The sequence below is a fragment of the Stegodyphus dumicola genome, chromosome 2, assembly GCF_044657685.1.
Source record: "Stegodyphus dumicola isolate Sdum_Otavi_A_Nest chromosome 2, ASM4465768v1".
In the NCBI taxonomy this organism is placed as follows: domain Eukaryota; kingdom Metazoa; phylum Arthropoda; class Arachnida; order Araneae; family Eresidae; genus Stegodyphus; species Stegodyphus dumicola.
The window spans coordinates 104,258,164-105,411,596 of NC_140769.1; the positions used below are offsets into that span (position 1 = coordinate 104,258,164).

A 1,153,433-nucleotide genomic window follows, 5' to 3' on the forward strand; every position below is an offset into this window, starting at 1 on the left:
ATATTTGTGCTTACACTGTATATGTACGTCTACACATGCCAGCAAGATCGTTAGAGAAGTGCTCAGTTAAAATAAGGGAACACTTTAAAGCTTAGTTCAGCTCCTAGCCTACTAGAAACTCATTAGCGAGGATTATAATAATCTCCGACTCTGTGTAAGCTGGAATGCAAAATATTTAACTCATGAGATCAGGCACTATTCACAAATCAATGAACATCGTGAATTTATTAGATTAGATGCCAATTCTTAGATGCCAATTCCTTCTAGTTCACCGAATCCACTGTATTGCCGATATGCTTAATACAAACACCTTGCTGTTGAATTACGCAACCTTAATCACCGCTTGACTGTCTGTTTTTTTTTTTTCACGCAGCGCTATGAATTTTTGTCTGGAGTAAAGGTATAAAGTCATTAGGTTGTTATTTTAAAGTAGGAGACATGAAAAATGAGCAATGCCCTCGACGGGACTCGAAACTGGACCTCTCGAAGCACACCGAGTGTACTACCGTTACACTACGAAGGATGCGGAAAAGCGGGAGAAAATACTTTATAAAGGTAAGAAATGACTACTGCGATCATTTAATTTTCCCGTGTTTTGAAATTTACAACTGTTCTTGATAAAATTAACTCATCTTTTTTCAATAAGAGAATTTTCTTACGGTTTATTGAGAAATCTCTTTCTCTTTTACTCTTTATTGACCAAGATCATTTTCCAAGATTTTGAATAAAACACTAAAGACTTTCTTCAGTTCGCTTAAAATATCTGATATTTTTTTTTTAAGTCTGCTTTCTATTTTACAAGCATAAGTGACAATACAAAATATACGATTTACAACTTCAAAATGAAATCATTTCATCAGTAGGTTTTTTTCGTGTTGAAAAATATTCATAGTTCCTTGTCTCATATGCATTTTTTTACTTCTTTGTGAAGTATTGTGATCGCGAAAAATTTTGGGTATCAGATTTCAACGGAAATATTCAAACCAAACCACCATGTTTGGCTTGTGGCAGGGAAGCCAGCTGACATAGCCAGGATTGAAATCCCAGAAAAGACATGGTTTTGTGAAACTGTATAACGTATTTGTGGCATGGAGACACTTAACATACTATCGAGTCGAAAGTTCGAGAGAGTTAAAAGTGAGGAGTTTACTTGTAAGAAAGAGGGGTAGGAGACCTCGAATCGATTCGATAATTCTCCTTCAATAATGGGATGGATTGGAGAAAATTTGTACTAAAGGCTTAAGAAGGTGATAGATGTAAACCTTGACTGTTGGCCACAACAAATTTCGCTCATCTTATCTAGGCACAGATTAGACTAAGGGAATTCGAAAAAATAACGATAACAAATAAAATAAGATGTAATGCTTTTCCTAGGTAATTGCAAATTTCGAAGTTTTTAGCATTTCTCATTCTCTCAACTTCCAGCTATGCATTAAATAATATACAAAATCTCGGAAGGAAAAATATAAAACAAAATTGTATTTCACGTTTAGATTTTAACCCGTCAGAAAGCGCGTGGGGTGTATCATACCCCAACCTTACATAAAAGTGGAATATTCCTAACTTGTGAAACTGAAATTCTGTGCTGCTTTCAGTAGCTGAGTTTCTAGTTGTGCTTGACGTTCAGAACCGCTTTTTCTTTGCCTGTGTGTTTCAGAAAAAGATTTATCGGTATTTTGTTCGAACTGGGGTATGACACACCCCACGCGCCTGTCCGTGTAAGTGTTTTTATGACTGAATATTTAGTTCAGAAATTTATTTCTAGAGTGTAACAGTAAATATTTCTACTCGCAAGTGATTCTAAAGTACTTGACATTAAATTCTTAAAAATGTCTAACTGCATTATGATAAAAAGACGGACTCCCTATGAATAGGAGATGCAACGCCTGTGAGATTTATTAGAAATATTTGAAAGCGATGAAGATCGCATTTCGGAAACTAAAGGTGAAGCTAGGAAAATTTTTTACACTGCTTTGGTTTTGAAAAAGATAAAACATTAATTCCTGATATTCCTAAAAAGTAAAAACTGTTCTTATGCTTTCAACATTATATAACGATCATACTATAAGATGATACTATTGGAGAAAATAAAACGTCAGGAATTATATGTTAACTAAAGGAGCAGTGGATATGGGGGATGAAAATATCAGCCAATTATTCAATTGCCAGAATAACAAGGAGGTGGCCAATGGTTATTTTCTTTTCTGCACAGAATGTTGCTGTAATAAATACTTGAATTATATTACATTCAACTGCTAATCCACCACCCAGAAACAGAAGTCTGTCTTTGAAGGACTTAGCATTACAATTAATGAAGAAAAAGTATTGAACAAAGATCAGAGATTAATCCTTTATCAAGAAACTGACGTACTGTATGCAAAACAAAAGCAGAAAATTCGACAAAGAATTAAAACGAATACATGAAATTCGAAGCAACTAAGTATGAAAGATGTTATACATTTTTTGCTCTCGCGCCAAGGACAGAAGAACGTGAATGTAATGTTTAAAATGTAAAAACATTTTGTGCCAAGAACACATGAATGTATTTCGTTTAAAGTGTGAAGAAATAAAATAAGCATTGTGTATTAGAGATGCAATGAAACTTAGAGGTATGATGTTTATTTTTTTATTATTTTCATTTATCTTAATTTTAACTCTAAGATTATTTTGGAAATTAATTTTTTGAAACCCAGTTATTATTCACGTATTTATAATACACGAGAACAAGAAAAACAGCTTTTAAACTAAATAAAACTATTTTTATCGTATTTTAAATATTGGGGTATGGGATACCCCAAGCGCCCGCTCTAGTAACTTTTGTTGGGGCGACTTCCGCCGGGTTAAAAAATTCAAGAAAATATTGCACTCGAGAGATTATGTTTTCGTTTTTCATAGATGCATATAATGCATACTCCTGTATCATTAAATGTTTTATATTTGTTTTATCCTTTACGTGATTATTTTGTACCACGATGCCTTGAAATGTTTGACTAAATAAACCATGCGGCATTTTCTGATACATCCACCAGCGACTGACAGAAAAAATCCCATAACACTAATAATTCGAGCTAGGTTCAAATCTTTGTAAACGAGCTTGGCTGCATTGACGCTATTCATGTTTCTTCTCATGTGTAACCTGAATACTAGCCAGTTGCCATTAAAGCATTTTCCACGAATACATAACTTTCCATATGCAGCCAATACAGCAGTTGCTTTTCTTTAACCATTAACCTTAAAGTATTTTCTGCTTGTCAGTTTTTTTACCACGATTGCAGTGTATCTTCACCTCCCCTGTGGCTTTGTACTCTAAGATATGTTAATATTTTCATCTTTCACTGCTACTTACCAGTACCTATCGACACAGATCGCAGGTAACCAAAACATATGACTCTCGTCTGTACCCAATAAACTTGTCGGTCTCTAGCACCATTCTGCTTAATTTAATTTTAATTATCTACATTAATTTACTGAATAGCACTAAACCAGAGACCTATGGGTTTATCACAAGTGCAAATTAACCATGTCGCTAATGAGTTTCGGCTTAGTTTTACTTTAATAATTTATTAAAATTTACTTCCTCATACAGTTAAATGTCTACCAGTACATCAAAGGAGGTCAACGCCCTGAACTCTTTAATCACTACATACCCTTTGTAAAGTTCTTTCAAAAGCTGTCTGTGTTATAAATATCACTACCTTCTAAATTAATAATTTAAATTACGTATAGTTACATATGATTTTATTAAGAATTACTTTTTCGAAATTTAGTAATTTTTCTAAGCATGATAAGTTTGCCATTGCAGTTCTGTGAAAAAAAAAACATGTATCAGAAAAGCATATTAGAATCTCATCCACATTCTTCATTGTTAAATCAAGTTTAATTCCTTCTATGAAGTAAAGAAAAAAATTGCGAAAAATCTCTTGCAATCACAAGAAATTTTCGATATCCTTTTTCAATACAAATATTCATTTGACCGTTCCCGAATCCATTTGGACGACTTTTTGCCTGACGTCTGTACTTAAGAACAGAATAAAGGACAGTTTTGTTAGGGTGGAGTTGAAAACGGCAATTCTTTTTCTGATTTTATTATTTTCTGACCCAAAACATGTTTCTGTTCGGTTGAAAAACTGCAGCTCAATCGCTTGTCATTTCAGGTTCCACGGGAGGTGAATGACAAAATCAATGTTAAAGTTAACGAAAATATCAAAATATTTTTAACAATACTCTTTTATGACATTTTTATTTCCTGCCACAACATATTATTTTAATTTGTAAAAAAATGCCAGTAAAACGTTTTAGCTTAATCACTTGTCATCTTCAGGTTCCACAACAGAACCGAAGAAATTCATCCTGGTAGTGAACTTCATAATTTCGTTCCGGAACTTGTTTAGACTGCATATGAATCCATCTTCCTCTTCTGCACCACGTTTTGCCAATGACGCTTCTGTCACTAGTCTCACATGCCTCTCTACCTGCTTCTTGAGAATGACAAGGGAGCTTTCCCATTTCAAACTGAGAACCGCCTCTAATCAATCCTATGTTTTCGTCCTTGTGGTTCAAGGTAGCCGGTGGGTCCAAGGGACTGTCCACGCGAAACATGTCAAAATACTCCTCTGCTTTGAAATTCAATTTGGAAAGCACAGGTTGTCGCATTTTCTCCTTCCAGTCAGATTTTATTGCTTTCAGTATTCTTCTCAGGTCAAGTTGACGAATATGTGCTCGTTCATCTTCCAGCGCAGCCAACAGGATGTTTTCGGAGGGAGCAAGATAACAGTTTCTCTAAATAACTTCGTGAACGATTGCCTTAAAATGTTCTGGCAAGATTGAACTTTTTTATCATTGTGTGAACATAATGTGCTCCAAGTGTTGCTCTCGATATTTTCTTTATTTCAAGTCAGGAAGGTACATAAATTTTTATAGCATATTTCGGCTAGTAATTTCAAGTCGTCTGTTGGTTCGGTGGTTGATATATAAAGGCGAAGAATTCCTGTGTGCCAACAGAATTATTGAGTCATCTTGAGTGGGCCATCTTCTCGGGAGTCCTGTTTGCGAGGTCTGAAGGGCACTGCTCCCAGCATACTGCCTTAAAAATATCCGAGGAGGTATTTTCAGTCAGTACTGATGTCGTTTTTTGTCAATTTAGGATAGATAAACTGGAATAGGGACATAACCCGTCACGGGAGGGGTTTCACATGTTTTCAGGAATTTTCCTATTGTTTCGGAAAACTGTTTGTGGCCCAGATGTATTTCCATCAGTCTTCTGGAAAAGGTGACGAAAAAGAAGTTTATTGGTGGGCAACAAGCATACAAACCAATGCAGTTCATGACCAACGAATATCTCAAAGAGATGCATTTCTTCTTGACATCATCTTAATCCAGCATAAACAATGAGTCATAAAGTAGCACTGACAAAACATAGCGGACACTCAACTAACTGAAATTAACAAGTCGGTGAAAGACCATGGAAGCCACGTGATTCCTTACCAGAAGTAAGATCCAATACTCAGATCAGAACTCGTTCTGCCATCTAATATTATATTGTCCCATTACATTTGATTGGGAAGCAATTTCTCACGCTAATAATGGCGTTTTTGACAAAGGAATTCATGAAAAAAAACATAAAACTGTTAAAAATATTAGTACAGATATTCATTTGAGTTGTGGAACCTCATGATGTCAATATTTCGGACAGTTTTTTTGACCGCAATTTCTTCTAGCCCATTTGGAACCATATAATGACTCATGCAATATGAATTTCAAAAAGGTTTTTTCGCTCCAGTGTACGTTAGGGTGGCTTATATTTATAAACACACAACCTTCACCTGACTTCAAATTCCATAGCCAGCATTTAGTTTCGCAAATGTTGGTAGGATTCATATACTTCCAATTAAAGAAGTGTTTAAAATAACAAAATTATTCATGTGGCAATGCCATATTAAAAAGAAAAAATAATTTTGGACAAATATCAAACTCTAACTTTTAATGTGGCCTCATGGTTCCTATACTTATATTTGAATGTTTTATACTCGTTATGGGTAAGATTAAATATTTAATTTCAAAATTTGCTATTTTTGATGTCATTCTCAACTTGGCTTGAGGGATTGGTTAATTAAGATCGAATAATTCAAGGAAATAAATTTAAATGAAGAGCAGAAAAAAATATGTATAATTTAATAGGCTGCGGTGTCCTATCCGATTCGTTTTAATAATGCTGTTGTCATTTTAGGAAAATAAGTAATTGAAAGAAACCAAAAAAAACACAAAAACTTTTTGTCTTGTAAACATTTCTAAGAGAAATAATTTTTAGCGTAAGATTAAATTTTCCGTAACTGTATTATCATCTCTTGACCAGTTTTACATTTACAAATGGGTCGGTTATTCTAAATATAAATAGAGCAGTGGTCTTCAAACTTCGTCGACTCACAGAACCCTTAGAACTTTAACGGTTTTCCGGGGATCCCATCCCACCATTAGAAAAAATATATCTTGTAATAATACTTAAAGTAGGTAAACATTTAAAAAATATTTATGCAAAAAAAATAAAGAAAAGTATTTAATTTTATTCCTTGTACGAAGTAAAAGGTACGTACGTATGCACGTGCATATATCGCATAAATCAAAAACAAGTAGCCTCATAACGTTAAAATTTTGTATATAGGACTGCTATAACATGTAGATGTGCACCTCGTATTTTGGTTGTAATCGGCCGGGCCAAACGTATATAAATATATTTATATATATATCCAATCTGTTACCCGGCTCAGTGCTCTCAGTTTCTTTACTCTTATATGTTTGTAAATTGTATAGTTTTTGCTTTAAAAATGATTGAATTATGTTGTTCTTATCTTCCGGTTAAGGTTTTTATGACTTTAGTAAATCTGTATGCAATACTTTTAGAATTATCAACAATTTTAAAATTGTTTAAGTGCCGCTAATCCTAATATTTTTTTTAGATGGCGGCCATTGCTTGTTTACATTTGAAACAGCAGAATAATAGATTTGTTGCCAATTTAGAGCAAGTAAGCTTCGCAATAACAAAGATAACGCCTTCATTTATTATTGCGAATTAAATCATGCTTAATCCTTCCTAGAATGTTTTTGAGGAAATAACTGCTTAAGATTTACTTCGTGATTTTTAATATACTTGTTTTGAGTTTTTATATATTTTTGCCTTGTCGTGAAGTGAGAACTGAATTTATTGAATGAGAAATACTAAATCGTCTGTGAAAAACTGTTTCTTTTTTGTTTTGTTTGCTTAACGGCTTTTATACAAGGTTCTAGATTTATTATGGTATTTGAATAGAGCATGTGGCAACGATTAAATAATTCTTGAAATGATATAAATTTTGTGCATTCTGAGTTATAATATGAACGAAATATAACGCTGTTATGTGATTCTAACGCCAGAGTGTCGCTATGGTAAACATATATATTGAATTTTAAAGAGTTTATTTATTCTATTGTGGTTTATACGCTATCGACGTAGTAGATTTAATTCAATCCAATAAGTTTAAATGAAATGCAAGAAAAAATGTGTATAATTAAATATTCCGTACAAGGAAGTCATGTGGTGTACACATCAGATTTTCTATAAAAAAATTTAACATGAAATTACTGCAATTTACTTATTAATATCATTACCTCGTGCTCCAGGTGTCAGTTACTCTTGCATTATGTTTAGTAACAGGAGTGTTTGCACTCTTTTACGCAAACTCTAGAATCTATCTCTGTTGGTGTTATCTGTAATCGTATTTCATATTATGCATTTAATTTGTTTCTATATTTTGTTTTTGTTGCCACAAACGTAGAGAAAGATGTTTCACTTAAATACGCTGTTCCGAATGACATCGAAATGTTTATAGCTGAGTGAGAAACTTTTGTGTATTCGGCAAGAATCTGAAGCCCAAACTTTAGGAGTTAGGCTTAAATTTAGATTTGACTTTCGAATCTGTTGATACAACAATAAGCTGTGCTTTTCCTTCAATGGTAAACCTTCTGATTTACAGTAAAACACGAACGTATTTTTTATCCAGTCATGCTTAGTTTTATTCATCTGGAATGTACACTCTTATAGTTTTCTTCAGTTGAAAAGGTGTTCCATTGTGTAATCTAGCTGACTACAGCAGGTGTAACGTCGGCGAACTTCCGTGATGGAAAAATTCAGACCATTTGTCCTTTTCGTTGTTGCTCTCATTGTCGTGTCCATATCACATGAAACAACGGTTACCAGAGCCTACTGCAAAGAGAGTTTGGACTTCTATTTTCCACCCCAATTTGGAGGGACAGCATCCTGGGGTGTGGTCCCGAGGTGTCTCAGACCTCTCTTCTTCCACCAAACCACACGAGAGGACTTTCCGCTCACCGCATATTTAGAGTGCCGCCAGGCCACACCGACATTATGCATTTGCAAACATCTATGTCTTCTCCGGGATTCGGACCCTGGCCATTCGGTACCGCACTAGGCTTCCCTAACCACTATATCGTCTGGGTGACAGTTGCCCTATTTTATATTTATTTTAAAACTTAACCCAGGCTTTCTCAATTAACTGAAAAGTTACATTATAACATTATTACAGAAAGAGAGAAAGACATCAGCTTTCCCGACGCGTGATGCGTCTTACTCGCTCGGCATTTCTCAAAAAAAAAAAAAAAAAAAAAGCCGTCCTTGTCGTGTGCGTCGGTTTTCGTTTTGAATTATTCCACACACAGTCGATTTTTTAAATTGGAAGTTAACTACCTGCGTATAATTATTGCTTAATTTTCTTTTACATTTCGTATTTGTAATTTTGTTTTCATGTATATAGTTATAATTTTAGTATTTCATGTTTCATTTACTTCTATTAATGTGATATTCTTTATACTAATGCATATTAAGATATGGTATATTAAATACATAACTTCAAAAATTGACTTCATTATGTGAATTTTCTTGTAAAATTAAGATCAACTGCAGAAAATGCGTGGATTGGTGGCGACGTTCCATTTCGTGGTGTTCGGTCCCGTGCCTACGCTTCGTTCTCGGCGGGTTGGTCCCCAAGGGGTTAACACTCGTCTGAATTCAATCGATTTTTCCCTAGGAATACTTTCATAAAGTATTTCACGTCATTGTTTTTGACATATGATGAACAGATATTAAATTTTAAAGCTAAACTGTAATTAATGTACCTTTATATAGTACTTTAGTTCATAAACTTTAGTCAACTAGTGTAAGTGTTTCATAATTTTCTTTTCAAATTTTTATTTTGACTCGCGAGGACCTAGGGTTTGACTCTAGGGCTTCGCGGAACAGAGTTTGAAGACCAGTGGAATAGAGGAACAAGTATTACTCATTAATTATATGATGAACAGAGCCCAGCTGATGTACGAATGCGATAAAATCAGTTCGTAATGATGGCCCTTTTGCGAGCGGGGAGCGGGGGTTAATGAATAACTTCTGCTCATTTTTAAAAATAATTTACCTAAATGGTGTAATTTTCATTGCATTTAAATTCACAATATATCGAGCTAGGGATTTCATAAACATTTGTAGTATTATTTTAATTTACAGGCATGTTTTTTTGAACTGCCATATATTCTATACATAAACGTAATGCTTCTATTCTTTTAATTAATATTTGGAGCTTAAAAGCAGATGACTCTGTGTTATTCTCTAACACTGATAGGAATTAGTTATCCGTAATTTAATTAATTTCATGTATCCCAGAATCCGCTAATTATATTTTTTCCAAAGAAATCTATTTAATGGTAACTTACATGACCCATCTAGATTGGGAAATTTGACGTTTACTCTCCTACAACTGAAGTGAAATCAAGATTTAACTGAATCTCTACAAGTACATGAAAAACGAAATACAAATGTCTCGAAACACATTTTAATTACAAATTTCATTCCTTTTCAGAAGAAAGTAAGAGGTTTTATTTTCGAACTTTTATTAACTAAGCGTTTTTTACGCAAATATACAACTTGCCAGCTTAACATGACGATGAATGCAACAAAATTTTACTTTTAATTAGTCTGTTAGAAAATTCGCATTTTTTTAAAGTATGTTAATTAAGATTTGTGAAGCTTATATTTAATTACACCCACAGGATTCTTCGAATAGTTTTGTTAATCTGCAAATTAAAGACGTTTTGTTTTCTGTAGTCATGGCAACAATACATGTGCGTATTTGCTTTGTTAAGAAACATCTTCGCATACTTCGCTTCATTTCTGGCTACATGGAGATTTTTACCACCGTTACACAAAAAATGTGACGAAACAGATTTCTGTAACAATGATAACAGTCCATAAATGCCCATTTATTCTTTTTCTAGGACAATTAATTTTCCCTTTTTTAAATAAAATCTTAATCTGCGTTATGGAGCATATACATATATTTGCCACTAATCTATAGAACAGGATGAAAATATTTAATATTTTGCCTATAAAATATAGAAATATAAGCAGAATAAATATTTATTTTAGAAATGATTATATGACCAAAATGTGAAAATATTAATTGATTTAAATATGTTCTAATTTTAAATGAAGTTCATTTCCGACATAGCTTTTACAAGGTGCGCGCATAAAGTAAGGCGGCAAATTTAAAGATCAAACCATAAAATAAATATGTGTGAGGAATAAATGTATTTTTAGAAATAGGCCGCCCAGACGATATAGAGGCTGGGGTAGCCTACTGCGACCGCCATAGAAGGCATGGTTGTGACTGCCCGTCGCTCCATAAAAGGCAACGGTGGCGGTCTATTAGGTCCTTGACAATAAACTGGCCTAAGGAATGGCCAGTGCTGACTAAGTAAGTGGCCGCCATTAGGGAAAATAAAATATTTAGATAGAGTGATATCTCAATTCTTGTCAAAGACAGTTTAAAATCGTTATTTTTGTATTCTGCATATCAGAACATAAGAGTCATTTTAATTTGCTGAGAAGAAAGACATCAAAGTAAAGACATCTAACTTTGAGTTGTAATAACATTATAACTTTAAATCTTGTTACAAATTAGTTAAAACTGCTACCCAAACATTAGACATGATTCAGAAAGTATACGGTGCTGCATCGCTATCAAGATGCATGAGTGGTACAATCGCTTTAAATTTCGACACGAAAGCGTTGAAGATGAATCAAAAATTAGGATTCCTTCGATTTCCAAGAAAGAGGAAATGTTAAAATACCTGTCCTTTGGTAAAAGCTCACAGACGTCTATGATCTCACCAATTTTCAGGCAGGCATGCTTGGCTTATCGAAAGAAAGTTGTAGGTTAGTTTTAATTGAAAACGTGAAAAAAACGAGAACATTTGTGCTTGATTTGTGCCTTGGATTTCAAAAGAACAGCAAAAAAATGATAAGAAAGCTTGCTGTGAAGAATTGCTAACAAATATGAGACAGGACAATATTTTCTTAAAGTGTGTCATAGGCTAAGAGAAAAATATGGTATCTACAATACGACAAAGGAACAAAAAGCCAAAGTGCACAGTACAAAGGATCGTCTTCTATCATAGAAAAAAAAACGCAGAATCAAAAATAAGCATTTAATACTGTGTTCTCGTCTAATATACATATTAAATTTCTGAATCTTCTCGATGTTTCTACATCTTTTTAATCTTTGAATTGAGATTAATTTTTTGCATGAATGATTGCATTGTGCAATAGAACGCAAAACCACTCCTAAGACAGAGCGCAATTAGAAATTGTAATACTCCTTTTCGTTATTCCATTCCTTAAAACTGTCAAAGAATATGATTACACGAACAAGCATTAATGAAAACGCCAACAACAACAGAAAGAGACAAATAGGTGAAAAGCAAGACCCTAATAATCTGATTTTAATATGGAATCGTCTGATTACAGTGAATAGAGTTAAATGTTTCTTTCATGCCTTAACAGTCTGTTAGCAGATTCCATCAAGAACATCAGATTGTAAACATGGGAACTCTATTTATTAATTTCATCAATCGACGGCTAATTGTTCATAATACGGCTAATTGACACATACAGGTGATCATACAGGAATGTTACAATTTACAGTCCATTTAAGTAAAGAGCAGCAACTGACCCCCACGTTCGTACACTTGACGTGCCTCTTCCAGGCTCGTTCTTAAAAGCAGAGCTCGAGAGAGAATTACTCAAACGTTGGCAACATCTGTGGGAGACAGAGACCACCGGCAGAAGAGTTCACAATTTTTTTTCCAAAAGTCTGCCTGCTTCTAAAAAGTGGTTCGTCTCACTTCACTCAGTTTCTAACAGGACATGATCTCTTCATGACTTACCTGCATCGCTTCAGACGACGCGAAAACGACCATTGCTCATGCGGGATGGTAGGAGATCTGGACCACTATCTGTTCTCCTGCAGAGAGACCGCCAAATTAATATCATCTTATGCAACCAGTAGCAAACCACATCCTTGCATGGACCGAAGCTATTTCGAAAAATCGCAATGCATCGAAACGCATATGCGATTGCATAAATATTGCACGCAAAATCTCAGACAGGCTGGAGTAATTCTCAGCTGCCATCCTCGTCACCAGTAGAGCCCCTGTATGCTCTGTACCTGTAGTGAACTAATTATATCTTAATTTGGCTTATTCGGCTTTTCTTATTCCTTGTATATACTTATCTCCTTGAACTGTAAACCCTGAATTATGAACCTTGAATCATGTATTTTGCCTTATTTTATGTATTGTTTTCACTGTTTTGTCTTTTTTATTTTATGTATTATTATAATCATGTATTTTGCCTTATTTTATGTATTGTTTTCACTGTTTTGTCTTTTTTATTTTATGTATTATTTCGCTTTTTAGTATTTTACTTTTTATTATTTTTAGTATTGCTATTTAGTATTTAGCCCTATTTTAGATATTACTTTTACTGTTTCATCAGTCACTTTGTTAATTGCTCATATATTGCACTGTACTCATTTATTGTTCCCGTTGTGGATGTCTTTTGTAATCATCTATCCATAACTCTGTAAATATGTAACTGAAATTGTTCTTCTCACCCGCAATGCACCCTTGTTCCATCACTGCACTATCGTCCCGTCCAGCATTTGTTTGCACAGCACTCGTTTTGAGCACAATATGTATATATAAATGTGTTATGTTGATCAAATTATTTCCGTCAGCGGAGCTACCTGGCCTATATGCTAATTATCCAGTGGACCGGCTGCCTCGCTGTCGAAAGAAAGAAAAAAGTCCATTTAAGTTTGCTGCGATTTCAATATTAATTTCTGTATTAACTACCCAATGCAAAATTTAAGCTTTGCTGCAATTCCTAATCAAATCAGAGTTATATTTAATTTTTTATTAAGTAGGCCTCCATTTATTGTTTACTTTGTAGACAAATAAGAGAAACGGCGATAATTCTTCGGCAGTGACATTGTTAACTTTACCATAGGACAGGGATCTTTAGAAATAAGCAGCACACTTTACTGAAGTAAAATCACGATTTATTTCGATTTCGATAAAGTCTGCGTCAATCTAACTTTTTGATTTTTTGTAATCTGATTTTTTTTTACCCCATTTTAAGTTGTTGATATTGTGATTAAGCAAATTTATTTTCAAATGCTCGTATAAACAGAGAAAGTGAGATTTGAAATTGACGCGGATATGAGAATGAAAAAAGAGGTTCCATATCTTAAACCTTAAGACGAAGGCAAGAAATGCGTTCTAAACGTTTACTGTAACAAAATTTTAATATATCCTTAAACCCAATTTTTCTCCTTTCCACGTGCATTTGTGTTTTAATTAGATGCAAATTAGACGCGTATGTGGGAGGTCCAGGTTTCGGGGAGGACACTGCATATTTTTCAAGTATCTTGCTTTCGAAAAAAAAAACTAAATGACTCTACAGTGGCTCTCGAACTAAAAAGGAGGTGGACAATAATTGGTCACCACCAGGATTTGACAATTGGATTTCCTAACCCCTCCCAATATCCCTTTAAAAGGGGGGATATATAAGGATATTTTATTCCTTCTTCCAACATACCTTTGTTGCGTAACGTTAGCACATTCGGCACGTATTCTCGAGGTTCAGATTTGAGTCCCGAGGATGGCATTGCTCATTTTTCATATCTCCTGCTTCAAAATAACCTAAAGACTCTAGATTCTAAAACCTAATGTTCTAATTAAAGTTCTAATTTGTGTTTATAATTAACTAACTGCTACGACACAAAGATAGAGTTTATATTATTTCTCGAGAGTACAAAAGTTGGCGATTGTTTAATTCAACATGATTACTTGAATAAGCTTTTGTATAAGGAGAATATTTCAAGTATCTTTAAATCTTTCTAAAGGCAGTTAATTGTTCTTAAAATTTGTTCATGTGAAAATTCATGGATTGATAAAATTTGGATTACCAGCATTACTATCTGGTTTACCTCAACGCGAAAATAAGTGGTTCCACGCTTCGAGATGTGTAGGGAGGAGACAAGTAGCCTTTATACCTCTGATTATCATCATTGTTAACCACACTGCTAATTTCAAAATTGACGATCGGAAGTCCCTTAATTCCTTAGTAAACAGTATTTAATTAAGGTTCTAAAGGAAATATTATATCAGATAATCTTTAAAAAATCTTCCATGATAAAATTTATTATTTGTCTACACAAAGTTCCAACGAATGCTTCCGAATTTTCAAAGATGTGTTTCAAAGATTCAAATTACCTTTAGTGTACTAGAGGTTCTCTGATCTGCGGAAACAACAATGTGTGATGGTGGTCACCCATTAACCGAGAAATTGTACCATAATGTCATTGAATGTGCCTTCAATACTCCTGAAGAATAGTTTGCTAAAGCCTAATTCGAAAACTTTCTAGGAAATAGGAACAGTGCATACATTTTCCAGCAACATTTGGAGACCTGCAGAGTTAACTCACAACATTTATGTACATATTTCTGCTGTTAAAATGTATTCTGTCACTTAATTCAACATAGTCCGAATCGGTACAGAATGAATCTAATTCGAGTACACTTCGAATAAATTTTTATATTTGCTTTTGTTTCTGCTCTTTGTGATTCACGAAATAAAAAGAAAAAATTCTCTTCTCTGAAACACATTTTGTAAAACCGTATTTGATTTAGAATTAATGATTAGACTTAAAAGAAATTACAGCAAATATTCACGCCAAAATTGGATTTTACGTCAAGCATCTAATATTTGCCATTATATATATTCATAGCTATGTTCTGGCTGTATAGCTTATTATTACAGTAAGAAATTGATTATTATTAATTAAGGCCGCCCATACTGTATAGTAGTCGTGCCCACCAACGGGCGAGCGGTACAATCGCTGAACACTGGTAGTTCCAAACTGGGTTCGAGTCCCGCAAACGGGCTGGCTGCATGGCCGTTTTTGTGATTTTCTCCTTGTGTAGCATGTATATGATTCAGTTTCCCTTAGAAAGACTTCCACAAAGGCATCCCCCTTTGGCAGATAGCCCCTGAGTGCTTTACGGTATTAAAAAAAACAATCTATTAATTAAGATGGGAGAAATCAAACCTAGCCTGACTATGAAAAGCATACCGTTCGTTTGTCTAAAATTATGAACAAGCCAGTTCTGATGAAATTTCGTAGAAACTAAAAGTATAATTTCTAAAATAAATCCTGAAGGAGAAACAAACATATGAATCCTATTCATTGTTTAAAACTTGAAAGCATGCGACTGCTCTAAAAAAGGAGGCCCAGATGACACAACAGAGAATTTTGCGACAGAAAGGGAATCTCACTGTAAGAGAGAGAGCAAATAAAATGGCTATTAATAAACGGAAAACATTTCAAAATAATAGGGGTGAAATATGAGAGCAACTCCAATCACCCAGAGAACCTGAACCCTCCTTATGACACACAAACGTTCACGCTCGTAACGCAACAACAAACAAAGGCATACAGCGACCCAAGCATGCCTCAATGAGAAAAATAACGCTGACCTAAAATAAATCAGATACAAAATTAATACATTTTAGAAATTTCGGAGAACTATGCGTTTAATTCCGAGTAACTAACAAGTGAAAATAAAAAAAAATAAAAATGAAAGAATAAAAAATATCTGAAAGCTTTTAAGATTTTATAATACATCTAAACGGTCATCCTGTTTTTTAATTACACATACATCCACGTTTCGAGAGCATTTGAGATAAAAATATTTAAAAACTTTAGAATATTTAAAATTAAAATATTTAAAATCTTTAGAATTTTCGATAGACAGTTTCTCTAGCTGGAGATAAAAGTATTTTATTGTAGACAATATGTTGCCATTGCTTGTTTTGAAATCATTCAGTTTCATAATAAAAAATTCGTTAAAACTAAAAAAATATGAAATAGATAATGAAACAAATTCTGAAGTCAAGATTCGGGCCTCCAGGTGCTCATATTCGGGTGGAGAACTACGTTATTCAAAATTTGATGGCTTTAAGAATCGCTGATTTTCACAGTGAGAGAAACCGACATACTTTCATGCAGATTCTTCATTATTTAATTTCTTTAAATATAATACAGAGCGAAAACATATGGCGGCAACAATTTGAAATACACTTTTCATCCAAATTCCAATAAATTTTGTCAGTAATCAAATTTATTTTTGGTTTTATTTCCAAGTTCCTACCAACGCGCGAACAAATCATTTCGTATGTGTGCAGTTGCCAACTGGACAGTTTCAACAAATCTATCTTCCAGGAACTTCCAAAGTTCATTAATCATATATAGGAATTTCACTCCAACCCGATAACACGAAAACCACACACAAATTTGGTCACCTGACAAACATTATTGGAGTTTGCTTGAAAAGTATTGCCATGCGTACCACACTTACCTGGTCTTGTTCTTTTAGACTTGTTTCACTCTCTTCAAACTTTCTTTCGTGGATTTCAGTTCAGATGAGGCCGTAAATTAGCACGTTGTTCAGTTTTAGCTGATAAAGCTAGATTATTTTCTGAGGAAGGAATTGTAAAGCTCTTCAAAAGGAACAAAAAGTTTCTGAACAAAACCAGCGATATACTACTATTGACTGATCACTGTTCTCTGCATATATATATTATAAGTTATTTCTTCTGCCTTCTTAGCATGCCTTCGTATTGTGGTGGTCTGCACGCTGGGCTTGTATTCCAGAGGTCCATGATTCGATTCAGGGCTAAAACGTTGCTCATTTTTTCTATCTTTCCTGCTTCCAATTAACCTAATGTCTCTACAGTGGCGCCCGAACTAAAAGGATGGTGGATGATGATTCTCCACACCCAGGATTTGGCGATTGGGGTCCCCTAAACACCCCACTCGCCCTTTACAAGGAGGAGTATATAAGATATTTTTAACGCCTTCTTAGCATGCCTTCGTAGTGTGGTGGTCTACATGCTGGGCGCGTATTCCAGAGGTATGTGGTTCGATTTCCGGCGAAAGCGTTGATCATTTTTTCATCTTTCCTCTTCCAATTAGCCTAATGTCTCTATAATATATAATAATTATAGTATAATAATTAATATATATAATATAATAATACATATACAATAACTTCAGCTGAAAACTTGAGAAAGGAAATTTTTGTTTGCTTTACTGCAATATTTTAAATATTCTCGTTGTACTCTAAAAAGAACAGGACCATGTCGGGCATCTTAAAAGAAATTCGCACACTTCAAAATAGGTGTTTATTATAAGCCTCTACTGTGTTTAGAATTTCTTCCACGATATCAATCATAAAGAATTATAAGGCAATTTTTTTCGTTTCCATTAAATACTTGCATATTTCAAAACTGATCAGCAATTTAAAACGCGATTTATTATCAATACTTCGGAGACCGACGGAGAGTTTCGGCAACATGAAAGATATTCATTCGAACTCATTTCACCTATCTAACACGTAAAATTTGAATACAAAATGCAAACCACGAGCACAAAAATGAAAATTAATGAAGGATTTTATGGTTTTACTTTTTTCTTCCATTATAAACACGAGTCAAGAATTCAGCTTATTACGGCATTCCCAGATTTTTTACAATTCCTCCGTTACCATGACAACCAATTCTTAGTACCCGCATTCTTTTCTTTCATTAACTAGAAAAGGTTTGAATCTTGATAGACAGTTTAAGTACCGAAAGAGGAATTAAGCTTAGTTTGTTTGACACCTTTTCGTTCCTTACAGGAAAGAAAATGTTAAATCAGTTCTCAGAAATTTTATCCTGGGGATATTCTGCACAAATATGTATCATGGAAAATACATGAGTGGTACTTAAATGGCTATCTGCGACTACTGTTATACTTTTCCTAAATTGGGAAGTAAGATTTGGAAATACAGTCAGTGGGCATTTCTTTTCGGGGGGGGGGCTGCGGTCGTACATAGAGCCAGAAGAATTTAAAAACGAATGCTGTAGTATGTGATATGCTGTAAATATTTTAATCCTTTTTTATTTTAAGATTGATTTTTATGTATTGTTGTTATTTTGTACTGTTTTATTTATTTATTGTTATTAAAAATGGTAATTTTTTGGTTTATTTTGTATTTAATCTAATTTGTGTCCACATATCTTGTATTTAAGGCTTTATTTATTGCATAGAATTGTAGATTTTTAAACTGTGGACTTGTAGATTCTGAATGTAACGGCTTTGGAATTGTAAAAAATAGTTCAACTGGAATGCGACATACAAGCAGTTGCTTTACTAAGGGGGGGGAGGGGCCTCCGCAACTTTTTGCCAAGTTTGGCGATATTTGGCGATTTCTAGTCAATTGATAACTTTTTTGGAAGATTGCAAAAAGACGTTTTAGAAGCCTCTACGGCTGATTCTTCCAGAATGCTCCACCAATTGAGTACAAATGCTGATAGTCCTATAACAGGCGATATGAGCAACTCAGCTAACGGTAAGTAAGAAATTTCCAGAGACCATGCTGCGGAGTACAAAGAACGGTCAATGAGTTAACTGTGAATCAGTCGCGGAACAATAAAATTAAACCATAAAATTCAACAGCAGTATCTCAAAATAATTTTAAAGTGACATATCTGTCTACAGAATTTCCGATACACAGTGTCGCGCAAAAACGTTTTTTTTTTTATTTCGCACAGTGTTGCCATTCCTCGCTTTGAATCGTTGAGTTCGTTACTCAAAAATCATTTAATATATGACAAAATATGAAATAGATAATAAAACAAATTCCAAATTTAGGCTTCTAGATGCCCATTTTGGAGGATTACGTTATTCAAAATTTGATAGCTCTAGATACCGTTGTTTAATCACAATGCGAGAAACATAAATACATTTATGCGGATTCATCATTATTCAGTTTCTTAAAATATAATACAGGGCTGTAATATTTGGAGGCAACAGTTTGAAAAGTGAATCAACGCAAAATGCCAAAACGAAATTAATGGCCTTTGTGGGTAAACGCCCTTCGGGCTAAGAAGAGCATGTTTATCATTTAAATAGTCCCAGGGGCCGAATATGTATAACAACTGATATGTGTCGAGACGAGCTTTTAAATCGGCCACCCGAGAGAGTTCTAGCGATTTCTGGAAAGCATAAAGCATAGAATTACGGTTATAGTTACCATTGTAATCAATTATATTTTTCAAATTAAATATGAATTACGGAGATAAACGTTTATTAAATGTTAAATGCACGCGCTGTTGTATTTTTACTTTTCCGTGCATTGCACGGGGAAATAAAAAAATTATTTACAATTCTACTAAAAATACCCAACTAAATACAAAATTCGTAACACTGCCCCCTTTCCATGGACTGCGCGTCCTGGGCAGTATAATCTTTGGACAGGAAGCCAAATTTCAACTAAAGCATCAATGCAATTATAAACATTACATTACAATAACAAACAGCATAAACTGTAATTACAAAAAGTAACATAAAACAAATCAAATACTAAATACAGGTCAAATCAAAAACAAATTTACAAACAAAAAGGACCATGGTCGTATACTATTTATATTATATACACTACGTACTATGGCTATAACAAGGAGCTAACTTGTCGTAATGAACGACTTTAGGCTTAGAGTTCGATGACTTACGGATCCGAACCACAACGTCGTTCGGCTTGTTTAGAACTGCGGATGGACCATCCCAAGGTGACTGTAGTTTAGGACAGATTTCATTCCGTTCACAACTACTCCTTATGTAATTCGCTGAATCGATGTCCGCTTTGGTGTCGTGTCGAGTCTTCATCTTCTCCGTCTCCAAGTTGACTCGATCTCATGCAAAATTGTGCGTCACTTCAAACCGAGCTTGGAGATCTTGATTCTCTCTTTCAGAAGATGAAGGCGCACACGGAGGGCGACCAAACAAAAGATCACAAGGCAGACGAAAGTAATGACGGAAAAGCATCTGGGATGGAGAATAGCAGGTAGTCTCGTGCTTCTCTTCGACATTAGTATGCTTTCGGCATATTTCTGAGTAGGGTCTTTTTGCCAAGGCGTCGGCGTTTCCAGGTGAGGATCCCTTCTAATGATGGATATTGATGTCCTCTGATGCTGAAAGCTGTCTATTGTTTTTGAAGTCCAATGAAATATTTAATTTCATTAAAAAGTACGATCTGAGTATACAAGGATCTGTAATATCTGCCACATATGTCGTGTGATAGTAGGCGGCGGTTCAACCGTGATGTTCACGTTTAATTTCCTATATATATCGATTTCATCACCAGACGCATTCGAGGGTAACACAAGATGGCGTCCAAATGAGGTTATCTTTAAATTGTTGAGCTAAATCTTTCCGAGTAATGGAAACATTAGCCCCTGTGTCAATGAGCATATCGGAAGGAATTCCAACAATATGTTCATTGATGGCTAGTCCATTACTGTTGCTACTCGCTGCAGGAATCTTGAGCGTTTTAAAACGGGGTTTTTCACTAACATTCAAACTCCGCTCCGCGATACGGTCAGTAATTTGTTTCCTGCGTCGTTGCTGACAAATGGTCTTATGTTCCGTGGACTGGGGTGTTCTGCAGTTTCTTCGAACGTGGCCTTCAGCTTCGCAGTTCCAGTATTTTGGTTTCTTGTCACTCCTTTTTCGTCTCATGGCATTTAATTGCCTGTTAATCGTCTGTCTTATTTTCCGTGCTCTGAGATGAACTGCAGTTTCTTCATATGTGGCCTTCAACACCTTAGTTCCAGCACTTCAGGATTGGTTTTATTTCATTCCTGTTCCGTCTCAAGGCACTGACTTGTCTGAAAAAATCATGTGTTTTATTTTCCGGATGTTCCTCGGATGTTCTGCAATTCCGTCGTATGTCGTCTTCAGTACCACAATTCCAACACTTTTGATTCAGTTTCTTCTCACTCCTACTGCGCTACTACAAAGCATTGACTTGTCTGGATAAATCATCTAAAAGAGCCATCGATTGATCCACTGGCTCGTGGACTCGCACAGCTTTGACTGGGTGACGATCTCTACGAGTTGCTTGCTGGGCTGCCTCGAATTTCATAGAGTACACTAGAGTGCTTTTTGCGTCTTTGACAATCGCCATTCGCAGAGCTTTCTGTATTTCGGGATCCCGGTTGCTATCGATAAAGTATTACATGAAGATTTCCCTTGTTTCTCTCGGACACTCCGTAAAGGTGAGGTCAGATAGTCTTTCTATATCCGTGGAGAGCTCCTGTAGTGTTTCGGTGGGCTTCTGTTGACGGGATTTTAACTGAAACCTACTGTAGACTTTTAAACATTTCTAGCCAAAGCGCAGCTTCAACGCGGCGGCTAGAGCTTCGAATCTAGTCTCTGGTTTTCTGAAAGAGTAGAAAGTTGTGTCTTATACACTTGCCAAGAGGTCTTCCAATCATATGTAGATAGTTTTAGAGAGGGACGAACAGGCATCGGTAAAAGTTTAAAACCACTTGTACTGCTTCCTGCTTCGCTATGAATTTCTTCAAGGTATCAACTTTTTTGGCGACCGCAGTGACCTTGTCATCAATTAGTTATTCCACGGCAGAAACTCTCTCTTTGTTCGTTTACAAAAGAAACTCTTTCTTCAATATGTCCAAATTTTCAACCGCCTCAGTTCCGCCTTCGATAGCTTTGAATTTATTTTCTAGTATGCAGGTAATTTCTCTTTTCATTTCTTCTTTACCTGTTTCAATATTTTCTTGTATACCTTTTATTTCCTCTTTAACTGATTCCTAACGAACTTCCATCTTTCCTAGAACGACTTTCATCAGTTGTTTAACTGATTCTTGACAAGCTTCCATCTTTACTTTAACGGATTCTTGGCCCTCTTCCATCAGTCCATTAACAGAATCTTTCATGTCTTCTTTAAATGATGCTTGGTAGTTTCTATCTTTTCTTGGAATGTAGCAAAAAAATGACGAGCTGTCTCATTTGTTCTTTCATCGCTCTCGTGATTGGTATTCACTTTCGCTTCTGACACCAAAAAGTGATGCGGGCGTACGGGTTTGTAATAGATTGAATTCAAAAGTCTAATGAAAAATTAATAAAATTGGTTCTTATCACAAGATATAAATCAAAGTGCTAAAATTTTTCCTCGCAGATATTCAAACAATATCACACAGTAATTATATTTTAAACTACTGAAACGTTAAATAGAGCACAACTCAAAGCGCAGAGGAAGCCATTCCGATCTCAAAATTACAGCATCTAAGTAAAACAACAACAAATTAGTAAAACAATTGAACTGAGAAATTTCCTTCCAGCTTTTTGAAGCTTTTTAATGTCACGAGAATATTCTGGTAGTTTCTATTTTCTCTAGGTTTCTGGAAAGCAAAGGAGTAAAATTACAGTTAACAGCCTGCACACAATTACATTTATTTAATTGAAATGTAAATTACGAGATACATATTTATTAAATGAGCGTGCTCCTGTATTTTTACTCTTTTGGCGTAGCTTTCTCTTAAAACTCGTCACGCGCAGCACTGCTTGGGGTAATAAAACAATTTTAATTACAATTCTACTAAAAATAGCTAACTAATTACAAAATCCATAACAATATTATTTAAATTTCCTTAGAAGTTTAATTCCAAGTATTAACTCGGAAACCGTTATTTATAGCCACATCCAGAACAGCAAAAGAAACATCAGTGTCTCCATTCTACTAAGGTTTATAGTTTCAGAGTTGCAGAAGAGCACTTATTACATAAATATCCAACAAACTACCAGTTAGAAGACTGCACTTCGCAAGCTAGTAAGTATCTTACGAAATTCGAATCGATTAATTAAAATTCTGGAAAAATATATCTGCTTTTCTAGAATAGCTATTACTTAAAAGCCGAAATATGTTGCGTATTAAATTTGCTATATTACATTGAGAAGAACAGCTTTAAATGTTGCATTTTAAGATGACTCGAGTGTAGGAACTTTAAGATGACTCGAGTGTAGGAATTTTGGGTACTTTTCCGTTTCGCCGGCGCTAATCTCGCCAAGCAGACTTTATTGGCGACAACATACATTATACACACAAAAAATATTAAAAAAATGTTAGTCCTAAGAATTCTTTTTTTGAAGGCATAAACATTTTAATATCGCTTAAAATTTTATAAAAAGCCAATAAATAAAGACAATAAATTTATAAAAAGACATTAATTTAAGAATTTACTACGCTTGCATGGTTCAACATCCTGTTTCGCCGGTTCATATCACGTGACCCCAAGCGATATCATCTCACGTATACTACTCTACAAAAATATAATGCTCTCAGTAATTATCTACATTAATTTCAAGTTAAATCTTAATTTGGAACACAAGTTTAAATGCAAGAAATACTTCAATTCGTACGAATAGCTTACTCAGAAATTATGTAAAACTGCAGTGCTTTACTTCGCTAATGCATTCTCATTAGAATTGATGAATTTAACCCTTGACTTTACCGTTTCTATATTTTCGGCTTCGGGTAAGCGCTGTGATTGCATCCTAATTGATTTAATTGCCAAAAATGGCCTTAGACATAAAACTGAACTATCTGAATGAGGCGTAAAAGGTTACCAGCGAGAATATTCCTTTTGGCATCGGTTGTACCATTATTGGCGACTTTATCGCTTGCGCCGGCAAAACGGAAAAGTACCATATTTTGTTACAGGGCAATGTCTTCTAATTAAACAACGTGTCGGAAACAGAAAAATCCGTTTTCCAACAAGAGTGACAAATAATTGCTTCTCAAAAATACTCCAAAGTCAATAATGATTCATTAAAACTCCAGGTTGTTTCATAAAACACATTTATTAGACGTAAGCACAAGTCAATATGTGCATCTTTAAATATCACAAAAATATGCCTTCTCTTCTTATAACTGAAAAACACAGTATAAATTACTCTTAAGATAAAAATCTGATGTGTACACCACATGACTTCTTTGTACGGAATATTAAATTATACGTATTTTTTCTTGCATTTCGTTTAAACTTATTGGATTGAATTAAATCTACTTCGCCGACAGCGCATAAACCACAATAGAATAAATGCATTCTTTAAAATTCACTCTATTTGTTTACCATAGCGACGCTCTGACGCTAGGTACACTTAACATTTATATATTTCGTTCATATTATAACTTAACTTATGACTGATGACTTACTTTTTTCTGATTATTAACTACTAAAGAGTTTTCGCCAGTAGATCGCATTAAAGTGCACTAGGCAAAGATAGTATCTCCAAATAAATGGTACTAGGGAAGTACCAACACCCGTAAGCGAAGAAAATTCAGCTGCGTGAGCACGCATATCTTAGTACTTACGAAAGTATGCGTTCATCATAAAAATTGTGGAGTGATAAGCAATGGCATTAAATTGAAGAATGCAGGTAGGTGCAGTGAGTTATATGGCAAATGCAGATTGGTGAGTGCAACAAAGCTAGTAAGAGTGCAAGATAAGCAGTAGTGAGACATCATGAAAATGGCGCGAAGACAGTTTGAAGCTGTGAATGGCATAAGAGTTCAAAGTCCTTCAGAAGTATGCAGTAGCTAGATAGGCCGTAAAAAGTTCAAAATTTCGTAGACTCATACGATAAAGTAAAGATTCATACAAAATAATTTAAAATGAAATAGTAACATAAAAATCTTGAATAAAAAAAGTTTCTTGATTAACATAAGTATAATATGCAACACCAATAATAGGATAGAGTTCAAGTAAAGTTTAAAATTAAAATTCACAAGTTACCACCATGATATTATAACTCAGAATGCACAAAATTTATATCATTTAAAGAATTATCTAATCTTTGCCACATGTTCTATTTAAATACTATAATAAAGCTAGAACGATGTGTAAAAGAAATTAAGCAAACAAAACAAAAGAGAAACAGTTTTTCACAGACGATTCAGTATTTCTCATTCACTTAATTCAGTTCTCACTTCGCAACAAGGCAAAAATACATAAAAATTCAATATGTCTATATTGCAAATTAGGAAATAAATCTTAAACACTTATTTCCTCGAAAAAAATTCCAGAATTGATTAAGCATGATTTAATTCGCAATAATAAAAGAAGGCGTTATCTAGGTAACCTTTTTTTTTTTTTTTTTTTTTTTTTTTGAGGAAAAGAGTCTTTTATTTTGTCCTTACGTACAGATATCACGCGAAAACATCGTTAAATTGCATTCGAAAGCGGTCAAAATGGATATTTTCGTTGAAATATTCTGCCTGAAACTTTTCGCGATTACAATACTTCCTTTTTACTTCGTACAATGAAGTAAAAAAGAATAGAACAGACTTAGCAATATTTTACTGTTGCCAGAACCTAACTACTAAAAACTAGCACAATTACAAATGCGTCAAAAATTCCGTAACGTATTCACGCTACGCACGGCATAAACCGCGGAAACCAATCACGCATGCAGCTCTTTTGCCAGTTCAAATACAAGCCAGGTCAAATTACATGTATTCAGCTGTCTTAACCACTCGACGGCTCGTGGGGCCTAGCATACAGATACTTTATGATTACAATAACTTGTCTAATCTCTAATCCAAAAGAGCTGGTACATAAAGTATTTTCTCCTTCCTGTCTGCATGCCTTCGTGGTATGACGATTAGCACGCTCGGCGCACATTCGAGCGGTCCAGGTTCGACTCCTGGCGAGGGCAATGTTCATTTTTCGCGTCTCCTACTTCAATAAATCCTAATATCTCCTCATATACAATTAGTAGCCAACTCTTTCAGACATTGTTAAAAATTGAATTAAAAGAAAAATAAAAATCTTCATTTTAAAAATCTGTTTACCTTGATCTAGCATGTGAGATGATTTATGATTTATTGTTATTTTAGAAAGGGTTTTAAATCCGCAAATAAATGTTTTGTGCATTTTATGTTTTCAAGCTGAATCGTATAAAAAGTTTTATTCCCATTTATGGGTTTCTTAGTTTAGATTTGTCCACGAAGATTTCTGTCTCCCTTAAAGAACTTCTTATAAGCTCAGTAAACAAACTCTTTCCATACTGTAAAGGTAATCTTTATAATAACTACGCATGTCATGAATGATATATAAGTAATATAAATTCCATGTAAACAACTGTCAGCTTACACTCACTTCAGGATGAGCTTATCAGTGTCACGTTTACCACAGTTTTACCTCGAGTAACATGTACAGATGTGTCTCAGACATACTACGAGTACCGTCCATGTATTCATCTGAAACATCTATTTATCTTCCTGAAGGATTTAAAGATTTTCCCTGGATTATCAGAAGAAGATAACATTGCTTATGTCGACTTCTCGTTCCCTCAGGATTAGTCAGTTTAGTATGAGAGGGGATTACGATTCTTGTCTCGCATATTTCTTTTTAAATATTTTAGGAGCTGCAGATGAGGTGGGTGCAACGTTGGAGTCCGATTTCGTGGAACTACCTAGTTACTCCTGGTATGTTTATATTGCTTATGTGCTTTTGTGAAGGATTGTCAAGATAATTAAAATAATAATTGATTTTCACGATATATATATGTTCAAGTAAAAATGATTGAATTAGAAATACATCATAGAAAAAAAAGGGTTCATATTTAAATATTCGTCCAAAAGGGCTTGTTAATTTTTTTTTTTTTTTTGCGCTTCTACTGAACTCGCAGTCTACGAGTCTGCTGCTGCACTCACTCCTGCTAACCTACTTGTTTTTGTCTTTTTAGCTTTATTATTAGGCGTCATATGCGCCGTATACAATTCAACAATTTTAATATATTCAACAATATTTAATTCAGTTTTAAAAGCAGTATAGTAGCACATGTTTAGAATTAGTGTTACCATATATTTTTATGTTTTTTCTCAGTTTTCTCAAGTTCATATCAATGTTCTCTTTTCTTACTCAGATAGCTTGCAAACCTTTTCTTTTGTGACGTTTTATTACTAAGGTTTGGTGTTTTAATTTATTAATTAAATGTTATGTTCTTCTCACTTTCGCCGCATAAAATTCAATTCAACACCAAAATCACAAAACAGATAAAACCATCATATCTTTAGAATTTCGGATAGACAAACTCGCGCGCTGGAGATAATGTTTTATTTCGTACAGTGTTGCCACAGCTCGCTTTCAAATCGTGAATATGTTAATCAAAATTTCCCTAAAATTTCACAACGTACGAAATATAAAATTTCAAATTCGGTCTTCCAGGTGCACATGTTCGAATGGAGGTTATTCAAAATTCGATGACCCTACGTCTTACATGCAGATTCTTTGTTATTTAATTTCGTTGAAAATAATACAGGATATAATAGTTGGTGGCAATAATTTGGAAAGTGATATAGCCGTTTTAAGCGGAAGCCTCAAAATCACTTTTCGAGACTAGCCCATTCGGACTAATACCCTTTTGGGTTAATTAGATTCTGCCATTGATGTTGATTACGATAAATGCATTTGTTCAAACTGTACCAGCAGTATGGGTTCGTATCATTAAAACATTCTGTTAGTTTCATAACAAATGGTGATGGGATAACGTCAAACACATGCAGAATAGTTTTCAAATTGGAGCTTCTTAACTGAAAAGTGCATTAATATTCAACGGACGTAAGGAGTAAGCTACAAACTTTCGAGATTAAAAACTAAGGCAATGGTAATAAATTAGTAGATTTGATTTTTTTTTCCTTTTGAAGCATCTTTCTGTGTCTGAGGTGTTTACTGTTAATATTTAAGATAAGGAACTATTTACCCTAGATAAAGCGTGTGGGTGACAGGTTTCCCTCAGCGATATCTGTCACAAGTTTGCGACACTGTGTGTAGAGTTTCCGAGACGCACTTTTCAGTAGCTGAACGTTAACTGCCGGTGTGTGCTGTGGCGGCAATAGCACAAAAATGCCTTTTTCAGGTTCCACTATATGCCGGTCCTAAGCTACATATTTGCAGGTGTTTTGCCGGCTGTCATCAGTTAATGCTGCAAAGAGCGATGAAAAGAGACACATGCCGTTGCAAGTCTCGGAGACAAGATGAAAAGTAAAGGGGAGCGTGACACCTAGTCATGTAGTGCGTTCAAGACAACTGACAGGTTGAGGAGGTGACAGTAAAAATGCTATAAAAATATGATAATAACAAAAATATATACAATGTCAGTTACAATACATGATTGCCTAGTAAACTACGGGACATAAAAATCATCTAGTAAATATCATTCCAAACCATGGTGATACAGGAATGCAGTGATAAATTGTGGAAAGTCTGCAGATGGGACGCCATTCTCCCGAGTCCAGTCTCTGGGCCTTGCTGCCTGGAACAGTAAATGTGAAGTGCAAACGGGTACAATAAACAAAAGTTGCAGTAATAAAGATGATTATATATATATATATATATAATTTAAAGTTAAGTAGTAATAACAAACGATAAAAGACGTATGTGGTCAAAAATTTTGCGCGTTGTGATGCAAAATTAAGGAAATTAGAAGATAAATTTTAGTACGTAGGCTAGAAAGTTACTAAAAACTGTGGCTCTGTGGAAACTTCAACATAAGCATATTTAGTTGCTATGAAATGTGTGAAAAAGGAGAAATATACAACATTTGAATATTTACAAGTAAAATTAATAAAAATAGTAAGCTATATGCTAAACGAATTAAGTAGATTTAAAACACAGTAAAATACTAATCAATTGATCGAGGTAAAAATAAAACATTAAAATAAAAATTAAAATTAAGAAGCCGTAAATGGTAAATTAGCCCAATTCAAAGTTCATTTTGGCTCGTCAAGGGAAATTTTTAAAAATGAATTCGAACTAAGCTAACTCCATCAAACCGACAATTGAAACTGTGCGCGACAAATTTTTTAATGAATTAAATAATGTCAAAAACTTAGTCTCAATTCTCTGTTCCAATTTCCCGACGCGTCCGCTTATTTTGACACATTAAGAGGTAAAAAAGATAAAAAATAAATAATGGAAAGGCAATTCCGATGTACAGAAAAAATAAATAGCGATATGCTATTAGTCAAAATATACAAGATCTTCTGGGTGGACCCGCGAGCTTAAAGAATTAATACTTTGTAAAAGTAACGTAAATTATATTTAAATCAAAACGGAAAGGATAATATAAAAAAATGACTTGAAGCATGGGTCTTGCCAAGATCTAGAAAAAACTTTTAGAGAAAAAAAATTATTAAGCCGTCTTCCGTGGTGACGAGGAAACTCGAAAAGGGTGTGGAAACCCCCGAGCGTTTCCATTGCTCTCCAACTGGCCGGATGACGTAGAGAACAACGTCACTGGGTAACAGCCAATGGCAAGTGACTGTCCGTTGGCAGCAAACCTGACTCATAGCAAAGGGGGTGAAATTTGTAGAAAAATGCGGAAAAGGTTCAAAATGGCGTCTTGTCATGGTAGTTTGAAGAAAATTGGACTGGGTAAAGAGAAAATGGCTAATTCAACAAAATATTACCTAAAATGGCCTCTAAAGTAAGCAGAAATAATGAAAAAATAGTAATTTGTTAATTAAAGTCGTAATTCTTAGGGCTAGAGGGCGTTCAAGCTGCCAGAAACGAAAATAGCCCATAAATTTATAATAGAATAGAATTCGCCATCAAAGTTTCTTAAAAACTATTTTAAAATAGTATTAAAAGTATTGTGCCAAATTTTAAGAAAAAAAAAATAGACGTTGTGACAGGAATTATTTGTACATTTATACATTAGATCTTCAGAATCAGCCATCCACTTTATACCGTACCATAGGGCTTTAAGCATAAAATTTCATTATCTAACTCAAAAAATCTAAAAATTTGTAAGATTAATGCCAGCTTTTTTTAAGGTATGTTTAATTATTTTTTGAGTAATAAGGTTATTTTTTAATATTGTGACGAAGTGTTGAAAAGTTAAATTCTCTTCATTTGTCATAGACTTTCAAAAAATTGTAATCTATAATATGCAAATCAAGGTAGACTATATCATGTTGCACGGTATTGTAGTTGGATGACACGACATGAATGATTTGATTATGAATGAGGCACAAACTTGCATTAAAAGTTTCGGTGAAACAGGACTTTTCCCATAATTCACTGTGAACATAGAATAACAAACTCGTGTAGAATTTTTCATAATTAGGACTGGCAGAGGAATGTAATCACAGAACACTTTTGGAGGCACTGAAATAAGAATATGAGACGTAGATGCGTAGAAATACTAATAGCGTCCATCTATTTTGAAGAAGATACAGTCGAGCCGGATTAAATTCCTTTTTTATTTGAATTCTCATTTTATCGCCACAATTCACTTGGCACTCTATTCCTGCCTATTAAAGAACATTTACAATTTTGATATTATTGGCATAGAGGCGAATATAGCAGCACACACATAATTGCAGAAAGACGTCTGGCCAAGAGGAAAGCACAAGCAAAAGTGACGCATCAGTTCATAGAAAGAAGGGAGAAAGTAAAAAGTTTCAGCTTTTAGTTTCGATTTACAATTTGGTGATTGGTCGAGAGGCATCTGCATTAAGGATTACGTAAGATCGCATGACTAATTTGAATGACGCAGTTTAGATTTACAGCGCTATTCTTAGTACAGATAGATGAAGTTCCCAAATGAAATAAAAAATAAAACAGGTTATAGCAAATTTAGAAGTTTGCTTTCGTATATTTTATCTTATATATATATATATATATAGTAAAGTCATTAGCTCGAGCAGAAAGTAGGTCAAAAACAAAATTTTCCCTTAATTCTTAGGCTGTGTATATTCCTCAGAAAAATAAAGATGAGGCATAAAAATAATGCTCAGTTTATTTTAGGTACATTTTAATAGGTGGGTGACACCTGCCATCCATGCGCCCAATTGTTCTGCACAACCGCACGCGTTTAACGCAGGGCTAATTGAGTAAAGTAATAGATTGAATGTTTACGTGAAAAGTAGAAGAGACTGTTAACAAATGAAAATGTAGGTTGTAGGATAATAAAATAAAAATGTATACCTTCCGAAAATAATATGCGCATAAACAAGCTAAAATAGATAAAATAAATGACTAAATAAATAAAAATAAAAAAGTAGATAAAAAAAGAAACCTTCATTTTAAAGGCAATTGTTAAACCTTACGAAAAACCGTTGAACGTTGTAAGGAATCTGATTGCATAATTATGACTTATCTTAATGTAAATGCTTCCCTAAACCGCCAATTATATAAGGCATATGGTGAGTGAGTAACATTTCACATTTATGTTTAAAAATATTCAGTAATTTAAGAGCAAAAATATTTGCAGCAGGCTCCCACTTACATATGCCCTTTTACGTCTCTGTTTGGTTTTCATTAACTAATATTAAATAAATAATATGGCATCTCTGAGTGAGTCAATCTCAAGCATAAGTTGATAGTCACATGGTGATAAAAGCAGAATTGTGAAGAAAAACAAAAAGTGGATAATAACTTCGATAGTGTGTTTCTATGTCTCATGTAATGGCGGCTGTGGCGGAAATATTAATTACACGGCTTTGTGAAAATAAAGCAAAGTGATTTTTAAACACGGAGATCCTTTATTTAACACAATTGAAAATTAAGAGCCGAGATACTCCATGTTTTTTGGTGCAACGAAACCCGGGACTGAACAGGCTTTTGATTGGATTTAAAATTACAAATCAGAACTCTGTAAAGAAAATAGCATTAGGATAAGTGTTATTTCCGAATTCCGTTTCAAGTACATCGTCTCATTGAAATTATCTGTGAATGATGGAGGACTTGAGGAAACTTGAGGAAAAAAAGACATAATTCAAACAAATTTAACTTATATTTGTAGAAATTAGCATGAATTACTTGAATAGCTGATTGGCGAAAATAGAAATATGCTGTTGAAAATTAATAATGAGCAATTAATTGAAACAAAAGAAAGTGCCTGATGACTTGAAGATCTATGCTTTAATTTTAAAAAGTCTTACGAGGATTCTTCTGAATAGTGTAATGAAAACTTTAATTATTATAAATAAAAATAGGTGACTGTTTATAATCATATGACGATAAAGCAAAATAGTTCACTAAATGTTGGCAATTCGGTTAATGCTCCGTTAAATGTTGAAATTAAGTTATCATTCGTTCCCAAATTCTTTGACGTGTCCAAAAGATTCTTGCCCCAAAAGATCCCGCTTCACATAATCTTCGATGCAGCCGCGCAAAACACCTCCTGATTTAGAATTCGCCTATTCTCTCTTTGTACAGGCGCACTACAGCCGACCACCGGGACTGAAACCCTGGATCTCTGAAATACACGCCGCATATGCTTCCAATTACACCACCAAGGCATGCAGAAAGGAAAGACAAAGTAACTTATATGCTCCTCTTAAAGAGCGACTGCAAATGACGAGACCCAATCACCAAATTCTGGTGATGACAACGTATCGTCCATCACCTTTTAGTTCAATTGCAGAGTCATTAAATTTTTTTGAAGCAGGAGACATAAAAACTGTGCAATTCCCTAGCCAGGACAGGAACACTGGACCTCTCGAATACGATTTGAGTATGCTTTCAGTTATACCATAAAAACATGCCAAAAGGAGAGAGAAAATATCCTTTAGATGTACTATGATAACTCAGAATTATTGAAATCTTCCCTCCTAATTTTTTTCAGCGGTTGACTGTCGAATGTTGGTTTTACGTATTACACAGAAAAATCGTCTGTCGGGGTAAGAATACATTTCCACTCCTACATATTCTATGTATTTCTGAATGGATCTACCCCTCCCGGAAGCGAACCCTGCATATATATGTTCATACATTTTTGAATGTCAGAAGTTTATACAAAATGGCATATCTCAGTTAGTACGCAAAAATCTTATGCAATCGTCTTCCGTAAAGGAACTTCTAACAAAAAGGTTGATGACTTACTTCTGTTTGAACAGACGATTTTGCGAGAATTCAGGTATCTTATACTCTTATAATCATCCTTGATAGCAAGCTGGCATTCCCTGATCAATTCAAGGAAGTAGAAAACAAATTCAACTACTCTTTCTTTATGCAGTAGGAGAACTCTACTAAGACAGGAGCGTGAACTTTCCATCAAGAATAGACTCATTCTCTATGCAGTTATTGTATGCCTCTCTGACCTGGGGTCAGGAGGCAAAAGCACGGATTCCTTTATTCCAACGTCCTTTAAAATAAGTTCATAAAGGAAATAGTTAACACCCCTTGATTTATCAAAACCTATGTCATACATCGTGGTTTAAAGCTAGGATATAATGTAAATGACTATATCTGTAACAACGCAATTAATTTTCAAGTTATTTAAATTGTAATTTTATGTTTCTGTAAAATATTATCAGTATTTGTTGATTTCCATTGAAAGCATTTCCTGTTTCTCATGAAGAAACACGCCTATCCAGTCAATGCAATTAATTTTATCTTGTTTAATTAATTTTTCGCTTTCAACTCTTTCGCTCGCGACGGCTTTCATTACAAACTCTCTAGTGCTGTCTCAATGATTAAGTTACGAACTCAAATTATCGAAGATAAGGAGAGATTTGAAATCTTCATCTCTACTCCTCCAAAAATACCAATGTCCGAATTCAAGTATGTCATTCATCCTTAGATTTACTTTTTTTTTACGTTTTACCTATTTAAAGAAATTAAGCATTCTTTACCTCTTATACCATGGCATAAATGGGAAATTCTTTTCGTAAACGGAATGTATCTTTAGTCTGTCTAAGTAACAAATTTGGATCGAAAAAGGACTCGTTTCTGGGAACAATCACATAAATTAAAATGGATGCAAATAAAACGTTAGTACAATTATACAAATTAACATTAATCTTAAATTGATTTGCGGTACGCTGGATTCTTTAATCTTCTAGTTAAAGTATTTCAATCCAAAAAAAAAAAAAAAATTCTGAGTTAGTTTAAATAAGAACGGGTATCTCTACTGATTTGTAATAGAATTAGAACTCAATTCTTAGTTTTGTTGGTAGGTAAATTGACTGTCTGGTAAGATACAGCAAATAGTACACTGTTTTCTATCGTTTATTTAATTAACTTTTCTGTCTAAAGAAAGTAAATGAAACAATGAAATGTAGTTTATTTTCAACTGCTTAATGATACAAGTATATTTACCCTTTCTGCTTAGAGAAAAGCTCTGAAATTGAGGTTGCTGTTGTTAATACTCTGTTTATTCCAGTATGCAATGTTAAAGTATGCCCCAAAATTTTTTATTTAGACCCAGTTACAAATTAAACATTCCACAGAAAATACGTATATAGTAACTGAATGTAATAAAAATTAAAAACAAATTCTTATGCTCCTCTTAACTCTTTCTCATCGGTAGAGACCCAAATTTGTTTCACACAAACATCTGAAACGCCCGTAAGCGCTAACAATAACCTGCTTAAGTGAAGCAATAACTTCTCTCTTGGGAACTTCGTACGCTTTCACTAGTGTGTCAAGTTTTCGTTTAGGGCAGGATTGCAAGTGCAAGCATTAGTAGCTAAACAGTGACGCTAAACAAAGGAGAAAGAAGGCGCATTCTAATAACAGAACTATTTTAGTCGCATCAAGGAATGCTTGGCATGCCATTTAATAACTCTCGAAAGCTATGAGCCCCATTATTACGCTAGTTAGAATATGGTTCAAACGTTCGGCCAACCTGCCGATGTGTGAATGGTTGGGAGGTTTTGGGCGACTTCGATGTGAAAGAATTAAAGCAGTATGTGAAGCCAGCCAAAAACGAATAAAATAAGAATACATATTAAAGCTCGCTTGTATAATATTGTTACAAATCTTACGTACGTGTAAATAATTTTAGTAAAATTATATGTAAATTGTAATATCTCTTTTATAACGTAATCTTAAAGATGCGAAGCATCGTTGGAGGATTGAGGAATAGGGTTACAGAGGTAAATCCATTTAGCACTGAGGTAAATAGCTATCTAGCCAAGGTAAACGGCTGTCTCCAAATTGGCGAGAGAGCGCCAAGTTGGCGGAGGTTTTGAGGGCTAATTTTTTTTTACACGTTGGCGGAATATCCCAAGAAGACGCTAAGCATGACAATCATTTGGCGACATATTGGTTTATCACTGTGTAATTGTAACTCTGTATGCTGTTAAATAATTTCGAGAAATCGAAGGTACTGGAAATTTCTAAGCGTCCGGGGGAAAACTTTATAAGACCATAGAAACATCAGTTTTCAGTTCAGAGATTACCTCAGAGTATTGAGAGTATTGAGAGTACTGAGAGATCACTGTGCGAGCTTATGCATATGAGGCTTTTTGTATTGCCATTTATTTATTCAACGTTTTTAGTAGTTTGTAGTGGTAACTACTGATTGTGCTCTGCCGTACTGAGATGATCTATAAGGTATTTTCTCCCGTCTTTCCGCATGCCTTTGTTGAGTAACTGCAAACATACTCGACGCCTATGCGAGAGGTTCAGTATTCGAATTCCGGAAAGGGCGTTGCATACTTTTAGCATCTCCTGCATCGATAATCCTAATGACTCTACATAACCTTGCGAGTACGTTTGAGTGAAAAGTTCCAGAACTAGAACATATTGTTATAAAAAGAAATTTCATCAAGTTTACATCGGTTCACTGTGCATTCAGTTCATTGCGAACCCCCACGCACACAACAATAGTGCGAGTTAGTAAATATCTAAATCTTGTTAAATCTCTCTTACAAGCATCATTTGGACCTGGACGCTTCTCATTCTTAGTCGAATGTCTTAATTTAACTGAAATATACAAACTCGATTTGAAAAAAACTATGTTGATTTAGACAGTCGACTGTACATAAATCCTTCTTTTTTAAAAGCATTTTGTTTTTCAAAAACCCGAGGAACAACTGCACTGTTTATAAGTAAATCAATGCACAGAGAAAGCGAAGACGAACGTAGGACTATTTGCGAAAAAAACAGCTAAGAAACAGGAAACGGATCATTGTTTTCTATAAAAAATAGTAGTTAATATTGATTTCTGTATATTATATACTAGTTGATTTCGCAACTTTGAAAAACATTTACTTTTTGAAGAAATGATATGTCATGAGCTCCTGTTCAGAATCTGATTTAATCAGATATAAGTTCTTGTTCTGAACAAATTTGGGCTCTGATTATTTTCGAAATCGACATAATTATATATATATATATATATGTAAAACCAGCGAAACTTAGTTTGCACCTTACCTAGTCTCAAACAAAAGTAATTTTACCAAATACTGTCTCATCATTGATACTCAAATGAATATTTTTCACGGAACAGCAAACATTTATTTGGCATTTTTTGCTAATTTGCACTTTTCTATTTATTTAGCATTTAAATATTGTCTATTTCTAGTTCTTTTAATTTACATATCTTTAGAGAAGTCCTTTCAACCAAATTTTAGTTCAATAACTCATTTACGCATATAGATACTTTTAAGGTGCTCACGATGCTTTTAAGGTACCATGAAGGTAAAAATTCGCTGCAAAATTATCATATATCAAAATTCAAAAGAAAATTTTGAATCTTGAAGTTCGCCTTTCGATTCTTGCCAGCATGCAATCAGTTAAAAAATAGATGTGATAATTTCAATTATTATGATCGCTTGCTGTATTTGAAAGAACACGTTGCCAACTGATAGTTTAATGCGGTAAATCGTTTTCTGGCTATCGGTCATTGGTTTTGAAAATTAGCGAGATATCTAAAAATAATGCGCTTAAAAATTATGTATCAAATCATGTATCAAAACCCTATCCAGTTTCATGAAAATTTCAGTGGCGTTAACAACGCTGATAAGTTATTAAAATATGATTTATAAATAGAAGTCCATAAAAAAGGACCTGATGTTACTGTAAATGAAATTTTTAGTTTTTATTTCAAAATAATTAAAAATTGCTTTTTTTATTGTAGGGACGAGAGATAGAACCTCAGAAACTTTTCTCGTTACTGATGAGATCGTCCCATTAACCAGCCATTTCCCATGAAGATAGCCCATTGCGCAACGAAACGCGCTTTGTATGTGATACACATAAATTTAAATCCTTTCTCTCTGTTCACTCCAATTTTCGACTAACTTAAGGAATAGAGCCATCTACTGAAAAATGCATAACTGTTGCATTTGCTACAGTTTCATTAAACATGATCATGCATACGCGAAAGTAAAGAGAATAATGCATTGATATCTGCAGGAATATCTACAGAACTCTAAAATGTAAATTGACGATAAAAAAGTGCGATAAAAAGTTCAAACTTTTATATTTGTTTTGCTGTATAAATCATCAAGGTTACTCAAATATTTTTGCTAATAATAGTTTAAAGAAAAATCATATTTCTCTATCTCCCTGTAAATTAATCAATTAAAAGTAAGTAATATAACATTTATTTTGCGCAATTGTTATCCTCATCACTGTTTTATACGGCTAATATGTTTAAAAATGTTAATATAAATTATCGGTGGCAAAATTTGTATAAGGCTGAACCTCGAAATTTTTCCTCAACTGCTCTGGGAATTTAGTCTTTCGCCCCCGTTGATAAAAATAGCATTCTAGTCGATCAGCAAAGGTATTGTAACCTGCCAGATCTATATAGATGAAAAAATGCTCCCCTTTAGGCAGTCTCTCCAAATCGATAAAAATTCCCTTAAAGCTATTTGATTTATAGGTTCCTCGAAAATGAAGATATTTTCCGACTAATTTGGAAAGCGCACCCTACGCATCTCTGTCCTATACAATATATATAAGATGTCTAAGAACGTCAACCTACCCTAGGACCCCTCTGTAACATGAACTGCCTTTAATTACAAATCGTTCTTCATGCTATAACTTTGAATCAAGATTTAGTTAACTCAGTAAAAGCATATTGCAGACGTTCTTATCAACTATCTATAAATGCATCAGACTAACTATCTGTATTCAGAAAAATGGCTTATTTTAAGTACGTACATATTAATTTTGCATATATTTTTTAAGATAAAAATAGAGTAATATTTCTGTAAAAAGGATAAAAGTAAAGTATACTTTTGCGCATGAAAGTAGATTAATTTTCGCCAAACTGTCAAAATAGCGCCAAATTGGTGATAGTTTTGGCGACTAACTTTCGTAACCAAATTTTGCGAGAAATCGCCAAAAGTCGGCCAGGTGATCATTAGTCAACATTTTGGTCCGATCCCTGTGCAACTGCAATTGGTCTGATCTCTTTGCATTTGTAACTGTGTCCTGTTTTATGTAATTTTAACTGTGTATGCCTTCCAGCAGTTTCGAGAAACCGCAGGTACTGGAAATTTCTTGGCGGGCAGGGGGAAACAGTATAAGACCGGAGAGAGTATCAGCTTTCCTTTTAGACAAGAGTTTAATTCAGAATACTGAGAGATTCAGAATACCGAGCTTACGCATTTGAGGCTTTCTGTATTATTTTGTGTTGTTACAACACATAATACACTATTCTAAAACTTAGTTTTATCGAGTCTTTCTCTTTTACTCCACATAAACTAGAATAGATCCTATAATGACCTGGCGAATTCTCGCAAAGGCGTGAATAAAACTACTGACTCAGACGAAGGGTAAAAATAACCCTTTATTAATTCAAAATATTTGACAGACAGGCACGGTCTTCGTGCGTTACAAAAGGACCGTCAACTTGCCGTGAAAACTAAAACGTAAAATATAATTTAAGTCAAATTTAAAATAAATATGCAAGATAGCACTTAAGTTAACCTAAGATATGGACTCACAAGAACTTAACCGGCGTGATGCTAAATCTGATAAGGCCAAAAGACTTACTAGCGTAATGGCGAAATAACAACGAAACGTATACAATATATATAAGCTAGCCTTGGCTAGCGAAACACCCTGTGCATAAACTCAGAGATTCACTCGTTTAAATAAGCACTTAACTTTAAATTTACATCCTGGCTAGAGAATATGAGGGGAAGTTGAGAAGTCTAGTACAGGTATCAAACTTAAAATAAATTTTTTATGCAAAATAATGAAAGCCCTATAGTTTATCCATCCAAATATTTCAGACAATATATATTGTTTTATGGTAAACCAGAGAGTAAAAGTGTCTATAACATATAATGTAAATAACAGAACGTTGCGTTTTGTAATAAAATAAAACATACCCAAGTAAATACTCCAGTTGGTATAAAACTAAAAACTAACTATTAAAGAAATAGACTGAGTTAGTTAAGAAAGATATTAAACATTTATTTTGTAAAAAAAAAAAAAAAAAAAAAAAAAAAAAAACACGATTGAGTTTGCGGAATCTGGTTACAGCTTTTGGTGTAATAAAGTGTGTAAATTTAGTGTATATTTAAGTGGTACTAACATAAAAATAATTTAGTAAAGGGGAAAACATTAAGATATATCGTTTGGTTTTTCATATAAATTGAAATTTGGGCCAAAATCCAATACCCAGCATTACCAAAATATTACATACAACAATTTCTATAAAAATAATGACATTCAATTAATATCTAATGGAAAACTATATAGAGACCGGTTGATACCGCGGACACAATAGCAATGGAATTTAAGACCAGCATATATCTGCACATATTTGTCCGTTACAAGAATAGATATAGTAACATTTTGAAACCGAATGACATCGAAATAATTTAAATAAAACAAGATAGATTTGAGACATAATTTTCTAAACCAAATATAAATTCAGGAAGTTTGCATGCTAGTCAGTACAAAACAGAATTATATGAATAAGATAAATTTCAATTAAGAATTCTCATTTAAAAAAAAGGCCTTCACCAGGTGACGAAAACCAATTTTGTTCCAATATCTTGATTTTTCCCCGTCGAATACAAATGGCTGAAGCGAGGTTCAACCTTATCACTCTCTTCACTACTTCCATGACTGCCTAATAACAAATCTCTAAAAATAAAATAAAGAAATAAGGAAATGCAGAATAAAGAAAATTAATCGAAACTTTTTCTTTCGTCTGGTGGATCTTCAGACGGCGTAGTGGCCCTCCCTTTTCTTACCATGGCAACTTCCCTCTTAATTTTACAGCCTTTCTCATCATAGTCGCTTCCATCTTAATTTCACAGCCTTTCTCATCATGGTCGCTTTTATTTTAATTTAACAGCCTTCGTCACAGAATGTCAGACAGCATCTTCTCTTCTCCGATCTCAGTTTCGAATATCCCACGGATGCTCTTATTGTCTCGGCGACAATTTCCTTTTACAGCGAAGAAACGTTTTCCAATTCTCATCGAGCAAACCAAAGAGAGGTCGCCAACCACCAACAGCATTAGTGATGCCTCTTCAGGAAGCGTTGACAAGGTGTCTATCAGAAGTTGGCACACATTGCTCCTTCTACCTCCTCCGCAATCCAATGACTCCAGACTAAACCAGCAACCTGACCAAACCCTCAGTCATGTAGGACTCCACCCTTTTTTTCAAAAGCAGCGAATTCTTTTCTCTTGTCTCTTCACCAGCCTCTTTTTACCAGGGACACACGCTGTCGCCCTCCCTTACGGAATAACAACATGCAATTTTTAGTCTCTCCTCAGGATCTCCTTTCTACCAGACAAATACATTTTTCAAACCGGAAGAAGACAAAAGTCAACATTGAATTAAAAAATCTTCCCTTACGGATGACAAATAAATTCAAGAATTCAGACGCTGATTAAAAATTAGAAAAGAAAATATTTTGAACAATTCTATGTATCAAATTATCTCTCTATTGCATGAAAGATTTATTAAGTTACTAACAGTCCAATTTACCACCTGAGTTAGAAAATAAGGATTCAATAATTTTACAGGAAGGAGGGTGGAATTTAAACACAATTAGCAAAACAGTTCAGTTTAAATACCAATCTGTGTCACAAAAATCAAAATTTGAAATTAATAAACAATAACGGTCATCCAAATAAACCAACAATAAATTCCAAAGAATAAACCCAAACTAAATTAAGTTTTCCAAACAGAAAAATTAATTAATTAAGTTTCTCCTTAGAAGCTAATAAGTTTAATCTTTACCAGAACTGTTCTGTGCTAGAGTCACGGCACCCAAAAATATTCTGTACTAGTGTCATGGCACCAAAAATGTTATGGCTTCCTAAAGGTCTGGTACCTAAAAGGTTTCCTACTCTGTTGAAAAAACACTTAAAATTTTTCAACAACAGTAATATACTAATATCAATAAGCCCTGTACATTTGCGTTGTGTTTTCGGATTAACCCTGAAATCAATTTGAGAATGAGACGGGTGAAAATCATGAGCATACACACAAAAAGAAATAAATAATCATTGATTGATCTCGAAAAGTGAGCCTATTTATTAAATTCTTCAAGAATTACTTAATCCATAATTTGTAGGCAATTTATATTCAATCAGAACTGTAACATATTGATGATTACACAATGCAGAATTAACTTAGTAAGCAATTATATTCAAGCTGAACTGTAAAATATTGCTTTCTACATATGCATACCCCTACAGAGTAATACTACTTCTATCTTAGACTCAATAATATCCAACTATTATTTCTATTACATTCAGGTAAACATGATCAGATAAAACTTTGGATAAATTAACAATACCCTCCCCGGGGAGAAAAAAAAATAATTAACAAGTTATACTTTTAAAAAAACATTTCACACAGAGTAATCAATACCAAGGTAATTCAGGTTATTGTACATAGTAACTTTCTATTTTCAAAAGAATGATTTAACCGGGTAATATGTTAATTAAAATCAGGCTATTACATCCTACAAGCAATTTAACTCAATCAATACCAATGTAATTCAGGTTATTGCACATAGTAACTTTCTATTTTCAAAAGAATGATTTAACCGGGTAATATGTTAATTAAAATCAGGCTATTACAACCTACTAGCAAGTTAGCCCCTAAGAGGAGCAAAGAAGCTCAAATAAAGACACCTTTACCAATCAATCTTCACCATGGAAGAAAATTCACAAGTTCAATTAAATAATTTAATGAAGAATATATTTCCTTCACCAATCTAACTAAGTTACATTCACTGTTTCAATTAAATAATTTAAATAAGGAAATATTTCCTTAGCCAATCTAATAATTTACTTTATGGACAAACCAAAATGATTTCATTAGAATTAGGTTAATTTACTCAACTACAATATTTTAATTCAACTAATTAAGTTATTTCAATCACTATTAACTATTTTAGTTGTTAGAATTACTATTAGAAATTACTATTATAATTTACTATTAGAATTTTTTTTTTTTTTTTTTTTTAACATCAGACCAACAAATAAAAAAAACTTATCTGCGGAAATACAGGCTGCAAGTGAACAGGAGGAGGAGAAATGCCCTCATATTTAAAAAATTATCAAGATGCCAAGGAGGACGGCTGCTGAGCGTAGTAGAAAATGAGAAGAGTTCATAGGTAGATGAATTTCAATAGAGTCCAGAAGTTACTTATTGATTTAGGATGCACTAAGGAGGTTCTCGTTATTTGATTTCCAATCCAATATTGAAGTTAGCCGTGGTTTCAGTTAAGTGAAGCATTATGTAGTTGCGACCCCGGAGCTAGCGATGCAGGAGACTCTTGCAGGGCGGAAAATAATTCTTAAAGACGTGAAAGATCGAGGCAGATGAAAACTCTATTCATGGAGGAGAGACTAAAATTTCTTCTTAACGGCACCAGTACTAGGCATCACCCTTCGTTGCATTTTTCTATTTTAATTATCCTTGAGTAACTTACATATTCAAGCACTAAAATGATGAAACTATAATTTAGTCGAGGTCATGATGCGTATAACTAAGTCCCTCGTTCAAAACTCCAGGGCAAGAAGCCCGTAGATCCAAAGGCGGAAAAATGCATTTTCCAAAATAAAATTCAGCTGCCAACGAGTACAGCGTCCGATGGTAAGTCAAAAGTGCAAAAAAAAAAGTGACCTTGTCCCTCAAAACACCCCGTTAAAAGGGAAGACGCCGGACTGCCTAGTTGGCAAAACCCACTCTTCGCCGAAAGTTAAAATAGTTGCAACAACAGCATACCCTCATGTTATCAAACTCGCCAAATCCTCTACTTTGAAACCTCAACGGAAAATCTATGTCGCCAAACCCTCGCCAAAAAAAAAAAACACCTGTGACAGGGGAAATTAGGAATTTCAACAACCCTGCAAGGGTCCCAACGAAAGAACGCTGAAAACTCGCAAAAAGTGGCTTTTCAACCGGAAAGAAGGCATTTCATCCCCCTTTAACTAAATCACAAGCAAACGAAGAAAAATCTACTAATTAAAGCTCATAACTGAAATGCAATTAAAGTTAGAGAAACGAAAGTTATGCCAAATTAAAGAACTAATTTTTCTGCAACTAAAGATATTAAATACTAAGAAATCAAATTAATTTTTGACATGAAAAACTGAGTTTATTACGTAGAAAGAAATACTTATCCATTGTTTGCGTGTACAAGATTGGAGACACAGTTCGCGTAAACTCGGAAAGCCAAAATATATTACACTAGAATTAATAGGCCCAAAAAGAATATAACCAAACTTGTGTAGCTCAAATTTTGAATAATTACAAATTAAAATTTTGATTTTTATGAATCACTTAATTAAATTAAATTCGCTACACAACAGAACTAAGTAAATCAGTTTCAACTCAAATCAAAACTTTTAAATAACCATTTTAAACAAAACTGTCCAGTTACAAAATTTAATATTAATAAAACTAAGTAACAAGTTACACAAGTGTGTGCAACGTTCTTAATAGTTTGAAGTGGTGACTACTGATTGCGCTCTGCCCTACTGAGAAGAGCTTTATAAGCACTTGTGTGTGAAAAGGTCGAAAACTGTGAAGTGTTTTTTTTTTTTTTTTTTTAGAAAAGATAAATTTAAGCAAGCTTTCATCGGTTATGAGTGCAGTTAATCCTTTACGAACCCGTATGAACGTAACAATGTTTAGAATGCCTAACTTCTAACGTTTCTTTATTTTTCATTGATATTTTGAAAAACTACAAATTTTAATCACAGTTTAAATTTTATATTTTAGATATCAAAATTTCGTATTATACTTTTTTTTCGGTAATCTTCATACAAGAATGATGATTTATTATGTATTAAAAATCTATTACAGAAACCGCTACGAATAAAATTCATGTTTTCCCCCTTTGAGTAAAACAGTTGTCTTAAAATAATAGTAAAGCAGCTTAAACTCTGACACTAATCGTTATTTATTATTATGACATATTAATACCGTTTTATCGTATTAGTATTTTATTTATCTCTTAATTATGTTGCCTTCAATAGACTGAAGACCTAAATTTTGTTAAACTGGTTTATAAAATACGCAGTGTAATGTTATATTAAGGAAGCTAATAAAAATGTAATAGATATCATGAAAATTGTAATATAAAAGAATATAATACAATAATAAAACAATGTAAAATTGAAATAAATGTAACATATTAAGAAAATAAGTAAATAATATATATGTGTGTGTAAAATATACAATATGAAACAAAAATATTAAACTTAATTGCAATCAAGTGGCAATAGACCTTTAAATTCATAATTGTAATTAAACACATCCTTGCTTCAAGGACATGATTTGCCCCATTTTGCGTCACTCTGCATTATGTTACGTCACTCGTTCCCTTCAATTTCTTTGCACTGCCAAATATTTAATCCAATCGCTGCTCAAGTTTAAAACAAAGACCTTTCAAAGATATAAATACCACTGCAGTTAGTATGTATCATTTTTCGCCTGCTTGCTATACCTAGGAAAGTTAGTCTTCGTTACGATTCTTTTTCTATTAACTACATAAATGAGAGAGTCATTTTTTAATTAAAATCAAGAAAATACCACTTATTCATGACATTTTGAGGAACTTTGAAATTTCAGGGCTAATGTTTCAACGACCAAGTCAGTTATGATTTTTTCTCCAGTCATCTATGCAGCAGTTTCTCGAGCGTGACTAAAGAATGAACTGGTTTCATCTTCCTCAAAAAGATCAACACCATTCGAAACACTTTTCCCTTGACAAGTACTATTCGAAACTCTGAATAAAAGAGATTAACAAATGTTTTAAAACTCCTGAATGCCTTTTTATGTATTTAGCATTTTAAATTCTAAAATTTATTGTTCACATTCTGTTTCACTTCCTAGAAAACAATTTTTTCTTTTGCGATGTAATTCGGAAACAGAAATAGGTAGAGTCCAAATATTCTTAGAGCTACGTTAGGTTATTGATCTCGACTTTTACATTCATGTATATATATAGGATTCTATATATATATATATATATATACGATTAAGTTTTAGGATTATTAAATATTTTTTATGGTTTTAGATATTTGCATTTAATTTACATATTTAATTTACATATTTAATTTACATCTCTGAATTTAAATGATATTTCAAATTAGTTACCAGCAATAATTAATCTTTTATTTGTGTAGAATTTTCATAATTTAAAATTTGAATTTAAATTAGCTTTATATGAATGAATATATATATATATATATAAGTAAATTTAATTTAATTTAATTTATAATTAATATAAATAAGAACACACTTACTTCTCTATAAAAACACTTTTGCTTACCCCAACGCTCATGTAGTAGGTAAGTTAGAATTAAAACTTACTATTTACTTGCTTTAAGTATTTTTTTAAAATTTTTTAATGTAGTATTTAAGTATTTCCTAGATATGAAATTATTTTTAAGTATATATTTGTTTTTTAAAAATTGTGAATTAGTTCTTTTTGTTTCTTATTGGTTTATATGGATTTTGTATAGTTCTTTTTTAGTTTCTTTTTATTGATATGCATATTTGTGTCGGGGAGGTTTCTGTAGACAAGGGTTTCTAAAATACATTGGTTTCCAGATTATTTTTATAAAAAAATTATTTTTTAAAAAAAAAGTTTAATTTAATACTTGACTTGTTTCTCAAAAGACTTCATTAGTATTTTCCTTTTAGAACTTTAATTCTTAAATGCTAATTTCTAAGGGTACCACTTTATTGGTATTTCTTTTTGGACATTCTTCACTTTTTACTTTTGGTTTTGACTTTTACCCTTGCCTACATGAATGACGAAACACAAATTGAATGATTGGAGAGTTAGGTTTGCAGGCAACTTCCCCTTGATAAGTCTGTCTCCTGCCTGCTCAACAGTCATTCACTAATGCATTTTTAAAAAATTGTTTGGATTAATTTTAACTTGCTAAATTAGTGAACTTATTTTCATAGATTGGTTTTGCACTTGATTTACTTATGCTTCTGAATTTAAATGATATTGTTGATTAGTTCAAGAATTAAATCTTTTATATGTTTACACATTTTTTTAAATATTTTTTTAATTAATTTTTCGGCTTTAAATTTGCTTTTTTACTTTTATACATGTTTGTTAAAATTTAAATTTAAATTTGTTTAAATATATATATATATATATATATAATATATATATATATATATATATACATACATATATACATAGAGAGAGAGAGATGTACATATTTATATATGTATATATATAATGCAATATATAAAATAGATTTTATATATTACATTATAAATAGATTTTATATATTTTATATAACATAATATACAAATTAATGAAAAAGAGTATAACGTATAGAAAATTAAAACGTGTAATATTAAACATGGTATTATGCCAAAGATACTATACGCCGAACTATTACACAAAGTACTTTAGGAAATATTTAGTGTTCGGGATAATAGTTAGTGACTCTGACTGCCGTACCGAAAGGCCAGGGTTTGAATCCAGGAGAAGGCGTGGTTTGTTGTAAATATATAGTGTCTGTACGGCATGGGGCACTCTAAATATGCGGCGAGGCGAAACTACTCACGAGAGGTTGGTGGTAGGGGAAACAAAGTGTTAGACCTTTAGATCCGTTCTCCCCGGGAGCTCTCTCCCGAAATTGGGGACAGTGAGCTATAGTCGGGCTATCTTGCTCAAGGTTGTTGCCGACGATAGGCACATTTGACTCCTTGCAGGAATGAATGTTGTGTGGCTTGTGCTGATCATTATCAAACAAATGAGATTGGTAACAACAGAATTTTGCGTATTTTTCATTTCTGTTGTCATCATCAGAATCAAGCCCATAGAATTTTTCAAGTGAATATTCAGTCTCCTTTTGTCGTTTTCAGACGTAGATATCTAATTTTGACTCAACGTAATACTTATTATTGCACGTACTACCTCCGTACTGATGTTTTGTTATCGGTAAACCCTTCTGTTAGGCTTGAGTGCTTTTTAGAATTATAAAAATAGTTTTCTCGGTGTATTCATTTCTCATGTCTCAGTAGGTTAGCTAAACAGCTGTGTTATATTATCTTTTTACACGCTTATCATCTTCGCATTGACACTTTAATAACACATGCATATGACAAACTGCTTTTCGGTGCATGATATTTCACTTTTCGATACCTGTTATACTTAATACTATTTGATTTACCTTCTAAATTATTAAAATGCATTATTTATCAATAGGCTAAAATTTCAGGAAAAAGCTAACTTTTTAAATCCAATGCATAAGTCAATATTATTTTGATGCCTTCGGCAGTTGAAAGCTCCAGTGAAAATAAGAAAGAATTATTTATAGTTTAACATACCATCTATTGAAAAATAAAACGTTTCTACAGAACTAGATGGCTCTTATATATAGCACTCACCAATTGCAAACGCTGTACTTGGTCTGAAATAATACATTTAAAAATGATGAATTTAAAAATAAACTCTAGTTAAAATTCAGAAGAGGAGACGATATTTCATCTGTAGAATTCCAGTCCATATATTGAATTAAAAATTCATCGGGATGATTATATTATAGAAGAGCAATGATGGTTCAAAATTCAAAACAATTATTACTATAATATAATGCTAAATGTTTGGCTTCATGAATAGCACACATTCTATTGCAGGAAAAAAGCAAAACTTACTGAGCAGTCGTGAAGCAAGAAATGGAAATTCCACGGCTAGTGTTTACTCTAAAAATTTCTCAGTTGAAGATTTATATTAAGACAATAATAACGTGGAGAAGGATAAATTTACAGAAAATAAATTCGTATTACAAATGGCTGTTTTACTACATGAAGTTTGCGTTATACATGTTTAATTGAAATACACATTAAAACTCTCAAATTCTAAAAACATATTCTAAAACCATTAATTCATCTTCGTATTCTTGATTAATCGCGCTTTTTCTTCGTACGATATACTATCCTAGAGGGGATTTTGTTCAATACATTATACTTTATGGAGAAGGATAGGTCACATGAAATCGAAATTGTATTGTATATTGGCAGGCAATTGGAAGCGACTTTTCATAAGTTTGGAAAAACAATACTTATCTGTTCTGCAGAGTTCCAGCATCAAAAAGAACAATTTCAAAAGGAGAGAGTATGAAAATTACTTACATAATAATAATATCGTAACAGCTAAAATAGAAGTTAAAACTGCAGGAAAAATCCTAAATTCACGGATTTATGCGATATTCACGTAGAAAACGTATATTCGTATATTCACGTAAAAAACGTATACAAAATCCACTAACATTCGCAAAATCATTCGCGGAAATTTTCACCATGATTATTTTACATCCATCTTTATGAATAATCTGCAAAGCCTCAATACTTTTATGCTTTCAAAGTTTCTAATTTCAAACTCTAGAGAACTTTTCGACATCTAAATATATAACCTGAACCACGTGAATTACAACTTAAACCAAATTTCAAGCATTCAAACCATATGATTACCGACTCGTAAAAGCTAAAGCTCATGATCTTGCAGTTAGAGAATGCTTCGGAAGGAAAACGGATGTCAGAGTTAATAATTAGTTTCAGGATGATCCTGTAAATCAAAAACTTAAAATGAATTTATTCCTTAAAATGTTATAGTCTTAGATATTTATAGTCTAATCTAGTTTCAAATTTGTCTACAGTTTCGAGTCTTAGACACTCGGTGAAAACATTGTGAGTTTTTCATGATTTAGCTACAAAAGAAGTACAAGGGGATTCTAAATTGTTGTAACAAATTAAGATAGGTGATTGTACTTATTCAGAGGAGTAATAAGTACAGTAATAAGTACAGGGTCGCATTCCACTCTGAGAGGAAGAAAAGAGGAATATTAGAATTCCAACCTGAACTTGCAACAGTGTTGGGAGAGCGAATGAACGAGACCAAAAGTTGCGCAATCAGTTTAGTGAAAAACTCACAGAAAGTGCACAGAACGATAAAACTGGAGACTTGGCGTTCGAGTGTTAATTCGAGCTCAGTCTTTGATGGCAAACACTGGTTGACACTATTCTCCAAGGTAGCAGTTATTTTCCCCTTTGCCATCTTCTATCCTGTCCTCCTGGACTTACTGTACTGCGTTTATTTTACTTGAAGCGCCCTTCTATGCGATACGAAGTTCTGACATCCAGAACACAGCATGAACTTTTCATTCTAATCTCGGCATACAGCGGAAGTTGGAGTTACTTGATAATATTCAGCCCTTGATTAGATAATTGATTTGTTGCAATCGTTAGCGAGGCTGAGATCTTGGTAACCAAAGATGTGCATTTCAGTGTTTACCATCAAAGTCTGAGCTCGAATTAACACTCGAACGCCAAGCCTTCGGTTTTATTGTTTTGCGGACTTTCTGTGAGTTTTTCACTAAACTGATTGCGCAACTTTTGGTCTCGTTCAATCACTCTCCCAACAGTGTTGCAAGTTCAGGTTGGAATTCTAATATTCATCTGTTCCGCCTCTTAGAGAGTGGAATGTGACCCTATGTTCTATGGTAATTATTGCTCATCTGTAGGAGTACCCCCGTCAATTTAAAAAAATAATTTATAATCACCTGCATATCTTTTTCCATTGAGTCACACATCTTGCTAGAACTTCGAGACACAATCTGTTTTAATATTTGTAAGGAAGATTAAATTGGTTAAAAGGCAGTTTAATCAATATGCCGCTAATGAACACAAATTTAAAGAACACAAAATACATCATTTTATGAAAGCGGGTAACTAAATTGCTTGAAATACAACACGATTTCACTTGAAAATCTAATTAGAATCTCTCGAGCCGAAAGGTACTCAACTCAACGGATGTCGGAAATCACTAGGCAGTTTTCGCTCATACCACATTGAAGGCGGGGGAAAATGCCACCAGTTAATTGTTATTTCCCCCCCCATTTCTGGAGAAATAATGAATTTTATTTCGAAAGTCTCAACCTTTAGTACAATTGCCCAAATTACCCCGGATGTAAATGGGTGGGAGCGATTTTGGAAAGGGTTATCTAATTCAATTGCTGTACGGATGGGAGGTTAGTCTTTTCATTAAACTATTTCTGTACGACGCTTGACAACGGAAAACCAAGACCAATTAACAACAACTGAATGTCAAAAATTTGTATTTGCTAAACAGAGTGCTAGATTTAGTATTTTAAATTTAATTCAGTAATGTACAAATTGTGGCATATGTTTTACTTATAGATTTATTATATATTGTTTGGGTAGTAGATTCATGGTGCTGGTAATGTCTGCGATTATACTAGAGAATTTTCGAAAAATTCTCAAATATCAAATATTTTCTCAAATTTTGGATTTTTAGTCCAAAGGGGCTTTGTCCCTGAAGGACTATTGTTTTCCTTTTGCGATTTTGCGTCGATTCACTACAAACGACGAATTCCTTTTCAAACTGTTGCCACAAAGTATTATCGCTTTGTGTTATATTTAAAGAAATTAAATAATGGAAAATGTGCATAAATGTATGTATATATCTCGCATTATGATAAAACAACAGTACATAAAGCCATCCAATTTTGAATGACTTGATCCTCTTACGGATATGGGCATGAAGTCTAAAGATATGCTCATTTTTAAACTATGTTGCGATATTGCTGTTGAACTGAATTTTATGATTTAAATGAACGTGAACGTAATATTTAATAAATAAATGCAACACACAAAATGTTTAATGTTTAAAAAACGCCCCTTTGGACGTAATAGAAACTCTTTAAAATTTCAGGTATTCTTTTTAATTTTTTTAAATTGCTTTCTACTATACTTTTTAAATAATTATGATATATAACTAAAAAATGTTACGTTACTTCTTATAAGGAGTTCAGCAAAAAAATGCATTGTAAAATGATTGTATTACAACGTCCAAACCATAATTTGAGTTTTTAAGCACCCTAAATTTGTTGGACTTATAAAAGTGGAGAAAAAATCAACTCTCAGATCTACTTTTTATTTATTGGTTTGCTTATTGCAAACAAATAATTTGCTTGCAATAGACGTCATTGCAGAAAATAAATGTCGATGCCAAATCAGCCTTTTTTAAAAAGGTGTATTTTAATAAGGAAAATCTGTGCATTTACTATTGTAGAGATTACTTTAATTTTCTAATGGTAATTTTTAACTTTGAAACCCTTTCCTTTAATTTCTTGCTTCGCACCTACAACTCCCTACCAGAATGAGTTTTCAGTATCGCATTTTATGCAAATGAGGCAGAGCTAGTATTTAATGGGAAATTCAGTCATTCCGTAGAAGAGCTCAGAAGTTCTCAGTGAAGCGTGTTCTGCCTTCGGGCCACGTCGTTGCTTTAAGTCTATCTTACTACGTTTGCCGTAGTCTTACGTGCCTGTTAGTTTTCCGACGGTGAGGTTTAATTTCAGGCCAACTTGGTTAGTTATTTCTGTACAGCTTCGGCTAAGTTTAATTAGTGAGAATTAGGTAAGTTTCTTATTTAGTGCCTTAATTTAAAGCCCAAATGGAGGCTTTCCGAGAGGGGCCGTTTGTTAAATATTTCTTTGAATGTATAAAAGGGTATTTTAACCTTCCTTTGGACTTGTCTTTATAGTTGTAAGAAGAGCAGCGAACAATCGCTAGACTCTTTCCTAAGGTAGTAGTAGCCATGGACACTTAAAGTTAAATAGAACTTTATACCATATAAGGTATTTTCCCGCCTTCCTAGCGTGCCTTCGTGGTGCACTAGGAAATGACAACGCAAAATATTTTATTTTCAAAAAATAAAGTATGGTTCGTTATGGTTGTGTTCACAGAAGCCCATTAAACCGTCAACTCTGCGAAGCTTTTACCTCGCGCGCAATTCCATGGGCCATAGTAAAGTCTATTCATCTGTGTAAAGGCGCTTACATCTTTCACAATCTCTTCGTTTTGTAATGTCTTGCATGACAAGGCAGCAGAATCTAAAAGAAATTGTGTTTCTAGTATACTATGCAAGAAAACGTTTGCATTAAAGTATCAGTTTACTAACTTTAGATTAAACACACCGTTGAAGAAACTGAAGTGATGTCTTTTTGGTATTGTAGCTACATTTAAATTTATTTTCTAGATGTTCACCCATGAATAACATGAGCGTTTTATACTATATAATTTTGTATTTCTAAAGTAGAAAACAATTTGAAAAGAAAAATGAATTGAAGGTTAAATTAAAGATGTTTTCCAGCATCTGATGTCTCTAATGACACGAGGAAGTAATACGCAAAATAAATAAGCACCGAAACATGTAAAACTTGGAGTTGAAAAGCATTTCATTAATTAAATTAATGGTACAAACGTTTATAGAAATTTCAAATCAGATATATGTTACATTATAAGGTATTTCTTTCACCTTCTTGGCATGCCTTCGTAGTGTACTGGTCAGCACGCTGGGCGCGTATTTCATAGATCCGTGTTTCGATTCCCGGCGAGGGCGTTGCGCATTTTTCATCGTTCTTGTTTCCAAAATACATAACTTCTCTACAGTGAAGCCCGAACTAAAAGGGTGGTAGATGATGATTCTCTCCACCAGGATTTGGCAATTGGGTCCTCTAAAACCCCAAAGGCCCTTTAAAAGGGGGAGTATATAAGGTATTTCTCCCGCCTTCCTAGCGTGCGTTCATGGTGTGGTGGTCTGCACGCTGGGCCGGTAGTCCAGAGGTCGTGGTTCGATTTCCGGCGAAAGCGGTGCTAATTTTTCATCTTTCTTGCTTCCAAAAAATACCTAATGTCTCTACATCCACATCATGTGGAGAACATCGTCCGATTAAATGATAACCCTACATAAAATAACAGTGAAAATGTTCGTTGATATAGAATCATAGAATATGATTCGTTTATAAATGTAATTTTCAGATGAATTTATTTTAAAATTTCGTTTATTTAAATACATTATTATTAATTGTGTTATTCTATCGTTTCTGGTTAATATTTTCCTAACGATATGTTCATATAAATCATCGGTCTCGAAATGTTTTTCAAAATTGTGTGGGTAAAAAACGAAAGGTTTGAGAATTTTGCTTTTTTCCCCGTAAGAAAATTCCACATTCACGCAGTTGCTGAAAGTTTTCCGAAGTTACCCGAATGCGTAGTGGTTGTTGGTTCCTATTCATTTGCATATAATTACATAATTTTTATACATTAATGTTAATCTCCAGTTTGAATAGCAACGGCATTGATACAGCATTTCAATTCATAAATCAACTCTCGATAAGTCACCGGCTGCTTAACTGAGCCATGTTTAAAGGAAATGTGCGTCCGTTGCGGAATGATTAATATCACAAACCACTAGCGCAAAATAACGGTCTACGAAAAATGCAAAAACAAAATGAAAACAGCATTGATATAGGTAATGTAACAATATTTAGGGATTCGCTTTTATTCACAGCTGTACGTAATTTAATTCTGTGTGATCCGGAATATGTAACAATTATTATGTAATCCGGAAAAAGTAAATTGTTCAGGTGTAAAAATAAATCAAGTGTCGAAACAAGTAATATATTTCAAAGTGACTGTTATCGAAATACAAGAATAATTTTGCAGATATTTAATCGTATTAATACTTCTTTTACATACTGTTGCGAAATGGTATATGTGATTTCGCCGTTGTTATGTACAGTGTTTCTTAACTCTTTCACAGCGAAGTCGGCCGAAACGTCCGAGCACTCAGAAAATGGTAGGTCACCCGAACGCCTGAGTAAATTTTCTACCTCGTGCTTTCCTTCATCAAACTAAGGCAAAGCTCATCGGTTTCAGGAGTTGTTAATAACTTCCCAATTATTCTTTTGAAGCGACTAAAAGTAGGTCTGTTATTCGAATGAACCATCTTTCATCTTTATTTAATGACAATATTTAACTATTGATAATCGCAGTTGCAATCCTATCCTAAAGGGAAATTGCACGCATTAGGTGAAACCGCACAAAAGTCGCCAAAAGAGAAATAATCACTTTACTTAATAAGGTTATTGTTAACGCAGTAGCATCTACATGATATGAGTGTGCGAAATCCATTCCAACAAAATTTCATACATACGAACGTTTGAGATATTTAAGAGAAACAGATTTTTTCCTCTTACCGATGCGAAAGAGTTAAAATGTTGCTATTGTTCCAGCATAGAGCTTTTATGCTCAGCCAAAGAATTTCTTTTCAGTACCGTACGATCAAGAATGTTATAGCAGTTAAAAGCGAATATGATTTTACTATTAGTGAATTGTACTAAAACCTTATTTAAAAAAAATTATATTTATAGGTTTGGTTTGGTTTTGTTAGATAATGGCAAAGCACTCGAGGGCTAGGAGGCTTTTGTGGAGGACTTTCTAAGGGAAACTGGCTCGTATACACGTTACATATGGGAAAAGCCACAAAAACGCCCATGCAGCCAGCCCGTTCGCGGGATTCGAACCTCTATATTTATAGGTATTATATTTTACTTTTGTTTATACGTAAGAAACGCAGAGAATAATAAAATTCATCATTTGCAAACGTAGAAAGTTTATTACCCTTCATAAATATAAGAATGAAGTCAATAATGCCAGTTTTTCTTTTAAAATGTGTAATTTCCTATTTCAACATGTTTTTCGCGATCTCTGAAAAAATAACATAACACATTGCGTTGTTAAAGCGTGATGTGATGTAAGATTATGTTCTGGAAAATTTCACAGTTAATACATTCTGAATATTCTAGCTTTAGATGAGCGAAAAGATAGGCTTGTAAATCAAAAATTTTAATGTGTAATAAACTATTAATATTCTATGGGCATTTAACGACAAAAACTTCGTTCAATCTTGGAAAAGGAAATCCTTAAAATCGGTAATCTATGCTAAGAAATGCGGTGTATATTTTACAGAGAAAAATATTTTCTGCGAATTTTATACCATTGGGTGTATCCCCCCCCCAACGTATAAAGATCGGAGCTCTGCGATTATTTATTTGTTCAGTAAGCGAGGATATGCAAAAATTGTCCTAAAAATTCGTTTCAAATATAAATTTTAATAATGCATCGAATTTTCATGAAATTCATATTAAATACTACATTATCATGGCATATATACATATATTCAAGAAAATCGATGGGTTTGAATCGGGTTAAAATTCGATTTAAACGTTTCACCTTAATGAAAAACGAATTCATATAGAACCATATAAATATGAATAATACTTGAGAGCTCAGTAAATGAAACTTTTTAAGGAACTTAAATTTTTCCTAATGCTTTAATGCATAAAATTTTAGCATTTATTTTCCTCAATTCTACCCAGAGCTAACTAAATTGCTTTGGCTAGATATTTCTGTCCCTTTCGGTTTATCACTCGGTAGTATTTTATGAGCTTTTAGTAGGTAAAACGAACATCCCAGAAGCAGCAAATTAGGTCAGAAGTTAATGCTCTTTATGAGCAGATTACAATACAATATCGCATTATCAATAAATGATAATCGATTTTGGATCGCAAGTTTTTCCAATTACAGCCAAAGATTAGGCTAAAATATCTCTTTTACGTTAATTAAAAAAGAAGTTTTGTTGAAAAAGGTCAGTAAAACGAACGCTCTGTTACAGGGGTCTAAGCTCCAGCCTCAGATTACGAACTCAGTAAAAAAGAATATGTCAGCTAGGTAGCACTTCTACCTACTACTGCATTTGAAACCACCCTTTTAAATATTAACTAAACTGCTCCTTCAGGAACTTCTAAAGCACAGGAAACAGAAAATTGGAAGCAGGATCTGTCTGAATCAACTCTGGTCAGCTCTAGATTTTTCAAGTGCTTCTTAAGTCAGTAAAACAAACACTCTTTTAAAGCGGTCTTAACTCCATCCTCAGACTATGCACTCAATCAAAAAAAAGTATATGCCAGCTAGAGGGCTCTTTTACCTAATTATTACTGCACTTGGGCACCCACTCTGCCCTTTTAAATGTTAACTAAATTTGCATTTTTCTGGAACAGGAAACAAGCATTTGAAAAGTATGGAAATCCCTAAAACAAGTCTGGAGGAGAAGGAAAGGAATGGCAAAACTGTTATTGCTGCAAAAGCCAAACATTTAGCATTTACGCTGTTAGCGTTTCCAGCTCTTTGCAGTATTTCTGAACAGCACCATTAAAACTCATTAATGGTATACGGTATTTCTCCCGCTTTTTTAGCTCATTTTTTAAGTCTTCTACTTCGAAATAACCTAATTTCTCTACAGTTGCGCCCGAACTAAAAATGGTGGTAAATGATAATTTTCCACCACCAGGATTTGGCGACTGAGTCCCCTAATCCCCAGTCGCCCTTTAAAATGGGAGTTTATAAGGTATTTCTCCTTCCTTCTAAGCATGCCTTCGTGGTGTAATGGTCAGAACGCTCGGCGCGTATTCGAGCGGTCCGTGGTTTGAATTCCGGCGAGGGAATTGCTCATTTTTCAGATCTTCTACTTCGAAATAACCTAATGTTTCTATATTTGCGCCCGAACTAAAAATGTGGTGGATGAGGATTCTCCATCACCAGGATTTGGCGATTGGATGCCCTAATTCCCAGTCGTCCTTTAAAATGGGGAAGTTTATAAGGCATTTCTCCCGCCCTCTTAGCATGCCTTCTTGGTTTAATGGTCAGCACCCTCGGCGTGTGTTCGAGAGGTCCGTGGTTCGAATCCCGGAGAGGGTATTGCTCATTTTTCACATCTGCTTCGAAATAACCTAATGTCTCTACAGTGGTAATGTTTAGAAGTACTGAGTATATTGATAATTCATAATTTCTGCAGAACTACAAAAGGTATAAGTAAGAATATTCTTAAATCCGATATAAATCAATGCGTATTGAGAAAACAATGTCCAGCTGCCAAGCGATGAAAAACAGCAGTTGGATGACTAAGAGAACCTGGAATAGTGGGAAACAAGAACCTTCTTCTTACATTGTTTCATTTGGATTTTCATTTGGCATGCGAGAGTAATAAATAATTTCAAAATTAATTTAAGATTTTGCAGAATAAAATATTATTAATTTTTTGGATACCTGAAAAATAGCATTAAATCTTTTAAAAGGGTCCATTCCAAGGAAATCCAAACTAAACAGATTCATTTAAGGTATTAGGTATTTTATTTCATAGTAGGAGTCGCGAAAAATGTTGTACGCCTTCGCCGAGATTTGAACTCTGGATCTCCAGATAACTAGTTGTACGTGCATTCAATAAACACTGCGAATGCACGTTCTAAGGAGAGTTAAAATACTTTACAAGTTCAAAGAAATTGGGATTAAAGAACTCGAGGAACATATTTATTTAATATTATTTGCAAAAAAATGTATTTTAGTAAATTTCGGTCACTATAAAATAACTATATTTATCTGGTTGCATGACTGATATTATTGATTTTATTATATAGTTAAATTTTATAAAGCACCGATAACAAAACATTTTTGAAAGAAGCATCATCACTCATTTGTCTTCAGCTTACTTTTTAATCCGGTATATTTTATATATCAATTTTTCCTTTTTTTTCTAAATAGTTAATAACTAAATATATATAAAATGAATAAATAAATCTGGGGGTAATAAATCTGTGTCACTACTTGAAATCAATTTACTCGAGCTGAACTTTCATAAATTTTTGCTAGAGTATACGATAATTTCAGAAAATTTTATCAAAATTCCTTTTCAGAGAAACATTATTCATCATTCAAATTACTTCCATTCTGAATAACAATATGCGAACGAAAATTAAAGAAACGTGGAGGTATAAAAAATGACATCTTTTCACATCTAAATATACGAAATATGAGCTGAACATTTTCTCTTTCAATTATCCAAAGGCAATTCAAAATATGATTGTTTTACATAGTAGGTTATTTATGTCCTAAATAGCTGCTGGCGAAGCAACTACTAAAAGCATATTTTTCTGTGTTTATGCTTTTTATTACCAGTCTTTTTTTAATCTACCAATAACTGCAGTGAAAGATAATAGCAAGAACAAAATTGGAGACAAAATTTATATATGATTGGGCAACCAGCTGTATTTTTTTCTTCAATGCACAATAAAGAAACTTCAAACTCTGAAAACTGCATAATTTAGAAAGACCAAAGTTTTAAATCTAGAACAGAGTTTTTAAATGTCGTTACTAATTAATAATATTTTGAAATTTCTATCTCTTCCGGAATGAATTCATCAATTGCCAAACTTTTTTAGATCTGTATACAAGGATAAGGATATACAAGTGGTTTAAGGTGCAGTTTATCTTAATTTGCTATGAAATCGTTGATGTAGCAGCCAGGTGCAGTATTTTTTTCACAAAATAGGCACATGGTATTAGTCAGTGTGAAATCCATAAGCATAAATGGTTAAGCCTTTTTTGTTTGTTGCTTGACTTATAAAGACGTGTAAATAAATGAATTCCGTTAAAACAGAACAATTATAAAGATCAAACCCCCTCAAAAAAAAAAAAAAAAAAAAAAAAGAAAGAAAGAAAGAAAAATAAGCGAAATATCATTGTAGAAAATTGATTGCGCAGAGTGTTTATAAATGGATGGTGCGATTTAAAAAAATAGTAATAAATCAATTTGATACCTTACCCGTGTAAAACCTACATCGTAAGCATTTACAGTTGTCTAAGTTTCTCATATGCTATCTGTTGTTTGCGTGTCATGCTTACTGCGCAACATCAGCTTCAGTTTCAAAGATGGCACTGCAACAGGGAAAGGCTTTGTGAAAAAGGCTCCGTTTTGAGGTGTGGTTCTTGGGTAGCGTGAGTTATGGTTATGTGCACATTTTCTGCACGGTGTCCGACGAGAAAGCGCAAGGCCCATTTTCCTTCAAACAAGGAACTGTGATCAGTGATTCATTTTTAGACATGTTGGAAACCTGGTTGTTACGTTAGCTAAATGCCGATTATGATGATTATATTTTTCAACTAGACGGTGCTTCTCCTTAATTTCAAAAGAATGTGCGAGAGCTTCTTAATCGTGGTCTTCATCAACGCTAGATTATACGTGCTTCAACAACAAACAATAATATTTTCTCCTGACCACCCCGTTCCAGGATTTAAGACATGCGATTTCTTTCTTTGGGGGTTTGTTAAAGACCGAGTTTATGTATTGCTATTGCCCGTGTCTCATAAAGAAACTTTTGGTTGGATAAATGTGGAAGGATCGATGGTACCTGTTGAGCAGCATATTCATGAATCAGTGAGGTGCAATCCGAAACGAAACAGATAGGCTGGAAAAAGGCCATGCGCCGTCAGGAAATATGTCATTGCTCTGCCTGTAGTGGTTAATTCCCTTGAGGACATCGGGAGGAAGTTAAATATCCACCTGGTTGTTACCTGTCACCTGTCTGTTAGCTCTTGTGTCCAGTTAGTTTCCCACACGGAGATAAGGTCCCGTTCCAGTGTTAATTCAAGATGTGATAATGGAATTGGCAGTCACTACAATTAATGAACTCTGGCATAGATTTCAAGGCGTATTGTACGAAATACTCGTATCTGCCATCAGAACTCAGTTCAACTCGATCCGCCATCAAATTACAGCCGTTGTTGCTACCAGAGTACAGTCCCAAATTCTGCACTCTGTGTACCATAAATTGTCTGCAAATTTAATCATGTCTTCCTTACAGCTTACTGTTACATATACAATAAACAAGAGTCTTCTGCCTGCTTTCCTTGCTGGTTTACTAATTTTACTGTCCAGGCTTGTCGATCAGTCCCAACGCTGAAAAATAGGCAATACTATTATAGACACAACTGTCGACTTTACATTTATATAATGCCTCTTGTACTGTATTATATAGTATATATGTATAATTATTACCCGAAATATTTGTTTTAATCGAGCTGGTTATTTTTAGTGCTTCATAGATTTGTCAGCATTTTAGCTTACACTGGTGTGCAAAAATTAAGGACGAAGTCGAAAATTAGCATATCAGCTGAATGAAGAGGCAGAGCAGACAGAAAGACCAATCAGGAGATTAAGTAAGGTGATGTACGGTAGCACATGCGCAGATATGCAGGTAGACGTAATGGGGGAGTGTCTGAGTAGTATAAAGCATGTTGTCGGTGTAAGATCAGTATTTCTGGCAAAGAGATTGCACGCCGTATAGCAGTTAAAATCACACCGAGTTGCTGCCTCAGCGAGAAATGGCGAATAATCAATCTGTTAGACGACATCTGGATGCTTTTACCTGAGGTCGAATCACTGGGAAGATGGAGGAAGGCCGCAGTGTGAGAAGTGTGGCTGCAGAGTTCGGAATTGCTCACAGCATCGTTTCACGACTTTGGAGACAATTTCAAACTACAGGAACAGCTATCCGGGGGTTTAGTAGTGGTCGTCCACGAGGAACCACACCCGCAGATGACCGGTATATTGCCTTACAGGCCAGAAGAAACAGGCGGCAGACAGCGGGAGAAATCGCTGGTTGTACGACACAGGCGACTGGACGACCGATATCGCGTTTTACCGTGGACAGAAGACTGCACAGTGGTGGTCTGTTTGCATGACGGAGACTGTTTGCATGACCTGCCCATCGGAGAAGGCGTTCTCTGTGGTGCCGGGAACACCGAAATTGGAGAGACAATGAATGGGGACGAGTACTCTTTACAGATGAGAGCAGATTCAGTCTGGGTAGCGATTCTCGTCGCATACTCAGGCAATAAAAGTTCGTACCGATTGCACAGTTTGTAATGATATTTTTTATATATCAAGGAATAACTAATAATGGATACTACACACTTACAAATGTATAAGCCTTCGCCGAGATTTGAATCTGGGCCGTAATGACGAGGCAGCTGGCGTCTCTAACTACACTGGTGTGCAAAAATTAAGGACGAAGTCGAAACATTAGCATATCAGCTGAACGAAGAGATATAACGGACAGAAAGACTAATCAGGAGATTAAGTAAGGTGATGTACGGTACCACATGCGCAGATATGCAGGTAGACATAATGGGGGAGTGACTGAGTAGTATAAAGCATGTTGTCGGTGTAAGATCAGTATTTCTGGCAAAGAGATTCCACGCCGTATAGCAGTTAAAATCACACCGAGTTGCTGCCTCAGCGCGAAATGGCGAATAATCAATCTGTTAGACGACATCTGGATGCTTTTACCCGAGGTCGAATCATTGGGAAGTTTAAGGAAGGCCGAAGTGTGACAAGTGTGGCTGCAGAGTTCGGAATTGCTCACAGCATCGTTTCACGACTTTGGAGACAATTTCAAACTACAGGAACAGCTATCCGAGGGTTTAGTAGTGGTCGTCCACGAGGAACCACACCCGCAGATGACCGGTATATTGCCTTACAGGCCAGAAGCAACAGGCGGCAGACAGCGGGGGAAATCGTTAGACACACGACACAGGCGACTGGACGACCGATATCGCGTTTTACCGTGGCCAGAAGACTGCACGGTGGTGGTCTGTTTGCACGACGCCCTGTACGGTGTGTACCTCTAACGCCTGCCCATCGGAGAAGGCGTTCTCTGTGGTGCTGGGAACACCGGAATTGGAGAGACAATGAATGGGGACGAGTACTCTTTACAGATGAGAGCAGATTCAGTCTGAGTAGCAATTCTCATTGCATACTTATCTGGAGAGAGCGGGAAAGCCGCAATCATCCCTCGAACATCATTGAAAGGGACAGGTATGGAGGTAGCGGTGTTCTCGTTTGGGGAGGCATCATGCTTGGTAGTCGTACAGACCTTCACATCTTCGACGCAGGTTCAGTCAACGGGACCCGTTATTGTACGAGATTCATCTTCCATATGTGCGTCTTTTCAGAGGCGCTATGGGTCCGCAGTTCCTTTTCATGGACGACAATGCACCATGTCATCGCAGAGTAGCTGCCGAACAGCTCTTAGAGAGTGAGGATATTGAACGTATGGATTGGCCGGCACGATCTCCGGATCTCAATCCCATTGAGCATGTATGGGATTTTCTAGGCAGATACTTTGCAGCTCGTACCTTACCACCAGTAACGATTCCGGAGCTTCGATTGGCGCTGCAAGACAAATGGACAGCAATGCAAGGTCAGCATGGGCAGACGCTGTGAAACCTGCCTAGCAGTCAGGGGAGATCATATCTCCTATTAAAGACCGGATGTTTCTTGCTGGACACCCATCACAGAGATGTTTCGGCCTTCAGTCGCATTGCGCTCCATGCTACTTTTTCAATAAAGCTTCTTTTTATCCCTCTGATTTCTCTTTTAGTAAGTGTTGCTTAGATTTCTCATGTCCTTACGTATTGGGGGATCTTACGGTATTAAATGTGTTGATTTGGAAAGCTTTTGTAGAAAGTTATATCGAAAAAACCGTCTCGTCCTTAATTTTTGCACACCAGTGTAGATTGCACGAGTAGTTGAAACTGCGTTATGAATGAATCAGTGAGGTGAATGAATCAAACAATGAATCAACAATATTTTGTGCGCTGCACAAAGCTTTTGTATATCCAAGATTTCATAAAGAGCGTCACCTAAAGTTTGTTAAATTTCAGTTTCGCCTACAAGATGTAATGTTAAGAAACATAAATTTTACGTTTTCCCTCTTTACAGTTCTATACTTCAACTTAAAGTGCAGAAACGATTTGCCATAGGAAGCAAAACAGGGTTAAAGGAAAAAAGTAATTTTTAGAATCAGTTAGGGTAAAATTTAGGGTTTAGCAATATTTTAATAAAAGGCATGAAACAAGCTTTTTGTAATTTCTTTATATTTTTACTCCTATGCTATACTTTTATTATATAGTATGTTGTACTTTAAATATAACTTATATTCCGTATATTCTACTATTTACTATAAATATAATGAGGCTGTATACATACTTTTATATATAACTATTATTGCACTTTTATGTTATATGTAATGCTATAAATATTATTGAATTTTTATACTGTGTTTTACTATAAATATCAATTTTATGCTATATACATTTATGCTGTAATATTATAATATAAATACAACGTTTGTGTTATATGTCATACTGTCAAATTCTGTAAAAGTGTTTCTTTCGAGAAACACTCTGTGCTAAAAACCAGAACGCTATGCCACCGTTTTAGCCTGGACGTGGGAGAGCCAGACCCCTTTTCCCGAGTTTGAATTATAAGTGTTTAATGTCATTATGACATAAATGGGTTTATATTATGACATGGGCATTTGAAATGTTGCAGACCTAAATATCTTTTCCAAATGTTGATGATACGTAAAATGGGTAGAAGAACCTTGGACCCGTTTAGCGGAAGGTTATTCGTCAACATATGACGCAGCTCTAGAAAATTGTACTGTCACCTATTAAATGTCATGGCCTAAACAACTGCAGGGACATTCTTTTCCTCCTGGCTGAAATAAAACTTGTGGATTCTAATCTGGCTGTAAGTTAAAAGTCAGGAGGATTAGGACAACAAAGGCGCAGCCTTTTATACCTTACTTGTATTATTATAAGCTTCGGTTCAGTGTTACCCTGTGTTCTTTGTGCTAACAAACTAGATAAAAATGAGATGCTTTCAGTCCAAGGTTTTGTAATCCATAAAACGTGTTTATTTGTGAAAAAATTAAATAAAGTAACTTTTAGTCCTCGACATATGACGAGTCGACTTATGACGACTCGCTTTTACTACAGCCAGAAAGTGAAAATCCCGTAATTTAAGTTTATCATTATCATATACACATATGCATTCTTTTTGTAAGATTCCAATAATAATTGAAAAATAATTAGTTCAATAAGTTGGCTTTGAAGTGAATCATGCAACGAGTAGCAATTAACTTGCGTATTAGCTTCAAGCAAAGGCATTGTTTACATGGCTTTGTTCATAGTAACTAACTTAAAACAATTAATTTTACAAAATATGCATGTATGCTGTATTGTATCTAAGATGTATTATGAGGTACTTCTCCCGCCTTCTTAGCATGTCTTCGTGGTGTAATGGTCAGCACACTCGGGGCGTATTCGAGAGGTTCGAGTCACGGCAACGGCATTGCTCATTCTTCACATATCTTGATTAAAAAAAAAAAAAAGAAACCTAATGTATCTAATGTATATGCAAACAAAATGTCCATGAATGTTATGTAAATCCCTACATTCTTGAACCGTTTTTATGTTGCATAAAAGCCTAATTGTTTTTTAAATATGATCAATAATATGAAAATAAAATAAAATACCGATTTACATCAGTCGATTTACGATGCCACAACTGAAACGACCTTCCCAAGTCGAGAACACCCTGTGTAAAAAGGATGCAGAATTAAAAACGTATTTGTTCAAATCAATAGGGGAAACGTAACACTTTTTTTTTGTTCATGAAGTAGTTTCATTGCATTTTTATCGCCTTAATCCCAAACGAGACATTTCTGGCTGAAGTGCACATTTAATGCGACACCCGATATAATACCATGCATACACATCGCAAAACTAAATTTATGTTTCAAAAGTCTCGTATATACTCTTCAGTCAAGAAAGAGTTCAGTTAAGTTCAGTTCTTAGAAAGGTCAGTTCGCAAGAGAAACTCCTATTTTATGAAAAAGGCATTATTTCTGCATTTTTTGGGGAGCAATCCAGAACTAAACCTCATCATTCATCGGCTTTCATTTTTTATTTTATTTCCGCCTTGGACAGGTAGCGAAAAACTGCGCAACAAAAAACGCCATTCCTTATTTTCCACAACTATGCAAGAGCCATGTTTTAGACGCAGTCATATTATTCTTTTAACGTAAGTAAAAATGTTAAAAAAAATTCCACTATTGCTTTTGATGAGTTTGAATTCTTGTCAACACGGGCTTCTGTTTTTTTGTAACGATATCGTATTATTCCTTTATATTCTTGCCCACAAAATATAAATAAATAAAATAAAGTTAGGCAACTTCTTGGCGTAGAGTTCCATTTATTTCATGTCATTTATTTTACTATTTCTCTTCTGTATCATACCTTACCGTTATGGTTAGAAAACATAGGCTAATAATTTTTTTTGAAAAAACATACAAACAAAACTCGGAATAAATGCCTTCCATTTTTCATTATGACGGAGTGTTCATAAAAGTACGTTCCTGCTATGTGTTGATTTATGTATTTCCGAACTAATTCACAATACGCCCTCGATTTAAAGGTTATGTAGCGCATCGGTTATGTAGTCTTACATGAATTACAACAAAAAATTTAACTTTATGCAGCATGGTTAAAACAATTGGGATGGCATGAAAAATTTTAATCTTTCACACTTTAATTTATTTTGTTATCCTAATAGCTGGATAAATGTATTACAAAGTAAGCGGAAGACAGAGAATTAATTGATGTTTTCATTTATATCATGCTTGAAAACTTGCGTGTAATGGAATAAAAGCAAAAAAAAATTGAAAATTCGTCCTCAGATTGTAAGATATCATTTATTTTTATGTAACCAGTTATTTTTAGGTTCAAAACCTTTACTACTGTCATTCTACCTTTCCGTTTTCCTGCCAGAATGCATATTTGTATTTCGCACGTATTCAAAGGAGTAGAGACAGATAGTATTTAAAGGAATGTTTTAGATTCTTTAATCACAGCATGTTCCGCCTACTGAAGGCTTACTTGTGGAGTCATTAGCTTATTTTGAAGCAAGAGTGCATAAAAAATGAGAAGGTGTACACTTTAAAAGGGGGTGTACATGAAAATACACCCCCTTTTAACGAGCGACTGCGAAGGATAGGACCCAATCGCCAAATCTTGACGCTGAAAATTTATCGTTCACCACCTTTCAGTTCGAGCGGCACTGTACAGTCATTAGGTTATTTCGAAGCAGGAGTACATGAAAAATGAGCAATGGGATTGCAATGAGCAATGAAGCAATGAGCAATGGCAAAAATGGGATTAAGGCGATAAAAAATGTAATGACGTTTTAATGAAAGGGCCTTTTACACCCTCCTTAACTTCTCTGTCTGCTTACTGGACATAGCGATAAGTCGTTTACTTTCAGTTTGAGTCTACATTTAGTTTATGCTTCTAAAAAAGGAGAGACTAAAAAGTATTTCAATTTTTCTTCTATTATTATTGGGAAAAAATTCTTATTTTATCATTGACTATATACTGCTGAATAAGATGCGGAAATTCTGGAAAACGACATCTTTTTAAAAAAAAAATCATCATCATATCAACATCTTAAAAACTTTAAATCGACATCTTTAAAAAAAAAAAAAAAAAAAAAAAGATGTCGTCAAGAAGAAAAAAGGAAAAAGGAAAGAAAAAAAATATAACAGATTATTTTTATTTATTTGAAAAATTTTTGTAAATCATATCCTAGCCTAACGTTTTTCAAGGAAAGTAGAAACATAGAAATCTATATGGCAGTTGCATCAAAATGTTTGATTCTGTCTTAAAATTTACAACAGGAAAATGAACATAACAGTGTAAAAATAACATACTTTTGAAAACATTGTAGATTCAGGAACATTTAAAAACATTTAGAAATCAAAATCATACTCAGTTTGTAAAACCATTAATAGCTCTAGTCATTAATATTCATAGGTTTTTCGAAGCAAGAAACAGGCAAAATCAACCTGAGCCTCGTTTTATCACTTTTATTATTATCCCAAAGGAGCATTAGCACAGAAGGTTATTAGTCTCGAAACGGCATATTGCGTCGGTTCACTACACAAACGACGTAACACTTTTTAAATTGTTGCAACCAAATATTATCGTCCTATATTATATTAAAAGAAATTAAATAATGAAGAATATAAATTAATGTATGTATGTGTCTCTTACAGTGAAAATACGGCAGTTCTCAGAGCCATCAGATTTTGAATAACGTAATCCTTCACCCGAACATGGTCACCTGGAAGTCTGAATTTCGAATTTCGAATTTTCTTTATTAGCTATTTCATATTTTGTAAAACTTTAACGAAATTTTTATTAGCAAACTCAACGATTTCAAAGCGAGCAATGGCAACAGTGTACGAAAAAAAAATTATCTCCAGCGCGCGAGACTGTGTATCGGATATTCTACATATGTGCTGTTTTAAATTTCTTTTATATACTGCTGTTGAACTGAATCGTATGCGGCTTATGTGCGAAGAACATGATTCGAACACACGAAACGTTAATGAAACTGCCCTTTGAGCCTAATATAAAATCTGAATGCTTTCAGATTCCTCTTTTATGTAGTTTATACGAACAATGCCTATCCTTTAATAGGAACAGTGTCATGAAATAGGAAGTAAGAATTTAATAGTCTCTCAGTATGTCTCTAAAAGTTTAACTCTGTGTACTACTACTATATTTTGATGTCTCGCAATATACGTTTGTAAAATTCTGTGAAATTTGTGAAGCGTTATCTTTGTAAAGGGTATTTATAATGCTCAATATTCTAAATGTATGTTCTGCTGTAAAGCAATCTGAGTATCTTAAGTAATGTAATAATTATGTAAATTATACAATTATGTGCTGAGCCACAACTGCAATAATATCTTACAAGGTTAATTGATGCATCTCCTAATGCTAGATATTCGCGGACGCGAGACAATAACCTCTAACCTCTTGGCAGAATGATGGTGTCTCACTTCAGCTGTCAACTGTCAACTGCCACACTGAGGTGCTTTCAATTATACCACGAAGGCACGCGATAAGGAACGAAAAATTTACCAAGTTTATCTACATTTAATTTAATTTATTTCAAGTAATGTTTTAACGTACGTAGAATAAAGGGAAAACAATTTATATAATTCAACTTGCAGCTGATGATGCTGACATCCAATTAGGAAAATAATGAAATTTGAATTTTCTCTCGAATGCCCTCTGGTCTTTAAATAACTGTGTTGAATCATTTTGACTATCTATTCTATTTTGCAAATGTAAGTATGTCTTTATTTTTGAGCTTGGGCCGTAAATGATTCCAAAGTGTGTGCATAATGTCACAAGTAACAAACTACAAAATATTAATTTGTAAGCTTTCGGCAGCATATAGATCCTTAAGAACCTGTGGTAGTTTTCTCAAGCTAAAAACACGTAACAAACCACGTAAAGCTTTACTGCAATTTAAAATGTTTTTAAGAACAAAATTTGTTAAATAATAAATATAACTTTCTTAAGAAGAATATTCATATATTAGTTGTAATTTACCACAAATTATTTTCCATTAAAAGTCAAAAACATTCACATGACAAACAGGTAAATTGCATGTAAAATACACACATATTTAAAAGTTATCAATAAATTAAAAATATTTAACAGATTCTTAAAAGGTACGCTATCCTTGGATCTGCCTATTTGTATGTTCATGTACGCGCTTAAAAATGTATTTTGATGTACGTGTAAAATACATATGCTTAGCAAGTTCTTGTTACACGTAGTTTTCATTCCAATATTTCTGCTTTGTAGTTTTATCATCACTTTTGTTTTTGCTACTCATTTCACAACAAAGCAGTATTGTCGGAAATGATATCAGAATTACAAAAAAGTCAAACAAATCTGAAAGGTTTCAGATTTTAAATTACGTACAGAGGGGCGTTTTTTTAACGTTTTGTGTTGTTACCTTTATTTAATAAATATCATATTCTTTGCACCCAAACCATAAAATTCAGTTCAATAGTAATGTCGCAAAATAATTTTAAATGAGCCTATCTTTAGAATTTCCGATACAGAGTCACGCGCGTTGGAGATAAAATTGTTTTTTTCTTCGTACAGTGTTGCCATTGCTCGCTTTGAAATTGTTTAGTTTTTTAATCAAAAATTCGTTGAAGTGTTACAAAATATGAAATCGATAAAAAAAATTCAAATTCAAATTAGGGCTTCCACATGACCATATTCTATGGAAGATTACGTTATTCAAATTTTGATGGCTCTAGGTACCGTCGTTTTATCACAAAGCGAGAACCATACATGCATTTATGCAGATTATTCACTATTTACTTTCTTTAAATATAAGCATATGGTGGCAACGACTTCAAAAGCGATACAGCCTTTTAAAGGTTTCGATGCGAAATGCCAAAACGAAATTAACAGTCCTTCAGGGCAAATTGGCCCTTTGGACTAAAAATATGTTCATTCAAAATATTTAAATCCTACCAAAAAAATGCACAGTTACTTAAATGTTAAGATACGCTCGGAAGTTTGCATATAAGTAAATAAGTTTAGTGAAATTGTAGGTGTTTTTTTTTTTTTTTTTAAATCCAAAGGGGCTTTGTCCCTGAAGGACTATTGTTTTCGTTTTGCAATTGCGATTTTGCGTTGGTTCACTATAACTCTCCGTTTTACTTTTCAAACTGTTGCCACCAAATACTAGAGTCCTTATTTGAGGAAATAAATAATGAAAAACCTCCATAAATGTATTTATATTTCTCGCATTATGATAAAACAACGGTAACTAGAGCCACCGAATTTTGAATGACGTAATCCTACTGCGAATATGGGCATGTGGAGGACCAAATTTGAAATTTGGAGTTTGTTTTATTATCGATTTCCTATTTTGTGAAACTTTAACAAATTTTTAATTAACAAACTTAAGGATTTCAAAGCGAGTAATGGCAAAGTCGTACAGAAAAAACATTTTTATCTCCAAAGCGCGAGACTCTGTATCAGAAATTCTAAAGATATGTTCAATTTAAAACTACTTTGCGATATTGCTATTGAACTGAATTTTATGGTTTAAATGCGAAGAACATGATAAAGGTAGCACACAAAATGTTAAAAAGACCCTTTGGACGTAATTTAAAATCTGAAACCTTTCGGGTCTTTTTTTTTTTTTTTTTTTTTTTTTTTTTTTTTTTTTTTTTTGTATAATATGACATGAAACTCTAAAGCGGCTATGCTTTGCCGAAAACGAAAGAATGGAAGGGCAAATGGCTATCTCGCTAATATGTCGAGATATCACCAAGCTGGTGACAGTTTTGGCGACTAATTTTTGTCGCCAAATGTTTGCAAACGGCGACCAATTGGCGACTTTGGGTCCGGTCCTTTTAATACCGTAACGTGTATTGTAATTGAATAACTCTAATTGACTACATGTGTAGCTGAAACCGTAGCTGGCTCTCATATCCCTTCTAGTAATTTTGAGAATTGCTAGAAATTTCTTGGCTGTCGGGTGAAAACCATGTAAGACGACCGGAGAGCACTTCTGCTGTACATGGTTAAATCGGAGCAACTGCGGAGTATTCAGTTTCGCCTTTTAGATTCGCTTTCCAGTGCATTGTGCTTAACGTTCTTAGGAGTTTTAGAGTAACTACTGGTTATACTCTATGATACTGTGAAGAGCTCTATGAGCATTTTTGCGGAAAGTTCCAGAACTGTGAAATATTGCTTTTGGTAAAATAAATTTCATCAAGCTATCACCAGGTCTGTTTGCACTGTAGTTATCAACAAATTTCCGAAATTATCAACACGATTGGGGTTGTGAATGATTTTCCTGTATTATTAAAAAGCAATAAGGATTATCAACAAGCGTTTATATAGAAAATAGTTTATTTTAGGATTATTGTGCTGAATATTTTGCAGATATAATGCAAGTCATTGAAATAATAATTAAAATAACTCTATAAGAAAATCAATACTGTCAACTAATGCGGACAACAGATTGTACAGTTTTATACAAAACTGTGGAAAAATCTTGATGTAAAATGAATAAGAAATCTGATGTATAAGATTTTGAAAATCTTTTCTTGCTTTGTACAGGGGATTCAGCTTTTATTTGTAGTATCTGTCCTTGCGCTCGCAAACACACAAATAATAATCATAATAATAAACAGAAACAAAAGATGATAAATTTAGTTTTCTCTCATAGATATTGTTAGTGTCTCTTTTCTATATTCCAATAAAATAAACCGGAATTTCGTTCAAAGTCAGTTTATTTTATTTCTTTAAAGTACGGGCTATATATATTTTACGTGAATGTGAGTATATCATAAAACTAGTAAGGAGCATTCTTGACTTCTTCTTTGCTTGAAAAAAGGGAATATTTTAGACGTTTGTATTGCCGTTATATTTACATTTTATATATCGCATCGAATTTTGCTTGAAAGTCATCTTTGAAGAAATGCCGTTTTGAATTTTTCTCCGAGTACTTTCTTGAGTATTTGCGGATGACAAATTCATTTCTAGAACCTAAAATAAATTATAGAAAAACATAAAGGAAAATTTTCAGTCAGGAATTTCAAATTAATTTTGTGAGGTCACTAAATGAGAGCGACTGATTTCTGCATGCTATCGTTTTCATATTCTAATTCTTTATTTTGTATTCCTTTTAATTACAGTTATTTATACATATCAATTCTTTCTTCATTATTTCGTAAAATATATATAATATTGACATTTCAAAACTGTTGTAACGAGAGTACGGGTTTGTAATGGACTGAATGCGCACAGATCGATGATAGCGTGGTGAAACTTATTTTCCCAAGAGAAACACTTTACAAGTCTGAAAACTTCCCCAAACGTAATTGTACAGCTCTTCTCAGAAGAACAGAGCACAGTCAGTAGTTAACATTTCAATCTACTTCGTAAGTTACACAGAATACAAAGCAAAACGCATCGTTTACAATGCTAAATGAAAGAGCAATTTTCTTTGTAAATTGCAAAACCCAAGAGCGAAGCTCGCACGAAGGTGTCTCAGTATTCCGAACTCAACTTTGAACTAAAAAACTGAGAACTGCTGCGTTCTCCGGTCTTATATAGATTTTCCCTAACCGCCGAGAAATTTCTATTACCTTCCATTTCTTGAAATTGCTAGAAGACATATACAGTCAAAGTTACGTATAAGAGCCGGATAAGGTTACAATTACATATAGGGATCAATTTCAGTTATTCATTTCCAATACCAATTACAGTCAATTTTGGTGACTTTTTCTCGTTAAAGTTGGCGCAAAGGTTAGTGGCGAAAGCCATTGCCGATATCTCACCAAATCAGCAAGATAGCCATTTACCCAAATTTCACGTAGACTTGCTCCTGTATCATTATTTTTCTTATTTTTCTGCCAGATCTTCACTCCCTTCAGACTTTTCATGCCATGTAATATTGTACCAAACTCGTAACACTGTATTTTCTTTGTAAACATTACATCGAATAAGAATTTTAGAATTCGACGGATTAGGAACAATGTTTCAATTTCCATGATAAAATTCTCGATGAAGATTTTCCTTTCCTCCTAGATACACTTCAGGTGTTTAGTGCAATTAATGCGCATGCTCCCACAATTACTTTGAATTTATACATGATTTGTGTTCAAGAAGCTATATCTTCAACTCTGAAATGGAAAATGAGGAAATTTTGGAAAGACAAACATTATAAAAGAATTGTTATATATGATTTGAAAAAAAAAAAAAAAAAAAAAAATGCATTTGATAGGTTCTTAAGAACAATTCTTCAACGTTTAAATTTTTATGGTTTAAACTAGCATATAAATTTCCTTATGAGATCACATTTCAATTATTAGCAATTGAGAAATTTAATTTTACAATATTGCACCTTTTCCTCTGAAAAAAATTAAAACTGAATAGATTGCATATATCTTTATTTGAAATGTTACCTTCTAAAGCAATTGTTTATTTCATTCAATTTGGGTGACAACCAAATTTAATTATATTACATGTAAAATTGTAGTATCTTATGTATAATATAGCATGAAATGCCTGAAAAAACAGAAGCTTCGCTGAAAAAATAAGGTTACAGGGGTCCATTTAACGTTGAGGTACATGCCTATCTCGCCAGATTTGCGAGATATTGCCAAGATGACAATGGTTTTGACGACTAGTTTTTGCCGCCATATATATCGAGAAATCGCCAGCCTTGGCAACCATTTAGCCACATTTTGGTCCAATGCCTTTATAACTGTAACTGGTCTCAATTTCTGCCGCGTGACGAAGACAACACACAACGGTACCTGAGGGTTACTACTGAACAACCAACGATGTAAAAGCGTATATGAAACTGTAACTTTTTATGCCTTCCAGCAATTTCGAAAAATCGAAGGTACTAGAAATTTCTCGTCGACCGGGGAATAACTATAAAAGACCGGAGAGAGCACCAGTTCCTAATTTTTAGTTAAAGGTTGAGTGGGAAGTATTGAGCGAGCGAGTGAGTGAAGTATTGAGCCATTGAGTCTTCACGCGGGCTTCGTTGTTTAGAAGCGCTTTGCATTGCGTTGTGTTTAACGTTCTTAGTAGTTTGAAATGGTAAAGACTAATTCTACTCTGTCATGCTGAAAAGAACTGTACGAGTTCTTTTTTAAAGTTCCAGAACAGTGAAATGTTTCTTTTGAGGAAAATGTTTTATCAAACTATCATCGGTTCGTTCATATTCAATCAGCTACGAACCCTTACGCACGTAACAACATGCTTAATGCATTTTTCCTGCTTAAGATGCTCTTAACAAAACGCGGAAAATCGTTATTCGGGGGAGTAAAGAATAGTTATCATACAAATTATAAAATATTAAACATTTTCACAAGAAGCGATTACTATTGAAAAAAGAATAAATTACGCATATTTTAATTTTTTTTTATTTTTATTTTTAGTGTTTTTGTTAAATGCTTTAGTTTTAGGTAACATTGCATCATCTGGAATTCATGGTTGTAATGGACTGGTTAAATCTGAAAGGTAAGTTCAATATTTTTTTCAAATCTGCCGAATGGCAAGGATGTGAAAATCAGCTATGCCTGAGGGCATGTGGAAGATAAATTAAAGGTCGTGCCTTTCACGTAACTCTGATACTAAAATACAAATATGATGTATGTTTCTTCTAGTTTATTTCCATTTTTCTTTCAAATTTTATTTTGCAAGACGCAGTATTATATATTATTATAAATAAGGTACCATCTTCGAGGCTTAAGAAAAGAAATAAAACTAGTTTAACATAACACACAAAAGTAGTAGAAAAGTTCATGGAAATGTATAAAGTAAATAAATGAATGCTAGAAATGCACACACATACACACACACACAAAAAAAAAAACTCTAGTAGCAATTAATGTACGATGTCGTGCTGAAATACTTATTAAGTTGCGTTTTTAAATAATTTCTCATTCTTAGAAACCGCTCTTATGATTCTCTGTGGAAAAAATATAAAGTTTTATAAAAAGTAAAGAGTAAGTACTACGCATATCTATGCAATAGTTTACATAGTTAGTGAGCGTTCCGTTTTTGGTAATTGAAAAATGTGTGAAATCAACTGTGCATTCACCGGGATCCGGAAAATACCTTCCAATTTTTAGTTGGACACGTTAACTTCTTACACCATGAGAACGCCTGGGCTTGGTCTGGTTTATTCAATTAATGGTACAACATCACTCGAAGGTTATCTCCTTAAGGGAAGGAATGCATTCGTGCAGGAATTTCTCCTGCACGAATATGTACTTTACACATGGTAAAAAACAATAAAACGTTTATGTTCGTTTACCGCGATTCGAACGCTGGAGCGAGCTACCAGTGTCCAGCGACTTAACCGTTCAGCCGCTAATAGACTTAACACGCCTGGAAAAACGGAATAATTCTTTACATGTAAAAAACATCAGTCTTTCACTGAATTTAAAAAGCTTTGTAAGCTATTGCTTCCACAGCTTATTACATTAAAGTCTGTTTTTGTTAAGCACAAATTCTGCAGAACTGCTTTATAATAATAATCATATAATTAACTTACGAATGTTTTATTTTATCTTAAATTAATAAGACAAAAAAACGCAACAAAATTAATGTTTTCGCTTCGAAATAAATATTATTGAAGTTATTTATATCTCTCATCTTCAATTTACATCTCTTGAAACATAAGAGTATACTATAATCAATTCAATGCTGGTATATTTTGTAAAGTCGCGAACTGAAGAAGATTTTGTTGCTCATAATAATCCCTCATTTTGTATGAACAAATTCTAACACATCAAGGCTTTTTACAGCAGAAATAAAATATTCAATTTCGACGCTTTATAAAACATTTTTATTTGTTGCATGAATTTTCAAAGTGCATGAATTTTTTACTAAAGCGCAATGAATAGGAAAGAGTTTTCGCTTGGAAAATTGTAAAATATGACTTTTATAAGACGGGAAGGGAGCAATTCATCTTGGAATTTACTGCCGCATCATAAGATCGCTTAAAGACGATGAATGAGTAAAATCTAGTTTTATATTATACCTCAGTGTCTGACAAGAAATATTTAAGCCACGTAGTTAATTCAAAACTATGCATTAAATAGTGAAATAATAATTTTGGAGCATTTTTAATAACAAAATCTGTGTGTACACCACATGACTTCCTTGTACGGAATATTAAATTATACGCATTTTTTCTTGCATTTCATTTAAATTTATTAGATTGAATTAAACCTACTTCGCCGACACCGCATAAACCACAATAGAATAAATGCATTCTTTAAAACTCACTTTGTTTACCATAGCGACACTCTGGCTAGGTTCACTTAACAGTATTATATTTCGTTCATATTATAACTCAGAATGCACAAAATTTATATCATTTAAAGAATTATCTAATTGTTGCCACATGTTCTATTCAAATACTATAATAAAGCTAGAACTATGTATAAAAGAAATTAAGCAAACAAAACAAAAAGAAACAGTTTTTCACAGACGATTGAGTATTTCTCATTCAATTAATTCAGTTTTCACTTCGCGACAAGGCAAAAATACATAAAAACTCATATCTGTATTAAAAATTACGAAGTAAATCTTAAACGCTTATTTCTTCGAAAAAATTCCAGAAAGGATTAAGCATGATTTAAATAATAAATAAAGGCGTTATGCTTGTTGTTGCGAAGCTACGTTTCTCTAGATTGGCAACAAATCCGCTATCCTGCTTGTCATGTATCTGGCAGCGGTGAGCCAATCAGCTGCCTGGCAGAGCCCAGCAAGTGAGAGACGACAGTTGCATGTTAGCCTCAGAAGAGGCAGGTGGTAGATTAACTATGCTGTAGGAGCGAGGTAGTGCTCCGAGGTTACCATTATTCTTTGAATGTTAATTTTTTTTTACCTTTATTCTTTGAACGTTAATTTTTAATAAATGTTTGTTTCATTTTCCTTATGGTGCCTTATTCATCCGTAAGGTCATCACATCACGCTCTCTTTCGAGAACCAGAGCGAACGAAGCCGACTGGATTTTGAGAAAAGGTGAGAAATTTTTGTTGTAACTTTAAGGAAAATTTCTTCTAAATATGTTTAAAGGAGTAGTTAAAAGTAATTTGATTTCGGTGTTGAAGGAACTAGGTGAAGAAGCCGATTCTAGTTTAAAAGTTGTAGAATTAAAAGATAAGCTTTTAAGTTCTAAAGAATATTTGAAAGATAAAGATTTTGTTATTGAATTTCTTAACACTACGGTTGAAGAAAGGAAAAAGTCAGAAGAAATTGTGAAATTGCGTCTAATGCAAATCGAAAGTAGCAACGAATCTAGTAATAACGTAGAAAATACACTTTCATTAGATAAGCTTTTGAAAGCTGTACAGGCATTATCGATTTCTGTACCTAAAAAGGGTGAAGCATGGAACTTATTTTTTGATTCCATAGAAAGGGCTTTTAAGCATAAGAACGTACCAAATGAGTTTAAGTCTGAACTTTTACTTAAACTGATAGGTGATAAATCTTCTAATATTCTAGTATATATTAAAGATGATAATTTGAAAGATTACGAAAAAATTAAATCTTTAATTCTTAAGGACTATGAACCATCGCCAATTATATGTTTAGAAAATTTTCGCCAAGCTCAAAGGTTGACGGGGGAAACTCATTTGCAGTTCGCCTCTCGTTTAAGATCATGTTGGATCCATTATTGTAAAAGTAGAAACGTCAATGATTTTGAGTTTTTAATTAACTTAATAATTTCCGATAAACTTTTTCAAACATCGGATAGTGATTTAGCGTGCCATGTTGCAGTTCGACAAGGTGAAAGTTGGCTACGTCCAGAAGAACTAGCGAAGGAATGCGACACTTACTTCATCGCAATAGGTAAATCTTTTGATGACATAAGAGGTGAAAAACGCGCTAATTTTCGTGATTCATACAACAAAAACTCTAAATATATTCCACCAGCGCTAAGAAAAGATTTAGTGGTAAATGAACAGAAACATTCGTTTAAACCACGAGAATGTTGTGTGTAGTAGCAGTTTACATTTGGCTAAGGATTGCCCGAACAGGCGAAATAAATTTGAGAGGTCTAATAAACAGAACGATAATATCCCGGTCAAACCGAAAGTTAACACTTCAACTAAACCGAAGGACAATGCGATTGTTACAAATGTAAATTCTAAACATTTACAAAAACCCGAGTGTTCCGACGGAAAACTTAATTTTTATTCCTTGGAAAAGATTACTATTTACATTGCAGGGAAGCAAGTAGAAGCTATAAAAGATTCAGGTACGGAAATACCAATTTTGAACACTATATTAATTCCTGATTTAAAAATAGAAAGTAAGGGTAAAATCATTTTAAGTTCCGCATTTGGCGACGTCATAGAGGCAACGTTAGCAACTATTCCCATTTATTACAAGAAACCAAACAGTTGTCTATATTTGCGCGTAGAAGCTCTTTTCGCGTTGACAGATAAGCTAAATGTTCAATGTTTAATTACCCCAGATGTATGGGATCGCATATTTGAAGACGAGAATGAATCAACAGTCTTCCCTGAAACGAAACCGGAAACTCATGAACAAAAAAACCGTGAGGTTGGCGCCGTTGAACTGCCAAATGTAAATCTTTTTTATAGTTCAGTTGCGAATCAGAATGATGAAAGACTAAACAGTTATTCGGAATCGAATAAATTTAAGGTCGATCAGAGAAACTGCCAAACGTTAATAAATTCTTTTAAGGACGCAGAATTAGGGAAGAATAATTTCTTTTTACAGGACGAATTATTATTTCATAAAGAAAAAATTTGTGGGGAAAACATACAACAGTTAGTTTTGCCCGAGAATTATCGAAATAAAGTCCTTCAATTAGCTCATGATTCCATATTCGGAAATCATTTAGGTATGAGGAAAACTAAAGAAAGAATTAAGCTTTCATTTTATTGGCCGAACATATCCAAAGATGTAGAAAATTATTGTAGAACATGCGAAAGATGTCAATTAAAAAGTCCGGAAAGACAATCGGATAAAATTCCGATTACTCCTATTGTTCGCGCGCCATATCCCTTTCATACAGTAAATATAGATATTATTGGTGAAATTTCACCTCCTTCAGGAAGGAAACATTTGTTTGTGTTTGATAGATAATCATTCAAAATGGCCAGAAGTCATACCTTTAAAAAGTCTTTCTGCTAAAGCTACTTGTGAGGCTCTTTTAGATATTTTTATGAGAACCGGTATTCCAGAAATAATTTGTAGTGATCAAGGCACTAATTTTCCTCACAATTAACTCAAGAATTCGAAAGAAGGTTAGGAACTCATCCTCGTTTTTCGACACATGGTTAACCAGCATCAAATGGCTCAGTGGAAAAATGGAATCTGGTATTTAAACAAATGTTACATCATGTAATTCGCACAGATCCTGTTAATTGGGACAAGCACATACCTTATTTACTTTTTGCGTATCGTGAAGTTCCAAATTGCACTACCGGTGTATCTCCATTTATGCTTATGTACGGTCGTGAAGCTAGAGGTCCCTTAGCTGTGTTAAAATCATCATGGTCCGGTGAAATACCATTACCCCTTAATCTGAGTAATTCAGCAGTTGATTATCTACAAGAATTAAAGATAAATTTAGAGAAAGCATCTGAGCTCGCTTCTTTATCTGCCGCGGAAAAACAAGAAGCTTATGCATATTATTTTAACCGTCGCAAAAGTTTGAAAGAATTTAAAAATGGTGATCTAGTATATTTACTTATACCAGACTCTAGCAACAAGCTATATGCTAGGTGGACAGGTCCAGGTGAAATTGTTGAAAGAGTAAATCCTCATTCTTACAAAGTTAAATTACCCGATGGGAGTGTGAGGCATGTTCATGTGAACAAAATAAGAAAATTTTATTTTCGAGCACAAACTGTGGGAGTGATATTTGAAGATGATTCTGAGTTTGGGGAAATTCATACCACTCCAAATAAAGGAGATTGCGCAGTAACTAGAAGGAACATCGAGGTGGATATTAGTCATTTAGAGGATAGCAAACAAAAGGAATTACACGAGCTCTTACTCAAGCACATCGCGTTATTTTCTGGGGAGATCCAAATAGCCAGCGTTGGTGAACATAGAATTCGGTTGTTACCTGGAGCTGAAAGAAAAAACCATATATCTATAAGATCCCAGAATCTTTGAAACCTGAAGTAGATAAACAGATCGAGGAATTAATGAGCTTGGGTCTTATTGAGCCAAGTGAAGCTGAAATAACATACCCAGTCGTATGTGTTGCCAAGAAAGACGGAAGTATGCGTTTATGTATTGATTTCAGGTTGTTGAATCAAGTAACCAAGCCTGTTGATTTTCCAATGAAGAATGTGACTGATCTAATCAATAAAATTGGACACGCGAATGTTATCTGTTTAGATGTCTTGAAAGGTTACTGGGAAATACCTTTAGAAGAAGAAAGTCGTGATTTAACATCATTCAAGACACATCGTTCCCAGTATCGTTGGAAAGTGATGCCTTTTGGATTAAAAAATGCAGCTTCTACTTTTCAGCGAGTGATGAATGATGCTTTAAGAAAACATAGTGATTTTTGCAAAGCATATATTGATGATATTGCTATCTTTTCACCAGATTGGAATTCTCAAACATTTAGATGCTGTGCTAACTACATTAAGTGATCTCAGGTTTACGGTGAACGTGAAGAAATGTGTTTTTGCACGTTCGGAGATAAAGTATTTAGGACATATAATAGGAGCTAGAAGACATCAACCTGATCCTGAAAAACTACAAGCCATTGAAATTATAAAAAGTCCTAAAACAAAGACTGCTCTAAAGAGTGCATTAGGCTTATTCAATTATTATCGTAATTACATAAAGAATTATGCAGAAATAGCTCGCCCCATTGACGGAGCTTACAAAAAAGAAAATTCCTGAGATAATTCCATGGACTGATGTTGAGGAATCAGCATTTCAAGAACTGAAACGTCGACTGTGTGAAGCACCAAAACTGTACACTCCAGAACCAGAAAAACCTTACACCATACAGTGTGATGCTAGTTCATATGGTGTTGGTGCTTGCTTGTCACAACGAGACAACAGCAAAGGCAGTTTGCATCCTATCAGCTTTGCCAGTCGAAAACTTTCGAAATCTCAGCAGAACTGGTCAACTATTGAACGCGAGGCTTATGCCGTTGTGTGGTCATTAAAAAAGTTCGAGTGTTGGGTGTTTGGATCGAATATCGAGCTGATCACAGACCATAATCCATTATTATATTTGTATAAGTCGGCACCGCATTCAGCCAAATTACAGAGGTGGGCAATGGCACTTCAGCGCTATAATATTCATATTTCTCATTGCCCTGGTGCACAATTAAAATTGCAGATGGTCTTTCAAGACTAGTGGGTGAATGAAATAGGTGTGAACTAAGTATGAACTAATATGTTTTAAAACTTTGCATTAGTTACTTTCTTTTGTTCCGGAATTGTACGAGAGCTACTTTCCATCTGTTTTGAAAATCAAATTACTGGTTTCCATTTAATATTGCATTATAATAGTGTGTTTTGAAATAGTATTGCATATATGTTTTATTACATAACTCCGGTATTGTATCAAGCCATCTGTTCATCTGTTGTGAGATGAATGTTTATTGCACTTATTTTAAAGTACGTTATTATGTCATGTATACATGCTCATATATTTTGAATTAATTTGGTATGTGGAGTACACAATTTAAGTTTGTGTTTGTTGATTCAGTTTTCAGATTCTGCTTCGCTTTGGCGTAGCACAATCTTACCGGGGGTCTCATGTATCTGGCAGCGGTGAGCCAATCAGCTGCCTGGCAGAGCCCAGCAAGTGAGAGACGACAGTTGCATGTTAGCCTCAGAAGAGGCAGGTGGTAGATTAACTATGCTGTAGGAGCGAGGTAGTGCTCCGAGGTTACCATTATTCTTTGAATGTTAATTTTTTTTTACCTTTATTTATTCTTTGAACGTTAATTTTTAATAAATGTTTGTTTCGTTTTCCTTATGGTGCCTTATTCATCCGTAAGGTAATCACAAATGTAAAATGTTTCAAATGTAAACAAAAGCAATGGCTGCCATCAAAAACTTTGTTAGGCTTAGCGGCACTTAAACAATTTTAAAATTGTTGATAATTCTAAAAATATTGCATACAGATTTACTAAAGGCATAAAACCCTTAACCGGAAGATAAGAACAACATAATTAAATCATTTTTAAAGTTAATAATCATTCAATTTACAAACATATAAGAGTAAAAAAAACTGAGATCACTGAGCCGGGTAACAGAGTGGATATATATATAAATATATTTATATACGTTTGGTGCGGCCGATTGCAACCAAAATACGACGTGCTCATCTACATGTTATAGCAGTCCTATATACAAAATTTCAACGTTCTGAGGCTACTCGTTTTTGAGTTATGCGAGATACGTACGTTAGTTACGTTCGTACAGACGCCACGAAAAGTTCTCTTCAGAATTAATTTTAAAGCAGTTTTATAATTTTTTTTTGGAGGAAAAGAGTGTTTTATTCTGTCCTTACGTACATATATCACGGAAATACATCGTTAAATTGCATTTGAAAGAGGTCAAAATGGGATATTTTCGTTGAAATATGCTGCCTGAAACTTTTCGCGATTACAATACTTCCTTTTTACTTCGTACAAATAGATAGGATAGAAAGAATAGTTATGAATGCGCACGTAGTGTGTATACGAGCTAGCATGTCTAAATTAGCATGTCCAGCTAGCAATTGAAAGCCGTGGTTTGAGTCCCAGAAACATTAGTTCTTATATTTTCTGTCTACAATGTCTTTAGTAACGCAATAATTAAAATGTGGAGGACGATGAATAATCCCAGCGTGGATGTGATATATTGAATTATGGTTATCTTCTCAGTCGCATCTTAAGTCGAGAGAACGCAAAGGATGATCGCATTCCCCGTGTGTATTATCGGGGTGTACACTGCGCAAAAAAAAGAAAAAAAAGGGGGGCGACAGTTCTATATCTCACGTTCTACAGAGCCGATTGACGAAATTCAACTTGCGTTTTTCATGTCATGAAAGCGCGACTTCGGATATCCATTAGAGTTATATATAGCACTGTTCTAATATTATTTTGACACATAATCTGACTTTTTCTGAAATAACATACCAATTGTTTTTCCATATTTCGATTCTATGGCTCAAATTACGCCAAACAACCAAGTTTTGTAAAATTCGTACGAGTAGTTTTAAAAAATTAGCTCTCAAAATTTTAGCTCCTCAATTTTAATTGAGTTTGGTATATATACATTAATTTATCTTTTTTCATTAAGCTTGTTTGATTCTTCCTTTTACATTTAGAAATTTAGGTTCATTCCAAATAAAATTCCCCCATTTTTTATGATTTATTTTTAAAAATTGTATTTTTAAATATTTTTTATATATTTTTCAAAAACGTTTTGAATTATAATCTATAAAATTTTTACCATCGTCTTAAAGTAGACGGATATCTAAGCATACCTGCAAAATTACAGTTTTTTTATTCAAAATTTCCGAAGATATACGTGAATTTATAGATTGGTGCGTTTTAAAATTTGGCATATTTGTTGAAAGGGATGAAACATTAATTGTGGTTTAGACACTTTGCTAAAATTATTTAGAAGTAGAAACGGAGTGACTTTTTTCCGCTGATGCACAATGTATATAGGTAGGAACGAGGTGTAATTTCGCCCCCCCCCGCCAGCATAATGGAAGGGAAAGGAAAATGGGTTGCCACATATTAAGAGGTTCGCCAAGTGAATTATTCTTGGCGTAAACTGGAAAAATTATGCCAAGATAAATTTTTAAATTTCTCTGAAAATTTCGCACCACATTTTACAAAATTTAATATATAGGCATAATTTGAGTCGTAGAATAGATATATTGAAAAAGATTGGTATGTTATTTCAGAAAAAGTCCGATTTTGACTCAAAATAGCTATGTTAAAACAATGCTATATATAAATCTAATATATATCCTAAGTCGCGCTTTCGAGCCATGAAAAACGCAATGCCAATCGGCTTAGTAGAACGGGAGATATAGAACTCTCCCATTTTTTTGGCGTATTCTACCTATACCAACTTAAATATCTGCAGTTCGAATACTGGCGAGATCATAAATGTATTTTCATGTTTCGTTGTTATTAACGTCTAGTAATTTTTATCAAGCCAGTGAACAAATTACACTCAGTTTCTGATAGAGAAAATATCAATATAGTCAATTTGATTTCAACATAATTATGAACAAGCATCCTTTTTTAGGGGGATACATGATTTTCAACCTGAAAAGTTTGGTCCTGTGATTTTTAACACATTTTGGTAATATCTTTATCATTTTGTCTGTGCAGTGTTCAAAAAGAAAAAAAATAATCACTTAAAATTGGTCACATGTTTAGACTAGCAGAGATAGTTCCGCTTGTTCCTATAGCCAATGACACAGATATTGTAGTGCATTACCGTCTGCCGTTTAACAGCATCTCATCTTTCAGAGCCGCATAAATGCTTAAACTTTAGTTGTCACTATCTTTGTTCTGATGAATCCTCTTGATCTAAATGTAGTCCAAATATCTGTCCATAAATTCATCACAGCTGGGAAAGAAAGATTTATGTGCTGACGTTGACCAAGATTTTGGGCATTCAATGAGTGACAGTTCGAGTCTGGCTACTTCGGTGATATTTTTGATGAACAAGAACATCCTTGGGACATACCGAAGGATTATTGAAAATTGGTGATTTTAATCATGGATCCTGACATACTGATATGATTTGGCTTCTTACTATAGGAATGACACTGACATTTCAGTGCTTTGGAATTTGCCGTTTATTCCTATCTTACCTTTCAGAGCGCATAAATGACTAAAGTTTAGTTGTTATTATTGTTCTTCTGATGAATCCTCTTGATCTGAATGTAGTCCTAAAATCGATCTATAAATTCATCACAGCCGGGAGAAAAATGTTTATGCTCTGACCCTGACCAAGATTTTGGATATATTAAAGGTGGCAGTCTAGCTACGAGTTTGTAGTTCCGTTTTATTTTTATCCTTGGGGAATATCGAAGGGTATCTTGCACCTCTTTCTTCATCTACATGTCTTTCGGCAGAGCTTTAAGTTCAAGATTTGAATCAAATTTGAATCAACAAATTTCTAGGATTCAAATATAAGAAAACTGATATGCCAGTTTGTTGCCAATAACCGCCTTTCCAAACCGGAGATAGCTGAGCACTGGTATACCTGTGTATTGAGTTTAAAAAGGTTTCGGTTTCGGTTTATTTAATAACGGCAAAGCACAAGAGGGCCTACTGCCTAAAAGAAAGGATGGATTCATAGAAAACATTCTAAGCCAAACGCCACGAAAATGCCCATGCAGCCACGAAACGCCCATGCAGCCAGGCCGTTCCCAGGGATTCGAACCACCAAACCAGAGGTCCCAACCTTGTTGCTTCTAAGAGAACATTCTAGGACATCTGTTGCACAGCGGCCCCCATTTACTTTTTCGAGATTAATTTATAGTTGGATAGAGTTAAAAATACTTGCACATAAAAAAAAGAGATCGGCCGCATGTCTCTTTATGCTTATATCTGTGTTGGACAAAATTTCTATTTCATTAAAAATGAGAAAACTTTCACATAAAATTTTATTGAAAACTAAAACCTTTTTATTGTGATCGCACAGCGGGGGAGGGGGCACACGTTAAACGATCGGCGGGCGCCATGGTGCCCGCGGGCATAGTGTTGGGAACTAACTGACCTAAGCGAACTACAGGTTTTCAGCGACTTTACCGCTATGCAATTGGTAAGGCCGAAGTCCAAGAGGGGAAATTTATATATTCAGAAATGTAGTAATATTTGCAAAATATACATGCAGAATATAATTTCAAATTAACATATCAGATATTTATCATTTAAACCCCCTAGTGCTCATATATAAGCGATAGTAGGGCACATAATTTTTAATGACCAAATGTGGCAATGGTAACTTGTGCTACTAAAAGTCACATGAACGTATTCTCTTAGAAGACTGGATGAATGTTTTCGCAGATCTGTTAAGACAGCTAAAATTTTATCTGTGAGCTTAGCCTTTATTTTCAGATCAAGAAATATTCAAATAACACGCATAAAAATCATTCTGGACTGCTTTTCTAAGAAAAAGTGAACATTAAAAGTTAAATGTGGTACTACACGTGGAGTGGTTAAATCCAGTAAGAATCTGTAATGACGTCTCCTGCAATGTATTCTGGACTTGGAGGTTTAATAGCCGCTTTGAAATATCGCAGTAAGATAACCATGGCGCTGTGTGTTATAGAAGAATGAGGATTTTGCCTAATTTTTTGCTGATTTATTAAACATTTGTGTTAGCAAAGATTTAAGAGCTTTCTTTTGTTTACTTAGTAATATCACATTCAAAAGTTTTATAACTATATACTGTTTATAAAACTGCATTAATAACAGCAAAGAAACAGCACTTTTTCATATGAAAAATTTATCAGCTTTACTTACTACAACGAAATTTAAAAAAGAACTGGAAATTTGTGTAGATAAAATATGCGTTTACATTCAGGGATCTGTGAATGCGTTTAAGTAAAAAGAATGCTTTCTGAAGAAATATATTTAAAATATTTACTTGAAACGTTATTGAGCTCAATCTTAATCGCAATATAACTCATATTTCTATGTATTAATGTATTTTAAAGTGCATAATAAATTCTCAAATCCATTAAACGAATATTTTTCGTTATTTAAGTTCCACCAATGTATTTTAATATTTTGCTTTTGTGGAAATGTCCGGGAAAAACTCAACCTCTCCATAGTAAACAGAAGACTGAATGTTTAGCTCACATTAGCCTACACTATTATGAATATTTTAATATTTAATTCCATATTAATAGATATGTTCTTCTCTTTTTCCTTTTTGGCTTAAATGGTTCTGCGCACTTTGCTAAAGGGCCGATCTGTACTTATATGTATAAAATTAAATCAGTTAACTAAAGCTGTTCAGCTATCCTTGAACTACAGATGTTTCTGCTTCGCACTAAATGGCATCTGACTGAGCTTCAGATGCACAAATACCAGCAAATAATTAACTAAAACGTTTAATTAAAACTACTTCTTTTAGAACAACTAAAAATAACTAAATCGCCACTTGTGAGGCTTCTGCAGCTGTCAAAATCAAATAAATATACAGCAACAAGCTAACACATAAATAATCATAACCCGACTTCAGCGGGGATTGCCAACTGATACAAAAGTTATTTAAACACAATATATTCACTCACCGATTGTCTAAATCGGGTAGTGGTTGATATAAGTAAACCAAATTTATTGAGCGACACACAGGGTTTTTCCAGAACGTAGTAGGACTGAATTTAAAAAATATATTCACATTTTTGACACATCGACTTAACAGTTTTCAAAATATGTCCATCAACACAGCGTTTCTTGAGACTCTGCCGATCACTGAAAGTTCCCTGGAAAGCAAAAACTGGAAAGCTTAGCTTCCTCGTTACGGCCTTTTCAGTGGCCTGTACCAAGTCATACTGTTGTTATTTGTTGGCACTTTTCAGTCGGGGAAGGAGGAAAAAGTCTGAAGGAGCGACATCTGGACTGAACCTGTACCTGAAGGAAAACAAGTCGCCCGCGTCCGTTCAGCAATTGCTGGAGGACGGAGGCTTCACCACGACAATGCGGCGAGCCACACCGCATTTGCTGTCATAAATTTCCTGAATAAACATGGCATCACACAGGTTCCCCAAACACCCTACAGCCCAGATGTGACTTCTTCAGGCATCTTCCTCTTCCCACGACTGAAAAGGCTCATAAAAGGATTGCACCACGGCTCGGTCCTGGTCATTCAAGAGGCCTCAACGAGGAAGCTGAAGAGCATTATACGTTATATGGTCTTCAGTTATTGGCAGAGTCGCTTAATGTCGAAGAGGACTATTTGTAAAGTATTCAGTGTATGTATTAAAATTGTGAATAAATATTTTTTTTAAATATTCAGTCCTACTACTTACTGGACAAATCCTTAAGTCAGTGAGCTTTATTGTCTGAATGCGACAGCACTGCCCTTAAATACAAAATCGTTAGCTGTATAAACTCAATCTAATACGCATTCTGGTAGTGACGGACTAAAAAATAGAAGATACCTTAAATAATTAATATAATAACACCTTAACATGTGGCTTAAAATTTTAGCAGTTACATTGCTAGAAGTTTTTAAACATTTTGTCATGTTGATATTTTATCAGACAGTTTTGATATGTTTGCATAATTTTCCCATGCATTCCATAGGAGGTAAGTGAAGATTATAAAGTTTAATTCGTTTTTACTCTAGACATAACATAACAGGAGTTTTCTACAAGTGATGTCAGAGAATAAACAGACATTACTATGCAAATAAGCATAGAAAAATGTGCAGATAATTAGTTCTTGTGTTTCAAGGAAACAGCAAAACATCATAGAAAACAGATCTATGAAGAACAATTTGGTAGATGAATTATATCATAGCTTTTATCGTTAGGCGTTTGAGATTCATAACGTTGATTATATGGCCGACAATGGCTAATGCCTAACCTCCGCATTCCCGTCAACTTCTACACTAGTTAATAAGATACACTACGTCCAAGTCAACAGTCACCTCATACATAAATAACTAGACTTCTACTAGAGTTTAAATAAACGTTCATTACCTTTTCATTTCAGCAATGCGCATATTTAAATGGAATGCTAATTTCCGAAAATTATACCATTAGTTTATTATCTGTAAATTTTAAGTTGAATTTTTAATTCCATTTTTTACCATTTAAAGAAATATTCTGCATTTCTAAGTAGAAGAAAAACACACCAAAGTGAAAGAAATCCGATTCTCTATACTATTTTATATGTATACTTCTACTCAAAAAATAAGAAACAAGCGCAAAACACGGAATAAAACCAAATTTATTTAATGGATATGCGTGAACAGAAGTTTGTATGACTTTGCTAGGTCAGAAAGTAAACAATAATGTAAAGAACACATGTGTTACGACAATCACATTGCAAAAGACCAAATGGGTTGGAAAAATGTGCAATTGAAACATCACGCTAATAACGTGTATGATACCCTCACCAAAGGGTTGAAATGCACGATTGACAACGGCAAAGCAAGCTGGCTGTAGTGTCGTTGGTCGCTTGTAATGGCAGTAGCACCCATTACCCTTTCTAATGGATGTCCGAGCTCGTGAAGGGTACCTGGTAATATACTGAGACCTAGACTAGAAGAGAAACACGCTAATGTGACAATCAAAATCGTAAAAACAACCTTGTATTTAGCGTAAGTATATTGAAACACTCAATCGATTTCGAGGGCAGCTAAAGGTCCCTCCTCATCAGGAGAAAGAAATACCTAGAAAGAAGAAAAATAAAGGGGAAGGAGTCTCAGAAAGACGTGGTACTTATCAGCACTGCACGTGGTTATAAACGGATTTTTATTTATATATTACTATATTATTTTATATCACGTATAGTATCACATATACAAGTAATACAGATTCTCCAGAAGTTCAGCTTTTAAGTCATTTTCACGCCTACCAATAAAATCCATGGTTCGATTCTTAGAGATTCCATTTCTGAATGTAATTCTTGGAGAATTTACAAAAACTCGTGTCAGTGTGGTTTGAGATATGTCGGCCATAATAAAAAATCGCTGAAGTTTCGTATCCAGGAATACGAATCTTATGTCCGGAAAAGCGAAGTTGACGTTGACAAATCGTCGGTAGCTAATTATAGTTGGAAACTTAATCATAACTTTCACTTTAAGTTTGCAAAAATTATTCAGAAAGCTTCTTTAGTTGGTAAATTAGATTTTCTTGAAGCTTTCCAGATTTACAAAGATATTTTTGTCTTTAGGTAATGACTTTAAGTCCAATCCAGCCCTTCCTAACACTTTTAAGATTCTATTAACTTAATTTTCAGTTTCATTATTTTTTTGCCGGCAGATGGCATTACCATCTCGTTCGTTTTACTACCATAGGATGTATAACCGTTGCGCTCGCTGCAGATTTCTTTACTCCTGATGAAGCGGAACCTGTGTTTTGTGTGCTTTCTAAAACGATTGAGATTTTGACTAAATTTGAGCCAAACACAAAGTAGTTGTCGTTGTTAATTTTGTATACCGTGTTTCTTGTAATTTTCTTCAGTCTTTTAATTTAAAAGTAAGAAGATAAAGCAATGAACTATTTGCTCACACAGCAAGTGCATTTAAATCAAATTTTAGTTTTTAAAACTAAGAAAATACATTTTTTACATAGTTAACTTTGTCAAAAGAATTTTATTCGTATGCAAGGCTTCAAAAAGCACCTCAAAGCTGTATCTTAATAAGCATAAGTTTATAAAAAAATTCTTAATTATTACCATACATTTTCAATTATTTCGTCTTTTATAACAAACTGGAAGACAAGAGAGTACTATATCATTTTCTTCCCATGTTTTCAAAAAGCGCGAAAAAAAAAAGTGTCTTAAATACACAATATCCTACTTAGACCACTAGTTAATAAAAACTCTTTTAATTCTTAAACATACTACATATCATCTCCATTAAAAAATATTTAACTTTTGGAACATATCTTTCAGAGGTTTTCAACTCCCCCTTTCCAAAAAAATATGAACTTTCATTATAGACACTGTATAGATAATAAATGCTATTATTAAAGTAACTGATTATTGCTTCTCCTAATAATTAAACTCTGTTTATTTGGGCGAGTATGGAAACTAAATGAAAAACAGAGATCGAGTTATATACGTCATATATGTTTACATTTACTTAATGAAATTCACTCGAGCAAAAACTATACATGGTTCAGAGATTTAATAATTTCCCATGGAACACTACAGCTGGATATCGATAAAACCACAAATTTCATTAATTTTTCCAGTAACGAAAGTAAGTATGTTAATAAACTTCTGTGCAATGCAAGCAAAACTTTTTTGTTGTTTTTTCTGTATAATAAGAGATTTTCAAATATTGTTTCTACAGGGAATGGATTAATTTCATTACTTTGTTTTATCCTTCTGCGCAAAATAATTACTTTTATATCTGCGGAAAAAATATACATTTGTTCAATCATTACTTCAATTAAATAGCTTTATTCATTAGTCCTATTGTGTTTGGTCTATTACTAAGTTAGGAAAAATTGCCTCCGTCCTAGTGTTCACGCATTGCATATAATGATATATTTGTTTATATGTATGTTAATGGAGTAATACTGCTCTACATTCTGAGTTATCCCATGCAGATACATTCATAAATTAAATGCGCCAGTAATCTTTTCTTGAAAAAATATAATTATGATTTAAATAAATAACTTAAATATAGTTGAATGTAATTTATCTGAAAATTTCAGAAAAATGTCGCTAAAAGTAGTGGATATTTACATACATTCTCGTATTATATAACGTAATAGTTATATGCAAAATTTATGTATTTATTTTAATTTAATAAGTAATTGTATACTAATTTCATATGTAGTAGTATTTCACAGTAATAGTCTTTTAGTGCAATATTTAAAACAAATTGGGTTTAGAATCAGACAAAACAGTAATCTTATTTTGAGATTTTAAATAAAACTCTCTCGATTTAGAGTAAGCTCAGAATTAGGAATTCCTTCATTAAAAGGAAAAAAAAAACACTTTCTTCTCAGATTTTTCCCCCCATGAAGTAACATAAATTAATATACATACATAAAAAAGAATGTTCGTAAATTTAAATTTAATTTAAATTCGTATTAATAAATACTTAAATACTTTATTGTTCTACTTTCAAAAATAACCTATATATACTCGGTATATATACACAAGGTGTTTCAGCACAGCGGTTACAAACTTTCAGAGAGTACACTTAGACGATGGAAAATCTCATAGCAATGCATGTTCAGAAACGATTTCCAGGCGCGTTAGTTGGGGTGGTTCGGAGCATTGGCCAATAACATCGCCAGACGTCACTTTCTTTGATTACTTCTTCTTGGGGGTATATTAAGATACATGTATATGAAACCCCAATTAACATTTCTGAGGAACTTGTAGTATGCATGATGGCAGTTGCTGCGGAAGTTCGAGCTACACTCATTGAATTTCAGAACATGAAATCTTCTATGCACCGGAGATGTGAGGCCTCCTCCGGGTATTTTCCAGAACATCCGCTTTTCCTTGCGCCGGAAATGTGAGGCCTGTATCACAGTCCGGTGTCGTATCCGGATGCAGTTTTTTAAGGACAATCGTTGTCTGCTTTTGTTTTTATTTCTTGGTTTCTGGTTGTGCTAAGCTAAACATGTTTTATCCCCCTGTTCGTGTTCTTTCCTCCTTGTGTTTTGCGTTGTCACTACCGCACCAGAAAAGCGCTTCCGACCATATACTGCTATGTGATTTTCCATCTGCTAGGTTTACTCTATCTCTTCTGAAAGGTTATAACTGGTGTGCTGAAGCGGTCTACATATATATGTAAGATAATAACAAAATACGATAGCTGCTTTAAAAATAATTGGCGACCTCAAAATTAACATTCTAGATTTGGTGATCTCCCACTAAATTCATCTGTTCTCCCAAATTCGAGATCTTTCTAAGTTCAACGCTACCGGAAAAAGGCAACTAAAACTAATAATAACCAATCATAACTTGTCTTTAGAATCGTACATACTTTTGTATAAATATCTTTGGCTAGCTAATTACGTCATTATTCTGCTAGCTTCTACCTTGCTAATATCTCATCGCTTCGCTTCTGTAAAATGCCTTCGTCATTCTTTTTAAAAACCAATGTGTATAAGAAAATATCGTAATTGTATAATTAAAGAGTACGTTGTCCACGAGGAATTATTCTAGTGAGTCTGGAAATCTAGAAATAAAGATGATAATTGGCGGAACTTAGTTTAGTATCAACTTCTTCCTCTCGTCCTACCACTCAGCCATTGTGACTGTTTTCAAAATCAGCATATATATATATATGTGTGTGTGTGTGTAATATATTCAGGAGTAGGAATTTTGATGGTGTAGAAGTGTTAATCCATAATGACTAGGAAATCGGAGGCGAAGGCAGATTAAATCCTCAGTTTTATTTTCAGCAACATGTTGCGGCTACACACAAGTCGACACATTAAATGTGCCTACTCCAAACTGCCTACATTTTTGATAACTTTGTAACAAGAAGGCAGCAGCAGATAGACAGCAGTCAAGCTAGGCCAAAGCGTGGACAGCAAATGCGTAATGTTCAGGATGAAATCTAAAGTCAAACTGAGTTAGTTTTGGTCCTCAAGGCATTTTGATTGGATAGTTAATATTGCTGTAAAATTATTATTGGCTGCTTCAGTTTACATCACCAGAATTAGGTAAGAGTCATATGACATAGATTTTCCTCGAAATGACGCTGTGAAAATAGATGTTGCTACTTTTATAATAGAGAAGGGAAATTAATTTACGCTGCTAATTTAATCTTTTACATATTCTTTATTTTTCTTACATATACCCCCTTCAAGAAGAAAAGTCTTGGTTTACTAGGGTAGTTTCAGTTCCCAATTATTACGTCATCAGGGCTGCGCAGGCCATAGAATGATCTAGAAATGATGCAATCGGGAGAAGTTTTTGCAATTTTTAGAATAGAAAGGAAGAATTAATTTTTTACCGTTAGTTTAAATTATAATTTTGATTCATATATTATGTTACATATACATGTAAATGATTAAATTAGCTTTCCTTTTCTGTTCAAAAAATAGTAATTTCTCTGCATTGCGTCATTTCGACATTAATATATGACATATGACTCTTACATGATTCTGATTATGCAAATGGAACTAAAACTCAAACAGCTAATAGTAATTTTACAAAAGTATTAATTATCCAATCTAAATGCATTGTCACTCTGAATTAAGATTTCACTCTGAACATAACGCTCTTCGCACAACGCTTTCTAGAGACTGTTTTGGCCTACCTGGACTACAGTCTGTGTACTCCTGCTTACTTACTGCAAATTTATCAAAAATGTAAACTTTTGGAATAGGCAAATAACGTGCCAACTTGTTAGTGGCCGAAACAAGTTTGCTGAAATAAAAGTTGAATTGAATATACTTTGACTGCCAAGTTTCATATTCATTGTGGATTGGAGTTTCAACATCTCTAAGATGATAGATGGTGGAGCATAGACGGTCGTACAGAAAAGTGGATATTCATTAATTTCTACTTGGCAGAACTTGACTTCTTTCTAGTTAATACCCATTTCCACTTTACTACTTGGCTAATTATTATTTCTACGACTGTGGCAGTATGTAGGCTGATATATGATGCTATAGGTGTAATGTGATCATTATATATTATTGCAGACTTGGTATAATGTGAAAGAAGTGAATAAAGGTCAGATGGGAGTTCTAGTTTTCTCATGGGTAAAATATATGGTTCTTGTAAAAAATTAATTTAATACTTTGTAGAGACATTAGGTATTTTTTGGAAGCAGACGAGATGAAAAATTAGCAAACGCCTTCGCCGGGAATCAAACCACGACCCTCTGGAATACGCGCCCAGCATGCAGACCACTAGACCACGAAGGCACGCTAAGAAGGCGGGAGAAATATCTTATATATTCCCCTTTTAAAGGCGAGTGGGATTTCGCCAAATCCTGGGTGGTGAGAATGATCATCCACCACCCTTTTAGTTCGGGCGCCACTGTAGAGATATTAGGTTATTTTTTGGAAGCAGGAGCCATGAAAAATAAATAACGCCTTTTCCGGGAATAGAACGACGGACCTCTGAAATACGCGCCCAGCGCTACACCACGAAGGCCCTCTAAGAAGGCGGGAGAAATATCTCATTACCTCAATAAATTGCATATATATAAGTAAATGATCTAATTAATCTCAATAATTTGCCTAATAATGTATGTAAATATAAGCCTCCAGTATGATTAATATAAGTTATGTATGATTTTGTATAAAGCATACTAACAATTAGTAAAATATTAAATAGAATTTATAACTTCTTAATAAGCCTATTTCTAAAACTTGTCTTAGGTGATTGTTGATAAGAATATATATGCAAAATGAAAATTTTCAAATAAACAATAAATGTTATAGCTTACTGACATCATGGAGTCCTATATAAAGCGTTTCTATCCTCGAAATTTAATTGTCACTCTTGCAATAGGTGCTTTCAAAAATCAAGAATATATCAGCCTTTTAGAGAAAGTAATTGATAAAATTTTTATATATATATATATAGAGAGAGAGAGAGAGAGAGAGATAAATAGACGAAAAGTAAAAATTTTAGAACCTACTTTACAAAGATATATGAAAGAAAAATACTAAAAAAGTAAAATACCGAAATTTCCCAGCAACAATAAAAAAAAACCTTAATTAATTGTTTTCAAATTTCCAAAAACAATAGAAATATATTGCTTTGGATTTTGTATGAAGATAGCTAGTTTTAGTAGGATTATAATTAAAATTGTTTTATTTCCCCGTGCAATGCAGCTCGTGATAAAGTTTGAGAAAGTTAGGCCAAAAAAGTAAAAATATAAGAGAACGTGCTTTTAACATTGACTAAATAGACACCTCTTGTGTTTGTATTGAAACTTAATAAATGTAATTGACTTCTCTGTTAACTGTAACCGTAATTTCATTCTCTTGGTGTTTTCCAGAAATCTCGAGAAGCAAAGAAATTACTAGAACTCTCTCGCGACCGATTGAAAGCTTTAAAGAGCCGGAGAGAGACATGTCAGCTCAGTTGTTTAGTTGTTGTTGTTATTGTTGATCGGATTAGCTTTTCTGTGCTGAGTTTTTGCGTTCTAATTAACGTTTTTAGTAGTTTAAAGTATAACTACTGATTATTACTGCGTGCTATTGTGAACTCTTGTACAAATATTTCTGAGAAAAGTTCCAGCATTCTATTATATTTCTTTTGATAAGAATAAATTTTACTATCCTTTTATTGGACTTATGCATTCAATCTATTACAAGCCCGTTCGCACTCCACAATACAAATATACAAAAAAATAGGAAGGAGCACGACGGACGATGCAGCATTTGATTCTGTATTAGAAGGTTCATGGTAAAGGGAAAGAAGCAGCTTTTGGCCAAAAGGCTTGGGATACCAGAGGGAGTAGACAGACTTAGTCCTAAGTGCCTGACTGTTTTAGCTGGGCATAATTGGAATGGTCTGGGCCCTAACAGGAGAAAACCTCCCAACGTACTTTCCCCATTCCGCCTAGGAACACCTCGTCACCATTTTGAGGTAATAGTCAGAACTCGGAAGGATTTGTTGGAGAAATTTGTTGCCGATTCCAGAGAACGATCCTGACTTTTCAAGAAGAATTATTCTGTTTCCATAAAATAACAATTCAATTCGATCATGTTTCGTCTCTCTAGCATATTTTAATCAAACTTTTACGCCAAAAGGTAAAAATTGCAAAGTAATATAATATTTGAATTTAAATCTTTGATCTTGAATAAATGTAAAGAAGTTCCCCGACGCGATGTAAGACAATAAATCTGGTACACTACAAAACAATATATGAAACATAAAATAAGAACCAAGAGTTACAAAACTAGTTTAAAATATGTAAGGTCATTAAATGATTTTATAACAATATTGAAAAATGCTATTACAATGTAGGTTTAAAAATTTTAAAAATTAAACAAATTTTAATCAATTATCAATATACTGTAAACAAATCATACTCTTCAAAAATTAAACAAGATAAAATTACAATCGTCGAAATTAGAAACGGAAAAAACAGTTGTTCAAATTAAAAGTTATTAGATAACTTAATATTTTTCCAATAAATGCTTAACCTAGGAAATGACAGAATTTCTAATTAATTGTTTCAAAAAAAGTAATTTAATTTTAAAATCAAAATTTAAGACAACAGAACCAAGACATTTTTGAAAGAAATTTATCTGAAAGTAAAGGGTATGCATCTTTTAAAATAATTTTTCGGAAGTATAGTATAAAGTTTCCAGACTGAAGAATAAAGGAACACCATATAACAAAACCGAAGGCACTATACCTAAACTGGGGAAGAAAATTTTTCTTATATTCATTAGAATTGTTCCACGAGATAGCAAAAAATTAAAATCGGATGAAAGAATCGAGTTGAGTTGTAGGATTGTATTTGGATAAAATGCAAAGTAAAAATTCAAGAATTTTATTGAGTTGTATAAACATTGCCTGCAGAAGTGAAAACTGGAAATGGTGGATGTTTAAAAGTAATGAATAGATTCAAAAATTTTATTAAAAAATTAATTGGTTTAAAATTGAGAAAAAAATTAAAAACTGACGATTACTCAAATAGCATGAAAAGAAATTACCAGAAAATTATGATATTAGAGAATTTAGGAGATATATAAAATGAACAATTTGGATGTGTCAGTTTGGCATAAGAAAATTACCTTCAATATGGAGTATGATCTCCCCCAGAAGCAATACAAAACGTTCAGCAATGTGTGATGCTGTCAGTTATGCAGCCTATCAGTCAGAAGACAGAGCAATTGCTCTTGTAAAGCAAATGCAAGAGAAGCAAGTGTATGAAGAAGAGGATTGAGAGCAGCTATACGCCTTCCTAAAGCACCCCAAACGTCCTCGAAAGAATTCAAGTCCGGTGATCGAGCTGGCCATTCCATGCGCTGAATTGTTTGCGGTTGAAAATAATCATGCACAATGCGTTCCTGTGAGGTCTAACGTTGTTGTCCTGTAGCAGGAAACTGTCACCTATTGTCCGAGTATAAGGGCGCACATAAGAATCAAGTATGTTATCTTTATAGCCCTGAGCAGTCATGGTTCCACGTGGAAAGACATGGAGGTCTCTGCATCCACCCAAAGAGATACCGCCTCAAACGCAGGCACTGCTTCCTCAGTATGCATCTCTTTCACGGATGTCTGATGGCTCATAACGTAATCTAGGTTCTCTCCAAATCAAACATCACCTACTATCACTCTGGAGGCTAAATCTGGAATCATCCTTAAAAAGAAAAGCCATGTTGGCGAGCCCCCCCTCAAAGATTCCCTTCTGTGACGTGAGGTGAGTGTTACGCAAATGGCTGGTCACCTCGCGAACGAACCTCCTTCGTGAAGCTTTCTACGCACGGTTTAGGTCGACACTAACCTTCCAGTGGTTGCAGCAAAAGAAGATCTGGGTTGAGTCGGAGTTTAGGTTCTATTCCTTCGTGCGCATAACGTTAAATATCGGTCATAAACGCCCTTCGTAAAGGTTGAACGTCCTTCGCTGAACCTCTTGGATGCGGAACCTGTTATTAGAAATTGTTGCCGAAGCCTATGAACCACAGAAGGACTCGCATTTAGCCATTTAGCCATTTAGCCACTTATATCTGACCCTGCCTCTAGTCTCCCAATATAGCTCTCCATCGCAGTTCTTCGGGCAAATGATGCTTGAAGGTCATTGTTAAAAATTGCCTATCCTAGACTTCTTATCTCAATATCATAGCTAAATTTGAAGGATTGCTCTGAAACATGCAATTTTATGCTCCTCACAGATTACATATTTGATTGCAGCTTCTCTAATTTGCATACTACAGTTTTACTCAGCAATTCCTATTTGACAACTTACTCAAAAAGTTTAATTCGGATTGGCTTATTTTTGAATGAGTTATCGCTATTTTTGTGATTTTTCATTTATTTTTGGAAACTATTGTGTAAACCGATCTTATGTATAATTTTTGTAGCAGTATATTAATAAAATTAAGACTTTTTGTTAATAGTCGTAATTTTGAGATAATGAATTTATTGATGAAGGTCTTCAACATCAGTGCAAATATTTTTCATTCTCAGGATCTAGTAAATAATTGCATTACACATTACCTTTTTAAATATAGTTGAATTCTATCGTATTAGGTTAAGAGCATAAAAGTTTAAAATCATTCTTTTTATTTATTTATTTATTTGGTCAAAAGTTTATTTTTTACAATTGAAAATTTTTAGGTTAAGGAAATCACTTTCGTTATTCTTAGTATTCATTTTTTTTTTAATTTAGTGAAAGTATTATCAGTTATAGCTAACCCACAATTATTAAAAGTGAAAAGACCAATTTCTTATGTCGCTTCTAATGCAGAATGTAACATTTTTCAAACATACAAGCAATTGCTATATAATTACAACAATTCATTTGAGGAATTTTAAAAATTTCAAATGCTTATAATCTTTTTTAATTGGTTGTGCATATACATCTACTAAGAATTTTAGAGGGAAAAGATATATAACCCATTATTTCAAACCTTAGTCTCTTTTCAATAATTTCGTTTTGATACTATTTCTGATATAATCGAGTTTTGATCCTTTTCAAACATAAATTTCTGAAGCTATGACATTGTTCCAACCTAACAATAATCATATTGCTATTAACTTCTACTTTTCTAATCTTGCTTTTTTTAACAACTACTTGTCTTCAACATCAAAGAAAAATATTTTGGAAAGAATCTGCGGTCATCAAGCGATAACATTTTATCCACTCACTTGTATTTGTTTATTGCTTTCTTATCTTCTTCTATTCTAACACTCATACAGCCTCAGGTAGAATAAGAAGCAAAAATAATAATAATAATAGGAAAAAAAAGTTGTTTTTGTAAGGAAAATTTTTTATTGTTTAATTTTTACCAGACTTCGCACTCACGGAAAAGGAAATAAGGTATATCTCCACACAATATAATGAGAATTTTCATCCTTTCCTTAATCTTGCTTTACCCTCGTTTGCTGTATCACACAAATATTGCCTTTGGCATAAATTTATTGCAAAACTATTTTCGAAACTTATTATCTAGTAAGAATGCATTACAAAAGGTTTTGCTATAAGAAATTATTTATTTTGCTTTATTGGATACAAAGAGGTCGAAAATATAATAGTGAAAGCACTTTATAATACAACGTACTTCCATTATACCTGTATGCCGTGATTGGTAGCTTAAGTAGAGTACATCATGCACAAGTAAGTAGATTACATCATGTATATTTTACACTGGAGTACAAAATTATTTAATTAATCTGGGAACATAATTCTAAATACTTACATTTGAATTACGTAATCAAGATTCTACAGAAGTAATTATGTTTGCTAATTTGAATCTATAGTTATTAAAAATTACCAGAGAAAGGTTCGTTGGCAGTGCCAACTGCAAAAGAAATTGATTAGATCGAAACGTTGCTCAGTGTGTAAGAAATCTGCTCGCTGTTGTGGTGTTAGAATTTAACACATTCGTCTAGTAAGAGGACGATACCGTAGTTCGAATTCTAATGAGAGCGCAGCACAGATTTCATTTATCTTATCCCAATAAACTTAATGATCTGTGCAAATGTTACGATCCGTTCAAAAACGGGAAATTATTAAATAAATAATTATATTGATTACGGATTAAGACGGCTGAACAGTGGGAGTTCGACACGGATTTGGAAACGGTGTGGTTGCATGGTTGCTTTTCAGTTTACCTTAGAACATCCTCTACGAAATTACGCCTTCCCTTAAGCAGATAGTCCTCGCGTGCTTTACCGTATTCCAATAACCTAACTTAACCCAAACTTCAGTTAAAGACGCGAGGATATTTTATAACATCTTGATCTCTTTTGATTTAATCTTTCGTATTGTCTCGTACTCTGCAGCGAAGTTTAGCCTATAGAGGGCGCTAATACGCTATTACTGTTTTCCTCAGTTAATGCTCTGATGTAGCTTGTGAGTGCAGTGTATGTCTTAGAAGCGTCTATGCGTTCTATTAATTGTGCCAAATAAAAAATTGCTATTCAGATGAAAGTTATTCAATTACTTTCTTGAGAAGCTCAACAAATAACAAAATATCTGCTGTTAAAGCATACGGCACGAAATTTCTACCAGTGTAAAAGAAGCAAACATAAACTTCTAAATAGGTTTATAAATGTTTATTCATTAATTTCCATCATAGTAAATACCTATTTAAAATATGCTTTTTAATTATATATATGCGTGTAATAAATATTTTTTTTTACCATTACAAGTCTTCACGTTTTTTCTTTTGTAAAAAATCGACAACCTACGCCTAAGTGATGATAGCTCTAACACATTAAGTACTAAAAATATGAACAATGGAAGCTATGTGCTTCTGCACATTGTTAGATTCCATCGATTCCGAAGTAGAAAATATAGAAATCTAATTGTATTTTTCTGTTTTGGACTTCTGAGGAAGTTGATACGATATTATGTGTTTCTCAATGAGAGTATTGAAAAGGACGTTGCTACTTCCTGTTCATTGGATACAGAAGTTGGCTCAAGAGCATTATGTTCCGAAAACTAATTCAGTGCATGCTTACCCTTTATTTTAAGGATCCCTTTCTCTTTATTTTGATTTTCAGACGTTTGGGATCCGGGATCTTGAAAGTATCAGCTGCCATCGGAAAGCCTTCTCATCATCCGATTCGAACTTTCGGTACAAGACCCCGCTTTTCCAGTATGAAGTAGCTTAAGATCCCGGTATTACTTTTTCGTAGGACTTTAGATCGAAATGTCCTGCCAGGTAGGTTTTTTGTTTGAAGATTACATGAAGACAAATATGTTTTTAATGTCACTGTCTTCCAACTCGTCTTTCCTCACTTCGTCATAACTGCACGAGTCTCGATCAGCTGATGCTGAAGTTGTAACTTGTCGGACAACTGGATTAAGCAGCTCGTATTTCACATTGACCCTGGAATAATATCGGAAGCTTTCTGGGGAGGTTCTTCTAGACAGGGCGTTTCCATGTGATGATCCCTTCTGATGACAGAAAGCGATGTCATATTCTTGCAGTCTCTGTATCCATCAAGTTATCTTCCGCCGGAATTCTTGAAATTCCAAAGCCAGGGCAATGATGCATGATCAGTGCGAAGCAGGAATTTTCTGTAGTAGGGATAGTAATGGAAATGTTATACGGGTTTAACTATGGCATCGAACACTTTCCTGGTGACACAGAAATTCCCCTCTGGTTTAGATAGACACTTGCTCCAGTATGCTGCGACATGTTCTTGACCATTTATTTCTTGGGAGAAAACATCACTGGCACTCATTATTCACATCTGTGTCGATAAAAAATGCTTTGTCAAGCTGATGATAAGTCAGGATTGTCGCAGATGTTAAAACTTCCTTCCATTTGTTAAAGGCATCCTCATACTCTTTTGTCCACGAGAACCTTTGCTTGCTGTCCGCCAATTTGTGAAGGAATCTTGCAATGGAAGGAAGGTCCTTCACAAATGTCCTATAGTAGGTGAAAAGCCCACAAAACACCTTAGCTTATGGACATTTTTGGGGCGTATCTAGTCTTTAAGTGCTGACACCTTTTCTGAATCTGTACACACACCTTCAACAGAGATGAGGTGTCCGAGGTAATTCAATTCCTGTCTGAATAGTTTACATTTAGCGTGACGTTACTTTAGATTGGCATTTTTTCAGTTTCGTAAGCACATTTTTAAGATATCCTAAATGCTTTTCAAATCTCTTCCCGACGGTGATTATGTCTTCCAAGTATATAAGACAAGCTTGGTTGGCAAAATTACTCAGCACGGTCCCCATGAGGCAATCGAATGTTGCCGGCAAATTACGTAATGGAGGTGAGGTAGAAGTGGCTTGCATGTGCGCCATCGCTTGTCGGCGGATGCGTCTAATCTCGAGTGCTGACATCACTCTGGCTGCACCGACATCCCTAGAACTAGTCACATTTCTTTGTTCCAACCACCGTCGCCACAGCCGGTGCACTTTGGACGCGTCCGGGTGCGTGTCTTCTGAGATTTGTCATATGGACCAACCTGCCCTTCTCAGTCCGATCACCATGCCCTTCGTAAAATCGTCTGTCTTCAGGAAGTGTCTCCGTTGACGACGGCGTCGCATTTCTTGCTATTTGCTATTACAGGCGTCCTCTGAGATAAGAACAATGATGGTTTCCCTAGCATACTTAACGGCACAAAAATTAAACATTCTGCAGGTTCATTCCCTTATATTTTCTTCAACATGCGTTGGAGAGCTGCGCAGTTCACATCACTCGCATAATTCGTTGACGTGCGTCTACCCTGAAATTTGCGTAATTTTCTGGCCACTTCTTCGTGTTGCATTTTCAATGTCGGGAGGTGTATGACTAGTGAATTAATCTCTGGGGAAATTATATTACTGTTTTAAAATTTTTCTAGTGCCCCAGAGCAAGAGGTATCTTAAGCATGAAAATGATTAAAGGCATTCGGAAATTTTACATTGATTTGCATAGTTTAAGACACGCAGATGAAAGTATTATTTTTAAAGGAAGGAATAATAGTTTTCAAAATACTCTTACTGTAATGTTCTCTTACCACTACTTTGCTAGCTTTATTTTACTTGCACAGAATTTCTTAAATTGTGTACTTATAAAAATTGGGTAAATGCAAGTGTTCTTTTTTTTTTTTTTTTTTTTTTCTTTTTTTTTCTTATTACGTGCTCCGCCCTTAGGCATTACACGGAAAGGGAGGGATGCCCCGTGGAGGTCGTTTCAAGGGAAACTGGCTCGTATCCCGTTACACAAGGGGAAATCCACGGAAACGCCCATGCAGCCAGGCCGTTCGCCGGAACTCGAACCCCAGACCGAACTACCAGTGTTCAGCGGCTTCCGCTCGACCGCTGGTGGGCATTTAAGTGCTTTGAAATCATATTTTCTAGTCATATGCCAAATATATATGTAATATCAGACTAAAATTAAGTTAGTTCTGTGATTATGCGCAAGCATATTACCATTTAACATTTGTGATAATAATGAAAACTATGCACACGAGCATATACACTAAGCGAATGTAAAACTCAAGAGACGCTCTGTATAAATAGTTTTTACCAGTTTTCGCCTCTTTTAAAAGGAATCAAAGCAATTACTAGGTTAACTTTTATTTATCAATGCGCACACACACATACATGCGTAACCTCGCTTGTTTATATTCGCAAAAGACTTGCCGATCACGATTTTGGCAATCAATCACGATTACCGAAACTCTATCTCGGCTCTTGTCAAGAACCTGTCAAGGCGCTCATCAGCTTTTAGATGTGGTGCCATGTATTTATGGTATGCCTTTACTTTGGAGCATGAAATAAACAACCTTTTCTTCTCTTACCGTGGTTTTCTTCCAGCTAATCAATGGACAGCATGCTCTGAACATTACAACTCACTCTGGCTAAGAGAATATTGTACTGGTGTATTATCAGAACAGCTACTTTCATCAATCAAAGCTGAGTTATTAGCAGATAACGCATTAATATATTTTCGGTGCACATCGATGTAGCTTTATCATCTCTAACCTAATTGGCATCTTGGCAAAATGGCTGAAACGTAATTTATTACAATAATTTTTGCATACATTTGAAAAATTTTATGACCTGACCATCAGGAAGTAAAACTAAGATTAACATATTTTAAAATACTGATTTAATAAAATGCTGACATAAATCTGGTTGAATTGGCTAAAAAATTAAAAAAGAGGAAATGTATAGTGGACTGTTATTGGAGAAATTTTGCTGCTAAAATATTGTTCTAAAAGCCAGGTAAATGATATACAGCGTTAGAAATATTTTTAATTATTAATATTAACGATACGAATTCTCATAAAAACGAGATATGTGGTATATGATTGTTTAAACTTTATTATATTAATTTCACTGATTGTTCGAATATTCATAAAAAAATTTACATGATAAATGGTGTGAAACATATCCTTAATTAATTGCGCTAATGGTGCGAATGTTCATAAAAATGAGGCATGTGGTATTTGATGTCAGAAATATCTTTTGTTAACCACTCCAATGATTCGATTGCTTATACAAATTAAATATATGGTTATAAGACATTACAAATACCTTTGATTATTTATATTAATGAAGTAATGGTAACAACGTTCATAAAAATGAGGAAGACATTATTTTGTTTTAACCAATTATATTTAGTTATAGAAACTTTTCCTTCCTTTCTGTTTCATTTTCCTGCCAGAATATAAATTTTAATGACGTTTATGCAAATCTAATGAGTTCGGAAGCAATATTTAAGCAGCGGTTTTAAGAGTTTGTAGTAGTAGGAGAGTTAGTTTCGAATTTATTCCGTGAGTTTGAAGTAGCTTTGTACGTTAATAGGTGTTTAGCCATTTTCTTTATATCATATTGGTATTCTAGGTAGCCGATTTAACGGTTTAGAGAAAAAAAGCAGCCATTCGTGTAGCCAATCTTACTTTACTGTGATTGTGCATCTTATTTTTCTGTTAAGTTTCGTAGTCACAAGTGGTGGTAGAAGTAGTGTCTATGGTGTAGGATTCCGAAACTCACTAAAAGACTAAAATATGGCTTAAATTTCCTTTTTTACTTTCGTTAATGATTCAAATATTCCTAAATGTATTGTTACAAATGTTTTCATACAGATAAATAATTTTAATGAAATTATATGTAATTTGTATATTTCTTGCAAAATATAACGTGAAAGATATAAAAATGTAAAGCATCGCCGGAAAAATAGGGTTACAGGTCCATTTAACATTGAGTTGAAAGCTATTAAAGCAAATGGCTATTTCGCCAAATTGGCGAGACAACACAGAGCTGGTGATGGCTTTGTCAACTAATTGTTATCTCCAAATATGGTGAGAAATCGTCAAAAGTCGTCAAGGTTGGTGATCATGGTGACAATGTGGTGCGATCCCTGTGTAACTATAACTGAACGTACCCCTAAGTATCTATAACTGTATTCGGCTCTATGTAACTGACACTATGCATATTTTCCAGCAATTTTGACAGATCGGATTTACTGGAAATTTCTTGGCGGACGAAGTAAAAACTATATTAGATTAAAGACAGCATTAGGTTTCAGTTGCGTTTGGAGTAGTGAGAGGTCTTGCGAGCTTCGCTTTGAGATCCGCTTTACATCGCGCTGCGTTTAAGGTAGTTAGTAGTTTGAGGTGGTAACCACTTGTAGTGTTCTGTCGTACTGATGAAGAGGTTAACGAGTACTTTCGTGTGAGGTTTTGGTTTATTTCATTATAGCAAACCGCAAGAGTGCTATCTGCCTGAGGGTAGAGAAGACTTTGTGAAGGACTTTCACAGGGAAACTGTCTCGTATACATGTTACGCATGGGGAAACCACAATAACGTCTATGCAGCCAGCCCATTTACCAGATCCTGGACCGAACTATCAGTGTTCAGCGACTTTACCGCTCGGCTGCTGGTGGGCCCCTTAGTGTGAGAAGTTCCGGAGTTGTAAACTGTTTTTATTTATTAATTTTCAAAAGTAAACTTCAGCAAGCTCTCATCAATTCTGTGGCCATTCTCTCCATTACGAACCCATACGCACTTAACAGTATTGTCACGAAATGTACAGGCGCGGTAAGATGGCTTCCCCGCAAAGGAGTTTTATGGTTGCCATAAAATGGCAAAGGAAAGCAGGATTTCCACATTTGGCGACAAAATTGGCGATATACCATGGATGGATGAAGAACCTTCTGGAACGAATTCTTACCGGTTTAGCCCAGAACGTTCTCGAACACAAGCCGAAAGCTATATAAACCTCGCTGGTCCGCAGTCAGTTAGTGTGCGTGCCTCGTCTAGCGAGCTGATAGTCAGTCATTGAGCGAGTGTCTCGAAGTCTACCGTCGAGTTCGTCGTCGAGTGCATAGAGAGAGTCTTTTAGCGCTTCGCGAATTAGTGCATCGTCGAGTTTTGTCTTAGACTGTGCTGAGTCGAGAGCTATACTCTTGTGTATCGTCGAGAACATCGCGTGGAGAGTCTCGAGAGAGCGTGTGCAGTTCCGAGAACGACCAAGCAGAGTTGGGAGCTGTACTCGGGTGCTTTGCAGTGAAGCTGTCTCCACCGTTATTGCCCGACAGTGTGAAGGCTGTGTTGCTGAACGTGTCAGCGTCTTTTTAACAGTTCGACGACAGTAAAAGTGATTTTGGAGCTATCTGATTAATATTGGTAAATAAAGTGTGTTTCGATACTTCATCGAGTGTCGTCGTTATTCACTCCAAATGTACGAACCCCGTTCGAACGTGAAGGAAGAAAATTAAGTAACAGTATTTTACATAATAAATAGTGTCAGAAATATATTTTTTAAGTATACTAATGATGCGAAAGTTATTAAAATAAGGTGTATGTTATATAGCATTAGAAAACCCATTTTTATGCATGTAAATAGTGACAGTATTTATAAAGCAGAAATGCATGGTATATTGTGTTAGAAATACTTTTAACTATTCACGTTAACGTGCAGAAGTTCATAAATGAGATACATGTGATATGGCATTAAAATGTCATTTCCTTAATATCGTAAATTTGGCGAATAATCATAAAAACATACGTGATAAATGACATTCAAAATACTTTTTCTTAAAAATTAGTAATAATAAGGTAATAAACGTTATAAAATTTATATTACGTATTATTTTTCGTTAGGCGTACCTTTACTTAATTGAACCAATCACACAAATGTTTGTAAAAATGATCAATTATAAATCGTATCATTTAGATTTTAAAAAAATATTTACCATGCTACGTACAAGTAGTGTTAAAAGTAATACAAAAAGTACCTTTTGAGTGGAGATTACATCAGTACCAATAAAAATATAATAAAGATGTAATTAAAAACATTAAAAAGTAAGTAGTTTGATTTCGAATAGCCCAGAGTATTGTAGTTTCACTAAGAGTTAAGTATCTAATGCCATCTATAATTTTAACACTTCTATGTACCAAACCGTGTGCATTAATAGTTTTGAAAGCCATGCTGTGCGTAACAGCTACACATCTAAAATGCAGTGATTAAGCATTAATGTCTCATTAATTAATGCAGTGATTTCATAAAGTAACCTAACGTGAAATCGAAAGAGGAAAGACTGCATTAGAAAACTGTATAACTTCAAATCAAAATACAGACACACACCATCTTGCAAACGTTCACAGACACAAATAAGCGTGTTCGCAAAATGCCTGAAATATATTAGGATTCGAATAAAATAAACTAATGGCAGTGCACAATGCCATAGAGTGCTATCTTGTTACTATATTACGACGAAGGAAAACGAATAACCTTTTCATACAGTTTTAGGTACTTATTTTCTTAAGAATGATACTTCAGAATTCGGTGTTGATGGCCTATCTGACATGCAAAATTTTCCACCTCTCCTACAGACTCCTCATCACAAATGTCCACTTTACCTGACGAGATGAGTCTTCAGAGGGCGAGCTAAATTTAACTTCTCCCTTCCTGTAAATGTTATGTAAATATCTAGATTCATCCTCACCACATCTACGCAAACCTCAAATCCAAAATTTACACACTATATACTACAGTAGTTATTCATTACCCCAAAAGGGGTTATTATTCTATTCTCGAAATAGGATTTTGAGTCGGCTCACTACTAACGGCGTATCGCCTTCAAATTGTTGCCACCAAATATTAACGCTCTGTATTAAAAAAAAAAAAAAAAAAAAAAAAAAAAAAAAAAACTAAATGATGAAGAATCTGTATGCATGTATGTGTACATTGCTCGCATTGTGAAAAAACGACGATAACTTGAGGCATGAAATATTGAACTCCACCCTAACACATACACCTGGAAGCCCAAAGTTTGAACTTCGAATTTGTTGTATCACACTTTTTTTCACACTTTCTAAAACGTTAGCGAATTTGTGATTAACAAACTCAGCGATCTGAAAGGGAACATTAACGACGCTGTTCGAAATAAAACATTTTTAGATCCAGAGCGCGAGAATGTTGCCATTCGGAAAAATGTAAGATTTGATCTTCCAATTTTAATTAACAAACTCAACTCTATAAAAGAAATGTGTTGCTGCGACCGGAAATAAAATACTTTTAGCTTCCACGCATCAGCATCAGCTCAGTAAAGCTAAAGATACTTCCGAATTTGATCTAGAATGTTATTGAGTAATAGATTTAAAAGCAATAAACACAGTTCTTAAGAATATGTTTTGCTACTTTTAATGTGATTGATTTAAATGAATATGTATTAAAATCATCAGATGTCTAATTACAAATATTCAATATTTTTTTCTTTTTAATCTGATTGATTTAAATAAATATGCTTTTAGTTCATTATGAATGTAATTAAAAATATTAAATAATTTGACAGGATTACATCACACATTTTTTTCACTTATTAAATATACAGAATATATATAACGTTCCCATGTTAGTCTAAACGCATATTCCTGTAATAATCTAGAAAATGTTTCTTTATTCCACGTGATTATATCCATTGATAATTTGTACTCGTTAAACCTTGCTAAACTTCAGAAACGATCATTTGGTTAAAATCTCAACCACTTCAGACTTTGTTTTTATTTATAACTTCGTATTTATTTTATTTATACCTTACTATATATATACTTATAACTACTGTATATTTGTATTTATTTTATTTAAAACTTTGTATTTATTTTATTTATAACATTGTATTTATCAACGTGCTTCAATATTTGTTTGCTTTAATATTTTTATTCGGTTATTCTGATAGTATTTATAGCTCTTATCTGACGAACGTCATGACAGATAAGCGTAATCATAATTAGCGTCATAATAAGCGTAGTCATAACAATCGTATCATGGCACATAAGCGTGGACAAATTTCAGGGAATGGGATATGACACGAGTTAAATATGCGTTAGGTATTACTGACATTTATGCATCACGTTATATTTTTCGTATGAACGGTACTTGAGTGAATAACGAGATACTTCATCATGAGTCAGAATAGCAAATGTTAAAAATTATACTTATTTAATTAGGCTGTAACTAATAATTAGATTTCATATTCAGTAAGAGTATCCGTAAATAGGCGAGAGCACGATTTTAAAAGAAAACATGACATACGTGATTTTAAAAGGAAGAATGAAGATATAAATGGGACTATTCTGTATAATTCGGGTGCAAATTAAGCACTCCAAAGCTCAAGATAATTACTTTATTTAATATTTGGATAATTGCAGTGGAGTAGTGATTCTCACTTCTCAGTTGTGTCCTGTCACTTAATTATTGTATTTACCGCAATGTCTGTGTAGATAATATCAAATATGAACCGAGTTAATTGCATTTTAAAATTAGATAAAAAAAAGGGAAAACTTAATTTGGAGTAGATACTAAATAAAACTTTGTCGATTTTCATGGCGATCAACCATAGGTCTTTCCTAGAAGTAATGCGTTTTTGTGATTAATTGGTACTTCCCAATTTTTTTTTGCCGTTTCAGAGTTGTTGTTCTTAGTACCATTTCTTCTGCCAATTTGATTGTAAAAATGTTTTATCTCGGAAGCTGGTGAGGTTTTCTTTCTCAAACTCTAAAATTATTAGTTAATAATTTAGCTATTTTGCGACGTCCTTTTTACTTCCTTGTACGAAGTAAAAAGGAAGTATTGCAATCGCGAAAAATTTCGGGTATCATATTTCAACGAAAATATCCATTTTGACCGCTATCGCATGCAATTTAACGATTTTTTATCGCGTGACATCGGTACGTAAGGACAGAATAAAGGACTCTGTTTTCTCCAAAAAATGATAAAGCTGATTTAAAATGAATTCTGAAGAGATTTTTTTCGTGGCGTCAGTGCGTACGTACGTATCTCGCATAACTCAAAAACGAGTAGCCGTTCCTGAACTACTTAAATTGGAAGACTGTAAAAGAAGTTTTTCGAATTTAAATGCAAGAGTATTTGTATAATCATAATAATTCTTAGAAAATAAAAGGTAAAAAGGCTTACCTTTTAGACGATCTTCTTTTAATCCAAAGGCATATCCGGGAGTATTTTTCTTATTCATCGATACACTACTCACAGAAAGAGAGAGGCTTCTAAGATAATAAGATATTTAATTTACAATCACATCGCTAAGCTAAAACATATATATAACACAGAAGAGGATTACATGTTTCACTCAAGCGTCCATCACGAGTTCTCAAAGTTCAGTTAAAAAAGTTCTGATTTAGTTTTTGCTGCGCGCATGCGCAAATCACGTGGTTGTCGGTGAGAGTTTCAACATTGTTTGTATAACGGTAAACTACATTCTCAGTTGTAGACCAAGTTCAAGTAGTTCAATGGCGGGGAATTTTGGATATGATTAGCGAGTTCCAAATGAAGCTTATATAGCTCGTGTTCAATTTTGGATAACTGTTGACGTGTATCCCTTATGATGGACGGAACTGTTTAAATTGTATCATGTCATGTGCACATCTATTTTTAACTGGCATAATATTTTCAATGGAGTTTACCGCAAACATATTAGTCTATACCTTTGTATTCATTATTACTGTAATCTGCTGTAAACTACTGTCTTTTTATCATCCTATACTGCATTTTTATCATCCTGTACTGTATTTTTATTAACCCATAATCTCTCTACAACTATATGTTTGAGTTATCTTCAGGAGTTTATCCTCGTGCTGTATCATGTATTACACAAATGCAACAAATCTTTATTGCCAAGGTATACTACAACTGTTTAAACTGCATCATGTTATATGCACATCCATTTTTAACTGGCATAATATTTTCAATGTAGTTTACCGCAAACATATTAGTCCATACCTTTGTATTCATCATTACTGTAATCTGCTGCAAACTACTGTATTTTTGTCATCCTATACTGGATTTGTATTATACTGAACCGTATTTTTATCGTATTATAATCTCTCTATAGTTATATGTTTGACTTCTCCTCAGGAGTTTATCCTCGCATTGTGTCATGTATTAAGTATAATGATATATCACTTGTTAGAAGTCTTATGCAATAACACATATTTCTTAACTACATCGTATTGTGTTAAATGTATCGTAACTTGTTATTTACACAAATGCAACCATTTTACTGCCAAGGTATACCACAATTGTTTGTAATCAATCATTCATTTTCAATTATGTACTCACGTATTTGAATTAGTGTTGTCCTAAGGGTTCTCTAGATCATGGTGGACGTGGTGCTATACTAATTAACCGTACGGTAGAGGCATAGTGCCCACGTCCCCAGTTCCTTATCCTTATGATGGACAGAAGCAAGATAAGCTTGCAGTTTAACAGAATTCTTGAAATTACACTAGGAGGATTTTGGTTAGATTTGATTTGAATAAAATTGGGAATCAATTTTTTACGTTTACACTATAGTAAAAAGTCAAGGTGATTCAGATATTTCTTTCGTTTCAGGCGTAATTTAGTGAAACGATTAATCGATGAAGGCATGATAAACAATGCAGAAAATCAAACTTAATTAACTGACCAATAATAAAGCTGAAAACAGTAGAAAACATTCACACTGAAAATGAATATAAAATAAAAGATTTGCAACTAAAAAGCATGAAATTAGATAAGCAAATCACAATATCAAATAAGAAAAATTAAAATATTTAAAACGCAAATGAAACTTAAAAAATTGGAAAAAAATACTTACGGAACCTCATACAATTATAAAATGGCGAACACAACACGTGGAAAAAAGGAAGCAAAAAATCAGCCTGTTTCCGGCTCCGAGACTCATACAATCGCAAAATGGCGAAAAACACGTTGAAAAAAAGAAAGCAAAAAATAATCTAAAGCAAACAATTAGCTTATCTCGTTCATTTGCGCTTTTGCAGCTGAGGATGATGGTTCGGTAAAACCATTGAAACTAGTACTGTGAACAATTTGAAAATATAACTCTTCATCTTTGTTGTTTGACGTCTAAATAAATAAATGAGCCATTGTACTGAAATCATTACAACGGCCCATCTATCAATACATCAGTAAAACTCTTACTAGAATCAGTACATTAGCAATTTTAACATAATACACTAAATAACATAAAAATTAAATTTCGTGTCAAAATAGCTGGATTTTTAGTTTTTAGACATTTCCATTTTGAAGTTTTTTCATACTATATGCAACGCAAACATCGACTGTGTATTTTATGTTGCTTAAATGCAATTGCTAGGAAAATTTATGTTTCAGAATTCTAAAAGAAACTTAAAATCTGAAATGTCTAGAAGGTAAAAATCCTCATATTTTGAAAATTAAACTTCATTTTACATTTTTTGGTTTCTCGTTCAACTTAAAATTGCCATTGAATGATATATTAATTCAAAGCATTTGTTCAGTTAAAATTCGGCACATGACAATTACTACGACAGCACAATTTGATGTACAATCAGTACAATCAAAACGCCGAAATCGGTACAAAGAATTTCCTAGGATTAACAATGGCAGATAGGTTTTGAGTTGTTTTCATGCTTGTGTAAAATTTGACTGTTTTTGTGTCGTATTTTCAAGGTTTTCTTGCTTTTACGTGCGCACGCCCGCATCTGCTATTTTGTGGCAAAGTCACACTCAAGAAGCCAAAGAGCTTGTGTAGAAATTTATGTAAGAAGGTGTAAAAATTTATGCAAGAAGTGTAGAAATTTATGTAATTTGATATATCTTAAGAAATATGTAAAAACGCAATTTATAAACAGCTTTTTAAAACAACACACAAAACAAATTTGACAACATGCAGTATTTTGCAAAACTTTTAGTATTGTAACTTATTTAACTTAAATGAATCTATTTTAGTGAATTTTGGGGTTATCGTACTGTTCCTTGTAATCGCATTCAGTTCTGTACAATCACAAGTACCAATGTGTACATTAAGTAACCTTTGATATAGCAAAGTATGTGTCTTTAATATGAAATTAAAATTAGTAGTAATATTTTTAATATGCATAACATGTTTTTCAAATATAAAATTAGTTGACAACACGAAGTTAGTACCCCACACTACGGAATCAATCATAATCTTTCACGCTGCTCTGTTCTTTCACTTTCTTCATGTATATTTTGTAATGCAATTTTTAATTTCTAATACGTAATTTGAATAAACAGTTGTAAAATATGAATGTGTACTTACTCTGCATAAAATGTGATTTTGTGTTTCAGATACGAATCTGTGTATCTGTATTTTGTAATCTATATAGTGGAAACAAATGTAAATAGAATCAAGAATTAACAAGAATTGATTACTTTTCCATGGGATAAGTAGTAAAATCAATGGAACTGCTACCTACCCCTTCGTTTACTGTATATATAAAGAAGCAATGCATCGTAAATTTTCTACTGTAAGAAGATAAAGCAGCGACTCATGCAGTTCGAATACATCTTAAGACATTATTTAAACTTTCAGTCAAAATGGTTGTATGCTATTACACAATGTCTCAGACCGGATGCCGTAATTGAAACCGTTCTGTTCTCTGAAACGCAAAATTGCCAGTCAAATTTTATTTCACATAAAATCGCATTCCTTACTAGCGACTGATTTACTGTGTTCAAACAGCTTGCTGGTTATCAAAGGAAGCTATCGAAACAAACTTTGAGAACAATTTATTTTCCAATCCCAAAATCTCAAAACTTGCGTTCATTGAAATAAAAGAACTAATTCGTTGCTTCTCAGAAAAGAGAAGTGTTTTCGACGGTGAACCATCATTTGTATGGAGAACGTTTTCTTTCTGTGAAGTGAATTATTTTGTTGCCCGTCTCCATAGTAACGCAGTTTCTTCTATACTTAATGGGCAGGCAAAATAAAACGCTTAAGAATATTTTTCGAGTTTGTTGCGAGAAGATTTTAGAATTCTGATGAGAAATTGGAATGAAAATTCTTGTTCCGTTTATTTCAATTCGAATGATTTATTCCAAAAATAGCCTGATGCCAAACAAGAGAAGATTATTTCCTTCGAAAACATATTTCGAGAACGTTTATGTGGACGGATATTTTACAGCTTCAGATTGATTACTAGTTGTAACTTAAGCCGAAGTAGTTTTCAGGGAAGTTTTCATATTTAAAAAGTTGTTGTAAGAGTTGTTCAATGAAATTCCACAAACGAACTTCGAAAACAAAATTTCTGTAAGATAAATTATTCTATATGCAGTCTTGAATTTTATTTTAGTTCTTTCTTCAAAGTATTTATTGATGTTCAACTATGTTATTCCGACCCCAAGTATAATGGTATGCTATGTGACTAAGTTTTGTTTCAACGAATACGAGAAAAAATATCAATTAAAATTATAATTAGCTCAAATAAAAGTTATTTCTATAATGCAAGTCTCATTTTAATTAACATATTATTTTCATGTAGTTTCTGTACCCTGTATTTTGATTTTCTGTCACCTGTATAAGAAAATGCAAACTGAGTGAATCATAAAAACGAAGAATCTAATTTAAGACACATTGTTGATAGATGCAGGCAGAAATCCCTTAAAATATATATGTAAGATAAAAAATATATCAATCAAAATGATAATTTAAACTAACGGTAAAACATTAATTCTTCCTCTCTATTCTAAAACTCGTAATAATGTCTCTGCATTGCGTCATTTCTAGATCTTTCCTTTTCTTTCTTTTTTGCATGGCCTGCGCAGCGCTGATGACGTAATAATTAGGAACTGAAACTACCATTGTAAACCAAAACTTTTCTCTTCACGTGCTTCCATCTTTCATAACTACGCAATTCAGCTTCTGTCTGTGCTGTGCTTAGACGCAATTTCGTTACGCTGCTTCCTATTGCAGAAATATCAATAATGTAAATTTTCTTGAACAGGCACGATTAGTTTGCCAAGTGATCTGTGGCCACATAATGTCATTTGGAAATAAAAATGGAATTAAAATCGCCTCGACTGCCAAGTTTTATTTACGAAGTCAACACATTAGCTTACGACGCAATCAGAATACTTCCTCTTCAATATAGGATAAGTACGCATCAACAGTGCTCCGTCTTTTCCTTGCTGTAATGACATATATATATATCGTATATATATATATAAAACTCTTAAAGTATACCTACCTTATATACCCCTTAGATTGAACCTAACGTATATTCTGCTGATTATTGGTTTATAACTTTGTTGTTATTAGCTAAGAACGCGCGTTAGGATAGAAATTATATTCTCAGTATCACATTGGATATTCGGTATGTAAATAACATGTTAATTAAATGAAATGCTGATGCATTATGAAATTGAAAGAATCAAATTTTTTTTTTTTTTTTTTTTTTTTTTTTTTTTACTTATATTTTAATTTTGCATCATCGTGAGCTGTATAAACAGATATTTGAGTAACCGGTATCAGCGTAACCTCTACATGAATGAATTATAATTCAAAGCTGTTAAAAATGTTTTAAAAGCATATTACACTTTTAATCTCTAATGTATATATATTAGAGATTAAAAGTTTAACCTATTTAGATAATGTATCTTTATAGGAAATAATTGCTTCAGTGAACTACCCTCAGATTATTATCACAGTACACTGTTGAACAGCCTATTGTTGATTGCAGCACTGTAAAATTCTCATTTCCTATTCTGGTTTGATGAGGAGTGTTAAGCACTCTTCAGAATAAATCCAAAAATACCAATCCTTTCATTTAAATTCTTACGCGATCGCTGAAAGTATTTATATACATTTTCAATAAATATAATAAATGTATTACACATACCATCTGCAAATATCCATTTATACATTAATTCAAAACAAATTAATGCATTTTTATTTAATATAAATGAAGAGGGTACATTTATTATAAGTGTACCCTATTTCAAAACGGTTTTTGTATTTTTAATTATTATAAATGTAGTTAATTATTAGAATATCTGCAGATACATTGAAATTCAGTACGGCGGGGCAGGTTTTAGTTAACGTGTATGTAACATGGCCGCATACATAACAAACTGAATTGTGGCATGTGTTACACTAGTAGAAAAACTGAATGTCCACAATTCTATCAATGGAACATACGTTTTGGCTCAGGTATACATTTATTTTGAAGACTATGTTTTAACTGTACAATTTACAATTAGCTATTGGTAGTCAGCTAAAAAATTAATTGGAAACAGGAATTTAATATTAAGACTGGTTATTTAATACCAAGAATGAGGTTTTTCTCTTAGAAAATGTTTCACAATGACAACTTCTGAAAGCTAAGGGTTTCCTTTATAAACTAAACTATTTTTAAGTTTAATCTTTTATAAAGTGAATCTACTTGTTTGGAATAATTAATGCATGAGTATCCGTCTGCAACTATCTTTTAATTGTATCAATGGATTGGATTATTTAATAATGGCAAAGCACACGAGAGCTATCTGCCTAAAGGGAGGGATACCTTCGTGGAGGACTTTCTAAGGAAAACTGGCTCGTATACCTGTTACACATGGGGAAAACCACAAAAACGCCCATGCTGCCAGCCCGTTCGCTGGATTCGAACCTCGGACCGAACTACCTGTGTTCAGCGTCTTTACCGCTCGGCCGCTGGTGGGCTAATTGTATCAATGAGAGTATAAATTTCATGTTTATACCCTCATTGTTTGTTATGAAGAAGATCCTAGATTCTTGCCAAAATAATTTAACATCAGTAAGACTTATCACAAAATCTATACTCATTTCTTATGAATCAGTAAGACTATAATTACTTGTTATGATGAAGTTCCTAGAGTGTTGGCAAAATAATTTATGGTCAGTAAGATTAAACAAAAAATCTGTACTTATATCCAGAATACTTAACTCATCATTTTTAAAGAAACTTTTATAAATGATTTTTTCATAGAGTTAGAAAAGCTTTTAAATCTCTACAAGTGATACTATATTCAATAATGACATCATTATTTAAGTGTACGATGTCTAGAGTGCTGTTCAGTTGGGTGGTAGACTTGGCACTTTTTTCTTTCAATATGTCTTGTCTTTTTAATTTGATCGAGAATATGTGGTTTCGTATAACCTCTGATTCCTTTCTTTAAATGAAAAATTCCTGTATGTTTAGTCCTATGTTTACCGTACGTGTAAGTCGATATCTTAGTATATTTGTGTACAGAGCACGCCGTCATTTGTTCTGAAGAATTCTAAATCTCATGCAGTTTGCTTAATAAACTGCGATCATACTTAGCAGTTTGGCAAAACTGGAGTCGTAGAATCGACAAATGGAAAACACTGATATGTTATTTCAGAAAAGTCCGATTTTGTGTCACAATACCTGTGTTAGAACAATGCTATATATAAATCTAATGTATAACCTAACTCGCGCTTTCGAGACATGAAAAACGCAAGTTGAATTTCGTCAATCGGCCCAGTAGAATGGGAGATATAGAACTGTTCTATTTTTTTTGCGCACTGTACATTTAAATTTTCAATATCTCGGAAGCAAAGATTAAAATCTTCTAAATTTTGCAAATAGCATATATCATTTCTGAGGAAGTTTTGAGTTCTTCCTATTCTTTTGGATGATTATTATTGTATTTTCTTATATTGCACTTTTCCATGAAACAGTTATATATTTAAAACAAGTATTACTTTTTCTAAAAAATGTATTAAATAATTTTTGTATATTTTCACTTATAATTATTTTGTATGATTTCTTCCTTACTATGCACAATATAGTTTAGATAAATAAACAGTTATCACATTTACGATATTAATAACTTCTTATAATTATTGAGACCTTCATTATGGTGATCAATTGCCTATATATATATGGCTATTGACCTCTTAATCATCGTTGACCGCCTTTTAAATTTGTTAAACAATTGTGTACTTATGATAATAAGTGTAACTTTTAAATGAGGACCTAAGTATTGTAAATCTCAACATATAATAAAAGAAAGAGTCTGTGTGTTATTCGTTTGTGCTGCGCGTAAGCTAATAGACCCAGGGCTACAAAATTTGGTATATAGGTGCATCTAGATAAGAGCCAGTGCACCTCGAAGCGGTTTTTTCAAAATTCGAATCAGATTTTTTTTAATTTTATCTTTTCGATTTTATCGCATCATTTTTAAATAGTTTCATTCTTTTAGAAATGTGGTTTTGGCAACAGGTTTTCATTCAATTGTATACTGGACTGCTGCCTGTTGAAAATCAGCACTGTTAGCACTTGGATAAATGAGGGCGATAATTCTGTGCAGTTTTTAAATTTAATGTTTCTCTTGGATACTGGACGTTTGTGGAAAGAAGGCAACGGGAAGTTCGTTAATTTACTTATTAGGATAATTAATATTTGTATTAAGGGGTATTGCTTATTTCGTTGTAATTTTGTTATATGTAATACTTTTTATTTTATTTATTTATTTATTATTTTTTTTTAGATGAAGTTGTTCTACAGAGCAAAATTCTGCGCAGTTTTTAAATTTAACGTTTTGTGTTCCCTTCAGGCATTTTTCCGTATATTTAAAAGCCAGACGAAGGCTGGCCGCTAACCGCTAGTTTATTGTAAAACAGTACTATAAAGTACTAAAAAATTACTTTTCATATTCTTTTCTTTTCAGAAATTCATTGAGGTTGATATTATGTACAAATATACAGCAAATTTTCTGAGAGACTACTAGATAAGGAGTGGCCACTTCCTTAGGGGAAGGTATGTTTCATTTTTGTAAATTTATTTCATGTTTTTTCTTGCTGTAAGTACTGCCAACATAACAAATTTATGTTCCAAAATGTTTCATTCAAATTTTTATTATCGTAAAGAAAATAAGATCACGGGGCATACTTATATCACTAAATTTAGTTTCCCATAATTGTCCCTTTTAATTCCATTTTGTGAAATTGAATCTCTATGATTTGTAAGTTTTACATTTTATTATGCACAAAAGTTTTGTCGAAACTGAAGAAATTAACGGAATGTACATAAATGGTTTTACACTATGAAGGAACTGCTCATAAATAAAAAAGGCAAAAACATTCATAAACTATCTACAGTACGAGTTATTCATAACCTATGACTTAAAAAAATAATTATTAAGTCTGGCACTGTCTAAAAATATAGAAAGGTTGAATGAAGCGATGAAAACACGTCTACAGTTCTGAAAAATCTTTAGGTAAACCCATGCTTGATCAAAAGTCACAATGTATTTCGATTTATCTTCTCTAATAGTTTTCAAAGAGGGTTCTACAAAATTCTCTGCATTAAGCCACATGTCACGGCAAGAGTAGGTGAATATTTTTCTTTAAATTTTTGAAGTGATAAATCTTTTTTTTTTTTTTTTTTTTGTTATTTTATTTATTGCTGCTACAGGTGTATTTGAAAACTTTCCAACTGATTTCTGCGTCGGCGGATTTCATTCTTGTTTCCAGCAATTTTACTTTTAGAAATATTAGAAAATGTGCATCCGTTTTCCGGGTATTCGTTTGGAATCTTCTTTCCATATAGAAGTAATGAACGACGGTTTTTCCCTTTCAGAATAATATATTTTGCACTTAAAAAACTTTATACCATGCATTTCATAACGTTTCTGAATGATTGAATAGGAATATTTCTTTTCGGAAAGGGTAAAAACGCATCTTCCAATCCTCAACTTATTTACACATAGCATTTTGAAAGAATAATAAATTTAAAAGTAGTAGACGTTACATTATATATATTTATTTTCCATTAAATAAGAGTTGAGGCCACTATTTTGCAAATATTTACTTTTGCTCCAGCGGATGGGCAGTAAATGCCGTTAAACGCTAGTAGCTTGTTTCGAGGATCGAATCGGAGCGAACCGGGAAGCTGTTTGGGATTTTCCCGGTTTTTCCCTCCTTGTAACATGGATATCAGCCAATTTCTCTCAAAATGTTGTCAATGGGGTATCCTTCTCTTTCCCTGTGGTGCCTATTGGCGGAGCACGTAATAACATTTTGTGGTGTTGATGGGCGTGATCGTATAAAAGTACCGATACTAAGAGTATCAAATGCGAATTAACTCCGCGTAAATAGTTAAACTAAAATTTAGTGGTTAGTACATTGCATGATCTTTAATAATAAGAATAAAATGAATTACCCAATAAGGCATGCATGAGTCTGTATTTCTCATTTAAATATACATTTATTAAATCACAAAACACACTTTTCTTGATTAGCCTAGATTATATACGTTACAAAAAAAAAAAACTACATTCATGAATGCCTTTCGGCATGTCCTACTCGTTAGTCCTACGGGACTCTCACAGCGTTCATTTCTTACGATATACTGTAATTCCTAATCCTAAAGCATCGATGACACACTACTTATCAGCATCTTGCAAGAAGCTTAATTAATAGGCGGTGCAATTATTCGCGAGAGAAAAGAGAAGATTTCTTGTAGATGTGCTTGAATTTGGCGCACATGGTCGTCACTTCGAAAAATCCAATTATCAGGATTATACACGTTGAATCACAGCACAGGAACAATTTTACCTCGCAGCATACCAGTAAAGTTTACCTGAGTTCTTATATTCATTTATGCAGCTTTCTTCGTACAAGAACATGTTTTCTCCTCCATCTTAAGCAAAGGAATATCAGCTCGATTACATGATGTTTTTACAGAGAATGATGGCGAGAGCTGTGTGGGTGGCCCGAAGGCCCACACACTCGTTAACACGTCGACAGGCAGAAAGAGAAAGACAAAACCAGTCCTTCCAGTTTTTATCCAAAGCGACGCACGTGGTTAGGGCACGATAACGATTGAAGAATCGATAATGCCACCGTGTTCACTGTGAGAATTCTGTGTTCTCACACATTTAAAAACAAAATAAATGCTGCAAGTACATTTCTTTTTACTTACAGACAAATCCTAAAAGTAGTCATAGTCTAAAAATCAAGAAGACATTGAATGACGTTTAATCCTAAATGATGTTTTTATTTGGAGGTACATAAAATTTGTTTAGATATTGATTCAAAGTGTATAGCCAGGCATTTGAAATGAACATAATTTATACAAGACAATAAAGTGAAAAATCTAATATCTGAGACTTTAAACAACGTAAAAATACAAGGAATGTTATTGACAATCGGAAAAAATCCTCGCTTCTATAATTCCGAAAATTAACATAGATAATATGTCTGAAAGTGAATTCACAGATATTTCGTCAAATAAAGAATCTGATGGATGGTAGGAGGAGAAACCATAGCCTTAAATATATAATTAAAGATTATAAGAAAAAAAAAAAAACTCTGATGTGTACACCACGAGTTCCTTGTACAGAATATTAAATTATACGCATTTTTTTCTTGCATTTCATTTAAACTTATTAGATTGAATTAAATCTACTTCGCCGACAGCGCATAAACCACACTAGAATAAATACATTCTTTAAAATTCACTCTAGTATTTATTTACCATAGCGACACTCTGGCGCTAGATTCAATTAACAGTATTATATTTCGTTCATATTATAACTCATAATGCACAAAATTAATATCATTTAAAGAATAGAATTATCTAATCGTTGCCACATGTTCTATTCAAATACTATAATAAAGCTAGAATGATGTATAAAAGAAATTAAGCAAAAAAAAAAAAAAGTTTTTCACAGACGATTGAGTATTTCTCATTCAATTAATTCAGTTCTCACTTCGCGACAAGGCAAAAATACATAAAAACTCAAAATATCTATATTAAAAATTACGAAGTAAATCTTAAACTCTTATTTCCTCGAAAAAATTCCAGAAAGGATTAAGCATGATTTAATTGGCACTAATAAATGAAGGCGTTATCTTTGTTGTTGCGAAGCTAAGTTTCTCTAGATTGGTAACAAATCCACTAGTCTGCTGTTTCAAATGTAAACAATCAATGGCCGCCATAAAAAAAAGGCTTAGCGGCACTTAAACAACTTTAAAATTGTTGATAATTCTAAAAATATTGTATACAGATTTACTAAAGGCATAAAAACATTAACCGGAAGATAAAAACAACATAATTCAATCATTTTTAAAGCAAAAAATGTACAATTTACAAACATATAAGAGTAAAGAAACTGAGATCACTGGGAAGGGTAATAGAGTGTATATATATATATATATATACGTTTGGTGTGGCCGATTGCAACCAAAATATGAGGTATACATCTACATGTTATAGCAGTCCTATAGAAAATTTCAACGTTCTGAAGCTACTCGTTTTTGAGTTATACGAGATACGTACGTACGTACATACGTTCGTAAAGACGCCACGAAAATTTCTCTTCAGAATTAATTTTAAAGCAGTTTTATAATTTTTTTTGGAGGAAAAGAGTCTTTTATTCTGTCCTTACGTACAGATATCACGCAAAAACATCTTTTAATTGCATTCGATAGCGGCCAAAATGGATATTTTCGTTGAAATATGCTGCCTGAAACTTTTCGCGATTACAATATTTCTTCTTTACTTCGTACAAGGAAGTAAAAAGGGCATAGTTTAAGGTGAAAAAGCGAAAGAAAATGTAGTTAGCAAATAAATATGTCCCAAATAAATTTAGAGAGGTAAAAAAATTCCGGCAGTTTTTATCCTTAAGAGGAAACCTCCAAAATTTTGATGATGGCAGAAAAAAAAAAATTAAAGAAAAAAGCTGTTTTAAGGAAAATGACTGACTTTATTTACGCTCATCGTGGGAAGAAGCACGAAAATCCCACTGCAACCAATTTATTGCCCATTTATATGAACCCACTTATAACTTACCGTGGTGAAGGGTTTCACCGCTTGGTTGCTGGTGGTCTTGTTGCATTGACATTTGTAATTCGATTCATTTCGCTACTTGTATATGGTATAGTTTACAGCTCTGATCGCGATTTACTGCACCCCATCTGCTTAAGATCTCTTTGAAGACCGTAGCGGCCCACACCGCCTTTCATTCAAACGACCAAAACCACTTCAAACGTCCGAAATTCTTCCCTCTCCTAAGATATGCAGTTGCAGGTACAGTTTTCCCAAATGCATTGTGCCAGTTTATTGCAGACAGCTTGCCCTGAGGGGATTTATTTGTGGTTTTTTGTCTTAATTTGTTAGAAGTAGAAAGGATGTCATTTGAAATAGTCACTTTCCTTTGTGCGTTAATGGATGTGGAAGAGAGGAAACTCCTGTGATTCTCGAAAACCGATCGGGCGGTTCTTTATTTTAAAATTCAGGTTAGCGAAAGCTTCGGTCTTCAAAGAGCTACGCATTCAATTGTGGGCGTACGAGCTACGTTTCCTTAGAAAGTCCTTCACGAAAGCATCTTTTCCCTTAAACAGACAACCATAGAATGCTCTGCCATATCCAAATAAATCAAACCAAGCCCATACATTCAATTCGCAGTAATTGTACTTATGACCACATAGATTGTATACGGTTTGTATCGTGTTGAACTAACAACAAAATGAGGCATCATTCTATAGTATGATTCTTAAATGATTTCTAGAATTTCTAGTTTCCTGACCAAATACTTTTATTTTCTATGTATATAGTATATAATATATTTACTTAACAGTAAAATACATATTTTTCGGTTTTCATTCCTTTATTCATTATTTGAAAGTTTTGTTTCAAGATTCAGTCACTTTGGCGACTTTGCAGACTTTCAAAACTGAATTTTTTAAAAATTTGAATGTTGCCAAATATTACCAAATCTCGTTACATTTTACACTGTCAATGATTTATCTGTAGAATATTAGCAACTTATTATTTACTATTATGTATTTTTAAATGATTAGATTTATATATATTTTCTTCAGAAAAATTGAATGTTCAAAGTTGAAAGAACTTTATTGTCAGTATTATTTTTTCTGGCAATCATTGTTAGAATTATTTTTCTTTCTTTCGCCTTTGAGATTTTTCCTCGCTCTCTTAGCCAGTTCCACCACTTCTATACCTTAAAGCAAATCTTCGGCCTTGCTCGACAGCACTATATCGAAATCTTTATCATCGTCACTTCATGTCTGACGATATTGAACTTAAATACACCTAGTTATTTTTAGTTTCCTATTTGGCCCTATTTCACACGAGCGGGAATGCTTTTGACAGAGACTACTTAAACGCTTCTTTCTTTACAACTCGCTGCATCAAAGGGAGCAAACAACATCTTATCAAATTTATAACAGATCAATGCCTGGCTCTTTAATTACTGGTGCTGCTGAACTACCTTTTGTGTTTTCGGCTCCAGACATATTGTGTCTCCATTTGTTACGTATATTGCGTGTCCATCTGTGTCAAAATGCGTCTCCATCTCTCCTAAAACTTGCAATACCGACTCTCTTTCATCAAATATTACGTCCCGCTTAACTGTCGCCTTGAACACATTTATTACCTTGCCAAAACACTTCTGATGCAACATTTTCTTGCTTGGGGCCAACACATTTCTGTAAAAATACAGCAGCCTCACCTTGGCTCTGTCCCATTACCATTTTACACGCATGATTATCTACATCATCACTTTACATTTTATATAAAACTAAATTAAATTTTTCAGTATTATATTTTTCAATTCTTCACGTTGGATGTCAGTTGTAACATCCATTTGATACTTAAACTAAACATAACTAGCTGAAGTAAAAATTACCTAGGTGTTACTTTAACCCTTTGACGCGCGGTGGTCGCGCCCTGAAACCACCATTTTCCGAATTTTTTTTTTCTCTTCTTTTTTCCGAATACATCTAAATAACACAAAATGACTGTAGAATCATATATGATTTAGATATTAATACTTCAGATCGGATGCCTTTTAAAATTCGTTTTCGATGTGACAAAATAACTTCCTTTTATTAATATAAACAACTTTAAATTTCAAAAGATAGTCATCGCACATCATGATTTCTATCATAAGCAATAAAAAATTGCAGTAATTAAACTGCATATATAAAAAAAACCCTATATGTATGGCCAATGCTATGTGGTTTCAGCGCGCGACCACTGCGCCACTAGAGCATTGTGTCACGATGCTTACAATCCTCTAGAGGCTCGGTGGTCGCGCATTGAAACCACTGACGTTTGCTTCTCAATGGCGTTCGCTTGCTTTTCAAATAGGAATGTTTGTTTTTACCCGGATGTAGATAAAGGGCTTTGAAACCACAGAGTTATTTTATTACTAAACAATACATGCACCTGCGCAGTAAAAAGGTCTTTCTTTTTAAAAATAGAAATTGCGTAAAAGTTTTATTTAAATTAAAAATATTTTCTGAATATTTTGGGACGAAATACGAATAAAATAAGTATGAATTGGAAACGAAGATCCGTACAAAGCCAGAAAGACCAAGCCCTCCCCCCATTAACATAAAAAACCACAAATTTCATGTGCCAGATGAAAAGAAACTAATATAACGCTGGACATATACCAGTGAAATTTAAATCCAGGCGTGTACATTTTGTACAGTGTGGGTCTGTGCATGTGCCAAAAAGATAAAACATGCTTTGAACAGTGTCACAAAAAAAATTTGTTCTTTGAAATTAAAAAAAAAAAAAAACACTGAGTTCTTTTTTATCCTTATTTTATTGAGTTTTTTAATCCATTTATCCAAATGTCCTTATTATGTAGGTACTTATATTTCCACTGCTATAGAAAAATTACATAAATATTTATTTTTTTAACTTTTTCTGACGATTTACTTTGTAAAACAATGTAAAAAAAATTATATATAATGCAATTCTTACATACATTTTTTTTTTTTTAAATCCGTAAATTTCGTCATTTATTGGAAACGCGTGCGGAAAATGGTAAGTTTTTTTCCTTACTACATAAGTAAGTTTCAATGTCCTAGACTCGCGGTGGTTTCACAGTGCTACCACCACCCACAGAACAAAGGCCAAGAGTATATTTTTTTAATTCATATATTATTTGTCTCTAGGATCATAATATTCAATTTTAGTTAAAAAAAGTTGAGTTTTTAGTTAAAAAAATTTTAAAAATAATATCGCTAGCGTCAAAGGGTTAATGACTTAAGTCAGTTTTCACCATTTACTTAGTTAAAATTCTTCTAGCAAATAGACACAGATGTTACTTTAACTCAAATTTTTTCTACCTCACCACTTGTGAAGTATAATTTAAAAATATTCCAGCACAAAACAAGCAGTCACTTCGACTGGCTATAAACAGGTAAATGTAGAAACTGAAGCAATGCGGCACATTTGTATGCCATCGGTATGTATTAGATATCATCGGATCTCATAAACTGTTACTTTCGCCCCAGTTTTGAGAGAGTACACCCCAGCCGCGGTCCTAGGATTTCCCACCCCTGTTCCCCTATCACCAACCTTTCGACAGGACCTTCGGCTCTCCGTGCATCTTGTCTTCCTTTCTTCACAGATACTGTACATTTACAAATGCCCATACCTTCTCCGGGATTCGACCTAGGATCCATCAGTACGGCATTCAGCTTCGCTAACCACTATGGTGTCTGCGCGGCCTTTAACTGTAAACAGTTTCAAGTAGATATGGGCGGGACACTAAAATTTCACCACTGATCATACAGGTATAGTCCCATAGCATTACCTGTGCAGTTCCGCTCCAGTTTTGAGGGAGGGCGGCCCGAGGGTCTTTCACTCTTCTTCCTCTACCACAAACCTTGAGAGGACTTTCGCTCGCCATGTATTTTGAGTGGCCTCCGTGTTGCACAGACAGTGCAAAAACATTCATGTCTACTCCGGAATTCGAATACGGGCCCAGCGTTACGGCCGTCAGCATCACTCATCTAGCCGGTTGAGCGACATTTGGCTCTAAACGTAACGTTCTCCTTTAAACATCTTGAAATTATAACATGTAACTGTTTTTAACTGAGGCTACACATTTCACTGCTGACTACTGACGTCGACTCATAATTCTGACTTTATAGTTCTACCGCGTGAAGCACAACCTTGACTGGCATTCTGCCAAAAGATTCAGGATCGTCCAGAAGAGGTGTTAATTATGTGCTCCAGGGTGAGAAGTTCACATGAGAAATCACTGTTCTCCAGATAGAGGGAATTTACTATTGAAGGCGGGAAAATCCCTGTGTCATGGGGTAGACCTGTCGTCAGTTGCCTTTATTTTATTGTCGCAGAATTAAACACGAAAATTCTCATTGATATGCAATGCTAGAAACCAAAATTTTTCATAACTTATTAAGTTTACATGAACGTTATCTAGTTCATTGCTTACTATTAAAAAAAAAGATTTCTAAAAAGCAATGGACCTATATATTTTAGCGGAAATATCCTTTCTGAAGTTAAAAAAAAGTGATCAACAGCTATTTACCGCGTTTAGGCAGGGTCTTCCCTAATAGTAATTGATTTAATTTGAGATTTGCCAATATTGTGATTTTTTTATACAAGAATTATTTTCGTCCTAATTTCTAAGATAAAGTTAGCTTTCCACCCAATTTCAGTGTATAAAAATGCATATAGGCAAAAAGAAATATGATAATTATTTATTATAATATAATTATTATAATTAATTAAACAACTATAATAATAATTTTATTGCATAATTATTATTACCAATTATTAAGAAGTTTTGCTTTTTAGTGTGCATTAATGTATATGTATTTTAGTTCGGAGATAAAAAGTGTATGTATTAATTATTAGTTACAGTATTTTTATAATAATAATTTAGTATCGTGAAAGTATTATACTCAATTATAATAATTATTATGTTAGAATTCATTGCAATAAATATTATAAAATAAAATATAACAATTAAAAAAAATGAGAAAGGCTTCAGATTTTAAATTACGTCCAAAGGGGTGTTTTTTTAACGTTTTGTGTATTACCTTTATTTATTAAATATCATGTTCTTTACATTTAAACCATAAAATTCAGTTCAATAGCAATGTCGCAAAATAATTTTAAAATGAGCGTATCTTTAGAATTCCGATACACAGTTCCGCGCCCTGGAGATAAAAAGGTTTCCCCCCCCCGTAGAGTGTTGCCATTGCTCGCTTTGAAATCCTTGAGTTTATTAATCAAAAATTCGTTAAAGTTTTACAAAATATGAAATCGATCATAAAACAAATTCCAAATTTCAAATTTGGTCTTTCACGTGCCCGTATTCGTAGAAGGATTACGTCATTCAAATTTCGATGGCTCTATGTACCGTTGTTTTATCACAATGCGAGAAATATAAATACATTTATGCAGATTTCTCATTATTTAATTTCTTCACATATAATGCAGGACTCTAACATTTGGTGGGAACAGTTTGAAAAGTGATTCACCGTTTATAGTGATTCAACGCAAAATCCGCAAAACGAAAACAATATTCCTTCAGGGACAAAGCCCCTTTGAACTAATGATTATATTAAAAAGCATTATACAATAATAGTTATTTATTACACTTTATCATAAAATTATGTATATATAGCAAAATTAAGCTTTGAAAACACTCATATATTTACTAATTTTATTTTAATTATTATTTTTATTTTAATTGTTTTATATAGTTTATTTTAGGTTTGCATGCATAATTCGTGTAGGGGAAGTTTCCTGTAGGCAAGAATTTCTAAATTATTTTGGTTTTCTACTCTTAATTGACTTTTAATTAATTTAAACTCTAATCATTTACTTGCTCTAGTCTTTCCACTGTTTAATTTTTTTTTTTTTTAAATTCACAACATTTAATTTTATTTTTGGTTTTTAATTTTACTTTTACCCTTGCCTATATGTATGATGAGACACGAATTGAGTAATCGAAAAGTTAGGTATGGGGGCAACTTCCCCTTAATAAGTTTGTCGCCTGCCTGCTCAAATATTATTCACTTATGCAATTTTTGGAAATATAAATTTAATTTTTTTTCATGGTATTGGATTTGAATTGTAAATTAGTTCGCAGCGATAATAATTATTTTTATTTTTATTTCTTTGCAATTAAAATTTCTTAGTTAAATTGATTTTTTTTTCTTTTATACGAATAGAAAACTTTATATTTGCTTTATACATATATTTACTAATACATAAATAAATTCACAAAATTAAACGCAGTATCATCAAACGGTTAATTACAAATGATGATCAGCATTTTATGTTATATTACTTAAAAGTAATTTTATGCTTCTTTCAACGCATTAATAGGAAAAAAATCTCTGCTGCATGACTCATGTTTCATCCACCTTGCTTTGTCGATAAATCAGTCCGAACGGTTGGTACTGTTTGTGCTCATGGTAGCGGTGTACCTGGTTAAACTGTACAAGCCAGTCCTCTTTAAGACTTTCATTCTGAAACGAGGCAGGGTTTTATCACAAGCTAAACGCAGGCGTAAAGCCAAACTCTCACAGACATGTATGAGCTATTCCTCTAACTTTATTCTAAAACTGCTTACCACTCAAATCTGCACAGCATCGGTAAAGATCGAACTACGTGTCTAAATGAGACAACAGAAACTATGTAAATTTAATCAGCTTTATCAGTGAAACTTAAGCATAATGCCTCAAATGTCTGGGATATGTAGGGCAGATTATCATGTCTGCCGAATTATTGCATGTCTGGCAATCAGATATACAATAGTTTTATTAATAGACATTTGCAGTGTACATTTAAAGTACAGTATTATATTACAGTATACATTTACAATATCATTTACATTCTTTACAGAATACATTACATTTACAATATACATTATACATTTCTTTTACAGTATACATAAACATTTACAGACATACTTACAGACACTTACAGTATATATTACATTTACACTACATTTATTGTTGCTACAAACTTAAATAATTTGATTATCAGACATTTACAGAACACAAAATGTTCTTAGAATTGAGTCAGTGTTGAAAAATATCTTTGCGTGCGTACGGGTTCGTAATAGATTGAATGCATACAGCTCCGACGATTGGTTGATAAAGTTTATTTAATCAAAAGAAGCAATTCAAATTTCTGTAATTTTCCACAGAAATACTCTTACGGGTGTTCACAGTATCGTAGAGAACAATCAGTAGTTATACTTTAAACTACTAAGAACGTTAAACACAACGCAATGCAAAATGACGGCTAAAGAGAAAGCTAACAACTCGCAACAATAACAACAACTATGAGCAGATGCTTTCTCTCCAGCCTTATATAGTTTCCAACCGGCCTCCGAGATACAGTGGATGGACAAAAATATGGAAACACCTTGTGAAATGCATGTTTGAAAAGAAAGATTGATTTTAATGAAATATATAGGTGGCGCTGGCGTTTTTGACTACTGACGCCACCTATACAACTTCGTAAATGTGCTAAACAGTTCGGTTGTTGTCGGAGTACCGTTATGTGATGTTGTCATTGCATTATGTCAGAGTTAACAGACTTCGAACGTGGGCAAATTGTTGGAGCACGTATGGTAGGTGCTTCCGTAAGCAAGGTAGCCGAGGTGTTTAGTGTTTCAAGAGGTACTGTATCGAAGATTTATTCCGCATACTTGAAAAGCGAAAAAACATCATCTGCTAAATCACAGCGTGGACGAAAGTGTGTCCTGAGTGATCGTGACAGACGATCATTAAGGGCAATTGTGACGAAAAATAAGAAGACCACAGCTGCAAAAGTTACTGCTGAAATGAATGTTGTGTTACCGAACCCTATGAGTACCAAAACAATTAGAAGGGAGCTTCATAAACAGGGAATTGCTGGCCGTGCTGCAATTGAGAAGCCACTCATCAGTGATGCTAATGCCCGTAACAGGAAAAGGTGGTGTTTAAGTCATAAAGCCTGGACTATAGAGCAGTGGAAGCAAGTAATATGGTCTGACGAGTCTTCTTTCACATTGTTTCCCACTTCTGGCCGAGTTTACGTCTAGAGAACGCCATCTCAAGCCTATAATACAGACTGCTTGTTGCCAAGAGTGAAACATGGCGGGGGTTCTGTTATGGTTTGGGCAGCCATATCGTGGTTCTCTGCTAGCCCCATGATAACTGTGTCAGGGCACATGACTTCCAAAACTTATGTGAACATTTTGGCCGATCAAGTTCATCCCATGGTACAAACTTTGTTCCCCGATGGTGATGGTGTCTTCCAAGACGACAAAGCCCCTGTTCACACAGCTCACATTGTCCAGGACTGGTTTTCTTAGCATGAGGATGAGTTGTCCCATCTCCCCTGGCCACCACAGTCACCAGACCTGAATATTATCGAACCTTTGTGGTCTACATTGGAACGGAAAGTGCGTTCTCGTTATCCACCGCCAACATCGTTATCTGAACTTGTCACCGTTTTGCAGGAAGAATGGTATAATATTCCCTTGGGAAACATACAGGAACTGTATTCATTCATTCCGAGAAGACTGCAAGCTGTTTTGGATGCCAACGGGTTTCCTACACCATATTAAGCAAAGAAACATGTTTTTTTAAAGGTGTTTCCATATTTTTGTCCAACCTGTATTTCTAATACTTTCTGCTTCCCGAAATTACTGTAAGGCAATACGTAGGTCGGATACAGCTAACATAGCGATCAATTACAATATTTGTTACGTTATATTATAACATTCAATTGCAATATTTATTACGGAGATACAGGAACTGGACCATAAAGTTGCCAAGTTTGACGACATTTGGCGAATTCTTGCCAAATTGAGACAAAATAAGTTGCAAAAACCGTTGTCAACTTGGCGATATCTCGCCAAATTACCTAGATACGTAGACTACCTAGATTTAGATAGAGTTGTACCTGTACTCTTACTTTTCTGGCGTAACTTATCTCCCCGGGTTTTTCATCTTATATTACTCAGCAAAATATAACAATTTCACGTATGATTGCACTAAAATCATCTATCGATGTACAAAATTCGTAACAATATAGAATTGTTTTTGCTCACATCTGCTATAATTTTGCTTTGACAGACATCAAGGGCGATTACATTGAAGCTATAGATATATTTCAATTTTATAAATATATCCACTGAAAAAAACTTTAGTTTCAGGAGTAAAAATGTAAATAAAGATATCTCTTGCATAATAAATACTGCGGCGTTTTTTTAGTGAAATGAATTTATTTCACGTACAGTGAGCCTAATGCTTAATCGTAGCAAGTTAATTAGGTTTTCTTTTTTTAACTGATGTTAGCTAACAAAGTGAGAAATAAATTACACATTAAAGGATAAGCAAAAAGTTGGAAGCCGCAATATCATTAGCAGGCGACTAGTCACTAGATAAATATCAATATTTCTTAATGTTTTTGTTCTTTTCAGAAGATACCTTAACTCATCCCCTCATTCTGATGAGAATGTTCTAAAAAACTGTGGTGTATTTGCAATACCCTGTGCAGTATTCAAAAATTTCTTAAGGAAATTCTTTGTAATGTGATACTATTATTACTATCTTTAACAATTTTGTCAAAGCAACTATATTCAGAAAAAGTATTGAAATATGAGAACTTTTTCAAGCTCTTTCTGTACATGCTAAACGCGATTAAAATGATTCATGATATTACATTCCCCTTCTAATACTTTTACATGTTCTAATAACTTATTCTTTCTTGCCTGTAGTGTGAGATCTAGAAATAAGTACCTATATTTTTCCTTTAACTAAACATTCGCATTTGAAAATTGATACCTCTTCTGCATTTGAACAACTCCAGTGCCTTATTTGTATTTTTCGAACGTTCTTGAAGAATTATGCTTTATTTATCTGCAATTCTAAGCCATATTTTATACTTTTTTTGCAGTGGTTCTTCAAACGAAATTATCATTTTTGATAAACGTATGAAAATTTTATATTACATTTTACAAGTACACAAATATTAGAAATATATAAAGGGGCTTTTAAAATTATACTAGTTGCACTTAAATATACGTTTGTGTTGAATAGCATTTCTCTATTTCCTATTGACTGATGCTCAGTTTTTAATGTGTAATTACGTTTTGTCTTAATGGTCTGATGGGAAAACAAAAATTAAGACCCAATTTGAGGTGTGCGCGAGTACTTATATCTTCGAAACTACCAACGTTAAAATCAATCTAAATATATCATTAGATAGATGAATGAGCACATTAGCAAACACTAAAAAAATTAAAAAATTGGACATGCGTTATAGGCACAATAATTCGTCAGAAATAGCAAAATTTCAATGAAGCCCCATGCTTATGCGCGACCGCATCTGAGTTGCAAGGTCGCAGTATTGCTAGAACATTTTCAACTGAAGTAGCAAAAGCAGACTAAAAAAGTCGCAAAAATTGCAAATGTCGTCAGTGATCACGTTTTTTTGGTAACGTCATAGTTTCGCATGCTCACATGACCTCTGACGTCATCACAAATTTACCATCTATTGGTTCTGTAAGTTACAGACTGTATTAGATTGTTAATTACGTATCTTAGCCTTAACGAAAATTTTAAAATTATTGCTCATTTTCAATTGTTTAAATATCCATTTCTTTTTTAATTAATTCTCATTTAATTTAGGTTTCTATTTTAAATTAATTTACGGATGTCTATTCTTAAGAGATTCCTCACATTTAGACTTTTTAATTGAGAAATGCTTTTTATGCTTTCATTCTGTGCGGTGGATCTGTTTGAAATTCTGATTACTTAAGAAAGCATTGTTCATTCACTATTACATTTATTTGCGTTATTATTTAGAAAATATCGACTATGCGTGGTGGCCTTGTATTCTCAATCTTCTCAAAAAAGTGGAACTTCAAATGAGTATTTTTTCACTTGTTGCTGATTTTTTTAAATGATCGGGCGGCCAAACTACAATTGGGCTCGGCTTCTGCAATTCGTCACCTTGAAAGGGGTTGCCCTCAGGGCTCTGTTTCAGGACCTACGTTTTGGAATATTATTATTAATGATCTCCTATTAAAACTGGAAAATTATGCCTGTTGTGATACTATAGCCTTTGTGGATGATGTTTTGTTTTGCTTCCAAAGTAGGGACCTTTCTGCTAGTTTTTTTACAGGCACAAGAGACTTTAAATTTCGCCTCCAACTGGTCAAAAGGTTTTAAATTAGATTTTAATCCTGATAAAACCAGGGTTATGATTATTGAAAAGCGAAACATCTGTTAGGATGCATTTCAGTTATCTCTCGATGGCACCCCTTTGACTGTGGTAAAGCAAATGAAATATCTTGGGGTTTTTCTTGACTGTAAATTTTCTTGGAAACAACACTTAATTTATGTATCAGAGAAATATGATAAAATGCAGCGTGGATTAAGTCGTATTGCACGCAACACATATGGTATTAATTACAACGTTCATTCGCTCATTTATAAACAAGGAATTGCACCCTTCATTATGTATGGCTCTAGAGTCTGGGGTATATCGCTCAAGAAGAAGATAAATTATAGATATTTACGTCGTGTTCAAAGGCGGATACTTCTGCGGGTCATATGTGGATATCGTACCGTAAGCTATGAGTCTGTGTATGCAATTCTGGCTTTCCTCCAATTGACATTGCCATTCTTTATTCTATTGTAAGGAAAATATTTCTGCTTCTACTGTCTCTCAGTATGATTGTATTTTACCTCTATCTGATCTCTCTCATCCTTCAGAAAGAAATGCTGTTAATTTTATTCAGTTTAGCAATAAAATCGTAGATGATTCGCCTGTAACTTGCTATACTGATGGCAAGGTTGGTCTCGCATTTGTTGTCTTCAAAAATGGTCTTGAATTTCAACATTTTCAATTTAGAATTAGCGATGAATGTACCGTTTTCATAGCTGAACTTTTGTGCTTAAACTTCGCCATCAAATGGGTCTCTAAACAAAACAGTGCTGTTTTGGACTATCCCATTTGTACTGATTCCCTTTCATCCTTGGAGATCTTAAAATGTATTTCTTCTTCTAATAATATCATTATCGAGATTCAAAAAGTACTGAAAAATCTAAAGGATAAAAATATTTCGGTTACATTTTCATTTGTTCGGGGTCATACAGGTGTTGTTGGGAACAAACGAGCCGATTTCCTTGCAAAGACTGCGACTAAGCGGGAAATTGACACTTTTGTCAATATCCCTAATTCCTTTTATAAGAAGGTCATGTATGAAAGCATTGTGGAGTTGTGGAATCACGAATTCATTAATTCAAATAAAGGGAGTTTAACTAGGAGATTTTTCCCTTCTATTAAAATGAGATTGTTATGTCATCATTTCTTCACAAATTACAAATTAACCCAGTTTCTTACTGGACATGGGAATTTTAAAAGTTATTTGAACAGATTTAAGTTGAGTCCTGAGTCTGTCTGTGACTGTGGCCTCGGCGGCGAGGAGAATGTTGAACATGTGCTTCTTCTATGTCCTAAATATGAGAGCGAAAGAAAAGTCTTGAAACTGGGACTGAAAAATTCTAATATTAACTGGCCTCCAGAGTTTTACCAATTTATTTCCGAGAGAAGTGCTTTTGACACTTTTTGTCAATTCATTGTAAAACTTTGTAATCATCCTTAATTTTATTTCAGTTTTCTCTTCTGTTTATTTTGTATTGTGTTTTATACTTACTTCTGTAATCCCCATGTGATACTATGTGGTGCATGAGGAATTTGTTGTGTTTCTTTAAATAAAAAAAAAAAAAAATAAACAACAAAAAAAAAAAGTATCAAAATGGTTAAGACTAGCACATGCTCTGGTCGTTTTTAAGAAGATTTTCATTTGTCTTTTTTAAGTAACTATCCAGTGGCTGTATTTTAAGATCTTCATGAAGTAAATCAGTTCGCATGTAGTAATGTAACACACATTAACACACGGTCATGTTCCGTCTGTTGAGAGGTACATGAGTCGCTTTTCAGCAAGATCAAGCTTAGAATATTTGCCATTTATTTTGGGGTGCAATGAGTGAATGACAGACAAGGCCTTAGTATTTCTACAGCTTTTATACGGTCTAAAAGAGTGAGTTGATCTTTTATGAAGGCTCCAGTCTCTTTTGCGTATTTCATAGTCCAAACTGGTCCTCAATAGAAAAGCAGATTTGCCTTTATTCTAAGTTTCTTTTGGTACTTCTAGCAATCAGGAACTGAGATTTTGGGTCATTTACGCAGACTTTCTATTTCTTGCACCATTCCTTAATAAGTGGTGTATTGTTTTGTAGCTTGTGTATAGCGTGGTAACATTTAGATATTTTACTTCCAAGGCAGTATAATCTACGTAGCAGCATCCTAGCATTAAGCTGAAAAAGGTCTGAAGCATAGTACAAGCATAAAATCAGGCCAAGTAGTGGCACCTGACGGATATTCACTTTAAATGAGGTTCCCTCCAGAGGGTGAACTATCGAGCAAGACTTGAAAGATCTGACTTGACAGAAGTGAGTGAAGAAAAGGATCATCTCTCTGTCGAAGTTGAGGTCTGGTAGCTTGTGGATACGTTCCTTATGACAGACACAGTCTAAAGTTTTCGCTACGTCTAGCATAATGAAGGCAACATTTAATTTATAGTTCAGAGCAGACCTTGCAGACTTAACCAGTTAACTGTGGCGCTCTCGTTTAAGAGTGCGCATCGTTTTGTGTCACCAGGATCGAGCCATGACGAGTATATTCGTCAATCACAAAGTAAGTTGCGCTGGTAAGATAGTGGATGAAAAAGATGGGTTTATTTTATAAAATTGAAAGTTTTATTACATATAAAAGAATTTAAATTCCTGCTATGGAGTGATATTCAGCGAAACAGGGTACTATACACAATGGGAATTTGTAAATCGAACAATAGTAACGCGATTCCTTCCTGATCTTACGTTTGTAGCAATGCGAACACCGTGTGGTTGGGTTTTTTTTTTTTTTTTTTTTTTTTTTTTTTTTTTTTTTTTTTCGATGTTCCGAGAATATAATCCGGAACATGATTCCCGCCTAATTGTCTTATATTAGGTCTAAATGGCCGAGTTTGTGTCGATTTATTTCTTTCAACTGGATACGTCGCAAAAGTGTCTTCAATAAATTTGAGCAAAAGTTGATACGCTATAACGTTCCATTATTTTTTTATATAACATGAATGCATTCAGATACATAATGTCTAAGAAAATGGAGAAATATCTTTTTGTAGTACTTTTTGAGTCGTCTTCTTGCTGTGGAGTACGCTATGATAATTCCATCGCTCATATCCACTCCACCCATTTTTTATTATAATCAGTCACTAGCTCTGGTTTCTTTGTTATTATTTTTCTTTTCTCTGTTTCTATTACGTTGTCATTATGTACAGTACTTAATAAATAAACCTCCCTCTTATCTTTCCATTTCATTAACATAATATACGCATGACGAGTATACTCGTCAATCACAGTTATCTGATTAATTATTATGACGAGCTGTTTAGTTCTCGAGACCTGCTGATGGAATCTGTAGCTCTTACACTTGCTATAGTTTTTTTTTATTTTATTTATTTTTTTAAAATTTTTTTATTTCGGAATCAATATAACTTTAGCTTTTTCTATTCGTTTGGAACGTGTGAGTTACTGAGGCATGGGTTAATGAGTGAGATGTATTTACAGATGATATTCTGGGGAAGATTTCTCATGACAGTATTTGAAATGCTCTCTATTCCAAGAGTTTTGAGATATTTTGTCTCCTTGATTAATAGCATAACTTCAGCGGGTGTGACTAGAACAGGGATGTTATGAACTGATGGGGCATTCAACAAATCACCAAAGTACCACAGTACATTTAGCTAAAAGTTACTATCCATTAGCCAAGATTTAATTGTAACTTCATGTTTCAGAAGTTTTGTTAATATTTTGTCATGTCATGGTTCGAGATTCCAGTTTGGTTTGAAGATCTAGAGACTGCAGGGGAATGTACTTTTGAAGTTTTTGATGGTTGCCCAGAATGACCCGACTCTGGAATCAAGACTGTCCATTCTTTCGTTCCATAAATCTTGCTTATATTGCTTTATTGAGATTTTAATATCCTTATTCAGTTTGTTAATGAATCGTTTTGGGCTAGATTACGAGTATGGAATGGCTTACGAAGCGATTACGTTCCTACTGTATTGCGTTTATGATGTGGGTAAGAAGCTTCTAGAGACCGTCTGGGTATAAATGTTTTCAGTGGTATCTTATAATGCATCGCAAGTACTGTTGTGAAAAGAAGCTATTGTCCTGTCAATTTCATTAGGAATTTTAATCCTTGAAATTCAGGAAGATTCTCACTTATGTAGTTTTGGAAGAGTCTCCAGCCTGGTTTATTTGAGAGAGAATTTGGGATTTAATATTCGTCGCAAGAGAACTCAACAATCCTTAAATTGCGAGCGAGTGCATAACAACGGACAAGTCACAATGCCGTCAGTGCAAAGAATTTATTTCAACGGAAACGACACATGCTACTATTCTGCATTCCCCTTATTGGCGTACATTGCTCTTTTTCGACATTTCATAGACAGAGGTCCAAATTATGTATGCGTGGTTTGGTTCTATAAGATATGTTCATGTCGAATCGCAAAAGAAAATAGATTCAAATATGTTAATAAATTGATTCCAACCATAAAATGGGACATAAACACTGAGGGTGCATAACTTCAAAGGGAATGAAATGAGTTTCATTCAAGTAAATCAAGTTTGATTCAACCTTGCCCGTTTTCAGTTCGATAAGCCTATTTTCTCTCTCTTTTTGGCATGCCTTCGTGGTGTAACAATGACACACCCGGGGCGTATTTGAGAGATTCGGGTTCGAGTCCAGCCGAGGGCATTGCATATTTTTCATGTCTCCTGCTTCAGAATAATAAAATAATAACTCTACAAGCCTATATTAATAAGAAATTCAAAGAAGTTCAAAACTGCGAATATCACTTTCAAAATTATGTAGTTTCCGATAAGTAATGAATATTTGCAATTTTATAAAATTATGGATTAAAGATTTAGTTCGGTTTTTAATATCGTTTGGATTATTGCCCGTAACTGTATTTTAAAGAAAAACTAAGATTTTGCAGTATGAAGCTCGTAAAAAAATTAATCGTAATGCAAATATTTGATTCCATTTGGAAAAGAAAGGAAATTTTCGTCATGCCAGTTTAACATTTTTGTAACATAGGATTAATTTAATTATGACGTGATATAATATTTGCGGACGAGTATGTTCTCCTTTAAATAATTATGTCTGCGATTTTAATGTAAAAGGCTCAGACAATTTGCTAATGAAGTTTAACGCTTTGCTTTATTAAGATAAAAATGTAAAAAATATGACAATTAAATTCGCTGATTAAGGTAGCAAACAGTTACCTTATTCGGAGTCATTGAAACATCATTCCTCTAAATAAGTACATTCTTCTTTAAAAAAAAAAGATTTTCGGAATAATAAATTAAGCCTGATATATTTTCGTGGAGGTTCAGCGAAGAATATTTTAGCATCAGAAAGCGTTTTAAAAGCTTAGTTTTCTGAGCTAAATGTTAAAGTTTGGAGAGTTTTTCTAAATTTGAGTATTTTAAACCACTTAGTAACTAGATGTGCATATGATTATACTTAAATAAAATATATAAATAAATAAATAAATAATCTGAAAGTTTTCAGTTTAACGGTCACCCAGAAAGGTTTGTTAAGGTTACGCTCTTGCTGACTTCCACTCTCCCAGTCTACTGTTATACTCACTCCTACTAAACTATTTTCTTGCCTTTTTAACTTTATTACTGAGCATCAGTTTCTTCCCACTTACACCAAATTTTAAAAGCAGCACATCAATATACGGTTAGAGTTCCCAATGCAGCGTTAAGTGGGGTTTTTTTTTTTTTTTTTTCTGCTTATTACATGCTCCGCCCTTAGGCACAACTCGGAAAGGGAGGGATGCCCCGTGGAGGTTTTTTTAAGGGAAACGGGCTCGCATCTACGTTACACATAAGGAAAACCACGAAAACGACCATGCAAGCAGCCCGTTCGCCGGGACTCGAACCCCGGAGCCAACTACCAATGTTCAGGGGCTTTTACCGCTCCGCAGCTCGTGGGCCTAGCGTTAAGTGTTGGCATACATTTTTCTGTTCTTTTTTCAGTCTTTGCTCAGTTCATCATGTCAGTGTTTAGTTTTGTTAATACAATGACTTTACAAAACTTTTTTTTTTACTTTTTATTATTAACATTTTATGTGTTTACAATGTTCTTTAGAATGGCCGATAGCCCATTGGAGATGAAATTTTTTTATTTCGTACAGTGTTGCCACTGCTCACTTTGAAATCATTGAGTTTGTTAATCAAACATACGTTAAAGGTTTACGAAATGTGAAACATTAAAAAAAAATTGCAATTCAAAATTCATGCTTCCAGATGGCCAGAATATTTCGCAACAACAGTTGGAAAATGGTGCAACGATTTAAGTGTTTCGAAGCTGCCGTTTTGAGTAATCTCCCATTTCATGACTAACGCCCATTTTGGGCTAAAAACAGTAAAAATGCATTCTAAATACAGTCGTGTTCCGATCTAAAGGGGTAACATTTGGGACAAGGTGCACAGTCAATCCAAAATCATGTTTAATTCGAGGGCAACTTACAAAAACATGCAGGGAAGATGAAACAACCGCATGCTAATGAACAGGAAAGTCACGTTAACAGTTTACTAGTATTTGGGAACAATTTCATAGAATTCAAACTGTTATATTTTCTTTCAGCACCTGAGTTTAAAGCCGGAGGTTTATGATAATAATTTTGTCATCGTTCAGCAAAAACAATGTGTTATTTATTTCTCAGGTTGGTTTCCGTTAATACACCTCTTTATCATGAACTGATAAAATTTTTCAAAACAGTGCTATTTTGTTAACTTTAACGGCTCTGCTTATTACGAATTATGTTATTATATTCAACTATAAAGAATTAGTATGTAAAATAATAATAAATATATGCTGTATGTATTTTTATTAACAGTTTTTTGTGTGTGTTTTGACTTTCTTATATCTAAGTTTCTAATATGTCTCTTTACAAGTACTGTGCCTGCATCATTCTATTTCAACTTTCGGTTGCCATCAGATATGAGTTGACGTGTATAATAACCAATCCAGTTAAATAAAATTATTGCTGATTTTCGTGCTTGTTTCAGTTTAATTTGTGGTCTCAGATGAAAACTCGTTGATTGATTAAAACAAAAAGGTAAGTTATTTGTGTTCGGTGTTAGAAATAATCGTTTACTGGACATATAAAAGAAATGGCAAAATCTAAATTCGCATTTAGCACAATTATTGATATCTGTGCATGTGTTATGCTTAAGGACAAAAATTGCATACCATTTCAGTATTATTACATTTTAATAAATATAAAATTGTAAAAAATTATGTTATGAATATTATGAAGTATTTAGTAAGTGTTATTATGAAGTGTTTAGTAACCAACGCCCTTTGGTACAGTAGTCAGCAACGATAACCGCTATACCGGTTTTGTCGGCGACGATAATAAATAATAATTATTATAATTGATAATTATTATATACATTTTTATCTTTGAACTAAAATATACGTATGTTAATAGACTAGATAATAGAAAACTATAGTTATAAACTGTTAATAAATATAATAAACTGTTAATAGAAAAAAGAAATGTTTTTAATAATTAGTTATAATTATTATACGATTTTAGAGACAATAGGTATTTTTTGGAAGGAAGCAGGAAAGATGAATACTTAGCAACGCCTTCGCCGGGAATCGAACCGTGAACCTCTCAATTACGCGCTGAGCGTGCAGACAGCCACACCACGAAGGCTCGTTAAGAAGGCATGAGAAATACCTTATATACTTTCCCTTTTAAAGGGCGACTGAGGTTTTAGGGGTCCCGATCGCCAAATCCTGAGTGTGGAGAATCTTCAGCCCAACACTCTTTCAGTTTGGGCGCCAATGTAGAGACATTAGGATTTTTTTAGGATTTAGACATTAGGAAAGCCGTAGAGATGAAAAATGAGCAAATGTATCTACGGCAGTGGTGGCGGCTAGAGACTAACTCTGTTTTCTCCTACCGAAACTCGGTTTTTAAATACTTCTTGCAAAGTAGGAATTTGCATTCCTTCACGAGCGCTGCAACATTTAACTATTCTGGCACTGACAATTAGAGGAATAAAGGCTTATAGGAAAGTGTTTAAAATTAAATTGTAACTTGTTAGTTAAAATAAATATAAATCCGTACACGATAACAAATTTTTATTATTGTTATTTAATTAGTTTTAATAATTAAATAACTATTATATGTCTTTTTTATTTTGAGGGGGCTGAAATTTATACGCATTATTATACATAGTTGTAATCCATAGAAAAATTACGAATTTGTTTTAGAAAAAGAGCAAAAACAATTCTTGCATAAAAGATGATAAAATTGGCAAATGTCCCGTTAAATGAACTACGATCAGGGGTAATTCCCGCTCAAATGGAGTAGATAACTGCTGACTTATTTTTATTCCAGAAAGAATATTTTTGCTGAAAAATATTATTCTATTATTTTTAAGATTCTTATTTTCAAACGCAAGCAATGAAATATGTATTGTTTACCTAAAAATTCATATGTTACGAATAAAAAAATTTCAACACTTTTGGTTTTTAGCGTCGCACATCAAAGCAAATGTTCCGTTTATTTCTACAAATATGAAATAAATGCACGAAAGACAATTGATGAGAGGATCAGACCATTGCACGAGGATTTCCTTCCTTCAATAGTAAGTCTCGCTTTCCTGAGAACAGCGAGCTTTCGTGTGATCTCCTCATCTTGCAGCACGTAATTAGTATCCTTTCTAGACGATCCTTTATGTTGTGGCAGAATACCAGCCAAGGTTGTGTTTGACGAGACCGAACTATATCCGTTCACGAATTGATTGGCGAAAGAAAAATTGAGCTCTTGTTGAAAGCACACCAGGAAATTTCCATTTCCATTTTTGGGGAGATAAAAATATTTATCCTCTCTTGTAAAACGTGAGTTTAATTTTTATCATTTCCAACATTTTTGAAAATTTTTATTTGCGAGTTTGTTTGTTTTTTCTGTGTAGAAAGTGAGTTTTAGAGAATCTCAAAACTACAACAGAAAGAAATCAGTTCCTGGAGTTAGCGTTTGATCAAGTCAATGTTTTCGATCCCATCCCTCGTTCGATTCTTTCCGCTCTTAACTCCATCCTCGCTGACCGCTCTTGATCCAACCCTCGTTTCGTTTATTTTTCATCAAGGCTTTATTTATGAAACGGAGAGTTATAAAAGAACTGATTTATTTTAATGAACGAACGCTTCTGACCTGATCCCATAAAAAGTTCCTTTCTCCACCTCCAGTCTGAGCGAATATACTACTTTGTCTGATTCAAACGGAGAAAGATTATACAGCGCTTAACTTAAGCTTACTCAAATCTTATTATTTTACATTTTAAGTTTATTTATCATAAGTCAAATATATTCTCACATTTTTTAATGCTAGTTTATAATTTTGAGCAGTTTGATTTAAAAACATTAGTTATTAGTGTGCATAAGTAGAAGGAAATTATCAAGAAGAATGCATTTTGCATCCTAATAAATATAATCGCGTTTAATATCCGAGTGTGTAAACGAGAGTATATTAGATAACATATTTAAGAGCCTGTCATGATTTAAAAAACTCAAATTCAGATTTCCCTTTCAAAAATATTCATTTGAAAAACAAATTTGGTATTGGTATCTGAGTACAAAAATTTTATTTTTATTAAAATGCCCATTAAAAACATGCCGAAATGAAGAAAAACATATATTATTGAACTCTATATAAAATTTTTATTTCTGACCTCCTCCTGAAAGGGGCTTTTTTTTTAAATTGGCAACTGTTCAGAAAACATTGATTTTTTTTTTAACTCGGAACTACATATTTGAAAGTGTTACAATATTGGGGGATTTTTTAGCAAAATAACTCATCCGAGTATTTTGAATTAAAAACGTCAAACATAAGACACGTTAGCGGTTGAAGTGTTTATAATATTTTGAAATGAAAATCACAGTTGTTGATGCGTCAGCTGAAAAAAAATTATTTGGAAATTGTTTTCAAGCGAATGCTTCCAAAAGTGGAAAGTATATGGAAGTTACAAAAGAAACTTATGCCAAATCTCGAATAGCAGTAGAATTCTTTAAAAAAATGAGATATACCAGAGAAGGAAAACATATATATAGCAGTGCAAAAATGCTCGATAGTGCCCAAATTAATTTTTAAGTTTAGAAAATGTAACATACCACTCAACTTCATAATGTAGCATACCATTGAAGTATCAGCAGCATGAATGTGGAAAAAAGCATGAAATAAAAATGGTAAATTTTTTTAACAAATTTATTTTAAGTAGAGCATTTTATTTTAAAGACACACACACATACAAAATAAACCTAAACGTTTTAGGTTTTAACGGTCGTCCAAAATGGTTTGTTAAAGTTTTTCACGCTTTCGCTGAGCTTGCTGAGTGCTTTCGCTGAGCTCCTGCTAAACCATTTGTTTTGCCTCTCATTATTAAGTATCATTTTCTTTATACTTACGCCATGTATAATTCAACAGCAAAATCACGAAACTTTTATTTATTTTAACAAAATTTAGAATTTCCAATGCAGTGTTATTTGTCGGCATTCATGTGCACATTTATTTCAGTATTTTCTAATTTCATCGCATCACTGTTCACTTTTCTTAGTGAGATGGCTAATACAAGTGTATTTTATTATTTTATTAATAACGTTTTTATGTTAAATTTATTTATTAAATATCAAGATTTTTGCACTTACGCCACATAAAATTCAATTCAACAGCAAAATGGATAGAATAAATTCAATTCAACAGATATAGAAATTAGCATATCTTTAGAATTAGGCAGTCTCGTGCACTGGATATATTTTTTTAGGGGGAGGGGCCTCTGCTCGCTTTCAAATCGTTGAACCTGTTAATAAAAAATTCATTGAAGTTTTACAAAATATGAAATATATAAAAACAAATTCGAACCTCAAAATTCGGGCTTCCAAGCTCGGGTTATTCAAACTTTAGGAAATTCAAAAAGGACTACATTATTCAAACTTTGATGGCTTTAAGTACCGACGTTTTTTTCCATTGCAAAAAACATTCATGCATTCATGCAGATTCTTCATTACCTAAATTCCTTAAAAATAATACAAAGGGATAATATTTGGGGACAAAAATTGAAACGTGATATGCCATTTATAGTAATTCAACCCAAAATCCCGTTTTGTGACTGATAGTCCATTTGAACTAATGTCCTTTTGGACTAATAATTTTTTTTAATAATTAATGCCTTTACATTTTTTCATTTCCTGAAACCTTTGCTATAAGATGTTAAGCTCAGTTTTGTTATGAAACGTGCCTTAACCATTTCAAATCATTTTGAACAGATTTACGTTATGTAAAATTGGGGTTGTTCCGATTTGTTTTGTGTTTGGGCATAATTTTGCTATTTTATATAAGCTTCTAAGTTGAACAGATTTTAAATTGGTGATTAAATGTCATTATTACCTTCCACTATGTAGTATAGTAGTCTCTGCGTAGTATAAACCATTTATTATTATAAAAATGTTGTTTATTTATTTATGTTAATAATCCTACAATTATCTATCAGATTAGCAATTAACGCTTGGAAATTTGTTTATAGAAAACAGGAATTTCCTACCTAATGTAAAAGCAAAACAATTCAAGAGAGAATTAAAGAAGAACGAAAAACATTTCTTCTCTTCGTTTTACTTTGTTTTTACTCCCTTGAACGTAGCGAGGTTTTAATGTTAAACTAAATTAAACTCAAACTTAAATTAAACTCAGACTTAAATATAAAAGAAAATAAGCTTAAATTTACTAACAATCAACTGCAAATAATCTCATACAACGCAAAACAAAACGGTATTCAGTATAAACATAATTATAAATCAAAGAGAATTCGTTACTACATTTCTTATTTATTTAGCAGACTTTAAAGAGTTTAACTTTCTTACTGTGATTTCAACTACGTGAACTAAAATACTCAATGCCATTTATTCAGGTCTAATCTACTTTTGTAACGGATGTTATACGATTCATGAAACATCCACCGACGATGAGCTGATTATTAGTTGTCATTATTAATATATCGCACATTCATTTTTATAGATTTTTACATTTCTTAACTAATTCCTGCTTTTGAAAATTCGATTTTAAGATAAATATCAAGAATCAATGAAATAATATTAGTACTATCATAAAATGCATAAGGTCAGTCTAAACAAGTCTTTATATAAAATGCAAAGACGACTCTAAATCCAGGCAACCAGTGGCCGAGCGGTAAAGTCCCTGAACACTGGTAGTTCCATCCAAGTTTGAATCCCGCGAACGGGCTGGCTGAAGGGGCATTTTAGTGATTTTTCCGATGCTTAACGTGTTAACACGTGACAGTTTCCCTTATAAAGTCCTCCGCGAAGCCATCCCTTCCGTGTGGTGCCTTAGGGCGAAGCACGTAAATATAACAATAATAACTCTAAATCCAGAATTATTTTTAATTCTAAATCATGATGCGCAAAAAATTTAACTATAGAATTTTCGAGCGCCACAAAGCTCACTTGCAGCGGATAAAAGAAAATTATTGACAATTACTTTATTACTACAGTGTATCTTAACTTACTCACAGTGAATACTGTGGTGTTGCTGAGTGAATAGCCGCCGTGCTGATGGAAAGAATATCATCAGACTTCTCACTCTCAACGTATCTCACTTTAGTTACAACCCGCTAGAACTGCATAAGCAAAATTTGCCGAATTCTAAATCTGCAGAAGTTGATTACGAGAATAACTTGCCGACAATTAAAAGTAACTTTCAATGAAGTCTAATAAATGAGCATGCTTTTTAAGATACTTCCTTGTACGAAATAAAGGAGGTATCTTTATCCCTATCCATATATTTTAGATATCATATTTAATCGTAAATATTCATTTTGAATATTTACGATTTTTATATATATTTAATATATATATATAAATCCAATATAAAATATTTTATCAAATTAAAAATATTTTAGATATCATATTTAATCGTAAATATTCATTTTGACCGTTCCCGAATCCGTTTAGACTATTTGTTTGCATAAAATATGTTCGTACGGACATAATAAGTACTCTTGTATCCAAAACAGATTGTAAAATGATTTCAAGACGGATTTGTTTTCGCGAAATCTGCACTTACTTATGTAAGTATGTATCTCTTATAATTCAAAAATTTTTAACCACAGAATATTGAAATTTTGTATATGGTATTACCATAACATTTAATTGTGAGCCTTCCTTTTTTATTGCAATTGGTCGTACCAAGAATATGTATTATATATATACAGCCAATCCTTACGCGGGCTTTATTTTCACAGTAGTTGGTCGTGGTCATATACCTTCAATTGCGAAAAGGTTTTAAATGACCAAAATATACATTTTTGGCAAATGAAAAATTTTAAAGATAATTTTGGACAAATCATGAATGCTATCCCACAGTTCCTATACTTCTGCTTGGGAAAATGTTGTACTCGTTAGAAAAAAGATGAAATTTTAAGAAGTTTCACTCCCATTTTACAAAAATTGACCAGAATATTTCATTTCAAAATTTGCAATATTGGATTTTATTTTTAACTTATTCAAAAGAATATATATTCAAGTGAAGTGCTGCAAAAATGTGTATAATTTTTTTTGTCTGTACAAGTAAGTCATTTGGTTTCCACATCAGATTTTTATGTAGCAGAATTAGAAACAATATTATCCTAATTTGGTAAATTTTGCCAAAATAAACTTAGCAAAGGTAAACTAATAAATGTAAATTTTTTGTACTGTAGTAACTTCCTTTTGAAGTGTTGAGTCATTCATTTTACAATAGGTACCTTTAAATTATTTATTGCAAACAATAACAAACATGATTCAAACAAATGTTAAATATCTTACGTGGCACATCGCTAATCTTTAGAACTTCATGGATCATTAAATGTATAATTTCTTATTTGGCCGAACGCAAATATGAGTTTAGAAAAAAGAAAAAGTTAATATATTTATATGATAATAATAATCAGAAAACGTTTATTTTATTAATGTGAAATGCACCCATTAACGGTAACAGAGTTATAGAGTAATTATTTAAAGAAATGAAAAATTTAGGTTTATTTAATTATTACACATTTTTAGTGTGATATTTGCTCCTGTTTGTTTGAAATTAGTTTGTGAATTTTTTTGTTCTAATGATATCACTGCAAGACGATTATTATTGGATTGGATTATTTAACTATGGCAAAGCACACAAGGGCTATCTCACTAAAGGGAGGAATACCTTCGTGGAGGACTTTCTAACACTGAAAGACGAAGAGCCACGTTTATTTCAAGCCGAGACGTGTACCGAGTTTCAACTGCTGTTACAGAAGAAAATGTCTTTTCGCACAAATATATTGCTGAAAACTGAATTAAAATATTCATAGCCTTTCCCACTCAGTGATAGGTATTCATTTTTTATAGAGTGGGAATAATGAAATCTCTATAAAGATGACTAGAATTTAGTTTTTAAACTGTCTCTCAAGACAGATTCGTACTTTTCCTTTTCTGCTCAACTCTCGCCAAGCTGACTTTATTGGCGACAACACACAGTATACACATAAAAAATGGAAAAGGAAATCTATAACAAAGGAAAAGGAACATCAAAAAGGAATTTTTATTTTGAAAGTATGAACATTTTAATATCACTTAACATTTTGTGAAAAGAAAATAAATTTGTAAAAAGACATTAATTTAAGAATTTACTATGCTCTCATGGTATAACATCCCGATTCGCAGTTTCTTATCACGCGACCCCAAGTGATCTCATCTCGTGTAAACCACGCTACAAAAATCTAATTCTCTCAGCAATTATATACATTAATTTTAAGTTAAATCTTAATTGGGAATACAAGTTTAAATGCAAGAATTATTTCATTTCGTATGAATAGCTTACTCAGAAATTATGTAAAACCGCAGTGCTTTACTTCGCTTGTGCATTCTCATTAGAATTGATGAATTTAACCCTTGACTTTGCCTTTTCTATATTTTTGCCTTCGCGGGAGCGGTGTGATTGCATCTTAAATGACTTAATTACCGCGAATGGTCTTAGGGTATAAAATTGAACTATCTGGGTAAAAATTATATGTAATGTATGCCAGTATTGAAAGAAACAATCAATCTAATAAGAAATGGCTGTGACCTGTTTTGAAAATGAGGCGTAAAAGATTACCAGCGCGGATACTACGTTTGGTATCGGTTGTATCGTTTTTGGCGACTTTATCGCTTGCGCCGGCACAATGGAAAAGTACCGACAGACCTATCCGGCTTTCTTTTTCATTCATGCTTAATTTGCTATCTTCAGTGTTTGCTGAAAATTGATCTGTATTATCCATATATTTTCATGACTCCATATATTTTCATCCATATATTCTCTAGACTTAAAATACAACATCTAATTAAAAGATCATATTTTGCAAAAATATGAGCTAGCTATATATGTTCATATTCATAGTCCGTTATTACAGGTATGTATTAAAGTTAAAGCCACTTATTTATTCGTTTAAGTAAAGCGCAAACTCACGATCACTATTTAATGCCATTAACCATTCTAATAAGACTCAGGAAAGGAATTTATTTTGTACGGGCGTTCTTAGTAAGTCGAACAAGGAACTAAGATAAACTGCTAATTTTCAGATTTACTAGGCACAGAAGAATTTAGCACATATTAAAAGAAACTAATTAGTGAAGATTATGTTCTGATTGCGAAGACTCCTGAGGAATTACAGGCTTTTATCTTTAAAGAAATATCTTTAAAAGAGAACTGAGTGAATAATATAAAAAATAAAAATTTGTTGAGAACTACTTTTTTTTAATTGCATCTTGTTTCTACTAAGTAACAACAATATACATCTATCTTAATCTATTTGCTGATAGTAATGACTAATTTTTATTAGTTTTCTTCCCGGAGTCAAATTAAACACATTTTTGCACTTCATTAAAATTATTGTTTCGAATTTCATTAGAGATATATTTTTCAATCAATCAGTTTAGTTCTCCCTTCGTAGGAAATCAAATATCCATAAAAACTCAAAACATCATTTTTAACATTTGTTAACATAAAACTTTTTTATCTCCAGCGCACGAAACTGTTTATTGGAAATCTTTTAACATATGCTGTTTTTAAAAATTTTGTAATTTGGCTGTTGAAAGAATTTTATGTGGCGAAAAAGTTATATGTTATTATAGTAAATTCTTATGTTAACACATAAAAAATTCATAATAAAAAGATAAAACAAAAATTTTCCAAGCATCGTTCTCAAAACAGAGTTCATTATGCCAATGCATAACACTATACCAGGAAGTCTAAACATATGCTAGAATGGAGTTTAAAAAATACTGTAATTTTTGTAATGAACTGTATGTGGCGTAAGAGCGAAGAAAACGATGCTTAGGTTAAAAGAACCCAAAACAAATATGTTAGCAGAAGTGAGTGTAACAGCAAAATGGTAGAAGGCGTGCTCAGGAATAGCGTAAAAGAAATTTAGCACACCGTTAAAATTTGAACTCTTTCACATTTATTATTATTGTTACTTTTTTATTATTGTAAGGATCTTATTTTGTACTAATAAATTACTTTAAGAAACTTTTCTATTCTGATTTCAATTTCCTGTCAGAACGCAAATTTAATTGACGCAAAATCTCAATGAGTTCGGAAACAGTATTTAAGTAGCAGAATTGAAGAATTAGGAGTAAAAGAGTTAGTTTCCAGTAGAGTGGGTTACACCGAGAACGAGTTTATGCTGCGAACGAGATTTTATTGCGCATGTTTGCAAGTAGCTCTGTAAATGCATATTTGTGTTAGCCATTTACTTTTAACTTTTTTGATATTTTAGATACGGCTTGATTTAGTCTGAAGTAGGAGCCAGCCGTGTAGCTGAAATTTGATCCACTCTGATCGTACACACAATTTTATGTTAAAATTACTTAAACTAGTATCCACCAAGTGGTGGTTAGTTTCTAAGCATCGACTGTGTCCAAAAAGAATGTTATAACTTTCGTCGATAGCGAGAATTCGCTATATCGTCTTCAGTAGGGTCTACATTTTATGCTCCCTAAACGAATAAGACTCCACATTATTATTATTATTATTATTAGGCTTAAGCATTTATTATTAATAAATATATAAATATTGCTATATGAACGGTATATAGAACTAACTAAATAATTCTTTCAATACATTACATTTTTTAGACATATGAAATGTTTTATTTGAACTCAATTCTTTCGAAAACGAAGAAAGTCTGCATTACCTTCCGTTATCTTTTTAATCATGTGACATTTCAAACGTGCTTAGCAGTTGCTGCCGAATATTTAAAACTACTAAGAAGAATTTTAAAATTATATTCACGAAATAGGTTCTTAATTGTGTGCAGCTCTTTACTTTATAATTACATTGTTGATAAATTTCGAATGCTCGTTTTTCTCTGAGTAGCTTAATTTTCCTACAAATTTAGTTTCAAAATTCTTTGTAAAGTCATTTTAATTTCTAAACTTTATTATTTTTGAAGAGATATATCCTTCGAAAATCTAAGCCTAAAGTACTAACAATAATTACAATTGATATACTTTAACCGAATCAGGTTGAAGGAAACTTAGTATCGTTGCTTCGCAGTTGTGATTTTCAACATTTCACATACACTAAAAACGTGGAAAGGTGTAAAAGGAAAAATGCCCTACTTTTTTCTAATTATGCGGGTACCTTTATTTTTAGTAATTCTTTTATGGAGTTTGACGGAAAAATGGTATCTTTCGACGAAGAAGTTTTTCAATATTGTAGACTCACTTTTACCGCAGGAAGAAGCACAAGTCTAACAACTACTTTAATTTTTATAACTTTAATTTACGAGCAGGTACGGAATTAGATATCATGCTGTTAGCATAAAAAGGCTCTACATATACTTTAAAGACAAGATAACACATTCTAATATACAAAACTAATAATTTTAAACTAATATAAACTATAAAGTTAACATTAATCTAAAGAATATTATTTTCATATACTACTTATAGATATATTAAATCGTTCTTAGAATTCTAGTTTACATTACTTAAAATTTTAAACTCATTAAGAAGATCATGTGTGAGTTCATTCCTAGGTTACTTCCTCTGATACAGAAATCCTTAATTATATTTGACTTTTACTTTTCTAATTATAGTTGCATTTAAAATATAACAAAATCTGAAATGTACAGCACATAACTCCCTTGCACGGAATATTAAATTTTACCCATTTTTTCCTGCACTTCATATAAACTTATTTCCTCGAATTTCATTAGAGATAGATTTCTCATTAAATTAATTCAGTTCTAACTTTGCGACTAGGCAAAAAATATATAAAATCTCAAAACATCTTTATTAAGAATTTAAAAAATATAGAAAAATATAAAAAGAAAAAAAAAAAAAACTGAAAGTTTTCAGATTTTATATTAGGCCCTCTTTTTTAACTTTTATTTATTAAATATCATGTTCTTCGAACTTAAACCATTAAATTCAAATCAACAGCAATATCACAAGAAATAATAATAATAATATTAAAACACTAAAGAACAAACGTGATTCTCGCATGAACACCATACTGTTCAGGTTTTTCTTATTTTTATTTACAACCCATCTCACACATAAACATATTAGACTGTATAATTCAAGTATATATAATCAGGTAATCTGAGAAAAAGAATAAAGAATAAACTAACCTAAGTATTCGTTACATTCCGAATTCTAAATATTTGTTTACATAAATATTTATCGCAAGGGCTGCCAGGAAAACGATATCAGATGATTGCAAACGTACGATAGCCAGAGATTACATGATTGTTTCATTTTCACCAACTTCAAAAGTGAATCGACGCAAAATGTCAAAACAAAATTAATGGTCCTTCAGAGCAAACTGCCGCTTTGGGCAAAATCAAGAAATTCGGCCAGCGGGAAAGCAGGCAGCTTTTACGGTGGACAAAACTAAAAGTTTACTTTAGTCCCACTCTGCAAAAAGACACTAAAGGTGACAAAACTGATACATTATTCTGCTAAGTTTCAAATGTAAGCAAATGTGGCAGCTATGAAAAACATACTTAGGCGCACATAAACAACTTTTAAATTGCTGATAATTCTACAACTATTGCTTGCAGATTAACTAAAAGCATAAAACCTTTAATGGAAAAATAACAACAATTTAAGTCAATCATTTTTAAAGCAAAAAATTCACAATTTACCAACGCACAAGAGTTAAAAAAAAAAAAAACTGAGCTCACGGAGCCGTGTAACAGTGTGGGTATATATATATACTTTTGGTGCTGACGATTACAACCAAACAGGGAGGTACACAACTACGTGTTATAACAACCTATATACAAAATTTCAACGTTCTGAGGCTATTCGTTTTTTAGTTATGCTTAGTACATACGACGTACATAAGTACAGACGTCATGAAAAATCTCTTCAAAATTCATTTAAATCCTTTTTGCAATCTATTTTGAGAAAAAGGAATCCTTTATTTTGTCCTTAGATACAGGTGACAGGTGACGGAGGACGGGGACGCCTGGCGTATAACATAGGTAAACAGGCATATGTCCCACGTCCTCCACTATCTCGAAGAAGCAACTCGCTGGAGCCCCGTGAGGCTGCACCGGGAGTTTACATGGCCATATAGGTGCTAGATGTCGGGTAGTTTTTACATAGGACGTTGTTAATAACACGTCCAACAAAGTTACTTAAAAAAAGAATAAAAAGGATAGCATTAAAACATAAAACACTCATATAAGCTGAAACACATAGATATACAAAATTAAACGTAAAAGCATAAAAACACACTCGTAATTACGTAACATAAAGACATAAAAACACACACGAGAATACATATCATGACACATAGAATACATATGGAAACACGTAGAGCACATAAATGCAAATATTACACACAGAAGAAACATATGAGACATAGTAACGTGTGCGTAAAGCAGTAGCGCTGTGCGGAAATATGCTCAGTTCACATAATACATAATGTACATACTTTCATTAGGGGCTTCTGTTGCATGAATTACATATTTCGTTGCATACACTACATTCGTGCATTGTACGGATATTATATATTTCGATTTACGATAACACATCATTCCATTGGGTGCCCAGTGCTTTACACTGATAAACATGTCAGTAACATTATTTCTGCAAGTTGGTGGCTATTGAAAGCAGATGTTAACACGAGGCTCGAAATTGAATGTGGAATGTGTATTACAGAATGTGTACATACTGCGAATATCTAATCGTTGAGTACATTGTCTGCAGTACCATGCTACTGTGGCTCGCAAATGTCTTGCCCTAGGGCGTTGATTTGCTGTACAACTGCGCAGATACTCCTTATAGCTGGCGGGTGTTTGATTATGAAACGATAGTAAAGTGTTCTATCATTCGTTGGATGTGGTAAGTGGTGGTTTGTTGTTAGACCGCAGTCAAATAGGTAGTGCTCGGGAGAACCTAGCATGCCACAGACACAATTGTCAGATGCTGAGATGCCATGACGCATAAAATAAGATGGAAATGGGCCATGACCCGTTATGTACTGTGTCAGTGGGGCTATTGTTATAAGACGTTCCGTGTCTACCTTTGGTAGGAAGTTATACGTCCTTCTCCCTGTGTCGCAACTATTCCATTCTTCTTGCCACTTTTCCTTACAGATATTACGCAGAGTTTTCTTGAGGTGTGAGACGGGGTTAGGGGCACTTATAGTTTGAGCGTGGATGTTGTTGGCAGCCTCGTTAGCCAGTCGGTCTGCGACGTCATTCCCTTCGTTGTCGGAGTGTCCTTTCACCCATACCACGTTAAAGCGGGCTTGATGATTATTGCGTAAAAGTTGCTGTATATCTATGATGATGGGTGAAGTGTGGTGATGATCCCTGAGTGCGTGTAGCACTGACATGCTGTCCGTGTAAAAAGTCGCATTGGTAAGGGAAAGGTTGAGGGCATGTCGTAGCGCATTCAATATTGCTAGTGCCTCTGCTTGGAAGATACTATTGCTGTTATTGAGATGTCCTTTCCATTCCTTTACTAGTGTGCCATGTTCGTAGTTAACAAACGCGCAGCCCACTCCCTGATCATGTTTTGATCCATCAGTGAACAGTTGTGTAATCGCAGAGGAAGTCTGTTGTCTGGAGTGCGATTGCTGATGTTGGATTTTGACATGGATCCCTCTACCTTTGATGGCAGGGTGGATGTGTTGCACACTGCTAGGGAGTTCATAGTCTGTTGTTCTGAACGTAATTCCTGCATATGTGGCTTCTTGTCTGTGATGGGTGATTCGTACATACGTAGCCTCTGCCTCTGCCTTTATGTGTAATGGCAGCAGGCCTGCAAGTATCGTGGCGGCGCTGGACGCTGTTGTGCGATAACCTCCGCAGATGTTTAATGCAAACGGCCGTTGAATTGTGGTCAGTAGCTTGGTCTTTCGGCTGCTCATTGGTTGTGCGCATATGACTGCTGCGTAGAGAATTATTCTCTCTGGCTCTGTCAGATATAATTGTTTCCTGATATGGGGGTTTTGTCCCCAATTTCTCCCTTGAAATTGCCTGGCTTTCCTTGCGATGATCGATGTTTTTGTACGTATTTCTTGGAGGTGCGGTAACCAGGTGAGTCTTTGATCCCAAGTGACTCCTAGATATTTAATCGTCTTCGTTATTTTTAAGTTCTTGCCCAGTAGCTTTATACATGGACGTCTTGTGAGATTTGTGCCAGGACGTGGAATTACGATGGCTGCGAACTTTTGTCGAGATGATTAACTTAAGTTTATTGCATAGGTCCGTGAATATCGAGAAGGTTTCTGTGGCATTCTGTTCCAGTTCATCTCTTGTGCGGCCAGACACCAGAAGAGCTACATCGTCGGCGTATGATATGATATCTGTGTGCAAAGGCCATTCATGTTGTAGTATGGAGTTAAAGGTGATTATCCAGAGCAACGGACCGGCGCAAGAGCCTCGTGGACACCCTCTTTCCTGCCGCTTGATAGTGAGTCCATTGTTGTTGGCTACTATGAGGCTACGTGCATGTAGATAGTCCGTGAGGATGTTAAAGATGTTTTTGGGACATTGTGCCTCTCTAAGTGCTTGCTTTATAGCAGGCCACCAGAGGGTGTCAAAGGCGCTTTGCAGGTCCAGGGATATGAATGCCGTGTGAAGATTTCTGCCTCTATTTTATTCTATGCTATCTTTAAGATGACTCAGGGCATGTGTGGTTGACAAGCCAGTTCGGAACCCGTATTGCCGTGGGCTGAGGAAGTTGGTCTGCTGGAGATGGAATTTAAGTCTGTTTACCAGTAATTTTTCATAAATTTTTCCCAGAGACGAAAGTAGGCAAATTGGCCGAAACGAGCTACGGTCATTTGGGGATCTCTGCTTCTTCAGGAACAGGACCACTTCTCCTTTTTTGAAAGCAGTAGGGAAGATCTGGTATTTTAAGAGCTTGCTGAAATATTTCTCGAAGAAGGTAGGGCGGGATGTGTAAGCCACCTTTATTATTGCATAGTCTAGACCGTCTGGTCCCGGAGCCTTTTTTATGGGAAGAAAACGGAGGATTTGCTGTATTTCAGCTGAGTCGAAGGGTATGTCGTCTGGTGTGTTAGGAATGGAATGGTTGTCCCGTATCTTCTGTTGTTCTGTTGAGTCATCATCCGGGTTATCTGCTAGGAAGATTGCATTAAGGATAGCAGATGCTGTGGTTTCTGCAAGATTGGTGTTGTCTGAGTTATTGGCTGATTGGGCATAAAGCTGGTCAGGCTTGTAAACTTTATTTGTAGCTAGTTTATGCAGGATTCCATAGACGTTGGTATTAGCTGTGCAAAATTTCCGCCAGCTATTGACTTTGGCTCGTAGTATGCATTTTTTATAATGCGCTCTTTCCCTGCGGATTGTGGTCAGCAATGCCATTTTGGTGGCTTCGTCCATTACACCTCGGAGACGCCGTCTTAGGGCTCTGCACTTTTGCCGTAATTGGCGTAGTTCCTTAGTCCACCAGCATATGCCTTGTATGCGTTTAGCAGTGCGAGTCTTCAGGAGCTTGTCGCAAATACATCGCAATGTATTGAGGAGATGATCTGTATAAGTGTCTAATTCCTCTGGGCTGTTTATTTGGTCTATTACTTCTTCTTCACTCTGTAGGGTATCCGAGAAAGCCTTTGTTAATGCGCGCAGTTTATTACCTGGGATCTTGTAGCGCTTAGGATAGTGATGCTTGTGTCGGTATTAATTGCAAAGTGGATATATTTATGATGAGAGCAACTCTCGTCGTCTGTGACCTTCCAATCTGTTATATTGTTGGCTATGTTACTTGTTGTCCTTAGATACAGATGTCACACACAAATATCGTCCAGGTGCATTTGATAGGAGTCAAAATGGGTATTTTCGTTGAAATATGACACCTGAAAATTTTCGCGATTGCAGTACTTCCTTTGCATCGTACAAGGAAGTAAAAAGAGGGAGAAAAAAGGAGCTTTTGAGAAGGCATTCTTCTATCCATCTTTCATTACTGACTCTTCCAAAAACAAATTTTAAACGAATTCTCAGGCAAATGCATTAAAGTTAGAAATTTTTCATTTCCAGTTTGTTTCTGTTGCGAATAAAATATATCTTTGAGGAAATCATTTTTGATATAGCCTTTTAACTGAAGCAATTTTTGGTTATGTATAAAACGCTCCTGTTTTTCATTTATTTCTTCTCTGCCGCCGCTACTGCTTGTATCATTCCTTATAAAAATTTCATGTGCTTTATATTTTTATAATGATTGGTGAAACTCTCACTTTTTAAGATCCAAAAATTGATTAACTACTATTAAAAAATGCAACGATTTCAAATTTTAATACTGTAAGTTTATAATGTATTTTATTCCTCTTCAAGCATGCCTTCATTGTGTTAGCACTCTCGGCGCGTGTTCGAGAGAACCAGGTTCGAGTCCGGGCGAGGGTATTGCTGATTTTTCATGTACTCCTGCTTCAAAATAACCTAATGTATCTAAAGTGGTACCCGAACAAAAACAAATAGTGGATGATGATTCTTCACCACTAGGATTTGGCGACTGGATCGCCTAATCCCCAGTTGCCCTTTAAAATGGGGAGTATATAAGGTATTTTGTCCCTCCTTTTTGCATGCTTTCGTGGTGTAACGGTAGCACACTCGACGCGTATCCGAGAGGTCCAGGTTCGTGTCCCGGCTTGGGCATTACTCATTCTTCACATCTCCGACTGCCAAAATTTGTAATGACTCTACAATGACTACTACTTAATTTTATATCAGTTGAATAATGAATCTTTCGACACTACAAATGAATTATCGTCCCATTGTACATTAAAATATAAAAGCGTAAATTAAATACAACAAATAGTAAAATCAACGAAAAAGTTTTTTTTTTTTTTAATTTTTTTTTTTCAGGCTTGTCGTTGTAACTAAAATATTAACAGAAGTAAAATTCCACTTCACAAGCTCAGACTAGTACACAGGTTCTTTTTTTAAACTTATACAGCAACTAGTTATTTAAATTCACATCATTTGCATTCCTGTTGGAGTTGGCAAAAAATATAAAAACGCATGAAAGTCTCCTCATCATAAGTAACATGTTAATTAAACGTCCCAATGGTTCGTTTTTGACATTTTCTTTGGGAAGAAAGCGAATAGAAACCCAAATAAGGATTTATATTGTAAATATACGAATAGTGAATAAGTAAAAGAGCATTAACTACAGTCAATATCAGCGACACATTCTGCGTAGGATTTATTCTGAATTTTAAAATAAATATTACATTCTAAGGGAAAATATTCGAATGAGAGACTTATTTTTTAAATAATTGAAATCTTTAACAAAAAGAGATTAAATACACAAACCTGCATTTTTATTTGCTTTCAGTGATGAAAAGAGCTATTTTTTTTCCCCATTTCATTCATTTTTTTTTTTTTTTTTTTTCTGAAAAATAATTTGTAATGGTGCTTAAAAGTGCCTTCTATTGCAAAGTGCTTTTTCCCCATTCCACAGAGAAACCTACTCCTATTCTTTTACGTGATTAAAAATAGGAAAATGGTAGAAAGGCACTTAGAGCATTTTGCTTACGACTGCACGCCGTAATTTAAGCATTTAGCCTTTTTAACGTTTTCAAAATAATAATAATAATAATAATAATAATAATAAATAAATAAATAAATCTGACGTAAAAATAAAAGTATTTTCTCTTAGATTTACTTTTATACTTTTAAATAAAATATTAATGTACTTTGTTCGCGTTTGTTACTTATTTTAAAATAAAGAAATAACAACGAGCATTCATAATTTTTATTCACTCTTTTTATCTTTCGCTTTTTCCCTCTCTTTAGGAATTCTTAATCAGTTAAAAGTTGCGACAGTTAAGTTGCAAAATGTTGTTTTATGCCTTTGCATTTTGAGCCAAATGAAACACGCCGTTAGGAGAAATAGGAAACATCTGATTAAATATTGTGAATAGGAAGCTGAAGACTTAATGTTAACATACATAAATGAACCATTTACTAAAGCTGTTAATGCTGGCTCTGACCACAACTTTTTCTAATGTTTGTTGAAGAACCATGATAATCGCAATTAGAGCTATAAAATCTATTACATTTTTTGAATAAGTAAGCATGAAAAGTCAGAAGTAACCTACCCCGAATTCGAAGCATGGAACTTTCAAAGTGTAAAAAGTTAGAACATCCCTATAACGATGTTATAGTTATAGGGATGTTCTAATTAACGATGTTATAATCGTTATACGGATGTTCTAACTTTTTACGCAACTACAGTAAACATGGAAGGGGGATGCGATAGTTCTTTACGAGTTAACAGATGTCGTTTTTTGCGCGTGTGTATTTTATTACAACAAAGCGCTCGAAGGCTATCTGCCTAATGGGAGGGATGCTTTCGTGGAAGACTTTCTAAGAGTAACTGGTTCGTACACAGATGTCGTTTTTGCATGTTATAAAAATAGGTGCTTTTCTTACTTACTGAGAAAGTTTACTATACCTGCTAGATTATTTTGATTCTTAGCAAAAGCTTAACGTTTTACTCTATTATTCCCTGAAAGAGGTGTTTTTTCGAAAGATATTTTATGCTAATCAATCCGTTCAAGCTCAAAAATCTAAGCTCAAGATCAAGTGTTTATATACGTGACGTCATTTCCAACTGATAGGAAAGCTTAAAATTTTAAACAACAAAGTTTTGTAAAGAAACGGAAATACATGTTTGTAAATCATTTCCTGTTACTTTGAAATGTGTGAATATTTCATTGGCAACCAACTTGTTTCTAGCCGTGACTACATACCGATTGGTGAAGTCTAGAGGGATTTAAGTTTTTAGATAATTTTGCCTATTAAAATAATATCTGTAATATGCTACAGACATAGAGCAGCACCATTCATATTTTTCAGCTTAGGGTCTCTCTTTGAACGCAATCTATGTAATGATGCTTTTACTACAGGGGCTATCCTAGGATTTCAGAAAAACAGGTCAGATGGCATTATTATTCACAAATATCGCACGGAAGTACAGGTAATATCGCAGCAAGTAGAAAATAATATTGTAAAGCAGAAATGTTTGTTTTCGGTCCAGTAAAGCAACCAAATAGAACAATGGTAAAATATGTAAATAAACATAGTTTTTAAACATCAAAATCAGACTCAAATACTCCATTTATTATAATTAAGATCAACATTTATTATAATTATAATCGTGGATTCCATAATGATAGAAATCATATGTCATTTTATTTATGTGGTCTGTTATCAGTGTGGGATTACATCAATGTGAATTGTAATCACTGTGAGCTTTTATCAGTAAGGCTTTTATCTGCGTGGGCTTTTAACCATATGCCCTTTCATCCGTGTGTGATTTATCGCGTGGGCAATTATTTCTCGAGCCTGTGGCTCCCTCTATTGAGCATCAAGTAAATCACTTATGCCAAATTTTTCCTATTTCTGCTCACTTTTAGTAATTCTGATGTGGAGGTACATGGTTTTGAACCATAGGTACTCCGAAAATTGCAAATCATTGGCATTGGGCAATTATCATACCGTTTTTCTTTTTATTTATTTCCTAAGCTTTCGTAGCGTGTACTGCCTTCCATTGAGCTTTAATGAACGAACCAAGAAAAACAAAGACATTTTCCACCACTTAGGATTTTTTTAGTAGAAAAAAAATAGTTGTGTTATTGGAAAATTATGCAGTTAAATACCCGAATCTCTAACCTCTGAGATCAAAATTTGAAGCACGTATTTCTAAATCGTAAACATAATGAAATTTCAAGGTGTTCGTGATCACTTCTATTACGATACTGAAAATACAAACTGCCTCTGAAGAACAAACTATATTAAAGACATCTTCCCCGGGGAGAGCAACCCGGAGGGAGGGGGGGGTCTGAGGGTCTCCGGCTCCTCTCCCTTTCCACCAAACCACACGGGAAGACTTTCGGCTCGACATATATTGCCGCAGAGACACTATACATTTACAAACATCCATGTCTTCTACGGGATTCGAACCCCGCCCTTCGGGATCACAGTAGGTTCGTATAGCGATTATACCGTCTGTGCGGCATTGCTCCCCTTTAAATCTTATAGTTAGTTATGGTTAAATCATTAAGTTTTCAAGAAGTTATCCCATTCCCACGTGTTCACTTTCGTAATGTAAATGTAATACCATGGTAGTATAAGTATTTTTGTATCAAGTGTATTTTCTCGTATAAATATGTACGTCTTGAGTAAGTATTTATTCTCGCTGAGTAATTATTTTATGCATCGCATAACTACAGATAGTAGTTGAAAGATACGCGGTTAGAATTCTGGCGAGATTATAGTTAATTTATCAGATGTATCTCCTCTAGAAAGCTTTAAATTTTCTTTGTAGATGCGTCTAAGCATTAGGTAATTAGCGTTAGATAATTCTTCACTTCTAAGCGTTAGATAATTCTTCACCACCAGAATATTGTTGACTTGGTCTCGTGCTACTTCCCAGTCACTCTTTAAATCAGGAAAAACGTAAGTAGTTATCACATTTCTCCATGTGTATTGTAGTTTTTATATAGATGCTACCCCACCCAGTCGACTGTTAACATATTCATGCCAGCAAAGGACACGGCTGAATTTCAGGTTTCTTGCTTCGAAAAACTTAACAGTCTCTAAACCTTCATTAGTAGATGAGTTACTTCATTAATAGAGAGAAAGTGGAATGTTACGTTAAAGCTACAATCAATACTGGAAACAGACGTACAGAATTGTTTGAGCATTCTGTATCATTTTAGGTTAATTTTCCTGAGATATCCTCTTGGTCTGTTTAGCCTTTTTAAACCATAATTCGGTCCCAAGGATAGGATATTTCAAGCCATACTGAAAACCTTAAAAGATCTTGGCCTTTTAATTGTTTTTAAAAGATAATTAGGTTAAAATAGTTGTTTAGCTTTTAAAACCGTATTAAGTTTTAAGCCTTTTTAAACCATAATTAAGTTTATCTATAATTAGGTCCTCGCCTAGGAAGCTATAAATTTTATCTATAGAGGTGCTTAAACTATAATGCGTTAGATGATAATTCCTCACCATTAGAATAATATAGATTGGGCTTCGTGCTACTCCCCAGACGCCATTTAAACCAGGAACAACTTAAATAGTTATCACAATTCTCCGAATGTCCATCAAGGCGGCAGTTAACATACTCATACCGGCAAGCACAAGCCTGATTTATCAGGTTTCTTGCTTCGAAAAACCTAAGAATATCTAAATATTGACTACTAAGTTTAAGTCGAATTTTAGGTTAAAAGCTACAATAAATATTAGAAATGGAATATAGACCTTTTTTATCATTTCAAATAAATTTTTCTGACGAATTCTCTCGGCCTGTTTAGATTTTTAAACCATAATTAAATTTAAAGGTTAGGAGTCTTTAAACCATAATTAGAGACATTAAACATTACGTTTAAAGGTTTTTGACCTGTTTTGTCTTTTTAAACCATATTTAGGTTTAAAATCATGGCCTGGTTAACTTTTAAAACCCTATTAGGTTTTAGGCCTTTTTAAACCATAATTAGGTTCAACTATAATTATTGCCTCGCCTATGAAGCTTTAAATTTTCTCTATAAAGCTGCTTAAATTCTAATGCTGTAAATGACAATTCGTCACCACCAGAATATTGTTGCCTGAGTCTTGTGCTACTCCACAGTCACCATTTAAATCGGTAACAACGTAATTAATTATCACATTTATCCATGTGTGTTCTCGCTATACAATCGATTAGTCCATATAGTTGGCAGTTAATATACTCGTTCCGGCAAGCACACAACTAATTTTATCACGTTTCTTGCTTCAAATATCCCCACAGTCTCTATCCTCTAAACTAGGGTTTCCTAAATGTTTTGGTGTGGAGACCCCGTGATATTTACGAAACTTTTGAGGGACCCCATAAGCATTGCGCAAATACGACACACGCCTGAGTGAAACTACCAGTTTCTTCACGTGTACTGTAAATAGGACATTGACTTAATTTTCAAAGCAAAATGAATGTTTCCTTTAAAAAAATGCGTCGGAAAGTTTCCGCTTTTTCTTTGTCTGTATTGCCATATCTTTATCTATTTTCAGATGCATTATATAAAAGTATTTGGTAATTATAAAATCATTATATTAAATTTTAAAAATATCAAATTTGCTAAATTTTTTCAACCCCCTACTGTAAGTCCCGCGACCGCAATTGGGGTTGCGACCCACAGTTTAAGAGACTCTGCTCTAAACCTTGATAAACTGAATGAGCTAAAGTGGTATATAAAATAAACTACAATACGTATTAGAAACAAAGCCTAGAATTTTTTTAGTATTCTGCATGACTTTTAAATAAATTTTTTGACATATTTTCTTGGCCTGGTTAGCGTTCTTAAACCATAATATGAATCTCAAAAGGAAAAAAAGATGCACATGCTATAAATGCCTATGTTATGAATGAATTAGCGTTAAGTTTAAAGTCCAAATAAACTGTTACTTAAAATTAGTACAAAGTGCCCTAAAATCGTACTATCGATTTTTGTATTATAAAGATTCTTCAGATTTACTCCGAAATATTTTAAAGAGTTGGATAAATGGAACACAAAACTGCGTCTTCCTGAGCTGAAGATGAGTCGTGCTTACCATTCCATGAAAAAGTTCTAAAGTACGCTTCAAGAAACGACATTTAGAAAACTTAAAAGAAAAAAGAAAAATATCTGAAATTCCATTTCTAAGGAAAAACTAAAAGCCATTTTCCTACTTTCATCTCTTTTTCAGGCTGCTAGTAAATGTCAGAAACGAATGCAATTTTTACTGGTACTTTTACTTCTAAGCTTCGTTATCATTTTTTTTTTCTTTGGACTGCCTTTGTTATTTATGCCAGTGCTTACTTGCTGACATAAATAACGACATCATTTTGTAACTTAATGCCGAATATTTCACCACAAATGTCATACGAATTAGCATAAGTCCTTTTCTTCCTCCCTTTCAAAGAAGATGTGGAATTTAATGCATTTCATTAAAAAGAGCATCGAATGCTGAAGAAGCAAGCGTCTTAGCTGAAACGCAAAATGCCTAACAGAACGTGTATCGCGTGATGTTAGTATTTGTTCCTTTTCTAGCATTCAGATGAGAGTTTTTGCGACAAGAAAAATGCAAGCGCAACTCCGCCTCGTTGAGTTATATGTATGTGCTGTTTATTCAGGCAAGCTGCTTTATTAGGCTCCTGATTCGGAGTAAAATTACTTCAAAAAAATGGAAATTAGACTCAAGAATTATACAGTTATATGAATTTCTCCTACTTTTAGAGAATTTTAAAAATATTAGATCTTAAGAGGTATCCGGATCTTCTGTCTCTTACAAAATGATTTACCGTTTGCACTAAATTTTTTTTAAAGAAATGTCTATTTGAAATTTGTACCCATTTGAAAGGTAAACTATTTCGGATTCTTAAGGTTAAAACTGTGGAGACTTTAGGTTATTTCGATGCCGGAGGGATGAAAAATGGACAATCGCCTTCGCTGGGAATCGAACCACGGACCTCTGAAATACCGGCTCACTGTGCAGACCACCACACCACGAAGGCACGCCAAGACTAGCTAATATACAACACCAGGTTCACATTCCCGTTCTTTTAGACGATTCTCGTCTTTTGCATTTACTAGAAGTCGAAAATTTCAAGAACTCATAGAAAAGTAAACCTAAACTAAGATGTTTATTAACAACTACGCCTCGCATAACAGCTAAATTTTAATGAAAAATAGTCACCGCCATTTTCAAAGTATCAGAAATCCAAACATATAAGCACATCTAATATAAAAGCTAACTTTTCAATGCTAATACATCAGATTGCAGCTATTGTGTCAGAGATAAAAAGATTTCCGACGACTTTTTATAACTCTATATGCAAGCTACTGACTCTCACGTTTTCTAAATCAACCTAACTTACATTCTGGTGAGGGCTAATGGAAAATTAAGGCATATAAAAGAGTTAACATAAATTAATCTGTTATCGAAAATGAAATCTTTCAATTTTATATTTTATCTCTTAATATGAAAAGAAACAAATTTTTATTAAATAAGTTAAAAGAAAACACATCTACTTAGCTTTATCTCAAAACGTGATATTTATATAATTAATTAGTTTGTAGGGTTTATATTTATTTTAAATAACATTTATTTTAAGTTTAAACTATCTTTCCTGTCAAGCCTTACTTTCCCCTGGAATTGTCAATACCAGAGTATGTAAATTTTAGTAGAACGAGCAAGGATTAAAATTGTCAGCGGAAGTAATCTGAGTTAAATAGAAGGGAAACGAATTCGAAAGTGTGCTTTCTTGCTTCACGAGCGTGGAGGTGGCTAGTTAGAAATTGAAGAACCACGCGTTTCGGCCTGTGTGCTTGCCTCAGCAGATTGTTAATCGTTCAACGTAATATTCAGAAGTTTGCTGAATTATCAGCGGTATCTTAGAACGCGGTGAGGTTAGTTACGTTTAGAGAGCCTCGTAGTTAGTCACTTGATATTATCTCTGTCATGCCTCGCGCTCGTTCAAACACGAGGTGGGTTCTTCTGTGTAAACTTACCATAGTGGGAAAATAACAGTTGTCCGCTTTGACATTTTCTTCACTAATTTATTACACAAACTGCACTATGGATACACCATACAACGAGTACACTGTAACATAAAATATATACAATATATATATACAAGGCGCGCAAAAGAAATTAAAACATATTTCTTTTCTCTACGTTCTCACACGGCATGCTCCCCGGTCCAACTCCCAGTGCCCTCTCCTTCCAGTCTTTCTTCCCCCCACCAGCCTGCCTCGACCGGTTTTTCCGGGGTAAGTCACTTCCGTTCTTCGTCTTTCATCAGGGGAAGGAACTTCACACCTCCCCTCTGGTTTGTAAATATTTACGACTGAGTCGAAAAATTTGAAACCCATATTATTTTGGCACTTACCAGGTAGTCCCTCTTTTCCGGGACACAGCACAAGGAATCACAGTAAAATCAGAGAGCAAAAAAAAAAAAGGGTCATGCTACAGTTATAAACACTAACACAAAAAAGAACACTTAAAACACATAAACATAAAAACTGCACATGTCCAAATTTCTACAGCGATACAAACAAAACATTGCAATATCAACTCACTGACACTTCTTTAAGGAATAATTCGTTTACTATTATACCCTAATAACACAATCTTTTCTAGAGTAACCACAATAATACAAAAAAAAAAATAATAAATGAAAATTACAATATCTATATACTTGTTGCCATACTAGCATTGAACATTATCCTTTCTACTGTTACAATAATAAACAAACACACACACAAAAAAAAAAAAAAAAAAATATATGATGCCAACATAAGTTTCTTTGTTTTTTTTTTCAATTTAGTTCAGATTATTGGTCACTTATACATTCGTGAGGGATCCTCGACAATGCGTCTGCATCGGAGTTTTTAGCTCCTGGTTTATGCATTACAGTGACTTGGAAGCGGGATAGAGCTAATGCCCATCTCTGTAATCTAGCATTACGGGGTATCCCTTCGGTTAAGTACTTTAATGGGTTATGGTCTGTATGCAACAAAATTTTATTTCCGTATGTCCAAGTTTCGAACTTGTCGAGAGCCCAAATAATTGCATACGCCTCTCTTTCTATAGTGCTCCATTTAGACTGAGCGCTAGTTAATTTCTGGCTAGCAAATGTTATCGGTCTAGCTTTCCCATACTCATCTCGTTGAAGTAAACACGCTCCAATACCTATTAGTGAGGCGTCTGTGTTAATTTCAAAAGGTTTTCGTATATCCGGCGTATATAAAGACGATGCCGTGCACAAAGCATCCTTTAATTCTTTGAATGCCTTCTCGGCTTCAGACCCCCAAGGGATATCATTAGGTATAGATTTTCTCGTGAGCTCAGTTAACGGCCTAGCTACTTTTGCATAATTCGGAACATACTCTCGATAGTAATTATATAACCCCAAAACTGATCTTAATGCCTTTTTGGTTCTAGGTGGCTTCAAATTTTTAATGACCTGCAATTTCTCTGGATCTGGGCCATGTCTGCCTGAGCCTACTATGTGACCTAAATACTTTACCTCCGACTTGCCAAAAGAGCATTTCTCTAAATTAGCCGTAAAGTTCAATGTCTGTAAAGTACTGAGTACGGCTCTTAAATGTTTAAGATGTTCTTCCCACGTTGACGAATAGACAATTATATCATCGATGAAACTTTCAGCATAATCACTATGTGGTCTAAGAGCTTGATTCATAACTCTTTGGAAAGTTGCGGCAGCACCTGACAAACCGAACGGCATCACTTTCCACTGATACTGACCCTTCGGAGAAACAAAACTCGTCAGATGTCTACTTTCCTTCTCCATAGGGATTTCCCAATACCCCTTAAGAATATCTAGCGTAGACAAATAACGTGCTGCCCCTGCCTTATATCGAAGCTCTTCTGCGTTTTGCATAGGAAATGGGACAATCTGACTTTCCGCATTAAGCCCTCGATAATCACAACATAAACGTACGCTTCCGTCCCGTTTCGCTACACACACAATAGGGTAAGCAATCTCTGCTGTGGAAAGTTCAATTAAACCTCTTTCTAACAAATCAGCAATTTGCTTTTTCACCTATGGCTTCAACGCCTCAGGTACCTTATAAACATGAGTTTGCTTTCTTTCAACTCCCGTTTTTAACCTGATACTGTGGGATCCTACCTTCGCACATTTAATCTCCCCGTCAAACACTACATGGAAAGATTTGATTAATCTGCTCAACTGATTCCTTTGTGACCTATCTAAATGTTTCCATTCCTCTGAAACACAGATCCTATCTAAAAGTTTGTCTACTTTAGGGTTTCTTTGAATAGGCGCGTGCTGCACCTCCCCAAATTCTGTGTCAGCCTCATAGATTATCCCTACTGCATTTATAGGCTGTATATATTTCCGTAACTTATTTTGATGCAAATGTCTAACAGATTCATCTGGCAATTTTACCAAATATGAATGTGGAGACTTTTTCGCAACTATTTCTCCAGGTCCTGTCCATTTCGAGCAAAGTTTATTTGTTGACGTTGGTATCAGTACTACTACCTCATCTCCTATCTCGAATTCATTTTCCTTAGACCTCAAATTATGATGATGAACATATTTCTGCTGTTTAGCTTCCGAATTTTCTTTAGCGAATTTCTCTGCCTCCTGTAACCTATTTCGAAGAGAAATTAAATATTCAGTAACTGATTCCCCAACTCCTTGTGGTAATACCGTCTCATCTACCCAACTTGATTTAAGTATCGCCAGTGGCCCAACTGGCACCCGACCATACATCAGCAAAAATGGTGAGACTCCGGTAGTTGAATTCGGTATCTCCCTATAAGCCCATAACAAATATGGTAACTGCTTATCCCAGTTTCTTCCTTGAGTATTTATCGCGTGATGCAACATTGACTTCATTGTTCCTATCCACCTTTCCACTAGCCCGTTTGACTGCGGATACCCTGGCGTAGAAAATTTTGGCGAGGCCCCTAACCTAGTTAAAAATTCTTGTGTTAGCTTAGCCTTAAAGTTCGTTCCGTTATCCATGGCTATCATTCTCGGAACTCCTGTTCGCATGAAAATATCAATGAAAGCGTCACATGTAGCTTTCGCTGTTATCGCCTTTAGTGGAATTGCCTCCGGCCATCTGCTATGTTGATCAACAACACATAACACATACTGGTGCCCTCTTGAAGATTTCGGCTCAATCGGCCCTAAAACGTCCGCATTAACCACTTGAAATGGAAGTTCTGGCCTCCCTACTGCTGTAATTGGAGCCCTATCCTTCACTTTAACTTTCCTTCGTAGCTGGCATTCCTTGCAAGCTTCACACCACTTCCGCACCTCCTTTGACAATCCTTCCCACCAAAACGACATTTTAATCCTTTCCGCCGTCTTCTTTGCTGCGAAGTGCCCCCCTTGTAAGCTTTCGTGAGCCAACTTCACAGTTTCTTTCCTGCGGCTTTGAGGAACAACTAACTGACTACATCGCTGCCCATTGACACTTCCCGTATGGTACAAAATTCCTGACTCCAGCCAATACCCATTCTTGTTATTACGTGCATCCATGAACGCGCTTTTCAGCGAAATACATTCCGCTTGCTCCTGTCTAAAACGTTGAGTTTGCGATAAGGGTGGGTTATCAGCTGACATTTGCTCACTGCCTCCCACTTCTACTTCCCCCTCATCTTTACTCCTTACCAACGGTGTAGTACGAGCTATTTCCGCTTCACCTTCGACCTCGTGACTGGCTTTTTCTGTCGATTCCTTTCCGTCCAAGTTACTCGATACCTGACCAACTCCCAATACTAGTTTTTCTTCCTTATCTTCTCCCCAATAAATATTTCCTTGTTCCCTGAGAAGTCTAAAATCTCGAGGTGTCACCAGCGCTTCCTCGTTCAAATTATGCACTACTGCTGCATGAACGTTTACATAAGGCTGTACCTCCTCTTCTTCTGACCAGATACTGATAGGTACTGTAACTAATTTGGCTTCTACCTGGAGTCCCACGGCGGGTTGTAACCATATCTTCCCTCCAGACTCCAAATATTTCTGTGGAACTACCGATTTCCGGATTACAGTAACTTCTGCTCCGCTATCAATCACTCCTTTGAATCTAGCGTTGCCTATCTGCAGTTCTATCCTAGGTAATTCCCCACTTGCCCTAGTTAACGGAATTTCTTCTGCATAGTTAGCTAACTTCAACCCTACGCATATTTTATTTAATCCCTTTGCTTCCACCTCATCCGTATCCTCTTTTTCGCTTCCTCTCTTGGGTTTCGCTATCAGGTTTATCGCTGGACAAAAACGCTTTATGTGTCCTTCACCCTGACACTGAAAACATTTTAGAACTTTCTTATTTGCCTGCATCATTCCTTGAGGTTCTAAAGTTTTTACCCCTTTGTACTTCTCCTTATCAACCCTGTAATCAGAACTGAAATTCCCCTTACTCTTATTTGGTCGTCCTAATTTTTCCCCTTGTCTTATCGGTTCCTGTTTTGGTCCCACTTTATTTACTTCCTGAGCACTCGTATTGTAATTTTTAGGCATTGCTGCAACGTAATTATCCAAATCATTTGCAAGCTCTAACGGAGATAACCAGTTTTCTACCTCTTTTAACAGTATATGCGCCTTAACATTTGCAGGTAATTGATCTTTTACTTGATCGACAATCAATAGTTCTCTTAATTTATCAAAAGTCTTAACTTTTCTGGATTCTAAGTAGAAATCAAGTGCTGCCTCAACCCTCGCTATGTGCTGAGTATACGTTTCCTCATATCTTTTTACACATTTTTCTAAATTCTTTTTATGTTGCAATGGGGTAATCTGGAATTCTTTTAATACTGTATCTTTAATCTTAATATAATTATCCAAATCCCTTTCACCCAGAGTTGAAATCAAACTTTTAACTTTAGTTTTTAAACTCTGCAAAATAATTTTCCCCTTATGTTCTTCAGGAATTTTATAGAGATTAAACATCATTTCCGCATGATGGAAAAAGAACGGCCATTCCTCAGCTTTAGATGGCGGGTCAATCATAACTCCTTTCATTATTTTTAAATGTTTCAAGAAATCATTTCCCTTGCTCTCAGCATCTGAAACCCCTTCATCCTCTGAACCCGATTTATTTCCTCCTTTATCTATTTTCCTACTCTGAATTTCTAATTCTTTAATTTTTATCTCGTGTTCTCTCTCTAATTGTCTTTCCCGAAATTCCATCTCTTTTAATCGGTCTTTAGCCGCATCTGCCTCTAACTTACACCTTTCTAGCTGCAGCTCCATTTCCTTTAACTTAATTTGAGCCTGCATGTTCTTAATAATTTCATCAGATTCTTCTGACACCCTATTTCTCCTTTTAGGACCCATATTAACTTCTGGTATTTCTTTTCACAGCTTTACCCATACAACACATAAATAACACTTAATTTTACAGGCAAACATACATATTTCACTACTACTGAATACTACCATTATTCATTTAGCAAATATTATCATTAGTGAACACAATCATGAATACCTTTCTCATATTACTATTAACATATATTTCTATTAACATATATTTCACCATATATTGTTAACACATAAATACGAAAAATTATATTAGCTTTTGAATTAGTACAAAAAAATAGTTCTGAATACTTTGGCCTTACACCGTAATACCTTACATATTCTGGAAATGAAACAAACATTTACTTATTGTTCTCAAATCATTAAACTAATTAATTTTTAATCAACCTATTAACTTTAATGACTAAAACATTTTGCCAAAACACGGCAATAACAAAAATAGATAATTTCTACCTTAATTAGTAACATGAGCACACCATTAAATGTTTCGAAATTACTGCTGACATATTTTTGAATTATTTTAACATTCATTTAGCATACATTATCTCCTTAATAACAAAATTAATCATAATTCCTGATTTGCATATAAAATATACTTTCTAAGTGTCTACTGGCTTTAACGCCTGGCATTCTCATCATGTTATTAACCGACATTAACACAATTTTAATTTTCTCCGTTACTATAGTAATTATAGGGAGGGAGCTCTCTTCATTTATATATTGTGCTTCCCAAGAAATTAAGAGGGACTTACCTTTGATCCCGATAGTAGAAAATGACGAGTTGTGCTCAATTCTGTACAATTTCCTCATCGCACTTCACTTAATAATATCACCACGGTAATATTGATGATCACTTTTACCATCCACTGTTTCAACACTGCACAAACATTTCAATTAATAATATCACCACGGTAATACGGATGATCACTTTTACCAGCCACTGTTTCAACACTGCACGAACATTTCACTTAATAATATCACCACGGTAATACTGATGATCACTTTTCACACGACGAGGTTTCCTACACCCTTTCGTTTATTTGCACGTGTAGGCTTACGCGCGCCACTTTCCGTCTTTCATGACCATCTTTTGTCATCTTCCTTGCTTTCGTGAATTATTTCCTTCATTTAACCCACGTTCACTCAAATCACTTTTTACGATCTTACTTCCTTCGTATTTTTGGTGATTTCTTTTTTCCCACTATCCTGCCGACTGCGCCATTTGTCATGCCCCGCGCTCGTTCAAACACGAGGTGGGTTCTTCTGTGTAAACTTACCATAGTGGGAAAATAACAGTTGTCCGCTTTGACATTTTCTTCACTAATTTATTACACAAACTGCACTATGGATACACCATACAACGAGTACACTGTAACATAAACTATATACAATATATATATACAAGGCGCGCAAAAGAAATTAAAACATATTTCTTTTCTCTACGTTCTCACACGGCATGCTCCCCGGTCCAACTCCCAGTGCCCTCTCCTTCCAGTCTTTCTTCCCCCCACCAGCCTGCCTCGACCAGTTTTTCCGGGGTAAGTCACTTCCGTTCTTCGTCTTTCATCAGGGGAAGGAACTTCACAATCTCTTTTCAGTTTCTTATTTTTATTTTACCGCCGGGTCGGCGTAGTTTGTGAGCGTCAAGAGAACGCATTTGTAATTTCTAAAGTTGAATAAAAAGGGATTTAAACCCTTCTCAAGACTTTGTCTACATTCCAGTTCTTAGCAGTCACCACTATTGTTGCGTGCAGGTTGGAAGCACGCAACATTACATTGGCGCCCGAACACTTGTCGAACTGAAATGGCCGAAAATTGGATGGAAGTTGCTGGACAAGAACAAGAAATGGCAAGCCAATTGGAAGGATTTGGATACCTGGTCCAGACGATGAGAGCGTCAATTAAGCCAAACGTCAATTTCGACGGAAAAAAATTCGGTGGCGATATTTCTAGAAGGCCTAGAAAATCACTTCCAGCTCTACCCTGTGCCTGAAAGACAAAAAGTTGCCATCGCCACATCTGCACTAAGAGGACAGGCCGCGCTATGGTGGAAGAATATAGCCAAATTTTTATTAGGGAAATTCGGAGGCCAGACATATACATTTGAAAATTTCAAAAAATCGTTATTAAAGGCCTTCCCCATAGTGAAAGATCGAGCAAGGCTAGAAGCCAAACTATATAGTTATTATCAACGGAATATAGAAGAGTTGACGGACTTTATTCTGCAAAAATTAAGCTGACGGATATGCTGTATGGGAAGGAACCCGACGCGGAGATTATTTAAATAATCTTACCAAAATTGTTACCTGCTTTTCAAGACTACTTCGAAATTAGAAACCCAACCACATTGCAGGACCTCTTAGAATTGGCGGTCAAGTTTTAAAATCGCAGAATAGCGGAAAATGCTAGAGTGGCATCGTATTCTCAAAGTATCCGAAGGCAAACTTGAAATGAGCAGACCAGAAATGCAAACCGCTCTTATGGGGAAAAGAACTATCAAGCTAACTCATCGAAGCTCGAAGGTCAAGGCCCAAAAAGGAAATTTGAAAACAACTGTCCGCGTACCCAGAAGGCAGAAGTTGAAAGGAAAGCTTTAAACGAGGGGCCTGTCAAAGCGAGGGTCCAGACCCCGGAAGTTTTAAAAAAACTCTCAAGAAGACATTTAAATACGGTCATCGTAAAGAACTTAACAGTTACCAATTATACAAGTCCTGGTTGGCGATGTACCAGTAGAAGCCCTCATCGATACAGGAGCAGAAGGTAATTTTATGAGTGATATTTTTTTTAAGATGAACTTTAATAGGTTTCGATTATTTAAAAATAAAAACACTGAAATCATAGCAAGGCAAGGACAAACTTGTCAATGTATCGGAAAACTATCTTTAAAGATACAGGTCCAAAATGAAAGCCTTAAAGTATTAATTTTTGTAGTAAAAAATTTGCAAAATCCACTTATGGTATGGAGTTTTTAAGGGCCGCGGGGGCCAAACTGAATTTTCAGGACAGTTCTACTGTGCTGAAGATGGAACGGAGGGTGGTGGAACCAGTGGAACAACCGCAAGTTGACCTTAGCCATTTGAATGACCATGAAAGTCAAGCCATCCAGCAAGTGGTGAGTACTTTTTCAAACTTGTTTTCAGAACGGCCTGGTAGCTGTCAAATAGTTACGCATGAGATGCAGTTAACTGCCGACAAACCCTGTAGGACTAAACCTTATCGCTATGATAAACAGAAAGAACAAATCATAGAAGAACATATTCAGGAAATGTTAAAGAACAAAATAATAACGCCCATAAATAGTGAGTACGCGAGTCCAGTCGTACTATGTAGGAAAAAGAACGAGTTTCCTCCTTCGGATAAAAGGGCTTGGAGGTTTGCTATCGATTACAGAAAACTGAATAGTATTACTAAATTCCCAGTTTACCCTTTGCCGGTTATAGAGGAAATTATTAGAAAGATTAAATCTACAAGATACATGACTACTTTGGACTTAACGTCTGGCTACTATCAAATAGCTATGAGACCCGAAGACATATATCAAAACGCGTTTATAACAAAATCGGGCACTTATGCATTTTTACGCATGCCCTTTGGGTTGTGTGGGGCTCCATCAACATTCCAGAGTGCTAGGGACATTGTTCTAAAGCCTGTCCTAGGAAAATCGACTTTAATCTATCTAGATGATATAATTATAACGAGTAGTACGTTGTAACAACATATTAAAGATCTAGAACAAGTTTTTAAATTATTAAAAGAGGCCAGTCTTACAATTAACGCCTCAAAATGCAAGTTCGCAACTAAAGAACTTAAATATCTGGGTTATAAAATTTCGCAAAAGGGTATAGAAACTCAAGATTCAAAAATAAAAGCAATCAAGAATTTCCCAACTCCCAACACCTCCAAGAAACTTTCTTCTTTCCTTGGGTTATGTTCTTACTATCGGTCTTTCATAAAAGATTTTGCTAATACTGTTGAACCCTTGTTAGTAATTAAAAAAAAGAAAAGTAAATTCACGTGGACAGCAGAAGCAAATACCGCATTCGAAAGGTTAAAAGAAGCGCTTATCAATGCCCCTGTTTTCCCAGAGGGGGACGAAAACCTGGAAATTGCAGCAGATGCGTCGGACTATGCTGTGGGTGCGGTTCTTATGCAAAATGGCCATCCTTTGGCATTTTTTAGTAAAACGTTGAATCATACACAAAGGAATTATACAGCTACAGAGAGAGAAACATTAGCCGTATTAATGGCTGTACACAAATTTCGAGTTTATTTCGGCAAAGCGCCAGTAACAGTATTTTCGGATCATGCGGCTGTTGGTAGACTTTACTCGGGGAAAAACCTAACGACCAGGTTAATAAGATGGGCTTTAAAACTCCAAGAATATAATCTAATAATCAAATATAAACCGGGTAAGGGAAACAATGTAGCTGACGCACTTTCTCGTATAAAACTGGACAATGAAGGCAATGAACTTAAATGCGCTGTGTTGACTTCAAAAATTTTAGATTCTAGAGATACAATTATTGCTGAATTGAAAGCTGATCCTGAATTTGGAAGTATCTATGCATATTTGAAAGACCCCGAAAGCTTTGAGCACACAGATATCGATGCGATAAGAAATAGAGCAGAAAACTATGAAATAATAGATAATTTATTATTTTATACGAAAACAACAAACGGAAATTTCGAGTACAAACCGGTCATCCCAGGCTCGCTTCGATTAAGCATTTTGAAGGAATTACACGACGCGAAAACAGCGGGTCATTTAGGGGTCAGAAAGACTTTAAAAAGGGTACGCGAAGCGGTATATTTCCCGCAATTATACAAAATAGTAACTGCGTGTGTCAGGTCCTGCAATCAATGTCAGTTAATAAATGATATTAATTACAGCCCGGCCGGGTACTTAAATATCATTCGCTCTACAATTCCGAATGAAATTTTAGGCATAGATCTTCTTGGTCCTTTCCCTCAGAGTGAGTTAAATAAAAATCGTTTTTGTTTAGTAATTGAAGATCATTTTTCAAAATGAACAGAAATTGTTCCACTTAAACGCGCGTAAGCCAAAACAGTCGCAGATGCATTCTTACACAGATACATTTTAAAATACGGTGCACCGATAAAAGTCATTAGCGATAACGGTAAACAATTTGTTAGCCAAATATTTGAAAACATATGCACTGGACTTGGCATACGCCATATCAAAATGTTTCCGTATAGACCACAGGCAAACATAGCAGAAAGAGTTAATAAAAACATTGTAAAAATAATTCGAAGTTATGTTAGCACACATCACAAGCGCTGGGATGGCTACATAAATGAGTTAGCTTATGCTTTAAGAACAGCAAATCACGATACTACGGGAAAAACCCCAGGGAAAGTGTTAGGGGAAGTGTTGCAATACTAAAACACGAATATTCCCGTTTGACACCACACATGGTGGAGAGCCAGGGTAAAGTTAAATTCATGTTTGAATACTTGAATGAATGTGAATTAAGCAGTAACTAAGGAAAATAAATCGTTCAAAAACAAAAACTTATTCAGTGTCAAGAAAGTGTAAATTATAATGTATTTAGAAAGATACTGATACTTATTCCTTCCAGATGCTGGAAGGAAGAGAACAGATTGATTGCTGAAGTCCAGGAAAGGTTGCTGTAAGAAGAGAGAATTAAATAAGTATCTACAGAAATTTATTCTACCTTGTGTGAGATAACAGATTTTTTTTTTTTTTTATGTAAACGAGGCTCTTAAAATTTAGTTCCGAATTGTGGAAACTTTTCAACAGGTCGTTTCTAGGACCTGCTTCCAAGTTTACCAAATTCTGGCAGCAGCAAATGTAGGGTTTATATTTATTTTAACTAACATTTATTTTAAGTTTAAACTATCTTTCCTGTCAAGCCTTACTTTCCCCTGGAATTACCAATGCCAGAATATGTAAATTTTAGTAGAACGCGCAAGGATTCAAATTGTCAGCGGAAGTAATCTGAGTTAAATAGAAGGGAAACGAGTTCGAAAGTGTGCTTTCTTGCTTCACGAGGGTGGAGGTGGCTAGTTAGAAATTGAAGAACCACGCGTTTCGGCCTCTGTGCTTGCCTCGGCAGATTGTTAATCGTTCAACGTAATATTCAGAAGTTTGCTGAATTTTCAGCGGTATCTTAGAACGCGGTGAGGTTAGTTACGTTTAGAGAGTCTCGTAGTCAGTCACTTGTTATTATGTCTTTTAAGTTTCTTATTTTTATTTTACCGCCGGGTCGGCGTAGTTTGTGAGCGTCAAGAGCACGCATTTGTAATTTCTAAAGTTGAATTAAAATGGATTTAAACCCTTTTCAAGACTTTGTCTACTTTCCAGTTCTTAGCAGTCACCACTATTGTTGCGTGCAGGTTGGAAGCACGCAGCATTACAAGTTTTCGAGTGAAATACGTAGGCATATAAAAAATATGCGTGTAATCAGTCTATTTTTATCGGCTAGAATCCTTAGGAAAATTCTGGGCCGGTTTATATTCACAAATGTCTGACATTCGTGCTGGTAAGATATATATATATATGAAATGATATTTTTTAATCAATTGATTAAATTAAATTCTAATAATATTGCTTAATAATGTGTTGGCAATTCTCTACCTAAATTGCATCCCTGTTCCTAAATTTTGGCGAAATCCTTTCTTTAGTATAAAATATATTAACCTTTTGGCGCCCGCGAAATCGCCAAACTCCTAAATCTGTCATATTACATAAAGTCCTTAAGAACACTCCTGATGAGAAGATAGCGTCACCTCGTGATTTCAATTAATATCGCTGATTGGAGGAGCCTCGTGACGCATACATAGGTATAAATAGGGCTTCTGCTCAAGGTACGAAAAGAAACGCTTGTGAGATGGATGCTAAAATAAACCTACCACTTTATATTCCAAAATTTGTCTCATTCCTGTTGCCCCGGCTGCACAAAACAAATAATGTATGAGAAAATACATTTCATATATACATATATATCTGTGTGTGTGTGTGTGTGTATGTGTGTGTAAGATATAACAAAATAGGGTGGCCGCTTTAAGAAATAATTGGTGACCTCAAAATTAACTATTCTAGATTTGGTGTTCTTCTCCACCCCCCCCCCTTAAATTCATCTGTTCTCCCAAATCCGAGATCTTTCATGTTACATAAAGCTGCTTGAAAAAGGTAACTAAAACTAAATTAACCAAACACAGTTTAGAGGACTTTCTGCATCTACTTAATATAACTACTTTTTGCAAAACAACTACGTTTTTCCTTTCCCTAGCTTCTACCGTGCTAACATCTTCTCGCTGCTTAACTTTTTAGTCTAAGATACTTACGTCTTACATTTAAAACCAGTGTATATAAAATTATCGTGTTTCATTATGATTGGATAAGATGGTTTGATATGCGTGAAAATAAAAATTGGGAATTCTTCAAATTCATTTGTGTCAGCGTCATCTTTCCGTCTTTCCACTCGAATATCGAAGGCTGGATTTTTATAGAAGAGAGATTTCAATTGATTTCAATGTCCCCCCTCCAAAGAAGTAGCATTGAAGTTAATTGAATTCCTCTTCTGTTTTTGTTCATTTTTCATTAAATTTCATTAATTTTTTTAAATGGGGTTTTGCTTGTTTGAAAATAATTTGTTTTAACACTTTTAAAATTCTTTGCTGCATTTATAAGGCTACTTGAAATTTATTAATTATGAATTTCAAATTTTGGCCTTTGTGAAATATTAATTCTAAATTCCTTACTCTATGTATGTATGTAATATTTTTGCAGTCGGGCAGATGAGTGAAGCTTGGCAATCTGGTCACATCATACTTCCGGACATTGTTGTGGCTGAGTGTAAGGCGGCATCTAATGACGACACAGAAGGATTGAAAGTTATAGCTCTATAGCTTTATTCATTTGTAAAGTTTGTATAAACGACAGATCGTTATACTTTACTAAATAAGATAAACTTTAAATTCACTGCGTCACAATATTCAAACAGAGGGAGGCAGATGAGAAGATAAGCAGCAGAGGGAGAAAATGGTCTCTGACGCAAAATGGCGCGAATTCTTCATTTACAGAAGTGGTTACGTAATATGCTGGAATGTTTTCGAAAGTACTGGTCTAGGGAGAAGATTCTGAAATTGCGGAAAGTTAATTAGAGGTTGCTTGTTCGTGTAGAGCAAAGCCGTCGTATTTTTTATATTTTACATGTATATATATATATATATATATATATATATATATTGAATGAACTAAAATTCATTGAATTCGAAACAAGAATTTCTTTAGTAAATAATTATTATATATATATGTATGTAGTTATGCGTTTGTATATTGAATTTTCAAGTCTTTATTTTTATGTTGCTGGGCTTGATTCCTATATATTCATTATTATTATACTGATTTATGACTTACCTTTGTTCTCATTAAATTAAATTATATGTATCTTGTTTAATTGAGTATAGTGCATATGCTCGTGCAATATCCAAATTTGATATCCCAGAAATGAATATAAAAAATAATGTGTAATAATTACTTACCCCTGCAGTCTCCAAATTATTGTAGAAATTAATCTGATTATAGATGACGCTCGACGTGCGTTTTGACTTTCCATAGACTCTCCACCGGCAGCTCGGTAGACTAGAGATATAGATGCTTCGTACACTAGCTGATTAGGAACATTTCGGTTCTTATTTAAAAGATTTCGAGTTTCCATTGTGAAGGCATATAGATCTTTATTAATCAATGTTATACTGAACCACCGAATGCTGTAATTAATGATCTGTATATAATGCGTACGTATTAAAAGTTACATTTTAAAAGCTATTTGATGTCGAATCGTGCCAATCTTAGAATATTTTGAAACAACTATCATTTTGTAAAGTCTCCTGGGAACAAACCCTGTCTCCCTGGGAACAAAGATTTTTTAAAAGGACTACTGGAGAATTATCTTCTCACCTTGTAAAATAAAACAGATTTCAGAAGGTGTATAAGACCTTTTTATTCAAACATAAAATTAACAATTGACCCAACTTGGATTACAATGAAATGCTATCTAATTTCCCTTGGGAAGTCCTCTATGAATGCATTCCACCGCTTAGACTAGCGTCCTAGCAAATTTTGCCTAAATTAAATTGATCAAGTCCTTGAACGCATTGTGCAACTCTACGTTGCAACAGCAAAGCCATATTTTTTTCCGACAGTTTGGCTTGCTTTGGTTTATTTGATTATGACAAAGCAATGAAGGATTACTCTCAGAGGGAAGAGTCCCTTTGTGGAGGACGTTTTGAGGGATATTAATTAGCTCGTATATACATTACACAAGAGAAAAACCAGGAAAATGCCCATGCAGTCAGGGCTTTCGATGGGATGAGAGCTCCAGGCCGAAATACCAGTGTTCAGCGACTTTTACCTTTCTGCCGCTGACGAGCTTCTTTCGGCGACAGGATAATGATTTGTGCATACAAAAACGTCGTGCACTACTTTGTTTGCCCGTAAAATCACTGCTTAACAATAAGTAATGCTTCTTTTCTATGAAGAAGTTTAGTGACTCTTTTTTCCCCGCTACATAAGGAACTTTTGTTTTAAAATATGCAGCGTAAGGGGAGTGAGTTTACGCATTTTATTATCAAGTTTCCATTTAGCGGGATATTTCTTAGTTCAAGTGTACATTTCGCCTGATATTTCAAGTTTCCATTTCGCATGATATTTCTTGTTGCGTTTCTTTTGAAAGTGTTTATTTTGCTTTGACTATAAAATGTAATGTTTTTAACTGCAAAATGTTCGTTAAAATAAGAGAAGGGGTAAAAGAAAAATATAAAATTCGATGTCCTTCGTTTAACTCCCAGCCTCTCACAGTGGTTATCTAATTTCTTCGCTAACTAATTTTCCTCCATTCATCTACCATTTTTTTTAACTTTAGTATTCGAGCGTCTTTTTATCTGGTCCACAACCATTCGTTCTTTGAGTTCAACAAAAGTATTAACTTCTAAACCTTGTATCTATCCATCAAAATAAGTCGACAATTCATAGATAAAATCTTTCCTCCTATTGTTCGGCTTCTTGTAATGACGCACAAATTGCCGCCTAAAGGCTTCTGGGTTTAAACGGTAGCCATACAACAACCCGTTTGATCTGAACGTAATCTCGTCGTTTCTCGAATTACTATTCCTCCTTCCACCACTGGCAATATTGCCATACATTGGATCTACAATTTGATTTCTGATAAAGCTATAGATTTGGCTTAATATCGGTTAGCTTGACATCAAAGTTTGGTACGAGTCTTTTCATTTCAAGCATGTTTCGCTGAAACGGAATATCTGACAAATTGGGAGTGGATCGGGAGTGGAATGCTATTCACGAGGTAATTTTTAAACCAGTCTGTCTTCTCATTTCTCTCTGTCTTCCTTCTTTCACGTATTCTCTATGTCTCTCCTTTCCCATGTCTCTCTTTTCTCCTCTCTCTCATATGATCTCGATAACAGTAAAGAGCGGCCTTAACCTTTTCTTCTTCCTAACATCCACTATTTAGAATAATATCGCTTAATTGCGTATTTCTCATTCCTGAAGACAAGACGAAAATGTTTAGCCAATTTTAATAGCTTCATGCCCTTGGATGTCATGAAATACGCCATATTCCTATTTCAATCAAGTTCTATAGTTCTTCTCGACTACTAAATTAAAGTAGGATACTCCTAATAAGTATAAATATGCCTTAATATAGAGTATTAACACTTCTTAACCACTCAAAATTGTACTACAAAATACACATTTTACTATATCAGTATACAAATTTACTAGCTAAATAAATACACGCAAGCAAATGTCATAGTTTGACAGTAAAGATGAGAGATTTAACTTTGTATTCAATTAAGAGCTGACTCTCAAACTTATTGTTCACCGCTAATATAAATATTATTAAGATAATTCCCAGAGAAGTGCCTTCTCTTCTGGAAGCTCTAAGTGCCCACTGCATGTAGAATATGAAAATTCGCTCTCTTCATCGTGTATCAAATCAAACCAAATCAATATCTGCGAAGTTATCTTGGCTGTGTGGTAAAATTTTGACTCATTTCGATAGGCTTCATATGATGCGAAAAGAAATCTTTTAAACTGCTATCACAGTATTTCGTATTTCCCCCCCTATAAATTTTATTAATTCTTCATATATACTAAAGAACCGGGCTGGGGCTTTAGGCCATATGTTGGACAAGCAAGCTAACTTATTAATTACCTTTTACATGTGGCATTATAATAATATAACCTGCCTTAAAAATTTTTTGGAGGAAATTCAATAAACGTTGGTATTATAAATATTATTATTGGAAAGTTGTATACGCCTTTCCAATAGACAGTATTTCTGGTGCTACCGTTTACTTAATCTTTTAAGGTTGTGATTTAGAATATATATTAAACTACTTAGGGCATCTTTTACTGTGGTTGAAAGATTCGAATAACTATCACGCATAACTTAATCCTGATTTCTGTTGCATGTTCATATTCTGCTTTTTCCACTGTGTGCTAAGATCGCCTAATAAGACTGCTTTTAACTGGACTAAATAACATAAGTTATCCGGCTACGTTTAACACCCAAATTTTGAGAAAATAGTACAAATAAATCTATTATTGGCATTAATTAACAGAATTCTATTTAAAATGACATAAATAAATAACAAATTTATTATGAAACTACAATTATTATTTTTTTCTTACATAATGGGTTAAAACTAAGTTAATATTTCAGTATTACTAGTAGGATTCCCATAAAAATATTTATCAATATTTTAATTACGTTTATTATGGCATAAGGAATTAAAATGACTAAAATTTAAGTGACAAACTAAAATGTATATTCAATATACCTGTTTAAGACCATGTACCAGCCAGTTTTCGAGAAATTTCTTTACTGCGAAATTTGAAACTCAAATTACGAATCTAATGTCGTTTCCAATAATAAAAATATATAGAAATAAATATAATAATAATAAATTTAATTATAAATAGAAAGTTTTTAAATTATCTTTATAAAGAGTGTTCAGATGAAAAATTCTTAGATTAATGGTATTTAGAATATTTTCTGTCCCTTTAAACATCAGCTTCCGGCCTTTTAAACCGCAACTTCTTGTTCACGTTATAGAAAAAGAACAGCCATAATCCCACTTCTAATTATCGAGAAGACAAACCCAAACTAACTTTAGAAATCTAGAAGTACAATCTTTAAAATAAAATAATTAGAAATTTGAGAAACATTGCAGAAAAATTGACGATTAGAACGTTTTGAGATACCTCGATTAAGGAATATCACATAATAACTACAATCTGGCTAATATAAACCTGCTTGATTCACAGACATATAATTTGCTACATATGAAAATTATTGTTTATGACGGTTTTTTTCTGCAACACACGCGGTAGGATTTTGCTGCAAGTCCAAAGTTTAGCAGGGAGTAACTATACTGAAGAATTAACCACATTTCTGGCTGGCTCCCTCTTCTACTAAATAAAATAACGCGCGAGGAATTTTACTCTACAATGGAAATTAACAGTTTAATTCTTAATGCTGGACAGAGAATGTAGTCTTATTGCCTAGTTTTTCTTTTCTCCATACCAAAACGCTTGGTAAAATGGCCCCAGTAATTGAAGCTACAATCCACTAGAAAAGGTTAGGTTGCAACAGTGATTAGCGATGGTGTCTGTCATAGCATTGTGCATAAAGGTTTGAAACCAGGAAAAGGGTTACGGATGTTTGTAAATTTGTAGTGTATCTGGCATTTTTAATTTATCTGGCAAGTAAAATTTAGTCGAATCGGAAGTCTCCTTCGAGAAACTGGTACAGGAGAAAAGGAGCAGCAGATCCCTGTCGCCCGTCCATGGTTTTCTCCACCGAAAGTTTAAATTCGTATGCTTGACCTGAAATCTGATCAAAAAGCAGAAGTAAAGAACTAATAGCAGATAATTTGATGTTGTGAGAAAACATAATTCAGACTACATCTGTTAAAAATTCAGGAAGTCATTTACATTCTCGTCATAGACCATTACTTACATTCTTGTCATACATCATCTAAAAAAATAAAAATATGAATCCTCCAAAAGATGTCCGCATAGCAAAAATATGATGTGAATGAAATTATATTTTAGGCTACATTATAAATAAGTAATAAAAATATTTTTTTAAATTTTCTCCGACATTCAAGAATTAGATAAACACTAAAAGGAAACACTTAAGTTGTGTATTTTGCACTGCTAGTCATGGATCATAGAAGACACGCATATGAATAACTGAAGCATATCATAAAAAATCTCTTTGGCAATTTCCTTTGTATCACAAAGAATATCAGTCAGTACCTTCAGCTCTTTTTCCGAACAGAGAAATCCAATAACCAATTATATAATATTCAAAATGTATGCCGCCTAGTGTGTTTTGTCGAATGCAGTAAAGTCATAAAAATGCTACAAAGGATATTAAAATTGATAGTGTGTGTTATTCTTTGCAAATAGAGCATTGAGAAACATTTGGAAAAATATTTAAAAAGCAAGATTTTTTTTATCAACGATTTCCGATAAAATTACATTTGAAGTAATTTTCAAGTAATAATTTTGTAATTTGAAGTAACATTCAAGTTGCATATGAGATTCTGCGAACTTCAAATTTAAGCACTATTTTCCTCCTACGGCTTGCATATGTTATATATCAAATTTTCTTCGATGGCGAAATAATATCACTTAATATAGCCTCATATTCTGAACTCAATAAATATTTATACTACAACTGATATGCAGTGCCAGTCTTCAAGAGGCTGACCAGATATCTTTCCTTCCAAATTTTGGTTGATGTGTTCTAAACGAACTTCCTCAAAATGGCATTTCAAATGACCCCTTTACATATTTGATTTCCCTATAAACTTTTCAGATTTACGAACGCCTACAGCAAGTTATCTCTTCGCGCATTTATACTAATTTTATCTCTAAAGAATTTGCAAAAGTATTTAAAATCACACATACAAAATTTTACCTACGTCAGCTTTGGTTTAGAACCTAAAATAATAACCGAAAGAATCATACTTTCTTGCATACTAACAGTAGTAACAGGTTAGCCTCCAGTAAAATACGAGCAGACAGTTTAATTAAAATCTTTAAGAAAACCTATCAAACTCTCACTATTAATTCTAGCTAAAGTAAATACACCATAAGCTGACTTTACAGTACTACTTTTCTTACGGAGATAAACTGCCTTTAGCAAATAAGCAAAGATTGAGTGTTAAAATTGCTGTTTGAAGATAAAATAAGGAGCTCTAAAAGTTTTAGGGAAAGATTACTAGCTTTCTATTCAAATAAATTTTACTTCAAGTTTCATTACTTTTAACTAAATTCCTAGATTTCATAGTTTGGGAGTAAACTAGTGAATAAAAATTTTTGTATAGTTAATTAATGAAAAATGTAGCAGGAGTCAAACTTTCGCATAGTTCTTAAGTTCTCCAGTTCTTGACAGTTCTCACTTTTTCACACATTTTTCATTTGAAAAAAAGTTTACAGAACTTCTGTAACCTATTCTTACCTTTAGTTCAACCAGTATGAAGTATCGCAGCTCCTCGCTGACCGCCATTTAGATGGTTGTTGCAGTTGCTAATGCTCACTTATCAGTCCTATAGTCAGCCAAACTCACGAAATTCCTAGTGAAAAGAAACGCAAGTTTGCATCTGTCGTTGGCAACAGCCTTGAGTACCTTACAGGTGACAGAGATATTTAACTCAGTTCCGCCCCCAATTTTGATAGATAGCACCCCGGGGGAGGCGGGTCCTTGGGTCTCCAACCCCTCTTTTCATACTACCAACCTCTCGAAAAGACTTACTGCATATTCAGAGTGCCCTCACGCCGCACGAATACTATACATTTACAAACATCCATGCCTTATCCGGGATTCGAAATTGGGCCCTTCGGCACGGCAGTCAGAGGCGCTGACCACTATACAAGTTGGGCTTCGGCCGCTTTAGATAGAAAAATTAGCAATCTTTGAGTCTATATGAGCTTAGGAATTAGGCAGAATGCATTGCTGATGCCAGACCACTTAACATTGTAGATGTGAAAGGAAAAGTAACAGTGTTTCTCGAACCACGAAAACTTTGCGATTAAGAGCTCTTCTTCGTGTTGCAGTGCTATGATTTGTTTAAGCATTAATTTAGAAGTCAAACAACAAAAGTCAGCTTTATAATTGCAAATTTTCACAGGACTAGTTTCGATGGTTTTACCGAACCATCATCCTCAGCAGCCAAAGTGCAGTCCTATGATAATTTGCAAATATAATGCTGATTTTTGTTGTTTGACTTCTAAATTAATATTTGTTTCCGGCGTGTTATTTTACTTTAACTATTTAAGCATATCTGAGATTCAAGGTGAACAGTGTCAAGAAGAATAAAAAGTACCAGTAATATAAAAAAGTTCATCCAAGCATAACTTCTATGTTATCTCTGCGGAACATCTGTTTTCAAAAATGTTGTTTTCTCTCATAGTAAATACTCTTTTATTAGTCAACTTTGAATGACACAATTGTTTACGTCTAGACGTAATTGGTAAGTAAGATTTTAAACGCGTCTTCAACAGTTCTATCTCATATAAGAAGATACGCTTACTTTTATTTCAAATTATTCATTGCAGATACAGCACGAGATAAGAAACTATAAAACATTATAATGTTAAATTCTACAAATGTATATTTACCACCACTCATCTGTCTTACGTTAAGAGTTATAATTCACTTTACTAACTTAATAGAACTTAATAGCAATAAAATGGCGTAAATAGCCGTGAAATGGGAATTATTCTATCAACTATTCTGTAGAGCTGTTAATGTTTTAATATCTTCTTTCGTACTGAATTTTTATCTCTTTATTTATGTCTTGAGTTGAAAGGTAATTTTAGAGCTATCTGTCCCATATAATGGACTTATTCGCACGCTTCCACTAGATATTTAACGGAATATATCACATAAGAAATATAAGAGCGTTACTTGCGTACGGATTTGTAACGTATTGAATGCACATAGAATCGATGAGAGCTTGATAAAATTAATTTTTCCAAAAGAAACACTTCATAGTTTTGAAAATTTCTCCAAAAGTACTCGCACAGTTCTTCTCAGTATCACGGATAACAATGAATAGTTAAAATTCAAATTACTAAGAACGTTAAATACAATGCCATGCAAAACGCATCTAAAAGGTGAAACTTTCACTGATATCTCAATACTTCGAAATCTCTCGGAGTTAACAATCACAACAGAGCAGATGCTTTCTCCGATCGAATATAACAGGGTTGGCCAAACTTCATGTCAGTAAGAGCCGCACGTTTAAATTTAGGAATGTTCGAGAGCCGCAACTAGATTTTCTAAAAGCCACAAGTTCATATTTACATTATTATAGAAGTAATGGAGGAGGTTTTAAATAGAAAGAAATCCCTGATAGCTTTGTAAAAAGAGTCTAAACTAATTAATTACTTCTTTTTGGACACTGAATAGTTTTAGTTTACCATATTTCATACATATATTTTATATGCACGAGCCGCACAAATTGCCTGCGAGAACCATATCAGGCTCGCGAGCCGCACTTTGGCCACCCGTGGAATATAATTTTCCTCACGGCCGCGGAGAAATTTCTAGTACTTCTCCAATGTGTCAATATTCTGAGATTTCTCAATATTCCAAACAAAACTCTAAACGGAACATCTGAGAACTAATGCCCTCTCCAATCTTATATAGTTTTCCCACGACCGCCGAGAAATTTCACTACCTTCAATTTCTTGAAATTACTAGAAAACATATACGGTTACAGTTACATATAGGAATGAGACCAAAATGATCGTCAATTTTTGTAACGTTTGGTTATTCTTTGCTAAATTTGGCGACAAAAATCAATCGCAAAAAACTAACACCAGCTTGGAGCAATTTACTAGATAGCTCAGTGTTAAATGGACCTCATTTACCTCAATGTTAAAGAGATCTGCGGCTGTAATCTTATTTTTATTAATCTCTTGAGGCCATTATACAAGAGCTAGTACAGTTTTAAACATAATTTCGCTAAAAATGTTTACATACATACAAAATTCATAGCACTACAGTAATCTTCAGATTTATCGGCTAATACCTAGGACTACATTTTATTTATACCAAAATCATGGTTTAAACTGACAATACTTAAAGCAACACAAGAAAGATAAATAACACATAACTAACAGAAATCTTCTAATAAAAATTTATTTGTAAATATAAATTAAATCGGTATTCAAACTAAGAACATGTTTCAGAGTAGAAAGATGTTTAGCTAACTCTTGTATTTCGAGCAATGTAATTAAATGATAGTCAATGGGATGTAGAAAAATTAATGGCTATAGACTTCATTAATTTTCTCGATTTTAGCAGTTTACTTTAATTGCATTATTTAACAATATTTATAAACTCACGCTATCGCAGAATTAAATTTTCTATTATTGTGAATAAAAACATTTCCTGAGCACTATAACATGATCAGCTATCACTGTTGTTGCGCCACGCATTCACATATTTTTTTGTATCTCCTGGGGGCATTTTGCGTTATTATTATGGTTTGAAATAGTATTTTTATCGTCGTTACGCAATAAAAAAATTAAAATTTTTTAGAGAAGATTCGATTTAATTCGCAACGCCGTTTAATACCTCCCGTTCTTTGGTAGCTGTGTACCGGGGCCACTTTAGCACATCGCCATCTCTTTTATTCACGCTCAGAAAAACAGTGTGTACTAAGAAGGAACGTAACATGCTCATACAAACCTTCTCAATACAAAGAGTTTGGTTTTAGTTTATTTTATTATTAGTGGAAGTACCCAATGTCTGTTGAATTAGATTGACAGTAATGCATCTAACAACAGAGAGAACGCACGATACAGCTATAATCCTTCTCTAATAACGATGCAAAAAATACGATTCTTAGTCAAGCTTTTTCCGTCTGATGCTATATTGTACCCACAGAAAAAATTGCGATAGAAAAATAAGCTAATTCTCATTATATTAGCAACAATGGCATGCTTTTTTTAATTATTTTCGTCTTTCTAATCAAAAGGCTCAAGTTCCATCCAATATTTCACCTATATTCAATTTTAGTCGATTAAATGTGGCCAAACATTTTATCATAACTGATCAGAAATCAATAACACGAACAAACAAACAAAAAAGCAAACAGACATTCTTCTTTATATGTATAGATTTTGTATAATTTACAAATTTTTGATTAACAAACTCTACGATTTGAAAGCCAGCAGTAGCAACACTTTTCGAAATAAAGCATTTATATCTCCAACGCGCGACACTGTTGCCACTCTAAAAAATGAGTACGAAACTTAGCGCTTTCAGAGTTTTTGATTGATATTTCTGCTGATTAAGGTCCTTCGAAGACGGGAATAGCCGAAATGGCTTCCCGCAGAATCGGGAGTAATGTATTCAATAATTGGCAATGCTATTTTTATTTCATCGTAAAACTTAGAATTTTTTTATTAACAAATTCTAGGATTTTAAAGCGAACAGTGGCAACAACTTTCGAAATAAAGCAGAATTTTTTTATCTTCAGCTTGCGAGACTGTTGTCACTCGGAAAAATGAGGGCGAAAGTGATCGTTTTTCCGAGTTTTTAATTAATATCTCTGATTTTAGGTTTTTTTGAGAGAGGCGAAGTGAACGTCGACCTTTTCCAGAATCCAGAAAAGAATTGAAGAAAGTTTGGTGATGACTAGCTATAGTAATGACTGAGTTATTGGAGGACAAACAAACAAACTTTATACTTGTATATATAGATGGCAAAGCTCATAAGGTTTATCTGCGTAAGAGAAGGGACATGTATAACTAAGGGATAATGTAAACTAGGTCGTGGACGTATAGTCAAACTGACTGTGAACGTGGAGGACTTCCTAAGCCAAACTCGCTCGTACCTGTGTTACACATGGAAAAACGTCGATGAAGCCGTCCCATTCGCCTGGAATCGAATCTAAGTTGAACTACCAGTGCTCAGTGACTTTACTGTTCGTTCGCTGGTGGGCCTTAATACAAAGCGATTAGTTTGTAACTGAGTCGAAGAAACTGTGAATCTGCTGTACTTGTGCTTTACCTTAAGTATCAAAACTGCAATATTTTTCATTCTGTCACATAAACGAATTGGACTGATAAACAAAAGGCTAAAAGGCTAATTACTTCCAAAATAATAAATTTTGGACAAACAAAGACAAGCTTCTGTTTGTGTGCGTAGAAACTTCATTGTAAATTCAAAGATATATTTGAATATCAACTATGTGTATGACCTGGTGGGCCTTTTAAGTTTGCGTTGCATCTACTGATAACACGTAACATAATTAATATGATAAATATAATTAATAGGGGAGGGAACATAATAAACAGCTAAATATAATTAATAATTATGTGTAGCCTATGATTCGAAACAAAAGATAGAAGAAGCAGATATAATTTCTTAGTTAAGTTCTAAATAATTCATCATAAAGTAGAAAAACAAGATTCTTGGCAACTTAGAAATATAAACAAGGAAGATGCATGTGCAAGTAACAAATCCCTAAGCGATCATTCTTTAAATGTTAAAGTTAACGCGTATCTCATCCTGTATAAGTACTTGCCAAAGTGTCAGTGATTTGGCTATAAATCATTGAGATGAAGCAATAAATGTCTTAGCCTGAAAGTGCTCCATTATTTCTTGTGCTTACTAAGCATCTCATGCACATGGAATGTCCAAAATGAGTATTTGAAACGCAAGGTTGGCCTTCATTAAAAACAGAGCATCAAAAATAGAGCATCGAAATTAAAGAAATGCTTTGCTATGTCTGAGAAACTTAAATTTTACTGTGTACTTAAATTCTTCTATGAAATAATATTTTTATAGAGTTTTAAAATAAACAAAATAATAGAAGTTTAGAATTTAAAAAAAAAAATTACTCGGCGTTTTTTGTTTGTTTGTTTTGTTGTTGTTGTTTTTGTTTTCAAAATGTGTCCAAGAGCTGTGTTTCCCAAAAAAGTTCATTTTTTGTTTCATTACTTTAGATAAAATATTGTCACGAATTTTGTACATATACGGATACTTTTACTGAAACTGTTGTATTTTTCTACATAATATAACATGAAAATCTATTGTAGGGTTGCTCTCCCGAAAACTAAATATACAGAGCAAGTCTATTTGACATTGAGCAAAGTCTATGTGGCTAATTTGGCGATATATTGCCAAGTTGGCAACTGTTTTGGCGAATTTGTCACTAAATTAATTTTTGTCCCCAACTTTTCCAAGAAATCGCTGAATGTCACCCCATTTGGCAATCGCTTGGCGACATTTTGGTCCGGTCCCTGTATAGCAATAGGTAATGTAATTGCATAAATGAAATTGTCACTGTATTAGCAGTGACCGAATCTAGCCCTCATATGCTTTCCAGTGACTTTGAGAAGCAGAAAGTACCAGAAATATCTTGGCTGGTCGGGTGAAAGCTATATACGGCCGGAGAGAGCATCTGTCTTCAGTTGTTGCTGTTGCTGTTGTTAGTTCAGAGCGAGTTCGGAGTACTGAAAGCTTCACCTTTTAGATGCGCTTTGGTTGGGTTGTGTTTAAAGTTCTTAGTAGTTTGACGTCTAACCACGGACTGTAATTACTGTAAACACCTGTATGAGTATTTCTGTGGAACGTTCCAGGATTCTGAAGTGTCTCTTTTGATAAAATAAATATTATTAGGCTATCATCGGACCTGCGCGCATCCAATCTGTTACGAACTCGTACGCACGCAACAGTATATTCAGTGCAGTGCTTATGTAAAATGCATTTATTTTAGCTGCTGATTATACGACTCTGTTTAGGCGGTAATACAAAGTAACATACAAAATTTTCTGTCCTAGTGTACGTCTAAGTTAAACAGGGCAAAATGTTTTTTTTTTTTTTTTTTTTTTTTTTTTGGCTTCTGTTTTCCAGTGTTCTCCCTTTGCTCTCCAACGTAATTACCACTGCTATCAATTGACAGCCCTTAAAAAATGCTGCCCTTAAAAATATAACCTAGGGAATTTTTTCTAGATTCTACATTAACTAATATATCTACGATTTCATCATCAGCCATCGTTTCCCACGAAACTCAGTTTGGACTTCAAGAAAGAAGAGATAGTAATAGGCACTTGCAGATAGATTGGCACTCTAATGGAGCTGCTCCTGAAGTTCACATTTTTTATGCTTATTTAATAATAATAGGTATATGGATTGGATGTATTATGAAGGAGAAGATAAACTCATTCCCTCAATATTCTAGATATTTCTTTTAATTTCATTGGGCAATTCAGATAACAGAATTGCATAATATTCTCCAGTCATGGCATTCTTTATTTAAAGTTTGTTATGGGGATCCCTTTATAGTCCTTAAGAATTGGTATCCTTTTTAATAGGTGTACTTCTGCTTTTCTTGGTGGTGCTTTTCACAGTTTTCTTCTGTCCTTGAATTCTTTACTTGAACGGAAATCATAATTAGAACCATGGTTGTTAATCTTGTCTATAAGGCTTCGTTCCCATGTGGTTTTAGAGTTATAATAAGTTCAAGACGAGTTCCGTTGTTAAGCCACTACATCTTGCTACATCATAAAAAAATGGTTTAGAGATTTTGCCTAAAAGTTATAATTTTTCAACTTTATGCTAAGGCGGTATAAGAACCACCGATCACAGCGGAGGAAACATTGATCGTGGTTGAGTCAGCTACACATTTACTCATGTAGAACTTTTCCTTCTCTGATTGGCTATGGCTTAAAGCCTTCTAAACAGGTATGAATGGACTTAGTGTCTTTCATGACTTAAACTTCAAAGGTTTATGACGACAAAAGGTTGCCTGAATGAAGTTTAAAAATTATTTTCTGATTTTTAATGTAAATTGCAGCAACAGACACCCTGCTATTTCTAATTGTTGACAGATGTCAGGAACATCCATTCTGCTGAGATGTAGCTCATGTAATGTAGTTTAGCTAGCATGGGCGAAATATCTGTTTCAGGAAGATCCACTTGTGTTAGTATTGTCATGGTTTTCAAATTCTCTAACTCAATATTTTTTTTCTTGACGGGAACAATGTTCTTTAGTTTCAATGCCTTAATTTTTTTTAAAGAATATGAAGAAGACGAACAACGTAAACAACATTCGCATGTTGTTATATTCATTAGGATTTAGATCGTTTTCAGTCAAAACTTTAATAACTACATGGTACTCAGTTTTATACATTTTAGAGAGGCTCTCAAAGGACTTTATTCAAATAGTTCTCACAAAAGGACTATTTGAGTCTCTTTAGAATTTTTGGAAGTCAGAAAACTGAAGAAAACCTCAGTGCCCTTGCCCAGATTTAAACTCCAGACCTCCCAATTATACATCGAGCATACTTCCAGTTACACCACAAAGACATGTAGGAAGGAGAGAGAAAATACCTTATCAACTAAAATGCTCACTTTAATGAAATACTTCAGTATTTACTCATTTAATGCTGCCATTGCATGTGTACAAGAAATATGTATCACTAAATCATTTTTACATGGTAGCGCGAAAAACGTTACATCTTATTACGTAAATTATGACTATTTTCTTGAAATATATCAATGTTGTAGTCAAAAGATAATAATCTAAATTTATATAATTAAATTAAATGGAAACTATATGATCATGCACGAAAGTAGCAATTCCACCGAAAAGCCTCTACTATCACACTTCCACCGAAAACCTGTCAGTAAGTTGTTTTAGAATTTGTTATGTAATAAAGATTTTTCCGAGAAAATGTAGGTGAAATACGCGTATTTGTCCTTATCAGTGTGAAATATAGGAACGTTGTGCCATCCATCATTTTATGTTAGAGGTCGTCATGATCTATTCGTAATGTTATTAGCGTAATATAAATATGCTATAAATAAACTGATGGCCATTAAAATTGAAACACCAGGAAGGAATGATCTGACAAACGTCAAAATCACATGAAAGGAAGAAGAGGTTGTTATATGCAAATGATTTAGTATTTCAGTTCATTTAGACGGCGCAGGACGGAGAAACGACATCTGAAGCATTGCATAAAAGAAATGTTTATTGTATAGTAGATTTCTCATTCAGAAAGCGCTTTCTAAGTTCGGAGTTTCCTTAGAATATCGTTATGTCTCTAATACTAAGAAAAACTGCTTACCAGCAAGTGTCGGAAGGCGATAGAGTCAGGATCGTTGCAGTGTGGATTATCGTTTCGTGATATCGCCCGTCTAACTGGTGAACATCCAGCCACTGTTATGCGAATATGGAATCAGTGGATTGCTGAGGGTCATATTGAACGACACACAGGATCTCTACGCTCTTCTATAAATAACGCTCTAGAGGACAGACATATTGTGAGGTCAGATCTGCAAAACCGTACAACCACATAACGGACCATTATTCAGGAAATGGGCATGTTTTCAGGACGCCTAGTATCTGCTCGTACGGTGCGTCGACGTTTGCAGCCACGTAGACTATCAACACGACGATCGTTACTTCGGCTTTCCTTGACAATGCAGCATAGAGAGAGACGGCGACTCTGGTGCGCCGAACGACAAAGCTGGATACAGGAGTGGCACACCGTATACGTGTTTGGAAGCTCCAAGGAGATCCTGCTTGCATTCGATATCGGCATAGGGGCACTGCACCTGGTGTAATGGTTTGGGAAGCCATTAGGAGCACGACGTGGACATCTCCAATTTGGATCGACGGTAATTTGAACGCAGATCGGTACATTTCTGGTATTTTATGTCCAGTGGTTGTGCCCTACCTTCGAGGTCAGCGAAACGCCATTTTCCAACAAGATAATGTAAGACTTCATGTTGCATGTCGTGTTCTGAGCATCCTCGATACACAGGGTATTTGATTGCTGCCCTGGCTTGTCTCGCATTGGAAACATCTCTTCATAGGTTGCTGAGAGACTGGCCCACTACCCCTCTCCAGCTAATACGGTTGATGAAGTGTGGCATAGACCTTGAAGCAGCATGGAATGAGTTATCCGTTTCTGTCATCCAAGCCCAGTTCGACTTCCCGCCTAACAGGGTAAATACCCTTTTAGATGCCAAGAAAGGCAGCTATTTGTACTAATTTCGCACCCCTGTAAACCCCCAAACGGCTTACAAATTTAATCATTTTATTTTATGCCATACTATTTACTTACAATACGTATCTTTTTTGCATTTGCAACTTCAGGGTGTTGCAATTTTAATGGCCAGCAGTGTATTAGATAATGTTAGTACTTACTTTGTGGTAAATAAATTTAGTTAGAAAAGTATGGATTGTATACATACATACTGTAAAATGTTTCACAATTTTTAATTAATTAATTAAACCTAGTTATTAGTTTTGTAGTTATGGAATATTTTTTAATAAATTAATTAATAAATTTGCTGCCTTTCCAATATCGACACTGTTTCTTATATTCTTGATTTCTTTATATATTTATGGCGTTTTGCAGTTTTGAATCAGATTGAGACAAAATAAATGTATGTCCATAAGGTTTGGAAAACGCGGTTAGCAAAACTGACGAATCACATAATAATGACATTGCGAAATTCATTACTTTCTTTAAGCGAAGCACTGCTGTAAATTATTTCGTAAATAAACGATAGTATTCTGGCCTTTTTTAAATGTGGATAAACAAACTGTGTAAAAACGTTTTGTAATGAACATTTTAAACTGGTACAAATGATTTTAAAGATGTACGCACTCAAAGATATGAGAAAAGGTGCAGAATATAGTATATGCTTAATTTCATTTGTTTCTTTTAACACTTTAAGCGTATATAAAAATAAAATGCCCTCGTTCTAGCTTTTCTGCTACCAGTAGGTAATGAATTCCCTGATGCTGGTTATCTGCTTTCAGTTTTAGTAATGGCTTATAGGGTCATTTCATGGGTAATTTGCAATGCTCACTGTGGTGCAGCTAAGAAATGTTTCAGCGCTTTCGTAGAAGATGAATCGCTAAGCTCCCTTTTCCTTTATGATTAGCATAATTGAAGTCTAAGCTTTGCCATAAAGATAAAACTGTATTTTATGGAATATGCCATTGATTTGGGAACTCAAAATTTGTCATCGCACGCTAACTACGTATTTTCTTGTGATTGATTTCCTATAGAAATGTGATTTTAATGTGCTGCAATTACTATTTTTACTTCCTTATAAAGCAAGTAGTGTAACAGCAAAATATTTCAGGAGTCAGATTTCAAAGAAAATATCCATTTTGACTACTGAATCCATTTGAACGATTATTTTGCATGATTCTGTATGTACAGACAGAAATGAATATTTTTCCCCAAAATGGATTGCAAAATGGAATTTAAATAGATTCCGAAGGGATTGTTTTCGTGATGTTTGTAGGTACTTGCCTATGTACATATGTATGTATCTCGCATACCGTAAAAAGGATTAGCCGTACAACGTCAAAATTGTGTACATGAGACTGCTATAACATATGGTTGTGCATCTCCCTTTTCTATAGAAGTCGGCTGCACCAAACATATATATATAAACAAATTTAAATTTAAACAAACATGTATATACGTAAAAAAGCAAATTTAAAGTTAAAAAATGTGCAAACATATAAAAGATTTAATTTTCGAACTAATCTATAATATCATTTAAATTCACATAGTATAAGTAAATCAAGTGCAAAACCAAACCATGAAAATAAATTCACCAATTCAGCAAATTAAAATTAATCTAAATTAAAAAAAAAATGCATAAGTGAATGACTGTTGAGCAGGCAGGAGACAGACTTATCAAGGGGAAGTTGCCTCCAAACCTAACTCTTCAATCATTCAATTCGTGTTTCGTCATTCATGCAGGCAAGGGTAAAAGTCAAAGCCAAAAGTAAAGCGTGAAGAATGTCCAAAAAGAAATACCAATAAAGTGAAATTAATGCATTTTAGAAACCGTTGTCTACAGAAACCTCCCCGACACGAATATGCACATCAATAAAAAGGAACTAGACATAATTTATATATACCAATAAGAAACAAAAAGAACTAATTCATAATTTATAAAAAACAAATATATACTTAAAAATATAATTTCATATCTAGAAAATACTTAAATACCAATAAAAATATTTAAAAAAATACTTAAAGCAAGTAAATAATAAGTTTTAATTCTAACTTACCTACTATATTAGCGTTGGGGTCTGCAAAAGTATTTCCAAAGTGATGTGTATTCTGCAAATTATATAGATGGCGCTTATGTAAGTAAAGTTGAGTGCCAAGCTGCTATCTTTGTTTTATTAAGAATTTTTTTTTAAATAAAACAAACTCCATTGGTATTTTGCTTTTAGAACTTTAATTTTTAATTGCTAATTTCTAAAGGTACCACTTTATTGGTATTTCTTTTTGGACATTCTTCACTCTTTACTTTTGGTTTTGACTTTTACCCTTGTCTGCATGAATGACGAAACACGAATTGAATGATTGAAGAGTTAGGTTTGGAGGCAACTTCCCCTTGATAAGTCTGTCTCCTGCCTGCTCAACAGTCATTCACTTATGCATTTCTTTTTAAAAAAAAAAAAAAAATTAATTAATTTGTAAACTTTAATATTAATTATATTTTGTAAACTTTAATATTAAATGATTTAAATAATATAAATCTAGAAAAAATTAAATATCCTAAAAGTATGTAATTTAAGTTTTAATTTTAACTGACCAACTATTTATGGTAGGGAGTTTAGTAGCTGAGCCAGTCAAGAGAAGTAAGTTTGCTTTGCAAATATCATAAAAAGAGTACTAATTGAAGTAAAGTAGAGTTAAGTGGTTATTGTGAATTAATAAATGTAAACTTGTTTGTAATGTTAAATTTGTGTTCTGTTGCAAAATTGTGTAAATATTGCAAATATAAAAATTAAGTGAAATTTTTTTGTGAAAATTGCAAATAATTAAAATATAATTAAGTAAAACTGAAATATTTTAAAATTTAAAAAAAGTTTTGAAGTAAAATTTAAAATTTAAACTTTAAAATGTCTTAAAATGTCTTAAAAAATTAAGTACATTTTTTTTTTAAAATGAATTCTCTAAAAAATTTCCAAAAAATTCCTTAAAAAAGTTAATTAAAAGCTATATTTAAAGAAAGAAAATATTGAAAGTTTAATAAACTTGATTTCAACTGGTATATCAAAACTTTACTAAATACTGGCTCAAGTAAGGAAAATTAGAAGAAGAAGATTAAAATCTTCACTCAATTCCGGCTATAATTGAGACTTTTGAAAAGAGTTGTCCCTTTATTAGTAAAAGGAAAGAATCCAGTATTGATTAAATATACATATTTACAAATTTATTTACAATTAAAATTTACAAGATAATTCCCTGACTTTTCTATATCCTCCATTACCCTCCAGCTAAGGTTTAAGTTAATGTTATCATATCAAAAAGAGCCAAAAAATTATAAAGTTAATGCCTGCCTTTTTAATATATAAATTAATAAATTTTAGTGGTACTTGGTTATCAACTTGAACATTAATTACCTTTATTATTTCTTCCTTTAAATCTTCTATTTCAGTATATATATTTTTTATTCTGATTATTTGGCTATGAAACGTGTTTCCTATTACTTTTCTAGAGATATTAGAGTTCCAATTAATTAGCTTAATAGTATGAAAATGGAAATTTCTTCTTTTATCATTTAATTTAATTTTACTGTGTTTAATAATTATCAGGTATAGGTATTCAATAGTATCTTGATTCGTATTCGTTTTATTAAGTGTTAAACTATTTGAGTAAATTTTGAATTGCTCAGTAGTAGAATTATTATTGAAAGTTATAATATCATCTATGTATCTAAGTGTATGTGCAAATAGCTTTAATTCATTCTTATTTAAACTTAGTTGGAATTTATATTCATAAGCAAAAAGAAATAGGTTCCATATTTGTGTAGAACTGTTTGCTCCCATAGGAATTTCTCTCCCTTGCTGAAAGATCTTATTATTGAATTTAATGTAGTTATTAAATAATGCACAATTCAGGTAAGTATTCCATCTTTCAATACAAAGGATGTCAAGTATGTCAGGAAAATGTTGTGGGAGTTGCATTAAACTAGTAAAAATTTCTTCTAATGGTAGAGGAGTATAAAGGTTTTCAAAGTCATAGCAGGTAATGTTCTTGATTTTTAAACTTTTAAAACTGTTGAGAACTGGAGCATCATTATAAATAATCCAATTATATTTGTGTTGTTTGTTAACGAGTTGTTGGATTAAATTACAGATTTTTTAAGTTTAATTGCAAATATGTAATCTATATTCTTTTTATAATTATTTGTACCATTAGCAATAAATCTAAATTTGAGTGGTGATTTATGAAATTTTGGGAGAGCATATAGATTTGCTAATCTATTGTTGTTAGATGGTTGTGAAATTTGCAGTTTCTTATGAAATGCTTTTAGCTTTTTTGCAATAACATTTTCTTGTATATTGGTGAGTTTGTAAGTAATGGCATTATTGAGTTCAGTATTAATTAATGAGACATAAAAGAATTTTCATATTATGCTAAAATTATTATTGGCTTTGTCAATTTTGGTGATTATGAACTTTTGTTTCAAATCATGCAATAGAGGAATGAGAATATTCCACTCTAAATCGCCATTAAATTCAATCCTTCGAATTCTTTGCTTGAATTCTTCTAATACTTCATTTTTCCAAGCCATAAAGGTAAAATTTGGAATATTTAATTTGAAACTAGTTTTAACTATGAATTTGTCTATATTTTTTACGAAACTTTTAAAACTGTGATGTTTGTTAATTTTTAGTACTGGTCTAAATTTGGTACCTTTTCCATTAAATTTCTTAAATGTTAGTTTTGAACTATTGCTAAATTGCCTGTAATAATATGTTGATGAAATTTATCTACGTAATCTTTGTATTGAAGCTCTTTGCAGTATCAATGGGCTGTAGAAGCTAATTCAATGGTGGTTAATTAGCAATTTACTAAGAGGTATTTGATACTTGAAAGCTGGTGAGGTTTGTACTTTAGTAGTTGGAAAAGTTGTTAACTTTTTCTGAAAATTTTGCGAAACTGAATATGATCATAGTTTGGATGAAGGAAATTGATTTTGCAGTAAAATTTATTGTATTTGTTATTTGTAAAGAATTTATAATTGCAAAAGTCAATAATAAGGTCTTTGATAATATTGTGCTGCCCTGTGAAATGCTGTTTAACAAATTTTATAAGTAATTTTAAGAAATTGTGCTTATAAGTATGCAACCAAGAAATTATATTTTAGTGAAATTTTCAGTAAGAAAGTAATTATTAATATTATCGTTTAACTTTTTTGTATCTATTGTTGAAAAAAGTTTATTTTTTTTGTTTATTGCCTGCTCTGGTTCCTCGTAATGTTTTTTTTACTGAATAATTTAAAATGGCTGTAGGTTGGAATTTCAGAATTTAATTTAATGTATTGGTTGAACGCATTGGGTCCATAAGGGTAAAGGTTTTTGAATTTAAGCATGTAGCCTCTTACCCGGTTCGGTGAACTCTGTTTTATTATTCTTATATGTTGGTACATTGCGCATTTTTTCTTTAAAAATTAAATTATGTTATTCTTACATTCCGGTTCAGGTTTTTATACCTTTAGTTAGTATGCATGCAACAGTTGTGGAATTATCAATAATTTAAGTGTAAGTGGCGCTAGGCATAACTTAGTGGCTACTTGTTTATACTTGAAACTCTTAATAAGATAGTGAATTAAGTCAATTGGTGCACCATCTTCAATGCCTTTTTGCCCATTGAATCAGAAGAGAACTTTAAATTTTGGTACACCACAAACTTTGCATTTCTGCCCCTTGGGCGAATTGCTTGGTCTTGCATAAAAATTCCAATTTTAATTTCAAAAATTTGCTTTTTAAACTGTTCCTAACTGTATCCGTTGTTTTAGGTTTTTTGTATTTTACAATATTTAGTTACGATGTTTTAATTTTTATGGAACTTCATCTTGCCGTGGAGTGAGAATTGAATTAGCTGAATATTAAAAAATTATATATTAAGAATAATATTAAGAAATATATCTTTAATGAAATTTGACGAATAAGTTTAAATGAGATTCAGCAAAAAAATGTGCGTAATTTAATAGGACGTACAAGGACGCCATGTGATATCACATCAGACCTTTTTACCTGATAGCACAATGATAATTCATTATATTTACATCCAGGTATTATCACCTTTTTATTATCAGGTTTTACTACAAGACGTTTTATTTTATTTGTGTAAATTGTTCATAAAACGTCATAAAAGCCTCAAAATTTGAGGCTTGAACACGTAAATGAAGCTGGTTAGATTATAATCTGCTCCAGATTTATGTATGTGGGTTTTTGCTAACCATAAAATTGAATATTTTTATTAACCTCTCTTATACGTAATGTGATATTTGCTCATGAAGAACAGCAAAATTTGTGTTAGAGTATGATAAATTTCATACTTTTAATAGCAGGATTTTTCTGTCTTTACCTAAAACACCAAATCTTAATTCAATTCGATTTTTAAGCAGGTTAGCAAAACATAATGAAGGGCAATTCCGTTGTTGCGATGCAATAAATGTAACACTTTCCTACGTATTTTAAAGCAATATTTAATTTCAATTATATATTTACAATATAAGTATTTGCTTTCTTTTACCAAGTTAAATATAATTTAATTATGTAGTATTTTCCTTTTTTCTGGTTTTAACGTTAAAGCATTTGTAGCAACCGGTCACAATATAGTTTTGATTAATTAAACAAATAAAATTTGTAAAAATGCTTTATTTATGCTTTGTTTTGTAACATAGCATAAATAAAATTTATGCTATGTTTTGTAATAATAAATTTGTCGAAAATACGAACGGGATATCGTTTTTCGTAAATCAAATTCAGTACCTGAATGGAACAGAAGACAAGCAAAACTGAATTAACAAAATAAAATGCTGAAGTTAAAAAAAAAGTTTTTCTTTCAAGTTCTTGTGAAGGTTCCCAATTTACAATATTTGTTACTTTCTCAAGAATGTGATTATACAGCTTAATCTTGAATTAATAATTAAAAGTTCAAATAAACTGAAATTTAAATTCAATCAATTTCTAAAACTATCTTTTTTTTTATTTTATACTTATTACGTATCTGTACCTGCGACATATATAGAGGCATTAAAGCAGATATTTTTAACATAAACTTTTAAAAATGAGCTTTAGATTGAGTTTTCATTTTCAAAAACATACAAGCATAAATATTTGCCTCGTAGGTACAAAACAAATTGCAGTAACGAAATATAAAATTCCCAATATCCATAAAGTACTTTGAAATGAAATATTCTTACGTGGGCGAATGTTGAAACTTAGAAATAAGCAATGGAAAAGATTCATCTTTCAGAGATATACAGCTCGTTATTTTTATTTGAGACTGGTAAACAAAATTCATCATTTGGAATAAATCATTTGTTGCATGAGCTCTTGTTTCGCATCGATAAATCCCATCAAATAAACCTTTGTACATGTGAAAATTTTGGTGTATAGCTACGAATGTTTTTCTTTTGTCTGTAAAAGCTGTTTATTAAGAATTTAATAAGTTTATATTCATTGCTACTTGTTCATGAGTTGAGTTAGATTGTAGAATCATTAGCCTATTTCGAAGCAGGAAAGATGTGCAAAAATGAGCTATGCCCTCGCCGGAACTCGAACCACTGACCTCTCGAATACGCGTCGAGCCTGCTGACCACTACACCACGATTGCACGCTAAGAAGGCGGGAAAAATACCTTATACACTCCCCCCTTTTAAACGGCGACCGGGGACATGGAGGTAGAAAGTAAGATGGAGTCGCCCTAAACAAGTTTCTCCTGTACCCTGCTCTGAAGCACCGGCGATCCCTACGTGGTGACCAAAACACTGGGTCATTTACCATTGAGTTGATTTATTATTGAGGATTTGACGCGTTCGGATGTAAATATTTTGTAAAAATGTATATTTACGTCGTAATTACAAAAGCAGTAAAGCCTCTCCTCTAAAAAATTTTAAAAGGTACATGTTACAATAATATATGGATGTGAAAAAAATTTGTTTTATTTAAAACATTTTGACGTTAGGAAAATAAAATAAAAGTAGCGAATACTCTATCAAGGGTATCGAAAGACGTATACAATTTTAAATGTACCGTAAGGTACTTTTCATTCTTTAAGCATAGCATTTTTCTTAAAATCTATATTTTTGTAGTGCAATAGCTTATAATTTTATAAAACAAATTCATAATCAAAATCGATGTTGTTAGTTATCAAAAAATAACCAAGATGTGATTTTTGCGTAAATGTCACTAAACTATACAAATTGCTATTATCCATCACACTATGAATGTTTCTTTCATGCGAAAGTGTCCCTTTTTCGATTTCTATGGAACTATCTGTGTCGAAATACTATCAGAATCTTGTCAAGCGAGCTTCTGAATGTAAACAAAAAACACCCCATCTGGTGACCCAAGCTTCAAAGCAGTGCTTCACTTTTAGCGCGGGTTGGCCCCTCCTCCCTTTCCTACCTCCATGACCGGGGATTAGGGGAACCAATCGCCAAATCCTGGTGGCGGAGAATAATCATCCATTACTATTTGTAGTTCAGGCGCCACTGTAGTGGCATTAGGTTATTTCGAAGCAGGAAAGATGTGAAAAATGAGCAATGCCCTCGCCGGGACTGGAAGGACGGACCTCTCGAATACGCGTCTATCATGCTGACCAGTACATCACGAAGGCATGCTAAGAAGGCGGGAAAAATACCTTATAAAATTACTTATCTTACGGCAAAATAATGAGTGACAAACTCCCTTTGAGCTGATACTATATTGAGAACATTGAAAAGTAAACTCGTACTCATTTGTTTCACATATTGATATAGCCACACGAAATTCCTTGAAGCTAACATTACTATTTGTAGTTCAGGCGCCACTGTAGTGGCATTAGGTTATTTCGAAGCAGGAAAGATGTGAAAAATGAGCAATGCCCTCGCCGGGACTGGAAGGACGGACCTCTCGAATACGCGTCTATCATGCTGACCAGTACATCACGAAGGCATGCTAAGAAGGCGGGAAAAATACCTTATAAAATTACTTATCTTACGGCAAAATAATGAGTGATAAACTCCCTTTGAGCTGATACTATATTGAGAACATTGAAAAGGAAACTCGTACTCATTTGTTTCACATATTGATATAGCCAGACGAAATTCCTTGAAGCTAACCTAACCATCTTTGAGAAACAAAGAACAAACTACAACCAACTACTCCGATTAGTTACCACTGGATCTACTTCTCTGTTTTAATTTATTATTATATTATTAAATTAGTAATTAAATAATATTATAATCTATTAATTAATATTATAACCTATTATTATATTATTAAATTAATAATTAAATAATTTTATAATCTATTAATTAATATTATAATCTATTATTATATTATTAATATTATAATCTGTTATAACATTATTAAATTATATCGTAACCACATATTCGGACTAATGTCGAATATAAGACTGCCTTTGAATAAAATTCTGAAAAACAAATATCTTTCTTACTGTTGAAAACATCGCGTTATAGAGTCTTCTCCGACCAAAATAAACTTGTCTGTGTAGGTTATTGAAAGGGATTTTAGATTAAGTTATTCAATTATGGTAAAATACGCAAAAAACGCGTATTTTTAATTTTGCGCAATTAATTTTAATTTTTAATTTTGCGCAAAATACGCAAATATCGCAATAGTTAATTTAAGTTGTAAAGTTAAACTTTATTGATATTTAAATTGCTACTTGTTTAATCTTCCTATGTCATGAATGTGGACGTGGTGCTGCTTTGATTAATCTTTATGGCAAAGGGACAGTGCCCACGTTCACCGTCACTTATAACTTATGTCATGAATGACTTGTCGCCATCGCAATTTAAATTGAAATCTAAAGCTCTAACACACACAATAGGTACAGCTAACAAGAGGTAACAAAGTATAACGATGCTGCGAATTGTAATCGCTGTTAAACTTTAACAGATGTTATCCATTACTTTTTGCGGAGTATGGAAAATGCAAAATTTATGCATTCAAAACATAATAAATAAATTTAATATCTACAGAGTCTGGCTCCAAATTATTTGTAATTTCTAAAGATGGACAGCAGTCATCAGAAATCATTTATCGAAACTAGCTCAGAAAACCTGTACTTAGCTATATGAAGAAATTTTATGGTCCATTAACAAACTCTTTTCCTATATTACAAATTCGCTCCCTGTTTAAATTTATTCTAATTTTCATTCTGATGACGGTAACGGAAAGACTAGAAATTTCAGGAAATAATTAACATAAAGCTACTACTTCAGCTAAATAAAACTTTTTCAAACTTTACAAATTAACCTGCACATGATAAAATCATGGTATTCCATAAAATGAACTCATGCCAAAGGATTCTAGAAAAGTATCTGAATAAAAAATAAGAATACAAAACTATCAAAGACTTGTTAATTTCGCCGTTTTGTACATAAGATTCATTTTAATTCGTGTATGCCTGAAAAGTGGCGAATTCATGTATGTCAGTTTGTGTAGCGTATGTCCATTATGACGTCAAAAAGGTCTCTTAGGAGTCCTTTATTCTCGAAAAGCGGGGGGAGTTTGTAGTGAGTTTGTTATTTAAAATAACTTAAGGGGGCTCATACACATTAAAACAACTTATTGATCTTCGAATATGTGATTGTTGCAAAAATTGGGATATTTTATTTATTTTAAAAGCAATTATTTCCAACTTTTTACAGCTGACTCCATAATATAGCTGCTTTGGGAACTAGTAAGTTTGTGTTGCCACAAATATTTTTGTAATTTAATCCGCTTTGGGACAAAATGTTTCATCGTGTTTCCACCTTGCGCGCATGATATTTTAAAAATGGCTAATGATACATACTTGAAATTCGATGGAATTCTTTATATGGGCACTATCTTCTAACTGAACCAAAAATATGATGAATATTTTGATACTAGAAAATGTTATGCATGAAAACATTACAGATTTTTTTAAAAAAACATACATTTTATAAACTCAACTCCAAATAAAATAAAAATTTAACATGATATTCTTAGAATTTTTGGTTCACAGTAGTTTTCAAATGTTATAAAAGCTACATATTAAATTTGGAATTAAATTATGCAACAGAATGTTTTAAACTGTGCGCGCAAGGGGAAACATGACGAAACATTGTGTCACAAAGCGGATTAAATTATAAAAATATTTGTGGCAACACAAACTTCCTGATTACTATTTCAGAAAGAACTAGTCAGCTGTAAAAGGTTGGAAGTAATTGCTTTTAAAATAAATGAGTTATTCCAATTCTTGCTACAGTCACATATTCGAAGATCTTATGGGTTTTAAGGTGTATGAGAACAGTATCGATTGCGAGGGAGATCAGACACACGTCCCTCTTCTTAAGGAACAAAAATATTTCTTTTAAAATAGAAAGAATGCATTCATTTTACCCATAAATTAAGAAGTGAGGAAAACGAAAAGAAACACATCGATTTCTGTTAAGGAAAATTAATAATGAAACATGAAATCTGTTCTAAAAGCGTTAGGGAGAAATGGATTGAAAGTAATGTCTTTAATTAAAGAAGTTACATTTTTATAAATCCGGAAAACTTCAAGGAAATTGTGTTCATCAACTAAGAAAGTTGGTGAATAATTTTTGCAGAACCGAAGTCAAAATTATGATTAAGTGCCAAGTTCTAACTATGATTAGCTGTGGAAGATTTATTTATTTCTGCTTTTGAAACACAAGATAAGTGATCCTTTATGAGAAATTTTAACATTGTTATCTCCCACCAGCCTATATGCTTAAATAAAGAAGGTTACGTATTCAGTCTAAAACTTCGATAGTGAAATTTCAGTGAATAAGTACATAATACGGTAACCAGAACATGTTTTTATTATTTTTAGGATCACGGCTCTCTGTTTGTGTATATGTGTATGACGAATTTTTCGTCAACAATACTTTAGATGAAAATTCTAAAATTTTCCTTTTTTCAGAATTGAGCTTTCTGCATTCAGTTAAAGAGATGATTAAATTTCGTGTAAAATTGGAAAAGCGGAAGCAATACTTTACTTGAAGCCCATAGAAGCCTGTTTACACTAGTGGGACTTACAGCCTAAAATCCCAATCGCATTATGTTTCCGATACGAGAGACTTGACATCGAAAGGGACAATTCTCAGAACCCACATATTTCCAGGAAACACACGTAGCTGGGTTACCATTTTCACCTACTACAAAGACTTGAACGCCAAACAGTAATCGATTATCGCTCAGATTGGGATCACATGATCCTTCAGAACCAGAACTTTTAGTCTGATTGGTTGATCTCTACGCTGGACAGAGCTGCAGCCGAAACATTTTAGGCGAGGTTACAAAAAATCCCGCGTAGCCGGTACATCGTTTCCGTAGCTAAGCTGGACTTCCCTTCCAGCAAAGCTCTTTTTTTCAGGAATCCTTCCGTTTAAACCAGTGCTATCGGAATCTCATTTCTCGGAAAAGTCCCGTGTAAAAGGGACCGTCGCTAGATGTGATAACCGCTTAAAATACGCCCATGAATTTGACTGCTTCGCTGAAGGGAAAAAAGGATACTCCCATACTCGCTATTTTTACCTCCCAATAGCCTTTATATATAAGTAAGGGAGATACTGTTTTATATTCAAAAGTTCGATAGCGAGGTTTCAGTGATAAGCAGGAATTAGGATCACCACAGCAAAATTTTATTATTTTTACAATTATATTTATCTGTTTGTGTGTCCGGGTGTGTGAGACGATTTTTTCGTTCACAATAAATATGTGAAACTTCTAAAAATTTCGTTTTTTCGTGTTTAATATTTAAACTGGGCAATCAGAAATATCACTTTTCAGGAAGCCCTTTTAGCTCTCTTATATGGGCAATCGAAAGTAGCAATTTACTTGATAATAGGTTTTAATTAAGAATAATAATAATAATAAGTTCATAATAGGTTTTAATTAAGAACTTTGTTAAAATACAATCCAAAGCTTTTCAATTTTATTATGAAAGATTTTTATGTCAAAAGGAACAACTTATTAGATTTGGGGTTGATAAAACTGAGGTGATACTTTACTTGAAGCTCTGAATAGACTTTTGTAAGAAAATAAAATATGATTGAATCCAAAAGTTCCGAAATTTGGTAATCTAAAATAGGTATATGTGATTGAGAACTATATATTAAATTTATAAGCATTAAATGTATTCTTAAATTTATACTAAATGCAACGGGAATAAGCTCATTATGAAGACAAGCTCTCGTTATGCTGTCAGCAAGTATTATGGATACATATTATTTTTTCAAAAAATAATACAGCCAATACAAATAATATAGCGACTATAAAAATATGGATAGCAACAGTTAATTCTATCCTGAATTTTAAAGATATGTTGCTTTTAAAAATTTTTTGATTGTTAAGTGAATTTGTGATTGTTAGTCCGGAACACTGTATGACCAGAGGATATAATACGATTTGTGCAGTAATGTTTATAATTGCCATTGAGCCATAAACTTTATAAACAAACTAGACTTATCTGCAAACTTTTACGCAAAACTGGTAGTTTGCTAGCTCGTTGCTTTTCCACCAATGGTGGGAGGTCATAGGATACCTACATAAGATTTTTTTAGTTTGTACAATACATGTAGAATAATATTGATAAGATAACTGACAAAATATACTATAGTTTCCCCCAGATTTAAAATCAGACATTAATCTTTAAGAAACTGTAAATCAATTTTACTGGTAACTCAAATAATGATTTGACAGTTCAATTTCTTCAGAATCTGTGCAATTTTTTAACTGATAGAAAAATGAAATGCAATGTCGACAAGGTTATTAACTGTATTTCTAATGACAGAATGTCTATTAACAAGGCGATGAAAAATGTCTTACAGAATTACTCGGAAGTTTTTAATGTCCTTCGGGTGCCACACTGATTAAAATTAAGCAAAATAGCGTCTTTAGACTGCCATAGATAAGTAGTCAAACTCTATCGATTTAAATTTAAATGCTCTAGAAATCGATATAATCTATCTAAAACGCTTAACTTTTCAGTTTTACATACCTTCTGTTTCACCTACTTTTCAGTTTTACATTCGCGTGTTTCTTTTTCTGTATGGTTTGTTGGTTATATTTATAATGAATTGTTCATCTGATTTAGTATTGATTATGACACGCTGCGGAGAGAATTTTTTCCACGCTGTGGAGTATTTTCGATTTAAACTTGTGCACCTGCTCCTAAAGAATCATCTTACATGCGAATAGCCAATCACAGTAGACTTAGCCATTTGAAGTTTGAATCGACTTCTTTTATTACTGCCTCTAACTTTTCCCTTCCTTTTCCTGAAAGGAAGAACAGGTTAGAACCGAAACCAGACTATGCGAGAAGAATGAAGAAAATGGAATAGGAAAGAAAGAAGTATTTTGTTGCTGTCCATGTTTTGTTGGAGTGTGATTGGTGATCCAATGTCACGCAACAAACTCCGAAGAAATGAAAATAGCGCGGTATAGCCATTTTTCCTCTCCTTTTCTGCTCCTAACAGGGCTTCCTTGATCTAGAAGAATGGATGCCTATCTATTATTAAAAGAAGTTCCATGTGATACTGATAATGCTTTTTATCGTACATGGCCAAAAGGTTCTGCATCTTCATATACTATATTACTTGGGATACTCATCACATGTCGTTACGTGCTAATAAAAGGCTTCCGAATTAACGTTTTAGCAAAATACTAATTATTGCTTTCGATTTAGGATAATAAACGTGAAATGTTTGACTGAGAAAAAGAGTATCCAAAGTCAGGGTTATATTATGTTTACGTGACGAAATTTGACGAATATTTTCTAAATATTTAAAAATTATTTTAAAACTTTTGTGTAGCTTCTTTCAATGTAGCTGTTTCTGAAGAATTCTAATGTTCTAGTAATAAGTATAAAACAATAAAGCTGTGCATTTCTTGTAACCTTGGTTGAAGAATTTTCTGTGAAGTGATAATACTTTATATTGTCAATAAATGATAATAACTATACAGACAAATATTTCACAGAACTCTTAATTTTTATACCAGAATACCTGAAACTCAAGTCTTTGAAAAATACTGAACAATGGAGCTAAAAGATTTACCTCTTAGGTGAACATCATAATTATCATTACTTTTAAATCTCTGAAATATGACCTACATATTAAATTATTTGATGGAATTACATTCAGTAATAAATAAATTTCTTCATTATCATTTCTTTTTTAAACTGCTTTTTATTAATACTACAATGCTGCACTAAACTCTTATACTTCATGTATTAAAATATTGCGATTTTGTATCATTTTGTACACAGAATGTAATAAAATCGATGGTCGCAACTTCGGTGGATGACAGAACATGTCACAAAGAGAAAGTTTCTTAATATAGTATATAGCGAAGTATGAAATATAAATGCTAAAATAGGAGAACGGAAGTAATTTTAATCATAGGTATTCAGAATAAACAATGTTTGATACTAACAAGAATTGTTGAATTGGACGACCACCAACTGCAGCTATGTGCCACAACGATGACGTGCACTTGGAAGATGTTTTGCTTATCCTGTAATTCTGCAGCTGAGATGCTAATTCTGGCAGCGTATTTTTCAAGAGAGTCAATTTGGGTTTCTCAAATGAGATCAGTGGTCACTAGCTGCATTTATTGCAGTTAAAAGTCCTTCATCTGAACAATTATTGTGAGTATCAAAGCAGTGATATATATATAACTGTTTTTTGTATTATATATAATCACGGATATTATACTATATATATATATATATATATATATATATAATCACGGATATTATGCATTATATATATATATATATTAGTATACATAAAAAGCTATGAGTGTATTTACAATACATATAACTGTTTTTGTATCATATATAATCACGGATATTATATATATATATAACAGTATACATAGAAAGCTATGAGTGCATTTACAAAGATATATATATAATATATATAGTCTTCAACTCAAGCATGTTTCTAAATTTTAGGTAGTTGTCGACTTATCTAATAATACTATATCCATAAAATATTTAACCTAACAATAAAAAATAACAACAAATGTTAAAAGTTAGGCAAGAATAATAAACTCAATTATCTAGATTAACGTTTTTAATTACTGATATATTATTATTATATTTGATATAGATATAAATAAATTATAAACTGTATAAAGCTAATAAAGGAAATGACTACTTTTCAATTATACTTGGAGCTGTAGTTATTGTAGGCCCAGTCATTCTCGGTTAGCAGAAAAGTATCTTTTTCAGTTTTTATGGAGAAAATGCGTAATGACGTTAGAAAAGTAGTTATCAATTATGCTAAACGTGTAAGTGTTGAAAATACTATTAAAAATTACGCATCTGACATTTAAATTTCTGCGTTTGTTGTAAGATATACAATACTAAGAGTTAAAAAAGAAATTAAAAATCATATACTGTACATGGAATAAAAGCGTTTTGCAAAATAGGCAATGTAGAAGTCTCCGTATATGATTAAAATATGTGAGGAACCTTTTAGTAATGTAATGAAACTTAAACTGCCTTCCCTCCTTCCGTAGAAAAAAAAATTGAAATATTTTGCCATAGATAATTCTAATGTAAAGCCATTGCCAAAGACGAAAATCAATCCCATGTAATTGACTGCCTAAAATTTTCGTTGAGAAATATGAATCAAATTTTTATATAATGGCAAAATTCAAACCAGACATAATTTCATGAAGCACTGTCTTACGCATCTCAGGCTACCATACAAATTAAATTACGGTACGTAAGAACTAAAAAGAATCTGAAAAATACAGCCGCTTTCAGAAGGACGAACTGTCCATCAGGTGTTATGATGCGGTTTGAAATTTCATCACAAGGTCTAATTAATCAATTTTCATACAAGCCGAAGGTAATAATTAATGATTTGTATTATCGTGCTAAGGGTTGGTTTTGTACAGCCCAGTACTTTCAAAGACTTGACTCAGATGTGAGCGTGCTTGTTCATTGTTTTCAAATAATGGTGCTGCTTGCGGTTGATTCTAGTCAACACAGCTTTAAAGAAAACTAAGCAAGCACAAAGTGTGAAATCTGAAATGTCTTCAAAACCCGACAGAGTCGCTATTAATAGCCCCAAAGGGACGTTAGTCCAGAATGGGATATTAGTCTCAAAACGGTATTTTGCGTTAGAAACACTTAAATGCGTTGTATCACTTTTCAGTTGTTTTCACAAAATGTTATCGCCTTATATTAAATTAACAATTCTGATGCGGACATCACATGGCTTCTTTGAACGGAGTATTAAATTATACGCATTTTGCTGCATTTTAACTAAACTTATTTTCTCGAAATTCATTAGAGATATATTTCTCATTCAATTAATTCAATTCTCCCTTCGTGGGAAGATAAAAATGCATAAAACCTCAAAATATCTTCATTAAAAATTTAGAAACATAAAAAAAACATAAAACACCAAACCAGCAGGCAGGAAGACCGATTTTTCGGTGCACAAAACTGAAAGTTTACTTTTGGTCCCACTCGGCAAAAAGACACTGAAAATGCAGAAACTGACTTAATTCACTATGCTGCTCAGATTCAAATGTAAATATATAATATGGTACTATGATTTAAAAATATTACTGCTATGGTAAAAAATTAAGCTTAGCCGCACTTGAACAACTTTTAAATTGTTGTTAATTCTACAACTATTGCACGCAGATTAACTAAAGGCATATAAACCTTAACCGGAGGATCGGAACAAATTAGTTCAATCATTTTGAAAGCAAAAAAATGAACAATTTACCAACATATAAGAATAAAAAATACTAAGCTCCCGGAGCTAAGTACAGAGTGAGTACATACATATATTAATATATTTTTGGAGCGGCCGATTGCAACCAAAAAAAAATGTGCACGACTACATGTTATAGTAGTCCTGGATACAATTAATAATAAATCCTATAATAACTCCTCCATAATTCTAATAATTCTCATATAATAATTTTGGGATTTTGCTGTTGAATCGAATTTTATGTGGCGTAAGCGCCAAGAACGTGTATTCAGTAAATAAAGCAAATATACAAAACGTTAGTAATAAGCAGACAAAAAACTATCTCTAGTAAGAAAATTGAGTTGATATGAAGAAACATGTGAAAAAAAACCTGAAAAATGTATGGCAATGCTTAATGTTGAATCGGAAATTCTATACATATACTGCTAAACTGTTTTTTAAATTTTTGTAACTTTGCTGTTGAATTTTACATAGCGTAAGTGCGAAGAAAATGATGCTTAATAATAAAGCTAAAAAGACACAAAAAATATGGGTTAATAGGAGTGACCGTAACAGCAGACCTCTAGACTGCGAGTAAACCTTAACAATCTCATCTGAAATCCTTCCGATTCATTTTTGTTATTATTATTATTATTATTATTATTTTATTGTAATTATAGTTACGTAAAATAATAAAGTAGTAAATATATTTTTGTCTACAAAATTGTAGAGAAATAATGATTTTTGTTTTAATTTTCTGCATAAAGTACGCGCAACATTGATGTATTTTCATTAGTTTTCTAGCATTTATTTTTCGCAAAAAGGCTGCAGTTTTACCCCAAAAAGATATTTTTAGGGGGTACACGAAACGTTATAGTTGTATAGACTCCATAAAAACGATTATAGCTTTAAACATCCCTCGAATTGATAAAATTTTAAACGTTCTAATTTATAGTATAAGATTTTGTAGAACCAAAATATCTGATGTTCCTCTTTTACATTTCGTATTCTCTAAACATATCTCCAAGGTTTAAAAACAGTTATTGGCGTGTTACTTACAGTATTTAACTTTCTAAAGGAACTTGTATTATTAGTTAATTCGTTAAGCAGAATATTAATAAAATAAATGTGTCGAATACTTAAACCATTATTTTATTTATTCGTATTATTTTGTTTATTCATATATTTCCAGGGTGTTTATATGTCAAAGTAAGAAAATTTTGAAGTTACCGTTTGTTTCAAAACCTGTGAAACAAGAGCTGCTCAAAAAAATTTCACACTATGATTTGAGTTTTCCTGACACACACACACAAAATATCGAAATAGTGGATTTTAGTTTAAACATGTTCTCACTCAATTATTTCTTCATGTTACTAATTAAGAAGTAGTTAACAAAATGTCGTACTTTCTAAAATTTTTGTTTTCCTTCTTTATAGCGGTATTCCAAAAATTTCGCTTTTCTTTTTTTTTTCTTTCAGCTTTAGTTTTAGTTAAGAGCCTAATCCACTTTTTTTTTTTACCTTCAGGAGACGTTCTTTTCTGAGAGAAATAATTGACACGGAAGTACTCACATTTAATTAAGATTTATTCTTACTTTATACTAATATTCTTCCCCTCCATTCAAAGGGTAAAAAATATTCTAGGTACAAAAATGTATTTTTTATTTTGAAACTTACATTATTAAAAGCATTTCGTATCCTTTTTACTTAATTATTAATTAGAATTAATAATTACTGTATAAATGTTTCGGAAAGTAACAGGTAATTTGTTTTTGGCGCATCGGATGTAATCGTCTCGTTTCAAGGATAGAATATTGGTTCAGCTATAATGATTAAACTTTGTTCTACTTTGCTTTTACTTTAACTAATGTATAGTATAATAATAAAAACTTTATAATATCTTACATTTCATTCTCTCTCATAAACTGAGAAATGGAATTCTGAGTATTTCATTTTATTTTTGGTAGTATGCTTATAAAAATTTAACTATCTCTCATTTTATACAATTGCTATATATAAGATCTTCTACTGAACTGCTATGAGTTCTCTCTTGTTGAGAAGAACATTATGCAAATAAAAGGATTTTTAAATAAGAATCAAAGTTGAGAGAAGGAGGAGTGGCATTGCTTGTGGTTATATGCTCATCCGTGTCTTTGGATATGCTATAGGGAGGCGTAATTATCTGTGTTGGTGTGTTATCTTTTTGCTGTTTCATTTTAAGTACAATTATTGCTTCAGACATCTAAGACAGAAATCTAAGACAACTTTCTTCACAAGAATTATTATTGTCTGAAGCAAGAGTTAAGTATAATTCTTGCTTATTCAGATGAGATCTTTAAATAGGAATCTAAGTTGAGAGAAGGAGGAGTGACATTGCTTAAGATTGTATGCTCATTTTGTCAAGTTCTTTCGATATGCCATCAGGAGGCGTAATTCTATGTGTTGTTGTGTTATCTTTTTGTTGTTGCATACTAAGTATAATTCTTGCTTCAGACATATTGCTTCACCAGAATTATTATTATCTGAAGCATTGTTGTGGTTGTATGTTCATCCTTGTCAAGTTCTTTGGATATGCCATTGGAAGGCGTAATTCTGAGTGTTTTTTTTTTTTTTTTTTCATACTAAGTATAATTCTTGATAGGGTAGGAAATAAGCTGCGAATTGTAAATAATTAGCATACAATACTGTGAGTTACCTCTGAGAGAAGCAGAAGTAAAGCTATTCGGTTTGCTCTAAACTTCGAGCTGAAGTTAACAATATATCTTAGTTGTTTTATTTTTATGCTACATTTGTGTACATTCTGTAGTTAGACTGTAGTGTAAGCTGGGATAAAAATTCGTCTGTCAGGCTGGAAGGTCGGGCCTGTGTAGAAAAGCAAAAATGAATTTAATCTTATATTATTCACTATTGAAACTTGCAGAATTCCAAAATATTGCATTAAAAACGATTAATGCAAACAAACAGTATCTATTTATTCCGTCCTTTTTAAGTTGGACACGAATATCTTATGTGCTTTTAATATACAATACCTTCCTATAAATAAATAAAGATGGTTCAGCTTACATGTTTTAAACTAGGTTTCCAATAGAAGAATTTGTTTCTTTGTCATAGTATCATTCTTACTGATATTTTTGCGAGAAAACTTCTAACTTATTCTTTACTACCGTAACCTTGAAAGCAGATCAGTTATTCATAATTTGTTTTACTGCTTCATCTTACTTTTTCGGATTTATTAGCTCAAAGCGACGTTAGAATCAAAAGGCTATTAGTCTCAGTACATCATTTTCTTTCGTTTCACTTTCTGTGTTGGTTCACTTTTCAAACTGTTGCCACCAAATATTATCGCCACATATTATATTTAAAGAAACTAAATAATGAAGAATCATGCATGAATAATGATTCATGCAGGAATTGTTCTGTCATTGTGAAGAAACAAAGGTACCTGGTGCCATCAAATTTTGAATAACGTAGTCCTCCAACCGATTATGAGCAGATGGAAGCCCGGATTTTGAATTTGAAAATCTTTTTATTACCTACTTCAAATTTTGTAAAACTTTAACGAATTTTTGGTTAAAAAAACTTTTCAACGATTTGAAAGCGATCAATGGCAACACTGAACGGGAGAAAATAGTTTTATCTCTAGCGCGCGAGACTGTGTATCGGAAATTATAAAGATATGCTGTTTCTAAATATTTTGTGATATTGCTGATGAATTGAATTTTATGGGGCTTAGTGCGAAGAACATGATATAAACAATAAAGCTAAATTACTAAATAAAGGTAACGCTCAAAACATTAACAAAATGCCGTTTTCCTCGTGATGTAAAAACTGAAAGCTTTTAGGTTTTTATTTTGTTGTTGTTGTTGTGTGTATGTTTGTTTTTTTTAATTAACGCTACCAGTTAGTAAAATTATAAGGTATTTCTTCCGCCTTCTTGGTATGCCTTGGTGGTGTGGTGGTCTGCACGCTGGGCGCGTATACAGAGGCCCGCGGTTCGATTCCCGGCGAAGGCTTTTCTCATTTTTAATCTCTACTGCTTCCAAAATATACCTAATGTCTCTACAAAATAAACCTAATTCACTTCTGATAAAACACTAATATGCTGATAAAACACTAATATACTATTCTGAGACAGACTGTAACTCTTACTAAATATGATATTATGTATTTCGGCCTGCATATATTTTATATATAAATTATATATTTATACGTAGAACAGAGCAAGAATAACTAGATTATATTTATACGTAGAACAGAGCAAGACTAATTAGATTATATTTATACGTAGAACAGAGTAACTAGATTATATTTATACGTAGAACAGAGCAAGAATAACTAGGTTATATTTATACGTAGAACAGAGCAAGAATATCTAGATTATATTTATACGAAGAACAGAGCAAGAATAACTAGATTATATTTATACGTAGAACAATGCAAGAATAACTAGATTATATTTATACGTAGAACAGAGCAAGAGTAACTAAACAAGGACATCAGAATTTTACAATTAGTAATGCCGGCATCGTCTTGTCTCACTACTGTAGCGTATAAAGGTAACTGCAAAATGGAAACTGGCTCGTATTCCCATTATACATGGGGAAAAACACGAAAATGAGCAATATAATTGCTCCGTTCGATTGTTCGAATCCAGGTCGAGCTGCCAGCATTCAGCGATCTTAACCCTTCAGCCATTGGTGTGACACGTTATGAAGGGAATAAACAGTGATTAGGACACCTGGCTTATATCTTTAATCATCAGACTAATAACGTAACATTTCAGGTTGCGTTATAAGAACACATCACAGCTCATGAATGTTAAGGCGCATGCTTGAATGCTTGATGTGAAATGTTTACACACGTTGTTTACGGATATAAGTGCGTTTTTGTCCTTCATTACATTTAGAAATGCATCTTATTACGTTGGTTATATGCAATGGTTATTGTATATTATGCTTGAGACATATCCGTAAAATTCATAACTGTAGTCTTTCCTTTCATTTTAGCATCCTTGTACGAAGTAAAGAACGTATTGTAATAGCGACAAATTTCGGGTATCACATTTCAAAGGAAATATAAATTTTGAATGTTGCCAAGTCCATTTTGACGATTTTTTTTTGCGTGACATCTGTGTCATACAAAAATATGTGTGTATGTCTAAATTATTTAAAATGTATAGTGATATTTTATATTACATAATTTGGTTATTCTTCAAAATTAATATATAAAAATCTGGAAACATAAATTTTAACATATGTCACAATTCTCTACATACTATGCTATGGGCTTTATTGTAAACATTGCCATCTATGTAAACACCACAAGACCTGAATAATCTGTTTCTGTATGTCCTATGTATATTTGTACAACAACTGTAACTTTGTAAAATTTTATTTCAAATAAATGCCGCTGATAGCGGATGGTAGATAGTTTCCATCAATAGAGCACAAAAGCTAAAAGTCGAAATAATGGTGTAGCTGCTCAATTGATGGTCTCCTGTCTTCTTTCTGTACGAACAGAATAAAGAATTCATTTTTTGAAACGCTTTGTAAAATTGATTCGAAAGAAATTTTTTCGTGACATCTGTGCGCATGTATGTATCTCGAATAACTAAAAAACGAGTAGCCTTAGAACGTTAAAAGTTTTGTATACAATTGCTATAACCTTCCTTTGTACCTACCTTTTTATTGCAATCAAAGATATTATATATACACACATACATACATACATACTCACCTCCTTATCTGGCTTAGAAGTCCTTATACGGCCTTTGTTTTCGCGATCATTAGCCATAGACATATATTTTCGATTACAGAAGTGTTTTAAATGACGAAACTATTCATGATTTGGCAACAACAGATTAAAAATGATTAATTCTGGAGAAATAACGAAATCTGTTTTAATGCTGTGTCCCGATTTCTGTACCTGTGAAAGTTTTATACTAATGAAAAAATAAAATTAGAAGAAATTTGACCCTAGCAGGCCAAAATTGACTGGGATGTTTAAGTTCTAAATTTTCAGTTTTTGATGTCCTTGTCAACTTACCTTGAGAAATCGATTATGAAAGTTAGAGTAATTCGAGGAAATAAGTTTAAATGAAGTGGAACAAAAAGTGTGTATAAACTCATGTGGTGTCCGCACCAGATATTTATGATTGTGTTGCTAAAAGAAGGTCTACTGAATACATGTTTGGAAACCCTGTAAAATCAGAATTAGGTTTTGCAGTACATATTAAGACACTCGATACGTAATGGCATTGAATGCCTCTACCACTTCATCCCCACTTATCAATGGATATTTCTTGCGGGAAAGTGCGTAAGAAAGGCACCGCGTGCTATTATTATAGTAAAATGGTTTACTAGGAAGTCATACATAAAATCTCTTTAGGACTGACCGAGGGCAGAAGATATATATGCGTTCTTGGTGTGCGTTTACTTCTTTTTGTCAAGGTAAACAGCCTCTTGGCTGCCAGCATGAAGGTGATTTTGTCTATTCTCATTCCATTGGCATGGCTTACTGGAAACCGTATGGCCAATTTAAGATTGAATGAAACCACAAATATAAAACTGTAATACATATCCCAGAATCTGGTTTTCTTTAAGTGCTCATACAAGCAGACATGTGATTTTTTTTCATTAAACGTATAAGTTGGTGAGAACTGTTATATTCTGTCTCATGAATGGTTGCAATCGAAAACTTCTGATAATTTCTGCTAAAAATAATATGAATATAACATTGTCTAGTGAATTTCTTCTCTAAATATCTGGAGTGTGAAGTCGCAAAAAAATTAATGAACATTTGAAAAACCCGTTGGAAATGAAGTCAAAAACAAATATTTTAGGAATTAAAATTTCGGAGTATTTACGATTGATATTTTCAGACAGTATGTTTTTACATTTTCTATGAGATTTGTGTGAGGAAGAGAATCCAGTAAAACCACCCAAAAATATTATATAATGAAAGTAAAGCAATATTAAATTTGGTTTCGTTTTGGGAATAATAAAACAAAACTTATTCTTAGCTTCTCAAAGCTCAGATCCTCCCCACGTCAGCCGAAATTCATCCTATCTTTAACATATTCCAACTATTACAAGAAACTGATTTAACAAAATAATTTTAAGGCAATTTCAAGAGCCTTTGGATACAATCTGCATGAAAATGTCACTGGTTTCTACATCTGCAATGAAAATATGTACCAGTTTGCCTGAGGAATGAATTCCTTTTAGTCCAAAGTTACGTAAATACTAAGCAGTTTATTTTAGAAAATTTAGCGCAAAAGGAACTTCCAGAAGGTAATTTTCGCATGACTTTCCTGCGCTTAATCTGTCAACTCAGGCATCAATATACACACCTCAGGCATGAAGAATAGTCTAGAATTTATTAACTAAATTCGTCTTTTGCTTTTAACTTTATGAAAGTCTTCGAAGATTTAAAACCAGCCTAAGATCTCCATTTCATTTTTCTAGTATTATTTTTAATACATAAAATTGATTTTTCTTCTGAAATTCTTCCCTGAAGTAGCAACTTCCAAAACATTAATATATATTTTTTTAATCTGATATTTACTAGAGGTAGAAAATCGCCCACGACATTGCATAATTTACAAAGTAAACTTGAAAGATACATCGCTTTTTCTGAATTTCGTTACCTCGCCGTACCTTCTCGGATATCAAAAAAATCTACATTACATAATTTAATTTTAAATGTCCTCGTCTCATACAGAGTTTAGGATGTAGGAAAGATTTTCCTTAAAAATATTTAATGGAAAATTAAGGGTCACCGCGGGCGTTGTACTTCTGCTATAAACTTTTTACTTCCTGACAAGTTCCCCTCCCTCTCCTACTAAACTTTTCACGTATCACCTTTAATCTCAATATCAACGTATCTCCTCCTCGGAGTTGTTAATACACGCTTCTTAGATTTATTTTTTGAAATTCTGTAATTTTTATTTTGCTTTTGCTATAATGCTTTTCGTCACACATCTAATATTTCTTTTCTAACTTAGGGAGTCGTAAATAAGAAAACTCCCTCTCTCTCTCTCTCTCTTTCTTGTCTTCAGTAGTTAAAATAGTTGGAAGGCACTGCTGAATGAAATGAGAGTAAAACTTATTTTCGTTTACTGACTCTGTAAAACTTGCTTATTTTATTCAGATTTTTGTAAAACAATAAATAAATAAATAAAAATTTATAAAAATGAAGAAATTTAAAATGAATGAATTTTAAAATTTATTTTTTTAAAATGACTTGAAGAGTAAAATCCTGCGCTATTGCTGCAATGATAAAGTTTAATTTAATAGAGATTATGTAGGTGAAAAACTATCTCCCGATGAAATGTGAAGTAAAATATAAGTAATTAATGTGTACTATTAATTGGAATTTGTAAATAATTAAGCTGGGATTGTTAGTTAAAATGCAAATGTATAGATAAAAACAACAGAATTATTGCTTATTCTATAGAATGATCCCGACTAAGCAAAGAGAATTGGAACCTCTCCATAGAAACATAAAAAAATCATTAGGAGCGCATTTCTGAATAAAATTATGTTTCCACTTTAAAATTTTCATTTCAGTTTTATAAAATCCGAATTCAAATCTTAAAGAAGTTCAGAAATGTGAAATAGTTCCCGGACACGCGGACAGACAATTAAAATCTATCTAAACTCCACTTCACATTTCATCGAGGATAATTTTTCATTTATATATGTTATATTTATATATTTCATTTACATATTTAGACATTTTAAAATGTAATGTCTATATCTATATCTATACATATAGCTAGATATATATATATATTCATATCTATGAAATAATTTGGAATGTTCAAGATAGATTTTGATGGCATAATAGTAAAAAAAAATAAGCAGCCGATACATAAATACACATAGAAGTAGTTGCAATAGTTGCAATATTTGAAGTAGTTATAGTCGATTTTAAATGTTATTACATTTTATTCTTGATATATTTACCCACATACCCATAGCGAAAAAAGCGCACGTGATCTTGAAGATCAACATTGGTACCACACAGAACCTTAAAACACTGTTTAAAATTTTGTATATATGTAAATAATTTAAGTGAAAGTATTATGCAAATTGTAGTATCTTTTGCATAATGTAACAGAAAAGGCTTCAAGATAATTAAGCTGTACCGGGCCAGTCCATTTATCATTGTGGTAAAGAGCTGACGAGATATCACCAAGCTGCCAATGGTTTTGACGACTAATGTCTGTAAACAAATTTGGCGAGTAATTGCCCAAAGTCGCCAAATTTTGTAACTATGTGGCGGCATTTTGGTGCAATCCCTGTATAATTGTAACTGATCCGATTCGTATGTAACTGAAGAATAAAATGACGTCTTCCATATACATGACAAACATTTATTTAAGCTATGAAGACGTTGAACAACAGAGTAGAAACATGATATTACACAGCGCTTAGCACTTCTCGCTTACATGCGATACTCACCATTGGCGTTGGCTAACTGTATAGAAAAGTATTACGCAGCAGAGAACTTGCTTATCATGCTCATGCGCTGGGGGAATCAACGGCGGTTGCCAATAGTAACTGTAACCGTATCTAACTTATGTAACTTTAACTGTGTCTGCCTTCAAGCAGTTTCGAGAAATCGAAAGTACTGACAATATCTCGGCAGGTAGGGCAAAACTATGTAAGTCCGGAGGAGCATCGGTTTCTCAGTTTTTCGATCAGAGTTTCTTTAAGAGTATTGAGAGATCTTTTCGCGAGTTTCATGCGCTTTGCATTGCGTTTTGTTTACGGTTCTTAGTAGTTTGAAGTGGTAACTGCTGACTGTGTTCTGTGATACTGAGAAGAGCTGTACGAGTGCTTTTGTGAAAAGTCCCAGAACTGTAAATTGCTTCTTTTGGGAAAATTCAATTGATCAAGCTATCTTCGATTCTGTGTGCATTCAATCCATAACGAACCCGTATGTGCTCTACAATGCATTAGAAGCAGCAGTAGGATTTGGGAAGCTGCCAGCACCGAAGACTGTAGGACGATGCGACATGTTCAAGACGAAATCCTGGTTCAGAGAGATAGATTTATCTTAATAGGCTAATTAATAACTCTCTAAAATTACCATTGGCTAAAGCTTGCGTAACCATCTACATCATGAGTGTTGTGCAAAAAACATATGACATGATTTAATTTTGAAATGATGCAGTTTAGAGAGATTGATCGTAAGCAGGAGGAAAAGAAACGGCAATTTCAAACAAACTATAGAAAATGGAAAATAGAAATAACCAAATTAAAATGGAGAGTTAAGGGATTATTGCAATTTAAAGTTAATATTTTTATTGACAATAATCTTACGCATACACAAACAGACATATATACATATATATATATATACGTACTTTAAAAGATTTTAAAAATTTCTAGAAATATTTTAAATGATTTCAAGAGACAACGTACAGAATGGATAGAAACACATAATTTAAAAATTCATTAATAGTGCACAAATGCAAACAAAAATGTTTTTCTTTTTATTTTTACACCTTTCAGTTATTTGCAATTGTAAACTTTGTTTTTAATTTTATTTTCATTTACGCTTGCTTTCCATAAGGTGCGTATATAATTTAACAAATTTCGCAACAAAAGTTTATACTTATATATATACTATATATGTAATGATAAGACTTCGTTCTTGCAGTTTTTAGCCAGCAGGATATCTATCTCCTGCCACAACATGTTTCGAAGTATCAATTGACTGCGGAAACAAAAAATTAAAAATGAGCCATTAAGAGGTATTTTAAATTATAATTTTGATTCGCATTTTTTTCCTTTTTGCTGTAATAATTTCTGGAGTAAAACGCAGGCGGTTGTATCCGTAATAAACAGCTATAATTTTGATGTCCTCCTTAGAATGCTGAAACGAAGATTCACAATGAATAAGAAATTTGCCAGTCAAGGTGTATTTCATTAAACTTTTATTTCAGTAAACATGTTGTGGCAACAAACAAGTTGGCTCATGAATTGTGCCTATCCTAAAAAGGTTACATTTCAGATAAATTTGCAGTAAGGATAGAAGGAGCAGACAGACTGCAGTCCAGCTAGGGCAAAGCGGTGAAAGCAAGTGCGTTATGTTCTGAGTGAAATCTTAATTCAGACTGACCTAGTTTTGGTTATCAATGTATTTTGATTGAATAGTTAATATTGCTGTAAAATTACTATTGGCTGTTTGAGTTTCAGTTTCATTACATCATCAGAATTATGTAAGTCATAAGACATAGATTTTCCTCAAAATGACGCAGTGCAAATAGAGGTTACTATTTTCAGAATACAGAAGAGAATTAATTTTCTCTGGTAATTTAATCTTTTAGATATTTTTTATTTTTCTTACATAATATATATATATAACCGCCTAATTTAAAGTTTCAAACACTCTGACAAATTCTGTTTGAACCGGTAAACAAGGGAGATTAATATTTTCGTTTTTCGTATTTTTCACATTTCTTTATTTTCATGCGTTCATTTTTTACTGCTATTTTTACGGATTTTAATTTTAAATTCGCAATTTGATTTTAACCTGCTCAAAATTCCCGTTCAAAAGGCTTAACTATTTTAATTTCTTCGCTACACCTTTTCCTTACGATAATCAGAAAAACGTTTTCCGAATTTACTCGAACTTTTCATATATGTATATATATAAAGAAAGACAGAGAAAGAGAAATAGAGACAAAAAAGTAGCAAATTTAAAACCTAATTCAAATGAATGAAGTAAAAGAAATAAAATCAAAACCAATAAGTATAGTAACAAAATGCGATTTTAAAAACTATTAATAACTTTAAACAGAGGACAGTATTGATAATAATAATAGATCACTGTAGTTAACATTAATGTTGATGAATCTAATATTTGGGAAAACATTTCTAAATTTTCTTGTTCATGTTTTATCATTTTTGCGCAAATGAGATATTTTCATTTAAAGGTTTCCGTATTCATTTATTAAATTAGGAAATGTCTGGATTTTTAGTCCAAAGGGATTTCAGTCCCGAAGGACTATTGCTTTCGTTTTGGCATTTTGCGTCGGACTCACAAATGTCGGTTCACTTTTCAAACTGTTGCCACAAAATGTTAGAGTCCTGCATTATATTTGAAGAAATTAAATAATGAAAAATCTGCATAAATGATTGTCTATTTCTCGCATTGTGATAAAACAATGGTACATAGAGCCATCGAATTTTGAATGACGAAATCCTACTGCGAATATGGGCATCTGAAATCCCAAATTTGGAATTTGTTTTATTATAGATTTTATATTTTGTAAAACTTTAACGAATTTTTGATTTACAAACTCAATGCTTTAAAAGCGAGAAATGGCAACGTTATATAGAAAAAAAATACTTTTATCTCCAGCTCGCGAGACTGTGTATATCGGAAATTCTAAAGATATGCTTAATTTAACATTGTTTTGCGATATTGCTCTTGAATTGAATTTTATGGTTTAAGTGCAAAGAACATGATATTTAATAAATAAAAGTAACACTCAAAACGTTAAAAAAATGCCCCTTTGGACGTAATTTAAAATCTGAAAAATTTCAGATTTTTTTTTATTTATATTCCTTTGCATTTTTTTATTTATATTCTTTCAGCCTTCATCAGTTTATCTTCCATCGATTAATACAAAGAGGAAAACTGCTGTAGGGAATTTATGGTGCTTAAATTACTGCCAAATGCTAACATGTTTGATCAGAAAAATATGCGCAAAAATAAATACATTCCTTCACCAGCTAGTTAAGCTAAAAAAAAAGAAGAAAACAGTAAGGTGTTTTATAACATTTAGTTTCATAGTTTCATATTTTCAAAATAAAAGATTTTTTTTTACACTCAGCAATTGTGCTTTACAAATTAATTTCAATCAAGAATTTAATTACGTAAAAATTGCTACCACTAATAGGGTTCATTTTTTCTTTTTTTTTCTTTCTTTTTTTTTTTTTTTTTTTTTTTGAGCTAACCAAACTGTTAAAAATTTCTTACTTAACGTGATTAAGCAACTTTTTTTCTTTCAAATTCATTAAAACAATATGTTTTATTATTTTTCTTTTAAACAAAATATTTAAAATCAAAGATTTTCCATTCTTTATTTATCTTTTATCAGCAAAATTATTCCGATGTTTCCTGATGCATTTAAATTTAAATGATTAGTAGCTTCTTTAATTTTTTAGTCCAAAGGGATTTCAGTCCCGAAGGACTATTGCTTTCGTTTTGGCATTTTGCGTCGGACTCATAAACGTCGGTTCACTTTTCAAACTGTTGCCACAAAATGTTAGAGTCCTGCATTATATTTGAAGAAATTAAATAATGAAAAATCTGCATAAATGATTGTCTGTTTCTCGCATTGTGATAAAACAATGGTACATAGAGCCATCGAATTTTGAATGACGAAATCCTACTGCGAATATGGGCATCTGAAATCCCAAATTTGGAATTTGTTTTATTATAGATTTTATATTTTGTAAAACTTTAACGAATTTTTGTATTCTTTTGTTATTATTTTTTTCTTTTTCTTGTCTATCTTAATTTCCTGCTTTAATCATTAAAAAATTGGACTTCGTTTTGGTACTGAATTCGTTGTAAAGTTCATTTATTTATTGTTTAAAAACTAGCTGTTCGCTCGGACAGCGCCTAAAACTGTTATCATAAATAAAGAAAACGTAATGATTTTAATAAGTACAGCTATAGTAATTTCATAAAAATAATGAATATTTCTAATTAGAAATCTCGCGATTTTAATATCTAGTTTTTAAAATCAATTACATTAAAAAATAGAAACAAGTCTTCTTAAGAACTCAGCCTATTGCTTTTAAGTTGCTTAATTTATAACTGAATAACCTTCCAGATTAAATTTCAAAGTATCTTAGGTTTTACTGAATGGCAGCACACTGACGGGTGGAAGATAAAAATATTTTATTTCTGTCCGCGGCAACATGTTGCTTTCATAGAGCCGAGTTTGTTAATTAAAACTGAAAGTTAAATGCCTCACATTATCTTTATCAAAATTCGTTCTTCCATTTGCGCATGTTTGAGTGGAAAGCTATATTATTCAAAGTTTGATGGCTCTAGGTGCATTCGTGTTTCACTGTGCAAGTAACAGACACACATGCAGATTCTTCATTATTTACGTTCTTCAAAAACAATGCGGGACGATAATATTTGGTAACAACAATTTGAAAAGTGATACGTCTTTTTAGTGAATCAACGCAAAATCCTATTTTGAGACTAATAGCCCCCTTTAGGCTAAAAAAAAAAGAAAGAAACAATATTACTTCTTTATTAACAGTCATTCAAACTTATATGTATAGAAAATAAGTAAGGATTTTTCTTCTTCCTTATTACGTTCTTTCGCGCTGTGATTCAAAGCACGTCCGACTATCAATCACAACTCTCGAAGTTTGGATCCCGACTGATTCGGAAAAAATGATATCGTTACTCATTATTACTCGAATTATTATTGATATTATTACTTATATATTAGTATTAACTCTTGCTACTACTAATGATGTTTAAATGTCTGTGGATAAATTCTTAATACTTTTGAACGGTGGTTTTTATTCATAGAACTAAACTTGGTCTAACAAAAATGTCAGGAAGTTTAAAAATTGAAGATTTTTATCAAACAACCGAAGATGGAACAACTAGACAAGGGAGGAAAAAAAAAAAAAAAAAAAAAAAAAAGGTCGAAGCCATAATTCACTAACTGCTAGAATATTACCAGTGTTTGAATGAAAGAGTTTAAAAGAAAGAGAAAAACGAAGGAAGAATGTAGGAAATATATTTAAATATATTTAAATCCGACCTCGTACAAAAGACCATTTTCGGTCAAAATTTCGATTTTTACTTTATTACATTGTCCTTAAAGAATACATCTTTAGCTATCAAATACACGTTTTTGCTTGTTGATAGGTTAATTAGAACTGAAGTTATAAGCATTTTTCTGTAACTGAATAAACCGGAAGTTCCAATATTCTGGGCCGGAAGTGAGCGTTTAAATAGATATACCTATTTAGAAACTTTATTTATCATCAAGATTTTGTAAATTATAAACCTGCGTACCAAGTTTAGGTATTTTGTAATACATTTTAAGAATCTGGTGCTAGTTTTATCCCTTAATTTCGTATTTAGTTTGGCGCAGAGGGTTTTCGACGTTGAATGTATGTGTTGCTGCTTTGTCGATTAGCGTGGACAGAGTGCTTGATTTGAAAGCTATGTCACATTTTTGCATCATTTGCAACAAAATAAACAGAATGGCATGCAATCTTCAGTACGACATATGTAAAGCGTAATATAATTGTTCTGCAAATTATAAAGAAGCAGCTTCGGGTATGGAAGCAGTTGGTGCTTATTCCCTGTTTGAATGATCTATTACATTACGAAAGCTGAAGCACACAGAGTATTACGAGGATGGGGATTCTAAGGGGTTTTTAATTGTGAAAGATATATATGGTAAAGATTCGGTCAAGGAAGTGGAATGCATTGAACATGTACAGAAAAGGGTTGGTAGTGAAGTACGAAAAGTAAAAAACTCCGCTCCTGAATTGAAAGGAAAAGGTAAACTGACTGATTCTTTTATTGATAAACTGCAGAATTAGGGATTGCAATTAGAAGTCATGTTTGAAACTTAATTGAGATGCAGAAGGTTGTACTAACTGCTTGTTCCAATGTAGCTCTTCTTCGAAGCCAATGCCCTCCTCAATAATCAATGAATTGGTGCAACTATGAATGTGTGAATGCAGAAATCAGAAAAAAAATTAGGCAAAAACCTCTGGTATATCAATATATATTTTGAATTTAATTAAACCTACATATATGGAGTGGAATACATAAACAAGTTATTAAAAAGTGTCTACATGGAAAAACTCAAAATATCAAGGAACGTTTTAATGGCATTTTATTGCAAATTGTTCCGAAAGAAACATTCATAAACTTGCGAATATTAATGTCTGGAGCAAATGTAAGTGTTGTGTTATTTAATGATGGATTTATAGGTTTGCTTGAAGCATTTTCAAGGTTAGGTATGTGCCCTGAATTTTACACTGAGCAGGGAATTCGAAAACTTGATAAAGTGCAAAATCATGACTTTTCGTGGCATTCCACAAGTTTTACAAAAACCCAAAGAAAAAATTACGCTTTGTTCGAAAGAAAAGCTGCAAAGTGTGGGAAGAAAAAAACAAGGTGTTAAGTTTGTAGCGTTGCGCGCCCCCAACTTGCACGCAACCAAGAGGTGACTGTGAAAACTGGATAAAAGACAGAGTCTTGTTAAGGGTTTAAGTCCCTTTTTATTCAACGTAATAAATTACAAGTGCGTGCTCTTGACGCTCACAAACTGCGCCAACTCGGCGGTCAAATAAAAATAATAACCTGAAAAGAAACTAAAGACAAGACTCTAACTACGAGGCTCTCTAAAAGTAACTAACCTCACCGCGTTTTACAATACCGCTGCTAATTCAGCAAACGTGAAGCACTTGAACGATTAACAATTCTCCCAGGCCAGCACACAGGCAGAAACGCGGGGTTCTTCAATTTCTGGATAACTACCTCCGTGTTCGTGAAGTAAGAACAGCACACCTCGAACTCGTTTCCTTTCTATTTTACTCAGAATACTTCCGCTGATAATTTGAATCCTTGCGCGTTCTACTAAAATTTACATACTCTGGCATTGGCAGTTCCAGGGGAAAAGTAAGGCTTGACAGGAAAGGTAGTTTAAATTTAAAATAAATGTTAGTTAAAATAAACATAAACCCTACATTTGCCGCTTCCAGAATTTGGAAAACTTGGAAGCAGGTCCTACAAACGACCTGTTGTAAGTTTCTATAATTCTGAACTAACTCTCGAGAACCTCGTTTACACAAAAAAAAAAAAAAAAAAAAAAAAAAAATCTTATGTAACAAATTGTATACTAAAATTCTGTGTATACTTATAACTTTCTCTTCTTACAGCAACTTTTCCTGGACTTCATCAATCAATCTTGGTCTTTTCCTTCCAGCATCTGGAAGGAATAAGTATCAGTATCTTTCTAAATACATTATAATTTACACTTTCTTGACACAATAAATTTTTGTTTTTAAACGATTCGCTTTCCTTAGTTATTGCTTAATTCACATTCATTCAATTTTTCAAGCATTAATTTAACTTTACCCTGGCTCTCCACCATGTGTGGTGTCAAACGGGAATATTCGTGTTTTAGTCTTACAACACTTCCCCTAACCACCATGATTTGTTAGAATTCAACGACCAAATAGACACACCTTACACGACATTCTACCACTCAATGAGCTACTTTAACATTCTTAAAAATTCAAGTGTAGGTGGAGAACCCTACAAAACACATTCATTCTAACTTCCCCTTCATTCATCTTTAAACATGCAGGCTTTCGCTCTAAAGCATGACTTTATCTACAGTTTAATACTTAAATTTTGAATTTATTCCTTTTGAGCATTTTACTTTTAGCATCCAAAATTTTATGCTTACTAAAATTCTACTTACTACTTGAATGTTATGTAAAAGTAGACTAAATTCTACTTTTACATAACATTCAAGTATTTATGTACATTTACAAAATTTTAATACATATGATTTTTACAATTTACCATAAAATGAATAAGAGAAATAAATTTTTACTTTACTCATTCTTCGCCAAGCTGGCGGCACTGAAACTAAAATTCTTATTAATACAAGAATACGAAGTTATTCTTATCTTCGGCCAAATTTTGGCTTTAACATAACAGAATTAGTCTTTCGACCAACAGAAAATGCTTGTTCTTAGCTTTTATACTTAAAGAAAATAATACTTTCGCCTTAGCTAAATAAAGTAAAACAAAACTAAGTCTCAACCGAGACATATTGACTTTCGTCAAAACATAGAACTTCGTACTTATGCATAAGAACAAAAAAGAAAAAAAACATTATAGAAGATTTTAACTTATCTTTGAGTTTTCGATGCTTGAAACTCCGTCATTCTTTTGTGGCAATATTGTTCCCAAGTTATAGGTTTCATGGACGTCAATCTTCTCCTACTGACCTCCGAGTGTCGTCCACATTAGTTTTTCTTTTTGCGTCCTCTGCATGCTGGCCTCTTGGCGGAGTAATCGTCGGGCTGTTGTCGTTTCCGTTTTTCCATGGGACGGCTGGTCTTGACGTCCTCCGGCCTGGAGTCCTTCTTGAATTTCTTCTGTTACTGGTATTTTTGTTCCTGCTGTTGCCGTTTCAGTTTCCGGAACGGCGGCCTTGCTGGCACCTGACTCTCTGGCCCTGGGCGCGTTCTCCTTGATGTATAATTTCTCCTGCGATCCGTTGTAGGTGGTGTTTTGCTCTTTACCATGGTTTCTTTACGCGGTGCATCTGTATTCTTCTTTTTCTTAAATACTGGAGTTTGAAAGTTTTTCTTTTTTCTTTTTGGTACCGTCGTCCGAGTTGTAGAAGTGCTAGGTCTCTCTTCAGTTCTCTGCTTCTTGGGTGGTGGAACAGTTGTCGTTATCTCTGGACCTTCTACTTCGTTTAGACTTGAGTCCTGCAAGAAACATTTAAGGATTTCAAAATCATTTGGATTATAGTATTTTTTCACCTGGTCGGGACTTGCTTTACAGATCTCCCCTCTCTCGTTCTTAAGATATAATACGACACCTTTGATTTCCTGAATTACATAGGGGCCTTCAAATTTTGGAGCTAGCTTTGCCGTAAAATTGTCTGGGGCACTTGATAAAGAAAATTTCCGCTTCAATACTTTATCCCCAACTTTAAAATCTGCTTCACGGCGTTTTCTATCATAATATGTTTTTTGCTTATTTCTTGCCGTATCCGAGCTTTTAAGCGCCTGATCAAACAGTTTTTGCACAACTTTCTGTTTAAACTCTTGCTCTCTTTGTTGCACAAAGAATAATTTATCTAAAGGCGTAATTAACTTTCTGCCTAAAAATAATTCTGCTGGGGTTTTTCCCGTAGTATCGTGATTTGCCGTTCTTAAAGCATAAGCTAATTCATTTATGTAGCCATCCCAGCGCTTGTGATGTGTGCTCACGTAACTGCGAATTATTTTTACAATGTTTTTATTAACTCTTTCTGCTATGTTAGCCTGTGGTCTATACGGAACCATTTTAATATGGCGTATATCAAGTCCATTGCATATGTTTTCAAATATTTGACTAATGAATTGTTTTCCGTTATCGCTAATGACTTTTATCGGTGCACCGTATTTTAAAATGTATCTGTGTAAGAATGCATCTGCGACTGTTTTGGCTGACGCGCGTTTAAGTGGAACAAATTCTGTCCATTTTGAAAAATGATCTACTATTACTAAAAGAAAACGATTTTTATTTAACTCGCTCTGCGGGAAGGGACCAAGAAGATATATGCCTAAAATTTCATTTGGGAAATGTAGCGCGAATGCTATTTAAGTACCCGGCCGTGCTGTAATTAATATCATTTATTAACTGACATTGATTGCAGGACCTGACATACGCCGTTACTATTTTGTATAATTGCGGGAAATATACCGCCTCGCGTACCATTTTTAAAGTCTTTCTGACCCCTAAATGACCCGCTGTTTTCGCGTCGTGTAATTCCTTCAAAATGTTTAATCGAAGCGAGGCTGGGATGACTGGTTTGTATTCAAGATTTTCGTTTGTTGTTTTCGTATAAAATAATAAATTATCTATTATTTCATAGTTTTCTGCTCTATTTCTTATCGCATCGATATCTGTGTGCTCAAAGCTTTCGGGGTCTTTCAAATATGCATAGATATTTCCAAATTCAGGATCAGCTTTCAGTTCAGTGATAATCGTATCTCTAGAATCTAAAATTTTTGAAGTCAACACAGCGCATTTAAGTTCATTTCCTTCATCGTCCAGTTTTATACGAGAAAGTGCGTCAGCTACATTATTTTCCTTACTCGGTTTATATTTTATTCTGATATTATATTCTTGGAGTTTTAAAGCCCATCTTATTAAGCTGGGCGTTAGGTTTTCCCCGAGTAAAGTCTACCAACAGCCGCATGATCCGAAAAGACTGTTACTGGCGCTTTGCCGAAATAAACTCGAAATTTCTGTACAGCCATTAATACGGCTAATGTTTCTCTTTCTGTAGCTGTATAATACCTTTGTGTCTGATTCAACGTTTTACTAAAAAATGCCAGAGGATGGCTATTTTGCATAAGAACCGCACCCACCGCATAGTCTGACGCATCTGCTGCAATTTCCAGGTTTTCGTCCCCCTCCGGGAATTTTAAAACAGGGGCATTGATGAGCGCTTCTTTTAATCTTTCGAATGCTGTATTTGCTTCCGCTGTCCACGTAAATTTACCTCGCTTTCTTTTGATTACTAAGAGTGGTTCAACAATATTAGCGAAATCTTTAATGAAAGACCGATAGTAAGAACATAACCCAAGGAAAGAAGAAAGTTTCATGGCGGTGTTGGGCGGTGGAAAATTCTTGATGGCTTTTATTTTTGAATCTTGCGTTTCTATACTCTTTTGCGAAATTTTATAACCAAGATATTTAAGTTCTTTAGTTGCGAACTTGCATTTTGAGGCGTTAATTGTAAGACCGGCCTCTTTTAATAATTTAGAAACTTGTTCTAGATCATTAATGTGTTGTTCCAACGTACCACTCGTTATAATTATATCATCTAGATAAATTAAAGTTGATTTTCCTAGGACAGGCTTTAGAAAAATGTCCATAGCTCTTTGGAATTTTGATGGGGCCCCACACAACCCAAAGGGTATGCGTAAAAATGCATAAGTGCCCGATTTTGTTATAAACGCGGTTTTATGTACGTCTTCGGGTCTCATAGCTATTTGATAGTAGCCAGACGTTAAGTCCAAAGTAGACATGTATCTTGTCGATTTGATCTGTCTAATAATTTCCTCTATAACCGGCAAAGGGTAAACTGGGAATTTAGTAATACTATTTAGTTTTCTGTAATCAATAGCAAACCTCCAAGCCCTTTTATCCGAAGGAGGAAACTCGTTCTTTTTCCTACATAGTAGGACTGGACTCGCGTACTCACTATTTATGGGCGTTAATATTTTATTCTTTAACATCTCCTGAATATGTTTTTCGATGATTAAGTCTTTTTGTTTGTCGTACCGATAAGGTTTAGTCCTACAAGGTTTTTCGGCAGTTACTTGTATCTTATGCGTAACTATCTGACAATTTCCCGGTTTTTCTGAAAACAAGTTAGCAAAATTACTCACCACTTGCTGGATGGCTTGCCTTTCATGGTCATTCAGATGGCTAAGGTCCACTTGCGGTGTCTCCACAGGTTCCAGCACCCTCTGGTCCATCTCCAGTACCACGGAACTGTCTTGAAAATTCAATTTGGCCCTCGCGGCCCTTAAAAACTCCATACCTTAAATAAGAGGGTTTTAAAGATTTTTCACTACAAAAATTAATACTTTGAGGCTTTCGTCTTTTACCTGTATGTTTAATGATAATTTCCCGATGCAGTGACATGTTTTTCCTTGCGCCGCTATAATTTCCGTATTTTTGGTTTTAAATAAACGTACCCTATAAAAAATTCTTTTTGAAGAAATTTTCGCTCATAAAATTCCCTTCTGCTCCTGTATCGATGAGGGCTTCTACTGGTACATCGCCAACCAGGACTTGTATAATTGGTAGATGTGAGTTTTTTACGATGACCGTATTTAAATGTCTTTTTGAGGGTTTTTTTAAAACTTCCGGGGTCTGGACCCTCCCTTTCACAGGCCCCTCTACTCGTTTAAAGCTTTCCTTTCAAGTTGTGCCTTCTGGGTACGCGGATGTTTATCTTCGAATTTTCTTTTTGGGCCTTGACTTTCGAGTTTCGATGAGTTAGCTTGATAGCTCTTTCCCCCATAAGAGCGATTTCCATTTCTGGCTTCCTCATTTGAAGATTTCCTTCGGGTACTTTGAGAATACGTTGCCCCTCTAGCTTTTTCCGCTATTCTGCGATTTTGAAACTTCACCGCCAATTCGAAGAGCTCCTGCAATGTGCTTGGGTTTCTAATTTCGAAGTAGTCTTGAACAGCGGGTAACAATCTTGGTAAGATTATTTCAATAATCTCCTCATCGAGTTTCTTCCCATACAGCATATCCGTCAGCTTAATTTTTCGTAGAATAAAGTCCGTCAATTCTTCTATATCCCGTTGATAGAAACTATATAGTTCGGCTTCCAGCCTTGCTCGATCTTTCACTATGGGGAAGGCCTTTACTAACGATTTTTTGAAATTTTCAAATGTATATGTCTGGCTTCCAAATTCCCCTAATAAAAATTTGCCTATATTTTTTTACCATAGCGCGGCCTGTCCTCTTAGTGCTGATGTGGCGATGGCAACTTTTTGTCTTTCAGGAACAGGGTAGAGCTAAAAGTGGTTTTCTAGACCTTCTAGAAATACCGCCACCGAGTTTTTTCCGTCGAAATGGACGTTTGGCTTGATTGACGCTCTCAAAATCTGGACCAGGTATCCAAATCCTTCCAATTGGCTTGTCATTTCTTGGTGTTGTCCAGCGGCTTCCATCCAATTTTCGGCCATTTCAGTTCGATAAGTGTTCGGGCGCCAATGTAGCGTTGCGCGCCTCCAACTTGCACGCAACCAAGAGGTGACTGTGAAAACTGGATAAAAGACAGAGTCTTGTTAAGGGTTTAAGTCCCTTTTTATTCAACGTAATAAATTACAAGTGCGTGCTCTTGACGCTCACAAACTGCGCCAACTCGGCGGTCAAATAAAAATAATAACCTGAAAAGAAACTAAAGACAAGACTCTAACTACGAGGCTCTCTAAAAGTAACTAACCTCACCGCGTTTTACAATACCGCTGCTAATTCAGCAAACGTGAAGCACTTGAACGATTAACAATTCTCCCAGGCCAGCACACAGGCAGAAACGCGGGGTTCTTCAATTTCTGGATAACTACCTCCGTGCTCGTGAAGTAAGAACAGCACACCTCGAACTCGTTTCCTTTCTATTTTACTCAGAATACTTCCGCTGATAATTTGAATCCTTGCGCGTTCTACTAAAATTTACATACTCTGGCATTGGCAGTTCCAGGGGAAAAGTAAGGCTTGACAGGAAAGGTAGTTTAAACTTAAAATAAATGTTAGTTAAAATAAACATAAACCCTACAAGTTACAAAGCAGGGGAATTTTAATTATCAGAGCTGCTTCTTTCACTAAGAAATTGTTTTATGAAAACTTTAAACTTGTTTTCTGAAAAATGTTATTTCTGTAAATATTGCCAATGTTAACAGCCATAACTCAAAATTTTATGGATAAAATTTAATGATACTTTCTATACATGTTTCATATAATCTGATGCATGCTCTGAAGCAAAAGATTTTAGAAATATTAATTAGAAGTTGAATTGTTACTTTTTATTTTTAGATTTTGGATGGAATAATAGGAAAATATACGGTAAATACTATACATTTTGACATATCTCAAGAATATATGAATATTTCTTAATTATTTTGCTTCATTGCATACAAAACAAGTGTAAATATAAATACAAATTAAAAAAACTGCATATTTATATATACATTTGTTCACCGTGGTTGTTGCCGTAAAGGCAAAATTTAAGCAAAAATTATCCTTTTTTTCATTATTTTTCAAAATTAAAATTACTTAGCATTACGTTTTAAATTGTTTTCGCTCAATAATATGCTTATCTTCAAATTAATATGTTTATAGTTAAAATAAAAACCATTTTTAAAAAAATGGTACTCGAACGAGGTCGGATACCTTAAAATACAGCATTTTAGTGTATGTCAGAATATGTATAACAAGACACTATCAATGCCAATGAGGTTAGAATAAATGGAGTAAACCTCCCCCATATGTACCGTGCAATGGAAATGTAGCCATGAAACATCACGGTATGACGTCACGACTTATCATGGTCGCTGCCATAGGCGAACTTCTGTTGGTCTTTTTTTACATTCTGATCAGTGTTATTTACATGTTAGCTACTCATCATTCAACTTTATTTTCAAGTTTCTTATTCTAACTATAATATTTAACACATACGATTTTCTACTTAACATACAGAAAATTATCAAGAACTACAAATGACTGTTTCAAATCCAATAAAATCTAAGTACATGAAAATGTGTAAATGATAACTGTAGGAGTAATGTATATATCACAAAAGTTAAAAGACCAGTGAAATGATTCTACCGGTTAATGTTATTTAATGCAAATTATGCGCAAAGACACCTTGATGAGCTTGCGTACTTTGAAATTGGCTATCAAAACCAGTGTGATTGTGTTAAGAAACATGTTTTGTAATCTTATCATCTTATCAGTACACTACACGGCGGCCATGTTAAGTCATGACATCATGTTGCTGACATTTCCTTGGCTTCACCTTCGTGACGTCATGCTTACTGCATCTATTCTAACATACTTGATTAAGGCTAACGCTACGTACATAGCCAGTACCTCCTACATACAAAGCCACGGCACGGCTGACGCTACGTCACTAAAGTCGTCCTTATCTACTGACAGCATGGTTGGCACATGAAGACACGTATCGCTGTTATTTCCTTAAGACGAGAGAAAATGAAACGTAGTCCCCCCCTTGCAGAAGGCTTATATCATTTGGTTTTAAATAAATAAATATGTATATCCGATTTGCCCTTCATCGACTGCATTTCCTAATTTCAAATACGTACCATAACTTTTCTTAAATAATTTGACGCTTAAAATAATAGAACAGAAATTGATTTAACATACTTCAGATGGTGGTAATAAAATACATGTTTAAGATCTGGCTGTTGCTGGTTTTGTTTTTTGAATATATATTTTACTAAATATCCTCTTCCTTAATAAAAAGGCAACAATAATGCATAATGACAAGTTAACAGTTGATTAAAACTAAAAATCCTTAATCCTAAATTTATTAATCATGTTTTCTTTTTGCAATATCAGTTTTTAACAACATTTGCTATTTAAATATATTTGTTTAGTAATTTTCCGGTTTTGATCTTGTTCACTTCACTGTAGGATTGAATTTCGTAACATATAATAAGCCTGGAGTCTGATTTGAATACTATTTTTGAGAATATGAAAAATACTATTTTTGAGCATATATTGGTATTTATTCAGTGTTAATTTTCAATATAGGCACAAAAAATTCCATACATTTAAGCTTTTTCAATTAGATTCCTATTTTTGAAGAATATGTAATTGCATCTTTCTCAATAACAAAAAAGGAAAATTGCAAAAATTCAACAAATTTTACACTTGTTTGGAATTCAAAATTCTCAAATTTCATTCTTATTGTTTAATGTCTGTAACATTCCTTTTGTTTAATATGTACATATATAATTTTCTTGTAACTAGCAAATTTTTGTTCCTAAAAATCATTTAATTGTAACTTATCTAAGAATTTTTTAGCAAATGATAAATATGAAGTTGTATAATTGATATGCACTTACTGGAATTTTTTTATCAGGATAATCAGCAGAAACTTTTAAAACATCTAAATAGATCAAATGCCCTGAATTTTTAGAATTGTAAGGAATAAGGAGTTTAGTGTTAAGGTAAGATTTAAAATTTTCAGAATAATTTCATTCAGATCTTTATTAAGAAAGTAGCACAACTAGGTTGCAAAACGTATTAAAAAAAAGACTTATTTTTTACCTGAAATTTTTCTACCAGTACAATTATAACTAGAAATAATAGGAAATGACACCATGTATTATAGTGAGAGAAAGGGGAGTAAATGTTTATTTAGGCAACTTCATGCTACTTACTTTTTATTACAGTAAATCCCTTTGAGAAAAAATAACTTAGTACAAATGCATGAGGCCTTGGGAAGAAATGAAAGTACTTTTTTATTCTAATTAATTTTTTATAGAGTTATCAGACGCATTTTCCCCTGTATACGTACAACGATATTTCTAGAAATTTTATTTCTTTGACAGAATTAAACATAGAATAAAATGAAAATAATATAATAGTAAATATCTATAAAAATTAAGATGAGAAAATTTCAAGATATTGATTTTAAAATATAAACGAAAGTAATATTAATTGACAAAGTATTTTATCTTCAAAAATGAATATTCTTTAGTTTATGATAAGGTTTAGTATATTATATAACAGACCTTAGAGCTTTACCACTTTTCTATGATAATTGCAAATATTTCCCTTTTTTGTGTGTATGCGTGCATGCATTTTGGAATAGGTGGCAAAGATTTCACAACACGAACAGAAAAAGCACTTTTTTTATTCAGCATATTATACACATTCTGCAGAAAATATTCATTTAAAAAAGTGAATTACAAGTCTGAAAATATTAAGAAAAAATAGGTTAGTTTGACTCTCTTATTTTGTACCTTAAACACATAACATATTTAATTTCTGCTACATACATAAACTATTTTTTAATGTTTTCAATTTCCGTTGCTTAGTTAAATTATTGCTTAAAAGATTATCATTTAACTTTTTGAAGCAATTATTTAGAAAAATATTTGTTGATAATTGTATGATATTTTTCAAAATAATCTGAGCGTTATGAAGTTTTGCACAGTCATTCAGTTCCAAAAAGAATTTTTCATGAAGTAAATTTAAAGTAATTTTACACTGTATCTTGTGGATTAGCCGAAAATAAAAATTTTTGCTCATATTCGTCTGAAATTAGTTTCTTCACAACAATAAAATTATATATAACAGCATGTAAAATATCAGGACGACTTTCGTGGAGACACGACTTTCGTGACGTCAGAGCGTTCAAGCAACCTAGAGCCTTGGCTTTGTGTGTAGGAGGTACTGACATAGCTCGTACCTTCTTACGATAGCAAAAAACACATTCCTTGCGCGCTGGGCTGAAATTACGATGAATGTGCTGAATAAAGAAAAAATTGTCACTCACTTAGAGGCTCAGAGCAAATCGATGCAAGAAACGAAAACTGAAGATACATTAAAAACAAACTGGAAATTCTCAAAGAAAGTGGCAAAAATTACACCCGCAGAGACGATTGAACTCCCACAGCGGAATGAATTTTCCCTGCTAAGTGATGTGCCAACAGAGAACGAACCAAATGATGAATTAGATGTAGTGAAAGGAAACCTCCTGGAGTTGTAATCAGCGACATTGATTGGTGCCAGATAAACAAAGAATTACTGGTGATTTGTACAGATCAAGTTGAAGCATAGGTGATGAAAACTTTCTTTTTTATATGCGCGAAAAATCAGACCGACCGATCACCACTGGCACAAATTCTGCAGAAAAGAAACATCCCTTTTCATTCATGTAAAAGTGAAAAAACAGTAAATGCTATTTTTAAAAAGATTCCGGACACGATTTTTCTCTCCACAAGAGCCGAGTGGTTAAGACCACTGAATACTGATAGTTCGATCTGGTTTGGGTCTGGTTCAGTATCGAACGGGTTGGCTGAATTTTGTTGTTGTTGTTTTCCCCATATCCAACGTGAATACACGCCCTTTTCCTTAGAATGCCCTCCATGAAGGCATCCTTATGTTCAACAAAATAACCCTTAGGCCTTTGCCGTATTCAAACAACCTAACCTAACCCAAGACGATTTCCGAAGAAGCAATCAAAAGTGATCCTGTAACCAGACACTTCTGTAGCATACAGGTAAAACAATTTTTGAAGAAAAATAAGCATACCATTGGGAAGCTTCTGATATATGTGCTTGGAGGAAGGAAAAGCCATCTATGTGATAAACAACATTATAGATTTTATCTAAGTCTACAGGAATTCAGTCCAAAGAAAAATGGTGTAGTCGAATGCCAGATCATTTCTTGCGTTAAGGTTTTATATTTCAGTTCTTTACTAATCGGGCTAAAATTTGTAATTGATTTGATTTGGTTAAATTTTAACACATCTGCCATAATTTAAGATTTTTTAATCTACTCTACTCTTTGATATAATGTAGCTAGATTCGTAAGTGTTAAGTTTATTTATTTAATATTGGAAATACACACAAGAATCTGCTTACATATCCTACAACAGGTTCGATTTAACTTACATACGAAGAGTGCTAACTTATATACCATAATACACTAGTGAGAATTCTCCACGGGTCATTGCTTAGTTTAATGTTGTTTGTGAATATACAGAATACAATAAACAAAAATCAGAGTTGTTAAATTACTTTCATTAATGTTAATACTGTGCACAACGAATCAGTATTTTGTTCGCACATTGAGTTCGTTTTCTGCAATTCAGATGTATCTGTTGGAACTTTTCATAGGATAGAGGGCGCTGTTGCGCCAAAGGAATTCTGTTTTTTTTTTAACATTATGTAACTGTGGTTCGCCATTGCGATGTTTTGGTGCTGTGATATATTTTGGTGCTTTCATTAAATATAAATGAAAGATATCGTCATGAAATTTTTGTATCCAAATCAAGATCAAATTTACCACTGATGCAAATTCGTCGAAACAAAATTAGCGTTCGAACAAGAATCGTCAAGTTATTACTAGCCTTTCGAACTACGCATTAGTATCGTTAATCGCTTCGTAACATGTGGTGCTGTCGCCGGGAATTATCGTAATGGTGGGGTGAGTAAATAGTTTTGTTGAAAATTTGGTTGAATAGAATATTTTGTAATTGTTGAAGTAGTAGGGTTGTTTGATGTTGTTGATCTTGTTTGGTAAAAATTTACAACTTTAGGTTTCGCATTTACTGAATATTTGCATTGGTATTTGCAAGTAAGAAAATGTTGTGCTTTCTTAGAATTAGAATTTGTTGTTCATGCTTGAAGTGTGATTTGTTGTTGAAAATTACAGTTTGTTTTCTTAGAATTCTAGAATTAGAATTTATTGTTAAAGTATTTGAGGGGTAAAATTTGTTGCTAGAAACTGTGAAAATGGCTAAATTGTTAAAGCTTCGAACTAAGCGTGACACACATCGTGAACAAACTTTAAAGTTAGTAGAAAAAATAAACATATATTTGAATGAATCAGATATTGATATAGATGTATGTAATTCATATTTAGAACAGTTGAATAGTAAAATTGAAATTATTAACATACTAAATAGTGACATTGATGAATTGTTGAACGAAGAACAAGAAATTAAGGATGAAATTAACACAGTAGATGAATATAACGAAAAAATAATACCAGTTAAAGTAAAGTTGCAAAACAAAATTAAATCAATTGGAAAAGTTCCATATCAGTCAGGTGAACAAACAGTAAATCCAGAAAATGTTCACGTAGAAAATAAAACTTTAGGAAACAGAACTAAACTTCCTAAACTTTCGCTTCCTCGATTCTATGGTGAGCTTTCAGAATATTTAGATTTTTGGAATCAGTTTGAGAATTCTGTGCATAATAATTCTAATTTAACTGAAGTTGACAAATTTTGCTATTTAAAGTCGTTATTAGGTGGTAAAGCCCTAGCTAGCATCAAAGGATTCTCAATCACTCCAGAGAATTATAAACAGGCTGTTAAATTAATTTCGGAAACATTTGGCCAAAGAGACATTTTAATAAATGCTCACTTGTCAAATTTATTAAATCTGGCACCTGTAAAAAATGCTTCTAACATTCAGGCCCTTCGTAACCTTTATTTTGAAGCCCAAACTCAAATTAGATGTTTAGAGGGATTAAATGTCAAATCGGAAACATACACAACAATACTGACTAACATAATACTAAAAAATCTGCCAGGAGAATTGACTCTTGAATTTTCGAAGCAAAATATAAATAATTGTCATGATTTACAGGAATTGATGAAGTTTTTACACAATGCTATTAGTGCAAGAGAAAAGGCATTCCGTATTAATTCTAATAATGTATCTTCATATAATAATTTTCCTTCTAACCAACACAAACAAAACAATTTTCGAAATCAGAAACGAAACTTTCATCCGAGTCGCAATAATCAACACGCGTCAGTAACAGAATTTATGGCGAAAACTTCCGAAGTTTGTTTATTCTGTGGTCAAGGTCACTGTAAGACTGAATGTGAGAACATGACTGTACAGCAAAAAAGGGATAAATTAATTAAGGAAAGGAGATGTCTGTTATGTTGTAACACAAACTGTTTTGTGAGAAAATGTAATGCTAAACAGTGTTCATTCTGCTTTGGTAGACACGCCAAAGCTATTTGTTTTAAATTTGAAAATTCTAGCAAGTGTAAATCTAATTTAAAACCGGAAGAAGAAAAACCAAAGGAATTGGAAATTCAGCCTACTATTTCGAATTCAGTTGTAAATGATAGGAATGTGATTTTATTGCAGTGTGTTAGGACAGAAATTGTTGGTCGTAAATCGTCAGGTACAGTTATTGCAATGTTTGATAACGGTAGTGAGAAGAGTTTTATTAAAAGAAATGTATCTATGAAGTTGGGATTAAAATGTCTAGGGTCAGAAACATTAAAGATTTATTCATTTGGAGCAAAGGATCCTAGGTTGCAAACATGTCGCAGAGTTGAAGTGAGATTGCGAAATATTTTAGATGGAAATGAAGTCGTAATACAGGCGTTGGAAACAGATGAAATTTCGAGGGCGGCGATTAATTTGCCGAATGAGCGTACAAGAACTGAAATGGAAGCCAAGGGATTAACTTTAACGTGGGGTTATAATCAAGCGTCAGATGATAAAGAAATTTCCTTGTTAATAGGTATAGATTTTTATTGGAAGTTGACAAAAGTTTTGAAAGGTTAAATACGTCTTTGGTAGCTGTAAACACAGAACTTGGATGGTCCTTGCAGGGAAATTGTGGTGATATGAGTAAAGCGGCTGCTGTGAACTTAGTTTTAGGTGATCAAAGCACTGTATCAGCTGAACTCAGGCGTTTCTGGGAACTGGAAAGTTTAGGTATTGAAAACAAGGAAGCGGAGTGTTTGACTTTAGTGGAACAGGAGATACTTGATGAATTTAATAATTCTGTTGGGTTCGTAGATGGAAGATATTGTGTAAAGTTGCCGTGGAAACCAGGTATGCAGGAGAAATTAGCAAATAATAGAGAAGTGGCTCGGAAACGTTTCGATAGTCTGGTTAGGAGATTTAGAAATGATACAGCTTTTTTTGAGGATTACAAAAAGGTCATTGATGATTATCGTAAGGAAGTTATCATTGAGAATTCGTCGTCAGATACTGAAGTGTCATATTCTGAGCAGTCATTCTACTTACCCCACCACGCTGTCATTCGCGAAGACAAATCTACTAGTCGACTTCGAATCGTGTTTGATGGTTCTTCTCATAAAGGAGGACAACTTTCAATTAATGACTGTTTATTTAAAGGACTGAACTTGTATCCAAATCTATTTGAAATGATTTTAAAGTTTCGACAAAATACAATCGCCTTCACAGCGGATATAAAGCAAGCGTATCTACAAATTTTGATCGATCCTAGTGATAGAAAATTTACTAGATTCTTCTGGACTGATGATATCGGTTCTAATTCATATCAAAAAATGAACTTTAGTAGAGTTTTATTTGGACTAAAACCAAGTCCATATTTGTTAGCTGCAACTCTGAAATATCATTTTGATAAATGTAAAGAAGAATTTCCTGATACTTGCAAATTACTGTCAGAATGGTTTTATGTCGACGATTTGATTGGAGGCGAAGAAGACTTGCAAGCGGCTTTGAAAATTACGACTGAAAGTGTAGAAATTCTCAAAAGATGTGGCATGATATTACGAAAATGGAAAACCAATTCCATGGAACTGCGTAAGCTGTGGAAAGATGCTGAGTTCGACATCGATGGGGAAAAGAGCTCAAGTACGGGACTTGACTCACCATCCAAGGTGTTGGGTCTAGTTTGGGATCCAGATGCGGACAGTATATCTTTTAACGTGAAAGAATTATCAAAGTTTGTCAAGAACGGAACTGCTTCGAAAAGGTTTATTCTTCGAGTAGTGGGTCGTATTTATGATCCGATCGGATTTCTTGGGCCTTTCATCATAAAGCTGAAGTGCATTCTACAGGAACTGTGAAGTCATGACATAGACTGGGATGATAAACTTCCATCGTCACTGGATCACAAGTGGCAGTTGTGGTGCAGTGAAATCGAACACTTAGATTCCTCGATGTTATTTTTCAAATTTGAACTGTAAATTTATTTCATTTGAAATTCATTCTTTTTCAGATTCATCTCTTTTAGCCTATGGAACTGTATTGTATTTAAGAGCTATATCTGAATATGGGAGGATAAGTATCAGTTTTATTTGTTCTAAAAGTCGTGTAGCTCCTCTGAAAGGTCTTACATTACCAAGACTGGAATTAATGGGAGCTTTATTGTCCGCAAGATTAGTCCATCAAGTAAGTAAATGTCTTAAATTTAATACTTCTAGTTATTTTTGGACCGACTCGATGATTACATTATGTTGGATTAAGGGACAAGCTAGTAAATACAAAACTTTCGTAAAAAATAGAATAGAAGAAATTCAGTCTTTATCAGATACCAACAATTGGGCTCATTGCCCTGGTAAGGATAACCCTGCAGATATCTTGTCCAGAGGAATTTCTGCAGCAAATTTAGCTACAAACCATCTTTGGTGGCACGGTCCACCATGGCTAAGCCAATCACCTGAATACTGGCCTACTAAAAGAGAGAACTTAAAATCTACAGACGTAGACTTAGAGCTAAAAAAAAAAAGAATTTGAAAGTACAGTGCAAAATAACTGTTTGGTAGAAAATTCGAAATTTATTTTAGATTTAAGGAAATATAGTAGTTTGTTAAAGGTACTAAGAGTAACTGCACTAGTTAAACGGTTTGTTAATAAACTTCAAAAACGACAAACGATTGCAGGTCCCCTCACAGCAGAAGAACTTCAAAATGCTGAAATAGACTGGATAAAACATGAGCAAAACATAGAGTTCAACTTAGAATTGCAGAACCTTAAAAATGGTAAATCGATTCCTAAAAACTCTCCACTTTCGAATTTAGCCCCATTTCTCGACAGTTGTGGTGTATTGCGCATAAAAGGAAGGTTAGAACAAGGAGCGTTTACAAAGGATGAAACTCATCCTATACTTCTTCCTAAGCAGTCTAAATTTACAGAGTTAATTATTATTCGAGAACATAATACAATTTTTCATGGTGGAGTTACATTTACGCTAACCAAAATTAGGTCTAGATTTTGGATTCCACGAGGTAGACAAATTATAAAAAGAGTATTAGGTAACTGCCTAATTTGTCGAAAGTATAAGTTGAAACCAGCTAAACAAATAACTAGTCAACTACCTAAAAGTAGAATTACTGAAAACCCTCCTTTTACTGTAACTGGCATAGATTTCACTGGCCCAGTTTTAATAAAATCAGGAAAGGATACGCCTCAAAAGGCTTACATAACATTATTTAAATGCAGTGTTACTAGAGCTGTGCACTTAGAATTAATCACAAATATGTCAACAAAAAATTTTATTTTGTCATTAAGGAGATTTTTAGCTAGGAGAGGAAATTGTAAAGTTATCATTTCCGACAATGCTAAGAGCTTTAGAGCCACTAATGAAATTCTTAAAGAATTAGCAAAAATTATAATAGATTCAAAATTGAAAGATTTCAGGTCAATAAACGGCATAACTTGGCAATATATTGCGCCTCACGCGCCTTGGTGGGGTGGTTTTTATGAAAGGCTTATGAAAAGTATCAAAGATCCTTTGAGAAAGGTTCTCGGAAGGGCTCTTCTTAACTTTGAGGAAATGATGACTATTCTATCAGAAATTGAGTTAGTTTTAAATCATAGACCTCTTACTTATGTCCATAATGAAATAAAAGAGCCAGAAGCTCTTACACCTGCCCATTTCTTGTTTCCAGGGCAAGAAAATATTTCTTATCCTGTACATTTCGCCGACCTTTTCAGGAATGAACCATTGAACAGGCAGATTTTGACTAGGAGAAAACTGTATCAAACTAATCTTTTGAAACAAATTTGGAAAAAGTGGAAGGAGAATTATCTCCTCGAATTACGGTCTGCGCATACTTTTCTAAATCCATCTCCTGAAAGGAATCTTAAAAAGGGTGAGGTTGTATTGCTGGAGGGGTCGACGAAATCAAAGATTTATGGCCTATTGGAATTATAGAAGAAGTTTATAAAGGTAGGGATGGGTATGTGCGTTCATGTTTGATTCGTACTTCTCAAGGACTTTATCGAAGACCCGTCCAATTAATCTGTCCTTTTGAAGTTTAAAGTTATATATATATGTTTGTTTCATGTATTGTATTTAATTTGCAATGTAGTTTTCAGTATTAATTTGTGCATATTGATTTTAATTATATCTAAATATATTATTGATATGTAAATTTAATGTGCTCTTAAAAGAGCACAGGTGGGGTGTGTTGGAACTTTTCATAGGATAGAGGGCGCTGTTGCGCCAAAGGAATTCTGTTTTTTTTTTTTAACATTATGTAACTGTGGTTCGCCATTGCGATGTATGTGTATTCCTGTGATATATTTTGGTGCTTTCATTAAATATAAATGAAAGATATCGTCATGAAATTTTTGTATCCAAATCAAGATCAAATTTACCACTGATGCAAATTCGTCGAAACAAAATTAGCGTTCGAACAAGAATCGTCAAGTTATTACTAGCCTTTCGAACTACGCATTAGTATCGTTAATCGCTTCGTAACAGTATCCGATATATCGTCCATTAGAGGAAACTTTGCATGTAATGTGATATTGTTGATTATGTTGTAAATTATGGATTCTTTCCCTTAAATGTCAAGTCACCATCATCACACTTAAATTTAAGTTTCCGCTATTTTTAGTTTAGCAATCCATGAAACATTATGGTCGGTGGGATACATATCACAAGAAGCAGAAAGAGATAACGCTGATGAAATCATTTTCGTTAGGTCACTGTTAAGAATAACATTAGATATCGCTTCCTTACCTCAAAATACTCTTATAGCTTTGCCCTTTCAAAGCAATGTCAGGCTTGAGATCTTACTGCTGGAAAATAAAATGTGAAGACAATTTATATTTCGTATTTTATACATGACGCTTTGAATAATCAGGACGATCATTCAGTATTATGTAGCTTTCAGATGAAAAAAAAAAAAGCGTTTTTCGCAAATTAAGAAAACAAAATGGCTAATAAGAGCAGAGAAGTAAGTAAACAAAATAAAGTATTTAACAGACAAAAAGCACTTTTGTTTCTGAATAAGAGTGACCTACGTCTGGTTGATCTCGAAATCGATTATCTCTTGACTAATTTTCCGTTTCCTAATTGTATAAGCAAAAAAGTTCTAAATATTTTATATATATAAATTGTTAATTATATACATAATTAATATATATGAATTTAAATTATTATTTTTCTAGTCTTAATTATCTCCCAGGAAAAGGAATGTAAAACTTTGCAAACTGAAAATGCTATTGTATTAAAACTATTAAAAACTTTGTAGAGACATTAGGTTAATTGGAAGGCAGAAAGATGAAAAATTAACAACCGCCTTCGCCGGGAATCGAACCACGGACATCTGGAATACAGGCCCAGCGTGCTACCGTTACACCACGAAGGCACACTAGGGAAGTGGGAGAAATACCTTATATACTCCCCTTTTTAAAGGGCAACTAGGGTTTTAGGGAACCTATTCGCCAAATCCTGGGTGCGGAGAATCATCATCCACAACCCTTTTTAGTTCGGGCGCCACTTGTAGAGTCATTAGGTTAATTGGAAGCAGAAAAGATGAAAATATGCAACCGCCTTCGCCGGGAATCGAACCACGGACCTCTGGAATACCGGCTCGGCGTGCTACCGTTGCACCACGAAGGCAAGCTAGGAAGTGGGAGAAATACTTATATACTCCTCTTTTTAAAGGGCGACTAGGGTTTTTAGGGAAACTAATCACCAAATCCTGGGTGCGGAGAATCATCATCCACAACCCTTTTAGTTCGGGCGCCACTTTTAGAGACATTAGGTTTATTGGAAGCAGAAAAGATGAAAAATATGCAACCGCCTTCGCCGGGAATCGAACCACGGACCTCTGGAATACCGGTCCAGCGTGCTACCGTTACACCACGAAGGCACGCTAGGGAAGTGGGAGAAATACCTTATAACTTGTATTAGTCTTGAAGAAGATTGAAACTTGTAATGATATGCATTGGAATCGTACATTTTAAAACGTAAAATGAATAGTACATTCATAAAAATAAGGTAGAATGTTAAATACATAAAATAGCAAGTAAATTACTCTTGATTTCTCGGAAAATGTTTGTCCTATCAAGGGGAGTTAAACTTCCCCCAAACAATCTGGAATAATTTGGGTATGATCCCGTTTTATCTCCTTTGCATGCCTGATTGAATTATTTTAATCGCAAAAACTAATACACGAAATTTTTATTTAAATAAATACTTAGTAATTTTCAAACAGGGGAATCCTCCAAGACCAATAAAACGGAATTCTCCAAGGCGATCAAAAATAAAGGTACTTTTATATTGTTATTGAGTTATTATTGTTATTGAAACAAAACATTTTTATAAAAACTGATGGGGAAATTTAGAATGCAAATAAAACCAATGTAAGAATAAAAATATTGTAAAACGTAAACTATTGTATAATTCTAATGTCTTAACTACATGCACATGCAAAAATATAGGCCAGCCAAAGAATATATAATTTTAATATTAGCTTGTAGTTTAAATTACTTAGCTGCTATTGTGGAGTTTTTAAACGCATATAACAACATTTTACAAACAAAGGTTTTAAGAAACTAAGAGTTTTATAATAAATTTATACATTTAAATTCATTCATGAATATATTTGTTTCGTCGGAGCAAGTTATATTTCGCTGAATGAATTCAAGTATTAATTAAGTAAAAATTTTTAGCTTAAAAAATTATATTGTGTGGTTTATTTTCATTTATTTAATTAGTTCTATATTCTAAATTTTCTGGCTTAATTTTTTTGTTTTAGTTTATTTTTCTTATGCGAATGTAATGCAGAAAGTGGCTCTATTGAAAATTCTTTCGGTTGCTCCTTGACAAAGGCCAAACACGTTTCACCTGTTTTTTAATGATATCTGAATTTTGTTTTATTATATTAATTTTTTTTCTTTTAGCTTTGATTCAATTGTTTTAATTATATTTTGTGCGATTTCTACTTAGTTAGTTACCATTGCAAAAAGATATTAATTCCATTTAATTTGTCTCTCTCTTGATTAATTAATTAGTATCGCATCCTTTTGCCCAAAATGTTTTATTATTTATTTATTATTTTTTATAATAATCTGCAATATATATATATATATACTCGCTTAAAACTGGAGTAAGATAAATGAATTTTTAATGGTTAAACTTGCTTATATAAGCGAAGAAAGAGCATTAACGATTTGAACCTTGGATTGGATTTTTCAATTGAGTGTGATGGAGGTAATCACACTTACTGATGCAAATGCAATAGCCAGATCTAACTTCTGATTCCTACTTTTAAGAAGCCACTTTTAGTAGAGTTCGAGTGCATAGAAACATACCATACATAATAGCTAGATTAAGACCGAATCACTATAAGTTCATGTAAATTCATCAGGACAGATCAACTTGCAAAACTACCCCGAAGTCCAGCTCACACTAAGTTATTTAAGATATATCTTTGAGTACCCGACTTTCGTCGCATATATGTTAAAACTCGGAATAGTACTACTCACTAACACGCTGCAGGAAATCCTGTATGGACCTGAGGCACCGGAGCTAGCGACCGCAGTCGTCCAGACCTTTGAGGAGGTCTGAACCTGGAACCGTGTTTTAAATCATATCATATTGTCACTGTTAATCCATGGATACGAGATAGACAACAAAATTAATGTTGCTATCAGCGCACAAATGGATAAGTTTTGAACCGTTTTTTACTTTGTATTTATTCCATTATTACTTTACATATATATCTATCCAGAATACCCATATTACTATAAAAAAACTGCAAGTCAACCTAACTTGAGAACACTGGATATAATAGAGAGTGTATGCGTCCACCGTAGAATATAGTTCTACCATTTCGAGAAGTAATATTGTAAAAAATACCCTGTGAAATATGAATACTGTTGAAAAAAGGGAACGGAAGGAAAAAACTGTGTGAAACGCTAAATTAGGTTGCGTCCAGCATTTTGTTTAAAAATTTGCTAAATCGTGTCAATCATTGGATGACCAGCAGGAAGACATCCCATTCTTTTGGTATTATTGGCGAAACTGCGAATTCCAGCAAACCGGACCTCACGCCACTCTTGACGAGAAAAGCAATTAAATACGCTGGATTTGACGAAAAATCGCCAAATGTGCAGCGCATTGAAGGAATTGAATCTCCGTGGGCAATTTGCTACGTATGTATAACTGGAAGAACAGGGTGGAAAAGTGTGGAAAGGTCGTTCTAGACTTGTATGTATTCTCAGGTTAGCTTGTCGTGAAGTTATAGTACTAAAACTTAAAATTCGTTTTATAAGATACTCTACTGCAATTTGAAAAGCTTTACAATTGGGAGCTCATGTTTAGAATTAATATTTGATTAAAGAAAATGTGTAACCACCTTTTTTGAATGTCTTCTGTATATGACACGTCTATTCTCATTTTAAACATGACATTATTTTTCATCTTGGTTTCACTGTATTAAAATTCTGAGCGAAATGTTATTTTGCGTGGGAAATGCTTCGTAACTTCAGTTATTTTTTACTGTACAAAAAATCTTTCTTATCAACAGATGTATCTACCAATTCTACAAGCACGTCTTCTGGATCATGCAGCCATTACTTGTGAAGATTTTTCTTAAGTTCTACCAAGCTTCCAGAACGTGACATTTTTATTAAAACCACCTCAGTTTCCCTTTAAATAAACCTTTGGAAGATGTAATAATGCTCTTTCGCTTCGATTTATTCACTTGGAACTAAGTTTAATGTTGCCGTTATTGATTTTCGTTATTCGAAATCGTTCTCTAACCAGGTCAAATTTCTTAAAGGGCTTTCTCTTTCATCTTCAACACTGAGTTTGTCTGTGACAGAGATTACTATTTTATACAATATAGAATATATTTTTAAATTCAACATAACTTCTGTTTTACGTGGTTACATTCTAAAAGTTAGTCAAATTTCTTTCATGCATATAAATAAATGATCTCAGCTCCAAAGCCTATGAATAGGTGTACCGACTGTAAAAGTTTTTGAGATTTTATCTAGACCTAGTAACCATGATTAAGATGACTATCCTTTAATATGCACGCAAAGTATACAAGGACAAAAATGGCATAAATTCTTTAGATAGTGTATATAAGTAGGGGTAACTTGAATACTTACCTATAAAGTTTGTTGCTCAGTGGCTTTAGGACTAGTTACTAATTGAGGTAAATTGAAAACTAAAATCTGAAGTCCTTTATAATCAAGTAGCTTTTTTCTACCCTTTATTAGGGATCTTTTATGAATGAAGGAGCATAAAATATTGTCGCATTCTACGGGTTCGTGGTTTTGAAGTAAATGATGACAATATTTGATGAAGAACCAAAACACAATTTCTTTGCCAGCATTACATAGGAGAGTTCGAAAGAAATAGTTGCAGTCATCGAAAAACTACGATAAACTCGCTGAAATAATCAGCAACACAGCCTTCAGGCTGCAGAGGGTGAAGACAGCTTCACGGCAAAGCACTAAAGCACAGCTCCCGACACGACTCGGTCGCTCTCAAGATAATATCTGAACTCTTATACTATGCGTACAGGAAGAATATGTATAGCTTTAAACCTGCCTTCGAGAACATTCTCGGTGTGCAGGCAAGCCTCCAACATTATTCAAGCGCCAGGTTTGTTAATCGCAACCGCAGGATGACAACGCAAAAAAGAATGCAACAACCGGTTTCTCCCTCGCTTCTGCTGCTGGGGTTTGGAGGTATAGGACGGCCTTCTGGCCAGTTCCTCTCCTGTCGACGTGACGTGCCATTTTTTTTTCTTTTTCTTTGAATGCTACCTGATAATAGCATGCGAAATTTGGTGAGAGGAATTCAGCTTGAAGGTACAACGCAGGAAAAGATTTCTTCAGACTCGTAGAATATTGCTGCTGTTCATAATTTTTTTATCCAGCTACATTCTCTATTAAGATGCCTTCGCGTCGCAAATAATCCGTGCACACGTGTGTCCTCTTCTTTCGATAAAAAAAAATACGATCGTTTACCGAATAGGCTTATTGACAGCCCTAATTTCTGATGGTTCCAATTCCTTCAGAACTTTCATTTTGTACAGATGGAAAAAGATTGACTTAACGATGAGCTCAGCTTTAGGTAGAGTGCCCACGCCCTCCGTCACTTATCACTTATCCTTAATGTTTGTTAAGTCACGTGTAACATGTGTGATTTTGTATAAGTACCTGCGTTCGTCTGTCTGCCAAATATCTGCTTTATTAATCTTTAGAACTTATTCTGAAGTAGCGATGCTAAAATAAAATTAAAAACAATTGATTTTCTTGTGATATTAGAGCTATTAGCTTTTGGAGTAAGTTTACTTTAATCTTATATTTCACTTCATAGTTCACATATTTCTATTCTCACATTTTTATGTATCGATAGGTTATTCCGCACACAACGTATTCTCAGTAATCTTAATTGATGATTTAAGAATTTGAATAATCTTTTCCTTTAGCACCCAGTTTTCCAAATTCTATTACATTTAGTCCAAATATGCCTATTAAACTCGGAAAAACTGGTAAGAATTCATTCTAGAATGTTCTCGCTCCGTCTATAGTATATCGTTAATTTTGTCGCCAAATGCAGCCATGTGATCGATTTCGCGCGAAATCTGGCAACTCTGCCTTTGCTTGCCATTTTCTGGCAAAACTAACACCGCTTTGCGGGGAAGCTGTGCATTTCGTAACAATATTCAGCTTATTATCTTATAGTTCTAAGCATAAAACACCAATTATCTTTCACACTGATGACTTAACCACGACAAAGATCACTATTAATAAAATGAATTTCTCACTTTTTCTGCCAATTTGTTAAATGTGTTTTTAAGTTTAATTAATTTCCAAAGTTCATTCTGGTCTTGAAAATTTTTTTGTATATATAAAATACTGATTAGGTAAATCAATTAAAATGCTTTTCTGATGTTAGTAATAGCTTAAGATAATATTCCCACTCAATGTAAAAGAATATTATTACACTTTACTGGAATAAAGAACTGATATTTCAAAATTAGTAAAAACCTGCTGTTGCAATACTTTTTTAATTAGCATCAAACACACTGTTCCATGCCATTAAACGGATAGTCGTTTAACCTTTCTATTCTGTACAGGACTTTACACCATCAAATTAAGTTTGAAGTATTCAATGAATACAGTAAACATAAATTTCAAATTAACGATTTGTTTGTTACAGAACTTGGAGATACAATCTGAAATGTGACAAGCTTAAATTACTAACCCTACGGAATCTCGAAATATAACATAATAAATTCTAGAAAAATGAATTGTACATTAAATGCCTAGTAGCTTGCAATTATAAGTGACATTTAACAATAAAAAGAGCCATAAGACTCACCAAAACCAGCTTAGCTAATTAGGCGGATGGATTGCGAGATACTGTGCTTCTAACTGAGTTGTCAAACTGGTCTTAATTTACACTTGCCCTTGCTACGTAAAATGCACCTAATTTACATTTCTAGAGGATTTGACGGAAGAAACAGGAATATAAGACAGATTGAACATAGAAATAAAATGCTAATTAAAGTAAATCGTACAATGTAAGGCAACACAAGTGCAATTCAGCAAATTATGTGCTTGAATAATGCATTTTTTATAAAATAAATAAGATTAATAGAAGTAGTATTTCTCTTAAAGACAAATAAATATATATTTAATTTTAAGCCGAAACTTATACTACAAAATGCATTATTGAAATCGTTAATTCAAATTTAATGTTATGAGGTATTTTCCCTCTCTTTTCCTCATACCTTCCTGAGTGCCCACCAGCGGCCGAGCGGTAAAGTCGCTGAACACTGGTTTGGTTCGAGGTTCGAATCCTGCAAACGGGCTGGCTGCATGAGCGTTTTCATGTTTTTCCTCATGTGTAACATGTATACGAGTTAGTTTCCCTTAGAAAGTCCGTCACGAAGGCATCCCTCCCCTTAGGCAGATAGCCCTAGTGTTCTTTGCCATAATTAAATAAACCAAAACCATACCTTCCTGGTGTAATTGGAAGCATACTCGACAAGGGTATTACGGCAAGGGCATTACGTATTTTTCAAGTCTCCTGCTTCAGAAAAAAAAAAAAAAAAAAAAAAAAAAAACATAATGACTCTACAGTGGCTCCCGAACTAAAAGGTGGCGGATGATAATTCGTCAACTCCAGAATTTGGCGAATGAGTTTCCTAATTCCTAGTCGCCCTTTAAAACGGGAAGTACATTTAGTATTTTCTCCCCCTTTTTCGCATGCCTTCGTGGTGTAATTGGAAGCTTATTTGGCGCGTTTTCGAATGATCCGGCGTTTGAGTCTCGGCGAGGGCACTGCATATTTTTCCCGTCTCCTGCTTCAGAAAAACTCAATTCTTCTAAAAGTATAAGAACTAAATTTTGAATTTTCGCTTATTAATTCAGCAGCCATTTCCATAAACAATACAGCTTGGAAGACACAAAAGGAAGTTTTGATTCTCTGAATAGATGCAATTTTAAACTTGCTAGAAAAGATCTCAACAGTTTATTTTCATCTAGAATCAAAGAAAAGAGAAGGGGGAATAGTTTCAAAACAACGAAAAATACAAAGACAATAACCGAAAGACAGAACTTTTCTTTGCTCTGGTCAACGAGAGTCTTGTCTGACAATGCTAAAAGAAGGATTGTTTATTTTTATATCAGCTACGATAAGCTTTATTCTAAGACACTTCTTTTCAACTGGATGCCTTTCAAAAGCTGTGTGACATAAAAGCCGCTGTCTTTGTCCGTTTTTCCTTTCCTTAAAGGATAGCTTGCATTGATGTTCATCATTTCAAAATAATAGACTATTTATCGTCGTACTTTTGTTAGCTGTGCGTCGGAGCAAGATGAATGAAATTCAGAATTCTTTAATATTTCAAAAATTGAAATCACTTCTGTAAAATATTTTAGAGATAGAAGACGACTGACGTAAAGATATTTTTATATGCGTTTTTTCAACGTATTTCTCATTTTGTGAAATCTGATTTTAGCATTGAAGTTAATTAGGAGTCGAAAATGATTAGCCATTAATACTAGGCAGAACTAGGGCCTAGTATTCTGTCAGAATTTGATATTGAACCTACTTGAAACACATTTCGGCGTAACGAAGAGATTCTGTACAGAATACAAAATGCACATTTTCTGAGGAAAAGGTAAAGCAAATGCGTAAAAATGGGGCAAATATTGCAATGCATGTAGAGCTTAAAAAGACCTTCATACACGTACACGAAGGAAATTGCAGTGTTACAATGTAGGAGCACAATTTAAAACAATAATCTTGAACATGGCTGAACCTTTCCTAAAAAACTAAGATAGTACAAACGTTTAAATCTCATGGCTAAATTTAGTAGATGTCTGAAATATTATATGATTTCTCAATGAAAAAAACTTCGATTGTTGCAGAAACTCCATAGCTGGTAAGAAGTCAAATAATACAAACAATGCATGTTTATTAATCTTTACGAAATGGTTGAGTAAAATTTGTGCTCATACGAACAAAGATTACCTAGTACAATATAGTATTTAATTATTCGCTTGTAAAATTCTTATGACAAAAAATTCCCAATAAATGTACATTTTATTTGATCTTTAGTAAGTAGCCTTTATGATATTATGCATCACGGGTTGCAAAACTTCGTTTATGAAAATTTGAAGAAATAGTAAATTGCTCGTTTACAAAGTAATTTAAAAATTTCTATGTTGGGAGCAGAGAGTTTATTAATTTCAGTGTGAAATACTTTTTTTGGCGTACTTCTGTTATCATACAACTTGCTAAAAAGACATGCCATGCTTCCTGTAGGTGTGTCTTTTGAGAAACTTAACCCATTTAAAATCCAGCATCACATTCATATGTAGCATTTATTACGTTATTTTGAAGAGAACTTGAAAGATAGTCAAAAACGTTTCATGATGAAACGTTTGTAATTTAAGTTCAAGAATTATATTTCAAGCTAGTACTATGGTAACATCCAAGAACGATGTCGAAAAACGAATGATGTTTCAAAATATATATGTGCTAGGCCAAAAGTGATGTATATTTATTTAATCATTTCGACGTGTTCCGATATTCGAAATCCAAAGTTTGTATTGGGTTATAAGGTATTTTTCCCACCTTCTTGACATACCTTCGTGGTGTGGTGGTCCGCAAGCTGGACGCGTATTGAAGAGTTCGGTGGTTCGATTCCCGGCGAAGGCGTTGCTCATTTTTCATCTTGCCTGCTTCCAAAAAAATTCTAATGTCTCTACAGCTGCGCTCGAACTAAAAGGGTGGTGGAGGATGATACTCCACACCCATGATTTGGGGATTGGGTCCCCTAAAATCTCCAGTCGCCCTTTAAAAGGGGAAGTATATAGGGTATTTCTCCCGACTTCTTGGCATGCCTTCGTGATGTTATGGTCTGCACGCTGGGCGCGTATTCCAGAGGTCAGTGGCTCGATTCCCGTCGAAGGCGTTGCTCATTTTTCATCTTTACTGCTTCCAAAAAATCTTTATGTCTCTACAGGGTTAAAAGGACGTAATTAATTTTCAAGAAACAATAAAGGATTTTTAGATATACAAATTTCTAACAAAAATAACGTTCATTTATTCAATCTTCTAGTTGCTTTTTAATGTCCAATATTCCCAGTTCTTATTTCATGAAATGCTCACATTTCATTCCTCTAGAGTAGTTGAATCGACAGTCATTCTGCTGTTGTTAGCAGCATTAACTACTGAAGGCTGCAATTCTGCCAAGGACATTTTATCAAAACTTGCTCCAAATTAGCGACTGACGTTGAAGTTTTTCTAAGCCTCCATTCAAAACCATTTTATACTGACAACCACTTACTGATGATATTCTGCCATGGTTATTGAAATTCTTAAATATTTTATTTCTGCCTTTAATTTATGGGGAATTTATAGCATACCTTGTTAATATTTTTCGAGCCAAACTAAAAGATCGTTAAAATTTAGCATCAAAGAACACGAATCTTACGTTCGAAAAAATGAAATAAACAAATCTTCGATAGCTAATCATTGTTGGCAATTTAATCACAGTTTTCACTATGGATCAGCAAAAATTAACTAAAAAGCTCCTTTAGTTAGTAAATTGGATTTCCTTGAAGCCTCTCACAATCACAAATATTCATCTTGTTTAGTTAATGACTTTAATTCTAATCCATATCCTCGTAACGCTTTTAAAATACTACTAACTTACTTTTTCATGTTTCGTTACCAGCTCTGTGGATAGATGGAGTTCCATGTTCGTTTTGCTGTTTGGCTTTTGGTGTAAACATAGCTTCCTTTGTAAAATTTCTTTCCTCCTTATGAAGAGCAATTTGCACCTGTTGCCTTCAAATTAGACAGAATCTTGATTAAAATATTTAACCAAACAGTTGGTTGTTATTTGCCTTATTTTACTTTTTTATATCTTTAAAATTTCTCAAACTTTCGAATAGCCTTTCTTTTTTACAGAGACTAACCATGACCACCCTCAACATGGCTGTCTCAAATCTCAACCTGTCCAGCAATAATTTTTTGCTAGAATTTCAACGTGCGCTGTGAGACCAGATAACCAAACTGCAGATTGAAGAGAAAGAGTTCGCAAAATACCGTCAATTAAATATGTCATCTCGAAATTACTTGCATTACATAGTTTTAGTTAATTTACGTGTCTTTCGCTACTAGAACTTTAGTGACGTGTCTAGCGACTATTTGCTGGTCTTCTCGCAATTATAAAATATAAGCCCAAAGAAGAGTTAAATACCCTTTTATTCACTCAAAGAAATACTACATATGGCCCCTCTCGGGTTTACAGGAAAGCCTCCACTTTGGTTTTAACTTAAGATGGAAAATAATTAACTGAACTAATTATAATTAGCGAAACTTTAGCCGAAGCTGTAAAAATAACAAACGGTGTTGGCCTGCAATTAAACCTTACCTGAGATTACTAACAGGCTCGTAAAACTACGGCCGAGCTTAGTAAGATAGGCTTAAAGCGACGACATGACACGAAGACAGAACATGCTCTACGGAGAACTTCTGAGCTCTTCTCCGGAAGTGATTGAACTTCCCATTAAATACTCGTTCTACTTCCTTTATATAAAACGCGAGACTGAAATCTCACTTGGGTAGGCAGTTGTAGGTGGAAAATAGGAATTTAATGGAAGGAATTTCAAACTTAAAAAAATCCATTAGAAAATAAAATAATCCCTATAGTATAAATAGCATATGATGACAATTTATTACTTGGCATGGTTTAGAAATAAAGTAACTTATACTAAGACTTTAATGAAACAAATTTTCGGGACACAAAAGTATATAAAATAATTTTTTTTTTAAAATATGAGAGGTTTCAGATTTTAAATTACGTCCAAAGGAGTGTTTTTTTAATGTTTTGTGGTTATCTTTATTTATTAAATATCCCGTTCTTTGCACTTAAACCATAAAATTCAGTTCAACAGCAATGTCGCAAAATAATTTTAAAATGAGTTTATCTTTAGGATTTTCGATACACAGTTCCGCGCGCTGGAGATAAAAAGGTTTTTTTTTATCCCCGTAGAGTGCTGCCATTGCTCACTTTTAAATCGTTGAGTTTGCTACTCAAAAATTCGTTAAAGTTTTACAAAATAGTAAATAGATCATAAAACAAATTCCAAATTTCAAATTTGATCTTTCACGTGCCCTTATTCGTAGAAGGATTACGTCATTCAAAATTCGATGGCTCTATGTACCGTTGTTTTATCACAATGCGAGAAATATACATACATTTATGCAGATTTCTTATTATTTAATTTCTTCAAACATAATGCAGAATCAAACATTTGGTGGCAATAGTTTGAAAAGACATTTATAGTGATTCAACGTAAAATCGCGAAACGAAAAGAATAGTCCTTCAAGGACAAAGCCAAACTAAATCTAGTAAATGCAGTTAGTTTTTTCCTCTATCCACCTACTTTAAATGCATCTGCTTTGGATGTCGAACTCATAAATCTTTGAAATATACTAAAAAAGTTAAATTCGCTTTTAAAACTACCATTTATAATTTTAGAAAATAAAAGGCTACGACAAACATATAAATATTTCGATATATATATATTTAGCAAAAATATTCACTTAAAAGTAGGTTGAATGACAACTATGCCTCACAAAACTGTAGAAGCTAATGTAATTAGTTTATTATTCACTGGAAAATTTCAACCAACGTTTCTCTTTCATATTTTAGTTCATGATAGTGTTAAACTTAACCTAATTTTAGGTTATGCCAAGCTTAAGTTACACAAAGCTATGCAAGGCTAAATTATAAGCTAATGTAATTAGTTTATTATTCATTGGCAAATTTCGACCTAAGTTTCTTTTCTATATTTTAATTCATCGTAATCTCAAACATAATTTTTGATAGTGCCAAACTTAAGTTACATGAACCTGTATAATGTTCATTATTCATTGGCAAATTTCAACCTATGTTTCTCTTCGATAGTTTAATTCATGGTAATGTTAAGCTAATGTTCGGTTATGTCAAACAAAGTTACACGAACCTATAGAAGAATAAATTAATAAATATAATTAGTTTATTATTCATTGGCAAATTTCATCCTATGTTTCTCTTCGATATTTTAATTCACGGTAATGTCAAACTTAAGCTAATCTTCGGTAATGCCCAACTTAATCTAAATTTTGATAATTACAATAAAATTTTCCATTTTCGATTTTTTTTTCCATTTACGGCACTTAGAAGCTCTTTTTTACGAAATACTTGATCAAACACCACCTCTCAAAAATTACTTTAAAGCTATGTTGTTGTTGCTTATACTTCCCGGGAGCGGACTGGTCCGAAGTCTCCAAGCCCTATCTCCCTTCCCCCAAACTACACGAAACATCGGCTCGCCACATGTTTGAAGTGCCGCCATTTCGCACCGACATTATACATTAACAAATATTCATGCCTCTTCCGGGATCCGAATCCAAACCCTTCGGCACAACCGTCAGCGACGCTAAACACTAAGCCAGTTGGGCGGCTTTCATCTGTAATAAAGAACGTATATATAAAGAAGGAAAGGCTCCATAGACGTAATGTAAACCAGTTTGTCTTCTACGCCGCTAGAAAGAAGAGGGAAAATTCGTCAAGCGAATTGGCGACGGAACTTGTTTTCGAGAATTTCCCCCTTTGTGATGTACCGGACCTGGCAGACATTTTCCTCCTCCGCGACGTGTACAGGAAATTGAGGAACACGGAGTAAGATGAATATAAGAGAATTATGTGAAGTTTCACTTTTACTGGCTGTTGAAACTCGTATTATCCATATCGAATTTAGCGCTTTTTGGCGACAGATATTTCACGCATGCGCAGCTGTTTCCGTTTTTCCGTTTTCGTTCGAAGGGCATCACTTCTGCTGCTGCGAAGTTTTCCTTCTTAACATATACATATTCTTCGATTGTAATGCCAGTTATCGCTTAAAGCTTAAACTGAATGCAAAAGCATCAATATACAAACAACAGAAATTTATTTTACCTCACAACTTGTGAATTTTAATTAAAATAATACAAAATTAAATAAGACTCTACAAAATTTTCACAGGACTAGTTAACTTTTAGCAAGAGTTAAATAAGTTAAATAAGACTCCTTAACTTTTAGCAAATGGTTGGACGTATTATTCAACTGGACACAATACCATTGTTTCTAATCAAGGCAACATGACACGTGGATCGGACAAATCAACTCTCTTAGCAACCTGGACTTATGTCCGGTAATCTATCTTTACTCACCATTTAAACACTCATAGTGTTTATTAATTCCGGAATCATATTTTTCCAAGAAAAATATCTATATTCACTGTGCATTTTTGAAACAATCTTTGTATAAGCATTAAACTCTTCTCGGATATATAAATATCAAAGTAATCCTTTGCTTAAGTAATGGCAAGTTATCGACTTAGCTTATAAAAGCAAAATCAGGATTTATAATTATTCGAAGCGGAGTGTTATGCGCAAGAAAAGTTCAAAGTAGAGTTAAATAGTAGTGCAAATACAAAAACACTTCCGAAATGTCACAAACTTTGTACATTTATCATTTTAATGACCTCTCCCTAAATTTTCTTTTGGGCGATTTCAAACCGTTAAAATGGAAATGATATAAAACTTTTCATTTTTCTTATCCGCTTCGAAGATTTAATAACTAAATTCATGTAAACAAAACGGCGGTTCAAAACGAAATTTCTCTCATGCTTGGACAACTACAGAAACTTCTTTGTTCCAAATTAAAGTTTATAACAGAGTAGAAATTCATCAACTTAAAAGTGACAATTGAACTTTGCTTTCATTTCAAATAACATAAAATAAACTATAATCAACCGAAACCGTATTTATCCGAAGTTGGTCTAAAAGTCTTTATTTTAGACTCTTATGAAAATGAAGTAATATGACATGCCAATGTGAATAGCATTGTTATAAAAGTCCGTAACAAAATGTGCTTATAAAAGCTCAATTTGATATCAAAAACATAATTTTTAAATTTAATTTGTTTAGCTTTGATTCGTTTTTTATAACTTACTTTATGTCTTTATTCTTAACAAAAATTTTTTAAATTAAATAGATTTCGCTCTTAAACAAAAGTAAAATCAAATTTAATAAATATGTAAAGCGGATTATATATAATATATATATATATATATATATATATATATATATTATATAATGAACACATACACACACATATATATATATATACATACATAAGAGTGTTTCATCAATGCGATTCGATTACAAACTTTCAGGAACAATATATATAATACAACAACTAGATAGAAAAATAGAAAATTGCATAACAATGCATGGTCGGAAATGTTTTCCTAGCGCAGTAGTGACGACACAAAACATAAGAAAGGATGGACATGAATAGGGCTAGAAAACATTTATTTTGCTCAAGGCAGCTAAAATGTTGGAATGTTAAATTTTTGCTTAAATTAACAAACTTCACGCGCATTTGTACAGGATTGGATTACGGGCTATGACCCCAAAAGAACATTTATTCCTCAGTTGGATTTCTGTAAAATAGCATCTGTAAATTCATCATTCTAAAAGTAAGTTATCATCGAGTATTAAATTTGTTGTATTTTCATTATATATATACTTTGTATAATGTACTGCATTATACCTTTATGTTTGTATAATGTACTGCATTATACCTTTATGTTTGTATAATGTACTGCATTATACAATGCAGTACATTATACAAACATAAAGGTGTCAATAATGTACAAAAACAAATACATAAAGGTATCAATAATGTACAAAAAAATTCGTCTATTATTTGTAAATTTTGCTTTTGGAAAATATGTTTTTAATTCTTCCTGGGATAGATTTTGGCTCTTTTACAAACTGTAAGAATATATTTCGCTTTAAAAAACTGTAAGTAGTGTTTAGTTAAAATTAAAGGGATAATATATAATTTAGTAAGTGAAAAAAAGGTTTGTATCTGACGTTTGTTTCTATTTTACTTCGTCTTTTGTTTCATTTCTAGTTTATCGCTCTGTATTATATTTCCATCTAATTTTGGATAATGTACGTTTCCGCCCGAATATGGGCATCTGAAAGCTCAAACTTGGAATTTGGATTTTTTTTTTATTATCTATTTCATATTTTGTTAAACTTTAACAGTTTCTTTTATTAATAAACTCAACAATTTCAAAGCGCCCAATAGCAACACTGTACGAAAAAAAAAAACATTTTTATCCCAGCGCGCGAGACCGTGTATCGGAAATTCTAAAGATATACTCCTTTTAAATTATTTTGAGTTATTGCTATTGAATTGAATTTTATGGTTTAAGTGCGAAAGAACATGATATTTAATAAATCAAGGTAACGCACCAAATGTAAAAAAAAAACGCATCTTTGTGCGTAATATAAAATCTGAAAGGTGAAGTATGTTTCGTATAACTTCACAATATATTAAATATCTTAGTTACTTTGCGAAATACTTTACATAATTCTCATTAGTGATAAATACTGCATTAAAAAATTAGAGAAGAAGGAGCCTTCATCAGAAGTTCAGAAGTTTGGCCCTAGCGGCCAACTTTGTAAATTCGCCTTTAGTTAAATTAGGCCTTTGGTTGAATTAAAGTTACCATGTATACATTATTTATGCATTTTAAAAAATAAAGTCAATGCAAAAACAGTTCAACAGTATACATAGGAATGATACAATACTGTTAGATAAATTGTTCTAAACAAGCAAACTGTGAACATATTCTCCGTAGCCTTACTAATTAGGACTAGCACTAGTCTAATCTTTTCTACTGTAAACCTTTGCTATGAACCTCTATAATTATCTGTCGCGAGCAGAGAAATTTAATAAATTATTAACATTCCTGCAATTTAATGCCTACTTTCTTGTTAAGGGATATCGTAATAACGTTCATGAAGCTCCTTACTCTGATGTTTGAAATCTTCAGTTCAGTCATTTCTCGGTGTTAAACACTTATTTACTCATCACAATTTTGATGAGGGATAGAGTGTCTGCTTCAAAGTCAACATCTTTCGCTATCGTTACGACAATTTATTTCAGCGTCTCCAGTTTGATGACGGAATTATAGGAAAGAAGATACCTCAAGAATTTTGAGCCGACGTTAAGGCAAGTTGAGATGTTTGAAAGATTATTAAGCATTTAGTAGTTATTTTAAATATTATATTTTACAGCTATTTCCTTCTGACAACCATCGGATAAGTACTATTACGGTACGCATCGGAATCCACCTATGTTACCCATTATTCGAAAAATTTATTGGTATACTACTGGATTTTGTATTTCTGTATTTATGGAATTTATTTCCCTAAAATATATTCATAATATCGTTGTCTGAGATATTATGCAGTTGACGATTAATAAAATACAGGAGACAAAAATTAAAATATTCAAAGACATGGAATTTACTCATTAATATCAGTCCTTGTATAAAATACTTGCATGATACTAGTGGCGAAATTAAATGGAATTTCTGAACACTAGTGGGCAATGATTTGTGACCTGGCGAACGGGCTGCCAGCGTTCGTAGTTTTCTGTCAGAGTAATGTGAAGGCAGAACCATTTTCCTTTGGAATATGAAGGAATACCTTCTTTAAAGAGAGATCTCTCTCGTGGATTACCAGAAATTTACTCAGACAAAGAAAGTTACCGTAAAATAGAAAACTTAAAATAGAAATCAATCTATCATTGGACCTATGTGCATTCAATCTATTACGAACACCTACACACGCAACAGTTTTTGGTGTCAGGAGTAGGACTTTGGAATACAATTCGAAGGAAAAGGCATGCTTCTAAACTACAGTCATACTGGGATGGTCCTTATACACTCCTAAACGCGCTGAACGATATCGTAGTTCGGATCTGTAAGTCATCAAATTCTAAGCCTAAAGTCGTTCATTACGACAGGCTAGCACCTTACAATAATATAATACGTTATATAAAATAAACTTATATACTGAGACCATGGTCGTATTTGTATATAAATTTGTAGATTTATGAATATACGAGTACTAATTGGGTTTAGCATTTTATTTGTTTTACCTAATTAATTTTTTGCAACTATTGTTTACGTATTTCATTTATTTGCCTTAATTGTAAGCATGGCTTCCTGTCCAGAAATGGTACTTCCCGGGATATGTAGTCCGTGGGAAAGAGACAATGTTACGAGCTCTCAACGTACACCGATAATTTTAGTGAAATTATATGCATCATGTGCCACACCTGGGGAACAGTGGCATGATACTGTTCCTATTCCAATATTGAAATCCTGCCGACTGTGCCAAAAACTTGATGCGTGCATACGGGTTCGTAATACATTGAATACACTCAAGTACGATAATGGGTTGATAAAATTTATTTTATGAAAAGAAACACTTCAGAGTTCGGGATTTTTCCACAGGAGTAATCGTATAGGTGTTCACGGTATTACAGAAAACAATCAGCAGTTACATTTCAAAATAATAAGCACGTTAAACACAACTCAATGTACAGCGCATCTAAAGAGCGAAGCTAATCCGGAGACATGTCAGTGCGCTGAATTTATGTTGAAATAACGGAGATGCTCCCTCCGGCCTTATATCGTTTTCAGCCGGCTGTCGAGTACTTCTCGAAATTACTGGAAGACACATGAGGCCGAGTACAGTTACATTCGCATATGAAGTCAATTACAATACCTATTACGGTCACACCGGACCAAAATATCGCCCAATGGTCACCATGTTTTGCGACTTTTGGCGAAAAATTATTCTCGAAAACCGTTGCCAGCATGGCGATATCTCGCCAAATTAGAAAAATATCCATCTGCCCAATGTTAGGTTAACTTACCCGTGTATTCTTATTTTCTCCGCAAAGCATCATCTCTCCAGAATTTTCATGTTACAAAATACAACAATTTCGCATATAATTTCTCTGAAATTAACTCTTAATTCGTAACATTTTATCAATGTAATGCTTACGTTACGTTCTTAACAGTTAAAAGTTTGTACATTCTTTTGCAAAAAAAATCGAAGCACCAAGAAGGACTTTTGCGATCGTGACGAAATTTGGTATGCAAACACATCTTGATCAAATATGCAAATGCTCAAAGTTTCAAGGCAAATGAACAGGTATTGCGATCATACCGGGCATTTCTAGTGAGCAATTCGTAAAGTATAAAACCAGTAACAGCGGCGGAAAATTTATCTTTTTTTTTTTTTTTTTTTTTTTTGTTGCTGCCATTTCAATTTCGTAAAAAAGCAAACAAACATGCCATTACGACGAAGACCTTACAGACAACTAAACGACTTCGAACGTGGTCGCATTGTAGGGTTGCGTGAAGCTGGGTGGTCATACCAAGCAATAGGCCGCTACCTGCAGCGTAGAGACATTGCTGTGCAGAGATGCTGGTAGCAGTGGTTGCTACAAAGGAAATTGCCGACGATATGAAGGCTCTGGAAGACCAAGGAGCACAAAACGAAGGGAAAGATAGGATGATTGTTCGCCAGCCCCGAACCGTCCAACGGTATCATTGTAGACTATTCAACGCACTACAGCCAGGTCTATACCTCCCGTGGTACCATCCACCATCTCACGGCGCTTGTTTGAGGCAGGGTTACGCTCACAGAAGCCTTTAAGACGTTTGCCTTTGATCCCACAACATCGCGGGGGTCGTCTGGAATGGTGTTGCAGCCAATCATAATGGCTGCCATCAGACTGGCATCGTATAGTGTTCAGCGATGAATCCCGCTTCACTCTTGAAGCAGATGACCACCGTGTTCATGTCTGGAGAGGTCGGGCCAGCGGGCTTTGTTTTACAAAAGCATACAATCATAACCCCTGGTGTGATGTTGTGGGGCGATATTTCTTATGACAGCAGGTCATCTTTATACATTCTCCGTATATCTTTAACAGTTCAACGATATGTGTATACTATCCTGCCGCCGGTTGCATTATCTTTCATGGCACGTAATCCTGGCCATTTTCCAAAAAGATAATGCCAGGCCACATACCGCTCGCATATCTCTCGACTGTCTCCGTGCGGTTGATACTCTTCCTTGGCCAGCAAGGTCACCAGACCTTTCACCAATCGAGCATGTCTGGGACATTGGGACATGGTAGGCAGCCAGATTCTTGTACCACATAATATCGCAGATCTGAAGCGACAACTGATGAATGCCTGGCAGAATGTGGCGCATGAAGACATTAGGAACCTCTACCACTCCTTGCCTCGACGAATTCAAGCATGCATTTCCGCCAGGGGCGTTTCGACCAACTACTAATTTTTATACTCAATGGATGATTGTGAGCCGTGAACAGGTACTATGACCTTGATTTTTTAATCATTTTATTGTCTATGTATGAGCCATACACATATTCATATTCATCAAAAACAACCGCTTTCTTCATGGTGCTTCGATTTTTTTTTAAAAGAGTGTATTTTATAATTTTCTTTATCTTCTTATCATCCATCGCTTAATTCAGATGGTTCACGAGAGTAGGGATAAAAATTAATCTCATTTATGAGATATGGTAAATGTTAGATGCGCGAGTGTAAGAGTAAATGACGCTGCTTCTAAATGCAACTTATTCTGAGTCCTAATGAGATTTTTTTATTTTTAGCGAGTGTGGCTTTTTATATTAAAGGAATATTCTAACGCTGTTAGAGGTCCTGACTTTCAGGTCTGGTGTCTAGCGGTAGGAGGAACTTGCAGTCATAGAATACTTTAAAATGACTAAATGATTGAACTGTGCACTGTTAGGAGCTACAAGTTAACTTATATATAATCGCAGATTAGCGAAATTTTTCAAAGTATTATATCGTTATAACTTATGGTTTAACCACAAACATTGGTTCATCACAGATACATGACGCCCAGTGTAGTCACCACTATCGACATATGGTGAAGAAACGATTGAAATGTGTAGGCACTGAGATTGAAAGCATCTGATTTTTAATCAACGAAAATCTATGAAAAAGATAAAATTATTTCCACATTCCTAATTTTTACATCTTAAAATTACGTTTCTCTAACATATTTTGTTCGCGTTTAAGAGGACTAGATACGTATCATTTTGATCTGGACACCTGTTAATCTTTAGATATTTAAACTAATTTTAAATGCATTGTTACGAGTTTTGTATACATGCAAATAATTTTATTGAAATTATATATGTGAAACTGAAGACTGAATTATCTTTTGTATAATGTAACACGAAAAGGCTGAAAAAAGAGAAGCCCTGCGGGAAAAATAAGATGACACGGGAAGTCTATTTATGATTGATATATCTCGCTATCTTGATAAATTGGAGAGATTTCACCAGGCTGAGGATGGTTTCAATGACTAAAGTTTATCTCCAAATCTGTTACGAAATTGCCAAAAGTCGCCACACTTGGCGACCATTTGCTTTGGTCCAGCCCCTGTATAACAGTAATTGATCCCTATGAATAACTGTAACGGTAACTGGCCCTTATATGTAACTAACCGCATAAGCCTTCTAGTATTTTAAGAAATGGAAGGAAGTACGGATTCGTTGGCGGCCGGGGAAAATTACATAAGACCGGAAACATGATCAGTTTCTCAGTTTTTCATTTCGAAATTAGATCTTTGTTCGAGTTTCGGTTTTTGTATGCGTTTGCATTGCATTCTGCTTAACGTTCTTGGCAGTTTAAAGTCGCAACAATTTATTGTACTCTGCCTTACTGAGAACAGCTGTACGAGTACAGGTTAATGACTTGAGGAGGAAGAGGAGAACAACAAACCGACCCTAAAGTGCTGAAACTTCGGTGGTGAAGGCGACGTAAGAAGGAACTGCAGAACATACCAAGGCACGAAAGCTAAGACCACTCCTCGGCAAGGAGGCAAGAAACAAATTAGTGGTCATGTCGTAGAGCCAAGAATGCGAGATATTGAGAAGCCCCATTTTAAAGCGCTTCAGAGTTCTTCAAGGAGTTGCGGCAGTAATACTTTATCATGGGACATATAAATGCAGTTTCCTGCAATAAGACCATCGATACAGGAGCCAATGTTACCATCCTTCGAAAAGATTTCGCTCAACAGTTGAAATGTAAACAATCTTGATACCGCAGTATGTTTACCCTCCAGAGTGCTTCCGGGGACAACATCGATATGGATGGAACATCACATCTTAGCATCACGTTTGGAAGCACTACCTAACATCACACGGTTTATGGGCGTATATTACAGATCCTTGCATTCTTAGATTAGATTTTTAAGAAAATAAAATTTTCTTTGGATTTTCTTTTTCTTTGGAAAAATAACAAATTCCATTCTGCCTCTAAGGATGTAACCTAGTTCAGAATTCAAATGAAGGAATTAAATCCATCCATCAAATCTTAGCTCAAGAAGAAATCGCAGTATCAACAAAAACAGAATTTTTTATTTCGCGGATGCATCCTTTATTTCGCTTTTACTTCGTTTACTTCACAGCTGAAAACAGAAATCTCAGGTATGGCATCAGGGAATATCACAAATGCTGTTACCAGCCGGAAAGGTGTGCTAATAGCTTCGAAACTCATTGTTCTATAGACGGCCTTCATCCCGGTGAGGGCTTCCAACGTAAATGATAAAGCGAAAGTTATTAAGAAAGGCGAAGTGATTGTACCATATACTCAATAACCTGCGTTTAACAAACGAGTAGACCTCCAACGAATCTTTAGAATATGTGTCTTCAGAAATCATAACATCAGAGTTTTTGCAGTATGCACAACTAGGCGATGAAGAAAGGAGTTTTACAGAATGTGTCATTCACGAATTTAAAGACATTTTCTCCGTTTCATCATCTGACATAGCTCAAATGAGTTCTGCAGAGCATTGAATTGATACGAGGCATCATCCACCATCAAGCAAGATCAAAATGTCTACCGTTAGCTTAACAGGAAGTGGCACGAAAACTTCAAAACGACATGCAAGAAAACGACTTTATAGTATCTTTAGCAAGCCCATGGGCCTATCCCATTGTCCTGGTTAGAAAGAAAGATGGTGCAATTAGATATTGCGCTGACTATCGATTGAATGATGACACGAAGAAAGACAGCTACCTTCTTCCTACAACTGATGACATCCCATACACTTTTTCAGGAAGCAAGTTGTTTTCGACACTTGATTTAAAGAGCGGCTGGTAGAGATACATTCTGATAACCGAGAAAAGATGGCATTTACTACCGGACAGGGATTTTCGCATTCCAAAGGGACGCCATTTAGATTGTGTACGCACCGGCAACATTCGAATAAATCATAGAGTTATTTCTAATAGGTCTTCCATTATGAAGCCTGTTTAATATATCTGGATGACATTTTCATCATCTGGAAACGTTTGAGAAGCATTTAGGAAATCTTGGAAAAGCGCTTCAGAAATTGAAGGAGCTCTATCAGAATTTAAGTTATGCCAAATGCAAACTGTTCATAGATGAATCGATTTATCTCGAACATGTCATCTCCACCGAAGGTGTGCTGCATACGCATCCAGAAAGTTGCATCGGCAGTTGAATATTAGAGACACCTGAATATGTCCTTCAGTTGAGAAGTTTCTCGAGGCTTTGCACCTAATATAAGAGATTTGGGAATGAATTTTATTCCATTGCAAGACCACTTCACAATCTGATAGTAAGCAAGCAAAAGTTCTTGTGAACAAAAGAATGTGAGGATCGAACTGAAAGATGCTTTAACATCAGCTCTAATCCTGACGTATACTCAGCTCGATAAACCATTTATTGTCGACTCGACACAAATGCAAGCAATGAGAGTCTCGGTGCGGTTTTGTTCCAGGAAAAAATGACCATGAATGCGTCACAGCATACCGGAGCAAGTGTCTGTTTAAGCCGGAGAGGAGTTATGTGTCATCAGAAAAGCGTTGCTTACATTAGTTTAAGCAATACAAAATTTCCATCATTATCTCTAAGGGAAAAAGTTCTTGATCGACACAGGTAATGCAACATTCACTATTTTCTTAAATTTCAAGAATCCGAAAGGCCAACAGTCATATGGATAAGGATAAGGATAAGGAACGGGGGACGTGGGCACTATGCCTCTACCATACGGTTAATTAGTATAGCACCACGTCCACCATGATCTAGAGAACCCTTAAGACAACATTAATTCAAATACGTGAGTACATTATTGAAAATGAAGAGACTACAGAAATATGGCATCACTCACTACCCACGTGGGAAAGAATCATTATACGGAAACGTCGACGCCCTACCTAGAAGATTCTGCCTAGAAAGCTGCTGATAATTTTTCAGGGTCGAAGCTAAATACGAACTTGTACGTCCAGGCTCACATTACAAGTTCGACATTGTCAACCCCTGACCCTTGGCGTGACATAGAAGTCAGGAAAGACCATTTAGAAGCCGGAGACAGTAAACCCATAATTGATTGAATGGAGGCTTCAAACAAGAAACCTTTGTGGTAGGACATTTCGATTTCTAGTTCTACGACAAAACAATACTGGGCTTTCTGGGACTCACTCCATATTCAAAATGGTGTCTTTTAGCAAAACTTTCAATCGGGTGATGGGTAGACTTTCCGGTTGCAATTGATACTCTCAAGATCCCTGATCCTGTTCATCCTTAAGTAATTGCATAGCAATACTTCGTAATAATGAGAACTTTACGTAGTGTTCGAAAACGTTTCTGCTGGAATATTGCAAAAGCTGACTCGAGAAATTTGCGCTAATCTTACGATGCTTGTGCGTGTCGAAAAGGGCCAAAGAAACGAAGCTGACAGTACCTGCAGCATGTGCTGGAGCCGCTTTTGAGCGCATCACCTTCAATAAACCTGAGGCAACCACCACATCACCTCAGTCATTGATTACTTCACAAAATGGCCTGAATCGTATTTTATTCCTGATCAAGAGGCTGACACGTTGAAAGAGACAAATACGCATCACTGTATGTTGAAGCTCGCAGAGCCTCTTCAGTTACATTCCGATCAAAGAAGGATCTCTCTCTCTCTCCGCTGCAATTAATAAACTCTGTAAACTTCTCGCAACAGACATAACCCAAAGGGCAAATTTACTTCACAATCATGTTACATGGTAGAAAGCTTTAATCGAACCATCCTCAATTACTTCTCACTAACTGTTTTCAGAAACCAACAGGATTGAGACCAGACATTACCTTTGTTCTTATTGGCCTATAGTAGTTCTGTCCACGATACTGCTGGCTTTTCACCAATCGCAGATGCTCTTTGGGCGTGATCTTCGTCTGCCTTATGCTCTGTTGTTTGGTTGCCCTCCGGATATGCCTTCACATAGTGGTGAGTACTTTCAAGACAAGAACATTCGCCTGACGAGAACATGCAAGATCTCTAAGTATAGTTTGAAGTGATGTACAATGTTGCATGACGGGGAGTCAAATCAAATTGGTGAAAAATATAATGAAGACCCTATGCGACACGAGAGTCACAGGACGTCGATTCAACGAAGATGACATGGTGTGGTTAACGAATTTGATTCGACGAAGGGACTTTCTCCTAAACTACAGTCACCCGGGGACGGTCCTTACACGGTTCCTAAACAGTCTACACAACGTCGTACTTCGAATCCGTAAGTCATCAAATTCTAAGCTTAAAATTGACAAGCAGTCCCTTAACTATGACCATAGATTTTAGTTCTTATAATGTAAATAACATAATTTACGTAATTTTTTTCTAAGACTATGGTCCTATTTGTATATAAATTTGCAAGTTTATGTATGTATTTATTGATTAGCATTTGATTTGCTTATGTTATTTATTGAAATTATTGTGTTAGTATTGCACTGATTTTTCTTAGTTGTAAGTATGGCTTCATGTCTGGGAATTGTATACTGCAGAGGATGTGCTGTCCTTCAGAAGGGGGCCATTTTACGAATTTTATACATACAAATAAAAAATTATATAAAAATTATATGTGAATTCCCAAGAGGGCTAAGCTCTGCTATAAAATTAAGTTTACAGGATTATTCTATTTGAAGTAATTGACTAAAACTGGCAAGATATTGCCAAGATAATGATGTTTTTGGTGGCCATTTTTGTCACCCAATTTAGTGAGAAATCTCCAAAAGTCCGCAAAGTTGGCGACCATTTGGAGGTATATTTGCCATTTGCTGTATAATTCTAATTGATGTTGTAAATAAATAACTATAAAGTAATACCTATGTAACTATCGATTGTTCTCTTCGATACTGAGGAGAGCTGTATTTTTGTGAAAATTTCCAGAATTATAATTTTTTTTTTTTTTGAAAAATAAATTTTATCAAGATATTATCTCTTCTGCGTGCATTCAATTCATTAGGAATCCATATGGAAGCCACAGTATCATTACTATGAATACTGTACCTTCTTAATCAACCAAGAATAGAATATTTTAAACTGAAACTAAATAGGTTTGTGTCACTACGTAAAGAATTAAATAAACTATTAAGAGAAAACAGAAAAATCTTTCTTAACTGTCATTTAAAAATAATAAAAATGCAGAATTGAAACTAATATAATGTTTGTAAACATTACATTTAAACAAGTAATGTAAAGTAATGTTTGTAAATATTACTTTACATTTTGAGAATAATCAAACACAGTTTGAAAAAGATTTTAGTTATATTCTCATGCTCCATTAATTAACGTCAGCACTGAAGAGTTACCATTAATATTACGTCACCAAAAATTATTCAGTGTAATCTTTAAATACTGAAGATACAAAGCTAAAAAAAACTGAGTGAAAATTTCAAAAACAAAAATACTATAATTTTATAATTGCAACATCTTAACGCGACTTTTCTTTGATGTATTTAATATCCTCTTCATCTTTTTATTTGTTATAGTTCTAATTAAACATTTCCTATTATTGTTATATTGCTGACGCATACAGCCTTTTTTCTCTTTAGAACACAAGAAAAATATATTTTTTGTGTTTCGCCTATAAGGCTTCATCTTATGTTTCTCTTTTTATTCTTCATTTATTTTTTTATAATACTCACTTTCCACAAATAATACATGTATATATTTTGGTTTGCACAATTAGAACAGTAAATTTAATAACCTGTTTTTATCTTTCTTTTGCTCTACTGAAAGCGTATTTAATTATAAATCAATAGGTGTAGAAGTTAATAATTTACCTTAATAAAATAACTTGTTTCTTAAAGAAGTCATTAAATGCATTTTATACTAAAGAAATTAGAGGAAAATATATATTTTTAAAGCAACTATTTTTCTTACTCAACGTCAAAAGAACTTTTTTATATATTGTTATTTTTAATATTTTACGTGAAGTATACTTTAAATATTAAAAAAAAAATAATTAAATGCTCTTGAGAACAAGATAGTAAATAACAAAAAGCTGAAACAGATCGTCGTAAAATTTCAGAAAAACACAAAAAATGTATTTGAATAAGAAAATGTTCAGCACAAAAGATATAAATAAATTGTTCGTGCTTAGAGCATTATTAATGCCATTTCCCATATAATAGTATATTTTGCAATTGGACGAAGCTGGCGAAGTAGTTATCCTTTCTTTAAACGGCAACATTTTCAACATCGGAGATTAATTGAATAGAAAGAATACACAAATGATCAAACTTGCCTATTAATTTCAAGCTCATTATAGTCACTCCTTCAGTAACAAGTCTAGCCACTCCTTCAATAACAGGTAAGCACTCAGTCTTCTAACGAACAGAATAATGCTTTAAATTAAAATAGGCCAACCAATGCCTCTGAGTCCTTCACAGCGTTCAGGCCTCTCTTTTTTAATCCCTAATTATGTTTCACGAATAATTTTTGGTGACGTAATATTAATGTTAACTCTTCAGTGCTGACATTAATTAATCGAGCATGAGAATATAACTAAAATCTTTTTCAAACTGTGTTTGATTATTCTCAAAATATAAAGTAATATTTACAAACATTACTTTACATTACTTGTTTAAATGTAATGTTTACAAACATTATATTTAAGGGGACTCATACACCTTAAACCCCTCATGATCTTCGAGTATGTGACTGTTGCAAGAATTGGGGTATTTTATTTATTTTAAAAGCAATTACTTCCAACTTTTTACAGCTGACTACATAATATAGCTGCTTTAGAAACTAGTAACCAGAAATTTTGTGTTGCCACAAATAGTTTTGTAATTTAATCCTCTTTGTGACAAAATATTTCGCCATGTTTCCACCTTGCGCGCATGATATTTTAAAAATGGCTAATGGTACATGAAATTTGATGGAATTCTTTATATGGGCACTATTTTGGAACTGAACCAACAATCTGATAAATATTTTAACACTGAAAAATTTTATGGACGAAAACATTACAAATTTTGTTAATAAAATACATTTTATAAATTCAACTCAAAATAAAATAAAAATTGAACATGAAATTTTTAGAATTTTAGATTCACAGTAGTTTCCAAATGTTATAAAAGCTGTATATTAAATATGGAATTAAATTATGAAACAGAATGTTTTAAACTGTGCGCGCAAGTTGGAAACATGACGAAAAATGTTGTCACAAAGCGGATTAAATTATAAAAGTATTTGTGGCAACACAAACTTTCAGATTACTATTTCAGAAAGCAGCTATATTATGTAGTCAGCTGTAAAAAGTTGGTAGTAATTGCTTTTAAAATAAATACGTTATCCCAATTCTTGCAACAGTCACATATTGGAACATCTTATGGGTTTTAAGGTGTTTGAGTCCACTTAAACAAGTAATGTTTACAAAAATGTAAACATTACTTGTAAACAGGGATCAGCTGAGTGCGTGTGCGGTGGTTTAAAATCGAAATGTCCATTTATTTTCAATTTCTTTCGCACATATTCAATATTTAAACATAATCATCATTTATGTTCGTAATACGTTTTTTCTAATCTCAACTTGTGTCGAGGTAACTGTCATATATAGTAGCTCAGAACGACAACAAAAAGTTCTTAGAAATTTTAGATTTTAACGGTTGCTCGAAAGTGTTTTTTTGAGATTTTGTACCCTCTCGTTGAGCTTGTAGTCTACCAGTCTGCTGTTTCACTCATTCGTGCTCACCACCACTTTTTTGTGTTTTTAGCTTTATTAATAAGCATCTTTTTTTTCATACTTTCACCATAAAACAGTTCAACAGAGAAATCGCGAAAATTTTGAAAGCAGCATATGTTTACGATAGTTCATAGAATGCCAATGATAAAATTAGATAGTTATAATGAGGCTTGTAACATCCTATGGTCTATAATGTTTAAATCCTTAGATTCTCAATTTTTAATTCATAAAAATAACATCTTACCTGTTTTCCGAAATAAAAGTTGTAAAACATAGGATTCTATTTTTAGTTGCTTTACAAATCATTGCCGAGCGCAGATTCGACGCAGAGAATAATTAAATTAAACATTCTGATATTTTCCAGTGTTATCAAAAACTTAATTTAGTATTTGTACGTGTTAAAGTCGTATAAACTTTGTGAATAAACATGCCAGACCTGAAATAAATTAAACAAAAATTTGGAGCTTTTTTTTACTACTTCAAGCGGTCATAATTTTTATAAGATAACGGGATTGATTTACAAGTGAAGATATACATGTGAAGATACCCGGAGCAAATTTTTCGGATACTTTCATCAATTAACATCTCAAATATCAATAATGTAGTGAATATAAAAAAAGGTTTGGCAATACTTAGCACTCTATAGACGTTAACTCTGCAGACACTGCATTCACGGCACACACATTGCCCTTTTTTTATCATTATAAGACAATTTTTATTCAGCAATCAATCTGAACTGTTTCTTTCATTTTATATCTATTTTATTGATTGTTATAATTAAAAATTATTTCTTAACTAAATTAAAAAAAATCTCTTAACTTTTCTTCGCTTCTCTGTACTATTGTTTTTGTTCTGTTTTTATTAACTGTAAAACTATTTCCTCGTCTTCTAGAAAATATACCTCGAGATTAACATATTTACCCATGTAAGTTATAGCACCATCATAATAAAAACAATTCTTTTGTTACAATAATGCGTCACCTCCTCAAAGGAAAAGAACAGAAAAATTTTACAAGATATTTTCTGCTTTAAATGCAAGTACGTAGCATCATTCCCGTAAAAGCGCTTTCTGTGAAATACTCAAACAGTGCTGTATAAATCGATATAATAAAGGTTCTTGATCGATTTTGCTAAAGCATTCAGCCCTCCCACAATATTTGCATGAATTTGAAGAACAAACTTGTTCAGAAACGCTAATTTTCTAGGAACTGAAGCTGCAGATATGATTGCCAAAGACGCAGCCGATGAACCCCACGTGAGTAGCATTAGTGTGCCCCTTCCGCACTTAATATCTGAAAACCACTCTAAAAGGTGAACTAATGAAGAAATGGCAAAACTACTGGGAGACAAGCACCACAGGAAGAAGACTGTATAATTTCCAACCAAAAGTTAACAAGAATTTATATAACAGCTCTTCGAACCTCACACAGTATCTCTCAGAGTATGGCCCATATATGTCCTATCTTCTCAGATTTTGCCTAAGAGACAGTGACCAATGTATTTGTTGCAGTACTGGTGATCCAGATTATTATCTCTTTGATTGCCCGCACACAGCGAATTCACATTTAAAAATACCAGTTACAATCAATATGCCGGCATGGTTCAAGAACATAATTAAGAATACATATGCGCTCAGCCGCATTAGAGATAGGACTACCATTGCTAAAAGCATTGCTGACAGCCTAGAGTGACTTCTTTCCTTGGACATCGTGCCGTCAGAAGCCCGCTCTGCACATATATTAATTTACTTTATGTTTTTTTGGCCTTGTTTTATTTTTAATTATATTTAATTTTATGATTAATCCAGAACTCTTTTAATGTATCCCACGATTTGCAATGTATCTTTACATCTGTACCTGATTATATAGCTTATCCTTAATATAACTGTATGCCTAACATGTACCATAATAAGTGTTCCTCTTAGTCTCAGCAGTCCCCACCACGGACCATCTTTCCATGTTCTGGTTCTTATTTCAGTGTTCCTCGTTTAGCGTGGTCAATTGCAGGAGGACACTGTACTAAGCTCTCTATTTATGTTTATTCATGCATTTATTTTTAATTCCGTCGACGGTATTCAGCAGGCTGAAAAGCACCTAACCCAGTGGTCCAACTGTTCCGCCGATGGCGAAAAGAAAGAAAGTAGCGACGGACGAGAATCACTAGATATTAAAACTCGAGTTGATCTCAAAAACGCGCAAGAATCTTTAACAAACTTGAAAGCGAGATCTAAGCATAGTACTTCAGTCTGAAAAACAAAATACTCATTGCAAAAACTTTTCTTTCTTGTTTATATTAATACACAACAATAATACTGAAGTGCGTTGCATACAATCTAAAATATTACTAATACACTATAAATAACAAACTTCTTTAAATAACTTTATTATTTACAAGAAAACAGGATTGGTGATCAAAAATCAAGTGATCTTTTTTAAAACGAAATTCCAATGAATGTTTATCTTCTGAACAGTCTTCTTGTGATGCCATTTTACGAAAATTAAAACGTGCATAAATTAAAGATAAGATGCAGAAGGAAACATAGATGACGCTATAATATTATAGGTAATTTTCTTTCCAAATGAAAAGTTTATAGTGAATGAATTTTAAGTTATTACTAGCGGGCAAGCCCGCCAGATGAGCGGACTGCGGCTAAAATAAAATTTATAATTATTAATTTATAATTATGTAAAACTGTAGAATATAATCATGTACAATTAAAATATGTAATTATGTGCGCCTGAAAAAAAGCATAAAAAATGTAGGGATTTATATTTATTTTAACTAATACTTTAAATTTTAGTTCAGACTTTCCTATAAGCCTTCATTCCTCTAATTGTCAGTGTCAGAATAGTTAGATTTGGTAACGCGCGTGGAAGAATGCAAATTCTACCTTGATTAGGAAAGGTTTAAATACCGAGGTTTTAGAAGGGAAGTTAGATAGTTAGGCGCTAGCTGCCGTCTCTGTCGTAGATACTTTTGATTATTGCTGGTTCAAATGGCTTAATTGCATTTATCTACTGCCACTAGTTTTAGAAGGGGGTTGTCTCGCTGAGCCGTGTATTTTAGTTTAGCACTTGTTAAACATTTCAACTTGTAATTTTCAATTACTTGACTTTCAGTTGCCGGCCAAGTAGAGGAGAAGTTTGATAGTATCGTGTTGACCCATTGTACATTTTAAAGAGTTAATAAAGGGTTTGAATCCTTCCTCTGCGTAGTTTCTTGTTACTACACTTTCAGCTAGAAGTTAACCCACGTGGACTCTACAGCATTTCAATAGGGATAAAATCAGTTGATTCTTTCTAAGCAACACATAATCCGTAAATAAATGTTTTCCCAAACCAGGAAATAAAAAATTTCGACACTTCATGTTAACACGTATGATATCATGATTTAAATTTAACGTGATGTTGCGTTTTTTTTTTTTTTTCCTGCACCAGTTGTTACGTTATTTTCTTCTTCCTTCACGTTCGTACGGGGTTCGTAGATTTGGAGTGAATAACGATGACAGTACTTCATGGAATATCGAAACACACTTTATTTAGCCAGTACTAATCAGGACAGCTCCAAAATCACATTTTACAGTCGTAGAACTATTATAAACACGCTGACACAATCAGCGACACAGCCTTCCCACTATCAGGCTATAACGGTGGAGACAGCTTCACTGCAAAGCACCAGAGTACAGCTCTGCTTAGTCGTTTTCGGAACTCCACGTATTCTCGAGACTCTCCACGCTACAACTCGCGATGCACTCGATGACACACAGAGCGCAGCTCCCGACTCTTCGGTTCAGTCGTTCCCGGAGCTTAACATACTATGTCGACGCTGCACTAATCCCGATACACTAAGAGACTCTTTGATGCACTCGACGACCCACTCGGCATTCGCTGGCCCCCGACTGTCAACTCGATCGTCTCCGCTCGGACTAACTAGATGAGACACACTCACTGACTGCGGGCCAGCAGGGTTTGTACAGCTTTCCGCTTGTGTTCGAAAACATTCTGGGCTAAACCGGTAAGAATTCGTTCCAGAAGGTTCTCGATCCGTCCATGGTATATCATCAATTTTGTCGCCAAATGGGTGATTTCTCGCCAAATGTGGCAAACCTAACTTCCGTGCTCATTTATGGTAACCATAAAACTGCTTTGCGGGGAAGCCATCTCACCGCGCCTGTACATTTTATAACAGTAATTTAAAAATTTTTCCTCAATGTCAATAAAACAATTAACATGGCAGAACAGCAGCTATTTATTTAAAATGCTCACATTAACGAAACATTATTAACATACAATGACGATATGTGACCTTATATAATAATTTATAACATATTTCATGTTTGGCAATGTTATATTTATTTTATATTTTTTAAAATTAAAAAAATTTTATTTATAAACTCCAAGATGTGAAAGCGATCAGAGGCGAATAGGTGCAAAAATTAGCGCTTTCAGAGTTTTTACTTAACATCTCGGCTGATAAAAGTCATACGAAGATGAGAATAATCGAAATGGTTCCCACGAAGTTTTGAAATCCGGGGGTACCTCTTTCGAAACTGAACTCCCCTCCGTTCCGGAACAGATGATGTTACAAGCAAACGAACAGACAGACGCGCACAGATTTTAATAATATAGAGTAACATATCGAAACGATGAAGATGAACATTGATGTTTCCAAGAAAAGTCTTTTAAAGATTTGACGTTTTAAGAAAAATCAAGAATTAATTCGTACGTAACAATTTTTTTACATGCATCTCAAATAATATGCATATTTATCTTCTGATGTGAGTAAATTCTAAGACAAGCTTCGAAAATCTATTTAAATGAAAGTAGAAAAATACAGATTAATTTCTTTGGTAGGGATATATTGATATAACTACATTGATTAAAACATGCGCATTAGTCATTACTTTTGTTATCGAAAGTGACTGTAAGGATAATATTGATGCAATCTAGATACTCTTAGTATTATTACCATCCTCAAATATCATCTCTAAAGTTAGTATATATATATATATATATATATACATAAAGAACACTTTTCGTTCCTTTATTTTTTTTACTTTACTTCTTTACTTTTTTTCCTTACTCCCTTCCTAACTGAGGGGAACAACCTCTTGTGATTTCATTTGTGAGTCTAATACCATAATATGTCAAAATTTAGATGCGTGTAGTTTCAAGAGGGTGAGGCAGTGTAAAAATGTTAAGTATAAATTTTCAATATTCAGATAGCTTTGCTCATACATATGTATGCTACTTAAGTAAGAAGAAACTGCAGCAAATCGGAATTACAGGAACTGAATCTCACTAAGGCGCAAAGCTGCAGAAAATTATGCAAATTTCTCAGTTCTCTTTATAAGCAATTTAAATGGCATCAGGTTGTTGATTCGAAAGTATTTTGCGCAGTTATGAGTTTACATTTTACTGAAATACAGAAGCTATCCTAATACAGTAAAATTATTAATTTGAAAAGGAACTACCAAATGGAGTAACTAACAAAATAAAAACAGGATTTCGGAGCTATAGCTTGTGTTCTATTTTATTTGTTTCTTCTGGTACCTGATCTTCATGACTTCAAATTGCTCACACAGTTTACGGTACCATACATGTCAAAAATTAATCTCATAATCTAGTTGGAAGAGCAGCACGCTAGGGTAAAATTTAAATTGCTCAAAAAAGCAGGCATAGAATGATGTAGATTTTGAAACAAACTAACGAATTCCAGAAAGATTAGCTATCCTCTTTTTCAGAAGTAAAAATGTTTGCAAAGGTGAGAAGATCAACAGTTATCAATGGTTGGGATAAAGATAAGACAAAGGTAGCGCCATCTGTAGAAAGAAAGGTATGAGTAAATGAAATATGATACTTCTCAGATATTAAAATTTTCGAAGTGTTGGTGAAAAGGAATTAATGCCATTAACTAAAGAAGGTAAAGAAACGAGGATTTACTTTCTTTAAATTTTGAGTAAGTTCTTCAAGATAATTTGAATAAGGTTCTTCATAATATTCTGCTTAATTTTAAATCACAATCTAAAAATTTATTATGTTTGCAATTTAATAGCTCCGTAGGTTAGTGTTTTTCAAGCTCTCATTATCTGCGACCCAATTTTCAATCATAATTTCCATCGCGCCTATCTTGTCTAATACAACAACAGTGTATACATTAATAAACAATATATTTTGAATCTTTTGACGCTAATACTACACTATAACCTTCATTGCAAAACCTACAAATTACCGAAAATAAGTAAATTTATTAATATTTATATATAAATGCTGCACCTCTTTCAATTCCAGTCAGTCTCAGTCGAATCGATTCTTTTGTCACTATAAAATCTGTCGTGAATTTGTAGGTTGTAAATTGCGTGTTAATCACTTCACCATCCTTGAAACTTAAATAATTGCTTTGTAGAGACATTAGGTATTTTTTGGAAGCAGAAGAGATGAAAAATGAGGAACGCCTCCGCCAATAATCAAACCACGGACCTCTCAACTACGCCCTGAGTGTACTGACCACTACACCACGAAGGCACACTAAGAAGGCGGGAGAAATACCTTATAGCGTATTTGTTTTTACTTCAAAAATAAACTTTTTGCATCTGAAATTAGCCTTAGAAATATTTCTTGCACTCTTTCGCCAGCTGTCAGGCGCCTATTTAGAAAATCGCCTACTCTTCTCCCTATGCATGAGAAAAATTTCTTTTATGTTCTCTTGTCTCTTATATAAATATTAACAAAGATGATCCCCTAAGAGCACGCTTTTAAATGAGTAGTTCCATTGCAATACCAACTGTGAAGGCCTCGGAAGTACATTCCTATTTTTCATCTTTACATGTAAACTTTCTTAAGTTCTTAACAAAGTTAAGTAATATAACTACGATCTTGATACACCCCCACCTGTGAAGAGATCGTGACTATGTAAACAACCAATCAAATCTTTACTTTTTCACTACATCCTGGGCGGATACTGGAAAGCACAAACTGATGAGTGTCTCTCGAGGATCACGATCCAGACTGCATTTAACCCCGAATAGTGTGCTAATGCCTAAAGAGTTTACTTATGTCTTACGACAATTTTCAAGTCGACGAATCTCTTTCTTAGTAATGATAAAGTTTTTAATTTTATTTCACGGTATTCATTATTCACGCGAGCAGATATATACAGAATCATGGATGAAATTTCAAAGCAACAATTCTCTCATTATTTGCTATCTTAAATGATTTTTAAACGATCGACACATAGAGCGTGAAACATTTCGTCAGAATATACACAGATGGTGTTCATTCAGTATCTAGAAGATGCCAAAGTATAAAAGAATTTTCGAAAAAAAATTATCCGCAGTGTATCTGTGCACACTGCATCATCCCCAGAGAAGCTCTGGTTTCCAAAGAAATGAGTCCTGGTCTGAATATTGTGCTAATGACGGTTGTAACCGTAGTAAATTATATAAAAATGGCAACCTTAAAATCAAGAATCATTTCTGCACTTTGTAAAGACATGAATGTAATGTATTTTTGTTGCTTTGTGCATTAGCACTGAAGGCGTAATGAGTAAGTTTCCTCAGGCGCAGTTTTCATTAAAGAATCATAAGTCAAAAAAAATTAACTACGAAATCTTTATTTAATAAAATAGGAGAATTTTGCTTAACTTAAGCATAACAAAAAGTAATAATCTTCACAGACACTAAAACACTGAATTATCGAAAAGGAGATAATTTACATACAAATATAAGTCATACATCTTCAAGCATACCTCTATTTAGACAATAAGAAAAAACAGGAACATACTTTGACACGGTACCTGAAAAGAGAAAGTACTAACTGAATTAGACCTTTGACCGTGATATATGTAGCTAGGGTGAAAATCGAATATACTGCACGTAGCTAAGGTGTCAAATATACTGCATTGCACGCGAACTTTACTTTCTCTGGACAATATATATCTTGTCGCACGTTCGTTTCGTATGCCTTTCGAGTTTCATTATGCAAAATACATAAATGTATGCTAACATTTCCCCTGTTTTGCTAATGAAACTCATACCAATTTGCAATTCATTCCTGAAAAACTGAAATTTAGCTTTAGGAATTGGTTTAGTCATAATATCAGCAACCATTTGCTCTGTTGAAAGATAAGCAAGTTTTACTATTCTTTTGTTATTCAAGTCGCGTACATGATGAACTTTTTTATCAATATGTTTTGTGCACAAACTGAATTTTTCAGATTCTACAAGTCTTATAGTAGACTGATTATCTTCAAATACCTTTATCGGTAGAGTTTGGGGTAGTTTGAAATCTCCTGTTAATTTTAATAGCCATAATAGTTCTTGCGTAGCTTGCGATAGTGCAACATATTCAGCTTCTGCTGAGGATAAAGGAACACAAGTTTGTTTTCTTGAAAACCACGAAATACAGTTTTTTACTAATAAAATAACACTTCCTGATGTAGATTTTCTATCTTCAATATCTTGTCCCCAATCAGCATCTGAATAAACTGTAATATTAGGTTCTTCACTCGACGAAATTTGTAAGGATAGATTCTTTGTCGTGTTTAAGTATCTAATGATTCTTTTAACAGCATTCCAGTCCTTTTGACGTGGATTATTGCACCTTCTGCTGAGTATTTGAGTTGAAGCTGTAATATCTGGTCTTGTGATAGACGATATATACAAAAGACTTCCAATAGCTTGGCGAAATTATCATTTGAAGTTAGGAGATTTTCTTCCTTGTTCAGGTTATAATAGTTTGTTTCCATTGGTATGCTAGCGGGTTTCGCTTCTTCAAGTTGAAATTGCTTGACAAGTTGATTTATTTTATTTTTCTGTGATAAGAGATAACTTCCATCTTCCTTGCGATTTATTTCCATGCCTAAGAAATATTTAGCTTCACCAAGATGCGTTATTTGGTAACGTTTCTTTTTATCATTAATTGTTTGAAGAATTAGTCTTTCTTCTGTAGAACGTATTAGGATGTCATCAACATACATTATTAAATTAATTCTTTTATCACGAACCACTTTTGTGAAAAGACACGGATCTGCTTTGCTTTGACTTACCCCAAGATTCTTCAATGTATTTTCAATTTCTGCATTCCAGCACCTAGCTGCTTGTTTGAGACCATAAATCGACTTCTGTAATTTACAAATTTTATGTCTTTCTTCCGGAACCACGAATCCTTCTGGTTGTTCCATATATATTTCTTCATTTAAGTTGCCATACAAAAAGGCTGTTTTAACATCTAGTTGATGTACCTTGGCATTATTATACGCTGCCCACACTAAAAAAACTCTTATCATAGTGTGTTTCACTACTGGTGAAAATGTTTCATCATAATCACTGCCGTATTTTTGAGTAAATCCTTTGGCTACTAAGCGTGCTTTGTATTTTATATTTTTACCAGTTTCATCATATTTTGTCTTAAACACCCATTTGCTGCCTACTGCATGTTTTCCTAGTGGTAATTCTGTAAGTGTATAGGTTTTATTTTCTTTTAGAGAATGCATTTCTTCTTGCATAGCCTTGATCCAAGCTTCTTGTTCACGTTTTGGTAAGTTTAGAATTTCTTCAAAGCTTTCTGGATCTTTATTTTTAGGTAAGATTGATTCTTCGTCTTCTGCTTTATAAGAGAATCTTTCCGGTGGGACCCCTTTGGTTGATCTGCTAGAAACCCTTCTTTCTACATTTTCTTCACATTTAATTAACTCTTCAGAACATCTTCTGTAAAATCATCGCCAAGAGATGTTTCTTCATTATTTTCTTCATCTTCTGGCGATTTATTGAAGTGAATTAATTCTAAATCTTCAGCATTATTTTCTGCATGTTTGTCAGATAAAGACGCATTTTCTGAAAATTTAACAGTTCTACTTACTATTATTTTCCTTCCACCTACATAAATCCTGTGTCCCTTACTTCGTAAATCGTATCCTACGAATATTCCTTCTTCAGCTTTGTTGTCGAATTTACGCCGTTTTTGTTTGTTCACATAATAAAATGCTTTACAGCCAAATACTCGTAAGTGACTTAAATTTGGTTTTCTACCATTCCACAATTCATATGATGTTCTATCTGTGGCTTTAGTTGGTAACCTATTTTGAAGATATGCGGCAGTAGCTGCTGCTTCAGCCCAGAATCCTTTCGTTAATTTAGAGTTTATTAGCATAGCTTTTATCATTTCTATTAAAGAGCGATTTTTCCTTTCTGTGACGCCGTTCTGTGCCGGACAATAAGGAACCGAAATTTGATGAAAAATACCAAGTTTCTTTAAATAATTTTCAGTAGTTTCGTTACAGTATTCTGTACCGTTGTTGGATCTGAGAACCTTTATTTTCTTTCTAAATTTATTTGTTGTCGATGCAAAATACTGTTTAAGTTTGTCGAATACTTCATCTTTTGAAGTAATAAAATAAATATGAGTATAACGCGAATTGTCATCAATGAAAGTTACGAAATATCTTTTCCCTCCTAAGCTATTGACTTCAATTGGCCCACACACATCTGTGTGCACTAAATCCAGTGGATTTTTAAATCTAAAGTTTTGGGATAAGATTTTTCAGTTAGTTTCGCTTTTACACAAGTAGAACATTCCACACTATGAGTGCATTTGCCAAGTATAATGCCGTCTGCCAAATCATTTTTCTCAACTGTTTTTATAGCATCTATATTTCTGTAGCCTAATCTTTGATGCCATTTTAGTATACAGTTCGTATTTGAACATGAAACATCATTAGCTAAGTATGCTTTCTCATCAATTGAGTTTACGGTCAATTTATATAAACCTTGCTGAGCGTTGCCGTCGGCTACGAGTATATTGTTACGCTTTATGTAACACTTATTAGTATCAAATGTAACAATGCAACTTTTATTCGTAACAGATTGAACAGAAAGTAAATTACTATCTAAACTTGGTACATACAATACATTTTCTAATTTTTATTTGTGTAACCTGACCCTTTAAGTTTTGAACTTTAAAATAGCCTTCACCAATACCATAAGAATTTAATTCAGCACCATTGGCTACAGTTACTATTTGTTTATTAGAGTCATTTAACTGAGAGAAAAAATTCTTATCATATGAGTTGAGGCTCCTAAGTCGATAACCCATTCTTGCGTTTGCGTGTTTTCATGTTTATTTTCCACTTTTAGAACTTAATTAAACTGAATCTGCGAATTTTCAGTTTCAATACTTTTAAGATACTTATTTTCTTTAAGTTTTGTCATGTTTTCTACACTTTACGTATTTGCTAATTGGCATGCATTACTTTTATAATTTTGAGATTAATTTCTTACTTTACTGTTATTTACATCTGTTTTCGGGGAAGTTCTAGCGTTGCGTTTTAAATGAAAACAGTCATTTATCGTATGGTTATTTCTCTTACAATAAGTACAATATCGTGTAACATACTTTGATTTATTTTCGCTTTTACTTTTTAAACCAACTGAAGCGTATTTTTTAACTTTCTTAGTTTACACATGTCTACAATACTTATTTATTAGTTTGTTTTTAACATATTCTAGCGACAATTCAGCTTCCGATTTACTTTCTATTGCAGTTATTAAGGAGTTGTAATTATTTGGTAAAGAGCATAGTAATATTGCTATTAAATTATTTACTTTAATTTCTTCACCTATACTACGCAGCTTTTCAGCCAATTCTAGTACTCCTTTGATATGTTCTTCGAATCATCTGACATCATCTATACCTTCTTTTATTAGAAGTTGTTCTATTTTAAATTTCCACACAGATTAATTTTCATCTGTTAACTTTTCTATACAAATTGATTCTTTTAGAATATGCATTATTATTTGTTACAATTATTCTTATACACTTTGTAACTAGTATTTTTCAACAAAAGAGTTTTAACACTTTATGTCCCTAGAATCTTACAACATTACAAAATTTCAATTTTAGAATTTCGTTTTTTTTAATATTATTATTATTATTATTATTATTATTATTATTATTAATTATTATTATTTTTTATTTTTATTTTAGAAGCATTTCCACAAGGCAATTACCCTACTCAGTCTCATAATCTATTGTTGGTTTGTGCATTAGGCGTAATGAGTAAGTTTCCTCAGGCGCAGTTTTCATTAAAGAATCATAAGTCAAAAAAATTAACTACGAAATCTTTATTTAATAAAATAGGAGAATTTTGCTTAACTTAAGCATAACAAAAAGTAATAATCTTCACAGACATTAAAACACTGAATTATCGAAAAGGAGATAACTTACATACAAATATAAGTCATACATCTTCAAGCATACCTATTTAGGCAATAAGAAAAAACAGGAACATACTTTGACACGGTACCTGAAAAGAGAAAGTACTAACTGAATTAGTAGACCTTTGGCCGTGATATAAGTAGCTAGGGTGAAAATCGAATACACTGCATGTAGCTAAGGTGAAAGTCAAATATACTGCATTGCACGCGAACTTTACTTTCTCTGGACAATATATATCTTGTCGCACGTTCGTTTCGTATGCCTTTCGAGTTTCATTATGCAAAATACCTAAATGTATGCTAACAATTTTGCGTTACTACTATATTGCAATGCAAGATGGTCATCACGTGGGAAATAGTATTTGCAACGCGTTTATGAATTAAGCGATAAAGACGCCTTTTCCTTGAAAAGGGAAATCGAACGGAAGGCAGAAAACTTGTAGAAGGTTTATTAGCGATCAATTACTAATCGCGATTAGCTACATTCAATGTATTCGAGAAATTAAATATCCTGAATCTTCAACTCCAAGGAATGAATGCTCATATGTTGGATACGAGTGAAGAAATCAGTCTTCATTTTGAAAACTACATTGAAAGTTGTTTGTGTGACCATAGAACATCACTTCACCATGTTGCCAAAGAATTAAAAAAAATATATTTTCTTACTGATGACAATTTAGTAGCAAGTTACAAAGACATTAGGAATCTATTTCAAAATACACCCGCAGGTATCTCAGCTGCCAAAAGAGAAATCTTCGTAGACTTCATGGTAAGTGGCGAAGTCAAAAGGCAATTTGGCAATAAATTACTCTTTGAATTTTAAGCATGGATGAATGACGAGTTTTCTCATTGAAGATAAGAGCATTTCGTACACTGACAGAAAGTATTGGCTCTTTCATAAAGGGTTACAAATTTCGGAAAACGTGTTCTAGCTACAACGTGAGGAAAAAGAAATTTTTGTAGTTTACGATGCACGTTTATGTCTTAAAATGTTATTTAAATGTTAGAGTAATTTTTTAAATTATAGGAGCCATCGGCATCAAAATAGCTCCGTTATACATAGAAAAATATTTTAAATTATTTTGTGTTTTTATGTATGAAAATACATTCTTTTTTGCATTCGTTTGTTCCAACTACGTATTTTCAAGCCCTTGGTTCTACTATTAAACTGAAATTCAAATGTATTCACAGGCAAAGACAGACCTATCAAATCCGAAATATGTGGTTTCATCGGGGCCACTAGCACGTAATTTTCGGGTACTGCAGTATTCTTTAGAAGAAAGCGTATTTTGTCGAGTCAAAAATTCCGAATACACCAAGACACACAGAAAAATATTTTATTTTAAGTTTCAGAATTCATCAGCTGATGCATTGGTATCTTTACTTTATAAAGGATTCAATACTGATTTTGACTTCCAACGACTGAGCTGTAAAGTCGCTGAACGTTTGGAATTCGAACTAGGTTCGATACTAAGCAAGAGGGCTGGCTGCAAGGACGTGTTTTCGTGGTTTTTCTCCATGTGTATCTAATTTCTCTTAGATAGTCCTGCACGAAAAATTCTTCTCTTAGGAAAATAGCCCTCACGTGCTTTGCCATAATGAAATAAACCAAATCTAAATACTGATTACTATATTTGTAAAAATAATCATAATTTCTTTATCTTTTGATATTTTTAGTTATGTTCTTTTATATATCTAACTTATTTGCATTTAGTTGGATTCCTAAATTAAAATTATAAAGTTTACATTTTGGATAGCGGTGCGGTAAAAAGAGAAGTAGCAAGCAGCAATCCAGCTAGGCCGAACTGTAGAAAGCAAGTGACTTTCTGTTCAGGTTAAAATTTTAATTCAGAATGAGTTAATATCGGTTTTCAGTACATTTGATTGGATAATTCAAAATACAGTAAAAATAGTATTGGCTATTTTAATTCTATTTACTTCGCCAGCATATGTGAGAGTCATATGACCAGCATTAGTCTCAAAATGACGCAATGCAGGAAAGGTTATTATTAATTTCAGATTTTTTAGGGCCCTCGAAACCGAATAGTACCAATTAAGCATTAAAGGTTATTTCTAATTTAAATTATAATTTATATTTACATATTTTTCATCTTTCTTCCATGTATGTATTGTAAACTTTGTGTGAGTGACAATGCACAGAAATCAATTTTTGATCAGCAATAATTATTAATTTACGATTATATTAATAACATAATCAACTGCCACATTTCGAATAGTCGGAAATTATTAAAAAAACTGTTAATATTTTTAATCTTTTGAATATGTTATTTTAATTAGAATTTGTCATTTCGGTTTAGAAATCTGAAATGGTTATGAGATTAAGTTTTGAAAATTTCTGTAAACTAATATTTACGTTTAGAGAAGAAAAATACATGTATTCCTTACATTTATTAATATAGTTATGCTTACTCAAAGTTCCAAAACTCTTTTACGATAGGTCCTTGCAGGCAAAGTTTATTATTCGAAAAGGGTTTAGAAAAGTTGCGATAGGTATCATCTTGAAACTTTAAAGCCGCTAATTAATTTCAGAAATGGTTTAACTTTTACATTTCAACTTTAATTAGACAATATACATCTATTTTCAAAAATTACAGATCCGTTTTAAACACTCCGAAGACATATTTCTTGTTTTCAATAAGATAATTTCGTACACTGGCAAAGTAAAAAGAACCTTTTGTGAGAAATATTCTTTCAAATCTCATAGGCAAACGACACGATGTATTGACAAAGTCTTCACGTAAAATTAATTTACAATGAAAACAAAGTGGATTATTTAGATTATGCTCGAAGAAAACGCTCGAGGCTATCCATCTAACGAGAGAAAATGTTTTGTAGAAGGCTTTCTAAATGAAACTGGCTCGAATTCAAGTTACACATGGGGAAACACATGAAATTCAAGTTACACATGAATCCTCATATTCAGGCAGCCCTTCGCTTGACTCGATGTTCAGTCATTACAATGCCTGAAAGTTTTTTCCTTTGCTATTTAACTTCGCTATTTTGAACAGCATTTTGGAAAGATAGAAGTTTATATTTTATATCTTTAATTTCTAAGGAACTAATTTTTAAGCGGTTCTATGCAAATTCTTTACTTAAAATTGTTTCAGGTGATAAACGGAAAGGTGCATTCCAAAATCAATTTGCAGTTTCATTTTAATCCCATGAATTTTATGTGTTTTACATCATAATATTTTTTTATCTTTTCGAAACACAGGGGTAATTTCATAAAGCTTTTAGACTTCAGCCTTAAGGTTTCAGACTGCAATATTTGCTTTTTGTTATATTTCTTATTATAATTTCTTTTTCTTTATTTTATTTTATTTTACTCCGAATCTAAATAAAATTATTTTTTACTCCTAAATTTATTTGACTACATAGGTATTATCAAATATTTATTTATTTATTACATTAATAAATTGTTTGAATTTTATCTTTTAAATAATGACAGATCATAGAATTTTATCTCATATTTTGTCTGCCGCAATATATGTTTAATGAACACATTTATTTTTACTAAACGCTGCTTTCAAAATTCGATGTTTTGTTATGTTGCAATGGGAAAAATGAGTGCATTCATTTGCATGAGGATTACAGTGAAAGAATATTTCTCGAGTGGCTTTTGTTTTTTGTAAAATTTTTATAATCATCTCATCATAATTTCAGAAAAAAAATTGTAAAGTCTATGTCTCTTTGGGAGCATAAACTATAGACTTTAAAAGAACTATTGAAGAATTATTGTCTAGCCTTGTGAAACGTAAGAGAAACCAAAAGAAGGGTGTCTAAGACCCTTTATTCGAGCACAATTTAACAACTGACCTAACTTGGGTTTACATAAACCAAGCCCTTCTGTCTTAGCAGAAATGCTTAACAAATAACAATGTCAAGATGCGGTAGATTAGCTTAACTGCTCACGCGGAAAAGACTCTGGTTCTTTAACGCGGGAAAGACTCTGGTTTGCGGTCAACTAACGAGCCAAAGTCAAATAGCTAGAAACACTCAAAACGCCACTTACTCAAGTTGCACAACAAGTAATAATCTCAGCACAACGAGGCCTGGAATAGGTAGACACGCTTTAGAACTAACTTCCGAAACTTAAATAGCACTTCTTTCTACCTTAACCTGAATAAATGTTCGCTATCTCAATTACATTCTGACTTGAAAAGAGGGTAATAGGACAGAAGCCAAACTTAAAATGAACTATTAGTTAAAAATAAAAGGTAAACCTCACAAGATAAAGGATTGTTTCACCATAAGTAAGGATAAAATTCCTGACCAGATAAATATTCTGCCCAGTTACATTCAACTCTTATCGGTTCATCGTAGCATTAAATAAAATACTATGATTATGTAGAATATATTAATTTAAATGGCGTGGATGTAAGGATTTATCGTTTTAGCCCGTGCGTGCTCCCTTTTGCCGTTAAGTGGAGAATTCCGGCCGTCTAGTGGAAAATCCGAAGCTCATATGCAAACGAGTATGAAGTTCATTTGTCACATCTTCTCCATCTGAAAAGCTTTGCCATTGTACATAATTGCCTTTGATTTAAATTTAAATATATTGAAAAGAATATCCTTTAATTTTAATGGGCTAATGAAGTTTACACTTTATTTTTAACTTCCCAGAAATACTAATGCACATTAATAATACATCAGTGTTTGAATGTAACAAAAACTCACAACAGTATTCCAAATGTTTAGAAACACTGAATATCCTAACACTGCCCATGTTTGGAATAAAAATTTGTAATTTTGATTTGCCAAAATGGCGATTTTATTGGAATACAAAAGTCGACGATCATTAATATAGAAGACTGTTTCTTGATACAGTAATTCTTGAAATGCTGCTAATTTCACTAATTTTATTTTGTAGCAACTGCCATGTCTTATAAATGCTAAAAATTTCGAGAATAATCAGAATATATTCTTAAACTTGATAAAAAAATGCTGTGGTTCATTTTATGTAATGTGACCTAAAAAAATGGCAGAGTAATTATAATGTATTATCATTAATTTTTCTGAAGGACTTTCTATACACTTATTTATAACTTTTCATTTTCTTATCTAACGTTTCTGAAGGACTTTCTATACACTTGATAAAAATATCATCACCTTATTCTTCCTATTCTTTTATTTCGATATTAGTACCATCATTTTACCTATATCCGTCTGCTATTCACATATATTTTGGCAAGCTTTGAAAAGATATTGTTCTAAAATGCCGCAAAATGATACCGCTGTTCCATCGCAACCTCTTTGGACATCAAGACACGATTTGAGAAGTCGTTCTGGCCCATGAAAAGCAGCTTCGACTATTACAGTGCCATCTGTCTGCGAATATCGCCAGCAATAACTCCGGACTACAAAGAACAGTAACGAAATGCTACTGATTAACCTCTAGATCTGTCATAATGCTGGCCATGCCACTGAAGTAGCGACGAAAACAAAACGTTAACGAAAATAAATATTCATAAGCAAAATTAACATAGAGTAAAAAAAATGTCTGAAATGTTTCAAATCTAACAGTCGCACAAAAGGGTTTGTTAAGGTTTCTCAAGCTCTTGCTGAGCTCGCAGTCTACCAGTCTGCTGTTACACTCAGTCCTATTTACCCTTTTTTTTTTGCCTTTTTTGCTTCATTATTAAGTATCATTTTCTTCGCACAAAATTACAAAAATTTTAAAAGCAGCGTAACAGTGTACGTTTAGAATTTTTTTGTATGTTAGTTATCGACGTTTTGTGTGCTTACTTTATTTATTAAGTATCAGGTTCTTAGCGCTACGCCACACAAAATTCAATTCAACAACAAAATCACAAAATATTTAAAAACAGCATATCTTCAGAATTTCCGATAGATAGACTCGCGCGCTGGAATTAAAAATGTGTTACTTTATAGGGTGTTGACACTGCTCCCTTTCACATTGACGAGTTTGTTAATCAAAATTCGTTAAAGTTTTACAAAACATGAAATAGAAACAAATTAAAAATTCGAAATTCGGGCTTTCAGGTACCATATTCAGACGCAGGACTACGCCATTTTAAATTTGATGGCTCTAGGTACCTTTTTTTTTTTTTTTTTTTTCTCAGTGGGAGAAACACACATTCAATGCAGATTGTTCATTATTTAATATCTTTAAATATACTACAGGGCGATAATATTTGGTGACAACAATTTGAAAACTGATAAAACGCATTTAAGTGTTTCAAAGCAAAATGCCACTTTTCAGACTAATTTCCCAGTCGGGACTAATGTCCGTTTCGGGTCTAATTATCTGTTTTTAAGAGTGTTTTGCTTTTAGTGCGGATTTTATTTACACTAACAAATGAGTTTTTATTCAATATTAAATTCTTAAATACAGGTAAATTATTCATAATATTTTCTGATCATTGTAATATAAGTCATTCTTCCTTTTTATGTTTTTAACTGATTGTCCATAATTAAATAATTTTGGTTTAACCTCGGGGTCTTTCGTTCTTTCTATTATTTCTGTTACTTTCTATATATTTATTTGCAATAGATTATTTAAAAAATTTACATACAAAAAGAAGAAAAAAGAAAAGAAAAAAAAAAAAGGAGAAATACATAAATTTGTTGTTGTTGTTATTTGCTAGTGTTTTTAGATGTTATGCTATTTATGGGCACGAAATTCTCGCGAGCTATCTGAGTTAAATAATATCACTTTTTAAGGAACTTCAAAGGAGGATTGTCTGCTATTAAACGTTATGATGGAACGAAGAAAACAAATGTAAGTAAGTTTACAATCAGGGTTTGGGAACCAAGCATAAATTGAACTTCCAATACTCAGTGTTCTATCCCTTCATCATTGGTGAAACTTATTCTGTTACAAAACTGCATAAATAATATTATCAGATTTAGTTTTGCAACTGATGATAATATATAGTCAAGAAGAAGAATAAAACAATTTTGTAATAAATACACACAAGGTGTTGAATTTCAAAGTGGATCTTTCCTAAAAGGTCCATAAATGTTTAGGAACATATCTTGAATATGACTTCCTTGTTTATAACATGTCTTGAATATAACGTCACTTAGTTGAGTGCATTTGTCTACCTGTTTCATTACGTGTCTAGCTTCTTATTGTTTCTTTTTACGGAACTTTGTTTGATCTACATATAGGAAGTCAGTTCTAATATTTATTTTCAAAATTCCAAAATGTGTGAAATGTTTATGGGGGTAATTTATGTTACGTGTCTCAGTGAATAGTAATATACATAAGCACGAACTTGAGATCTCAGCATTAACCTTCTTTAGACATTGATTCTGTCGCCAAAAAAACTCATGGTGGAACATGTTGTATGATATAGCTTTCCATATCCAATATTAACGATCAAGTTCTATTATTAAGGCAGTGAACAACCAGACGGTACGTTGTAAGATTAGGTTATCTGAATATAACAATGCACACAAGGGTTATCTGCCTAAGGGGAGGGATACCATCGTGGAGGAAGTTCTGAAGGAAACTTGCTCGGATTTAAGATAAACCTGTGGAAATGCAGCTATGCGCTCGCCCGTTTCTCTGGTTCGAAGCTATACCAAACTACAAATAGTCAACGGTTTTAACCACTCGTCCAGTGCTAAAATCCTATAATACTGGGTCACAACACTCATGCTTCTTTCGAAGAATACAGCTCTTTATTCACTGACTAAATATAGCACACCAGAACCAAGTTTTACAAGATGCAGAGGTGACTGCATAAACAGATGGGAGTTTTGAGAGCTCCTTGTTTTGTTATTTCAGCTGAAGCTTTATCTACCAATGCGAAATCATGCCTTGTCCGTGAATATCTACTCGAATGAATTCTGAAGTCACTCCTGCATGTATTTATTGTAAGGCAAAAACGAAAAGAGGATGACAGACGCAGCAAGCAATATAAGCGGATTTAACATGTGCTCCGCACAAATGACTCATTAAACCCGTTACTTTTTCCAAACAATTTAGACTCTTCCCCTCAAACTGGTTCATCAGCCTGTTATACGTACTGTTACATTAGTCCACAGTCCAATTCTTACATAATGTTCCATTCTTACATAGTGCTATATGTAACAGACTGTTGAACCTGTTTTAGCATCATATGAAAGTAATTTACATAATATTGCGTTACGTGAATCAAAGAATATTTTCAAGAAAAATGGCACAGAATTATATACTCTCAAATGTGCTTTAAATTAACATTTTTAAATTAACACCTCTTGATATGAGGCGTTTGAAGCCTCTTGTATATTGGTGTAAATATTATTAAAATTGTTTCACGTAAAATTATTTCTATGTTTCTAAAAGACTTCCTTCATAACACTTGTTTTCTATGCAACACATTTCATTTGAAAATATTTTATTTTACATCTTTGTAAATTAACAAGGGTAGACTATTTTGTTAAGTAAAAATCTTCTTGAAAAGTGAAGAACTGAACATAAAATAGTCATTGCTGTCAAAGAAAAAGTAGAAAATGTTTTACTATTTTTAAACCAATGATTTTGCTTCTGGTTCAAAATAGGTTTTTAAATGTATGATTTTAAACTTTTAGAGTAAAGTTTATCTATAATTAGTTTTATTTTTTATTTGTTTTAGTGTTAAAAATGCATTAAGACCAACTTGATGTTCAAGATTATGCATAGCAAAGTATGTTTTGCAAATTACGTCAATCCTAAACAGTTTTAACTGAGTTTTGTTTTGGCATAATTCCTGTAATTATTAATGAGTTCATACTGCGTAACTGAAGTAGATTCGCAAATTGTATTGGCCTAATAACACTCCTTTAAATCAATGCATCTTGCAGATGAAATTCTTTTAGCAGAAACTGTAAACAGGACAAACTCAAGTTGTATTACATTTTTAATTAAGGAAATCTATGGAAGTTTTCCGAGTTCGAAGTAACAATCGCAATAAATGTCGAAACATTTCCTTTCATTGAGAGGAGCCTGAAATTTAATAAGGTTCTGACACGTTATTAGTAGCTCGACGAATACTGTTTCGCATCGGTGGAGTATTTCAAGAGGCATAAAATTCTACGAAAAAATTTTGTAATTCCTATGAATCATTTGGCAGTCTTAGAACTCCTGATTATCTGCATAAGGATTATTTGCGTATCATTTTATCAACACGTTCTCAAATTGGTACTTAATCCAAATGAAAAAAAAGTCCCGTTCCCAAACTTTAGACACAGTTTAAATATATGTATATATATAGATGGAAAATTAATAATTCGCAAAGCAAAAATTTACAGGGAGAATATCTTGGAGAGGGAGAAGGTAATAACAAAACCTCGCAGTTTTACATAAAACAATGTAAAAATAATAAAGAGACAGCAAAATTTTCAATTTTGATAAATCATAGCAAAAACCAAAACCTGGCTGCCAGTGTTTTAAATAACGTCAGAATTTTTTAAATTCTATTTTATGACTTTGAACCAGCCTTGGAAAAGGATAAAAAATATTCTGTACTAACACATGGGGAACATTATCCCGAGTAACAAGAAATTAGCATACATCACTTAGTCGCAGAACAGCTTATATTCGTTAAGCCACGGCTGTATTAAACTGTTATCAGTCACGTTAAATTTAACTAGTTTATATTTTATAAACTGTATATTTCCATTTCCTCACTGTATGAAACATTTGTAATTAGAGAACATGATGTTTTGTTTTACGAACGTTTGGCCAGATGTTCAATATGTTCATAACTACTTCGCACATAATATGCTTCTTCTCTTAGAACCCCCTGTAAAATGATAGTTGCAAAATGAGCCTATTTGTATTAATATTTCCTAACTAATGTATTATCTCTTACATTTTTATCCTTAGCTATCGACTTATGAGCGTCTCTAAAATAAGTTTTATTAGTAGGTTATTTAAAAATCGTTATCTTACATGTTCAGAAGTAAACTATTTATATAAATGCTCTACATACGTGTTAACACATTAAAGACCTATTTTGAAAGTTCCCATTTAAAAATATTTCTCCTTACGAAGTTTATATCACAAAGCTCTAGATATTTCTGTTTTCGACAAAATTTAAATTTTCTCACAAAAAGAGTGTTATTTTTACAGATTTACCAGCTTGGAAGTTCGGGATACTTTTCCATTTTTTTTCTTTTTGTAAAATAATTTTCTTCCTTAATTTTTTAAAGAAATTATTGAAAGGCGTATTTCCTTATTTTAATTAGAAGTGAAAATCATAAATGTTGTTTACAGTGCAGTGATTGTTTTTCCTGTTGTTGTAAATATTTCCCAAATGCCACCATGCCAGTTATTATCTTCTTAATGGCTTACAAAATTCCCTTTAAGATAAAAGATTTAAGATTTTCCTTTTAAGATGGCCAAATTGCTTTTTAAGATGTCAACAAAGTCTGCTAAGTTTTCTTTCATCTTTCTTTAACAATATGTAACATGGAAAAAAGGGCAGTTCATAACAGGAAAAAGAAGTCCATCTTTTATACCTTTTCTGAAAGTGTGTCTTTCATTCTGAGACATTTAATACACTTTCTGCAAAATCAATTAATTGATATTTTCTAGTGATGAATAAAAGGCTAAATTAACGTAAGACTTGAAGAAAAAGATGTTAAAATGTTTCTAAAAAAAATTCAAATAATTTTGTGCAATTTTGATGAACTAATATTTAAAATAATTTAGTTGAAATTTAAATTAGAATATTTAATTTTAAAAACAGAAAATTAATATGTATTATATAAAATCAATTTTGAAAAAATAAATGTATTTAATTTCAAAAGAATTAGTAAATTTAAAAATGCAAGCTTGAGAATACGCTGTTACATAAGCAATTGAAATGTTGTTTTCCCTTAAGGAAGTTTTTTTTTTCAGGGGGGGGGGAGGTTCTTAGAAAACATTTTAAGCAAGTCCTTCTGTATATAAAACCCTAGATAAATGTGAATAAATAGCTTGGGTTGTAACGCTTGGAGGAACTTTCTAACTAAAAGTACCTGAATCACAGCCTTCAAGCGTGATCTTAAGGGTATACTGCGAATTACCTCTTGAAGTTTAAATTGACCGTTAAAGTACAAAGGAAAACCTAGTAAAATCTAACTCAATTTTGTTTTAGCATACAGCTAGTGTATTCTAAATAAAATAAAATAACCCAGAACAAAATAAGTCTGCTTTGTACAGAATAGTTGGAATGGACAATTCAACTAGATAAAATACAGTGGAAGCTCGGACTAAGAACATGTCATTTTACGAGCAATTTGGATTTTGAGCAAATTTTAAACAGTAAACAGCGCGCTTCGCGCGCTACTCCAGCCATACTTGTTCGGATTCGGAAAGGGCGACAGAGGAGGACGGGACCCATTCATTCAACAACGTGACGTCACATCAACAACGTGACGTTTTATAGTCACTGGTTAGTTCGAAGCTGAGAAACATGTAAGATGTGCAAAACCCTCGCCAGAATTAGAACCATTGTGGCTGCGAGCCGGATGCCCTTTTTAATGACGCTACCAAGGAAGCGGTACGAAGAGAAAGAACTTTCTGAAATTATCTGAACAAAATACGCTTCATATGAAGAATAGTAAAGCTGGCTACAAACACTGAAGTCGGAGCCTGGCCGACTGAGATGTTTTGAGGTAAACTGTACCACATAATTAACACTTAGGTCCTTCTGGAAGCATAACTTTAAAATCGTTTTTGCTTAAATCACATTCACTAAGCTTGCCAGCAATTGACTTCCAGGACCACATTTTTTGTATAGAGGAAACTTGTGGCCTGATTGAGTTGCAGTAGAGACTGTGAGAACTTTGACACTTAAGACATTTTGACATCGAAAATATTGTGTGTCTGTACAAAATGATGGACTAGATAGCTAACAATGAACACATGCACGAGCTACTGGAGAATCACAGAAATGTGCTTAACAACAAAACAAACTGTAGCAGTTTCAGATAGAGCAACAGAATGCAAACGTGGAAGAAATAACTTCATAAGAAGAGGAATAAAAAAAAAATAGACTTAATTCCTTTGATCCGTAAAATTAATCCCAAATGGCTTAGATGCAAAGTTTTCACGTAACGATAATAATATAACCCTGATATAGCAATAGCAAGCTGCAGGATAAGCAATTTCAATGGCAATGCCAAATCTCGCTTTAGAGAAATTTAAAACGTAAGCAAAAGTCGCATTGCACAAATTTTGATACAGTCAAATCCCATTAGGTCTCGAGCAACGTCAAATGACACGTAAAGAATAGAAGGTGCTCTTTAAAGACACTTACTTGACGTTTTCATGGAATAACTGAATGTAAATCTGCCAGATAAGCATCCAATTTTGCATCCAAACAATAATATCTTTCTCATCATTTTTCACTTATGCCCTCTACTTTCAATATGCTGCTCTGTATAGAAAAAAGTAAAATTAAATTAATTTTTCCGTCTACTTTATGTGGTTTATATCATATATATATGTATGTATTTAATTATTTACATCGGTTTTTGTTTAGCAGCTTGTGCACAAGTTATACTGTTGCAAATTTTAGAAAAGCAATCATCTATAGCTCACGAAAGAATTAAACCATTTTACATTAATTTCTAATCGGAAACTGTTTCGATGTAAGAACATTTCGGTTTACGAATGGCTTTCGGAAACGAAGTAAGTTTGTGAACGTAGGTCTCACTGTACTACTATTTCCTATTCAAGGTTACAATACTCTTTGGGTCGGACAACTTAATCCAAATTAACATTGGTATGACCTCACTTGAGCAGCGACTTCCTTGGTTACCGCAAAGCATGCGGTAGCCAAGATACAGTCAAACGTACGTCTTCTGCAAGTGATGCCGTTATCAGCTCAATTTATATTATGCCGCTTGTCAGTCAAATCCGTATAATTATCTGCTCTGAACGAACAGGAGATGACACGATGCATAAAGTAAAGATTTAAATTAAAGTTTTACTCTTAGTTAAACTCAAAGAAATGTCATAGGATCATTGCTGATTCAACCATCTTGCAAAATTCAAGGAACTTAACCTTACAGATTTACGACTTCATTACCGTTAGATTACCATTACATTAGAGACTGTATGAAAAACGGATGCGGACTATTTTTTTAAATTAAATTAAAAGTTTTTTAACCTAATTCAAAAAGAGTTTAAGGAAATGCTTTCGTATCCATTATTAAGGAATGTAAAGACTTACGCGCTCAACAAAGGCGCAGATATTTTATCCAATTTTCTCTTGATACCATCTTATCTCTCGTCTTCATGCATTTATATTTCATTATTGCATTTATATTTATGACGCTTTCGTGACAGAAATTTAATTTAATGCTTATCTGGCAGATTTACAAGCAGTTATTTTTAAATTATGTAGCATTATAAGGTAAGAGATATAAGAGTTGTCAAATTTAAAATCGCATTTTCCGAGAGTGCTGACATGATAAAATGAATTTAATCTTGAAGGATTTTAAAGCCGTAAAATGAACAATTTTTCAGGAAAAGATACTCTCATTATAATAATCTCTTTTTTCTTTTAGTTTATCTTTCTGAAGTACTATTTATACAATTCTCTTCGGGAAATTATCACAAAGATACTTCTAAGTATATTTAGTTGAGCTTCTGCTCCTGGCTCATCCAATAAGTTAATCCCTGTTTTAAAGAGCTGACAGTTTAGTGATATCGGCAGTCGATAACACTCTTAGCCCTAAGGGAATTTAAGATAGACATCCCTTCCATTGTAGTTTGCTTAGTATCGCAATATGTAACGCAACTCAGAGGAGTTAAGACGTTATTTCCCAACAGAGGGCGTTGTACTTAAGAGATGAAGATTACTGAGTGGGTGCCTATCTTTAGTTCCTGTGACAAAGCAGGAGAGACTGCTTTAATTTGATTTCCTACAGAGAGATGAAACGACGGACACTTTTCGTTAGTTACAGTTACGGTGAATTGCTTTACTGTTCTCGCGAAATTACGTTACATGAAAATTAAGATATTCATTTCCTCCCAAGTCGTATGTGTAATTTTATTTCAGCTACTAATGACCCATGTCGTTAGAAGTAGCAAACTAACGTACACTGAGTTACTAAAGCCTTTTGAGGTTATCTTGTATCCCACTTAAATAATTTTATTTACAAATGCACTAATTCTTGAGCAGTAGACAAACACTTTGTACCGTGCGAGAGTAGTTTGTGTTAGGTTCTGAAAAAATGTTTAACTGATTTTTGGATTACGCACTATTGAACAAATAGTAATGATGTTCATTCATCTTCAGTAATACGAAAGATCTCCAAAGAGTATATCTTGAGATCTCTGTGAAGTAAATATTATGTGAAATGCACTGAAAGTGCTCTTTCTTTCAGCCACTCACAAAAATTTGCTTTTATTGAACAGAAGAGGTGTGTGTGTGTGTGTGTGTGATTATGGCAAAGCCTCGAGGGCTATCTGCCTAAGGGGACGGATGCCTTTCTAAGGGAAACTGGCTCGTATACACTTTACACATGGGGAAAACCACGAAAACGCCCATGCAGCCAGCCCGTTCGCGGGATTCGAACCTCGAACCGAACTACCAGTGTTCAGCGACTTTACCGCTCGTCCGCTGGTGGGCTCCGAACAGAAGAGAAACATAAAATTAACAGCACAACAGCTTAACTTTGGCATAGGTTTATGTCAAGATCTCAATCAATTTTGAGGGCAAACAGGTACAAGTCCCTCTTCGCCAGGAGCAAAAAAAAAATTGCAAGACTGGAAAGCAGTAGACTCAGCGGTCTATTTATACTCCACACTAAAACAAACGATAAAATAGCGCCTCATTTTTAGGCCAAAGTATTTGGGAAACTTTCTTTTCGTCTCTGTATTCGCTATATAGATGATGCTCTCGCACCTTTCGACGGTAAAAAAGAAGATCTTTCCCAAACTTTATCTATTATGGATTCGCTTGATTCAGCCATTCAGTTCACTTTTGAAATTGTATGTGACAATTTTCTTCCTTTCCTTTATCTTCTTATAATTCGCAATGAATCTGATTTCAGCAATGCTGTTTACCGTAAACTCTTTTCTGTTTGTTTACAGCTCCATGCTAAGTCATATGACCTGGTCTGTTAGCTTCTTTTTACGGTTATACATTTCGCGGTCTCAAAGTTTGTTTCTCAGAGCCACTGCTTACTAATGAACTCAATTATTTGAGATCAGTTGCCTATGACCGAGGGTTTTTCTCCAATGGTCATTCATAAAGCCTTTGAAGATTTTTCTACTTGCCATCAAAGAAGAAATTCCGCTATTAAAAATAAAATTATCTAGCTTCCATTTCATCCTTCTATCAGTTACAAAATTGCACAGATTCTTCTGAAGTTCAATTTTCAAATCGTTTTCCCACCTACCTATAAAATCGATAGTTCAAGTCTAATTTTTATTCTTGGGGAATTTATCGTGGCACTGTGGTTTGGGATACTTCAGCCAAATTAAAAAGCATTAAAGTTTCGTATCAAGGAACACAAGTCTTATGCAAAATTAACCGAAAAGTCAAAACTAACAATCGTCTTTAACTGGTGAATTGGATTTCACATTCACAAAGATTTATCTTATTTTAGTTAATGACTTTAAGTGCAATTCAGTCTTCCCTAACCCCATTAAAATCCTATTAATTAATTTTTTCAATTTTGTTGATATTTTTGAGATAGACCTTCTCATTCGCTTTCCTGGGGAGTGTAAATACGACCATTGCGCCCACTACTTCCCAGCCTTGCTGATCTCTTTGATCCTGACCCGAAGGGACCCTCACCTGTTTGCTCTCGAAATCGATTGGAGATCTTAACATAAACACTGAAGATAGTGCCAGACTGAAGGTTGCTGTGTTACTAATTTTAGCTTTTATTAGTTTTAAGGTTGGTATTTCTTTGAACAAGTACGAAGGCCAGTCAAAAGGTTAGTTGCACTGCCTATGAAAACAAAACAGGAGCAAAATTTTACAATAACTTTATTTACATCTTAAAGTTCCATTCAAAATCTACTTTTCAACGTAATTACCTCCGTTATTTAAGCATTTGTTGAGGCGTCGTACACGTTTTTCGATGCCTTCTGCAAAGAGATCCCGCCCAATGTCCGATAACCATTGTTGAGCTGCAGCTTTCACTTCGGCATCTGAATGATACCGTCGTTTTGAAAGTTCTTGTTTCATGGGATCAAACACAGGGAAGTCAGGAGGTGAACGGTCTGGGATATGAAGAGGGTGACTTTACACTTCCCACCTAAACGTTTTCAGAAGTTCGCACGTTTGTTTTGCTGCATGCGGTCTTGCATTGTCATGCAGGAGCCCAATGCCTTTCGACGGTTTACGTGACCGTCGATTTTTAAGTGATTGTCGCAATCGTTTTAGTGTTTCACAATAAGAAGATGCATTAATTATGGCACCCTTCGGCATGAACTATGTATGCACCACGCCTTCTCTGTCGAAAAACAATGTCATCATTACCTTTCCTGCAGATGAAACAGTTTGACACTTTGTTCGTGTCGGGGAACTGGAATGTTTTCCCTTGAGTGAGCTGCGTTTCGTTTCAGGTAAGAATTAGTGAATCCAAATTTCACCTCCAATCACAATTTTGTCCAAAACTTCATTTCCTTCCGTTTGGCCGTTTGGTAACGTTGCAGAAATGCAAAAGCACTTTCAAAATGCTTTCCTTTATGTTTCTCCGTCGATAGACGTGGCACCTATCGAGCCCAAATTTTACGAAATTTAAGGTGATCGGCAATAATTTTATACACACTTTCATGAGAAGTATCCAGTTCATTTGAGATTTCGTCTATCGTTTGCGTCTGTTTGCAAGAATGCATTCATTCACGCAAGCAGCGATTTTTTATGGTCTTCCCTCGCGCTCAGCGTCGTTAATATCTATACGTCCATTCTCAAACATGTTGCACCATTTCGCGATAGCTTGACGTGACATTGCATTTTTACCATACACTTCATGCAACTGCCCATAAATTTCAGTGCATAGCACCTTTTTGCCCCCAAAAAACGAATCACTGAACCCGTTTCCAATTTGGACGATATTTGCAGCTGTCGAGATATGTTTGCGACTGATTATCAGAAAAACTAAACTTGCCTCGGAGAAGCTGCTATGTCACGCGATAAAGGTACATGTCTGAAGTTTTGCCACACAATGTCATCCATATAGTCTTAGTCGGAGCATATTTACACATTAGTGCAACAAACTTTCTGAGTGACCTACGTATAAATAAATAAATAAAATAGAGCTAAATATCATATTACTCATTAGACTACTCTAGATATTGCTGTTAGGAGAATATCGAGTGTGTTCATGACTCAGACAATCGAGATCCCAAATTAAACGACTGTTTACAGGTTTCATCTGAGAAGAGGATTATTTATAAGAAATTTTAGTTCATGTTATTCATTTCTAGCTTTTAATAACATACGTAGCTCTACTCTTCTTGCCCTGTGCGCTTCTATCAAATGCGATAGCTGAAATTTGTAGGGATGTAACCTCAATCTCTTTTGTTTGATAGCGTGTGTAATTGTGTTGCTTTAAGGGATGTTGGAACCCCAAAATCTTGAAAAAATTGTGATTTCGCATTTTTACATTTTACATATACTGTAGTATAAATTATGAGTAACGCGAAAAAATAGTACTTGTGTATTACCCCGTCTATCATTGGCGTAAATTTCGCTAACTTTCATCAACCGCCTTATTTGTTGCTCTGGAATTCTAAAGGACACGGTCATCCATAACTTGTGCTAAAACGCACTACTTGGCCGGTTGACGTGATAATACGTAAGTGCCCAAACATTCAGCACCACTTTTCGAAACACTTCGATTAAAATAGCTGTGATTGAAACCTTGTTACAAAGAATGAAAATATATAAGACAAAATATATTACAAGCTATGTAATTGTAAACTTAGGGCAGGCAAAAAATTAAATCACCAAATTCAAAGAATTATAGTGCTACAATCCAAACATACGAAGGCACCTAGATATAGATATTGAACAAATTACCTAAAAACAATGGGCTAAACTGACTGAGAATTAATTAAACGAAGAAATGGAAACTTAAACAACTGAAAACTAGCAGCAAAACTAACATGCATACGAAATGATCAAGAATCAAATTGCAGATTAACTTAACGCGCACGGAAACTGACACGGTGATGATGGCAAAGATCATGTGAACTTGCGTACCTATGATCTCAAAAGATCACGTGATCTCTGACATCGGGATCTAATTTTTGCGATTGTTTGATTTTTTCTTGCTACTTCAGCTCAACAGTTTCGAACGACACTGGTTTTTAGAGCACAAAACTCATCATCCGCTTCTGACCAAAATTCAAAGAATGATTTATTATTAATTGTGCCAGTTCCGTGAAATCTATGCATATTTCTTTTCGGTAGGTGAGACATCTTTGGGAGTATTTTCAAATGGATCCCTAAATCACTCGTATCTTGCTACCAAGTAATCCACAGCATGAAAATACTTTCTAAAATTATTTGCCAGCGTGGATAAATGATTTTCATTTATTACATAAACAACTTTAACGTGTTGTTCTTCAACTTTGGAAGTTGTACCCGTCCTTCCCCATTTGCAGGCACTTCTAGTTTTTCTGCTCCACAGTTCCAATTTTCTGCAAAAAGCAGTAACTTTATCACTCATATCCAAAATATATGGATTTATTCCTTGTAATGGAAAATTTAAGGTATTTATTTTCTAGAATATGTCAGTCAAATGGCTCAGTTTCATCACAAATAAATCATCTCCACATTTCTCAGCTTCCATTTGGTTTTCTTCCTCTAGAAAAATTGGGTCTTCATCTCCTAATTAATAAAAGCGTTGCAAAAATTTCTCACGTGATAATAATCTTGCCTCGCAGCATAGTAAAAACACTGAATGTACTGCAATGCAATTACGTCTTTACAAAGTGCAGAAAAGATTCTTGATTTTAAAGGTTCTCATTTTTATATAATTTACTACTGTTACCACCGTTGTTTCCACAATATTCATACCAGGACGCATTTCTTTGGAAGCCAGAGCTTCTCTGTGGATCATGCAGTGTGCCCAGACACATTGTGAAGATGTGGAGCATGTCTGGTGTAATATTCAGAGGCAATGTGATCTCGCCATCTCCCTCTGAGAACCATCCTGAAGTTTGGCAAGAATAATATCGACTGCCACACGGACTCCTCACCTACCTCCTGTCCAGTTATGCCGTCACGCTGCGTCACTTGTCTGGCTATGAAAGGCGGTCTTACTCTAGATTAGACTCGTTTTTTGTTCAATATCACAACGTGTATTTTGGACATCCCTGCACCATGAGTTTTGCTGATAACCATACTTATATAAAGTTACTTTTGAATGGTGTATCTCTTGCTTTGTTATAAATGTATATTCATGCCAAATTTCATTAAAATATATTCACCAGTCCTTCACAAATTCGCCATAATGTGCAAATTTTCTTAATTTACCACATGAATGTAGTTCTTGTACTACTGAACTAGCATCACAAATTCGAACATAGCCAATGAAATGAACATCCTTATTGGTATGTGCGCCTAATCAAATTGAACTGAAAAAAATTTTGCAAGTAACTTCCCGAAAAGCTGATGCTGTACATCTTCAGCTGTATCACCATTTCGGCGGACAAGAGTATCGTAATGGTCTTCATATTGAAATGAGGCAGATTATGAGTTCCTGAGGCTTTTCTGTTTCTGCAGAGTTCTGAAGAGGAAAGCAGGCGACATTTGCCTTCCCAAAAGCGTTCCCGATATATTCTATAGTGGTTAAATTTAGATCTGGAGATCTATCTGGCTGGAAAATCCATCCAGTTATAACCCTCACTAGAAAGTCATCCCTAAGAAAAGCATTGACAAATTTAACCCTAGGGAGACAAGCGTTTCTGTTCAAATAATTTAACTGGGGGAGGCAAGTGTACTCCTGAATAGGCAAGCATATGACTCTAAGCTTATAGTATTTTAATTTGTGTGCCAATGCAGAGATTATTAACATTTTTGAAGCTAGAACATGCGAATGATGTTGTTGCCTCCTCAATCTGCGTGATTGCTTTTTGATTTTTCTCTCCACAGATGTCCATTAAGTGGGGAAAAAATATCAGCTATCGTGCGTGTTCAGTGGAAATAGCATGTTTAACTTTCCAACCGTTCTGGAGTTGCGCGAACAAAGCGTTAGAATTTTAAATAATATTTGATAACAGGATTTTTCGATTGCTTGCGAAGCTTGCTACCAGTTACAGTCCAAGAGCTTGCAACTAAACATGCAAAAATTTCTTTTAATTTGTAACTTAGTTGAGCCTTCTTCGGGGTGTTAATTACTTACCTTCATTTGCTAGCTGTACAATCTAACCGCTCATACCACAAAAACATGCCCGTGGAAGTACGATATTCCCTTTTATACTTACTACGATTTATTTAATAAATAAGTAATCATTGTACCTTTGCAATCAAGGAATGAATGAAAGTTCCTCATATTCATTCATGTATGATGCCTGAGAGTAGAATATTAATAAGTATTTATTTGACCAATGCTTCCAAGTTGTGATTTGACTCAAAAGAGATGTTTCTTTTATCAAATGAGGAGACGTGAAAGTATGACCTACAAAATATACAAAAAATAACAATTACTAATCTTTCGTGAAATCCATTTTGTCTCGTTAGTTTTATCTATGAGTTACAAGGTACTTCGTTTTCAATACATATTATTCTGAACATATTGAATCTCAGTACCTATTCCGAATCCTTTGTGTTTCTCGCTTTCAAATGATTCCGAATATTTCTGCTACTGATTCTGTGAAAGTGGATAGTTTTTCCCTTAGGAAACTTAATTTACTCATTTCCTTTAGTTCCGTTTTTGCTAAAGTAATCATACTAATGTAAGAAATATTTTATTAAGCAGCCAAAAGTTACGATTATGTTTTTATCTATATAATTCTTATATACAATTCATTAACTAAACATAATTATAGGAAAATTTCTGCAATAGGTAGTAATATATGTATGCTATTTTATATATCATTGATTTTTGTAAGATACAGATAGTTCTTACACAATTTTAGAACGATTTCATTGACGTTTAATTAATGTTTAAAATGTGAAGAGTAATGTTTAAAATGTGAAGAGTACTTTTAATGTCTGATATGATAGCCTTTTTTCCGGACACTATTAAGTCTGCATCATGAATTTCATGATGGAAAAACGTTTCGTAAAATTTACAGGGGTATTGATTCCCACTACGTTTCAGAGGCCATCAGTCGTGGTGGCTTTGCTCTTAGAAAGCACTTTTCTAAGGACCAAGGCAAATAATTCATTGATTAAGGGACTTTGCAGGAATAGGTTGAAGATGTACATACGCAATAATTGCATCAGCCTTCATTTTGTCAAGAAATGCAATGGAACGTTTCAAAATACAATTTATTGCTTTGAGTTGATGAAATTTCTCTCTTGAAAATCATGAATAAGGAAATGTAATTCCTTCTGTATTCAACTGTAAATTTCTCGTAATAACACGTTAAGTTATTTTTAAGATTTATTTTCACTTTTCCTGTTTTTAATTTCTTATTGTAAAAGAATCCCGGGACAATCCCAGATACCCCACACAAAATTTCTGTGCATTTATAGAACCAGGTTTGTAAAGCTTTTTCTCTTCGTATTCGATAATAAATAAACATTTCTGTATTGCAGTCATTTAGGTAAATATATGCTTCATCAAGGTAAAAGATGCATTTCCATTTATCTCCTGATAAGTAGTCTTCACAAATATTCTGCGTTGAGCTATATACCTCCGCGAAAGCTGGTGAACATTAGGCTCTCTAGCTTAGCTAAAGCGTAAATCGTTTTTTTTTTCTTATTTATATTCATTGTTACCATAGCTATATTGAAAAACTCTGCGACTGATTTCTATGTCGGCAGATTTTCTGTTTAACGATTTAACTTTAGAAACAGTACATATCTTTTTTAAGGATTCACTTGGAATTTTCGTTCCATGTAGAAATAATGATTGACGGTTTCCCCCTTAGTATTGCTTATTTTGCATTTAATAATTTAATACGATGGATTTCACAACGATGTTGAATTATGAAATATATCTTCAAAAATTGCAAAAGCATATCCTTCAATCCCCAACTTATCTAGTACTTGTGACATTTTGAAAGACGAATAAATTAAAAATTAGCAGTCAATATTTGTTCTTTAAAATAATAATCTGTTGCCAGAAATGTTTATTTCGAAAATTTGCTTTTATCAATTCTTTATGAAAATCATTCTAAAAGTGCGTAAGCAGACTGTGTACGACATCGAATCCATTTTCAAAATGTTAAATGTTACATCAAAAACTTGTCGTCTGAATTACTCATTCAACAGATAATTTAATTAATAACTGAAAAATCACAATTTTTTAAATCTCCTTAATTTTCATACGGTTCATAAAATCTCTCCATCCAAAAGTATCTTGAAAAAGTTGTAGAAAGAACAAGAATGGTGCGAAATCATCTGATTGCATTCCCATGACTTTCTCGATGAAAATGGTGCTGTCACTACTGACATTAAATATTATTTAATTATTCATAAGACGTCTTAAATGTGAGAATTTCTAAAACGGCTTGTACAAATTTTGCAGTATCTGATATTCATGTATGATTTCAGACAGAGAACCGGCTATGAAAAAACGTTCGACATATCATATCAGAAAAAGATTCGAATTATCTCAAAATACGTTTGTTAGAGCAATGCTATAGATAAATCTAACACCTATCCTAAGTCGTGCATTCAACATATGAAAAGTGCAATTTAAAATTTGTTGATCGGCCAGTTAGAACGGAAAACATAGAATTAGACATTTTTTATCTACTCATTTAATTCTGAAGTACCGGGTGGCCATAATTAAACTGACAGTGCTCCCAGTGTTCTGTAGCGCGCTCTATTTGCAAGAATGACGCCACATTTTGTAGGAAGATTAAACAAGACGGGGGACGAAGGATTCCGCGAAAAAAAAATTAGTTCCAAAAGTCACCGCTAGGGGAATATTTGGCGTTGTGTAATAGAAAATAGAGAGTTAACAAATGCAAATTAATACGGAATAAAATTTATCGTAGGTCCATTCTTCTATGAGAACATTACCCCGACAGGACCGGAAACCTGTTCTGTTACCGTGCAGAAATATCACCACATGTTGAACAGCTTTGTCATTCCGGGACTTCAACAAAGACAATGCCTGAGGGAAATCATTTTCATGCAAGATGGAGCCTCTCCACACGTTGCTGTAAGTGTGCAACAGATGCTACGACAGAAATTCACAACAGAAATAGTCATTAACTACTTTCCAACTGCATGGCCACCTCGGTCGCCTGATCTTGCCCCATGCGACTTCTGCCTATGGGGTTACCTTAAGTTCAAGGTCTATCAACGAGTGGTCCAGGACCTGGCTACGTTGAAGGATAACATATCACGGACTGTACGGGAGATTCCTGCAGACATGTTACTTTCTGCTGTTGTGCATACTGTGCACAGAATGCAATATGTGGTCCACAACAACGGCAGTCACATTCAACCTCATTTGAATGCAAAATAAAAGATAATTTCCGTATTGATTTGCATTTGTTAACACTCTATTTTCTATTACACAGCGCCAAATATTCCCTTAGCCGTGACTTTTGGAACTATTTTTTTCGAGGAATCCTTCGTCCCCCGTCTTGTTTAATCTTCTTTCAAAATGTGGCGTCATTCTCGCAAATAGATCTCGCTACAGAACACTGTGAGCACTGTCAGTTTAATTATGGCCGCCCGTTATCTCACGTGCCTTTTGGTAAACGAAACTTTCTTAGGAAACGTCTAGTACATACTTATAAAGTTGCTTAGGATCTTTCTTCGTGAAACTAATACTGGTTGAATAAAAGTACTCGTTGGTTCTTTTACAGGGTGTTTGAAAAAAAAAGTGTGGAGTAAATTTTACTTGCTTCAGTATGTTATTTGTCTTTTAACACAAACCTTTGTGATTTGTGGCCTGATAAGGAAACGTGAAACGTATATCAAATATTTTACATGTCTTTGTACTTGTCGACATACAATGTGTGACACAAAAAAAAAAAAAAACGAGAATGGTCCAATAAATCATTGTATTTACAGAATCAGTTCTCCGTCACATTATTACCTTCAAAGTAGTTTCCTTCAGCATTCACACACTTCTGCATTCGATACTGCCATTGCTGGTAACAGTTCTGGAACGAGGTTTTTGGAAGACCCTTCAGGAGATGATTCTACGTTTTTGCCTGAACCTATTCAGCAGAAGTAAAATGGGTTCCCATTAAGCAAGTTTAAATTTAGTAAATAAAAAGAAGACGCATGGAGCCAAATTAGGTGAAAAAGGAGGATGCTCCATTACAGTAATGTTTTTTCTAGTCAGATACTGCTAGACAGAGAGGGCCGTGTGAGCGGGTGCATTGTTCTGGTGCAACAGCCATGCATCACTCCACAACTGTGGCCATTTTTCCCCAATTTTTTCAGGAAGTCTTTTTAGTACTTCAATGCAGTAGTATTGATTAAGAGTATGGCCACTGAGAATCCATTCATTCATCATGAACGTGATAGGCGTCCAGCACGTTCATCATTTTTCACACTGTCCCTTTTCCCTGAAAACCGCTTATGCCGTTCAATCACACGTGCATGAGACAAAGTTCCATCTCCATAAACCTCGGTTAACATTTGAAATCTTTTTTCCGTGGCTGATTTCTTAAGTTTCACAAGAAACTTGATGTTAATTAACTGTTCGGTTTTTACATTAGATATTTTTCCGGCAGAATGCAGTTGCACCTGTTCACTCAATGACGCAGTACTCCCCACTGGCGTGGTCGGTTAAGTGGAAACTGGCCGCATGGATAGAGGAGGTGTGTGGCATGACGTCACCAAAACAGTTGTTGCCAACTCCACTCTGTTTTCAAGCTACACACTGAGTCTCGTTTATTTTGTGCCATACCTCGTGCATAAAAATGATAATCAGTTTCAGGACAGTGGGTCAACTCAACATTCTAAAACGCAATATTTATGATAATATAGCCAACAATAATGTTCCTTAGTCTGATCGCTGACAACCGTGAAAGAAAAAAGTCAAGAAGTGCACGTTTGGTATTCCCGTGAAATACAAACGCAGCGCACTGTCATCTTACGCTCTTCAGTGGATTAGAAATGCGACAAAGAACTAACAGCCTCACTATCGGCACGTGACCGACAAAGCAGTTCAAAACCAGAATGGATCCTTTAGCGATAACATTTTTATGTCTAATTCAGAAGTCAAACAACAAAAATCAGCGTTATACCTACAAAATTTTCACAGGACTAGTTTCGATGGTTTTACCGAACCATCATCTTCAGCTGCAAAACCGCAAAGACTTCTATACTCAAGTTCTATACTCAAGGACCCCATTCCGGATATGAATTCCTGGGGTATTTATAGGATTCCTTGCCAGTGTGGTTTAATTTACATTGGCCAAACTAAGAGAGCCTTAAAATTTCGCGTCAAAGAACATGAGGCATATGTTAGAAAAAAGGAAACGCAGAAGTCTTCTGTTGCTCAACATTGCTGGTCCGAAAATCACACTTTCAATTTTTCTGCTGCCAAAATTATTCAAAAAACATCTTCCATTGGAGAACTGGATTTTCTAGAGGCATTTCACATTCATAAAAATCTTTCTGTTCTAGTTAACGATCCTAATTCCAATCCAAATTTGCCTTCGGCTTTTAGAGAAATTATGTTTCAGTTCTGGTTTCGCCAACAGATGGCGCCACTTGCTTATTCTTGTTCAGGCTTTCTTATCTTATCTAATCATTATTTCCTATCTTGTTCATTTGCGGTTTTGCAGCTGAAGATGATGGTTCGGTAAAACCATCGAAACTAGTCCTGTGAAAATTTTGTAGGTATAACGCTGATTTTTGTTGTTTGACTTCTGAATTAGTATTTATTCGGCGTGTTATTGTGTCTTAATTTTTATGTCTGTTTCTATCCTATGCACGTTTCCTCAAGTAGGCAGCTTAATTAAATTCTTTCCTCCTTGACTATGCACTGTTGCTAATTATAAATCTCATTTGCGCTATGCCAATGTTCTGTATGTACTGGTGTCAATCCTATGTCAGTATTTACTGTATACAGTATCTCTCATATGCTTGTGTCGATCCTGAATCAAGTCGACCACATACACCATCAATCGCATGTTGTACACGATTCTTTGCAGGTTACAAACTTATATTAAACCTCTAACTCATTGTTACCTCATGATCAACATTTGTTTTTTATCATTTCAATCATATCCTGGTAGCCAGTATTTATGATATACCGGTGTTACTCCTGTATCGCTAACAGTCCTATATCGTATCGATACTGCACCGTATCAATAATACGCCATGCCGATTCTACGTGGTTTCGATTTTGTGAACAAATGTTAACGGATTCAGCATTGAGCTGAAGTTACGTTCAAAAAAATTAATTTTGAACTCATAACTGAGCAAAGAACTTAATGTTTCTTCTTTTTCATATCAGATGACGCTGCATGATAGATTTCTGTATTCCAAAAAATAACAATTTTTCAACCACGTAAAATCTTCTTTTCTGATACAAACTCTACTCATTTTACGCAGCTCATATCATAAGTGTTACATCCTGGTGTAAAAGCTATATATCATATACATGAAGAAAATTCGAAACATCTGGAAAACGTAAGTTACATAACACTTCTTGAAAGTAAGAAAATCACAAGTGTCATTTAGCTAATGCTAGGAAAAAAAATATTAACGTAAGGACAAGATCATAAGCTGAGAGCTTTCTATTTGATTAAAAAATAAGTATTCCTCTCAAGTGTTGAAATGGGGAAGATAAGTTGCAAGTGAAGAAAACTGAAAATAATTTGAGACCTTTTCTTAATATTGCGAAAAGACTGAGATACAATTTTATCAAAATTTGCTTTTTTGCGTTTATTGTTGGCATAAATAAATATTACTTCGTAATATGGTGATATTTATGTCATATTTGTGTAGCAAAGTATATAAATGTTTACACGATATTTGATCTTAATAAATTCAATTAATATAAGCTACGGATTTGTAAAGATCTCTTTAAATAATTAGGTCAGTGAATAGAAAAACTCGAAACAGTTTCCACTCTGAGATGTACAGGGAAAGGAAACCACTAAAAATAGCTTAAGGTGAGTCAAGAGCTAAAACGAAATTCTCCTTAATGCACGAGTGTATAAATCAGAATGCAAATTTACTCACAGAGCATGACTAACATAATACTCGCTAAGCAGTTACCTGAGTAGCATATCATTTTGAAACAGACTCAAAGAAAAAGTTTCGACTCATTACTTACTCCGAATATTTATTTTATTTGCATAACTACTGTAGAATTAATATTCGCTTTTTTGCGTTACTGAAGTAATGCTGATTTCACTGGAAGTTTAATAGTTAAATTCCACATAAGTGAAAAATTCATAAGTAGTGGAAGGAATTGGCCGTTGAAGGAGGCATTTTTCTCATGGAAATAATAAATATCTTGATAGCTATTCTTCTTCCATTCACCACATTCAAAATTGGCGATGATCGTCGGAACTTCAGACCATTTAGTCAGAGAACGTGATGATCCATAAAATGTATCCTCGATGATAAAATCACATGACAACCACATGACGTATCAATCACATGACTATTTATAATTTTCAGAAAAAGAGGAAAGAAAGCGATGCATAGATCATTGATTGTCGAGTACCGATTTATTAGAACACGTAAAGGCGGGTAGCTTGATTAATGTAGAAGCGCATCCTTGCGTTTAGAATTTTAAACTTAATTCCTATCTTTCTGTTCTTAATTTCTCGCGGAATTGGACTGCTTTTAGTCTTACTGAAATCGTCTCAAGGGAAGTCCTTGCTGTGTTAAGTCTGAGAAATTCTATAATACTGCATTTTTTACTGGGATCTATCGTCAGACAAGTTCGTGCGTCGCTTATATGTTTCCATGTTCACACTTCTACCTCGCCGGTGTTATCATCTGTGGTCCAAAGCTCGGTGTAATTTCATGGTTACCTGTTTCAAAAGGCTTAAGTAAGCTGTACAAAACTACCGTACCTGATATCCTAAAAAATTAGGCTTAGCGGGCACTTAAACGACTTTTAAATTGTTGATAGTTCTACAACCATTGCATGCAGATTAATTAAAGGCATAAAACCCTTAACTGGAAGATAAGAACAAAGTAATTCAATAATGTTTAAACCAAGAAAGGCACAATTTACCAATATATAAGAATAAAACAAACTGAGCTCAATATATAAGAATAAAACTCACTCGAGTAACAGAGTGGGTATTTATATATATATTTATGTACCTTTAGTGCGGCTGATTGCAACTAAAACGAGAGGTGCACAACTGCATGTTATAGAAATCCTATATACAAAATTTCAAAGTTCTGAGGCTACTAGTTTTAGAGTTATGGGAGATAAATACATATATACATACGTACGGACGGACAGACGTCACGAAAAATACCTTCTGAATCCATTTTAAATCCTTTTTACAACCCGTTTTGTAAAAAAGAGTCCTTTATTCTGTCCTTACGTACAAATGTTACGCAAAAACATCGTTCAACTGCATTCGATAGCAGTTAAAATGGATATCTTCTTCCAAATATGGTACCCAAAAATTTTTGAGATTACAATACTTCCTTTACTTCGGACAAGGAAGTAATAAACAAAAAGCATGTACAACTGTAAAAATACATATAAAAACTCACTGTATACAAATTAATCAAATATTGACATGAACCACAACCGCAAAAATCAGTTTCCTCTTCCCTTTGATTTCAATGAGAAAATATTCAGTATGAAAAGTAGTTTAAATAACGACCAGTAAAAGTCTCAATTCTTCAAATGTCAACTAATACTGCAAATTATGTTATTGATTACTACATTCACCTAAGACCATTTTATTTTTTTAAAGCTCCCACATTAACCCAGCTCTTCCGAAATGATTTTCGTTGCGTTGAGTTTAGCTGAAATTTTAGAGTATTATAATTTACTTGATAAAGCAGAAATTATTATTGGCAATAAATTATTATAAAGCATAAATTATTATTTGATAAAGCATGGATTATACATTATACATATGTGTTTGTGTCACTCTGTAATTAATTATTGCAAATTTTATTTCAGATTCAAAAATTTTTAACCCATTGGTTTGTCTAAAATGAGAGCACATTGACGGCATATACATCATTTTTACAAATGGATGACTACGGTAAGATACATTTCAATATGTATTAAAATTTAAATCCAATGTCAAAGCCATAACGTATTCACCTTTCAATGAAAGCATCATAATGTATTTTCTCGAATTAAACCTTTATTTTAGTTGCAAATTCAGTATGAATAATATAAAAGGAGGTGTATGCATGCTTCGCATAAATAATATGGATGTGCACAGTTCATTTCAAGATAAGAGGAATCTTAACATCCATTCCTTTATTTTTCCCATCCCTCTTTATATTTCTAGCCGATGTTACCCATAGAAGAGTTCTATCTTTAAGTTACCAGTTAATTTTCTGTTCCTAATAATATTATTTTTATAACTGTATGAACAGCGAACAGTTTTCGTTACTTTTTTAGAAACCACAAAAATGTTTTCGATTTTAATTTACTTAAGCAAAACCCATAATGATGTATGCAGTTTTATATAAATAACAATACTAAATCAAGATTTTCGTAAATAGGCTGAATATTTTATCTATGAATTTCCAGTTGCTCTCCTTTTTCCTTTAAATTATATCAGTAAGTGATTTTATCGAAAATCTTGAAGAACGCAATCGTGCTTAATTTATATTTACAAAAATTGTAACAATGCGTGTAATTTATACAAAAAATTCAACATCATTAAATAAATTAAGAAAGAAAGCAGAAAAAAATAAATTCTTTTCATAAATTCAATATGGATATTTTTAGTTTCGCTTTTAATTTATGTAGAAAAATATTATACCTAAGCTTTGAAATATTTATGCAAGGTGCCATCTTAACACTTATCTTAAATCGATAGCAAGGAGGCCTAACGATATGACGGCTGGAAAAGCCAAAATCAAACGTTTGCAATAAATTACACTGGTTTTCAAAAATTAAGGAAATATCACAAAAATAGATATAACTCGTTCAAAAATAAGTCAGCCCGTATAAAATTTGAATATGTCATCAAATAAGAATTGCTGAGTAAAAGTGCAGTATGCAAATTAGCGATGCTGTAATCGAAATGCGTCACCTGCGAGGAAAATACAATTGCATATTTCAGAGCAAGCCTGTAAATTTGCTCTGATGCTGGGATAAGAAATCTGGGATAGCCAATTTGTAACAATGACCTCATTTATCATTTGCCCGAAGAACTGCGATTCAGAGCCATTGGGAGACTAGAGGCAGGACAAATGTGCGTAGTCCTCAAAAATTTTGAATAACAGATTCGGATTCAAGAGGTTCAGCCAAGGACGCCAACCATTACAAAGAGCGCTGATGACCGATATTTTTGTTATGCGCATGAAGGAATAAAACCTTGACTCCGACTCAATGCAGATCCTCCCTTGTTGCAGCCACTGGAAGGCTCGTGTCAACTTCGCTGTGCGTGGAAGTCTTCAGAAGGAGGTCTATACGTGAGGCGAACAACCATTTGAGTGCCATTCCCATCACGTCATAGAAGGGAATGTTTGAAGTGAGCAGGTTAACATGCTAACTAGACAGTTGATCAATGGAGGATCTTTCTAGGGATGAGTCCAGGTTTAGCCTCCAAAACAATAGTAGGCTTTACTTGATTTGGAGAGAACCCGGAACCCGTTATCACCCATCAAATATCCGTGAAACAGATGCATACAGAGGACTCTGTGTCTGGGGTGCTATATCTTTGGGTGGAAACACAGACCTCCATGTCCAAACGTGGAACCATGAATGCTCAGGCTTATGCAGATGATATACTTGATTATTATGTGCAACCTTATGCCGGTACAATAGGAAATAATTTCCTGCTGGAGGACGACAACGCTAGACCTCACATTGATCGTGGATTATTATCTTTAGCAGCAAACAATTCAGCGCACTGAGTGGCCAGCTCGATCACCGGATCTGAATCCTATCGAGCATGTTTGGTATGCTTTCGGAATACCAAATTGATGCATCTGATTTTTTCATTTTAAACATATGCTAATTTTTACAAAATCATAATTGTCTTGTAATTTATTTTCATGTTAATTTATACCATACTATGTGTTACATGTTGTGGATCAGTTTCATTGAATTCTACATGTAACCTTTTGAGAAAGCGTCATTTTGGGGATTTTTCCTTAATTAATGATAACCAGTGTATCTTATTACTGTTAAATTCTTATATCAACTAGAACTGCTGTCACAAGAGTTCTTTGTATCTTCTTTTAAACATTATCTTTCAACATCTCAAAGCCAAACCGTTTTACAGAAATATGAATGTTTGCGGGAGAAAATATTTCACCTGACAAACTGAATAAAGACAGATGTATTTTAAATGTCTGAATATATTTTTAACATCTAAATATAAAATCCGTTTTAACACGTTTTAGGCTAATCTGTCGCTTTCTTGAGAATCTGAAACGATCCAAAAGCATTAACGTAATCAGTAAAGTCATGTGTAGTGGGTTATAATCTGAATATTAAGAAACGTTTAGAGACATTACGTTATTTGAAAGCAGGAAAGATGGAAAATGAACAACGCCTTCGCCGGGAATGGAACCACGGACCTCCAACATGCAGACTTCTACAAAACGAAGGCACTCCAATAAGGCGGGAGAAATACCTTATATACTCCCCCTTTTAAAGGGCGACTGGGTTTTTTAGGAAATCCAATTGCCAAATCCTGGGTGAGGAGAATCATTACCCAACATCCTTTTAGCTCGGGCGACACTTGGGTTGAGGATGATTCTTTCCTGCTTCCAATTAACCTAATGTATCTACAAAATAACGTTTTATCAAAAAATCAACAAACTATTTTGGTCTATATACAAACTGCAATGATTAGTTTAAGTTTGTAACATGTAATACGCTAAAATTTAAAAATATGCCTCTCATGTAAAAAGCACTGCAGCGAAATTATGCACCTCTAATTACAGTTGTTATTTTACGATACAAATAAAAAGTAAGCTTTGGCTGGCCGGGTAAAACGGATTTTTAAACGAATTCTGTTATTAACAATTCCTTCACATTTAATTTTTAATTTGTGTGATGTTGTTTTATTTAGGCTTTTTATTAGGTTAACGAATTATGCAATTATGTTATTTCATATATTAAACTGTGCAAAAGGACTTGCATTAAGATTCAATTTTTTAATAATAGTGATGAAAAGTGATATTTGTCTCCTTCCCTTTTCATCCTTTTCTCGTGTAAATGGTAGCATGTGAGGCTAGTAGACGGAAGATCCAGGGATTGTAAATATAATGACGATGTAGTTGATCTTTTGTGTTCCGGCTTCGAATAGACTCTACAATGGTATAAAAATATTTGAAATTTGAGAAATTTTTAGGATTCGAATTCGGAACAAGCCCCCACCCCCCAAAGAAAATCTGAAAGGTTTCATATTTTAAATTACGTCCAAAGGGGCGTTTTTTTAATGTTTTCTGTATTACCTTTATTTATTAAATATCATGTCCTTTGTACTTAAACCATAAAATTCAGTTCAGTAGCAATGTCGCAAAGTAATTTTAAAATGAGCCTATCTTTAGAATTTCCGATGCACAGTTCCGCGCCCGCTGGAGATAAAAAGGTTTTTTTCCCCGCCATAGAGTGTTACCATTGCTCGCTTTTAAATTATTAAGTTTGGTACTCAAAAATTCTTTAAAGTTTTACAAAATATGAAATCGATCATAAAACAAATTCCAAATTTAGGATTACGTCATTCAAAATTCGGTGCCTCTATGTACCGCTGTTTTATCGCAATGCGGAAAATATACATACATTTATGCAGATCTTTCATTATTTAATTTCTTCCAATATAATGCAGGACAATATTTGGTGGCAACAGTTTGAAAAGTGAAAAGGACATTTATAGTGATTCACCGCAAAATCGCAAAACGAAAACAATAGTTCTTCAGGGACAAAGTCCCTTTGGACTAACAAATTACGATTCTCACACATCTTTTATTATTTCATTACATTTTTACTCAGAAAACATATCTGCGTCATATTAGTCTAGGTAATGATAATTAAAAAAAGTCTTATTTAATGAATTATTTTAGAAGATAATTTTTCTGTCTATGTGTCAGGAATGTCAGGTAGGCAACTTTCGAATTCTGAATTTAAGATGTGGAACCACTTTCAGATTTTTGTGGAACTCGGGGGATGTGCAGAACGCAGTTTCAAGACACTGGTCCAGAGAAATGTGCTCGATTAATTTAATCACGATTGGTATACTGCCATACTTCCGAATATTTAGTATTTCGTAATTATGTGCCATGGCTTCCGTGCAGATCTCATACCAATACGCCACATAGCAAATTTACCAAGTAGCATTAAAAGCTATAATATGTATGCATATGTTAGTGATTACACAAGTTTAATTTAATCTTAGATACAAGGTGCTCTAACTGAATAATGAGCAGCACATGCTTCATTCAACATACATCCGATAACCTGCGAAACGCAATTCCTTCTCGTAAATCAATACTCGAATCTCAAATTGAGAAACTGGAGTATGCTAAAGGTGAGAAACTTGAGGATGCTACAGAATACTTTTATTAGATTTCTCACAAGATGTTTCTCATTGAACAGAAAATTATGCTATTTTCGAGTGAAGAAAATTAATTTCGAGCTCCTGCAATTCAATTAAAACGTTTTGGAAAGATTAGTTCCCTTTTCAAACAGAAATATGAAAACTGGATTCAAATCAGCGTATATCCTATTCTTCCGCTGGCAAAAAAAGCTCTGCAATTACTGATATTAATGTTTCTTTACAAATATCACAAAGTAGTTCAGAATTTTTTGAAATGTTATAGCAAAGACTGAGATTAAAAGCTAAAGGAAAACTCCAGCTTTATTGTTACCTATTTGATTGTAAATGTCTAATATATTTAAATCTGTTTGATTGCATTTTTGTTTCTATGTCTGTTTTCTGAGTAATTTTTATATTGTTTTTATTTATTCTTGTGTTTCATTGTTACACTTATAAGTAATAATTTTCTGTATGTAATTTTTGTAAGTGCTTATTTTGTACAAAATTATATATATGATTCTGAGTCTAACAACGATTAAATTCTGAAAAAAACTCAGAACATGTGCAGAAGACTTCCTACTAGTTCGTTGCGATATTTGGAGATTTCTGACCAACTTGGTGATTTTGAAACAAAAATATGATGTGGATACCGTATGACCTATTAAGTTATACACATTTTTGCTGCACTTATTTCCGCACATTATTATAACACGATTAACCGATTCCTCAAGGCAAGTTGAAAATGATACTAACAAGTGCAAATTTTTAAATTAAAAATCCCAGAAAATTTTGTTCTACGAAAATCGAACGCTTTATCATTTTATTTTTTGATAACGAGTACAAAAATTTCCCAAATAAATGTAGGAAGCGGGATACCACATTTAATACTATATTTTGTTATTTCTTCAAAGTTAATGTTTTATTTTTTTAACTTACATTGCCAAATCATGAATATTTTCGTCATTTAAAACAATTTTGTAATTAGAAAACTACAATCAACTACTGAAAATATTTGAAACCGGATAAGGGTTGGGTATATACATACATATATATATATACCATCTATTTGTGCACTTCCCTATTTTATTGCAATAGGCAGTACCAAATATATATATATATATAATTTATTTACTAAAGAAATATTGATTATATTATCCCTTAATATTAATTTTAGTAGAAGTATCTAAAAAGAGTGAACCCATAGGTAGGAAGTTTAATTCCGAAAATTGTTTTAAAGTAACTTGAATGTAAACTGTTAAAAATGTTTTACGGGGACTTGAATTAAATCGTGAATAACAAAATTTCAATCGGAAAAAGAAATTAAATTAAAAGCAAGATGTATGTATGTTTGGTACTGTCTATATATATGTATATATATATTTGGTACTATATATATATATATATATATATATATGGGGATATATATTGCCTATTGCAATAAAATAGGGAAGTGCACAAATAGATGTAATAGCCGTCTGATATACAAAATTTCTACGTTCTTTACGCTAATAATTTCTGAGTTATGTGAGATACTAATTATACGTACATATAGACATCACGTAGGAATGCATTTTAAATTAATTTTGTACTAGTTCGTTTTGGAGTAACAAATTCTTTAATCTAACTATACGTAAAGACTTCAAGGAAATAAATGGTCAGAATTCACTGGGGAATGATTAAAATGGATATTTCCATTGAAATATGATACCCCAAAATTTTCGCAATTACACTACTTCCTTTGCTTCGTACAAGGAAATCATTTCGAAGATCTAGGAGCGATTTTTGAGGAAGTTGCGAGAAGGACTGATAGCATCCTTGTTGTTACTAATCTCGCTTGCCTGAATCAGAGCAAGCGCACGAAATTCATCGTGGTCTAAAATGTCCTCTTAACCTGTTAAACATTTCAAACTATCCCATTATATACCTATAACATATATATTAAACACATCGCCGTAAGTGCTCAGGGTCACATGCCAGTATATCCAGAGGACATGCTCACTAAATCCCATTAACAGTATACGGGGCTGCTGTGAAGACCTTCCGACCGAAAATTTTTTCAACTTGTATTAGTATTTTGCACTCATTTGCAAAGCAAAGTATACTATTTAAAAATTTAATAATTTATTTAATGAGTGCAATAAACATATATAAAAAAATAACTGAACATACACGAATTATAGCTTCTTGACAAAATGTTGCAGGGAAATTTTATTAAAAGGAATATTTCTTCTATTAAAGCTAGCTAAATATTTAGCCATCTACCAATAACTGGTTTTACGAATGTTGTATCTATGTTAATAATTTTAGAGAAATTATATGTAAATTGTAGTACCTTTTGTATAATGTAACATGAAAGGCTCAAAATGAGGAGCATACCAGGAACAATACGGTTACAGGGGTAAGTGGATTTAACATTGCGGTAAATGGCTATCTTGGCCAAACTGGCGATAGTTTTGGGATTTCTGACGCCAAATGTGGCCAGAAATTGTCACACTTGGCGACTATTTCGAAACATTTTGCTCCTATCCCTGTGTAGCTGTAACTATCCGGCACTATGTATATGTAAACGCAACGTATTAATTTTATTTAAAATGTATTTTCACGATTGGCAACAACAGTTTTTTTCAGAACGATAATAATTTGAACTGTAATGTTTTTGAGCAGTAATGTTGACGGTAATGTTTCTGAATAAAGCAAGTATTTTACAATTAATGTTTGACGGAATATGTTTTTAATAAAGGAACTAATGATTGGCTAACATTTCAGAAGTGGGATAAACTAGAATTATTATCTAGATTTAACAACGTATTGCCTTAACGTACGCTAAGCCTAAACTGAATGCGGAAGCTCGCCAAAACTGAAAGTAGAAAGGTACGTGAATTTATAAACTGTTTATGTTATGTCTAAGTATTAAACGGAAAGAACTTAAGTGTAATTATTGTATTATTATTTGAAAATTGAAGTCTAAGATGGCTTATTTGGCAAGAGGCAAGAAATGTGACTTAAAAGAACTTGCTTTGGAATTTGATGTAGATGTCCCTTCTGATATTAAAATTGTAGGCTTAAGAGATATGATTTTGAATAGTAAGAATTATAATGAAGACTTTACTAAACAAATGCTAGATAGAATTATAAATGATCGTTTAGACAGGGAAAAGTTAGAAATTTTAGAAAAAGATAAGCAAAGAGCATTTGAACTTGAAAAATTGAAAATTGAAGCGGAAATCAGAAGTAGTAATGTAAATGATTCTGTTCCTTCTAATGTTAGTAGAAGTAATATTTGTGATATGAGTAAATTAATGCATAAGTATGATTTGAATGAAGGTGATATAAGTTTTTATCTAGTTTTATTTGAGAGACAGGCACGACGTATTGGGTTAGAAGAACAAAACTGGGTTTCTCAGCTGTTGGGTCTATTGCCTTATGAAATAACTCAATTAATTGCCCGTGAATCAGAAAAAAAAGCTAACGATTATAAGCACGTTAAGCAACTGCTACTAAGAAAATTTAAGTTAAGCCCTGAACAGTTTCGGCAAAAGTTCGTTGATCATATTAAAACATTGCGTAATACGTGGAAGGACTTCACGTTAGAATTAAAAAATTATTTTGAAGAGGCTTGCTGGATTAAATGTAACAGATTTTGACTCTTTAAAACAACTTATTATTACTGATCAATTAAAGAAAAGGGTCCCCGCTGCTATCCGAGACCATTTCATTGATGATTGGTCTAAATTCATTAATCCTGAAGAGTTGGCTGAAAAACTAGATGAATATGAAAATATTCGGGCAGGGATAAAAGTACTTCAAGTAGAAAATAAAACTTTTAGGCATAATTCAAAGCCCAAATCTGATTCTAAATTTTATGAAGGATCCTATAATCAGTATTCAAGACAAAGAAATGTTAACAATTCCATGCAGACAGATGGTAATTTCAAAGTGGGTTTTAAAAACAGTTTTGATAATAAATACAATCTGAGAGATAAATTTTATAAAACAGACGAAAGGAAAAGGGAATATAATTCTGGCATCCGCAATGAAAAGGGTGAGCCGAAATGCTTCAATTGTAATGATTATGGACATATAGCGACGGATTATCCTCAACCTAAAAAAAGAAATTACTTGCAAGAAATGTAACGAAAAGGGTCATACTTTTAAAAAGTGTACGTCTAAGAATCCAGACTTGACAAATGTTAAAAATAATCTATCCGTGGACCAGAATTCAGGTGTTTCACCACCTGTATATTTAAAGTATGCTCGCATCAATAATGGAGAAGAAATTACTGCAATCATAGATACGGGTTCTAGTTCCTGTTTATTGAAACAGTCTGCGGCTAAGAGACTGAATCTTATTATAAAACCTGATGTGGAGGAATTGTTTGGTTTTGGAAACCAGAATAAACCAGCCACTAGAACATTGGGAAAAGTAACTGTTAACTTAGAGATTGATAATGTGGAAGGAAAGGACATTACAGTTCTAATTGTAGGAGATGAAACGCAACCATGCGACTTATTAGTTGGTCGAACATGGATTGATTTACCACATATTGCATACGCCAAGATAGGTAATACCTTGCACATACGCTATGCTAATGACTGCCCATTTTCACAGTTGCAAAATGATAGCAACACTCCGCGAATTAAACTGAAGACTTCCCAAGAAACTCAAATCGAAAGTAATACGGTTAATTTCGTGAAAGTTAAAACTGATGAAATAAATAACGGTTATGTTTTAATAAGTGGATCGGAAGATGAGTTAGGCTCATTATTGGAAGTAATACAGGGAGAAACAGTGATACCAGTCATTAACTACAGGGATCGGAAACTAATTTTGAAAGAGAATCAATGTATCGGTAGAGCGGAAGTAGCAGAATTAGTTGAACCAAGTTCAGATCAGAAAACTAAAAATTCAAGTCAAAAGGAAATACTGATAATAAATGAAATTAAGAAGTTTACAAGATCATACGTTCTTGTAAACTTCTTAATTTCATTTATTATCAGTATTTCCTTTTGACTTGAATTTAGAAGAAATTAAAGTTAATAACAATATTACGCCAGAGAGAAAACATGAAGTTTTACATTTGATAAATGAGTATCGAGATTGTTTTGCATTAAATATGGAGGAATTAGGGTGTACAAACTTAACAAAAATGGATATTAAAGAAATTGAAGGGAGTAAGCCTATTTGCATGAAGTCGTATAAAACCAATGCCGAAGAGCGTGCTTCTATAAAGAAGATAATAAATGAATGGAAGAAATATGGAATTGTTACTGAAACAAGATCTCCGTATGCTAGTCCAGTTTTACTCGTAAAGAAAAAAACAGGTGAACTACGATTAGTGATAGATTATAGAAAGTTGAATTCACAAACTGTTAAAGATAAATTTCCACTCCCTAGGATAGATGATCTCCTTGAATGTCTTAGTGAGTGTAAAGTTTTCACTACATTGGACTTAGCTCATGGATATTTTCAGATTCCTTTAACTGAAGAAGCGAAACTGAAAACAGCTTTCATCACTCCAGATGATACTGGTCAATTTGAACGTATGATCTTTGGGTTAGCTAATGCACCTGCAGAATTTCAGAGACTTATGAATCAAGTTTTAGGTCCATTGCTTAATAAAGAAGTATTGTGCTATTTGGACGACATATTAATTCCGGCTAAATCTTGGGAAGAAATGATGGAAAAACCTAGGAAAGTGTTTGATAGATTGAGAGAAGCAATGCTGACATTGAAACTGACAAAATGCGAATTTGGAAAAGATGAAGTTGAGTATTTGGGATTTCTAATAAAATCAAATGGTATGCAACCTGGACCAAGAAAAGTACGAGCCATATTAAACTTTCCTAAACCAACCAATGAACATGAAGTTAAACAATTTTTAGGTCTTACAAGTTTCTTTAGAAGGTTTGTACCGAAATACGCAGAGAAAGCTGAGCCGCTAACGAGACTGACGAGGAAGGATGAAACATTTCGTTTGAACGAAGATCAGCAAGAAGCATTCAGTACTTTAAAGGATCATTTAACTAATGAACCAATACTAGCATTATATAATTCCGAAGCAGAGACTGAAGTGCACACAGACGCGAGCAACAAAGGACTGGCAGGAATGCTGTTGCAAAAAGGTGAAGATAGAAATTGGCATTTAGTTTATTGTGTAAGTAAAGGAACAACAGAAACAGAAAAGAATTATCATTCAAGCAAATTAGAATTAATGGCTATAGTTTGGACTTTGACACGACTTCGACAATTTTTAATTCGAATCAGATTCACGGTAATTACAGACTGCCAAGCTTTAGTTTATTTAAACGCGAAAAAACTTCAAATCCTCAGATAGCAAGGTGGAGTAATCTGATCCAGGAATACAATCTTGAAATAAAGCACAGGCAAGGCAAAAGAATGAGTCACGTAGATGCATTGAGCCGATCGCCAGTTGATCAGCCAGAAGAAACTTTAGACTCTATAATTGAAAACAACTTGGAAGTTTGTTTAACGCTAACGATAGATGAACAAATTCTTATAATTCAGCATTCAGATCCAGAATTACGCAAATTAATAGACATTTTAAAGAAAAAGATAAATGATAGAACGAATGCAGAGAAATATGTAACTGAAAATTACGTCTTGAAGAATAATCGATTGTTTCGTAAAGTGAAAGATCAGGAAAAGGAGAAATTGTTATATGTCATACCTAAATCGATGAGAAAAGGTATTGTAGTAAAATTTCACGATCTTTTGGGACATTTTTCAGCAGACAGAACTGTTGCCAAAATCAAGGAATCATACTGGTTTAAAGGAATGAAACGATATGTTATGCGTCACATTTCGATGTGTTTCGAATGCCTAGTAAATAAACTGCCTAGTGGTAAGAAACAAGGAGTACTGCATCCAATTAGACCTGGTAGAAGACCTTTTGCAATTATACATATTATACATTTAGGACCATTCGTAAAAAGTTCAAGAAGAAATACAGAATTATTTGTAATAATTGATAGTTTTACGAGATTTACACGCTTATATCCTATGAAAAGTACTACAACCAAGTATGTGTTAGTTGTATTGAAGAGTTTTGTAGATGATTTTGGGTTACCAGAAAAAATTATCAGTGATAGAGGAACATGTTTCACAGCGAAGGAATTTCGAGAGTACTGTCAATAATGGAATCAGTCATACACTCAATTCAACTCAACATCCAAGTGGTAATGGTATGGTGGAAAGAGCAAATCGAACAATTTTGGCTACGATTAAAACGAGTATGGAAAATCCGAATCAGAGAGACTGGGACAAAAAGATTAAGGAATGCGAAAGAAATCTAAACAATATGATAAATAAGACTACAAATAAAACTCCTTTCGAAATGCTTCACGGTTATTCACCAAAATTTAACGACGGATTGATGAGGATGATTATAGATGAAGACGCAAATGAATGGGAGAATCCAGTAATCTTACAAAATGAAGCTAGAAAGAGAATTGAAGATATGCAGATGAAAATGAAAGCAAATTATGACAAGAAGAAAAGCAACTCTTTAACATTCGAACGAGGAGAAATAGTAGTTATGAGAAGAGTACCTAAATCAACTGGAGAATCAACCAAAACACAACAAAAATATCGAGGACCTTTGGTAGTTACAGAAGTTTTACCAAGTGATACCCATAGAGTGACTCAATTAGAAGAGAAGGTGAAAGGACATTTCTTTAGTACGACAGCTCATGTGAGTCAATTAAAGTCATGGCAGTGTCAAGCTGAATCAGAAGAAGACGATGATGGTGATGACATTAGTGTTACTGGGGATAACGATAACAACACGCTGCATATTACTAAAACTAGGACACGGAAAAAGAATAGAAAACGACGCTGAATCTATATGACAGCTAAAGACTTTCGAACTATAAACATTAATATTACAGATTTAATTTTACAGATTTAATTTTTTTAAATATAAGTTCTTAATTCTCCGAGGTCGTAACTAAGTCAGGATGCCCGAATGTAAACGCAACGTATTAATTTTATTTAAAATGTATTTTCACGATTGGCAACAACAGTTTTTTTCAGAACGATAATAATTTGAACTGTAATGTTTTTGAGCGGTAATGTTGACGGTAATGTTTCTGAATAAAGCAAGTATTTAACAATTAATGTTTGACGGAATGTGTTTTTAATAAAGGAACTAATTAATTGCTAACATATATAACTTAGTGCCCTGTCATTTTGGGTCAACAATTTTGTACACTTGTGTGAAAAGCCCCATAAAAGTTCAAATGCAATAAAAAGTGCAATTATAAAGTGCAAATCCAATAAAAGTGCAATTATAAAGTGCTTTTGGAAAAACAAATTTCATGAAGATGTCATCGGTTTTGTAGGCATTCAATCCTCTACGAACCTGTAAGCACATAACAATATAAACAAAAATTTTGCTACATGAAAAAGTGAGGTGTTTAATATTTTTTATAGCAACTGGTTTATATAATACAGTAATATTTAAAGAGGTCATTAGCAGTGTGCGTTTATCAATTTTATATCGACATCAACAGGGTCGTAACCAAATGTAAATCTCTGGTTGAAATGCATAGTTTCCAAGAACATCTCAAATTCCAGCAGAATATATTCTTTGATACACCATACTGCAACTTACTCTATGGTTTTAATATAATCTTCAACTCATTAAATTATTACTGTAATAAAACACTGAATATTTTTATAACGATAAAGCTTCTTAATTCAGAAATACAAAATGTAATTTTGTATCAGAATGTTGAGCACAGTAACTAAAAACATTTAATAAATTATGTGGAAAATAGAAACCATATTCCTAGCCAAAGCTGGAATAAACGTTTTAAAGTTCTATCCAATTTAAATTTTCTTTCTTCTCACAATCTAGATTTGAAAGGCTTCCATCTAAAGGTGCTTCCATTACTTGAGCAATGTATTTCTTTTCCACTTAAAAAGTAAATGAGAAGATAACGATAAACTTAACTCACAAATGATTTGTAAATAATTTTAAAGCGAGTGTTATTTTTTTCTTTTTTGGACTTTTACAGCTTTTCTTTAAAATCCCCTTTCAGAATTCTTTCCAATTTCAAAGTATTCGCATTTCTTCAAAATATAATAATGTCGTATACAAAAGGAGTTTAAATGTAAAAGCTGTTGAGAAAATATTAAAGATAAAATAAACCTCATTTATTTTACGCTTTTCTTTTGCGTTAAAGTCGATAGATTTAAAGAACCGGAGTAAATGAAATAGTGGAAAAATCCTATCAATCGCTTTGCATGATTGCCTGGCTAAGAAAAAGAAAACGTGTATTCAGAACTTTCTTTAGAAAGTAATTAAAATAGTTCCGTAAAACTTATTTTAACTTTCATTGCATTCTGATTTGCGCAGCTTTACTTCCTTCTTGAGTGGGTTAATAGTCAGGATTGAATTAGAAAATTTCAAAGATTTCTTCACAACACAAGTTGTAAAACTCTAAATTGCATATGTAAACAACGTTTCTGCTGAAGTTAGTATTTTCAACAAAAGTCAAACTCTACTTCTATTGGAATAATGAAGCAAGAAATGAATTATAGTTTATTTCATTTCTTGAAAGTCTTTTTAAAACGTAATTTCAACAATTTTTGAGAGATTTTTAGATATTTTCAAGAGGAGAAATGTAACAGATCAACTGTCTTTGCCAGGATTCAAAATATGGATATCCTACTCTAAGGTTCATTTTAGCGAAGACATTATTTTTATGAAGTTCTTTCTTCATCTATCATATTTACAATTTCTGTTCTTTATCTTCTTGTTCTTCTTTCGTCAGCCACTATAAAAATATAATTAGTTTTCAGTTTAAGTATTGACCGAATTGTACACTATAAGGAGAGCTCTTGCAACTCACAAGTAAGCTGATTTTTCCTAAGACGGCCATTTTTGTTCCGATTTCGATATTGAGTATTGAGTTTGAATTTGTGAACGTACAGGCTACAAGCCATCACTAAGTTATTTTAAGCTCTGCAGTTAGATACATTTGCCACTAGCAGAAAATATATATCTTCTACAGAACTAGCAGCAAATTCTACGTAACTAGCACCTTGGCTAGGGTTCAACCATCCTGATGTTCATTCCAATGCAATTATACGTTTGTGCGAAATAGTGCGCGGAAGACGGTTCGATGTATATACGGGAGGGCTATGGAGAACATAAACCTTCGTGAGGAAATTGATACTTCATACGCATCATAGTGATGGACCGTTTCCTAGCATTTCCAAAGTTATCCCTTCAGTGGAGGGCAGTGATAAATAGAGCAAATTCTGTTAGCACTTTTTTATTGCATTTGCACTTGATTACATACCATTGGCCCCACGTATCAAAGATTCAAAGTTGTGTGAGATTGGAGTATAAAAAAATACGAAAGTAAAATTTTAAAAAGACAATAACAGTAACTAACCTTATTACACAAACAATGACTACATCTAACCTGGAAAATGGAATAACATATGGCTACATTACATGACACATGACTTTACGATATTCGCTGGATGTCAATTGCATCAATTCTCTAGCCCACCAATATCCTCTGTATATGTTTTCTACCTTCAGTGAAAAACATTTTAGAAAATTATCTCTGTTCATCTCAAAATTCTGGCTGCCCAAAGTGCACAAGGGACCATCATATATACCAGTGCGGTATAGAGATTTAGCGAGACAATGTCTAGTCTCCAAACGAAACGCTGCAACTGCGATGGATCTGGGAGAGTCTGGGATATTACAAATCTAATACCTCTATTTGTTATTCTTAATTTCTTCAAATAATTTAACATAAAAATTTTCCTCATTCCGTTTTTTACAATTCTTTTCATTGATGTAAATAGTACCTCAGTATTATATATTATAAAAAAATTTCATTTCCCTTTTTAGTCTGCCAGCAGTATTAGCCAATGATTTCTGCAATTAGGCGCTTTACTTCAGCTCCTTATTGCGATTTCAGTTGACACTCTGCAATTAGTGTCAGAAATTTATATGGTGCTAAGTGCGAAGACACGTGAATGCCAAATGAGCGAAAGTCATCTTTACCAACGAATATTAATTATAATATTACATTCTATGATTTCAGATCTTCGTTTTCCTTTTCAGAATGGAACTGCATTTATAAGGCTGCATCGTAGACTCTTATTATGATCCCAGCACTTGTGTCATGATTTATCATAGTATCACCTAGAATTTAAACTGTCATATTTTATAAATTGTCCACGGACTAAAAAACCAATAGTACATGTCTGAGGTCTCGGGAACAAGACTGTTTCTTGGAATCTTCCTGGAAATGTATTTTAATATAGAATTTGATTGCTCACATTAGACTGCATTATAGTCCATTGTATCAGATAAGCGTGTTAAATGTAGTTCTTTTTAACATTCAAGTTTGTCGTTTCAGCCATTTCTGATGCGTCACCTTATCTATAACTAACTGCGTTATAATTCAAATCCTTGTTGGATTACAATTTTACTGAATAACAGATAAGAAATTACAAATTTATTATTTTTATTCAAAGGATCTGTGCTATCGGAAAAGTACAACAGCATTTTAGAAAAGTACTCGTAACCACACTATTGTAGCGTAGAGCTAATAGTAGGGGTCAAAGCACCACCTTTATTGCATCATACAGTTTGGGATTTAATAAGGCTCCAGATGCAATAATGAGAGCATTGTTCTGCCGTGCACCTGCTGGTTATAACGTCCCAAAATGTACGCATCCATCGAAAATCTCGACAAATGTGTGTTACGCAGAATAATAAGATACCTTTGTGGAAAAGAATCTCTTAGCGGCATTCGTCGTGAATTGTGTATTTTGTATTGTATACAGCCCAAACATTGCGAGTAAAGTTGTTGCGCATCAGAAGATCAGAGTTTTCAAAGCAGGACGAATAAGCAGTCATGATGAACCTAGGAACGGTAGGCCTTCTGGAAAGAGTAATGATCACATTTAGGATATTGAAGAGACAAGTTCGTGAGAACCGAGGATTCACAGTCTTGGAAACTCCTGAAAAATTTCCAAATATTTCCTCGGACTGTTTTGTACAAAGTAGACACTCGAAAATTAGGACTACTTTAAAAAACCCGGAAGTTTAAAGCTCGGTAGTTAACGAAACGTCGTACGGAGATCCACAAAATCAGTCGAATGTACTCTACCTTAAGACTTTCTTTCCTGGTGCGACACAGTAGAATATGAGTGTCTAAACAGAATAGTGACTGACAGCGAGATTTGGGGGACGTATGTGATGGCGGAAAATTGGTTTGTTTTAATTTATTAAAAATCTGTTTGAAAAATTGGCTTGGGATTTCACAGACATTGAGGATCTTCAAAATATTGTCGCAGGTTGATTAAAATCCCAGCCGCAAAAGGAATATTCAGGAGAAATTTGTAAGTCGCTAAAACACTATGACAAGTGCTTAAATTTACATGCTGACTGTGTCGGAAAATAGAGTACATCTGTGCTTTCAAATATTAATAAATAATCTGTTGTAGGTACACGCGTTTTCTATTTATAGCCGAAATAAAAAAGTATTTTAAGTATATCTCTAAACAAAAAATATCAATTTATATAGCAGCAACTTAAAATAAAAATTCTTACATTGCGAATAATTCGCATCTCATGCTTGACGTTTTGCCTTTGTATCGAATAAACACATAACACTATCTGGTCTGTAATTTGTAATTCCATTCTTGAAGAAATGAAAGGATGAATAAATTTTTATCAGCGAATCTTAACAGAATATGCGTCATTAAGCTATTTATACATGTTAAAATTGCCAGGTTTTTGAGATATCATGTTTTTAATTTTATTGTGTCATTCTAAAGATTATAACTTATTTTTTATCTCCTCGTGAATAAGAGAAGAAAATATTGAAGCTCCTATGAAACCGGGATAACTGGAAGTGAGAAGTTAAATCCTAGAAAGTGACCTCTTAAAGGGGTGAAACGCTATTAGTAACTGACTTCAAGAACGAAATTTTGAAATAATACTTTCAGGTATGCCTATTATTATGCTAAAAATATTATGTTCGTAAATTCTTTCTAGGTAATAATATAGAAAGGGATGTAATAAAATATGAATATGCTGCGCACTTTCTGAGGTGTGTCAACACTAGATCTTTAAACATGTCGCAGGAAATTAATTCACGTCTTTATTGTTACCAGCATCATCTTCGACAAAACAAATCTAGGCTACAATAAATTGACTTAGATGAACACTAACGCCTTTGATATTACTGATCAGAATGCAATTTCTCTATCTTAAGAATAATTGCTTACAATCTACACTATTATTGCATTCTACGAATTCGTAAAGATACCCTTAACAAGACTTAATCAAATGAGCAAGAAGGCTTCAATATGTATAGTGGCAGATCACAGTGTACAGCTACATACACAGCTATGAATTCCTCAAGGAGAATACACCGAAAAAGACAAAGAGATAAGGCGAAAGTTTATTTGATACACGGAGAAATATTGCAGATCATCAAAAGTACTCTCAGAGTAAATGCAGTAAATATCGCGCGATACGCTCACTAACAAAATCGCTGGTATATTTATTACGGCAGAGCACTCGAGGGCAATCTGCCTAATTGGAGGAATGCCTTTGTAGAAGACTTTCTAAGGGAGACTGGCTCGCATACATGTTGCACATCAGGAAAACCATAAAAACGTCCCTGAAACCAGCCCGCTTGCTGATACTGGAGCCCCGGACCGAACTACCAGTGTTCAGTGATTTTACCGCTAGTCGGTTTCGCTAGTAAAAGAATCACATGTTTTAAACTAATTGTGTGACAGCTGCTCGTAATTTCCATTTAAGTGTTGCTTAAAGGGGAGGGTAAGCATATCTGGAAACTTCGAAAAAAATTGCTGTTAGAATTTCAAAAACAAGTTCACCGGAAGTTATCAGAAAGACACGTGTTTGGTGAAAAATCTTCAAATCTCGTTAAAAGCCTTGCAGGAGAACTTCTACTTACTTCTCGGGTTCTGTTTCAGCTATCTTTTTAAATCCTACATCACTCGACTGAGAAATAAAATGTCTTCAGTATTATATGCGAAACAAACACATATAAATCCAATATGTGGCCTGAAATTTATGACTAAACAATGTCCCAATAAATAAATACACAATTATAAATTAAAATGCATATGATAAGTACCAAAAACGTGAAAGCAAATATTCAACCCAGCAAAATTACGGCAAATTCAAGTTATAAACATATTATTATAAATTTAATTATATTTGCACAAATTTGCAAAGTTATGTTTTCTCTCAGTAAATATTTATGCTTTATTTTGTGTTATTAAATAATTAAAACTTTTCAAGAACTTGCCTAAGAGAGCGATCGTAGTCATCTCTGTTAACCACAGAAATCAGTGACCAACTTCTCGTAACTGAAATCGAGTAAACATCGTTAATCTAGAAAAATATAATTATTGCGCAAGTATACAATTCAAGAACGTATTGTCTACTCGCTCTGCCTCATGCTTTGTGAGTTAGATTTTAGTTTCAAGTAAAGAAAAAACACTGCAAGACTGTTGTAAAAAATGCATATGTTAGAACAATGCCTATGTTAAGTAATAAATCTAATATATATGTTACCTAGGTTAAACAATAAATGTAATATATATATCCTAAGTCGGGCCTTCGAGACATGAAAACGCAAATTAAATTTACTGAATCGGCCCATTAGAACAGGAGATACAGAACTGTCCCCCTTTTTTTGGGTAGAGTGTTCATAACTACTTCTTTGGAAGCGCATATTGCCCTTGCGCTAGTCAGTTGCGACAGTCAATTAATTTCTCACACTGTTTTTTAAGTGTAAACTTGAATATTTCTGGCCTGCCAGCAATCGAGCAAAAAAGCAGCTCTGTATACATTTGTACTTTGATTAGAATTCAGATGCCAATAAACCGGAAGTTTTGTTGTTTTCTTCATAGGTCAAGTGGATAAACCATTTTTGATAGAAAAACCTTCACAAAGGCATTTCCTCTCCTTAGGTAAATAGTCCTTGCCTATTCTGGCGTAATCTAAAATCATCCTAACCTTAACTGTACTCGTTTCTTTCCGATTAAAAAAATAAATTATGAAATTATCGCCCTTCGCGGACTATTTTTCTCTCCGTATTCGAATTTCATTTCTTTTTTTTTTTTTTTTTTTTTTTTATTTGGAGTAAAAATCTTTAACAGGGTAAGCCGTGATTTTATAGAAATGCAATAAAACAACGAAGAAGAAAATGCAAGTGAAACAAAAATGAAAACAATGATGCATGTGTTAGCTCATCCACACTAATGAGTAAAGGAAAAGCTCCAGCTAAAGAAATTAAGAACGTTTCTATTCTAGTAAAGCCCAAGACATAGAATTCCCACTCGTAGAAACAGAGTGTTTATTGACTTCTTTCAACGAATCGCCGCAAGTCTCATGAGCTAGTTGCTCCTCATAGAAAAAATATATCTCGTAAAAGTAATTACGAAAGGGCTCGCTAACAACGTCGTGAAAAACGTTTTGACTTTTTGCTTCTGAAACATGTTTACGAGATTGTATCCTCTAGATTCGCTTGTTTTAGGAAATGCTTTAGAAATAGCTAAATCACGCTAAACAGTGAAAATCATATTTCTTTGTACGAAGTAAAGGATGTATTTTAATCGCAAAAATTTTTATCAGTTATCATATTTCAACGAATGTATTCATTTCAACCCTCTCAAAACCATTCGAACGATGTTTTGCGTCACATCTGTACGTACGAACAAAATAAAGGACTGCTTTTTCCAAGAAGGATTGTAATTTTCATTTAAAATGAATTCAGAAGACATTTATTTCTTGTCGTCAATACGTACGTACTTACGGTAATATGTATTTTGCATAACTCAAGAATGCGTATCCGTAGAACCTTGAAATTGTGTACATGACACTGCTATAACACGTAGCTGAGCACCACCCGTTTTCGTTGGAATCGGTTTCACCAATCGCTTATAAATATATATGTACGTTATATTTCTATTCTGTTATTTGACTCGATGAGCTTAGTTTTTCTTTATTTTTATTTTTGGTAAATTGTGCATTTTTTCTTTAAAAGTGATTGAATTATGTGGTTTTTGTGTTTCGGTTGTTTTCTTTAGTTAATCTGCATGCAATAGTAGAATTATGCACAGTTTAAAAGTTTAAGTGGCAAGTTAAGCCTAACGAAACGCCATTTGGTTACAGCTGAAACTCAGTAGAACAGAGAATTCAGTTTTTGCACCTCCAGTGTCTTTTTGCCGAGTGGGATTGAAAGTAAACTTTCAATTTTATGCATCGAAAAATCTGTCTTCTTTCCTGCTGGCTGAATTGCTTGTTTTTACATAGAAACTCTAATTTTGATTTTTTTTAATCTGTTCAAACTGTATTTGGTGTTTTATGTTTTTCTATATTTTACAATTTTTAATGAAGATGTTTTGAGATTTTATGTATTTTTATTTTGCCGCGAAATGAGACTGAATTAATAGAATTAGAAATATATCTCTAATGAAATTCAAGCAAATAAGTTTAAATGAAATGCAGCAAAAATGCGTATAATTTAATAGATGTACAACAACATACAACGATGTCATGGGTGTCCACACCAGATGTTTTTACAGAGGGAAGGGGATAATCTGCCTTCAATATTTTAGAATTATCTACAAATTGTGCTAAACCTAATGATGCCGCCATTTGTTTGTTTGAATTTTAAACTGTTAATAGGACAGTGAATTAAGTCAATTGATGCACGAGCTTCAGTTTCTTCCTCCCAGTCTGAATAAATATTAACTTTCAGTTTTGTGTACCGAAAGTTTTTTTCTTCCTGCCCGCTGACGAATTATTTAATTTTGCATAGAAAATTTAATTTAATTGTAAAAATTGTTTAACTCTTTTTAACTGTGTGTACTGTGTTTTAGGATTTCTGTATTTTAAAAATTCTAATGAAGATTGGGTTTTTATGTATTTTTGCCTTTCCACGAAGTGAAAACTGACTTGATTGAACTAGAAGTATATTGCTAATGAAATTTGAGGAAATAAGTTTAAATGAAATGCAGCAAAAATGTCTATAATTTTATAGGCCGTACAAGGAAGACACGTGGATATCCACATCAGATTGTTTTCATCTAACCAGTTATTAAACAGCTTTACTGTCATTCTCGGTTTCTTTTCTCCTGCCAGAATGCTAATTTTAGTTTATGCGTATTCAAATGAGGTAGAAAGACACAGTATTAAAAGGAAGTTTTTGGATTGTTTAATCAGAGGTCCTACTGATGGTTACGCTATTAATTGAAATAAAAATTTAGCAGTTTGTCTCCGGCGTTGTTTTATTCTTCACTATAGGGCTTTTCACTCTTGTATAAGTTCGAGCCAACTTGGGTGTTAACTATTTCTGCGTAGCCTTTAGTAAGCGATTTTGATTTTGATGCAAACGTACCAGATCGAAAAATGCCTTCGATCTGGCACGTGTCTTCTCGAGAAACGCTGCCTGTACAATCTTTTGGCTTCCAGAGCATTCCCCTTTTGCAAGATCCTATATAAAATGCATATCTGCCTTTTCCTGATTACTGTACGTCTACATGCCTTCTGAAATCCACGCTAAAAATGCTAGCTAATGTAAGAAAACTCGTGCTTTATACTTTCCATTATAGCGCCGTTTAGCGGTTCATCGTTCGCTCTCTGCCCATGCATTGTACAGGGAAAATTGCTTGCTTAGATGGTTTCTATCAACTCTTAAATTTTTGGTTATCGCATATCTAACCACAAAACACAGCACTTTTTTTTCATGAACCATTTATCGTAGATGTTTACTAATTAATTAAATATTTTAAGTGGTGTAAATATTTACGCTTTGCCCTTTTTAATTTGAATTTAATTTTGATAAAAATTGCGAAATATTACTTTGCATATAAATGTTTGGGCCGTATAATACAGAAAATGTTTCTTCTTATTATGAAAATTAAAATGTAAAATGTTTAACACCCTTAAAAAGAAATTTAAGGAGATACTTAATTTAAAATTTGGAGTTTTCGACGTCATTTTAGCTCAGCTATCTAGATTCAGACTTGCATTGAAATTCTGTTTTGAGTTCTCGCCATAAATTCTAGCAGAGTTGTAAGCATCAGCGGTATCTTCTGTTCATTTTACTGCATTTAAAATAAAGGGTCTTTTACACCCGTCTGAAGTTTGTGTAATACTTTGAAGACACAGCGATAAGTTGCTTACAGTCTTACTAAGGATTAGTCACAACTTACATTTAGTAAAAGGCTAATATTTTACAAACATTAGAAACTTTTTCTGAACTCATATTTCATTTTTAATTACCACAAGTACATTTCACTCTTCATTCTATCTGTAAACGTTAACTATATATGATCTCGAAATTTATAACTAAATATCTCGATCAGTTTTTCTGGCATGGGAGTAACACTTTTTGTGCTTTAATTTTTGGATCATTATAAACATTTTTAGACACAATTACAGGAACAGGAGCCTGCATAAAATTCCCTTCCTTTCCGAAAATTATTAGATTTCTTACGTTTTTACAAAATTAGTTTTCTGATCATAAAATACCACAACATAAACATTTGCCACATTTAAAATATTTTTCTAACGGAAGTATATGTCTATAACTAGTAGCTGCGAAAATGAAACGTACATAAAAACATCTGGGACACGATTTATAAAAAATTATATTTCAGGGAAACTTCGGAGAATTTTTTTACAGGACTTCTAATGTATATGCTTCTAAAAACTTCTAATGTATATGCAAAGCCTAATACATATATCTCTTGAAGACTGACTTTCAATCCCCTTCATCCCTTTATGCGTCATAAGGATTTCGTATAGTTACATGAAGCATTCGTGTGAATGAAGTTCTATATTTAGCAGTTTCGTGCCATAGGATACGTCAGATTTTTGTTCCAGGAATGGCAGAGGCACTTAGTCTTTAATACTGTCCATCTTACGAGAAATATTAGATGTTATTCAGTGAGTGACAAGAGATTTCACCTTTTTCAATCGCCATAATAATGCAGGCAGCGCGCTTTCGAAAGGAAAATGCTTTTCGATATGAGAATGTTTAACAAACGCTTAATGAAAAGTTTTACAATCCGTATCTGTTGAGTCGGGTCCGAATCCTAACAAGCCCACTTGGTTGAATGGGCATTTTTTTGCATGTGACCTGAACATGAACAGGTTTTTCTTATAAAGTCCTCCATGAAAGCGGCCGTTTTCTCGATAAAAGAACCTTTATGTGTTTTTCTTTAATTGACCTGCTCTCTTTGTAGAAATTCTTGACTCCATGTTATATCCCATAAGGGATGAATACTGTAAACAGAGATTTCTTACATTATTGTACGGATTTTTAGTTTATTATGCAATGTGTAAAATTGAAAATTCCATCTTTCTTTGGATAATTCACCTATGCGATAAAAACACATTGGAGAGAAGTAAACTTAATACACTATTTAGTAACGGTTTTATCTTAAAGCTTAGTTTGTTGATTTGTCTTTCACCTTAACTGATGCATTTCATTTTAAAAAACACAATGGAAATGCATGGTTAAATTACATGCTTCAAGGAACTAGAAACAGTTTCCACCTTTATTACATTTGTTCTTTTTAATCAAGCTTGGAAGACAAAGAAGTTTTGAGAAAAGCCTTGTTTCCTTAATATATTTTTTTCTTTCAAGCATTGCTCTTTTGTTTACGAGAACCTCGAAAAGACGAAGAAGATCTCTGAGTATTTTAAGTGCCCAAATCTACTTAATTTACATTTATTTGTAACCCATTGTCTTGACCACAAGATATGCGAGAGGCCTCTGCAAAAGAAAAATCACTTTCATTTGAAATAGCTTTCAAAGCATTGTTTCTAATCAATGCGAGCTTCTTATAAATGTCATTAACATAATAAAGGTATGCAAAATATATAAGAAATACAAGCGTGCTTTGTAAGGACGTAATACAAGAATACAAAGAAAACATTTTCTATATAAGGTCAAAATTTGAAAATGGTTAGCTATGCGAGCTTTTTTCTATGTATACACAGTGTTGCTCGCGAACATTTTTAATCGTTTTAATCAGTTATTTCTCCCACCTTCTTAGCGTGCCTTCGTGGTGTAGTGATCTGCATGATGTGCGCGTATTCCAGAGGTCCGTGGTTCGATTCCCGGCGAAGACGTTGCTCATTTTTCATCTCTCCGGCTTTCAATTAACCTAATGTTACTACAAGGCAAATAGCTGAAGTTTATAAAATGTAAAAAATTAATTGGCAGCAGTTTTAAAGCTAGCTATCAATTATTATGTTGATATCAAAACTTTAAAAACGGTTCATGAGAATAAATTTTGGAAGGAATGATAAGTTTTATCCCTTTCGGAAGATACCTATTAGTATTTTCCAGTACAAAAATTATGTAGGATTTTTCATACAAATATATTTACTTTTACAAGAAATAATACCCGTCATACCAAAGTTAAAAACCGACAATTTTTGTGTTTCTATAGATAGTGACGTTAAATGTTCATTCAAAAAATGTGTGGCTTCAAAGACAATTTAAAAATGAAATCTAAAAAGTAGCCACTTATTCAATGGGTCATATAAAACGGAAAACAGAACAATAAAACAAGATTTATATTGAAATAAAGCAAAAACAGCTGTTCATTGACTTTTTCCAAAACATTTAACAGAGCCTGAAGTCAGATGTAGAATTCTTTCTGACAACCATTATTTTGTTTGAAAAAAGAAATTATTGCATGTTTTTAGATAAAATTAGATTTCTGTTATGATCCACTAATCCAATAAATCCAAATATGACCATTCCGCCGAAATATTCTCGCAGTTCTAATCTAGTATTTGATTATTTTTATATCCCGTGTATCATAATAATGACAATACTCTTAATAACATTCACACAAAGTGAAGTATTTTCAGGATGGGTTAATATGAGGCATATAACGCATTGTTCTGATATTTTATACACATGAAAGCAGGTTTTAACAAATTTATATTTGTATTAATGCCCAGGTTTTAATCTACGTTTCAACATGATTTCCACCTACAAAAAGGTATTTATCGCATCATATGGCCAGCTTCTGATTTTGGTCTTCATAGAAATCTACCGACTGATTTGATAATAATTTTGTAGTAAGCGTGAGCCTAACTTCTAATAATTTAAGCATTCTGTGGTAATTTTGTACAGAACTCTTCTTGAAACTTTAGAGCATTTCGTAGATAATGATAACATTGTCTGGCCTCTAGCGTGATGATGAGGGAGGAAGTGGACGATTTGCCATCATAAATGATGATCTGATTCAGAATATTGATGAAAGAAAATAAAGCTAGTAAAGGTTTTAGGGTTTTCATCAATGTGTGAAAAAACCTCAAGTTTAAGAAGTTTTCTGTATTAAATTGTGACAGTTTTAAATTATTGAAGGTTTTGTGCCGAAAGTGATTATCAAATAAAATGGTAGATTTCTATGAAAAATTCAGAAGCTAGTTGTAAGATAAGATAAATACCTTATTGTAGGTAGATATTATGGGTTGAAAAGTAGATTAAGTCCGACGCTTTCATGTAAAGACAAAGTATTGTCTTTGTGTTTATGTAACTTCGCTGCCAGCCTTCGTCTGGCTTTTAAATGTACCGTAAAATGGCTGAAGGTGACACCAAACTTTAAATTTAAAAACTGCGTAGAATTTCACTCTTCAGAACAACTTCATAAAAAAGTTATTACGTTTAACAAAATTACAATAAAATAAACAATATTTCTTAACACAAATATTAATTATCCTAATAAATAAATTAACCAACTTCTCTTTGCAAAATCTTAACTCAAATAGTATAAAGGAGGTTAAGGACTTTGTTTCCTAAAAAAATCACTCAAAACATTTCAATATCTTAAAAACAGTGAAATGAGCAATAAATAACATAAAAGAATACAAAAAAAAAATTCTGAAAAGCAAAGTATAATTAATGATATTTTATCTTATATTTTCAAAAGAAAAAAATTACAATGAAATAAGCTTAATACAAATATTAATTATCCTAATTAAAAAATGAAACAACTTTGCGTTGAAGAAAAAAAATCATGCAAAACTTTTCAATATCTTACAAACAGCAAAAAATAATATGAAAGCAACTCAAAAAACATAAAATTCCGCACAGAATTTTACTTTGTAGAACAACTTTATCAAAAAAAATCAATAAAAATGTATCATATATCATATAAATGACAATGAAATATGCCAATCTCTTAAAAAGAGTCACATAAGAAATGCGATGAAAAATTGTTGCCAAACCCATATTTCTAAAAGAATGAAACTATTCAGAATGATGCGATTTCATCAAAAATCTATCAACAACAATAAGACAGGAAAATTGTTGCCAAAATCACATTTTTAAAGATGTGAGATGTGAGAAGTGTATTCGGAAGCTTCATTTAAATTTGTTTTTTTCAAAATAAAAAATATTATCATTTTTCCAAAATTCTTTTTGTAAAAGGAGTCGCAAGGATAAAAGTTTAATGTGTCCAAAAATCAAAGAAAAATAAACTGTACATTTTTTAAAATAAATTTTTTTAGAAAAAATCCCGTTGAAAAGGTGTTAAGCTCCCTTTGTTAAATAAATTCGTATTTAATCGATTTATTCAAACACGAAATTTATTTTAAGTTCGTAAAATAGCTAAGTGCCTACGTTTCATGACGATGTGAAAATGAAGTGTGTAGAGTAAAATCTCCCTTTCCTACAGTCATTATGTCTCAAAATGACGCGATTTCGTCACAAAACATAAAATTTAAAAAAAAAAAAAAAAAAAAAATTCGAATTCGAATTTCGAAAAAATCGCTTCGAGGTGCACTGGCTGTTGTCTAGATGCACCTATGTACCAAATTTCGTAGCCGTGGGTCTATTAGCTTACGCGCAGCGCAAACGAAAGACACACAGAAAGACTCTTTCTTTTATTATATGTAGAGATGAATAGGTAGTGTGATAGACAAAATATGTGTTAAATTAATTAAATTTCAACGATGCAATCCCTTCATTTTTCGCTTGGTGAAACTTTTTGTGTGATGCGTGACTACCCTCAACAAGAATTAATTTTGTTGTTCGTCCCTGTCGGATTCGTTGAACTTTTTTACCAAAGCAATTCCTCTTTCTGCGGTATCTTTGACCACCTTAAGAGCGTTCCCATGTCTTTTTAGAGATTTACTGCAGTACTCTGTCAAGGCTTGGATCCCAAACAATCCAAATACAGTCTTTGTTTATTAGCAACGAAATGGCTCATTTACTGCAAAAGCTATGTGTCTACCCTCCAATCGTTTCATTTCATTTTTCTTTGCAGGTTTTTTTAGTCATATTTTCCTTATTACTCGTAGCTTGAGTAATATGGTCGTTCAAAAAGCCAATCCTACGTTTTTTGTTTCTGACAGATATAAAAGGTCTCTCTTAGCAACTGTGAGAGCACGTTTTTTGTCGTCTGCATCTAGATAATTGTTCAGAAACTGTTGCATGTCCAAATCATTCTCTAGAGCCCATCAAGTTACAGCTGCATCGTACCAAAAGCGAGCATATACGAGGCTGATAAAATGGGTAACTTCTTTCATTCTACTCAATTCTCGTTAAAGAATATTCAATTGCTTAGTGAAGAAGACATTTTCAAGTGCGTAATATTGCCTATGTCATCCACCTTACTTGATGCAGATCCCCTGGGGTCCTGAGACTGATATCATTTTGAAACCAATCTCCTAAGTACTATAGTTATCTAATCTAGTAATCTCCTAGTTAGAATTGTAATAGACTTGGATGAGTTCCGTCTTTTATGGCATTTTGAATGTAGTTAACCATTTTGAGTCATTGTTTTTCTAGAAAGCCTTAAAACGGGGCTTTCTTCATCCAGCATTGTTGTATACCACTTCTGATCAAGTGAAGCCCGCAGACTTTAGAATTTCCGAAAACTCGGAATGCCAGGATTACTTGATGGTATGCCATCACACTCCACAAACAACCATTTCAATATTAGTTCATTGGTGTGATGACGGTAGGCCAACCACAACAATGTTCTTCCGAATTCCCTTTCAGTTCTGGTGCATACCCATTGGATCAATCCTGTATTAGATGCTGTAGTATTAAAAGATACTCCAATGACATTGTCCCGTTGTAAGGATTATGCTAATTTTATTAACAGTAAAATTTTGAGTTAAACTTCCTTTCCTTTCGATTCTTAATTTCAACTTACCACTTACGGCCAGAACGTAGTTTTAAAAATCACTACTGAATGCTAATGAGGAAGAGCAGTATATAACCGCGAAGTTCTTCTGTCTTAAAGAGAGAGAGAGATACCAGATATTCTGGCTGCACGATCCCGCCTTCTTATGCTACTCTCTCGTAAGCCATTATTACGCTCGGCCGTACTTTAGGCCCTTGATATCTTCGCAGTCAATTAGCGTTAAGGGCCAAATCTGTTAGAATTTTGATAACTTCGGCTATATCTCTTTAGTTAAGATTAGTTTAGTTTAACTCTTAATCTCTAAAGTTCAAGCCCAAGTGTCCGCTTTATAGTACAACTCCAAGACGGAGTTCTGTTAAATCTTATTTTGAATAATAAAGGGTTTTTTTTACCCTTCTATCTTATTGTTTCCTGTCACACGAACACAAGCGATTATTCGCTTATCAGTTCTTAAGTTTCTTCACTTTCAACAGTAACTTAGAATTACACAGTGGAGCATCCTACACCGTAACTCAAATCTATCCACTTCCCGAAGAATGCTTTCAGCCATCTGTTCACCAGTGCCATTCAGGACAACAGGTATGCCAAGCAAATGCTCAGAATCTTTGCCAATCTCTATAACTGCAATCTTCCAGTTTGACACTTCCATGGATAAGAGAAGGCAACAGTTTACTATCCCAGTGCAAGTCCAAATGAAGAGGATTTTGAAAGAGTGACTGATCAGTTTTCTTTGCCATTTTTCTTCTATTGATCTCCTGGGTAAGTAAACGGTAGCTGGAAATATGGAAATTTTTGGAACATCATGCCCAAGGCTCTTTGTTGCTGCTATAAATGAAGTACTTAATTTTAGAATAGAGATCTGTTCTCGATCCCAAGTAGGCATGAGGGTCTGATCAAGAGGTTTAAATCTATGACTTGAATGTAATTTTTTTCATTTCTGGAGGAGAACCTTCTTCATCACTAAGTGCTGATGATCGTGGATCTGAGTCTTCCAGTATAACTGTCTTATTGATTTCAGTGATAGCTTTCCAATAATTATTCTGACGTGAGTAATTTTTTCTTCTTTTGTATACTTAGTTCTTATTATCGAGGCGAAATCCTTGTCTATTGTTCCCATTGACGAAATCATACAATCTCCTCTATGTGACCCAAGAAATTATTTATCTTTCTGTGTCAAGCTAATCATGTCCATCACATTTTGCTGATAAATATCAAATAACTTAACGAAATCAACTTTCCAAATCTGCCGTTTCACATTTGCTTTATCCGTATTTCTGGATTTCCCTTTACCCGTGTTTCTGAATATCCGTGTTTCTGTTATCGAGGCAAAATCCTTGTCTACTTTTCTCATTGACGAAATCGTAAAATCTCCTCTATGTGACCTAAGAAATTCTTCATCTTTCTGTGACAAGCTAGTCTTGTCCATCACATTTTGCTGATAAATATCAAATAACTTAACGAAATCAACTTTCCAAATCTGCCTTTTCACATTTGCTTTATCCGTGTTTCTGGATTTCTCTTTATCCGTGTTTTTGGATTCCTCTATCTCCGTGTTTCTGGATTCCTCTTTCTCCGTGTTTCTGGATTCCTCTTTATCCGTGTTTCTGGATTCCTCTTTATCCATATTGGTATTCTTTTACAGCTTCTGCATTCCAGCACGGATGTTCTCCTCCGCCTTAACAAAGATATTTGCTTTCCTCCACACTACATGTAGTTTAGTATTGGGAGATTTGGCAGCATTCGCAAGTGTTTCTTTCACTTCCTTGTAATGGCAAAAAAAAATTAAACGTAATTGTTCCTTTGAAGGGATCTGAGCTCTTAAAAACGCATCACTAAGAATCTAGCAGCCAAATTCCTCTTATGATTCCCAGCCCACCAGCGGCCGAGCGGTGAAGTCGCTGAACACTGGTAGTTCGGTCCGAGGTTCGAATCCCGCGAACGGGCTGGCTGCATGGGCGTTTTCGTGGTTTTCCCCATGTGTAACGTGTATACTAGCCAGTTTCCCTTAGAAAGTCCTCCACGAAGGCATCCCTCCTCTTAGGCAGATAGCCCCCGAGGCTTTGCCATAATCACACACACACACTTATGATTCCCATGTTAAAATAAACCAAAGCATTTCAATATTAGAAATTTCACTAGTTTGAGATAAAAGTGATTACGTACTCCGAGGTTGTCTGCAACGCTTAAATATTATCCAATCTTCAAATCTGGCATATATATCTTTTACATCACTGATACTCGGGCATAAGCAGAGTCATATGAAAATCGCATCTTTGAAAAAAATGAAACAAAAAAACGATAGACAAAAGTAACAACAGACAAAAAGTAAAAAATGTATAACCAGTTTTTACTAAAAAACCCAAAAGAAGTGAAATTCAGTACCAATAAATTTCAATATATATAAACGCAAAAGGTTTGATTCTGGTACGACAAAAATTAATCGAGATATTTGCTTTCATAATTTGTACCAATTGAAGTCATGTCCAATTTGCCTTAAGGTTCGGTTAACTAGAGTACTCCGAGTTCAATTTTTTCTCCTTAAATTCTGTTCAATGACATTATTTTATCATCTATTTTTGTCATCATTTATAATTTTGCTCCCTTTATTATGAAGAAAAAATCTTCACATAAGTAATATATAATTTTTCAATTAAGTCATTTAAATCAATTATAAATGCAAAAATTCGTTATCAGTATTCTCCTGATATTTTATTACTATAGAATAATAATCTGGTAATCGTAAAAATGTATCTTAAAGTACAATTATTTTCCATTTTTTAAACAACGCAAATAATATTAGGAGTTGGCTGAGCGCTTATACTGAAGTCTGCCAGTGTTTCCTAGTACACGAATTCTATAATATTATGTGAATAAGATCCGCATTAAAAATACATACACACACATACAAATATATGTATATAAACAACATATAACAAAAGTAAGGAAGGACTATTAAGAATCCTGCGCCTAGGCTGTAAGGATTTAATTAAGCATAATAAGAATGAAAGGGGAATACTCCTGTTATAATTCATATACTTCAAAGTAAAATTACCTAAAAATGTACAATCGAAAAGATAGTGAAACAATACCGGTTCTTCAGGGGGCGAATTAGCTTATTCCATAGTCTCTTCAACCGTTCAGACATCGTCTTGCTGTGCATATGCAAATCGAAACTAGAAATGAAATTAAACGCAACTATTTAGTTTCCTTAAATTTAGAAAACTCATATGCATATCAAATATATTTTTTCTAAATCATAGGCATCCTTAGCAGTCTGCCGCAATCGCACTTCCATTTTGAATAGGAAAATGGCCACTACAATATCTGGTGGGAATATCAGCTGTAGGTAAAAGCTAAAATGAATTTTGGCCAATGTAAAAATCAAAATATTGATACGACTTTTTTTAATGTATTTTAGTTTTATTATAACTGTTTATATTCAGTAACATTTATTTAGTTTTTCAAGTATTAACTCGTATTTTATGTTTTACATATTGTTGCGTAGTATATGACTTTTATTGTTTTACATCGCCTCCGAATTTATTGAAAATAAAAGATTTAAATTCAAATTACATTATTTTGCATTTTTACTTCCTTGTACACAGTAAAAAGGAAGTATTGTAATCGCGAAACACTTCCGGTATCATATTTCAACGAAAATATCCATTTTGACGGCTATCGAATGCAATTTAACGATGTTTATTTTCGTGACATCTGTACGTAAGAACAGAATAAAGGACTCCCATTCCCCCCAAAAACCATAAAAAATGACTTCTGAAGCGATTTTGTTTCGTGGCGTATGTACGTGCATATATATCTCGCATAACTCAAAAACGAATAGCCTGAGAAAGTTGCAATATTGTATTTAGGACTCCTATAATATGTAGATGCGCACCTCCCATTTTGGTTGCTATCGGGGCACTGAAAAGTGTTATATACACTTTCCTACTCGGCATAGTGAGCTCAGTTTCTTCTTTCTTGTATGTTTGTAAATTGTGCATTTTTTGCTTTAAAAATGATTGAATTGTGTTGTTCTTATCTTCCGGTTAAGGTTTTTATTCCTTTAGTTATCCTGCATGCAATAATTGTGGAATTATCAACAATTTAAAAAATTTTTAAGTACGGCTAAGCCTAATTTTTGGTTACCATTGCAGACATATTTGTTTACATTTGAAACTTAGTAGAATAATGGATTTGTTGCCAACCTAGAGAAACTAAGCTTCGTAAGAACAAAGTAATATTATTATTGCGAATTAAATTACGCTTTATTCATTGTGGAATGAGCATTTAAGTTGTTAGTTTGTTTCTGCGTAGAAACTGTAATTTTAATTGTAAATTTTTTTTAATTGTACTTGGTGTTTTATGTTTTTCTATTATCTTTTAGTTTTTAATGAAAATATTTTGAATGTTATTTATTTTTGCCTTGCCGCGAAGTGAGAACTGAATTAATTAGTAGCGCATGGGCAATAGGTAAGCGGCGCTGAATCGTCTGTGAAAAACTATTTCTTTTTTATTTGTTGAATTTCTTTTATCTATCGTTTTAGATTTATTATGGTATTTGAATAGAACATGTGGTAATTCTTCAGATGATATAATTTTTGTGAACTCTGAGTTATAAAAAAAAGGCATGAGATGTAATGCTGTTAAGTGAATCTAGGGCCAGAGTGTCGCTATCGTAAATAAATTTAGTGAATTTTAAGGAGTGCATTTATTCTATTCTATTGCGATTTATGCGCTATCTACGAATTAGACTTGATTCAAAATTCGTTAACGTGTAGAGACATTAGGTGTTTTTTTATTATTTTTTTTTCTGGCAGCAGGCAAAATGAAAAATATGCAACACCTTCGCCGGGAATCGAACCACGGACCTTTCAACTACGCGCTGAACGTGCAGACCACCACACCACGAAGGCATGGTTGGTTGACTGGTAACGGAGGACGGGGACGCGTGATGTCTAACAGAGGTAAACAGGCACGTGTCCCGCGCCCTCCACTAACCAGGAACAACTCCCTGAGGCCTCAAGAGGCCGCCTCGGGAGCTTTTTGTTACGTGGTTTTTAAGAGGCACCCAAAATGTTATGTGCCTATTAAGTTGACACAGTAACACACAAAATTTCCTGTCAACTGATATATATATTAATCCCAATAAACCTAGTCATTGCGTTGTGTTCGGATTAACCCTGAAATAAAATATAAGTAGTTTACTGGTGAAAGACATGAGCCCAAAAAAAACATACATTGACTGATCCAGAAAAATATGACTATTTATTTTAACTCTTAAAAACAGTTTATTAACTCTTAAGCACTTTATATTCTAGCAGATCTTAACCAGTTAAGGAGTAATAATTGATTATAACAAAATTTATACTTTAACTAAATAATCTCACAATTTTCCTTCAAGATTCTATAATATCAAACATTATTTTGAATTCATACTGGTAAGCATAATCACATAATTTTTTGATAGATTAACAATACCCTCCCCAGGGAGAAAAAAAAAAAGAGAATATTCAGCAATTTACACTTTCAAAAACATTACACATAGAATAAGCTATTAATGAACTTAGTACAGAATCAAAATTATATTAAAAAGGTTATTGCACATTTTAATCAATTGTTTTTCCTTTTAGAAAAAAAAATAAACCGGGTAAAATATTAAGGAATAAAATTAGGCTTTACATCTTACAAACAACTTATTCCAATAGCGTAGGAATGAAGCTCAATTATTGGCACCTTATATTAAAATCTTAACGATAAAAGAAATTTACTGCTTTAATTAAATAATTTAACTAAGAAATATTTCCTTAGCCATTCTAATTAAGTTACTTTATCGCACCAAACAGAATTATTTCTTTAACAACCAAAACTATTGAGAAAAAGAAAATAAATCACTTAGCTGAAACTGCTGGAAGGCCTGGTTGGTGAGGAGGAAGCGGTGAATTCAACAGGTCACAAAACAAAACCCTGATGATTAGGAGAAGTTCCAAAACTATTGTCTTTTATTTTCGTGAATTAAAAGCATAAAATTTTCAAGGATCTCAGAAGTCCTGCAGGAAAAGTTCTATGACTATTGTCCGTAATTTCGAGAATGAGAAGAGTAAACATTTTCTTGAAAACCCGCACATCTGTGGAAGAAATTTAGTTGTCGAAAAAAAATCTTGATATCAAGGGCCAGGAACAAACAGCACTTAGTTATCAAATAATACCTTTTTTTTTCAGTAAGGATCTTGTAGAAGGCTCCAACCGGTCGTCCATTTTCCATTTTTAAGAGATATATGTGGCGTCTGAAAGATCATTATCGGCCTACGAATGGATGATTTTCTATTTTTTTTTAAACTGAACGTATCGATAGTAAACACAGAAGATAAAATGCTGAGATGGAAAAATGTTGCCGAAGATATTACTCGAGAATCCCTCTCTTACGAGGGCAAGAGCCCCGTAGATCAAGCGGGTGAAACTCCATTTCTTCCTTTTGTCCCAAACTCTGAGAACAGCTTAATTCGCGCCCAAAGTGCAAAAGTCCAAAGCGTAAAAGAGTAAAATGTGAAAAAGTGCCCTTGTCCCTCAAAACCGCCCGTTAAAAAGAAACGCGCGGGAACACCAACTTGGCATCGCTCATGCCCCGCCAAAGGTGAAACCAGTTGCAACACTCAGCATTCCTTCATGCAAACAAGCTCGCCAAAACAACCACTTTGAAACCCCAACGGATTTTTCAACTCGCCAACCAGCCACGCCTAGAAGAAGGGAGAACGTGGGAATCTCAACAACTCTGGAAGAGGCCCCAGTGAAAGTGCACTGAAAACTCGAAAAAACGACCATTTTACCGGAAAAGGGAGATTTTTTCCCCCAGAATAGAAATCACAAGGACAACGGTAAAAATCTATTAATTAAAAGCTCATAACTAAAATGTGATTGAAGTTAGGAAAAAGTTATCTCAAATTAAAGAGCTAATTTTTCTGCAACTATTGATATTAAATACTAAGAGTTTAGCTTAATTTTTATCATGAAAAACTGAGTTTATTACGTGAAAATTCACCTATATCCATTGTCTGAGTGTATAAGTTTGAAGACGCAGTTCGCGTAAAACCAAATAACCCAAATTGATTGCAATAAATAATAATAGCCAAATAAATTAATATATCCAAACCTGTTGTGTAGCTAAAATTTTGAATATTTACACATTAAAATTTTGATTTCTGTGATTCATTTAATTACATTAAATTTGCTGCACAACATAATCCTCCCATGATCGAGGAAATTTTTGGCTGCAAGCCAAAAATTTAATGACCCACAGACAAAAGAAAAGGTTTACATAATGAACCAATTAAGGAAAAAAAATCATAGTAGGTCTTGGTACCAAGTTAAATGCCATACAAATAATCAACTCAAAATTATTTGTCACGGAGAGCAGTGTTTAAAAAAAATTAATTTACTTACAAAGCATTAAGTTTAATCAATTAAATTCAAAATGTAAATCCAGCTCGCATAACCAATTGACAGCATCAGGAGGGAGGTGTAAAAAAATCCATTTGCAAAACAACTTAATATAAGTACACAAACCAAAAAAAAAATCACTAGTGAGGAAAAACAAATAATACACTTTAACTTTCCAGTCAACCAACCGTGACAAAAAAAAATCCTAAATGAACTAAACACTGAACTGAACCAGAAGTTGAAACAAACGGAGAACACTCCTAGGAACAGGAAAGAGAACATGGCCAAAAAAATTAAGCCAAAAGAATCTAGAACGCATCTAGAAGCAAAAAGGAAAAATAATTTAGATAATCTTACTTGAGACAAGGAAATGAAAATTTAGGACCAGCCGAAAAAATCCTTAAACGCCAACACTATTGAGTCAAGAACTCGAAACCGAAACTAAAAGAAATTCACACAAATGCAAACAACACCTAGACCAAACCAGTTGCAAAATATGGAGGAAAAACCTTTAAATACTCTTTCAAGAAAACAAAACTAAAATTCAAAAAAAAAATTGGAAATCAAATTCATAAACAATTCAAGATCAAACAAAAAAAATTAATTCTGAAATTAGTTAACATGAATTAAAACTTAACTGAAGCAGGTTACACACACAGAGAATTTCTACGTAAACAAGAAAGTGTCCAACAAAGAGTTTGCCACAATTTAGACGAAAACCAAACTGCATCATGGTTCAAAAAGAAGTGAGTCACAACGAAGAACAGTTGTTATCCATACTTTTCACTGACATGAAGAAACATAGAGCCATCAAACCATAGCCATGTAAGTCGGGAGAGTAAGGCAATTTAATGAACAATACTTGCAATTCAATGCATTCCCTAGACAAACCACCAGCCCAGTTAAAAATGCACTCGGAATCCACGTCTAGTTAAAAGGTGATGTACCGAACTAAGGCTGTAAACAAGCACAACTACAATGAACGACACAAAATAGTTCTCAAAAGTCTAGTTCCTGGAAGGTAAGTAATGAAGATGAAGAGTATGTATTGCACTTTAGGTAGCAATCGTAAGAATGACAACTTCACAACAAGACTACAAAACTGCAGGCACAAAAATTCAAAAGCAGACAAGAGGGAAGTGTTTACAAAAAAAAAAAAAAAAAAAAAAAAAATCAAACTTATCAAACTCAAATTTCTCAAAATCCATAAATCTCACAAAACTCAATTCTATACTTCTTAAACCACTTCAAAACTAAACTCCTTGAGATACACTAAGCCTCAAGAGCAATCACAATTTGTCAGTAACCACACAATGTCAACCAGAAACCAGCAAAAAAATATTCTTGAAAGACAACCAACTTGAAAACAGAAACTCAATACAAAACTAAGTGGAGTTAATTACTCTTAAATCTCACAAATCAAATCGAAATACTTCTCAAATTTCCACAGCACTAAACTCACAAAGTAATTTCTAATTCCACAAAACCAAGTTTAACTTCTCAAAACGAATTTCATTTCCACTAGTATCAAAGTTTAAATTTCCAAAACACATTTCACATCTACTATTAAACTTACTACAACACTGCAACAAGTTCAACCAAAGAAAAAAAAATTAAATTCAAAACCAAAAAGCAATAAAACTATTGAAGCTCAAAAATTGACAAAGTCAAAAAAAATTTAGATCACTGTTAAAACAAATTTTAGACCACTCACTAGTAAACTCACTATAAAACTACCATTAAAACTACTTGAAAAGCCAACAGTATCCGCTCCGCAGGCGCATATGTCCGTGGTTGTTATGCCATGTCTATTGAAGTAGGTCGGGAATGGGCCGTGTCCCGTAATATAAGCCGTAAGAGGAGCTATTGCAATGTTGCGTCCGGGAGGTAGCTGTATGTACGTCTTCCAGTTGTGCAGTGCATTCAGTCTTCCTGCCAAAAGTTTAGGCCTTGAACCCGTAATAGCCCTTTGAGGTAGGAAGAAGGGACTGGGATTGTGATTTTTTTTCAGCTTCTGGATCAGTGGCTGCTTGCTTGGCCAGGCTATCAGCTGCTTCATTCCCCTCATTTGCTGCATGTGCCTTGATCCATGTTAAGGGGAGATGTTTCTGCGGGTTGCGCTGTAAAAGTTGTTGTAATTTGATGATCAAGGGCGAGGTGTGGTTGTGATTATCTAGTGCTAGAAGTGTTGACATATTGTCTGTGAAAATGTTCGCCCGTTCTATATTATTATCGAAAATGTAATCTATCGCCGTTATAATTGCCTGCACCTCCGCCTGGAACACACTGTTGTTTAAGTCAAGGCGTCCTTTCCATACAGGGATGATTCTTCCTTTGCCATAGTGTTCAAAGGCGCCTCCTACTCCGTCTTCCTGCTTAGAGCCGTCGGTGTATATTTTCGTATCCCTTGAAACTCGCGTCATTGAGAGTGGCTGTATCCGTGCGATGTTAATGCTTATTCCTGTGCCTTTACGTGCGGGATGAGTGTGAAGAGTGTTACCTGGGCTTTGAAATTGCAGAGGGCTGTATGTTATGTTGGCAAATGTTGCATCTTTGCGGAGGTATATGAGGGTGGTGTAGACTGTCTCTTGTTCTGCCCGTATGTGGAGTGGAATGAGCCCTGCAAGGACTGCCGCTGAGCTGGTGTCTGTGGTGCGGTATGCTTTACAGAGATTCAGTGCGAATGGTCGTTGAAGAGATGTAAGATGTTTGATCTTTCGTCCTCCCATCGGTTGTGCCCATACGGCAGCAGCATACAAGACTATTTTTTCAGATGCATGGTAGAGGATCTTCGGAATATGATGATTCTGATACCAGTTTCTACCTTGGAAGGCGCGCGCCTTTCTGGCTATAGCTGATGTTTTGTTCTTTAGTTCTTGGATGTGAGGAATCCAGGTTAGTTTTTATCTCAGATTACACCTAGGTATTTTAGCGTCTGGACAATCTTTATGTTGGCTCCTTGTAGTTTGATGCAGGGGCGACGGGTTGGATTCATGCTTGCTTTGGGTATTATTATTGCTGATGACTTTGCGGTAGAGATTGTAAGCTTTACGTTTCTGCAGATATTGACGAGGAGGGAGCAGACTTCAGTGCAGTTTTTCTCGAGCTTCGCACGAGTGCGACCTTTGACAAGAAGAGCTGCGTCGTCTGCGTAGGCGATGACACTTGTATGTCGTGGCCAATCCAGTACAGCGTTGAATGTTAAATTCCAGAGAATCGGTCCAGCACAAGAGCCTTGGGGACATCCTCTTTCTTGCACTTGGAAGGTAGTGTCGTTGTTGGTGGCTATGAGAAGACTACGATTTTCTAGATAACTACTAAAAACGCTGAAGAGGTTGGCTGGACACTGTGCGTCTCGGAGGACCTGTCTTATCGCTGGCCACCAGAGTGTGTCAAACGCACTCTGGAGGTCAATGGATATGAAAGCTGTATGGAAACCTGTGGTGCTATTGCGTTGAATTGTTTCACGAATTTTGCAGAGGGCATGCGTAGTGGACAGACCAGTGCGAAAGCCATACTGCCTGGGGCTGAGATGATTGTTGCTATGGAGATGATATTTTAGTCTGTTAACAACTAATTTCTCGTAAATTTTGCCCAGGGTTGGCAAAAGGCATATCGGGCGAAAAGAGAGCGGATCTTGCGGGCTTTTGTTCTTTTTGAGGAATAGGACAACTTTTCCTTTCTTGAATGCCTGCGGGAATATTTGGTTGTCAAACAGTTGGTTAAAGAATTTGTGGAAGAAGGAGAGGCGTGCTTTGTAGGCAACTTTGATGATGCTATAGTCCAGGCCGTCCGGACCGGGGGCCTTTTTCAGGGGTAGGTGTCGGAAAATTTGCTTGACTTCTTTGTCACTAAATGGTATATCATGTGGAGTCGGTGGGATGTTGGTATACATGCGAACAATTTTCTGTGCTGGCGTATCTTCCTCCGCGTTGTCTGTGGAGAAGACTTCGTTGAGGATTGTGGTGGCTGTATTTTGTACTGGATTGTTGTTGCTTGTATTTGGTGGCTGCATGAAGATTTGAGCTGGCTGATATATTTTACTTGATGCTAGCTTGTGGAGGAATCCATACGGATTGCTTGTTTCGGTGCAAACTTTTCTCCAACTGGTGATTTTGGCCGCTAGTATGTTGTTTTTGCATAGAGCGCGCTCTTTGCGGAATACCGCCAATAGTTAGATTTTCCTATTTTCATTGGTGGTGGTACGTATGCGGCGTCTGATAGCTCTGCATTTTTCTTGTTGTTGTCTGATCTCTTTCGTCCACCACTTAACTCTGTGTATTTTCTTTGCTGCGCGTGTGGCGAGTAGTTCACTACAAGCTGCTTTAAGATTTTCAAGTAGTCGGCCTGTGAATATCTCCATGCCTTCTGGGCTATTGTGAAGCGCAAGGTTGTTTTCCTCATTATTTAAGATGCGTGTGAAGGAGCGAGTGAGGGGGCGGATCTTGTTGCCTGGAAGCCTATACCTACGTAGGTACGACTGTGATTTTCGTGTCACAGTTTATGAGAAAGTGAAGGTATTTATGATCAGAGCAGCTCTCATCATCGACCACAGTCCAGTCCTGTACTAGGTTTGCAATGCTGTTTGAACAGAGGGTGAGATCTGGCCAGCCCACATGATAGGTATTATCAAATGTAGGTGGGGAATCGGGTGTATTTAATAGATGAATGTTATTGGCTGCTAGAAAGTCCTCGAGCTCCTGTCCCTTCGTCGTAGTATCTGCATATCCCCATATGGTGTTATACGCATTAAAATCACCACTAAGAAGCAGGGGGTTGAAGGGCATCGTTGTATGGTGTCAAGTATGTTTGAGGTGGTGCAAGTGGTACTGTCCGTTGGGGAAGAGTAAATTGAAGCTATTATGTACTGTGCGTTATTGAATGTTAGTAAGATGGCAACAAAGTCTCGTTCTTGCTTGATGACTAGTGGAGACCAGGATGGCTTGGTGCATGCTATTACGGCTCTGGGGATTGTTCGTTAGTTTCTGCTTTACTTTGATAGACTTTCCAAGATATGGGAAGGCTTGCTACCTGACCCTCTCTGCGATAAGGTTCCTGTATCAGGAGTAGATCTGCATCGTGGGATGTTGCATGAGTGACTGCTTGAGATGTCGCTGCCTGCGCTCTTTGCAGATTAATCTGGACGCATTTTATGGGGCTAAATGTTACTTGGTTGTTGTGGTCTGTAGGCACAGATTGATGAATGTCCGCAGTGCTATTACTCATAGGTTGTGCTGCGTTTGATTCTCTCAACGTACCTGCTGTAGGTGGGACAGGATATATCATAGGCGGGTGGGCGCAGGATATTTTGTTATTACTTCTGTAGTTATTGTCTACACAGTTGATGCAGGTGGCCATCCCGGATTTACAGTTCTTGACGTTGTGGCTTCCGGAGCAGTAAGCACAGTAGACTTTTGTCTTGCAGTCTTCTTGCGTGTGCCCGAATTCCTGGCACTGGAAGCATCGTCTGGTGAAGAATTCCGCAATTCTGTGCACTCTCCAGCCAAGATACATTCTGGGGTATTGCATGATGCAGTGGAAGGCTGATGGCTGATATTTAAGCACCCATTTGACGTCATTTGCTTTATCTTTTAGCCGGTATAAGATTTTTGTAGTGCTGCTGGTGAGGTTGTATTCAGAGCCTAGTGCCCGTTCAATGTCCTCCTTGGTGACGTCTAATTTTACGTCGTGGATTGCGACTCTAGATAGTCTGACTGCTGGCAGTTTTGTTTTGGCAAATTGTTTGCCTTGCATGCTTTCTAGTGTCTTTCTGAGGTGGGTGAGATCCTCTTTGGTGGCGCAGTCAACAGCAATTCCCTCCTTCTGGATATTTCTAACTGAGTGCATTTTTACACCTAGTGTTGGGAGAGGGAATTTGGTGTTCAGGCGTTCCTTTAGTTGTTTCCTTGTGGCGTTCGAGTCTTCTTTTGGGTAAATAAGAAGTGTGTGTTTCGTAGAATGTGATGCCACTTGCGCGTAGGAACGCTCGATAACCGGAGCTGCTGCTGGGTGTATTGTTGGTTGAGGTGGAAAGTAGGAAAGTCCTGAATCAGTATTAACACCTGTGTTGGTTTTAGCTGGAGGTAGAGTGGCAGCAAGTCCTCTGGTGGCTAGAGTCCGGAAGGACTCTAAAATGGCCAAGAGTTTCTTTCTTTGCTCTGTCGGTAACAGGTACCTGTTACTTTTTGTACTGGTGCCAATGTCTTTGGCTTTCTCGTAGAGAGTATTGAACTTTTGTTCGTAATTAAGACTGTCAGTTACTACGATTGTTGCTGCGTCGAATTTGCAAAGGCGCACTGACGCTTCTGCATCAGGCATAGTGCTGGTTTTGTGCTGGAAGGAATATGGGTGATGATGAAGTTGAGTATAGCAATTAAGAGGGATTTTTGTGTATTTACCAGTGTCCAAATGCCGTTATATAAGTTGCATATAAGTTGTATGAGTATACATAAGCACTGATCATACACTGCGCAATCAGGATAGTGGGAATACTCTGCTCAATCTGGAAAAGTGACAAGTAATGCAAGTAATACTCTGCTCAATCAAATATGACAGGTAACACACTTCTCAATTAATACAGTAGCAGTAGAGCTGTACACTGCTTAATTAGAAAAGATCAATTAATAAGTCTATGAGCCGTATAATAAAGGTATAGAACATTATATCACACAGAATACAAGCACTGAAACTATTCTGTATATAAAAACTAAATCAATCAAATTATTATTATTAGCTAGAAGTATATAACACAAAATATCAGCATAAATACTTAATTAGTGAAATTATTGTGAGCCAGAATTATATAATTATACAACACACATTAAGAGAAAAAAACTTAATTAATTATTTTTCTTTTTCCAAGCTAGAAATATATTACACAAGTTACTAGCACTTACTGATTTTTAAACACTCATAAATATAAGTATAGTTAAATATATAAAACAGGAAAATATACAAGATACGATCACTGAAACGAATCCTTGCAAAACTGCTAATATTTGGGAGGACGGGATACCGGATTAAGGAATGAATACGCAGGTAATTTACCAGCTCCTAATTCAACGCACAAAATCATACGTTTTAAACAGCTATTATTACCCTGATGCTATTTAGGTGACTGCTGTTGTGTAAATGTAACGCAATCTTAATTATTGCTCGTAGGATTATCGGATATATTGTTTACCGGATAATTAAAACAATCCTACCTTGGTTGCAGAGCTTCTTCTGCGCTTCCTTTGTTCTCTATGAAGTAAACACAATAACATTTATTACGCACTCGTAGTGCTGAGTACTACACACACACTGTAGAACACTGGTATTCGCACAACACTATCATTGTATCACTAATTAGCTCAGGCTACTACGTTAATTTCAGCTGAGAAAAACCGAAGTTTAAAGAACTAGCCAGAAAAGTTATAGAAAACGTACAATCCGGCGGACTTTTCCAAATTCTGAGTCTTAAGTTCCTAATTCGTACTACTACGTCACACTGCTATGTGGATTGCTCTTTTCAGCGCGGAAATCCTTGGTCGTTTATCTTTTGTGTATTTCATCTGTTAAATTAAGTAATCCAAAAGGGAAGGCACAACACAATTAGAACAGATCACTATAACGCACTAATGAGCACTACATTGTAAGAACTGATATCAACACACTCACCATGATACGCACTACGCCTTAAGAGCTGATCTAACACACTAAGATCAATAAATGAGCTTTAAAACAAAACAAACAAAAAAAAAAAAAAGCGTTATTTGCGAACCACTAGTCAGAATTTCATCAGAAAAAGAAACTTGGATCCGTCTCGATGTGCAAAGATCAAAGATGCTAACCCTCTCTTGGTACACTAATTAGTTCTACTATGAACACTGTGTATAAAAACGCCCACTTCTCTATTTTTGTGAAGCATTCTTTGCGGTCACTCCGTAGCGAATTCCGTTGGGGAGGGGGAGACGAGTGCAATTATAAACTCTGACCTTTTGCTCAAGGTCAGAGTTTATAATCGCATTCCACACCGCGTGTAAAATCAGAAATTTAATAATATTAAATTCCGTAATTAACAGAACGACTTGAGCTTGGTCTTAAAATGCTCTTGGAAAGCTTACACACCCGATGGTAAAAGTTACGATCCGATGAGCGGTGGCTCATATAGAACGGTGGAAAGTTGTAGCTTGCGTAATTACAATACTTTTGCCATTTGAGCATTTTGAACAATCTGAAAATTCATAAATCATTTTCTATTAATCTCTCGATCACAAATCTGGTATCTTTTTAATCCTTAGATCTTCCTCTTTACGATAATGCGAAATTTGTATGCTTTAGCACAATAATTTTCGCAAGATCAGCAGGCAAGAAGCGGAGCGATAAAAAACGCGTGCGTCTCCTCAGAAGGTTGAGGGGTCTCTCACCACAAAGGCATGCCAAGAAGGCGGAAGAAATACTTTATAAAATGTTAATTCAATATGTTTAAACAAAATGCAGGAAAATTGCGTATAATTTAATGTTGCGTGGCAGGAAGTCATGTCGTGTACACATCAGATTTTTACATTTTGGCACGGAGTTTTTTCAAAAATTCAAGACAGACGAAACACAGTCGAATTGAATTGTTGGTGATTATTTATGAAAAGGGATTACTTTCTCTTGAAACATCAGTATCTTTCTATGATATATGCAATAATATTTCTTCTAAAATGTTATTTTATTGTAAATTATTACGTTATTTAAATTGCTGTGTTATTAAAAATTTTTGTTTAAATTATACACATATTACACTGTTCGTTTTCCAGAATGCGTACAATCTTTATGAAATTTTATGCTTTTAAAAATCTCTCATTTCTTTAGTATGCTACTTTAAAAGATATCCCATTAAATTAGTATTTTCTTATTATTTCCTAGGAGATAAACAAACTAATTTTTAAAAAATATATATGCACGTATATATACAGTTAATTTTAACTCCAATTCATCATGTTCCATAAGGCTTGCACAAGTAAATTATAGCATTAACAAAATAACTAAATAAAAGTAAAATATCACTGCAAAGAGGAGAAGAGGAATGGGTGAAAATAAAAAAGGAAAAGAAAAAAATATGAAAGCTTTCGGATTTTATATTACGCTTAACGATACGTTTTTTTTTAACGTTTTGTGTGTTACTTTTATTTATTAAATAACATGTGCTTCGCACTTAAACTACATAAAATTCAATTCAACTGCAATATCACAAAATATTTAAAAATAACATATCTTTAGAATTTTCGATAGACGGTCTCGCGCGTTGGAGATATTTTTTTTTCTGTACAGTATTGCCATTGCTCGCTTTGAAACCGTTGAGTTTGTTAATCAAAAATTCGTTAGAATTTTACAAAATGTGAAATAGATAATAAAACAAATTCAAATTTTGAGCTTCCAGGTGCCCATGTTCGGTGGAGGATTATGTTATTCAAAATTTCATGGCTCTAGGTACCGTCGTGTTTACACAATGCGAGAAACATACCTGCATTCATGCATATTCTCCTTTATTTAATTTATTTTAAAATAATACAGGGCGATAATATTTGGTGGCTACAATTTAAAAGGTGATTTAGCCTTTTATAGTGATTCATCTCAAAATCCCTTGATGGATAGTAATCTTAGGGTTTAAAATAGGAATCTTCATAATCCTTTTATGCTTTGTTGTATGGAAACATGTACCCTAAGTACAATCCTTAAACTATACTCGAAGAATGAAACATTCATATAAACAATTTTATATGCCAAAATAATATGCCTACGACAACCATATGAAATGCATTCGATTCGGCATCCTTTCTCCCCACCGTCAAAGAGCATTCTGAAAAAGCAAGAAGGGTTGCGATAATGTTTGGTTCCCTTCGAGCTTCACTATAAATTTCAAATTTTCCGCGTCCCGTTTCGAGACTAATAGCCATTCTGAGGTAACGCTCCTTTAGGCTAAAAAGGGAAGGAAAATTTTTTATTAAAACAATGAAATAAAAGGAAATCATTAATTTAAATTAAGAATGAAATTCCGAAAAGCAGAAACTGTCTCTCAGAAGTTCAGAAAAATTGGTGGCTAGTGTATAGACATGTACCTCTATATGGCCTGAAGTATCTTTCTTTGTTGGCCATGATGGACACACTGAGAAGAATATGATTATCATATTCATCTTTGGTACTAGAGCTAGACAAAGAACTTTAAACAAATCCATATCGCTTTAAATAGCTCTTAAAATTGTTAAAAATCCTCGCAAATTTTGCTGATGCAAGATATTCTCTGTTCCAAATGTTGAAAGCCTCATTCCTATAAAAGTTCTTAATCAGTATTTTTCACAATAAGCTGCATAGAACTATTTTATTATACGATACCTTACTTTTAATTTCGCAAAAATTAAACTAATTAAACTAACTAATTTAACTAAAAATTAAATCTCTCTTCAGTATGTGTACGGACTCTGAATGTGATCTTCCATTTTTTATATCAAATATATCCGCAAATTGTTATCGTACGAGAGTAAACAATTTGTGTTTTATATTTTATCACAAATAAACCATTTTCCTAAACATAAATATAGGAGTCAGAAGAATGTGTAAAGCGTTCTGAAAAAAATAAAGAATCTCGTAATTTTTGCAAAATTGATTGCTTTAAACTTACCTACCAAAACAAGAATCCTTTCTATATTAGAAATATGGTTATAGTTGCAAGTACATATCTACGACCAACAGTTACAAAAATTGATCCCAAATGAGTATTTCTACGGATCCCGTGTATACATAAGCTTAATATTTTGCCTTATTCTATTTATGAATTTTAAGTACTTGATAGCTAACTGAGTATCTAAAAAGCATTAGGAAATGATTAGATTACTTCTGTAAAGTTTTATCCTAAATTCATTTTCGAGGTTTCCTATATTCTAGATTTGCAAAACAAATTTCACATTTCTGAAGTTTTGAAACCTAAAATGTCATTGCAAAAGAAAACCTTATGTCACCAACTGAAGTCTCTTTTTCAAATAACCGTCATTTTTGCAAAATCTGCCGAATTCTTGAACGTTATTTTAGGAGAAAATCTTCAGCGACAAACGGAGCTTTTCCATTTTTTTAACCTGAACTTCTTCCTTAACTCATAAAAGTTGTCTGGAAACTATTTTGGAAGAAATATTATGTGTCACTCATGGCTTCTCACAGAGTAACTGAATTGGCGCAGCTGAAATTTGTCTATATCGCAAGCCACACCGGCGTATTTTTATTCAATGCACAAAATTCCTCACCAGTATCAGTTTCTCAAGGTAATGACATTTATTTGTGCCAGCAATTGGCTGGCGATAGATATACGGACTTCTCAAATTTCTTATCTCGTGAATGCCATGTAATAGCGTTCTTGTTCCAGAGAATTCCAGTTACAATACATCATGATTGATATTTTCTTTCTCTTTTATAAAATAATTCAAACACAAAATGGTTGCTTTCTGATGTTCGATTTAAACAATAAATAACTTACGTTTTCCTCGCTTTAAACATATTTTTACAAATATGTTTCTCAAGTTTATGAATAAATATTGAAATCAATCAAACTTCAGAAGATTTCCTATAAAAATAACGATAAAAAAGTGGAAAAAAAGAAGAAAGAGTCATAACATTTTTATTTTGAAATCCAAAAAATGAAACATACATGACCAACGTCTTACATATTATATGTAAGCACTGATAAAATAAATGGGAATTTCTGCAGTAATTCATTTCTTTATTAAAAACTGTTGAGACGACAAAGGTAGAATAAATCGAAATCAAATGACATATGTTCCAAAGAGGGTTTACGCAGGAACTTCAATTCAGAAGTGGTGAGCACTATATTAATTGATATATAATATAATTATTTGCTTACTTTGTTTGCAGTAATTTTCAGGTTCGTATATTTTCCCGTCATATTTAAGAGACTGGTAAGATCAGTTTTAGTGATAAGTAGAAGGATATCTTCTGTAACAGAAACAGTCATGATTACTATTTTAAGACACTGAATACTATCTTAAGGCGCAGAACTTGAGCGTATCTTCTCTGATTGTAGTTCTGTAGGAACTTAAGTCATAGGCATGCTTTCCTTTTAAATAAGTTGCTTTTAAAGATGAGGCATAGTTTCATCGAAGTGGGTTATTATACATAGAAAGAATTACCTTAAAAGAAGAAAGAAAGTTTGCATTTATGTATTGAATCCTATCTGTAGTTAGCGAGAAATGCTGTCTGGATTGCTATGTCAAGACGATGGATTGTCGGGGTTTCGTTATTTAAAGAAATCTTAAACTGCTGAGACCTACTAAGATGCTTTCTGGAAATATGTTACATTGTTTTCACAAGAATGAACATCATTTCTTGAAACATTAAGTTGGTCCGAAATATCGTGCAACAAATCCCACGCCTAAAACCAATAATCTTCCAAATCATCGGCTCTTAATAATCAAGATTATTTTTGTAGAGTTGCCCCAAAGAAATTTTATTCCTAAACAAAATGTACACTTAAGAAAAACTGAAAATGAGTATCACTGCTGCCATCCACTAGATAGATAATAAGAATCTTTATAAGATTCCTAGTAACACAATGAAATGCTTCGATTTTTGTTTCTGAACGTGGACGTTATCGTTCACAAGTGCTGAAAAGATTTAGGGTTCCAATGCTGGACAACGTAGCATTGAAAAGCAACTGGCCAGTAAGAACACATTTGTGCACATTAATTACTTTATAAACCAAACTTTTAATCATTCATCTCATTTTATAAATATTACAATCATGCAACTTTAGAAGAATCATGTCATCTCTTCACACAAGCTGATATAAATTGAACGTCTAAACCTTTTCTATTCCAAGAGAACGAAGTTATAAACTGGAAGTCAAATAAATATTCCAGATACATGACCACAGATATGAGACGTGACCACAGATATGATATACCCAGGTACGTGCATTTGGCATATTATTTAAATATATGCATCCCATGAGCCTGCTGTAGTAGGAATCTGTGCATGTTTTTGTAGAAATATAACATTTTGGAGAGGTAGAGGTAGAAGTGGAAGAGGTTCAAATCCGTCTCTAAATTGCAATCAGGTAACGCGTAGTAGAACATATATTATTATTGCAGTCCCACCGGGATGCCCTCGCTCAAACCTGAAGGCGGAACTGAGCAAAGTTGTATTGTCACCTTTATGGTGCTCAAGGCTCTTGCCAAGGATAGGCGCAAACTTTCTCTTCTGGCCGCTATGAATTTCGTGAGCTTTTCCTGATGTTAATGTCAGACAAGTGACAACAACACAAAGATTACAACGACTAAAGTTAATATCTAAATTGCAATGGTAAACTAGCATCACTATTTAATTTCTTGAACGACAAACTAACAGGGCACGTTGGATCATAAAGAACACTATCCTGATATCTTGGCTGGAATATTAGATGATGTATAATATTTTACATATTTTCCACAGTCTTCCATAAATATCAAGTGATAAGCTTGTAAAATTACTAAAGAATAATTGTAATATGACAATAACATTATTTTCCAAAGAAACCAAGTGAAATCACTTAAATAACAAAAACGTTTCTAAACAAGCATGTTTCGTAGGCGTTAACTCAAAGCTAGACTAAAATTTCAGCTTAGAAAGCTTAGAAAAATCTCTAGCAAATATACAAATTATGAAAGAGTTCAGAAGCACAAAAAGAGTTTAAAAAAGAGCATGTATATTAGTTGAAGTAATTGACCACTATAATAAGTCAATGCTGACGTCAACCTTTTAAACCAGTAAAATGGCGCCTAACTAACTGTTTAAATTTGATCACAGAAGAAAACGCCTGCAGCTATATCTATGAGATTGCTTGCAAAACGACGTGGAAAAAATTAGCTGCTTTAAATTGAACCAAACTGAAAATTCGATTTTGTTTTTGAGAACTTAAGACCCCTTTGATATCACTGAAAATACAATTATCTTTTGTAAACACATCTGAATATCAAGTCCTTTAAAATGAGAAAAGGAAAAGAAAAATTATTTCGAATACGCCTTGAACCGAATATTCTTCTTGAGAAATTAATTTTCTGATAACCTTTAGCTACTTTTATTTCACTTTTAAAGGTGAATTTATTTGACATAATAAAATATTTCAATTAAATATAAATCAAAAAGGAATATCTACGTTTTCAGCACATGATTATTTATTTTAAATTTAAAATTATTTATTTTAGCATGCACACAGAACTAATTCCTAAATTTTAATTTCATGAAAAGAATGTTTTTAATTGCATGGAAAATCCATTAAGGAACAAAATATTACTTTTATAAGTTGCGAAGTTAAATCACTTAGAAGATGGAGATTTCTAATTAGAAGATTATCAATAAAATTAATTTCGGGATTTCAATCAAAATATTCTGCATTCAGTAAACTTTTTTATTTGTCACTTAGCAATATTTTGCTGAGTTGAATTTAAAAATTCGCAAAACTCATTCTTTGTATATTTTCGCTTGTAAATACAAATTCCTGAAAGATACTTGCAATAATTTTGATAATTATTTAATTTTTCTTTCGTCATTACAAAGCCTCGATGGATGAATTAAACTTTATGTAAAGTAAGGAAAATGGTTGGTTTTTGAAATTAAGTAAAAACATTCGATGTTTTAGAGGTAAAAGGTAAACTCCTTTTATAAACAGACTTAAAGCAAATTAAAATGCATGTCAATGCAGATAATTAAAGGTATGTTAAGAGTACGTATGCAGTACCTCTAAAGTAAAAACAAACTAAGTACACTAATTAATAATACCTGCAAAAGCTTTATTCTGATTAGTTTTGTGAATATATTCAATGAAAACTCCCATTTAACTGGGGTAATACCGGACATGATGTCAAATATTAACTCAAAACCACGATTAAATTGAGAAAGATTAAAAAAACTCTGGAAAGAGGTAACTCATAATATATTTTAACGGCAAATTATATTTAGCAATTTAACTGAATTTTTGAGCAGCTTAATTTGAAAAATTAATGCCCTCGTTACGTCAATTACATCCGCATTTAAAGCCAAAAGAACAAATCTTAAATAACGGGATTTTATTTTTTATTATTCGTTTTGGCTCTGCTGTCATGTTTATTCACAAAGTTTATACGAAGTGTTAAGGAAAAAAAAACACTAATTTAGTATCGTTGGAAAACGTTGAAAATGTTAGAAAGTTAGAAATATCAATATATTTAACTATTTTTGAAGCTGTGGATGGCAACGATTTACAAAGCAATTTAAAATGTAATGCTAAGTTTTAAAACTTTTGTTTTGGAAAGCAATGATGATGTTGTTTTTATATATTTAAAATTGTGAACTTTGTATTTCAATAATACAATGTGTTCTAAGATTTACTATGATGATCTAAATTTAACTGATCAAAACTGTTTTGAAGTTAGTCGAAAGATATTATGAGATAAATCAGTTTTAAGGTATGAATTGCTACTTCAGTTATTGTTAACTATGGTTGTTATTTATTGTTACTTTAGTTATTATCCCTAGCGTTAACACTGACAAACGTGCATATGCATATTTTTAATCTTGATTAATATGATTCCGAAAGTTGAAGAAAAAAATCATTGACGTGAAGCTGTAGCTGATGGTATTCCGAAAATAATAATTACCTACTTTCTTATTTAATAATATGAAAGACTTGAAAAATGAATTTCAGAAATTAATTTTACTTTAGGTGCTTTGGTTCTTCTGTTCGCCCTTTCTATTCTATTAAAAAACTACTGTAACCTCGACACTAATTGAGAATATAACAATATATTACAAACACAAAAATGATTGTGTTTAAAAATATGCATATGTACGTATTAAAATGAAACTAAATCGACATATCGATTTTAAACCACTACAAATGCCCTCGCATGATCAGCTTTTATGTTTACTGTTAATGTTTTCGAAAATGACAGAGAGATGTTTGAGAAAATAAACATTTTAGTTCTTTTTGTGCGCTGAGTAGTCAAAAAGGTTTAGTTCTGTGTTCTCGAAGAGAGTTTGTAGAGACGTTAGGTAATTTGGAAGCAGGAAAGATGAAAAATAAGCAACCGCCTCCTTCGCCGGGAATCGAACCGCGGACCTCTGGATTACGCGTCCAACGTGCAGACCACCACGCCACGAATCCACTACACCACGAATAAACCCTGCGGGATCATAAACTTTTATCTTAAACTTTTTAGTCTTTAAAACACAACGTTTTGTAGGTTTAACATTCTCTAGGTTATCTATAACAGGCTAAGCTGTAGAGACATTAGGTACTTTTTTGGAAACAGGCAAGATGAAAAATTAGCAACGCCTTCACCGTGAATCGAGCCGCGGGCCTCTCAATTACGTGCTGAACGCGCAGACCACTGCACCACGAAGGCGGGAAAAATACCTTATATACTCCCCCTTTTAAAGGGCGGCTGGGGTTTTTAGGAGACCCAATCGCCAAATCTTGACAGAAGAGAATCATCATCCGAAACCCTTTTAGTTCGGGCGCCACTGTAGATACATTCGGTAATGTCGAACCAGGAAAGATTAAAAATAAGCAACCTCGCCGAGAATCGAACAGCAAATCTCTAGAATACGCGCCGAGCGTGCAGACCACCACACTACGAAGGCATGAAAAGAAGGCAGGAGAAATACCTTATGAGTTAACTTCAATATTAACTTAGGAAAACATTATTCGTGACAGATCATTCATGACTGAAATCAAGGGCTTAATTTTGTATGGTACAGAAACACATTGGATGGTTATTTTAATTTTAAACATTATTTGATTTGTCAGAGAATTAGGGGTTTACAAGAATTTTTAGAATTCCAAATAGACTATTAATTTTTGCCATGCATTTTCTACATATCCGTTCTTTCATTTATACTCGTATTTGCTTTATTATTTCTTTAAAAATAATGCATACCGATAATATTTGATGGCACTATGCTTTTATTTGAAAAGTGATTCGATAGCAAAGTGAGAAGAGCACGAAATTGAAGGCTGAGGTTAATACATTTACTTGCTTCATAATGAGAACTCATCTTTATATTGAGCAAGTTGTATCTCCTTATATGAATGTAAAAAGTTTACATGCGAAGTATGAGGAAGATTCATATAAGGTTTACAGTGGACGTAAAAATAGTCACGTACAAACAGGCACAATTATGATTGTAAAAATGGTAAAAATCTGTTGTTAGGATCCTAATTCGTGTTTATACAATGAAACTCGCTATCGAATTTTTCGACAGAAAATATCGTTTCTCCCATCTGTGTATATGGCGGGACGGAAAAATAAAGATGTCCTCTTTTTATATTTTGTAAGATATGCAAGAAGTACTGTAACAGCGAAAAATTTCGTGAATCATATATCAACGAAAATACCCATTTTAATGGTTCCCAAATCAATTTTAACTATTTTTCCGTGACGTCTGTACCTACGTACGGAACAAAGAACCGGTTTTGCTTTCAAAACAGACTGTAAAATTGATTTAAAATAGATTCAAAATGATTTTTTTGTGTCGTCTATATGTACGTATCTCGCACCACTCAAAAACGATTAGCCGTAGAGTTTTGAAATGTTGTATATGGAACTGCTATAATATCTACGTTTGACTCTCCATATTTTATTGCAATCGGCAGTAGCAAAAGTATATATATATATATATATACATATGTAACCGGCATTGCCTGGTTTAAAAAATCTTACCTGGCTTTTATTTTTTCAGTCTTTGGTCATAGTCGTATTCTTCCAATTGTAGAATTGTTCTAAATGAAGAGAATATTCATGTTTTTGCAATGTAAAATTTTAAAAATTAATTAAATTTGGGCAAATAACGAAATCTAATTTTTAAATGTTCTCTCTGGTTTCTATACATACATTAGAGAAATTTTTATATTCGTTATGAAAACACAAAATTATGAAAATATTCAATCCCTTACGATAAAAGTTGACTCATATTTAATTTTAAAATTTGCAAATTTTGATGTAATTTTCAAATTGCCTTCTGTTATTGGTTATTCAAGTTAGATTAATGGTTATAAATTTTTCATGATTTAAGTTATAATTCATGGTTATAAGATTCTGTACGATTTTTTTCGGCTATCATATTTCAACGGAAATATACATTTTCTTATTCACCTAAATTTCGAATTTTTGAATTGCAAACGTTACCTCCTTTATCTACGAATATAGGTTTGCTAAACGTAAAAAATATTATTCTTAAGAACTGCCCCTGTACTGCATGTTTTAAAATAACCTTAGATTGTTAATCCTTAACAGACATATGAAATGAGATATGACATCAGAAATCACATGACTTATGTATAGCTAATGTAAACAAAAAAGGTCATTTTTCCTCTCCTTCTTTTGCGGAATACATCTCATTTGAAAGATATATATTTTATATTTTGCCGAATGGCAACAGACTAGAATGAAAAGGGAAGCAACGCATTTACAGCGAATGGACGCAAAACCGTGTAGCCCTTTCGGGCTCAAAAGCATTTTCACATAAGTGTATTGTTAAAAGGACTGAATGAGAATTTCTTCTGGCTCTTATCATATGAAGACAATTATAAGTTAATGTCATAGTAATACCGATATATTTATACTCTTCCTATTTTTTGCTCTAATTAAATTTAAATATGATGATTCATCAATGTTAAAAGAATTTTTCAAAGATTTTGTGTTCCTCAAAAAATGTCCAATATTGTAACATAACCATCTTCTCATAAAAAAGACTGCAAGGATTCATGCTCAGTTTAAGTGATTTAAATAAAACAAATTTATGATTATTAATTTTTAACTGCTATTTATTCGGTAATACAAAGGAACAATATATCAGCTACTTTTTACTTCCTTGTACAAAGTAAAAAGGAAGTACTGTAATCGCGAAAATTTCAGGCATCCTATTTCAACGCAAACATCAATTTTCGCCGCTACCGAATGATGTTTTTGCGTGACATCTGTACGCAAGAACAGGATAAAGGACTCTTTTCCCCCAAAAAAATTGTAAAACTAATTTAAAATGAATTCTGAAGAGAATTTTTCGTGGCGTCTTGTGCGTACGTAAGTATGTATCTCGCATAACTCAAAATCGAGTAGTCTCAGAACATTGCAATTTTGTATATAGGACTGCTATAACAGGTAGATGTGCACCTCGTATTTTTTGGTTGCAATCAGCCGCACTAAAAGTATATAAATATATGTATATACTATATATCCACTTTGTTACTCGGCTCAGCGATCTCAGTTTCTTTATTCTTATACGTTTGTAAATTGGGCATTTTTTGCTTTAAAAATAATTGAATTATGCTGTTTTTATCTTCCGGTTAAGGGTTTTATGCCCTTAGTAAATCTGTATGCAATATTTTTAGAATTATCAACAATTTAAAAGTTGTTTAAGTGCCGCTAAGCCTAATAATTTTTGCCATGTCGCCCATTGCTTGTTTACATTTGGATTGGATTACTCAATTATGGCAAAGCACACGAGGGCTATTTGCCTAAAGGAGAGATTCCTTCGTGGAGGACGTTCTAACGGAAACGGGTTCGTATACACGTTACACATCGGGAAAACCACGAAAACGCCCAAGCAGCCAGCCCATTCGTGGAATTCGAACCTCGTTCCGAACTACCAGTGTTCAGCGTCTTTACCGCTCGGCCGCTGGTGGGCTGTTTACATTTGAAACAACAGAATAGTAGATTTTTTGCCAATCTAGAGAAAGTAATCTTCGCAGTAACAAAGACGACGCCTTTATTTATTATTCGAATTAAATCATGCTTAATCCATTCTGGATTTTATTCGAGGAAATAAGTGTTTAAGATTTACTTCATAATTTTCAATACAGACATTTTGAGTTTTTATGTATCTTTGCCTTGTCGCGAAGTGAGAACTGAATTAATTGAACGAGAAATACTGAATCGTCTATGAAAAACGTTTTTGTTTATTTTTGTTTCGTTTTGTTGTTCTTTGCTTAATTTCTTTTATTATACATCGTTTTAGATTTATTACAGTATTTGAATAGAAAATGTGGCAACGATTAGATAATTCTTAAGATGATATAAATTTTGTGCATTCTGAGTTTAAAAAGGATTGAAATGTAGCGCTGTTAAGTGAACCTAGGGCCAGAGTGTCGCTATGGTAAACAAATAGATTGAATTTTAAAGTGTGCATTTATTCTATTGTGGTTTATGCGCTATCGACGAAGTAAATTTATTCATTCCAATAAGTTTAAATGAAATGTAAGAAAAAATGTGTATAATTTAATATTTCGTACAAGGAAGTCATGTGGTGCACACATGAGATTTTTATAAAAACGTTACGCTGAACTGCACCCGCTATACACTTCACCGCTATACCCGCTACACCCGCTTTGATACTTTTTTTTCTTTTATCCGAAAAGAAGCCTCTAGCGGTGATTACTGATTTTCAATTATGATTCTGATAACAATGGAAATCAAGCAACTTTATTTTGATTGCTGACATAATTATGCGACGATTCAATAAGAAAGAAAGGATTTAGAATTAAAGAAATAACACGCAATAATGCCCCAAAGTTATTTTTAACGCACTTTTAATATTAAATTTGGAACTCAGATTCTAAACAAACAGTCAAAAACCTAAAATAATTGGAAAATGGACAATCTCTTTTTTTCTGTTTATATTTAATTTCTGCAATGAAGTAATGATATTTGTCATAACTTGATTTGCACTGCGAACACTACAGTAGTATTTTCCTTTGTGTTATTTTCGTCATTATTTTTCTTTTCATCAACGAAAAAATATAAATTGCTAAAAATAATTACTTTGTAAAATTTAACCTTTTGTTGGCGCTTAGAAGTCAGTTTAGTTTCCTCCTATTGCTGGTATTTATATCAAAATTAAAATCCCTTCCTATTCAACTTAATGACAGTCGTTAAAATATCGGTTTCACTGCAAACAAAATACATTGTTTTCATTTTCTATAAGTCGTGGATTTTCGAAGCTCTGAATTAATTTTTAATTTTCTGATTCTAAACCGCAAATTTTCTTCAGTAGTTTGGAAAAGTTACATAATTGTTTAAATCTTGGAATTCGAGTTTGTAGAAATACTTTAAGGTGTTTCCACAAATTTCATTTTATCTCAGAAAGTTAAATCGATAAAAGAATGAATAAGTTTTGTCACAGACATGAAATAAAATATCATTAATATAAAACTTTTACAAATACCTAAGCGTAAAAATAAATAATAAAAAATTGGCTTTGCAATAAATTGATGATTGCAATAAATTACAATGACTTATATTAAATATTTAACCCTCTCACTGCGTACTTTTTTTTTTATCAAAATAGGTTAAAAAATTGCGTAATTTTTTATTACATATTTCAAATCTACATATATTTTAGAACTAAAATATACAAAAAGTTTTGTAAAAGTGTATTTTTTTTTTCATTGTAGAATTAGATCATAGAAAAAGGTTGTCAGAATACTGAAACTAAAGAATAATGATATAAAAGGAAAATTTTGAAAATTAATATTGGTTAAATTATGATTTATTTTATAAAATACAAAGGTAAAACATATATACTAAGGAAAATATTTGCATAATGTAATATTTTGCATAACAATTTTGCACCACTGTCGAACGTTTTCGATAGAGACTGAATTTTCAGATTCATCACTATCTGCAGAGGAATCCGAGAAATTCTCATCAGTTCCGTTATAATTATCTTCAATATACTTGAAATCAGAGTCAGAACTACTATGAGTGTCGGAGTTATCGTCAGGAATATAGGTTATATCACTCGCGACACGCTTCCTGCCAGACATCTTTGAGCTCTGAAAAGCGCGCGAAATGCTACATTACGTATTCTTGTATATTTGGCAGAAATGTGGACAACTAACGCCATTCGTTAGCCCACATCTAAATAAACAATTAAACATCACAGAAAAGGCCGAGAGAAAACCTTGAAAGGAAAAAGGACGAGTTGCACAGTTAAATAGATGGCGAAAATTCATCCCCGCGGAAATCGCGGGTTGCGCCAATTTTGCTACTTTTACGTTGGTTGTGGAAATCGCGGGATGCGCAGCGAGAGGGTCAAATGTTAGAATGAAAACATTTTCAATTAGTCAAAGAAATAAGATGAAAGTATCAGTACTCTGCCAGTTTATTTTCTATTACTTGTGTAAGGTTTATCTTAAGTTTTGAACAGTTTATCTTTAATTAAAGCTCTTTTCCCTTTCATTTTCTTTCTTTTTCCCGTTTCATTTCTTTTCCCTTTCTATCTTTAATTAAAGCTATTTTCCCTTTCAAAGGGTCATTTGCTCTTGTCCCTTCTAATTTCAGCTTAAACATTTCCTGCCAGAGTGTGTTTTTAAAACAGCGGTTAAATGCAAATGAAAGAAGAACATGACTTGAGTCGAAGTTCCACTGACTTTGTTTGAGAGCCAGAGATTCTTACTAGCCGTTTGGCTACACTCTCTCTAAGCCATTACTACGCTCGGCCAGATTTCACACCCTTTTGATAGCTTTGCCGTTTAGTTAACATTTAGGGGTTAACTCCTGCAGAATTTTGATAGCTTCGGCTATATCTGTCATTAGTTAAGTTTGATTTTCATAGTACCCTTGTGTTTAAGCCCAAATGGAGGCTTTTCTGTACGTCCTGAGAAAGGACCATCTGTGAATCTTTATTTTGAGCAATAAAGAGTATTTAAAACTTGATTTTATATTTCTCTTTCCTGAGCTAAAGCGATTATTCGCTTACCAGTTCTCAGGGTTCCACACACATAGCTGTAGCTTTAAGGTCGGAACCTTATAACTTACTGATTTGTATGCTTTAACTCCATACTAATAAATCAATCATTAAGATAAATATACTATTTCAATATGAAAGTTTATTATTTGCAAACCATTTTTAAATGTACTGAATTCAGAGTGCTTATCTTTATCCGTTGGCTTTGTTCGAGTTGATATAGCATAAATGTCTAGAATCGACCTCTCGAGATACAGCCCACTAACCAGTGGCAGAAGTTTATTTATGAAGGAAATGGAAACTTTGCTAGACAAAATCGTTAGCGTAAAACAAATATGTCTAAGTAAAACATAAAAGGAGGAAAGCATTATATGTATTTCAGAGCTACATTTCACCCCAACGGGTAGCAATTTAAGTATCCTTTAAGTATCCATTAGTTTGTAGAGATATTAGGTATTTTTTGAAAGCATGCAAGATGAAAAATTAGCAACGCCTTCGCCGGGAATCGAACCGCGGAACTCTTAGTTACGCGCTGAGCGTGCAGAACAGTACACCACGAAGGCTCGCTAAGAAGGTGGGAGAAATACCTTATATACTCCCCCTTTTAAAAGGCGACTGGGGATTTTAGGGGACCCAATCCCCAAATCCTGTGTGAGGGGTAGGTAGGTAGGTTACGGAGGACTGGAACGCCTGGTGTCTAACAGAGGTAAACAGGCATGTGTTCCAAACCCTCCTCTAACTACGGCAAAAGCTTCCTGGAACCACACGAGGCTGCACCAGGAGATTATTGAGGTTGTCAAAGGGAAGTACATGGCCTTACAAAGGGCATTAGTAGGATTGTATTACCGTTTGAAGAGGCAAGCTGTGGTGTTACAGATAGTAGGTAGTTAAACTAAAAATACTTGGATAATAAAACGTACGCATAAAAAAAAAAAAAAAAAAAAAAATGCATAGGCAACAATACACAAAGCACAATGCGTAAAATGCATAAACAGAGAGCACAAAAAACAGGTACATACACATAGTCACTTAAGGCACAAAAAGATAAATGGAGTACATGAAGTCACATGAAAGCTGGAGCACAATGTTAGTGTAAGGCAGTTCTGTTGGATATAAATACAGGTACATCTTGAATGATGAATGATGAGTTCATGAATACTCATGTGTGCAGAAGAAGAGTGCGGTTAGATTGCTAAGGCGTTGATTATTGTAGCATCGCTAAGAACATAGATAAAAACACTGATAAAAGGCACGAGGATGTTGTAGCACTAATTATTGGGCAGTGCCCCAGCAATGTGTACACCGTGAGGCACACAAGCGTTCACTAACACTGCGTAAGAAGATGTTGTTCACATGCTGTTGAAGGGATTACACACGTATCATTATGGAGGCATAACACATCTCTCTAAGGAGATGCCACATATTTGCGAATTGTTAGTATTGCCACTTTAGATTGTGGGCAGGGGAGCTTAAACACACAGTTGTGGTGAAGCCCAGATATTATAAAATTCACTGGACTAGTCTTAGAGCTTATCGTCAGTACACCATAGCGTCATTTTAGCACGGTAGGCAAAGGTCTGTGCCCAATGCCGCGATGGTATTCATGATGCTGTGTGAGGGGTATCACCATCCAACACCCTTTTAGTTCGGGCGCCACTGTAGAGACATTAAGTATATTTGGAAGCATGCAAGATGAAAAATTAGCAACGCCTTCGCCGGGAATCGAACCGCCGACCTCTCAATTACGCGCTGAGCGTTCAGACCACTACACCACGAAGGCACGCCAAGAAGGCGGGAGAAATACCTTATAAATTAAAATGTAAAAACATTATATAACAAACAACAAAAGATTCTTACCAATTAAATATTTTAAGTTAATTTTTAAATTGCTAAAATTTTTTATGCACTCTTGTAAATATTGTTCCTTAGTGCCAATAATAACTGAGTTGCCTTCATTTTTATTGGTGCTTATCCATCCGTTACTTACATTGCGGTCATTTTCTTTTGAATACTTATTTTATACATAAGATACTGGTATTATAAATTAGTTTAGATTATATATTAAATAGATTATAGATTATAGATTAGATATAAGATTATAGATCAGTTTTAAAACTTAGCATGAAGTCATCACATGTAAGAGAGAACGAAGTGCAATGCTCTGAAAATCTAAATAGTATGCTAATGGAAAATGAATAGAATTTTGATGATAGTTTTCAAAATTGTACAATGGAGCACCTTTTCAAGTTTGAAGAAAACTATAAAAATATATTTTTTAGAAGCAAAAATTATTCGTGTACTATTATAAGGGAACAACTTATCGGCATATCAACAGATTCGACAAATGCAAATTTAAGCAAGTGTAGCTCCTGTATTTTGTATTATAGATTCCTGAAGAATACTTAGAAGATTCTCAGTCAGCTGTAGACATTTTAATGCCATTCTAGAACAGCATATTTAAGTGAAAAATCTTTCCTAACGTATGTGGCAACATGAAATATTCAATCAAATGAAATACAGAATATAAAATGCTACAGAGTATGCGGATAATTGAATACAGAGTATGCAGATAACATCAGTAGAGCTAGACCTTCGGCAGTCTGTAAGGTATTTCTCCCGCTTTCTTAGCGTGCCTACGCGGTGTAGTAGTCTGCACGCTCGGCGCGTATTCGAGAGGTCCGTGGTTCGATTCCTGGCGAGAGCATTGCTTATTTTTCACGTCTCCTGCTTCGAAAAAAATTCTAATGTTTCTACAGTGGCGCCCGAACTAAAAAATGTGATGGGTTACGATTACCACCACCAGGATTTGGCGATTGGGTCCCCTAATCCCCAGTCGCCCTTTAAAAAGGGAGTATGTAAGGTAATTCTCCCGCTTTCTTAGTGTGTCTTCGTGTGTGGTGGTCTGCACGCTCGACGCGTATTCGAGAGGTCAGTGGTTCGATTCCCGGCGAGGGCACTGTTCATTTTTCACGTCTTATACTTCCGAAAAATCCTAATGTCTCTACAAGTTCTTGCAGAAAAAAAAAGTAGAGCCCTGTCACTAAGTATAATGCTAAGGTAGGTGACACCTGGAGCACGTGTTAGTCCTATTAATGAGTAAATTACACTAATTTTATGTAAAGTATTAATATAAAATACAATACTTTTCTGTAATTGAAACATATTGATGTACTTTAAATATCATTTATGATCAATTTCTATAATGGTAGGATGGAGTTCCTCGAAAAATCCTTATTATTCTAAGAGTTCAGTGAGTGAGAAATGTTTGAAGAATGCCGCTCTAGACTATTATGTTTGAAAATGCATCTAACTTTTTAACGGTGTTTCCTCTTTTAATTATTAACCAATATCCCTGTACTTCTTCCCTCAGATTAAATATCATTTGGAATTAACCATGCTCGTTGTTATCAGTATTACTCCAGTAAATTGGAAGTTAACTGCATTTCAGATGATATGTTTGTGGAATTAAATGCAAGTTCTCAGGTATTCTTGAGAATTTTGAATTCGCAAAGAAACGTTTCAATGCACTTATTTCAAAAGTGAAGATTTTGCCCTGAATACCGTGTTTTATCTGCCTTAGACAAGACTTACAAAGTTTAATCATTTAATTTTTATAGGTTTTACTTACATTTGAAAGCTAAAGTTTACTTTGAAAATAAGGTAATAATGACGTTCGAACAATTAAAAAATAAAGAATGAATTAAAAATTACAATTGTCTTAAAGAACTATTTATAAAAAAGTAATGCAAAAATGACATTTCTTTCAGCAAATTAATTCATTTGAAATGCAATCCAAGAAAATACTTTCTCATAAATCACAAGGAATCAAAATCGTTGTATAACTTCCAAATATGTACTACGAATTCAAATAGTAGATTCTTTAGCGTATTAAATGAACTACCGTGCATGTGAGGTAATCTGCTTTCTACTGTTTATGAACATATGTATAATTTATGTGCGATTCTTAGTTCTTTTAACAACTCTTAAATATTTGATATCCTTTGACACTTAACCAAATAAAATATATAGTTAGTGTTCTCAATTAAAACATTTCTTACGGCGGCAATGGTATTTTGTCTTTTAAATATATCATGCAAATGTCAGCAAGAATTTGAATCACTATTTTCATAATTTTTACTATCATTTTTCGGTTGATTAAGTTTTTGCATAGCAATTCTCAAAGAAATATTTGCTAGAATTAAAGTATGCAGACATTTTTAATAAAGCACATTTGTTCAAAACTGTTTTGAAAAACTGGCCAAAGAATGTTGGGGAAAGATTCGATGCCATAAATATTTGACATTTGTTCAAGACACATTACTTCGAGCAAAACCTTTTTCTTTAAAAACGTTCTATACAAACTGCTTTATTCTTAGTTAAAATTTGAATTCTTTGTGCAAAGTATGCAGCAACTAGTTATCAGACATATTTTCTTTAATTGAAAATGATTCGTATCTTGCATTTTACAGTTGCCTCTTCTTTTTTTTTTTTTTTTTTTTATTTTATATTTGCAAGGGAAATAAACATAGTAATGATGTAAAAGTTTTGAAATTCTAAGAAAATAGTTTAATTTAGTGACTGCTGTTGTTGAGAAAAAAGTGGCATTTTTAACCATAATTTCTATTGAAGCACGAAATATTTATTTGCGAAAAAGAAAAGGAAGTTACTTGAGTTAAGAAAAGTTACTTGAGAAAATGTATACCGTTAGAAGTTAGATAGCTTTCTTTTAAGGCAAATTTAATTCTTTACTATTATGGAATGGGATTTCAAATTTCAGATTTATTTTCAGATGAATAAATTAATTAGTCGTGCTAGTTTGGCTTGAAATCTAAGAGATGTAAGTTTAATTATTTTTTATGAGGATATACTACCTTTCTGCTCTTATTCTTTGCTGCATTTATTTTTGTGGTAAAGAACATAGCACTAAATCATGCAGTATTACAACAATGCATTGTAATTTCCTCTTTCTGTTGTATATACATATATGTTGTTTTAGTAAAAAGAGAAAAACAAGGAGCATTGTTTCCCCAAAGGATTTTGTGAATTCTAATAATGCAAATATGTGGTTATTTACTGTCTAAAATATCATTATAAAATATTTTCAAGCGTAAGGGTTTGATTTGGTTATCTTAGTTACAATCTCACACAGAAATATTATAATAAATTTAACTGTGTAATTTCGTTCACCTCAGTTAGGCAATCTTAAAATTCTAAAGTTTCAAAGTTATTGTTGACTAAAAAGGCCTTTGAATAAAATAAACTTCCATGTTAATTTATAGGATCAGTCAATAAACAAAATTTTCTACATATGCCTCATTTTCACAATTAATGAAAAGTTAGTGTAATCCGAAAATAAATTTACTTTTTTGGAAAATGAGGAAAATGTGTGTGTGTGTGATTATGGCAAAGCCTCGAGGGATATCTTCCTAAGGGGAGGGATGCCTTCGTGGAGGACTTCTCTGGCTCTTATACACGTTACACATGAGGAAAACCACGAAAATGCCCATGCAGCCAGCCCGTTCGCGGGATTCGAACCTCGGACCGAACTACCAGCGACTTTACCGCTCGGCCGCTGGTGGGCCCCGCAAATGAGGAAAAACACATAAGCAAAATCTAGAAAACCTAATTATGCTTTTATCGCTAACGAGTTTACTAAAATATTATTTCGAATTATAAACTTTATGTTGCAAATCTATACCATGTTAGTAAATATTACTGTATAAATCTAAGGTTAAAACAATTATGGCAAATGGACAATTTAAGCAAGGAGAAAGGGAGTTCAATCTCCTTGCAGCAAAATTTAGACTGCGTACTCTTTTCGAAACGAGAAAAATCACAGAAAATTCAGGATAATAAACTGAGCAAAATTAATCAATTCCAATGAAAAATCTTCAAACAAAAAATAGATTACTATTTATAGACAGAAAATTAATCTTGTTCGTTTCTAAAAAATAATGTTTTCTTTACTTACTAATTCTGAAATGAATATTATACTGCAAACACCTGCATCCTGCATTACGAGTTTCATACGTTGTAAGGATCTTAAGTTTTACTAACGTTTATTTTATTTTAAATCTTTACTATCACTTCTTATTTTCTACTTCCGGCCAGAATTAAAAGCTTTAACTTATTTATGCAAATTTGTCTTGCGAACGCCAAGTACTTAAGTTGTGGCTTTTGCCAAGCAAGAGAGAGGAAGGAGTGATTAGGAGCAGGTCGCTTGCCATAGCAGTTTTACTCGGTTGCTGGTTGCCTTCAAGGCAATATAGCCTTCGCTAAACTTGTTGAAAGTAGCACGTGGCAACTGGCACCGTTAACTACGGGTTGCAGTTGAGTTATCTAACATCTAAAGTTGGTTTAATCCTCTTGATAATTTTAAACGTATCGTAGTGTTAACAGTTCTCTGTACTACATACGGCCTTTCTGTTAATATACGGCCAATCTTCAAGTAGACACTTGTTTATTAATCCAAAGTTAGTTTAGTTAGAATTTAGTTAATATTTTTATATTCTTACGTTTGTGATACTAATTAAGGCACCTTTAAAAGAAACTTTAAGAAAAATGCGTATTACAGTTCTTCTGATCATTAATAAAATAATATTTAGATCTTAATCAATGTCTATCTATCTATATCTATCTATATACATATATGGACATATTATTTTTCCTGGCTTGTAACAAGTCTAGTGTGTTCTTACCACAACATCTAATTATTTGTTTTACATAGTTTTATTATGTCAAAATATTGAAATTAAATCGTAATACCATAGAGAGTTCTGTACAAATACGATAGGCCATCTGGTTTAATAGTATTATAAGTGACAAGTCGGTCTACCTAATGGTACTTCGAGCAAAGCCGTTCCTTTCACATATTGGGTAGTGTATGAATTTTGTCTCAACTTCACACACAGAGAGATTTAAAATCAATAACGCCTTATACAGCAACTTCTGGCGTTTTGCAACTAAAGATAAAAAGTTGTACAAAACAAAATATTTGATAACCTCTGGACGGTACGTAACAAAACTAAGATGAGAATTTTCATAATTACAAGAACAGTTTTGACATTTTTTATCAATTATTGCACTTTGTTATTTCCTTCAAATTAAGCGCTTAAAATAACCCATCAGTTCGAACAGCAACAGGAAACATTGCGTTTTGTTCTAAATATAGCCTTCGCTAAACTTGTTGAAAGTAGCACGTGGCAACTGGCACCGTTAACTACGGGTTGCAGTTGAGTTATTTGACATCTGAACTCTCTTCCATATATTTAATTTGCATAACCATTTGATATGATCAAATATACACGATATGAATAAAAAGAAAATAGGATAGTGTTTAGCATATTGTTGTGTGCGTACAGGTTAGTAATGGATTGAATGCATACAGAACTGAAGATAGCTTGATAAAATTTATTTTTTCATACGAAACGCTTTACAGTTCTGTAACTTTCTATGGAACCCTCGTACAGCTCTTCTCAGTATCACAGAGAACAATCAGTGGCTACACTTCACTATACTAAGTTGTTAAACACAACGCAATGATGACGCAATGATACGCACGATGAAACTCACACGCAGATCTCTCGGTACACCGAACGCGACGTCGATGTAATAACTAAGAAATTGATGCTCCCTCCGGTCGTATATAGTTTCGGCCCGTCCGCCTAGATCTCTCTGGTACTTTCTATTTCACGAAATTACTGGAAGTCAGATATTTGATACTGCCTTCCAGTAATTTCGAAATTCGAAAGTCACATATAAAGGTCAGATACAGTTACAGTTACATGTAGGGATCAATTACAGTTGCACAGGGACCGGACTACAATGTCGCCAAGATTGGCGATCATTTGTCGCTTATGTGTCAGTTGACAAGCAGCGATAGTTCCGTGTAACCCCAGGTAGCCAAAATGGAAAGCATGAGCCAAAGATACCATTTGCACGATGAAGTGCTTTAAAGGTCTGTCGGGATGTTGCAAGCTGGAGCGAGCAAATATGCTGTTGCGGGAGGGCTGAATGTGCATCGTAGCGTCGAAAACGTGGGTGTGGACGCTGGAGGATTACCACAGCTGCAGACGATTGCTTCTGTTGCTATATGCAAGACGTCTTAGGTCACTAATTACACGGCAGTTAGAGTCGCATCGCTCTGCTGCTGCTGAGCGGCCCACATACCCCCAAACTGTATTGGGTTGACTGCCTGAATGTGGATTATACGCTCGAGGACCCGTGGTTTTGTTCCTCTGTCCCCATCACATGTCAGAGCGCGGTTATCGCAGCAGATGGGACCGTGAATACCGCAGTTTGACACCAGAGCAGTGCGGCCACGTACGTTTTACAGATTAGTCTCGATTTAATGTACAAAATGATTCCTGAATGGCAATAATATGACGCTATCGGCCCCCAAAATCGTCGAAAGAGACGTTACAGAGGTGGAGGCTTATTGTCTGGGCTGGGACAGCAACGAATGCCGCACCGACTTTTGCGTGATTCCTTGTATTTCTGTGACAGCCGTCCGATATCGCTACCAAATTCTACACCCTCTTGTGCGTCCTTTTATCGTTGTAATGGGTTTCTACGCGATATTTATAACGTCTGTCCGCATAGAATTCTAATGTTGCGGAGTTATCTAGAGAGTGAAATCATTCCACATCTGCCAGGGCCTGCTGTATCAGCAGACCTGAACCCCATAGAACATGTGTGGGACATGTTAGGACGACGGATAGCATGTCGCCGCCACAAACCCTCGACCAACTCAGACGTGCATTACTACAGGAGGTGCTTCTGCTGTAACAAGCCATCGACAGCTCTGTTGGCAGCTCGGCGTTGTCAAGCCTGCATTTCAGCTAAGGGTTATCATACCGGTTATTAGCGTGATGTTGCCATTACACATTTATCCGTCTCATTTGATCTTTCACGATATGATGGTCACAATGCATGTGTGTTTGTATATCTTTGTTTTATTGTTTGCTATGTGATCTAGTAACGCCACAGAAACCTCTTGAATCAGTTTCTTGCACATATATTAAACAGGTTCTCTTTTATTCTGTGCTTGAAACTAACGTGTTGCTTATATTTTGAGCAGGAATGCATTTCATATATATTCATGTGTGTAAATGGGCTATTGTATTTTGAATAAAATGGGTTATCGTATATCAAATACTTCATGAGAATAAATTTTTCACATGTCTGAGAGCATTTTTAGTGAAAACATTTTTTCTTTTGTTAAGTACATTTCACGTGCAGTCCTTGCCGTAGGATTAACGTTATAATCCTAACGTTAACTTTCATTTATTTGTATCAATATTTAGATGTATCAAAATAATACGATTGTATCATGGATCATCCGAAAGTAGATTCATCAGTAAAAGTAGTAATTTTAATTGCTGTTCAACAATATAATTTTCAAGGTTCCTGGTTTGGTATAAGGGTTCAACTTACACCCTTATACCAAAACTTCAAATAATGTTTTCCAAACTCTGCAGCGCAGCCTATAGTTAGATTTTGCAAGTATCCTCATCCCCAGATTTTATGCCATCTAGACATTCAAGAAAAGACACTTACATTACTTTGAATCTCATTTTGTAATTATGTTATAATCATTTCGATGGGTGCTTACTATATTGGGTTATTTCTATTATTGAATTTGTAAATACATTTCGCGTTTCGGCATTAACTTATAAGATATTTTATCCCTCCTTTTTGCATGCTTTCGTGGTATAATGAGAGCACACTCGGCGCGTATTCGAGAGATCCAGGTTCGAATTTCGGAGAAGGCATTGCTCATTTCTCTCATCTCCAACATAGAAAAAGCCTAATGATTCTACAAACTAATTTTCAGATTGATATTTCTTCATTAATTCTCAATTTGCGCTTTCAGTATTAAATTATCAGGTAGTTTCTTCCCTGAGAAACTATTATTAACTTAAATTTCTCGTAGTCAGATATCCGTCCTAATATAATTTTATTTATAAGACCATATTTTTCTTTACCGCCTTAATTTTAAAATTTTTCCTCCCTTATATTTACAGTAAAAGTGTTAAATTACATATTTGCCGATCAGCCGACATTACAGTACTTGTTTAAAGTGAAAAATTTTTATGGTATTTATATTACTTTTTGCATACATTTTGTTTTAAAATTACAGCTTAGAATTATTCAAATGAAATATTTTTAGTTATTTTTGTTACATATTTTTATGCTTTATGTATACTAACTCTTATAGCTAGGCACATAGCTAACTGACTATTTTGTTTTGAAAAATTCCGAAATCAGTTCCCATATCCTATATTGCATATCCTATTGCATGCCATATCCTATTGAATTCTACTAAATTCAACCATTCTACATCAGACTGCCTCATACCAAGAACTTCGGGTTCTTCAGACAGATCCTCTATTTTCCAGAGAAACTAAGCGAAGTCTCACGTCTAGATTGAACAGGAATCAGGATTCATTTTATAAAAAATGTGCAAAACGGGGTATAAAAGTTACATGCAAAGAGAAAAGGAATATAATAAAAATTTCTGAATGTCTTTAAAAGTTTAGGAGTGATCCAAAAATATAAAATTTTAGAATTACAAAAAAAGACTTCAAAGATGTCTTATATATAATATTAATGAAAACATTCTTTTAAAACAATCCCCAACATAATTTTAAGATATTTGGAAATTACAGTAACTTAAATTTCTCATTTGTTCACGTTAAATGATAAGAAAAATAATTGCATGAAATGAATTAATAAATGTACCCCAAGCGTTTATACACCACTCACTTTTGATCATTCCTTCCTCACAGAGTGGAAAACCAGCATCGTCAAAAATTTTTAGTCATCTGGTAGGTGTTTTACGAACCACGATTTATCTGACACCTAGTAGCATAAGAATTCATACAGATAATATTGCTTCTAATGTAGTAGTAACTACAATTTTAAAGAATGCTACACCAGCACCCCAAAATGCTTTAACTGTAAAATGCATAGTTTCACTAATAATACAACTTTTGATGTAAGATGTTCATCGTTATCAACATTCATCAATCATCCATCAGAACCATCATCCATCGTTCTCAACGTGGATACCCTCAAAACTTTATTTTTATTCAAAATTTCCGAAGATATACATGAATTTATATATTGTCGCGTTTTGAAATTTGGAATATTTGTTGAAAGCGATTAAACATGAAATGTGGTTTAGACACTTTGCTAAAATTATTTGAAAGTAAGAACGTTGTGACATTTTTTTGCTCATGCACAATGTAAAAAGGTAGGAACGAGGTGCCTTTTTTCCAGCTCCGGAATTATTGGGGGGGGGGGGAAAGGAGGTTGCCATATATTAAAAAGTTCGCCTAGTAAATTATTCTTGACGCAAACTGGAAAAATTGTGCCAAGATAAATGTTTGAATTTCTCCTTAAATTTCGCACCAAAGTGTACAAAATTTAATATCTAAGCATAATTTGAGCCGTAGAATCGAAATATGAAAAACAATGGTATGTTTTTCCAGAAAAAGTCCGATTTTCTGTCAAAATACCTATGTTAGAACGATGTTATATGTAAATCTAATATATATCCTAAGTCGCGCTTTCGAGACATTTAAAACGCAATTTCAATTTTGTCAATCGGCTTAGTAGAACGGGAGATATAGAACTGTCACATTTATTTGTGCGCAATGTACAATGTAGTATCTAAATGAATGAAGTAAATTTAGAAACCGCTACAAACTACGAAATAAACAATAATGAACCTATCTGTTCATGCTGATTATGACTGAAGAGTGAGCTATAATACAAAAACATTCTAAGAGCTTTGAAGAAACCATAACCATTAATCAGATAAATTTCAGGCAGCTCGAACTGCCACTGCCAGTTTAGCGCATATCTTAACTAAAAATTACTAGGATCACGGTTTAAATCAATAATCATACTGCATTAATGAAAATGTAGCGGAAATTTCAAATAGTTGGAACACCGTTCTATACATCCCTGTAAATAATCAATCAGCAAGGACAGCAATATTCATAATGAACAAACATCTGACGCCAAATATATTTGAAACAAGTAGAGACATTGTAACAAAATTTTAAGCAGCAGTAAAGAAGAAATCGTGTTTATATCTATGTCCACCTTTCCATGCATAAAAGTAATGATTGATGGTTTTTTCCCTTTCTGATTAATAATGTTGCGTATTTCGTACTTAGAAATTTTAATAGCATGCATTTCACAAGAAGTTTGAATTATAGATAGGAAAATTTGCTTCGGAAAACGCAAAAGCATGTACTTTAATACACAGCTTATTTACATGCTGCTTTATGAGAAAAAGATTAAATTTAAAAATAACAGAGGATATTTCTTATTTCAAATAATAAGATGGTTTCACAAATTCTTTATTGAAATCATTCTAAACATGTGTAAACTCACTCTGTACAACAACTAGATACAATCGCAGAAACTCAACCTAGAATTTTGTTCACGGGTGTTAAAATAAGTGAGAACGACCCGAAAAGAATGCGAAACGAAATGAATAATTTGAGCATGCGCCGTTTTCCTTAGTCATGACTAATATTGCTAAAAGAGGAGAAAACGTTTCATATAAATTGTAAGGTATTTTCTCCCTCCTTTCGGTATGCATTCATGGTGTAACGGTTGCACACTCTGCGCGTATTTCAAAAGATCAGGGATTCGAGTCCCGAAGGGGACAATGTACATTTTTCAAGTATCCTGTTCAAAGAAGTCTTATGACTGTACAGACGAGTCCGACCTAAAAGTTGGTAGACGATATTTCGTCACATCCCTTAAACGGCGGAGTATATAAGGCATTTTCTACATCATTTATGCATACCTTCTAGTGTAACGTTAGCACACTTGACGCGTATTCGAGAGGTCCAGATTCAAGTCCCGGCGAGGATATTGCACATTTTTCACATTTCCAGCATCAAAAATCCTAATGATTATACAAAACAAAATGTGTCTAAGGCCATAAGCGAATAAGATCAAAGAGCCAAATTAAATTTCATGATCAGAACTTGTAAACGATTTCTCAAAAGCTTAATATCCGCCTGATATGTTGTAAATCAGCGTAATGTTTTACTAGATGCTTAGTGCCATGTCTTGTAAAGAATTGTCTGTTATTCCAAAGAAGTATAGCTTCCTGACTTCCGGGAAAACCACTTTCTATGTGCTGAAAGAAAAAATAGTTATTCCAAATTAAACATATAATGTTTTTCCTTCTATGGAAAATATTTAAGTAATGTGTTACCCATTTTCTTCGCTTTCATTTAAAAAATAGGCGCTTCTGAATTCAAAGAAGCGTCAGTTAACAAAGAATGTCTCGGCGAGACTATTTTTAAGTATTTCGTTTTGTGCTTTAAAATGCAACAATAGCTTCTCTGAATCTTTCAAAATTCTTTCAAAACCCCATTTTTCAAAATTATTAGGGTGAAAAGATTTCATAAATTCTAAAAATATTGAATGCGATGCTGCCTTTACACATGATATTATAATAATGGGTATGTAAAGATGTCTCCAATATATTTTCTGATAAATCTGGCCTTTTTTCTAGAAAACAAACATTTTATAACTGCGTCTTTTAATTTTAATTTCTTAATCATAGCTCATTTAATGCAACATAGAGCCAGCAGCAGTAATTGTACATCTTCAACTTCTAGAGTCGTAGGGATTTTTTGAAGCAGGAGATGTAAAAAATGAGCAATACTCTCGCCAGGACTCGAACCTGAACGTCTCGAACGTGCGCCCAGTGAGCTGCCGTTACATCACGAAGGCATGCAGAAAGGAGGGAGAAAATACCTTATATACCCCCCTTTTAAAATCTGACTGGGGATCAAAGGACCGAGTCGCCAAATCCTGGTGGTGAAAAATCATCATCCCCCACCTTTTAGTTCGGGCACCACAGTAGTGTCATTAGGCTATTTTGAAGCAGAAGGCATGCTCGTCTTCCCGAATACTCGAATCTGGACCTCTCGAATACGCGCCGATTGCGCTACCGTTACACCATGAAGGCATACAGAAAGGAGTGAGAAAATGCCTTATAAATTTATTAAAGCTATAACTTCTAGATTCAAAATAATTTTGCAGCTAATTTCGATCTAACTGCAAACTCTTAAGTTACCATTTTACGGCTAGGGCTTGGAGGCATATTAATTGGTGAATCATTGAACTAATTGATGAACTTAATCTTTAATACACTTTTCACGTTGTCATGTTATATGACTTACCGAATCATTAGCAGTCGTCCAGTAGTTCTGAAGCCCAGTGTATCGTTAAATTTTCAGATTTAAATATAGGCATTAATTATTGTTTCAGTTTTTAATTCATATGAGTTATTATTTTTTGCAATGAAAACGTAAGTGATAAAAACTGAAACATATTGGAGCGTTTTTAAGATGATTACAAAGTATGTTCATTATCATGAAATACGTCTACCAATCTACAAATCATAAACTCCAAGTTAATGCTTTATGTTTAGCATAATAGTCATTTTTAATCTTTCATACGAAATTTACACTCTCAAAAAGGTAAAGAATCACAATTTTTTCACGAGAGTAAAATATTCTTTATCACAGTGTCTCAGAATAGTAAAATATTCTTTATTTCTGAATGTACTGAAGTAATACTGCAACAGTTTCGTGTGCACATACTCAAAACTACAACAGAAACACACAACGAGAATTCTCAAATTTCAGTTAATCATATTACAAGAAACAGTGCTTTCTACAAAGAGAATCTGTGACATTCTGGCCTCATAATCCTTTCAGCCACAAGGTAAGCTGATGACAAGGTGTTTCATAGAATACTCTGTCAGTGTCATTCCTCTCTTAAATGTTGACGAACAATTTATACTAATAAAAAATATTCTGAAAGCTTTCAGATTTTATATTACCCCCAAACAGGCGATTCTTTTTTTTTTTTTTTTTTTTTTTTTTTTTCATTTACGTAAACATACAATTTCGAGAGACATTTTGGGAGCCCTTGGGCTAACATCCTTTTGGCTAAATTATTTCAAAACAGCATATCTCTAGAAATTCCAACAGACCGTCTCGCGCGCTGGAGATAAAAATGTTTAATTCCGTACAGTGTTGCCACTGCTCCCTTTGAAATCGTTGAGTTCTTTTATAAAACAAATTCATTAAAGTTTTACAAAATATAAAATATAGAATAAATTTGGAATTCAAAATTCGGGCTACCACTTGCCCATATTCCAAGTGCCACATATGTCGTGTAGGACTACGTTATTCAAAATTTGATGGATCTAAGTATCGCTGTTTTTCCATAATGCGAGAAACATACATGCATTAATGCACATTCTCTACTATTTAAATTTTTTAAGTATAACACAGGGTGATAATATTTATAATAATAAATAGCTAAAATGTAGACATCGCCGATTATAATGTGAACAAATCCAAACAGAAGTCTGCTTATGATAGCGGCCATGTAAGTGGTGACGTCATACCGTGACGTTTCATGTCTTCCTTTTTCTTGCACGAGACATACGCGAGAAGCTTACGTTATTTATTCTAACTTCCTTAGATTCGATGCAAAATGACGTGTAGAAACTAATAGCCCTTCTGGGCTAATAAAAGACATCCAGTCCTTTTATCACAAGACAACATACGTCACCAGTCGAGAAATGATTGTGAATAGCAGAACTGATTTGCTACAAACATTATAATTTCACTTAATTGTTTAAAACCTAATATAAAATCATATTGAAAATGAGAACTTTATGGATGTATCTAATTATGTATGATCTTTAAACTATTGCATGGAAATAATTAAAAAATTTAAAAAAAGTACTGTACATAGTTTCAAAGTATTTCATATAAAGTCTTCAGCAAGGGGGACATATTGCTGAACTTTTGTGTAATAAACGATGCTGAAATTTAATCAGTGCATAATATTTCGTTGTTACATTCAAAATGAATTTTATTTAAACTGCGCTAGATTGTCAAGTTTTTATTATCTATAAAATACGTATGGTACATTTGTTCTGAGATTAAACCCTGCACTGTGAGAGAGGATAAGGTATCTATGCGCTTTAATTCGTTCCAAACTTGTTCCTGGGGACCGAAATGATTGGCTGCCGGGTATTTTAGTTTTTCTTCTGTATAATGTACAAGTAAGTGACTTTACAATATACAATATACAAAGTCTTTCATATAGGTATTCACCGAGCATTTCGCTGCTAAAAATAACCCCTTTTTTTAAAACCTCGTTAGCTTTCTGGCAGATAAAACATTATTTGCGGTCCATTTTATTTTACTTAAAGAGCTTTACACAATTAAAACTTTTAACGTTCTTTAGCTACAACTAAATGAAATAGAATTATCACAAACAGAATCTGAGACCAACGAATTTTTCAGAGCGTCCTACTAAAAACAGTGATACCATCTGTAACGAAGAGAAAGAGAGGTATTTTTCTCTCCTTTCTGCATGCCTTACTGGTATGAAGGTAGCAGACTCTGCGAGTATTCTAGTGGTCCAGGTTGGAGTCCCGGGGAAAACATTGCTCATCTTTCATGCCTTTTGCTTCAAAAAGCCTAATGACTCTACGAAACAAAAGAAAGGAGACAAAGCAAGTAGTTCCTTCTAAATGTAAAATGTCAAATTAAGCAACTATTTAATATGCTAATACATTGCTGAAAACCTCGGATTAGAATTCAAGCCATTGATAGAAAATAAGCGACAGAGGACGGAGATATCTGATGGCTAATATTCGTAAGCAGGTATTGCCCCGCGCCCAGCATAATCTGTGGAGCTGGCATCTGCCTTTAGGCCACGCGGAGAAATGCTTAACGTGCCCTTTGAACAGAAATTATACATATATATGCACAAACATTTGTAAATACCTAAAACACATATAAAGCATAAATCACATTTAGACGAATAAAATGCATATAAAGGAACTGAATTATTCAAGCATTTATATAAAAGTACATAAGGCGATTATAATCACGTAAATCACACATGGGAACTTAAAACATGTAAAGCAGAACAATTCAATGCTGCTCTATGACGCGGGACAGACATAATATTTGCTAAGTAATGCTAGTGATAATTCATACTGGTATAAGGAGCTTGAAATATCACACAAAACCGTATTCATATACAGGCAACACGACAAGTTGAGTGAAATTTTAATGATATGACTTAAAACTAAATTATCATACAGGTCGTTGTTAAACAGGACGTATGATGCAGATATTATGAATTTTAAAAGTGGAAGGAAAATGGATTCGAAAAGATGAAATCATCTCCGGTAGTGGAATGGAAAACGCATAAAGCGTGCAAGTACAAGAAAGCTACCTCGCGAATTTATATTTTAACTGTACATATTCAAGTCATTGATACATCCTCTCTTCTATTTTCATTCCTACATGGTACCACTTCCATGGTACCACGGATCGGAACTCTGAACAGCACAAAAGATGTTCAAATAATAAAGTAAATCGTTCTTTACTCTTAAGGCATATTTCATTTGAGGTTACTATGTAGATAGTTAAGAGTACTCGCTCTCTTACTTTAATACTAAAACAATAATGAATCCATTGTTCGCAATAGTTCATTTGTACTACAGCTTGAAGGTACAACTCAGGAAGTAAAGAATTACTCACCTCCTCGTGTGTGAAATGGGACACAAAAAGTTTATCATTAATATACTAATAAGTTGTAGAATCATTAGGCTATTTCGGTGTCAAGAAACTGAAGAAGCCCACAATACATTTGCAGAGATTCAAGCTCCGGACGTCCCGAATACGTGTCCAGCATGCTTCGAGTTACATCACGAAGGTATGCGGAAAGGAGGAAGAAAATATCTTACAAATTCCCCCTTTTAAAGGACGAGTGGATATTAGGGGACCCATTTACCAAATGCTAGTAGTGAGAAATTATCGTCCACCACCTTTTAGTTCGGGCACCGCTTGTAAAATTATTAGGTTATATCGATATAAAAACGTAAAAGATCTGCATTGCCCTCCCTGGGATTCGAGTCCCAGAGCCCCCCGCCCTTGATTGCGCATTGAGAGTGCCTTCAGTTACACCCCGAAAGCAAGCGAAAAAACGCTATTTTCCCTCTCGAAGCTTAGGCGACTGGGGGATGAGGAGACCCAATGGCCAAATCTTGTTGTGGTCACGAATTACAAAATATACCTGTATATTCTTTCTGTAACATTATATTTATATTTGCTTAGTTTCATATATTTTCTCTATTCCTTCGTTAGTGATGGCTATTATAGTGTGTTACGTTTGAATCGACGCTTCGAGAACATTTTCCGTCCTTTTTGCCTCATGACCATAGTAACGACTTTTGCTGTAGATGATAAATACTTTGAAATCTTTTAATCACCTCTGCCCGGTGATGACAACACATTACGATCAAAAATAAGGAGTATCGTTACGATCTTGACGCACCTATCTTAACGTAATAGAGTATAGTAAGTTTTCGATCATTCTTTAATATTTATTTCTGTTTAAAGTATATGTCTTTCATTTAGTTCCAAGGGAAGAATGGGATAGTCTTTCGTTCAACAGAGTACATGTCTCATGGAAACAAAATTCCATAGCAAATAGCTCCATTTTATCTGTATACAATTTTGCTTGGTGTATAATTCTTTCCCGCGTTTTGAGATTATCGCTGTATTTTTAGGCACTAAATTATGTCTGCATCTGAAACAGACTTTTCTATTGCAAAGAATTTAAGTCTATGAATTGAATAACTTTGTTTTATTTGGGTAATTTTTATCACTTCAAATAAAACAGACTATTTTTGCACTCTTTGTTTGGGGGGAATGAATTCGTAAATCTCATCTTTCGGTAAAAGATAGAGATGCGGTCTAGGCTTCGTTAGAAAAAGAACTCATTCGTTAGTTCACGTTTGTTCTAGATAAAATATATTCTTAGAAAAGATGAAAGTGCGAAGTGAGGAAATACAAAAGTATCTTCAATAATATTTCGAGCAGACTGGGATGAATTCTTTGTTGACCATTCTGGGGAATATAGCAATCACAGCACTTTGCCATTTTATCAAATCAAAAATTCTGAAAAGCTGTTAAAGCTGAAGCCTTCTTCTGGATAGGAGCCAGAGGATTTTTGTTATATTTATTTCTCCTTCAATGTTATGTAATTTGATGCGCATACTCTAAACCGAAAACTGAAAGGATTTATTCATATTTCTTAGGAATGTTTAATTTCTTCAATAACTGTCTTGCTGAGAGATCAGTTTGTGTCGTTTCTGTTTATACCTGCAAGACCGCTAAGCTAAAAAAGACATTTTTCTTGCAATAAACCTTTTAACATGTCACGAACATTAAATCAAAATCTTTACTGGCTTTACAATTTTCAGTTATTACCGTCAATTTTCTGTAAAGTATTGAAGAAAAATCAATTTTAAAAATTACTGTTTACGTAATCTTATGTACCTTAAAATGCAAAGATACAGTGGACACGGATCGGAACTTTGAATCCTGATTAACATTGGTCACAGCACAAAAGATGTTCAAATAATAAAGTAAATCGTTCTTTACTCTTAAGGCATATTTCATTTGAGGTTACTATGTAGATAGTTAAGAGTACTCGCTCTCTTACTTTAATACTAAAACAATAATGAATCCATTGTTCGCAATAGTTCATTTGTACTACAGCTTGAAGGTACAACTCAGGAAGTAAAGAATTACTCCCCTCCTCGTGTGTGAAATGGGACACAAAAAGTTTATCATTAATATACTAATAAGTTGTAGAATCATTAGGCTATTTCGGTGTCAAGAAACTGAAGAAGCCCACAATACATTTGCAGAGATTCAAGCTCCGGACGTCCCGAATACGTGTCCAGCATGCTTCGAGTTACATCACGAAGGTATGCGGAAAGGAGGGAGAAAATATCTTACAAATTCCCCCTTTTAAAGGACGAGTGGATATTAGGGGACCCATTTACCAAATGCTAGTAGTGAGAAATTATCGTCCACCACCTTTTAGTTCGGGCACCGCTTGTAGAATTATTAGGTTATATCGATATAAAAACGTAAAAGATCTGCATTGCCCTCCCTGGGATTCGAGTCCCAGAGCCCCCCGCCCTTGATTGCGCATTGAGAGTGCCTTCAGTTACACCCCGAAAGCAAGCGAAAAAACGCTATTTTCCCTCTCGAAGCTTAGGCGACTGGGGGATGAGGAGACCCAATGGCCAAATCTTGTTGTGATCACGAATTACAAAATATACCTGTATATTCTTTCTGTAACATTATATTTATGCAGTACTTTCTTTTTTTCCTTAGCAGATATGAAAGTGACCATCTACCAGGAAAATGGAAGTGACTTCGACGTTACAAATTCCAGTGGATACCCGGATTACGACAGAGACGAGTCTTTCAGTCTCTATTTCTTGGAGGAACTGATTCCTGTAGCTCTAGTATATGGTATCACGCTTGTCGTTGGACTCATCGGAAATGTTCTCATTATCTACACAGTTATGAGTTTCAGAAGAATGCGGACCATCAGCAACGTATTTCTTGCATCCCTTGCCACTGCTGATTTACTCGTGGTTCTTATTTGTGTACCTGTAAAAGTAAGCATACATAGCTTTATTGCAATTCTTATTTTTTTTTTTAAATTCAGTGTGTTTGTAATATAATACTCACTTTAAAATCATAAATGAAATGAAATTTCAGCGTTGTCCTAGACGCAAACGCTTTCGTGTTATTTCGATGCACGAATACCATGTTATTTTACGTCGCGTATTTACAATTACATTTGAGGTTCAACTTGATAAATATATTATATTATCAATTATTAATATATCAAATATTAGTTCTAATCGAGTGACTAAATATTTTATATGTATACATATGTAACAATTAGAAATATATAAACAGTTACGATTATATAGTAGTAAAACGAATTGCTTACCATGAGCAGCCACAGTGATTATGAATCGGCACTCCTGCCCGGCTGTCAACTCGATCGACTCCGCAGGGATTGACTTGCTAGATGAGACACACTCACTCGATGAGAGACGCAGACTCTCGATATTACTGACTGACTGCGGACCAGCAGGGTTTATATAGCTTTCGGCTTGTGTTCGAGAACATTCTGGGCTAAACCGGTTCGTTCCAGAAGGTTCTCCATCCGTCCATGGTATATCGCCAATTTTGTCGCCAAATTTCGCCAAATGCGCTATTTTTCGCCAAATGTGGCAACTTTGCCTTCCTTTGCCAATTTATGGCAACCCTAAAACTGCTTTGCGGGGAAGCCATCTTACCGCGCCTATACATTTCGAACAATATATATATATATATATATATATATTGTTCGAAATGTATATATATATATATACACATATATACACATATATATATATATTTGTTTTTCCGTCTAGTCCATATCTTAAAACAATTTTAAATTTACATTTTGATGATATAAGTTTTGTATGCTTTAATGTTTTATTTTTAAAAACATCATAAGAAAGATTTAAATATAATTTTGCCGCTATTAATGTGAAATAAATTTCCAAACGTATATAAAATGAGAAAGTGCAAGAGGTCAAATATCAATTATTTAGTATATTTCTACTTAAAGCATTCAATCTTCACTCGGAACACTGCGTTCGAATGCTATCTTTACTGAATTTGAAATTCAGTAACGTTTCAGATACACAGAAAGAAATGATTAGGCATCTTATCGCCCATAATTTGAAATTCAACAGTAAGCCTTTGAAATCAAATCTAAACGCGAGAGAAAAAGCTACAATGCGCGAAATTCATTCTATCCCGGACATTATCATTTCAAAGGCCGATAAAGGTGGCCAGATAGTCGTCATGGACAAGAAAACTTACATCAGTTGTGTAACTAAACTCTTAAACGAAGGACCATATAATCCGATTCCTAGAGACCTCTCGATAAAAACTGCGATCAAACCTTCAGAAATGCTTCCGACCCATTTAAAAAAATCGCTTATTCCATCAGAGGCAAATTGTGTCAAAAAATACGCTCTTCCCCAAATTTATAAAAGTGGTATTCATTTCCGGTCCTATTTTATCAAATTTAGGCACTACCTCGTACCCGTTAGCTAAATATTTAGTTTCTAGATGTTTAACTTTATTAGATAATAACATTTACACCACAAAAAATGCAATAGAGTTTATTAAAAAAACTTAAAAGCATTTCTCCTAGAAATTTACTCATGGTTCATTATTCACCAATGTTCCAGTGGAAGGTGCATTAAGATGTCTAGAAACCAGACTTCGTGAATTTCATTTCTCCTGCATCGAAATTGATGAGCTAATTTCCCTTACTCATCTCTGTTTGAAACAAATCCATTTTGTTTTCCAAAACAAGTATTACAAGAAAACTGAGAGATTAGGCATCGGAAGATCTCTTAGTCCCATCTTTGCTGATATCTCGGTGCATTATTATGAATCAAAATTATTTGAAACTTTAAAATTCTCTCCCGGTATGGTTCCGCTACGTAGACGATACTTTTGCCCTGTTTTGACGGTAATAAAAATGATTTAACTAAAGTTTTTTCAATAATGAATTCCACTCATCCTGCTATTCATTTCACTTTCGAACCTGAGAAAACCAATTCTCTTCCGTTCCTCAACATTTTGGTCACACATAACACATCCAACTTCAGTACTACTGTTTACCGTAAACCTTCAACGGTTTGCCTTCCACACTTCAAATCATCTCATCCGAATAACCAGAAGTTAGTTTCATTTTATTCCTTTGTTTTCCGGTTTGCTCCTCCAAACTGACTCTTGATCAAGAACTAAGTTATCTAAAAGCAGTTGCTATTGACAGGGGCTTTACGCCCAACATTATTCACCAAGCAGTTAAAAAATTATCATTACAACGCATCAAAAGGCACACTCTCGTTTTAGACGATTATAAGAATTCTGTTGTCATTCCTTTCTTTCCGTCGATTAGCCATAAAATTGCATGTATTTTACAGAAATTTAATTTTTGGGTCATTTTTCTCTTGTCAATAGGATTCCCAGTTCCATACCTTAGGACCCCATTCCAGATGGGAATTCCTGAGGTATTTGCAGGACTCCTTTCAAATGTGGCTTAATTTACATTGGCCAAACTAAGATAGCCTTAACATTTCGCGTTAAATCACATGAGGCATATGTTAGGAAAAAGGAAACACAGAAATCCTCTGTTGCTCAGCAGTGTTGGTCCGAAAATCACACTTTCCATTTTTCTACAGCCAACATTATTGAAAAAACATCTTCCTTTGGTGAATTCGACTTTATGGAGGCGTTTCACATTTAATAAAATCTTTCTATTCCAATTAACGACCGTAATTCTAATCCAGCTTTACCTTCAGCCTTTAAGAACATTATGATTTAATCTGGTTGTTTCATCAATAGATGTCGCCAGTAGTTTAACTTCTTCCACGCCATTCTTATCTTTTCATCCTGTCTTATCTCCTTCATTTGCACTTAGGTAGCTGAGCAAGCTGATTCTATAGCTAAACCATCTAAACTAGTCCTACAAAATTTACAAATATTACGCTGATTCTTATCGTTTGACTTATCCTTTAATCATTATTCGACGTGTTGTTTTAACATAAACTACTCAGTTTGCTTACCTGAATTCAATTTTTACCTCTTTCTCATATATTAAGATATAATATTAAATTAAACTAAATTAAACTAATTTTTTTTAAATAAAAGTTTTATGAAACACCTCTTCATTAACGCGGCTTTACTATTTCTGTCGAATCCTACATCTTTCACAATATTATGAAATAAATTTTCACTACTATGGTGATCTGTGATACAGTCTAAAATTTAACAAATTTCTAATCTGTTCTTTCTTTTCTCTATGAAACTAAGTATATTCATCAGTTATAAATATCGTGGCTGTTTCTTTTATGCATATCAGCGGTCGAGCGGTAAATCTGCTGAGCACTAGTAGTTCGAAGTCCCACTTTGAAATCCCGTGAATGGACTGGCTGCATGGGAGTTTTCGTTTTTTCTCCCATGTGTAATGCGTATACGAGACATTTCCCTTAGAAAGTCCTCCCCGAAGGCATCCGTCTCCTTAGGCAGATAGCCCTCGAATACTTTGCCATAATAAATTAATGGAAACCAAACCTTTTATGTAGGTTCTCACATCTGAATATTAAATATTAAATTCATTCTAACTTCAAATAGTTTATTATCTTCCTCTAAGAAACCTTCTGGGTGTATTTATCGTTTCCAGTGCGTGAATTTCCTGTCCTATGGAAATATAAAGCACTCCTGTTTGAAAGGTAGTATATCAGTTGCAAACCTCAGCACAAGCAATCAGATAAAATAAATGCATAGTTAAGTCTTCATAATCAGGTATTAATTTACGATGAAATATCTTCAATGCTATTCTACCATATGTCATCTTAACAGTCTACCATACAGCTCATTTTCTGTATAAAAATTATGTTTTATGTCTTTAAATTTCGGAGAAATCATTCTTAAACTACGGCCCACCAGCGGCCGAACGGTAAAGTTGCTGAACACTGGTAGTTCGGTCCGAGGTTCGAATCCCGCGAACGGGCTGGCTGCATGGGTGTTTTCGTGGTTTTCCCCATGTGTAACGTGTATACGAGCCAGTTTCCCTTAAAAAGTCCTCCACGAAGAGATCCCTCCCCTTAGGCACATAGCCCTCGAGGTTTTGCCATAATCACACATGCATACATACATACATACATCATTCTTAAACTACAAATTCTGTAATAACTGCTTAACTTAATATAATAAAGTTAAATCTGCATACAAAGATCAGGTTGCAATTTCTTTTCAGGTTTCAGTTTCTTTTCAGGTTTCAGATCAAGTTGCAAATTCTCATATTCTTTTTAACATTACGAAACTGTTATTTTTCTGTATGAGATTTTTCTGAAGTTTCCAGATACCAAGTTTTTTAATTTTTTGCTATTTATCTTTTTATTTATTTTTGATAACTTGTGAAATTTTCCATTCCGGTTTCAAAAGAATGTCAGAAATTCGTATGGTTTTCTTTCTAGTTCAGATTACTTATTTATCATCTGTTACGAAAAGCAACACCTATTTTGTTTTCATTTGCTTTATATACGTCAAATAATGTACATGCAATATTTTTGCGTTGAAAACCAATTCTTTAGTAGGTTTTTACCTAACCTGAGCGGAAAATATATCTTTTTTTATGTTTTTTAGCTATGTTTTTTTAGCCCAGAGCATGTTTATCCATATGGAATTCATATTGTAAAATATATTGAATTTCTATAATGGTAAGATGAGTTTGTTTGCATAACTGGCAAAACATTTCCATAGTGAATCAACGAAAAATCATATCTCAAAGTAATATAAATCTTAGAAAATTTACTATAAAAACTGAATAGAATATTTCTGTAAAAATGTTTGTAATTCTTCAGTATCCCAAATTTATTCAAGCTGCAAAAAATTCCTGTAGATCTTGGTTTACAAATTACTATTTCTTGCATTCTTGAAAACATAGATGAAGATCATTTTAAATTACATGGTTTTATTCAAGTGTACCAGAAGTTAAAAATAATTTTAGCTGTCATAAGATTCTTAATCAAAAGTCACTAAAAATGCAATTGTTGGACTACTAACAATGGATTTATTTCGATATATTTTCGATACTACCACGTGACCCAAATCCTACATGTTAATAACGTAGGCGCACTAGGCTTCAAACAACACCTTAAATTCCAAAACTATTTCTAATGTTCTAAGCAAAATACTTTTACTAAACTTTAGTGTTGGCTGGAGGGCCTAACTTTTAATTATTCGCATTCATACCGCTAGACGTTACTTTAGTTAATTACCATTTGTTAGCCTGAACTTAAATATCTCATGCTCATATCCTCATTTCAACTTTTACAAACATGCAAGAAATTACTTTTGCGTTTAGCATAGTTAACAGAAAACTTTTATGTTTACAAAACTAATTTATCAAACATTATTTATGAAACAATTACAATTCATTTATATTGAAAAAATTACTCAATTTCCACTTTAAATCAGAATGATGCAGAAGCTGCTTAAAATTATTACATCCTCTTGGACTAAAGTTGAAATCTTAGTTTGGTACTAGCATAAAATCACCTAAATAATACACAACAAAATATAAAGCTTCTTGCTATTTACAAAACTCAAATATCCTCGCTTGAGGCAAAAGCTTAAACAGTAACTTCTGTACTTTTAGATATAAACTAAAACTGAATATTTTAAGAAAATGAATTTCACTATTTTTTCCTTTGATTGTAGACATTTATCTGTTTTTTGACGAATGAATTCTGCGAAGGTTAAGCAATGAACAGCTGAATCCTGAATTTTCGGAAAGACCTCTCTTCACTTTCCACATGTTCTGGCAATTTCCGTTTCCGTGGATACTCCCTGGTACATGTTGATTTTCGAACTTATTGGAGGAATACCTCAGATACTGGCCGGTTTGCTGCTTCTGGTTTCGGTGCTAGAAATCTCCGCTGATTTTGCTGGGCCTTCGTCGTGGGAATTTGCTGTTGACGTGGCGTCCGAATCACTGTATGGCATTTTTCAAACTTTCTCTCTTACGCCGGGGCATCATCCATCAGGCTTCGCATGTGAAATACGGGTTGGATAACCGTGCTTTTTCCCTCCACTGCGAGCCTCTCTCAGCACTTGATTCCTGGTCGTTGTTGGTTACTCGGATGCTCTCCAGATTTGCTGGATTTTTTTAATGGGAACTCCTTCTTTTCATTTTTCTGGACCTTTCTTCTTCCATCAGACTGCTTTCATCCGGCTTCGTGTGCTTATGACTTTTCTTTTCTTCGTAATTTCTGGACAAATTTTACAGCTGGCCCTCCACTTCTTACCGAAGAGAAACATTAAAACTAACGCAAAGGGAAGCACAAGTTGATGCACTTTAAAGAATTACCTCCCGCTTAAGTACAACAGTACTTTACCTCCCAATCGCTATCTTCTTTTTCACACAATTTTATAAAAGTCATTGAATATCGTTAATCTGATGCAGGTAAAATGATGTAATTAAAATGAAAGATTGAACTATTCCTATGCTGCTGGTAGCAGGTAACATATTACTTTGACAGTTTCTCAGTTTCAAGGATCACACTCAAAAGGAAACTATGGACGAACCGGAAAATGGTTGTTGACGACGAAGCTTAAAATTCGACGAATGAACTAACAGTTAGCCATTGGGCTTGAGAACAAGCGTTCTAGCTCGGTTGCCTGTTTTCCGTTTTTCTTCCTCTTTACTTTAGTGTAGAATTTCTTATGCCTTGTAAATACATTCAGGCAGCTTTTACAGACATCATTTTCGAAAACAACTTCTTCTCTGCATCGCTGCAAACGACATACTTCACGGCACTGTAGTCATTTCTTTCTCTCGAATGTCCTCTTCATGCTTGGCTAAATAAAGAGCTATGCAAATGATGGAACTCTCGAACCTGGCAAAAATGATCGCGAAAGTATAACATATACGACAGTGAAAGTTTCTACCTCGTCCAGTGAAGGCTTGCCCGAAAACCTCTTTATGTGTATATTGACAAAAAATATTCCCATGGGTTGGAAGAACAAACTCTCACCCCATAGGAGTTTGTTCGTGAATGTGATGCGGAGAACAAAATGGTTCTTCGCAGCACGTTGTTTTTTCATAAAAGGGCAAATGAAACTGAAATCCTTAACTTTCGGAATTTTCATTGCATTACTTCGACCAAAATATTTTGAGATATATTCAAAAACTATAAGGACATGTCAATCGCCAAAAGGAACAAGACTCAGAACTTCTAGAAGATTCTCTTTATATTATTTCGGTCTAAATTATTAAAATACTTTTAAAAAGGCCATCAAGGATGAGGACTTGGAAAAAACATAATAACCAAACGAAAATGGACTCGAAATTTCTAGAATCATCTTTGCATTATTCAAGTCAAAATAATTTAGATAATAGCTTCTTATGCGGAAAGTCCTTATTTCAAACTCTAATTAAAAACTTTCTAATTAAGAATTTTTATATGATATTATTGTTATTAATAATACTACTAGACTCTTTTTATTTGTCAGAAAGCAAATTCTACAAAATAAAGTTTCCTAGAGCACAAGCAGAGTTTTAGAAAACGAAATTTTAATTTTTAAAGAACGTTAATAGTTTTGAAACCAATAATTAAAGAAAGCACTTCATTAACTTATGTTTAATTAAAATTTTTACAAGAATTAATTTTATGAATAGTTTCAGCAGGAATTTCAAATTTTCATTTTATCAGGTATTTCAAATTGCCATATTAATACTATTTGACTATAATGTGGATTTACCAAAATTTTAAAATTAAGAAAATAAAATTTATGCTTTAAATTGCAGTCATTTGAAGTTGTATATATACTGACGTAACAGTTTTATACTCGTCTGAGCTGTCATCCGTTTCTCAGCCAAGGCTATCAGTTAATTGACTACAGTGCTGGCAGATACATGAAGGCCGCGACCTTTGTCTGTAAAAAAACCTGCACTACAAACGGCTTAGCAGTTGTAGGTATTTTGCATACTATATATACTATCTTCTTATTCTTGCATTAATGTATCGGGGAAACAAATTTAAAGTATACACTCAAGTAGTGTCTGAAAAGAAAACTGGGCTAGTTTTGATATGGTAATGTTGCTAATCATGCGAGTGATGTTGCTACAGTGTTAGTGTTGAGAAACATTTGTTGATATTGCTAAACGATGGTGCTACAAGTCCGTCTGTTTAATTTACTAACCTTCTTCCCGTCAGGGCATGTGACTATATGAAATAGGATGCTTAATTCTGTTTTTGATTATTGCTATTATTTTTGGATTTGAACTGCATTATGCAGTGTAATTGAATGTTAGAAGTATTCTATGGAAGTATTCAGCTTTCGCTTTTCAAACTTTGTAACTGGAATTAGATTTTTAGCCTACTTTATGCATATATATGGATATAAATATTGAAATATTCATTAAAAGAAGATGAAAAACCTCTATTCCATGCATCTCATTCTTTGATCCTCGTTTTCTTTCGACGTCGACGTGCACTCAGATCTAGCAGCAGGAAACTCCGATGAGTTCATTTGAGTATCAAAACGTTTTATACAGAAATTATTTATCCTTATACTATTTAACATTTTGATCTTTTATACTGCTATTGGCATCATTTAAAGCGTGCAAAGTTCTTTTCTTTAACAACTTGGCATAGTTTAAACTTTTCATTAAGTAATGTGTTTTTGTGGTAATGAGTAATAAAATATTGTAATATCTACGTAAATTTTACACATATTTGACACACATGACATTTTAAAATTTTTGTTTTTGTTTATAGGCGATGTGTTTTGTCTATTTGTCTTTTCGATTTAAATCTCGAAAGAATTTCTAAGCATAGTCACAGAGCGATCAGCGCATTTACTTGAACGTACACAATTCAATGGTACCCCGAATATAATTTATCAGAACGTGCACAGTTCAGTTAGTTTACCCTTTAATGTTAAACTACACTGCTAAAGCTAAAATTATTCGAGTGTAACATTTCAGCTCAAAATGTCTTTAATATTTCCTGCAATATTAAACATAAGTTATTTTCGTATAATATTTTCATTAACCTGCATACTTCAAGTTTCGATACTTATTGTAGCAGTCTTCCGTAAACTTCGTTTAGCTGAAATTGTTTTAAAATATACCAAGAACAGTTGAAACACATTACTCATATATAGGTTTCAGAATTTGGAGCACTATTTCGAAGATAAAGAGAACCCCTTTCACATGATCTGTGACACATGGGAATGTCTATGTATGAGTTTCAAATTCCCGTTTGAATATGTGGTAGAATTTTATGTTTTAAATAGCATTATTTAGTTTTTATACCACTTCTAAAACTGATGTGCGTTTTATCAGGTGAAGTAGTCATACAGTGTTAAAAATTTTCCTTGAATAATTCTATTTGTTAAAAATTAGACTTTCTTTAGACGATCGTTTTACTATCTGGAACTTTCTCTCTAAAAACAAATAAAATTTAAATCTTTAGTGTGATCAGAACTGTTGCAATCAAAAGGCTTATATTTTTTTATTTATTAAATCTTGGTCCTGAATAAGAGGCCAAACATTGGAGCGATTTTCAGTCCTGCATTCTTTGAATTTTTGCAGGCATCTTGAATAAGGTCCTCATTAAACAGATTCAGAAGTTTCTTTACCGCACTTTAAGGTAAGTTAGTTTTATTGAGAAAACAAGCATAAAAGTAAGGATTTTAAGTGGTTTTAAGTAAGAACAACTGTGGAATAAAAATATGTTTAATCCTCTCCAGGTTTCAAACTGATTTCCGCCATTTTTCATTCTTTCTTGATGCGAATTTGCTTGCAGCTGCGCTACACGTTATCTGAACGAGATTTTTATCATTTATTCTTTCAAGAACATCCTAGGTAAACAGTGTCCAGCTGTCACGAAGACTGTGAGAAAATATTTTCCTTTTTACGACTTCGCGCAAACTACTACATGGCTTATGGTCCAGAGAAGTCTCAGGCCATACAGTTCAGATCAGATAACCAATACCCATTGTTTGGATTCTCGGTACTTAATTTTATGGAAGAATAAAAATTGCTTATTCGTATTTAAAGTCCACAGAACGTGAGAATATTCTTTTTGATTTCCATATGTTAAAGATGTTAGGGACATTGGAGTTTTTCGGAACTACAAAATAAACTTTAACTTTGAATTTTATCTGAAGTTATAATAAAAGGCCTTTCATTTGTTATTGTCATCATAAAAGAAGATAATAAGCTGAAACAGTGCTATGTAACGCTCTGAAATCTTTGAAAGGAAGTGAAATAATAATCCTTTCAGGATTTTTATTTTTGAAAGCTTAATAAAAGCAGAGTTTAAGCCTTCTCCTTTTTCATGCACTAAATTATTATTTTTTGCAAAGAGTGCTATTTGTAGGCTGTTTAAATGCTAAGAAATTGTTGCTTACCTTATATAAGCAATATCTCATTTATAATCTTTCTAAGTGGTTTTATTGAGCTGAATTTCTTTTTTTATTTTTTCGGGTCAAATCTTACAATTCATTTCTTATCATCATTTAATGATACAATTTTCTTCTTATTTTTCGCTCATATGTATTTGCTGTGATGGTGCAATATTCCACAGAATATTAGTTTCATCCAAGATGTCGAACGTAGTGTTTGTATTAAGTGTGGAATTTTCTCCATATTCTTTCTCAAAGACAAAACAATGCAAGTTAGAATTTCGGTAATTGCACCTGTATCTTCTAAATGAAGTTCTATCGGCATCGTATATCGTGCAAGTTATCGTAATATCGTGCAAGTTAATATTACGTTTCTTAGCTATCTTAGCTATCTTTAATAAAATCCACCCTGATTTATGTGATATATAAAAAACGTTAGTTACTGGGTCTTCATCCTAGATAAAGTTTACAAAATTAGGATTTTTACAAAATTTATAAAGTTTGGTAATTATAGTGACTGTAAATTTTTAATTCCTTTTGATTGTATTTTTGTCTTTATATATTTTTTTATTTATAAATACTTATTTTATAGACTTCCGGCCAGAACGTATTTTAAGAATTGCTTTTGAATGCAAATGAGGAGGAGTATTTAACTGTGAAGCTCTACTGACTTCGTTAGAGAGCCAGTAATTCTGACTAGCGCGCGTTTGCCTTTTTAAGCTACTCTCTCTCTTAAGCTATTACCACGCTCGGCCGTACTTTAAGGCCTTGATATCTTCGCCGTTAATTAGCGTTAAGGGGCTAACTCTGTTAGAATCTCGATAGTAGCTTCGGCTACATCTTTTTAGTTAAAATTAGTTACGTTCTTAGTTTCTTACGTTCAACCCCGAGTGGAGGCTTTATTGTAACTCCAAGAAAGGAGTCATCTGTTAAAACTTTATTGGAATAATAAAGGGTAAGTTCACCCTTCTTACGTTTTGCTCTCCGTCTCACGAACTCAAGCGATTATTCGCTTACCAGTTCTTAAGATTCCTCAACTTTAGATTAAAACACTTAGGAATCTTACAAACTATTAGTCAAATTAAATCCCCACACGCTCATTAAGTCACTAGATCTCTTAAAAATTACGTAACCAAGCAAGTACACATCATAGCAAGCATTCCATTATCGTAGGTACACAAGCCTCACATACTGCGAAATCGTTCTTCCAGATCTCTTCAAGATTTAATGCTTGAGATGTTGTTAACCTTGAAAAAGCATCTGACGTATAGAAAACTTCAGTCGAAACCCCGCTATAAAGCACTGGTGCCTTCACCTCCTATCCACTATTAAAAGTTGTGAGCTACGCTGCTTGAATTTACAGTCTCCAGCCTTCATGTATTTTAAATTTTAAGTTAACAGTTCTGTTAGCCTAATTTCTTAAAGCTGCAGAAAATTAAGTTGTAAGGAGTGCAGCTATTCTCTACAAATCATCACGTAGAAATTTAACACGTAGAAATTTAACATCACAAAAAAACTTCGCATAGACATACTGATGTATTTTTCAGACGCTAATTAAACAGAAAGTGCAAACACTTTTCTAAATACCTAGACGAAATGTAGCTCTGAAGTCACAGTGGTCAGACAAATTAACACAGATTCCGTAACTTATATTAATTCCTGGAACAACAAACAACTAAAAATGCTCAAATGGGAGGTTCTGAACTTTAGGGATTTACCTGCAAGATAGAATTTTCTGCCACAAATGGGAACCTGAAGAAGGGAAGAGTTTCAATTTGTAGTTCATCTTAGTGAGATATGAAGTCCCTTTTGTTTTGCTTCAAAGCATCCCTATTGGCGGTCATTTTGGAGTAGCAAAGACACTTCAGTGAGTTCATGATCGTTGCTTCTGAAAGTGCTCATGAGTTCCTTCTCAAGGCCAAAGCAGGTGTGGAAACTTTGTGCTAATCCTTAATTCGTGCGGAGCTCGAAAAACCTCGCATATACATGCAAGAAAATAAAGAATATGTAAAAGATTAAATTAGCAATGTAAATTAATTTCCCTTTTCTATTCTAAAACTAGCAACATCTATTTGCACAGCGTCATTTCGAGAAAAATCCTTTTGATGCATCCTTTTGACCGCATCTCATATGACTCTTAAGTAATTCTGGTGATGTAAATTAAACTAAAACTCAAGCAACCAATAATAATTTTACAGCAATAATAACTATCCAATCAAAATACATTGAGAACCAAAACTAACTCAGTCTCAATTAAGATTTCATTCTGAACATAACGAATTTTTTTCTACGCTTTGCCTTAGCTGGACGGCAGTCTGTCTGCTTCTTCCTTTTTGCTGCAAATCTATCAAAAATGTAAGCCCTTTGGAAAGGACACATTTAATGTGCCGACTTGTGTGTAGCCGCAATATGTTGCTGAAAATAAAACTGAAGATTTAATCTACCTTCGCCTCCAATTTCTTAGTCATTATGGATCAACACTTCTACGCCATCAAATTTCCTGCTTCTGAATATATTACATACATATACCAGGAAGCTTACAACACTACAGTGTAGCAGCACAATTTGAGAAAATCGCTATAGTATTTCAGGACCTATACCTCGTACGTCTAAGTATAACACGCAAATCTGAGTTTTCGTGCACAGCTTTGGTATATGACCGGAAGCTTAGGCCAGGTCACGGAATTTTGTCCAACACATCCTTTTCACCGCATTGTTGTTTTTGAGATATTGTTTTATTTATTTCCTTTTTTATTTTTGCATGTAAGATAATAGTTTTAAGTTTTCATTGTGTGCAACTAAACTTGTGGCCACCCAGTTTATATATATATATATATATATTTTACAAAACTGTAGATACTTCTATTGTGAATCCAACAACATTTAAATTGTGAAATTATGCCAAACTTTTGAATCTCCAGAAAGCGCAGTGTCGTGACTCTAGAAGTGGGTTTCCTCGATGTTTCCGGAAGCCCGTGTAAAACCTTATAAATACATGCTGAAAGAACCTAAATTAATCTACTGTTAATTAGTTCTAATTCAGTACTTTCGAGTGATTGCTGTTCAGAGCTGTTACCCAATATTGTTTTATAGTTTTCTTTCTGAGTGACATCGGTAATCTTTATCTGTAAGTAGTAATTATTTATCCGTTAATCTATCAGCTTTATTTGTGAGTTATTTCAGTAACGGAGAATTGGATAATTATACGAACCTTTCTTTGACTAGTTATAGCTATGTATTTTTCTGTGTGTTATTATATTCTTCCTGCTTATCTGGAGTGATTGTATAAAGAAACATCCTTGAACCGTTGTTTGAAGAAATATAAAATTCATCCATACGAAACACTGCATGCGAAAGTGGTGGTAGGAGGCATCGCATTCTGCTCGCCAATAGGCATTTTAGCAAATAAGCGACCTTGCTAAAGGAGAAAACCCTCGTAAGTTTGTATTAATTTAATCCAAAATTACGTACGTATTTAATTCTGGACTAAACTCAGTTATTCAACTAAGCAGGGTGAAATTATTTAATTAACAGACAGCTAGACTTTTAAGGAGTTACTGCATTGCTTGGTATGCTGATGATGAGGAAGATATCTGGAGATGTAAATATTAGCCCGTCAAGTTAGTGAAGATTCGAGGCTCTAATAAGCACGAGGGTACACTTTACTTTGCATGTGCCATGCTTTCCTAAGTTTAATAGTATATATATATATATATATATATATAAACATATATATATATATATATATATATATATATATAATGATATTTTTAAATCAATTGATTAAATTAAATTCTAATAATATTGCTTAATAATGTGTTGGCGATTCTCTACCTAAATTGCATCCCTGTTCCTAAATTTTTGGCGAAATTCTTTCTTTAGTATAAAATATATTAACCTGTTGGCGCCCGCCAAATCGCCAAACTCATAAATCTGTCATATTACAAAAAATCCTTTAGAACACTCCTGATGAGAGGATAGCGTCACCTCGTGATTTCAATTAATATCACTGAGGAGCCTCGTGACGCACACATATGTATAAGTAGGGCTTCTGCTCAAGGTACGAGGAGAACGCTTGTGAGATGGATGCTAAAATAAACCTACCACTTTATATTCCAAAATTTGTCTCATTCCTGTTGCCTCGGCTGCACAAAACAAATAATGTATGAGAAATTACATTTCATATATATATATATATATATATATATATGCAGATAATTTAGCAAACTTATCTTCATGTATATGCAAATATTCCTTGTTTATATATATATATATATATATATATATTAATGTATTTACTCGTATATACAAGTATATATATATATATATATATATATATATATATACTTGTATATACGAGTAAATACGAAACACTGCATGTATATATATAAAACATGCATATATATATATAAACTTAACTTCTTGTATATACAAATATTTCTTGTTTTTTCTTTCTGTTTCACAAACTGAACATTCATAAAGAGATTTTTATGTTTTAGAATTGTTCTGAAATTAATTTACGCCAGAACATAAATGACAACGATTAATCTTCATCATTCTTACAGTACCTAAAAGGGCCTTTCAAAATATTTCTAATTTTGAGTAACATTTTCATATACTTATATACGTATATTCATATACTTATATATATGTGCCACAGATAAAGAGATATTGGAAATGATATCTTCCCTGTGATTCTCAGGACGATGGTATATTCTCTTATATTCATAACTTTTTGTTACTTACAAAACTTTGTTGAAGTTGCCGGAAAAAGAATGCTTCAAATAGGTTTCCTTCGAAACATCAGTACTACAAAACGTATGAATTTGTAAAAACAATAGAATTTCTGAAACAATTTCTGCTAAATTTTTTTTCGCTGAGAGGAATTTAGTACATCCATTTATATGCATATTCAAACGGAACAAAAATTCCCAGGTGTGTTTGAGAAATAGAGCCTTCTAAAATCTGAATCTGACATAAATTTTAACTCAGATATGAGTCACGTGAATAAATAACAAAATTCATGACACTTTCGTTTACGAAATATGCGGAATATAATATTTGGAAAAGAAATGCACCAATTCGAAATTTAAAACTGGGAATAATTCAAATTTAGACAGAGGCCGGTTTTAGAGGAAATAGTTCAAACTTCGATAGAGGCTGGTTTGGGGGGGAAATAAAATCTCTTCATTTCAAAGGTATTCGACAAATGTACCATTTCTATAAAACGTTTCAATATTCTGCGCTTTTCACCAAAAATGCGTCATTTGGGTAGGAAGGCAAAATCTAACGCATCTTTTATAATAAAAAGAGCAATAATTTTACCTCTGTTAATCAAATAAAACAGAAAGAAAGTGTTAAATTTTTAACATTATGACATTAGGGTTTTAAACACCTCGCATAAATGTGAAATAAGATCTCCAACTGGGATTTATTAACTTTTATAAAATACAAAATATCGAGGAAATATAATTCATCATCACAGATCTAACTAACTTGGAAAGAAAGAAGCTAATTTTAATTTTAAAATTAGACCAAAAGTATAGATTGTCATTCATTTTAAATAAAACTCTTTGAATATTTTATTAAGTTTCAGCTCTTGAATCTTAATAAAAACTTGAAATTTTTTTAAAGTCTATGCCAATAATTTTTAATATTTTTTTTAATTAATCTTAAAAATGTATCTCTTTTAAAATTAATCGTCTTAGAAATTCTTTTTAAAGCTTTATAGATTTAATTTAAAAAAATATGACAAAGCGCACGACTAAAGTAAAATATACTTTATTCACATTATGTATGGGAAACGGCACAGGGTTTAACGTTCAACTGATTTTAACCACAGGTGGCCGGTTATGTTTTCTTCATGCATTTCTCCATGTACGCTGTCACGTCATGCCATGCACGTTGGTCAGATGTCCAGATGGCAAGGGAAATCCCCTTATGAGGGAATTCTTCAGCGTCTCCTAGCTTGGAAAACATTATGGTCTCCATACGTTTCCCTAAACACTGAAATTTGGTGTAGGTTACATAGTTCACTTGTTGAAACGTTTCAAAATATTTCATGCAATTACGAATAATCCAGTGGTGTTAGTGATTTCGTAAAATTTAATAAAACTATTACGTATTTAAAAAATAACAATATGTTTTGTTATGATGTTTTCTTTCTGGTAAACTATATAACATTCTTATTACTTTTATAATGTTGAATTTTATTTGAAACTTTATTGTTGTGAACAGTCTTCAGCACGGGGATTTTCGCCGCTTATTCTTTTCGCTATGATGAAATCATCGTAGCCGTTCGTAACCGCCTTCACAGAGGAGAGTTTTCTTACCAACTTCGTTTTATTCCAGTCACGATGATGGTCACCGTCGTTATTCGTAACCACACTTTACAAAAGAGGTCTTTTGAAGTAGTCAAGTTCTATTCCTCTCGCTGTGATGAAATCATTGTGATCTTTCGTAAACGTGTACTCACAGAAGATCTCTTTGCTAACGATGAAGTTCTGTTCCATTCACCAGGGTGAAATTACTATCGTCGCCGTAACCGCTTTAACAGATCACTTTTAAAGCCATGCAATCCACTTCAATCAACCATGAAGTTGCGGTTTCTGCAAACTTCCGATACTTCGCTAAATTAGCTTTATGGGACAGTTTAAGGAAAATCATAATTGTGTGGCAAACTCCTGATATTGTTTCTTCACTATTATACAAAATTTGCGCCAGAATCTGTCTTTGTTCGGAGTCTAGTAGGGATCTTGTCAATTTTGCCAGCCACTTTCCCGGTTCTTTGTCACGAATAACTGCAGTTCCTGCACAATCTCACCAGCTATTGTTTGAATCAGATTGTAGCTGCCATAGAATCTCGTAGTCACTTCTCCATTCACTAATTAAAATCAGTAATGTATTAACACAATAAGGAATACACATTACACTTTAAATGAGCCTTATTCTTCATGCTCCTTGTTTCAGTGTAGCACAAGTCGAGAGAGACAGAGATACAGCCCATTTTTGTCGCTTCTGCCTGTTTTAGATTATCTTACATTTTATTATAACAGAATCTTTCTCGGCGTATGTGCTTAGCCAGGCTGTACATCCGAGGGGTCATTTAACCATGCCGTGATTCAGATATTCAAGAAGAACAGGAAAATAAAATGGTGCAAAGACTCTGTACCTGACAAAAATATTAATTAAAATAAGTTTTATAGGTGTTTTAAAAACTATTTATTCTATGAGATATTCACTTACTAGCCGATCTGCGTTTTGGTGAGTGACTTTTTTTTTTTGTTAGCCCAAAGGGCTAAAAGCCGCAGTAATTGAAACCGTATTAGTTGGACAATGCATCTGCCTTTGAACATATTTGTACAAAACTAAAGTACATGTAAGATTCAATAAAAACATAGCTACTACTACTTGCGGGATCTCCGAAGCTCAAAGACACAAGTATGTGCACAACAGAAAACAAATTCATTGTCTAACTCTTACTGCAGCTTCTAACCCTGTGGGCTAACTAATTCAAAATCATTCACCAAATAGCAAATCGGGATACAAGTGGCCACCTCAGAGAATAAACAGCTTTCTGGTTGGTTGCTACAGCTTTCTGTCTAAATTAAAAATAAACTCAGTCTAATTTGCATTCCGGTGATGAAAGATGAAAGAAATAGAATAAGTAACACACAATTAGCACAATGATAAACATGACAAATCAAATCAATCTTTGCGAGCATAAGGCATTTCTGAGACAGAAACTAGTGAATTAAGGAAATTCGGTGTTCTGTTAGATGGAAATTCGTGATATGAGTATACAACCAGACAATTATGGATGAGATAGGATTTCGGGATATCTGTATATAGCCACACAATTATTCAAAAATTGAATCTTACGGAAACACTGCCAGCTTAGCGCATGACTAGATACATTAAGGATTATTCATCAAATGCATGATTTTCGCATATCATCCATGAAATAATCTTGACTGCACGACTGAAATTTAAGATCATATCTGAATGCTGCCAGACTTAATTTCAAAACGTAAGGCTGAATTATGGTTTAAATTATACCGCGAATATTGCAGGTCCAGCGGTGATTTAAGCTACTAATTTCCTCTTCGCCGGTTCGGCATCAGTGAATGTGTAAAGACACGTAAAGATACAACTGGCCACGCTGATGTTCTTTGCAAACAGGATAACATCCTTGTACACATTACCAATAAGCACACTTATATTTAAGTAATGCATGACATATGTACTTGGAAGATGCTCTTGAAGAAAACAGAGGTTATTAAGAAAAAATATATTTTTGCTTCGACTCGAGTGTTAATTATAAAAAATTGCTGATATTTGCTTAAATTGTTACTAAAGTGGAGGACTAAATATTGATGTTGCTGCTGTTATAATTATTTTATTTCGTACCTTCTACCATGTATCCTGGCACTTATATCACTCTGCACTTCGTATTATGTATCTTGGCATCTGCATATATCTGTATCCACAGCATCTTGTATCATATACAGTGGATGGACAAAAATATGGAAACACCTTGTGAAATGCATGTTTGAAAAGAAAGATTGATTTTAATGAAATATGTAGGTGGCGCTGGCATTTTTGACTACTGACGCCACCTATATAACTTCGTAAATGTGCTAAACAGTTCAGTTGTTGTCGGAGTACTGTTATGTGAGGTTGTCATTGCATTATGTCAGAGTTAACAGACTTCGAACTTGGGCAAATTGTTGGAACACGTACGGTAGGTGCTTCCGTAAGCAAGGTAGCCGAGGTGTTTAGTGTTTCAAAAGGTACTGTATCGAAGATTTATTCCGCATATTTGAAAAGCGGAAAAACATCATCTGCTAAATCACAGCTCGGACGAAAGTGTGTCCTGAGTGATCGTGACAGACGATCATTAAGGGCAATTGTGACGAAAAATAAGAAGACCACATCTGCAAAAGTTACTGCTGAAATGAATGTTGTGTTACCGAAGCCTGTGAGTACCAAAACAATTAGAAGGGAGCTTCATAAACAGGGAATTGCTGGCCGTGCTGCAATTGAGAAGCCACTCATCAGTGATGCTAATGCCCGTAACAGGAAAAGGTTGTGTTTAAGTCATAAAGCCTGGACTATAGAGCAGTGGAAGCGAGTAATATGGTCTGACCAGTCTTCTTTCACATTGTTTCCCACTTCTGGCCGAGTTTACGTCTGGAGAACGCCATCTCAAGCCTATAATACAGACTGCTTGTTGCCAAGAGTGAAACATGGAGGGGGTTCTGATATGGTTTGGGCAGCCATATCGTGGTTCTTTGCTAGCCCCATGATAACTGTGTCAGGGCACATGACTGCCAAGACTTATGTGAACATTTTGGCCGATCAAGTTCATCCCATGGTACAAACTTTGTTCCCCGATGGTGATGGTGTCTTCCAAGACGACAAAGCCCCTGTTCACACAGTTCACATTGTCCAGGACTGGTTTTCTGAGCACAAGGATGAGTTGTCCCATCTCCCCTGGCCACCACAGTCACCAGACCTGAATATTATCGAACCTTTGTGGTCTACATTGTAACGGAAAGTGCGTTCTCGTTATCCACCGCCAACATCGTTATCTGAACTTGCCACCGTTTTGCAGGAAGAATGGTATAATATTCCCTTGGCAAACATACAGGAACTGTATTTATCCATTCCGAGAAGACTGCAAGCTGTTTTGGATGCCAACGGGTTTCCTACACCATATTTAGCAAAGAAACATGTTTTTTTAAAGGTGTTTTCATATTTTTGTCCAACCCCTGTATCTCGCAACATCATATGTAACATGTAACTTATTCTGCACCTATATAGCTTATATTCATAAGTATGTGTACGTCACCCAGTGTGTGTCACCTTAGATATGTTCTTATGAATGTTCCCTTATACATCTCATGCACCCCATGTTCCTACGTAAGATGTATTTAGACATCTGAATATATATGTATCTTCTGCATAGTCTATCTGTAGCCACTGTATGTTCTTATGTATCATGCATCTAGGCAATAGATAAAGGTGGACGTGGCGCTATACTGATTAACCGTATTGGTAGAGGGATGGTGCCCACGTCCTCCGTCGCATGTTATAATTATTAATTATATATGTTTTACATTAAATCAAGAATTCCTCTTTCAAGCATAACATTTCCTCATAACACAAAAACGAGTAGTGTCAGAATGTTGTAATTTTGTATATGGGACTGCTATAACATATAGTTGTGCACCTCCCTTTTTGGTTGCAATCAGCCGCACCAAAAGTATATAAATATACATATATATATATATATGACATAATAAAATCAAGGAAAAGCCGGAACACTGCTGATGCATAGGTAGATCCATATTGAAAAGGAAGAATTCTGATTGCGTAGTATGCTAATATGTTGACTTCGTAATATATAAAGAACTTCGCAGTCGAGGCGGTTTTGATTCCATTTTTATGTTCCAGTTGATGTTTGAGGCCATAATTCACTTGGCACTATTCAAGAACATTTACATTTTTTATATTATAGCGATAGCAAGCAAGACAGCTAAATTACATCCTAACAGGGCAACAGGCCAGAGAGCGAAGCTGAACTGCGTAGTTATGCAATATGAAAGCAGAGGAAGAGAAACGTTTTGGTTCCCAATTATTACGACATCAGAGCTGCGCGGGCCATAGAATGATCTAGAGTTGACGCAATCCAGAGAAATTATTACGATTTTTAAAACAGAGAGGGAGAAATAATGTTTTACCTTTAGTTTTAATTATAACTTTGATTTACATATTTTTATCTTATATATATATTGTTTCCATTTGAAATCTGTTAGTAGAATAGTGATTTATGTCTTTCTGCACCTTCAGTGTCTTTTCGCCGAGTGGGACCAAAAATAAATTTCCAGTTTTGTCCACCGACTTTTGTTTGTTTTTGCGTAGAAACTCTAATTGTAATTTGAAAATTTTTTCAAACTGTTTTAACTGCATTTGATATTTTATGCTGGACTCTGTATGGACTCGAATGGGATCCTTTGCCGCACCTCATAACACAAAAACGAGCCCCGGCATCGTTCCTTTCGACATCAACATTTTTGCACATCTTCAGGTATATCTTGCTGGTGCTACCTTCCATTCTGCTCCAAAATGAGGTTGATTTGTTTTTGGACTCGCGGCCCTCAAATTTCTGGGCCGAAAGCTTTGAAAATCTACCAAACGTTTTGCAGAAAATCATAGATTTGGGTGCTGATTGCTACTAAAGATACTGTTTTCATATTTTTTATAACTTTATTAAGAACGTTTTTGGCGGAAAACTTTCATTACAACCAAATATATGCAACAAGATGGATTATGACAAGATGCCTGGTTATTGCCAAATCACTGGCCACTGTAACACTGTCGGGAATTTTATTTTGATCCATTGCATGTGCGTAATTTTATAGATTTATTTACTTTTAATTATTGTGACTTTCAATAAGAACTAACCGCAAAGGGTTGAGTTCACCTTCTTTATGTATTGTTTGTTGATGATATCTGATTACATAAATTTCTTTTTTAATGAGTCTTGTTTTGTTTCATCAGCAGAAGTATCAATGTGTAGGCCTTTTAATAATGGCTTCGAATGGTCTACGTTTGTACAGAAAATTGTGTATACTTATGCGAAGAACGCCTTTATCGAGAAAGAAACTTTGGACCTTTGAATAATCATTTTTGTCAAATGCCCGCTTTAAAAATTAACCATCTTTGAGCTGGCTGTCTGTTTTTCCTAGGTTTAAGTCTTTACAGTTGTTTTTTTAAGTAATTTGAGCTTTGGTATCATAAAAAGGAGAATCATTACCGCTACTTTGATAGGGTGTTTAAAATCTGTGTCAAAGCCGGCATTTGTAGTATCCATGTCATTACTGTGGATCAAAAGCGAAATTTTTTGTTTTAAGAAATTTCCGCAACATCCGTATAGCTCGCATTGTTTTGAGCGGGTATCTTAAACAATTCCTTTCATCTATGGAAATGGAAGAGGAAGGAGCTGGTTGTGACTGATAAATTACTTTTTTGTATGTTTTCTTCGGCAGAAACATCAGCACTCTAAATAGTAACAAGCCTGTGAGAAACCTTACTCACTATCTCAGTTGCATAAGTAAATGTCTTGTTGAGTTACAACCCTAATTGTTTTTATTTGAATCTGCGTTTCATAATTTTTTACATGTACTTAAATTATACTAAAGAACTGAATCAAGAAAAACACTATTTTCAAGTTCCCTAACAGGAACATCCCGTAGGCTTAAAAAGTGCAGTTAAAATCGCATTCATGCCATTTGGATTGTTTGGAGAAGCTACTAAATTGGAGAATAATTGAGGGAATTTCAGCAGAGAGATAACAGTGGAAATTGAATAGCATTGGGGAAATCGTGTTCGCGATCGATACATGGGAATGCTATTTGCGATGGGGATTTTCAGCGCTTGAACTCCCTGATTCGCGGGAACATGAGGACTTCTTAAGCACTACAAATAGTATTTCTAAATTTGAAGGTTGTATTTAACAATCAAATAGCGTGAAATATCTCTACGTGTATTATTCAAGATTAACTTAAAAATTAGTGTGTGACTTTTAATTCTTTTTGATAAATATTTAGGCTTCAATTAGTCAGAAATTTCACCTTAATCCAGAAACTATGGACTGCTTTCCTTTACGCTTGTGATGAAGCGTTCAGATCTAGTGGAACGTGAAAAAGATATCAGATTTGAAAACTCGAACTTTTGCTTCTTGCGCTAGAGACAGCTTATAAAATAGACTAATTAAAAGCTGGCTCAGAATTTTTCCAGCGCGTATTTTGGAATTGAAAAAAGGCTTGCAAGACGCTAAAGCCGGAATATGACTTGACCGACCAGGGTTTTCGCTAATAAAAGCACAAATTTTCCAATACTACTATGAGAAAAAATTATTTTCTTGATTTTAATGTAAAAATTCCCCTGGTATTTTATACCTGGATTTGTGTACTTTTAATGCATTGCCTTAATTTCTTTGACATATTTTAATATGCATATACGATATTACAGATAACACAAAAATATCTACGGCTTTGCAGGTTAGAGGGTAAAGCCAAGGTAGCGATAGTAAGTATCACAAGACGTGACTGCCAGAAGTTCTCATCTAAACATTCAAAACCCTCAGCTTAAATGCCCCACGGGAAAAAAAACTAATTTGGATTTTCCAAAGGATTACGGACGTTAGAAGGCTTAAATCATAATAATTGGTTAATTAAAGTAAAATACCTTACAACGTCAAAAGCTTTCATAATTCCAAGAGTCGCGTTGAAGGGAATTTTGAATGATAAAGAATCTACCTAATAATTGCAGTGGTTTATTTATATACACTATTTTCTAGCAAGAAACTTTACTGTCGGTATTAAGACAATGAAGTTAATTCGCATATGTGGCAATGAATGGGAGAGACGTAACTTTCCCAGGAAATGCTTTATCGCCAATGGCAATGCTGTTCTGCTTGTTTTCCTTGGCAAAATCCTTGGCGAAATTGCTTTTAAAGAACTGGAGTTCATTCCGCTAACTTTGATATCATATTTCGGAATAATTGATACAAACAGGTAACATTTTAAGTAATTGATGTGAACATATTTCAGAACAAATTTTTAGGTATTACCTGATTTCAGTCACATTAATAATTTTATTTTAAAAATTTTAATAATTAATTTTTATTTTTAAAGAGTTATCTGACAGCAGTAGCAACATACCAGACCTTGCTTCGGATTCTATTAATCTATCCAAGTCGATATGTTGGTTACAGCTGAATTAGCTCGAATGTAAAGTCAGGAATGGGCTCAAAAAAACCATTACGATGGGAAACTCAGAACCTGGAAGTGGAAACATCACTTGAAACTATAAAAGTTATGCGAACGTTAATGATTCTCTTTAGCCCAAAAGGGCGCTAGTCCCAAATGGGATATTAACCTAGAAACGGCATTTTGCGTTGAATTACTTCTAGTAAAACATATGCACTTTTGCTAAAAGAGATTCAACGCAAAATGCCCTTTCGAGACTAATATCTATTTGGGACTAGAATACTCTTATGGGCTAAAAATAACAATCGTTAATGTCTACGTTGTATTTTTCAAATTGTTGCCACCGAATATTACCGCTCTGTATTATATCTAAAGAAATTAAATAACGAAAAATCTGCATGAATGTACGTATGTTTCCCGCAATGTGAAAAAACAACGGTACCTAGAGCCAACAAATTTTGAATAAAAACGTGCTCCCCCCGGACATGGGCACCTGGCGGCCTGAATTTTGAATTTCAAATTTTTTTTATTATCCATTTCTCATTTTGTAAATTTTTAACGTATTTTTCATTAACAAACTCAAAGATTTCAAAGCGAGCACTGGCAAGACGGTTCGAAATAAAACATTTTTATCTCCAGTTCGCGAGACTATGTATCTGCAATTATTAATTTAATGTTGTTTTTATTACTTTGTGATTTTGCTGTTGAATCGGAATTTATGTGACGTAAGCGCCAAGAACGTGATTTTTAATAAAAAAAAGTTAACAATCAAAACAGAAAACAAAAGTTTTATAAGCCATGTTGCAAAGACGCTCTACATTGATATGATGAATTGAGGAATGACTGGAAAAAAAGTTAAATTTAAAAGCTTTCAGACATTCCAGCCAAAGAAGAGGGATTTTTTAAGTTTTGTGTATTACCTTTATTTCTTACTTAGACATCAACGGAAAACGCCCAAAAGTGTCGCATTGTTTTGTTTATTGTTGGGAAGAGTTTTCAACATCAGCCATGTCTTTATTTGATTAGGCATGTACTTTAAGTTAAGAATTACAACGTTGGAATTAATACTAAAGGAATTTTTGCCTTTCTTACTGCGTGCTCTGGTGTGCAACTACTATTATTTTCGTCTATCTTTGTAAGACTTGGAATTCGAATTCTAGGACTTAGATCTTTTACATAATTCGTACTCTGAAACTATAGTGGACTTTCCAAATATGCTGAAACAAGGTGTTATTTTTTTACCTGAGTGAAAAAGAACAAATCGAGAGTAATGTCACAATGTACGAATGTATAAAATAATGTGTTACATTAATATAAATAATGTCTCTTTCTTTAAAACATATGAGAAAAAATATTTTTATAAATATGAAAATTCAAGTTTGGTGATAAATATAGCAATAGGATATCTAAAGAAACGAAAATGTATTAAATCCAACCCTCAAGAATTAACTCGTAAAATAACTAAGTGTTTAGAAAATATATCTCAACGGGAGAAATATGTGAGGTAACAAGTGTTTTGATCTCACAATTAAAATGGAGGAATGAAAAGGTAAACAAAATACCTTGTGCTTTTACATTTTTGCAAACTTGGACTGAAATTAAGCATTTTTAAGGTCCAAAGGGTTTTCTTTTCAAAACCCTTAGGACTTTTAAATACCGTACTAAACTTGTAATCGGATGCGCTCTTCACGAAGATGCGTAGGCAGTTCTTCAAAAAATTCAATTTTAGTATTCTAATTAGAAATTTACAAAACTATGAGATTCCTTTCGAGTCAAAGATACCGTTTTTGATACTAGTAAAGAATGAATGAATGTAAATTTTGAGCTATAAATATATGAGATCTTATTATTAGTTATAATTTTTATAAGCATTTTTATATCTCTGTGTATATTTCAACTGAAAAATATTTGTTCTTTTCAGTTTGGTCAGCTGTTTTCTTATTCATGGACTTTAGGCGAGTTTTGCTGCAAGTTCGTCCACTACGTCCAGAACGTTTCAGCCATATGTTCTGTACTCACTCTCACATCTATGAGCGTTGAACGGTAAGCTAATTTAATTTTAAATCAATTGTTTGCCATTTATAAACTACTTGGATAACTTTCTGTAACCTTGTTTTCTAAAGTGTGATGAAATACTAATAAAGAAATATAAACAAAATACATAACTTTAATCATTATGGAAAGCATGTAGGGTGTTTCAGAAAGATGGGTACAGTTTTTATTTCCTTGAATATTGGCCATAAATAAAACTGAGAAATATCTTTAAATACGGATCAGACTCGTGTGAAAACGGCTTTCAACACAAATCAAAATTTCTTTGCTTCTTGTAGCATACAATTTTCAGGTACTATAGAGAGGGTTTCAGAAAAATGGTTTCAGATTTTCAGGAGAGATAAAGTACACCCAGATGATACAATGCATTGTCGGAAATGTTTTCCTGGCGCGATAGAGAAACAAAAACCCAAAAAAGGAAGGACGCGAAAAGGGTGAGAAATCATGTTTATTATGATACGTACAGTTAAAATATTGGGAATGGGAAATTTTAGCATACATTAACAGCCTTCATGTGAATCTCCCCCTAAATGCAGCATATCCTCAGCTTTGGATTAGCAGGAATTGTCTGGTTCATTTGCCAGCATGATCGCCTGACCACATTTGCATTGACTACTTCCCTGCCTCTAGGGCCTAGGGGTATGTCAACACACTGGTGTACGAAAGCCACTTTAACAGTGCTGACAACCTTGTTGCACGCATTGTATCAGCTGCTGGAGAAGTCCGGGATACGCCCAGTATTCTCCAAAACACGCGATCTTCCATGCATTCGAGATGTGAAGCCTGCATCTCGGTCTAGTGTCGTAAATTTGAACACTTTTTTCATGACGATTGTTGTATGTTTCTATTCTTATTTCTTGGTTTCTGCTCTACTAAGCATAATAGACATTTTAGGTTAAAATGACATGTCGAATAATGATTATTGGAGAAGTGAAACAACGATAATCAGCACAATATTTGTAAGCTTTGCAGGACTGGTTTCAATGAACGAACCTAGTCCTGAAAAACGTTTACAAATCTTATTCTTGTTATTTGACTTCTCCAGTAAACATAATAGACATGTTTTCTGACCGCATTCGTGTCCTTTCTTTCTCATGTTTTGTGTTGTTACTACTGCGCCAGGAAAGCATTTCCGACCATTCTTTGCTATGCGATTTTCAGTAGTTTGGGTGTTCTCTAGCTCTCCTGAAAGTCTGTAACCGTTTTGCTGAAACACCCTGTATGCTATAATGCTATGCTTTAATCATTTAATAAATCCTATTCTTGATGTGTAAAGTAGGAGGATATATTTGAAAATGACTGTTGATGGTAAATGCTGCTGGTTTCCCTACCTTTTGATTCAGTTTGAATCCTAGAGATGACGTGGATATTTGTATTTATCTACCCCCTTTTTCACAGGCATAAAATCAGTTTACCCCTTTGCGGTTCACCCTGGGTAACATTGCAGGAGACGACTAAATGATAGATAGCTGAGGCGTTCGCGACTAGTGCTTATGAAAAACGCGTTTGGCCATTAAACAAAAGTTTAGAATGATTTCCGCTGATTTTCCATGACTAATAGCAACTTCAGGACAAGACTTTTGCAAACAAGCTCAAAAGCAAGTACCAAACAAAATTGTTGAAGTTATGAGTTGTGGATAACACCAGCAGAAGAACGCATTCTGATAAACAGCATCATTCTGGATGCAAAAATGTGGAGTCCATTCTGGAACTTTTTTTATTTTCAAGCCTGTGTCAAAACTGTGCGATTGTTATATTATGTTTGTTTCTCAGCCAGGCACAATTTATTGCAAAACATTTCTCTTTTACGTCTTAAAACCTAAGAATACGCTTTCAAGCAACATGCTTTGCTTTCTTTAGCGATTTCGTGAGGCACCCACTGTAATTTCTTGCTTTTATTCAAATTGTCAAATGCCATACGGGGTTTATTTCTTTTCGCAAATCTCCTGAAAAATTTTGCAACCATGGCGAGGGGATCCTTCATTACGTTTTCCTCTGCCGAACGTTTTATTAAAATTTTTACTGCAGCTACTTGTATTTTAAATTTGAACACGTGAAGATATAGTAAACTTAACTGATTGGTTCCCTAATTCATCTTATTATAGTACACGCCAAATGGATTTGTGGCTAATGACGCTGACTACCGTACCAATGCGTCCTGGGTCGAATCTAAGAGAAGGCATGGATGTTTATAAATGTACAGTGTCTTTACGGCATGGAGGCCGTCTAAATATATGGCGATCCAAAAGTCCTCTCTTGTGGATTTGAGATAGGGAAGAGGGATGGAAGACCCTCGCAATCACCTACGGGTGCTCTCTCCCCAAGCTGAGGTCGAACTGCTCAAAATCTTACTGTCGTTTATATGTTGTCCAAGGTTCTTGCCAGTGACAGATGTAATTTTGTACTCCTTGCCACTTTGAATTTCGTGGGCTTGTTCTGATGTCAGACAAGTGAGATTTGTGACAACAACAACATCCTTATAGTAGTAGGAGTGAATGTTGGATGCTTGCTGAACGACACAAATACTGCAGCTGCATCACGCAAGTGTGACGTTGAAGTGATATAAATGACTTCTACAAAATTTAGTGCTTACTTTCTTTCACCCCGAATAGAAACTTGATTTCATTACATTTGTAACAATTAAAAAATAAAATGATAATGTGAGAGGCAACCAAGGCTCTTCTGAAACTCCTCCTCTGTTTGAAGGATTGTTTAAATTTCAAATACATGTCAGTGTTTAAAATGTAAAACTCGTAGCTGCATCTCTTCAGCATTCCTTATAAAAATAAGGAATTTTGTGTGCTGGGAACTGAAATCCTAATGGTGTATTTTCTCAACAGTAAAAACCCAAAAATTTAAATGATACATTTTCTAATAAAGCTAAGATTGAAGAAAATAACTTCGTATCAGCTATTAATCTTTACTGGATAAAAGTGATTAAATAAAAATAAATATCTTTTGGACATATTCATAAATTATGTCAAAGCTAAATCAAATTATCATTTTTAATAAAACTCCCATTATCCCTTTATTTTATTATCAATGATTTTAAGAATAAAACACATTTCTATTCGGTAAAATAAATTTAATAAACTGTTTAGTTCTGATCTCAGAAATAAATGTTAAAAGCCATCAACAGTTGTTACAAACCCATCTTTAATGTTTTTATTCTTAATCAGCAGTAATGAGATTTTGAAGATTAGAAATGATACTTAAATTAAAGCACTCGTAAAATGAAAAGCAACAAAATAATCAATAGAAAAATTTAATTTCCTTTCGAAATGAACTGAGTTTGTTAAAAGACTAGCGTTGTTTTATTTCAAAATAAAAGAAATATCAGTTTCATAACTCGATATTTGACATTTGAAACATAGCTAAAGAAACTAATCAATAATTTATTAAAAATGAATGCAATTAATTTAATAGCGAGAGTAAATATTTCTAATAAGGAAGTTTTTCTTTCTATAATATTGTTACGAGTTTTGTGTGATTGAAAGTCCAAAGATAACAAGCTCTGCCGTAAAAGTAAGATTACAAGGGCAAGTCTATTTAACACTAAAGTAAGTAGCTATCTCGTTAAACTGGCGAAATATCGCCAAGCTGGCGACGGTTTCGGCGACTGACTTTTATCCCCAAATTTGGCAAGGAAGGGCAAAAGTTGCTAAACCTTCCGACTATTTGGCGATATTTGGGTCCGGTCTGTGTATAACTGCAAATGGTCTTTGCAGTCATTCAAGTAGTGTCGGAACTGAAACTTGAGAAGGGTATAAAAGACCCTTTATTTAAAACTGAGAAAAACAGAAGTTACACCTTGTGGTTATAAATCAGTCAGCCAGTTGTGGAAATGTAACTCAGAGTAACAGTCAGTTAAATGCAAAATTTAAATTAAACTAGTAACCAAAGGCAACGCAGATTAATTTAACGCGCAGTTATCTCACAATCTAACCGGCGTGGGATTTTCAGTATCGGTAATTATAATGCAAGGCTCAAGAAGTACCAGTCTTATGTGACCTAGCAACCTAGTAACATCGTCTCGAGAGGCTTTGTCTGACAATTCAAACGACTTATCTTAAATACGTGCAAGCTAATTCGCATTCTAGCTTGGAAACGAAAAGAAGAAGTTACAGTAAAAGTATGAATCGTAAAATAACTGGTTAACTAACATAAAGAAAATCTGCAATTTTTTATATTCAGCAGAATGCTGTAAAGAAATGCTTATGGAAAAACAAAAGAACCAAAATTTAAAAAAAGCAACCAGCCAATAAACACATTTCTTAAGATTTTATTACTATTGAAAAACTGCAAGTCTCAGCTTGAGGAGGAACATGAGCTAGCCCTAGAAGTTTTTTCTACTAAGGATGAGAAGCACAGTCACATGATTCGTCTTTATTATACTATTAAGAACTTTCTGAGGAACAGGAAACTAAATTGATTTCACATTTCTTGAAAAGAATATTTATTTAAGCTCGTGTCATAGCCAAGAAACGGCATTCCATTTAAAAGAGAGAATAGAAGGATAATTTGTTCAAAAGAAAAGAAATTCCATTGGATCATCCCAAAAAGATGAGAAAGACCACATTAAACAACTTAACTCTTTCATAGCGAAGTCACCCATATTACCTGCGCATTCACGTGGCAGTGCTCGGCTGGCATGCACCTGGTAAGGCTGGTCGTCCAAACGTCTGCGTTTATTTCCTACCTTATGCTTTCACTCCATCACGTCAGTGCATGGCTCACTGGTTTCGGGCATTGTTAAATGACATGCTAACCATTCTTTTAAAGTACTTCTCTTATTTGAATGCATCTTTCTTCCTCTATGTTAAGCATCAACGAGTAGCTATTGATGCTCGCAGTTGCAATCGTTTCCTAAGGGAAGAGTATACACTGGGTGAAACTGCTCAAAGATCGTAAGAGAGAAGTAATCACTTTGCTTAAGTAGGTTACTGTTAATGTTGTAGCATTCTACTTCGCAGGAGGGGAAGGAAACCCATTCTAACAAAAGTTCATATACACGGACGTTTCAGATGTTAGAGAGGAACTGAATTTGACCTTTATCAATACGAACAAATTAAACTTCCTGAATACAAGGGGAAGGTATGCAAAGTTAAAGAATTATCATCCATTTTCAGTGGAATACTGCGAAGATTCCAATTAACCTGAACTAAAGCCCTTTCTACCCACAGTACTGTATGCAATTATTTTAAGCTAATTATTAAATTACTAGAGATTTCAATTATTTAGGTGTTTTTAGGCCATTCTCTGAAATTTCTTACGAAGTTTTAGGATGGATTTTGGACTGAGCTTGAGAACAAATTAAAATTGTTCCTTAAGTAACCTACTGGAAATGGTGTCTTGCGTAACGAATGCGATTTCTGAGGGGATTACTTTCTCTATGCAAATTACTGTTGTACTTTACTGATTCGAATAGGTAATTGAGTATATATAATATGAGTTCGAGATATTCTGGAAAAATATTTCTGTAATTAGATAATTTTGTACCTCAGTTTCAAAATGATGACGTAGGCACGCTGGAATAAACATTAATGATTTATATCAATTTGAATTAACGCGTATTTCTGTTCGTATTCCTGTATCCATTTTATGTTAAGTATAGAACTTTCTGAATCTCACTTTATTCCTAACGTTATATTAAGCCTATAAGATTGGTAAATTACTTTTACCTTGTAGAGTCATTAGGTTATTTTGAAGCAGGAGACATGAAAAATTAGCAATCTCCTCGCCGGGACTTGAACCGGGACCTTTCGAATACGCGCCGTTGTGCTACCGTTACACCACGAAGACATGCAGGAAGGAGGGAGAAAATACCTCTGAACTTTTAAAGTCTTTTTCAAAATTTAAGGAACTAAATTTACATCATGACATTAAATCCTGTAGATATTTGAAAGCAAAATAATACATAAAATTAAGGAAAAAATAAAAAAAGCGAAGTTCGGTGGCTTTGATTTTCTTTTTAATAATATGTTTTTCTCGTATTTGTTTGTTTCACCGAGAGAAAATTACCAACCCTAAGTAATAAGCAGCAAGGAATTTGTGCTAGCTTGTCAGAATTTATCACAGCTTGCATGAAGCAAGCTGTGATAACAACATTGGGGTTAAAGAGATATAATATGTAAACCACAGTAAGAGCAAGAATTTAATCAGATTATTATAATATGTTCCTTTCACAAAGGGACTTAACATGAAGTACTCTGCGAATTTCCTCTGTAGTTCTAAGGATGTCATGGTTTGACTGACCAGTCTTTCACTTTGCTGTGGTTCTTTTTACTTTCTTGCACGAATTAAAGGAAATATTGTAATCACAAAAATTTTCGGGTATCATATTATAAGATATTTTCTCCCTAATTTCTGCAAGGCTTCGTGATGTAACGGTTAGCAAACTCGGCACATAATGGAGAGGTCCATGTTCGAGTCCCGGCGAGAGCAGTGCACATTATTCAGGTACACCTGCTTCAAAATAACCTAATAACTCTACAGTGACGCCCGAATTAAAAGTTGGCGGATGATAATTCCTCACCACCAGGATTTGGCGAATGGGTCCCCTAATCCCCAGTGACCCTTTAAAAATGTGTGTATATACCGTATTTTCTCCCTCTTTTCTGCATGTCCTCGTTCTGTTACGGTTAGCACACTCGGCGCGTATTCAAGAGGTCCAAGGTTCGAGCCCCGGTGAGGGCATTTCTCATTTTTCATGCCTCCTGCTTTAAAGTAACCTAATGAATCAACAGTATTTCAAAAGAAATACCCATTTTGACCATTTCTGAATCCATTGGGACAATGCTTTTGGGTGACGTTTGTACGCACGAATAGAAGAGACGATTGTTTTTTCCCAAAAGGAATTATAAAAACCAACCTGAAATGAATTCATAAGGCTCATACGTCTGTACATACACATGTATGTATTTGTCTCGCAAACCTCAAAAACGATTAGCCGTAGAATATAGAAATTTCGTATGTGGAGGCTATTATAACAACCAATTGTACACCACCATTTTTTATTGCAATCGTCAATACCAAGCAAACACGCACACATATATATATCAAAGGAAAAGGAAATTTTTAAAAGGAGCCAAAAACAGGCACTGCAATATGTTTTTATTTCGATGTTTTCATATTTCTGTCCAGCCCCTGTATTTTTGCATGTTGGTACACATTCACCAGTCAGTCAAGATCTTGACGGCAGTATTGCCATTCACGTTCGGCACTATATTCTTTCGATGATTTTAATCTTTGACACACTTGTTTCATTCCGTTTCAGTAATTTTAATTTAAATTGCACTTTTACTTTTATATTTTACGCCTTTATTGTTGCTTGATTGATTTCATTACTTTCTTTCAAGTGTCCCGCCTGAATTTTAACTAACATTCTGCTACTTTTCATTTTATAAGTAAGCCGCCAGAACAACGATTGCAATACCGCATATTTTTTATGCTCTCGAGCTTCTGGAACTTTTCAATCTGTGTGTTTGGTAGGGTATTCGCGGATTTGTTAATTTTAAATTGCTGAAACCTGCACAAACTGTTAATGCAGACCTTTATTGTGAACAATTGGATCGAGTGAACCAATCGGCGATTGTCAACAGAAAAGGTGTCATTCTGCAACACGACAATGCACAACCGGACTGTGCAAGACGAACATTGGAAAAAAATAATGAATTGGAGTCGGGATACTGCCTCAACCATCATACTCGCCTGATATCGCACCCTCTGATTTCCATTTATTCTGATCGCTACAATATTTTCTCGGTGACAAAAAATTTGAAAATTTGGATGATGTTCAAAATGCCATCTCGAGATATTTTACTCAAAAAGAAATTGATTTTTTCCGGTCCGGGGTTGAAAATCTGCACAGTAGATGGCAAAACGTTGTTGATAACGAGGGTAATTATATTATTGATTAAAAAAACTTGTAGAAAATTTATTCGTTTGAATTTAATGTAAGAAATCGACATTACTTGCCCCCTATAAAATGCCATGTATCCGCTCTAATCTTATCAGCCACGGTCCCAGATGAGTTTATTCTTCTTTAAGATAAGTCGCCTTAGAAAACTGACATTTATGCTCTCTAAATAGCATACATACGGCCGTTTACGCTCTCATAAATACTGGAAAGTTTCAGAGGAGCCGTTTTAGAAAGGTATTCGCCACAAAAATGACCGCTTTTAGTTTTATTTCAGATTTTTACCTATTTTTGCCTAGCAATATACCACTGGTTTACAGACTTAGGAACATCGAAAACTGCATACACCTAATTTAGTCTTATGTTAAATGTCTTCACATATCCCTTAGTCCCTTATGTTAAGTGTTAGTCTCACACATTTTATTCGTAGATAATAAGCATGAAATAAACCCAGCCATTTTAGAACAATGCTTGCATATATTTGAAACAGAAAAAACAATTTAGCATTGTTCTTTGATTTCTAAATTAGAATAAACAATGTTAAATTTTTTTTTTTTTTTTTTTTTTTTTTTTTGGTAAAGAATCAAATAAAGATGAGATAGACTGAAATTCGTAAATCTGTTCACTCCTGTTTTGCTTTGAGATACTCATATTATTGGTTATTTAGAAGTTTCATTGTTAATTATAAACTCAAAACTATTATATTACCTTTTTTCCTGTTATAATTTGCTTTCAATTCTTTTTATTCATTGACAAGAGCAAATATCAAATGTCTTGAACAAAAACTAATTATGTCGGCTAATTAAATGACGACATATCCTAAATATGAAAAATAAATGTACTCTGTCTATTAAAATATAAAAGAGAAAAAATGTCCTAATTAAAAACATTAAAGGGTTAATATTTATTGCGTTATATATATGTAAAATGTTATCTGTGAAAAATAAGTGAAAAGAAAATAAAAATCAAATATTATTAGAGTAATGTAAATTAATTGCCAGCAGAATTGGAATTTAATTGCCTGTTGAAGCATTTTGAGTTTTCAAGTAATGTTATTTCATCTGTAATTTTTTAAAAGCAAAATTCAGTATTAATATTTGAAAAGTGCGCCGATTAAAAACTTTCGAAAGGATCTCTTGTAGACATTATAAACGCTTAGTGAACCATTAAAATTAAATTTATAATCATTGAATTAGATGAAACGAAAGTATAGTAGACTTCATTAAATACGGTAATAATTTCTAATCTAATTATTGATAGAAAACTAAAGACTTTAGACTAATTAGAAAAATATAGTTTTCTAATGTAAGAAGAAAGAGAAGGAAACACACTGTTGGATAACTATTTTAATTATCCGGTGAAGTGAATGAAATTATACTTCTTAATTACCTGAACATTTTCTTATTTTGATTTTTATAATTTAGGATTTTGGAAAGAGAGTTAAAAGTAGATTTACCTAATCTATTCTTATTTAAAAATTTTTAATATATTCTTCTTCTTCTTATGTAACAGTAATAGTATGATGTGTTATAAAATATTACAAGATTCAAGTAAAAATACCGGTATTTTCCTTTTTCTTAAACTAATTTGACGAAATGCTACCAAATATCGCTCGAGGCTTTTCTCTATGGTAGAGTCCAGATTTTGCTCTTCAACCTTGAAACATTACATTAGATAAAAAAAAAAAAATTTGTTTATAAATATATACTAATTCTAAGGAAGATTAAAGATTAATTCACAGCTCTTGACTATAAGTTGTTAGTAAAATAAGTAAATAAATAAAAATGCAATTTAGTATTTTACATAAATGTTACAAAAATATTGTATAAGGCGCAATACCTAATATGCATAGCTATACTATGACACAGTACTCAAAAAATCGAAATGAAACTCAAAAAAACAGGTGCAAGAAAGCGAAAAAAGCAAGTAATCAAGACACCGCAGGAGCCAGATTTGCGGTTAGAGCAGGAACGCGAAAGCGGTGAAAAGAGCAATAATGAAAACTCCGTAGAAATCATATCCGCGGCTAGAAAACGAGAGATGAAAAGAGCGAATAATCAAGATGGGAAGGACCGTAATCCGTGACTAGAGCGCTGACAGCTGGTAATGCGAGTAGGAAACCAGCACCTATAATCTACGTACTTTAAACAGATCCTCGCACTGCCAGATGGGAAGGAACACATATCATACTAGCTGGAACACTGTTTTCGATGGATCGGAGATCACTCGCACACTAAGTAAATCGGTTCTTTGAATCGGCTCCGGAGCGGATCCTCCATCTCTAATTCTAAAGCAATCATTTTCGGTTTTATAGACTTCTCATTTACTGTTTACGACGAAAACATTACTTAGCCTTTAGAAAGATAATCTATTGAAGTTTTAGAGGAGAATGCAATGCAAGGGAAACAATTATCACAATATAAGTCATTCCTACGCAAAAATAATATTTTAATTTAATTTATTTAAACAATAAAAAGAATAATAATAAAAAAAAAATAAGAAAGCAAGGGCAAGACCTTGCAATTTTAAAATATCACCGTACAAAATGTCGTACTTCCAAAAACAAATGTTCAAGAGCCTTCTCGATTTTCAACCATCTAACATTAAAAAGAACATAAAAATAAAGATATAAACACGAAAGAGTAGTTTTTTTTAGCATCTAAAATGACCTCTGACAAAACGAGCACATTGAACTGCTATTTGTTTAAATTGGTGATCAACTTACGAATCAAGGGCATTCGAAAATTTCAACTTTATTTTACCTGTTGATGAGCCTGCGAAAGGAAAGCTGAACTTCATCCGTGAACTAAACTTTAATCTGAATAACTCGCATTTTCGCTTACGAGATTAGTTATTCTGGAAAAAAATTCTATCTTTTCTTAGTCGGTCTCAATTTAAGATTGGATAACTTGAATATTTTGTCTTGTAAGAAGTATTGCTTCAACAGCATTCACAATTGAGCCTATTTTTGTTGTGATATTGTTTATTTTATGTAGCAGAACTTTCTTACCTCACTCTCAGCTGAAAGCCGTTTCCTTTTTGTGTCTTTGCATAAAATCCCGACTTGAAATTTCCAATTTTGGGGCGAAGTCATAGAATTTGCAGTTACAGTTAAAATTTTCTTAGAGTTTCATCTTCTGTTTCTTACTACAGTTTTAAAAGTTCTCCTTACTAGGTAAAACTGGAGGCCAAATATTTAGCTTCTTTGTTTTGAAGAATGTGAGGTATCGTTTGCTTACTTCTTTTGAAATGTTACGTGATTAGAGGCACTCAAACCGTTAAACTTTTCCACCGATCTCACTTAGAAAGTTACCTGTAATTATTTATAGAACTGGAAAACGAAATTATATACCTTCTCATGCCTTCAAAATCTGTGAATGAAATGCGTATGCAACAAATCATGCTGACAAGACCACAAGCTTTATGATCCAGTTTGGAATAAGGGTATTACCACTCCCAGCATATGCCATTAAGTGAATATTTTACCAGCATTTAACTAAGAGTGAGCGAGGTTTAGTAACATTTACCATAATACGCTATTATTAACATTTACATATTCGGTTCCCTACTTGAACATTTCATTAAAATCTGATCTCCCCAAAAGAAAAATCTCTCTTGTTTAATCACTTGACTTACGGCTTACATCTGCACTATATTGTTGCTGATTTGACGTTTCAATATTCTCTAACACTGTATATAGAAAATATTCTCTGCCAGTGGTTTTATCATTTGATCAATACTGCGATATCATATTCATGCTGGAAGCAAATGCAAACCTATATCTCTGTCATTTAAGCTTTCTCAAAGCCTTCATGTTAAATTAATGATCCTCATTCATCACAATTTTCATCTTTTGAACATACGTACATAAGACACAGAGAATTTGCAAATTTCTGCAAACTTTTGAAAAGACTAATTGAATCCTACATAACTGCAAGTGCATAATCGTAGCCGGATGAACTAGAAGGGACTTTTACCAGTTTATTTATTGTTGTGTGAAAGCATGTCCTGATAAACAAGCAAAGCCTATAAGGTAACCTAATTTTACTAGAGTTTTGCAAAATTTGTCATAAAATGTACACTTTTATGATTCTCTAATCTTTTCCCAATCTACTCATGTAGTTTAATGGGTGAAAATCTTATCTCTCAGTACATACGTCGAAGTACTTTCCTTTAATGATGAAATCAGCAAAGTAACAACGTTATGTTTGGCGTAAATTTAGTCAAGATGTCAATCGATTTCGAAGGCTGCCAAGCACAGATCCCTTTTCATCAGGAGCAAAGAAATCGAAAAATTAAGTTAATAGAATTTTTAAAGTTCTAGAAAGGACTGGATTGGACTTAAAGTCATTAACTAAACAAGATAAGTCTTTGTGAACATGAAAAGCTTCAAGAAAATACAATTCACCGATTAAAGAAGCTATTGAAGAAAAGCTATTCTTCTTTAATTAGCTATTCTTCAATAGCTTCTATTTAACTTGTTTAGTTAATGACTTTAAGTCCAATCCAGTCTTTCCTAATGCTTTAAAAATCATATTCACTTAATTTTTCAATTCAGTTGCTATTTTTGCCAATAGATGGCGTACCATTCTCGTTTGCTTTACTACTGCAAGATGTAAATACCACCGTTGGGCCCGCTAATTTCCACTTTCAAAACACAATTTCATTACACCTTCCCGCTGGAAATTTTTGCGTTTCACAAAGGCCCTAATGGACGATTTGTGTTTCATGTAGGTATTTCACACACAAGTATCATACATATGACATGTTATGCCACCTTCACTTCTCCGTGTTCTTGCAACACAGTAATTACAGGTAAAGGTCTACGTTTTTCTCCCACATCTAGTTCACGCATTAGCAGCAATCCAAATAAGGTCTCATACGCGAGGAATCCCCGTTCAGGGGCATCTGAGGTGCTAGAAAGAGGGCGATGAATTTCGCGCTGAAACCAGCATAAAAAACAGTATCACAGTATCGCAGCTGCTTTCCAGTTTTGCAGATGTCTTTGCTCCTAATGAAGAGGGACCTGTACCTGCTTGCCCTCGAATTCGATTGAGATCTTGACTAAATCTACACCTAACATAAGGTTGTTACTTTCCTAATTTTATGTTTAACTTTGACATGTTTCTTTTCTGTTTTTGGTAAAAGTATAGTTTAGGGTACCCCTTAGCGAAACTTTGCGATTTTTGGCGGTACATGGATACCGATTTTATACAATTCTTTGACTCGTTATTTTGGCTACACAAAGCCAAAATAGCAAGATAAACAATTGCACAAACTCGGTATCCATGCACACGTCGACATATTTTCACTTAAAAAAAAAAATCCCAGAATTCCACAAACTTGCATTGCGCACTCTTATCTTTGTCCATGTACGCATCGATATATTTTCACTTAAAAAGTCAAAGGAGCACCAAATTCTACAATATAGGCACACAAAACATACATAATCTCAATAAAATACATTTTAAACCAAACAATAAAATAACATAAAAAAGAAAAAACATGTTATACATTTAAGCACTACCAACAGCAAATATTCACTTACTATGATTTTCGAGTTCGCTTCGTACACCCAGAGCCACGTAAAAATCAAAATATCAATCATACTCAAATGACTTTTTTCAAGCCAGGTACTCTATCTGATCGAACGCTTCACATAGTGACCATCTGAACCTTTCTTCCTACAAACCCTTTCAAATCCATCTAAACGGTTTTTACGTTCGACTAGACGCCTATCCTTCCTACATACAGGACACTTATAATAGCTACTAAGTATACCTTCATTTACACACCAGTCAATTAAAGGTCTTTTTCCCTTTCGCTCCAAATCGTACAGAAACTTCAAATTAATCTTACTACATTCGGCCATTCTACCGTCTAAAGAATCAAACCAACACACACCACAAAAACGCTTACAAAACATCCCATGATTCAAAAGTTCCCAGAATCATGCACCCGATTACGTCACAATAGGGTTTCCATAAATTCAACTACTCAGGCTACCATAAATGAAACAACAACTTGGCTATGAATCAAACAACAACTTCGCCATAATACAAGGGGTACCTTAAAGTCTACTCTACCCCTGTTTTATTTCTCTTTAATGTGTTAATATATGTTTGTGTAGAAAAAGAGGCTGTATTACCTCTACGAAAACGGTAATTATATTATTTGTGTATTATATTTACTTTTGATGGAAAGAACGTCGGGAAACTAAACGTAAGGAAAAGTTCTGAAATAATATTTGAACTTCGATAAATCTGAGCACAAATATCTAACGCCAGTTTCTTTTTTTTTCCTTAACCACTCTAAGAAATGATTTCGCGAATGAATGCATAATGTCCAACTATGGTGAAGAGTATCGGAATTCGATGCTGATATTTCCATATTTTGGAAGTAATGAATAAGATTAGTGAGAATTTTCTTTTCTTTTTGTGCAATATCCCTTACCAATAAACTGCAGTATTCGAACAATCCATTTAATTCTGAATTTGCATGCTCATCTTTCTGCCCATTTTTTGCTTGATCTATCTTTTTATTTTCTTTAAATCTTTTTACGCCGCAAATCAAATTGTCTTTCAAAATGTTTTATTTATCTTAAACAAACAGGTATGATAATAATATCTTTACCTCTGATGCCTTGAGGAATTAAAATACACTGCGCCAGTCAAATCACTTATAATAAATTATATCTGTATTATTATGAAAAGCGTACAGTTTCTCACATCTTGCGAATGGATTAATATAAATGTCTTTCTTTGAATAAAAGCACAATCTGAAGCATTTTTTTTTTTTGTATAGCTTAGAATAAGGAAATCTAAGCAAGCTACATTTACTTGCTGACCCACCAAGCATCGAGTGGATGACGTCGCTGGGCACTGGTAGTCCGAGATAGGTTCGGAATCCAACAATAGCATTCTTGTTTCCGTGATTTCTCTTAGAAGCGCGCTAGTTTCCTTAAATTCTTCTGTACAAATGTACCTCTTCACTTAAGCGGATATTCTCTGTGTGCTTTGCAATATCTATTTAAGAGAGCAAATATTGGGTCACATAATATATCCGCGCTTTTTTGCTACTAGATGGTATTGATGCCTATATATCCAGCAGCACTCTACCGATTGTCTCAAACGAACATGTGCGAAGGTGACATTCAGCTTCCATTTGTTTGTGAAAATAGGTTTTTAATTTGTGGCTCGTGTGAAAAGTTATATTGATTTGAAAATGAGTGAAATATCTCAAGAAATACGGTGTGGGATTTTTTTTACTATAAAAAAGGTAAAAACGCTTCAAAAGCTTGCCGAAAAATTTGTGAAGTTGTAGAGTTGCGCGTCGCCAACACAAAGTGGTGACTACTGAAACTGGAAATTAGACAGAGTCTTGCGAAGAGTTTAAGTCCCTTTTTATTCAACTTAAGAAATTATAATTGCATGCTCTTGACGCTCACAAACTACGCCGACCCGGCGGTAAAATAAAAATAAGAACCTCAAAAGAAATAATAACAATATTCTAACTACGAGGCTCTCTAAACGTAACTGACCTCACCGCGTTCTACAATACCGCTGATAATTCAGCAAACTCTGAATATCACGTTGAAAGATTAACAATTCTCCGAGGCAAGCACACAGGCCGAAACGCGTGGTTCTTCAATTTCTAACTAGCCACTTCCACACTCGTGAAGCAAGAAAGCACACCTTCGAACTCGTTTCCTTTTTATTTAACTCAGAATACTTCCGCTGATAAATTTGAATCCTTGCGCGTTCTACTAAAATTTACATACTCTGGCATTGGCAGTTCCAGGGTAAAGTAAGGCTTTACAGGAAAGATAGTTTAAACTTAAAATAAATGTTAGTTAAAATAAATATAAACCCTACATTTGCCGCTGCCAGAATTTGGAAAACTTGGAAGCAGGTCCTACAAACGACCTGTTGTAAAGTTTCTACAATTCTGAACTAAATTTTAAGAGCCTCGTTCACATAAAAAAATCTTATCTCAGAAAAGGTATAATAAATTTCTGTGTATACTTATTTCAATCTCTCTTCTTACAGCAACTTTTCCTGGACTTCAGTAATCAATCTTGTTCTTTTCCTTCCAGCATCTGGAAGGAATAAGTATCAGTATCTTTCTACAACATTGTAAATACATTATAATTTACACTTTCTTGACACTGAATAAATTTTTGTTTTTAAACGATTTATTTTCCTTAGTTACTGCTTAATTCACATTCATTCAAGTATTCAAACATGAATTTAACTTTACCCTGGCTCTCCACCATGTGTGGTGTCAAACGGGAATATTCGTGTTTTAGTATTGCAACACTTCTCCTAACCACAATGATTTGTTAGAATTCAACGACCAAATAGACACACCTTACTCGACATTCTACAACTCCATGAGCTACTTTAACATTCTTAAAATTCAAGTGTAGGTGGAGAACCCTACAAAACACATTCATTCATACTTCCCCCTCATTCATCTTTAGACATACAGGCTTTCGCTCTAAAGCATGATTTTGTCTACAGTTTAATACTTAAATTTGAATTCATTGCTTTTGAGCATTTACTTTTAGCATCTAAAATTTTATGCTTCTAGACTAAATTCTACTTTTACATAACTTTGAAGTATTTACGTACATTTACAAAATTCTAATACATATGATTTTTACAATTTACCATAAAATGAATAAGAGAAAAATAAATTTTTACTTTACTCATTCTTCGCCAAGCTGGCGGCACTGAAATTAAAGTTCTTATTAATACAAGAAGACGAAGTTATTTTTATCTTCGGCCAAATTTTGGCTTTAACATAACAGAATTAGTCTTTCAACCAACAGAAACTGCTTGTTCTTAGATTTTATACTGAAAGAAAATAATACTTTTGCCTTAGCTAAATAAGTAAAACAAAACTAAGTCTCAACCGAGACATATTGACTTTTCAAAACATAGAACTTCGTATTTAAGCATAACATCTTGGAACAAAAGAAAAATTTTATAGAAGATTTTAACTTATCTTTGACTTTTCGATGATTGGAACTCCGTCATTCTTTTCTGGCAGAACTGCTCCCATGTTATAGGTTTCATGGACGTCAATCCTCTCATTAATGACCTTCGAGTGTCGTCCACATAAATTTTTCGTTTTCGTCCTCTGCATGCTGGCCTCTTGGCGTAGTAATCGTCGGGTTGCTGTCTTTTTCATTTTTCCCCTGGACGGCTGGTCTTGGCGTCCTCCAGTCTGGAGTCATTCTTGAATTTCTTCTGTTGTTGGTGGTCTTTTCGTTCCTCCTGCTGTCTTTTTATTTTCCGGAACGGCGGCCTTGTTTGCACCTGACTCTCTGGCCCTGGGAGCATCATCCTTGATGTATAATTTCTACTGCGATACGTTGTAGGTGGTGTTTTCCTCTTTACCAAGGTTTTTTTCCTCTTTACCAAGGTGGCTTTGCATTCTTGTTTTTCTTAAATGCTGGAGTCTGAAAGTTTTCGTTTTTTCTTTTCGGTACCGTCGTTGTAGGAGGGCTAGGTCTCTCTTCAGTTCTCTGCTTCTTGGGTGGTGGAACGGGTGACATTATTTCGGGACCTTCTACTTCTTTTACGCTTGAGTCCTGCAAGAAACTTTTAAGGATTTCAAAATCATTTTGATTATAGTATTTTTTCACCTGGTCGGGAATTGCTTTACAGATTTCCCCTCTCTAGTTCTTAAGGTACAATACGACTCCTTTGATTTCCTGAATTACATAGGGGCCTTCAAATTTTGGAGCTAACTTTGCAGTAAAATTGTCTGGGGCACTTGATAAAGAAAATTTCCGCTTCAATACTTTATCCCCAACTTTAAAATCTGCTTCACGGCGTTTTCTATCGTAATATATTTTTTGCATATTTCTTGCCGTATCCGAGCTTTTAATCGCCTGGTCAATAAGTTTTTGCACATGTTTCTGTCTAAATTCTTGCTTTCTTTGTTGCACAAAGAATAATTTAGCTAAAGGCGTAATTAACTTTCGGCCTAAAAATAATTCTGCTGGGGTTTTTCCCGTAGTATCGTGATTTGCCGTTCTTAAAGCATAAGCTAACTCATTTATGTAGCCATCCCAGCGCTTGTGATGTGTGCTAACGTAACTGCGAATTATTTATACAATGTTTTTATTAACTCATTCTGCTATGTTTGCCTGTAGTATATACGGAACCATTTTGATATGGCGTATGCCAAGTCCAGTGCATATGTTTTCAAATATTTGACTAATGAATTGTTTACCGTTATCGCTAATGACTTTTATCGGTGCACCTTATTTTAAAATGTATCTGTGTAAGAATGCATCTGCGACTGTTTTGGCTGACGCGCGTTTAAGTGGGACAATTTCTGTTCATTTTGAAAAATGATATACAATTACTAAAATAAAGCGTTTTTTATTTAACTCAATCTGGGGAAAAAGGACCAAGAAGATCTATGCCTAAAATTTCATTCGGAAATGTAGCGCAAATGCTATTTAAGTACCCGACCGGGCTGTAAATAATATCATTTATTAACTGACATTGATTGCAGGACCTGACATACGCAGTTACTATTTTGTATAATTGCGGGAAATATACCGCATCGCGTACCCTTTTTATAGTCTTTCTGACCCCGAGGTGGCCCGCTGTTTTTTTTTTCGTGCAACTCCTTCAAAATGCTTAGTCGAAGGGAGGCTGGGATGACTGGCTTATACTCAAGATTTTCGTTCGTTGTTTTCGTATAGAATAATAAATTATCTATTATTTCATAGTTTTCTGCTCTATTTCTTATCGCATCGACATGTGTATGTTCAAAGCTTTCGGGGTCTTTCAAATATGCATAGATACTTCCAAATTCAGGATCAGCTTTCAGTACAGCGATAATTGTATCTCTAGAATATAAAATTTTTGAAGTCAACACAGCACATTTAAGTTCATTACCTTCATCATCCAGTTTTATACGAGAATGTGCGTCAGCTACATTGTTTTCCTTACCCGGTTTATATTTTATTATTAGATTATATTCTTGGAGTTTTAAAGCCCATGTTATTAACCAGGGCGTTAGGTTTTTCTCCGAGTAAAGTTTACCAACAGCCGCATGATCCGAAAAGACTGTTACTGTCGTTTTGCCGAAATAAACTCGAAATTTGTGTACCGCCATTAATACGGCTAATGCTTCTCTCTCTGTAGCTGTATAATTCCTTTGTGTTTGATTCAACGTTTTACTAAAAAATGCCAGTGGATGGCTATTTTGCATAAGAACCGCATCCACCGCATAGTCGACGCATCTGCTGCAACTTCCAGGTTTTCGTCCCCCTCCGGGAATTTCAAAACAGGGGTATTTGATGAGCGCTTCTTTTAATCTTTCAAATGCGGTATTTGCTTCCGCTGTCCAAGTAAATTAACTTTTCTTTCTTTTAATTACTAACAGTTGTTCAACAATATTAGCGAAATCTTTTATGAATGACCGATAGTAAGAACATAAAAGGAAAGAAGAAAGTTTCTTGGCGGTGTTGGGAGGTGGGAAATTCTTGATTGCTTTTATTTTTGAATCTTGAGTTTCTATACCCTTTTGCGAAATTTTATAACCCAGATATTTAAGTTCTTTAGTTGCGAACTTGCATTTTGAGGCGTTAATTGTAAGACCGGCCTCTTTTAATAATTTAAACACTTCTAGATCTTTAATATGTTGTTCCAACGTACTACTCGTTATAATTATATCATCTAGATAGATTAAAGTCGATTTTCCTAGGACAGGCTTTAGAACAATGTCCATAGCTCTCTGGAATGTTGATGGGGCCCCACACAACACAAAGGGCATGCGTAAAAATGCATAAATGCCCGATTTTGTTATAAACGCGGTTTTATGTATGTCTTCGGGTCTCATAGCTATTTAATAGTAGCCAGACGTTAATTCCAAAGTAGTCATGTATCTATTAGATTTAATCTTTCTGATAATTTCCTCTATAACCGGCAAAGGGTAAACTGGGAATTTAGTAATACTATTCAGTTTTCTGTAATCGATAGCAAACCTCCACACCCTTTTATCCGAAGGAGGAAATATGTTCTTTTTCCTACATAGTACGACTGGACTCGCGTACTCACTATTTATGGGCGTTATTATTTTGTTCTTTAACATTTCCTGAATATGCTCTTCGATGATTAGGTCTTTTTGTTTATCATAACAATACGGTTTAGTCCTACGAGGTTTTTCGGCAGTTAACTGTATCTGATGCGTAACTATTTGACAGCTACCAGGCCTTTCTGAAAACATGTTTGAAAAATTACTCACCACTTGCTGGATGGCTTGACTTTCATGGTCATTCAAATGGCTAAGGTCAACTTGCGGTTGTTCCACAGGTTCTACCACCCTCTGGTTCATCTCCAGCACAATAGAACTGTTCTGAAAACTCAATTTGGCCCTCGCGGCCCTTAAAAACTCCATACCTATAATAAGAGGATTTTGCAGATGTTTTACTACAAAAATTAATACTTTGAGGCTGTCCTCTTTTACCTGTATGTTTAATGATAATTTCCCGATGCAGTGACAGGTTTTTCCTTGCACCGCTATAATTTCTGTGTTTTTGTTTTTAAATAATCGTATCCTATAAAAATTCTTTTTGAAAAATGTCTCACTCAGAAAATTACCTTCTGCTCCTGTATCGATGAGGGCTTCTACTGGTACATCGCCAACCAGGACTTGTATAATTGGTAGATGTGAGTTCTTTACGATGACCGTATTTAAGTGTATTTTTGAGGGTTTTTTTAAAACTTCCGGGGTCTGGACCGTCGCTTTCACAGGCCCCTCTACTCGTTTAAAGCTTTCCTTTCAACTTCTGCCTTCTGGGTACGCGGACGTTTGTTTTCAAATTTCCTTTTTGGGCCTTGACCTTCGAGGTTCGATGAGTTAGCTTGACAGCTCTTTCCCCCATAAGAGCGGTTTGCATTTCTGGTCTGCTCATTTGAAGATTGCCTTCGAGTACTTTGAGAATACGTTGCCCCTCTGGCTTTTTCCGCTATTCTGCGATTTTGAAACTTCACCGCCAATTCGAAGAGCTCCTGCAATGTGCTTGGGTTTCTAATTTCGAAGTAGTCTTGAACAGCAGGTAACAATCTTGGTAAGATTATTTCAATAATCTCCGCGTCGGGTTTCTTCCCATACAGCATATCCGTCAGTTTAATTTTTCGCAGAATAAAGTCCGTTAATTCTTCTGTATCCCGTTGATAGAAACTATATAGTTCGGCTTCTAGCCTTGCTCGATCTTTCACTATGGGGAAAGCCTTTAATAACGATTTTTTGAAATTTTCAAATGTATATGTCTGGCCTCCAAATTCCCCTAATAAAAATTTGCCTATATTCTTCCAACATAGCGCGGCCTGTCCTCTTAGTGCAGATGTGGCGATGGCAACTTTTTGTCTTTCAGGCACAGGGTAGAGCTGAAAGTGATTGTCGAGGTTTTCTAGAAATATCGCCACCGAATTTTTTCCTTCGAAATTGACGTTTGGCTTGATTGACACTCTCAACGTCTGGACCAAGTATCCAAATCCTTCCAATTGGCTTGCCATTTCTTGTTGTTGTCCCGCGGCTTCCATCCGATTTTCGGCCATTTCAGTTCGACAAGTGTTCGGGCGCCAATGTAGAGTTGCGCGCCTCCAACCTGTACGCAACGATGTGGTGACTGCTGTAACTGGAAATTAGACAGAGTCTTGCGAAGAGTTTAAGTCCCTTTTTATTCAACTTAAGAAATTACAATTGCGTGCTCTTGACGCTCACAAACTACGCCGACCCGGCGGTAAAATAAAAATAAGAACCTCAAAAGAAATAATAACAATATTCTAACTACGAGGCTCTCTAAACGTAACTGACCTCACCGCGTTCTACAATACCGCTGATAATTCAGAAAACACTGAATATCACGTTGAAAGATTAACAATTCTCCGAGACAAGCACACAGGCCGAAACGCGTGGTTCTTCAATTTCTGACTAACTACCTCCGCGCCCGTGAAGTAAGAAAGCACACTTCGAACTCGTTTCCTTTCTATTTAACTCAGAATACTTCCGCTGATAATTTGAATCCTTGCGCGTTCTACTAAAATTTACATACTCTGGCATTGGCAGTTCCAGGAGAAAGTAAGGCTTGACAGGAAAGATAGTTTAAACTTAAAATAAATGTTAGTTAAAATAAATATAAACCCTACAAAGTATACTGTGAAAATTCTCTGAGTGAACGAAAGACCCAGCAGTGGTTTGCTTTATTCCATTCCTGAAATTTCGATGTCGAGTTTGAAAGGGAATTGTCCATTATGATCTGCTGCAACCTGGCGAACCGTTTGATCGAAGCAGTCTAGAAAGAGCAGCCAGACTTGGCCAACGGAAAGGGAGTTGTGTTCCATCATGACAATGCGTGGCTGCACACATTTTTGAGAACAAATTGAAGGAACTTGATTTGGAAGTTCTGATGCACTTTTTCATAAAGTTCTAAGATATAGTCTTAGACCTAGTTCTAAGTTATAGTCAAAGTAAGGCGCTCCTTATTATATACTCTTATGACGTAAGTGGAGGAGCTGAAAGTCCGTCTTTTGACTAGGGTTGGGTTGCAGCAAGAATTGACTGGAGTGGCTGCAGCAAAAGAGGAATGAATTGAGTTGAGTCTCTATTCCTTCGTGAGCATAAGAACAAATATCGGTCATCAGTGTTCGTCGTAGCGGTTGGCTGTCTTTTGTCCTCTAGATGCCGAATCTGTGGTTAGAAATTCTTGCCAAAGTCTCTGAACCACAGAACGACTGACATTTAACCATCTGACCACTTCTGTTTGACTTTATTCTCCTTTTTAGCGTCTCAACCGCTTTCCATCGCAGTTCTTTTGGCAAACGACACCTGGAGGTCCTTGTTACAAATTGGCTATCCCAGACGTCTTATCATACTGCAATTTACAGGCTTGCTGTAAAACACAATTTTATGCTCCTCGCAAATGGCATATTTTGATCGCAACGCCACTAATTTGCCTACTTAAGCTTTATTAAGCAATTCTCGTCTTTGACAACATATTCAAATTTTATACGGATTGGCTTATTTTTGAACGAGCTGTCGCTGTTTTTCTGACTTTTCATCTTCGGAAACCAGTGTTGTATACCGCATGTTTTGTTTGATATATTTTTGTTTTCTTTTAATGAGCTTCGTAATTCTTCACTCAAAACAAAACCTAGCTTTATGAGTGAAAAGCTGAACGAGGATGACCTCATCTGAAATGAATGCTGTACCACGAAAGAGCGAAACAAGTGAATCTTTGAGGGCGCACGATCAGGCAAATATGATACGCGTGGCCACACCTATCAATGAAAGTCCAATAATTACTCCCTTGAACGAAGTAAAAGAAGTATTGTAAACGTGAAAATTTGCGGGTATCATATTTCAACGAAATAACCATTTTGACCGTTATCGAATGCAATTTTAACGATGTTATCGAATGCAATTTTAACGATGTACGTAAGGATTCTTTTTCACAAAATGCGTTGCAAAAAGGTTTAAAATTGGATTCAGAAGAGATGTTTTTCATGACGTCTGTACAGTAGGTACAGTCGTAGGTATGTATGTATGTATGTATCTCACGTACCTCAACGACTAGCCTCAGAACGCTGAAATGTTGTATATAGGACTTCTATAACATGCAGATGTGCACCCTCTATTTTGGTTGCAATCGGCCGCACCAAAAGTATATAAATCACTCTGTTACTCGGCTCCGTGAGCTCAGTTTCCTTATTCTTATGTGTTAGTAAATTGTGCATCTTTTGATTTAAAAATGATTGAATTATGCTGTTCTTATCTTTTGGTTAAGGTTTTTATGTCTTTACTTATTTTATTCTACATGCAATAGCTTTAGAATTATGAGCAATTTAAAAGTTTTTTAAATGCGGCCTGATTTTTTTTTACTATAGCATCTATATTTGTTTACATTTAAAACTTAGCAGAATAGTGAATTAAGTCAATTTTTACACCTTCAGTGTCTTTTTGTCGAATGGGGCCAAACGTAAACTGTCAATTTAGTGTACCAAAAGGTTTGCCTTCTTGCCGGCTGGCCGATTGCTTGTTTTTGCGTAGAGACTCTAATTTTAATTGTAAAGTTTGTTTTTTAATTGTTTTGAGTGCGTTTGGTGTCATATTTTCTATATTTTGCAATTCAATTTTTAATGAAGATACTTTGATATTTTATATATTTTTGCCTTGCCGCGAAGTGAGAACTCGAGAAATATATCTAATGAAATTCAAAGAAATAAGTTTAATTGAAATGCAACAAAAAATGCATATAATTTAATATTCTGTGTAAGAAAATCATGTGGTGTCCACATCAGATTTTTTTGTCAGGTGATCAAACTTGTGTGTGGTCTCTCGTTATCGAGATAAAGTACAGTTCCTATACGATTTATGAGCTCTGGAAGATTCTGGAAGATGGACTTTATGGTGGTGGAAGCTGTCCAGTTGGCGACAGCACATAATTTATTTGATTTGTTGGCTTATTGGTAGGAGTTTGGAAACAAAACACACACAAGTTTGATCACTGACAAAAGTTATTGGAGTTTGAATGAAAAGTGTTGCCACGCGTAATCATACTCATTTCATCTTTTCCCTCAGACTTTCATTTGTTTCGCTGTCTTCAAAATTTCTTTGGTGTAATATTCAGTTCTGACGAGGCCGTAAATCTATTGAGGCCTTGGTCTGATGAGGCCTTGGTTCTGATGAGGCCTTGGTCAGCTATCTTGGTCGATAAAGCTAGGTTATTCTACGAATGCGGAATTACGAAGCTGGTTAAAGAGCATAAATGTTTTCAAACAAAACGGGCAATATACTACTGGACTTATCATTCTTCTTTAAATAAATATCCTTTGTAGAGCATAGGAAAGATACGTCATGAATTTTCAAACAAGCAGATAATAATTTATGTTGTGAAATTAAAATAATTTTTTATGCGAAAATATTTTCTTACTTTACCTTGAGCAGGTGTAGAAAGTCAATGGTTAGAGGTTGGTATAATGGCACATCAGGTCATATTTAAGAACTATTTGTGTAGATTATATACATATTCTTCTTTACTGCACTTTTATTTGAGAAACTAATTTAATTTGGATACGTTCGGATGGTTCCTCATTAGTTGGTTTTAAAATAAAATCTTAAAGCATACTTCTTGCTAAATTGTCTTTTTTTCCACGGTAATCCATAATGGGCTCTTAACAATTTAATTTTGTTAGCTTGAGTAAAAAATGGGTTAAGAACTTTGTTCGATCTATCTGTAAGTTCTGACTGACACTATAATGCTAAGGTAAGGCATACATGCTACATATTAGTGCATATCTTTCACAATTCAGCCAAATGAACATAAAGAAATTGAAATTCTGTTGACACAAAAAATATTCATACAGTGTGATGAATGATTTTAATAAGAAAAATAGAGATCTAGCTATAAATATTCCAATGAAAAAAGACATATTTAGACAGACAGAGATAAGACAAATTATAGGCACTCAAAGAACGAAATCTGTTGTACTTCGAAGAATGCAGATGGCCGATATCACAGAGCAATGTCTAAACCAGTAATCAACACGCAAGATGCTCTCCTGCAAAATAGATGCTGACTAACTAACTGAACTCTGAACATATTTACAGGCTGCAATGCAGTAGATATTTATACGGTTACTCGAAGAAGAGCGTAAATACTTCTAGATGTTTCTAGAAAAATCTCCGCTAGAGTTTCGAAATTGCGTTTTCTAAACTTAGAGAACAAGGCTAAAATGGTGAGAGATTACCTGATGAATCTAGGATATTTTAAGAGATTGTGTTATTTTTATAATTCAAACGCCAAACGCCACCAAACATGGCATTCAGAGATCTGCAGCATAATACATAGAATAAGCATTTATAAACACAATAAGCAGCCCTAAACTTGACTAAACAAAACTGCGCAATAAAATTAATTGCACAAAATGCATTAAATAAATAAAAATAATGCATAACGCTACAAAAATAAATAATACCTAAATTACAAAAGAAAAAATAAATATTTTCAAAGGTTTACATCAATATTATATGCACAATAGTTATTTTTATTTGGATTATTAATGTTTCAAACGAGCACATATTTAACTTTTAATAGGAAAGAACATTTTTTGCGTATTATTTTATTCACGGAAATAAATAATTAGCTTCGGTATCATAATTTATTTTGAAATTGCAAAAATATTAATTGTTAAAAAATAATTATTTAATACTTATCATGTCTATAAGCCCTATAAAACAAAATACTTTTTCTGAAAAATAAAAACAAAAAATTCTGAAGGATTTTTTAAGAGACTATAACAATTGCTGTATTCGGATATCTCTCCTTAAAAAATAAAAAATATTCTGTTTATTTAAGGTTAAGCAGACAGTCTATCCTCAGAAAGGCCTCAAGGTGCTTGAGTATATATTCGTGCTTCAAGTTTATAGTTAATGATATATAGCCAAGAGACCATGATTTAAGCTAACTAATACACAAAAACCCCTTAATAAGTGATTACTCGAACACTTTTCCCCGAAAACAATATAATTACACGCTCTCTTGACAGAACATGTAATTTGGCGTCTGTAAAAATTGAACATTCTTTTCAACAAATCTGGATAAAATCACGGTAATTTAACTCTTTTTTTCTCCTTCCTATATACACCATTATCATTTTTTTCAAAACCTTTGAATGTGGAGTGTTAATTATCTCTTATTAAGTTAGATTCATTCTAAGATTTTTAAGTGCTTATCGCCTCTTGAATAACTTTGAAAAGAAACTTCTATAAATAACCTCGAAACAATTTATTTTTTTTTCTTTTAAGTTATTCAGTTTCTAGCGAATTTTTATCTATTTTGTCTCTCCGCATTACATGAATAGTTTAAAGGGAATATCTGAAATTATTTGTAAAAACTTAGTGTAATGTTATATCTGTTTAGAGAAATACTTTTCATTTGGATAATTTGAGACTAAAAAGGAAATTTGGATAATAGATCTTTATAATTTGAACATATTGTTGCGTGCGTCCGGGTTCGTAATAAATTGAATGCACAAGTCCGATGAAAAGTGAATCAAATTTACTCTTATCACAACAAATAAAACAAAAAGCTGAAATTTCTTCAGAGATAGTCGTGCAATATCGCAATATCTCAAAGTAGTTATATTTTAAACTACTAAAACGTTTTGCAGAACACAATTCAAAACATATAAAGCTAATTCGATCTCATCGCGAATTCGCTACAATAAAACATAAGAATTAAGTAAACAACTGACCTGAGATGTTTTCCTCCAGCTTTTATAAGCTTTTTAAATCATGCACGAGAATATTCTCGTGTTTTCTCGATAGCAAGAGTACAATTACGAGATATCTATTTATTGAAATGTTAAATGCGCGTGTTCCTCTATCTTAATTTTTCCGGCTTAGCTTTCTCTTCAAATAAGTCTCGTGCTGTATTGCACTGGAATATAAAACAGTTTAAATTACCAATTCTATTAAAATAGCTAAATAAATACAAAAACTGTAACAATATCATGCATTTATTAAATATTACTACGTACCCAATTAACATTAAGCTATTTAAGTAATATATTAAACGCATTTAATTGGTAAGAAGGATACAGGTAACAGTTACACTTTGGCAAGGAATGCAAAAGAGTTTTAGTAGTGCTGTTAAAACATATTGCAGTGGGGATGTGCTGTTCGTCTGCCAAAAAGAAGAAATTAAGTCCCATCACACAGATCCAGCCGTGTGCTGCCAGGATATCCAGAATAACCTTGAATTTTTTTTTATGAATGCCTTTTGTTCGATTATATACCGTTGGTGCTGACTTGTGTCATATTTTCCGGAATGTCCGGTTGTGTGTGTATTGTCCGGAAACCTGAGGTGTTGGCTGTATGTCAGTGGACAGCTCATCAGCTAATGTCCAGGAGTTACCGTCATACCTCAGATGCAGTGATCCGTATTGCTTGTGTGGTCCCTGTTAGATAAAAACAGCTAAGTGTGTAGGAACCTCGTGGACACTTAAGCGAATAATCGCTTTAGTTCAGAAACAGGTAAGTAAAGCTCAGAAAGAGTTAATTACCCTTTATTTCTCAAAATAAGAAATTAACAGATAGCTCCTTCACTTAGGCTCCTCCTCTCAACCTCCACTTAGGCTTGAACTGAAAGTAATAAGAGGTAAAACTTAACTAAAGCTTAAGTGATATAGCCGAATATAGATATAAATACTTCTAAGTAGTTGGCCCCTAAATATCAACTAAGCTGGCGAAACTATCAAGGGCCCTGAAATACGGCCGAAAGTAGTAATAGCTTAGAGAGAGTGTAGCCAAAAGGCGAACGCGCGCTAGTCAGAATCTCTGGCTCTCTAACGAAGTCAGTGGAACTTCGACTTAAATGCCGCTCACTTGCATTAACTGCGGTTCTAAAAACACATTCTAGTAGGAAATTATAAGCTGAAATTAGGAGGGACAGAAAAGTAGCTGTAACTAAAGATAACTACTCGTATTAAAAACTTAGGGTAAATCTTATATGCTTAAGCATCATTTTTGAAAATAGACTGGAAATGGGCCATGACCTGTAATATAGCGCGCTAGCTGTACATCTGTATTGCTGTCTTTGAAAAAGAATAGAGAATGAAGGACATGTGGTGCATGTTCCAATTCTTCTTGCCTTTTCGCTTCGTCAAATACTATTGATGACACTTTTGAGGTGACAGTGAGGAAAGGGCAGATGTTGTAAATAAACTTAGACGTAGCAAGCTGCATTCTATGGCAGCGATCTGCTCGCTTATTTTATTTATTTCCAACGTGTGTTTTTATTCAAATGCCCCATTTATCCAAAGCTATAATAATCGGTGACCCAATTATCCAAGATCAATTCTACTGATCACAACTAAACATTCCGATCAAACAATAAAGCTTTAGTCATTTCGGACTAAAAATTGCGAATATAAAAATTTTAACATGATTTATATGATAATCCAAGTTGCAAGGTTATCCAATGTATGTAATATTTAAATTAATCCAATTTATATAACATAATGTTTTTAAACAAATTTACATGCATTATTTAATTTAAATGCTGTATGAGAAAAATGAATATACGCTCATTTTTGTACTTCCTTGTACGAAGTAAAAAGGAAGTATTGTAATCGCGAAAAGCTTCAGGCAGCATATTTAAACGAAAATATCTACTTTGACCGCTTTCGAATGCAATTTAACGATGTTTTTGCGTGATATCTGTACGTAAGCACAGAATAAAAGACTCTTTTCCTCCAAAAAAACTAAAAAAACTGCTTTAAAATGAATTCTGGAGAATTTTTCGTGGTGTCTGTTCGAACGTATGCACGCACGTGCGTACGAACGTACGTACGTACATACGTTCGTACAGACACCACGAAAAATTCTCTTCAGAATTCATTTTAAAGCAGTTTTTTTAGGGTTTTTTTTTTTTTTTTTTTTTTTTTTTTTTTGAGGAAAAGAGTCTTTTATTCTGTCCTTACTTCCAGATATAACGCAAAACGCAAAAACGTACGTGCGTACGTACGTATCTCGAATAACTCAAAAACGAGTAGCCTCAGAACGTTGAAATTTTGTATATAAGATAACTATAACATGTAGATGTGCACCTCGTATTTTGGTTTCAATCGGCCGCGCCAAACGTATATAAATATATTTATAAATATATCCACTCTTTTACCCGGCTCAGTGATCTCAGTTTCTTTACTCTTATATGTTTGTAAATTGTACATTTTTTGCTTTAAAAATGATTGAATTATGTTGTTTTTATCTTCCGGTTAAGGGATGTATGCCTTTAGTAAATCTGTATGCAATATTTTTAGAATTATCAACAATTTTAAAATTGTTTAAGTACCGCTAAGCCTATTTTGATGGCGGCCATTGCTCTTATTTACATTTGAAACAGCTGAGTAGCGGATTTGTTGCCAATCTAGAGAAACTTAGCTTCGCAACAACAAAGATAACGCCTTCATTTATTATTTAAATCATGCTTAATCCTTTCTGGAATTTTTTCGAGGAAATAAGCGTTTAAGATTTACTTCGTAATTTTTAATGCAGATATTTTGAGTTTTTATGTATTTTTGCCTTGTCGCGAAGTGAAAATTGAATGAGAAATACTCAATCGTCTGTGAAAAATTGTTTCTTTTTTGTTTTGTTTGCTTAATTTCTTTTATACATAGTTCTAGCTTTGTTATAGTATTTGAATAGAACACGTGGCAACGATTAGATAATTCTTTAAATGATATAAATTGTGTGCATTCTGAGTTATAATGTAAACTAAATATTATACTGTTAAGTAAACCTAGCGCCAGACTGTCGCTATGGTAAACAAAGTGAATTTTAAAGAATGCATTTATTCCATTGTGGTTTATGCGCTGTCGGCGAAGTAGGTTTAATTCAATCTAATAAGTGTAAATAAAATGCAAGAATAAATGTGTATAATTTAATATTCCGTATAAGGAAGTCATGTGGTGTGCACATCCCATTTTTTAATTTTATACACTTGTTATGCAGTTTAATGTAGTTTAATAATATAGTTAATAATATAATAAGTTTAGTTTGAAATGTTTGTGTCACATTGGAACTAGGAAGGAAAAACATTGTAAAATGTAGGAGGAGAATAGAAAAATAAAAACTATTCCTTTTTCAGTTTCCAATTTCCTTAACCTTTTGCTGCACAGTGTGTCCGGTCTAGACACACCTAAAACTTTCCTTCTTTACGCATAGAAAAATTGAATGAAAAATGATTCATAGGTTACTATAGGTTACTCTGAACCTTCTTTATTTATAGTAGATGGTAGCTCAACACAAACCAGTCCATATATTTTAGCCATGTTTAGTTGTTTAAGACCCTCATTTTTCAAAGAAATTTTCCAGATTTTTTTAGGGTATAAAAGGAATTGTTTGAAAAGAAATTTCTATTTTATTTTTGGTTGTATGCTAATCTCCTTATTATATATTAGTTTTAAATTTTTACCTTGAAATCTTGCCTAAAATCAAATGGCGAACTCTAGGTGTGCCCAGACCGGGCTCACCGATAATCTAGGATAACTGTATTCTTTGTTTCTCCGCATCTCATTGGTCATTTCATTGACAACAATGCTCATTTCAGCGCTCTTTTTGAAGATCTATTCAATCAGTGTGCCCACTTTGGGCACAACCACAGAATTAAAAATTAAAATCACAGAATTAAAAGTGCTATCTTCACAAAATTTTACTTGTGTACTTCTCTAGGCCTAATTAGACTGCCTACCTTTTTTCTTTATCAAAATTCCAACTTTAAAAGGTAGCGTGCCGGAAAGGGTTAAAAACTGCTTTTTTTTAATATCTCGAAGACGTGTAATTGCTTTCAGTTAGCGATAAAAAATTTGTTGTTGAAAATAAAGCTAAAAACCAGGAGCACATTTTTGCCAATTCACGATGAGTAATACCTATTATTAATCCTCGATAATTATTTTAAAATATCGGAGTATATTTTTATACCAATAATGCTGATATATAACTCTATATTTATATAATATGTATTTATATATAAGTGCCTTTCACATCACGGTAACAAAAAGCACTATTAACAAGGCAATTTTATTTGCATTTCTTAATAATATTTTCTAATGAATATTATTTTATATAATACAAATATGAGAAATAAATGAAATTCTACTATAAGATAAAGTTTCAAGCATTTACATTTTCTTACGCTCGTCTGTGGCTGAGCGGTACGACCGCTGAACACAAGTAATTTGATCCGAGTTTGAATTCAGAAAAATTGATTTATTGAACGGGTATTTTCGTGTAATATGAAAATGAGTCAGTTTCCATTAAAAGTTTTCTACGAAGGTATCTCTCGATCTTGATTTTAACTTGAATACTACAAAAATTACTTTAAAAATGCACTGAAATAGCTTTAAGAATAGCGAGCCAGACAATAATTCAGCAGCACACATATAAAGCAAGGATTTTACATTTAATAAAACCCCAGTCTTAATTTCGTGAAGATTAATACATTATGTTTTCGAAATATAAATTAAAACAAAAATTATGTTTTCGAAAACCTAAACAAAGAGATATAAATCTAAAGTAATATATGGAAAGAAAGAGGAAAATAAAAAAAACAATGAGGTCATGGTTTCCTCTCATTCTTATCTTCTTCTCTTTTGTCATTTGCACTTCTGCAACTGATGAAGGAGGCTCTATATTTAACGTTTGGAAACTAGTCCTGCAAATTTATGAATAGTATGTTGATTCTTGTTGTTTTATTCCTCAAATAACCTTTACTCAACGTGGTATTTTAAATCAAATTCTGAATTCGGCTCTGTTCCATCATGTATTTTTGTTCCATCTATGTAGAAAATTTGTTTCATGGCTTCATTTATTCACGTCTGGGAAATATCTCTGCTTGACGTTATGTTGCATTTCTCTTTCCACTTATGAATAATTACCTCTGTTTACAGATATTACGCCATCATGCATCCAGTGAAGTCTCGTTACCAGTGCACAATGAGCCAAGCACGGCGAGTTATTCTCATCATATGGTTCCTGTCCTTCATTACGGCCATTCCCATTGTGTTTGCACAGGTGAGTAGGTGTCTTATCTTAACTGCTATCAAATTACTAACTTGTTCTGCAAATTATTATTACTTGATTTAGCACTACTAGTTGTTTGATAATTCGTAGTTACTAATGCAAATAATTATATTTTATACATTATGTATGTATATATATATAGAGAGAGAGAGATGTGTGTGTGTGCACAATAAGATTAAGGGTTAATTTTGCTTATTGAAGACTAATGAGAGAATTATTATCTTATTATCACAACCATCAGATTAAACTAAAAGTACACTGTGCAAAAAAAAAAAAAAAAAAAACGAATGAGTTAGTTCTATATCTCCCGTTCTACTGGGCCGATTGAGGAAATTCAACTTGCGTTTTTCATGTCTCGAAAGCTCGACTTTGGATATGAATTAGATTTATATATAGCATTGTTCTAATATAGGTATTTTGACACAAAATCGGACTTTTTTTGAAGTGACATGCCAATTGTTTTCCATATTTCAATTCTACCACTCAAATTCCGCCAAACTGCCGATTTCATAAAAATCGCAAGAGTAGTTTTGAAAAAGATTAGCTCTCAAATTTTAACTCCTCAGTGTTAATTGAGTTTGGTATATATTTATTAATATCTCTGTTTTTTTTAAATTTATTTAATTCTTTCTTTCACATTTCGAAATTTAGGCTCATTCCAAATAATATTCGCCCACATTTTGTGATCTATTTTTAAAATTTGTATTTTTAAATAATTTTTATAAATTTTTTGAAAAACATTTTGAATTATAATCTATAATATTTTTACCATCATATTAAAGTAGATGTATTTCTAAGCATACCTGCAAAAAATTTAAATTTTTATTTAAAATTTCCGAAGATATACGTGAATATCTGTATTGGCGCGTTTTGAAATTTGGCATATTTGTTGAAAGCGATAAAACATCAAATGTGGTTTAGACACTTTGCTAAAATTATTTGAAAGTATGAACGATGGGACTTTTTTCCGCTCATGCACAACGTAGAAAGGTAAGAACGAGGAGCCTTTTTTCCGCTCCGGCATTATGAAAGGGAAAGGAAAATTGGTTACTATATATTAAGAAGTTTGCCAAGTAAATTATTCTTGAAAAAAAGACTCCAAGATATATTTGGGAATTTCTCCGTAAATTTCGCTCCAAGTTTTACAAAATTTAATATGTAGGCATAATTTGTGTCATAGAATCGAAATATGGAAAACAATTGGTAAGTTATTTCAGAAAAAGTCCCATTTTGTGTCAAAATACCTATGTTAGAACAATGTTATATATAAATCTACTATATATCCTAAGTCGCTTTCGAGACATGAAAACGCAGTTTGAATTTCGTCATTCGGTCCAGTAGAATGGGAGATACTGAGCTGTCTTTTCTTTTTTTTTTTTTTTTTCTGGGTGGGGGCGCAGTGTACGTACAGAAGGCATGAAAAGGGGAAAATGCATGGAGTAGCAGCAATGCTAGATACTGGCATAGTATTTGGCAATTTTTTTTGTCCACAAGAGTACACAATCTAGTCATATGTAATCTGGAATATGTAAACACATGATAAAAGTCTAAAATTTCCATGCAAATATTTTAGATGAGTTTAAAGTCGATGGCACTGTACATATAGTTCTTTAGTTCCATTTTAACTTCATTTCTTCATTTTTCCGTTATTTACAAGTGCGTTCGTTAGTTTTAATTGTGGTTTAATGCACGTCACCAAACAATCTTACTTTCGAGGTCTAAGTGCTGGAAAAACAAGTAAAGTTGAATAGTGCTTCCTGTTAATTAGTATAGCGTATTCTTTTTTCTAGAGTTTTTAATTGCCTTCGCATGAAGAGTGATGTTGGATTATCGTGCTTACGGTACCTGCTATTACCAAAGTAAAATCGAAAGTTGACTGCACACAATTATTAACGTCTCCTCTTTCCGGGTATTACCTCGTTTATAAGTATTAAATTAATATACAGAAAGGAATTTTCAATATCAAAGTAAATATTCGTAAATTGAGACTATCAATTTTTTTTCAAAAACAGACACTAAATTTCTAATGCAAGAAGGAAGGATGGTGGTTTGGAAGAAGAGTATAAGCATATACAAAATGCTTCCTAAAATCTTGCAATAACTACATAGAATACTTAGATATGTGGACTGATCAATTATGGAGTTTTCTCGTTTCAAATGGATAACGTTTTGCCCGTGAAATTTCTTTTCCGCCATTTTGGTCCTGGTATTTCGAAACCGCAACCGAAACGCTGTTTTTGCTTATTCTGGTTTGTAGATCATTATTTATGTAGACCTATTACGGAAGAATATGTAAAATGCTGTAGTTTCCAAATGAAATATAGAATGTATGCCGGAGATCCATAAACGACAAATCTCGAAAGAAGAGTTAGACGGAGATTGCTCATCACTGAATGCAAACTGAATTTCAGATGTATCGTCCGATGATTTCGAAATTTATGGAAAGAATTTTTTAAAAAATTTGAAATGGCGGTGGGAATTGTATGACTATTTTGTACGTGTATAAGGTATTTCTCCCACCGTCTTCGCAAGCCTTCGTGGTGTAGTGGCCAGCATGCTCGACGAGTATTCGACTGGTCCGTGGTTCGAGTCCCGGCTAGGGTATTGCACATTTCTTCAAATTCCTTATTCAAAAAAATTTTAACGTCTCTACAGTGGCGCCCGATCTAAAAGGGTGGTGAATGATGGTTACCATCACCAGAATTTGGTGATTGGTTCCCCAATTCCCAAATCGCCCTTTAAAAGCGGAAGTACAGGGTATTTCTCCCGCCTTCTTAGCATGCATGCGTAGGGTAGAGGTCAGCACGCTCGGCGAGTATTCGAAAGGCCCGTGGTTTGAATCCCGGCAAAGGCGTTGCTCATGTTTCTCATGCTCTGCTCCCAAACTAGTCTAATGTCTCTACATGTGGAGCACAAACAGTAAGAACGCTATGTATATATATATATATATGTATATATATATATAATGTTGTATGAACTTAAATCCATTTAGTGCGAATACAAGTTATTATTACTTGCGCAATTGCTGCAAAGTTAGTTAATAATAATTTATTTCCTAAACAGTATTGATTAATTGATTATATTATCTCCTAAGTTTAATTAAAGTAGAATTATTTTAAAAGTGTGCATCCATACTGGTAAGTTATATTTTGAATGATGTTTTGAAGTAATTTGAAAGCAAAATGTTAATAATCTTTTAACGGGGACTGGAGTTAAATCATCACGAAGAATAATATTACAATTGTAAAAGTAAAAATTAAAACATGTAATTATTGTCATTGATCGGAAATTAGTTGACTTTTCAAGGGGAACAAACCAACTCCCGTTCAATGATCAATAATTGATAAAAATACGTAAATATGAAAGTGTTTCGTCTTTACTCGAGTTATAAGTTAAAGCCAAACCGGCAATTCTAGTCAGGCCAAATATTTCCGCGAATAGTTGTTACTCAAAGAACTTATTCTCATGAAGCATTTTAGTCAATTCAATTTGGAGTAAAAATCAATTACTGTAGAGAAATCCTGTAAAACTCGAGTAATCGTCCCCGACACTATCATCTTTATGTATTTGAGTACTATATTATTTGTAGAAATTAAACATTGGAAATTGTCATTATGAAATCGAAATCAAAGTAAAGTTGAAATAAACATAGAAGATTATAAAAAAGATAAATAATGCAAATTTTGTAAAAACAAATCAAAGAGAACATAAAAATAATATAAAAATAATATAAAAATAAAATAGAAAATAATATAAATAAGATCAGTGAATGTACATGAAGATATAAAGGCCAGAAAGGTATTAAGTAACTTACATTCTTTCTAGTGGGGGAGTTGGCAATGTGTTCTCTTCGTGTCTGACTTCGTGAAGTGTAGGGTGTCCGAAAATTCTTAGCGGCAGTAGGGGCTTTGAATTATATCAGTCGGTAAGACTTGGGTGAAGAAATTTAAGGTAGTGGGTGGGACTTGGAATTCTTGAGGGATGTATTTTGTGGAGTTCTTATCTGAGAGAGACCGTCTGTTAAGATTTTTTTAAAAATACTAGTGAATGGAAATTAATTAATTTCTGGCATTCTTAGCGGCAGTAGGGGCTTTGAATTATATCAGTCGGTAAGACTTGGGTGAAGAAATTTAAGGTAGTGGGTGGGACTTGGAATTCTTGAGGGATGTATTTTGTGGAGTTCTTATCTGAGAGAGACCGTCTGTTAAGATTTTTTTTAAAATACTAGTGAATGGAAATTAATTAATTTCTGGCTAATTGTCGTGTCGCAATGATTAAGAATTAGCCAGAAATTAATTAATTTCCATTCACTAGTATTTTTAAAAAAATCTTAACAGACGGTCTCTCTCAGATAAGAACTCCACAAAATACATCCCTCAAGAATTCCAAGTCCCACCCACTACCTTAAATTTCTTCACCCAAGTCTTACCGACTGATATAATTCAAAGCCCCTACTGCCGCTAAGAATTTTCGGACACCCTACACTTCACGAAGTCAGACACGAAGAGAACACATTGCCAACTCCCCCACTAGAAAGAATGTAAGTTACTTAATACCTTTCTGGCCTTTATATCTTCATGTACATTCACTGATCTTATTTATATTATTTTCTATTTTATTTTTATATTATTTTTATATTATTTTTATGTTCTCTTTGATTTGTTTTTACAAAATTTGCATTATTTATCTTTTTTATAATCTTCTATGTTTATTTCAACTTTACTTTGATTTCGATTTCATAATGACAATTTCCAATGTTTAATTTCTACAAATAATATAGTACTCAAATACATAAAGATGATAGTGTCGGGGACGATTACTCGAGTTTTACAGGATTTCTCTACAGTAATTGATTTTTACTCCAAATTGAATTGACTAAAATGCTTCATGAGAATAAGTTCTTTGAGTAACAACTATTCGCGGAAATATTTGGCCTGACTAGAATTGCCGGTTTGGCTTTAACTTATAACTCGAGTAAAGACGAAACACTTTCATATTTACGTATTTTTATCAATTATTGATCATTGAACGGGAGTTGGTTTGTTCCCCTTGAAAAGTCAACTAATTTCCGATCAATGACAATATTACATGTTTTAATTTTTACTTTTACAATTGTAATATTATTCTTCGTGATGATTTAACTCCAGTCCCCGTTAAAAGATTATTAACATTTTGCTTTCAAATTACTTCAAAACATCTTTCAAAATATAACTTACCAGTATGGATGCACACTTTTAAAATAATTTTACTTTAATTAAACTTAGGAGATAATATAATCAATTAATCAATACTGTTTAGGAAATAAATTATATATATATATATATATAGTAGTAGATAGGAACATTGCAGCAATTTTGCTAAAAAGTTACCAGGAGCTGTAGCTCCACTAAATGTTGTAACAGCTCCTGGTAACTTTTTAGCAAGGTTGCTACAATGTTCCTACCTACTACTATTCTTTCAAATCTTTTTGCAGCATTATGCGCAAAAGTTTTTGAGACCAGATAGGTCTTACGTCTAATTACCAGTTAGCTTTACATTTTCTTTTTCAATATATATTTAATATTAGAAATTATATTTAATATTAGAAATGAATTATTACCACTCACAAACAGCATTTCAATATTATCGTAACTTAAACTATAATATTATTGTAAAGTCTAGAAGTGTGAAATATAAAAGTCAGATTGAACTGATCAAAATTAACCACTAAAATTGTTCTTAAATTTTGCTTGAAAATATTGTTACGGTATTTTTCTTCTTTACGTACGTTACGTGCGGGGTTCGTGCGGATTTGGAGTGAATAAGGACGGCACTACTCGATGAAGTATCGAAACACATTTTATTGGCCGGTATTTTCAGGACAGCTCTAAAATCACGTTTTAGTCGTCGAAGATCTCCTGTAAACACGCTGGAACAATCAGCGACACAGCCTTCAGGCTATCAGGCTATCGCGGTGAAGACAGGCACACGGCAAAGCACCAGAGTACAGCTCTCGACTCTGCTCGGTCGTTCTCGGAACTCCACGTACTCTCGCTCTCCACGCTACAAATGGCGATGCACTCAACGATACACTAGAGCAGTGGTCGGCAAACTTATTAGCCAAAGAGCCAAATATGAACATTACAACAATTTTTTAAAAAAATGGGAGCGAAATCTGCTTGTTTAGTAAACTTTTATTACACTAAATAAAACTAAATATAATACTTAATAAATATTTATTAATGCGAACAATGTGCTTGCATCTCCTTGGAAAGTTTGAGTAAGTCAGGTTTGTATGTTGTTGTTTTTAATTTTAGGCATGATTCCAAGTTCTCATCGATAAGACGACTTCTCAGTTTGCTCTTGATAATGTTCAGGCTTGAAAAAGATTGTTCGCATATTTATGTTGAACCGAAAAGGGAAAGAACAGCAAACGTGAACTTTTTCAGCTGATCGTAAGAGTCAGGAATACTATTCCAAGTGTTGAAAATGATCATGTCTTCCTTCTCCAGGTCATTCAAAGCAGATCACTTGTGTTGTGAACTAAGATCACATTTTTTCTTCTCCGATATTTCCAATATATATTCCCTCATATTTAAAATTATTGTTTTAAAATGGTGTTTATCAATAGAGGAATTATTTTCTTGGCCATGCTTCAGCAGGCTCGGAAAGTGAAACAATGTTTCTCTTTCAAACTCCTGTGCAAAAATGGATAATTTGTTTTCGAATGTTATTACTTCTTCTAACATCGAAAAAATTAAGTTTCCTTTCCCTTGTAGTTTATGATTAAGCTGATTTAGATGAGTCGTAGCGTCTACCGGTCTACCATGAAATAAAAGTTTTGGATCCACTGATCGTCTGTTAGTTCTGGATAATGAACGTCCTTCTCAAGTAGAAATGCTTTAATTTCCAGAAAAAGGGACGCGAAACGTTTTAAAACGTTCCCTCTTGATAACCAATGTACCTTGTTATGAAGCAGAAGATCAGCGTACTCACTCTCCATTTCAAATAAAAATTCTTTGAATTAGCGATGATTAAGATTTTTAGCTAAAATGGAGTTAATAATAATAATCACTAATTCCATAACTTTAGAAATTTCTTCCGGAAATGTTTGCGCACAAAGCGCTTCTTGGTGAATGATACAATGGTAAACAAGTATCTCGTGATTACTTTTTTCTTTCAAAGTAGCAACAACCTCTTTTCTTACGCCGGTCATACGTTTTGCCCCATTTGTTGAAATCGACACAGTTTTATCGAGGGTAATATGGTGTTTATCCATACACTCAATTACAGCATTGGCGATATCTTCTCCACGCGCCTGACCTTTGAGTGGCAGTAATCCTAAAAGTTTTTCTTTAGGGCCTGAATGAGACATAAATCTTACAAAAAGTAAAACTTGCGCAGCGTCATTTATGTCACAAGACTCGTCAACTGCTATTGATAAAGTCGAAACCAATTTCAGATCTTTGATATGCTGGGTGGTTATATTTGAACACATTTTAATTGTTCTATCTTTAATGATTTTGGCAGACAATGGTAACTCTTTAATTCTTTTCAGAATATCTGCTTTGTTCTTAAAATGCCGAAATAGCTCTTCGGATGCATTTATAAAACAATTTTTTAAGTATTCGCCGTCTGTGTACGATTTTCCTCTCTTAGCAATCTCTTGGCTACAAACAAAACTTGTCTTATTAATATTGCTTGAAGATTGTATCCACAGAAGTTGACCACTCTTGACTCTTCTGAATTTTCTCAACTGCTTTCTTCATTGCATCACCGGTAGGATATTTAGTGCTAAATGACGCGTGCTTTCTTGTAAAGTGTCTCTCTAAATTTGACTTCTTGTTATGCGCGAATTTCTCCTTACAAATAAGACATGTCGGAAGTCCATTCAAGTTTTGAACAAACGTAAAATTCTCGGTCCACTCAAATTTAAATTCGCGGTTTTCATCTTCCGTTTTTCTTTGCTTTTTTTTTCGATAGCCGTGTTAATTGGGGTGCCTATAAAAATATTCCAAATATATTTTTTTCTAAAACCACCAGTACAAAATTATTATCATTATTAAATTGATGAAAATAAATTTTTAAAAATATCTTTTTAAAAAATACAATTTTATTAACATACGTAACTGCACTAAAAATAAAAAAATAATGTTTTCCATCATCAGAATAACAAAACTTTTAATATGATCAAAAATGGAAACTTGCAACCTTTGGACAAATAGAAGTTATCGAAAAATCGATTACAAACTTTGTACCGGAACCACAAACATACATAGCAGGTGTAATAAAATCGTATAAAAATATCTGTAAGATATGCAGCTAGATTAAACAATACAAGAACTTTTTAATAAGACAGGACAACAGCAGACACGGTAGATAAGACAAAACTGTTCACACTGCAACTGTTGCTCTGTGATGCCAATTTGTACCTTCACTACTTTATAAAAAGCATGCATGCAACCAAAGAGCCACATGCGGCTCTGGAGCTGCACTTTGCCGACCACTGCACTAGAGTACAGCTCTCCACTCGGTTCAGTCGTTCCTGGAGCTCAGCACACTCTAAGACAAAACTCGATGATGCCGGTAGCTTGTACATGGTTTACATTTACGTTTACGAAAATTAATAAAATTAAACTCGATGTTCGTTGCGTATTTTTACAACAATATAAAATTTTAATTACCTATCTATCTTTTTACTCAAAAAAAAAGTATACATGTTCTCAATTTATAGAATAATTTTAATTTATCAAAATAAGATGTAATTTTTTTCTTACCAAGTTTTTTTAAATGAAAATATTATTGCGTCTTTTGTGGATATTTGTACCAGAGCCGCACTTAAGCAACCAAAGAGCCACATGCGGCTCTGGAGCTGCACTTTGCCGACCACTGCACTAGAGTACAGCTCTCAACTCGTTCAGTCGTTCCTGGAGCTCAGCACACTCTAAGACAAAACTCGACGATACACTAAAGACTCTCGATGCACTTGACGACCAACTCGGCGCTAGACTTCGAGACACTCACTCAATGACTGACTATCAGCTCAGTCAGATGATGGCACTACCTAACTCTCCGCGTACCAGCAGGGTTTATATAGCTTTTGACTTGTATTCGAGAACATTCTTAGATCAACCGATAAGAATTCGTTCCAGAAGGTTCTCCATCCGTCCATGGCATAACGCCAATTTTGACGCCAAATGTTGCCAAATAGACATTTTCTCGCCAAATGTGGCAACTCTTCCTTCCTTTGCCATTTTTTGGCAACCCCAAACCTTCTTTGCGGGGAAGCTATCTTACCGTAGCTGTACATTTCTTAACAATATTTATGATACATTATAAAATTAATGCAAAGGAAAAAGAAATGTTAAAAGTCTTTTACAATAGAAGCGAAATTTATAATTAAATTATTGTTCATTTGCAGAAAAGAATTTTTCATGGGAAATAATTTTCCTTTAGCAGATTATGTGTATATATAGAGAGAGATAGATGGATATATATTAAAGGTGATGAATGGACTCTAAATGTTATCGCAGATTTCTTGGACAACATTACTTGCCCACACAGTGAAGATATTGTCAATAATTACACATTATTTCCTCATAAACTAAATAAAAACTGATTTCGTTTTTTCATAAGATTAAGTTAATAGAAATATGTTTATATCATATTTAAACACTTAATATGACATTTGCTGTAATTATGCATGTTAAAAATCAACAATAAGAGGTTAGTTTTTCTTCTTAGATTACAAACATTTGACAAATCAATCGAGGGCTATTTGCCTAAGGGGAGGAATACCTTCGTGGAGAACGTTCTAAGCGAAACAGGTTGCATACATGAGAAAAAGCACGGAAAAGGCGCCCATGCAGTCATCCTGTTCTTTGGACTTTGGACTCTAGACCGAACTACCGGTGTTCAGTACCTTTACCGCTCCGCTGTGAGTGAGCCAACAATAAAGAAGACGAAACAATTGCTGTGCTAACTAGATCCACGTGATGCAATCTGAAAAGCACTTTCAAATTTTATGCTTTGAAACATTTGAAAATAGAAAAAGAAATCTTTGATTGGTGAAATAGCAAGAGAGAAATTTCGAGACTGTCGTTCTTGCTCTGCTTGGAAATTTCTCATGTACTAGTTCTGAATCACTTTCGCAATTATGGAAGGATATGGGCATTAATATCGTTTTTCTAAAACAAAACCTCGTTGCTGTTTATTAAGGATAACCACGTCACTAGATTAGAGCTTTGTTAAATATGGAAGTATAAACTTGACCTGTAAATCTGCTAAAGGAAGTATAAACTTGAATTCTCCTTCAGTCCATCCTTTAATGACAAAACAAAAATGACGTATCTTCTGAATGCCGAGCCATTCAGTCGGGTAATTGACCAAGGTTCATGAACTAAGAAAGAGGCATGTCTTATCACTGCTATGAATTGTCATTATTTCACTGTATGAGGACGTGTACCAAGAGCGACAGAAGTAATAGCGTTGACGTGAATCATGATTCCATTTTTCTTGAATGATTTTCATCTCTCCTTTAACGTTATGGACGTTGGCCAGTTTTCACATCCTCTTTGAATGCAGCAAAGGCTTCCATGAATTGCCTTAATTGTTCATCCATCGCTTTTGTCACCGGCATTCAACCCCACTCCTGACAAAAAAAAATTTTTGCTTACGGGTTCGTAATGCATTGAATGCACTCAGAACCAATGATCGCTTGATAAAAATTTATTTTCACAAAAAGAAAACCTTTTACAGTTCTAGAATTTTTACAAAAAATATTCGTACAGCTCTTCTCAGTATGACAGATCTCAATCAATAGTTGCCACTTTAAATTACGAAGAGCGTTAATCAGGACTCAAAAACTGAGAACTGATGCTCTCTCCGGGCTTGTATTGTGTTCCCTCGGCCGCTGAGAAATATCTAGTATCTTCCATTTCTCCAAATTACTGGAAAGCATATACAGTTAATGTTGCATATAAGAGTTGGATATGGATACAGTTGCATATCAATTACATTCTCCCTCCTTTGTGCATGCCTTCGTGGTGTAATGGTAGCATACTTGAAGCGTATTCGAGAGGTCTTTGTACGAGTCCCAGCAAAGGCATTCCGCATTTTTCACATTTCCTGCTTCCAAATAACTAATGACTCTACTATGGCGCCCGAGCTAACACGGTGGTTGATAATGATTCTTCACCACCAGGATTTGGCGACGAGTCCCTTAATCCTCAGTCGCGCTGTAAAAGGGGAAGTATATAAGGTATTTTCTCCGTCCTTTCTGCATGCGATCGAGGTGTAACGGTAGCACACTCAGGGCGTATTCTGATAATGATTCTTCACCACCAGGATTTGGTGACCAGTCCCTTAATCCTCAGTCGCGCTGTAAAAGGGGAAGTATATAAGGTATTTTCTCCGTCCTTTCTGCATGCGATCGAGGTGTAACGGTAGCACACTCAGGGCGTATTCTGATAATGATTCTTCACCACCAGGATTTGGTGACCAGTCCCTTAATCCTCAGTCGCGCTTTAAAAGGGGAAGTATATAAGGTATTTTCTCCGTCCTTTCTGCATGCGATTGGGGTGTAACGGTAGCACACTCGGGGCGTATTCGAGAGGTCCAGATTCGAGTCTCGGCGTGGCCATTGTGCATTTTCACATCTCCTGCTTCCAAAAAAACCTAAAAGCTGTACAAATCAATTAGATTTTTACAATTGCAGAATTATTTAGTCAGGGTACAGAGTCAGGACAGAATTGTCGCCATAAGGTCGCGAAATTTGGCGACTTTTGAACATTGCAATAGTTACCAAAAACAAAAGAGAGAAAAATGCAATTAATAAGCAACGATAGTTTGAAAAGTACAGATATTTAGACTGGAAAATGAAATTATCTGAAATTAACCACACGCGCAGACGATATTTACAAAAGTACAGATATTCAAACCTGAAAAGGAAAATATATAAGTTATTCCATCAATAAATGCCAAAAGTGTGTTTATATCTTCATTATTTTATGAATTATTAAACATCAAAATGGGTCCGGGAGTTTATAAACACCCTGTATTTTCAATGACACTACTACCGTCTGCAAAACCTTAAGTGCATTCATGGCCTTGGAGGTAAAAGACTCTTCTTTGTGTGTGTGTATTTAATTATGGCAAAGCTCACTAGGTGATTTGTCAGGAAATTTGGCAAAAAAATTAGTCGCCAAAAGCACTGCCAACTTGACAATATCTGACCAGTTTAGCAAGATAGCCATTTACCTCAATGTTAAATAGACTTGCCCCTGTAATCTTACTTCTTGGCAGAGCTTCGCTGTCTTAAGAGTTTTCATGTTACAAAGATACTACAATTTCATATACAATTTCACTAAAATTATTTACATATGTACAAAATTCGTAACAATACTGATTCGTGGGAAGTCGTGTTGGATGGATGGAACTGGAATTTAAAGAATTTGAATTCCTCCAGAAGTAGTCCTCAAGGTTTAAAGTAAAAACAGGAACACTCTCCATAGGTGGCAAGTCTATAAACGTAAGATACTTTTTAAAAATATTTCTTCACTAGAGGAGAGAAGCTTGTTGAACGACTCAGCAAACAAGGAAAAAGTGATCTCATGTTGCTGTTGTACATAACGTTTGACTGCACTTTGCATTTCTTCAACTCTAATAGATTAACTTGAAATGATACATAAGCAAGAAATTCCCACTTGTATTACCATCCAACAGGAGGATGAGGCGGTCTTTTATAAGTTTGCGAAACAATATTATATTCATTTTTGCAGTAATTCAGATTATGTTTGGATCTTTTCCTAAAATATCCCGATTGCATCGCAGTTAAAACTTGTTATAGCAAACAGCACTTGAAAATCGTAAGCTTCCTGCTAGTTGCTTATCTTTTATGCACACTAGAAGCAACCTTTCTTAATCTTTCAGAACATGTGCTCAATTGCTTTAATAATTTCATGATTACTTTTGTTGCATCTAACTCAGTTATTTCTTCTTTTTTCTTTAATACTGTACAAATCATAGATAGAGATTTGCTATAAAAGCTTGCTTTCACGACAGTACGTGTGACTCGTTCGCGATCCTCTGTGATATCCTTCTTAACCTCCATCTTTTTCTCCTTACCGCGTTTATAGGAGTATTGTTCCCGTAAAATTTGTAAAACCCAATCACTACTTTGACACAAAATTTTGAAAGAAATATATTTACGCTCACGCAGTGCTATAATAAACGGTTGTGCTAATGTTGACTATATTACTGATTTACGCCGATTCAGAACAAGCAAGTGATTTGAGTTCTCTTAAATCTTCAGCAAGAACTAGCCGAACCATCGCAGGCAAAGCATAAGACATCGCTCTTTTATCAACTCAATTTTTTAAATGTCTGTTAGCCTTGCAAAAATATCACAGACCAAGTAACTCGCAGTTCAAGGTCTTACTATACTAATAATAATAATAGAGACTATAATTCAAGCACTTTTGCCCTTATTTGGATGATTGTCATCCTTTTTAGGCGTAGCTGCAAGGCATTTAACAATGAATGTCTGTCTTGAAAAGATATGCAGGGTATTTATAAAGTCCCGGACCCATTTTGATGTTTGTTTAATAACTCATAAAATAATAAATATAGATTACAATTAATAACATTAATGGAGACTCAAAAAGTTTCATGACCCTTGTCAATGAACTTCCACGTGTGCCCCTTCGTCGCACGGAGAACATCAAGTCGATATTCAATTTCACGCCAGTTACCGGCAAGCATGTCTGCATCCACAGAGGCTATTGCGGTTGTAATTCTGGCTTTTAGGTCATCGATGTTCGACACTCTCCTCCTGTAAACGTTATCCTTTACAAATCCCCAAAGGAAAGAGTCCAGCGGCGTTATATCAGGTGATCTGGGTGGCCAAGGAATTGGACCTCCTCGTCCAATCCATCTATGAAACACCATAAAATCTGTGCTTTCTCTTTTGGTGTATGCATTCTCCTTAATATGCGGTCGAATAAAACATCATATGCAAAAGTACTAGAATAAACACATCAAAAGTAAACATAACATTGCAATAGTTACCAAAAACAAAAGAGAGAAAAATGCAATTAATAAGCAACGATAGTTTGAAAAGTACAGATATTTAGACTGGAAAATGAAATTATCTGAAATTAACCACACGCGCAGACGATATTTACAAAAGTACAGATATTCAAACCTGAAAAGGAAAATATATAAGTTATTCCATCAATAAATGCCAAAAGTGTGTTTATATCTTCATTATTTTATGAATTATTAAACATCAAAATGGGTCCGGGAGTTTATAAACACCCTGTATTTTCAATGACACTACTACCGTCTGCAAAACCTTAAGTGCATTCATGGCCTTGGAGGTAAAAGACTCTTCTTTGTGTGTGTGTATTTAATTATGGCAAAGCTCACTAGGGCTATCTGCCTAAAGGGAGGGATACCTTCGTGGAGTACTTTCTAAGGGAAACTGGCTCGTATACACGTTACACATGGGGAAAACCACGAAAACACCCATGCAGCCAGCCCGTTCGCGGGATTCGAACCTCAGACCGAACTACTAGTGTTCAGCGACGTTACCGCTCGGCCGCTGGTGGGCTAGACTCTTTGAGTTTATACACTGTGAGTGCTGTCAGATACAGACAAGTCATACGCATAATATAATGATGTTTATTATTTATCTGCAATTATTTGGTGAGAAAGCTGTCATAATTATCAAACTCCAAGCAGCAATGAGTTCTGTGACATCACTATTTAGAAACTCTAATCAGAAAAAAGTGCTCTATGTTTTATTATAAATAAATATTTATTTCCTTAGTGAAAATAAGCAAGATAACAACATTCTTTTCTAGTTTCGCATTTTGAGACGTAGCGGCTGGTGGTGAAGACGGTTAACCAAAGGCATGTGTTTATTAATTCATATTTTTCACACGTCTTATGTTCTCATAAATCCTCTTGTAAATGACAAAACTGAGGTTGAATTGTTATTTCTCATAAACGAAAACGCCTTTTCTTTTCTCTAAATCTTCATATCTTTAAAAATAAATGAAGGCCCATCAAACTGAATAGAAATTGCTTTTCTCTTTGTTCACAGTTTTCATCTGCAAAGAATAGGAAATGTAATTGGAAATTCTGATTGCTTTTATTATTGCTGAATATTTAAACTTTATTCCGGTTTTGAACTACTTAGATTTTATTTAACAAAGTAGATGATATGAATTTTGCAGCATAATCAGTTAACACGTCAGAAATTTTTACGAAACTTTGGTTTGCTTACTTTGCATGTTTTAAAACAGAGAAATTCCTGTCGCTATAAACTCTGAAAATTATTCATTGAAATATCTGAAGGCTTCTATGATGGAATGCATTTCGTGAGCTTTGAATAAATATATGCTATTTATTTTCTCTTTAAATTATTTTTAAAATTTTATCTTTATTTAAGTACACCTTCAAGATCTCTTAAGCTCAATAAAGAATTTAAGGATATTTTCTAACTCCATCTCCTTAATATATTAATAAAGTCTCAACTCAAGATTTTTAGTCAAGTCTTTTACTCAAGAATGACTCTCTATCAAGAATTTCCAAGAACTTTTCATTCAGGTCATCCTAATTCATTTAAATACTATTTCTCATCAACTTTTATTCAATTACTGCTCTTCGTTCTCCATAATGAAATACTTTACTCTTTACAAATCTTACATTCTCAGCCTCTACTATTCTCATACATTATGTTGTTCATTTCCAAAATTTGTAATGATCTTCTTAAGTATTTACTTACGTATTTATGTTTCATTTACTTACAAATTTATTTAGGGATTATGTATTTATATATTTAATTTCTTAAATTTTTATTATATAATTCTCAAAATTCTGATACTTTATTTGACTTCATATATAACAACATTGTATTTATTTTATTCTAAATTTTTAACTTTTATTGTATCTATTTATGTTTATTATTTATTGTATTATTTATATATTTATTTCTTGATATTTAATTTTTATGTAATTATCAAAATTCTAAAATTTTATTGTATTTTACATAACAACACAGTTGGTAGATGATTCCATCAGTTGAGCGTAAAAGCTGAATGTCTGAAAGGCGGTTCAGCTGCTCATCTGATGGCAAATAAATAAATATTTATTTTCTCACAATTTTTTGAAATTATACTTGCTCATATATAAATCACTCACTCTATATAAAACAGGCAGTCTGATGAAAATACTTGGTTATTACTTTGAATGTATAGTTGAACCTATAACTAAGAAGCCCGTTTAAATTACGTTAGTACGTGGAGTTATTGTTTTTACTTTCAACAATAAAAGAAAAAAATGTAAAGGTAAATCATATTTGCGTACATTGAGCTGTAGAGCACGCTGGACTATTGTAACAGTTTGGTGTTTTGTCATAGTAATGTATGCTTGTACTAAAATGGTGAACAAAGCTGGTTATTTCTGAAAGAAGCTTTCTCATAATGAGAGCGTAATCTTAGAGCATTATTCACTCGTTATCGGTTATTTTCCAAAATACTGGTATAATGTTTCAAAATGCTAGCAAACTTAGAAACAAACACAATAAACCCTGCGAGAATGCTACTATATGTACTTAAGCTGAAATTGCCCTCAAACGTAGACTAAAACTACGATTAAAACTACGAATGAAGCTGCTAAACTAAGCTAATTAATTTCTTGATATTATTGCATTAATTCATCAACATTTCAGACTCTGTTATGATACGAGTATTAAACTTTATACTCTAAAGGTTTTATGAGAGTATGGTTCAGTGTCCAGGCTCGGTTAATACGAGATAATCGTATCGACTGCATTATCTTTCTGTTATAAAGTAATCATATTGATGTTGCACTTTTGTTAAGGGAAGATTCTTGGTGCTTGCACATTTTTTGCAACACTGTTGTCCACTTTTAATTAATGGGTTTAATGGAAGGTATAAAATATTTTATATACTATGAAACAATACTAATATAGATACCGAGAGACAAATAAGTTGTTTAGAAACTGGCTAAATAAATGTAGGATATGAATGAATACAGTGTAATTTTGTACACGTAGTTTCTTTACTTTATGATTTTCACACTGAAAACATTCTTTATACAGTTTACTTCATTTTACTACAACATGTAATTGCTATATACCAAGCACCAGTTTCTATCAATCTACTGTTTAATCATATAGGTAATGTTTCTGATCAACAGTGGACCAAGAATAGTTAAGGATGACAGATGGCTAAAACTACAGTCAAACTTCCAACTTGCCAATTAATTGCACCCTTAATAACTGCGCCATTTATCGAACAAAAATAATACTTCGGTGTCCAAAAATTTCATGTGCATGAAATTTATAATAAAATCATTTGGCCGTCAAAGGGTGTTAATGAATTGACTATAGAAACATATGGCATAATCCGGTCACCGTAGTTAGTGTTATAGAGCAAAATGAGTCAACGCATCCTTTGACTACTTGGCGGATATTCACCTTTTAAGCAAGGAGTATTTGGACTAAGAAAATACTTTTTTACCAGAAAAACAGACCTGGTATGCCATAACCACCTAATTTGCCAAATTTCTTAGCCTCTGGCCTTGCTTCTCAGTCTTGTCAGAATGATTGTATGGGATCAACTTTTCAAATATTGCAATCTATCAAAATCAACACGACAATTAGCTTATAATAGATACAAAAAGAACTATTCTACTAGTGCCTTCATTAATTTTAGAAGAGTTGCAGTCTGTGGGCGTGCTTTTCTAGAAATGTTACTTCAAAAGTGACCAGGAAATACTTTTTTTTTTTTTTTTTTTTTTGCATTACAAAATGTAGCAACATTTTCCGCAAAGCATTGAACACTAAAGTATTTCAGATGAGTTTAAGTGAATTTGGTTTAATTAAGTTCTTTTATTTAGGAATACCCAAAGTTGCAATTCTGCTACAGACATTCTAAATTTATTTTGATATATTTAGAACTAATTGATGGACTGGAAAAAAATTGTACAAGGTTGATTCTTTCCTTGCTACATCAATGAAAATGCTAATATTAAGCTCGTATGTATTATAAAATGTCAGAGATTAAATTGAATAGGAAAGAGAAACGATGAAACTAAATTTATGTATATATTTAATATCAGAATTTAATGATTACCTCCTACAACAAGTATTTCAATATACTGTAACTTTATATAAATATGATATTTGCGTCAAATAAAAATAAAAAGTGGGAAAAGAGGAGAGGGGGACGTTTTAGTATCATCAGTACAATAACTGTAAGCTGGCTCGTATGTGTTTATACATCTCTTGCCCACATATCCACGTAACTTGGAGCAGATATTGTCCCCATTAAATTTCACATTCGGAGGATGAGTGGAAAGTAATAGTGGACAGTTTTAAAATCTCCCCTAATATGGACATACATTTTATGTTGAAATGTATGTATAAATATACACATTCTCAAACTTACTTACAATACTTTCTTGGGTGTAGTACCTAACCAATCAAACTACATATTCATAATTGTACTTATAAGGAAATTAATTTGCGATCCCTCAAATTATAAGGTATTTCTCCCGCTTTCCTAGCGTACCTTCGTCGTGTAGTGGTTCTGCACGCTGGGTCGGTATTCCAGAGATCCGTGGTTCGATTCCCGGCGAAGACCTTTGCTAATTTTTCATCTCTCCGGCTTTAAAAAATAACCTAATGTCTCTGCAGTGGCGCTCGAATTAAAAGGGTGTTGGATGAGGATTCTCCACACCCAGGATTTGGCGATTGGGTCCCCTAAAAACCCCAGTCGCCCTTTAAAAAGGGGTATATATAAGGTATTTCTCCTGCTTTCCTAGCGTGCCTTCGTGGTGTAGTCTGTCTAATAATATACTGCAGTGTTTCTCAACCTTTCAGTATTTGCGGCCCAATTTTCAGTCATAATTTTCATCGCCCCCCCCACATATAATAAAGTGTATACAATTATAATGTATTTTGAGTATTTTTGGCCTTAAACCTACACTTAAAATGCCTTACACTTAATACCTTAATTTTAAACCTTAAAAATTACCAAGAATACGGAAATTTATTGACATTTGGCAACACGATCCTCAGCATTGACAAAACAAGAATCTATTGCACTTTTATTGTTGTTCTGTCCACCATGTCAGATATACTCACGGTTTTGCGAGAAGTTTCGATTTGTCTCGAACATTCTGGAGTGTCTGCGTGAATGTCTGTATGTCTACATATCGCTGCGTGGCTAGATGGCGCTACACATCGCAAGAATTACCGTTTTCGGGGCCAAGATGCCGTCTCGAGCATGCGCAGATGTCAGAAAATGTTTCTCTATAGGGAGAAGGAGAAAATTCGATAGCGCCAGTTTTAATTCCAGCCAATCTCATTCGAGTCCGTGAATGTTTATGTTATATGTTTTAATGTTAATTGCAATTAACCGTATTCAATATTCACGGCAGCAGATTTATGCAGAATTATGGATAAATTTTTAAGCGGGCGTAAGCGAGCATTAGACGATAGTCAAGCATCAACAAGTAGACAGACGAACGTGGTTCCAAAAATAAAATTAAGAAAATATTTGCAAGAATACTTAGATTTTGGATTTACCAATACTAAGGGAAATAAAGAAGAAAGGCCATTATGTATCATTTGCTGAAAAATATTGGCAGCAGAGAGCATGAAACTAATGAACTTCAACGACATTTGGAAACGCTTCATAGTGAGTACGTCAACAAACCAATAGAATTTTTCGAATTAAAAATAAAATCATGGTTTGAGATAATTTTGAAAACCAATTGCAGTCCATACCTCTTTCAAATAATACTGTTTCCCGTCGAATTAGTGATATAGCTAAAGATGTACAGTGTCAGCTTTTCTCGAAGTTGCGTGACAAATTATTTTCAATACATCTTGATGAGGCAACAAGTAGTAATAAAGACGCTCCTTTCCTTGCCTATGTAAATACGCATATACATTATTTGTCGCGTTCGCTAAATAATTCTAAAACTCAATATTCAAACCAAATAATAAAGAAATTTCGCTTACCTGTCAGACGCAGTATTGAATTTCACAGTCTGTCATTTTATCCAATTTTATTGACGACACAATAAATACATTTACAGTAAAGAAGCACATATAAACTTAGTTCGCAATTCGCACTTAATGTAATTTCTTGTTACATCGCTCACAGTCATCAAAGTTCTGAACTACTCAAAGGAATTCAAGCGCACACAGCGCCATCTGGTGCAATACAGTTTCTACAGCCTATGTTCGATTTTGTGATGATATGTCTATAGTAGAAGAACTACTTTTCTGCAAACCAATAAAACACAAAGCAGCAGCACATGCATTATTTGCTACCTTAAAAAATGCTTTTATGAACGAAGCAAATATAGAATGGAAAAATGGTGTCGGAATATGCACCGATGGTGCTCGTTCAATGTCTGGAAGATTCCAAAGTATACAAGCATTTGTAAAACAAAAATCGCCAGAGTGTGTCTGGACACATTGCATGATCTACAAAGAAGCTCTAGCTTCCAAAAAATGAGTCCTGGTCTGAATATTGTGTTAACTGTCGTTGTAACCGTAGTACATTATATAAAAATGAGACCTCTGAAATCAAGAAATTTTTCCGCACTGTGAAAGACATGGGTGCAGTACATTCAGCGTTCCTATTTTATTGTGAAGTAAGATGGTTATCACGTGGGAAATTTTTGCAACGTGTTATGAATTAAGAGATGAAACTGCTATTTTCCTATAAGAGGAAAACAGACCAGAAATCAAGAATTTTCGCCACGGTTTATTTGCGATGAAATTGAGCTACTTGGTCGACATATTCGAGAAATTAAATAACTTGAATCTTCAACTCCGAGGAGCAAATACACATATATTGGGTACGAGTGATAAAGTTAATGCTTTTTGTAGAAAACTGGAATTGTGTAGCAGATATGTAAAGCAAAAGACCTAATAATGTTTACAAATGTGGATGATTGTATTAAAACTTTACAAGGCTGAAGAACAACATATGAAAGTGGTTTTTGTAACCATTGAAAATCATTTAGCCATGCTGACAAAGAATTTTAAAAGTTATTTTCTTGCTAACGACAAACTGATAGAAAGTTACGAGCGGGTTAGAGATCCATTTCAAAATACTCCCGAAGGGCTCTTGCCGAGGAAGAAACCTTCATAGACTTCACGACAAGTGAAGAAAACAAAAGACAGTTTAGTAATAAATCACTCTTTGAGTTTTGGCCAGGAGTGAATGATGAGTTCTCTGCATTAAAAACAACGGCATTTCGCATTTTATTACCATTTTCAACATCCTACCTTTGTGAAAGTGGATTTTCTGCGGTAGCTTCATTAAAGACAAAATATAGATCACAGCTAAATGTAGAAAAAGAACTGAGAGTGTCTATTTCTAATATTAAACCTTCCTTCGAAAAACTTTGCTCTGCAAGAGAGGCCCACGGAAGTCATTAAGAATTATTAAAGTTGTTTTTAATTTAATAAGTTTTGATTTAGTAATTTTTTTAATTTAATAATTACTAAATATTATGACACAATATATTTTATTCTGTATGTGTGTGTGTGCTTTCTTTTCAGTTAGTTCATATTTTTTTTAAATAATGTATTCTATTGGATATGCTCGCGCCCCCCTCCCTTTAATGTGCTCGCGCCCCCTAGGGTAGCGCGACCTAGAAGTTGAGAATCGCTGATATACTGCCTTGAAAAACGGATTCTTGACTTTTTAGCATATTGTATCTCAAAAGATGTGGTGACTTACCCTAAAATTACGCACGCTTAAAGACACATCAGTGGCTTTGTGTATGTTAATTAGTTTCATTAAGTAACTTGTCTAACCTAATAAAAAGCACTTTTTTCATTTTATTGAGACATTTTTAATAAGCCTAATATTACTCCGCTTCTTTGTTTCCGTATATTCCTATATTTATTTTTGCTAAAGCTTAGATGAATTATTAATGAATTTTATGAAGGATCTCGCCGAATACATGAATATATGAATTTCATTTGAATTTGAATGACGGCAGTGGCATTTCTTTACGTTTTTTAATAATTTGTTAGGAAATGTTTACTTGAAAGAGGGCGTGACTCATTTATCATTCATTATCCTTTACAGTTTGTCTAATTATTTCCCCAAAGAAATCATGAAATGAATGTATTTCATATAGCACTTATAACTAACTACTTTTTACTTTCATTGCGGAGAGAAAATATTTTTAATTTCATACAAATTTGTTGCTTCGTCAGTAAGAATGAATTGCTCAAGCTACATTTATTTAGGAATGTAAAATTTGTTATTTAAATTAATATAGCGTCATAACTTGTACGCTACTGAGATTTATTAACTCTAGAGGGGGAATTTGTAAAGCGGTAACTGCAACAAGCAGTGATTCCAAAGACATGTTGATTTTGCCTTTCACACTATTTCCTCCTCATTTTCCTTATCAACTATAATTAGACGTCATTCCATAATACTAACATGCCGCAGATCGTCAGTTATTTAATTTGTGCTTAACTGTTGCGTCATTATCCAGTCATGTGCTTTAACTATCATGTAGACATTAATTAATCACAATGTTTATTTTACTTTACATCTGAAAGGAAATGAGTGAAGTTCGCATCTATATAAATGTGATATATTGCGATTATCGGTTGATTGTATTGCGGCATAGCTTTCAGGCTAAGCATGTTTTTGGCAATATGACAGGAAAGAAAGCTTTAAAGCACGTATTTGTGTAATAAGTATGTTTATCGACTATGTTTTCTTCGTTAAGTAAAATGTCAGCAAGAAACTTGCTGTTCAGGCAGTGCGAACGAAATTCCAGCCATACCGGAATCTTGTAGCTATGTTCAAATTAGATCTTGGTTCAAATTCATTTCTAAATAACGCAAATAATGGCAGGAGTATCAATTGCTATGCAGAGAACTGGATTAAAACATTAGTAATTGATAATAATTGTAAAAGATTTGGAGCTGTAAATGCATTCAAGTATAACCTATAATAAATGATGCCGTTATATTACTTAATAAACTATTTCTTCCAGTATTAACTATAACTAAATAATCTATTTCGGCATTTTAGTAACACCTCAAAGAGACCTGATTTAGGACATACTTAAATCTCCCGTTGGACCAAATGCGAGTGTTTTCTCAATCCAACCTGCAAGACCTTTTTTTTGGTTATAGTGATACCCAATAGTACAATATTCAATTTTTACTCCTAACAATATCCAATAGTATTCCATTTACAGAGAGTTCTTAGTTCGTATGCTCTTTCTACTACTTTCTAGTAATGATACTATTGAGTGCGTACGGGTTCGTAGTGGATTGAATGCAGACAAAGCCAATGAGAGCTTGATAAAATTTATTTTTCCAAAAGAAACAATTTACAGTTCTGTAACTTTCCATAAAGTTATTCGGACAGCTCTTTTTAGCACTTCAAATTACTAATAACGTTAAACACAAAGCAATGCAAAGCGCATACAAAACGCGAAGTTCAGCTTTAAACTAAAATTGAGAACTGATGCTCTCTCCTGTTTTATATAGTTTTGCCACGGCCGCCGATAAATCTCTAGTGCTTCCCATTTCTGGAATTGCTAGAAGGTGTATATTAGTTTGTAAAGAACTTTGCCGGGAATCGAACCGCGAACCTCTGGAATACGCATCCAGCGTGTAGATCCCCAAACCACGAAGGTATGCCAAGAAGACGGGAGAAATATCTTATAAATTAAAGTTACAAATATAAGGGCCGGGTAAAGTCACAATTACATACGCATTTAAACCAATTACAGCTTTACAGAAAGTGGATCAAATAGTCGCTAAGTGGTCTCCACGTTTGGGGTCTTTTGACTGTTTCTCGCCAAATTTGGCCACAAAAATTAGTTACCAAAACAATCGCCGTCTTAGAGATATCTCGCCAATTTAGCGAAATAGCCATTTATCTCAGTGTTAAATACTTGGCCTGTAATCTTATATTTTCGGCAGTGCGTCGTCTCTTGAGGAATTTCACGTTACAGTATACAGTAGATACTACAATTTGACATATAATTTGACTAAAATTACTTAAATTTTTTAAAATATAAAATTACTTAAATTACTTAAATTTGACTAAAATTTCATAAATATGAAATTCTTAACAATATTATAAACAGCAACCTTTTGAAAAGTATAAAATTTAAAGTTTGAATTCTAAGTAGTTATACGTAAATTAAAACCTTAGATTGGCTCTGATATTAGAGAAAATTCTATATGTTTTGAGAATGTCAGACATTGCTGTTTATCAGAATACCTTTGCTCCACTAAAGCCTTAAATTAGCCAACCTAAGATTCCAAAGCTAATCTAAAGTTAATTTTGACCTAATTTTGTATTTGGTACTCATAAGTATGGTTTTCACAGAGTGTTATAATAATGATGTTAAGCATATTTCTGAAATTATGTTAAAATTTGCTAATTGTTAAACTTGATTTATACACCTTTCTATTTTTTCTTTGAAAAACAATATGCGTACATTTTCTTTAATTTACATCACTATAAGTGCGCTGGCTTAGACTAAATAGTTTTGCAATTTAAGGCCCTGACAAGAATGTTTAAATCCCTTATCTGATTACGCGTAAAGCTCCTTACTACTCGCGCTAAAGAGCTTAAGTATTAGTCGAAAGCCGTATAGTATCCCGTTACTGGCCGAGATCGGTAACGATCTAGTGATTATCTAAAGATTAAACCAGGTGTCTTGGTTAAGAGAATTTGATTTTTATATTTATATATTTCATAGCAAGTAGAGTAGATTTTTCAGCTAATGTAGATTCTTAATCGACTATTTAGTTCTGTAAATTCTCACTTTGGTTGAACATGTTGAAAAGGCCGATTTGGGTCAAAACTGCCAATTTTCTTTTATTTTCATTAGACAGATTGTTTATTTAGTTTTCTCAAATAGGTTTGCTATTCTTTTAAGGTTAATAACTAAGATATTAAGGATTTCATAATAAACCGGAAGTGGGCATTTAAATCACCGAAAGTCCGCATTCAAAGAGCAGAAAAGTACCAAAAATGGGCATAAAATGTTTTGCCTTGAAATATTATTTAAAAGGCTTTCAACGAGAGATAATTAAAAGAATCTTATCTATAATCTGTGTGGCAACGTGAAATTGCTTAAAACATGCAATATGTTTATCATTTATATAATGAAACTATATGTTTCTGACTAAAGTAAGAGTTTTGAACTTGATTCAGAACATTATATATTGCAATTAGATCTATCTTATTCTTTGATTATTTTAATAACACTTGAGTCAAACGTCTAGTGAGGGGTGATAAAAAGTCGAAACTGTATTTATAAATGTAAATTAGTACAAATTTATGAAACGGGTTTCGAATAAAATCGAAATTAATGCTAATAAAGCCATTCCATCAGGTGAATTAAAACTAAGAAGTTGCTCATCAGCAGGAGATATCTTGGAAAGTGATTGTTCCTGGGATTATAGCAAAATGTTCTAAAATATTTTCATTTTTCATTTCTTTGCACTACAGCTGTGCCTCGAAAAATCAACGCCGTAGGTGTCAAACCAATATTCGTTATGTGAATCGCTCATAATGTGAGAGTTGTTTCATGCTTAAACAAGGGGAAAATTTTAGTCCATTCCTGAACCAATCCAAAATCACAAATCATTGGAAATAGACACTATTAAAACACCATCAAAGCTAAAAATGCTAGAAATTTACAAGTTTCTTAGTTATAGTAGTTATTAATTTATTATCAATTTATAAAACTATTTACCTGCACTTACAGTTATAAAACTATTTACCTGCACTTACAGTTATGAAATTATTTACCTGCACTTACAGTTATAAAACTATTTACCTGCACTTACAGTTCAGTTTAGTATGAATGTTCGAAGTCTTCAGTTACAGACAAAAATCTCAAATCGTTTTAGACTTGCATATCTCATTTTGGTTCCTTTGAGAGGTCTAGGTTTCCAAGTCATCTACAAAAATTTTCTGCTCCATTCTCTTTAGGATGGTCTTAAATTAGTGCATAGTATTTTTGCTGAACATATCTGCTCGGCTGTTTCCATTTGCTGGTCTTGGGAAGTCAATAGTTGGTTGTGCCTGATCTCATCCCGCATTTTCAAAGATTGACGGTTATTGTCGATCTGTACTAATAAAGCGCCTAAACAAAGTAAATCAAATCTACATCTTCCTTTAGTGGGCTAATAATATATAACGGTACTGGCGTGCAGCTTGTTATGCTGTACATTTTTGATCAGGTGGAAGTTTGTTTTGGGGGGCTTTCATAATACGTAGTTCACAGTTCAATAATATTCGAGTGTTACGATATTTCAGTGCTATTCGTTGTCCACACACGTAGTCAAGACCTTGTCCTTTCTTCTGTTTATGTCACATTTTCCAACCGGACTGGTATCTTCAAGAAAAAAAATAGTTGCCATGACTTTTGCCCCAACCTACGTATCCGTTACCTTTATTATTATTTTATTAGAGATTGTTTTATGATGTTTAAAGTACTATTTTTCTTTGAAATGCAATTTCGACATTCATAACATTTTTTTCTATTTGTGTTCAGCTCTTCTCTCAGAATTCAAAATCGTTAGAATTCCTGCTTAATTTTTATGTCAAACACATGTTTTAGTAAATATTTCTTGCTATAAAAATATCTATTTGGAATTTGTAACTACCATACATGTTTGGCACTGCCGAGATATTAAAATGATGCGTTTCAACAATTGTGGTAGAGTATGGAGGATCAATTTCCAAGATTTTTTCCTTTTTTAACAATTAAAATCCGAAAGATATAAAAAATAGCATTTTAAGTACATAATGTGGTGGAAGAGAAACACGCCAATTTTATGTTAAAATTGAGCCAAATACATCTTAGACTGATATAGATTTTTTAAGTATATGCTTTTAAATAACATTTGTAAATACTTTGTCCTTCCGGAAGCAAACGATCTATGTCTAATTGCTCTAAAACTTGATAGAGGTTTATTCAGAATCTACGCTAGTCTAAGGTTCTATTTTGATTAATTTATAGCAATGTAATGATGGTTAATAGACGCCAATGACTGCGAAACTCGGGGAATTTTCATAATTATAAATATTGTCCAATGTAGAATATTTAAGGAAATTTAATGTATAGTCTGCTAACAGATTATATACTTATCCCACATACACTCCTGCATCACGGTTAGTATTGATTCCGTATTATGCTGTGTCATAACTCAGTCAGATATCCTTGGATTTCTATATCTGCGTGATATTCGATGCACTGTTTGCATTTAATACTGCTAATATGTGTAGATGTCTTTGCTCATACCATCGTATCATTTATCAAAGCATCATAGCTTCATTCACAATTCGAAAGACCATATCTTTGCACAACTATGGCATAGATTATTCAGTTGATTGAGAGAAATTTTTGGATCATTACAAAGGGATTTATCCCTTTACATTAGTCATTTTATTTAAATAATAAATAAATGGAAACGGATCTTCACACTTTTAGTGTTTTATTTTTGATCGTTTATAATCAAAAAAAGTAAAGTTGCTGTTTGATAAGTGAAACATTTTCTTTCAGTCAAAGGTGGTTCCTATCATTTTGTTATCCTATCTGTCTGGCTGGCTGTTTGTTATTCGATTATATGTTCACAAATCAGTAGATTAATTATAAATTCTGAAGTGAATGATGATGGATTTAGTTATAGATCATCGAATATCTCGAATTTCAATGCTATTTCGCAGAATGTTTATAGAGCAATGTTTAGAGCTATGCTTATATAGTTTTAGCAATGACAATAAATAAATACATTTAACATCTGTGACATTTTAAAAGAAATCTAATAGCAATAACATGTTTGAAAGAGTTGTAAGATACTAAGCTTTTACTAAAAGTAACTTTTGACGAGACCTAAATAAGAACATAAGCGACTTATCTCGATGTCTTGAGAAATATTACAGAGACCAGGGAAGAATATAAAAGATCTTTTTATTTAAAATTAAATAATAAGTTGAACATAAGACACTCTTGACACACACATTACTAACCTCCAGCATTTATGGCGAGAAATAAAATAGAATTAATTTAGTACTAAATCTAAGTATCAAATACCCAAAGGCTATGCAGAGTAAATTAACCTCGAAAGTTGGCTCTTAAGCTCACACTGGCGTGAGAGCACTATTGGCAACAATAAAGCAACGCCGAAGATAGGATCTCTTATCTTAAAACAACAAACTAACTTGGCCTGCAGTTAGTTTAGTAGCAAATAACGTGGCCTACAGCAGGCAGAACACGCTCTATTTAGGTAATCTCAAACCCTTACTTAAATGCACGAACTAGGCGGGAAAACAAAAAGGAGAGAAATTATTTTACGGATTTGCCAATGTAAAGTAACTAGTTAAGTAAACTGAAATAAACCTTACAGAGTGTTTAAAAGAGCTAAACTTTAAGCAGTTAATAATTGGCAACTGCAAAAACAATAAAGAATCCGAAGTGTATTTTATTTATTTTTCTTTGCTTCCACTGGTGCTAAAATTGCTCCTCGTACTTACTTGAGCAACTATAGAGTAACATCAGCTATCCTATGTTTATTCTGCGGTACTGAATGCTCCGTGTTTGTAAAAATGTACAGTTTAGTATAACTTAGTATAAACTACACGTTCAACTAGAGAAAGAATTTCATAAGTATGAGGGTTTATGTAAAAGAATTCACCAGTATTAAAATACAAATTACTTTCTCGTTAAAGCAGCCATCACATTTAGTCGCCAAAATTAGCGAAATTAATTAACTAATATGTAAAATGCAAATTTTAAAATATCCCCAAATATTCATGTGTTCACTGGTTTAACAAAGAGGTACCAAAAACAGGAATTAAGAACCATTAAAAATATTTTATGTATTTGGGATACGTTTTCATTTAATTATCTAAGTTTATTTATTTATTCAATTGAATATTGATTACATTTTCAGTTATTTTCCCAGTTAATCCCGCATACTTCCAAGGAACAATCTAAAATGGAGGAAAGAATGTCTTGTTTATCAGCTGCGAGGGAAGAACCGTTGCAAATAATAAGGCATTAGCGTTTTGGTGAAAGAACACGCACTTTCACTTCAGCTTGCTTAGAACTTATGACCTCAGCTAATTATTAGCACATCTAGAGTCTTTGCAATTTTTACTTCATTGGTCTTAACACCCAACTAATTCAGGCTGATACTAGTATTCAGCTGTGTTTTTATTTGATCGGGGTATCTTCTTTCATCTTTTGCACCAATCAGTAAAATGTGACTTTGCTGAGGTTTTACTGAAGTGATTTTGATCTTACTGAATGTATTAATTCAAAGGATTTGAGTCCCGAAGGACTATTACTTTCGTTTTGGCATTTTGCGTCGGACTCCTATAAATGTCGGTTCACGTTTCAAACTCTTGCCACCAAATGTTAGAGTCCTGCATTATATTTGAAAAAATAAAATAATGAAAAATCTGCATAAATTTATATATATTTCTCGCATTGTGATAAAACAACGTTCTCTAGAGCCATCCAATTTTGAATGACGTAATCCTACTGCGAATATGGGCATCTGAAATCACAAATTTGAAACTTGGAATTTGTTTTTTTATCGATTTCATATTTTGTAAAACGTTAACGAATTTTTGAGTAACAAACTCAACGATTTAAAAGCGAGCAATGGCAACACACTAGGGGGGTGGGAACCTTTTTATCTTCAGCGCGTCGAACTATGTATCGGAAATTCTAAGGTAAGCTCATTTTAAAATTATTTGGGGACATTGCTGTTGAACTGAATTTTATGGTTTAAGTGCAAAGAACATGATATTTAGCAAATAAAGGTAACACACAAAACGTTAAAAAAACGCACCGTAATTTAAACGTAATTTAAAACGTAATTTAAAATCTGAAACATTTCAGATTTTTAGTCCAAAGGGATTTGAATCCCGAAGGACTATTAGTTTCGTTTTGGCATTTTGCGTCGGACTCATAAATGTCGGTTCACTTTTCAAACTGTTGCCACAAAATGTTAGAGTCCTGCATTATATTTGAAGAAATTAAATAATGAAAAATCTGCATAAATGTATGTATATTTCTCGTATTGTGATAAAATAACGGTACATAGAGTCATCGAATTTTGAATAACGTAATCCTCCAACGAATATGAGCATGTGGAAGACCAAATTTGAAATTTGAAATTTGTTTAATGATCGATTTCCTATTTTTTAAAACTTTGACGAATTTTTGATTAACAAACTCAAGGATTTCAAAGCGAGCAATGGCAACGTTGTGCAGAAAAAACATTTTTATCTCCAGCGCGTGAGTCTCTGTATCGGAAATTCTAAAGATATGCTCGTTTTAAAACTATTTTGCGATATTGCTATTGCACTGGATCTTATGGTTTAAGTGCGAGGAACATGATATTTAATAAAGAAAGGTAACACACAAAATGTTAAAAAACGCCCCTTTGGACGTAATTTAAAATCTGAAACATTTCAGATTTTTTTTTTTTTTAGTCCAAAGGGATTTGAATCCCTAAGGACTATTAGTTTCGTTTTGGCATTTTGCGTCGGACTCATAAATGTCGGTTCACTTTTCAAACTGTTGCCACAAAATGTTAGAGTCCTGCATTATATTTGAAGAAATTAAATAATGAAAAATCTGCATAAATGTATGTATATTTCTCGTGATAAAACAACGGTACATAGAGTCATCGAATTTTGAATAACGTAATCCTCCAACGAATATGAGCATGGGGAAGACCAAATTTGAAATTTGAAATTTGTTTTATGATCGATTTCCTATTTTTTAAAACTTTGACGAATTTTTGATTAACAAACTCAAGGATTTCAAAGCGAGCAATGGCAAAGTTGTGCAGAAAAAACATTTTTATCTCCAGCGCGTGAGTCTCTGTATCGGAAATTCTAAAGATATGCTCGTTTTAAAACTATTTTGCGATATTGCTGTTGCACTGGATCTTATGGTTTAAGTGCGAGGAACATGATATTTAATAAAGAAAGGTAACACACAAAATGTTAAAAAACGCCCCTTTGGACGTAATTTAAAATCTGAAAGATTTCAGATTTTTTTTTTTTTTTTTAGTGCAAAGGGATTTGAATCCCTAAGGACTATTAGTTTCGTTTTGGCATTTTGCGTCGGACTCATAAATGTCGGTTCACTTTTCAAACTGTTGCCACAAAATGTTAGAGTCCTGCATTATATTTGAAGAAATTAAATAATGAAAAATCTGCATAAATGTATGTATATTTCTCGTATTGTGATAAAACAACGGTACATAGAGTCATCGAATTTTGAATAACGTAATCCTCCAACGAATATGAGCATGTGGAAGACCAAATTTGAAATTTGAAATTTGTTTTATGATCTATTTCCTATTTTTTAAAACTTTGACGAATTTTTGATTAACAAACTCAAGGATTTCAAAGCGAGCAATGGCAGCGTTGTGCAGAAAAAACATTTTTATCTCCAGCGCGTGAGTCTCTGTATCGGAAATTCTAAAGATATGCTCGTTTTAAAACTATTTTGCGATATTGCTGTTGCACTGGATCTTATGGTTTAAGTGCGAGGAACATGATATTTAATAAAGAAAGGTAACACACAAAATGTTAAAAAACGCCCCTTTGGACGTAATTTAAAATCTGAAACATTTCAAATTTTTTTTTTTTTTTTTTTACTTATTTTACTAAAGTTTGCTGTTGTAAGGAACCAGACTGTTCTGGGATACATTTACCACAGCAATGTCTGTTTCTAACTAGTACTTCTGACTAAACAGTGTTGTTTTCTTGTACCAGCTTCTTGAATGGGAGCAACTATTGTTGAAGAAACTTTCTTCGACTATCTCCCAGCGAATTATCCTTGAGAAGGAGCACTGGCAAGCTCCTGATCTGCTAAAATATTAAAGAAACGGGAGAGAAAATTATTTAATTAGGTATAAAGTTTAGTTTTCAGTTAATATTGTTTTTGGTGTTTTTCGTGACTGCTGAGGAAAGGATTTTGTCACAGATATGGTTTAATTAGTCTAACGTTATTGGAGCAAACGGAGTCACTGAGAAGAAATTTGAGAAGAGGGGTGGGCTGTTAAATAGGAAGTTCATAGTTTAGCGAGAGAGGCTGTTTTCTCTGTCCTCATAGGGCCCCCAGTTAAACTTTTATAAAAATAAGGGAAATTTAAGTTGCGATAATTACTATAAATGCATACTAAATGTAAATACTAATATAAATTTAATACAAAAGAATAAAAGCAAGAATGCTTTCCCAAAGGAGCATAATAAAAGCACGAATTTCAATCATAATATTTATAATATAAAAGAAATACTAAATGCAAAATTATTTTATAACCAAGACTTACATTTGTGTATAAAGCAAAAGTTGGTTGGGAAAGTTACTGTAATGTTGGTTTTTTCCATACATAGAGTCATTTAGCTGGATAATACTTTCACACGCATTGAAGATGATAAAACAAATATTGATATGATCACTTTTTTTTTTCTTTTACGTAGGACGTGGGCACCACCATATCCTTACCATTATGGTTAATCGGTTTTGCGCCGAGTCCTCCTTTGTCGAGTGAAACCACTTGTTTTAATACAAGTGATCATATCACTTGTGATATACACTATTTTTTTTTAATAATTTTAATACTTTCACTCTTATAAACTGAGCCAGTATCACTTTTTCCCAGAAAATGTTTAAAATTTGGATCCCATTCAGACAAATACATGCAAACGTAGACAGAGATGTCTTGTTTTGCATCCACTGTGTCTTTTTGCCCGCAAGGCGAGAAATCAAGCTTAGATAAGAAGGAAAGGTATATAGGCAGACGGCGTTGTCGCAGTTCAGAGGAAGAGTGAAAAAGAACTTCGTATTTTTATACGAGTTTAAAAGACCAGGAAGGAAAGATAAGACAAAGTAAAATTAAAATAAATGGCCCATATTAAAGAATTTAAAAAATAATAAGTAAATAGATTGATAAATTAATAGGGAAATAAATAAATATAAATAAAAATTTAAAAGAGCTTATAGAATGAGGGAGGAAAAAAGAAACAGAAAATTTCCTATGGAGGATTGTGCCTACGGGTGTAGTCAGAAGGAAGGAAGCTGTGTTTTCTTATAGTAAATAATGTCTCTCAGGTATGTCTAGTGAAAGTATTTAGCAATGACAGGAATGATGACGATGACGAAAACGAGAGAGTGGAAAAGAGATGCATATTTTCAAAATTATAAGCATTCCTGAACATTTGTTACGTATCAGAGGGGAATACCATTCAAAATATAAATGCTAGGTAAAACTACTGAAAACAGTTGCAGTTATATAATAAAAAAACTTATAAATTGTCGTTGTCAAAAAAGAATATTTTGTAATACATTTTAAGGCTTCTTGCAGTTTTCCTGAGTAATATTATGTTTCTTTTTTATTTCGCCTTTGTTTGTTTAAAATGTCCAGACCATAGCTGCCAACAACGTACGATACTTTGTAATATCTGTTTACCATTCAATATTTTCAATAATAATTATCGCTTTCTTAGAAAAAGTAATTTTTTTGCAGTATATAGAAATAAAAAATTTAAACTGCAGACAGAGATTATAAAACAGATTATCAGGAGCAAAAAACGAAGAAATAATTGAATGTGTCAAAACAAAAGAGAAGCTTAAAACCTGTTTTATTACTGATACGACAGATTTCCAAAAGAATAATTGAAATAAACGGCTCTGAACAGCAGAGTGAAGCGTAAATAGAAAGCTCTGAGACGAAGCTCGTAAAAATATTGCGGAGCATAAAACAACAAATTGCATTAATATGACCATCACTTAATCTTTGTTCTAAATTAAAAGGACAGAAAGGTAATCTTTTTCGCCTCGAAACTTCGAATACAAGCGGAAAGTTAAAAAACACATTAATGTTTTTCTGAAGTCTTGCGTAACTAGAATTGATGTTTCTTACTTATTTCAAGTCAAGTTAACGTTTCGACTGCATCGATAGAAGAAGAATTTAACTATGCCTTTTTTCGCTCCGTAACCAAAAAAAAAAATGTTTCGGTTGTTTTCAGATCATAAATAAGAACTTAGTACGGATCTTACTTTATGCAAGTCAGATTTAGTGAAACTTGAGTTTATTGCATTTATAGCTTCCTGTTGTTTATGTTAGACTGTCTAATGAAAGCTAGGTAATTGGTTTGAACATTTATTAACTAATTAAAAAAGCATAATCATATTCAATATATCAAGTCTCACCTTCTTTGAAAGCCTAAACTAATTAGAGACTCAATCTGAATCTACTGAATCTAAACGAATTATCGCAACGTCCAGCAAACAGGCAGAGAACGTAAGAAGGTGTTAATACCTTACAATATTAACCTCACAGTTCTGTAGAAATTACTCATAATAATAATGGAAAGATCATAAAGCATGCACAAAAAATGCTCATATGAACAAAATTCATGTGGTTTTAAGGTTAATATTTTAACCAGTTCCTGCAAAACGCTTAAAATAATTGAAGGCAATAATGACGGACGTATTTGCTTTCTTAAATCAGCTTTTGAGTATGGGTAAATTTTTAGACAATGTTGTCCTCTTAATTTTATTCAGACCAATCCCTGTTGATACAGATTTCAGACACTCGGCAATAAGAAACGATAATTGCATTAAATCAAGTAAATTTGAATTATAGACTTTGAAATAGTGAGCACAGACAAAGAAGGTAGATCAAACCGTATCAAGACTTAATGCTTTTTGATCTGTGACAGATCGCTTCGTAGATATATTAAAAGATGCTCAGATAGAGTGAGCGTAATTTTAAAGCTAAAACTGAGTAATCACATGGAAAACATTTTGAGTGAAACATTTGGCCTTCTTAAGCATTTTCGTGTAATAACATTGAAAACGGATTAACAACTCTGGTTGCAGAAAAATATTCCATCAATGGTTTTGAAAGAACACTAGAGCAAATGGAAAGTTGAATTACTGCATTAAAATTTAATTGAAACAGCATACAATAATCACAGGCTTGTAGTAATTAATTATATATCCAATAAGTATTAACAAGCCTGTGTTTCAGGTTTTGCTTGCATGACCTAGATGAAACTTTCCTTTCAAGATTAAATATAATGTTGCAACACTCTTTTACGTACAAGGAATAAATTCATAGGTAATTTCGAGGTGAGGTAGTTAACAAACTTCATATGTTGTACAAACATGTAATATCTCGGTCTCTGGAAATAAATCAACGCATTAATTTAATTCTCGATCAGGCAGTTAGCTTAGTTGATGATTTGCTCCCCTTTGCTTGCTATCATTCATCCAAGATTTGCCATATGGATGTGTAACTATTACTATGAAGCATACAGTCAGTGTGTTACGTTCCATATATGCAAACATGGCAACAAATGCTGTTAATTAAGTACATAGATGGTAAAATGAAATATCAAATTGAGATAATATAACTAAAACTGTTGTTTTCAGTCAAGGATTTATTTCCTAAAACTTCAAAATAGGACGACGGGTGTCCAACAGGTTACGCCTAGCACACTGGTAATTCAATCCTGAATTCGAATCAGACAAAAGAATTCTCTCAGAGGGTTTTGTCATGATTTTTTCCATGTGTAACGTGGGTATAAACTGGTTTCCCTTAGAAAAGAACGTCCTCCACAAAGGCATCCCTTCTCTGAAGCAGATAGCTCTCGTATGCTTGCAAAAAATAGAGACTTCACCAAGCATGAAATGGTTAAAAGCATGAAATGGTTAAAAGACCAAAACAATTAAGTTTCGCCCTGACTAGTCACCAGTGTCATAACGTAAAACCTATTAGTAATTAATGGCCCATGGTGCTTGTTTCGTTCCAAATTCACAGCCATTGAGAAATTATTAATATTCTCAATGAGAAATTGTGATTAGTCAGTAAAAAAACAGAAAATTTTTAGCCAATGAGAATCTGTTACTTTTCTCATTGTTCTCAGCAAACGGTAAATTGTTATTGAGCTGTTCTCCATTTTTGGAAATGGAAGTGACCCCAGGAGAAATTCAAAAATTTAATTCATTCTGCGCCATGCCAGATGGAGGCATTTATAAAAACTAAAGAATTTCCTACTAAATACACTATTATTTGGGTGTTATAAATAATATATTTAATTAACAGATTTTTGCTAAGCTTTATAAAGGAAATTAATATTGATATAACATTTTATATTATTTTTCTTTCACTTTAAAATATCTTTTAATCTACTTTTATCTTTTAAATACCTAGGTTAAATAGATGCTCAATTAATTGCACATGCTTATTATTGTGGTATTTGTAATATAAACTACATAAATGTAGATAAACCTGAAAGCAATCTGCACTCAGTAAAAATCCTCAGTCCGTTAGTTTATGTTTCGGTTTTTTATGTATTTTTCTTTTCAACAAGCCTACTTCCTTTTTTGTAACCAGAAAGCATCCTGTATGTAAACGTGAGCATAGTTTTGCTTGAAAATGAGCTTAGGTTTTCTGCAAAGTGAAATAATTATCTTCGGTGTTGCGGAAAATCTCTAATAAAAATTTGATGCGGACAACACATAATTCCTTGCAAGACATACTAAATTATACAAATTTTTTCTTCTCTTTTTTCCCACTCATTTAAAACTATTTCTTCCAATTATTCTAACTTAACTAATCTCTGCAGGCAAGTCAAAAATAACATCAAAAATAGCAAAGTTTGAAATAGCAAAGTTCAAAAATAGTAAAGTTCATCAAAAATAGCAAAGTTCATGCATTCAGTATTGATTTCTATTGGAATAAAACAAAATCTAAACATCACCCTTTTCTCGTATTACTGTATCTTCATAAAATTACCATTATTCATTCTTTTAAGTTCTCTTCATTCTTGTATGAACGAACTAAAATTCCGTCATATCCTGTTGTTCCAAACTCAAGTACCAAACTTCGTTTAACAAGTTGACGCCGGCATGACCCACGGGTGTGTCATGCTTGTCTGATCCGTGGAGCGGCATGGCCCACCGGTGTGTCATGCTTGACAGTTCCGTGCGGCGGCATGACCCACCGGTGGGTCATGCTTATCTGTTTCGTGGGGCGGCATGACCCACCGGTCTTGTCTGTTCCCGGTCATGCCCACCGGTCTTGTCTGCATGACCCACTGGTCTTGTCTGTTCCGTAGCGGCATGACCCACCGGTGTGTCATGCTTGTCTGTTCTGTGGGGTGGCATGACCCACCGGGGTCATGCCTGATTGTTTGTTCCGCGGGCCGGCATGACTCACCGATGGGTCACGCTTGTATCAAAAAATACGTAGTACAAAATTTTATTTTATTTTAATTATATTTACATTTCAACATCATAATCAAACATTCACTACAAAACAAATAACTTAAAATGTAACTTATATATGGAATGTAATTAAATATAATTATTAATTTTTTCTAAAAATTTTTAAAGCAGGGTAAACAAAGTGACGGCTTGCCCTTACAATTATCACAGTATGTTGTTACTTTCTTTGCTTTATTCGCAGCGTACTGAGTACCTTTGCTAAGCGTTTATAGCATTCTTTGCATAGCTCTTTCTCGTTTTCTTCGCGGATCCTTTGTACGGATTTAAAAAATATTTTTTTCATTTTTTGTTATTACTTCACTAGGGGGATTCACAAAACGGAAGGACCACTACACGGACCGCTAATTCAAGCGCCGCCGCACGAAAAGAACAACGAATATCCGCGCCACAGTTAACGTGTTAAACAGTCTATTAAATTTGGATAACGAGCCTTTTACTAAATATAACTTGTGGCTAATCCTTAAGAAGACTGTAAGTGACTCATCGCTATATCTAAAGCTGAAAACGGAAATGTAAGGCTTTCGTAAAACGGCCTTCTTTCAGCTTACTTTGTTTGATATAAAAGGATGTAAAAAACCCGTTTATGTAAACCTAAGTAAATTGAAAGAAGGCCCAACTGGGCTTACAAATCAGGCAGCATTTATTGACAAGAACTCAAAATAGAAATTCCGTGTAAAACCGATATTAAATATCTACTAACCAAAGGCTAGAGTAAACTAATTGCGAAATTTGGCTGTTAAGTTTACATCGGCGTGAAAACTCTGTTAGTAAAAGCGACGCCGAAGACAGGATCACTTATCTTAGAATGGCAAACTATTAACGTGGCCTTCAGCTAACAGAACACGCTTTGCCTAAATCACCTCAAATCCTCGCTTAAATACTTGCGAGCTGATTTACATTCTGGCACGAAGGCGGAAACAGAGAAGTAATAGTACAGATTCAGAACACAAAATAACTAGTTAATTATCTAAAATAAACCTCACAGTTTATCTACCTATGAGAACGAATGTCTTCTTCGTGGACGTTTTACAGGGAACTGGTTCTTATTCATGTGTAGGATGAAGAAAACCAACCCGTTCACATAGATTTGATTCTGGAACGAATAATCAGTATTCATCATACCGTACGGCCGCTATCTGCTTCCAACTGTTGCCTTGGTGGACGACATTCTAAGAGACACTTTTTACGTTCATTACGAAAAAAGTACCAAAATGCTTAGACAGCAATGCGTTTCCTGGAACTATAGTCCAAGTCGAAAAACATTTGATTACTAGTAGGTCGCAAACCGTAAATAAACAAACACGTAGAAAGAAATTCTGAAACTTTAAGAGTGAATAGAATTGCTTGAACTTACCTTTGTGATATCCTCATTTGGAAATAAGCTACTTTGACAATGTATCGACTAATAGTTTTTTAGATCATAACCATCAAGAATCAACTGTGCTGACGCCAAAATTACATACAGCCCACGGAATCGTCCACTTACACGGCAACAACAAGCATGCGATAATTCCTAAAGCTTTTAACCTGGTAAAAGAATGGATGAATAGAAGGTAGGCACCCAGTCTAGGTGGGGAAGAATTAGGTTAGTAGTATCTAGGTAGGGAAGAAATTTATAAGTTTTTTGAGTTAGGAAAACATGAGAATCCATTGTACTCTCACCACGATTCGTACCAGGGATCTTCTTCTTTGTTAGCTTGTCATTTACATGGAGGGACACGCACGGGAAGAAGCCTTACAGTAATACCTTACAGTGTGAACTAACTACTTGCCCTGGGTACCGAAGAACGACGAACATTTAACAAATAAAATTCAAGGAACCACAAATGAATGTAAGCAAACCGAAAGAAATAGCAAGTTAAATTTTAGAAGTTATTAAAAACATACAAAAACCAAAAGCATATACGCAAAAACTGAACTCAGAAATAGTAATTTTTGAGTGACTTAAAAAAAAAAAAAAAAAAAAAAAAAAAAGTTAAAATGTAGAAAAACTTGATGACGTCTAAAGTATCCAGTTGCAAATGCAAAATGAGTTGACCGGCTGCAAATAAAATTGAACCAAAAAGAGTATTTTCACGTTCTTGTAGCAAATGTTTTTCCCTTCTGCATCATTAAACTATAAACTCAGTGTGAGTACTGCCTAATTCTACCATGGTGAATGCATTTGGCGTTTCATCCGTATTAAGTGACAGCAAACTAGGGAAATATACAGCGGCGCTGTAATCAGTTTGGAAATGTTACTATGTATAATACAGTTAGAAAATAATTTCTAAAAACTGTCATAAATATGCAATGAATATTATTCATGCAGTAGAGAAATATTTAATACTAGAAAAACTTCTTCCTTCCATGCTTCTAACAAAACAGGTAAAATCATTTTAGAAATAAAATAATATTTCTGTTTTAAAAAAAGATTTTAATTTTCATACATAAATTAATCATTATTCATCATTAATGATTAATTAAAAATTAAGATACCTGTTTGTTAAAGTATTCTTGAAATGTTAGTCTTATTATTATGAATGTCCCTTGAACGTCCCTTGAAATCTATATTGGTGGTGTTTCTGAAATCTGCGCGTGCTTGATGAATATCTAAAATAAGGAAATTTGCTATGATAAGCTGATGGAAATGACATTAAAAAAATTCTTAAACATTCTACGAATTATCAATTAATCAGTTCATTTTTCTGAATAATCCGTTGAAATGAAATCCGTTGATGAGTGTTTAGCCCAAAAGACGTTGTTAGCTCAGAAGGGCTATTAATTTCGTTTTGGCATTTGCGTCGATTCCCTTTCTTCGTTGATTCACTTTTCAAATTGTTGCCACCAAATATTACAGCCCTGTATTATATTTAAAGAAGTTAAATAATGAAGAATCTGCATGTATGTTTCTGTATGTATGTTCTCGCATTGTGATATAACAACGGTACCTAGAGCCATCAAATTTTGAATAACGTAATCCTTCACCGAATATAGGCATCTGGAAGCCCTAATTTGGAATTTGTTTTGTTATCTATTTTATATTTTGTCAGACACTAAAAAATTTTTGATTAACAAAGTCAATGATTTCAGAGCGAGGAATGGCAACACTGTACAGGAAAAAAAACATTTTTATCTCCAGCTCGCAAGACTTTGCTTCGGAAATTCTAATGATATGTTCATTTTAAAATTATTTTGCGATATTGCTGTGGATTTAAGGGAGAATAACATAATATTTGATACATAAAGGAACGCACAAAACGTTAAAAAAACGGCCCTTGAGCGTAATGTAAAATATGAAATTTTTCTTTTTTTGCTCTTTTTTTTTTTTTTTTTTTTTTCTTGTTAGGAGTAATCAATAAAGACATTTTTGTTGTACTGGACTAATATTCAAACTAAACGTATTATACATAACATAAGCATAAACATTCATAATATAATACAAACATAAAATTTCTATTGAACGGTAACTAATTTGTTACTAAGATGGTTGAAATGAATCGAAAACGTTTCCAATCGATATATTCCTAAATGTTAAATTTATAACAAACGTCAAATATGAACGATTCCGTGTTATTTTTAAGCAACTAGTTTTAATTTGATATTTGAAAACACTTTGCTGAACGCTAAGATTGCAATGACACAAATTGGAAGACGTCAGTTTAAACCGTTTAAGATAAACTTTAAACTTACCATGTCCAGACAAAAATTGTGTAACTTTAAAATTGAGGAACATGTGCTTACTTTTCAGTCTTTCAGAAATAGTTGGGAAAAGTGTTTTCGTAACAGATACCTTATTAGAAAAGATATAATCACAGTTCCACTCTCAATCATTTTAGCTTTGAATGTTTTTTTTAAATAAGATTTCGGAACATTTACATCAACATTAACATCATTTTTAGTTGCATTTTTAGCAAGCCCATCAGCTCTCTCGTTTCCATAATTACCCTAGTGACCACGGACTGTAAATCACTGATGTAATGTAAAATCACCGAAATACCCTTCTTCTCCAAATCTGCTCCAGACTGCTGTATATTAACAATAATATCATTACATGAAGAAGTATTTTTAAACGACTCCAGGGAAGAGTGAATCCCTACAGATTACGTAGCTGGAACCACATCCATCCTGGCTAATTATACACTTAATTGCAAAATTAATACACAGAAGCTAAAAAATATATACAGTGCATTCTTTTCTATTTCGAAATTGGTGGTACTCAATTTCAACATCATCTTCAAAAATAACAAAAGCAAAACCAACTTTATCATCAGTCCTACTACCATCCGCAAAAAACACAAGTGAGAATGGATTTACATCAGTGTCCATACTATCCAGAATCTGTACTGGTTGTCTTACGGAAGGATGTGCAAGAACAGACAAGGGCAATAAACGATTAAAATGAGAACTGAAGCAGTTTGCGAGACTATTCTTGTAATCTATAAAGGTCATAATAAACAAAACCAAATCTAGCGGTGAAAATCCGGCAAGAGAGAAAACAGCATTGTAACTAATAGTTTGGTAACCCCTTATAACACGCAGTAAAATTCGTACTTAAACTCAAAGCAAGCGATTAAAGATAATTTTCTTTTTTAGAGACAATCCCCAAGCTCTACATCAATATGAAATAAAGGGTGCAATGCCTTGTTCATGAATAATTGCGCTAACATTCGATTTAACACCAAAACTATTACATGCAATTCGATTCAGCCCACGCTGAAGTCTCCTCTTACATTTATTAGAAATGTAGGAAATAGGCTTTTTTCCAGTTTAATTTGCTGTCTAACAAAACACCGAAATATTTTATTTCATTCCTCCTCTCAAGGGAATTATCATTTAAAAGAAATTGATATCCTTCATAAGTAGTATTTTTTCTATCAATAAACATGTCTTGGATTTTGCATGCTTAAAGTTTAACTCAAAATCTATTGACCACTAATAAATGAAATCTAAAACATCTTGGGGGAGATGAAAAGATTTTTGAATTTCTTTTCCTTGAACACAAATCAACAATTCATCTGCAAAGGCAATGACTTCACAACTGAAGAGATCAGAAAGTTTCTGTAGGAGATCATTCATAATAATAATCCAAAAAAATAATAATCCCAAAAGCTTGGGACCGGAAACAGAGCAATGTGGACATCCTCACAGAGGTCGACGAACACTTGAGGTGACACCCAGAAAAAGCTTGACCGTCCTGTTTTTCAGCAAATCAGAAACAACATTAAACACATTATGAGGTATTTTCATTTTTTTAGTAAATTAAGAATAGCAAGCCAATATGCATTATCGAAAGCTTCTTCAATATCAAGAGAAATTAAAATAGTGTATAAATCTCTCGTCTTGCCCCTCTGTACAATGTTGCTAAGACGTATAGGTGCATCCTCGGTACATTTTTTATCAATGAAACCATAATGGTCAGCACTAAGAATAATTTCTTTATGTAGATACTAAGTAATTCTGTTAGTAATTAGTTTTTCAAAACATTTACCTAAAGAAGAAAGAAGACAGATACACCTAAGATTATTCACATGTAGAACACTGAAAGTTTGTTTCTTGGGTATCAAAATAACGAGAGGGTTCTTCCAAGTTCGTGGAAATGCACTAAAATTAAAACATATATTAAATAATCTATGAAACACTGCAGGAAAAAGCCGATGAAAATATCTTATAGTTTCATTGGAAATCGAATCCGGGTCAGGAACCTTGCCAAGCCCTAAATTACGAATTACATCATCAACCTCGGCCTGCGAAAAAGGAGGATCAATCTGAGACTCATATTCACTCCGAGCAGATGAGCGCCACTGAGTATGAAAGTCATTATCGAACCTCACACAGTCAGGAGGAAATGCTTTCAAGAATAGCTTCGATAGTTTCCTCCAAAGAAGATGTAAAGTTACCGCTTGGAAGTAGAAGGCCCGAGATCTCAATCTTCCTAAGTGTAAATTTTTTCCACACATTCTTATTATTGATATCCGAAAGAAACTTCTTCCAAGACTCTAATTTGGTCTCAAGAAGCATTTCATTGTATTTTTCCCTTAAATCAAGGTATTTCCGCTTATACAAGTCCCGTATATCATTGTTAGTAGTCTTTTGGAATCTCTTGTCTAGCAGCGTTGACTCTCTTTCTCATAACGGAAATTTCCAATGACCACCAAGGTACTTTTCGCATACCAGTCCTTCTAGTAGGCATAGATTTAATACATGCCCGAAAAATAACCGAAGTTATAAAATCTACAATCACATCAAGTGAGTCAGTACTTGAGCAAGAATCCATACTATTAATGATCAAAGAAATATACTGTAAACAATATTTTTCAAAATATCCCCAGTTTACTTTTTTTGTATTAAACAAAAATCTACTGACAGTAATAAAAGAAGCAGCAGAAACAGATAAGTCAAGTTCAATCATTGCATGGTCTGATTCACGAAAACCAGTAGTTAAAAAGCATTCTGTACACCATGTTTTTCACTTATTCAAAATAATTTGTAGTAACCACGAAATAAATAACGTAATCGGCTTTAGGATTATTTAAAATAGAAACACCTGTAGCAAGTTCATTGTATTGCGTTCTTGAAAATGTCCAGAACTTTCGGCTTTATTTAAATTTTGTATTCTACTTTTATTATTTCATTTATCGTATTCTACTACTATATTTGTCTTGTCGTTTATTACTTATCCACAATTATTTCCAAAAGTTGTTTTCTAAATGTTTCACAAGTCGAAATAGAATGCATCGACCTGCTACGTGTAGCTGTCACTTTCTGAAGTAATGACATCATCTGTTGTCTTAAAATTGAGTCACCGAATCATAAATGCCATGTTGCAGATGTGGCATCATTTTTCTTGGCTGTTAGAGAGAAATAGCTCCACCTCCTCCGCTGTGTTCTTGAAATATTAGCGCATTCTGTGACTGTAAATTGGAGGCTACAACTTCTGGAAATGCTGTTTATTGTTGTGACTGCTAAAGGCGTGGAATACTCTTGTATTCAGGCGCCCGTAGTTCAGAGATTATATCTAACGCATACTCAAGATTCGTGGATAAATAAGAATTGTATTTTTGTGCCTTAAATGGAGTAGCCACAGCTATGTACTTACAGCTATAACCCAGTTATGTTATATTCTTAAGTTATTATTAAAATAGTAATGGGATTCGAGAAGTTTTAAATCCCAAATTAATTTCATTAGATGATTTCTATGATATTAATCATTTTGTGAATTACATAGTGGTGCTGCGATTGAATTTAACGTAAGTAATTTAATATTAAACCTTTTAATTTAAAAAAATAAATTAGAGGGGGACGAATCCTAAATTCTTTCGAATTCGAACCCTTGAAGATTGATTAATAACAATAAAACATATTTCATATCTTATTTTCAAATGTAATTAATATTTGCTTTGAAACATTCTTTAAGGAAAGTTAAAGTACTTCTTTTTTTAAAAACATAAGAACTTAAATTCTATAACAAGGAAATGCAAAAGTTTTAAGGATTTATTTTCTTATCGCTTTGTCGACATGTTTGAACAATTTGTAGAAATTCTGCACTCATTCACATATTTGCAATCGCTCCCTCCCCAAATAATACAAATAATAATACAAATTATTATTGTTGTTAAAGGTTTTAAATTAGAAAAATAAACTTAACCAGAGTTTTAAAAACGCTCCTATGTTTACAAAAAAGAATGTTTTCAACGGAATGTAGTCAATAAAGTACGTAATAACATGTTTTGTATCCTAAGGCTAATTTTTTCAACATAATTTGACAAAACACTTATTGGAATAACAGTTTTTTTTTCGTTTTTAGGACCTTTTTAAATAAGAACATGTGGGGGGGGAGATTATTTTAATAATCAGATAAGCACGAAACAAGAGACGCTAAATTCTGTTCTGAAAATTAAAAAAAGTAAAAACGGTGTTTACTCCACGAGTTCATGAAAGTTCTAAAACTAAGTTTTCAGGATAAGAGGAAATATTGTTAATCCAGAATGAAACTGAAGCCATTTGCGTTCTTTATTAATAAACCTTTCTAATGGACGTCGTTAAAACTAATCTTTCCTAAAGTTCGAGTTAATATATTAAACGAACTTTTATCTGATGATTGTAAAGACCTGAATGAAGGAAAAGGGGCAAGGATTTGATTTTCGAATTTCAAATCTTTTTCAAGATTCCTGAGACTCGAATGTCGCATCTTTACTTATGAAGTGAAATGAAAACTACGAACAAGTGGGAACTTGAAAAAACTACGAACAAGTGGAAACTACGAACGATATGAAAAAACTACGAACGATGAAAACTACGAACTAATGAAATGAAAACTACGAACAAGTGGGGAATGTCATACCATATTCAGTCAACGCATGTTAATACGCCTCTTGCAGTAACGATCAATAAGAAAGTACTAACCATTCACTCTCCCATTCATTAGAAAAGCAATTTATAATAGTGTTTCAAGCCGACACCTCTAGAGGATCGGTCCTCGCTATATGAATCGAGTGCATTAGAAAATATATCTTTTCTCATTAAGATTGGAAATGAATTTTCTTAAACTAAGCAGTCGTTCAATGTATTTAAAACCTTAGCCAATCTCTAAATATTAAAACAACTGCTGTCATTTTAGTATTTTTACTGCTGTCTACAGTTTAAAAAAATCTTATGTGGAATCTACATCACTTCCTGGTACGGCTTTTTAAATTATACACATTTTTGCTGCATTTCAATTTAAGCTTTTTTCCTCGAATTTCATTAGAGATATACTATTTCTCATTCAATTAATTCAGTTCGCCCATCCGACAAAGGCATAAATACGTAAAAATTCAAAACCTGTTCATTAAAAATTGTAAAATACCAAATACAGTTAAAGACATTTTAGAATTAAAATCATCGTTTCTAGGCAAAAGCAAGCAATTCAGCCATCGAGCAGGAATACAGATTTTTTGGTGGACAAAACTGAAAGTTTACTTTTGGCTCCGCTCGACAAAAAGACTCTGAAGTTGGTGCAAAACTGACGTAATTCACTCTTCTACTAAAAGTTTCAAATGTAAACAAATGGGAGCTCCTTTAAGCGTAGTAGCACTTTAACAGCTTTTTAAAATATTGATAATTCTACAACTATGGCATGCAGATTAATTAAAGGCACCAAGCCCTTAACCGGAACATAAAATAACACAATTCAATCACTTTTAAAGCAAAAAATGCACAATTTACCAACATTTAAGAATAAAAAAAACTGAGCTCACCGAGCAGGGGAAAGAGTGAATACATATATTTATATATTTTTAATGCGGCTGATTGCAGCCAAACAGGGAGGTGTACCAACTACCTGTTATAGCGGTCCCATATATAAAATTTAAGAGTTCTGTAACTACTCGTTTTTGAGTTATGCGAGACACATACATACGTGCGTACGTACAGACATCAAGAAAAAAATCTCTTCTGAATACATTTTAAATCTATTTCAGGATCCGTTTTGGGGGAAAAGTACAATTTGTTTTACTTCATACGAGGAAGTAAAAATATGGGGGGAGAGGGGGGAATTCACATATTTTTGAAAATCTGTATTTAATTTAAACGTCAGGTTATTTATTTTTAGGGACAGAAGAATTGTATGCAATAAAGAATATGTAACCTAATTATCTCAATCTAAAAATCAATCCTGAAATCTGAAGAGTCTTCCATTATATCTAATTAGAGCAATTTCAGAAAACCTTTTTAGTAAGATAAAGACGAACGATATGACCTGTAAAGACCTGTCGCTTGGATCTTTCGTCTGTTTTGCAAGTAAACTTTAAAATACTTCTTAAAAACGTTATTATATACATTTCAGCTAAAGCGAAAATTATTATGTCATGATTTTTCATGAGCTTATATTAACCTGAGAAAATAAAACAAAATATCGGAATTCAGCGGGTATTTAAGTTTCTGTCGCTCAAAAATATCAACATTTGTTATACGAAACTTAGTTGGGAAATTGTTTTTCCTAGAAATGTCTGCCATGTTAAAACATAATTACACGTATTACTTACTATAAGTTAGCATATAATGATCTATTGGATCATTTCAGAATAAAAGCAGCTGTTAGAAAATGTTAAAAAAGTCATCTAAGGTAGGATATCTATAAGTTTTGATCCGAAGATGAAAGAAAAGTTGATTAAAGTCTTTATTCTGAATTCTTCTTAAAAGATGATTAAGTTTTGAAACAAAATGTAAATCCAAATGATACAATTTGTGACAAGTAATATAGGGAAACTGATAAATATATTTTTGTCAAGAATCAGTTCAAACTTCTCATTAATTAGTAACACTACTAACCTTGAAGTTCAAACTACCAATTTCCAGTTCAAATATACAATTTGCTTTCTAACTTGACTAGAAATTTATGAATTTTGTTCAAAGAGAAGGAAATTTATTAATTTTTCTCTAACAAAATTTCTCCACATAATTCTAAAGATGTAAGAGAAAGAGCACGCTGAAGAGTTGAATATAAAAGGAATTACTTATAAGGAACAGCGATCAAAATTAGTCTAAGGTTTAGCACAACCTTATTCCTTCTCTAGGCAGAAAAAATGACGAAAACGAAAAGTGTGCCTACATGAGAAGAACAACGAGAGATTTGAGAAGGTTCAGCTAAAATGATAGAAAATGCCGTCGTTGGCGGTATCTATCGACCAAATATAATGAATAAAAAGCAACTAAGAAACAAATTCTTAAAACGTGAAGGTGAAAAGGCTTAGATATGGGATCATTCTAAAGGTATTTCGTTGTATGGTATTTCCATTGACAACTGTATGCAAAAAAGAAAAGTTTCAGATTTTAAATTATGTCCAAAGGGGCGTTTTGTTAACATTTTGTGTGTTACATTTATTTATTAAATATCACGTTCTTCGCACTTAAACCATAAAATTCCGTTTAACAGCACTATCGCAAAATAGTTTGAAAATGAGCATATCTTTAGAATTTTCCTATACAGAGACTCGCGCGCTGGATATATATATATATATATTTGTACAAAGCTGCCATTGCTCATTTTGAAATCCTTAAGTTTGTTAATCAAAAATTCTTTAAAGTTTTACAAAATATGAAATCTATAATAAAACAAATTCTAAATTTCAAATTTGGTCTTCCACATACGCATATTCGTAGAAGGATTACGTTATTCAAAATTGGATGGCTCTATATACCGTTGTTTTATCACAATGCGAGAAATATACATACATTTATGCAGACTTTTCATTATTTAATTTCTTCAAATATAATGCAAGATTCTAACATTTGGTGGCAACAGTTTAAAAGTGATTCGCCGTTTATAGTCATTCAACGCAAATTCGCAAAACGAAACAATAGACCTTCAGGGACAAAACCCCTTTGAACTAAAAAAAGATACTAGTTTGTTGCTGTTATAAATGGAAAGCAACTTTGTTTTAAGCAGTCGTGTGGATAAAATGCTGAAGACTAGTAATTCTACATGGGCTCGAACTTTGGCAAATAGGCTTCCTGCTTGAGCTCTGTAGTAGCTGCTTATGTGTAACGCAAATATAAATCCCCCTTAATCATCCATATTGACATCCCTTCTACCATAGGTCATCACGTGCTTTGCTAAATTCAGTTTAAAAAATCTCTTCCTCTTCTAATTTCTCTTTTATGCGTCAGCATTTTTTTTCCATTTCAAAACTTATGAATTCCATTCTGTATTATTTAATATTCTTCAGTCATTTCCTATAGTTGTTTCCCCATAGAAAGAAGTTTTACATATGAATAAAATCTAATCCTTGTTGCAATAAAATTTAATTCATCATTTAGGAAACTGCCCTGAAAATTTTCTGAAAGACAAATTTAATTTTAAGTAAATTTTCCTAAAAACGTGTACACACAATTCAGAGATTTTGCTTTGGGCATGAAGTATAATAAGAAATTGAAAGGTCTGATGAATAAAATTAGTCGCCTAACGTAATAGCATTTAGTGACTCTTACTACCGCAAACGATCTAAGGAAACGATCGAGCTTGAATACCGGAGAAGGCAGGGATGTTGTAAATGTATAGCATCTCTGTTGCATGGGGCTCATTTAAATATGGCGAGTTGAATGTCCTCTCTTGCAGTTTGGTAGTAAGCGAAGAGAGGTGGGAGTCTCTTGTACCACCCCCATCCCGAGGTACTCTTCTTCAAAACTATGGAGGGAGACTGGCAACGTCAACTATATGGTACCCTAGGCTCTTACCAACGACAGACGAAATCTTGTACTCCTTGACACGGCAAAATTCGTTAACCACTTTTGATTAGCTTAGACAAGTGAGATTATTCACAATGCTTATAGATGTCACAACAACTATAGAAATGAAAGTATTAGAAATATCTCTTATTGATTAACAAAAATGCTTTTCATAAAATTACTTATGTTACTTATGCTATAAAAGTCTGATGTGGACACAACGTGACTTCCGCGTATGGCCTTTTAAATCATAAACATTTTTTGCTGACTTTCATTTAAACTTATTTCCGCAAATTATTCCAATTTAAATAACCGATCCCTCAAGGCAAGTTGAAAATGACATAAAAAATAACGAATTTCGAAATTAACATGGGAGACAAATTTCTTGCATTTTTATTTTTTCATAACGAGCATAAAAAAAAAACTTTCTCAAACACAGTATAGGAACCAGCAGACAGCATTGAAAGTTACATTCCATTCAGTGCCCATTTTATTTTATTCGACATTGCAAAACATGAATATTTTCATGAGTATTTATTAGAAAATACTTTTATTTAAATACTTCCGTAATTTTGATACACTTCATTTAAACTCGTTTTCTTGAATTATTCTCAATTAACCGGTCCCTCAAGGCAAATTAAAAATATCATCAAAAATTGTAAATTTTGAAATTAAATATCCCACTCAGTTTTTTGTTCGGGAATCAAACTTCTTGTAATTTTATTTTTTCATAATGAGTACAAAAATTCCATAAGTATAAATATAGGAATCGGGAGACCGCCTGAAAAATTAGATTTCGTTACTTGTCCCAAATTAAATTTTGTTTAATATGGCACGGCCAATTATTCGTCATTTTAAACACGTCTGTATTTTTGCTGCACCTCATTTAAACTTGTTTCCTCGAATTACTCTAACTTAATTAACCTAACTCTCAAGGGAAGTTGAAAAAGACATAAATTCAAAATTTTGAAATTAAATATCCTGGTCAGTTTCGTCATTTAACACTTCTATAATTAAAACACTTGTATAATTCTAAGTATATGACTACGACCAATGATTGCAAAAATAAAACCCGGGTTTTGGTACTGCCGATTGCAATTAAAGAAAGGGAGGTGCACAACTACATATTATAGCAGTCTCATATACGAAATTTCAATGTTCTACGGCTAATACTAGTTTTTGAGTTAGGCGAAATGCACGCTTACGTATCTAACAGACGTGACGAATATAACTTCCTTTGGATCCATTATAAATTCATTTTACAGGTCTTTTTCGAAAAAAGGAGTCCTTTATTCTGTGCGTACCTACAGATGTCACACAAAATAAATCATCGAAATTAAATCTGGAATGGTCATAATGGATGTTTCTGTTGAAATATTATAGTCGAAATTTTTCACGATTGCAGTACTTCCTTACTTCGCACAAGGATGTAAAAAAACGTGAAATAAGAACTTAAATTATTATAAAATACCTTTATTCCTCTTAAATCATAACTTTTGAGCAATTAGAGTCTGACTACGTCAGAAAAATATCTTATATTTTACTGAACAACCGCGTGTGCGTGAACTCGTTAAATGTTAATAAAAGGTTGTTCAGCATTCTCACTATTGCATGGAAGAATTTGCGAGCAACAGAAAAATGAATTCAAATAATTAGTCCAAAGGGGCAATTTACCCAAAAAGGCTATTAATTTTGTTTTGGCATTTTGCGTTGGTTCACTATATATGTCTACTCACTTTTCAAATTATTGCTACCAAATATTAGAACCCTGCATTTCTATTTAGGAAATAATGAAGAATCTGCATGAATGTATGTATGTTTCTTGCACTGTGAAAAAACAACGGTACCTAGAGGCATCAAATTTTGAATAAAGTAACCCCCCACCTAATATGGCATCTAGAAGCCGTAATTTGGAAATTGTTTTATTATTGTTTTCATATTTTGTAAAGCATGTATGAGTTTTGATTAAGAAACTCAACTATTTCAAAGCGAACAACGGCAACAATACTAAAAAAAAAATTATCTCCGCACGAGACTGTATATAGGACTAAAGATATGTTCTCTTAAATATTTTGTGATATTGCTGTTGAATTGAATTTTATGATTTAAGTGCGAAGAACATGATATTTAATAAGTAAAGGTAACACACAAAACGTTAAAAAGAGCCCCTTTGGGAGTAATATTAAATCTAAAAGCTTACAGAATCTTTTTAAATTAATAAATAAATGAAAGTAAAACGAAAACTGAATACCAGGTACGTAATATGAGATATTAAACTCATTCTTAAGAAACGCAGATAAAAATGACATATTTATCTGGTTTAACTACACTGCATCTGAACGAGTTAAAGGTAATAATTATATACACTTCTTAATAATTAAGGTATTCAATTTACTTTTATTTATCTAAAAACTGGTACATTTTTAAATACTTTAGGCCATTCACTTATATAATTAAAATCAATTACCTAAATTAAGAATAACTGAACACAATATTCCTTTTTTTAAATTAATGATCTAATGTCTTAACACAAGGAAAATGGATGATGAGCATGCGCAGGCGTAAGGTAATCAATCACCCAGACTTTTCAGAAAGACATTTGAACCTCAAACTGTTACTTAAATTTATTTTCCTGTAATTCAGTGTTGGATTCATTATTAAATATCCCCATTTCAGTTGAATCAAAACTCCCTAATTTGAAATGCAATGAATAACAACGCCGAAGAAACGATGCAAAATATCTTCAAGAGAGGGTCAGAAAGAGTTATAGAACCCTTCCATGGCGTTTTGATGAAATATAGAATTCCAACATTGCTATTGTGCAACAACGCGAAAATGTTGGTCCATAAAACCTATTTACGAGACACTGTTTGTAATCTCCTACATACAAAGATCTCATATATAAAGCTCTTCATTAAATCTCATAGCGTCTTTCTCTTCATTAACCTCACACATGGGCAATAATGTATGTTATTTTTTATGTAGGACATATTATTGCTGCTTAAACAAAGTGTATGCAGTAAGGACTCGGTATTGGCTGATTCCTTCCCATTTTGCTCTCCTTTCAGTCAACTTATTTTATTGGACACGGTTTTGTAGGACACATTTTCGCTTTATACTAAATACATTACATGTATTGTTTTTTAATCTGCAGAAAGTAAAAAATTAAATTTAAATTTTAATCTAAATGTCATGGATTATGTATTTTGATGAAATGCACATATCTTAAATTATATGCGTAAATAAAAGGCAGTAAGGTGTTTAAACATTTACTTAAACACGCAAATCATGTTCATAAAATGTTCCATTAAAATCGTATGTTAAATATCTCAAGAAAAATTTTTGTTGTATCCGAATTCCAGCCTAATGTACGAAACAAATAAAATATGCTTTGAAATTACTATAATTTCGGTCATGTAACACCTTTTAGTAAAAATATCCAAAGTTTAAATTTTTATGTGGATCTTCTTTATAAAACGCTAAACGAGTCAGATTAATATACATTAAAATACAGAAAAATTATTAGTATTTTTATTAAGGAAAGATAAGGAGATAGCCTCTTCGTGTGCTTTGCCTTAATCAATTATCTTAGCCTACTAAAGCTACTTTATAAAACAGGTTTCTCAATGCGCAAAATTAGCCTTCAAAATATGGTTAAAACTATGTGGCTTAGATATGTCTCATACAATTGAAGCTGTAGACAAATCGTTGCTTTTTAGAGGTAGCATCAAATTTTTGTTTTCATTAAATAAAAATTTACAAATTTTATACTTCCTAAAGTGGAAATTCGAAATCCATGGTTCCCGTTTCCTATATTTAATTTAGATATTTCGATTGTTCCGAGAAATTTGAAGAAGTTTCATGTCAGTACAAGAAGGACATGTTTTATACGTATGTTTTGCAAAATATTTTCTTATCCACCTTGTTTTCTATAGGTCGGTGTAAATATTAAAAGTTTGCTTGGTATTACTAAAACGCAAACAATTTACAATTTACAAAGAAAATTTTCTGCAGTCAGAAATATCGGCAATACATTTATCGTTTTTATGTATTACTGAAACCTGACTTTCCCTAGGGAAACCCTTGTATCGCGGTTAGTGCATCGTCGAGAGAGTGTGTTGAGCTCTGAGAACGACTGAACCGGAAGCTGAACTCTAGTGTAACGTCGAATGCATCGTGAGTTGTAGCGTGGAGAGTCTCGAGAGTACATGGAGTTACGAGAACGACCAAGCAGAGTCGGGAGCTGTACTCTGGAGTTTTGCAGTGAAGCTGTCTCCACCGTTATAACCTGATAACCTAAAGGCTGTGTCATTAATTGTTCCAGCGAATTTATAGTAGATCTTCGACGACTGTAAAACGTGACTTTGGAGCTCTCCTGATTAATACCGGCCAATAAAGTGTGTTTGGATGTTCCATCAAGTGCTGTCGTCGTTATCAACTGGTGTCAGAAAATAGCGTAACAACTTGGTGCCGTGACCAGGATCGCGGTGCTCTGTGTGTCGTCGATAGCATCGCGAATTGTAGCGTGGAGAGTCTCGAGAGTGCGTGGAGTTCCGAGAACGACCAAGAAGAGTCGGGAGCTGTACTCTGGTGCTTTGCAGTAAAGCTGTCTCCACCGTTATAGCCGGATAACCTGAAGGCCTAAATTTTTCGCGATTGCAATACTTCCTTTATTCGTACAAGGAAGTAAAAATAAATGTTTCAAATAATTTGTCAATGACATGTCTTGCAATTAATGTGATTATTTAGCATAAATGTGAATAAATAATTATTTTAGCTTCTGGGCTGTTGAATTCGATTGGATTGGATTGGATTACTTAGATTATGGCAGAGAACTTAGAGCTACCTGCTTACAAGAGAGCATCTTTATGGAGATATTCTGAACATTGTTTTATATTCACGTTACACATGCGGAAAACTACGAAACCCAGCCAGTTTATTCGCTGCTTCGCCTCTGTATTCAGAAAAATATATAACACAAAAACATATATTAAACATTTGATTGATCTTTTCACTTCCTCGTACGAAGTAAAGGAAGTATTGCAATAGCGAAAATTTCCAGGTAACATATTTCCAAGAAACTATCTAATATCCAATTTGACTGCTTTCGAATGTAATTTAACGATGTTTATGAGTGACATAAGGACAGAATAAAGAACTCTTTTTCCCCAAACGGGTTGCACAAAAGATTTAAACTGGATCAAGAAGAGATATTTTCGCGACGTCTGTACGTACGTATGTATGTATATCGTATAACTCAAAAACGAGTAGCCTCAGAACGTTCCCATTTTGTATATAGGGCTGCTGTAATATGTAGATGTGCACATCCCTCTTTCGTTGCTATCGGCCACATCAAAAGTATGTAAATATGTATAATATATATATATATATATATATAATTGTGTGTGTGTGTAATATATTCAGGAGCAGGAATTTGGATGGCGTTAATCCATAATAACTAGAAAAATGGAGGCGAAGGCAGATTAAATCATCAGTTTTATTTTAAGCAGCATGTTGCGGCTACACACAAGTCAGTATATTAAATGTGCCTGTCCCAAAAGGGCATTTTTGATAACTTTGTAGCAAGAAAGCAGCAGCAGACAGACAGCAGTGTAGATAGGCCAAAGCGTGGAAAGCAAGTGCATAATGTTCAGGATAAAATCTCAAGTTACACTGATTTAGTTTTGGTTTTCAAAGCATTTTGATTGGACAGTTAATATTGCTGTAAAATGACTATTAGCTGGTTGAGTTTTAGTTACATTTACATCATAATAATTACGTAAGAATCATATGACATAGATTTCTTTCGAAATGACGAAGTGCAAATAGATGTTGCTATTTTTAGAATAGAAAAGGAAAATTTACCTAGCTAATTTAACTTTTACATATTCTTTATTTTTCTTATATATATATATGCTTCCACATTTTTACTCGACTTCGTGAGCTCAGTTTTTTTCTTATTCTCAGATTTAATTTAATTATCAGTTTTTTTTTTTAGTTCTCAGATTTTAAATTTATTATTATATTGGTAAATTGTGCACTGTTTGCTTTAAAAATGATTGAATTATGTTAGTGCTATCTTCCGGTTAAAGTTTTTGTACCTTTAGGTAATCTGAATGCAATAGGTTTAGAATTATCAACAATTTAAAGAGATTTTTTTTTTATGTGCGATAAAGGCTAATTTGTTTACCATGGCAGCCATATTTGGTTACATTTGAAACTTAGCAGAATATCTAAGAATAGTGAATTAAGTAAGGTTCTGCACCTTCAGTGTCTTTTTGCCGAATGGGGTCTTGCGAACCGAAAAATCTGCCTGCTGGCTGAATTGCTTGTTTGTGAGTAGAAATCTAATTTTAATTGTAACAATTGTTTATTTTAATAGTTTTAACTGTATTTGGTGTTTTATAATTTTCTGTATTTTTCTATTTTTAATAAAGATATTTTGAGGTTTTACGTATTTTTGCTTTGTCGCGAAGTGAGAACTCTATTAATTGAATAAGAAATCTATCTCTAATGAAATTCCAGGAAATACATTCAAATGAAATGCAGCAAAAAATGCATATAATTTAATATTGCGTGCAAGAAAGTGATGTGGTGTACACATCAGATTTTTTTCAAGCAGAAAAACAAAGTACTTTTCTACTGCTTTCTAATTTCGTTTTATCTGATTTTTAATAATATTTTGGACTGAACTTAGTATCACTAAACTTAAAAAAACGAGGTATAGTGGTTTTTACAGTAACATAAAAAGGTTTTCGCTCGTTTGAGTACTAAATAACTGATTTGGAAAAACAAACTACATTATCCTTCCCATGAATTAAATCTGAGGAATTTCTTTACAAAACGAAGAACAACAGAACAGGCTACAAAAGAAGAACGTGGGGAATTATCTATATACGTTGCAATGGTATTCATTATCCGTAATTACGTACTTACAATAAGCTATCATTGTAGCAGGCCTTTTACATGAAATATAACAGCTTAATTTTCCAAAAAAACTGCTTCAGAAGACAGAGATAAAAGCTGAATAATTTAATTTTTTTTTAATCCAGGCCCGATCATCTTATGTTTTTTTAAACTGCAGGTAGTAAACTAAATATGTTCATAATATCTTTGATTAAGTGCTGTACTTATGAGGCACATCATAAATGCAGCATATTGCTAATGTATATATATATATAGTATATACATTGTTTCTCGGTAGCCGTTACTTCTCTAAAAATAGTACTGCCACATTACTATTATACTATACCTACTGTAAAAACAGCATTCCCACAGTAAAAAATCTCAAATGGTACATAATTCGATCTTGTTCAAAATTACTATGTATACAAAAGTAAAAAAAAAAAAAAATATGAAAGGTTTCAAATTTTAACGGTCGTCCAAAAGAGTTTTTAAGGTATTTTACGCTGTCGCTGAGCTTGCAGTCTACCAGTCTGCTGTTACACTCACTCCTAACCAAATTTTGTCTTTTTAGCTTTATTATTAAACATAAGCTCTTCTCAATTTCGGCATATACATTTCAACAGCTACATTACAAAAGCTTTAGTCAGTATACGTTTAGAATTCCAAATGCTAATACATTTGTGTTGGTACACATTTTTCCGTTTTTCTTTACTTGGCTCAGTGATCTCAGTTTTATTATTCTTATATGTTTGTAAGTTGTTTAAAAATGATTGAATTATGTTTTTCTTATCTTCCAGTTAAGGTTTCTATGCCTTTAGTAAATCTGCATGCAATATTTGTGGAGTTATCAACAATTTAAAAGTTGTTTAAGTGCAGCTAAGCCTAAATTTTTTGTGATGGCAGACATGTTTGTTTATATTTTAAACTTGGCAAAATAGCGAATTTGTTGCCAATCAAGAGAAACTAAGCTTCGCAACAACAACGATAACGCCTTCTACTATTATTGCGAATTAAATCATGTTTAATCCATCCTGCAATTTATTCGAGGAAATAAGTGTTTAAGATTTACTTCGTAATTTTTAATGTAGAATATTTTAAGTTTTTATGTATTTTTGCTTTGTCGGCAAATCGTCTGTGAAAAACTGTTTCTTTTTCGTTTTGTTTGCTTAATTTCTTTTATACATCGTTTTAGATTTATTATTGCATTTGAAAAGAACATTCGGCAACAATTAGATAATTCTTCAAATTATATAAATTTATATGCATTCTGAGTTATAATATGAACGAAATGTAACGCTGTAAGCTAGCGTCAGAGTGTCGCTATGGTAAACAAATATAGTGAATTTTAAAGAGTGCATTTATTCTAATGTGGTTTATGCGCTATCGACGAAGTAGATTTAATTCAATCCAATAACGTTTAAATGAAATGCAAGAAAAAAATAAGTATAATTTAATATTCATACAAGGAAGTCATGTGGTGAACACATCAGATTTTTTTTCATTTAGTGTTGCCTCTGCTCGCTTTGAAATAGTTGAGATTGTTAGTTAAAAATTCGTTAAAATTTCACAAAATGTGAAATAAATTATAAAACAAATTCCAAATTTCAAATTTGTGCTTCCAAAAGCCCATATTCGTAGTAGGATTACATCATTAAAAATTTAGGTACCGTTGTTTTATCACAATGCGAGAAACATACATACCTTTATGCAAATTCTTCATTATTTAATTTCTTCAAATATACTGCAGGATGCTAACATTTGGTGGCAACAGTTTGAAAAGTGAAAGGGACATTCAGAGTGATTCGACGCAAAATCGCAAAACGAAAACAATAATCTCTCAGGGACGAATCCCCTTTGGATTAATAATTTTTTCCATAGAAGCATGTCGTCATACGTCTGTTCATTATGGAATGAATAAAATCACTATTGTTATAGCGCGAAGTGGCCCCTTATTTAAAGGCCCGAAGAATTGTGTTCATGTCTGATTTATAACATTGAGTTAACTCTACCCAATTGCAAATTTAGGATCTTTATGATTGCAGGGCTACATGCGCAAAACAGTTTGCTTTAGAAAAATATAAGCGACAACTTGATATTTCCAACGAAACAACATACTTTTCGTCATTAGCTCATTATACCTAAATTTTTTCTAAGAACAAAAAATATATTTGTTTGATTAATTAGTTCGGAATGAAATAAATAGAAACAGAATGTAAGAAAAATGAACTATAGAGACGCACTTTAAAAGCTTTTTATTGGCTGTACTTATTTTGGAAACACAAATATTTTAAAGAAAGGTAAGAATAACATATTTAAGTTAACGTTGACCAATAACAACTTTGTAGCACATACGTTTCTGCCTAAACTTCTTTGCTTACTTTGCATATTGGAAGAAATTCCATATTTATACCTATTTCTATATGTAACAGGCTTCAAACACAATATGATTTATAAAATGATTATTAAACATTTCGAAATGTTTCTAGAACCAGAGGAAGCTACATTCTTGATTTTATAGATTTAAACAAATAACCAGAACTAAGTAGCGTTAAGATACCAGGTTGCGGTAGGATATTATTTCTAGTGTTTAATTAGGTGTGGCATTATATGGCATTCTCTGTAATATTAATTACCCGTGAGCTTAGAGCTTGTATTTGGTAAAGGTGATTAAAGGCGAGCAGGAGTTGAATGTGAATGGCTTGCGCAAATATATATATCTATAATAAACGTACCTATTACAGGCTATAATAAGATTACAGAGAGTAGGTCTGAAAACAGTTCTGGGCAATTAGGGGCTCAAATTTACTGTTGAAATTGCAATTAACCGGTTTTAGTTAACCAATTTGATTTGTAACAATTTTTTTCTCTGTTTGCTGGAAAAGTGTAAAAATTTTGGAATATATGGAAACTTCATGCGAAACCCAAAACTAATTATGAAAACAGTGTTTCTAAACAGTCCTTTTTCCTTCCTTGTACGAAGTAAAGCGAGAAAAATTTCGGGTATCATATTTCAACGAAAATATTTATTTTCTCCTCTCCCGAATCCATTTGAACGATGTTTCGCCCGACATCTATACGTACGGATTGCTGTAAGTTTTGCATCATGCATTTTTGTTGCAATCGGGTGCACCAAACATATATAAATATACATATAGATAGATAGACAGAAATATGGATATAAATTCACATTTTGCTACCCAGCTCGGTGAACTCAGTTTTTATTCTTATATATTGTTAAACTGTGCATTTTTAAAAGTAATTGAATTACAGTCTTCTGTTCAAGTTGGTTTCTGTTCAAGTTTTTATGGCAGTAGTTAATATGAATGCAATAGTTGTAGAATTATCAGCAATTTAAAAGTTTAAATGCGCTGAGCCTAACGAGGTAACCATTTTTTTTTTTTTTTTACATTTGAATCTTAGTAGAATAGTGAATTAAGTCAGTTGGTGCACTAACTTCAGTATGTTTTTGACTAGTGGAACCAAAAGTTAACTTAAAACCCTCTCAGCGTTAAGGCCGGAAAATTCCGTATACAATGCTGCCTTCTATATTCATTACACTTGAAAATTTCTGCTAGCTTTTAATGTATTTGATTTCGGTTTGGATGTATATTGGAAGAAAAGGAATCAAGGTACAAAATGAGAGATTCATTTTTTAATTAAAATCAAGAAAATACCACTTATTCAAGACATTTTGAGAAACACTGAAATTTCAGGGATAAACTCGTAACGCTTGGAGGGTTAAAATTTTGTGCACCGAAAATTTTGTTTTCCTCCCCGCTAGAAGGATTGCTTGTATATAATTTTAATTATAATTTTTTTGAACTGTTTTTAACTGTATTTCGTGTTTCAGGTTTTTCTGTATTTTACAATTTTGAATGAAGATGTTTTCAATTTTTATGTACTTTTATCTTGCTGCTAAGAGAGAACTGAATTAATTGAGTGAGAAATATACCTCTAATGAAATTCGAGGAAAAACGTTTAAATGACGTGCAACAAAAAGGTGTATAATTTAATAAGCCGTACAAGGAAACCATGTGGTGTCCGTGTCAGATATTTTTTGCATATTTTACTATCTATATCTTTATTAGATCAAACACTTTTTACTTCCTTGTAAAAGTAAAGGAAGTATTGTAATCAGGAAAAATTCCGGGTATCATATTTCAACGAAAATATCCATTTTGACTGCTATCGAATGCAATTTATTATGTTTTTGGGTGACATTTGTACATAAGGACAGAGTAAATGACTCTTTTTTCCCAAACCGATTATAAAATTGATTTAAAATGGATAGAGAAAAGATTTTTTTTCGTGACGTCTGTGAATGAGTACGTACGTAAGTATGCATTATCTCGCATAACTCAAAAACCTTATATAATATAGCCTTAGACCGTTAAAGGAGTGCACATATATATATATATATATAATACTCGGCTCTGTGAGCTCAGCTTTTTTTTATTTTTTTTATTCTTATATATTGGTAAATTGGGCATTTTTTGCTTTAAAAATGATTAAATTATGTTTTTCTTATCTTCCAGTTACGGATTTTATGCCCTTAGTTGATCTGATTTCACTAGTTGTAGAATTATCAACAAGTGAAAAGTTGTTTAAGTGCGGCTAAGCCTAATTTTTTTACCATAGCAGCCCTATTTGTTTACATCTAAAACTTAGCAGAATAAAGAGTTAAGTCAGTTTCTGCAGCTTCAGTGTCTTTTTACCAAGTGGGACCAAAAGGAAACTTTTAGTTTTGTGCACCAAAAAATCTGCCTTCTTGCTGGCTGGCTGAATTGCTTGTTTTTGCTTAGATAATCTAAATTTAATTGTAAAAATTGTTTTTTAATTGTTTAAACAGCATTTGGTTTTTAATGTTTTTCTATATCTTTCAGTTTTTAATGAAGATATTTTGAGGTTTGATGTATTTTTGCTTTGCCGCGAAGTGAGAACTGAAATAATTGAAGGAGAAATCTATCTTTAATGAAATTCGAGGAAATAGATTTAAATGAAATGCAGCAAAATGTGCATCTAATTTAATATTCCGTGCAAGGAAATTATGTAGTGTTCGCATCAGATTTTTTAAGCTTTGTATCAACATACGATAATATGTCATTGCTACCATGCAATGTTATATTGTTGTTGTTGTTGTTTTCTTATCCAAAAGTCAGTACAGAAAAGTGAAATAGGACCAAACGTATCTAAAACGCTCTAGCGACATCGACGATTCTAGAAGAATATAATGTCTGGCACACAGGGAGACAAAATCAATTCTGAAGTGTCCAGCTGTTATGGCAGGACCTTAAATGGTGTGTACTGTAGAAAGTCATGTAGCATTGGGGGCAGCAATTATAACTTTGCTGATCATAAGAACCCTCAGGGGATATTTTCATTCCTTTAAAGTGTTTCGCTCTCAGTCTGATTAATGGTAGATGAAATAATTCGGCTGCATTTTAGCTTGGGAATAGAATTTTTCTTAACTTGTTTGGATATGAGTCTTCGGCTTGCTATTGCATCTTCATGGGCAAGCGTTAAGCTGTTTTAAAGTTAAGCACCATTCCGTGCTTCTTTGGCGAGGTAGCTGGCTTGTTCATTGCCAGAAACATCGACGTTGGCGGAAATCCATTGTAGGTTGCAAGCTTTTGGGACGGCTATTATTGCGTTTATTAATATGTTACTAATATGTTATATTTATTGCGCTTATGAGCACAGCGATATCTTGGGAAAACTGAATTTCCCCTCTGGATAGCTTGGAGAGCAGATTTAGAATCAGAGAAAATAATGATGCCACTGGAATTCCGAACTGCCTTGGAGTAAAAATTATCCAAAGCACTGTTGACAGCTACCAGTTTACAGGTATAACTTGAGGCAATTTCTCCAACAGAAATATTATGTGATTTATGTTCCCTGTTTGTATGTGTAAAATAAACGCCAGAGCCTCATTTATTGATGTCAAAGTCAGAGGAACCATCTGTGCAGGCAATAGCTCAGTTAAGAGCTGAATTTGTTAGTTCATTTATGGTGTGGTTGCCTCTCCCTTTAAGTAGTGCAGTTTATTATCTTTTACTGCAAGGTTTTAAGAGATTTAATTTGATAATTGCCTGTGAGGTTATCAAATTAAATCTCTTACAATCTTGCACCAAAAAAGAATAATGTTATGTTGGTTATGTTCGTAGATTCCAATGAATGAAGTTTTTCAAACTTAATGCCTAAAGTTTCTTTTATACGAGATATATTTCATAATTGAAGTTCAATATGTGATAATCTTAATATTAAATAATGTTTATTTAGAAGTCAAACAACAAAAATCAGTGTTATATTTTCAAATTTTCGCAGGACTAGTTTCGATGGTTTTACCGAACCATCATCCTCAGCTGCAAAATCACAAATGAACGAAATAAGATATAATGATTAAATAAGATAAGAAAGCCTGGACAGGAGATAAACCACTGGCGCCATCTGTTGATGAAACCAGAACTAAAACATAATTTCTTTAAAGGCTGAAAGCAAAGGTGGATTGGAATTAGTGTCGTTAACTAGAACAGAAAGATTTTTTGAATGTGAAATGCCTCTATAAAATCCAGTTCACCAAGTTTGTTTTTTGAATAATTTTGGCAGCAGAAAAATTGAAAGTGTGATTTTCGGACTAACAATGTTGGGCAACAGAAGACTTCTATGTTTTCTTTTTTCTAACATATGTGTCATGCTCCTTAACGCGAAATTTTAAGGCTCTCTTAGTTTGGCCAATGTAAATTAAGCCACACTGGCAAGGAATCCTGTAAATACCCCAGGAATTCATATCCGGAATGGGGTCCTTGAGTATGGAACTCGGAATTTTATTGATGGGAGAATAAACGACCCAAAAGTTAAATTTCTGCAAAATACATGCAACTAGTGGCATTTCACATTCAAAATAATTTTTCTGTTCTTGTTAACGACCCTGATTCCAATCCATCTTTGCCTTCAGCCTTTAAAGAAATTATGTTTTAGTTCTGGTTTCATCAACAGATGGTGCCAGTGGCTTATATCCTGTCCAGGCTTTCTCATCTTATCTAATCATTATATCTTATCTCGTTCATTTACGCTTTTGCAGCTGAGGATGATGATGGTTCCGTAAAACCATCGAAACTAATCCTTGTAAAATTTGAAAATGTAACACTGAGTTTTGTTGTTTGACTTCTAAATAAATATTTGTTCGACATGTTATGGTATCTTAATCTAATAATGTATTCATATGTCTCCCCGCAATTAATCAAGATCATAAATTACGTGAAAAGCGCTAAAATTAAATGTTCATTTCTTTTCGTAGAAACAATATATGAACATTGAATGTATTTGTTCTTCTTTTAATTCGTTGTATGTTCGTAAAATCCCGTCAACATTTCGGTTTTTAGAGAACCATGCTAAGAGTGAAAACCATTTATTTCTATAATGAATAACGAAAGTCAGCATTGTAATTTTGGACTATACAGAGCTTTTACTGCGCTTAAAAAAACATGCAAGAAGTATTGTTTTCATTGCAAGATTTTTAAAATGTTTCTGAAAAGGAATATTAAACTAGATCTAAAGCACTATGTAGCGTTTTATAAGGAATTGTTGTGAGCGAAATACGTCAAACTGAAACTAGATATTGGTCTTCGGCGTAGCGTTAGGAGAAAAGAAAAGTCACTTAGAGAGTGTTTGTCTTGGCTACCCACTTCAAAGAAGAATGTCGGCTACAATCACGGATGATTGATAATCATTTGCAGTACATTTTTGTTCTTTCCTGAAGCATTCTTTTCCACAGGAAGAAAAATATGACGATCAACTTCTTTCAGTTCTGAAAACCTATGGCAGTGTCCTATAGCTTGTTTTAATTTTGCAAAAAAATACAGTGACATGCTTCAGCTTGTTTGCACTTTATTTCAGCAATTATGAAACTTTTAATTAATTAGGGCAACAAGGGCTTTCGTATTCCATAAATGTTATCAGATATTTTTCTTTTCAAAAAATAATCCAAAAACGTATCTTGAGCAAAAACTTCTTCAAGAAATGTTTGAAAATTGTGAAACGCGTAGTATCAAGTTAAGGATTTTGAAGGGGCGGGGAGCCTTCAAAGGTTTTTTTTTTTTTTTTTTTTACTTACTTCATGAACTTTTTAACTTACTCTACTCTGCTCTACTTTTAACTTACTTTACTCCACTTACATACACTACTACTACTCTATTTTACTTACTCTACTTTTTAACTTACTTCACGAATTTATTAAGAGCAAAAATTATGAAGTATCATTTAAAGTTGAATATTTATGAATTGCGAAATCTGATTTTATGAAAGCATTAGTGTAATGTAAATATTTTACTAATATGTTATACTTAAATTACTTGATTGCATTTTTTTTTCTGATGCACCCTTCTCATTCCAGAAAGCATGGAGATTTAGCTAGACAAAAATTCCAGAGAACGCTTAGGGTTAAGATAGTAATTAGATACTATTGTTATGAGTTTTGCATGTGCCATTGTAAGATACTGTGATGCAGAAAATTCACATCATACCGTCATTTTTGGTGAATGCAACGAAACCTCTAAGATAATAGCGCGGATTTTCTGGTTCACAAATTCGGTAGCTGAGAATATTCACTGCGCTGTCCAAATGAAAATGTGCATCATCTGTCCAGAGCATATTCCAAGGCCTTTCTGAATCGACCTCAAAGCGAGCAAGAAACTAAAGTGAGTCGAGTTACAAAATCATGTGGAAGCAACCTCTGGATCAATAAAAGTTTATAAGAATAATATCGGAGGCTATTCAGCAAGGTCTTATGGACAGTTGAAAGTGGCCTACCAACGCCTCTGCTACACGCCAGACACTGCTGCTACCCTGAACGTTTAAAACTGTATCCTCTACCACCTCAAACGCAACGGTCTGCTTTCTTTCCATCTTCCAGGGCGAATACAAAACGAATTTGTTTCTTCAGGTTTTGTTATCATTTCCCAAAGGTTTTTAACATTCATTGGACTTCTTTGAATCCCTTTTGAAGTCCAAAATTTCCGTAGAGAAGCTACTGAGGAATTACTGGTTTGCTAAAACAATTTCACTAGCAAAAGGCAATCTCGTAAACTTATGGCCAGTGTGAGTAGAAAGCACATTGAAAGGAAAATCTTCTTTGAATGTTTCTAGATTTTAAAACAGCTGCTGCGTGATGTCGATGAAGATTACATACAGATGCAGGTTTTCTGGTGACGGGAAACAGTTTTCTGGTGACAGGAAACAGACGGGATACAGATACAGATTTTCTGATGACAGTTAAACACCTTTTGGTGACGGGATTTGTTACTAATCAGTTTTTCTCGTTGAAGGGCTTTCTCTTTCCTTAAGTTCGCCCGAACTGCTGCAAAATTATACTAAGCGAAACTCGAAGCTCTTGAGGCTTTTATATATTTTCTGATGATAGATTAATGGTTTAAAGGAAGCTCACTTTTGTTTGGTTTAGATATATTCTATACCTGTTTCCCCGAAATCTTTTGGCATTCCGTTCATTCATTCACATGAGTGTCGATAATATGACACTATAAGAATTCTACAATTCTTGGAAAACTTTTTGATGAGGATTATGTACTGTTATGGAAATTTCTTATGTATTTTTGTTGTGTATAATTATTGCGTATTATTTTACTGTGTTTAATGAATTTGTATTGTGCTTATTTAAAATTAATGTATAATATTTAATATTGTTAAACTTTACGGCAAAGCTCCCTTAGGTTTGGCAGAATTTGTGTTACAGTTGAAAGGGCGCGGGTGTATTTCCGTTTCTCACGAGTCGGCTTCTTTGGAGGTTAGAGGTCACTGTCCAGCTGCATTTTCCTCTTTTCGCGGGGATTGAAAACACGTATTTTGCTCGTTCAGAGGCGAATAGTTCTAAGGGGCGGCGATTTTTGACAGAGTTATAGGTTGGAAACATTCTTCTGTTGCGTGGGAAAGAAAGGGTCTGTCATCTTGTAGAAAATTTCTGAATTTCTGAGAATTTCACAGGCGATTTATTACTTTTTCTCTAAGTGGCTGAGGGAGTCCGAGTTTCCTTAAGATTGGCTAAATTTTTAATTTTAGTGTTGTTTGAACCAATAGTGATTTTGAGGGGTTTCTTGGTGAGTGTAAACCTAGGTTTCTTAAGCCGTTGCACGAGAGGCAGGAGACTGCTTTTTGGACTGAAAAAGAGATTTTTAGAGAAGACTTTTAGCAGATTTTTTTGGAGCCTTAGCGGGCTTGTTTCTTTAGGGGCCGGCCGCGGTCAGTGAGGTGCTGGGATGGAGCGGAGGAAAAACGCGGCGGTTCTTCTGGGGTCGACCGCGGGTTACAGTTAAGCTGCTAATCTCCGAGATTTCTGGTTACGGAGTGTCCGGGATAGTGCGGATGCTCGTCATGTTGTCGGCGGCAATTCCTGTCCTGCGGCCTAATAATTTCGATTTTGTCGCTGATATTATTCCCAATTGTGTAAGAGTCTGAATTGCTCGCGCTGAAGTTCCAGTTTGCTTTAGAAAATATAGAAAAAGAGGGAACTCGTCATCTCCTGTCGTCAATCTTCTTCCCGTTATCTTCTGAGGGTTTTCGAAATAAAAGGGAAGGTTGATAATTATTATTTTTTGTGGAGTTAAAATGCTGCTTAACGGAGATTAGTGCTGGAACTATGAAAACGTCCGGTTCCTGAAAACAACGATGAAGATTTGGCTGTTATGTTTTCGACGTTTCGTGACTGTATCCGGGCAGCTCCCTGAGTCTCTCAAAGGTGGTACGCGGATTTCGTGAGTGACTTTATATTTTCATTGGTGTTTTATTTTGAGAATTAATCTTTTTAAATTTAGAAATGTTTAATACTAAAATATTCAATACAAATAAATACAAGAGCTGTCATGTTAAGTAGATAAAAATTGAATATTTTTACTACATTTCTAGCTGAGAAGGTATTTTTTTATTAATGTTTAATAGTCAGAAGTTAATTGAACCAATTTGGAGGAAGTGAAACTTTGTTTTAATGTTTAAGTGCTATGTTCAATATGATGTATTCTAAATTAGTTTTTTAAATGAGTTTAATCTTCTTGTGTTCCTGTTTAAAATGATCAAGAGCTGTGACGTGTTTCACTATGATTTTTTGTATTAATGGATTAATGTTAAATATGAGATTAATATGAAAAAAAAACTATGAGTAACTTTTAAAAGATTTTTGTAGGGGTAGTCTGGCCAGCTATCTTAAATTATAATGTGTGGGAATTTTCAATAAATGTGTTTATTATTTTTAATATTGTATGTTTCTTTTGTGTATTAATTGTGGTTTACTGTAGGTCACCCACGTGATCCTTACGGAAACATGGTTATTTTATTCGAACTTGGGTAATTATATTGCGGTAGTAGAAAAAAAAATCAGTTTTAGTGTTGGTGACTATACGATCTGTTTACTGAATTTATTTTGATTTTGTTGAGTAGACGTCTTAATTGTGAGATTGTATATTTCCCCGGTGTTTTGAAGAGTTCTGTGTGGTATTTGAAATGATAAAGGTTTAAGGCTATCTCTAGATTTTGTATTGAAATTTATGTGTTTTCAGGTTGGAGATCTAAATTAGTTTTAATTTAGTGAGAGATAGCGTGTTAAAGATTTGGTTGTGGAAGTGCATTTTCGAATTTTGTTTTTGTCAAATAATCGTGATTCTACCAAAACTCCAGGGAGGATATCTTTCTTTGATGTCTCTTAGATTTAAAAGTTTTAATTATGTAAGTACAAAGGTTAGTAGATAGTTAGTGTTTTTTTTTCTGTCGCGGCACCAGTTTAGTCAGTTTTAAAGAGTTAAAAGTTAAACGGAAAAGTTTAATTTTTTTTTCTATGTAACAGTACTAAATATGGTGGAGTTGGAAATTGACTGTTGCACTGAATAATGAATGTACTTTCATGGAAAATGGCGTCCTCGGTTTTACAGCAGAAATATAGGAAACTCATTCCGTCTAAAAAAATACGTGTGTTTCTTAAATTGGTAATTTTGCACGCATTGCTTAAGAACCATAGTATTGTCATGGTTTCCAAAATAAACTATGTTTTGAGTTGAAATAATGCTTTGCACCAAAACATTTCAAGATATGTATCGCAACTTTATATAAAATTAGTGAGCTACTCGTTACTAACGTGTATGAAAGGAAATTAGCATTAAAAGGGTAATATTCATTTTTACATTTCTCTTTGTTTATTTTATTTTTGAAAAATAAGTGATTTTCCATATAATGCGGTTCCTAAAAGACAATCTTTTGAAGGGATTTTTTTAAAAATATTTTGACGTCATTAGACAAAAACTATTTTTTTTTAGTAATATGATGGCGAAATTTCTCCTTCAGACGTTACGAAAGAAGAAAAAAAACAAGCATTATTTTGCGAGCCTGCGTGTAGGAAAATAGTTAACGAGGAAAACTTTTATCGGATACTTCTTTAAATCTACATTATCCTCCTGCTCATGCAGTTCTACTACATCATTACTATTACCACATTAAGCGCTCTAACATGTGAAGAAAAACTAATGTTATCAGCTGTTATGTAATGAGAATTCTTCCTGTGATAGAGTATTGGATTTGCATCAGCAAGATATTTTAGAATTTTTCTCATATTTTAACCATTACGAATTCCGAGATTCAGGAAAGAAAACAGTCTGATGATACGCGCAAATATCATTTTGAAAACATTAAAAAAGAATGCATGATTCTGTTTACTTCGAAAATGACGAAAGAAAATTACCAGAAGTCCAATATTTAAATTGATTAGAAAATTCTGTATTTCTGGAAATTAACATCTAATTTCTGTAAGAGTTTTAATGATGGAAGGCAAACATTTCGTTTAAAATAAGTCTTCTTTAAATAAGTTTTATAAATAAGTCTCCTGTTTGAATATAACTTATTTTCGCTATGCTGATTATATAAAGTATATAATGTAAAGTATTGTAATCGCAAAAAATTTCGGGCAACGTATTTCAACGAAAATATTTATTTTAAACGCTTTCGAATCCGTTTGAACGATTTTTATGCATGAATCTGTACGTACAGACAGAATCACTAAATCTCTTTTCCCAAACCTATTGTAAAGTGGATTTAAAATGGATTCACTAGAAACGTTTTCGTGACGTCTGTGCGTACGTGTGCATGTATCTCGCATAACTCAAACACGAGTAGCTGTAGAAAGTTGAAATTTTCTATATGGGGACTGTTGTAATATCTAGTTGTGCACCTCTCTTTTTGGTTGCACCAAACATATAGATATAAGTAAAGACATAAAATAAGAAATTTAGAGCCAATTTTACACAAAGACCAAAAATTGAAATTCGTAAGTAATAAATTTCAAAAAATCCTGTAAATGTAAAAGACAATTTAATAAATGTTAAAACTAAAATAAATTTAAAGAATTAACAAATTTAACAAACAAGTAAAACCCTAATTCAAACAATAATTGAAATTTAAAGAATATAAAACCTATAAATGAAGAGGAATTCAATCAACTATACATATATTCCCCCCTGTTTTACTGGCTTTGTGATTTTAATTCTTATATGGTTTCCAGAAAATGGCAAAGAGACTCAGGATAGCCATGTCTGGCGCGAGATCGCCTATTTGGCGATAAAATTGGCGATATGCCGTAGACGGAGCGAGAACATTCTAGAACGAATTCTTACCGGTTTGCTCCAGAATGTTCTCGAAGGCAGATCAAAGGTTATATAAACCTTGCCTATACAGAGTAGTAGTATATCTTGAGTTGTATCGTGGAGAGTATCGAGAATACGTTGAGTTCATTAGTAGTGCCTTGAGCTCTGAGAGCGACCGAACCGATTCGGGAATTGTATTTAGTGCTTTGCCTTGAAGCTTGTCTTCACCGTTATAGCCTGATACCCTGAAGGCTGTGTTGCTGATATTTCAGCGTGTTTACTGTATTTTTCAAGTGCTGTAAACATGTCTGTGAAACTCTCCTGTGTAGTACTGACGAATAAATTGCGTTTTTGATTCTTCATCAATTGTTGTCATCAATCACTCCAAATCTACGAACCCGTAGAACGCAACAATATGCTGGTAAATTGCGCATTTTTTGCTTTAAAAGTGGTTTAATAATATTGTTCTTATGTTCCGGTTAAGATTTTTATGCCTTTTGTTAATCTGCATGTAAGAGATTTATAATTAACAAAAATTTAAATGTGTCGCGACTGTTTACTTACGTTTGAAATTCGTAAATAGGCAATTAAATCAGTTTGTATACACCAATTTCAGAGTTCTTTTGGTTAGTAGGACCAGACGTTAACTTTAAATATTTGTGCACCGAAAATTTTAATTTTCTGAACCTTGGCCGAATTGCTTGTTTTCCCGTACAAACTCTAATTTTAATTTGTAAACTTGTTTTCTAATTGTTTTTATCGTATTTGGTGTTTTACGTTTTTCTGTACTTTTCAATGTTTAATGAAACTGTTTTGAGTTTTTAAGTGTTTTCGCCTTGCTGCGGAGTGAGAAGTGAGTTGATTGAATGAGAAATACTATATCTGTAACGAAATTCAAAGAAATAATTTTAAATAAAGTGCATCAAGAATTGTTTATAATTTAAAAGGCCATATAAGGAGGACATGTGATGTCCACCTCAGATATTTACTACTGTCATCATAAAGTGTTGGGAATAATTCGTTTAAAATACCCAAGTACAATAATTTTTTATTTACTGCAAACGTTTTTCAGAAGTTTTTAAGACCTTACTCAACATCTCTGGCAATAATATTTGTTTCATTCCCTTTTATCTTTGCCAAATAAATTCGTTTTCAATGAATAGACAATTTTTGATTTGACAATTTCTAAGCAATCTTAGGGGAACACTGCTTGACTTCTTTGGATGGCTTATTAAATTATACGCATTTTTGATACACTTTATTTAAACTTATTCCCTAGCATTGTTAACTTAATTATTCGATCTCTGAAGTCAAGTTGAGAATGGCACCAAAATCTGCAAAATTTGAAATTAAATATCCCGGTCAAGTTTTCCTGTATAGGTGTCAAACTTTTCTAAAACTAGTCATAAACTAGTTATATAATGTATTTGGGAACGGTCAAAATGTATATTTCCACTAAATCTGATAATCGAATTATTTTGCGATTACAATACTTCCTTTACATTGTACAAGGAAGTAAAAAGGCTGATGATATTACGCAAAGTACAAGCATTAAATTTTTCTTTCGTGAAAGAGTTTCTTTTTGAAATCAATCAAAATGTTGCAGAAAGCTTTTGAAAACAACGCATTATCACAAGCAGCAGTTACTGAGCAGTACTATATTGTAATATGTTTAAGGAATGAGTCAACGAGGAACAGCACTCTGATAAGCTATTCACTTCAACTAACGAGCAATACATCAATCAAGTCAGCGATTCTGTGCTTAGTTATCGTAATTAAACAATTAGCTTTTGATGTTGACAGATTTAGTAATGGATATCGCTATGCAAACAGTGGTGAAAAGATTTAATCAATTCACATTCTTTCTTAAAAGAGATTCTATTCATAGAATTATATAGAATTCGTGTTCAAGAAATAGTGGTGTATTTAGTAACTGTGACTTAGCAAATTCATAATATTATTTGCATACATGAATATTCAAAGATATTACTAATCTAGTTTTTGTATGGAGGAGGAGGTATGACGATTAACTTATGAGTAATAAAATTTCACATGACTATTAATAACACATTTGTACCATTTATAAACTTGTAAACTACATGCTTGAAAATTCTCCCGGGCTACCAAATGTAAAAGAATTATAAATAAAAGAATATTACATGTTAGTAAAAATCTTAAAAGGCATAACACTGAATGACACACCAGGAACAAAATTCAGTACTAAATTATTTTAATTTTCTAACCGACCCCTGAAATAAAGCCTAAAACAATGACGGAAATCCTAGATTTTTTAAATTAAATATTTCTAATTTTATTGTGCAGGAGTCAAATTCTTTGCTTTATTTTATACTAGCGGTAGTACCCGATGCCAGTTAAGTTAGATTGAGAGTATCTAATAACAGAGAGAACGATATCGCTATAATCCTTCTGTAATAACGATGCAAAAAATACGATTCATAGTCATACATTTTTCCCTCTGATGCGATATGGAATTCACATAAAAAATTTCGATAGAAAAATAAGCTAATATTCTCTCATTATATCAGCAACAAATGGCATGCAGTTTTTAATGATTTTCGTCTTTCTAATCAAATGGTCCTAAAGGCTCAAGTTCCATCCAATATTTCACCATTATTCAATTTTAGTCGATTAAATGTAGCAAACTACTTATCATAATTCATCAGAAATCAATAAAGCGAACAAGCACACAAACATACATTCTTCTTTATATGATAGACCTTATAAAATTTATAAAATTTTTATTAACAAACTCTATGATTTGAAAGCGAGCAGTAGAAACACTTTTAGAAATGAAGCATTTTTATCTCCAACGCGCGACACTGTTGCCACTCGGAAAATTGAGTGCGAAAATTTAGCGCTTTCAGAAGTTTTAATTAATATTTCGACTGATTGAAGTCGTACGAAGACGGAAATGGCTTCCCACGAATTTTTGGAATCAGAAATAATGTATTTAATGTTTCGCAATGCTATTTTTATTTCATCGTAAAACTTAGAAATTTTATATTAACAAACTCTAGGATTTGAAAGCGAGCAGTGGCAACAACTTTCGAAACAAAGCAGATTTTCGTCTCCAGCTTGCGAGACTGTTGCCACTCGGAAAAATGAGGGGGAAAATTATCTTTTTATTTTCTTCTTTATATAGATAGATAATAAGCACAAGCGTTCGCTAAATCTACAGAATAGTGTAAAAAGTCATATTTCATAATTTTTACAATATCGATATTTTAAATTTAAAACTGCCAAAACATGAACATTTGCATCATTTAAAATAATTCTTGTAACTCGAAGTCTATGTTTACGACGTCTAAGACAGGTGCGAAAATAAAGGCTGGTAATATTTTCTGGACCGAATATGGACACGATGTAGTCTGATTTATTTAAAACATATTATATTTTAATTCAGGAATGTCCAAATCGTGGCACCGACAGAAGACTCAGACAGACTTAGTTTTAATAGTGACAGAAGATTCAGACAGACTTAGTTTAATAGTTACAGAAGTGACTTGAAATAAATAATAGCTTTGAAAAAAATAATAATGTCGTTTCTATCAACTTCTTCAATAGATACACACGTAACACATTAGACTAAATATAATAAATTAATTTTTCTGCAAAACGTTAATTGTTACCCAACTGAAATCCAAATCGAAATTATTGACCAACAGCAGCACACTACACTGAAACGCGGACATAAGGAACTTATTCCAACTGCAAGTGATTCAAATTATATTCAATTTTGGAAATTTGTACCAACAAACAGTTTTCCAAGTTTACATGATTTGGCTGTCAGATATTGTTGTGTATGTTTGTGAACAATGATTTTCTATTATGAACTTAATAAAATCAAAATATCGTTCAAAATTAACTGATATGCACCTAAAACACATAATTCTATTAGCATTTTCAAGAACTAATCCTAATATAGATAACTTGGTAAAAAAACTACATATTCAAAAATAACATTAAGTTTTGACTGTTTAATAGTTTAGAATTAAATATTTCAAATTACTCATTTTTTATACATATACATTTATATATTTATATACACCCACTCTGTTACTCGGCTCAGTGAGCTCAGTATTTTTATTCTTACATGTTAGTAGATTGCGCATTTTTTGCTTTAAAAATGATTGAATTATGTTGTTCTTATCTTCCAATTAAGGTTTTTATGCCTTTAATAATTCTGCATGCAACAGTTGTAGAATTACCAACAACTTAATAGTTATTTAAGTGCAGCTAGGCTTAATTTTTCTTACCACAGCAGCCATATTTGTTTACATTTTAAACTTAGCAGAATAGCGAATAAAGTGTTTCTGCATTTTCAGTGTCTTTTTGGAGTGGGACCAAAAGGAAACTCTTCGCTTTGTGCACCGAAACATTTGCCTTCATGCCTGCTGGTCGAATTGCTGTTTTGGGGTAGAAACTCTGATTTTAATTGTAAAAAGAGTTTTTTTAATTGTTTTAATTGTATTTGGGGTTTTATGTTTTCTATATCTTTCAATTTTTAATAAAGATATTTTGAGGTTTTAAGTATTTTTGCCGTGCCGCGAAGTGAGAACTGAATTAATTGAATGAGAAATATATCTTCAATGAAATCCAAGGAAATAAATTTAAATTAAATGCAGCAAAAAATGCGTATAATTTAATATTCCATACAAGGAAGTGATGTGGTGTATACATCAGATTTGTTTTCACATATTGGCACTCTTCCCTAAAATGTTGGCCAGCAACGTTCTAATTGATTTTATGGCAGAAAGGTTAAATAAAAGCCAATATTATTTTATTTCTACGACTGCAGGTTCTAACACATGTAGATGTTATAATGTTATGTTATTCAGACATTGACGCTATCCAAATCATTACGGGTGATGGCTGTTTTCCTTTCTATTTTAAAAGGCTTAAATTACAAGTGTCTGCCCTTTGTGATATCTGTAAAGAACTGGGCTCTGCGGAGCATTATGTAGAAAGATGTAACTATTTTACTGAATATCAGGAATGAATTTAAGAAAAAGTATGTTTTTAATATATATGATATTTTAACCCTTTGTGGTGCACTACACTTTAAAGTTGGTTTTTCAACAAGAAAAGTTGTATACAGTCTATCTAGGCCTAAAGGAGTATACAGATAAAATTTTGTAAAAATTGCACTTACCGTTTCAATTCTGTGGGTGTTCCATGAAGTGACTCTGGTGGCGTAGTGTTTCATGAGGTGGAACACTGCGCCACCAGAGCTCTTAAAAGTGCGACTAAGCGAGCATTGCAGTGAAGCACGAAAATGAGTAGAAGCTTTTATATAGTAAGGAAAAAACACTGTATTATAGCTGCATACATGTTTTTTTTTTTTTTTTTTTTTTTTTTTGATATACACAACTTTCTTGAATATATGGGTAAATGAGATAAATATATGTATATACACAAGTCTTATATTCAAAAATATTAACAAATTTTTCGATTTCATAGCTTCGTGAAATTTTCAAAGCATGTCACATCTTTTTGATAGAAGCATAAACCAACTTTGCAGATTTTGAACAAAAAACTTGTTTTGTGCGGCTTCTGATCCGTGCAACAGTATGTTTAGAATTCCAAGTAAAAAGAAAGAAAAAAGAGAAAAAGAAACTCTTTCCTCTTCGTAAAGAGTTTTCCTGCCATTTATGGAAAATTAATAATAAAAAATTAACTGCAATTAATATTAACAATAAAGAAAAATAAGCTATAAGATATACATAAACAAAACAAAACTACACAATTATTGTAAATAAACGGGAATGAGACTAAAAAGCGATAGCAAAATAATTCGCTCAGCTTCCTTAAGTAAAAATGACTCAAACTACTGATAAAATTCCCGCCTGAAAACTACTCAAAAAATTTCAAGATGCCCATATTAGGACTTTCATAGCACAACCACACCTCACCCCTCAAGACTGCTTTGTTTAAATTCATTCCCCCAAAACAACGTAAATAAAAACATATACAACAGATGTTTTCTCCTAAGACAGATGTCCTGATGCGTAAAAGCATGAGATCGCTAGAGGCTCAGTGTTCCCGCTAATGGAACACCCCGTTTTACTCAATGATTCAGCGCATGCTCTTTTTATTAAAAATGTAAAAAAAATGTATAACAAATAATATAGAGTACAACCATCAAAATTATACGGAATTTTTTTTCAAGCAAATTTTTTGCGTCACAAAAAAATATAGAAAATTACTAGAAAATAAGTGGATTTTAATAACACATCTTAAAGAAAATTCTGGGTCTCCTTGTGATATGCTTCCATTGACTATTTAAAAAGAGAAGTTTGAAGTATATTATAAAGGCATTTTTATCCATTTACGGTTGCATTTAACGGTTTCAGAAGCGATTCAATTTGGGTGTTCCATGTAGTGGAAAACTGAGCAACAAAGGGTTAAAAGATTTTAAAAGACTGAAAAAATTATCCAGGAAAATGATGGAGAAGATTAATCATGATAAGCTTGCAGTAAAGATTGCAATTTTAATTTTTTTCAGTTATATTCTTTATGTTTATTTGTTGGAGGTGGTGTTGTTTCTAGCTTGCTCTGGTGCAGCCCGCAAAAAGGCCATAGGGCGATGTAAAGCCTGCCAGGGGGGTCGGGCTGCGTCCCTCATATTATATCATGTAGATGTTATAAATAATGTTTTCAATAGCTTAAGAGACGTAATAATTATCTTACCTTAATACGGTTTTTACGGCTTAAAAATTATCGTACCTTACTACGGTTATTAATACGTAATAATTACAGTACCTACCTAATCACGGTAGTTACGTAGGGTAATATCGTGATTAACTACTCAGTAGGGTAAATCCGTGTTCGAATGTCAACTAAAACTTTGCGATGTAGAAACTTGAAAACAATAACTCACGTTTATTGCCATTTAGATGACTTGCTGGACTAATTTTAAGAGTTATAAATAATAAATTTCAAGTATTAAAAGGTATATTTGTTGGTTTCCAATACCCTTAAAAACATAGATGTCTTTCTATAGCTCGAGACTAAAGGCAAATGTTTCAAGTGAAGCAAATATTCTCAGAAATAAAAAATATGGATCTTATTTCCTTCACGACAGATAGAAAATTCCATTTCAAAATCATTTTCTGCTCAAAATTCGAATACCAAATCGCACGCACGCAGACGTCAGACAGCGGATGCTTCGCAAAAACCCAAAGGTAGAAAGAACATCGTAATGAGATTTTACTTATCTGTCAACCTCAGCATTTATGCGATCAAGTACGAAATGAAGTTTGCAGAAGTTAAAGCACGTCTCATAGTGGCTTCAAGTGTACGTTTTTGATGTATCTGAAACTTTACGTCACTAAGATATTTAAAAATATATATCATCAAAAGCGGTACGTTGTCCTGTAGCGTGTCTGTCCGTTTAAGAATTTTTATATCTAAATATGTCTCAGCTCATTTTCAGAGTTTTCACAGCATTTAAAATAAATTAAATAACGTTAAGCGATTTACAAACCGAAACCATTGTATTAGAAACGCAGTTTTAAAATAGTGATCAAACTTGATTGAACAGTGAATCAAACTATTAAACGTTAAAATGTGCTTTACTGCTTACAGCAAAAACTATCCATAAGTCACAAACATTTAAAGAAAGGTACACCTTGCACCAAAAAAGGGGGGCACAGTTCTCAATCTTCCGTTCTATTGTGCCCGACTGACGAAATTTAGCTTCGCTTTTCATGTCTTGAAAGCGCGACTTAGGATATACTGTTGCATGCGTACGGGTGCATGATGAATTCAGTGCACAAGTCCGATGAAAAACGAACAAAAATTTATTATTATCACAAAATGCTTAAATTTTCTTAAATATTCGTATAGTATTACAATATCTCACCGTAGTTATCTCTTGACTACTCAAACGTTCAACAGAACTTGAATTGACTTATTCTATTTCCCGTCGATAGCTATATATCATAATAAAATAACACCACACCTATTACACAGAAATAACACGCTCTAATTTTCAATACATTTATTTTCCATAGCGACTCTCTGGCGCTAGGTTTCACCTTACAGCGTAACATATGAATCGCAACTTCGAATATACCACAAAAATCAAGTTTCTCACAGAATATATTTCAGCACCAATTCTAGTGGCGCATGCGCTAGTAGCCAAGATTCTGCTCTGTCGCCAAGTATTTCTCAGCTAATACAAAACACTCCCGGCCTTGAAATTAACAATTTCAAAACTATTATTTCAATAAGTGTAAATATAAAGACACTACAATAAATTACTTCACAATAACAAATCACAATATTGAAAAATATACATTCAAATTATTACAATGTAGGGTTTATATTTATTTTAACTAACATTTATTTTAAGCTATCTTTCCTGTCAAGCCTTTACTTTCCCCTGGAATTGCCAATGCCAGAGTATGTAAATCGTAGTAGAACGCGCAGAGTATTCAAATTTTAGCAGAAATAATTGAGTTTAAATAGAAGGGAAACGAGATTGTAGGTGTGCTTCTTGAATCACGAGCGTGAAGGTTGCTTGGTAGAAAGTTTAAGAACCGCGCTTTTCGGCCTGTGTGCCTATTTCGACAGTTCGTTGAATCTTTCAAATTCTTAATCAGAAAGTTTGCTGAATCTCAGCTGTATCTTAGAACGCGGTTAAGATAGTTACAATTATAGAGCCTCGTAGATAGTGACTTCGTTAGTTATGCATCCTGTCATTTATTTTTAGTTGTACTTTTCTATTTTTGTTTAACCGCCTGGTCGGCGTAGTTTGTGAGCGTCAAGTGAACGCAACTGTAATTTCTAAAGTGAAATAAAAAGGGAGTTAAACCCTTCTTAAGAGTTTGTGTAATTTCCAGTTCATAGTAGTCACTACTACTATTGCTGACAAGTTGGGGCCTCCCAACATCACAACAACAAATACCAGTTTATAATAGAAATAAGCCATCATTCTACAGGAAGTATGCATATATCTCGAACATTTCGGGTCAGCAAATGCTGATTAGGCAGTCTTACAATTACTACTCTTATTTTGTTATCCCTACCATGAAAAATCTCAGCTATTCTCCCCACTAACCATTTGGTTGAAGGCAAATTTTCATCTTTTATTAATACAAGAGTTCCCAACTGAACGACATCCTTTAAAAATTTCCACTTGTGACGTTCTTGTAAATTATTAAGATAATCACGTTTCCATAATTTCCAAATTTTTTGTGTATACTTAGTGATTCTTTGCCATTTAGAAAGTCTCTTTTCATTTATGTTGGATAAATCTGGCTCAGCTAGAGTTGTGATAGGTCTACCAACCAAAAAGTGACCTGGGGTCAAAGTTTCAAAATTATTGTAATCAGCTGAAATTGGAGTAAGAGGTCTTCAGTTCAATACCCCTTCAATTTCAGTTAAAACAGTTAAAAATTCTTTAAGTTAAACACTGATTACCAATAACTCTCTTCAAATGACTTCTTCAAATAATTTATTTCCGGCCTCCCAAATTCCAGTACATTTTCCAGTTATTCCAGTACATTTTTCCCTTCTAGAGAAAAAAACTTTTTAAGCTCGAAATAAAAAATTGGCTAGTTTGGTCTGTCGCAAAGTCTATGTGTATGGCTTTTGTACTCATACATAGGTATATTACGACATAGATTTTGTTAAAAACTCCCTTACGTTGATTCTTAAACTTTATTGCAAATGGGTCGCAGAAATCAACACTAGTTATGTTAAATGGGTATGATGGTGTGACACGCTCTTTGGGGCAACTCGACCATTATTTGTTGAACTGTGATGGGTTTGTTCTTAAAACATGTCACACATCTGTAGATGATCTGTCTACAACTATTTCTGCCATTGAGTGGCCAGAACCTTTTTTTTTTCTTCTTGCTTACGCAGTTTTACGTAGACAACAGTACCGTACGCCCTCTGACTGGCATCTGAAAAGCAATGGATCTCTATGCCGATTTGAAACCCGAAGCCGATTAAGGCTTCGGGTTTCAAAATGAATCTTGGAACTGCAATTTTACTTAGATGATGACACTCACAGCACCACTTTGCCCACTCTTGACAGATGTCTGTAGGTAGTTCATCATCCCATGTCAATTTTCGAACCCAAAGTTCTTGTAACAAGAATTTAAGTCTAATAGTAAATGGAGTTATTAACCCAAAGGGATCACAAATTTTCCCGGCAGTTTTCAAGATGAACCGTTTCGTATTACGCTTATTCTTAAGGAATTCCATCAAACTGTCTGTGTCTATACTCAGACTGTCTTGATTAGTATCCCAAGATATTCCCAAAATCTTAAGTGTCTCGTTTGAGTACTTGATTTTATGTGGATGGATTACGAACTCTTCTTTTCCCATTTTCTCATCAGCTCAGGATCATCGAATACCCATTTACGCAAGTTCATATTTGCTGCACTCATAATTTGTTTAGCTTAATGCGATAAGCTTAAAGCCTCGTCTGCACTGTCCTGTACAGTAATAAAATCATCAACATAAACACAAGAATTCAATATTTCAAATACATCTGGCTGCTCATCTCGATATTTTCTAATGTGTTCTTTAATTGTTGCAGCCAACAAAAACGGACTTGACTTAATTCCAAAATTTATGCGCTTCAATCTACACTGGTGGCCAAAATTGTGGAAACTTTTGGAAATTTTTATTTTTTTGAACTTTGTATGCTTATAGAAAACGTTACATTTCACAAAATGCAAATTTGTATATATCATTTTAAAGAGAATTTATTACTGAATTCAATACAAAACACAAAATTCAATTATTTGCAATACAAAAAAGTTAAACGATAATAGTAATCGATATACATTAGATAGTGATGATTGCAGTGAGTTATCAGTACTTAGTAGGGTACCCTTTATTTTTGATTACAGCTTCACATCGACGTTTCATTGAGCTGACAAGAGTTTTAAGCTCTTCTTTCGTTATTACATGATGCCAGGAAACAATTATAGCCCCGATTAGTTCCCTTTTATTTGATGGGCGCCTCATTCGGACAAGAGTTTTCAAACGGTGCCACAAATTTTCGATAGGATTGAGGTCAGGACTGTTTCCTGGCCATGACAATAATTTAATGCTCTTTGTACGAAACCACTCTTTCAATATTTTGGCCTTGGGCAAGGAGCAGAATCCTGCTGAAAAATAAACGAAGCATTGTTGGAAAAGAGATCTCTGATGGAAGGTAGAAGTTTTGGTTCTAGAATAGTGTCAATGTATTTTCTGGCATTCAGTGTCCAATCGATGACATGAAGGCGACCAATACCATTTGCTGACATGCATGACCAAATCATAACACTAACTGGGTTCTTCACAGTTGCTTGAATGCAGTCAGGATGTAGCTCTTCTCTTATTCTAGGTCATACATATTTTCGCCCATCACTACCGAATAACGATATCTTAGTTTCATCACTCCATATAACTTGTGACCACTGATCATCTGTCCAATTAATGTGTTCCTTTGCCCACTGTAGTCTTTTTTTCGTTGCTGAAAATTAAGATAAGGCTTTTTTTGTGAAATTCTACCTCTCATTCCAACATATGTTAATCTTCTCCTGATTATTCTTGAACTGACAAAAACACCAGCATCATTCAGACCACTTCTGATGGCCGCTGATGACATTTCTCTATCTTGGTGACATAGTCTTTTTATTCTTCTGTAATCAATAGATGTGGTGCATCTTTTTCGGCCTTTTCCTTCTTTGTTTTTTATTTTGTCTCCTGATATCGTAAACAAAACTTTCGGACTCCAGATGTAGTCACTGAAACACCCACCTGTCTTGCAATTTCAGCATAGGAAAGACCACTTTCTCGTAACACAATAATATTACATCTCTTTCTAAGTGTCCAATCTACTCTTTTATTTGATGTCATTGCTTCTTGACTAAATATTAAACATTTTTACAAAATTTCCTACTTGTAATTGCAGTGTATAAGAAACAAGTTCTCCTTCTATAGAACAAAGGAAAATAATGAATTGTTTCAAGTGTAAACATGATCTCAGCTTCTACTGGCAGTTACTAACATTTGAGTGGTTCTCAGAACAAGAACAGTGATTGGCCAGGAAAGCTAGACATTACAAACCACTTCATAACTGTGTTTCTTATTTATATTAAAGTACATATAACTTTTTTTTTATTGCAAATAATTGAATTTTGTGTTTTGTATTGAATTCAGTAATAAATTCTCTTTAAAATGATATATACAAGTTTGCATTTTGCGAAACGTAACATTTTCTATAAGCATATAAAGTTCAAAAACAAAAAAAATTTCCAAAAGTGTCCACAATTTTGGCCACCACTGTATATGTCGCTAGTTTTAGATAATTTAATTGTGTGCTTTCCACAAACAGGAATCGCACTGCGTCTTGATCCTTTTCTGCCAAAACAATCTGCAAAAATGCTTTTTCTACATCCGCTGAAATTGCAACTTTATTTAATCGGAAATTAATTAGCAGATGGAACATATTAGGATTTAAATTTGTCCCTGTCCATAGACAATCGTTCAGTGATAGCTGCCCGAACTCATGTGAGCTGCCATCAAACACTATTCTAGTCTTCGTTGAAGCACTGGTTTCTCTAAATACCGGTTGGTGTGGTAGGTAAAATACTGGTTTACCAATAGGTATATTTCCATCTGACACTTTCTCAATAATACCTTGCTTGAGATAATCATCTAATATTTTACTATATGTAGAAAACAGTGTTTTGACATAATTCATTCGTTTTACAAGAGTTTTTAATCTATTTTCCGCTACTCGGTAATTATCAACTAATTCACTCCAGTCCCTTTTCCAAGGTAAAGTAACCTCGTAGCGACCAGCTTTAAAGCAAACTGTCTTATTAAATATTTCCAATGCTTTGTCTTCCTCATGACAATAAGGATCATCTTTAATTCCTAATGATTCTAGTTCGAAAAACATTTTCAATTCACTCTCTGAATTATTATTTATTAACCCACAATACGATAAATTATTTCTCCGTGAATCATTTATATTTCCACTAACTATATATCCAAACACACTATTTTGTAATATCAAGCCTGTGTTAGGAGTATAGATTTTACCAACTCGTAATATATAAAAAATTTCCGCGCCGAGCAACAGGTTTACTTTCTCTGGTATATAAAATTCCGGATCCGCTAAATTCACCGTCTCAGGAATCACAAGGTTACTAACATCCATAAACTTTGCGGGAGTTAAACCTGCTATTTTTGGAATTACCAAAACTTCTACTTTCTTTTTATACGTTTGTTCCTGATTACAGATAAGGGCAACTGTTTTTCTTTTTGTTTTAACTTAGTTAACTGTGTTTTCAATGTACGTTTTTTCGGTAATATCTCCTTTATAGTGACATTTTAATTAGCAAAAGTCAATAAACAAATAAAGAGCTTCAAAAAGGTACAATGAGCTTCAAAACGGGGAAGGGTACTTACCCTTTTGTTTCTACAGAACTTCAACTTCATGTAATTCTTCGTTTCACAAAACCGAAAGTAATATCAGAGTCTCATAAACTTCATTAGTTGTTCCGGCTCGAAGCGGCCAAAAAAATTGAATTGTTTTATTCTATTTCCCGTCGATAGCTATATATCATAACAAAATAACACCACACACATTACACAGAAATAACACGCTCTAATTTTCAATACATTTATTTTCCATAGCGACTCTCGGTCGCTAGGTTTCACCTTACAGCGTAACATATGAATCGTAACTTCGAATGTACCACATAAATCAAGCTTCTCACAGAATATATTTCAGCGCTAATTCTGGTGGCGCATGCGCTCTTAGCCAAGATTCTGCTCTGTCGCCAAGTATTTCTCAGCTAATACAAAACAGAACTTAATTCAAAACATATAGAGAAAGCTAATCCGCGAATTCGCTACATTCACCAAGAGCAGTTTTCTAAACAAACACTTAAAACAACAACTAACTAACTGAAATGATGTCTATGCCGTAACGCAATTAAGAGGCAATCGGCCTAGTGCGGCCTTTACCAATATATTGTAAATAGGGTATCTTTAACGATGAGTTGAATCCAGTAAGGTGGAGCGTACTTTTTGCACCTAGTGTAGAATCTCTAGAAGAGAAGTAAACGTGGAGCCATCTTTTGGCAAAACTTGTATTTTGCTGCTCAGCTATGCTCATCTTGAGAGAAGCTGCGAGTTAATCTTGATCTGCAAAGTTCAAAATAATCTGGATGGCTTGAAAGGCTAGAGAATGTTTCTGCATATTTGATTTAGCTGATTTAATTCTCTGAGCTATTGTGGTTATTGATTTCATGAGGTAAAGGGTTTCCTGATCTTTGAAAATGTTAATGATTTCTGCTAAATTTAACTGAAAGGAGAAGTTTCCCTCCTTTTTATAAGCTTTTTAAATCAATATTGTTCTAGCAATTTCTCCAAATCAAAAAGAAATATTTATTTATTAAATGTTAAATGCACGTGCTCTTGTATTTTTTATTTTCCGGTGAAACTTTCCTTTAATATTCGTCACAAGCTGCACTGCACGGGGAATAAAACATTTTAATTTATAATTCTACTAACATTAGCTATTTAAATACCAAATCCATAAATGTTTAATTATTAAACGTTAAAATGTGCCTTACTGCTTACAGCAAAAAACTATCCACAAGACACCAAAATTTAAAGAAAGGTAGACATTGCACGACAAAAGGGATAGCAAAGTTCTCCATCTCCCGTTCTTTTGTGCTAATTGACGAAATTTAGCTTCGTTTTTCATGTCTCGAAAGCACGACTTATGATGTACACTGCTCAAAAAAAAAAAAAAAAAAAAAAAAAAAAAAAAGAAAGGGGACTGTGCTATATCTTCCGTTCTACTAGGCCGATTGACAAAATTCAAATTGCGTTCTTCATGTCTCGAAAGCGCGACTTAGGATATATATGAGATTTATATATAGCACTATTCTAACATAGTTATTTTGACACAAAATCGGACTTTTTCTGAAATAACATACCACTTTTTGTACATATTTCGATTCTACAACTCAAATTACACCTAAATATGAAATTTTGTAAATTTTGGAGCGAAATTTACGGAGAAATTCACAAATTTATGTTGGCACTTTTATTTCAGTTTGCGCCAAGAATAGTTCACTTGGCGAACTTCTTAATATATGGCAACCTAGTTTCCTTTCCCGTGAGAGGAAAAAAAAGTCACCATCGTTCCTTCTTTTCCAAATAATATTCTTTATATTATATTTTTAATTATAACTTATTATTTTAAGTAGTTTTTTCTTTTTCGAATTTGATTTTAATTGTTTAAGTTGCATGTTTTTTTGTTTTTTTGTTTTTTTTTCGAATAATTGTTTTAAAAATGTCTATTTACCTATTCGAACTGCGTAAAAAAAGGTGCAGTATTTATTTTTTATTAAATAGTTTCCTTTATATACATTTTTTGTCATAGTTATTATTTTAGGTAATTTTTAAATTTTTATACTTTTATTTTAATTGTTTGTGTTGCATTGTCTCTTCAGATAATTGTTTTAAAATTTTCTATTTATTCCTTCGAACTGAGCATTTTAAATATATTTATTAATATAAATTTTCCAGAATTTGATTTTATTTATTTGAATTGCCTTTCTTTCGGAAGAATACTTTGTAACCCAGACTATGATGCGTTTGAAAACTGCGTATATTAAAAGAGAAAATACAGTAAAGCACAGTTAACACGCCTTTCAATGTTCCGTTCAGAAAAGATATATATAAATAAGAGAGATGTATAACCGACATTTTAACTTAGTATGACTTGCATACACTGCTTTAAACAGTTTTATCATTGTGCCCATTGCTTTACACAATTTTATCCTCATTTGGTTTCTTAAAATGTTATTCATATTTTAGTCAAATATTTTATTTTTGAAATCGAAGAATCAAATATCATAAGATTAAAAGGTTTTAAATTTTAAAAAATTAATACTAAATTTTACGCAAAAAAATTTTTTTTCCTCATTTTCTTCAGGCATTCTACTTTATTCTTGGTCTTTTTGTTTAGGCATTCTGCAAGTATATTAAAAAGTATCCAACTTTTCGAAATATCTTGTTATTTCTGACAATCATTTTGAATAAAGTTATCGCTTTCCATTTCATAAAGGCCCACAAACGGCCGAGCGGTAGAGTCGCTGAACACTGGTAGTGGGCGTTTTCGTGGATTTTCTCATGTGTACCGTGTATGACTGCTGGTTTCCCTTAGAAAGTTCTTCACGAAGTATTTCGTCAGAGCCTTTATCAGTCTTTAGAGACTAAACATTTTGAAGGTATGAGATGAAAGGAAAGACTGGTTTCATCAAGAGGTTTTGGTTTATTTATTTATGACAAAGCACACTAGGGCTATCTGCCTAAGGGGATGGATGCCTTCGGGGAGGACTTTCTAAGGGAAACTGGCTCGCATACACGTTACACATGGGGAGAACCACGAAAAGGCCCATGAAGCCAGCCCGTTCGCGAGATTCGAACCTCGGACCGAACTACCAGTGTTCAGCGACTTTACCGCTCCGCCGCTGTTTCACCAGGAGGGGAAAAAACGCCTTTAGGTGACATCCACATACAATACTGGATAAACTCCTGAATCTTCAAATGATTCGACTGAGAAAATCATGGGATTCTCCATTTATGATACGATATGATGTTCTATAACGTAATTTAAATTTATACAACCATGTAGTCTAAAACCAGTCGCTCTTCACATTAATCTGCAATGATATCGTTTATGTCTTTTCTGTTAACACAAGCTCAATTGATGGTATTTGCTGGTGTACACGTCCAAGTGTTTTCTCTTTGAACGCCTAAATTCTTTGAAGTATCCTGAAAGCATATTCAAAAGCGTCCAATTTTTTTAAACATCTTGGTATGTCTGACAGCCAAATTTTCCCTGCAAATTTTTGCTTACTTTTCTCCCTAATTTTCTTCTTTCTTTCTACAGTTATTTTCAGTGCTCACACAAGAAAATTAAAATTTTTCGATTACTAGACTTAAAAAGCATCCAACTTTTAAAATAAATTTTTCATTCTTGTCAATTTTTTAAAATATCAATTACATGAATTGCGTTTCAGCTGAAGACAGCTTTTAATTTTCTAGTCATTTTTACTGTAAATAAAGTTTAAAGCGAAGTCCAAAGGATAAATATTTTAATTAAAAGATTTTTGCTAAATGACAAAGAAATAAAACAGTCCAGCAGGGTTTATTCTGTGCCACCCAGTGAACCGATTCTTATATCGGCTGAAACAATCTAAATCATATTAAAGAACATGTTTTTTTATACAATCTATGATGAGAGAGAAAAATTAGCTTCTTAAAACATTCTTTCTAAGAGAATTAATATAAAAATTTATATTTATATATATATTTTTTAAAGCTGGGACTTGAACCAAACTGTCAAACTTTTAAAGTTTAATTTACATGGTGGTTATAATTAAAGTACCAGTTTGAAATGGTCATAAAAGGAACCAAATGTTATCAAACTTGGGAATCGTGTAAAGGAGGTTATGGGAATTGTTTTTCCGCGGAAAAAAAAAAGAGTTCAAAACTCACCACCAGGGAAAAATGGCGCTATATACAATATTGTTAAATGAAATAAGACACGAAAACATCTGTTTAAAACGTGTTTAATATTTTCCGAAACGTGTTACAAAGCATGTTCAATGTAGCGTCCAGCATTTTCCGAAAGTAAGTTAAATCCAGTTACTGCATTCTCAACAGCAGCTCTTAGCATTTCAGGAGGAATGTTACGGACATGTCAGTGTATCACATCTTTCTGCCAAATTGTTTAGATTATCACCATAAACAGTGCTTTTGAGATAACCCCATAGCCAAAAGTCGCAGATCTTGAGGTCTGGTGGGAAGAGGGGAAGTGTTGGCTTATAAGACGTTCATTCGTGAAATGTTGCCTAAGTAACTGTGCGACACACGTGAGGTGGGGCCTAGCCCTGCATAAAAATTGTAGTATCTAAAATGCCACGTTACTGCAGTTCATGTATCATGAAACATTTTAACATTGACGCTAAGTGAGCTGCAATCACAGTGGTCCAGCTGTAGACTTATCTTCAGAGAAAAATGGTTCAGTTACAAAAATAGCTGTCATTCAACACTAAACAGTGTGGAATGACTGCTATGCAATCGAATGCAATAGGAGACTGCAATGGAACTAGATAGATAACATGAGGGATTTCTTTGGCCCATATCGATTAAAAGCGTTTTGAATCAGTATCTTCATGTGTTAGTGCCGAATTCAGGCTTCAAAAATTACAAATTAGCGATCTGTAAGAAAACGATTTCCAGATTGTACGCACTTGTGCGAGAAATTTGCGATCTCACATTTTCTAATCGCTAAGTCGTGGTTTTCACGGACGAATTTCTCACTTACACGGATGGCGCACTCGACTTTTATGACTTTTATCGAATTTAACGCCTTTAAATTGTAATTCGCCTACTTCAAAGTTTCTTAAGGGTATATAACATATTAAACCCGTGTAACAAAAGGTTAAGTTGGATTCCGACCCATATTTCGTTTAACAATATTGCATTCAGCGCCATTTCCCCCTGGTGGTGAGGTTTCGAACTTCCTTTTTTTCACGGAAAATAAAATCCCGTGACCTCCTTTACACGATTACCAAGTTTGATAACAATTGATCCAGTAGTTTTCCTTTTATGACCGTTTTAGTGTGCAACTTTAATAATAACCTCTCTGTATATTATTAAATTTTAATTTGAAGCTTTCCCCTCCCTCCGAAAATAAAGTATTGAAACTTCGACCTTGAATTTATTGGGTTATCGAAATATTTAATTTGACTTATCTTCTAAGTCCTAGTTCCGACAGCAATTCCGTCAAAAATTCCGAATTACTTAAGCTGAAGTAAAGGATTTAGTATATATTCACTCTATGTTAATAAAGTAATCAGAGTGTAATAAAAATAGATTAAAGAATTTACGCTGATGCAACTTTTTGTCTGACTGCACAGCATGTAATGGAAGAGAAGCCTTGTAGAGATCTGTTTTTGACACGCCTCTAAAAGTAGATGTCATGTCTCCTTTTGTCTCTTCAATGTCAAAAAACTTTATTTGAGAGACAACTTTAGTTTTGGGGAGAGAAAAAAAATCACAAGAAGACAAATTTGAAGAACAATGCAGGACGATTGAGTACACATACTTATTTTCGGAACACAATCGGTTCTCCGACTGGTTATTGAATAATGAAAAGGTGCATTGTCATGAAATACAAAACATTTGGAATACGTTTTCTGACTGAAAACTTAAGATTAAAAGTCATCTGCTTAATTCACAGCCATTTACAAGTCAACTACTCGGGCAATTGCAGAATCGTTTTGATCCTAAGCTTGTAAGGCAAACCTAATATCACTGGATTTAAACACTTCTTTAATCATCCGAGAAAGTTCCTTTTTTAGCTCATATTCCAAGAATATTAAGTGAATCCAATTATTGCAAAAGAAATTGAATATTCATTTGCACTACGGCTTGGTAGTTTACTAACGAGTTAACAAAACTTAAATTCTGCTTTTGTGTCTAAGAATACAACAATACTTTAAATATTTACAAATAAAATATTAAATTGGAGATTTAATTAGAGCCTCACCAGTTGCCTATCATTTGAATATTGTTAAATACTAATTGTTTGTTGCGAAGTCTAACTCAGGCTTTGCATGGTTGGTTTTCGTAGTTTTCTAGGTTCTCTTTACAAAGGTTCTCTATGAAAGCATCTTAATCAAATAGCTCCCATGTTCTTTCTATGTTCAAATAACCAACTAACCTAGTTTAAGCGCGATTTCCAAGGGAAGTTACTAGCAAAACCCGAATACTCATTAAAAATCATGTAGCTTGCAGGAGTAACATGAAAGATACGGCGCCAACAATTGAATTGCTGTTACGGTACGCTGTTTCTAAACTTAGATGGTCATTCCTTAATTAAATATCCCACCAGCGGCCGAGCAATAAAGATGCTGAACACTGGTAGTTCGGTCTGAGGTTCGAATCCCACGAACAACCTGGCAGCATGGGCGTTTTCGTGGTTTTCCCCCATGTGTAACGTGTATACGAGCCATTTTACATTAGAAAGTCCTCCACGAAAGCATCCCTGCCTTTAGGCAGATAGCCCTCGTGTGCCTTGCCATAATTAAATAATCCAAACCAATCCAGTCCAATCCTTAATTAAATATAATTGATTTTTAACTTCTACTAGAACTGACGGTAAGAATTGAAGTGCAAATAAATAATATCGTGTGCAACCTTGATTAATATAAAATTTAAAATATTTGCATTCAGACAGAAGGTTTTTTGAAATATTTGCAATTACTTTATAAGAAGGATTTATTAATAACCGTAATAATTACTTATTATATTAGTGATGATTAGGATTCAGTTCTTGACAATTACATTCTAAATTAGAATTTTAAGGATATAATGAAAATTCGCTACGCACAAAAATACATTTTAGGATAAAAAATGAGTTGATTTTTTATGTTTTAAAACTTCTTAAATTCATTTAATAAACATCGTATCCTCGTTGTTAATTGAATCCAGAATGTTGGATGTCGTTTGTATAATTATTCTTACTTGTCCACAGAATCTGCTGACTTATCCAGCCATTAAATAGCTGAAGATCATTTCTACATAACCATTGAACTTCCATTAATTCAGTCTCTAGAGGGTTGTATGTTCATATCATAATTTGACTTTTATAAAATTGATTATTTTAAATCTTAAGCTCCTATAAAAATATAGTGTGCTTTAAAAATGTGGATGATAGTATCAGCCGCTCTTTCAGCCACTTCAAAAGCAACAGTTTGTTTAGAAATAAATTATGCAGATAATTTCATAAAATTCAAATAAATATCAAACGAAAATTCTCAGTTTTAGACAATTCAATTTAAACGAAGTAAAGTAGCAGACGATAAAACGCCGAAGGTAAAAATTTACTCTTACAAAATTTACTTTTATTGTTTTTTCAAAAAGTAAAATAGAGAGAAATTTAAAAAAATGGTTAAAAATTTGAATAATATCATCTATAATTTAAAAAAATAGCTTTTCATATAGTACTAATAAATATTTATTACGCATCATTAAAGGAAAAAATCTGATGTGTGCACCCACATGACTTCCTTGTATTGGAATATTAAATTATACGCATTTTTTCTTGCATTTCATTTACACTTATTGGATTGAATTAAATCTACTTCGCCGACAGCGCATAAACCACAATAGAATAAATACATTCTTTAAAATTCACTCTAGTATTTGTTTACCATAGCGACACTCTGGCGCTAGATTCACTTAACAGTATTAAAAATTATATAACAGTTAACTTATATAATAATTTTATAACGGAAACTAAGTTAATTGTTATATAATCCAATAATTATACAGTTACCTACTGTATAATTATTGGAACAGTTAACTTATACATTTCGTTCATATTATAACTCATAATGCACAAAATTTATATCATTTAAAGAATAGAATTATCTAATCGTTGCCACATGTTGTACTCAAATACTATAATAAAGCTAGAATGATGTATAAAAGAAATTAAGCAAACAAAACAAAAAAGAAACAGTTTTTCACAGACGATTGAGTATTTATCATTTAATTAATTCATTTAATTAATTCAGTTCTCACTTCGCGAGAAGGCAAAAATACATAAAAACTCAAAATATCTATATTAAAAATTACGAAGTAAATCTTAAACACTTATTTCCTCGAAAAAATTCCAGAAAGAATTAAGCATGATTTAATTGGCAATAATAAATGAATGCGTTATCTTTGTTGTTGGGAAGCTAAGTTTCTCTAGATTGGCAACAAATCCACTAGTCTCCTGTTTCAAATGTAAACATCAATGGCCGCCATTAAAAAAGGCTTAGCGGCAATTAAACAACTTTCTGATAATTCTAAAAATATTGCACACAGATTTACTAAAGGCATAAAACCCTTAACCGGAAGATAAAAACAACATAATTCAATCATTTTTAAAGCAAAAAATGTACAATTTACCAACATATAAGAGTAAAGAAACTGAGATCACTGAACCGAGTAACAGAGTGGATATATATATAAATATATTTGTTTGGTGCGGCCGATTGCAACCAAAATACAAGGTGCACATTTACATGTTATAGCAGTCCTATATACAAAATTTCAACTTTCTGAGGCTACTCGTTTTTGAGTTATGCGAGATACTATATACGCACGCACGTACATACGTTCGTACAGACGCCACGAAAAATTCTCTTCAGAATTAATTTTAAAACAGTTTTATAATTTTTTTGAAGGAAAAGAGTATTTTATTCTGTCCTTACGTACAGATATCACGCAAAAACATCGTTAAATTACATTCAATAGCGGTCAAAATGGATATTTTCGTTGAAATATGCTGCCTGAAACGTTTCGCGATTACAATACTTCCTTTTTACTTCGTAGAAGGAAGTAAAAATTTCATATAATTAATTCTCTGTAAAATTTTACTTGAAATTTAAGGTTAAAAATAGCTGTGGCAATTCACTGTAACAAAAATCCATAGACCACATTTGGCGTTATTATCGCTCAAAAAAAAGATGCCAAATTTCAAAACTCGAAAATATATAAATTCATGTATATCTTAGGAAATTTTGAGTATAAAAGTCTAATTTTTTGCAGATATGCTTAAAGGTATACCTACTTTAAGATGATGGTAAAAATTTTATAGGTTATAATTCAAAAGCTTTTTTCGAAAAATTTATAAAAATTGTTTAAAAATAGAAATTAAAAAAATAAAACACAAAAAATGGGTACATTTTATTTGGAATGAACCTAAATTTCAAAATGTGAGAGAAAAAATGAAAAAAGTTTAATAAAAAAAGAGATATTAAGTATTTGCCAAATTCAATTAACATTGAGGAGCTAAACTTTTGAGAGCTAATATTTTAAAAACTACTCGTACGATTTTTACAAAACTTGGTATTCTGGCATAATTTGAGTCGTAGAATCGAAATATGGAAAAAATTGGTATATTATTTCAGAAAAAGTCCGATTTTGTGTCAAAATACCTATGTTAGAATAGCGCTATATATAAATCTAATATATATCCTAAGTCGCGCTTTCGAGACATGAAAAACGCAGTTTAAATTTTGTCAATCGGCCCAGTCGAACTTTCCCCCTTTTTTTTTTTTTTTTTTTTTTGAGCAGTGTATATTCAATTTATATATAGCGTTGATCAAACATAGGTTTTTTTTTGACACAAAACCGGACATTTTCTGAAAATGGCGTACTAATTTTTCTCGTATTTCTATTCTACAATTTTAATTATGCCAAAATGCCCCGTTTTAATTAAGTAAAGTAGATATAAACGTAAAGTAGTAAAGTAGATATATTTCCAGGCATACCTGCAAAAAAATAGATTTTTTTATTCAAATTTTCCCTAGATATACGTGAATTTGAAATTTGTCATATTTGTTATAAGCACCAATGACGCGAAATGTGGCTTACGCAGTTTGTTAAATTTTTTTGAAAGAATAGACGATAGTTTCTTAAAGTGTATGCCGTGACTCCCACGGGGGTCGCGGGACCTGCAGCAAGGGGGGTCGCCAAAAGTTTTAGCACTTTTTGATATTTCTTTAAATTATTATAATAATTTTACAATTACCAAATATTTTTACACAATGTATCTGAAAATAGATAAATATAAGACAATACAGACAAAGAAAAAACGAAAACGTTTCGACGCATTCTTTTTATAATATAAAGTTCATTTTACTTGTTTTGCACGTGACGGTGTCATTTCGTCTGTTACTTATTTAAAATTTTCACATATCTTACAAATTAGAAATTAAAGTTAATAACCTAAAGCTGAAATAGTGTATTACAGTACAAGTGGTCGTATATTTGCGCAATGCTAATGGGGGTCCCACAAAATTTTCGCAAATATTATAGGGTCCTGGGGTCGTGAAAAGAATCTCAATGATAAAAAGGGGTCGCGATTGAAAGAAGTTTAAGAAACCCTGGAATAGATGATGCAGCACTTTTTTTTTACCGCTCTTTTTCAATGAACAGCAAGGAAAATAGGTTACTATAAATTAAGAATTTCGCCAAGTGAATTATTTTTGGTGCAACTGAAGAAAGTATACCAAGATATATGTTTAAATTTCTCTGTAAATTTCTCCTAAATTTCACAAAATTTAATATTTAGGCATAATCTGAGTTATAGAATCGTAATATAGAAGAAACAGGTAGCTTTCAGAAAAAGTCCGATTTTGTATCAGAATAGCTATGTTAAAACAATGTTATATGTAGTACATATAAAATATATTTTAAGTCGCGCTTTCGAGACATGAAAAACGCAAAATAAATTTCGCCAATCGGCTTAGTGGAAAGGGAGATATCGAACTGCTCCCCTTTTTTACTCCCTTGTACGAGTGTGTGTGTGTGTGATTATGGCAAAGCCTCGAGGGCTATCTGCCTAAAGGGAGGGATGCCTTTCGTGGAGGACTTTCTAAGGGAAACTGGCTCGTATACACGTTACACATGGGGAAAACCACGAAAACGCCCATGCAGCCAGCCCGTTCGCGGGATTCGAACCTCGGACCGAACTACCAGTGTTCAGCGACTTTACCGCTCGGCCGCCTCCCTTGTACGAAGTTACAATCACGAAAAATCACGAAAAACGGGTATCATATTTTCGACGAAAATATCTATTTTGACCGCTCTTTAATCCATTTGAGCGATGCTTTTGCGTAACATGTGTACAGACATAATAAAGGACTCATTTTCCCAAAACGGAATGTAAAATGGATTCAGATAAGAATTTTTTCCGTGACGCCTGTACGTACGTATGCATGTATCTCGCATAACTCAAGAACGAATAGCCGTAGAACATTTAAATTTTGTATATCGGACTGCTTTAACATGCATTTGCGCTCATACTTTTTCCGTTGCAATCGGTTGCACAAGTCGCATATATACTACTAAATTCCCACTCTTTTACCTGGCTCGGTGAGCCTAGTTATTTTTATTTAAAGGAAGTATTTGCAATCTCAATTCTTCCTTTATATTCGCAATACTTCATATTTTCTTTTACTTCCTTTTATTCCTTTCCTTTTACTTATATATTTCCCATTATTTACTATTATTTGCTCGTTTTTTGCCTCAAAAGTAATTGAATTGTGTGGTTTTTTTTATTTCTGGTTATGCATTTTGTTAACCTGTTTGCGATAGTTGTAGATTTATGAAAAATTTAAAAGTTTAAATGACGAGATGAATCTAGCGAAGATCCATTTGCCTGCAATTGAAACTCAATAGAATAGTGATTTAAGTCTGTTTCTGCATATCTTTTTTTTGCGAATAGGACCAAAAATAAACTTTCAGTTTTGTGCACAGAAAAATCTACCATTTTACCTGCTGGCCGAATTGCTTGTTTTTACATAGAAACTCTAATTTTAATTGTATTTTTTTAAACTCTTTTAAGTGTTTTCGGTGTTTTATGATTTTCTGTATTTTACAATTTTTAATGAAAATGTTTTGAGTTTTTATGTGAGAAGTGAATTAATTGAATGAGTAATATATCTCTGATTAAATCTGAAGAAATAAATTTAAATGAAATGCAGCAAAATTATGTATAATTTAACAGGCTGCACAAGGAAGTCAGGTGGTGTACATATCAGGTGTTTTTATGTAGAGTGTACGTTTGAGAGAAAAGAAAATGTTTTTAATTTTGCCGTATAAAAAATTAATTTAATAGTATAATTCGATGGATACTGCTATATATTATTAAACATTTAATACCAATAAATCATCTGCTCCTCTTTCCTGCTCTTACTGATTGTTGCACAATTAGATTGCGGTTGATTTATTATCTGCTATCAATTATTTAACACTAACTAATATCTATTGTTCATTTTCTGTTCAGATAGAATATTTCATAATTTATCAGCCGATATCAACCCTTTATTACCATTTGTTTTTTTTTTCTGTTCTGATTTACTGTATTATAATTTCATTAATCCCACCAGCGGCCGAGAGTCGCTGAACACTGGTAGTTCGGTCCGAGGTTCGAATTTCGCGAACAGCCTAGCCACATGGACGTTTTCGTGGTTTTCCCCATGTGTGAAGTAGATACGAGTCAGTTTCCCTTAGAAAATTCTCCCCGAAGTCATCCCTCACCTTAAGCAGATAGCCCTCGAAGGCTTTGCCATTAATCAGATAAACCAAACCAAACATTATTTTATTGCTGTTAGTTTACCACCTGCTATCTAGCATTTAGCTCCGATTAATGATTTGGTCCTTTTCCCAGTTCCGAATGACTGTTTGGTAATTTGATTGCTAAATCTATTCACTCATTGCTCATTATAATGTTCCGTGATCTGACTTCTATTAAATTTCATCTATTTAGCACTAACTTCTGCATATTTTTATAGTAGTACGACTTTGGCAATTTATATCAGATTTTTACATTCGATCAAATTCAATCCAGACTAAAAAATTATAACTCTGTTTACGATGTTTAATGTGAAATCTCAAGAGAATAAAGCACAAAGTTTAGACATGGATTCTGACTCACTGTTAGAAATTATATTTCTTTAAAACCTGAATTAAGAAAAAGAATTTAATAACAATCATGCTTCTTGAATAAGAACAAACACATTAATTATTCTAGGATCCCAAGCTCAAAATTAAAGCAATTTCCCTTCATTGATTCATTATTTCCCTTAATAATTTGTTTCCATTATTTCCCTTCATCCATTCAAGTTATTTTCCCTTCATACATTCAAGTTATTTTCTCTTCAAATTTTTGCAAATGCAGTTGAACAATTTCGTATTCGATTGTTACGAATTTAAATATAAAATATATTCAAAGTTCACTTGAAGTTCATGAATTTTATTAAAATAATTGCACATGCATTGAAAATATTCTGATACATTCATTTGAACTTATCTGGAAAGAATTATCTTCTTTACTATGCAAAAATATTATCATCATTTTTTTACACATCGTAAATTCCGAGATGCTATAGCTATTGATTTCAATTTTCAGTGGAAATTTTCAAAAATATGGATATCTCGGGTCTCGGATCCTTCCCATTTATAAAATTTCAAATATTAAACCGTCTGTATTAAGTTTAAAGTGTATACTGAGGAATGTTTTTCTCTGCCTCTGAAAAAATATATTCTCTTTCATATCTGCAGAAAATATATTCCGTAACACTCCGGTAAGAAATTTGTATTTTTCTTCTTATATTTCTGTTCAGCCGATGGCATTGTGATATAAATTTTTTGCACAATTTTCAACAATGTATTTGTAGACACTAAAGATATAGAATCATTTCTTCGCCTTAAGCTTGCGCTCTCGAGAAAAATTTTATTTCCCAGAATTCCCTGCATACATTAAACTACTGCATATCTGTTGTGGATGAAAAAGTGGTTTTGCCTGGATCAGATTTCTAGGACTGCTTCTATTTCCTTTCCCTATTTCAAGAAACCTGCTTATAACAAAGAGATTTAAAAGTATTCACCGGTTCTATATTATAATTTTATTTTAACAAATTTTTAAATGTATAAAGAAGGTGGTTCTTTTTTTTTATGTTTGCCTGTAATTGCGAAAATATTTTACTCTGTTTTCTTGCAATGAAAAGGATTTAATAGCAGTTTTTATTCACATGGATTTAATAACCATTTCATTAAACAGAAATTAAATCATCAATGCACGTTCTAGTGCTAACAATATTGTTGATACTTCCTTCATCGAGATTAGAATCACCATTTCATAGAGACATGCGTTAATGCAAGGATGAAGATGATATGCCTGGTTTTACATCTATAACTTAAATTAGATTAGCATATATGCGCTAATAACATAGATAAACTCCACATGTAAGTCATTCAATACAATCGAAGAATCACTGGAGGGATGCCACAGTACTAGTAAGTACGAAAGTTCGAAAGTCAGCCAGTATAGCGAGACATGAGCGAGGTCACTTCGTTGCTTCATTGATGGCTGCTAGAGAGGAACTGCCCCAAGGAGGTTACTTAAGAAGTTAGTAAGAAGTTCTATATATTTTAGAAAAGCAATATATTTTTTAAATCATTTAATACTTTGCATTCTCAAAGCCTTGGAAGATGCTTTTAACAATATTTCAGAACTTGGGAAAGAGCTTATAAGAATAAATATCGTTTTTTCGCTGTGTTAAGGCTTCCAGTTACAATATGCCATTTTACTTATTTCTCCTTCCTGACTAAATGTCTTTCGTTCCACTAAAGAAAGCAGAGGAAGGCAAGAAAGAAAGAGGTATGTCTGGATAACTGACTATTTTCAGGAATTCAGCACAGGATCGGCATAGCATACAATCGAGAGCCTGTCTGCTGATACAGGATCGTCGCCGCTCATCAAAAACCGGTTTCTATTTTATGTTAGTGTTGATACCAATGCGGCAACCTTATCTTGATTATGCTGTGTTGCTGATTGTTATTTTTGTCAATGCTACACCAATATCGACTGTAATCTGATGTCGATTCTACTTCATGCGACACTATATCAGTGTCGATCTTATACCAGAATCGATTGTATTCCATGTTGATGGTATGCCAATTCAGCCCTGTCAGTCAATTCAACCCATGCCAATTCAACGCTCTTCATTTGTCCAGACACGTCACTTGCATTGACGATCGCATGCAAGTGACGTGTTTGGACAAGTGACAAATATGCATTAAGCTTCTTATTTGTAATCATTATCGTTAACAAAATTTAGTTTTTAATCTGCTAATTTTATGTCAATGACTAGTGTCATTCGTATCCAAGTCATATGCCATGTCGAAGCTATGGTGTGTTGGTCCTATGCAGGACACAAACCGTTCCATAACAGCTTTCGTAATGTAGTAATTCTATATAGTGTTGATTATAACAATGTATGTCATGCTATGTTATGCTATGTAAAAGTGAGAGGGCCACCTAATATTTACCCTAAGTAAGTATGTATTAGCCCCACAAATTAACTAGAAAACTAACAACATTCTGGCATCATTTCCTCGAGTCGTGATGGAAATTGTGACTCCAACGAGCACTACAAGTACTGCCACCGGCGGCGGCATCAACGGTACTACTAACCTTTCAGCGTTAAATTAGCTCAAGTAAAAGGGATTAAATTACATGATATACATACTTGTGGAGGTGCATATTCAAGATGTTATCTACTGTAGTGGGTACAGGCAACATGTTTCAGGACATTATATATTGCATTAGAAACAGGAGTGATGTTCCTACGTTACAAATCATTTTTGAAAACATGATCTTTTCACTATCAGAATTAATTACGAACTATAAAATTGTTTACAAAGCTTACATTTAAGTACTGTTGTAAAGTTGTGCTGAAATTAACAGCTCAATTTTGACGATTTATTATGTGCTTTAACGTATGTTTTTGTGTTAATTGATTTTCAAAAAATTACATTATTGTATAGCAGTACATTGTTATTTGCATGTAAAAATTGATCATGACATTATAAATTGTGGTGTCTAGAGGCAACTTATTTCTTATGTATAGATCATGCCTACAATCATGACTTGTTTACATCATTTCTTTACAAACAGCTGTCAAAATTATAAAAGAATATAAAATAATAAAAAAGGCATAAATAAATAAATCTGAAAGCAAAAGAAAAAAATAGCTTCATCTGCATATTTATGCGTACTACGTTCTTTTAGATATATCTGCATACATATGCTGATATATTGCCAACTTACCTTTGTCAGTTCATTGTATGCAATTACGTGTGTTTTTACAATAATTAGTTTATATGAATTACATTATATGATACATTACATTGTTGATACTTTACCAACTCAATGCAGACTATCTATTATATGTGTTCACTTATCGGGTAATGTGACCTTATGTTACATAGAAATGTAAGCGATAAGTGATAAGCGACGGAGGACGTGGGCACTGTCCCTTTACCATTTGGGTTAATCAGTACAGCACCACGTCCACCTTTATCTTACATTTCATATTACATTATATATTACGATACATGATTTACACATTGCATTATATACTACATATCAAATTAATACCTTATCCTAACATTACATTAACTTCACATCAACTTATTACATTAAAATTCTTTTCTAATAAACCCTATATTGGTACATTATAAAAGGGTTATTTTGCACAGGTTTCGCATTAGACACAGGATACGCATTATATTATCATTATACACTGGGTACACATTACATTATATACGGGGAAATTAATGATACATAGGAACATTATACGCAATAGGGGGTTATAAGCACGATACGGGTTAGATTATTCACAGGAAATTAGTTATACACAGGTATTGCATTATACAGGATAACTTATTCACATGATAGGCTTCTCGATACACTGCCTACATCGTTATGCATAATACTATTATAAAGTTTGCATTCACATTGTTTCAGTTGGGCTTTGCATTCTGTATCATGTTGTTCATTAATCAGTACATACTACATTACATATTACATTGCATATTATGATACATATGACACTATTACGATTACATTATATATTATGATACATATAACACTATTAGGGCTACATTACATATTACATTATATATTATGATACATATGACAATATTACGATCACATTATATATTATAATACATATGACAATATTACGATTACATTACATATTACATTATATATTATGATACATATGACACTATTACGATTACATTATATATTATGATACATATGACACTATTACGATTACATTATATATTATGATACATATGACACTATTACGATTACATTATATATTATGATACATATGACACTATTACGATTACATTACATATTACATTATTTATTATGATACATATGACACTAATACGATTGCATTACATATTACGATACTTGGCTTACGTATTAGATAATGTACTAAATATCAAATTAACAAGATAGTTTATCAGTACATACTACACTACATATTTTATATTGCGATACATGGTTTACACATTACATTCTACACATCAGATTGACAAGACAAAATAACGCCTTACCTTAACATTACATTAACTTCCCAATACTTATTACGTTAATTTTCTTTCCTAATATACCGTATACTGGTAACAGATACATTATCATCAGAATGTCATAATGTTGTTTTGCACTGGCTGCGCATTCAACACAGGATGCGCATTAAGTTATACACAGGGAAATGAGTGATACGTAGGAAAAATATTATGCACAGAAGGGGGTATATACATGATGCGTGTTAAGTTACACGCAGGGAAATTTGTTATGCACTGGTGAAACTAATTAACTGACAAATAAAATTATACTGACTAACCTATACGAAAGTGCATATTACATTACTCCTTATAATTAAACCGGTAAGCTTTACAATGTTATTCTGTACCGAAGTTCTTTACACTTATAATACATTGCTTAATCATTACATTAACATATTTACCATGTACAAAAACATATAATGGATTACATTAGCATTCCTAGTATACATAGATTACTTTTGCATTTACAGTTAGCATATTACTGCAGAATTTTGCATCTGTGCATTTCTCCATTACTTACATTTCGCACCTTACAATAGGTCGCGGGTATATGCATGTGATGGTATTAGTACGCGTAGTACATGAACTGTCCTGCATTGCGTAATTTGCCAGTATTGACACATTACTGTTCTGTTGAAGGCAGTTATACGCGCTGCAAAGTGCATAGTTATATGCACGATAACTGACCTCAGTGCGTAATGTTCATTACTGACTCAGTTCATTTGCAATATTTACAGTTTTAGTTTGTGAGCTGCTTGTAGCACATCATGCCGATAGTTATATATACATGGAGTTTGTATGACATGTTTTTTAATTTACACGATACATGACACATGGTAAATGGCGTTGCACATTCCACCTTGCATTTGCATATCATATCTTAGCACGTTTGCTTTAGATTAGACATAAGTCTGTGCCCACGTTCATGAGTTTATCAACTATCTTGTTGATTTTTCGGACAGTACGTTTGTCTTTAACCATAAATCTGCAGAAAGCCTGCGTGTTTGTAGTTGGAATTGGCAGGTGCAGATCAGCTGTAAGCGGGCATTGGGTAACATAATGATCTGGGGTGCCCATCTCACCACATATACAATGTGCATTTTCTGCGATCCCGTGTTTTTCATAGTACACGGGGAAAGGACCGTGTCCGGTAATGTATCGGACCATTTGTGCATGCACTATGAGACGGTCTGAGTCTACCGTAGGGACGTGATAGTGAGTACGGCGTCCTGTCTCACCAGTATCCCATTCCTCCTGCCAAACGGATTTTGCCTTGTGTTTCAGACTTTTCTTTAAATATGAAACTGGCCAAGGGATGGTGATATGTTCCGAATTGATGTTTCTTGCAGCCTCCTTTGCAAGTTGATCTGCTTGCTCGTTCCCCCTGTTGCCGACGTGGGCCTTGGTTGATTCTATCCTGGTGTTAAGATGGCTGTGGTCGCACAGATGACATAGAAATGTAGGGTAACAATGTGTGTCATAGTTTCGGCTTAGATTCACTTGGGCACTCACATAAAATATAACTAACACAATGTAGTATCGATATGGCGTACAATTACCACTTGCGCAGCATCGACAAAGAGTGTATGATCACCATGATAAAAATATCTGATGTGTACACCACATGACATCCTTGTACGGAATATTAAATCATACGCTTTTTTTCTTGCATTTGATTTAAACTTATTGGATTGAATTAAATCTACTTCGCCGACAGCGCATAAACCACAATAGATTAAATGCATTCTTTAAAATTCACTCTAGTATTTGTTTACCATAGCAACACTCTGTCGCTAGATTCACTTAACAGTATTATATTTCGTTCATATTATAACTCATAATTAATTAATATGTATCATTTAAAGAATAGAATTATCTAATCGTTCCCACATGTTCTATTCAAATACTATAATAAAGCTAGAATGATGTATAAAAGAAATTAAGCAAACAAAATAAATAAGAAATAGTTTTTCGCAGACGATTGAGTATTTCTCATTCAATTAATTCAGTTCTCCTTAGCGAGAAGGCAAAAATACATAAAAACTCAAAATATCTGAATTAAAAATTACGAAGTAAATCTTAAACGCTTATTTCCCAGAAAAAAAATTCCAGAAAGGATTAAGCATGATTTAAATAATAAATGAAGGCGTAATCTTTGTTGTTGCGAAGCTACGTTTCTCTAGATTGGCAACAAATCCTTTACTCAGCTGTTTCAAATGTAAACAAGAGCAATGGCCGCCATCAAATTAGACTTAGCGGCACTTAAACAATTTTAAAATTGTTGATAATTCTAAAAATATTGCATACAGATTTACTAAAGGCATAAAACTCTTAAACGGAAGATAAAAACAACATAATTCAATCATTTTTAAAGCAAAAAATGTAAAATTTACAAACATATAAGAATAAGGAAACTGAGATCACTGAGCCGGGTAACAGAGTGGATATATATATAAATATATTTATATACGTTTGGCGCGGCCGATTGCAACCAAAATACGAGGTGCACATCTACATGTTATAGAGAAGAATGCATTTATTCAATTGTGGTCTATGCGCTGTCGGCGAAGTAGGTTTAATTCAATTTAATAAGTTTAAACGAAATTCAAGAAAAATTTCAACGTTCTAAGCTACTCGTTTTTGAGTTATGCGAGATACGTACGTACATACGTTCGTACAGACACCACGAAAAATTCTCTTAAGAATTAATTTTAAAGCAGTTTTATAATTCTTTTGGAGGAAAAGAGTGTTTTATTCTGTCCTTACGTACAGATATCACGGAAATACATCGTTAAATTGCATTTGAAAGAGGTCAAAATGGATATTTTCCTTGAAGTATGCTGCCTGAAACTTTTCGCGATTACAATACTTCCTTTTTACTTCGTACAAGGAAGTACAAAGAAATCTTGATATGACATTGTAGTGACGAATACAGTGGGATTGACCATGGCGAGTGTCCTGGGGGCGGCAAAATTTCATAATGAATAATAGTAATATCCTGTAGTCTGAAATAAACATTTGAGTCTTTTTACTTCCTTGTACGAGATAAAAAGGAAGTATTGTAATCGCGAAAAGTTTCAGGCAGCATATTTCAACGAAAATATCCATTTTGACCTCTTTCAAATGCAATTTAACGATGTATTTCCGTGATATCTGTACGTAAGGACAGAATAAAACACTCTTTTCCTCCAAAACAGTTATAAAACTGCTTTAAAATGAATTCGGAAGAGAATTTTTCGTGGCGCCTGTACGATACGTACGTACGTATCTCGCATAACTCAAAAACGAGTAGCCTCAGAACGTTGAAATTATGTATATAGGACTGCTATAACATGCAGATGTGCACCTCGTATTTTGGTTGCAATCGGCCGCACCAAACGTATATAAATATATTTATATATATATCCACTCTGTTACCCGGCTCAGTGATCTCAGTTTCTTTACTCTTATATGTTTGTAAATTGTACATTTTTTGCTTTAAAAATGATTGAATTATGTTGTTCTTATCTTCCGGTTAAGGTTTTTATGCCTTTAGTAAATCTGTATGCAACATGTTTGGAATTATCAACAATGTTTAAAATTTTTAAGTGCCGCTAAGCCTAATAATTTTTTTGATGGCGGCCATTGCTCTTGTTTACATTTGAAACAGCAGGACAGCGGATTTGTTGCCAATCTAGAGAAACTTCGCTTCGCAACAACAAAGATAACGCCTTCATTTATTATTGCGAATTAAATCATTCTTAATCCTTTCTGGAATTTTTTCGAGGAAATAAGTGTTTAAGATTTACTTCGTAATTTTTGATACAGATATTTTAAGTTTTTATGTATCTTTGCCTTGTCGCGAAGTGGGAACAGAATTAATTGAATGAGAAATATTCTATCGTCTGTGAAAAACTCTTTTTTTGTTTTGTTTTGTTTGCTTAATTTCTTTTATACATCATTCTAGCTTTATTACAGTATTTGAATAGAACATGTGGCAACGATTAAATAATTCTTTAAATGATATAGATTTTGTGCATTCTGAGTTATAATATGAACGAAATATAATACTGTCAAAAGAACCTAGCGCCAGAGTGTTGCTATGGTAAACAAAGTGAATTTTGAAGAATGCATTTATTCTATTGTGGTCTATGCGCTGTCGGCGAAGTAGGTTTAATTCAATCTAATAAGTTTAAACGAAATTCAAGAAAAAAGGCGTATAGTTTAATATTTCGTACAAGGAAGTCATGTGGTGTACACATCAGATTTTTTCATATATATATATATATATATGTATATATGCCACATGTTCTATTCAAATACTATAATAAAGCTAGATATATATATATATATATATATATATATTGCCACTATAATTCTTACTGATTAAAATCAGTATGGAACTTTTAATGACTTAATCTGTGACGGAACCGGGGATTTCCCTTTTTTTAAGTAAGTGTAGTCATCTAGCTCGTTTTCTAGCGACTGGCAACACCGTTTTTACTTAACCGGTTGCCTTGCAGTAAATCTCCGTGTTTTATTTTGTGCTCGGAATGTTCACGAAGAATATTCAGCAAGAATTAATTCTTTTGTATAAATTCTTTCACTTAGAATTCAGTATATTGTTTAATAACACATGCAACGTCAGTCGTCCAATTTCCATTGACTCAATTAACCTGCTACAATTCATGATTTTCCCTTAAGGACGTGTTGTGATTTGTAATTGTTAAAATATTTAACTTTGTCAAAAAGATATATGTGAACTATATATCTACGGTTTATATGTTAGACTTTTGGTGTATATACAACCATTTGAGTATTACTATTTTTAGTCCAAAGGGGCAATTTGCCATGGAAACTGTAAATTTCGTTTTGGCATTTTATGTCGGTTCACTTTTCAAATTGTTGCCACCAAATATTATCGCCCTGTGTTATGTTTAAAGAAATTAAATAATGAAGACTCTCCATAAACGTATATATATTTCTTGCATTCAGATAAAACAACGGTACTTAGAGTTATCAGAATTTGAATAACGTAATCTTCTACCGAATACGGTCATCTGGAAGCCCAAATTTGGAATTTGAAATTTGTTTTATTATCGGTTTCATATTTTGTAACACTTAACGAATTTTCAATTAACAAACTCGACGATTTTAAAGCGAGCAATGGCAGTACTGTGCGGGAAAAAAATTATCTCCAGCGCGCGAGACTGTGTATCGGAAATTCTAAAGCTATGCTCATTTTAAAATTTTTAAATTATTTTGCGATATTGCTGCTGGATTGAATTTTATGGTTTAAGTGCAAAGAACATGATATTTAATAAATAAAGGTAACACACAAAACGTAGGGGCGTAATGTAAAATCTAAAAGCTTTCGGATTTTAAAAAAAAATTTATATTTCTTTTTAAATTTTTTAAAAATTTCTGCAAGTTAAAATATTTAATTTATACTATATGGTCCATTTTCTAAATAGTAACCAAAATCTTTTTATCTATACTAAATGGATTATGATATGGTGGTAATTCAATGTATAGTAAACCCGATTGGTGAATATTATAATCTGACTTTTATTTATAATTAAGCATCCATTTTTTATAAAAATAACAATGCCTATTCTACTTCGTGGGAGACTATATCAGTGTCGATCGTATACCAGTGTCAATTATATTTCATGTTGATGGAATGCCAGTGTCAACTCTGCGCAGTCTTGATCGCATTGAGTTGCGTAATTACGTAATTTAAAACCTATTAATTCGTTAATAGTTACGTAATTTACACATTTGTAATTTTGGAAACCCAAGTTTGTAGTGTAAAAACAATCACTGATTGAAAATCAAGATAAATTATTCGTTTGTTTCAGCTAGAGGAGAGGCGATTTGGCTTACGCCCTGTATAACTTAAACCCGCGTTACACCACTGCACTGTAAAAAAAAATCTGTAAGGTTACTAAGAAAACTCATGGAAACTGGGATGCCATGGGTTATTTGAGTAACAGCAACAGGTGTTTTCTTTGTAACTTTACAAGAGTTTTGCCTGTAATGGTTACAGATCTTTTTCTTGTAATATCACAGCATATAGTTATGTAAGTAGAACATATTTTTCTTATGTAAAATCCCAAACGATATATATGTAATGGTTACAGATTATTTGCGTGTAATATTACATCAAATAATTATGTAAAAATAACATGTTTTTCTCATGTAAGATCTCAACAGATATATCTGTAACCGTTACAGGTTATTTGCTTGTATTATTACAGCACGTTATTATGTGAGTAGAAGATACTTTTCTTACGTAAAATTCCAATGGTTGTATCTATAAAGGTTTCAGATTATTTCCTTCTAATATCTCATTAAGTAATTATATGTGTGTAGAATATATTTTTCATAGATGAAATACTAAACGATATGTCTATAAAAGTAATAGATTTTTGGTCTAAAATAATGCTTATTATAATAAAATACATTGAAATGCATATAAAGCAATGATATCTGTAGGTATATATATCATTTTGATTAATAATCGATTTGAGCTTAATTTGATAATTAAGTTCAAATTGATATGCTACTCCTTACATTAAATTACATGTATATCCTTTACATAAAATAATGGTCATCTGGAATTTATATTTGGCCTGTAAAATAGCTGAAAAAAAAAAACAGTATGCTTTATTTGCGTGTTTTAGTGTCAATTATTAAGATATGTTCTAGAACTTTCTTTTTAGTAATTTTAGTTAAAATAGACACATGTTCCTTTAGATTTAACTTATATGAGTAAACGTGTTGCATGTTGATATGATCATATTATTACAATAAAAGACATTTTGTGAAATATTTCTATGAAGAACTCAGAACAGCTGTTCTTTATGTTTCAAAAATATTATATTCTCTCCTTCTAAAAAATGACATTTTCAGTAAATTAAAGAATTCAACATAGCAATGAACTTTATTTTGTGGCTACAAGGAATTCAAAATTTTGTTCATAAGCTTGAATTACAACGTCCAACTAACCTTTTTATTCTTATCTGCACTCAGTGTTTGACAACAGTCTGCTATTGTTTGAAGTAATAGATGGCAACTGCATAACGTTTTTACCCTACCTTCAAATAATTTCCTTTGAATTAACAGATAGAAGTCTTTCATTAAAAACCTAATATCATGCTTTTTGAATAAGCATAAAACTTCACCAACTGACCTTAATTTTTAAAGCCTTGCTTCCATTAAAATTCTTGATGCTTAATACAATTATGCCTTTAACAAATTTGTTTCAAAAATTAATACTTCAGTTTAACTTAAAATTTAATGCATTTTAATTTTACCTATAATTTTTTACAAACGTGATATGTAATAAAACTTTAAGCTTTTTACCATTTAGAAAGTGATACTAAAAAGTATTCTTAGTTTTTATAAATTTCGAGATTTGCATACAAAATTGTGAAATATACATGTGACAACAGAAAACAAACTTTATGCTCTCTCTATATATATATATTACAGCATGTTAATTATGAAGTTTATTGAATTCATAATTTTATTGTGAAACATTATGAAGCAAATAATATGCTAATTAAAATACAGAAGTAAAAATAATTTATTACTTAATTCATAAACTTTACATAAAACCTTAAAAAAAGAATTAATTAAAAAATAACACAATATAACATTTCATAAAAATTCGTTTCGACTGCTTGGAAAAAATGAATGGATTTTCCCCTTCTTTGTAAACCATGTCTCCTAAATAAAGAAAAAAACATTTCTTTTAAAATCATAATCATGCTCTTAAAAAGCTTATAAAAATTATTTTAATAGATGTTTTAAACATGTGCTCATATAACACTTTTAATCATATTTCTTTATAATATCTTAAGTAATCAGGAACAGCTTAAATACTTTAAAAAATTGCATTACAGTGAACCGTCTCATTACTACAAGCTACCTCATTCAATCACTTTTTAAATTTAACCAGCATTCCTCATAAAATAACTAATTAATAAACATAACTTCTCTAAGATGCCCAATATCATTAAAGATCAAAATCTTCAGGAATCACGCATAGCTAGCTTAGAGAAGGTTCATTGTACAAAAACAGCCAATATGCAAATCTTTTCTTAAATGAAGCCACCATAGTTATTAAATATAATATACAGTATACTTATATTCAGAATTCAGAACTTGAATAAATTTCTCGAACTGTTTTAGCATTCGAAAAATATTATATTTATTACCTTAAATTTCTAAAACAATATTACATATTGGTCCAAATGAATCACTGGGACTCAGACAACATTTTCCCCCAAGCTTTCTTTTAGCAACAGGATTCTGAAATTGTTTTAATGATTTAGGTAATGTTTGTCTCTCTTAAGGCGCTCACAAAACAAGTTACCCTAAATTTTTCGTCAAATTAGTCGGTATTCTCGACACAGCAATTATAGGACTTCAACAGCGGAACTTTGTAACTGAAGAAGAAATTATGGCTGTTTATAGAATTAAAGAGAAAGTATTATCACGTAAAACGAAGCAACTTAAACAACTTACATTGAAAGAAATGTTTAATAAAGTAAACAAATAAATATTAAGTTTTTTTTTTTTTTTTTTTTTTTTTTTTTTTTGTAAATTTTGATATTTTTTAGATCATAATTGTTCTTTATTTCATAAATTACGGTTTCATATTTTTAATTTTAAAATTTCTGCATGCCATCTTACCAGATTTAAACTGATGATCTGTAATCCGGAAAAATTGATAATCCGGAATCGCCGAAGTCCCGACGAGTCCGGATTAACGACTTTTGACTGTACTAACAAAACCAAACATCATATTCCCATTCTGCACAGTATAAAAATTCTTCTGCAAAACTGCAAAAATTACCAACACTTTGGCTTATTTGATAACTTTCAAATTCACTCCTTTGTTTGCATTTAGAATTTATAACTTTAATTTTCCACAGAAATTTGTTTTTGATTTTAAAAAATTTCACTGACATAATTTCATTCACTTCAGCATATATTAATAGATGCAGAAGGTTTTTGTACCTTACATAATTTTAAATCTTAGGTAACCTAACGTAATTAATAACAAAATCAAAACGTAGATCAGAAACTGCATAAAATTTAATAAATAATTTCTACTAGTGTCACACGAAATGCTATGAAATTAATCAATAAAATGAGATAAAATATATATAATTAATATTGCACATGTGTGAAGCTGGAAGTTTTACGTTAAATACTTTTTTTAATTAAGTATTTTTAAAAATGACCCCTTAGAGCATGGGACCTTTCGTAATTAGAACTTGCAAATCCACTTCGCTAGTCTTTCATAACATTGCTTTTCTTTTATTAACAAGAAATATTGCATTCAGTTATTTAATTTAAGATTTCCAAAAATAATGCACTGAAAGGCATGAATACTTACTTAAATTTGAAATTAATTTAGTTGACTTAAAATAATATTTAAAAAAATAAATCTTCATATATACGTCTAACAATCAGACCTTATTAATTTTCTTTTATTTGAACAATATCTGAATTCTGGATTAGTTTGGACTAGTAAATCATTGGACAATTAAATACCAAGCTATAAGAGAACTAATGTAGTTTACAAATGCACTGAATTTTATTTCCTGCATTAACTTTCAAAGAAAGTAAAATTTTCTGCATATTTGCATCATTTGGATTGATAGAATATGGCAAAGCATGCAAAGGCTATCAGTCTAAAGGGAAGTATATATTCATGGACGGCTTTGTAAGGAAAAGTAACAGGAAAAGTAACTTGCATTTCCATTTATTCATGTGTGAGTATATATATATATATTTACAGTTGTTAATCCTAAAATCAATGCTTCATTAAAAATTTATTATTATTTTATTTTTAATACTAACATATAGATACAGAATTGTGTTAAATTCCAATACACAATCATAATTTATTTTAAAAAAACTTATTTTATGATTTATATATTATATTACATGAATAAGAGAAACATTTGTCAAGAAATATATTAAACTTGTATTAGCAGATTCATGCTATCCTAGTAACAAGACTATCATACTTCAAAACTGTATTAAAATTGGGCAAAATAAAATCAACCTAAATTCTACATTAAATGTTTAAAAACTTATAAGTATGCAATGGTAGTTATATATACAATATAATAAATTTTGTAACTTATAAAATATTAATGGAATATTTTTGGAAATAATGTACAAAATTTTAGTTTTCTTTTATAACTAGTTTAACGAATTTTTAGAAAAATATTTTAGGTCATTTCCATCTTTTCTCTGTTGATATTGGTATATTAAAATATATGGAATAATTAAGTTGCATCTAGTTAGTAAACCAAAACATTACGAAAAGTATGATGCGACATATTTTTAATCAATATAATTACTTCATTTTGGAATTATAACATATTCGTAAGAAATTAATACCATTGAAAAAATAATATTATTACACTAAAGAATAAACGAGATTCTCGACCGCATTGTTCAAGTTTTTGTAATTTTACTTCATAACACACTCGTATATAAACATATTAGACTGAATTATAAACCAAGTATAATTAATTAGGTAATCCTAGAAAAAGAATAAACTAAACCTAGTAAGCAAAAAAAATATATACATTACATTCAGAATTCTAAATGTTTACATAAACTTTTCTCGCAAGGCCTGCCGGGAAAAAGATGTCAAACGTTCTTTGGTCAGACGATTGCAAACGAACGCTAACATGATTAATTTTGTTTTCAACAACCACATTACCCTGTCAATTAAATACCACAACAGTGATTAAATTTTGGAATAATTAGTTATAAATAATAATACGGGCAATTTAAGGCGTAATTTATCGGATGCGCAATGACAAAATACTACTATTAGATCTGCATTTGGAATAAATATTCTGCACTCTTTCAACTCATTACGAACACTGATATTAATTAATCGCAAAGCTTAAACGTTTAAATACTTACTCACTACATATAACAGTGCAAAGTGCATAAGAATAATCTGCATAAAATGAACAAAAAATATTTCAAACGTAATTGTAAACATTTTCTTACTTACCTGCGCTATACAACCAACATGCATTCAGCCATGTTTTTTCTGCAACTAGCTTTCAAACACTTTTCTTCTGATTGGCTGATTTCCAGTCAGTCACGTGATTCTTCCGCGCGGCTACTGAAACATTATCTGTAATGTTACAGGCAAATTAGCTGTACCAGCCACAGTTTGCTTTCAACCTGTTACCATTACAGGAAATTCTTGTGTAACTTTTTGATTTCTGTAACTTTACCAAACTTTTGCCTGTAAAGAGCGAACTTTTTTTTTACAGTGTGGATCAATAAAATAATTAATGCATAACTGTCAATTTCACTGAGTCATCTCATGACGTAGGATCGACATAGACATAAAACCGACAAAACATGTAATCGAAACCAGCATAGAATGCACATCGCGTAGAATCGCGTAGAATCTACGGTGGCGTAGAATCGACCTTGGCGTAATGAGATTTATGGTTAACAATGGTGCATATTCAAGACATAAAGAATTTGATTAAATTATTATTATTTTACGCTACATGCGCATAGTTGATACGGCATAGATTTGACACCAGCATAGGATCAAAATCGACATTTGAATTGCCATGCCAATCGCGTGCTGGCAGAGAGGCTGTCTATCATGTGCCGCATTCACATATTTTCTGCTTTGATACAGGGTGATCAGCAAATAAGCCCTGATTTCAAAATTAAATATCTCTACAACAAAGATTGATAGAATTATGCGGTAAACTGTACGTTTATTAGCAAAACTGTAAAAATGGTGTACAAAACTTTAAAAAATTTAGTTATAAAAATCGTTAACAGATGGCGCTCTAATCGCAATGACCTATCAATAGCCTTTAAAATGTGCTTCGAAGTCGAAAGTGATCAGTACAACTATTGGCTAGTAAAAAGAGACTAGCGTAGAAAGTGAAATAATGTATTCCATTGAACAACGTGTATTTTGGTTCTGGAATTTCACCAATTAGAACATAGTCCTACGGCAACACGTCGCAGTTTTCAAAACCGATTCAATGTTCCAGTTGGACACGATGCAAAAACCATTCGCATGCTCTTCGCGAAATTCGAATGAACTGGCAGCGTGGCTGATGATCGAAAGGGAAATGTTGGGCCTAAGCAAGCTATAGTCACTCCTGAAAATGCAGCCAAAGTTTCTGGATTTGTTCAGCAAAATCATAGGAAAAGCATCAGAGACAAGTTTGAAGTAAACGAGCACACAAAAAATATTTAAAATAGCCTACGGCTGTTTCCATACAAAACCCAAAGTCATCAGGCCATACCCATGAAAGCTGTGCAACAAAGGGTTGATTTTGCGAATCAGATTCTAACAATGATCGGCAGATTTGATGTAAGCTGCATCTGGTTCACAGATGAGGCACATTTTCATTTGAATGGAATCATTAATAAACAAAACTGGAGATTTTGAGGTACCGAAAATCCTCATTTGTGTGAAGAAAAAGCACTGCATTCGCCTACAGTTATGGCATGGGCTGCGGTATGTGCCAGATGCATTATCGGACCCTTTTTCGTACGAGAAACGATAACTACTGAACGTTACCTTACAATTTTATAACAATTTGTCAGCACTCAACTAGCGTTGTAGGATCGACCAGGTATCGACTGGTTCCTGCAAGATGGGGCTCGACCACATCGAACAAGTAAAGTTTTTCACTTTCTTCATGAATACGTTGGGAATAGAGTAACTGCGTTAGATTATCCTCAATTTACTGACACAGGAATAGCTTGTCCTCCATATTCTCCCGATCTGAGTCCTTGTGACTTCTTTCTGTGGCTCACATTGAAAGACGCTGTCTATCGAAACAATCCTGCTACTCTAGATGAGCTTGAATCGTTGATTGGTGTTGCAAGTGATTCATTCCATTTCCGTCGAGACATTGCAAGACGTGATGTCAAATTTCATTATTCATTTACGCCACCTCATTGTTTCGAACGGTGAACATTTTGAAAAAAAATTGTATATTGATTGCAAAGGCTGCTTCACTTTATTTTTTTAATTTATTTTTGACTCCTTTCAGAGAAAGAGTTTTCAGTGCAGAGTGCCATCTGTTACGATTTTTGTAACTAAATTTTCTAAACTTTTGTACACCATTTTTACAGTTTTGCTAATAAATGTACAGTTTACCGCATAATTCTATCGATTTTTGTTGTAGAGATATTTAATTTTGAAATCAGGGCTCAGGGCTTATTCGCTGATCACCCTGTACATGACTGGGTTGGATGAGAAATACTTAGGTCTTTGAATTGCCCGTGGAAGTCCACTTGAGTTGCCGCCATGATAGCTGCACAGCATAATTTTAGATTTATTTCTGTATAACTACCTGAAGAAACTGGTATATCTTCATGTTGCATCAGGAGACTGGATCGCATTTAGTCAGGCACTCCATGGCACGTGCAAGCCTACCTCATACTCGTTTTGTGAATTTTCTCATGTAAACGTACTGTTGCATACGTACAGGTTTGTAATATATTGAATGCACACAAGTCCGATGATAGGTTAATAAAATTTATTTTATCAAAAGAAACATTTCATAGTTCTGGAACTTTCCCCAGAAATAGTACTAGAACTCTTCACAATATCACAGAGTCCAATCCGTAGTAACACTTCAAACTACTATGAACGATAACCACAGTGCAGAGTACATTGCAGTGCAGCTAAAGAGAAAACTAACCGGAGATATCTTAGTACTCCAAGCTCAAACTGAGCTAACAACTAACAACAGCAAGTGCTTTCTCCGACCTTATATAGTTTTCACTCAGCCACCGAGATATTTCTAGTATTTTCTGCTTCTGGAAATTACTGTAAGGCAATATCAGGGTCGAATTACGGTTGCAGCTAATATAGTGATCAATACATTTATTCAATTAAAATACCTATTACAGTGATGCGAGGACTGAACCATAATGAACCCGAACTAAAATGGTTTAAGATAACTCATCACCACTTGCGTTTAGTTGATTGAGTTTGTTAATTTATTTAATTGACTGAGTCTCGTGCTTGACCTCAGTTGACCCTTAAGTTGGGAATAATGAAAGGAATTATCACATTTCCCAGTGCAGGATAATGCACAATATAAAAACAATAACAATTAACATGTTTTATAAACAATTACCATGGTCAGTTGGTAGTTGGAAGATACACAGTTTAATTTCCGAACGAAGAACAGCTGACTTTTCATGTTTCCTGTTCCGAAAAAATTCTGAAGGCCTCTAAAATGTGAACTACAAGAATTTTCGAAAGAACATAATTTTCTAAGCTAATTTGCAGGCTTTTATGCTTCACAGATTGCCAGTTTATTACAAAGCCTACAATTCCAGAACACTGTTAATCTTGGGTACATGCGCAATGACGTAGAAACTTTTCAGTTCTAGTGGACAAAGGTTGGTTAATGTGATTACGACAAAGCCTCGAAGGCTATCTGCCTAAGGAGAGTAATTCTTTCGCGCAAGACTTTTTAAGAGAAACTGGCTCGCATATACGTTCCACATGGTGAAACCCATAAAACCGCCCATGCAGCCAGCTCATTCGCGGGATTCGAACCTCAGATCGAACTACCAGTGTTCAGCAACTTTACCGCTTATCCGCTGGTGGGCCTATCGGACAAAAGAAATGATAAATTATTGCTGAAAACTGTACTTTTTATGCACTGATTTCAGCTTCGAAAAGCTATGATAACTTTACTCTTACTTTATTCCCCAAAATTTAATGTGCACATCTAATGCTACGAATCTAGTTTGTTTTCGCTTTGAAGAGAGGAAATTAGAATTAAGCTCCTTTATGACAGCAGCAGTAAATTAGCTGTTACGCATGCTGTCCTTGTGCTGGCATCTGCACCTTTTAGTGCATTAATTAATTCCCCAATAAAATTCTTTGGACCATTTGTCACCCAAAATTAACTTACTATTTAAATCCTTACAATTAATCCCTCTTCACAGTGTGCTGGCTTACAGATGAATTGAAATTCCTCGTGCTGCCTTTTCAACTTTATAACTCCGATATCTAATGCTAGACGACTGTGAATACACTAATCGGTTGAATCAAATAAGAACAGTAACTGCATTTTCAGGAAGAGTATTAACTTGATAAATTGAGGGACTTTCCCTTTAAAACAGTAATTTGCGAAACGACATCAAAAGACTGAGTTATTGGGTAATTGTTTCCCAAAAGTATTGTTCTTACTTAAAAGGTAATTATTTGCCGTAAACTAAGATTAAGAATTTGCTTCCGTTAGCCATTACGAAGAGTGCTAACATTTCTGGCATTCATTCCTCTTAAATATAACAGAAGCATAAATTATTAAACACATCCAAAAATAATTAAAACAGCATATCTTTAGAATTTCCGATGACCGTCTCGCGCGCTGGAAAAATATTTTTCTTTCGTTTTTCTGTTAATCAAAAATTTGTTAAAGTTTAGAAGTTTTAAAGTTTTTAAAGGATCAGCTACTTTACTCAGCTACTATAATACTCAGGCTATTGCAATAAAAGTGCAATAGATAGTGAAAATTTAACTCTCAATCCAATAATGATGTAAACCGAGAAGGCTTTACAATTTAAAATATATTAAAACAGAGATGGGTTTACGATTTAAAATATATTAAAATAAAATAAATATATGTGTTTCAGTTCTAATAATCAGTTTTAAATTTTTGAAATTGTTCTTTTATTGTAAAGAAAGGTACAAGTTAGCTAGTTTAGGAGTAAAATAACGATTAGGCTTACATTAATGAATAGACTAATTCCTAATGGCATTAACGAAACATTTACGACATACAATGATATAACATGCAATCACATGCTTTCTTCAACTTCTGAATATGAGCTTCTATAATAATAATATGCTTAATGTTTGGGATGGTATTTTTATTTCATATTTTGTAAAACTTACAAACTCTACGATTTGAAAGCGAGCAGTGGCAACACTTCGAAATAAAGCAGATTTTCCAGCGTTCGAGATTGTTGCCACTCGAAAAAATTAATGCAAAAACTAGCGTTTTCAGAACTTTTAATTAATATCTAGGCTGATTAAAATCGTAGGAAGAGAGAATGGGCGAAATGAATTCCAACGAATTTTTGGAATCCGAGAGTACCTCTATCAAAATTCAACTCTCCGCCGTTTCTGAAATGATGCCACAAACAAACAGGTAAACACACATAGAGTTTTAAAATATAAATTTTCCGAATTTTGGCAGTTTTCCAAAAAAGTTATTATTGGTATTTCTTGAAAGCTAATGACCATGTACTTTTAGATAAATAGATTTAAGTAACCTTATTACAGTAATCTTCCGTTATTAGTAGCCTAATTATGAGATCAAATTTCAAATCAAAAGGAAATTTAAATGATGAACGTAGTTAATTATACTCTGTGGGATAGATCGGCAGGCCTTGAGATAAAAAGCTATCATCTGCTGCGGTGATTTAAAAATAATAACTTTCATTCGGTCAAAGGCAATGACATTTTTTCCCTGTACTACTTTTTCTGCATTCTGTGATTAAAAGTATAATACAAAATTCTTTTTAAGTTACATAATTTTGTTTCTGTGCATTAGGAAATAAAAAATAATTTTCTTTAACTGCGATATAATTCTTTATTTTATGAAACAAAAAATGTGTTAGTTTACAACTTTAAGTTTTTAATATATTTTAATACTGGTTAGTGATTAATGTTAATTACAATACAATGTAATCTTAATTATAAGCATACATTGTTACTTTTCCCGTCGCTAATTTTACCCTATTTAAATTTACCATATTTTATCCTATTTAAAATTAACTTTAGGTATAAAATTAAAACAATCAGTATCGTGTTACATAGTGCCCAAAATGTCATTTTGTGACCAATCACGAGGGGGGGATTTTTCTGTGGTGTAGTGAGGATTGGTTTGGCTAAGTGCTTTCGCGAAGGCAACTTTACCTTGATACATGAACATCCCGTTCTTAGCCTAAATTAAAAATCAACCAACTTATAACAAACCTTTCGTTTTTCATTATATTTGTAGAAATATTGAGAAAAATACGATTATTAAAAAAATTCTGAAAGTTTTCAGACTTTAAAATTAAGCTCAAAGGGGCATTTATTATGTTTACACATACATACACGATTCTATAACATTTGGGCTAACTCGCCTTTGGGCTAAAAAACCTTTAAAAACAGCATATCCTTAGAATTTCCGATAGACAGTCTCGCGAGCTGAAGATAAAAATATTTTATTCCGCACAGTATGTTGCCACTGCTTTTTTTGTAATTGTACAATTTCTTTATCAAAAATCCGTTAAAGCATCAAAAATATGAAATAAATAAGAAAACGAATTTAAATTCACGTTTCGGGCTTCCAGAAGCCGTCTTCCGGTGGAGGACTACGTTATTTAAAATTTGATATCTCTAGGAGTGGTTTTTATTTTTTCAGAATGCGGGGAAACATACATACATTAATGATTCTTCATTATTCAATTTCTTTTCATATTTTTACGAACTTTGTACGTAGATAAATGATTTTAGTGCAATCATTAGTGAAACTGTTTTATTTTTCTGTCTAATGTAACATAAGAAAAATCTAAAGATAAGCTACCGGAGATAGTATCTGTTCTCAGTTAGTTAGTTAGTTGTTGTTGCTAGTTGTTAGTTCAACGTGAGATCGAAGATATTTCCGTGTTAGTTCTCTCTTTAGGTGCGCTTTACATTGCTCTGTTTTTTACGTTCTTAGCGGTTTGAAGTGTAACTACTAATTGGACTCTGTGATACTGAGAACACCTGTACGAGTATTTCTATGAAAATTCCAGAACTTCGAAGTGTTTTTTTATTAAATAAATTTTATTAACCTCTAAGGTATTTTCACCCTCTTTTCTGCATGCGTTCATGGTGTAACGGTAGCAGACTCAGCACATATTCGAGAGGTTCAGTCTCGGGACCCAGCTATAGGGCATTGCACATTTTTTATATCTCATGCTTCAAGAAAAATTTTCTAATGAATCTACAGTGGCGCTCGAACTAAAAAAAAGATGATGGATGAGGATTCTTCACCACCAGGATCAGGTGATTGGGTCCCCTGATCCTTAGGTGCCCTTTAAAAGAGGAAATATGTAAGACATTTTCTTCCTCCTTTCTATATATCTTCGTGGTGTAACGGTAGCGCACTCGGCGCGTATCCGAAATTTTTAGGTCCAAGTCCAGGCGAGGGCATTACTCATTTTTTATGTCTCGCTCATCAAAAAAAAAAAAAAAAAAAAAAAAACTAATGTCTCTACAATCCTATCATCGGACCTGTGTGTACGCAACAATATTATAATTCAGGGCGATAATATTATTTGTTGGCAACAATTTGAAAAGTGATACAGCCGTTTACAGTGATTCGACGCAAAATGCTTTTCGAGACTAGTAGCCCTTCTGTGCTAACACCTCTTTGAGATAATAATTTTTTAAGCATAACTGATACTTATGCATCTTAATAATAAATATTTCTTTTTTCAAGAGAGAGATTTAGTCTGTATTAGAAGATTATGAATACGCAAGCCTGCTTATGTTTTTTGAAATTATAGCATTTCTTAGGAACAAAAAGCAGTATTTCATGAATTTCCTATTCATAAAATTTTGGCAATAAGATGAAAAGGAATATTTTATTTAAAATGTTTAATTTTACTACTTATGTTAAAACTTATTGAAATAAGAAAATGCGCACGCAACACGGTATCTTTAAATTAGTATCTTTATTTGCACATCAGCCTTTAAAACTCATCGCCATTCATTCGTAAAGACACATTCTGCTTCATTGATAAAATATGATTGATTTTCTCAACCACGCCCTGAAGCAACATCATTAATCAATCAAACAATGTCGCCATGTGCATATAACCCATTGACCACAATTAATCGGCAGAGCAACTGAGATACTTGTTATTGTTTAGTTAAAAGCTGATGACTAGATAGTCATAAATCTAATACTCTGCTTGTAATTACTATTCATTCAAGTAAATTATAATGGTTTAAAACCATCTGCTTATTTTAGGTTGCACGAAACTATTTGTAATATTTTAACAATGTTTTCTCGGTAAATGGAAGCAACAAAAATGATTAATCAAGTACAGTACTTATTGAGATGGTTAAATCCATCCACTATTATAATCTGTTACACTAAGCAGGTTAAAAAAATATGACATATATTTAAAATTATAAAAAATAACTTTTGCTTTGCATTCAAGATATTTATTAAATAAGTCAATAATTTTGTAGAAAAGATGTTATGTATTTAGAAAATACATACCCGCAGACAACAAAAATAAGGTATAAAAGTTTGCATACCGTTTGGACAAAGTGGTTACGTATTATTAAACATACTTGAATAACAACAGTGTGGTCAACCATCAGGCAGTTCCTAAATGGTTAAGACTTTTGAATACTTGCAGTTCAAACCGGGTTCGAACGCAGGCCAAAGGGCGGGTCGGATGTGTCTTCATGGATAGTCTTCTAAAGAGGCATCTCTTCTTTTAGACAAGACAGCCTTAGGTTACTTATATAGGTATGATAAAGCTCTCGTATGCTTTTTCGTTACTATGTAATCTAACCTGGATTAGGATATAAGGTATTCCTCCCACTTTCCAAGCGTGCCTTCGCAGTGTAGTGGTTCTGCACGCTGGGCCGGTATTTCAGAGGTCCGTGGTTCGATTCCCGGCGAAGGCGGTTGCTCATTTTTCATCTCTCCGGCTTCCAAAATTAACCTAATGTCTCTACAAGGGTAATAATAATTTGCTAGATAACTTGCTAAACAAAGATCATGTGTTATACATAGGCAATTACTACACAGACTGCTACAGCTACCTCTTTGCTCCTTAGCAGACACGCTGCTCAAAACTAAAACATTTTTATTTAGAATAACCGTAAATATCTTCCAAAAGAATAAAATACAGAATATTGCCTTCCCGAAGCTAAAAACCAGGCGAAACATGCACGCACAGTTATTGTACTGAAAATAATTAATTTTTACAAAACACTGTATATCCTCGTACTAGTGACTGAGCATACATAAACACAGCGGACAAAATAATGGTAAAGAATGAACAAAATAAGACCGCAGGTTAAAAAATAGCTAATGTTTTAAACCAAGATATTTCCGTTAAAAAGGGTACACTGCGAAAAAAAAAAAAAAAAAAAAAAAAGAGACTGTTCTATATCTCCCGTTCTACTGGGCCGATTGACAAAATTCAATTTGCGTTTTTTATGTTTCGAAAGCATGACTTAGGATATGTATTAGATTTATATATAGCATTGTTCTAATATAGGTATGGCATGCCAATGTTTTTCCATATTTCGATCGTATGACTCAAATTACGCCAAACTATAAAGTTTTGTAAAAATCACACGACTAGTTTTTAAAAAATTAGCTCTCAAAATTTTACCTCCTCAATGTTAATTGAGTTTGGTATATATTTTTTAATATTTCTTTTTTTATTAAACTTATTTGATTCTTCCTTTCATATTTCGAAATTTAGGTTATTCCAAATAACATTCGCCCATCTTTTATGATTTATTTTTTAAAATTTGTATTTTTAAATAAGTTTTATAAATTTTTCGAAAACAATCTTGAATTATAAACTACAAAATTTTTATCATCATCTTAAAGTAGATGTATTTCCAAGCATATCTGCAAAAATTGCAATTCTTTATTCAAAATTTCCGAAGATATACATGAATTTATATATTGACGCGTTTTGAAATTTGGCATATTTGTTGAAAGCGATAATAACATTAAGTGTGGTTTAGGCACCTTGTTAAAATTATTTGAAAAGAGGCATGATGTCACTTTTTTCCGCTCATGCGCAATGTAAAAAGGTAGGAACGATGTGACTTTTCCCCGCTCCTGCACAATGGAGGGAAAGAAAAATGGGTTGCCATATACATTATAACGTTGCGCGCCTCTAACTAGCACGCAACCAAGAGGTGACTGTGAAAGCTTGTATAAACCACAGAGTCTTATAAAGGGTTTAAGTCCCTTTTTATTCAACGTACTAAATTACAATTGCGTCCTCTTGACGCTTACAAACTGTGCCAAATAGGCAGTCAAAATAAAAATAATAACCTGAAAAGAAAATGAAGACAATATTCTAACTACGAGGCTCTCTAAAATAACTAACTCACCGCGTTTTACAAAAGCCGCAGCTTTTAGGACCGAAGCTTTTTACAATATTCATAAATGATATGCCTCTACCTTTTCATTCTAATATACTCAAATATGCCGACGACACAGTCATCCTCACCAGTTCACGAAGTCCAAATAATGCTTTAGAGAAACTTCAGCTCCAAGTCAACATTATTAACAAATTTTGTCAAGACTGGAAAATCAAACTAAATACTGATAAATGCTGCGTAGTTCTCTTTCGCAGATACAGAAAAAATATCCCAGTGAATATAAATATCCGACTCAATAACCAAGATATTCCTGTTGCCAACTCCTATAAATATTTAGGTGTCTATATTGACAAAACCCTAAATTTCAAAGATCATATTCAATATGTTACAAATAAGGCTAACGCTGCTTTCATTGCTCTCTACTCATTAATTGGAAGAAACTCTAAGTTAAGCCTCCGTACCAAGAAAAATATCTACATCTCACTTATTCGACCAATAATCCTCTATGCAGTTCCAGCCTGGGCTACTGCCCGAAAAATAGACAGACAAAAATTAAATGTACTCCAAAACAAAATCTTACGTAGCATAGTGAACGCACCCTGGTTCGTGCGAAATTCTCAAATTCACAAAGACCTGGATATCAATCCAATTCACGACCAAATCCTAATTTCTGCACACAACTTCTTTGAAGATATGAGAAATTCTCTCTATGAAGCTATTAAATCGCTTACAGACTATGACCCTACTATTGAGAACGTAGTGAAAAGACCTCGAACGATCCACCACAATTCTAAGTGGTAGTAGTGTATATAATGTATAAAAAAAAAATTACTATTCCTTTGCAGTTACTATTCAAGAAAGATGAACTTTGCAAAATAAGGACTTTATTTTTCATCGATGAATTCTTCGTTTTACTACTTATTTAACCAAGATGTTTACTTTTTATTTTTAATATTTCGTATCGTGTGTTTTAAAATCAAAGTTCGTGGTAACACCAAGTGCTTACTCTCACTCATTAGCCCTAGTGAGCTACATGACCTCATTTTCACCTTTTACAGTTTCCTATTCATTTAATGATTATATCGCAAGTTTAGAAGATTTTCAAGTGTTTCAAAAGACATAAGACTCTTAAATTCACAAATAGATGTTGCTTTTACTATGTTCGAACTTTATTTATTGCCAAAAACTACAAAAACTTCATTTTTCGAACTCTGACTCCTCGACCAATCTAAATGCCGGACGCTGATCACGTGCTCCTGCTCTTCTTGACTCACGCAGAAGCTTAGAATTTCATTTCGCTTCTCGCCACCATTTACGTATATAATCACCCATGCTATGCCATGATATGCAACTTAGCAAAACTTATTTTATGAGTTCTCTCATTTATTGATCTCGCCTTCGGGCGCGGTGCATTTTAAATACACCTCTTAAATTTTTAACTTTATGGCCTATGGTAAAATGATAATATACTGGTAAGAGCTCCTAGTAGCTAAAGCCAGCAGTAAAGATATGATCCAAGATCCAAAAGCCGCAGCTAATTCAGCAGACTTGAAGCTCACTGGAACAATTGCAACTACTTCCCGCCAAGCACATAGGCCGCAACGCGGGGTTCTTTAATTCTCGATTTCTACCTCCGCGCTCGCTAAGTAAGAATAATTCTCTCACCAAACTTGTTTCCTTCTATTTAAATCATACTACTTCCGCTGATAATTTGAATGCTTGCGCGTTCTACTCAAATTTACATATTCTGGCATTGGCAGTTCCAGGGGAAAGTAAGACTTGACAGGAAAGATAGTTTAAACTTAAAATAAATGTTAGTTAAAATAAATATAAACCCTACATTTGCCGCTGCCAGAATTTGGAAAACTTGGAAGCAGGTCCTACAAATGACCTGTTGTAAGTTTATCTAATTCTGAACTAACTGGCGAAAGCCTCGTTTACACAAAAAAAATCTTATGTAACAATTAAAATTCTGTTAGTCGTTACAAAGCTTTCTTCTTACAGCAACTTTTCCTGGACTTCATCAATCAATCTTGGTCTTTCCTTCCAGCATCTGGAAGGAATAAGTATCAGTATCTTTCTACATACATTATAATTTACACTTTCTTGACACAATAAATTTTTGTTTTTAACGTTTCGTTTTTCTTAGTTATTGCTTACTTCACATTCATTCAATTTTTCAAGCATTAATTTAACTTTACCCTGGCTCTCCACCGTGTGTGGTGTCAACCGGGGATATTCGTGTTTTAGTCTTACAACACTTCCCCTAACCACCATGATTTGTTAGAATTCAACAACCAAATAGACACACCTTACTCGACATTCTACAACTCAATGAGCTACTTTAATATTCTTAAAAATTCAAATGTAGGTGGAGACCCCTACAAAACACATTCATTCTAACTTCCCCCTCATTCATCTTTAGACATGCAGGCTTTCGCTCTAAAGCATGACTTTATCTACAATTTACTACTTAAATTTTGACTTCATTGCTTTTAAGCATTCACTTTTAGCATCTACAATTTTATGCTTCTAGACTAAATTCTACTTTTACATAACATGCAAGTATTTACATACCTTTACAAAAGTTTAATACATATGCTTTTTACAATTTACCATAAAATGAATAAGAGAAAATAAATTTTTACTTTACTCATTCTTCGCCAAACTGGCGGCACTGAAACTAAAATTCTTATTAGTACAAGAATACGAAGTTATTTTTATCTTCGGCCAAATTTTGGCTTTAACATAACAGAATTAGTCTTTCGACCAACAGAAAATGCTTGTTTTTAGCTTTTACACTTAAAGAAAATACTTTTGCCTTAGCTAAATAAAGTAAAACAAAACTAAGTCTCAACCGAGACATATTGACTTTCGTCAAAACATAGAACTTCGTACTTATGCATAACATTTCGGAACAAAAGAGAAAAAAAATTTATAGAAGGTTTTAACTTATCTTTGAGTTTTCGATGCTTGAAACTCCGTCATCCGTTTTTGACAAAATTGATCCCAAGTTAGAGGTGTCATGGATGTCAATCTTCTCCTTGTTGATCTCCGCGTGTCGTCCCCGTTGATCTTTCTTTTGCGTCCTCTACATGCTGGCCTCTTGACGGAGTAATCGTCTGGTTGTTGTCCTTTGCGTTTCTGCCTGGGACGGCTGGTCTTGACGTCCTCCGGTGTGGAGTCCTTCTTGAATTTCTTCTGTTCGTCGTATTTTTGTGCCTCCTGTTGGCGTTTCAGTTTCCGGAACGGCGGCCTTGCTGGCACCTGACTCTGTGGCCGTGTGCGCGTTCTCCTTGATGTGTAATTTCTCTTGCCATCTTTTATAGGTGGTGTTTTCGTCTTTACTACGGTTTCTTTACCCGGTTCATCTGTATTTTTGTTTTTCTTAAACGCCGGAGTTTGAAAATCCTTTTTTCTTTTTGATGCCGACGTCCGGGTTGTAGAAGTGCTAGGTCTCTCTTCAGTCCTCCGTTTCTTGGGTGGTGGAATAGTTGTTGCAGTCTCTGGCCCTTCTATTTCGTTTAGACTTGAGTCCTGCAAGAAACTTTTAAGGATTTCAAAATCATTTGGATTATAGTATTTTTTCACCTGGTCGGGACTTGCTTTACAGATTTCCCCTCTCTCGTTTTTAAGATATAAGACTACTCCTTTGATTTCCTGAATTACATAGGGGCCTTCAAACTTTGGAGCTAGCTTTGCCATAAAATTGTCTGGGGCACTTGATAAAGAAAATTTCCGTTTCAATACTTTATCTCCAACTTTAAAATCTGCTTCACGGCGTTTTCTATCGTAATATAACTTTTTTCTATTTCTTGCCGTATCCGAAGTTTTAAGCGCCTGATCAATTAGTTTTTGCACGTCCTTTTGTCTAAATTCCTGATCTCTTTGTTGCACAAAGAATAATTTATCTAAAGGCGTAATTAACTTTCTGCCTAAAAATAATTCTGCTGGAGTTTTTCCCGTAGTATCATGATGTGCCGTTCTTAAAGCATAAGCTAATTCATTTATGTAGCCATCCCAGCGCTTGTGATGTGTGCTAACGTAACTGCGAATTATTTTTACAATGTTTTTATTAACTCTTTCTGCTATGTTTGCCTGTGGTCTATACGGAACCATTTTGATATGGCGTATGCCAAGTCCAGTGCATATGTTTTCAAATATTTGACTAATGAATTGTTTTCCGTTATCGCTAATGACTTTTATCGGTGCACCGTATTTTAAAATGTATCTGTGTAAGAATGCATCTGCGACTGTTTTGGCTGACGCGCGTTTAAGTGGAACAATTTCTATCCATTTTGAAAAATGATCTACTATTACTAAAAGAAAACGATTTTTATTTAACTCGCTCTGGGGGAAGGGACCAAGGAGATCTATGCCTAAAATTTCATTCGGAAATGTAGCGCGAATGCTATTTAAGTACCCGGCCGGGCTGTAATTAATATCATTTATTAACTGACATTGATTGCAGGACCTGACATACGCCGTTACTATTTTGTATAATTGCGGGAAATATACCGCCTCGCGTACCCTTTTTAAAGTCTTTCTGACCCCGAGGTGGCCCGCTGTTTTTTTTTCGTGCAACTCCTTCAAAATGCTTAATCGAAGCGAGGCTGGGATGACTGGCTTATACTCAAGATTTTCGTTCGTTGTTTTCGTATAGAATAATAAATTATCTATTATTTCATAGTTTTTTGCTCTGTTTCTTATCGCATCGATATCTGTATGCTCAAAGCTTTCGGGGTCTTTCAAATAAGCATAGATATTTCCAAATTCAGGATCAGCTTTCAGTTCAGTAATAACCGTATCTCTAGAATCTAAAATTTTTGAAGTCAACACAGCGCATTTAAGTTCATTACCTTCCTCGTCCAGTTTTATACGAGAAAGTGCGTCAGCTACATTGTTTTCCTTACCCGGTTTATATTTTATTGTGATATTATATTCTTGGAGTTTTAAAGCCCATCTTATTAACCTGGGCGTTAGGTTTTTTCCCGAGTAAAGTCTACCAACAGCCGCATGATCCGAAAAGACTGTTACTGGCGATTTGCCGAAATAAACTCGAAATTTGTGTACAGCCATTAATACGGCTAATGTTTCTCTTTCTGTAGCTGTATAATTCCTTTGTGTTTGATTCAATGTTTTACTAAAAAATGCCAGGGGATGGTTATTTTGCATAAGAACCGCACCCACCGCATAGTCTGATGCATCTGCCGCAATTTCCAGGTTTTCGTCCCCCTCAGGGAATTTTAAAACAGGGACATTAATAAGCGCTTCTTTTAATCTTTCAAAAGCCGTGTTAGCTTCCGCTGTCCACGTAAATTTACTCTTTTTTCTTTTGATTACTAAGAGTGGTTCAACAATATTAGCGAAATCTTTTATGAAAGATCGATAATAAGAACATAGTCCAAGGAAAGACGAAAGTTTTTTGGCGGTGTTGGGCGGTGGGAAATTCTTAATATCTTTTATTTTTGAATCTTGCTTTTCTATACCCTTTTGCGAAATTTTATAACCGAGATATTTAAGTTCTTTAGTTGCGAACTTGCATTTTGAGGCGTTAATTGTAAGACCGGCCTCTTTTAATAATTTAAAAACTTGTTCGAGGTCATTAACGTGTTGTTCCAACGTACTACTCGTTATAATTATATCATCTAGATAAATTAAAGTTGATTTTCCTAGGACAGGCTTTAGAACAATGTCCATAGCTCTCTGGAATGTTGATGGGGCCCCACACAACCCAAAAGGCATGCGTAAAAATGCATAAGTGCCCGATTTTGTTATAAACGCGGTTTTATGTATATCTTCGGGTCTCATAGCTATTTGATAGTAGCCAGACGTTAAGTCCAAAGTAGACATATATCTTGTCGATTTGATCTGTCTAATGATCTCGTCTATAACCGGCAAAGGGTAAACTGGGAATTTAGTTATGCTATTTAGTTTTCTATAATCGATAGCAAACCTCCAAGCACTTTTATCCGAAGGAGGAAACTCGTTCTTTTTCCTACATAGTACGACTGGACTCGCGTATTCACTATTTATGGGCGTTATTATTTTATTCTTTAACATCTCCTGAATATGTTCTTCGATGATTACGTCTTTTTGTTTGTCATAGCGGTAAGGTTTAGTCCTACAAGGTTTTTCGGCATTTAGTTGAATCTTGTGAGTCACGATCTGACAGTTTCCCGGTTTTTCTGAAAACAAATGAGAAAAATTACTCACCACTTGCTGTATTGCTTTACTTTCCTGGTCATTCAAATGGCTAAGGTCCAATTCAGGTGTCTCCACCGGTTCCACCACCCTCTGGTCCATCTCCAGCACCACGGAACTATCTTGAAAATTTAATTTGGCCCTCGCGGCCCTTAAAAAGTCCATACCTAAAATAAGAGAGTGTTGGAGGTGTTTCACCACAAAAATTAATACTTTGAGATTTTCCTCTTTTACCTGTATGTTTAATGATACTTTCCCGATGCAGTGACATGTTTTTCCTTGCGCCGCTATAATTTCCGTATTTCTGGTTTTAAAGAGTCGTATCCTATAAAAATTCTTTTTGAAGAACTTTTCACTCATGAAATTTCCTTCTGCTCCTGTATCGATGAGGGCTTCTACTGGTACATCGCCAACCAGGACTTGTATAATTGGTAGCTGTGAGTTTTTTACGATGACTGTATTTAGATGTCTATTTGAGGGTTTTTCTAAAACTTCCGGGGTCTGGACCCTCCCTTTCACAGGCCCCTCTAGTCGTTTAAAGCTTTCCTTTCAATCTGTGTCTTCTGGGTACGCGGATACTTATTTTCAAATTTTCTTTTTGGGCCTTGCCCTTGAAGTTTCGATGCGTTAGCTTGATAGTTCTTTCCCCCATATGAGCGATTTCCATTTCTTGTTTCCTCCTTCCTTCTGGTACTTTGAGAATATGTTTCCCCTCTCGCTCTTTCCGCGATTCTGCGATTTTGAAACTTCACCGCCAATTCGAAAAGTTCCTGCAATGTGGTTGGGTTTCTAATTTCAAAGTAGTCTTGGACAGCGGGTAACAATCTTGGTAATATTATTTCAATAATCTCCGCATCGGGTTTCTTGCCATACAGCATATCCGTTAGCTTGATTTTTCGTAAAATAAAGTCCGTCAATTGTGCTGTATCCCGTTGATAGAAACTATATAGCTCGGCTTCCAGCCGTGCGCAATCTTTCACTATGGGGAAGGCCTTTACTAACGATTTTTTGAAATTTTCAAAAGTATACGTCGGGCTTCCAAATTCACCTAGTAGAAATTTTCCTATATTTTTCCACCATAGCGCGGCCTGTCCTCTTAGTGCTGATGTGGCGATGGCGACTTTTTGTCTTTCAGGCACAGGGTGGAGCTGAAAGTGGTTTTCTATACCTTCGAGAAATACGGACACCGAATTTTTTCCGTCGAAATAGACGTTTGGCTTGATTGATGCTCTCAAAGTCTGGACCAGGTATCCAAATCCTTCTAACTGCGTTGTCATTTCTTGGTGTTGTCCAGCGGCTTCCATCCAATTTTCGGCTATTTCAGTTCGATAAGTGTTCGGGCGCCAATATAACGTTGCGCGCCTCTAACTAGCACGCAACCAAGAGGTGACTGTGAAAGCTTGTATAAACCACAGAGTCTTATAAAGGGTTTAAGTCCCTTTTTATTCAACGTACTAAATTACAATTGCGTCCTCTTGACGCTTACAAACTGTGCCAACTAGGCAGTCAAAATAAAAATAATAACCTGAAAAGAAAATAAAGACAATATTCTAACTACGAGGCTCTCTAAAATAACTAACTCACCGCGTTTTAGAAAAGCCGCAGCTAATTCAGCAGACTTGAAGCTCACTGGAACAATTGCAACTACTTCCCGCCAAGCACATAGGCCGCAACGCGGGGTTCTTTAATTCTCGATTTCTACCTCCGCGCTCGCTAAGTAAGAATAATTCTCTCACCGAACTTGTTTCCTTCTATTTAAATCATACTACTTCCGCTTATAATTTGAATGCTTGCGCGTTCTACTCAAATTTACATATTCTGGCATTGGCAGTTCCAGGCGAAAGTAAGGCTTGACAGGAAAGATAGTTTAAACTTAAAATAAAAGTTAGTTAAAATAAATATAAACCCTACAACATATTAAGAAGTTCGCCAAGTGAATTATTCTTGGCGCAAACTGAAAAAAATACGCCAAGATAAATCTGTGAATTTCTCCGTAAATTTTACCAAATTTTACAAAATTTCATATTTAGGCATAATTTGAATCGCAATATGGAAATACATGATATGTTCTTTCAGAAAAAGTCTCATTTTGTGTCAAAATACATATGTTAGAACAATGCTATATATAAATCTAATACATATCCTAAGTTGCGCTTTCGGAGACATGAAAAACGCAATTTGAATTTTGTCAATCGGCCCAATAGAACGGAAAACATAGAACTGCCCCCCCTTTTTTTTTCACAGTGTAAAATTCCTGTATATTGGTGCTGAAGAGAAAGCAAAAGGAAAACCATTTGAACATAATTTGCTCTTCTTTGGTTGTTTAATTTATGTGAATAGATAATTTGTATAACACTAGAACATAAAATAACATTTCCCATGTTATTTATGAAACCACTCTCTAGAAACCATAACATTCCCTGTAAAAAAGAAACCATGTATCTAGTAACCGGAGTCTCCAACCTTGAGCTAAATGGTGCAATCACAATGGGTTTTGTTTAAGTAAAATCAAGTGGACACATTCTATGGATCTCTGGAATACTTCTTTGCTCGCGTTAAATACTACAAATTTATCACTAAAATTGCACGCATTCTTTCCATTCTCCCCGCTCCCCTTTTCCGATCAAAATAAAAACAAAACCCGATAAAAGAATTCTCTTTCCTTCCAATAAACCGGAATCAAATGAGTTCCATTTCAAAAGTTTCCAGTAAAAAGAAAAATCGGCATTAGTATTTGTTCTCAATAATTACACTCCGCACTTGTTCGGTCAAGCAGCTGTAATCTCGAACCTAAATTTTCCACTAACAATTAACGGTAGTTAATCTACCTTACGTAAGCCTCGATAATTCTCTCCGATTAAAAAATATATCTTCCAGATTGTTTGTCTGCTTATTTCCCATCGATAATTTGTGCTAATTAAGTTCACACTCTCGAGTACATTAATTCTGGGAAACTCTGATGAGGTCTGGGAATAAGATTACACCAGATGGATTTGTGTGTTATACTTTTGCCTCGCTGAAGATTGTGGTTAAAATAGGTAACGTTTTAATAAGCTATTCTAATTATTCATAAATAGAGTCTCAAGCAACATAAAATATAACTCATATAAATAGGTAATTAAATACAGTTATGTTCACATAAATAGATAAATCAATCCAACCGTTCTGTATAATTAGGAAGACAGTCATCGGATTCTTAAAGATAAATGTACACTGCGCAGGAATAAAAAATGGGACAGTTCTATATTTTCCGTTCTACTGGGTTGATTGGCGAAATTCAACTTGCGTTTTTCATGCCTCGAAAGTGCAACTTAGGATATGCATTGGATTTATATATAGCGTTGTTCTAATTTAGGTATTTTGACACAAAATCGAACTTTTTCTGAAATGGCATGCCATTTTTTTTTTCAGTTTTGGATTCTATGACTCAAATTATGCCAAATTGCAAAGTTTTGTAAAACTCGCAAGAGCAGTTTTCGAAAATTAGCTTTAAAAATTTTTGTTCCTTAGTGTTAATTGAGTTTGATATATATTTATTAATATGTCTTTTTTATTAAACTTATGGGATTCTTCCTTTCATATTTCAAAATTTAGATTCATTCCAATAAATAGGCAAATAAAATTCGCCTATTTTTTATGATTTATTTTTTAAATTTGTATTTTTAAGTAATTTTTATAAATTTTTCGAAAAACTTTTTTGAATTATAACCTTTAAAAGTTTTGCCATCATCTTAAAGTAGACGCATTTCTAAGCATACCTGTTTTTTATTGAAAATTTTCTAAGATATATGTGAATTTACATTTTGGTGCGTTTCGAAATTTGGCGTATTTATTATAAGTGATAATTACGAAAATGTGGTTTACGCACTTTGTTGAAAAAATTTGAAAGTATGAACTTTTTTTTCCGCTCGTGGGCAATGAAGAAAAAGGAAAGGAAAATAGGTTGCTATAAATTAAGAAGTTCGCCAGGTGAATTATTCTTGGCGCAAACTGAATTTTTTTTTTAATTTCGCGATAAATTTCTCACTAAAAATTATAGAATTTAATATCAAAGCATAATTTGAGTCGTAGAATAGAAATATGAAAAACCAGTGGCATATTCTTTCAGAAGAAGTCCGAATTTGTGTCAAAATACCTAATGTCAGAACAAAGCTATATATAAATCTAATATACATCCTTAGTCGCGCTTTCCAAACATGGAAAACGCAATCTGAATTTCATCAATCGGCCCTGTAGAACGGGAGATAATAGAACTGTCCCTCCCCCCTCAGTGAACATTCGTTGTTGGCATGGAAGTGAAAATGTTTCTTCTTTGCCGCATACCGTATTTTTGCCGTATTTTGCATACCGTATTTTTTCTACGTTGCCGCATACCGTATTTTTTGTTCACAAGTCTTATCATATGCTCCTCTCGTGCAAAATTAAGAGGTTTTTTATCTACTCTGGCTTCCAAAAGTTAAATCCGCGAAGATAAAATCAACAAAAATGGAATTTAACTTGGATTAAAACCTCCTAGGACGTAAAGGTAGAAAACGCTTCTATGCATAAAAGAAAACAAACATTATGTAAAAGGATGAAAATAATATTTTATAGTCATAAATAATATTAGAGTTTCACATTGAGGTCATTAACAAATTTCATGTTTTAAACTAAAAAGAAAAAAATTCTTTTCATTTCATTAATGAGGCATATGACCACCCCGAATCTCCACATAAAAAAAATATATATATAGCGATTGCCCATACTTTCAATGAAGTGATCAACCACCACAAATGCTATATTCTGTAACTTTTTTGAAGTTTTGCAGTCCAGATGTCAAATTGGGTTCGCAGTCAAACCAAATCCGTTTTCAGGCATTTGGATAGTGAAGCTCACTAATTTTACTTCATATTCTAATGAAAGTTCCAACGACTGTCTTAACTTTTCGACGCTTACATTATCTTTTTATCTTTCAATCCAGTTCTCATAATGTTTCACTGTAGCGCATGAAATAGAAAAATGTTTGGTTACATTATAAATAGTTCGTATTTTATTTAACACTTTTCGCAGAGCACTGTGATCAGTATCAAGTAAACTTGCCTCTTTTTGCTGATACTTCATTTTTCCTCTTGCTGCTCTTTTTCCGTCATTGTTTAAAGCTATCTTGAAACTAAAATGAGTAAGAATTGGAACCGTGTTTTCAAATTTTATAACCACTACGCTTGAACTACTTATAATCAATACTGCATCCGAAAAAGAGGGGAAGAAAACAAACAGCTAAACCTTACGTGGATATCCAACTTGAACCCTGGAATTCGAACTAGCAGACAGCCTCCGCTAAACAACGAACCGTTCAAGGTAACTACTATTATATAAGAACACTATCGGAAGTTCCCGATGGCAAATACGTTAAATTGAGAACAATGCATATCTAACAACAAAGAGAACGATACCGCTGCTATCCATCTGTAATAACGATGGAAAAAATACGATTCATACTCATACATTTTTTCACTCTTAAGGGCTATGGAACCCGCGTAAAAAATTTCGATAGAAAAATAAACTAATTCTTTCTCATTATATCAGCAACAAATGGCATGCAGTTTTTAATGATTTTCGTCTTTCTAATCAAATGGTCTTAAAATCTCAAGTTCCATCCAGTATTTGACTTATATTCGATTTTAGTCGATTAAATGTAGCAAAACATTTATCATAATTAATCAAAAATCAATAACGCGAACACAAACAGACATTTTTCCTTATATATATATAGGTAGATAGATAGATTTTGTAAAACTTACAAATTTTTCATTAACAAACTCTACGATTTGAATGCGAGCAGTCGCAACACTTTTCGAAATAAAGCATTTTTATCTCCAACGCGCGAGACTGTTGCCACTCGGGAAAAATGAGCTCGAAAATTAATGTTTTCTGAGTTTTTAATTAATATTTCGGCCGATTAAAGTCGTACGCAGTCGAAATGGTTTCCCACGAATTTTTGGAATCTGGAATAGCGATTTTATTGTTTGGCAATGTAATTTTTATTTCATCATAAACTTGGAAATTTTTTATTAACAAATTCTAGGATTTGAAAGTGAGCAGTGGCGACAATTTCAAAATAAAGCAAATTTTCATCTCCAGCTTGCGAGACTGTTGCCACTCGGAAAACTGAGGTCGGAAATAATCCTTTTTCCAAGTTTTTAATTAATATCTCTGATTTTAGCTACTTGAAAAAAGTGGACGTCGACCTTTTCCATGACCCAGAAAAGAATCGTAGAAAGTTTGGCTACGATAGCTATGGTAGTGACTGAGTTATTAGAGTACAAACACACAGACTTCCCTCTTTATATATATAGATTAGCAAAATTAAATCGCTAACACGTATAATATTTGCTTCTTTGAAGATTATTTGATTGTAAAGCGTTTTCTCGTTCTAGTTCACAGTTTATACAAAATGAAGTCCCCTTGCCCCTTATTTCCTTGAACACCCCTTGAATGAAAAATATCTTCCTCGAGCTTCGAAAACATTCGGTGGCACGTCAATATTGCAATCGTTATCATTACAAATGCTTCTGTCATACGGCAATAGCTTTGCTATCTCTTCGGAAAGGATAAAACTCCTGGTACTATGCTTGCTTTAACCTGTGATAAATTATATGTCTGGTATCACGAAAGGAATATCACAAAGTTAGGTAATTATTAAAATAAAAGTAATCTAAGGAAATTTAAATATCAATTCTTATATTTCTTTTTATTTAATTTATTTAAGTTTATAAAGTTAGGTAAGTATATTCTCTTATAAAAATGTTTCATACAAGCTTCTTCTTTCCAAGATTTTAAATGTAAAATGTTCCTGCAGAAGTTTCCGTAAGTGGTGTGAATTAATTAGCATTGTTTGCAGAAATGTATTGTAGCATTACCAGGACCACCAATCGATACAAAATAATGCTAAATCTTTAAAATAAAGATAAAAGCAAGAATGAGACTCTAATATTTGTTGTCTAATTTTGCTTTACGTACTTCAAAAGATAGTAAACATACTGTAAAGTTTTAAAGGGATAGGCATAAAGATTCAGAGATTTGGTAGTGGGAAATGAAGACACTAAAAATGAGAAGATTGCGTTTTATATCTTTCAATTTATTATATGTACTATTAGCTGCTCTTATATCAAAAATGGAGGTTTGTGGTATGCTCTTTGATACGATAGTATGCTTGATAATAAGGCCTGACATTTTTTTAATGTCAGAGTTTAATAGATTGTTAAGAACATCCAACAAAACTGTCCTAAGCCTGCGTGCTGTGTTGCAGGTTTAAAGTACAATTAAAATCATGCTTTTATTTGATCATTAAAAAGCTAAATAGTGAAAAATATGTTCGCTTTTCACTTTTCTCGTAAAAACAAAATATTTCATTAGACTTCTTTAATAAACTGGAGAAGGACTTCACATGAATTTTAGCAGCTTCGTGACTTAAAGTGATGATAAGAATAAATTTCTAAATTAAATTTAAATTTAAATGAAATACAATTGATCTTAAGGCAACGAATAGATTAGATGACTCTGAAAATTTTTAATCGTTATTTAGTGGCTATGCATTTTAGAAGGAATATGTTCAATGCAATGATATTCTTTAAATTTCTTCCATTCAATAAAGCTAAAACATATAACGCAAAGTAATCGGAAAATCTCACACAAAACAAAATGGGATAAAACAAGTAACGTTTGCTGGTCCACTGTGCAAACTGCAAGCTGTTCATAATGTTTATTGTTAAACATACAAAAATTCAAAATCAAACCATGTCTTTACAACATATGCTCGAAATGGCATTTCTGTCCAGTAATGCTTAAGCATACTCTCTCTACTGTTTAGGCCGTTAACCGCCCTTCTAGTGTTTCTCTATAAATCCTCAATGTGTACTGATTATTTATACCTTGGAACAAGCAAGGAAAGGAACAAGAACCTAATGCTGACTGACTTCAGGAACTGCGGTAAATTGTATAATAATATACTGGCGCATTGCACTGCAAACTGCTTCAAATCTTCTTAAATGGAAACAACTGCAAAATAATGTTCAACCAGAGATTATTTTCTTTTGAAAAAAATGACTTATCCGCCTAACAAAGCAAACAGAACTATCACGTCATTTGACGATTTTAAATGGCAGATGGCGTGTCTGGTAGTTTTTAGCACGCTTACAGTATCATCTAGCGATAGATAGTCACTTATTATGACTGCAATTCAGTTTATAATAAAACCTTTTGGGAGCCTTTTCAATTTTTCTGTATAATAGTGTTACGAATTTTGCGCAGAGATAGATAATTTTAGTGCAATTACATGTGAAGTTAATGTATTTTTTTGTGATGTAATGTGAAAAATCTAAAGCGAGAAGCTATGCCGGAAACGTAACAATACAAGGGCAAGTCCTTTTAACATTGAGTAAATGTATCTCGGTAATTTGGCGAGATATCGCCAAGCTGACAATGCTTTTGACGACTTATTTTTTTTTAAATTTGGACAAAAATGCCCAAAAGTCGCCAAATTTGGCACCCATTTGGTTCGGTCCCTGTATCACCGCAATAACTATTGTAATTGAATAAATGTCATTGATCACTATATTAGCTGCAACCGTAATTCGACCTTCATATTGCTTTCCAGTAATTTCGAGAAGCAGAAAGTACTAGAAATATCTCATCGGCTGGTTGAAAACAATATAAGGCAGGAGAGAGCATCTGCTGTCAGTTGTTTAGTTATTGTTGTTGCGAATTGTTAGTTTAGAGTGAAAGTGGAGATATTTCCGGGTTGGCTTTCTCTTTAAATGCGATTTGCATTGCGTTTTGTTTAACGTTCTTAGTAATTTGAAGCGGAGCTACTGATTGTACTCTGTGATTCTGTGAACACCTGTACGAGTATTTCTGGGGAAAATTCCAGAACTTAGAAGTGTTTCTATTAATAAAATAAATTTTATTAACCTATCATCGGACCTGCGTGTATTCAATTTATTTTGAAACCGTACGCACCCAAAAATAGTTTCAAATTGCGTCATTTAAGTGAAATGTATAATTTTAAATTAGTCTATTTCAGTTAAATGCACTAGAACTAAAAATTGACTTTTTTTAGTACCATAATATTTCAGTCCAAAATAGCCAAAAAACGAATCGTGGGATACTCATATAAAAACATTTATTGGGACATCTTCATATCGAGAAACAATAGAAGTGTTCTATAAAAATCATATAATCATACAATCATATAACAATCAGTTTGCTTGAATTGTTTTTAAATATTTTCATAGGCACAAAAATCACACATTTATAAATTTTAACTGAAATCTTATTTTATAATGTTTGTCACGTATTTTATAAAGACGATAAATTAGTTTTCCCTCGTTCCCTTTTTCCTTTCACTCTTATTAGTTCTTTTTGTACAATGTTAAATATAACTGTTGCCTATTTTCTTACAGTATTATATGTAAATTATTGTGCATTTCTGTTGAATTAATTATTCTCAGAAATGCGGTTTCCTTTTTATTTTTATACGGTACTTTCTGTTTTCTTTACTGACATTCTGTGAGCAACTCCATGTTGGAAGTTGGAAGTGATGTATCTGATTACTTCCTTAGAATTTCTTCATTTTCATTAAGAAAGAAGCCGTTTCTCACTCGCTTGAACGTAATTGCATGGGGGATTACTCCTATGAGAATAGTTTTCATCTGGAGAGTTAGATTTCAGAAGAAAAAAAGGGAGGTAAACAGGCAAGTTCTAAGCATACACACGGATAGTTGATTTCTCAAATTGTTTGCTCCATGATATGCTGCAGACCAACATAAAAAGCATTTCGAAAATTAGAAATCTTGAGTGAGATAAAGTCTTCAAAAAAAAAAACGTTCAGAAATGTTTACTTCACAGAAAAGAAAGCTGGCATAAATAAAATAAGCTATGCACCCAGTTCATGGCTTTATTTAGAATGGAGCCTACGCTCGTAACTCTTCCAAACCAGAAAAGTCCTATTTGCTCGAATAAATGCATTTCTAATCAAGTGCAAAAGCTAAATTCTGGAACTGAAAAAAATTCTGTAAAAATGGAGAGAAAATGGAATTTTTTTTAATGGAAATTAATTTATTAATAGCTTAAAGATATTTTTTCTAAAGCAATTTTTCAAAAATATGGCGATTCTTTAGGGTCGTTACTAATGGTCTTCTAGATTATTTGCACCATATTAATTTGAGTACTACATAAATCTGTCAGAAAATGATAGAAATTTGCGTTTGTTATTCCTGTTGCGATAGAAACAAGTGCAAATCTGTATCATCTGTATAATTCATTTTATTATTCGTGTTTAACGATACACATCATATATTCTTATACAGGATTTTTGTAGAGAAAATAGCTTCCGAAACATTCTTCTTTTATACACCACACTTATTATCATCATTTGATATGTTAGAAGGTGTCAAATTACTTAAGAGACAATACTTATAAGAATTTTTCAGACTTATAAGAGACTAACAATACTTATAAGAATTTTTCTGGAAGGGGGTGTTACAGTTTATGTAGCTGGCCACGAGAGGGCGCAGCGTTTTTACTTTTAGCTTGTTATATTTTTCTTACCGCATTGCGGATTTTTGAGATAGATGTAGTGGCAACCAAAAAAACATGATGAATGTTCTAATGTGAGCATACAATTCTTGTACATAGCTGTAAATAAAGCTTCTGTGTGATAAAAATTAAAAGGAATTCCAAGCGTTCCTGTGGATATTTATTAAGAAAGGTAAGCAAAATTTCACTTATCGATGTTATTAAATGTAAATAATAAGAATAAGAAAAAAGATCATAAGTTGCAACATGGTGCCGAAACCCGGGATAACAGTGATCTTTAGATATATTGTGATTTAAGTATTTATTATTGTTCGATTAGTGATTGAATATTGATTATTAAGATGGATAAGTTAAAAGCACTAAAAAAGAAGCGAGGAATGTTAAGAGCATCAGTAACAAGACTGATAGCTAAAATGGAAAAGGAAATAGAATCGGATAATATTAAATTTGATTTATTAGAAGATGATTTATCCATCTTAAATGAAAATGAAAACGATATACTAATATTGAACTCTGAAATCGAATCTATCCTAACAGATGAAAAAGAGTACGAAACTGAAATACAGGATAGCTTGGAATATAAAAATAAAATTACCTTGTGTAAATCGAAGATCAGTAGAATATTTAGAAATAGAAAATGTGTTAAATTAAATGAGTTGCCATCTAACTCTGCTACTATAGATACGATAGAGAACACAAATACAAATGGCGCTAAACTTCCGAAACTAACCATAAATAAATTTAAAGGCGAAATATGTGAATTTCAAAGTTTTTGGGCTCAATACGAATCTGCTATACATAATAACTCTGCTTTAAAGGATGTAGACAAATTTAATTACCTTACATCTTTACTAACGGACGCAGCTTTAATGTCAATAAAGGGATTACCGTTAGTTGCCGAAAATTATGCTAAGGCAATAAATATTCTGAAAGAAAGGTTTGGTAGAAAGGACATTTTAATAAATGCACATATGAATCGTCTGCTGAATTTAAAGCCAGTTAAAAAAATAGATGATATTGAAACATTACGTAACTTATATGATAGCTTAGAAATTGAAATTAGAAGCCTTGATTCCCTTAACGTTACTTCGAATTCTTACAGCTATTTGTTATGCCCACTGTTAATGAGGATACTTCCTAGCGAATTGGTTTTAGAGTTTAATCGATCTTTAACCCCTGACACAGAAACCACAGTGACTAACATTTTGGAATTTCTGAAGAAGGAAGTTGAAAGCACAATATTCGAAGATCTGTCAGCTTCTTGAAGAAAGTTTTTACGTAGATGATTTGATTCATGGTACAGATGATGAAGAAGAAGCTGCAGAAATTTATGAAGACGTGAAAAGAATTATGATGCTTGCTAGTTTCAATATGAGAAAGTGGAGGAGCAATAACGCCCAATTACATGCGATTTGGAATGCAGCTGAAAATACGAAGTTTAATGGAGACGGAATGAATAGCACTTTGTTAGGATATATTTGGAATCATGAAGCAGATAAACTGAAATTTCGAGTCAAAGATGAATTACTCAAGGATCCGACTGAGGAAATAACAAAACGGAAGATTCTTCAAGTTGTGGGCGAACTGTACGATCCTATCGGTTTCATATCTCCCTTTGTTGTTGCAGCTAAAATGATGATGCAAGAATGTTGGCAAAGAGGTTACCAATGGGATGCACCACTTGATCAAGAATTGCAGAATCGATTTAAAACCTGGTATAATGAAATTCCTAAATTAAAAAATGTTGAAATTCCAAGACATTATTTCAACAATCTGTCAAAAGGAAATCTGTCGAATATTCAATTGCACTGTTTTACAGATAGTAGCCAAAAGGGATATGGTGCCGTTGTATATTTGAGATACAATGAAAATGAGTTAACAAAAACATCATTTGTTATGTCCAAAGCAAGAGTTGCTCCCATAAAAAGGGTTACGTTACCTCGACTGGAGCTTTTAGGAGCAGTCATAGGAGCTCGACTCATCACATACATCCGACATTCGTTGAAAAACATAGAAATGAAGATTTATGTGTGGACATATTCAGAAATTGTATTACATTGGGTCAAGGCTGATCCGACAAAATGGAAACAATTTGTACGAAATAGGTGTCTAGAAATCCAAGAGAAAACTGATCCAGATTGGTGGAATTATTGTCCCAGCCATGAGAATCCTTTGGACTTATTGACGAGAGGACAGAAGGTAGAAACCCTTTCAAAAAATGAACTGTGGTGGTATGGCCCACCTTGGCTTGTCAAAGATAACAACGTTTGGCCCAGATCTTCGAGAAATTTTAAGGAAGATGATAAAATAACAAATTCTGAGAAACGAAAAGGAAAGAAGCAAGAAATTTTAACAGCAAACTGTATTGTTGAAAATATCATTCCTATCGAGAACTTTAGTGACATAAAAAAGGTATATAGAAAAACATCTTATGTTTTCAGATTTATCAATAATTTGAAAAACCCAAAACTAAGAAGAATTGGACCTGTTAAGGCTGAAGAGATGAATGAAGCAGAGAATTTCTGGATCAAGGAAACTCAGGAAGAAAATTTTAAAGAAGAAATAAGGAAATTAAAGATGAAACAAAGCATACATAGTTCGAAAATATTTACATTAAATCCATTTGTAGACTCAAATGGAATACTCAGAGTAGGAGGAAGGCTTCAAAATGCTGGGTTAAGCTATAATCAAACATACCCAGAAATACTACCTGAGAAGTCTCATTTCACAGATCATATCATTAAAGATTGTCACGAAATGCAAGCACACGCTGGTGTAGCTGAAACTTTAACTCAAATTAGGGAAAAATTTTGGATACTTAAGGGTCGACAGCGTGTAAAGAGTAATATTAACAAGTGTGTGATTTGCTACAGATTTAAAGCGAAGCCACTAAGTCAGGATATCGCTCCTTTACCAATCGAAAGAATAACAGAGGCAAATCCCTTCGAAGTTGTAGGACTTGATTTTGCTGGTCCTATGAGTACAAAGGATGAAACTGGGAAAGCTTATATTGCTCTGTATACATGCGCTGTAACCAGAGCAGTGCATCTGGAACTTGTGTCTAGCCAAACAGCAAACAATTTTCTTCTATCCTTTTGAAGATTTATTTCAAGAAGAGGAGTATGTCGAATAATATATTCAGACAATGCAAAAACCTTCAAAAGAGCAGACAAGGATTTACAAAAACTATGGAATACCATCAAGGACACAGAAGTTCAAAATTATTTTGGTAATAAAGGTATTAAATGGAAATTCAATATCGAGAAGGCGGCTTGGTGGGGCGGTTTCTGGGAAAGGCTTATTAGATCTATCAAGTCATGTTTGAAGAAAATACTTATGAAGGCTTCACTTAAATTTGAAGAGCTGGAAACAGTTTTAATTGAAATTGAGGCGATATTGAATTCGCGTCCACTGACGTATGTTTATAGTGAAGTTGGAGAACCAGAACCGCTGACGCCAGCTCATTTTCTAGTTGGACGAAGACTGACATCCTTACCATCTGGCAAAATTCTTGAACCTGATTCAACTAAAGAAAATTTAACAAGGCGATATAAATACCGGCTAAGGTTATTAGAAGAGTTTTGGAAAAGATAGAAAAGAGAATACTTACTTGAAATTAGAAACGTAAAACAAATTCAGAGAGGTAATGCCGTAACAGATCTTTTGAAAGGCTCTGTAGTTCTAGTACATGAAGAAAAATTACCAAGATTATTATGGAAGATGGGAGTTGTACAGGAGTGTCATCCAGGACGAGATGGGAAAATAAGAGCTTGCACTGTCCGTTTAGCTAATGGAACTCATCTTCGTCGTCCTGTGCAGTTATTGTACCCATTAGAAATGACTTGAACTCTTTGAACTTAATACAATGAACTTAAATTGCGAACACTGCATCTATGAACATTTAAACTTGTAGAACATTAAAAACATTTAGTGTTTAAGATAACTTCAGAATCCAATCCTTTGATGAACCAAGAGTTCATCGAGGGGGAGGATGTTACAGTTTATGTAGCTGGCCACGAGAGGGCGCAGCGTTTTTTACTTTTAGCTTGTTATATTTTTCTTACTGCATTGCGGATTTTTGAGATAGATGTAGTGGCAACCAAAAAAACATGATGAATGTTCTAATGTAAGCATACAATTCTTGTACATAGCTGTAAATAAAGCTTCTGTGTGATAAAAATTAAAAGGAATTCCAAGCGTTCCTGTGGATATTTATTAAGAAAGGTAAGCAAAATTTCACTTATCGATGTTATTAAATGTAAATAATAAGAATAAGAAAAAAGATCATAAGTTGCAACAGGGGGGAAGAAAGAGAATATCTGCATCTAAAAAAATGAATTTTTCTAAACGTTACAAAATTAGAAGAATTTATGCCAAGCAATATAGCTAAATAGGGAAAAAATATTGGAAAAGATTTATGTTTTTCTTTACTTTTCTAGATCCATCTTGAAGTAGGAGTGCGATACCGAGCCTACTGGTGCGTGCGCAACTGGCTCCAACCTTGGTTATGGCGTACGTACGAACTCTATATGCTACTGCTGATCCTCGTGGCCCCGTCATTGGTCATGGGATTCGCTTATACCAACATCTGCCACCAGCTGTGGGTCGTCGTCAAAGAAAGGGCAAATATGGCTTCCGGTGAGATGTGAGTACCATCTTAATATTCATTCTTAACACAAGCATAAGACTTTGCTTACAGGAGGCAACAAAAAATAACTGGAATTATTTAAGAAATTATACAGGGTGCGGCAGCGTTCATAGCGTAATTTGACTTGCGTAGTACAATGACATACTGCGTGAATGCGCGCCAGCTCGTGCCGCATTCGTGTACTAATGAGCTGCCATTTCGAGTGTGACACTGATATGGATCGGTAGAGTGCACAGCATCGTGCCTTTAGTGTTGAAAGTTATTTCAAGAATAACTACTCTGTTATTGCTCCCCAGTGTCTATTACGGCAAGATTTAATCTTGGGACGTCAAGGGAAAGTTCCAGATGGACGGACCATTGCAACAAACATTTCCAGGTAGAGTAATTTCCCGTTTTGCTGACATTGCCTGGCCGCCTCGCTCACCTGATCTTTCATGTGCAGACTTTTCCCTTTGGAGCCACCTGAAGCAAGAAGTTTTCCGAACACGTTGTGCCACCATTCCTGAGGTTAAGGATCGCATCAGAACTGCCGTCGCCCATGTCCCAGGTAATACGTTACGCCGAGTTATGGCAAGCTTTCAACGCCGCCTAGATGAATGTGTTCTGGAGGGGGGCATCATTTGACAGGCATCATATTCAAAAAGTAAACCACGCAATGGACAATAGCTTACATATTAAAAAATGGCATACCTTTAACTATTAATTGACATAAGAAGGTAATAAATAAATTACAGTTACTGCCTTATGGTGTGCTTTTAATATCCTACTATGAACGCTGCCGCACCCTGTATTATCCTTTACACTTAGTCTCCTTCAAAGTATTCACAACTAGCATCGACGCATTTTTCCTGTAGAGACATTAGGTATTTTTTCGAAGCAGGAAAGATGAAAAATGAGCAATCGCCTTCGCCGGGAATCGAACCACGGACCTCTAGAATACCGGCCCGGCGTGCATGACCACTACACCACGAAGGCACGCTAGGAAGGCGGGAGAAATACCTTATAAGACCACTGTTGGAAATACAAAAATAGTTCTTGAAGTCTTCACGAAGCGTATTGTCTAAAGCAAGCAGCCTATTTTCTTTCACCTTATCTGCATTAATAAACTACAGATGTCCAAGTCCTAGTAACTTCATTTGGCGTGTGGCCATTACTTAATTTGAAATATCATTCGATTTTTCTTGTGATTTAAGCAATGCATCATCTTTTAAACTTTGGTAAAGCATAACAGCAGTGTCGGCTGCAGGTTTCTTCAAACTTACAAGTGCTCTTTTTTTTGCAATGATACATCACAGAACGCGTAAGACACTACGAACAAACACGCACACAAATCAGCGCCAAAGACAAACTACCTTACTAAGATTTAAACGAATATTTGCCGCAGTCTAATTTAAAGAAGTTTTCTAAATTTTAAACAAAAGAAAAATGAGAATGACTGCATTCAATTTATTTAAATTTCTCTTTGACAGTTTGGATTAACCATTCGTCATTGTCAGCAACCGCTGATTTTATCTTAAGGTTCACGTGTGATAAAAAATATTCTGATATTACTTTTTAATGTATTAAACTAATAACATGTTATAAGGTATTTTCTCTCTGCTTCCAGCATGCCTTTGTAGTATAACGGTAGTACACTCGGCGCGTATTCGAGAGATCCAGGTTCGAGTCCCGGCGAGGACACTGCATATTTTTCATACCTTTTGCTTCAAAATAATTTAATGAATCCACAGTGACGCTGAACTAAAAGGTGGTGGACAATAATTCATCACCACCAGGTTTTGACGATTGGGTCTCCCACGTATGCGTATTCGAGAGGTCCATGTTCGAGTCCCAGCGAGAGTATTGCTCATTTTTCATATCTCCTGCTTCAAATAAGCTAATAACTCTATAATATAATTTTAAATTGTTTTAACATACTTCATTTCTTCTTTTAATTAGACATTATATGGCACATTTTGAGTAAAAAGCGAAAGTTTAGTAAGTTTTCTGTTGGAAGATTTCCTAAAAGCTCAGTGTCTGATGCGCACGTTTAGATTAGGTATCTCACTGTTTATTTTATCTGATTGATACATTTAAATGTGTCTGACGTTTCCTTCAACTAAGTTAATACTTTTACCAATAACTCGTCGCTGATGCCGTGCAGGACGTGACTTTTGAACTTACCATTTAACTATAAAATACTAATAGCATGAAAGTTAAGGTTATGGATTATAAACATATTGTTACGTTGTTTTCTGACACCAGCTGTTACGTTATTTTCTTCCTTCACGTTCGTACGGGGTTCATGTGGATTTGGAGTGAATAACGATGACGGAACTTGATGGAATATCGAAACACACTTTATTTAGCCAATATTAATCAGGACAGCTCAAAAATCACGTTTAACAGTCGTCGAAGAACTACTATACACACTCTGACACAATCAGCGACACAGCCTTCACACTATCAGGCTATAACAGTGAAAACAGCTTCACTGCAAAGCACCAGAGTACAGCTCCCGTCTCTGCTTGGTCGTTCTCGGAACTCCACGTACTCTCGAGACTCTCCACGTTACAACTCGCGATGCACTCGACGACACACAGAACACAGCTCCCGACTCTTCCGTTCAGTCGTTCCCGGAGCTCAACACGCTCTCTCGACGATGCACTAACCGCGATACACTACGAAACTCTTTCGGTGCACTCGACGACCCATTCGGCACCCGTTGGCCGGCTGTCAACTCGATCCGACTCCGCAAAAACTAACTAACTCGAGACTAACTATCTCGCACTCCTCTCCGCGTACCAACAGGGTTTATATAATAATTTTTGGTTTGTGTTCGAGAACATTCTGGGCTAAACCGGTAAGAATTCGTTCCAGAAGGTTCTCCATCCGTCCATGGCATATCGCCACGTTTGTCGCCAAATGGGCGATTTCTCGCCAAATGTGGCAACCCTGCTTTCCCTTGCCATTTTATGGCAACCCTAAATCTGCTTTGCGGAGAAGTTATCTTACCGCGCTTGGACATTTCGTAACAATATATTCAGTTTGACTCAATCTGAAAAATATTCTAATTTTCTAGACAACCATACTACATTTCGTCCCATGTTTATCTGGCGTTATTAGAATAAAACAAATACAAGAATGTAAAACAATCGAAGGATTTACATAAATTTGTGTTTATAATACACAACTAAAAAAATTACGAACTTAATTTTCTTTTCTTAATTCACGAGCAGTAATAATTCAGAGTATTTACATGTCAAAATTGAAATTGAAAACCGAAGAACCTGGATCTTCTGTTCTACGACTACTAACTAAATTTTCAATGGAGACAAACTTATCAACAAATAGCAGCAAAGCTCAAGGAAAGCAGTAATCGAAATTTCTATGTTGCCAAACATCTCTCTTTAAAATTTAGATTTTCCCGCTCCTATTTAAAAGTCATTTCATTTATAAATTCTGTTGTGTAATAAAAGAGTAGAAGAGCTGGACAGATTTTAACGCAATAAATAACGTGTTAATTAAGAAAAACCTTACAGCGTTAAATGTAATATTTAAATTATTGCTAACATTCTTTCCAAGAAATAGAAAAATTTGCTATTCTTTAAGACGGAACTTTAGAGGTCAGGAAAAAGTTAAAAACGTGCTCTTTAACTTCAAAACGTGTACCAGCCCAAACAAAAAACACAAAATATTAATTGGAACAGATTTGATTTAAAGCATCAGATTTTACCTTGAAATTGCCACCTCTGAAAATCCGTTGCTCGAAAGAATTAATGTATTAAAATTCTTTCGTTCTGAAAGCATGTTTGACCTTTAACTCAGCTGACTGTAATTACAAATTCGAGAATATATGGAAATTGGCAAATTGTTTTTTCAGTCAAAACGGTAACTGGATATTGTCGGAATGCAACTGAATACATAACTACATTTCTCTTTTGTTCGAACTACGGTAAAACAAACTACTTTCAAAATACATTACATAGTATTACGCTGCCCTATTTAACTAAACAATTTTTTAAACTACATATAGGAAAAAAATCCACATTCACACAAAAAATTTGAAATGTCAGGAGGTTACTTTATTCCTTTGTACTATATTTGTTTCGGTTGGGAAAGTATAAAATGCTGAAAGATTAATTAATTCACTTACAGTATTGTTCTTGGCTTTAATTTTATTTTCTGGATAAAAAGTGTAAAATGATTCAATCTATTTCATTTCCTGGTTGAAAACAATTATAATGTTCTTACTCGGAAATTAGTTTGCTTTATTGTCTTGCGACAAATATTATTTGTACGTAAAAAAAGGAGGTATTTTACTAGAGCAATCAAAGTGAGTATAAAAGAAAGTCCTTTATAAGGAACAAAAATAGTATAAAAACTAAACTATTTGTAAGCAGGGGATACGTAACGTATGCATTAGAATCACTTTGTTTTAATTTCAATGACGAAGCGTTTCTTCAAAACTATCGATTGAATGCGGTATGCATTATATCTATATTGTATGTATTACAAACTAAATTACATATGCAGTAGTAATATATATAGTGTGTATTAGGCTACAGACCAGTGATTCCCAAACTGTGCTCCGCTTCAATTGAGTTCTCTTTCAATTTTCAGGGTTCTCTACTCAATTTAGAAAAGTTTAATGGAGTGAATGAAATTAAAGGATTAGAAGCAATGAATAGAATTAAATGATAGAAGTTAGATATTAGATTCTAAACGAAAATTCGCCAGCTTGAAATCATTGCCTTCTCTAGCGAATGACGCTTAAATATTCTGCTACTACTAGCCTAAACATTATTGTACTCCTTGATGTCAAATCGTAATGCTGAGCTGGCCTTCGACATTATACGCAAGTTGTGCCGCGTTTCGTGATTTAATGGCCCTTTCTTGAAATGAAATATTCTGAGGGTTTCTTGGAACGGCACATTCGAGAAGGTTCTGTCTCACACAAATGGAAGTCGCCTAAAATTTGAAAAATCCCTCAGAATGTCAGATAAAGAACTTGGAACCGCCTTCTGAGCTGCGAATCAAATAGTATAGACAGCCTGGTCAAGGACGATCAAGAGTATCAACTGTATTTGAAGACAGTTTACTGCCATTATTGTCACAAAGAAATCTTGAAACGAATAAAAGAGATTTGGTTTCAGCCTTCAGACTGCCACACGAGATCAAATCAACCATTCTACTGCTGCATGAAATATTCAAGAAGTTTATGGCGAAAATACTGACTGTTTGTGGCATTGCCACCTCATCTTCATGAAGAACTCGTTTAACTTGTATCGTTGTCATGTTCAGTGGAGTCAAGAGGAAAGGGACCGTATACTGTTTGCTGACGAGTCCAGTTGTAGTCTGCTGTGTGTTTCTAGAAGCATTTTGATATGGAAGGAAAGACGAACTCGCAACTTGCCTGCTTTGTTCGCGAACTATTCCTTTTCAATGAAAGTGGTTGCTGGATTTGGGATATCTTCGTCCCAAATGGCCACATCTAGCTTCATATCTTTGACTAAGGTTCCGTAATCGGTCACAAATATTTGAATGAGATCTTTGAACCCCATGTAAGGCTGTTTAGGGCAGCTGTTGACTGAAACATTTTCCTAATGAATGACAATTCTCGTCAGCATCAATCATCTCTGGTGTCAGAATACTCCGAAACTGAGTCTAGCTCTCAAATGGATTGGCCAACTTACTCAGCAGGCTTTAAAAGTCTGGTTGAATATTTTGGGGATGCCTTAGGCCGTCGAATTACAGCAAGCCAAATGCTCCCTCATAGTCTCAAATATTTAAAGTGTACTTTCGGAGGACTGGGGTGCAATTCCAGAACATTTGAGGAACAATTGTTTTCAAACTTTTCAATAACTAATAGTTTATTTAATTCAATAACTAAAGCTTTATTTCTGTCAATACCCTGATTCTGTATTATTTATTACTTTATTTCTGTCATACTGACCTTAAATTATTACTTTATTTCTATCATACTGACCTTAAATTGTGAAGATCATTGTATGTTTAGGCCATAGATCGGAAGAAAGAATTACAAAGAAGGAAAATCATATCCTCATATCCTTCTAATTGGTACAGTAAAGAATTACGTGGCATTATATTTCTTTCAAGATTTTCCGATCTCTTTGGTAGTGAGTAATGTTAGAATCAAATTATATAAATTTATCTTTGATTTAAAAGTATGATATCATAATCGCTTAAAATCGTAGATTTGCTCATACTGACAACTTAAATCACTTAACTTAAAAATCTATAATTGTTAGCAGTCACCTGATGGCTAAAATTATCTGTTTTATGAAAAATAGACAAAGTTCATTAGTTTATGTTATATATTCCTTAAAAATATGACTTCAAAAATTAATTTTTGATTTATTTGGTGGTGCAAAAAACACCTATATTGCGGAACATTCAAAGAAATAGCAAATAAAAACCATTTTTAAAAAGCCCAATTTTCAAAAATATCACTGATGCATATTGTATTCAATGACTGTGCAAACACATTTATATGTAAAATTTTAAGATGTTCTGCTTGCTAATAAAGTAGCAAAAAATAATACAGTAGTTTGACACAAATAAACAAAGAAATCAAGCAAACGGAGGTAGCAGCTTAGTTAAAACTGTAAAAATATAATGATAGACGGTAACTAATATAACTGCTCATTGTTGCAAAGAAATAATAATAACAGTTTCAATCCAAACGTTTATAAGTAAATAAATATTTGAAAGATCTCAAGAGCTTCTTATTTAAGATAAAATTTCCAGCTGTTGTTTTTGAAATTTTTGTTATGTAAAAGGCCTTGAGAATTAAATGCAGTAGTACGGGTAGAACCAAGATTCACTTTCTAAAGGAGTACAATTTGCACTAAGTTGAAAACATAACATTTAATGGTGACTTTCCCCGAGTTTAACAAAATAGATGAACCTATCATGTGACCTATCATGAACCTATGACACGTTAGTGAAATCATACGATGGATAACATACGAATGTATTTGACTGGTACAACATGAGTCTCTTAACTCTTCAGTTAGACAGGCAAGTACTTGGAGATTTCGTAAAATTAACCGGAATATTTGGGCTAGATTCCTATTACAATGTAGTCTTCCACTACAACATTTCTATGTCTGGACTCCATGCACCACTCCTATTACAATGCAGTCTTCCACTGTGACATCTCCATGTCTGGACTCCATGCACCACTCCTATTACAATGTAGTCTTCCACTGCGACATTTCCATGTCTGGACTTCATGCATCACATTGCCGCACCACGTTCGAGAGAATCACGGCTACTGGAAACGTCGACAAACACACCGGATAGGCATATCAAGGAGGACACACAGTCTTCGGCAGAACCGGAAGGACACACAGTCGACACGACACACTTTCTCTCTCTCGGGAGGGTTCTACTGCGCAGTTATATAGTTCACATTTTTTCTCAGTTTTGCATCTAATGGTTCTGTGAGACTAAAGGTGCATCCAAGAGATAATAAGAGGTTTTGTTAACAATAACAACATTTATTTACAAGAAAATATACGAAAATTTCAATCAATTAGATATATTATTAGGCATCTCTGCCTTCCACGTCTTACACCTTTAGTATCCTGCCTGCCACTGACTATTAGGACGAACGCAGCGCCCTCTAGTCAGAATGACGGTGGAAATACGTAATACTCCCCACCTGAACTCACTTGAGTTCACTTATCATTGAATTAACTAAATTTACATTCAGGAACCATTTAAAATTACAAGAATAAAAATATAAGTAGCATATTATATCAAATACAAAGCTTCAAAATTATTCAGTGACTTAACATACAAAAACAAATTACACTTTTAACTTTCAAAGAAAAAATTTTCAAATATCAAGCATTAAAATATAAGCACAATTAAACTATCATTAATACACAGATAGAACATTAACAGGTTGCAACTCAATTAAACAAACATAATTAAGGATTAATTTCCAAATTATACACAAGTTGCACTGAGCGCCTTATTTGTCCTTTAGGAGTCTGAATAAGAAGAGAACGAACTTTTCCATCTCTTCCTGGATATAGCTCTAAAACTTTTCCCATCATCTACATATTTCTGGGATAACGCTCATCATTAATCAAAACAATATCATTCACTTTAAATGAAACTATTTTACCTGGTTGTGGAGAAATATAAGCTGATCTTAGATTAAGTAAATATTCCTTTCTCCACCTGTTCCAGAAGTGATTCAAAAGTGTTTGCTGATATCTATATTTCTTTACCAAAGAATTCTTATTAACATTTAAATTTTCCTTTTTATGTTTTACTACAGGTAAAGACACCAATCTTTTACCAATAAGAAAATGAGATGGGGTGAGTGGAGAGGGTTCTGAGGGTTCGTTGTACAGATGCGTGATAGGCCTGGAATTAACCAGAGCTTCAATTTCCGAAAAAACAGTTTCCAATTCCTTCAAAGAGAGAGAGGATCGTCCAACAATTTTCTTTAAGCAGGTTTTAACCGTTCGTATCTGTCTCTCCCAGAAACCTCCCCACCATGGACTTCTTTCAACTATAAAATTCCAAACTATACCTTTAGAAGCAAACAAATTTTTAACTTGATCATTATCTATCAGATTCCACCATTTTTTCAATTCACTATTTGCTTTTTTAAAAACTTTGGCGTTATCAGAATATATAGTGGAACATAATCCTCGACGAGAAACAAATCGTCGGAATCCTAACAAAAAGGAATCAGCACTTATGTTAAGAACTACTTCTAAGTGGATAGCTCTTGTCACTGCACAGCTGAATATAAGTAAATAACACTTAGAATTAAAATCACGAACAAAAAATGGTCCGGCAAAATCCACACCGCATACATCAAATGGTGGATGCTCTTGAATTCTATCAGGCGGTAAAGGGGCAACCACCTGCATTCCAGATTTCACTCTGAATCGTCTACAAATCAGACAGTTATTTAACACTTTTTTCACAAATTGACGACCTTTAACAATCCAGAATTGTTCTCGTAAATGTGTTAAAGTTACATCGACACCTAAATGGCACATTTTAGTATGAGAATCACAGATAAGTAGTTCAACAAATTTATCATTAGATGGAAGAAGCCAAGGATGTTTAGCTCGCATATCGTTACATGAAAACTGTAAACGTCCCTTTAAACAAAGTAAGTTATTATCATCAAGTTCAGGATTCAAATTAAATATGCGTGAACTCTTATCGATAGTTCCTTTAGAAAGAAGTTGGGTAACTTCTGTACTATAATGTTTGAATTGAGTAGCTTTGATCCAAAAACGCAAAGCTTGCTCGAGTTCTGGAGCACATATAGGTCCATTTAATTTTGTAGAATTAGGTTTAGAATTGTGCACAAACCTTTTAATCCAAGCAGTAACACGCAGTAATCTACTTAATTCGCTGAAGTCATTAACATCCAGTAACGACGACATAGGTAAGTTTCCATTAGCTGAACTGGTTACCATGGAATTAACCAGTGCAGTCCGTCGCTCTTTCACTATAACGCGTTCATCGCAGATGTCATTAAAATCATGTAGCGATTCTTGAAGAGACCACGAGTGAAGTGGTTTAGACAACCAAACAGGGCCTGACCACCACAGAGAACTTGTAAGAATCCTCCTAGCCGATTCTCCTCTAGTAAGGTCTGCGGGATTGTCGGAGCCACTGCAATGGTTCCAACACTCTGGTAGAGTCAGCGACTGCACTTGAGCTACTCTGTTGGCGACAAATGGTTTCCATTGTTTAGAAGATCCTTTCAACCAATGAAGGACGATTTGAGAGTCGCTCCAAAAGAAAATTTGTTTCGCGAAATTAGGAAATAGACCTTGTAAATAATTTCCTAAACGTGCAGCGAGGAGAGCTGCCATTAACTCTAATCTTGCAAGAGTCAAAGTTTTTAAAGGAGCAACTTTACTTTTTGACATTATAAAGCTCACTTTGATTTGGCCATTGTAATTCACGTACCTTAGGAACGCAACAGCCCCATATGCCTTGGGACTGGCGTCACAAAACACATGAAGAGAAACTTCACTTATTTCTACACTTTCAAAAAACCTTCTTTCAATAGATACTGATTCAAGTTCACAAAGTTCAGAACACCAGGTTCTCCATTTATTTTGTAGGTCACTTGGCAAATCTTCATCCCATTGTAAAACACGTTCCCACATCTCTTGCAGAAGAATTTTCACAGTGATTACAAAGGGACTGATCAGTCCACATGGATCAAATATCTTTGAAATAACTCTCAAAACGTGACGCTTGGTGATTCTAGCATCAATGGAATCCCTAACATCTCTTAAATCTAATTTAATTTTATCCTCATTCGGATCCCACTTCAATCCCAAGAAACCTGTTCCTTGCCCGAGGTCAGTATTTTCCTCATATCCGTTTTCATTCCAAAGTTTATACAATTCCGGACAATTAGTTTTTAATTTCCTCAATTGAAATCCCGCTGCTTTTAATATCTCTATTGCCGTAGAAGTTAAATGATAAGCATCTTGAACGGTATTGGCTCCATAGCAGAGATCATCAACATAAAGAAAAGAATTTAACATGTCATAACATTTTGGATGATGTTCCTTAAATTTCTTAATGTGAAATTTCAAAACGCAAGCCAAGGAAAATGGCGAAGTAGTTAAACCAAATGGGAGACGATTTAAATGGAGAGTTTCGGTTGAATCGCCTACCTCTTCGGGAAACCACAAAAATTTAAGGTATTTTCTATCTTCCTCCGCAATCTCTATCATAAGAAAAGCTTTCTCTAAATCTCCGCAAAATGCAACTTGATATTCTCGGAATTTAAGAATTATGTCCAATAAATTTGCATAAAGATTTACTCCTGATTCTAGAGACTCATTAAGAGATTTATTATTTTCATTAGCTTTACTGCTACAGTCATAAACAATTCTAACTCGAGTTGTTTCCTTGTCATCCCTAATTACCGCTCTGTGGGGCATATAATATCCTAAATTTTTATCTTCATTAACACATTTTCCCACAATCTGACATTCTAACTGATCCGATATAATTTGTTTATACTGGTCATAAATTTCTTGATTTTTATTTAGTTTGTGCTTTAAGGAATCAAAACGCTTTTTCGCAACCTCATAATTAGAATTCAACCCAACTGCAGGTCCCAAGTTTTCCTTCCACATCAATCTACAAACGTACCTTTCCCCATTAAATTCCAAAGAATTTTCAAATTTTTCAATCAATTGCTTGTCCCATTCAGAAAAGTTTTGTTTGTCTGACTGAAATTCTTCTATTTCCCAAAATTTTTTCAAATCGCACAAAATTGAAGAAGAGTCCATGACTAAACATACATTTTCATAATTATTAGTTAATTTATTACTTCCTTCCACTCCCGCTAGTAACCAATCGAAACAAGAATTTATCGCAGTAATGTTTTCATTTAACTTTACTCTCTCGTCATAAACAATATCCCAAAATGAATCACATCCGATAAGTATTTCCATCTGACAGTCGCCAGAAAATGAATCAGCCAAAAGTAAACCTCTTTCCTTCAACGCATTGCGAATAGATACATTAGGAATTTTCAAGGACAAATTAGATATATATTCCGTTATGACAGCTTCTAACTCGTACGATTTCGAACTTTGATCCCTATTGCGCAACGTCAATGAAACGATACCGTATTCCCTTTCACGTGCTATTTTGTCTCCGAAAGCAAAAATAGCTATTCTTTCGTAGCGTATTGGCTTTAATTTTAATTCTTTAAATAATCGAGATGAAATAAAACTTCGATGACTACCATTGTCTAAAATAACATTAGTTAAGACTGAATTTTTATCCGAACAAGCTAAAACTGTACATGTTTGTAAAAATGGCTTATTTTTGGTACATATATTACTATGAGACACAGAAATATTCTCGGCGCTTTTATTAGATTTAGATTGTGAGTCATTCAAAACAGTTTCGCTTTCCACTTGCTTCTCACAACCTTTCAAAGTAACATTAACGGGTTTAATTTTTCTACACACTGACTCATGATGAAAATTGCTTAAACAATTTTTACACGATATTTTTTCCCTGCATACGCGAGAAACGTGATATTTCTGGAAACAACACCAGCATCTAGCTTCAGTCCTAAGCTTATTTATTTTTTGTTCTACATCCAATTTTTTACAACTTACGGAATCGTGATGACCGTCACAGAATAAACAAACATTTTTTATTTGTGTATTTAACGCTGAAGCGGTTGATATATTTTTAGGCTTTGAATAGTTTTTCTGATAAGTTTGACCACTTTGATAATTTTGGGAAAAGGATCGTTTTGTTTCGTAACCTTTTAGGGGGCTCATCACAGTTTCGACAATTTCCCTAGATTCGACTTCATTCCTCAAAAACGTAATAATTTCCGAAACCTCACAATTCACTTCCCTGTTTCGCTTTCGGTGAAAATCTAACACCAAATCTTGTGGTAGCAACTTCAATAATATTGGATTCAATAAATGCCCATATGAACCCTCCATTACATTTAATGAACGCAAATTTCTAATATTAACTTCTATTTCATCGTATAATTTACGCAAACCCTTAACATTAGACGAACTTCTCACGGGTTCTAAGCTTAATAATTTAGTCATGTAAGAATTTATAATAGAATCAGTTCTACCATATCTTTGTTTCAAAAGCTCAAGACATGAGTCATAGTTTTTCTCATTTAATTCAAAACCCGCAACAACGTTATATGCAGGACCAGAAAGAAGAGATTTTAAATATTGGAATTTTTCAATTTTCGTAAGTGAATTGTTTGAACCGATTGCGCTATCAAAAGTGTAATTCCATAAATTTGCCAGAATCACCAGAGAATCGCGAAATTTCTAACTTTGGTAATTTTAAAGCCGTAACAGTGTTTTCCGAAACACTAGATGTGTTAAGAACTGAAGAAGTTCGCTGAACATTTTCTGCTGCTAATTCTTTAATTTTGCTTTTTAGTTTAATCTTAGCTAACAATATTTTGTCCTCGTATTCTTCCGAAGCTTTTAATTCACCTTACATATCGCGAACGAAATCTACGTACAGATAAGAACTGATCTGTAAAAATGTGCGCAATTTTCCGTGCAGTTTTATGAATTTACTGACTTTTCCTGACTCTCCGCAACTCTTTCCGGATCGTCTATGAGTGCTTCCACCTCTAAATCATGGCTTTTCAAGATCTGCTCTTTCGTTTCTAATAGTTCCAGTAGTTCTGATAATGAACTTACGTCTTCGACGGCTTCATCAAGCTTCTGCACTCTTTTAACTAGTTTAGTAACACTAGCGCGAACGTTACTTCTTTTTTCAATTATTTTCGAAAGCTTATCCATATTAACTCCGAATTTGTGAGTTCAAAAGGTCTTACCTCCACAGTCCAGTATGCAATGTTACGTATCCAAAAGCGTACGTAAAGTATCCAAACTTCTCAGAAATATAATCCAGTAATGATGACTAATTACTTCCGGTACTCCACATTCGCGGACAAGATGCACCAATTTTGCATCTAATGGTTCTGTGAGACTAAAGGTGCATCCAAGAGATAATAAGAGGTTTTGTTAACAATAACAACATTTATTTACAAGAAAATATACGAAAATTTCAATCAATTAGATATATTATTAGGCATCTCTGCCTTCCACGTCTTACACCTTTAGTATCCTGCCTGCCACTGACTATTAGGACGAACGCAGCGCCCTCTAGTCAGAATGACGGTGGAAATACGTAATACTCAGCGCAGCCGCAAACGGAGGAATGCAAATTCCAACACCAGCTAATTAAATATCGTCTAGTATAAATGTGTAGTCGAATATGGACGGGTATTATATATGTTGGTCAATAGCAGTGGTTTTCAACCGTTGGCTCACCGGCGCTTGGCAACCCTATCTTTAGGCACTCGCAAGCCACAATTAAAATATAGCGATGACTCAAAACCTTTAATCTAATTCTAATGTAAAAAAAAACAAAAAAAAAACAACTATATAAATATACAATTACACGACACATACAGGGGCGTTGCATTTTTGTTCACCTACTCGCGTGTTATATAGACAAAGTTCAAGCAATGAAATCTTCTCTAAAACCTCAACACGGCATTGTTTTTACCCTGAAACTGAAGCAAAAAATTATATAGAAACATCCTTTACAGTAAGATAAATATTTGCATCACTTAATGAGGTATATTTATACGGTGCCATTTTGCAGGTAGCTATGCTGGCAATGTCAGGATCTTTATTTCCGAATTTAAAAACAAAAATGACTCTAAATAGTCTCATCTATAAAAAATGCGCCTCTGTCACGAAACACGGTGGCACGACGAGTGGATGATATCGCGAACGAAATCTACGTACAGATAAGAACTGATCTGTAAAAATGTGCGCAATTTTCCGTGCAGTTTTATGAACTTACTGACTTTTCCTGACTCTCCGCAACTCTTGATATTCACGAGAATTGTGTTTCCTGACGTTTCCGTGAAATAAGTTCTGTTGATCATATAAAATACTCTCGATGGCAAGACATATATGACGCAGTAAAAAAAGTATATAACTGAGAAAAACGTACCAATAAAAAAACTCGTCGCAATCACGGTCGATGTTGCGCCAATTACATTCAGAAATGATACTGAGTTTATTGGCTCTATAAGCAGGATGAAATATTTTTCAAACATAATTCATACGATTTATCAAAACAATCTGGCCGCTAAAAAGCTCAATATCAGACGTAAGATGGCTGAGTTCAAGAAATGTTTTAATAAGATTTGCTGGAACGCTGTTTGAGATTAAAACTTTTGTCATATCCGGAGGCAACTATGACGAAAATTTGGACGACAAGGAGGGGCACTGCAAAGCCCAATGACTTACATACCACACTACAAGAAAAAGAAACCAAGTATCGGAAATGATGAGCTTGATATCTGCTTTCCTGGCTAAGGTTTGTGGAAGAACAACTTCATGGAGAAAGACTATTAACATGTTTCGTCATTTACTCTGAATCTAGACCAGAATTTACACTGAGTATAAATCATCTAAATATGTTGAAAAACTTCTGTTACTTATTAAAAAGACAATTCCAAAGTATTTTTTCTGGGAAGCTAATTTTATTGTTCGCAAAATTTCTTGGTTTCTTGGATTAGACATAACAGAAGTGATTTCGTCAATAAAAAATTTTTGTTTTATTAACAAATCGGAAGCTGTTTTAGAAATTACACTTTGTACTGATATAACACTTAATAGCATAAAAAATAAAAGTGATGAAGTTGATAAACTAATGGACCCTAATAAATACAAAAACATGCTTAGGTGTGCACTTACAGTGAAACATTTTTGGGGTCAACATACTTCTGTGAGAAAGCTTCTTCACAAATTAAAGTAATAAAAAGCTCAAGCAAACGTATGGTGGCTCTACAGTCTGTGAAAACAACACAGAGCTGGCATGCCGTGCATCAGAGTATACGCCAAATTTTAATGAGTTGTCAGAGAATATTAATATCTCATTAATAGCAAACTTACTGACTAAATGCAATACTCGTTTAATGAGATATCTGACAACTTAACAATTTAACAGTTGCATTTTCTTGTATTAGTAATTAGTTTATTAGTTTAGTTAGCGCAAAAGGGCAATTTTCTCTGAAAAGTTATTAATTTCGTTTTGGCATTTTGCGTCCTCCACTATAAAACGGCGTTTCACTTTTCAAATTGTTCCCACCAAATGTTAGATACCTGCATTATATTTAAAGAAATTAAATAACGAAGAATCTGCATGAATGTATGTATGTTTCTCATATTATGAAAACACAACGGTGCATAGATACATCAAAATTTGAATAACGCAGTCTTCCACTCGAATATGGAATATGGAAACCCGAATTTAGAATTTGTTTTATCATTTATTTTCGATTAACAAACGCAGCGATTTCAAAGCGAGCAATGGTAAGGAAACGAAAAACATTTTTATCTCCAGCGCGCGAGACTGTGTATCGGAAATTCTAAAGATATGCTCTTTTTTAATTATTTTGTGGTGTTGCTGTTGAACTGAATTTTATGGTTTAAGGGCGAAGAAACTGATATTTAATAAATAAAGGTTACGCACAAAATGTTAAAAACGCCCGTTTGGGCGTAACATAAAATCTGAAAACTTTCAGAAGTTTTTAAAACTTTTTTGTTTATGTTTAATTTTTTGTTGTTATTTTGTTTTGTTTTTTCTAATTTGAAATAAAATTAGTTCGAACTTACGCTACTGTTGCGTTTTATTAGTGGATTTTCTTCAATTTTTTGTTGGTTCGTATTAATTTTCTTTATTATTTGGAAACACAGAATCATCCAGCAAAATCTTATTTTTTATTTTCATGAAATAAAAAGCATCGTGTGCCCACGAGGCACTTCAGAAATTTAAAAGTAACCTTTAATGCAAAACTGGTTGGACACCACTGGTCTATAGGATTCTGGAGCCTTCCTATCCTTTTACTTCTTTGTAAAATAATATTGATTTGGTGTTTTAACAAAATCGTCTCTTTTGTAATTCTTTGAGTTTCTAATCAATTTAATATTAGCTCTGAATATCATTTCAATCATTTCTTTAACAATCCCATCAAAACTGGATTATTTTCTGCGATTAAAAGCAATACAACAATTCTCAATTTCTTTTGCCTTAAACAAGATACTATTTTCAGTATTTAATTCACAATCAGCCTCTTTATAAACAGCCTTGCTGTCTTGAAACTGGTTGGAAATTGAAAATCCGGAAAATCTCGTTTAGTCCCATTTATATTGCCTGTCTTTGACCATTTTATTTTCTGAGTTGAGTAATGAATAAATTTATGTTACCGGATTTATTGAATTCAATAAAAATCTCCATTTGTGTGCTATTTATTTAGTCGGTTTCTCTGATCACTTCACGGTAAGACTGCAGCATTGTCTTGGTTAAGATGGTTTAGAATTAAAACAAAATTAATCCCTTTTTCTCCTGCGAGAAATTTAAAATTTAAAAATTATTAATTAAATTTTATTAATTAATTATTAAATTTTAAAAATGACAAATTCAGTTGCAATTTTTATATGAATTCAAATAAAAAATGAATAAAAAAATCTGAAAACTTTTAAATTTTATATTACGCCCAAAGGGGAGTTTGTTTAACGTTTTGTGTGTTAACTTTATTTATTAAATGTTATGTCCTCTGCACTTAAACCATGAAATTCAGTTCAACAACAATATCACAAAATACTTTAAAAGAGCATATCCTTAGAATTTCCGATACACAGTCTCGCGCGCTGAAGATAATTTTTTTGTTTTTGTTTTTGTTTTGTTCAGTGTTGCCATTGCTCGCTTTGAAATTGTTGAATTTGTTAATCAAAAAAATTTTTAATGTTTTACAAATCTGGTAGTCCAGATGCACATATTCGAGTGGACGACTACGTTATTCGGAATTTGATGTAAAATAACTCTAGTAAAGTTGTTTTTCGCAGTGCGAGAAATATGTGTCTGTTCATACAGATTCTTCATTATTTAATTTCCTTAAATATAATGCAGAGTTCTAATATTTAGTGACAACAATTTGAAACATGAAACGCCACAAAATGCCAAAACGAAATTAATTAACGCCCTTTGGGTTAATAATATTTGCTCTTTTGTCTTTTCGTCCTCATAATTTTATATGATCAGGAATTTAAAATAGCAATATTAAATTATGGTTTTGTCCTTTTAAGAAAAATTATGAAAATAGAAGCTTCAAATTTAACCTAAACCGTGAGAGTAGAAGCCGTTCAAAATTACTGCTTTATCTCTTCAAAAGTAAAAATTATTCTGCAGAACTCTTTGGTTCGAATTCAGCTGGAGGGATAAGATTTTATAATACCAATAATTCAACTAAGCAGCGATTCCGACAAATGGGCTGGCTGTTTGATTGTTTCATTGTTTTCTTCGTGTTAAGTTGAAGAAGAATAGTTTCCTAAGGCATCTCTCCTAAAGTAGATAGTAATTACGAGCTTAGTCATAATCTATTAGAAAACTAGAAAATGATATAATGATACAAAGGTAATGTAAATGGCACAAAAGTATAGAACTTTTGTATCGTTTACAAAAAGAAAAAAAAAAAAAGAGTAAGATGATTACCCTTAGAAATCCTCCACGATGACAGCCGTTCCTTTTTTGTACATTCACCAAAACAAATATTCAAAATGAAGGAGAAAAAAGTTCATCATGTATGCAAAAAACTTTAAAGAACATTTGTTTTCTACCAAAAGGTGAAATTAATAAATCTTTTACCACTAATTATTTTTTTTCCGCTCGATTATTGCGGTATTGCTGGTAACGATTATTTGGGGTAGCTAAACTTATCGCAAAATATGTCTTCATTTAGTTAATTAATTCTTCAGCCTTCCAGATTCATAAAAGTGTGTCAATGTTAATTAAGTACTGTGATGTGTTTCGAAATGAATAATTTATCTGTAAAAGTGTCAGCATAATCTTCTCGCACTTTAATTCAAGCAGTTTCAAATCGATAAACTAATTAAAGCACTGTAATATCACTGTAACTTTCAACAAGAACAGCTGAAACAAATCATATGATTATCGACATGCACGTTTCATTGATTTTAGAATATTAGATTAAATACTGGGTATTTTTCTTTTCCTGAATATTGGAGAAAATCTTTTCGTTCCCGAATAAATTTCAACAGTGCCTATGCATCACGGGAATTTCAACAAGATTCAGGTCACTAAATCGATCTATATTGAATTGTTTTCTCGTAGGTATTTCTCTTCTATGTATCAAATATTCGGTACTAAAAGGAAAGGAATCTAACATTTCAAATTACTTATTGACTGAAATGTAAAAAATATCTAAAATTTAAAAAAAAAATGTTCTCTTATTAGTAAAATCGAAGATGTCCTTTAAATGTTTCTCGGAAATTAGGTCGTACGCCATTACTTCATTCTCCTTTCCCCTTTCTAGCTCAAAAAAGAAAGTGAAAAATTAAGAAAAAAACAAAAATAAAATCTAATAAATACTTCTCTGAGATCGCATAAAATTTAAGAGCCGCTCGCTCTAATTTGCATTTAAATAAAAGTAAGTGTTGTCCTCTTTAAGTGCAATTATGTTGTCTTAGAACTTTGGTTAATTAGTACGTTTAACGATACTAAAATGAAGACGGAGATATCTTAAACTCTTAATCAGAATATAAAACAAGTAATTTGTTTTGAGAAACTTGAGATTTTGATGAGTTATAATGTGCTTTGATGAAACTAGTTAAAGATGTACTGTTGTTTAAAACTGCGTACGATGTTTTAGGAATAAATTCGTACAAAAGCAGAAGTTGAAGAAAATGACATTCTTATCCTTCAATTATATGTACAATCCTTGTTAGTCTATACAGCACCTAGCACGTTCTTATAGCTATATTTCTTCGTTCGTAGAACTCATCTTTTGGAGTTCTGTTTAAATGTATGATTATACTTTTCAGATTCTCTTCAACGCTACTTAAATATTAACCTTTGATATGAGACTTAACTTTCGGCAAGAGAAAACACTCTGCAGGTATCACACTGGTGAATAAGGAGTGAGATTGAGAAGTGTGATCCTTTTCTTTGCTCAAAACTGCTTAAAGAAAAGGGAATTGTGTAACTGTAAATTTGCTATGCAGCAGAAACAAATTAATTTATTGATCTTTTTCAGGCCTAACGCGTTGTATTCTCTTCGGAAGTGTAATCATTTTGTTTTTATAAAATGTGATGTTCGCCTTTTTATTCCTTAAGCAATTAGAAAAGTAATTACTTGTGTCTTATCCATAAGCAATTAGAAAAGTAATTACCATAGCCTTTACTCGAGTTTTCTAGAACCGAAGTTTCTGTGTAACTTTCTTTAATTTGCAGTTTTGTCTCAAGATCATACGAAAGCCAATCTAATCACAGTTTGTTTAAAAGAATTAAGACAAATTCCCACTTTACAGCAAATCTTTACTGGCATTCGTTGCTGAGATTTTGAATCTGTGACAGCACATGCTCACTGGATCAAAATAAACGATTATCTAAGCAGAAATTTCTGACCGTTAATCAGACGATATTTTAGGAGAAGCAAATTCAGGTCTTATAACAATGAATGCTTCAATGATCGTTTGGTATGTTTGTTGGAATTTACTAAATAACTGGTCGTAAAACTTTCTAGATATTCCAGTTATTGATGAAATATACCAGAATTTTCTTCTGAGATGCTGATATTGCGAAGATGTGCGACGTATTTTCTTAAGTTCGTAGAATCTCACCTTCTTTGGAAGCACAAACTGAAGCAAGCAGAACACGCTCTGGTTTTACAATCTAGTACCTTTCTTTAAATACTATCTCTTTCTACCTCATTTGAATACTCGCAAACTAAAATTTGCATTCTGTGAGCTATTTAACATAAAATAACTGGTTCGATAAATATAAATAAATCGATAAATATAAATAAATCTTTGCATCTTTCCCTGTCAGAATTTAAGTACTCGCAATGAAAGTCCTTAACGACCTTGTTCAGATCTTAAATTGTGGCTAACCATGAACCAGCTTCTTACAAGCACATAGAGCGTACACCATATAGCACTTATATACACTGGCATATCGTGTGATAAGTTTCAGTTTCTCCCGAAGGCAATGTGCCTTTTGACGTTCATAAAAATATTTTTTAGCTTGTTTAATACATGTCGATGAATATCTAAAAGCATTTTTGTACAAGCATTGTGTTTATTTAATCTGTAATCATCGGTGGTCAGCTTGTTTGCTGTTGTGATAAACTTAAAAAATAGTCACGATCTTAGCTGCCAAAAAAATGCAAAGCCTTTATAATAAAGAACGACACAAACTGAAGAAGCAAATGTAACATATTCTGCCTATTCGAGGACAATGTATTCTTTGCCGTTCATAACTATGCATTTTTATTGCTTGCTTAATACTCGTCGAGCCGCCCAGACGGTATAGTGGTTAGGGGAACCTACTGCAACACCGAAAGGCCCGAGTTTGAATCCCAAGGAAGGCATGGATGTTTGTAAAAGTATAGTATCTTTGCGGCATGGGTCACACTAAATATATGGGGAGCGGAAAGTCCTCTTGAGAGCTTATTGGTAGAGAAAGAGGGGGTAGGAGACCCCCGGCCTCTACTCCGCGTGCTCTCCATGAAAACTATGAGCAGAACTGAGCGAAGTCACCTGTATGGTGCTCAAGGTTCTTGCCAACGACAGGCGCAATCTTGCTCTCCTTGCCACGATGAATTTCGTGGGCTTGCTCTGATGCTATTGTCAGACAAGTGAGATAAGTCACAACACAACAACGTACTTGTCGGTGAATACCTTATAACGTTTTTATACATAGACATTGGGTTTATGTAATCAATGGCATTGTTGGTCAGGTTGTTTTCTATTGTCATATACTTAAATTTAAAAAAATGGTCACGATGTAGCTATCAAATTTCTCAAAATCATCCATATTCCGTATAGAATAATCGAAAGCAGTGTGAGTACTAGTAAAAATATTTTAATGAAAACAATTGTGCTTGTGCTCTTTGATGTGATATTCATGCTAATTTAAAATGTTTATTGCCTTACAACTGCAATCAGCAAAAATTGCTTTAACTTCGAAACATTTAAAAAAGGTTGTTATTTAAAAAAGTAGTATATTAAATTATATGACCAGATGTACAAGTTTCGAATTTCTGTAAATTTCAGGCGTTGGGTAGAAAAGGTTCAATAAATGATCGATATTTTATTTCACTGCAGACGTGGCGCTCAAAACATTACACTTTAGTTTCTCTTCATAATCGCGAAATATTTTCTTTTCCCATATTTACTTTAACTTCCCAAATTTCTTATAGCTGACTTTTATCTCCAAAATTCCTTTCAAATTTTCCTCATCTGCTTTTAAAAGTTGTATTAAAATCATGTGTTTTACTTGCAACATACCTCAGTGGAAGATACGTGTTCTGAATCAAAGCAAGAGCATATATAGTTTTCACACAATTCTAACTTAAATGAAATCTTAATCACGAAAATCTTCTATAACTTCTAGTGAAAAACACAAGAGGTATACAAGGATTATAGTCACATGAAAGGTATACGTGTTAGTACTCGGTACCCTATATTTCAACCGTGTGCGATGTTTTGCAAGGTGTCATATATCGTATTTGATTTTCATATTTTCACGTGCTGCTTGTTATAATAAAACCAGTACATATGTTTCTAGCAGTTTCTAGGAGTTGCGGTTTGATTTTAAGTAATTTTGAAAACGTTTATACCCTTAAATATCTACAAATGTGACTACTCATTATTCAATATATATATGCTTTTAATCTATAAATACATAGTCCAAATTCATGTTTCTCATTAATAAGCGGAGTTATCCCTTTTCACTGAATAGTTATCCTTTCTCTTTAACAAATGCACGTATAACCATTAACTCAGAGAGTTTTAATCTCGAATTTAATATGGGTAGTGCGTGGTGTCACTAATGTTCTTACATTTCTGCCTCCCGACACGTCATAGTCAATAAAGTGGGAAATCGAAGGTTGCCCAAAGAGAACAGGTACTTATACCAAAACCCACCCAAATTCATTTAAAAGAGAAAGCAACATCGTGAAGTATGAAAAGCAACTTGCGAGTATTATCGCAGAATTGTTTCAAATAAATATTAATGTAAATTGCGAAAGAAAAAAAAAGGGACAGTTCGATATCTCCGGTTCTACTATGCCGATTGACGAAATTCAACTTGCGTGATATGCGTGAATTTACAGTTTGGCGAGTTTTAAAATTTGGTTTATTTATTATAAGCGATAATAACGAAGATTAAAATTATTCAAAAGTATGGACGATGACTTTTTTTTCCGCTTGTGGGCAATGAAGAAAAAGGGAAGGAAAATAGGTTGCTATAAATTAAGAAGTTCGCCAAGTGAATTATTCTTGGCACAAACTGAAAAAAATTCGCCAAGATACATTTTTAATTTCTCCATAAATTTCTCACAAAAAATTACGAAATTTAATATCTACGCATAATTTGAGTCATACAATCGAAATATGGGAAAGCCATATTATTTCAGAAAAAGTCACAATTTGGGTCAAAATATCTAAGTGAGAACAAAACTGTATATAAATTTAATATGTATCCTAACTCGCGCTTCCGGGACGTGGAAAACGCAATTTGAATTTCGTTAATCGGCGCTGTAGAACGGGAGATATGGAACTGTTCCTTTTATTTTTTCCGCTTTTAATTTTTTAGTCCAAAGGGGCTTTGTCCCTGAAGGACTATTGTTTTCGTTTTGCAATTTTGCGTTGAATCACTATAAATATCCGTTTCAGTTTTCAAACTGTTGCGACCAAAGTCTTGCATTATATTTGAAGAAATTAAATAATGAAAAATCTGCATAAATGTATGTCTATTTCTCGCATTGTGATAAAACAACGGTACATAGAGCCATCGAATTTTGAATGACGTAATCCTCCTACGAATATGGGCATGTGGAAGACCAAATTTGAAATTCGGAATTTGTTTTATGATCGATTTCATATTTTGTAAAACTTTAACGAATTTTTGAGTAACAAACTCAACGATTTAAAAGCGAGCAATGGCAACACTCTACGGCCGGGGGGGGGGAAACCTTTTTATCTCCAGCGGGCGCGGAACTGTGTATAGGAAATTCTAAAGATATGCTCATTTTAAAATTATTTTGTGACATTGCTACTGAACTGAATTTTATGGTTTAAGTGCAAAGAACATGATATTTAATAAATAAAGGTAACACACAAAACGTTAAAAGACACCCTTTTGGACGTAATTTAAGATCTGAAACCTTTCAGATTTTTTGGAAGGCTTGTATTTTTTTTTTTTTTTTTTTTTTTTTTTTTTTTTTCTCTCTCAGTGTACGTTCGTTTTTGGCATGGAGATAAGAAAACAAAGACAGGCCAACTACGCATTACAAGTCAAGCACTGCTTCGGGGCTTCGGTCTCCAGATGGGGTGCTTTTTGTTTACACTCAGAAGCTTCCTTGACAGCGCTTTGATAGTATTTCGACATACGTTATATACGTGAATTTATATATTGGCCCATTTTGAAATTTGATATATTTGTTGAAAGCCATAAAACATAAAATGTGGTTTAGACACTTTGCTAAAATTATTTGAAAGTAGAGACTTTTTTCGGCTCATGCACAATGTAAAAATGTAGGAACGAGGTCCTTTTTTTCCCTCCGTCATAATGGAAGGGAAAGGAAAATTGGTTGCCACATGTTAAGAAGTTCGCCAAGTGAATTATTCTTGGCGCAAACTGAAATTTCCCCAAGATAAAGTTTTTAATTTCTCCGTAAATTTCCCACCAAATTTTACAAATTTAATATTTATGCATAATTTGAGTCGTAGAATCGAAATATGGAAAGAAACTGGCATGTCATCTTAGAAAAAGTCCAATTTTGTTTCAGAAAACCTAAATTAGAACAACGCTATATATTAATCGAATACATCCTTAGTCGCACTTTCGAGACATGAAAAATGTAAGTTGAATTTCGTCAATGAACCCAGTAGAACGGGAGTTATAGAACTGTCCCATTTTTTTGATTTTCTGCGCAGTGTATATTTATCTTTACGAATCCGATAACTGCCTTTCTAATTATACAGTACTGTTGGATTGACTTACCTATTTATGGGAACATACTGTACTTAATTATCTATTTATATGAGTAATATTTTATATTGCGTAAGACTTTATTTATGAATAATTAGAATAGCTTATTAAAACGTTACCTATTTTATCAACCACAATCTTCAGCGAGGCACAAGAATAACACGCAAATCCATCTAGTGTAATCTTATTACCAAACCTCATCAGAGTTTCCCAGAATTAATATACTTGAGAGTGTGAACTTAATTAGTACAAATTATCAATGGGAAATAAGCAGACACACAATCTGGAGGTTATATTTTTTAATCAGAGGGAATTATCCAGGCTTACGTAAGGTCGATTAACTATCGTTAATTGTTCAGTAGAAAATTTAGGTTCGAGATTACAGCCGCTTGACGAACAAGTGTGGAGTATAATTATTGAGAATAAATACTAATGTCGATTTTTCTTTTTACAAAACACTTTGTTGAAATGGAACTCATTCGATTCCGGCATTTCAGTGTAGATAGGTGGAACTTTTAAACGAATAAAATGCATGCTGTCATTGTCTTTCCAGGCAAAGGATATGATGGAACTGTTGTTTGAATTTCAAGATACCATATTAATTATAATATTTTCTCATCTGATCGGGTTCTTAATAGGAATTAGGTATAACAGTAAATTAAAATGTCCATGCGAGAGTTGGGTGAATTTCAGTTATCTGTTGAATTTATCATACTGTTATGCTGAAACACAGTATTTCATTGTAGCAATTAAGTGTGTACTGTTAAGTAGGTACACTGTTACTCATATGGTGCTCAAGGCTCTTACCATTTGACTCCTTGCCACGATGAATGTCGTAGGTTTGGGCTGGCTGACCTTTGTCAGACAAGTGAGACGCTATACATTAATACGTCATATATAATTACAGCATTATTATAATTACAGCAACAACTATTAATTATTATGGTAGTTAAGTGTATATATTTGAATAATTGTACGCACTTAACTAACACAATATTTTGTAATTTTTTTTTTTTTTTTTTTTTTTTTGTATAGATTTCAGTAATTATATCAATTATAATATACATAGCAAAATAAAAATTCGCATTTGCAAATTTTACATATTTGAATACCGCGTTTAAGGGAAATCTTTTGTCTGGTACATTCAGTATGCCCATTACTGGAACATAGAGAAGTTAAAGATTAAAATTTTTTAAGCATTATTATATTTATGCTGAAATTCTCTAAAGATTAGGCAATAATTGGTTGAATGATTGAAGTTACATTACTGTTACCTTTTCCTGTAGCTTTTGTTACATAGGACTGCTTCGGTGATTAGTTTGGTTTATTAAGGCAAAGTGCACGAGGGCTGTATGCTTAAAAGAATGAGATGTCCTCGTAGAGGAATTTCTACGGGAAATTGTTTCGTGTCTAGGTACACATGGAAAAAACACACACGCAACATTAGGGCTACCCTGCATCATGAGACTAAACAGCATTACAGGATCCCTCACCCCTCAGAACCAGGCACAGAGGTCCAACCTCCGCCCTCGCACCTTGGAGAGAAGGACGCACCGCCCAAGGTGGCACTGGTTGTTAGATTTGTTATCTGCCAATCGCTGGTGCTGCCCGTCGCAGTGGAACCCGAGGGCGCTTCCCCGCGGACTACTAGAGCTACACCGCTCTAGGACTTCCCAGACCACCGGGCCGGCCAATGAGTGACCTTTCCGGAGCCTCCAGAACCACTAGGTTCATAAATTTTATACCCCCGTGGCCGAGACTGCCTAGGTAGAGATCCTAGCCAGTAGTTTCGCAGAGTTCTCTACCTCGACCCTTGGGGGGGAACAACAAAAAAAAAAGACACAAGCAGTCTGCCCATCGATTTTTCTGCTCGACCGCTGGCAGGTGAGATTTTATCGATGAATTTCATAACTTCAGTTAAAAAGACTGCATGACTACCATGTACAAAATAAGTTTTGTTGTTGTTGTACTTGATAAAACGACTCTTCTTTTCCCCTGAGAAATTTTATTCTGGACCCTAGTATCCCAACTTGAATTTTGATAAACTGAAGAAGATAGCAAAATTCCTTAATTTCTGTTAATTTGTTATGTTAAACGTAATTTCCTATTAAAACACCTTTTTTATGAATCAGCTTAATAGAAGTCTAAAATTACACAGTAAAGTACACAGACAAAAAAGGAAAAATTTATTGACCATATTTATAAAAGCTATGCCATGTAATGCAACTACAATTTAACAAAAGTTAACCATCACTGCTTTCTTGATTTTAGAAACTCACATTTAAATATTTAAAAGTTTTGAAAACAATTATCAAAATGTAACCAACCAGCTTCAGCTAGCAAGGTTTCTAACCCTACATACAATGACAAAAATCACTCACTAAACTCAGATCAGCACACAGGTAAACATTTCAGGATAAAAACTTCAAATTCACTTACAGTTTAAATTTAATTTTCATTCTGGTCATGGCTGATGAAATAAACAGGCGGTACCAGAAAGAAATAATATAAAAATAACATGTTATCTACGTTAAATCTTGCAGGTTTATAAAATATGGCTTGTAAAAATTCGGAGTTTGACGAAGCCATCATCAGCCAGTTCTCAATAAAAATTATATTGCAAAAAATTATGTAAAGCCCGACAGAGAAATTTTGATTTCATAATCGAAATCAGCACCCTAAATTGATAAGGATTATTAAAATTGCCTCCTATAACGTTTATTATTTATTGTTCAGTGTAAGCAGTTCTCTGTATTTTCAACTTGCCAAGAAAAATGAGTTGGAATTGTTTGGTTTATTTGACAGCTTTCTTTGCAACTCTCATATAAATTTACCTCTTGGGTACGGATTTATTTGAGAAAATATTTGCATGTGGAACGGATATAATTTTTGGTTGTTTGGAGTAGAATGTAAAAGCAGTATATTTTACATAAGAATTTATTTATTTCTAAAATATTGTTGACATATGTAGTATTAAGATGTCTTCAAGTAATTAGAATTGCAAAACAAAAATAAATTAATAACAACAAAATAAAACTAAATGAAATAAATTCAACCTATAACAAAAAAAACCAATTACTAAGAATTATGCAGAGTGTGATATTTTTCAAAGCAAGTAAGTAAATCCAGTGCTACTTTGCATTGTTTGCACTGCCACATAGTCTTTTTCCTAATATTATGCTTATAACAAACACGGCACCTTTTTTCAGGGTGTTGCTTGGACTTAGTTGATGGAATGTTCTCAGGAAAGTGTGCCCAATTTTTCGCTGCCAAACGAAATGGTTTGTATCGCTACTTGACGGGCGTCCACGACGTTTATAATTTGGCAATGAGAATTGCTCTAGCAATTCTTCGGCAATATTAGCTTGGTTTGGTTGTGCAGCTGATTTTAGAATATAAAACATTAGCATTATAAAAGGCCATATCTATTAGATAAAAAAACATTTTCTTATAACCCTTTACACATTTTCTTATAACTGGGAAGCACGCTAGCAATTGGTCTTGTTTATCAACGGCTCCCATACCTTTATTATACTCAAGCACAGATGCCGGTTTTATAATATTTTCGCTATCGCCACCTTCATTTTTTCTCCTTTTGCCTGTGTTTATCAAATCAGCATTTGAATGTTTCGTGCTAAGTATGTAAATTATCCGTTCCTAGGGAAAACAAGCGAATGACGTCTCTCAGATGTCAAATGTACCCAAGAGTTTAATTTTGGTTTCACGTCTTAGACACGTCATCCGTTCCTAGGGGAAAAAAGTAAATGACATGTCTCAGACGTCAAATGTACCCAAGGGGTTAAGAAAGAATTTAAATTGGAGGGAGGATAAAAATTGCGATCTGAAAATTTTATGTTACTATTTAACAGTATCTTAGGATTAAACTTTTAGTTTCAAAAAGTCAAAAAATAAGTATCTAAATTTTTAGCCCAAAGAAGCATTAGCTCAGAAGGGCTATTAATTTCGTTTCGGCATTTTGCGTCGATTCACTGTTAAATTCTCCACATCAGTTTCCAAACTGTTGCCACCAAATAATATCGCCCTGTGTTATATTTAAAGAAATTAAATAATGAAGAATCTGCAAAAATGTAGGTATGTAGGCAAAACAAAGGTACCTAGAGTCATCACATTTTGAATGACGTAATCCTCCTCTGAATATGGGCATCTGGAAGACCAAATTTGGAATTCGGAATTTGTTTTATTATCGATTTCATATTTTGTAACACTTTAACGAATTTTTGATTAAGAAACTTAACGATTTCAAAGCGAGCAATGGCAGTACTGAATGGGGGGGGGGAAACATTTTTATCTCCAGCGCCCCTTTCGGCGTAATGTAAAATCTGAAAACTCAAATTTATAGTCCAAAGGGAATTTGAACCATTGTTTTCATTTTGCGATTTTGCGTCGAATCGCTCTTAATGTCTGTTTCACTTTTCAAATTGTTGCCACCGTACATTATTGCCCTGTATTATATTTGAAGAAATTAAATAATGAAGAATCTGCATAAATGTATGTATGTTTCCCGCATTGTGATAAACAACGGTACCTAGAGCCATCAAATTTTGAATGGCGTAATCCTTTTGTGAATATGATCATCTGAAGGCGCAAATATGGAATTTGTTTTATTATCGATTTCATATTTTGTAAAACGTTAACGAATTTTTGATTACAGACTCAAGGATTTCAAAGCGAGCAATGGCAACGTTGTACAGAAAAAAAATTTTATCTCCAGCGCGTGAGACTGTGTATCGTAAATTCTAATGATATGCTCAGTTTAAAATTATTTTGCGATATTGCTATTGAACTGAATTTTATGGTTTAAGTGCGAAAAACATAACATTTATGAAATAAATGTAACACACAAAATATTAAAAAAACACCCGTTTGGACGTAATTTAAAATCTGAAACCTTTCAGTTTTTTTTTTTTTTAATTATTGCCATATTTTTTTTTTATTTTTATTTTGAATATTTTTTTTGCATTAAAAAGGGAATCGCATTTTGATATTAGTATGCAGATTTCATTTAAACACTTTTAATATGTAGTGTTTTTAAGTTAAATTTTAATAATTTTAAGTTAAGGAGCTACGATAGACAGCTAGTTTAACAAAGACACTCAGAGAAATTCAATATATGGAACGTAAAATCATATATTTCAAATGGCAGTCAAATGGTAGTGAAAACATTTGCTGTGGTATTTTTTTACCTCAAGTATACGTCATGTTGAGGACTGTGCTCTTATTTCCTAAAGGAAAAACTTAATTATTCAAGACATAACTGAATCGCTTGTGCTCGAGGCTTGCAACAGATATTTCCCTCAAATGGTAATTCTTTTTTTTTTTTTTTTTTTTGTCAATTCAGAAATCCAAGATCTTAGAACAATAAGCACTTCGATAAACTTTCGATTGAGGTATTTAATAAAAATATTTTTCCCCCGCATACAAAGAATGATTCACGTTCTAATAATATTCCTTCTTCTTACGATCTGCTGATTCATAAGGAAGCAAAGACTGGCAGTAAGCTTGAGAAATCTCTGTACACCACACATGCTTTATTGCTTCAACAAGTTCTGTAGCACTGGATGGTAGCATCTCTGCGACTTTATTTTTCACAATACACCACAGATTCACTATGGGATTTAAATATGGGCTGTTACCTGGCCAATAAAGCACTTGGATTTGAGTAGCTCTCAGATAGTCCTTAACATCCCTTGCCCTGTGACACGGAGTCTCATAATGCATGAAAATTGAAGCTTCAACTTGTCACGTAAAAACTTAAGGTACCGAGTGCCGTTCATCGTGGTTTTAGGTAGCAAGAAATATACAGCAGCAGTACCATACGCAGACGTTTCACCCCATTATCATCTGGCTTGGAGACTGCTTCACTATCGGAATAGTATATCTGTCATCATATCTTTTTCCAAATGGGCGGCGAATACATTTAGCACGTGCAGAAAATTGCTGCACACTTGGCTCATTAGAAAATAACACAGTACTTCACTGTTGGTTGGTCCAATTCTGATATTATCTGGCGACAGTCAGTCGTTCCTTTTTCATACTTTGAGTAAGTCGAGGTTTCCTTGCCGCTTTATAGGAAAATAAACCATAATCTTTAGTGAAACGTCTTGAAATAGTACTCGAACTGACGTTGGCACACTCTGCAGACAAAGCAGCGCTAATTTTATCGCAGGAGGTCGTTGGACATCGAGTGGTCATCCTTCTTATCACACGTTCATCACGTGCACGAGTTTCTCTTGGGCGGCCGTTTCTTTTAAGATCCTGTGATACTTCTTTGGCGAAATGAAGCAACTCCAATGATGGAACACAGCAATAACTTTTATTTAACACTCAAAAAATGGCGATATACAAACATGAAGAGAAAACATATTCTAACATTTAAAAATAAATTACATTCTTCGTGCGAGAGTCGCACGTCGCACTCGAGTCTGGTTTCAAATATTGCCATTCACAAATACCTTAATGTTCATCTATTTAAATTATTTAATCTACAAGATTTTAATATTATTTAAAGCTGTTACAACCTCTCCCCCAACGGAGAGACTTTTACCGAAGGGAAAAGTTCTGTAAATTTCGAAATTCAAAAATTTGTAAGCTCGGCTTGCTCGATTGCTTAAAGAGAAAAGGTTATTTCTCTTATAAATTTCTCAATTTCAGGCCAAAAAATTTTAAGTTTTAAACAATACTTTTACACCACATTTAAAAAGAAAGAAAAGGAGAACGTTCAAATACATTAGTTGAGCATACATTAAATAATAAAATTAATTCTAAACGTGGTTACATACACTAAGAGTTACATTACTTAATTCTACTCAGAACATCTACGTTCTTGTGCAAAGATCCTTTGCGATGAATGACCTTAAAATTATAAGGTTGTAATGAGAGTGCCCAGCGCATCAATCTAGAGTTACATTTGGCGTTGGATTGTAGCCATACCAAAGGATTATGATCAGTTTGAATCAAGAATTCTTGCTGACCATCCAGATAAAAATGCAGTTTCTTGATAGCGTAGATGATAGCAGCGCACTCCTTTTCAGTAGTACAATAATTCTTTTCAAACTTAGTAAATTTTTTGCTTATATACAAGATAGGATGTTCACCTTGTTCATCATCTAATTGGCATAGTACTATACCCATGCCATTGTCTGAGGTATCGGTTTGTATAATAAACCTTTTATCAAAATCGGGAGCATACAGAATTGGTTTCTTGCATAGCAACTCTTTTAAATTTTTGAAAGCTTTGTCACATATTTCAGACCATTGTATATTTCCTTTTTTTGTTACCCCCTTCAAAGCGTCCGTGAGGGGTGAAGCAATTTCTGAAAATCTCGGTATGTACTGGCGATAATACCCTACCAGTCCTAAGAAAGCACGTACTTCTGTTTTGGTTTTAGGTGTAGGATACTCCTTTACAGCCAGGATCTTTACTTTAGTTTTTAAGGTGCTCTTCCCAGTTTTCTGAGTAAATGGCAATGTCATCCAGGTATGGTACAGCGAAACCTTCGCATCCAGCCAGGACTTTAGTCATAACTTTGCTAAAAAAATATGGGGCATTTTTTAATCCAAAGGGCGTAGAGGCCTGAAACTTAAAAAACTAGTTACAAATGTTGCATATCTTTGGGCTCTTTCTGTTAACGGAATTTGCCAGTAGCCTCTAGATAAATCTAATAGGGTAATATATTTTGCTTTTGCTACAGTTTCGATACGTTCTTCAATATTAGGCAAAGGATAGTATTCAGTTTTAGTAACAGCATTGAGTTTACGATAATCAATACAAGGCCGAGGATCCTTTGATGAAGATTCTATCAAAATCATGGGAGATGTATAGTCCGATTTTCCCGGCTCTATAATTTTAAGATCGAGCATTTTCTGTATTTCCTTTTTGAGAATTTCAGTCTGTCGGGGTGACAGTCTGTATGGCTTTATTTGTATTGGTTCGTTATTTAATAGCTCAATATCGTGACAAACTAAGTTTGTTAGTCCAGGATTATTTGAAAAACAACCAGAATATTTCCATAAAATCTTTCGTAAATCTTCTATTTGCTCGGATTTCAACCTTTTCTCGAGTTCATTCTCCTCTGTGATGTCCGAGAACTTTAATATACTTGGATTGGAAGGTAAACGAGGAATGTCCATTTCTAAGTCTCCTTCCACTTCAGTTATCATATTAATCATTTCTGGTCTTTTGTAATATGGTTTAAGCATGTTAATGTGATATACTTGATTTCGCTCATTTTGTTCCTCGAAACTTACAATATAATTGGTTTCTGAAATTTTCTGCTCTATTTTTCCAGGTCCTTTCCACTGTACTTCTAGTTTATTTTGACGATTCGTTGATAAAACAAGAACTAAATCTCCTCTAGCAAATTCTCTTTTCACTGCGTTTCGATCGTACCATGTTTTCCTCCGTTGTTGAGCTTCTTTCATGTTTTCCACGGCAAGTTCTTGACATTTCTTCATTCGATTAATAAGTTCGAAAACGTAACTGACAACATTATTACTTTCTTCAATCGGTTCTAGCCACTGCTCATAAAGTAAAGTGACTGGCGTTCGTAGAATTTTGCCATGAACTAATTCTGCTGGTGTAAAACCAGTGCTTTCGTGTGTGACTGTTCTGAGAGCAAAAAGAACTGATGGTAGATAATTCTCCCAATCCGAAGTCGCTCCTATACATACGACTCTTAACACCCTTTTTAGCTCAACGGGATTACTCTGCGGATGATACACAGAGCTTCTTACATGTTTAATGCCGAAACGCTCCAAAAATTCCTCTGTCAAAGCACTGACGAAAGAGGTCCCCTGATCTGTTTGGATCACTTTTGGGAAACCCATATGACTGAAAATCTGTAAGAAAGCATCAATCACAGATGGCGAAGAAATGTCTGTCACCGCTACAGCATCTGGATATTTGGATGACATACACAGAGCTGTAATAATATATTTTTTTCCAGTCTTTGAAATAGGTAGCGGACCAACAGCATCGACATTTATTTTAGTGAATATTTCGGAAATTACTGGTACTAATGTCATTGGAGCCTTCTTTTTGTCATTTCCTTTTCCAGCGCGCTGACAAGCATCGCAGGTTCTTACAAAATCTTCAGTTTGTAAGGATCTTAAGTTTTACTAACGTTTATTTTATTTTAAATCTTTACTATCACTTCTTATTTTCTACTTCCGGCCAGAATTATAAGCGTGAAGAATTTTATGCAAAGTTTGTCTGGCGAACGCCAAGTACTTAAGTTGTGGCTTTTTGCCAAGCAAGAGAGAGAGGAAGCAGTGAGTCAACGCAGGCCGCTTACCTTAGAAGTTACGCAGTTGCTGTTTGCCTTCCAGGCCAGAGGTTTTAATCCTCTTGATAAATTAAAACGTATTGTAGTGTTCACAGTCTCTGTGCTACATACGCTTCCTGTTATTATAAGGCCAATCTTCCACGTGTATTATTCTAGAGTTAAATTAGAGTTTAGTTTTATTTTTATACTTTTACGTTAGACCCCGAGTGGCGGGTCATTGTATTCCGAAGTACGGAAGTTATTGTATATAGAGAAAAATAAAGGGTTTTTGTATACCCTTCGTCTGTATCCTGTCTACTTACTACAAGTTAGTGAACATAGCTTTAGTAAGCTCTCTGTTCCTAGTCAGGTCCTTGTATGTTCCCGAAGAAGGTTAGAAGGAACATGGAACCTGATAGTGGCGCCCAACGAAGAAGAATAACCATGGCCGAGTTTCAAGAAGAACCTGTGCTGCCTGCAGAAACGGCTCAGAATCCGGAAATGCCAGCTGCCGCCCTGGAAGGATTCGGTTACATCGTCCAGACCATGCGCGCTTCGATGAAACCAGAAGCAACGTTTAACGGAAACTCACCGGTAACCAGTTTTTTGGAAAAATTGGATGACCACTTCATGCTCTACCCCGTGCACGAGTTTCAAAAAGTTACCTTAGCTACCAGCGCTTTGAGGGGCCAAGCTCTTAACTGGTTCAAATGTATAGGCAGAAGTCTCTTGGGTCAAGCAGGAAGTCCCACCTATACTTACGAAAATTTCAAAACGGCCCTACTAAAAGCCTTCCCTGTTGTAAGGATCGTGCGAAATTAGAAACGGAACTTTTTAGTATATATCAACAAAGAATCGAAAACCTCTCGAGCTTTATTTTAAGAAAAATCCACGTTTTCAAGCTCTTGTATGGAAACCGTCCGGATCCTGAAATAATTCAAGTGATTTTGCCGAGGTTACTGCCCCAAGTGCAAGACTTTATTGAATTAAGAAATCCGACTACACTGGAAAAGTTATTTGAGCTAGCAATCCAGTTTGAAAGTAGAAGAACGGCGGACGTCGAAAGAAGACGCCAAGACTACAGCAAACTCAAGCATACGGCTACGGAGAAAAAGCGAATCAGTGGGCAAGGAAACCCGAGAATTCAAAAACAGCCGGCGAACGTCGACAGTTCAATAGCAACCCAGGAAAAAAGTCTCAAGGCCAGGGAAAAAAGAAGGAAAGCACGGAAAGGAAAAATAATTTAAACTAAAACGGATTTCTGCTGACGAGAGGGTGCGGAAATCCGAAGGCCACGAAAATCCCTCTTCCTACAAGTTAAATACAGTAATGGTGAAAAATTTGACTCTTCCGAAGATCGAAGTCTTGGTGAATAATATCCCAGCCACCGCACTCCTGGATACCGGCGCGCAGTGTTCCTGTGTGGCAGAGGAGTTTTTTAGAAAGTATTTTCGCAAATACCGCATATATAATGCGGATAATACAACAGTGTTAGCGGCGCAAGGAGAAAAATGTAAGTGCGTAGGTAAAGTACTTTTGTATATCCGTATCAAGGTCGAACAAGTAAAGGTGATGTTTTTTATAGTAAAGAATCTGCAAGCACATTTAATCTTGGGGATAGATTTTCTTTCAGACGCACAAGCTACACTGGATTTTAATGAAGCGTCCCTTAAGCTGACAATGAAACCAGTGCGTGTAGAAAAGGCTGAACCGCCAAGGTTAAATCTTGACCACCTGCCTAATGACGAGCAAGATAGAATCCGACAAGGGGTAAGTGAATTTGCTTCGTTATTTAGTGATATTCCAGGATTTACTCAGGTTACTAACCATAGTATTGACACCGGAGATGCATTGCCAGTTCGTCAAAAACCATACCGGTATGATAAGAATAAGGAAAAAATTATAGAATGGCATATTACCGATATTCTACGTAAAAAGATCATAACGCCCATCTCAAGTAGTTATGCTAGCCCGGTGGTTTTATGTAAGAAAAATAATGACTATCCTTTGGAGCATCCAAAAAGGTGGAGATTCGCTATTGATTACCGTAAATTAAATTCCATAACGAAATATCCGGTATATCCGTTACCGATCATAGAAGAAATTTTAAGGAACATAAAATCAACCAAATTTATGACGACTTTAGACTTAACGACTGGTTATTTTCAAATAGGGGTGAGGCCTGAGGACGTGCCTAAGACTGCTTTTATAACCAAGTCTGGCACTTATGCATTTTTGCGTATGCCGTTTGGCCTTTCAGGCGCCCCGGCAACATTTCAGCGATGCATGGACATTGTGTTAAGACCTGTTCTTGGAAAGTCCACATTTATCTATTTAGACGATATCATTATTACTAGTGATAATCTCGACCAACACGTACAGGATTTAAGACAGGTGTTTTCTTTATTAAATGAGGCCGGTCTAAAAGTTAATGTCGAAAAGTGCAAATTTGCAGCCCCTGAATTAAAATATTTAGGTTAAAAAATATCTCAAAAAGGGATCGAGACAGATGAATCAAAAATAATCGCTGTACAAAAGTATCCGACTCCAAACACGGCAAAGAAGCTCTCTTCTTTTCTAGGACTTTGTTCATATTATAGGTCCTTTATAAAAGATTTTGCAGCTATTGCTGAACCATTGTTAAAATTAAAAAGGAAAAAGGCAAGATTCTCGTGGACGGCCGAAGCCAATAGTGCTTTCGAAAAATTAAAACAAGCATTAACGCAAGCCCCTGTGTTGAAATTTCCTGAAAAGGATGAAAATTTAGAAATTTCAGCGGATGCTTCGGATTATGCGGTAGGAGCGGTACTTTCGCAAAATCAGCAGCCCGTGGCATTTTTTAGCCGAACTTTAAATCAAACACAAAGAAACTATTCCGCGACCGAGAGAGAGGCACTTGCAGTTCTGTTAGCAGTGCAAAAGTTCTGCTGGTGATTTTACTTCTTCAAAGACATCTCTGGATGCTTTATTTTCTTCCTTCATCGGTTCCAAGATCTTCTCTTCAGCTATTTTTCTTTTCCTTTGAGATCTAGTAGAGACGGCATTAACCTGATAAGGATGACTATCAGGTTCCTTTCTTTGTTTATTCAACAGTGCAAAAGTTCGATTGCCTAATAAATACCTCCCTTTGTCGAGTTCATTTCTAATAATGGCAGCCTTAGTTATTACTCGCCCAAGATCGCAATTTAGTTCGATCTCAGCCAATGGTAAACAGGTTGGATTCAAATCTAATGGCTGTTGCACCCACGCATTTTCACCTGTCAGCATTTCCGGCGTGATGTATTTGCGACAAACTATATCAATACTAGCACCTGAATCCCTTAATATAGGAATTTTATGACATTTACGTAACCCATACTAGTATAAGGTAATAGAAATTTATCCTCTGGTTTTGCACTAATTCTGTTAAGATTAGCAGGAGATTCAGTACTATTCTTAAGTTTTGGACATTGGGGTCTTAAATGTTGATAGGACCCACACTGATAGCATTGTGGCGTTTTTCGTTTTTCATATTTATCATCTGGACGTGGACTTCTAGGTCTAGGAAACCAGCTTTGCGAATTAAATCCTGATGACAATTTTTTTTCAGTTTTATTTTTATTATCTGAACTCAATTTACCTTGAGTTAGTGCATTGTATCTTTCTTTCTGCCGATCCACTACAGGCTTTTTTTGAAAGTTTCCGCAAACGTTTTCATAGGCATCAAGTTTTTCAGCTAATTTTTTAGATGAAATCATCTCTACCCATTCATCAAGAAAATGATCTCGAATTTCAAGAGGAACTCGACGTTTAAGTTGGTCAATCACCATCAAATCTAGCAACTGATCAAAAGTCTTAACTCCTAGACCAGTTACCCATTCTTTGCAATAATTTTCTATTTCATAATTGAAATCCACCCATGTGGATTCGGTACTTTTTGATGTTTCATAAATTTCTGCCTAAACTTTTCCGGGCTTAGTTTAAAACCGTCTTAACAATAAATTTTTCACGTGTTCATAGTCTTTAGCTTTATCGGAGGGTTCTCTAGCTATTAACTGGGTTACTTCGTAAGGAAGTAGTCCTAGTAAATGAGATACAAATTCTTCTTTATCAATTTTAGCCCATTCTGCTTGCCTTTCAAACAATAGCAAATATAGACTGATATCTCCTTTCTTGTCATCGAATTTCTGCATAAGGTGACGCAGCTCCGTTTTCGGCCGGATCTGTCCGGTATTTTGAGACTTTGTCTCTGCTTCAAGTCTTAATCTCTCTAATTCATACTGTTCGTTCCTTCTCCGCTCTTCTGCTTCTTCCTGTCTCCTACGTTCTTCTCTTTCCTCCCTCTCTTTCCGTTCTTCTCTTTCCTCCCTCGCTTTCCGTTCTTCTCTTTCCCTTTCTTCCCTCTCTTTCCGTTCTTCTATTATTGTGTCTAAGACTCCTTTGACGAAGACTTCATCATAATCTCTACTTTCAACAATTTTCTGTTTTAAATCAACTATTTTCAAATCTGCAGTCACATGAACTCCCAGTTCAGCTGCGAGATTTTGCAAATCTTCCTTACGAGCTCTTCCTAAGTAAGACATTGTTTCTATGTTTAAAATTAACGAATAACGTTCCTTATATTTCCTCAAAATAGCTCAAAAATGAAATATTTAAATTATATGAAGTTCATTCTCTGTACCACATTAATTGTGATTAAAATAAGAATAATAACATAGAGCAATATATATATCTACCGTCTGGACAACTAAAATGAATATTAAATATAATATCAAATACGGTAATAAAATAAGACAATTTATTATTAACAGGAAGTAATAATCTGGTATTACTAATATTGCGTTCAGTGATGAACTAATAAAATAAAGCAATTCTATATGAACAGGAAGTAACAATCTGGTATCACTAATAATATGTTCAGTGATGAACTAATAAAATAAAGCAATTCTTTATGAACAGGAAGTAGTAATCTGGTATCATTAATATTACGTTCAGTGATGAACTAATAAAATAAAAATACGCACGATTATTCGATTTGGGTGGGTGCTTCCAAAATAATTAAGACTGTGATACTTCTTTGGCGAAATGAAGCAACTCCATTGATGGAACACAGCAATAACTTTTATTTAACACTCAAAAAATGGCGACATACAAACAAGAAGAGAAAACATATTCTAACATTTAAAAATAAATTACATTCTTCGTGCGAGAGTCGCACGTCGCACTCGAGTCTGGTTTCAAATATTGCCATTCACAAATACCTTAATGTTCATCTATTTAAATTATTTAATCTACAAGATTTTAATATTATTTAAAGCTGTTACAATCCGTATAATTTCCCGAAATTTTGAATTTACTGATAGATTGATGCACACCTGTCTTGCTGACATTTACTTTCAAACTTATTTCCCGTTCAGAAAAGCCAACGTCATGCAGGGCCACTATTTCTGCCCGTTTTTCAACAGCAGGTGAAGGACTTTTTTACCCATTACAAGAATTATACAACAGCACTGTGTACGCAAAATCCAATAACCAACTACTTATAAACGAGACCACGTTATGTTTATAGCAGTAGAAAGCGTTTGATGCAATCAACCCATCAGATAACGCAATTACGAGCGAAAATGGTGGTGCAATCTGTTAAAATACAAGAAACCAGCTACTGGTCTTAAACTTTTGCACGTGACTGTAAATGCGCAGTTGAATGTTTTGGCCGATTGCTTATGCATTGCATAAAGGCAAAGGCGTAGAGCTTTGCCAGATTCAGATAAAAGCAAATTAGTTTCATGCTTGTTTCAAAGCCACGGTCAACGGGGAACATATCAGCAATCGCCATTCTTTGCTGCTTACGTAATCCAGAATTTCAAGACGTCCAAAATTCCAGAAGACACGTGTTAATGAAGAAATGTCTGTTTGATGACACAATAGACAGTTCCGGCAAATGGATGATTTTACAAGGAGTCAGATTGTAGGCTTACGTAGGGCTTACGTTGGTTTTAGCATCGTATCGCTGCTGAAACGCATGCAAACATGTCCATTCTGCATAGAATTAGATCTAGATGGATCGATGAAGGAAATGCAAATAGTCGCCAAAGACCAGATCCATCTACATGTACTACAGAACGCACAGATCAACTCATACGAAGAGAAGCGGTGGTGGCCCCACAGTAGATTTCTATAGACATGTAGAGTCATTAGATATTTTTTGAAAGCAGGAGAGATGAAAAATGAGCAATGCCCTCGGCGGGACTCGAACCATGGACCTCTCGAATACGCATCGAGCGCGCTGACCGTTACACCACGAAGGCATGCCAAGAAGACGTGACCCCTTTTAAAAGGCGACTGGGATTTAGGGGACCCAGTTGCCAAATCTTGGCGCTGAAGAATCATCATTCACCACTTTCGTTTAATTCGGGCGCCACTGTAGAGCTATTAGATTATTTCGAAGCTGGACACATGAAAAATGAGCAATGTCCCCGCCGGATCTCTCGAAAATTGTTCCGCAATTGGATCCAGATCATTATCTAATTATTCGTCATTATCTAATGAAAAAATACCATATGAAATTTCCTGCATTTAATATCATTCCTTTCAAAAAAATTCCTTATTAAGCAAAGATATCTTGTTAATCTGAAAAATTATGAATCTTCTTTCTGCATTGGGAAAAAATATTTGCCATCGCACATAAAAAATATGAAAATGTTTTTGCTGTGTGACTAATCTCACTTGTCTGACCTCATCAAAGCAATCCCACGAAATTCATCGTGGCAAGGATTGCAAGATTATGCTTTCTCTGTCAAGAGCCCGGATAAGGTGACAGTACAATTTTGCCCAGTTCCACCCCAGTTTTGAGGGGCAGCACCCCGAGGTTGAGTCCAAGGATCTCCCACCCCACTTCTCCTACCAGGAAACCATACAAGAAGACTTTCGGCTCGACATATATTTAGAATGCTGAATTGGGAGAAGAAGTAAAGCTTCAACACCACAGCAACGCCACGGATAAAAATTCAGTCTAAAATGGGTAAGGCGTCGACAAACTTTACAGGCATAAAGACAGACCTTGAATTCATCCACGCCTGCTATCCAAACCCGCCAACAATATCTGAGAACCTGTCAAAGCGCTATATTGAATGGTTTATTAGTAGTACAAATGTCGATAATACTTTTTGCAAAATATTATTAAATTACATATTTTCTGATCATTTGACTTAAACAAATACAGCTATAAAGACATTTGAAACATCTATGTTGCAGCATAATTTTATCATTAAAATTCGATTTTTGTATCATATATCAAAGATGGAAAGCTTTGCAATTGAGATGCATGTTATAATGATGTTGAAACGGTTTTTATTTATTATAGTTATAGTACAAATGGCAGTAATACTTATAGCAAAGTATTATTAAGAAGTGCAGATTGATTTTAAATGATTCACCTTGTTATATAGATCAATTCTGTTTCTCGCGCCTCTTCACTTAGCAAAGTCGTCGGAGCTTAAATTCTTGCTTTTGCTTTTCGAAAACAATTTACCTAGAACTCGTTACCAGCTTTAATTTCGTTAAAAATCAATTTCATGACATGAGAAGGTAGTCAAAAAAATCGTATGTAATAAGCAATTGAATTGGAAAGTCTCATTAGAACATTTTATTTTAAAATTATAACCCAGATTATTAAAGAAATCAGGAACATTTGAAAGTATCTCAATATGAAGTTTTCTTTTGCAACGCAGGTTATCTGCCTTACTTTTAAAAACCAATGGATGCCCAAAACTTCTAAAACCCGAGCTTCATCAAATCCCTCAAATTTTAACATAGCAATGACGTTTACCATAAAATAGACAATCCAAAAAACCATCCTCTTGAAAAGAACAAAATAACATCTAACAGAAACAATTCCAAATTAACTCTTATCGTAAAACCTAAAATCTTACTTCGAAAACAATTAAAACACTAGCACTAATAAAAATATTTTAGAATTCTTTTGCACAATGAAGGAGCTCGAAAACATCTTCGGAAGCACTAAATTCTCGCAATTAACATTTCTTATTAAAAACTTGCTGTAATTCTGCTATTCCTTAGTTTGCTTATATTTTTGGATTTCCGTCAGCTGAGAGGTACGAATCGTTTTTTTTTTTTTTCGCCTTTTATCGAAAACCAAGCAGTCAAGAACGCGGTTAGTATTTGGAAGGCTGACCACTGCAAAGGGTTACTTAAGCGATACTTTGCGCGTTGTTTTTTTTTTCTTTTTTTTTCCTTAATTATCTTAATAATAATAAATGTTACATCCATGGGATTATTTATGGAAATATATTACCACAGATGTTTAAAATGAAAGCATAATTTACTATAGTATTATATTAGAAATATTAATACAACAGTAACCATCCCTCCGAGCGTTACGGGTTTAGCCCTGAAATTTCAAAGTTCCTCAAAATGTCATGAATAAGTACTATTTTCTTAATTTTAATTAAAAAATGATTCTCTGATTTTGTACCTTGATTCCTTTTCTTCCAATATACATCCAAACCGAAATCAGATACTTTAAAAACTAGCAGAAATTTTCATGTATAGTGAATATAGAAGGCAGCCTTCTATATTCACTATACATTTTTCGGCCGTAACGCTGAGAGGGTGTGCGAAAAGGATTAATTGTAAACTGAACACATTTTCTGTAAAATACAAAAAATCGTATGTAAAATACATTGCAGAATAAAGATTTTAAGTATAAATAAGAGCATAGCAGATTTATATGTCGTACTTTACTAACATTTTAAGTAGAAGAAATTTCGCTAGTACCCTGCGCGTTTGCTTCCCTGCATACTAGCTTCGATTCGAAAGTCGCTTGAGGCTAGTCAGGACTGGTTTACATTATGTCTACGAGAGTTTGCCTTCTTCTCCCCTTTATATTCTTTGATTATACAGCCTCCTGTGGGATTGGAACCCGGATCCTTCAGTATGGTGGACAGAATTGCTAACCACTATCCCGTGTGGGCGGCATCATTGAAAATAACAGTAGCATATTTTATTCTTCTTTAAACTTTCATTATTTTATTTATAAATTTACCCACAGTAACTTTATTTTATAAGGTGTAAAGGCTTAAATAAGACATTTTGATTTTATGAATGTTTGATCTAATTTTATGGACGCCATGAACTGTAGACTACATGAAATTTATTCTTAATGCAACTACATTTTATTTTTAGTTTTTTATTTCGGTTTCATCTCAATATACTTAAAAATTGATACTTTTAAATTATGTATTGTAATATGGAAAATGTAACTTAATTTACTACTGTTATTTAAAATTTAAATAAATCTAGTTAATGTTGAATGTGGGACAATACCTGTTAACTATTGTGAAAGACAAAGTGTCCTCATTCATAGTCAACATAACTGAATTGTACCGCTTGAACCATCTTATACAGCTCAAATGCACATATTTAATACTGATATCGCAAAAAATTATTTAATACTGTTATCATACGTGTCGAAAGAAAATCCGTTTCCAAAAAATGAAAGGAATCACACTTTGAGAGATTTTAATTGTATTGAAACTCACGCGGTTCGAGTAAGGTATTTATATCGGCTCAGGTTTACACTATAACACTATACAAATCACATGATCTCAGTTTTATCAGAGGGAAAGTTTTCATTACGTACTACTTACATTCAAACTTAGATCAATAAATAAGCTTCTAAAAAGTAAACATATTTATTCATTCCTTTATCAAAAAATGTATACATTTATTTTAAGAACTCTTAAAACTAACAAAATTATTTATGACACATACGTCATTCAAACGCTTTGAGAATATGACAGAAAGTTAATGTTCGCTGTCCATAGCACTTTCGTGTTTTCGTTTTTTGTTCGTATAGGATATTCTCCAACTTTTCTTCTACTTTCAAACTCAGGCTTCTAAATTGACATTGATATACCCTAAGAAAATTCTTCGGAGAAACTTCAGGATAAAAGTATCTTTGTTGACCAGGAAAAATATTAAACCTGTTCTCCTTTACAAAAGATGATTGCGGATTCTTACCTTCAAGCAAAACTCCCATGAGACTGTGCACATTTTTTTTTTTTTCTTTTCTTTTTTTTTCTTTTTTTTTCTTTTTTTTTTTTTTTAGGACAAAATTTCTTCCTACCCTGACAGTTTGATCACTTACGGTTAGAAACAGTAACTCTTTTCCCTAAACATGAAGTAGGTCATTTGTAGTAGCCATCGGTCTTCCATTCTTACATAATTTTAAATATTGCTAGCGGAAAAAAAACCTGGGGAAAAAATCTGAAAGGTTTTTAGATTTAAATTACGTCTAAAGGGGCGTTTTTTTAACGTTTTGTGTGTTACCTTTATTTATTAAATATCATGTTCTTTGCACGTAAACCATAAAATTCAGTTCAATAGCAATGTTGCAAAATAGTTTTAAAATGAGCCTACCTTTAGAATTTCCGATACACAGCCTCGCGCGCTGGAGATAATTTTTTTTTTTGGTCGCTGTAGAGTGTTGCCATTACTCGCTTTTAAATAATTGAGTTTAATACTCAAAAATTCATTAAAGTTTTACAAAATATGAAATCGATAATAAAACAAATTCCAAATTTCAAATTTGGTCTTCCACATGCTCATATTCGTAGAAAGATTATGTCATTCAAAATTCGATGGCTCTGTGTACCGTTGTTTTATCACAATGCGAGAAATATGCATACATTTATGCAAATATTTCATTATTTAATTTCTTCAGATATAATGCAGAACTCTAACATTTGGTGAGAACAGTTTGAACAGTGATTCGCCATTTATAGTGATTCAACGTAAAATCGCAAAACGAAAACAAAAGTCTTTCAGGGACAAAACCCCTTTGGACTAAAAAAATAAAGCAACTTATTATTTAGTATTAAATTATAGTAATTAAAAATTAGAATGCTTTAAAATGGCCAAAAATATAAATTATTTATCAAATAAACACATGCCGCCTCCTCTCTGATATGTATTCGAAACTATCTTATACAGCTCAGTTTAACAAAACCCCCAAAAAAAAAAAATCTGATATGGACACCACATGACTTCCTTGTCGCGGCTTATTAAATTATACACATTTTCGGCGCATTTCATTTAACTTATTTCCTCGAATTTCATTATTTTTATATTTCTCGTTCAGTTCTCGCTTAGAGGCAAAGCAAAAATACATAAACTCAAAACATCTTCATTAAAAATTTTAAAACACAGAAAAACATTAAACAAATACTGTTAAAACAGTTAAAAATTTTTTACAATTAAAATTAGAGTTTCTACGCAAAAACAAGCAATTCGGTCAGAGCACAAGTAGACAGATTTTTCTGTGAACAAAATTGAAAATTTACTTTTGATCCCACTCGGTTTCCCTATATTAGCTTTGATCAAGCCCTTCTAATACAAAGGGCTCTCTTGCATAATAGGGTTGCTGACGTATAATAAACACCTACAAGCAAATCTTTATACACCACCTGGCCATTTGGCTTAAAAAAGTACCTCTGCCGTCCTTAATTAATTAATCAATCAATTAATTAATTTTTTTTGACTCACCATCGCACTCTTGTTTGGTCAAGAGTTTGCGTTTGGTGGTGCGGGAGGGATTGAATCGACTCTTCATCCAATTGAGAAGTTTTAGCGATTTAACTGACACCCTGAATTTAGGGATGGGATCTTTTGCTGATACTATATATTTGTGTCAGTTTAGGATCTTATCTACTTATTTATTAATTACCTTTCACGGGAGTTATCATTTAAAACCTTTGACTTAAATGATCAAATGGCGGAAGAGCAATGGGCAATATTGCCTAAGCTCTTTTCCTTCTTTTCATAAGAAGGAAGCGTCACTAATGTTATGTTATGTTATGTTTGATCCCACTCGGCAAAAAGACAGTAAAGGTGCAGCAGAAAATGACTTAATTCACTATTCTACTAAGAGTTTTCAAATGTAAACAAATAGCCGTTTCGTTAGGCTCAGTGTAACTTAAACAACTTTTAAATAGTTGATAATTCTACAGCTATTGCATGCAGATTAACTAAAGACATAAAAACCTTAACTGGAACGTAACAACAACATAATTCAATCACTTTTGAGGCAAAAAAAATTTACAATTTACGAACATATAATAATAAAAACTGAGCTCACCGATGTGGGTAACAGAGTGGGTGTATCTATACATAGAGATATACCAACTTTTGTATTTGCATACTTTTCGTAAGGCCCATTGCAACGACAAAGAGAAATGTACATTTACATGTTACAGCGATTCCATATATAAAATTTTAACGTTCTGAGGCTATGGTTTTTGAGTTATACGACGTACATATGCATGTACGTAGTTATGTACATAGATATGTACGTACAGACGTCATATCCTCTGAACCCATTTTAAATCCATTTTTCAATCCGTTTTGGGAAACAAATTCTTTATTCAGTCTGTACGTACAGATTTCAAGCAAAAACATCGTTTAAATGCATTCGAGAGCGGTCAAAACGGATATTTTTGTTGAAATATGATACTTTACCAAAACTTTTCTCAATTACAATACTTTACTTCGTACAAGGAGGTGAAAAGTAAGGAACTAAATAATAATAAAAACTGAGCTCACCGATGTGGGTGTATCTATACATAGAGATATACCAACTTTTGTATTTGCATACTTTTCGTAAGGCCCATTGCAACGACAAAGAGAAATGTACATTTACATGTTACAGCGGTTCCATATATAAAATTTTAACGTTCTGAGGCTATGGTTTTTGAGTTATACGAGATACATATGCATGTACGTAGTTATGTACATAGATATGTACGTACAGACGTCATATCCTCTGAACCCATTTTAAATCCATTTTTCAATCCGTTTTGGGAAACAAATTCTTTATTCAGTCTGTACGTACAGATTTCAAGCAAAAACATCGTTTAAATGCATTCGAGAGCGGTCAAAACGGATGTTTTTGTTGAAATAGGATACTTTACCAAAACTTTTCTCAATTACAATACTTTACTTCGTACAAGGAGGTGAAAAGTAAGGAACTAAAAGGAAAGAAAAGAGATTTGAAATCATATCTTCATTCTCTTTGCAATAAATTCAAGCTATGCCTTCTGATTTAAAGACATTGCAATTTATTTGACTTTTGAATAAAAAAAATTATTATAAAGTTGATTAAACATAATTGAAAGCAGTTAATTAAAAGAATCAATGAAATCATAAATTAATAATTAAAGAAATGTAGAATATAATGTAATTATTAATCCTGAATTCAGTTTGCCTTAATTATGACACACCGTCATTAACTGATTTCAACAGTCCAATAAATTTGTCTGAAAGAGCATATTGAAATGTTTGCTTTAAAAACTGGTTTTGGCATTAAATTATCGTTTTAGAGGAGTATTAATTTATGCTTTTTTTAAAGTAGCTTGTCATCTATCAAGCATGACTTCTTCTTATTTCTTCCCGCAGTTAAGATAATCCAATCAGCATATTAATTTATGAAATTAATTAATTATCATGAAAACTATTTTTTAAATTGTTTCAAAAGAATAATGAAAGTTGAATTGTTTATAAAAAGGTATCGAGTTAAAAGTGAAAAATGTCAGGCAGTAGCTGACTAAAATTGAAACAATAAAATTGAAAACCTGTAGAAAGGTAAAAAAAAACTCATGTTTCGTATGTGCGGAAAACAAGTGACATATTTCATAGTTTAAAAATAAGAAATATAAAGTATTTAAATGAGTAGTTTCGCAGACCTTTTTCTTATATTTTCATTTAAGATGAATTTCCGATTATCTGGGAGCAGATTAACCGAGTTTGGATTAATTAAGTCTTATTTAATTTTAAAAAAAAAAGTTTGTTTACTAAGGAGCAATCAAAAAATTACCATCGCAAACCATCACTGTAAAACAAAATCATCTTCAAAAAATATAAAGGAAAAGAAAAGTGCACGGAAAAATAGCAGTTATTCAGAATTGTTTTTATGCATAAGAGTACCCAGTTTAGTTGTACGTAATCTGAAATTCATAAACATTGTTAGATCATACGTCATAAGTTTGGTTTGGTTTATTTAATTACGGCAAAGCTCGCGAGGCTATCTGCCTAAGGGAGGGATGCCTTCTTGGAGGGCCTTCATAAGGTAAACTAACTCGTATACACATTTGCGCAGGAGAAAATCACTGAAACGCCCATGCCGTCAACCCGTTTGCATGGAAACGAACCCAGGTCGGAACTACCAGTGTTCAGCAATTTTACCGCTCTGCCGTTGGTGGACCAGTACGCCATAAGTGAATTCCTGAAATTAATAAATAAATCATGTGCATTTTTCTTCTATTTTCCATTCACACCTATCAAATTACAAGTGTAATGTACGCAAAAACAAACAGCAAATGCATCGTAAAGCTAGGACGAAATATAGAGAGGGACAAAAAGAAAAGGGAAAGAAAAATGGACATGCATATGCTTAAGTTAGAGACAGATGTCAGACACTGATTGATATATGAACATATTGAACTTTTTCTCCAGATGAAAATGCTTGAAAATACAAGCAAATTGTTAACAGTATATTTATCTTAATTTTTACTCACTTTTCTTAATATTACTTTTTCTTGAATTATTTAAATGATCTTGAAATAACCGTTATTCTATGTCTCCATAGACATCTATCCCGATATCAGCCCTTTGATCAAGAGTAAGCTATTAGTTTCGCGAAAATATATATATGATGAATATACGTGATTCTTAAGAGTTATATAGATCGAGTCGTAAACATTAATATGCAGAGAGCGTGTTCAACGCTGCGTTTATTCAGGAATATTAAAAGCCTATTGACTCCTATATGAAGAAGACACGACATCACAATTTGAAGACGTAATAAAATATCACTGCCATCAATTCGCAAGTTACATATACAAAATCATATACTTTTATTTATCATCCCCCGCTCCATGCATGCGTAAGCGAAGGAATTTATTTTACAGTACTTCAAGATTATAGTCTTTAAACTGCTTTTCTGAAAACACCTTCCTACAATTGAATCTCACAATATCTAAATCTATATTTTTGGGGGGTGGAGAATAATTAATTAATGACATTTAATTTCTAATTACAAATGTTTCATATTATCTTCTAGTATATCATTAATTTTAAACGTGGAAGAATTTTTAGCTTTTGAAAGCAGTTAATTTTAAATTCTAGTAAATATTCTTTATAAAAAAAGTGCCGGCTAGACAGGAAAGAAGTTAGTGATTCTGGCAGCCAGAAAAATATCGAGCCTGGTTTCAAATCCCGGACAAGGTATGGATGTAAATTGTCTCTCCCTTCATAGAAGGCAACGGCGACTCACCTGTTAGGTGCCTCCATAATAAAGTGCCAGCACTTCCGACTTTAGTCGTGGCCAAAGCCTATAATAACTAGTGACCGCAATTAGGAAATAAAAAAGAAAAATATTCTTTATAAAACTTTTTCCAAAAGCTTTTCTAACAGTCTATGTTTTTGTCTTTTAATTAAATGAAAGAGGGCCTGTTTCATTAGGTTCATTGTATATGTAAATTAAGAGCCTAGAATAACTTCATCTAAAACAGTATGTAACTTTTCATAACATAATAAAGCTTTTTCTAATATACGCTTTAAACGAATTAGCGCTTTAAAGTTAATGGATCGTTCTGTAAACTTAATAGGATACATCAACAATGTACGTATAAAATAACATGTATATGACAACTAAATCTATGATGTATGAAAAAGCAAGATAAAGAGGCATCACTTGTGTTGCGATACGTGATGTTTACGCCTTTGAATTCATCTTTTCGCATGCGCGCGCATAATGGAGTGAGCTGGAAGGAAAAGATTATGATAAGTTTTCATCGCGCGCGCTTGAGGAGTTATGATATAATCTATGTTCATTTTGTTAGTATAACTATTTTAAAAAATGGATGCTCAGTTTTTGATATTTTTATGACGTTTTTGTAAAACTAGTGCACAGATTAAATATAATTGAAAAAGCTTATCCTGAACTCTTGACGTTTTACGTTGTATAAACACTTTAGATCAGCGTTTCTTAAATTGAGGGACCTGCAGCAGGAGGTCGCAAAAAATTTAGCAGTTTTGAATATTTCTTTAACTTAGTTTAATAATTTTACAATTACCAAATATGTATCTGAAAATAGATAAGATAAAACAATACCAAATATTGTATCTGAAAATAGATAAAGATAAAATAATACAGACAAAGAAAAAAGGATAACGTTTCGGCGCATTCTTTTTATAATAGAAACGTGACTCTGTCATTTCGTCTGTTACTTATTTAAAATTTTCACATTGTTCTATGTCTTACAGTTACTTATTTAAAATATTCTATATCTTAAAATTAGAAATTAACCTAAACCGGCAATAGTATATTACAGTACAATAGAAAAAATTGACAGTCTCACGCACGCGTGTGTCGGATTTGCGCAATGCTTATGGAGTCCCACAAAATTTTTGTAAATATTATGGAGTCCTGGGAGTTGCGAAAAATCTCAGTGATAAGAGGAGTCGCAACTGAAAAAAGTTTAAGAAACCCTGCTTTGCAAAATCTGGAAATAAACAACTGACGTATCCCAACGATTCAGATAAACGCTGTTTTACTTACCTCTTATTTGAATATTTTCACCACAGAGAAAGTATATTAATATTGCCTAGGGACACAATAACTTGACAATGATAATCTCTGAGCCACATACTCGGGTTTACTATGGTATTATATTAGGTCGACAATGATCATCTCTGCGCCACATACTCGGGTTTACTATATAACATTATATTAGGTCGATAAGGATAATCTCTGCGTAACATACTCGGGTTTACTATGGCATTATATTAGGTCAACAATGATAATCTCTGCGCCACATACTCGGGTTTACTATGGCATTATATTAGGTCGACAAGGATAATCTCTGCGTCACATACTCGGGTTTACTATGGCATTATATTAGGTCGACAACGATAATCTCTGCGCCACATACTCGGGTTTACTATGGCATTATATTAGGTCGACAATGATCATCTCTGCGTCACATACTCGGGTTTACTATGACATTATATTAGGTCGACAAGGACAATCTCTGCGTCACAAACTCGGGTTTACTATGGCATTATATTAGGTCGACAATGATAATCTCTGCGTCACATACTCGGGTTTACTATGGCATTATATTAGGTCGTCAGATACTTGAATACGAGTCGTACGTCCGTATATAGACGCTGGTCCGGGACGTGAACCCCACAATCTGTTGGCTTTCCATGTCTTCGACAACTGCATTAAAATCAGCATTTCATGCATTCATAATGTCGCTAGCTACAGCCAAGACGAAATTCAGGACGATAGCTATATGTGATAAGCCACAAGAACGATACGTAGCTCTAGCTTCTACTAGACATACTATATAGTATACCAGTTGCACTTCTCTTCCTTTTGAACGTTATGCAGATGCAAGCAGGGAAGGCAAATTTCCCAACACAGCTCTTAAACAACCCCTTTCTATCAATTATTAATGAATTTACCCCCAAACAGTTTCGTATGTGGATCTAATGGTATTTTAAATTTAAAATTATTGAATTATAAAAACAAATTTTCATTTTGTCACAGCTTAATCCAATAACACAAAGCATTATATATTTCATTTTTGGTCACAGGACTACTTACTCTATTTCGTGATTTTAAATTGTGTATATGAATCCAAATATTTAAGATGTTACTTTTGAAAGTTATGTCTAAGCTATTCGATCCTCAGCACATGTTGTAGTAATATTTAGTATTACCACATTTAGCAACTTGAGTCACAATTCTCTCTCTTAGACATCATAATTTGAATGTCTATCGTTATAGTCTGTACCGCTGTGTTACTTCATTTTGGGTTAATTTGTTTCATTTTGGTCTATTTATAGTAGTACATGGAACCACATTTGATCTTTGGCAAGTTTACTCATTGTAACATTAAGCGCAATTTTGTCTGCGTAATTACATAAAACGTTATACTCGTATATTGCTGCATACTTGGTTCTTTTAACCTGAATTTCTAATATACGAAATTTTTCTGTTGTCGTACTGAGTTTTTTATTCGGTGAAGCATAGTGATATCTATAAGCAGATCTTTGCCTGCCAAAGGAAAATGCACACAGATTGTAATTATCAATATAGCGCCTAGAATTGAGTGAGTTCGATTACGAAGATGCGTGAATTCGAATCTTGGTAAACATCATTTTGGCGGAGAGCCACTCTGCTATTTGAGATTACTAAAGCTCCTCTGGAATATCTAGAACTCCCATACTTCACGTACACAGCAGTCCCATAAGTACTTTATGGTGAATCATAAAATCAGTGTATTTTCAATATATGAGATGTTTCTTACATTCTGCAAACTATGTAGCTGCATATAGCATTTATTCCATTTGTCTTTAATTCATCTCAGTCAGTGTCTTTAAGGCAAACTTTAAGCCAAGCCTTACTTCTGCAGATGTTATTATTCGCCGTTTCGTTTTTGTGCATCAGATTTCTAGAATATTCGGAATTCTGTTTCAAAATTTGCTGCGTTCTTCCTTGTTTTACAATAGTTTTATCTTGGTATTCTTAAAGTCACTTTCATTTTGGATTTTAGAATATTCTTCTGGTCATTTATTTCCTCAGCTAAGTGTTCATATGTATCCTGAATTAATTCGATCGTTTCCTCTCTTGCAATATCGTTTACTAAATTCATTTCGACTTTAGTTTGCAATTTAATAGTTAAGAGCATTGCAACATATCATTCCTTTTTCAGATATTCACAATTCAGTTCGTAATGGCTCTGGGAAAACGGACTGTAAAGAAAAATGTGTAATTCTTCTTAAATCAGAGTTAGTCATAAATAATAATAAACAGAGAGCGTTTTAATGAAGAGTTTATTCAGAAACTCAAAACCCAACTGACTCTCATATGAATAAAAAGGATAAAACAGTTTGAACATATAATAAAACATAATTGCCTACTATTACCAAGCTTACATTACAGAATCCTACTCTTATATTTAAATATATGCGCATAAAATTCTATCACCCCGTGTAAAACGAGTAGCAGATTAGTTAAAGTTGCGCAGTATTCATAGATTTGTTTTCTATATTTCGAGTATAGCAGCTAAACCATTTGGCTATACGATATTTTCGGAATGGGACCTTAATTTCTTCTTCTCTTTCTAAACATTAGCCGGTTCTTTTTCAGAAAATCCTTCACAAAGGCATTTCTATTTCTAGCGGATTGCCCTTAAGGTGTTTACTTAATATTAAAAGTTTCAAACCCAGTATGACGAACATGCTTGAGAGCAAGTTTCAAACTTCACCACTTCTGGTCAATTAGTTATGATTGTTGAATAACAGTAATCGATTATTGATTTAATATCGAGTAATTGATGGGTTGGATTCGTTAATTTCGTTGCATGTGGTGTGTATTAGAGCAGTTTTTTTTTTGGTGTGGTGTGTATTAGATTGTTTTAAAGCAGGTAGCCTTTAAACGCTTCGTCATATTATAGATAGGATTTAAAAAAGAAAAGGAAAGAACAAAAACTTTGAAAGCAAAATCATATAATTGTGCTTTTGAATTTGTTTTAAAAGTGCTTTTCTTAAAGTATAAGAAATAAGTTTTATAATGATCTTTAATTGTGTTAAATATAAATAATCGGTACTTTCAAACATGTGAAAGTATATTACGTATTTCTAAATTTAAATCATTCTTGAAATTGGTTTTTCTGCTTTATAATTATTTAAAAGGAAAAATATACGAAAAATATACTCATAAATAGTTGACAGTTAACGAAGTGTAAAATCTAAGCTTTGTATTTTTTTCAAATTTCTTTCCTTGTTGCTGCATTATTATAAAGAAAAGTTCACTTTTTATATTAGAAAGTAAATTTTCAATTGCTAGACAAATGGAATGTTTAAATTAATATTTTGTAGCTTATCTGTCACGTAAACTATATAGCAAAATTAAATTTCTTTCAAATCTAAAACTGAAATCAACGAGTGTACATTTTAATTTCATAGTAATTTTGCTTTATTTTTATTGCCTTTTTTCTTTTTTATTTAATTCTACACTGCTGTTGAACTGAATGCAGAAATGTTTTTAAAATTAAAAGAAATTTAATGTAATTGCCCTAATTAGGATTGTACTTAAGTCAAATTGCATAATAAGCTGTTTTATAGCCTCTGTTTTCTCAGCAAAATGTTTTTTATTCTGTTCAAAACTTTACGATTGCAAAAATGCACCAGCTCCGTATAAAGTAACTACTGTTGCTTGCGCATCGATTCGTAATGGATTGAATGCACAAGTCGATAAAAAGTGAATAAAATGTATTCTTATCACAACAAATAAAACGAAATGCTGTAGTTCCCTCAGAGATATTCGTACAATATTGCAATATTCTTACATTATAGTTATATTTTAAACTACTGAAACGTTGAATCCATTTAAAACACTGAGAAAGCTAATCCGATCTCACCGCGAATTCGCTAAAATCAATAACAGCACTAAGTAAACAACTGAATTGAGATGTTTTCCTCCAGCTTTTATAATCTTTTTAATTCAGCACGAGAACATTCTGGTATTTTTTCGACTTTTCTGGATAGCAAAAGAGAACAATTATAGAGATATTTATTTATTAAAATGTTAAATGCGTGTGCTCCTGTATTTTAATTTTTCCGGCTTCGACACAAACGCGAAACGCTGTGGAGATATTTAGATTATGGCAAAATAGACAAAGACTTTTTGCCTAAGGAACCGAATGCTTTCATGGAGGACTTTCTTGAAGAAAATGGCTTGTATTTGTGTTATACTTAGGACAAATTACAAAAACTTTTGTGCAGACTTACAGGATTTGAACCCGGCCGTATAACCAGGGTTCAGCGATTTTACCACTCGATCACTGGCGAGTCAGAAAAAGCACTGCAATAAAAATAATGCTTGTTTCGATTGCCAGCATGTCAGAAAAATTTTATACAAAAACATATTTTTTTAAATAGTCAAACCAATGCTGCATCATTTCATATGGGATTACCCTATGTATAATTTTATTTTCAAACTGTTATCGTTAGAAATGTGTAACCTTTATCGAATCATAACATCTGATGGAAATTGGTAATTAAGACATTTAAATAACGTTTAATGATTTTGCAGTAACTGATAATCCATTAAAATTTAGCACTTAAACCTGCTGCAGTTTTGAAATTAAGCCATTAATTACATGAACAGAAATTCATGCTCTTTTTAACTCAAATTCTAAAAATTCAAAAATTAGTATAATGTCTCTAGATCATACATGGTGACATTATTATTGTTATTATTTTGGGAAGTTGTTGCCAACAAAAATATTTTTTCAAAAAAAATCTAATAACTCCAAATTTATAAATTTAAAGTGGCTGATACTCTATGTCTTTAATATTCAGTGGGATGTTTATCAAAACAGAAACAAAAGTTTAAAGGTAACAAAACGAAGCATTGGTATATCATTTAATTCTTTGCAATTTATCGAGATTTAAGTGCGAAGTTTAATTGAAAAATCTAAGATCAAATATTACAAGACAACTTGAACTAATAATGAATTGCGTGAAACAAAACGCAGGTATATAACTATTATATATAATTTGTTTAAACATAATGATTTGTTTTGATGGTTGAGGAATTCTTCCTGCTGCTATGATTGAAAAGACAGCTCAACATCTAAGTTCCAATTCTTCCCTACTCAAGTAATGTACTGAGTTTGGAGGATAAAGTGCTTCTCTTTTTTCCTCTCATTAACTTTTTATATTATCTCAAAGAGTCTACAACAGAGTCTTTCTGTTAGGTCCCCGCATGGGATAAACTGCGAACAACTGAAAAGCGCTAATTGTTAATTAGCGGATGCCAGTTAACTCGGAGTTATTTCTCAAGTTATTACTCGAACTATCCAAGTAATAACATGTTTCAAATTTACTTTACAATAGCTTATTATCTCAAAAACTACTACAACAATTCCAGTATCCACTGAAAATTACTATTAAGAACCGATAAGGAAATGAATCGTGCATACTGTAATCCCCTCATTATATTTAAACTTTTCTCGAAATCCAATTTTCAGTTTCTGAAATATGGTTGACTCTCTAAAGAGATTTCAACCGATTCAAAATTTTGCGAAATCTTTGTGTTAACATCGCATTTGAAATAGCTAAAGGTGCTCATTAAGACGATTTGCGTAAGTATCTCGGCAAACGTCGTCCGGCTGTGAATCCTAATTAATGAAGTTGTACTACACTAATCTATTAAACAGAAATCGGTTGGAACTCAGTTTGTCAGTATTCTTACTTCCGCAGAGTTGTTACAGACGGGATCAAACTTGCAATATATTTCTGTCATACGCCTCCCTTTCCTAATTATCCGTGAAATGAAATGAAGATTAAATTCAATTCTTGTGAATACTACAGAAGTCAGTTGGTAAATTTGTCTTTGTTACTTCAAGATGAATCTACAAATTGCTTTAGTTTCATGCTGTTTCTAAAACGTCTGCCGTCAAGAATTAGTTATTCAGTAAGGTTTTACGAATTAATTCTCGTGATATAAGGGACCAAAATAAAAACTCATTTGTCTGAGTTCCTACTTTGGAATTTAATGCTCCGTTGCTCTCATCTTCTCAGCAAAATACTCATCTTATCAACGAAATGGGTGGCATTTAACGCAATTGTTTTCATAGATTCCTTTTTACTTCTTTGTAAAGTGAAGGAACTATTGTAATCCCGAAACTTTTCGAGCATCATATTTTAACGAAAATATTCATTTAAATAGCTCTCGGGTGGATTTGAATGATTTTTGTTTGCATGATATCTGTACATAAAAGCAGAATAAAAGACTATTTTTCCCAAACGGATTGTAAAATGGATTCAGAAGGGATTTTTTTCGTGACGTCTCTACGTACATACACACGTACGCATTTGAATTATGCGAGCTACACACATACGTACGTACGTACACACGTACCTATGTATGCAACTCGTATAATTCAAAAACTTTGAATTTATATATTTTAAAATTTTATATATAGAACTGCAGTAACATGTAGTTATACGCCTCCGATATTGTTGTAATCGGCCGCACCAAACGTATATGTATGTATATATATATATATATATATATATATATATATATCATGAATTCCCTCTTTAATTCTATTAGTTCTGACATTATTTTATAATTCTTATACACGGTTACAATTATTATATTATAGAAGAATTATCTTGCTTTTATTCATATTTACTACATAATTTAGATGCTTTAAGTTTATTATACTTCAATCGTGCAGCTATAGCGTAGGACTGGTTTTTAAAAAAAAATCATTCTAATTTTTAATTCTAATTTGTAGTCTATTTATATATTTCTTTATATATATATGTGTGTGTGTGTGTATATAAACAAAATAGTTAGAAATTTAGAAACAAATCAACAAACATGTCTTATAAATTTGAATACCAACATCTCTAAAAACGCGATTGCAAATACAATTTTGAATCAAATTACCAGAATTGAAAAAGTATGCGCAGAAATTGAACAACAACAGCAAGAAATTTTCTTCTTACTAAAATTTCACAAGAAAATTGTATTCTAATTAACTTCATTAGCAATCTACTCAAAAAGCTGGAGTGGTCTACACCCTATGAATTTTCTTAAAATAATGATTTTTTTATCTGACAGCTCAAATACAGAAGGATAAAGAAGGATGTTTTAAAAGGATTTATAGTGTAATTTTTCCAAATATGCAATTATTAAGACACAATAACACGCCTAATAAATACTAATTCAGAAGTCAAACAACAAAAATCAGCGTTAATTTACAAAATTTTCACAGGACTAGTTTCGATGGTTTTACCGAACCATCATCTTCAGCTGCAAAACCGCAAATGAACAAGATAGGAAATAATGTTTAGATAAGATAAGAAAGCCTGGACAAGAATAAGCAAGTGGCGCCATCTGTTGGCGAAACCAGAACTAAAACATAATTTCTCTAAAAGCCGAAGGCAAATTTGGATTGGAATTAGGATCGTTAACTAGAACAGAAAGATTTTTATGAATGTGAAATGCCTCTAGAAAATCCAGTTCTCCAATGGAAGATGTTTTTTGAATAATTTTGGCAGCAGAAAAATTGAAAGTGTGATTTTCGGACCAACAATGTTGAGCAACAGAAGACTTCTGTGTTTCCTTTTTTCTAACATATGCCTCATGTTCTTTGACGCGAAATTTTAAGGCTCTCTTAGTTTGGCCAATGTAAATTAAACCGCACTGGCAAGGAATCCTATAAATACCCCAGGAATTCATATCCGGAATGGGGTCCTTGAGTATAGAAGTTGGAATTTTATTGATGGGAGAGTAAACAACCCGAAAGTTAAATTTCTGCAAAATATGTGCAACTTTATAGCTAATTGATGGAAAGAAGGGAATGACAACAGAATTTTTATAATCTCCTAAAATAAGAGTGTGGCTTTTAGTGTGTTGAGATGAGAATTTTTTAACTGCTTGATTAATAATGTTGGGTGAAAAGCCCCTGTCAATAGCTATTGCTTTTAAATAATTTAGTTCTTCATCAAGGGCTAGTTTGGAGGAGCAAACTTGAAGAGCACGGAAAACATAGGAATAAAATGAAGCTAACTTTTGTTTAGTCGGATGACATGATTAAAAGTGTGGTGGAAGGCAAACTGATGAAGGTTTACGGTAAACTGTAGTACTGAAGTTGGATGTGTTACGTGTGACCAGAATGTCGAGAAACGGAAGAGAATTGCAAGTCTCCTCCAAACTAGCCCTTGATGAAGAACTAAATTATTTAAAAGCAATAGCTATTGACAGGGGCTTTTCACCCAACATTATTAATCAAGCAGTTAAAAAATTCTCATCTCAACACACTAAAAGCCACACTCTTATTTTAGGAGATTATAAAAATTCTGTTGTCATTCCCTTCTTTCCATCAATTAGCTATAAAGTTGCACATATTTTGCAGAAATTTAACTTTCGGGTTGTTTACTCTCCCATCAATAAAATTCCAACTTCTATACTCAAGGGCCCCATTCCGGATATGAATTCCTGGGGTATTTATAGGATTCCTTGCCAGTGCGGTTTAATTTACATTGGCCAAACTAAGAGAGCCTTAAAATTTCGCGTCAAAGAACATGAGGCATATGTTAGAAAAAAGGAAACACAGAAGTCTTCTGTTGCTCAACATTGTTGGTCCGAAAATCACACTTTCAATTTTTCTGCTGCCAAAATTATTCAAAAAACATCTTCCATTGGAGAACTGGATTTTCTAGAGGCATTTCACATTCATAAAAATCTTTCTGTTCTAGTTAACGATCCTAATTCCAATCCAAATTTGCCTTCGGCTTTTAGAGAAATTATGTTTTAGTTCTGGTTTCGCTAACAGATGGCGCCACTTGCTTATTCTTGTCCAGGCTTTCTTATCTTATCTAAACATTATTTCCTATCTTGTTCATTTGCGGTTTTGCAGCTGAAGATGATAGTTCGGTAAAACCATCGAAACTAGTCCTGTGAAAATTTTGTACATTAACGCTGATTTTTGTTGTTTGACTTCTGAATGCAATTATTTTTCATTTTTCTTGACTATACTTTTATTAACAGAAGGCCTATTCTATCCTAAGTCGTCATGGTAAGGCCCATGGCATGAAAATTTTATTCTTTTCTAATATTTGTTTCTTTTTTTCCTTTTCTTACTTGCATTACTTTAATACTTTCCAAATCTAAAAATAAAAATTCCTTGCTATAAATTCACCTTTTGGGAGGTTTCTAATTTTCTGTTTTTACACAATATAGCCAAAGGCTAACTTTAAATTTTTGTGCACCAAAAATTTTATCTTCCTGCCATTTGATCGAATTGCTTCTTTGAAGATGTTTGAATTTTTATGTACTTTTACTTTGTCCAGAAATTAGAAATGAATTAATTGAATAAGAAATACATCTGTAATGAATTCAGAGAAAATAATTTTAAATGAAATGCAGCAAAAAGAGTGTATATTTAATAGGTCACACAAAGAGTCATGTGGTGTCCACATCAGATTTTTGTCTTTTGTTTTCTGAGTTGGGAATAACTATCTTTTTCAAAATATTATATATAGGGTACCGAATTAATTCTAATATAAACTGTGCTCACTTTATTAAACGGTCTTGCAGTTTTATCGTTTATACGCGAAAAACATTTCTTTATGCACACAACATGTTTCGGTGTATGTTATCTTCTTATTGATCTAAGTATCATATCTTCATGTAAAATTAAATTAGGATTAAGTTAGGATGTTTGTTAGGCAATTTCTCCAAGAGAAATATTATGTGATTTATGTTCCCTGTTTGTATGTGTAAAATAAACGCCAGAGCCTCATTTATTGATGTCAAAGTCAGAGGAACCATCTGTGCAGGCAATAGCTCAGTTAAGAGCTGAATTTGTTAGTTCATTTATGGTGTGGTTGCCTCTCTCTTTAAGTAGTGCAGTTGATTATCTTTTACTGCAAGGTTTTAAGAGATTTAATTTGATAATTGCCTGTGAGGTTATCAAATTAAATCTCTTACAATCTTGCACCAAAAAAGAATAATGTTATGTTGGTTATGTTCGTAGATTCCAATGAATGAAGTTTTTCAAACTTAATGCCTAAAGTTTCTTTTATACGAGATATATTTCATAATTGAAGTTCAATATGTGATAATCTTAATATTAAATAATGTTTATTTAGAAGTCAAACAACAAAAATCAGTGTTATATTTTCAAATTTTCGCAGGACTAGTTTCGATGGTTTTACCGAACCATCATCCTCAGCTGCAAAATCACAAATGAACGAAATAAGATATAATGATTAAATAAGATAAGAAAGCCTGGACAGGTGATAAACCACTGGCGCCATCTGTTGATGAAACCAGAACTAAAACATAATTTCTTTAAAGGCTGAAAGCAAAGTTGGATTGGAATTAGTGTCGTTAACTAGAACAGAAAGATTATTTTGAATGTGAAATGCCTCTAGAAAATCCAGTTCACCAATGGAAGATGTTTTTTGAATAATTTTGGCAGCAGAAAAATTGAAAGTGTGATTTTCGGACCAACAATGTTAGGCAACAGAAGACTTCTGTGTTTCCTTTCCTCTAACGTATGCCTCATGTTCCTTAACGCGAAATTTTAAGGCTCTTTTAGTTTGGCCAATGTAAATTAAATCACACTTACAAGGAATCCTGTAAATACCCCAGGAATTCATATCCGGAATGGGGTCCTTGAGTATGGAACTCGGAATTATATTGATGGGAGAATAAGGTTAAATTATCTTGCATTCAACGAATTCTCGTCTATTATTTCGTATTTTCCATTATGCATTTGTCCAGGAAGACAGTCTGTAAATGCAGTTTACCTTGATACGCCTTGCAGTCAAAGTTATCGATAGGAATTGGATGGATTTTCATCATCACAACGCGCTATCACACACGCTTTAGCTATTTATGAATTCCTAGGCCTTAATTTAATCACTGGACTCAGTCAGCCTACCCATCATTCCCTGGTCTTCTCACTATGACATGTTTTCTGTTTCCAAAACTCAAAATGGAGTTACAGAAACAGAATTTGAGAAAAATGAAAAACGTAAGGACAAAAATAACGAAACAGTTGGAAAGACAACAGAAGCAGATCTACAGAACTACTTCCAGTGATGGAAACTACATTGAAAGAAATGTGTTAATAATTTTCGCAGCAACTTTCTACACAGGTGTTGAATATTTCCTTTCAGAGTCGCAAAATAAATTAAAAATTACTCTAAATATTTTTAGGTATTAAGTCACCAAAACACCTAAGTTTATTTGAAGCAAAAGTACAAGACAGCTTTTCAAAGCTATTTAAGGAAGAAATTCATCTTGTTATGCTGTTTCAACAGGGTCAATAAACAAATAAGTTATTAATAGCTATTATTTGACTATTTGTTACTAGAAAGCTCGGCAGTCATATGAAATTACCGCTGTTCTACATATTATAAATTGTAATTAAAATGATTTGTGCAATTTGATTGTGTCTGCTAATTCAAACTGAATGACCCAGGGTAGGCAGCGAGGACGCCCCTTTGCTTACTGCCCCACGGGGTTTCCCCTTTATACTTGCTTAATTGCTTAAAGTAGAGTGCAATGAAGGAAACCACTGGCGGTACACTTCTTAAGAGCCACTGCTAGCTCAATAATTAAAGGTGATTTAAATAATAAAATGTTAACTCACATGTCAAAGATCTCTTTGTACACAATATTTCTTGTGTAGATCTTTCCATCATTTTTAGGCTCGCATATTCATATGTAAATATAGTTAATAAGCAACATTTGTGTGAATTAAAAATATTTAGATGTTCTTAAATACCATGATAATTTAATTAAAACAATGATAACTGCATGTATGGTATCAGTGTATATGGACTATTTGAATGCCGTGGCAACTTCACCCCATTCGCTAGTACAGTTAGGCAAGCAACCAATAAACTATCGGCGACAAACAGACACTTAAGCCGCATATATATAAGATTTCCACTTTTTCTCTTTGTATATGTGTGTGTGTATGCGCACGCTTCTAGTCAATAAATTTAAAAACGTAAGCTACGTTTGCTTTAATTTTTTATTAGAAAATATGTATGTTTCCCTTCGAACTGTGTAAAAGGGAAATTAAATTTTTGAACTGATAAAGGAGTTTCCTCATAAAGAATAATTAATCTAATATCATTTACAAGAGTTTAATTTGTATCTCAAATAGGTTGAGAAAGCATCCCTGTCCGGCTCGGAATACAAGTAACGATGTATTATGGTGTTAAAATCGCGCAACTAATTTATAAATACGCTTCGCGGTAAGGAATTGCAGCTGAAGCAACTAAGTGACTCACAAGTAAAAAGAAAAAACAGGCTTTTTAGTTAAATACATTGAAATGTAACATTGTTTAGCTATCGCTATATTCTCGGTAATCCACTGACTAAAAATAGAGGAGCTCCCATATAAGAATTATATAAGGACTATAGTAGAATTTCAAGAAGAGCAATAAGACTGTAGAAATTGCATATACATGAAGGATTACAGTGAATATATTTTAATATTTCTTTGATAATTTTGATTTAAAATCCATGAAAATAGCAGTCCTACGATTTTATTGGTAGTCACAGACATCAAAGAATATATTTATTTTGTTTCATAAGAATAAATTGAGTTTAATTTAAAAAATTAAATTTAAATACATATTTAATTAAATATTCTTTGCGCCATTGCTGCAAGGAATGAAATTTAAATTTAAACAAATTTAAATTCTTAACAAACACGTATAAAAGTAAAAAGTAAAAAAGCAAATTTAAATTCTAAAAAAAGGAAAAAAGCCAAAATAATTGAAAATAATTTTAAAAATGCAAACATGTAAAAGATTTAATTCTCGAACTAATCTACAATATCATTTAAATTCAGAAGCATAAGCAAATCAAGTGCAAAATCTATCCATGAAAATAAGTCTACTAATTTAATAAATTAAAATTAAATTAAAAAGTTTTTTTAAAAAAATGCATATGTGAATGATCGTAGAGTAGGCAGGAGACAGACTTATCAAGGGGAAGTTGCCTCCAAACCTGACTCTCCAATCATTCAATTCGTGTTTCGTCATTCAAGCAGGCAAGGGTAAAAGTCAAAACCAAAAGTAATTCCAATAAAGTGGTACCCTTAGAAATTAACATTTAAGTATTAACATTTAAGTATTAAAGTTTAAAAAGGAAAATACTAATTAAGTCTTTTGAGAAACAAGTAAAGTCAAAAATTAAACTTTTTCTTAAAAAATTAAATTTTTTTTTAATTAATTTTTTATAAAATAAAAAAATCTAGAAACCAATGTATTTTAGAAATCCTTGTCTACAGAAACTTCCCCACGAATATGCATATCAATAAAAAGAAACTATAAAAGAACTATACATAATTCATATAAACCAATAAAAAATAAAAAAACTAAAAGAAACAAAAAGAACTAATTCACAAATTTTAAAAAAATATATATTTAAAAATATAGTTTCATATTTAGAAAATACTTAAATACTACATAATTTTTTTTAAATACTTAAAGCAAGTAAATAGTAAGTTTTAATTCTAACTTACCTACTATAGGAGTGTTGGGGTCTGCAAAAGTGTTGTGAAAGAGAAGTAAGTGTGTTCTTCAAATTATATAGATGGCGCTTATGTAGGTAAAGTTGAGTGTCAAGCTGCTATCTTTGTTATAATAAAAGATTTTTTGTAAATATTAATATTAATTAAATTAAATTAAATCAAAAATCCTAAAGGTAGTAATATCAATTATTTAGGGAGTTATGTAACTGAGCCAATTAAGAGATGTATGTTTGCTTGAAGAAAATTAAATGTAAACTGTTTGTAATTTGAAATGTGTGTTCTGTTGAAAAATTGTGAAAATTGTTAAAAAATTAAGTGAAAGATATTTTGTGTGAAAATTGCAAAAAATTAAAGTAATTAAGAAAAATCGAAATGTTTTAATATTAAAGTTTTAAAGTAAAATTTCCCAAAATGTTTTTGAAATGAAGTCCTTATAAAACCTCTAAAAATTCCAGAAATTTCTCAAAAATTCCTTTAGGAAGTTAAATAAAACTTAAATTTGATGAAAGAAAAAATTAAAAGTTTAATAAACTTGATTTAATTGGTATATCAAAACTTAACTAAATACTGGCTAAAGTATGGAAAATTAGAAGATTTTTATTTTGTTTCTTACTTTTCAATGAATTTAGCTAAAGGTTTGTAATTTAAAAAGGTTTTATTGCGTATATTATGTTTAACACCTTTTAACCCACAAAAGACGGATAATAATAACCAAAGAAAATCAGTATTGCTGAAAGTAAGAAAATTATTCTTTCTAATTAAAATAACAGAGAAATTTCGATCGTCACCTCCCTCTCCGATTTATGCAGAGTGTAAGATTGCGTTTATTTCTGCTTGGCTTAATAGTGTGATGGTTAACATTTTTCGGGCATATCTCTACTTAGTGATGAAAGCAAACATATCAGAATTAAAATTGCGTTGCTCCTAACAATAGTGGGTTAAGTACTTTCTTTGAAAAACTGGTATTGCTAATAATCGCACGATAACTAAACGAAAATCCATTCATTTTTGGAAACTGTCATGTTTTGATATATTATGTTAAATATTCACAAAAGTTTTACTTTGAAGTTTCTTCTGATGATACAAACCTCCGAAATACAAATGCGAAAATTCTGCAGTGATTACTTTGATCATTTAACAATGGTATGAGGTTGTAGAGTCATTAGGTTATTATGAAGCAAGAAACACGAAAAATGAGTAATGCCCTCGCCGGGACGTGAACCTAGACCTCTGGAATACGCGCCGAGTGGGCTACCGTTACACCGCGAAAGCATGCTAGAAGGAGGAAGAAAATACCTTATGTACTCCCCCTTTGGATTAGAAAACACAATCGCCAAATCCAGTGGTGACGAAATATTATCCACCACCTTTTATTTCGGACGTCACTGTGGGATCATTAGGTCTTTTTGATGTCAGGAAACTTTAAAAACGTGCAGTGCCCTCTTCGGGACTCGAACCCTGTACTTTTCAAACACGCATCGAGTATGCTTCCAATTACACCGCAAAGGCATATAAAAAAGAGGGAGAAAATACCTTCTAAGGTTATTATTTAAAACTAAGTTGTTGTTTATAATTTCATTCTGTTTCCTTCCTAGAATGTAAGTGAGTTAGAAAGTATTTAAGTTCAGACTCTTGGATTGTACAAAAAAGCGTGTTTCTCGCCTGCGCGAGCACGCTTCGTTTAGTTCCTGCCAGCTCTGATTCCTGCAGCTTATAATTATTCAGTTTTGCATTACATCACTGCGGGCATTTGAATTTGATACGTCGGTAGAGCTACTGAGCTAGCTTAAAGAAAGATTTAAATTGTGTGGTCTTTCACTTTTAATTTACGTCTTAACTTCAAATTGATTGTTCCTTTAGTTACATGACTAAGAACTGTGGTTGAGTTTTGTTAGCACAAGAAATTGCATATATGTTATAGTTTCTGTTTAATTAAAAGGTTTATTTAAAACCTTTTCACCGCTAATTGCTACTGGAGACATAACGATAAAACGCCTCACTTCTGATGATGTTAACAGTTCTAGACCAGGGTAAAATCCCAGAAGGGTATGTGCGAAAGTTTCTTAAAAATTGGCTTCAATATGAAATAAAAATATCTATAACGAATTTGGAAAATATTCGCTATAGATATTGTATTGTCATCGCAAAATCTCTTTAATAGCTAGAAAATAAAAAAAAATAAATAAATTAGGAAGTATAAAACACCCTTCTATTCAGCTAAAATATTTATTTTAATATTTAACCCAAATAAACAATCTAGCTAAGTCGTGAACAAAAACTACAAGGAAAGTAAGCTAAATAAAACTGCGAAATAGGCTTTCAATATGCTGAACATATTCTTTTACTGAAGCTATCTTATAGTAAATATTACTCTAATCTAAATTTCTGACAAAAGCCCTGTCGCATGAACGTACATTCTCTACTAATTCGTAATAATTCTAATTTCTCTACTAATTCGTTATAATTCTAATTTCTCTACTAATTCATAATAATTCTAATTTCTCTACTAATTCGTAATTATAATTTTCAAAAGTGCAGCTGAAATCTTTCCGCTTGTGTTTTATTTTCTAACTAGCAAGCCAAAGATACATCTTATATGCAAGGAGAATAATTAATTTTATTATTGGAATGTTTAAAACGGTATCAACGTTTCGTTATTAATTTTCAAATAAACTGTTTTACAGTAATAATTAATTTCATGGTATAACATCTGAAATCAGAATTTTCTTCAACTAACTGATGAATATGTTTATCTAATAGATTCAAATTTTAAAAACAGATAATGTTTTTATGTAGAACACATCTCAGTGTAAGTTTTAGAAAAATCTAAAATATTTTCACAAAAGTTATCATAATTACTTAATTATTTTGCAAGTAATAAAAGTTCTTAACATAATAGTTTCAAAATAAAAATATAAGTACTATTTCTTTAGCCTATAGTTTCTTGAAGAAAGTGTAATATGCGTACAGCATTTCTAAATCATGTCAGTTATGAGCAAATCTGAAGAAATAACGGTATACTTTTTTTGTTAATCAAGGATAATTTTCCTCAACTTTTATAAAAAGTACTAGCTCGATTTTTAACAATTAAAAGAAATTATTCAAAGAATCAGCTGTAGTTCTTATAAGAAAATTAGATTAATTAGTGTTTATTGTCATTAATAAGAAATTAGCCTAGTTACTAATCTTTTATTTATTTGTTTTATCTACGTTGTCCTTATCTTCCTTCTAAATAACTAAATTTTCCCCAAAAAAAGATATTTTACAAATGATAGAAAATGTTTGGACTTGATAAAAAAAATTATTCTAATCAAAATGCGTTTCCTTAGCAAATGCAAAATTTAATAGGAATTCTTTACTGTTACACAGCTGCTGTGCACCAAATGCAAACATTAATTACTTTCTAATTTGTTTTCTAACTCGTTGTGTATAATTTGTAGCATACTAGGCAATTTGCTTTCATAATAATGAAATACTTTATCACTTGTTACTTTTATACAGGGTGTTCCATAAATATTGGTATAAACTTTAAGGGCAGTTAGGATACGTCAAAGGGATTGAGAACTGCATAGTAACCTGTAACCAAAAACGCCTTGGGAAAGTGGTATTAGAGGTACAAGAAATGGACACAAGACAGAAATTACCCGAAGTATTAACTTCTCATAAATGTTACATACTATTGCAGCAAATGATACCATTTCAGACTGTCACAATACATGTTCAGTGTTTCCACTCTTACAAACGACGCATGCTTTACATTGACGAACCAGGGATTGGCGAACACTTGTCAAAAACCCCTGGATTTGCTTGGATATCTGCAGCAGCGCATATGATTCTGCAACCAAATCCATTTCAGACTGGACAGGTGTTTCATAAGCAAAAGCTTTAATTGCCACCAAAGAAAGAAATCCAGGCTGCTCGCATCCGGACAGCAGGGAGACCAGTGAATCGGTTAAGCACGCCCAGTTCATCGTTGACCAACCGATACATTCAGATGGTCTCCGAACACGTATTGCATAATGGGGAGGCACCCCATCATGCTAAAGCCACATGTTGCGTCTCAAATTTTATGTCACGGGCGAACGTAACCCTGGTAGAACCTGTTCCAAAATATTGAGATAATTTGCTGATGTCAGAGACGATGGTAACAGGTAAGGCCCGACTACGAGTCGCTGACCAAACCAGCCCAAACGTTGTGAACAGCCTCGTAAGCAGCACCACCTAGCTGCGTAAAATGACATTTGCGGCCATGGGTTACTATGCAGTTATGAATCCTTTTGACGTGTCTTACCTGCCCTTAAAATTTGTACTAATATTTACGGGACACCTTATATACTTTAGATACCGATAGCTTCTATAAGCTTATAACATTATGTAAATAAAAACTAGCTCTCTTGAAAATGGTAAATGCGTGGTTCTGCTTTATTTCCTTGTTAAATACATCAAAAGTTTGCTTTCAATAAATCTTTGCATTTATATAGTTCTCATTCAATCAATTCAGTTCTCACTTCCCGGCAAGGCAAAAATAGGTAAAAAATCAAAACATCTTCATTAAAGATTATGAAATACAGAAAAACATAAAACACCCAAGACAGTTAAAAACAGTAATTTTTTTTTTTTTTTTTTTTTACACTTAAAATTAGAGTTTCTACGCAAAAACAACCAATTCGGCCAGCGAACAGGAAGACCAAATTTTCTGTCCATAAAATATAAACTTAACTTTTAGTCCCACAAAGTAAAAAGACACTGAATATGGTGCACCAAATGACTTAATTCAATATTCTAATAAGAATTTCAAATGTAAACAAACTGCTGCCTCGTAAGGCCTAGCGCCACTTTAAAATTGTTGATTGCATGCACCTTACCCAAAGGCCTGAAGACTTTAACTGGAGCATACGAACAACATAATTCTATCACTTTTAAAGCAAGAAAGGCATAATTTACCAACATATAACAGTAAAAAAAAACTTCAGCTCACCGAGCTGGGTAACAGAGTAGTTTGTATATGTTTGGTGCCGCAGATTACAATGAAAAGTAAAAGTGCACATCTAAAGGTTTTTACCAATCCCATATACAAAATTTCAACGCTCTACGGCTACTCGTTTTTGAGTTAGATGAGTATGTACGTACAAACGTCACGAAAAAATTAATGAAATCAAATAATCCAAAAAATAAACTCTTAACATTCACTCTGAATGTTTAGAATTTTCTATTAAAAAATTTTCTGTTTGACTGTTTAGAATCATTCAACATTATTATATAAATTACAGTCAGAACGTTTTTAATGTTTTAATGATTTTTCTTGTGCCCGTCGTCTTGTGTCTGTCTTTTTTACATTTTTTGAGTGTACAAAAAGTATATAAATACTTGTATAAAATTAAAATTAATCAAAAACAATTTGTCTTGGCCAAATAAAATACATATTTATTTCAGTCTTTATTCTACCGAAGCTAGAAAAGTTGTTTTGCGCTAATGCAAATGGGCTTTTATCGTATTTGTAAATTTTCCGAGGCACGCATAATTAAAAACTATTTAGAAATATGACCAATGTTTCTTATTATAAATCTTCCCTGCAAATGAAATACTCCGAGTAAGCGTAAATGAAATGTGCTGAAAGAATATTCTCATGAGATTTATTGATTCGTGCTTCGGAAACATATGTTGCCAAACGAGGAATCTACGTAAATTACTTTCCCGCAAACAAAAATAGCCAACGTACTCGCAAATAAAAACTGCTGAAATGGTCTGTCATACACTATCGTTTTCTTTTCTCTTTTACTTTATATGTATCAATGTTGAAGATCTGTCTCCTTGTAAAAGAATAAAGCATAAAATCCATCTGGAATTGGGGAAAAGTCATGAAATACTTGTTAATTGCAAGAGTTCTCGATTTCGGAGATGAGTTCCGCAAGAAAATTGAAACTTTTTGTAAGAAATCTTCTTAAAGATGTAATCTTGAAAGTTCTTTCTTGAAAATAAAAAGTATAATAAATGAAGCGAGAGGAAAACGATAAAAAAAGGTTGAAGCGTTTCTTTTGCTCATGTTAATTAATCATTTTGCCTCTTTCATTCTGGCAACGAACGAGATTTTTTCATCTGGAAATTAAATTTTTGCCTTTCATTCCAACTTTAAACTTTTCGAACTTTCCACCCTTGAGAATTTGATGTGATAGAAATAAATGCATTACTGTATATTTCATTTCAAGATTTAAGGTTAAGAATTTTTCTGCAATAATTTTATTCGTTTATAACTTCTGCTAGATGTAAATTGAAGGATTTAACATCAGTTTTCAAATGAATGGAAGAAAATCTATGACAAAAGTTTTATACATAGCATTTTCAAGGAATGTCTTCAGGACTTCAAATAAACTATGGTTTAGAAGAATTATTGCGTCAGAATGTAGTAGCCTGAGGCCTATTATAAAACTGTTTATTCCTTAGTTTTAGATTTATTTTGAAGTTTCATGTTCTAAAATTGAGATAAAATTAAGCCTTAAGCTGATTATTGCCCGTTGTTACATCCAAAATTGCTTGTCTTGTTTCTACTAATTTCATATTTTTTACGTCGTTGTTCGGAAGTATTAAAATCGCGAAAAATTTCGGGTACCATATTATAAAGAAAATATCTCTCGAATCCATTTGAACTATATTTTTGCATGACATCTGTACCGACAGAATGAAGGACTCTTTTTTTCTACAACGAATTGTAAAATGCGTTTAAAATGGATTCAAAAGAGATTTTTTTCGTGATGTCTGTATATATATATGTGTAAAATGAAATATAAAAATAGGCTAAAACTTAGAATTAAAAAAATTTTTTTTAAACCCGTCCTGCGCTATAGATTCAGGATTGAAGTAAAATAAACTTAAAGCATATAAATTAATTAGTAAATTGGAATAAAAGCAAGGCAATTAATTCCTCTATAAAATAATAATTGCAACCGTGTATAAGAAATTTAACGCAATATCAAAACTAATGCAACTATAGAAAGAATTCATAGTAGAACAATCTCGAAAAATAAAAATGCGACAGGTAAAATGTACAAAATTATACAAATAAAAATTAATCTTCTTTTATTGAAACTCTAATTCAGAACACATTAATTATATTGTTCTTAAGTTCCTATTAAGGTTTCTGTTCCTTTAGTTAATTTGCTTGCAATAGTTATAGAATTATCAACCGTTTAAAAGTTCAAGTGGCACTAGGTCTAATGAGGCTGCTGTTTGTTTACATTTGAGACTCTTAGTAGAATAGTGAATTTTTTGTTAATCACATGAATATTTTGGGAAGCTGGAAAGTAATATTTAAAAAAACCTAAGTCTTATCTATTGAAAATCAATTAGCTCTTTTTTTAAGCATAAGTTGGCGCATCTACGTCAGCTGCCCATTGGACTTTCAAATTTGTTACCGAAGTTAATTTTCAATTTTGTACACCGAAAATTTGGTCTTCCTGCCCGCTGGTCGAATTGATTGTTTTTGTACACAAACTCCAACTTTATTTTAAAAATTGTTTTTTAACTGTTTTTTAGCTGCATTTGATGTTTTAGGGTTTTCAGCGTTTTACAATTTTTAATGAAGATGCTTTAAATTTTTATGTATTTTTGCCTTGCCGCGAGGTGAGATTGAATGAGAAATATATCTGTAACTAAACTCGAGGAAATAAGTTGAAATTAAAATGCAGCAAAAAACCTGTTTAATATAATAGTCCGTGAAAGGAAGTGATGTGGTATTTCACATATTTTACGTATTCCCGCTGACTAGTCTTTCTCTAACTTTTCTTATAACAAAAATCGTCTTCTAGCTTTCCTTGTAATTTATTTTAGCTATTTGCTGGATATTAATCACCAGTAAAAGAATTATTTTTGCTAAAGTAGGATTTTTAAATTACGTTAAAATGCAGATTTGGAAATCCTTGCCGCTTCTATTTATAAGTTCATTTTTTTTGTGTGTGTTTGGTGATAAGGTCTCAAATAAATTGCCGACATTATCAGAGCCTTCAAAGAGAAATAACGTCTGAGCTTTGTAATCTGCAATGAAAAGACAAGAATTATAAATAATGAAATGAAGGATACACCGATATGTGTGAGTCGAACACTTCTTAGACTATTCGACACTTTAAAGTAGCATGCCGAAATTTTATTTCGTATAGAAATCCCCATTTCAAAAGTTTAACCTCAATCTTAGCGATTTAATTTTTAAGGATCCAAATATTAATATTTTTAAAACCCTTAATGATATTTCCGTTTAAAATTTGATTTAATTTTATATCATTGTAATGTTTTAAAGCTTGCTTTAAATATTATCGTAGTTTTCACTCATTATTCTCATCCCGATTTTAGGTTGTTACCATTCACAGGCGCGTAGCCGGGGGGGGGTGCCCTGGGCACCCGCGCACTCTCCCACTTCACCACTACCTATACTTAAAAAAAGAGCTAATTGATTTTCAATAGATAAGACTTAGGTTTTTTAAATATTACTTTCCAGCTTCCCAAAATATTCATGTGATTAACAAAAAAATAAACGGAAAGTCTACGATTTTCCATTTAGAAGTAAGATCAGGAAAAATCATCCTTCCTCAGCTAACAAGCGGCGGGAAAATGCTTCGAAGGTTAGGGGACACTTTCAAGTCGTAAAGCTTTTGTTCTATTACAGCTTTGAATAGCCTTCCGTATCCAATCCCTCTTTCCCTCTAGCTATTAAGCTTAATGTCACTAAAGAAAATAATGCCCTTTTGTTTCAGACCAAGCAATCGAAAAGCATAATGTTTAAAAGAAAATAAGTATTTAAAAAAATAAGATAGGATATTTAATTTTGAGATTTGCTACTTATTACGTAAATATTGCGCAAATGAGGGAAGGAAACACAGTAAAATAATTTTGAGTGATTGTTTTTTACATTAATTTCGAATTTCAGTGACGTCAATAAATATAGCAAAAATATTAAGCTTTTTTTTTTTTGGAATGATATAGAGAGCATGCCAACTTCGATGCTTTCAATGCAATGAATTCTATTGGCCGAGCGGTAAGTCGCTGAACACTGGTAGTTCGGTCCGAGGTTCGAATCCTCCGAACAGGCTGGCTGCATGGGTGTTTTCGTAGTTTTCCCCATGTGTAACGTGTATACGAGCCAGTTTCCCATAGAAAGTCATCCACGAAGGCATCCCTTCCCTTAAGCAGATAGGCCTGGAGGCTTTGCCGTAATTAAATAACCTAACCTTCTTAGTCATCTAGCAATTTAAATTATTATTATTTAAAATGATCAAATACGGTAGATGTTAAATACGCAGATAAAGAATTTATTCACTGCGAAGTAATTTATTTTATTATTAGCCCAAAGGGGCAAATTGCCCAAAAGGGCTATTAATTTCTTTTTGGCATTTTGCGTTGGTTCACTATAAACGGCGTTTCACTTTTCGAATTGTTGCCACTAAATATTACAGCCTTGCATCGTATTTAAAGAAATTAAATAATGAAGAATCTGCATGAATCTATGTACGTTTCTCGCATTGTGATAAAACAACGGTACATAGAGACATCAAACTTTGAATAACGTAGTCAAACCGAATATAAGTCATCTGGAAGCCCAAATTTGAAGTTTTGCTTTATTATATATTTCATATTTTGTACGAATTTTTGATTAACAAACTTATCGATTTCAAAGTGAGCAATGGCAACACTGTACGAGAAAAAAAAAATATTTTTATCTCCAGCGCATAACACTATATCGGAAATTCTAAAGATATGCTTTTTTTTAGTTTATTTTGTGTTATTGTTGTTGAATTTTATGGTTCGTGGGGAGAACATGCTATTTAATAAATAAAGGTAACACTCACAGCGTTGAAAATCGCTCCTTTGGGCGTAATATAAAATCTGAAAGCTTTCAGATTTATTTATTTTGTGCAGGGGCATAGCTAGAGAGGGGCAAAGGAGGCATCTGTCCCCGGGCGCAGAATCCAAGGGGCGCCAAACTGATGTTACGACATTTTAGAATTAAATGTTTTCCGTCCTTGGCAAGCAGTAAGGTGCGCGAAATCTTCAGTTATCCCTGGGAGCTGAAAACCCTAGCTACGACTCTGATTTTGTGTGTGTCTGTGTTTGGGACAAATAATCAGATAAATAACGATTAAAAGGAAGTATAAATTAAGAGAACTTAAATAGAATGAAAAAAGCACACAAACTATTAGTGGGCAGAATGTATACGATTGATGAAAGTGCTAGTTCGACATAGGTTAGAATATCGGGAACCAGCTGAATGAGCGTTTATGGTTTTCCTTGCGTATAAGGCAAACAAACAAGTTTCCCTTTGAAAGTCCTCCACGAATGGGATGGCATCCCTTTCCATAGACAGATAACCTTGGTATGCTTTTCCGTACGGATTTAAACAAGCAATAGCAAGCATATATGAAATACTAATTATAATGATAAAAATTTGATGTAATTGTAAGATCATATATATCGTCAACATCATGCCGAAACCACAAATCAACAACATCCCCCCTTTCTAAAGGAAATAACTTTATTGGCATGGGCTTTGTTTTGCAAAAAATCGATGTTCTACACTATAGTTTTAACATGTTTATCAAAAACAGATGCATTTTACTTTTTGTTCATAATGCAAAACAGAAAAATAACGTAAAAAATTCAATATTACTATTAAAGAGTACCACCATTATGTCCTAAGGAGGGAATGCGAAAATGTTGTTAATTTTTTTCTGGTTCATTATATTAATTTAGATTCATGGCCTAAAATTTTAAAATGATATTTATTCATTTTTTAATTCTATAGCGTAGAACATCGATTTTTGCAAAATTCATAAAGCTGCTTTTTTTTCCCCCAGTTTTAAAAGCTTTTGTTCCTTTTTAAGAAAAAAGTAAATATCTAAAAATGACACAAAATGTAGGCGCATACTCATTGCTCTCTTCCTCTGTTTAACAAGAAAGGCGATATAAATTCTTAAAGTGCAACATAAAGGAAACACCTAGAGCTTATATATACTTTATACTGTATGATTCTGTTTCGTTTTCAACGACACATTTTATTCCATATTATTAAAGTATTAACGACGTTATAATTAGAATTTTACATTGTTTCACTCAGTTATCTCTTTATTAAGTTAAATGCTTTTTAAGTGAAAATCTCTTTAAGTTAAATGCTTATCTGTTATCATCGAGGGAAGATGAAACCATGCGATGTCCAAAATAACCTTCGGGTGAAGATAAAACCGCTACTATATGCAATTTCCAAAATAATCTTAGGGTGAGGACTTCGCTGGTGGGAGTAGTACCTAAAGCCTGGAAAAGAATATGAGTCGATGTCCTGGAGTCGTAAACATTTTTTTTTTTCTCTCAACTGGATATTCATTCGAGCCGGACGTTGGGCAGCCAACTATAACCGAAACTATCATAAACAAAAGACTCAGTTGGCCTTTTTAAATAGTTTTAATTAACAAAACACAATTAAGATAAAACACTACAATTAAGAGCGTTATAATTACACATTTAAATTACAAAGTAAATCTCGAGGGAACAACATCTCGGAGAAAAAGCATGCTTAGTTCATGACTCCCGTACATGGACTGAAGGCTACTATCTTTTTTTTTTTTTGGCTGGTGTTTATTCCGGCGGCCGCTAGGTGGCGCTCGTTGCGCCGTGGTGTTACAAGAAGAGAATTCTTTGGCATTAATGCACATTCATTATACCAAAGAAATAGCAACTGACAAAATTGTTGATATATTTGCCAGTTTACTGCCACGGAAAATGGAATTCGGGAATATTTTAATTCCCGAACCCTAATGAAAGGCCAGAAAAATGTTTGCCTTTTTCTAAAAAAAAAACAATTATTTGCAGTTTAAGTTCATGTCCAAAATAAATTATTTATTTACAATCTTTATGTATTTAATTTAATAGCTTTATTATATAATCATATACAACAGAAATACGGATTTTATATATTTATTTATCTTTATAGTTGTATTGTGAAACCAAAGAAAGATGAATTTCAAAATTATGTTAATATTTTAATAATAATTTTTAATATTTTAAAAACAAAAATATTGAATTACGCATTTAGTATGTAAGGTAATAATTATAAATGACATGCAATATATCCATAATTATGCTACATAATTTTATTATTAATAAAATTCATAATATAATTATTATTTATATTCAGATAACTGCCATTAACATAATATATTTGTCACGTAAAAATCTCCTATATACTTGAAGATGCTGTAATAGGTAGAACAGTATAGCCATAGGAGTCGTAACGGGCACAGCCCCCCGTAATTTGAGCTGGCTACGCCCATGATTCATCAGTTTAAACATGCGTATTTGTTTCTGCGTTGTTATGTGTTCTGATTTTCATCACATCCCTTTGGCTTTTATTTTATCGGGAATATTCTCACTGTATCATATGAATATTTTCATGAAAATAATCCCGAACATTTTTAGTGGATTTTTAAGAATATTGTTAATAACACTTTCCAATTTTGAATTTTATTGTCATCCTATTTGATTTGCACATATGTTACTTGACTTGCTTGGCATCGTATGGGGTCTAGTGCATTAGAACCTTATTGAACGTTGTCCCATAATTATTAACTATTTCCGAGGGTGGAATCGTTGTCTCTAATAAATATTTAAGACATGTATCTTATGTCGTTTTTGATTTTAAAGACTCGGTCAAACAATCCACAAGACCAATAATTGTTCAGATATCAAAAAAGAAGCCGTTGAGCTGATAGAAATTTATAACTGACGTGGCCACAGAAAACATCGCAGACTAAAATCTCGCGGAAAACACAACGCAAGGTAAAAGCATCCTAACATCGTAAGAGAAAACAAAGAGAAACCACTACAATTCTAAAACACTGTGATAAAAAAACATCGTCGTGTAAATAAAGCGGTTCAGTAACTTCGCATTTTTAAATAATCGTCGTTGAAAATATCATGATAAAAAATAAAGCCCTACAAATCATTATATGACGATAATATCGCAGGCTTTAAAAGTTTTAAAGGTATATTCGCATAATGATTTGTGAGAGAAAGAAAATATGAGAAATATTTTACCTTTATATTTCATATTTTTGAATTGATAAATAGTTTTTTGCTAAAAAAGGCTAGAAGGAAACTCCAGCATTTAAAAACTGAAAAAGAAGTAGAAAATTAATGTTACGCATAGCAGTTAATAGAATACTTAACTAATGTAGTTAACTATCAAACGACATTACTTAATTAATCTCATTTATAAAGTTGTGTTGGTAGTTATTCATGAAGAATATAGTTTAAAAATAATTAGAAAACTGAAGACTACTAACTGCATGAGATTGCTTACATTAAAATTATAATTTTTAATTAGTTCAGTTTAATTAATATTGTTTGATGAATTAGTTCATTTTTCGTTTTTGAATGCTTAAGTTTCTTTGCTTTTTATTAAATAATTATTAATTAATTCAAAAATATGAAGTACAGATATAAAAATATTCCTTGTTCCTTTTACCACTCACAAATCATGGGAATATACATTTACAACTTTTAAAGCCTGAAAAGTTTATGCCTGCGATCATCGTACAATGATTCGTAGGTGCTTTAATTTTTAGCCTGATATTTTCAACAACGATGTTTTAAAACTGGGATGTTTTTAATTACTTTATATTCGACGACGATGTTTTAGAATTGCGATGTTTTCTCCTCGCATTCTTTTCTCCTATAATGCTTTGTGTAACGATGTTTTCACCCTTGCATTTTTTCCTCTGCAACGTTTTCTCCCGCGATGTTTTCGACTCTATATAATGTGGTTGAATACAGTTTGTAAAGCTTATGAGAAATGCCCTTCTTACTTACGTCATATCTTCGTAGTAAAACTGGAAATACGTCTGGCTAGTAATCGGGAAGTCTAGAGTGTACTGCTGATTTTTCATTTTTCCTGTTCCGAAATAAACCCAATGACTCTACAAGGCTTTATATTGTCCTATAGGTTAAAACATGTGGTTCAGTTAATTCTAAAAACATTTAAAAGGAATCTTGCTTTTTTCGGACTTGAGTTTAATTTACAACTTTCCTAATCAAGCTTCAACCAAAGAAAGAAGAAAAATGTACAAAAAAAAAATACTTCAACTCTTTTTTGATCGTTATAACTTTTGCTTCATTTATTATACTTTAATACTTTAATATTTTGCTTTTTATTCTATGCTACTATGTTAACATTCAAATACTTTATCTTAGAGTAGTTGTGAATCGCATTGCAAAAGATATATTTATTTGTTAACCTTTGACTTATCTCGAAAACAAATTAAAATCATATTACTAATTGTCTAGCGTTGATGAAATATTCTCTTTTGGAAAAAAATAATACATTTTTATACATCATGAAGTCGGAAACCAAGAAAAATAATGGACTTTTATTAAAAAATAAAAACAGAGGTTTAAGTAACTCAGCAGACAGTAAATCTTCATTAAAATGTACCAACATTTTTAGTCCTTATTCTAAGTTTATTCTAGGAATCAAATATGATTCTGCATCATTCAATCTTCAAAGTGCACCTCGTTTTATTATAACAAAGTATTTTTTATTTTGAAATTTGCTGCAATTTTTTCATGCAATTTTAAAGCCTACTTTTTTTGCTACTGCATATTTATCTGTTCCCATAAATGTTTCATAAAATCAAAATTAATTACTTACTGCTTTAAACAAAACATTTGAGCCATCTAACCATTAGATAACAAATATATAAGCAAGGATCTTAAGTTTTACTAACGTTTATTTTATTTTAAATCTTTACTATCACTTCTTATTTTCTACTTCCGGCCAGAATTAAAAGCTTTAACTTATTTATGCAAATTTGTCTGGCGAACGCCAAGTACTTAAGTTGTGGCTTTTTGCCAAGCGAGAGATAGGAAGGAGTTAGTAGAAGCAGGCCGCTTGCCTTAGCAGTTTTTACTCGGTTGCTGGTTGCCTTCCAGGCCAGAGGTTTAATCCTCTTAATAATTTTTAAACGTATTGTAGTGTTAACAGTTCTCTGTACTACATACAGCTCCCTGTTAATATACGGCCAATCTTCCACGTAGGCCCTTGTTTATTATTCCAAAGTTAAGTTAGAGTTTAGTTAATATTTTTATATTCTTACGTTCAGACCACAAGTGGTTGGTCTCTGTATTCCGAAGTCCGGAAATTATTGTAAAAAGTGAAAAATAAAGGGTTTCGTATACCCTTCCTGAGTATCTTGTCTACTTCCCACATTTATTGAACATAGCTTTAGTAAGCTCCCTGTTCCTAGTCAGGTTCTTGAATGTTCACCAAGCAAGTAAGGCGGAACATTGAACCTGATAGTGGCGCCCGGCGAAGACGAATAACCATGGCCGAGTTTCAAGAAGAACCTGTGCTGCCTGCAGAAGCGGCTCGGAATCCAGAAATGCCAGCTGCCACTCTGGAAGGATTTGGTTACATCGTCCAGACCATGCGCGCAGCGATGAAAACAGAAGCAACATTTAATGGAAACTCACCGGTAACCAGTTTTTTGGAAAAACTAGAGGACCACTTCATGATGTATCCCGTGCACGAGTTCCAGAAAGTTACCTTAGCTACCAGCGCTTTGAGGGGCCAAGCGCTTAATTGGTTCAAATGTATAGGCAGAAGTCTCTTGGGTCAAGCAGGAAGTCCCACCTATACTTACGAAAATTTCAAGACTGCCCTAGTTAAAGCCTTCCCTGTCGTGAGGGATCGTGCGAAATTAGAAACGGAACTTTTGAGCATATATCAGCAAAGAATCGAAAATCTTTCCACGTTTATTTTAAGAAAAATTCACGTCTTCAAACTCTTGTATGGAAACCGTCCGGATCCTGAGATAATTCAAGTGATTTTTCCGAGGTTACTTCCCCAAGTGCAAGACTTTATTGAATTAAGGAATCCGACTACACTGGAAAAGTTATTTGAGCTAGCAATCCAGTTTGAAAGTCGAAGAACGGCGGACATTGAAAGAAGACGCCAATATCAACAACGAAACCAATTTGGTGAGCCAAGACCACAGCAAAGTCAAGCACATGGCTACGAAAGCAAAGCGAATCAGTCGGCAAGGAAACCCGAGCATCCAAAAACAGCCGGCGAACGTCGACAGTTCAATAGCAATCCAGGAAAAAGTCTCAAGGCCAGTTGAAAAAGAAGGAAAGCATGGAAAGAAAAAAGGATTTAACTAAAACGGATTTCTGCTGACGGGAGGATGCGGATATCTGAAGGCCAAGAAACCCCCTCTTCCTTCAAGTTAAATACAGTAATGATGAAAAATTTGACTCTTCCGAAGATTGAAGTGTTGGTGAATAACATCCCAGCCACTGCACTCCTGGATACAGGCGCGCAGTGTTCCTGTGTGGCAGAAGATTTTTTAGGAAGTATTTTCGGAAATACCGCATATATAATTCGGATAATACGACAGTGTTAGCTGCGCAGGGAGAAAGATGTAAGTGCATAGGTAAATTACCGCTATACGTTCTTATCAAGGACGAACAAGTAAAAATTATGTTTTTTATAGTAAAGAATCTGCAAGCACATATCATCTTAGGAATAGATTTTCTTTCAGAGGCAGAAGCAACGCTGGATTTTAATGAAGCGTCCCTTAAGCTGACGATGATACCAGTTCGAGAAGAAAAAACGGAACCGCCAATGTTAATCCTTAACCACCTGCCTAAGGAAGAGCAACAAAACCTTCGACAAGTGGTAAGTGAATTTGCTTCGTTATTTAGTGATATTCCAGGATTTATTCAAGTTACTAACCATAGTATCGACACCGAAGATTCAATGCCAGTTCGCCACAAAGCATACCGGTATGATAAGAATAAAGAAAAAATTATAGAATGGCACATTAAAGATAAGTTACGGAAAAAGATCATAACGCCCATATCAAGTAGTTATGCTAGCCCGGTGGTTTTATGTAAGAAAAACAATGACTACCCATTAACACATCCAAAAAGGTGGCGTTTCGCGATTGACTATCGTAAATTAAACTCCATAACTAAATATCCGGTATATCCGTTACCTATTATTGAAGAAATTCTAAGGAACATAACGTCTACCAAATATATGACGACTTTAGACTTAACAACTGGTTATTTTCAAATAGGGGTTAGACCGGAGGATGTGCCTAAGACTGCTTTTATAACCAAGTCTGGCACTTATGCATTCCTGCGTACACCGTTTGGCCTTTCAGGGGCACCGGCAACATTTCAGCGATGTATGGACATTGTGTTAAGGCCTGTTCTTGGAAAGTCCACATTTATCTATTTAGACGATATCATTATTACTAGTGATAATCTGGACCAACATGTACAGGATTTAAGACAGGTGTTTTCTTTATTAAATGAGGCCAGTCTAAAGTTAATGTCGAAAAGTGCAAATTTGCAGCCCCTGAATTAAAATATTTAGGTTACAAAATATCTCAGAAAGGAATCGAGACAGACGAATCAAAAATAATCGCTGTGCAAAAGTATCCGCCGCCAAATACGGCGAAGAAGCTCTCTTCTTTTCTAGGACTTTGTTCATATTATAGGTCCTTTATAAAAGATTTTGCAGCTATTGCTGAACCATTGTTAAAATTAAAAAGAAAAAGGCAAGATTCTCGTGGACGGCCGAAGCCAATAGTGCTTTCGAAAAATTAAAGCAAGCATTAACGCAAGCCCCTGTGTTAAAATTTCCTGAAAAGGATGAGAATTTAGAAATTTCAGCGGATGCTTCGGATTATGCGGTAGGAGCGGTACTTTCGCAAAATCAGCAGCCCGTGGCATTTTTTAGTCGAACTTTAAATCAAACACAAAGAAATTATTCCGCGACTGAGAGAGAGGTTCTGTTAGCAGTGCAAAAGTTCCGAGTCTATTTTGGAAGAGCGCCAATAACAGTGTATTCTGATCATGCGGCGGTAACTATATTGTACTCAGGGGAAAACTTATCCCCAAGGTTAATAAGATGGGCACTCAAGCTACAAGAATATAATCTGGTAATCAAGCATACCCCCGGAAAGGAAAATATCGTAGCAGATGCCCTATCCAGAATAAGAATAGATGAAGGTAATACTGTAAAGGTGGCAATGCTCACAGCATGTACAATAAATTCCCGAGAAACTGTAATAACCGAACTGGGTAAGGATCCTGAGTTTGGAAACATTTATGAGTATTTAAAGGATCCTGAAAATTTTAGCCACCAAGATATTTTGGCGATAAGAAATAGGGCGGCCCATTACGAACTAATAGATGGTCTATTATTTTATACAAAAACTACAAATTCCAACAACGAATTTCGACCTGTTATCCCAGCTAGTCTTAGATTAAATATCCTGCAGGAATTACACGACAGCCCATTAGCTTCTCATGCTGGTATTCGAAAAACTATCCAACGCGTACGCGAGGCAGTCTATTTTCCTGAACTGCAAAAGTTAACAAGGGCGTATGTCCAGTCCTGCCCAACATGTCAAGCAGTTGATTATATTAATTTCCGCCCGGCCGGGTTTCTAAATAGTATTAAATTCGAATTTCCAAATGAAATAATTGGCATCGATTTATTGAGCTCTTTCCCAAAAAGTCAGTTAAATAAAAGTCGCTATCTCCTTGTTATGGTTGATCATTTTAGTAAGTGGACCGAAATTGTTCCCTTGAAACGAGCCTCCGCGAAATTAGTTACTGATTCTATTTTAAATAAATATATTTTAAAATACGGGGCGCCCCTAAAAGTTATATCGGATAATGGTCCTCAATTTGTAAGTAATATATTTGAAGACATGTGCCAAAAACTGGACATACGTCATTTAAAAATGGTCCCGTATCGGCCGCAATCAAATATAGCGGAACGGGTCAATAGAAATATAGTGAAAATTATCCGTAGTTTTGTTAAAAATTTTCATAAAAGCTGGGATAACTATGTCAATGAATTAGCTTTCGCCCTTAGGACCGCAAAACATGATACAACGGGCAAAACTCCTGCTGAGTTGTTTTTAGGCAGAAAGATTATAACGCCGTTAGATAAATTATTTTATGTTCAACAAAGAGCCCCAGAATTTAAAATGGGTGATATAGAAAAATTAATTAAAGAAGCAAAAAAGGACACTGAAGTAGCACAGAGAAAACAAAAACTTTATTACGATTTGAAACGACGGGGAGTAACTTATAAAGTAGGAGATTAAGTACTAAAAATTAAGCATTCACTTTCTTCAGCACCAGAAGACAAAACCGCCAATTTTTTTCCACGGTTTGAAGGACCATATGTCATAGAAAAAATAACTCAGGCTGTAGTGGTGTTAAAAGCCAGGAATGGTGAAACATGCTCCGCAAACATTGACCAGATAAAACCATTCTATGACCGTAATAAAATGCAAATATTTAAAGATCTTTTGCAGGATCTGGCACGGCATTCACTGCAGGCACAAGCTCCAGATGTGGAACAACGAAAAGCACAAGGGCAAGCCATTAGGAGGCAGGAGCAATTGAAAAAAAAGTTTCCCCGTTGGAAAATTGAAGGTAACAAGAAAAAGAAGCCGTTCCATCGACCAGAAAAGAGAGCGCACGACCACCCCCAGAATGAAGAAGGGAGAAGTACGACGAATGCAAAGAGAGCCAGGAGAAATAACGGCAACTCTAACCCGGCTCCCAAACGGAAGATCTACTCATCGGACAGGACTCTACGCAGCAAATGTCGCCGAATTACGGAAGGAACTCCAGCGGCGGAGGAAAAGATACAAGGAAAATTTGAACGGCCAGCAACGAGATCCAAGCAGGAACGAGAGAGAAGTGTCCCGGTTCCGCCAAGACCAGCTGCCATCAAACGGCCAAGACCACAGGCAGAAGCGAAAAAGAAGGTATTCAAGGGTGATCGAACTGGAGGGAAAAGAAAGCTCCTAGGGGAAGGAACTGAAGGGCGAGCCCGCACAAGAAGGAGGATAAATCAAACACGAATCTTTGCTACCTTCCAGGATTTGGCAGAGAAAAGAATGTCCGAATATCACAAAGATAAGTAAAATTTATGTTACTTTGAAAACTTAAGTTAATCTTTCATTCTTACTGCAAGTGGCAGATTTCAAGACGTTTTACCTCATGTGAAGTCTAAATTTTTCGCCAAAAAGGCGAGAAATGAGTTGTTACCTATTTTGGTATTATGTTTTTCAATTACTCGCGAGTAAAACTAAAGTTGATATATAATAGGAATGTGTAAATACTTTAATATTGTAAAATTTATTGTATAAATTTTATTTAAAACATTCTGGCAAGAAAGAAGTTTTAGTCTGAAAGACTTTTGAAATGTAGTATTTCAATGTAGAAGAATTGGCACTTGCTTGGAAAAGAATAGAAGTTAACAATGTACTACTAATGTATGTTTTAAAATGCGTAAAATTAACGGCATGTTAATATGTTCTTATATACAATGAGAACTGTTATTTTAAATGTTAAGAAATACTGTGATATGGTAAAAGTGAAAGTAATGCCAAAAATTTTAAACTTATTCGTGTGACTGAAAAAAAAAAAGAGAAAAATATTGTGAATATGTGTTAAAGGTTGAATGAATGTAGTTAGGCTCTCTGACGCTACACTTCAGAGTTAGCCATTTTCAGAATAGTACCTCAGGGTTTAGAGTTGAAGATAAGGTGTGTTACGAGGTCTTGTTATGTTGAATTTTAACACGTTAGTGTTTTGATTGTAGGCGGCAGTGTTGAACACGTATACATAAACACATTCGTGTTTGGTGTTTTCTTTTACAACACATGTCAGAGAGCACGGGGAGAGATAATTAAAATATAAAGTCATGAATGAAATAAGAATGTTAAGAGAAATATAAATATTCATGTTACTTGCCATTTCATTGTGTAACATTTCATTAAACTCTCTGGAAGGAACCAGATTTCAACTAAAAACTCCTGTTTAAATGCAGTACAGATGAAAAGTAATTGTCCATGGAGCTGATAATGTAAAAACAATTTTTTTTTTTCAAATTTCTAGTTTCTAGTGAGAAATGTTTGTAAAAGATCGGCCTCGCGTTAGATTCTAGAGCTAAAAGTTTTCAACAAGGTCGTTTTAGACCTCAGTTTCAAACTAATTAACTCTGGCGGGAAGTATGTAAGGATCTTAAGTTTTACTAACGTTTATTTTATTTTAAATCTTTACTATCACTTCTTATTTTCTACTTCCGGCCAGAATTAAAAGCTTTAACTTATTTATGCAAATTTGTCTGGCGAACGCCAAGTACTTAAGTTGTGGCTTTTTGCCAAGCGAGAGAGAGGAAGGAGTTAGTAGAAGCAGGCCGCTTGCCTTAGCAGTTTTTACTCGGTTGCTGGTTGCCTTCCAGGCCAGAGGTTTAATCCTCTTAATAATTTTTAAACGTATTGTAGTGTTAACAGTTCTCTGTACTACATACGGCTCCCTGTTAATATACGGCCAATCTTGCACGTAGGCCCTTGTTTATTATTCCAAAGTTAAGTTAGAGTTTAGTTAATATTTTTATATTCTTACGTTCAGACCACAAGTGGTTGGTCTCTGTATTCCGAAGTCCGGAAATTATTGTAAAGAGTGAAAAATAAAGGGTTTCGTATACCCTTCCTGTGTATGTTGTCTACTTCCCACATTTATTGAACATAGCTTTAGTAAGCTCCCTGTTCCGAGTCAGGTTCTTGAATGTTCCCCAAGCAAGTAAGGCGGAACATTGAACCTGATAAGCTGAAGTTAATATACAAACATTAAAAAATACAGCTTTTTACTTTGTTTCGGTTTCTTCAAACACTCTTTTTTTGAACATAACCAATTTTTTAAAAAATAGTAAGTTTTCATTTTTTAAACCTCATCCAGAGAATATTTTCTTTGAATTTTGCTCGGTTATATATGGTCTTCCGGGTACAGTTTTATTCTTTCCTAAAAAAAAAGTTAAAATTTAATGTATACTATTAAAATCAATTACATGGTGTCTTAAAATACCATTGCAAGTAAAGAAAAGCCTCTGCCCCGTTCAAAAAAAGGGGGGCAAGAAAAGAAAAGAAAAAGAATTCAGCTAGTAAATACCCGCTTTTAATTTACGTATTGCTTCCAACGGGTGCTTTTCCATGTTTTGTTTCTTTCTTCTTCTGAATAAATTTAATATTACTCACGTTTATTAATAAAACCAGAAAAACTAGTTTCGGTTCTTTTGGTAAGAGAAGAGTATTTTATTTAAATTACCGTGTTTTGTTTACCAAAGTATAAGTGAATTTTTTCGCATTTCCTTCTGAATTGCTTTTAAGTGAAAATCAAACCTAATTCTTTTACTTGTCTTAAAGGTAGCATGTAGTTCTCTAAATTTTTAATGAGTTTATTTAGCACATTCCGTTTTATTTAGATTAAATTAAATATATAGTCAAGTAAAAATTTAATTATTGTTAATATTAAACCATACTTGTTTTTGTTGCCCCTAACGAACATGTTTAGTCCAAAGGGGCTTTCTCCATGAAGGACTATTGTTTTCGTTTCGCGATTTTGCGTTGAATCACTATAAATGTCCGTTCCACTTTTCAAACTGTTGCCACCAAATAATGAGAAATCTGCATTGAATGTATGTATATTTCTCGCATTGTGATAAAACAACGGTACATAGAGCCATCGAATTTTGAATGACGTGATCCTCCTACGAATATGCGCATGTGGAAGACCAAATTTGAAATTTGGAATTTGTTTTATGATCGATTTCATATTTTGTAAAACTTTAACGAATTTTTGAGTAACAAACTCAACGATTTAAAAGCGAGCAATGGCAACACTCTACGGCGGGTAAAAAAAAACCTTTTTATCTCCAGCGAGCGCGGAACTGTGTATCGGCAATTCTAAAGATATGCTCATTTAAAAATTATTATGCGACATTGATATTGAACTGAATTTTATTGTTTAAGTGCAAAAAACATGATATTTAATAAATAAAGGTAACACATAAAACGTTAAAAAAAACGTCCGTTTGGACGTAATTTAAGATTTAAAACCTTTCAGATTCTTTTTTAGTGTTTTTATTGATAATAACGAAATTACCCATGAAAATCTTTTATTAATACGTATTTTCTAGTTTGCTGAAATATTCCCTGAGTACTAGAATATACGTATTACACTACGTTAACTGATCTTTTTCTAAACGACTGTAAAAATTATGGCTGTATTACAACAATATTGCGAAACGACTGTAGTGCCCACTAGCGGCCGAGCGGTAAAGTCGCTGAACACTGGTAGTTCGGTCTGAGGTTCGAATCCCGCCAAAGGCTTGGTTCGCGAACGAATGGGTGTTTTCGTGGTTTTCTTCATGTGTAACGTGTATACGAGCCAGTTTCCCTTAGAAAGTCCTCCATGAAGGCATCCCTCCACTTAGGCAGATAGCCCTAGTGTGCTTTGCCATACTTAAATACACCAACACCGAAACGACTGTATTATAGTCTGAAAGAATTTATTTTGATAGTATATTAAGTGGTTCTATATTGAAAATACTTTTTAAATAATTTCGAATTAAAATGAACAATGCATAATTTTGTTAATGAAAGTAAGATATCTGTGCCTAAATCTTTGAGCATACTATAAAGCGTTTGAGTATGTAATCCTCTAGCAAAGTTACAAAAAGAGTCACAAGGTATATTCACCATGAAATTTTTGTTAAGAAAAAAGAAGTATTCCTCGGTTTGAGGAGACCAAAATAAATCGAAAACTTCAGAAACATTGTAATTAGTTAATTATTCAAATGCTGAAAACTAGATATACAAGACTAATTCAATGGTTTTAGAAAATATCATCAATTTTACCTTTTAAGCCATGTTCTTGTTTTAGGATCGTTTTCCTAGAAGGTAGCGTGGCTGCAATAGTTAAGTGATTGAGGCCTTTTTTTTCGGGGGGAGGAGGGTGATAGTCGATCCTGTCTCATAAGTTTTGTAACTGTATACCGTTTGGCACACATTTAATTGAGGTTTCCGAGTTTCATTAAAGGTTTTTCACGGTTTTTTTTTTTTTTTTTTTTCTTCCTTCCATATGTATCATAGGTATGAGGCCGTTTGGCACACATTTAATTGAGGTTTCCGAGTTTCATTAAAGGTTTTTCACGTTTTTTTTTTTTTTTTTTTTTATTCCTTCCATATGTATCATAGGTATGAGGCAATTTCCCTTATAAATTCTTCCACGAAAACACCCTTCCGCTTAGACACATATCGGGTGCTTTGCCATTTCAAATAAACCGAACTAAGCATGATTCAGACGTGCCAGTTCTCTCGGTTTATGTGGAAGCAACCCGATTTCCAACCATACTCTCGCCAAGCCTGATTTAAAATATTTCAGACACAATAACATGCCGAATAAATACTAATTCAGAAGTCAAACAACAAAAATCAGCGTTATACCTACAAAATTTTCACAGGACTAGTTTCGATGGTTTTACCGAACCATCATCTTCAGCTGCAAAACCGCAAATGCTATTGCAAATGCATTTCAATTAATCTGAGCCTAAGTGCTTCAAGTAGATAATTTTATTGCAGATCTTGCAGTTTTCGAAGTGAGGATATTGACTTCTACTTTATTTCACAGAACGCCTTACTGTTAAAAATCATCATGTTTAAAACTCCGAGTCTAATTCGAAGCCCGAACAGAACTTTTGAATTTTACTCCTCGAACATTTTATTTATTTCCCTTAGCAGTATCTTATACAACGCGAAAATATTTTATCAATATAGTGCTGAAATCTAAATGCCGAAAAACCGCAATGATCATTATTCGGACCTCTCATAAAATCTTTTTCCCCCCTTGGAAAATTTTATTTTCTCATATAGTGTAGGAGTTAATAAAATGGTGCTCATGAAATACAAAAACAAGTGGGTCATAAATCCACTTTCTCCCCATTGTCTGAGGTTTTTCTTGGGGGGACTGAAAAACTTCATTATCCGCGACTGTATTTGAAAGTACTAAACCATCATGTTTCATGTTTACCTGTTAGAAAATATTCTTATTTTTGGCTCATGATGCTTGTGGAGGAGCAGCATTTTCTTACCTTATATAGAGCCCTGTATACAAAATAATGGAAGGCTGTCACGGCTCATTCTTTGTGAGTACCAATGTATCGATCCGGAGGTACACATCCCTTTAGGAGATCATCCGCTCGGTGAAACGAGAGTCGCGAATCTTGGATCTATCGTCTTTTCCTTTTTCCTCCCTCTTATCTATTACTTTTTTCTTCCCGTTCTGTCTTGCGGTTTCCTCTTCGGAGCATGGAGCTCTCTCTGTGAGACTGCTAAAAATCTTTTGTTTCTGGCTTACCATGGTGAGAAAACTGACTACGCGTTTGCCGTGCGTGATGACCCGTATGGCTGGAAATGAGGTTCCTAGCAGTTGACATGCACGGTACTGTCCGAAACTCATTACTTTGGCCTCTGCTTCAGCTCAAAAGGAAACTACCTTGTTGCCTTCGCTAGTGTCAATCGGCTGGTTACTAGTTCTTGGTTCAGTGGCCTGCGAAAATGCATTCTGGAGTGCCTTCTTTTGGGAAAGCTGATGATAGAGTTCCGGTTTGTGTAGTTCCAGCCTGCTCTAATTTGTGTTTCCTCGTTGGGCTTCATGCTGGGTAGGGTGATTGGATCCGAATTATTTCTCTTAAACTTTTGACTATACATCTGATGCTCTGAACATAACCAAAAGATTAAGAACTGAGATAGATAACACTGTAGCAAATAAATGCTGCCCACGCTTCCTTCAGTATCAACACCTTTATTTGTTCGATGTCATTTATTTTTAGGATTCGCTTAGATTAGCATATAAATCAAGAGTTCCCGATCTTTTTTTTTACTCGTGAACCCCCTGAATGTGAACATGAGTCCTAATATGAAGCATGTGGGCCCTCCTCCCACCATATATGTAAATATAATATTTATTCGTAAGGTACTAAAACCTAATAATTCAACAGTTTGTAGAGACATTAGGTATTTTTTAAGCAGGCAAGATGACAAATTAGCAATCGCCTTCGCCGAGAATCGAACCACGGACCTCTGGAATACCGGCCCAGCGTGCCGGTATTCCAGAGGTCCTTCTTTCCTTCTTTTTCTTCGAGGTCTTCTTTTTCTTTGAAATGTAGATGTTTACACGGGCAGTCGCCTAAAAAAATTGTCGAAATAATTATGCGTAATGATTTCAGTGATTCTAGCTAGCGTAATTTCATAACTAAATAGACATCTTATGATTTTAATGGGTTTTTATTTAGAACATATTCTTAGAAACTGTGTTTATTGCTTTCAAATAGCATAAATTGTTACCCAATAATCTTGCAGATTAAATTTTGAAATGAATGGCAATTTACTGGCGCGGGGAAGATAGAAGTGTTTTATTTCCCGTAGTGGTAATACATTGCTTAATCTGAAATATCTGTAAAACGTGTGAGTAATCCTAAGGAAAAATTCAAAGTGAATATTTGTCATTTTATATATTTTTCTTGTTTATCTGTCTTCCTTAGTTATAACTTATAAGAATCAAAATTATTTTATTCATTAGAACCTGTGTTATATTCTTATCATTCTAGATTTGTAATCAATTTAAAATGTTCACCGAACAAGTTTACTATATACGTAGTTTTTAAAATTTTAGCTGAATCTAATAGTTTCTATACTACAAAAATTGCATTCGAATTTTAATTTTTGTAAATTATAAAAGGTTGTAAATCTTTCATGAAGTCATGTCTATACTTTGTTTTATATTTATAATTTGCTTCAATTTAGCAAACTTCTATGAACGAAAATTTTAAGATACATTTAAAATAAATATCACGGTGGCATTTATGAAAATAAACTACGCATCTTTTAGCAAACGATGTTATTTTCTGACAGTAATAAGGTAATCGCAAATTCTTTTAACATTCACTAACATCTGTGCAGTTTAACCAAACAAGATAAGATCTCAAAGATTTATAACTATAACGATATAAAGGAAAGCGAACAAGATGCAAAGGAATTTTTTTAAAAGAAGGAAAAGGAAAAAAATGGGAAGCAAAAAAAAGAAAACGTAAAAGAAAGAAGAGAGCGACTTTGGATTTCTTATGAAAAAAACTGGCTTTCTTCCATATTCTTTCACCTTAAATCAGCTGCCTTACTCTTCAACTCAACTCAACTCGAAAACCTAGAGGGCAAGACTTCATTACACATCTTTCACACCTTTGATATAGATATATATGGATCTAGGCAAATAGATGTGTGTCTGAAAATGAGGCGATAAAGCATGAAAATTCTAAGAATAAACTTCCTCGAAGGGAAATCTGAAGAATTCTTTTTTATAGAAGACATATTTTTGCCGTGCTAACAATAAAAAAAAATTATCTTTTGTAATGTTAAAGAAGGAAAATCTTTAAGGTAAGTCTTCGATTTTTAAATCTGAAAAAGTAGTTTTGAAAAAAATGCAAAAATGCATTGCTTCCTGATATGTGTGAAACTGTGTTCATTTGATTAAAAGATACTTTGACATTTTTTTAAAATAATTTCAATGCGTTATTTAAATATGAAAATAACTGTGGTTTTATAACAAGTTACCTAAAAAAATATTGATATAAAATTTTTTTCTTCATTTCGGTCGTTGTAAACATTGTTCTAATTTTTTGCTACTGTGCTCTTTAAATTCATTGGGAAAATATTTATTCGGAAACATTGTAGCTCTGTACTCTAGAGTGTAGAGCATTTTGTTATTTGTAAAATATATCTAAAGAAGAAAAATTATTTTTAATTGAATAAAATTTTAAAAGTTCCATTTATACACCTTAGATTTAATTTAAATGGCATCACTTTTTACGTTTTCTATGCACTAATTACTAAAATCATGAAAAAGGTTCCCTAGTTTTTTTCGGCCACTTAAGGAAATTACTGACTCAAAATGGTAATTGTTTTAAATAAAATGACTAATAATAAGGATTTAGAATCGGCATAATGTCAGTAAATTTGCAATGCTATATTTTCGAAGGTTAAATGGAATCTTCTGCCTCAGCTGTGAGAATGTTTCTCTACTCGAAAGCTGATCTTTTTCATAATTTGTTGTTGGAAGTATTTTAAGACATAATTTTGTAAGAATATTTAATTTATTTTAAAAATGCAGTCTATGTTTTTATTTGAAATATACCAAAACTCAAATATTTGACTTCTACGTTTTTTACTTCCTTGTAGAAAGTATTGTAATTGCGAAAAATTTCGGGTATCATATTTTAACGAAAATATCCATTTTGACCGCTATCGAATGCGATTTAACGATGTTTTAGCGTGACATCTGTACTTAAGAACAGAATAAAGCACTCTTTTCCACCAAAAAAATTATAAAACTCATTGAAAATGAATTCTGAAGAGAATTTTTCGTGGCGTCTGTACGTACGTACGTACAAATATGTGTATGTATCTCGCAAACTTTATATCGAAAACGAGTAGCCTCAGAAGATTGAAATTTTGTATATAGGTCTGCTATAACATGTAGAGGTGCTGTAATCGGCCACATCAAAAGTATATAAATATACGTATATTTATATACTTATTAAGTAACAGTAAACAGTACTGTATTAATAAGTAATATTTATATACTTATTAAGTATCAGTAGGCTCAGTGATCTCAGTTTCTTTATTCTTATTTGTAAATTGTGCGTTTTATGTTTAAAAATGATTGAATTGTGTTGCTTGTAACTTCCGGTTAAGGTTTTTATTCCTTTAGTAAATCTGCATGCAATATTTATAGAATTATCAACAATTTAAAAGCTGTTTAAGTGCGGTTAAGCCTAATATTTAAATGACATGGCGGACATATTTGTTTACATTTGAAACACCAGAATAGTAGATTGGTTGCCAATCTAGAGACACTAAGCTTCGCAACAACAAAGATAATGACTTATTACTGCGAATTAAATCAGACTTAATCCATTCTGGACTTTATTCGAGGAAATACGTGTTTAAGATTTACTTCAAAATTTTTAATATACATATTTTGAGTCTTTTTGCTTTGTCGTGAAGTGAGAATTGAATTAATTGAATGAGAAATACTGAATCGGCTGTGAAAAACTGTTTCTTTTGTTTGTTTGTTTGTTTGTATGTATGTTTAATTTCTTTTATGCATCGTTTTAGATTATTCGAGGAAATACGTGTTTAAGATTTACTTCAAAATTTTTAATATAGATATTTTAAGTCTTTATGTATTTTTGCTTTGTTGTGAAGTGAGAATTGAATTATTTGAATGAGAAATACTGAATCGGCTGTGAAAAACTGTTTCTTTTGTTTGTTTGTTTGTTTGTTTGCATGTTTAATTTCTTTTATGCATCGTTTTAGATTTATTACAGTATTTGAATAGAAGATGTAGCAACGATTAGATTATTCTTTAAATGATGTAAATTTTGTGCATTGTGATTTATAAAATGAATGAAATGTAACGCTATTAAGTGAACCTAGCGCCAGAGTGTCGTTATGATATACAAGTATAGTGAATTTAAAGACAGCATTTATTCTATAGTGTGGTTTATGCGGTATCGACGAAGTAGATTTAATTCAATCCAATAAAGTTTAAATGCAATGCAAGAAAAAATGCGTATAATTTAATATTCCGTACAAAGAAATCGTGGTGTACACATGAGATTTTTTACTTTTTGTTTTAAAATGTAATGATTTCTTCAATACTCTTGTCGTTAAAATAAAATGTGATACAACCATATGTTAAGAATGCGTTTTATTAACTTTCAAGTTGACCTATATGTCATCGAATTTGTCATAAGGACCATATGGTTTCTTACCACTCTCTGCTACATTTTGGAATAAAAGCAGTTTGTAGCGGCATTGATGCATAATTTGTAGTAAATAACGGCATATAATGGCATTTATTGTATTAATACACGATAACGGGTATTTAACATAAATACACAATATTTGTAATGTCGTTGATTACCTAAATACATACTAAAAAATTTTGACTTCTTAATTTTGTTTATGTTTCTATAGTGTTTTTATCAAAATAATCGTAGTAATATAACTGTGATAATTTCCATCTTATTGTATTAAATGTCTTGACATGCGCACTTTAATATAGAATCTTAGTAGGTACCTTTCTACTACAATTTTCCAAACATATGCTTAAGGTGAAATTTCGATGAATCGAAATTCTTATTATGCTTGCTTTTTAGTCAATTATCGAAATCCTATAGCGCATATTCTTAATTGTTAATGGAATGATACAAATCAGAAAATAAAAATTTTGATGGCTTTATTAATAATACACATGTAATGTGAATATACAACCGCATGTACCTCTGAATACTTTCCGTTACCTAAATTGCAAAGAAAGTGACTTTCAACCAATGAAGGATAAAATTATTATGTTTGTAAAACATTCTATTTAAATTATTTTATTTTGGAATGCATAATACTATTTGAAGATGCATGAAGTAGATTGTCCATCTCTTCTAATCTTCTGGCAGCCCATCGTCATAAGATCGGTCAGTTTATCTTATACGGTATTTTTCCCGCCTTCCTAGCTGCCTTCGTGGTGTAAGTGATTCTGCACGCTGGGCCGGTATTCCAGACGTCCGTGGTTCGATTCCCGGCGAAGGCGGTAGCTAATTCTTTTATCTCTCCGGCTTCCAAAAAAATCTTATGTCTTTACAATCTTTCTTAAGGGAGGGATGCCTTCGTGGGGAACTTTCTGAATGTAACTCGTTCGTTTGTACGTTACATATAGGAAAACCCACGAAAATGTCCATGCAGCCAGCCCGTTTGCTAGATTCGAACCTTGGACCGAACTACCAGTGTTCAGCGACTTTACCGCTCGACTACTGGTAGGCTAAACATCTCATGACTTTTATTTAATGATTTAGGGGCGTCTTGGAATTCGCGGGCTCTCGTGATTGTTACCGATACCCCATAAATCTGCCTTTATGTAATGCGTTTCTCAAATAGCCATATGTAACGGTATTCAAGTAATCTCCGTAAGCATCTCTCAGTAATCAATGAATTAAATACGTTGGTCAGCTAAGAAAAGCTCACTGTTTATAAATATATCATTTAGCTTTCATGATTTGGCTTCAGGTACTATTTTATACGAAAATTTCAGCTTGAGAAAACCCAATTCAACGAAATGATATTAAGTTAAGCTTCAGAATGGTTTTTACTTTTTTGCAAGCACTGCAATAGCGAAAAAATATCGAGTGTCATATTTCAATTTTATAAAACCAATCAATCTTTTCTCAAACCAATCATATTTTTTTTTTTTTTTTTTTTTGGCGTTGTGTCTGTACGTACGGGGTGAATAAAGGACTTTTTTTTCTAGAATGGATTTAAAGTGGATTCGAAATAGATTTTTTTGTGATGTCTGTACGTACGTATGTTTCGCATGTATTTCGCACAACTCTGAAACCATTAACAATAGAACGTTGAAATTTTGTACATACTACTATAACATCGCATCCAGTCTGCTATAATACCTAATTCTGAAAGTTCCTTTTTAATTGCAATCGGCAGTACAAAATGTATATGTATGTATATACATACATATGTATATGTTTACATATGTATATGTTAATGTATGTACACACACACATATATATATATATTTAAATTTAAACAAATTAAATTTAAATTTTAACAAACACGTACAAAAGTAAAAAAGCAAATTTAAAGCCAAAATTAAAAAAAGCAAATTTAAAGCCAAAAAAATTATTTAAAAAAATGTGTAAACATACAAAAGATTTGGTTCCCGAACTAATCTACAATATCATTTAAATTCAGAAGCATAAGCAAATCAAGTGCAAAACCAATTCATTAAAATAAATTCACTAATTTAGCAAATTAAAATTAATCAAAACAATTTTTTAAAAATGCGTAAGTGAATGACTGTTGAGCAGGCAGGACACAGACTTATCAAGAGGAAGTTGCCTCCAAACCCAACTCTCCAATCATTCAATTCGTGTTTCGTCATTCATGCAGGCAAGGGTAAAAGTCAAAACCAAAAGTAAAAAGTGAAGAATGTCTAAAAAGAAATACCAATAAAGTGGTACCCTTAGAAATTTAGAAATTAGCATTTAAGAATTAAAGTTTTAAATATATATATATATATATATATGTAAGATAAAAAAATATGAAAGCAAACTTCTAAACTTAATTCACTATAACTTCCATTATTTTCTATTTCATTTGAGAACTTCCTCTATCTGTCCTAAAAATAGCGCTTAAGTCTAAACTGCGCCATTCAAATTAATCATGCGATCTTACGTAACCGCTAATGCAGATGCCTCCTGACCAATCACCAAATAACAAACAAAAACTTTCCTCTTCGCGTGCTTCCATCCTTCATAACTACGCACTTCAGCTTTTGCTCGCTACTGTGCTAAGATGTGATTTCGCTGGCTTGCTTTCTATCCCAACAATATCAAAAATGTAAATCTTCTGTGGACTAGTGCCAAGTGATTGTGGCCACAAATATCAATTGGAAATAAAAATGGAATTAAAACTGCTTCGACTGCCAAGTTCTTTAAATACTATGCAATCAAAATTCTTCTTCAATATGGATCTAAGCACGCATCTACAGTGTTCCGTCATTTCCTTTGTTTTTATTATTACACATATATATATATATATATATCCACCCCCTTTGTCGGCTTACCGGGCCTTTATTTTCGCAATTGTCTCATAGATAGACATATGTGACGAAAATATTAATGTTTTGGCAATTTCAAATTTCGGTTCCTGTACTTATTTATGAGAAAGTTGTACTCGTTATGAAAAAAATAAAATTATAAAAGGTTTACTCCCGTATGGCAAAATTTCAGATCATTTATAATTAGATAATTAATTTTAAAATTTGCAATTTTTGAGATCATTTTTAGTTTGCCTTGAGGGATCAATTAATTAAGTTACAATAATTCGCGGAAATAACTTAAAATAAAGTGCAGAAAAAAAAATGGGTATAATTTAATCGGACGTACAAAAAAAATCGTGTGGTTTCCACATCAGATTTTGAATATAAACACGTATCTAGAAATATTTATGCAAATCCGTAAGTTACTAGTAATATGTGTACATTATAGAAAAAGGATAGGCTAAGAAGAAGGCATCTTTCCTGAAGAATCGTCATATTTATAAGACTTAAAATTATTAAAATGAATACTACTTAAAGGTTTATGTGTGGGAAATCGGAAGCTTGGCATATACTGACTAGATGGGGAGTCTAATTGGGTTTTATTATCTCCCTTTCACCTTTTTTTCCATTCATAATGCCCTCACTGAAATACAATAATTGAAATTTTTAATTTCACAAACCAATCCATAAACTAAACAAAACGTAGAATCAGATATATTAAAAGCATACTTCATTAAATATTCTATTTTTTGTTTTAATACTCTTGTTTTCCCAATTATGTGCATACATATTATGCAAATATTTTCAATCTGCCGCCCAGACGGTATAGTGATTAGAGGATCAGACTGCGATACCAAAGGGTTCGGTTTCGAATCCTGGAGAAGGTATGATTTTAACTGCCCGTTCCTTCATAGGAGGCAAGGGTGCCCCCATAATAAATTGAAAGTGAACACCACTTTTGGCCTGAGTTGTGGCCAAGCCGCAGTCTGGTGAGAGCCCGCCATTGGGGGAAAAAAATATATTTTCAATGTGTTACAACTGTGTTACAACTGGTTTTCTCGAAGATCTGTTAAACTGTGTTACAACTGGTCCTTTATACACTCCTGAAGTGTTATGGAAGTTCTTTTTTTTTTTTACTTTTAAGTACCCCCTAGCATTTAAGTGTCTGCCCTCTCAATATGAATAAAGCCTTTTATATTTCGTGTTAAGTATCCGACATTTAAACTAAAAACATCTACTCACGTTAGCTTCGAAATTTAGCATTTTAAGAGGATTTTCTGTTCCTCGCTTCAAACTGAAAACAATAAGAATGATATAAATAAATAAAATGTTTACTATAATTTCTTAAACATTTATTTTTAATTTTCACTCTGTCCTTTTTATTTTTGATTTCATGTGGACAAATGTATTCCTTTCCTAACACGATTTAAGTTGCCTGATATGAAGATGATGTTAAGAAGGAATATAAGTAAGCATGTGATAAATGTACCTATTATTTTTGATTCACTTGCACTGATGGGAAGCCTACAGGAAATTATCGCATCTCCTGTTCGTGCTGTAGTAGTGTAAGCGTTTATTACGTCCAACCAGTATTGGAAGACCTGTGGTTAGAACCCTTGTGAGAGAAAGAGCGGCAGACTTAATTCTAAAGTCTCTTGCTTCCGAAAAAAATAATAGTTTAAAATCGATATACATAAAAATATAAATTTACAAGTTTTGCTTTTTCTTCCGAACCTTCGCTGCTAAGAATGACTTGATAAAAGTCTTACAGTTAGTGTGCTTTAATTTCTTAGGTAATTACTCATTAATTGTTTAGAACTTATAATCTAGTAGCCGTTTAGTAGACAGAAGTATACTAGTTCCAGTTGCTTTTTTAAATCAAATAAATTTATCATGATAGAACTATGTGTAAAATTAAATTTTGACTTCTGTAAGGAACAGTTGTTAAGTTACTGCAAATGTGGCCGGTCTGCAACTTTTAAGTCGTGGTAAATAAATTTTATTGTGGCTTTTCATAAATTATTCATTTAATTACGCCTGTATTTCACTAGTTATTAAACGGCAACTCGTCGCTTAGGTCAGATAACCTCAAACAGCAGTCCACAGAGAAAATTTAGTAGCCAAGAAGTTTAAATTGGTTAAATTGGGAGTTAAAGGTTATAGATATAAACTCATACATTTTTGAAATAATGTTTATACTGTATAGTCCGGCGTATAACACGCACTTTTAACACAAAAAGTAAGATATCGTTTGAAATTATAAGTACGCGCTATACGTCTGAATATACGGTATTTTGGTATTATGTACATTGTAAATTATACACAAAGAAATTTGTTATTATAAAAAAATGTATACTTAATATAATACCAGTAATGATGAATATCCTTTATGATACAAGAAAAAGCTAAAATAAACTTTAGTACTTAAGATTTGTCAGATGCTGATCAAACACATGCATACTGAATAAAGAGAGCCGGTGTGCAAATCAAATCGATTTTCAACTTTCACATTTCTAAAAACCCTCTGAGAGATGAAAATAGTAAATGCTATGCAGTAAGCGCTCAGATGTTTTACCAGCCTCATTTCTTACAAAAAAAAAGTAATGGTCATTTAACATTACGAATTTGACTGAAACTGAATAAGTAATTAGTGAGCTGAATATAATACTACTTTTTTCCTTCACCCTGATGGTAATTATGTTAAAGGCATCCTAACTTTTCATTTAGGGATGAAATAATAATCACTGCACTTAACTAGGATGCTCTGGGCAACTTTTAGAATATATTGTCTGAGACTCTGAGAAGTCTCATAATTATGCAGATGAATAACACTGAGCTTCAAATTTTCAATGTAATTGCACATTTTGCTTCTTTTTTTAAGGCGGCAGCAAAAATGAATCTAATACTCGCGTAACGAATTTCATGGAAAATTTAATACATTTCTAAAATCTCATTCACATTTCTTTTTTAGCCCAAAGAGGCGTTAGCTCAGAAAGCTCTTAGTCTTGAAACGACATTTCGCGTGGAATCATTATAAACGACTGTATGACTTTTCAGATTGTTGCCACCAAATATTATCGCCTTGCATTATATTTAAAGCAATTAAAGGATGGAGAATCAGCAATAATGTATATATGTTTTTCGCATTGTGAAAAAATACGAGAAACATACTCTCGCATTGTGAAAATTTTTGAGCCATCGTATTTTGAATAACGTAGTCCTCTACACAAATATGGGCACCTGGAAACCGAATCTTGAATTTCGAATTATCTATTTCATAAATTTTAAACCTTTTTACTAAATTTTAAACTAAGAAAGTTTGGATTAAGGAGCTCAACGATTCAAAGCGAGCGATGGCAACACACTGTATGAAATCAAATACTTTTCAGCACGCGAGACTGTCTATCGTAAATTCTAAAGCTATGCTGTTTTTAAATATTTTTAGTCCAAAGAGGTGTTTTGCCAAGTGCTCCTGAAATGTAGATATCTGTGTAAATGACAAAAACGCCCTTTTGGGAGTAATATAAAATCCGAATGCTTTCAGATTCTTTTTAGGAACATTTCTTCAATTATTCGGTGACAGCGAAGTTTTAAGTTATCCATGTTAGTTTATGGTATTTAAAAACCAAAATTCAATTTAAAAAGCTATTTATAAATCATTATTTTGACAACAATAAATAACTTCACTAATAATATTTTACAGAGAACGTACTAGGCAATTTCTAATAAAGTAATCATTAAGGGTCATTAGGGTAAATACACATCAGAAAGCAATTGTAATCAGTAAAATCAATGTTATCACAAAATATATGAAATGAAATACTGTTACTGCGTATTTCATGAAAAGTTTCAGTTTAAGTCTGCATCTGTGCAATGTTCGTAATAGTTCATTACCATCCAAAGGAGACAGGAAAAAGAGCATCCAAATTTGAAATTTAAGTTGGCACTGATGTCACAAGACATCTTGATGGTTTCGATAAAAGCAACTCATTTCTTCAAGAAAAAGAAATTTTTGAACAATACCTTGATAACTTTATCCATTATAAGTGTTAAGACAAAGAACCTTTTGTGTCTTAGAAAGTTGGTTTATTAATTTCTTCTATGAGAAGAGGGAAGGAAATGCAGAGGAGCGTATTATCTTTCACTGGTGTGTCAGCCCTGTAAGACAGAAAAATATTTCCTCGGTAGGAAGTTTACGAAATTGCACATAGAAAGCCGACCAGTGAGTGCAAAGCACACCACGATAAGTAAATCTTTACATGCATAAGCTGTTATGAAAAGGATGTGCACGAATATACATATACACAAGCACTAGCAGTCATTGCAACAAATCTATATCTACAGTACTACACTGTTTTCACAAAGCGTGCATATATCGTAAATAGCCTGCAATTTGTTTGTGAAACTCCTATATATACATTTAACTGCTTTAGTGTATTATATTTAACTAACATGTTGAACAACTTCCGCTCAGAGGGGAACTAATGTTATTCCCCCTCTCATACATTGCGTTCTTTAAGCAACTGCATAAATATGTATCGGTATTTCCTGGAGGATAAAGATTTTTCCGTTGGTATGATAATTTGCTGATGTAGGTATTAACTATTGACAACTGTCTGATCAAATGCGCACTGATCAGTATATATACAAACGTCTCACTAAGATCATAAAATCGTGTTGTGCTAACGTGTGTGCGTGTTAAGGAAGATCAAATTCCCGATTCGAGTCAGAAGTCTCCGCTTGTTTCCAAGGCTAACATTTCCTGTGCCCACCCTTCAAATTTTGTTGCCATTACATCATTTAAATGTTATTTGCTTCATAACTTAACTTGGCACCAAGTGTTGGATTTAATCTCACCCAGTCGCTGGGGTAGTTACTTTCTGTTTGACTCATTGTCCAACTGTAATATTCTATAGGGTGACCTTCTTGCAATAATACAACACTTATTGAGTATTTCGAGGTACCTGTCTTATCAGGAACTTTTAATACCGGGGCTGAAATTAAAACTTGTTTAAAAGCTTCAAATACTCTATTTGCCTCTTCTAACCACTTGAACCTGGTCATTTTCTTTCTAGCTGTAACAGGGGCTGAACTGTGACGGAAAATGTCTTTATGAATGTTTTGTAATATGAAAACAGTCCTTGAAACGAAATGCTTGGTGTCGAGAAATTGTCTCCACTTGAGAATTAAAAAAATATAGAGAGCTTGACTAGTAGGCAAAAATTCACACTTCAGTAATACCCTAAGAGAAACCACAGTTCCAATTTTAACTCTATAAGCTTTCACCCTTAGCTTACCGCTTTATACAAGATTCTCCTTCAATCATCTATTCTAGCCAGAATTAAACGTCAATAATCAGTTACAATTGCTTTGTACCAGCTCCATCTTTCAACTTGCTTTGCCATACCCGGGTCGGAGGTGGTTGACGTTCTTCAGTTAGTCGCGAACTTGGGCTACTTCTCGGTTCCAGTTAACCTACTTATACCCCAATGCTCGTCTCAAAAATACACATAACCATCTGGGGACAACGAGCAGCGTAACTAAAGAAGTGGCAGAAAATATGAAAATTGTCAAAATTTTGTGTCTCTTTATCCACATTCAGTTTTTTTAATTTATATTTTTGTTTACGATGATGTGTATTATTTCAAAGTCATTCATTGTTTTAAGAAGTTGTAAACTTGCGCGCTTCCAACCTGCACGCAACAAAGTAGTGACTGCTGAAAACTGGAAATTAGACAGAGTCTTGAGAAGGATTTAAGTCCCTTTTTATTCAACTTTAGAAATTACAATTGCGTGCTCTTGACGCTCACAAACTACGCCGACCCGGCGATAAAATAAAAATAAGAAACTAAAAAGAGATACTAACAAGTGACTAACTACGATGCTCTCTAAACGTAACTCACCTCACCGCGTTTTACAATACCGCTGATAATTCAGCAAACTCTGAATATTACGTTGAAAGATTAACAATTTGCCGAGGCAAGCACACAGGCCGAAACGCGTGGTTCTTCAATTTCTAACTAGCCACTTCCACACTCGTGAAGCAAGAAAGCACACCTTCGAACTCGTTTCCTTTCTATTTAACTCAGAATACTTCCGCTGATAAATTTGAATCCTTGCGCGTTCTACTAAAATTTACATACTCTGGCATTGGCAGTTCCAGGGTAAAGTAAGGCTTTACAGGAAAGATAGTTTAAACTTAAAATAAATGTTAGTTAAAATAAATATAAACCCTACATTTGCCGCTGCCAGAATTTGAAAAACTTGGAAGCAGGTCCTACAAACGACCTGTTGTAAAGTTTCTACAATTCTGAACTAAATTTTAAGAGCCTCGTTCACATAAAAAAATCTTATCTCAGAAAAGGTATAATAAATTTCTGTGTATACTTATTTCAATCTCTCTTCTTACAGCAACTTTTCCTGGACTTCAGTAATCAATCTTGTTCTTTTCCTTCCAGCATCTGGAAGGAATAAGTATCAGTATCTTTCTACAACATTGTAAATACATTATAATTTACACTTTCTTGACACTGAATAAATTTTTGTTTTTAAACGATTTATTTTCTTTAGTTACTGCTTAATTCACATTCATTCAAGTATTCAAACATGAATTTAACTTTACCCTGGCTCTCCACCATGTGTGGTGTCAAACGGGAATATTCGTGTTTTAGTATTGCAACACTTCTCCTAACCACAATGATTTGTTAGAATTCAACGACCAAATAGACACACCTTACTCGACATTCTACAACTCCATGAGCTACTTTAACATTCTTAAAATTCAAGTGTAGGTGGAGAACCCTACAAAACACATTCATTCATACTTCCCCCTCATTCATCTTTAGACATACAGGCTTTCGCTCTAAAGCATGATTTTGTCTACAGTTTAATACTTAAATTTGAATTCATTGCTTTTGAGCATTTACTTTTAGCATCTAAAATTTTATGCTTCTAGACTAAATTCTACTTTTACATAACTTTGAAGTATTTACGTACATTTACAAAATTCTAATACATATGATTTTTACAATTTACCATAAAATGAATAAGAGAAAAATAAATTTTTACTTTACTCATTCTTCGCCAAGCTGGCGGCACTGAAATTAAAGTTCTTATTAATACAAGAAGACGAAGTTATTTTTATCTTCGGCCAAATTTTGGCTTTAACATAACAGAATTAGTCTTTCAACCAACAGAAACTGCTTGTTCTTAGATTTTATACTGAAAGAAAATAATACTTTTGCCTTAGCTAAATAAGTAAAACAAAACTAAGTCTCAACCGAGACATATTGACTTTTCAAAACATAGAACTTCGTATTTAAGCATAACATCTTGGAACAAAAGAAAAATTTTATAGAAGATTTTAACTTATCTTTGACTTTTCGATGATTGGAACTCCGTCATTCTTTTCTGGCAGAACTGCTCCCACGTTATAGGTTTCATGGACGTCAATCCTCTCATTAATGACCTTCGAGTGTCGTCCACATAAATTTTTCGTTTTCGTCCTCTGCATGCTGGCCTCTTGGCGTAGTAATCGTCGGGTTGCTGTCTTTTTCATTTTTCCCCTGGACGGCTGGTCTTGGCGTCCTCCAGTCTGGAGTCATTCTTGAATTTCTTCTGTTGTTGGTGGTCTTTTCGTTCCTCCTGCTGTCTTTTTATTTTCCGGAACGGCGGCCTTGTTTGCACCTGACTCTCTGGCCCTGGGAGCATCATCCTTGATGTATAATTTCTACTGCGATACGTTGTAGGTGGTGTTTTCCTCTTTACCAAGGTTTTTTTCCTCTTTACCAAGGTGGCTTTGCATTCTTGTTTTTCTTAAATGCTGGAGTCTGAAAGTTTTCGTTTTTTCTTTTCGGTACCGTCGTTGTAGGAGGGCTAGGTCTCTCTTCAGTTCTCTGCTTCTTGGGTGGTGGAACGGGTGACATTATTTCGGGACCTTCTACTTCTTTTACGCTTGAGTCCTGCAAGAAACTTTTAAGGATTTCAAAATCATTTTGATTATAGTATTTTTTCACCTGGTCGGGAATTGCTTTACAGATTTCCCCTCTCTAGTTCTTAAGGTACAATACGACTCCTTTGATTTCCTGAATTACATAGGGGCCTTCAAATTTTGGAGCTAACTTTGCAGTAAAATTGTCTGGGGCACTTGATAAAGAAAATTTCCGCTTCAATACTTTATCCCCAACTTTAAAATCTGCTTCACGGCGTTTTCTATCGTAATATATTTTTTGCATATTTCTTGCCGTATCCGAGCTTTTAATCGCCTGGTCAATAAGTTTTTGCACATGTTTCTGTCTAAATTCTTGCTTTCTTTGTTGCACAAAGAATAATTTAGCTAAAGGCGTAATTAACTTTCGGCCTAAAAATAATTCTGCTGGGGTTTTTCCCGTAGTATCGTGATTTGCCGTTCTTAAAGCATAAGCTAACTCATTTATGTAGCCATCCCAGCGCTTGTGATGTGTGCTAACGTAACTGCGAATTATTTTTACAATGTTTTTATTAACTCTTTCTGCTATGTTTGCCTGTGGTCTATACGGAACCATTTTGATATGGCGTATGCCAAGTCCAGTGCATATGTTTTCAAATATTTGACTAATGAATTGTTTACCGTTATCGCTAATGACTTTTATCGGTGCACCGTTTTTAAAAATGTATCTGTGTAAGAATGCATCTGCGACTGTTTTGGCTGACGCGCGTTTAAGTGGAACAATTTCTGTCCATTTTGAAAAATGATCTACAATTACTAAAAGAAAACGATTTTTATTTAACTCACTCTGGGGGAAAGGACCAAGAAGATCTATGCCTAAAATTTCATTCGGAAATGTAGCGCGAATGCTATTTAAGTACCCGGCCGGGCTGTAATTAATATCATTTATTAACTGACATTGAATGCAGAACCTGACATACGCAGTTACTATTTTGTATAATTGCGGGAAATATACCGCCTCGCGTACCCTTTTTAAAGTCTTTCTGACCCCTAAATGACCCGCTGTTTTCGCGTCGTGTAATTCCTTCAAAATGCTTAATCGAAGCGAGGCTGGGATGACTGGTTTGTAGTCGAGATTTTCGTTTGCTGTTTTCGTATAAAATAATAAATTATCTATTATTTCATAGTTTTCTGCTCTATTTCTTATCGCATCGATATCTGTCTGCTCAAAGCTTTCGGGGTCTTTCAAATATGCATAGATACTTCCAAATTCAGGATCAGCTTTCAGTTCAGCGATAATTGTATCTCTAGAATCTAAAATTTTTGAAGTCAACACAGCGCATTTAAGTTCATTTCCTTCGTCGTCCAGTTTTATACGAGAAAGTGCGTCAGCTACATTGTTTTCCTTACCCGGTTTATATTTTATTATTAGATTATATTCTTGGAGTTTTAAAGCCCATCTTATTAACCTGGGCGTTAGGTTTTTCCATGAGTAAAGTCTACCAACAGCCGATTTTGTTCGATTCGATGCGTAAAAATGCATAAGTGCCCGATTTTGTTATAAACGCGGTTTTATGTATGTCTTCGGGTCTCATAGCTATTTGATAGTAGCCAGACGTTAAGTCCAAAGTAGTCATGTATCTAGTAGATTTAATCTTTCTAATAATTTCCTCTATAACCGGCAAAGGGTAAACTGGGAAATTAGTAATACTATTCAGTTTTCTGTAATCGATAGCAAACCTCCAAGCCCTTTCATCCGAAGGAGAAAACTCGTTCTTTTTCCTACATAGTACGACTGGACTCGCGTACTCACTATTTATACGCGTTATTATTTTGTTCTTTAACATTTCCTGAATATGTTCTTCTATAATTAGGTCTTTCTGTTTATCATAGCGATAAGGTTTAGTCCTACAAGGTTTGTCGGCAGTTAACTGTATCTGATGCGTAACTATTTGACAGCTACCAGGCCGGTCTGAAAACAAGTTTGTAAAAGTACTCACCACTTGCTGGATGGCTTGACTTTCATGTTCATTCAAATAGCTAAGGTCAACTTGCGGTTGTTCCACTGGTTCCACCACCCTCTGGTCCATCTCCAGCACAATAGAACTGTCCTGAAAATTCAATTTGGCCCTCGCGGCCCTTAAAAACTCCAAACTTAAAATAAGTGGATTTTGCAGATTTTTTACTACAAAAATTAATACTTTGAGGCTTTCATCTTTTACCTGTATGTTTAATGATAATTTCCCGATGCAGTGACAGGTTTTTCCTTGCGCCGCTATAATTTCTGTGCTTTTGTTTTTAAATAATCGTAACCTATAAAAATTCTTCTTGAAAAATGTATTACTCATAAAATTACCTTCTGCTCCTGTATCGATGAGGGCTTCTACTGGTACATCGCCAACCAGGACTTGTATAATTTATAGATGTATTACGATGACCGTATTTAAGTGTCTTTTTGAGGGTTTTTTTAAAACTTCCGGGGTCTGGACCCTCGCTTTCACAGGCCCCTCTACTCGTTTAAAGCTTTCCTTTCAACTTCTGCCTTCTGGATACGCGGACGTTTGTTTTCGAATTTCCTTTTTGGGCCTTGACCTTCGAGGTTCGATGAGTTAGCTTGATAGCTCTTTCCCCCATAAGAGCGGTTTGTATTTCTGGTCTGCTCATTTGAAGATTGCCTTCGATGCTTTGAGAATACGATGCCCCTCTAGCTTTTTCCGCTATTCTGCGATTTAGAAACTTGACCGCCAATTCGAAGAGCTCCTGCAATGTGCTTGGGTTTCTAATTTCGAAGTAGTCTTGAAAAGCAGGTAACAATCTTGGTAAGATTATTTCAATAATCTCCGCGTCGGGTTTCTTCCCATACAGCATATCCGTCAGCTTAATTTTTCGCAGAATAAAGTCCGTCAACTCTTCTATATCCCGTTGATAGAAACTATATAGTTCGGCTTCTAGCCTTGCTCGATCTTTCATTATGGGGAAGGCCTTTAATAACGATTTTTTGAAATTTTCAAATGTATATGTCTGGCTTCCGAATTCCCCTAATAAACATTTGCCTGTATTCTTCCACCATAGCGCGGCCTGTCCTCGTAGTGCAGATGTGGCGATGACAACTTTTTGTCTTTTAGGCACAGGGTAGAGCTGAAAGTGATTGTCGAGGCTTTCTAGAAATATCGCCACCGAATTTTTTCCGTCGAAATTGACGTTTGGCTTGATTGACGCTCTCAAAGTCTGGACCAGGTATCCAAATCCTTCCAATTGGCTTGCCATTTCTTCTTGTTGTCCAGTAACTTCCATCCAATTTTCGGCCATTTCAGTTCGACAAATGTTCGGGCGCCAATGTAGAGTTGCCCGCTTCCAACCTGCACGCAACAAAGTGGTGACTGCTGAAAACTGGAAATTAGACAGAGTCTTGAGAAGGGTTTAAGTCCCTTTTTATTCAAATTTAGAAATTACAATTGCGTGCTCTTGACGCTCACTAACTAAGCCGACCCGGCGATAAAATAAAAATAAGAAACTAAAAAGAGATACTAATAAGTGACTAACTACGAGGCTCTCTAAACGTAACTCACCTCACCGCGTTTTACAATACCGCTGATAATTCAGCAAACTCTGAATATTACGTTGAAAGATTAACAATTTGCCGAGGCAAGCACACAGGCCGAAACGCGTGGTTTTTCAATTTCTAACTAGCCACTTCCACACTCGTGAAGCAAGAAAGAACACCTTCGAACTCGTTTCCTTTCTATTTAACTCAGAATACTTCCGCTGATAAATTTGAATCCTTGCGCGTTCTACTAAAATTTACATACTCTGGCATTGGCAGTTCCAGGGTAAAGTAAGGCTTGACAGGAAAGATAGTTTAAACTTAAAATAAATATTAGTTAAAATAAATATAAACCCTACAAAGTTTTAAAGAAATTAGAAATTAGTGTCTTTATGCATGTCAAGATAGTTTTTGGATATTGGTGTAATTAACTTCCAGGAGTCATTTCAATATTTTTTGAGGAATTATATTTAAAAAGTAATTAAAAGTGCAATCATGCTTAGTAATGAAAGATCTGTCTCGAGAGGCGTTGAAATTTTCTGTAAAATTAACGTGAATCTAGATTGAATTTTGCCTTGATTTAACTAGAAATTCTTTTTCTACAAATAGGATTACTTGGCTTGTTGAAAAGGTAATCAATTTAAAATAAAGTAAAATATTAACATAGTAACGGTAAAATATATTTAGACGACTCTAGAGGATATATTTTGAGTTGCGACACATATGAAAAATTCTCTGCCCGGCTATGATTTTCAGAGAAAGTTTTTTTGTTGAACGAAATAATATTTGATATGGCACGACTATGCAGATAAAAGTATATTTTATCATTTTTTACCTCACAACAACTACAGATACGTTACAAAATGTTAAATTTCTCGAATGTACGGTGACAATCATTAAATGTAAACGGTTAGCTCATTATAATACATGGTGTGACACAAAAAAATTGAGACTTTTGCAATAAATCATTGTTGCACCAGTCTCAAATTTTGTGTCACACCATGTCAATGAGGTAAAATGGTTTCCCTTTAAGCAAAATTTAACTTTTTTAACTTTAGGAAATAAAATAATTCCTATGGAGTCAAATCAGGTCAATAAGGAGGATGCCCCATCACAGCAATATTTTTGCTGGTTCGAAACTGCTTGACAGATAGGGCCATGTTAGCGTGTTCATTGTTCTGGTGCATCAGCTATCCATCACTCCACAATTATGGCCTTTTTCCCTAATTTTTTCGCGAAGTCTTTTTAGTACTTTTGTGTAGTAGTAATGATTAACAGTCTGACCATACGCCTCAGCTAAGATTTGAAATGTTTCCGTGGCTGATTTCTTACGTTTCACAAGAAACTTGATGTTGATTCACTGTTCGGTTTTTTTAAATTAGACAATATTTCCGGCAGAATGCAGTTGCACGTGTTCATTCAATGATGCAGACTCCTAACTGGTGTGATCGGTTAAGTCGAAACTGGCCGCATGGACAGAGGAGGTGTGTTGGATGACGTCACCAAAACAGTTGCTGCCAACTCCATTCTTTTTTCAACTCCATTCTTTCATTTAGTCTCTCTTGTGTGTGTGTTTCACAACTCGTAGGCAGTAACCATAGGTTGTCAGAATATCTTCTGGAATTGAGATCTAACAAGGAGCTTTTTAATCTCAACAACTTTAATAGGCTATTAAAGCTGAAATTATTGTATGAGTAAATCATTTCAGGTAAGCAAGACGTCACTATTATTAGTCTACCAATTTAAACTACTTGACACCTAAATTTCCCTAATTGCTTGTGTCTTATGTTATCTGATCTAAACGACGAGTTGTCGCTTAACAGTAAGCGAGATAAGGGCACAACTAAAGAAATACTTAATTAAAAGATTCGGTAAAATTTATTTACTACGACTGAAAAGCTGAAGACGATCAAATTTGCAGAAACTGAACAGCTCTTCCTCACAGGTCAAATTTCCATCACGATAAATCCATTTGGTTAAGTAAAGCAGTTGAATTATTCTACTTCTGGCTACTAAATAACTACTAAATTATAAATTCTAAAATAATAATAAATAATTAGCTCAGAAATTGACACTCAATAATTATAAGATTTTATCAAGCTAGTCTTGGCAGCGAAGGTTCGGAAGAAAAAGCAGAACATAAATTTATGTTTTTAAGTTGCTCTTCTGTAAACAATTTTTTGAAGCAAAAAAAAAGTGAGAATTAACTATGCTCTCGTAATGATTCTAATCATAGGTCTTCCAATATTAGTTGGATTTAAAAATCGCTTACACCGCGAGAGCACGTACAGGCAACGTGATAATTTCCTGCAGTCATCGCTTCAGTGCAACTGAATCAAGCAGAATAGATACAGTTAACATATATTTGCTTATATTTTGCCTGAAAATGATTTAACGTTGTAGAGACATTAGGTTATTTCGAAGCAGGAAGAATGAAAAATGAACAATGCCCTCGCCGGGACTCGAACCACGGACCTCTCGAATACGCGTCGAGTGTGCTGACCACTACACCACGAAGGCATGCTAAAAAGGCGGGAGAAATACCTTATATACCCCCATTTTAAAGGGGGACGTTAATGGAGAATTATCATCCACCACTTTTTTAGTTCGGGTGCCACTGTAGAGCTATTAGGTATTTTCGAAGCAGAAGAGATGAAAAATGAGCAATGTCCTCGCCGGGATTCAAACCACGGACCTCTCGAATACGCGTCGAGTGTACTGACCCTTACACCACGAAGGCATGCTAAGTGGCGGAAGAAGTACCTTATAACGTCATCATATCTAATTTAAATATTCTTTGGGAGGAACTCATTTTTCATAATGAAACCAAAAGTAAAAATGACAAAGTGAATATAAAAAATAACTGTTTAAGAACTCGCAGTAAACATTACATACAACAAAAATTTATTGTTTACATTCTAACGTAAATTAAAACAAAACTGGTCAAGTTATACAAAATTCGTCAAGGTGGTATGACAAAGCGAGTAAATCAAGTGCTCTTAGAAATAAACACAAAATTAGCCGCCTTCCTTTTTTCTAAATGCATAACTTTTTTTATAAAAGTCAGGGTTTAATTACAAAGTAATCGCAAATATTTTGTAGCTCTGAAAAGAATTTACTGCCGTTAATACAAATAATCACAGTCTTTCAATGTAATTTACATTGAAAAGCCAAATTTTCTGCCAGCCAAATATCTGTACCATTAATACATCTATTTTCTGTTGACGCTCAACAACGACCTCCCTACAGCATAGATTACCTCTGCTCTTGCAGAGTTTCTTTCATTTTGACAAAAAGATCATAGACACAGGCTAATTTTCAGGTATGTATAATTCCAATACCTTCACGTTATGGCACAGCCCGTTGTTATGGAGCATGATAGGAAATGTCACTTGAGACGTAGCTGCGTCAATCACTCAGAAAACAATCCATGACACTTGTAGAGCTTATATTTAACCAGTTATCATTTTACCTTTATACTTACCTCTACCTTCTTTAGCTCCCAATAGAATGCAAGTTATTTAATGTATTTAAGCAGATTTCGAGGGCGGACTTTTGGCAGCTATCTCTGATCATCTCACTATTATTTCTTCCAGCAAGTTAATATTTGAATTTTACCATAACATTTGTTCTTTTTTCCAGAAAATTGTGGAGACTCTTTTTTGTTATTAAACACAGCTTGTGCAATTGTCAAGGAAACGGAACTGATGCCGAATCGCGCCATACTGCATGATAATGCTCTGTGTCGTGAGTTATGTCAAAGATTTAATAATCAAACAAGGATTTAACAAATGAGGTTAACAGTTCTTTTTAGAAAGTCGTTGTGAAATACTAACAGAAGTTTTGACGCGCATATTTTTTACGACGTCTTCTAGTAATTTGGCAGAAGGACATGACAGGCGATTATATTGAGAAATGTAAGTGTATCGAGGACAATTAAAGTTTTTCAGAAGTATCGGCATTAAATCACTGCTTTTGTAATTATATTTTAACTAAAAAAAAGCTTAAAAAAACTGTTTCAAGGATGATATGTTTTTGTATAAGGCTATACAGGGAATTCGTCTTCTGTTTCTAAACATAAATATTCCAATATTAGATGAACCTTACTATTATCGTAATAGTCGTTTTAGTTTCCTCCGACTTGTTCTTTATTATTTGCTCTTTGCCTTTTGATCTCATCATTACTTGAAATATTACTAGAGTCGTTTGCATCGACATTTAACAACTGGTTAATTTCGCTTACATCGTAATTTAGGTTTCTTCGAATCTCTTTCAGAACATCTTCTATGCTTCTTTGATATTTATTATCACATAGCTCATTTTCTTTGTCACTCATTTTCATGACGTAACTCTTTACTGAATTTTCACTAAGCCTTTTTTCCGATACTTAACTGGCAAAGAGGCACTATAAATGCTATGCAGTTAAGTTATTGCCCTGACCAGGAAATTAATTTTGCATTACAAGTTCTGACTAACTCAAAGTTCATTAACTCAAACCTGTGATACAGAATTGAAAATAGAACGTACAAAGTATTGTCGTTCTTGGTGGCGGTATATATACAATTAAGTTACTTGATTATCATTAAAATCACGTCGGGAAAGTCCAAATCGACACCTGGTTAAGGTTTACAAATAATTCAGTTGTAATTCACTTACGCCTTAGGCAAAAGCTCCAATCTCATAAACTTCAACTTTCTCTGCAATAAAATTAAACTGGTAACTGAAAATTATATTCACGAATGACGAAGATCTGCTGTTTTTTTATAGCAACACAAATTACAGTTAGAATACGCCCTTATTTAATTTATTTGTGGCGTCACTTAATTTTGGAGTGAGTTTTTGTGGCTCAAAGCAAAACATTCCGTGGCTAAGATAGGATTGTAACTGTATAAGTTTAGCAGTTGGTAGAACTAAAAATAATTGTCACACTATGATAAAAAATCATTTTTCTTCTCTTTCGAAAGTTATAGAAACTTTCTAAAACATTTCGCATTGTAGTTTGGTCAAGAAACTAAAATATCAAGTTAACTTAATAGTTGGAATTCAGATAAACAGCACTCTACTGGTTTAATTTTTTTAGGGAAGGGGATAGATTTAAGTATATCGTTATGTTTTAAAAATCGATCGAAGTATATCGAAACAAATTAATCTCATTCATGTTTACTTTCACAAAATAATAGAAATGCTGTCTCTGAAATGTATTGGCGAAGCTTTGATGTCATTTAGATTTCTATTTATAAAACAGAGAAAGAGTACGTTTGTTTTCTATGATTATTATTAAGTAAACTTTCTTATGACTATGATTTCTATTTATAGGCCCGGATCCGATATAGCGCTCAGGGAAACTCATCCCAGAAATCAGTATTCAACAGGAAATAGTACTTTCTCAAAGAAGTCGAAGCCTGCTATCCAAAAATTGGAAAGCGATAATGCTACAGTAAAGCAGGTATTTCTTTCATTGTTATCTGATTACGATACATAAAAGTTTTGTCTGGCACTTTTTTTTCCTTTATATTCCTTTATGTATGAGATCCTGCTGCCACTGTCTAATACTTGACGCCAAACTTAAGGCTTTTCTCACTAATATACTTTCTGTGGTCCTCCCTCTTAATTCTAACATTAATTTAAAGATCGCTTTCAAAAGTTTTAAGTTCTACATCTACTTCCTTTTAGATTCCATTTACTGGTAAAAAAATGATTAGTTTAAATTTAAAAAGTGAGGGAAAAAAGTTAAATGAGTAACGTATTTGAAGTAGACCATTTAGATAATTGAAAACAAATGCAAAACATTTCGTTGTTGATTATTACCAGTATCAGTTTAAACCTGAATATTCTATATTTTTGTACCTAAAAACAAAAGTGTAATGAAAAGAAATTCTATCTAATATGACCTTAATAACTTTTAAATTACTCTAACTTCCACAAATTGTTATCCTAGTGCAAAGCATTTCTTCGAAACTCTACGAAACTAGTTCCAAAAAGAAACTTCTCACTCAATATGATCCCACTATTCATTTAATTTCTCTCATATTTCCGTTTTTCATTTCGTTTCTGTGTAAGGAACATTCTTCCTAGAATTCGTGTTAAACGAATGCTAGAATTCGTGTTCATTCTTCCTAGAATTCGTGTTCCAACATTTCTTGGAATGGCTATATTACCTTTTTTAGCATAGTTTTGACATAAAAAAAATCAAATGTGGATACCACATGTCTTTTTATTACGGCCTATTAAGTTATACACATTTTCTCGAATTGTTCGAACTTAATTAACTAATCCCTCAAGGCAAGTTGAAATTGAAAATCTGAAATTAAATACATCGGTCAATTTTTGTCATTCGGGTGTCAAACTTTTTATAAGTTTATTTTTCGTAACAAGTATAAAATTTTGCCAAGTATAAGAACTCGAAAATCGCTCTAAAAGTGAGATTTCGTTTTGTATAAAAATTATTATTTTTATTTTTTGGTTTGACATTGCCAAAATATAAATATTTTCGCCATTTAAAAGGCTTCTGTATTTGGAAGTATATGACTTCGACCAACCTTTGCAAAAATAAAGACCGGGTAAGGGCTTTTAGCCAGGTAAGGGAGTGTGTGTGTGTGTATATATACATATATATATATACTTTTTGTCCTGGCGACTGCAAAAGAGAGGTGCACAACTAGATTTTATAGCATTGTCATACGCAAAATTTCAGCATTCTGACGTTAATCGTTTTTGAGTTATACGACACTTATATACATATGTACATACAGACAATCACGACAAAAATCCCTTTTGAATCCATTTTAAATCCATTTTTGGAAAAAGAGCCATTCATTCTGTGCGTATGTTCATCATGAAGCAAAACGTCGTCTAAATAAATTCTAGATCAATCAAAATGGTTATTTTCCGTTGAAATATGACACCCGAAATTTTTCACGATTACAATACTTCCAAGGAAGTAAAAATGGCTCAGAATATAAGTCATCTGCTGTTAGCTGTTATAATATTTCATTACCTTTTTTTATTTTCTGAATAACTATTCTTTTTATATGGTAAAAAATTATAGAACGTGCTTATTCTACTTGGAAATATCATTTAACTTCTTTAAACTAAAACTGTGAGCAAGTTTTACTTTAAAATATATTGCTCTAAATAGACTATTTTTGTTTTGTCGAATTTAACTAACGAATATATACACAGTATTAATACAAAATTTTAAGACTAATCATTTAAACGAATGCTAGAAAGCGTATTAAATGATAACTGACGGCATTTACTGCTATGACATTTCTACTTGCTTTTGCAGACCGAATTTTCTATGCATTTAATCAATTGCTTTGATTCGGTAAACAACTGCGGTCATGAATTTGAAAAGCTGAGCAAAGAATAACAACAATATTTTCTATAATGTGGAGAAAATAGCCGACTTTTTTCAAACAACTGTCTTTGTAAATTAAACTTCGTGCTTTTTTGAAACAGAGAATTATCTGAGTAAGGTGGATAATATCCATAAGGCTACAGAAGCACAGTTTTCAAAACACGAGTAAAGATGATAGTGCTAACTGTTTTGACTGGAAAGGGATAATTGGCAAGGATTTTTTCGTGTAATAAACGATGAATTATAAATTTTATGAGGGCATAGGGAGGAGGGGACTTCTGAGGAGAATTGAACGCGTTAGACCTCAAAATGCTCAATCGAATAATTGTTTCCTGCTGCCCGACAATACGCCGTCACACAATTCCATTCTGTTCAAAGCGTTTTGAGCAAAGGAAAGTCTCACAGCTCTCAACAGCCTCTTATTCATCAGATATAGCACACGAATATTACTATCTTGGGGTGCTCTAGACAAGGGGAACGTGGTCCAATTAACCGCTATGGTGAGGGGTGGTGCTCGCGTCCTCCGTCACTTATCTCTTATCACACGAAGATTACTTTCTATTGCTTAAAACTTCATTAAAGATTAAGAAAATTCAGAAACTTTCCCGTGGGCTACAGACATTAATTCTTCACTCATTTTGGCTATTTAAACAAATAGTCGAGCAGGAAAGTAAAGAAAAATGATGTGGTAGATTTTGTCATATCCCAATCCACTCTATTCAGTAAGTGAACTAAAAGTCACTGAGCCTTAATGTAATGTGTGCATGGGAGATATATGACCCAGCCCCAGGAAAAGATTACATATAAGGAACCAACCTGTTATATGAACATGCTAATCATGGTATTGACTTACAAAGGACTGCGCATTGATAGCTAAGATTATAAGAATATTCTTTATTTTAAATTCAGATTTTATGTGAACTTAAAGTTTTTTATACGCGCTGTGCATTCTTCTTTTCATTTTGATATCCAACATTCAATACATTAAATTAATGTATGGAAAATGTTATTTATTTCTGAGTTTTTCAAGAATAAAATTTCGTATGGTCAATGTATATTATTATCTACTTAATTACCTATGAATTATTTGCGTTGAGTTTAAAGTAAGCGGGTTTTAACAAAATTAAGAAAATTAAATATCGGGTTTTAACGAAAGTTTCCCACCACCGCAAATATCGTCTATGCAAACAGTTCACGTTGGCGTGTTTAATCATATTTTCTCAAACGAATTTTTTTCATTCGAAAGAACGATATTTGCTTTAGAACACTGTGTTGTGAAATTCGTAAAAAAATATCGTTATCATTAAGTGTCTGAAATTGAACTATCACGCTACCGCATTAGAACCATCTTTTACTTTCAGTTCTGTTGCAAACATTCAGCTATGAAGTTTTGTACCAAAAGTTGAAAAACAAGGACTATGTAATTCAAGAAGCAGAGCGCTCTGGCTGGACTATTGATGTTGATGAGGCCCGCCTGCGAGAACTTGTGGAAAAAGATCAGTATGCAACCACTCGAGAGCTTGCTAAGGAATTAAACGGTAGAGCCATGTCCATTACTCGGGCTATGCGTCGCATAAACTTGAAGTACAATTTCAATCGCTGGGTGCCGCATGAGCTGACTGAAGCAGATAAGGGCAGACGTGTTCGGGTCTGACTAACCTGCTCGAATATCGACTCAAGGACAAAATTCTGGACCGAATCGTCACTTGTGATGAAAAGTGGATTTACTTCAACAATTCCCAAAACAGGGTTGTTCTGCGCACGGTGGGCCCGTCAGCAGCATCGCAATGCAAAATTTGACTAACAAAGAGGCCATACTTTGAATCTGGTATTACCCACAAAGAGTATCTGGGAAAAGGTAAAACCTTCGACAGTAAGGCGTACAGCTAAGATGCTAGTTCGCGTTGACGCTGCTTTCAAAGAAAAATGTCGAACTGAGTTCTGCCGCAAAAAGGTAATGTTTCATCAAGATAATGAAAGACCACATATGTCTGCATTCACCGGATGGACTTTGTACGAACTCAAATGGGTTTTTTTACCACACCGACCATATAGCCCCGCTATCTCTCCTTCGGACTCCTACCTTTTTTCACACCTGCAGCTACACCTTGCTGGTGCTATGTTCCATTCTGTACAGGACTTCGAAATGAGGCTGATCTGTTTTTGGCCTCACGGCCATTAAGTTGCTGAAACGAAGGCTTTGAAAAACTTCTAAAACGTTCGTAGAAAATCATAGATTTGAGTGGTGATTACTACCAGCATTAAAGGTACTGCTTTCATGTTCTTTAATTTTTTGGCGGAAAACTTTCGTTATAACCAGATATTAAAAAATTTGTTCACTGACTTTTCTGATTTTATCTGCATTCTATTATGAGAGCTTTCCTAACCTTTTTTAATTTCTTTAGTGATTAGTTAAATACCTCAAATCATAAGGACTAGTTTAAAATTATTTTTAATATTACAATTTATTTTTCAGGTCATTAAGATGCTTGTGGCCGTTGTGGTTCTGTTCATCATCTGCTGGGGACCAATACTGATCACTAATCTTTTGACTGCCTTTGATGTACTGGATCGCCTCAATTACGGCTACCTAAAACCTATGCGTACAGCTTTTCACTTGATGTCATACTTCAACAGCTGCATAAATCCTTGCGTTTACGGATTCCTCAGTGCCAACTTCCGCAACAGTTTCAAGGCGGCTTTGCTTACTTGCCTTTGCGGAAAGAGGCAGAAAGTGCGCGTAGAGAGAAATTTCAGTCGCACTGCCACCACTTCTGTCAGTTATGCCAGATCCACTTTCATCACCTGATGGTTGAAGGGAGTTACAACCAAAAAACTTCCATCGACAGCCGAGACGAATATGTGAAACCAATTTGCGACGATATACACATCCTTCTACCTACGCCTAACTTCAATTTAATATCATTGATACATTAAAACGTTTCAAGAGAATATCTCAAATAGCACAGCTCTGTGAGGCAGCTTCAGTTTAAGTCTCTGTCTTTAATAGTGGTTAAGTATATAATGTCCCCATTTGTTCCCTATTTAAAATGTATCATACATCTTCATGGAGTGATACTTCAAGCGATGTTTAAATGTATATGTTCAGTAAATTGTAGTCATTCCCCAAGTAACTGGATTCAGCTGAATGCTGACAAATTCCGTGTACTCACTATCTGTTCACATACAACTATTCTTTGTGAAATTTTACAGTGACAGACATAATTTTTAATGCATAACAAGATGAGAACATAACTAAATTGTTTTAAGTTATGTGCTTGAAACAACGTGTACTGATAATTAGTAAAGTAAACACAAACTTCTTTCCCGTGTTTCCCTAAATCTAAATCATTCCTTTCGTGCTATTTTCTTTATATGTTTAGTGCAGTTGCAAGGCTATCAATAAAGAAATTCCAAGCATTCCGTATTGTATAACTGATTCAAGGCATCCGACTTTAATCGCTCTGTTATCTTCCAAATTGCCATTTACATTGATGTGAAGGCTTCTGTTATATGAAGATCCACGAAGAAACCAAGAGAAAAACTTGAAATAATGTGATTTGTATAACTACATGATAAAACAAAATTATCAATTCCCAAGAACATAATAAACCATCTCTAAAGAAATCGAAGACGTCTTGATTTTTTATCTTTACGTTTTCAGCACCAGACATAGTTCATATTTGCGTAGCAAGTACTGCAACGGAAAGCTCCAAAACCTCATCACGAGAATACCTTCTAAGGAATAATAGTGCATGTGATGATTATGAGTTAATAATGCTTATAATTTATCGCATCGCTATTTTATTAATGCCAGAGCTTCTTCTCCGCACCTAAATAAGGTATGGACTGTTGAGCTTTCATAAACATTCCTTATGGATCCTGTCCATGGAAACTTCCCTTTTTTGTGACATATCTTATTCAAAAATGTATCGTTCTGGTAGAATTACTCTGTTAGATTTTAAGATATATAAAAGTGTGTGTGTCAAAACGAACATTCTATATTGACATTTTACATATTCAATTGTTTACGTGGCTATTGTGTTGTATGTGTAAATGTACGTGTGGTATTTGTTATTTGTAAAAGAATTAGAGTTAATATGCATTTTTAAAATATCTTAAAATTGTTAATCCTCTAAGCTTATTTGTGTTTCGTGATTTCTATGTTGCTATTCTATTCTATACTTAATAATGAATCTGAATGTGCAAGTAATTTGTTGAGCGGAATCAGTTAGAAATCGCTGATAGTGCCAATACAGCGATTTCCATTAAAGCAAATGCTAGAGAAAACATTAATGGATATTATTCTTTTGTTGGAAAATTAAAACTACACATGTTTATTAAACTATAAATAACAAATTTGAATTTGCAATTTTGGTGAATATTTTACAAAATATTATATTTGTTCTTATTTATATAAATAAAAGGTTTCAAATAATACGAACTGTTCCATAATGGCATTTTGTGCTATTTTCCTTATAATACGTACCACAAAAGTCCAGGAAAGATCGGAAATACCAATTTAATTCCTCTCGAACGATTTTTAAAACGTCTTCGCGGATGCTTCTCTTGAATTATTAAATCGAAAAAATAATAACCTAAGACTTTATAAAATAGGGCGAATTCTGAAATAGTTTAATAGTATTGTACGAAACGTAGAACGTCAGCTTTTAAGAAGGAAAATCTTTTGACCAAATTGGCATAAAAAATGCAATTTAATGCTATTTAAAATGCTGTTTCTTGTGAATGCAATCAAATAAAATTAATTAACTTAGAAGAAAGCTCAAAACTGGTTCTTCGTCTGATTTTATTCTGTTTTCTTAAATTAAGATTTTATAAAGAGAATTAAGAATAATAATATGCAACGGAGGACATTTAACGTCTACGCTGAAGTACTATCCAATATGCAATGGGATTGTAATGTTGTATGGATTACAATCTTTTTCTCTATCTATTCAACTGTACAGCTGTCTACGCTCGTTAGTATTTGTGAAGAACTGTGTTGGTACTGGTTGGGTAAGATTGTCTGAAAGAAGTGGTAGAATATCAAATCTTACTCATTTAACTGAATTTTTGATCAAAGAAGAGACAACAGCGAGCTTTATTCATGAACGACTAAAGAATGTACAAGAGAAAATTTTCCATTTCATATGAAACTGTTGAAATATGGCTATACTTCAGAATTTGGCGGACACTGAAAGAAGTCACTCGTTCATGTCGTCCAGTTTAAGTCATCAGTGTAATAAATGTGGCACAAAGTTAAGATATGGTTAGAGGCTGCAGGCGTATAGTTTTTTAGCTTACTGCAAATTGAGGGTAAATATAGGGTTTCGTATAACTTCGTACTAATGTCTAAAAATATCTAAGGTTTGTTCTCAATAAGTTTCGAACATCTTAAAACCAGAAAGAAACATTCACGTACAATTTATGGACGAAACATTGTTGATAAAAAGACTTTTATAGGTATGCTTTACAGAAGTACTGATTTCTTTCCCTTAGAGAAGCATATACAAGGATATCGATTTGATGAGGGAGAAGCAACTAGTTAACGTTATTTACAAGACCTGCTCCTTCTCAAGAAGCAGAAACTTTACTAGAAAAACAGGTCAGCGGATTTTATGATTGGTGAAAATTTCAAGAAGTTTCAAGCCGCATATTTAGCTTCAAATTGCTACAGAGCTTCAAATTGCTACAGAAGATATATAGTAGAATAAAGACAGAAGCACGTTAAAGTAAAGCATAAAATTAGCAAAGCAACAATATTGGAGTATATTTTAGTTGACTAACAACCTTGTACTTAACGTAGATTTTAGTCGACTAAAATCTACGTTAACTAAATCGTTTAACCACGTTTTAGTGACTATAATCTACGTTAATGGGTTTTTATTATCCTAATTTATCAAGATCTATCGCGGTTTGGATAATAAGGCAGAACGCAATATTTATTCGTGACCGCATTTTCATAATCCCAGAAGCCACTCAGTACAAAATGTTGTTTTTCGCCTTTCCCTCCTTTGAAGGGGGTTATAATTTTTATGAAAACCGAGTTTAAATAGTATGTTTTTACTCATTAATGAAGAACTTGATTTCTTTTCTCAACCTTTTATATACTACCATATCGCGAATAATTTTCAGGAACGCACTGGAACTGATCAAATTTTTTATTGCTATTCCAACTTCTCAGAAACGGTTTTCTAAGCATTTAAAATCTTCAGTATTTGTCGGGCTTTGGTAGTCATCACAATAATTATTTACACTTTCTTCGATTTCTTTTTCATCTTTATCTAATAGCCATCATCACTTAAGTGCTGATATCCAGGATCATTTGCATTCAACATTTATCTGCATTTGCGTTCGTTTCATTTTCATTAGAATTTAGATTTCTTACATGGCATCAGCTTTGCATTCCTGGTGTCCCATTATCACGGCAACATTCAAATGTATTACCCTTTTATCCTCACTTTAAGATTTTTTTCCAATGGCTTTTTAAATGTACAGATTTTTTACTAAGCTCCCAGAAAGTGTAGCTATTGTGCAACAGTTTTTTAAATATATTGTCTTGATTATTTGAGATTCTGAATTTGAAGTGTTTGGATAATTAGACAGCTTGGCTAGCTGGAGTTAGAATATTTCTCATTGTGCTGTTATGATCGAAATCTAAAAAATGGTTAAAAATGTTGGCCAAAAATTTAAATTTTTTTTTTTTTTTTTTTTTTTTTTTTTTTTTTTTTTTACAGTTCGGAATTTGCAAGATTAACTTTTAGAAAATGTAGCATGAAATTGAACACGATGGTATGAACAAGAGATTACTGATGTTCCCTCTATAAACGTAGTGAAAACAATTCTTTTTTTCCGGAAAGTAGAATTACCTTCACATTATACTAATTATTTTTTTATTTCTTTACGTATAGCCATGAACAGAAGATAGTGACTCACAATTTCTTTCAGTTATTTCAAAATTTAAAATGTTCTTGTTTGCATTCGTACGCAGTGCATAATAAGTGCTTTATCATCTCTTAATTTCAATCTTCGAAATTATCATCGTTAAATTAAATTTTTAATTTTGTTACTTTTCTATACGAATGTTATTTTTTAATAATATTAAGGGTTAAAAAATTGCTGTGTATTTTGCAAACATTTTTAGGCTTAGATGCACTGTTTTGAACTCATTTTTCTGTCATGTGAATATTATAAAAATTTGCTTGACTGTACATCTTATACAATGTAATTAGTATATAGAAACATTTATATTGTAAACGTGTAAGTATTCTGTAATGTTTGATGTTTTATCTGTAGCAATATTTATATATTTCATTCAATTAAGGCTTTATGTGTTCACCTTTAAAGTATCCTAGATTATGAATATGTTCAAATCTTCTGCACTGTCCATTGCATCTGAATTTTTATTGATTGAATTTGTTGTTGATAGCCCAAAATGTTGTTTGCATAAATGTATTTTAAGTGAATTAAAGACGTTTCGTGGGATTTAGTTTCCAGAATTTCATTTTGTTCTGCTCTGAAAAGATATACCCACAAATAAACTTGAAGTATGTTCATAAGTTCTAAAAAATGAAATTTAATTCTAATTTATTTTAAATTTCGAAGTTTTCATTGTTTTTAATTATGCGAATTTTATTATAAAAACAATCGATAAACTTCAAATATATAAATAGTAGTATCTTTAATTTATCGCAATTACATATAATTACACTTTAAAATATCCGAGCCCAAAAGAGATTACAATGTAAAAACAAATTATGGACTAAAACTTTATTGTTCCCAATATGCGTGTATATATTTTAATATATTCAATAAAAATTACATTTTTTCTGTATGTCAGACATTTCCCATCTTATAATTCCCACTGAGGCTAATTATAAGGAATGTTTTAAGGGCCTTTAATGTCCTGCATGTCATTTAATGTAATCAAACCATATTTAATTCATGACCTTAGAAAATAAATAGTTTCTGGTTATCGATCGGGAGTTATTCGCTGCAAATTTCTTATTTGTCAACTAATAATTAACGCGCCAAGTGCATTTTAATTTTTTGTTAATTGTATCCCTGTTATTCACATTTATCAAGTAGAATAGTAAATGCATAAATGAACTGAAATAAATCAGTTTCGAAAACAAAACAAATTATTAACGTTTTCTAAAGTACTAAAAATGTAAAATATATATCATTATATTCAATAGAATGACAAACGCATAAATATATTGAAGGTTTTATTTGGTTATATGAGCTAAAAACTAAAAGTCTATCTGCCTAGAAAGAAGGATGCTTTAGTGGAGGACTTTCTTAAAGAAACTGATACGTATACATATGAGAAAAACCATAAGAACTAACCATGCAGACAATCTGCTCGCCTGGGTTCGAAATCAGGACGAACTACCAGTATTCAGCAGTCTTTGACCGCATGGCCACTAATAAAGAGACACGTGAATAAAAATTTAACCAGCTACCAGAACAAAACTAACGATTAATGTTTTCAAAATTAAGTTCTAAAATGTAATACATTTCCCAATATATACGAATTTCTAAAACAGAATACAGTACGGAAATAAATACATAAATAATTGTAAACTTCTTCTTGTAAAGAACTAAATTATAAATCTTTGTCAACTGTAATTTTTTTCATGTTAAATTTAGATCCAGATCTCAATAATTCAATTTATTTCAGCTGCTATGCACTGCGTAGATGTATTTCTGAAGAGCTTTCATTTCATGCATTGTAACACTATAAGACTCCGATTTTTATATGGAGTCTTTCTTTAACGTAGATTCACAAAGCAATAAAAACCAGTGTACGCAGTACGCCTATAAAATTTTAGGATTAAGTTCGTGGAAAATCGAAAGCTGAAAAAAAAAAAAAAGCAATATTTGTACTTTGGAATTTACGTATTAGCCATCGACTAGGAAACTGTTGCCAAACAGCACGATTTATCGCCAGTTATGGATAAGCGTTATGTAACGACACGCTCATAATACCTGAGCTTTTATTTGACATAATCCAGATGGATTCTCGATAAGCCACCTTTTGTTTTTATAAACAAGGTTTTAGTTTTGTTAACCGAAATCCTTTTTAACTGTTATGTCCTTAATCATAAAGCTATTATGTCTAACCATTAACCTTAACTCTATTATGGCAAAGCATGCAAGGGCTATCTGTCTAATAAGAGAGATATCTCCGTGGAGAACTTTTTTAAGAGAAACTGGGTTGTATGCACGTTATACATAAGTAAACCCATGAAAACGCCCATGCAGCCAGCTTGAAATCGTTCGTCTAGAATGGAGCTCAGGTCGGAATTAACAGCGTTCAGCGATTTTACCGCTCGGCCTCTGGTGGGCTTTTATATAAACAAGAATGTAAATTAACTGTTACTGCTGTAAAATATTATTTAAATGTGAGATCTATATTCTACAGAATAATAAGAAAAGTAATAATTTCAAACTTCTGGAATCCTATCATCCAAAAAAAAGGGGATTAAGGGAACGATATGGTCAGCCGACTTACAAGCAGAGTTTTCTCTAAGATCGGTAGAGGGCTAATAAAATAGTAGAAATCTAGAAAACACAAAAACGAGACGGGTTGAATACTGGATGTGTGAATTTAATTCCTTCAGAATTCCGCAGAAACGATCGGCACAACTTTCATAGGATTTCCACCAGTTTTCATATTTCGATGGTAACCAACTCTCATGGTCGACGGGATAAGGTATAAGCATCCGCACTTCTTAGCATTTAGTATGTAGTCCTTTTAATCTGTGAAAAGCTTCTCCTTGTTATGCAGCTGCTTGATTCTTTTGTATAATTTATTTTTTAATTATTTTAAAATAATTCTCTGGTAATAGTTTTCCAAATCTATTGATTGCTATTAAAATAATTACCTTTGAAGTGAGACTTCACTTTAGGAACGATAAAATAGTCTGCAGTACCAAACTGGGTGTATAGTGGATGTGACTGAGAATTGTGACCTTTTCTTATGGGAATTTCTAGACAAGAAGGGAATTTGTGACCCCACATTGTCGTACAACATAAATCAGTAATATAACATAAATCAGTACAACATAAATCAGTTTAAATCCTTGTGCACCACATAGTATTACACAAGGCTTACAGAAGTAAGTAAAAAAAAACAAATACAACAACACAAAATAAAATAAACTTACAAATTCACAGATGATACGTAAGAGATCACAGATGATCTCTTACGTATCACCTGTGAATTTGTAAGTTTATTTTATTTTGTGTTGTGTTGTTCTATTTGTTTTTTTTTACTTACTTCTGTAAGCCTTGTGTAATACTATGTGGTACACAAGGATTTAAAATTTTCAATTAAAAAAAAAAAAAAAAAGAAACATAAATCGGTTATTCGAGTGGTATATTTAAGCGCTACTGCACTGAATTCTCTTCAGAAATCTATTTAATCACATATTCATCTTTACAAAATATGGAGATTATTGTCTGTCCTTCAGGAAAAAAATCCCTGTAGATTATCTGTTTTGATCAAAAAGATCACCTATAGTCTTTACTTGATGTTTCTGAAATTGAAGTATTTGTAACGAAGGCAAACTTTCTCCAGCCCAAGCAGATGTTTTCTCCGTAATCTCAGAATTATAAACAAAGCACACGATTTCATCCCCATTTACAATTTGTTTGAACAACATGAGCGTTGATATTTGTCTTTTGCATTAAATCATGGCATGTAGAAATTAGATCTTCTTTCTGTTTTTCAGTCCCTATCTAAAGGGTTAAAAAAAGTAATATTTTCTGTGAGTTTTATTTCTATGTTTTGCGAGCAGTGTCTTTAATGATGTTAAGCTCATCAGCTATCATACGAAAAGACGGCTAACAGCTTTTGAGACATGTGTACAGTTTCCTTAACGTTTTCATTAAAGCTGCGAAGAACGACCAGTCCTGGATTTAACATCAACAGCTTCGCGACAACCACGAAATCATCTATACTAGCGAGAAACGTTATGATATTGTTAAAGCTGAATCCCAGTAGGCTTTGAACAACATTTCAAGGATTTCCATTTTTGTTTTACTTGCTTTTTAGCAAATTTTAATTGTTGTTCTTTTCTAAGCTTACAAATCCATGACATAAGATCTTGCTTGGTTCAAAACAAACAATTAATTCCTCAGAAAATTCTGTCCGTAAGGAAGGATTATTTTAAGCTTGTTTTAAGGCAAAGCACACGAATGTTATCTGCCTAAGAGGAGAAAGCCATTGTGAAGAACTTACGAAGTACGGAAATAAATACATGAATAACTTAGAAGTACGGAAATAAATACATAAATAATTGTAAACTTCTTCTTGTAAAGAACTAAATTATAAATCTTTGTCAACTGTAATTTTTTTCATGTTAAATTTAGATCCAGATCTCAATAATTCAATTTATTTCAGCTGCTATGCACTGTGTAGATGTATTTCTGAAGAGCTTTCATTTCATGCATTGTAACACTATAAGACTCCGATTTTTATATGGAGTCTTTCTTTAACGTAGATTCACAAAGCAATAAAAACCAGTGTACGCAGTACGCCTATAAAATTTTAGGATTACGTTCGTGGAAAATCGAAAGCTGAAAAAAAAAAAAAAGCAACATTTGTACTTTGGAATTTACGTATTAGCCATCGACTAGGAAACTGTTGCCAAACAGCACGATTTATCGCCAGTTATGGATAAGCGTTATGTAACGACACGCTCATAATACCTGAGCTTTTATTTGACATAATCCAGATGGATTCTCGATAAGCCACCTTTTGTTTTTATAAACAAGGTTTTAGTTTTGTTAACCGAAATCCTTTTTAACTGTTATGTCCTTAATCATAAAGCTATTATGTCTAACCATTAACCTTAACTCTATTATGGCAAAGCATGCAAGGGCTATCTGTCTAATAAGAGAGATATCTCCGTGGAGAACTTTTTTAAGAGAAACTGGGTTGTATGCACGTTATACATAAGTAAACCCATGAAAACGCCCATGCAGCCAGCTTGAAATCGTTCGTCTAGAATGGAGCTCAGGTCGGAATTAACAGCGTTCAGCGATTTTACCGCTCGGCCTCTGGTGGGCTTTTATATAAACAAGAATGTAAATTAACTGTTACTGCTGTAAAATATTATTTAAATGTGAGATCTATATTCTACAGAATAATAAGAAAAGTAATAATTTCAAACTTCTGGAATCCTATCATCCAAAAAAAAGGGGATTAAGGGAACGATATGGTCAGCCGACTTACAAGCAGAGTTTTCTCTAAGATCGGTAGAGGGCTAATAAAATAGTAGAAATCTAGAAAACACAAAAACGAGACGGGTTGAATACTGGATGTGTGAATTTAATTCCTTCAGAATTCCGCAGAAACGATCGGCACAACTTTCATAGGATTTCCACCAGTTTTCATATTTCGATGGTAACCAACTCTCATGGTCGACGGGATAAGGTATAAGCATCCGCACTTCTTAGCATTTAGTATGTAGTCCTTTTAATCTGTGAAAAGCTTCTCCTTGTTATGCAGCTGCTTGATTCTTTTGTATAATTTATTTTTTAATTATTTTAAAATAATTCTCTGGTAATAGTTTTCCAAATCTATTGATTGCTATTAAAATAATTACCTTTGAAGTGAGACTTCACTTTAGGAACGATAAAATAGTCTGCAGTACCAAACTGGGTGTATAGTGGATGTGACTGAGAATTGTGACCTTTTCTTATGGGATTCTGTGATCTCTTACGTATCATCTGTGAATTTGTAAGTTTATTTTATTTTGTGTTGTTGTATTTGTTTTTTTTTTACTTACTTCTGTAAGCCTTGTGTAATACTATGTGGTACACAAGGATTTAAAATTTTCAATTTAAAAAAAAAAAAAAAAGAAACATAAATCGGTTATTCGAGTGGTATATTTAAGCGCTACTGCACTGAATTCTCTTCAGAAATCTATTTAATCACATATTCATCTTTACAAAATATGGAGATTATTGTCTGTCCTTCAGGAAAAAAATCCCTGTGGATTATCTGTTTTGATCAAAAAGATCACCGATAGTCTTTACTTGATGTTTCTGAAATTGAAGTATTTGTAACGAAGGCAAACTTTCTCCAGCCCAAGCAGATGTTTTCTCCGTAATCTCAGAATTATAAACAAAGCACACGATTTCATCCCCATTCACAATTTGTTTGAACAACATGAGCGTTGATATTTGTCTTTTGCATTAAATCATGGCATGTAGAAATTAGATCTTCTTTCTGTTTTTCAGTCCCTATCTAAAGGGTTAAAAAAAGTAATATTTTCTGTGAGTTTTATTTCTATGTTTTGTGAGCAGTGTCTTTAATGATGTTAAGCTCATCAGCTATCATACGAAAAGACGGCTAACAGCTTTTGAGACATGTGTACAGTTTCCTTAACGTTTTCATTAAAGCTGCGAAGAACGACCAGTCCTGGATTTAACATCAACAGCTTCGCGACAACCACGAAATCATCTATACTAGCGAGAAACGTTGGAATATTGTTAAAGCTGATTCCCAGTAGGCTTTGAACAACATTTCAAGGATTTCCATTTTTGTTTTACTTGCTTTTTAGCAAATTTTAATTGTTGTTTTTTTCTAAGCTTCCAAATCCATGACAATCTTGCTTGGTTCAAAACAAACAATTAATTCCTCAGAAAATTCTGTCCGTAAGGAAGGATTATTTTAAGCTTGTTTTAAGGCAAAGCACACGAATGTTATCTGCCTAAGAGGAGAAAGCCATCGTGAAGAACTTTCTAAGAAAAACTAGATCATATCCACGATACCCAGAGGAAAATCCATGTGCCACATGGATACGAGCTCATGTTCGTCGAGCTGTTCGTCGAGATTTCAGCCTAAATGAATTGCCAATGTTAGGCGACTTCACTGCTCCTCCCCTGGAAAAGCAGAATATTTTTAGAAAAGCAAGTTAAGATACCATAAAAAGTGCTCTCGCCCAGTCGGTTTGTTATGTTTCGAAAAGTAAGGTAGGTACCTAAAAGGTTTCCTAGTCAGTTGACAATAACACTTAAAATTGTCTAACAACAGTAATATACTAATATCAATAAAACCTGCACATTTGCGTTGTGTTTTCGGATTAACCCTGAAATCAATTTGAGAAGTAGACTGGTGAAAATCATCAGCACACAAAAAAATAAACATTGACTGATCTAGAAAAGTGAGCCTATTTATTCAATTCTTCAACAATTACTTAATCCATTAATTTGAAAGCAATTTATATTCAATCAGAACTGCAACATATTGATGATTACACAATGTATAATTAACTTAGTAAGCAAATTATATTCAAGCTGATCTGTAAAATATTGATTTCTACAAATGCATACCCCTACAGAGTAATATTACTTTTATCTTAAGAGTCACTAATATTAAACTATTATTTCTATTACATTCAAGTAAATATAATCAAATAAAACTTTGGATAAATTAACAATACCCTCCCCGGGGAGCCAAAAAGAATAATTAACAAATTACACTTTCCAAAAAAAAAAGAAACATTTCACACAGAATAATCAATACCAATGTAGTTCAGGTTATTGCACATAGTAACATTTAATCAATACCAATGGAATTCAGGTTATTGCCCACAATAACTTTCTATTTTCAAAAAGAGTAATTTAACCGGGTAAAATATTAATTGAAATCAGGATATTACATCCTACAAGCAATTTAGTCCCTAAGAGGAGCAAAGAAGCTCAAATAATGACACCTTTACCAATCAATCTTCACCATGAAAGAAATTCACAAGTTCAATTAAATAATTTAATGAAGAATATATTTCCTTAACCAGTTTAACAAGTTACATTCACTGTTTCAATTAAATAATTTAAATAAGGATATATTTCCTTAGCCAATCTAATAATTTACTTTATCGACAAACAAAATGATTTCATTAGAATTAGGTTAATTTACTCAACTACAATATTTTAATTCAACTAATTAAGTTATTTCAATCACTATTAACTGCAGAATTTTTTTAACATCAGACTAACAAATAAAAGAAAACAAAAAAACTTATCTGAGTAATCACAGGAGGCAAGTGAATAGGAGGAGGAGAAAACCCTCATATGGAAAAGAATTATCATTGATGCCAAGGAGGACGGCTGCCAAGCGTGGTGGAAAGGGAGAAGAGTTCATATGTAGATGAATTTTCAATGGAGCCGAGAAGTTTCTAGTTGATTTAGGATGCACTATGGAGGTTCCAAGTCCTTATGCTAGTTGATTTACAATCCAATATTGAAGTTACGAGTCGTTCAGCAAAGAGAAGAATTCTGAAGTTACATCAGGAAATCGGTTAGTGGAATCGACGAACCTATCCTTACAGGCCGTAGACGCAACAAGGAGTAGACTCAAGCCAAATGATGCATCCTGTTGTAGCGACCCCGGAGCTAGCAGTGAAGGAATTTCTTGCATAGTGGAAAATAATTCTTAAAGACGTGGTAGAAACATCGAGACAGATGAAGACTCTATTCGTGGAGGAGAAACTGAAATTTTCTTCTTAACGGCACAAATACCAGGCATCACCTTTCGTTGCATTTTTCTATATTATTTATCTTTTAAGTAACTTAAATATTCAAACACAAAAAAAACTGATGAGACTATAATTTGGTCGAGGGCATGATGCATAAAACTAAATCCCTCGTTCAAAACTCAAGGGCAAGAAGCCCGTAGATCCAAAGGTGGAAAAATGCATCTTCCGAAAAAAATCATCTGCCGGCGAGTACAGCGTCCGATGGTAAGTCAAAAGTGCAAAAATGTCACCTTGTCCCTCAAAACATCCCGTTAAAAGGGAACGCGCAGGAATACCAACTTGGCAGTGCTCACGCCCCGCCAAAAATGAAACCAGTTGCAACTTCAGCATTCTTTCATGCTAACAATCTAGCCAAAACCACAGCTTTGAAACCCCAACGGAAATTCCAAGGCGCCAAATAGTCGCCAATCAGCCACGCCTCGCGAAGGGGAGAAACTTGGAATTTCAATAACCCTGTACGCAGTCCCAAAGAAAGTGCGCTGAAAACTCGAAAAAACGACCATTTTACCGAAAAGAGGGAGATTTCTTCCCCCAGAATAGAAATCACAATGACAACGGAAAAAATCTATTAATTAAAGCTCATAACTAAAAAACAATTGAAGTTAGGAAAACAAAAGTTATATCAAATTAAAGAGCTAATTTTTCTTGGCTAATTATCGTTTGATACGTTTGCTCGGATTTGTTAAAAAAAAACTACTCCTAAGACTGTATAGATGTACCTGCTATCATCCGCCATTTCATTCCAGAAATTTAATATGCAGCTAAAAGTAATTAATACTATTCTAAGAGCTTCTCCTAGTTTTAAATTGGTTATAATTTTTAAACGCTTAATTAATATCTAAATATAACTTCTGCTAATAAATTTTAGTTGTATGCTTTAATTTTTTAGTGCGTCATAAACCTCGAATTATAAAAAGTAAACAGCTGGCACTTTCTTGCGTCAGTGCTTGCTTGCGAATATTAACATTTTGTTCGCTTCATTAACGAAACTATTGAGATTTATGGGTTAGCAAATGCCTCATTAATGTTTTATAATCCAATTTGCTATGCTATGACGGAAAAAAATAAATGCATTATTTTATTTTTCGTTTTAATTAAGCACATTTGGTTAATTTTCTAGAATGGTTACAATGCAAAGTAGCGAAAAATTTATCATATATTACAGATTACGTTCTGTTAGGTGGTTCTTCTCATACCATATCATACGTTTCGAAATAATGGAGTCCTAGAGAAAAATAAATAGTTTTCAACAATTTGAAAATCTTTACTGACTGTTTTAAAAAATATGTTGTGGACACCACAAGATTTTTTGTGCGGCCTTTTTTTTTTTTTTTTTTTCTGCACTTCATTGAAACTTATTTCCTCGAGTTATTCTGACTTAATGAACTGATCCTTCAAGGTAAGTTGAAAATGACAATAAAAATTGCAAATTTTGAAGTTAAATATTTCGGTTAATTTTTGTTGCACGGGAGGCAAACTTCTTACAATTTTAATTTTTCATAACGAGTATAAAAGTGCCCGAAATATAAGAACCGAGACACCATATTAAAAGAGAGATTTCTTTATTTTCGAAAATTATTTTTTTTTTAATTTGATACTGCTAAAACATGAATATTTTCGTCATTTTAAAACCCTTCTGTAATTAGCAGCATATGACTACAACCAACGATTGCGAAAATAAAGACCGGGTAAGGAAAGTGGTATGTATACTTCTGGTATCGCCGATTGCTATTAAAAAAAAGGAGGATATGTAACGAAACTAGATATTATAGCAGTACCATATACAAAATTTCAATGTTCGACAGACAATGGTTTTTGAGTCATGAGAGATACATACGTACGTACAGGTGTGACAAAAAAATTTTGAATCCATTTTAAACGCATTTTGTAATCTGTTTTGGAAAAAGAGTTTTTATTCTGTCTGTAAATACAGACATCAAGCAATAAAAGTAGTCCAAATGGATTGGGGAACGATTAAAATGAATATTTTTGTTGAAATATTATACACAAAATTTTTCCCGTTGCAATACTTCCTTTACTTCGTATAAGGAAGCAAAAACAGTACGTCTATAAAATGATACCGTGATATTTTTAATGAACAAAAAAAAATTACGAGCATCAGTGTTCTTTGCGAAAATTCTGGAATTTTTTTTTTTTTTTTTTTTTTTTTTTCTGTGAGTACTAGTACACAAGACTGTTGTATATAAATAGGAAAGAAGAAAGGTTTACCCTTAGGTAACATTAATTTCAATTTCGAGAAATCCAATTTTTCTTAAAACAAAGATTGCAAGTCCAATAATAATGTTTACTTCACTTAAGAGGGCGAATTGCTGTTTCTTCGAAAATAATCTACTACAAACATCTACTACAAAAATCTTGAATTTACTCAGCTTTTTGTTTTAGAAATTGTCTGCCAGAAGTTCGATTCCAGATTCTGCTTCTTCTCTTCCTCTTTACAAATGCAACAGAAATATTTGTCTTTGCTCGTATTTAGTACCCCTATATCATAATTCAACACCAAAACTTTGAGAGGGATAATTTTGAATTTGTAGAACATTAAAAGCTCAGCAATAAATCACGATTTTTTATAATGTTATTATAATGATTAGATGACAGAGCCGTGGCAAGATATTTTTTCACCTGAGGCAAAAAGGTAAATGCGCGCCCCCATATATCAAAATAGCTATATTTGTATTAAACAAAAGCAACTGTATTAAATCAAAATATCATAATTCTTATAACATAGTTATACCATAATTCTTAAAGTATTTTTTAATCGCAGCTTTATAAATACAGAAAAATGATATAGCTAATTATTTATAACCTTCAAATGAAAATGTTAATAAATTCTTTTTTGATAAATAAGAAGTGTGCATTTGGATGTTATTTCTTTTTTGATAAATAAGAAATAACATCCAAATGCACACTGCATTAATTTATAGATTTTCTTGCAATTCTTCCTATTGTTTTATTAAGTTACGTTTGCCGAAGCTTATTTCTCCTAATAATAACTGACATAAAAACATAATCAATTAAATTTATAATGAAAATTATTATTATAATAATTATAATTAATTATTACTTAAATTTTATTAATTATTGATTATTAATTAATAAATTTGACATAAACATAATTAATTTTTAAATATAACTAAAGTAATTTTCGAATTCGTATAGCCAATTTGGAGCCCCTCCTAATAATTCACCTGAGGCAAGTACCTCAATTGCCTCACCCTTGTCATGGCTCTGTTAGATAATAATGACCTAATAATTTATCCAGCAGTAAATTTATTTTTACGTTTCTAATAATAACTGTGTTATCGAAATAGAAGACCATTTCACTTCCATTTAACTGACACTTCTTGATAACGGGCAGTAAGTCTTGGCGTCGCAAATGTCTACTAAGCGAAGTTTCAACTAAATATACAACCAAATATTGTTCTACTTAAAAATTTAGTCAAAACTGTGCAATAAATAACCGATGACTCTAAACTCCGCAGTCATTTGTACCTTAACAGGCTATGAACATAGACAAGATCAGTGTAACATATACTAATTGCTTCAAAAAAAAAAACACCCTAACAAGAAATTAAAAAATCTGATGTGTTCACCACATGACTTCCGGAATGTACGGAATATTAAATTATATCCATTTTTTCTTACATTTCATTTAAACTTATTGGAGTGAATTAAATCTACTTCGCTGATAGCGCATTACCCACAATAGAATAAATGCACTCTTTGAAATTTACTATATTTGTTTACCATAGTGACACTCTGGCCCTAGGTTTACTTAATAGCGTTACGTTTCATTCATTTTTTAATTCAGAATGCACAGAATTTATATCATCTTAAGAATTATCTAATCATTGCCACATGTTCTATTCAAATACTATAATAAAACGATGTATAAAACAAATTAAGCAAAGAAAAACAAAAAAAAAAAAAAGAAAAGAAAAAAAAAGAAAAGAAAGAAAGAAAGAAACAATTTTTCACAAGCGATTCATTATTTCTCATTCAATCAATTCAGTTCTCCCTTCGCGACAAGCAAAAATACATTAAAACTCAAGATGTCTGTATTGAAAATTATGAAGTAAATCTTAAACACTTATTTCCTCGAATAAAGTCCAGAATGGATTAAGCACGATTTAATTCGCAATAATAAAAGAAGGCGTTATCTTAGTTATTTGGAAACTTACTTTCTATAGATTGGCAACAAATCTATTATTCTGCTGTTTCAAATGTAAACAAGCAATGGCCGCCATGGAAAAAATTATTAGGCTTAGCGGCACTTAAGCAACTTTTAAATTGTTGATAATTCTAAAAATATTGCATACAGATTTACTAAAGCCATAAAAGCCTTAACCGGAAGATAAGAACAACATAATTTAATCATTTTTAAAGAAGAAAATGCACAATTTACAAACATATAAGAATAAAGAAACTGAGATCACTGAGCCGAGTAACAGAGTGGATATATATGTACATATATTTATATACTTTTAGTGCGGCCGATTGCAACCAAAACACGAGGTGCACATTTACATGTTATAGCAGTCCTATATACAAAATCTCAACATTCTGTGGCTACTCGTTTTTGAGTTATGCGAGATACATTCGTACGCACGTACGCACAGACGCCACGAAAAATTATCTTTAGAATTCATTTTAAATTAGTTTTACAAATTTTTTTTGGGGGGGAAAGATTCCTTTATCCTGTCTTTACGTACAGATTTCACGCAAAAACATCGTTAAATTGCATTCGATAGCGGTCAAAATGGATATTTGCGTTAAAATATGATGCCTGAAACTTTTTGCGATTATAATACTTCCTTTTTACTTCGTACAAGGATGTAAAAATACCATAACTTTCTATTAGCTTAAAGCAAATTCCGTGATGCTTAACAAATTTGGGATCGAATACCGCGAACAGAAGGCATTCATTCCCGAAATGAAATATCTTCTTTTACTGTGAGTTTAATTTTCCTCCGTTATTTGACCATATGAAGAAAACAGTTTAAAAGTGTGCTTATCACATAAATTGTACCCTAAAATCAAAATTTTAAATAATAATCTTAGTTTTAGTGCATCAAATAACTGTAAATATGTTCATCAGTGATAAAAGCTTTATCCCATTTCTATTATTGGGTTGTCCCTTAAATAATGCAAGCTTTTTTACTTCTTTTATTTTTCACTATTACGGTAAACGAAATTCCTTCCTCCTCTAAAATATATTATTCTTAACCCTTTGCTAGTTTTTAACAATTACGAAGGTATTTTTCATTCCTCATCGAGCTGTATAGATCTTCCAAGAAAAAATTCTTCATTTAAGCTGTAATTTCTGAGTTAGATTTTCTAGAACCACCGTTAACTCTACCTTACACTGATATTTATGGCGTCTGTTTTTACGAGACATTTTCTTTGCACAAATAAAGGAAGACGTACAACTTTGACAATAATCACAATATTCTATATTTAACTGGATTGTAGTAATTTTGGGCCTGAGTATCTCAAGCGTTTTACACATCTTCTTACAAAGAATTTAAAAGATTTGAGAACTTACAAAGAGCAAAGGTACTTTTTACAATGAAAATTCGGGACACTCAATCTCAGGCATTGAAGGCAAGCCTTTTTTTTTTTTTTTTTTTTTTTTTTTTTTTTTTTTTTTAAGAATGTGCGGCAGGCACTGCCCTAGATTTTCGTGAAATAGAAGCATTGAATAGAATTCTCACTGTAATCTGTAAGTTTCAATATACTAAATTTAAATTTACTATGGTTTTGTCACTACTGTCATTAGCTTCAGGATTAATTTACCATTACGCTTAAAGCCAGACAAATTTTAAGGAGTGGTGAATAACCTCAAAATAAAATTCTAAGATAGTATATTTGTTTAATCATAAGTATTGTGCTCTTCTCGAGAACTCATTACATTTCATGCCTGAATAGACGAAAGTGCAGGATAAGGCTTTTCAAGTAAATTAATTTTTATAATTTTCTGAATATCTGTAATTGGCTAAATAGCCATAAAATGAAAGAAACGGTCACCGATATTCAGAAGATGTAGTATGAAGCAAATACTATGAAAGAAATTACAGGAAGGATAAAGAGAGATATTATCACTCATGTTAGAACAATAACAATAAATAATATAATAATAATAATAATATAACAATCATACTGTAGAGAAATTAGGTATTTTTGGAAGCAAGAAACATAAAAAATTAGCAATCGCCTTCGCCGGGAATCGAACCACGGACCTCTGGAAAACCGGCCCAGCATGCAGAAAAACTACACCACGAAGGCACACTAGGAAGACGGGAGAAATGCCTTATAATATAAATAATATAACAATAATATAAATAATAATATAACAATCATAAAAATAATATAGCTATAATATAAGTAATAATATAACAATAGTATCCGATAATTCTTCACGCTTGGGAGTACAACTGTGCCTAATTATCGGCTTAAAATCGTCTAATGGCTCAAAACAATTATTTTTGTGTCATTGAACATACTGAGGAATAAATTAAAAATGCATATAATAATTTTGAATAAGAAAAGTGCATATAATAATTTTGCAAAAACAGTAAAACTTATAAGTAATTAAAATTATGCATGCTCTAAAGTGAATGCTGGAAAGCAGGGCTGACCAACAAGTCGATCGCGAGGCTAATTTTGGTCGATCATCGGTTGCTCGCAATGACTGGAATAGAATCTCGTTGTACAATGGATTTGTAGAAGACAAAACGTGTACAACTTGTAGAAGGGATTTTAGAAGACAAAACCTTTTAGCAATAGCATTTTAGCAACCTTTTAGCATTCTGAGAATTTGTCGAGGTCATAAATTGCTAGAATTCTGACAGCCTGACCCTGTAGTCTCCGCCCATCCACCACAATATATTTTGACTTATATTTTACACTTGTCACCAGACGCAATGCGGGAACGCAACTATTAGGGCTTGACTCATTGAAGAACACAGTCAGTTAGCTTGAATATTTGGTAGTGTCATACAGTACCTTCTCTTCTTTTGTGTTATTAGTATTGTTACTAATCAATATTACTTATACTCAGTGACCACTTTGGGTTTCAATTTTTCTTCTGTTTAAAATATAAGTACTTTTTCCTTGTTTTAAATCAAATTGCTTTTCTTACATATCTATTTACTTTCTTACATATCTATTTACTTGATCAGCATTCTCGGCAAAAGATCTCTAAACTAACTGTGGTTATTACACTGAGAAAAAAATAAGGGACAGTATTACAAATATATTTAGGAATAACAATAATTCTGTTTAAATTAAGATTTCAGTATTTAAATCGTAATAAATATATTGTAACTTTAACATATTTTTTGTAAATTTAAATATATCTTTATTTGATTTTAACACACTTGTATTGCTGTGGCCGATCGTAGTATGCAGTATTGTTATCATTTCTCTCAATGTAACGGAGATAATAGCCGAAGTTCGTGAGTTTTGAATTTTCTAGAAAAATATTTGATTCAATATTCATTCTTTAAATTGTCGTATTCCTTTGCATTCTAGTATACCCATGAACATGAGTAGTAAACCGAAGAAATCGAAAACTTATCACTTCTATGAAGAATGAAAACTCGATTACTTTTTTACCCTGTTGAATAATAAATGTTGTTGTTTAATATGCCTTACCTCAGTAACCATTGCTAGAGTGGGTAATCTGGAGAGACATTTTTAGCTTTACGTAACAGGTATCAAGCAGATTATCCACCAAATTCTGAACTGAGAAAACAAAGTTAGGGATCTTGAAACTCAATCAACAAAGCGTTTTTAAAAAGCCAAGTTTGAAGTCACAAGCAGTAACTACTGCATCATGAATAAAAATGAAATTATAATAAGTAAGCTATCTCTTAGTAAAAAAATGCAAGCCATTTTCCGACGGTGAATTTGTAAAGGACATTTTTTTAGAAATATCAAATTAACTTTTTAACGATTTTAAAAACAAGAGCGAAATTGCTGCTCCAATTAAAGATCTACAATTGTCTCGAAACACACTGATGCGATGAATTGAAAGGATGGGTGGGAATGTAAAAGAGCAGTTAGCTAATGATATTAATAGATGTTCTTGTTTTTCCCTTCAGTGTGATGAATCCACAGATATAAATGATATGGCACAATTGCTTGTTTTCTTTCGTATCGTTTTTAAGGATTTTACATCTGAAAAAGAATTGTTGGGAATGATTTTTTTGAAGAAAAGGGCTAGAGGTGTAGACATATTCAAAGCCTTTAAAAACTTGCTCAATGATTTGAGTACCTTTTCTTAAATTAGTCTCAACAGATGGCGCATTTGCAATAATAGGTACCATAAATGGATTTATAGCCCTGTGTCAAAAGGAGGATGAATTCCCTGCCTTTTTAAACTATCACGGCATAATTCACCAGCAATTATTAACTAGCAAGAGACTAAACACAAAAGAGATAATGGGCATAGCATTAAAATTGTTAATTCAATTCGAGAAAGTTTGCTCAAACGGCGCCTCTTCCAACTGCAGCTCGATGAAGGCCAACCTGAATTATTACTACACCGATGTCAGATGATGACAAAGCACAGATAAATTTTGCAGTGATTTCGTGATTTATTGCCTGAAATTACAGATTTTCTTCACGAACAAGATGAAAACTCTGAAAATTTAAATGATGAAACTTGGCTTAGTGACTTCGCATTTCTTACTGATTTTACTTCAATACTAAGCCATTTAAATTTAGAATTACGAGATAAAAATGAAACAGTAATTGATATGATCAGCTGCATAGTCGCATATAAAACAAAATTTATTTTGCTAATAGAAGATCGGCAACAAAATAACTTGATCCAAATATCGCGGATAACCTGCAAAAATATAAAAATTTTAATTATAAGATCGACAAATATGTCGCGGAAATCCAAAAAGTAATTGAAGATTTTGAGATAAGATTCTAGGATTTTGAAAAATTAAAGAAATTGTGGAATTCATATCTTTTCCTTTTAAAAACGATTTAAGTATGAAACACATTAGCCAAAAAATTTCAGACTTGTATGTCATATGAATTAAAAGGCATTAGAAAATGAAATTATAATTTTACAAACTGAATCTTGCAAGCCCGAACATTTGAAGAAGATTTTTGGAAATATATCAACCGAGAAAAATATCCCAGTATCACCAAATGCAGCGGATGTATCTATTCTTGTTTCGGATCTACATACCTATGTGAATCGGCATTTTCATACCTGTAACTAATGAAGACTAAACAACGTTCTGTCCTGGCTGATTCCCATACATACTCATTATTATTATCTTTGTCAGGATATACACCTAATTATGATTCCTTGGTTAGGGACATACAAACTCAGTTTTTCCATTGATGTTAAGGCAACAAAGTAAATTCTAAATCTGTTTTTATCTGTCTCTACCTTTGAATTAATAAATATCGTTAATAATTATCCAAGTTCTTTTTTTTTTCCTTTGACACGAGTTTTTGGGATCTTTAAATAATTATTGTTGTTGTTTTTTACGTAGATAGATAAACGTAAAAAACAACAACAGTACGAGATATATTTCAGTACGAGATATACTCAGCGAACTATTCATAGATTAGCAAAAAGTAAGCCATGTTATTCTTTCATGATAAATTCTCCTGGCTTAAAAAAAAGGCGAAAGTGAATTATTGAAATCAAATACTCAGCCATACTGTGCATTTTTATAACAACTTTTTCATATTAACGAACAAATAGTACAACAACTTATACATGGCAGTAGATAAAAAAATTAAATTGCATTTTAAGTTAGTAAAATTTTATCTTGACAAAGTGTAGGAAAATCGAATTATTTAGGTACCGCATATACGGAATGCTGCTATTAAAAGTTTGGTCTGGAAATTAATTTTCTTCATGAGCCTATATCTCGAAAACTTATGTTATTTAAAAAATAAAAATAGCTTTGAACATACATTTTACTTATCTACCCATACCTCGCTGGAATGCACCGTATACTGAAACACAGTGTATAAACATCGTATGTATTTTACACCCTTCCCCCTCCCTTAGATTAAACCTATGACAAAAAGTCAATCGCAACACACTTTTAAGATAAAAAGTAGCTCTTATATACAGAAAAGTTGGCCACCCCTGCTGTAAAGCATCGGTGTCGGAAATATGTTAAGAAAAGACCCACAGACCAAGTGAGCCACAAAATTCCATGACCAGTTACGATCATACTTTCTCCAAGCATTTCACTGAAAAGATCGCATTATCGTAAGCAATTTATGCTTGAGCTATATTCATTCAAACACAGTCTGCCGATGCCGTCACTGAAGTTAAAGAATTTTTGAATTTAAAAATCAATACCAGTGGTACCATTAATAACTTTAAAACTGCCCAAGTTTTCATTAAGCAATCTGTACTGTGTAAAATCATCACCCTGATTTCATATCACTTTTCGTATATAATAGCTTAGCTTGTATGGTTCACTTTTTGCATGTCTTAATGCACCTAGGACCTTCACGAGCAAATATGCTCTGTTCTTCATTTCTCGTAACTTCCTTTATCGTGAACACCTATTTGAAATTTTTTTCCCGTGATACGCCATTCTTAAGGTCTACCTTCAACTGTGCGAAAATATGTTTTATTGAGTGCATGACGTCAGTATTTTTCTAATTATTATTTCCTAATAAAAATTTATGTGCATCTCTAATAGCATCTTTCTTACAGCTTTCAAAGAATTTATCCTCTGTACAGTTTTCAAAGGATTTCTTTATAGAGACATTCCTTGGGGGAGGATGAGATTCTTGATTACTTCTTTTATTGAAAACTCTTATCTGAAACTTTTCTTCACGTATGTACCGTTCTTAGCACTGCTTAGCGTTCTCAGACAGAAAGCTAAAATCTGGAAGTTCCTAATTCCTCTGTTTTCAAACTTGATTAGTAATGTCAAAGTCCTTATTAACTTTAAAATTCCTAAACTCTCATCCAAAATTCTTATCGCGAAAACTTGCATTACTTTATATTTCTAGCTTAATTTTTCGTTATTTTTGGCCTACCTAAAATTTCCTTACTGAGTAGGAAGGCTTAATTTCTAAGATTAGAAGTGCTGGAGGTGTATGGGAAGCTGTTAAAAAAGGATAAGGAAAGATGAAGGGGAAAAATAGTAAGAAACTGCTAATTGTACTTGGATAAAATATAAAAAGATAAATAGAAATTTAAAAAGTTATGCTAAATTGATCACAAATTGTTAAATAATAAATTTAAATACAACAAACATCATCTTGTTTGTAGCTCCTCTGGAATAATTACACTTTCATTTAAAAATTTAAAAAAAAAAAAAAAACGGATTTAAACTGATTTTAAGTCCTTTAAGCTATTCTAATAGCGCTGTATTACATTTTCTATACGAAAAAAAAATCTAATTTCATCGATTCAATGTTTACAAGAGTGTATTTTGTTAAGTATTTTAATGCTATCAGAATATCACAGCAAACAGAAACGCTCACAAAATTACAATACGTTCTCTTATCCAATACTTAATTAAATATTTTTTTACGATACCTAAACATTAAACTTCTTATACTACTAGATCTCATCGTGAGCGAAATAAAACTCTAAATTTCAAATTAACCTATAAGTTTAAAGATAAACATCAATGTTCTGAAGCATCAATGTTCCTCTAACTTTAAGTAAAGAATTTAATTAAATTGTAAAGTTACTTGAGTTAATTTTTTACAGGGGATATGATATTTTTCTTAGAGAGTGTGAGATATAAGACTTAATAATGAGCTCAGTGACGACCTGGATATTAAACTTCCAAGGCTGCTATTAAATGTGAGTCAAGAAATCTTAATTAAAATTTAAGTCGTTCAAAGAACATTTGAAAAACAGCACTCTTAAACTGTTTGCATAGTAAGCCTTTGCAGCTCTTTTCTTATCTCCAAAGTTATATTAACTTTACATTTTTGATTACAATAGGATTTATTTTTTTAATAAATGAGAAATTGTTTAAGACTACTTAGACATTTCGGACTAAGAAATATAACTCATCAGTTATGCTTTCGCCGGGATTTGAACTACGGTTCTTCCGATAAGTTGCAGACGTGCTAACCATTTACACCACGAAAGCATGCCCGAAGGACTGCTATAATTCCTTACATTCTTCCCATTTAAAATGTAACTGGGGAGAAGCACAAGGTCCGATGGATTAAATCCAAGTAGTGAGTTCTCATTGTCCCACCATTTTGAGTTGGGGCACCACTGTTGGGACTATTACATTATTGAGGATTAAAAATCATGACAAATCATCTATGTCCTCTCAGCGATTCTATTTGTGGATTCTCTAATTACTAACTAGACGTATTAAACACTTAAACCACGAAAAAATGCAAGGCAAAATACGATAATTCCTTACAATGTGCAAAAGAATAGCTTGTTTGAAGTATTATTACTCAGTGTGATATTTCATGGTAACCAACACTTGTTGCAAATTTCTGGCTGTGTGACAGTACGGAAAAAATCTAACACCGTAGAGTACTTTTTATGGGGTGAAATGCACAGTAAAGCTAGTGTTAGCAATTGGGTTATCACATGTTTTACGTGATGATGTTCATAACAACAACAAAAATGTGAAAAGGCAGGGCCAAGTTCGGGAGAAACGACGTTCGGTGTTGTCGATGTCACCGACAAAAGCGTTGAAATCTAACGGATGGCAAATTCCATAGAAGTTCCTTTAATCATAACTGTAGAAATGTACAACGTTCTTCAATTCATCTAAAAAACAATTCATTACTTTCTTTCGTACCGAATTTCTAACTTGGCAAGTTTTAATTGTCAATAAATTAAGTTAAAAAAAATTGACTTCTCCAATTAGAAATTAACTTTTCGGTCCAGCCAATTCAAGGGGCCATAACAAGAAAGCTGAAGAGCATTCCAATTTCTGCGCTCCAGGAAACCTTCAGTGATTACCAGAGTCACTGGAAACGCCGTGTTCATGCAGAAAGGGCATATTTTGAAAACTATTAGGTGTGTTAAAATTGTGAATATATTTTTTTAATTCAGACCTACTACTTTTCGGGCAAGCCCTGTAAAAAATAAATCATTACAATACAATAAAGGAACAAAACATATAGTAGTATTTTTAAGAACAGTAACTATCACATAAAAATCTTGTTGTGTAGTCTATTATGTAATATCTATTCATAGGAAAAAATTATAAATTTAAGTCAATCAGTGTCTTCTGAATTTTATTTTTTTAATATGAAAATTGTTTCATCATTAAGCGTAAACTATTCCAGTGCGTTTTAGAATCTAGTATATATTTTTTTGTAATGTAAGTATGCATGTAAGTTTGCATGTAAGTATATATATTTTTGTAAAACTGCATTTCTAGTAGGAGAACGTTTCTGAATCTCAACAAAATTTCGAATTCTTTTAATTATAGAAAACAGCTCCTGGTAAGTTAATATTTCGCCCTCCTCACTATTATCTTCTTCATATCCAAATAAGGTACGTTTCAACAAAAACATTATTATTTTCTTCATTGTCACTCTCTTCGAAGTCAGAATCAGAAGTTTCTAAATTCAAAGCATTTTGCATCTTCTGCTTTGGTTCTGTTGATATACCACACTGATTACTCCAAGTGGCATTCCATGAGAAAAGCATAATTGCTGGATTTCCATCAATCAAGTAGTCAGCATGTACTTAAATAATCTTTGAACATGCATTATATCCTTGCCAGCATATTTTTTCATTATATAAATAATACACCCAAGCCGAAGTATTACCGGCAGATTTTTTATGGTCTTTGATGTAATTATTTTTCATTATGGATAAATAAAACTCAAAACATATACGTTATACGTAAGTATAAATATTTTGAACAATAAAGTGAAAAGTAAATGTGTACTTATTTTTGAAAAATGGACTCACCAATTTAAAATATATAAATATTTAAACATTTATAGCACTCTCTACCCATAGTTTTACCACGATCATCGTTGAACTAAACAGTTTTGATAAAAAGGCTCCTGGTATGTTATTTCCCTATCCGTAGCGAGTTAATTTCGACTGGATAGCATTATTCAGGAGAAACAATAAGCCTGCAGATCATCGTGTAACAATAGCTACGAGACTAATATGAGGTGCTGGGGAAGAAATACCGGTTATCTGTACACCGGTGTACCGGTATTGCAGTCATTAGTAATGACGTTTCCAGAAACTGTCGTGTAGAGGATTTTTAGTAACTGTGTTTTAAAACCCCACTTTCCACCTTTGAATTGCCGAGGTTTGTATGCATTTCTTAGGGTGCAGTTCTTGAGGTCCATTATGTATGCTATCCAAATAAGACCTGCTTCCCTTGTGTTTCGTTGCAATTTCGTTTAACTTTGCCTCTTGTCCTCTCTCTTATTATGAATTCCGTATCTCTTTTTTATTGTGAAAGCATACGTTTATACAATGGGTGATCAAATGAAAAAGTACGAAACGACGTAAAAACGTAACAGTTAAATATTTGCATATTCTGCTATGGGAGAACGTAGCGAGACATCTCTGGATGGGATTGGAGTTTCTGACTGGGATCGGAGCATGCGTGGGCGCCCGCATGCGCAGGAGAGAGCAGAGCCTCTTATCAAAAGCGGCGTCCAAATGATGTGGCAGTCCTTATGAGAACAGGATAGCGTTCGCGTTGCAAAATTCGACGACTGAGGAGCAGCAATGTGTTATCCAATTTCTGACAGCGGAAGGTGAGATACCAGGCCAGGCAAACATTGTCATCATGAGAGATCTCATCGACAAGGTGGACGACCAAGTGAGAAGTGATCGGCGTGTCTCATTGCGAAGGTTGGCGGTGAAGGTGGATGTCAGCTATGGAACCGTGTGGACAATTGTTCACGACAGGTTGCGATATCGGAAGGTGTGTGCCGCTTGGATTCCGAAGCAGCTCACCGACCAGCAAAAGGAACTGCGTATGGGGCTAGCAATGCAACATCTGTTTCGGTATTAGGAAGAACCCACTTTCATGGTGATGAGACCTGGTGCCATCACTATGAGGCAGAGACAAAGCGGGATAGCATGCAGTGGAAGTATGCGTCGTCACCTCCCCCTAAAAAGTTCAAAGCCGTGCCGTCAGCAGGCAAGGTGTTGCTAACCGTCTTTTTTGACGTTCAAGGTCCGCTACTTGTGGAATTCCTCGAGCACAGAAAAACCATTAACTCCGATGTGTACTGTGAGACACTCCGACGCCTACGCATCAAGAATAAAAGTCCATCAAGAACAAAAGACCGGGGCTGCTCACGGAGGGTATGTTTCTGCTCCATGATAACGCGCATCCACACGACTCCAGAGTCACACACATGGAACTGTCCAAGTTCAAGTGGGAGACGTTGGACCATCCATCCTACAGTCCGGACATGTCGCCCTGCGAGTTCCATGTGTTTGGTACACTGAAGAAACATTTGAAAGAGAAGCGCTTCAACTCGGACGACGTACTCAAGGACGCTGTGAAGGACTGGTTCTCGTACCAGCCACAGGAATTCTCGAAACAAGGAATCTTGCGGCTTGTTCATCAGTGGGATCGTTGTGCTCAGGCCTATGGTGTATATTTTGAATAATGTCTATATTTGTACCCACCGTGTTGTTTCGTACCTTTTTATTTGATAACCCCTTGTAAATAGCCCTTCCTTTTCGTAATTTCAAGTGAACACACCGGCTGGGCTTAAATAATTCCGTTTTCCAGTCGGAGCTAAAAGCACTGCATACTGCAATCTCCCACGCAATCGACCATTGCGGCAATACCACAATTTACAGTGACTCGGAATCTAGCCTCCAGACCATTTCGGTCACAGGTAGCGAAATTCCATTGGTACATGTCATTCGCTACCTAATGTTGCGAATTCCTTTTCCTAACTATCCTGTTCTCTATTGGGTTCCAACCTACTACAGAATCTCCTGAAATGAACTGGATGATGAGTTGGCAAAGCAGGCAGTAAACAATATTTATAATGAAGTGATCACAACTCTCCTCCTTGCATCATATCTTAAGCAGATCACTCAGAGGCACATGCTCAAAAAGGGCAGGTGAGATGGCTGACAGCAACCGCGCACGCATAGCGTTCATATTCTTTCCAGAGATGGCAACAAAGCTACAAAACAGTTCCTCTTCACTGACACAATAGTTCTCTAGACACGGTACGTTCTCGACATCCTTGCACAGCATTCAACGCAGCGACTTAGCAGAAGACTACATCAGACCACCGCGGAGAGAAGGCTCAATCAATTGCCTCCTCAGTCTTGTCAAGCCGTGTGTAACCTGCTCCAAACAAATCCATAACGTAAGTTCTCCACAGCAATAGAAGTATAGAGGCACTCCACTTCTATGTGTTCAACTTTGTTACTTATACCAACTCTATACATAGTTCTATACTGATACGTACATCTTCCATTTGATTACTTGTTTTACCAACTGCCACATATTTAGATTATATGTCCTCCTATATAAGACTACGCACTAGCTGCAATTTATCTGTATTCATGTAACGCTGTTACAATTTTATCTTTCCCTGATAGGTTGATGCTTATGCTTAAGCCGGTAAGTCTTCTTGTTCTGTCATCGTTAATCTGTTACCATTTTATATGCCGTCAGTTCAGTAGAACTCGTATTATTGTCCTAACCGTAATACCTTCCGATGAGTTGCATCTAAACTCCGTATGGTTAATATTACGGCAAATTAGGTGCTGTAAGCGCCATTAATTTAGTGGCTAATTAGCTGCATTAATTTAATTAATTAATAATTATTAATAACAAAACAAAATATAAGTAAATTCAAAGTCATGTTCAATTTGACTAAGTAAAATAATGATTTTTAACAGAAATAGCAAAATTGTCAGCGCAAAACATTGCATTAAAAGACAAAGACTATATGAAAGTAAGCATTTTCAAAATCACTAGACCGACCAAAGCAGTATAAAACAATTTAAGAAAAAAATCATCTTAAACGCATGAATATTCCGAAAAGATAAAGGCAAATTGATTTCACACTTCCCGGTCTATCTTTGCCAGGGGTTTGGTACACGAAGAAAGGTAAGAGAATATTTCCTCTTTCTGACTGTAAATACCTAAATTAGATATAAACTGAATCAGGAAAATATAAAAATAAAATCAGTATGTGATTTATCAGTGCAAATCCTTCAGGCTACAATAAAAACGGCATATCTGAATTTGCTCAAATTTTGTTTTTCTTTTAATAATTTATCTTATGTGTGTATGAGAGAGAGAGAGGGAGAGATATCTATAGGGGTGCTCCAACGGAGAAGGGAACATGACTAACGGAGAGAAGGAACTTGGTACATAGAAGATGAACTTGGTACATAGAATCATTATTTGCTAAAGCCTATACGTAAAAGCCTGAGTAATTAGCCTTATATAAGAATGACGCGGCTGAGAGAGATTTATTATAAGCAGTTACTATTTTAGAACATAAAAGGGAAATACGCCAATTAAAATAGAGATTTATTTGAGACTATTGCAAATTAAAATTAAAATTAAAATTTTCTCTTCTTGTGTAATTAATAGTTTGCCCTATAACAGGGTTTTCTTAAACTGTGGGTCGCGAACCCCAAGGGGGTCGTGGGACCTGCAGTAGGGGGTCGCCAAAAATTTTAGCAATTTTGATATTTCTTTAACTTATTATAATAATTTTACAATTACCAAATATTTTTGCACAATGTATCTGAAAATAGATAAAGATAAGACAATACAGACACATAATATATCACAGTACAAGTGAAAAAATTGACAGTTTCACTCACTCGTGTATCGGATTTTCGAAATACTTATGGGGTCCCACAAAATTTTTGTAAATATTATGGGGTCCAGGGGGTCGCGAAAAAATCTCAGTGATAAAGGGGGGTTGCGACAGGAAAAGATTTAAGAAACCCTGCCCTATAAGATTATTAGAAACTTCAATGATGAAAGCTTTTAATTAAATTTGTATATTATTGCAGTAGTTTATTTAAACAACAGGTTTAAATAATGGTGATATGTAGCTCCCATTTCCTCAGTTTCATACATTTCTAACTTAATTTTTGCAGATAGATTAATAACTGTGGTTTAGCATATAGCTTCTCATACTTTGAGGTCTTTAATATTAGAGGTGTAATTCTAAATCTAAGAAATTTCTCAAAATTTCCCAATAGTTATGAAAATTTGTCGTAGAATGTATGAATTTTCTCTGAGTAGACAAAGGGAGTTAATTATCACACTTATTTAAATCACAGGCGTATATACTTTCAGCGAAAAATAATAAGTAATATTGAGTATTTCTAATGCAATTGCCCTGAAACTCAGCTTGCAATGTTTTAGAATAATTTCCTTAATAAATAACTTCAGTAATAACAAAATACGACTTTTACAGAATTAAAAGAAACAGACCACAGATACGTTGCATAGAAAATATAGTGAAGGCTGATAATCAAATCTTATGTAACTTGAGATGTTTTTGGCGACTTTGCTCCACTATGATGCCTTGAAAGGCACTGGAAAAATTTGTCTGAATCTTAGCGCCAGATTTGAGCGTGGCCTCAGTTCTCAGTGTTATGTATTTTTACTGAAGAATCAGCTACGCATCATTAAATTAAAATTTTACAGTAACTGATATTTATAAAAGTAAGTAATGACATGGCGGAACTCAAAAATTTCCCTTTCCCTTTCTTTTTATTCTGCGAACTTTTCTTTTACTTTCAGAAACAATATAATTTTTCAAAGGTTCAAGTAACTTTTGATAATTTGTAATCTTTATGATATTTTCCCCCTATTCCATTTTCGTCTAGCGATTTTCGCTTCATGGTAAATGCAGACTGTCTTGAAGCAAAGTCTTAAATAAGTTGCAGAAAATAAATATGAGGTGATGACGATACGTGTTACGATTGCATATAGCGAGGGCTGGGAACGGCTTTGAAGTGCCCATTTAAAAAAAGAATGTGATATCCACCGAATTTCAAGTATCTCTGAAAATGTTCAGCAATCTGTGCAGCATCGATGACCGGTATGGGTCAGAGCGATTAGTCGAAATTTTGGCGATCTCTTATGCAACCCTATTTTGTGTCTACCAATTAACTATGCTATGAAACTTTGCCTAAAACGCTTTTCACCTACTGTTAAACTTCTCCTAAAACACTTTTCACTGCATTATATACTATGTTCCAACTGTGTCTCTGAGCCTCTTCTATTCCCTGAGGGGGACATATCTTGTTATGCTTTCGTATATCAGTATGGTTCATGTCGATGTTCTTTGTCTTCGTTCAAAGTCTCTATAGTGATCTTTAAGACATTCCTTGGAAGTAATATCGAAATTTACCACCCTATTTCATTCTAAACTGTGGCAAGTGTATGATCATTATCAAAAAGGAAGAATAGATATATGTGAGCAAAGTTAAGTTTTGGAAATGAATAAATTAATTATGGTCAGATAGCATACCTTTTCTTATTAAGAAGCTTTGTTGTCATCAACAAGTAAACACCTAATATGAGCGAAACACATTTATTGAAATATAAAAAATGGTTACTTTCTGATATTTTATATCCCTTTCTCACAAAAAATACTCACCAGCTTAAGTCTTTGAGCACTGGTAGTTCGACCTGGATGTAAAGTCCGGTGAACGGGCTGCATGGGTGTTTTCGTAATTTTCCCCATGCGTAACGTGGATATGAGCCAGTTTTCTAAAGAGAGTCCTCCATGAAGGCATCTCTCCTTTTAGGCATATGGCTCTCGTCTGGTTTGCCTTATTCAAACAAACCAAACCAAATCGACGAAAAGTCGATAACTTATAAGCAACTTTGTGATCCTCAAAAAACATTTGTCTGGTATCCTTACGGCTCATGCGTCTATTAAATAATGGTGATAATTAATAATGAAAGAAGTGATAATTTCACAGTGATAACTAATAATGAAAGAAGGAATTTTATAAAAAAAAACAGAAGTTTTACAGGGGGAAAAATCTGGACGGAGATATCTAATTTTTACAGTTGATGGATTCTGCCTGACTAGCTCCTAAAGATACAGGCCGACTTGTCGAATGAGCCAGCTCTCCTTTACAACAACTGCTGTTCGCTAGTAGTATGTGCTACAAATCCACGTACGTGTTATGCGCAAGCGCGGAGATTGCGTATACTAGGAAATATGGCAAAAACACAGCAAGTCTACTGAACATTGAAACCAGAGGGTACTGATAATCAGACGGAAACGAAGAATGTGTAATAATTCGTAAGAATGTAATTTGGAAACATATTAATTTAATTAAGATAAACTTAATTTTTCGTTATTGACGATCCCAACAGTACAACAACATAGCTATGGCATTGCAAATAGGTCACACTGTGACGATCTCAACGTCACAGTGACGCTGTAGGTGTGGCTTAATGTCTTCTTTTTGTGCGGTCACATCGCGACGTTTATGCAACTTTCCGCAGCGACGTTTCTGTGAAGTCATATTGTGATGTTAATGTGAAGTTACATTATGACATTGATGTCAAGTCACATTATGACGTTGAAGTGAAGTTACAACGTGAAGTTGTTGTGAAGTCACACTATGAAGTTGATGAGTAATCATGCTGCGACGTTGTTGTGAAGTTACACTGTGACGTTGTTGTGAAGTCACACTGACGTAATGTTCACATTGTAACTTTGATATAACATCGTAAAGTGAAATGAATGTAACGTCATTAAAAATGTGAATGGATGACACGCAACATTGCATTACCTTTTAAATGATTAGTATAATATTAGCATTACTCCTATTTTAGAGATTTCCTTCGATAAAACAGATAACTACAACAATGTTTTATTAATCCAATTAAAAGTATACTCTTCAAGATAAAAACATATTTCCGTAACAGTCAAAATTTTTAAATTACTGAAAATATTCAATATAACCAAGTAAAATTTCCTCATCGTGTTAAAATTCCATCCAGGGGCGTAGCTAGAGGGAGGCAAGGGGGGCATCTGTCCCCGGGCGCAGAATCCAAGGGGCGCGAAATTGATGTTACGACATTTTAGAATTAAATATTTTCCATCCTTGGCAAGCAGTAGGGGTACTTCAGTTGAAAACCCTAGCTACGACTCTGATCTCATTCTATTAACTGTGATCCATTTATGATTTATTACATAGCTGTATAAAGCACAGCGAAATTGCAAATGCTTTAACCATATGGTCATTTTCTAAGCATATTACATTGGAAATACTTTTGAATACTACCTGTGCAGAAGTAATGTAATTTTACTTTCTCTCTTTAGAATTTAATACTTAAAGACACTTCGTTTTTTTCCAAATTTCTAAATAGTATTAAAAATCTGAGTTGTTATTTATACCTTATTAAAACCTTAACTGTATTTTTTAATTTAACACTTGTGTCGCCCTCTCTAAATACAAATATTTAAAAAAAAAATCTATTTTGGCTTGGAATATTTTTTTAATTGTTTGGCTTTTAATACTATTTTTTCTTCTCTATTTCTCTATTCCTTAATTGTCTTCCCGGAAAAGAGCTGAGTTATTATATTTGACACATAGATGAAAGAAAAACCGTTTTAGTTCTATATTTATAGAATATTTACGTATTTGAATATTTTCTTGTATTATGAAATGTTTCATTTTTAATTTTAAAAAAATTTTGTAAATTAACACAATTTTAGTTTTCGAATTAGAGATTTCTTACTTAATCTGTAATGCTGAAGGAAAAGTAATAGGTACACAAATCAATGGATCGAAACCGTGGCTCTGGAAACTAAATTACAGAAAATTTCAGTTTATAAAGCATTTTCTCCCTCCTTTCTGCATGCTTTCGCTGTGTAACGGTAACACAAAATCTCGAAAGCTTGCTCAGCACTCAATTACAAGTATGTATGCATACATAGACGTTCTTTGGCTCCAGATCCACTGCTGAGACTTCGAACTTGTATGACGATTACCTGTAAAATCTAAAGACTCTGAAAAATCCGTTAAATCCTTTCAAGCTATTCCTGGCAATTCATATGCAAGTGTTACTAAGACTAGTACTGTTACCAAAAATGTTCCTAACTCTGCACCTGTCGATAAAAATGTTAAAAATGGTAATGATTCAAGTTTTGGATCACTTGTTGAAATCTTTAAATTAAAGAATACTAAAATATGTTCAAGGGTTATTCCCTGTATAATAAAATTAAGAAAATAGCGGCTAAAATACGGGAAATACAAGCTACTGAATATGCAATAGATAAACACACAGATCGTATTTTATTCTCGAGTGTCAAGATGTAGAAACATCTTTTTACTCGACTTCTGATAAAGATCGGGTGGAGGGAGAAAGAGAAGGGTGAAAGGAGTGTGGGAGGCGGATGAAAGAGAGTGAGGTCCGCACTAACGGCGGCGAAAAAAGGGGGGTGTCAAGTTCAGTGTCGTTATAAGATGTAGCCGCGGGTGGTAAAACCGCAGAGTCAGTTTTGCGTCAATGAGTCAATTAAGGTTGTGATTCTTATGTGGGAAGGACGTCACAGGGGTAACGATGTTTTTCTCTGGGACGCGGGGAGTGTCTGAGAGTGCTAATAAGGCTATTACTGTGGGTTTGTACTGAATAAAAGAAGTTGACCGCTAATCGTTTAATATACTCTTGAATAAGTTCGATTCGAAGGTCTCTGTGAATATAGATGTTGGGAATATACCAAGGAGCATTGATAATTTCTCGTAGAATTTTATTTTGTATAATTTTTAATTGTTTAATATTGGTTTTAGCTGCATGTCCCCAGATCGGTGCTGCATAAAGAAAAGCTGGGCCTAGTATGGAGCGATATAGATTACCAAGAAGAGGTCGCATAGTAGCTGTGGTGATTTTAAATTTTTTTACTACGAATCGGAAATGGGTTCTGAAGGTAAGTTTTTGGACAAAGATGACTCCAAGGTATTTTGTTTCATTAATCCAGTCTATTTCTTCATCAAATATTTCAAGGGGTGGAGGATAGTATTTCATGTTTCCTTTACGGAAAATTATTGCCTTAGTTTTATCAGTGTTAATTTTAATCCTCCAAAGGGTAAGCCATTTTCCAGTTTTATGAGATAGCTTTGGAGTTGGTTTCTTACGGCGATAACTGTGCAGGCCTTAGTAAGTATGGCGGTGTCATCGGCAAAGAGTGCAAGATGAACAGAAGGGTCTTTAGGGATGTCTTGTGTATAAATATTAAAAAGGTACGGCGAAAGTGTCGACACCTGTGGGACACCAGCATTGATTACTCTGGTGGTAGAGTAAGCAGTACCGATTTTGATTCTGAATGTTCTGTTGCTGAGAAAAGAGGCTATTAAGCGAATAAAATTATCTGGAAAATTGAGAGTGATTAGTTTGTAAATAAGGCCTAGATGCCATACCCTGTCAAAAGCTTTCGCGATATCGAGAAATATAGCACCGGTCGGAAGCTTGCAGTTGTAGCCTTCAGTGATAATGCTGATAACTCTAAGAAGTTGGTGGCAAGTGCTATGATGATTACGAAAACCGAATTGCTCTTCTGAGAGAAAATTCATGGAAGGGTGAATTTTTTGGATATGGAAAAGTAGGATTTTCTCAGTAACTTTAAACAGGTGGCTAAGTAAACTGATAGGGCGATAGTTCTGTGGGAGAGTTGGATTTTGCTGCGGTTTAGCAAAAACAATTATTATAGCTTCCTTCCATCAGTTAGGAAAATGAGCGAATTTGATAATGTTGATGATTATCTTAGTTAGGCAGGTAAGAGCGTTGATCGGAAGATTCTTCAGTGCTTTGGTCGAGATGCCATCATGCCCTGGGGCTTTCTTCGTTTGTTTGTTTTGGGCGCTGATGGTGTTGGCAACGATTGTTGGGGTAGTCAGGAAAGTGAAGTTGTACGGAGCAGGGGTATTAAGGAAGTTATTGACCACCTGGTTGACCCGTTCAATATGGTTATTGTACGGAGTGGGATTAAGAGTGAATGTATCTTCCATATAGTCCGCAAAAGATTTAGCTTTATCTTCTTCTGGTTCACTAGGTTCATGGAATAAACCTAGTGAACCAGAATAAATAATAGGTTTATAAGGTTTCTTGAATTTGAGAGAAATGTCAAATAGGGAATTGTCCTCTATAGCTAGGTTATTTAGGAAATTGGTCCATTTTTGGTTTTTGAAGTTCTTGATTCTTTTGTTGATTTCTTTTTGCATAGCGTTTAGTTCGTGTTTGAGTTGTGGATCACTGGTGGTTTGCCATCTTTTACGCATCCAGTTTTTCTCTTTAATCCTATTTCTTATATCGGCAGGCAGGGGAAGGAAAGCCTTTTTCACATAAAAGTATTGGTGGCTTCCTTTAAAGCAGAATTGATGCTGTTGGTAAATTTTGAGACTTCGTGTTCTAAATCTTCAGTGTTGTTGATGCATGGGTTACATTGTATGGAGTTATTCAGAATTTCAGAGTATTTGATCCAATTTGTAACTCCTATACTTCTGTCAAATGAGGGGAGGTATTTATTAATGGGGATTTCAAATACAATGGGGTTGTGGTCGGAAGACAGGGCTGAGATTACAGAGATATTGCATCTGTTAGTAATGTTATTTGAGATGAAGTCAATTGTGGTGGCGCTATTGTACCCGTAATGGGTGGGCTCGTCTGGAGCATGAATGTTATAATTATTTGATTGAATGAGTTTAAATATGTCATTTCCTTTTTTGTTAGCAGGTCCTCGGTTCCAGCAGGGGTGTTTGGCGTTGAAGTCCCCTCCGACAATGGTAGAAGTATTAGAATTAAGGAGGTGAATCAATTCTTGTGCGCTGGGATTATTATTTGGTGGGATGTATATATTCGAAATTTTGAATTTTTTATGTTCTGTTACAATTTCTATTGTGTTACTTTCGAAAGTGGTGCTGGGATTAGGAATTTGAGCGTGTTTTATGCTCCTTTTAACAAATGTGATGATGCCACCGCCTCTTCCTGTCTCACGATCCCTACGGTAGGTGTTATAATTAGCATAAAGTACTTTGAGTGCTGGTTTAAGGTGAGTCTCTTGTATGAGTATTACGTCAGGTTCAATTTCAATAATGAGGTTGGATAATTCATCTTTTTTATGGTAAAGACTGTTAGCGTTCCAAGAGAGGATTTTTATGTTGCATCTGTTCTTGAATTTATTAGCATTAAAGATGATTTCCTATTTCTTCAATGATTTCGACTACTGCGATTATTTTATCAAGAGGTGATTTCTTGGTTTTAATGTTTTTGAGTCCTTGTATCACTATTGTCCAGACTGTTTTTAGCGAAGAGAAGTCAAAGAGGTCTGACAAGGAGGATTCTGCGGTGCTGGTAGTTTTTTTCCCTTAGAATTTCGTTTTGAATGGAGGTTTGAACGATATTTTCGTTACTGTTTGATGTCAGCGGATGAAAGTCTTGTCTTCTGTTAGTCCAGGGATTGGTTGCTGGTGGAGGACTGGGTTGGAACTGAACTTGTTTGTTTTTTGGTCTGGCCGGGCAATTTGAGAAGTTGGCTGGGTGAGGATCTTTGCAGTGATAACATATGGCTGGCTGGTTGCGGCTACGGGTGCATTCTATAGGTTTGTGATTGCCTCCGCAACGGACGCATACCCAGTCTCTGGTGCAGAGCAGGGAACTGTGAAAAAATCCCTGGCATCTATAGCATTGTGGAGGGCCAGGTTTCTTGCGTAATGATTCTATTCTTACGTTCATATAACCTATGCGTTTGATTTTGAATATTTCCTTATTTTCTTCTGATTTTGGTATATGCACTAAGAAAAGCGGCATTGGTTTATTTTCTTTTCTATTTCTTAATAGTGTAATAAAGATAACCTTAAATCCTTTGTCAAGAAGTTCTTGAGTGATGGTTTGGGGATCTGTGGTGATGGGTAAGCCTCTTATTATGACTTTTAAAACTTTATCTTCGGGCAGTAAGTAGGTGTGGGCTTTAAGCTTTGTTTCTTCGACTATTTTGCGAATGAATCGATGTGAGTCAGAGTCTGCAGGTTGTATTTCAAGGCGGCGTCCTTTTAAGGTGCCAGTTATCTCTTTTCCGGTTTGCTTGTTTAAGTTTTTTAAGAATTCATCCGCTTTTGGTACGTCATCTACGACAATAATTGGCACTTTATCAATTCTGCTTGTTTTGGGGCTGGAGTTTGGTTTTCTATTTGCGGGAATGCTGTCACTTTTGTTTGGTTGGTCTTTTGGGGTGGTAGTGAGCTCAGTGGCTGATTCATCTTCGTTGTCCAAATGCATGTCGTCTATTTGGTTCTCTAATTGTTTATATGGATTTCTGGTTTTGAGGGAAGGCTCCTCATCGGAGTCAGAATCCGTTTGTCTATGGCGCAATTTTCTTTTTCTTTGTTCTTTGAAACCACTAGTGGATTGAAGTATGTCGCAGAAGTTTTTAATCTCTTCAAATTGTTTAGCGAGCTTTTCGTTAGAGCTTTGTAATTCGTTTATTTTTGCATTGGCCATCTCGTTTTCCTGCATACGCAGTTGATTAATGGCTTTTACAAGGAGAAAGTTTAGTTCTTTTTGATCACTAGCGGACATAATCACATTTGGGTCGTTACGGATATCTTGGATATCTTCCATCAAGGATCTGGTAGTTTCGACGTCATTGGATAAAGTAATTTTGTGACTTAATATTTGGAGAACGTTGGGTTCATCATTGAGATGTCACATGTGAGGATTTTCTGAGTTTGGAGGTGAATTTTCCATGTTTATGTTATTATTAGTTACAGTTATGTTTGTTGTGTCATATTGATCAATCATGTGAGGCAAATAAGTTGGAAAAAGGCCGTACCCGAAGGTACCCTTATCAGCACGGTGAATAAAGAAAATCAGAAGAAAGAATAAAATACGACCTGTTTTGTCCAGCGAAGGGTGCAGCAGTGGAGTTTAGGCGACGCTTTTGCAAGCCAATGAAGAAACAACCCAGAGCCCGTGAGGCGAGGTCGATGAACTCGGTACAGTAGCAGGGGTGGTAGCAGCGCAAGGAAACGGAGAGCGAAGCGATAAGACGTCTATCTCGAACGCTGTCCCACCTCGGAATGAAGAATAGATAAACTGTTCCTACTTTTCAATCTGTTCGAGGAAATTTTTGCCAGCAACAATTAAGTACTTTATGTGACTGTAACAGTTCCAAATGAGAAGATACACATATATGTATATATAAATTTTAAAAGAATTAATATTATTATTATTGTATTAGCAACTATGCCTCCATGAATATTTAAAAGTAATATTCAAATACTCAGCTTGATATTCCTCTGTGCCTTTGCCAATATTTATATGTATCTTACCACTTATTTAAATATTTTCTATTGTATATTGTAAATTATTGCTTGCTCATATCAGAGTCTTACTTGTATATACTTAAATACATTTCCAATATTCTCTAATTTATATCCTCTCACCAACAGACTCGTACTTCCAGTATCTATGTATATGTTTATGTATTTTCTTTGCAGCACTTTCTGTCATTAGCTTGAATGGTTTACCAGATGTTTGATTTAACTCAAGGTCCGTTCTTTCTACGGACCTTGGATTTAACTGTCTATCGAACTTGGACCGAGCACATTTTATTAATACTTACCCAATTTAGTACAAATTCTCACGATTCCATATCTTTTGGATTAAGTTTATGCTAACTTATTGAACTCAATTCGTGTATCAATATTCATTATGATTCAAATTATTTATCTGTGTACTTTTGACATGAATAAGAAAAGCACAATTTCTTGTTCGATCAAGGGTAGGGCCTTCGGCCTAGGCACCCTGGTGCTCTATCACCACTCCCACACCGGTCTTTGGCTCCTCGGTCCGTAGCAAGGTTCTTTAATATACTAAGGTTAGGCCAGGAACGGAAAAAGCGTGCCATTGGTTGCTGGTAGTGACGTCACCCGGGAGACAAGAAACATCGGCCGACGCGTCTGCTACATGATTTTGGTAATGGAAAAAATGTAAACTAAAGCAAAATGATCATTTTATATGTGGTAGATACACCGGAAATACCGGGTATATACTTTCCGATTAAGTATTTTGTTAAAGAAAATGTTTATTTTATGCACAGAATTCGTACGAATGCTGAAAATAATTGTAAACATTAAATTCTTTTCGTAAAGGAAAGTATTAGAAAATGAAAAACGATATTTAAGTTAATTAAGGGAAATAAATATTGTAAAACAAGGTATTTTTCAATATTTTTTCGTAGTATTGTTTGCATTAAATAAATCTTGTTGAACAGAACACATGATGGCATAACTGCTAAGACCATGGTAAAAACATAATCAAAAAGTATTATTCTATTTATTTTCATTGCTCATGCACTTTTTTTAATACAAATGAACTTTGACATTCCATGAGAAATATATGATCGTCATTTTCAGTTTAAATTACATATCTCAAGCAAAAGTATATATAAAAAGATTTGACTTAACAAATTCATATTTAAATACCATAAAATTCTACAAATTTCTTAATATCCGTCATTTATACATTTAAATAGTATACTTATCGCATTCATTATAAAGTGAAAAGTCACTTCATACTGATTCACTTCAGATTTTAGCAGAAGTGCGTATATTTTCAGTATAATCTAGAAGTACTCTTATAATCCCTAGCACTGCCAAGATTTCTATATAACATTTATCCTGACGTGATTATTTGTTATAGTAAATAATCTTCGATATTGGCATCCTATTCTTCCTTCCATACATTAAAAATGGAACAATTAAAATACATTTTCTTACACATATACGCACAATAATAATTATAATAAACTTGCCCTACATCTTAGTTTCGGCCCACCAGCGGCTGAGCGGTAAAGTCGCTGAACACTGGTAGTTCGGTCCGAATCCCGCGAACGGGCTGGCTGCATGGGTGTTTTCGTGGTTTTCCTCATGCGTAACGTGTATACGAGCCAGTTTCCCTGAGAAAGTCCTCCACGAAGACATCACACCTATTACGCAGATAACCCTAGTGTACTTTGCCATAATTAAATACACCACCACATCTTAATTTCAATTCAGCCTGTACACAAATTAAATATTTTTAATTACTAATGTATTTTTATCAGGTTGTTTCTTAAAATACTTTTGTTATACTCGAAATATGTGTTCAATATTGAATTATTTTTCTTTCTCTTATAATTAAAAACAAGTTATATGGAATCAAAATTAAAACATATGCAGCAGTTAAATAACACTAAACAGAATATCTTACTCTTTCGCTATTTGTATTCTAGCATTATACATAGATTTGTTTTCCTTCAGGTTCAAGCATGTGTAAGTTATATCAATTAAATTACATCACACATACCTGTATGCATCAGTTAAATAACACTGAAGGAAATATGTCACTCACTCATTCGATGTTTGCATCATAGTGTGGTCGAGAAATTGTTCTTTCCTCAAGGTGAGGCATGTATCAGTTTACTTAGTTCGCAAAGCTTAACCCAGACGCTGCTTCAATACATAGAATTACGTTTGGAATGTAAAGAAAGTAACCAAAACATGTGAATGAAGTTGGGTACGCGAATTTATTAACTAATCATTCAGGTACTCAGTATTGGTAAACATGACATTGAGTTTAAATATCTCACTACGATGTAAGTCTCATACACAAAATGAAGATTATGATAAAAAATGATTTAAAATGAGAAATTTTTCAATTTAAATGTAAAATAGCAGTAAAATGAAAAATAAATGTAAAATTACATCACAGTTATGTATGAAAACTACATAAATTCATTAAAAAAATAGTTATTTTATCTGGTTGTAAAGAGTGTTTTCCGCCATATAACGTATTAACGTGTATAATTCTGACACAACGCTATAGCACAATTTGCCACTTCCGCCTAGGTATAATAGCAAATTAACAACAGAAATCAAATCAAACTGTTGATGCAACGAAAGTAAACAAACGTAAACAAACGCCAAGAACTAACGCTGTCATCCACATGACGTCATGCGTATGTGGCATAACTTTCTCCCTGCACTGCGCGTCGCTCTTGGGCCCCCCCCTGGGTCCGTAGAGACTAGTCGGTGTTGGTAGAGGAACGGACCGTGCTTTGGCTCCACGACTTCTTTTTAGCACAATTTGTTGGCAACAATATGGAGTTTGGTAACTGCAAGATGGTGGTGAAGTATTTTATATTAATGCTATTGTGTGTATATATATGAATTATGGGTCCTGTGCGGCTATTTGAGATGTGTAACAGGCGTGTTTTGAAAGGAGGTGGCCTCTTCGCTGTATCAACTTTTCAGTTATTTTGCTCAAGATATTTATAAATTACTTTTTTTGTGTTCATAAGTTGACAGCCGTTTAATGGCTTGTAAAAAGCACCGCGAGACTATATGCTCATTTAGGACTAAATATGTATTATTTTTATATGTACTTACTTTTACTGTGTCAAAAATCGATTTCTGTAACTGTAAGAATGAAAGTTTAGTGTTCTTCATACCATCTCGGTTACAAAAAGAATCAGAGGAATTGAGTAATCAGAAGCAGTATGTTGTGAGTTTGAACGCTAAAGTTTTAGCGCAAGAGCGCGAAAGACTTGAAAAATCTTTTCAACAGCAAAATCTTTTTAATTTTGCAAATAACCATAAACGTGCAGGTATTGATCACGAAAAACTTTTTGACAAACCAAGCAACATCGGTTCATATTTAAGGAAAATTACAAATGAAGAGCTCTGTGTAACTACTATGCAGGTAAAGTATAATATGGAATTTTCACCCGAGAGTCTTAAAAAATACGAATAGTGTAGCGTCATATGTATTATCCATGTTATAAATTTCACCATTCTAGACAGAAACTGACGAATATTTGGTGGGATTCAATTTATGACCTCTATTTTTCTGTCATTTATTTCAATGTAGTTTTTCTGTCTTTAAAGGCGTTATTTATTAGGCTACGCTTTTATACTGTTTCTAAATACATTTTATATAATTAAACTGTAATAGAAATGTGTAGATTTGAAGAACGTGTTCACAAGTCAATATTATCATTAATAAAACATGTTTTATTTGCTAACATAATGCATCACATAAATTTTTCAAGAACACTGGCTCTATACTAAATTATGCTTATATAAATGGAAATAATCCTGTATGTTTTATTTTCATGTGAATAAATTTCTGATGGTAGTGTAACATTTTTGTTGTTACTCATTTAGGTGTGATATTGTTTGTTTGAGTTAAAAATTAAGTAAACTTTGTTTATCCACACCCCCAAGAAAAACTCATCAATGCATTAGCAATTTTGTTAATTCAAAAAAAAAAAAAAAAAGTATTGGTGAAATCCTAGTATACGGTGCAGCCTTGGTGCGATTTTGAAAATTATCGCTAACACCAAAAGTGATCCAAAGAACGTCTATGTACATATATACACTTTATACTATCATTGTGTACATAGTGTATACTATGTATAACTATATATATTCTTTGAATGATCCGTTTACTCATCGTGTATGTCCCGTTTTCACTGCTCATCATGAAGTAGCCAAATTATCTATATTACTCATAGGTAGTTTTTTTGTTTTACAAATTGTGGGCTCTTGCCTCTAACGGCATTGGCCTCTACTTAGGCCAGAAATGGTAGCCATTTGGAAGCACTTCCACAGAGAACCCGGTAAATGTAAACATCGCCAACGTTGGCGATAATAGTTCAAACCTGGTAACCTAGCTAATTCATCCTATTCGCTTATGCGAAGGTTGTTGTTGTTCGCATTTGGAGATTTATATTATTTTTCTCTTATTTATTGTTATTTTTTCTGAATTTTTTAACAACGAATAGAACAGAAATATTTTCGCATAATTAAAGAAGTTTTCGTCGAAAGATGCCGGTTCTCGGGTCGTCAGTTCGGAATCAAAGGAAGAAATTACGGCAGGAGGGGTGAATGCTAATTTGGAATATGGCTGTTCACGTTATGTTCTTAATTATTAACAGCTGTAAGCACGCAGAACCATGAGTTTTCCAACCCTTATAATAATTTTAAAATGTATAAAGTTCTAGTTTTATTAAAAATGCTACTTAAGAAAATTTGATTACTGTTGAAGGTTATTTGTATTGTGAAATATATTATGAAAAAGGATAGGTATTTGTTTCAACGTAAAATGCTTTAAGCTGCATGCAAGTAATTTGAAAAAAGAAATACTTTGTATGTAAATAATGTAAAAAATCTAATAATGTAAAAAATGTAAAATGGATATATTAAAGGTCATGCATTCATTAATTTATTACATGGGCATGGCTCTTACCGAAATACATCAATCAACAGGCAAAGTACTTAATAGTGAAAAAAGACACTTATAATAGAAATATTAGTATTCTATATGAATTGGAGAAAATACATATAAGTATATCATAAACGTAAGTATAAGAATACTAATTGTTATTTTTTAAATGAATTTTTACTTCCCGTTATGTTTAATACATTGTTTTCTGTGCTAACTTGAATTTAATACAAATTTATTTTCGTATATCACATTTAACCTGTTAGTTTTACATCTGCACACTTATTATGGTTTAATCCTAGTATCCGGTGCACACTTGATTTGGCTACTTTTGGTGACTATGATGAGCAGTAAAAACGGGACATATACGATAAACAGGTCATTCAAAGAATATACATAGTGTATACTATGTAATGTATATACACTGTAGGGTATAGTATATAGTATTTACATAGACGTTCTTTGGATCATGTTTGGTGTTGGCGATAATTTTCAAAATCTCGCCAAGGCTGCACCGTATACTAGGATTTTACCCTTATTATCTGTGAATTTGGTACTTACGTATTAACGTTGCATAAATCGCCAAATTTGGTGACCCTACTTACAGCAACCCTACGTGTTATACGTAGTTTTGTAAAAAGAAAAAATAACACTGGGCGTATACTACCACAGGAAAGGGTTTATGGCGGAATTTGCCGAGAAAAGAAAGAGACTTTTTTGGTTACTGTACCTAACAGAAGCGCCGTTACCCTCATGGAAAAAATTTGCGAAAATATCAAGGAAGGAAGCATCATTTATTCGGATTGCTGGAAAGGATACAATACAAGTGAGTTCGAAAATGCTGGATTTCTGCATGGAACTGTTAATCACAAATATAACTTTGTGGATCCCAACATGGGCGTTCACACTCAACATGTAGAGCGCATGTGGGGCTCAGCCAAATGGCACAACAAAAAACAGAGAGGAACAGCCCGTCATCATCTTGACTCATACCTTATCGAATTTATATGGCGCCAAGCTCAAGCTGTTAATGGCGAAGACGGTTTTCAATCAGTGCTAAAAGCAATAGCCAAAAGATTTCCGCCGAAAAAATAATTCTGCAACTTATTCAGATTCGAAACCGGAAGGGTTTAATTGCTATTTTATATTTTAAAACAAAATAATATAAAAAACTGTATTAAAAATTATCTGTAATTAATAAATATACATTTTCTTTCTATTCATACTTTTTTACTCAAACTTACAAATCGTGCCAACCTGGTTGCGATAATACGTAAGTACCGTGAATTTTTACTACCATTGTCTGCTAACTTGAATTTACATCACTAAAAACCACGTTTACAAATTATCACGCTTACGGCTCGCCTCATCCTTTGGCGAGTAAAACTGCAACGGCGCCAAAGGGTTCTTTCCTGAAGCGCCAACGGGTTCTCTGCGGATGAAAACCCAGCCATTTTATTGGGGAGGCACCTAATAGGCGGCCACCGTTACCTCCTATGAAGGTACAGACAATTTTACATCCATACCTTCTCTGGGATTCGAACTCAGGCCCTTTGGTATCGCAGTCAGGCTCCACTAACCACTAGACCGTCTGGGCACCCTCATAGGTAGGTAGTTGTAAATGTTACTAATCGAGGGCAAGTTTATCACTTTTATCAGAAAGTGTGTTGAACTGTAGATATTTATTGCAAGCATTATCAACATAAACAAAAAGAAAGACAATTTAGCAGTTTAAGATACAAATTGATATGATATTTTTTCCATTCATTTTCTTTCAAAATTGAAATATTTCCTTCATATATATTCGATTAATCATCATATGAGTCAGTGAATCGTAATTCTGTTGTTATATTGATCAGTATGGTGAAAATCCTTTGCCTCAACCTTGCAGATCTTTCTGTTTTTTTTCTCTTACCTTTTCTTTTTAAATCTTTTTTGGTATGTCAGTGTTTTAAACATCTTGGGGAAGAAGCAGTTCTTATCATATAAGGAAATGATACTTGTCTGCTTGGTGAGAAACAAACGTTTACTGATCTGTGCATGTGAAAGAAAGAAATGATTAATGATCTAACTGGCTTTTCTCAGTAGAATTATGTAAAATAGCTGTTTTTTATTGCAAAATACTTAATTATGTTTACTATTTTCAATATTCCATTGACTGAAAAAAAAATGCTATTGTTAATATTTGAGGCAGCAGCAATTATGGCCATAAGAGAAAAAACTGTTAAAAACATAATTTTGTAATCTGTTTATATTTTAGAAATTTCTACCAAAATTATGTTAAACAAAATAACAAATACAATTTTTCTGCATGTTTATAAATGATGTTGTTTTAAATAAATTGCTTACGTAATTGTATTAAATATACTAATTAAATAACTTCTGGTGAATTATGCTAATATTTTAAATAAATTCTTAACAGAATTGTAATTAATACTATAATTCACACAAATTTATATTTAATTACTTCTATGTATGTACTCACGTGTTAAATAACTTGTATTGTAAAGATACTAAATGAATTGCTGATTGATCATTTACCATAATGAATTTTGTTTCCATCAATGTTTACAACATTTGGCAACAAATTGCACTTTCTTAAGTCGAAATTCGGCCAGTTCCATTCATTCTCTTGCCAAGACCATGGAAATTTGAAATTGAATGCAAGTTGAAAAACAAACTAAAAGTAATAATAGTAAATTGAATATATGCAGTACTGATAACATTCCTGCATGTTTTACATAGCATAGGCAGTTTCTAGTGTAATTTGTACAATATTTTTTTCTTGTTTTCATAATATTAAAATTTTAAAGAGTAGAGTAGACTTTAAGGTACTCTATCCTTTAAAATTTTATTATGGTGATGTTGTTGTTTATCGCCGAGTTGTTGTTTCATTTATGGTAGCCTGAGTAGTTGAATGTTATGGAAACCCTATTGTAACGTAATCGGGTGCATGATTCTGGGAAATTTTGAATCGTGGAATGTTTTGTAAGCATTTTTGTGGTGTGTTGGTTTGAATCTTTAGACGGTAGAATGCCCAAATGTAGTAAGATTAATTTGAAATTTCTGTATGATGTGAAGCGAAAGGGGAAAAGAGCTTTAATTGACTGGTGTGTAAATGAAGGTTTACTTAGTAGCCATTATAAGTGTCCTGTATGTAGAAAGGATATGCATCTAGTCGAACCTTAAAACAGTTTAGATGGATTTGAATGGGTTTGTAGAAAGAAAGGTTCAGATGGTCACTATGTGAAGCATTCGATAAGAAAGAGTACCTGGTTTGAAAAAAGTCGTTAGAGTATGACTGATATTTTGATTTGGTTGATCTTTACAATATGGTAACTGGTAGTTTGGCGACATTTTGGAGGCGATAAAGGTTACTACCTGGGACTTTGGTAATAATGTGAGCAGTACTCAGTTCCGATTACGCATTATTTTGCGTGAGGGAAATGAGAGATCATGGGATATGTCATGTGATATTAATGGACGAATTACGGTTCTTTAATCGGAAAAGGGGGGAAATCGGGAAAAAATGTGGAAATTTTGTATTTAGCTTTATTCTGTGTTATGTGAAACAGTGTTGTGTAATTTTTTGATCCCATGGCCCTAACTAAAGTGAATTTGAAATGGGTATTTAGGCATTGTGATAAAGAGAAGTTTGCTTTTTATTTAGCGGATTAAGTATGGAGGAAAAATTCGCAGAAAAAATCTTTCAATAATTTTATTGAATGAATTAGAAAAGTGTATCCGCCACGTAATCAAGATTCTGAAGAAGATTAGGTAAGTTAGTATTTTTAATTATTTGAGGATATTATTTTTATGCATTGTTCTAAATGTAAGGTGGAAAGGAATTTGGTATTATTGGGAAAATTGTTATTAGCAATGATTTAGTTTAAAGTAATTAGGATTGTAAGGTAATTTTTATTAATTTAATGTATGTGCTCATTTATATTTTAAGTAGTGTTTTTGAATTTAATTATATTTTAATGAAATGATAGTTATTTTGTGAATTTTATGTTTGTAGGAATTTGGTATACGTTTAAGTTGAAATAAACGTGCATGAAAATAATTTAAATATTTGATACTAAGTATTTGTAATACTTGCGGTATGAATTCGTTGGTGACATGTATAATGTAATAGATGATTTAGAGGTAAAAGTTTTTGGATATTTTATTTATTTTATATGTGGAAATGTTCATATTTGTAAAGGGTAAATACTTTTTCGCGATCCGGTAATTTCATATATGTTCTTTTTACCGGGTTTAAAGATTGAGAAAATTGTCATGTATTTTCGTGAAATTTTTCTAATTTATGAGAAAAAAGCAGTGTACATGGATATAGTGAAGAGTGTGCGCAATGCCATTTTTGTGCAATTCTGGGATGTTTTTTTAAGTAAAAATAAGTCGGCGTGTACATGGTTTATGTGTATGTGTTATTTTGAAAAATGTGTAAGGAGTATGGTATTGTGCACTTTTTCCCAATTTTGCAGTGAATATTTGTCATGATTAAGCAGTTTTGTTAGATAAAATTTCTAGCAAAAGTGTAATTCGGCTAGTAGATTGTTGGAAGAAGTGTTCAGTAGATAAGAAGAAAAGAAACATGTCTTTACTTCGTGAAGACAAAATGACGGCGGGGAAAAAAAGGTTAGAGGTAGAGGGTTGCTGTAGGAGAGTTGGTTGCCAAATTTTCGCCAAAAAATCGCCAAGTTACCATAATGTAAAGATCAACCTTTGATTTTTACGTGGTTCTGGGTGTACGAAGCAAACTCGAAAATCATGGTAAGTGAATATTTGCTTTTGCTAGTGCTTAAATGTATAACATGTTTTTCCTTTTTTATGTTATTTTATTGTTTGGTTTAAAATTATTGAGATTATGTATTTTTTGTTTGCCTATATTGTAGAATTTGGTGCTCCTTTGACTTTTTTAAGTGAAAATATATTGATGTGTACATGGACAAAGTAAAGCGAGTGCGCAATGCAAGTTTGTGCAATTCTGGGATTTTTTTCAAGTGAAAATAGGTTGACGTGTACATGGATAAAGTTAAAAGAGTGTGCAGTGCCATTTTTGTGCAATTCAGGGGTTTTTTAGTAAGTGAAAATAAGTTGATGTGTACATGGATACTGAGTTGTGCAATTGTTTGTCTTGTTATTTTGGCTTTGTATAGCAGGCAAAAATCGCCGCTTCGCAAGCCGAAATAACGAGTCAAAGAATTGCACAAAATCGGTATCCGTGTGCCGCCAAAAATCGCCAAGTTTCGCCAAGGGGTACCCTAAACTATACTTTTACCATTTTAAAAATTATTAACCCTCTTGCTGTGTATTCGAAAAACGTCGAAGTAGCATGATTTCCATGGGATGCATTTTTCTGTCTTATTTAACTGTGCAGTCTGCTCTTTTCCTGTTCATGGCTTCATTTCGCCTTTTCTGCGATGTTTAATTGTTTGCTCAATTATGGATTACAAATGGTGTTAGATATCCATATTTCTGCGAAATATACAAGCATGTTTTTCACATTCTTTTCAAAGCTCAAAGATGTCCATATTTTAACTCTCAATTCCATGAGGCTGACTGCTCTGCACATAACCTCAATCCTATTAAGAATGTATGATAAAGAATTGTTATTGATAGGATAAAGAATATAGAATTATTGATAGGATAAAGGCGCATTGTTTGTTTCTTAAAAAAAAAAATAAAACTGGCAAAAAAATGTGCAAAGAAATGCAAATTTGGTGCAAAGATTGCGAGGTATGACTTTTCCTCGAACCTTGTTTCGAAGTTTATCATACTGTTACGAAATGTACAAGCGCGGGGAGATAGCTTCCTCGCAAAGCAGTTTTAGGGTTGCCACCTTTGGCAAGAAATCGCCCATTTGGCGACAAAATTGGCGATATACCATGGATGGTTGGAGAACCTTCTGGAACGAATTCTTACCTGTTTAGCCCAGAATGTTCTCGAACACAGGCCGAAAGCTATATAAACCCTGCTGGTCTGCAGTCACTGAGTGTGTCTCATCTAGTGAATCAATCCCTGCGGAGTCGATCGAGTTGACAGCCGGGCAGCAAGTGCAGAGTGGGTCGTCGAGTGCACCGAAGGAGTCTGTTAATGTAGCGCGGTTAGTGCATTGTCGAGAGAGCATGTTGAGCTCCGGGAACGACTGAACCGAAGAGTCGGGAGCTGTGCTCATGTGTCGTCGAGTGCATCACGAGTTGTAGCATGGAGAGTCTCTAGAGTACGTGGAGTTCCGAGAACGACCAAGCAGAGTCGGGTGCTTTGCAGGAAGCTGTCTGTACCGTTATTGCCTGACAGTCTTTGATTGTTCCAGCGTGTTTATAGTAGATCTTCAACGACTGTAAAAAGTGTTATTGGAGCTGTCCTGATTAATATTGGCTAAATAAAGTGTGTTTCGATACTTCATCAAGTGTCGTCATTATTCACTCCAAATCTACGAACCTTGTACGAACGTGAAGGAAGAAAATAACGTAACAACTAGTGTCAGAAGAAAAGAAAAACGCTACAATACTAAACTGCATTTCTAAAAAATTAACCAAGATTAATTTTCAGAATTTGCTTTTATGTGATTATTCTTCAGTTTCAATTTTCCGTTAACTGTTTTTGGTAAAAATAAATTTACAGGTACCCCTTAGCGATTTTTGTCGGCACATTTTTTTTAAAGTAAAAATAGGTCAATGTGTACATGGATACAGAGTTTGTGCAATTCTTTGCACAAACTCAGTATCCATGTACACACTGGCCTATTTTCACTTTAAAAAAGGTCAGAGAATTGCACAAACGTGGCATTGCGCACTCCCTTGACTTTATCCATGTACACATTGACCTATCGCACTCTTGGCGATGAACGAAACAACAACTTTGCGATAGTACAAGGGGTTTTCTTCTCTTTACTCTAACCTTTTTTTTATTATCTAATTCTATATTTAAAAAAACTCTTTTACAAAAGAATTTTGTATATTTCAACTGTAAAATATATGTAGATTTGAAATATATAAAAAAAAATTATGCAGTTTTTTAAACCTGTTTTGTTGGGAAAAAAATACGCAGCGAGAAGGTTAAAGAAAATAAAACTAAGTATTTTATAGAACAGTGTAGTATATGTAAAATGAAAGAAAATCTAATGAATATAATCAAGTCACCCTGAGTTAAACATATTTTTGCCATATATCATTTCTACATCTTTTTGTCTCGTTGATTTTGATGGGAAATGTTTTGGCAAACCTTTTCCCATTTTCAAAATTGTGGTGCAAAAATCCATTTTTGTGTCATATAAATCTGAAGCAAGTGATAGTGAAAAACCTATCGAGATATAAGTTGTATTCTTTTCCCAAATGATTGCTTATGAGAGTTTTTTCCATATATAAGCCACCTTTCACTGTAAGATCATAGGTAGCTTTGCCTATATATATCTTTGCCTGTATATATTAAAAAGCTCCAAACAAAACGTGTATCAGATTCACTTAGTTTATATATTTTGATACCATATAAGGATCATTTTGACAGAACATATTGCTAAGAACTAGCCTGCTTTTCCACATAAATAAATATTCAACAGCAATCCCCCCCCCCCGGTTCATACACATTTTTAAATTTTTGTACAAATGGCTCAATAATTGATTTCAGTTTATCCAATTTTTTAGCATTACTGTCTGGTGTAAAGTGAACATATCACAAAAATGTAGTAGCACTTATCTGATTTGTAGTAAAGCACATTTTTAGATGCAGTATTTTTTTTATTATTATTATTATTATACCCATTAGCATATTTAACCCTTTGCGGCACGGTGTGTCTGGTCTGGACGCACCTCAAAATTTCCTTCTGTACACACAGAAAAATTTAATGAAAAAGGATTTATAGGTTACTATAGGTTACTCTGAACCTTCTTTATTTATAGTAAATGGCAGCGCAACACAAACCAGTCCGTATATTTTAGCCATGTTTAGTTTTTTAAGACCCTCATTTTTCAAAGAAATCTTCCAGATTTTTGTAGGGTATAAAAGGAATTGTTTGAAAAGATATTTCTATGTTATTTTTTTGGATGTATGCTAATTTCCTTATTCTATATTAATTTTAAATTTTTACCTTGAAATCTTGCTTAAAATGAAACAGCGAACCCTAGGTGTGCCCAGACCGGGCTTACCAATAATCTAGGGCAACCTGAGAGTTTGTATTCTTTGTTTCTCCGCATCTCATCGGGCAGTTCATTGACAACAATGCTCATTTTAGCACTCTTTTCGAAGCACTATTCAGTCAGTGTGCCCACTAAACACTAAACGATAAGTGTTATCTTCACAAAATTTTACTTGTGTACTCCTCTAGGCCTAATTAGACTGCCTACCTTTTTTTTTTAATCAAAACTCCAACTGAGGAGGACAGGAGAGTCTCGAAACAGCCCATTAAGGTTTGGATCTTCTAAGTCAAAATTTACAAAATTGTTTGTTCTGTAATTAAATTTATTAAGTCATCTTCGAAAATTATGCAAAAAAACTTTATCACAGTCACCATCTATTGCATTGTTATTAATACCAGTGTAAGCATGCAGCTACAAATCTTTTAGTGCATGATGCCTGTTGTCATTTATGGATGGAGCAGATTCTGAAGCAAAAGGATACAGTTCTGAATCTGATAAAATAATCTGTATCAGAATGGGATAGTTCACTGCTAAAGCCACTGATATTGCTGCTACTCGGATCTTCTCTAATAAGCTGTATATTCAGCTTCCAATAAATATCACTTTTGTTTTGAGATTTTAAGGTATAAAAAGAAGTTAAATAATATACTGTTCAAACAGGAGATGCTGTTCTCTCAAAAAAAGTGCTTGAAAGAAATTTAAGCAATGATGCATTTGTATAAAGACCCAGCTTGCATGTTTACATTATGGAATCCTTCAATCTACCCCTCAGAATCAAATGAAACAGTTAAAGTTCAGACATCATAATTCCCATTTATCTTGGGACACGGACATAGGGAGTCATCTGTTAGAATTTAAAATATTTGCGTTTCTTTCCATGTAATTGTCACCTATACAGTCTTGCTAAGCACTAATCTTCTGAGATGCAGACGCTACACCCACCATGGATGGACCAAGTACTAGCGTGGTGTATATGACACACCCGTCTGGAAAAGGGTTAAAGGAAATATGAATGGCATATGGTATAATGACATTGCTCAACAGCTTGCATTTAAAAAAGTTTATTATTACCAACTGGGTAATGATATTCAGTGTAATATTAGTGAAGAATAACTGCTGCATGATGTCAAAATAATTATTTCTCTACAATTTCCTGATGTGTGTAGTTTAAAAAATTTGTCACTTTCTGAGCTAAAGTCAGTAATGAGACTAAACTCTAAACTCAGTGGTGCAACAGCTCTAGTGGGCCAATCTGCAGTGTCCCTATATCTCCTTTCTTGACCGTGGGCCCCAGGGTGCATGGGTATATGCCCTGGACAAGTGATCAGTTTGTCGCAAGACCCTCCCCAGTGTTTAGTCCCCAAGCGAACTTGGTACTCATTTATCAACCCACTCAAGAGATGAAAGGCTGAGTCGACATTGTCCAGCCAGAGGATCGAAACCCAGACCTGTGGTGCTGCTGCGCAACGCACCGTGCCACCGGGCTTCACCAGTAATGAGACTGAATGGGAATAGCTTATGAAATGACTCAAAATCAGGTTTATTTAATGAAATTCTATTTCTAAATTACGTTCATGCATTATGTATAAAAATTTATATGAGCAAAGCTGAAAAGCGTATATAAGTATGTGAATAGTTTTTCCTTCTTAAAATATTATTTTATATTCTATTCTAGTATAGATATTCCAGTATTTTTCAAACCAGTTTTCAAAAGAATTAGGAGCTTGTTTTATTGTTTTATTTCACTAAGCATTTTAATTTTTAGCCAATGTATATTGTACCTACTATATTTTAATCAAATTTTTATTTGATGAAAGTAAAGTTTTGGTGGCTGTATGTTATGTAAATTCTCCTGCTATTAGATATATGACTTATGAAAATCAACCTTTTTAATAGGCTATATATGATGATCTGCCATCATATGAAGTTGCTGAAGATTCACAACAGATTGTCAATGAGGTAGTATTTTATTTTAAAAAATATATTTTTTAATTAAATGACATTTACTTTTAATGTACATTTTAGAAAATCATGTTATTTTACTTTTATGCAGATTTTTTTTCCCTCCCTATCTTTTTACTATGTTTTATGCTTTGCTTAAGATGTGGAAATTTGAATGTAAATAATATTATCATGTTGATAAAAGGTAATTACTAACCATAATATAAGCATCTCAATTAGCCTTCTTCTGTTCCCTCTGTAGAAGAATTGCATTAAATCTAAAGTTTTTTGGAATTTCTACATTTTAAATTCATCCAAATCACATAATTTTTTCCTGTACAACATGACTATGTTTCTGTGCTTGATTCTTATAATTTGTCTCCCAGAAGTTAATTTTTCAAAAATTTATAATAATTAGTATGAAATAGAAAAAAAAAATATATGCATAGCCATGTAATCATATTTTTCATTGTTGTATCAAAGAGATGATTAAAATAGAAATCAACTTAAGCCCACTTTTATAAAAAAAAAAAAAATATATATCTAAATACAGTACAAAGTCCAATATCCATTTGTTCAATGTCTAAATCAATGTAAAATGTTTGTATGATCTAAAATCCATATCTCAAAGCCACCACCAACCGATTTTTTGAGAAGGTATGCTTTATGCATACACATTTTATTCTTTTCCCCCTCATAATAAAACATGCAGAGAGCCCCGATTCTTAATCTCACTTTGGCACTAAATAAAATACCTCATTATTGAAGAAATAATCATTTTAAAATAAATTTGTGTAATCAATATTTTGACTCTGTAGATGCATATCTGCTTGGCAAACATTTCAAACCAAAACATCCTACATAGAAACAATTGTTGATTTTACGCCGACCTGGCGAATCGTTATTTATTATATTTTGCTTTCATCACCGCACATTTATCAATACATGGCAATTTGAGTAATGACTCGAGCAGCAATGCCTAAACATTTTTTTTATATTAGTAATTGAATAACAAAGAGTATTATCCAATTACAGATTTAAGTTAAATGTGCTAAGAAATGTTGATGAGGAAATATTTAAAAAAAATTTCTTTTCATATGTTAAGAATAGATTTTGTTTAATAATAATTATTATTAAACAAAATCTATGTTAATAATAATTAATACTCATTGGCCAAAAGATTACATTTAGTGCTATTTGAATTAAGATTAACTGATTTACTAATCCAGAAGTCAAACAACAAAAATCAGCGTTATATTTTCAAAATTTTCACAGGACTGGTTTCGATGGTTTTTACCAAACCACCATCCTCAGCTGCAAAACCGCAAATGAACAAGAAGGAAATAATGATTAGATAAAATAAGAAAGCATGGACAAGAATAAGCAAGTGGTGCAATCTGTTGGTGAAACCAGAACTAAAACATAATTTCTTTAAAGGCCGAAGGCAAAGATGGATTGGAATTAGGATCGTTAACTAGAACAGAATGTTTTTTTTTTTTTTTTTTTAATGGGAAATGCCTCTAGAAAATCCAGTTCTCCAATGGAAGATGTTTTTTGAATAGTTTTGGCAGCAGAAAAATTGAAGGTGTGATTTTCAGACCAACAATGTTGAGCAACAGAAGACTTCTGTGTTTCCTCTTTTCTAACATATGCCTCATGTTCCTTGACGCGAAATTTTAAGGCCCTCTTAGTTTGGCCAATGTAAATTAAACCACACTGGCAAGGAATCCTATTAATACCCCAGGAATTCATATCCGGAATGGGGTCCTTGAGTATGGAACTCAGAATTTTATTGATGGGAGAATAAACAACCCGAAAGTTAAATTTCTGCAAAATATGTGCAACTTTATAGCTAATTGATGGAAAGAAGGGAATGACAACAGCATTTTTATAATCTCCTAAAACAAGAGTGTGCCTTTTAGTGTGTTGAGATGGGAATTTTTTAACTGCTTGATTAATAATGTTGGGTGAAAACCCCTTGTCAATAGCTATTACTTTTAAATAATTTAGTTCTTCATCAAGGGCTAGTTTGGAGGAACAAACTTGAAGAGCACGGAAAACATAGTAATAAAATGAAGCTAACTTTTGTTTAGTCGGATGAAGTGATTTAAAGTGTGGTGGAAGACATACCAATGAAGGTTTACGGTAAACCGTAGTATTGAAGTTATGTTACGTGTGACCAGAATGTCGAGAAATGGCAGAGAATTACAAGTCTCAAGTTCAAAAGTGAACTGAATACCAGGATCAATAGAATTCATTGTTGAATGAACTTTATTTAAATCATCTTTATTACCTTCAAACAGGGTAAAAGTATTGTCTATGCAGCGGAACCATGCCGGGAAGTTTAAAGTTTCTAACAATTTTGATTCATAATAATGCATGTAGATATCAGCCAGGATGGGACTGAGGGGGCTTCCCATGGCTAATCCCTCAGTTTGCTTGTAATATTTATTTTGGAAAACAAAATGTGTTTCTTTCAAACAGAGTTGAGTGAGAGAAATTAGCTCATCAATTTCGATGCAAGAGAAATAAAATTCGCGAAGTCTGGTTTCTAGACATCTTAATGCACACTCCACTGGAACATTGGTGAATAATGATTTTACATCAAAAGAAACTATGAGTAAATTTCTAGGAGAAATGTTTTTAACCTTTTTTTTCAAACTCTATTGAATTTTTTATGGTGTAAATGTTATTGTCTAATAGAGTTGAAAATTTAGAAACTAAATATTTAGCTAAGGGATACGAGGCAGTATCTAAATTTGATACAATTATCAGGACTTGTGTTCCTCTTTACTTGCTTTGGAAACATGAACTGTCCTGACTCGGAACAGGGAGCTTACTCAAGCTATGTTCAATAAATTGTGAAGTAGACAATACACACAGGAAGGGTATACGAAACCCTTTATTTTTCTATCTTTACAGAGATTTCCGGACTTCGGAATACAGAGACCAACCACTTGTGGTCTGAACGTAAGAATATAAAAATATTAACTAAAACTCTAACTAAACTAACTTTGGATTAATATACAAGTGCCTAACTTTAAGATTGGCTGTTATTTAACAAAAAATCCGTATGTAGTACAGAGAGCTGCTAACACTTCGATATGTTTGAAATTATCAAGAGGACTAAACCTCTGGCCTTGAAGGCAACCAGCAACCGAGTAAAACTACTATGGCAAGCGGCCTGCTTCTAATAACTCCTTCCTCTCTCTTGCTTGGCAAAAAGCCACAACTTAAGTACTTGGCGTTAGCAAGACAAATTTGCAATAATAAGTTAAAGCTTTTAATTCTGGCCGGAAGTAGAAAATAAGAAGTGATAGTAAAGATATAAAATAAAATAAACGTTAGTAAAACTTAGGATCCTTACATACTTCCCGCCAGAGTTAATTAGTTTGAAACTGAGGTCTAAAACGACCTTGCTGAAAACTTTTAGCTCTAGAATCTAACGCGAGGACAATCTATTACAAACATTTCTCTCTAGAAACTAGAAATTAAAAAGTCGTTTTTACATTATCAACTCCATGGACAAGTCTTTTTCATCTGTACTGCATCTATAAACAGGAGTTTCTTAGTTGAAATCTGGTTCCTTCCAGAGATCTGGAAGGAAAACTTGTTTAATGAAATGTTACACAATTAAATGTCAGGTAACATGAATACTTATATTTCTCTTTTAACATTCTTATTTCATTCATGACGTTATTTAATTATCTCCCCGTGCTCTCTGACATGTGTTGTAAAGGAAAACACCAAACACGAGCGTGTCTATGTACAAGTGTTCAACACTATATTCACACACACCTTATATTCATCTCTAAACCCTGAGGTACTATTCTGAAAAGTGGCTAACTCTGAAGTGTAGCGTCAGAGAGCCTAACTACATTCATTCAACCTTTAACTCATATTCACAATAATTTGCTCTTTTTACAGTCACACGAATAAGTTAAAATTTTTGGCATTACTTTCACTTTTAATATATCACAGAATTTTTTACTTTTAAGATAACAGTTCACATTGTATACAAGAACATATCAAGATGCCGTTAATTTTACGCATTTTAAAACATACATTAGTTGTACATTGTTAACTTCTATTCTTTTCCAAGCAAGTGCCAATTCTTCTACATTGAAATACTACATTTCGAAAGTCTTTCAGACTAAAACTTCTTTCTTGCCAGAATCTTTTAAATAAAATTTTATACAATAATTTTTACAATTTTCTTAAGGTACCTTTCTCAAAGATTATCGATGCTTTTACAATATTCAAGTATTTACACATTCCTATTATATAGTAATTTTAGTTTTACTCGTGAGTAATTGAAAAACAATATAAAAATAGGTAACAATTCATTTCTCACCTTTTTGGCGATAAAGGTAGGCCTCACATGAGGTAAAACTTCTTGAATTCTGCCACTTGCAGTAAGAATGAAAAATTAACTTAAGGTTTCAAAGTAACATAAAGTTTTACTTATCTTTGTGATATTCAGACATCTTTTTCTCTGCCCAGGCTTGGAAAGTGGCGAAGACTACAGTCTGGTTGATCTTCCGTCTTGTACGGTTCGCCCTTCAGTTTCTTCCTCCATGAGCTTTCTTTTCCTTCCAATTCGGTCACCCTTGAAGACCTTCTTTTTAGCATCAGCTTGCGGTCTCGGCCGTTTGATGGCAGCTGGTCTTGGCGGAACCAGGACACTTCTCTCTTGTTGTTGCCTGGATCTCGTTGCTGGCCGTTTAAATTTTCCTTGTATCTTTTCCTCCACCGCTGGTCTTCCTTCATCAATTCGTCGACATTTGCTGCATAGTCTCCTATCCAATGGGTAGATCTTCCGTTTTGGAGCCGTGTTATAGTTGTTGTCATTTCTCCTGGCTCTCTTTGCATTAGTTGTACTTCTCCCTTCTTCATTCTGGGGGTGGACGTGCCCTCTCTTTTCTGGTCGGTGGAACGGCTTCTTTTTCTTGTTACCTTCAGCTTTCCAATGGGGGATCTTTCTTTTCAATTGCTCCTGTCTACTCATGGCTTGCCCTTGTGATTGTCGTTGTTCCACCTCTGGAGCTTGTGCCTGCCGTGCCGGATCCTGCAAAAGATCTTGAAATATTGGCATTTTATTACGATTATAAAATGGTTTTATCTGGTCAACGTTTGTGGTGCATGTTTCACCATTCCTTGCTTTTAACACCACTACAGCCTGAGTTATTTTTTTCTATGACATATGGTCCTTCAAATCGTGAATAAAATTTGGCAGTTTTATCTTCTGGTGCTAAAGAAAGTGAATGCTTAATTTTTAACACTTCATCCCCTACTTTATAAGTTACTCCCCGTCGTTTCATATCATAATAAAGCTTCTGTTTTCTCTGTGCTACTTCAGTGTTCTTTTTTGCTTCTTTAATTAATTTTTCTATATCGCCCATTTTAAATTCTGGGGTTCTTTGTTGAACATAAAATAATTTATCTAACGGCGTTATAATCTTTCTGCCTAAAAATAACTCAGCAGGAGTTTTGCCCGTCGTATCATGTTTTGCGGTCCTAAGGGCGAAAGCTAATTCATTGACATAGTTATCCCAGCTTTTATGAAAAATTTTAACATAACTACGGATAATTTTTACTATATTTTATTGACTCATTCCGCTATATTTGATTGCGGCCGATACGGGACCATTTTTAAATGACGTATGCCCAGTTTTTGGCTCATGTCTTCAAATATATTACTTACAAATTGAGGACCATTATCCGATATAACTTTTAGGGGCGCCCCGTATTTTAAAATATATTTATTTAAAATAGAATCAGTAACTAATTTCGCGGAGGCTCGTTTTAAGGGAACAATTTCGGTCCACTTACTAAAATGATCAACCATAACAAGGAGATACCAACTTTTATTTAACTGACTTTTTGGGAAAGGGCCCAATAAATCGACGCCAATTATTTCATTTGGAAATTTGTATTTCATGCTATTTAGAAATCCGGCCGGGCGGAAATTAATATAATTAACTGCTTGACATGTTGGGCAGGACTGGACATACGCCCTTGTTAACTTTTGCAGTTCAGGAAAATAGACTGCCTCGCGTACGCGTTGGATAGTTTTTCGAATACCAGCATGAGAAGCTAGAGGGGAGTCGTGAAACTCCTGCAGTATATTTAATCTAAGACTAGCTGAAATAACAGGTCAAAATTCGTTGTTGGAATTCGTAGTTTTTGTATAAAATAATAGACCATCTATTAGTTCATAATGGGCCTCCCTATTTCTTATTGCCACAATATCTTGGTGGCTAAAATTTTCAGGATCCTTTAAATAATCATAAATATTTTTAAATTCAGGATCCTTACCCAGTTCGGTTATTACAGTTTCTCGGGAATGTATCGTACATGCTGTGAGCATTGCCACCTTTACAGTATTACCTTCTTCATCTATTTTTATTCTGGATAGGGCATCTGCTACGATATTTTCCTTTCCGGGGTTGTACTTAATTACCAGATTATATTCTTGTAACTTGAGTGCCCATCTTATTAACCTTGGGGATAAGTTTTTCCCTGAGTACAATCTAGTTACCGCCGCATGATCAGAATACACTGTTATTGGCGCCCTTCCAAAATAGACTCGGAACTTTTGCGCTGCTAACAGAACTGCAAGTGCCTCTCTCTCAGTCGCGGAATAATTTCTTTGTGTTTGATTTAAAGTTCTACTAAAAAATGCCACAGGCTGCTGATTTTGCAAAAGTACCGCTCCTACCGCATAATCCGAAGCATCCGCTGAAATTTCTAAATTCTCATCAATTTCAGGAAATTTCAAAACGGGCTTGCGTTAATGCTTGCTTTAATTTTTTGAAAGCACTATTGGCTTCGGCCGTCCACGAGAATCTTGCCTTTTTCCTTTTTAATTTTAACAATGGTTCAGCAATAGCTGCAAAATCTTTTATAAAGGACCTATAATATGAACAAAGTCCTAGAAAAAAAGAGAGCTTCTTCGCCGTATTTGACGGCAGATACTTTTGCACAGCGATTATTTTTGATTCGTCCGTCTCGATTGCTTTCTGAGATATTTTGTAACCTAAGTATTTTAATTCAGGGGCTGCAAATTTGCACTTTTCGACATTAACTTTTAGACCGGCCTCATTTAATAATGAAAACACCTGTCTTAAATCCTGTACATGTTGGTCCAGATTATCACTAGTAATAATGATATCGTCTAAATAGATAAATGTGGTCTTTCCTAGAACAGGCCTTAGCACAATGTCCATACATCGCTGAAATGTTGCAGGTGCCCCTTAAAGGCCAAACAGCATACGCAAGAATGCATAAGTACCAGACTTGGTTATAAAAGCAGTCTTAGGCACATCTTTCGGTTTAACCCCTATTTGAAAATAACCAGTCGTTAAGTCTAATGTAGTCATATATTTGGTAGAAGTTATGTTCCTTAGAATTTCTTCAATAATAGGTAACGGATATACCGGATATTTAGTCATGGAGTTTAATTTACGATAGTCAACTGCAAAACGCCACCTTTTCGGATGTGTTACCGGATAGTCATTATTTTTCTTACATAACACAACCGGGCTAGCATAACTACTTGAGATGAGTGTTATGATTCTTTTACGTAACATATCTCGAATGTGCCACTCTATAATGTTTTCTTTATTCTTATCATGCTGATATGGTTTGTGGCGAACTGGCAGTGAATCTTCGGTGTCGATACTATGGTTAGTAACTTGAGTAAATCCAGGAATATCACTAAATAACGAAGCAAATTCACTTACCACTTGTCGAATTTTTTGTTGCTCTCCCTTAGGCAGGTGGTCGAGGTTTAACGTCAGTGGTTCTCTTTTTTCTTCTCGAACTGGTTTCATCGTCTGCTTAAGGAACGCTTCGTTAAAATCCAGCGTTGCTTCTGCCTCTGAAAGAAAATCGATCCCTAAAATGACATGTGCTTGTAAATTTTTTACGATAAAAAACATGATCTTTACTTGCTCGTCCTTGATACGAATATATAATGGTATTTTACCTATGCATTTGCATCTTTCTCCCTGCGCAGCTAACACTGTCGTATTATCCGAATTATATATGCGGTATCTACGGAAATACTTCCTAAAAAAATCTTCTGCCACACAGGAACACTGCGCACCTGTATCCAGGAGTGCGGTGGCTGGGATGTTGTTCACCAGAACTTCAATCTTTGGAAGAGTCAAATTTTTCACAATAACTGTATTTAACTTGAAGGAAGAGGGGTTTTCTTGGCCTTCGGATTTCCGCACCCTCCCGTCAGCAGAAATCCGTTTTAGTTTAAATTTTCTTTCTTCCTTTTCATGCCTTCCTTCTTTTTCCTCTGGCCTTCAGACTTTTTTTCTGGCTTACTATTGAACTGTTGACGTTCGCCGGTTGTTTTTGGATACTCAGGTTTCCTTGCCCACTGATTCAATTTGCTTCCGTAGCCGTGTTCTTGCCTTTGCTGTGGTCTTGGCGCACCAAATTGGCTTCGTTGCTCATACTGGCGTCTTCTTTCAATATCTGCCGTTCTTCTACTTTCAAACAGGATTGCTAGCTCAAATAACTTTTCCAGTGTAGTTCGATTCCTTAATTCAATAAAGTCTTGTACTTGGGGAAGTAACCTCAGCAAAATCAATTGGATTATCTCAGGATCCGGACGGTTTCCATACAAGAGTTTAAAGACGTGAATTTTTCTTAAAAATTTCTTTTAATTAATTTCTTAAAATAAAGGTGGAAAGATTTTCAATTCGCTGCTGGTATATGCTGAAGAGCTCCGCTTCTAACTTTAAACGATTTCTTACGGCAGGGAAGGCTTTTACTAAGGTAGTCTTGAAATTTTCGTAAGTATAGGTGGGACTTCCCGTTTGACCCAAGAGGCTTCTGCCTATACATTTTAACCAATTAAGCGTTTGGCCCCTCAAAGCGCTGGTAGCTAAGGTGACTTTCTGGAACTCATGGACTGGATACAGTATGAAGTTGTCATCCAATTTTTCCAAAAAACTGGTTACCGGTGAGTTTCCATTGAATGTTGCTTCCAGTTTCATCGATGCACGCATGGTCTGGACGATGTAACCAAATCCTTCCAGGGCGGCAGCTGGCATTTCTGGATTCTGATCCCCTTCTGCAGGCACCACAGGTTCTTCTTGAAACTCGGCCATGGTTATTCTTCTTCGTCGGGCACCACTATCAGGACTTGTGTTCTTCTTTACTTGCTTTGGAAACATGAACTGTCCTGACTCGGAACAGGAAGCTTACTCAAGCTATGTTCAATAAATTGTGAAGTAGACAATACACACAGGAAGGGTATACGAAACCCTTTATTTTTCTATCTTTACAGAGATTTCCGGACTTCGGAATACAGAGACCAACCACTTGTGGTCTGAACGTAAGAATATAAAAATATTAACTAAAACTCTAACTAAACTAACTTTGGATTAATATACAAGTGCCTAACTTTAAGATTGGCTGTTATTTAACAAAAAATCTGCATGTAGTACAGAGAGCTGCTAACACTACGATACGTTTGAAATTATCAAGAGGACTAAACCTCTGGCCTTGAAGGCAACCAGCAACCGAGTAAAACTACTATGGCAAGCGGCCTGCTTCTAATAACTCCTTTTTCTCTCTTGCTTGGCAAAAAGCCACAACTTAAGTACTTGGCGTTAGCAAGACAAATTTGCAATAATAAGTTAAAGCTTTTAATTCTGGCCGGAAGTAGAAAATAAGAAGTGATAGTAAAGATTTAAAATAAAATAAATGTTAGTAAAACTTAGGATCCTTACACAATAGGGCGAAAATGAAATGATTTGTGAAGATTTGATCGCAGTTTTTATTTTTGACAAATCCGAAGGTGAAGGATCTTTAGGGATCGGCTTATATGGTCCTTCGTTTAAGAGTTTAGTGACACCATCGATGTAAGTGTTCTTATCCATGACGACTATCTGGCCACCTTTGTTGGCCTTTGATATATATAATATCCGGGTTAGAATGAATTTCACAAATCAGATAGTCATCATGGATAAGAACACTTACATCGTTGGTGTCACTAAACTCTTAAACGAAGGACCATATAATCCAATCCCTAAAGATCCTTCACCTTCGGACTTGTCAAAAATAAAAACTGCGATTAAATCTTCACAAATCATTTCAAGCAACTTAAAACATTCGCTTATCCCATCTGTTGCGAATTGTGCCAGATTATATGCTCTTCCCAAAATTCGTAAAAGTGGTATTCCTTTCCGCCCTGTTGTATCAAATTTAGATACTGCCTCGTATCCCTTAGCTAAATATTCAGTTTTTAGATTTTCAACTCTGTTAGACAATAACATTTACACCATAAAAAATGCAATAGAGTTTGTAAAAAAGGTTAAAAACATTTCTCCTAGAAATTTACTCATGGTTTCATTTGATGTAAAATCATTATTCACCAATGTTCCAGTGGAGAGTGCATTAAGATGTCTAGAAACCAGACGTCGCGAATTTCATTTCTCTTGCATCGAAATTGATGAACTAATTTTTCTCACTCAACTCTGTTTGAAACAAACACATTTTGTTTTCCAAAATAAATATTACAAGCAAATTGAGGGATTAGCCATGGTAAGCCCCCTCAGTCCCATCCTGGCTGATATCTACATGCATTATTATGAATCAAAATTGTTTGAAACTTTAAACTGCCCGGCATGGTTCCGCTACGTAGACAATACTTTTACCCTGTTTGAAGGTAATAAAGATGATTTAAATAAAGTTCTTTCAACAATGAATTCTATTGATCCTGCTATTCAGTTCACTTTTGAACTTGAGACTTGTAATTCTCTGCCGTTTCTCGACATTCTGGTCACATGTAACACATCCAAATTCAGTACTATGGTTAACCGTAAACCTTCATCGGTTTGCCTTCCACCACACTTTAAATCATGTCATTAGACTAAAGAAAAGTTAGCTTCATTTTATTTCTATGTTTTCCGTGCCCTTCAAGTTTACTCCTCCAAACTAGCCCTTGATGAAGAATTAAATTATTTAAAAGCAATAGCTATTGACAGGGGCTTTTCACCCAACATTATTAATCAAGCAATTAAAAAATTCTCATCTCAATACACTAAAATGCACACTCTTGTTTTAGGAGATTATAAAAATTCTGTTGTCATTCCATTCTTTCCATCAGTTAGCTATAAAGTTGCACATATTTTGCAGAAATTTAACTTTCAGGTTGTTTATTCTGCCATCAATAAAATTCCGAGTTCCATACTCAAGGACCCCATTCCGGATATGAATTCTTGGGGTATTTATAGGATTCCTTGCCAGTGTGGTTTGATATACATTGGCCAAACTAGGAGAGCCTTAAAATTTCGCGTCAAGGAACATGAGGCATATGTTAGAAAAGAGGAAACACAGAAGTCTTCTGTTGCTCAACATTGTTGGTCCGAAAATCACACTTTCAATTTTTCTGCTGCCAAAATTATTCAAAAAACATTTTCCATTGGAGAACTGGATTTTCTAGAGGCATTTCACATTCAAAAAAATCATTTTGTTCTAGTTGACGATCCTAATTCCAATCCATCTTTGCCTTCGGCCTTTAAAGAAATTTTGTTTTAGTTCTGGTTTTACCAACAGATGGCGCCACATGCTTTCTTATCTTATCTAATCATTATTTCCTATCTTGTTCATTTGTGGTTTTGCAGCTGAGGATGGTGGTTCGGTAATAACCATCGAAACTAGTCCTGGGAAAATTTTGAAAATATAATGCTGATTTTTGTTGTTCAACTTCTGGATTAGTATTTATTTGGCGTGTTATTGTGTCTTAATTAACTGATTTGTTATTCGCATAAAGCCAGAACCAGCGCCATAGCTTGTATGGACACACCAGGTGGTAGAATTTAGGAAAGAAGAGGAATTGGCTGAAATTTTTTTTTGCGATGACAGTGTCCCGTCATGAATCAATTAAGGGATGGTTAAATCTGTAGTAAATTTGTAGGTATAGAGATGCACTATCCCGTGTAGGATACGTTGAATCGACGAGTGAGGCACATCCAGTATCCTTCCATTTTTACGAGCACTGCTACTCTTCATGGACGATTCCACTGTTATATTATTTCTTAGTGATTTCCGCCACTGTAATTTGGTCCTTTGCCAATGAGCGTTTCCACTTTATAGCTGATCCTACAAAGAGTCAGTTTCTTTGAACCATTTGACAAGCTTCAATATTCCAGAACACGATATTTGGCCATCAAATCTTAAGTCCTAGCGCCATGCAAAATTTTCACAACACATTAGTTGACTCTTCATTCAAGTAGAACAATTTCACGAACAGTGCTATCTTGGGTAATGATATTATTCTGAAAGTGATTGAGAAATCCTTAAGTATCACGGTCTTTTATTACAAAATTAATTTGCGTAATTCTGCTGAATCTTTGACATGTCTGTGCCCTCTATCAATGACATTTTTAACTAAAAATTTTTTTTGTTGCTAAAAAAATCCAACTTCCTTTTTCCTTTCCTTTCTTTGAGTGCTTTCTTGCAAACCACACTTCTTTATCATACTTTCCTTTTTATGAATTTTTAAAGTTTTAACGAACTTTTAGCTCACTCTGTATATACATATAGTAGATAAATAGTAAGAAATTTAGAGCTAAATGCACAAAGCTGACGTTCTTTTCTAACATTTGTTTTCATTTTTCTCCTTTTCTTACTTTCGTTACTATATGTCTTTCCAAAACTTAAAATAAAAATTACTATTAATTCACATTTTGGGAGATTTCATTACATTTTAATTTGACTCTTAATATTTGTTAATAGTGTGTATTTTGCTTTATTAAGCATTGACTATATTTCATTTATTTGTTTAGCCCACCAGCGGCCAAGTGGTAAAGACGCTGAACACTGGTAGTTTGGTCCGAGGTTCGAATCTCACGAACGGGCTGGCTGCATGGGCGTTTTCGTGGTTTTCCCCATGTAACGTGTATACGAGCCAGTTACCCTTAGAAAGTCCTCCATGAAGGCATCCCTCCCTTTAGGCAGATAGCCCTCGTGTGCTTTGCCATAATTAAATAATCCAATCCATTTATTTGTTCATATATACACACACAAATATATCTATATGTAAGATATAACAAAATATGATGGCTGCTTTAAAAATAATCGGCGACCTCAGAGTTAACTATTCTGGATTTGGTGCTCTTCCCCTAAATTCATCTATTCTCCCAAATTCAGATCCTTCTATGTTATATAACAACCTTAGATTAACCAATCATAGCTTGTCTGTACAATTGCATCTACTTTGGTATAAATACCGCTGGCAAGAAAGTGCATTGTTCTTTTCCTAGCTCCGGCCACACTATCAACACTATGCTACTTTGCATGTCTTTCTCTTATTCTAAAATGACGTCATATCCCCGTTAGTCTGTGTATATAAGAAATTATTGTAATTCATTACGATTGGATAAATATCTACTAAGATGGTTTTATATGCATGAAAATAAAGATTAGGACTTCTTCAAAATTCATTTGTGTCGTGGTCATCTGTTCGTGTTTCACGATTATGCATTAAAAATATCACATATACGTATGTAAGAAAAATAAAGAATATATAAAACATTAAATTAGCAACATAAATTTCCCTTCTCTAGTCTAAAAATAGTAACCTCTCTCTGCACTGCATCATTTCAAGACTATTCTATGTTATATGATTCTTATATAATTATGATGGTTTAAATGGAACTAAAACTCAACCAGCCAATAGTAATTTTACAGCAATATTTACTGTCTAATCAAAATGCTTTGAAAACCAAAACTAACTCAGTCTGACTTGTTATTTCATCCTGAACATTACGCAGCTTTACCTTAGCTGCACTGTTGTCTGTCTGCTGCTGCTTTCTTACTACAAAGTTATCAAAAATGTAAGCCTTTTGAAACAGTCACATTTAATGTGCTGATTTGTGTGTAGCTGAAAATAAAACTGAAGATTTAATTTGTCTTCCTCCTCCTTCTCTTCAGTTACTTCTGACTTTGTTTTTATTACAGATATATATATTATTATTATTCCATATGAAGGGAGGGTTGCTGCATTGAGACAGCATTCAGAATTTTCAGATAAAGTATTATAATTAAATAATTTAAGATGTTTCATCAGCTAATTTTAGATGAATGGAAATGCAGTAATTTTCCTGGGAAGGAGGATTCAATTGAATCTAATCTACCTGCTCTTGATAATGTTGAATCAGATTTTGATTGTAATCCTTTTCTTATTTAATGTATTTTTATAGGTTTCTGTTCCTTTCAGAATTTCTTCTGCCTCAGATACACTTAGTTGATGGGCCCCCCCCCCAGTTTTATTGGGAGATTTTAGAATTTTGCTAGTTCGGGATTTCATGTCTGTGTCGATTTGGTTCTAGATTTCTTATTGTGTATAATTAATTTTTAGCAGCATATTGTACAGAAATAATATTGGAATATTTTTGTTTTTAAAAAAATTTTCTAATACTGTAATATATATATATATATGTGTGTGTAATGAAAAAGCAAATGAATGCAAACTGATAATTATTGATGGCATAGAATGTAGAATGTTGAACCCGTAATAAACAGCATACTGGCAAACGAGGCAGATTAAATCTTCATTTTTATTTCAGTAAATATTTTGTGGCCACAAACAACTCAGCACACTAGTTGTGCTTATTTCAAAATGGTTACATTTTTTGATAGATTTACAATAAGAAGAAAGCAATAGTCGGTAGTCCAGCTAGAAGTGTGGACAGCAAGTGTGTTGTGTTCAAGAGGAAATCTCAATTCAGACTGAGTTAGTTTGGGTTCTTAATGCATTTCGATTGTATTATTAATACTGCTGTAAAATTATTATTGGCTGTTTTAGTTCCATTTACATCACCAACGTTATGCAAGATGTGGATTAGACTCGAAATGATGCAGTGCAAAAAGAGAGTACTATTTTTAGAATAAAGAAGCATAAGCTTCAAAGAGCTATTGCTAATTTATTTTATAATTTATCTTTTACATATTTTTTTTAGTTTTCTTTCATATTTCTATTCTCCCCTTTTAATACAAATTTCATGAATATATAAAAGAAAATTTCGGTTTTATATTGATAGCAACAGTTTTCACAAGTCTTTCAAACAAGTCTTTTAAGACAACTATTGTAAAATGTTAAATAAATGTGTTTATGATTATGATAAAGCAAATATCTTCCAGAACTGTGAACTTTTCCAGTTTTCTCCCCTTGAAAAATGTTACGACACTCTTTACAATATTTTTACACAAAAATGAACGTGCAGACTTTCAAAATTTCAGTAGAATTTTCAATTAGCATTGATTGTTAAAAATCATATCTACAAGATGTTATTATTTTAAAAAATTATAGATCAAAATTTAATGGGCCCCCTCCCAAAAGAATTGTTAATTCCCTTGTTTTTGCTAATGCTTTAATGTTTTCAGTTAATCTTCGGATTATGGTAACTTGGCGATTTTGGGGGGAAAATTTGCAACCAACCCTGCTACAGCAACCCGCTAGTTTTGTTTTGGACGCCATTTTGTTTACACGAAGTAAAGGCATGTTTTTTTTTTTTTTTTTTTTTTTTTTTACTCAACATTTTTTCCAACAATCTACTAGCTGAATTACGCTTATGCTAGAACTTTTATGGAACAAAAGTGCTTAGAAGATTAGGTGCGAAATTGGGAGAAAGTGCAGAATCGCCCACTGCTTGCCGCGTTTTTAAGAATTGCACATACTCGGTATCATCCATGTATACGTCGACCTATTTTCACTTAAAAAAAATCCCAGAATTGCACAAAAATAGCATTGCGCACACTCTTGACTTTATCCATGTACACTGCTAAAGTCCTACTAGTAACTTTTATCGCCCTACCAAAATGTTGCCTAACTACCTGCTACCATATTCCAAAGATTAGCCATGTTTTCTTCAAAAAAATTTTTTTTATCTTTGAAGGAGGGATATGCAACTCTGAATTATACTTTAAATTAATTATATCCCTTTTATTCCTCTTTTTAGTCTGTGCCCTTCCTCCTCTCTGTTCTAAAAATAGTAATAATTTTTTAAAAAACTGTGTCATATCTGAAAACTAATTCATCATAATGCCATCTTAACCTTCTGCATTGCATCTGGTTCTTAGCCAGTCATATTAATGAAAAATCTTACTGTAATACCGTGGTAATCCAACATTCTCTTTCTTTCTCTATGCTTGCTAGCTAAAGGTCTTGCTTGGTTTTTCTATTAAAAATGTAGTGCATCATGATCAAAATTGTGGGCTGCAAATTGACCCCATTGTGAAGTGCCATGAAAGTAATTAACAGGGAATAAAGATATGTTTGGATTATCAAGTAATTCTGAAGTTCTTCAAAGCCTCCCGCCATCATCTACTATGTAATCAAAATTTTAAAGATTCCACTCGCAGCTGCAGAATAATTGAAGTCTTCACTAGTCGAGCACTCATCTAATATCAAATTAACTGCAACGAACTAAATTATTTCATCACCTATATATGTTACCATATTTGCAGAACAAGAGTATACATAATAAGTGTACTGTTTATTGATGCAATATTATAATGTATAATCTACTTAATCCCCAATTAAATTAAATTTATTACTCTAATTATTTGTATCCAGTTCTCCCTCAAAATTTTTCTGCTGATGCCCATGTCATTTATGAAAAATTAATTTCAGTGATTAGAAAACCTTTTACGTGTATATTATACTAGCCTGTATGCTAAATGAAAGTTAGTATGGAGAAATAAAAGGAAATTATACAGCACTAACAACAAAATATTCAAGATATTGAAAAACAGACCGCATAATTTTTACAGCATTTATACTCTGAAGTTGATATAGTCTGTCTCGTTCGGATTCATGTTGGTGTTCCACTTGTACATATACAGTCAAAAGTCTTTAATCCGGAATGATCTATAATCCGGACCTCAAAGCTACAAACTTTCTGTGCATGCGTCAACGCATGCACATAATACCTTAAGCCTTTAACTGTCAAGTTATTTTGATGATTTGGGTACACAAATTGTCAAATTTTTTTATTGCAAAAACCAAATGTTTAGTACAAAATAAAATATACTTAAGTAGTTAAAAATTGATATTTTGACGTACATGGGTAAAATTTTTAAAGTTTTGTAGCCACTGCATATTTTCTTTGAGGCAGCTGTCACTCAACATGGCAGTTGCAAAGTTCTCTTCTAGTGGAGCATTATTTTCTAAAAATAAAAATAATTAACTATTTTCTAAAACATAAATAAATATAAGTGAATACCTATTAGTAGTTCAGTAATTCAGTCTTATGTGATACAACTGGAAACACTTTTCCAAGCACAAACCAACTCCACAATCACTACACCAGAATAGTGATTCCTTCGTTATGTTTTCCCCATTTTTATCCTTTTTCAAATAATACACTTTGCACTGTCTTGTAGGCTCATGTTTTGCAGGAATAGGAGGAAAATGGGATATAAAATGTCGTTCAGTAAGACGGGCAGGGTTATCTATTGTAGGTGGTCTGCCAACATTCTTTTGTCCAGAAGCTGCATCATCATATTTATGTAAAAGCTCTTCTACAACTTGGATTCGAAATTCTAAAAATGTAATACGTTTCCCAACTACATTTTTATAGAGCAAATATGAGTTCCAGAGTACCTTGTCTAGTAAATGTAAAAATATCTTTTTATGATATTTTATTATTATAAAAGGATAATTCTTATCCTTTTATAATTTATTAATTTTTATAATATTTTACTAAATGTTCTCAGATTGTTGGATGAAAGGATATTTCCTGATCACAGCGATCTACACCACCCATAGTTAGACCGTAATTAGAAACAATCTTCAGCTTGAGTATATCTCCATTTTTTATTTTTGAGGCTGACCATGGAAGTATCATGAATACTGCTCATCAAACACACATCCTTCATCTTCGGTTAAAGAATCTAAATCATCTATATAATGTTTCAAAGAACTGGACGTTATTTTACAACAAAAAGATCCCATGCACTTTGAACCAAATAACCTCTAACCCTTGAAATCTTCAGTAAAGTGCTGTCATCTATTGAACTGAGCGCACATTAACTTTTCCCGAGATACAGTCGGGTTTGACAAAGAGATGAAGCCGAAATAAACGTCTCCCGATATATATTTGGGTATAACAATACGATGCACTCAAAAAAAAAAATTACCCCGAGTAATACTCGAGCATGACATTTTTTATCTCGGGCTAAAAGGTTAAGGCATGCACATATGCATGTCTATGCATGTGCATAATACGTTTATGCATGCACGTTTAATGTATAATGGACGGTATAAGCTAAGCTAAAATTATCTAATTATCTATTTCAGTTAATGTTGCAGATTGTGTTGTTCCTTAATCTTCTAATTGGATCCGGCTTATTATTTTTTGCAGACTGTTAGAGCAATATTATAAAAGTAAGCTTGAACTTTCGATTATGTCTAAAAGAATTTCTGATTTTGGAGCTACCAAAGGATCTACAAAGTGAAAGCATGTTTCAGTGTCCATCAAACAAAAAGTGGAATAGCTGCAAAAAATGGATAAAGGCATATCCTTTGATCCTCTAATCATTCCGAAATATATTTATCAATTTCACGCTGCTCTGCGGGGGGTGGGGACGACGCGGCGCGTAATGAACTGGAAGTTGATCTGTCAGCACTATCCTTATCTTCAGGGCAGATGCTTTTATTTTATTTGGCTTATAATTCTTTACTAAATGTAGTATTTCATCTCGATGTACTCTGTCTTTGATATGATTTAAATCAAATTCCTCATCATTATAAATATCACGAATACACATGAAATAGTTTTCTGGTTGCAATTTTCTAATTTCGACTATGCGTAATGTATGCTTTACGCATGCGCACATTGAAAAAAATGTTTAATAAAATAAACAAATAAATATAAAGCTTATTTTTTTAAATTTTGATACCCTTTAGATCATAATTGCTCTTTATTTCATAAATTATGGTTTCATATTTTTAATTTTATAATTTCTGCATGCCATCTTACCAGATTTAAACTGATGATCTATAATCCGGAATCGCCGAAGTTCCCGACGAGTCCGGATTAAAGACTTTTGACTGTATTTCATTATCTAATATTTTTCTTTTGAAACTCTTTATTGGATTTCATATTATCATGTAATTCAGTACCTGGATATTTGGAATCACTTTTAAGACTAAGTAATCTTTTAGTGTTGAGACTGGTAATCAATTTCTAAAGCTTTCAGATATGTAATTATTAAGAACCTGATTATTTATTATGTTGTTCAGTGTCTGTGAATTGCATTTTTTTAAAATATTTGGTATTTTTAATTTTTTTTTTTTTTTTTTTTTTCCAGATAAGTAATAAACTCAGCAGAAAAATAAAGGAATATGTTTCAGTTGTTGAAAAAAACAAACAGTATATAGAAAGTGTTTTCAGTGCACAGAAGTTCCTTTTTGACCTTACAAATTCTGCTTGCTGCCATATCAACCCTGAATTATTAAGGTAAGTTTTCATTTGCTTTTGGAAAGGTACAAGTCCAAAAGGTACAAGTACAGTCAAAGCTGCCATAAAATATTTCAATGAACTAAAAGTTTGATTCTGATAAACAAAAAACGGATTAACTTATAAAATAGTGTAAAAATAAACTAATAAGTAACAAAAAAACTTATTAATATTGTCATTTATCAGAAAGTGAATAATAAAGCTAATTTAAAAAATAATAATATTAAGATTTAATTACAGTAATTACCATGTCCAGTCAGCCCACCAGCAGCCGAGCGGTAAAGTCGCTGAACACTGGTAGTTCGGTCTGAGGTTCGAATCCCGCGAACGGACTGGCAGCATGGGTGTTTCAGTGGTTTTCCTAATGTGTAACATGTATACGAGCTAGTTCCCTTAGAAAGTCCTCCATGAAGGCATCAGATAGCCCTAGTGTGCTTTGCCGTAATCTCAATAAACCAAACCATGTCCAGTCCTTAAATTTGCTGTGTGTTCTCTAATTTCACTGGACATTAATAATTTTACATGATTAATTAATTAGCATATGTGTCATGGTTCTAATCCCTCCCTTGAAAATATGTCTTTCTCTAAAGTATGTGTTTATAATTATGAATAATTATTTTATCTATAATAATATAAAAAACTAAAAATCAGTAACAAAAAATTGTGAATTTATCTTTAACATAACTTTTGAGTAAAAAATAATCTGCAATTTTCTGCTGGTATGCTGTAGGAAAATTTTTTTTTCCAAAAATTGAGAAGACATCATCACTTTTACTTCAGCATTTTATGTGAATAAAAACTTACTTCTGTTGCAGTTTTCCAGAAGAAATGTTGTTTTGGAACATTTCTTCCTGTTCTGGAACATTATAAATTTGATTTAAGTATAAAAAAGCTATCCAAAATGTTTGGTAAATTTGTTGGCATTTGTTTGAAATGTATGGCTAGATATGGACAGATTTTAGCCTGTTTGAAGAATGAATAATTTCAATGCGTCTTTGACATCATTAGGCTGTACCTTCTTAAACATTTTCCTCTTCTCAAATCTTTTTCCAAAAGCAGAAATTATAGGGTTTTGATTTTTCCATGTGATATGCACTGTAGATTTGAATCCCGTATTTTAAAATTTATTTGGCTACATTTTTTCTGTGTTTTGGAACAGTATTCATTTTATTTTCAGTGCAGAATGCTCTGCTTTTTTAGATGTTTGTATGGATGAATTTTTGACACAGGCAAGTTTCAGTAATGCATGGTGCAGATAGATGAGCCAAACAATATGTGAAATTTTGCCTCATTAGAAAAGATGAAAAAGGAAGAAAATTTCATTGCTTCTGTATCTAATCCGATGTCCAATAAGATTGCATTCATTTCCTCAAGGTATGTCTGGTTGCAAATTACGAATTCGATAATCGTTATGAAAAATGGGTACTTGTGTAATTAGCACAATCAACTTTTTTCACAAATACAACCAGCAGTTTGGGTGATATTTTACAGAAGAAAAAAAAATATATTCCCTTAAGAATTTAACAAAATTATTTATTACACACATAATATTTTATTTCAAGTATCTGGCAATAACTAATGTAACCTACTTACTGACAAGCTTTTATTAGTTTTGTTCAGGTTGAAATTTCATAGTGATCAATTTTAAAAATATATTCAAAGCAGTTGCAGTTATTCTGTTCTTGTAGAAATTTCATTACAATGTCTTCCATTGAAAACAAGTTCTACAAGCATACGTTTTATATTGTCTGTACAGTACATACATGTGCTGCCCATTTCCCTTAGTGATAGGCGAGCCAGCTGCCATTGCCTTCATTGGCATATAGATAAGACAAAAAATATTACAATTTGTCGATAAAAACCATTAGAATAAAACAAATATGAAAATGGTGACAGTTGTTAATATTGGAGAATTGTTAAGAGCATGATTGCCACAGTTAAGCATATTCGGAAATTTTGGTGACTTTTACCCAAAATTTAAGCATTAAGCTGCAATTATGATGGTTGTATTTATATGTAACCACTGTTTAGAATATAATAAGCATTTAGGTTAGTTTTTGGTATTACATTACACACATGCAAATACCAAAAAATATCTCAGAGAATGCAAAACCCTCCATTCAGAAGACAGAGCCTGGAAAGCATATACACTTCACCAAAATAAATTAATAAGGATAAAAAAAGTCCATTCCTTTACAGACAAATAACCTGTGCAGCCGATGCTCATTAGGTCTATTCTCTACTTCCTCTTTCCTTTGAAAGCAAGTATTTTAAAATTTCCATCATGGAATGAGCCTCAAATGGAACTCAATCAGAGGACTTGGATGAGATCAGACAGCTCAAGCATAGGAAAAGGTGGAGGTAAAAGAAAGTGACATAAAATTGTTTTGCTCTATTCTCACATGGATGTATCCTAACTCTCAAACATGGATGATTTTGAGAATTATTAGTTTTTTCACTTACAAAAATTCTAGAAAAATATAAAAAACACACAAAACATTTTGGTAAAATATATCCATAAAATTCATTATATTTAATTTTCACTCCTCTGGATTGTCACTATAATCATATAAAATAACATTAAGTGCATAGAAATTGGCAAGATCAAAAAGTTAATTCAGTTATCTTGGGGGTTTGTTATAAGCCATGTTTACTGAACTAAGATTTTACTATAATAGGTTAACTACATCTTCCCTAATAAAACTCTATGCTGAGAAATATTTTTGATGGAAACTTGTCAAAGATGAAGCTTATAGTACCAAATTTGCAATTTTCATTGTACAGAGAATAGCTATTTAAAGAACCAATCAAATCCAGATAAAATTGATCATGGTGTTTGCAGTGCCATTGGTTTATTTTATGAACAGTATCTGAACCAGAATGGCAGTTAGTTTGAACATTTGCAGTAATTTATAACTATTTAGTTGTTGCAAATGAAATGCCCACTTTTAAAAGCAGTTGAAAAAGAAAAGAATAAGCAGAGAAATGATGCATGTTTGATTAAATTCATCTGCAGCAGCATCAATGCATTATTACCTAGATATGGCAAGGTCATTTATATTTTGTAGAAATCAGTGCTTGTGAAAGTGATGAAGTTTTGCACTGCATGGCATATTGATGATTTCTTAGCAAAGTATTTGATGACCGAGAAATGGCTGAAATGCTAGAAAAGATGGTAACTTGACCGGGGAAATATCATGAGAATATGGAAAATGAAGTGCAATTTCATATTTGAAATTGTTGGTTGCTGATTTGATGTATGATTAACACTGCTGTAAATGGGCATCATGCAAAAGCAACAGAACTATATACACAAGTGCTGATTGCTCAAGACACTATTTATCATATAAAATTTTATCTAAAAAAGTATTATAGTGACTACAGCATGGTAAAAAATTTATCCAATATTTAGAGTCAGTTATGTAGAATAACTGTTCAGAACAAAATAAATGGTATGTACTAGATGGTATAAAACTAAAGTGGTTATGAAGCTAGTAATATAAGCAAACGAAGCTAAAATTATGTTGTTTCGTACATTGCCAGCTACTTTTAGGCGAAGCATTCTATAGAATGCTGGATTTCAAACTTTGCTGCTAGCATGTATATTTGTGTGTATGCATGTTTTGAGTAATAAGGCCAGTGTTACTGTAATATTATGTAGTAGAATTCTGATGATCTCTGAGCACTTATCCACAAATGCCGTAATCCATGCTAAATGGTAACAATTTCACTTTTCAAAAAATTCTGCGCATGACAAATTTAATAATTTTTTTCCTTATGTAGAAATGAAGATAATTTTTTTAACAACTATGCATTATGTTATTGTATTTATAGCATAAGTTGATTGAAAAAGAAAATTTATTTCATTCTTGAAGTTAGTAATTCTACACACCTATTATTTTGTGAATGCTTTCTTTAACCCTTTGACGCACAGTGGTCACGCCCTGAAACCAGCAAACTTCGAATTTTTTTCTCCTCTTCCTACTGAAATTTTTGAGTAAAAATTAATTGATTACTGATCTTTTACCTCTAAATGACAAAAAATGACTGCAGATTCATACATGTTTTAGGCCTTAGTACTTCAAATCGGATGCCTTTTAAAATTTGTTTTCAATGAGACAAAATAACTTTCTTTTATTAATATAAACAACTTTAAATTTCAAAAGTTATTCATCGCACATCATGATTTCTATCATCAACAATAAAAAATAGCAATAATTAAACTGCATATATATAAAAAAAAAAAAAAACTGTATGTGTATGGCATTTGCTTTGTGGTTTCAGGGCGCAACCACTGCACCACTAGGGCATTGTGTCACAATGGCGTTTGCTTGCTTCTCAAATAGGAATGTTTATTTTTACCCAGATATAGATAAGGGGTTTTGAAATGACAGAGTTATTTTATTACTAAACAATACATGCACCTGCCCAGTAAAAAGCTCTTTTCCAGAGACTTCTCTCTGACCTCAACGCACTTGCTCCCCAAGCTAGTGTTGTGATTTTATAAATTATTTCATGTGGTTTAAATTTAATGTAAATATACTTTGCTATAATTAAAACTAGAAATTGCATAAAGTTTTATTTAAATTAAAAATATTTTCTGAATATTTTGGGACGAAGTACGAATAAAATAAGTATGAATGCAAAACGAATGATCCGTACCAAAGCCAAAAAGACCAAGCCTACCCCCATTAACATTAAAAAAAAACACAAATTTCATGTGCCAGATGAAAAGAAACTAAATAACGCTGGACATGTATACCAGTAAAATTTAGATCCAGGCAATGTACATTTTGTTGCAGAAGAAAGAAATCTCATAGAAGAAGATACATGTGCGAAACGTGCAACCTGGGTCTATGCATGTACCAAGAAGAATAAACATGCTTTGAAGAGTGTCACAAAAAATATTTGCTCTTTGAAATTAAAAAAAAAAAAAAAAAAAAAAAAAAAAACCTCTTTTTTTTTTTTATCCTTATTTTACTGAGTTTTTTTAATCCATTTAGCCAAACTTCCTTATTATGTAGATATTTATATTTTCACTGCTATAGAAAAATTATATAAATGTTTATTTTTTAATTTTTCCTGACGATTTACTTTGTAAAATAATGTAAAAAAATTATATATTATGAAATTCCTACATGCATTTTTTTAAAATTCGTAAATTTCGTCATTTATTGGAAACTCGCATGGAGGAAGCTAAGTTTTTTTTCCCTACTACCTAGGTAAGTTTAAAAGTCCTGGTCGCACGGTGGTTTCACAGTGTGACCACCACTCGCAGAACAATGGGCAAGAGTAGATTTTTTTTAATTCATATATTATTTGTCTCTAGGATCATAATATTCAATTTCTAGTTTTTAGTTAAAAAATTATAAAAATAATATTGTGCGCGTCAAAGGGTTAATAGTAAACATGGATCGCAAATATTTTGCTTTTGATAAACCTGTACTTTTGGATGCCTATTCCTTTGTCTCTAAATTTATACAGTTAATTATTTTAAAATTATGCTACATGTGCCAAGAATTCATTTGTCCACTGCTTTTCATTATGTTTCATTTAGACTTAGCTGTACCTTGTGGCTAGTTTATTTACATAAATTCAAAATTAAATTCTTTATAGTGTTCAGTTGCTCATGTACAGAACATAATGGCAGAATTAGCATAGGAATTCAATTCTTGGAAATACTTACTTCTGTAGTTTCTTTAAACAGTGTATTTATTTATCTAGTCTCTTGTTTGAAAGCATAAACTTTTATTTTGAAATTAGTTTATATAAGAAGTTAAGATCTAGTGGTTTTTTTTTTTTTTTTTTTTTTTCTTTCTTTCTTTTCTTTTCTCCAAAAAACTTTTCTTTGCTAATCAAAAAGTCCCTATTTTATATCTCTGCTATGCTTTCCCCTTGAACTATATTTTTGTATGCAAACATGTTTAAATAATTTACTAATTCAGTCACTAATTTACTTAATCACTTAATTAATTAATTATTAAGGATTATTATCTTTTAGTTAATTATTTATATGCAAACAATGCAGATTTGATCTATATATTAGAAATGGGAAATGTAAACAAAACTTGGAAAGTTATGATTTGTCATTAACAAAATTCACTAATTCACGCAACCCTTCATCCCATGGTGTCTTGCTTATCAGAATTCTACCGCATTTAATATTTTTAGCCCAGAAGGGTTATTGGTCTCAAACCACGATTTTGCATCGAATCACCATAAATGCACCATTTTACTTTTCATTCAAGTCTCTTGCCATTCAGCAAAATATAAGATATCAAAGCTATTAATTTCATTTTGTCATTTTGTTGTGTTTCACTTTTCAAATTGTTGCTGTCAAATATTATCGCCCTGTATTATATTTAAAGAAATTAAATAATGAAGAATCTGCATAAATGTATGTATGTATGTTTCTCATATTGTGATAAAATAACTATACCTAAAACCATCAAATTTTGAATAACGTAATCCTCCACCGAATATGGGCATCTGGAAGCCCAAATTTGGGATTTGATTTGTTATCTATTTCATATTTTGTAAAGCATTTATGAGTTTTTGATTAAGAAACCCGACGATTTCAAAGTGAGCAATGCCAACACTATATGGAGCAGGGAAGAATTTTTTTATCTCCAACGTGCAAGACTGTGTATCGGAAATTCTAAAAATAATGCTCTTTTTAAATCATTTTGAGATATTGCTATTGAATTGAATTTTATGGTTTAAGTGTGAAGAACATGATGTTTAATAAATAAACATAACACAGAAATGTTTAAAATCTAAAAACAGCTTTAATTTTTTTGTTGTTATTTTGCTGTTTAATTGTATGTGGCATAAGTCAGAAAATAGTGCTGAATCGTAAAACTAAATGGACCAAAAAAAAAAATATATATATGGATTACAGGAGTGAGTGCAATGGCATACTTGGTAGACTGCGAGCTCAGCGAGAGCATAACAGAACCTTAACAAATCCTTTTGGACAACTGTTAAAACTTAAACCTTCTTTCTCCACTCCCCCCCCGTCTTAAAATGTTATTTACTTCTTCCAATTTATTTTCTCGTGATTGATAGTTTTATCTTACTTTCAGTTATAATGAACATTTTGGAATTGATGTAACACTAGAGAAAGGTTGTATCACTTATCCATATTCTCATTCACCAGCTGGGTTGTATATAGGGAAAAATTTATCATCAGGTAAGTGTACTATGGATATTGTTTGTTCTTCAAAAATTATAAATATAATGGTTTATAGTACATTTGCTGGATTTCTAGTTTATTTCAAGAAACAAATCATTATAATCTGGTATATTACCATTTTTCAGATCAGACCGATTTTACATGTTATTATTTTGAATATATTTTCCAGTGATAGCTCTCATAAGAGTAATTAGATAAGAAAATTTAGTACTTCCTTATTATAGTGGCCTTTGACCTTACGCAACTATCATTTTACAAAACTTGTGAACCTCGAATGTAAAAAAGTGACACAATATATAACAATAACAATAATACTTGGATGTTGTTATCTGAGAATATTTTTAAAAATCATTAAGGTGACTTTAACCAGCTTCTTCATGTTACTCTGTTTTATATATTCCCTCTAGCAATCTGACTAGATCGCTGATTGATCTTGCACATGTTGAATAATTTTCTCCATTAGTATACTAGCATCTGTATTAGAAATTTGAATGACAAAGTGCTCTCTTTTTCTGTCATATTTCTCCAAAACTGAACTGTTGTGAAAGGACTCTGCTGTTTATGTTTTTATGTCGGATGAAAAAACTGTGATCGATTTCAACTATTTTATTGGACTGCCCAATGAATCTTTGCATCAGACGTAGGGAACACATTTCCTGCGTGTAATTGTTCTAATCCATTGCAGCATTTTCCCACACATTAAGCTGCTTGTCCATTTGATGGATGTCAGCTCCTCTATCCAAGAATACTTAAATCCAATAACAGTGACCAATGGTATTCTGGAACATTAAACCAATTTCCAACATGGAGGCCCTTCTTCTTTTTACGATTATTAACATTGCACTTCCAAATGGTTTCGTCATTAACTGCTGTTTGTGGATATTTTTGTGTGCTTATTTGTCATATAAAAGACCTCTTCTTAAAAAGATTATATTAATAATCTTATATGTACAAAATGGCGAGGAGTATTTTAAAAAAAACTATTGTGAATTCAAAAAACTCAGCAGAGATGAAATGCAATGTTGATAAAAAAACGCATTACAAGCTATCTCTGTTTATTAGCTATTCAATTTCAGGGCCGTTGTAATACGAAAATACTGAAAATTCCATAGTTTGTCACAAAATTAGCTCGTTTGCATTATTACTCTAATGCTAGCGCTCTTTTTTTTTCCCCCCGTTCATTTTGTTTTCATTTATTTATTATTTTTTTAAATCATATAATATAATGTGCTTTTATTAAATTAGCTTGAAACTATATTACAGTCTTAATCAGAAGAGTAATGTTTAGCATGCTTAAATTACTGACAGCATCATATATTTTTAATGCAACTTTTATATTTTATCAAACTTTTAATTAATTGATAATAGAAATATAGTACTCATGAATTATATATGCTAAAAGTAAATTTTAACCAACACAGCTGAAAAGTTTGATAAATCTCGTCATTAATTGTGTATCTATTAGAATTCTGCATCTCCTCTGATTGCTTTACCTTGATAAAAGAAATTTATTTTATATTTGCTATTTGTATATGGATTTAAATAATGAAGTAAAATAGTTGTTTAAAAATTGTATAATATACATACATTTATGTGTTTGGAATATTTTCAGCATTTAAATTGCATTTTAAAAAAGTGCCATCCATTATGTGGCAGTATTACATTTCATCCGATGGAGCTCATTTTGAATATCCAGCATTTCGGCTTGGTTTTAATGAAAATTGTGATCACAAGACTAATCGACACAGGTGAGAAATATTTCATTTTAATTCCTTGTTGTGTATATCAAAACCACATTGATAAGTTATTTATTAATCCTTTATAATCAAATGAGATAGACAATTTCGTATTTATTGTCAATAAAGTTATGTGAGATGAATGTGACACATAAAAATATAAGAAAATTTTTAATCATTTCTTGTATTGCTTTTGCAATTGTTTTTGAATTAAAATGGAATTTAACATAAGATAATTTGGTGTTTCGATTGAGTGATGAATTTGTCTATGTGTATGAATAGAACTTGGTTCCCAATTTTTTAAAAAACTATTGGCCAAATTTTTTTTTTTTTTTTTTGTTCAAAATGTCAGAAAAGTTAGAAAGTACTGATCAGTGCTGTCAATAATAAAAGTTCATTATTTAAATAGTGCATGGTAAATAAAAATTATTTCTGCTGTAATGAAAATAAATAAAGACTAACTCTAAGCTTTACTTTTTGCACAAAGTACTTTACCCACCTCATATCTGATATGATTTTATCAATCGGATTATCATAGCTTACTCTGAACCTGCTGTAGTTTTTTACTCTATAATAGACACCTTAGTATAGAACTAAGGTCTACAATTCAAGGACATGACCATAGTAACGACTACTATGGAGTGTGACTGTGTACTCCAATTTGCTAAATTTCCTGTAATGTGTAATGTGCTGTGATGATGACACATTATGGTTGTAAATGGGGTGGGCAGTGTCCATTTTAAAATAAGGGTGTCTCAGAGTGCCTATTTTAAAGTAACAGAGTATAGTGAGTTGTTCTTTATCCTTCTCTAAAGAAATGAAACAGTTCTATTGCCCATTTATTCAGAAGAGTAATTGCCCTTCAAAAATAAATGATGGAGTCTGATCTGTTAAAAGAAGTCATTATACCATGTGATTGTGTATTTAATGAGTAACTGTGAATTATACACATTTTTTAACACAGTATAACGCTAAGCACTTCATTTGAGTTTTGAAACACCAAAAGATGGATATTTTAACACAGTATAACTCTAAGCACTTCAATTTAATTTTGATACACCAAAAGTTTGATATCTGTTATGTGTGATATACTGTTATAAATTCTTTTTGCAGGATGAGTTTTTAAGACCTTTTTAATACTTTACTTGTGTATTCCCTATATTCCTTCATTTGCTTCATACTGATAAATAAGGTAAATTGAATTTTTATGCTGTTCGTAGTCATTGCATTTGTATTTTTGTAACAAAACATATAAAATTATTCAGTTACTTATACTTTGATAACTTGTCATTATATTTGGTCAAGGAAGTTGTTAAGAAAATTAAGTAAATTAAAATTTGAACGTCACTGGAACGGGTTAACTTATTTTAGGGCCCTAAATTTTTTTTACTGCCTGGGCCCTACAACAGGGTGTTATGTAACTTTTCTGATAACTTTCTAACAAAATAAAAAATGGCAGGTATATAATAATAATTATCAAAAACAGCCAGTTTTCCAAAAATCTTTAATATTGTTACAAAATGCACAGCTGTGGTAAGATAACTTTCCCGCAAAGCGAGTTTAGGGTTGCTATAAAATGGCAAGGGAAGGCAGGGTTGGCATATTTGGCGACAAAACTGGTGATATGCTGTGGACGGATGGAGAACATTCTGCGATGAATTCTTACCAGTTTGGCCCAGAATATTCTCGAAAGCAGCACAGAAGCTATATAAACCCGGCTTGTCTGCGGACTAGGAGCCAATTGCGAATCTATCGAGTGTCTCGTAGTCTATTGAGTTGATCGTCAGTTTAATGTTCAGTTGGCCGTTGAGTGCATCAAGAGAGCCTCTTAATTTATCGCGAGCCATGGTGGAGGAAATGAAGTTCATGGCAATCTTAGCAGCTGGAAGAGAGTAAAGCTGGATATGAAGAGATAAAGGCTGAGATAAAATCCGAGTATGATGAGATAAAAGCTGGATATGAAGAGATGAAGGCCAGGCCGGAAGAGATGAAAGTCAGCCAAGAAAAGTTGCGAGAACAACTCCAGCAGATGAAAGTGGAGCTTGCAGAAGGAACTGGAGCCATAAGAGAAGATGTGAAAATAATAGAAGTGGCGTCTGAAGAATCAAAGGTGAAGAGATGAAGGAAGTAGCCAGTGAAGTGAAAGATAAAGAAATGATGGATGAAACATTTAACAGAATTAAAGAAAAAGAACAAAAACATGAAGAAATAAAAGTCAAGAAAGAAACTTTTGATTCTCAAATGTCTCAAGTAGAAGTAGAAGAAGTGAAAATGCAACTGTTAAGTTCGTAGAAACTGATAGTGGAGTTACAAAGACACTGTCAGCAAGTTATGAACCATCTGAAACTGCATGTGATGCAGAGATGGGAGAAGCTGAGGTACAGCTTAAGCAGTGTTTTTCCAGTATTGCAAGAAAATACAACCACTTCATGAACAGATGTGTGCCTCATAGTGCTGGTTGTGCACATACAGACTTCATTCTAAACCAGGATACTTCTGCTTATAAAGAATTTGATTCTATTTATAACTCTGCAAACATTGGAACTGGTTCTCATGAAATTGAGGTAAATAAGCATGTGCCAACTGTTAAAAGTATCGAGTTGAACTGTACAAATGATGCGAATAAACTACAGAGAGGTCAACAAACTGTTTCAAATCTTCCTGTGGAGGAAAAGTCTGAAAGGACTGAATCCTCAGACTGTGATATGTAGAACAGAAGTACATCTGAGAACTGCAGTGAAAGAGTATTTGACCCGAGTATAGCTTGATGAAAAGCTTGAGACTGAAAATTCATTCTGAACTTTATATAATTGCTATGTTTAATGATTTTACTAGACTTCTGCAAACCATGCAGTACATACCAAATGTCACGTGTCATGCCCCACCTACAGATCAGCTAGTCAGCAAAACGTTGTTCATGTACAGTGGGCCATTTATATCAGTATATCTTAATAAAATAGGAAACCTTTAGATTTAGATTAAATTTAGTATATGGATAAACTTTTATTTGTTTTGTGAAATAAAAGAAAACTGTTATATTTACTCTTTTTTTTTTTTTTTTCAAAAGTGAACAGTTTGGTCAGGTCCCGCCAAAACTAGGTCCTAGACATTTGTCTATTCTATGATCCCGTCCTTGAACCTCAGTAATAACCTTGTAATCCCTCCCCCCCCCCCAAAAAAAAGTGTGTTTTGCACTTTTGATTTTTAGTTTGTGAAAAATTTTATTTTCACCTGCAGGAATAATTAAAATACAAGTTTTCAGTTTTCTGATTTATATGATAATTATTATGATTGTTTAATATTAGGCATGGATTACACTATAGCAGAACTCATTTAATGATTGAGAAAACCAGATATATATATAATTATCAAATTATATTTTTAGGCAAATTTATCAAGATACTGTGAAATCGAAGACAAAGCATGTGATTATTGTGATTGATCAGGGTAATTCTCTTAGTCTGTTTCAATTTGGAAGTGCCAAAATTATAGGCAAACATATACTGTCACTGCTGTCTTCCCATGATAAAGTAAGTGAACTTCAGGTTTTTGATTCATACTTATGTCTACATGATAAAAAGTGGATTTAAGTGAAAATGAATTTTTCTTGTCCATTAAATTGTTGATTAAAAACAAATTTAACAATTAATTAAAAATCTTCCATATTTTATTTATATAAAATTGGTTTAGGAAGAAATCTCTGTTTTTTGTTTTATATTATTGCAGCTTCAATGTACTGTTTTAATTTATCCTAATGATTTATGACGTCTCTTTAAATTGCACTTTATTCGCATGTGGTAGTTGTTTATTTAAGTAGAGAAGTTTTATTTGCGCTAAAGCGTTGGGTATTTCAGTTTGCAGTTCAGTTTTTAGAAAATAATTAGATCTTGTTAGACGTGAATTCTTTCTGTTTTTACCATTGCAATGTCGAAGCGTCAAAAATGTTTAACAGAGCATGAAATAGCAGAAATGATGCAAAATATTTCAGATATTGATTCTGAAATTCTGATATTCTGATATTGATTCTGAAAGATTAACTGAAAGACATTTTCCAAAACTGTTCAGAAGAGACTGATAAGAAAATGAGACGACGATGCTTCGTTTGTTCACATTCCAGGAAAAATCCTCCAAAACGGCAAATGAGTTATTACGAGTGCAAGGAATGTAACGTAGGACTGTGTGTAGATCCCTGTTTTCAAATTTTTCATACGAAAAGAGAATTTTAAGTAATATATTAGTTTTCAGATGTATAATGTTAAAAGTCATAAAATGGTGAGTAATGAAAATAGAATGTGTAAAATATGCATTTAAACAAGAAATAATGTAATTAAAGTATATAGTATAAAAATATGTATAAAGTATAAGCCGTTTAAATACTCTATAGAGCATTATTAAACAATGTGTTAATACTTCGGCAATTTCATGGATTTAGGCTTAGTAGCAAAAAAGCCCCCGTCCCTGGACAGACGCTCGCGTAAGACACTGCCGGCCTCCGCGATAAGCGCGCGTTTGCACTACCCGGCTCAAAGGGGTTAATATTTATTTGTTTACTTTGTTAAACATTTCTTTCAATGTAAGTTGTTTGCTTCTTTTTTTTTTTTTTTTCCTAATACTTTCTCTTTAATTCTATAAACAGACATGATTTCTTGTTCAGTTACAAAGTTCCACTGTTCAAGTCCTGTAATTGCTGTATCGAGAATACCGACTAACTTGTCAATTGAAATTTTTTCGTTTTCAATAACCTCTCTGTCACTTTCTTCACTATCAGAAGCGGTATTTTCTGGATTTAGAACCATACTACAGATTTTGCCATCTGTTAATTGACTGATGATTATTGGGGCATTGTTGTCGCAATAAAAAACTTCTGTTATATCATCTTCATTTATTACCGCTTCTCCACATTTCTTTGCAAAATCCAATAACTGCAAAATTTCATCTTTAGTTTGTGATGTCCGAAAACCTTCAAATTCACGGCTATCATCTTCATCGTCCTCACTATAAAATATGGTAGCTGGCCATGAATTATACCAAGCATTTTTTAACGTATCTGGAGACACATCCTCCCAACATGTGTACGTAAACGTGCATTAACACGCATGCATAAAGCATACAAAAAAAAAGTTTGTGGCTTTGAGGTCCGGATTATAGATCATTCCGGATAATGGAATCCGGATTACAGACTTTGTACTATGCAAACAAATTAAGTGGCCACAAGTTTCAAATTGCATAATATGCACAATAAATAAATAAAATAAGTAAAAACAATTCATGCCATTCCAAAGATATAACAACTGTGAATTAATATAACAGATATTTTCAAAAATTTAAATCGTCATTCTCTTTAAATGCTATTTATGCTTACAGGCCTCTATTTCCCCCCTCTGTTCTTATTTAGATTACAAGTCTGTTCCTCAAACATGTAATCTAAATAGAAACAAATGGATAATTTAATGTAAGTTTAAGCCATAAAAATGCTCATTACTGCAGTGCAAGAAAGGACTCCATCCCATTGTAGATTAGAAAATATGTAGCTGTGTATTTCCCTCATTGATCTTTAACAGCAAAGTTGTGTTAATATATTTTGATGTAATATTAATCCTGTTTCGCTGCTTATCATTGGAATACATTTCTAACAAATAACTAGGATTTCCGTAATTGCTGTTAAATTTAACACTTCTCCCCCCCCCCCCGCTTTTTTTTTAACTTGTATTAGATTCTGAAATTAATTTCCTATGAGCTCTCTTAAAGAATTGTAATATTGATTGTCAGTCTTAAGCATAGATATGAATAAGATGGCATAAATTATCTTCAACATTCAATGTTTAATGTGACTTCATTAAAATACTTATTTTATTGTAGGTTATCATATTTGGTTTAGCATCAGATATTCAGTATGCACAAGGAAATAGTTGTTCAGCACACAATCTCTTGTATGCTACCACTGAAACAAAACTGGAACTTTCAAGATTTTTTGATAACTTGACTAGAAAACCTAGTAAGTAAATTTTTATTTTAAAATTTATTTTAAATTTGCATTTTTTCATCACTATGAAAAGCTTAACAATCTTTTTTTTTTTTAATCCAGATTCTACAGATCATATCCTTGGCTTTCGAAATATTTATGAAATTATTCGTAAAATTGATAATAATAATCATTCTATGCAAAGTAAGTGTTTAGTCTTTAAAAAAAATTCGTGTAATCAGTGTTGCTTTATTTGATTCCTAATTTAAGTGCTTAAGATGCTAATTTTCAGATAGCAACAGCTAATTAAAAATATTTTTTGCTTTGAGTAATTAATGTGCTGAGCTTATATGGTGCCTAACTGTACTAACGCCTTGCTAAAAACGCTGGAACCTGTATTATCATACTATGTCTTCACAAGTCCTGTATTTTCATAACTGAGAGTTGTAGGCTATATTTCCAACTGCAAAAATGTTTTAAATGATGCAAGAATTTTTAAATTTAAAAATCAGTTTTATAAAAATTATGAAATCTAACTTTTTATACAGGTTTTCTAGTCCCTATAGTTACATTTAAGAAAAGTTTTTACTCATTATAAAAAATAAAATACAAAAAGTTTGACTCCCACCTGACAAATCTTAACTAAGTTACATAAAGTTCAAAATTATATTCAGGGATCGTATGCAAATTGAAGCATAAAAAATGTTTGTATTTTTATGCAACTAAAAATGAAATATCAGTTTAGAAAAATATCTCTGATGTTCGTAGGTAAGAAATGGGTATTTCTATGCAAATTGTCATGAAAAATATTTATCGGTATAACTTTTTTTTTTTTTTTTGAAAAAGATCTTATTCACAGAACTGTATAAAATTCATAATGTAGAAAATAATGGTAGACCTCAGTATAGGCATTTAGCCATCTCATAACATTATTTGCATTAATTAAAGGGGAAAAATATTTCTAGTGTAATGAAATTTTTTGTATGATTATTAAATTATGATTCTGTAGTAATGAAGCATAATGAGAATATGTGTAACATGTATTTAGCATTTGAAAACAAAATATAAAGTTTTTGAGGTTGAGGCACTAAAACCACATTTAAAAATGTAACATTTAATTTTTTTTAACTTCATTTTAAAAATGTATGGCATTTAATTCCTCAATTATAAGTGTAGATTACTGTGGGCAAGTTCTTATGTCATAACTAATTTTTAAAATATTATACACTTGTAAATCACAGGAGAATATTATTATGTGACATTTAAAGTGGGAAAAATCAGTCTTGAGTTATTCTAATTTATTTTTAACCAATCCCTCAATAAAAAAGGGGGGGCCAATAATGACAGTAAAAAGTTCCAAGTTTTGAAATTGAGCATCTCGGTCACTTTTTATTGTATAATGGTCAAACTTCCTCTCCCCCGCCCGTCTTTTAAATAATGAGGATAAACTTTCTAAAAGTAACTATTGGGACTGGGGAAACATATAGAAATCTTAGATTTTGTAATGTTTCAAAATGACTCTATAAATTTTAAATTGCTATGTCATGAACATTTTCCTTATTTAAAGCATTATTATAATTCAAAGTATAGATCTGTGACTAATGGTTGTAAAAATAAATGCTGCATAAAGACTTTTATGACTTTACATTGTGCCTAATACCGCATTACAGCATGAGGGACCCAAATGAAACATGTTTATCTAGATTACTTTTATTCTGACTTCTCCATTTACATTACATATAAGGCTTGCCTTCTTGCTTGATATATCAAAAGATTTCATTTGATGTGTGTATATAATATGATCTTTTATTGCATAGTATGCAGTCAAAACTCATTAGATGTTGTTTACTCTCACCTGTTGTTTAGGGCCAAGTAGATATAGCCTTATTATGTGGACCAATTTAATCAATATGACAGTACAAATATAGTATTAATACTGTGAAAATGCCTTATTGTCAAAATGAGCAGCAGAAAGGAGTCTTTTGAAATGGAGCACGGTAACCTTATAAATTTAACAATATGGCCATGGACGAAATTGTATAACTGAATGCACATCAGTCAATTTTAAGCAATGTTATTTGTGAAGTTGTATTAAGATGAAAAAACTAAATTCACTTATTTGCCTAATAGGTGCAAAAAACAGAGGCAAATGCGGAAGTTCAGCTTCTACCGTTAAGAAAATTACTGGGTATCATTTGTATCTATTGTAAATGATTTCCATGTCTAGCTAAGCATAGGGATCAGTAACAGAAATGCAATTGCCTTTGCTTTCAGGGTTGTGGTGCTGTTATTGGTTGCATATTTTACGTTAGTTTCAAGTACCATTATTGTATTCTGGTTCAATACAGGATTGCTTGATGGCACAAGTCACAGTATAGATGTTTAGACAGGGCATATTTCTAATTAACTATATTTGCCAGAATGCAGTATATTAAAAGTATAATTTGGAGATGATAGCTTAATCATACTGATGTGCTTTATTTAGTTTGAAAATTTTTCCTTAACCCCTTAAGGACCAGTGCAGGGAGAATGAAGCGCAATCATGGGACCAGACCTGCTGAAATGAATCATTGCCACCGGCCCACACATTTTCAGCAGTTAAGCCTAATTGTACAAAACAAAAATCGTATAAAATCAGCATTTTGATATTATGACTTCAGTTTTTGAAGTCGTGTATTTAATGTGTATTAATATAAAGAATATCACATTAATAGAAATAAATTAAACAGGCAAAATACTAAAATCATAACTATACACACAGAAATAAATACTATAAACATGAAAAACAATTACAAATACAAAATTAAAAAAAAAAAAAAAAAAAAAACTAAACAAGAAAGAATTATCTGTAGGTAATTAAATTCCAATTTAAAAATTCTGCGTGTGAAATAATTCAAAACAAGGATCGAAACACAGTCCTACATTGCATATTTTGCACTCAAAATATGTTCTTTGCTTTCGCTTTTCCTTGGTTTTAGAGCACACAATGCATCTTCTCCTACCTTTATTACCTTTTCCGTCAACGTAAATTTTCAGAAAGTGTCTTCAGTTAGATGGAAAAATCGAGTGTCAGTGATTTTGGACAAATTTTTAAGTAAGGTTCTTAGCCATGGCCTTCGGAATGAAACTGAATATAACCCCAATACCATGTCCCGAAACTTCTTCAAAAGACACTCAGAAATATTTCATCCTCAAACCCTGTGTGACATCGGGTTTATATTGGAAAACTTCCTGTTTTTCTAAATCGAAAACAGTTTTCATGATGACCGGAAAGTGATTAGGGAAAGACCCCCCCCCCACACACACACACTGGCAGGATATCCATTACTAATCACGTTAATATATGTATTATATATAATTGCATTATAGTAAAATACATTATATACCAAAATATAATGCCTGTATCATAATATATAATGATCCATTAAATCGAGTAAGGGAAAAAAATGCTAGCTCTTTCCTGAGAAATGAGAGCGAGTAAAACACATTACGCATTGAGAAAGCTGAGTCTTTCTCTTTCTGTAATAATGTTGTAATGTTACTTTTTAATTAACCAAAATAGCTTATGTTAAGTTTAAAAATAAATAAATTTTAAAAAAATCCTAACGAAATAAGCAAAAACACCTGTATGTACCCCTCTAATTCACAGGTGTACTTAAAAAGAGCCGTGATTCCCAGTTTGTTTATTTCAACAAATATGTCAAAACCAGAAGCACAAAACAGAAACTAATGCCAGCACATGAAGGTTGAAATGTCATATGAATCAACTCATATGAAAACAGTTACCACTTATTTCCATCTACTTTCTTTTAAAAATTCAAATAAATCGTTCCATTTTAATGTTACGTATACGTGATGCTGGGTGGTAGGAGAAGAATTGTTGCCTCGCATATACAGGATGCTGAGCTGGTAGGAATGGCATCGTTGCATTGCGTATACGTGACGCTGGTTCTGAACGGGTTAAATCATTTTATCTGTGATGTCTGTTTCCACCAAAATGTTTTGAGTAGTAACATGCTTCTCGCTTTGTATCAGTAATTCATATGGTTCTTTTGGTAGAAGTATCAAATGCTTTTGCGCAACATTGCATTTATTCAGTAGGCAATGTGTTTAGGTTCATAGTATAAGAACAATAAGCTGAAGATCTTAAGTAATCAACACAAACAACAGTATCACTCCATTGAACATTTTTGGAATAAGAACAAGTAAGCTGAAGATCTTAAGTAATCAACACAAACGACAGTATCACTCCATTGAACATCTTTTGGAACGAATTAGAACATCAGTAGTGCATCTGAGGCACCTGTTGTCTTGTGTTTCTGTACTAAAAGGAAACTTGTAGCATTTTACTTAATGAAAAATCTACTCAGAGTTATTAAAGCTAAAGGAGATCTAAACTATGAATAGCACTGTTAAACTTCACCAATGTGTGTTTAGTAACTTTTAGTCATATAGGGTAAATAAAGAATAAATCTCTCAAAATTTTAAAGTATCTTTTGGCTTCTGATTTTGAATTTTCATCGTTTGAACAGCATATTGATATTGTCTATGCCACATATATATTTAATAAGAATTAACTATGCAATAATTTAATTACTTTGTTCAAATATCATTTGTTTTTCTTTTGTTATTATTTAATTTCTAGTCTTCCTTTTTTATTTAATGATTAATCTCTAGTTGAAATTTAAATTGCATATTGAAAAACGCTTTTATTGTCTTTTTCTTAAAGTGTTTGAAATAGTATTTTTATAATTGTATCATATGCTTTTTTCATTAAATACTATTATAATGGTGTATTTTAAATGCATTAAAATCTGTTGTATGAAAGTGACTGAGCTTATTTTGTATTTTTATCTTGAAATAGATGAAATACTTGTAGCTTACATAAGCAGAGGTTTACTTTCATCCTTGATTGATGCAAAGCAAGTTTTGGAAATCATAGCTGATGGGAACCAAATATCAAAAAGTCGTATCATTATAAATACTTATGCATTGATTGATGGTAAGTTCTAATCATTTTATTTCCTCCTTCATTAGGTTTCCTTATTAAACATTTAGAGTAACTGTAACATAATTAATAGAGAATATATAAATGAAAATTATCTCCTATGAAAGGTGAAGTGAAAATTAGATATCGAGTGTTTACTATTGTGGAAATTAATAGTTGAAATTGCAAGTAATTAAACTGAAATTATTAATTAAAATGCAAAACTAAAGAATAAAACAGCAGAATTATCACTGATTTCATAGAAAGATCCTGATTTATCAAGGGGAATCGGATTCTCTCCATACAATATTTCATTTATGTATTGTGTATTAAGTTCAGTTTTATCTCTGCAGCAATAGCATAGGATTTTACTTTTAAGTCTTTTTTAAATACATTTTAAAATTCATTTAAGTTTTTGTTTTTCTATAACATAATTAATGTATATTATGCAAGTATATGTAGTCAAGTATTAGTAAAACTGAAAACTGCTTTTCTGTAGCTCTGTGCTTTTATAACTTTTTAAAGCAAATATTATAATAGCTACCAACTCTTCAGGAGTTTTCATCACATCTCCCCCTGGTAGATCACTAAACCTCCGTTTTTTTTTTTTTTTTTTTCCCCTTTTAATTTTTAGCCTTTACTAAGTAAAATAGTTCCCAGCAATAAATGAAATTTATTGAATGAATGAAACTTAAAGTAGACAAATGCTATTCTCCCTTTTCTAGTGGTTTTCAAAATATTTTTTCTTATTAAATTTCATTTCATCTCAGTTTTAAATTAATATATGAAGCTGGAAACAGTGTTTAATCAGTTTATATTTCCATTTCATGTCATTAAATACATTGTACATTGTCAAATTTATCCACATAAATATCATGTACAAAGATTATTAATTATATTTTCATTGTATTTGAAAGTATTTTGATAAATAAAAACTTTCCTTTGCTATTTGGGATTTTCTCAGTATAAAATTGTAAAAAGTTATAAAATTAGCCAAAAAATCTAAAATGTAAATATCTACTTAAATACTAATATACTTTACATCAAAACTGTATTACAGATAGTTGGATAACATTAATCATGCATTAAAACTGAATTAAAGTCAGTTTTGAAATTTCTTTGAAATGATATCACAACACAGCATGAAACTGTCCTGATTTGTCCCAGTTTTAGATGTTGACAGCTGTGTCTCAAGAAGAGGAATTATGAATTCTTTTGTAAATTTTTGATTTGAATGCTAATTAAAAACACCTTGAAGATAGGATTTTTATTATTACAGTTATATAAAATTATCAGGGTCTTTGGAAATAAAGTTTTTATCCTATCTGCAGATGACAAAAAATTATGTAGGTTCGAAAATCAGCTGTCTTTAGTTATACTTTATATGTGTGTAAAATAAAAAAAAGGTGAAACTCAAAAATTACTAACTTTAATTTGGTTGTGTCCCCTTCCTGGAATTTAAACTATATCACTGGAAAAACTAACCCACTTTGATCTTCTGTAGTGCCGTGAAGCTCTTTTCCAATAGCAATCCAAGTTTTAAACAAAGGATTCAAATCTTTAGATAGCTGTTTGCTGAAATGTGCAGTCACTTTTTTTTTAATTATGATATTTTGCCTAGTGATGATTTGAGGAGAGAAGGCGCCAATCGTTCATGGCCGAAATGCTTTGAGATGTTGCTGTCATACAACTAGGATTCGTAACAGATGGATGAAACTCTGGAAAATCACAAATAGCTTGAGATTCAACCACATAATTTTATTTTCTTGAAGAATAATTTCTTAGGACATATATTCTTGGTTTACATGTCACTGTGGGTGCAACAAGCACCTCACATTTTATATACAACATTGTATGTGTGGAGACAATAGACAGCGCAGTGAAGCAGTGATACATTCGCTAGCAGGCAAAAACAAGCAGAAAAGTGAAAATGCATTTCAGCAGTAGGCTATTTATATGATTTGAATACTTTGCTTAGACTTTGGATACTTGGTGCCATGTTGTGTTGCATTAGAGATCTCTTTTTAAATGGGAAAATTTTAATAATTTAAAATGAAATAGCTTATGGTTTCAAATATTCCTGTTAAAAGTTATGTATATAAAACACACTTTCAATCAAGTGTTTATTTTGATTAGCAACAGCTACTAATTTCTTGCTTATTAAAAAAGTAGTTTTAATATTCATAACATTATACAAAAATACTAAATTTTGACATTACATTGAAAGAATGTCCATGTTAAAGAACTTAGAATTAATTATATAAGAATTGCATTTTGGTCATAGTTATTATAAGAGAACAGAATTTAATTTCATTTATTTTTATTTAGATGAAAGACCTGTAATGTATGAAACGGATTTCATGCAAGATATTGCTGAACAAAATTTTAGAAAATATGGCATTCATGTCAAGAAGAGTAAAAAATCTCAGGTATGTAAATTAGTTTTACCAGCTTTTTGTAACTAATCCACAAATATAATTTTTACTGATATATTAAAATAGAAATATCAACAAGCTGCATTCTGTTTCAAATTTAAGCCCTACCTTGTGCCAGGAAAAAAATCAACTTCTCTCTATCTATCTATTTATCCATCTTTTTTTAATTGGCATTAGATTCTTAAAAAGGAAATATTTAATAGAAAATGTATTTACTTTAAATGTTTTGTTTTTCATTCTTTTTTAGGTCAGTTTTGAAACATTTTGTTTTCCAATTTTTATAATACTATATCAGTATAATTACTTTAGATAGAATATTTTAATGAAAAATAAGTAAATTTTGAAAGTTGGTGTAAAAATTTTGTATTTAGTTATTATAATTGTTTTTTGTAATAATTTAATTTAATAATTGGTAATTATACCTTATAAGAATAATAAATATATCAGTTTTAAATGTTGCATATCCTGATTCATTCCACAATGGTACATTATTTGCTACTAAAGTGCATTTTATTTTTTGTAGCGAGGAATTATGATACCTGTTAATTCAACTAGAGATATTATTTCTACAATTGGTGATATATTTAAAGAATTTCCTGATCATCTCTCATCAAAACCTGTTTTTTCTCTTCCGTATTTTGATTCAGTGAGCAAAGGTAAACTTACTTATTTCCGCACAAAACAGTACAAAAAGTATATCTGCATTTATTTGTGCATGTATATTTTCCTGTTATTAAAATTGGTTAATTCTATTTAACTAAACCTCTTATCTCCTTTGATAAATTCTTCATAATTAATGTTAAAAAGCAAATTATTCCTATTTTTATTATATAATAATAATTTTCTTTTATTTTAAGCAGTGCAATTTTCTGTTTAAATACTTAAGATAAAAAATAATGTTAAATGCTTTCCAGTTCTGCAAAATTCTGGAAACAATGCCCCTAAATATATATTGTGTCTCTTTTTGAAGATATCAATGTGATAGTTTAATTATTACAAATAACAAATGTGTTGTTAAATCTAAATGCTAATTATACTAAAAATCAGAATAATAAAGTGTTGTTTTCACATGGTTTGCATACATCTTTCCTTAATGCAGTCTCAATTCATCAGATGTTAAATGGAGTTAAAATGCAGTGTAAGTAGGGAAAAAACACACTCTTTTAAATTATTGTAGCAAACAATTTAATCAGAACATATTTATCTGTGATGATCCAAATGAAACTATAACCATCTTTGTTTCTTATTATGCATTGCAGTTGCTCTACATTAGACCTTTTTGTCACATGACACCCATCCAAATACAAATGAAATTGTATTGAATTTCTTTGCATAGTAATCCATTTCAGTCTACTTGTGTTGAACCATATCCAACATGATTGATGTGAGTGTATAATGTTGATTTTGAATTCATCATTGTTTAATAGCTATGGCACAAAAAGCAATACCTCTAGTGTAGGGAAAGTAACTCACAAGGAGAGAAATCCAGCAAACTTCAAGCCTGTTCTATACCAGTACTAGTCTGTACATTAAACTTTAATCCTGTTATGTGTATTGCAGCAAAAATTTGATAATCTGTCACGTTCAGAATATTGGTGATATCAAATTAAAATTGTACCCTTGCCATATCCCCCCCCCAGTTTATTGAGACTAAGGAATAAAAACAAAATGCATGTAGTGATTTTGCAATCATTTAATGGGTAAAACCTATTAACAAATAAATTTATTCATAGTTTTATTAAATTTAGTCAGTCCCCCCCATTTGAAATCATGTTTCATGCACCACAGAAAATATTGCTAAATAAATTTGAATGTCCACTTGCTTCTCAGATTCTGTTTTCTCCCCTGTGAAAACAAATAGCTACCTTTTAATACTTTCATTTCTTAGCAAAATAGCTTAGCTTGGCCTATTAGCATAGTTTATGTTTTAAGCTTGCCTTCAGATCTCTTTCTTCTTTCTTTGCACTGAATTGTACATAATATATTGGGTTTTCATGAAAGTTTCCTACCACTGCAAATATCATCTATGCAAACAGTTTGTGTTGGCATGTTTAATCATGTTATGTCAAACGATTTTTGGCATTTGAAAGAAAGAGACTTGCTTTAGAACCCTGTGTTGCAAAATTTGTAAAAATGTATTGCTATCATTAAGTACAGGGTATCTGAAGTGGAACTATCGTGCTACCAGATAAGAACCAACCATGATTTACTTTCAGTTCTGTTACAGAATGTCACAAAATCATGTGTGCAGTTTTAGGTACTAATGTTGTATCTTATGACACTGTGAAGGTTTGGTACCGAAAGTTCAAAAACTAGGACAATGACATTCAAAAAGCAGGGTGCTCTGGCCGGCCTACTGATGTTTATGAGGCCTTTCTGGGAGAAGTCAGTATGCAACCACTCGAGAGCTTGCTAAGGAGTTAGACATTTGTGCTATGCATTGCATCGCATAAACTTGATATACAATTTCAATCTCTGGGTGCCACATGAGCTGACTCAAGCAGATAAGGACAGATGTGTTTGGGCCTCTAATCTGCTCCAATGTGAACACAAAGACAAAATTCTGGACCAGATCATCACTTGTGATGAATTCAACAACAAAAGGGGTTGACCTGTGCCCGTTGAGCCAGTTGGCTGCATTACAAAGTGCAATGTGACTAACAAAAAAATCATTCTTTGTAGCTGGTGGAATTACTGTGGTATTATTGACAAAGAGTATCTAGAATGACAGTAAGGTGTACAGCAAGATGCTAGTCTGTGTTGATGCTGCTATCAAGGAGAAATGTCGAACTGAGTTCCTGCTCAAAAAGGTAATGTCCCATCAAGACATTTCAAAACCACATGTGTCTGCATTCACTGGCTGTATTCTACAGCCTCAAATGGGATCTTTTGCCACACCCACCATATAGCCCTAACATCACTTCTCCGGACTTTTACCTGTTTTCACATCTGCAGCTACATCTTGCTGGTGCTGTCTTTCATTTTGCACACGACGTCTGAAATGAGGTTAATCCATTTTTGGACATGCAGCCGCCAACTTTCTGGGCCAAAGGCTTTAAGAAACTGCCAAAACTTTAGCAGAAAAATCATAGATTTGGATGATGGTTCATCATAGATTTATTTGTGTGGTACCCAGACTAAAGGTACTGGTTTCATTCCCCCCCCCCAACTTTATTAAGAAAGTTTTTTTGGCAGAAAACTTTTGTTACTACAAGGTACTTTTTCAATTACCGTATTTGCCAGCTTATAAGACGCACTTTTTTCTTTGAAAACAGGTCTGAAAAATGGTGTGTGTCTTATACGTTGATACTCAGTTATTTCATTACATTCATTTCTGGAAATTTCCACTATTCGGAGCTACGTGATTTCTTTCTTGTTTGCTTGTGGAGTGTGGGAGTATTACAGTTACCTAGAAACAGTTGTTAAATCATTTAAGAAGTGTGGCATTAGTAATGCACTAGATGGTGCAGAGGACAATTTGTTGTATGAGGACGCAAATGCTGATTTAGAAGAGGTTTTAAGTGACTCTTCATTTAGCTGAGTGTGTGGGTTTTGACGAAGAAAATTAAAAGATGTTTTTTCCCAGTTAGATTGGGTATTTGCAGAAAGTATTACTTCTATTTAAAATACTGTAAATTCATTATAATGATCAATAATAAAGTTTTATCCTTCAAAAATGTGTATTAAAAAAGGGTTCATCTTGTAGGCCGGTGCATCCTATACGCCGGTAAATACGGTTAATTGACCTTACGTTTGTTAATGTGTTCCGATACTTTCAAAAGAAGCATACTTAGATAGGAAATTTCTGCTTTCTGAAATCATAATGAGGCAGGGTTCGTACGGTCCTTAAGAGTCTTTAAAAGTCCTTAAGTTTTTTGGAATCGATTTTTGGTCCTTAAAAGTCCTTAATTTTAATCATCAGAAATTTCTGTCTGTTTTTACGACTGCCATTTTGAGTGTGAATTAACATTTTAGAGTAATATTTTTGGTGATTTGCTGACAAATATTCATGGATTATAATTTGTTCCTATTTCTAATATTAAATGGTGGGATACTCGAGTTTCTGAACAGGAAGTGAAACATAAGCATTTCAAAATTATTTCATTTTTTCTAATGAAGAGCTCTTAAACAACTTTTCGCTTTTCAGGATGTTAATTCTTTTATTAAACCCTTCTAAATTTTTGGCAACTTATCATAATTTTTACGATTTTAAGATCTGTTTCTATAAAAAATTTTTAATTCTGAAATCTAGGATATTTTTTACAGTTTTTTTTAGAACATTGTAATTTCAGCCATTTATTATATGTGGAAAATAAGCAAGGTATAATGCTATAAAGCACCATTTATGAAACAGTTCTTAGCAAAAGCAAACTAGCTATGTAATTAATTTAAAATGTATTTTTAATATTTTCATGGTAAGAGCTTTTCCCATGTAATTGTCTGAGAATATTCAGAATTCTCAAAATATACATTAGTTTCCTCCAGAGCTTAAATTGCGCCGGGGCAGGGCTCGGACGCAATTTAAGCTCTGGAAGAACAATGAAAACATTATAGTTGAATGTTTTACATCTGATTCTAGAATCTTTTCTTAACATTTTAATCTTCCCTTTATTTTCTCTACTTTTCACTAGACACAAGCATAGAAAATATCAAAAATGCTTCTAATCTTATCATATGAACAGGCATTATAGAAAGGAATTCTTTTATTAATAAAGATGTTGAGAATTGAAAATTTAAAAGATTCATCTAATATGTCTTAATGCATCACGCACTAGGCATTTTCCCATCTGATGCAGTCTCTGTGGATCGTAAATTCTGCTGCCTGGTGCCTTTCTAAGTTCTGCTTCCAACGCCTGTTCTAAGTTATAAACATTTTGCCATTTCTAGAATTAATCGCTCAGTGTGTCACTAAATTCTAAAAATGATGCCACATCAGCTCTCTAACCGAAGCTTACCATATATATTTCATATTTCTTCTGAATGTTCATATTACTATAGAAATAAAATTAGCAGCTTTTTCTATGCATTCTAAATGCATTTAGTTTATTTAGAATATCAGAAATCTTTAATTAAATCCAAAAATTCTAAAATGAAGAGAAAACATGGAAGAAGAAACTGAATACCTAACGAAAAACAAATTTATTCCTCAAAGATACGTACAGTTATTATTATGTAGATTACCCAATTGTTTACAATTTCAGCCCTTACTATAATTTCTCTTTTCTATTTTCTCACCAGAATGCAAATCCCGTAGACAGTTTTTAAACCAAGATTTTTGGAGTGTAAGACATGAGTGTGTTTCTGACCTCCACTTGCTCACTGCATTAGATCCTGCCCACTCTGATAATTTGTAATTATTAGTCTTGGATTACCGTTGGCGACATTTGAGGTTGTTATGATGATAGAGAGTTATTGAGCCAGCCTTAAAATCAAATAAAATTGTATAGTCTTTGACCACTAATTCATATTTTTAGTTTGAATTTGGCTCTTCTTGTTTCATTACATCACTAGGAGCTTTAATTGATTTTGTTAGCATAAGAACATGCCTTTATTTTTGAAGTTCTTTTTAAATAAGAATCTTATTTAAACCTTTGTCGAACATTGTAGTTACTTTCAGACATAGCGATAATTTGCTTCATATCTGTTGATGTGTTTTGGACTATTTAACTTTTATTACCAGATCAAATAAACCTTCATAGGTACATTGTGGACAGAGTGACAGGTTAGGAGATAAAACACACAGAAATTAGTGAGAGCATTCTTTTGTGTATTGAGACAAATTCCTAATTGTTAAAAAGGTGCTAAAAGAGAAGGAAATCGATATAAATTAACCAAAATGTCTGGGAAGGCTTCAGATTAAAAAAAAAATGCATAACTATTTTGTTGAGTAGTGCTACTACAAAACATAAATGTTTTACGTGTGATTATCCGAATATCGTTTAAGAATCAATGTTATAAATTACATGTATTTTAAATTGTAAAATTTTATTAGATTGGGATTTTAATAGGGCTAAAAAATAAAATTTAATATTGACCATGCAAATCCCTAATGACTAAGGTTATCTTGTACCTAATTTAATTACTTATAACTGCTTACTCCTTGACCTTAAAATTTATCTCTGCATATTAAAGCGAGTTATTGCCTTTCCATTAACCCTTACCGTAGTCACAAGATAAAACACAAGAATGTAAAACGTATTCTTCGCATCTAGTGAGACTTAAAATAATGTAAAACAACTTATCACCTCTGGTGCTTTAGTGGCTTATTAGAACCTTAAAGTATATTAACTGAGTCACAACCCCTGCAGGTAAGCAGTAGCAGTGACAACAGCCAGTCTTTTGTTGTTCATCATGCTGATTATGATTTTACCTCTCATTTTAACCTGTGCCGCTTGACATAAAATCTGCTTACTATTTACTAAAGCTTTAGACTGAGGAAGTATGTGACAAAATAAGGTATAAAATAAAATCAACATAAAACTGTTAGTAAACTTAATAATAATTATGTTAAGTCATGTTTAAGTAATAATGCATCCTACTTACGGATCTATTTTATTTTTAGGATGGTATTACAAAAGTGAAGTTCAGGCATAGATAATATTTTGAATTGAATTTATTCAGTTTCCATTCACTCATAGGTCCTTAATTTTTTTCATTAATGGTCCTTAAAAGTCCTTAAAAGTACTTAATTTCCGTGCCCAGAAATGTATACGAACCCTGTGAGGTGAAGGTCCATTGCTAAGTTGCCCCTTGATAATACTTTTATTTTCACCTTTTTTCTAATCAGTTAATAATATTGAACTTTTGATTAATGGTTAAAATCACTTGTTTCTATTTTATTCCCTTATCAAGATTTTTATAAAATTTTGAAGGTATTTATTTTATGTACAGAAAGAAAATATATGATATATAAATGTATAGTTTAAAACAAAATTATGACGAAAATAGCAAAGAGTCAAAAGTATCAGACCTTTTTTAATATTGATGAATGCACCATATATGACAAGAATATTACTGAAAAAGGCGATGGATAAAGTTTTATGTAGTGTGCTGAACTGTAGAATGTTCGATTTTTGGACTTCTGCTGTAATTATAAATGCTATAAACACATGCATCTACATTTCAAGAATTATAATTAGCTTAAAGCAAATTTAATTGGCATATGAAAATTATTATATATGTTTTATTTTATTTATTTTGTCACAGGGTTTTCTTGTGAAATTGTAATGTAATTGTTTTCCTGTGAAATTGTAATATATGCATCTACATTTCAAGAATTATAATTATCTTAAAGCAAATTTTATTGGCATATGAAAATTATTATATATGTTTTGTTTTTTGTTACAAGGTTTTCCTGTGAAATTGTAATTGCTGTAAAATTTTTCTGTTAAATGATTACTGTTGTATCATAAATTATAATACGACGTTTAGCTTAAGAGAGCTTCTCTTGACGCATGCGCCGTTCACGTTTATCCGCGTGGTGATGATGACATAACTGTTTATTACGTATGTATGTATATGTATATCATTCTTACTTCTTCGCCTTTTTTTTCTGCTGTACGCAACTATGTTTAAGTTAATCTCTGTCATTAAAAATGTTCATTGATATTACAATCTATTTAGGCTCATTTATTTCTTCAATGGTTATGGGCCCAGGAATGTTTCAACTGTGCCTAATTAGCAAAATACTTATTTTAAAATGAACATTTTGAAGTTTTCGAGCATTGAACTCTTAAGCCTAATTCAGTGCAAGAACTTTTACGTCTAATCAACAGTAAGAACTGATCAGCTTTCAGTTAAGCCTATTTTTATAACGATCAATCTTGTTTTTATTTGGCTGTGAGAGACTGTATTACATTATGTCGCATTTGACTACTATAGAAAAGCTCGGAAAAGATAATTTTGACAGTTGGAAATTACAAATAGAAGCAGTATTGATTAAAAACGACCATTGGGATTATGTAACCGGTAAAGCGCTAAAACCTGCTGAAGGAACCGAGGACGAAAAGAAATGTCTCCAAGCTGATCAAAAAGCTCGCGCAGATATAATTCTTGCTATTAATCCTAGTGAACTGTGTCATATAAAGCATTGTGTGACATCAAATGCTGTGTGGAATAAACTCAAAGCCGTATATGAATCGAAAGGACCTGCGAAGAAGGCTACATTATTAAATCAGCTTTTATTTAGAAAAATGGTGGAAAGCGAAACGATGTCTGAACATTTGAATAATTTCTTCGAACTAGTTGATAAGCTTAAACAAATGGAAATTGACATAGCTGATGATTTATTATCGATTCTTCTGCTCTATAGTATTCCAGAAAATTTTGAAAATTTTAGATGCGCCATCGAATCAAGAGATCAGTTACCTAGTCCCGAATCTTTGAAAATCAAAATGTTAGAAGAATGGGAAGCAAGAAAAGGGAAATCGTCTCAAGATTCACAGAATGCATACTATACTGATTATAAAAGAAGAAATCAAGAACAGAAGAAAAAGGAAAAATGGAAGGCAAATTCAAACAAAAATTTTCCAGCTGAAAGAAATTTTCGAAACTTGAAGTGTAATTACTGTTCGAAAATTGGGCACAAGGCATCTGAATGCAGAAAGAAAATAGCTGATAGAAAATATGTGCAATCAAATAAGGGAAATCAAGGTTCTATGATGGCTTCTAATTATGAAGAGCAGATTAGTTTAGCTGTAAACAATGCTTATCAGAAGACCTCCTCATGGTGCTTAGATAGTGGCTGTACATCTCACATGTGCAATGACAGAAGGTTATTTTCAGAATTTCACCCTCGAACGAATTCAACCATAAAGTTAGCAGTTGACAAAACATCAAAAATTACAGGAATTGGAACTGTCCTTATAACAGTACCTAACGAAAATAAGACAATTAAACTTACGCTCAAAAATGTGCTATGTGTTCCGGAATTAAAATGTAATTTGCTGTCAACATCTAAAGCTACTGCAAATAATCGTTCAGTGATTTTTACAGAACGACATGCTAGAATAATAGAACCAAATGGATCTATACTAGTGCAGGCTATTCGTCATGGTGATCTTTATTATATACATTAAAGCACTGAAACAGCTGCAATAGCACAGGTAAGTGATTTTGTAAAGTGGCATCTTAAATTAGGTCATTTAAATGAGTCTGATTTGAAAAGACTTAAGTCTGATAACATGGTTAGAAATTTAAATTTTAATAACACTGAATCTCTAAAAGACTGCAAAGTCTGTATGAGGTAAACAAACTGTGCAACCTTTTCAAAAAAAATCAAAATTTCAAAGTGATGAATTACTGAACTTGATTCACTCAGATTTGTGTGGACCTATGAGAGTCCCATCTCATGCTGGTTCGCGTTATTTTGTTACTTTCATAGACGACAAATCGCATTATGTCGAAGTCAGTTTTGTTAAAACTAAAGATGAAGTGAAAAATGCATTCATTAAATACAAAGCTGCGGTCGAAAATCGTTTAGGAAAGAAAATAAAAATCCTTCGGACTGATAACAGTCTCGAATATCGAGGAGAATTTAATAAATATATTCAAGAATGCGGAATTAAACGAGAATTCTCTGCACCAATGACTCCTCAACAGAATTCGAGAGCTGAACGCATGAACCGCACTTTAACTGAAATGGCCAGATGTTTGTTACTACAAAGTAATCTTCCCCAATCCTTTTGGGCTGAAACCTTGAACTGTGCTGTTTATATTCGTAATCATTGCCCGAATCGAAGCCTGGGAGTAAACAAAACACCTTATGAATTATTTTTTGGCATCAAGCCAACTGTATCTCATTTCAAAGTATTCGGACAGAAATGTTTTGTACTTAATAAAAGGTCTAAAGGGAAATTCGATCCTCGTTCAGAAGAACATATATTTGTAGAATACTCAAATGAATCGAAAGCATACAGGCTGTGGAATAAAAATTCCAGAAAAATCGTTATAAGCCGAGATGCTAGATTCATTGATGAATTTGAAAACTGTACTAATTATGATAAAGATTTAGAAGTTTTATTTCTCGAAAATATTCCTGATAAAAAGAAGGAAGAACCTCTGAATGTAAAGCAAATATCGGCTGATGAAATAACAGAAAACCCCTCAAATGTTTCAGAATCATCTGCTGAATCATCTGATAATGAAGATTCTGATTCCGAAGCACTACCTAAAATGCAGATTAAAAGGGGGCCAGGTCGTCCAAAGAAAGTCAAGACTGGGAAGCCAGGAAGACCAAAAAAGGAGTACCACAATATAAACATAGAAAAGGAAGAAGCACAAATTGCTGAAGAAGATACAAATCCGACATTAGAAGAAGCATTAAATGGAAGTTATGCTGAAGAATGGCATAAGGCTATGCAAATTGAGCATGAAGCACTTGTTAAAAATGGTGCATGGAAATTGGTAAAGCGACCACAGAACAAAAAAGTAATAGGATGTCGCTGGGTTCTTAGAACGAAATATAATGCAGATGGAACAGTTCAAAAGAGAAAAGCTCGATTGGTTGCTAGAGGATTTGCACAGGAACCTGGAATTGATTTTAATGAAACCTTTGCTCCAGTAGCCAGAGCAAGTTCTATCAGAACTGTGATTGCATACAGTGCTGAACAAGACCTTATGTTATATCAACTAGATTTTGTTATGGCTTATGTTAACGGTGATTTAAAAGAAGAAATTTTCATGGAACAAGCTAAAGGTTGTGAAGACCAAAATAATCCTGATTATGTTTATGCTTTGCAAAAGTTTCTTTATGGTTTGAAACAAAGTGGACGACAGTGGTATGAAAAATTAGACAAAAAAACTCAAAAACTTTGGATTACAACCATTACAATCAGATAAGTGTGTATACAGGATGAAAACATCTCAAGGTGAGTTAATTCTAATTTTATATGTGGATGACTTAATAATAGCAACAAATAGCTGTGATTTATATGCTGAACTTAAAGGTTATCTTTCTAAAGAATTTCATGTTAAAGATTTAGGCAAACTTCATTATTGTCTTGGAATAGAATTTAATCAAGATGTAAATAATAATTCTATTAGTTTATCTCAGCAGAAATATGTTGATAATATTCTACGAAGGTTTAATATGCAAGATGCAAAACCAGTAGCAACTCCTTTAGATGCTAGTGTAAAATTAAGTAAAGAAATGTGTCCTTCTGAAACTGAAAAGGAAGAAATGAACAATGTACCTTATCGCCGTCTAATTGGTTCGCTTATGTATCTTTCTGTGTTTACTAGGCCGGATATTACAATTGCCGTCAGTCACCTGAGCCAATTTAATAACAATCCTGGAAAATTACACTGGTTGGCTGGAAAGCGCGTTCTTCGATACTTAAAAGGAACTAAAAATTATTGTTTAAAATTTCGAAAGACTGGAAAAGCACTTATTGGATATACCGATGCCGACTGGGTGTCTGATGTTAATACTAGAAAATCGTATACAGGTTACCTATTCAAGCTAGCTGGAAATCCGATAACATGGGAATCACGAAAGCAACAAACTGTTGCATTATCAAGTACTGAAGCAGAGTACATCAGTCTTTCAGAAAGTGCCAAAGAAGCAGTTTATTTACATCGTTTTCTTAAAGAATTAAATTTTACTGCTGATTATCCAACCATTATATATTGTGATAATCAAGGTGCACAGAAGCTTATGAAAAATGCTGTTTATCACTCACGCACTAAACACATAGATATTAGACATCATTTCATTCGTGAAATTTATGAAAGAAACGAAATAGACGTTAAATATGTGCCAACAGAGAAAATGCCTGCTGATGTACTGACAAAAACATTGACTGCTTCAAAACATTCTAAGTGCTGTAAATTACTTGGAATAACTGTAAATGATTAATGTTTATTTTTTTTCAGCCGCCAAACGTCGAAAGGGGGATTGTTGTATCATAAATTATAATACGACGTTTAGCTTAAGAGAGCTTCTCCTGATGCATGCGCCGTTCGCGTTTATCCGCGTGGTGATGATGACGTAACTGTTTATTACGTATGTATGTATATGTATATCATTCTTACTTCTTCGCCTTTTTTCTCTGCTGTACGCAACTATGTTTAAGTTAATCTCTGTCATTAAAAATGTTCATTGATATTACAATCTATTTAGGCTCATTTATTTCTTCAATTACTTTTCTCATTAGGTATGGTTGTGAGTATATCTCAGCAAATATTCCACCAAGGGAATCTTATGGGAATTACAGGAATCGATATATCACTTACTGATATTACGGAAGATGTTTCCTATTTCACCAATACAGAGCAGTTTTATGTCTTCCTTATAGATGATTCAGGTATTATGCTCTGTTGGTCTCTTATAATAAGATATATATATATCTTACAATATGACACTTGTGAATACATGTGATGATTTAGAAGTTGATTATATCATTTGAAATAATTAAATGTGAAAAACAACATAGATATTAAAAATAATAGCAATCCATGAAGAATTAACTAGATGCAGTCATGACAGCTTTTATTCTTGACATAATTTTTTTTTTTTTTTTTTTTTTTTTTAAGTATCACTAATTTGATATAAAGATTCTGCCCTTTCCTGAATAGTTACATTGGTACTTTCTTCTTAACTTTAATGAGGGAAAGATGAATGGGTCAGCATTCTGACAAAGTTGAAAGAAGCAAGAATAGTGTTTCCAAATTAAAGATTTGTAGAATTATAGTTCTATCTTCCCTTATTCGCTTATTTTAGGTGTCAGTTTGAAAGTTTTAACATTATGATTGGCTGAAGCTTTATGTAAGTGGTGTTATTAGCATTATGTAAAAGTCAGGGAAGAAGGATTAATTTTGCAATGGTTTAGAGAGATTTTTTTTTTTTTTTTTTTTTTTTTTTTTTGTGTGTGTGTGTAAGTGGGTTACTTTTCTTGGGAAATGACCAGATTGGGAAAGTTAAGGGACTTCTGAAATTAAAGTTAGTATTTTATTTTACTTATTTTTATCTTATATATACAGATATGCATTGTAATTTTAATTATGATTTAATATATGTAAGATAAATGAGTGAAAATTCTACACGCAAACTGATGTCACTTATTCTGTACCCAGCGATTTACTTTTGTTATTTGCACTTATACCCACCTGGATTTATAAAATTTGTATTATGCATATTGTAAGTAATTCATGATTTAATTTTTATGCCATTTTAACTTAAAATTGTATTTTATTTGTATTTTTGTTTCCCATGCAAAGAATATCATTTCTGAACTTCAAAGTTCTGATTTCAAAATGCTGTAAAGTAAGAACAACTATTCAGGATGACCTAAAGTTTAATTTGCATGAAGCAATGATTTCTCTTTCTTTTTTTTTTTTTTTTTTTTTTGCAAAGGGAGAAAACACGTCTAGAATGCATCAATAGAATGGTTTTGTAATAATAGATGCAGGAATGATGTTAACCGAAGAAATATAATAGTCGGCTACAGGAAAATAACAATTATACTAATAATACATAATTTAAGAATTCATGGAAATGTCCTAAAAAAGGCTTATCACTAACATAAAACAAGAACATATGACTGATGCAAGAAATCTTGGTGCTTTCTGATTATCCTCACCCCCTCCAAAAAGTCAAGAACTCATTCACAGTTGACTTTCCCAGTCTAATGCAAAAAAAAGGAAACGGCCATCTTCAGAATGGAATCGCACTAAGAATTTCACGCGAGACCAATCATTTGATAAAATTTTAAAATAAAAAACATCAGTAATAAAAACATTTACCTTTTTTAAAATGTCATTTTTTGTGCTGTTCTTCCCATGTACACAGTAATCAGTTTTCGCGGAAAAAAAGTATCAGAGAATTGCACAATCTAAACATCCATACAAGTTCAGCATTGTGTATTGGCCAAAGCAGACCTGTTACATGCATACCTGAGTTTCCACAAAAATATGTTATGGTAACTTCGTGCATTGCCACATTACTATTCCAAAATTAAAATTGGTACTAAATCAGTATTATTGATTTTTCTTACCTAGTAGAAGCAGGCTTTAGTCAAGTCAGAAATTTACTATGGAAAACAAGAAATAGGTTGTATATATTTGAATAAGATGATTTAAGAATTAAGTTAAGAAATTGTATGCCAGTTAATAAAAATATTTCATAAATCATCAAACTGCAGCCATCACATTAATTGAAATCAAATTTTGTGCAATTAGAATCTGTGATTTTGTTTTAGAAAACTTGTTTATATGTATAAAATAAAAATAATTATAATACAAAAAATAATAAAACGTAAGTGTAATAGACCACTTGTTTTATATTCTTAGCCCAGTTGTTATTTCCAAGTTTTTTACGTGCAATTGTTAGCATTATCATTAATTTGTATGCAGTATATTATGGAGAAAAAATGTAAGGGATTGATGCAAGAAAATGTTTTCTAACTGGCTTAAAATTCAAACTTATACTTGATATTGAGGAAAGAAAATTTTACAAAGGAGTAGTTTATTTCATTTCACCTTCTAAAGAAATTGGAAACTTTGTTACATAAAATGTGATCAGTTATGCCTAAATATTATTCGTTCTGTGAATGCCCCCTTTCCTTTTGTATGTATGTGTAGCTGAAAATGTGCGTTTCTCTTGTTTTAGAAGACCATAAAACATTGAAAAAGTAAATAATGAACTGTATTTGTGTGAAAATAGGAACAAAATGTGGATTTGTAGTGTTTAGCTTGGTCTACCTTATGTTTTTGTAATAATTGTTTTCCATCTGTCATTTTAGTTACTAGCTTTGTTTTTGGTTGATATTTGTTCTGAATTTTAGGTATTGCTCTTACACATCCAACATTTAGTCATCCAACTTATACAAGCTGGCATCATGTTCACACATACATATGGCATCTTGAGAATATACCAGAATTCTACAGCATTTACAAATCTATTCTCAGGTATATACAATTTGTTAGTTTTAAAACTTATATCTCAAGACATATACTGTGTATATGCATGCATTGATTGAAGTGTGGATTGTAAAAGATGCCCTTTTATGAATTTTTTAGTTAGTTTTTTTAATGTTTGTTCTTTAGTGGTATTTTTTACATTCTTAGGAAAATTGTTTACTACTAAATATTATGAAATAAATTTTACATCCATTTTTATTTTTAATTATTTATTGTATCTTTGCATTTATAGAGAACCTAGTGGTAAAGTGGTATTACCTTTAAAAGTGTCTCCAAAACCAAAGAAAAGTGGTGATGGTGAAGATGAAAAGGTTGCAATTTATGAATGGAAGAAAGTAGGTGGAATTATTGTTAATTATTTATGTAGTATAATAATCACCTAAATATTAATTAAGATATATAATATACGGTACAAAGTCTGACATACAGAATCATCAAGACTATTCTGTATTCTGAAATTTCCAGGATTTTAGGTCAGTAAGTTAATTTTAGTTAGTAGGAATTACAAAATAAAATATATTAAATGGTTAGTTGTGAAATAGTGAAGCATTTGTAAAGCTTAAAGGAACCAAAATTTAGAAATAAACTTTAACATTAATTTTATTTTATTGAAAGTATTTCATTCAACATAAGTTAAAGCAGTTTCTTTTCTCTTCCCCCTCTCTTTTTTATGTGTGAGGGTGAAAATTTCATTGTACAAACTAATTGACTATAATTGAGCAATTATCATCAATGCTTATCATACAGTACTTACCATCAATGCAGTCAATACAGTGAATACTACTTATCATCAATGCACTCAGTACAGTGAATGCTTCAGTGACATCATCTTCATTTAACATTCTTACAAAAGTCTGTTGACTTGAAAATTTTACAACTCTTTTCTGTCTTTTGACATTTTTTTAGTTTGACATATTTCAGTACTAGATTTCATGAGTTTGGTTTGGCTTCTTTTCTGATGCAACCATATTTTTCATCTAATCATCTTTTATTTTTTAATTAAATGGATTTTTATGACTTGGGCAATACTGCAGCTTAATCAGTATATTTCATCCAAAAAACGGTTTTGGGTGAAACAAAATGGATTTTTTGAAAGAGTTATAATAATGATATTTTTGTGGTATGGAAACATTCAGAAGATTAACTGAAAGTTCTTTATATATATATATATATTTCAGAAAACTTCCTCAACCTGCAGTTTACACTTCAGAGAGAATTCAACAGAATAGCATTCAGTTTTGATACTCTTCAGACTGCAGTTTATAGAAAATCAACTGGCTGCCCAGCTTTTTCACTTCGTTTACATAAAACAACTGGTCTTATTTAAAACCTAGAATCTTTTTCATTTCATCCGCAGAAAACAGCTACTTTTTATTTTTACTTAAAATGGGCCAAAGATTTCTTTTCTACAGCACAATTTTTAAACAATTAATATTAATACATAATACTGATTATGGAAACATCAAATAACCTCTTTATTTTTCAGAAAAATTTACCAAGAAAATTTAAAGCTAAGCTTCCTCAGTTATTTGTCAAAATGTAAAGTTGTTACCAACAGAAGAATCAAATAAAAGTAAATTTACTGGAACTTTCCCACATTTCCCTATCACCCCATCCATCAGTTCTGTGTTTAAGAGATTTGGTTATGAACTTGCCATTATGGCAACACTTCCCATTGGAAAATTGTCAAGATCAGATCATTTGGACATTCCTAAACAGATACTTCAAGTATATACTATCCCTATTTGCAACAAAGATATAAATGCAGAAACTCAATACATTAGCTTAGCATTTAGAAAATTATCATTAAGAATTGCTGAATATTAAAAGGGGAATCTATAAATTCTCTGCTAAACAGGCTACAGTGTGAACTACTACAGAAATGAGAAGGAAAATTAGGAGAAACTTAAAGATGAGATTTCTAAATTTCTGAAGAGGCATAAGGAGGGATAGTCACTGAGAAACCTGACTGGTATAGGTAGTAAAGTGCTCAGTGTCAAGTGGTGAGAAAAGATTTAGAAAATTAAGTTTATGTGAAAGGAGAAAATCATCTCAGTGTATAAAAGAAGAAATAGCATAATCCAGCATGAATTTGAGTGCAGTAATTGTTGAGCACAAACTTGCAGGAAATGGTACAATTTACAAAAACATGTTTTATCTCTTAGTTTAAATATGAAAAGATTAAATAGGATTAAAGAGTATATTAACCAGACAGTGGAACAATGGGACTGCATTGTTTGAATTGACAAAACCAAAATCTTGATGGTTGACGATGTGTAATGATATAAAGTATGTAATGAGAAGATCTGCATCCTGATTCAGGGTTGTCGCTCAAATAGGAGAATAAAGTTCCCTGACTTTTCCAACTGTGTTTCGAGAAAATTTCAGGCTAGTGTTATTTGAAAATAAATTTGACTATTTTATATTTATTTAGCAGCATACATAGGTAAAAAATATGTGCACTAAATTTCGTGATGGTATGTCAAATTACTGCTGGAATTAGTTTCACAAGCATGCCAGAGAAAATTGCCTGGAATTTGAAAGTATTATTAACTAATAATAAATAAATTTAGAAGGAAGCTGACACATTAAATGATACAAATAACATCAAAGCAAAGTTAATTAAAGATTTAAAATGAATTACAAAAAATGGTGGTATTTTGGTGAATATAGATACATTAAATGGTTAGCCTAGATAACTGATTGTTTTATATATATATAAACAATCCAACCAATCAGCAAGAAGACTTGAATTCCACCAAGTTGTTTTGTAATACATTATAACAGCAAGGTAAAAGACAAATATACTAAAAACAAATAGTGGGCCTAAAGTATAAAAATTAAGAAATCACAAATGCATGGGTTAATCTTCCTTGTTTGGAGCTTCACAGCAGAACTTTTCAAGGGAAAAGTGTTTTGAAGCTCTATGCCCTGTTGATTAACTAGATAACCAAAACAAGTTTCGTTCTGACTAATTCACTGAGACTAGAAGGGTAGAACTTAATCAGTTATTCAACGAATTATTAGAATTAAGAGTCTCATTGAATTGTCCCTTTTCCCTACTGGTTTTAGCTGTCTAACACAAAAAAATTAATTATGCATTTAAGAAAGAAAAGGTTTAAAAGATTTTGTTTTATATGAGAATGGGGGGAATTTACTTTCGTTTAACATGCACTGCAAATGCGCATGCAAATCTCTGGATTCTTAATGTTACTAAAAACTTGCTTTGCCTTTCTAAAAGAATCTCTGATTGGTGCTGCGAAAATTGGCTCTACGCCAGCTGTCTGAATGATGCTCACGCTATACACGATTCGCCAAGAAAGTGATTGTTTCCGACATTATATCAAAAACTGCTTTTTGTGGGATCAAGGTATGAAATTCCCTGATTTTTCCAGATTTTGATTAAAATATTTAAATTCTCTAACTTTTTCAGGTAGTGTGGCAATCTTGGTAATTGCACAACACCTTACATAATGCAGACAATTTGTGTCATGATCTGGATGTAGAATCAAAAATCTATAGACAGAAGTTGCATGATTAATGGAAAATATAAATGCTCAAAAATACATAAATGAAATAAATACTTCAGCTGAAATGCTAGCCTTCTGTTTGTGACCTTTTCCAAGATAATGAAGCATTTATATTTCAGTACAATTCAGTTCCATATCATGTCACTGTGTGCATAACATGGTTTCAAAATAATCATATTATACTCTTGGAATAACCTGAGAATAAGACTACAGCTTAACCACACTAAACGTCTATTAGAGAAACATGTTGAGCAGAAACAGCCCAACAATGATAAATAGAAGCAATAATTCAGTCTTGTTTCACATTATCTTCACGTTCTTGTTCACACTGCAGTACTAAAAGTCTTGATTCACTGCATGGAAAGACTTTCTAAAGCCATGATTAAATCTAAAATTTACCCAACTAATATGAATTGACCCTTTTTTTTTATTTATTTTTATATGTTAATTTTTTTTAAATACATATTTCATTTTTTCTAGGTATACCAATTTTCTTTTTTTTTTCTTTTCTTTTAAAATGTTTTTAATAAAAAAATGTTTAATTTGATAGTATCCTCTACAATTGCCATTACATAAACATTCATGGTTAAAATTTTGTTTTATTGTTTTTCATACAGTCTGTCGGTATTGATGAAGTATTTGTCTTTAAGGAATTTAATCATGACTTTTTCCATTCGATACTATCCAAATTATGTAATGCGTATCAATTTTTTAAAGCTGTAGGCCCCCTAAAAAAAATGTCAACTGAAAATCATGGGACTGATGCTCATTCTTTTTGCTTATTTGCAGTTAGATAATTTGCATAGTTACTCTTGTGATGAAATAAACGTGTTACCACATTTGGCATACAGTTTTTAACTGATGGTTAATTGGAAAGTCCCAATAAAATTTCTGCAACCTATTTTACGCTGAAGAAAGAAAAATGGGAGAGAGCAAATAAATCTTCTACAATTTAAAATATATTTAAGCCATGAATAAATCTAATATCAGTCATGTCCATTTATGTGCTCTCTATTGAACTACTCTTCAAAGACCAAATCATAGTTGCTGTTTGTAATATTTTTATGTTCATGATTGCTAACATTAACATCTTAGCCTGCAAACATTTCAACATGCCTCAGGATTACAATTTTTTTACTACTTTTAAATTATTTTGTAGATATGCAGAATAAAAATTCCATAACCTAGTTCTCTAAAAAGAATTTCTGATTGGTATGGTGGTGTTAGCCCCCCCCCAAAAAATTATTGGTTTACTGTTTTTTCAGTTTAACTGTATTAGATATGTGCAAAAGTTCTATCCATATTTTAAGTGAAAAAAGAAAAGGAATTTAAAAAAGGGTTGAATACCCATGCATTTATACAATTATCTTCATTTGGAATCAACAATCAATCAGATTCCTTTGGTTTAAAGTAAAAAATTCTTATAATGCTGTTATTCTTATTATGCACATTGTAAAAGGTCTAAAAGACAAAGAAATTCTGTAATGATTGAAAAAGATGGTAATCTGAAAGAATAAGGTCCAAGATATGATGTATGAAATAAAACTTCCCAACCAAAGTTGAGTGTTTTTTACTGAATGATTAAAGCAGCATGAGGTTTATATTATCATATTGTAAGATACTACCATTTTGACTTATAAGCACTGACCACTTATATAACTATTTTTACTTCAGACTATCCAACTGTTGGCAGCATATGTCAGCATTACTTTTATCAAGGAACAACAGCATCAGCAACAACTCTCATTTGATCATTTCCTTCCTAACCCATCATACACTTAGCAAAACCTTTTTCAAGATGCATTCCTTCTTTGATTGAGCAGGCTGTACTATATGACATACAGTTCTTTGGTGTTTGATATTACAGCATAGGGCCTGTTTCTTATTATCTTTACAATTTATTTCAAAAAAGGTTCATTTCTGAAATGAGAAAAAAAGGTACTGGCTCTCATCCTCCCATTACTTTTCAGAGAGCTGATGTGGAACCCACTGATCTAGCTGTCTGGTGATCCCAAGTGTGTGCATTCATTTTTCAGCTGTTATGCTGTGTATGTTTATCTTTTTCACTAATTCATTTATAGTTGCGTGTAGGGCATTTACCTTAACTTAGTCCCAAATCTACTTAGAACCACTCTTAGACATTTAAAATGTTGTTGGATCTTTACAACTTCTGTTTCTGTCCTTGAATTTTTTAAGCCAGTGGTAACATCTGTTATCATCATCCACATCGTGCTCTACACTGAATCAATGTTTTGACATATTAGGACTGTATTGTTGCCTCTATCAAACTCATATACAACAAACAATATCTGGTATACTCCTTATCATTTGCTATTGCAAACCATTTGAATTTTTTTATGAACAATTGACTATTACAAACACATTGCTTTTGTATGTTGTCCACCAAAGTATTATATTGGTAAAAAATTTCGGTCCCTATTCCATCATACACAACATCAAATACACTCCTAACTTGCATCTCCAGAAATGGTTAGAACTTTTGTACAAACCTAATAGTGGCAGTTTTCACTCTTCAGATCTCTCAACTGTAGGTCAAATTTGTCTCTAATTTAGCATTTGAGCTCTTGAGCAATCAATGTCTGAATCATTACAAATACCAGTATTGTTGTATTTTGTTTTCTGAAAAATGTGTTTCATCATTTATGATTTTTATCCACTTTTCTTTTTAGGTTGAAGGAACACCATATATTGTATGTGTAGTAGTAATAGAGCCAACCAAAATAAGGAAATTTCTTAGCAACTCAATAACTTCAGAAAGCACAAACTTCACTTATCATCGCCTTGATTTATTGCCATCATCAAATATATGTAGGCATATGAAGCAATTATCTTCTCTAGGTATGTATGATCAGAGTAATCTGAAACTAGAATGTAAATTATCATAGAGTTAAGTTTGGTATGAGACTTTTACGGACTTGTTTATAGCAATGTTTATCATTAAATGATAAAACAAATTATTTGTAAAATGGTAAAATAATGATAATTCGTATACCTTGAGACCAAGTATTATGTGGATTGGAGAATTCATGTATTTTAAAAAATGCCTTACATAAAATTTAGATTGTGTATGCCAAAATACGATATCCTTCATAAATAACTGAATTAAATTTATCATCTTCAAAATTGTTATATTTGTTACGAGTTATAAACACAGAAAATAGATAGACACCAATAAAATGGGGGAAATGTAGTAGAAGAAAAAAGAGACCAGTGGGAGGGATTATTTTGAGCAAGTAGCGAATTCTTATAAAAATGTGTCAAAATTTTTAAAAATATATCCACCAGCAAAATTACTTCAAAGTAATTGTCGTATTCTTAAATGTGTGTCAAAATATCTGCCTGTAATGAAAGTTTTCTGCATGGTAGTTTTTCAAAGCCTGTGGCCCATAAACTTAGTTCCTATTAGTCCAAAAACAGATCAACCTCGTTTTGAATGTCCTGTGCAGAATAGAATAGGGCACGAGCGAGATGTAGCTGCAGGTGTGAAAAAAGGTAGAAGTCCAAAAGAGTAATGTCAAGGCTGTATAGTGGGTAGGGCAAAGAGATCCCATTTGTGTCCATATTGAGTCCAGCCAATGAATGCAGACACATGTGGTCTTGCATTATTTTGATGGAACTATACCATAGTCGTAACTTTGTTAAATAAACAAGACCTGCTCTAGGCTAAATATTTACTTATATATACAACTATGTGCAGATTACATTTTGGAAAAACTTCAAAATGCATTTTCACTACAGTAGAGCATGCAAACCAGTGTCCGCTCTTTTCTCTTCCACATCTCAAATTCTTCTTACACAAACCTGCGATCAGGGGAAAAGTCTGCTCCCCTCTTCCGGCCGGGGCGAGAAGAGGGTTCTCTGTCCCTTCTTTTAGGGCGGGTGACCAAGTGTTCTTCAAAGAAGTGGAACGTTACAGAACATTACCTTTTTGCACTGGAACACAGTTCAACGTTTTTCCTTGATAGCAGTGTCAATACGGACTAGCATCTCGCTAAACACCTAACTGTCAAGGGTTTTATCTTTTTCCAGATACTCTTTGTGAATAATATCACCAGATACAAAGCATGATCTTTTTGTTAGTCAAATTGCGCTTTGCGACACTGATGGACGGACTCACCGGACGCAGACCAACCCCCTTTTCGGCCTGTGTTGTTGAAGTAAATCCACATTTCATCACAAGTGATGATCTAGGCCAGAATTTTTCCTTACATTGGTACTCAAGCAGATTAGTGCAGGCGCGAACATGTCTGTCCTTTTTTGCTCGAGTCAGCTCATATGGCTTCCTATGATTAAACTTGTATGTCAAGTTTATTCGATGCATGGTGCAGCTAATAAACATGGCTTTAATGTCTAACTTCTTAGCAAGCTCTCTAGTGGTTGCATACTGATCTTCTTCCACAAGTTCTTGCAGGCAGACCTCATCAACATCAGTAGGCCGGCCAGAACACCCTGCATTTTGAATGTCATTTTCCTTGTTTTTGAACTTCCAGTACCAAACCTTCACAGTGTTATATGATACAACATTAGTACTTAAAGCTTTACACATAATTTGGTGACAGTCTGTAGCTTATTTTTCCAACAGAACTGGAAGTAATAATGGTAGTGTGATAGTTCCATTTCAGGCGCCTTGTACTTAATGATAACGATATTTTTTTACAAATTTCACAACACAGGGTTTTAAAGCAAATCTGTTTCTTTCAAATGTCAAAAAAGCATTTGACAAAATAAGATTAAACATGCCAACACTAACAGTGTGTGCAGATGGTATTTGTGCTGGCAGGCAATTTTCGCTAAAAGTGATATTCTTTTTTAAATGTGTGTGCCAACAGAATTACTTCAGAGTTATTGTATTCTTAAATGAAAGGAAAAGTAAGTAAATAAATAAATACACAATTTTTAAATATTGCTATAAGGTTTTCTCAAAATTTAACCCTTATGGTAATTTTGCCATTAATTTTCACGTAGGTGCAATTAGTTTGATAATGGTACTAACAATGTGCAAAAAGTGCTCAAATTGAAAGTTGAGATTTATTAATGCTTTTTAGTTTATTTCCTTTATTTTCCATTTTTGACATAGAAGATTCTGTATGAATACATTTGTTATTAATAAATCTCTATGTTTCACTGATTACTGATTGTGCATAATGCAAACAAACCAATTGTGAGATGCATTTTAGTTGGAACTCGGTGTGTGTAAACTATGGACAGATAAATTATCTACATGCTCGTATAATCCCAAAATTAATTTTAAAATATAGCTTTTAGATATATATAGGGAAAATGTATTTAAGGTGAAATATTTGCAAAGATAGATCGGTCTACGAGGAGCTTGGTCGAAAAGAGCAATTTTCGCTACATTTCACTTTTCTTAGGAAGAATTTCCCCCTTCTTCTTAGGAAGCTACTTTTCTCCCTTCTTTCCTCTTCACTACATTTCTTCTTCTTAGCTTACATCCCCCCTTCTTCTTCTTCTCTTCCCCCTTCTTAAGAAATTTCTTCTTAGGAATTTCCAGTACGAAAGGTTGGACTACATACTTTTGATATGCATCACATCTCTTGAGAGTTGTAATGATGGATTTTAATCGTTTGTCCTTCTGCTGCTCTTTTCTGTAATCTACGATCGCTGCAAAGAAAAGGATGTCTTTTCTTTGCAGCGTTGTTCTCAATTATTGGTTCTATAAGAGGCTTCCTTGATAGTGAATCTGCAGAGTGTTTGCGACCGCTCTTATAGACGATATTTATGTCGTATTCCTGCAACCTGAGAGCCCATAGTGCAAGTCTTCCGGATGGATCATTAACATTGGCTAGCCAACATAAAGAGTGGTAATCTGTGACTACCGTGAAGGGTTTTCCGTAGATTTATGGCCTGAGTTTACTAATTGGCCAGATGACAGCAAAGCATTCTTTTTTGGTGGTGGAATAGTTCCTTTCAGCTGCAGTAAGGGACCTGGATGCATAGGCTATTGGTCTTTTTTCGCCCTCCTGGATCCGAAACAGTACTGCACCGATGCCATAGCCGCTAGGGGCAGAATGTATCCTGGTTCCTGCATCTGGAAGTGCCACTAGTCAGCAGCCTTTTGAGCGTTGCGAAAGATTTAATCTGTAATGCGTTCGAAGAAAATTTTGCATCTTTCTTCAACAAGTCATGCAGGGGCTTGCAATATCTGCAAAATTTTTTATAAATCGTTGATATTAGGAGCACAAACCCAGAAAACTTTGGACATCAGTAATTTTTTTCAGAACAGGGAACTTTGCTACAGCCTTTACCTTTTGTGGATCAGGATATATTCCATGTTGATCGACTGAATGTCCTAGTGTAGTCAGTTTCTTTTTGCTGAATGAACATTTCTTGGAATTTAGCATCAGTCCTGCTCTTTGGATACATTTCAATATTTTCCTCAAACGCTTTTGATGTTCTTCGAAATTAGGTGCGTACACGATTATGTCATCGAGGTAGCAAAAACAAAATATTTCATTTGAGACCTCTTAGTACTGTGTCCATCATCTGTTCAAATGTGGCTGGAGCATTGCATAATCCGAACAGCATAACTTTAAATTCATAGAGACCATCTGGAGTCACAAAAGCTGTCTTTTCTCTGTCTTTATCATCAACATCTATTTGCCAGTAGTCTGACTTCAGATTCATCATAGAGAAAATTTTTGCACCAACCAAGCAGTCCAAAGCATCATCCGTACGAGGTAACGGATAGATGTCCTTTCTAGTTACCTTGTTCAATTATCTGTAATCAACACAAAAACGTCATTCACCGTTTTCTTCTTCACAACCACGACTGAAGATGACCATGGACTGTCTGATGGTTGTATCACATCTTCTTTTAGGATTCGTTGCACTTCATCTGCAATACACACCTCTCAGTGGCTGACATCCGGTATGGCCTTTGTTTGATTGGTGCACTGTCACCTGTATCAATCTTGTGCTTCACTGCATTGCATCAGGATTTTTTCGCAATACTGTTAAAGTCAAAAATGTCACTAAATTCTTCTAGTAGACTCAATAGCTCGTCTATCTCAGGATTGGTCAAATCAGTATCGAAAATTTCTTTTAAGTTTTCTTGTGATAACCTTTACCTGGACTTATGTCCCTTTTAACCTATGTTGAATGAAGTTTGGTACTTGAATATATTAATGTATGTGTTAAGAACTAATGTTTTGTAAATGAAAAAAGTAAGAGCTTGCAAATGGTAATCAGTTGATTTAAAGTTAGGCACTCCAGCCAACACTTATAAAATTAACCCTCTGAGCGTTATGACTGGCTTTATCCGGTCATCACATATTTCGCTACATTAAAGCTTAAAAGCTGTAAATTTAAGCTGTTTAGCTTAAATTATAAGTTAATATACTTGGCATATATTAGCTTATAGTTTAAGATATTTTTCTTTCTTATTTTCTTTAATAATCTTGTAAATATCATCTGAATGAATGTAAATTTATAAAAATACAGACTAAAGTAAGTAATTATACAAACTCAATTAATAAATGCTTTTTAAATACCGGTCTTCATGATGGATCTAAAATCCTGCACCACTCGGAGGATTAAAGGAAATTTAAGTCTAGAACATTTGGTAGAGGTTTTAGAATAGAGTGTTGTTGAGGTCTAGTGTGTCTAACGCATAAGAATTCAATGAGCAGGTAGTTGTTGAAATACTCACCCAACACAAAGCTGGATTGCAGTTTGTAAAAAAGAGTTTTAGAGAGAAAACATGAATTGTGGAAGGTTATTCTTATACATGCATGTTGTTTAGCTTAAATATTTCTATGCTAAACTATTTTTTTTCTTCCAGATTTGTGTAAGTAGATGTAATAAAAAGTCAATGATGCATCCAAAAAAGTGTTAAAATTAAATGAAATATTGTAGAATGTGATTTTAAACTAAATTTTAGCAAGAGCACGCTCATGCTTTTAGATTTTAGAATTTAAAATCTTATCCAAGGTAATTAAGACTTTCATTTGTGATTAGTAAAAATTCTGGTGGGGAACATTGTGGAGTTTTATGTTAATTAACCAGTTGTTATGAGTTGAACCTTTACTTTTCTCTTCTTTCTATATTTTTTTTACCATAATGCAAATTTGTTGTGTATTTAAATCTTTTAGGGTGAGAGGTTTTAGCTACCTTGCCTTGCAGTTATGCACTGTGCCAAAGTTATTCCGGCTTTAGCATCTTGCTAGCCGATGTTTAAAATACCTGCTGTTAATTATCTTGAGCCACCTTTTTTTTAAATGGTGTGTTGTGTATGTAGTCTCAGACTACATTACCTAAATTTGGATTTAACTTTATCTTGTGTTGATTTAAGGTTTAGCAAAGATTAGTCTGTCACACAAGCAGTGTATTTTTTTCATTTTAGATTTAAATAAAAGGTTATTTTAACCTTTTTTAAGACTTGTCATTGCTTCAGACTAAAGCAAGCTTACAGACGTAGCAGAATCCCATAAACTCATAAAAATATATTTATTTAATTACTGATTGACATCTTCATGGTTATGTTAATTAATTTTTTATATCATTGCTATGCAGAATATTCAACTCATTTTCAGACATAACAATTCATAATGAAGATATTTTGTGTTTTGCAAAACAGGTTAAAACATTTTCATACCACTGGATATATTTTTTTTTTTTGTATAAAAAGATTGTCTTTTCCTAAAACAATTTCTTTTCCATTACATTTGCATGTATTAGCGTGCAAACAAGTTCTAATTTTTTTTTTTTTTTTTTTTTTTTTTTTTTTTTTTTTTTTTTTTTACTATTTGCTTTTCACAGGGAACACAGCCCTGTTTCTGTCTGCATCGTGTTTCACTTCACCTTATAAATACTTAATGGATGAAGAATCATTGCAGATGGTTTATAATTATATGGCATATCTAAAGGATCGAACAGGGCTCATAGCAAACCCAGGACTGAAGGTAAAAATGTTTGCTTGCTGTATAATTTCCTCAGTAATGTTTTATGAAAGTTAATTATTTATTGCTTATGCTACTTATTATTGTTGTATATATGTGTAAATATTCAAATCCTTTTTGTTGAATTGTTTATCATTTAGTTACCTATTTTTTTGGGGGGGATTATATCTATTTATGCAAAAACAGCTTAAGTGAAACACCCTTCGCAGTCTTTGGCAACCGGTCTTTTCCGAAATCTCTAGGAGCTCCTGCTACACCAGACCTGTGCCAGTATTCAACTTTAAATACAGCTCAGAGGGCTCGGATTAGTTGTTGTTGTTATTTTTATTTTCAAACAAGGTGTCATTTGCAAGTGATACTGGCAATTGCCAGTATTTCTCACACACTGTGGAGGAATTCTTTTACATCTGCATTCTACTTAAGCTGCCTGAAGTTATTTACTGTGCTGTTTCCAGTTAATTTTTTTTAAATTGTTAATTTTTTCCTGTTTTTTAGAGCCATAATTCAGAGAGATACTATTGAATCAGTAGCCAGCAACAATATTTAATATTACAGTAGACTGTATTTTAATGTTTTATAAGTTGTAATCTTTTATATTTTCGTGTTTTTATGTATACATCATTGAAATAATAATTCTCTTGAGAGAGTTTAGTATGTTTCTGATAAAACGTTTAATTTTTGGAAAATTTTTCAGCCTGGGGTGCGTAGTGAAGTTCTTGCTTTATCACAAATTACTTCTACCTGGAAAACTGCAGCTGAACATAAAGAGTTCTCCAATTATATTGTTCGCAGGTAACGGTTGTTAAACAATATATATGTGTGTGTATGTTACATATAAATAGGGGTGTATCCTGAATTTTCATAAAGGGCATGCTGCTTAACATCAAATTTTTAAAGATTTATACAAATGAATGAAAATTAAAGTGCGTGTATTCAAAGGTTGACTGTAGCATTTGCCTATTAATATGTTATTAAATATTATATAATGTGTAAAATAATGAATTGTATATAATGCAAATTTTAAATTCACCAGATTTAAAGTCTGAAATAGAAATTTTTTCAGGTTTACAAACAGTATATATCCTAGAGTCATAATTAAGTGTTGCTTGATTGATGCATATAGCAGTATAATATATTTCTTAGTATAACCAATAAATAAACTGCATTAATCAACAATTACAATTAGTTAATTTCACTGTCAGATAAAATTTGAACTATAGTATAATTAATGCTGATAGTGACAAAAACAATGACTCAATCTTCTAAATTTCACTTATGTTTAAAATACTATGGGTATTTACAAAATGGTATTAATTTATGTATAAGTTTATTAAAATGCAGGGTTTTTTCCCCCCGTCTTCAAATGGTTTGACACTTAATTAAGGAACAGCTGAACTGATCAGTCATTTAGCTGTCTCATCAATGAGAAGCTTGTACAGACTACACTACTAGATATGGTCTGATATTATTACGCTTGTGAGAAGACGTAAAGACACCATGTTGTAATACAGGACTGGAATGCTTACCTTGCCATTCAGAGTGGTAGTCAGTCTTCCCTAACTCCTAAATAGTCAAGAGGACAGTAAAATGAAATAAATACTTCTATTCAGAGGAAAATAAAAATGGACTTAATATAGGTACTTTTCTCCCCCCTCCCCCCCTTAAAAAATCCATTTATGAACGATTCACCTAAATGAATATAGGAGTTCACATTTCAACAATAGATTTCTTCCTCAGTTGCTTTCAAAATTTTCCTTTCTTTCTCAGTTGCTTTCAAAATTTTCCCATGCATTTTACTCTTCCTATGGAAATTGAGTTGTTTATTCTGTATTGAGTGCCAATATCAGTTTTACAACTGTTGATACAATTTAGGTATATAATGGAGATTCTCATTCGAAGCTCCAGTGTGTTTTGTCTAAAAGTTACAATGATTTCATTCAAAAATGTTCAGAAACACTACAGGTGGATTCATATTATAATACAAACTATATAGATAAATAATATAAAATATATAGATATTTTTTTAATCTGATATTTGCCTGTAAGTTAGAGAAATGAAAAATGTCTGTGGAAATGAAATTTTTCCCAAGACGTCAGGGAAGCTATTTAAGATAGGGGGAAAAAATAAAAAATCGACCTTCTCAAATAATTAAAAAAAAAAAAAAAAAAGTAACAATTTTATTTTTATAATGCATAGCTCTTTTCTCTATCTTTTATTGAGCTTTTCATCACTCTTCCATTATGAGTGTTATTATTATATTGCCTCTTCATTTAGAAGTGTTATTGCATTCAAAAATAAATTGTGCATTTAAGAAGATATTGCAATTTTTAGTGGTATGTTTTAATGATTAATTAAATTAATCATTTTTCCAATCATTTTTTCAATCACTTTTCGATTTTATTTTAAAACATTAGAAAAATAATATTTTAATGCATTGATGTACTGTTATTAATTTATTTTACAAATAAGCACTTTTTCTCCAGAATTTGATATTTCATTTTAAAAACTCTTATCTACTTTTCTGAATGGATTAAATATATATACTTTTCATTTGCTTCATAATAATGAGAAAATGAAATTACATTTTTATGATGTTTTTAATTATTAAATGACATTTATAATAAACATATAAAATTATTCAGTTGCTCTCACTTAAGATCAGTTTATTATGTGTAAAATAAGATATTGTTTCATTTGGTGAAGGAAATTAAAAGTTGAATTTGAGTGGGAACCTTAAGTTGAACTTATTTCAAAGAGATGCTGAAGGTAATATTCTTAAAATTTACTGAAATCAACACTCTAAAACTTCATGATTCAAAACTTTTCAACATCTCTTGCCATTACTGAAGTATGAATTCTGATTTCATATGTAAAGGTGATGAAAATGTTTTAAAGTAATAGTTCATAATTTTCTTTTTTATCAGTAGAGAATACTTCTGCATCTCTTAAAAGCTTTAGTGAGAAACTAGAAACATACTTAAAAGAGTAGGAACCTTTAAGTATTCCATGTATTTAAATTGAAAGAAAGAAAATTCCAACATTTGTTCACTTAACTAAAGTGTATTATCTATCCTGCTTTTAAATTGAAGTAAAATCAACACAAAACTGCTATAGGCATAACCTCACTTTTGGGGGGGGGAGGGATCCATATAATTTTAATGCTCTTATCACTTTTCAAATATTGCCACTATATGTTATCGCCATATATTATTTTTAAAGAATGGCAACATAGATAAAAGGATGTTGCTACCAAATATTATCGCTATATAATATTTTTAAAGAAATAATATGGCTAATATTTGACATATATAGATATATATATGGCAACACTTATATTTTTATCAGGAATTCTAAAGATACTCCATATAAAAAATGTTTAACTTAAGGGACAGTTTCCTTTGTTGAAGAGTAAGATATTTAGTTTTTCTTTCAAATTTAATCTTCCTGTTTTTAAGTAATAAACTAAGCAATTTAAAAGCAGTAAAGGCAATTCTAAATCTCTTTTATTACTTACCAACTGGACCTGTGAAAATACACTAGCTGAATTTATTAGAGGTAATATATATATATATATATATATATATATATATATTAAATTGAAACAAATTTAAATTCTTAACAAATACGTATAAAAGTAAAAAAGCAAATTTAAATTCTAAAAAAAGGAAAAAAGCCAAAATAATTTAAAATAATTTTTAAAAAAATGTGCAAACATGTAAAAGATTGATTTTCGAACTAATCTACAATATCACTTAAATTCAGAAGCATAAGCAAATCAAGTGCAAAATCTGTCCATGAAAATAAATCTACTAATTTAATAAATTAAAATTAAATTAAACAATTTTTTAAAAAAATGCATATGTGAATGACCGTAGAGTAGGCAGGAGACAGACTTATCAAGGGGAAGTTGCCTCCAAACCTAACTCTCCAATCATTCAATTCGTATTTCGTCATTCATGCAGGCAAGGGTAAAAGTCAAAATCAAAAGTAATTCTAATAAAGCGGTACCCTTAGAAATTAACATTTAAGAATTAAAGTTCAAAAAGGAAAATACTAATGAAGTCTTTTGAGTAACAAGCGAGTAAAGTCAAGAATTAAACTTTTTCTTAAAAAATTAAATTTTTTAAAAATTAATTTTTTATAAAATAATAAAAAAAAATCTAGAAACCAATGTATTTTAGAAATCCTTGTCTACAGAAACTTTCCCTACACGAATATGCAAATCAATAAAAAGAAACTATAAAAGAACTATACATAATCCATATAAACCAATAAGAAACAAAAAGAACTAATTCACAAATTTAAAAAATATATATATTCAAAATATAATTTCATATTTAGAAAATACTTAGATACTACATAAAAAATTTAAAAAAAAAAAAAAAATACTTAAAGCAAGTAAATAGTAAGTTTTAATTCTAACTTACCTACTATAGGAGTGTTGGGGTCTGCAAAAGTGTTGTGAAAGAGAAGTAAGTGTGTTCTTCAAATTATATAGATGGCGCTTATGTAGGTAAAGTTGAGTGTCAAACTGCTATCTTTGTTATAGTAAAAAAATTTTTGTAAACATTAATATTAAAAATTAAATTAAATTAAAAATTCTAAAGGTAGTAATATCAATTATTTAGGGAGTTATGTAACTGAGCCAATTAAGAGATGTATGTTTGCTTGAAGGAAATTAAATGTAAACTGTTTGTAATTTGAAATGTGTGTTCTGTTGAAAAATTGTGAAAATTGTTAAAAAAATTAAGTGAAAGATATTTGTGTGAAAATTGCAAAAAATTAAAGTAATTAAGAAAAACTGAAATGTTTTAATATTAAAGTTTTAAAATAAAATTTCCCAAAATTTTTTTGAAATGAAAACTAAAAATCCTTAAAAAACTAAAAATTCCTTTAGGAAGTGAAATAAAACTTAAATTTGATGAAAGAAAATATTAAAAGTTTAATGAACTTGATCTCAATTGGTATATCAAAACTTAACTAAATGCTGGCTAAAGTATGGAAAATTAGAAGAAGAAGATTAAAATCTTCACTCAATTCGGGCTATAATTGAGACTTTTGAAAAGAGTTGGCCCTTTATTAGTAAAAGGAAAGAATCCAGTATTCATATTTACAAAATATTTACAATAAAAATTTACAATAATTTCTCTACTCTTTTATATCCTTCATAACCCTCCAGCTAAGGTTTAAGGTAATGTTATCATTTCCAAAAGAGCCAAAAATTTATAAAGGCCTGCCTTTTTAATATATAAATTAATAAATTTTGGTGGTACTTGGTTATCAACTTGTACATTAATTAGTTTTATGATTTCTTCCTTTAAATCGTCATTTTCAGTACATATATTTTTTATTCTGATAATTTGGCTATGAAAGGTGTTTTCTATTACTTTTCTAGAGATATTAGAGTTCCAATTAATTAGTTTAATAGTAGGAAAATGGAAATTCCTTCTTTTATCAAATAATTTAATTTTGCTGTGTTTAATAATTTGCAGGTCTAGGAATTCAATAGTATCTTGATTCGTATTCGTATATATATATTCGTATTCGTATGTATATATTATTTATTCTGCTGGCCATTCCTTTCCAAATGCCAGCAGCTAGTCATTTGGAAAGTGAAACAGGCAATATGAAAATTCAAACATTTCATTTGGAAAGTGAAACAGGCAATATTAGGGATTCAATGCAAAAGTGAGGTTCAAGACCAATAGTCCTTGTAGACTAAAAGATGTATGACAACACTTAATGTTGTAATGGGAATTCTAAAGATATGCTGTTTTTAAAAATTTTATGATTTTGCTGTTGAATTTTATGGGGCCAAAGAAGTGAAAAGTTAAATAATAAAGTTCAAATGTTAAAGTGATGTTTAATAATAAAGTTTTTTTTAAAAAAAACATTTATCTTAAAATTAGTCCTGCGATATGAGTGTTTTTAAAACAAGCAATAAAGGAGTTGCAATATAAATTAATAAAAATACTATGCAGAAATGAAACATGATGACTGAATCTTTAAAGATATTGGTACTTAGAGGTAAATTTAAGGAATTTTTTTTTTTTTTTCTTTTTTTAAGTCACAAGAGAATGTATTTAACTCCATGTCGTTAAGCAAAGAAAAATCCTGTGTATAGGGATTATTCAGAAGTTTTGCATTTCTACGTTGAAATATATAGTTAAGAATAAATGTGTTTTATAAAATATTTACTTTGTTATTTTCCGATGTTTTGTAATGATGATTAGTTAGGACAAACATTTCCTTGTTAGCAGATCGGGAATTTTAAAAGTATAGAAAATCTGTGAAAAATATTGATAACACAGAAGTAAATTTATTTCTTTTCATTATCTTTTTTTGTGTAAAAAATGTTTCTTTAGTGTATTAATTTATTTTCCTTTATGTTGTAGGTTTATTGCTACATGTAATGGTGTTTTTCAAGTTTATCCAGCAACATTAATTGATAAATCTTATGATCCAACTCGCCGTGATTGGTACATTAGAGCTTTAGAGCACCCGGGGAAAATCATTTTGACAGCACCTTATCTAGATGTTGGAGGAGCGGGCTATGTTATAACACTGAGCCATACAATATTTGAGGGAAAGTAAGTTTGAAATTCTTAGAGAGGTAAAATGATATTTCAAGTAATTTGATTGATTACCTGACTTTAAATTGTGTTTTAAGTTAAAAATAGATATCACTATGTAGCTTTACATTTTCTCTTCATTAACAAAACGATTATTTATTGTTTTCAGACCTGCTGCTATGCATAGCTCCACAGATAATGTGGTTGCAGTCATGGGAATGGATTTTACATTTGGCTATTTTCATAAGTTCCTACATGAAAAGATTCCTATTTGCAGGCATGATACAGTAATGTAAGTTAGAAGCAATTTATTATTTATTTTGTGAATTACTATAATGGGTATGTTAAAATGACTAAATGTATTAATTCATATTACATATTTTTGCTCTTTACTAAAATTTGTCCTTTAATAATGTATATATATATATAATCCTTTGAAATAAGATGTCAATATTTTTTTCTGGCTTAATTTTTAAATGGAAAATTGAAGGGCTGTAATGAAATTAATGCAATGTTTTCATTTTGAAAAACTAACATAAATAATTGATTAATGATTAAACCATTGAGTTTGCATTTTAATCATTAATCAATTTAATCATTAATCAATTAATTATATTTTTTACTAAATTATATTAATAATGAAAGCTAATTACATAAATACTAAAAGTTCTGCATTGAGACAAATTTGAATGCTAGCTGTTGAATGCCTACATTGTAAACCCTTTTGTACTATGACAACTGTTTTTAAAATATCTCTTGAAAAGTCAGCTTCAAATTACATATTTTTTTCAACCTAAGGACAATCGTAAGAGTTAGTATCAGCATGTAGAGGAATATTTCTGGAGCTCTATAACATTACAAAATAAACTTTTTACAACTTCTTTTGGTTACAGTTAATTTTTATTATGGGCCAAAAAGATAAGCATATATCTTACTATTAAAAAATGCCAAAATTATAGTTGGAACAAAAAAGAGTAACACTTTTTATCTTTTTTAGATGTTTCTTGTTGGATGACAAAGGTTACCTTGTATCTCATCCAGATTTGATTGATCCGAGTGGACGTGGACCAGTTGAACAGCAACATATTACACACAAAGTTAGTTTTAATATTTCTGTTAATAAATAATCTGAGAACTCTGAAATTCATTTTTAACCATTGGCCTGATAGTTACGAATTGAGTGAACGTGCTTCATTTCATTCAGAATTTCTATCATTGAAAAAAACCATGATTTTAATGTTAATATCAAACTACATCATTTTTTTCAAATATCATTTGTTCTTTCATTTCGTAAAATGTATTGGGAAAACTAAAATAGAAAAAATTGTTTGTGCATTGTCAGTTTCCTTAATAGCGAGACCCCCCCCCTTCTTTATTTCTTTATCCATTGCTTCTTGAATGCAGTCTCTTGTAAGATTAAAAAGCTGAAATTTGATGCCACCATTGCTTTTCTTAATCTCAAAATCAAGAGCTTTGCTGGTATTCTTTACCATATAGTCATTAGGGTTTTTTGAAGGAGGAGACGTGAAAAATGTGCAATGCCGTCTCTGTAACTTGAACCCTGGGCCTCTCGAATGCACGTTGAGTTTGCTTCCAATTACACCACAAAAGGCATGTGGAAAGAAGGAAAAAAATACCTTATAACCTAAGAAATTGTTTTTCAAATATTTCTGGTCAAATTGTATATTTGGAAATCCACTGCATATTCTAATTCCTTTAAAACATTACCCAAGGTTTGAGCCAGTTGAAAAACAGTGATGTTCTCTACCTATGAAGAGTAAATAACACATTAATTAAAACCACATAACTAAATTATTTGAAGTTTTATAATGTGGATATTCATCAAATTCCATTGTCAGTGTAATGTATTCCATCTAAGATGGCAAGATTTTTTAATTCCATTTTGTTATCATTTGCCTTGGTTGTTTTTTCCATAATCACGTCTTTTTAAGTATTATCATTTCAGTAACTTATTTATATTTGTTAAATTGCATTGTTATTTGTAGGCTGTAAAATATTCCTAAAATGTAAAGGTGATAAATTTTAAATTTAGTACAGCCAATTCAAGAAAAAAAGTGGAACAATGCTTTATCTCCCATTCTAGTTAGCCAATCAACAAACATTAAATTCCAATTTTCATGTCTCAAAAGTGTGGCTTAAAATATATATTTATATTTTTATGTTTCTAAAATTATGTGCCAGTTCAATTTCTCACCTCAGGTTATGCAAAAATGCAAATATTATAGTAATCATAAAGGCATTTTCAAGGTATTTGCATTTAAAACTTGGTACAATTTTTCAAATTCCTGAAAAAATTAATTACTGAATTTCTAATTTACAGTGACACATTTTTATTTTCTTACTTCAATGAAAACGTCAAAGTCCATTTTGCCATGTTATTATGTTCTTGATCCTTCATATTCTGAAAGAGAATATTGTATTTTTTCTAGATCTTTGCTTATGATTTCACGTAAAGTAACAAAAAACATCAGTTTACAAATAAGCCCCAAGTAAGACACCTAGTTTTCTTTTGTTACTTCCTTGTATGAAATAATGGAAGTTATTGCAATTAAGAAAAATTTTCGGTATCATATTTCGACTGCTATTCAAATCCATCTGAGCGATGTTTTTGCATAATATCTGTATATATGGATAAGATAAAGGTCTGTTTTTTCCCAAAATGAATAAAAAAAATGTATTTAAAATGAATTCAGAAGAGATTCTGTTCATGACGTCTGTATCAACATTCTACTGAACCGATTGACAAAATTCAAACTGCATTTTTCATGCCTCAAAAGCGCGACTCAGGATATATATTAGATTTATATATAGCACTATTCTAACATAGGTATTTTGACACAAAATCGGACTTTTTCTGAAATAACATACCAATTTTTTTCCATATTTCGATTCTACGACTCAAATTATGCCAGAATGCTAAGTTTTGTAAAAATCGCACGAGTAGTTTTTAAAATATTAGCTCTCAAAATTTTAGCTCCTCAATGTTAATTGAATTTGACAAATATTTATTAATGTCTCTTTTTTTTTTATTAAACGTTTTTGATTTTTCCTTTCACATTTCAAAATTTAGGCTCATTCCAAATAAAATTTACCCATTTTTTTGTGTTTTATTTTTTAAATTTCTATTTTTAAATAATTTTTATAAATTTTTCAAAAAAATTTTGAATTATAACCTATAAAATTTTTACCATCATCTTAAAGTAGGTGCATTTCTAAGCATACCTGCAAAAAATTAGACTTTTTTATTCAAAATTTTATAAGATATACACGAATTTACATATGCGTTTTGAAATTTGGCTTTTTTTTTTTTTTTTTTTTTTTTTTTTTTTAAAGCGATAATAACGCCAAATGTGGTTTCTGGATTTTTGTTACACTGAAATGCCACAGCTATTTTTAACCTTAAATTTCAAATAAAATTTTACGGAGAATTAATTATACAAAATTTTTTCCCTCAATGATGCGTAATAAATATTTATTAATAATATATGAAAAGCTATTTTTTTTATTATAGATAATATTATTCAAATTTTTAACTATTTTTTTTTTTTTTTTTAATTTCTCTCTTTCTTTCCTTTTTTAAAAAAATATTTGTAAGAGTAAATTTTTATCTTCGGCGTTTTATCGTCTGCTACTTTACTTTAACTTCGTTTAAATCGAATTGTCTAAAAGTTGAGAACTTTTGTTTGATGTTTATTTGAATTTTATGAAAATATTTTATGACATTAACTGCATAATTTATTTCTAAACAAGCTGTTGCTTATGAAGTGGCTGAAAGAGCGGCTGATACTATCATCCATATTTTTATAGAAACATAAGATTTAGAATAATCATTTTTATAAAAGTCAAATATAAACATACAACCCTCTAGAGACCGAATAAATGGAAGTTCAATGGTTATGTAGAATGATCATCAGCTACTTAATGGTTGGATAAGTCAACAGGTTCTGTGAACAAGTAAGAATAATTATATAAATGACACCCAACATTCTGGATTCAGTTAACAATGAGGGTGTGATGTTTATTAAATGAATTTAAGAAGTTTTAAAACATAAAAAATCAACTCATTTTTTATCCTAAAATGTATTTTTATGCGCAACGTATTTTCATTACATCCTTAAAATTCTAATTTAGAATGTAAGTGTCAATCAAGAACTGAATTCTAATCATCAGTAATATAATAAGAGTAATTATTACAGTTATTAATAAATCCTTCTTATAAAATAATTGTAAATATTTCAAAAAACTTTCTGTCTGAATGCAAATATTTCTAATTTTATATTAAGATTGCACACGATATTATTTATTTACACTTCAGTTCTTACCGTCAGCTCAAGGAGAAGTTATCAATTATATTTAATTAAGGAATGGCCATCTAAGTTTAGAAACAGCATACCGTAACAGCAATTCAATTATTGACGCTGTATCTTTCATGGTACTCCCGATTGGCAAGCTACATGATTTTTAATGAGTATTCGGGTTTTGCTAGTAACTTCACTTGGAAATCATGCTTAAATTAGGTTAGTTAGTTATTTGAACATAGAAAGAACATGGGAGCTATTTGGTTAAGATGCTTTCATAGAGAACCTAGAAAACTACGAAAACCAACCATGCAACCTGGGTTAGACTTCGCAACAAACAAGAAGTATTTAACAATCTTCAAATGTTAGGCAACTGGTGAGGCTCCAATTAAATCTCTAATTTAATATTTTATTTGTAAATATTTAAAATATTGTTGTATTCTTAAACACAAAAAGCAAAATTTAAGTTTTGTTAACTCGTTAGTAAATTACCAAGCCGTAGTGGAAATGAATATTCAATTTCTTTTACAATAATCGTATTCACTTAATATTCTTGGAATATGAGCTAAAGAAGTAATGTTCTCGGAAGATTAAAGAAGTGTTTTAATCCAGTGATTAGGTTTGTCTTGCAAGCTCAGGCTCAAAACGATTCTGCAATTGCCTGAGTAGTTGACTTGTAAATGGCTGTGAATTAAGCAGATGACTTTCGTTATTCAGTCAGAAAACATATTCCAAATTTTTTGTATTGCATGACAATGCATCTTTTCATTATTCAGTAACCAATCAGGAACTGCTTATGTTCCAAAAATAAGTATGTGTACTCAATCGTCCTGCATGTTCTTCAAATTTGTCTTCTTGTGATTTTTTTTCTTTCCCAAAAACTAAAAATGCCTCTCAAAGGAAAGTTTTTTGACATTGAAGAGACAAAAGGAGTATAACATCTACTTTTAGAGGCATGTCGAAAACAGATCTCTACAAGCCTTCTTTTCCATTACATGTTGTGCATTTGGACAAAAACTTGCATCAGCGTAAATTCTATAATCTATTTTTATTACATTCTGATTATTTTATTAACATACAGTGAATATATACTAAACCTTTTACTTCAACTTCAGTAATTTGGAATTGTTGTCGGAACTAGGACTTATCTTCTAAGTCAAATTGAATATTTTGTATAATCCAATAAATTCAAGGTCGAAGTTTCAATATTTTATTTTCAGAGGGAGGGGAAATTTTTTCAGTTTTGGTCCGTTATCCATAGTATATTTGCTTTGATTGTTTATTTTTCCATAAAAGCGAAAATTTTATGCATGGTATACATATAACGCATAGCTTCAAATTAAAATTTAATAATATACAGTGTGGTTATAATTAAAGTTCCACTTTGAAACGGTCATAAAAAAAAATCTACTCGATCAGATGTTATCAAACTTGGTAACCGTGTAAAGGCAGTCATGGGAACTTATTTTCCGAAAAAAAGAAAGTTCGAAACCTCACTATCAGGGGAAAATATCGCTGTATGTAATATTGTTAAACAAAATATGGGTCAGAATCTAACTTAACCTTTTGTTACACGGGTTTAATATGTTGTATACACTTAAGAAACTTTGAAGTAAGCAAATTACCATTTATAGACGTTAAATTCGATAAAAGTCGAGTGCGCCATTCGTGTAAGGGGGAAATTCGTCCGTGAAAACCACGAATTAGCGATTAGAAAATGTGAGATCGCAAATCACTCGCACACGTGCGTACAATCTGGAAATCGTTTTCTTACAGATCGCTAATTATTTTTGAAGCCTGAATTTGCCCTAAAACATGAAGATACTGATTCAAAACACTTTTAATCGATCTAGTTCCATTGCATTCTCCTACTGCATTCGATTGCATAGCAGACATTCCACACCAAACGGTGTGGAATGACAGCTAGTTTCATAACTGAACCATTTTTCTCTGAAGAGCAGTCGACAGCTGGACCACTGTGATTGCAGCTCGCTTAGAGTCAATGTTAAAATGTTTCGTGATACATAAACTGCACTAACGTGGCATTTTAGATACTAGGATTTTTATGCAGGGCTGGGCCCCACCTCACATGTATCGCACAGTTACTTAGGCAACATTTCACGAATGAACGTCTTATAGGCCGACACTTCACCTCTTCCCACCAGACCTTAACCTCTGTGACTTTTGGCTATGGGGTTATCTCAAAAGCACTGTTTATGGTGATAATCTAAACAATTTGGCAGAAATGAAAAATGTGATACACCGATATGCCGTAACATTCCTCCTGATATGCTAAGAGCTGCTGTTGAGACTGCAGTAACAGGATTTAACTTGCTTCGGAAAATGCTGGACGCTACATTGAACATGCTTTGTAACACGTTTCGGAAACAATTAAACACATTTTAAACCAATGTTTTCATGTCTTATTTCATTTAACAATATTGTATACTGCGTCATTTTTCCCCTGGTAGTGAGTTTTTGAACTCTTTTTTTTTTTTTTTTTCCCCCCGCGGAAAATAAATTCCCAGAACCTCCTTTACACGATTCCCAAGTTTGATAATATTTGGTCCGGTAGTTTTCCTTTTATGACCATTTCAAATTGAAACTTTAATTATAATCTCCATGTAAATTAAACTTTAAAAGTTTGACAGTTTGGTTCAAATCCCAGCTTTAAAAATATATTCCCTCTTCCCACCAGACCTCAAGATCTGCGACTTTTGGCTATGGGGTTATCTCAAAAGCACTGTTTATGGTGATAATCTAAACAATTTGGCAGAAAGATGTGATACACTGACATGTCCGTAACATTCCTCCTGAAATGCTAAGAGCTGCTGTTGAGAATGCAGTAACTTGATTTAACTTACTTTCGGAAAATGCTGGACGCTACATTGAACATGCTTTGTAACACGTTTCGGAAAATATTAAACACGTTTTAAACCAATGTTTTCGTGTCTTATTTCATTTAACAATATTGTATACTGCGTCATTTTTCCCCTGGTAGTGAGTTTTTGAACTCTTTTTTTTTTTCCGCGGAAAAACAATTCCCATAACCTCCTTTACACGATTCCCAAGTTTGATAACATTTGGTTCCTTTTATGACCATTTCAAACTGGTACTTTAATTATAACCACCATGTAAATTAAACTTTAAAAGTTTGACAGTTTGGTTCAAGTCCCAGCTTTAAAAAATATATATATAAATATAAATTTTTATATTAATTCTCTTAGAAAGAATGTTTTAAGAAGCTAATTTTTCTCTCTCATCATAGATTGTATAAAAAAACATGTTCTTTAATATGATTTAGATTGTTTCAGCCGATATAAGAATCGGTTCACTGGGTGGCACAGAATAAACCCTGCTGGACTGTTTTATTTCTTTGTCATTTAGCAAAAATCTTTTAATTAAAATATTTATCCTTTGGACTTCGCTTTAAACTTTATTTATAGTAAAAATGATTAGAAAATTAAAAGCTGTCTTCAGCTGAAACGCAATTCATGTAATTGATATTTTAAAAAATTGACAAGAATGAAAAATTTATTTTAAAAGTTGGATGCTTTTTAAGTCTAGTAATCGAAAAATTTTAATTTTCTTGTGTGAGCACTGAAAATAACTGTAGAAAGAAAGAAGAAAATTAGGGAGAAAAGTAAGCAAAAATTTGCAGGGAAAATTTGGCTGTCAGACATACCAAGATGTTTAAAAATATTGGACGCTTTTGAATATGCTTTCAGGATACTTCAAAGAATTTAGGCGTTCAAAGAGAAAACACTTGGACGTGTACACCAGCAAATACCATCAATTGAGCTTGTGTTAACAGAAAAGAGAAAAACGATATCATTGCAGATTAAAGTGAAGAGCAACTGGTTTTAGACTATATGGTTGTATAAATTTAAATTACGTTATAGAACATCATATCATAAACAGAGAATCCCATGATTTCTCAGTCGAATTATTTGAAGATTCAGGAGTTTATCCAGTGATGTATGTGGATGTCACCTAAAGACTTTTTTTTTCCCCTCCTGATGAAACAGCGCCTGAGCGGTAAACTCACTGAACACTGGTAGTACGGTTCGAGGTTCAGATCCCGCGAACGGGCTGGCTGCATGGGCGTTTTCATGGCTTTCCCCATGTGTGACATGTATACGAGCCAGTTTCCCTTAGAAAGTCCTCCACGAAGGCATCTCTCCCCTTAGGCAGATAGCCCTAGTTTGCTTTGTCATAATTAAATAAACTAAAACCTCTTGATGAAACCAGTCTTTCCTTTCATCTCATACCTTCAAAATGCTTACCCTCTAAAGACTGATAAAGGCTCTGACCAAATACTGATGAAATGAATTGAATTGGATTATTAAGTTACGGCAAAGCAGGGCTATCTGCCTAAAAGGAGGAATGCCTTCGTGAAGAACTTTCTAAGGGAAACCAGATGGCATACACGTTACACATGAGAAAATCCATGAAAACGTCCATGCAACCAGCCCGTTTACCGGGATTCGGACCCCGGAGTGAACTACCAGTGTTCAGCGACTTTACTGCTCGGCCGTTTGTGGGCCTTTATGAAATGGAAGGCAATAACTTTATTTAAAATGATTGTTAGAAATACTAAGATATTTCGAAAAGTTGGATGCTTTTTAATATACTTGCAGAATGCCTAAAGAAAAAGAGCAAGAATGAAGCAGAATGCCTAAAGAAAAAGAGATGAAAAAATAAATTTAGTATTTGTATTTTTTTAATTTAAAACTTTTTTATATTATGATATTGATTCTTGCGATTTCAAAAATAAAATATTTGACCAAAATATGAATAACGCTTTAAGAAATCAAATGTAGGATAAAATTGTGTTGAACAGAACATTAAAAGGCATGTGAACTGTGCTTTAATGTAATTTATCTTTTAATACATGCAGTTTTCAAATGCATCGTAGTCTGCGTTACAAAGTATTCTTCTGAAAGAAACGCAATTCAAATAAATAAAATCAAATTCTGAAAAATTTACATTAATAAATATATTTAAAATGCTCAGTTCGAATGAATAAATAGAAAATTTTAAAATAATTGTCTGAAGAGGGAATGCAACACTAACAATTAAAATAAAAGTCTAAAAATTAAAAAATTATGTAAAATAGTAACTATGACTAAAAATATAGCATAAAGAAAACTATTTGAAAAAAAGAAAAAATGATGCACCTTTGATTTAAACTACGCAGTTCGAATGAGTAAATAGAAATTTTTAAAACAGTTATTCGAAAGAAACCATGAAACTTAAACAATTAAAATGAAATTCGAAAGGGAAAAAAATTGCTTAAAATTAATAACAATTATAATTAAAAATATAATATAAAGAACATTATTTGAAGGAAGGAATGATTGGGTCTTATTTTCCTCTCACACACTATGTAAAAATGGAAATGAATATAGGTTGCCACATATTAAGAAGTTCGGCAAGTAAACTAATTTTTGCGCAAACTGAATAAAAAGCGCCAACATAAATTGTTGAATTTCTCCGTAAATTTCGCACCTACAAAATTTAATATTTAGGCATAATTTGAGTCCTAGAATCAAAATATGGAAAAAAAAATTGGTATGTTATTTCAGAAAAAGTTCGATTTCGTGTCCAAATCACTGTTAGAGTAAAGCTATATATAAATCTACTATATATCCTTAGTCGCGCTTTCGAGACATGAAGAACGCAATTTGAATTCGTGAATCGGCCCAGTAGAGCGGGAGATACAGAACTGTCCCCCCCCCTTTTCTTTTTTTTTTTTTTTAGCACTGTACATGTGTATGAATGTATGTATCTTGCATAACTCAAAAAACGAGTAGCCTCAGAACATGTAAATTTTGTATATGGCTATAATATGTAATTATGCACCACCCTTTTTGTTTGCAATCGGCCGCAACAGAAGTATATAACTATATATACCTTATTTGTTACTCAGCAAGATGAGCTTTTTTATTTTTATATGTTGGTAGATTGTACACTTTTTGCTTTAAAAGTGATTGAATTATGTTCTTCTTATGTTCTGGTTAAGGTTTTTTTATGCCTTTAGTTAGTCTGCATGCAATAGTTGTAGAATTATCAACAATTTAAAAGTTGTTTAAATGTGACTAAGCCTGATGGAGCATCCATTCATTTACAGTTGAAACTTAGCAGAATAGTGAATTAAGTCAGTTTCTGCACCTTCAATGTGTTTTAGCTGAATGGGACCAAAAGAAAACTCAGTTTTGTGCACTAAAAAATTTGCCTTCTAGCCCACTGGCTGAATTGCTTGTTTTTGCATAGAAACTCTAATTTTAATTGTAAAAATTGTCTTTTTAAACTGTTTTAACTTTTATGTTTTTCTGTATTCATCAATTTTTAATGAAAATGGTTTTGAGTTTTTATATATTTTGCCTTACTGCAAAGTGAGAACTGAATTAATTGAATAAGAAATATATCTTAAATAAAGAAATAAGTTTAAATGAAGTGCAGCAAAAAAAAATTTGCAAAATTTAATAAGCCTTACAGAAAAGCCATGTGGTGTCTACATCAGGCTTTTTTTTCATGTAGTGAAAGCAGAATTATGAGAAGTTGTTAAGGTAATTTTGGAGTCCATAAAAGGCTTGGGCAGTAATCAGGCACTGCTTGTAAAAACTGTAAAAGGATTTCACTAATTTCAGTTGTTTCATCAATGTACGTATTCAAATTTAATAATAGGAATATCAATCTCTTTGTATTTGTTATGAGTAGCCTAAAGATATTATTGATATTACATATATATTTATATGTGGCTAATAATATTAAGTCTTTTTTACACATACTCATAGTAGCAAGTAAATGAGAAATCTTTCATATGACTACTGGAAATGAAACTATGATAAAACATGCTTATATTATGCATACGATATTAGTGATGCATATCTTTGGCACTGTGGAATCATAGCAATGTTATTATAATAAGTAAGTTTACATTTGTACAAAGTGTATTTTATTAAAAGGAATAACTGTCGGACTGTATAAATAATTTACCCTTAAAAAGATTTTAATGTTTTCTTTTCTTGTGCTGCAAAGTGTTCTAAGATAAAGATTAAATTGAAGCAAAACACACCAATCCTCAGTATTTTAAAGACTTAAATAACGGACTGTATTATAATTTAATGTGCTTACTTTTACTTACATCAAATGTGCAGATCTAACTTGTAATAACAATTAATACAAAAATTATACCTTATTGTATCATTAAATTTGTAAAATTTTATTTTGGATATCTGCTCAATTACAAGCGCTACACTTTCATGTTTTGGGTCTGCATTTGTAACAAACAGGAATTTACTATTAAACACATCTTTGAGCTCTTACTGGCTTTCATTTACTAGTTTATTTAATTCATGTAATATTTTCATATTATAATATTCTCATTTATTATTAGCATCTCTTCAAGTTGTTAATAATTACTTTGAGTGTCACTTGTAACCGTGTTCTCTAATAGCAGAGCACAGCAGAGCAAAATAGTTTGGAATTTAAATTGTTGTTCTTTAGAGCAAGATTGTATATAAAAACCAAATTATTTGAGTTATTGTCATAACGGTTATGTACAATTTTTAATTGTAATTTTTTCATATAATGTAAAAATTAGAAATATGTTGCCCTTAACTGGTATGGTGTATCTTAAGGGTACAAATATTCCATTTTACTTAATGACTGTTTTATTAACTGGGAGGGATGGTATCCTGTGTATCTTTCTGTCTTTATTATTGTCATTGGAAATATTAACTATCTTATATTTTACAATAAAGTTATTGATCTTTCTGTATATTGGAAAAGTGTTGTATTAATTATATTTAAAAAAAATACAATTTTATTTATTGATTCATAGAACTCAGTCATACTGCTTGCACGGGGATTTTATCTGCTATGAAAATTTGTTTTCGAAAATTACTTCAAAAAAATTTTTAATAAATTGGAAAAAATATTTGAATATTATTTAGATTAAACCTAAATTTTGAATGTTATGACAGAATATATAACAAATTCAATTAACATCACAGAGCTAAAGCTTTGAGTGCTAGTTTAAAAAAAAAGACTGCTACTGCAGTTTGTATAAAACTTGACACTTTGGCCTAAGTTGAGATGTAGAATCAAACTGTGGGGGGGGGAAGTCATTGTAATTTCAGAAAAGTCCAAATAATAACCTAAGCTATGCTTTCAAAACATGAGAAACAAGTTGAATTTCACCAATAGGTGGAACAGAAAAGGAGACATGGAACTATCCCACTTCCTCCTGCCTTTTAGAGGGGGGGGGATTCACTGTACATACAGTGGACCATATAATTAATTATCCACAATAAATATAATTTTTTGGTTAACTCTTGAATTTTGCGTTTATTTAAATGTTTTATCTATTGCTTGTATTCATTTCCAGATGTGTAGAATTTCATTGCTGGAAAGAAATTTTTATCATATGAAGTGTAAATAGTGGCTATACTCTTATTTGGATGAGTTTCTTTAATTGTATTTTGGGGGTGGCTCTAATACCTTTAGAGTGTTGTTGGGCAAAAATTAAAAATAATAAAAAAGACTGTTATAAATTTCAGTAAATGATATTCCCTGCCCCTTTCCTTTTTCAGAAAGTTATAGTAGTAGAAAATACTTTAGAATAAGAGCTTGTTAGTCTCATTTAAAAATAGATTGCAATTGAAGAAATTTCATGTATGGTAAATGAGAGGATGAATGCTTCCAGAATTGGAATTACTTATGCAGTTTGATTTATTTTAAGGATTTTGTTACTAGAATGAGTTTCCAGCATTATAAGTTGAACACATACATTCCAGTTTTTCATTGGTTAATGATAAAAGTGATTTTATACTTTTGAAGCTTTACTTCAAAATAGCCATTAGATTTTAACTTTTGGTTTACCATGGTTTTTTGCATCATAGCTATGTGCCAATCATGCAGCTGTAGAAAACAAGAGATTATTTTTTATAATAGCAACAGTACTAATCAGATTTTATGTTTCCAGATTAACTATGACATAGCTAATTTAAACTTTTATAAATTGTATAGGAACCTCTTGTTGCAAATGATCTTCTCAATCATCGGGAATTCGTTTCCAAAAACGTTTGCAATAGCTATAGTGATAGAACAATCCAGAGGTATTATCAGGTAAGAGCAACTTTCAAATACAATATAATCAATTTAAGTATATAGTATGAACGTTATTTGTGTAATATCGTGACGATAATATTTTTACTGGGAGATTGTAATACCCCCACTTAATTTCTAGGAACTACTATACTTTTCCAGAATTTATGTTCAAAATCTTCCTTTGTCAATAATTTGTATTTTAATGTGCATTTTTTTTTTTTTTTTTTACTTTGCAATATATTTTAACATTTTAAAATTTGGATTTCTTCTTCCCCTTATAGCTCAACATGAGTTTGGACACAGTTCTCACAAATGCTGTCCATGGAGAACAGTGCACTAAGTATCATGTAATGATTTTCTTTCATTAACGCTAATAATAAATATTTTTATTTGTAATTTACCTTTTTACAAGCATTAAAACATCTGAATTCATCTCTTATAGGTAATTCATATTTATGGTACCAACATTTTTCTTGGAATAGTTAATCAGACGTGTGATGGAATAACAGCATTTTGTCCATGCAGCATGGTAAGATGTAATTTAGAACTATGTTTATCATATTTTAGCATTTTAAAATACACATTTTCTTCAGTCTGCATGTAAAAATCTGAAATTCAAATTTTTTTAAGAAAAATGTTATCTGCAATAATATATTGTAATTTTTCCTTTGGAATTCTCCCTCCAAAGCATCTTTTTCTGCATAAATACTATCTTTTGGCTGTCTTGTGTAGTTTCAGAGAATGTGTAGCTAGTTGCATAGTTCCAGGTTAAGTCTCTATGATTCTTCTCTCCAGTAGTTGCACAAGCATCCATTAATAGCATTCTGTTCATTATTTTCAGTGTATACTTCTATTTCTCAATATCATTGAATAGTACAAAGTTTGAAATCTGGATGTCAAATAATCGGAATTATCCTTACATCTAAGCATCCCGCATAAAATTTTTCCCATCACACATTGTAGGAACAGAGAATATGATAATAAAAAAAAAAAAAAAAAAAGAGCAAGGGCTTCGTAAATCAATGTTTCTGCCAATTAACTGAAATTTCTTTTGTTAAGAAATGATGGTATGATGTCATTCTGCATATTATTTTACCATACCATTACCTATGAGCATTTAGTGAACCAAAATTTCATTTGCGGCTTTCATAGGGGTACAGCGTTTTTCCTTTTATCCAACCCTGTACATTATAAGTAATACCAAATGATCCACGTTTGTTTGTAAGTGAATGTTGCACATTCTAGTTTTCTCTTGTTGGCATGGCAGTGATGAAGGAAGATAGATAGAATTATATTCTCTTGAACTTACGATTAGCTATGATTGTGAATTGCTATCTTTAACTTTCTGTTTTGATGCAGGTTATTATTTTCTTCAGTAAGTTATTATTAATCTTATCAAAATTAAAGTTTTAATAATTTTGCTGTACAATAATGTCTTTGTTTTACAATAGCCTTTTAAGACCAGGAATTCTTAAAATATTTCACCAGCATCTGAAAATACTTGTCATTATTTATAACCAGCTACCCAATTTCATGATGTTGGTGATGGAACCACAGATTTGAAATGTTTGAGATATCAGTTAAAAAGTGAAATTTTCCAATTGAGTATGCATTCTCTTGTCAATTCTCCTGGTAAAACCAAAAGATTCTCTTTCATTATCACATTTTCTGGATTTAATTTTTTAATCTTTACTAAAAGAAAAAGTGCTCCCTAGCAGTAAATAAAATTTATTGAATTAATTGAAACTTAAATTGTGGCAGTTGCATATTCCCACTGCTAGTAATTTTCAGGATAATTTTTATTAAATTTTGTTTGATCTGAATTGTCTTAATGTACAGAGAGTCAACCAATATTCCTTTGTCAATAATTTTTGGTCCTTAAAATTCCTTAATTTTGTCCAAAATCAGTAGAAGGTCCTTAATTTTAATCATCTGAAATTTCTCTCTCTTTTTACGACTGCCATTTTGAGTGTGAATTAGCATTTTTAAGGAATATTTTTGGCAATTCACTGACGTATATGGTTATCTTTTGAATGGCTTCATGCGTTATAATTTGTTTCTATTTCTAATATAAATGATGGGATACTCGAGTTTCTAAGCAAGAAGTGAAACATAAGCATTTCGAAATTCATTTTTTCTAATACTCTTAAACAACTTTTTGCTTTTGGGGTTGTGAATTCTTTTATTAAATGGTTCTATATTTGACAACTTGTCAACATTTTGGCGATTTTAAGATCAGTTTCTATGGAAAATTTTTTATTCTGAGATGAGAATTTTTTGGCGATTTTTTTTTTTTTTTTAAACATCGTAACATTGATAAATTTCATTAAAATAATGGTAATATATTAGAATTATATTTAAAAAATAACATTAAAATAAAACATTTTTATTTTTCGCTGCCATATTATAAAGTTTCATTTTGGCAACTTATTATACAATATTTTAAAAATTCATGTGTAACTTTGCTTTACATAAGTGTGAGGTACATTGCTAAAATTATCCACAATACTATACACACCTTGTTAAAAAAAAAAAAAAAAAACAACTCTATTCTGTACATTCATTCGAATTGTGTACTTTAACAGGGTTCGTATGGTCCTTAAAGGTCCTTAAATTTTTTTAATCGATTTTTGGTCCTTAAAATTCCTTAATTTTGTCCAAAATCAGTAGAAGGTCCTTAATTTTAATCATCTGAAATTTCTCTCTCTTTTTACGACTGCCATTTTGAGTGTGAATTAGCATTTTTAAGGAATATTTTTGGCAATTCACTGACGTATATGGTTATCTTTTGAATGGCTTCATGCGTTATAATTTGTTTCTATTTCTAATATAAATGATGGGATACTCGAGTTTCTAAGCAAGAAGTGAAACATAAGCATTTCGAAATTCATTTTTTCTAATACTCTTAAACAACTTTTTGCTTTTGGGGTTGTGAATTCTTTTATTAAATGGTTCTATATTTGACAACTTGTCAACATTTTGGCGATTTTAAGATCAGTTTCTATGGAAAAATTTTTATTCTGAGATGAGAATTTTTTGGCGATTTTTTTTTTTTTTTAAACATCGTAACATTGATAAATTTCATTAAAATAATGGTAATATATTAGAATTATATTTAAAAAATAACATTAAAATAAAACATTTTTATTTTTCGCTGCCATATTATAAAGTTTCATTTTGGCAACTTATTATACAATATTTTAAATCTGAAAAATAAACAAGGTATATAGCTATAAAGCATAATTTACAAAACAGCTCTTAGTAAAAGCAAAATTAGCTATGTAATTAATTAAAATGTCTTCTTTTTAATTTTTTCATAGTAAGCATTTTTCCTTTTCATAGTAAGTATTCGTAAATGTAATTGTCTCAGATTATTCAAAATTCTCAGAATATGCATCAGTTTTCTCTATAAAATTAATTTTACACTTTTTCCTACCCCCCCTTTTTTTTTTTTTTTTTTTTTTTCCAAAATATTTCTGGCTTTTTGCTTGAAGAAAAATGTGTATTAATGAATGGGAATTATCATTACACATATTCAAAATATAATTATGTATTTATATATTAAAACATAAATAAAATTACAAATAATAAATATCTAAAACTTGCCATTAATCCTTTCATCTAGATATTTACATGATAAATTTACATAGAAGATACACATTTTATGCGGTTTATGGAAATAACAGTATATTCCTAAGGCTTGAGATACAATAAAAAAATCTAAAAATAATGCTTAGATTACATTCATTAAAATTATTTTAATGTGAATTCTGTCCTATTTTAAACAGTAAATTTCTTTATAATATCTTCACAAAATCAGGGCCATGCTTTAACTCTCAGAACATGTTGTTCCTTGCTATATAATATACTAAGCGCACTTAATCTCGCTTGTAGCTGCTTTACTCTAATATAATTATTACGTCTTCTCAGGGCTGAAAATGATATTGTTATCAAGTCTTTGATTAAAACCTATTCAAATAGTGGCATAGGTGGAGATGGTAGCCCTGGCAATCTGCAAAATACTATTATCATAGAAGTTAAATCTCTTAAACAAGACCCCCAATTTTTAGCATTTCAGCAAGAATGTCCAGACAGTCAAAAATATGTGCAGTTGTCAGTTCTGCATGCAGACAGTTATCACAGTTCCTGTAAGTTTTTCTACCCTCTCTGTCAATTTTCAATCCTCTGTGATGGCCAGTTCTAAGTCTGACAATGCTTTTAGTTATAAGTCGATCTCCATTGATATTATAGAGGTAGTGCTTTATTTGAATTGAAAGTTCCATCATTCTGTATTTTGCCGCTGCATTTCCTATCAAGATAGTGGCATTTACATTATTGTTGAGATTTCAAGCCTCTTTTGCCGGTTTATCTGCTTTCTTGTTACCTGTGATGTTGACATGCGCTGGCAACCATTGAAGAATGCAGACCTTATCTGACTTTTGATAATGATCATTCCAAAAATGTTCATTCTGCTGATAGAATGAATTAAGATAATTTGTAAGTTTCATTCATAATGCTATGAATATTGTTGGTATTACTAGTTCTACAGGTTAATTTTCAGACTCTGCAGAAGAATTTAAAGCATTCAGCTCATTTTTAAGCTTTATGAAATCAAGCAGTCTGCAGTATGAACTGGCCCTTTATTTATTTAGCAATATTTTGGAAAAATTAGAATTGTAAAAAGAAAGTTCTGTTCATTCAAAAGGGTTATAAATTCAAGTTTATTAAGGAAACCAAATCTTTGGGATATTTGATGTAAAATCTCAAAGTCACCTGAATTTTGCATATGTCAGCATACGTTCTTTTTGCTGAAAATTCATTTGTCTCTTGTGTGCTATCATTTTTCCATACTGCTTCAAAATCATTTCTCTGTGACACAAGCATATATTGAAACTTTGCAATCTCTTTTTCATAAGCAATATCAAGGTTTTCTTTTGGAAATCTCAAAAAGTGTATTTAATTGTCAAAACATCATTAAAATGCTTCTAAGAGAAAATGGTTCTTAAAGCAAAAAATTAATGAATCCATGCTATCTATGTAAATCAACCACTTACTGAATCTGTAAATTCACCATGGCATCTAAACGGCAGCACTTCTTTTACTAAGAAGCATAAACAAGCTATCAACATTTTAAAATTTCCCTGTTTTTTATTTTAACTTCGTTATGAAGCTTTTTAGATATTTTCTTCTGTTGATTTAACTGGAGCTACTATGCAGGTGGGAAAGTGGTTAGTAACTCTGACTACCATACCGAAGGGCCATGGTTCAAATCCCAGAGAAGGCACAGATGTAAATTGTTTGTCTCTTCATAGGAGGTAAACCCACTTATTAGGTACCTCGATAATAAAGTACAATGTAACCAGTGGTGAAAACTATGATGCCAATGCTGCCTCAGCAACAGCATGCAAAGTTTTCCTGAAAAGGAAGAAAATCCTCGAAGAAAAAGTGCCCACATACTATAGCATTTATCTAATTATTTTGCCATTGATGCAGTGAATTTGTTTATTTCATCTATAATTCCATAATTTGTTCTCTCCTACCAAACAATTGAAAAGACATCAAGAGGAGGGCCACCTTTTCTACTAACTGGCTAATTTTCTTCAATTGTATATGTTGCTTCAAATTTCTAGAAAATATCTTTCTCTTAGTCTTCCAGTATGTGGAAGTTTTAAAGAAGTAATAATTGAGCTTTAAATTCAATGCAAAATACAGTGCAAACCTCAAACACTTGCCTCTGGCATACTGTTAAATTTCAGACCTCATTTTATCCTTCTGTGTATGTGGTGCTGTTCTCATGCCCCAACTGTTTTATTGCTCTCTCTCTATCTCTCCCCTTCCTCTATTTATTTATTTATTTATTTTTTTTTTTTTTTTTAGCAATACATGTAAGAAATTGAACAAGAATTCAGTATTCCATGAAAATGTCAACATGTAAAAAGTTATACTAGTGCATTAATAGTCTAAACCCTATTTATTTGTATCAAAATGTTTCCAGGTCGCTATAACTCTATAATTCAGTCTATATTTAAGGCAAACATTTTAATAGTTAGTAATTGTTTAACTTACCACCAGACTCTTATTAAAAATTAGTAATGAATTTCTTTAAATTTGATGAAGTATGGAATATTCCTTCCTTGTAACTATGAAGTGATAACATGCTGGAGTGCAAAGTTCAGCCAATCCCCTGCATTGCAGGTGAAAGAAGAAGGGGAAGGGAGGCGTTTGCTTTGCACATTGTAAATTTTTTTGCTGGCTGAATGCTGTAACTCTTCAGCATGTACACTTCTTTTACAGTGAGGGAGGTATAGAAAGATACAGTAAGTGATAATGCACAACTCATTTCATTTTGCATGTCTGTTAATTAAATTAGTGATTCAATGAACAATTTCTCAGTTTTAAATTTAGCAGCACATGCCCTAAGGTGTCGCACCTGCTTTTAAGTTTGTAAGGTTAATTATATCCTGTTTTTTTAAATCTTGCAAGTTACAGGACTCTATTTTTCTGTGTTGAAAGTATTTAATTTTTTAATAATAATATTTCCATTTAAGTAAGCAAATTTCATTCTCTGTTGATAAATTTTCAGTATGCATTGTAAAATTCAAGAGAGTATTGTTAGTTATAAATTTTAAAATAGTATACAAATGTTTTTTCACAATGTGTGTGCGTGCAGCATTAAAATATTGATCTCCAGCAACAATGTAAGTCTCCAGTTCTTTTTCATATGGTATATGTAGCAAAGCAGTCATGAATCTATGTATGAGTTATAAAATCTTGAAATCATAATGTCATTAATTGAATGTATTTATAATGATTACTTTTCCAGACTGACAGGGAGTGTCTGAATTGTCATCGTATGGAGCCCACAGAATGTGAATGTCCCTGTGAATGCCCTCTTAAAATGGATTTGTGTACTGGTCAATTAATTAATGAAAGCAATCGGTGAGTGTATTTGAAGTAGACAGTTTTGATCTACATATTTTAAACATTTTCAAATTTGTGTATTTTCTATAATAATTTAAGCCTTTCATAATAATAATTTTCATAATTTGTGTATTTTTCATTTATAATTTAGTAAAATTATATGTGTATACTTTCAGGTATCCAACATGTCCTTATTTTCCTGAGCTGCCTAACTTGCCTGTTGTTGATACAAATATTTTAGAAACATTGCAGCCATGTTATGAGCACCATTGTTCATTGCGAACTGAATTAAGGTAAATTAATTCGCTTATCTGTTTGAAAGATATATTGGTATTAAATTTTTAGACAAATATGTGATACATAAGTAACATTCTTATTATATTTATGTACAAGCCTGTAAACTCTAAGATTAAGTTAAATCATAGAAAATGTGTGGTAAGTCATCATCCTTCTGCAAATGGTGATAGAAAACAATTTAATGGGCACAAATTTACCTGTGATACATCAAATAGAACTTTTGCTATCCAAGTTTTTGGTCACGTGTTACAGATGCTCACTGCGAGATCCTTTTGTCATGTGACACACATCCATTCTGTGGTTAATTTTCAGTTCACAGCATAGTTGATGTGCTTAACATTGAATTTATTAAGGTCAGATAGCATGGTTGACACATAAACAATATATTTTAACAAATATTTTTCGTTTCATCCTCTGGAAAATTTTTCCAAGAAAGTCTGACAATTTTAGAGGCCAGATGAAGAGTTTTTTTCCTCTTTTTGGCCAACAGGGTAACCAAAAGGTTCTTTCATCAATATCTATGTGGCAAGACTCTTAAATAGTCAAAGGCAGCTATGTCACAGGTTTAATATGGTCTAATTAAATTTGCTGTGGCCATTTGTAACAAGATGATTCTTTTTGACTTACTGTTTGTCTGGGATATGCTTATTCCCATAAAATAAACTCATTACTTAATGTATTGTAATGTAATGAACTTATCTTGATTAGTTGTTGAAGAAGTCCGTATTTCCTCCATCATATGAAAAATTCTAGTTTATGTGTTTTCAAATCCTCTGTAGCATTCTTTCCAGCATTTCAAACATGAATAAATCAAAGCTCTCATGTGCTGCATGTCAGTTATATTGGTTTAATATCAGTGTTCAATAACTTGCCTCATGGTAGTATCACTGAACAAATTGTTGCAATGGGATGTTGCAAGCCATTGCCAATCCAATACCTAAGGAGTTTTTAAAGCAGGCTCTGGAATTATGAAGACAACAGCTAATAAATCATGGTTGGACAATTGTGTGTTTATTGTGTTGCTCCACAAAATTACTTCATTAATTTATTTAATACATCGCCTGTGGAGGTAATTAAGTAGGGGGACTGTCCTGGTACATTATGTGCAAATTGATGAATGGATAAATTTGTTTCTGATAATAATTTTTTACACCAATGTTACACTTCATGTCTACATGTATTATATATTAAAATGTAACACCTGTTTTTTTAAATTTCTTTTTTTTAAGTGATTGTTTTGGAATCCTGGGTTGTGAATGGTGTCAACTTGAATCAGACGGTGTTACGCCTCTGAAAACAAAATTTTGCACTGAACAAAGAAAATGTTTTGGAGGAGTTTTAGGTGCCAGGACACCTTATGCTGATGAAATTATCGGTATGTCTCGTTAATTTGCATATAGTTAATTATAATTATGTGATGCTCATGTAAATAATTTGATTTTGTTTCATTTTTGCCGCAAAGTAGGTCTTTTAACACATTGACGGCGACACGGATATTCATTGTTCTTTTCATGCAGTGGTGCTTGAATTAACGGTCTGTTTTGTGGGGCGGCGCAACGCCAAATTAAAAAATTTAAAAATAAAAATTATAACATAAATTATAAATAAAAATTATAAAATTAAATAATTATATTATAAAAATTATATATTTTATAATATAATAATTGTATTTTTTGATATACAAGCATGCCGCCTCAGGGAACAGACAAATATAACCCACCGATGGGTCAGGCGAGCGTCAGCGTGATTTCGGTATTTCTCAAAAGGATGAAAATACAAATTATCTCACTCACAAGTGAAATACATTGTGAAAACAGTTTTTGCTGAATCACTATGGATAGTTAGTTTAAAAGATATAACAGATAATATTTGCTTTGCTAACAAAACTATTTGCAACTTTCTAAAATGCTATTTCATCAACTTCTAAATGATTGATTTTCAGAATGAAAATATAAAAATGTATGTAAATAAATAGAATGATAAATATTTTTGTAGTCAGTATATACTAACTTTTTAAGCAATATGAAGAGTTAAATTCAAATTGGGAATATTTAGTTATTAAAAAATGTGGCTGCAATGCAGGGAATGAGTTAAAAGGATGTTTTATTTCAATCACATTCATGTGATATGAGCATTGCTAATTTCTGTAACTATAAATAAACTGATTGAAGATTGAATGTGTAACTCAGAATAGGTATAGTAATAAAATTATGAAATGGCAATGTACAGTCATTCAAAAAAAAGTAGGGCAGTTGTGTATCTCCCATTCTGGTTGGCTGATTGAAGAAACTAAACTTGCATTTTTTCTTGTCTCAAATGTGAGACTTATGATTATATATTAAATTTATGTATGATGTTGTTCTAGCATACATATTTTACCATAAAATCTGATTTTGTTTGAAGTAATCTACTAGTTTTTCCATATTTTGATTCTGTGTCTCAAATTATGGCAAAGCAGCAAGTTTTATAAAAATTGCAGCCCCCCCCTTTTTTTTTAGTCCAAAATGGCTTTGTCCCTGAAGGACTATTGTTTTCGTTTGCATTTTTGTGTCGGAATCCTATAAATGGCAAATCACTTTTTAAATCATTGACACCAAATACTGTTGCTCTGTATTAAATAATGAAGAATTTGCATAAATGTTTGTGTATTTCTTGCATTGTGATAGTACCTAGAGCCATCCAATTTTGAATGATGTAATCTTACTGCGAATATGGGCATCTGAAAGGCCAAATTTGGAATTTGTTTTATTATCGATTTCATATTTTGTAAAACTTATTTTTAAATGAATTTTTAAAAAAATAACGAATACGAATTTTTGATTAACAAACTCAACGATTTAAAAGCGAGCAATGGCGACACTCTACAGGGGTGGGCTTTTTATCTCCAATGTGCAGAACTGTGTATTGGAAATTCTAAAGATATGCTCATTTTAAAATTATTTTGCAACATTGCTGTTGGACTGAATTTTATGGTTTAAGTGCAAAGAACTTGATATTTAATAAATAAAGGTAACACACAAGATGTTAAAAAAAATGCCTCTTTGGACGTAATTTAAAATTTGAAACCTTTCAGATTATTTTTATATGTATAAAATAGTATTACTGTAGCAGTCATTTTGATCACAAATAAAATTAAATTATTTGTATTAAACTGTGTACTTATAATTATGGCTAACAGTCATTTTGACTGTTTTATATTCCTTGTTTGGTAGTTTTGGGGTAGTAGTGTCTTGAGACCATTTGTTTGGGTTTCATTTTCATGCCAGATGTTATTAGACAGCTGGGTGGAACAGAAATGAGGCTTCTGCTTTTCAAAGTAGTAATGTTCAGAATGACTTTGTTTCTTTCCGGAATGTTTCAGTAAATTCTTCGCCTTGTTCTCTGTCATGTAGTGCCCTTTATGTCATTTGCATTTTGCCGTCATCGTGGTTCAAAAAAGACAACAGTTGCCTTATGTCAGATATGATTTTTGAATATTTAGGATCAGCTGCTCACCCCCCCCCAAAAAAAGTTGACATTTTTGCTTGAAAGACCTTTGTAATGTCAAAGAAAAGTGTTGCAAAGCTGTGATCTTAAAATAGTGTGGATTATCTATTTATCAGTATTTATTTGTTTATTTAGAGCATTTGCCAGAAGGTGAATTCCTCAGAATAAAAAGTACACCCGTCGGACCTGTTGCTGGAGGCTTAATTATATTATTCCTTGCAATTGCACTTGGAGTTTACTGTTATCGCCATCATGTTCTAAGAAGTAATTCGTCTCATTTTGGATCATCGTCTCCAGATTCAAATTTCAGGATGGCTCAACTTAATAATGAGCCTGATGAACTAGAACCATACCAAGAGCCAATTAATTCAGGTAGAGGTCTTTTATTTTTTTTAATTTAAGATTAACTTCATAATTGCTGTGTGAATGCCTGGGCATCTAAGTTTTAAACTGATGCTCATGCTAACTGTCTATTCTTAAAATGGTGAAATTAAATATATATTTTAAAATGTTATGTACATATTGATTAATTGCTAATAAATGTAACAGTTTTTGAAACTATTAATTGAATTATTGCAATCATTATCATTTTGTCCTAAAATATGTAGTTATTTTAAAGAGTATATTATAGATGAAAATCTTCTTTATATTTTGATGTAGTGAAGATAACATAATTATTTCCAAAAGTGATTTAATCAGATTTTAAAGAAAATGGCCTATTAATAAATTTATCCAAAATAAACATGAGACATTTCACATGGTGTGAAAATCTGCTGAGTGATTGCAGAATGCTTGGTAGCAAATTATATAGGACAGCTTTAAAATCTATTTAAAATCATCCAAAATTATCTAGCTTATTGCTATTTTATCCTGCATTTTTCATCTTAAGAAATTAAGTATATTTTTTTTCAAGACTGTAATCTAAAATATGAAGCAATGTAACTTTCTCTATTCATTTTAGTTCCTCCGATGTGTCAACTACTGCCTAACATGGATAATATTGCAATATCACCGTATCGTGTTCCTACAAATTACAGAAGACCACCAGGTGGTGATAGTGATCATGGTTACAGCACAATGACACCACATGAAGACTCAGAATTGACTCCATACTTTGAACCTCTATTAAATGGAAAAGACAGGCTCATCAATCCAACATCTCAACACTCATTCAGTAGTGGTAGTCGTACTTCTTCACCAGTTTCTTGTGTGCCGTCCGCAGCATGTTCCATATCACCGTCAGTTATGAAAATGGAATGCACAGGGCCATCATGGATGCCACGCAAAGTGTTAGCACAAGTGCAAGTGCACTCAGAAAATGTAGATTAATCCAATTTGTAATATATGTTCTGTAAATATGTATATTAGTGACTTTGTTCCTGCATTTATGTAACATGCTGGTTATGTTACATAGATAATCATGCCACAATATTCAGTTCATATGTAATTGTTTATGTTTCTCTTTTTTAATAATAATCAGGATTGCTTACCTAAGATGTGTATATGAATTATTTAAATTATTTACCTGACTTTGTTATAAATCATATTTCAATATGTGAGGTGTTTTATATTATAAATATTGTTCGCTGCCATACACCATATGCAGAAGGATTGTCATCTCACTAAACAAATTCATCATTATTTAAACACATTTTTATTTCTTTATTTAATTACTTTGTAAACATTTAGTTCATTTGTTAGGAGTCTCATCTTTTCCTCAAAGAATGGAGTCCATGCCAGATCTTTTCTCAAATTGCAAAAAGCATTAAATTCATGAACATTAATGTGAGATGGGATTCGCCCAATATGTTGCTTCCTATAATCTGTAATTATCTTACATAATAGTAGTAGTTATGGTGGATTAATGTTCTTTTCTTATGAAATTACTCAATAGTATTCATGAATAATTTTAAATGAGCAATTCATTATTTTGAATACTAAATTTCGAATGTAATAGTAAAATACCAAATAGTATTTTAAATCTGAAAGTATTACTATTCAATGTTGCCATATCCATGGTTTATATGTTCCAGGACTTAGCATGGCTGTATGCAACTATAGATAATAAAGAATGTGATTTTAAACATATTGTTTGTGCAGCATGTCTAATATGGTGTAGTTTAATTGTTGCATTAAAGCATAATAAGAAATTTATAATTTTACTTATAATAATTATAAAGTATACTATGCAGATTTCGACATATTTCTCTACAAATTAAAATAATGCAACATACATTAAACACTATTCTATACTGTTTTCCGCCTTTTTTCTTGTACATATGAAATGAAGAGTTTCTATCATTTCAGCTTAATCTTCAAACAGAGCAGTGAATAAGTGCAATACCTCTAGTATACAATATAATGTACCATTTCATGGCAAAATAAAAATAACACATATGAGTATAGAAACAAAAAAAAAAAAAAAAAAAAAAAGAGTTTGTCTGTTTATATGCAAAAGCAGTATCTGTTTACATGCATCTAGCAAATATTTAAGCTAACAAGAGCATCTAAAGTGTGACCTGTATTCTTAAACAAGCACACAAGTTCTGTTCAAATTATTTTTGGTATGTTTTTATGACAGTACTCCATCATAAATATACTTTGTGAAAGTTGATAACTGTTTGGAACTATAGAAATTTTCATACGGGTGCCGCAGCATAAACATGCCTGCACCTTTATTCAGAACAGCTTCTAACATGTAAAAAGCAAACCTTCACAAACATGCATGTTCCTTTTTTTATACTGGGGCCACTGCTATGCAAGTAGGATTTTAGTTTGCTACTTTGATTATCAAAGCAACCAAAAATTCGATTTGCATGCTCATTCTCTGGCTTAAAGTCACCTTTATGAAGGTTTGTTTTTTGTAAGTTAGAAGCTAATCTGTATTTGGGTGTGGGCAAGTTTATGCTGGGCTACTCATATGAAAATTTGTCTCTCTAAATAGTAAGTATGTAAAAGTGAGAGCATCTTTATGATGGGTGTTATTATGAAGGGAGTCCCATGTGTGTGTGTGTGTGTGTGTGTGTTATATATATGTATATAATATGGGTACATTTCCCCAAAAGACAAATATTCATAGTGAATGTTGTTGTGGGAAGTCAATGCTGAACATGTTTAAATTTCTATTTATCATTATACTAATGCCAGATCTTATTCTGAAATGTGTTCTTCCCTTCTCTAAGTAAGCCATGGATACTGAATCAGCAGCTGCTGTTTTGCAGGCATGAAAATAAGTATAAATTTGTGTTTTAAATACTCATTTTTACAAAACATTTGTACACTAAATGCAAAGGTAGTACTTATTTACATTCAAGACTCAAACTATGTTAAAATTTTAAAATTGATTTAAAAAATGCTTATTCATATCAAAAGTAAAGAAGTGAATTAATCTGGTTTTGTGATGCATTTGGCAGCCAGCTTGTAATCAAGGATTGAACACGGTCAGACCCGCTGTATTCAGTTGTCTGAACCACTCGGCCATTCCATAAGATATAATAATTTAAAATACTTGCAGAATTAATATTTTAACTGTGGATTTTTTTAAACAAATGTATATTTATTCAGCCAAAGAAATCAGTAAATTATTCCAGTGGATTTTAATAGTACAAATGTTAAGCAAGTTGTTTTATATTTATTTGGTATTGAGTATAAAAGAGAAAAATTGTATGTGGTCTGTGAAAAGAATAAAAGTTTCAGAGATCTGTTGTTGATCTCTTTCAGAGATGATATGTGGATTGAAAGTAATTTTATTTAATTCTATTGCTCAGAAACATTATTTGCATTTGCTTTGGTTATGCACATGAAGCATCACTCGACAATAAATACTTACCAATTCAAATTTTTAATGGTCAAGAATTAAGTCTTCCTAACTTTATGGTGTCCTGCAGTTTGACTGAAAACATCATTTGAATTTTATAAAGATATAATCTCAATTTCTTATGCATGATGTCATATACAACTAATTTAGAGAGATCCAACTGTTGACTTTTACAATTAAATGGACTGTTGAAGATAAAACAATTTGAATAGGCAAGTATTTATAATCCATTTCTCCCCACCCCTGTGTACATTGCAAAAACATGTATACATAATCTTTTCTTGGTAACTGAATTGAATAAAAGCACTTTTAATCCATTATACCTAATACATATTTCATAAAGCCCTCATAAAAGTATCTGTCATTTTTTTGCAGACCCTTTATATGTTTATAAACATCTCAAACTACTGATTAAATATTACAAATTTTTCAAAATAGTATGTTTCATTAATTGTGTGGGTGACATAAGTGTCAAATTTTTACACAATTAAAAAAAATCATCTGATAGTGGCATCAAAACTTTATCTTACACTGAATACAGTTACTGCAAATTTATTATTATAAATTATTATTTCTTATTGGTTTTTGTAACAAAGACTGCAAAGCTAAATTAGGGTTTTTTTTTTCAGCTTAGGTAACAATTTAGCCATATATTATCATATAATAATGCACATCTTTTATATATCTGATTTGTGTGGTAATGTTTTTTTAGAAATGTGTAAGATAGATAACATTACTATGATGGCAGTGCTCTCCATGATGTGTTCATCTGTAACCAATTTTAACAGTTTATATTGTGTGGCAGCTATCTGTTATTGTTATCATTTGTATATATGGCAAAATGAAATGACTCAAGCCAAGTATGCATTGTCATTGTTAAAAACTGTTATGATGGGTTTTATTGTTCATATGTTAAATCATAGCATTTTATAATACAATATAAATTCTGTAGATATGTCGCATGCAAACTATGCATAATACTTAATAGTTATTATGTCTTTATTTATGTCTGTATAATGTTTAAAGCAGAGTTATGTGTCAAAACGTACTACCGAGTATCCATGCAATTTCTGCCATGTATGTTATACATTAACTATGCAATTAGAAGTGTAATTATGCTTTATAAAAATGCCTTGCTGAAACCTGCAATTAAATGAATGATATCAAATGATCTTTATAATTGTTACTGCTTACAGTGCACAGGGATTATTCAGATTATACTAGGTTTACAATTTGTAAATACATTAAACTTTATATTTATATATATATTGATTTCATATGCCATCTTATTTGTGTCAGGTAACATCAGGCTTAAAATTGTGATCTGATTACGTAGAGATTTTAATCAATTTTTAAATTATCCTAAAGTTTAGTGTGAAATTATCTATGCATTTAAATCAAAGCCTAGCATTAACTAGAGTAAAGTATTTAATTCTTTTTTAAATATGTTATTATAATTTATGTTTTAAGTTGTTTAATTTTCTACAGTATCAGTATTAGTACCTTGAAATATCAATAGTCTTTTTTTTCCTAAATCTTATTTAAATATTTTTTAAGTAGCTAAAGTTGTATTTTGTTTTTAAGCATATAATAAGCATAAAATATATGTTTTTGTTATAATTTAGTTTAAGTGAAGGTGAGTTTAATCTAGTATATCTTGTTGCATTCTTTCCACTGATTGTGAATAAAAGACAATTTATATATAATATTTGCAGAATCATATAATCATATAGAAAAATTAACTGTGTTATTTCTAGCTCTTTAATTTTATAATTGCCTTACTATTTGAATAAAAGAATTTTAGCTATTATGTGTGTTTTAATATTGTGCACAGGTCTATAATATAAATAAATTTTAAAACTTCCTAACATATTTGGGAACAGCTTAATAATAACATGCTTTTTTAGTATCTCAAATTGCAATGTTTCAAACTATTAAAACCAAAAAATTAATATTTGTATATATTTTTACTACTGATTAGTTCAAAAGTGTCATGAATTTTATTTTTTGGTTTTAAAGACATAGTAATTATCTAATTTTCAGATTTCTTCTCAATTACTGTTTGCATTCCTGTAGCAAGAAATTAGTTGTCAAATATTTCCACTTACCATTTTAAGGGTATACCAAATTAAATGTGTCTTCCTAACAATTTAAGAACTTGGATTTTAGTTCTTAACACCTTTTTTATCTGAATCAGTTTTCTAATAGCTTTCATTCTTAGCTACTTAAAACCATCAAAATTTTGCTTTCCTCTTAACAGCTAACTTTCATTTAAATTTCCTTGTATGCTTGAGTGATAACGCAAGTACTGCAATTATTATTAATGTGTTCTGCCCTGAGGCACTACACGGAAGGGAGGAATACCTTTATGGAGGACTTTCTAGAAGAAAATGGCTCATATTAACACATTACTCATGGGAAAAAGCTCCCATGCAGCCAGCCCGTTCGCAGGATTCGAACCTCAGACCGAACTACCAGTGTTCAGGGACTTAACCGCTCTGCTACTGGTGGGCCTAAGTAATGCAATTTATTCCATCTTTTTAATGTTTCATAGGACTGTATATTTGAAACATTGTTTTAAGTAAAAGTATCTAATGTTGTCAACTCGTAAGTAAATTTGTATTGCTGAATGAAAGGAAAACTTAAATCAAAAAGAATTTCAGTTTTAAAAGTTTCTGTATTTCTTTTTTGAGTGCACAATAATATGAACAGAAGAATATTAAAAAATATATGCTACCATTTGAGCAAAAGTAAAAGAAGAGACTTACTATATATATGTTGCTGCAAAAATTTGTTGATTTAATTAATGTCAGATGCAGCCAGTAGTTTTACAGAATTACAATTAGAAATTTTGCTGTTGATAAATAGATTTTTATTTTGTAGTGTTAGTTTACTTAACACTTTAAAAAAGTTATCTTAAGCTGGTGGCCTAGGAAGCAATTTTTGACAGCCACCGAGTATATTTCAGTTACCGTGTATTCCGGCGTATAACACGCACCTTTAATTTCAAACTACATTTATTAATGTTTAGATATATTTGCCGTATAACCCTTCTTTTACGAAGAAACCTGAAAGATACATGTGCGATGCTCTTATAATTTGAAGTCATTCGTTTGAAGATTTTTCTCCGGCGAGGACAATGGTATACTGAATTGATAAGGGAAACAATACGTGTGTAGGGGGAAATGCTTGAGGGAGTAAATAATTCTGCAAAGGGGGGAGTTGTATTCAATGTGAGTGTGCACAAGAATGTTATTCTAGAGTTTCCAGGAAAAGATGACAGAATTTGGGCTAAGAATACCCTTCCGGCCTGAATGAATTCACAGAATTAGGAGTCGGATCTCTTTCTGTGGTCAACTGAAGGCGTGATTTTAAAGTGAACATCGAAGGCTTTAGTAAATCGCATTTGCTTCAGTTGAAATACAATTGATCTAGTGTTCCTTTTAGTAGTAAATATGGCTCCTGCCAAATGAAACAACACATGTGAAGTCAATCAGTTTGCAAAAAAAAATTAAATCGTGCTGCAGCAAGGATGTTTAGTGTTGGTGAAAGATGGAACAGATGATGATTATTTATGGATCAGAGTAACAATGATGGTTAAAATGAAAAAAATTTCATGATGTGCCCGAGGATATAATGGAAAACGAACATGACGAAGTTTCATGTTATCCTATACTGAAAGTTTAAGTTCATAAAATGTGTCATTTCTTTTAAATAAACAACATTTAGGTACATGTAAAAATCAAATTTTTGTATGCTAATTTTTTCCTTATTTTTAATCTATCATTTTTATACCCAGCATGTAACACACCCGTAAATTTCGATCTTATTTTTTATATTAAAAGTGTGCACTATTAGTTTAAAATTTTACATATGGTATATGGTATGCTTTTAAATATTGATCTGTAGTTTCAGAGATATGGACTGCACTTATTATGTGTGACTGTTACTGAAGGAAGTAGATAGTTTGGGGCTTTGCCTTTAGCAGTGTATGTCTCTGGACTAAACCTGTGACTGGGGTAAGGTGGAAGAACTCACCACATCAGGACAATTTGTAAATTTAGTTCACCACTCGATATTTAAAGCACTTCAATATTCTGATTTATTCTATTGGGTTGGTACTTCTGATATGTGCTGTTCTTGAATCAGTCATTAATGTTCTTTCATGGTTTCACAATAGTCTTATCAGCAGGTCATGATACGATAAGAAGACACTTCGTAAAGTACTTGAATACTCTTTTGGGATAAGGTCAAAGCCCTAAAGAAGGCTTCAAATGTTACTTTACATGTGGAGCATACAGCATCGGATTTAGCATTCTTCCTAGGCGGGGCAAAAACTTAAAATTGCCGCCCTTACCCATCTTTAAGTTTCTATAACAAATTTTAGTTTTCTACATAAACGTAGAAATAGGTAGTTTTCGAGATAAAATGTAAAATCCATTTTATAGTAAGAAATTCCTTATGTGCTATTTTTTTTTCTAAAAGAAATATATATAACAAATGGTTTAGTTTCTTTTCTCATGGCAAAGCATAAGAGAGCTACCTGCCTAAGAGGGAAGATTTCTTCTGAGGTCTTTCTAAGAGTAATTGGCTCATATGCAAGTTACGCATGAGCGAAACGGCGGAAACACCCATGCAGCCAGCTAATTCGCTTGATTCTAACTCCCGACCGAACTACCAGTGTTCAGACTTTACATCTCAGCTGCTGGTGGCCAAACATACATACCAAAAGTTATATAATTAAAAATCCTTGTGAACCCTCTTAATGCAGTTACTTCTCCGGTGCACTGAAATAACCAAATTTACATTTTCCCTGAAATGGGAAATGGGGATTTTTTTCAATATTTGCAACAATATCTACTCACACTAATAAATGATGATGCTAATAGAAAACGATTCAGCACTAAATACTAAAATAGTTCAGCACAGCACAAAAATGGTCATCAGACATTACTAAATAATAAAAAATTTCATTTAAACAAATATAAGCAAATTACAAATCACTAATGCAATGGATTGAATAATTTTGTACCAATTTCTCAATACTAATAGTAACTTTAAACCTAACACATTAAATATTCATTTCACAATAATGCCTTCCTGTAGCCTACTCAAGAACTCTACTATCGTTCTTACAAAGCCCGATAACATAATAAATATTTACATATTCATGCAAAAGACTATTTTTGTACTGTAATAATCATTTTCTCTGAAATTCGCAATTTTGCAATAGTTGCAACAATAACTAGCGAGACCATGGAGGTAAGAAAGAAAGGAAGGGCCAACCCCGCACTGTGAGTGAAGCACTGCTCCGAGGTCTTCTGTCTCCAGATGGAGTGCCTTTTGTTTACAATTTAGAACTCTTGACAGCGCACTGATAGTATTTCGACACACGATACTTCCATGCAAATCGAAAAATGGAACACCTCCGCATAAAAGAAACATTCATTGTGTGATGGATAATAGCAATTTGTATAGTTATGCTTATACAAAATGTTATGTTTAAAGAAGATTTTAGCAAAAATGTTACGCTTAAAGAATGAAAAATACCTTATGGTACCTTTAAAATTATGTACGTCTTTCAATACCCTTGATTATGCACTCGTAATAAAAATAATCTTTAGTTACAAATAATAGATTACATAAGTTAGTACAATAGATGAGTTCATTAATTACGTAACTAACTTTCATTAGCTACACATAACAACAATGCGGGCTACTGCTGAAAGGAAAAGGTTAGTATTTGTACTTCTTTTCATAATTCTTGTTTCAATAATAATTTTAAGTTCTTACCTAACGCTCTTAAATTACGAAATTAAACTTTTACTCTGCGAACTTTTTGTTCTGAAAATAAATCTATGGCATCGTCATAATTAACTTGATGTACTGTTTGATTTTCTGTTGCGAGACTTGATAAACACTCCTGGCTCATTGATGATCTCGGATAGTTTTTAATAAGTTTTAATTTGCTAAAACGTCGCTCACAGCTTGCGGATGTAGTTGGAAGCATAGAGTAAATCCGCAGGGCAATACTAATATTGTGAAAAGCATTCTGAAAATTATAGGTGTAGATCTGTTGCAAGAGATAAAAAGATTTTTTATGTCGACGAATAACACTGGGACTTGTTTTTTAAAAACGGCAAGTTCCTGACAGAACTCAAATGCGTTTAGAGATCTCGCTCATATTTTCGTGAAAGATCTGCTCCATTCTTTTGCAGTTCTTCAGTTGGCATATTCAATATTTCACGAGCATTGAGAAATGGAAATTTGAATTTAATGTAATAGCCCTGTTTACCTTCGTTTTAATTTCTGATAAGATTCGATCAAATACAATTTTCATTGCATTATAGAAAGCAGCTGAACATAAAATGTTGTTATTCGTCCTCGCACAATTCATCAAATTCCTTTTTGCGTTTTAGAAGTCGTTTATTTGTCAGAATAGGTTCAACTTTAATTTTTTTCGGCTGCTGCTTTAAATTCTTTTATCCAATATTCCGCAGGAATTTCTCTCATTTTTTGCAAAATTTTGGTCAGACCTTCCATTAATGCGACGGAACGCGCAAGAATAATATCTTCCATTTGAATTTCAGTATTTATTTGATTGATTTTTCGAAGAATATTAGCCCAAATTATCAGGCTGATAATAAATTCAATAAGATTTTTTACAACATGTGGCAGATGTCCTGCTTCGTACTTTAATAGATAATTAGTTTTGAAATAGTAATGTAGTATTTTGAAAGATAATTAATTTCTTTCAAGGATTTTATTACTTCTGGTAAATTTGTTAGAAGGGCTTTCACAGCCACATATTTTGACGACCATCTCGTTTGGCTGCTTCCTTTTGAGTTGGTTTTTGTACATCGTTTCGTAATATCCCATCGAATAGTGAATCCGACAAAAAAGCTAAATATATTCTGGATACTTCCAAAGAAGTTCACTGCTTCGGGGCAAGACCGGCCATGTTAGATCCGTAATCCTCAAATTGACCACGACATTGTCAATTCCAAATCATCAAGTGTCAGTTTTTCCACAATCCGTTGAGAAATACATTCTCCTGTCTTTCCACCAATTTCTAGGAAATCAATAAAGCTCTCCTTTATTTCACACAAATCACCACATATTTTTTACGTATTAAATCACCTGGCTCATTTTTTCTGTATGCGACACATCTGGAATGCAATCAAACATTATTGTATAATATTTAGCTTCTGTAATATCTTTAATATCATATAAAATGCTATTGCGAACTGTTTTCGTCATTACATCAGTAATTTCATTTTGAATTATCTTTGTTAAATATGATACTTGTCTCTTCTTTAGGTATTCTAACTGGTACTTAAGAGTTATGTTTGGCTAGCAGAGTCATTAAATTAAAAAAATTGCCTTGACTAGGCCGAGGACACTTTGTGAGCAGACTGCCAGGGATTTCATTAGACACACGGAAAGAAAGACAGTTTGTTGGAAGATACAATACAGCATCCATACTCACCTGTAGGATCTTTCTCCATTTTTCTTTCTCTGTGTGAATTAGTCTCTTAATGTAATGATGCCTTAACACTATATCATTTGATGTAGTCTTTCCACCACTTAATCATGCACTCTCTGCGGTATTTCAGATATTTCGTGCTCAGTTAACCTTTCGGAAGCTTTTTTCCAATTAGTGAATCCTGTAGTACACAATACTAATTTAACGGCAGTGGCATGTTTCTGATAAGTCTCACAGGGTGTACAAAAATTGCAATTTTAGTTTTAGAATATATAATCTAAGATCTTTTAAGCCTTTCATTATTTGCTAATGTTCTGTGCCACAATGAAGATGTCAAATGTCTTCCATCACGTTCAGTGTACCTGTCTACGTTGTTGGATATTACAGCTTGACTGCTAAGAAAGATCGTCGCTGATCGTTCATTTTTTCTGTGATTGGCCAACTACCTGGGTCCGACAAATCAAAAGATTTTAAGTCTTCTTTCTGCTGCCACACTCACCTAAATGAGAAAATACTATCACACTCACTTAAATGAGAAAATACTATGAATATATCCAAATTTCATGTCCTCTAAATGTTAGTTTGGGATATATGAAGAAAGTTGTTCTCTCAGTTGCTGAAATGAAGTCTGTTTGAGGATGATAAATACAGATTCTTCATCTTGGTCATGCAAATTGCAAGAAATATCAATATCGTTTAGAATCTCGGCACCATCGGAAGTTGCAGCAGGATCTGACGGTTTTGTCTTTTCCATGAAGCCATTTTTCATTTTAGCAGCAATTTGTTTTCTCTGTTCGGTCCTATCTCTTGCTCTGATTCTATATTCTGCCCCTGAGAGTTTTTTCCTAGACCCTCTCATGATTCCTTATACCCTAACTAATATACAGTATAAGTTTCCTTAATAAGAAAAGCTAAAAATTGACATAATTAAGGCCGCGTCGCGGACATGCCCGGCTAACTAAGTGGTTGCGTTTCGCTAAATATAGTGAGGAATACTAGAAGCAGTCCTATTAAAAAAATGAGACGAAAAAAATCTAAAAAAACTTTAAAAACTATAAAAAAAATTAACCCATTTTTAAAGCCTGGGTTGCTGACTGGCTGCAAAAAATCAAAATGCCTTACTTCATTTCTGTTGTATATTCTCGACGTACATTAATTTTAATTATTTCATTGGTTCAAGGTTAATTTATATTGGGTGTTAAGAAAGAGTTACAATTTCTCCATTTATTTCGCAAGAGGCGTTGGTATAAAAACAAGGCGCCTCTATACTATCGTTCTGTTTTACATTTGAATATTCCCGCCAGGAGAGAGGACAACAGACTCTAGGCAAAGAAGTTGAATGAAAAGATATATAGATTCTTTGCACTAGGCATCACTTACAGGGATCAAAGTCCAAGGCGTTTACGGAGTACCTTTGTAATAAAATTGCATGTTGGATTGGCAGAGGGACAGGGTCCTTTGACTTTTTCAGTGACGCCTGGAGTCCCTCTATTGTCCTCTCTCTGATCTTACCTTTAGAGTCGTGTTCGGCTGTACTTAGCTTACTTTTAAAACTGTTTCCTCCATTAAAAGGTTTCGAATAATTAATTATAAATATTCTTAAAAGAGGTTTTAAACCTGGCTTTAAAACTACTAATGTTGCATCAAAATTTGACAACATTCCAAATACAATTCAGCGCGACTCTTGAATTTGCCGCCCGGGGCACAGACACCGGCTTGCCCCCCACCCTAGATCCGGGACTGGGAGCATGAGAAGGTCTGCAAGCACAAACGGGTGATTACAGTGGAGACAGAATTGCTTTGAACATCTCTGGCCGACAGCTAGTCATAAAATCCTATCGTGAAGAACTAGTCATAAATTGTACGTTATAGTTTTTATGGATTATCTCATTGTGTGACTGGAATCTATTGCATGTCTCACAATGGAGCTTCGAATTTCAGAAATATTTACATTCAGAAATGAATTTTTCGGTTTGGAGGATTCCTTATTCATTCGGATCAGGATACAACTTTCATCTCTATGGTATTTAAAGAATTGTAGCATAGCACAGAAAACATTTCCTCTGCACCATACTGAAAATCATTACAAAGAAGTTTAATCAAAGGAATAAACATTCTTTGTAAGCGTAAGAAAGTGCAGTTTGTGATAATATCAATTTTATTATAATATAATCCCCCTATAATCTTTGTCATCATTCTGACATAGTCTATGGTTGATTTCCGAAACCGTCTTGTTTGCCTGAACAATACCTGAAAAACTTGCAGTTCTTTACAGGACGATCATCATTTTACTAGAAGAGGAAGCAGGAAGTATTTGTATAGTGTATGAGGACTTGAAAAAATGACAAAACGGAGGTCGGAGAGTCCAGAAAACGAAACCAAGCACTTTCCGAAGATCTTTCCTAAGCTTAGGACATCTTCAGAAGGACCTTGTGTTCTCAAGAAACTCTATGACATCATTGTGAGTATAAAAAGACTCCTTCTGAACCTAAAATAGTACACTACGATACACTTGTTTCTTGTTTTTAATGAGGCCTGGGTTGCTTCTAGATTTGGGATTGAGCTATCTGAAGTTGGGAAAGATGTACTATATTTTTACATAATTATTTCCTTTTGTTGGTCTTATCTAGGAATGGTTTTGAAGATTTTGTAAAAATGCTTTTACTATTATTTATTTATTACTAATTTTGTTTTATGTATTTGCAATTCTGAGGTTTGCAAATTATATTATTGTAATTGCAAATTTGCGGTATTGTAGTGTTAATAATTATATATAGATTCACGATAGAGTAATATAACTATGTCTAACGTAATCAGAGAAATGGGCTTTTAAATTCTACAGGCCAAAGTCGAGCGTATGAAAACTGCGTACGTAGTTTTCACACAGTTTGCGTATTGATGCCTTAAATTCAAGGCATCAGCACTCCAATAAAGACAGCAAAAACCATTCTTTTGTGGGATCGGAACAGAACCGTCTGCTCGCTGAACTGAATCAGTTCTTTTTTAGTGACGATGAAAAACATCGTAAAGGCGGAGTGAAAAAGAACTGTTACCGAGGATACATGCGAATAGCAGAAAGATTCGAAGGAGCAGTGAGATCGGGAACGCTTAGGAAGGTTGAAGCGAAAAGCGAGGAGAATAGACTCAATCAAACGTTAACTTAAATGATTTCCTTCAACTGCAGTTTTGAAATTTCCTAGAAACGCCTTTCCACACAGAACTAATAATAATTCCCCCCCCCCCCAAAAAAAAATTGGGCAGTGGTGAAAATTAAACTCCTTTTAACATGGGGCAACAAAGATTCTTTTTCTCCTTTAAAATGGGAATCCAACTTTCCTCGCAAGCTTCCAACAACAGTTCTCGGTCGGTGAACTCTAAAAGAGCTCCGCTGTTTTTTTTCACGAATCAGGCTTTCGCTCGGTCACTGAAATTTATGAACAAATAGGAGTGAGAACGCATCTCTATTCCTAGCATCCTTCCAATATAAACTTCCCGTGAAATTATAAAAGAACTACGACTCAATTTTCTGAACTCTATTCATTCGCTCAGTTTTCAGTAAAGTGAATCGATTTTTCGAATCAGTTCTGGAGTTAAGTCCTCAAACTCTACACCCTAATTCTTGTCAGAGGTAAACTTTTAAGTCTCTATTTGGATCTAAAAATCAAATTGGCAATATGAAAATGAATGAGAATTTTCAGAGTAAATCCAAGGTGTCTCACAATCACAGTTCGTAAAAGGAAGCTATTCAGCTCCAAGTTGTAGGTATGTTTATTGGTATTAAAAATGCTAACGAAGGAATTTAAAGGACTGAAAATTATTTTATGATTATTAGCAAGCTAAAAATTAGTGACAGGCAAATTCATTCGAGCCAGAGTTAAAAATTTTTGTAATTAGACTAAAATAAATAAACGAAAGCCAAATTAATCCTTCTGAGCCCATGAAATGCATGAATTGATAATCCAAATAAAAATGTCATCAGCATACAAACCCACACATCAATTAGAATTAACTTGCACCTGACATGCCCGCAAAAAAAAAGGGAAAATAGCGTAGAACTAAGTAGTAAACTTTGGGGAACACCTAGGCTTAATCCTGATCTTCTAGAAAGAAAATTATTTTATTTCACTCGTATATAGGGTGGTTATAATTAAAGTTCCGGTTTCAAAAAGGTTGTAAAAAAAAAGAACCATTGGTCAGAAGCACCTAAATATACCTGAATATACATGAAATAGTTCAAAATTTTATCAATAGATACTCCTACAAGATATTACATTAACGGCAATGGTAAAATTCTTCACATTCTTCTTCTAAAAAATATTGCAGAAACTCCTCGCTTAGAAGTCAAGGAAGCCACATCTTCTAATAACCGGTCTGTTTTGTTTATTTTCTATGGCATATATTCATTCAATGCAACTCAACGCAAAAACATTAATTCGATGACGTTCCAAGATCTTTTATCTCATATTAATGCAAATACTTCTCTTCATAATATCGCAGATATTGAATATGCAATCACCTAACCTCAGTCAGGAAATTCAATATGCAATTACTCAATCATTGCCTAATCATATCTTGGAAATCATTTAACAAAAAAATTTCCTTTTCAAGCGCTGGAAAGTTTCAAGAGACCTAGTTACTAAAACTTAGTGCTAACTTAGTGCTAAATGACACGAAATTTCTTTTCTAATTACAGAATATCCTTCTGATTGACGGGATAAATTAATAAACAATATGAAGTTTCAACCAAATACAGTCTTGAAACTACCTAAATTCCTTCGCTCTGACAAAATGAATTTAATTGAACCGATACTACATAACAATTTGTTTACTCGGTCAGAATCCGAGATTGCGTACTTTTCAGCAACCATCCTGCTTTCAAACTTTACAGAGAACTCAAACAAATTTTTTTTCTAAATATTTCGACCGAAGAATATACAATGCATATTCTTTGGTCGTGTTTCAGATCCGTAAATCATCGAACTCTAAGCCTAAAGTCGTTCAATATGACAGGTTAGCTCCTTACTGTGGCCACAGTACGTAGTGTATATAATGCAAATAATATAAGATCATGGTCCTTTTTGTTTCTAAATTTGATTTGTTTTAAGTTACCTATTGCAATTATTCTTTATGTTGTTTGTTATTGTAATGTAATGTTTATTATGGCATTGATACCTTAGTTGTAAGTTTGGCTTCCTGTTCAGGGACCCTGCACAGGACGTGCAGTCCTTGGGAAGGGGGCAGTGTTGTATTTTTGGTAGAATTGTAATTAAAATTGTTTTATTTCCCAATGTAATGCAGCGCGTAATGAGTTTTAAGAGAAAGCTACGCCGAAAAAGTAAAAATACAGGAGTACGCGCATTTAATAAATAGATATCTCGAAATTTATATTTAAATTGAAATAATGCAATTTTGTGTTGGCTGTAACTGTAATTCTACTCTTTTGCCTTCCAGAAACTTCGATAAATTACGAGAAGCTTCTCGTGACTGATTAAAAAGCTTATAAAGCCGGAGAAAAACATCTCAGTTTAGTTGTTTACTCAGTTTTTGTTGTTGATTGTAGCGAATTTGCGGTGAGATCGGATTAGCTTTCTCTGCACTTGGAATTGTGTTCTACTTAACGTTTTAGTAGTTTAAAATATAATTACTGTGTGATATTGTACGAATATCTGTGAGAAAAAATTTCAGCATTTTGTTTTATTTCTTGTGATAAGAATAATGTTTGTTAATTCTTTATCGCACTTGTGCATTCAATCTATTACGAACCTGTAGGCACGCAACAATATTAACCGCTAAAGCGGATGCTGGTAATACAGCCACTAAAGTTATATCATCATATCAGTAAAAAATACCACACATGCCTCAAAATCACTTTTTAGCCTGCTGACTGTGATTATGCCGACATAAATGGAAACAATCGCATTATACTGACTTGCAATATTCTCTATATGATAAACTTTTAAAGAGATTTGCATATGAACTTTTCGGTAAACTGGTTTAATGAAAGTTTACTTGTGTAAAATTTCCATCTTTTTTTTTTAACTTCCCTAAGTAAAAGAAGTATTGCTATCGCGAAACATTTCGGGTATCATATTTCAACGAAAATATCCATTTCTGCACCTTCAGTGTTTTTTTGCCGAGTGGGATTAAAAGTAAACTTTCAGTTTTGTGCACTGAAAAATCTGCCTTTTTGCCCGCTGGCCGAATTGGTTGTTTTTGTGTTGAAATTCTAATTTTAATTGTAAAAAAAAAAAAAATTTTTTTTAAATTCTTTTAACTGCATTTGGTGTTTTATGTTTTTCTACATTTTTTCAGTTTTCAATGAAGATATTTTGAGGTTTTATGTATTTCTTCTTGCAGTGAAGTGTTAAGTCAATTAATTGAATGAGAAATACATCTCTAGGGAAATTCGAGGAAATAAGTTTAAATGAAGTACAGCAAAAAAATGCGTATAATGTAATAGGCCGTACAAGAACGTCATGTGGTGTGCGCATAAGATTTTTTGTCCTCTAATCGATAATTCCTGATGAACAATGATTTTGTTGACAGAGGAAAATTATTTCAGTAATTATTTTATATTTGGTAGTGGTGTTTTCAATTATAAAGTCAGAATAGTTCTATTGGCAATCTGTGTCGAACAAAATTATACCTGCTGTGACTATTTTTATATAGTCACAATGATTGAAACTTTAATAATAGCACGTTTCCAAAGAAAGGTAAATGAAAGTCTATTCAGGAAATTATTAATATTTTTTTAATGTGGTTCAGTGCTCGTAGTCTAAGTTTTTTTACAGCAAAGATGTTTCATGATCCCCTTCCCCAAGAGTTACACATGTAAATAGTACTACGCTTATAATAATAGAATGAAAAACGTTAACTGAGACGAAAGTTTTTATTTTGAAACTATGATTAGGCTATTATTCTACATCATGGACGGCCAACCTGCAGCGTGCGTGCCACAATGTGGTACGGCTGAGTTTTAACATTGGAAAGAGATTTATTGAAAAATTTAAAAATTTGAAAAAATAAATGTCGTCTTGAGGAACTTTTTCAAAATCTGTAAAATCCTACCCATACGCTACTGAATAGAACAGCGCCGGATAGCGGCACTGCTTGACACCAGTACAATGATGGGTAAGACACAGCGGTCATGGAACGAGCTCAATGGTTTGAGACGCCTTGCTTTGGCGCTGTTGTGTTTGGCTGTGGTTGTCCTTTTCGAGCGAGAGTGAGTGCGATACTCCGTTTTAGTTTATTTTAAACTGCCGCGCAAGACGTTAAGCATTTTTAAAACTTCTTTTAGATTTTGGCGTTCAGCGTCGTTGTTTTAAAAAATTTTATTTTCACTTTATGCATGAGCAACCTTTGACATAAAAAATAAAATATGAACAAGATACTAATTCAGAAGACAAAAAACAAAAATCAGCGTTATATTTACAAAATTTTCACAGGACTAGTTTCGATGGTTTTACCGAACCACCATCCTCAGCTGCAAAACCGCAAATGAACAAGATAGGAAAAAATGATTCGATAAGATAAGAAAGCCTGGACAAGAATAAGCAAGTGGCGCCATTTGTTGGTGAAACCAGAACTAAAACATAATTTCTTTAAAGGCCGAAGGCAAATTTGGATTGGAATTAGGATCGTTAACTAGAACAGAAAGATTTTTATGAATGTGAAATGCCGCTAGAAAATTCAGTTCTCCAATGGAAGATGTTTTTTGAATAATTTTTGCAGCAGAAAAATTGAAAGTGTGGTTTTCGGACCAACAATGTTGCGCAACAGAAGACTTCTGTGTTTCCTTTTTTCTAACATATGCCTCATGTTCCTTGACGCGAAATTTTAAGGCTCTCTTAGTTTGGCCAATGTAAATTAAAAAAACACTGGCAAGGAATCCTATAAATACCGCAGGAATTCGTATAAGGAATGGGGTCCTTGAGTATGGAACTCGGAATTTTATTGATGGGAGAATAAAAAAACAGAAAGTTAAATTTCTGATAAATATGTGCAACTTTATAGCTAATTGATGGAAAGAAGGGAATGACAACAGTTTTTATAATCTCCTAAAACAAGAGTGTGCATTTTAGTGTGTTGACATGAGAATTTTTTAACTGCTTGCTTAAGAATGTTGAGTGAAAAGCCCCTGTAAATAGCTATTGCTTTTAAATAATTTAGTTCTTCATCAAGGGCTAGTTTGGAGGAGCAAGCTTGAAGAGCACGGAAAACATAGGAATAAAATGAAGCTAACTTTTCTTTAGTCTAATGACATGATTTAAAGTGTGGTGGAAGGCAAACCGATGAAGGTTTACGGTAAACCGTTGTACTTAAGTTGGATGTGTTACGTGTGACCAGAATGTCGAGAAACGGAAGAGAATTGCAAGTCTCAAGTTCAAAAGTGAACTAAGAACTTTATTTAAATCATTTTTATTACCTTCAAACAGGGTACAAGTATCGTCTACGTAGCGGAACCATGCCGGAAAGTTTAAAGTTTCAAACAATTTTGATTCATAATAATGCATGTAGGTATCAGCCAGGATGGGACTGAGGGGCCTTCCCATGGCTAATCCCTCAGTTTGCTTGTAATATTTATTTTGGAAAACAAAATGTGTTTGTTTCAAACAGAGTGAGAGAAATTAGCTCATCAATTTCGATGCAAGAGAAATGAAATTCGCGAAGTCTGGTTTCTAGAAGTCTGGTTTTTTGCACGAGGTGTGGCCGCCATTTTGTGATTGCATGAGTTTTGGTAAGTACTTTTTTGCAATTTTCAAGTTTTGTTTATGTTTTGTATATTTGGATATTGTGCTTTGCTTGTATGATTTCATGCATTTTGCTTACAAACGTTTTGTTTTCTATTCATTTTAGTGAGGGATTTTTCTGCTGTTTTGCGTGTGCTTTATTATTGCTCAGTTAATTTAGTTTGATTTTCTGCATTGTTTATCATGCCCTCATCTGTTAATCGTTTCACTAAATGACGCCTGAAGCGGCAAAAATTCCTGAATTATCTTGACTTTTTACTTAAATATAAATGTAAGAATTGATCCCCAATTTTATCCAAATCAAATCTAATCAAAAACCTTCGAGTCGCGTTTCAAGAATGCTGTTAAATTGCAAGCTTGCCTTACTTCGGTCCGTCATAAGGGATACACGTCAACAATTGTCCAAAATTAAACATGAACTCTATAAGCTTCATCTGGAACTCGCTAAATCATATCCAAAATTCACTGCCCTTGAACAAAAGTCTTGGTCTAGAACGTAGAATGCAGTTAACTCCTTTTACAGTCTTCCAGTTCAAAGTACACTCATGTCCATAAATTAAGGATAATTCGGAGTCACGCGGAAATCGAACTCTAAAATAAATATATCACCTGTAAAATCACTACACACATCTTCAAGAATCATAAGCAAATTTCAGGAAGTAACCAGATGACACCGATGGTACATCACAATGCCGAGAGTGTAAGAGAGTGATATATAAGGAATACAGGCAAAGAAGTAAAATTGTTCGCAGGCACTTTATAAGCATTTCAGTGCAATAAACGAATAGTTATGACACAAAGGACGCATGTGGATGATTTTTTACATGGTAGAATTATCGGCCGTCTGGAATGTGGGCGTACCCAACCGGAAGTATCAGACGAACATGGAATTGCCCAGTGTCATCTCCAGGCTTTGTCAACGATTTCAAGATGATGGTAATGTGAGTAGACGTTACAACACAGGTCGCCCAAGAGTTACAACGCCGAATGAGGACCGGTATTTGGCAGTTACTGCCAAAAGAAACAGGCGGAGCACAGCCTCAGACCTGTTTCATCAGCTCTCTTCAGCCACTGGTACAACAATGTCAAGGCAGACCGTGTACAGACGCTTAGGGCAGATTGGTCTATATGCTGGTAGACCTGTCAGATGCGTTCCACTTACTGCAACTCACTGTAGCCTGAGGTTAGCCTGCAGTAGAGAGCATGCATTGTAGACACCGCAACATTGGGCTTGTGTGATGTTTTCCGACGAGTCCAGGTTTAGCTTGCAATCTGATTCTCGCCGGACTTTCATATGGAGGGCTCCAGGTACCCGTTACCACCAAGAAATCATCATTGAACGACACCGTTACGGTGGTGCAGGAGTGCTCGTTTGGGGTGGAATTATTCTGTGTTTCAGAACTGACCTGCATGTTCAAATTTGAACCATGACAAGCCAAATATATCGGGACGTCATTCTGGAACAACATGTAAGTTTGTTTCGGGGTGCCATGGGGGCACAATTTGTGTTTATGGATGACAACGCCCGTCCTCACCGTATAAACATCGTAAGCGAATGCCTTCAATCGGAGGATATCACCCGTATGGACTGGCCAGCATTCTCACCGGACTTGAATCCAGTAGAGCACGTGTGGGACATGCTTGGCCGACGAGTTGCAGCCCATCAACCTCCTCCTACATGCCTACCGGAACTTCGGAGAGCATTGCTTTTTGAGTGGTGTAATATTCCCCAAGATCAGATCGATAATTTGATACTCAGCATGCCTAGGCGTTCTACGGATTGTATTGCATCGTCTGGGAGACATACAATGTATTAACAATCATAACAACCATGTAATATTGCTTTTTTGTAAATAGGTTTTTTTTTTTTTTTTTTTTTTTTTTTTTTGTAATTTGCTCCAGAGAGAAAAAATCGCTAATTCTTTTAATAATATCAAACATATAGCATCTTTTTTGCTCTTTACCTTTTGTTTAATAAATAAGCTTTACAAATAAGTCAAATTTGTTTTGCTTCTAACTCTTCCTTTGCCTGATTTTGCATTATCCTTAATTTATGGACATGAGTGTAGTTCAAAAAAACTTCCCATTGTAAACATCCAGCCAATAGTTAATATTTCTAATGTTAGTCTTTCAGAAGAAGAAGAGAGAATTCTAAAATATAATTTTAACTTCTCACAAACCTGTAAACCCTCGATTCTAAAGATTTTAGCTCCTATCGAAAAAGCTTTCAAGTTCAGTAAAGTTTCAGATTCACAGAAAGAAATGATTAAGCATCTTGTCGCCCATAATGTGAAATTCAATAATAAACCTTTGAAACCAAATCTAACTGCGAGAGAAAGAGCTACAATGCGCGAAATTCATTCTAACCCGAATATTATCATTTCAAAGGCCGACAAAGGTGGCCAGATAGTCGTCATGGATAAGAACGCTTACATCGATGGTGTCACTAAACTCTTAAACGAAGGACCATATAATCCGATCCCTAAAGATCCTTCACCTTCCGACTTGTCAAAAATAAAAACTGCGATCAAATCTTCGCAAATCATTTGAAGCAACTTACAACATTCGCTTATCCCATCTGTAGCGAATTGTGCCAGATTATATGCTCTTCCCAAAATTCATAAAAGTAGTATTCCTTTCCGCCCTATTGTATCAAATTTAGGTACTGCCTCGTATCCATTAGTTAATATTTGGTTTCTAGATTTTCCACTCTATTAGGCAATAAGATTTACTTCATAAAAAATTCAATACAGTTTGTAAAAAAGGTTAAAAACATTTCTCCTAGTAATTTACTCATGGTTTCTTTTGATGTAAAATCATTATTCACCAATGTCCCAGTGGAGGGTGCATTAAGATGTCTAGAAACCAGACTTCGCGAATTTCATTTCTCTTGCATCGAAATTGATGAGCTAATTTCTCTCACTCAACTCTGTTTGAAACAAACACATTTTATTTTCCAAAATAAATATTACAAGCAAACTGAGGGATTAGCCATGGGAAGCCCCCTCAGTCCTATCCTGGCTGATATCTACATGTATTATTATGAATCAAAATTGTTTGAAACTTTAAACTTCCCGGCATGGTTCCGCTACGTAGACGATACTTGTAACCTGTTTGAAGGTAATAAAGATGATTTAAATAAAGTTCTTTCAACAATGAATTCTATTGATCCTGCTATTCAGTTCACTTTTGAACTTGAGACTTGCAATTCTCTTCCGTTTCTCGACATTCTGGTCACACGTAACACATCCAACTTCAGTATTACGGTTTACCGTAAACCTTCATCGGTTTGCCTTCCACCACACTTTAAATCATGTCATTAGACTAAAGAAAAGTTAGCTTCATTTTATTTCTATGTTTTCCGTGCTCTTCAAGTTTACTCCTCCAAACTAGCCCTTGATGAAGAACTAAATTATTTAAAAGCAATAGCTATTTACAGGGGCTTTTCACTCAACATTATTAATCAAGCAGTTAAAAAATTCCCATCTCAACACACTAAAATGCACACTCTTGTTTTAGGAGATTATAAAAATTCTTTTGTCATTCCCTTCTTTCCATCAATTAGCTATAAAGTTGCACATATTTTGCAGAAATTTAACTTTCGGGTTGTTTATTCTCCCATCAATAAAATTCCGAGTTCCATACTTAAGGACCCCATTCCTGATATGAATTCCTGGGGTATTTATAGGATTCCTTGCCAGTGTGGTTTAATTTACATTGGCCAAACTAAAAGAGCCTTAAAATTTGGCGTCAAGGAACATGAGGCATATGTTAGAAAAAAGGAAACACAGAAGTCTTCTGTTGCGCCACATTGTTGGTCCGAAAACCACACTTTCAATTTTTCTGCTACCAAAATTATTCAAAAAACATCTTCCATTGGAGAACTGGATTTTCTAGAGGCATTTCACATTCATAAAAATCTTTCTGTTCTAGTTAACGATCCTAATTCCAATTCAAATTTGCCTTCGGCCTTTAAAGAAATTATGTTTTAGTTCTGGTTTCACCAACAGATGGCGCCAGGTTCTTATTCTTGTCCAGGCTTTCTTATCTTATCTAATCATTTTTTCCTATCTCTTTCATTTGCGGTTTTGCAGCTGAGGATGGTGGTTCGGTAAAATCATCGAAACTAGTCCTGTGAAAATTTTGTAAATATAACGCTGATTTTTGTTGTTTGTCTTCTGAATTAGTATTTATTCGGCGTATTATTGTGTCGTAATTATGAACAAGATATTGCAATTTATGATTTTAAAACTGTCTGGGAAGAACAATTTTGTTTACGTATTAAAATAATTCCAAGCTTATTGCCGGACAACAAATCCTTGTTCCAAAAGAGAAATAGCGGAATGGAAACGATGGTGTAGGCTAGCGATTCTCAACCTTTTGACTAACGTGTATCATCTAATTAAAAAATGAAAACCTTTAGCACGACCACTACACAGTACTACTACCACCACCACTCTTGAACCAAGGTCAGATCGCATAAATTTACGAGTGTTAGAGAAAAAACTCAATCAGGATGTTGGGGTTTTAATTTTTTAATTTAATAGTTAACAATACTTTGCTTCTTTGAGTACCACCTATTTTTCTCTTGCGTACCACCGGTTGAGAACCCCTGATGTAGGCTTTATATGAAATTCTTCTGTGTTAGCCCGCAAGAAAAATACCTGATCTGGTAGATAGGAGATAATAAAAAGTAACCTTCTGATATTTGCCTAAAATGTTGGTGATTAAAGTGTCAAAAATATGTTTAAATAGCTTTGTCTAGAAATACCGTCATACGTCGTACAGATGGCATGGGCCAGAATGCTGGCACACAAATTGTCTCTGGACTACAATATTACATATATTTTTCATTAACTTACAATGGATGAAATTAAATAGTGCTTGCACATATGGAGTGGCTTGTGTGGTAGGCAGGACGAAAGGCTTTGTTACATTGCTTAAAAATTATTTGGGAAGAAAAGTTTTTAAGTATCATTGAGCCCATCGAGAAGCTCTTTGTGCCAAGGACTTAAAACTGTCTTTTGCTACTGATCCTGTAGCGCGTTGTATCAACAAAATACGAGCTCGAGCTCTAAATCGACGACGATTTTTGGACGACGATGAGTGGTTTCCCCCCCCCCCCCCGGAAGAAACGGAAGAGGATGGCGAGTTTCATTTTAGTGGGCGCTGGCTTTCCAAAGGAAGCGCACTCGCGAGGTTTTCGGAATTTGAGGGAGTGTACTTTAAAATATATGGAAGGAAACAATAAAGTACCCAGTGAGTCTTTCTACTCAGGAACGTAGATGGTTATGGGATTTAGCTTTTCTCACCGATATTATGGATCATTTAAATAATTTAATTTTAAGATTACAGGGAAAATATGGTATTTTTCCTATCCTAGCTGGTCATATATCTTCTTTTGTGAACAAACGTTTGGTTTCTTGTCTCAATTTTGGAGGAAAAAAGATTAACACATTTCACAGTAACGCAGAAACTAGCTACCAGAGTCTACAATGCTCCAAGCCATGATAGATTTTAAAATTTAATATCCATTTTGCAGGATTCAGTCATGCATTTGATTATTTTCAAAATGATAAAAAAATGCTCATCTTTTCACAAAACCTTTTTCAATTTCTCTGCAAGATATTAATTGTTACCCACCTAAAATCCAAATCGAAATTACTGACCGATAGCACCATACTACACTGAAAAGCAAATATAAAGAACTTATTTCAATTACAAGTGATCCGTACACATGAATACAAGTGACGAATATCAGAAGTGGGATTCGCAGTCCACTTCTGTGGGCGTGGGTTCGAATCCCGTTTCTGACACCAAAAAGTGTTGCATGCGTACGGGTTCGTAATAGATTGAATGCACAAGTCTGATGAAAAGTTAATAAAATTTACTCTTATCACAAGAAATAAAACAAAATGCTGAATTTTTTTCTCACGGAGATTCGTATAATATCATACAGTAGTTATATTTTAAACTACTAAAACGTTAAATAGAGCATAGTTCAAAGCGCAGACAAAGCTAATCCCGATTTCACAGCGAATTCGCTACAGTCAACAACAACAAATAATTAAACAACTGAACTGAGATGTTTTTCTCCGGCTTTTTAATCAGGCACGAGAACATTCTGGTAATTTTTATTTTCTCCAGGTTTCTGGAAAGCGAAAGAGTAGAATTACAGTTACAGCTAACACACAATTGCATTTATTCAATTTAAATATAAATTACGAGATATCTGTTTATTAAATGTTAAATGCGCGTGCTCCTGTATTTTTACTTTCCCGTAGCTTTCTCTTAAAATAAGTCTGGTGCTGCATTCACGGGGATATAAAACAATTTTAATTACAATTTTATTAAAAATAACCAACTAAATACTAAATTCGTAACAATATTATTAACGTACCGCAATTATTATGACTATAATTTTTTTTTGATGAATTTAATTTAATTTAATGAAAAATTGAGAATTCATGAATTTATTGGTTATTGATGAGATCTAAGCCTATAGTAAAACCTAAGAATACTTTAAATAGCGCTGTACCACAGTAAACTATTGAGCCTATAATTATTTTTTAATGAATTAATATATATAACTTCGTACATGTTAAATTTAAAACAAAAACTAGAACTGGATCTCGAAATGTTCAATACATTGGTGCTTCCTTTAACATGTAAAGGAAGCATTAATTTGATTGTAATATAACTGTAAAAAAGACAGTACATAACTCATTTGATGATTCCCATAATGTTAAATATATTATTAGTTGCCAATTGTTTTATTGGACGTGGTATGACAAAGCGAGAAAGGGGTAATATAGATGGTGTGCATAGAGCCTATTTACAATTAATTATATTTTGGTTAATGCCGGTCCATAAGATTCAATATAAGCACAGCATTTTATAATATCAATTAGTTTTGAATCAAAGCTATATAAGCACTGTCTAATCTTATTTGTTATCATATTTATTATCAGTTAACACAGATAATGGAAATTTCACATTTGAAGCATTCTGCAGAATAAGTTATCCTATCGCCAAAAGTGATTAAAACTATACAGTTGCTGAAAATCTAATATTGCTAAATCACTGTCTTGATGTACCATAAAATGGCTCTAAGGCTTAAATTACTGAAGCCTCAAAAGTCCTCTAATTCCTATAATATTGTATTTTTCTCATAAAACAATAGAATAATCAGTCAAGTGAAATAAAATGCAGGTCTAAGATTTTAAAAAACGAGAGTATTATTCATAAAGTCTTGAACTGTCATATTCGGTCAATCTGTAAACTAGAATTTAATCACTGTGAAATTCTTATATCGGGATAAAATACATCCCCTTAAAAAAAAAAAAAAAAAAAAAAAAAAAAAATTCAGACCTAAAAATGCAGTCTAAAAAAAATCTTTTTCTTTTTAAACTACTGAAAACGATGCACACAGACATATCCCTTCCCAAAATATAGTTGTTCTACACAAGTATCAGTTAGTTAATATGTCATTTCACAAACTGGAACTTAATTCTAAAGACATTTCAATTCTTTATATTAATTAGACTTCTCTATTTTCATAAAATAAAATAAAATCTATCTATCAAATTTATTATGATTTAGTACTCAGTGGTATTTTTTTAATAAATAACATTCATTCTTCACAAAAAAATCATTTATTCAAAACAATTTTGGTAAATGAATCAACTAGTAGTGTATGCACATACAACACAAATGGAATGTCAAATGGGAGACTGTGATAAATAAAATGCAAGATTTTGCTGTTATAAAAAATTCTAGACATACTATGACTAGATTCATATCATTAAAATTAACAGACATTTTATATGACAAAATGTAAAGCTAAGCAAATGGGCAATGTTTAATACAAAATTCTGCAAACTTAAAGTAAAGCAATATATATGCAAACAAATATTAAAATCATTTACTGCTACATTGCTTCACATAAAATTCATATGAAAAGAATAGAATTTTTTTTTTCAAAAAATAACCATTTTCACTATTTATAATACTGTAAAAACAAATTTAGAAATTATACTTAAAAACAAATCTAAATGCATTTAAAGGTGCCGAGAATGCATATCTAAGAGAAATTTTTAGGAAGCTTTTAAAAATATATATATTATCTTCAATTAATATAAAGGAAATGTGGTGAAAAAGATGAAAAATGAATGAATTTTTAAATATGCATATTCTAGAAACAATATTCCATTTTCACAATACTTGAGGGATTTGTCCATTTAATAATTAAAAACAACCTTAGATTCTCCTAAAAGTCAGAACAAAGCATAATATTAATTGAAAAGAAAAGTCATCTATGCTTAAAAGCGCATAATTGTTCACTCTTTACATAAGTCACAAATTGTGGATCATATCATTGCTTCTAAAACTGCCAATATGTATATCTAAAATATAAAAGCATCAAATTCTGTATTTGCCATAAATGAAGAAACTGTACAAGAACTGTACGCAGCCACAATATAATTTAAGAAAAATTATCCATTTGCAAGATGATACTTAAATCCAAAAATGACACTTAAAATATCCATTTAAGTAGCATTTTGAAAAGTAAAGTCATGTATGCTTAAAAGTCCATAACTGTTAGTTCTTTACATAATTCATAAACTGATGATCATATCATTTGACTTTTACTTTCTTTCTTAACATTATCTTAAGATTATTATCATAGGAAAAACATGTCAAAAATTTTTTGAACACTTTGGGGCATTTATTTCTTTGCCCATGTTTTTTATTTCAATACTATTTTGAATATAAAATTTTTTGAAGAAGTATACTTACCTCAGATTCTCCTGGAAATCAGAACAAAGCATATTACTAAGTATCATTTTGAAAAGTAAAGTCATGTATGCTTAAAAGTCCATAATTGTCTGTTCTTTATATAATTCACAAACTGATGATCATATCATTTGACTTTTACTTTCTTTCTTATGATTAACTTAGAAAAGATATGTCAAAATGTTTTTTCAGCAGCTGGGGCATTTAAATTTCTTTGCCCATATTTTTTATCTCATTGCTATTTTGAAAATAAATAATGAGGTTATTAGGAAGGTGAAACATTGATTTTAGAGCATCAACAAGCCAAAAACATTTCATATTTACAAATATACACTTATATCAATCTATAAGCAATGGATTTTAACTGAAAAGCTTAATATATAAATAGCACATTTTTTTCATAAAAATAGTTATACTTCATATCGGGATATTTTCTTTATTAGTGCAATTTTTTTAACTCTGGCTAGAAGTATACTAGAAAAAAAAGAAAAACAATGAGGTACCAAATGAATATACGAATTTGTGAAAAATATAAATTTAACAAGCATAAAATATTATTAAGTAGCCACTTCCATGATGACACAAAATTTATAATTGGCCTTCTAAACTTCATTTTTACTGAACTTTTACGTAAAATATTAGTAAATAATATAACTACATAAGAAAGAAATAAATTTGACAATCATTATGGACTTCCAACATTTTATAAATAAAAAGAGCATACAAAATATTTCTAGAAAAATATACAAAATAATTTGCAACTTTTCAAAATTTCAGTTTTTTAGATGCCTTTTTAGTACTGTTAATATAAACTGTTGGATATTGTTTAGAAATGTTATGATGAGAATTTTAAATGCAAAAACACTATTTTTGATCTTATATTTTCTTTATTACTCACAATAACAACAATCTGTAACATCAATATTGTTATTATGAGTGTAACAATAATATATTTAAAAAATAATTTATTTTTTATGAATACTTTATATTCTCCTAAAAATCAGAACAAGACATATTATTAAATATTATCTTGAAAAGTAAAGTCATGTATGCTTAAAAGTCCATAATTGTTTGTTCGTTACATAATTCACAAACTGATGATCATATCATGGCTTCCAAAACTGTCAATATGTATATTTAAAATATAAAAGCATCAAACTCTGTATTTGCCATAAATGAAAAACTATACACCTTACACAGCCACAATATAATTTAAGAAAAATCACATACTAAAAACAAGTATCCTTTGAATTTTACTATCTTTATTAACATTATATGTTAGAAAAGATATGTCAAAAAAAAGTTTTGAGCAGTTTGGGTTATTTATTTCTTTGCCCATATTTTTTATTTCATTACTAGTTTGAAAATAAAAAAATAAGGTTATTAGAAACATTAAAACATTAATTTTAGAGCATCAACATGCCAAAACATTGCATATTTACAAATATACACTTATACCTATCTATAAGTAATGGGATTTTTACTGAAAAGCTTAATATAAATAATAAATTTTTTCATAAAAATAGTTATACTTCATACTAGGATATTTTCTTTATTAGCAGAATTTTTTTAAACTTTTGTTAGAAGTATATTAGAAGGAAAAGAAAAATGATGAGCTACCAAATGAACACAGAAATTTGTGAAAAATATAAATTTAGTGTGCACAAAATATTAATAAGTAGCCACTTCCATGATGACACATAATTTATAATTGGCCTTCTGACTTCAATTTTATTGAACTTTTACATAAAAAATAGTAAATACGATAATTACATAAAAATAAATAAATTAGACAATCATTAAGGACTTTCAACATTTTATAAATAAAAATGAACATACAAAATGTTTCCAGAAAAATGTACAAAAAAATTTGCAACTTTTCAAAACTTCAGTTTTTTAGATGCTTTTTTAGTATTGTTAATATAAACTGTTGGATATTATTTAGAAATACTATGATGAGAGTTTTTAAGTGCAAAAACACTATTTGTAAGTTTATGTTTCCTTTGTTACTCACAACAACAACAATCTGTAACATCAATATTGTTATTATGAGTGTAACAATATTTAAAAAATAACCTTTGATAAAGTAAGTATTGTTAAATTAAATCTCTTGCATTTAATTCAGTTAAACCTGTTCCAAGAAAATTTTTCTAGTAAGAAAACTGAAAATATGATTTCATTTACCAAAGAAACTAATTATTAAAAATGTGTCAAGCAATACAAGGTAATCTGAAAGCCACTTTATGTATAGTTTTATCAGTAATGTTTTAATAAATAAAGCCATATACTTTTAATTATACATGAATATAATATTATTAAATTAATTGTTAATAAAATGCTGCAACTGCACCCGTATGGGCATAATTTAAATGGACTATTGCCTCCAAAATATTTCTAACTGATATTGTCAGATATCAGGTCTCGTAATACTGAATTGCAGTTTTTTTTTTTGGGGGGGGGAAGCAGTTTTTAAAACAGCAAATAACAACCATACCACAGAGAAATTGTGCAAAATTATCAGACTGAAAATTACAGGCACTAGGACAATGCCACAAAATGCTTTTGCTGATACATAAAACTCTATTTGCACGTGAAAATGGGATAATATTTGAATTTATTACAATTTTCACACACAGTATTACGTTCATTTTTAATTTTGGATATAAGGTTTCTTTGTTAAAAAGATGTTCATAAATTTTTGGTAAAACAGTTTATAGATTACCTTCAAACAACAAAAATGTTCATTCAAACAACATAATTCAGTAATAAAACTGATGAACTTTAACATGTGACTGCAGCTTAGAAAAGAATACTAAAAATGCAATTAAAAAACTTCCATGCAGTGTTCATGCTACCTTGACAAAAATCTCTGCTTCTGGAAACATTTACACAAGTCGTGCACAAAGTAATACTTAGAACAGGCATTCTATCACAGAATCTCTATGGTATTTTCAGACTTGAGAAATGGATGCTCCTCTCTATAATGATCAATATTAAGACCTGAAGTTCTTTTCTGTGATAGTTGTGACATTCTTCTCAGGGGCATCTGTTAATTGTTCTGTTGTTAAATGTGGACTAGTAGTTGAATTAATCAATAAGGAGGAAACAGAGGCATCACTTTTTATCAACTGACTATGGATACCATACGGTCGTAAATGATATATGAGGTATTCGAGGACATACATCATGTTTGGACTTACATAATGAAATGAAATGGCAGTGTCACTACAACAATCCATACCCTGTAATAAAAATAAGTAAATATTAAAATTGATACATAGTATATATATACAATGCATATACAATATTAATTTAGAAGTCAAACAACAAAAATCAGTATTATATTTGCAAATTTTCATAGGAATAATTTTGATGGTTTTACCAAACCATCATCCTCAGCTGCCAAAGTGCACTTTGTCAAAACTTGATGAAGAATCAAGATACAATTTATTAGGCATTATTACTCAGGACAGTTAAAAAAACATGTTAAAAGTCATCGAAAAGACTACGTTAAACACGCTGAAACAATCAGCAACACAGCCTTCAGGGTGATGACAGCTTCACGGCAAAGCACTGAAGTACAGCTCCCGACTCGGTTCGGTCGCTCTCAAGCTAATTTCTGAGTTCAAAATGCCGCTACTGAACTCAACATACTCTCACGATATGCTGCTACTCTGCGTACAGGCAGGGTATATCTAGCTTTTGACCTGCCTTCAGGAACATTCTCGGGTAAACCAGTAAGAATTTATTCTAAAATATTCTCGCTCCATCTATAGCATATCGCCAATTTTGTCGCCAAATCTGGCAAAGCTGCCTTTTACTTGCCATTTTCTGACAATCCTAAACGCACTTTGCGAGGAAGCTATCTTACCGCTGTTGAGCATTTTGTAACAATATTATGCAAGAACACAAGTATATGAAAGGGAATTGTTAAATTAAACTAATGTACCCTCATAATTATTTCATTAATGGATTATGCATACTTATGTGCAAGAAAATATCAGCAATAGATTAGTATCCTAACGGCAATGTCAATGATTCTTATGGAATATCAACTAGTACTGAATTTTAATCTTTCAGTCACAGGTAGAGGAAAGGGGTCATAAATACATCTTTAGAAAAAAATGTTTTTTTTTAATAATCTAAAAAAAATTTAAAATGTAATATGTCAAAAATAAAATAACTATACTCAATGTAGTAAACTATCAAACTTTGATTTTATTTACAAATTTTCTACATTTAATAGCGATTTTTCTAGCCAAACTTGCACAATGAAACTTCCTAAAATGATCATCCACTGTGCTGGTATTTTGCCCTGGATTTGAATGGGCCAGCTGCATGATTGGTTTTTGTGATCACTGTACCAAATGAATACAGCTTTCAACGGAGATGGCCATCTTAGAGAATATGACAACTGATTATGTTAAGAAATAAATATGTTTATTTATCTTCACAAAAGTTCTGACCAATGTCCCAGATTATAGATGAAGCTGGGCCAATTTCACAATATTTTATGTAATTCTCCAAATCCTATTTTCTTAAAATATGCTTCATACAATTTGATAACACAGTTGAAGATTTAAAAAAAATTAGTTCTGTCATTACCTCAAGTGACGAATAATATATGTACTGCCAATACCAGGAATTTTTTGGCACATGACCAGGAATCAAATGATGTTCTGGCACAAACGGAAAAAACCTTCCTCTTCCAAGACTATCTCTTGCATCTCCTGCTTTAACGCCTACATTCTCAAGACATTTGCCCATCTCTACGTCTTCGGCACCACCATCATCTGGCCTGCATTTGTTCTCATTTGGTAAAGCCTCTTCGACTAACCTTCTAACTGCTTCTCGGCTCAGTACATAACCAGCTCCTCCACTCATATAACCTTGTTTCACATATGGTTTAAATCTGCATCCAAAATACACTGGCTCATCAGGACTGTGTGACTGAAGCATATACCTAAATCAAAACAGAATCAACATTAATTAAGAATTCATTTTACTAATATGTTATAGAATTTGAAAGTTTTACCTCATTTAGCATTTATGTTTTCCTCACGTATTTCAGTTTTTATATTTAACACCTGAATTTAAAAAAATAAAAATTAAAACTAAAAAAAAAAAAAAAAAAAAAAAAAAAAAAAAAACAGAAAAAAGTATCTATGTGTAGGTCACTCTGAAACTTTTGAGATACACGCAGACGATAAGTGGCAGGAAAAAAATTGTTAGAATTGAAAAAATGAACTATTTTAGCCTATCCGATGATTATTTTATAGGCCAACTGCAAGTAGTTTAGCAGAGAATAAAATTTAGGCAGAAGGAAAAATGGACTTGACGCGAGAACCTTATCGCGCTAAGATTTTCTATGATTTTAAAGCGGGATTAAATCAAGAATGCGTTCAACATCTACAGTTAGGGTTTAGAAATGAAGGCTCATCTTGTGCTACTATATTCAGATGGTTTACATAATTTCAAAGAGGTCGCAACTCTCTTCAGGATGAAGAACACACAGGAATGCAATTTTCAGCAGTAATTCCAGATAATGTGTCTGCCATACAGAAAATGTTCATCGATGACAATCGCTGCACCAGCCAAATGATACAGAAGGAACTTAACATTAGATCCGCAGCCATACATAAAATTATTCAGGAAAATATGAAAAAATTAGTTTGCCGTTGGGTTTCCTATAATTTGACTGAGCACCAAAAAGAGGAGTGTGTCAGAATCAGGAAAGAAAGCCTTGAATTGCTTAAAGATGGTGGCCACTGCATTGCTTCTAAAATTATGATGAAACGTATATACCACTTTTTTGACGTTCCAACTTGTCAAAACAGTCAAGTATGGGTGTTTGAAGATGATCCCATGCCCACAATGGTGAAAAGACAACGTGCCATGCAAAAGGTAACGTATGCCGCTTTCTTCAGAAGTACAGAACTGGCCAAGCCATCAAGCTGGAATGACAGAAGACAGTCACAGCTATCAAGTACACCATTAAGTGTCTTCCAGAAATTCTTCAAGAAGTGAATATTAGATTACTCAATGCTCCACCATCACAATGCATCTTCTCATTAAGCAAGATTGACAATTGAGTTTCTTGAACAAAAACACATCAAAGTGATAGAACATCCATCCTATTCACTCGATTGTGACTTTTGGCTATTTTTTAATCTAAAAATGGATTTACGTGGACGTTTTCATTCTGAAGATGAGATTGATGAGGTTATAAATGCACTTTTTTCATCGATTCCAAGAAGTGAATGGCTTGAGGCATTCAATTTTTGGAAAACTCACCTAAAATGAGTGCACTGATACTGGAGGAGACTACACTGAACAATTAAAATTTCGTAAGTATAACTTTAAAAATCTATGTGCATCTCAGAAATTTCAGAGTGACCTTCTTATAAATAAACATTAAAAAACAGTAACCTAAACGAAAAGTAGCATATGTAACATTAATTACGTAAATCTAATAATTATAATCTAGATCCATAAATTGACAGAGAAGACTTTACATCAGATTAACAATCATTTAAGAGGACAATTCTACTGAAACTCTAAAAGGACAAAAATTAAGAATGAAACAAGCTGTTAATACAATAGCATGAATCAATAAAAATATAATCTAACAAATAAAAGCAGCAAAATATGAAAACATAAAATAAAATTCGTTTTCATTGCCTTACTTTTATTTTCATGTCTGGCTGAACAATTGGTTCCAAAAGAGATTAAGTCAAAAATTACAAAAATTATTTATTATTTTGATATGAAAACTGACAATAAAGATACAACAATATATTTTCAATAATTAATACAATTAAAAAACATTTTACTTAGTAGAGCAGAAAGAAAAATATTGATTTATTTTTGCAAAGTAATTTAAGTAATTTTTATGTCAGAAGGATTGAGATCAAATTCAATAGTTGAAGAATGTGAAAAGGTCCCTGTTCTTTTCTCAGGTTTCTCACTCATATCCTCATCAAGAATTATGTTCTTAGAGTTAATTATTTAGACAAAAGAATGAAGAAGTGTTAAAAAAATACTCGTATTTTGAGTATTTTTCTAAAGTTGAAAATTCTTTTGAGTTACAGCAAGACTTTTTAAAAGTTGCACAATTTTTTTAGAATGAAAAAAATTTCCATGCACTGATTTGAAAAGTAAGCACAATCTATCTTGATTTTAAAACCAAAAGGGTAACAATGCAGTATACGATCTACCGCTTACAGTTACTTATTTATATCTTAATAGCAGTTATTTGTTTTACAACTAATTAAGAATATATAAATAAAAATGAATCTACTAATTAATTTAATAACCCATGAAATTCGATAAAATTCCATTAAATTTTTACCTTAATAGCTTTAAAAAATAAAAACATTAATAGCTTTCATATTCGAACCCGCGCTCAATGACAACAAAACGAATTAATTAACACAACAGCCACCTAAGAAATAAATATAACTAAAAGTGGTAGATTGCATACTATATTATTACAAGCTAAAGCAATGCAAATTAATTACAAACCAAAATTTGGAGATTAAAACAAGATTTTGTTAGCTTCAATTTATTATTTAACATTTGGTTATAAATCGGAAGTTTCTAAAAGTAGGAAAGTAGTTCTTCTCTATATTCCTTCTAAAATAAAACCAAGGAAAAATAAGCAGCAAGTGAAGAAATCTGACATTTCAAAATTATTGGAAACTGCAGGAATTAAACATCACACAGAAGTTTCTACTTTTAACAAACTCTTTATTTAAAGTACAATGTTAACAAAAGGAAAAACAATGACAGAAAACATAAGGAAACCCAAAAAAAGTATTCCAAAATCAGTCATTTAAAATTTTTTTCGATATCAATAAATGCTTGAATTATTTTCAAATGGACATCATTTTACTTCCTTGTACAAAGTAAAGGAAGTATTGGAATTACGAAAAATTCCGGGTACCATATTTCAAAGAAAATATCCATTTTGACCGCTATCGAATGCAATTAAACGATGTTTTTGCGTGACATCTGTAAGTAAGGAGAGAATAAAGGACTCTTTTTCCCCAAACGGAATTATAAACTGATTTAAAATGGATTCAGAAGAGATTTTTTTCATGGCGTCTGTACGTATGTACCACCCATAACTCAAAAACGAGTAGCCTCGGAACGTTGAAATTTTGTACATATGACTGCTATATCATGAAGTTAGGCACCTCCCTTTTTGGTGGCAATCGGCAGCACCAAAAGTATATATATATATATATAATTGTTTCATAAGAAAAAATTTAATTTAAATAAATTACTTTTTTACTTTTATACGTGTTTGTTAGAATTTAAATTTAATTTGTTTAAATTTATATATATATATATATATATATATATACCCAATCTGTTACTCGGCTTCTTATATGCTGACAAATTGTGCATTCCTTTGCTTTAAAAATTACTGAATTATGCTTTTCTTATCTTCCGGTTAAGGTTTTTATGCCTTAACCGGAAAAACCTGCAAGTTCTAGGTGTAGAATTATCAACAATTTTAAAATTGTTTAAGTGCGGTTAAGCCTAATTTTTTTACCATGGCAGCCATATTTGTTTACATTTGAAACTTAGCAGAATAGTGGATTTGTTGCCAATCTAAAGAAACTAAGCTTCGCAACAACAAAGTAAATCATGCTTAATCAATTCTGGAATTATCATTTAACTTATTAAATTATCCATATATTGACTCAGCGTCCACAACAAATTAAGTCAGTTTCTACGCCTTCAGTGTCTTTTAAGTAAACTTTCAATTTCGCGCACCGAAAAATCTGCCTTCTTGCCAGTTTGCCGAATTGCTCGTTTTTGCGTACAAACTGTAATTTTAATTGTAAAAATTGCTTTTTTAAATGTTTTAACTGTATTAGGTGTTTTACGTTTTTCCATATCTTTCAATTTTTAATTTAACAAATATTTTCTATTCGTATAAAGCAAATATAAAATTAAAATTTTAAATTTAATTAAAAAATTTTAATTGCAAAGAAATAATAATTATTATTGCAGTGAACTAATTTACAATATCATTTAAATTCTAAGAGCATAAGCAAATTGATTGCACTTATCTAAACCATGAATAAATATATTATTAAAAGTTCTAACCTCAATTTTTGGACAGGAAAATTTTAAAAAACTGGGAATCTAAATGGTATTGCTAATTTAATTCACTAAAATTTGAAAATTTAAAATAATACTGCAAGTTAAAATTTTAAAGTTAACTAAACTATTTGAACTAAGTTATGTTGAATTTTTATATATTTTTACCTTGTCGCGAAGTGAGAACGCAATTAATTGAATGCTAAATATATCTCTAATGAATTTCGAAAAAATGAATTTAAATGAAATGCAGGAGAAAATGTGTATAATTTAATATTCCGTACAAGGAAGTAATACGGTGTCCGCATCAGATTTTTAAAATTGTTTATATTGCTACGTATTAATTTTCAAATAGAGAAAAACAAATTAATGCAAAATTTAAAATTGGGTGAAAAGGCAAGTCTAGTTTTTTGTAGATTTTGAGAAAAATATCGATTTCGAGGGCGATTAAACACAAGTCCCTCTTCTTCGGAAGCAACAACGTTTCGATATCAAAGGCAATGAATGAGCGAAGCAAAGGGAACATAAAGATAGCAGTATCTGATGAAGAAAAAAGTAATGAAATGTAAAAAAAAAAAAAAAAAAAAAAAAAAAAAAAAAAAAAAATCTGGCTAGACACCACATAACTTTCTTATACGGCATGAGTGTCTTAAGGCTCACGGGCCGACGCAAAATATGAAAGTATTTAAATTTACACATTTTTATTAAAAAAATAAATGTTTGAATTTGATTCATATATAATCGATTTGTTGGCATTTATTTTAAAATAAAAATTTAAATAAAAACATCTTAGTATGCTGTATTAATTGCAAAGTGACATTCAGCTGAAAGAAAAATTTGCAAATGTTTCTTTATTGGAGTTTTATAAAGATTATCTACTCCGCGATAAATATCCTAATTTTCACAATCGTGCTTTATTAATGTCTTCAGCTTTACCTATATATTTGTGAACAATTATTTTCAAAAATAAAACATACAAAAAACAAAAATAGGACAAAGATCATTGACAAACATCTTGAAAATGCATTAAGAATTACAACCTCGTCTATTGAACCCGATATCAATTTGCTTGTTTAACAAAAGCAAATTCGTCCATCTCATTAATTTGAATTTTCTCCATCTTTATAAAATCCAAACTAAATGAAACGAAACTTTTACAAATTTATGATAAATACTTACCTATACATATCTAATTCAAAAAAATTAATAATAAAAAGAAATTAATTTATTTTAATAAAACAAAGATCTAATTTTTATTTCAATTTGGTAAAAAATATTGTACGTGAAGCCCCGCAAAATTTTTTTCTTTGCAATGCTGCACCCGCAAATTTTTCACTTTTCAAAGCCGCCCTCAAACGGTCATAGTTTAGACACCCATGTTATACGGCCTATTAAAATATACACATATCTTGCTGAATTTCATTTAAACTTATTTCTTTGAATTTCATTTAAACTTATTTCTTTGAATTTCATTAGAGATATATTTCTCATTCAATCAATTCAGTGAGTATTTCTCATTCAATCAATTCTCACTTCGCTGCAAGGCAAAAGACATTGAAGTTGGTGCAGAAATTGACTTAAATAAGAATAACATAATTCAATCTCTTTTAAAGTAAAAAATCTGATGTGTACACCACATGACTTCTTTTATGGAATATTAAATAATATGCATTTTTTTCTTGCATTTCATTTAAACTTATCGGATTAATTAAATTTACTTCGTCGACAGCGCATAAACCACAATAGAATAAATGCATTCTTTAAAATTCACTTTAGTATTTGTTTATATTATATCTTGTTCATATTATAACTCATAATGCACAAAATTTATATCATTTAAAGAATAGAATTATCTAATCGTTGCCACATGTTCTATTCAAATACTATAATAAAGCTAGAATGATGTATAAAAGAAATTAAGCAAACAAAACAAAAAAGAAACAGTTTTTCACAGACGATTGAGTATTTCTCATTCAATTAATTCAGTTCTCACTTCGCGAGAAGGTAAAAATACAAAAAAACTCACAATATCTTCATTAAAAATTACGAAGTAAATCTTAAACACATATTTCCTCGAAAAAATTCCAGAAAGGATTAAGCATGATTTAATTGGCAATAATAAATAAAGGCGTTATCTTTGTTGTTGCGAAGCTAAGTTTCTCTAGATTGGCAACAAATCCACTAGTCTGCTGTTTTAAATGTAAACAATCAATGGCCGTCATAAAAAAAAATCTGATGTGTACACCACATGACTTTCTTGTATGGAATATTAAATTATACGCATTTTTTCTTGCATTTTATTTAAACTTATTAGATTGAATTAAAACTACTTCGCCGACAGCGCATAAACCACAATAGAATAAATGCATTCTTTAAAATTCACTTAGTTTAACCATAGCGACACTCTGGCGCTAGGTTTACTTAACAGTATTATATTTCGTTTATATTATAACTCAGAATGCACAAAATTTATATCATTTAAAGAATTATCTAATCGTTGCCACATGTTCTATTCAAATACTATAATAAAGCTAGAACTATGTATAAAAGGAATTAAGCAAACAAAAAAGAAACAGTTTTTCACAGACGATTGAGTATTTCTCATTCAATTAATTCAGTTTTCACTTCGCGACAAGGCAAAAATACATAAAAACTCTAAATATCTGTATTAAAAATTACGAAGTAAATTTTAAACGCTTATTTCCTCGAAAAAATTCCAGAAAGGATTAAGCATGATTTAAATAATAAATGAAATCTTTGTTGTTGCGAAGCTAAGTTTCTCTAGATTGGCAACAAATCCGCTACTCAGCTGTTTCAAATATAAACAAGAGCAATGGCCGCCATCAAATTAGGCTTAGCGGCACTTAAACAATTTTAAAATTGTTGATAATTCTAAAAATATCGCATACAGATTTACTAAAGGCATAAAACCCTTAACCGGAAGATAATAACAACATAATTCAATCATTTTTAAAGCAAAAAATGTACAATTTACAAACATATAAGAGTAAAGCAACTGAGATCACTGAGCCGGGTAACAGAGTGGATATATTTACAAATATATTTATATACGTTTGGCACGGCCGATTGAAACCAAAATACGAAGTGCACATCTACATGTTATAGCAGCCCTCTATACAAAATTTCAACGTTCTGAGGCTACTCGTTTTTTAGTTATGAGAGATACGTACGTACGCACGTACGTACATACGTTCGTACAGACGCCACGAAAAATTCTCTTCAGAATTCATTTTAAAGCAGTTTTTTTGGAGGAAAAGGGTCTTTTATTCTGTCCTTACGTACAGATATCACGCAAAAACATCGTTAAATTGCATTCGATAGCGGTCAAAATGGATATTTTCGTTGAAATATGCTGCCTGAAACTTTTCGCGATTACAATACTTCCTTTTTACTTCGTACAAGGAAGTGAAAATGTACTATTTACGGACACATTGGAATTAAAAAACTGAGCTCTACGAGCCAGGTAACAGAGTGAGTATATATATATATATATATATATATTTATGTAATTTTGAGTGCGGACGATTGCAACCAAAAAGGGAGATGCATAACTATGTAGTGGCCCCTGTTCGCTTACGCATCAAAATAAACTATTACGCTACCCGGGTATCACGGACTCTAAGAGACTACTAAAAATACTCTAAAGTATTCATTTATTAACTTAAGTAAAATATCACTAATGTAATTAACATGTCATTCTTCTTTTATGAGCCTAACTTAACTACAGAAACATATTTTTTTAATTCTATAAATTGTTTTGTTGCCACTTTCCAGAAACTAAACTAACAATAATAATTAATGGCCAAACGATATTATAAAGGAAAGTAAGTATAAAATACAAACTGCATTCACTTGAAATTCAATATCCTCCCACCTTCAGTTGTTGGCAAAAAACTTAATCTACTAAAAATGTTACAGAAAAACTTAAAATTAATGGAAAAACATAAAAGAACTGAATTAAAGTCCAAACATTTATAAAGTCTCTTTAATTAGTCCTGACTTCTCTTCCACTCCTGGTCTTTATGCATAATACTTCTGACCAATTTCTGTAATTCTAGTGGTGCTTTTGATGCTATATTTCCAACTTTCTCAGAATTATATGAATCGTAAACCAATTAGAGGCCTTCAAGACAGCATCTAAAGTCAGTTAATGCAAGCGCATTAAAACTTCTAAAAGCTGAGTAAATAGTAGCAATGCTGGGTGACCAGAAACATCCATTCTTTTCAAATAGTCTTTTAAATTGCAATTGTATCTCTTCATAACAAGAAAGAGTCATATTTCTACCACATCCATCACTCAGAAGACGAATAGAAAGGACATGTGGATAGTTTGTGAAGGCACCAGGAAGCAAAGGTGTTTGATCAGCAAAAGCAAAATACATTTCAACTATATTTGGATGAGACCCCAATTTCTTTTTCCTGACTTTATGTTTTGTCCTTTCACCCATAGAAAACTCGCCAATAATTCGCGAAGAATTTGCATTTAGAGAGTTAAAGATCAATCTTTTTATCCAAGCAATCAACCGTATAACTTTGTCATAGCTTGAAAAATAATAATTGTACCAACTTGATCCGTAACGTCTGTATCCATTATTTTCCTTTTCATCAGTTTTGTGGCTACAAGTAACTTAAAGAACAGATAGAAGAATACCCATCAGATTTTGCTTTTCTCTTTTCCTTAGCTATAGAATGCTCATCAAAATTTTGTTCTGTGACGGGCCAGTTAGATGATGGTTCTAATAACCAAGTGGATCCCCCCCCACCATTTGCTTGATAACAGTTGTCTAGCGGAACATCCTCGAGAAGGCAAATCAGCTGGATCCCATGAAGTTATGAATGCGCATCTGTGGCATCATCTATTATTCTGAATTCGGTCCATTGTTAACAGACATAGGTATCAAATAATTTTTCTGAATTCAGCCTTTTTGTTGAGACTTCAAGTCTTGTTATCGCTACATCTTTATTGGTTGGGAGAGAATAATGATCGTCTTTCCACGGTAAGGCGACTTTGAACCGCCTATCATCCTTAATTCTTAAAAGGCTCTTGAAAATATTTCTTCGTAAAAAATTCCTTTTCCTTTCGTGATTTTACTTCGACTGGATCAAATATTCCTAAGCTGTCTAAGGAAAAAAAGGTCAGAAATATTGGCATCTTTCAAAAACATTGTTACAATCGTCATCGCCGTATCTTCCCTTTCAGCATTCACTGGTGTTTTACCGATTATTGTCCAGCCCAGGTAAATTCCTATGGCTACAATACCACTAGATAGTACTCGTTTTCTGTCGATGAAAGGTCGATCAGCCACATCTGCACCAATTAAAAGATTAATAGGCCCTGATGAATCTTCAGTGTAATAAAATGGTATATTCATGGACTGGAGTTCTTTAATCCATGGCCCATATAAGGCAGAAGGTACTGCATCACAAATTGTATTTTGCTCATAAATATCAAAAGTACACGTAAAATTATCGTCTAAACTCTTTTAGCTTAATTTTGTAGACATTATGCCCATTTTCAGGTGTTCGTTTTCCTTCAAAAAGGGCGTGGCTCAAAATCTCTTGTCTAGAAGGTATCAGGCCTAGAGTAGAAATTAAATCCTTCCTTAAATACGATTTTTGCGATCCTGTGTCATATAAAGCTCGAACACAAAGTGTACAATTATTTCCAATTAATTTCACTTTCAGGGTTTGCAAAAGTACTTGTGGTGTGTTGCTAACACTAGAAAGATTCATAGAATTTTCTTCCTTGCTAGTTTCTTTTTTCATTGCTGTTTAACATAGGCTTAACATTTGTTTCATTTTTAAGCAATTTTAAACACATAATTACGCTGTGATTTTTATGGCAAATTGCACACTTGAAAGAACTCCTACATTTATTTGCACAGTGACCAGCCTTTAAACAGCGAAAGCAGTGCCCTTTATCTGTTAAAAGTTTTTGCCTCTCTGGAAATTTTTTGAGCCTTAAAACAATTAAATGAATCAAGTTTTCCGCTGCAAAACACGCTCTTCTTAGTATGATATTCAGCACTCAACAGACTTGCTGTTGTTGATGGTCATTCGTAAACAGTTTTAATATTAGATTTAATTCCACGGGTCACTTCATTCTTCAAACTAAAACCAGCCATAGCTAAACTTATGCGTTCTTCGGATTCTACTTATGATTTCAGAAATTTTAATAAATTATTCAGTCTACATTTTGGGTCTGGACCATGACCAGCATTTGCACTTTGATAGGCTCTTAAAAAATTCTCAGGCAATCAAGATTCAACTAAAGGATAAGGAACTGCAGCACTTTTATCTGTAGTGACACCAAGGGTTCCCAAAGCCCGAATATGTTGTTTTAAATTGTCATATAAAGCACATACGCTATTACAGGAATTACTAGAATTTGCATTTCTCAAGACCAATTTCAAAAATTCTTTCACATAAACTTCCACTTGCAAGTCATTTCGACCAAAACGAGCCTTCAAACATTCTATGGCCTTGGGATAATTAGCAGCTGTAGGGGTGAAACTTTCAATAACCTCCCTTGCACGCGAACCCTCAGCAGTCGCTTTAATAAATATTGAAATATGACACCATCAGAAATCGTAATATCTTTGTCAATTTTTTCAAACTGACTCAAAAAAAAAAAAAAAAAAAAAAAAAAAAACCTAAATTTCATCATCAAATTTTCGTAATTCGAGCTTTGGAAGTTTAAACGTACGTTTGCATGCACAGTCATTAACAGATTCATTCAAAATTAAATTTGAAGTATTTACATTTTGTATATTCTGAAGAATACCTCTCACTTTAGTTTCGATTCTGATGGCCTTGTCACGATAATCTTCAATAGCATCAAATTCTGCTTCAATTTCGTTTTCAGTCAGTGTGCTAAGAAAATGTATGTGCGTATCTTCCAAACGTTGAGCTTTCGAAACAAACACATTAAGCTCCGATTGTAATTCAGAAGAATCTATCTTACTTTTCTTTTAAATTTCTTCTAAAACGTTGAAGGATTTAGTAAAAGCAGCTCTATGAATCTTCCTTTCAACTTTAATAGCTTCTTTACCTTCCATTTTATACTTTAGAATTCCAAACTAACGTCTTTCGTGTCCCTTCGAGGGTACCATAAAATGTTCTCTTACGCGTCAAAATAAACTATTACATTACCAACGTATCAAGGACCCTAAGAGACTTCTTAAAATATTCTAAAGTTTTTCATTTATTGGTGCTACTTTGGTAGACGGTTGCACGAATTTTGACGATTTTCTTTTTGGTGAGCGATACGACTTATGGTAAACCCATTGCTGGATAAGTTATTTATGGTAACCGATACTTTGTTGTCATTTTATTTAAAAAATAATGCTTTTTATTATGCATAAATTCCATGTTTTAAATATTATTTATGGCTTCTAAATATTAAAAATCAATTTAATTTTGTATTTTTTTTAAATAAAAATTTTATTGTTTATGATATTTTATATAATTTTATATTGTGGTTGATGCAATCAATGACGTTACCTTACTTTAAAAGTACCTTTTAATATCTATAAATTTAATCTAATGTTTTAAACATTATTTATGGCTGTTAAATATTAAAATACAATTTAATTTTGCATTTCTTTAAAAATGATTTTATTATGTATGATTATTTAAATAGTTTTAATTCTATGCGTGATGTAATCAGCTTTCTGATTGGTTACTGAATAATATTTGTGCATTACCGCGCCATTTTAAAATTTTATTATTCATCTCTTCGAATTCATTAGATTTCAAAGAGAATCTATATGTCCGTTTCGAAGATGAATGTTCTTATTGGTAATTACCAAGAATTATTGGTATCGGAATAAAAAAAATTGTCCTTTGAGACCTTATTTTGGTCAACCTGGCTTTTCTAATCAAAGATTTATTTATAAATTGTTACAAGTGTCAGAGGAAATTTATTTTAAATTTTTGGAGGAAAACTCGCTAATTGCTTCTTCAATGAAGTGCGAGAAATGTGGATCACAGATGAAGATCATTAGAAGAGCTGATTCTGAGAACGACCGCATATGGTATTGTGGTCACGGTGGAAGATATAACCGCTGTAACAGTAAAAAAAGTATTAGACATTCCTCCCTTTTTTACCGGCAATAAACTAATTGCTGTCATTTTAGCTCTAGTGTACGAAGCATTTTTATTTACTTATTTTAAAGTATTTGAAGTCAAGTATATTTTAATTCTTTTAAACGTCGGTATGATAGTTTTTAATTCGATATTCAATTTACGTAATATTTGAATCCAATTGAACTTGGCGCAATGTTTTTATAGCGGTGTTTTTATTCTATTTTTGTGCTATATGAAAGTAATAATTTAATCTTACTTTAGCATTTTATACTCGTAGTAAATGTATTTATTTACATTTGCCTGCCATCTTAAAAAACAACGTTTTCAACAAAAAATTAATCCATTATTTTTAACGATATTTATTTTTTTAAAGTTTCGAATATTTTACTATGCGCAAAATAACGTAAAAACAGCGTTTTTCAAGATGGCTGACGATTGTAAAAACCGCGCCAAAGTAAATCGCCAAAAATCTGTGCAACCGTCTACCAAAGTAGCACCCATTTATAATTTAAGAAAACATCACTCATGTAAATAACATGCTACAGAACTTAACTACAGAACTACAGAACTTACTACTACAGACTTAACTTAACTACAGAAATATATTTTTCTAATTCTATAATTTTTCTAATTCGTTCTGAGGCTACTCATTTTTGAGTTATGCGAGACACATACATACGTACATACAGAGGTTACGAAAAAATCTCTTCTGAATCCATTTTTAGAATCCGTTTTCTCAAAAAGACTCCTTTATTCTATCTTATTTACGTACAGATGTCACGCAAAAACATCGTTCAAATAAATTCAAGAACAGTCAAAATGGATATTTTCGTTGATATATGATACCCAAAATTTTTCGCGATAACGATACTTCCTTTACTTCGTACATAGAAGTAAAAAACTAAGATATCAAGATTAAGATTCATTGGAATTAATATAATTAACAAGATAAATATTTGTGAACGTGAAATGCTTGAAGGAAATCCAATTAACCACCTGAAAAAGCTCTATAGACAATTTCTGTACAACCAGAGTCAAAGCTCTGATTAAGTTGTCGACAAGTTATCAAAAATTTCTTTATTTCTCCTTTTCGAACATGAGATCTGTGTTTCTTCACGCAAAATTTTAACCCTCTTTATGACAATTCGCACTGAGAAGATATGCGATAAATTCCCTATGAATTAAAATCAGAAACGGGATAGTTAAGAACAAAATATCAAATTTTACTGATAAATGGCAAATGACCTGAAAGCTAAACTTCTGGAGAAGCCGAGCTATTTTGTAAACAAAGACAGTTTTTCAAATTATTCGAAAGATTAACCTTGGCTTTGGATTCCCGCTTTTTGACGGCAGTACACAAGATTTAACAACCAAGATTTTATCTGTCTCGAATTCGACTGATCAGGAATCCAGTTCCACTACTGAAATTAAATCTGAGAATTCAATTCTTTTCCTTTAATTATATGAATTGTGTTCCGTTTTTTCGGTAGATAGGTGGCACTCTTGATGCACGCCGATAAAAAATATTGCACTTGACGCTTGAACTTGAAGAATGACGCATGTCATACCTTTTTTTGATGCTTGATTATGTTTTCATGGCCGCTATAGGCGGAAGTAATATACTATATCATTAAGTTTATCGTTAATAAATGTTATTTCTATGTTTTGTGAAATCTTGAAGTTTTGATTTGAAATTCTAATGCTCTCCCAACCTGTTTCCTGAAAACGAAATCAACTTGAGAAATTATGACTCATGAAGAGACACCACATTTTTTTTTTTTTTTTTGGTATCTGAAACCCGCGAAAAGGGGAATTACCTTTTTGAAAGGTAAGAATTTTAATTTATTTGTTCTTGGTATCGATCTTTGAAAACGAAACATAATGGATGATTTAGCAAAAGAGAAAAGAAACGTGCTATTGTACGTAGTAAAGTTACTACACTTCTAAATAAACTTGAGAAATTATTATCGGAAGAATTAAGTAAAGAACATCTAGAAGATCTAAATTCATCATATGAATTGTTAATTGAATACCATGAGAAACTTAAAAGTCTTGATTCAAAGATCGATGCTCTCATAATTGATGAAAAAGAATATGATAACGAATTACTTGTATGTGAAGAGTATGATGAAAAAATTATAACGTTTAAAGCTAAGATTGTTAGTAAAGTAAAGAAAATTAACAGTAATGAAGTTGTTGAAAGAAGTATAATTACAACTAGTAATGGTATTAGTAGTACTCTGAATGGTAACAATATTGTTACAAGTAGTACTTCAGTAAAGTTACCTAAATTAAATATTGAAAAATTTGCTGGTGATCCCAGTAAATGGCTCGAATTCTTTAATTCGTATGATAATGCTATTCATTCTAATCCAAGTTTATCTAAAATAGATAAGTTTACATATTTGAAAAGTTTATTATCTGGTTCAGCATATAATTGTGTTTCTGGTTATGCTTTATCTGAAGAAAATTATGATCTATGCATTAAAAGTTTAGAAGAGAGGTTTGGTCGTAAAGATGTTATTATATCAAAATTCATGCAGATGTTGTTACAGTTAGAACCAGTTGAAAGTTCTTCAAATGTTTTTAAGTTAAGAAAGCTCTATGATCAGTTACAAATCTGCGTTAGAAATTTAAGTAGTTTAGATGTTACTAGCGGTTCATACGGACAGTTATTGAACCCAATAATTCTTAAATTGTTACCCGAAGATTTAGCTCTTGAATTCCATAGAAAAAGAACATCTAACCAAAATATAGAAGTAAGTGAATTAATAGAGTTCATTAAAATCGAAACTGAATGCCGAGAAGCAAGTATTTTGATTAATAGCTCAAAAGGTAATAAATACATAGGGGTTAATCCTAAACAAGGGTTCAAAAATTATAAAGTCAAATCACAAGCTTCTGCTTTTAACACATCGGTAAAAATGTTTTGCATACTCTGCAAATCAAACGAACATACATCTGCCGGATGTTTGAAATTTATCGACGAACAAAAACGAAACAAATTAAAACGGGAAGGTCGCTGTTACAATTGCTTTCTAAAATCACATTTGTCATCGAATTGTCGGTCAAAAATACAACCATGCGAAAATTGTAACGAGAAAAATCATAATAAACTTTTCTGCCGTTAGAAATCGAAAGAAATGGAAGATGTTACATCCGCAGATACGCAAAATAAAACTTTAATATCTACTTCCCACTGTAACACTCTAAAACCTGAAAATAGTGTGCTTTTACAGACATGTTCTGTTATTGCTCAAAGCAAAAATAAATCGAGAATCGTAAGATTATTAATTGATTCAGGTAGTGAACGAAACTTCATCACCCACAAGTTAGCGCGCGATTTAGAATTGCAAGTCATTAGAAAAGAATTTCTAACAATTTATTCGTTTGGAAATCAGCGCGGTAACTCGCAAGAATTTGATGTATATAGTCTAAAAATGAAAAATAAAAACGATGATCGCTGCCTTGTTGTAGAAGCTATCGGGATAGAATTAATATCATCAATAGAATTCCAGGCACCATCAACATGTCAAAACATTAAAGAATTTATGACTAAAAAGGGTGTGGAACTTTCGGATACAAGTCCCGTTAATGAGAACATAAATATTCTGCTTGGCGCGGAGCATTTCTGGTATATACAAACAGGAAGAAATTCAATGATAAATGATGGTTTGTTTATAGTACCGACGATATTTGGATACACAATGATGGGTAAAGTAAAAAATAATAATACTCGAATTAATGCGTTGTTTTTATCTACCGTTGAAGGAAACACATTTGATTTGCAGTCATTTTGGATTGGATACTATTAAGCATTTTAACGACAGTTTAAAACTTAATAACGGCAGGTACGAAACAAAACTCTTTTGGAAGGACAATAAATCACAACTCGCTGATAATTTTTTCGTTGCTAAACAACGATTTCTAGGACTAAATCATAAATTAAAGGGAAATGATTTCCTATATAATGAATATGATAATATAATTAGAGAACAAGTTGAAAGGGGGATTGTTGAACAATGTAAGTTAGTTGAAAATGAACCTAATTGTTATTATATGCCTCATAGGCCCGTTATACGTGAAGGAAAAGTAACAACAAGAATAAGAATAGTTTATGATGCCTCCTCTAAGTCTGAAGGAGCTAAATCGTTAAATGAATGTTTGATATCAGGCCCTAATTTAAATCCTAACCTGTTGGATATAATTTTAAAATTTCGCGTACGTAAAGTTGCATTTTGTGCAAACATAGAGAAGGCTTTTCACCAAATTCAAATTGATAGTGAAGATAGAAATTTTTTAAGGTTCTTGTGGTTTGATCATTTTTACGACGATAGTGACAAATAGTTTAGGCTTTAAGGTTTTCCGAATGTGCCGAGTGCCGTTTGGAATGACAAGTCCGTTTATTTTGTCCGCCACTATCAAACATCATATTAAGGGTTATGAAAGGAAATATAGCAAAGCTGTTGACATGTTAAATAAGTCCTTATATGTTGATAACCTTATCCATGGAGCAGACTCCGTTGAAGAAGTTTTCTCATTATCAACTGATGCAGTTAAAATTCTTCAAGAAGCTGGTATGAACTTAAGAAAATTTGAATCAAATTCCGTATCTTTAAAAAATCATTGGCAAGATATTGGTTTAATTAATAAGGAAGATAATTTGGATAAGAAAACGTTAAAGGTGCTGGGAATAATTTGGGATTTACATGAGGACACATTGAAATTAGATGTACAAGAACTTTTACAACCAGTTGACTGGAAACACGTTACGAAGCGAAAGGTATTACAGATAGCGGCAAAAATTTATGACCCAGTTGGCTTCATTGCACCTTTTGTTATCAGAATAAAATTCTTATTACAAGAGTTATGGGAATTGGGTATTGATTGGGACACAATTTTGCCCAGCTATTTGAGTGAAAAATTTAAAACTTGGTACTTTGAAATTGAAGTTATTCTCAACTTGTGTATTCCTAGAAAATACATATTAAATGATGAATGTGTAAATGTTGATAAAAGAGAGCTTTTTGTCTTTTGTGACGCCAGCCTGAAGGGATATGGAGCTGTTGCATATTTTCGTGATCCTGATTCTTGCTGTACGTCTTTTGTTCTTTCAAAGAGCCGTGTATCCCCACTTAAAAAATTAACCTTGCCTCGTTTAGAATTTATGGGAGCCATTATTGCCGCAAGAATAGTTAATTATTTAAGGAAATTATTTAATATCCAAGAAGATAATGTATTTTGTTTTAGTGACTCTAAAATTGTTCTTCACTGGATCAGGGGTACCGCTGATAAATGGAAACCCTTTGTTGCTAATCGTGTACGTGAAATACAAGATGGTGTATCACCTTCGCAATGGAAATACTGTAAGGGAAATGACAATCCGGCTGACATAGTTTCACGTGGATTAAGAGCTTCTGATCTAGTGGGAAATAAACTTTGGTTCAATGCACCAGTGTGGTTAAAAGAGAAAAATTTACCTTCATCATCTTTTGATCCTTTGATCGAGCCTATGGTGGAAGAGGTACAGGTAGAACAGCGTCAAACTACTGTATGTTCTGTTATTAGCCAAGAGGCTGAATTTGAATTGACATCCAGGTTTTCATCCTGGAAAAAATTGAAACGCGTAACTGCATGGTGTTTAAGATTCTGCCACAATATTAAACCTACATCTTTAAAACTCAAGAGTTTTTTAACAGTTCAAGAATTGGATAAGGCAAGCAATTTGATTTTTAAAATCATGCAAAATTCCGAATTTAGAGAAGAAATTAGACTTTTGAAAGCAGGAAAGAAATTGAATCTCAGCAGTAAAATCCTGAAATTAAATCCTTTTCTTGATAGAGAAGAAATCCTTAGAGTCGGTGGTAGACTCGGTAACTCGAATCTTTCAGAAAACACAAAGTATCCAATCATTCTTCCCAAAAGTCACCAAGTTACTGAATTGATAGTCAAACACTTTCACGAAGTGAACCTTCACGGAGGAGCCACATTAACATTATCTGCTCTGCGACAGAAATATTGAATCGGTAATGGCCGAGAAATTGTAAGAAAAATAATTTGGAAATGTATAAAATGTTTTAAAAATCGAACAAGCACATCCAGTTAGATAATGGGCGACCTACCTGCTTCTCGCGTATTGCCGGATAGAACATTCTCGAATACAGGACTAGATTTTGCAGGCCCCTTTTTTTAATTAAAGCTAGTAAAGGAAGAGGGGAAACGAGATATAAATGTTATGCTTGCCTTTACATATGCTTCACCACAAAGGCCATTCACCTAGAAGTAGTCAGTGATCTAACAACTGAAGCATTCCTAGCATCTCTGAAAAGATGTGTGTCGCGCAGTGGAAAACCCAAAAAAATCTTTTCAGATAGAGGAACCAACTTTGTTGGGGCTGATCGAGAATTAAGAAGATACACAGCTACACTTTCCTCTGAGGAAGCATTTCAAAACTACCTGAGCGGTGAAAATATTCAATGGATCTTCAATCCTCCTGCTGCCCCTCACTTTGGAGGCCTTTGGGAGGCTGGAGTGAAACAAATGAAGATTCACTTAAAGCGGACTATTGGAACCCAGGTTCTGACATACGAAGAATTTCACACCTTAATTACACAAATCGAGGCGTGTTTGAATTCCAGGCCAATAGTTTCCATCTCATCTGACCCTGAAGATTTTAATCCTTTAACACCTGGACATTTCCTAATTGGGACTACATTAACAGCAATTCCTGAACCTGATCTTACAAATAATAAGCTAACCCCTGCTGAAAGATGGAAATTGACACAGCAAATTTTCCAGAGCTTTTGGAAACGTTGGTCTAGAGATTATCTTTCACAATTACAAGGGCGTACCAAATGGTTGAGGGATAAACCAAATTTAGCCCTCAATGACTTAAACTTGATAAAGGACGAAAATTTGCCTCCATTAAAGTGGCGACTTGGGCGAGTAATTGAACTATATCCTGGTGCTGATGGAAAAGTTCGTGTTGAGAAACTAAAAACTTTATTGGGCGAAATGAAGCGTCCTATACATAAACAAAAAAAAAAAAACAAAAAACAAAAAAAAAAAAAAAAAAAAACATTAATTGCATATTCATAATTTGTGTCTTTACTTTTATTAATTCAATTATGTTTCAGATTCAGAGAATGGACCACAATTGTGGATTATGGTAATTTAGCAGTTTCATTATTTTGTTTTCCTTCTAGAGATTGTAAGTGTTTTATTTGTAAAATTTTGTGCTAAATTTAATGTTGTCATTCAATTTAAATTTGTCATTATGCATTTTTATTTTATATGATATACTGTTGAATGTTTGGGAAACTTGTTTAAATCTAAAATTGAAGATCTTTATAACAATGTTGTAATGAACCAATGTTAATCGGGGCGGAGTATGTTCCGTCTTTTCGGTAGATAGGTGGCGCTCTTGATGCGCGCCGATGAAAAATATTGCACTTGACGCTTGAACTTGAAGAATGACGCATGTCATACCTTTTTTTGATGCTTGATTATGTTTTCATGGCCGCTATAGGCGGAAGTAATATACTATATCATTAAGTTTATCGTTAACAAATGTTATTTCTATGCTTTGTGAAATCTTAAAGTTTTGATTTGAAATTTTAATGCTCTCCCAACGTCCCAACCTGTTTCCTGAAAACGAAATCAACTTGAGAAATTATGACTCATGCAAATTGGATTTCAGGACTCTTGTTTACAGTACTCTATTTCCTGTCTCTTTTTTCATGCTAAACATATCGCCCAGCTAAATAAAAAAACGTCTTCTTTTTACTCTCATGTACATTGTGGTTTCAAAGTTTGTTCTTCAGAATCTTTACATTCTTGTGAACTTTATTTGAAATCGGTTGTGACTAACAGAGGATTTTCTCCCACAGTCTCTGATAAAAGACTAAAAAAATTTCTTTCTTGTTATCAAAAAGACATACTGTTAGAAAAATAACCGTAATAACTTTGCAATTATTCCAATTTATCCTTCTAGCAGGTGCAAAATTGCTCGGATTCTGTAGAAGTTCAATTTTCAAGTCATTTTCTCACCATCAATATAATTCATTTTTTGATTCCCTCTCTGATGTTAATTCTTGGCGAATTTATAATATATCTTGTAAGTTTGCTTTAAAATACATAGGCCGAACTAAAGCAGCATTAAAATTTTGCATCAAGGAACATGAACATTATGTTCGAAACGAAGACATAAACTTAGCTTCGAAAATTTATCATAATTAACATTCAATGGATTTCCTTCAATTTCTTCATATTCATAAAAATTTAGCTTTTTGAATCAATGGCACTAATTCAAATTCAGCAATTCCTAACGCTTTCAGAATTCTAATAACTTGGATTTTCACGTTTAATTACAATTATTTTCAACAGATGGCGCTACGTTTGGATTTCTTTGCTTCATTGCCTTCGATGTAAAACTGGTTATTGCTTATAACCAACGACTTCATATTACAGTATATATCTCGTTGCTTCTAACACGTTTTGCTTGGGAAGAAGGACCTGTGTCTGATGGTCCTTGAAACCGCTAGTTTTATTCAAAATCTACGTCAAATTAAGGTCAACCCCTAATTTTAAATTATGTATTAACATTATCTGAAAATGGTTTTAAATAATTGTGCTTAATTTGCTGTACTAACAGCATTTCAACTGTAACACCGAGAATTAATTCCCATGTAGAGATTAATAATGGTGTGGTGTATTTAATTATGGCAAAGCACATTAGGGCTATCTGCCTAAGAGGAGGGATGCCTTCGTGGAGGACTTTCTAAGGGAAACTGGCTCGTATACGTTACACATGGGGAAAACCACGAAAACGATCATGCAGCCAGCCCGTTCGCAGGATTCGAACCTCGGACCGAACTACCAGTGTTCAGCGACTTTACCGCTCGGCCGCTGGTGGGCCAGAGATTAATAATGAAAAATATTTTTAGTAATTTAATTTTTAGACACATATATATCTATATATTTAAACAGAAAGTTCAGTTTTATGAAAAAGTCTATAATTAAGTTCTTCAACTGACAACGGAGCAAAACAATAAAACTTGAAAATGCACTCTTAAGTCATGGTCGAGAAAAACTGCTGCGCAGACGACTGGAAAAACAATCACAACTGGCTTGATCGCAATTTTTTTTTTTTTTTCTTTTTTAAATAATTTTTGACAAGAAAAATTCTTCAGAAATACATTTTTACTTGAATTGGTACCACATTAGGGATGCTGAACGAGCCTCACAACTTCTATTCTGCAGTTTACACTTCAGATAATAAAGAAAGAAGCTGAAGCAAGAGACGTGGCTTATTCAAAAAAAAAAAAAAAAAAAAAAAAAAAAAAATGCAGCAAAAGGCGAGAAAAAGTGATGAGTATTAACTGTGATCGTATTTACAAGCCGTTTTTGTTAATCCTGAGCAGCGTTAATCCTGGAGCAGTGGTTAAAGATTTCGCAGTGCAGATAAACTGCAGAGAAAGAGTGACGTAACATGGTGCAAAGAGTATCCTTTGAAGGAACGATGTATTTAATTACAATTTATAAATTTGAAGGTCTACTGTCAATGGGCTCTAGTTAAGTCTAATAGTTTTGTTTCATATTTTACACACACACACACACACACATATATATATATATATACACATACGATAATTAAGCATTCACCTGAGATTTTCAACCACAACATAGGTGTCATCATCTGCTTTCATAAACCAGTCAGCTAGATGCAAATACTTCTCATGGATATGAGCAAAAGCCTTCTTCGTCTTTGCCCACAAGTGGTCACGGCCCTCCTTAACGTCCAGCGCTACGGTGGGCAATTCAGGATCATATTGCGAGCTCATGAAAAGCAAGATGTTACATCGCTGACCCCAGGTTTTTTTCACATGTTTGGCTTTGCGCTGGTGATTCTGAGGGCCTGTCATGATCCAGCAGAGAACACGAACTCTGCGGGCTAACTCTTCAGCTACTTCTGCTTCACCTGTGAACAGAAGAAAAAAAAAATTAAATTTGACGAAGGAAAACATAAATTACGTTACAATAGGTTCTAACTTTTCCCCCTACCAATCAAATTTAAGTTTTTCTATACCAGTACCATCGCCCATGACATGAATTAAAAACAAAAATAACTCACAGCGTGAGCTATCTTATAATTATATTATAATCTAATAATCTTATTACAATTTTAATACAATCAGAATTATACACATACGAAGGTGAGCATCTTTACCAAAAAATAAAAATGTTATCAACAAACATCGTAAACATAACGATTTTAAGTTCCAAACTCAACTTGACAGAGAAACAAGACAATGGTAAAATTTAAGCAAAGCAGCAACCCCTTAGTTTGGCAAAATTTTATAGATTTATAAATTTTATAGATATTCTTAGATTTTGCAAAATTTTCTATCGATTTCAAGTCCCTCATCTTCAGGAGCTGGAAGGAAAGTGACGGGATTGTGACAAAGATTTATGGCAGCACTGCAAAGTTTTTATAAGAAGGAATGCTGAAAAGACTTTTAATATTATTAAAAGCCCCACTAAATGCTGAAATGTATTAATACCACTTAAAACAAAATTCATTACAAGTCTTTTGTTTGTAAATGTCGTTTAATGTAGATAATTTCCTGTGTAATCACTCTTAATCACAGAAACTTTAGCAACAAGTTGTTCAGAAATCCCTAATAGTGCACACAGACTTTACATATGCGTAAGCTTTTATGTAAAGTAACTACTAAAATAAAAAATCCCTCCTTTAAAGAAACTGCGAAAGAAGACAGTAAATAAAAATGAAATATTATCAGTCATATCTAAAATATGACTGATAATAATACTGTTTATTTCCTTTCATTTTCCTGTAAAAAATAATGCATGCCTAGAAAAACCATAAACATGTTAACAAAAATTAATGTTGGAGGAATAGGCAAATATTACTCTCAGAACCCTATAGGTAGCAATCTCTACAGGAAAGATTTTGGTCTTGCTTGGAGGCGGTCGCCTAACAGAGTATGACTATCTCTTATAAAAAATTATGTCTCTCAGTGATGATCGCCGTGATAACTTTCCCTATACTTTACATCTAATTTTTCAAAAGACTTAACAGATCAATATTATTTTACAACTATCTCGCAAAAGATTTTTCTTACTAATACTGATGAATAGTAACTTATTATGAATCAAAGGAATTCGACTTTTACTATAGGAGAGGGATTATTTAATTTGAAGTCTTCATAATTTTTACACAAAACCTCTCAAAAACCGATTATTTTAAAACATCATTACTTTCGATATTATTAGACGATTACGGTGGTTACAGATTGAAAATAAATAAATTAATTAAATAAATGTGCCTGAGTGATTTTCAAATCAAAGGTCAGAAACAAATCCGCGTAATTACCTAGAGGTTATCCCAAGCGAAAACACAGTAAATAAATAAAATCCTTCTACAATTTGTTTAGGTTTCGACCTGAATGGAGCTTAGCTTTCTGTCACGCTGAAACCGCAGAGTTAACAGTCGTGACTGGTGAATTTCACAAATCGTGCTCCAACTATTCTCTCAGACGTTTCATAAAAAGAATTTTTATACAAGATATTTTTGTTTTCACTAAAACAGAAGAAAAATTGTTTAAAAGTTATCACTGTATTTAACATTTCAACTCTTTGTAAGTGCACAGTGCACGTTATATATATATATAAGATCGCGGCAATGTTTCTACCTACTATTATATATATATATATATATGTTGTATGATCTTAAATTCACTTGGTGCGAAATCGAGTTATTTTACTACTTGCGCAATAGCTGAAAAGTAAGTTAATAATAATTTATTTACTAAAGAAATATTGATTATATTATCTCCTAAGATTAATTTTAGTAGAATTATCTTAAAAGAGTGAATCCAAAGTTAGTAAGTTCAATTCCGAAAATTGTTTTAAAGTAACTTGAATGTAAATTGTTAAAAATGTTTAACGGGGACTTGAATTAAATCATGAATAACAAAATTTCAATTGTAAAAAGAAATAAATTAAAAGCAAATAAGTTTGGTGCGGCCGATTGCAACCAAAAAGAGAGATACAGAGCTATATGTTATAGCATATAGTTGTGTATAGTCCCATATACAAAATTTTTGAGGTTACTCGTTTTTGAGTTATGCGAGATACATACATACGTACAGACGTTACGAAAAAAATCTCTTCCAAATCCACTTTAAATACACTTTTTTGGGAATAAGAGACTTTTATTCTGTCGGTTCATACAGATATCAAGCAAAAAAATCGTTCAGATAGATTCGAGAGCGGTTAAAACGGTTACTTTCGTTGAAATATGATAACCGAAATTTTTTGCCATTACTATGCTTCCTTCGTACAAGGAAGTAAAAATCTGATGTGAACAACACATGACTTCCTTGTACGGCTTATTAAATTATACATATTTTTGCCGCACTTAATTTAAACTTATTTCCTCGAATTTCATTCAGATATATTTCTCTTTCAATCAATTCAGTTCTCACTTCGCGGCAAGGCAAAAATACATAAAAACTCAATTTTCATTGAAAGCTGTAAAATACAGAAAAACCTAAAACACCAAATACAATTAAAAACAGCTTAAAATTTTTTTACAATTAAAAAACAAGCAATTGCAGTCTATGCAAAAACAAGCAATGCGGCCAACGCGGAAAAGACAAAACTTCCGGTGCACCAAAATTTAAAGTTAACTTTTAGCCTCACTCTCAAAGCAACACTCAAATTGCTCTGTCCATTGAGCATCATTACTGCTATGTAAAATTTCATGGTGTAGATGCCTTGTTGATTCCCAAACGGCGCACATAGACTGACAGAGCCGTGTAGATGAAAATGATGGACTTGCAGAGGGACGTCCGAATTCAACATAATTTTATTACTGGATAAAGCAAACACGAAAACACAATGCTTGCTTTATACATGATGTTATGGGTACAATAGGTATTCCAGAATTTTGCATACGAAGCTGCATTTTAGAGCAATAAAGGAATGCGAATAAGTAAAGAGACGTGGGCTATTGAAGATAGAGCAAACGACAAAAGAGAGTGAGTAGTTGGATTGCAACGGTATTTATAGTAAAACTTTTCGTTAATCTAATTGGTAAAGAACTATACGCCATGCACAAGGTTAAAATGACATGATGCGAAATTAGTTTTCAGATATGACGCAGTTTCGAAAAAGTTATTACTATTTTTAGAATAGAAAAGGGGAAGTGCCCAAATTAAAAAGAGGGATTAAGGGCCTTTTATCTTACACACATATGTCTGGTGCGGCCGATTGCAATAAAAAGGGCAGGTGCACAGCAAGCTCTTACAGCAGTCCCATATACAAAATTGTAACGTTCTACGACCAATCGTTTTTGAGTTATGCGACATACATACATATGTACGTACAGATGTCATGCAAAAAACTTGTTCAAATGGATTCGAGAGCGGTCAGCATGGTTATTTTCAATGAAGTATGATACCTAAAATTTTTTGCAACTACAACACTTTACTTCGTACAAAGAAGTGAAAAGAGACCAGAAAATGGCTAGCTGCAAATCTAAATATAGAATTATTTGTTATTCGAGTCAGGGAGGATTTTCACACGAGGTTTAATGAATTAAACAGTTTCAATAAACACACAATCGAGAAAATTTCCCGAGGAAATGATCATCGAATTTTCCCTGCCGGACTGCTTATTACTCTGATTATTATTTTATTTTCATGAGTGAAAAAATAGTAAAATAATTCTGTGATGCCTCTACACAGCATAAGTATTCGGAATTTAAAAAAAAAAAAAAAAAAAAAAAAAAAAAAAGATGACATGAACAATTTGAATACGACAGCGAAACGAATAAAGAAGAGTTAAGCAATACATCAGTGGCTTCACATCGTAATTTACTTCCCAATACCAGGAGGTCAAAACCAGTACAATGACAAAAAATTCATTCAGTTTTTATCATAAAGAAACACACGTTGAAGAACAAAAGCAAACACTAGAACTTAGATATTATCAAGGCCTTCAACGTTTAACAAAGAGATTCAATGCTTTATCACTAAGAAAATGAAACGGAAGGGGGGATCTCTTATAAAAAGAGGCAATAGGAATAGAGGCATACCTTTTCAGTGGTAGCCATGGCTGTCGATAAGATAATCGAATTTATTATCTTTGAAGATTTTTCAGTTTAAATATAAAACAAGCTACACCAGCCAGCTCATTCTAATAGAAAATAAAAATTAAGCACGAAAGTTAACTTTGCAGAGCCTTTTAGTGGCAGCAATGACACTGGACCCGGAACCACTAGAATTTGCATGGCTGTAGCCAGCCCTGAAAATGGTAATGAGGTGCTGGTTTGTTGAAATGGAATTTCTCCAAAACAGGCTGATTTTTTTATCAACAGAATACCGGACTCAAACTGAAACGTTTACCAAATAAAATAATAATAATAATAATAATAATAATAATAATAATAATAATAATAATAATAATAATAATAATAATAATAATCACTTTTAAATTAAAATTAATTGAGAAAATGTATGTTTTAATGCTTGTAATATATAGAAGTAATCTCTTTTCATATTAGTGTTTCCATTATACATACATTTCTCGAACTAATATTGTGATATTCGTATTTTAAAGCAGGTTATAAGTATTAAACATGTAAACACATTTTATGATTTTACTACCATACAATTTTACTTGCGCTAAATACTTTGAGAATACATTGAAATTAAAAACATCAAGGAATAAGGGAGTTCAAATAAATTTGAAAAGCTAGAAATCTCAGAAATTTTATGCTCATTACATCGTACAACATACTACTAATTTCTGTTATTTCAGTATAAGGTATTTCTCCTGCTTTCCTAGCGTGCCTTCGTGGTGTAGTGGTTCTGCACGCTGCGCCGGTATTCCAGAGGTCCGTGGTTCGATTCTCGGCGAAAGCGTTGCTAATTTTTCATCTTGCCTGCTTCCAAAAATACCTAATGGCTCTACATCAGCATATACAGAATAGCGATAAAAATATTTCTTCTTTACGAATTCATATTTTTCATTGGTTCTAGAATGTGGAATATGAGCAATTTCTAAATAAGGTTTTACCAAGGACTCTGATGGTAACATTTTATTTTCAAAATGCTTTGTTTTTAAATGACGTGCTCTGAATGTTAACTTTATCATTACCACATCATTATGCTTAATCAATAAAATATTTGCTACAAATTTCAGCATTATTATTGTTAATTTTGCTTATAATATCCTTAATACTTTATGATGTATTTTTTCCCTCATTCCAGCACGCCTTCGTGGTGTAACGGCAGCATACTAGGCACGTATTCGAGAGGTCCAGGTCCGAGTCCTAGGGAAGGCATTGCCTATTTTTCAATGTCTCCTGCTTCAAAAATAACCTAATGTCTCTAAAACTCTTATAATTTTTTGGTTGGTTAGTTATATTTAGAGTGCTTATTCATAATTATTTAGTTGGAATATATTGATACTATTTACATTAGGAGACTCTTCAACATCTCTAGAAAGAAAATCTGCAGGATTGTAAAAACCAGGCAGAAGTTTCAAGAATATCAAAATCCTATACATATAACAACCATCTGAGTGGTTTAGCATCAGTTAAAATTGTGAATTTTCTGCCATATGCTTATGAAAGTGTTTGACAGAAAAGAAAATAGCATAAAGCTCATGCCTAATAGATGGATATCACGACTCAGCAGCAATGAGAAGTTTCGAGTAAAATTCTACAGGAAAGTACTCTACTTTTCACACCACGATATAGTAAAACCAATGCCTTTACAACCTTCACACTCGATAATTTTAACTAACTTATCAATCTAATTTGGCATTTAAAAATACTAATGATTTTTTTTAATTCACGAAACTAAATTCAGAAATAAATTACGAAACTCAATGTTACGCAGATTTAAGATTATTTTCATTTATCGTCTTCCGCTAAAGAACGTAGCGCTTGAAAATTTAATAAATTCTCAAATTTAGTACGACTGTGTTGAAGTACAGTCTTTTTAAACAGCTGGAATTGTAACTGCAGGGCACAATCTCCTCCCCCCGTCTGCAACGTCTCCTTCACGAAGAAAAAACAAAGGTTCTGAATTCTGAACTGAAAACTAATTTTGAACCATTCTAAAAATGACGACTGTTTCTTTACTTTTCCCAACTATACAAAAGATATTCAGCAAAGGTAGAAATTCGTTCGTTCGGAAAAAATCAGTTAACGCTAAAAAAGAAGATCTTATCTGTCTTTGTTTATTACATGCCCCATCCCCCACATATATTACGTATAAATACTCCTTTAACCTCTCTTATTAAACGATGATGAATCCGTATCTGTCTGTCTCTACGTTTAATTCCTATGATAAAAGGCGCCATTTAAAAGAGACAATGAATTTTGAAAACGCATACTCCTCCACCAGAGCTTGTATACAACGGAGCCCAAATTTTTAATTACTTTTTTTAATTTCTTTTATGTTTTACGTGAACATTTGTTTATTATCATCTATAACATTTATTTAGTTATTCATTTTAAAGTGCAGTCTTTCTTGAAAGTGTTAGACTGCAATCTGAAGTTTCCAAATTGGATTTTTTTTTTTAAATTGCATATCTTTCCCGACTGCTTCAAGACACAGTTATGCAGATGCAACATATCGTAAGAATCGACATTAACCAGTTTAACTTCAGATTCAATATATTTAAAACTATTTACAATCTTTGCAATGCAAATAAACATTATATAAACTATAGCAAGCACCTAAATATTGACTGGTCCAAAAGTCAGTCGATCAAATCGCTAAATCAACAGATACGCAGTTCTCCCTATAATTCTGAGAAATTTAACCACTTGCGCTAAAAAGACGTGCCACGCACGTCGAGATGCTTTTCTCTCAAACCTGGAGCGACGTAAACACCAAGTCGATAGGAGTCGATATCTAGTCGTGAAACAACGAGATTGTTTATTTCTCGAGTTACAGCTCTGGATTGCACTCGCAGACGTGGAGAGGCGTAAATGAGACACTTTACCGCTTCTTATATTGTAGCTCACGGCACCGCAACCGTGAAGTTTAGTCGTAGCGCAAGTGGTTAACAATTCCTTGTTATTTAAGTAAAATACTCAAGATGCAGATTAAATTATCAACTTACACCCTTTTTTAAGGTAAGGTTTGGTTTTATGTGACTACGGCAAAGCACGCGATAGCTATCGGCCGAAATGGAACCCAAGTCGAACTACCAGCATTTAGCGACTTTATCGCTCGGCCACTGGTGGGCAGCTCTTTTTAAGGACCAAGAGTGTAAACAAGGGAATATTTCAGTTAATTTTACCAGAAAATTGGATGTTATGAACTATTGTTTGTGGAAATTTCAAATATCATAAAATAAGCTTCTAAGATACACAGCGGGATAAGTAATGGAAATTAAAATACGACCGGGAACCCACTTCACTATTTACTTAACACATCATAGGGTCAAAAAGCAGAACGAGACTGATGGTTTGTGTTGCCTGTAGGCGTCACCTCGCCAGTGACAGTGCCTCGGCTCTTCCGATTTCTAAACAGCATCAGCAATATATCCTCTTCCGCTGAATCTTCATACTCTTCTGTAATCATCTCTCTTCAACGAGCAGATATTTTCCATGAACTGTTTAGATCTCATCCTGAGGGCAGTTTTGTAATTGCCTCAGTGCCTAATAATAGCTCATCCGTGATTGACACTCAACCTGTCCTTGGCTCTCGCCATAAAAGCTGCCCGTCCAAAGAACAAACTGTTTTTTTGACAGCCGAACAAAATGCAGGATGACTCTGCTTCCGTTACGTGAGATTCGCTTCTAATTCGCATTTCTGCATTGAGTGACAGTTGTAAGCTACCCATACTACTGTAGGCCATTGTTAAGTCTTATATAAAGTGTTTTAGTATCACAGAGTACAATTGCATTACTGGGTGCTGCTGCTCTTCCGGCGGTTGTGTGACAGTATCCGACAAAAATGTGGTCATTGTGCTAAGAAGAACTACAATGCCCTAGTTTGATGTTTATTTGTATTGCTGGAACGCATTTGCTGACATTTTCGCTTTCTAAAATGGCGGAATTGAAGGTCAAAAGAAAATGCATTCACCTAAAATCGAGCGTAAATTACGAAATTACCGAGTCTGTGTGAGAAGCTGCTCTTTTTCCCCAAATAGGAGACGACTTTAATTACTTATATAATTTGCGGTAAAAACTCAAAATTTCTGCAAGAACATTAAAAATTTGAAATTTATACGACTGCAAATATTTGGAGTAAAAAAATCCCCGACAGATAGTGGAATAATCTCGGTTGCTAAAAATAAATCGAAGAAGCAAAATGATAAATTAATGAAACAGTTGAAATATGCTAAAAATTATAAACATTTAGGAAAACAATGAATAACCTCCGGTAATTTTATAAGTTTCATAAATACATTTTTACTCGTGTTAAAATCTGTCCTATAATCTTACTGTTTCGCCTACTCCACCAGAGTATAGTTTTACTGATGATGGTTCTTTGAGGATGATGATTCGGTAAAACCATCGGAAACTAGTCCTGTGAAAATTTAAAAATATAACGCTGATTTTTGTTGTTTGACTTCTAAATTAATACTTGTTCGGCATGTTATTGTATCTTAATGAATCTCGAGAAATTTAACATACTTCTGTATGTTAAATAAATAAAATCACAAATTTATTTATTTATTTTTATACATTTATTTATTGAATACAATTATTTTTGTAAAACCAGTTATTTAAAAACACAGAAGGTCAAACAGTTGAAGGGGGTTGTTATATACATTATTCTAGCATAAATTAATGCTATAAGAACACTTTTGCAGCTACTTAATAAAGAAAGGACTTAATTATTCAAGGCACAGTTCTGCGTGTTTTTAATGAATAACGTGAACATAAGCACTGCAAATAATTTTTAAAATAATGATTGCCAAATGAAACTATTTTTAAACTCTCTGACCACTATACTGACAACCTGAAACTAGTCAAAAATACTGAGATCTATAAAAATTATTGTCGAAACAAATACTTTGGATTACTGTAAGAGAAAGGAACTTAGATCGTTGAGTTAAAAGCGTAAATCTAGCTTATTTTTTATTTGGTAGATATATAACATAAAAAGCAGCTTAATATAAACCTTTTCCAAAGAAAATACAATATGAGAATCAGAACATCACGAAGTTAACAGGCATTTCAATGAACTTTTGTTCTTAATACGATTTCCTCTTCCAATAAAATAAATAATTATCAGATGGACGGATGTGTGCTTGAAATTTAATTCTCTGTTTTATTTCTCCTTCTAAAACATTTCTTTGACGACATTTAAACACTGGTAGGAAAAGACAGAAATACACCTTTGTTTCGTTATTACCAGCACAATGCACTTATCAACAGGATTAAAATACATATACAGTCAGGAAATGATAACCGAAAATAGGACAAGGAACTAAATCTGGCAATAAGTTTGAACAGAAATTAAGACATCAATTAAAAAGTTCAAAATAGGAAGAGTTCACACTTAAAGGGAAACAATTGAAAAAGCGAAATTTATTTCAGAATCCTATGCTCCAATGAGTAGCGAGGTCTGATAAATGAAAGTTTTTAAAGCAAGTACTGTGAAACTGGGCGAGAATATTTGGTATCGTTCTTCCTTAAAATGGATGGAACAAAAGTAAACACATTTGGAACAGAGTTGAAAATCAGAACAAATGTTATGTAGAAAAAATAATAATAATTAAAATATAACAGCAATTCTTAAAATTTAACCGCAATAACAATCAGTCTTACTCAATGCCCCATTTACTTGAACGGGATTAAAAGTTAGTCTTTTCAGTGGGCTCACTATTCCGATTGAAATAATCCAGACAGATTAACTTCATCGTGCGATTCTTCCTAGAACTGTTACATTAGAATCCGTCACTTGAGTTTGAGGTTCAAATGATCCAGGATGTGGTATAGCTATACCAAACTGGACGGGTTTTTGCTTTTCGCGGAGATACGACTTTGAAAAGACTCCATAGATAAATTTTACTTGAAATTATTTAATGCATAATTTGAATAATTGAACTAATTATAAATTGTTTCCTGTAAAATATATTAATTTAATAATTGACTCTTTGTTTTAAATTTTAATTAAAGTAATTGTTTGGGGTTAATTGCATACATTTCTATATAAAGAGGCCGAAGTTTATTCATCAAAGTGATTTTAAACATCGTGAAAATAAAATTATCAAAAACTGCTCAAATAATCTTGTAGGTAAATTGGTAATGCGCTTTTTTAGATTTAATGTATGTGCCTACCCAAAATTCGTCATTTTGGTGAAAATTTTCGAAATTTTTTTTATTTATTCATTTTATAGGCCATACATTTAGGTTTCCAAAAAGCTTTATTTTTGTTTTCACGATAACTAGAAGAAAAGTTACAAAAATAAAGCGGAAGTGAATCTTTGGATACCGGAAGTTGGCAAATAAATGGTCGTAAAAATGTAAACAATAAGTTTAAACAACTATTTTCTAATTATTAAACAATATAAAAGCTGTAAAAGCAACAACACATCTTTCACTTTGCTGATAAAATGCCTACATGGGAAGTCTCAAAACAATAATGAGTGTTTTAATAACCTTTTGAGGACTATTTTACCTAAAGAAACTTTTGTCCAACTGAAAACATTGCTTTTAGGTGCACATATTGCTGTATTAATATTTAATTAATGTTCATATTTAGAACTTTTACCTATTTTCAGGTATACAGAAATAGAAATAAATCCCATTATGCTTGAAAGCTACATGGGAATAAACAAACAGCGAATTCAGAAATCGAAACGGCAATCTCTACAAGCAACAAAGTTATCCAGAAAAATGATAAAAGAAAGTCAAAATTAGTTAAGAATGAAGTAAAAGAGGGCCTAACATACAAATACGGCGACTTTTAAAGGTCTAAAGTGGCTACAAAATTTTTTGTGCTATATTAAAAACTTTAAATGCATTTTCTGAGAAATTGTGTTTTTCGTTTCTTTTGATTGCACTTACGTTAATTTCTCAAAATGTATATAGAATATTGAAATGAAATTTTGCCAAAATGTTTTATTCATCTTTAGCTGTGTTCTGTAGCAAAATCTGACCTCTTTGTATTTATAAATGGATTTTATTGACAGTATTTTGAAGAAGAGAGGATTTTTTTTGTTTTAATTTTGAATTTTTATACTAAGTTTTGAATATTTCAAAACAGTTTATAGGTACAGCAAATCTTTTGCTACAGAACACAGGTAAGTATGTTATTTATATACTGTGTAAAGATTATTGAAGCATATTCGTTAGAAGCTTTTTTTGGCCAAAATTAAATACAAATATTAACTATTAATGGTTAGTCAGGCTTTCATATGATGTTTATATTTTTTACGATGGATCAAAACCATTCAGATAAAATAAAAATTACGCTGCAAACTATTTGGAGGAACGAAGAACTGAAATTGTATAATTTGAGTTTCATTCAAACGTAACAATATTGTTATTTTTGAATAACAGTTCACTTCCTTCGCCTCCCCCCCCGCGATATTTCCTTTAAAATCCTCAAGAAAGTAAAACGGGGAGGGGCTAATTTTCGCACATATTATTTTTTTACAACCATTTTAATTTTGAAGGCATTTTAAATAAAATAAATTCCACAATTACCCCTTTAAACTTTTTAAAGTTAATTTAAATAAACAAAAAGAAATAATATATGCATCTGTAATTATGAAAAGTTTTAAAATTTGTATTATAATTGCTATTTTTAAACTATTACACCAAGAAATAATATATGTATCTGTAATTATAATTATTCTTTTTAAAGTATTACAGAAAGCTCCCAGTTAGCCACTAACCGATATTTCATTTTACAGTGAAACATATCAGCAATTAAAAACAGTGAATCTTTAGATGGTGCATACGCACCCCCTTACCCGGCCTTTTATCGCAGTCATATACTTCCATTTACAGTACTGTTTTAAATGGCAAAAATGTTTGGCAATTTTAAATGATGTTTTGGGAATGCCAAATAAAATTAAATAAATAAAATATTTTGGATAAATGAAGGAAATCTAGCTTTTATAATGCGGTTACGGCGGTTATGTGATTACGGCAAAGGGCTATCTGCCTAAAGGAAGGGATGCCTTCATGGAGGACTTTCTAAGAGAAATTGGCTCGTATACACGTTACACATGGGGGAAACCACGAAAACGTCCATGCAGCCGGCCCGTTCGCGGGATTCGAACCTCGGACCGAACTACCAGTGTTCAGCGACTTTACCGTTCGGCCGCTGGTGAGCTCTTTTTAATGCGATCTCCCAATTCTTTGTATTTAGGAAATTTTTACACTTGTTATAAAAAAATAAGAATGCAAGAAGCTTGCTTACCTACGACAAAAACTGATTTTGATATTTAATTTCAAAATTGGCCTTTTTAAATTTCATTTTTAATTTACCTTGAGGGTTCGATTAATTGAGTTAGATTAATTCGAAGAAAGAAGTTTAAATGAAGTGCAGCAAAAAATGTGTATAATTTAGAAGGCGATGCAAGGAAGAAATGTGGTGTCCACATAAGATTGTTAGCCCAAAGGGGTAATTTGCTTATTAAACTTATTTTACTAATTTTGTTTGGCATTTTGCGTCGGTTAACTATAAAAGGCGTTTCACTTTTCGAATTGTTGCCATCAAATATTAGCGGCCCGCAATATATTTAAAGAAATTAAATAATGAGGAATCTGCATGAATGTATGTATGTTTCTCGCCCTGCGAAAGAAAACAATGGTATCCAGAGATATCAAATTTTGAATAACGTAGTCCTCCACTAGAATATGGGCATCTGGAAGCCCAAATTCGGAATTGGTTTTATTATCTATTTCACACTTTGTAAAACTTTAACGAATTTTTAAGTAACAATCTCAGCGATTTCAAAGCCAGCAGTGGCAACACTAAAGGAAAAAAAAAAAAAAAAAAAAAAAAAAAAAAAAAAACCACTTTTTATCTCCAGCGTGCGAGACCGTACTGGAAATTCCAAAGATATACTCTTTTTTAATTATTTTGTAATATTGCTGTTGATTGAATTTTATGGTTTAAGTGCGAAGAACACGAATTTATAAATAAAGGTAACATACAAAACGTTAAAAAAATGCTCTTTTGGGCGTAATATGAAATCTGAAAGGAGTTTTTTTTTTTTTTTTTAAATTTATTCTCCCCCCCTTTCTTGCGGGGCTTGGTGCGTAATATGGTGTGTGTATATGCGCCATCACTTCTAAGCAAAGTTGATAAATTGCCAAAGTTGTAAGTAACCAAAGTTGCTTAAGCTGCGTTCTAGAATCACTACCACCATTGCTGATGTTAAGCCTGATATGCTCTGCCGAGTGTGGCAGGAAATTAACATCGTCTGCAAAATTACTGGAAGCAGTTCAGACTGAACTTAATTCCTTGCGTTGAAACTTTAAAGGATTACTTTTACATATGAATGGCAAATAAAATTCTTTCATCTACAGCCAGTTATTTTCTATCGTTAAGCAAGTTTGTACTTGCCCTTCACTTTGTATTAAGCACCAAATAGCATACAAACCTAGAATGGAAGAATTTTTTTAACACACTCAAAGTAATGACGAAAGCCTCTGACAATAAGCATTACGCTAACTTACCATCTTCATGTTCATTTGCGATGGTCACTGAGTATAACAGTTAAAGATACACATGAATCTGAAAGCTTACAGATGTTTTCCTTATCTTTTTTTTTTTTTTTTTTTTTTTTTTTTTTTTTTTTTTAATGTTTAAACGATTTTTCTCGTATAACTCCGTTTTAACAAGCAAACTAAGAATATCAAAATTTTACTATTTACACCATCGAATAGAGAGGAAAACGTCTTTTAAAGAAAACTTGTATGAAAACTGTACATTAATTTCTGTCAAGTAAATAGCTCAATTTTTTGCACTATTTGATGTTTATGATTTTAAAATTTCTACAGCTAAAAATTTACCGGATATAAACCTTTAAAACTTTCACAGATTATAAAACAAACTCTTCGCCCTTTTTTAAAACAAGAATAGTTAAAAGACTATTAATCGAACGATTTTTTTTTCCATTTTTTACTTCCTTGTACGAAGTAAAAAGGAAGTATTGTAATCGCGAAAAGTTTCAGGCAGCATATTTCAACGAAAATATCCATTTTGACCGCTATCGAATGCAATTTAACGATGTTTTTGCGTGATATCTGTACGTAAGGACAGAATAAAAGACCCTTTTCCTCCAAAAAAACTGCTTTAAAATGAATTCTGAAGAGAATTTTTCGTGGCGTCTGTACGAACGTATGTACGTACGTGCGTACGTACGTATCTCTCATAACTAAAAAACGAGTAGCCTCAGAACGTTGAAATTTTGTATATAAGGCTACTATAACATGTAGATGTGCACTTCGTATTTTGGTTTCAATCGGCCGTGCCAAACGTATATAAATATATTTGTAAATATATCCACTCTGTTACCCGGCTCAGTGATCTCAGTTGCTTTACTCTTATATGTTTGTAAATTGTACATTTTTTGCTTTAAAAATGATTGAATTATGTTGTTATTATCTTCCGGTTAAGGGTTTTATGCCTTTAGTAAATCTGTATGCGATATTTTTAGAATTATCAACAATTTTAAAATTGTTTAAGTGCCGCTAAGCCTAATTTGATGGCGGCCATTGCTCTTGTTTATATTTGAAACAGCTGAGTAGCGGATTTGTTGCCAATCTAGAGAAACTTAGCTTCGCAACAACAAAGATAACGCATTCATTTATTATTGCCAATTAAATCATGCTTAATCCTTTCTGGAATTTTTGGAGGAAATAAGTGTTTGAGATTTACTTTGTAATTTTTAATATATATATTTTGAGTTTTTATGTATTTTTGCCTTGTCGCGAAGTGAGAACTGAATTAATAAAAAGAGAAATACTCAATCGTCTGTGAAAAACAGTTTCTTTTTTGTTTTGTTTGCTTAATTTCTTTTATACATCATTCTAGCTTTATTAAAGTATTTGAATAGAACATGTGGCAACGATTAGATAATTCTATTCTTTAAATGATATAAATTTTGTGCATTATGAGTTATAATGTGAACGAAATATATAAGTTAACTGTTATATAATTATTGGATTATATAACAGTTAACTTAGTTTCTGTTATATTATTATTATATATGTTAACTGTTATATAATTATTAATACTGTTAAGTGAATCTAGCGCCAGAGTGTCGCTATGGTAAACAAATACTAGAGTGTATTTTAAAGAATGCATTTATTCTATTGTGGTTTATGCGCTGTCGGCGGAGTAGATTTAATTCAATCCAATAAGTTGAAATGAAATGAAAAAAAAATGCGTATAATTTAATATTCCAATACAAGGAAGTTATGTGGTGTACACATCAGATTTTTTATTATTTAAATTAAGTTTAAAGCGATTTTCTTGTTACCAGAACTCATTTTTTGCGAAGAACTTTCGAAGAAAATGGTGGAATTTCGTTAATGAGGAAAGGTTCTTCCTCCTTCTTTCCCTCTTAGACATAAATTGAATCTATTCCAGGCCTAATATCAAACGATATAGTTAGCTGACATTGCATTTTATTAAAAATTAGAAAGATTTTGGTAATATTAAATATTTAATGTTTGGAAATAGTTTGCTTACAGTGATTTCAGTTCTTCTTATTATTATTACTATTATTATTGCTGCTGCTGCTTTTGCTTGCGCACGGGTTCTTAATGGTTTGAAAACACACAGAACCGATGTAGAGTCATTAGGTTAGCTTGATGCTGGAGACGTGAAAAATGTGCAATGCCCTGTCCGGAACTCGAACTTGAACCTCTCGAATACGTGCCGATACTGCTACCGTTACAGTACGAAGGCATGCTGGAACGAGGGAGAAAATACCTTATATAGTACTAGAGGCGACTGGGGATTAGGTGGACTCGGTCACCAAGTCTTAGTCGTGACGAATTATTGCCCACCACCTTTTACTTCGGGCGTCATTAGGTTATATTGAAACTGGAAATATGAAAAATGTGCAGTATCCTCGCTACCGTTACACCACGAAGGCGTGCTGGAAGGAGGAAGAAAATACCTTATAGCTTGAAACAATTTATTTTCCCAAAAGCAACACTTTGCAGATTTGGAAATTTCTACAAATGTACTCGTACATCTCGCCTCAGTATGACATAGCCTCAGTTATTACCACTTCAAACTATTTAGAACATTAAACTAAAAGCAATACAAATCGCGTCTAAAGAGCAAAGCTTGCACGGAAATCTCTCAGTACTCCGAAGTCAACTCTAAACTAAAAACTGAGAAGCAGATTCTCTTTTCGATCTTAGGATCAATTACAGTGATCCAGGGACCACACCTAAATGTCGACAATTTTTTGCCACATTTAGCGGCAAAATTAGTCGCCAAAACTATCGCTAGCTTTAGCAAGATAATCATTTATCTCAATGGTAAATGGACGTGCTCCTGTAATCTTATTTCTTGGCGGAGCTTTGTATTTTCAGGCATTTCAAGTTACATTATACACAAGATACGACAATTTAGTGTATAATTTCTTAAAATTATTTACATACATAATAAAATTCTTAACATTATTATTATATTAATACTCGCTAATTATTTTGAAGTCTCTGTCTGGTCATAGAGAAACATGATCTTACACAATGCGTCTACAAAGTATTAGGAAAAATCCGAAAGTTGAAGAAAATAACATTCTTACTTCTTAGACTTCAATCTTTATAATTGTATAGAGTGCCTAGTAAGTTCACACAGATGGTTTCATTTCTTAAAGAATTCGTCTTTTTACTTTCTTGTACGAAGTAAAAACGAAGTATTGTATTCGCGAAAATTTTCAGGCATTATATTTCAAAAAAAAAAAAAAAAAAAAAAATCCATTTTGACCGCTATCGAATGCAATTTAATGATGTTTTTGCGTGACATCTGTACGTAAGGACAGACTAAAAGACTCTTTTCCTCCAAAATAATTATAAAATTGATTTGAAATGAATTCTTAGAGAATTTTTCGTGGCGTCTGTACGTACGTGTCATGCACATACTCTATGCTACCGACCAAACCTGCCGGAAGAACAGACTTATAGCTGAAAGGAGAGAGAAGAAAATCTGGCAACGAAAAGAAGAAGCGTGCTTGATGCGAGAAGAACGGCATGCTCGTGAAAAAAAATTTGAAATTAGTTTGGCTGTATTCAGAGAATAAAGTTAGCTTCCTTTTTTTTTTTTTTTTTTTGTTAAGAACTGAGAGATGCAATGTATTACTTGTGCGTTTGATGTAAACTGTGAATAAAATCAATACTTTGTGAAAAGTTAATGTGTATTTACAAAATTAAAAATATAGCTCATGTTATTCTTAAACCTGCATAAGTGTCCCAGTTTATTTCCTGCAAATAGAGTTGACTAATAACATTCATAAGTGGATAGAAACGAACCGACAAAGATGAATTGATCAAAGGATTCGATTATATGACAGTACGTATATCGCATAACTCAAAAACGAGTAGCCTCAGAACGTTGAAATTTTGTATATAGGACTGATATAACATGTAGATGTGCACCTCGCATTTGGTTGCAATCGGCCGCACCAAACGTATGTAATACTAAAGAAATATTGATTATATTACCTCATAATATAAATTTAGTAAAATGTATCAAAATGAAGGAACCCATAAGTAGGAAGTTTAATTCCGAAAATTGTTTTTTAAGGAACTTTAATGTAAATCATGAATTTAAATCATTCAATATATATATGTAACATATAATCCACTCTGTTAACCGGCTCAGTGATCTCAGTTTCTTTACTCTTATATGTTTGTAAGTTGTGTCTTTTTTGCTTTAAAAATGATTAAATTACGCTTTTCTTATCTTCCGGTTAAGGGTTTTATGCCTTTAGTAAATCTGAATGCAATATTTGTAGAGTTATCAACAATTTAAAGGTTGTTTAAGTGCAGCTAAACCTAATGAATTTTGCGATGGCGGACATGTTTGTTTACATTTTAAACTTGGCAAAATAGCGGATTTGTTGCTAATCTAGAGAAACTCAGCTTCACAACAACAAAGATAACGTTATCTTTTATTATTGCGAATTAAATCATGTTTAATCCGTTCTGGAATTTATTCGAAGAAATAATTGTTTAAAATTTACTTCGTAATTTTTAATATAGATGTTTTGAGTTTTTATGTATTTTTGCCTTGTCGGGAAGTGAGAACTGAATTAATTGAATGAGAAATACTGAATCGTCTGTGAAAAAGTGTTCCTTTTTTTGTTTGCTTAATTTCTTTTATACATCGTTTTAGATTTGTTATAGTATTTGAAAAGAACATATGGCAACGATTAGGTAATTCTTCAAATGATAGAAATTTATATGCATTCTGATTTATAATATGGAAGAAATGTAACGCTATTAAGTGAAGCTAGCACCAGAGTGCCGCTGTGGTAAATAAATATAGTGAATTTTAAAGAGGGCATTTATTCTGTTGTGGTTTATGCGCTATCGACGAGTAGATTAAATTTAATCCAATACGTTTAAATGAAATGCAAGAAAAATGCCTATAATTTAATATTCCGTGCAAGGAAGTCATGTGGTGTACACATCAGATTTTTTTAAACATGCGTTGCAGTCAGAAGCAGATGAAAGAAAAAAGTGTTTCTCGCCAAAACATTGCTTTTAAGTTTGTCACCTTGACGCATTTAATAACGAAGTTGGCCATTTCGGTGAATTTTGTTCCTTCACTTTAGTTTCAAGTTAAAATGCTCGTTGAGCACTGTTATTACATTCTATTTCTGAAAGTGAATATCCAAAGAGATTTCTTCCTGCTCTGAAAGACGTTCAGTTATTTTTCTTTTCTTTTCTTTTTTTTTTTCTTCAAAATTTTCGTATAATTTACTGCTTGTACTTTAATTAAATGGCTAAAAATTCGTCATTAATAAGGTGTAATTGAGACTTCAAAAAGTTTATGTAGTAAGCTTTTATTTAAAATGGCTATGATAATTAATGCACTAAGGGAGAAAAATAATTTATCACATAGTTTAATGGAAATAACAGATTAAATAATTCTATTTGCAGAATTCATTTGCAATTTTATGTCGCGAATAATAAAACGTAGAGCGCCTAATTAAAGAAATCTATCAATTAACTGCATTGTCAAACGTATAAGCCGCTATCATTTTTAACGTATGACCACAAAATTGTTAATAACTTGAGTTTGGAGAATACGTTTAAGTGCATGTATACAACTTCAGCTTTTCAATGAAATATTTTGAAACTTCCCTCGGTATCATTATTTACTCTAGCAACATCTGCAGCAGAAATAGCCAGCTCGCAAACTACTGCGATCACCTTTTTACAAAAAAAAAAAATCTGATGTGAACACCAAATAACTTCCTTGTATGGCTTATTAAATTATATACATTTTTTGCTGCACTTCACTTATTTCCTCGAATTCCGTAAGAGATATATTTATAATTCAATCAACTGTCCTCATTTCCCGGCAAGGCAAAAATATATAAAAACTGAAAATACCATCATTAAAAATTCTAAAATACACAAAAACCTAAAAACTCAAATAAGAGTCTTTTTTTTGGGGGGGAGGGGCGCAACTAGAAGTTTCTACGCAAAAAACAAGCAATCCGGCCATAGGGCAGAAAGGCAAAATCTTCGGTACATAAAAATTTACAGTTAAATTTTCATCTACTGGGCAAAAAAAAGACACTGAAGTTAGTTCAACAACTAACTTAATTCACTATACTACTAAAAATTTCAAATGTAAATAAATAATTGCCCCGTTAGGCATACCGCCATTTAAACTTTCAAATTGCTCACAATTCTACAACTATTGCATGCAGATTAATTAAAGCATTAAAAACATCAAGCGGAACATAAGAGTAAAATAATTCAATCACACTGAAAGGAAAAAATGCACAATTTATTAGTATATAAGAATATAAAAACTGAGCTCACCGAGATAGTAACAGAGTGGCAATATATATAATATTTATACACGTATAAATATTATATATATTGCCGCACCAAACGTGTATAAATATTATATGTATAATATTTATACACGTTTGGTGCGGCTGATTGCAAAGGAAAAGGAAGATGCATAACAGCATGTTATAGCAGTCCCATATACAAAATTTCAATGTTCTACGGCTACTCGTTTTTCAGTTATGCCAGATACATAGGTACGTACAGACGTTAAGATAAAAAGCTCTTCTGAATCATTTTTAAATCCATTTTACAAGTTTTGTGTGGGGGGGGGGGAAATCCTTTATTTTGTCCGTATATAAAAATGTCACACAAAAACATCGTTCAGATGTATTCAAGAGCGGCCAAATTGGATATTTTCGTTGAAACACGATACCCGAAATTTTTCGCGACAGCAATACTTCTTTTGTTTTTTACAAGGAAGAAAAAAACAAACAATGTAATCACATTTTACAGATACACTGTACAATAATTAAAGAACTAAATCGTTACAAAATATCAAATCTTAAAAGGACGTTGAAATTGGTTTGTTTATCTTCTCAGAAATATATTATTTGCTTTGTAGCTCTATAATTCCGCAGCTATTGTAGTATATATTTCATGCAGAAAAACCATTTTCATCATTTGCTGACTTAGAATACATTTAGGTAGCAAGAAGGCTGAGGCATGAAACAAATTATAATGCATGTTTTAAACATTCAATGGATATAAATTTTTTATGTATTTTTAAATATTCAATCAGTGTAGAATTTTATGAAGAAATTTCATGTATTTATCAAGTTGAAATTCATATTACTTAGCTTTCTGCTACAGAAAAAGTACACGAGAGCGGAGTTTGTATGAGTACAGCTGAGTAACTGGAAAGTCATGTTTTTATCATACATGTTAAAGCCGAGAATAATACCTGAAATTTTGTAAGAAAGACTGTTAAAATAAAAATGTGGCGCCAAACCTAAGAGGGAATAAATGTAGTCGAAGTTTTATAAATTCAGTGCAAGATCATGTACTCTCAAATCCTCCATGAAAGCAGAAGAAGATATTTGTAAATTTATTACTCCAACCGCCTTCTTTTTAGAACTTTAGAATAAATTTAATTGCCAAAAGAATAAAAGTGCATCAATTTTTTTTTTTTTTTTTGAAGTAACATGCATTTTTTGGAGGTGTTTTGCAATAATTCGAGATTGAATAATTCCTCGATATTGTAGAGGAATTAAGTTTATCTTTACTTATATATGTAAAACAAAACAAAACAAAAATCTCCGTACGACAAAAATTGATCAAATTATTAAAGTTCAAAGTTCGGAATTTTTGAATTTTTTCACTGCCAGAAACCCATTTATTTATTTATTGTTTAATATAATTTTTCTTGAGAGATTAGTTGAGAAATATATTAGAAAAACTCCAGGTTGAATTTCATTTTCTCTTTAATGTCAAATAGCAATATTCTTTCGTGTTTTACTAGTGTGTAATACTCTTTAGTTTTTGTTATGTCAGGGCGTGCCGAAAGTATTTTCACATAAGAATTCTTAACTTTTTAAATGCTAAAAATACTCCAGACCTACTGGGCACTGTCTTAAAAAACGTTTCTTGCAGAATGATGAAAAAATTAGCATCCGAACCATCAGCTTAAAAACAAAACCTTAAACGGAAAATGCAAAAAGGAAAAGAAAAATACATGGGACAACATCAGTGACAGGAGATGACTACGTAGTACTTTGGGTGTTGTTTGCCTTTAATTTCAGTTATGATTTCATTCCATCAGTTCTAATGATGTTTATTTTTGCTTCATTTACAGCGTGTACTGAATTGAATTTCGAATACTAAATTGATGGAAGGAATCAAACGAAGTTACTCTCCAGATTCAATTGCGTGAAAATACAGGTAAAATTGTTAATGATACTTTTCTGTTATTTTACATTTATGGGTTAGTTCTCTTTCCTCTGTTTTGTTAACTGCCCTTGGAATAATCATGGTTTTGAAAGGTCATTGCCAGTAATGGAATAACCATGAACATTAGTGCCAGTAATTATCATTGACAATAATGGAATAACCATGAACGTCCTTGACATTAATGGAATAACTACGAACATCATTGCCAGAATTATCCCAATAATCAGGAGTTGACCGCCCGCACATTAGAGATTTTCAAGGAGACTTATGAATAATAGTCCAGAAGAAGATGAATTTATATACGTAAGACTGCGGTACGAATTTTTGCTACACAACAATCTTACTTAAAAATTAATCTATTTTTAGACTCATTTTTATCCAGAATTCTTAAAAATCATGAATTCAATACGACAATACGTCAATTTCCTCAACACAGAACGCAAGAGTATGGCATTAAATGCTACAAACGCAGAAGTAAAATCTCTAACAAAAGTGTGCCCTAGTCACGCTGAATGCGTTCTTAGCAATGACACTAAGAAATTACATAACGTGAAATTACAAAAGATTTTCACAAAATCAAATTTAGTAACATCTATAATTAACAGGCGCAAGATTTAAGAAGTCATGAGATAAACATTTAAGTTTTTTGCTATTTCTTGCATGGAAATCACATTTAAACTTCAGAGTAGCAAATCAATTATTCGCGATTCAGAATGACTCGATTGCACGAAGACCTCATCAATATGCTAAGTTTCAATACACACTGAGTTAAGCTACTGTAATGAATATATAAGCGGCTTATAACAGAAGACATTTGTTACTGTAGTGTCGCTTCAGTTCCGTTAAGTTTCTAATGAAATTTAGTTAAAGCGGAATGGCAACACCTTCTAGTCTTCGCGAAGAATGAAGTAAACAAACTTCGGTTTTCTGTCACGCGATTGAACGTGCATGTAAAATGTAAATAAATCTTATGAATAAGAATCTATAACTTCGTAAGGAATAAAATATTGGTTCCATTGGAGTCAGAGAAGTGTTATTTTCTTACATTTGCATACCAGACACTTCAGTTACAGTTGAGCCAGTTAGCAATAACCGAAATGTTACCTTTAATAATCGAAACAGATATTTACATGGTTAAGACTGGCAGTCGCGCTAAAAATATAATAATGCGTTTGGAATAACCATGTACGCTTCTCGCTTATTATTTTTTTTACCTTCCTCTTCAGCTTTCATATTTTATTTTATTTCCACTTTTTGCTTAATTAAGAATACGCGTTTCGACAATTAGATCTGGGAGTACAGAAGGAAATGGCGGATTTCTATGCACAAAAAAATTCTCAAACTTCCATAAAATTGCATTAAATACGAAAAGATTTAAAAAAAAACTGATGTGGAAACTACATGACTTCCTTGTACGGCCTATTAAATTATACACATTTTTTTGCTGTACTTCATTCAAGCTTATTTTTTGCTGCACTTCATTTAAGCTTATTTCCCCGAATTTCACTAGAGATCTATTGCTCATTCTATCAGTTCAGTTCCCACTTTATAGCAAGGCAAAATACATAAAAACTCAGCACATATTCATTAAAAATTGTAAAATACAGAAAAACCTAAAACACCAAATGGCAGTTAAAATTTTCGGTGCACAAAATTGAAAGTTAACTTTTGGTCCCACTAGGCAAAAACATACTGAAGTTGGTGCACTAACTGAGTTCATTCACTGTTCTACTAAGAGCTTCAAATATAAACAAATGACGGCTTAGGCTTAGTATAATTTTAAACTTTAAAATTTTTGATAATTCTATAACTATTGCATGTAGATTAACTAAAGGCTTGCAAACCTTAACCAGAACATAAAAACATCGTAATTCAATCACTTTTAAAGCAGAAAATGCACAATTTACCAACATCTTAGGATAAAAATACTAAGCTCACAGAGTCGGGTAACAGAATGACAATATACATATAGTATATGTAAGTTGGGTGTGGCCGACTGCAACGAAAAGGGAAGGTGCACAACTAGATGTTAGTAGTCCCATATACAGTACAACTACAATTATCCGAATCGCTTTAAGAATTTAAGAAAAAAATTAAGATGAAAATGTAGTATTGGACAATCCACGATTTCAGACATTAAAAGGAACAAACCTACACTTTTAAACTTCGTGGCACTACTTGAAATGTGACAATCTCCAACTCTTTTGCTTTGGCCTGCAAGAAGCCCTGATATCAGCCTAACTGATAATGCATTTTGGGGATCTGTGTAAGAACAGATGCGGAAAAACTGATACTCCAACAAGCAAACGAAACACGAAGTTTGCGCATCGTTTCAGAAATTCATTCACGATACTGTTATAGATGGATAATCGGACATGGAGAAGCATAACGCTGTGCTAAACATAGAGTGGGCCTCTCAAACGGTTTGGACCCATTGCACAATCACATAACTTTAAAGTCAGTGTAAAGGGTCTTTCCACGCACCCAGTAGAAAACATTCTCTTTCAATTTCGTAATTTTTAAAATCAGACATTTCACAGTGGTTTAATAATCAGTTTCTAGTTAAACAATTTTAAAATTAATCTTCAAGCACTTCACTCAGAAACTGATAACTTTCACATTTCTGGTAAACGACTACACCAAATTTCTAAAACAATCATTCAACAAAATTTAAGCAACTTAACGCAACATTTCTAAAACAGCCTTTCAAAAACTTCACCCTTTATCTCAAAGCGTTAAAAGTGAAAATCAGTACGCTTCGCTTGCAGAAAATAACATGATCTAATGAAGCAAGAATCGAAAGTCGAATACCACGAATGGAATGCACTGCTTGCTTCGTTCTTTTCGACTTTCATTCAGCTGAAGAAACAGACCATGGTACTTGATTTCGCTGTCCAACGATGAACGAAGGTAAATAAATATGCAAGTTCTCTAACAATTGCATGGTATGCATACATTAAAACTGACACGGACCATTTTCATTTTATATCAGATATGAAACAAAAAGATCGCCAAAGAAAGAAAGACGCAGTTAGCTTTAACGTGATTTGTATGAGTTCAGCATATTTATGTCGAAATTTACCAAGCAGGTTTTACAGGAGGAAAAAAATTCAGGAAATTAAGCTTATCTCCTCGCAATCGGCGTTTTACATGGTTCTAAATGCATATTTCACTCCTCTAATATTTACATTAAGATTGATCTTTATCACACAATAAACCATCGGTGACTTTTTTTAATGGCTTGTTTTTCATATTTCAGCCTATTTATAATTATTTTGCTGAATACGCTCTGAATTATTATCTGGCCAGAAATGGTCAAGCGGTAAGAATGCAGAACCAGGTGAACGGGCTAGCTGCATGGGAGTTTTCGTGGTTTTTCCCCTGCGTAATTTGAATATGAGCCAGTTTCCCCACGAAAGCATCTATCCCCATAGGTAGATAACCCTGGAGTCATTTGTCATAATGCAAATAATCCAAATTCTCCTCACTCCCCCCCTCCCCGAACGCTTACCAGCACAAATTCGGTCCTGTCAGGAAATCAGCTAATGTCTGCCTGCGTGTTTTGGGAGCTTAGTTCTAATTGAAAGCATGTTTTCCCTTTTAAAACCGAAAGTTAACGGCTTCTGGCACATTATTATCATCAACGTACAACAGTTTCCATTTTAAAGATTCTTCAAACATCTCGGAAATACTGACTGTATAAATGCAGCTCTACTTCAATAAGGTTCGCAGTTGGAGGACTGAAGATAATTTTTTTCTCGAAATTCTTAATATTGATATCGCATATAACTATGCCAAATACAAGTACATTTAACACAGTGTGAAGCACATATAATAAATGAATTTTCAGATGTATTATTTAAAATACATATTTGCAGATAAATTTATGAGAGTGTCATTGAAGGTTTAATTTTAAATACATTACCAAACACCTCACTGAATATTCTGGGTATTTTGATTCCCTACGATTTAATCGTTTTATTTGTTCTCTTTTTATAGAATATTATTAACTTGCGGTCTGTTCTTTAAAGTCCAGCCTGAAAGCTAACGTAATTTTATGAAGTTAATGAAAGTAAATGACAATTTTTCATACTTCATAAAAATATCGTAAACATATCGTAATAAAACACACTGCTGGCCATTAAAATTACAACACCAGGAAGGAATGATCTGACGAAAGTCAAAATCACATGAAACGAAGAAGAGGTTGGAATATGCAAATGATTAGTATTTCAGCCCATTTAGACAATGCAGGAGGGAGAAACAACATCTGAAGATCTGCGTAAAAGAAAAGTTGTGTAATGGATTTTTCATTCGAAAAGCGCTTTGTAAGGTCGAAGTTTGCTCGGAATATCGTGTTATGCCTCGAATAAGAGGAAATGCTTACTAGCAAGTTTCAAAATTCGATAGAAGCAGAATCGTTGCCTATCTAAAGTGTGGATTATCTGATATCGCTCGTCGCACTGGTCAACATCCAACTACCATCATGCGAATATGGAATCAATGGGTTGCGGAGGGTCAAAATTGAACGGCATGCATGATCTCAACGCTTCCCTATAACTAACGACCGAAAGGACAGACATATTGTGAGGTCAGCCCTCGGGGGGGAAAAAAACTGTCACATCACGGACCATTAGTCAGAAAATGGGCATGTTTGCAGCACGCCTAGTATCCGCTCGTACGGTGCGTCGACGTTTGCAGCCACACTATCAACACGACGACCATTACTTCGGCTTCTCTTGACAATGCAGCATAGAGAGAGACGGCGACTATGGTGTGCCGTACGACAAAGCTGGATACAAGAGTGGCATAACGTCGTCTTTTCAAACGAGCCCCGGTTCTTCGTGGGGTATTGTGATGGCCGTATACGTGTCTGGAGGCTCCGAGGAGACTGCACGTCGCCTGCTTGCATTCGATATCGGCATAGGGGCCCTGCACGTGGTGTAATAGTTTGGGCAGCCTTGGGTGCAGGACATGCACATCTCTAGTTCGGATCGAGGGTAATTTGAACGCAGGTCGGTGTGTACAATCAAGAGTTATTAAACAATCTAAAAATTTGCAATGAAGCATTAGAAATTAAGTTTTGAGCAGATGAAGTAAAATGTCTCGCAAGGATCAAGCATATTTCCTCTTCTACGCCAAATAATAATAATAATAAACAATTACTGACATCTGATTAAGCAATTTTAATTTTTTAGTGCACTAACATGCACTGGGGACCACCAGCAGCCGAGCGATAAAAGGCGCTGAACACTGGTAGTTCGGTCCGAGGCTAGAGACCCGGCGAATAGCTGGCGGCATGGGCGTTTTCCTGGTTTCCCGAGCAAGTTTCCCTTAAAAATTTTTCCACGGTGCATCTGCCCTTTCCGTATAGTGCCTAATAACGCAGCACGTAATTTAAAGAGGGGAAAAAAACTGAAAAATCACGCAGTTTAGCAATGTGAGATACGAGAATCCATTAAAAAACTGAAATAAAATTTTTATAAATATATTTACTCGTAGCTACTCAGAAGTGTTATTGCTCGTAACGTAACTTTACCGTATTCCACTTCAACCACTTCCCTTCACGAAGGCACCTCTATCATTAGACGAAGAGCCTCGTATTGTTTGCAAGAGTAACCTAATCTACAAACTATTCTGCCCGAGTCGCGAACAACTCTTACTTGTTTAATATATATTTATTTAATATCTGACATGTTTACGTTAAAAATTAAATTGTTTCAACTACGTATTTTTATAGAAATTGTTAACACTCCATCGTTATATAAGTACAGATAGAATCTAGGCCAGCACATTTTGTAACATCACAGGTGATTGATGTATTGCTAACCTAGCTAACTCTTACGTTTGTAATGTCTCACACTTTTTGGTAACATACGACACACATACGACATTAAGCGACTTAGTATACGAGTCTAGTTAAAAGAAGGATGTAAAATACCCTTTTATTAAGAACTCAAATAGCTAAACAGAAGGCACTCCTGGTATTTACAAACCAGACAGCATTTATGACGTAACTTGAAATTTAGTAAGCCAAAGGCTACGCAGAAATATCAGACGCACAAGTTGGCTACCTAAATCTGCATGACAGCACTGTTTGCAAGATTAAAGCAACGCCGTAGACAGAAATGCTATCGTAGAATTTCAGCTAATAACGTGGCCTTCAACAACCGGAACATGCTCTGAATAAAGCAATCTCAAAACCTCACTCAAATACGCGCGAGCTAAAATTTGCATCCCGGCAGGAAAACGAAAGGAAGAAGTGAAAGTAAAATTCTGGAATATAAAATAACTGGTTAATTAAAATAAATAAATACCTTACAAGCTTCTGCTCCAATTTCGAGAGAATATCTGGGGGGGGGCGGTCCGAGGGTTTTCCATTCTTCATCCCTACCAACAACCTCTCGAGAGGACTCTCAGCTGGCCATATATTTTGACTGTCCCTTTGCCGCACAGATTCTATACGCTTACAAACATCCATGCCTTCTCCAGGTTTCGAACCTCAGCCCGTCGGTATCGATAACTACTATATTCGCTGGGCAGCTACATCGTTACATACGCACATAAAGAAAATAACATGCGTACATCGTTATATATACACACATATTCGTTTCTTTGATGCAGAAGTTAAATCTTGTATCATCATTCTAGATTCTTTATAACATGCAAATAAATTCAGTATGTAACAATAAAGAAAATTTCCTTATGGTAACGCATTTAGAACCACTGGCGTTTAAAGCAAATTAAAAGTAACGAAGATATGTATATCCATAACCAACCGGAAATAGTGTTAAAAAACAACGCATAAACTACGATGTAGACGCATAAACTACGACCTACGCTTCGGAATTATTAAAAAATGAAAAGAAAAATTCATGAGCGTAAATTTGCGTAAAATTCCCGTTTGATAGAAGAATCTTAAAAAAAAAAAAAAAAAAAAAAAAAAAAAAATTCCCACGAATAATTATTTTACAGCGTCCGCTTTCAAATTCAGCATAATTATCTACATAGTCTTCAGGTAGTTGAATAGTTGAAGGTTAAAATTTAACCTCATTCCTGTAACTATGACGCAGGTGATCGATTAACCGCTTATTCACCCAGTTCATGCAGTGGAACAACAAAGCATTGACAAGAAAAAACGCGATTCGCCATATTTCTAACACTTCGATAAATGACCATATTCCAGTGCGATTGCGAGTAAAGTACATTTCGATTACCGGATGCCAAACTTGAATGATTTCCTGGAGATTATTTCCGTTTGAATATTAATAATGGGAACAGATCCAAATACCTAAGAAGGAAATCAAAGTTGAGTTTCATCTCGTTTTCGATTGTTGTTCAAAGGGTTACGACGTCTGAAGTCAACCTGCATATATTATGCATACCGAAATCAACGATGTAAAAGATGTTTCCAATTTACAAACATTATAACTAGAACAGGAATCTTGGATGAATAATCTTTCTCAACAGAATGCTAAAATGGATTCGATTGGATTAGTTGATTATGGCAAAACATAGCTATCGCCTAACAAACAAAAACAAAGTAATGTGTTTTCTAGCATTACAAGACGATATTTTAATCTCAAAATACACTCTTAAAAGTCTAATGGATTTATACGCTGGATAATGACATTTTCCCGTGAATAATGTATTCATGGAAAGCATTATTTACTACGTTGAAAACAAAGTAACGTATTTTGTAGGATTACAAGACGATATTTTAATCTTTAATGGATTTATACGCCGGATATAAAAGTTAATAATGACATTTTTCTGATAATGCATTCATGGGAAGCATTATTTACTAAGTTAATAGTTAGTTACTAACGTGCAAGTCAATAATTATATTTAAAGAAATTGATTAATTGCATATGTTTATCATTCCAAAAAAATACCTAGTAATTTTTTCCCCTTTTTTTGAAAAGGAGAATAAAATAACATTCGATGCAAATTTGATGAAGGGAGAAAATAATAATGGCCGTATGTGCAGTTGAAAACGTGCTCAAATTTAAAAACATTTTTCCCCGTCCAAAGATAGAACCGTTTATTTATTTATTTTTATTTTTCTTTAAATCTTCCAAACTGATATGTTCATTTCTTTTCTTTTGCCACTATTGTTGTGCCATCGCACTGATTTCATCCAAGTGCCTAAACTAACAGACACTTCATTTCACTGTCAGCTTTTTGGAAATAACCACTTTTTCTCCATCTAAAGAACTGAAATTGGCTCAGCAGTGGCACAGGGGAAAAGTACCTGAACACTGGTAGTTCGATGTGGGTTCAAACCCCCAGCGAATACGAGTTTTTGTGACTTTTCACGTGTGTAATGTGGATACTAACCGGTTTTTCATAAAAGACCTCCAAGAAGGCATCCTTCTTCTTGGCGGATAACCTTGTATTCATGGTCATAATTAAAACTGAAATAAATCAATAATAATTGAAGCTTTCACTTTTAAATGACTCTATGATTGTCTCGTCTTTTGCGCTTTCAGAGATCGAAAATTGCCTCATCGATTTGCAATAAATAAAGGATCAGTTAATATGCCATATACTTTTAAAATTAATGATTATTTGGGGTGGATTTAGAAGGCGGAAAATCCCGGTAGATACCTGTTATTCATACAAACCGGCTATAATTTAATACATCAGCAATTAAAAACACCTGATGTAAAAGTTTTAGTTTATTAGAATGAATATTAGAATACAAATATACAGTTAAAATATCCATACACTTGTAAGGATCTTAAGTTTTACTAACGTTTATTTTATTTTAAATCTTTACTATCACTTCTTATTTTCTACTTCCGGCCAGAATTATAAGCGTTAACGTAATTATGCAAAGTTTGTCTGGCGAACGCCAAGTATTTAAGTTGTGGCTTTTTGCCAAGCGAGAGAGAGGAAGCAGTTAGTCGAAGCAGGCCGCTTACCTTAGAAGTTTACTCAGTTGCTGGTTGCCTTCCAGGCCACAGGTTTAATCCTCTTGATAACTTTAAACGTATTGTAGTGTTCACAGTTCTCTGTACTACATACGGCTTCCTGTTAAGGCCAATCTTCCACGTTTATTATTTTAAAGTTAAATTAGAGTTTAGTTTTATTTTTATATTTTTACGTTTAGACCACAAGTAGTGGGTCTTTGTATTCCGAGGTACGGAAGTTATTGTAATTAGAGAAAAATAAAGGGTTTTGTATACCCTTCTTGTGTATCCTGTCTACTTCCCACAAGTATTGAACATAGCTTTAGTAAGCTCTCTGTTCCGAGTCAAGACGGAACATTGAACCTGATACACTAAACAACACTACCGTTTGAATTAACTTACTGATTTCAGTTTTGAGTTTTGTTCTAATATTAAACTAAATCCCTCATTTTCAAGCTTCGGTTTAACTTTTAATTTTTGATTCACTTAGAATTACAGCTATTTTAATGTTTTCTCACCTTGAATTTTTAAAACTGGAAATACTGGCCTACGAAATGGTAATGATTAAATATGCTTCTTACGCTCTTAATACTCAAAAAGTAAAATTAATATTTAATATTACATTCTCAAATGAAATAGAAGAGTAAAATTTTGAAAATATCTGCAAGTGTTTTAAAGGTGAGTGGGTTTTACCTGCTTGTCGCTTTAGTTATTGTTCTTACATTTTAAAATGTGAAAATTTAGAACAAGATGTTTATATAAATGTATGAAAACGGAGTAAAAGTACAATTGTCAGTTCTACGTAATATCCTGGATTTGTAACAATGTCTGGGGCTGAGTAAATTTTTTGCTTAAACACGTTCGCTGCCGAGCGACATTTTCAAAACGGTTCCACCACGCTAACAAATTTTAATTAATTAATTGTAAAATAAAAACATGAAACATGTATTTATGGGAAAGATAATGAATTTAGATCATTTAAATTGCCTTATTAATTATACCAGTTGCATCACAGTCGGTTTTTGCGATAAAATGTTTTATCACAGCGCCAACTACGAGTATATTCGTAGATGGCGGTTGTTTATAACAAAGATTATTATAAATTGCTTGATTATTTTTGCAGTTCCTATGTTATTTACTTTATAATTACTTATATTAATTATAATAAATCTCTCAATAGGACGAAGAAATAATTGGAAACGAATTGGAAAAGGAAAATGATGAGGGAGCAGATGAAGAGAACACGTAGAATAAAAGAGTTAAATGGAAGAAAGCTAACATGGAAAGGTCTCCAACTTTCATACTATGGGGCATGGTTTCATGGGAGGATCACAGACTTTCATAATATTTGTTGAACAATGTTTGTGAACAGTAAATATTTAAAACTTTGCTCACAATCTCGTAAGGAGACAAAAATTCGAAAATACACGTCATCACACAGAAATTCGTAAACATTCGTGGGATAATATATATGGTAATTTAAATTAATTTTATTTTGAAATATAAAAAACTTTTGTGTTTTTAATTTATATAATCCGTACGATTTTCGATATTATTTATTTAATACTGGCCGACAAATAATAATAATAATAATAATAAAATTAATTAAAAATAAATTAAAAAAAGAAAAAAAGACAACAGGTTTCGCATGCTGCAATTTCTACAGATGATACCACAAGTAAATTCTAGAAATATATATTTACTTACCCAGAATCGGTAAGGCCCCGTTGCAGCCCGTTGTTAAGAGATATTCTAGCATATATATATATATATATATATTATTACGAAATGTACATGCGCGGCAAGATACTAGGTTCCCCCCAAAGCAGTTTTGCCATAAAATAGCAAGGAGGGCATGGTTGCCACATTTGGCTAAAAATCGCCCATTTGGCCACATTTGGCAACAAAATTGGCGATATGGCATGGACGAATGGAGAACCTTCTGGAACGAATTCTTACCGATTTAGCCCAGAATGTTCTCGAACACAAGCCGAAAGCTATATAAACCCTACTGGTCCGCAGTCAGTTAGTATCGAGCGTGAGTGCCTCGTCGAGAGGGTGAGTGAGTCTGTCTCGTCTAGAGTGCGGGTGTCTCATCTAGTTAGTCCCTGCGGAGACGATCGAGTTGACAGCCGGCCAGCGAGTGCCGAGTGGGTCGTCGAGTGCACCGAAGTAGTCTCTTATTGCATCGTCAAGACAGCGTGTTGAGCTCCGGGAACAACTGAACCGAATTGTCGAGAGCTGTGCTCTGTGTGTCGAGTGCAGCGTGGAGAGTCTCGAGAGTACATGAAGTTCCGAGAACGAGCAAGCAGAGTCGGGAACTGTACTCTGGTGCTTTGCAGTGAAGCTGTCTCCACCGTGATAGCCTGATAACCTGAAGGCTGTGTCGCTGATTGTTCCAGCGAGTGTTTATAGTAGATCTTCGACGATTGTAAAAGTGTCTCTTGAGCTGTCCTGATTAAAATATTGGCCCAATAAGTGTGTTTCGATACTTCATCAAGTGCCCTCGTTATTCACTCCAAATCTACGAACCCCATACGAACGTGAAGGAAGAAAATAACGTAACAACTGGTGTCAGGAAGAGAAATACGTAACAATATCATAATATTATTAATTTTATCGACTTATTAAACATTATTTAATTACACATTGCTTTCTTTCAATCCTACACTTCTAGCTTCTTTTTAAAAAGACTGTATACTTTGTAGGCCACTTGCAATTACAACTGCCATTTCAAATTCAATTAATTGAAATTTATGCCTGTAGGCCTGTTGGGAAATACTGGTTCAACAAATTCAGTGACACGGACCTCTCTGAGGTGACTACCAGTCAAATTTATTCTTGTGTGATAATGGAAATTTTAGAGTGGTAAATTCAATATTCGCGAAATCTCTGAAAATTCCACAAAATTCATGCCACGATTACGAAATTTTATAAATTTTATTACTAAAATTACCTTAATGATTACTAACTTAGTGATAGATAAAGTAAACAAACCATAGAACAGTTTTGAAAGATGTGGAATATCAGATTTGGGTATTTTTTTTTTTTTTTTTTTAATGGAAAACTAGAATATTTTCTTAGGTGCATATGAACGAAATTTTTCTTCTAAAATTATTTCATTTTTGGTTTAAATGCGCCCTTGCAGTTTTTAGTTTTTTTATTTACGCAAATCCAATAAACTACATTTTCTTTATTTTTATGCTGAATTCGATATTGATAACCTAGATAAGGGCTACTGATCTTTTACTTTTAATCTCAATAATGTCTCATCGTATTCATTACCACAAGAAGTGAAATAAAAATTAAGGCAAAAACTTACATATTCACAGAGAAACAGGCCAATCCTTCCGTCACATCACCCGAGAAGGCTATGGGAGGAAAATAGTAAACTCCCCGATTTCGCGCGAACCGGAAGAATTTTGAAAACAGGACAAATTATTCTTATTTATCGGAACTGATAATGAAATACAATTCAAAATCACAGTACAAAGATTATTCACAATATTTCCTAAAATCGTCCAAATGGACAACTTACCAAGAGGGATAGTTAAGGCACGCAATTCTGCCTTAAAAAGTTCTTTAAATAAGGACCAGTTTGTTCTTTTAAATAAGTACAGGATATACTCAAAGCATATTGTTACGACTATTGCATATGTGTACAACTTTTAGTGAAATTATATATGAAATGGCAGTAACTTTTGTATAATGTAACATGAAATGCTTGAAAAAGCAAATTTCTGCCGAAAAATAAGGTTACAGTGGCAAGTCTATTTAACATCGAGGAAATGGTTATCTCGCTAAACTGGCCTGATATCGCCAAGCTAGCAATGGTATTGGCGATTTTGTCACCAAATTTGGCGGAAAATCTCAAAACGTCGCCAAATTTGAGGACCATTTGGCGACATTTTGGTTCCATCCCTGTACAACTGTAATTGAATAACTGTAATTGATCCCTATATGTAACTGTAACCACATGTGGCCCTTATATGTAAGTTCAACCGTATGTGCCTTCTAATAATTTCGAAAAACAGAAGGTACTACAGATTTCTCGGGGGCCATGGAAAACTATATAAGCTCGTAGAGAGTATCAGTTTCGCAATGGACGACAGCTCTCACCGCTGACTGGAGAAACATACGAACTTTCCTTTTGCTTTTGTTCACAGGCATTAGGTACTTATTTCTTCTGATAAACTCAAGTCCTCCTCATCCAGGAGTTACAACAGGTTACCAACATTTTAGGCTCCGAAAGGATCATCCTCAGTTCTATGGGAAGTATTGCAAATCGCAATTGAAGCCCAGAACTAAACACAGTATCGCAGCTTGTTTAGTTCAGCGTAGAGTTCGGTGTATTGAAAGAACTCCGAGCAAACATTAGCCCTTTAGACGCGCTTTGCATTGCACTGTGTTTAACATTCTTAGAAGTTTGAAGTGTAACTACCGATTGTACTCTGTGATACTGAGAGTATTTTTTTGCAAAGTTCCAGAACTGTAAAGTGTTTCTTTTGGGAAAATAAATTTTATCAAGCAATCACGGTTTTGAGTGCGTTCAATATCCACTACGAAGCCGTACACATGCGACTTAATACATTAAGTTCATGTACCATAAACATCCTATAGTCTGAAACAGAATTTTCGTTAGAAATATCCCAGCCTTGAACATACAGAAAGAAACCAAAACTAGAAAATGTAACATCAATATAACGCAGCGTTGCGTAGAACTGACAGTAGGCCTGCGATCTCCATTAATTACAAACAAATAATTCGCACTAATGAAATCAGTAAGCTTCGTTTCTCTACCATCAATAATTAACACCTTTCAAGCATCTCATTTGCTGTTTCACATGCAAAAGTTAAACAGCAAATGATACCACATAAAAAGTTAAAAATTTTTTCACCGTCAAGATATCTGAAATTTTTGATAATTCTATTTCAGTATTAGTTTCGGGTCAAAATGCGCCGAACAAACTTATCAGGAGCCTTAATTTCAATATCCAAAACAACAGTGTCATAAGCTGCATGACGTAAATCCAACAAAAAAGAAAAATTGATTATGAATAATAATAGCAGGTTTAAACTATATTAATATGAAATGTATCTTAAATATTTTGTTAACTTTTTTCGAGTCGTTAGACTTTAATGTGAAATTTTCAGATAGAAACTTAATTTTTTTAATCTTTTAATGACGATTTTAATGATCGCAATTAAAAGATGTCCATTTAGTAAACTTTTAATCATGTCCAAAAATTTTTTCTTTTAATAAATATCAGCGAAACTCCAGAGATAAACGCATATAACAGAACCTATCAGTAACGCTAGAGTCTCTAAATCAGTACAAAGGTTCCACTGATAGTCTTATATATTTTGAAATAATTTTCAAATATCGGGTTAATTTTTTTTTCTTATTCACAAAAAAAAGCTTAAAATTATTTGGAAAAGTCAATGAGAAGTTTTCAGTTTTTCTCTTAGCTCAAGTTTAGTCTTCAATCCTCGATTATCATTCCAATACACAAACCTTGATTATCATGACAATGTGTAATTTTTGACTATCACCAAAGATTTTTTGTTTTAAAATGCCACTTTTTATTTTAAAAAAATTATCTCACTGTTTTTGAAAAATCATTTTTCAAAAACAGTGAGTGGCACAACATATTTAAAGCTTATTTTTGAGAACAATAACATCCAAATTATCCAAAATATCCGTCATTTTCTTGTATTCTCGAATACATGTTAAACACTGTAATCAAACGAAAATAAAAAAAGGGAAAGAGCGTCTTGGTTAAGCTTTCAAATAATTTGAGTTACGAGATAATTTTTTAGACTCCTGTTAACCGGAAAAGAGAACAGTTAAATTGTTTACAGAAATATATATTAGTAATTTATTTACCTTAAGAGAAGACTTTTATGATTGAATTTCTTTCGAGTGGAAAATAAAAATGCTAGGAACATCTCCCAAGACATATTTAGCATAAAATAAACTCGTATTCAGCAATGACGCAAACAAAGTACCAAATCTAATTCTCTGGCTTCAATTCGTATTTTAACACAAGTATATGCAGAAAATCACTGTTACTTAAAATTTAAATTACTTGACATATATTAAAGAATACTAAGAATTACACAGACCTAAATTCCAACAAGTTTTTTCGAAGCTCTTCTACTACACAGAAACCTGTTTTTAAAAAAGATGCCGCATAAACGTCCATCTAACTACTATAAGAGGCAAAGGTCATAACCAAGCAACCTGCTTGGTTATAACAAAACTTTTGTATAAGGTAGCGTGAAATGCTTGAAAAAGCGAATCTTAGTCGGAAAAATAAGGTTATTCATTACTGCCGAATGATGAAGGGTTGTAACTGCTTCCGCTTACAATCCAGATGCTTTAAACAATGATTTAAAACCACCGACAGATTTGAAAAATTTTGTACATGATATTTTAAGTGCATATGTAGAGAAAATTTCGATTTCAATAGTGTGCTTACTTTCAAACACTTAAAAACTCAGGAAACCAGCTTTCCACACTTCCAATGAATTAACTAAACTCGTAATGTTTATTGAAATAAATAATACACAGTTAATTCTCGATTAACTGAGGTAACCCCGTTGACAACGCCCATGGTTAACCGAGAGCAAATAAAAAATTATAGGAAAGAGGAATAATCCATATTATAATTAGCTGAAAATTACTAATAACAAATTACCTTATTTTTCAAGCGGTTAAATATGGAGAATAAGTTTTTGAGTGAGGAGGATTAAAAACTATTAGAAACCATTAAAACCATTAGAAATGTAAAAATTACGTTCTGAATGGTTGCAATTAATGTTAAAAATTCACTCTTGGCTTATCTTACCGTTGAGCAATTTACGTTTAACGATGGTTTAAAAAATTTTTATATTCCGGATTACGTAGAGTTAAACTACGTACTGTTATACATCCAAACAAATATCAAATAGTATGACAGTATGTATTATCACTGTCATTAGTTAATCAACGTTGTCTTTCCGTACTTCCTGCGAACAGTTTACAATTGATAAGAGACGGAGATGCCATCATTCTACCAAGAGGTTAGGCAGTATTGTCTCGTGTCCGCGTATATCTAGCATGAGGAGATACACCAAGTAGCATTGTAAGATATTTTTTGGCGGCCGTGGTTCTGGAAATAATTACGAATATTGCATTATTTCAGACATTCAAATTACTTTACAGCAAAATATATATTACTTAGAACCGTACACATTACAAATACACTTTACATAAATTTACAAACGTATATTGCACAGTGAAAAAAAGGGAAAGGAAACTAGGTTACTATAAATTAAAAATTCCGCCAAGTGAATTATTCTAGGCGCAAACTGAAAAAAGTGCGCCAAGGCAAATTTCTAAATGTCTCGTAAGTTTCGCACAAAATTTTGCACAATTTAATATGCACGCATTACGTAAGTCGTAGAATCAAAATATGGAAAAAAGAAATCCGTACGTCATTTCAGAAAAAGTCCGATTTTATGTCAAAATGCCTATGTTAAAACACTGCTATATATAAGTTTAATTTACATCCTAGGTCGTGCTTTCGAGACATGAAAAACGCAGGTTAAATTTCGTCGATCAGCCCACTAGAACGCGAGATATTGAACTGTCCCTTTTCTTTTCAGGAAGGGGCAGAGTGTACATAGTGTTACGAAATGTACATTCGCGGTAAGATGGCTTCCCCGCAAAGCAGTTTTTAGGGTTGCCATAAAATGGCACCGGAAGGTACGGTTGCCAAATTTGGCGAGAAATCGCCCATTTGGCGACTTTTGGCAACAACATTGCAATATGCCATGAACGGATGGAGAACCTTCTGGAACGAATTCTTACCAGTTTAGCCCAGAATGTTCTCGAACACAAACCCTGCTGGTACGCGGAGAGTCAGTCAGTATCGAGTGTGTGAGTGCCTCGTCTAGAGGACGAGATAGTTAATATCGAGTTGGTGTCTCGTTTAGCAAGGCAATCCCTGCGGAGTCGATCGAGTTGACAGCCGGGTAGCGAGTGCCGAGTGGGTCGTCGAGTGCACCGAAAGAGTCGTAGTGTATCGCGGTTAGTGCATCTTCGAGAGAGCGTGTTGAGCTCCGGGAACGACTGAACCGAAGAGTCGGGAGCTGTGCTCTGTGTGTCGTCGAGTGCATCGCGAGTTGTAGCGTGGAGAGTCTCGAGAGTATGTGGAGTTCCGAGAACGACCAAGCAGAGTCGGAAGCTGTACTCTAGTGCTTTGCCGTGAAGCTGTCTTCACCGTGATAGCCTGATAACCTGGAGGCTGTGCCGCTGATCGTGTCAGCGTGTTTATAGTAGTTCATCGACGACTGTAAAAACATGTTTTGGAGCTGTCCTGACAATACTGGTCAATAAAATGTGTTTCGATACTTCATCAAGTAGTGTCGTCAGTATTCATTCCAAATCCACACAAACCCCGTACGAACGTGAAGGAAGAAAATAACGTAATAACTGGTGTCAGAAAAGAAAAACGTAACAATACTTAAATCAAATGCATAAGGATTTCCATTGTGCCGCCCAACATGATTTAACCCTTTACTCAAAAGCCACGATTTAAAACGGGATCCTCAAAATGAAGTGATCACAGAATACATATGACATCCTACACAATGCATCTACATTAGGATCAAGTTCATACAGAATCGAAAGGTGACGAAAACTGCATTCTTACTTCTTAGCTTTGAAATATACTTTTAAGTCTACACAACGCTTCACTTTTATACAACTCCTTGACTTAGCAGGGCTCATCTTTGAAATGATATTAAATCTCTGATTACGATTATCTAAATCTCTTCAGTCTCTTTAAATCAATTACCTTCGAAGTAAGACTTCACTTTAGAGATGAGATACTAGTTTGCAAATACGAAATCTGGTGAATAAGAGGGATGTCTAAAATCTGTGTCGCCGTTCTCTGCTAGAAACTACTAGATGAGAAAGAAACTGTATGGCGCATTGTCGCGCACAAAAAGTAAGAATCTTTTTTTTTTTTTTTTTTTTTCCCCAAGAACTTTCATAACAATTTTGAGAGCAATGTGTTTACAGATGTTAGGCGAAGAAACAGATGGCGACTGACAGCAGCAATTGTCGAACTTTACGGGTGTTATTCGTTCGAGACTTCAAAAGGATACTGCTTTTCTTCCAGAGTTCATTATCAATTTCCTCCAGTTCAACATGAATCCATGTACCAATGAAAAATACTGGAACGTGTTAATGTTTGGTTAACAACCCATGGCAGAATATTATTAGGAATGTTGGCTCAGTCTGCGTGCTTTACACAACATTTCAGATTTCTTCAGCTCTTTCTTCCGCTTTAGACAAAACTTTATTTCTATTCTTTGCTTAGCTTAGAATCCATGACAGACGATGTTCATTGGAACGAAGTAAAAGATTAACTGCATAGAAAATTCTGTCCATGAGCAGGTGATATTTTACAGAAAGCAACTTGTAATAGCATAGTAATAAATGCTATTAATTAATGTTCGGCAGGTTTGTTGTAATTTGTGATGGAGGAGGGCATTAAAACATTGAAGGCACACTGTGTATAAAATGCAGTGTGACAAAGTCTAGTAATACCAGCATTGTACAAAAGGTACTGCTGCCATGTTTATTACCGTCTGCCAAATTACTAGAAGGCCAAACTGATTGCATCTCTTCCAAAAAGGAAAGAACCACTATGAGGAATCCATTATATCAGTAGAGAGGAGGTTATTCGTCTTCAGGGTCACCGCGAAGCATCAACAGAGATGGAAGTGCCGATGACGTTCCAGTAATTTGGCAGAAAGTGGTAGACATTGCTGGCAATTATTTTGGTGGATTATGAGTATTTGTAACTATAGTATAAAATCTTTTCAGATCTACTGACGTGTTTCCACTACTTTTACCCAAACCTTGTACACAGCAAATGTTCTTGTGCATTCAAAGTTTTAAAGAATCTAGAATTTCAAAGGAAGCGTAACACATGGCCAAACAGGAAGAATTTTTGTGCAGCAACAAAACAGTTAGTCCAGTTCACGCTCCCTCAATCGCATTTCATCGAGAGCGTTTTAGTCATTAGAAAACAAGGAGTTTCGTGACGGTGTCACGGTCCTGGTGTGAACCTTTTCAAACTGTCCCTTAGCATGTGACATCAACACAATGCAAGACGGATGGTCATACCTAGCGCAAAGGAGCAAACGAAGTGATCATATCTTACAAATGTAATCTGATCTCTCGCTTTAACACAAAGCTGAGTTATAACACAAAGAAAGAAACGAAGAGTCAAAGAAGAAAACTCGAAACTCTTCAAGCGCTCTGTTCAAACTTTAACAGAAATATTTTGCTAGTATTCATGCGCATCTTTATTTTTCTTAGTATTGTTTCTCTAAATTTTGTTGCAACTTCCCGAAAGCAATGTATGTTTTTATTGTTATTATTTTGAAAATTTTATATTTTAAGATCAGTGAATTAAGTATTCCGTCCCGCCCCTAAAAATAAATAAAAATAGCATTACATCCAGCACACTAAGTGGGTAAGGTACTGGATTTAATTATTAGGCATGGAGTTACGAAATTAAAACAAAAGCAAAATTACAAATGAACGAAATAATGGTGAATTTTGTAATTAAGTATAATTTGAAAGATAAGAATAATCGATTTCGGTAATTTAAGATAATTAACAAATAGTTTATCAAAAAGGAAGTTTATCAAAGCGCAATGCAAACTTAACTTTACACAACCCAGTAAATCAATAAGACGCTATACAACCACTAACATACCAGCGTTCTATAATGACTTATTAAAGAACCAATAAAATAATAAAAGCAACTCATTGAGACAGTTCATATAAAGACAATAAAAATGAATTTTTTCACTGGCGCTTAAAATGTACAGACAATAAAGTTTAAGAGTTTTTATTTTTTAATAGAAACCCAAGGAAAACATTTATTATATATCACAGATGCCTGTCTAACTTTTCGGAGCTCCTGGGCCGGAAGGATCACCAAAATATGGCCAAGAGCAACATCGTCCGATAAAAAAGTACCATGAACCGTATAAAGAATTTAATTTTTATTAAGATCTCAATACACCCATATTGTTATTGCGTCTGAAAAGAACTACAGTTATTTTTAATCAACAGCTACTTATTATAAAAAGCAGGAACATTTCTAATAAGGCTCGCTGGACGGTGTGGTGCTAAGCGCAAACTGACTGCTAGCCCGAAACCAAGAGCGAGGTTCGATTTCCACGCAGAATTTATCAGAATGTGTGCATCTCACGGCCCCCTTTCTCGCGACTGCAATATCGAAATACCCCTTGTGGTGCACCCTAGACAACTATCTTGGTGTCGAGATCCTTCTGAACTCTTGTTTTCAAGCACATGTCCGACCGTTAGATCCCGCCCCCGAGTACTGAGTTTATATTTTTAATGCATTGCACGTATAATTCATTTGACAGACGTGACAACGATTACCAAGAGTGCAATCCTAATGTTCATTTAAAATTTATCCCTTTTGTGTAACCGTCAGGTTGACGTGCTATTAATTTTTCTTTGTCCCTGAGAGACTATTGTTTTCGTTTTGTGATTTTGAGTCGAATAACTCTGAACGTCCGTTTCACTTTTCAAACTGTTGCCACCAAATATTATGGCCCTGTATTATATTTGAAGAAACTAAATAATGAAGAATCTGCATAAATGTAAGTATGTTTCTCGCATTCTGATAAAACAACGGTACCTAAGAGCCATCCAGTTTTGAATGGTGTAATTCTCCTATGAATATGGGCATGTGGAAAATCAAATTTGAAATTTGAAATCTGAAATTTGTTTTATGATCGATTTTATATTTTGAAAAACTTTAATGAATTTTTGAGTAACAAACTCAACGATTTAAAAGCGAGCAATGGCAACACTCTACAGCAACAAAACAAAACAAAACAAAAAAAAAAAAAAAAAAAATCTCCAACGCTCGAGACTGTGTATCGGAAATTCTAAAGATATGCTCAATTTAAAATTATTTTGAGATATTGCTCTTGAATTTCATGGTTTAAGTGCAAAGAACATATTTAATAAATAAAGGTAACACACAAAATGTTACAAAAACGCCCCTTTGGACGTAATTTAAAATTTGAAACCTTGTTATTATTTCTAACTAGGAAGTCAGACGCGATTTGTTTGACAGACTTTTACAGGAACTTTTGGTGAGTTAGTACTTTAGAATTGAAAATAGCGTAACCGTATAAGATAAAAATTACAATAAACCGATTATTGTCAGGAGCATCAACAGCATGGTGATTCGATGGGCATATCTAGCAAAAAATGCTTTCATCCGTAATTTGAAATTATGTCCTAAGGCGTTGGGAATTGTAAAACAGTTTTTCGAGCGCGAAGCGCTATACTACTACGATGTGACGAAAATACGGATAGGATCGCGAGACACGAAAAGGAACTCTCACCAATGACACTGAAATTGAGTAGAAAAATATCAGCTGCGATTGCCCGACTTTCATTTTGCGCTGAACCACTTGGCCATTTCTACCCATATGAACGGGTACCAGAAATTGACCTGGACTATTCGAATAAATTTCTTCTGTTAAATCCAGAAAATTAAACTTTGTTCGTTGAAATTCATAAAAATTTCAGCCGCTTTCAGGACTATACTTAAAATTATCAGCCATCGCTGTTGGTGACAGATATAATAAAGAAAGCATTTAAAAATAAATAAAATAACCGAATAAAATGTTTTGAAACAAAAGAGATATATAATTTCTTTTTATAAATTTTAAAATAAATTATTCTATAAATATAGAGAAGTCAATTATGCTACAAATTCACATTATTATTATTATTTTTTTTTTTTTTTTTTTCCGAACTGAAAAATACACTTCTCTTAGATTATGAATCGTTGCTATAAAATTTTTAATAGCAGTTTATTTCTGGATATGTCAAAACTCGCAATCTGTAATTTCCATCTTAAATAGCCTTAGTCATCAGATAAAGGTATAATATCTGTCATCGAAAATTTAATTAGACCCTGCTATTTATAAGCCACAGAAACGAACAGCAGAAATAAGGGTGTGGTGAATTTTATCGCATAGCCCGAAATATCATGTTCTTTTAATCACTCATCTGAAACGATGAACCTTAACTGTCTACATCTCAACCAAGCATCACTGCAGAACGTATATACCAGACTGGTGTGACAACGTAACAGCTGTCTATGAATTATTTTTCTATGTTAGTGAAGAATTCAGGCATGTCATCTACGTCTCAAATTGTATCATGTACTATAAATGAAATCTATTACGGAGAGAGGGTACAGACACTTTTTGAATGTTTTACAGATGAAAGAGTTAAAAACATAGTAGACATATTACCTACCATATTTTGGAGTCATAGGAATACTAGTCATTTAATAAAAAGTGTAAACTGACAATTTTTAATATATGAAACCATCAAGAAAAATTTTAGCTACTTTTCATTAGCTACTAACATTGCGTTAAAATTAAAATTATTCTTCCTAAAATGAATTATTTACGTAGGTAGTCAGTAAAAAAGTTACAAATGGCTACAGAAATAAAAATGTCATAAAATACTCAAGTAACAACCAGTTTTAGTTTCCCCAAACTGGCAGCTACTTTTTCCTAAAACTGGTTACCAAAACTAATTGCTACCCTTCCTGCACTGAGATGACGAATGAAGGTCCTAATATCCGCTGCATCTTTGAGTTGCTGAAGTCTGTGTTACATGAGGTTTGGCATAACTGTCACTCGGAAGGTCGTGGACATTTTCGGAGAAACGCACAAGAAGCTGTTATAGCTAAACAATGCAGTATCCACATTCACTCCTCGTCCTCTAAAATGTTCTACAGGCACACACATACACACACAAAAGAGCTTTCTTTCAATATCACATTTCTCCAGGATAATAATCATTTTCGCACTGCTTTGACACACTTTCAGAGATGCGGATATTACTCACTAGTGTCACTGACACGGTATGAAAATGGTTGTAGAGACATTAGGTATTTTTTAAAAGCAAGAAAGATGCAAACGAGCAACATCTTCCCCGGGAATGGAACCACGGACCTCTGGAATACGCGCCCAGCGTGCAGACCACCACACCACGAAGGTATGCGAAGAAGGCGGGAGAAATACCTTATATATTCTACCATTTAACGGGTAACTGTGGTTTTCAGGGGACCCAATCGACAAATCCTGGGTGTAGAGAATCATCATCCAACCCCCATTTAGTTCGGGCGCCACTGTAGAGACATTAGGTGTTTTTTGAAAGCGGGAAAGATGAAAATGAGCAACGTCTTCGCCGGGAATCGAACCATGGACCTCTGGAATACGCGCCCAGCGTGCAGACCACCGCACTACGAAGGCATGCTGCTTATAAATACCTTATAAGATTAGCGTGATCATTTTGAAAATCATTCATAACTATTTCTTAGCCTATAGCAGGATGTAATCTACTTAATTACCTTCCCTCGTATTATGTCAGCGCATTCAAGAGCTACCTACGATAGGAAAGCTATGCGTAGAAATTTTTGAGCGATGCAGGCTCGCATTAATTTGAAGAAAACCTTGATAATAATTCCGGGTAACTAGTCTTGTGGGGGTGAATTACTGATTACAGGAGTTTTTATGCAAGATTTATTAAAGTCAGACATTCCATATTACACCCCTATTTACATAAAACTAATATTAATTTTTAAAGCTAACAAATTTATCTACTTGGTAAAGAGCACAGAAAAGCTGCATAAATTTTCAGTACGTAGATTTGATTTTTTTTTTCGGGGGGGGGGTTGAAAACATACCCGGAAACACAAATTATACCGAAAGTTAGATCTAGAAGGCTCATGAATTATGTGGTTGACTTAAAATGTAAAATTCTGCGTCCTTTCGTTACTACTACATACATGCCCTTGCAAAAACGCTGCAAGAATAGATCGAAAGAGCTTAGAATAGAGAACTATTTCAGAATTTAACGGGTGAAAAACTATTTCAGAATTTAACGGGTGAAAAACTTTTTAAGAATTTAAAATGTAACCGACTCGACAACAATAAAAACACTCAGCACGTAACTTCTCGAAAGGTGAATGAATGTCAATTGTTGAAAAATTCTTCCGTTGCAGAAAATCAAGGACGAAACAAAAAACTTTTTTTTTTTTTTTTTTTTAAAGAATGAAACATAAAAATATTCATATTTCATTCTTAAACCACAAATACATTTATTCTTTAAACGCGATTTAAATATCTACAGGTCACATTTCACACGATCTCGAGTAATTCAAGTGCAACTTCCGTGAATTTTTAACAAGGCCAGAGGGATTCAAGTTGAGGAATTCGGATGTGTCTTATACAGTTTTGGCTTCGTTGAAAGTGTGCTGTGAACCGTTCGCCCGTTACTGCTTTGTGGCTCCATTTACATCACTTCAGCTCAATACAGCACAGACGTAAAAATGGGATGACATCCAGATGCTCCATAACGAAACGGTTAAGTTTCGAAAGCGAATTACTAAAAATTATTTAAAGTTTTGCCTGCTAAGACACAAGAGGAAAATAATGAAAAGCATTTAAAATACTATCGGCGGAGATTTTTCTCAGGCAAATGGCATCACATAATACATAGAGTTGAAAATAATTAAGAAACAGCTAAAGATATCTCAGACAATTTTAATGAAATTATGCTACTACTGATATTGCTTAACCATAATTATACGACAGAGATGCAATGGCTATCTGTCTAAGCTAGCTAGTGCTTCGCGAAGGTGTTTTAACAGGAATTGGCTCAAATTCCGGTTACACAAATGAAAAACACGAAAGTGTTAAAGCAGACCGCCGACTGCCCGTGATTTGAAACCAAACAGAATAAGTTTCACTATGAAATACATTTTCTAGTAATGTCTTGGCAATATTTATGCTTTTATCAGCAGTGGGGAACTCACTGTACTTGATGACTTACACCCTTATAAAAAATGTGGTTGCAAAATGTACACTAATCCTTAATATATGTGCATAAGCAATGATAAAAACATAAACTAATAGAAAAGTGTAAACAAGAGTTGTTAAAATACCTGGTTAGAGAAAGGTTTTTAAGTGCTGTTTCTAAGAAAACTAGAGCATTTGGGGGGGGGGGAAGAAAGCAGAAGACGTGGAAAATGTGTAATGCCCTCGCCGGGACTCGAACCCCTGAACCTCTCGAATACGCGTCGAGTATGCTTCCCATTACGAAGGCATGTCCCCCACGAAGCCACGTGGAAAGGAGGGAGAAAATATTTTATATACTCCCCCTTCTAAAGGACGACTGGGGGATTAGAAAACCCAACAGCCAAATCTTGTGGTGATGAATTATCATCCACCACCTTTTAGTTTACAGTGACCATCGTAACAAAATCTCAAAATCACTACTAACTCCTTCAAAGCATCATTAATTCAAGAAAACAGCAGCAGGGAGTAATAAGATTATTTTGTTAGTTTACGACGAGACACATCTAGGATATCTGCCTAAGGAAAAGGATGCCTTCGAGGATGACTTTTTTTGGGAAACTGGTTCATATTTACCTTATGCATAATAGTAATATGAAATCTCAAAGTAAAAATAAAATAAAACATAGATTCCTTTCTCATAATTTCCAAAAAGATAACTTCCAAAGATAATTACAAAAAGCCCGACAAGATAACTACACTTTCTACAGTACATATTGTTACAAATTCTGCAGATATGTAAATAATTTTAGTGAAGTTATGCGTGAAATTGCAGAATTTTTTGTATAATGTAACATGAAATGCTTGAAAGAGACAAAGCTCTGCCGGAAAAATAAGATTACAGGTGGCAAAATCTATTTAACATTAAGTAAATGGCTATCTCATTAAATTGCCGAGATATCGCTAACCTGGCGACTGTTTTGGTGTGATTAATATTTGTCACCAAATTTGGTGCGAACTCGCCAAACTTGGCAGCCATTTGGCGACATTTCGGTCCGATCCTTATATAACTGTAATTGGCAGAGTGAATAAATATAATTGATTACTGTATGTAACTGTAAAAGTATCCGGCCCTAATATACCTTTCAGTAATTTCAAGAAGACAGAGGTACTAGAGATTTCTCGACAGTGGGGGAACTATATAAGACCAGCGAGAACATCAGCTTTCAACTGTTTAGTTCAGCACGAGTTCGGAGTATTGACAGATTTCCGTAGGAGCTTTGCCTTTTTAAATGCGCTGTGTTTGACGTTCTTAGTAGTTTGAAGTGTAACTACTCATTGTATTCTGCGATACTGATAAGGAAAGTTCCAGAACTATACAGTGTTTCATTTGTAAATAAATTCTATCAAACTATCATCGGTTCTGTGTGCATTCAATCCATTACGAACGAACCCGTACGCATGCAAGAATATTGTAAAAAATTGCATTAAAAGACCGGTGGAATTTGTAACGGGTGTCGGCATAATTACAATAAAATGCTAATACTTCGCGATTTCGTAATTGCGAAATCCATGTAATTTCAAAGCCGAGACACTCATCCCGCATGAATAACTTCCAATAGCTTCTATTATTTATGAGCTTTTAGTTACTTTCTAACATTTCTTTCTCATTCATGCTCCACTGCAGCGAATAAACAGGCGAAAATCACCTTTGTTTAAGGTACCAGGACAGGGGGGGGAAAGGGCATAAAGAATGTGTACAGATAATACATAAGAGAACTATATTACTAAGCATTCAGCAAGATATATAAAAATGGTGGTAGATATCGTCAGATAAGCAATTTTCAGAATCATCTCTTTAACCTCATGGCTATCACAGATAAGGAAGTGAGTTCCCTCTCTCTCGGGTCGTTGAGCATATACTTGTAAATGGCACTCTAGGCACGGATATATGTAATCAAATAAACGGAAATCCTCAGTCGAAAAATAAAGCATCACGTAACGAATACGATGAATTTCATCTGTTCCGTCTGTGCAGATTTTAACACAGTAAAAAATCGGAAGACATGTTTAAGGGTATAAATTTCGTTTCTCAGCACTAACACAGTGAACATAAAATATTAGAGAAATATTTTTATTCCTATGTTCTGATGAAGATGAAATTCTTTAATCTAAAATAACTAAAATGTCTAATCGACTTAAACAAGGTTGAAAAAAATCAAGCCAACTTCTATTTAAATTTATTAGGCAACTTGATAATTATAATGGAAAAAAAATTTCTTCATTGTGCATTTATCCTTCCAAATGAAACATTAAATAAAAGGAAAATACGTATAAAAATTGGAAGGAAAAATATCATTCTATGAAAATTTTATTAAAAAAATAAATAAATAAAAATGAAAAAAATTAACGAGGGCTCTTTACATTATCGAAATTTGACTTTAAATCTGCGCAGTAAAAACCCTTTAAAAAAATAAAACAATTAAAGCCAACTGTTACGATTTAAAATGTAAATGTTCATTATTTATTTTATGCCGCATTCACTGCAGATAAGTTTTCTTTCCATTAAATGAATACAACAACTAACAATATCCTTAAAATCTGTAGCTTTCAGATTTCGTCTGTTTAACAGAATGCACGAAGCTAAGTTGTTAGTCAATTTTCTTAAAACCAAACTTTTCCGGGCAGTCTTTAAATTCTGGCCTGTAACAACAACAGTTACAATGCCTGTAACAAAGCCTCTAACTTGTTTTTAAGATATATTTTGATTTCGACATACTTTTTAATGCATTTTCCTTTCCCCTTTCCCCGTTCTTGTTCTTTTAAGTTTTCCTTCAGACAAAATTTCTTATATGCTGCACACTGAGAGTCGGCTTATACGCCGGATATACCTAAATGTAGTGATTATGTGGATAAAATTTCGGTGTCGACGATATCGGTCTTGTAAGCAGAACTGATTTCCACATTCCTAGAAGAAGCTTTCTTGTCCATATGCATAAGTTACTAAATACATTTTTATGCAATGTAGTTCCTCTATTATTATTGTAATACCTCAGGACCCCGAACCATAGATTATAAAAGCAACCAGTCGTTCCAGGATGATACGCCAATGATAAAAAATTTCCGTGCAAGATAAACAATATTTATTCTACAACCAAACAGATCCCTAAGTGATTTTGATCGACAAGAAATGCTTGATCGACCCTTAAGGATCGACAATAAGCACTTAAAGGGATCCCTGAGGTAAAATGTGAAACTTTATTTCTCTTTAAAAGTACAGAAAAACTATGTGATTCAATTTTAAGGTTTTATCACACTTTTGTCTTCCATGATATCAATACCTGCTGTATTTTCTCATCACTATCAAACAGATGAGATAAGTATGCAAAAGTTAACGCAACTAGCATTACATCTACGGAGTCTGCGCTCGTGTTTGAGGAACAGTTATCACCACAGATTCTTTTATGCAGTCGAAAGCGCGTTTTTAAATAATTTAGTCATAACAAGGATGTGCTAATTTACACTCACCTGTAATTAATAAGTATACTAATTGCATTACAACATAAAACACATCAATATTTCTGAATAGCATATATTGACATTAAAAATGAAAATTGAAATTTTAATTTCTCATATGACAGTAAGTTTTCCAGAAATATCGTTTTATTATCGAATTACAACTTCAACTACCTATAGAGGAGGGGGAAGGCTTTACTTTAACTTGCTAATAGGTAAACAAAAATTTAACGTGCCTAATTACTTTCCCATTTTATAGTAATTACCGTGTTTGCCGGCGTATAAGACGGACTTTTTTTTCCTTTGAAAATAGGTCTGAAAAACGGGGTGCGTCTTATAAGTCGATACTCAGTTTTTGATTACTTTTATTTCTTAAAATTTTCTCTATTCGGAGTTATGCAGTTGTTTTCTTGTTTCCTTGCGGAGTGTGGGAATATCACAGCTGGATTCGTTTAAACTTTCTAATTTTTGTGAACGACTTTTAAGTGTGTGAAATTTCTACTCTTCAATTTTCTTAAATTTGTTGGCAAGTAATGGCTCAAAAACAACTTCGGCATTTCTATATCATAGCATACAAGCTACGTGTGATTGCGCATGCTAAAAAACATAGAAACAGGGCTAACATGGAAACAGAGGATAATTTTTTGTATGAGGATTCAGATGCTGATTTTGAAGAAGTTTCAAGTGACTCTTCATTTAGCTCTGGAGATGAGTGTCTGGATCTAGATGAAGAAGATTAAAAGGTGTTCTTTTCCAGATAGATTGGGTATTTGTAGAAAGTATTACTTTGTATTTGTATTATTTTATATTTAAAATACTGTAAATTTATTATAATGATTAGTAATAAAGTATTATCCTTCAAAAATGTGTATAAACAATGGGGGCGTCTTATACGCTGGCAAATACGGTATTTGAAACGTGTCCCAAGATTCTGATTTAGTCTAATTTGTAAAGAGTTTCAAGAAGATTTATTATTTTAAAACAGCATTTTAGATACGCGATATCCTATTTTCAGAAAAGAAAACCTATTTTAAAAATTAATAATGAATTAATTACAGAATATCGAAAACCACAAGAAGCGTAAACTTTAAATTGTCTTTCGCTGATGTGTAAATAATTTTTTAGTTATTCATAAGCTTTCGATTTTATACAGCAGTTCAACGTTTATAAAATGATACAAAATTCAACCTTAAACTCACACAGTCTCTTTAAGAAAGGCACTTTAGAACCATTGCCAGCCCTCCTCATTTGCGATCGTAACACGTGTGGTCATCACCGCGCAGCACGTATTTTCTCCACTTTATCTAAAACTGTAGTTCAAGTTAGCCTTCATTCGCACGCTTTTTATAAAGCGATTCATGCAAAACAGAAAAGGAATGGAGGAAGGAGGGAATTAGGCAACTGGAACCATCTGCTGCAGCTGCCGTTCTCATGTTACGTGGCCGAAAATGACCCTAAAGTTCCTATTTTAAAGTAATATTTTACAGTTTTATAGGAAGTACAATGCTTCTTTCCTGTACACTAAATCAAAGTTTTATTCTATCATTATTACTCTGAAATTATAACTTTTTTTAAAATTCAAAGTGGTCTCCGGCACCCTGACAGCATTAAGATTTAAAATAATTAAATTTAAAAAATTATAAATTTATTCTGTAAAGTAATAAACAAATTAATTCTGTAAATGCGTATTTCATATCAATATTCTTACAACAAAATTCTGAATTAAATATAACAGTTTTTAAATACTAATTAAAAAGGTTTAACGGCATCAGCAATTGTAACTGTCTCAGAGTTTTTGACTACTATTGACTAAAATTATTTAAATTTAATAATTATCATAAAAGCACCAAATCAATAATAAATAACAATACTAATTTATTAAACAATTTCATAATATTAATTTACTAATTAGTTTTATAATTCTAAATAAAACTACAAGGTGCGCCCATAACGTAACCAGACAATTTTTTATAGATAAGAAAAAAAATCGCTAAAAATAAATTCATCTTCAAAATAAACGCCAGAGCGGTGTATACAATTTTTCCACGTTTCTTCGAATCATCGAAACACTGTTTATAGGCGTTGGAATTAATTGTTCGCAAAAATATGCGTAACATTTGATTTAATATAGAGACGCTTTCAAATCTTTGTCCTTTCATGGCCATCATGAGTTTCGGAAAAAAAGGGGGGGAATCAGCTGGTGATAAGTCAGGAGAATATGGTAAGTGATTTATCACTGCAACTGAATGTTCAGCAAGATACTTTTGCACAGAAAATGCTGTATGGGTCCAACTTGTAAAAGAAACCACAGCCCAGAATCAAAAATCTTGACTCGCCTTATCGAAATCATGTTTTTTAATCAAAAATGCACCTCCTTGTAAAAAAACTGATTGATCGATTTCAGGGACAAGACAAGGTGAGTAAGTTCTTTGTAAACAAAAAATTCAATCAGCATCACCTTAAGTCTTTGATTTCGGTATCCATGCTTTCTTTTTTTCTTTATTTCTATATGGAAGAAGACTATCCTTTTCACTTCTCCCGAGTAGTATTATAGACTAGAGATGGACAAAACCGCTCCTCAGATCGGAATCGTTCGTTCACTGAAGTGACAATCAATTCTTTTTCACGATTTACCTCTCACTAACAATGACCTTAATAAATATCCTTGGAACGAAAGTGGATCAAGAGCGGTATGCGAAGATGGGGGAAGAGTAGCAGAAAGAATTGAACAAGGAGTGGGATCGGTGGAATCAACTCAATGAAACCACTCACTCCCTGAACTGATTTCTTTCAACTATACATATGAGATTCCTAAAAACACTGTCTACATACAACTAACAATAGAATTTTGGCATTAAAAATGCTCAATAAGTTGAAAAATAATGAAAACTAAACTCACTTTTGTTAAAGATTATAATTATAACTGATATTTTGTTACTACTACAAAGCACGATGTAAAAATACCTAACACTAGAACTACCAGCACTACAAAAAATGCAATATAAAAATACTTAACACTAAAAATTTTATAAAATATACCGATCTACCATAAAAAAAATCAAGGTTTTGATTTATGAAATTTTAGTTAACCTTCCAGACGAGAGGCGGTTTTTTCTCTCAATACATATCTGGCCTGGTTTCGAAAATATCCGTTTGCAGGGCACTTAATTAGCCGGAATGTATAATTGTTTTTGAACAAGTTTATACAACCTGAGATATATTAGTTTTCGGGACTCCCACCGTAATAAGGCGTCATTATTTTTACGTAAATAATCCTCCGATAAATATTTATTTAATTCGACTATTGCAGCAGATCCCGAGTCTATGCCCTTTGAAATTTGTTGATAGCTTCATCAAACTCGTTCACAATATGGAAGAATTTTGAATAGATGTTACAGTTGGATTTGACTGCTGCATTTGGGGCGTCTGATACTGCACACCTGAAGTTTTCATTATAACTATATTACCGTAGCATTCTCGTTATTTCAGATCATTAGCGCCCACTAGCGGCCGAGCGGTAAAGTCGCTGAACACTGGTAGTTCGGTCCGAGGTTCGAATCCCGCGAACGGGCTGGCTGCCTTGGAGTTTTCGTGGTTTTTCCCCGCGTGTAACGAGTATACGAGCCAGTTTCCCTTAGAAAGTCCTCCACGAAGGCATCCCTCCCCTTAGGCTGATAACCCTCGAAGCTTTGCCATAATCACACACACTCAAGATCATTAGCGATCCGTTTTCTAAAGCGGGAATTCAGGAAAGTTGCCTGCGTCTCTAGCTCGTTGTTAGAGGTAAGCCTAAACCGTTCTGACCATTCTTTCAGTATACCATCCAATTAACAACTCTATTTCTTGTAACAACTCCAACCTTTTATTTCTGTCCTTGTAAGCTTTCATCTGAGGTGCCATTAATCTTACTAAAATTTCTATTTTGGAAAGAGAAACAGTTCGTTCTGATGACTCTTGTGTTACCTCGTAGAAAATTTTTATAACTTTTATTGCCTTTTTCATAATATTCCAATTTTGATGTGCCGAATTAAATGATTTTTCGCCAAGCAAGAGAAGCAAAAAGAAAAAAAATTAGGCCTTTTTGTTAAAAAAAAAAAAAATTAACAAATCATAGGTAGAATTCTACCTAGTAGGTGTATATTATTTCAGTTTGAGTTTATCTTTGTTTAAATTTTCCTGCATTTCACCAAGTTTGCTTAAAGAAAATGAACTTTTTTTTTAAAAAATACATAACTATCTGTTTCGCTACGTCAACAGTTTTCTGTATCGACAACTTAGCGTGTTGCAAAATCAGGTTTAATAAATACGAAAAGCATGGCAGGTCTGGAAACTTTAAAACCGCATTAGCTGATTATATTTGAAGCGTTGTCAGTGACTATGGCCGCGATTTTCAAATGTATATCAAATTTTTCTGCTACAACGTTGACCCAACTAGAAATATTTTTTGCACTGTGCCTATTTTCGATCCGTGAACATTCTAATAAATATGATTTTAATTTTGAAGTAAAGCGCATAAAGACTAACGTTAGTAATATTTGTCCATCCAAAACAAACGGCTTTTGCACTGCTCAAATCTTTTTTAATTTTAAATACAAATTCATCATAAAGATTGGGAAATAATAAATTTGATAAAACCTTTCGACTTGGGAAATTATAATTCGGGCAAAGCATGTGAATTATTTTTTTTAATTCCACGTCTTCAGCTATGTGCTATTTGCATGACACTTTTAAACAACTACTATTTGCATGCCATTTTTAAAGAGCTGCGTGTCCAATGATCTACTGCTTAACGTAATCGGCTTACATTAATGAATTTACTTACAGATTGTTGTAAAGCAGTCGGAGGTGAAGAAAAGCTGGATCAAATTTTTTGACATGCTTTCCCAACAACTGCTCTCCGTGAAATGTTAAAACATTACCGTTCCGTTTTCGGAATCATCAGTTCCTTGAATAAGTTCAGGAACGGATCGTAGAATTATTGTAAACACCAAGAACCATCTCCCGCTATGATACATTTTTAAGAAATTGTTGTCCTGTCTTGTCAGAAAAGTCTTTACAGCAAGCTTTCATGTCTTTTTGCTGTTCTGTCAAAATTCAAGGCACAAACTTTCCTCAGTTTCACGTTTTCAATCAAAATTACCTTCAGTTTTCTTTGCTTATTCCAAGCACGTCTGAAAGTTGCTGAGTTGTTACACGTCTATCAGCTTTTACCAAAGAACGAATTCTTCACATTTTCCTCATGCCTTGAAGTTGAAAGGCGCTATATCGTTGGTTCATTTTCAACGCTTTCGTGCCCATATTGAAAGCAGTTACATCACTCATATACGTGTATTCTTGATAACGAAGCATTACTATGTACTGCCCGAATCATCTCTTAAGTTTCGGTAGCAGATTTACCTAATTTGTAACAAAATTAATGTTATAACGTTGTTCTATTTCTGCAGTAAACGTTTTTATGCAATGCCTTCACAGTAAATGAAAATACCTCATGCATTTTGATATGCAAATGACAAAATAAACAGTTTAAACTGCTTTAGCGAGGGTTGAGATGTTACTCTTTCCAAACACACATTTATTACTTTTTTTTTTTTTTTTTCCCCGTTTAGTCTTCTAGTTTGTCCGGTTACTTTATGGGCACGCCTTGTAGTAATATAAAAAGACTAATAAAAACTATTTATTAAACAATAATAATAGGCAGGATCATTTCACTTCAAAACTTTTAGCAAGTTTAAACAACATTGAGGCAGAGTCTGATTGCCGCAAGAGCAAAAGGAACAAGTGCCTCAAGCCCAACTTTCAAGGAGGGCCTCTAATCTTTCTACAGTATTTAACCGCTTCCCTTACAAATTTTTTTGAAAAAAATTGCAAAAAATCATCACATTTTTTCATTTTATTATTAAATACAACAAAACGAAACAAATCAAAATATGTAGGTTTTAAGTTGAATTTTTAATTTTTTGAAGGTGTAAAAGCATTTATTTTTAATATTAGTTTACTATCCCGAGTTATCTCGGGCAAACGAAAATAGTTAAATATTAATCTTTGTATGATTGTTTTTGAAACAAGGGACAACACAGAATGATACCTGACTTTCTACACTGGTATCTGGTCTCTTTTCTTACTGGCTTACCGCTGGAATCTCTTTCATGGGAGCACAGAGTACACTGTCTCGTTGGATTTGATTTCCCCCCCCCCACCTCTTCATAATCACTATCTGAAAAATCATCGCTTTCGCTATCTTCCATCATCGACATTATTTTATTTTTTTCCCAACGCATGCATCCTTCTTTATACATTACTAATCTACAAGCCAACGTATACTAATACAATAGGGAAACACGCGACCAATCCCCTCCAAAAAAACCGCGCAACCAACAAAATTTGGCAAACTGCCAATCAAATCGTATACTAATACAATAGGGAAACACGCGACCAATCCCTCCAAAATAACCGCGCAACCAACAAAATTTGGCAAACTGCCAATCAAAGCTGAGTATTTCCTTTCATTTCCTCCAGACCGAGTAAAACCGTGATAAAAAAAATCGTACTAACAAATTCTGCTTTGCCCGAGTTTTCTCGGGATAATAATTAACTGCAATATATACGAACCCGAGATAACTCGGGATAAACAGGCAAGCAGTTAAAATATATAAAAGTCTTTTCATTTTTTTTAAGTCTAGATTTTAAAAATATACGATAGGAAACAGTAATAAAATGCTTAACTTCGTGTTTTAGTTTTTTAAGCTAAATATTAGATATTAGACCTCGCACTTTCATTGAGAGTAATTTCGCGATACACACACACACACACAGGGGGGGGGGTGAAGCATAGCTCTCTAAAACCAGCAATCTATTTCTAATCTACATCGACAAAGATTAGATTAAAACGAAATGAAGTGCTACATAAAGTAATATATTATAAAATATAAACAAACTGGTTGCAAAAAGTATTGGAAAAATTCTTTTTAAACTTTCTTTTAACTCTGAATAAAAAATGTTGACTAATAAAGGTTATTTAACGAAATGTGCTTCACAGGGATTATAATTTGCCTCAATGACACCTACTACGTTGAAAAAAATTAGATGGAGAGGGCGCCTCTGTAACAGATTTTGCCTTGGGCTTCCAATTTCATAAATCGGACCCAGTACTCAGAATTTTTCTGTAATGGTCCTTATTATAACAATATTTCTACCTCAGCATTGTGCATTGCCTATTTTTTTTAAATTTAATTTTCATTTTAAATTAAATTATTTCACATTTTAATATTATTTTGAATTACTTGATTGTTATGTCAAGAATGTAAATAACTGCTTGTCCTTCAATGGGATAAATAAATAAAATAGCTGTGTCAGCTACGAAGAGAAATACCAAATATAGAATAAATTTTATAAAACAAAATTTCGGTTCTTAAAACAAAATAAAAAAAAAAAAATCTCCAGCCGTCATTTTAATTTTATCATCATTCTTGCTATTCATTGCCTTTAGGAATTTGATGCCAGACTTAAATTATTTAAGTTCATATCCTTGCTTAGCTGATTTTAGGGAATCTCTGGATTACTGCAGTTTCTATTAACATGGCTTTTCTTTATATTACTAAATTGCTTCACCAACGCCTATTACGCTCAACATTATTACTCTGAGCCAACGCTAAAATCCTATTTACGGAGGAGGGTTGGTACTCCACTCTTAATGTTCAATTTCTTAAACAGTGTAATCTTTTGAGCACAGATATACATTGCTGTTGATTTCTGCAAATATTGTTACGAATTTTGTAAATATGTAAATAATTATAGTTAAATAATATGTGAAATTGTAATATTTTTTGCATAATGTAACATGAAAAGCTTGAAAAAGATCAAAGCTCTGCCGAAAAAATAAGATTACAGGGGCAAGTCTATTTAACATTGAAATAAATGGCTGTCTCTCTAAACTGGCGAGATATCGCCAAGTTGGCGATGGTTTCGAAGACTAATTTTGTCACCAAATTTGGAGAGAAATCTTCAAAAGTCACCAAGATGGCGACAAGTCCCTGTATAACTGTAATTGGTTATGAATAACTGTAATTGATCCTTTAATGTAACTGTAACTGTATTCAGCCCTTATATGTAACTTTAACTGTATACACCTTCCAAATTTCAAGAAATGGAAAGTACTACAGATTTCTCGGCGGCCGGGGAGAACATATACGGTCATACCTCTTTTATTACTTTTGATCCTGACCCTTCATGGGACTAGCTGTGCAGAAATATTTCACGTTATGCGTCTTTATGACATTTTTTTGAAACAGTCGTAATATCAGACCCTATAATCGCAGCACACAGAGGAAGTAGGCGTTGGACAGTTCTCAATTTTTTGTTCAGAGTTAAATGTCCTCGCGGGCTTCGCTCTTTACATGCGCTTTGCATTCCGTTCCGTTTACCTTTCTTAGTAGTTTAACGTGGTAACTACTAATTGTGCTCTGTGATACCGAGAAGAGCTGTACGAGTAGTTTTGTGGAACGTACCAGAATTGTAGGGTTTTTTTTTTTTTTTTTTTTTTTTTTTTTTTTTTTTTTTTTTGTGTGTGTGTGTGTGTGTGTGAAAGTAAATTTTACCAAGCTATCATCGGTTCTGTGTGCGTTCAATCTATTACGAACCAGTACGCACATAACATTACATTTGAATCCATTTGATTATATTGTCGCCTTTGTGCATTTTTATACCGTTAGATATTGTTTTTAATTATTTGCATGTTTATTTGTTATATTTTAATCAACAATATAAGGAGTGCTTTTATGTAATTGATCTGTAGCCACACATTTTTTCGTAAGTATTTATTTTTTGTTCAGAGTTACACCTTGCAGTCATCTTCGGAGCCGATTTCTAAAGAATGCCAGTAAAGTTCTTCTCAATAGCGATGATATCCCGATGGGGTGACATAAATTAAACCTACTAAAATACTACTTATACCGTGTCGGTAAGTTTAGTGCCAAGGAAAGTGATTTTTGAACATTTTAACAAAAAATTTTATCTAATAACGTTTTAACCCAAATGAAAAATTGACGAGGTCGACTATAAAAAATTTTTGAGGACCTCCGCCTTTAAAGTAAAATTAAGCAAGGTCAAAAGGAAAAAAAATCCCTCCTCTTAGAAAAAGAATTTATATTCGTTTTCTTCTTCAAAGTGGTGATCCAAATACTAGTATCAATATCTTACATCAAGTTTATTTTGTGGCTAAATGAAACAAAATCATATAGAAAGAAACGCAGCATAGCAGTTAATAGCACAGAATAGCTTGAAAAATTTAAATCTAAATTATAAATGAAAAACGTTAAATCAAAAGAGAAGCTAGAAAAGCAGATGAAAATTTAATATCAATACTTTCTGCTAAATTTACGAAAATTAATAAGATTATTGTAATTTCATTGATAGGACAAGACAGTGCAATTGATTCATAACGGGGTTAACTCACCGAATACTTATAAGTGAAATAATAAAATTTAGCCTTGAGCATTATTAAAAAATAATAATACTTCATATTTTTTAATTTTTATAGTTTGCGAGAATGTTAAACAGAAACAAAGAACAGCTCAAATGTATTCTTAGTTTGCGGACACTTAACTGTGCAAGCATTGTTCGTTGTCATTTCAGTAGCTTTTTCCGCTAAATAACAATACAGAATTTATTTTAGCCGAGGTATTATATTTATCTTAATTCTTCTCTGTACGTCTGTTTCTCGTCTCAGCCCCGATCAGTTGCAAATTACGTCGAGTTTAAATAGATAGCATAATGTTAGTTTAGTCAGAATACTGTGGCAACAACATAATACGAGCACAGCATGTTAGTCTGGGATAATTGAGCCTCCCACCTACCTGTCCTATGCTGATCAGAGAATAAACTGATAAAGCATAAGATTGGATTTCCATTTGCTGAAGCTGAGTTGATAGGCGAAAGTTTTAGTTTGTAATTTTCTATTTTAAATACATGAATTCCCGACACCCTGCTAGAAGCAGTGCAAAATGTTAATTTTTAGTTGTACGACAAGTAAAAATAAGTTTAAGTAAAACTTTGCGTTATACATCTTGTCTGTGTTACTGCTGTTAAATTAGGCTTCTGTTCAGTTTGTGAAGATGATAACTCGTGTTCAGTTTGTGAAGATGATAACTCGTTGAAGCACGAATTTAACAAGTGCAAATTAGGTAGCTAGTTAGATTTAACATTACAACATAACTCACTTCCACATTACAAAATCCCACGAATCCCAACAAAGTTTAAACAAGACTAAGTCAGAAGTTAAGCAACCATAACAATCAAAACAGAAGGAAAAGACTGTCAATACAATCTTCTTAAAGAACGGATCAACATGGGAATGCGATAAAAGGAATAAAGCTACGGTCAACAGACTAGACTTTGTCTCAGCATTTTTCCTCTTCATGGCTAGAATTCTTAATCGAAAGTAAATACCACGGTACCTTTCACATCAGATAAAAAAAAATTCCTTTCTTTTTCACAATCCAGAATTATATGTGAAACAATGGCATTCTCAAAGCACTTTTATTACTCCCCTCCCCACCTTTTACCAGCAGTCAAGGGAAGAATTATTTATTGTCCGAAAATTTCTTTACCGGGAGTGGAATATTTTCAGAGAAACCAAGGTCGATTAAAATAAGATTAAAGATATGAATTTTGGACGGGCAAAATATTCGACAAATTGTAGTTTCATATATCCTCCTTTCACCCTCTACAGATCATGTAAAAAGAAAAATTTTCCGATGTTTCTTTTGAATGCAAATGAACAAAATGACTAGTAAAAAAATATAAATAAATAATACACAAAAAGCAAATTTCACATTATTCATTCAACATTAATTTCATCCTCCCTTTGCACAACTTTTTAGCGAATTCAGAATAGCAGATCTGAATACACTGATAATAAGTGATTTACATGGGAATCTTTGTTGCAGGAAGGCTTAGAACTAACTTATTTCTATGGACAAAATACAAATGTTATATATATTAAAAAGATATATAGAGAAACTTTAAAAAAATGCAACGAATAGGTTTTCTTATGAATTTTACAATTTTTCCATTTAATTTTTCTCTTAAATAATGAATGCACGTAAGCTTTCATGCTCTTCACTTCTTATGTCACGTCTATTTTCTCTACAGAATATAACAGGCCTCACGATGTACTTAAGATGAGTTTCCCAATTCGTATATACAAATTTATTCTCATTTTGCTGTTATTATTATTATTTTTTAATTCCGGCCCGTTGTCTTCTTTCAGAGCCTGCACTCGGCTCGCATGCAGTTTGAAACCACTGGCTTAAGTGAACAAAAAAGCTTTTACTTCTAGTTAATAAATTGATATTATGCCTTGTCATCCGAAAATATCTCTAAGCCCAGATAAATAATACTGGAAACTGAAAGACACTGAGAACGCAAAGATTTTTCACTTCTCTGATGCAGATTTATCGTACAGAGCATCTACCTACAGAAATGCAGGCATCCTTCAAATAATGTGCAGCATTTCCCACTGACAAAGGTCAAAACCCTGAAGACCGTAATTTTTCGCGTATGATATCAAGGGATGCTTGTCAGTGTGCTACAAACGGAAGCAAATTTATTGAGGGTTAACATTTTCCACAAAACGGACCAGATATCTCACCTTCCAAAAATTTTCGTCGAGAGTTAAGGACGAGATAACCCGTTCTCTACGCAAAGTTTTCTATATTATTGCAGCGGTTCAGTGACTTATTTATTGGGTTTTCAACGCATGCCAGCACATACTGTTTGCGCTGGATTTCCACGGGACGAAGCCAACAGCACAATTATTTTAGATTTGGCTAAAGTATGTAACCGTACAGTTTGCTTATTTAGATCATGTTGAACAGGCGCCTGGGCGAGCGCCCCATTCTGAACTGAACTTTGTATAATTTTTCATTGTTCCTTATTCTATGGCTAACATTGCTGTGCTGAGGCAGTCGAGAAAAGGCCTAAGCCGATTCTCAGAAGAGGCCTAGGCTGATTCTCAGAAGAGAAGGTAGCCTTAAAGTCAATCAAATCGATATTCTGTGCGAAAAATCTTACTGTGTAAAAAGTAATGGAAATATTAGCATTTTCAGTAACCTGGCGCTGCAAGTACAGATAAAACGATAGCAATCAAAGCACTAAGGTTCCTAGTGTAAAAGAGAAAATCATCCAGAAGAACGTGGTGGCATGCAAAACAAGTGACCTGGTGATGGCCTGGCGTCAGCAGCTGTTCTGGCGTGCGGAATTTGCAGGCTGGGTAATAAGAAGTTGCTATTGGTCATAGTAAAAATCCTTTCCTTCTTTCAATATAACGGATATTGAACCTTGTAGAAAGAACAAAGCTAAATTTTCAGAATGAACAAAATACTTTTATTTGAATTTTAAAACAGAACCAAAAAAATAAATGCAGCAGCTCTTAACTATTAAAATTTTTAAACTCTTAACTGCTACAGTTAAAACTCTTACAACTATATATAAAATCTTTCGAATTCTCTTCTTGTTGCCACACCGTAAAATGCAAGTTCTTGTCCTATTATTTATATTTCACGTTCTCTTTTAGTCACGATCTTTACAAGTCATGATCTTTACAAGTCACGATCTTTACAAGTCATGATCTTTACAAGTCCCCCCCCCAAGAAGCACATTCGTCACCGTAGAGACAATGCTGCTCAGAGTTCATTGAGAGAGAAATTGCTAACCTTGACAAAGCATCAGCATTCCCATGTGAACTTCCTTTGCAGTATGTCAAAGTCATGTTATACCGTTGTAACTCTAAGGCCCAACGAGACAGTTTAGCACTATGAGGGGCGCTTTGGGTCAAGTAGGTGAGGGGATTGTGATCAGACACAATCTGCACTTTGGCACCGAAAATCCATGTGTCAAATTTTTTTCAAGGCTTCGATGACACAAAATGCTTCTCGTTTGATGGTTGACCATCGTTGTTGACAGGGCGTTAGTTTCTTGCTGGAAAATGCTATGGGCATTTCTTTTGTAAATAGCTTATCTTCATTATCATTCTCACCTATGGTAGGCAATCCTAGTAGCTGTTGTTCCTTATCGTCTTTCTTCTCTTCTATCTTTCCAATGGCTTTGTCAAGTAGCTCATACCATTCATCAATTGTTTCAGCTTTATCAACTTCTTCAAATATGGGATTTTTGTGCTTGGTGAAAGTCCTATAAACTGAAGAAATCTCAGCAATTTTTTTTTCTGCTTTTTCTAATAATTCTTCATCAACATGATGTACATCGTCTACCTCGGGCTCTTCTATTAATTCAGCAATTCCTTCCGTTTCTTTCTCGTCTTCCAGTTCTTCGCTGTCATCCGAATAACTTTCTGTTCAATCTTCCATGTTTTCACCCTTGAACTTGAAAGGTTTCTGTGGTTTTCAGTTTCATTGTGGATGACATTTTCCTTTTCAGTTTCAACTTTTGTTGTATAATCCACACTTTCTTTTTCATCTCCCCGTTCAACAGTATCTATGCTGTCCTTATTGTACTTTTTGTTTCTATTATCATCCAGAATTTCTTTTTCAGTAAATTGTAATAGTTCACTGTTATCTGCAAGTTTATTTTCAGTTTCAAGATCTGCAGCTTCTGTGTGATTTACATTTTCATTTTCAGTTACTAAGTCAGCTTTCACACTTTCCTTATGGATTATCAAGTCATTCTTTTTATCATCTACTTTTTCCTTCTCATTTCCAATTTCAGCAATATATTCCTTCTCTTCTATGTTCTCATCATCAAGATTTACTTGAGTTTTATTGTCATCTGCAATTATTTCTTTTTCAGCTGCAGTTTCAGCATCATCTGTATTTTCTGTTTTGGTTACTGGCTTCACTTGAGTTTCACTTTCATTGACAGTTTCTTTTTCAACTGGGATTTGAGTCTCACCCATAAATTCGTTTTTACTTTCAGGTGGAATAATTTCTACATCTGTTATTTTGCTGTCAATTAACTTTTCCTCTTTGAGTTCATCTTCTGTTTCTACCCTCTTAGTTTCTTCAGTTATAATTTCTTCCTTCTGTGCTTCCTGTTCAACAATTTTATCTTCTATCATTTCTGTTTTCTCTATTTCTGTAAAGGGCAGTTCTTTACAACTTTCACAGAATTTTTTAACATCTTGCTTAATAGTAGGCCAAAAGAATGAGTACTTGATTCGTTGAATTGTCTTTTTCTCACCAAGGTGGCCGGCAAGAGGGATTTCATGTACCATTCTTAGGACTTGCCTTCTTTTTTCTAAAGGTAACACAACTTGCTTAATGTTTTCACCACAGATATATTCGGAATGAAGTAATATGCCATCATCGAAAGTATATGAATTTTGATTTTTATTTGCCCATTCAAAGCATTTTTTCAGAGTTTCGTCTTGTTCTTGATGTGTCTTGAATTCTAGTCTTACTCTGTTCGTTGTTTTCAGAGACTTTATGTTTTCTTGGGAAATCTGATTAACAACAGCCAAATTTGTAGTATTGTCTTCAACTGGTGAGGGTTCATCATCTGTCTCTTTGTACTCTAAGGGGGACGCATCCCAATGACGATCACTGCTCCACAGTTTAATATTTCCACAGAGCGTTTCATAAGCTGAAGAACTCAATAGCAAGTCGGTAACTAGCTTTTTTGAAACAGCACACGTAATGGACACTCTACCGTGAAAATCATCGTTAATTTTCATCTGGAAAATCTTTAGTGGAGTAATTTCGTTTTCACCAAAAGCAGAAGATATCTCTATTTTACTTTCTCCTTCGCAAGGTATGTTGTTAACCAATTTCTCACGGACTACTGAAATTTGTGCTCCCGTGTCTACGATTCCATTTAGAATAATATCTCCACATTTAACTTTGACAAGTTTTAATTCATCTATGTTTCTAGACACGTCCACTGATTTTGAGACAGGAATAGAGATCTTGGCAGTTAGCACTTCTGGTTTTTCTTTTTCTGCAAGGGGTGCTTGTGTTTGTATTAAGTTGTTTTGTGCTGTTACCAAGTATTACCAAGTTCATTCAAGTTATTTGGAAACGTTGGCAAACTGATTATTTAAATCATCTACAACAACACACCAAATGGTTTATTAATAAAGAAAATTTAAAGGCAGGTATGTTAGTTGTGTTAAAGGAAGATAATCTTCCCCCATTTAAATGGTCTTTAGCAAGAATTCTAGAAGTTTTACCTGGTAAAGATAATAAGGCCAGAGTTGTTAAAGTGAAAACATCAAATAGTGTGTATATTCGATGTATTAGTAAAATTTGTTTATTACCTATCCAGGATAATAATGCTTAGTTTACATTATTATGTTCTTATTGAAAATTGTGCTTTACATAAAAATGGAACTGTTTTAAAGAATAAATTCGATTGTAGCATAGTGAATGTTAATGTTCTTAAATGCTTATAATATTTTATATTATATTCATGATGAAAGATTATCTATTAGTTTTCATATTGTATTGGAGAATTAGTTTTCTTTATTGTTAAATTGTATATATGTTAGTAATTTGTATGTTGAAATTTGTAATTTCAACGGGCGGCGGCATGTTAAGTTAGAATACAGCGCCACCTATTGGATAAGTAGAGAAACTCTCACTTGGCCATCTGGATTCGGCTAAGCAACATGCCAGAGCATGTATTAGATCTGAATAGTTAATTACTGTAAATAAATTAGTTAGTTCTTTTTCTATACAGTCCACTTATTAGTTTAGAACCATAGTACAAAGTTTCATTTTGAAATCTTTGCGTGGACGGACTCCAAGGTAGTTCTGTCTTGGCTATCCGCGCATCCACATAAGTGGAAAACTTTTGCGGCAAACAGAACATCTCAAATCATAGAAGTGATACCTATTAAACATTGGAATCATGTTCCCTCTAAACAGAATCCTGCAGACATTGCTTCTCGTGGTATTGAACCTCAACTCCTACCAAATTGTACTTTGGAATGGTCCATCATGGTTGCGTTAGGAAGAGGAAAAATGGCCTAAATATAAATTAAAATCTGAAGATGATACTGAAGTAAAGGCTGAACAAAGATCTGATCCTATTTTTATTTCTCATATACGTGGATCGAATGATTTTAGCTAATTTGTTCGAGCATTATTCTTCTCGTTGTAAAAGTGTTCGTATTCTGGCTTACTGCCAAAGAATTATTACTAATTGCAAGAAGCATCTTGTTACTCAGAACATTTCATATAGTGACATTAACTCCAGCTGCCTTATGCCGCTAACATTTCTAGAGATTCGAGTAGCAGAAAAGTTCATTATTCGTTGGATTCAGGATCATTATTTCAAAGATGATTTGCAATGTAATAAGGAAGATAAACCTTTACCCAAGAAGAGCCAACTACGTTCTCTATATCCATTCGTAGATAAAGATGGTCTCTGGCGGGTGGGAGGACGTCTTCGAAATTCATCTTTAGCATTTAACATCAAACATCCTGTCATACTTCCTTCTCGACATAAATTTAGCGAATTACTAGTGAAAGAACTTCATATTTCTTACCTTCATGCTGGTCCTTCTTTATTATCACACCTCATTAGGCAATCTTACTGGATAATTGGAGGAAAGAGACTGATACGCAGTTGTGTCAATCATTGCTTAATATGTCATCGATTTAAAGCTGCTTCAAATCCGCAATTGATGGGTGACTTACCTGAACATCGTGTGACTTTGGAACGACCTTTTTACGCATCTGGTGTGGATTACGCTGGTCCTATAACCATGAAATTTAATAAGGGTCGTGGTTCTAAAACAACGAAAGGCTATATAGCTCTGTTTGTTTGCTTGTCGACTAAAGCTGTGCATATAGAAGCAGTCAGTGACCTGACGGCAGACTCGTTTATCGCGGCAAGACGTTTCATTTCACGTCGCGGTGCACCACGGGACATTTATAGTGACAATGGCACCAATTTTGTGGGAGCATGCCGAAAACTACAAGAACTAAATCAGATTTGGTCTTCCTTGTATGCAACAGAATCGGTTTCCAGAGAACTAACTCAGTTATCTATTGAATGGCATTTTATACCGCCTGCTTCGCCCCACTTCGGAGGAATATGAGAAGCCGGCATTCGCTCAGCGAAATTTCATCTGAGAAGAGTATTGAAAGAAACTCTTTTAACCTACAAAGAGTTGTCAACGCTACTTACTCAGATCGAGGCTATTTTGAATTCACGTCCACTTACTTACGTGAACGATTCTGATATTGACTCTATTAATGTTTTAACCCCTTCTCATTTTATTACAGGTGATACTTTGACTTCCTTTCCAGAGACACAACAGTCTGTTCGCTCAAGGAGTTCTAGGTAAGAACTTGTACAGAATCTACGTCTCGGATTCTCGAATCGATGGAAAAGGGAATATTTGACTTCCCTTCAGCAGAGATCCAAGTGGCAGCACACCAAACCCAATCTAAAGGTCGATACGGTGGTTCTTGTCATCGAAGATGGATCTCCACCTTCAGCTTGGCCTATAGGACGGATCATCGATGTCCATCCGGGCAAGGACGGCTTAGTTCGCGTAGCTACAGGCAAAACTAAAACTGGTATCTTCAAAAGACCAATTAATAAACTTTCACCTTTGCCTGTATATCAGGACTAAACCTGATAGAGTGGGAATATGTTCACTTCCACGCCTACCGAATTAATTTCTACCTTTTCGTTGCCCTGCGTTGGCAACACGCTTTTGAGATTTGTCGTTCGTAGAATTCGGTCGCTAAAAGCGTAGCTGGCCTGTAACGGTTGTAATTCTTATTTTAAAGCTTATCTGTACTGCTGAATTATTACTAAATGTTTACGTGTGAATGTTATATTATTAAATGTATTCAGTTTGATTTAAATAGACCGAGAGTGACTGAATTTATTAAGTATATTTAAAATCGAAACTGCGTCATCCATGTCGGCGCCATTCTAACACAGGAACAAGATCTTTGACATGTGATTTAGCATTTTATTATTTAAATCACCTTTATTTATTGAGCTAGCGGTGGCTCTTAAGAAATATATCGCCAGTGGTTTCCTTCATTGCACTCTACTTTAAGCAATTAAGCAAGTAGAAGGGGGAAATCCCGCGAGGCAATAAGCAAAGGAACGTCCTCGCCGCCTGCCCTGGGTAATTCAGTTTGAATTAGCAGACACCTTTGCACAAATCATTTTAATTACAATTTATAATATCTAGAACAGCGGTCATTTCGTATGATCGCCGGGCTTTCTAGTTTGCCATATACATGCTAGTATTTGTTATATACATGCTAGTATTTGTATTTGCTAGTATTTGTTATATACATGCTAGTATAGTGCTAGTATTTGTTATATGAGCTTATAAAAAAACCGCGTAATTTAACTCATTTGCAGAATCACATACACGGTTTCTCTAATAAAAACTTCAAATATTTTCACACTTTAAAATTATTATAACTCCAGGGTTACCATACGTTTTAATCAGTGTATTTAAGAATCCTCCCTCCCTCCGATACAGAATGCCTTACAATGAATTCAACAATGAAAACTACTTGTATTCAAATTGGATAAAAAGATACCGAACTGCGAGTTAACTATTAAAAACTCAAAAGCAACATCTTAATTCCATTTATACGATGAAAGCATTTCTGATATTACGTAATTTGAACATAAAAAAAACATTTTGCGAAACACGAAATTTGGCGCTTTTGTGTGACATAACTACATTTTAGTGATCCACTTTTCCATAATGGAGCTACTTAACAATGTGTAAGTGGTATACTTATGCCTGCAACCTGTCATCAAGAGTAAATAACTGCTGGCTTTATTTTGCATAGTTCGGCCATTAGCTAAAATGCTTTATGAATGCAGAAACCAGGAAAGCGGGCGTAATAGCTTTACCATACTCAACGAAATTATTTGTGACATAAGCACACACGCATAAAAAGGGGGAGATAATTTATTTTTTGATTCGGCACAGTCAATCCTAGTTTATTCGGATCAATACGTATTTTGTAACACAGATACGTTCTGTAATACTGGTAATATTCACTTTCTATTCCAATTGAAAGCCTGGATTCCTTCTTATTTATTTATTTATTTTTAGTGAGCTGCAGGAAATTCTTTGTAGAAGATAGCATGCTTCTAAACGATATACTAAGATCGCAGTTTTTTTGCAATTCATCTGAAAAAAATGACTACACGTAATTTTCCAGAGTACTGCATGGAATCTTTAATTACATTATTTCATTTTCATGTATGTGGTGTTTTAAAGTAACTTACGAACATTTCTTATTTTTCTACATCATTTTCAAAACATGTAAAACCTGAGTTCTCAAACAAGGGCAAAGTCCCCTAAGGAAAATTTCACAGTTCCATAGGGAATGCGATCAGCTTTTTATTTAGTTATAGTTTGCTTTGGTATTTATAAACGTTTCCTATTTTTTTCTTGTTTAATTTATTAAAAACGAAAAAATAATCTAAGTTTAAATAAATGTACATGCATTTTTCAAGTTTTGGAAAGGCGGAGGATAGGAATGATCATCTAGCAATTCTGAAAGAAGTGTATGGGGTAAAATAGGTTAAGAACCAAAGATCTAAGTTTAATGTTATTCTGAATGCATCAACAGCACAGTTTTCTGCGACGTCAAAACAACAAATATATAAATTTTTCTTAACAATTAAAATCTTTGCATCACAATTCCGAATATAAATTTCCCTTCCATTGCAAAGATGAATATTTTAGGATTTTTAGAAAGTCCTAAAGCATAATTATTTGAAAAGTCTTTAAGCGGTCAGAAATGCTTTAAAATGACGCAAATATTCAAGTTTTGACATTTTCGAATTTTAAAAATCGACTTTGTAAGAAATACGAAATCTAACTTTTCATATGGTTATCCGCACCCTATAGTTATATTTGCTGTAACAGCTTAAAATCTTGTAATTTAAAATAAATAATTTAAATAGATGAATATTAAGGTATATGTTAATGGCAATGTTTGAAACGCAGGATCGAGTGCCACGTGTGGTTCTCGCACGAAGAATGTATTTATTTTATTTTTAAATGTTAGAATACGTTTCCTGTTTTTGTTTGTAGGTCGCCATTTTGAGTGTTAAATAAAAGTTATTTCTGTGTTCCATCAATGGAGTTTGCTTCAAATTGCGAAAGAAATATAACATTGCTTAAAAGATTATATTTATAAATATGAAATACAAAAAAATATATATATATATATTACCGTGAAAGACCGAAATTGGAGAATGTCGACTTTCACCGGAGAATGCTAACATTTACCAAATACGTTGGTGAAAGATCGAATATTGCACTACATTCTTGTATATTCCGACCCTCACCGGTGTATGTCGACAATCACAGATATGCTCTGGTGTAAGTCGAAAAGAGAGGTCATAAAGTGCCATAATATAAGTTGTTGCAATAAATAAGATTTGAATCACATAATTTAGTAAGTTTTTTATTACTGTTATTTTATTTTCTCATTTAGAACGTACTGTATAATTAAGTATGTTTTTAACTTCTATTATTTTCCTTTCTCATTTTGAATGTTTGTGTGTTTTAGGTTCTCATGTTTCTTAAGTTCTTATTTCAAGTCTCAAGTGCGTTTATTCGCGACTGAATTACGGAGAAGAAAATATAATATTGTTATATGTTCAACATTCACCATTAGTACATGGTGAATGTCGACATTGACCGGCGTAAGTCAGAAATAAGAGTATTTGGAAAATATTTCGGACATACACCAAGAGACTATGTGGCTAAATCGCAGAATAGGCTGCATCAGGCGATGCTGTGTTTACTTCTCTTATGCTTGGACACGCCTTTTTATGACGTAATATTGGTTACGCCTCTCCTTAAAAACAAGTTATAAGTATGCTATAGCTTCGTATTTAAAGAAAACTTAAATGAAGTTTTAACTGAGTTGAAATGGTAGGTTTATAATGTTCTGCGCGAGATATTTTTAATTATAAATCTACTTTTGTGTGGTGTATTATTAAGATACCAAACGATTGAAAACGATCATTACCAAACGATTGAAAATATTGAATGCATGAGTTAAAAATTAAAACCGTAACTTCTGAAAATACGGGAAAGAATTCTTTTGCTTAAAGAATGTTTTGATTATTTATGAGTGTGTCAAAATCGGTGCTTACTGCAGAATGGATGAGTATCTGAATCTGGATTTTTTTAATCAGTTGGAGCGAAGAGGCAAAAAGAGCGTTATTGAGTGGTGTATGGAGAAAAGTTTGATTGCAATATCGTATAAGTGCCCAATTTGTGGAACAAATATGAAACTAGTAGAGAGACGGTTTTGAGACGTATAGACGATTTTGAGTGGTGCGCAATGCCGAGTTTGTGCAACTCTGAGATGTTTTTTTAAGTGAAAATTGATCGATGTGCACATGGGCAAAGCCAATGCTGTGCGCGATGCCGAGTTTGTGCAATTCTGGGATGTTTTTTTAAGTGAAAATAGATCGATGTGCACAAGGGCAAAGCCAGTGTGGTGCGCAATGCCGAGTTTGTGCAATTCTGAGATTTTTTTAAGTGAAAATAGATCGATGTGCACATGGGCAAAGCCGATGTGGTGAGCAATGCCGAGTTTGTGCAATTCTGGGATGTTTTTTGAAGTGACAATTGATCGATGTGCTCATGAGCAAGCCAATGTGGTGCGCAATGAAGAGGTTGTGCGCAATGCCGAGTTTGTGCAATTCTGGGATTTTTTTTTAAGTGAAAATTGATCGATGTGCACATGGGCAAAGCCAAAGCTGTGCGCGATGCCGAGTTTGTGCAATTCTGGGATTTTTTTTAAGTGAAAATTGATCTATGTGCACAAGGGCAAAGGCAGTGTGGTGCGCAATGCCGAGTTTGTGCAATTCTGGAATTTTTTAAGTGGAAATAGATCGATGTGTACATGGACAAAGCCAATGTGGTTTTGTTTTGTTTTGTTTTTGTTTTTGCTAGAACGCCCCAACCCGCCTGATCACAAAGTGATCTTATGGTCCAAAAAGGGGGCGTCCCATTCACACCACATTCCGAGTAACTAAAAATGTTAGTATAATCAACTAAAGAAAATAATAATTATACATCCAGCAAGGTTGCCATACGACTATATAATTTTATTTTATTTTTATTTATTTATTTTTTTTTTTAAATGGCTGGATTAAAACGACACAACAGGAAAGAAGAAAACCAAAAATAACTAAATCAAGAAAACTGTATTAGTAAAAATGATAGCATAAAATAAGGAAGGAAAACACACAACGAAAATATGACATATCATCAAAACACGACGGAAAAGACATCCTAAAATAAACACATTGAAAATAAAATGAACTTAGTTAAAAAACCCCAATCGCATGTCTATTGCCATTAATAAAGGCCATCAATTCTCTTGCATATAATTTCAAATGTTTAAAATCAAAATTCAATAAATCAAAATGTAAATCACAAAATCTTCGTCTAATAAAATCAGTCAATTGGCAGTCCACCACGAAGTGTTTGGCATCACCCAAAACATTACAATTTGGACATAGATCATTATCTTGTACATGAAATCTTTTTAAATAATGAGGAAACCTACCATGTCCGGTGATAATCTGATTCATATCAATGTCATCATAGATTAAAACTTTATCTGTAATTTCAATATTAATCAACAAATTATTTTTTCTTGTTGAACTTTTCCACAGATCTTTCCATATATTTATATAATATTTCTTTATACTCGTAATGACAATTTGTCTAGAACCAGAAATTTCCTCAATGGGTGCATTAGTTAAGATACATGCCTCCTTGGCCAGACTGTCAGCCCTCTCATTACCTAAAATCCCCACATGGGCTTTAATCCAATGAAAAGCCAATGTGGTGCGCAATGCCGAGCTTGTGCGCGATGCCGAGTTTGTGCAATTCTGGGATGTTTTTTGAAGTAAAAATAGATGGATGTGCACATGGGGAAAGCCAATGTGGTGCGCAATACCGAGGTTGTGCGCGATGCCGAGTTTGTGCAATTTTGGGATTTTTTTTAAGTGAAAATAGATCGATGTGCACATGGGAAAAGCCAATGTGGTGCGCAATGCCGAGGTTGTGCGCGAGTTTGTGCAACTCTGGGATGCTTTTTTAAGTGAAAATAGATCGATGTGCACATGGTCAAAGTCAATGTTGTGCGCAATGCCGAGTTTGAGCAATTCTCTGATTTTTCTTTAAGTGAAAATAGATGGATGAGCACATGGACACCGAGTTTGTGGAATTCTTTGGTGTTTTTCGAGCGAATACTGATCGTTGTGTAGAAGAGAAAACGAGGTTGTGTGATGCCGAGCAGTAATATAACTTTATTTATGTGCAATGTTTAACGTATAATAACAATAACATATAATAATAATAAATATAAACAATTTATTATACTTATTATCAGTAACGCCTAAGCTTAAATGTTATAAATGTAAATTAAAAGTAAAGAATTTGATATTAATTTACAATAATAAACAATTTATTATTGTTATTTTTAAGAGAAAATAGAAAGTACACTTAGTGTAAATGCGAGACTACATTGTGACGTCATAAGCTTAGTCCCACCCATTTATGGACGTCACACAGCTCCTCCTACTGAACTTTGTTGATGCAGCCTATTCTGCGCTTTTACCAGACTATGTGAATGTTGACATTCACCGGTGAAAGTCGACATTCTCCAGATTTCGATCTTTCACCGTAACATATATATTACGTACGACAAAAATTGACTAAGATATTTAATTGAAAATTTGAATTTTTTGCCATCTTCTTCGACTTTGAGTGGTTAATTAAAAAATAAATTAGAATAATTAGAAGCCCCCTTCCTTTAATACCATTCAGTGATATTCTTTCGTGATTTACAGAAGTGAAATGTTCTTTAATTTATAATTTTGTTACATTTGGCAAGCAGAGAGCATTTTCAGACGAGTTTATTTAAATGTTAAAAATGCATTAATAATATACACATGCAGTTTTATTACTTTAAATTCATGCAAATTATATTAGGCATTGGCTATGTGCTGATACTAATCCCGGCTACCGCACAAAAACTATGCAAATAAGATCGCCTTTTTAGAAAAATTGATATTGATTAAAATATTTTTACTACAGTTGACACAGCAATATGCATTTAATTTACTAACATCAGAAACATTTTCCTAAACTGATATTTCATTGCTAGTTACGAACAAATACAAACATTTTGTTCTTCAGTTTGTACATTTATTTATTTAAGAACGAGTATAAATGTTTACTAACTATAACTAACAACAGGGACGATAGACCACATAAAAAGTCCAATTTTATAGTTTTTAGCCCAAAGGGGCTTTTAATTTCGCTTTGGCATTTTGCGTTCATTCACTATAAATAGCGAATCACTTTTTAAATTGTTGCCACCAAATATTAGAGCTCTGCATTACATTTAAAGAAATTAAATAATGAAGAATATGCATAAATGTATGTATGTTTCTCGCACTGTGGTAAAACAACGGTACTCAGAGCTATCAAATTTTGAATAACGTACGTCTCCAACCGAATATGGGCATCCGGAAGCTCAAATTTGGAATTTGTTTTATTATATATTTCACATTTTGTATAAGATTTATGAGTTTTTGATAAAGAAACTCGACGATTTCAAAGTGAGCAATGGCAGCACTTTACCGGGGGGGGACATTTTTGTCTCCAGCGCAAGAGACTGTGTATCGTAAATTCTAAAGATACGCTCTTTTAAATATTTTGTGATATTGTTGTTGAACTGAATTTTGTGGTTTAAGTGCGAAGAACATGATATTTAATAAATAAAGGTAACACACAAAACGTTAAAAAAAAAGTCCCTTTGGGCTATAAAATCTGAAAGCTTTCACATTTTTTTTAACAATATTGATTTTTTTTTTAAGTTTAAAAATGCTACGGCTATGACCTGCTCTACAGAGAAGGGAGCAACTGTTCTCCTGCAAGACGGCGTACCCTGACATGACCATCGATGGGATGAACGACAAATCATAATTCATCCGACCAGGCAACTGTCAAAGAAAGGTTCCCCGGGGCAAATGTGGCTCCGTCAGACCGAAGAGACACATTATGTATATCCCTGAAGCTTACTTTAAAGGGGCAAACCATTCCAAAGCTATCCACCCTCCGTACCTCACTGCGCATGTGCGAAATAACATCAGGAGGCAACAAAGCAGCATCAAAGAATGCAGCATGCCGTCGGCCATGTTAGCAATCTTTTACCACGTTGCTCGAAAACGTTCTTTGTTGTTGTAGTCAGAGGTACTTGGTTTTAGCTATGTGAAATTCTTTTAAAGACTTTTTAAATGTATTGCTGTAAGTGAAATGGTTTTGGCTATTGGGTGAAAACTTTGCTCTTGGTTTTCACAATGGTCATTCCAAATAATTGTCTAAACGTTTTCATGGTAATTTGTTTTTAAAGTTGTTGTCGGATAATTAAAATGTATTTCAGTGTTTTCAATTTATTTAGGGGTGCCTTTAATTGTCTTTAAATATTGTTTTCTGTTTCAGTTAGTTATTGCAAATTTTGCTTTTAAAATTTCACTGTAAAATTTTAACTATAGATCCATAAAAATTTATTACGTTTTGTATGGCATATGTTTTTCCCCCTTTTTAAGTTTACAGAAGAAAAGACTTAAGAAATTTATTTCATTTAAATTTTGTCTTCGTACGGCTCGCTGTTTAAATTGAAAGTAAAAATTGGACAGGATTTCTATAATTCGCCCCAAAATTCCAACTAACATATTTTGCTCATAAAACTCCAGAAATGTATGAAAATAAAACATTTTGAGTTATTTCAAAGTAAAAAATTTACTATCTCCTCGAACTGCACTGTTTAAAGTTCACCCTGCGCTGGTATTTCACTGCATAGCCGTGGCTCTTCGGTACAGCGGCGCAGAGGCGAAACAGGTTTACATAGCGTCTATGGAAGCTTTCATTCTTCTCCTTATAGAGATTCTTTGCAACTGTCTTCCACTTATCCATGGTCCAGTCTCGATGTTCCCGGGCCCACTGCAGGCGTAACTGACAATGACGCTTAGTCAACAGGGGCACACGAGTGGGACGTCTGCCGCGCAGTCCCATATACAACAGTGTCCTCTGAACTGTGTGTCCTGAACACTTGCACTTGGGCCTGCATTGTATTGGGCTATCAGCTGAGCCACTGTCTGGCGCCGATTTTGCTATATCAAGTGGGACAGTCTCCGACGTCCTTTTTCTTTGATGTCGCGTGGACATCGAACACCTTGGCGTCTATTATTAGTTTCACCGTCATTTATCCACTTTGCATAAATGCTAACAACGGCAGATCGTGAACAACTTACCAGTCGCGCAGTTTCGGAGATACTCGATCCGAGTCTTCGGGCCATTACAATCTGCCCTCTATCAAATTCGCTTAGCTCAGCAGCCTTTCCCCCCCCCCATCACTCGCAAAAGTAAGTGCAAGAATGATTCCTTGCCGATCCGATCCGAGTATTTTATGCCCAGATATTGCGCGGCCTGTTATTGATCTGACTCAATAACAGGAATGTTTTCTATATGGCACATAATGTGAATGCTACATGACCGTGATATCCCAAAGGGAGGACTAAGGGGATTCCTTGCCTTCTCCAGCAGTTAAATATCATTCCTACTAAAATCACATGCCTTCCACGTCATCCATACGAGTTCATTGAAAAATTTGGAGATGGTCATAATGTTTTGGGTCGTCAGTGTATACACGATATATGAAAAGCTCATGTTGATAAAAATTTAAGTAAATATTTGTTTTTACTTAACTTTTGTGTGTGTGTGTATTTTTATACTGTTATCTGCTTTCTTTTTTTTTTTTCCATTTTTTTGTTCTTATTTTAGTGCATTTTTATGTAACAGCTTTGCTGCGCATTTTTGTTTAATCACCTTTGTAGCCACTTATTTTCCTTTTAGTGTTATTTCATGCGCAATGTTTGAATTCTGACTCGATGGACTTTAAACTGTAAAGATACCTAAGAATCTGAGATATGGGCAAAAACCTGCTAATGCCCTACATAACAGTTTTCGTTGCCAAATAATTGGTGTTTTATAGCCAACTTACCGATATTTTGGAAAAGGAATTTCGAAGCCTAGCAACGACTTTTTTAAGCTTCTAGAAATGCTTGGCAACCCAACTGATAAGGCTGCAATGAAATCACTTCGTTCAGTGATTCAGTTCATATATTATGCATTGTTTTAAATTATTTATATGTTTGTAGAGTCATTAGTGTTTTTTTTTTTTTTTTTTTTTAGTAGAAGAAATGAAAAATGAGCAACGCCTTCGCCAGGACTCGAAGCTGGACCTCTCAAATACGCGTTGAGTGTGCTACCGTTACACCACAAAGGCATGCTAAGAAGGCGGGAGAAATTCTTTATATACTCCCCATTTTAAAGGGCGACTGGGGATCAGAGGACCCCATGGCCAAATCCTGGTGGTGGAGAATCATCACCCACCGCTTTTTTTTTTTTTTTTTTTAATTCGAGCGCCACTGTAGAGTCATTAGGATTTTTTTAAAAGCAGATGAAATGAAAAATGTACGACGTCTTCGGGACTCAAACCTGGAGAATAAGCGCCGAGTGTACTACCGTTACACCACAAAGGCATGCTAAGAAGGCGGGAGAAATACCTTATGTTTATTTGTTGTATTTGATGTACTAGTACGGAGGACTGTGTAATTGAATTTACGGCCAGACGTAAAAACACATTTTATATAAAACTGTAAATTTTGTGACTCTGAATATAATAACATTCAGATTCTGTAAATAACTAGAAAAGGAGATAAAGCAAATACTCTTCTGACCTGCCGTAAAGACAATTTTTCCTTCGATTTGGCGATATTTTTGGTTTTTTCCCCAGATTGGTAACTTTGGAAAGTTTCGGGAAAATGCATTTTTGAAGTTATATAAGCGACTTTCCCCTGAGCTTCCTTAAAACGTTCTTAAAATAGCGTAATCATTTAGGCGCATATACAAATCGCTGTAGATAAAATATTTTTGTTTATATGATTGTATTTAAATTTTACGTATTTTAAACGTTATGTATTATTCTTATTAATTTTAGTGATTTTTTTAATCTAATAATTTTTTGCAAATTTTTGTTTAATGAGTTTGGCGACTTACTGGGTTTGCAAGAGTTTATTTTGTGCGTTATGATCTTGAATTCTGAAAAGATCGACGTTAGAGGTATAGGATGATGCAAGGCGCGGCGCTAAGCATTTTGCCGCCTGGTAAAATCTGCAATAAAACGCTGCTCAGTGCCTCCTCTAAATTCTAAAGATATTTTATCCCTCAATTCTGATGCACGCTACTTCTCTAAAATCTAAAAATTTTGTCGCTCTTAAATTCCGCTGCCGGACAGCCCTTCTCAGTCCTCGTCACAATGAATGTCGCCAAGTTGGCGACATTTTGCATTTTCTCGCCTATTTGAAGACATTTCCAGAGATTTTGAAAAACGCATTTTTGAAGTCGTTGAACAAATTTTTTTGAAAACTTCCAAAAGTGATGGACAACCTATAAATGTATGCATTGAAGAGTCAGTCAGTTCAGAATCATTAAACAGTCAGTCAGAACTGAGTTGTGATTTTGGTGATTTACGATACTTCTCGCGTTTTATGAAGAATTTCCTTTAACTCTGTTTTACTACTTTAGCTATTTAAATTTATTTAACCTATATTATGAACTGTTACTTATTTCAATAAAGAGTTAATTTCTGTCTGCTAATCCGGCGTACTATCAAAGGTTTTCTATGAATCGGTAGCTCCCAACAATATTAAGAATTGCCTAAGGCATCCTGAAAAATAAGAATTCAGAGTAAAATTGCACATTCAGTAAACATATCGTCGCAAGGTAACTTATTTCAAAGCCAAAATGTCATTCATTGAAACAGCTCACTTGCAGCCGAGGGATAAAGTCGCTGAACACTTGTAGTTCGGTACGAGGTTAGAATCTCGCGAATATGCATGGCGTTTTCGTGGTTTTCCCTATATGTAAATGTGCATACGAGCCAGTGTCCTCTAGAAAGTCCTCCACGAAGGCATTCTTTCCGTTAGGCAGATAGCCCACAAGTTATTTACCATAATCAAGTAAACCAAACCAACAACCCATTCATTGAATTAGTTTTAATTTTCTCCCTCCTCTCTACCACCTTTCTCCAGCTCTGCACACCATGCTAGTAATCACATCAAACTCTAAGAATACCGTATAAAGAAAAGAAAAACAACACTTTCTCTTCATGTTTCAAAGCGGACGTTTCTTATTGGAATTGAACGTTTCTCCTTTTATGCAGTCATGAAAAATAATGTTTTTCACGGTCTCTGATCAGAGAACAATTTCCGAAATCGTTTCGGAAAAAGAAAAGACGCTAAGAAACCAAACAACCAAAGGAGGAAATGTTCTTTTCTTCTGCTGTAACTCTTGTTGGAAATAATTGAAATTCGCTCCATTGTTAAAGTTCTTTCGAAATTAATAACTAGAAACTAAAGGATAGAACATTAAAATTACATTCTTCTCCAAATGAAAGGATAAGTCTTTAAAATTAAAAAAAAACAATGAAAATTTTGTGACCAAGATTTTATACACAGATGTTCCTACTAACGTTTTTAACAACAAATATCCTTGAACATGAATCAAACTATAAAGGATTAAGAATAAGCAACAGTAAGTGTGCCGCTAGAAAATAATAGCAGTTTCACAATACATATTCATACATTGGCTTTTAAAGATCAAGGCTAGGAATTTCTGATGATTTTCGTTTAGAAAATGACTAAATTCAAAGCTGATACTAATATTTTGATATAAGACGCCATCGACTATAATATTGCAGTGAAGAGATCGATCATGTAATATTTCAGCGAATTCAGTAGAATGTAAAATAAATCGAACAAACTACCAACAAAAGAAAAAAATAATAGATACATAAAATAAAATATTTAAAAATCAACTTTTATTTATGAACAGCAATAACCTTCCTCTTAAATAACTAATTTTAAAAAATTTCATTGGTTCGGAGCGATGAGCAACTCTGAAAAATCTGCATTCTAAAAGAGGTCATCGATTCTAAAGTATATACCATTTTCAGCAACATCTGCGCAATGGAATTTATATAAATTACATGTTTGTAAAGGTTTGTAGTATTTTAAGCAAAATATACAATATTTTTATTAGATAGTTGGAAAGCTTTATAGAGCCCATTAGATATTCTGGACTGGAAAACGTGAAAAACAATCGTATTTATGCTTGGATTTGAACTACGACCCTTCCACTCGCCAGCTGGATAGACTAAGCACTACTTACACCAGGGGAGCACACACGGAAAAAGCGATAATTTCAGACTTTCTGTCCTCTTAAAGGGTGACATGAGACCCAGTTGGCCAAACTGGGAAAACTGGGACCAAAAAAAGATTGTTGATCAATAGTCAATAGGTGACCAATGAGCAGAAAGACAAAAATTTCGGTGCACAAAATTGAAAATTAACTTACCACTGGCTTAACTAAAGACTGGAACTTAACCGGAATTTAAGAACAACATAATTCAATCCCTTTTAAAGCAAAAACTGTACAATTTACCAACATATAAAAACAAAAAAAAATAAAGCTCATCGAGCCGAATAGAGTGAGTATATATACTATATATATATATGACATAATAAAAGCAAGGAAAAGACGGAACACTGCTTATGCGTAATACGCAGATAAGATAGATCGTTAATCCATATTTTGTACACACGCCTCATGGAACCAAAATGGAACTGAAGATGAAGCATTCCGATTGCGTAGTATGCTAATATGTTGATTTCGTAATATCTAAAAAACTTGGCAGTCGAGGCAGTTTTAATTCCATTTTTATTTTCCAGTTGACCTTTGTGGTCACAGTTTACTTGGCACTCTAGTTGTGCCTGTTCAAGAACATTTGCATTTTTGATATTGTTGCAATGAAGCAGGCTGAAACAGCGTCTAAGCAGCACAGAGGCAAAAGCTGAAGTGCGTAGTTATGCAAGATGGAAGTACACGAAGAGAAAGATTTTGGTTTTTGAGTTAAAAAGTTTTAGTTTCCAATTATTACGTCATCAGCGCTGCGCAGGCAATGTAAAATCGAATGATCTAGAAATCACGCAATCCGGAGAAGTTCTTCGGATTTTTAGAACAGAGAGGGAGAATTAGTTTTACGGTTAATTTAAATTATAGTTTTGATTTACTTACATATCTTTTATCTTACATATATACATTTGGTACAGCCGATTACAACAAAAAAGGGAAGTACACAACTAGATGTTATAGCATTCCCATACATAATATGTTCTACGGCTACTCATTTTTGAGTTATACGAAATACATATGTACGTACGTACAGACTTCATGAACAAAAAATCCGTTTTGAATACATTTTAAATCCATTTTACAATCCGTTTTGGGAGGGGGGAAAGAGTTCTTTACTCTATCCGTACGTACAGATCTCACGCCCCCGAAAAAAAAAAAAAAAAAAAAATTCAAATGTATTAAAGAGCGGTTAAAATGTATATTTTCTTTGAAATATAGTACCCAAAATTTTTCCCGATTACAATTTTTCCTTTAATTCGTATAAGGAATTAAAAGTTTTAACCGATTTTTATTATGTGAATTCGAATTCAATGACACTGAATAGCGATTTAAGTTACGTAGTTAAATGAATTTAATTTGCGGATTAATTTGCTTGAAAATACAAGTAAAGCTTTAACAAATTTTTTCTGCTAATTATTATCATATAAGCGCCCTCGGGTGAACCGTGATTTTGAGTTACCCATGGATGGCAGCTAAGTGCCGTGCCGTGATGTCGGATAAGAAAAATCCAATCGTGTACAGCGCAAAGTGAAACATTGGGAATGTATTTTCTCAAGACTTCGACCGAAGGATAATGACTGCTTCGCTCTGAGCATGTTAATCCTGTCGTAATAAGATGAAAGCGAACAACGCACTTATAAAAACACGAATGTGTAAGTATTTTATTTTTGTTATGTAACTGAAGAGACAGTAATCATTTCACAGCAGATTTGGACGTTAAGCTTCATTGGTCTTGGACAATAAAAATCGAGCATGCGTGTTCCTATAAATCATTCGAGTAAAATATTAAAAAACTATGCAAAAGCATGCGACAAACAAGGACTCTTAAAGCCTATTAAGTATATTCCACTACGATAAAATTTCGTTTTATATGTGAGGCAAAAAGTAATAAAAATGCATCCTATGTCAAGAAAAATTTCTGAAATCATTAAATCCTATGTCAAGAAAAATTTCTGAAATCATTAAATCCTATGTCAAGAAAAAGTTCTGAAATCATTAACTTAGAGAATAAGCCTCTAATAAATTCTAGTAATAATCATCTCCTTTTTCTACTGTCAAAACAATGTATGTTTAGCCCACAGTTAGATTTACAAAAAGAAAAAAAAGATTTACAAAAAGAAAAGTTTCAACATACTAGCATATCAGACAAGCGGTTATTAGTCGAACAAGAAATGTATGAAAAATATCAAAATGTTTGATTCTTCCGCAGCTGAAGACTTACTAACGGCAAAAGAATGCATTTTAGAACAACAAATTATAAATAAATAATTAAATAGAATAAAGTTTTATTTTCAGCAACAGTTACATTCAGTGATTTCGAAAATACACTGAAGTGCCACTGAATTAGAGATAGACATGGCTATGCAAATTTTATAGAGGCTGCTCGGCCTCTGTGCTCAAGTGAGGAAGTTGTGGTAAATGCACATACAACTATGGTTGTTGTTAATCAGTCGTTTCAGTTACCAGTATGAGCAAAACTTCTAATTTAAACATCTTCAATCTCGGACAGATAGTAGGCACCTGACGCATGGGCCACTCAATTTCCAAAATCCTCAGCGGCAGTAATCATTTCGACTCATAAGTCCACAGTGTCAAGAGTATACTGAGAATACACGGATGGTGGGAAAAAGAGCTAGCGATCGGACAAATTCTAAAAGAGAATTAACCTAGAACAAGCGCGGTGTGAGACGGCTCAGCCGTATTGTACATAATCAACGAAGTCAAACATTATCTCAAATTACCACCCAGCTGAATACGACAGTTGACAATCAGTAAAAGGATCGTGGAACGCTCGCTTCACCATATGGACTTCGGAAGCCGTAGACCCACGAGAATACCTTTGCTGAATGCATGCCATCGAGCTGAACTTCTTACCTGGGCAAGAGAATACACAGAATAGACTCTAGTGGACTTCAAATGAGTAGCAAGGAATCACGAGTCTCTATTCCGACTAATTAATACCGATGGGAGGCTGAGAATATGGCGCCAGACTCATGAAGCCATGAACCCTGCATGGCAGATTGGAACTGTACAAGGCCATGGTGGCTTAATCATGGTCTGGGATGTTTTCTCTTGGCAGTGTTTGGGATCTTTAGTACTGTACCAACCTCCGTCAATATGATTCAGTACATAGAGCTGCTGGGCGATCATCTCCATCCATTTATGCTGTCCTGTCATTCACACGAAAATGAAGTATTCCAGGAAGATAACTGCACCTCTCACAGATCCCGGTTGGCTACTGCCTGGTTGGATGAGCGTTCTGCTAACTTCTCTGTCATAAATTGGCTACTTAAAAGCCCTGACGTAAATTCTACTGAGCATCTTTCGGACGTTCTGGAGAAAGGTTTGAAACCTCATCACACAACACTAGCGACTCTTCTTAAATTATAGACAGCTCTAGCCGATGTTTAGCAAGCCATTCCCGTCGAATGCTTCCAAAAACTTTAAAACCCACGCTTCGTCGTTTGGCAGCCATTATAAAGGCCAGAGGAGGCCCAAATCGTTATTGACTAGCTATTCCTAATTCAATGGCATTTCAGTGTATTTGAGGTTTAGAAAATGTGCAATTAAGCGATTTCAAAATATATGAATGATTCCAGTGTTAAAATGTGTCTAAATAACGTGAGTTTTGGAGGATATGGGATAAAGGTATCAACGACAAATTCTTCAACGCTTAGATTGAGAGGGTGAATAAAGTTTTTAGCTTTTATCAATTCTGAAAAATCCCTATCTTATCAAGCACCGTACAGCAGTTTTCAGAAGGCGTCTTGCAACGATATATTTATATAGAAAATAAATCAAAAATACTCGGTATACTGGAAAGCTTTGCCATCTCCAGCACTTGGAGCAAAGAAGCGTAGCAACCATCGCAATTGTTACCCCATACTTCACCGGACTTTGAACTTACTAGATTTCCGAGGTCTACAGCAACAAACGAAGCAATTGTCGAAACTAACAATGAAAGCTATCCGACTTCCCGATGACAACGCTGAAATTCAGAAACTTTCATGGGTGATCAAGCATATGAACAAAACAACAGATGTAAAATGTGATATTTCGCAATCGCCCACAACCTTCAGAATAGGGCATATAAAGCGGCGTGAGCCACTAGCGCGAAATATTTAATCAAATACATTACGTTAGCAATAGCCTGGTAAATGTAATGAGTTACAACGTTGGTCTGTTATATATCGCATTTTCTGGAAAGGCCTCCGGTTTACGTAACACAGGACGTATGTAAATTCGTAGTTACGTATGAGTAAACGCTATAACTTTCCAACTTAAACTTACCAATTAAAAATAAAGATTCCATACATAATTCCTCTTTGCCCTAACCATACTTCTTGTATTTAAACAATATTCACGAGTTGAGTTTACACACTCGTTTATCACTGTTAATGTTCGCTGTTTATTTAGAAAATACTATACCGATTGAACTACCAACTTCAAATGTTAAGAAAGTTGCTACAAACGAGCTAACGGAGGCTTTTCCTGGCGCGATAGAACAGAAGCTAGCAAAATTAAGATTCGATTGAGCCGGGCACAAAGCAGTTCCAGAATGATAGCAGTCATATCCATTCTAATATACCTGGCTACAAGACTCTCTACGATGACCAAAAAGCGCGCGGCTTTGCAATCTACTCTAAGCATATTTGCTAGACATCACTCACAACAATGTCAAAGTGATAATTCAGCCAACTGCGATTACCCTCAGACTTCAACAGTGACTCCTGTATAATTAATGCACACTATATTTACATATTGTAATCTCTTCAGATAAGAAGACAGAAACTGATAATTTCTAGTAGTTAATAATAAGATACAGCAAAATAAACAGCTGTGATATCTCAAGTGTAAAGCATACATTAGATATTCTATTAACGCAAGAGAAATATCGCAAATAAACCATATCAGTCACGGAGTAAACTCTAAAACGAGATTTCACCAAATCTCTTTCAGCCGCGGTCTTTCCAACTTCCTTCAGAGATGTTTAAGTTGATGCGCTTTGCATTGCGTAGCACTTAACGCTGTTAGTAGATTGAAGTGTAACTACTGATTGTGCTCTGTGATATTGAGAAGAGCTGTACGAGTAATTTTGTGAAAAGTTACAGATCTGTAAAGTCTTTCGTTTGGTAAAATAAATTTTATCAAGCTATCATCGGTTCTGCGTGCATTCAATCTATTACGAACTCAGCAGTATAATGTATGGTTAGCCAAACTAGCTTGTACTAATCCTCATGTTGCGGTACAAATATTAGTGAAGGTGATAAAAAGTACCCAACAGATGGCACGGTTCCAGTATACATTGAAAAGTATGTAGCACGGAAGTTTTTTTACCGAGTCCGGGAAACAAAAATCTTTAGTAGCAGTTGTTCGAAAAGATAAGACCGAATAAAGTGCGGCAAACTGTCACAGTTCTTAAGACAAATGATACAACGAAATGCTAAAAGGCAAGAATTCATCAGCATACGTACATCAAATTCCAAAGAGTGCGTAACATGGGACCCATTGACAACAGAATGCCTCAAACATACATTACGTCTGCAAATCTATAGCAGTAAATATTGTGGGCGAGCGCGCCACTTATTACGCTCTCTGGAGGTTAAAATTAATAATTTTCATGTTAATAAATATTATTTCAGACAGTGATAATATTTTCAGCTAATGAATTGCATTCCTAAATTTCCCTGGACTATTCTAATTTAATTAACCAATCCCTCAAAGCAAATTGAAAATGACATCAAAAACTGGAAATTTTGAAATTAAATACCCCTAATTCAGAAGTCAAACAACAAAAATCAGCGTTATATTCACAAAATTTTCACAGGACTAGTTTCGATGGTTTTACCGAACCATCATCTTCAGCTGCAAAACCGCAAATGAACAAGATAGGAAATAATGATTAGATAAGATAAGAAAGCCTGGACAAGAATAAGCAAGTGGCGCCATCTGTTGGCGAAACCAGAACTAAAACATAATTTCTCTAAAAGCCGAAGGCAAATTTGGATTGGAATTAGGATCGTTAACTAGAACAGAAAGATTTTTATGAATGTGAAATGCCTCTAGAAAATCCAGTTCTCCAATGGAAGATGTTTTTTTGAATAATTTTGGCAGCAGAAAAATTGAAAGTGTGATTTTCGGACCAACAATGTTGAGCAACAGAAGACTTCTGTGTTTCCTTTTTTCTAACATATGCCTCATGTTCTTTGACGCGAAATTTTAAGGCTCTCTTAGTTTGACCAATGTAAATTAAACCACACTGGCAAGGAATCCTATAAATACCCCAGGAATTCATATCCGGAATGGGGTCCTTGAGTATAGAAGTTGGAATTTTATTGATGGGAGAATAAACAACCCGAAAGTTAAATTTCTGCAAAATATGTGCAACTTTATAGCTAATTGATGGAAAGAAGGGAATGACAACAGAATTTTTATAATCTCCTAAAATAAGAGTGTGGCTTTTAGTGTGTTGAGATGACAATTTTTTAACTGCTTGATTAATAATGTTGGGTGAAAAGCCCCTGTCAATAGCTATTGCTTTTAAATAATTTAGTTCTTCATCAAGGGCTAGTTTGGAGGAGCAAACTTGAAGAGCACGGAAAACATAGGAATAAAATGAAGCTAACTTTTGTTTAGTCGGATGACATGATTTAAAGTGTGATGGAAGGCAAACCGATGAAGGTTTACGGTAAACTGTAGTACTGAAGTTGGATGTGTTACGTGTGACCAGAATGTCGAGAAACGGAAGAGAATTGCAAGTCTCAAGTTCAAAAGTGAACTGAATAGCAGGATCAATAGAATTCATTGTTGAAAGAACTTTATTTAAATCATCTTTATTACCTTCAAACAGGGTAAAAGTATCGTCTACGTAGCGGAACCATGCCGTGAAGTTTAAAGTTTCAAACAATTTTGATTCATAATAAAACTTTAAACTTCCCGGCATGGTTCCGCTACGTAGACGATACTTTTACCCTGTTTGAAGGTAATAAAGATGATTTAAATAAAGTTCTTTCAACAATGAATTCTATTGATCCTGCTATTCAGTTCACTTTTGAACTTGAGACTTGCAATTCTCTTCCGTTTCTCGACATTCTGGTCACACGTAACACATCCAACTTCAGTATTACGGTTTACCGTAAACCTTCATCGGTTTGCCTTCCACCACACTTTAAATCATGTCATTAGACTAAAGAAAAGTTAGCTTCATTTTATTTCTATGTTTTCCGTGCTCTTCAAGTTTGCTCCTCCAAACTAGCCCTTGATGAAGAACTAAATTATTTAAAAGCAATAGCTATTGACAGGGGCTTTTCACCCAACATTATTAATCAAGCAGTTAAAAAATTGTCATCTCAACACACTAAAAGCCACACTCTTATTTTAGGAGATTATAAAAATTCTGTTGTCATTCCCTTCTTTCCATCAATTAGCTATAAAGTTGCACATATTTTGCAGAAATTTAACTTTCGGGTTGTTTATTCTCCCATCAATAAAATTCCAACTTCTATACTCAAGGACCCCATTCCGGATATGAATTCCTGTGGTATTTATAGGATTCCTTGCCAGTGTGGTTTAATTTACATTGGTCAAACTAAGAGAGCCTTAAAATTTCGCGTCAAAGAACATGAGGCATATGTTAGAAAAAAGGAAACACAGAAGTCTTCTGTTGCTCAACATTGTTGGTCCGAAAATCACACTTTCAATTTTTCTGCTGCCAAAATTATTCAAAAAAACATCTTCCATTGGAGAACTGGATTTTCTAGAGGCATTTCACATTCATAAAAATCTTTCTGTTCTAGTTAACGATCCTAATTCCAATCCAAATTTGCCTTCGGCTTTTAGAGAAATTATGTTTTAGTTCTGGTTTCGCCAACAGATGGCGCCACTTGCTTATTCTTGTCCAGGCTTTCTTATCTTATCTAATCATTATTTCCTATCTTGTTCATTTGCGGTTTTGCAGCTGAAGATGATGGTTCGGTAAAACCATCGAAACTAGTCCTGTGAAAATTTTGTGAATATAACGCTGATTTTTGTTGTTTGACTTCTGAATTAGTATTTATTCGGCGTGTTATTGTGTCTTAATTAAATACCCCTGTTAAATTTGTCGCTTATAATTTTATTTTTTCATAACGACCATAAAACGTTCCGAAACAGACCAAGAGACCGCATCACAACTTAGATTTCGCAATTTTTCGAAGAAAATTATTATTATTATTATTATTATTATTATTATTATTTTTTTTTTTTTTTTTTTTTTTTTTTTGATTTGACATTGCCGAACACGAATATTTGTATCACCTGAAATACTTCTGTAATTGAAAGTATACGACTACGACCAACGACTGCGAAAATAAAAAGACGGGCAAGGGGGTGGGTGTGTGTGGGGTGGGTACGTACGTTTTGTCACTACCGATAGCAGTAAAAAACGGAGGGGTACAAGTTAGGTGTTATAACGGTCTCATATACAAAATTTCAACTACGAAAAAGTCCCTTTTGAACCCATTTTAAAATCATTTTACAATATGTTTTGGGAAAAGAGTCCTTTATTCTGTCCATACCTACAGATGTCACACAAAAAGAGTCGTCCATATGGATTCGAGAGCGATCAAAATTGATAATTCCGCTGAAATTATGATATCCGAAATATTTTGCGATTACAATACCTCCTTTACTTCGTACAAAGAAGTAAAAAGGAAGACTTCAGGAATTTAACTACTTTAGCTACATCTAATCTTCAGAACTGGGGGGGGGGAATGTTTGTATAGTCAGAAGATATGATTGTTCACTGTGGCATTTTAAGCTCGTCTCAAACTGTAAGGCAGACAGCATTACTTCACCAGAATGGGTCACCCGTATAGGCTCAGATAATCAGAAGTTACCAAAACAAATTTTGATGCTTTTTTTCCGAAACGATGTGTCTTAAAATGTCAGTTAACGTTAAAAGGGAACATACGTTCTTCATAACAAAGACTGTAGATAAGTTATCAATACTGGAATTTCTGCAAAAGCAACAGGGAAAAGTACATTAGGTGTTGCAATGCGCGATAAACGATTTTTTCCACCCTTTATTATTTTTAACAGCTGAAGAGATGCATTAATAAATGCTTCGAAAACCAATGAAAAACTCGGTCTTCTATCTCTCATAAAACTTCGCTCTCATAAAAGGAACTCTTTATTGTTCAATTATTCTAACGTCGTAAATATTCCAATAACTTTTCAACCATTCTTTTTATAATCATACATTATTTAAGTCAAAATAATTGATTCGAATCTGTTGCAACAAACTTACATGACAGCGAGACCTTATCATTTTTACAATTCAAAGTGAAAAGGCAAATTACCAGACACTTTTTACGTTATAAATAAGTATTTTCCAATTATTTCATTAATTCAACATTCAATATACTGGGATTCAGTTAACATTTAAATGTGAAGAGCACTGATAAATTACAGAGGAAAAAAAAGGGAACGGGATTACTTTCTACAGACTTCTTTGTATACATCATTTGCTTTACGAAAACAAAGCAGCCGTGTGAGTAGCTCCTGATTTAAACACAAAGGCTAACCGGACATCTACTCGAAATCTTCACTTTCAGAATCCGAGAATAATAATCCTAGAAAAATATTTTAAATATGTAATATTTTTAATATTTTTCCAAATTCTAGGCTTAAAAAATTTTTAAACTTTGTATTCTCGTTTTTAATTGTCGCACTGATATCATTCCACTATTATCATTAAGCGACTGATATCATTTCGTGAAACCTCGATTTGTTAATTAACGCAGAGTTGCACAGCCAATCTCTGCTCTTGTGTGATCCCCACACTTGAAACGTATGCTGTCAAATGAATATGACAGTCTTTTAATTTTCTTAGGCAATATAATTAAAAGGATCCTGAAAGATTCCTGGATTATTACTATTACACTGATAAAAATTTCAATTGCATTTTTTTGGTCCTATATCTCTAATTTAATTAATAAATGCTTGTAATAAAAATTAGAAATTCAGTATTTAGATTCTTCTCTGTATCTTAGTTCTCTACCCCCCGCCTACTGAGAATGTTATATTTTAATAATAAACTGAAACAGAAACCATGAAAACAAACTATATAAAAAGGTTAAATGTATTTTTTGTTTAAATAATTTTAAATGAAAAAATAGTAAATTTATCGGTTATTTCATGAAATATTTTATATAATTCGCATCAATGATAGTTATTGCATTGAAAATTAGAGGCGGTGACTCTAAAAAGGTTTTGCCCTGGATCGCCAGTTTTTTAAATCTGGCCCTAAGTCAAAATGGCGAGAAGCAAACAGACAGTGGCCATTCATTCGTTTACACAACAGAAAGTTTGAAACGGTCCCGAACCTTATCCCCAATGCTTAACCCCCCAACAAACTCATAAACTATAAATTCTTACAAAATAACATATAGAACGTACACAAAACACTGCGTGAATAGAAATAGCTGTTTCACTTTCTAAAACTGCGCATACAGCGAACAAATTGTAGATTTAGAAGTGTGAGCAGTGAACTGAACGAATTAGCCTAAGCTGTTGAAGATTGGGTATTCAGAAAAAAATTCATCTATTAACATTCAATACATACCTTAACCCAGTGTTGAAAGTCAAAGTTTGTCGAGGCTTCAACTAATTTGAAAGGCATTACATATGATAGTATGCTTAGACTTGCACATCTTCTCCTCACGTACTTTTTAGGTAATCAAAATAGCATACAAATTTGCTTTTTCACAATTAAAGTCCCGTTTTCTTTGTGTTCTTATTAAAAAAGGGGGGAGCAAGCTGAAGCCTATTTATTTCTTCGTTTCCCCCCGCCTCCCCCATAAACATAAAGCATAAGTAAAATGTAAAGCACGCGGACAGACACCCCTATTAAAAATTCAGTCCAATTTTACGTCATCCAGAAATTACGCCGAGTTAAATTACGATAGAACTAGCCAAGCAAGTTTCAAGTGAACACTTGGATAAACACGCCAAATGAATTTAAAAGGCAATGTTTGGCCTTCGAAACTTATTGCGCAATTTACACGCATAACGCCAATTTATTTAGTTAAATACTATCCTTTCGGATTATACTGTTACAGTTTGTTTATTTCATTTCCATATATCGAAGCTACAATATAGCTTAAACGCGAGATCTTCACCTCTGAGATTCCACAACGTTTCATACTTCCAACTTTAGTACAAGTAAGTTTCATAAAAAGTATAGCCAGACCGTCACCATCGAGATAGTCTATCTCGATGGTGACGGCCAGACCCCCCATATTAATGACAAAGCCCCAACTATTTAAGCAATCCTTTGGAATAACAACAAAACTATTGAGTCAATTAGACGTCTCAGCACTAAGATGACTGTTAGGATGCGTCTACTACACGAGATGACCGATATTATGTCTCTAAAAAAAAAGGAAAAACAACACACATAAAACCAAGCTTTACACGGCAGTCAAAACCACATCCTTGGTTTCAGAATATAAAACGATTATTGCTTTAAATTCCACTCACTTAGAACTTCTGAAAGTAAAAAATGCAGCAGAAGCTAAGGTGGAAGAAGAAATGGCGAAATGCGGTGAATACAAATTAAGATTTCTTAAGATTAAAGAAATAACTTTTGTTAAAACAATACACTCCGTTTTTGAAAATGAATCTCAGACTGGGCTCAAAACTCGGATAAAATTACCGAAGATAGAATTAAGAAAATCTGAGGGAGATTTAAGAAAATGGATTGGTTACTGGGGCCCAGTTTACAAAAATTCATAATGATCTGATTTATAATGATCCAATTTATCCAGTGAAAATAAATTTGAATATTTGAGACTTAGTATGAAACCTGGGTCATCAGCGTATGAATTAATTGAACATTTCCCTCCGTCAAAAGAAAATTATGAGAAAGCAATAGAACTTTTACAATCTAGATACGGGAAGGAAGAATTTTTAATAGGATTCTATGTTCGTGAATTATTGTCTCTAGTTCTACTAAAAGGGGAAAATATTCCAACTTCTCAACTTCATAACAAACTAGAATCACAGCTGCGTGCTTTAGAATCTTTAGGTATAACTAAAGAAAAATATGCAGCGATGCTTTTCTCATTAGTTGAGTCAGAGATCCCAGAAAACAATTTTAAGGTCTCGGAGAGACACCAGGTAAGTAAAAATCCTAACTTCGACTAAAAATCCTGATGACTGTTTATGTGAGTTATTGGAATTTTTAAAAATAGAACTAGAAGGAGAGAAACAAGGAAAACTAAGAAATATTCCTTTTGATTTCAATGAACATAAATCTAGGGGTTGTGTAAAAATAAAATGTCGAATACTTTACCGAGTGTTGCAGTATTAGTTTCTTCACATAATAATAATAATGTAAATAAAGTTGTAGAGACATTAGGTATTTTGGAAGTAGGCGTGATGAAAAATGAGCAACGCCTTCACCGGGAATCGAACGAAGGATTTCTGGAATACGCGCCTAGCATGCAGATCACTACACCACGAAGGCGCGTTAAGAAGGCGGGAGAAATAGCTTATATACCCTTCTTTTAAAAGGCGACTGGGGTTTTAGGGAACCAAATCGCAAAATCCTGGGTGTGGAGAATCATCATCCACCACCCTTTTAGTTCGGGCGCTACTGTAGAGACATTAGGTATTTTGGAAGCAAGAGTAATGAAAAATGAGCAACACCTTCACCGGGAATCGAACCACGGACCTCTGGAATACGCGCTCAGCATGCAGACCACTACACCACGAAGGCACGCTAAGAAGGTGGGAGAAATACCTTGAAAAATTTGTGCATTTTCTGTAATAAATCGAAATATTCTTCTCAGGACTGTGCAGCTATTATTAATTCTTCTCTAAGACAGCTAGTTGTCAAGAAAAAAGGCGCATGCTTTCGCTGTCTGAAACAAGGGCGTCTTTGTTCCAAATGTAAAGTTTTTGTGATGTGTGCTGTATACAGAGGAAAACATTATCCGATATTACGTTAGATGATGAATAAAAATGAATAAAATATTTCAAGAAAAATACCTGCAATATGTTAACGAAATCTCAAAAAGAGACTACTTATTTATAGACTTTCCTTGTTAATGTAATTAGCGAAAATGCTACACAGAAAATTAACAGTAATATGCGATTCCGGCTGACAAAGAAGTTATATAATCAAGAATTATGCAAAACAATTAAAGTTGAACGTTAAGGTACAGTATATACTCAACAAGAATTATTTGGAGGTAACAAGACTGCATTGTATTTATAAGCTATTCTTGGCAAGTCTGGACTCTGATTTTCAATGCGAAGTAAATGTGCTTGATGAAAACCATTTCTGTTCCTAAAATTAGTGATGCGGCTTTTTCCACAAGCCTGAAAGAATAAGGAACGCAACAAATTTTTCAAGTACAGACGATATTTTGCTGACATTTAGGTATTATAAAGAGCTGATGTATGATCTCAAATTATTACATCTGATTTTTGCAAGGTTAATGAACATATAGTGGCCAAAGAAATTAATTTAGGTAGTCACTGGTTGGCACGTCAGGAAAGAAGTGACAGAAGCATTTCCTCAAATATCTCAGCTGCATTATTTTGCTCGCAAGATATTTCAGAGCTTTGAGAGTTACAAAGCTTGGGAATCACAGAATCCGTAGTAAAAGTACAAAAAAGTAAAAGAAATGATGAAGCTTTTAAATTCTTTGAACAAACTGTAAAAAAAGATAATACAAGGCGATATATTGTAAAATTACCCTGGACTGAGGGTCCCATACCTAGAAAATAACATAGAAGCAGCAAAGAGAAAGCTACGTATTACAACCTGAAAACTGAATCTGCTTGACAAATATGAAGACTATAATTTAATCATACACGACTGACATAAAAGAGGTATACACAAAAGGTTGAAACATTTGAAGATGAAGATAAACTTTAGATGCATTTTAGTTTCCTCATCAAGCTGTATTAAAAGAAAACAGCACAACACCTGTAAGTTGTTTATTTGATGCGTCAGCCACAGACAAAAATGAACAATCTTCAAATGAATTTTTAGAAAAGGGTCCTAACTCCATTGAAGAAATACCACTCATTCTATTCAATTTCCAGACAATATCGCACTGGGTTATCCGCTAACAATGAGAACCCTTTTTACAGATAAAAATTGGTGAAGCTGATCGTGATACAGTAAGATTTCTGGTGGCAAAACGATCAAATAACCATTTTCCGCCATTGTATGTTTGCTTATGGAGTATCGACAAGCCTTTTCTTTTGTTGATTGCATGCATAAATAATTTGCTGAAGAATGCTCCGCTCATCTTGCAAAATAGCTGAAACACTTCTCGGATCTTTTTATGTAGAGTTAACGGGTGTGCAAGATATAAACGAAAGGGAAACATTTATCTCCGAGGCGACCAAGTTGATGTGTTCGGCTGGATTTAATCTTAGAGGTTGGGTTTCTTACTCAACACCATAAAACTGTGGAAAATATTTTAGGATTTAGATCGTACTGTTCAACAGAAGAACTAAGATGTGATGTAATGTGTCTATGACAAACTGCTTAGTAATGTCATTGACAAAAAGATTACTTTTGTCCTCAATTAAAAAAATATTCGATCACATTGGTTCTACTGTTCTTGCAACCTTGATTCCAAAATTATCATTTCCAAAAACGTAGTCTGAAATTAGCATGGAATGAAATTTTACCGACTCACATATGCAATGAATTTCAAATATGGAAATTTACGTTTCATGTGTTTCTCTAACCTTGTCTCTTTACATTCTAGCTTTGCAAGACAATAAAAATAAGGTGACTATTTATAAAATAAGGTGACACGAATACATCGCTTTTCCTTACTTTAAATATCATGCTTCAAAACTGTATATCTTGAGTCATTTCGAAACTGACAATTAACAATCATAGTTCCCTCTTAAAAATGCATTTCTAAGTTTTTGTAGATAATCTGTGCAGTCCAAGTCAATCTGGACTTGGACACTTGCATCAGTTGAGAGACTTGGAGGGGGCAAGGCAATTTGCCCCCTCCAAGTCGCTCAACTGACGCAAGTATCTCACCCTTGTCCCGGCTCTAATGACCAGACATTTTCCGAGTATTTTTTTTTTTTTTTTTAATCTGAAAGCTTTCAAGTTTTACATTACGCCCAAAGAGACTTTTTTTAACCTTTTGCGTGTCACCATTACTTATTAATTGTTCTTTGCACTTAAACCATAAAATTCAATTCAACAGCAATATCGCAAAATAATTTTAAAATAAGCATATCTTTAGAATTTCCGATGCAAAGTCTCGCGCGCTGGAGATAATTTCCCCCCCCTCCCTGTCCAGTTTTGCCATTGCTTGCTTTGAAATCGTTGAAGTGTTAAAAATTATCAAAATTTGTAACATTTCAACATTTAATCAAAAATTCGTTAAAGTGTTACAAAATATGAAATCGATAATAAAACAAATTTCAAATTCCAAATTAGGGTTTCCAGATACCCATATCCGGTGGCAGATTACGTTATTTAAAACTCGATGGCTCCAGGTACCGTTGTTTTATCACAATGCGAGAAACATACATACATTTATGCAGATTCTTCATTATTTAATTTCTTTAAATATAACACAGGACGATAATATTTGTTGGCAACAATTGAAAAGTGAATCAAAATTTAAAGTTTTCAATGCAAAATGCCGAAACGAAATTAATAGACCTTCTGGGCTAACTCCCTTTGGACTAAAAAAATACAAAATTGCTTCCGTGACACACATAAAATAAGTCAAAATAATGCTATAAATACATACGCGTTCGTTATGTGGTATTCTAATTAATTAAATATTGAAAAAGTAAATGCACACGTATATGTACCTCCGTGTTTGTATAGAGGAGGAAGAACTTAATTACAAAACAACTGGACAATACCATTCCGTATAAGCGTAATGACTTCTGATATATTCATTTATCATAGAAAAAGTACATATGCTTATACTGTGATAAACGAACATACCGGAAACATGCTGCATAAAATAAGCAAGAGCAATCTACATTTACGAAATGTTCTTACATAGTAATATACAAATAATGTCAACTGAATAAGCTCTCCAATTAGAGTCGTAGATAAACAGCTTTTTTTCGGCATTCTAAAAGCAATGGCAGCGGCCACTCTAAAAAACAATTCTGCCTCTTAATTAAGGACGAAAATATTATCACAGAAATCAATTAGTATCTTTAAATAATACGGTCGTTATTCTTCTGTTACATTTCCTATGAAAAGGCACAATTTTGCCTTCTTATTTAAACGGCATTAATGCAGGATTTAGCTTTTTTAATTCTTTCTTCTAACTTTATTGCAGCGTTCCAATCAAATAAATTCATTTTTAATGACTGACTAATTAATGAAGAACATTAACACATATTACAAATGCCAAACTTAACAAAGATAGTATTCACTAATTCAAACATATATATATATATATATATATATTTCAAGCATATATATATATATATATATATATATATATATATTTCCCCACTATACTACACCATTCAGCTGTAGATCAAATTTCTTAGGTAATTTTTACCCATTCAAGCAGCTGCAGTTCAATTCGAAACCACTGACGTTTCGCAAAAAATTATATCCTTTGCGCGATTATAAATATTATATATACCTGGATACATAAGTAGGGGAAAACGCTTAAAACTGTTGCTTTACAAAGAATCGGGGAAACATCAAAATTAACAACATATCAACCTAATTTAGGAGTAAAGAGCCAAATATATACACTGCCTGCTAAAAGTTAAGGAACAGCATGTTTATATATCTAATTGAGGAATGAAGCAACATAGAACATATCCTTACAGGACATGTTCACTAACAGTTCTTTAATGAATGCGACATAAAATTTTTCTAAAGTTCAACATGAATTACAACAAAAAAATTGTACTCTTGGCAAAGAAATTCAGTCTTGAAAAAACAGTATGTCACAGTGTTTTGAGGAAAAATAGGGTGGTAACATTACAAAAATGGGTTCTAATAAGGAATGTGTCCACCCCTAGCTGCAGTACATTGGCGGCAGCGACGTTCCAAGCTGTCAATTAAGTTGTCGGTCAGTAAAATGGGAAGCAACGACCAGATACGGAGTAATCCTTGTTCCAGCTCATCTAACGACCTGGGAGGAGGACTTAAACCTGCAACATATCTCGAATCAAGGATTTCATCTCGGTATCTTATACCGGTCAAAGTTCCTCCGTGAAATACATGCAGGTCAGTGTGACCAACAAGAGAAATCCCAGCCCAAACCATCACTCCACCACCTCTGTAACTGTGTCTTTTCACAATGTAGGATTGGTTGTAGCTGGTGCATTGTTTCCTCCAGATCAGCTGACGACCTGAATCCCTTTCCAATGTGAACCTGGACTCGTCTGTGAAGAGAACAGACGCGCATTGTTGACTGGTCCAGGAGACGTGTTCTCTTGCTCAACATAAACAGGCACTTCTGTGTCCTCGGGTCAAGGGGACATAAACAACTGGTCCTCTGAGATTCTTGTTCCTGTTGCCACTAAATGATCTGCCATGAGTTGAGGCACAGTAATGTTACTCCTCCTTCGAGCCGAAAGAGCTAAATAATCCCGCAGGTGTCGTAACTCTAGGTCTGCCTGGAACATGTCTTCTAGACACAGAATCGTCGGATTCAAACTGATTCCATAGTCGGTGGGCCACACTACGACAGACATTGAGACATCTAGCAGCAGCATCCCCATTTCCATTGTGAAATCCCTATTTCCATCCAACCGATCGCCGGCCATCTAACGAATTCGGCAAACGACTTCTCTTGGATATTAATAGACTCTTCTGGGTACTGTCCACGAAACTGTAATAACAACTGAAGATCAACACTCGTGAACAAAAATTATATTTTTATTCTCCAACTCCTATATAAGTATTCATTTCTATAAAATAAAAGTGGTAGCTATTGCTTTTGCATATATTTTCTTAAACTTCGTTACTGCCATGCATATGAATTGTGAATTTAAACGTTACTGACATTTTTGTAATGGTGAGCTTTCAAAAACATGTTGTTTAACTTTTGGACAGCAGTGTACTTAACAATTGCATTATAATAACTTAATAATATATACTTAAAAATTACATTTCCAGAATTTAAACCTAGCAATATAATGTTCATCTAGTTTTGAATATTTTTACTGATCTTTCATAGAAATATATCAATACTACATGCAGAAAGTTCGAAATTTAAATTTAAGAAAAATTAACCATATTAACCTTTTGACTCGCCACTCTCATATACTGATTAGCGATGATGGCTGCCGCATCGCTGGGCCCAAGTCTGAATCTCGGGAATTGATTTGGTTTATTGATTTGGACTTTTTAAGGGTATCTGGCTCGTATACAGTTTACACGGAAACGCTCATGCAGCCAGCCCGTTCGCCTGAAATCGAAACCATGTCGAAATACCATTGTTCAGCGGCTTTACCGGTCGGCTTTGGTGAGTGCGAATCCCAGGAAAAGCTTCGATATTTGTAAGTACATAAATGCAAGCGTTCTCAATCAAGGGGAATGTCATAGTTTTAGAAGGGCAATACGGTCAGTCTTTTATTTACCCGTTTAAATATTTAGTTTCAATTTATGAATATAAAAAACTACTTTTTACTCAAGTTTTGATATTAATCAGCATTTTCTGTAGCTTAATTTACAAAATATATTTAAAAATAATCTAAATTTAAATAAATGTATATGTATCTTGCGTGCTTTGAAAGTAGGGGATAATGATAGTTTAGCTATGATGGAAGGTTTTCATGGAGCAAAAATGGTTGAGAATTAATGGTATAGAGTCTGTGCGGCATGGGGACACTTTAAATACTGGCGAGATGAAAATCTTTTTGAGAGGTTTCCTTGGATCCGTTTCCCGGTATGTTCTCCATCATAAGTGGGGCGGAATTCCTCCTCTCTAACATTTGATCAAGCTCCTTCGGTGCATACTGGTCAACGTTCTCGGTGATGATTGATAACGGCTAATGATCAATGAGTGAGTGAGTAAGCGCCACCAAGGAAGACCACTGACCTGGCCTTAGCCTCTTATCATCTTCCCGGCAGAAACCATCTACTCTCTGCTCCACCCTGCTCCGAGAACGCAGCCGAATAGACGGCTAAGAGCCGATGAAGGCAAGTTTCTGGCCATTTGAAACATCAACAACTCTCCCTCTTATATATAAAATAGAAATTACGGTCATGTTCCCCCTCCTTCACCTTTTTCCCCCCTTTTTTCTTTGTACGTCCATTGGTTCATGCTTGCGAGTGTGCATTAATGAACTCTTGCAGTGGCCTGACATCTATTAGATCCGTTACATACAAAGTTGCACCATTATGTGTGTAAACGGCATGCATAATGAATATGAGGAGCATATTTATCCAGTATATGTCAAAGAACTAAAAAAAAATGCATAAATTTAGCTTCTTTTTTTTTTTTTTTTTTTTCATGCTAATGGTGCCAATTTATGCTTTTTATAAATAAATTTATGCTTATAAATTTACGTAACTTATATTTTAATTTCGAAATTTACACTCTGCTTTCATCGCAGCTTTTGTTATTTATTTACTTACTCATGTTCTTTTAATGGTAAAAGAATGAATGTTTCATATTTATAATTCTTGTCTTTTCATTCATTATTTCTGATTACGACCTGAAATACTTTTCTTGTAATTTTGCTACACTTTTTACTTGACGGAGAGAGAGGTAAGGAGTATACTTTTTGCTGATTCACACACACAAAAACACCATTCTCATTTTTTCTTCTCCTTCCAACCGTATGTTTTTCCTCATTTTTTTCCATAAAAAAGAACGCTCAAAATTAATTTTCTTACAGATTCACTCCCGTGCAGAAAAATAAAATTATGATTTATTTTAGGGATGAAGAAAACTTAAATCTTATTTAGAGATAAAATCATCCGAAAAAGAAATTACATTTAAATCAACAGCCTTTTCGGTAAACGTCTGTGATTTATATTATCCTACCTCGGAAGTCTTGCATTTTAATTTACCATTTGCAAGCATTTTTCCCAAATTATTCTTTACTTCGAATTTTCTTGCCATTTCATTTCTTTGATTTTTGTAAATTAAATGCTGATATTTTTGTTCTCATTTGACAATCAATTGCGTTTTTGCTTTCTTTAGTAAAACATGCTAAATAACTATAATCTTCATTAATGTTACGTATTAGGATTTAATATGCAATGATAGCATGAGTATATACATACACAAGAAAAGCCAAACCAAATTTTTAGCTACAATTACTCTATCTCCAATAAAAGTAATTTTAATTAATTTAATAGACTACCAAGCATTAAATATGTATGGATTTCTTCCCAAAACTCTTTATCAGCAAGTAGGCTATCAGAAGCTCGTAAGTTCTAGATTCATAGCGCTTCCCTTTCGTGAGGATATACATCACGGAGCATTGACACGAAATCTTTTACACCCAAAGACAACGCCTCTCCGCATGACAAAATAAAAACTCGTTTACTAAACGCATAGAACGATATCTTAAAAAAAGTAAAACCCTTATCTATCGCAACAGGACAGGTTTCCGTGGCGCCAGGGGTAAGTTGGACGCAGGAGAAAGATGAATTGGCTGACACAATCCACAATTCGGCGTAAACACATTGACTCAATACATGACCCCAGAACACTCTCAACTGTTTAGTAATACCTGACCCCATGTAGGAAGTTGCTACTCTTCAAGTTAGCCAGTTTGTCATCATTCTGAGCCCTTTTTCCCCTTTTTTAGATTACTTGTAAGCATGGAGGTATGAAAGGACTTCTTCCTTTCTACCTCCGTGCTTGTAAGCTATCGCAAATAAAGTGCTGCGATTTATAATACAGCCGCATCCGCAGTTTACAGATGTGGAACAAAAGAAAGCGAGGGGTAAATTTCGACACGTTTGCCAAGACAGGGCGTGTAACATATACAAAATAACAGTGAGATACTCCTAGTACTGTCTTCTCAAACAAACACATATCTAAACAAGGGCGTAGCTAGAGGGGGGCAAGGGGAGGGCATCTGTCCCCGGGCGCAGAATCCAAAGGGCGCCAAACTGATGTTACGACATTTTAGAATTAAATGTTTTCCATCCATGGCAAGCAGTAGGGGGCGCGAAATCTTCAGTTGTCCCTGGGCGCTGAAAACCCTAGCTACGACTCTGTATCTAAACGCTCGTTTAGGATAATAAAAACAGGTCCCCCAGTAGCCAAGTTGATAAGACCGTTCAGTTCTGGTCATAAGATCCAGGTTCAAGTGCCAGCAAGCAAATTGGTTGCATATGTATTATTGTGGATTTCCCCCAATACAGAATGTGAATACGAACCACTTGACCTTACTACATCCTCCATTCGTAAAATGGCTCTCGAGTGTTTTGCCATAATCAGCTAAACAAACAATGGTAGATTTGATCCTGTTTCTAGTATTCATCCTATTGTCGTTTGTGCCAAATTATCGTAGTTTTCTTGCTAATAAATTCCTGTTTACTGTAATAATGCCGCACAGCATACCAGTAGTGATGTCACGAGAGCTTGGAAGCTAATAGTATACGACTAGCGCAAAGAAAATGAATGATTTTTAGTTTTGTTACATTACATTCTACAAGACAGGCATTTCTTCATTTCACGCTAGCAGTTTGCAGTTTAAATGCCTAAATTCTTTATATTTATTTATACATAGAAAAGAGAAAGAGTAGTGTACAGAATATTTTGCACTACTTTATTTTTAGTCTGCAATATATTTTACGTTAAAATATTCTGTAATACATCGCGTAATAATAATAATAATTGTATATAATTTAGTACTTTGTAATATAGTTACAGTATACTTAAATGTTAGTAATATCTTTTAGTACATGATTTATCAATTACACATGACCATTTCATATATGGATTACATATGAATAGCTGTTTTAAAGAGCGTCTGTTATTTATCTGTGGTAAGACCTGGAACGAAATTCTCATGAATGAAATAATGCACACTAAACAACAGCATTCAAACGAATAAAGGAAAAAAACTGACTGTCGATTAACCGGGTTAATAGCCGGGACGATGTCCGTGGTTAACTCGAAATCACGGTTCACCCGACGGCAGTTAAAGAAACACAGAAATAGAAATAATTCATATTATAATAAACAAAAAATGCTAGCAAAATTTATTCATATTTTCAGCAGTTTAATTTGGAAAATAAAATCCTTTGGTTGCGTAAATTAAATCAATAAAAACAGATAGAATAGAATATAAATAAGGAATAAATATTATTAAAAAGCAAGAAAGTAAATTATTAAATTACTATGACATCGTTTGCTATCACTGCTGCCATCCCACGCCTTATTCTCTTCCTTTTCGTAGACAGTTTTGCTTTATTCTGATGGTCTGCGATGGCAATTTTTTCATCGTTCAATAAAAAAAGGAAAAAGAAACGACAGACTGTAGGTTAATTTGCAACTCGGATAATCGGGAGTTCATTATAATTACAAATCACCTGAATTCGCCTCTCATTCAAGTGATCGGTATTATTAAATTTAAATGTGCAAAACTTCCTGAACGGATCGTGATGATGCAACGTTTTTCTACACTTCGTTTCAACACCTCGAAGGCAGGCGTTATTTCCGACTTCTGAAAATGCGTAGCTGCAGATCGTTACTGCCCGTGTTTAATCAACTTAATAATATACGAATGTTATTAATTCAATTGCATAGGGAATATTTCTAGAACCAGACAGTTTTACATGAGTTCACCTAAAAACGTTTCCTAATTTGGGTTTCGTCAGTTTTAACCTTATCCAATTTAGCTTCAATATCCGAATCACTTTTTAAAAGAGAAAGCGTCACCTCTGAGTAATTACTGTTATTCTTTAAGAGTTTATGATCATTACTAGAATAATCTGTTATCCTTCTGTTAACCTACCGACAATTATTTCCCTTTCAACGCTATAAGAATCGCGAGAAGAAATTTTCAAAATGAATAACATTGCAAAATAAAGCATAACTTGAAAAGCTCTAGAATATAGCGTTACATTGCTGTCTATCATGAAACTTAAAATTGAAATCGCAACTTTAACTATAATCACCCTGTATATTTGGGTCCCCCATGCCCTCTTTCTTTTCAAATACCCAACTTCAATTACATTAATTTTTCACTAGTTAGAAATAGCAAATCAGAACATATCTCGCTTTATTTTTCAGATCTTGATTTCAGCTGTGCAATTAAAACTCTATCACATCTTTCATTTCTACTGTGAAAAAAATATTTTATTCAAAAATTAGTTTTTTTACCGATTGCTTACCAGAAGTCTGATTTTTTTAAAAGAAACGAAAAAGTGTATTAACGTCATCAAGCTAAATTTTCTTTTTTTTTTTTTTTTTTTTTTTTTCAGGAATATTTCTCCTTATTTTTCATAAAGAAAGAGATAATCGTCCCATTACTAGTTTTTTTTTTTTTTTTAATTCAATATGGTAAAGCATACACGGGTTTCTGCCTACGAGGGATGACTTCGTGGAGAACATTCTAAGAACTACGCCGCACATGGGAAAAATTATAAAAATACCCATGCAGCCAATACATCCGCAAGGGATTCCAGCCTAACGATTGAGATTTTTGAAGGTCCCTCTAAAGATAATTTGGGCTTCCAGATGCCCATATTCGCGTGGAGAACTACGTTATTCAAAATTTGATGTCTATGTACCGTTGTTTTTTCACAATGTGAAAAACATAGATACATTGATGCAGATTCTTCATTATTTAATTTCTTTAAATATAATGCAATGCTCAAATATTTGGTGGCATATAATCATAAAACATGATCTTTTACATTCAAAAAATAAATAAATGCATAAAATAAAATTTCAAAAAATGAATAAATAGTTTACATTTTTTCAATAAAAAAGCATTCTTCTTCGTTTGATCTTAGTATTAATATTTGTCCTTAACGTATAATAGAATTATATTTCTACGAATGAAAGAGAACTGCTTTCGAAAAAATTTTCTTAATTATCTCCACTCGCAAATGTTTTTTAATTCAAATTCCTGGTTTATACAAGCCTATACCCAAGGTTGCGAAAATACTTGCTGGAGTAAAAGAAGTTGTCCCAAGTGAAACAGTTTGAGAAGTTCTACTCTATCAGGTAACCAAGCCAAAGAATAAATGCAGCCCTTGGCTACGATGAATTCGTAGACCTAATCTAGACCAGCAGACGCCAACCGGTGGTCCACTGACTACTAGTGGTCCGTGATAACGTTTTGCTGGTCCGCAGAAAAATTGGGACATTATTTATACTTCTATGGAGATTCAGTTTAAAAAATGAGAGGTAACAAAACCTGTAATGGAATATGGATTATATATATTTTTTTTAATTTTAGCTACTGCTTTTAGCGAAATTCCTTCTGAATTTAACGACTGTTTAGCTACTTTTTCAGGTGTATCTAGCGACATTTGAAAGTGAGAATTGGCATCTATGGATATGCTGCTGTTATCAATATTAGCGCGAACTGGAATTCTCCTTTCTCTTGAATTACAAACATATGCTATTGTAGTCGTTAATAACACAGTTTTTCTCCGTGTCAATAGGCAACTTGATAAATTTTTATGAGAACCATCTGCATTCTTGTTTATAATTGCATCACTTGAAGTTTCCGTTTTTGCGTTGTCTAACTGTTGATCGATGGCGCCATTGCTGAGTAAGCGATGATTATTATGTTTACAATAATTAATAATTGACGGCATAACACTATCAGTTTATTGATATTGCTTTGCTTTTGCTCTTGCTTTTCGTGAAGTTCCTTTTCAGCGATATAGAAATGTGAAGCTTTCTGTACAAGAAGGTAAGTTTTTGTACTTTTCATGTAATATTTCAACGTGAACGAAATATGTGTAGTTTGCTAATTATTATTGTATAAATGTAATTACAGATATTTAAATTCATATTAGTGGTCCGCTAAACATAAAATTATATATGTAGTGGTCCGTGAAGTTCTAAGGGTTGACGACCGCTGATTTAGACTATTTTTAGATCAAGATGATAGCTTACAACAATAATACACCATGGTTTAATCACAATTATTTTAATAATTTAATTAATATAAAGCCAGATTAAGAAACGATTACTTTCAGTATGTTGCATTTCAAACGCATATTTAATTTAAATTTCATACAAGTAAAGACAAAAGCGAATTAAGTCGAAGTTCAGAAAATGGCAATAATTCAATGATATTACAGGTTTATGAGGTATCACATAACAGTCTAATTGCAGTTGATGAGCGACAAAACATCCTGAAATCATGTCATATATTCCTAAGAGGTTTATGATACAATTCCACAAGAATCTGTGAATTATAATGTCATTTCACTTCCGTCAGATGTCAGGAAAAAATGTAATAAATCGCACATATTATTAAAAGCAAGGAAAAACGCAAAACAAAGCCAATAAGAATTATCCTTGATGGAATAAAGAATGTAAGATAAATCTAGATTAAGAAGCAACAAGTACAACAAACTCTGGAACGTCATTTTATACTCTAAATGAATTTCTAAAATAATTGGAAAACTTATTTCCGTAAGATTTCCTAAAAATATAAGCTAAAGGAAATCATATTCAATTCTTTAAGTACAATGTGTGCAGGAAATAAAAACTGCAAAATGTCATAATACCAGCTTATTAAACCTCCAAAACAAATCTAGATAAACAATACATCATTTTCAAAAAGCAGCAACAAATATTAGTGAATAAGAAAGGTAACGTAAGTTATAAGGTAACGTGCACTCGCTTCTCGTTAATTTCTGTGTAACAAATTACGAAGAAATGAAGAATACGATAACTTTTTTCCTCTGAACATAAATTACTTTTTACTCATTATTCGACGATTCCAAAAACTTGCGCAAATAACTTCTTATGACTTTCTTATTTTAAATAAACTCATAAGGAAATAATCAATATATAATGAAATCTAGTCACAATACAAGAAACTGCCAAAACGCAATACAAGGAAGGCAATTTTATTGCTAACAATATACGAAAAGTTAACAGGTTAAGTAAAAATGAAAACGAGTTTTAAATATTTTGCGCTTCTGACGTCACACGAAAACAGTTCAAAACTAGCTATCGCAGGATACAGCAGGATTCAAAATCACATAATATTTAACATTCTGTAAGATTGAACCTAAAACAGATAGACCGGGGTTCAAAACATTTCTCTTCACAACGAAAGAAATTTTGAAATCAATATATGTGAAATGTTTGCTTTCCGTATCATATTTATTTGTTGGTTTACGAATAGAATTTTCTCTTTTTTTAAATCTTGGACGTTAAAGTACAAAGTTATTTTTGTACGTATCATTAAGTTCTCAAGAGCATGAAGCACGAACAATCAGCTTTGCTTTCACCGGATTTGAAACAGGGATTCCCATCTGCTAGTTGGAGACGTTATCACTTAGACAATGACAGCACACATGAGGGGAATAAGATGAGTCCTTATATTCTCCCTATTAACAGAGCGACTGGAGAGAAGCGCTGGATCCAGTCGATTCATCCAGGTTGCAACGAAAGATCGTGCATCAAATTTTAGTTCCAATGCCACTAAACAAGCTTCAGGTTTTTAGGAGAAAAAAGCATAAACAATCAACTTTGCCTTCGCGGGAATGAGAAACGTGGATGTTCTAATTGTTAGTTGTATGTGCTACTGCTAATATCATCAGAATGCGATGCCTTATAAGCAGTGCAGGAACTCAAACGATTAAAATACCTATCAATTAAATTCCACGACTTCATACAACACATTAACTTTTCAATACGATATAATATATATCATTAATTCGGCGGATAGCCTTCCGTGCTTTGATATATTAAAAAAAATAAACTATTTCGCAATAAAACTTTTTCGATTTAATTTTTTTTTAAATTTATTTAACCAGATTATATTCTCGGTAAGTAAAATACCCTAAACTTTCTCGAATGGCAATATTCAGAAAATTAGCATGCACGAGGGCACGTGAAAAACCAAAGATCTTATGTTTTCTAACGTGGCATGTCCTTTTTTAGAGCAACTAGGATTGCTTCCAGGTTTTTTCCGACCATCAATTTCCAATGCATGATAAGTCGCACAAGTCAATAATGCAAGATAGTGTCCATAAAAAAATGTAAACTTTTTAAGATAATTAATTTTAAAAATATCTGAAAGCCTTCAGATTTTATGTTACGCCCAAAGGGGCGTTTTTTTTTTTTTTTAATATAATTTTTTTTTAACATTTTGTGTGTTACATTTATCTATTAAATATCATGCTCTTCGCACTTAAAACATAAAATTCAATTCAACGGCAATATCATAAAATATTTAAAAAAAGCTGATCGATCGTTAGAATTTCCGATACATAGTCTCGCGCCGTTGGAGATAAAAATCCCTACCCCCGTAAAGTGTTGCCATTGCTCGCTTTGAAATCGCTGTTTTGTTAATCAAAAATTACCTTAAAGTTTTACAAACTATGAAATAGACAATAAAACAAATTCCAAATTTGGGCTTCCAGATGCCCATATTCCAGTGGAAGACGACGTTATTCAAACTTTGATGTCTTTAGGTACAGTTGTTTTTCCACAAGAAACATACACAGATTCATGCAGATTCTTCATTATTTAATTTCTTTAAATAAAATGCAGGGCTCTAATATTTGATGGCAACAATTTGAAACGTGAAACGCTGTTTTACAGTGGACGACGCAAAATGTCAAAACGAAATTAATTGCCCTTCTGGGCAAATTTTCCCTTTGGCCTAAAAACAGAATCCGTGACTTGTTTATATTATTAATGAAAATTGTTTCTCTACATATATGCAAACGAAGCACAGTACGAAAGTATAGAAAAAAAAATCAAACCGTTTAAAATCAATAAATGTGTACCTCGTATGTCATACGAAATTTGCTTCACTTCGCGAATTGTCGCTGCAAGATGCTATAGAATTAAAACTCAAACAAAATATCTTGCTTTATTTAGAATTCATGGGCGAAATAAAAAATTTTAATACACGGTATCTATGTCAGAAATATTTACAGCATTAAAAGATGATTCCCGGCTAATAGATGGGTTCAGCCGAAATGGCATTTAGACGTCAGGACTAAGTCCTAAGCAATGTTATAATATGCGGAGGATATTTCTGACAATATTAGGGTTGGAGCATTAAAAGATTAAGATTATTTAAATGATGCAAAGCAAATGAGGGACACACCTAAGCCCCGCCCAATTTTGCCCATGACCATTCCTTGAGATAGAACCGTTGATTATTGTTCCACTCTTTCTTCGCCACTAAACTTTCAAAATGAGTGAATTTTAAATGTTCCTGTTTTGAAAAGACAGCATAGCACAAACGTCCATGCCTTGCTAACGATTTGTTTCAACGGTTCCGCTGACTATCATACCGTCCGAAGCAGCTTAATTACATTACAAAGCATCATCCATTTTTATGTTTAGCGTATAATATATTCATCTTCATGTTTATAGAATAATTTACAATTTAGAATTGCGAAACATAACTTCATCGGAAAAGCACTATGTTATGAGCAAAGGGGTATGAATGAGATGTTCCAATAACGATGAGATGAAACCACGAAAATCCCTATAGAAGCCATACCAAAACTATTGAACGGTTTCAATGATTGAAAATTTAACTGCTTTTATAAATAAAAACGTTATAATTACGCAATATAATTATGCAAAAGTATCTGGCCATTCTATTATCAGGAAACTGAAAGATTAAGTAGAACATAAGTAGCATGATAATGGGGGTTCTGCATCAGGTGGATCAGTGGATCAGGGGGCGTGGTCAATGACATCACAGAGGGCGGGGCCAAAGGCAACGTCATCACACTAGGAGGCGTGGTTTCGAGTGGAGTTGAGTTGTTCGTAGACTACTGATTGAGTTGTAGACCTCCTGCTTTTCATTTAAAGTTAGTTTTTTTATATTGACAACGGGAAATATTTTCTGCATCTTAATTTTGATGAAATGGCGATGCTGCCCTCTATTAATGAAAAAGTGAATGATATGTTTTAGAAACATATTTTTACGTCTGGTGTTAAAATTATTCAATGCGCGACTCTGAAAACAGTGTAAAAGAAACAAATAAAAAAAAAGACTTTCCTTTAATGAAACTACAAGATAATATTTTTTTTAATTACTCAATTTTATTCTGATACTTTTATCCTTTCTAGTTTTTCCATGAAACTTTAACTTATTTCTCAGGTTTTCTGTTCATAATAACATATTCATTTACTGTCATATTTTTTTTAATACTTAACGTTTCTAATTTGTAATATTTTATTTAATTTTCACATACTATTTTTTTTCATACCTTTCATAAATTTCAGCATACCCTGATTTTTAACTTATATATTATATTTCACAAACGTTCCCGCACATGCTGTTTATTTATATTTGTTACACTACTTAATTTTAGATGCAATTTCACACTTTTTTTTAACGTTATAATGTTCAATATATTCTGAATTTTAACTTCATTTACTTTTTTTAAACCATTCTAGTATTCTATACACATTTTAACTTAGTGGTATGAAATTGTATTTAAAAAGAAACGTTTATTTTTCGTGATCTTAGTTCTTTTACTAAATTTTCTACAGAATTTCTAATTTCTTTCACGTGTTTAACAATATCTTCTTTACATTACCGAATATTTTAAAAAAACTTAAGTCTATAACTGTTAATTGCTTTTCTTACGTTCATGATTTCCCTTCTGTGTTTATATTTCTTAATTCTAGCTTAACTTATTTATTATAATGTTTTTATTTCTATCTCATCACTCGTAATTCCAACATTTTATCCCTTTTTATTCATTTTAACGATATAGATTGTTTTCATTTACTCCATATTCAAATATTTCCTTACAATTTTTATAATACTTGTTTTATTCCTCGATCATAATAGATCATCTACAGGTTTTACTCAGAAATTTCCATTCACAACTTTACAGTTTAATACCATTTATATCTAAATGTATTTCTTTCTCATATAGTTTTATGGTCTTCAAAGTTTCTAACATCATGTTTAGTTTTAAATCCCGATTACCTTTAAGTGTGTTGATAATTTTCATTTCTAATTTTACAACCACGTTCAGTGTTTCATCCACACATACCAAAATATTTCTTACATTTTCTGATATTTAGTCTATGTCATATTTCAGTACTTAAAATGAATTTACACTGCTCACACTATTATTTTTTCATGTTTTAGAGACACTAACTATACTAATTTTACTATTTTTCCTGCACTAATTGCATCTATGTCAGCACTCATGATAAACTAGCAATTGTTTTGCATCACATGCATAAACAAATTCTTAAAACCAACTTTTTCAATATCGTACTCAAATTACTGTTTTCCAGATGGGAATTACCAGTATTCTTTGGTTTTACTTTGTTACATCTTTTTAAATTTTAACATCTTACTTTTAATTCTAACATACATCTTTTGAACAGTTTTTTCTTTTAATGATAGCCTTACCTTATTTGTTCATATTAATTCTTTCATTCACCTTCTTCACTACCTTTCAGTACCTTCATAATTCACTATGCAAACGCAATGTCTTTCACTGACATTCTGTTTAATAATACCACAAGTTTCCTTAATTGACAAAAAGCGAATTATTTCTCATTTCAAAATAGAACTACTATATTTTTGCACAAACATTACCTTTATCCATTCAAGCCACCCCTTAACCTGTAACTGACGTAGCGATAGAAAAGGAGATTCTTATCATATGCTCTTTCGACATTTGAGGTTTCTAGAACTTCTTTGACAAGTATATCAATACCATCAGAAAATATACTTAACACCTTTACCCAGTTTAAAGGCAACATACTGTTATAAGAATGGTTTTAGTTAAATTTATAACACAAATAAACACATTTTGTGCTAAATAGGCATAAACATTTAGATTCAGAATATTTCTTTTTAATCCGATGTAAGACTTGAATTTCATTCATGATACGGATTGTCTCTTGATTTTTTTGTTTACCTTACACTAATAGAAAATTTTTATTTTACAAGTTCAGCTTTTAACGAAATAGAAATAAAAACTACGATACACCTGGTGTTTTAAAGAAAAGGAACTTTGATATATTTCTGGAAATGTAAATTTTAGAGTTTTTTTTCTTTCAATAATGTTGATTTTCATTACTTTACTAATTTCAATAATTCTCTTATTAGCTAATATGAATGAAAGAAGATTGTCAAAAATGTGACACAGTATAATTCTTACGAACATACGTACCTTTACCAGCATACAGATATTACCGATTGAAATGAAGAAAGATACAGATATTTTACTCCAATCTACATTAAATTAAAAAAATATTTAAACTTTCATACATTCCAAAGAATAAACGAAAACTCAATAGATATTGTCATGTTTGTATATATGAGATAAAAGTTTTATGAATGGTATTTAAAGTAATGCTTAGAACTTCATAAAAGCGAACATTCACTATGTTAATACACATATCATCAGTTATTTACATAATTCAATGTAATATTAATCATTACATGTACTATATGCATATATATTTAAAGTTTAATTGTCTTACAATTGAATAATTAACTATTGAGAGAAAGAGGTTCATATCTTACACTATTTAATTCACATGGAACAAATTTTTCCATCAACCACATTGAACCGCGTTTATTAAATTCGCCAAAGCTCTTTTATTTCTGCATTTTCACACTCACGACACATTTTAAATGTAACTATTGATTACCATTTCAAACACCGATATCATAACTCAATGTAAAACTACATCATAACTCATTTTTTCCCTACTAACTACAATTTTATATATTCAAGAAGTACATCTAAGACATGATCATTTTCTATGTTCTAGCAAATCGATTCAATTGCGAACATACTATTAAGACTTGCGATTTTAGAAGACTTGCATGTATTAACGATGTCAACGTTTCTTCGTTTTTATAAGATTCACATCAAATCATGTCGCATTCGAATGTGGTGTAAAAGATCACTTTTTCTTTTAAACACTTGTAAACAATAGATGCAATTTATAAGAAGAGAAGTATCATGCTGTTTCAAAACATCATCATCAACATATTTCTGTTTCTTTTGACACCGGCAACATTAAAAAAAAAAAAAGTTTCCTGAGATATTCTTCAAATTCTGTTTTACTTGAAAAAATGTCCGAACATTCAATACGATGTAAAGATTCATATTGTTTTAAATTCTTATGCTCACTAAATATTTTTTATCATGATTTACTCTTAAAAGTAACTTTATTAGTTTTCATATCCTTTTTACATGAAAAGAACTTGTGATTATTCACTACAAAATTCTAAGACGAGAAGCTTCGCGACTTTTCAAACTATAAAGTTAAATTTCTTAGGACATACACTACATCTGATGTTTCTTTCATGAGATTTCAAATATCTCTTCAGATTACTCGTATTCATAGAAACCTCGCAAATATATCACATAAATTCAGCGAATAATCGCTTCATAAACTCTTAAATTTTCAACACGAGTGAATCACTTGAAGCATATACTGCACTGTAAACATACAATACTTAAAAAAATTGTTATAAAAAATAAAAATACATTCATTTCATTAATTTGATATTAGTTAATATCAAATTAACAACAATATCCATTTACTGATATTTGATATACATGTTTGCTTTAAAATTAAAACTAAAATTTCAATATATTTCTATTAAAAAAAACATAAGGAAATAAAAATACTCATAACATCAACCAAAGACAGAAATTTAAATAGAATAGCTGTACTTATATTAGTGCATTTTTATAATCTTCATAACATTTCGATTAAAAAAACCTATTACAAAATAAATGAAACATTTTTTTCTGCCTTAAAGAATCTCTTATATTTTTAAAATTAATACATAAAAATATATCTTCACCAGTATATTTAATTCTATCCTCAACACTTATTATAATGCAATCATGTCTTGTTTGTGAAGGATGATTTACAATGCAACCTTCGCATTTATATAGCTTTTTTATCACTGAATTTAATTCAGTTTTGATAGAGTTTATGAGTTCTTTAAAAAGTTCATCATCATCACTTGCCACATCCGAACAATTGCTTTTACATTTGATTTGCAACGGCAAAATAATTTCAAAAATACTTTTATATAAAGTATTAGATACATCAGGAATAATTTCTTTCAATTTTTTTAAAATATCACAGTTTACTTTTAGGTATGTAGGTTTTAGTTTAAAAGAATTTTCATCTTGTTTAAAAACTTGTTGAAAAATACACTCACCTTCTTTGTTGAAAACTACCAACTCATTACTGCAAATGATGTCCTCTACTCGTATAGACAAGATTAAATTCATATATTTTTGAGGAAAATTCTTGCCATGTTGCAGGAGTTATAACAACACTGCGTGTAGTAGGGTATAATATTTTATTTTGTTCCATACATTCACGTAGATGAATGTTCATTCTGTTTTCAAACTGATTTATGGACACAAAATATCCCCAACCAAGAGTCCACTGTGCAATCAACTTCGAACTTTCTTTTTTCTGTTCTCGATTATTCGGCATGAAGATATTTTCAGGAACAGACTTCATATAGTGGGCAAACCAGTCATCCTCTGGAAGTTCATCCTCATTATCTTCCAAGCGTCGTTTTTTAATTTTCGAAATTTTTATGTTTCGGAATGTGATACTAATTCTAGGATCTTTAACGTCAGGTTGAGAGGGTATTCCGTGCATCCAAAATTGATTCGTTGGGGGTTTCATTACAAGGAGAGTTCCATGAGTTAAGTCCACGCTTCGAGATGTGAAATTTCGCCTGGTAAATACCATTTGACGTTTTGCACCTAAACTGATGATAGGTATATCACTTTCAGGTTCGAGACAAGTTTCATTGTCTTTATGCGTTGAAATTTTCGCCACTCCGTCAGGATAATAGTTCAATAAAGCAAAATTATATTTTTTGCCAGTTATCGTTTCAACATAATCTTTTACATTTAGAAGAGTTTGAGTCCATGGTTCTGCACAAATGCTTGTTCCAGAGAATTCGTAACTAAGTCCTTCATCACCAAAACCGAGTACTTTTCTTCGTGGAACATACTGAGTCCCATTAATTTCAAAACTAATATTTTTAAAATCATGATTTGATAGTTCAGCTAGCAAAATATCAGCTTCATTTCGTGAATAAAATTCTTCGTATAATTCCACATTTAACTCTGTATCACATATATTCCTCATATTCGCTTCTGAATCTAACGACAATTCTGAATGATATAGAAATACGTAGCATTCTTAAATAGCAAAAATTATTTAAAACATACATTAACGAAATGATTTCATCAACACTTATCGTAATACATTCTTGTCATGTCTTGTTTGTGAAGCCAGTCTTTCCGGCGTCATATGTGTAAAAATAATCATGATAGGATAGTGGGAAAGAGTTATAGTGTCCTAATGTTGTTATTCTGAACCTCGATATTACATGTATGCATAAGGAGAATCTTAAAAGCATCATCCACTTATCATGATAGAGTAATGGAAAATTTCTAAAACTCTGATAATCATACGCGAAAGAATGTATTATCTTAAGGTTATTGTTGCTATTCCAAATTTCACAGTACATACAGAAGTGAAGGAAGACCCTTGATAAGTGCTGCACGTTATCATGATAACGTGAAGTCTACAGCGCTTATCAAGGATCTTCCTTCACTTCTGTATGTACTGTGAAATTTGGAATAGCAACAATAACCTTAAGATAATACATTCTTTCGCGTATGATTATCAGAGTTTTAGAAATTTTCCATTACTCTATCATGATAAGTGGATGATGCTTTTAAGATTCTCCTTATGCATACATGTAATATCGAGGTTCAGAATAACAACATTAGGACACTATAACTCTTTCCCACTATCCTATCATGATTATTTTTACACATATGACGCCGGAAAGACTGGCTTCACAAACAAGACATGACAAGAATGTATTACGATAAGTGTTGATGAAATCATTTCGTTAATGTATGTTTTAAATAATTTTTGCTATTTAAGAATGCTACGTATTTCTATATCATTCAGAATTGTCGTTAGATTCAGAAGCGAATATGAGGAATATATGTGATACAGAGTTAAATGTGGAATTATACGAAGAATTTTATTCACGAAATGAAGCTGATATTTTGCTAGCTGAACTATCAAATTATGATTTTAAAAATATTAGTTTTGAAATTAATGGGACTCAGTATGTTCCACGAAGAAAAGTACTCGGTTTTGGTGATGAAGGACTTAGTTACGAATTCTCTGGAACAAGCATTTGTGCAGAACCATGGACTCAAACTCTTCTAAATGTAAAAGATTATGTTGAAACGATAACTGGCAAAAAATATAATTTTGCTTTATTGAACTATTATCCTGACGGAGTGGCGAAAATTTCAACGCATAAAGACAATGAAACTTGTCTCGAACCTGAAAGTGATATACCTATCATCAGTTTAGGTGCAAAACGTCAAATGGTATTTACCAGGCGAAATTTCACATCTCGAAGCGTGGACTTAACTCATGGAACTCTCCTTGTAATGAAACCCCCAACGAATCAATTTTGGATGCACGGAATAGCCTCTCAACCTGACGTTAAAGATCCTAGAATTAGTATCACATTCCGAAACATAAAAATTTCGAAAATTAAAAAACGACGCTTGGAAGATAATGAGGATGAACTTCCAGAGGATGACTGGTTTGCCCACTATATGAAGTCTGTTCCTGAAAATATCTTCATGCCGAATAATCGAGAACAGAAAAAAGAAAGTTCGAAGTTGATTGCACAGTGGACTCTTGGTTGGGGATATTTTGTGTCCATAAATCAGTTTGAAAACAGAATGAACATTCATCTACGTGAATGTATGGAACAAAATAAAATATTATACCCTACTACACGCAGTGTTGTTATAACTCCTGCAACATGGCAAGAATTTTCCTCAAAAATATATGAATTTAATCTTGTCTATACGAGAGCCAGCATCATTTGCAAGAATGAGTTGGTAGTTTTCAACAAAGAAGGTGAGTGTATTTTTCAATAAGTTTTTAAACAAGATGAAAATTCTTTTAAACTAAAACCTACATACCTAAAAGTAAACTGTGATATTTTAAAAAAATTGAAAGAAATTATTCCTGATGTATCTAATACTTTATATTGTAGGGTTTATATTTATTTTAACTAACATTTATTTTAAGTTTAAACTATCTTTCCTGTCAAGCCTTACTTTCCCCTGGAACTGCCAATGCCAGAATATGTAAATTTGAGTAGAACGCGCAAGGATTCAAATTATCAGCGGAAGTATTCTGATTTAAATAGAAGGAAACAAGTTCGGTGTGAGAGATTCTCTTACTTAGCGAGAATTAAAGAACCCCGCGTTGCGGCCTATGTGCTTGGCGGGAAGTAGTGGTCATCGTTCCAGTGAGCTTCAAGTCTGTTGAATTAGCAGCGGTATTGTAAAACGCGGTGAGTTAGTTATTTTAGAGAGCCTCGTAGTTAGAATCTTGTCTTTATTTTCTTTTCAGGTTATTATTTTTATTTGACTGCCAAGTTGGCACCGTCTGTAAGCGTCAAGAGAACGCAATTGTAATTTATTACGTTGAATAAAAAGGGACTTAAACCCTTCACAAGCTTCTATCTTTTATACAAGTTTTCACAGTCACCTCTTGGTTGCGTGCAAGTTGGAGGCGCGCAACGTTATATTGGCGCCCGAACACTTATCGAACTGAAATGGCCGAAAACTGGATGGAAGCTGCTGGACAACACCAAGAAATGACAACTCAGTTAGAAGGATGTGGATACCTGGTCCAGACTTTGAGAGCATCAATCAAGCCAAACGTCTATTTCGACGGAAAAAATTCGGTGTCCGTATTTTTAGAAGGTATAGAAAACCACTTTCAGCTCTACCCTGTGCCTGAAAGACAAAAAGTTGCCATCGCCACATCAGCACTAAGAGGACAGGCCGCGCTATGGTGGAAAAACATAGGAAAATTTCTACTAGGTGAATTTGGAAGCCCGACGTATACATTTGAAAATTTCAAAAAAATCGCTAGTAAAGGCCTTCCCCATAGTGAAAGATCGCGCACGGCTGGAAGCCGAGCTATATAGTTTCTATCAACGGGATACAGCACAATTGACGGACTTTATTTTACGAAAAATCAAGCTAACGGATATGCTGTATGGGAAAAAACCCGATGCGGAGATAATTGAAATAATATTACCAAGATTGTTACCCGCTGTCCAAGACTACTTTGAAATTAGAAACCCAAGAACATTGCAGGAACTCTTCGAATTGGCGGTGAAGTTTCAGAATCGCGGAAAGAGCGAGAGGGGAAACATATTCTCAAAGTACCCGAAGGAAGGAGGAAACCAGAAATGGAAATCGCTCGTATGGGGGAAAGAACTATCAAGCTAATGCATCGAAACTCGAAGGTCAAGGCCCAAAAAGAAAATTTGAAAATAAACATCCGCGTACCCAGAAGACACAGATGGAAAGGAAAGCTTTAAACGACTAGAGGGGCCTGTGAAAGGGAGGGTCCAGACCCCGGAAGTTTTAAAAAAACCCTCAAATAGACATTTAAATACAGTCATCGTAAAAAACTCACACCTACCAATTATACAAGTCCTGGTTGGCGATGTACCAGTAGAAGCCCTCATCGATACAGGAGCAGAAGGAAATTTCATGAGTGAAAAGTTCTTCAAAAAGAATTTTTATAGGATACGACTATTTAAAACCAGAAATACGGAAATTATAGCGGCGCAAGGAAAAACATGTCACTGCATCGGGAAAGTATCATTAAACTTACAGGTAAAAGAGGAAAATCTCAAAGTATTAATTTTTGTGGTGAAACACCTGCAACACTCTCTTATTTTAGGTATGGACTTTTTAAGGGCCGCGAGGGCCAAATTAAATTTTCAAGATAGTTCCGTGGTGCTGGAGATCGACCAGAGGGTGGTGGAACCTGTGGAGACACCTGAATTGGACCTTAGCCATTTGAATGACCAGGAAAGTAAAGCAATACAGCAAGTGGTGAGTAATTTTTCTCATTTGTTTTCAGAAAAACCAGGAAACTGTCAAATCGTGACTCACAAGATTCAATTAAATGCCGAAAAACCTTGTAGGACTAAACCGTATCGCTATGATAAACAAAAAGACTTAATCATCGAAGAACATATTCAGGAGATGTTAAAGAATAAAATAATAACGCCCATAAATAGTGAATACGCGAGTCCAGTCGTATTATGTAGGAAAAAGAACGAGTTTCCTCCTTCGGATAAAAGGGCTTGGAGGTTTGCTATCGATTATAGAAAACTAAATAGTATCACTAAATTTCCAGTTTACCCTTTGCCGGTTATAGACGAGATCATTAGACAGATCAAATCGACAAGATATATGTCTACTTTGGACTTAACGTCTGGCTACTATCAAATAGCTATGAGACCCGAAGATATACACAAAACCGCGTTTATAACAAAATCGGGCACTTATGCATTTTTACGCATGCCCTTTGGGTTGTGTGGGGCCCCATCAACATTCCAGAGAGCTATGGACATTGTTCTAAAGCCTGTCCTAGGAAAATCAACTTTAATTTATCTAGATAATATAATTATAACGAGTAGTACGTTGGAACAACACATTAATGACCTCGAAAAAGTTTTTAAATTATTAAAAGAGGCCGGTCTTACAATTAACGCCTCAAAATGCAAGTTCGCAACTAAAGAACTTAAATATCTCGGTTATAAAATTTCGCAAAAGGGTATAGAAACGCAAGATTCGAAAATAAAAGCTATTAAGAATTTCCCACCGCCCAACACCGCCAAGAAACTTTCGTCTTTCCTTGGATTATGTTCTTACTATCGATCTTTCATAAAAGATTTCGCTAATATTGTTGAACCACTCTTAGTAATCAAAAGAAAAAAGAGTAAATTTACGTGGACAGCGGAAGCTAACACAGCTTTTGAAAGATTAAAAGAAGCGCTTATTAATGCCCCTGTTTTAAAATTCCCTGAGGGGGACGAAAACCTGGAAATTGCGGCAGATGCGTCAGACTAAGCGGTGGATGCGGTTCTTATGCAAAATAACCATCCGCTGGCATTTTTTAGTAAAACATTGAATCAGACACAAAGGAATTATACAGCTACAGAAAGAGAAACATTAGCCGTATTAATGGCTGTACACAAATTTCGAGTTTATTTCGGCAAATCGCCAGTAACAGTCTTTTCGGATCATGCGGCTGTTGGTAGACTTTACTCGGGAAAAAACCTAACGCCCAGGTTAATAAGATGGGCTTTAAAACTCCAAGAATATAATATCACAATAAAATATAAACCGGGTAAGGAAAACAATGTAGCTGACGCACTTTCTCGTATAAAACTGGACGACGAAGGAAATGAACTTAAATGCGCTGTGTTGACTTCAAAAATTTTAGATTCTAGAGATACGGTTATTACTGAACTGAAAGCTGATCCTGAATTTGGAAATATCTATGCTTATTTGAAAGACCCCGAAAGCTTTGAGCACACAGATATCGATGCGATAAGAAATAGAGCAAAAAATTATGAAATAATAGATAATTTATTATTCTATACGAAAACAACAAACGAAAATCTTGAGTATAAGCCAGTCATCCCAGCCTCGCTTCGATTAAGCATTTTGAGGGAGTTGCACGAAAAAAAAACAGCGGGCCACCTCGGGGTCAGAAAGACTATAAAAAGGGTACGCGAGGCGGTATATTTCCCGCAATTATACAAAATAGTAACGGCGTATGTCAGGTCCTGCAATCAATGTCAGTTAATAAATGATATTAATTACAGCCCGGCCGGGTACTTAAATAGCATTCGTGCTACATTTCCGAATGAAATTTTAGGAATAGATCTCCTTGGTCCCTTCCCCCAGAGCGAGTTAAATAAAAATCGTTTTCTTTTAGTAATAGTAGATCATTTTTCAAAATGGATAGAAATTGTTAGCCAAAACAGTCGCAGATGCATTCTTACGCAGATACATTTTAAAATACGGTGCACCGATAAAAGTCATTAGCGATAACGGAAAACAATTCATTAGTCAAATATTTGAAAACATATGCAATGGACTTGGCATACGCCATATCAAAATGGTTCCGTATAGACCACAGGCTGACATAGCAGAAAGAGTTAATAAAAACATAGTAAAAATAATTCGCAGTTACGTGAGCACACATCACAAGCGCTGGGATGGCTACATAAATGAATTAGCTTATGCTTTAAGAACGGCACATCATGATACTACGGGTAAAACTCCAGCAGAATTATTTTTAGGCAGAAAGTTAATTACGCCTTTAGATAAATTATTCTTTGTGCAACAAAGAGAGCAGGAATTTAGACAAAAGGACGTGCAAAAACTAATTGATCAGGCGCTTAAAACTTCGGATACGGCAAGAAATAGACAAAAGTTATATTATGATAGAAAACGCCGTGAAGCAGATTTTAAAGTTGGGGATAAAGTATTGAAGCGGAAATTTTCTTTATCAAGTGCCCCAGACAATTTTATGGCAAAGCTAGCTCCAAAGTTTGAAGGCCCCTATGTAATTCAGGAAATCAAAGGGGTAGTATTATATCTTAAGAACGACAGAGGGGAAATCTGTAAAGCAAGTCCCGACCAGGTGAAAAAATACTATAATCCAAATGATTTTGAAATCCTTAAAAGTTTCTTGCAGGACTCAAGTCTAAACGAAATAGAAGGACCAGAGACTGCAACAACTATTCCACCACCCAAGAAACGGAGAACTGAAGAGAGACCTAGCACTTCTACAACCCGGACGTCGGTATCAAAAAGAAAAAATGATTTTCAAACTCCGGCGTTTAAGAAAAACAAAAATACAGATGAACCGGGTAAAGAAACCGTGGTAAAGACGAAAACACCACCTACAAAGGATGGCAGGAGAAATTACACATCAAGGAGAACGCGCACACGGCCACAGAATCAGGTGCCAGCAAGGCCGCCGTTCCGGAAACTGAAACGCCAGCAGGAGGCACAAAAATACGAGGAACAGAAGAAATTCAAGAAGGACTCCAGACCGGAGGACGTCAAGACCAGCCGTCCCAGGCAGAAACGCAAAGGCCAACAACCAGACGATTACTCCGTCAAGAGGCCAGTATGTAGAGGACGCAAAAGAAAGAGCAACGTGGACGACACTCGGAGATCAATAAGGAGAAGATTGACATCCATGAAACCTCTAACTTGGGATCAATTTTGCCAAAAACGGATGACGGAGTTTCAAGCATCGAAAACTCAAAGATAAGTTAAAACCTTCTATAAATTTTTTTCTCTTTTGTTCCGAAATGTTATGCATAAGTACGAAGTTCTATGTTTTGACGAAAGTCAATATGTCTCGGTTGAGACTTAGTTTTGTTTTACTTTATTTAGCTAAGGCAAAAGTATTATTTTCTTTAAGTGTAAAAGCTAAAAACAAGCATTTTCTGTTGGTCGAAAGACTAATTCTGTTATGTTAAAGCCAAAATTTGGCCGAAGATAAAAATAACTTCGTATTCTTGTATTAATAAGAATTTTAGTTTCAGTGCCGCCAGCTTGGCGAAGAATGAGTAAAGTAAAAATTTATTTTCTCTTATTCATTTTATGGTAAATTGTAAAAAGCATATGTATTAAAATTTTGTAAATGTACGTAAATCCTTGAAGGTTATGTAAAAGTAGAATTTAGTCTAGAAGCATAAAATTGTAGATGCTAAAAGTGAATGCTTAAAAGCAATGAAGTCAAAATTTAAGTAGTAAATTGTAGATAAAGTCATGCTTTAGAGCGAAAGCCTGCATGTTTAAAGATGAATGAGGGGGAAGTTAGAATGAATGTGTTTTGTAGGGTCCGCCACCTAAATTTGAATTTTTAAGACTATTAAAGTAGCTCATTGAGTTGTAGAATGTCGAGTAAGGTGTGTCTATTTGGTCGTTGAATTCTAACAAATCATGGTGGTTAGGGGAAGTGTTGTAAGACTAAAACACGAATATTCCCGTTTGACACCACACACGGTGGAGAGCCAGGGTAAAGTTAAATTAATGCTTGAAAAATTGAATGAATGTGAAGTAAGCAATAACTAAGAAAAACGAATCGTTTAAAAACAAAAATTTATTGTGTCAAGAAAGTGTAAATTATAATGTATGTAGAAAGATACTGATACTTACTCCTTCCAGATGCTGGAAGGAAAGACCAAGATTGATTGATGAAGTCCAGGAAAAGTTGCTGTAAGAAGAAAGCTTTGTAACGAGTAACAGAATTTTAATATATAATTGTTACATAAGATTTTTTTTTTTTTGTGTAAACGAGGTTCTCGCCAGTTAGTTCAGAATTAGATAAACTTACAACAGGTCGTTCGTAGGACCTGCTTCCAAGTTTTCCAAATTCTGGCAGCGGCAAATGTAGGGTTTATATTTATTTTAACTAACATTTATTTTAAGTTTAAACTATCTTTCCTGTCAAGTCTTACTTTCCCCTGGAACTGCCAATGCCAGAATATGTAAATTTGAGTAGAACGCGCAAGGATTCAAATTATCAGCGGAAGTATTCTGATTTAAATAGAAGGAAACAAGTTCGGTGTGAGAGATTCTCTTACTTAGCGAGCGCGGAGGTAGTTAGCGAGAATAGAAGAACCCCGCGTTTCTGCCTGTGTGCTGGCCTGGGAGAATTGTTAATCGTTCTAGTGCTTCACGTTTGCTGAATTAGCAGCGGTATTGTAAAACGCGGTGAGTTAGTTATTTTAGAGAGCCTCGTAGTTAGAATCTTGTCTTTATTTTCTTTTCAGGTTATTATTTTTATTTGACTGCCAAGTTGGCACCGTCTGTAAGCGTCAAGAGAACGCAATTGTAATTTATTACGTTGAATAAAAAGGGACTTAAACCCTTCACAAGCTTCTATCTTTTATACAAGTTTTCACAGTCACCTCTTGGTTGCGTGCAAGTTGGAGGCGCGCAACGTTATAATATAAAAGTATTTTTGAAATTATTTTACCGTTGCAAATCAAATGTAAAAACAATTGTTCGGATATGGTAAGTGATGATGATGAACTTTTTAAAGAACTCATAAACTCTATCAAAACTGAATTAAATTCAGTGATAAAAAAGCTATATAAATGCGAAGGTTGCATAGTAAATCATCCTTCACAAACAAGACATGATTGCATTATAATAAGTGTTGAGGATAGAATTAAATATACTGGTGAAGATATATTTTTATGTATTAATTTTAAAAATATAAGAGATTCTTTAAGGCAGAAAAAAATGTTTCATTTATTTTGTAATAGGTTTTTTGAATCGAAATGTTATGAAGATTATAAAAATGCGCTAATATAAGTACAGCTATTCTATTTAAATTTCTGTCTTTGGTTGATGTTATGAGTATTTTTATTTCCTTATGTTTTTTTAATAGAAATATATTGAAATTTTAGTTTTAATTTTAAAGCAAACATGTATATCAAATATCAGTAAATGGATATTGTTGTTAATTTGATATTAACTAATGAAAGAAAATTCTAAGTATATTTTATGTATAATACAGAAACTTGTTCTTTGGAAATAAATAAATGTATTTAAATAGAAAAGCTTCTTGGTGAAATGAATGTATTTTTATTTTTTATAACAATTTTTTTAAGTATTGTATGTTTACAGTGCAGTATATTCTTCAAGTGATTCACTCGTGTTGAAAATTTAAGAGTTTATGAAGCGATTATTCGCTGAACTTATGTGATATATTTGCGAGGTTTCTTGAATACGAGTAATCTGAAGAGATATTTGAAATCTCATGAAAGAAACATCAGATGTAGTGTATGTCCTAAGAAATTTAAGTTTATAGTTTGAAAAGTCGCGAAGCTTCTCGTCTTAGAATTTTGTAGTGAATAATCACAAGTTCTTTTCATGTAAAAAGGATATGAAAACTAATAAAGTTACTTTTAAGAGTAAATCATGATAAAAAATATTTAGTGAGCATAAGAATTTAAAACAATATGAATCTTTACATCGTATTGAATGTTCGGACATTTTTTCAGGGTAAAACAGAATTTGAAGAATATCTCAGGAAACTTTTTTTTTTTTAATGTTGCCGGTGTCAAAAGAAACATAAATATGTTGATGATGATGTTTTGAAACAGCATGATACTTCTTTTCTTATAAATTGCATCCATTGTTTACAAGTGTTTAAAAGAAAAAGTGATCTCTTACACCACATTCGAATGCGACATGATTTGATGTGAATCTTATAAAAACGAAGAAACGTTGACATCGTTAATACATGCAAGTCTTCTAAAATCGCAAGTCTTAATAGTATGTTCGCAATTGAATCGATTTGCTAGAACATAGAAAATGATCATGTCTTAGATGTACTTCTTGAATATATAAAATTGTAGTTAGTACGGAAAAAATGAGTTATGATGTAGTTTTACATTGAGTTATGATATCGGTGTTTGAAATGGTAATCAATAGTTACATTTAAAATGTGTCGTGAGTGTGAAAATGCAGAAATAAAAGAGCTTTGGCGAATTTAATAAACGCGGTTCAATGTGGTTGATGGAAAAATTTGTTCCATGTGAATTAAATAGTGTAAGATATGAACTTCTTTCTCTCAACAGTTAATTATTCAATTGTAAGACAATTAAACTTTAAATATATATGCATATAGTACATGTAATGATTAATATTACATTGAATTATGTAAATAACTGATGATATGTGTATTAACATAGTGAATGTTCGCTTTTATGAAGTTCTAAGCATTACTTTAAATACCATTCATAAAACTTTTATCTCATATATACAAACATGACAATATCTATTGAGTTTTCGTTTATTCTTTGGAATGTATGAAAGTTTAAATATTTTTTTAATTTAATGTAGATTGGAGTAAAATATCTGTATCTTTCTTCATTTCAATCGGTAATATCTGTATGCTGGTAAAGGTACGTATGTTCGTAAGAATTATACTGTGTCACATTTTTGACAATCTTCTTTCATTCATATTAGCTAATAAGATAATTATTGAAATTAGTAAAGTAATGAAAATCAACATTATTGAAAGAAAAAAACTCTAAAATTTACATTTCCAGAAATATATCAAAGTTCCTTTTCTTAAAAACACCAGGTGTATCGTAGTTTTTATTTCTATTTCGTTAAAGGCTGAACTTGTAAAATAAAAATTTTCTATTAGTGTAAGGTAAACAAAAAAATCAAGAGACAATCCGTATCATGAATGAAATTCAAGTCTTACATCGGATTAAAAAGAAATATTCTGAATCTAAATGTTTATGCCTATTTAGCACAAAATGTGTTTATTTGTGTTATAAATTTAACTAAAACCATTCTTATAACAGTATGTTGCCTTTAAACTGGGTAAAAGTGTTAAGTATATTTTCTGATGGTATTGATATACTTGTCAAAGAAGTTCTAGAAACCTCAAATGTCGAAAGAGCATATGATAAGAATCTCCTTTCCTATCGCTACGTCAGTTACAGGTTAAGGGGTGGCTTGAATGGATAAAGGTAATGTTTGTGCAAAAATATAGTAGTTCTATTTTGAAATGAGAAATAATTCGCTTTTTGTCAATTAAGGAAACTTGTGGTATTATTAAACAGAATGTCAGTGAAAGACATTGCGTTTGCATAGTGAATTATGAAGGTACTGAAAGGTAGTGAAGAAGGTGAATGAAAGAATTAATTTGAACAAATAAGGTAAGGCTATCATTAAAAGAAAAAACTGTTCAAAAGATGTATGTTAGAATTAAAAGTAAGATGTTAAAATTTAAAAAGATGTAACAGAGTAAAACCAAAGAATACTGGTAATTCCCATCTGGAAAACAGTAATTTGAGTACGATATTGAAAAAGTTGGTTTTAAGAATTTGTTTATGCATGTGATGCAAAACAATTGCTTGTTTATCATGAGTGCTGACATAGATGCAATTAGTGCAGGAAAAATAGTAAAATTAGTATAGTTAGTGTCTCTAAAACATGAAAAAATAATAGTGTGAGCAGTGTAAATTCATTTTAAGTACTGAAATATGACATAGACTAAATATCAGAAAATGTAAGAAATATTTTGGTATGTGTGGATGAAACACTGAACGTGGTTGTAAAATTAGAAATGAAAATTATCAACACACTTAAAGGTAATCGGGATTTAAAACTAAACATGATGTTAGAAACTTTGAAGACCATAAAACTATATGAGAAAGAAATACATTTAGATATAAATGGTATTAAACTGTAAAGTTGTGAATGGAAATTTCTGAGTAAAACCTGTAGATGATCTATTATGATCGAGGAATAAAACAAGTATTATAAAAATTGTAAGGAAATATTTGAATATGGAGTAAATGAAAACAATCTATATCGTTAAAATGAATAAAAAGGGATAAAATGTTGGAATTACGAGTGATGAGATAGAAATAAAAACATTATAATAAATAAGTTAAGCTAGAATTAAGAAATATAAACACAGAAGGGAAATCATGAACGTAAGAAAAGCAATTAACAGTTATAGACTTAAGTTTTTTTTTAAATATTCGGTAATGTAAGGAAGATATTGTTAAACACGTGAAAGAAATTAGAAATTCTGTAGAAAATTTAGTAAAAGAACTAAGATCACGAAAAATAAACGTTTCTTTTTAAATACAATTTCATACCACTAAGTTAAAATGTGTATAGAATACTAGAATGGTTTAAAAAAAGTAAATGAAGTTAAAATTCAGAATATATTGAACATTATAACGTTAAAAAAAAGTGTGAAATTGCATCTAAAATTAAGTAGTGTAACAAATATAAATAAACAGCATGTGCGGGAACGTTTGTGAAATATAATATATAAGTTAAAAATCAGGGTATGCTGAAATTTATGAAAGGTATGAAAAAAAAATAGTATGTGAAAATTAAATAAAATATTACAAATTAGAAACGTTAAGTATTAAAAAAAATATGACAGTAAATGAATATGTTATTATGAACAGAAAACCTGAGAAATAAGTTAAAGTTTCATGGAAAAACTAGAAAGGATAAAAGTATCAGAATAAAATTGAGTAATTAAAAAAAAAATTATCTCGTAGTTTCATTAAAGGAAAGTCTTTTTTTTTATTTGTTTCTTTTACATTGTTTTCAGAGTCGCGCATTGAATAATTTTAACACCAGACGTAAAAATATATTTCTAAAACATATCATTCACTTTTTCATTAATAGAGGGCAGCATCGCCATTTCATCAAAATTAAGATGCAGAAAATATTTCCCGTTGCCAATATAAAAAAACTAACTTTAAATGAAAAGCAGGAGGTCTACAACTCAATCAGTAGTCTACGAACAACTCAACTCCACTCGAAACCACGCCTCCTAGTGTGATGACGTTGCCTTTGGCCCCGCCCTCTGTGATGTCATTGACCACGCCCCCTGATCCACTGATCCACCTGATGCAGAACCCCCATTATCATGCTACTAACATATTTGCTGATCTTCACAATACTCCGACCTGAATATCATCGAATTATTGTGGTCTGTTTCAAAGAAAAAGTGAAAAATCGATATCCACTATCAACATTTTTACAGTTATTTGCAAGATTTCGAATCATGGAAAAAGTAGAGATATTTGCGAACACACAATGTCTTTAACTCCTAAGTGTCTTAATGTCTAGCCGAAAGTTCTTTTCTGAGATGGTGGCAGGGAACGAAGAACGAGAAGCTATTGAATCCCCGCCTCTTCCCCGGATGATCTCCATTAAAGTTAAGATGGAATTGAGCAAAATCATGCTGCCATCTATAAGGCGGTTAATGATTTAGCCAACGACAGGCGCTACTATTTTTTCTCTTTTGATCATTATAAATTCGTGGCCTCAATTTAGAGTCTAGTCCAAAAACAGAAGAATGAGAAACAGTGACCAAACATTTTCCATGAGAAATTTTATAATATATATTTAATCACTATTCATAGATTGCATAATTCTATTCATGTTCGAATTAAAACTATATTACATGCCAGGGATGATCCTAGCTCATATTTTCCACGATGTTTATAACTAATTTAGAGTTTCTATTTTTTTTATAGTAGAAACATTATCAAAATGCTTGTTAAAAAAATTTCATGGAAATACTTGGTGTTTCCATAATTTTGATAACCATCTAAGTATACTAAAAAAATAGCGTTAAGGATCTTGATTATAACAGCTTAACGGTCATCTACGCTAGATGAATAAAATGGGCATTGTTTTAAAACAATTTGCAACTAACTGCGCTGGAAATAAAGTAGTATTCCAAAACAGGAGACAATACATGAGAAACAAAAAACTTTCCTCACATGCCAATGCTGTGCCTTGTAGTTACAACAACAACAGTAGGCCGGACGCGTTACGGATACTTAACGAACCATCACAACCGACTAACACCATGAATAAACACGGTCAAGAAAAAAGAAATCTTGCTCTTTCTCCTCCGAATGATACCGAGAGTAAAAAATAAAGTGACGACCTTCTCTGTTCTTTTAAGAATAGCTACTTAAGATTCACCAGCTTCCGTAACACAATCTTCGCGGTCAGGGACGCGTGCTCTTTTCGCGCATTACATACAAAACACTGGAAATTCGACGTTAAAAATGACCATGTAACCGAGACGATGGCATCTCCAAATAATACCGAAGATGTCAAACTCAGACAAGAAGATGGAGAAAACTCTTTTTTCAGATCTTTGTGTTATCCACCTGGTTACACAAACACTGACACTATAACTGCTGAAAAACGAGGGAGCAGGCTGCATGACAATGGATTAAAATTACTTTGAAACAGGTTGTGTACCGAATATTCAATACATGCTCTAAGTAAAAATGACTATTCCAACGATACGTAATAAGGGAATTAAAAGGGTTTGGGTTTTTTTTTTTTTTTTTTTTTTCATAAGTAACTGAGTGAGTCTTTTTTTCGGGTAAAACAACGGCGAGACAATAATAATAATACGTGGCCAGGAAGTCTATTCTTGACATTGTTTTATCAGTTCCTCAAATAGTTTCAGCAGTTATAGAAACAAAAATTCGAACAGGGTATTAATTGCATATATTTTCTGTTTTCATTATAAATTCTACTGAGGTTAGAATATCCACTCCCATACAATACTAAAACTTCGATTCATATTTCGTTCAAGCTGAAATAAATAATCACAAAAAAATCAATAAACACGATAAAAACCCCGTAATATTGAATTATAACACAAATATTTAAGTTGTGAATTCAAATGAATTTAAATTTCCCTTGTATTCCATGAAAGTAATTATATATAAAGCCTCACAAAAACAATTTTTTCAAAAGAATTAAACGAAGAATCGATGAATTAAATATTTCTAACTATCGTTATGCCTGCTCGCTGTTACTTAAAAACGTGATGCAACCTTTTTCGATCTAGTGTGCCGCATAGACTCCGGATTTTTTCAGTTGCTAACGGAGCAAGCTAGTACACTTACACCACGAATGCAGACACTGAGGAAGGCGAAAATTTCTTACAAATTTCTTTCACATGGCTATAGAATCCTTTTAGGAAACATTTACATGAATGGATGACATGAATGACGAAATAACTGGCGACACAAGGAGTCCGAAATAACAGAAAATATTTTAAATAATTAAAATAAGAAAGACCAAAGATCCAAAAATGGGAGTGAAAATAATGAACTAGACGCAAGTTAAATATATTCCATCGGGAAAATGATGACTTTACTAAGCGCTTAAAAAAAATTAAAAATGTATAACTGCATTATGAAAAAGAAAAATATCTTTAATAAACTGTTTAACATCACATAAAAAAATGGCAGATTACTCATAAGCTACTTATAATGTACCATGTATAATTCCTACTCATGAAGAACAAGAAATAAAGTCTTTTTAATACGAGTAATTAGCTTCTTTCATATAATCGTTCATATTAGCATCAGACAAAGGTATAAGAAAACTTTCAGAGCCATCCTTTAGTTACATTCCGTGGAATATTTAGAATGAAATTCCTAGTGACTTCAAATTTTTGCCATCATAACGTCTAGTAAGATTTGATTAGGTTATTTTGACTATAGCAAAGCACAAAACAGCTATATGCCGACATATCTTTCAGTAAATTGTGTGGTTGCTTCTTAAGGCTCTTCCACACACCACATACAGATTTTAGTCACACGGAAACTCAGTTAAAATAAATCTGGATCCTTCCTAGAAACATAATTCCTTTATGTAACTCAGGTATCTTAATTATCTACCCATTTGACTAAAGAAACGCAAGTCCCTACAACTACTGTGGCCTGTTGTAATCAGCAAGAAATGTTCCGTTTCTGGAACTAATTTCCAGTTAATTTCCTCCTTTATAAATCAAACTTCTTTTGTTTCTGAGTATTCTAATTCAATAAATCTTATATTTGTTTCGTCTATTCTAAAAAGTAATAATAATAATAACATCAACGAAATTTTTACTTTTCTACACACAGCTATAATTTTTCTATATTCCTGCAAAAAAAAAAAAAAAAAAAAAAAAAAGGAAAGAAACTTGATATTTAAGCGTTGCAGATAGATTCCTTACGGTATTCATCCTGAACACTTAAATAACAAGGTTCCTCTCTCTTTTTTTTTTTTCTTTTGGGAGGGGGGGGATGAGAAAGTTTTTTATGCGTTTAAAAGAAATACAAGTGGCTATCAAAAGTGTTATCAACTTAATCTATAAAAATGAATTCATAAGAAGTTTGAAGATTCTGCTGAAAATGTAGTTGACTTGAAATGCAAAACATCGGACTTGGTGAAAGTTATGATCAAAACTGTCAAACAAAGGAAAAATTCAAAAGAAAAGGTAGAGGGAAAAAATCTAACAAGAAAATAATAACCAATAAATTTTAAAACAGCATGAATCACGAATTGTAGTATGAAGTGAACGTACTAATGGTGAAACAAATGCTCATTGTCTTAACGCTCTAAATGAAAATCACGGCATTAAGCAAAACGTAATCATTTACGCAAAAGGTAGGAGTCAAATTCAAAACTAATTCTGTTTTATTTCATTCTAGAAAAGGTCTTTTCGAAAGTAGTAGTAATAGCAATTCATTTAGGTCTGCAGCCTTCCCAGGCTTTAGAAAATGTATTTAATTTGCTAAAAGTATTAAACATGTTTAGTTAACGCGGAAAGAAATGCTCCAACACCTTAATAAATAAATTAAATCGTGTGTATTTATTAAACTAATATGAATGATTTTAATTAAATCCATTGCTTAATCGTTGAAAGAATGCAAGGGAATATTTAAATAATTGTACAAATAGCACATTAAGTAAATAATTTTTAAAAATTTTTTGAAACTACGTTCCACTAATATATTTTCAGAGAAAGTATGCATCATTTTCTATGAGATTAGAACTAATATTTTTGTAATAAGCGTATGTTGATATTGTGCCTTTTTCTTGTAGGCAAACCTGTGTTGATGACATTGCACCTTTTTCTTGTACGCAAGCTTGAACAGTCAATTGCATTTTTATGGATTATTGTTACAGATTATTTTCAAATATTAATCGGTTGTCTCTGAAGGATGATTGCCATTAACGAGTAGTATCGGTTGAATGGACTCACGGACTCCATTAATTGAATGAAACAGCATTGATATAAAAATATATTTTATTATACATACAAGAATGAGACTTTGGAAGTCCAGGCATTCTTTATCCAAAAGTAGAATCGAACAGTACTGCTAACTTAATCTCTGTACAATACACATACACGCGCTGAACATTCACTAGCATCATGTTAAACTTCGTTCGGTCTTATGTGACAAGTCTTACTCAATTTCACAAGATTATTAAATAAATGATGCTCAAAAAAACCAAGACTTGCTTTCAAATTACTCAGATTGAATGGGAATGGATTATTGTTTCAGGTAATACTTTTTAAGCATCATTTGGGGATTCAAATACAGACTCTAAGGCAATCAAAAAAGATGCTGGTAATTGCTATGATGTTCGTCGAATCAACCACTCCTGAACAACGATACGCGATGGGAAATACAGCTATCGTCTATGAAGCATTTAACTGCTTCTGTACAAAAGTGCATCACTGAAGGATGGTTGATCTGCTGCAACATTCAGATAAACAGCTGACTTCATACTCTTGAATTGCATTCAGAAGGCAATTTGGGTTCATTGCTTTATGAGGTTCTCACCGCACCATTTGAAGGCCACCAGCAAGAAACAAAATGTAGCGTGCCTTGATCAGTCACATGATTTGTTTCCTATTGTCTAAGTTTAAGGAAGTTATTGTTTATACCACTAAGGCTGAATTTTTCTCTTCTCAGAAATCAGCGCTCTCATAATTTTCATGCAGCTATTTAAATGAACATGCAACTCACTATAAAATATTTTTATAAAGAACTCGCAATCTGATATGGTTGTAGAATGGCTACTAGAGAATGAATCCATTTGTTATTGTACACTTGATACTGTTTTCCTTCACAAGCTGTTTCAGAAGTCATCGATCTGGAGTCACTTATCATTTTCAAGTCAAGTTTTAAATTGCTACTCCAACAAGACAAGAACCCTCAATAAATGATTCTTCGAACTCCGAAATATATGATTTTTCTATTATCAGAAAAGGTATCATTGATTACAATTACACAACACGTTTAATCTTTTTACAGATTGTTTCGGTGTTTGAAATTCCCAATGGACGGAATGTTTGTTAAGTCTTCATCTCTTCATTTCATAGGCTAAAAGCGCATATATTTTATCCAGAGCTAGGGAATTCTTTTCGATACATATATATGTCAATGTACCAAGAAGAATGCGTTTTGTTTAACAAATACAGACGTTTTAATGTTAAACTTGAAATTGTTAATAGAAACACTATTTATTTCAAAAACAGTTTCAACTCATTGCTATAAGATAACACGGACTTTAAGAATCTAATGGGCATGTGCAATATTTTTATACTTGAATCTAAATACGATCAGCCCAGCATTGTACTGATGTAATCAACGGTAAAAAATACTGAACATAAAAATGCATTTACAATCAACAACTCTTACACAGATATATAGTTCCTTATTTAAAAATAAAACATTTGAGAATAATGACTGATAAAAGGAGAATTAAATGATTTTTCAAAGTTTTGTTACGTGGCCCTACAGTACAGACAATATGTGAATACAGCGTAAAAATGTTGACAAGTATAAGCAATAATTAAACAATTTATTTTATTTCATTTTTGTTAGAAAGTACTAGTTAATATTTACACATTGGCTGCATTTGTGTGAATAAAATGGAATGGTCAGTTTAATTTCATAATTATAATAAAATTAAAATGCAAAAAGTTAATGATAATCTGCAATCAAATTATAAATTTGATACAAACTATACTTGAAAGATCTATCATATCATCTACGAACAACTTTCGCAAAACAATATATTTAAAAAGACATCAGCACTAAAATTTGATGCTTTAATTTACTCATTTGGGAACTAAAATTAACAAACTGTCATCAAATACGCTTTAAGAAATTTCCTTTCCCATTTTCTCTATTAAACCTTTGCAATAAATGCATACGTTTGCATAAAGCTCATCTTTGTATAAAATAATACACTACAGGGATAAAAAAAAAACATTAACTTTGCTATTCTGTTTCCGTAACAGATATTAATAAGATAGAGATTGATATTGTACTTCCTTTTAGGTATAACTACCTACTACTTATCACCTTAACAAACAGAAATGATGCATTGGATATTATTGTGTTAGAAAGCAACATTTTTATAGTATAAAGAATCTAAAGAAATATTAGATTTCAAATTGTAACACACTTGTTATTTTAAACATCATCATCAAAATAAATTTTGCTCAGCAGTGACTAACATAACTTTGCATGTAAACTGAGGAAGTAGACATACTGTATACAATGAATAAAAAGAATGGATGTTAAACAAGGACTAGATAGAACAAAAACTATATGAATATACAGAAACTACCTTCTTTCTCTATCTCTATATAAATTATTATCACATCTCCCCCTCCTTCTCACCACAAAAAAAAAAAAAAAAAAAAAAAAAAAAAAAAAAAGGACTTGAAAGGTAAAACTAAAAATGGTTACTACACATTTATCCTGTTAATAAAGAAGGATATCTATAAAAACTAAATATTGAAACAATACCCATAAAAAATAACTATGCAAATAATTCTAAAAAATAGATGTGTTTTTCATTTCCTAAATTTAATCTAATCAAGAACATATTATTTCTACTCTAATGCGATCTTCCAAATTTATTAATCTGCATTTCCGTAATGTATCAAAGCTAAGAATAATAATAACAGACCAAGTAAAAGTTCTGTACAGGCAATAACTGGCTATATATACAATGAAAGAAGATTACCATTATTCTTAAATAATGACCAATTTTTGAATTATTTGATTTGATTAAATTAATATCAGAAAACAAGCTTTCTTAAAAAAAAGATTCTCCCATTAAAAAAGAAAAATTGCACGCCATGTAACAAATTGTGAGAGACAACAAGCAACAGAATAAAACCTCCTTTCAACATTCCCTATTACAATTTAATACGGTGGGTAAGGCGAACAACTTTACCCTATTATTGCGAGAACTGTGTAGGAGTTTGTGGTATTATTACACGAATATTTAAGTTTTCTCGCAACAATTTGGTTTGGTTTCATATACATAAAATGTAAGGATTCGGGGATCTGAAAATGCACACATCACAAGGGAGCTGAACTGGGACAGCTCAAAAGTGAATGTTGGGTGTGAGATGTCACATAACAAGGTTTTGGGGACTATTTTTCTTCAATGAACAACCAATAACAGCCAGAGTTTACCTCGATACATTGATTAATTATATTTTCTTACAGCGGGAAGACTGTCAACCAAAGGTAATTTTGTATGTTTAGATTGTATAATGTCACTAATCAAGAAATTTTGCCCCTTGCTTGTAAAAACTTGACCAGTGCTCCACTCCCAAACAACAAGCTTTTAAAAGTTATTCAGAGACTTTATCGACAACCTGTAAATCAGGATATTACTTCCAATATAATAAATTATTCATTTTGATACTGTAATACACACATACATGCAAGTCAAAATAAAAATTTCATTTTATACAAAGTAAAGTTTTATAAATAGAAAAATAGGAGGATAAATATAAGCTTAAAAAATTAAGAAAGGGCTACCAAATTATTTAAAAACATCAAACTCTCACTATTTCAAAGTGTGAATGAAAATATTTTAAAATACCAGCAGTTTACAAAAAATGCATACATCTGACTGACTGCAGCATTTTATGATGACTAATTGTGACTTTAAAAATATTTTAATTTTTAGTTCATTTCCTCAAGAATAAATTAAAATAAGTTGAAAATATTAAGCAAAGCAACTTAAAAATACTCAACATATTTTACAACTCAGTTTACTCTTTGAATTTATTCATTATTTTTATACATTTAAATACCATTACAGTAAACATATTTTGTCACGTCATTTGACGATTAAACAATATAAAAGTTTATTCACCATTAATCAGCAAATTTTGTAATATATTGCTTCATAAGAGAAAAAAAATTTTATTTGCAGGAAAATCAGTTCAAATATGAATCATACAATACATACCCTTTTACACACAAAAATGATTAATGCTGGTATGGAACAGCTCATACAACAGACAGATCTTTACATTATAAAAGATAAATAAACAGATGGTTAGAAATTAAGAATGTAAATTTGCCTAGGCATATATTTCAAATGATAATTAATTTGTCAGGCAATAACTGGCTACATATACAATGAAAGAAGATTACCATTATTCTTAAATAATGACCAATTTTTGAATTATTTAATTTGATTAAATTAATATCAGAAAACAAGCTTTCTTAAAAAAAAAGATTCTCCCATTAAAAAAGAAAAATTGCACGCCATGTAACAAATTGTGAGAGACAACAAGCAACAGAATAAAACCTCCTTTCAACATTCCCTATTACAATTTAATACGGTGGGTAAGTCGAACAACTTTACCCTATTATTGCGAGAACTGTGTAGGAGTTTGTGGTATTATTACACGAATATTTAAGTTTTCTCGCAACAATTTGGTTTGGTTTCATATACATAAAATGTAAGGATTCGGGGATCTGAAAATGCACACATCACAAGGGAGCTGAACTGGGACAGCTCAAAAGTGAATGTTGGGTGTTAAAAGTGAAAGTTGAATTTTATGAATACAAGCAATTTTAAACATTATAAAATATGTAGCTTTTGTCTAACTGAATAAGAGAATTTACAAGCAGGATTTTTTTCACAAGCAAGATTACTTTCATATATCAATTTACATCTAGTTACCTACATAGCAATTGATACCTTAGCAAAATTTACAGTTGCTAATTTGCCAATGTTGATCTTCCCTAACCAAGTAATTTATTAACATTTTACTGTCAATTTTTTTATTACACATGTTCAATATCACTATGCTTTCCAGCTGCAGAGATAGCACCTAGTATCTGTGTGTGTTTCCTAAACTTTGCTTTTGTATGTATGCTGTAGACATGTTAAAAAATTTTCTTCATTACAAACAGCCTTATTATTTTGCAATGTGCTTGGTGAATATGAAAATTATCTATTTCATTCTAAGCCTGATACTTTCTAGGCTTATTGTAATGAACACATACACTTTTACACTAATTAGAAATTCTGCAAATGTCTTCTTAAACATGCTATTTTCATCAAGCTAATAAATCTTATCACATGCCATCATGCTGGAAATTACATAGTGGTAAAGTCAACATCCCATTGAAATTCACATAGTGATAGGATGGCATAGAGTCTTACTTCTCCTCCTACACCGTTCAGCAACAGTTGAATTGTCTCTGCATGTATTTTCTTCTATGCAGCATTTTCTACATCCCATTATGTGTTTTTACTCTGGCTCTCTTTATCATATGCAGGATTTTTTAGTTAATCTACAGCAGTGGTGGCGAACTTTTCTGGGGCTGCATGCCCAAAACCTTTTTATTGGGGAAGGAGGGCGTACCTAAAACCTCTTTGATTAAATCACCATCAGAGAGCGATTTACCATGTTTTGCCAGGCACAGTGAAATTTGAAAGCTGGCCATTGTTAGATGGTTTCTTTTAGAAAGATAATTGCAAAAACCAGCTTTCTGGTAATTATAATTCCTCAATTTCCCTTCAATAAACCCCTTCTGTTCAGCTTCATCAAGTTCGGCAACAATCTTGTGGTTGGTGTTAAAGTGTCGTAAGTAACTAAGTGAAAAGGAAGCAGTAAGTAAGTGAAACCTTCAAGAATAGACTAAAACATGTATTTAAATTCCATAGTATCATTTTATTGCGATTATTGATTAAGGAAGTAATATCGTAGTCACATGTCGGCTGATGAGGCTCTGCGTGCCGACTGTGGCACACATGCCATAGGTTCGCCATCACTGATCTAGAGATACTGTGATTTTTTATTTCATCTTGCTGTATGTGATCATCAAAATAAAACAACTTTCACAACAATTTTTTAAAAAATATGCAGAACAGTTAAAAAAATGTAAACCTAATCCTCAAGACCATTTTATAACATAAAGGTATATTTAATGAAAAAATGAAGAAATATATTAACAATAGTGGCAGTACGGTTGAAAAGCTGTGCACAAATGTAACTGTTTAAGAACATGTCTCTAAAATATTAGATTTAAAGGGGGGAGTTTTAATTTAAAAAAGAAAGAAAATAAGAAAAGAGAAGTAATGATCCAATTGTAATAATAACTCCTGTTTAAGAATACTTTGGCATTAAGAATACTTTAGCATGCTTTTCCAACACTACTGCACAACTGAACATGATGGAAGCGATAAAATGTTGCTTGCAAAAAATTAATATTTTATTCCTAGACCAACAGCTGAAACTTTTAAATTGCTTTGTAAAATATGTAACACTAGAGAAAAATATGAACATGATAATGTTGTTGTATGAACAATCACTATAAATGATTTTAATCTTCAAAAGTCAAGATAATTTGGTCAGTTTTCAGTTAAATCCCTGACGATAATACATGGGGTTAATGAACTATCAATATCATGCAATAAATCTTGCCTTCTTTGCTCTTTGAAAACAATGTATGCTGCTGAAGTTGCACTGGTACTGCTGAAAGTATTTTTAGATTTTGATGCATCTCATATTTTTGTAGAAGAATACTGGACATAATTTATAATTGACATGATCAAAGGACTTTCGACTATGTGGTCTCAATGTAAAATATTACATGGAAAACCATATTCATGATCACAAGGGAACTTACAGTGCTGCAACCAGGATATTGAAAATGTGTCACATGCTTGGTCAGATGACAGTGAAAGTACAGATAGGATAATAAGGTGTCATCTTGTGCAGTATAGAAAAACATCTCAAAACTCAGAATCACAGAAGAATGTACAATTTTTAAATTCTCTCTACAAAGCAGTAATTCAAAAGTTCATAAAGGTGAGCATTGAAAAAATATTAATTGTACTGGCATATGTTTTAAAAACCATTCGCAACCTTCAATTTACTTCCCTAAATCCCGATGAAACCAGGCTCTTCGAGCAAACAATTACACATTTTTTAATTAGCGTCGTATGAGCAAAAGTATTCAGCAAAAGGTTGTATGAGCAAAGGTATATGGCTTCATTATAATATCTCTGAGAAATATCAGGTTCATTAGAAAGTGCTATATAGGTTATTCATAAAAGAATGTCCCACTTTCAATGGTATATATTATAATAGTTTAATTTAGATTATATAACAATAAATCATACATCAAATTGAAGATAAACTGACTGAGTTTTTATTACAAATGTTCAATATATCACCTTCAGTTATACGGCACATATCCAACCTATAGCCTAATTCTTCCCAAAATTTAGTGAACAAGCCCGGAGTAATGGCAACAATAGCCTCTTCAATTCTGTATTTTAACTCTGGCAAACCATTAGGTAGCCATGGAATATAGACACTACCTTTTATAAAGCCCCAAAGGAAAAAATCATATGGCATTGAATCAGGTGAAAGTGGAGGCCAGTGAAAAAGAGCTCTATCCTCTTGACCATTACAACCAATCCAACAGTCAGGGACTTCGACGTTCAATGACTCTCGTACAAAGTGATCCCAACGGAGAGGGGCTCCATCTTGTTGCAAAATAAATCACAGTAGTTTACTAGTAGCCAAATTAGTAGAGGATTTAAAGGTTCCTCTACTAATGTGGGAAAGAGCCATAAACCACCCTGTTACAGTAACTTCAGCAAAACAAAATGGTCTGTACACTTGTAATGTCAGGACACAGAGCAGGAAAAGTTTATATTATGGTGAATCTCTTTGACATTCTACAAGTTCATGGATATGTCCTAATCTCCAGATACAAGCATTTAGGGGCCAGGCATATTTACCTTCCCACTCAGATAAAACGTTGACTGATCACTGAATACCACACAATCAAAAAAGTCATCTTCCCACTCAAACACTTTACTTGTAAAGTTAAAACATACATCATAGTCATCTAGATTTAAAGCCTGAACCAACTATAACCAGTACGGATGCATGCATATGCGTTTTCTAAAAACCTTCCAAACTGTCATCTTTGGCAAATGAAGACTTGATTTCAGAGCAGATTTCTTAGCACTACGGAGATAAGATTCCCGACACAGTCCACATCCTCTACAGATACTTTTGGTCATCCTGTGCTTTTCCTTTTTCAAACACATCTGGTCATTTTGAATTGCCTTATCATTGGCAGATGTTTTTTGGCACATGGAGGATCACAATTAAACTTTAAACAAAATGCACTTAAACTAAAATTACAGACTAACTCTCAAGAAATTGCAGAACACAAAATGATTTATACTCAGGAGTCGCCAATTTTTTTAAATGGTGCTGCAAACAAAAAAACAATATAGCAGTACTCGTGTATGTGTTTGTCTAAAATTGTTTGAGTTACTCTTTAACTGTGACCATGAACCAACATTCTACAATGCTTGCATTTGATACTATTAAAATTTAATACATGGGATATTCTTTTATGGACATACCGTATAATTTTTCAATCAGCCAGGCGCACTGCAAAATGAAGAGGCTCTTACACATATGCACAAGATTTCAGTGATATTGCATTTTCTCTAGTTCTCTAGTTTTAGTCTATTTGATGAAAATAGAAATTTCGTTATTAAAAATGTGGTACTTGTTGACTACACAGTGCCTGTTAATACATCAACAAAATAACTTTAACTGGTTAGAGTTGACTTTAGGGTGCCCCTTGTATTATCACAAAGCTGTTGTTTCATTTATCGCCAAGTTGTTGTTTCATTTATCGCCAAGTTGTTGTCTCATTTATGACAACCTGAGTAGTTGAATGCTATAGAAACCATATTATGATGTGATTGGTTGTGGTGAATTTGAATCATGGGAAAAAATTTCGAAAGTGTGTGTCGGATTTTGGGTTACGGCTTGTGTGTGTTGAATAAGTGCATTGTTATTTTGTGGTTTACATGGTAAATTGGCTGAATGTGGTAAGATTAATTTGAAGTTTCTGTAGGATTTGGAACAAAAGGGAAGTGTTGATCTAAATGCAAAGAATGGAAAGTACTCTTCTGTTATCAAGACCGGATTCAGAAGTGTACGTACACGTGTATATATGCAAGTGCATTTATACACATATACATGAACACATCTATCCATACATACATACATACATACATTCCTGGACCTGGTCCTGATAAAAGAACAGTACCCAATGGAACATGCATGAAGATTAGCAAAACAGAAAATTAAGCAACAACATAATAGAGCTCTTAATCACTTGTCTTCAAACTCATCAGACTTCATATGGAACAGAGCCAGGGTATCCTAACAATCTATTTAAATATGAATTCCAAGCTGCTGAAAACCGTTTTGAATATGAATGCCAAGCTGCCGAATAATATCTACCAAAAATTTTTAAAAATCAGATTTCATCACTAAAAGGTAAAAATAATTTGTTCGTGGTACAATATCGCCAACAAGTACTAAAATATGCCTTTTTTTAATAACAAAAATATTTTACCTTTATGAAACTCTTCATCAGATTTATGGAAAGAAACTGGAGATTCTGGTCCAGTAGCATCTTCCAAATCATAATGAGAATGAGGATCATGATGAGGTTGTCGAACTTCAGGTGGTATGTACCTCCATAAAGCATTTCCAAACATGTCTGTCTTTTCCCAAGCCACAACACTAAGCAAAACATATGCAAAACTGAAACCAAAAGTAATACCAACTGCCAGCGTAAGAATACATTTTCGAGAAAATGCTTGGTTTCCACCATTGCCCAGCATTTTAAATCTCATAGAGGAAAAATTTTGAAAGAACTACAGTTGTAATAGGAGACCTGGAAATAAAAATAACAATATGGAACATGGAGTTTTACTCTTGAATATTTTGTGATATATATAGAAAATCTTAATTATTAGTATAATACAGTCAAAAGTCGTTAATCCAGACTCGTCGGGACTTCGGCGATTCCGGATTATATATCATCAGTTTAAATCTCGTAAGATGGCATGCAGAAATTCTAAAATTAAACATATGAAACCGTAATTTATGAAATAAAGAACAATTATGATCTAAAGGGTATCAAAATTTAGAAAAAAAAAGCTTAATATTTATTTGTTTACTTTATTAAACATTTCTTTCAATGTAAGTTGTTTAAGTTGCTTCGTTTTATGAGATAATACTTTCTCTTTAATTCTATAAACAGACATAATTTCTTGTTCAGTTACAAAGTTCCGCTGTTCAAGTCCCATAATTGCTGTGCTGAGAATACCGGCTAACTTGTCAATCGAAATTTTTTCGTTTTCACTAACCTTTCTGTCACCTTCTTCATGTCTTTATCCATTTTTTGAAGCAATTCCACTTTTTGTTTGATGGACATCAGAACATACTTTCGTTTTGTAGATCCTTTGGGAGCTCCAGTATCGGAAATTCTATTTCACATAATCGAAAGTTCAAGTTTACTTTTATAAAATTTCTCTTACAGTCTGCAAAAAATAATAAGCCGGAAATAATTCGAAGATTAAGGAACAACGCAATCATCAACATTAACTGAAATAGATAATTTGAGCTTATAGCGTCCATTATACATAAAATGCGCATGCGAAAACGTATTCTGCGCTTGCGCACACACATATGCGCAGTCGTAAAGGTCTTACGCGCACGCGTAAATGCCTATGCGCATGTGTCAACTCAGCGCATGTGCAGAAAGTTTTTAGCTTTGAGGTCCGGATTATAGATCATTCTGGATTATGGGTGTCCGAATTAACGACTTTTGACTGTATGATATTTATGAAAATAAGTAATAAGCTTACAAATGATTAAAAATTTTATAACATATTAATGCATGTAAAATAACATCAAAAGATGCTATATGCTATTACTTTAAAATATGCACTTTAGTACCCCCTCCCCTTATTTACAATCAGTCACTACAAAAAGGAAATTAGGGGATTTGACCTATTTTAAGCAGCTGTCGTTACCATGGTTATAAGGCATGGTTAGAGGAAAATTACCTTGAATTGCCTATTTCACAATGATTGACTACAAAATTATTTCAATTGATTTCTAACAATGAAGAACATTTGCTTGTGTTTAAATAGAAGAAGCTGTCATAAAATCAGAATTTATATAAGAAATGCTACAACATATGCAAAGTCAGTGGCGTAGCTAGGGTGGGGCAAGGGGGGACATCTGTCCCCGGGCGCAGCATCCAGGGGGTGCCAATTTCATGGTACAAAATTTTTGAATAAAGTGTTTTCCATTTGTGGGAAACAGAAAGGGTCGCAAAATCTCCAGCTGTCCCCGGGCGCTGAAAACCCTAGCCACGCCTCTGTGCAAAGTATATAACTGGCAGGTCAATTAATTATGGTAAAATTGGATAAACTATTTGTCTAAGAAATGGGACAATTTCATTAAGATATAATTCACACAAGTTTCATTAACAAGGTAATTTCAAATTTCTTCACAAAGCAGGATTGGTGGCAAAGCCAGTGCAATCGAAAAAGGCACTGCATGGTAGAATTGAAGAACTACAAAAATTCCATTGAAAAGCAAAAACATTTAGCACTACCCCTGACACCAGTAGCATTACTACAAGGGAGAAAAGTTTAAATCTTTCCTGCATAATGATGCTTAACATCTACAGAAGATAAGGAGTGGATGCAAGTACAGTACAAAGTCCGTAATCCGGACTCAACGGGACTTTGGTGATTCCGGATTAGGGGTTTTTCCGGATTATAGATCAATTTAAATCTGGTAAGATGGCATGCAGAAATTATACAATTAAAACTATGAAACCGTAATTTATGAAATAAAGAATAATTATGATCTAAAGGGTATCGAAATTTACGGAAAAAAAAAGGTTAATATTTATTTGTTTACTTTATTAAACATTTCTTTCAATGCAAGTTGTTTAAGATGCTTCCACAAAAAATTCCTTTTTCTTGTGTCATCCAATACCATACTCCTGGCATAATTTGGAGACAGGTATGCCTTTATCCATTTTTTGTAGCAATTCCACTTTTTGTTTGATGGATACTGAAACATGGTTTTGCTTTGTAGATCCTTTGGTAGCTCCAGAATTGGAAACTCTTTTTGACAAAATCAAAAGTTCAAGCTTACTTTTTATAAAATTGCTCTAAAAGTCTGCAAAAAATAATAAGCCGGATCCAATTAGAAGATTAAGGAACAGTGCATTCTGCAGCATTAACCGAAAATGCGCATAAAGTTTGTAGCTTTGAGGTCCGGATTATCGATCATTCTGGATTATGGACGTCCGGATTACAGACTTTGTACTATATTTGTTATTTCAACTTCTAAGAATTCATTTAAAAAATGTTTCAGCTTTTCACAGCCATAGCCAAAATCTATCTTCATTTGTTGGGCATGCGTCTTTAGAAAAATTGAAGAGAAGCATACCAAGTTATACTTAAAAATTATAAAAAATTCAAGCTTAGATACGTATTAGTCTACAGAAAAGCTTTTTTTCTATGAATAAAAATTATTCTGCTTGCTATTTAGTAAGTTTTTTTTTTTTTTTTATCTTTACCCTGAAATTAAATCTTCTCTTCATTAGCAACAGTTTTAAAATATATTCAATAGCCACAATTATATTACATCCCACTTTTTTAATCTAGTGGCCAACGCCCTTATTAAGCATTTGTCAGGTATGACCAAACCGAAAGCTCATTTAGTGATCTCATCAGCAAGAACATCACTCTGGTAGTAGAATAGAAGGTGACTAAATTACACCTGCGAGAAGAAAGACAACAAAATTACAAATAAAACTTACGCACCCAAAAAACTCAGTTATGAAAACCATTACAACTTCTCTTTTTCTATTTACAAATCCAATTTTTGTTCACTATAAAATAAATATTAAATATTTTTTAAAAACTTTTACATTCCTGTCACATTTAATGTATAAAAACAACAGATGAATTATTTCTGATGCCTTTTTTGCTAACTCCAACAAGTTTCTTAATAAAAATAAAAGAGAAAGAAAAATAGTTGAATTAACAACAGCTGAATTATTCCTGATGCCTTTCTTTGCTAACTTCACCATATTTATTGATAAGAATAAAAGTGTAAAGTAAGAAATCGCTGAATTAACAACAGCTGACTTATTTCTAATGTTTTCTTTTGCTAACTTCAGCATATTTATTGATAAAAAAACAAATAGCAAATAAAAAAGGGCTGAATTATTTATTATTTATTTACATTCAAAACTAAATTATAAATAAAACACAATAATAAAAAACTATGTTGGATTTTCACAGAATGAATTTTTTTTCTAAAATAGTAAATAAGTTTACTTAAATATATTAATTCTTGTAATTGTGTTAAATTATTGTAGTTTTATGTATTGTTGTAATTAGGTTAACATTACTTAACCTGATTGTTTAAATGAATAAAAAAATAAATTTCTAATGTGATTTAAAACATTAAAGATTTTATGTGAAACTGATTCTTATGCAAAAGAATGATACACTAAGCAAAACTGATTGCAAGAAAATCTATTATAATTAGCATAAATTGGAACTTAAAAATGCAACAGTGTTGATTTGCACAAAGCTCTTCTGTTAAAACATAATCTATGCCAATTACTGTTGGTTTTTCTTACTGTGAATGAGTTTCCCCCCCCTTTATGAATACCTTTTAGTGATAATGTGCTTTTCCTCTCAATAAAATTTCATTGAATAATGGGGTTTTAAAAATTTTATAACAATGCAACAAATTGAAGATAATCTTTAATGTAATAAATATAACACATCAAATATAATGCAGGTATTTAAAGAAAAACACTTCTATAGCCATGCAGTTTTTCTCTTAATTCACTTACAAATTGTAAAAGAAGTATCACAATTTCATGGCATAAAGTTACCAGAAAAGTTTTAAGCATTTTTTCAAAAATTTATCCAAAAATCAAGATTATACTTCATTAGCAACACACACACACACAAAAAAAAAAAAAAAAAAAAAAAAAATCTTTCTCTCATGGGTAAATTTCTGAAAAAAGAATTTTAATAGCAACTCATTTTACCTTTTATGCAATATGTCTTATAAAACCCTTTCTGGCTGATCTTTGGAATATGGTAACAGGTAGTTTGGCGACATTTTGGAGGCGGTAAAGGTTACTACCTAGGACTTTGGTAATAATGTGAGAAGTACTCAGTTCCGATTACACATTATTTTGTGTGAGGGAAATGAGAGATCATGAGATATGTCATGTGACATTAATGGATGAATTACAGTTCTTTAATCGGAAAAGGAGGTAAATTTGGAAAAATTATTTTGTATTAAGCTTCATTGTATGTTGTGTGAAATAGTGCTGATTAATTTTCGGATTGCATGGCGCTATGTAAAGTGAATTCTAAATTTTTAATATGTAATAATTAATAATAAGTTGACTACTGGATTTCGGATTTAGAAATTAGCAGTAGTACTGCAGCCGATTGGAACTCTTTCTGTAGGGCAGTGTGCGTGCCACGTAATGAAGATTCTGAAGAAGATTAGGTAAGTTAGTATTTTTAATCATTTGAGGATATTATTTTTACGCATTGTTCTAAATGTACGGAGTAAATAAATTAAAGTGATATTATTGGAAAATTGTTATTAGCAATGATTTAGTTTAAAGTAATTATTAGGATCGTAATCTAATTTTTATTAATTTAATATATGTGCTTATTTATATTTTAAGTAGTGTTTTTTAATTTAATTATATTTTAATTTAATGATCGTGATTTTGTGAGTTATATGTTTGTAGTATTTTGGAATACGTTGAGTATTTTCATGCATTTTCGTGAAATTTTTCCAATTTATGACAAAAAAGCAGTGTACATGGATATGGTGAAGAGTGTGCGCAATGCCATTTTTGTGCAATTCTGGAATTTTTTTTTTAAGTAAAAATAAGTCGACGTGTACATGGTTTAGTGATATTTTAATTAAATTATAGTTATTTTGTGAATTTTATGTTTGTAGGAATTTGGTATACGTTTTAGTTGAAGTAAACGTGCATAGAAATAATTTAAATATTTCACACTAAGTATTTGTAATGCTTGCGGTATGAATTCGTTGGTGACATTTATAATATAATAGATAATTTAGAGGTTAAAGTTTTTGGATATTTTATTTATTTTATACGTGGAAATGTTCATATTTGGAAAGGGTATATACTTTTTCGTGATCAGGGAATTTCATATATGTTCTTTTTACCGGATTTAAAGATTCACAAAATTTTCCTGCATTTTCGTGCAAATTTTTGTAATTTATGAGAAAATAGCAGTGTAGATGGATAAAGTTAAGAGTGTGTGCAATGCCATTTTTGTACAATTCTGGGATGTTTTTTTAAGTAAAAATAAGTCGACGTGTAAATGGTTTATGTGTATGTGCTATTCTGAAAAACGCACAAGGAGTTTGCGATTGTGCACTTTTTCCCAATTTTGCAGTTAATATTTGTCATGATTAAGCAGTTTTGTTCCATAAAATTTCTAGCATAAGTGTAATTCGGCTAGTAGATTGTTGGAAAAAGTGTTCAGTAAATAAAAAGAAAAGAAACATGTCTTTGGCAGCGAAAAAAAAAAAAAATAGAGGATTGCTGTAGCAGAGTTGGTCGCCAAAAAATCGCCAAGTTACCATAATCCAAAGATCAACCAACTTCCTCTTGGAACAGGATTTAAGGATTTCATTTCTTTTCATAAAACACAAGTCTTATATTTTATGAAAAGTTTACTTTAAATAAGCTAAGGTTTAATAAATCTATAAGTTAAAGTAAAAGTTTAATACACTAAAACTTTTAAAAGGTACTGAAAAGTTTGTGTATACAAAACTTGCTTTTTAAACTCAGAACAGTATTTGCTAAATTATTCGAGTCTTTAGATTACATTTTGTACTTTTTGATTATTGTTATTAATGTTTATCAACATTTAGCAAATAGACCACTAAGAACTGATTTAATAATTTGAATTAATTTTGCCTTTGATACTATGCCAATGGTTGATTTAATTAAGGCAAAGCACACAACAACAAATGTTCAAGAAAAAAATGCTGTCATGAAGGAATTTTTATGAGAAACAGGTCGTATTCACATAGTACATGAGGAAAACCTCAAGCAAATAGTATATATGCCTTAACTTGATCATGAATTAAATTATTAATGTTCAGCAATCTTATCTATTCCTATGCCAAAGGAGAAACAGGTCATCATAAATATACTGAAACTGTCATACATATGTACTTTATAGGAAGGTAAATAATTATTTACTTGACATTTGATACTTTAAAAATACTTTTTAAATTATTATAAACTCAATATTGTACACACAAAAAGTTATATTTTGGCAATACATTTTTTTTAAGCATATTTAATAGTGTGGTTACTGAATAAGTTTTTCTTAGTCATCCTAAAAAATCATCTGCATATTTAGTTATACCTTTTTATAGAGAGCAATTTCCACATATACCGTTCTTTTAATCACTTACATATTCCTGAAGTTTCACAGTTTCACAGCCTGCATATCACAGTTTCACAGCCAATGAAATAAATAATATACCATGTGTTTGTTAATAATATTTGTTCACTTCTGATCACAAATCAAAATATTTACTATTTTAGAGAAGGATTGTATTATTTAGTCAGATGCAAACCATAGTTTAAAGCCAGTGATATAAATGGCATAACAATGTCTTATTATTATATTTGTTTACTTCTGACCTCTAAACTATTTTAGAAAAATATGATTAATTTACACTGTTATGTAAAATAAAATAGAAGTTCTTCAAAAAGATATTTTTTCTGCATTCATTACATTTTGCTTGTGTCATTTATAATGTAAGGTACCACAATAATCATAATTTAACTTACCACAACAATCATGATTCTTCATCTGCTCTTCTAGCTTTTTAACTAAATTTATTACAAACACAGAATAAAATCGGAAACTTCACTCTACTGAAATTTTGCAGTTTATAACTCCAATGCATATTTCAAATATTAAATGAAATCTTACTCATTATTCATACTAATGTAACTCCCGCTAATGCAAGTTTTCTATAAATAAGTTAATCAGGACCAACGTGCTCCAGTCAATTGACATCAACTGTCATATAACAGACGAAACTGATTCGTTTATTGTCAATTTTTCACGCGCCATCTAGCGGTTATTTCCATTTCCATACCAAGGCCAACTTATACTCATGGCCTCCCAGTAAGAAAATATTCTTCTATGTTTTCGGTGTCCTCCGTGGAATTCCTTCTGAACGCAAGATGGCGCTACTCTTCTGCTACACTTTGTGATGTTTACAATAAGCAGAAATGTGCCAAAAATGACTTCTGTCTCCTTATATGCAAAGTTTAAAAACGGTTAATCCGTGTAGTCAGAAATTGTAGATTGCTTTTAATTAAAATAATTTTATTTAGAAAGAAAGCATGAAATTTTAAGCTCCCCCACCTCCTTTTTTTAAAATTTATATAAACACTAACTATTTGATTTCGATTTTAATTCCTTCTTGCATCTAGATATGCGCTATTCTGAATTGTACGTATTACAGTTATTTATTCTAATTTAAAGGTAATTTACAGTATATATCTTACTTTTTAATTATTTATACAGTAAGAAGTCAGCAGATAGCTTTAGAACATAAACTATTTCTGGGCAAAATTCTCAAAATATTTCTAGGTCAAAAATATTTCGGTTGTCCTAGGTCAAAAAATAATTTATTAGCCCCTATTACATTAATATATTACTACACTATGACCTAAAATTTGTATATCAGTTCCCAAGACACAGGAATAAAAGTATTACTTAAATTGATTAAATTTAACGTGCTTAAGAATTTTTTTTAAAAAATTTTAATAAATAACTGCTTTTAGGAAATCTTAAACAATAAAAGTTTTAGTAATGTAGATTTAGATCTCTGTGGAGTACGTGCAACATTGCAGATATTCAAAGCAAAACTAAAATTGTTAGACAGAAAAGCAAATTTACTTGAGCATGGATTTTGAATGAAACTGAACCTAAAGTTGCTCTTTTCCCCAATTTTAATGTATAGTATAAGTTGAGTAGCGTCTAACCCTAGCATGGCTGATACTTCACGAAAGGGAATGGCAAACTTCTTTGGCGTTATTGGATGGTGTCGGCTGTATACAATTGGTAATGTATTGTAATTTAGATTGGCTACTAAAGACGTTGTTGTTCAACTAAGAGAAACTTGTGTATTTTGTGAAAGGCACATTTAAGTAGCCAGTGTAGGTATGCTGACAATTTGCCTTATGAAGAGGAAAAGCAAATATTATTTAAAAAAGGGGGCATATGTTTCAGATGCTTGGCATTAAAAATCTTATTTCTCGATTTTGTAAAATGAAAGTACCACCCTGTGAGATTTGCATTAAGGGCCATTTTAAGTTAATTTGTACTCAAAATATAATCACGAAATCTCGAACCGAACGCTCCAGGTTGAGTGGAAAGAAACCGAAAGTAAGGACTCCGTTCTATCCAACAAAGCAGCAACCCGTAAATTTCTTTTGCAAACACTTATTGCTCGTCTTAGGAATAAGAATAAAACGAAATACGTAAGTATAAATTAATTGTCTCAGGCAGTAGTAAATCTTACTTATCAAATTTCGTAATAACGGAAATGGGATATGAATGTATTGGTGAAGAAATTTGGACACATAGTTTATTCGACGGTATAGAAACTACGGAAACACATAAGAGATATTTAATTCGTCTTAGTGACTTTTCGGATAACTATCGATGTAATTTAGAAGTGTTAAATCAAGAACAAATTTGGTCCGGAATCTCGAAAATACCGCGTGGGAAATTTATCAGTGAAATTAAGAAATTCAAAATTCTCCTGTCTGATTTGAATGATAAAGTAGATCTGTTGTAACAGTTCATGGACTCGAGATTCATGGACTCGTGCGGGCTGATGTCACAGGTGAACTGTATATCGGAAAAATAAAACAGTTACACTAAGGTTTAGTTTTGACGGAAATGCGGCTTGGATGGACACTAATGGGTAAGGCTGATACGATTGAAACTTCAGACAGCACGAATAGCGTTATGTCGTTACATGTAAACAATGCAAAACTTTCAGACTTATGGCGACTTGATACACTTAGAATGTTGAAGCCTGGAGAGAAGGGAAGTCGACAAGAGCTTGAGATGGCAGCTGAAAACATTTTAACAAAAGTGGGAAATCAGATGTTGATGAAAGGTAAGTTGTAAGCCTCCCGTGGATACAAGGCCATCTTCTTTGCCCACTTGCAAACATGTTGCAGAATGAAGGCTAAAGGGTTGCACTAATTAATTGAAGAGGAATGGAAACTTAGAAGCATACGATGAAGCGTTTGCAAAGTGGCTTCAGGAAGACTTCATTGAAGAAGTTAAGACCTCTTGTAATGAAGAAAGTAAACATTACCTACCTCGCAAGGCTGTAGTGAAAGAAAATTCCACTACAAGAGTGCAATCTGTTTCTAATGACTCGGCCAAAGAAAGGAATTCACATGCTATCATCGATTGTCTGGGAAAAGGCCCAAACACAGTAGAGCTCATTCCAGCCATCATGAATCGATTTAGCTTAAAGAAAATAGGCGTTGTTGCGGACATTCGTAGAGCCTTCCTACAAACTGGACGGAGTAAGAGTGATTGACCATATCTAAAGTTTTTATGGTGAGAAGGTGGTGGTCCTGCCAAGCCTGAACTTTTCCAGCATAGACGCGTTGTGTTCAGACTTTCTTATTCCACCTAGCGTTTGGGATCAACTATTCGTTTGGAACTGTGTTACCAGGTATAAATAAAAATGAAATGCGGAGAATTTATCCGCCCAGTGCTCAGGTTAATACCTCTTGAAGTGACTGATAAAAGTGACCCCGTTATACCTGTAGCCAAACAGGTTTCCATTCCCAGTGAACCGAAGACTGTTGACAATCGTCTTTCAAAGACTGCTTCTGACAAGCCAGTACTAGCTGAAAAGATAACTCCTTCTAAGCAAAGAACTGTTAATGATTTTTTTTCCAGAGACTGTTCCTGGGAGAAGATCCAGAAATGAACGATTAATTAAATCTGGAATTAGGCGCACGTTTCCTTGTTTCGCTGTTGCGCTAGTAAGGCTCTTAGCCATATAGGATTTATCATCACGCCGGTTAGGTTTTTGTGAGTCCACCTGTTAGGCGTAACGTAAGTGCACTATTTATTTTAGGTTTGACTTAAATTATATTCTACGTTTTAGTTTTCACTGCAAGTTTGTCGGTGCCTTTGTAAAGCACGAAGATCGTGCCTTTCTGTTCTTTTTTGAATTCATAAAGTGATATTTTCATCTTTCTTCTGTGCTGGTAATTAATTCACGCCTGTGCGAGAATTCGCCGGGGTTCATTGTAGCATCTAACTTTAGTTTATGTGGAATTGCAGAAACAGATTTTTACACCATTAGGGGGATAATGTTATGAGGTGTATGCCTCTTGAATTATTAATGGGTAAGATAATGTAATCAAAAATAAGGAAAGAAAGGACCAAAGTGTGTGATTTTGTTTAATGTCTTTTAAAAGAACTTTTTCTGATAACTGTAAATATGAAATTAAAAGAACTTCGAAAATAAATGTAAAGTGAGATTAAGTTAATTGATTATGTCAAAACAATCAAGAGTTATTTGCCTAGGAGGAGACATGCCTTCATGAAAAGCATAAATTTAAATAAAATTAAAAAGAACATTTATGAAAAAAGTAAATATAAGATGAAATATCAAACAAAAATACTGTTACGACTTCTGTATTTAGTTAGCTATTTTTAGTAGAATTGAAATAAAAATTGTTTCATTTCTTCGTACAATGCTGTACGCGACGAATTTAAAAAAAAGAAAAGCTGCGCCGAAGAATTAAAAATACAGGATTACGCGCATTTAATAAATAGATATCTGATAATTGTACTCTTTTGCTATCCAGAAAATCGAGAAAATACCAGAATATTTTCGTGCAAGATTAAAAGCTTATAAAATCCGGATCAAAACATCTCAATTCAGTTGTTTACTTAGTGCTGTTATTGATTGCAGCGAATTCGAGATGAGATCGGATTAGCTTTTTTTTGTGTTTTGAATTGAGTTCTATTTATATTTTAATAGTTCAAAATATAACTACTCAGAGATATTGCGATATTGTATGAATATATTTGAGGAAGTTTCAGCACTTTGTTTTATTTGTTGTGATAAGAATAAATTTTATTAACTTTTCATCGAACTTGTGCATTGAATCCATTACGAACCCCTACGCACGCGACACTTTTTGATGTCATAAGACGGATTCGAATGCCAATCATAAGAGCGATGGAAGAGCGATTAAGGCGATTCATGCAGTCTTTGCTGCATTTAAAGAGGCGATGAAAGATTCTGTTAAAGAAATGGAAGCGGCCCAAGGAGAGATGAAAGCGGGAGAGGGATCAGTTAAAGAAAAAGATGAAAACCAATCAAGAAAGATTGAAGCATGTCAAAAAGAAATGAGAAGAGAAATTACCTGCATAATAGAAAACAAATTTGAAGCTATGGAAAACAAAATGGACGTGGTTGAAAATAAAGTTGGACAAACTGAAGAGCAAGTTTCTTCTGTCAAGGAACAAATAGAAGAGAAAGTTTCTGCCGCAGAACAACAAATAGATTACAGAGTTTCTTCTGTGAAAGAACAAATAGAATAGAGAGTTTCTGCCGTGGAAGAACAAATAGAATAGAGAGTTTCTGCCGTGGAAGAACAAATTGATGACACAGTTTCTGCGGTCTCAAAAGAAGTTAATACCTTAAAGAAATTCGTAGCTATCACAGGAAGCAGTAGAGATGGTTTTAAATTTCTACCCATGCCCCTTCTTCCCTTTCTGAAGCTATCGACATATGATGGGAAGATCTCCTGGCAAGTGTATAAAACACAATTTTCTATATTGAAGGATGCAAATGGATGGGATTCCCAAGCTAAGGCCTGTCATCTCGCAGCTTCTTTGAAAGCAGACGCAGCGGATACCCTTCAGACTCTTCAATAAAACCAAAGGTTAGATTTCGAAGCTTCGCCCAGCGCATTGGAGCTGAGATTCGGAGAGAAATGTTTAAAATACTACACTAGGCTTCAATTAAAATCCCGTCAACAGAACTGTTTCTGCAGTCTTTCATCGATGGCATTCGAAAATACAGCAAGCTCTACGAATGGTGGATATTAAAAAAGTATTTCTTAAAAATACATAACCTAAAAAGGTATTTCTAAAAATAAAGAGAAAAACGAATAGCAGAGCAAAAATACGATGCTTTTATTGGAATTACAAACTATAGCTATTCTTTCGAACGACAGTATCGCGAAGCACGATCTCCTGATGACGACAACACTCACTATTGCCAGAACTTATCTAAACTATATATTATATTATTATTATTTTTATTAACATACTTTAATACTTCCCCTTGTAAAAAAATAATAATAATAAATTAAAAGAAAAGAGTCACAAAAGTCCCATCTTGTCACAAAGAATTAACAGTCTCGGTTTAAATAAAGGTTTAGTCATTTTGTCAGCAACTTGCGCCTCTGTAGGTACCTGCTGCACAATGATTTCCTTTTCTAGAACTTTCTCTCGTATGAAAAAGTGCTTGATATCAATGTGTTTTGTGCGTCGATTGAAACTCCGGGTTTTGTGACAGTCTCACTGCAGCGGCGTTGTCTACTTGAATTACTGGAGTTTCACGTAACTTGGTTACATCACTAAATAGTCGCTTTAACCAAATTACTTCTCTAGAACATTCACTAGCTGCAATTACTTCTGCTTCAGTCGTCGAAGTTGCAACAACTGTTTGCCTTTGGCTAATCCATGATATAGCTCCACTATATAATATCACTACTCCACTCGTTGATTTTCCTGTTTCTTGACAGCCTCCAAAATCTGCATCACTATAGCATTCTAGAATTCCTGGTTTGTATTTATTCTTGTATGTAACACCTTTAGTTAAACCGAGACTGTTAATTCTTTGTGACAAGATGGGACTTTTGTGACTCTTTTCTTTTAATTTATTATTATTATTTTTTTACAAGGGGAAGTATTAAAGTATGTTAATAAAAATAATAATAATATAATATATAGTTTAGATAAGTTCTGGCAACAGTGAGTGTTGTCGTCATCAGGAGATCGTGCTTCGCGATACTGTCGTTCGAAAGAATAGCTATAGTTTGTAATTCCAATAAAAGCATCGTATTTTTGCTCTGCTATTCGTTTTTCAGATTTTGACATTACTAAAACTATAGCTATTCTTTCGAACGACAGTATCGCGAAGCACGATCTCCTGATGACGACAACACTCACTGTTGCCAGAACTTATCTAAACTATATATTATATTATTATTATTTTTATTAACATACTTTAATAGATATCAAGGACATAAAAAGCGCTCAGTTGTAAACAGTAAATTTTGAAGCAGCCCAGCAAGTAACTCGTAGAGATCGCCACCCAGTCAGAACTGTGCAAGTCTATGAGCAAGTGGATCAAGTGATTGCTGGTTTAGATAATGTAACCAGACAAATTAATTCTTTGATACGGGAAAGGAGTGAGAAGAAACTGACTCTAAAGTGTTGAAATTGTGGTGCTGAGGGCCGTGTTGGAAATGAATATGGTTATATCGTTTTATATTTACCTTTTTGGAATCGCAACAAAAATTATATTGTTTACTTAGAGTATTCTATCTGTCAGTTGAGTTTAAAAATGTTAATAAAGATGTGAGTCTGTTCTAATCACGTTTTCGCATTCTTTACGTAAAAATAACCACCGTAGTATTTTAAACCCGGTGAAGAGGATTTTTATTTTCTGGGGCAATTGCGCCACATTTTGGCGCCTGGAACAGGACTTTTAAATAAAAGTCAGTCATAAATTGAACTACGGTGTTAAGTTTCATTTCTGATTCAAAACTGTGCATTAAGATTATGGATACGAGAGAACAAAGAGTTCTTCGGCGATTGTTCACGTAGAAGCAAATAATTTAGAAGAACTTATCTCCATTAGAGGGGATAAAACAGAACTGAAAGCAAGATTTGAAGCATTAAAAATAAAATATGAAAGAATTAATGCTCTAAATTCCACTCATTTAGAAGAAATTCTGAAAGTAAAAATGTGACAGAAGATAAGTGGAAGAGGAAATGGCGAAATGCGGTGAGTACGAATTAAGATTTCTTAAAATTAAAGAAACAATTTTTACTGAAACAGTATTCTCATATGCTGAAGCTATATGTCAGACTGGGCTCAAAACTCAGATAAAATTACCTAAGATATAATTAACAAAATTTGAAGGAGATTTAAGAAACTGGACTGGTTACAGGAGACAGTTTACTAAAATTCATAATGATCATTCTTTATCAGATGAAGATAAATTTGAATATTTGAGACATAGTATGAAACCTGTGTCATCAGCACAAAAATTAATCGAAGGTTTTCCACCGTCAAAAGAAAATTATCAGAAAGCTATAGAGCTTTTAAAATCCAGATATGAGAAGGAAGAATTTTTAATAGAATTCTATGTTCGTGAATTATTGTCTCTAGTTCTACTAACAGGGAAAAATATTCCAATTTCGCAACTCTATGACAAACTAGAGACACAGTTACGTGCTTTAGAATCTTTAGGCGTAACTAAAGAATAATATGCAGCGATGCTTTTCCGATTAGTTGAGTCAGCTATTTCAGAAAACATTTTTAATATCTGGGAAAGATACCGGGTAACTAAAAAGGCTTCGACTAAAAATCCTGATGATTGTTTATGCGAGTTATTGGAATTTTCAAAAATAGAAGTAGAAGGTGAGGAAAGATTAAAACTTAGAAATGGTTCTTTTAATGGTGAAAGAAAATTTCCTTTTACTGGCGAAACAAAAGGTAATTCGAGAATTAACAGCAGAAATAAAGATATTCCTACGGATACTGCCTTAGTTTCAACAGAGAATTCTCGAATTAAAGAAAGAGTTTGCATTTTTTGTGATAGAAAAAGTCATAATTCTCAAGACTGTGCTACAGCTGCTGATTCTTCAATTGATGAACGTAATAAAATACTGAAGAAGAAAGGTGTTTGTTTTAAATGTTAAAGAACGGTTCATATAAGTTCAAAATGTCGAGTTTTTGTAAGATGTGCGTTATGTAAAGGTCAGCATTATTCTATAATGTGTTCCAAAATTAGAAATTATGAAAATGATAAAACTTCTCAGAATGAAAATGAATCAGAAGTAGTTAAAACTTTATCTATTTCATCTAACTATTCCGTTCCATATCTAGAAATGCTGAATGCGCATATTGTTGTTGATAATAAAACATATCCAGTGAGAGTATTATGTGATTCAGGCTCTCAGAAAAGTTATATTAAGAATTCGATTGCAAAAGAATTTAATTTGACACCACAGGGCAAGGTAACTTAAAGGATTCCGTTCTCGACATATGATATGTACAAAACTAAGTTATCAATCCTTGATTCTCAAACTGTTTTTGAAGTTGATGTTATTGGATCTGATCAAATTTGTACTAACGTACCGAGATTTAAAAATGAGAAGATTTACCAAATCCTTAAAAGTAAAGGAATTGAGATAAGTGATTATTTAAAAGATAATAATCATTCGGAAGACATCCAAGTATTATTAGGCGCAGACGCTTGGGCGAAAATTGTAACACCTGAGGTGGTTTCTGTTGAAAAGAATTTAGTGGCTATCAGAACCACTTTAGGTTGGACACTCTTAGGTAGAAGTTACGATCCAACGTGTATTTTTTCTTGTTTACTTATTTCAATGAAATGCTCTATTGAAACATCGAAATTTTGGAAGTTAGAAAAACTAGGAATTTCAGATCCTGTTGAAAGAATTATACAGGAAAATAAAGATAAAGAAATCGAATCACACATTAATGAAGCCACAGAAGTGATGTCTACGGCTGGGTTCAACCTTAGAGGTAGGAAAAGTAGTTTAGATTTGAATGAGAGTCCAGAAAATGCGCTCGGTCTTCAGTGGTACCGCCCACCAGATGAATTGGGATGCCGAATAGTATTTTGGTCTGAAGCTCCCACAAGACGAATCCTCCTCTCATGCATTCAGAAAGATTTTGATCCTATAAGAGTTTCTTCACCAGCTCTGCTTATTCCAAAGATTATTTTGCAGAAGAATTGGAAATTAAAGTCTGACTGGAACGAGGAACTACCAGAAGACATTCAGAAAGAATTCAGTAAATGGGCTACAGAAATACATTTTTTGAATGACTGCCGAATCCCAAGAAGAATCTTCATTGATTCAACAAGCTCTTTACACGTCTTCTGCGATGCATGTAAACTAGCTTATGGTGCCTGTATATTTTTAAGAACGGAAGAACATGAAGAAATTTACTTGAGTCTCGTCCTAGCAAAATCCCGACTTACCCCATTGAAAGAGATCCCTTTACCGCAGTCGGAATTAATGGCCGCACTTCTGGGTGTAAGATTATATCAATTGGCTATTAAAAGCTTGAATTGTATAAACACGAAAACTTATTTTTGGTTAGACACTTCAGTGGTTTTAGCATGGCTAAAGAAGCGAAATAATTGGTCTGTTTTTGTAGAAAACCGATTTAAAGAGATTCAAGGTTACAGCAAAGAAGGATGTTGGAAACATATACCAGGGATCTTAAACACTGCTGATTTATTGTCAAGAAGGCTGTCCATTGCAACTCCTAAAATCCCAATGGTGGACAGGACCTGAATTTCTGAAGAAATCTCCAGGAACTAGGCCTTCAAATGATCCTGATTTTGATAGGAAAGAAATCGATAAAGAACGACGTCGAACTGTCATTTCGTCGAAGAATTCAACGGTTGAAACTATTCTAGCTAAACTTGCCTGCAGATTTTCGAAATATTCTATGATTGTACGAACTATTGCTTGGATGTTAAGATTCTGACCCGCTTATATGAAAAACGAAAATAGTTTGGCTGATATATACACTGAAGAAGTCGAGAAAGCCGAAAAAGCTTTATTTTTCTTACACAAAAGGATGCTTTTGAAGAACGAAGAAAGTCTGATTTGAAAAATCTTCACATTTTCGTTGATGAGAATGGAATTTTAAGAATGAAATCTCGAGTTTTAGATTCTTCAGATTTGCTGGAATATACATTCCTTATATTGCTACCTTCCAAAAATGTAATTGTAGAAAGAATTATCAACTACACTTAGAACATAAACATGCTGGAACATAAAAACTTCTAATGAATTTATTGAGAATTTGGAACTAGAACTATATGAAATTTATTGATTTTCAATAGCCTTTTAAAATTTTAGTTTAGAACTTTAAATTATATTGATGTTGCAAAATCCCCATTTTGCAAGGTAGGGAGAATTTTGGAAATGAATACGGTTATATAGTTTTATATTTACCTTTTTGGAATGGCAACAAAAATTATGTTGTTTATTTAGAATATTCTATCTGTCAGTTGAGTTTAAAAATGTTAATAAAGATGTGAGTCTGTTCTAACTACGTTTTCGTATTCTTTTCGTAAAAATAAACACCGTAGTAGTTTAAACTCGGTGAAGTGGATTTTTATTTTCTGAGTCCATTTTGCCACAGACCACGTACGAAAGAACTGCACAACACCCAAGGGCACGGAAAATAAAACAGACGATTTGACAAGAGCAGTCAGTGCCTTCAGACGTAATAGGAGTGGAAAAAATCCAATTCTAAAGTGATGGAACTGCGGTGCTGAAGGTCACGTACAAAGGAACTGCACAACAATCCAGAGCACGAAAAATAAGACAGACGATACAAACAGGAAATTAAATGGCCATGAAACGGAAAAGGAGTGACAAGAAACCAAAGCGCTGGAACTGCGCAACTGAAAGCCAAGTACGAAAGAACTGCAGAAAACCAAGAGGTCGGAAAATAAGAACATTTACCAGCAACGACGCGGGAGAAAAGTTAATGACCATATCAACGAGCGGAGTTTGCCAGATAATGAAGAACCCCGTTTAAAAGCGCTCAAGATTTCTACAGTGAATGGCAACAGTAATGGACTCCCATCAAAGGGCATATCAATGGAATTCCTTGCAATATGATCATTGACACAGGAGCTAATGTTACCATCATTCGGAAAGATTTAGCTCAACAATTTAAAGATAAACTCATTTAGACGCCATCCTGTTTTACCCTCCAGACTGGGTCTGGTGATAAAATCGCCATAGAGGGGAAGTTAAACGTTAACATCACGTTTGGAACTGCCGTCTACTATCACACGCCATATGTGGCAGATATTACAGATCGTTGCATAGACGGATTGGACTTTTTAAGGAAATACAATTTTTCCTTGGACTTCAAAAACAAACAGCTTTCAGCATCAGAGGACACAACTATCGATCATCAGAAGAAATCCTCACCTAGAAAACGCCGAGGTCTTGTCTGAAAGACCCTGCTCAGAAAGCTGCGAAATAGGGTTAGTTAGTTCTAAGCACTGGCCCCCAGCCCACCTAGCAGGCGAAACCTGCCATACGGCTATGAGGGGACAAAATGCCGAAATAGCTATGCCGAAATAGGGTATACGAAATAGGGAATACTAGGTTCGAAGAGAAATGCGAGACTATCGGCTATTCTCCATTCCAGATCCTCATCGGTCGTGACCTTCGCCTGCCTTGTGATGTCTTGTTCGGTCGCCCTCCGTATGAGCCTTCATCGCCTGAGGAATACATCCAAGATCTCCAGGCCCGGTTTGAAGTGATGCACAATTTTGCACGAGAGCGAGTCAACTTGGCAACGGAGAAGATGAAGACCCGATACGACACAGGAGCTACTGGACATCGATTCAACGAAGGAGACAAGGTGTGAATGTGGAATCCGACTCGACAGAAAGGACTCTGTCCGAAATTACAGTCCCCATGAGATCGTCCGTACACAGTCCTAAACAGGCTGAAGGACGTCGTGGTTCGGATCCGTAAGTCATTGAACTCTAAGCCTAAAGTCATTCATTAAGACAGGTTAGCTCTTTACTATGGCCATAGTACGTAGTGTATGTAATTTTAAATAGTGTAAGAACATGGTCCTTTTTGTTTCTAACTTAGTGTTTGATTTGATCTCCTATGTTTAGTATTTGAACTGTTTTAAGTTACTTATTGCAATTATTGATTATGTTGCTTGTTATTGTAATGTAATATGTATTGTTCCTTGATGCCTTAGTTGTAAGTTTGGCTTCTTGCCCAGGGATTATACTGCCCGGGACTTGCAGTTCTTGTGAATGGGGCAGTGTTACGGATTTTGTTATCAAGAGTTATTTGCCTAGGATGCGACATGCCTTCAAAGCACGAATTTAAATAAAATTAAAAAGAACTTTTATGATAACAGTTGTAAGGATGATGTTAATTTATTTAACAGTTAAATTTTGAGCTAAAGTTCCTTTCCTGTCTTCCTAAATTTCAACTTACATCTTCCGGTCAGAACGTAATTTTAGAATAGCGTTTGAATGCAAATCGAACAGAAGTATTTAACAGTGAAGTTCTACTGACTTCGTTAGAAAGGACCACTGTTTCTGGCTAGCACGCGTCCGCCTTTTTAGGCTACTCTCTCTTAACTTATTATTACGCTCAGCCGTACTTTAGGCCCTTGATAGGTTCGCCGTTATTCAGCTTTAAGGGGCCAACTTGGTTAGAATCTCGATAGCTTCGGCTATATCTTTTTAGTTCAGATTAGTTAAATTTTAGTTATTAGTTCCTAAGTTCAAGCCCGAGTGACGGCTTTATTGTAAAACTCCCGACGGAGTTCTGTTAAATTTTATTGGAATAATAAAGGGTAATTTCTCCCTTCTTACGTGTTGTCTCTATATCACGAACTCAAGCGATTAGTCACTTACCAGTTCTTAAGATTCTTCAACTTTAACTTAAGTACGCAGCAAAGAATCTTACACTGGCGCCCGAAAACTTTTGAATAGACCATGTCCTTAGAGAGCGGAAGTTTACGTTGACCCTCCCCCCGACCTTTCAGGTCCCTCAGACGTAAACGAGTCCAATGGAAGGATTTGGATTTATTGTAAAAACGATGCGTGCGGTGATGAAGCCAGCCGCAACATTTGACGGCAAAGGCTCAGTGACTGACCTTCCTGGAGCAATTGGACCTGCATTTTACCTTATATCCAGTGAACCAGCTGCAGAGAATTACAATCGCTACTAAAAACCTAAAAGGTCAAGGTCTCAGCTGGTACAAAGGAATTGGCAAGTTCTTGTTGGGGGATCCAGGTTTGGAAACGTACATTTGAGAAAAAATCAAGTCTGCATTATTAACCGGCGAAGCGCTATCGCGCTTCACTTGTCGTATGCCAAAAATACAGCGCAGCACGATAGCGCTTCTCTTGTTTTGTATCGAGAATGCGAAGACGCTGCTGTTGATTAGTATACTTTACGCAATTATTGAGAGCAGTTGTAGTGATATCAGTAGCAGTTGTTTTATAGGAATTGGAAATTGTTTTCATTTTTTTACCAAGTGTTATACTAATAATTACGAAATAACCCATGTCAAGTTCTGTTTCATTTGAAAGTGACTATGTTATGAGAAGTGATAATGAAGAGTATAGTAATGACCTTGAAAGTGATAGTGGAAGTGACATCATCATTCGTTCTAAGAGATTACGAGTTATTAGTGATAGTAGTCATGATGATGAAGTAACTGCAAGTACCTCCGATGACAATATTATTGATGAGTTTTTACCCGTGGATACAATTTTTTCGAACTAATCGGATACTTTTTCTGAAATACCTGGGCCAAAGCATGCCCCTTCACCTGACGCGAAACCAATTGAATATTTCAATAATTTGTTTTCAATTTTCAATAATTGTTTTCAAGTATACTAACCAACAGCAGCGTCTTCGCATTCTCGATACAAAACAAGAGAAGTGCTATCGCGCTGCCCCGTATTTTTGGCATACGAACAAGTGCAGCTCGCGCCGTACTCAAACGGTTAAAATCATTTCCGATTGTGAAAGACCGTGCGAAGCTAGCGTCAGAATTAATTAGCAAAAATCAAACCAGATTCAATGTTTTGACGGAGTTCATTCTAAGGAAAATTCAAGTATTCAATCTATTGTACGGGAAGAGACTCGATTGCGAACTTATCGAGGTGATTCTATGGCGTTCTACTACCGTCAGCTCAAGCTTTTCTTGAAGTTCGCAACCCTCAAACAATGGAAAACCTCTTCCAGCTTGCGGTGAAATTCCAAAGCAGAAGAATTGCGGAGAACGCCTGTGCAAATCAGTTCCGACAACATTCGAGGTTTTCTCCGCAGAAGAAACCTCAAGTTCAGCAAAGTGCATATCGGTAGAGGGAGACCGGAACAGTCACCGGCCAAGCAGATTCAATCAGGAAAATGTTCTTTTTTTTATTTAATTTGATAAATATGTTGAAAAAAGTCACAATGTCATGTTTATCATATTTACGTAATGTCATATTTACGCATATTTCACTGTCATATTTACGCATCACTTTTAAATTCACTTTACATCAAAAGTCATAGTTGCTTTATTACCATTTACCATCTTTTCACGAAATCTTAACTTTAAGTTAACAGTCTTTCCGACTAAAAGATATTCACAATTGAATTCTGGCAACTTGCGAGTTCTTAACAAAAATATTTACTATTAGATTCTGGCCAAATTGCGAACACAAAAATCTTTTTGCTTACAAGCTATTTGCAAATAACTTCTCGCTATTTGTGAATTAACTTTTCTTCTTTCAAAATATTTAGCAACTTACAATAAAATGACATAAATTGAACTTGGTACGTAAAAATAAGCAAACAAAGAAATTTTCACTTATATTTTCTCTTTCCTTTTCTGTTATCTCTTTTCTGTTTTATCAGGAAGCAGGTCCTACAAACGACCTGTTGTAAAGTTTCTACAATTCTGAACTAACTTTTAAGAGCCTCGTTTACATAAAAAATCTTATGTCACAAAAGGTATACTAAATTTCTGTAGATACTTATTTAAATCTCTCTTCTTACAGCAACTTTTCCTGGACTTCAGCAATCAATCTTGTTCTTTTCCTTACAGCATCTGGAAGGAATAAGTATCAGTATCTTTCTAAATACATTATAATTTACACTTTCTTGACACTGAATACATTTTTCTTTTTAAACGATTTATTTTCCTTAGTTACTGCTTACTTCACATTCATTCAAGTATTCAAACATTAATTTAACTTTAACCTGGCTCTCCACCATGTGTGGTGTCAAACGGGAATATTCGTGTTTTAGTATTACAACACTTCCCCTAACCACCATGATTTGTTAGAATTCAACGACCAAATAGACACCCCTTACTCGACATTCTACAACTCGATGAGCTACTTTAACATTCTTAACCCTTTAACTGCTTAAGACGTGTTTAAACGTTTTTGGAATTTCTTTAAAAATGCTTAAGACGTCTTTACACGAATTTCAAATCACACGAAAAATGCTTACACGAATGTATACACAAAGCCCGAATTTCGCGAAGATTGCTTAAGACGTGTTTAGACGACGCGATCTGGTCTTCCTTCCCCTACCTTTCTGCAGGCGGCTGTCAGTTGACACAAAGCTCTTAATAGGGTGTGAAGTCTCTTTCAAAAGAGCACTTTAGGAAAAAGTCCTTAGAGTGAAGTATCTTTGTCAGACAGCAGGCATGTATTATCTGTGTGCCGACTAAAAGTTTGCGAAAGAAGATAAATCGTTTTACAACTGTTTCCCTTGTGGTACTTTATACAAATGAAAGTCAAACAGGATCCGACGTTGTTATAGTACATTGCCGAATTTTAGTAGAAACAAGAAAAAATAAGAATTGTAACGGAGGACGCCTTTATACATATATGTTATAGAATCAAATATTTTATTTTTGTATTGAAAAATGATTACAATTTCTGATTCGTCAGGAAACAATATAAAATGTTGCAACCAGCTTTCTTGTTTGCCTTCGTATTTCAAATGCGCGTTATTATAATGTTATATTCTTCTTTTTACATTCTTAAATATTAAAACTGTGCTTTCAGCATGCCTGAGTTTTGTACTCGTATGTGTGGCTCTATGCTCCGTAGAAATGGCGAACTGACATATAAAAATTATATGAATGTTGAAAGGAAGATATTCTACTCGAAACTTCAACTAAATGGAATAAATGAATACGCCGAAGGAATTTCTAGAAATATTTGTTTTAAAAATTTTATTATTAAGATTTTAAATACAAAATGTTTTGAAATCTAAAGAAAAAAATATGTAATCCTTGAAACATTTTTGGAAAGAAATCTATCGATATAAAATCTCTTAAAATTAATGGAGTGTAAATTAATTAAAACAGTTAGTGTACGGAAGGGTTAGATATACTGCGCACAAAAAATTACAGTCAGAAGATCAATTATTTAAAGATATAAATTAATTACATTAAAAGAATTTAAAATAAATTAACATCTGTCCAAATGTCAATGCTAACAGCAATAGCACGAATGAAAGTTATTCTTTAAATTCCGAACTTAGTTCATCCGTCAGTACGCAATGATTGTGTCTTTGCGATTACTTTTCTTATAGATACTACAAAAGGCCGCCAACGAAGTAGCGGTAAAATCGTTGAATATGTTAGAACACTTTGCATTTCACTATCTTGTCAGTAGATGGCTGCACCAGTCCAATACATTGGATTTGAACTTAGCATTTCAGTGGCCTGGTGATAGCCCAGACATGGTAAAAAAATCAATTTAAATTATGAAAGAAAAGTGTAATAATTATTTGTCATTGCTAATAACTGTAATAATGTGCATTTAATTTTTTTAAATTAAGTGTGTGAATTTTCAGAACATTTTTGTTTTGCTGTGTTATTGTTTTTAAATTTTCATATGTAACTGTAACATTGACTAAAGAGTTTGTTGACCATGTGTTTTTTCGTTCACCTCATGTGTTGGGGTTTGGGTGTGCTGAAGGTGGACGTCTGTAATTTTTTTCTGTATAAGTTTTTAGTGCTGTTCATGATTATGAATAAAAGTTTGCAATGAGTTGAACTAATATCTGGTGATCCGTGTTTTCTTAGGAATGCTAATGTTTTAGTTTGACTTAAAATTGCAAACATGCCATTGGACAGTGAATCTGCATCTACTTCAAAACTTGAAGCTACTAAAGTGAGTGTTAAGATACCGCCATTTTGGGTAGAGAAACCTGAAATGTGGTTTTTCATCGTAGAGGCACAGTTTAAAATCAGTGGAATTACTTCCGAAGACACAAGATTTAATTACCTGGTTGCACAACTTGAACCCAAATTTATAGAAAACATTTGGGACATCATTCGAGACGACACGCCAAACAAATATTCAGCCGCTAAAGAAAGACTTCTGAGCACTTTTAAAGAAAGTGAAAACAAACGCATCAAGCGATTGCTAACTGGACTAGAATTGGGAGACCTAAAGCCCAGCCAACTACTCCGAAAAATGCGTGCCCTTGGAGATGCTGATGATGTGTCTGATAAAGTTCTGAGAACTTTATGGATGGAGAAACTGCCAAATCAAGTAAAAAACATTTTACTTGTTAGTGATGAAGGTACTGATAAGTTGGCCACAATGGCCGACAAAATTCTTGAGATGAATCCCCGGATAGAGCTCGCGAGTGTGGTCCAAGAAGCTGGCCCATATGATATGTTGCTAAAAAAATTTCTTCACTTGAGCAACAAATTTCGACTCTTAGTGTTCAACACACAAGAGACAGACGACGAAGTCGAAGCCATCAAAGAAATAGGAGTCGCAGCAGATCCCGCAAGCGTTTTGACCCAGATGGAAAATACTGTTTTTTCCATTTCAAATTTGGAAAAAAATGCTACCCTGATAAATGCAAACCTCCCTGCAGTTGGAAGCAGCCGGAAAACTGCAACTAGCAGTAGAATCAGCGGCAAGCCCTGCTGCTACTGGAAACATTAATTGCCGCAAATTTCGCCTTTTTATCAAAGACAGAAAAACAGGAATCAAATTTCTTATTGACAGTGGAGCAGATATCAGCTTGATTCCAGCTGATACGAAATCTAAAATTACCTGCACTTCATACAAGCTATACGCAGCTAACGGAACTGAAATCCCAACGTTTGGAAGTAAGGTGTTGACCGTGGACCTCGGACTACGTCGCCCATTCCAATGGCCATTTGTTGTAGCAAAAGTAAACAGAGGCATTTTAGGTGCCGATTTTCTGAATCAGTTTCACTTACTGCTTGACATTCGCCAGAGAAAATTAATTGATGGTGTGACAAATATGTTTGTACATAGTGATGTAATGTCAGTAACTGAAAATACTGCGATTAGCACTGTGAGCAATTCTATAAAATTCTCTGAGCTGTTGCGAAAGTACCCTGGTATTACGAAGCCCAATTTATTGAACACCAAAGTGAAACATAAGGTCCAGCACTATATTGCTACAAAAGGACAGCCAGTTTACTCTCGTGCTCGGCAGCTTGATGCTAAGACACTGAATTTGGCAAAAGAAGAGTTTCAGTTCATGTTAGACAATGGTATAATCAGGCCATCTAAATCACAGTGGGCTAGTCCTCTGCATCTGGTTACAAAGAAAGATGGAACTTTAAGACCCTGTGGTGATTATAGACGTCTGAATGAGCAGATTATTCCGGACAGATACCCGATTCCTAGGATTGAGGATTTTCATTTAATCTTGAGTGGGAAAACAATTTTCTCAAAATTAGACCTATTCAAAGCATACTATCAAATACCCATAGCTGAGGAGGATAAACCAAAAACAGCCATTATTACACCATTTGGACTGTACGAGTTTAACGTTATGAGTTTTGGTCTCCGAAATGCTCCCTCAACCTTTCAAAGATTTGTACACGAGGTGTTTCGAGGGCTTGATTTCTGTTTTCCTTATCTTGATGATGTTTTAATCGCCTCGTCATCTGAGGATGAGCATAAAAAACATCTGAGCTTAATTTTCGAAAGGCTTGATAAATATGGCCTATGCTTAAATGTGTCAAAGTCCATATTTGGAGTTAAAGAAATTGAATTTTTGGGGTATCTCATTACGCCTTCTGGTTCGCAACCTCTACCAAACAAAGTTAAAGCTATTCTTGATTATGAACTGCCATCCACTCTTCATGGCTTAAGAACGTTTTTAGGCATGGTAAATTTTTATAGGAGGTACTTGAAAGATGCAGCGCAGACCCAGGCCATACTACATGAAATGCTTAAGGGAGCAAAGAAAAAAGATAAAAGTAAAGTACCTTGGACTGAAGAAAGCATAAAGCAATTTGAGAAGTGCAAAACTGACTTGGCTAATACTGCCCTCTTAAGTTATTCAAAGTCTGAATGTCCATTATCTCTGTGCACTGATGCCTCAGATTGGGCAATTGGTTCAGTTTTGCAACAGTATGAAGATGGTAACTGGAAACCAGTTGCATTTTATTCAAAGAAGCTGAATGGGGCTCAAAGAAAATACAGTACATATGATCGTGAATTGCTTGGAATATATCTCTCTGTGAAGCAATTTAAATACATGCTGGAAGGACGAGATTTTCAAATTTTCACTGATCATAAACCACTGATTTTTGCATTCAAGCAAAAGAATGATAAAGCTTCACCTAGGCAACTGCGGCAGTTACAGTACATCTCCCAGTTTACTGCAAATATACAGCACATTAGTGGAAAGAACAATATTGTAGCAGATACTCTCTCCAGAATTGATGTTTTTGATTGAATGTGTTTTTTCGTTCACCACGGAGGGCTATGTGATCACCGAGGCAAGCGGCAGCACGATCGCTGCGCTCCGTAAAAAAGTGAAAATATTTCCTTTCCTCTTGGTGATTATCAATTAAATTTCTTTGAAAAATGTTTATTTTCCCCCTACAAAACCTATATCATTCCAATGAATTTCGACTCCGATGTTGACGAGAATAAAACAGCAGACAATGTAAGGATGTACTCCAAAAGCCTGGAATTTTAAGATAAGTACTTTTCTTTCATCTAAACTAAATCAAATTTCTATAAATAAGTGCCGTTAAATCAATAAATCTTAATTTTTCATCAGTTTAAAGCATTAAAAAATACTTGAAATTGCCATTGCTTGTGGCTTCCTTTGTGTATCAACTCGAAACAGACGCCAGCGTTATCAGTTCACGTCTGTCAACACTTACAAAGCCCTTAAGGAATCTCGAGAGAGGGAAAATTTGGGGATGAGAGGGATAATTTGGGCATCGCGCTATTTCCCTCTCGGATCTTCTGGATTCTCTTTTCTTTCTAGATCGCTTGAATATAGTTTCGCCTTTAAATAATATTATACCTCACCGATTTTTTTCTCATACTGTTCTTTGCTATCTGTTAAATGTCCATATGTAAGGGATGGTTTATTCTTCACCGCCTTAAATGAATTTTTAGAACTATGAGCTTATATAAATAACAGTGTGCCTCATTGTGTTATATTAACATTATTTAACTAGTAATAAATTATGATAGTAAAATAATTAATCTTGTAATAAATTATGATAGTTAAATTAATAAATACTGTTTAATTTGTGTTTTTAATACATATACTCAGTAATTTACACACACATATATATATATATATATATTTTGGTGTGTGCGGTTGTGGTCTTGTATTGTATATGGTTCTATGTTGTTAGTCTGCTGCTGCTTTTTGAAAAATGTATGAAAATGTTGAGAATGAAAGTAGCATAAGTTACTTTGGTTAAATTAATATATACTTTTGTTTGATGACCTTTGTTGATATCTCAGGATGCAAGCGTACATATTACTTTATATTCCATGCTAAATACCTTGATACGAAGCATTTTAACACCGTCAATATTTGTTTTTTCCCCAGTAACACATCTATTCACCATTACCAAACACACTCACTACAAAAACACAACTGTGAGACACTATTTATTGTAAATGAAGACAGTTTCTTCTCCTTTTAACTACACTCATGGACACAATCGTATTTTAGGATATTTTCTACTTCCTTTCCTTTTCTTTCTGTAGGCCTTTTTTTTTTTTTTTTTCTTTTTCCCTCCATTATTTTTGGGCCATTTATTTTAAATTTTATTTTGTCCCATCTTTTCTTCCTGGCCTTTTGAACTCGTACAAGATGTACGAAGTTCCTTTTTACTCTCCTCAAATACGAAATTGGCCCTCTTTCTATATACCTTTCCTTCGCACCTATGCTTGATTTTTCGCCCATCGGTGCAGAAAGACTTAGCGGGTGCAAAACAAGACATCTGTCTACTTTGTCTGTCTGTCTGTCTGTCTTTTTCGTTCACCACATGTGTTGGGGTTTGGGTGTGCTGAAGGTGGACGTCTGTAATTTTTTCTGTATAAGTTTTTAGTGCTGTTCATGATTATGAATAAAAGTTTGCAATGAGTTGAACTAATAAATACTAATAGTTTGAAGCGGGTTCAAATCCTGATGAATGGATTGCCTGCATACCAGTTTTAGCGAATGTTTGTTGCGCATGTTTAATGTGAATATGAGACAATTTATTTAGCTTTTCATGATGACGTGCCTTGACTACGAGTCCTCGCTCGGGTTGTGTTTGGTTTGGCTTGTTAGATTATTAAGCACGTGAAGGCGATCTGCCTAAGGGGAGGTATGCTTTCGTGACAGATTTTCTAACGGAAACAATCTTGCACTGCAAAAAGTTAAAACCATAAAAACGCCCATGCAATCAGCTTGTTCACGGGGGTTTGAATGCAGGTCAAACTACCAGTATGTTAAGAGAAGCGATTCCAAGAATGTTTAATTATTTTATTTAGTTTGTCATAAGCTAAATAAAATAATTAAACATTCTTGAAATCTCTTCACATTACTGAAATGGCAATAACTTCGAATTATACTATGCTACTACTTTTCCTCTAATATGAAATTTTGAAATTTTCCGTTATCGGACAGCCCACCAGGGACTGAGCGGAGTCTAACGGAACAACTGGTGGAGCTGTCCGGGGTTCGAATCCCGGGAAACGAGCTGGTTGCCAGGATGATATTCTTAGTTTTCCATATGTGTAACATGTATGCAAGCTAATTTCCGTTAGGCAGTCCTCGAACGAAGGCATCCTTCACCTTAGGCAAATAACCATCGAGTACTTTGCCATAATCAAATAAACCTTTATCATAACATGCTTCAAATATTTTTATGTTGAAAAGTTCATGCGCCAAAGTTGGCCCCCGTTGAATGAAATATGTTGTTTATTTTTTCTTTGTTTTTTATAACAACAATGTTCTTGTTTTCAGAATCTGAATTATCAATAAAATTCTTTTAATAATATGCGATTCTATTTTGTTTTTTTTTTTGTTTAATGAAAAATTAATTTAAGCGACAAATCTCTTACATTTAGAAAAATTTTCGATTTTTGAAACGAGTTGCTGTCAAAAGCGCATCTTCTCGTTGCTGCATATATTTATTTAAAGCAAACTGCTTGGCGCGTGTGCTTTTATATTTGAAAAGATTCAGAGAATTTTCAACATGGAAATAAAGTTATTAATTTTACTGAATTTTGTGGATTCTTTGTGTTTTGAGGTAAAATTCAAACCATCAGATATGTGATAACCTTAAAATAAGGGTATATATAATCAGGATTTTGCGGCCAGACATTCCCAGCGAAATGAATTACAAAAAATTATCTATGTAGAATTAATGTATATTTCGTTTAGTATTTTAATTTATCAGTGTTATTACACATCAGTTTATCAGTGTAAGTTATATCGAGTTTTAGTTGTGTTCGATATAAGAATTTTATTTGGTTTATATAAATCCGATTCGTTTAATAATATTATATTTTTTAAATACTATTTATTAGGTTTTCAAATCTGTCAAACCCAATCAATGGCCTCCTGGCTAAGATATCTGATTATTGCTATTTCGACTCGTGTTCGAACCCAAACAAACGAACTGGTTGAATTTTGTGATTTCCCCTATGTGTAACATGAACATGAGTACGTTTTACTTAGAAAGTCGTCCATGGAGACATTCATTGCCTTCGGCTGATAGATCTCGTTTCCTTTGCCATACTCAAAAAATCTAAAACTTTTTCAAAAACACTAACAGATGCATATAACAAAATAAAATTAAGTAAATGCATATAAAAAAACTGAAGTAAATGTATATAACGAAAAAAAAAATGAAGTAAAAACAAATTTTCAATAATTTTTCAATACAGTAGTTTTTAAATTGCTTGTTTTCAAATTTTATTTCATTTTTATGTATGTACTAATATACAGTGTATGTGTGCGAAAGTGTGCTTGTTCGGCATAGCCATATATATTAATTAAATAAATCTGATTTGAAAATGCATGCACTAACGCGCTATTCTCGTAATTTGAAAAACACTAAAGTATTGTCTGAGAAAAATATTTATAAAGAAAATTAAATTTCGTCTCCTTACTCGGTGCTGTGTAAAAAATTTAAGTAAGCTTATTAATTTTTTCTTCTTTATTAAAAACAAATTAGTTTCTTTCCATCTATATATGAAAAATAACAAAATCTTGTTGTCAGAATGGAAATTCTTAAATATATGAAGTTCGTTTTTTCGAACAAAAATTTCTGAGAAATTTCTCTATGTCAGCAGGTAGTAACAGGACCACTGACTGCTTTGTTTGAAAAACCCGATGAAGTGGATGATTTTACCCCCAAAAGGTTTTCTTTAACAAAGCAGATGCGGTCCAAATGGCTTTTCTGAGAAGCGTTCGTATTTGAATAGCTTGAAGCTTGAAAGCTTGAGTTGGAAGATGTTCCCGAAGTCAGACAGCAATAAAATTTGTTATAGATATTTCTTTCTCTCTCTCTCTGTGAGTTCTTGAAATCTTGGAATGGGTGAAAGTTTATTTTGTTTTACATATATAAGGAAACTGCATGTAAAGCAAAATAATTCAAGGCACCCATTGTATGTTAATCATTGTACGTCCCCTCAGCTCTTCGGTTGGGTATTAAGAAAAGAAATTCCTATACTGCTTTTGTATTACTTGTATAGTGAAAGATTTGAAAAAAATAGCTTCATATGAAAAGTTTTTCTCCGATGAACGAATACAGCTGAAACATGTTTCTGTCTTCAAGTATATCCACAAAACATGAAATAGTATTGTACTCTTTTGTATTCTATTGCATTTTTATATTACTTCGTGGTAAATTTTTTGATTCTTAAATTTCTCTCTCTCTTTTCTTATAATACACAAGTACTCTTTCAAATATGGCTGACCTATGAACCTAAATTTTTATACTATAAAATTTTATATAAAAATTAGCCGTAATCATTAGACACAGCTTTGTGTATATTATATTCTTGAATACATGCCTGCAATTAATACTAAGAATACTATTGATAAAATTCGTGATATAATTAATAATGAAAATACTGTTTAAGCTAAAAACCGATTTGAATCTTTTTTTCATTATAGGGTAACATGAGCCAAACAATTTTCGTTAGAAATATACAATTATGCTAACTTGACACATCAGATGAAAATATTTTATCGTCATCATCGGCTATGATAAAAGATTTATACGCTTAAGATTTTGGATTATGATAAAGCACACAGGACCTATTTGTCTAAGGGAAAGAAAGTCTTCAGAGTAGATTTTTTTTTTTTTTTTTTTTTTTTTTTTTTTGTGGGAAACAAACTGTTAATTCACAATCCATTGTACTTATGAAAAACCCCTAAGCCTCCCATGCAGCCGCTAGAATTTACCGGTGCTCAGCTATCTTACCGCTTGAGACTAGTTGGCTTTCTGAACTTACGCAATATCTATCTGAATTTGAATATTTGCATAAAAAACGAGCAAAATAAAATGACACATTGTAAATAGTACATTTTACTGAAATCAAACTTTCTTTGAAAAAGGAAAATTAATTGTAAGGAATAAGATGGATGCATTTAATTAAACGGCGGGCAATAACAGCTCTGATCATATGTTTCGTATAGGAAATCATTTTCTTCGTGTTATCGTATAACGGAAAATATCCACAGATTATATTTTACAGTTTTTATGAAGTCATGGGTTATCTGCTTTAAGAGAACACCTTCGTGGGCAATTTTCTAAATAAAATTGGCTTGAATTCACGTTACGCATCGAGAAAATCATAAATACCACAAGCAGCTAAACTGTTCGGTTGCCAACAACAAAATACCAACATCCAGCAATCTTATTCACTCAACTATAGTGAACTTAAACTAATGTTTGTATATTATTAGTAGTATTAAAATAACGAAAATATTTATTCTAATAAAAATTTTTGTTTGAATATCCTCCCTAGTAAGGTATTTCCTTTGGTTGGAGATTTGTCAACAATAAATGCTATGTTCAAACAAGACATTTATTTAGAACATAATGCTTCAAAAATGTATGCTGGGATCCCTAGAAAAAAAAAAAAAAAAAAAAATATCGCCGGAAAATATATCTCCGAAAAAATATTTAATTATTCATATTCTTATGATTAATTATTAAATAATTAATAACTTTTATAATTATTAAATGAAATGCTTATTTATACTTTACCAAATGTACAGCAACACTCTTTCTTTACAAAAGCCCACCAGCGGCCGAGCGGTAAAGTCGCTGAACACTGGTAGTTCGGTCCGAGGTTCGAATCCCGCGAACGGGCTGGCTGCATGAGTGTTTTCGTAGTTTTCCTCATGTGTAACGTGTATACGAGCCAGTTTCCCTTAGAAAGTCCTCCCCGAAGGCATTCCTCCTCTTAGGCAGATAGCTCTCGAGGCTTTGCCGTAATTAAATAACCTAACCTAACCTAACCTAACCTTTCTTTACAAAAATACCATATTGAATAAATTATATTGTAAGCTAATAAGTAACAACATTGCTTTGTTTAATTAAGATACAATAACAAGCCTAACAAACATTAAATTGGAAGTCAAACAACAAAAATCAGCGTTATATTTTCAAATTTTCAAAATCTAATTTTCATTATATCTTATCTCGTTTATGTGCGCTTTTGCAGCTGAAGATGAGGGTTCGGTAAAACCATCGAAACTAGTCCTGTGAAAATTTGAAAATATAACGCTGATTTTTGTTCTTTGACTTCCAAATTAATTGCTTTGTTTGTTATTAATATGTCTCATTCTTCCTATTTCAGATAAAATTTACTAGTGTTTCTTGGACAGGAAAGCAAGAATTTTTAATTTGAATCCATAAATTTATGATACACTGAAAACGGTTTCATGTTATAATTCCCTTTCTGAATATCTTGAATGTATATGAAAAAGTAAAATGCAAATTTAATATTAATATTACCACCCTTAAAAACACCCAAATATTTCGTTTATTACTCTCTTAAAACTACGTAATAATTAAGGAAAAAAGAAATTATTTAAAATAATTATTAGTTGCCTGCAGTTGAAGAATATAGGGAAATGCAGAAGGTTTTAAAGATTTTTAATTAATGATAAAAATACAGAAAATCGGAAATAATACGAAATGTTTCAGCAATATCTCAGAAGGAATGAAAATTGCACCAGATATTTGTCAGAATATAATTTTAGTGATAGCAGTTTAATCAGTCTGCATTGAAATTCCGGTGATAATCAGTGACATACAGATTTAGGTTACTTAGGTTAAAAATGCGTAATAATTTAAAATTTAACCGGGTAAATTTTAAAACCAGTTTATTTGAAAACTATCAGCTTCGCTGCGAGCCTTCGTCTGGCTTTTAAATGTACCGGAAAAATGGCTGAAGGGAACTCCAAACGTTAAATTTAAAAACTGCGTAAGATTTTACTCTGCAGAACAACTTCATAAAAAAAGTTATTACGTATAACAAAATTACAATGAAATAAGCAATGTCCCTTAATACAAATATTAATTATCCTAATAAATAAATTAACCAAATTCCCTTTGCAAAATCTTAAGAACTCAAATGGTATAAAGGAGGTTAATAACTTTGTTTCCTAAAAAAATCAGTCAAAACTTTTCAATATCTTAAAAACAGTGAAATGAGCAATAAATAAAATAAAGGAATGCAAAAAACAAAAAATTCTGAAAAGCAAAGTATAATTAATGATATTTTATCTTATGTTTTCAAGGGAAAAAATTACAATGAAATAAGCTATATCTCTTAATACAAATATTAATTATCCTAATTAAAATATTAACCAACTTTCCGTAGAACAACAAAAATCATGTAAAACTTTTCAATATCTTATAAACAGTGAAATAAGCATAAAAATGACATGAAAGCAACTCAAAAAACATAAAATTCCGCGCAGAATTTTACTCCACAGAACAACTTTATCAAAAAAAAAAAAAAAAAAAATCAATAAAAATATATTATATTTATATAAAAATGACAATGAAATATGGCAATCTCTTAAAAACAGTGACATAAGAAATACGATGAAAAATTGTTTCCGAACCCATATTTCTAAAAGAATGAAACTATTCAAAATGATGCGATTTCATCAGAAAATCTATCAACAACAATAAGACAGGAAAATTGTTGCCCAAATCACATTTTTAAAGATGTGAGATGTGAGAAATGTACTCGGAAGCTTCATTTAAAAAATCTTTTAAAAATACAAAATATTATCATTTTTCCAAAATTCTTTTTGTAAAAGCATTCGCAAGGATGAAAGTTTAACGTGTCCAAAAATCAAAGAAAAATAATCTGTACATTTTTAAAAATAAACTTTTTTAGAAAAAATCCCATTGAAAAAGTGTTAAGCTCCCTTTGTTAAATAAATTCGTATTTAATCGAATTATTGAAACACGAAATTTATTTTAAGTTCATAAAATAGCTAATTGCCTACGTTTCATGACGATGTGAAAATGGAGTGTGTAGAGTAAAATCTCACTTTCCTATAGCACATTATGTTTCAAAATGACACGATTTCGTTACAAAACATGAAATTAAAAATTCGAATTCGAATTTCGAAAAAATCGCTTCGAAGTGCACTGGCTCTTGTGTAGATGTACCTATGTACCAAATTTCGTAGCCGTGGGTCTATTAGCTTACGCGCAGCGCGAACGAAAGGCGCGCACACACAGACAGACTCTTTTTTTTATTATATGTAGAGATAAGATTGTTTAAGAGAAGGAAACTTAGAAGTTTCGCAGCTGTACCCCCTGCGGCATTAAGATGATCATCACGGAGAGTCTAGCCTTTTGCAATTCTCTTGAGAGCTCACAGGTACTGAACAATATATAGCAATCAATCTCACTTAGCGGAATCATTGGAGTAAAATTCTGGGAGGGATGGGAAATAACAAAAGAACTGCTTGACAATTTTCAGAGGTTTAGGGTTATTTTCGCGACATTTTACGGGAAGTTCGGTCCAAAACTAGCGACACTTTTAAAGAGATTCGCAGATAATCACTCGACAGGCTAAGGGTTAAAATCCAAGTGTAGGTGGAGAACCCTACAAAACACATTCATTCTAACTTCCCCCTCATTCATCTTTAGACATGCAGGCTTTCGCTCTAAAGCATGATTTTATCTACAGTTTAATACTTAAATTTGAATTCATTGCTTTTGAGCATTTACTTTTAGCATCTAAAATTTTATGCTTCTAGACTAAATTCTAATTTTACATAACTTTCAAGTATTGACGTATATTTACAAAATTCTAATACATATGATTTTTACAATTTACTATAAAATGAATAAGAGAAAAATAAATTTATACTTTACTCATTCTTCGCCAAGCTGACGGCACTGAAACTAAAATTCTTATTAATACAAGAATACGAAGTTATTTTTATCTTCGGCCAAATTTTGGTTTTAACATAACAGAATTAGTCTTTCGACCAACAGAAACTGCTTGTTCTTAGATTTTATACTGAAAGAAAATAATACTTTTGCCTTAGCCAAATAAGTAAAACAAAACTAAGTCTCAACCGAGACATATTGACTTTCGTCAAAACATAGAACTTCGTACTTATGCATAACATTTCGGAACAAAAGAGAAAAAAATTTATAGAAGGTTTTAACTTATCTTTGAGTTTTCGATGCTTGAAACTCCGTCATCCGTTTTTGGCAAAATTGATCCCAAGTTAGAGGTTTCATGGATGTCAATCTTCTCCTTATTGATCTCCGAGTGTCGTCCACGTTGCTCTTTCTTTTGCGTCCTCTACATACTGGCCTCTTGACGGAGTAATCGTCTGGTTGTTGGCCTTTGCGTTTCTGCCTGGGACGGCTGGTCTTGACGTCCTCCGGTCTGGAGTCCTTCTTGAATTTCTTCTGTTCCTCGTATTTTTGTGCCTCCTGCTGGCGTTTCAGTTTCCGGAACGGCGGCCTTGCTGGCACCTGATTCTGTGGCCGTGTGCGCGTTCTCCTTGATGTGTAATTTCTCCTGCCATCCTTTGTAGGTGGTGTTTTCGTCTTTACCACGGTTTCTTTACCCGGTTCATCTGTATTTTTGTTTTTCTTAAACGCCGGAGTTTGAAAATCATTTTTTCTTTTTGATACCGACGTCCGGGTTGTAGAAGTGCTAGGTCTCTCTTCAGTTCTCCGTTTCTTGGGTGGTGGAATAGTTGTTGCAGTCTCTGGTCCTTCTATTTCGTTTAGACTTGAGTCCTGCAAGAAACTTTTAAGGATTTCAAAATCATTTGGATTATAGTATTTTTTCACCTGGTCGGGACTTGCTTTACAGATTTCCCCTCTGTCGTTCTTAAGATATAATACTACCCCTTTGATTTCCTGAATTACATAGGGGCCTTCAAACTTTGGAGCTAGCTTTGCCATAAAATTGTCTGGGGCACTTGACAAAGAAAATTTCCGCTTCAATACTTTATCCTCAACTTTAAAATCTGCTTCACGGCGTTTTCTATCGTAATACACTTTTTGGCTATTTCTTGCCGTATTCGAGCTTTTAAGCGCCTGGTCAATAAGTTTTTGCACATCTTTCTGTTTAAATTCTTGCTCTCTTTGTTGCACAAAGAATAATTTATCTAAAGGCGTAATTAACTTTCGGCCTAAAAATAATTCTGCTGGGGTTTTTCCCGTAGTATCGTGATTTGCCGTTCTTAACGCATAAGCTAACTCATTTATGTAGCCCTCCCAGCGCTTGTGATATGTGCTAACGTAACTGCGAATTATTTTTATAAAGTTTTTATTAACTCTTTCTGTTTGCCTGTGGTCTATACGGAAACATTTTGATATGGCGTATGCCAAGTCCAGAGCATATATTTTCAAATATTTGACTAATGAATTGTTTACCGTTATCGCTAATGACTTTTATCGGTGCACCGTATTTTAAATAGAAAATCGACGAAAGTCAATTTGACGAAAGTCAATGTGTAAGAATGCATCTGCGACTGTTTTGGCTGACGCGCGTTTAAGTGGAACAATTTCTGCCCATTTTGAAAAATGATCTACAATTACTAAAAGAAAACGATTTTTATTTAACTCGCTCTGGGGGAAAGTACCAAGAAGATCTATGCCTAAAATTTCATTCGGAAATGTAGCGCAAATGCTATTTAAGTACCCGGCCGGGCTGTAATTAATATCATTTATTAACTGACATTGCAGGACCTGACATACGCAGTTACTATTTTCTATAATTGCGGGAAATATACCGCCTCGCGTACCCTTTTTAAAGTCTTTCTGACCCCTAAATGACCCGCTGTTTTCGCGTCGTGTAATTCTTTCAAAATGCTTAATCGAAGCGAGGCTGGGATGACTGGTTTGTACTCGAGATTTTCGTTTGTTGTTTTCGTATAAAATAATAAATTATCTATTATTTCATAGTTTTCTGCTCTATTTCTCATCGCATCGATATCTGTGTGCTCAAAGCTTTCGGGGTCTTTCAAATATGCATAGATACTTCCAAATTCAGGATCAGCTTTCAGTTCAGCGATAATTGTATCTCTAGAATCTAAAATTTTTGAAGTCAACACAGCGCATTTAAGTTCATAACCTTCATCGTCCAGTTTTATACGAGAAAGTGCGTCAGCTACATTGTTTTCCTTACCCGGTTTATATTTTATTATTAGATTATATTCTTGGAGTTTTAAAGCCCATCTTATTAACCTGGGCGTTAGGTTTTTCCCCGAGTAAAGTCTACCAACAGCCGCATGATCCGAAAAGACTGTTACTGGCGCTTTGCCGAAATAAACTCGAAATTTGTGTACAGCCATTAATACGGCTAATGTTTCTCTCTCTGTAGCTGTATAATTCCTTTGTGTGTGATTCAACGTTTTACTAAAAATACCAGAGGATGGCTATTTTGCATAAGAACCGCACCCACAGCATAGTCCGACGCATCTGCTGCAATTTCCAGGTTTTCGTCCCCCAGCGGGAATTTCAAAACAGGGGCATTGATGAGCGCTTCTTTTAATCTTTCAAATGCGGTATTTGCTTCCGCTGTCTACGTGAATTTACTTTTCTTTCTTTTAATTACTAACAGGGGTTCAACAATATTGGCGAAATCTTTTATGAATGACCGATAGTAAGAACATAACCCAAGGAAAGAAGAAAGTTTCTTGGCGGTGTTGGGAGGTGGGAAATTCTTGATTGCTTTTATTTTTGAATCTTGAGTTTCTATACCCTTTTGCGAAATTTTATAACCCAGATATTTAAGTTCTTTAGTTGCGAACTTGCATTTTGAGGCGTTAATTGTGAGACCGGCCTCTTTTAATAATTTAAAAACTTCTTCTAGATCTTCAATATGTTGTTCCAACGTACTACTCGTTATAATTATATCATCTAGATAGATTAAAGTTGATTTTCCTAGGACAGGCTTTAGAACAATGTCCATAGCTCTCTGGAATGTTGATGGGGAACCACACAACCCAAAGGGCATGCGTAAAAATGCATAAGTGCCCGATTTTGTTATAAACGCGGTTTTATGTATGTCTTCGGGTCTCATAGCTATTTCATAGTAGCCAGACGTTAAGTCCAAAGTAGTCATGTATCTAGTAGATTTAATGTTTCTAATAATTTCCTATATAACCAGCAAAGGGTAAACTGGGAATTTACTAATACTATTCAGTTTTCTGTAATCGATAGCAAACCTCCAAGCCCTATTATCCGAAGGAGGAAACTCGTTCTTTTTCCTACATAGTACGACTGGACTCGCGTACTCACTATTTATGGGCGTTATTATTTTGTTCTTTAACATTTCCTGAATATGTTCTTCGATGATTAGGTCTTTTTGTTTATCATGACGATACGGTTTAGTCCTACAAGGTTTGTCGGCAGTTAACTGTATCTGATGCGTAACTATTTGACAGCTACCAGGCCGGTCTGAAAACAAGTTTGTAAAAGTACTCACCACTTGCTGGATGGCTTGACTTTCATGTTCATTCAAATAGCTAAGGTCAACTTGCGGTTGTTCCACTGGTTCCACCACCCTCTGGTCCATCTCCAGCACAATAGAACTGTCCTGAAAATTCAATTTGGCCCTCGCGGCCCTTAAAAACTCCAAACTTAAAATAAGTGGATTTTGCAGATTTTTTACTACAAAAATTAATACTTTGAGGCTTTCATCTTTTACCTGTATGTTTAATGATAATTTCCCGATGCAGTGACAGGTTTTTCCTTGCGCCGCTATAATTTCTGTGTTTTTGTTTTTAAATAATCGTAACCTATAAAAATTCTTTTGAAGAATGTTTCGCTCATAAAATTACCTTCTGCTCCTGTATCGATGAGGGCTTCTACTGGTACATCGCCAACCAGGACTTGTATAATTGGTAGATGTAAGTTCTTTACGATGACCGTATTTAAGTGTCTTTTTGAGGGTTTTTTTAAAACTTCCGGGGTCTGGACCCTCCCTTTCACAGGCCCCTCTACTCGTTTAAAGCTTTCCTTTCAATTTCTGCCTTCTGGGTACACGGACGTTTGTTTTCAAATTTCCCTTTTGGGCCTTAACCTTCGAGGTTCGATGAGTTAGCTTGATAGCTCTTTCCCCCATAAGAGCGGTTTGCATTTCTGGTCTGCTCATTTGAAGATTGCCTTCGGATGTTTTGAGAATACGATGCCCCTCTAGCTTTTTTCCGCTATTCTGCGATTCTGAAACTTCACCACCAATTCGAAGAGCTCCTGCAATGTGCTTGGGTTTCTAATTTCAAAGTAATGTTGAACAGCAGGTAACAATCTTGGTAAGATTATTTCAATAATCTCCGCGTCGGGTTTCTTCCCATACAGCATATCCGTCAATTTAATTTTTTGCAGAATAAAGTCCGTTAACTCTTCTATATCCCGTTGATAGAAACTATATAGTTCGGCTTCTAGCCTTGCTCGATCTTTCACTATGGGGGAGGCCTTTAATAACGATTTTTTGAAATTTTCAAATGTATATGTCTGGCCTCCAAATTCCCCTAATAAAAATTTGCCTATATTCTTCCACCATAGCGCGGCCCGTCTTCTTAGTGCAGATGTGGAGATGGCAACTTTTTGTCTTTCAGGCACAGGGTAGAGCTGAAAGTGATTGTCGAGGTTTTCTAGAAATATCGCCACCGAATTTTTTCCGTCGAAATTGACGTTTGGCTTGATTGACGCTCTCAACGTCTGGACCAGGTATCCAAATCCTTCCAATTGGCTTGCCATTTCTTGTTGTTGTCCCGCGGCTTCCATCCGATTTTCGGCCATTTCAGTTCGACAAGTGTTCGGGCGCCAATGTAAAGTTGCGCGCCTCCAACCTGCACGCAACAAGGTGGTGACTGCTGAAACTGGAAATTAGACATAGTCTTGAGAAGGGTTTAAGTCCCTTTTTATTCAACTTTAGAAATTACAAATGCGTGCTCTTGACGCTCACAAACTACGCCGACCCGGCGGTAAAATAAAAATAATAAACTGAAAAGAGATAATAACAAGAGACTAACTACGAGGCTCTCTAAACGTAACTGACCTCACCGCGTTCTACAATACCGCTGATAATTCAGCAAACTCTGAATATTACGTTGAAAGATTAACAATTTGCCTAGGCAAGCACACAGGCCGAAACGCGTGGTTCTTCAATTTCTGACTAACTACCTCCGCGCTCGTGAAGTAAGAAAAGCACCCTTCGAACTCGTTTCCTATTTAACTCAGAATACTTCCGCTGATAATTTGAATCCTTGCGCGTTCTACTAAAAATTTACATACTCTGGCATTGGCAGTTCCAGGGGAAAGTAAGGCTTGACAGGAAAAATAGTTTAAACTTAAAATAAATGTTAGTTAAAATAAATATAAACCCTACAAGATGTCAAAAGTAAACATAAATTCATCCTTTAAATCATAATGAATAAAAAATTACAACTTATAAAAGCCAACAAAACGTTTACAAATAAATATGTAATAAAATAACTGATATTTTTTAAATGCAATGGAATGTTTTCTAAAATATAAATACCTTATTTTATTTTAAATATTTGCTTTCTGTAGTGTTTGTAGTTTTCCTTTTAAACAGGGTTTTCTACAGTTATAATTTTTTTACAACAGTAATTCTTAAGTAAAATGTTTACGCACATCCACAAAATTTGTTTCACACAATATTCAGAAGTATGACTTAACTCACACATATCAATTGAATTAAATAATTCTAGCCTATTTATAATAGAAAATGCAAGCGTCACCGGAAAATTTTGCTGATTTGGAACTTTTAAAAATTTACTTTCGTATTTGTCAGAAAGAAGTTTTTGAAGTACTATATAGCAATGCACAATAATATTCCCAATATCTGGGTGAGGATATTTTAAACATCCTCTATCCATACTTGAAATTAAGCGATATGAATCTTCGCATATCAGTTCTTTATCAATTGAAAACTGTGACATACATGATGAACACTTCTGTTTTTTGCATATGGCATAAACACAATATCCTGCAAGGTATGTCAAAACTGGTATTACACTTTCGATGCCTAAAATATCCTTATATCAATATTCAGTTAAATCAATATTCAAGTAATTAATTACTTCATCTTCCTTTTCGCATGAAGACACAGCATTAAATTCATCAATAGCAATTTGACTAAAAGTTACAGATTTCAATGAAAAAGTGTTTTGAAACCTGAGTTTGGACTCACATTCAAATATTTGCCTCACTGAGACATGATATTGCGATCCGGCTAAAAATCTATACTTTCCGAATCTCTTTTCTAAGGAATCAGTTTGTATTTTTCCACAAAGAAAATATTTCCTTTTCAGCTCTTCGATACAATACTCCTTCATTTCCAACAAAGCATGAGTTGTGTGAGTAAGAGCATGATGAGTTTCTTTCGTAAAATGCCCTGTAGTGCATCCTATGCTTTTCCAAACATCCAGACAATTCAAAAATTTACTTAAGAATTCACATTTTCATCTTCAGGCAAATTAGTTAATGGATTCCATATTTTCATTTCTTAGTCGTATTCCTTTATAGGGACTTTTACATTTATAATGCACCAACAAACATGAATTATTTTAATAAAATCTCCGGTTTCTTTGGCAAATTGCAGATTCTTTTTTCCTTCTAGTTCTACTAGAGCATTACTAGTACTACATGTACATTAAAAATTTGCAAGGCCAGTTTAACATTCTGCCTCTCTAAATTCAATGGGTTAAGAGATTTAAAAGTCAAAGAGCTATTAAATGTAAGTAAATTATTCTTTTAAGCTTCGTATAGTTTTTTGAGAGTATAAAAAGATGCAGTTTTCATAATAACATTATTTTCAAAGTCTCCAAATCTGGATATTAAAAACTGATTTAAGTTTTTCTGATTATTTCGTATACATTTTAATATATGTACTGAATCAATTACATAAAATAAGTGTCTGTCTGTTTTCACTGGATGAGGATAAACGATACTCAGTTTCGGTGGATTTGAGAAATAACACGTAGCTTTACGATTGAGTGAATTATTGTCACTTACTACGCAAACCACGAAAAATCCTATATTCTCTAATCCTATTTCAATCTTTTTAAGTATAAAGTGCAATATATCTGCTGTTATGGTTTTCACAGGTAAAATAAACATCTTTATACTGGGAGAGTAAGCTCTGGATCATAAAAATATAAGCATTTGTTGATGCATCCTTAGTGTTAAAAGAAGAGGCAACAATATTACCTCCTCTGAAATCTAAATATGGTTTAATATGAATTTCATCCATCATTGCAGAAAGAATTCTTTCACAAGGTTGAAGTTCCACAAATTTCTATCTCGCATAATGAAGGAAGTTTACTTCACATTACTCTTTAAAGGGACTTGCATTAAATTGAGTACAAATTTTTCTAACTGTTGCTGGATGGGGGAAGAATTATATTTCCCGAATGTCGTAAAAACTTATACGCGTGTGGAGATATGGAATGCAATAAAGTTGAAAATATTAGTATTTCTTGTGAGTATCTCCGTTTAACTTTATTGCCCGAGAAAAGTGAAACTTGTTCAGTCAAAAAATTAATAACAGTTTCTTCGACTTCATCATTCAGTTTAAGAAAGCCCAATAATTCCAAAATTGTATCCAAAATTGACTGAACATCACTTTGAGCTACAGGTATTAACAGAGACTGTACACCATCTAGTATTTCTTGGAGGTTTCTGATATCTCCAACAAAGTTACGTTCTTTGCATGATTTTATTGCAGCATTACCAATAAATATTGAGACACTTAAATCATATTAAAGAACAGCAGAAGCTTTAGTAACTGGTGCTGCTTGAGTATTAATGTGAATAAATAATGTCTCATCTTCCTTTTGATTATAGACCAAAATAACGGGATTTGCTGAGTCTCTAAGCACTTTAAAAAGTTTGCATATGTTGAAAACATGTATTTTGCTTCTTCTTCTGATTTCGTTTTCGTGCTTTCCTGTAAAGCCAAATGCAGTTGCTGATTTTGTAATCGTACTTTTTTATCACGCGGAGATTCTCGATTTTGTTTCTAATAGGATAAATATGCGGGACAACCCGGAAATAAAGATAGTATTGCTTCTTTCGTTAATCGAGAACGTGAGAGATGCACTTATTTTTTTTTTCCAGAGAATGGATCATATGCACTTGCCTCCATCTTTCAAATGAAGTTCGCAAACTTTTGAAGCTTTCGTTAATTTAAAATTGCTCCGAGGTAGAGCTTTAAGCCATTTCTTCTTTAAAATTTCATTAGATGGAAAACTGTAGACTCTCACACGTTGACCAATATCATAATTTACTTTGCATCCAGGAACAATACAAGGGGAGGGCATAATGCTGATAACACAATTTCGCATGAAAATATGCAGAAACGAAAATGTATCACCAAGAAATAACTTGGAAAAGCAATGAATAATGCAGAAATGTTAATAAAACTAACGAAATCTAAGCATCTAACAAAAGCGTGTGAAGTATGTCTAACAGTGTTAAGAGGCAGGTGGACAAAGAATACGGAGAAAGTTTCGGGGAGCGTCATTGTGTGAGTTATTGCTGAGGGTCCCTTAACCGTGACGTCACGAGCCAGTTTCGATTCAGAGCGCAGGCCTTATCTGTCTCGATGGTGACGACTCTGCTCGGTCGTTCTCGGAACTCCATGTACTCTCGAGATTCTCCACGCTACAATTCGCGATGCACTCGACGACATACAGAGCACTGCTCCCGACGCTTCGGTTCATTCGTACCCGGAGCTTAACACACTCTCTCGACGATGCACTAACCTGGATACACTAAGAGACTCTTCGATGCACTCGACGACCCACTCGGCACTCGCTGCCCGGCTGTCAACTCTATCGACTCCGCACGGACTGACTAACCCGAGACTAACTGTCTCGCACTCCCAGCAGGGTTTATATAGCTTGCGATTTGTGTTCCAGGACATTCTGGGCTAAACTGGTAAGAATTCGTTCCAGAAAATTCTCCATCCATCTATGGCATATCGCCAGATTTGTCGCCAAATGGGCGATTTCTCATCAAATGCTGTAACCCTGCCTTCCTTGCCATTTTATGGCAGCCCTAAACCTGCTTTGCGGGAAAGCTAATTATCGTACCTGTATATTTCGTAACAATTAAGAAGGAAGTTTTTAATTGTGATGACAATGCTTCTCAATGATGAAGGGCGAAATCTGAAGTATGATGAATGAAATTAATGAAAGGCGAAATCTGTAGTATAGTTCTCGATCTAGAAATACCGCTACCGATAGTGAAGAAAGTGACATAGAAGTTACTGAAAATGAGAAAATTTCGATTGACCAGTTAGTCGGAATTCTCGAAACAGCAGTTATAGAACTTCAAGTTTATGTCTGTCTACAGAATTAAAGAGAAAGTATTAGCACAAAAAATGAAGCAACTTAAACAACTTACATTGAAAGAAATGCTTAATAAGGTAAACAAATAAATATTAAGCTTTTTTTTGTAAATTTTGGTACCCCTTAGACAATAAATACTTCATTATTTCATAAATCACGATTTCATATTTTTAATTTTATAATTTCTACATGCCATCTTACTCGATTTAAACTGATGATCTAATATCCGGAAAAATTTGGAATCGCCGAAGTTTTGACGAGTTCGGATTTCGAACTTTGTACTGTACTTATCAAGTATAAAAATTTTGGTTAGGTTTTGTAACACAAGACCAGTAATAACTGTTTATCAGTGTAATGAGGATTTAATTGGATGAGATTAAATTCTTTTGAAATATTGAAATCATTAAATGATTTTGACTTGACCTTTGAAATTCTTCATTATATTTGATTGCTGTTATGCATTAAAAACACTCCAATTATTTTGTAAAAAAATCCGATGTGTACACCACATGACTTCCTTGTACGAAATATTAAATTATACGCATTTTTTCTTGCATTTTATTTAAACTTATTAAATTGAATTAAACCTACTTCGCCGACAGCGCATAAAACACAATAGAATAAATGCATTCTTTAAAATTCACTTTGTTTACCATAGCGAAACTCTGGCACTAGGTTTACTTAACAGTATTATATTTCGTTTATATTATAACTCAGAATGCACAAAATTTATATCATTTAAAGAATTATCTAATCGTTGCCACATGTTCTATTCAAATACTATAATAAAGCTAGAACTATGTATAAAAGAAATTAAGCAAACAAAACAAAAAAGAAACAGTTTTTCACAGACGATTGAGTATGTCTCATTCAATTAATTCAGTTCTCACTTCGCGACAAGGCAAAAATACATAAAAACTCAAAATATCTATATTAAAAATTACGAAGTAAATCTTAAATGCTTATTTCCTCGAAAAAATTCAAGAAAGGATTAAGCATGGTTTAATTGGCAATAATAAATGAATGCGTTATCTTTGTTGTCGCGAAGCTAAGTTTCTCTAGATTGGCAACAAATCCACTAGTCTCCTGTTTCAAATGTAAACAAGAGCAACGGCCGCCATCAAATTAGGCTTAGCGGCACTTAAACAATTTTTAAATTGTTGATAATTCTAAAAATATTGCATGCAGATTTACTAAAGGCATAAAACCCTTAACCGGAATATAAAAACAACATAATTCAATCATTTTTAAAGCAAAATATGTACAATTTTCAAACATATAAGAGTAAAGCAACTGAGATCACTAAGCCGGGTAACAGAGTGGATATATTTATAAATATATTTATATACGTTTGGCGCGGCCGACTGAAACCAAAATACGAGGTGCACATTTACATGTTATAGTAGTCTTATATACAAAATTTCAACGTTCTGAGGCTACTCGTTTTTGAGTTATGCGAGATACGTACATACGCACGTACGTATATACGTTCGTACAGACGCCACGAAAAATTCTCTTCAGAATTCATTTTAAAGCAGTTTTTTTGGAGGAAAAGAGTCTTTTATTCTGTCCTTACGTACAGATATCACGCAAAAACATCTTTAAATTGCATTCGAAAGCGGTCAAAGTGGATATTTTCGTTGCAATATGCTGCCTAAAGCTTTTCGCGATTACAATACTTCCTTTTTACTTCGTACAAGGAAGTAAAAACACATGCAGATTTCTTTTTTCTTCGTACAAGGAAGTAAAAACACATGCAGATACCTTTTTACTTCGTACAAGGAAGTAAAAACACATGCAGATTCCTTTTTACTTCGTACAAGGAAGTAAAAACACATGCAGGGTTTTTAAAAATTTCATGTGCTTATCTGAATGTTTTGCATTCATTTTCAAATTTTTACTCGATTGCCAAATTTAATAATACTGTGATTACATATAGTATTTGCACAATTCTTGCAATTATTGAAAGCAAATTATATATATTTTATCCCACAGTATTCAGTTTATTTTATTGACTTCAGACCTCAATGTCAGTATTCTGGAAATTATTTAAACCCAGAAACGGTATTGGGAAAACTATGCATAAACAACTTATCTAACTTTTCAACAATAGTGATTACAAATTAAGCAAAAAATTAGAAGTAATGTCAACGATATTCTAACTCATTATGTTACATATATCTTTGGCAAACATTCAGATTTTAATTTGCTTTTTTAAATTATTATTCTCAATTTTTTTATTTATTTTTTAATAAATTTCAATATGCTAATGATTTTCATATTACATTACTATCATTTCCACAATTAGCACAGGAAAACAAATTCTACGTATTAAATTAGAAGCCAAAATTCTTTTCTACATTCAAAAATTCCCATTGGCGATGTTTGGGGACATATATATTAACCCTAGACCAATTTAATTATAGCTATTATGACAAAAATTAGCGGACACTTAGGTTATTGTACACAAAAATTTCACTTTGCTTACACATTACAAACATTTTAGAAGATATAAACTTTAAATGAAGGAGTAAATAATATTATACTTACTATGAAAAGTTAATCACCTGAACTAGGTTTTCAATTACCTCTTCGGCACTCTTTGTCGATGACACCGCCATTCTTACTCAAGCTTGCACAGCAATCGCCGTAAGAAACCAACTCCAAAACTATCTCGAGTAAAATGGTGTTCCTACGTCTTGACACTTGAGAATAAAATACAATTTGTGTGTATACTATCCTCCACCCCCTGAAATATTTGACGAAGAAATAGACTGTGTTACATCTAAACTCCGGACTATCAGCGCCACCACATCTAAACTCCGAACTATCAGCACTATTATATCTAAACTCGAGAATGATCCTACGTAAGAACGTAGTTAGAACTCTGAATCCGAACTCGAATGTCTGTTAGTAGGAGTGCGCGTAATTTTCATGTAACCTAATAATTGTATATAAAATGTATAAATGTATCTAAATATAATATCTTTATTTATACAGAAGTGTCAGTCTTTATGAAAAAGCTTGGAATTATTTAGATATTTCATCGAATAAGAGTTAGAATGGAACAAGCTCGGCTCCCGAGTGAAAGAAAAGGTAAGAGATTTCTTTTTACCTTTTAGAATTCTATTGAGAGATACAACAAATTTTGGCATCCCTACCGGGACGCCCGAGCTAAGAATAAGAATTTAACTTAGACAATAAATAATTAGAATACAATTATTGATTACGTTTTGAATTTTTGAACTGCTAAGAACATGTCTGAAGAGATCTTAAATAAGTTAAAAAAGAAGCGCGCAGCTCTCCGAACATCAGTAACGAAATCGCTTAAAGATTTGGAATCGCAGCTTTCGGAAATTGATCCGAAAATTCATGATTTGGAAGAAAATTTAGAAGTATTAAAGAATACTTTCGAATCGCTTAAAAGTGTCGATACAAAATTAGAACCTCTTTTTAAAGTCGAAGAATTTGATGCTGAATTCCAAAAATCTGAAGAATATCGTCAAAAGGTCGTTAAATGCAGTTTCCGTACCTCCAAAAGAATCGACGAATTAAAACGCAAATCTACTGAAACGGTAGTAAATAACCAGTTCAGTACTGACAGTCAAAGCGAACCAAAACATAACGAGTCTGTTCGAATTAAATTACCTAAGTTAACTTTAACGAAATTCTACGAAGATATAAACAACTGGCTAACCTTTTGGAACAGTTTCGAGTCTGCCATTCATAAAAATGATTCATTAGATAAAACAGACAAATTTAATTATTTGAAAGCTCATTTAGGTGGTTCTGCTTTAAATACAGTCGAAGGATTACCGATTACTGCTGCTAATTACGATTCCGCAATTGATCTTCTAAAAGAAAGATTTGCGAAAACAGATGTGCTCATTTACACTATCAGGTTCAATGTTCCTTCTAACCTTCTTCGAGAACATACAAGGACCTGACTCGGAACAGAGAGCTTACTAAAGCTATGTTCACTAATTGTGGTAAGTAGACAGGATACAGACGAAGGGTATACAAAACCCTTTATTTTTCTCTATATACAATAACTTCCGTACTTCGGAATACACTGACCCTCCACTCGGGGTCTAACGTAAAAAAGTATAAAACTAAAACTAAACTCTAATTTAACTTTAGAATAATACACGTGGAAGATTGGCCTTATAATAACAGGAAGCGTATGTAGCACAGAGACTGTAAACACTACAATACGTTTAATTTATCAAGAGGATTAAAACCTCTGGCCTGGAAGGCGAACAGCAACTGCGTAACTTCTAAGGTAAGCGGCCTGCGTTGACTTACTGCTTCCTCTCTTTCTTGCTTGGCAAAAAGCCACAACTTAAGTACTTGGCGTTCGCCAGACAAACTTTGCATAAAAACCTTCACGCTTATAATTCTGGCCGGAAGTAGAAAATAAGAAATGATAGTAAAGATTTAAAATAAAATAAACGTTAGTAAAACTTAAGATCCTTACATACTTCCCGCCAGAGTTAATTAGTTTGAAACTGAGGTCTAAAACGACCTTGTTGAAAACTTTTAGCTCTAGAATCTAACGCGAGGCCAACCTTTTACAACCATAACTTAGCTAGAAACTAGAAAATTTAAAAGAAAGAAATTTGTTACAATAGCAGCTCCCAGGATATACAACAATCTTTTTTTCATCTGTACTGCATCTAACCAGGAGCTTTTATTCAATTCTGGTTCCTTCCAGAGATCTGGAAGGAAAACTAGTTTAATGAAATGTTACACAATGACATTGCAAATAACATATAGAATATACTTCTCTTAACATTCTTATTTCATTCATGACTATTTTAATTATCTCTCCCCGTGCTCTCTGACATGTGTTGTAAAAGAACACCAAACACGAATGTGTTTCTGTCTACGTGTGCCACACTTCCTCCTACAATCAAAACACTAACGTGTTAAAATTCAACATAACGAGACCTCTTAACACACCCTACTTTCAACTCTAAACCCTGAGGTACTATTCTAAAAGTGGCTAACTCTAAAGTGTAGCGTCAGAGAGCCTAACTACATCATTCAACCTTTACCACATATTCGCCATGATTTAATCTTTACAGTCACACGAATAACAAATTTTTAACATTACTTTCACTTTTACCATATCACGGTATTTCTTAACATTTAAAATAACAGTTCACATGTATATAAGAACATATCAACATGCCGTTAATTTTACACATTTGAAAACATACATAAGTAGTACATTGTTAACTTCTATTCTATTCAAAGCAAGTGCCAATTCTTTCTACATTGAAATAATACTACATTTCAAAAAGTCTTTCAGACTAAAACTTCTTTCTTGCTAGAATGTTTTAAATAAAATTTATACAATAACTTTTTACAATATTTAAGTCTTTACACAACGCTATTATACATCAACTTTAGTTTTACGCACGAGTAATTGAAAAACATAATAAGAAAATCGGTCACAACTCATTTCTCGCCCTTTTGGCGATAAAGGTAGACCTCGCATGAGGTAAAACTTCTTGAAATCTGCCACTTGCAGTAAGAATGAAAGATTAACTTAAGTTTGCAAAGTAACATAAAATTTTACTTATCTTTGTAATATTCGGACATCCTTTTCTGGGCCCAGTCTTTAAAGGTACTGCAAATAGTAGCTTGGTTTATCCTTCTTCTTGTACGGGCTCGCCCTTCAGTGCTTTCCTCTGGAAGCTTCCTTTTTTCACCAGTACGGCCACCCTTGAATACTTTCCTTTTCTCCTCTGCTTGTGGTCTTTGCCGTTTGATGGCAGCTGGTCTGGGCGGAACCGGGAAACTTCTGTCGTGATCCTGCTTGGACCTCGTTGTTGGCCGTTCAAATTTTTCTTGTACTTTTTCCTCCGCCGCTGATGGCCCTTCCGCAGTTCGGCGACTTTTGCTGCGGAGAGTTCTGTCGGATGAGTCGATCTTCCGTTTTAAAGCCGGGTTATAGTTGCCGTCATTTCTCCTGGTCCTCTTCACATGCGTCGTCCTTCTCCCTTCTTCATTCTGGGGGTGTTCGTGAACTCTGTTTTCTGGACGGTGGAACGGCTTCTTTTTCTTGTTACCTTCCATTTTTCCGCGGGGCAATTTTCTTTTCACTTGCTTCTGTCTCTCATTGGCTTGCCCTTGTACTTGTCGTTTTTTCACCTCTGGACCTTGTACCTGCGGTGTCTGCCGTGCCGGATCCTGCAAAAGATCTGAAAAGATTTGCATTTTATTACGATCGAAGTAGGGCTTGATTTGATCAATGTTTGCGGAACAGGTTTCACCATTTCTGGCTTTTAACACTACAACAGCGTGAGTTATTTTTTCTATAACATACGGTCCTTCAAATCGTGGAAAAAATTTCGCAGTTTTTTCTTCTGGTGCTGAAGAAAGTGAATGCTTAATTTTTAAAACTTCATCCCCTACTTTATAAGTTACTCCCCGTCGTTTCAAATCATAATATAATTTCTGTTTTCTTTGTGCTACTTCCGTATTCTTTTTTGCTTCCTTTATTAGTTTTTCTATATCACCCATTTTAAATTCTGGGGCTCTTTGTTGCACATAAAATAGTTTATCTAACGGTGTTATAATCTTTCTGCCTAGAAATAACTCAGCAGGAGTTTTGCCCGTTGTATCATGTTTTGCGGTCCTAAGGGCGAAGGCAAATTCATTGACATAGTTATCCCAGCTTTTATGAAAATTTTTAACATAACTACGGATAATTTTCACTATATTTCTGTTGACCCGTTCCGCTATATTTGATTGCGGCCGATACGGGACCATTTTTAAATGACGTATGCCCAGTTTTTGGCACATGTCTTCAAATATATTACTTACAAATTGAGGACCATTATCCGATATAACTTTTAGGGGCGCCCCGTATTTTAAAATATATTTATTTAAAATAGAATCGGTAACCAATTTCGCGGAGGCTCGTTTTAAGGGAACAATTTCGGTCCATTTACTAAAATGATCAACCATAACAAGGAGATAGCGACTTTTATTTAACTGACTTTTTGGGAAAGGGCCCAATAAATCGATGCCAATTATTTCATTTGGAAATTCGGATTTAATACTATTTAGAAACCCGGCCGGGCGGAAATTAATATAATTAACGGCTTGACATGTTGGGCAGGACTGGACATACGCCCTTGTTAACTTTTGCAGTTCAGGAAAGTAGACTGCCTCGCGTACGCGTTGGATAGTTTTTCGAATACCAGCATGAGAAGCTAAAGGGCTGTCATGGAGCTCATGCAGGATATTTAATCTAAGACTAGCTGGGATAACAGGTCGAAATTCGTTGTTGGAATTCGTAGTTTTTGTGTAAAATAATAGACCATCTATTAGTTCGTAATGGGCCGCCCTATTTCTTATCGCCACAATATCTTGGTGGCTAAAATTTTCAGGATCCTTCAAATACTCATAAATACTTCCAAACTCAGGATCCTTACCCAGTTCTGTTATTACAGTTTCTCGGGAATTTATTGTACACGCTGTAAGCATTGCAACTTTTACGGTATTACCCTGTTCGTCTAATTTAATTCGTGATAGGGCATCTGCTACGATATTTTCCTTACCGGGGGTATGCTTGATTACCAGATTATATTCTTGCAGCTTGAGTGCCCATCTTATTAACCTTGGGGATAAATTTTTCCCTGAGTACAATCTAGTTACCGCCGCATGATCAGAGTATACTGTTATCGGCGCCTTTCCAAAATAGACTCGGAACTTTTGCACTGCTAACAGAACTGCAAGTGCCTCTCCCTCGGTCGCGGAATAGTTTCTTTGTGTTTGATTTAAAGTTCGGCTAAAAAATGCCACGGGCTGCTGATTTTGCGAAAGTACCGCTCCTACCGCATAATCCGAAGCATCCGCTGAAATTTCTAAATTTTCATCCTTTTCAGGAAATTTTAACACAGGGGCTTGCGTTAATGCTTGTTTTAATTTTTCGAAAGAACTATTGGCTTCGGCCGTCCACGAGAATCTTGCCTTTTTCCTTTTTAATTTTAACAATGGCTCAGCGATAGCCGCAAAATCGTTTATAAAGGACCTATAATATGAACAAAGTCCTAGAAAAGAAGAGAGCTTCTTTGCCGTGTTTGGAGTCGGATACTTTTGTACAGCGATTATTTTTGATTCATCTGTCTCGATCCCTTTTTGAGATATTTTGTAACCTAAATATTTTAATTCAGGGGCTGCAAATTTGCACTTTTCGACATTAACTTTTAGACCGGCCTCATTTAATAAAGAAAACACCTGTCTTAAATCCTGTACATGTTGGTCTAGATTATCACTAGTAATAATGATATCGTCTAAATAGATAAATGTGGACTTTCCAAGAACAGGTCTTAACACAATGTCCATGCATCGCTGAAATGTTGCTGGGGCCCCTGAAAGGCCAAACGGCATACGCAAAAATGCATAAGTGCCAGACTTGGTTATAAAAGCAGTCTTAGGCACGTCCTCAGGCCTCATCCCTATTTGAAAATAACCAGTCGTTAAGTCTAAAGTCGTCATAAATTTGGTTGATTTTATGTTCCTTAAAATTTCTTCTATGATCGGTAACGGATATACCGGATATTTCGTTATGGAATTTAATTTACGGTAATCAATAGCGAATCTCCACCTTTTTGGATGCTCCAAAGGATAATCATTATTTTTCTTACATAAAACCACCGGGCTAGCATAACTACTTGAGATGGGCGTTATGATCTTTTTACGTAGCATATCGGTAATATGCCATTCTATAATTTTTTCCTTATTCTTATCATACCGGTATGGTTTTTGACGAACTGGCAATGCATCTCCGGTGTCAATACTATGGTTAGTAACCTGAGTAAATCCTGGAATATCACTAAATAACGAAGCAAATTCACTTATCACTTGTCGGATTCTATCTTGCTCGTCATTAGGCAGGTGGTCAAGATTTAACCTTGGCGGTTCAACCTTTTCTACACGCACTGGTTCCATTGTCAGCTTAAGGGACGCTTCATTAAAATCCAGTGTAGCTTGTGCGCCTGAAAGAAAGTCTATTCCTAAGATCAAATGTGCTTGCAAATTCTTTACTATAAAAAACATCACCTTTACTTGTTCGTCCTTGATACGGATATACAAAGGTACTTTACCTACGCACTTACATTGTTCTCCTTGCGCCGCTAATACTGTCGTATTATCCGCATTATATATGCGGTATTTGCGAAAATACTTTCTAAAAAAGACTTCTGCCACACAGGAACACTGCGCGCCGGTATCCAGGAGTGCGGTGGCCGGGATATTATTCACCAAGACTTCAATCTTCGGAAGAGTCAAATTTTTCACCATTACTGTATTTATCTTGTAGGAAGAGGGGTTTTCGTGGCCTTCGGATTTCCGCACCCTCTCGTCAGCAGAAATCCGTTTTAGTTTAAATTATTTTTCCTTTCCGTGCTTTCCTTCTTTTTCCCCTGGCCTTGAGACTTTTTTCCTGGGTTGCTATTGAACTGTCGACGTTCGCCGGCTGTTTTTGAATGCTCGGGTTTCCTTGCCCACTGATTCGCTTTTTCTCCGTAGCCATGTGCTTGAGTTTGCTGTAGTCTTGGCGTACCAAATTGGTTTCGCTGTTGATATTGGCGTCTTCTTTCGACGTCCGCCGTTCTTCTAATTTCAAACTGGATTGCTAGCTCAAATAACTTTTCCAGTGTAGTCGGATTTCTTAATTCAATAAAGTCTTGCACTTGGGGTAGTAACCTCGGCAAAATCACTTGAATTATTTCAGGATCCGGACGGTTTCCATACAAGAGTTTGAAGACGTGAATTTTTCTTAAAATAAAGCTTGAGAGGTTTTCGATTCTTTGTTGATATATACTAAAAAGTTCCGTTGCTAATTTCGCACGATCCCTTACAACAGGGAAGGCTTTTAGTAGGGCAGTCTTGAAATTCTCGTAAGTATAGGTGGGACTTCCTGCTTGACCCAAGAGACTTCTGCCTATACAGTCGGTCACAAAAGTATTCGAACACCGGTACCCTATCAGAAAATGACAAGATGGCGTTTTTTCCCCTCTTTCTCTCTGTGTGTCGTGTTATTCCATCCTAGGTTTTCTTCTCCCCCCCACCTTGGAAAAAACTGGAAAAAATTGGTTACGATCTCTTTTTGAATGGGGAGATGCCATTTTGAGAAAAAGCTAACGACCCTATCTTGGAGAATGAACATGACCGCTCTACACACCCTTTCACTCTCTCTCTCTCTCTCTTTGAATTGGGAAGCCATTTTGGGAAAAAGCAGACGACCCTATCTTGGAGAATGGAAATGAACGCCTCTCCCTCTCTCTTTGAAATGGAAAGCCATTTTGGGACCCTCTATTCTTGGGGAGGGAGAAAACTGAAGTCTGCACTTCGCTGTCTCTGAATGCGGAAAGCCATTTTGGGAAAAGCGGACCCTCTTCTTCTGATCTTGGAGAACTGGAAATGAACGCTCTACACGATCTCTCTTTGAATTCAGACGGTATTTTGGGACCTTCTAAAGTTGGAAAACTGAAATGGACGCTCTACGCTTTTTCTCTCTCTCTCTCTGAAATGGGTAGTCATTTGAAAACTCCCTAACTTTGGAAAAAACAGAAATGAACGCTCTACACCATCTCTCTTCGAAAATGGGGGGGTCATTTTGAGACTTCCCTCCCCCAAACTTGGAAAAAAACTGAAATGAACGCTCTACACTTTCTCTCTTTGGACATGGGTAACCCTTTGGGGACCCTCTCCTCTTGGTAGAAAAAAAAAGAACTGAAGTGAAAGCTCTACACAATCTCTCTTGGAATGGGATCCATATTTCGGGAAACGTGAATTACCTCATGCTGGAAAACTGAAGTGAACCACCAAGATTGGACTCTATATAATATTTTTTTTTAATTGACATCATGACCCTCCTCCAATTTGTTATTAAAAAATTTTTTTGTTTTGTTTTGGTTTTTATCCCATTTCCGATGTGATTTCAGAAATGCAATTCCATAACAGTTCAATTTCATTCGAGGTTAAATGATCTAAACAGTCTTTGACCCACCCATCCGTATGATTATTTTCTTCTCCTTCCTGTTGCACCAAATTTTGTAACTCCATATAATCATTCCATACGGGAAGGGCTGGATCCTCACAAGGCTGTCTTGAAACACTTGGAGTCTCTTTGGGATGAGTGGAGGGATCTAGGATGTCTGGACCCGGCTGCGATTCTACCTCCATGATTTCTGGACCCGTTGGAACTTGTTTACCCGGCTGAAATTCTGCCTCTACGATTTCTGGACCCGTTGGAACTTGTGAACCCGGCTGTGATTCTGCCTCCATGATTTCTGGACCCGTTGGAACTTGTGGACCCGGCTGACATTCTACCTCTACGATGTCGGGACTTTTTGAAGCTTGTGGACCCATCTGACATTCTACCTCTACAATGTCGGGACAGGTTAGAGAAGAAGAAGAAGAGGATACTGGAAGAGGTTCTGTCTGTGAGGAGTCCAAAAGAGGTTGCCTGTTTGAACAAGTCGGGGAAGAAGAAGAAGAAGAAGCTTCTGGGTTCTGAAGCGGATCTTGCACGCCAGGTAGGTTCCGGTAAGTCGACCGTTTTTTAAGAGGTAATTTTTTTTCTTCCTCCTCATCTTCAATTGTGATGACTTCAATTTCATTCCGTTGCCGGGTCGATTTTGGTTCGGGCCATGACGGTTTGGTCCAGCTCCTCTTATCATCTAAGGAAGGGATGGGTAAAGGTGGCGGAGGGTTTTCTTCTTCTTTTTCTTGAAACATCATCGGCGATTGGAAAGAAATCTCCTCTTTCAATTGTTTCCAAAGCGAGTACGAGCACCGATCGACGAGAAAGAGACTCTTCTGGGTTGTGACGATGAGATATTGCGTTTTCGGGGGAACGACATAGTTTTGAAAAGGTCTTAGAATATATTTCTTATATTTCATCCTGTCGCTGACTTTAAAACTTCTTTCCTTCAGATTGGGGGACGATGATTCGTAATAGGCGAGAGGAGCGGCTGTGGTCTGAACAATATGAACTTCGTCCTCAGCCGTCGTTCTCACTCCAAACGTAAAATATCGTTTCGTGAGAAAAATATTCTTCCACCGAAAACTCGTGCGCGGATCCGTATATCGCCGGTCTGTTTGAATGGGCCGTCTCAAAGCTCGATCCATCCGATTCCAAGAGAAGGGAGATTCCTCTTTCGTTTGTTGCGATTCGAATAAATTTCTGTATATATTCTGAACGAGCAGGTTGGAGGATTCGACATCTTGGTAGAAAGAAACGATCGCTTGATGAGGTGGTAAATGCGGAATAAATGTCGCACAATGACACGCCAAAAAAATTTTCAAGTTGGAGATTTGCTTTAGCGTCTTCAAATCCTCCCCGTTCGAAATCCGTTGAGTTGGAAAAACGTCTAATAGCGACATGGCTCCCAATGGAAAAGAAATGATCTCGCCCAGTACTCTCGCCTTTTTATATATATATAGACAAACACAGACACACATAGAGGCTCTATGACGTCCGTTTTATTTGTTTTTTTTTTGTTTCTCTCTCTCTCTCTTCTTTCCAAGAAATCTTATCTCCATGACCTCTTTTTCTTTTCTTAAAAGATGAATGTGTGTGGGAATGAGGAAGTGAAAGCAATAATTTAATAAACAAAAAATTATCCAACCATGACCTTCTTTTTTTTTCAAAGTCACCCTTTCCAATCCAAGGACGTCCAGAGATAGAGGAAGCAGGGAGAGAGGAGGAGAGAAGGGAAGGTCACACTCTCTTTCTCTCTATAAATAAAAGGGGAGAGCCCCAAAGTCGTATTTTTGTCCAAGTGGATCATGAGGAGGCATCCCCAGCTCACTACATGTATTCCTTTCAAATATAAATATGTTGATCTTTCCTTTTATATCATCCAAGGAGTCGTTTACCTGAAAGCCTCCGATTTTTCAAAATGTGCGGGTTATCATACCGTGGGGAGTTATCAAAAGATGCGGGACGAATTTTTATCCGACGAAAACGTGTTGATGGCTCGTGATATTCCACCTTTGGATGCACAAATTTTGTTAATGAAACGAGCCAAATATTTTTACACGTCCCACTTTCTAACCGTCTCGCAAATGAATAGGATTATGGATCGTCTTGAGAAGACAAAAGGGATTCTCGTTCATTTTAGTGAATGGTTGCACAAATGTTTGCACGAACCTCTCTCGATCGAGAAGACTGGGAAGAATACTTATTATATTCTTCTCGAGGACTCTCCTCCTTCGTCTCATCTTAAAGAGGCTACGACTTTTGAAAAAATCCTCGAGCAAGAAAAAATAGAATGGTGGAACAACTACCCCATCCCTCTCCCCGAGCATCAAGAGGAGCCTGTTCAGAAGAAAAAGAAAAAACCTTTCCAAACGCCTATCCTCATCCTCCTCGATAATGATGGGGATGAGGAGAAGCCTGTTCAGATTCCTCTCAGTTTGTCAAAACCCGTCGAGGATGAAAAACCTTTCCCTTTCTCAAGACCCCTTGAGGAAGAGAGACCCCTCGAGAAGGAGAGATCTCTCCCATTGTCAAATCTCCTCGAAGATGAAAAACCTCTCCCTTTCTCAAGACCCCTCGAGAAGGAGGGACCTCTTCCTTTATCAAACCCCCTCGAAGATGAAAGGACCCCTCGAGAATAAGGGAACCGAAAATCCTCTCCCTTTCTCAAGACTTCTCGAGGAGGAGGAGGAGAGACCGCTCAATGTCTCAAGACAGGACCCCCCTCTATCTCTTGAGGATCCGAGGGAAACGATTCCTATTGAAAAACCATCTATCGACGATCCCCAGGAAAGGTCTTCGGAGAAGATTAGACTTCCATGTAGAAAACGAATCTGCCACAATCATAATAATAATAATAATAATAATAATAATAATATACCCCCTTCTCAACAACAGAATCCTACAACATTTGCAGATAAATGCATTCAAACCAATCCCTTTATAGTAACCCTTTTGATTGGAGAACCCGTGCATTAGCCTCGAAAAAAAATGAGATTCTAGACTGTTTCTATGACCAGAATGTTAAGCCAATAGATAGGTCTAGTTCAGAATTTTTCTTTTTAAAAGAAAATAAATAAATAATCCAAAGACTATTCGTAAATATAAATGGTAAAGTCTCGAGTCGGCTGGAAAAAAAATTTTCAGAGCTGAGAAAAATTCTCCAACTCAAAAAAAAAAAAAAAAAAAAAAAAAAAAAAAAAAAAAAATTTTTTTTTGCTAATTTTTATCATGTCTTAGACATGATAAAAATTAACGACCCCCTTCCCTTTTCGTCTGGGAATGTTGTCTCACTCTTTTGAAAAACAAATCGTGATTCATTCATGGAATGATTGCCATTAGAGAAAGGATGAGTCATGGTCTATTTTTAGAAAGGGTGAGACATCCTTCCAGACAAAAAGGGAGGGTCATTAATTTTTATCATGTCTAAGACATGATAAAAATTAACCAAAAGTTTTATTTTTTTTTCATTAGAGAAGTTTTATCTCAGCTCTGAGAAATTTTTTTTCTCCCAGCCGATTCGAGACTTTACCATTTGTTTTTAAGAATAATTTCTCCCTGATCTATTATTTCAAAATTCCAAGTTTTGCTTCAGAACCATCTGTGCTGTTGAAGAAGTAACGTGATATATGTATTTTTTTTAATGTGTTCTGTCAAGATTGAATTGTGCAGGATCGACCTTGCGAATTTCTTCTCTGTGTCTTTAAATAATAATGATACCGAAGCGCTTTTTGTAGAGCGCAATGGAAAAAACCTTTTGTATGGTTAGGACAATTCATGTGTTCGATCCCATTGTATTTGAGAACCTCTTGCATCGATCCCGAAATGCAATAAATGGATCTTTGCAACCATTTCTCTAAAAACCGCCGTTTCATTTCTCCTCGCACCCAAATCATGGAAAAGGGTTCCGTCAACATCGTTAACACCCATGGAAAATAACTGTACGGAATTTCTCCTTCGTACCACGACAAGCCGTGATAATAATCACTCGCCCACACAGCGGTTCGTTTTTCTTTCTCGGTGAGCATTTGCCATGGAAACGGGGGTTTAAAAACAAATACCCCTCGAGAAGTACCGTCCAATGTGACGTAAGCCAATTCTTTCACAATAAAGGCTCCTTGAGAATCGTAGAAACCTTCAAAGTCGAGCACGAGTTCCATGTTTTTTATTTCTTTTTCTTTCCAAGGTGACCTTTTTTATTATTATTATGATGGATGTGTATTGAGATACGCACGATATAATTCAAAAACAAATATATATACGAATGTGACCTTTCCCAGAATTCATACGACCTGTCACGTGCAACCTTCTCTCTCTATAAAAGAGGAGACGGCGAGAGAACGCTATCCATTTTTTCCTTCAGGACACACAGCGAGAGAGAGAGAGAGAATTTTGTTTTCTTTTTTCCTCAATTGAAGAAGATGGACATTTTGAGTGCCAAACCTCTCAAAGATTCCTACATTGTTCTGGACATGGAATACTTTCATTGTTATGATCCAAAGACGGGAGATATATGTTTCATCTTGAAAGAACTGGGCTACATCACTTGCGATTTAACCTTATGCGGATCCATGATTTTTCTCCCTCCTGTCCATTACGATGACTTATCGTCCCGCAATCAAGCTGTGGTCAACCAGACTACAAATAACCGACACGGCCTGCAATGGACCGAGGGTCGTCTTTCCTACGAGCATCTTCCTACAATCCTGAAAATGCTGACCGAAAATGTGGAGGTGATCTACGTCAATGGATACGATAAAGCCGAATTTTTCAGCAAGCTCTGCCAGCGATCCGTTTACGAGTTTTACATCCCAGGGAAAACCGAGTGGCGGAACAAGTCGAAATGCACGCGACACCAATATTTCCAAAAGATGATTCATTGTGCCGAGAACAAGGTGAGAAATTTTCGATACCATTTGATGGAGGGTAGTTACGTTTTCCGGAAATTACATTGTTACCCCTCCGAGAGCAAAGCTGTCGAAGACGAAGAGGAGGCGGAAGAATCTCCCCAGGAGAACTCGTGCGACGATGAGGAGGAGGAGGAGGAGGAGGATGAACTTTCTAATAATAATAATAAATGTCTAAGTTGGGATGCTTTAGAGACCCAAGAATATTGGTCTCAACCCTTATCTCACCTAGACCTGAAAGAGGATCCTCAAGTGTACTCTTTGTGGTCCTCTTCTAAAATTTGGTCTTGGAGAGAACCCTTGAATGTTCATGAATGAAATGGTATGTAAATCCCTAGAGAAAAAAATAGAAAAAAAAGTTCCTTTTTTTTGTAATATGTTAATTTCTTTCCAATCCCATTTCTTTTCCATAACTCCACCCCAATCGACGAGAAGAAGAAGAATTTTCCAAGTTACACAAGACGAATATTCCAAGTTACACAAGACGTAGAAAGATTTCACAAGGATTTATAAATCACACGCTCCCACATGATATATGTATAGAGAGAAAAAGACCCTCTGTTCTCTAGCCAATACGTCAAGACTTCCCTAAACTAAGAGAGATCATGAGTACCGAGGAAACCTTAGCAGAGCAAGTGGAAAGACTTTCAAAGAGATTAGAAGAGTTAAGACGGGATAGATTTACAGTTCCACCGACTAAAGAGGAAATTATCATCGATTTCAACAAACCGCTGTACTTTCATCCCCTACCCCAAAGAATGAGACGAGTGGACTCGCCGTTGAACAGTTCCAATGAGAAACAAAATATCACTTATTTGAATAGCCAATTTCAACACATGAATATTTCATAAGTATTTTTTTGTTTTTTTCCCTAAAGCGTAGGGAGATCGGATCAGTAGTTTTTCCCTTTTCATCGTCGAAAAATATTGGGAGGAAAAATCTTTCTGATCTCTTTCAGAAAAATTTTTCAGCCTTTAAAAAAAAAAAAAAAAAAAAAAAAAAAAAACTTTTTGTTAATTTTTATCATGTCTTAGACATGATAAAAATTAACTCTACCCCCCTTTTGTCTGGGAATGTTGTCTCACACTTTCTAAAAATAGACCATCACTCCTCCTTTCCTAAAGAATAGAATTCCAAGAATGGGATCTGGTCTATTTTTAGAAACGGTGAGACCCTATTCCCAGACAAAAGGCGGGTAGAGTTAATTTTTATCATGTCTAAATTTCGGGGTCCATCCATCTTCTTATGTGAAACGGTGACCCTGACGAGATCGAGATAAACAAGTCCTGTGAGTTGTTTTGTAATCTTGACGCGATCCAAGAAAGACTTTTTATTTTTATTTTATTTTATTTTTTTTTTTGAAATAGGCGGGGGGTGGGGAGAGAAAATGTTCTCACGACCCTCAGATATCTTTTCATAAATATATTTTTTATCAAAGTGTTTCTTTCATCCCGATCCTTTTAAGAGGTTGGAATGACCCTGACATTTAGATGGGGTCGCGATCCCGACAGATGTCGCGCGAGTATAAAAGTGTGTGTCCTCCGCGAGATTTCTTCAGAGAACAGAAGAAGACGTGAACTGAGCTGGTAAGTCCCTTTGGTCCTATGAATATGGTTATCTATAAAATCGATTTGATTCTTTGTTTCTTTTTTTTAATAATCATAATAATCATAACTTCATTTAAAAAGAACTCTCTTCTTAACCCTTTGAAAAGAAAAATGTCTCTTTCAAGACGACGACTCTAAAACGTTTTATTGTTTTTTTTTCCTTTCTAGATCTTCCCTGTTATACATATATACCTTTTCGACTCTTTTTTTGCTCCTGTTTGTGGGATACATCACCGTATTCATCGCCATGGCGTGTTCAGAAAACTTTATCGTGCTCGATCTAGAGGGTTTCCAGTCCTACAACCACGAGAAGGATGAATTTACCTACGTTTTAAAAGAATTGGGCTATGCGACAAAAGATTTTTTGACCGTGGGATCGTTGACGTTTGCTCCTCCTCACCCCTTCCACCAACTGAGTGACAAAAACCAAAAGACGAATGCCTGGCTGACGAGAAACCGGCACGGACTTCGTTGGAACGAGGGTCATATTCCCTACAACCATTTAGGACGCATTCTCCAATCGCTCACTCACAGCTTCTCCACGATTTATGTGGTGGGATGCCAGAAAGCTAAATTCTTTGCTAAAGCCTTGTATTATCAAAAACCCGTGACGGAAATTTATGTGCCAGATGGAATCATTTGGAAGTATCGGGAAAAATGTGCCCGACATCATCAAAGGAGGAAATATTTCCATTGTGCCGAAAACAAAGTGCGCAACTATCGATGGCATATTACGGAAGGAGATTTTCATATCAATCACGTCTATCCAGACGGAACGGAGAAAGAAGAAAGGATTCAGGAGGAAGCAGACAATCCTCTGCAAGCTTTTGATAAGGCCTACGATCAGTTAGAGAAGGATCCGTCCCCAAAAGCGTACGATAACCTCATCCAGAAATGGGATAATCTGTCCTGTTTCCAAGTGATGGAACATCCGGATGAGCATACGCCTTTCCACTTGATGGACTCTTCTACTTCTTCTTTGTCGTCAACTTCCTCCAATAACTCGAGGAAGACGGAGGGTTGGGGAGACATACCTGAAAATATTCCCCATTACGATCCAGCAGCCTGTTGGGACGAACCTTCCAAAAAATCTCCTGAGACGCCCAAAATATCTTCAGAGGATCCAAAGACAAAATCCACTGAGTGTTGGGACGATGAACGGACGACTCATGCTCCAAAATCTATTGAGACTATGTCCACTGAATGTTGGGACAATGAACGGACGACCCATGCTCCAAAATCTACTGAGACTATGTCCACTGAGTGTTGGGACGATGAAACCGAAAAGACGACAGAGAACTGGGATGACCGTTCTCAAAAGTATTTGAATTGATATGTACATAAACTCAGGAGAAAAGAAAAAGAAAAGATTTTTAGAAATAAGTAGGGAAAGGTTCTCCGCTTTCCCTATATTTATGGAAATGGACTGAGAAGAGAGAGAGAGAGACGAATCAGGAGACCAAAAAAAATGGGTCTTGGAAGGAATGAGTGCAAATGCATTCGATTCCTTCCGAGACCTATTTTTTTTGGGTCCCTCTCTCATCCAATCTTGGAAAAGAACTTTCTCCTATTTTTCTAGGTCCATTAAAAAGAAATGAATCTATCCATAAATTTTCTTAAAAGAAAAAAAAAACAAAAAGATACATTACCTCTTGACGGTCCAAAGTCGAGAATCTTGGAAAACGTCATCCACTCTCCATCCAGTCAAGCTTCTCTGTAGAAAATCTAGTAGGTGCATCTGCATTCTTGAACACCCGGCAGTTATTATTGGACGCGAAACGTCGAATGCTGAAATAGTTAACAGTGAGCCCATTCTTAAAGAAACGGGGATGTTTTATTCATCCAGTCGAGTGCGGAAAAATTTCTGAGAGCCGGAGAAAAATTTCTCTGACAGAAAAAAATAAATAAATAAATAAATAAAAATGAAATAAAATAAAATACCCCCCTTTTAGTCTGAAAATTGATGTCTTCAATTTTTCAAATATTGAACACATCAATTTTCAAATTTTCAGAATAAAAAGGGGGTAATTTATTTTTCAGAAACTTTTCCCAGCCTACTCGATGTGAATAAAACTTTACTGTTTGTTAAGAATGTTATTTAATGGATCGATTTCAACCTATCGAGTTTCGCTTGAGTTCCGGCCGTGCTGTGGGCCCACCTGGATACAAGTTTTCCCCTTTTGGAATAGAATAAAACTTTACTGTTTTTTAATGGATCGATTTCAACCTATCGAGTTTCGCTTGAATTCCGGCCGTGCTGTGGGCACACCTGGATACAAGTTTTCCTCTTTTGGAATAGAATTTCCGTCAAGGTAGGCTACTTTTCCTCTTTTTGCATTTTTCATGTCATTTCATTTGTATTACAATATACTGAAAACGGGCGTTCGAACTGATTTCTAGGCTATTTCTATACAAATGGAGCTCGATCCAAGAAAGAAATGATGTCTTTTTTTTATTTTGTGGACTGCCAATTTGTATTGGAATATACTGAAAACGGGTGCTTGAGTCGGTTTTCAGTATATTTCAATACAAATAGAGCTCGATCCAAGAAAGAAATGATGTCTTTTTTTTTATTTTCTGGACTGCCAATTTGTATTGGAATATACTGAAAACGGGTGTTTGAGTCGGTTTTCAGTATATTTCAATACAAATAGAGCTCGATCCAAGAAAGAAATGATGTCTTTTTTTTATTTTATGGACTGCCAATTTGTATTGGAATATACTGAAAACGGGCGTTCACGTCGGTTTTCAGTATATTTCAATACAAATGGAGCTCGATCCAAGAAAAATATGATGTCTTTTTTTTATTTTGTGGACTGCCAATTTTGTATTGGAATATACTGAAAACGGGCGTTCCCGTTGGTTTTCAGTATATTTCAATATAAGTGGAGCTCGATCCAAGAAAAAAAATGATGTCTTTTTTTTATTTTGTGGACTGCCAATTTTGTATTGGAATATACTGAAAACGGGCGTTCACGTTGGTTTTCAGTATATTTCAATACAAGTGGAGCTCCATCCAAGAAAAAAATGATGTCTTTTTTTTATTTTGTGGACAGCCAATTTTGTATTGGAATATACTAAAAACGGGCGTTCACGTTGGTTTTCAGTATATTTCAATACAAATGGAGCTCCATCCAAGAAAAAAATGATGTCTTTTTTTTATGTTGTGGACAGCCAATTTTGTATTGGAGTATACTGAAAACGGGCGTTCGTTGGAATATACTGAAAACGGGCGTTCACGTCGGTTTTCAGTATATTTCAATACAAATGGAGCTCGATCCAAGAAAGAAATGATGTCTTTTTTTTATTTTGTGGACTGCCCTATTTGTATTGGAATATACTGAAAACGGGTGTTCACGTCGATTTTCAGTATATTCCAATACAAGTGGAGCTCGATCCATGAAAAAAATGATGTCTTTTCTTATATTTTGTGGACTGCCAATTTTGTATTGGAATATACAGAAAACGGGCGTTCACGTCGGTTTTCAGTATATTCCAATACAAGTGGAGCTCGATCCAAGAAAAAAATGATGTCTTTTTTTTATTTTGTGGACTGCCAATTTTGTATTGGAATATACTGAAAACGGCCGTTCACGTCGGTTTTCAGTATATTCCAATACAAGTGGAGCTCGATCCAAGAAAGAAATGATGTCTTTTTTTATTTTGTGGACTGCCAATTTTGTATTGGAATATACTGAAAACGGGCGTTCACATCGGTTTTCAGTATATTACAATACAAATGGAGCTCGATCCAAGAAAAAAATGATGTCTTTTTTTTATGTTGTGGACAGCCAATTTTGTATTGGAGTATACTGAAAACGGGCGTTCACGTTGGTTTTCAGTATATTTCAATACAAATGGAGCTCCATCCAAGAAAAAAATGATGTCTTTTTTTTATGTTGTGGACAGCCAATTTTTTATTGGAGTATACTGAAAACGGGCGTTCGAGTCGGTTTTCAGTATATTCTAATACAAATGGAGCTCCATCCAAGAAAAAAATGATGTCTTTTTTTTATGTTGTGGACTGCCCTATTTTGTATTGGAATATACTGAAAACGGGCGTTCGAGTCGGTTTTCAGTATATTCCAATACAAATGGAGCTCTATCCAAGAAAAAAAGGATGTCTTTTTTTATGTTGTGGACAATCAATTTTGTATTGGAATATACTGAAAACGGGCGTTCGAGTCCTTTTTCCGACTATTTCTACACACATTCCACTATATTAAAATGACGTTATGGTTGAGTCCAAACAGAGTCGTCCCCGGACAGAGTCGTCTCCGGACAAAGTCGTCCCCTCTTTTCTTTGAATTCTATTCTTTAAAAGGATGAGTCATGGTCTATTTTTAGAAAGTGGGAGACAACATTCCCAGACAAAAGGGGGGTGAGTTAATTTTTAACATGATAAAGATTAACAAAAAGTTTTTTTTTTTTTTTTTTTTTTTTTTTTTTTTTTTTTTTCATCTCAGAATTTTTTTCTGAGCTCTGAGAAATTTTTCCTAGCCGATCCCATTTCGTTTTTCGACTTTCACTTTCAACTCTTCACTTTTCCTATCCACTGTCGTTGGAATTGTGTTCACTGGAGGCTATTTCTTTTTTTGCACTCTCGCTTTTAGTTTTCTCTGAGATTCTTTAGAAATGGCTATACAAATTTCACCATCTATATAGAGATGATGTCCAAACAAATTCGTCCCCGGACCATCTTGATGACCGAATATGTATAGAAATAGTCTGAAAATGGGCTTGAGGGCCGGTTTCTGGACGATTCATCTACAAATTCGGCCGCATCCAGAAAAACAAAAATACATAGTTTCTTTTTGGGTGGACAGAAGATGATAAATTTCTTTTCTCTCTCTCCCAATATTGGAGGAGAGAGTGGCCCAAAAAAATGGGTCTCGGAAGGAATCGAATGCATTTTGAAATGCACTCATTCCTTCCAAGACCCATTTTTTTGGTCTCCTGATTCAACTCTCCAGTCTATGGTATAGGGAAAGCGGAGAACGTTTCCCCTTCCTTAAGCGACTGGAGACCATAGCGCATCATCATCATCATCACCATCATCCTCTTTCTGATACTTTTCAACGAAGGCTTGATGTCTCTGGATGATTTTGGGGAGATGATGGATCCCGAATTGAGTGATGAAAAAGAGAGGACTCTTTTTCCTTTCTTGTTCGTCTTGCACAGTCTCTCGGAGGGTGATATACGTTTCCCCGTCCTCCTCAATTTTCGTCAGAGGTCTCATGAATATTTTACACATCCAAGGGAAGAGCGACTTGTTATGCAGGGATTTCGAAGCGACGAAGGCCGCTTCATTCGAAGTGAGGACAATCTGGTTCGGTTGACCCCATTCTTTGGAGTAGTTGTCCAAATCGCCTAGTCGAAGAAAATGGTGTCGATTAGGAAAAAAGACTTGGAGAACACTCGTCGTATGCGAGACGTTCGTAGGCAAGAGAGTCAAGATATCTTTGGTATTCCAGTACAGGAATCCTAGATCCACAAACGCGTGCACGTAATAGTCATCGTTATATTCCAGTTTGAGCAGCATGGCTTTTGTGTTTTTTTTTCCGTTCACAAGGCGAAACACTCGTCTGATATGAACAAGAGCTCGCTGGCGATCCGTTTATATAGACTCCTCAGAGAGAGAGAAAGAGGGAGAGGGGAGGAGGAGGAACAAGGTTGATGAATTCTAAAATTAAAAAAAAAAAAGATAAAACATGAGTGTTTGTGAAGGTCATAGAGAGATGATTATAAAGTTGTTTTATTTTTTATTTCCTCAAAAGAATAAACCAAAAGGGTCCCATTCCATACGACATAACCTTTGAGAAAGTGACGGGGTCGAAATGGGTAGCGTGAAGCGGGGGACACCTGGATCAGGATTACCGATAAGGGTAGAGAGGGAGGCGTGTTGCCTTTTCAACAGCCCACAGTGTTCTGAACAGAAACGTGGAATGTTTTTATAGAAAAGAGAAGAGTTGAAAGTGAAAGTCGAAAAACGAAATGAGATCGGCTGGCAAAATATTTTCAGAGCTCAGAAAAAAATTCTAAGATGTAAAAAAAAAAAAAAAAAAAAAAAAACTTTTTGTTAATTTTTATCATGTCTTCTAGACATGATAAAAATTAACTCATCCCCCCTTTTGTCTGGGTATGTTGTCTCACCGTTTCTAAAAATAGACCAGAACCCAGGCTTTTCTTGGAATTCTATTCTTTAAAAGGATGAGTCATGGTCTATTTTTAGAAAGTGGGAGACAACATTCCCAGACAAAAGGGGGGTGAGTTAATTTTTATCATGTCTAGAAGACATGATAAAAATTAACAAAAAGTTTTTTTTTTTTTTTTTTACATCTCAGAATTTTTTTCTGAGCTCTGAGAAATTTTTCCTAGCCGATCCCATTTCGTTTTTCGACTTTCACTTTCAACTCTTCACTTTTCTATAAAAGCATTCCACGTTTCTGTTCAGAACAGTGTCTCTCTCTACCCAAATGTGGAACCCTAGTCACGAGAGAATATGAGACTAGAAAAATAGTTTAGCTTATTGATCTAAAAAATGTCCCATGCTAGAACTCAGAATTATAATCAGAGCGGGGCTTTCCAGTATCCACTTCCAAGATTTTAGATTTGCCATGGGTGACATGTTCCCAAATTCATAAATTCTTCAATTATAGTCACCTTCTTTGACAAATGGCTAAGAAATTCTTAAAGAATATCATGATAAAGATTTAGCTATCTATATATAACATTATGTTTTCTTTTCAAAAACAAAATCCAGTCTTGATCGAAATGGACTTTACGCACAATTTATTGTATCCCCCCTTTCCAAGATTGGCTTGAAGAAGTGATCAAAAAAAATGGGTCTGGAAGGAAAAGAGTGCATTTCGAGAAAAGAAAAGAGGACCCTCTTTTTCTCGCAATGCACCCGTTTCCTTCCAGACCCATTTCTTTTGCCTCCTCAGAACTCTCTTTCTTTTCTCCTCCCTCTCTCTCTTAAGAGGGATTGAAAGAAAGAGGCTAGATGGAAAAGTTTCTTTTTTTTTCTTTCGAGAAGATAAAAAAAAATTTGGAGGAGGAGCAAATTTTTTTTTGGGTGGTGGTGGTTGTTTTTTTTAGAAGGTGATGACTTTAGTGACATTTAAAGAGACCACCAGAGGATCCGTTTGAGTCTCGACGACCTTTTCTTGACGGGGGTCTGTCTGGCAATAAGCGCTGGCATATTGTTTAGGGTAAGTAGAAGAGTCCGTCATGCCTGGATGAGGCGGTATGTAGCGCACTCCCAGATTAAAGAGGGTGATGAAGGGAAATCTCTCCCCCGGATAGAGCAGTCGGTAAACGGGTTGATTAGGTACAACTCGAACCAGCGGCTGAGTTAAAATGCTATACATCCAGGCCAGAAGCCGATTATTTTTAGGATTCTTTTCGGTCAGATCTAACATTTCTTCGCTGGAGAGGACATATCCCTCTTGAGAACTCCCGAGACTTTCGAGATCTTTTATTTTCCTGAAGACGTGGTGTTCGTCGAAAAACACGGAGAGAATGTCCCAGGTTCTTTTGCTGGAAGTATGAATCAGAGGCAAAATGTCCGTAGCGTTCCAAAACAATCTTCCGTCATCCACATAACAGCGAATGCTCACAAACTCATTATATAAGACGCGGATCATCATCTTGAGTAGAAATACAGCTACGCACAGCAGTCTCTCTCTCTGGGAAATAGAGTCTGTCTTCCACTCGCCTCTCTATATATACGAGAAGACCACGTGATGGGCGACGTGACGGTTGACTTCTAGAAAAAAAATCAACTTTGTCTACCTCTCTCTCTCTATGACCTTCTATTTTTATTTCCTAAAGGACACCCCGTCACCTTTTCAAAGGTAATGGGATTGAGAGGAACGAAAGAAAAAAAACAACCATACTTTGTATACTACCTATGACCTTCTCCTAGAGACCCCTGTCATTTTCTTCTCGAGAGCTACGTGATGAAAGCATTTTTTTTTATTCTAGAGTTTATCAACTTTGTAGACACATGACCCCGTCACCTTCTCAAAGGTTATGTCGTATGGAATGGGACACTTTTGGTTTTTTCTTTTGAGAAAATAAAAAATAAAACAACTTTATAATCATCTCTCTATGACCTTCACAAACACTCATGTTTTATCATTTTTTTTTAATTTTAGAATTCATCAACATTGTTCCTCCTCCTCCCCTCTCCCTCTTTCTCTCTCTCTGAGGAGTCTATATAAACGGATCGCCAGCGAGCTCTTGTTCATATCAGACGAGTGTTTCGCCTTGTGAACGGAAAAAAAAAACACAAAAGCCATGCTGCTCAAACTGGAATATAACGATGACTATTACGTGCACGCGTTTGTGGATCTAGGATTCCTGTACTGGAATACCAAAGATATCTTGACTCTCTTGCCTACGAACGTCTCGCATACGACGAGTGTTCTCCAAGTCTTTTTTCCTAATCGACACCATTTTCTTCGACTAGGCGATTTGGACAACTACTCCAAAGAATGGGGTCAACCGAACCAGATTGTCCTCACTTCGAATGAAGCGGCCTTCGTCGCTTCGAAATCCCTGCATAACAAGTCGCTCTTCCCTTGGATGTGTAAAATATTCATGAGACCTCTGACGAAAATTGAGGAGGATGGGGAAACGTATATCACCCTCCGAGAGACTGTGCAAGACGAACAAGAAAGGAAAAAGAGTCCTCTCTTTTTCATCACTCAATTCGGGATCCATCATCTCCCCAAAATCATCCAGAGACATCAAGCCTTCGTTGAAAAGTATCAGAAAGAGGATGATGGTGATGATGATGATGATGCGCTATGGTCTCCAGTCGCTTAAGGAAGGGGAAACGTTCTCCGCTTTCCCTATACCATAGACTGGAGAGTTGAATCAGGAGACCAAAAAAATGGGTCTTGGAAGGAATGAGTGCATTTCAAAATGCATTCGATTCCTTCCGAGACCCATTTTTTTGGGCCAATCTCTCCTCCAATATAGGGAGAGAGAGAAAAGAAATTTATCATCTCCTGTCCACCCAAAAAGAAACTATGTATTTTTGTTTTTCTGGATGCGGCCGAATTTGTAGATGAATCGTCCAGAAACCGGCCCTCAAGCCCATTTTCAGACTATTTCTATACATATTCGGTCATCAAGATGGTCCGGGGACGAATTTGTTTGGACATCATCTCTATATAGATGGTGAAATTTGTATAGCCATTTCTAAAGAATCTCAGAGAAAACTAAAAGCGAGAGTGCAAAAAAAGAAATAGCCTCCAGTGAACACAATTCCAACGACAGTGGATAGGAAAAGTGAAGAGTTGAAAGTGAAAGTCGAAAAACGAAATGGGATCGGCTAGGAAAAATTTCTCAGAGCTCAGAAAAAAATTCTGAGATGAAAAAAAAAAAAACTTTTTGTTAATTTTTATCATGTCTTCTAGACATGATAAAAATTAACTCACCCCCCTTTTGTCTGGGAATGTTGTCTCCCACTTTCTAAAAATAGACCATGACTCATCCTTTTAAAGAATAGAATTCAAAGAAAAGAGGGGACGACTTTCTCCGGAGACGACTCTGTCCGGGGACGACTCTGTTTGGACTCAACCATAACGTCATTTTAATATAGTGGAATGTGTGTAGAAATAGTCGGAAAAAGGACTCGAACGCCCGTTTTCAGTATATTCCAATACAAAATTGATTGTCCACAACATAAAAAAAGACATCCTTTTTTTCTTGGATAGAGCTCCATTTGTATTGGAATATACTGAAAACCGACTCGAACGCCCGTTTTCAGTATATTCCAATACAAAATAGGGCATTCCACAACATAAAAAAAAGACATCATTTTTTTCTTGGATGGAGCTCCATTTGTATTAGAATATACTGAAAACCCACTCGAACGCCCGTTTTCAGTATACTCCAATACAAAATTGGCTGTCCACAACATAAAAAAAAAGACATCATTTTTTTCTTGGATGGAGCTCCATTTGTATTGAAATATACTGAAAACCAACGTGAACGCCCGTTTTCAGTATACTCCAATACAAAATTGGCTGTCCACAACATAAAAAAAGACATCATTTTTTTCTTGGATCGAGCTCCATTTGTATTGTAATATACTGAAAACGGACGTGAACGCCCGTTTTCAGTATATTCCAATACAAAATTGGCAGTCCACAAAATAAAAAAAAGACATCATTTTTTTCTTGGATTGAGCTCCACTTGTATTGGAATATACTGAAAACCGACATGAACGCCCGTTTTCAGTATATTCCAATACAAAATTGGCAGTCCACAAAATAAAAAAAAGACATCATTTTTTTCTTGGATCGAGCTCCACTTGTATTGGAATATACTGAAAACCGACGTGAACACCCGTTTTCAGTATATTCCAATACAAATAGGGCAGTACACAAAATAAAAAAAAAGACATCATTTCTTTCTTGGATCGAGCTCCATTTGTATTGAAATATACTGAAAACCGACGTGAACGCCCGTTTTCAGTATATTCCAACGAACGCCCGTTTTCAGTATACTCAAATACAAAATTGGCTGTCCACAACATAAAAAAAAAGACATCATTTTTGTCTTGGATGGAGCTCCATTTGTATTGAAATATACTGAAAACTAACGTGAACGCCCGTTTTAAGTATATTCCAATACAAAATTGGCAGTCCACAAAATAAAAAAAAGACATCATATTTTTCTTGGATCGAGCTCCATTTGTATTGAAATATACTGAAAACCGACGTGAACGCCCGTTTTCAGTATATTCCAATACAAATTGGCAGTCCATAAAATAAAAAAAAGACATCATTTCTTTCTTGGATCGAGCTCTATTTGTATTGAAATATACTGAAAACCGACTCAAACACCCGTTTTCAGTATATTCCAATAGAAATTGGCAGTCCAGAAAATAAAAAAAAAGACATCATTTCTTTCTTGGATCGAGCTCAATTTGTATTGAAATATACTGAAAACCGACTCAAACACCCGTTTTCAGTATATTCCAATACAAATTGGCAGTCCACAAAATAAAAAAAAGACATCATTTCTTTCTTGGATCGAGCTCCATTTGTATAGAAATAGCCTAGAAATCAGTTCGAACGCCCGTTTTCAGTATATTGTAATACAAATGAAATGACATGAAAAATGCAAAAAGAGGAAAAGTAGCCTACCTTGACGGAAATTCTATTCCACAAGAGGAAAACTTGTATCCAGGTGGGCCCACAGCATGGCCGGAACTCAAGCGAAACTCGATAGGTTGAAATCTATCCATTAAAGAACATTCTTAAAAAACAGTAAAGTTTTATTCTATTCCAAAAGGGGAAAACTTGTATCCAGGTGGGCCCACAGCACGGCCGGAACTCAAGCGAAACTCGATAGGTTGAAATCGATCCATTAAATAACATTCTTAACAAACAGTAAAGTTTTATTCACATCGAGTCGGCTGGGAAAAGTTTCTGAAAAATAAATTACCCCCCTTTTTAATCTGAAAATTTGAAAATTGATCTCTTCAATTTTTGAAAAATTGAGGACATCAATTTTCAGACTAAAAGGGGGGTATTTTATTTATTTATTTATTTTTATTTTATTTTAATTTTTTTTTTTCAGTCAGAGAAATTTTTCTCCGGCTCTCAGAAATTTTTCCGCACTCGACTGGATGAATAAAACATCCCCGTTTCTTTAAGAATGGGCTCACTGTTAACTATTTCAGCATTCGACGTTTCGCGTCCAATAATAACTGCCGGGTGTTGAAGAATGCAGATGCACCTACTAGATTTTCTACAGAGAAGCTTGACTGGATGGAGAGTGGATGACTTTTTCCAAGATTCTCGACTTTGGACCGTCAAGAGGTAATGGATCTTTTTTTTTTTTTTTTTTTTTAAGAAAATTTATGGATAGATTCATTTCTTTTTTAATGGACCTAGAAAAATAGGACAAACTTCTTTTCCAAGATTGGATGAGAGAGGGACCCCAAAAAAATAGGTCTCTGAAGGAATCGAATGCATTTGCACTCATTCCTTCCAAGACCCATTTTTTTTGGTCTCCTGATTCGTCTCTCTCTCTCTCTTCTCAGTCCATTTCCATAAATATAGGGAAAGCGGAGAACCTTTCCCTACTTATTTCTAAAAATCTTTTCTTTTTTTTTCTCCTGAGTTTATGTATATATCAATTCAAATACTTTTGAGAACGGTCATCCCAGTTCTCTGTCGTCTTTTCGGTTTCATCGTCCCAACACTCAGTGGACATAGTCTCAGTAGATTTTAGAGCATGGGTCGTCCGTTCATTGTCCCAACATTCAGTGGACATAGTCTCAATAGATTTTGGAGCATGAGTCGTCCGTTCATCGTCCCAACACTCAGTGGATTTTGTCTTTGGATCCTCTGAAGATATTTTGGGGGTCTCAGGAGATTTTTTGGAAGGTTCGTCCCAACAGGCTGCTGGATCGTAATGGGGAATATTTTCAGGTATGTCTCCCCAACCCTCCGTCTTCCTCGAGTTATTGGAGGAAGTTGACGACAAAGAAGAAGTAGAAGAGTCCATCAAGTGGAAAGGCGTATGCTCATCCGGATGTTCCATCACTTGGAAACAGGACAGATTATCCCATTTCTGGATGAGGTTATCGTACGCTTTTGGGGACGGATCCTTCTCTAACTGATCGTAGGCCTTATCAAAAGCTTGCAGAGGATTGTCTGCTTCCTCCTGAATCCTCTCTTCTTTCTCCGTTCCGTCTGGATAGACGTGATTGATATGAAAATCTCCTTCCGTAATATGCCATCGATAGTTGCGCACTTTGTTTTCGGCACAATGGAAATATTTCCTCCTTTGATGATGTCGGGCACATTTTTCCCGATACTTCCAAATGATTCCATCTGGCACATAAATTTCCGTCACGGGTTTTTTGATAATCCAAGGCTTTAGCAAAGAATTTAGCTTTCTGGCATCCCACCACATAAATCGTGGAGAAGCTGTGAGTGAGCGATTGGAGAATGCGTCCTAAATGGTTGTAGGGAATATGACCCTCGTTCCAACGAAGTCCGTGCCGGTTTCTCGTCAGCCAGGAATTCGTCTTTTGGTTTTTGTCACTCAGTTGGTGGAAGGGGTGAGGAGGAGCAAACGTCAACGATCCCACGGTCAAAAAATCTTTTGTCGCATAGCCCAATTCTTTTAAAACGTAGGTAAATTCATCCTTCTCGTGGTTGTAGGACTGGAAACCCTCTAGATCGAGCACGATAAAGTTTTCTGAACACGCCATGGCGATGAATACGGTGATGTATCCCACAAACAGGAGCAAAAAAAGAGTCGAAAAGGTATATATGTATAACAGGGAAGATCTAGAAAGGAAAAAAAACAATAAAACGTTTTAGAGTCGTCGTCTTGAAAGAGACATTTTTCTTTTCAAAGGGTTAAGAAGAGAGTTCTTTTTAAATGAAGTTATGATTATTATGATTATTAAAAAAAGAAACAAAGAATCAAATCGATTTTATAGATAACCATATTCATAGGACCAAAGGGACTTACCAGCTCAGTTCACGTCTTCTTCTGTTCTCTGAAGAAATCTCGCGGAGGACACACACTTTTATACTCGCGCGACATCTGTCGGGATCGCGACCCCATCTAAATGTCAGGGTCATTCCAACCTCTTAAAAGGATCGGGATGAAAGAAACACTTTGATAAAAAATATATTTATGAAAAGATATCTGAGGGTCGTGAGAACATTTTCTCTCCCCACCCCCCGCCTATTTCAAAAAAAAATAAAATAAAATAAAAATAAAAAGTCTTTCTTGGATCGCGTCAAGATTACAAAACAACTCACAGGACTTGTTTATCTCGATCTCGTCAGGGTCACCGTTTCACATAAGAAGATGGATGGACCCCGAAATTTAGACATGATAAAAATTAACTCTACCCGCCTTTTGTCTGGGAATAGGGTCTCACCGTTTCTAAAAATAGACCAGATCCCATTCTTGGAATTCTATTCTTTAGGAAAGGAGGAGTGATGGTCTATTTTTAGAAAGTGTGAGACAACATTCCCAGACAAAAGGGGGATAGAGTTAATTTTTATCATGTCTAAGACATGATAAAAATTAACAAAAAGTTTTTTTTTTTTTTTTTTTTTTAAAGGCTGAAAAATTTTTCTGAAAGAGATCAGAAAGATTTTTCCTCCCAATATTTTTCGACGATGAAAAGGGAAAAACTACTGATCCGATCTCCCTACGCTTTAGGGAAAAAAACAAAAAAATACTTATGAAATATTCATGTGTTGAAATTGGCTATTCAAATAAGTGATATTTTGTTTCTCATTGGAACTGTTCAACGGCGAGTCCACTCGTCTCATTCTTTGGGGTAGGGGATGAAAGTACAGCGGTTTGTTGAAATCGATGATAATTTCCTCTTTAGTCGGTGGAACTGTAAATCTATCCCGTCTTAACTCTTCTAATCTCTTTGAAAGTCTTTCCACTTACTCTGCTAAGGTTTCCTCGGTACTCATGATCTCTCTTAGTTTAGGGAAGTCTTGACGTATTGGCTAGAGAACAGAGGGTCTTTTTCTCTCTATACATATATCATGTGGGAGCGTGTGATTTATAAATCCTTGTGAAATCTTTCTACGTCTTGTGTAACTTGGAATATTCGTCTTGTGTAACTTGGAAAATTCTTCTTCTTCTCGTCGATTGGGGTGGAGTTATGGAAAAGAAATGGGATTGGAAAGAAATTAACATATTACAAAAAAAAGGAACTTTTTTTTCTATTTTTTTCTCTAGGGATTTACATACCATTTCATTCATGAACATTCAAGGGTTCTCTCCAAGACCAAATTTTAGAAGAGGACCACAAAGAGTACACTTGAGGATCCTCTTTCAGGTCTAGGTGAGATAAGGGTTGAGACCAATATTCTTGGGTCTCTAAAGCATCCCAACTTAGACATTTATTATTATTATTAGAAATTTCATCCTCCTCCTCCTCCTCCTCCTCATCGTCGCACGAGTTCTCCTGGGGAGATTCTTCCGCCTCCTCTTCGTCTTCGACAGCTTTGCTCTCGGAGGGGTAACAATGTAATTTCCGGAAAACGTAACTACCCTCCATCAAATGGTATCGAAAATTTCTCACCTTGTTCTCGGCACAATGAATCATCTTTTGGAAATATTGGTGTCGCGTGCATTTCGACTTGTTCCGCCACTCGGTTTTCCCTGGGATGTAAAACTCGTAAACGGATCGCTGGCAGAGCTTGCTGAAAAATTCGGCTTTATCGTATCCATTGACGTAGATCACCTCCACATTTTCGGTCAGCATTTTCAGGATTGTAGGAAGATGCTCGTAGGAAAGACGACCCTCGGTCCATTGCAGGCCGTGTCGGTTATTTGTAGTCTGGTTGACCACAGCTTGATTGCGGGACGATAAGTCATCGTAATGGACAGGAGGGAGAAAAATCATGGATCCGCATAAGGTTAAATCGCAAGTGATGTAGCCCAGTTCTTTCAAGATGAAACATATATCTCCCGTCTTTGGATCATAACAATGAAAGTATTCCATGTCCAGAACAATGTAGGAATCTTTGAGAGGTTTGGCACTCAAAATGTCCATCTTCTTCAATTGAGGAAAAAAGAAAACAAAATTCTCTCTCTCTCTCTCGCTGTGTGTCCTGAAGGAAAAAATGGATAGCGTTCTCTCGCCGTCTCCTCTTTTATAGAGAGAGAAGGTTGCACGTGACAGGTCGTATGAATTCTGGGAAAGGTCACATTCGTATATATATTTGTTTTTGAATAATATCGTGCGTATCTCAATACACATCCATCATAATAATAATAATAAAGGTCACCTTGGAAAGAAAAAGAAATAAAAAACATGGAACTCGTGCTCGACTTTGAAGGTTTCTACGATTCTCAAGGAGCCTTTATTGTGAAAGAATTGGCTTACGTCACATTGGACGGTACTTCTCGAGGGGTATTTGTTTTTAAACCCCCGTTTCCATGGCAAATGCTCACCGAGAAAGAAAAACGAACCGCTGTGTGGGCGAGTGATTATTATCACGGCTTGTCGTGGTACGAAGGAGAAATTCCGTACAGTTATTTTCCATGGGTGTTAACGATGTTGACGGAACCCTTTTCCATGATTTGGGTGCGAGGAGAAATGAAACGGCGGTTTTTAGAGAAATGGTTGCAAAGATCCATTTATTGCATTTCGGGATCGACGCAAGAGATTCTCAAATACAATGGGATCGAACACATGAATTGTCCTAACCATACAAAAGGTTTTTTCCATTGCGCTCTACAAAAAGCGGTTCGGTATCATTATTATTTAAAGACACAGACAAGAAATTCGCAAGGTCGATCCTGCACAATTCAATCTTGACAGAACACATTAAAAAAAAATACATATATCACGTTACTTCTTCAACAGCACAGGTGGTTCTGAAGCGAAACTTGGAATTTTGAAATAATAGATCAGGGAGAAATCATTCTTAAAAACAAATGGTAAAGTCTCGAATCGGCTGGGAGAAAAAAAATTTCTCAGAGCTGAGATAAAACTTCTCTAATGAAAAAAAAATAAAACTTTTGGTTAATTTTTATCATGTCTTAGACATGATAAAAATTAATGACCCTCCCTTTTTGTCTGGGAAGGATGTCTCACCCTTTCTAAAAATAGACCATGACTCATCCTTTCTCTAATGGCAATCATTCCATGAATGAATCACGATTTGTTTTTCAAAAGAGTGAGACAACATTCCCAGACGAAAAGGGAAGGGGGTCGTTAATTTTTATCATGTCTAAGACATGATAAAAATTAACAAAAAGTTTTTTTTTTTTTTTTTTTTTTTTTTTTTTTTTTTTTTTTTGAGTTGGAGAATTTTTCTCAGCTCTGAAAATTTTTTTTCCAGCCGACTCGAGACTTTACCATTTATATTTACGAATAGTCTTTGGATTATTTATTTATTTTCTTTTAAAAAGAAAAATCCTGAGCTAGACCTATCTATTGGCTTAACATTCTGGTCATAGAAACAGTCTAGAATCTCATTTTTTTTTTCGAGGCTAATGCACGGGTTCTCCAATCAAAAGGGTTACTATAAAGGGATTGGTTTGAATGCATTTATCTGCAAATGTTGTAGGATTCTGTTGTTGAGAAGGGGGTATATTATTATTATTATTATTATGATGATGATGATTGTGGCAGATTCGTTTTCTACATGGAAGTCTAATCTCCTCCGAAGACCTTTTCTAGGGATCGTCGATAGATGGTTTTTCAATAGGAATCGTTTCCCTCGGATCCTCAAGAGATAGAGGGGGGTCCTGTCTTGAGACATGGAGCGGTCTCTCCTCCTCCTCCTCGAGAAGTCTTGAGAAAGGGAGAGGATTTTCGGTTCCCTTATTCTCGAGGGGTCCTGTCAAATTGAGAGGTCCCTCCTTTTCGAAAGAGAGAGAAGTTTTGGTTGCCTTATCCTCGAGGTGTTTTGACAAATCGAGAGGTCCCTCATTTTCGAGGGGTCTTGATAAATGGAGAGGTTTTTCATCTTCGAGGGGGTTTGATAAAGGAAGAGGTCCCTCCTTCTCGAGGGGTCTTGAGAAAGGGAGAGGTTTTTCATCTTCGAGGAGGTTTGACAATGGGAGAGATCTCTCCTTCTCGAGGGGTCTCTCTTCCTCAAGGGGTCTTGAGAAAGGGAGAGGTTTTTCATCCTCGACGGGTTTTGACAAACTGAGAGGAATCTGAACAGGCTTCTCCTCATCCCCATCATTATCGAGGAGGATGAGGATAGGCTTTTGGAAAGGTTTTTTCTTTTTCTTCTGAACAGGCTCCTCTTGATGCTCGGGGAGAGGGATGAGGTAGTTGTTCCACCATTCTATTTTTTCTTGCTCGAGGATTTTTTCAAAAGTCGTAGCCTCTTTAAGATGAGACGAAGGAGGAGAGTCCTCGAGAAGAATATAATAAGTATTCTTCCCAGTCTTCTCGATCGAGAGAGGTTCGTGCAAACATTTGTGCAACCATTCACTAAAATGAACGAGAATCCCTTTTGTCTTCTCAAGACGATCCATAATCCTATTCATTTGCGAGACGGTTAGAAAGTGGGACGTGTAAAAATATTTGGCTCGTTTCATTAACAAAATTTGTGCATCCAAAGGTGGAATGTCACGAGCCATCAACACGTTTTCGTCGGATAAAAATTCGTCCCGCATCTTTTGATAACTCTCCACGGTATGATAACCCGCACATTTTGAAAAATCGGAGGCTTTCAGGTAAACGACTCCTTGGATGATATAAAAGGAAAGATCAACATATTTATATTTGAAAGGAATACACGTAGTGAGCTGGGGATGCCTCCTCATGATCCACTTGGACAAAAATACGACTTTGGGGCTCTCACCTTTTATTTATAGAGAGAAAGAGAGTGTGACCTTCCCTTCTCTCCTCCTCTCTCCCTGCTTCCTCTATCTCTGGACGTCCTTGGATTGGAAAGGGTGACTTTGAAAAAAAGAATGTCATGGTTGGATAATTTTTTGTTTATTAAATTATTACTTTCACTTCCTCATTCCCTCACACATTCATCTTTTAAGAAAAGAAAAAGAGGTCATGGAGATAAGATTTCTTGGAAAGAAGAGAGAGAGAGAGAAACAAAAAAAAACAAATAAAACGGACGTCATAGAGCCTCTATGTGTGTCTGTGTTTGTCTATATATATATAAAAAGGCGAGAGTACTGGGCGAGATCATTTCTTTTCCATTGGGAGCCATGTCGCTATTAGACGTTTTTCCAACTCAACGGATTTCGAACGGGGAGGATTTGAAGACGCTAAAGCAAATCTCCAACTTGAAAATTTTTTTGGCGTGTCATTGTGCGACATTTATTCCGCATTTACCACCTCATCAAGCGATCGTTTCTTTCTACCAAGATGTCGAATCCTCCAACCTGCTCGTTCAGAATATATACAGAAATTTATTCGAATCGCAACAAACGAAAGAGGAATCTCCCTTCTCTTGGAATCGGATGGATCGAGCTTTGAGACGGCCCATTCAAACAGACCGGCGATATACGGATCCGCGCACGAGTTTTCGGTGGAAGAATATTTTTCTCACGAAACGATATTTTACGTTTGGAGTG

The 1,153,433-nt window shown here is 33.5% G+C and overlaps 3 protein-coding genes, 1 long non-coding RNA gene and 2 other non-coding genes across 7 annotated transcripts; 3 read left to right on the forward strand and 3 right to left on the reverse strand.

Moving 5' to 3' along the window:
* Positions 1-26,674: 26,674 nt before the first annotated feature.
* Positions 26,675-723,111, forward strand: LOC118187546 (QRFP-like peptide receptor). Of its 2 annotated transcripts, none has more exons than XM_085810979.1 (9): positions 26,675-26,775; positions 118,721-118,809; positions 318,160-318,244; positions 397,379-397,668; positions 423,749-423,870; positions 456,280-456,403; positions 599,950-600,155; positions 713,583-713,712; positions 718,103-723,111. In XM_085810979.1, the coding sequence occupies exons 3-9, from the start codon at positions 318,232-318,234 to the stop codon at positions 718,433-718,435; spliced, it is 1,218 nt and encodes a 405-aa protein (XP_085667105.1). In that variant the 5' UTR covers positions 26,675-26,775; positions 118,721-118,809; positions 318,160-318,231; the 3' UTR covers positions 718,436-723,111. The 2 variants fall into 2 exon arrangements, with proteins under 2 accessions (XP_085667105.1, XP_085667106.1); XM_085810980.1 differs by having other exon boundaries at positions 397,382-397,668.
* TRNAT-GGU (transfer RNA threonine (anticodon GGU)) lies at positions 249,075-249,146 on the reverse strand. The gene has a single exon. It is a non-coding gene; the product is annotated as a tRNA-Thr (tRNA).
* On the reverse strand, positions 710,714-710,786 carry TRNAT-CGU (transfer RNA threonine (anticodon CGU)). Its single transcript has one exon. It is a non-coding gene; the product is annotated as a tRNA-Thr (tRNA).
* Positions 723,112-761,262: 38,151 nt separating the features above from the next.
* LOC118204979 (VWFA and cache domain-containing protein 1) lies at positions 761,263-879,026 on the forward strand. Its single transcript, XM_085810981.1, has 28 exons — positions 761,263-761,887; positions 773,449-773,511; positions 792,838-792,986; positions 800,072-800,178; positions 801,794-801,929; positions 805,303-805,447; positions 807,777-807,912; positions 808,003-808,083; positions 812,744-812,881; positions 815,195-815,295; positions 815,825-815,957; positions 827,457-827,606; positions 830,085-830,208; positions 830,453-830,555; positions 836,441-836,609; positions 842,550-842,692; positions 843,384-843,481; positions 849,086-849,280; positions 849,432-849,554; positions 850,260-850,359; positions 862,618-862,716; positions 862,980-863,045; positions 863,141-863,227; positions 869,522-869,637; positions 869,796-869,912; positions 871,146-871,291; positions 873,538-873,774; positions 874,364-879,026. Exons 1-28 carry the CDS (start codon positions 761,501-761,503, stop codon positions 874,729-874,731), a joined length of 4,017 nt encoding a protein of 1,338 aa, XP_085667107.1. The 5' UTR covers positions 761,263-761,500; the 3' UTR covers positions 874,732-879,026.
* Positions 879,027-901,094: 22,068 nt separating this feature from the next.
* On the reverse strand, positions 901,095-1,078,851 carry LOC146998533 (glycoprotein-N-acetylgalactosamine 3-beta-galactosyltransferase 1-like). Its single transcript, XM_085810982.1, has 5 exons — positions 1,078,605-1,078,851; positions 1,071,255-1,071,578; positions 929,141-929,456; positions 906,860-907,217; positions 901,095-905,496 (listed from the first exon to the last, which is right to left on the reverse strand). The coding sequence occupies exons 2-5, from the start codon at positions 1,071,535-1,071,537 to the stop codon at positions 905,248-905,250; spliced, it is 1,206 nt and encodes a 401-aa protein (XP_085667108.1). The 5' UTR covers positions 1,071,538-1,071,578; positions 1,078,605-1,078,851; the 3' UTR covers positions 901,095-905,247.
* Positions 1,053,089-1,062,762, forward strand: LOC146998534 (uncharacterized). Its single transcript, XR_015039518.1, has 2 exons — positions 1,053,089-1,053,219; positions 1,061,614-1,062,762. It is a non-coding gene; the product is annotated as an uncharacterized LOC146998534 (long non-coding RNA).
* Positions 1,078,852-1,153,433: the final 74,582 nt, after the last annotated feature.

What these genes read in the sequence shown, in the direction of transcription:
- LOC118187546 (XM_085810979.1), top strand. An exon ending in TTATTTGTGTACCTGTAAAA is followed by an intron (nt 397,669 to 423,748) that starts GTAAGCATACAT and finishes TGTTCTTTTCAG; the next exon opens with TTTGGTCAGCTGTTTTCTTA. An exon ending in ACATCTATGAGCGTTGAACG is followed by an intron (nt 423,871 to 456,279) that starts GTAAGCTAATTT and finishes CTCTGTTTACAG; the next exon opens with ATATTACGCCATCATGCATC.
- LOC118204979 (XM_085810981.1), top strand. Translation starts at nt 761,501, where the DNA reads ATGGCTTGTAAAAAGCACCGCGAGACTATATGCTCATTTAGGACTAAA. An exon ending in AGAAGAGTAAAAAATCTCAG is followed by an intron (nt 815,296 to 815,824) that starts GTATGTAAATTA and finishes TATTTTTTGTAG; the next exon opens with CGAGGAATTATGATACCTGT. An exon ending in AACAGTGCACTAAGTATCAT is followed by an intron (nt 863,046 to 863,140) that starts GTAATGATTTTC and finishes CATCTCTTATAG; the next exon opens with GTAATTCATATTTATGGTAC.
- LOC146998533 (XM_085810982.1), bottom strand. Translation starts at nt 1,071,537, where the DNA reads ATGAGATTTAAAATGCTGGGCAATGGTGGAAACCAAGCATTTTCTCGA. An exon ending in GTTGTGGTTGAAAATCTCAG is followed by an intron (nt 907,218 to 929,140) that starts GTGAATGCTTAA and finishes GTTTTGATTTAG; the next exon opens with GTATATGCTTCAGTCACACA. An exon ending in TATATTATTCGTCACTTGAG is followed by an intron (nt 905,497 to 906,859) that starts GTAATGACAGAA and finishes TTTTTATTACAG; the next exon opens with GGTATGGATTGTTGTAGTGA.